Source organism: Lepidochelys kempii, chromosome 9 (genome assembly GCF_965140265.1).
Source record: "Lepidochelys kempii isolate rLepKem1 chromosome 9, rLepKem1.hap2, whole genome shotgun sequence".
NCBI lineage: Eukaryota > Metazoa > Chordata > Testudines > Cheloniidae > Lepidochelys > Lepidochelys kempii.
The window spans coordinates 72,767,070-73,859,461 of NC_133264.1; the positions used below are offsets into that span (position 1 = coordinate 72,767,070).

General features: G+C 39.9%; 4 protein-coding genes and 3 long non-coding RNA genes across 25 annotated transcripts; 4 read left to right on the forward strand and 3 right to left on the reverse strand.

The window, feature by feature from the left end:
• The first annotated feature begins 212,185 nt into the window (after nucleotides 1-212,185).
• LOC140917635 (uncharacterized) lies at nucleotides 212,186-212,721 on the forward strand. Its single transcript, XR_012160934.1, has 3 exons — nucleotides 212,186-212,372; nucleotides 212,525-212,615; nucleotides 212,708-212,721. It is a non-coding gene; the product is annotated as an uncharacterized lncRNA (long non-coding RNA).
• Nucleotides 212,722-215,206: 2,485 nt separating this feature from the next.
• Nucleotides 215,207-672,394, reverse strand: DACH2 (dachshund family transcription factor 2). 7 transcript variants are annotated; one of them, XM_073360873.1, is made up of 13 exons: nucleotides 671,600-672,393; nucleotides 422,876-422,991; nucleotides 399,209-399,280; nucleotides 346,381-346,512; nucleotides 303,044-303,199; nucleotides 299,086-299,258; nucleotides 285,572-285,707; nucleotides 283,854-283,934; nucleotides 238,917-239,062; nucleotides 238,165-238,312; nucleotides 230,995-231,138; nucleotides 227,627-227,692; nucleotides 215,207-216,021 (listed from the first exon to the last, which is right to left on the reverse strand). In XM_073360873.1, exons 1-13 carry the CDS (start codon nucleotides 672,106-672,108, stop codon nucleotides 215,984-215,986), a joined length of 1,917 nt encoding a protein of 638 aa, XP_073216974.1. In that variant the 5' UTR covers nucleotides 672,109-672,393; the 3' UTR covers nucleotides 215,207-215,983. The 7 variants fall into 7 exon arrangements, with proteins under 7 accessions (XP_073216974.1, XP_073216973.1, XP_073216975.1 ...); XM_073360872.1 differs by having other exon boundaries at nucleotides 303,020-303,199; XM_073360874.1 differs by lacking the exon at nucleotides 399,209-399,280 and having other exon boundaries at nucleotides 303,020-303,199; nucleotides 671,600-672,394.
• Nucleotides 671,481-691,046, forward strand: LOC140917634 (uncharacterized). The gene is made up of 3 exons (XR_012160932.1): nucleotides 671,481-671,968; nucleotides 681,915-682,006; nucleotides 690,823-691,046. It is a non-coding gene; the product is annotated as an uncharacterized lncRNA (long non-coding RNA).
• A 24,666-nt stretch (nucleotides 691,047-715,712) lies between these two features.
• On the forward strand, nucleotides 715,713-863,207 carry CHM (CHM Rab escort protein). 7 transcript variants are annotated; one of them, XM_073360879.1, is made up of 15 exons: nucleotides 715,713-715,787; nucleotides 743,615-743,681; nucleotides 756,744-756,816; nucleotides 763,206-763,330; nucleotides 770,751-771,135; nucleotides 777,977-778,093; nucleotides 778,716-778,836; nucleotides 781,789-782,014; nucleotides 818,151-818,228; nucleotides 829,476-829,580; nucleotides 832,077-832,140; nucleotides 834,814-834,910; nucleotides 848,940-849,038; nucleotides 853,318-853,487; nucleotides 860,399-863,207. In XM_073360879.1, exons 1-15 carry the CDS (start codon nucleotides 715,739-715,741, stop codon nucleotides 860,603-860,605), a joined length of 1,983 nt encoding a protein of 660 aa, XP_073216980.1. In that variant the 5' UTR covers nucleotides 715,713-715,738; the 3' UTR covers nucleotides 860,606-863,207. The 7 variants fall into 7 exon arrangements, with proteins under 7 accessions (XP_073216980.1, XP_073216982.1, XP_073216984.1 ...); XM_073360880.1 differs by lacking the exon at nucleotides 715,713-715,787 and adding an exon at nucleotides 715,943-716,145; XM_073360881.1 differs by lacking the exon at nucleotides 818,151-818,228.
• Nucleotides 863,208-977,743: 114,536 nt separating this feature from the next.
• Nucleotides 977,744-1,024,892, forward strand: POF1B (POF1B actin binding protein). The gene is made up of 14 exons (XM_073360894.1): nucleotides 977,744-978,469; nucleotides 994,128-994,235; nucleotides 998,075-998,275; nucleotides 1,007,800-1,007,930; nucleotides 1,009,867-1,009,894; nucleotides 1,010,959-1,011,033; nucleotides 1,013,133-1,013,225; nucleotides 1,013,973-1,014,086; nucleotides 1,015,490-1,015,642; nucleotides 1,015,813-1,015,923; nucleotides 1,017,717-1,017,845; nucleotides 1,018,447-1,018,523; nucleotides 1,019,891-1,020,005; nucleotides 1,022,050-1,024,892. The coding sequence occupies exons 1-13, from the start codon at nucleotides 977,873-977,875 to the stop codon at nucleotides 1,019,997-1,019,999; spliced, it is 1,926 nt and encodes a 641-aa protein (XP_073216995.1). The 5' UTR covers nucleotides 977,744-977,872; the 3' UTR covers nucleotides 1,020,000-1,020,005; nucleotides 1,022,050-1,024,892.
• LOC140917640 (uncharacterized) lies at nucleotides 1,009,625-1,036,696 on the reverse strand. Its single transcript, XR_012160936.1, has 3 exons — nucleotides 1,035,148-1,036,696; nucleotides 1,027,375-1,027,459; nucleotides 1,009,625-1,011,027 (listed from the first exon to the last, which is right to left on the reverse strand). It is a non-coding gene; the product is annotated as an uncharacterized lncRNA (long non-coding RNA).
• An 11,242-nt stretch (nucleotides 1,036,697-1,047,938) lies between these two features.
• On the reverse strand, nucleotides 1,047,939-1,088,447 carry ZNF711 (zinc finger protein 711). Of its 7 annotated transcripts, none has more exons than XM_073360886.1 (9): nucleotides 1,088,231-1,088,447; nucleotides 1,065,958-1,066,062; nucleotides 1,063,498-1,064,028; nucleotides 1,055,889-1,056,047; nucleotides 1,055,176-1,055,322; nucleotides 1,054,356-1,054,493; nucleotides 1,052,214-1,052,261; nucleotides 1,051,405-1,051,548; nucleotides 1,047,939-1,050,779 (listed from the first exon to the last, which is right to left on the reverse strand). In XM_073360886.1, exons 2-9 carry the CDS (start codon nucleotides 1,066,034-1,066,036, stop codon nucleotides 1,049,602-1,049,604), a joined length of 2,424 nt encoding a protein of 807 aa, XP_073216987.1. In that variant the 5' UTR covers nucleotides 1,066,037-1,066,062; nucleotides 1,088,231-1,088,447; the 3' UTR covers nucleotides 1,047,939-1,049,601. The 7 variants fall into 7 exon arrangements, with proteins under 7 accessions (XP_073216987.1, XP_073216988.1, XP_073216989.1 ...); XM_073360887.1 differs by having other exon boundaries at nucleotides 1,088,221-1,088,447; XM_073360888.1 differs by lacking the exon at nucleotides 1,051,405-1,051,548 and having other exon boundaries at nucleotides 1,088,231-1,088,446.
• Between the last annotated feature and the right edge of the window lie 3,945 nt (nucleotides 1,088,448-1,092,392).

Consider the following 1,092,392-nt stretch of genomic DNA (forward strand, 5'->3'; position numbering starts at 1 on the left):
ACTAAACAAATGCAATTTTTTCAATCTTCCCTCATAGGTCATGTTTTCTCGACCTTTAATAATTTTTATTGCTCTTCTTTGGATTTTCTCCAATTTGTCCACATCTTTCCTGAAATGCGGCACCCAGAACTGGACACAATACTCCAGCTGAGGCCTAAGCAGTGCAGAGTAGAGCAGAAGAGGTAGTTCTTGTGTCTTGCTTACAATACTCCTGCTAATACATCCAAGAATGTTGTTTGCTTTTTTTCAGCAGCATTACACTGTTGACTCATATTTAGCTTGTGATTCACTATGATCCCCAGATCCCTTTCCGCAGTACTCCTTCCTAGGCAGTCATTTCCCATTTTGTGTGTGTGCAACTGATTGTTCCTTCCTAAGTGGAGTACTGTGCATATGACTTTATTGAATTTCATCCTATTTACGTCAGACCATTTCTCCACTTTGTCCAGATCATTTTGAATTTTAATCCTATCTTCCAAAGCACTTGCAACCCCTTCTAGTTTGGTATCATCCACAAACTTTATAAGTGTACTCTCTATGCCATTATCTAAATCATTGATGAAGATATTGAACAGAACCAGATCCAGAACTGATCCCTGCGGGACCCCACTCGTTATGCCCTTCCACCATGACTGTGAACCATTGATAGCTACTCTCTGGGAATGATTTTGCAACCAGCTATCTTATAGTAGCTCCATCTAGGTTGTATTTCCCTAGTTTGTTTATGAGAAGGTCATGCCAGACAGTATCAAAAGTCTTATTGAAGTCAAGATATGCCACATCTACCGCTTCTGTCTCCCCCCCCACCACGCACCTACCCACCATCTACAAGGCTTGTTACCCTGTCAAAGAAAGCTATCAAGTTGGTTTGACACAATTTGTTCTTGACAAATCCATGCTGACTGTTACTTATCACCTTGTTATCTTCTAGGCGTTTGCAAATTGATTGCTTAATTATTTGCTCCTTTATCTTTCCAGGTACAGAAGTTAAGCTGACTGTCCTGTAATTCCCCGGGTTGTCCTTATTTCCCTTTTTATGGATGGGCACTATATTTTCCCTTTTCCAGTCTTCTGGAATGTCTCCAGTCTTCCATGACTTTTCAAAGATAATTGCTGGTGGCTCAGATGTCTCCTCAGTCAGCTCCTTTGAGTATTCTAGGATGCATTTAATCAGGCCCTGGTGATTTGAAGATATCTAACTTGTCTAAGTAACTTTTGACTTGTTCTTTCCCTATTTTAGACTCTGATCCTACCTCATTTTCACTGGCATTCACTATGTTAGATGTCCAATCATCACCAACCTTCTTGGTGTAAACCGAAACAAAGAAGTCATTAATCACCTCTGCCATTTCCACGTTTTCTGTTATTCACTTCCCACCTCATTGAATAATGGGCCTACTCTGTTGTTGGTCTTCCTCTTGCTTGTAATGAATTTGTAGAATGTTTTCTTGTTTCCTTTTATGTCCCTAACTAGTTTGATCTTATTTTGTGCCTTGGCTTTTCTAATATTGTCCCTAAATACTTGTGCTATTTGTTTATATTTATTCTTTGTAATTTGACCGAGTTTCCACTTTTTGTAGGACCCTTTTTTGAGTTTTAGATCATTGAAGATCTCCTGGTTAAGCCAGAGTGCTCTCTTGCCATACTTCCTATCTTTCCTACGCAGTGGGATAGTTTGCTCTTGTGCCCTTAATCTCTTTGAAAAACTGCCAACTGCCTTCAATTGTTTTTCCCCTTAGACTTGTCCCCCATGGGATTTTACCTACCAACTCCCTGAGTTTGCTAAAGTCTGCCACATTGAAATCCATTCTCTTTATTGTGCTGTTCTCCCTTCTACCATTCCTTAGAATCATGAACTCTACCGTTTCATGATCACTTTCACCCAAGTTGCCTTCCACTTTCATCCAGTTCCTCCCTATTTGTCAAAATCAAATCTAGAATAGCCTCCTCCCTAGTAGTTTTCTCTACCTTCTGAAAAAAAATTGTCTCCAATACATTCCAAGAGCTTATTGGATAATCTGTGCCCTGCTGTGTTATTTTCCCAACAGATGTCTGGGTAGTTGAAGTCCCCTATCATCACCAAGTCCTGTGATTTGGATGATTTTGTTAGTTTAAAAAAAGCCTCATCCACCTCTTCTTTCTGGTTTGGTGGTCTGTAGTAGACCCTCTACCATGACATCATCCTTGTTTTTTACCCTTTTATCCTTACCCAGAAACTTTCAACAAGTCTCTCTTATTTCTATCTCAACCTCAGTCCAAGTGTATACATTTTTAATATAAAAGGTAACATCTCCTCCCTTTTTTCCGCTGCCTGTCCTTCCTGAGTGAGCTGTATTCTTCTATACCAATATTCCAGTCATATGTATTATCCCACCAAGTCTCTGTGATGCCAGCTATGTCATAGTTGTTTATTTACTAGCATTTCGAGTTCTTCCTGCTTATTCCCCATACTTCTCGCATTAGTATACAGACATCTAAGATACCGATTTGATTTTCTCCCCCCTCCCCCCAGTTCTGTCTTGTCTCTCCTGTATTTCTGCTATAACAGCCCATGCTCCCCTCAGATTCCAACCCTTCTCCCAGGTCTCCTTGTTTTTGACTTACCTGTGGGCTTTGGTCACCTGCGCCCATTGAACCTAGTTTAAAGCCCTCCTCACTAGGTTAGCCAGTCTGTAGCCAAATAAGCTCTTCCCCTTCCTTGATAGGTAGATTTCATCTCTGTTTAGCTGTCCTCCTTCCTGGAACAGCATCCCATGGTCAAGGAAGCTGAAGCTCTCCTGGCGTCACTATCCTCGCAGCCAGGCATTCACCTCCAGGATGCATCTGTCTCTGCCGAGGCCCCTACCCTTGACTAGAAGGACTGAAAAGAACACCACCTGCACTCCCAACTCCCTCACCCTTACTCCCAGAGCCCTATAGTCACTTGTGATCTGCTGAGGGTCATACCTTATCATCCTGTACATATACCCTGCATTCTTTATTCCCAGATGTATTACCTTCGCATTTGGCTGTATTATGCATTTTGTTGGAGTGTGCTCATTTAACTGGATGATTCAGCTCAATCGATAACACTAACCTGTCCTCCTATTTACTATCCCATTAAGCTTTGTGTCATCTGCAAATGTTACTAGCAAAGATTTTATATAATCATCAGACTTGTTGATAAAAATATTAAATAGCATTGGGTAGGAGATGCAGAACTGAGACTAGCTGGGCAAGAAGAGTAGGACTGAGTATTAGAAGTGGGAGGGACTGGAAATTATTGAAAGGCTTCACTTCAGTAAAGTCAAAACATTTCATTTCAGCTTTATTGTTTCAACTTTTTATATTATAAAAGTCAAAAGGGTAAAACTGAAACAATATTTCAACCTAAACAAAACGTTCTGATATTCATTTTGTTTTTGAAATGAAGTATTTAAGAAATTTTGTGTTTTGGTAAATTTTTACTTTTTGTTCTGGTTTGGAATGAAAGCAAATTTTGAAATAGAAATTCCATTTTCCAACCTAATCTAAAGGATGTCAATATAGTGCTGTGTGATGCAATTTTTTTTTTCCAGGTTAGGTGCTTTGTTTTTAAACATAGGGAATCTCTCTCTGTCTCGCTCACTCACTCACACACACACACACATATATTAAAAGAACATTATTACTTTTGCTAAGTCAAGGACTCAAAAGTTAGGAAATGCCAGAAATAAGGTTGCTTGTACAACTTTAATTTGGCCATATTTTGCATATTCATTATGATATAGTCTTTAAGGAATCACATACTACTTTTTCCACAAGACCCCAGCCTCATTCAGTGCACAGGATATACCTTATCTGGGGATGAATCAGATTTTTGTGCAAAGTTGTCTAAAGCACCCCTACCTCATTTGATGAAGAATCTGGAAAGTGTGTAGTGAATGAGGCAGGGGCTTGCAGGCAGAGAAAGGATGGTCTCATGCTTCAGGCATTTGTGTGCTGCCCTGGAGAATTGGATTATATCCCTGCCTCTGCCACAACATTCTTGTGTGATGCTAAGCAAGCTACTTAAATCAAAGTTATCACAAATGGTCACTAATTGTGTCTTTCTAATTTTCTGGGTGCTCAACTTGAGACCATGGGGCCAGGTTTGCAGAAGTGCTGAACACTTGCAACTGCAGCTCAAGTGAATAGGAGCTGTGCTTGGTTATACAGAGTGCTATATAATGCACAGTATTCTGCAACATCAAGTCTAGTTTTCTCAAATTGGGCACCTAAAACTTGTGGTATTTTTTTTTACCTTAATAGCTTTGTATCTCAGCTCCCCACCTGTAAAATGGGAATAATACCTCTTTTACCTCAGCAGGGATTTTGTGAATGTAAAATGATTGTTTGTGAAGCACACAGATACTAAAGTGATGCGCACCATTGAAAAGTCCTTGAGGAAATTAATTAATCTTCAGAGCAGGGTTTCAATAATGTGCTCTATTTAAAACCCAGGCCACATATTGAACAATAAGGATAAAACAAAATATGGAATAAATACTCATTAATTAAACACTGTTCATCCAATGCACTGAACAAGGCAGGCCGCCTGTGGAAAAAATAGTATGTGAAAGCATAATTAAAGACTGTATCATAGAATCATAGAATATCAGGGTTGGAAGGGACCCCAGAAGGTCATCTAGTCCAACCCCCTGCTCAAAGCAGGACCAATTCCCAGTTAAATCATCCCAGTCAGGGCTTTGTCAAGCCTGACCTTAAAAACCTCTAAGGAAGGAGATTCTACCACCTCCCTAGGTAACGCATTCCAGTGTTTCACCACCCTCTTAGTGAAAAAGTTTTTCCTAATATCCAATCTAAACCTCCTCCACTGCAACTTGAGACCATTACTCCTCGTTCTGTCATCTGCTACCATTGAGAACAGTCTAGAGCCATCCTCTTTGGAACCCCCTTTCAGGTAGTTGAAAGCAGCTATCAAATCCCCCCTCATTCTTCTCTTCTGCAGGCTAAACAATCCCAGCTCCCTCAGCCTCTCCTCATAACTCATGTGTTCCAGTCCCCTAATCATTTTTGTTGCCCTTCGCTGGACTCTCTCCAATTTATCCACATCCTTCTTGAAGTGTGGGGCCCAAAACTGGACACAGTACTCCAGATGAGGCCTCACCAATGTCGAATAGAGGGGAACGATCATGTCCCTCAATCTGCTCGCTATGCCCCTACTTATACATCCCAAAATGCCATTGGCCTTCTTGGCAACAAGGGCACACTGCTGACTCATATCCAGCTTCTCGTCCACTGTCACCCCTAGGTCCTTTTCCGCAGAACTGCTGCCTAGCCATTTGGTCCCTAGTCTGTAGCTGTGCATTGGGTTCTTCCGTCCTAAGTGCAGGACCCTGCACTTATCCTTATTGAACCTCATCAGATTCCTTTTGGCCCAATCTTCCAATTGGTCTAGGTCCTTCTGTATCCTATCCCTCCCCTCCAGCATATCTACCACTCCTCCCAGTTTAGTATCATCCGCAAATTTGCAAATTTGTATCATAATACATATGAACAAGAGGGGCAAATTAGGTAACCTTATTGCACAGGCAACCTTAATTCTAACATTTCCTAACTTTTGAGTGCTTGACTTTACTAAGATTGCAATGTTCTTTTAATGGAGATTTTGGGGGGTGTAATTGTAACTGCTTTAAGAAAGTCTAGATATAAATTTATCCTGTTCTTCATCTGCAAATGCAACCTCAGGATCCTTTATATTGAGCTAGGTCCTTAGGTAGTTTTCCAAAAAAAATGCAGGAGGGGTGAGGGGAGCAGAGAATAAATAGACCAAAAGTAATCAAGATATATATTAGGCTTCATTATTAGCAAGGGTCTTTAGTTTTTGCCCTTTTATACATCTTGAGGTTTTCATTTTCAATTTCTTAAATGTTTTTATAAAAAATATGATGGACATCTAGCCTGAATAGTAAATGGCCTCAATAATAGTTAAATACCATGCTGAAAACAGAAATATAATTTCCCAAACCATTTTCTGCATCTCCCTTAATTTCATTTTCAAATGTCGCTGAGGTTTTCATGATTTTCCTAATGCAGTAGATTTTTCCGCATCAGGAAAGAAAAGATCACTCAACCTTGTAACATGAAACACATTTTGCTTTGGATATGGGTGCTGTGACAGAAAAAATTAAATATTCATATAAGATGCCAGATGGTCATTGTCAGAGACTTCAGCTGTCTATTCAGACCCAGAGCATGTGTAACGTTGGCACCAGTTGTGCAAATCTCCCCCATCTCCCAAACCACAATTGACATAACTCAGCTCTGATGTGTAAGGACCACGATTAGAAAGCAGGCAGCAATTCTCCATATCAAGTTCTAACATTAAACCTTTCTGAAGAGTGCCAACAAGGATAACCAATTGGTATCAGCTCTGGTGGTGGTATATGTGAAAAATACATCTGGCCACTGGGATATGGAGTGAGACCAGCAAATATACAATTTGCTTTGATTCTTCCTCATTTTAGAAATTAAAATAACACAAGACATTGTTCTGATGAGAATATTGCCCCTTCACTTTCTATTTCTGATCTTTGTCTGAGTCTCTACTCTTACTTTGAAGTTTAGATAATCAACTAAATCAGGGATTTCTTGGTAATTTTTTATGGGTTTTTATCCATACTGAATTTATCACCTTAAAATCTTTATTGAGGTTTTGATTTTTCTTATTTGAATGCAATAAACCAATTTAGCATTGCCTTATCAAGTGCAACTAATTAACATCAAAGATATTGTTATTCATTATCATTCTATGATTGGTTATGTGTACTATAAATGCTGAATTTGCTTTTTTGAATCTCATTCAATACGCTAGCTTTAAGTTCCATATAGATTGCCTTCTTCATTTGCACAGTACTATACAAGTTAATAATGCATATGCATTTAACTGGAAAATTACCTCTTCCTGAAGAACCATCAGACCTTTCATCATTTTATAGAAATTAAAAGTACAACTATTTCTGTGCTAAAGGACAAAATATTCCATCCCCACATATATCTTTGTGATGTTATGGTCCATTCATATGCTATTTGATATATAATCAATGTATACTAAATAGATTTATATTGTAGGAATATAGAAGTATAAGACTGATAAGTATTTAGGAGTGATGAGTACATTAAGTAAAGCATGGCTGAAACACATGGCCTACAGTGGGTGACCTGTCCATGACTTTTATTAAAATTACCCGTGACTGAATCGTAGCCTTACTTATAACGCTTGCATGGCTTTTTGTAGGATTTCTATATGCATGAGTAATTGTACCTTTTATTTATTGCTTTGATAAAACTTGTAATATGGACTAGACTTTGTCCTTGTGATTGTATCTGTGGTCACTATCCTTGGACTTTGTCTCCAAATTTAAGAAAAGCACCAGAGGCAATTTTCACTCTGAAACTGTATCAACTGGAGCCAAACCCATGGTGGTGTAATACATCACTAAATTCACTTGAAACAAAATTAAAGGCTACAAGGGGCAGTTAGAATATAACTCTTTAGTGCATGCTGCACTTCATTCCCCTTTCGTCTGTGTTTTCTGGGGCAGTATAAACAAGCCCTTAACTTGCCTTGGAGATGTTCTGGAGGTGACAAGTTCGTATTTTGAGAACAGAACTGTTGACACAGTTTACAAATCGTCACTCAACTGGTATTTAATATTTGACTTCAACTGCTCTATGCAGGCAAATCCCTTACCTTTTTGCAGAGCTCCATTAAAGTCAATGTGGATCTGCTTAAGTCTGCCTGCATGGAGCAGCTTGGTTTGTAAAACATAGGTGAAGTTGTTTCTTAACTTGCCAGTGGCTTTTATATCTTCCCGTTGGAGGGTAGAAATCATCAGTGTGGGTTTTCTATAGACATGTCTTCTGAAATAACAGATAAGAAATTACCTGAGGCATATATCTATCCATCTAATGGACATATCAGAAGGATAAATTCACTGAACAGTGTTGTTTCTTTGTTACTTGACATTTTTTGCTTCATTTTTGTTAGTGTCTATCAAACTAAGTAGTACGTACCTATATTTCTTGTTATTTCTCGCAGTTATATTTATGCACATTAGAGTTTGGAGGAGTTTGAAAATCCTGGCATTTGTTTAAAAAACTCTGGATTTTGGCACGGGGGCATTACATGTTTTTCTCTTAAACCATAATTTTTAATGAAAAAATATTTTTTAAAAAATTCTCATCACAACTATTGCTAACTAAATGGAAGCCTAAATACCTTCCCAGCCCCCAAAAGGTGACTAGTGTGATGTCTACTGCAATGCCCAAAGACCTGGTCCTACTCTAATCCCAGGATGGTATTGTGGTATCTGTTGCTCCTGGACACAGAATGGTGCCCCGGCAGAAATCATGTAAGCAGGCTGATTTTCTCCACTACAAATTCTTTTTCTACTTCAGGTCTACCATCTTCCTTACTAAACAACTTTACTTTTCAAACTTATTTGAATATCACATCGGCAATCCCAGCCACTTTTTTCACTATCTTTGGCTGCTCGTCAAATTCTCTCCCACCTTCACTTGTCTCTCTGCACAAGGTTCTGCAATTTCTTCCAAGAAAAAATGGACAACATGATGTGACCTTCCATTGCCCTTCTCACCCCCAACTCGCTCCTCCTTCTCTCCTGTCATAGATGCAGGAGTTTTTTCTCTCTTGTCATCCTTTCACCCCTTCACTTGCCCCAGTGACCCCAACACATGCCATCTCATCATTTCCCTGACACACAGTCTTATTCTCTCCCTTACTCTTCTCCTTAAACTCACACTCCTCTGATTGTTTCCCCTCACAATACAAACATACTTTAGGCTTTTCCATCTTAAAAACCAAACTGACAAAAACAAACAAAAACAAACCTTGACCCTCAACCCCTCTTGACTCTCCAATTACCACCATCTTTTCCTCGTCTCATACATCACTGAGTTTATTGAATTAACTGTTTAAAATTGTTGGCTAGAGTCTTTCTCCAATTCAATCCTAGACCCTCTCCAAATCAACTTCATCCTTGCACTCAAATGAAACTGCTCTTGCCAAAGTCTCTTGTTCCTAGCTAAATCTCAGAACCAGTATTCCTTCCTCGTCCTCCTTAACCAGTTGATCACCTTTGACACAGTTGAGTCATGATCTACTTCTTGAAATCTTGTCCTCACTCAGTCCTCTCCTAATTCATTCTCTCTGGGTGTCCTTGAGAGGATCTTCTTCATCCTCTCTCCAACTTTCTATGGGGGTTCCTTAGGGCTCTGTCCTTGATCCTCTTTTCTTCTCCGTCAACATTTTATCTCTCTGTTATCTCATCTGCCAACACAAATTCAACTATGTCCATCAGGATGACTCACAAGTCTACGTTTCTCCTCCAGACTTGTTTCCTTTCTGTCCAAACTAAAATCTTGGCCTGTGTATCAGATCTCCTCATGGATGTGTAGCAAACAGCTAGACTAAAACAGAGTTCTTAATCTTCCCCCTCCCCCAAAACCATCCCTGCCGGCTCCTTTCTCAATCCCTGTGAACACCACCATCCTCCTGCCTATCATTCAGGCCCATAAACTGGATGTTATGTTAGATTCTCGCCTCTCTTGAGATGCTCACATCCAAGCTATGTTTCAGTCTTGCTGAATCTTTCTGCATAACATGTCTAAGATAGCTTTTTGGATGAATAAAGAAGATTAAAACTTTCATCCAGGCTCTCATAATCTCATGTCGCACTTACCGCAAGATCATTTTCTCTGCCCTTGACAAATGCAACCTTGCCCCACTCATATTCATTACAATGCTGCTGCAAAGATCATTTGCCTTGCCTGTCACTTTGTCCATGTCACACTCTGTTCCATCTCCTCACTGGCTCCTTGTTCTCTATCACATCAAATATAAGCTACTTGTCCTCATTATCAAGGCCCTTCATGGCCTATCCCCATCCTATCTATCATTCTCTATTGAGAGATTAACTCTTCCCTCCAATCAACCCATGATGTCTTTCATGCTGTCTGGAGCAATTCACAACTCTGAGGGCAGACTGTCAAAAAGCAGGGCAGACACCCTAAACTTGGGGATATGTTCTATAATTCGATGTGAACTTCTGAAGCTCTAAACAGTTTTACCATAGATTCACAGTCAATCCTCTTGGGCACTTGTCATAAATATAAAAGGAAGGGTAAACCCCTTTGAAATCCCTCCTGGGGAAAGCTCCTCTCACCTGTAAAGGGTTAAGAAGCTAAAGGTAACCTCACTGGCACCTGACCAAAATGACCAATGAGGAGACAAGATACTTTCAAAAGCTGGGAGGAGGGAGAAAAACAAAGGGTCTGTGTCTGTCTATGTGATGCTTTTGCCAGAGACAGAACAGGAATGGAGTCTTAGAACTTAGTAAGTAATCTAGCTAGGTATGTGTTAGATTATGATTTCTTTAAATGGCTGAGAAAATAGCTGTGCTGAATGGAATGTATATTCCTGTTTTTGTGTCTTTTTGTAACTTAAGGTTTTGCCTAGAGGGATTCTCTGTTTTGAATCTAATTACCCTGTAAGGTATTCATCATCCTGATTTTACAGAGGTGATTCTTTTCCTTTTTACTTCTATTAAAAGTCTTCTTGTAAGGAAACTGAATGCTTTTTCATTGTTCTAAGATCCAAGGGTTTGGGTCTGTGGTCACCTATGCAAATTGGTGAGGATTTTTACCAAACTTTCTCCAGGAAGTGGGGTGCAAGAGTTGGGAGGATTTTGCGGGGAAAGACGTGTCCAAACTCTGTTTTTTCAGGAAGCCAGATAAAGTTTGGTGGTGGCAGTGGAAATCCAAGGGCAAAGGGTAAAATTAATTTGTACCTTGGGGAAGTTTTAGCCTAAGCTGGTAAAAGTAAGCTTTGGAGGTTTTCATGCAGGTCCCCACATCTGTACCCTAGAGTTCAGAGTGGGGAAAGAATCTTGACAGCACTCCAGTCTATTTTGCCACCAAGGCAAGCTGGACTTAGTGATTAAATGGCACTTACACCAAAAATCACAAAATATCCAGGTTGCTCCCCGTCCCAAGAGACCAGTAATTTACCCCAGCTCAATTTGTACCTCAGATCTCACACCAAAGACAACAATTGTAGCCAATCCTATAATAAACTATCTAAAGATTTATTAACTAGGAAAAAGAAATGTGGTATTTACAAATTAAAGCAGGCAATATATACTCAAATGGGTTAGTCTGTGAGTCCAAAAAGTGACGGAGTTTTAGTAATCTATCAGCAGTGAATGTCTTTTAGCGCTAACCCAGGTTGACCCTGGGAATCTATGCTTTTGTTTTCTAGCTGCAGCCTTCTGACAGTCCAAAACAGCAAAATGGTGAAGAATTTTCATGTTGGCTATCTTTATTTCCTTCTTCCAAAATTCAAGCTGATGGGACAAGCTTTCTCACACATAGCATCTTCATAGGTGTAAGAGGACATAGTCTTTTTTCATCATGATGTTTCAAGATGGCCCATTTAGTTTTGATAGTCCTTGATGGGCAGGGGAGTGGGCGCCACTCATCTTGCCTGGGTTCAGAGCAGACATTTTTACAGTTATAAAGCAAAACTTACATATTACCTTTATAGTATGGGATACAGACATTACCAGTAAATTAATTCATGCAGAAACTTAGAAGCATTTTAGAGAGTCTAAACACAAAACACCTTCTTACATGTCTAACATCCATCTTGAATAATAGATGAGCTGGTCTGTTTTCCAGTTATGAATTTCAGTGCTCAGCTGATGCCTACAACTTGGCAAGAGCTGGCACCTGGTCTACCAGACTCACAATGCCAGCCTCCATTGCTGATTTGTAAACTTTGTAGCAAGCACCTTTGTGCTTTCTCACACTTGGGAAGAACTCCCCATAAACTTCTGTAAAACTTTATTGCTCTCTTCCTCCTTAAAACTCTCCTTTGCTGTGATGCCTAAAAAAAACTTGACCATGGTTAGGCTGCTGGTGTGCCAAGACCACTCCCTAACATGTAGACCATGTCACGTTGTCTCCTTATACTTGCCAGCCTGTCTGTCTCCATCTATTGTCTCTTGTCTTACACCCTAATTGTAAGCTCTTTGGGGTAGGTACTATTTTTGTGTGGTGTTTGTACAGCACCTAGCACAGTGACTGGTCCATAACTAGGACTTCTAGATGCTGGTGATAATACAAGTAATAAGTTGTCATTATCATCATTGGTCTGCCCTATCTACATTATGAGCTGGGCTTAAAAAGCCAAACCTGCTGCAGTATTTTCACTCTGCTGCAGAATTTCTATACTTAAAATATAGGTTATGGCTGTCCTTTTCTTACATCTATATGTGGATTCTATATGAACCTGATCAATCCCAAGGAGGATCAGGCTTGTTTAAAAGGAATGCAGAATCCTTCAGTACCTACAGTGCTGCTGAAGGAAGTGGAGAGTTCTTTCAGCTCCACATCTTCCTTGCTTCAGGCTCCTCAGAGATTATTGCAGCTCTAGGACTGTGCATATTTTTGGCTGTCAATTTTCCAAGAAGAGCCCATTCCCCAGCACAATATGTATTTAGAGAGAGAAATGTCTCTCTTCCTAAGCCATAAGAGATTCTGAATGTGAATTCTATGGATGTGGGATGTAATCACACCTCAAAGACTTGATATAATTCCACCTTGAAAATAGTTCTCTCTCTCCTATCATAATATAAAATATGTACATTACATGTTTTTAACACTCACAGCTGCTAACTGCCATCATGGAAATAAGCCCAGTTTTTAATTGGACATTATGTTCCAATTATTTATACCTTTCCTTTGGATTTCCAACATCTACATACATTAAGCCGGTTGTAGTCTTCTCTGGCTCTTTACACCAAATATAACACTCATGGCCCATCTCCCCAGTTTGTCCTGTGGTATTTTCATCTGGAAATGTTTTCCATGGTTTATTTTAAGTGTCTGTGTTCTGTATACATACACATAGTTGTATGGGACTTAGCCAGATAGCTCCAAACATCTCCAGTGGGAGATATGAGGCAAAATGCTATGCAGCTTCTAAAACTTAGTATGTACTTTTCTTACATTTTATGAAGACGTTACAGTTGGATACGTTTATGGATCCTGAATGAATATTGAGATGTTATAAGGCATGTGACGGGGTAAGGCCAGATGGCTATAGTAAAGTAATGGGAGACAGATCTATTAGCCACAGGCTAAACAAATCCTTGTTACCAGAATAAGCAAATGGCAGCTGCTCCAGGTCAATTAAGACACCTGGAGCCAATTAAGATCTTTCAAGAAGGCAGGGAGGATAGCTAGGTTGATTGGGACACCTGAAGCCAATCAGGGGCTAGCTGAAACTAATTAAAAGCCTCCCAGTTAGTCAGGTGGGTACACATGTCAGGAGCTGTAGGAGGAAGTTGTGCTGTTGGAGAGACTGAGCAGTACACACCATATCAGGCACAAGGAAGGAGGCCCTGAGGTAAGGGTGAAGTGGATCTTGAGGAAGTGGGGGCTGCTGTGGGGAAGTAGCCCAGGGAGTTGTACACATCCTGTTTCTAAAAAGTCAGCTACCATAGCTGATACTATTAGGGTCCTTGGGCTGGAGCCCAGAGTAGAAGGTGGGCCTGGGCTCCCCTTTTTGCCCCCCCGACTAATCACTGAGACTGGGAGACAACAGAGACTATGCAAGAGAGGATCGCTTCTCCTCACCTCCCTCTCTGGCTTATGATGAAAATTGCTCAGTAGGCTGTGACCCTTGACCCCCTGTGACTCTTGTGACTCTCTCTTGAGAGAGAAGGGCTACATGGAGGGTCACAGGGAGCCTCTGAGGTTAGCGAAATCCACCAGGAAACACAGGACCCACAGACACAAGGACAGAGCTTTGTCACAGGCAGAAGAGAATAATTGTGGTTCTGTGTCAAATAAGTATTTTGAGAAGGAGTAAGTGAGGCGTAGTATCAGAAAATGCCCCTATGTAGATTTGATTTCATTACTGCCACATGAGAGTACCCACCTATTGGGTATTGCTGCCTCTGTAATGGAAAGACCTGCAGTGCCTGCAGAAGAGCAACAACAGGGGATTAAAGGTCTAGAAAACATGACTTATGAGGGAAGATTGAAAAAATTGGGCTTGTTTAGTCTGGAAAAGAGAAGATGGGCGGGGGGGGGGCATGATAACAGTTTTCAAGTATGTAAAAGGTTGTTACAAGGAGGAGGGAGAAGAATTGCTCCTAACCTCTGAGGATAGGACAAGAAGCAATGGTCTTAAATTGCAGCAAGGAGGGGTTAGGTTGGACATTAGGAAAAACTTAACTGACAGAGTGGTTAACCACTGGAATAAATTGCTTAGGGAGGTTGTAGAATCACCATTTTTGAAGATTTTTAAGATCAGGTTACACAAACACCTGTCAGGAATGGTCTAGATAATAATTAGTCCTGACATGAGTACAGGGGACTGGACTAGGTGACCTCTCAATGTCCCTTCCAGTCCTATGATTCTATGATTCTAAGACATCTCTGAAGATGTAAGAGTAGTGCAAAAACAGACGGTCATTACTTTTTAAAAATTCCTATAGATTTAGAATGGGAAAAATAAACAAGTGCAGTCGGACTAGTAATCTTCACAATATGAAACAGACTACAGAAAAAAATAGATTTTTTTATAGATTATTTCAAAAGGTTTGGTGTGTGCTTAGTACACATTTGAATGTCAAGTTTCATGCACAGTTGCTGCAGCTAGAGTCACCAGCTGGGTGTATATATGTTCAAGTGACTAGTTTAGATACATAACTGGCAATTTGGATGTGCAAATATCAGATTGATATGTTCTGGTAATTCTGCAAGCAAATTGGAATCTCTGACTCTTCTTGGTTGCCCAATTATAGAGTGAGTATTTGAGTGTAGGTGTGTATTAGGCTCTAACTGTTTGCCTGCTCACAAGTTATATTTGCTACTCACACCACTGCTAATTCTCGTCTCCTTGGTTTTGTGGTAAGCTGAAACTGCCTGAGAATGTAGATCTCTCTTCATGCTCCTTGACTGAGACTGTGGGTAGAGGTTATGAGTTCTGTTCTCCTTGGGGAACCTCTACATGCAATTACTTTCACAAAATAGAACTTAACAATGTTTATTAAAAACCAAATAAAAAATAATTAAGGGAAAAGAAAGTTTATTTAACACTTCTTGTAAGCTAAACTAAATAAGGCATTTTCAGCTAGTTATGGGTGAAATAAAAGTGATATAATTTGCATCCCTTGAAAACAATCCTCTCTGTCTTGACCCTCTTTGTTCAGCCTGTTAGTATTATTTGCTGTCTAGAAACCACACAGCTATGCTGTGTCCAGAATAGTTCCTGTGACTAGGTAAATGTTCAGATGTTTAGCTGATTAAATAATCAAGCAAATATTTTTCCTCTTTGCAATTTTAGGCACATACATTACAAAGAGTACCTATCCATACATTCTAGGCACTCTTGATGTATCTTAAAAATACCCACATCCAAAGTAAGACTTATGTCTGATGCACTGGAGGCATCTCCCTTACAGAAGTTCATTCCTTTACCCTGGTATTTGTTGCTCTAGTATGTAATGTCAGACCAGCAAGTCTGTATATTGTATATTATACAGTTTTTAATATCTAACCTGTGACTGACGTAAACCAATGGTGTGTCTAAACAAAACCAAACAGAGGGCATCTCTTATGATAGCATTCAATGGTCTCTGGGAATGTAGCTTCAGCTAAGTGCAGACTCCATGCAAGTCATGACTGGTGTGGTTAAATTTGTGCTCTAAATTAGCTTACTGGAACTGCCTCTAGAGAGCTTGTGATGTATGAGAGCATAGTCACACACAACTCTGAAAGAGCTGATAACTAGATACTCCCACTTGTGCAATACAGCTCTAGAAGACAATAAATTATAGCTGCCTCCTACATGGGTGTTCCTCTCCCCATTCCAGCATGCTCATAAGCTGATCTATAATGCCATGTACAGGCACACAAAAGGGAAGAGGAACAGAAATTTCCATTTTAAAATCAGACTTTTGCTGTTTTAAACAATACAGAGGTTGGATGATTATTTGTTTTCAAATGGGTGAAGTTATTTAAAAGTCCTTTACTCTTGGTCACTTTTTTCTGAGACTATTACATTTTATGGCATCTTTCTAGCTCTTCAAAAAATGTCCAACCATAAAACTAGAGTATCTGAGACATTTTAATGTTTTGCACCAATTCTGGATCATTATACTCTGAAATGTTCCCTCTTCAAGGAACACACATAGGTCAGGATGTAAAATAGATCCAGTTCCCGAAAGAGTATTGAGGGCCAGTCTGGTATTAGGAAGGCTTTGAGAGAGAGAGAGCATGAGTTCCCAGTTGAACATTTACCAGTAGTTACAGTTACACTGAACTCTTTGTGTCACTTTAGATGATAGAAATGAATGGATTGCATGCTTACTTGACAGTTTGTGGGAAGAGCTAAAAAGATAATACAGATTTGCATTCATTGAGGAATCGAATCAAACCTTGCTGCCCAAATCTCAAAATACAGTTGTATTAGGCTTTTGGCAGTAAAATACTAGGGATGGATTTTCAAAAGAACTCAGTAGTGAGCAGCTCCCATTTATACACCTAAATCAAGCAGCCAGGTTTTCAAGAGCGCTCAGCATCCCGTAGCTGTCATTGAAAACCTTTGCTTTAGATACAAGACCATCCTTCCTCTTCTAATAAGCATTCTCTTTTGGTTGAGGGTGTTTTATAGGGGACAACTTTAATTTTAAATATATCTATTTCCTATGACTGGAACAAGGCATAATTTGAAAATTACATTTCCTCTAACATAGCAATTTCAGAATGAACTGGAGGAGTAAGGCCTAAGAGGGAATGCATAGATAAGCAATTTATTAGTGTGGGGAACTGTGCTTAAGCCCTTTTCAGACCTGCCCCAACTTTGCCATACCTCACCCCTTTTGAAAGCTTGAGACTTCTTAACTTCTCAATGCAAAAGGCTAGCAGTTAAAGGTAAATGGTCAACTTGTAAATTACACTTTTGTCTGATAACTGTTTACCTTCTTTAGATGCAAGTAAATCCTAAGGCTACTACAATTGAAATGAGTTGGCAAATATAGTCTCTTCAGCTAGTTCACTTTGTGCATTTGACAGCCCTTGGTGTATAGTCATTTTTACTGTTTCCTTATACAGTCTGTCTTTTCTGTCCCACAATTATCCTTACAAATAGCAACAGGGAGCAGAAAACAAACCAACAAAAACCTTGTATAAAAGCAATTTTTAAAAATAACTCAGATCACTCTTTAACTAATGTGGCTAATTGGAAACTGGATTTTATTTTTAATCAGTCAATTTACAAATAAAAGGTGACTATCAACTACTTCTGTGTAGTCTCCATTTGCACTTCTGCACCCTAATACACACCACACAAGGACATGCAGGATAAAGACCAAAATGAAAATGTTACCATTAAAATGGCTTTTGTCTCAGTCCCATAGTCTAGTTTCGTCTTTGAATAGATGGAGCTGTGTATTCTACGTAGGAATGTGCACGTTCAGCGTGCCGGAGCTAGAGATCTTTGCCTTGCGGGTACCTGGCGGGGTGGCGCTCATGCCTTGTGACCCTAGCCCCTTTCCTGGACATATAAGGGCACCGCCACCCCGACCCCCGTCAGTTCCTTCTCACTGTTGTGGCTAAATACAGAGTTCACTGTGGTGTTTTCCACCTCATGCTTTCAGTCTCAGTCTCTGAGAAGTGCGTGTGTGTAGTACAGTATAGTAGTTAGCTAGTAGTACTTTAAGTTAAGTTAGTGTTAGTATTAGAATAGTTGGTTGCCCTTTGATACCCTCACCAGGATTCAAGCATTTTCCGTCATGTATGGTGGGGCATCCTCAACAGTGGTCCCCACACGACGTGCTTGTTGCGTCTTAGCAAAAGACATGTTAAAGAAAAGTGCTCCATCTGCAAGTCAATCACAGAGAGGATTTGGGTGGTGAGAGACTTGCAGCTGAAGCAGCACCTGCTGGAATAAACCATGAGGACTGCTTTGACACTGAAGCTGTCCTAGACTCTCCGCTGGTTCAAGAGTTCGCTGGTGCCGTGGCTTCTACGATCTCATCTCCCTTTGTGCCCTTAGCACCTTCTGGCCACATCACAGAGTTGCCAGGCTCGTCAGCACCACAGCTCGCACCATCTAGGCCTCAGACTGTGGAGTTGAGGCAGATGCTGGGCCCAGTACAAAGGGTCCCTCGACATTGGTGTGTCCTTTGGCACCATCATTGTCTTGGCGTTGAGTTCAGTACTGCCCTTTATACCAGCACCTCTCCTGGTACCAGTTGGGAGTGTCTCTCTTTCGGTACCACTAGTACCAATCCCCCATTCCTCTTTGGCACTGATGCCGTCTCTGTATTGGACTTCAATGAATGTGACAGTTTGTTTGTTTGCCCTGTCAGGGCTGGCTCCCACGTTGTCATCAGAGAACCTCCAAGACTCCTCAAGATCCAGGTTGGGGTCTTCCTCTCCCTTGTCAGATAGGTGCCAGAGATCATCCTGGGGTCACCATCAGTACCTTGATCAGAATCTGTCAGGACAGGGGCTCCTGGCCTGGTGCCTACTGTAACCAGTAGCTTATCCATAAGTCCAGTTGTTACATGGAGTTTTCAGATCCCAAAACAGTGGTAACTTAACTGGTTCAGTCCAGGCAGTGTCAGGAATAAATCAATGGGAACACAGAAATTCAGTCTGATAAATGATTAATACAAGTAAGAGTGCTCTTAGCTAAAACTGGTTTCAGAGTAGCAGCCATGTTAGTCTGTATTTGCAAAAAGAAAAGGAGTACTTGTGGCACCTTAGAGACTAACAAATTTATTTGAGCATAAGCTTTCGTGAGCTACAGCTCACTTCATCGGATGCATTCAGTGGAAAACCACTGAATGCATCACTGCATGCATCCGATGAAGTGAGCTGTAGCTCACGAAAGCTTATGCTCAAATAAATTTGTTAGTTTCTAAGGTGCAACAAGTACTCCTTTTCTTGTAGCTAAAACTATGATTTATTAGATATTAAGCACACACAGACATAAGCAATAGGTTTAGGACATCCCAGAATAGTTACCAACAGTCTGAGGTGATTTTGAGTGGTCACCAACCAGACTTCCAGGGGCCCTCTTTCTGTCCAGCTAATGGATTTTAGATGTCAGCCACTTTCCCAAAGAAAAGCTCCCTCAGACTGCTCTGAGGTATTTACTTTTACCTAATCTTCTATAGCTAACTCTAACAAACACACAACCTGTGTGACTCCTAGTGGGTCACCATAATAACCTGTATCAGTGGGGTAGCCATGTTAGTCTGAATCTGTAAAAGCGGCATAAGCTTTCGTGGGTGAATGCATCTGATGAAGTGGGTATTCACCCACGAAAGCTTATGCTCCAATACGTCTGTTAGTCTATAAGGTGCCACAGGACTCTTTGCCATAATAACCTGTATTTGGTCAGTAATTCTCCTAATTTCAACAAACTACTCATTGTCTCAAAACATTTCTAGTATTTCTAGCCATAACAACCATATGTCTGGGGCACCTAAAACAAGGTTGTTATTCTCTCACTTTCCTCCATAACTTTCTATCCCATCCTCCCATTCTGATTAACAAACTGCAATATGCAGCTATCTGACCTTTTCTCACAAAGGCCTCAGATTATTCCTAGGTATGTGATATTTGGTTTTCAGCCATCAGTGGCTGAACATACAAAATGGCTGAATGTAGTACTGTCAAGTTCTGGGGTACACGCAGTAATTTCAAATTCTGGGGCAACAAATTCTGGGGCCTCCCTGGAATCCTTGGAATACTACGCAGTCCCGGAGTTCCCACTTCTCAACCCGTGACAGAGCGAGATCACTGGTCCTAGTGGTAGCTCCCACTCCCAAAACATCTCAGATGCAATCGAGTGCTGAGCCTGCTCTTCCTGGACCCACAGGGCTATTCCGACTGGATCCCATGGTGCAAGAATAGGAGCTGTCATTGGCACAGCAAACCACTTCCCCAGATGACTCTACTGTGTTGGAACCATCTTCCTCAGTCCCCAAAGACTTTTAAAGCATATCATGAACCACCTCAGGAATATGGCCATTACCTTGGGTATCCAGCTGGAATTCCTGCAGGAGAATAAACATAAACTGCTGGATATTCTCCAATCATCAGCTCCTGAGAGAGTAGCCCTCCTGATAAATGAGACTCTTTTGGAGACTCCAAAGGCCATCTGGCTTCATTTTCCCCCAGCATAATGCATTTGGAAAAGCAGAACTTCATTCCCATGTGGGATCTGGGGGTTTCCACTCCCACCCAGCTCCTAACTCTCTAGTGGTAACTGAAGCAAATGACAAGGTATGGCAGGGAAGGTATAGGTTCTTCCTTCCTCCCGCCCGTAAGGACAAAGAATCCAAGCAGGTGGATTTAATGGGAATTAAGATTTATAACTCCTCTTCCCTACAAACCAGCAGGCATTGCTTTCTAAATATGACTGTTAGTTGGATGGCCATCTCTAAATTTGCAGACAAGTTGCCAGAACCCTCCAGGAAAAAGGTTATGACATTCATTGTGGAAGGTAGGATAGTGGTCAAGACCTCATTGCAGTCAGCTCTGGATGCAGCAGATGCGATAGCCAGAATTATGGCATTGGCTGTGACCATGAGGAAGGCCTCATGGCTGCAGAATTTGGGCATTTCACCCAATGTTCAGCAGAACACTGAGGACTTACTGTTTGATGGCTGGGTTTTGTTTGCAGAAAAAAAAGATGAAATCCTGCATTCTTTTAAAGAGTCCCGAGTTCTTTGGGAATATATGCTCCAGTAGTGAAGAGATGCCACTGTAGGGGTCAACAGCAATCCAACCTGCAGCATTTTTTCAGACAGTCTACCCTTCCTGTAAGGCAGTGGAACTATTCCCAGAACGGCCACAAATCCTAGAGGAAAAGGTCCTCTGGTCCTGGATTTAACCAGCCAGCTCATTCCCACCCCCACCCCCAGTATCCAGCAAGTGTCCATTTTGACTCATGTGTCTAGGACAGTGATCCAGTAGTAACCTTCTTTCTCCATCCCCCCTGTTTAGGGAAAGGATGATGGCTTGTGGGGTTTTTTGTTTGTTTGTTTTTTGGTGGTTGGGATTCAGTTACCATGGGCAACTGGGTTCTAAGATTTAATCCATAGTGGTTTCCCAGTTTCACTTGAACCAAGCTATTATATTTAGCAGTGTTCTGTGCTAAACTGCATTCAACCCCATAGGAACAATTTCTTCAGACATTGGATATCAGGCAACATTCAGCTTTTTATCTGGATAGGACCAAACCTTTCTGCTTCTCATCTTATTTGTATGCAGACTGAATAAAGGGTCAAGTGGTCTCTTCACAGGTGGAAAGCTTCCTGTATCATGACAGCATATGAAATAGCTCTGCCTATGCTTTTTCAAAGGGTGCGAGCTCATTCTACAAAAGTCCAGGCAACATCAATGGCATTTCTAAGTGACATTCCTGTATTTTCAGGGCTGCCACATGGTACTTTTACAAACCACTATGCCATTGCTGCTGCATCCAGATCAGATTTAAACTTTGGGATTGCAGTCCTGCAGTTCTCGTTTAATTAGACTCTGAGCCTTACTTCCTATGAGTATTGCTTGTGAGTCACCTCAGTACCATAAACAGCTGCATCTACTTGAAGAAGCAAAAATGGTTACCTACCTGTAACTGTTGTTCAAGATGCGATGGGGTGTGTATTCTACAATCTGTTCTGCATCACCTCTTCACCAGAGTCAGTACTTCTAATGTTTGGTGTGAAGGAACTGAAGAGGTTGGGGCAGCACTGCTCTTATATGGCTGGGGGAATGGCTAGGGCTACAGAGCACGAGTACCACCCCTACAGGCATTGCTAAGCAAAGTTCTCAGGTTCCAGTGTGCTGGGCGTGCACCCCCCTAAGCATCATAACTTGAAGAACAACAGTTAAAGGTAGGTAACCATTTCTTATCAGCATTTTCACTGTAAATACAGTATTATGAAATACAAATCCATTTGCATGAACCACCAAAATAGATAAAGTCCAATTACTATTACAGCCCTTTACACTGAGGCACCTGCTCTCTGAACGTCACCTTTCCATCACCATGTTCATGAGGAATGTTGATTTAGAATATGAATATGCATCTAGTGATCAAATAAATCAGTTTTCTATAAGATTTTAGGCACTAGGAAATCAGTGTATTAAATATGGTGTCCTGTTGAGTTTTTCATTGTTATTGCTATAAGTTTGGAGTAAGTCATTGCATTTTGCAATAACTGAAAAATATAATTTGACACTTTTAATATTAAACCATCATGGTATTAAAGATGAACTTGAGCTCTGCTAATTCTATTAAACTCTTGGCTGCCAATGAGTTATAAAATCTAATTAATCATTTTGTCAGCTTTGCCTTCTGAAGCGAGTCAATAAAATTTGAATAAATAGAAAGCTGTTGACCCACAAACCTTTGAATATTCTAAATAAAGATGTGCCAGTTGTAAAATACTGTAGCTGCCCCCTGTGTTGACTATAGGTAGTAAAAACACATACATTTATTGGGTATTACACAACTCAGCCTACAGACACTCAGAATAATCTGCATCTAAATTGTTTAATTGTGGAGGAGAAAGATGGATAAAGTAAGCTAGGGTCTGTAGTAATATATATATAATTTTTTAAAAACAACATATTAAAGCATCAGGCTAAAATATAAAGGTTTTGAGGATGACTAAAAATATTCTTAAAGTTTGTAGCTGACATTGCAGTGTGACCTGTCATTTCAGGTTTCATCACTAGAGCTGTATTATGTAAAAGTAATGAAATGTGACTGATGGAACCCAAGCTACTGTAACATACTGTAACTTATTGTGTCAGCATTTTTTAATAGAGCCTTTCAGGAATGCTTTTTGGTAAGATACAGTATCTGTTAGATATCTTTTAAAAAAATCAGAGTTAAAGATGGACATATATAAAAATCTGCTATATGTTTCCATCCACACATGCTAACTAAAAAAAGAACAGGCACCTTGTGGCGCCTTAGAGACTAACAAATTTATTTGAGCATAAGCTTTCGTGGGCTACAGCCCACTTTATCTGATGCATAGAATGGAACATAGAGTAAGAAGATATATATATGTATACACACACACATACAGAGAACAAGAAAAGGTGGAGTAAGAGACTAATTAAGATGAGCAATTATCAGCAGGAGAAAAAAACTTTTGTAGTGATAATCAAGATGGCCCATGTAGACAGTTGACAAGAAGGTGTGAGGATACTTAACATGGGGAAATAGATTCAAATAGCCCACAAAAGCTTATGCTCAAATAAATTTGTTAGTCTCTAAGGTGCCATAAGTACTCCTGTTCTTTTTGCGGATACAGACTAACACGGCTGCTACTCTGAAACACGCTAACTAATTATCCAGTAAGAGGTTTTGGGGGGTTTTTTGGGGGGGGGGTTTACCCACCTCCCACTTATACTGATGTAAATTGTCACAGAATGGTTGAACTAAAATTGTTCCATCATAAATACAATAAGAAACAAACTGAGGTTCTAAATAGGATATTTAAGTGCTGAGCATTGGAAGCAAAATTTGATCAGGAGTTGACACAGGGACATTGTAGATTTACCCAGTCTGTGTCTGAAAAGATGTACACTGAAAGTAAAAAATTGTTCTAACCTCAAAGTCCTTTGTAGACTATGCCCTATTAGAAGGTGTGGGGTTTACTTCTAACATGCTGACGCTAAATCCTAAATCTTAATTTCCTTAAATGAAATGGGAGAAAGAGAAGGAAAATATAGTTTATACAAACGCATCTTCAACACAAAATAGCACCTAACATCTGTGTTCTCATTTTAGTTACAACTGAAATAAGTCAATTTCCCATATCAAATGTACATACTTTACACATTAATAAATCACAACTGAAATGAACATGTATGCATTATCACAGAAAACTCTGATCATATGTTATGTCACACCCCCAATGGCTTTATTAGCTTTTATTATGTTAAGTATTCAGTCTATCAAAACTCTTATTTCTATAACATGTTCTAATCAGCTAGTAAGATTCATTTTTCTAAAACATGGAAAACAAAAACATTAATTTTTAGAGTGGTTGAATTCCATCTATTTCTTTAATACCTTACAAAGCTTTTGAACCAGAAAGCAGAATAGCATTGCGTGAAAGATGTGACATATAAAACACCATAGCCACTGACATCCTTCTTCTGAGGATGAAAGACAGTAAACTGTTTGTCTTCAGCAGATTAACAGGGAAGGTTGTTTTTGTTTGTCTGACTGGTCAAGGACAATTTACAGTTCAGTTACTCTGAAGGAAAGACTTGTTGATCTGAGCACACTCCTATTATAGCTCCAGGTAGAGGATGATAGATTTAGCCGTCATTGTGATAAACTGCAGCCAAGATGCCTGCAATACACAAAATAAATACAACACTAGTAGATCTGTTTGGTTCAGATACTTAACAACAAGCAGTGGCATGCAGGGGGAGACTTCTTTAGAGAAGTGCTGAAGATTTAAGCCCCTTGGGTCCAAACGTTTCTCCTCCTTTCTGTGAACAGTCAATATTTATTCAAATTAGTTTTTTCTGTTTAAAAATAAATGTATTCTGAATCCTGTTAGATCACAGGAAATGTTGTATTATATTCCATCGTAAACATTGCTACCCTCATTTAAACTTTTTGTTTGCTTCTCTTTCTTTCACACTTTGATGGAATTTCAGAATCAAAAAGACCTTATATATCATCTGGTTCACCCTTGGCCTATGCAAGATTGTTGCCTGTGGAATATTAATCCTGAGTGCTTTTATATTTGCTCTGTATAACTGCTGAAGATTCTCCTGATTTCCTTGGAGTGCCATAATTTAATTGATAACCAGGTAGTTGGAAATTTTTGTTTCCTGACAGCCAATAGTATTTCATTAGAGCACTCTTCTCCATTTTCAAATCACATAGAACTACTTTTAGAATACTTTTCACATATAGAACCTCTTCTCAATCTCTCTCCCTTATTTATCCTGATGGTATCTGTGAAGGGGTCTCCTGGCCCCACACTGAATCAGGACTAAGAGTAGAGCAGTATTGGGTGGGGGAGTTCGCACCTCTCAGCAGGTACAGGGCATGTTTCCAGTGGAGGAACAGTTAGTTTAAAAGGATACTGGTAACTCAGGGAAAGGGGCTGCATGCTGCACCAGGAAGCAAAGCTGATGCTGAGGACTGTGTCAGGAGAAGCTGCAGGTTGCTCCAGCAGCAGGAATTTGGATCTCCCCTCTCGTAGTGAAAAGCCCTAAAAGAAATCACTTGAACAGGATAGTAAGAGACTGAGGAGAGTCTTGTAAACCAACAACCAGTCCCTACTCTATATTCCCTAGCTAAATCTTCCCTTTTGTTTCCCTTGCTCTACTGGTCACCTTCCCTCCTTTCCCACAACTCCATGTTTCATTTACTCCTTATATGTATACAGATATACTTTAATGCTATTTAATTCTGTTAGTTTCTTTTCACCTTATCTCATGGGCCATCCATAATTTCTTCTTTAGAATCCATATAGCTTTACATGTTTATTGAAGTTAAGAGAGCACCATTTGTTTAAAACCTAGCAACAGTTGAACCCAGAAAGTTAGCTGCTATTTGTTTTAGTGGAGACTATCAATTCAGCCTTCTTTCATTAAATAAGGCACTGAAGGTTTCCTTGAATCCAGAACCCTTTTCACTGTACTTTATCATTGCTTCCAGTGCTTGGAATCACTTTTGTCCTCTTTTCATTCACATTGGCCTGAGCAGAGACAGAAATTAAAACCTTTTTCTATGAGACAGTGTGATTTTTTTTTTTTTTAAGGAGATGATGCCTGTCTCTCCCAATTCAAAAATCAAGACTATTTCCAAATCTGCCAATGGCTTCCTATGTAACTTTTGGAAAATTATTGATTGCTTTGTTACCTCAGGAAAATGGGCCTGACAGCATTTTGTTGGGCTATAGCAAAAGCATGTGTTTTCAGATTCCTGGAGTTTCCTTTCACTTTTAAAAAGTTATTGAAGGTTGATGAGGATAATATTCTCTCACCACGTGTCTTTTCTCTGTCAGCTTCATTGACAGAGAATCATGGTTAGTTTTCAAATGGCAGTATTTTAAAACGTTTCTATTTCTACCCTTAAAAACTGCTTCATGTAGAAGCCAGCTAAAACTGACCTATATTTCATATGTAATGTGATTTTCCACACAACAGCCAGTCACCAGAAGACATGTTCTTGCTCACACATTGCCCAATCTTTTCTTACTGAAATCAATGGTAAACAAACACCCATTGACATTAGTGGGAGCCCAGGATATGGACTCTGAAGTAGCCCTGCCATGCAGACTTCCCTAGGAGACCCAGCTCTAGCTGGGTCTTGGTTCCTGGCTCTGCATCAGATAGAGAGGAAGCCCTGAGAATCCCAACTCAAACTACAGAGTTTGGAAATGCTGGGGGCTCTCAGGACTTCCAGGTTCCCTAGCACAGACTGAAATTCTTGAAACAAAAGCATTGCAATTATTTCTAAACATTTTTTCAGACTTCCGTTCCATGGGAAATTTTGACATTCATTCTGTCATTCCAAACTGGAACAACTTTTTTTTCCAGAATTTCCCATGGCATGGAATTTCAAATTTTCAACGAGCTCTACTTTGGAAGCTTTAAAACAGGCAAGTTTCACCTGGCTTTGGCTTTTGTTATAAGTGTTCTTCAGAGCTTTATTCTTTACTTTGTATTAGTTGAATTTTCATTTCATAGCTAACCAGCCTAGTTCAAATAGACAGCCAGATACTCAGTGTGCCTTGTAATCAGCAGAGACCAAAAAACTAAAGTCAAAATAAGGGTAAATTAGTATAATGAATAAATTGGAGCTAATTGTGCTTACAGACATTCCACAAGAAGAAAAAGATTAAAATTCCTTGAGTTAAATGTTCCTTGTGAATTATTCACTGTGCTTTATTTAATGGAGTATTTATAATTTTTTAAAACGTAGCCTAGATATACAGTTTTCTTATACTTTAGGAAAATATCCAAAAGTGAAAATGAGTAATTAAGTAATGCATTAGTGTGGTTGGGTGCATAGGTGCTTGAACTAGGTGTGTGGAGGTGCTACCACACTCCGTAGCTTGAAGTGGTTTCCATTATATAAAGGCTCTCAGCACTCCCACGATAAAAATTGTTCCAGCACCCCTGTTTGGGTGGCAATCTAAGAGGGATCTTCCCAACATAGTTGAAGTTTCAGAGAGCTGCATTCTAAAAGGCCCTGCCATAAATATAAGGGGAAGAGTAACCAGCTTTCTGTATTCAGTGCTATAAAATCCCTCCTGGCCAGAGGCAAAATCCTTTCACCTGTAAAGGGTTAAGAAGCTACGGTAACCTTGCTGGCACCTGACCCAAAACTACTAATGAGGGAACAAGATGCTTTCAAATCTGGAAGGGGGAAAAAGTTTTTGGCTGTCTGTGTGATACCTTTGCCGGGAACAGATCAAGGATGCAAGCCTTCCAACTCCTGTAAGGTTAGTAAGTAATCTAGCTAGAAAATGCGTTAGGTTGTCTTTTGTTTAATGGCTTGTAAAATAAGCTGTACTGGAGGGAATGGATATTCCTGTTTGTGTGTTTTTTTGTAATTTAAGGTTTTGCCTCGAGGGATTCTCTATGTTTTGAATCTGATTACCCTGTATTTACCATCCTGATTTTACAGAGGTGATTCTTTTACCTTTTCTTTAAATAAAATTCTTCTTCTAAGAACCTGATTGATTTTTCATTGTTCTTAAGATCCAAGGGTTTGGGTCTGTGTTCACCTGTACCAATTGGTGAGGATATTATTATCAAGCCTTCCCCAGGAAAGGGGGTGTAGGGCTTGGGGGGATATTTTGGGGAAAGACATCTCCAAGTGGTCTCTTTCCCTGTTCTTTGTTTAAATTGCTTGGTGGTGGCAGCATACTGTTCAAGGACAAGGCAAAGTTTGTACCTTGGGGATGTTTTTAACCTAAGCTGGTAAAAGTAGGCTTGGGGGGGGTCTTTCATGCAGGTCCCCACATCTGTACCCTAAAGTTCAGAGTGGGGAAGGAACCTTGACAGGGCCCTGAAGCATTTTGGCTTCTACTCCAGAAGCAACTTAAAATAAAAATCTCAATGAATGATTTGACTTGAGAATAAGATGATCTGCCAACAATGAGGTTTCTTTAGTAATGAGTTAACTAAAAATGCAAACAGTACCATTCGCAGAATCTTATTGTAAATGTCTCAGTAGCACAGGCGACTGTATAATTTATTGCCTTTTTCTCTATGATTAGAGGAAGCAAACAAGGTAATTAGGAAATCAATTTCATGGAAGGGGCAGTAACAAACAAACAGAAAATCTCTAACCCCAACACATGAATATTCACGTTTACAAAGTTCTGCAGACCAAGCAAAGTTTCTTCTTTTGCACTGTGATTTTTTTCATTCCACAGTACAGATTCTTAGAATTATTAGATGTCTGAATTTTAAAGGGTGATGTCATGAACTATATCCATACATCATGAGCCAAATTTTACCTGTTGATATACAAGTGTCATTCACTTTGATTTCAGTATGTATTTGAGGGCAAGTATTTGGCTCTGTTGTGTTTTAATGTAGAAGATGATACATCCATTAGAATTCTAAATGTTTAGAAAAGAATGTTAGTTAATGTACTGCAGCAAAATGTCTTCAGAATAATCCATATATATTGTTTTATGAAATAGAAGGAAGGAAAGTTTTATTGAAATTTAAATATTTTAAAACACACCTGATGTAAAATTAGTTGCTAAATTTCAGTAACCCCAGATTATACTATTTAGCTGGATTTTTATATATTTTACTTCACTCACTTGAATCATTTTGAACATGCACATTGTAGTCCTATATGATTACTCATGCGCATACAGCTTCTCACATGCGTAATTATTTGCTACAAGATTGGGACTGAAAACTGCCTTTTTATTTCATGGCTTTAGTTTCATCAGTAGTGTAATTACAATTTTAGAATTGGGTATACAGTTCAACACCATGTATTCAACTCCCATTTTCCTGAAGCGCCTTCAGATCCACAATTTTGTCCAACATTAGTCACTTTCCTAGTCTCAAAACAATCAGGGTTGTACTATCAGGTGCAATATATTTGATCTTTTTCAGCATCACAAGATCCTAGACCTCTCATGCAATCAGGTAGTGGACTCCAAGCATGAAATGTGGGGAAAGTACATCTGTTTAGGACAGTAAAGACTGTAAAACTCATTTTAAAATAAATCAGAACTTATCCTTTTCACAACAGAAAAAACCTTGTTTCTTTCACAGATTGTATTTCAATACCCCCAATGACCCTATTTAAAGCCTAAGTTACCAAACACTGGTGTCTGTTTTTGCAAATAATTATAGACATAAATGTTTACCGAGAACTTTTGCACCAACAATTTAGATGACAGATTTCCAGATACTGTCCGTGGTTTAGATGTCCAAATGACCTAAACTGTTGGTGCAAATAATTATATGTACATAATTATGGCCAGGTATACTTTATGCTTGAAGTTTTGCTCCTTCAAAAATAGAGGGCTAGATAATTGTGGACTAAATATTTAGCCTTTAATAACTAAGTTTTCAGTATTCACTGGCACAGTTTTACATTTATGAATAACTAGTCTTTTAGCAGGGCTTGTTTGCTTTGTTGCTTTGGGTTCTTTTTCCCTTCCATCTTGAAATTATGCTTTATTTCCACTAGGGAGCAGCAAACAACATAGAAAAAAGAGACATTTTTACTGCTTTTCTCACTAATCCATTAGAAAGTAACCACACAAGTTGGTTGGTTTCAGAGTAGCAGCCATGTTAGTCTGTATCCGCAAAAAGAAAAGGAGTACTTGTGGCACCTTAGAGACTAACAAATTTATTTTAGTATAAGCTTTTGTGAGCACAAGTTGGGTAAAGGTTATTTTAATTAAACTGGCAGGATTTTCTTCCCCCTTCAGTTTCAAAATGTTTTAAAATAGTTATAATTTTACAAATCGTCGCAGTAGTCTGTTTTTTTTTTCTCTTTTTAGCTAAATCATCTTTATTTCTTCCTTATAGACAGTGACATGCAATAGGTTTTCCTTGTTCAAGCAAGCTGTCCAAAATATCAAGCTATGAGTTAATGAAGAGCTAGGATCTTTGTGGGGACTTTTAACATTACCACTAGCTAGCAGATGTGATGAAAATAACAGAAGAGCCATCTTGCTTATAAAAACACTTAATTTTGGTTAAATACAAACAACCAAATCCTAATTTTCTGCTTATTTCTCATAACCTTATAGGCTTCGGTGCAGAATGGAACAGGGAACATAAAAAAACATGACTGTCAACTATTTTATCTTTAATCTGTGCAGGTATTTTATAGTTTTCTCCTTTATCCTGCTAATTACTCCCACCTCACCAAAGCCAAAATAAAGATCTAGCAGATATTGGACGACAAATATTGAATACTTGCACATGAAATAGCTGTATGTGCCTGCCCCAGCTAAAAATTAAATATGTATAGATGGTATGTGAAGAGTATAAACACTAACAAGAGAGACCAAGCATTTAGGATGGTACAGGGTACTTTAACCAGGTCTATTGGGATGAAATTAAGAAAATAAACTAGTTTAAAATGCATACCTTATAATGGTGAGAGCAATTAGACTGTGGAATAATCTTCCAAGGAAAGGAATGGAAGCTCTCCTGCTTGAGTAATTTAAACTGGACTACGTAAAGCTGCAGACAATATATTGAAAGAAAAAATCCTCCACTAATGGAGAGATGGATGTGATCACCATCTCTTACTTTTGATGTCAGTTTTTTTAGCTAGAGTATGTTAAAAATAGATACATTAATGAGAGAGAGCCGAAGACCTGTCCAGTGTTGCAAGGGGCATAGAGAGACACTTTTTACCCCCAGAGCTTATCTTCACAGCAGCAGGGCAGGATTCCGCATTAGCACTTGCAGGTACTTGGAAGGGAGCCTTGCTGCTGAAGTCGCTGGCATACCACCATTCCAAGGATCTTGTTCAGGCCCCCAGATATGCAGCATAAGCTAATAAGGGGCTGATGGTGCTCGTCTTTGGAGTAGTAATATCAATTTATCACTTGTTCCTGCACTGAGCTCAGTACCAGCAGGGTCACTGCAGTCGGTGTAGCATCTCCTCTTTCCCTGCCACACAGCTTTCAAGGGCAGGATTTTGCCCAGAGAAGAGACAACATTATTTAGAAGCTTTTCAAAAATGTTCCATAACACTTGGATTATAGCCATACTGATGTGTTCTGGAGACTGCTTGGTCCAAACTGTCAGACAGTTTGAAGTAATGAATTCAAGTGGCAAACGTGATCTGAGTATTTGTGAGTATCTTTCGGGTCAGGATACCCAGCAGAACAAGGTCTTTTATGGACGTGAATGTATAATATATAGGGCCAAATTCTGCCATTGTTTAGTTCCATATATGTGTATCTCACTCTAATGGAGCTGTGCACACACAGTTTCAGGGTGGGTGGAGTTTTGATGCATAATTATTAGAAAGTTAACTGGTAGACCTCTCTTTCTGTACTTGTGGAAAGCTTTCTTACAGCACATGTTTACTGTGCTGCGCCAGCTCATGAATCTGTGGAGTACAGTTAAAGTTACTGGGAAAATTTAAAATAGAATAGGAAAAGAACAGTAGAAAAGGTCTGACAGAAACTAGGGAATGAGAGGAAGTGCACTCGAACAGCAAAGAGACAATCGTGTTCTTGTGCGATAGCCCTTTTCCCTAACAGAGCCACCTCACAATTTTAAGTAACGTAGTCATTGTGGGGGTGCTCCGAAGCCGAGAATGTTTGGGACACAGGTGTTTGGTTTAATGTCAGTTTCTGAAAAGTTTATGTGAATATTTGGAATCCCTGCAGCAGGTTGTGAATGATATTTAAAATGAAATTTCCAGCCTAATATAGAAATGATATAGACACAGCTATGCTGTCACTACTATGTTCTTCTTTTTGATACGTTTGTACTGAATGGTGCTGGATCTAGTAATAAGATATATCTCTGGAAACAAAAAATGAAACAGCATTAAATTGTATTTTAAATTGTTGTCCTTTGAGAAAAATTGGGTGCCTAAATCCATATAGAGATGCCTAACCTTAGGCACCCAAGTATGAAAATGGCCTAAATCTCTCTCCTCTCTAGCTCATCATGGATATAAAAAGAAAGCATTAACCTCTTTCCTATTGGTTCCTCGTAAAGGCTTTGTGGGCTGGAAAAATATTGTGGCAGGTATGTTTCGAACATCATCATTTCAAAGGTGAAGTACCAGGACCACGAGACAGCTCTAGTGGTATGTTTTGCCCTCTGTCCTAGTACATTAGGCAGCTGAACAGCCCATTAATGCGTGGTCTACTTTGTTCTTTACCTCTGCCTCTCCACTTTCAATGTCTGTCTGTCTGTACATGAGAAATACAAAGCACTTAAATAATTTCTTTCCAAACTCATTCTAAACTTGCCCCATTTCTTCCAACTTCCTCCCAGTTTATATGTTAAACTCACTCTCTATCACTTTTTTAAAAAATTGTATAATTGTTAAATCCAAGCAAAGGGCCCATCCCATCCATGACATTGCCTTCCCTTCGCAGTATAAAACCTTTTAGAACAGTGCTGCTATTGGATCCAATTCCTGCACCCACACAAATCCCTTCTATAGGCAAGGGGTTGCAGGCATTGCATCCAAGTACTCCCTTGGAAATTTTTAGGGGGGAGGGATAGCTCAGTGGTTTGAGCATTGGCCTGCTAAACCCAGGGTTCTGAGTTCAATCCTTGAGGGGGCCATTTAGGATCTGGGGCAAAAATTGGGGATTGGTCCTGCTTTGAGCAGGGGGTTGGACTAGATGACCTCCTGAGGTCCCTTCCAACCCTGATATTCTATGATTCCCTGCAGTACATGGAGAGCTAAGTGAGGGGTAGCAGGAAGGCATCCATGAAGTTCCTAGAGAGCATGCTGCAGAGTGCACCTATTTCTCAGTTCTAAGCACTGGACAATGTACCCATGCTCAAATTGCAGAGACCTGATTCTCCCAAGGGAACCATTCAAGGGAGCACATGCTACAGAAGTACTGCTTTCCATATTGGGGTCCATTTTTCTCACCTTCATGCTGCGTAGTAGAAGGAAGCATGTAGAAAGCGACTAGTTAACAATGTGAGCGTTATTAGTAGAGAAATAAACACAAGGGAAGATGTGTTTAAACTATTTCATCTATTTGTTCCTCTGCCAACATAATCTCTCATGCACATTGAATAAAAAATAGTCTTCATGTATTATGCATGATAATTATTAGGATAATTTCTATTCACACATCTGTTGTTCATGTTTTTCACACTAAATTCAGCATTTATAAACTATGTTCTGTATCTCAAAGCTACAGCAGAGAGTTTGATAAATGCTCAGGGTGCAACAATTTTTGGGTGCAGGTATAATTGAATAACAGGATAAAGGTATAAAAAACACAAAAATTGTTAGCATGTACCAATTGGCTGTTGACTTTGGGGTGGTGATTTTAGGGAATCTAAACTCTAGAATCACATCGGAGGATTTGTATTGCCCTATGTCATAGGATTCATGTCACTCTGTTGGCTGTTTCATAAGTTGGAAATCTAACCCCAGGTTCAAGCTGCATGCAAACTAAAAATAAATTAAATAAGATCGTGTGGCTGAGTATAAATATGCTGAACTCCTCAAGTGTGAAAATTATGACTTCAACTTCTCTGTTGACTCATAGGCTTGAAGATGTTGGAATTTTGTACAGGTTCAGTAGTACAAATTTTGGCAAATATTTTATGCTTCATTTTCATTGCAAGTCTAAGACATGATCAGCAGTAATCTTATGAATTCGGAGAACCTGTTATAGCAGAGTCTAGAGTTTTGACAAATAGGTGGGTTTTTTTCTGGCAGTGCTGCCAGTTCTGAAATGCTTTCGGCAAGATTCTGATCTCATTTACATCGGCATAATCCATAGTAACTGCAATCAGCAAAATTAAGACCAGAATCTGGCCCAGTTTTTCCAGTATTTAAACATTTTGGTTTTGTTTCAGGATTTCTTTACATGTAGGAAATGGCTGGCAGAAAGTTTTGCTGATGCATACAGCTAGCCTTGAGAGTTCAAAAGGATTTATGTTCATCATTCTTAAGTAGTAATCAGTTTTCTTACAACTGTTCTCTGGGTTTTTCAAGATTTAGTGTCAGCAGCCTTCCATTCTCTTGATTTGCTTTCCTTAGTAAAACTTCTAGTAGAAATAAATTACCTTATAACTAATACAGCTTGCATATTTTATCAGCATTCTTTCTGTCATTTGTTTTCTTTGAATTTATTTTAATCTTTCCTGTTTAGAAGCTCATGCAATACAGTGAGTTACCAGTCCATCTATCATAAGGTTTCATTGTTGCCTTTGAAAAGGGAGTTCTACCTGCGTAGGGGAAGCAGGATCAAGCCCCTTTAATGGAGGAGCTGCTTTCTAGAGCATGGTTTAATCTGGAAGTCCCACACTTTATCCAAGGGAATTGTTTTGTTAGAGAATCATTTTAAAACAAAGACAATACTTGCATGTACAAAAGTTCACTTCTTTGTTTACATCGTGATATATGTAATATATAGTATGTGATACAATTTGAAATAGTTTTGTTGTGGTTTTTAAAAAATTGCAAACTGTAATTTTATACAGCTTTCATTCAGACACCACAATGACATGCACTCAGTAGGGTATGATCATGCTGTGAATGAATACTTGTATGAACTCAATATTTTCGTACACATAATGAACATCTGGTGACAAGGCGCTTAGAGCAGCAGCAACAACAACAAAAAAGACTAGGAGGAAAAGAAAAAAGGTAGTAAACTCTTTTGCTACTGCTACTTTTATGGCTTAAAAATAATTTTCCCCCAATCAGTGCATCCAGGGAAACTTTTTTTCTAAATCAATTTTAACAAGGAAAACAATCTGAACTCATAAATATTGTATCTATTAATTGTGAAGCTTAATGGAACATTTTATGTTTCTGAACAACTCGTTTACATAATTAAAATCTCCTTTGATCTGTGAGTAAATGATTTAATCATAATGCTCATTAGGCTAAATGGGTCTTCCATTCAATTGTATCAAGATGGTATGGAAAATTCTCAGACCTTTAGAAAATATTTGTTTAGTTGTTAAGTAAACATAGAAACCTACTTGTGAACAGATATATTTTCTTTTATCTTTATGAATGTAATTGATTCAAAAATTATTCAGATTAAAGCATTTTTTTTCTTTTATCTGATTTTGTTTGTTTCAGGAACAATTCAGTGGAATAAGTGAATTTTTGGTCAATTTATGTTCATTAACCACTTCACTATAAAAATAATTCATTATAAACCAATCTGTCTTGTGCTATTTGTGAGAGCTGTCGGAAGTATTTTCACTGTAAAAGAAATATAACCTTAATACATTTTAAATCTTTAACAATAAAAACTAAGGCATTAAATGAACAAAAGTAACTTCAAAAATTAGACCCGTTGCTTAAGACCCAGATTTTTTAAAGGATTTGGTGTTTCTATGCTCAGCATGTCAATACCTAACTAATTTAGGAGACTAAATCCCATTTTCCATTGACAGTCAATGGGATTTAGGTTCCTAAGTGCCCAAATCCCTTTTGAAAATGTGATTTAGACTCTTAAATCAGTTATGCGTTGCATCACTGAGCACAGCAATGCTGAAATACGTTTGAAAATCTGAGCCAAAGTAACTTCCTTTCTGTGGGTTCGCCCCCGCCCCTGTAATGTTCATACAAGATCCATATTCTGGTTTAAATTTAATTTACTTTTTAAAAATGACAGTCCAGTATTATAATCTATGGAGAGAATATAACATCTCTGATATTTATTAGTAAGGGAAGTGGTGTGGATCCAATTATCTATATGAAAGTATGTAGCATTCTTCTAACTCTGAAGGTTTATTTTTTATGGCTAAGGTTGATAGTGTAAAGAGGTAACTATTTGAATCATGGCAATGGCATGGCATTTGTGGCACATTCTATGGTATTCTGCATTTGAGTACATATTAAGCATAAGGATGTTATGAATACAATGAGACAATTGGTTTTTTAAACTTTCCATGTCAAGCACTGTCTCTAAATGATTCTTGGTATAAATATATGTGCATTTAGTTAGAGTTGCTGACTTGAAAGTTATTAATGACATGCTTGAAACTGGTTTTGCTGTAACTTAGTTATTTTTGGAGAGATATCAATAACTATGTCCTGCACATTCAGGTAGAGAGATATTTGAAATAGCCTGTGAGTGTGGAGATCAAGGAGGTACAGAAGTCAAGGTTACAAGTTCCCAGCTGATACCACTATCAGAGCAGATTCATCATTAGACCGGCCAGCTTTGTACATTCTGACTGGGAATCCATAAAAGAGCATAGATGCACATCCAAATTAAATATAAATTTGTGCAACTATGGAGGCCTTAGTCAAATGAATATCTTCATTATGGATCTCAGTAATTAAACTCTTATGATATAATCGCCAGATATAAATCTTAGAAATAAAGGGCCAGATTTAGATCTCAAATACACTGCTGTAAATCCTAACTAACACTGTTGACTCCAAGGACTTAATGACTAAGATAGTCAAGGTTATAGGATCCATAAAGGGTCAAAGTGGTCAGGATTGTTCCTAAAACATGGTATTATAATGAGAAAACTGTAATAATTTCAGTGCAAAATATTAAAGAAAGGAACAACCTGTTACCTATTGTCCTGGGCATACAGGAAGAAAGACAAGATGTGAGGGAGGTGGTTATGGTTTAATTAGGACACAGCTATATTAACCTAACTCATGTGGGAATTATCTTGAAATCAGTCATACAATGCATGTCATGATTCCTTTCTCATTCAGTTCCATCGATTTGAGGAAGTCTGCTATCAGCCCCTCTGAACTTAGTTCCTTTGCTGTCCTGGGACCCATCACCCTCTCATCATTATATATAGTTTAAGAGGCTGGGGAAAGTGGATTGTCTTCTCTCTGAACCAAACTTTAGTAGCCCCCACCCCATTACCTGCTTCTTTAGGCATCCCTTCCTCAAAGTCCATTACCAATTCAATTTATCAGGGAACTGGATCCCATATGGAAGTATCTGCACTGGACACCTTTCCCTAGGCAGTGCCAACAATTAGAACCAAGTGTGAGAACCAAGGCTCTGTCGAGCTGGACATGGCATGTATCCCCTCACTCTGGTGCTCAAGGAGCCAATGACTCACCTGAGCCCCTCTGGCCTGTGAGTTCCCTGATCCTCTTGGAACACAAAGAAAGAGGGAAACCTATAAAGGAGCCACATCCCCTTTCTTCCCACTTGACCAGGCACAGCCCTCCCACCTTTGAGATTGCAGGGGTTCCATTGTGAGATGCCCAGAAGTGCAGGGCCAGTGCAAAATATAAAATTAGACAAGCTCTTCAGCCAGCAGTTAAACAACTGTCCTATCCCTTTTGGGACTAAGCCAAAAAAGTGTTCCCATTGGTGGCTGATACAAGAATGTAAAAAAGAGGTAGTCTTACTTTAGCCTTCCTAGGGTATGTCTACACTACGGAATAAGGTCGAATTTATAGAAGTCGTTTTTTTAGAAATCGGTTTTATATATTCGACTGTGTGTGTCCCCACAGAAAATGCTCTAAGTGCATTAAGTGCATTAACTCGGCGGAGCGCTTCCACAGTACCGAGGCTAGAGTCGACTTCCAGAGCGTTGCACTGTGGGTAGCTATCCCACAGTTCCCGCAGTCTCCGCTGCCCATTGGAATTCTGGGTTGAGATCCCAATGCCTGATGGGGCTAAAACATTGTCACGGGTGGTTCTGGGTACATATCGTCAGGCCCCCGTTCCCTCCCTCCCTCCGTGAAAGCAAGGGCAGACAATCATTTCGCGCCTTTTTTCCTGAGTTACCTGTGCAGACGCCATACCACGGCAAGCATGGAGCCCGCTCAGGTAACCATCACCCTATGTCTCCTGGGTGCTGGCAGATGCGGTACGGCATTGCTACACAGTAGCAGCAACCCATTGCCTTCTGGCAGCAGACGGTGCAATACGACTGGTAGTCATCCTCGTCGTGTCCGAGGTGCTCCTGGCCACGTCGGCTGGGAGCGCCTGGGCAGACATGGGCGCAGGGACTAAATTTGGAGTGACTTGACCAGGTCATTCTCTTTAGTCCTGCAGTCAGTCCTATTTAACCGTCTTATGGTGAGCGGGCAGGCGATACGGACTGCTAGCAGTCATACTGTACCATCTTCTGCCAGGCAGGCAAGAGATGAGGATTGCTAGTAGTCGTATTGTACCATCTTCTGCCAGGCAGGCAAGAGATGAGGATGGCTAGCAGTCATACTGTACCATCTTCTGCCGAGCAGCCATGAGATGTGGATGGCATGCAGTCCTTCTGCACCGTCTGCTGCCAGCCAAAGATGTAAAAGATAGATGGAGTGGGTCAAAACAAGAAATAGACCAGATTTGTTTTGTACTCATTTGCCTCCTCCCCTGTCTAGGGGACTCATTCCTCTAGGTCACACTGCAGTCACTCACAGAGAAGGTGCAGCGAGGTAAATCTAGCCATGTATCAATCAGAGGCCAGGCTAACCTTCTTGTTCCAATAAGGACAATAACTTAGGTGCACCATTTCTTATTGGAACCCTCCGTGAAGTCCTGCCTGAAATACTCCTTGATGTAAAGCCACCCCCTTTGTTGATTTTAGCTCCCTGAAGCCAACCCTGTAAGCCGTGTCGTCAGTCGCCCCTCCCGCCATCAGAGCAACGGCAGACAATCGTTCCGCGCCTTTTTTCTGTGCGGACGCCATACCAAGGCAAGCATGGAGGCCGCTCAGCTCACTTTGGCAATTAGGAGCACATTAAACACCACACGCATTATCCAGCAGTATATGCAGCACCAGAACCTGGCAAAGCGATACCGGGCAAGGAGGCGATGTCAGCGCGGTCATGTGAGTGATCAGGACATGGACACAGATTTCTCTGAAAGCATGGGCCCTGCCAAGGCATGCATCATGGTGCTAATGGGGCAGGTTCATGCTGTGGAACGCCGATTCTGGGCTCGGGAAACAAGCACAGACTGGTGGCACCGCATAGTGTTGCAGGTCTGGGACGATTCCCAGTGGCTGCGAAACTTTCGCGTGCGTAAGGGCACTTTCATGGAACTTTGTGACTTGCTTTCCCCTGCCCTGAAGCGCCAGAATACCCAGATGAGAGCAGCCCTCACAGCTGAGAAGCGAGTGGCAATAGCCCTATGGAAGCTTGCAATGCCAGACAGCTACTGGTCAGTCGGGAATCAATTTGGAGTGGGCAAATCTACTGTGGGGCTGCTGTGATACAAGTAGCCAATGCAATCAAAGATTTGCTGATATCAAGGGTAGTGACCCTGGGAAATGTGCAGGTCATAGTGGATGGCTTTGCTGCAAAGGGATTCCCTAACTGTGGTGGGGCTATAGACGGAACCCATATCCCTATCTTGGCACCGGAGCACCAAGCTGCCGAGTACATAAACCGCAAGGGGTACTTTTCGATAGTGCTGCAAGCTCTGGTGGATCACAAGGGACGTTTCACCAACATCAACGTGGGATGGCCGGGAAAGGTGCATGATGCTCGCATCTTCAGGAACTCTGGTCTGTTTCAAAAGCTGCAGGAAGGGACTTTATTCCCAGACCAGAAAATAACTGTTGGGGATGTTGAAATGCCTATATGTATCCTTGGGGACCCAGCCTACCCCTTAATGCCATGGCTCATGAAGCCGTACACAGGCAGCCTGGACAGTAGTCAGGAGCTGTTCAACTACAGGCTGAGCAAGTGCAGAATGGTGGTAGAATGTGCATTTGGACGTTTAAAGGCACGCTGGCGCAGTTTACTGACTCGCTTAGACCTCAGCGAAACCAATACTCCCGCTGTTATTACTGCTTGCTGTGTGCTCCACAATATCTGTGAGAGTAAGGGGGAGACGTTTATGGCAGGGTGGGAGGTTGAGGCAAATCGCCTCGCTGCTGGTTACGCACAGCCAGACACCAGGGCGGTTAGAAGAGCACAGGAGGGCGCGGTACGCATCAGAGAAGCTTTGAAAACCAGTTTCATGACTGGCCAGGCTACGGTGTGAAAGTTCTGTTTGTTTCTCCTTGATGAAACCCCCCGCCCCTTGGTTCACTCTACTTCCCTGTAAGCTAACCACCCGCCCCTCCTCCCTTCAATCACCGCTTGCAGAGGCAATAAAGTCATTGTTGCTTCACATTCATGCATTCTTTATTCATTCATCACACAAATAGGGGGATGACTACCAAGATAGCCCAGGAGGGGTGGTGGAGGAGGGAAGGAAAATGCCACACAGCACTTTAAGCACAGCACTTTAAAAGTTTACAACTTTAAAATTTATTGAATGACAGCCTTCTTTTTTTTGGGCAATCCTTTGTGGTGGAGTGGCTGGTTGGCCGGAGGCCCCCCCACCGCGTTCTTGGGCGTCTGGGTGTGGAGGCTATGGAACTTGGGGAGGAGGGCGGTTGGTTACAGAGGGGCTGCAGTGGCAGTCTGTGCTCCAGCTGCCTTTGCTGCAGCTCAACCATACACTGGAGCATACTGGTTTGGTCCTGCAGCAGCCTCAGCATTGAATCCTGCCTCCTCTCATCACGCTGCTGCCACATTTGAGCTTCAGCCCTGTCTTCAGCCCGCCACTTACTCTCTTCAGCCCGCCACCTCTCCTCCCGGTCATTTTGTGCTTTCCTGCACTCTGACATTATTTGCCTCCACACATTCATCTGTGCTCTGTCAGTGTGGGAGGACAGCATGAGCTCGGAGAACATTTCATCGCGAGTGCGTTTTTTTTTCTTTCTAACCTTCACTAGCCTCTGGGAAGGAGAAGATCCTGTGATCATTGAAACACATGCAGCTGGTGGAGGGGAAAAAAAGGGACAGCGGTATTTAAAAAGACACATTTTATAAAACAGTGGCTACACTCTTTCAGGGTAAACCTTGCTGTTAACATTACATACATAGCACATGTGCTTTCGTTACAAGGTCGCATTTTGCCTCCTCCCACCACGTGACTACCCCCTCAACCTTCCCCCCGCCCTGTGGCTAACAGCAGGGAACATTTCTGTTTAGCCACAGGCAAACAGCCCAGCAGAAATGGGCTCCTCTGAGTGTCCCCTGAAGAAAAGCACTCTATTTCAACCAGGTGACCATGAATTATATCTCACTCTCCTGAGGATAACACAGAGAGATAAAGAACGGATGTTGTTTGAATGCCAGCAAACATACACTGCAATGCTTTGTTCTACAATGATTCCCGAGTACGTGTTACTGGCCTGGAGTGGTAAAGTGTCCTACCATGAAGGACGCAATAAGGCTGCCCTCCCCAGAAACCTTTTGCAAAGGCTTTAGGTCTACATCTAGGAGAACCACAAATGCCAGGGCAAAGTAATCCTTTCACATGCTTGCTTTTAAACCATGTATAGTATTTTAAAAGGTACACTCACCAGAGGTCCCTTCTCCGCCTGCTGGGTCCAGGAGGCAGCCTTGGGTGAGTTCGGGGGGTACTGGCTCCAGGTCTAGGGTGAGAAACAGTTCCTGGCTTTCGGGAAAACCGGTTTCTCCGCTTGCTTGCTGTGAGCTATCTGCAACCTCCTCATCATCATCATCTTCTTCGTCCCCAAAACCTGCTTCCGTATTGCCTCCATCTCCATTGAAGGAGTCAAACAACACGGCTGGGGTAGTGGTGGCTGAACCCCCTAAAATGGCATGCAGCTCATCATAGAAGTGGCATGTTTGGGGCTCTGACCCAGAGCTGCTGTTCTCCTCTCTGGTTTTCTGGTAGGCTTGCCTCAGCTCCTTCAGTTTCACACGGCACTGCTTCGGGTCCCTGTTATGGCCTCTGTCCTTCATGCCCTGGGAGATTTTCACAAAGGTTTTGGCATTTCGAAAACTGGAACGGAGTTCTGATAGCACGGATTCCTCTCCCCAAACAGCGATCAGATCCCGTACCTCCCGTTCGGTCCATGCTGGAGCTCTTTTGCGATTCTGGGACTCCATCATGGTCACCTGTGCTGATGAGCTCTGTATGGTCACCTGCAGCTTGCCACGCTGGCCAAACAGGAAATGAGATTCAAAAGTTTGCGGTTCTTTTCCTGTCTACCTGGCCAGTGCATCTGAGTTGAGAGTGCTGTCCAGAGCGGTCAGAATGGAGCACTCTGGGATAGCTCCCGGAGGCCAATACCATCGAATTGTGTCCACAGTACCCCAAATTCGAGCTGGGAACGTCGATTTAAGTGCTAATCCACTTGTCAGGGGTGGAGTAAGGAAATCGATTTTAAGAGCCCTTTAAGTCGAAATAAAGGGCTTCACTGTGTGGACGGGTGCAGGTTTAAATCGATTTAACGTTGCTAAATTCGACCTAAAGTCCTAGTGTAGACCAGGGCCTAGTGTAGACCAGGGCTTACAGTGCAAGGACTTGCTCTGTTCTCCGGATCCCTGCCCAGGAGTGTCTTTCACTTCCTCTTGAGCTCATTTCTCTGCTCCCTTTTGAGGGAAACTGGAAGGATTCATGAATCTTCTGACAATACTCTCTCCCTGCATTAAGAGCAGACAGCTGTAGAAGAATAGGGTGTTTACAATCCATTCCACCTAAAAATAACAAATATATCACTGTGTTACATATAAGCCAATATATCCTTGATTAGAATTTTAAATTACTGTAGTAGACACACGATATAAGAAATGCAGCCTAAAGTGTATTAGAACACATACAGAAACTGGTGGTGTAACCAGACCAAGTACACCTTTTATCCAGTGTGCATTCTTATTTAGACATTCAAAATGTGTGTGTGGTTCCTCTATACAACTTGTTTATTGCATGTTCCTGCAATATGTCTTTGAATTGCTTTTCATTTATATACATCCTGAATTTATTTCAAAAGCTCTGATATTAGAAAGATCAATTCAGAAGTTGGGGGCGGGGTTTTGGCATGTGCGGAGAGGGGTGGTTGGAGTTTTTGTTTTTGCTTGTTTGTTTACAGTTTTATAGCAGTACATCATAGCTGCTTGGTTTCAGCAGCTAAATCAGGCTTCACAGTTCGCTGTTGTTTGGCAGTGTACTTCTTGCACTGTAGAATGAAGCCAATGTCTACTCTTAGTTGATTTCAATAGCATTATACCAATATAACTGAAAGGGGAATTGAGCCAGAGATTTTTTTCAGACACTTTCCCTTTAGTATACAGTATTTGATTTATCATTTTAACAAATAAAATTTTCAGCATCACTTTGCTATTTTGTTCCGAAGGCTGCCCTATTAATTGCCACTCATTCTTTACTCAAGCAGAATTCTTATTGATGCTATCTGGCAGTTTCCCCGTGCAATAACTGATGGCTCAGGTCCCTTATTATTAATATTATCATGATTCGTCCGGTTAAGTCTAATCCTGATCCCACTAATATCAATTTGCGTTTCGTCATGGACCTCAAAGGGAGAAGGATTTTGGTACTTACCGCTCTCTGAGTTAGTACAGCAGTGTACATACATACAAGAAAGCACAGCTCTTTCCCCAGGAGAGTATAATCTGTTGCACACACAAATAGTTTAGAAAATGTAGTTCAATAGGTGCTGAAACAGTTTCAAGTTGGTAGTGCCGGGGTTCTCAACCTTTTTTTCTTTCTGAACACTCCCCCCGCCCCCGTCCCACACACACACATGCGCGCTATAAAAATTCTGCGGTCCACCTGTGCCACAGCAACTGTTTTCCTGCATATAAAAACCAGGGCCAGCATTGGGGGGTAGCACGCAGGGCAATTGCCAGGGGCCCCATGCCACCTGGGCCCCCACAAAACTAAGTTCCTCAGTCTTCGGCTTCAGCCCCAGGTGGCGGGGTTTGGGGTGGCAGGGCTTTGTCTCTCTGCCCTGGGCCCCAGTGAGTTTAATGTCGGTCCTGCTTGGTGTACCCCCTGAAATCCGCTTGTGACACCCCCCCCCCCTCCCAGGGGGACTGAAACCCTGCATTGAAAACTGCTGATGTAGTGGAAAATTTTCAAAAGCACATACATAACTTAATATGTGGAACTTAGTCTACTATCAGTGGAATTTAGGCATTTAAACCACTTTGGCACTTTTGAAAATTCAACCCATAATACGTAAAGGTCAATGCCAACACACTTTTGAGGTTATCTAATGCATAAGATATTAGCTACTAGTGATATTAGCTACTAGTTATATTCTACAATTCTTAAGACTGTGAAGAGTTAAAACTTAAAACAGTCAAGTTAATGATTTTCATATGGAAAATAAATCCTAAAGGAGTTCTGTGTTGAGTATTAGCACCATTTTTTCAGTTTTTGCCGTCTTGTAGTGTAACTTGGATAAATATTTTTTTCAGTTCATGTCACCGAAAGGTGGTGATGTGGTAGTGACACACAAAGAGCTAAGAAAACAGCCACCAATAGAAAGAACCTCTGCTATAACTTTGAGGACACCTTGGGGTATATTTCAAGTTTCAACAATAATATCAAAACAATTAAAACTGAGATTAAAATAGGGGAATTTAGGCTAAATATAGTACATGTTGTATCCAAACATGCAGGACACCTTATTAAGGCAAGCCTTTATTTATGTGAGACTAAAGGAAATACAAAAGTTGTATGGAATTAATATCTTTACAGTCAGTCAATTTCAGGATAAAAAATTAAATCCAAACAGATTAATCATGGGAAAATGCTATGTATGTGTTGAAACTAATAGCACATTAAAAATTGATTCCACAAAGTATTTATACTTTAATACTGTTACCAAATTTAATTATGCTTGAGTAAGATTTTAACCCTACTCACATCATAATTTAGAAGGAAGCAAAATGGATTCCAGTAATACTGTGTTAACAGAGCATCGCATAAAGCTGTGCAATATAATCACCTGCTTTTTCAGATCATGCCATTCCTTTCCATTTAGCATCAGTTGCAAAGTTGCCCATGACCTTAAGTGAAAGGCATTCTTTTCAAAGTTTTTGAGTAAGGTTCCATAGAAGAAACCTGCCTATTTATAATTCCTATGTCATATTATGATGAAAGGTGTTTCACTCATGTTCATGTAAATTTTCAACGTAAGATCTGTACACTGAAATAAAATTGGTACTATACAGCAACTACAATTGGTGACATGTTTTAATAGCACTTTAAATTATTCAGGTAAAAAAATTCAAAAAATCACTCTCACTAGTATTTATATGATAGGTAAAATCTTGACTCCATTGCCACTGATTTCAATGAGACCAGGATTTTACCCAAGGTCTCAATTTGCCATACATGTGGGTGTAGGTATTATGAATAAGTCACAACAAGGTATTCTAAGATTGCCTACCTAACCCCTTCGTTTTTTCTTTCTGGCCCTTTTTGCATCTCGATGTAGATCCAGGAATACATCTTATAAAGTAAAGCCATTCCTGTGAAGTCCCGTGGTAGTCATGGAACTTGATAGATGTTGGTCAGACTAGAAGCTTCTTAAATTAGAGATCGTATCAGAGATGTGTGTACATGTTATTTCTGTACATGAGGTTTTTGGATTTAATTCCTTAACTAACCATTGTACAAATCATGGGAATGACCAGAAACATTTTTATTCTGATCCACAATCTTTCATTGACCAAGCTTATCTTTGAAAGTCTAGATCACTGTTCACATTAAAACAGGGGAGCTACTGAATCCTTGTCTTAGGATTTTTTTTTTAATTTTTTTTTTTTAAGAATCGGTTCGACAAATGTCTGTTAGGGATGATCTAGGTCCTGTCAGTGCAGGGGGCTGGACAATATGACCTCTTGAGGTCCCTTCCAGCCCTACACTTCTATGATATAACTAGTGGTAGTCCCAACAGCAATAATAATAATAAATAATCAACCAGTCTACATATACACAAAGCTAGAGAATATTGAGACACACACAAAGAGCAAGAGAAAATAAAACGGGAGGATAAAATGGTCAAAAATGAACTGACGCAAATAAAAAGACCATGTAACATTAAACAACTGAGGCATTCTGATGGACATACTCAAAGAATGAGAGTGCATACATCAGGCTCAGTATTTAAAAGGTCCTTTCCCAAACCAGAGGAACCATTGCTGTGCACGAAATTGCACAACAAAACTCTACTTCTGATTGATTTTGGGGTAGATCATGTGTTCGGTTTTCTACATAATACTAATAATTATTCTTAAAAAAACCCCTTTCATTAAAGTTGAGAGTATAGATCAATAACTTAAGGGAAGAGATCCTTACAAGAACAAATATTAAAAAGCCATCTGATTCAGAATTAGTTATATTTATAAAAAGAAAAGGAGTACTTGTGGCACCTTAGAGACTAACCAATTTATTTGAGCATGAGCTTTCGTGAGCTACAGCTCACTTCATCAGATGTTTACCGTGGAAACTGCAGCAGACTTTATATACACACAGAAATCATGAAACAATACCTCCTCCCACCCCACTGTCCTGCTGGTAATAGCTTATCTAAAGTGATCAACAGGTGGGCCATTTCCAGCACAAATCCAGGTTTTCTCACCCTCCACCCCCCACACACAAATTCACTCTCCTGCTGGTGCTAGCCCATCCAAAGTGACAACTCTTTACATAATCAAGTCGGGCTATTTCCTGCATAGATCAAGGTTTTCTCACATCCCCCCCACCCCCATACACACACAAACTCACTCTCCTGCTGGTAATAGCTCATCTAAACTGACCATTCTCCAGGTTTAAATCCAAGTTAAACCAGAACATCTGGGGGGGGGGGTAGGAAAAAACAAGAGGAAACAAGCTACCTTGCATAATGACTTAGCCACTCCCAGTCTCTATTTAAGCCTAAATTAATAGTATCCAATTTGCAAATGAATTCCAATTCAGCAGTTTCTCGCTGGAGTCTGGATTTGAAGTTTTTTTGTTTTAAGATAGCGACCTTCATGTCTGTGATTGCGTGACCAGAGAGATTGAAGTGTTCTCCGACTGGTTTATGAATGTTATAATTCTTGACATCTGATTTGTGTCCATTTATTCTTTTACGTAGAGACTGTCCGGTAAACATCTGATGAAGTGAGCTGTAGCTCACGAAAGCTCATGCTCAAATAAATTGGTTAGTCTCTAAGGTGCCACAAGTACTCCTTTTCTTTTTGCGAATACAGACTAACACGGCTGTTCCTCTGAAACCTGTCATTATATTTATAAGAAACCCAAACTTTTGAAAGTAAGGAAATTAATATTTTAGTCAGTCATACAATCTTAAAATTGACCCTTTTAACAATACCAGGACAGAATCAGAAACTCACACTCCTGGGTTTATGGGGTTAGTTTTGAGTCCCTTGATAAGCATACTAACGCTTATGGGAAGTGTGAAAGGAAAACTGGAGTTGACTTCAGTGGACCTAAAAAGACTTGCAGGGTCCTAAGACCTCCCAATTAGTACATGTGAGAACTGGAATGCCCCCTGTTCTGCTGTACCCCATGCTTCCCTGTTCTTTCTCTAACCACTCAGCCATCCACTTCTGTCAGACCATGTTTAGAGGCTAAACTCTGCAGAGAAAAGGGCTAGGAATATTTTGAATACTATTTAATTCTGCCAGGCCTGATGTGCTATTCTCACATTAGTACTTAAAATATTAACTTTTAAAAGTAGCTTGATTGACCAGTCTGTATACTGTATTTGAACCCAGCTGTGCCAGTGCAGTAAGCTAAGTACAATATTAGACAGCTTTCCGGACTCTGGCAAATAGCTCCATAATTATAATATCATAGTCAATAACTGGCTCCATACTTAACCTGCAAAATTTGAGACTGATATTCCTTTGTTTATGGAATTTGGTTGGGTTGAAGGACAAAATCAAGCTTGTAATGGAAATGTAGCTGCCACCTTAACTATGGAGTCACAGGCAGTGGATGAAAATGACTTGCAGACTCAACTTTAGAGAATTCAAGAAGTCTTGTCTCCCTGTCCCATGCTCCAACAACAAATGGCCTCTCATAACACTCCATTTATTTTATTTTTCTAAATATTTGGTTTTTGAGTTTCAGGGACTGGGAAGGGAGGCTGGTGATGAATTTATCGTCTTTCATCATAAAATCTTTTTAAAACAAAGCTATTTGAAGTAACTTGAAGTGCAGAAAATAATCTTAAAATAACTGAACTATTCTCTATTGGGACTCCTCCATTTCTTAAGTGATCAAATGTTTATTAAAAGTTTCCATTTAATATCTTCCATGCCACATTTCAACTCAGAGCTAGTATTATCATCAGTTATATCCCTCTTATAAAAGTGGATGTTATAATCTAAAATGTCTGCACTTTCATGCTAGTGTTTTGTGTAGCAAAATACAGCTTGTTCTTCTGCTCCACCCTGCACCCCCTGACCCCCAAAATCAGTCTATTAGACGTTTCAAAATCTTTTTTCTTTTAAAATACCACCAGGCATGTTAGTCCACATAAAACTGAAAGTAACATTTAAAATTAAGGCTAGTATTTATCTAAAGGGTAGGAAACTACTAAAGAGACTTGCTAGTTTTGATATAATAACGCAATATGACTTATTGTTATGCTATGTATATCACCTGGGATGACAGCTGATGCACTGAGTTTCAGATAACTTTTGAGCATAGAATTATTTTTAAACTACAAAAACAGGGATTATGACGGGTATGTTGAAAGAGTACAGGCTATCACAAGTTACTACCATTTACTGTTTCAATAGTTCATGCTCGAGCAAATGACATCTCCGATAGCATGCACTCACGCACACACAAAGAAAAGTGTTCTGTCTATGTATTCCTACCATTAGATTCAGCCAACATGGTTCACTTTTCACCAGAAGATGGGATCAAGTCACACTCAGATTTAGATCACAATGTACTAGTATGCTGTGAATGTTTTACCAGTGCAAAGATAGTGTGAAACTAACTATGAATAACCTTAGTTTTTGCATATTAAGATTCACAGAGCGAAGAATTTTGTGAAAACTTGCAAATTAGGTCAGTAGTGAAAAATCATCATTCATTAGTGAAAATATTAATTTTGCTATGAAAATATTAATAATGTCAAAGAACAAATAGTGAAACCTCGCAAATGCACTCCAAAGGAAAATTTAAAGATTCTTACATCGAGGTTTTGCAAAGTTTGCAGCAAAACTTTTTTTTTTAAATGGTTCAGCCTAATCCTGCCATTTGGAGGGAAAAAAGTGCTAGCTCTGAAGTTTAATCCCGAAGTTTTGATTTTGTGAAAGTGCTTAAAAATGTAATTATCTATTTTATTTTATTGTGGTCCAAATTTTTTTCAAACAACTTTCCTGCTAAACTGGTAAGAGTTCCTGGTCTTGCGTCTGAGACCAATGAGATATTTAGAATGTACAAGATGCTAGATAATCCAAATTTTGTCCTATCGTAGTGGTCAAAAGGTAGTGCTTATGTTGGAATTAGAAGAGGAAAAATACCCCCTCCTCCCCAGTATGGAATTCCTACTACTTTGATCCAATCAGTGCTTGCTATAGAGCGCACTTTGTGTAACACAGCTGTCAGCAGCGGTAGACAGATGAATCACCTTGACACTTCCACTTTAATACAGCACCTAAATCAAATGCATCTGTAAGTGTGGGCTATAAACTATACGTCACCTGTTCAGGGGAGATGGAGAGTGAGTGATGCAGATGACAGTGACATTTTCTTCATAAGAAAAAGTAACCTAGCTGGATAATGTTTAAATCCAGCATGACTCTAGTGACGTTTCATTGTGGACTGACTCCAAGGATTCTTGATTGCTAAGCAGTTAAACTGCTTCAGGGTAGCTACAGTGAAAACAAAGGCAATTTTCTTTATTTTTGTTGTCTTTAAACTTTGAATTAGTGCTTTGTCAAAACAGTTACTCTTTGAATGTGTTCATTCCAACACCACCTATGTTAGCCACGCCTTCTACTATAACTGTATCACACCAGAGGAAAGGGCAACGGGGAAGAGTGTATATAATTGTATTGTAACAAGGCAAGAGCATGCAAAAAATGTGTGAACTAGTAGCCAAAAAATAGACAAATCCTGGTAGAGTATTTCTAGTTGTTTAATGTCCTCCTTCATAATATATGACTTAAGTGATAGGCTAAATACATGCTCCGAAAAGAAAACCTGTCGTTATTAAGGTTCTCCAAGAAGACAATGTAAATAGGGATCTGAGCCACACCAATTAAATGAACAGACCTCTGTTCAACCAAGGTCTATGTAGAGTCCCAAACTATGGCTCTGTGCTTCAAGACTTAAGCTCTTACTCCTTTGCATAGAGTAAATGCATACTCAGGGATCCTGCCCCAAATTCCTCCTCCTTCATGCATATGAAAATACCGGTATAAGTAACAATTCCTTCCTGTATCCACTATGGGGATCAGTGCAGTTTACATGACACTCATTTTGACTGTAAAGTACTTACCTTTATTAGGTTTGGTGTGGGATAATACTTTCTAGCTATAGATGCTTCCTGTCAAATATGTGTAAATATTTAACAGATCTTTAAAGAATTAGTTTTAAAACTGTGTCGTAGTAGTAAAAGTCATATTCTATAATTTGAGTAGAGGAAAAGACTTATCAAGTGGAACTCTACCATTTGGATTATAAAATGTATCTTCTGGAACCAAAGCTGACTATTACTTTCATTTTCACTCATACTATGCTGGACAGTGTGTTTTTTACATTTGTCATACAGCTTTACCAGAATCCATTACAACTTTATTACATTCACATTCTCCTAATTTTGTAGGCTGATTCTCTGTTTCCATGATCAAGGGTCTCTAATGTAATCATAGGAAGTTAATTACAAGGGATAATGAGTTGAAGAATTGGCACAGTAAGCAAAAATATTGGACAACTTTATATAAATGTTTGCTTGCTGTAAAAGTACTAACCTCTCAGTAAGTCTCTATGTAGAGAGGGGGTACTGTTGATTTTTACAGTAGTTTATCTCAGTATAGTATAAATTAAAAGAAAGTGGGACTTTTACTTTCAACCTGCTTAGAGGTAGAGTATACACTAATTTAAAGGTTTTGCACTTGCCACTAAAGGTTGTTATTGAGACATGTCTAATGATCATTCTGTGTTAGTGTATTCCTGATAGTTGCAGCATAGGTTTATAGATTCAGTTCTGTACTTCAGAACTAACCAGTATAAAAAAGTAGCATGTAGCCAGAGTAAGAGGAACAGTAGATGAGTTTTTTCTTAAAGTCCTAATTTAGCTCCACATAATGAAAATCTCTTCATCAAAGCTATTGACCTATGGGGTAAGGTACAGCCTTTCTTAGTCCTTTGGGGTCACAAGAAGAAAAAACCCATTTCAGCATCACAGGTGCATCTTATTAGACACACAAAGCACTTGTTAACAGAAAATATGGGATAGCTCACATTTATCAAAATTATCCTTGACATTTCCTTTTGCTCTGCTTTGAAAACAGTATCTAAGCTCCCAAAGTTACATGTTACTAGCTAGAGAGAAACACTTTTTTTTTTAAGAGGACATCCATATGAATATCTAGTGAATAAGCGTTCTTAACTGCAGTTATTTTAATTGCCTGATTAGCAATATTTATGCCTATATTATAGGATTTTTTAATTCTGGAGATTTCTAACTATACAGCATCTCCAAGTATTTCCATAAGTGCAGCTAAATAGTTATAGCTTGTTCTCTTTAAAAAGAGGATGCTTATAAACACCATACAAGGTGTTGGACACCCCTGAAAACTAACACCCTCTATTCACAGAGCAGTTAATGTATATCACAGGCAGGAGAGATGCAAGCTTTGCAATTATTCCCCATCCGGCTGCCTCTGCCTGTCCCGAAGGAGATCACATTTAGGAGCAATTCGGTCTTCATACACATTCAGTTGATGGCCCCTCTGTAGTGACAACAAAGGAGCATGCTAGTGAAAGCTGTGGTAATGCTTTCTGTAATGTGTTAATAACTTTGAAAAGCTAGCCTGCATGAAGCTTGTCTTTTTTTCTTCCAGACTGTCACTTAGACAGTTAATTGTGTTAACTGAATGTTGGCATTGCAAAGTTTAACATAACTTATTGTTGAAATTATTATATGTATCAATAAACAACAACAAAATAATCTCTTTCTGGAGAGAGGGAAAACAAGGGTTAAGACGGGAACCGTGTGTGATTGTGAACTGCATTATTATTAAGACTGACAAATCTGATTTAGTTGTCATGGCTGCTTTAAATATTTTTATCAACTTTTGATGAAGGCAAATATGATTATTTCTTAGTGTTAGGGTGCCATTTTTAAATGGTAGTTACAAAGGATTTTTTTTTATGAAATGTGCCTCTTGTTTGTTTTCACACATTTCTGTAGCCGCTGAAGGTACACAGGTAAGAGGATCTTGCAAAATCCAAATTACTTAACTCCAGCAAAGTTCTTCCTAGATGTTGTAACTGGCTTCCAGCTATAAGGAAAATGAGTTGTTAATGTGACAGGTTGTGTCTGTTGATATAGAGAATTCAATCAAACAATTAAGAAAATCATCAGTTCAGACTGCTAATCTAGCAAAGTTTACCACCTGTAGGCTGAGGAAAGCATTAAACAACCTCCACATTCCCAGCAACCTAGTTCCATGTTATCAAAAGAAAACCTTTCCATATGATGCACACACACCTTATTATGTTAGTCTAGTTTACTACATTCCTTCATCAATGATGTAGCTCCTTTTCAAAACTAATCCCTTCCACATACTCTCTGCCCCCCTCTCTTTGTCAAGAGATGTTGACAATAGAGAAGCTTAAGATTTAAGTATACTTGAACATGAAGTGAATGTTCTGCCTTTAAGAACGTAATCATTTGTGTATTGTCAATTGATTCAAAACAGGTTTCAAATAATTTAAACACCTCTGTGCTTGTGATTCTCCTTTATCCTGGCCGTTTGTAGCTCATGTTTCTTTTGCTAAATGGACTCATTCTTCTCCTGCTGTTCCTCCTCCTCCTCCTCCTCCTCCTCCTCTACCTCACTTTACATCTTAATGGTGTACATCTGTTAGCGGACAGCTTGCACAGGATGAACATAAGGCGCTCTTTTCCAGGGTCAACTAAATTGCCAAGCTAGGTCCATTTAGCCTATTGAAATGTATCTTCAAAATTCCAGAAATTCTGCTAATGACAGATATTTTGGAATATTGTGCTACATAATAAACATAGTTTTGCAGGCCTTTGTGAGGTCTGTAAAATCCACTGTCTAATCACAAATATATATTTGTGTGTGTGTGTGTAATATATAATTGTACTAAAGTGTGTTCCCTATGTTTCAAATAATGCAGTCATAGTCTGATTTGGGTTGCATTCAGGATTTAGGAATATGAATGAAGCTCAGGAAGTTATATAACATATAAGTTAATGTTTTGATAGATTTCTCTCTATACAGTGGTCACCTTTAAAATGCCAACAGATATACAGTTGCCACACATGGGGGAAAAACTGAGGTATCTGTTGGCAAATGCTACCTTTTTTGATAATCACACTGTTTTTTCTGGAGATTGTTATAGAATAACTCTGCTGTCATATATGGGTATGTTAACAATAGACACTAGTTTTCTTAATTCTGCATATTATAGGCTATTTAAGAGCTGGATAAACAACTCTCGAAGCACTCGATAACAAAGAAATAGCATATAAGTCAGTAGATTACACTAACATTGTCTATCAGCAAACACTTCAATGTTAGGTTTCAGAGTAACAGCCGTGTTAGTCTGTATTCGCAAAAAGAAAAGGAGTACTTGTGGCACCTTAGAGACTAACCAATTTATTTGAGCATGAGCTTTCGTGAGCTACAGCTCACTTCAAGTGAGCTGTAGCTCACGAAAGCTCATGCTCAAATAAATTGGTTAGTCTCTAAGGTGCCACAAGTACTCCTTTTCTTTTCACTTCAATGTTGTAATTGAAGGGCCTCTCTATATATGCTTACCTCAGATAGGAATGAAACAATTGTAGTAATTTTTGTGGGTGCTAGACTTTTCTGCATGGTTTGATATGTTCAAAGGTAGCACTGATATCTTAATAGTGTATTATACATTGTAACTAAACCACCATTTACAGTGTAGATTTTTATCATTATTGTTGTAGAAAAGTCTGCCCATCTTTAAATATAAAAAAATCATAAAGTTACAGGCTACTATATTGATCAATAATAAAAATAGTTAACTCACCCTGTATCTGTATTTTTAAAAATGTACTCAGGAAGAGCAAATATTTTTTTAATATGTAAAAAATGACTCGTTGCCCTCTCCATTTGAGAAAAAAGGGTCCTTGATCTGCTGAAAATATATATATGGATCCTATAAATAATTCTGTAATAGGTCTTACTTAGTTCAATGAAAGTTTGACACCGGTGCTACTAGAGAGTTGGGGCCTCAACTATATTTGCTAAAAGTGGATATGAAGCTTACCTTGCACTATCCCAAGCAAGAACCAAACTGTGTATCTGGGAGGTATAGGTTGAAAGAGTGAGATGAACGAGCTAGAGAAAATTAGGGCTTGCCTATCCCAGAAAGGAAGTAAATCCATTGAGGGAAAGAGAGGCCTCTGGTTATGAAATATAGCTCAAAAGGGAGCTGATGGGAGAAAAAAAAAAGATTGTGTTTATTTTTGCCCAGCGATTTATATAATCACCAACAGGAATTTATAGTAGAATATTTTCATTACAGTAGCATGGCTGTTACTTGTCTTATCATCATTCATGCACACACTGTCACAGCCAGACATTTAGATCAACCCTTCATTGGCTTGTCTTCATCTAAAAAGGAGCAAACAGGGAAGACAAAGATTGATAGAGGAAGAAATAAAGACTAAAAAATCAGCTATAGATATTAAAAAAGGAAAGGGTAGAGAAACATAGAAGAGAGTTGATTTATACCAATTAGCTGCAGTTATCAGATTTGTCTCTGTGTATAGTCTAACTTCTTTTGTCCTGCTGAGAAATCTGAGTAAATATTGAGGGTGTGATTAGCTGTGTAGCTAATATATCCATGCTTTTTTGTTTTCTGAGTTACAGGCAGGGAATTTGAAAAGTAGTACCATATGGAGTGATGTTGTATTTGTCATTCTAAAAGTTAGCAATGCACTTTTCTGTAAGTACTAGTTGTGTCAAGGATTTGTCAAGTAAAGTGGTGGTATTAAGTCCATTTTATTGTACCACGCTGAGTCCATCTGTAGAAGTAAATCATACTGCTAAGTTTTTGAATCTCCAAGGAATGCTTACATTTTTACAGTCTCAGGTAGTGTATCTTTAAATTCATAGTTTAAAATATAAATTTTTGTTTGGTAAATATGTAATAAATGTCCCACATACTGTATATATCCTGACAGTTTTCAGAGTAGCAGCCATGTTAGTCTGTATTCGCAAAAAGAAAAGGAGTACTTGTGGCACTTTAGAGACTAACCAATTTATTTGAGCATAAGTAGTAGGAGGGCTTTAAACTAGGTTCACCGGGGGAAGGAGACCAAAGCCCTGAGGTAAGTGGGAAAGCGGGATACCGGGAGGAAGCACAGGCAGCAATGTCTGTGAGGGGAGGGCTCCTGCCTCATACTGGCAATGAGGGGCGATCAACAGGTTATCTCAAGTGCTTATATACAAATGCACAAAGCCTTGGAAACAAGCAGGGAGAACTGGAGGTCCTGGTGATGTCAAGGAACTATGACGTGATCGGAATAACAGAGACTTGGTGGGATAACTCGTATGACTGGAGTACTGTCATGGATGGTTATAAACTGTTCAGGAAGGACAGGCAGGGCAGAAAAGGTGGGGGAGTAGCACTGTATGTAAGGGAGCAGTATGACTGCTCAGAGCTCCGGTACGAAACTGCAGAAAAACCTGAGTGTCTCTGGATTAAGTTTAGAAGTGTGTGCAACAAGAGTGATGTAGTGGTGGGAGTCTGCTATAGACCACCGGACCAGGGGGATGAGGTGGATGAGGCTTTCTTCCGGCAGCTCACGGAAGCTACTAGATCGCATGCCCTGATTCTCATGGGTGACTTTAATTTTCCTGATATCTGCTGGGAGAGCAATACAGCGGTGCATAGACAATCCAGGAAGTTTTTGGAAAGCGTAGGGGACAATTTCCTGGCGCAAGTGCTAGAGGAGCCAACTAGGGGGGGTGCTTTTCTTGACCTGCTGCTCACAAACCGGGTAGAATTAGTGGGGGAAGCAAAAGTGGATGGGAATCTGGGAGGCAGTGACCATGAGTTGGTTGAGTTCAGGATCCTGACGCAGGGAACAAAGGTAAGCAGCAGGATACGGACCCTGGACTTCAGGAAAGCAGACTTCGACTCCCTCAGGGAACGGATGGCCAGGATCCCCTGGGGGACTAACTTGAAGGGGAAAGGAGTCCAGGAGAGCTGGCTGTATTTCAAGGAATCCCTGTTGAGGTTACAGGGACAAACCATCCCGATGAGTCGAAAGAATAGTAAATATGGCAGGCGACCAACTTGGCTTAATGGTGAAATCCTAGCGGATCTTAAACATAAAAAAGAAGCTTACAAGAAGTGGAAGGTTGGACATATGACCAGGGAAGAGTATAAAAATATTGCTCGGGCATGTAGGAATGTTATCAGGAGGGCCAAATCGCACCTGGAGCTGCAGCTAGCCAGAGATGTCAAGAGTAACAAGAAGGGTTTCTTCAGGTATGTTGGCAACAAGAAGAAAGCCAAGGAATGTGTGGGCCCCTTACTGAATGAGGGAGGCAACCTAGTGACAGAGGATGTGGAAAAAGCTAATGTACTCAATGCTTTTTTTGCCTCTGTTTTCACTAACAAGGTCAGCTCTCAGACTGCTGCGCTGGGCATCACAAAATGCGGAAGAGATGGCCAGCCCTCTGTGGAGATAGAGGCGGTTAGGGACTATTTAGAAAAGCTGGACATGCACAAGTCCATGGGGCCGGACGAGTTGCATCCGAGAGTGCTGAAGGAATTGGCGGCTGTGATTGCAGAGCCACTGGCCATTATCTTTGAAAACTCGTGGCAAACCGGGGAAGTCCCGGATGACTGGAAAAAGGCTAATGTAGTGCCAATCTTTAAAAAAGGGAAGAAGGAAGATCCTGGGAACTACAGGCCAGTCAGCCTCACCTCAGTTCCTGGAAAAATCATGGAGCAGGTCCTCAAAGAATCAATCCTGAAGCACTTGCATGAGAGGAAAGTGATCAGGAACAGCCAGCATGGATTCACCAAGGGAAGGTCATGCCTGACTAATCTAATCACCTTTTATGATGAGATTACTGGTTCTGTGGATGAAGGGAAAGCAGTGGATGTATTGTTTCTTGACTTTAGCAAAGCTTTTGACACGGTCTCCCATAGTATTCTTGTCACCAAGTTAAGGAAGTATGGGCTGGATGAATGCACTATAAGGTGGGTAGAAAGCTGGCTAGATTGTCGGGCTCAACGGGTAGTGATCAATGGCTCCATGTCTAGTTGGCAGCCGGTATCAAGTGGAGTGCCCCAAGGCTCGGTCCTGGGGCCGGTTTTATTCAATATCTTCATAAATGATCTGGAGGATGGTGTGGATTGCACTCTCAGCAAATTTGCGGATGATACTAAACTGGGAGGAGTGGTAGATACGCTGGAGGGGAGGGATAGGATACAGAAGGACCTAGACCAATTGGAAGATTGGGCCAAAAGGAATCTGATGAGGTTCAATAAGGATAAGTGCAGGGTCCTGCACTTAGGACGTAAGAACCCAATGCACAGCTACAGACTAGGGACCGAATGGCTAGGCAGCAGTTCTGCGGAAAAGGACCTAGGGGTGACAGTGGACGAGAAGCTGGATATGAGTCAGCAGTGTGCCCTTGTTGCCAAGAAGGCCAATGGCATTTTGGGATGTATAAGTAGGGGCATAGCGAGCAGATCGAGGGACGTGATCGTTCCCCTCTATTCGACATTGGTGAGGCCTCATCTGGAGTACTGTGTCCAGTTTTGGGCCCCACACTTCAAGAAGGATGTGGATAAATTGGAGAGAGTCCAGCGAAGGGCAACAAAAATGATTAGGGGACTGGAACACATGAGTTATGAGGAGAGGCTGAGGGAGCTGGGATTGTTTAGCCTGCAGAAGAGAAGAATGAGGGGGGATTTGATAGCTGCTTTCAACTACCTGAAAGGGGGTTCCAAAGAGGATGGCTCTAGACTGTTCTCAATGGTAGCAGATGACAGAACGAGGAGTAATGGTCTCAAGTTGCAGTGGGGGAGGTTTAGATTGGATATTAGGAAAAACTTTTTCACTAAGAGGGTGGTGAAACACTGGAATGCGTTACCTAGGGAGGTGGTAGAATCTCCTTCCTTAGAGGTTTTTAAGGTCAGGCTTGACAAAGCCCTGGCTGGGATGATTTAACTGGGAATTGGTCCTGCTTTGAGCAGGGGGTTGGACTAGATGACCTTCTGGGGTCCCTTCCAACCCTGATATTCTATGATTCTATGATAAGCTTTCGTGAGCTACAGCTCACTTCATCGGATGCATTCAGTGGGAAAAAAAATGAATGCATCCGATGAAGTGAGCTGTAGCTCACGAAAGCTTATGCTCAAATAAATTCGTTAGCTTCTAAGGTGCCACAAGTACTCCTTTTCTTTTTGTATATATCCTGTTATAGACCAATAAGTCCAATCACACACACACAATAGCTTCCATTAACCCATGGGGTTGAATATGTTTTGAGAAGATAATATATATGTATATGTTACAGAATTATATGTAGAGGAGACAATAGTAAAAAACAACAGCAAAAGGTCTGAACTTCTCTTGCTCTTTTTATTAACAGATAAGGAACTTAAAGACCTACTTGTGTTTATCTTACCACTTGTATTAGAGTTAATCAAATGCCCATATTTACTGACCAAGTAACTGATACAAGTTAGGGGATTCAGTTCCAATAACACTATTGATTTTCCAGTGAGAATACCCCTCCAAAGTTTAGTTTAAATTTGGAAATGTGTAAGTAGGAGTCCTCAGCTTCCTATCATGCAAAACAAAGAAAGATAAATCCCATTCTTGGGAGACTCTGTTCTTGATTTCAAAATGGTCCCTGGGAAAACCCAGATATCGGTTATACTTTCTCTTAGCAAATCATTCTTAAAGTTAAGGGTGAATGAATAAATGCAAATTGATCCTATTAATGTCTGGTGGTCGGTAAAATGGTAAGGTGGTTTGGGTAATGGGCTAAATTTCCATATTTGTTTCCACAATGAATTGTCTCTGTACTTTTGTAGACTCAAAATGAAGCCCAGCTTCTCAAAATCTGTGAAAAAAAGTCATCTATTGGATTGTCTGTTAACTTCCTGATGCTTGTAGTAATGGACTCTTGAAGATAATAAGAACCATTTTTGTTCAGACAGAACCCACTGCCCCACTGACTGTAACATAGTGAAACAATAAGATTCAGTGCCTGCCTCTATTGCTGCCTTACCAGGATTATGCTTCTAGTAACTTCCATGGCTTCTGCTAGAAGTACAGTAAAGGCTGGACACAGTGGAGCATGTGCTGCACACTGGTAATCCAAGAGGTGCTGTTGTCTGCTGTGGTATATGGTTGTGCCTTGTGATGTGCTTTTATTAAAAGGATATTGTCAAATAACCTTTTATCTATCTCTCTCTCTCTCTCTTTCTCTCTCTCTCAAATACCATTTTAGAAGCTTTAACATGCTCCCTACCAATTTTGTCCATTTTCCATTTGATGAACATTGATTTGTTGTCTTGTTTCTAATGGAGCTTGAAATTAACACAACTCTCTTTATTTACGTCCTTGTTTGTGCAACCACTATCACTGGTAATATAACAGTGCAAGAAATACATTATATACCCCCACACACACACTCACTCACTTTCCTCCATAAACAACAAATCTGGGAACAGTGCTAATTAGTTTATTGCTACTAACAGAGCCAGAAAGAGAAGACATGGGTATGCAGAAGTCTTACATAAATCAGGTTTTTCTTGTTAATGGTGTAATAGATTAAAATAGATACTTACGCAGTCCATCCTAATGATTAAATAATGTAGCACAGTGGTTCTCAAACTAGGCCGCCACTCATTCAGGGAAAGCCCCTGGCGGGCCGGGCCAGTTTGTTTACCTGCCGCGTCCACAGGTTCAGCTGATCATGGCCTCCCCTGGCCGCGGTTCGCTGCTCCAGGCCAATGGGGGCTGCGGGAAGCGGCACAGGTCAAGGGGGGCTTCCCGCAGCCCCCATTGGCCTGGAGCGGTGAACCGCGGCCAGTGGGAGCCACGATCGGCTGAACCTACGGACGCAGCAGGTAAACAAACTGGCCCGGCCTGCCAGGGGCTTTCCCTGAACAAGCGGTGGCCCTAGTTTGAGAACCACTGATGTAGCATACATTTTGAGCCCCAAAGGGTTAATATCTTTAGGTATACTTTTTTGTAAATTAAATTTAACAGAAATATTATAAAGGAGCATTAAGAACAACAGTTAACAAGCTATTAAGTTCAACTGATGGCTATTAATGGAATGGTAAAAAAGACGAACTGCAAATAAAACTGATCTAACGAGGAGACAACCTCTATAATATCAAATATCATTTAATATCTTCCATTTTTAGCTAATATCCTGCTGTAACTAATTGGTCAAATCAGTCCCAAGTAATAACGTATTGTCAGCACCCCAGAAGAATATATTTAAAAAATTAGCATTTCCACTCAACTGGGCTAAACCTAGACATGCTGTACATTTTTATAGCTTACTTGAGGTCACTTGAGACATGACCTCTTACATCAGGTCTAAATTTGCCCTGTTAAGTCTACTTTTCATCCTCTAAATCAGGGGTGGGCAATCTGCTTCCTGTGGGCTGCATGTGGCCCGTCAGGGTAATCTGCTGGCAGGCTGCCAAACAGTTTTTTTACATTTGCATGGCTACCTGCAGCTCCCAGTGGCCACAGTTTGCTGTTCCCAGCCAATGGGAGCTGAAGGAAGCAGCGTGGGCCACAGGGACATGCTGGCCGCCGCTTCCTGCAGCTCCCATTGGCTGGGAAGGGTGAACCGTGGCCACTGGGAGCTGCAGATGGCTGTGCAAATGTAAACAAACTGTCCGGCAGCCCACCAGGGGATTACGCTGAGGGGTAGCAGTCCTCTTCCTTGGTCAGGTAATACCACCAGTTGATGACTGAGTCCCTGTGGGCCCCTCAGGACCACAACCCTTTTTGGTGGGGTTGTATCTCAGTGCTAGTGAGGAAGCACTAAGGAGTGCAGTAATATGATTTGTGGGTGGCCCAGCCACAATCTGGCTTGAGCTAAATAGTCTTCTCTGTTCAAGTGTAAATTCTGTTGACACGTAGAGGATTTATTCTCCTCATAAAAGGAGAGAGATATACCTATCCCATTGTTACCTTACCTGGACCCTCATAAAGAGCACCACTAATTCATTTCCCCCTCCTTTTCTGCCCTTGGGTAATCACATGCCACACAACTTTAAGTTGGTATTCGGAACTTTGCTCATTTGTCCCTTCCAGGGCTTCACCACAGTTCCTTAGCAAGGCCTCCCAGAATCTCCTGAACCCTTGGCCACTCCCACTCCACAGGCAGCTGTCCTTCTGCCAGTATCTGTGGAGAAGGCTTACTTGCACCAGCCCTTTTCCAGACCCTGGTGGCTCCTTGGCAGAGTAACAGACCCTGTCTCTTATTTCCTACCTTGCTCATATGATCAGTCATATGACCCAAGGATTACATGTTGCAAAAAAAAAAAAGTGTTCATTTGGTTTTAATTAACGAGAATAAGCAAACTGGCTATGTGGTATGATTTTTGCAATAGGAAATCTTTAGAAAGTTCTTTAGAATTTTTTTTTAAAAAAACTCTTTTACTTTGTATATGAGAATCCTGGGGATTTCTTTGAAGGGATGGATGAGCAATTTTGATAAAAGAAGCACTAGCTCAAACCTTATCAGTACCTCTAATCACATCATACCATTCTTGGTGTCAACAAACTGTTCATTAAAATTTTCTCCACTTTTTGTTTACATTTGGAATTGCCTAATTTTAGCCATGACTAGAGCAGAAATATTAAAATATTGGGTGAAGAGAAACTCTTCTCATGGCATATCTGACCCAAGCGCACATATGAAGTACCAGAAATGTCATAACAACCTAGTCTCATAAGATCTCTAACATCTAAAATTCTGGATGCTTATTCAGATCGACTGAATCTCTGAAAATTTAGAGGTTTACCCCATTGCAATCTTTATTTCAGAAAGTACCTAGGGTCCAGTCCTGCAAACACCCATTATCATAAGTCATTTTACCCCAAGAAGTGTCATTAAATTCAGTGGGAATTTTGTTAATAGGATTACTCACTTGAATTTCCAGGACTGGGCACTAAGTGGTTCTATAAACCATTTCACTGTGGTCCGAATCCTGCAATCTTTCCTCAGGCTAAACTTCCAGCTGACTTCACTGGGAGTCAGGGCTGCAAGACATGGCAAAAATATAGAATAATAAAATGAATGCACATTCAAGAGAGAAATGCTAAAGTAGTTCAGGTTGGTGCAGTCTTCATTATGTGGTAATAGATTATAAGGGTGCAAATTATTATAAATAAAAAGGTAGCAGGCAGAGAACTCTGTGTGTGTGTGTGTGTAGGATTGGTATTCTCTGCTCATTGTAGAAGCCAGCCATTGGGATCGGTTGCTGCCACTATTATTAATCTTTATCTTGTGTTGGCACTTGGCTATCAGAACACTGCTGAAGTTTGATGGGGCCTGGAACAAATTATTTTGTTGTAATAGAATTTTTATGTCTCTGACTAGTCAAGGAAAGAAGGAAAGACTTTTGTGACACAGGGTAAATTTTCAGCAGAACTTTTATTTTTCTTTAAGCTTTATTTTGTTTCGTATCTGATAGACATCAATAGCACAGAGAAAGTACAGCTCTGTCAATATTCTTTGCTCCCTATTAGGAATATTTATTTTCATTCATGATTCACCATTATTGCAGGAATTCAATAAAGCATTCCGATACAATCTTAGTCCCATACTATATCAAGTAATTAATAAATAAGGCACAAGAGCATGTGTGCCTTGTTGGGATTGTCGTGCCTCAAGTGAGCTGTTAGATTGGAGGTCTAAAAAATTTTGATCTACTATGTATATATAATCTCACCTGAGAAATCCAAAGATTGGGCAGAGGTTGACACAACCTTCTAAAAATCTGGCCTTGTGTAAACAAGTAAAAAATGCAATCAGATATAAGGACTGTTCTATATCCATTATACCGGGTTGGCCAACCTGTGGCTCTTCAGAAGTTAATATGTGGCTCCTTGTATAGGCACCGACTCCGGGGATTGGAGCTACAGACACCAACTTTCCAATGTGCCGGGGGCTGCTCAACCCCTGGCTCTGCTCAGGCCCTGCCGCCACTCCACCCCTTCCCTAAGCCTGCCATGCCCTCCCTCCTCCCCACTCCTGCCCAGATCCTCCTGCACGCCACAAAACAGCTGATCGGGAGGTATGGGGAAGGAGGGGGAGGCGCTGATAGGCAGGGCTGCTGATGGGTGGGAGGCACTGGGAGCGGCGGCAGGGGGACTGATGGGGGCTGCTGTCATATTACTGTGGCTCTTTGGCAATGTACTTTGGTAAATTCTGGCTCCTTCTCAGGCTCAGGTTGGCCACCCCTGCATTATACATTCATCGTCATCTACTCCAACCACAGAAAAAACCCTGGGTGGGGTTTGAGGGACTGTTCACTAGCCAGAGCCCTAGCGGGAGTTAGGGTGATCACTGGTAAGCTTCTTAGGAGGCGTCCAGGTTTTTATTGTTTTTAATACATTTTCTCTGTCATGCTTTTACTGTATGAACAAATTTACTTGCTTAGGAAGAGCTGTGTAGTAACTTAACTATGGCAATCACAGTATTTACTGTTTCTAAGGAGAAAAGTAAGGCAGGCCTGCTTAGACAGTCTCACTGTGCAGCTTGGAAATGCTGTGGTCAGAAGGGAGAGAGATGCCTGTCTCTGCCCAAGGCGATGACAGCTAGAGAGTTAGAAGCCTAAGAGTTGGTGCCCTTGCTGGATCATAGAGTGGCAATTCAGGTGTGGTTTCCCTGAATTGAGACAGATACAATTTTCCTGGTCTTTAGGAACTCTTTTAGAGTAGAACTCTTATAGAGCAGCACACAAAAGACTAATCTGCAAGGTCTGTAATTGTGGTTGAGGTACATGTTTAGACAAACTACCTTCTAAGATATAAGAGAGTATTTATTAGTGGGTTGTGGTTTGGAAAGGAGGGAAGTGTTTAATGGAGTGCCACAAGGATAAGTATTGGGACCAATTTTGTTCATTTTGTAAACCAATGGTCTGGAAAAAAAGAACATGCAATCAGATGATATAATATTCTTCAGTTTCATTGTTACGAGGGAGTGGCAGTCAATGAAAAGTAGGAGGCTACACAACCAATTCAAAAAGATTTGCACAGATTAGGAATATGGACAGATAAGCAGTTTTCACAATTATATGTACTATAGAGCAGTGGCTTTCAAACTATTTTTCTGGCAACCCAGTTAAAGAAAATTGTTGATGCCCGCAACCCAACAGAACTGGGGATGAGGAGTTTGGGGTGTGGGAGGGCCTCAGGGTTGGGGCAGAGATCAGGGGTGCAGGGTGTGGGGTGGGGCCGGGAATGAGGGGTTCAGAGTGTATGAGAGGGCTCTGGGCTGGGGCAGGGGGTTGGGGTGAGGGAGGGGGTCAGGGCACAGGGCTGGAGGTGCAGGCTCTGGGCTGGGGCTGGGGATGAGGGGTTTGGGGTGCAGGAAGGGGCTCCAGGTTGGGGCAGAAGGTTGGGGTGCGGGAGGGGGTCATGGCTCTGGGACGGGGGTACAGGCTCTGTGGTGGGGCTGGGATGAGGGCTTTGGGGTGCAGGAAGGGGCTTTGGTATGGGGGGGGCTCAGGTCTGGGATGCAGGCTTACCATGGGCAGCAGCTCCCTGTCAGCGGTGTAGCAGGGGGTGTTAAGGCAGGCTTTCTGCCTGTCCCGGCACCGCGGACTGCACAGCACCAGCAGCAGGTCTGGCTCCTAGGTAGAGGTGCGTAAGCGGCTCCGTGTGGCTCTCGTCCACAAGCATTGCCCCCTCACACAGGCATTGTTCCCAGCCAGTGAGAGTGTGGAGCTGGTGCTCGGGGTGTGGGCAGCACATGGAACCCCATTTCCCCCCAACCTAAGAGACGGACCTGCTGCTGGCCGCTTCTGCGGTGCCGTGTGGTGTCAGAACAGGTAGGGACTAGCCTGCCTTAGCCGGGCAGCACGGCCGATGGGCCACTGCAACCCAATGCCTTACATTCCGTGACCTAGTACTGAGTCACGACCCGCAGTTTGAAAACCACTGCTGTAGAAGAATATCAAGTAATGCGGCTAGCGACTAACTAAAATCAAGAACTAAAAATATATGTAAAACCTACAAAAGTCTGGTGGATAACTACAAAATAAAATGGAAGTTAAGGAATATATTTCTAGCATATTCTATTTCAGTTTGTATAAAATCAGCTATCTAAAGCTTTAGGGGCACATACAGTCTGGTTTTTAAAGCATAAGTACAAAAATTAAGTGTTTGAAAAAATATCACCATTGATGTCCTCTCAAAACACATGAACTGCAACTTCTTTTCAAATTTAATTCCACAAAATGACACTGAAAAAATAGATAGGTCTTCAATCTATGTTGACAAATTCAGGCTCTGTTGAGCCAAATTCTTGTAATATTATTGGGAGTCCCCAGATGGCATTTTTCTAGGTAGTCCTCCAAGTTCTGATGGACTGACTATATAAGCAATTAGGTCTTGTTTACATGCTGGCTGTTAGTTGTAGTACAGTTCTTTTTAGAAACTATCCAGAGACCAGTAAAACTGATTCCCTGACTGAATCTGACGACAATAATTTCTTAGGTGCTCAGCTGCTTTCTACATTTATATCCATGCAAATAAACAAAAATGGTTTGCTGGAGTCTGGTGGCACAGCATGAACTGGGAAAGTATGAACCTTTCTGACTAGAAACAATTCAAGCACCACATATAGCTCATTTTCAAGAGGCCTCAAATCCCGAAGATGAGGAAGAAAAATGATGTTTCATGCTGATGTGTGAAATATGGCAAATAAGTCAACTAAATAGAAAAAAATAGAGTAGAGGTCATATTACAGCAGGTTTATGAATATGTCACCCTCAAAAGGTAACCAAATGTTTACAAGCTAGAAATTGCATTACAAAGTACAAGGCCCAAGAAATCCCACAGTAAATGTTGTTTATTATTACATTTATTTATGGCAATGCCCATTATGGCCTAGGCACTCTCCAAACACTCAAGAAGGATTGTCTCTGATGCAAGATGTTCACAATATAAGGACAAAAGAATTAAGTTTGCAGCATGGATAATAGTTGCTGATTAAGGACTGTACACGTCCTAATACACACACACACAATTATTTGTGACAGGAGAACGTTCAAGACAGTTTTATCAAAAGTACATGAAAAGCTGATAGTTGAGGGAGCTAAGCTTGAATAAAGAAAGAAGTAGATGTTGCTAGTATTCATGAAATGGCAGAAGCCCAGCTAAAATCCCTGTCTAAAGACGAGGAATAGTGGAGTCTTGCTTTCCCTACAGTCAACAAAAATATTACATGGTATCAGAACCATAAATTCCAAACTCAAGGACTTGTCACTATAAACACCTTGTCTCAACTCACTTCTTTTTAAATCAGGGGGCTAGTAGCTTGTGCACTCCTGGTCATTGCTGCTGTCATAGTATCATAGTCTTTTATCTGAGAACTACCTAATTCCAGTCACCATTTCAGAAAATAATATTGTAAAATTCTACTTGGCATATCAGAAGGAAATCAGAACAGACTGAGTGAATAAAGTATCATTTATTTAAAAGGTTAAATAAACGATATGTACTTCCTTGGAAAATAATTCCGAAGAAAGTATTACGAGATTATATAAACTATTGGCCACACACTAAGCACTAGTTTAAATTGTGAAAAAGACAGGAAATAAAGCATTTATTTCTAAAGTCCTTTACATAGCACTTAGTTTATACCTCTACTATTGTACTGGAATAACTAGAATAAATAGTTTTAAAGAATGAGAAAATTATCTAGAGGTTAAATATATTTTCAAGTGTAACTATTAAACTATACAGAGTCATTCCTATCTTAACGGATCACATTCATCCCTGGTGTATTCTTCAGTAGAGTTACACTAGGGATTAATTTGGTTCAATACACGAATATTAATACAGTCTATTTCATTGGCTGCTGATATGACATTAAGTGAATATTCAAGCATAATAAAAAAGTAGAAATAAAACAAAAATGAGAGAGAGATGTAATGACCGTAGTATCTGCTATGAGTTCTATCTAGTTCCTTTCCAGAGGTTCTGAATCTAAACTAAAGTCCATCTAGAGGATTTTATCTGAACTTCTATAACTGCTAAACTCCCTGTCTCTTGGCAACTATCTACTAAAATCACAAAGCACTGTAGTTCTTCTATTCAGCATGCATGAAGTTCTTGGAAAGGTAGTCTTCTTGGACAGTGAGTTTTCTTTCACTCCACCACTGAAACTGTGCTACAGGCCTCGTAGCAGAAAACATGTTGGACACACCACAGCTCTCATTTGTAGCAGGAGTCACAGAATCAGCCAAAGAAAGACCAGAAGTGATTGGGTCTGATAGGAAGGACCACAGCCAAGTGTTCAGTGCCTACACCAGTCTCCTGCACGAATGTTTGTCCTTTCTTGCACCCTGGGGTACAAATTGTCCCCACCCCAGCCACGTTAGTGGGATGAGTAATACACTTGTTCCAAATGATATCACACATGTATCAGAGTTATATCCTATTTTATGAATAGGAAAAAAAACTTGTGCTGTTAGAGATACCACTTTATAATAACTGTAACTAATGCTAGTTTTTAATGGAAGACACTACACATTTATTTATTTTTTTCTAACATTGCTGCTTGTTGTTTGTTCTTTCAAAATCTTATTAAGGGAATAGTTCTTGAAGTTAGTGAGAATTTTACCCGTTTAAAGACTTTATCCTCAAGCTTTATGACCTCAAAATTGTCCTTGCTACAGTAGATCCCTTCAATCCCCAAAGGTTTTTTCAGTTGTTTTAAGATGATGATAACTTATTCAGCCTATTTCCCTGCGTACTGAGTCCGGCGATATGACCAATAAAATCATCCAATACATTTTAAAATACTCAATGCTGTTTTTAATTTTTGCCGAAAAAGTGAAGCTGTGTGTGTTATAGCTACAGTGGCTTAACTTTTAAATATGGGCTAAGGTTTGTTCATTCTCTTTCTATCGATAGAGAATCCCTATGAGCAAGGGGGATCTGTTTGTGCGTACATGCACACACATCATAGTGGACTTGTCCATGTGCACTTCATAAAATATTTGAACAGAATAAATAAACTAAAATATAAAGCATGCTTTGAAAACTAATTCAATTTATTATTAATTTTTGAGATTGTAGCATTTGGTTTACAAAAAGGCTTAAGTAGATTCTAATGCCTAAAGTATGTTTATTTTTTAGTATAATGTTAGTAAAAAAAAAAAAAAAAAAAAAAAAGCAACTGCCAAAAGAGGAAAATCTCTCTACAGTACTCATTACAATTAATTAAAGAGCTATTTATTAGAGAAACCTTAAACTTATAACAGTTGTTCACTGCAATAATATCATCTTCAGCTTCAAGCTACTGGTGAGTATCAGCATGTGTAATATTTTTATTCAACCTGTGTATGAATTTATAACAACCAATATGTCATTTCAAATATAAGTCCTGAACCAGACAACTTAATATGATACGGTAGAATCATTTGAGAGGATAAAATGAAACCTATACTAGGAATAAAAACAAGCTACATGGAAAGCCCTGGCTAATAACTAGGTTTTTTCAGGCACTTGGCCTGTAATATTCTAGCACTTTTTTTAAACCTTCTTTTCCATTATTTTTATTTCTGCTTTTTTAAAAGAAAACCATAAGGTTAAGCTCAGTAACACTTTTGTTTTGTCATCTTAAATCAACTTTTTTCTGATAAATAATTGAAGATGGTCCACTTACTATATTTGAGCAACTGTTTAGTGGCACAAAGTTATTGTCTCCAATTTCACCCTATTTTTGATTTTTGATATTATGCATTATTTGTGCTACTCATAAAGATCTTTGATATAATCATTGTAATTCTTGTGCATTTTTTTTATTAAGTACTGTCTTGAAGTAGCATGTGTTTCTCTTTTGTTGACTAGTGAGATTTTGAAGTGGTGTTTGTAATGAGTCTCAAACCTGATATGAAGGCTAAACTCACGTGAAAATATTTGATAATTTGCATGAAGGCTAGAACAATGCATTTCATCATGTTGAAGACTACAGTACAGTGACTGATGGGTCTAGTCCTACTTCTGTTGAAGTCAGTTGGGGGGGAAGAACTGGGCCCTTTATCCCTAGTATAGTTAAGATTGTTACCAGATTTGTGAGTGGGCAGCACAGAGTAACTTTCTTTGTACTGAATAGATTGCCGCAAATTTGGTATATGAATGTTCTCTAAAAGGGCTATGGCCTTTCAAACTCCGGCCTGTGCTCAAGGGTTATTTCTACAGTAATTTGGAAAACTGCTGTACATTAGTTACTTCTGTTAACCAGTGTTGTTATGTTGAATGTGAAGTACTGAAGTATACTCCCTCTTCCTTCGGCATATAATATTATTACGGTTTCTTTTATATTTGCAGAAGTAATGTTATCTTTTGTTTTGGGCAGAGTTGGATTTGTAAGAATAATAAATATCTATAACAGAATATTCTTGAACAAAAACATTTAAATCTGCTTTCCTGTTCTTCTGTTGGACTCTAGGGATGTTGTCCACAGGAGCCTACAGTAATTTCCTTTCTGTTATAAATATGTAGTTGACCTATTTACATAATGTTAGGAAGAGAGAATGATAAAAACAAACATATTTTTCTTTCTGGAAGGGTTGTGTGTGAAAATCTTATTTATTTCACTCTCCTTTACATTTCCTATTCGCTTTTAAAAACTGCAGATTGAGGCAAGCTTGCTTCAGCAGGGGATGGCTGTTTAAGACTCACCCTAGAAGCCTTGATTGCTGATCCTCGATCAGTGGGACAGATGAGTCAAATGCAGTTATATGAGGCAGCTCTTCCACCTACCACTAGGGATAGAGTACATTGCCTGAGCTGAACTCTCAGAATGTGTAGGCCTGAGAAGTTAGAGAATGCAGTCCAGTCTTTCTCCACTGGCATCAATAGGGGATTTACTATTGATTTCAATAGGCACAGATTCAGGCTTTGGATAAGGAAACTGAACACTGGAGTGTATAGCACTTTAGAAATAATAACATTTTAAAAGAGACAGTTCCCAGCCCTGAAGAGGTTACAGTCTGACCCCCGGTTCTAGAAAGACTTCTGGATGATAAGCTCACTCACACCAGAAGTACTTTGGAGGTGTGAAACACAACACAGGTAAGGAATTTAAACGCACAATGGGGGGAAGAAACAAAGAATAAATGTCTTTGATTTTCACCCAGTCTTATGTCTCTATTATTATTATTTATTATGTTTATTACAGTAGTTCCTGTGGCCCAGACAAGATCAGGGCCCCATTGTGCTAGGCACTGTACAAACATAGAGTAATAGACAGTCCCTACATTGAACAGCTTACAATCTAAACAGAAAGGACAGACAAATGGTAGGGGAAAGGAATATAGCATACATAAATAGAATGATGGTTTATTGGTTTAGACCAGGGTTTCTCAATCTGTGGGTCAGGACCCAAAATTGGGTCTTCAGAATGTTTGAAAGGGTTGCATGGCAGCTCCTGTCCCACAGGGCTGACTGGGCTTGTCTCCCTGCTCCAGGCACTGCAACATCTGGGGTCCGAGCCATCTGGTCTGGTCCAGCAGTCATGATGACGGGAGCCGAGCAGTCCAAATTTGAGTGAGCAGTACTGCAATCCCATGAGCCAGGTCACACTACATTCACACAAATTTGGTTCAGTCGGGGGGATGAGGCCAAACCTGAGTGGTGCTACAATCCTAAAGATTGCAATGCCTGAGTCGGAGAGCCAAGCCCAGCCAGCCCCACAGCACTGAGGCTGCAGGAGCCACCACTGTGGGGTGAGTGCCAGGCATGACCCAACATCCCCCAAGGGACAGGATCTGGCAAAAACCACCCTAGGGCAGGGCCATAACCACAGCAGGGTGAGCAGGGCAGTTACCTCCATTCCCTGACTCACCTCAGTGCACCACCAACCTGTCTGGGTTGGAGGGCACAACTTAAAAAGGTTGGGGGAAGCATGTGAACTCGTATGCCCCCCACAAATTAAATGGATTAAAAACTAGCTGACTGATATTTCACAAAATGGAACTGTAAATGAGTAATCATCTTTGATCGGGTGTGTTTTTAAGTGGGGTCCCACCGGGATTGGTGGTTGGCACCATGCTATTTAACATTTTTATCAGTGATAAAGTTAGCAGATGACACAAAGAAAGTTAGGGGTAAATAAGGAAAAGGACAGGTTACTTGTACACATCAATCTGAAGTAACCTGACTGGTCCAGAAAAGGACAGAAGTTGCTCTGTTTGGCTTCTTTGGCCAGTTTTCAACAGTTTAAGATGAAGGAAGCTGCTCCAGGAGCTGGATGGGGCACCTCTCTGAACATAGATGGTGCCCCAGGTGTTCCCAAAGGAAGGGTAAGCTAGAGAGGGAAAAAGTATGCAGAGTTTATTACTTTTGTATAGATCTATGTATTACTCATGTGATTAAATAAAGATCAACAGTGTTGTAGAACCCTGTGTGAAGTGTCCAGATGTGTTATGTGCTATACCTACCATGTGCTCCCTGAGAGTTAAACTGTAATCCAGAAGGCTCACAACTTTGGTGGAATTCTGGAAGATGATGTGTTTAAGATACGGGGCAATATGATGAGTCAGCACTAGTTCTAGGGGCTAGGCAGCTGGGGTGCATAGTCACAGCTCTCAGAAGGGGATGCTAAATATTGTGTCTTCACTGTGAGTGTGTCTAGGGACCCTAAGACTTGGGCAGTCCAGAGACTTAAAACATCTGGGGATCCAGAGGCTGGATTCTCCTCACAGCAATCTGGCAAGCTACCAATAGAAGGAGTCTGACCCAATCTGGGACACTTGTTACAGAGGTCAGAACAGATGATCACAATGGTTTGTTCTGCCCTATAATATATGGAACTGCGCATTCTGCTCAGCATTGGATGGGGCTGGTCATAGACCCCTGATTCTGAAGGCCCTATCCAACATAGTCAACACAATCCAGATCACCCCTAAAACCCTGGTCAAGACCTGTCTTCAGCTGCTGTCTTCAGCTATGGCAGCTGATACTTTCATTATAGACCATGTAAGACTGTGAATGTGATGCCTTCAAGGGTGGATCAGGACAGTTTATTCACTGAACAGACACAGTCTAACTACACTAATTTCCATATCCACCTTCATGAAGAAATCTCTCAATTGGTGGAAATACCTTCACAACATTTGTGCAGGACTCCCTTTCACCTGCCCTCACCCAGCAATTACCCTAACAACAGATGTATCCCTGTTGGGGTGGGAGGTGAATGGCCCGGGATAGGTGGACACCTCAGAAAACCACTCTACACATCAACCTCCTTTAAGTCGGAACAGTCAGCTATGCCTGTCTCCATTTTCTACCACTAATCAGGGGCAAACATATGAAGGTCATGATAGTAAGGTGCATGTTCTTTATCAACTGGCAATGAGGGGCAAGCTGTCAAACATTGAAATTTGGTGCATATACAATCAGATCATCATGACAGTAGCTTACATCCCAGGAGTTCCGAAGGTCACTGCAGATACACTCAGCAAGTACTTCTCTCAAGACCACGAGTGGGAGATAGATTCCATCATACTTCAGCACATATTCTGGCACTGGGGCACCCCTCAAATAGACCTGTTCACCACCGTGGTAAACAAGAAATGCGCCTAATTCTGCTCCAGAGGCAAGCTGAGTAATTGATCCTTGGGGGATGCATTTCACCTTCAATGGTCATCGGGTCTAATATACACATTCCCCCTAACTCCTCTAATATCCAAAGTTCTACTCAAAATAAGAAAGGACAAAGACAGAGTTATTTTAATAGTCCCAACCTGGTCTAGACAAACATTGCTTCCTTACCTGATACAGCTGGTTGTTCATTCACTGATCACTCTCCAGGTAGCTCCTCATCTTCTCTCCCAGAAATGCTGGAAGTTCCTTCACCCCAATCTTGGGATTCTTTGCCTCAAAACGTGGCTGGTCAGTGGTTAACAGGATTAGAAACAATCTGTTCAGAGGAAGGAAAAAGAGAAACCATCTACACTTACTTACAAAAATGGACAAGATTTGCTTGCCAGTGTGACCTCAAACACATTCTACTGACAACTTCATCGCTGTAAGACATATTGGACTACATTATAGAACTAAAAAACTGAGTGCTGTTTCTGAGTTCCTTTAGAGACCACCTGGCAGCAGCCATGGCTTTCCATTCTTCAATAGAAGGTTATTCTATATTTGCCCATCCAATGGCAGTGAGGTTCCTCAGGAGGCTTGGAAAGCTGTTTCTAGCAGTTAAATGTCCTCCTCCAGTTTGGGTCCTCAATCTGGTTCTTAAATGTCTTTATAAGATCTCTGTTTGAACTGATGTCTCCCAGCTCACTCCTCCATTTGTTGTTGAAAACAGCATTTCTGGTATCCATCATGTCAGCTCAACGAATTGGGGAGATGGGAGCACTTATGGCATACCCCCCTTTCACAATATTTTCAAAGACAAGGTCACATTACAATCACACCCCAAATTTATACCAAAAATATCCTCCAGTTTGATATTAACCAACCCATTCACCTCCCTATCTTCCACCCTAAACCTCACCTGGACAAAGAGGAGGCATCATTACACACATTTTGTCAGGAGAGCCCAGGCCTTGTATCTTGACAGGACTAAACTATTCAAAAAGATTCCCATTTTTTTTGTCTTGATCACTGACAGATCAAAAGGGTCTGTAATCTCTAAACAAAAACTCTCCAAGTGGATACCTGACAGCATTATCTGTTGCTACCAATCTTGTAATCTCCAAGCACCCTTGTACATATGAACTCATTCTATCAGATCTATTTCCACTTCTACAGCCTTTCTCAAAAATGTTCCCATCATTGAAATATGTAAAACCGCAACTTGGGCCTCTGTACATACCTTCCTTGAGGACTATACAGTAACTCACAATTCAGCTTCCAATGCTGCATTTGGCTCAGATATACTTTCTTCAACATTGGACTTGACTCCAAAGCCCCCTCCTCCTTAAAGGGAACTGCTCAGTAGTCACCTAGAGTGAAGCATCCATTGGGACACTACTCAGAGAAGAAGAAATGGTTACTCACCCTGTGCAGCAACTGTGGTCCTTTGAGATGTCTCCCCCTATAGGTGCTCCACTACCCGCCCTTCTTCTCTGCTTCCAAGTTCTCTGCTATAGAGCTTCACAGTAGAGAAGGAACTGAAGATGGTTCACCTGTGCAGTGCTATATAACAGCAGCACGGAGCACAAGACTGAGTAACACACATTCATGAGCCAAACGGATACTGCTACAGGAAATCTCCAATCAAAAGTTCAGGGGGCACAAGTACACCTAGAGTGGAGCAACCATAGGGGGACACATCTCAAAGAGCCACAGTTACTGCACAGCATAAGTAACCATTTCTTTCTTGCACTGCGATTCTTTTGGAATTAGATGTGTTTCTATATAGACCCCAGAGTTGCAAACACTTATGTATACAAGTAATTTTACACATGTGAGCAGGCCCTTGAGTTACTCACATGTGCAAATGTCTTCAGGAGCAGGGCTTTAATAATATGTTTGTATGTGATATTTTACCAAGTTTAGTTTTACTGATTTTTTTATTTGTAATTTACCTAGTTTTCTTTTGTGATTGTCGGTAACTCCACAGAAATGTTTCTCTATGATTGATTGTTGATCTCTTTCTAGAGGGAAAGGATGTTCTTATCGCTAAAAAGCATAAGGGGACTCAAGGATAACTGTGTTCTATGTTGGCTCTTTCGCAGACTTGCTGTGTGCCCTTGGGCAAGATACGCAGGTCCACTAATGTGGGGTGGGTCTGTTTTTGAGTATTCAACTTTGAAACATGATGTAAGGCTATATTTTTGGATGTGCTCCACATCTGCAGCCATTGAATCTGCAGTCAGTTAAAATAGTAAACAGACCTTGGTGTTTCAAGTTGTATATGCCAAATTAGTGGATACTTTTTGAAAATGTAGGCCTTGGTGTCTTAGTGCTTCCTTTTTTCCCATTTGTAAAATGAAGATGATAATTTGTGAGTTGTGAGGCTTAATTCAGTACAATTTCTAGGCACCTTAATTTAAATATAAAATGCCATAGAAGTTCAAAATTTGATGTTTGTTTTTCCATGTGTAAAAAGTGAAGGCATCTGGCCCTCTGCATTCATGTCTCCCATTGACTAAAAGATCTACCTGCCCAGAAGAGCTGCAGCATAAAGCCCTTGCAAAACAATAATAAAAACCATGGAAAATGTAAATTGTTTATTAAAGAGAGGGAATTCTATTCTTCATAATGTCATGTGGGGCTATAAGATCTTCTGATTGTGTTGAAGAGTTAAGCAGATTCTAAAAATGGATTGCATTAAGAACTGAAAATGTGAAAACATACAATCTATTCCAAGAACCCACAGCACTGGGGTAAATTAATAGATGAATTTGTACAGTACATGGTTGAATCGGTGAGGGATATAGTGTGATGTTGTATATTTGCCTAACAACTTGTTCTGAGAGCAAAAAACAAAGTACCAGAGTATGTTTGCTTCTTATCGAATGGAAAGAATAACAGTCTCAATTCTTGAAATGTAAACCCCCACATTCATTTTATTTTTTGATATGTCATTGTAATTCAAGAGATGTTTTTAATCTCAGGATTGCTAGGGCACAATAAACCATTTTAAAAGTATTTGGCAAGGATCCCTGTGCTTAGCAACCGTTCCTTTCATTTTAAACTGTTTTTTGAACCCAGCCATTCAAAGCTTTGTTCCACTTATTAAAATAAAGTATCATACTTCAAACAACTGTTTCAGAGTATAAAATCAAGGGGCTAGAGTTAGAATACAATGCACAGAAAATATAAAAGTGAAAAATACAACTACTTTATATACATCATGTTTTTCATTAAAAGGGATTATAAAAATACAGAATATTGCTTACTTTTATGTGGCTTTATCAGGATGTCCAGTACTCCCCATTCTTTTTATAATGTCTTGAAATCCATTATGAGATTTAATTAAATGGACCTTTTATTTTAAATGAGAGATTTTGATAGATGAGAGACTGCTTTATTTTGGTGTATTTTCCACTCAGATTTGATGTAAAACACAAAAGAGAAACTTCAACACAAAATATAGTATAGATTCCACGTCTTTTGCTGTTTAAGATTCCACGTCTTTTGCTGTTTGCTAATTAAGAGAACTGCACAGTTAATATGTTTGTATATTTTGATATGAATCTTTCAAATGCACTCACGCTCTGTACATACTGTTCAACCTCATTTTTATTTTGTAGGCTAATTTATACTTCATTTCACATTTTTGTGAATGTGTTTTCATTTTGTTTTCACTCTGTCATAATTATTGTTTGTTTTTTTCTCTGGAAACACTAAGCACTAAGATAACACTGACTTCAGGAACAGAATGTAAATGCTCCGTTTGCTTGCCTAAATAACCCCATGTGATTCATTCTTCACTCTGTCCTATTTCACATGCATACCTTAGAAAGTAAAGGATGATGTGTAATGCCACACAAAAATCCTATTCAAACTATTTAGTAAAAGAGTTGCACTTTGTTTAGTTTGAATTTACTAAAAATTATCCCTAATTACTGCCTTACAGTCAAAAGCTTCTTGGGAATGGTGTCTGAATAAGGATAAGGGCCTGATCTTGTGAGGTGCTGATTGACTCGGAGAGAGTGCTGAGTGCTCTCAACTCCCAGTGAAGTGAAGAGAAAATTGACCTAAGGGATGTCAGAACTAGAGTTGTGCAGAGAAAGGTAATTATATTTCACTAAGGATATTAATATTTCAAAATTTGGTTATGTTCAGATGAACAAAACACCAACATTTTGAAATTCTTTTTGAAAGGGAAAGCCTTGGGGTCTGCAATACCAGGGCAGTCTGCCTGGCTGTCTGTCCCAGAGCTACAGAACCTGGAAGGCCTGGGTCCCCAGGCAATCTGCCTAGAACTCTGCTGAATTCAAAAAGGCTCTGTGGAATGTTTTAATTTAGGTAAATTGATAAATTCAGATGAAAAACTATTTCATCAGGTTTCAGAGTAGCAACAATGTTAGTCTGTATTCTCAAAAAGAAAAGGAGGACTTGTGGCACCTTAGAGACTAACAAATGTATTTGAGCATAAGCTTTTGTGAGCTACAGCTCACTTCATCTGATACATTCAGTGGAAAATACAGTGGGGAGATTTATATACATAGAGAACATGAAACAATGGGTCTTACCATACACACTGTAACAAGAGAGTGATCACTTAAGGTGAGCTATTACCACCAGGAGAGCTGGGGGTTGGGGGGCGGAACCTTTTGTAGTGATAATCAAGGTGGGCCATTTCCAGCAGTTGACAAGAACGTCTGAGGAACAGTGGGGGGGTTGAGGGGGGGAATAAATATGTGGAAATAGTTTTACTTTGTGTAATGATCCATCCACTCCCAGTCTCTGTTCAAGCCTAAGTTAATTGTATCCAGTTTGCAAATTAATTCCAATTCAGCAGTCTCTCGTTGGAGTCTCTTTTTGAAGTTTTTTTGTTGAAGAATTGCAACTTTTAGGTCTGTAATAGAGTGACCAAAGGGATTGAAGTGTTCTCCAACTGGTTTTTGAATGTTATAATTCTTGAGGTCTGATTTGTGTCCATTTATTCTTTTACGTAGAGACTGTCCAGTTTGACCAATATACATGGCAGAGGGGCATTGCTGGCACATGATGGCATATATCACATTGGTAGATGCGCAGGTGAACGAGCCTCTGATAGTGTGGCTGATGTGATTAGGCCCTATGATAGTGTCCCCTGAATAGATATATGGACACAGTTGGCAGTGGGCTTTGTTGCAAGGATAGGTTCCTGAGTTAGTGGTTCTGTTGTGTGGTTGCTGGTGAGTATTTGCTTCAGGTTGGGGGGCTGTCCTCCACCCCCACTGTTTCTCAGAAGTTCTTGTCAACTGCTGGAAATGGCCCACCTTGATTATCACTACAAAAGGTCTCTCCCCCACCCCCCACTCCCCTGCTCTCCTGCTGGTAATAGCTCACCTTAAGTGATCACTCTCTTGTTACAGTGTGTATGGTAACACCCATTGTTTCACGTTCTCTATGTATATAAATCTCCTCACTGTATTTTCCACTGAATGCATCCGAAGAAGTGAGCTGTAGCTCACGAAAGCTTATGCTCAAATAAATGTGTTAGTCTCTAAGGTGCCACAAGTACTCCTTTTCTTGTTTCATCAGAATTTCTCTGACCAGCTCAAGTCAGAATCTTTCAGGGGACAGTGAACTACCTCACAGAGTAGTGCCCTGAATAAAGTCTGAAGAATGTGTTGCTCCAGAATGTAAACATCTGATTTGATTCATCTTAAAGTTGCATATATGAATCAAAAATGATTTTTCAAATATGGCTTTTGTTCATTCTTCAAGAAAATCCTCTGTTGTCAGAGAGTTTGGCTGTGAACATGGTGCTGATAAACCATAATTTCCAGATAGAACATGCTTTGGAATCGGGTAGAGTGGGTTAATGTACTGTTCCGTTACCTCTAGGAAAACTCTATTGATCCTGTCCTAAATGACAAATGAAAGTTGAGTTTGTTTTAATCTTTATCCCCCATGTAATTATAATCACCCCTGAGAACCACTTCAGATTGGAACTCTCCCCTCAAGAGAACTCCATCCCAGTATTGTGATAATGTGCTCCTTGGAACAGGGTCTATCTTTTTGTGTCTTTACAGTACCTAACACAATGGGATACTGATCTGTGATAGAGATCCCTAGGCCCTACCAGAATTCAAATAACGAATAATAAGTTTTCATCAGATCAAGTGACAAATTTATAGTGGGAATATTTGTACAGCTTGATATTAGCCACTGCTGTTAGTTCTTCACTCAGCAGCACAGAATCACTCCATTTACTAGAAAAAAATAATTTAGGTTTCTCCACATACTAAGAGTAGGAGTATCATAAACATCTTAACAGTAAGACTGGGGGAAATATTTAAAACTAGCCTCTGCAGTGCTGCCAGTTTGTCATTCACAAATGGGCATTCAAACATGGAAACCAAGGAGTTAAATGTCTGTCTATCCCATTTGTGTGCACAAAAGTAGGTTTTAGCACAAAACTTACAGGTGCACATTGAGGCAAGGTGAAAATTTGTCCCATATGTTTGTAGGACAATAGCCTCTTTTTCTCCCTAAAGATATTCTTTACCCAAAACTAGTGCAGAGGGATGACCCTCAGGCATACTGGCAAGAGAGGATAGAATACAGGGACAGCTTTGCAATAATCCTGCAGATACACAGTGCTCACTGCAGACCTGCAGGATAATTCAGTGACTCACTGTTAATTTTTAAAAGAACAGGAGTACTTGTGGCACCTTAGAGACACAGACTAACATGGCTGTTACTCTGAAAACTGTTAATTTTAGTTTCTCTGGGATTTTTTTCTGCAGCACTGAAAGATTTTTCAGCTCCTCTCATTGACTTCAATGGAGCTATGACAATTGACATCAACTGAGGATATGCCCCTCCAGTCCTATGTTGGAATATTATAGACAAGGAAACACAGCTATATCATTTTGATTGTTCTGATCCCTTACATTCCATTTCATGTTAATGCCTGTACTCTTTTTATTTTCCAATGGCCTTGTTCCCAAGACTTCTAAACGACCCTATTCAAGATCCAGAGCTTTCTCTTTGCCTTTTCTTTTGGCTCCCTAAGCACACCAGAGAATGTCATGTAGATTATTAAGTGTATTTCTTATTAATTTTGACAACTTTGCCTCTGACAATTGATTAGAATCCCAGTTAGCACATGTAGATTTGTGAATAGATTCATTAAAAAGAGTTTAACATAATTTAAAGCCCACATGAAAAGTTTTCTCTGTGTTAGTACTTACTATTCCATGCATTTCTAGTGGTGCCCATCACTGTAGTTTCTGGATGCATTTAATCTCTGGTTTTGTGGGCACCTTGTGGAGAAAAATGTTATTTCCAGGATGTTAAAATGCTAAGTATATTCTGATATGTTTTTGTATCTTGCATAAATGCAGCTTTTTTTTTTAATTTTACAAACCAAATTGGTAGCCTTGACATTTATTGGGCCCCCATATTCTTCATTTATATTCTCCCTTGTCTTCGCCATCTGTTATGATGGTAAATACATTTTAAGTGGGCTATATCTTCCTCAGTTACTTTTTCTGCAAAGCTTTTTTTTTAAAGTTGCAGTTGGATACCATATCGGAAGTCACAGCTTGTCTTCAAATATTTAGTAGAGTATTCCTGTGCCAAGGGATATCAATCTGCCATTTGCATTACTTACACTATAATTAAAGATTCTCCATTCCTTTCTTTCATATGTGTATGTAGAGGTTTTTAATTACTATTATTAAGGAATGAAGATCATCCCCCAGCACTTTTCCAGTTTGCAGGGTGTTAAAGTGGTTGCCTGTTGTAGATGACCTATAATTCTCACTTTTGATGCAAATTGTTCAGTTGTGTGGCAAGTAGGTATCTTTTTTTTTAAGAGATTTTATCTTCGTGTACATTCCCCCTAAGAAATGTGTAGGTAACTTCCCTAAGCAACATGATACATTTCATCATATTTACTATCTATAGTTACTTCTTATCGTAAGTGTATGCCTCTGGAGACTGCAACATATTGTACCAGAGGAGAGCTCTGGCTCAGAAGTTAACATTACTCAGGAATGTCACTTTAATTTCATTTCTTTACAGAGGAAACTTTCTATATAGCCTGGTCTGCTAGTTTCCTTTATTACAACCTTTTCTGTGGATATTTGTGACACAGAGACTTTCTCTTAGTCCTTTGAGGGTAACAAAGTAAAATGGCAGATGGTTTTGCTTCCTTGCCTAGTAATACAATGAATGCTTCTCTGAAACTACAACTGGGTTAAAAAAAGAATTAGATAAGTTCATGGAGGATAGGTCCATCACTGGCTATTAGCCAAGATGGTCAGGGACACAACCCTATGTTCCGGGAATTTCTAAACAACTGCCTGCCAGAAGCATGGAATGGACAACAGGAGATGTATTACTCGATGATTGCCTATTCTGATCATTCCCTCTGAAGCACCTAACACTGGCCACTGTTGGAAGACAAGATACTGGGCTAGATGGACCATTGGTCTGACTCAGTATGGCCAATCTTCTGGTCTTAATTTTTTCATGAGCTATCTACTTTTGATAAGGAAAATGCATAAAGCTCAAAGTACCACTAGAGAGCGCACTGCAGATTTTTCTTTGGCATATATATGTATATTTTTTTTACATTCTCATAAATTGTTCAACTATTATGTGTTTGCCAAAGAAAAAGTAATTCTAGCCCATAAGTTTCCCAAAGCTGTCAGCAGACATGCTACAATAAATTGGTAATCATAGTTGCTCCTTCTCCCTCCTGCCCCAGCCTCTTAACCCCTAATGTTCTTTGCTTTTGTCATAAATATAAAGGGAAGGGTAAACCCCTTTGAAATCCCTCCTGGCCAGGGGAAAGCTCCTCTCACCTGTAAAGGGTTAAGAAGCTAAAGGTAACCTCGCTGGCACCTGACCAAAATGACCAATGAGGAGACAAGATACTTTCAAAAGCTGGGAGGAGGGAGAGAAACAAAGGGTCTGGGTCTGTCTGTAGTCGTCTTGGCCGGGGACAGAACAGGAATGGAGTCTTAGAACTTTTAGTAAGTAATCTAGCTAGGTATGTGTTAGATTATGATTTCTTTAAATGGCTGAGAAAAGAATTGTGCTGAATAAAATAACTATTTCTGTCTGTGTATCTTTTTTGTAACTTAAGGTTTTGCCTAGAGGGGTTCTCTATGTTTTTTAATCTAATTACCCTGTAAGATATCTACCATCCTGATTTTACAGGGGGGATTTCTTTATTTCTATTTACTTCTATTTTTTATTAAAAGTCTTCTTGTAAAACACTGAATGCTTTTTCATTGTTCTCAGATCCAAGGGTTTGGGTCTGTGGTCACCTATGCAAATTGGTGAGGCTTTTTATCCAATATTTCCCAGGAAAGGGGGGGTGCAAGTGTTGGGAGGATTGTTCATTGTTCTTAAGATCCAAGGATCTGGGTCTGTAGTCACCTAGGCAAATTGGTGAGGCTTTTTACCAAACCTTGTCCAGGAAGTGGGGTGCAAGGTTTTGGGAAGTATTTTGGGGGGAAGGACGCGTCCAAACAGCTCTTCCCCAGTAACCAGTATTAGTTTGGTGGTGGTAGCGGCCAGTCCAAGGATAACGGGGGTAATATTTTGTACCTTGGGGAAGTTTTGACCTAAGCTGGTAAAGATAAGCTTAGGAGGTTTTTCATGCAGGTCCCCACATCTGTACCCTAGAGTTCAGAGTGGGGGAGGAACCGTGACAGCTTTCGTGGCCTTTTACCCTGAAGTCCAGTTTATAACAATATCCATGTCCTAACATGTCTTGTCAGCTTCCTTTCATTGATACTTGTGTGGCATATGGTGTCAATGGTTCCATGTATATTTGATAAATTTTGAAATCTGTTGCATTCATCAGTTGCCTCATCATGTGGTAGCAATGGATTCTTTGTGAAAATGATTCCTAAAAGAAAAATATTAGATGAGCTTTAGCTTTGCAAGGCTCAGAGGTATTGGTGTTTGCATTCTGACTTATATGTAACGTCCCATGTACATAAGACCTACACTATGCAGAAAGGCATTCTGAATAGAGAAAGAGGTTCTCTATCATTAAAATAAAGAATGTGTGCAGCATTGTTTTAAGCAAAAAGAAAACTGATGAATAATTAAGATTAACCCTTTTGTTTGTAAAGGAGTCTCACTATCAATTTGGTATTTATTAGCTTTCTGCTATAGTAGTAAAGCTTTTTTATTATTTTTATTAATGCAATCACCATTTTTTCCTTTTTCTACCTGTAAATGGAGTAATTGCACTTTTTTTATGCTTTTCCAGTGAAATATTAGACTAATTTCATAGCAAATTCTGAAAGTTCATTCTCTTTCAGTATCAATCTTTGTTTTCCTTTCATTGCAGAATTATACTTACAAATAACATCATATCAGAACAGTAACATAAAAATATAGCTAATGCAATATCATATCATAGTTACAGGTTTATTGAGTAAACATTTTATTTGAAGGAATATTCTACTAGCTTAGCTACTATAATATAAAAGTGGCAAGGTCAGGGTTAGTGGCTTAGCTATTCACACCTGGAGAAATGTAAGTGTATTCACTAGTGATCAGTTTGAGACCACAAAACTCACTTCTATTGTAAAAAGAAAAGGAGTACTTGTGACACCTTAGAAACTAACCAATTTCTTTGAGCATAAGCTTTCGTGAGCTACAGCTCTGATGAAGTGAGCTGTAGCTCACGAAAGCTTATGCTCAAATAAATTGGTTAGTCTCTAAGGTGCCACAAGTACTCCTTTTCTTTTTGCGAATACAGACTAACACGGCTGTTACTCTGATTTCTATTGTAGTTTTTGTTACTACAGTAACTTGTAAAAAGTGTATAAAGGAAGTTGTTTATCTTTTTTTAAAGCAGGGTCTTGGATGCGTTATTGTTCTTACGATAAGAACTTACTGTAGGATATACTTTAACAAAACCAAATGTTGTTCCACAAAAGTCAGTATTTAGCAGCTCACGTTCGTCTGCTACTTCAGAAGAACGCTCCAATATGCCTACTCCCATATCCTAAGGGGTTATATTCTTTCCTGGATAAAACTGTGTGACCTTTTGTAGTAAGAACTCACCAGGTTTCAGTGTTCATGGACTGAAGTCTGCCCAGATTCAACTGATATTCATGACACTTGGGGCTAATCACTTGAGTCCAAGCCCACTCAATCCCCAGGTCCAAGCTCAGGTGGCTAGCCCAAGCTATACCGATGCTTCAGCATCCACACTGCTACTTTTAGCTTGCTAGCAAGCGCAGAGCTAGCACAAGTATGTCTATTTGCACTAGGGCGCTCACTTCCCAGCTGTGGTGTAGACATATCCTTGTAGGCTAAATTTCAAATTAATCTGAGCCAGTGCCAGGTTTACAGTGGCTCCATGGAGCTGGGCCCATGCTCAGAAGGGGTCCCGGCCTGCTCCACTTGTACTGCATCCCAAGACTCCACTGGCTCCCCCCACCCACCATTTGCTCCTCTCAGCGCTGAGGGCTCCTCTCCGCCCCACCCCCTGCTCATCTCAGCCCCCTGGGTGGACCCCAGTGCACCTCCGGCTCTGGGCAGTCTCTGCTTCCCACCACCAGTGGCACCCCACCTGTCTCCCCGGAGGTGAGCCATCTGGGACTGGTGCAGTGCAGAAGCCTACCCAGTCTCAGCCAGGTGTGCGGGGGGAGAACAGTGTGGAGGGTTTGGCTGGGCCCCTCCAGGCAAGTGCATCTTTAGGGACCCCGGCCAGGGCAGGTCCTGGCCTGGCTGATCACGTCACGCCCGAGGGGCCGGAGCAATTCCTGGCCCTGGGACCAGCCCAGGCTGCGCTGCCAGCTCAGCCTAGCAGACACAGTGGCCTCCTAGCAGGGCCAGTGAGTGCGGCTGGGAGGCAGGGCTTGGGGGAGTGGGTCAGTGGGGAGTATGGGGGGGTGCTGGGCTGTGAAGGGACGGGGAGGATCTGTGTGTGTTGGGGCACTTGGGAGTGGGTATTCTGTGGGGGGTGCTGGGCAGTTGTGGTGGGGCTGTGGGCGGGGTGGTGTTGTGCAGGGCACTGTGCATTTGTGGGTGGGTCTGGGGGGGCGCTGGGCATAGTGGGTCTGGGGGGCCTCTGGCCATAGGGAGTCGGGGGTGGTGTTGGGCGGGGGAGCCTGTGTGGTGTGGTATGGGCCTGCACCCGAGGGGAAGGGGCATGCTGGCAGCACAGGGCCAGGTGGGCCACTGTGCGTCTGGCAGCTGCTGGTTTGTAAATAGTGCCCTTGCACTAGGCTGGGCTGAGCAGGGCTGTCCCTGCCATGCCGTGCCATGCCCCATGGCCTCTGGCTGGCCCCTCACTCTGAGGATTGACCTCCTTGCGCTATGCTCCATTGCCTCCATGGGGGCCCACAAATATGATTGGCACTGGGCCCACAAAAGGTTAATCTGAGCCCAGGTTTGCCAAACGTGAGCCAGGACATTTTTTAGTACGCCTACGTTTTCTGGAGTGAATCTGGAGGAGGTAAGGGATGCAGCCCCAAGTAGCCTGTTTAGCAGTAGAATTTAGATTCCTTCTGCCACAAACAAGGGGAGTACTGGCAAGCAGCCCATTCAGCTGATGAGGATTTCTATAGCCTGTGGGGACTGGAATTAACTCTCTTTCCCCTCCTGTCTTTAGAGATCAGTCAACTGCTTTCCAAAGATAGACAGACGATAGATAAAATATTATTGTAGCATCTAGGAGCCCCAGTCTTGGATGAGGATGCTGTTATGCTGAGACTTTAAAAAGTGACTAGTGATTTTGGGTGCCCAACTTGAGACCGCATAAATGGGCCTGATTTTCAGGGGGTAGATGCTCACGTATGGGGTTTTGCAGATCATTGTCCACACTCTGCCCTAGAAGACAGCAGAATTTCCTGTGGTATCCATCTCAAACCTGGCAAAAATATAGAGCTAGCTTTCACTTTCAATATTAAATGTTTATTCAAACATGACTCTCAAAGTGAAATTAGGCAATTTGGACTCGTGCACTGAAACTGGAAAGAAAATGTTCCCACTACGGTGGTGAAGGCACTGGCCCAGGACTCAGCAGATTTGGATTCAGTTGTTGTCTCTGCAACAGACTTCTGGGTAACCACGGGGAAGGTCTCTTTATGCCTCAGTTTCCCATCTCTGAAATGGGACAGTCACTTCCTTTCCACCACTCTTTGTCTGTTTTGGTTATTTAGATACAAGTCCTTTTGGACAGAGGGTGTCTCGTACTATATGTGTGTTCAGTACCTATCACAATAGGGCCATAATCTGTTTGGACCTCTGAGTGCTACCATGAGAGTTAATAAAAATAACTGTCTGCAAACAAGCCCGCTGTCACAGAGCTCTAGTCCTCTTTCCTTGATGATACCCTCATTCTCTGAGTGGGAGATTTGAGGATCCCTTCCCTCTCCCTTGCATAATTACAAATATTATTTGTCATAATATTATAATCCAGTCACTTGTAAAGCCAAGTATAATATTTAACTCTGATAGGTCAAACACATAAATATAGAGTTGATTCGTTTAGCAGCTATCCATCACTTTTCTTAATCGCATGTACTGTGCTTCACACTGTGCTGTTGCCGACCTCAAGCTTTCAAAAATCCTGAGGGAGAACATGATTTTTTTCTTTAAAAAAAGGGTTCTTTTTATTTCTTTCTGGGGCTAGAAACTGACTTTAAAATTAAATCTAAAATGAGATTCTCACTTAATCCCCTGACTACAGGAGCTGGGGCTTTATGAAAAACACCAAATATTGCAAGACTAACAATAAAATTACAAGAGTTGGCAACACTAGTTAATGTTTAAGCTGGATACATTTTAAAGTTTTGATTTTTGAAGATTGAATTCTGTCTCAGTTCCATCAGGCTGAAGAGAACTTCAGTTAAAATAGTGGGATTGCACAGATGTCATTTAGGATGAATTTTAGCCTGCACAGTTTTTTATAATTGACAATGGTGTAAGAGAGAGAGAGAGCCCAGCTTCGCTTTTAGAGCTCAGGCCTGAGCTTACAGGGCTGGCAGTTAGGGAAAAAAATGTTTTATTTGCACATAATCTGGATAGCACTGAGAGGTAATAAACATGGAGCCATACAATGTCATTTTTAAGTAGTGTAATGTAATGGAAAAATATTTGAGTCACGTGGTGACGTGTCCTTGAAGAAGAGTGTTTAATGGTAAAGGTAGATGTCAGAAAGTCAAGGCTCCATAGTTCCTTTTCTTGCTCTTCCTCTGCCTCACTGTGACTTTGGGAAGCCATCTCAATTTCTGCATGCAAGTTTCTTCGTCAGTATACGTGTGTAATTAATAAATAGCTTCTTTGCACAGGGTTAATATTTTTTAAGTGCTTAAATTCCTCAAATGAAAGGCAGCAAAAAAAGTGCAAAGTAATATAATTATAAGCAAGACTAACTTGCATAGTACTACTGTCATTCAACTAAAACGTTTTCATTTTCCTAATAGATCCTTACTATGGAAAGCATAGTTGCTATAGCCTGTGATTGTATACTTTCATCACTGGATTCCCTTTCCAGAGTTGTAGTTTAGTCTTTTGAAGATTTTGTTTTAGAAATCAGGGAAGATATTTGCAAGCCTCTTTCCCGCCCTCCCCCCTTAAGTCAAAGATCTTTCCACGGTTAGTTTACTTGTTTTAACAGTGATTTCATTTGCAAAGAAGAAACATATTTAACCTGCACTCAATTAGCTGAATTGATAACACCTGTTTGAACAATTGGCAAGATAGATTTTTACAGCTGGGCATCCTAAATATTTATCATCTCAGTTTAAAGTCAAGAAAAAATAAATTATGAGGGTAAAGAAACATCAGTCATATGTTATGTGTTACCATCTTATTCGCCATCCAGTGTTCAATAAAGATTTTTATTTTTAGTATCATCAAAGAAAGTGGTTTTTAAAAATAAAGTATGAGACTCAACAAAGTCTAATAGACAACAAAAGATGTTGTCTATTAGAATAAATAGATTGGGGGATCTGTAAATATCACCTATATCTGGGCTGAGCCAGGGGAGAGTGGGGGGTGAAAATACTCCCCCCACAGCCTTGCTGTAGCCAGCTTAAAAGTAGAATAAATGGGCTGGAGAAAAGTAATAACAATAGCATTAAAACACATCTACAGCAGACCTGAGAATTGATAGACTGTACACACCCAAAAATGAATTTCACGATAGAATGCATTGTTTCTATTTTGATCTCCGCTAGTCATAAAAAAAAAAAAAAGAAAAAAGGTCATCTATATGGGCAGGTAGAGTATTCTGTGAAATGCTTTGATCAACAGGAAAGCGTACCGCAAGTGGTGAGGAAGAGTGGACCAGTGCTTAGGGTGCTCGCCCAGGGCTTGAAAGACCTCGGTGCAGTTCCCTGCTCTACAACAAACTTCCTGTGTGACCTTTGGCAAGTGATTTAGTCTCCTCTCTGCCTCAGTTCCCATCTGTAAAAAGGAACCTTACAAGGGCATTGTGAGGCACTGAGATACCATAGTAACAGGCTGTATAAATACAGTCCATGGATAGAAAATGTTGGCAAATTGAAGGGTTTTAGAAGTGTTGATATAAGCACTGCCTGATTAATGACTTGAGCAGCTGTTATGCTGGTGAACCAACCTAGAAGAACTATCTAGATCAGTGGTGCCCAAACTTGTCCTGTCATCTTCCCCTCCTCCCAGTGATGGAACCTGTCCGTGCCACCATTACTGCCTAGTTGGCTCAGCAGAGGAGGTTGGGCTGATAGCAGAGCTGGAGGCAGAACTGGGGGTGGGAGAGGAGCTGGGGCTCCACACAGAGCTGCCTGGAGGCGGAGAGGGAATGAGGGCGGAGTAGAGCGGGGGTGGAGTGGAGCTGTAGGTGGGGCTAGAACTTGCGGCTGGGAACGGAGCTGTGCTGGGGGCGGAGTGGAGTTGCATCTGGGGCCAGAGTAAGGCTGGGGGTAGAGCAGGGGGCCGAGTGAAGCTGCGGCCTTTCTCCTCTCTTTGCTCTCAGACAGACAGACAACAGACCACACCAGATAACTGAAGGGACTGGGTTATCTGCATACACATACGTGGATAGACAGCTTTGTCAAAGTTAAAAAAGGAAATATTTCACAGCGTATTGGGGGTTGTTTCACAGAGAGGGTAATATTAAATGATAATACATTTAAAAATCACATACAGTTGGCATAGTTTACCCACTCATATGTACTTCATTAAAGCCAATAGGAAGTGCAAATGCTCAGCCTTCCTGAAAATCAGGCCTTGGAGCTAACTACGGATTTAGCTTCTGATTCTACATTCTGATCCTCACTGTTGGACTGATGCAGAATTGAAGGCTTGTGTGTCTACCTTACTTATTCAAGCCCTCTACTGGTCCTCTGCCACCACAGGCTGGTTTGCAATTTGGGAAAACAAGGATTTGATCTCAAGGTATCAGGAAGTGGCAGGTCCTTGCAGCAGTAAAATATCAACTTGGGTCCATTGTTATGGGAAAGTATATTAAATCATATGGACACTCTGAAGGAAAACAAGAATCCACATGACCAGCTAATCAGTCAGTAACATCTTTAGTCCTAACCATTGTCTGGGTGTGCTCAGGCCTGACAACTCTAAGAATGCAGGTGCCAGCCAAAGTTTGTTTCTAATAGCACATATTAAAAATAAAATAAAATAAAATAAAAGTTCAGTAGCTTTGTTGCACTCTGTTTTAAAAGAATACATTGTATTCACTTAACAAAGCTTAGAAGCTAGATTCGTATGTTCATATTTAGCAAAAATATTTTATTCTACAAAGTAGATTATGATGGTGAACAGGTGTGAACGGAACATGCAAAATCAATTATTCTTTTTATAATACATAGTATTTGTATTATCAGTTTTGATTTTTGCAGTTTTCTTGGGGAAAGGCGACCTGACAGTGTCAGATCTACTGACTGAACACCCAAAGTCTGGTTACTGCGGGTGGCAGAGGCGGGAGGCGCCAGGTCATCACCCGTGCCATCCCCTGCTCAGCCAGAGCACCTCCTACCTGCATCGGGTGGCTGCAGCTTCCAGCTCCGCAGGTGAGTCCCTCCTGACCTGGGGGAGAAGGGGAAAAACAGCAACCAACGGGGGAGAAGGGAAGGGGAGTGGACGGGGGGAAGAGGTGGGGCAGGGCAGGATCTGGGCAGGAAGAGGCAAAGCAGGGGAGGTTCTAGCACTCCTGCCAGAGTGTCCAGTTTTTAATTATTACCAAGTTGGCAACCCTCCCAAAACAGATTTAAATTTAAATTGGACTAATTTCTTCTTTCATCTCCCTGTTTTCTGCCTGGGCAATAAAACAAAATGTATAGTGTTAATTGACACCCTCCCCAGTTGTGAGCCTAATTGGGGCAAAATAGGTAAAAATTCATAGTGTTACAATAACCTATAACAATGTTGATGAGAAATGGTGTGAAAGGGAGAGAAACAGACTAAATTAGTCTAAACAAAAAAGTTTACTGCTATAACTCAGTCTGTGTTAAGATTATGCCTGATAAATAAGAACAATATTAGACTGGAAATCAGTGAATCAAACTTGGTGTGTTGGAAATTAGGCCTAATTGGTGGACAAAATAAGGAGGGGTTGTGCTATTCCACTACACACTCCCCTTTTGGGTTGTCAGAAAGAGAGTTTGGGGAGAAAATTAGCAGATGCAAACATAAATGCTGGCATACTGAAACATGGGAGAACAGGAAGGTACAAGTTTCACCATAATGGGTGCCACCCCCACTGTCTTCTGGAATCCTGGGATCCACTGTGACACTGTTGTGACTTTACTGTCTTTATCCTGAGATGTCCTGACCAGTCTGGGCCAGAGAAAGGGACCCAGATGGGATAACCTGGGTGAAATCTGGGATGAGACTTCATTACCCACCCCCATGTGTCCATTTCCCTCCACACCTCACTTCTTCGCTTCCTCTTCTTTTGCTTTATGTTTAATAAGAGTCTGGCTTAACTGTCAAAGACTGTATATTTTGCAATGCTGAAAGCCAGTGCCCTAACTAGCCCAACTCTACACATTTGCCAGGTTTCGGTGTGGCTTATAAGATTGTGTGCTGTGCTTGTGCTTTTCTAGCAGTAAGGTTGCGTGCCATCTTAGCGTATGTACAATGTGCCTCGGGTGGCACGTGACCAGAATTCATGACCAAATTTAGTCCTCTGGTTGGATCATTAGCATCCCTGGCTTGGGGCGTGAACTGAGGGGTAGTGCGACATGAACATTGATCCATGCCCGCCAGGTTGCAAGTGAAAGTCAACACCAGAGACAAAAGCTGCATTTTCTATCCTTGCTGGTCTCTTCTTTTCCTTTTGTGTGTGTTTGTCTTCCCTGTCTCTTAGGAAACAGGATCAGAGTTTAACAGCAGCAATAACCCGTTTCAATTGACTTCACTTTTCCCTTATGAGGACAGTTATTACCATCTTTGATACTATTTAAGAGACTGTAAAAACTTGTAGAAACTCTCTACAGCTGTAAGGAAAGGGAACAAGGAATATGTTTAAAATGACAGCCTTTTTAATACTTTAACTGTTTTTCCCTTTTTTTAATCTTTAATAAAAAGGTTGAGTGGTTTTATAATGGTGTTCGGCATGGTGCTAAGCAGGCTGAGGTCTCTATATACCAACCCCCAAACTTTGTTTGAAACTGTTTAATGTTGGGCAGTTACAGGATCATTTTAATACCTTGGCTTTTTGGGCCCATATCGTCCATTGAAAATAATATAACAATAAAACAAACACAAGAATTTTTCTAACTTTAAATTTGGGGGTGGAGGGATGCGTGAGTGTGTGTGTGTGTAGGTGTTCTTGCTGATTTTTCCATTTCTATTTCCTTCCATTTCTTCCTTCCCTGTTTGTCCCTTTTCATCCCTCACTTTTATCTTCTCTCCATCTTGTCTTTTTTGTTGTTCTCTTCCTGTTACCCTGTTTCTGTTTCAATTCCATCTTCCACTTATCCTCCACTCTGTCTTCTTCCTTAGATCCCCCCCTTTTTTGTGTGTACCTCTGCCTCCAGTTATTAGTATAATATCTCATTTATACCAACAAAAATGTTCTAGGTACCTAAAAGGAAGACTGTGGTCCATGCTCAAAGAATTTAGATTCTAAATTTAGATATGATATAAGGAACTGCAGTGACAAATAAGCTAGGGAGGAAGTGGGGCAAAGAAGATCAAAGTTTACATCTGTATGATACTTATAACTCAGTTTAGGCATCTCCATGTCATAATGATTAATTTAAGAGTTTTGTTTATTTGTTTTGGTTGTTTGGTTTTCTGTTGTTTTTTTAAGAAGTTGGGAAATTGACTTGACTCACTATGGGCAGAAGAAATAAGTTCTCAGGAGCATTTAAATGAAGAGAAGATAATGCAGCTGTTCCTTAGAGGGCTCACGCCATCCCCAAAAGGGGCTGCAGAGATCCTGAGTGTGCTGGGGATGCCATTTGGTTCCTGACAGCATGACATCTGCAAGGCCATGATGCAAGGAAGATGTAACTTTGCTCTACAAAATGGTGTCTTCCATGTGGCGTGACCTCACATGTACAGTGTGTGCAAGGTCACACTGTGGAGGATCCTGTATGCTTTTTGGGGTCCCGGGAAGAAATAAGTCATTAAAATGGGCTCATATTGGCAGAAAGTTTGGAAACCGCTGGGATACTGACTTATCCCAAAGCTTGGTGCACTCCCCTGGGAGTGGGGGAGACTCAAGTTCAAATCAGTCCCCCACATCAGGCAGAGGGGACAGTTAAACCTGGGTCTCCCACATCCTGGGTGAGTGATCTAGCCACCTGGCTAAAAATTATAAGGCGGGCTCTACAACCTTCTCCTGTTTTGTGAGGAGTTAGGTATGTTCAGACAACTCGTCCTGGGTTGGGCCCCACACATGAGATAGGCAGGGGAATGCCTAATTTGAGGATCCTGACATGAGGCATGAGGTAGGCATCCAGGTGCTAGACTGAGGTGGCTGTCCCCGTGCTCACTTGCAGAAATGTGGGAGCCAAGGGGCTTTAACAGTAGAAATGGAGGTACCTTTAGAGTTAGGCCTCAGCTGAATGCTGGGTTTTGAGGCTCTCAGTTGCGCCTAAACACTGGACTTAGGCACCTACATACTTTTGTGAATTTAGCTCTTAGGCATATTTGAAAAAAATACCCCCAAATGTCATGTTAAAATGCTGTGGAAGCTGAAAATACACATATAGCAGGTTAAGGGGAAAAAACATTACAGGGAAGTTGTAACTGACACCAATAAGCATTACAAACCCAAGAATTCAGAGTTAAAGTCAAAAGAAATTATGGAAATGCATAGTCAAGGTTCCCAACTGTACCTGATATCATGAGGAAAAAATCTGAAAGAAATATACCCTCTCTCTTTAAAAAATAATTTAATCTACTGTGAGACCAGAAACCACAACATGCATTAATCATAATTGTATCAATATTGCATGGCCTCATGAGCAGATTTAAGGATTGGGGGAGGAGATTGGGGTTTTTTTGTTTTTTGATACCTCAATTATGCATTTCCATGCCCTAATATGTTAAAAAAAATTTTAATAGTGTAGCTATTTCTTTGGTTGAATCAATCATATTTGTTTTTACTCAATGACTACAGCTATTCTTTGGTTAGCATCCATGTGTTCAGGTTTCCTAGTTGAACTTATTCTATTAGCAGGCAACACTCTTCATTTTGGTATGTTTCTATATTATTCTGTAAATCTCTGCAGAAAGATGTTGACACAGTTAATTTTCTTTTAAGTAAAGCCAGACTAACTGGTTTTTTCTATACTGTTTTGCACTATTCCCTATGGACTGGGAAAATTAAGATTTTAAAGCCGTAATCTTTTCAACTAATAATGGGACTGAAAGCTAAGTAGTGTTCTGAAGAAATAGTTCATTTTGTCTTATCCCTCAGTTTAACATGAAGTATAACAGATATACCTTTGGCACTTGGTAATTATTTTTTTCCACTGTGTGACTCAAATTCTTTTATTGGACAGGTGATAATTATTTATTTTTAACAGGTGAAAATTTAGTATTTTTAGAAGGGGGGAAAAGGAGAAAAAATGTAGACTTTAATGCGATGGCTCTAATACAATGGGAACAATATTAAGTATTGGAGGGCACCAAATACGAATCCCTGGAGGACTCCAGCATAGTGCAAGAGAAAGGAGAAGGAAGAGCAAGTGAGAGAAACATTGAAGGAGTGAGTTAGAGAGGTAAAAGAGAACTAGGAGGCAATGAATAGTGGGAGCACACGGAAGATAAGGAGATTAGGAAGCATGGTGATCATCTGTGCTAAATGCAAGAGAGAGATCATGGGTGGATTAGTACACAACAGAGGCCGTATGATTTGGCCAGGATTTAGTCATTGGTGATCATACTAAAAGCAGGTTCCACTTGTGTAGAGGGGCTGGAACCCAAATTTAAGGAAGTTCAAGAGAAAACCAGAGGAGAGGAAGTCAAGACAGTGTTCTCAGAACACATACCAAACAAAGGTGTTTGCCAATAAAGGGGAGAAGGGCAATGGAGAGGCAGGTATAGCAGAGAAATCTATTATTATTTTTAAATAAATGGAGTAATGAGTATTCTTTTGAAGAGAGTATTTAATGTGCTAGAGAATAGGATTTAGCTGAAGATGGGGGAGAAGAGGTGGGCAAGGACAGTAGAAGGAGGAAATGTGGCTTTGGCAGAAGGATGAAAGATTAGAGGTAAATTGCTGCAGGGCCACTTCAGCTATCAAGAGCAATGAAGAGGGTTGTGCAGCGTGTGTAAGAGGAAGTGAGAGCTTTCATTGAATTGTGTTTGTTTTATACTTGCAGAAATTGCATGGGCAGAGTTTGAGTGGGAAGAATTTCAGTAGAGAGCTTTAAGTAGAGGAGGTGTAAAGGGCATATACCCTTGTTGAGGAAAATAGAGCTGTTTGATGGAGCAGATGCAGTAGAGACCAGCTTTATAGTGGAGGGATACAGCTTGATCCCAGGATATTCTTCCGTGGTGCTCACCAGCATGGGAGCAGGAGCATCTGATCTAATTTCTTCATGCCTTTCATTATTTGATATATTTTTATTATGTCCCCCCTTTTTCATCAACTTTCTGAAGTAAGCAATCCCAATCTTTGCAACCTCTCTTCATATGAGAGGTTTTGCAGGCCCCTAATCTTTCTGATTGCCCTTCTCTTAACCCCCTGTACTTCTGCATTAACATTTTGAGACCAGTACTGCAAATAAGAGGGAACCACCAATATATATAGTGCCAATATAATTTTTTCCATATTCTTCATCAATCCATGTGCAGCCTAAATCTTTGCTTTTTTTGGTTACAATTGCATATTGAGAGAAGGTCTTTTTTGGCCTACAGTGATATCCAGGTTCCTTTCTCAAGTTTATACAATTAATTTAGAATCCTCTAAGATGTATGAGCAGTACAGTATTTTTTCCTACAATATAAATTGCTTGCATTTATCAACATTGAACATCATTTGCCTTTAATTTTAACCCATTCACCTAGCTTGGTTAAGCACCTCTGAGGTTTCATGTCCGGACTTGACTAACCTAAATAACTTTTTGTTATCTACCAATTTTGTTAATTCACTGCTCACCCCACTTTTAAATATATTAAATATGAAAATCTAAATAAACAATACCTGCACAATTCGGCAACAGATTTTCAGTAGCTTTACGTAGGGGTCTTGCACCTACTGACAGAATTGGTCCGCTAAAGGGCCTAGACTTATTCTTACGTGTGATCAGCAGCAGTTGTCACAAACTTGTAGTTGTGGAACTGGAATGTCACTGTTCCTCTGCCAGTCTCAGGGCTGGAGTAGAAGCCACATATATCCGTGGAGCTGCCCTGCACCTAAGTTACAGCTGTGGGTCCATTTTGTTCCCCACAACTCTTATAGAGTTCCGCATGCACAGCCAATTTACTCAGGTGTTGTGAATAGAGGAGGCTGAATTCCACATTTTGAACATATTATTATTCTCCATCAATGATTTTCTTGCCTTGTCATTTCTTGGATAAGAAGCAATTTTTAAATGTGTTGTCAGATCCATCCCTTATGCAATAAAAAACTAAAAATCTGTGTCTGATGACATACAAGATGTCCAGATCTGCACTGGCTCATTCTCTGCAATCTGTTTACAAAAGTTAAAGAAAACAGCAGAATGGGTTGATGTTTAGAAAGGTGCTTTGTAGAATGCTAAATCATTTGTGGAAAACTGAAACACTAAAAATTGTTTTGTTTAATTAAACAAGAGTTTTCTGAGATTTTTAATTAAATTCCAAACTAAAATGTGCCCCCCCCATTTTAAAATAAATTGCTATTTCTAAATTACAGTATAAAACAAACTTATCGCAGAGATCTTTTTTCCCTTATTTAAAATATGATTAACCAGAAAGTGAGATACCTCTATGGAGTTAAAATGGTGTCTGTATCAGAATATATTCAATATAAAGCATGAGAGGTACTATGTTTCAATAAATATTTTTCCAATAGCATTTGTATTAGTCTCTCACCTAGAATGCCTTTATGCAATTTAAATTCCTTTTAAGACTTCTCTCTATCACAAATATAAATTAATGTTCTCATTTAAAAAAAACTCTGCCAAAATTTTCAAACTTGACTGCCTTGATGTTAGACTTCAAAATCATTGGTCTGATATTTTAAAGATGCTAAGTGCACTAACTTCCACTGATTAAAACCTCTGAAAAACAATTCACCTATTTTGGTGCCATTTTTAACATCTCATTAAGCTGCAGGCAATTGGAAATTATTAAATAAGTCTTTGGAAATGCTGTTAATGAAACAAGCCCAATTATAAGAATGTATGCTTTTCTGTGTATGCCTCCCTTATCCACTATAAATGTTTTGCCGTTTCAGTAGCATGGCCATAAATTTCTTGCATTATATGAGAGCTGGGCTCACCTCCACTTTTTTTTCTATGCTGTTCATAAGGACAATGAAAGGTTTCATGATTGTTTTTCTGTATTCATAAAAACAATCAGCCAAAACCTCAAATAGATGGGAGCAACATGAATTGACACTGGCTCCTTGTTACATGAAAGGTCAATGCAAGACCACTCCCTATTACTTAGTGCAACTCATGCCTTGCTTATTTAGGCTGTATAAGGCGCCAATATTTTCTTATTAACCTACTGCCTTCTAAAATAGCTGTTTTGATCTGTATGAAACAGCTGTCCTCTTTTACAGGTGAATTGATTTTTTGACTAGTCATAGATATAAATCAAATGTTTTGAGGTTCAATCTGGTTGCATAAGAACAGAGCAATCAGGATTCTTATGCAAAACATATCCAGATATCTTGATTCTGCAAAATTTGATTGGGAATCTCGCAAGAGCAGGGTTTCTGATGAAATTTCCCTGCCAGAACCAGGAAATGCAGAGGTACCCCAAAATGAAAAGTAATTGGGAAAAAGTTTTCTAGACAATGTTGAGGATAGCGTGGATATGTATTTGAATGAGTTCACCTATTCCATCTAAACGTGGGACCTGATCCAGCAACTAATAGGACTGTTGGAACTAATGGCTAAAGGATCAGGCCCTAGATAGTTTAGTGTATTACTGAAACTGTAACATGAACTGGTAGAGCTGTATCTGTTGTCCTGTTTTTAGTGCTATCAAAAATAAAGTATCATGTCAAATTCTGAAACAAACCAAACCAAATGGGCTGTGACACTGCCACTGTAACATCAAAAAATCAAGACATGACCCTGATCTGTTTAGTTAATTAATGGCCACAATTTCACGGATAACAGCCAAAGCCAACAACCAGTTTCCTGACCATATAGCACGTTCAATGTGTAGTTCTTATGATAGGCATAACATCCTGTCAGACCCCAAGATGACAGAACATAACCATATAATATAGAGATAGAAAAGACAAATTAGGGCCCAGTTAATCCTGTATATTTGCTAGCGTTTGTTTGATACTGGTGACATAAAAGATCAATCTGCCCTGATCAATAGGATTCCCCCATACAAGGAATTGGACTCTGATTATCAGAGACCTCAAATCGGTGCACCATCGTAAAGCCCAGCTCATAATGCATCCCTTGGTCCACTCAGTCCCTCAGGTTTGAGAGAAGATATGGAGCCAGCCATTCAACCGGAACCATAATGGACTCTTGCCAACCTCTGTTTTCACCAAACAAACAAAAATTTAGCATCCCAAAAGAGTGACTATTAGATAGTGAAACAAATAGCACGCTGTCATAAATATAAAGGGAAGGGTAAACACCTTTAAATCCCTCCTGGCCAGAGGAAAAACCCTTTCACCTGTAAAGGATTAAGAAGCTAAGACAACCTCGCTGGCACCTGACCAAAATGACCAATGAGGAGACAAGGTACTTTTAAAGCTGGAGGGGGGGCGGGGAACAAAGGGTTCTCTCTGTCTGTGTGATGTTTTTGCCGGGACCAGAGCAGGAATGCAGGTCAGAACTTCTGTAAAGGGTTAATAAGCAATCTAGTTAGATATGCGTTAGATTCTGTTTTGTTTAAATGGCTGATAAAATAAGTTGTGCTGAATGGGATGTAGATTCCTGTTTTTGTGTCTTTTTGTAACTTAAGGTTTTGCTTAGAGGGATTCTCTATGTTTTGAATCTGATTACCCTGTAAGGTATTTACCATCCTGATTTTACAGAGGTGATTCTTTTACTTTTTCTTTAATTAAAATTCTCTTTTAAGAACCTGATTGCTTTTTCATTCTTCTTAAGATCCAAGGGTTTGGGTCTGTGTTCACCTATGCAAATTGGTGAGGATTTTTATCAAGCCTTCCCCAGGAAAGGGGGTGTAGTGCTTGGGGGGATATTTTGGGGGGAGATGTTTCCAAGTGGGCACTTCCCCTGTTCTTTGTGTAACACTTTGGTGGTGGCAGCGTTTAACCTAAGCTGGTAAGAATAAGCTTAGGGGGTCTTTCATGCAAGGCTGCACATCTGTACCCTAGAGTTCAGAGTGGGGAAGGAACCTTGACACAAGATAACCCTGTATGAGGTCCAACCAACCAGTCTAACTCAGTGTAACTACTTGCATTGCTGTATACATGCTCTAGGGGAAGGCAAAACACACACACACAAAACAAAATAAACAAAGCCAACCAGCTGTGGTGAGGGAAAATTCCTTCCAAACCTCAAAACTAGCAATCAGAAAGAGTCCTATGTACACCAGAAAGTCACACTGCCAAATTTACTGTGCCACCATGAAAAACTTAGCCGCCTCCAATATATAATGGTACATTGTACCAACATACCCACCTCTATTGTTATATCTGAAGCCACAGCAAACAAAGAGGAGACAGAGTTACTCCAGGTTCCTGTGCATAGGCACTGCACTCCCTCACCCAAGTGTCCACAATATAAACCCCAGGAAATGAACAAAGCATCACAGCCATGAGAGCCAGTTGAGGCTTAACGGGCAATTACAACCTAGATCTTTCCCCTTGGTAACTCACCATAATGTGATCCCCTTCCAAGTTGGTAGCTCCAAACAATTTAAAGAATCAACTAAAAATAAATTAAACAGTGATTGGAGTGTAAAAAATGTGAGATTCCAATTTTTAAAAATTCCTCCCACCACTTACAAATGATGAACATTTAAAGACCATTTTGTTCTATTTCACGTTTCTACCCAAAGTGAATGTTTACAGCCAAGTTATAAACCTTTGAAAATTACCCTTAACTGCAATTGCACTTAGCAGGAATTGTTAGAACAAAATGTGTTCGAACTGCTATCCAAAGGTCTACATTTCTTATCTTGAAACATAAAGCCTAGAGTGGCACACATTTTGGCATCTAGGCTGTATGATTTTCAAGTCTTTCCAAGTTTCCACAGTCCAAAAACTTTATTTGTGACATAAGACATGTTTTTATAGGGTTTGATGAATTTCCTTTTGGGGATGGGGGCATGCAGTGGTTTCGGGTAAACTGTCAGTTCCTAGCTATCTCTTTGGTTTGTGTCCATCTCTGGACTGTAATAGAACAGTAACCCTCTTTTCATTTTTTGTCAGTAATAGTCCAAAAATCAAAATAGATGGTTAGGTTTCTTATTGGTTGGATTTTTTATATATGACCTGTAAATGATAATGTAATTTTACTATTTTCATGTTATTTTTGAAAAAGCTGCATGTCATAGTATTTTAAATGTGTTTTTACAGAATAATGATAGCAAAGGGGGGCATGTCTGCATTCCAGTGGTAGGTCACATGTAGGTTAAAAGAAGGAACAAATATACATTCTGAATCTCTATCTTGACTGCCTGCCATGGGAGCGATGAGATCTAAATATTCAGGTCAGGCATTCTGTACTGAATTAGTATCTAAAATATACCCCTCAATTCAAACTAGAGGTCTTAAAAATATCACAAAGCTGGGCAATTCATCCACATGGTATGAGAGGTCATTTACTGAAAAGGTAAAAGTATAGGGTGAGGTAAAAATAGATCACGGGCCTTGAACAGATATGACTTGTTAAATCCAAGCTCCTAGTTTGAGCCTCAAAAATCACGTTCCATTTAGTGATGTATATACATATGTAAAGCTCCTTCTAGGGCTTTACATAAGGATGTGTAACAATAATCTCTGCATCAATCATTGACTCAATACAATTTTCATTTCTAAAGTGCTTTTTACACAAACACCTTAGGGTGCTGTGCCAAAGTATATATAAAATGCTAAAACATTAAAGAACCAAGATATACTCTATGGTCTCCTATTTGTAATTGATGGCTTTTCTCCTTTACAATAAAAACATCTATGCAACTGTTTACCTATTTCTTCATGCATCCCTTTATGCATCTTTATGCATTTCCACAAATTATCTATCCACGGGTTTTCCACAAAATACACAGGATGTTCCTCTAAAAGACATGGCTTTTGTAATGTTTCAAAGAAGCTCTCTAAGGAATAATATTCAGTACAAAATACTAAATTCTACTAATCTGGCATTATATTATTAATTCTTTGACGCACTGTGAGTATATCCATGTTAGTAATTATAGGAATTTCTGAGTGATTCAACTTGTTGAAAATCGAATGACTATTTTGTTTCTGCAGCCCACAATGCTGCTGTTAGTTTGTGAATATTCATTCTTTTGTTTGTTTGTTTGTTTGTGCTTAATGAAAAGATTCAAAAGGCTGTGAACAATTACATTAGCTTATTAAGTTAGTTTTCTCCCCAGATCGGCCATATGGAATCCATTAAGGAGGTATATTTTTGTATAGCTGTTCGACTAGAGAAAAACAAAATACTTTGTACTTTACAGGATACCAGATTATGTCCAAAAGGATAATATTAGGTTAAAATTATAAAGATCCAGAGTGCAAAATTCAGATAAAGAGATACTTCAATAGGGGCATGTTTCCATTCCAGGGGGGAAACCCACCTTAAACTCCATGAGGTCACTGTATGCAGTGTGCTCTGCATGCTCCTTTCAAGGGGGAAAGGGCTTGCAAAGCATGTAAGAGGTGTGGACTGGAGACTCTGCAGAGCCCTAAACTCAGAGCAGATTCCAGGCTCCATCTGTGTATGTCTGAGCTGCTCCCAGCTCTCCACATTTCCCAGCAGTACAGTTGTTACTACTAAGGCTTCTTAGGAGTTGCTTTGCCACAATAACTAAAGGGAATTGAAATCTCTATTAAAATGCATTAACTCTGCTATGAGTATCTCAGTAAGGCAAATTCCACCCTAGGGGTATCTTCCTAATCTAGGCCTCTGCCTTACTCCCATTACAAGGGCACCAGTAGGTACATGGATAAACTAATGCCTGTCTCAGCAGCATCAACTATGTAATCTGTCAACCATTGAGAGGAAAATGTCACAAAGTGTAGCTACTACTCACCGGCTCTGATCCCTATCCAAGTATGGATCTGGGAAGCCATGTTTGTGCAGAACGGGTGCAGAGGGATTTCCACTGATTCACAGGATGGAGACACAACCAATTTATCTAGTTTCAGATTTGTTCACTTGACTAACAGGTAACAAGGTGTCACATGTGCTGGATTGGGACAAGCATATGGAGTAATATTCATATGCCTGAATATTGATCACATCATCATGGATAATTCATGGTTCTAGTCTTAATAGGTAGCAGGTTTAAAACAAACACAAGAAAGGTTTCAGAGTAACAGCCGTGTTAGTCTGTATTCGCAAAAAGAAAAGGAGTACTTGTGGCACCTTAGAGACTAACCAATTTATTTGAGCTTTCGTGATTTGTGCTGGAAATGGCCCAACTTGATTATCATACACATTGTAAGGAGAGTGATCACTTTAGATAAGCTATTACCAGCAGGAGAGTGGGGTGGGAGGAGGTATTGTTTCATGGTTTCTGTGTATATAATGTCTTCTGCAGTTTCCACAGTATGCATCCGATGAAGTGAGCTGTAGCTCACGAAAGCTTATGCTCAAATAAATTGGTTAGTCTCTAAGGTGCCACAAGTACTCCTTTTCTTTTTGCAAACACAAGAAAGTGTTTTTTCACACAATGCACTGTCAACCTCTGGAACTCCTTGCCCGAGGGTGTTGTGAAGGCCAATACTATAACGGGGTTCAAAAGGGAGCTAGATCAATTCATGGAAGATAGGTCCATCAATGGCTATTAGACAGGATGGGCAGGAATGGTGTCCCTAGCCTCTGATTGCCAGAAGCTTGGATTGCGTGACAGGGCATGGATCACTTGATGATAATCTATCTGTTCATTCGCTTTGGGGCACCTGCCATTGGCCACTGTCAGGATACTGGGCTTGATGGACCTTTGGTCTGACCCAGTATGGCCGTTCTTATGATAAGGTTGTGAATCTTGGAAGTGCCCTCAAATGTAGTAAGTTCTATAAAAAAATTATGGATAGGACAGGCTTGAGGAATCTTCACGCCCCTTCTTTGTGTCCTGTTGCAGGAGAAGTGGAATTAAGAGGCTTGTGCTGAGATTTTGAGTAGCAAACCCTATTTTCGTGCACACACTGGCTCTATGGTTCAGGACTGGATTAACCAAAAGTCACATTAAGCTCATGGCTAGAGCTCCAAACTTAAGATCATGTCACACCAGCATGTGATCCTGAAATCCACAAGGGACAAGCTCTGTTGAGGCAGATTGCTTCTCCCACAGCCACCAGGAAAGAGAAGAGAGTCTGCATGCCTTCTTGTCAGTTCTTTTCCACACCATCTGGCCATGCCTTACCACGTAAGCTCCTGGGGAGACTGTCAGCCAAGGGACGAGTCGAGATCAGCCACCCCTGCAGCTGGGAAGAGGGAGGGCTCTCAGCTCTCACTGAAGTGGGAAGGAGAGCCTCACTGTTACATGTAGAGAGGGGAGCCTGAGCTTCTGCAGCTGCCAGTACTTGAGGATGATAGGGTTTTGCTGGCTGATTGCTCCTGGGCTGGCTGAACAGTGGGGAGGAAAAGAGGAGCAAAGTAAGAGAGACACAGGAAGTCACTTTCTTAAGGAGTTTTATGACAAAATGTTAAAAACATATACAGCATTGTACCAGATTTTCATTACAGATGTTAATATGCATGGGCCCTAACCAAATTGCTTTGCAGGAAATCCTGAATTTGCACCACTCAAAAATGTGGGCTGATCTCACCAATCTGACCTTCTTCACAGATTTATTTCATACTATCGATCATTCTGATTCTTATCTGGATCAATTTGGTCTGAGAATTAAGATGTAAACCTGGGAAAAATAAGCTTCTTTATTAAATTTCCAGTACTCGTGGTTTCATCTGGGTTAGGCTGAGCAAATTTCCTATCTCAGTGTTTTACTATTTCCACTCCCAGCTAGAGCTCATGGGGCAGTTCCATTGATTGTGACTGAATTATGCCTCCTTGAACTTAAGATATTCATTCAGCCAAGCAGAGGCATGTGAAAGGTAGAAACAAAAGAATTACATGAAGGGTTGTTGTTGTTGTTGTTTTTAACTGAAAAAATATAGTTTGTTTCTGTTTGAAGGGTTCTGGTCAGTTTTTAATGTCTGAAATGTCTGACATATCTCTACTCTCCTAAATAAGTCAAACTCTTGCATTTGTCTGTTGAGAAAAAATGCACTCCTAACAATCTCATCTTACATGGCCCAGCGTGCACTTTTTCAGAAACGATAGCACTGAAAAATCTAATTTAGCGGCATCAATATTTGGTCCCATTCAGTGTAAAGTCTATTTTCATCTCCTAAACTAAAACTTTGTATTTTTAAAGTAATTTATGGAATGCAAAATTAATATTTGCAAAAATAAGTTTGAATTAGATTAAAATCAAAATCTATTTGCCTATCAAAATACATTTGTTATGGATTCTTTTTGGACTTGGATGACAGATTGATGTGTCAACAGTAAAAAGAGTTATAACCATCAATAAGTCTGTTATCTTTTATGACAGTGATTTACGACTACTATTCAGCATGTCTGTTAACATAACTTTCAGATTAGGCAACTATTGAAGGAAATATTCCATTGGGATAGATATCCAGCTGTACTAAGAGCGTCATTTGCAATATGCCTATTGGAGCTATGAAACATCTATGACCCCAACCCTCCAATGAGAACCAGGCAGAAGGACCCCCATCCTGCATAGACACCCATTGAAGTCATTTGTGCTCCACACTGTCTTGGGTAGTTCTCTTTGTAGGATAAGGGCCTAAGTTTGGACTTTGAGAACCTAAGAATTCCAGAATTTTTTGCCTGTGGGACATATTTGGAGTTCCACATTTGGTCAGTGATCAGCTCAATATCTGAGACTAGATTTAATATATTTGATGATAATCATGTGTATTCATTTCTATGTGCCTATGCCCAAAGGCCTTACCAAAAGATTAATAAATAGGGCACTACCCTGGACCATTGAACCAAATTCATATCACTGAATGCAGATTCATGGCCATAATTATTCTATAGTGGATCATCACTAAACAATCTAATTTACCCTGGTAGTTGCACTATTTCCCATTTTAAGTATAGGGAAAAGCACAATAAATTTAAATACCTTACACAGTAAACGTTTTTATTTATTTAGTGGAAAACCACTGTAAATAAGCAATTTTCTCAAATAAATCCAAATGGAAAAGCATGTGTCAGAGTGGGAGGTTAATTCTGAGATCAGAAATACAAAAAGCTCCATAGCATTTTTTGTACGAGATAAACTTTGCTAACTAGGCATAAAGATTTTTAACACATGCTTCTATTTATTCTTAAAGAACATAGTATCAACGGATGATCAGAAAGATTATTCCACAGTGGATTACTCCAGGTAGATAGTACTCTAACTGTATTTAAATTTGTTGTGCTATTTCCTATACTAAGCACCTTTCAGTGATATCAGTACTAGATATCTAAATAAATAGAGTGCACATGACTTGATTCATACTTCTCCTACAGGATGTGAAGAGAATGAGGTAGGGTTCTGTCTCACTGTAAACTATGGGAACATAGGATTTTTTTACTTTTAAAATAAGAATTTTGAAAAAAAGTCAAGAATTCAATTCTGAACTCCCATTATCTTTGTCAGAAAACATTGCCATTCCCCCAAATAATTAATATATTGCTCAATAAAAAATTTTCTGGTTGGGGGGTTTGCTCCAAAATAAGACCTTTTCCATCACTTTATATATTTGATCAGTCCCTCAAATTCCAAGGCTGAAAGTGAATATATGGAATTAATAATTTAGATAGAGATTTATAGCCATGATAATAACAGAAAAATTAGAACCTTTCTAAAATTTCACTGGACATAATAATGTGCTGAATTTCAACAGTACACATGCAAATTTAGGGCCTGGTTTGCATCCCTTACTTAACAGGATTGGGCGTGTGGTTATAATTAAGTCATTTTTATTGGTTCTCAGTATTCCAAACTTTGTAAAACATTTACACTAAAATTAAATATTTAAATATTGGCGTTATCACTGACAAAATGGTTTTTATTTTTTTATTCCTGATTATGAAGAATTTTTGATGTACGGGAAATCTGGTGATTTACCATTTTAAGTTTTTTTGAGCCGAAAGTTTGGATCAAGCACTAGATATCAATGTGGTTTAGAAATGCTTTGGCATCTTTGGACCATTTTCAGTTATGTGCTACTTTTCCTAATATTTTTCTCTAAGCTCTGCTGGCATTAATAAAGGATTTCCTCATATTTTTGACTCTCCTGGCTATACTCCATGCTGAAAACTGTATCTGCATGCAGAACATAAGTTCAGTAATTGTATAATTGAAGATGACATGGCTCTTACTTGCTATGTCATAATGCCTTTTCTCTTTCAGGACACCAAACATCATGACTTGATGTTCTCTTCAGATTTTTGTACTCATTAACTTACTATTTTAATGAAGGAGAGCTAATCAATATGTATGACTGTTGATAAGATTAAAAAGTTGGAGTAATATTTAATATATGGTTACTTAATGAGAGAGACACTCTGGTCCTTCAAACATATGAAAGCCTTATATACTATTAAAGCTAATCCAGTGTTCCCAAGTTACAAATATATAATGAAAAATACAGTATTTCTCAGAGTCACAGTCTATGACTGAACTTAACTTCCATGGAAAGGATTACTTCTTATGACATCAGTGAGAAAATGGTAAAATGCCATATTGTGTTTGGGCTAATCACTCCAGATGCCAAGAAAGTGCTGAGTAAGGAAACTACCATAACATTGCAGTCGGCAACTGATATGGCCATGTCTCATGAAATTGCACAAGCATAAATCACAACAATGAACCAATGACTGAAATCTATAAGCGAACTCAAAACTGCATAAACTTTGTCAGGTTGGGTTTTGCTGTCAACATTTTTCCATGATCCACCTGCAGACTCATTTAACAGGAATTGGACATTTGTTACTACTTTTTTATATTTCAGCCTTCAGTGACACTACAGCACTGTAGTAATATCAACAATATTCTTCTTTTTAAAATACAATTGAACTAGATATGTTCATATTTTGTTTTGAAAATTTCATTTTTGTTCTGTCTTTTGCAAAAACTAGTGTAGTGTTAAGAGTTCTTCAGGCTAAAATACTCTGTGTTGACAAAAGGCCCAATGTCAATTACCATGAGAAGTAAAACACGAGGTGAAGAAGAAAATTGTGGTTTCCTATAGACAAAGATTGTTCTACTGTAATCAGCCTTCCAATCAGTTGTAGCAAAATTGAAAGATTACAACAGTGCATATGTGATTTATGAGAAGTTTTCGTCTTCAACACACCTTAAAAGTAGCATGACAATCATGTTATGTGGTAGTTGTCATAGTAACTATCAGTTTTTTACTAAATAATGTATAATTTGAAAGTTGTTATGGTAACACCCATCTTATTACATTAGCGGAGTAAATAATTGTGGGGAACTGACATAACTTAAACACTTGTAAGTTAAAAATTCATCAAAGCAGACTTAACTCCCCTCTGGTTAATGTTTTGGCTAGTTATGTATATTTAACTCTTTTTTATTGGGTACAAAATCACACTGCACATTTTAAGAATATAATATTCTTATAACACACAGATATTACAAGGTCACTCACCAACTCCAGATCATAATTAGTTGCCTCTCACAGAATATAACTACAGACTCTATTCCATATTCAAATCCATTGTAATTTCATGCTGCTTGAGAGTACTTTGCTTTGTAGCTGTGGGATTCTAGGATATAATACCGGAATACTTAGCACACAGAACACAATAATAAATACAGCTATTTTCCCTTTTCCTATTACCTTGCATCCTGAGTTTTTTATAAAGCATTTTACTATTAGTTTCTTCTTTCTTTATCAGTAAAAGAGCGCTGTTAATACCAATGTTACAATTTACTCCAAGTTAGGGGAGTTGGGTGCTATTCCCAAATCTGCTGCAGACTTCATATGACAGGGCAAGCCATTAAACCACTCTATGTATGCTTTAGTTGCCACATCTTTAAATTGGGGATAATAGCAATCTATGTCTAAGGGGTGATAAGAAACCAAGTCCATTAATGTTTGTGAAGTGTACACAAATAGAAGGCACGATAGAAAATGCAGCATAGTATTATGAGCTATCAGCATATACTGCAGGTATAGATTAAGCAATGAACAGAAACTGTTACAAAAATACTTTAAATGATACCTATAGGTAGGAACTCAAAAACTAGAGTTCAGTGCACTACCAAGAAATGTAACTTTCCCATAGTGTGTTAGCACAGAGTTTCTAAAGATCATAAACATTTGCTTAAGTTTTGGCATAAACCCCTTAAGTTTTTTTCTCATATTAGTGTCCTGCCAAACTGTTTTTTCCCTTTTACTTTTTAGAGTATAGACTTTAAAACTCTTGCCTGTGGGGATTTCTCAAGGGAAACTGACTTTTTCATTAAAAACCAATAGAAAGGGTAAATCTTGGCATCAAATTAAAAGACAATCACTTTATTTTTACTACTAAATTAATTATCTTCAAATGTTTCATTAACAGCAGATTTCTTATCACGAAAGTCAACTTCAGAATTGGAAACTGGACAAGTTTCTCTCTTTATCAAAGGAGAAAACATTTTTATGGCCCTTCCCTCCCCCTACCCCACCTTTGTCCTTTTAGAAGACTATAGCACCTACATTGGGATTCACAGTGAGTCTTAAAATCTTTTCTTTATTGTTTTTTAACTGGAGTTAGAAAATGTAATTCCAAAACAGCAGCTGATTCACCAAGCTGATTTTAACTAAAAATTAATTCCTGTGACGCATTGGGGAACACGCTGCTTCTGTTGCTAAAGAGAGAAACATCTACATAAAACGGTCTGTTCTTCAGCCAGTTCAATTCCAGAATTCCACTTGTGTGTGCGTATCCAGTGCACTGAAGACACAAAATTTTGCTTATCTGTCCCCGTCAGGGTGGCGTGCACACACTTCGGCACTCATAGTCCCTCCCATGGCTATTTAAGGGTAGCACCACTCTTACCCCCCTCAGTTCCTTCTCACCACTTGCGGCTTGAGTTGGAGCATTCTTTGTGGTATTTACCTCACTGTTTTTTTGTTAGCTCAGAGTTTTCTCTTTTGTTTTCTTTATGTAGTTAGTAGTAGTGTCCTTAGTCTTAAGTTAGTGAGTCTGAAGGTACTGAGGTGGGTCAGGGCGGCACCAGACTTAAATAGCCACATGAAGGGCTATGAGGGTCCAAGAGCACATGAATCGCTCTATTGGGTACTGCTAAGCCAAGTTCTCTAGCTTTTGTGCTCTGGGCATGCATACACCTGAGTACATGTCTACACCCATATCTCGAAGAACAATAGTTATACTATAGGTAAGTACCCTGGGGGGGGTTGTTTTGGGGGAGGTGTTTTTTGTTGGGATGGCGGTGTTTTTTTATTGTGAATGAAGAGAGGGATGCTACAGGTTTACTGAAAACTGTGAAGCTCAACATTTTCATTTCTAAGGGGCTTGTGTTAATCATTTTCCCCCTTCCGTTTGCATGTGTTCTCCTTCTGAGTTTTGCATTTTGCTTCATGTTTGCATGGACTAGAAAATGCAATAAGATATTTACCTATAACCACTGAGTTCTGTCTGATTTCAAGCTGAAACCATTTGAAATCATCGAGTTTCACATTGTTTCACTGTGAAAACATGAATCAGTCCAGATTCACTCAACACTTCGTTCAGGTTCACTAAGGGTATGTCTATACTGAAATTAAAAACCCATAGCTGGCCCATGCCAGCTGCTTCAGGCTAAGGGGGTGTTTAATTGAGCTGTAGACATTCAGACTCCAGCTGGAGCTTGGGTTCTGGGACCCTGTGAGAGGGGAGGGTCCCAGAACCTGGGCTTCAGCCCAAGCCTGAATGTCTACACTTCATTTTCCCCCTCAACTCCCTTAAGCCCAAGCCCCAGAAGCCTGAGTTAGCTGGCACGGGCTATCTGCAGGTGTTTAGTTGGAGTGTAGGCATACCCTAAAAGGTATGATCTGTTCTGTGTTTTGCGTGTGTAATGACACACCAACCTAGGACAGTTTTGCCTGGTTTCAGTTTTCATTATGAAAGTTTCTCACAACTCTGATGTTCATACTTACAAGTGTCCTTTCTAAAAATTTAAGAAATTTCTACATAATGTATGCAATCTAGTTGTAAATGAGGTGGGTTTTTTTCTGCCAACTCTTGACTTGTAGCATGGCTTGTATGTTACTGACAGTAGTTTGGGTAAATGGATGATTTATGTAAAAGACTAAGGAAAGGCTATCACTGATCACATTAATTTTCCAATTCTACTACCTATACTGTATCTTGCCTAACATTTTTAAAAGACAATTTGACTCAGCACACCCATACAAGGAAATGGTGGCAGATTCAGAGTCCAGGAGCTTGAATAACTAGATATTGCAGAAGCATCCCCACACTATATGCCTCTTAATGAGTCTCAACTCAGATTTGGAGGATTATCTCCAATATAGTGGTTTTTTGTAAATAATAAAATTGGAGGTGAAATTCAGCCCCAAAGGGCCAGTACAAATGCTATGCACCTATTAAGTTATTCCTAAATCTTTTTATTTTTTTTATTTTTTTGAGGACTTCTCTGAAATTTAAGTGGTCTATAGCCCTTGTACTGGCCCTCTACTCAGGGCTGAATTTCACCTTTAGAGATCACCTGGCTGCATTAATTATGCACTTTTAAGGTTACGTGGTCAGTAAGCATCAGTAAGGTGGTGGTAGAGACCTCACCTCATTCACTGCACAGGGACTGAGGCAAGGGCTCCTCAGGATTTGTGGGCTATAATTATACCTAGCAATTATGTGGGAGGGATAGCTCAGTGGCTTGAGCATTGGCCTGCTAATCCCAGGGTTGTGAGTTCAATCCTTGAGGGGGCCATTTAGGGTTCTGGGCACAATTGGGGATTGGTCCTGCTTTGAGCAGGGGGTTGGACTAGATGACCTCCTGAGGTCACTTCCAACCCTGATATTCTATGAATCCATTTACCTTCTGCACATAGAGAAACAGATTAATCAAACATTCAGCCTTTACTGGGCACATGTTGTTGGCTCTTTTATAGGTGCTCGTATTAAAATGCCTACCTCAGCCCAGACTCACCTTCTGAACTGCCTTTGCTTCTTGTTCCTTCCCCTTATATTCTCCCAATTACCTCATTAGCTAAGTGATTACCACTCAGGCTCACAATGCCCCAACAGAAACTGTATAATGGCCTGCAGCCTTCTTCAGCCTGCAGCAATGTCAGTGATCAGAATGCTGCTGACAGTTCCCGGGCACAGACATCACTGGCTGATCAGGGGCAGGAGTCGACACTTCAATAGTAAAAGTGGGGATAGGTAAGAAGGGTCTTGAAAGTGAAGACAAGCAACTTGCCTTTAATATAACAGAGACAGAGGTGGTAGTGGAGGGATGCAAAGAGTTGAGGGGGGTGATCTGATCAAAGTGATAGCCTAGGAGAATGACTTTTGCAGCAGCACTCTGAATGGAAATGAGCCTGGCAAGACTGCATTTCTCAAGGCCTGAGAAAAGGATGTTGCAGTAATCAAGATGTGAGATGATGGAAGCCTGGACAAGAGTTTTAGCTGTGTGGATGGATAGGAAAGGTCATATCTTAGAAATGTTATACAGAAAGAATCTGCAAAGTTTAGACACCATCTGGATGTGAGTCTGTGGAGAGAGGTCCAAATCAAAGATGATGCCCAAGTTATGGGGCTGAGTGACAGGCAGGATGGTGGTGGTGTCCACAGTGATCAAGAAAGGAGGTGAGGGTGTGGGGGGGAGAGCTTGTGGGGGGGGATATAAGAGCTCAGATTTAGCCATGTTAAACTTGAGCTGATGGCTAGACATCCATGACAAAATATCTGAGAGAGAGGTTGATATTCTAGTTTGGACAGAAGCAAACAGGTATGAAGAGAAGTAGAGCTGGGAGTTGTCAGCATCGAGATGGTAGCTGAATTTTGTGTTAACTCATTACAGTATTAACAATCATAATCTTGACTTTGCTGCCGCCATTAAAACGATCATTTGCTAATACAGCTCAGTTACCATCTATTTCAAGGTAAGGAGAAACCTGTAGCAGTCTCAGATACTGTTGTGTGGTAACAGTTGCTAATGCTGACTTGGCAGCTGCCACATTTTATTTTCATAGTATTGATACTGTATTTATACTTCTAAATTTTGACAGTTTATGTATCTGTTTTTCTGTTATGTTCATCACCATGGTTACGTAACATCAATACCCCTCTGCTTTAGGAAATATTATCCCTCATTCACAGATGAGGAGCTGAGGTATTCAGAGGTTGAGTGACTTTCCAACAAAAGTCAGTTGCGTAGGTGGGAACAAAACCCTGATCACCAAATTACTTACTTAACCACAAGACCATTTCTTGTCTTAAAATTTTCTCAACAAATTACCTTTTAGTCTGTGGCTTTTCATGTTTGGTTTCAACCAAGCCAATTTTTTCATTGAAGAATTGAAAACTTTGAAATTGAACCATTTTTACAAACTATTTTGGTGGCGTTGAAACTGATTTTTTTAACGAACAATCATTCCAACAAGCTCTTTATATTAAGTGAGCCAGGGTTGGGGGGAGTCGTAGGAAATGTCATGGGGGGGGTCAACTACTGGGGACCAGCTCTATTTCTGCAAAATTCAATTTTGAAGAGCTTAACAATTCTGCATGTTCTTTCATCATGGAGGCTGTCTCTTCTGAAGAGCTCATGATGTGTACGTGAACACCACCCCAGGATGGGAATTTCTGTAGAATTTATAATCACCAGCCACTGCATAGTGTATGAGCTTGTAGGCCTTGGTTCCCTGGGGCTCTTTCTGTTCCTATGGAACTTAGTAAATTCTTCAGGCTTCTTCATGCCAGCAAGCCTTTTTGCTCCTGAGGCTCTTTCTGCTCCTATTCAGCTTATAAATTGCAAAGGGTCTTCACCCAAAGGGGGTCTCTAGCATAAACAATGAGAGAGTATCATTCCAGGGAGTATATAAACTCTGACACTTGGCTCCCTTGTGGAGTTTTCAAACCTTGAAAATAATATTTGTACCTATTTAAATCAATGGTGAATTTGGCACAAAATGTATTAAAGTATTGCAGTTATTGATGATCTATGCTGTTAGTAACTCAGTGTAATAGTATACTTGCTTTTTTATATATCTATTGATACTGAATACACATATTCTACAGATCAGACAAGTTGGATCAAGCCATTTCTTTTTTCAGTGGACTTTGCAGCTATTCACAGTTACAAATGGTATCCTGGGGTTGCTATAATGAAAAGTGGTCAGATCCAGAGGAAAATGGAATAATAGCAAAGGGTAAATTATTGCAGGTATGAGAAGTACATTTAATTTTCTTGTGATATGTTTTAAAAGATATTATCATTTCAGTGTGAGCATGAGTATTTCTCACAATAGTTAAAGGCTAATCACCATTGCTGCTAGATATAAATCTCAAACAAGACTATATACCAAGTAAATGTGAGTTTGGCTAACTCCTTAAATTTTGAAGAAATAGAAAAAACAGAAATCATGCTGATTTGCCTTTCTCTGTATGTTTTTTGTTCCAAAGTCTTTTAAAAATAAAGTCAATTGCTGGTAGTTGCATACTTTTTACATACAAAGGGCAATGTCTAGTGTTCATATATTATCCCTTACTGTGATAATGTTTTCAATCTTCACATATATAAGCAGTAGAAATAGTTTCTCAATTAATAAATTCCAATGCCCGATTTATTGTGCAAGGAATGGAAGAAAGTTTTGACATTCATAAATTGTTTCCTACTATAGTCTGAATAGCTAGCTGGGTAGCATCCATTTGATGTTGCAACTTGAAAGGCCAGTGGTCATGTGTTCCAGGTGTTCTGAGTTAATATTTACACATAGTATGGTGTAAAAAAATATACGGTTAGCTAATAAATAGTTGACTCCTGGCATTAGGAATAAAAAGGAAGCAATTTTATTTCAATCAAAGCTTTGTTTCTACTTTAGTGTAATATTACTACTGGAAGTTCCAATTTGAAAGACCTATAGATATCAGTGTGGATTATTATGTGTAAGCAGAATGGTGATTTTGCTTAATAAATGGCATATTTCTGAAGTAAGTAGTAGAAAAAAGTTTTTCTTTTAGGAGACTTGTTTCACATAGTAGTTTGAACAGCCAACTGAGATATAGTTAGGATTTTTTTTCCTGTATAAATAAATGGTCAAAAGGACTTCATTAGTTGTCATGACTACATGAATGAAACATTATTTACGGACTTCTTCGATGCTGTTAGTTACAACTATTGCCAAAGAGGTGGGCTGAGAGAAGTGACAAGAATATCATAATGTAAAGACAGTGTTATGAAGTGTAGGCTTTCAGGGAAGCAAACAAATGACTCAATCAGGTCTGAATTGGGTGGTTTGTTTAAATAAAGTAATAAAATGGTACATTTTTAAATATACCAGCCAAGCATCACATCTGTATATCAAGGCTAACTGTCCTTGTCAATTGCTAACTTTCACCTACAACTCATTTTGGAGCATTGCTTTTAAAACCATTATTTTTATTGATAATGTCTAATTATTAACCTAATCGATACACATTTTTAAAAGTAGCTTCTTTTGTCATCATAGCAATAGAGTAGATATGTATGAAAGAAAGGGTGAAACAAGGGGAAGACTCATTTACATAAGAGTCAGCTTCTCTGTAGATGAAATTAACAGCCTCCCTTATCATTAGGGAGATCAGTCCCAACAACTGCTTAATCCAAATAACCATTGGGGTTACTGTTTGAATTCCTTGGAGGGGGAGAGAAGGAAGGATTGTGCCCCTGAATATCCAGTGGAGCAGATGCAAACACGGATCAGTTTTGTTTGCTTCATGTTTTTGTGCAACAGCATCGACAATGTCAACAAAAGTGGACAGAGCTCTGGCAGTTGTGGGTAACTACGTGCAGCAGGTTCCAAGGACAGCTGTGTTTCATAGTATCAGAATTTTGGATTCTTTCTAAATGCAACAAATTAGAATGTTTGCTATGTACAAGTAAGTGGGAAAATAAAGAAATTGGGTCATGGAAAAACCTTTCAGAAGACCATATATACTGCCCTTGTTCCTTTATTTCCCTTCTCTGGAGCATGATGCTGCTCTTAATGAAGTATGTTGCTAAACTAATTTACTGCACTGGAAACTGGATCAGGTCCATCCTCCTACAATTTCATTTCCATTGCCCCTTTCATATTTGCTCCTTCAGTATTTAACTCAAGCTCTGTCATTTCACTGAACAAATAATGTGGATAAAAATAATATGAATCCACTGAAAGATCACTTTGAAGAGCAATCAAGTACAGTTTTATAAGTAGGCTACATAAAACTGAAATATAAGGTAGCAGAACAAAATGTTGACATCATGCAGGCCACTGAAAACTTTAAGTATTAATGTAAGAAAAAAAATCTTTAGTGGGGGAGAGCAATACGAACGACTCATTCTAGTTTTAGTTCTCAGAATTATTCCTAATGTTGTTAGGTTAACAAAAGCCTAGACACCTTTTTGTCTAAGCTTAATAAGGTAATTCACTGCAGCATGAGTGATAACAAGCATTCATCTTGTGGTTCACTGCAGAATATGTACAAGAAAAAAAAAACATTGTTTCCCCTACAGTACACTGAAGGCCGAATTCTGGCACTATTCTAAAGTCAGTTCATTCTAAGCAATGGTGCACATTCAGATATACTGACAGAATCATCCAATACAAGAGAAGTCTTGCCATGCTAGGGCAAGATGCCTGCCATCATGGGGACCCAATACGTTGCTTTTCTTGTGTCAGAGCTAGAAAGTTATAAAGTAACAATAAAAGCTCCACAATGTTCAAAAGAGAGGCGGATTAGTGAAATAGTGTAAGGTAGCTTATCCTACTGATGCTTATTCTATACTTATTCTGTGAGTAAAGTACTTTAGTCCACAAGGATTTCAGTCCAACACTTTTCTGGAGCAAATCCTGTATGCCAGATATGCAAATCACCTCTCTGCTGAACACACCACTTACCAGTTGTTTTACGACTCCTCTGTCTGGAGAAGGAGCAACCTTGTGTTCTGTTCTCCTCTGTTCTTTAATCAGCACTTCAAAATTTCCCATTGATTTAATTAAGCTTCTGTATGCTCAACAGCCTGGCAGCTTGGAAGAAGGTATACTTAACCTGGTGATGAGCCAAACTTCACGGCCTTTGAATGTACCTCTGTATTCTCTTTTGAGGTGTAAAAACTCTTACACTACCAGTAAAAATAAATGCAGTTTATAGAGGTCTATACTGTGAGCTAAATTCTATCCTGGAGTAAGCAGGAGTAAACTCTTACCTATTCCAAGACTAAATTTGGTTCCATATATATACATGGACTGTTGTGGATAGAACTGTATAAAAATATAATGAGACTATCCCATTGGTGCATATAGTTATTAACTTATTACGTCTATAAACATGTATTTAGGTTATCCACAGCAGAGATATTGCATGAGCAACAGTAGTGCAGAGTTATTTACATTGTTCTTTTAATTTGCCTCAACACTGAACTGGAGGAAGCACCTTTAGGTCTGGAAGAACTTCCATTCTATGCCAATTCTATCTTTGTTCTGGCTGCCAACACTGGGGCCAATTAGTGTCCATTGTGATGTGTACACCTGTTCTCTTTTACCTGAATTGAGACCACCAACTCATTTAATGTAGGCCACTAAATAGTATGATTGGATGGTGACAACTTTCACACAATACTTATCTAGCAATATTTGAACTGATGACCAGGAAGTACGTTTCTGTATTCAATGCCCTGAACCATCCAAGCTCCCATATACAAAGTATTATGCCAAAGGGACTACCCAGAGGACCAACAAAAAAGTGGTCTCTTGAGGGAGATGAATCAATGAAGGTTGCTACGAAATTCACTTGAAAAACTGAACATAGTCTCATAAAAGATTAAATTATATGCATGTCATACCAAAGTTATTCTACTCTTTTACAAAATACTGAAAATACAAACACTTTTGCTTTTATAGAAAAATTGAAATACAAGCTTAATACACAGACAGGTTTTTATGTATTTAAAATGTTGTTTGAAGCAGAAACATTGCTCTGTCTACCAATTACCCCAGACATAAGTAAAATACATATTTATCACGTATTAAATTTAACTGCTGTCTGGTATTTCAGTATAAAAACTTAAAGCAATTCACAACTTTGTAAACTACATCATTGCCTGTTCATATGCAGTGTATACTTTCCAGACTTTGCCATCCAAAGTGGTTCAGCTGTATCTGGAATCAATTCTGGGTGGTCACTGGTTGCTTCAGCAGTACAAGGGCAGATCCTGAGCTGTGTTAAACTGGTGTGCTCTATTCCAGTGGTTACCTAATACAAATAATTGAATACTGTAAAATCCCTGGGAAGGGCTTGGGATGGTTGGTTGGGTTAGATTGTCAGTAAATGTGAAGGGGCCAATTTAAACAGGTGATGTGTAAGGTGCTGTGAGTTAGACTTCATTAGGCCCTGTCAAACTCAGACTCCATAAACCCACAGGTCTTCTTAAATGCACTCTACTGATGTGCAAGGAAGTCTACACCCTGAATAACTATAAGAAGGTCTAAGCAAAAGAAGGGGGTCTACAGTAATTTACACCTTCTTTCATCTTCTAGAGTGTGCCATCAACATAAACTCCCTATACAACAGAAATGTGGATGTAATTAGGTGTGACCACGCTAGGTTTCTATCCTATCCTCAGAGAACAAAAGACTATAATTTGGTGCCCAAACTAACCTTCTTCCAGGGGTCTGGCTGAAGTGGTACCTCAGAAACAATAACAAAAACAGTAATCCTGATAGGAGGTAATTGCACCCAGGATGACTCAGCAGTAATCACTCAATCTTACCACTCAACAGAAGAGTTCTGCATTTTGTTATAGTAAGTCTAAAGGCATCTAAAGTTAATAAAAGGGATCTAACTTATACCATCTTACACGTCACCTGAATTTAGCCCATTTTACTATGGATTTCACTGTTTCTAAATTTAGAAATATTTAGATAAAAGTATATGGAGTACTAAAAGAAAAGTATTTTTTTTTTCACCTTGTTCTTTTTTGGACTGTAGCACTTCCCTGGCATTGACGGACCATTCATCAGATAATAAGATGAAACAAAACAAAAAACTGGTGTGATACTTGCCCGTGAATTCTACCAGTGAAAACTGGAAACTAAAAATACCTTTGAAAAGGTCAGAGAGATGGGAATTCTCTCTATTTTTAATTGATTTTGAATAATTTGTTAGTGTACACTTTTCACCTTACTGGCTAATCATAGAATATCAGGGTTGGAAGCGACCTCAGGAGGTCATCTAGTCCAACCCCCTGCTCAAAGCAGGACCAATCCCCAAATTTTGCCCGAGATCCCAAATGGCCCCCTCGAGGATTGAGCTCACAACCCTGGGTTTAGCAGGCCAATGCTCAAACCACTGAGCTATCCCTCCCTCCAATCCCACATTAAATTCATGTGCCCTGCCAAAATGGATTTCTCATAAACAAAATTAATTTTCCACAAACTTCTTCCCTATTTTTATTCCAATTCAAGGGCTCCAGAAGACATGCATAGGTTTAATGATTAGATCTATAAATTTAAGACTTCGATGTTCAGTTTAACCAATATTGCTGTGTATTGAACATTTTAAAATGTTAATATTGGGTGTGACTTGTAGGAGGATATGATTCATTTTCATGGAACAGATTTTAGGTACAGTATCTGTATTGGTGCTTATGAATTACTTTAACAGAAGTGTTTTGTTCCTTTAGTTCCTCTTGGGGATTAAATACTACATAACATATGTTAGATTTTGGCAATCTTGTGTTTACAGAAGTTTAAAAAATATTTTGAGCAGTTGTGCATGAAATTATTTAATATCCCTCATGAGAGGAAATGCTAACAATGTTAAAACCAAATACAACTGCTTTCTATGAATACTTTTTTCATATCTCGTGAGAAACTACTGAAAGGAATATGAAATTTCCGGACTTACACAGGCTGTGGAAAAAAAGACAACAATGATACCTGAAAATACACATTTTTAGAACGATGGCTAGTGGGCTAGATTCAATGGCTTCTGATGGCATAGAAGAGGATGGGTGGAAATTCCACCAAGGAGATGCTTGTGGTAGAGTTAAGTGACTTCCAGTTTCCTTTGCTGTGGAATGGGTGGGTGGGAACTCTAAGAAACCCGTGTAGCACAAAGTGTAAAATTCACCCCTGGTGCAGAGGCCTGCACACCACTTACATCTCAATCTTCAAACTAGAACAATGGGGGATATGCAAGAAAAATCCTGTAGTGGCAGGCTTATCCCTTACAGACCTTTCCCCCATCCTTCTGTTTTCATAGATATATTATGACTCTGTCTCAGATGGGAGTATGCGGTAGACTGTGTTATTTGGAAAAGGGTACACAGCCTAAAATGTTTGAAAACCACTGAACTAGAGATTCACAGGATTTGTGCCGGCTCTTTGCAGAGGAGTAAATTTTACTCCCAAACCTCTTCTATTCAGTCAGTAGGAGTTTGTCTGAGTAAGCATTGTCCTTTATCACCTTATAGTGTAGTAACAAGGCATCTCACAGTTTCTGTGCATGCCTTCATTCAATGGAATCATACAGCTGAGGCTGTTGGATTTCCTGTAGACTGGAGCTTGGATGAGGTTATTTTCCAGTTTAGGTCTCTTGGCTTTTTTCTTTGGCCTTCAAAGAGAAAACATTTTCTAGACAAACACACATCTGTGGTAAAACAATAGATGCTAATAAAGAAAGAAAGAAGATGGAATGGAACCGTCATCTACAAGGTTTCCAGGAAAACAATTAGCTGTGAGTTACTTCAAGCCAGAAGAGATGTTTTTTCTTTATACCTACAGTACATGCAGAGCAGCAAACCTTAAAAACTTTCTCCTCCAGTCACAGTAGGAATTTAAAAACAAACAGAAAATGTAAATAGTTTTAAATTTAAAAATGTTGGTATGTCATGGGAGAGAAAGTTGTAAATTTGTGGAAATACGTTTTTCTTAAACACATGGAGATTTTGCATTCTGGGGAAAATGAAGTAAGCCAAAAACAGCCCTTTGTTTACACTGTTAGGGCAATTTAATTAGATATAAGTACCATACAGATTAATACTGTGGAAGTAATAAAGATATGAGCATAATATTATGTGCCATATTTAAAAAATTAAGAGTATATTCTGCATAGTCTAACCACTGCAGAAAGCCAAATCCTGTTTATTTCACTCATGACAGTAATCGCAGTGATTTCACTTCAGGAATTGAGCAACATTGGACCAGAAAGTTGAATTAGTGGTACAAATTCTGAACACAGTGCATCTTGGTGGAAGCAACATTCTGAGAAACATATAAAATAACATTAGAAAATATGATTCTACTGACCTTATTATTTTCTGCTAGCTGGGATGTTATTCCAGAATTGAATTATGTTAAAAACCCCAGTGTTTGGGTGTTAGTAACAATATTTGCCCACATTTTCCTTTTTTTCTTCCTTTGATTTTTACTTTATTGGTACATATTCACATAGCATAGATAAAACTAGAAGAAAATACATTAAAAGGTACAGTAAGACTACAGGCAAGTCTTCAGTTATAGACAGATGATGAGTGGGTGGGTTGATGAGTGGGTAGGTTTTGTTCATGATCCATCTGTAAATCGTTTTAAATATAACACTCTACAAATATTTGTTGGAGTGGATGGATTCAGCTCTGAAGATTAGGTTTGAAACACTTGGGGCAGATCCTCAGTTGGTGTAATGGAGCTATGTCAATTTACAACAATTGAGAATCTGCTCCTTAGAACCACAGATTGAAATATCAGCAGATTTGACTTTCTGTAAGGATTGCACTGGTGTCTTTGGCCAACAAACAGTAAGAAGAAAGTATACAGAGGATTAATTCCCTGATCCAGTAAAATGCTTAAACATGTACTTAATTAAAGTAAATAGACTACTCGTATGCTTTTGAAACAAGAATTTGGCTCAATATGGAGGACATTTTAAAAGTAAAAAAATTGAATCTTTAACATGAATTGGCTGGGAAAACCTTGGAACGTAATTCCAGTGACATGCTTTTTTGTTTCATTACCCTTTATTTTGACATCACATAACATGTAGGAGAAGATATTCAAATTAAGATAATAATGAGCAGCATTAGAAAAAGAAACCAGTTTGGAGAGACAAAGATCTTTCTGCTTTATGTTTTAGGAATCATAGGTAGCAAATAAAAATCAAATAGTGATATAATAAATGTGTGTAGAGAAAATCCAAATGTAACCATTTGCAGAAGGTAATGTCTAGTGTGCGTATTTGGACTGATATACAGGGGGTTGTTGAGTTATTTGCTAAGAATAAGAGTCTCTGCAGGCGAACCTCTTTTTAAATATATTATGCTGTATTAGATAAGATTCTATTCCTGAATGCAGCACCTGTCCGTTTAACAGCAACTGCAAAGCTGTTTAAAACTAAGCTATTCAAACTGAATAATGAACAAATCTTTAGTTACATCTTCCATTCAACCTCACACACATCTTGGTAATAAATAGAAACATACATGCATGGAGTACAGCACCATAAGAGAAATATTTTGCTTTGGGTTTTGGAAGGTTTGTGTCTGCTTTCCATATTGTGGTCCATAGAACTCTTCCTTGTCATCCATAGGAAAATGGGGAGCCACATGGTCTAGTCAATCCCAGCCCCCTGTGTGCAAGTATGGCCAGGATTTCTCAAACAAAGCTGAAACTGCTCTTTAAAGTGAATTAATTTCCCCCTAACTGATGGGGTGGGGGTGAAGATTACAGGCCCCACCAGCAGACTGGGAGCCAGAATAGCTGCCACTGCTGACTGCAACCCGATGCCCTGGAACCCCTCGGACTTGACAAGGACCAGCTGTTACCACATAGTAGGAAAATGAGAACTGAGGGATCCTTAATGGGAATCTGAAAAGTCACACTGAAGGAGGACAATTTCATCAGAGAAAGAAGTGGAAAGAAATCAGGATGTAGGGATTCCTGCATGGAGGAGGAGGAGGAGGAGAAAAAGACAAAGATATGCCAGGACTGCTGCCCTCTGAGGAGATGGGGTAAAAAGGATCAAGCTGGAGTGAGAATTTGAAAGGGGCTTCCATGAGACTAGGGCTTCTGAAGTACAAAGACTACAGCAGAAATGTGTTTCAAGGGGAAGGGTTGTGATTAAAGCGTATGTAGGGAGGAGAATGAGATTCAGTGGGGGAGAACTGGTTTTGACTGGGGAGAATAAATTGATCTTGTGCACATATGGAGATTAATTCTGATTTGTCTGGGGTGAGGGAAATTGATTTGTGAAAACTTGATTGTGGGTTGAATAAATTTTAAGGGTATTGGCAGTAAGTAGTTTTGAGTTACAGAGGGAGGGGATCGATAACAGATGTCTAGGGCCTTACCAAATTCATGGTCCATTTTGATTAATTTCACAATCATAGGATTTAAAAAATCATACATTTCATTATTTTAGCGATTTAAATCTGAAATTTCACAGTGTTGTGATTGTAGGGGTCCTGACCCAAAAAAGGAGTTGTGGTGGGGTCACAAGGTTATCATGGGGGGGGTGTTGCAGTACTGCTACCCTTACTTCTATGCTGCTGCTGGCAGCAGTGCTGCATTCAGAGCTGGGCCACTGGAAAGCGGTGGCTGCTGGCCAGGAGCCCAGCTCTGAAGGCAGAGCCACTGCCAGCAGAAGTAAGGATGGCATGGTATGGTACTGCCACCCTTACTTCTGTGCTGCTGCCTGAAGAGCTGGGCCTCAGTCAGCAGCCACCACTCTCTGGCCACTCAGCTCTGAAGGCAGAAGCGCAGAAGTAAGGATGGCATGGTATGGTATCGCCACCCTTATTTCTGCACTGCTCCTGGCGGAGCGCTGTCTTCAGAGCTGGATGCCCGGCCAACAGATGCCGTTCTCCAGCCACCCAGCTCTGAAGGCAGCACAGAAGTAAGGGTGTCAATAGTGTGGCCACCTTAAAATAACCTTGTGACCTCCCTGCAGCTCTGTTTTGGGTCAGGACCCCCAGTTTGAGAAACGCTGATCTCCCCCATTAAATCTGTATAGTATAGAGTAAAAGCACACAAAAGACCAGATTTCATGGGAGGAGACCAGATTTCACAGTCTGTGGCGTGTTTTCAATGGCTGTGAATTTAGTAGGGTCCTACAGATGTCAAGGTGTAGAGAATTGATTTTGACGATGAAGGACAGATTAACTGACATTTTTTTTTAATGTGGAAGCAAATTGAACCAACAGGTGGGAGAAAAATAAAATTGTGATTGTGATGATGGTGTAGAATTGATAATGGGGGAATTGATTTGGAAATGGTAAGGACGCTTGGTTTTTGACTGACGGTTGTGGTCCCAGATTGGCGACAGTGGAGGCAAGTCCTGCATGGTGGAGACAACAAAGGAGAAGGGTCCATGAGAGGGCCTCATTACTAAGTGGTAGACTTCATTATGAAGAAGTTTGGAAACCCCTGCTCTGACACACACACCATACTCACAGAAAGCAGTATTATTTTAGAATAGATACCCTCACGTGTGCTGCTCTAGCCTCTTTTGTAGAGACCTCTGTACTAGATGCACATTCTGACTTCTTGGAATGTGTGAATGGGATATTTGAGGCACATACTTTGGACACCAAAGAAAATGGGCATCGTGTATATAACTAATGAGGTTACTACAGGTCATGCTCAACTATTATTTTTAAAAGTATGACCTGGATAATTTTGGACACTTTAAAACTTAATTTGAAGAACTGCAAATTGTTCAACAGAGCTTTTGTTGGTAGTCCTGCTGCCTGCAGCAATAAATACACATTCTCAGTAAATAATTAATGACAGACAAGTCAAGTTGAGAGGAGAAAATTTTGATAAGGGTGGATATGTCTGACTTTTCACTTTGTCAGAAATTAAAAGGATTTTACTCACACCACTAAATTTGTTGCCATTACATTTTGATTTTCAGCGTGGTAGATAGTGCTGTGATAGATCATGATTTTAAACATGAGGTCAGTGGACCAAAATATTATAAAAATGGCTAGGTCCTTTTCACTAATGCCAAAAATCTGAGTACTGTCTTATTACCAAACCTTATTGCTGGCAATGTTATCATTGCTATTTAGAGAATTAGAGGTTGCTTTCATTTTCTTGAGTCCTTTCAGCTCTTCAGTACGAGAAAAGAAAAGAGACTAAAAGTAGCCTATTGAAGACAAAAGTACAGGAGATCATAGCGTGCACGTTGGACCCTTTATGGGGTAACTTCATCTATTCTTGTAGTTTCTTTTAACACCTTTCTTGTATGGTAATGACTTTATCACTCCACCCTGGTCTCTCCCACTTTGTCAAGGCTTGCATCACTCCCTGTCCTCATGATTTTTTCTCGTGGATGTCCTGCCAATTTCCTTTAAATTAAGTATGGCAAAATCTAGAACTTCTCCTCATTCCTTCTAAACCTTCTCCCCTCATTGCCCTTTTTCCATGGCCACTGGCCATTCCAATGTACTCCTTGTTGCTCAAGCTCACAGCCTTTAGGTTATCTTTGACTCCTCTCTTTCCTCTTCTCCTCACATCCTCATTCTCCCTTTTCCTGTTATAATATTTTTAAAGCTTTCCCCTCCCATGCTAACACTCTTGTACCTCCCATGCCTTTTTTCTTATCTGGTTACTATTGTAACTGCCTTTTAGCTGGCCTCCTTGACGATCATCTTTCCTGTTGAAAATCAAATATAATCTTCTTTTCCTGCTGTTCTGTCTTTCCCTAATGACATGTCATCTATCTTCTCTTATTGCTTCCCACCTTGCAACCCACACTCTGCTTGCTCTTCTTGCCTCCATATTCCTTTGTTGCTTGCTTTCACACTTATGCCAGAAATGGTTCCAATCTGGCAAGATTATCTCGAATGGCACATCTCTTATGCGATTTCAACTATCCTGGGCCAAAGTCTCATAGGAATGGCTGCTCTAAGGAGATTTCAGTTGCATTCAAACAGCAGCAGGCAAATATCGGTCACTTCTAGCTACACATTTGACCTGATCCTTCTCTTATCCAGACCTTTCCAAAAGTTAAATGAGTGTAGATTTGGGTTTTGGCCCATCTCTAGCTGAACTATATAAACTATATTAGAGCTTGTTCACTAGTTTACAGAAAAAGAGTAGGTCTCAATACTCCTGCACCAAATCTCTAGTGCAGACAGATGAATTTGTCAATACTTTATTTTTGTAAGCTATGGGAGACTGAAAAATCTGAATGAAAAATTGCTGTCTGTGCTGTTGCAAGAAGAAAATTCATTAGTCGAGTGTACAAATCTGTGCTAATATGAACTTGGTGCCTTTCTTCTAGCTTAAATTCATATGTGATGTGTTCACAGCTTAATATAGCAGTCTTCTTCAAATAGACAGTAATGGAAGGAACACATCCTATCTGAATGTATTTCAGCCCTGTGTAATTTCCAAGATTTGAAAGAAACAATACAATGTTGAAGTCATTGATATGACTAACATTCCCTTGGGGTTGAGGAATTGTCTCTATTTCTGTCTTGAACTGTTTAGTTTTAGTTGTGTATTCATGTCTCCATACATGCACATTAGCAAACACCTTTTACGTTGGAATGTCATAGTTAAGTCCCTGCTAACACTGCCTGTCCTTCTACACAAAGTGAGAACACTGGTAATGGGGATGATCAAAGCTTTGATTCAAGGATGGCTGTCAGCAAATAGCATTCAGCACAATGTAGCATAGTAGAGAGATGGGATATTGGGTCATAAGGGAAAACACTCATTGTTTGAAAAGTGCCATGGGGACTTTTCTATCCATGTAGGGCAGGCAAGGCTTCAGATTTTTAACATACACACACAGAAAAATCAATTAGTAATCAAATGACTTACCAAGGAAGTATATAGTATTGAATTGGCCATGATGGGGTTTGAACCAATCATAAAGGTGAATCTTGGTATTTTATATCAGAGGCTGAAACCACTAAAACATTCCAATAGGAATGCAGTGATGTGGTAAAATTGTGACTGTCTCCTCTGGATTTTAAACAGCCTAGATCTTGTCACAACTGGCATGATGATTCTTTATATCATGTCAGTTTAGATATTGTATGGATTTCCCTCCGAACTCCATCGATTCAATGCTTAACATTCCTTTCTCACTTCTGTAGTCTGCTCCAAAAAGGCAAAAAAAGAGAAGAGGTCTCTCACATTCACAAAGACAGTTCCACACAGGAAAATGATGTTGCCTGATTTAGTTTTCTCTCAAGCAAGCATCTCACAATTTCATCAACATGGAGTCTTCAGAGGGCTAGAGTTAAGATGCAAAAGGCCATACTTAAAATATGCTTCACAATGGATCAATTTTCAGATTTTGCTTTTTGGTTAAAAAAAAAAGAAGTCAGAGCCAGCAGCAGCAGAACAATGGCCAGTTTAGCTGATTGCACCTAAAAGAGCTGTCCTGAAATACAACATGAGCCTTTGTTTCTAATTGACTGAAATAACATGAGGAAGAGTAATTTTAATATAGTCTGTAGAGAGGACTTAGATTTTGGTAAGAAAGGAAAAAAGAAAACTGAATATATTTTATGTGCTGTAGAGATATGCTGAACAGTTTGGTAAAAAGAATGGAATTACAGGCAAATAGATATTCGCCCATGAGTAAGTTAGTTTTAGATACATATATTTAAAATATATTGTCCACCCTTGAATCATGTTTCTTGTGTTTTAATTGTGGTAAGCACATCTAATTCCCCATATATTTGGTGCCCTTCATGACTGTACACTCACTACCCTTCAGATAAAGACTTGCAGGTTTTCATGTTCAGCTATTTCAATCTCCCTGAAGCTGTTGGTAAAAGATGAGTAAATATTATATCTACACCAGATGCACAAATGCACCTTTGATTTACTGCATTATCAGCAAGTGAACATTCATCATACACCTCATGTTTTCAGTTGTCCCATGGCTTGCTGGCAATGTGCTTAGAAGCAGTGTGTGAGACTGACTCCTAGGTATAAAGTAGTCTTTTATATCTTTGTTTCCTACTGTGAGCTTTTAAAGATTTTTTTTCTTGCGCTTTGCAGCACTTTCTTCCATTATAATCATTTCACTAATGCATATATGCCTTTTTTCCAATCAAATTGAATGTAATAGCAATTTTAAAACAGTAGACTCTCAATATAAAGACAATGAGCCCGGTACCTTTATGGTGTGATGGCCTGAGAGCTGTATTTTGGGGATTCAACTTTCCAGCAATATAGCATGCAAGAAGAATAATAGCCTGGCCTTGCTCTCATTGAGGTCATTAGGAGTTTTGACATCAAAGTGGCAAATAGGATCCAATCGCACCTTATAATCCTTTACTTTAAAAAAACAAACAAAAAAAACCTGTACTAAATAAAACGGTTGTCCAGAAGTACCCTTAAATGAAAAAACTGCTAAAAATGAAAATAAAAAGTTTGACAAATTATAGCCAAATAATTGAATGTGTACAGAATGAATCGAGATAAACAACTGAAAGGCATCTTTGATTCCTGTTATGTGAGTCTGGCTACACACTAGCTTGCATGGACTGTAGTAGCAAAACACTAGCAATAATTTCTTCCATAGAAAGGTCATTTTGAGTTCTTGCTAACAAGTTGTTGACTCCACATTTTTAGGTTTGCATTTATTTTTACATCTTTAAGAAAGATGAAGTACTGATTTATTTAACATTTCTGTTGACATTCCAAACTAAAGGAAGGTCAGTTTAGTCAAGGCTGAAAATAATGAAAAGAAAAAATAACTTGCGAAAGTTTGATATGCTGCCAACCATTGTGCCTGTTTATATTTGACAATATTCACTGGCACCTGAAAGGCTTTTTTTTTCCCCCCATAAAGATTTGTTTTCATGTTTAGAACAGACTGTAGGATACTCTGCGAGGAAATACTGATCTTAGTTTCCTGAACTAGTTGCGTATGAAAGATGATGGTATCCTTTAATTTTGGCAGCTGGAACATGTTTGTGACTTTATGTCACTTTCACTGCTAGTGGCCATAGAACATACCAGAGTGTTTCCGATGTGTAAGAGGTATCACGTGTGGTTTCCATACTAGACAATGATGTGTGTATGTTAAATCCCAGAATGACACTTCTGCTCAAAGAAAAGCCACTGCCCATGACACACATGTTCTAAAGATAAACAGAAGTCTTAAATCTCCATGGTTGTATCTGTAGAACCTTTTATGAGCAGCAAATACACTTTTCTTAACCATCCGAGCAAAGCTAGGAAGCTTTTGATTTAGGTCCCGTTGTATCTGAACCCTCATATTTCTTGTTTAGACTGAGGACTAGAAATGGGTCTAATTTAGCACTAGCTACTTGAGAGACTCTCTTCTTTTGCCCTTATGTCCTCCCACAAGTTACATTCCACTAGTACTATGAAGCTGTCAATCAAGGAGAGGAAGTTCATGTGTGCAAGAGATAGAATTTCTCACCTTTTACTATGGTACTCCTGCAAAAGATACAAATTACCACAGACTTCAGTACTTTCATAGCTAAATGCAAATCTCACTTCAACTTCTCTCCCTCAGTAACTTTTTCACAGGCACAGTCACTCACTCTGTCTCTCTCACACACAGTCATTTAAATATATCAAGCACAAAAAGATACAAATAATTAACCTATTCTGAAGACTAGGAAGGAATAAAAAGAGAAAATATTTCTTTTTTAAAAGATATTTTGAAGGTGCTCAGATATGATGTAGATTGCTCAAATACCTAGATACATAGATAGATCTAAATTTATTTAATTATATTTAAATGAATCAATATCAAATAAATATATCTATTATAGGATGATTTTGTTAGTCTGGTTTTATTTTTGAGTTCATCTGTTGTTGTTGTCATTACTTCCTTGAGCAGTATTGATGATTATGGAATTTCATAATATCTTTTGGAGATTTCTTGCTACTATTGCTTATTTCCAGAATTTTCTTTTGTTCTGATGAGTCACTTTTTTGGGGACCCTTAATTAACCTATCACAAACCTTTGATATTTGTTATTCATGCATAATGAGGAAAAATAGTGAGATAGATGTGTAGAAAAGGTGCAGTATTTGAAAAGCCAAATAAAAAGTGCAATTTTCTTCAGCCTCGATACAATTAAAACTTACACGGATTTAACTTTAGACACTTGAGTAGCCCTATGGAAATAATCACATGCTTAAAGTTAGCATGTGTGTAATCATTAGTAGGATTAGGTCTTTAAATGTTTTCTTTACCACAGAGTAATAATCTTGGAAGACAATGTTGATTGTAGACCAGGGGTCTCAAACTCCTGGCCTGTGGGCCATCTGTGGCCCAAGGCCCTCCACAATGTGGCGCGCAGGGCTCCAGCAATTTTGTGTCTGGGTCTCTCCCTTGGCCCTGCCTGCTGCCCCTGGGCGCTCCTCCCCCGCCGCATGTCCCGTGGGCAATTTAAAATGGCCAGGGCCCCGCCCACCACCGGCAGCACAGCGGAACAGAGCTGCTTCTTCCTGTTCGCTCCATGTGTCTGCTAGCCCCTCCCTGCAGCCCTGGGGTGGGTCCTTGGCACGCTGCCCCCATCCTGAGCATCCCTGTGGCCAATGGGAAGCTGCAGGGGTGGTGCCTGGGGAGAGCAGTGTGCGGAGGCCTCCCGGCCTGCCCCGCCTTGGAGCCCCAGGTAAGTGCCACACCCCCCGACCCCTTCCCCCTCCTCACACACCCCCCAACCTCCCTCCCAGAGCCTACACTCCCGCCCTCTTCCATACACCCCCTCATGCCCCCAAACTCCCTCCCAGAGCCTGCACCCCTCTCCTCTCCTCCTTCCCAGAGCCTGCAACCTCACCCCTCCTCCTGCACTCCCAACCCCTGCCCCAGCCCAGAGCCTGCACCCAGCACCCAAACTCCATCCCAAAGCCTGCACCCCAGATGCCCTCCCCCACCCAAACTCCCTCCCAGGGCCCAACCTGTCATCCCTTCTGCACCCAAACTCCCTCCCAGAGCCTGCACCCCAATCCCCTACCCCAGACATCCTCTCCCACCCAAACTCCCTCCCAGAGTTTTAGGCAGATGAGGGGGCAGAGTTTGGGGGGTTGGGTTCTGGGTGGCATGAGTGACATTATTGGCCTGCTGGGAGGATTTGAGGACTGGTATTGGCCCTAAGTTAAATTGAGTTTGAGACCCCTGGTATTTTCAGTAGCTCCACTCTGCTACCACAGTTTAAAAAAAGTTGAGAAAAATATGTCTACAGTAGTTTGGCAAAATATCAGTGATGACAGATATTTTTATACGAGAGTGGTATGCTGTTGACCTGTTGATCAAAGGAAAGGAAACCCTCTGAGATTCAGTAAGATTTGTATTATTTGGTTCAGGGATTGTGTTCTCTCAATTTTGCAGGATTATTTTTCATTACACTACAGAATGTCTAATTGATACTAAGTATCAAAGGGGTAGCCGTGTTAGTCTGTATCAACAAAAACAACTAATCCATCAACTTCGTGAAAAAACTTGCACAGATACAGACAGGCATCTTCCCCTCCAAGTGCAAACAGATGGACATCATACCAAATGGACTGAAGGTAAAAAATCCATTGCAGTTGACATACTACACTGACTATGATGAGAGATTGTGTCACATACTCTCAAAGAAACTGAGGAACCGCCTGATCAGCATCCTGTACAGCAAACAGGAGAAGATCAAGGATGAGCTCTCAAAACTGGAGACTCTCCTACAAGACCATCCTTCCACACAAACTTCCACATGGCTGGACTTTACAAAAACAAGACAAGCCATTTACAATGCACACTTCTCTACAGAGGAAAAAGGATGATCTAAACTCCTACATGCCACAGGGGGTTACAACAGTGGTACCCTTAACTCACCCAACAATATTGTTAATCTATCCAACCAAACACTTAACCCAGCAGAAGAGTCTGTCCTATCTCAGGGACTCTCTTTTTGCCCCACCACCCCCAGGCACATGATACAGTTTGGTGGTGATCTGCAAGCCTACTTTCACCATCTCCAACTCAAGGAATATTTTCAACACACCACTGAACAGAGCACTGACCTACAGGAACCCTCCTACCAACACTACAAGAAGAAGAATTCTGCGTGGACTCCTCCTGACAGTCGAAATGACAGACTGGACTTCTACATAGAGTACTTCTGCAGACATGCACAGGCTGAAATTGTGAACAAACATCACCACTTGCCCCATAACCTCAGCTGTATAGAACGCAATGCCATCCACAGCCTCAGAAACAGCTCTGACATTATAATCAAAGGGGCTGACAAAGAAGGTGCTGTAGTCATCATGAACAGATCAGATTATGAACAGGAGGCTGCCAGACAACTCTCCAACACCACATTCTACAGGCCACTATCCTCCAATCCTACTGAGGAGTACCAAAAGAAACTACAACATCTGCTCAAGAAACTCCCTGCTCCAGCACAGGAACAAATCTACACAGACACACCCTTAAAGCCTCAACCAGGGGTATTCTATCTGCTACCCAAGATCCATCAACATGGAAATCCTGGACACCCCATCATCTCAGGCATTGGCACTCTTACAGCAGGATTATCTGGCTATTTGGACTCTCTCCTCAGACCCTTCGCTACCAGCACTCCCCACTATCTTCGAGACACCACTGATGTCCTGAGGAAACGACAATGCATTGGTGATCTTCCTGAAAACCACCATGGATGTTGAAGCTCTTTACAATATTCCACATGAGGATGGACTACAAGCTGCAGGAACAGTATCCCTGATGAGGCCATGGCACACCTGGTGGCTGAGCATTGTGACTGTCCTCACCCACAACCATTTCAGATTTGGGGACAACTTATACCTTCAAGTCAGCAGCACTGCTATGGGTATCTGCATGGCCCCTCAGTATACCAACATTTTTATGGCTGACTAAGAACAACACTTCCTCCGCTCTCATCCCCTAGTGCCCCTCCTCTGCTTATGCTACACTGATGACATCTTCATCATACGGACCCACGGGAAGGAGGCCCTTGAAGAATTCCACCTGGATTTTGACAATTTCCATCCCACCATCAGCCTCAGCCTGGACCAGTCCACACAATAGATCCCCTTCCTGGACACTACAGTGCAAATAAGTGATGGTCACATAAACACCACCCTATACCAGAAACCTACTGACTGCTATACTTCCCTATATGCCTCCAGCTTTCATCCAGACCACATCACATGATCCATTGTCTACAGCCAAGCTCTAAGATACAACCGCATTTGCTCCAACCTCTCAGACAGAGACAAACACTTACTGGATCTCTATCAAGCATTCTTAAAACTACAATACCCACCTAGGGAAGTGAGGAAACAGATTGACAGAGCAAGATGGGCACCCAGAAGTCACCTACTACAGGACAGGCCCAACAAGGAAAATAAGAACACCACTGGCCATCACATACAGTCCCCAGCTAAAACCTCTCCAGCGCAGCATCAACAATCTACAACCTATCCTGGAAAACGATCCCCCACTCTCACAGGCCTTGGGAGGCAGGCCAATCCTCATTTACAGACAACCCCCCAACCTGAAGCAAATCACCAGCAACTACACACCACAGAAACACTAACCCAGGAATCAATCCCTGTAATAAACCCCATTGCCTTCTCTGTCCCCATATCTACTCTAACGACACCATCATAGGACTCAAGCACACCAGCCACACTATCAGAAGCTCTTTCACTTGCACATCTACTAATATGATATATGCCATCATGTGCCAGCAATGCCCCTCTGCCATGTACATTGGCCAGACCAGACAGTCTCTATGTAAAAGGATAAATGGACACAAATCAGACATCAGGAATGGTAACATACAAAAGCCAGTAGGAGAACACTTCAATCTCCCTGGACACTCAATAACAGATTTAAAAGTAGCCATTCTTCAACAGAAAAACTTCAAAAACCAACTTCAAAGAGAAACTACAGAACTACAATTCATTTGCAAACTTAACACTATCAATTTGGGCTTGAATAGGGATTGGGAGTGGCTGGATCACTACAAAAGCAATTTTCCCTCTCTTGATATTGATACCTCCTCATCTATTATTGAGAGTGGACCACATCCACCCTGACTAAATTGGCCTTCAACATTGGTTCTCCACTTGTAAGGTTACTCCCTTCTCTTCATGTGCCAATATATATTTATGCCTGTAATTTTCACTCCATGCATCTGAAGAGGTGGGTTTTTTACCCACAAAAGCTTATGCCCAAATAAATCTGTTTGTCTTTAAGATGCCACCAGACTCCTTGTTGTTTTAATTGATACTGTGAACTAGAAAAGGTAAATGTAGAGATTTCAAACTTTTGAATTTTTCTCATCATTTAGAAATATGGTGATAATGTTACAAAAGATAGCAAGGTGGACTGGATGGTTGAGGAGATTGATAATGGGTTACACAGCTAAATCTTGCTCACCCTACTCTAAAACTAAATACTACTTCTTGTGTGGGAGAAGATTTTCCCTGCCTCTCCACCTGCCAGTGACTCTTCTAAACCCTAATCCTTCTAAAACCATTCCATGTGAGCCCTTTCCCCAAGGAAAAGTATCTTGGTTTTTCACTTAAGAAACTGGTTGCCCTATGTCACAGGGTGCTCTTCTCACCACTAGGATGGCACCTCCTTCTGGCTGTTCTGGGGATTAGTTTTGCATGACTGACATCCCTTCCTGCAGTTGCATGCTTTTTCTGGGTCTGCAGCCTCTCTCTCACTTCAGGAGCTGCTGCATTTCCAGCTCACTCAGCATTTCCTCCTTCTGGGGTAGTCTATCTAAGACTCTTTCCACCCACAATGTCAGGCAGTCTTCCAGTTCACTGCCCCTGCCTGGGCACCACTTCACCAGGAGCAGGTAGGGGAACCCAGGCCCACCCTCTACTCAAGATTCCAGTCCAGATACTCTACAACATACAGCCAGGGTCTGTTCAGTCCCCAACCTTGCTGCTTATTCCATGGACTTCTACTCTGGGTCCCACAGGCTCTCTTCTGCACTCTGCTCTCTTCAGGGCATGCCCTTCCCTGAGGACCAGAGCCAGGGCCAAACCTCCAGGGTCCTACTCTTTCCCTGGGTTCCTTCTTTCTGTCTCAACTAAACAGACCGTGACCACAAACTTCCTCACAGCAGCCTCCCACCTCTGCCAGCTTCCTGGGTTTACACTAGCCCAGCCCTTTTCTGCTCAGGTAAGCTTCCCTCTTATCAAGGCTCTCCACACAGCCTATATCTGTCATTTGCTGCTTAATTGGCTGATTGGGCCCAACTGGCCTAATTCAGCCCTCTCTGAGCCAGTGTGGGGAATACACCACATCACACTCTGTCAATAATGTTTATTTTTAATGACTAAGTATCACAAACTATTATGTTATTGTAAACATTTGCTGCAATTGAAGCTCAGGTAGCTCAAAGTTTTAGAGGTAGCTTTCTGATTTTTGCACAGGAATTTCATTTTTCATACCACTGAACGTACAGCTTCTTGATTTATAAGTTCTACTGATATTTAAAGTTGGTCAGAAATTTTCAATCAGAAGGTTTTTCCATTGGAAAATTCCAGTTTGTCGAAAGTCAAACATTTCACAAAAATGTTGATTTCAACAAAGGTTCATCTAGAAAGAAAAAATTTAAAAAAATTATTGTGTAATAGCCAAACATTTTGATTTCTCTTTCAAATAATATAAAATGAATAAAAGTTTTGATGTAGTATGAAAACAAACTTTTCAAGCAACCTAAAATGATTATTTTTTCTGAATTTTTTTTTGTTTCATGGAAATTTTGATTTTGTTTTGTTTAGTTTAGAATGGGAAAAAATTCAAATTTGCAGATTCTCCCACAAAATGAAAAATCCAGTTCCCACTCAGCTCTACTGATATCATCACAAATCCTCAGAGTTTATTTCTGACTAAACGCATTGAGAGTTCTGCTATGAAGCCAAATAATGGCTAGTTCAATCGTCAGTTGGGGATAGTTGTCATTTATATAGTCAGAAATGTTGATTGTATTTTTATCTATCTTCCCCGATCTTTTATTTCTTTCTTGCCTTTCTATATTGTGAATTCTTTGCTTCAGGAACTGTGTGTTACTGCCAGTCCTCCATTTATTCCATGGCTGGGTAATTTGCCATGAAATCCACTCCTTGAATTATGTTCTGGAATCTGAGATTTCATTTATATATTTGAAAAAGGTTCTTGCCCTTATGATTCCAAAGAAAACCAAGAAAATATTAACCCAAGTGTAAAGTAATTCAGTGTTGTCTTCCTGAGTCTGCAGATAGCAACTGTCCACAAGCCAATTGCCAAAACCTCCAGCATTACCCTGATACAGTAATTAGGCATTGTCAGTGCAGAACTCTGCCAAATGAAAATGTGGGGACAGAATAGAACACTTAATTTAATATTAAAATAAATATTACCTATTCTGTTTAATATTTTATTCATTAGAAACTTCATTTCTTTATTTAAGTTAGGCTGCCAGAGAATACCCAGTTTATTGCATCAAACTACTGCAGAATCCAGCAAACATGTTGGAGAATTTAGGTCCAGCTAGTCACAGAGTACATGGGGCCATGCTTACTATATGTTTGGATGCTGCCTAGCACACTGTGGGTGCTACCACAATACAAATTATATATAAAAACAACAATAGTACATTATGCAAAATCTAAGTTTGAATTTTTAAGTCCTGTCCTAATTAAGCTGGAGTTCAGAGGGCTATTAGGTTTCCAGATGTTTGCAGGGTTTTGTATCTGTTCTGCAAGTACATTAGCTACTAAATTTTCATTCACTGGTATATAAAGTAGTATCTAAATCCATGTTTATATAGTCTAACTTATGCACACATCTATTTAAAAGGATCATCTATGTTTGCTGTAAATGGTGCTTGACCATGCTTAAATACACAGTCTTGAAATAGACCACTCCTGTATCGCCTCTTCAGCCATGAGCCAGTATATTCACAGCAACCAGCACTAACCCAGCAGCTAAAAACATACTTAAGACCTATAAACTCTCTCAGCAGAGCCATCACATTCCCTCACAGCCAGGAAAAACAATGAGCCTAAATAAATGTGGTCTGATTTGCAGAGGTGCTGAAGACCTGCTGCTCCCACTGAAGTCAATGAAAGCTGCAAATACTGAGCACTTCTGAATTTAGTCCCTAAATGTAGGTAGACCCCCAAATTTGAAAATGTTGGTCCATGTGAATTGACAAATACCACAGAAGTCAGTGTAAGAGCAGGGATGGGATTAATCCCATTTCTTAGTCCAGTATACCATGCTGACTGTCATGCTATGGAGCAGCCACTGCTGTAGCCAAATGTCATACTGGTTGCTCAGCAGGGGAGCTGTTTTTGCTGCTATCCCGCTGATGGCTGCTAGAGAGCTTGCAGCACCTGTAGTGCTATTAGTGGCAGCCCAAGCAGCACTAAACAGCTGTGAATTACTCTGAGATCTTCCAAGAAATCAAAGGATCGATGGTTATGGTTTTTCTTGGCTCCAAAATCTGTCTTTAAGTGGTATGTAACTTGTGAATACTCTGTGATCTTTGGGAAAAATCAGTCAGAAGCTTTCCTACCTACAGATTGGCTTGTATCATTTTATAGACTGAAACTTTCAAAGGAAAAAAAAAACAGATTTTCCAAGCAGAGGGACTTGCAGGCCTGCAGAGGTCAGCGGTTGTGTTCCTGTCATTCTTAGTGAACGGGTCCACATTCAAAAAAGCAACTCGGCCATTAGCATTAGTGTTAGCAGAGTGGGGATGGACTGAATGGAAGGATCCTGGAGATTCACACCTACTAAGGGAGTCTGCAAACAGAGGATGTGGAACATTGATAGGGTAAAAAGAAAAGGAGGACTTGTGGCACCTTAGAGACTAACCAATTTATTAGAGCATAAGCTTTCGTGAGCTACAGCTCACTTCCTCAGATGCATATCGTGGAAACTGCAGCAGGCTTTAGTTTCCACGATATGCATCTGAGGAAGTGAGCTGTAGCTCACGAAAGCTTATGCTCTAATAAATTGGTTAGTCTCTAAGGTGCCACAAGTCCTCCTTTTCTTTTTGCGAATACAGACTAACACGGCTGTTACTCTGAAACCTGTCATTGATAGGGTAGTTTGGAACTGCAGCTGAATCAGCTATGCCTGTTTGCTGGATAAAGACAGGGGTTTTCATCTCTAGGGACATGACAATTTTTCATAAGAACTACATTCACTTTAAATTTAAAAGTTTTTAATTGTTCAAAAAGAAAGAATGACAGCATCAAACAAAACTGGTATCAAATAACACTGTGAGGCAAAACATTGTTCGAATATAAAATCAACATAACTTTTTATTTTGGTGATCGTTGAATGTTATATAAGGTGTATCAGTGTTTCAAAGGTGCTGGAATAGACTTTTTCTGGAAAAGAAAGAATTTAGTTAGAAACTTAATGTAATGTGGAAAGATATGCAAAAACATGTATCTTCTTAGAAGAGCAGTATATTTGTTTGTTTTGTGGGGGGATTGGTTTTTTTAACAATTTCACACTGACTTAAATTGAGCAGTTTGAGCATTAAACAACGTTCATAACCATCTGATTCCTTAATAATAGTTTTAGAAGGTTCAAATAGTTATTTTAAATGTTGGACCTAGAAACATGCCCGCCTCTCTCTCTCTCTCTAAACATATCCCCAGCTTCCCAGCAGGTTCAAACACAGATGGCAGCCTTATTGAGACAGAAGCAAAAATGCTCCATTAATGTTTAAAGGGATTAAAAATCCTCTTGGCATCAGTGGCATATGTTACCAGTTAATTGTAGCACTGGAAGCTTCCCTGCTGTTTTAAAACATGGACTCATTTTACATGCTTTCTGCAGAGCAGTATGAAATGTCAAATTTGTTGGTATAAGTTTTGAATCCAGTCAGACAAAAATGAGTCATAAAGATAATGTTGTGCTATCTAATACAGCTTTTGAATGCAAATGTTTTACTGCTGTTCCAACTATGGTGGGAAACTGGCTTGCTGCTCTAACACTGCAGTTGTGTGCATGTTTCATGCTTATAGCAGAGGGTACTCACATTTGGTAGATGATTTTAGCTTTTCACCAGCATTATTTAAGATTATTGTCGTTTTGGCTGAAACACCTTGCTTGTTTAAATTATTTTCAAGATGCAACACTAGCATTTCTGGTTTCTTCAATCAGTTGGATGTAGAATGGCAATACTCACCATGTGATAGCTTGCTAACAATGAACATTTTGGTTGTCGTGAGGACATTTTTTAACTGCCATGGTCAGGTGATTAGCATACTGTTGAGTAACATAATTCTTACCATGTCCCTATTCACAGATTAGCAATTCTCAGTAATAAGTTATAGACTGTATGCAGCTATTCTGTTATATTGCAAGTGAAAAGAATAAGAAAAGTTTGAAAAGCTGAAAAATTGTCATTGCTTTAAGTAAAACAAAAAATCCTACAGTGGGACTTTCTCTAGTTCTCTTCAAATCAGGTAACACCTGTCACATTAGATATACATTATTTTAAACAAAGGTTTCAGCCTCCTAACTTTAGATTTCAAACCTCAGATACCATTAAAAGAAAAAGTTTTTTACCCATAGGGATGGTATGAAAATGATGTCAAAACAATGAAGGGTATATTTCAACCTTTTCTACATTTTTGATGACAATTAAAGGTATAGATGGTTCTGTAACCTTATAATCCTGGAAAATAACAATGGCTTGAATTTTCATAGTAGGCACTCAATGTTTTGAATGGAAATTTACTGTAGTAAGTCAGAGAGGAAAAACTAAGAGAAGAAAAGATAAACAAAGCCTAATTGAACATTGGCTGTAATCATTTTTATTTGTTCATTACCATATGTGCACATTTTGTTTTACAGAGAAGTAAAAGACATTGTTTCTGCCCCAAGGGGTTTACAGTCTAGGTTACATATCACAGGGAGAGAGGCAATGAGGCAAGGAGGATGAAATTGGCACCCTTGTTGATAATCTCAGCAGGAAGGCCAAGGCTAGAATAGGCACAAGGAGTGAATTAACCTAGCTTGCCTAGAAGTGGTCCCTCTAGCTCAAGGTTAAAGCACACAATGACAGAGAAGAGTGTACAACTGCTGCTCCTAAATACTTGTGCAGAGGGCTTCAATCTGCAGGGCTACCAGTGTGGCATCATTGACAAGCACTGATGTCAAAGTTTTGAAAAATCTGTGCTGGTGCAAGTGGCCAGTTGTATGCTCAAAAAGGAGCACATTGCATTTTTGGCACTTGGAAGATTTTTCAGAATAGGAGCTCTGTCATTTCCATGTACCCGGAGAACTTTGGGTGCTAAGAAATCATAGACTTTAAAGCCAGAAGGCCCCACCATGATCATCTCCTGCACATCACATGTCCTCTCCAAACCTCTCCTGCAGTATGCCCAGAACCTCTGGTTGAGTTACTGAAGTCCACAAATAATAATTTAAAGACTTCAAGTTCCTGAGACTTCACCACTTATCTAGTTCCAGCCAGCAAGTGACCCATTCCTCATGCTGCAGTACGTGAAAACTCTCCACAGTGTTTGCCAATCTGACCTGGGGGGAAAGAAACCCTGAGAATGTGGGTGAGACCTACCAGCTAGACAGCTGGGAAATAATTCTCTGTAGTAACTCAGAGCCCTCCCCATCTAGTGTCCCATTTCCAGTCATTGGAGATATTTGCTAATAGCAGTCACAGATGGGCCATATGCCACTACAGGCAACACCATCATATCATCCTCTCCATAAGCTTATCAAGCTCAGTCTTGAAACAAGAAGTTTTTGTAGGAGCATGGTCCAAGAGATGGGTCTGAATCAGCACAGCAGAATTTCATAAAAGTTTAGGGCAAGAAGTGAAATACCTCACATACTTTTGGATCTCAAACCCAATCCATTGGCAACAGGCAAGGCTAAGTATAGGTGGCCGGCGCCACAAGTGACTGTGATGGTTTAGCTGGAGAGTGATTGATGACATTAGCCAGTGGCAACAGGCAAGAGATTGGAGTATTTGATATAAGTAATCTGAGTGATGTTTTGGCGATAAAGGTAAAATCTGTGAAAATTAACTCTGCTTATGATGACTGCATGTACTGTTCTCTGCTGAATTGTTGTGAAAAGCTAAAATCTAGCATAAATTGTGGTGATTATTGCCCCCAATGGAGCATGAATTCGTGGATGCTAGTGAAGATATTGCTAAGAAGGAATGCAAAAGAATAGCACAAGCATGTAGGAACAAAATTAGAAAGGCTAAGGCACAAAATGACTTACACCTAGCAAGGGACATAAAAGGAAATAAGAGGTTATTTAAATACATTCAAAGCAAAAGAGAGACTAAGGAACGTGTAGGTCCTCTACTTTCAAGGGAAGAAGAGCTCAAAACTGATGACATCAAGAAAGCCAAGGTGTTTAATGCCTATTTTGCTTCAGTCTTCATTGAAAAGATTAATGATGACCAGTTACTCAACACTATTAAATTAACAAAAAGGGGGAAGGAATGCAAGCCAAAATAGGGAAGGAACAGTTAAAGAATATTTTGTTCTCCATGTCCTCTGAAGAGAATACAAGACGTAATGGCTTAATCTGCAGAAAGGACAATTTAAGTAAGATATTTCTAACCATAAGGGTAGTTAAGATCTAGAATAGACTTCCAAGAGAGGTTGTGAAATCTCTGTGTTCAAGTGTTTTAAAAAACATGTTGGACAAACACTTCTCAGGGATGGTCTAAGTTTACTTGGTCCTGCCACACCATATGCGGCTGAACTTGATGACTTCTTCAGGACCTTTCCAGCCCTACATTTCTATGATTCTGTTCCTGAATGAGGTAAAGTGCAGGTTAGTGTGTTGGAAGGCATTAGATGATATATAGGTGGAGACAGCTTCTTGTTGAAAGATTTGCAGGACTGAAAAACACTAGCAGTGTGTGGGACATATGAATGCAGCCAATTATTGACACATCTTTGCTACATTAAAGCAAGATGTAGGAGCAGTGTGTTTGTTTCTATCAACTACCATCTGTTAGCTTTTTCACCCGTAGATGGCAGAATAGCAAAATACTCAGATTAAACAGAAGTGATGAATCCTTGACTTCACTATATGTCAGATAAATTCATGGAGATATGTTCCATTGTTTGTCTATTTTGGAAGTGGTGGCTTACCAAATTAAATTGATGTCATGATTGTTTATATGGCAGCAAGGAATCTGTTAGTCTGTTCTTTTCCTTCCTATCTGTCAGTGTCATTTTGCTCCAGATCATAAAATTCAGCCATGCCTACTTAAGATTTTGTATTAAGATGAACTAGTACCCTGACAAATCTGAGTCACCATATTCTGGAGATGCTGTAGTTATCCCTTTGTATCACTTATTTTACCAAAAGATCATTTGTCGTCAACACACCATTCTTATGGATCCCACTTTCATCTGGTGATTCAAACATTCTTGCTTTCTCCACCTGTTGCTTTTCCCAGCCTAATTTGATTATACCAGAAACTTAAAATATACATAGTGAGGCATCTGGCTTAAGGCCTCCAACTATGAGCAACAGCAGTAGTGTGCTAACAGAAGAAATATGCAAAAATCCCTACTGTTCTTTTATGGATTTCTGACATGTTTGCCTTGTTGTTATTAAATATACATACTATTTGAGATGCTGCATGTTGCTAGAGAAGCATATATCTTTCCCAAATGCAAAAGAAAAATAGCAATTATTAAAGCCCCTATAAAGCATATATTTGTGTGCTATTTAATCTGAACTAGTAAAGATGGGCAGGAGTTAGAATACCAGAAATTACTAGGAAATTCAATCTAATTTGGAACTCCTAGACTGCTGGTAGGAAGACAGTACTTTTGGGAATGATGTAACAGTGTATAAGGTGATGACAACTCTTTTGGCTTTAAGTTCTCCCACCAACAACATCACTGCCATACACAGTTTTGAAAAGTCATATTTTTCCCACCACATTTGTTTCAATGTTCAATCTACTTTTAAAGAACACTGTTGTTGCTGTCATTTAACGTCTATGAAAACAACAAACACAGCTAAAGTAACTACCTCACACTAGGTCTGTTGATTAATCACAGTTAACTCACAAGATTAATTCAAAAAAATTAATCGTGATTAATCGCAGTTTTAATTGCACTGTTAAACAATAGAATACCAATTGAAATGTATTAAATTTTTTAGATTTTTTTATATTTTCATATGTTTTGAATTCTGTGTTGTTATTGAAATCAAAGTGTATATTATTTTTATCACTGAAAAAATGAAAAATAGTATTTTTCAATTCACCTCATACAAGTACTGAGTGCAATCTCTTTGTCGTGAAAGTGCAATTTACAAATGTAGATTTTTTTTTGTTACATAACTGCACTCAGAACCAAAACAATGTAAAACTTTAGAGCCTACAAGTCCACTCAGTCCTATTTCTTGTTCAGCCAATCACTAAGACAAACAAATTTGTTTACATTTATGGGAGATAATGCTGCCCTCTTCTTATTTACAATGTCACCAGAAAGTGAGAACTAATGCTGTCTGGGCGTCTCTGCTGTCTCTGGGTTCCCTGGTCTGTGCTGTCCCTGGCGACTCCAGACTCTGTGGGGCCTCTGTGGGTACCCTGATGTCTGCCTGGGTTGTGATGTGTCTGGGTCCCATGGCCTTGGGCTTTGGCTGATCCTTGGCTGGAGCCTGCGGTGGGTGGTCGTCCTTCCTCTCTGGTGGTCAGCCCTAACTGAGATGAATTGCTCCCTTTTATAGTAGTGCATTTCGAGCATGCCCAGTAGAGTTGAGGGAGTGCAGCTTCCTCAACCCACAATGCAGGGTTAACCCTTCCCTGTCCAGTGAAGGACAAGTGCGCCCTGTCACATATCCCAAATAACAAGTGCAGAACCCTATGTCCCAATATAGTAGTAAAGGCAAGGAAACATGACACAAACCAAATTATAAACCAAATGATAATACTTGAGAATAGGTTGGCTGCTGGTTCTTTTCTTGATGGAACATATAGTGTATGGATATTATTTACCTTAGTGAGTGGTGGTGGGTTTAGAATATGAGAGAGAAAAACGTTTTGGCTTATATACCAATACAGTGACAGTTACTGTGCTGGAGTTTCTTTCTTCCTGTATTTGTAATCTATGTTGCATTAATATGCTGACTTTCAAACACATTGGGTTCAATTTCATGTAGGCAGATGGAATTTTCTTTCCAATCAGTTCACTGTGTTAGTCTTCTAGTTATGTTATATGGTTCAGCAACTATTAAAAGTTTGCATTTGCAAGCCTGGTGGGGAAGAGTCTGAGTTTGCTTCTTTATGGCTTCTCCTGTTTCTTTCTCTGTGTCCTGGAGAGTATAGGTAGGCAATTAGTTTGTTTATGGACCTTCCAAGGACCTATGTTTTAGGATTTTTTGGTGGGGAAGCTTATTTTATTTGGGAGGAGAGACTGGGAGGGATATTGAACATGTCGTACCACCTTGTGTAACAGCAGTGGCTGCAGCTTTTGTAGCTGAGACTGAATGGATCCTAATCTTTCAGAGCTGGGCTAAATAAAATGGTGGGATGATTTACATGGTTTTGGTCCGCACATATTTGGAGGGGGAAGGACTAAATGTCCAAAGTAGAGTGTTCTCTATTTGCTTCAAGGAGAGCCTTGCATGCAAACTTCAATTTATATTTGTGTTGAGTTTCTTTTAGTAAAATGGAAGATATAGGGTTTGGGGTTTAAAGGAATTTCCAAACCAACAAATGTTTATCTAATCTACTACTGTATTCTAGAAATATGACAGTAATGACCTGGGAGCCTTCTAAAATGAGACATAAGGGTCAGTTGGAGTTTTCACATTTATAAACAGCAAGCTGTTAGGGTTGTAGCTACAGTAACTCCCCGCTTAATGTTGTAGTTATGTTCCTGAAAAATGCGACTTTAAGCGAAACGATGTTAAGCGAATCCAATTTCCCCATAAGAATTCATGTAAATGAGGGGGTTAGGTTCCAGGGAAATTTTTTTCACCAGACAAATATATATATATATATGTATACACACACACACACACACACACAGTATAAGTTTTAAACAAACAATTTAATACTGTACAGAGCAATGATAATTGTGAAGCTTGGTTGAGGTGGTGAAGTTAGAGGGTGGAAGAGAGTAGGATATTTCCCAGGAAATGCCTTACTGCTAAATGATGAACTAGCATTCGGCTGAGCCCCCAAGGGTTAACACGTTGTTAATGTAGCCTCACACTCTACAAGGCAGCATGAAGCATGGAGGGAGGGGAGACAGCATGTCAGACAGAGACAGAGACACACACCATGTGTGTGGGAGAGAGAGATGTGCATTGCCCCTTTAAGTATGCTGACACCATTCTAAGTACATTGCCTTTAAAAAGGTCAGGAAGTTGAGATAGCAGCTGCGGCCAGCAAGCTCTCTCCGTCCTGAGCCCTGTCCTGTCCCCACCCTGCTCTATATAGAGAAGGGGTAAGCGGGGGCAGGAGTAGGGGAGTAGGACACTCTGACCTTAGCCCCCCTCTTCTCCCCTCCCCTGCACAGCAAGCAGGAGGCTCCCGGGAGCAGCTCCAAGGCAGAGGGCAGGAGCAGCACATGGCAGTGGGAGGGAGGGACAGCTGAACTTCAGGCAATTGATAGCCTGCTGGGCAGCTGCTGCACAGGGAACTTAGGGGGGCTGCCGGTCCACCCTGGTTCCAGGCCCCCACCAACTAGCTGCAACGGGCTGCCCTTTCTGCAAGCAGTGGACAAAGCAGGCAGCTGCCAAACAATGTTCTAAGGGAGCACTGCACAACTTTAAATGAGCATGTTCCCTAATTGATCAGCAACGTAACAACGAAACGTTAACCGGGACGACTTTAAGTGAGGAGTTACTATATGTTCATTATGGCAAATTATAAGTAATCATTGTAGACTTAATATTAACAAGGTAGGATGTTGACTGTAAAAGCTTCCAACAAATTTTCAAGTTAGTACCTATGTAGCAACCTGTATAAATCATAGAATCATAGGACTGCAAGCAACCTCAAGAGGTCTTCTAGTCCAGTTCCCTGCTCTGAAGGCAGAACTAAGTATTAATTAAACCAGGGGTGGGCAAACTTTTTGGCCCGAGGGCCACATCTGGGAATAGAAATTGTATGGTGGGCCATGAATGCTCACAAAATTGGGGTTGGGGTGTAGGAGGCGGACTCTGGTAGGGGGTGCAGGCTCTGGGGTTGGGCCAGAAGTGAGGAGTTCAGGGTGCGAGAGGGCTCCAGGCTGGGGCAGGGGAGTGGGGTACGTGGCAGGGTGAGGCTCCGGCTGTGGGTGCAGGCTCTGGGATGGGGAGTTTGGGTGTAGGAGGGTGCTCTGGGCTGGGATTGAGGGGTTCAGAGGGCTGGGTGTTGGGTGAGGGAAGGGGTGCAGGCTCCAGCTGGGGGTGTGGGCTCTGGTGGATGGGTGGGTTGGGGTTCAGGAGGGTGCTCTGGGCTGGGATCAAGGGGTTCAGAGGGCAGGAGGGGGATCAGGGTTGGGGCAGGGGGTTGGGGTGTGGGGAGAGGCTCCGGGGTGCAGGTTCAGGGCAGCACTTACCTCAAGTGGCTCTCGGAAGCAGTGGCATGTCCCTTGGCTACAATTCCCAGCCAATGAGAGCCGCAGGGGCAGCGGTTGGGGTGGGGACAGCATGCAGAGTGGAGCACCCTGGCTGCCCCGATGCATAGGAGCCAGAGGTGGGCCATGCCACTGCTTCTGGGAGTTGTGTGGAGTGGCCCCTGACCCTGCTCCCTAGCTGGAGTGCCAGAGCTGGGCAAGCCCCAGTGGGAGCTCAAGGGCTGGATTAAAATGGCTGGCAGGCAGGATCCAGCCTGGGGGCCATAGTTTGCCAACCCCTGAACTAAACCATCCCTGACAGGGGTTTGTCTAACCTGCTATTAAAAATTTCCAGTGATGGAGATTTCACAACCTCCCTAGGCAATTTATTCCAGTGCTTAACCACCCTGACAGTTTTTCCGAATGTCCAACCTAAACTGCCCTTGCTGCAATTTAAGCCCATTACTTTTTGTCCTGTCCTCATAGGTTAAAGAGAACAAATTTTCTCCCTCCTCCTTGTAACAACCTTTCTGTTGGTGGCTTCAGCAACAAAAGCCTTTGAGAGACCTCAGCATAGGTGCTGATTACAGATGTATAGATTAACCTTTCTCTCTGCAACAAGGCTTTTGTAGAGACTCTTGGGATTTTCTACTGGTTCTTGCAGCTGGACACTCTTGCACTCCACCCTATCTCCCACTGCTGGCCTAAAGCTACTCAGCTGCAGAAAGATTGAGGTTTGCCGCTTTAGCAGTCATATTGCTTGGGCGGTCCCTCTGTGGCACTGGTTTCCAAGCAAACAAAACTCAATCCATTTCCCAGGGATTTATGCAATAGGAATGTTGTTCTGTTCCTGGTGCTTATAACAAAGTTGGAATTATACAACAGCCTGCAATAGTCAGAGAAGTCCCTACCAGAATGAGAGAGAGGCGTGATTAAATGAATTGGTTGACCAGCCTTAGAAAGTGAAAAAAGATATCCACCCAGAACCAAGAGGATTTCTCTCACCATGAAATTCTCACACCCACAGTATGGGGTTAGGGTAGAAGAGCCTTGTGAACTGAGTTCTATTGGCATCTACCATTTGATCTGCAGACATAAGAAGAATCTCTCATTCATATACAGTACTGTATGCCGTGTAGTCGTAGCTGTTATCTAATATCCCAGGATATTAGAGAGACAAAGCGGGTGAGGTAATATCTTTTATTGGACCGACTTCTGTGGGTGAGAGAGACCAGCTTTTGAGCCACACGGAGCTGTTCTTCAAGCCTGGGAAAGAGACCTGAAGAAGAGCTCTGTGTAAGCTTTAAAGCTTGTCTGTCTCTCTCACCAACAAAATTTGGTCCAATAAAAGATATTACCCACCTTGTCTCTTTAAAACAATACTGTATGTAAAATGGTTCCTGAGACTGACTAGACAGAAACCTAACTCTCTTGCCTCAGCTGTTGGCCCTATAATAAGCTCCCTTGAGAACTCCTCTCTTCCTTTTTTGGTGCATATCCTAAAGCAATTTCCAAAGGGGATTCTTTCCCTGGAGGCCCAAGCGGGGACAGGACACTGCATCACACCTCAAGTACTTGGATATCGGATAGAAATGTCTGAATGCCAATTAATCCTGTCTGTGCTTTTTATAGGGAACAGCTAGGTATTTTATCCAAGTGGTCTTGGAATTGGGAAATATCAGGCAGAGGGCTAGGTAATTCAGTATTCTAACAAGTTGCATAACAATGTGCTATTAAAGATAAAGCAACTGGAAAGGGCTGGCTTGTGCTTTGATATTTCTCTTTGAATTTTTTATACAATATTTACCAGTTCAAAGCAATATTTCCCATATTTTAAACTGACAGAAGGTTTCACTAGGGTTTTGCTTGTATTTTCATAATGTGGCTCTTTATCTAACCTCTCAGTATTTTTGTAGTGCATTTCTGTTCTTTGAAAAGTTTATTATGGTGTACTGAAGATCGGAGGTAAGACTGACAAAAACAGTAAAACCCCCAACTTCTTCAAGTGGCTCTGCATAATCCCATGGTGGTATGAATAGATGGAGGCATCTACCAGTAGAACCTTCTCCAAGCAGTATCCATTAGAGTGCACATTTGCCTCCTTGTACCTTTCCCCTCAGCACTTCCGAACACTCCAAAGGTGAGACTATCTACCGTTTCAGTCCTTCCAATGGCAGTGTCAAACGGAATGGAACACTCCTCTTCTTCGAATCTGGGTTTTTCTTCATTTATAGTGCCTTGAAAGATTATGGTTATTCTTAGTGTAGTTTTTAATGTAAGGTAGCTTTAAGTATAGATAGTTTAATTTAGATCTTAAGGTCAGTTCCCTATGTCTGTGGAACCACAGAAGAAGAAGCTGGGCTTTAAGAGATGTGCTTTGTGCCCCAGTGACTTCTGAGACTCAGATGAATACATTAACTGCCTTAAGTGCCTGGGAGAAGGACACTCTCCGGATGGATGTTCTTTTTTGCTGGACTTTCACACCCAGAGCATGCAAGGATAGGCAGAACAGACTACAGGTACTTCTGCTTAAAGAAGCTCTTGCTGCTGAGCTGTCCCCAGTTATGGCGGATCATCAGATCCGAAGTCTAAGAGGCCTGTTTCAGTTCCGGTAGCTTCCTCCAGCCAGGATAAGCTGTCTAAAGGTTCCAACTCATCAGGATCTTTTTTGGTGCTGGCTCCTGATTCTTTGGTTAAAGCTGTCTAGGATTCTAAGGCACCATTGGTAGACAAGGGCCATCTGCCTGCTAAGGAGCCTAGAGTTATTTCAGTTCCGACTGTATCGGTTCTGAAGAAGAAGCTGAGGGAGAAGCTGGCCACTGTTAGCAGTGCCAGATGATATATGTCATACTTATCAGATCTGTCTGATTCTGACATAGCCTTTGTGGTACCAACTTTGAAACCCAAATTGGTTCTATTTCAAAGTCCAGTGCTGTGGAGCTGAGTGTTTCTCCAGGTCTTTGGTGCCAGTTCCATCATCCACTCCTGTTCTAGGACCATCCTCTAAGACCAAAGAGGATGTTAACGGTGGTGGCTGATGTGCACCTTCCTGTGTCTGAGCATTCCTCAGAGTCAAATGACAGGAAATTGGCTATGAGGAAAAGACAGTCCTCTTCGGTTCTGCAATCTGCTTCTTCCTTCTTGAAAACAAGAGAAAGCAGAGGAGATTGTTAGTCTTTCTCTGGATCCATCTATAACTCTTCCTCAGACTCCTATGGAATTTTCAAGCAGATCTTTCTCATCTTTTCTCTCTCTTCACCCTACAGTTCCATTGCTGTCTCCATAGCAGATCCAAGGTTGGATCTATTTTAGAGGAGAATAGCAGAAGAATTTAGAAACCTGATTCATCCTGATGTATGCCTCCTTATCCTTTTGTTCCTCCTCCTATGGGTATGTTTCCAGATCTTAACTACTGGGAGAGCTTATCAGCTCTGGTATTTATGGCCCTATTGGGTTCCACCACAAGAATTTTTGGAGCATCCTCCTGATAGATGGAGAGGTGATGTTTCATCCTATAAAGATCTGGTAGTTCAACAGTCCTTGGATCCATTTCCACTGGATGCATAATCAGCTCATACAGTTGTACCTGATATGCTTTCTGAAGATGAGGCGATAGCTGCTGTATTTGAGCAAGAACAAATTAATATTGACTTTGATCCCAGTTTGTCACATCTTGAGCAACTGGGTATAGCTTCTGCTTCATCCCCTTCTGAGAATACTTCGCAGCAATAAGACTAATGAATTGTTGGAAAAATCACAAGAAACCAGGTCCACTACTTGTTCTCTGGGTCTTTACCCTCAATCAGAAGGAGAGCTTCTACTCCTCCTTTTCAATATCAGAGTAATATTACCCTCAGTCATCTGCTTATTTTTCCTCAAATCAGAGATGTTGTTGACAGCACCAGCAACCTCCATTTTCATTCCAGGCTCAGCATAAAAACAGGTCTTTCTAAGATGAAACAATCTGCTCCCTCTTTTTCATTGTCTTTGAACACCAGGACTCAGATTTGATGTGAGAATTGAGAGTCATGGAACATCAGCAAGGATTCATCCCTTCTTTTATATGGGGACAAGCTATCCCAATATATCAACAAATGGAGACTGATTACATCAGACTTATGGGTACTAAAGAAAGGGTTCCCTTTCCATCCTTTTTCAGGGAACTTCTCACAAGGTTTTTCTACTTACATAAGTACAGAAGCTGCTCTAGATAGGAGATGCTGAGGAGGTAGCCAAACATCTGGGGGTTCTGGTTTTATTCAAGATACTTCCTGGTACAGAAAAAAGATGGGTTTCTCCATCTGATTTTAGATTTCATAAAATTAAACAGCTACATCTGGAAGTTCTGGTTTCATATGTTAACCCCGGCTTCCATAATTCGCCCACTTACAGTTACAGATTGGTTTTCCACCCTCGATTTTAAAGGATGCCTGTTTTCATCTCTGTCCTACACAGTCATCGGAAATACCTGCATTTCATGGTGGCAGGAGGTCATTTCCAGTACAAGGTGCTTCAGCTGTCAGACACACTTTACATGTCTTCACATCTCTTGTCACAGCAACAAGGCAGGGTCCTTCATCCAGATCCTTAGTCTCTTCATATGACAGTCTGGGCTATCAGACTTTGACTAGTCTTGGTACAGAATTTATTGCTTAATTCTAGAAAACTGTCTATTAGAAAGCGTTGCTATTTAAAATGGGCTAATTTGTTGATTGGATACAGTGAAAATGTGATTTTACAGTTTCAGCTTCCATGCCCTGTATTTTGTAATATTTAGTATATTTAAAATCTGAATGGTTATAATTGTACTTTAAAAGTTCACCTGGCAGCTATTTCAGTTTACCACTTTGTGGTTGATGGTAGATCAATGTTTGTACATGATTCTTGTAAAAGGTTCATGAAGGTGTTATCTGACATGTATCTTCCTTTAAGAGATCTTAATCTGGTTTTATCTATACCTGTGAGGTCACCTTTTGAACCCCTGGCAAAGCATTCCTTATTTTTTTTATATATTATCTTATTAATATCTTTATCTTGAACAGTGATACTCAGACATCAGTGGTTCAGGATCCAAATTAGGAATCAACATTACCCAAAAGAGCCACATTGAATTCATTAAAAAAAGAACAGGAGTACTTGTGGCACCTTAAAGACTAACAAATTTATTAGAACATAAGGTTTCGTGGGCTACAGCTCACTTCATCAGATGCATAGAATTTTGAAGCTTTTCTGTTGCAAAATTGCCATCCTTAAATCTTTTACTGAGTGGCCAGAGAGGTTGAAGTGTTCTCCTACCAGTTTTTGAATGTTATGATTCCTGATGTCAGATTTGTGTCCATTTATTCTTTTGAGTAGAGACTGTCCAGTTTGGCCAATGTACATGCCAGCAGAGGGGCATTCAAAAACAGACTCCAATGAGAAACTGCTGATCTTGAATTCATATGCAAACTAGATACCATTAACTTGGGTTTGAATAGAGACTGGGAGTGGCTGGGTCATTACACATATTGAATCTATTTCCCTAAGTTAAGTATCCTCACACCTTCTTGTCAACTGTCTAAATGGGCCATCTTGATTATCACTACAAAAGTTTTTTTCTCCTGCTGATAATAGCTCATCTTAACTAATTAGCCTCTCACAGTTTGTATGGCAACTTCCAACTTCTCTGTATGTGTATATATGTTCCATTCTATGCATCCGATGAAGTGGGCTGTAGCCCACGAAAACTTATGCTCTAACAAATGTGTTAGTCTCTAAGGTGCCACAAGTCCTCCTGTTCTTTTTGCGGATACAGACTAACACGGCTGCTACTCTGAAACCAACCATTGAATTCATTGTTTCATTTACTATATATATATATATAATTCATAATTTGAACCACTGAGGCCTGAGTATCACTGTTCAAGATAAAGAAATTAATAGATAATACATAAATAAAATAAGGAATGCTTTGCCAGGGGTTCAAAAGGTAACCTCACAAGCATAGATAGAACCATATATATCCATATATATTCATTCTCACAGCAAAATGACTGACCCAGTATTATTATTATTTTATCACCTACATAGTAAAAGCATCCTGACTGGTTAATCATTTAGACTGTGTGAAATAATTATTAACCAGTGTTTTAATATGTGCTTCAAAGAGCCACAGGAGACACATTAAAGAGCCGCTTGCGGCTCACGAGCCTCAGTCTGAGTATCTCTGATCTAGAACAGCATTTTTCAATGTTTGGGTCGCAGTCCAGTACTAGGTCACTGAATGCAAGGCACTGGGTCACTCTGGTCAGCACTGTCAACTGGGATGTTAAGTCCTGTTGGCAGTGCTGCTCAGCTAAGGCAGGCTAGTGCTTACCTGTTTCGACATCGCGCTGCGCCCTGGAAGTGGCCAGCAGTGGGTCCGGCTTCTAGGCAGGGGGCCCACAAGGCTCTGCATGCTGCTCCCACCCCAAGCACCACGTAGGAGCCAGACCTGCTGTTAGCCGCTTCAGGTGCAGCGTGGTTGGCAGTGCCAGGATAGGCGGGAAGCCTGCCTCTGCACCCCAGCTGCACCGCTGACTGGGGGCCGCCAGAGGTAAGTCCGCACCCCAATCCCCTGCCCCAGCCCTGAGCCCCCTCAAACCCAGAACCCCTTCCTGCACCCCAAACCCCTCATCCCTGGCCCCACCCCAGAGCCTGCACCCCAAGCCCAGAGCCCTGAACTCTTCCCACATCCCAACCCCCTGCCCCAGCCCTGAGCTCCCCCCAAACCCAGAGCCCCTCCAGCACCCCAAACCCCTCATTCCCCAGCCCCACCCCAGAGCCAGCACCACCAGCCCAGATGTTGATCATTTAAGAAAACAAATGATATTTTCTAGGAATTAAAAATAGGCAGATTTTGGAGAAAGCATGTATAATGTAAGGGCTAGCTCTTTCTTAAATATACACATACTTTTTTACCTGTGCAGAACTTCTTAACTTGAACATATATCAAGAATTGTGGAGGCACAACTTAGGTGCTTGCGAAGGTGCACACACTTTGGAAAACATTGGCCTGTTTCAGCAATATGTTACTGTAGATCTGTTAGGCCAATTATGATATTTCTGCATTTTCTCACCCACATTTCCTGTGACATTAGCATTTTTTAAAATGTTATAATTAATGTAGCTTTCCTGTCTCTGTTAGAACAGAAATTTGAAATAACTGTGCTATAGCACTGAGTATCTTGAAAATGCAGTTCAAACCATACTTCCATTATAGAACAGGGAGGGCAGGGTAGTAATTGCAGTAGGACAGCTGCTACATGCCCTGGAGACTTCACACAGGAAAAAAGACTGGAACAAGAAACAATGAGCTCTTCCTTTCCCTTCCGACAGCCTAGCCAATGGCAGCAGGGAGAGGCAGAGAAATCTCTTTTCCTCCTCTGCCTGTCTCCCAGCCAGGCATGATCTCTCCATGTGTTCTGGACAGAAGTAGGAAAGTGGGGAAATGGACAAGGCCCCAGAGCAGCTGTGCCAGTTACTCTCTTTCTCCTGTCCTCTTAGGACTTCAAGCATTGTCATTCCTTTGCTGATCTCCTCAAACATCTCTCCTCCCTGTGACATGGGGTGGGGAAGGAGATTTAACTGTGCTCTCCTACTATTCTATTCTCAAGGACTTCAAGAACCTGTTTAACAAATGGACTGAATGAAGGCTGATATTTTATACTACTGCTGTAGGAGGTGTTATTATTATTTTTAAACTAACAGTAACTGTGGGGCTGTGCAGGGAACGAATTCTCACTTAGGTCTCTGTCCTGTAATGGAACTCCACCTGGGCACCAGGGTTCACCCACCAGAGATCATTGCAGGATCATGAACGTAATCTGTAAGCTCTTCAAGGCAGACAGCCTTCTTGTACATAGTAGGGATAGTGCATCGCACAATGAGGCCTCTGGAAGATTTATAAATATTTAATAATGAGATAAAAGTTCAAGCCAAGTGTCCTAAAATGGGAGCCTAGTATTAGACTCCGAAGGCCATATTTAACCACCTAAAGTTTGGTGACTTTCAAAGTGCTGATCACCCACTATCTTCTATTTACTTTATTGGTAGCTGCTGGGTGCTCCGCTCATTTGACAGTCAAGCCATTTATTTAGGTGCCTGAATGTTCATTTAGGAGCCTTACTTTAGGCCTTCGTTTTTAAAAACCGTGACTTCAGTACAAACACAAAATGGTGATATTCAAGATTGAAGCACCATGTTTAAATCGTAAAATGAAAGACTTAGACAGCAAATATATTGTCAATATATGAAAACAAAATCCATATTTCTCCAGATTTAAAAATATGTATCTTTTTTGTGGCAACGTTTGTTTTCCTTTTTAAATACTGATTGTCAAGCAACTGAAGGTGAACTGGAAACCCTACTATTCAATTCTGTGAGAGTTCAGGTCACAGGGCCTGATCAAAAGCCCAGCAAAAACAACAGGAGCCTTTCCTTTGGCTTCCGTGGGCTTTTTATCTGGCTTGTGGAAGTCATGTGATAGACGAAGTATCAGATATTAAACTGATACTACACTTGGAGCAAGATTCTCCGTAGCCCTTTGTTGGGAAGGGAGAGGGGGGAAAGAGCCTCCCAGTTCCATTGTGCTCCTACCCAGAAGTCAGATATATCCTGTTAGGAAGCACAGGGCCTGCTTAATGGTAGCATTGCTGCTGGCACTAGCTAGCCAAAAAGGGAGTGTGGAGATACACAGTGAGCTGCTCTGCTTTTTCCACTCCAGCCAGCTAGTCGCTAAGAGCTGTCCCTGTTGCCAGGTGGCAGAGCTGCTGCTCCCTGGCAAACTCCAGTGGAACTTCTGACTCAGAATTCTGCCTGGGTTCTGCAGCTGCTGCACAGCCCATCCACGCTCCCTCCAACACGCTTCTGGCCTTAAAAATCAGCATCTATCCCTCGATCGTGGCCGAAAGGCTGAGAAGGGCTGAAACCTTAACATCTGTCTTTGTAAAGTAAGTTCAGAGATTTTGCTAATGATAGCCACATATACCCTCTACTGGCCTTCCATGACCTTCTCAGATCACCCTCTTAACAACAGCTTAAAATATTTAATGTCTGCACCCTTCTCTGTGTAAAAAAACCCCAAAGATGTGGCTTAGAATGTTCTCTTTCCTCAAAAGGAGTCTGCGATAAATATTCATCTTAACCTGAGGCACTGCCATTAATATTCGACCTTGTGCTTTTGAGATCCACTTTGCTCACAGAGTTCCTCTTTAAAATAAAGATGAGCACACACTCTCAGCAGATGGCCTTTTTGATAGATATTTTGCAACTGGAGTTACACTTAACTTTCTAAATCTTTTGTTAATTCAACTACTTTGGTCGAAAACGCATGAGGTTTGAAAGTGTCTGAGAAATCTTACACCTCAATTTAGATGAAACCTCAATAAGTAACATCTGCTCATTTGCTCTGCTACAGACAATTGCTTCTTACAGAACTGTCTTAAGTCATTACTCAAAGTTATCAGTACTTAATGAAATAACAATTATACTGTAGTAAAGTTACAGTGGAGTATTATCTGCTGCACAAGAAATGATTTGGAAACAGTGCCTTGTACTCTGTAAAATGCTGTGGTGAATCCTGATGCAGGAATAAAAAGGCCAACCCTGGCTCCAAGCAAGAACGGGAAAAGGGAGCCAATTGTGAGTCACTGCATTGAAAATACCAGAAGCGTAAAACTTCTGCCTCATAGGCACTGGTTATATTGATGATGCAGGTTATATTTCTTGTGGAGGAAACACTTTGTGAGGTTGTGCACATACATGCTCTGAATCGAGAGATTCAAAACTTGGAAGACCGCTTGCAATACTGTGTTGTGCAAAAGATTCAAGGAGAAAAAGCTCAAGGCCCTCATTCAGTAAACATTTAAGGACATGCATGTGCTTAATTGCTTTGCTGAATAGGGATGGACTGCTAAGTTGGGACCTTGTGACTGCTGCCTTTTTATGAAGAAAAATCTCAGCTATAAGCCAGTCTTTAAGGAGAAAAATAAAAATTGCAGGTATTTATTCTGCCAGTATGCTAAGGCTGACTCTGAAAGTACGTTTGTTGTACCTGCGTTAGTGATAAAAGGTATTGTGTGCCCTTTAGTTGTCTTTAAAGTTGGAATAACAGTTATAAAGCCACTTCCATATGGAATTTGACTGCTAGTTCCCTTTACAACCTTTACTGATTCTCTAAGTTGAAGAGGGACCCTTCTTAGTATGAATATTTGGGGCCAAATTTTGCTCTGGGTTATACCTGTGCAACTGAGTGAAAAATATGGTCTGTGAGATTTAAAACATCCACTGAGAGAAAGTCAACAGACCATATAGGCCGGACCAGCTGTGACTATTCTATAGGGTATTTTTAATATGTTAAGAAAATGTTACTTAGGTTGCAAAGTCAAATACTCAAAAGTTAGGGTTGCCAGGTGTCTGGTTTTCAGCTGGAAAGCATGGTCAAAAAGGAACCCTGGCGGCCATTAAAAGTCTGGTCGGCAACACAGCGGGGGCTTGGGGCTAAGGCAGGCTCCCTATCTGCCCTGGCTCCAGACTGCCCCCGGAAACAGCCGTCAAGTCCCTGTGGCCCCTAGGAGCAATGGGAGCTGCGGGGGGTGGAGCCTGTGGGCACGAAGGCACTGCCCACCACACAGAGCCACTTTGGCCACCGATGCACCGAGAGGCCGCAGGGACCTGGCGGCTGCGTCCTCAGAGCTGCAGTAAGAACTGCCAGGACCCTGCACACCCTCCCACACTCCAACCCTGTACCCCATCCCAGAGTCCCCTCCCACACCTCAAGCCCCTCATCCCCGGCCCCACTCCAGAGCCCACAATCCCAGCCGGAGCCCTCACCCCCCACACCTCAACCCCCTGCCCCAGGCTGGAGCCCCCTTCTGCACCCCAAAACCCTCATCCTCAGCCCCAGCTGGAGCCCACACCCCCTCCCGCACGCTGAACCCCTCTGCCTCAGTCCAGAGACCCCTCCTGTACCCCCCAGCCCAGAGCCCATACCCCCTCCAGCAACCCAACCCAGCCCAGTGAAAGTGAGTGAGGGTGGGGAAAAGTGAGTGATGGAGGGAGGCGGGATGGAGCAACAAATTTTTTAATTCTTGATCTGTAGTACACTAGCTAAACTATAGTGTTTTATTTTCCACAGTATCTCAGAATGTTCATGGTGAGTCTTTAAAGTAAGATGGTTCAGTATCATTTGCTACACTCTATAGTGCATGTATAAAGGCATTTTAAAATTGCCTAAGATATTTTCCAAGACTTTAGGGGGTCCTCTTCAGAGCTAGTATATAGCAAATTAGCCTTGTTTTATTCTTTTTGTGTGTCGCTTATTAGGTATCGTGGAGTAAAAATTTTTTTGTAGTGATATTTGGCCTTTGGGAAAAATAAAAGAGGATGCTGAAGTTTCTGAATAAGAGACTATTTCTCAAGATGTGCAAAATGTGCTGTGATTTACGCTGAAGAAGAACAACTATGAATGTGAAAACGTGAATGCAACAGGCATGAGTTTTAGCACACTGAGCCTGCTTCTCCCTTCATACTCTTTTTACAGCCGTGTATTACTACTCCCATTAGCTTCACAACAGTTTCTTCTTCCATCAGTGTAGCCGAGAGGAAAATCGGGCTCTTTGCCTTATGCATATTACAGAGTGCTTTTCCAATACAGGAGCATTTCATATCCTTGGCACAAGTTAAATTTGTAAGGTTTAGTGGGGTACCTTTTTAACTTATTCAGATATGTGAACCCAAGATGGCCTTTTTCACTTTACCCACTGCACATTTAGAAAGGGGAAGCATTTGATTATTGAAGGAGAGTAGGAATGTAGAAAATGCACAGTCTGTTTCTTTAAATGATCTTTCTAGATATTTTTTCTCTGAAAGTAGCAAGAGCTTAAGTATCTCGCGCTGTCTTGTTGTTCAACATCCACTACTGCCCATCTGCCTATTGATTGGTAGGAAACTCCAAATGCTAATTTCATCTCATTAATCATGTCACATCACAAGGATTAGGACAAAAAGAAAACCTTCTATGCTTCACAGCAGCCATCTAATGCCCAGTAAGACAAATGAACGAATATGATATGGATAGAGTAGCTTCACACTAATTAAAAATCATCTGCTATAAAATTGTGTATCAGACTTGCTTAGATTATGTCATAAGCTGTCTACACATCCAATTCTTTGCCATGTGCAAAGTTCAGTAAAAATCTATTTGTAATTGTGTTATGTAGTATAGGCTTAGTAATAGTGGAGTGAGGTTGTTAAGCGTAGTTGTGACAGTTCTTATGGCAGCAGGTCTTTGGAATAGATGTGAGGCCAAATTCTGTTGACCTCTCTCATTCCCTCCTCACCGCCATCAGCATAACTATGGCATTACCTGCAAGCCTTCTCTGTCATCCCCCAGCACTACTATCAATATAGTTGGTGTCCTACTCAGAACCCTTCTTTTTCTACCTCCTCACTCACGTCGTCTGCATTGCAAGATACCTGGATTTTTCTAAATTTGTTTGGTCCCATAAGGAGCAAGAAAAAAGCAATTAAAAATGTTGAGCTGTGATTGAGCAGGTGAGATGAGGTTTCTTTACCATCAAAGCACTATGCAGATGAGAGGGACACACACAGACTTGGAAAAAGGCCAACTTATTAATGGAATTTGACCATGCAAAACTTGTTGAAATCCCTCTAGAACATCAAATGCCACATTATAATGTCTTTACTGAGGCCCCTGCCATTTCCAGGAAAGACATAATTCCCTTTTCAGAGAATGATTTTTCAGTAATACTTTCCAGAGTGAAATTTTTGGGATTAATTTTGTTTCTGTTTTATGTCTGCCTTTATTCTCCCTGTGTGAAAGATCTCACCCATGAAAAGAGGGGCTCTGCTTTTAACAGATTGAAATTTTGAAGGATGTGTGTTTTTTTCTTTTTATCTTTTAAATTAAAAATTATTGTAAATTTGTGCATTTTTGTCCAATTGAAATGATTGCTGTTTACAGCATCTTAAGCAAAACATTGGCATTCATATCACTCACAATAAAGTCTTAAAATGAAGGTTAGAAGAGAACATGTTTTAAAAGAAGCCCACAATTGCCATGATAAAGGAACAGTGGTCCAACTTAATACCCCTTGGACTCAGTTTTCCAATCTAAAATGAGGATTATATTAGTACTGACCTCACATTGGTGGTGTGAAGACTGATTAGACAATGGTTATATACAATTATTATTATTTGTATTGTGATAGCACTTACCAGCCCCAGTCATTGACCAAGACCCCATTGTAGGCACTATACCAACACAGAACAAAAACATGATCCCTACCCCCAAAGAGCTTTTTGTCATGAAGATGAAATGTGCTGTTTATTCTTAGTATTATTAGTTTCCTCATCTTAGTAAGATTAACAGGTAAAGCTGAAACTCCATATTGACTCAATGTCCTTAAATCCCTCCATTTGCTTAAGTACTGTCGCAAAACATTCTAAAGTACATAGGTTATGGTAAGTAAAATCATTCACTAGTTTGGAAATTCTAATGCCTAGATAGAGCATGATTAGTGAAGGAAAACTTTTGGGTCTTAATTGCATTCTCTTGCTTTTGTACGTTTAAGTCAAGTCCCGATATGACTGTCACTTTTATTTTTGCATAACAGTGGAATTTAACAAAGAGAGAATGCAGAGGGCAAAGATCAGATTATGTGCATCTGCTTGGTTAGAGTTGTGTTGGCAGACTGTGTCATAACCCCTGAATATCTGTTTCCCTGGTATGCAGATTATTAATGTTATAGACCATTGTTATAGACCATCTAATTTTGAGTTATTAGTCTAATATACGTAGTTGTGGATTTTAAGGAAGTGTATTACAGGGATGACTTGATTAAACTATATGCCTATAAGGTTTCATAACTGACCACATTGCTGCAAGTTATTGGGGCAGACACTTTAAACACAAATAAATGATACTGATTGTGAGGACAAGAGCTTGGCTGATTAGTAGGGAGAAAGAATGTGGTTTTGCTCCCACTGAAGTCACAGGCAAAGCTCCCAATGACTCCAGTGGAAACAGCATTGGGTCTGAAAGGAGAAAATTATTTTTGAAATATTTATTGAATAATTTTCCCTTTGAGAACTCTCTCAATCCCACTTTCTTCCTTTTTTCCTTCCTCCATTTTCCTGCATGTTGTTAATACATTCTGCTTCAGCTGACAGGAGTGATTTCCTGACCCAACATCTTTGTTGCTGATAGGCAGCTTGAAACTTTGAGAAGAGGGAGACAAAAGTAGCCAATCAAATGTAATGTTTTATATTTGGAGAACTAAAAAATGACCACTCTAGGACATGATGCTTCTTCCTCACACTAATGTTGAGTAGTGCCATTCGCTGTGAATAATCCAAAGTATGGAAATATTTACGTTGTGTGGTACTTCTTAAAATGAATAAGACTCACTGAATTGTGCCCATAATGATTATGAAAATCAACACACACATCCAGCCAGAGCACAGGGAATTGCATAACTGTGAAGAAATTGTACTGTGGAACAGTATCGCTGCACTCTGATTGGCTAAGAGTTCTGTTTTCTGTTTCAATATCGTGTATATGTAATGGATATCATCCTAGAATCATAGAAATATAGGGCTGGAAGGGACCTCGAGAGGTCATCCAGTCCATCACCTTTGAGCTGAGAAAGAATCAAGTATACCTAGACCATCCCTCATAGGTGTATGTCTAACATGTTCTTAAAAATCTCCAATGATGAGGATTCTACAACCTCTTTTGGTAACCTATTCTACTACTTAACTATCCTTATAGTTACAAAGTTTTTTCTAACATCTATTCTAAATCTTGCTTGCTGCAGATTAAGCTAATTACTTCTTGTCCTACCTCCTGTGGACATGGAAAACAATTGATCAGTCCTCAGTCTTCTTTTCTCAAGACTAAATGTACCCTCTCTTTAAGCTTTCTTCATAGATCAGGTTTCTCCTTCTCAGTCCTCACCTGTCCTCCATGAATTCTCAAAGATGATTGCTAATGGTTCCAAGATTGTTTCAGTTAGTTCCTTAATTACCTTATAGTGAATTTTGTCAGACCCTGCTGAACTGAGTGGGGGAGTCACACTGTACGTAAGGGAGCAGTATGACTGCTCAGAGCTCCGGTACGAAACTGCAGAAAAACCTGAGTGTCTCTGGATTAAGTTTAGAACTGTGAGCAACAAGAGTGATGTAGTGGTGGGAGTCTGCTATAGACCACCGGACCAGGGGGATGAGGTGGATGAGGCTTTCTTCCGGCAGCTCGCAGAAGCTACTAGATCACACGCCCTGGTTCTCATGGGAGACTTTAATTTTCCTGATATCTGCTGGGAGAGCAATACAGCAGTGCATAGACAATCCAGGAAGTTTTTGGAAAGCGTAGGGGACAATTTCCTGGTGCAAGTGCTAGAGGAGCCAACTAGGGGGGGAGCTTTTCTTGACCTGCTGCTCACAAACCGGAAATAATTAGTAGGGGAAGCAAAAGTGGATGGGAATCTGGGAGGCAGTGACCATGAGTTGGTTGAGTTCAGGATCCTGACACAGGGAAGAAAGGTAAGCAGCAGGATACGGACCCTGGACTTCAAGAAAGCAGACTTTGACTCCCTCAGGGAATGGATGGGTAGGATCCCCTGGGGGACTAACATGAAGGGGAAAGGAGTCCAGGAGAGCTGGCTGTATTTCAAGGAATCCCTGTTGAGGTTACAGGAACAAACCATCCCGATGTGTCGAAAGAATAGTAAATATGGCAGGCGACCAGCTTGGCTTAACGGTGAAATCCTAGCGGATCTTAAACATAAAAAAGACGCTTACAAGAAGTGGAAGGTTGGACATATGACCAGGGAAGAGTATAAAAATATTGCTCAGGCATGTAGGAATGAAATCAGGAGGGCCAAATCGCACCTGGAGCTGCAGCTAGCGAGAGATGTTAAGAGTAACAAGAAAGGTTTCTTCAGGTATATTGGCAACAAGAAGAAAGCCAAGGAAAGTGTGGACCCCTTAATGAATGAGGGAGGCAACCTAGTGACAGAGGATGTGGAAAAAGCTAATGTACTCAATGCTTTTTTTGCCTCTGTCTTCACTAACAAGGTCAGCTCCCAGACTGCTGCACTGGGCATCACAACATGAGGAATAGATGGCCAGCCCTCTGTGGAGAAAGAGGTGGTTAGGGACTATTTAGAAAAGCTGGACGTGCACAAGTCCCTGGGGCCAGACGAGTTGCATCCGAGAGTGCTAAAGGAACTGGCGGCTGTGATTGCAGAGCCATTGGCCATTATCTTTGAAAACTCGTGGCGAACAGGGGAAGTCCCGGATGACTGGAAAAAGGCTAATGTAGTGCCAATCTTTAAAAAAGGGAAGAAGGAGGATCCTGGGAACTACAGGCCAGTCAGTCTCACTTCAGTCCCTGGAAAAATCATGGAGCAGGTCCTCAAAGAATCAATCCTGAAGCACTTACATGAGAGGAAAGTGATCAGGAACAGTCAGCATGGATTCACCAAGGGAAGGTCATGCCTGACTAATCTAATCGCCTTCTATGATGAGATTACTGGTTCTGTGGATGAAGGGAAAGCAGTGGATGTATTGTTTCTTGACTTTAGCAAAGCTTTTGACACGGTCTCCCACAGTATTCTTGTCAGCAAGTTAAAGAAGTACGGGCTGGATGAATGGACTATAAGGTGGGTAGAAAGTTGGCTAGATTGTCGGGCTCAACGGGTAGTGATCAATGGCTCCATGTCTAGTTGGCAGCCGGTGTCAAGTGGAGTGCCCCAGGGGTCGGTCCTGGGGCCGGTTTTGTTCAATATCTTCATAAAGGATCTGGAGGATGGTGTGGATTGCACTCTCAGCAAATTTGCGGATGATACTAAACTGGGAGGAGTAGTAGATACGCTGGAGGGCAGGGATAGGATACAGAGGGACCTAGACAAATTGGAGGATTGGGCCAAAAGAAATCTGATGAGGTTCAATAAGGATAAGTGAAGGTCCTGCACTTAGGACGGAAGAACCCAATGCACAGCTACAGACTAGGGACCGAATGGCTAGGCAGCAGTTCTGCAGAAAAGGACCTAGGGGTGACAGTGGACGAGAAGCTGGATATGAGTCAACAGTGTACCCTTGTTGCCAAGAAGGCCAATGGCATTTTGGGATGTATAAGTAGGGGCATAGCAAGAAGATCGAGGGACATGATTGTCCCCCTCTATTCGACATTGGTGAGGCCTCATCTGGAGTACTGTGTCCAGTTTCGGGCCCCACACTACAAGAAGGATGTGGATAAATTGGAAAGAGTCCAGCGAAAAGCAACAAAAATGATTAGGGGTCTGGAACACATGACTTATGAGGAGAGGCTGAGGGACCTGGGATTGTTTAGTCTGCAGTAGAGAAGAATGAGGGGGGATTTGATAGCTGCTTTCAACTACCTGAGAGGTGGTTCCAGAGAGGATGGTTCTAGACTATTCTCAGTGGTAGAAGAGGACAGGACACTCAAGTTGCAGTGGGGGAGGTTTAGGTTGGATATTAGGGAAAACTTTTTCACTAGGAGGGTGGTGAAACACTGGAATGCGTTGCCTAGGGAGGTGGTGGAATCTCCTTCCTTAGAAGTTTTTAAGGTCAGGCTTGACAAAGCCCTGGCTGGGATGATTTAATTGGGGATTGGTCCTGCTTTTGAGCAGGGGGTTGGACTAGATGACCTCCTGAGGTCCCTTCCAACTCTGATATTCTATGATTCTATGAGTACATTCAACTTGTCTAAATATTCATTAACCTGTTCTTTCTCTATTGTGTATTTGTCCCAGTCTTAATTGTGTTAAGTACCTGGTCACAATTAACTTTTTAGTGAAGACTGAAGCAAAATAGGCATTCAACACCCCAGCCTTCTTGGTGTCATCCATTATTAGTGCACCTTCACTGCTAGGTAGTGGACCCACACTTTCCTTCATCTCTCTCTTGAGTGTAATGTATTTATAGACCCGCTTCTTATTGCCTCACCTAAGAATCATGATGTCATTATTTCATGATCACTTTCACCCAAGTTGCTTTCCACCATCAGATTCACAACTAATTCCTCCCTGTTAATCAGAATTAAGCATAAATGGCGGCCTCCCTGGTTATTTCCTCCACCCACTGAAACAAGAAGCTGTCCCACCCAGTACATTCCAAGAACTTATTGGACATTTTGTGTTTTGCCGTATTACTTTTCCAAAAGATGTCTGAGTAGTTAAAGTCCACCATTACTACCAAGCCTTGTGTTTTGGATATTTCCGTTATTTATTTGGATATTTCTGTTATTTATAGAAATGCCTCTCCCACCACCTCTTCCTGATTTGGTGGTTAATAGTAGTGTTCTTTTCCCATTTTATCTTCACCCAGAGGTTTTCAGTTGGTCTGAACTTCAGAACAAGTGTATACATTCTTGATGAACAGTGCAACACCTCCTCCCCTTTTCCCCCTATCTACCCTTCCTGAACAAGTTATACCCCTCAAAACCAATTTTCCAGTCATGAGATTTATCCCTCAAGTCTTTATGATGTGTGTAGTGTAATAATTTTTCCTACTAATATTTGCAGTTATTTCTGTTTTTTTCCCATACTCTTTACATTTGTGTATAGACATCTAAGATGTTGAGCACATTCCATTATCGTTTTTCCCCTTGTTGCTACTGTGACCCTATTGTAATTTTAAATCCCCCCCAATGGCCACCCCTCTGTCAAGGTCACTTTTTTAATATACTTACCTGGCTTTTGTCATCTGCCCCCTTTGAACCTACGTTAAAGGCCTTCTCACTAGGTTGGCAAATCGGTGTCCCAAGACATTCTTCCCCTTCATCAGATGGATCCCATCTCTTCCCAGCAGTCCGTCTTCACTGAACAGTCTCCCATGATTGAGGGAGCCAAAGTCCTCCCATCGGCACAATCTGCACAGCCTTGCATTCATCTCCAGGATGTGTCTGTCCTTGGCTGGACCTTTATTCTCAGCCAGATGCATGGGTGAGAACACAACTCCCTCTCTCTTGTTCCCAGAGCTCTGTTATCACTACTGATCTGCTCTGTCCTATCTGGCAGTGTTATTTGTGCCCATGTGGAAGAGCAGCATGGGATAGGAGTCAGAGGGGTAGATGAACCTTGGCAGATTTTCCTTAATGTCTTAGATGTGGGCTCTAGGCAGGCAGCACACCTGCTGGGATGTCAGGTCACATAGGCACACGGATGACTCTGTCCCTCTCAGAAGGATGTCCCCAACCCCCACCCACCCCTTTATCTCCCTGTCTTGGGTACACTGGCCATGAGCCTCCCAACTTTGGGGGCAAGTTGCTCTTCTTTCCCTACTATTGGAATCTGTTCCTGTCCTCCTGTTGCCAGTACAGCATACTGGTTCTTGACCATGATGGACAAGGGACTGGGGGTGGGGGACACTGTCTGCTTTCCCAGTAGCAAGTAACCAGTCTCCAGAGCAGCCAGTTCTCCTTTCCCCTCTGGTGCCACTGAAGTCTCTTCTATGAGGCTGTCACCCTACATCCAAGATGTCTCCATGTACATCCTGTCGATGAAGTCCTTGTGCTCCTAGATGCTACACAGAAAAGCCACCTTCTCCTGCAGCTCTGCTACCTGCTTCCTGAGACACCTCTCACACCCTGAGCAGATGAAGGGCTAGCAGTGATGTTGGCAGTGTGCTGTTTTCCCTTATGGTGGGTTCTTCTTTGCAAACTACAGCAAGTAGAAGAGAAAACTACCTCCCTGCTTTCCTCTGCTGGCAAACTGATCTGATTAACTTCCCTAGTTTTCCAGCTACCTTTGACTCACCAGCCGGGTGTCTTAACGTCCAGTTTGATACATATTTCAGTTCCATTTGTTTGTTGACATGGTACAACTTCTTTAGCTCACTTTCATAGAAGTCTGTCTTTCTAGAGCTCAAATTCTCATGAGTGAAACTCATGGCAATTGGGGGAGGTCCCGGACGACTGGAAAAAGGCTAATGTAGTGCCCATCTTTAAAAGAGGGAAGAAGGAGGATCCTGGGAACTATAGGCCAGTCAGCCTCACCTCAGTCCCTGGAAAAATCATGGAGCAGGTCCTCAAGGAATCAATTCTGAAGCACTTAGAGTAGAGGAACATGATCAGGAACAGTCAGCATGGATTCACCAAGGGCAAGTCATGCCTGACTAATCTAATTGCCTTCTATGATGAGATAACTGGCTCTGTAGATGAGGGGAAAGCAGTGGACATGTTGTTCCTTGACTTTAGCAAAGCTTTTGACACGGTCTCCCACAGTATTCTTGCCAGAAAGTTAAAGAAATATAGGCTGGAAGAATGAACTATAAGGTGGCTAGAAAGCTGGCTAGATTGTCGGGCTCAACGGGTAGTGATCAATGGCTCCATGTCTAGTTGGCAGCTGGTATCGAGTGGAGTGTCCCAAGGGTCAGTCCTTGGCCCGGTTTTGTTCAATCTCTTCATTAATGATCTGGAGGATGGCGTAGATTGCACCCTCAGCAAGTTTGCAGATGACACTAAACTGGGAGGAGAGGTAGATATGCTGGAGGGTAGGGATAGGATACAGAGGGACTTAGACAAATTAGAGGATTGGGCCAAAAGAAATCTCATGAGGTTCAACAAGGACAAGTGCAGAATCCTGCACTTAGGATGGAAGAATCCCATGCACCGCTACAGACTAGGGACTGAATGGCTCGGCAGCAGTTCTGCAGAAAAGGACCTAGGGGTGACAGTGGACGAGAAGCTGGTTATGAGTCAACAATGTGCCCTTGTTGCCAAGAAGGCCAATGGCATTTTGGGATATATAAGTAGGGGCATTGCCAGCAGATCGAAGGACGTGATCATTCCCCTCTATTCGATATTGGTGAGGCCTCATCTGGAGTACTGTGTCCAGTTTTGGGCTCCACACTACAAGAAGGATGTGGAAAAATTGGAAAGAGTCCAGCGGAGGACAACAAAAATGATTAGGGGACTGGAACACATGACTTATGAGGATAGGCTGAGGGAACTGGAATTGTTTAGTCTGCGGAAGAGAAGAATGAGGGGGAATTTGATAGCTGCTTTCAACTACCTGAAAGGGGGTTCCAAAGAGGATGGATCTAGACTGTTCTCCGTGGTAGCAGATGACAGAACGAGGAGTAATGGTCTCAAGTTGCAGTGGGGGAGGTTTAGGTTGGATATTAGGAAAAACTTTTTCACTAGGAGGGTGTTGAAACACTGGAATGCGTTACCTAGGGAGGTGGTGGAATCCCCTTCCTTAAAAGTTTTTAAGGTGAGGCTTGACAAAGCCCTGGCTGGGATGATTTAGTTGGGGATTGGTCCTGCTTTGAGCAGGGGGTTGGACTAGATGACCTCCTGAGGTCCCTTCTAACCCTGATATTCTATGATTCTATGAGTTCTCTTCCTGAGGCTACTTGCTGATAATCATGCTGTCTGTATGTTTGTAGTTATGAATCATTATGTGTCAGCACTATTTTATTTCCTCCTCCCAAGTCCAGTGGCCAGCACTGATGTTAAATCTATGCAGTGTTATGGTATTATCATACAGCTTAAAGCAATGATACTTCTCATCTACAAGTCTCAGATATATTATCCATGATGTCATCACAACTAGATCAGTGTGGGTAACCCAGTTTATGTTAAATTACACACAAAAAACTACATAAAAAGAACATTATTAAGGTTGATAACTCTGCAACAGATTGAATTTTGGGTGGGGGGGGGAAACCTACTTTATTAGATAGAAAAGGTAACTATTAGTAAGTGTAGACCCAGGTTCAGGTTTGTTTCCATCACTCTCTCTTGTTTTTAGCAGAATCTTTGTCCATTCTTCAATAAACTTTTTGTTTTATTACAAGTGCTGAGTGCAATACAGGAGCGGGGGTGGAGCGGTTAAGGTAAAATGGTAAATTGGAATATACTGCCCCCTTGGGGACAGTGTCTGGGGCTGGATATCACAGGAGAATGCTTCTAAAGGACGCAGAGACTGGGGTGTACCTATTGTTACCCTGCAATGCAAAGAGAGGGCTGGCACAGCCGGAGGAGAGTGCTTGAGTGGCTGAAAGGCTGGTGGTGTTAGGGAGATGACACCCAGCTAAGCACAGGCAAGAATCCCTCAAGCTGCAGGCAGGGGATAACAAAATGACTCAGTCCTGGGTGCCCCAAAAACCATCACACTTGCATTCTCTCTCCTTGAACTAGCACTAAAATCTAGCACTATTACTAAAAGCAGTAATGTAACTGTAGTAGAACTGGCAGCAGTGGCATGGGCTAACCGCCCAAATACACACCCAACTGGACCCCACTACCTGAGCTATCACAGCTACACCACTATTTTTAACACACCAGTTCGATGACAGCTAGCTTGGGTACATCTACCAAACTAGGAATCACACCCCAGTTCCAAGTGTAGATGTAGCCTCAGACTGTAGAAAGATACAAAAGTGCTCCCAGTGGCCCAGATTTCCAATTACTGCCAGGAGCTGGCTCCTTCCCTTGGCTCTGTCTCGGCAGCAACTGCAACATGCTTCCTACACTTATCTCTCTCCTACTCCACACACGTAGGAGAAACTTTTCAAGAAAAGCTTGTCACTGCAGGCAGGTGACATAATATATTTGACCCTAATAAAGAAGGGCAGGGAAAGGCTCAAGTGCTTCATGACTTATACTGTCACTCAGTGGAACCTGGGGTGATCAGCTACACCTGGGACACTTTTACATTTTATACCCACAGTTTCCAAAATAGTTGAATGGTTTTGAAAGGAGAAGAATGCAGCTTGCTCATTTAGATGTTTACTCCTGGGGGGAAACTTGCACCAAAAAATTAAAAATTAATATTTTAAAATTCTGCAAAATTCTGCACATTTTATTTGTCAAAATAACCCCATAGAATCACACTGGTTTCAATTATTTTGGTGATTTATTTCAAAATACCTGTCAGCAACTGTGTTTGTAACAATACAGACAACAAAAAAGATTCCGGAAATGTTTTTTAACAAACAGATTCCTTACTAGGCATATTAATACAGAACTCTGAGTAATAATTCATTTAAACTATAATACAGAAACATATTTACTGCATCCTTCAGAAGCAGTGCAAAGGCTTGGGGAAGTCAGGAATAACAGAGGAGCTGAGGGAGAGGGAAGTAATTGCTGGGAAGGAGCCTGGGAGTGAACCTGGAGGGTTCTTGGGTGAGGGAGAAGTACGGAACAGGTTTTTTGTGAGGGAGTGATTGCTAGGGAGTTGGGGAGCCTCCCCCATGCAGACCCTAGCCCACCCCTAGCTTCTCCCATTTAGTCAGGCACATCTGCCCCTGTCCCCATGTGGCCCTGCACCCCCACTCCCTTTCAGCTCCTGCCCCAGTCTCTGCCCTTCACTCACCCTTCTAGACCCCAATCTATTTGACACCCCCCAAAAGCCCCATGTGCCCCACTCTGTCCATCCCCCCTATATCCCATCCCCCCTCACCTGGTTCCACAGGCATGTCACTATGAGAAAAGTAGCTTCTGCTCTCTCCCTATTGGCTGCTGGCTACTACAGTGAGCCGGCTGCCCTCTGTTTTGGCACCGCAGCAGCCCTTGGTGGGCAAAAGGCATAACTGCAGTGCCTCTCTGGCAGAATGTATATTCTGCAGAGAAAAAAAATCTGTGGGGAGCCACAAATTCTGTGCATGTACAGTGGTGCAGAATTTCGTCAGAAGTAGATGTATTCCCTGATCCTTTAAAATGTTTGCATGTACCCATACTCACACTTCTTCCTTATGCATACACTTGTACCTGGCACGTTTCCTGAAATATACACGTAAATCTGGGTGAGAATGGTTCCACCACACAATTTTAAACAAGAAATACGTATCACACCACAGTTTGTTTTAAAGTGAAAAATTGTTTTAAATTAGTTTTCAACTGAAAAACCCTAAAATCTGAAACAAGGACATAAGTAGGATTAGAACATCCCTCAGGAAACAAAGTTTACCTAGCATGTATTACTTTCTAGTGATTTACAGTGAGCAAATGTTTATCAACCATAATTTTATGAAAATGACAATTGAACAGGACATCTGGTGAGAATTCATTTATGCCTTTTTACATTTTAAACAACCTGGCTATTTTTACTCTCTTAATCCTCTCAAAGGGAGTGCGATGTAATGAAGCATGGAGCTGGAACTAGGCCACACCTCAGTTGTAAAATGTCAAATTCTAGTATGCAGCCCTCAAAAGCATAAATTATAGCTGTATATTTTTAAATTTAGAAAAGACTGAAGGAATGATTATAAAAGCACGTAACCTGAATGATATACAGCATGTTTACAAGAAAGAGGACTTTTTTTGGTCTTTCGTTCAATGAATGAATGTAATAAAATATTTGCTTGGATGAAGTCTATAATATATACTATTTTGTTTTTGCTGAGGAATTCTTTTTAACATCGTTCAGTTTTTCAAATCCCACTTATTATTCTATTGTCAGTTATTAAGCAGGTCTACTTGAAGTCATACTATACATTGTTTTAAAGCCTTTACATACAAAATCAACCACAAAGTTTGGATCTGAATCCAAACAATCCCAGACTTAGTTCAGGCGCATCTGATTACACCTATTAACTGTAAAGTACACTCATCTCCATTTTGCCACGAGAACAGGGCTGGGACGTCCTGAAAGAGAGCAACAGTTCCAGGTGCTATTTTATAGTAACTGCTATGTAGTTAAATCTTCCCAGGACTATACGTGACACCCACACTGATGTGCCTCAATTTAGTGTTCTGGTTAAACAAGTGCTCGTTTTCATGTGCAACACATTATCAGCATTACAAGATAAATGTTGGAAATTTCAGAAAAGTGCCTGGAAAGCATTTTAACTGGATCCATCCTCTTTTTATATGCAAAATTATAGTAGGATTTTAGATGCCAAATTATAGTTGTTTTGGATATCTTTCTAAATGATCCAAATGTAAATAAACCAAGTTGCAATGAAGCAAAAGTATATTTGTGTAAGTATAATTACGGGAGAATGACGAAGTATTCATTATTCTAGGAAGTATTCATTATGATATTTGCCTCTAATCTCAGATCTTGTTTGTGTATGTACTTCTTGTCTCTTGCTGACAGTATGTAGTAATGATAAAAAATTAATTTAAATTGCATCACAACATTTGATCATCCTTACAGTTCACTGTAGTGAGTCACTGCTAGACACTAGTTCCAAAGATGTTCAGTTGGTATCAGATTATTCTAATGGTAGATTTCCAGTTCATATTTCTTTGTATTGCCAATAAAAAGAGATCACATCCATTGCTGGATTCAGTGGCAGGTATGTCATTAATCTATGTCACTGACTCACTGTTTGATTTACAGGCTCTGACTCTGGCGCTCAGAATATTTTTCTAAGATTTCAGTTTCAATAGAATAGACTCTATGGGCCACCATCTCAGCTGGTGCAAATCAGCATAGCTTCATAGACCTGCATTTATTTACACCAATTGAAAATCTGCCTGATAGGTATAAAAGGTCTCTGTGTTCTCTGTTGTGACTTGCCTTGTATATTGTTCCTCTTTCCCAATTTTCTGAGGTAGTTTCAGGTCATCTAGCTGTGAGCTGCCTGGGCTATTGTTGGGAACAGAGTAATTTGCTATTGACATTCTTTTTCTGTGGCAATATAATCTGGAATTTTTGTGAGCAATGGTTTGAAAGCAAAATATATAGCTCTTGTAATGGTGTAACTAATGTAAGAAAGGCAAACTCCAAATATGCATTATGCAAGCAAATTCCTGTGAAACAGGCAGGGGTTTTCCCCCTCAACAAGCACTCAGTTTGTGCTAAACTGTGGACTTATTCTTGGGTGTGCAGTTGAGCAATATGTTTTGTATATGCAACTATATTATATTTCAATAACCTCGTGTCTGTTAGTTTATAAAGATGGATTTTCTTTGTTTTTTTTATTTTATTTATTAGCAGATCCAATAAATTGTTATTGCAACATTTTTGCAGCACTAGCTTTACAATTTATTCCACAAATAATAGGTCTGGTGCGCACACCAATTCTGGTACATAAACTGGGCTTCAGAAGTTGGTAATGCTAGAATGGTGGCCGATTAGTAAGGTAGCAGTTTCACAACTCCCATCCTCAATATTCAATGACAGTCCTCAGTCTTTCAGGTTTCATGGTGGAGGATGATTCTTTCCCAGTGAATTCAAGGAAATTCCACAAGGTTCCCAGTAAGTATCTTTTTTCCTTCTTTCCTGTAGAACTCTGAATGTATGGGTCACCTTTTCTAGTACTAATATTTCCCATACTTTTTGAAACCAGTCAGTTTAGGGAGGTCATGTCTCATCTGCCACCATGCAATTGTGATTCTTGCTGTAACTAACTAATGGATAGTCAGATCTTCATAGCATTTATGCAGAACAGAATTTTCAGTAAAATTCAACAAAAATGAGTGTGGATTAGTTGACCACCCATCATCTCCTTAATCGAGTCTACAGCCTCTTTCCAATTGTCTTAATTTTTGGACAAGTTATCCATATATAAAGAAATCTGCCCGTTTCATTATCCTTTCTCCAGTGTTTGTGTGTATTTCAGGAAAATGCCAAAACAAAACCTATCCAACAGTCATAACTGACCAACTAATTAATTATTTGCTTATATGCTCTATTGCTTCTCAAACTACCATAAAATACTGACACTGCCTTATATAGAAAGTATATTAGCAATACCTGCTTACTCTCTGGCATAGTCTCCATAACCACATAGAAACCTGCATTGTGATAAATGTATTATTTTACACTGCAACCATGCATTATTAAATGCTGTGTTGTTGACATAAAATATAAGTTGATCAGACAGTCAAAGAATATTATTCTGACAACTGAGTACCCAAGGGGATCATTGTACACTGAATGTCAGTGTGTAATATGGTATAAATCTTCATAAGAAGAACAACTTATATTGGATGCACAGAAGGTGTTTTTGCTTATTAAATACAGGAGATAGTCACAGGGGATTTGAATCATTTTAAAATATCTTTATAATTTTTTCCTTCTAGCCTATGGGTCCTGGAAGGTTGACAGATACAGTGTAGTAAGCATTTCCTGTTGTTCTCCAAAGATATAGTAAACTAGGACAATTTCAGTGTCACACTGCTCTACCTGAAAACTAACACATTTTTATTTGAAACAAGGTTGGTGAGGTAATATCCTTTATTCGACCAACTTCTGTTGATGAGAGACACAAGTTTTTGAGCTTACTCAGAGCTCTGCTTCAGGTCTGGGAAACATACTCAAAGTGTCACAGCTATATATAAGGTGGAACAGATTTTTTGGCATAAATAGTTAACTCATATTTCAAGGGACCATTCAAGGTGAAGTGGCCCATTAACACCCCTCCAGTCATAAGGGGGAAAGGAAGATAAGAGGAAAGGTAGCAGGGGGGTTGTTAGTGGGATTTAGATTGTTGTAATAAGCCATAAATCCAGTGTCTCTATTCAGTCCTTGATTTTTAGTGTCTAGCAAAGTTTATGAATTTAAGCTCCCAGGCTTGTCTTTTGAAAGTGTTGTTCAGGTTTCCTTTGAGGATGAGGACTTATAGATTAGATAAAACGATCACTCTGTGTGAAAAGTGTTCATCCACAACTTCAACAACCGCCAGGCACTCAGATACCACAGAATATGTTCTGAGGAGAAAGTCCAGGATACACCCCAAAACTGCCTTCACCAAACAAGGACCAGAGAAGTAGATCACATAATTGAACTGGCCACTCAAATACCCAGCTCTCAGAGCTGCTTTTTCTATTTACTTTCAAAAGCATTAGCAAACAGTCTTCTAGGCAACCTGGGTATTGTTTCAAAGTTATGAAAAATAGATATCAAATATAGATTGAATGGGTTTTGACTACTTGCTTTCAGTAAAATATTAAAGTTGTTTATGTAGTGCTCACTGATTGTCCGCATAGTTACAGTATTAGACTAAAACTAAACTGAAACACTCCCCACAGTGCACAATCCCACAGAAGGTGGCTATTAACTCTAAGGAAACCAAAGTTTTGAAATCAAGACTCCCTTAGAAGAAACTAAATATATGAAGTCCTTAATTCTGAAAAGAAGGACGCTAGCATGGATCCCTACATTCACACAGATTTCCACTAAAGTCAATGGGACTCTGCACAGCTGCAGGAGTCTGCACTAGAACTGGGGAAATAATAAGTTTTTTGGTTTGCTGGCAATTCTGAAAAAAAATCTATTAAAAATGCATTGGAATTCACCTGAAAATGAAATTTTCAAAATTTCTAGGTAATCAGAAAATATTTGTTTAGATTTTAACCATTTTTTCCTATTTTTAATTTTTTTAAATAAAATTAAAGGCATTTTAAAACAAAAATTTCATGTTAACTTGAGAAATTGAAATTAAATGTTTAGAAAATGTCAAAATGAGATCATTTGATTTTTCCAGATTTTTTTTCTGCAATCTCTACACAATTCCGCAAAATCTACACAAATTCATGCAATGTTTGTGTCAATGAATCTGCACTTTTTGCTGAAAAAAAATTGGGGCAGGGGGAGAAATTTCTCTTAGCTCTCTTCGTTTTTTCAGGATAGACGCCTAGATATGTGGCACCATCTGAGCGGAGGCACTGGAGATTGGTGGAATGATAAAAAATGATAATATGCCAATATGCAAATGCCTGCTGTTTCCTAAAGTTTAAATATACAAATAAATTCAGCTTTTCATAACTCTTCCACTTAACAGCTTGCACAAAAGTGTAAGAAAATATATTTTACAGCCAAATATATTTTACAGCCAAATTATTATGTAACATCTAAAGCAACTGCTCTGATTGGGACAGACCCCTGACAGAGTCACTGTAATGGATCTCACCTAGAATGTGTGTGTGTAGTTTTATTATTTTTTTATAAAGTAAAACTACAGCACACTGTTAGCTTTTGTTTCCAAATTCAAGGTATACAATTAATCATAATAGAATTTTTATTGTGTATTTTACTAATTGGATCCTGGCTTACTATTTACAGATTCCCACTCTGAGTCTTAGGGCAGGTCTATGCTTAAAATATTACAGCAGCGCAGCTGAACCTCTGTAGGGCTTCAGTGAAGATGCTACTACACCGACAAAAGAGCTTCTCCCTTTGGCACAGTCAATCCACCTCTGCTAGAGGCATTAACTATGCCCTCCTGTTAACATACCACTGTCTGCATCAGGCGCTAGGTTGGTATAACTGCATTGCATAGGGGGTATGGATTTTTCACACCCCTGAGCGATGTAATTATACTGATGTAAGTTTATAGTGTAGACCTGGCCTGAGAAAGATCCTTGAAAGCATGAAGAGTGCAGTATGAATATAAATTGTACACACTGTACTGTGCTACTATCATTGCAAATTAATAACATGGAGGCTGATTTTCAGAGATGTTAAGCAATGCCAGCTCTCACCAACATCATCTTTCTTCAAGGCATGTTTTCCTATCTCCCCTTGTCTATTTCTATATTTGAGTAAAATCAGAGAAAAAAGTTGCACAGTCAGGCAGGAAAACTTGATTTCAGTGGCAGTTGTGGGTATTCAGTCCTATAGCACTGCAGCTTTCTCTAAGAAGCAGAAAAGGTGTCTAGCCAGCAGAGTGTATGGTGTGAAAGGACTGGTGGCTAGAAAGCACTCTGGTAGGGCTAGAGAGACCTTTAGGTATGTGTGGAGTCAAGAGCTGATTTTAATTAGTGTCACAGGTAGATGGCCCTCTGAGCAGACCAGGCACCCAACCTACCTGTGACAAGCTCTGATAAGGAGAATGAGCCAAACCAGATCCACCTGTGAGTAGTTAATTGCCTAGGTAGCTGAGTGGCAGTTAATTAGCTACAGAACACCTGGGCCTAATAAAGGTTTATGACGGCTCAGTCAGGAAGTCTCAGAAGACTTGAGATGAATGCAGCGGTGCCTATATCTCAGAAATATTATTTCAATTCTTCTGCATAGCTAGTCAGACATCTCTGCATTGGTTATATTCTTAAATATTTTGAAGATTTTCTTCACAACCATAAATACTAGAGCTGTGTGAATAACAGACTTACTGGTTTGGTGAGACAAGGTGGGGGAGGTAATATCTTTTATTGGATTAACTTCAGTTGGTGAGAGAGAGAAGCTTTTGAGCCACACAGAGCTCTTCTTCAGGTCTGGGAAAGGTACGCCCAGTGTCACTGCAAAATGCAAATTGGAACAGATTATTTAGCGTAAGCAGTTAGCACATATTGTAAGGAACCATTCAAGACAGAATGGCCAATTTGGTGGTGGAACAGAAAAATCAGGGGGAGAAATCATTTTGGGTCTACTCAAATTGAATTTTGTTTTGAATTTTTCAGCAAAACAAAAAGGTTGAGCAAGTCATTTTGCTTGACTAATAACTAAGTATTATGTTTCATGTTGATGGGTTTTTACCATTTATTTTAATAAAATTAAAGCAAAACTCAAAATAAAGTCATTTTGTATCAGAAAATCAAAACACTGCAATTTTTTTAGAACTTTTGTCTCAAACAAGTTGGTGAACTTGATAATCAAAAAGTTTTGGTTGACGTACATATGTATTTTTCAGCAAAAGGTTTGAAAGATTTCATCAACCTGTACTAGAGACTTAATTTTTATGCTGAAGGCTTAGATTCTGAGGCACAAGATAGTACCTCAAGAGAGACTAGAATATACATATCCTCCTCCCTTCTCTCAGTTTAATCCCAATGCAGCTGTAGTGGTTCCTTCATGTATTTTAGGGTCCCACATGTACTGGTCCTTGGCTAGCATACCTACAGCTAGCTAATGAGAGGACTCAGACTCCAGATATGAGAGGATGTTGGCAAGATTACCTGATTAAAAAAAAAAATCAGCAGTGTGTCACCTCTTCCCCACTGAGGTGTTCATGAACTCTGGACTTGAGCAGGAAGGGACCAACTTCTATTGGTGAGACAAGCTTTAGAACTTACACAGAAATTGGTCCAATAAAAGACATTACCTCACCCACCTTCTCCCTAATATCCTGAGACCAACATGGCTACAACAACACTGCATAAAACTTTCATCTGTCAGCTTCCATGGCATAAAGAGAAACATTAATGAGTAAAAATGCTAATTATGTTTCTTTTAACTAAAAACTAGTTTATGCACAAGACTTTGTTTAGATCTACATAAAGTTTCAAGTGTTGAAATAAAATCATGCAGTGAATGTGTGCAAAAGATATTTCAAATCACCCCTAAAATAAAAAAGGCACATTTAACTGTTTCAGATTACTAAATGGATTTAAGATCTGATCATGCAACTAGAACTACATGGGTGGACCCTGATACAGATCTAATTGCAGGATCTTATTTATCTTCTAGAAAAGTGAACTTAATTATGGAGTTGTTATCAATGCTTCTGTAATGCTCTGTGCTTCTGAAAGATTTTGTTTCTTCTTCTTGATAACTTCAACAGAGAGAAGGGTTGACAGATAAATCTATCACCACTTTAGCCTCTTCTATAAATTTTATATTGAATATGCTACACTGGGTAAACAATTCACAAGATCATTGGATGAAGGTTAAGGTTGCCAAACACCCTTGCCCTGCCCCTGCCCCGCCCCTTCTCGGATGCCCAGCCCCCCACTAACTCCACTCCCCCCTCCCTCAGTTGCTTGCTCTCCCCCACCCTCGCTCACTATCACCTGGCTGGGATAGGTGGTCGGGGTGTCGGAGGGGGTGCGGGCTCTGGGCTGAGAGGTGGGGCCGAGGGAGTTGGAGTGTGGAAGGGGGCTCCAGGCTGGGGCAGGGGGTTGGGTTGCAGTAGGGGGTGGCTGCCCCTGCACCTAGGAGCCAGACATGCCGGCCGCTTCCGGGAGCCACATGGAGCCAGGGCAAGTAGGGAGCCTGCCTTACCCCCAATGTGCTGCTGCCTGGACTTTGGCCTATTAAAATCTCCTGGATTTCCTTTAATAGTCACCAGGAGATTGAGGTCAATTCCAGGAGACTCCTGGCCAGTCCGGAAGGGTTGGCAACCCTTATGAAGGTAGAAGTTCTACCTGGTTTGAAACCATCTAATTTTATGGTCAAGACACTGCTAGAATAGCAATACAAATTATATTAATACGTACACAGAAAGCACTGCCCCAGGTTCTTGTTTTCTCTGTCTCCCATTACTGTTCCCCCATGTTTTTGTGTATGTATTTAAGGTTCACCCATTGTTACTTCCTACCATCTATAGGTTTCAATCCTACGAAAGCTTATGCACCTGCTTAACTTTAGGTGCTATGAGTAATCCCATGGAAATAAATAGGACTAGCCGCAGTGCATAGTTAAGCATGTAGATAAGTCTTTATGAGATCAGGGCCTTAATTTTTAATTATGATCAGTTGAAACTCTTAGTTTGTAGCCCTCTACAGTTGGTCAATCAGTCAACTATAGACATCAATAAGAAGAGGCTGCCACAGCAAAACTATTGGTCTTCCTACTCTTCAAGGCAAGAGTGAGAGTTGTACAAAACTCACTGCTTTTGGAGAATTATGTGGAGTCTTCCCTGCCGTTTAAAATATAATTCTCTGGAATTACTATTTTAACCACATAGGGGCAGGTGTCATAGTCATTGTTCTATAGCAGGGATCGGCAACCTTTGGCAAACGGCCTGTCAGGGAAATCTGCTGGCAGGCCAGGATGGTTTGTTTACCTGCAGCGTCCGCAGGTTTGGCCGATCGTGGCTCCCACTGGTCCCAATACACTCTTTCAGGCCACTGGGGGCTGCGGGAAGCAGCCCGGGCTGAGGGATGTGCTGACCACCGCTTTTCGCAGCCCCTATTGGCCTGGAATGGCGAACCGCAGCCAATGGGAGCTGCAATCGGCCGAAACTGTAGACGGAATTGTTATGGTCCCAGTCCTGCCACTCTAGGAATAATAGTTGATGACACTGGGAGCTGCACTCCTGATTCAGTGCAGACCTTACTGAAAACTACTTCCTAGCATGGATTTATAGAACCAGGTGGGTCTCCTCTCTGTCTCTAGCAATATGCTGAACACTCAAGGGCACTTCATTTTTAATATATTGTATAACCAGAAATTGTAAAACTTTATTTCTTATAAAGCCCATATGGAAATGACATGTACAGTAAATACTCTTCAGTTTTGTAATATTATTTACAAGCTGTCATCATGGGCATCTGAGGCTAAATAAATAAAAGAAATGAAGCTATTAACATGCTAAATCTTCATGTTCTGTGGCTTGCTGAGCTGGAGCTGAACTTCTCAAAAAGAGGATGCTTTCCCTTCACTAACTTCTTAGACTTGCATTAACAAGCCTCCAGTGATGTTACATTAACCCCCTACAGCTGGTTAATTAGCCCAATACCAGGTGGAGTTGACAGTATCAGAACCAGCACAAACACTTGGAGAGAGTTTACCTGCATCGAGAGAGAACCTGGTGTAATTATTTCCTAGTAAGCTGTTATAATAATGTAACCCCAAGTTAAATGCTAAAACAATGAAGCAAATTCTAAACATAACTGTTTCCCCATCCTACCCTCCTGCTCCACATTTGCTGTCTTATATGGCAGCCCATGTGCCTAGAGAAAGCCTATACCCGAGTGTACCTAGAGAACTTTCAGACTCTTCATTACAGGATTAAGCTCTCTAAAGTAAATTCCAAACTATTGCATGCAGGAGAGCTTGGGGAACACATTAGAAGTCAGATCTAGTTAATGTGTACTTGGTGTGTCTTGGGCTGGCTATCTAAAAGCTGAGCATACAATAAATTGCAATCTGTATATACCAGTGGTTTGTTACATTTTGTAAACTCCAGTTATTTGAATTCAGATTCTAAAGACTGTTTAGTCAGGTATCAGTTTGGGTTTAGTATTGCTTCGTGTTATTTCTTCATTGACATTTAGAGTTTTAACAATATAGTAAAATTATTACAAGTCAAGTGAAGCTGAACAAAATCAACGCCTTTCTGTTGCATCTGTTTTTCTTGTCTTGACCATGTTTTCTTCATATGCAGAAGCATGTAATTTTATTTATGTATTTTGTTGGTGGAGGATGAGTGACATTAAGGGACCAAAATTGTTCTCACATACATGGACTCAACTTCATGCTTATGCAAAATAGTCCATAAGTATTAGTTTTCAGCAAAGGCACTGGACTGAAATTTTGGAGAGAGACCTTAGTTCAGTTCCTAGCTCTGCCATAGGGTCTCCTGTGTGAGCCTGAAAAAGTCACTTAGTGTTTTGGTTCTTCTGTTCCCCATCTGTACAAATAATGATACTTAATAAAATGTCCATATCCAACAGGGTTTTTTGTGAAAATAAATTAATGCTTTTGAGGTGCTCAGATACTGTGGTGATGGGAGACCTATCAGTACATATATAAATAGTTTTTTGGGAAAACCTACATTCCCTCATACTGAAGAGAAGATAAATTTTCATAATAGGCATATTTTTAATCTGTTCCTATAAATCTACCTAAGATGTATACCAGATGTCGTACATATTAGTACAGCTTTACTGTTGTCATTATTATTTTATTTGTTACTTTTTAAAGGTCAACAGTATTCTCAGTACTGTACAGAACACAGAAGTCCTTGCCCTACAGCACTTTCCCTCTAAGTAAAACACAAATTTCACAGTCAAATCAATGTTATGTGTATACTAGGCACATGTATTGGTTGGGTATCAACACAGCTATAGGCACATTAAATGATTTATACCTTTTGATTCCTAATCAGCATAACCGAGGCCCCCTGTATAGTATACAGTCCTCGATAGGTAGTGAGATAGAAGTGTGTTTTGAGGAAGAACTTGAATGTGGAGAGGGCAAGTATAAAACAAGCTAGTTTATAATACTGTCCAAAATCTTTAGCATGATATTTTTCAGACAATATTTGCAAATTTTGAGTTGGCAAAATTTCTGAGAAATGATAGTTGTTTTGGAGGAAAAAAAGTTGTTAAAACAGCCAAAGGAATACGTGTGCCTTGCCCAGCTGTATGCCTTCTTCTGTACCTTGTATTAATGTCTGTTCCTATATACTTTGTTCTTTTAATTTTCCACTTAAGTACCAGATACGAGATTTACATGGCTCAAGCAGTAACTTAAAAATCAGATATCACCAAATGCTTACTGCTGACAAATACACTGTTGTTGCTGCTATTTAACTAATTATGCCTCTCTCTGTTACACCGTCTGTACATATATTAGCAGCACTGAAAAGATGTTTCTGCAGCATCGTTAAAGGGAAATTGCTTTTTTCAGAACCTACTACAATATGTAAGATCACAAGTAGTGGTAGTCACTGCATAGCTTAAAACCTCCACTGCTGATGTTACAATATTTGTGGATTTCAAGTTGTACAAATGCAATCAGAAATCTCCAGCACTCAACTTGAAGTGCTGGTCATATTTAAAGTTCATCAAGGTGCAGGGTTGTGTGAACATGTACTGAGATGGGGACAGAGATTAGCAAAAAGTGTGGAAGCAAAAGTGGATGGGAACCTCGGAGGCAGTGACCATGAAATGGTCGAGTTCAGGATCCTAACACAAGGAAGAAAGGAGAGCAGCCTAATAGAGACCCTGGACTTCAGCAAAGCAGACTTTGACTCCCTCAGGGAAATGATGGGAAAGATCCCCTGGGAGAATAACATGAGGGTGAAAGGAGTCCGGGAGAGCAGGCTGTATTTTAAAGAATCCTTATTGAGGTTACAGGGACAAACCATCCCGATGTGTAGAAAGAATAGTAAATATGGCAGGCGACCAGCTTGGCTTAACAGTGAAATCCTTGCTGCTCTTAAATTCAAAAAAGAAGCTTCCAAGAAGTGGAAGATTGGACAAATGACCAGGGATGAGTATAAAAATATTGCTTGGGCTTGCAGGAGTGAAATCAGGAAGGCCAAATCACACTTCGAGTTGCAGCTAGCAAGAGATGTTAAGAGTAACAAGAAGGGTTTCTTCAGGTATGTTAGCAACAAGAAGAAAGTCAAGGAAAGTGTGGGCCCCTTACTGAATGAGGGAGGCAACCTCATGACAGAGGATGTGGAAAAAGCTAATGTACTCAATGCTTTTTTTGCCTCTGTCTTCACGAACAAGGTCAGCTCCCAGACTACTGCACCGGGCAGCACAGCATGGAGAGGAGGTGACCAGCCCTCTGTGGAGAAAGAAGTGGTTCGGGACTATTTAGAAAAGCTGGACGAGCACAAGTCCATGGGGCCGGATGCATTGCATCCGAGAGTGCTAAAGGAGTTGGCGGATGTGATTGCAGAGCCATTGGCCATTATCTTTGAAAACTCATGGCGATCGGGGGAGGTCCCAGATGACTTCAAGTTGCAGTGGGGGAGGTTTAGATTGGATATTAGGAAAAACTTTTTCATTAAGAGGGTGGTGAAACACTGGAATGCGTTACCTAGGGAGGTGGTAGAATCTCCTTCCTTAGAGGTTTTTAAGGTCAGGCTTGACAAAGCCCTGGCTGGGATGATTTAACTGGGAATTGGTCCTGCTTCGAGCAGGGGGTTGGACTAGATGACCTCCTGAGGTCCCTTCCAACCCTGATATTCTATGATTCTATGATTCTATGACTGGAAAAAGGCTAATGTAGTGTCCATCTTTAGAAAAGGGAAGAAGGAGGATCCTGGGAACTACAGGCCAGTCAGCCACACCTCAGTCCCTGGAAAAATCATGGAGCAGGTCCTCAAGGAATCGATTCTGAAGCACTTAGAGGAGAGGAAAGTGATCAGGAACAGTCAGCATGGATTCACTAAGGGCAAGTCATGCCTGATTAATCTAATTGCCTTCTATGACGAGATAATTGGCTCTGTGGATGAAGGGAATGCAGTGGACGTGTTGTTCCTTGACTTTAGCAAAGCTTTTGACACAGTCTCCCACAGTATTCTTGCCAGCAAGTTAAAGAAGTATGGGCTGGATGAATGGACTATAAGGTGGATAGAAAGCTGGCTAGATTCAACGCGTAGTGATCAATGGCTCCATGTCTAGTTGGCAGCTGGTATCAAGTGGAGAGCCCCAGGGGTCGGTCCTGGGGCCGGTTTTGTTCAGTATCTTCATAAATGATCTGGAGGATGGTGTGGATTGAACCCTCAGCAAGTTTGCAGATGACACTAAACTGGGAGGAGTGGTAGATACACTGGAGGGTAGGGACAGGATACAGAGGGACCTAGACAAATTGGAGGATTGGGCCAAAAAAAATCTGATGAGGTTCAACAAGGACAAGTGCAGAGTCCTGCACTTAGGACGGAAGAATCCCATGCACCGCTACAGACTAGGGACCGAATGGCTCAGCAGCAGTTCTGCAGAAAAGGACCTAGGGGTTACAGTGGACAAGAAGTTGGATATGAGTCAACAGTGTGCCCTTGTTGCAAAGAAGGCCAATCCCATTTTGGGATGTATAAGTAGGGGCATTGCCAGCAGATCGAGGGACGTAATCGTTCCCCTCTATTCGACATTGGTGAGGCCTCATCTGGAGTACTGTGTCCAGTTTTGGGCCCCACACTACAAGAAGGATGTGGAAAAATTGGAAAGAGTCCAGCGGAGGGCAACAAAAATGATTAGGGGACTAGAACACATGACTTAGAGGAGAGGCTGAGGGAACTGGGGATGTTTAGTCTTCAGAAGAGAAGAATGAGGGGGGATTTGATAGCTGCTTTCAACTACCTGAAAGGGGGTTCCAAAGAGGATGGCTCTTAATTGTTCTCAGTGTTAGCAGATGACAGAACAAGGAGTAATGGTCTCAAGTTGCAGTGGGGGAGATTTAGGTTGGATATTAGGAAAAACTTTTTCACTAGGAGGGTGGTGAAACACTGGAATGCATTACCTAGGGAGGTGGTGGAATCTCCTTCCCTAGAAGTTTTTAAGGTCAGGCTTGACAAAGCCCTGGCTGGGATGATTTAGTCGGGGATTGGTCCTGCTTTGAGCAGGGGGTTGGACTAAATGACCTCCTGAGGTCCCTTCCAACCCTGATATTCTATGATTCTATGATTCTATGATTAGGTGAGCACTTAGTTTAGTTCAGCAAAGAAAACTCTTTTCTGAGGTAAGACTAGTGTACCTTATTCATTGGCAGTTTCAATATGAAGAATTTGTGAACTGTAGCAATATTTAACTTACTATCTCTTAGGGTGTATTTGAGGATTAATATTAGTCTTTACATGTGTTTTTCACAGGGCACTTAAATGCTGGCTAGGGAGTTGGAGACAATATGTTGCTGCAAAAATTGCAATTGAAAACATTTTGTCTTTGTGCCCTGTTTTATTGCTAGACAGGAAAGACTTTCACTCCACACAACTTTTTCCTTGCCTCTCCTTTTTCTATGGCCTACTTCTCCTTTCAGTCCCCACTCCTGTTCCTTTTGTAGAGACTTTTAGCAAATTCAGACTACTCCAGTCCTTTGTGTGACATTTCCTAGATACTCTCTTTTTTTAAACTTACATCAGATTTATATTTTGTTTTCTCTGCTAAAATGTTGACACTTGTGAATTGCAGACATGACTGAAAGGGGCACTTGCAACTGGTTTGCAGACTTCTCCACTTCAATCATAAGAAAACTTGAAAACAGCTACGCTTGGAGTTTAACTGTGTCTGGGAGCCACAAATACAATAGTCTGACAGAATTTTTATTTTTCAGCAGATTGTCAGTAGAAGTACTGTATTCTCTGAATTTTTGTGCTCCGGCTTCCTGCAAAACTATTGAAGCTGCATTCACCATCTGTTCCAAGTACAGACTTGGTTCATTGGAATGGAATACATTAGGTAAGTCACCTGTGGAAATTATACGGTACCTCTCCTGCGTACCTCACTGGCTAAGTCGGTCCAGGGTGTTCAGGAAGCACAGCCTAGCCCAGCAGGAGCTATGTTCCGTGAGTCAACATTCTTATTGAATGCAGTGATCCAGCTGGAAAACTCCTGCAGTTTTGGCTGCAGCAGTAGGAGCAACCAGCAGCGCAGGATGCTGCGTATCAGTGGCCTCAATAAGTCACAAACTGATCATAGCCTTTTGAGAAAATTTCTGATTGGAGTTTACTTTTCAAAGTGACTGCCAAAGTTTGTGTGTTGAGATCTGGATTTTGGTTCAGATAATCTCTAGCTTTCCAACACACTATTTTCTGATTTAATTAACCATTTGTCAAGTCGTCGTGTTTATTCATAAACCAAGGGTGAAATATTTTGATTTTTGATTTTTTTTTAAAGTTTGGTAACATCCCACTCCTCCAATTCTGAGATTGGTGAACATGAATGAGTGGGGGTTACTCACTAGTCATGAGTATTTTTTTAGGCATATTGTAAAATTTAGGTAACTCAAAAATGCCTTATTTTTAAAATTTTAGACTTGAGAATCAAATGCCTTTGGCAGATTGGAAGAAATTTGGTTTAAGTATAATAACTTCATTACAGTTCATTAAATTACTGTGTATGCTGACAGACTTTTTTAACTGAATGTTTCAGCCATGATCGTGGCGTGGTGATTTTTTTGTAATTTGTTCCAAAATGCCAACAGCCTGTGGCCACATAATCAAAGGCATGAGTTACACAAGTTTTAAAAATGCCTATCTTAAGATGCATCCGATGAAGTGAGCTGTAGCTCACAAAAGCTTATGCTCAAATAAATTGGTTAGTCTTTAAGGTGCCACAAGTACTCCTTTTTTTTTGTGAATACAGACTAACACGGCTGCTACTCTGAAACCTATCTTAAGAATTGTGTAATATGACAATAACTACTGTTTAAAACTAGTAAAGGTAAATTCAGGCTGAAATTTTGTAGTGTCAGACTTCAGTTTAGTGTGAATAGCATTTTACATCTGATTTACACACCCTTAATGTCAAACTTAATCAAGGAAAAATGTCCCCCATCTCATAGGGTGAGGATATTGATTGGGCCAGAAGTGTAATAAATAGCTTGGAAAGAAGGGAGAATGGCTTTTCCTAATCCCTCAGCTCTCCGCCTCTTGTTGGCCAGCCAGAGGAGAGCTGGGAGCTGATAGGCCACACACCCACCCTCCCCAACACACCATTAATTTGAACTTCTTTTAGGGACTTGTGTCCCCTTTTTATGTCTGATTTACAAACCCTTAACATCAAACTTCATAAATGAAAAATGCTCAGTGGCATAGCTGCTGTGCATGGCTATTGTGTCTTCATGAGGTGTGTTTTAAGTTGGTAAAGTTATTTGCAGTAAAATATTACTCCTACTTTGTTGAAGCAACAGAAGAAAATTCACATGGCTATGATGCAGCCTGATAGTGCATATAATGAACTTCCATCTTGAATGATCCTTTGCAAGTCTTCTTCTTTTGGAAAGAGTAAGGGTAGGAGGGTTAGGTTTTTCAAATCCCTCAGAATTACATCTTCCAACTTCATTTGTGGTCAGCCTCATAGTCTACCTCCTTCAAGCTCAGCTCTATATATTTTCTAGAAGTATAATGCCTTCCACACATTGGGCATTTCCTCACCATTACAGTCTGGTTCTCAACTTCTACAAGACTGCAACTTGCTGGGATTGTCTATGTATCTCCTACTTTGTAATTCAGTCTTTTATGCTTTTTCTAAAAAGAGTAAGAAGTAATATTGTCTAATTTGTTCTGTATATTTTGCCTCTGATTAAGCAACTCTGAGAAACATAAAAATCTGACACAAGATCTTTTTACAGACTGTGGATATTGATTTGGTAAGGCCTTTTCCATACTAAAACCATAGTGATTTGAGTTTCTATTTTTATTCTTTGATATAATGTATGAAAATATGTGGTTTATAGCTAAAAACAGCATGCAGAATTTATTCAACTCTAATTCAATTTACAGTTAATTTCTGGTAAAATACAGTAAATCAGAGATGTTACTGTATGATTTTGCTGTTTAGAAAATGGTATGCCAGCTATGCCACCATATTTTTCCCTACCATGTTCTTCATGGGTATTTAATGAAATGATAATAAAAAATTTCTTTCTGTCATTCAGGAAAGCTTAGTGGAAATATTTGTGGCTTTCATTCTGAGAAAATGTTTCTGAATATTTAATGATTCTTCTTGAAGTGCTGGTCCCTCTGTGTATTGCATTGTCGGCTTTGCATATGCTCCATATGCCTGAGACAAGAATTCTTGCAAGTAGTGTCCATTAGTCTGTACCCGCACACCTGTTTTCCTCAGTTTCTGAACCAAGGGTATAAGGGGCGGGGCAGTCTGCCTGCCTCTCCTGTTCCTTCTTATCACTGCATGGCCTGAGTCAGAATCATCCAGCATCTGGAGCTTCTCCTTTCTCTTCTTCCTGTAAATATTCAAAGTTTTGATATTATTCTTAGTTGTTAATGTTTTGATCATTCTAATTAGTTAGTGTTAAAATCCCCAACCTGGGGAACCATCCTGGTCTCCTGGCACAGGACTTAGATTATGCTCAGGATTCCAGGCTTCAAAAACTGCATTTCTTGCTCCTTTCTGGTCAGTGATGACCACTGGCACTGCCTCTACAGTCTTGGAGAGGCACGTATCTCACCCCGTACATCAGCCAGAGTCAGCAAGGTGCGCACCCCCTATTTCTATGTCTGACTCCAGAATGGAGAAGGGCAGAAGGAAGGATCCTTTCTCTCATCAAAGTAAAGGACACTCTCACAATCATAAAAACAGATCTTCTAAAAGGAGAAATCCCTCTCTACTCCATTGAAGTCCAGTGAGCCTTCACACCCAAGCCATGAGGAGTTATGTTCACCTAACTTGCATGGGCATGTTCAAAAGACTCATAGGATGAAGACTACTTCAGTTCTAGCCTTTGCATCAACTCCAGCACTGACTATGATGCCACCTAAAACAAAACACCAAGACCAGGAACTGCCATACCTTCAAAGACTGTGAGGTTTGAGTCTCATTCACCAAGCCCTGTAAAGAGTCACCATCTAAAGCTTCTCCAGTGGTATCAGTCCTCTGAAGGTACCAGCAATTTAAACCTCTCCTGATCATATCTTCATCATCCCCGACCCACAATTTCCCTTGTTATTGGGACTGCTCCTCACCAGTGAGATACAAACACCTGTGGGAATCCAGGACTCCAGAAAGTCAATCCCCATCCCATCCACTAGCCATAATTCCCGCTCAGTGGATCTGTCAGCACCACCAATAGACTCAGATCAGAACTTTTCATCTTTGGGAGAGTTGGATGTACTGGTGGTACCATCTTCTCTCAAGGAATTCAGCCCAGAAAGGGGAGTTGAGAATTTAATGGAAACAGCCTGGGCCATACAGAAAGGAATTTCCCCCTTGGGACTGGTGGTACCCAATGCCTTGGGAACCACCACAGCCTTGTTTCAACCCCTCATACTAGCCTTATTTGGGGATTTTTGAACCTGTATGCAAGTTAACTTGGAATCAATTCCTTCCAACAAAGAGTCTTAGCACTCCACTCCTTCAAGGGGTCAATCTGAACTCTCTGAGCCCGCAGAAGAAGAAAGAAAGATGAGCTGGATCCGCCAGTACTGCTGGTTCCCATGGGTATAGTTCTCCATCACCTGATGCGGTTATCACTCCAGCCTCTCCATCTCCCCTGAACAATCATGCACAGATTCAGCAGCTGCTATGGAGAGAGTCTGAAGAGCTGCAGATCTCCACAGAGGAGGCCAAGGACCCTCAACATAAGCTCCTGGATACCTGCAGCCTACGGGCTTCAGTTGGGTTGCTCAAGTGGTAAACAAAGCCATACGAAACAAGCAAGGGCTGTGTGATATACACTGGCTACCTATGCCCCTGTCCCTAAGAGGAGAGAGAAGTGATCCATTGCCCCAAATAAGGGAACAGGGTTCTTGTTAACCCACCCTGCCCTAAACTCCTTGGTGGTCCAGGTGACCATAGAAAGATCCAGGCAACCATGCCCAGGGGCCAATACACAGAGAAATGTCTTTACATCTACTAGCCTTCAGTTTAGGATCTCAGATTATCAAGCCCTTCTCACCAAATAAGATTTCCTGAACTATTCTAAATTCCTGAACTTAGAATTGCCCCAGAATGACAGGGCTCAAGTTCAAGCCCTTATTAATGCGGGCAAAGTAGTGGCCAAAACCATTTACAAGCCACAGTCAATGCAGCTGATAGGATATCTAGATCCCTGGCAACTCCCATTGTGATGTAGTGGAAATCGTGGTTACACTGTTTGGGAACCCCAACAAGGTTCAAAACGTGGTTGAGGATGTACCTTTCAATGAGGCAGAGCACAAGGGGAGCATTTCATTTTTTGGAAACAAAATGTCTCAATAGATTGCGCCTTTGACTTCAATATAATTTCACATCAGATCACTAGTGTAGACTCCTGAAGATATATGTTGGTGGGGAAACCTTACATAGTTAAGGTTTTGTGTGGAAAAAAATGAACATTTTGTTCCTTAAAATTTTCACAAAGTCAAAGGCCATTTCTGCCAATAGAAAATGACAATTTCTTGAAAACTTGCGCGGGGGGGAAGGGGGCGGTTCCTTCAAAATTGGTCCTTTCCCTTGTGAAAATCATATCAGAAAATTCATGAAAATTCAGGATCAAGAGGAGAGACAGAAATTTGCTGACTTTTGCCACAAAAATCTCTATTCACTGGTAGAAAATAGAACAATATGTGAAATAGAAAAAAAAAGCTTCACTTTTGGTGTTCAAGATGAAAATCAGTAATTTTTCACAGCAGTACTCTCAACTCCTGCCCATTATATAATAGCAGCTATCAAAGGAACATCTATGACTTGCTGCACTAAAAGACGTAATTACATGATGTTCAACATGCATTAGACTACAGATAATTTGTTTAGAGATGAATGTTCATTCTGTGAAAGGTTAAGTAGCATCTATCTTTTATATTTTCTTGTATTCTTACATAGGGGTAGCCTGCTGTTGGTGTCATAGTACTGAAGAAAGACGGAGTTGCAGTTTAAAGTACCCATGCTTTTTGCATTTTAATTAAATGGGAAAATAGCACATGGCCCCGCAGTGCACACCTACTTTAATTTAATGTTTAATATTGACAAAAGTTTTTGAGTGGCATAATCCTAAAAACCTACAGATTGCAAAGTCATGCTGCTAATGTAGTGCTTATATGTTTTCTACACGCAGTGTGCTCCTTTTCAATATGTACAATTTTGTGTATACAATTTTCATGTAAAGGAGATACCCTATTACCTTCTTAGTTAAGGTTGTGTTATTACTTTTACACTTAAAACTGTATAAATCTGTAGAACTCACATTATATTACCATATTTTTAACCATCTGAAAGGTTCAATTTGAGTATCTAGATAATTATTTCACCAGGTTTGCCAACAGTTTTTATTTTCTAAACACTATAAAATCCCTCTCTTCTTAAAATTTCATTTTTTTCTTGGATCCCCTGTAACTGAAATATATAAATATTTCAAATTTTCCAGTTATCAGTCTTCACTAAAACACTGACATAAGGACACAGACCCAACTCACTTCTGATGAATATCACCATAATGTATTTTCCTTATTGCCATAGAAGCAGTGGAGACTGTCTCCCCAAAGTGCTTCCCGACACAGAAGCAGGAGACGAGATCTGATGACAGCTGGAGCCCAGTAGGGGAGCCATGCAAGTTAGGTGTTGCAAGGCCTGTACTCCATCTCATCCTACTATCCATTTACACTGCAGGATAAGTAACTCAGCATGGTTTGTTTTATAGCACACCTGGAAATGGTGTACCTACAGCTATGAATTTCTGGGGATATCCTAATGGAAATCTGAGACAACCAGGAGTAACACAGATGAGGTAATTAGTGTAGTTATTTTGGAGAGGTGGGGAAGTCAGATATGTGGTCCTGGCTGAAACTTATGGAGAGAGACCCTAATTTTTAAATTCAAGTTTGGGTTCAGGCCTGGATTTTTAATTCCTTTCCAAAATGTGTAAGTATTTGCATTGATGATTCTGATTAGAGTCCATCATTGATTATTTTATTTTTCTGAGAGTAATCAGTGTGTTCAGCTCTGATTGGGGTACATGTTCTATGCTGATTATATGTTATCATATCATTAATTAATAAAAGTTGTAACCATTACCATTTAACATAATGGATCTTGTGGTTTAATTTTGACAGGCTGTGGCATTTCCAATGGAAAAGAGGAGCTATAAAAATTAGCGTTAGATGGCTAATACATCTTTTCTATCTGCCTGCTATTGTAGTATAAGCAAATTGGTTTTAATAGGTGCCATGTTTGTATTGAAATAACTGAGGGAAATCTTATTGTGGGTCTCATTCACTTTAAATTTAAAATCCCAGCCACACATGGACAAAATTAATTCCCATTTCATCCTTATCTTCTTGGGTGATCTTGTCCAGCATTAGCCACCTTATCTGATTGTTACTCCCAGTCATTCATGCATTTCTGTGCATTGGAGAAACAGGTTTCACACACTGAAAAGTGGGGTATTGCTCTGCAAACAAAACAATTACCCCCAACACAAAATATACAGAGTACTTTGAAGTATTTCAGTATTTTTCCTCGCACAAGATGCTTCTCTATTTAGGTTTCCTATGCCTTTATATTGTATTATTTATTTTTTCTCTTGCACATCCACAAAAAGCAAAATTAAGATCCAATACTCTTATGTTTCAGATTTTCTCATTAGTGAAATCCTCTTCTTTATGCTAAAAGGAAGGGAGTCAGAGATGGACTCATTGGGAGCATACACAATTCAGAAGAGTTGAGAGAGGTAATATATGCCACAAAAGACAAGGAGTACAGGTCTCCAGAGATCTGTGTCTGACTCTAAATCCTGTGACTTCACTACCATAATAATAATGCCCAGCTATTCTGTCGCATTCTTCATCCATAGATCTCAAAATGACTGACAAATGAAGATAAAAACCATCACCCCATTTTGAAGAAGAGGAAAATGAGGTAGGGAGGAGTACGGTAATTGCCTAAGATCACAGCAGGTCACTGACAGAGCTGGGGGTAGAACTCAGATCTCTAGTTGGCCATGTGGAGCAAGACCCTTCATGCAACTCAATGGTATCTGTCTGTCTGTTCTCTGATAAGTTTTGCAAACAGAAAAGCAGAAAAAGCACCCCTTGATCTCCACTGGGGTGAGAGGAAAATCAGGCACAGAGAGTGTCCACGTGTTCCTGCAGGCACAGCAATTTTTCTGGTGTTCCCTGCTGCTGCCTACACACATCACAGACAAAATGTGCAACTGCCTCATCTAGTGTCCTGTAAGAAATGGAAAAAATTCTTGGGACAAAAAGAATATGTTACAGTATACGAACATAGTCTTCAAAAAATGACTACAGGCATGGGTGCATTTCCTGGCTTCCATTCTTTCCAAAATTACCTGTGGAGGCACATAAATCAAAAGTATGTATGCTTATACCTTATAAAATGTTTTAATGCATACCTTTCTCATTCTTTCACATAACAGATGAACAAAGGGAATGTTTATGAATTGGGCTCTTAAATTGCTTACTTTCTTTGTTAAACCTTGATGGTTTTGCACACCATGTATTAGAGAAGTATGCAAACATTTTCTTATAGGGGAAAATTTCTAATTTCCTTTTAAAAACTGGCAACCTTATGACTCAAAAACATGATAAAACATCACAGCCTATTTCTAAATGCTTTGCATTTTAATATGGTTGAAGTTAAGGCAGTAAGCAATTTCAGAGATTTTCCCTTGAGCTGTGTAGTTCTTTTCATATGTAATTATTCTCTGAGTGCATTAGATAATGCTATGGTTCCCACAGCTGTATACACATCTATAAATCATTAATGAGGCAGTTAACTGAAACAAAACTATAAAAGATTTGCATTACCCAGCAGAACCCAGCCTTAATTGACTTCCAGTTATTTACAATTAATTTTTCCATTTGGAATAATGATTGCAAGTAACTTAGGTTTTTTTTTTTGTTTTTTTTTTTGCTCAGGAATTAGATGCTGTCTATTCATCAAAAGTTTTTACAACAAAACTCTGTCAGCAACAAGCCTGAGGTAAACTTATTTTTATAGACTATATGCACAATTTGTGCACACACTGATATATATAAACCGTGCATTAAAATTATTGTGTGAAAATAGTGAGTTGGGATAAAGTGATAGTCCAATTTCAACATTTTTTTAAAATCACATTTCTAAATATTACATTATTTTATGTTAATTTCCTTTTATATAATAGGTGTATGAAAGGAAAAGTGATGGATGAAAATGTCTGTATGGTAGATAGACAAGGTGCATGAGGCAATATTTTTTCTTGGACCAACTTCTGTTCGTGAGACAGACAAGCTTTCGAACTTACGCAGAGAGCTCTTCCTCAGGAACTGAAGAAGAGCTCTGTGTACGCTCAGAAGCTTGTCTCTCTCACCAACAGAAGCTGGACCAATAAGGGCTCACCCGCCTTTTGTGTTTAATATTCTGGGACCAATATGGCTACAACAACACTGAATGGTAAATGACAGACTAACCTATGCTAGTTAGGAATGAGTAAATGCATAGTGATGCATATGCATTATTTTAGTCCTTTTTTTCCCTTTGACTGTAATTTAGACATTAGAGCATAAATGCTCCAAAGTCTATTAAGTTAATGTGTGTTTTGTTACTCTCTTTTCAAATAGCATATACATGAATCTAATATATATTGTAAATCTTTGCAAATCATTGACTCAATCTAGGGATGCCAGTGTCTGGTAGACATGTATAACTAAAAGACCTGTTCTCCCTGTCATACATGCATGACTCTGATTGACACTAGTGGTTTTGTATGTATTTATCAAGAAGGGAAAGACCTTGAATCCATGTGTTGAAACTTCTAATGAAACTTCTAAGGTGAAAAAAGATGTAACCCACGCACAGGAGCTGACTATAAACTTCATCAGCTCAGTTGGGTTTTAGTTTTCCAAACAGCCAAGTAATTAGGCCATATTAAGAGTAACTGCTGGCCAATTTTCAGTTTTTAAATTGTAAGGGGTTTAAAAAGTCCCTCAAAATACACTGAGATCTGATGAATGTATAGCATTGACCTTGGAAGCCTGTGCTCCCCTCTGTGCCTGCCTAAATGAACCACTTTCTTATTTCTCCAATCCACCACAGAGTAAGAGTGCAAAGCAAAAAAAAAAAAAAAAAAAGTATTTTCTGTGGTCCAAGTAGAATGGAGAGGGATTTTGCAGGAGGAAAAACGGCTACATTTCTTTTTCTAAAAAATGTAAATAACATAGTTACCCTTGTCTTGTATTTAAGGCTCCCTCCCTCCATGCACCATGAATAAGTGTGACACAAAGCTAATGGAACTGGAATGGAAATTGGAAACATAGTGAATATGGGAAAGTGCTGTCACAGTAAGAACTAAGATTTATAATTTGGGTAGACTGGGAGATGTAGTTGCACAGGTAAGTATCAGAAAACTTAATGCTGAGTGATGTTAAGGCTAATGGTTGACTTCTTAGCCTTACCAATAAGCGCCAGCTAAAGGCCACTGTAGTTGTTGCTATTGAGCTTTTGCAGATCAATCAGACACTTGTAACCTTGAAAAATCTCTCAATCTACTACAGAAGTAATTTTTTTTTTAGGTTATGTCAAGTTATGTTCCATTGGATCATGTTACAATTTGTAATGTAAAATAACATGACAAGCCTAGACATGGGTCATTCAGTCTGTCAGTAATTCAGATGCTGGCAAATTGGTCCTCCCTCTTCACCAGTCCATGAACTTCACAGATACTTAACTTCTTCATGCTATGCTAGCTCACCACATTAGTTTAGCAGGGAAAGCTACTAAGTTATGTGAAGTCAGAGAGGCTTTTCCAACTGAAATTGTGGTGTCACCTGATGGGGGAAACGACTTTGTTATTTGCACTAATACATTGCATACTTTAATGCAATACAAACTTTATAATATAAATTCAGATTTATATTATGTATCCATGGTTTCATATGAATAGCATTATTTTTCAATAGGACGTAATTTTCTAAGTACACCGCTACCCCGATATAACGTGGTCCTCGGGAGCCAAAAAATCTTACCGCGTTATAGGTGAAACCACATTATACTGAACTTGCTTTGGCCTTGAGCATTTCCGGTATTAATAGTCAGCAAATCATTTTTGTTAGCACTAACACAGAGTATGCAGTACCTCCCTCCTTGTCCCACTCCTTGTCCCCTGACTACCCCATCCAGAGACCCCCCTGCCCCTAACCTCCCCTCCCAAGACCCCACCCCCTATCTAGGCCTCCCTGCTCCTTGTCCCCTGACCGCCCCCTCCAGAGACCCCCCCATCCCTAATCAGCCCCAGGATCCCACCCCCTACCCAACCCCCCTGCTCCCTGTGTCCTGACCACCCCCCGAGACCCTCTGCCCCTTATCCAACCCCTCAGCCCCAGCCCGGTACCCTTAACATGCTGCTCAGAGCAGCATGTCAGAGCCTGACACGCTGATCCATCGGAGCATGCAGCCCCCCCCCCCCCCCCCAGAGGGTTGCTTTACCACATTATAGCCGAATTCATGTTATATCGGGTCGCGTTATATCGGGGTAGAGGTGTATGTTTTTACTGTTGTGTCTCAGATCTACTGTGTTTTATGTAAATCTGTGACATTGTCTGCTTTTCATTGCCTCATGAGGCAATTTTTTAAATATTTCTATAACCCGTGATTTCACCAACTTCAAGCAAGTCCTAAGTTTATGACTCCTCTTTGTCCCAGACAGCGTGCATGCACATATGCACTTGCAACCAATACAAATCAATCCAGATGTAAGCAGAGTCTGAATGAGCTCTCCCCTGACATCTAGTGGTGAGCTGTGGAAAAAGACTTCAGGAGCTGATCTCATTTGCATGGACACACCCACCTTGCCTACCTGCTCAGCATGATGGGATTGCTTGCCCAAATGATCACCTGTGGCTGGTGTTGGATCCCCAGTCTTCGTGTTATTGAGCCAGGAGTAATAAAGGATTGTTATCCTTGTTGTGTGAACCAAGGGCAGCAAAACTGTACCTCGCATACCCCGATGGAGGGACTCACCCTCAACTCAATGGCACTCACTAGGCAAGGGTCCCTCTCTCTATAGTTTAATAAAAGAGCTAATTTAGACTCAATTGAGAGTCTTATTACACACTGCAGAGCTGAAATCACTGATACCTAGGTCTAAGTATTAGACCTACTTTAAGACAGCTTTCACCAGCAGTGAGGTTCCCCCACTAATAGCTGAAATCACTGAGAGCTGTGTTAAGGGAGGGGAGGGGAGCTGCAGATATCTTGGCAAGTGGCCAGCTGGGTGGCTGGTGGAAAGGAGCAACAAGCAGCTGCGGCAATCAGCTGTTGGGGTGACAAACGAGTGCGTGAGCAGTGGAGCGCGTAAGGTACCTCCTTACCACCACCCCCTCCACACAGGGTGGGAGGTGAACTGTGTGGACGAACCTCTGAGGCTGCACTGGCTAAGGACAGCAACCGTGAATGGGGTACAGAGAAGGGATGAGCACATTAAAGGGAGTTTTGGGTTACTGGACTTAAGAACCTGAGGGGAGAAGGACTTGGGGGGTGGGTCTTTTGCTCATGGTTTATGTTTGTGAACCCTAGTTGTGGTGTTTTCCCAAATTAATTCTGAGTGACTTCCTGCCTTTTATTAAAAGTTTTTGCTACACTCAAACTCTGCTTGTGAGTGGGAAAGTATTGCCTCTTAGAGGCACCCAGGAGGTGGTCTGTAATTGTTCTAGGTCACTGGGCTGGGGCTTGAGCTGGTTTTGTGTTGTATTGTTAAAAAGGAACCCCTGGATACTGAATCCAGCCCTTGTTGCTGCTGGCTCCACCTGGCAGAAGGGTTACACATATTACATTGCATCTGTGAATTAGAGCTGGTCAGGAGAGCAAACCTTTTAAATTTTGTGTGTGTAAAAACTTAAACTATTTTTCAGTGAAAATAGATTTTTTTAAAAATTTCCATTTAGCTGAAAAACAATTTTCTATCAAATGTTTGAACAAAAAGTTTTCAACCAGTTGTACTACATATCAGAAATCTCAGTCCTGCAATGGTCTCATCAAAACAGCAGACTTCTCACTATCCCTGGTTCCTTTGAATATGCTTTTTCTGGCATGAGAATTCACCCATCTTGTTTTTGTTTCACTGATACCAAATTAATATTTAGTGGAGCTTCATAAACTTTGGATGAAACAAAGAATTCTAATTTGGAAGGAGAAGTATACAAAGAAAGTGCTCTTTTCCAAATGAGACTAGCTCATGGCTTCAGTCTCATTGAAAACAATGGAAGGTGGCTACCACCTTTATTAAGGGCAGCCTCACTTCCACATGCAGATGACCTGTAGGAAAATATGGCCATCTTACTAATTCATGAGTCACCAGCCTTTCATCATGAAAGGTACCCCAAATCACTAGAGCAACAGGTGGCAAAACTGGTGTTGCCATGCATTTCTCAGTTTCAAATGTTCTAATGAAACGTATTCTGGTCAGGGTAGACCAAGCATGCTATGAAGGATGCTTCCAAAGAGTTCTTTATCATTTAGCAGAAACCAGGGTTATGAGTGAGGTGGCTGGGTGGGGTTTGTCTTTTTGTTTATTACTTTAGATTTCGTCAATGTGTGTATTGTGATGCATGTGTTAAACAGGAAACTACTATTCCCATCAGCTCCCTCCCCACAGACCTATGAACTTCCAAAGGGGAAATGCAAACCTAGTCCCCTTAGCCAGAGGGGCAGTGGGTGGAAAATCTGAAAGTCTGTCTGAAGAAGTGACCCTAGCTTGTGCTGATTGTCTCTCTCCATGGGTTACCTGGCTAGCTGGATGTAGAGCTGGCTGCCGGGAAGCTGAGGAATTGCATAGTGGGTAGGAAAGTCACTCAAGAGAGAAGAAGCTGAGGATCTGAGTGCAGTGCAGATTGTGAGTGGCCGTCATTGCAGAAAGCAGTCAGCAGTCTGTGCAGAACTTGTGAGAAAGAGCAGAGACTTGAGCAGGGGCCATACAGTCAGAGGACTGCTGAAGGGATTCACAGGCATCAGCCAGTCCAGGGCCTTAGAAGGGTAGGAGCCTAAGGAAGGCTATTGGTGCGCTCTGAGAGGCTGTTGGGCCCTAGAAAACATGTTACTGTCATTGTACCAGGTAATGATATATGACCAAATGTTATACCAATAAAATAAAAACCAGCAGGATCTAATTAAAGGGGAAAAGGCAAAATTCCACATTTATTGTGACTATAGAAAGAATCATAGTAAGCAGTTAGTTATAGCTATAACATTCCATTCAATTTCATATTTATTCACACACACACACACACAGGTTCTGCAAGGTTGCTATCATAGTTACCAGTCTTAGAGTTGCTCATGCCAAGCCACTGGCCAGGTGGCCTGGACATGAGGAGAGAGCAGGGCCTTGTCAGATGCTCATCGGATGCTCCTGGAAGTTGTTTAGCAGAATCAGACCCCAAAGTTCTCACTTTCTGGAGTCCATTTTTATAGGAATTTCTTCCTATACCAGTTTATGGGAATTGTTTCATCATGCTGTTGCTGAATCAATCAGCAGATAGCACATTCCTGACGGCTCCGTGCTGCCAGACGTTACCTTGTTCTTTGGTTCTCCCATCCTTGAGGCTGTTGGGTGGATTACAGTCTGCCCTCCGGGGGTCCTCTGGTTATTTCCACTTGATGCCTTTTTCAGCCGATGGACACTGGATTCTTAGGCTGGCACCTCCCTGATCATTCAGTTATTATCCACACCAAGCATCCATCCACATACATCCTCTATGTTAATCACAATTGTTAACAAAGCGAGATGAATACAATAAAAGGGTGGGGAGTCTCTGAGTGCTGTTTCTGTTGTTACAGAGTATTGCTTTGAGTCTCTCTCTGTGTGAGTAGTTGTTGTTACAAAGAATTGCTTTGAGAACAGACTCTGTCTTAGAATGTACTAACACAATTAGCAGCTTGCAAGTTTCACACATAGAGGGAGAGAAACAGTACCAAAAACCAAGAGACCTCTTAATTAGTAATACCCTGGAATTTATACTATGGGGAATCAAACTCATTTGTGATTTTTATACAGAACTTCTTTAATATGATCAAACACAGACACTGTGGAAGGCCTTCTAGCTTAATTGCTACAGCAGCTGTAGCAGTCTGCTAGCAGGTGCCATATAGCAGCAGTAGTTGGTCAATGTAGAGGAGGCCCTAGTGAGAGAGATACAGTGGATTGATCCCAGCCAGGAAACCTGCAGGTTCCCTTATTACCTATAATAATGGACTGGAAAGGGTATACCAGGTACTGGACTGTGTCCTAAGCCTCCTTTGGATTTGACAATCGGGCCAAGCTAGGAATTGCTATGTCTACCTTGGATATGTCACTGCTCCAGCTATAGGAACCTTTCCCTTTTCTGTTAGCCCTGGTAAAATATCTCTTCACTTTAGCATTGTTCCTGAGTGCTTATTGGGCCTCACCAGGATTATAGGTCCTAGCAGCTGATGCTCCTTCCAATCTTGCCTCCAAGTCATGGTGCAGCTGGCACACTGCTGACTATCTTAGGAGGGTTGGTGTTCCTCTGCACTGGTATCAGTTACTGCCTTTTTATTTTATATGTGGTGCCTAGAGCATAAGACAGGCAGAGATAAAATAAACAAATACATTTTAATCTTAACATGTTAAAGCTCCAATTTCATTTGGATACATGTGCATGGAACTGGAGCAAGGATAGGACTCTTGATGCTCTATACGATCAGAATGTTGTGAAAACACAGGGAATGTCTCCATGCCAAAAACAAAATAAACAACCAAACAAGGTTCTCAAAAGGTGAGCAGCACCAAGATACAGGAATTTTTATGGCCACCACTGGCCTAAATCTCTGGAATTGTCTCATTTGTTAACTAAAATTTCTCTTAGAATTGCTGGAGCTATTGAACAATACAGTGCTCAATGCCCAGGGAAAGCCCATCTTCTAAGCTCCCTTCTCTTCCACTCTGATAAAGACTGAGACGTATGACTGTTGTATACTTATTTATCTCATCTCTCACCATTCAAGTAAAGGTAGACTGATAGTATAGATGGCTTTGACCTGTCAATTTCAGTTGTGAAGTTCTTGGGTGTTGGTCCAGTCACCTCTCTGACTGTTCTAGCAAACCAGATTCATAACAGAATATTGTGCGTCTGTATTAGCAATAGAGACATGGGCCTCAGATTTAGTATCATTCTGTGGGAAATATAGGGATTTTGGATTTAAATACAAAGGATGGTCCAGCTGTATAGGCAGATTCTAGTGTATTTCTAATAGGGGAAAAAACTGCATATTAGGTTGGCAGAGATACTATAATCATAATCATGGAGGACTTATAGGAAAGTAAGAAACTCCTTACAAGTTTGTGTGAGAATGCGGGAGGGGAAAAGACAGCAATTAGCTTTTAAGGCCAATGAACTCTTCATTTCCCCAGAACTGAACCATTGGCTGAAATCCAAAGGAAGGAGATGATGCCTTAAAAAGGATTTAACCACCAGAATCTACAAGTTTCAATTTTATTTTGGCCCAAGCTTAAAGTCCTTACAAAAACAGTGCATACATCTTCAAGCATATTGCTGGAGCCAAATGTCTGAAAAAATACTCCAAAAATCACAAGAGACCAACTTTAGTATGGAGAAATTTTAGTGCATAAATATCAGTTATCGTCAGGGATTTAGACAACATCATGTATTGAAAGATATATTAACATCTCATATTTCCAATTGCAACTCAAAGTAGTAAAGCTCCTTTTTATTGATAATGAGCCCTGAAGAGGACTTTTATCGTTTATCAGAGAACATAATTTGTTTCCTGTACTCCTCCTACCTCCACTCTCCACATAAAGGATGGATGGGTAAGATGCCAATACCAATTGTCCAACAAAATCAGAAATAGTTTGGGGTATAGTGCAAACAGCAACTAGCAACCCAGCTGCATGTACTCAATATAAGAGTTTTTCTTATTTTCATTGCTTTCACTGACATGAGAATATAAAATGTCATGTTTCATATTGAGTCAATATTTTTTTTAAAATCCTGCATTTCAATTTTTTGTCCACAATGGCCTAAGACAGACTTCTGCAGCCAGAGCTACAGCCACCTTTTTTCAAAAGAGAGGTCCCAAAGTTAGATTCCTAAATCGACCCATCGTGGCCTGATTTTCAGAGTTGCTGAGCACTGACAATTCTCTTTTCGCCACACTGAGAGTTGTAGGAGCTCAGTAGGTCTGAAATTCAGGCCAGTTATTTAGACTTATCGCATAGTATCTAAGCACCTCACAAACATTAAGTGAGTTACATTTCAGTGGGTAAATATTATTCCTTATTGTGGATAAAAAGACTGAAAACAAATTTCACTAAGAAATAAATGGATATGACTATTACAGCAGGAGGCTGAAAATAATATTTCGTTGATGATCCTTTTAATGTTCTTAGGCCCAAATCCTGCACCAAGCCCTAGTAGGTGGGCTGGGGGAGGAAGAGGAAGAAGGGAAAAATCTTCTCCATCACAAAGCCATGGAACAGCAGAGGAGGACCCTACTCTATTATCTTCAGGAGCACTTTCCCTGGGAGTTAGGGGAAGACAGAAGTACCCTGCTGCAGACAGCCCCTATACAGCTGGGTTGAGTGTCTTGCAAGGGATGCACACAGGGCAATCCTTAGGCATACACAGCATACGTGGCTGCATAGGGCACCCAAAAATTTGGGGCACCACTGGGTCTTAGTGTCCACCCTTTTCCTATCCCTGTTCTGACGGTTCCTGCAGGCTCCCACCATAGCTGGCTGCTGCAACCTGGTGAGCCTTCCTCTGGAGGGGATCTAGTATTTAAAAATGAAAAAGCCTTCCAGCCTGCCTGGACTATTAGTACAATACTGAAACTGTTAAAGAGCCATTCAAGTGGTAATGAAGCCATTTAACAGGCATTTGCCAACCCCCAGGTATATAGACTCATAGACTTTAAGGTCGGAAGGCACCATTATGATCATCTAGTCTGACCTCCTGCACAATGCAGGCCACAGAATCTCACCCACCAACTCCTGCAATAAACCCCTGACCTATGTCTGAGCTACTGAAGTCCTCAAATCACGGTTTAAAGACTTCAAGGTGCAGAGAATCCTCCAGCAAGTGACCTCTGCCAGTCTGCCGTGGAGGAAAATTCCTTCCCGACCCCAAATAAACCCGGAGTATGTGGGTAAGACTCACCAGCCAGACATCCAGGAAATAATTCTCTGTAGTGACTCAGTTCCCACCCCATCTAACATCCCATCATAGGCCATTGGGCATATTTACCGCTAATAGTCAAAGATCAATTAATTGCCAAAATTATGCTATCCCATCATACCCATCCCCTCGATAAGCTTAATCAAGCCAGATATGTCTTTTGCCCCCACTGCTCCCCTTGGAAGGCTGTTCCAGAACTTCACTCCTCTGATGCTTAGAAACCTTTGTCTAATTTCAAGTCTAAACTTCCTGATGGCCAGTTTATATCCATTTGTTCTTGTGTTCACATTGTTACTGAGCTTAAATAATTCCTCTCCCTCCCTGGTGTTTATCCTGCTGAAATATTTATCGAGAGCAATCATATCTCACCTCAGCCTTCTTTTGGTTAGGCTAAACAAGCCAAGCTCTTTGAGTCTCCTTTCATAAGACAGGTTTTTCATTCCTCGGATCATCCCAGTAGCCCTTCTCTGTACCTGTTCCAGTTTGAATTCATCCTTCCTAAACATGGGAGACCAGAACTGCACACAGTATTCCAGATGAGATCTCACCAGTGCCTCGTATAACGGTACTAACACCTCGTTATCTCTACTGGAAATACCTTGCCTGATGCATCCCAAGACCGCATTAGCTTTTTTCATGGCCACATCACATTGGCGGCTCACAGTCATCCTCTGATCAACCAATACTCCGAGATCCTTCTCCTCCTCTGTTACTTCCAACTGATGAGTGTAGCCAGACAGACAGCCCCCCCCCTTCCCCCCTCAGACCAGCATTGCTGGAAACACAGGAGGAAGCCGGAACAGGGCACTTAACATATATTCCAGCACAGCCTTTGAAGCTGTGAAAGCACAGGTGTGCTGCTACAATGTGCCTCTGGGAACAGATACAACGATTAAGCTCACAGCAGGCAGAGGCCCTGTGACAGACATGGCTCTTAGCCCCTACTAAATAGCGTGATGCACACACACCAACATCCTAGGTGGGAAAATATTTACCCTGATAAAAGAAATGTCCAGTAGTCGACACTTATTGTTTCTCTCCCTTGCAAGTGTAAACTACTCTTGCGAAAGCTGGCGTCACCCAGACAGACCAGCCTCAATTTGGCATAAGAAAGGAGAAAGAGAATAAAGGAGTACAGAGGTATAAGTAGGGGACCTACAGCACCATGATTTTTGGAGTGCTTTTCACTATCTATCTGCTGGTCAGATAAGTGACAGCCTCCCAAGGCTTCTGCAGCTAAGAGGGTCCCTACGCCTTGTCCCTTATTCGTCTTTCCGCGGAATTGAGTGACCAATCCTGGCTTGGCACCGCTGGAATCGAGAGATGCAAGGAGGGTAAGAAGCACCCACACCTGATCTCCTATCTTTAGTGTACACATATTTTGAAATAGAGCTCTATACTTTGTTTTCTTTCTTTGGGATTGTGGCTTCAGTTTTGTAACTTGTTTGTGTGTGTAACATCTCTACATTTAAATAAGTAGGCACTAGCAATTTTGTAACCACATTATTAGAATCTAGCTTAATAAATTTTGGTAACCATTTATGCATAAGCCTGACTTGTTTTCTCTGGTTTACTGTAAAGCAGCCAACACAATTAAAGAACCTCAGCCATTTTGGCTCTAAAGCCTGGCCATTAGGTGAGAGTACTAAGAGCCTAGCGTTGAGTTGTGCCGCCTCCACGGGGCAAACTCTTGGGGCACCTGTCAGTCAATCCTGGCTGCCCGCTGCGAAGGAGCGCTGAGCTCTAGCAGTTAAAGTCACGGGTGTGGAGAGGCTCTTAGTGCTGCCATTGGGGCACCTGTCAGTCAGTATTGACTGCCCGCTGCGAAGGAGCTCTGAGCTCTAGCAGTTAAAGTCACGGGTGGTTAGGACCTTGGGGCATCCGTCAGCCTAGCCCGGGCTGCCCGCCGCGAAGGGACAGTGCGTCCTAGCAGTTAAAGTCACAGATGGTATAAACGGGCATAGCTGGCACCTCACCAAACATCCTTGGCCGTCGGCTAACAATGAGTCCCCAGTTTATAATAAAAAATCCTGTTATTAATCCCTAAATGCATGACCTTGCACTTTTCACTATTAAATTTCATCCTATTACTCCAGTTTACAAAGTCATCCAGATCTTTCTGTATGATATCCTCCCGGTCCTTCTCTATATTGGCCATACCTCCCAGCTTTGTGTCATCCACAAACTTTATTAGCACATTCCCATTTTTTGTGCCAAGGTCAGTAATAAAAAGATTAAATAAGATTGGTCCCAAAACCGATCCCTGAGGATCTCCACTAGTAACTTCCCTCCAGCCTGACAGTTCAGTATGACCTGCTTTAGTCTCCCCTTTTACCAGTTCCTTATCCACCTTTCAATTTTCATATTAATCCCCATCTTTTCCAAGTTAACTAATAATTCCCCATGTGGAACCGTATCAAATGCCTTACTGAAATCGAGGTAAATTAGATCCACTGCATTTCCTCTGTCTAAAAAAATCTGTTACCTTCTCAAAGAAGGAGATCAGGTTGGTTTGGCATGATCTACCTTTTGTAAAAAAGTTGTATTTTGTCCCAATTACCATTGACCTCAATGTTCTTAACTACTTTCTCCTTCAAATTTTTTTCCAAGACCTTGCATACTATAGATGTCAAACTAACAGGCCTGTAGTTACCCAGATCACGTTTTTTCCCTTTCTTAAAAATAGGAACTATGTTAGCAATTCTCCAGTCATACAATACAACCCCTGAGTTTACAGATTCATTAAAAATTCTTGCTAATGGACTTGCAATTTCATGTGCCAGTTCCTTTAGTATTCTTGGATGAATATTATCTGAGCCCCCCGATTTAGTCCCATTAAGCTGTTTGAGTTTGGCTTCTACCTCGGATGTAGTAATATCTGTCTCCATATCCTCATTCCTATTTGTCATCCTGCCATTATCCCTAAGCTCCTCATTAGCCTCATTAAAGACTGCGGTAAAGTATTTGTTTAGATATTAGGCCATGCCTAAATTATCCTTAACCTCTATTCCAGCCTCAGTGTTTAGAGGTCCCACTTCTTCTTTCTTTGTTTTCTTCTAATTTATATGGCTATAGAACCTTTTACTATTGGTTTTAATTCCCTTTGCAAGGTCCAACTCTACATGGCTTTTGGCCTTTCTCACTTTATCCTTACATGTTCTGGCCTCAATAAGGTAGCTTTCCTTGCTGATCCCACCCTTGTAGGCTTTCTGCTTTTTCTTAATTACCTCTGTGAGATGCTTGCTCATCCAGCTTGGTCTACAACTCCTCCCTATGAATTTTTTCCCCTTTCTTGGGATTCAGGCTTCTGATAGTTTCTGCAACTTTGACTTGAAGTAATTCCAGGCCTCCTACACCTTTAGATCCACAAGTTCTTCAGTCCAGTCTACTTCCCTAACTAATTTCCTTAATTTTTTTAAGTGAGTCCTTTTGAAATCAAAAACCATAGTCACAGATCTATTTTTGTTTATCCTTCTATTTAGTTTGAAATGAATTAGCTCATGATTGCTTGAACAAAGGTTGTCCCCTACAACCATTTCTTCTGTGAGGTCTTCACTACTCACCAAAACCACATCTAAAATGGCATTCCCTCTTGTTGGTTCAGCAACTACTTGGTGAAGGAATCCATCAGCTATCATATCCAGGAAAATCTGCGCCCTATTATTATTACTACCACTTGTCCTCCAGTCTATATCTGGGAAGTAAAAGTCTCCCATGATCACACAATTCCCATTAGTATTTACTTCATTAAAAACATTAAAGTGGTCTCTATCCATATCCAAATTAGATCCCGGCGGTCTATAGCACACCCCAACACTATCCCAGGGGAGGCTCTAGTAGTTTTCTTCCCCAATGTGCTTTTTGCCCAGACAGACTCTGTCTTATCCATTCCATCCCTTCTTATTTCTTTACAGTCTACCTCATCATTGATATACAATGCTATTCCACCACCTTTGCCTTTATTTCTGTCTTTCTGCACATACCCTTCAATACCTGTAGCCCAGTCATGACTACTATTCCACCAAGTTTCTGTTATTCCTATAATAGCTGGTTTCACTTCCTGCACCAGTAACTCTAGTTCCTCCATTTTGCTACCCAGGCTCCTCGCATTGGTGTACAAACATCTTAATTTTTGATGTTTGGCTTCATTCACATTCTTTGCCTGATTAGTCACAGACATTCTACCGCCAGTATCACCTATTAGACTGGTATCTAGACTACCCTTCCTCCTTATGTCCATTCTCCTACCCACGGCTGTATCCTTTCTTACTGTGTTTTCTTCCCTTTCAATGTTAAAATCCAGCGCGGAGATTACCTGGACATCTCCCAACCATCTCCCCCAAATTCCTCATTTAAAGTTCTCTTAATCAGTTGTGCCAGCCTCTATCCTAGAAGTCTATTGCCCTCCCTACTCAGGTGAAGTCCATCCCGAGAGAACAGCTCTCTCTCCATGAATGCCTCCCAGTGGCCATACATCCCAAAGCCCTCCTTATAGCACCACTGCCTGAGCCATATATTGATCATCATAATTTTGTCACACCTTTGTTGCCCTTCTCTAGGAACAGGCAGAATCCCACTGAAGATCACCTGCACCTCGATTTCCTTAAGTGTCTTCCCCAGCCTGGCATAGTCTCCCTTGATACGTTCCATTTGTTCCCACATGAAGAACAATCAGTGGATTCTTTCCTGCTCCTGTTAGGATCCTCTTCAGCCTCAGGTCCACATCCCGTACCTTAGCACCCGGCAGACAGCACACCCTTCTGTTCTCTGGATCAGCTCTGGTTACAGGCCTGTCTATTCTTCTCAGTAAGGAGTCTGCAATCATGTAGACCTGCCTTTTCCTGGTGATGGTGCAATTCTCCAGTCTATCCCCATTCCCTCTGGCTGCAAGTCTTCTCAATTCCTGTTCTCCCTTGCAATCCTCTGCAACCCATCCTGTATCCTCCTGGGACTCATATTTGGTGTTGTTATCGCCATTGACTCTTCCCCTCTTCCTATAGGACTAGTTGCTCTTCTCTTCTTCCTTGCCCTCCCACCTTCAGTAACCACCTGCTGTACCCCTTCTTCATTTTCCAACTGCGCAAACCTGTTCCTGAGCTCTGTTTCTCCTTCACTAGCCTGTCTTTTCCTCTGCCTGGTTCTCTTAGTAACATGCTTCCACTGTCCACGTTCCTCACCCAGCAGTCTCCCCTCAGAGTTCTTTGGTCCTGCTTCCATCTGCAAGTCTGAGCTTTTCCCTTAAGCCTCCTCATGTCTTTGCTCCATCTGCTTGAATCCCCTTCTAAACTCAATCAGAGTTTCCACCTGCATCTCCAATCCTCAGATCTTTTCTTCCATCATCTCTATCACACGGCACTTCATGCAGACGAAACTCTTTTCAGGTACCCCCTCCAGGATCATGTACATGCCGCAGCTTCTACATCCAGTCATCTTCATTGTGCCTTCCACGACTTGGGTCACTACCACTGCTGCCTCTGTATCTGTCATCGCCTTCTTACCTAAGTCCTGTTAGTCTGGGAAACACAAACCACCCACAGCAAAACAATCCCCCAACGAGCACCACAACAGTGCCAGAACACCACACACTCCCTTCACTAGCCTGTCTGTTCCTCTGCCTGGTTCTTCTAGTCTTCACCCCAAACTCCCCTTGTAAACTCCCACTCAAAGTCCTGTTTACAGCTGTTTGCTGGCTCCTGTGCAGCTGCAGCTGTCTGTCAGTTTCTGAATTTACTGACAAAAACAGTTGTGCACTACTGTAATATTTACTCAGAACATGTTAGTCTACAGGACCTTAGTTTAAAATTTTCTTTAAAAATATTTCATTAGTGTGTTGCTGAAGATTATAAAATCAGATCTCTAAAAAATCCTTGCATAGATTTTAGATGCACAATCTGAGAATTCATCTTTAGCCTTAAATCCTTGGCTCTCCAGACATGTTTTTTTTAAATAAATCCTTCAAAAGACCACCCTTATCTAAAATACACATACGAGTGCAGGTTGCCATCGGGCATAGGGGCACCAGTTTAATAATACTGCATAGGGCTCCATAAATCCCAAGGACAGCCCTCTCAGTGGCTCACGGCTGTTGTATAGCAGAAGCTCACCAGTTTCTCTCTGAGCACCCTCTGTATTTGCAAACATTGAGCAGGAGTAGCTGCTAAAATTAAGGCATTATTGACTTAGGTTCCACAGTAGTGCCCATTGGTACCAGTGTCAAAACCTATAGTAGGCCTTTAATGGTCAAGGTTTCAGGCACAGATGCCTCTGTTGTGTTGCAACACATGCCTGTGCTCGCATAAAGACACCATTGTCTATTTCCAAAATGCACAAAGTTTATGTAATATATTCATAGTGGCCTATATTGTCTTGACATTGATTCATTGTATGTGTGGAAAGGGTGTTTGAAACCAATCAGGTTTGTCAATTTTCTTGGGAGTTTAACAACCTACATTATATGTAAACTACATTTTTGAGTAGCATTTCCTTATTCTAGCAGCTTGTGTCCACCCATGCTTTTCTAAAGGAAAGTGTTTGTGCTCTGCGTGGCTATAGATTTTAAACTGACAGCGTTGACTATTGATTCTTTTATTATGAGTGTTACATTACACAAGACATATAAATTCATTACCTTGCTAATAGAAATATGCTGTGCATTAACCTACCTGCTTCAAACCAAGATCTCTTGTATGGACAATGTAAGGAAGGCAACACTTAATGGGCAACCAGTGCTGTCACAGCGACTAAAACTTCCATGAAGGACAGGAAAATATGTACAGGATGTCGCTTTAACATGTGGGTCTATACTGGTCAGTAGCATACCTACGTATCTTATAGGACGATACAGATATGCCCCTGTCTGCAGATATCCATAGGGCACCAGAGACAATGCAACTTGCTCTACTGTTGAGACACAGTTTTTCAGTATGCTTGTGTCATAAATATAAAGGGAAGGGTAAACACCTTTAAATCCCTCCTGCCCAGAAGAAAACCCCTTTCACCTGTAAAGGGTTAAGAAGCTAAGACAACCTCGCTGGCACCTGACCAAAATGACCAATGAGGAGACAAGATACTTTCAAAGTTGGAGGTGGGGGGGAAACAAAGGCTCTGTCTGAGTAATGCTTTTGCCGGGACCAGGGCAGGAATGCAGGTCAGAACTCCTGTAAAGATTTAGTAAGCAAGCAAGCTAGCTAGATATGCATTAGATTCTGTTTTGTTTAAATGGCTGATAAAATAAGTTGTGCTGAATGGAATGTATATTCCTGTTTTTGAGTCTTTTTGTAACTTAAGGTTTTGCCTAGAGGGATTCTCTATGTTTTGAATCTGATTACCCTGTAAGGTATTTACCATCCTGATTTTACAGAGGTGATTCTTTTACTTTTTCTTTAATTAAAATTCTTCTTTTAAGAACCTGATTGCTTTTTCATTCTTCTTAAGATCCAAGGGTTTGGATCTGTGTTCACCTATGCAAATTGGTGAGGATTTTTATCAAGCCTTTCCCAGGAAAGGGGGTGTAGTGCTTGGGGGGATATTTTGAGGGGGAGACGTTTCCAAGTGGGCCCTGCCCCTGTTACTTTTGTTAGACACTTTGGTGGTGGTAGCTTAAGGTCCAGGGACAAAAGGTAAAACAGTTTGTACCGTGGGGAAGTTTTAACCTAAGCTGGTATAAATAAGCTAAAGGGGTCTTTCATGCAGGTCCCCACATCTGTACCCTAGAGTTCAGAGTGGGGAAGGAACCTTGACATGGTGGCAGAGTGGTGGGATCAATTTGAGATTTTTTGGGGATCATTTTGAACCAGAAACACAGTGGGGAAGGAACCTTGACAGCTTGTTATTCAAATAGTTGCAAATAGTATTCACCTTAAAACTTAAGGTAAGTAATAAGACACATTAAGGAACATTCAAACAGTATTTTTATCATGTGTTCCAAGCATATATTTTCAAATACTAAATTTGTAATAAGAAAAGGAGGACTTGTGGCACCTTAGAGACTAACAAATTTATGTGAGCATAAGCTTTAGTGAGCTACAGCTCACTTCATCAGATGCATTCAGTCCACGGGAATGCAGTGCACCGAATGCATCCGATGAAGTGAGCTGTAGTTCACGAAAGCTTATGCTCAAATAAATTGGTTAGTCTCTAAGGTGCCACAAGTCCTCCTTTTCTTTTTGCAGTACAGACTAACATGACTGCTACTCTGAAACCTAAATTTGTAATGTGAATGATATGCATGTTATATCTTAGTGGAATGCAACATGGCTATTAAACCTTAGGGCTTTTTAAAATTAATCTCACTAGGCTTCATTCACAAACCCACCTTTCAGTCTTTCAAGGATATCCATCATTGTAGTTTGTAGGGCTTTGTGCCAAATGACAATCACAGTGAAAAGACAACTTCCAAAGTATATAAATAAGCACATTTGTCACTTGGTGGAACAATACTGTTAACAAAGGCGTGACAGAAGATAGTTATAAAATGTAAAAATTTGGAATCGTCATTTGTATGTAAAGTAAACTATTGCAAATGGCCTTTATATTTATTCACTACGTCGGTATATTACCTTTCTGCAAAAGACCACGTGGCTTATTAGGTTGGGTTGAGACATGAAAGCTCGGTATCTTAGGTTGTCAATATTTATCAGGAGTTGTTAGTTAATAAGGAATTAACAACAGATTCCTTCTCTGACGCTTATCAGTTCCTTAAATCTCATTTGCCAGAACTTTGACATTTAAAACTATTCTTGGAAGGGCAAATTAGAAATCAATGACGTGCTCACGAACCTAATATCAATGCAGTATGAAGAAATGTAGATCAGTCTTTGAGGAAAAATGCTGATTGCCTTTATGGAGGGTAAAGAAAATGCACAGATTTAAGATTTCAAAGTTTTTCCTTAATACTCCAGCATTAAACTTTACATTTGGATCTCCATATTAAACTAGCTGAAAGTTTGAGCTAAGGTTTAGGAGATAATAGAGTGGTAATGCTAATGATTAGCCTCTCTGATGCCTGAAATTATGTCTGCTACAGTGAGAAAAAGCTTCACATGCAGCTTCTGGGCATATGCTATTACTCAAAGAGTGGTCTCTCCAGAATCCACATTTTTTGGAAATACCATCCCAATGTTCACACATCTGCAGTCCCAATGCTGTATCCTTCTTCATTGGGGCATAGATACTCAAAGATGCACTGTAAAAGCTTCTAATGCTATTCTCGTGACTCATTGTGCAGAAAGGTCAGAAAGACTGAAACTTGCAAGCTGCATGTCCTGTGAGCTGAGCAGCCTACTGCATTTTAATGGAAGATGGGATGGTGGGCAAATGGCAGGAACCAAACCCTTGTTACCAACCAACATGAAAGTTTGCAGAAAACGAATACATTTCTATGTTTGCTGTGCATAGAAGGGGCCCACAAGCTTCTGAGCACCCCTCATTGAAAATTCTTTCAGTTCTGCAAATATCATTTGGGGCAAGATTTCCAAAAGCTGGCCTCTGTTTTTGTACCCATGAACTAAAGGTGCAGTAATTGAGGGTGCAAGTTTGTACTCGCATCCATTTGTACCCACAGTTGAGGTCATTTGGCCATCTAGATAACTGATTTGGAAATGGAAAAAAGGTAAGATTGGTGGCTTGGCAGAAGATATGTAAAGATGGCTCTGTGCATGACACTCAAGATTAGTATGGGAATCTTTGGTAAACTCTTTGGTCCTAGAAATTAGAAGATACTAGAATTTCCAACGTTTATTGTACTGTCGGGGAAATAAATAATTTTTAAAAGGAGTTAAAATTATTAGTTTATTAATTTTTACTTATATTTTGGCCTTATGCAAACTCTAAACAAAAGGGCATCCATTCAATGCAAAAACTACACTGAAAAGAGTTTAATTTACTCCTGCCAATTTTGGTGGTTTTCAAATCACATTTATTTAGTGTTTAAATATTTTTTCTTGTTGTTGTGTGAAAGTCCCATACAAACAACATGGGGAAACTGAGTATGTATGGAATACAGTAAAAGTACCGTTACACAAAGTGTTGTCAAGTGCAAAGCGTTTGCAAACTGGGGCGGGCGTGGGGTGGAAGAAATATTTTCCCATCCTATGACAGAGAAAATCAGAGGCAAACTTATTGCTCCACCTATTAGTAAGCTTTGACAAAAGAATTGTGAATGAGCCCCCACACCTTTGATTAAGCCCCAGTTTGCCCCTCTTCAATTCTTTTATCTCCTTGACCAGGGAGTATGGCCTCACTGCAGTTCTCCACTCTATCAACTTCCTTCACTATACGTTCTAATTCTCTTATTTCCCTCTCTTTTACACCTGTCAAGAGGCAGATGGAGGAGATAGAAAGAACCAAGACAGCAGACTTGTCTTCGGGATCCAAGAGCAGAGGGAGAGATCAGAAGAGAAGAAATATCCCATTCTACACCTTATTCTCCTGTTAAAGGCAAAGCCCTGTGAACAGAAGATGCTGCTTCTCTCACTATACCTTCTCCTGATGATGACAAGGAAATCAGAAAGGGTAGGGGTGTGGTATTGTTGGCTCCTTGGTGTCTTTGCCACCCATGATTCTTTGGTGAACCAAGCTTAGACTCTGTTTTAACCTCCCCACCTACAATTAAGTGCCAGGAAATTGAAAAGAGCTGTTTCATAGCTGAGTATCTCTTCACAAAGGTTGCAGATTGCCTGACTAGAAGCAGAAGGACTTCCACATCATTGACCTATTCCTGTACGGAAGCCGTTCACTAGATGACCACTAGAACAGGTACGAACAATTGTTTCTGCTTATTGCAAAACATCTTGACTGGATTCAAAAGTAGTTATATTTACCAACTGTCCCAACTGTTTCTGTTGCAGGACAGCAGAAGGAGACTATGACAAATACAATTACTGGTAAGTAGTTTTCCTTTTTATCCTCCATTCTTAATAATCTTGTACCAATAGTTGCTAAACATTTCCAGATTTTTTTTAATTTTCCAAAGCAGTTTTAATTAATAGCAATTCACTATAGACACTTCAAAAACTTTCTTCCTCTTTTTAAAATCATTTTTAGAACTAGCGCGCTGATCCTCATCCCAAAGATGTTAATGGGAGTATACTCTAGCCTGAAAAGAACTTTAGGCTGTCAAAAACCCCTACATTTACTAGCGAATCCAACCTGATTGTGGCATTGTAGCATGATCCTAGACCTTCGTGATTTTTCAGATTGTCAGTGTTGCACAGGACAAGGAAACTATCTCAGTCACTAATGTGGATTCGTACTGGCATAATTATGAGGATCACTTGTAATACAGTATTACCATCTAATCATAAATAACTAACCATAGAATTACAGTTCATATACTTCAGCGCTTAGGCACAGGCACAATGAACTTTAATGTAGGGTGTAGTAGTAGTCTTAACTCCATGTGCCCTTGTTTTTGATGTAGTTAAATGCATTTTGTTTAATCATATGGAAATATGTTTGTTGCAGATACTGGAATTCAAGTGGCCTGACTTTGTTTTAGAGCAAGCAAAGCAATAATATAAAAAGGAATATCTGGAATGTTTAAATTATGGCATGTCCTGTTTTTTCTGCTTGTATTTATTACTGTAATTCAGAGAGAAAGTTTGCAGAAGTTTATCCTCATATTAAAAAAATTATCCTACAAAGATAAAATTAACCAAAATTTGACTTCTGCATTCTTACATTTCTAAAACATACAGTTGAGACATTTAACATTGCCAGTTTAATTTTTTTCAGCACATTAAAAGTATCACGTTATACGATTATTCAGGCATATTAGGGTACATGAGAACTAATACAGTGGTTGCCATTGAAAAAGCCAACATTTCCCAAGAATTACGTATGTCAGTATGAGAGAGACTGCATTATTTCCTAGTTTACATGTGCTGAAATGCTGGGCACCTCTGGTACCATCACTTTTTGTACAGTTAACACAACTGAAAGCCCTTTAATCATCTTTGGATGCAGAGCACAGATATTACTTCCATAAATATAAATGAATTATCTCCAGTTTAAAACAATTTAAGGGACTTTAACTTCAATTGTATATGCTCCTGACTAGCTAATTTTGACTTGTTAAATGCATATTCATATTCAGAGGACCAAATTCAGCCCTCACTTGCAACACCCCTGACTTCACTCAACTAGAAGACACTCCATCTTGCATTTGGCCCCCACACCAGAACTATGTCATCGTGCCTGTATTGAAGGAAGAGGAAGCTGCTTTGTTTTTCTGAAATGATCTATTTCTAGTCAGACCCTGCTTTCACACTAGTCCCATTTAATTGTGTGTGTGTGCACATGCAAGAGTAGTAGTGCCACTGAGTGAAGGAAGTAAAGTGTGAGTAAAGGAAGTGGACTCTGACATTTAATGGAGCTAAGTGAGAAATGTATATTGTATGCCCTTTGTTCCTTGGTCTTTTCTGGCAATTGGGATGCACAGCATTTTGTATTTTAGTTTTAGTTTTTCACTCCATGTTCTGTGGAATAGTAGCAATTCTTCTTGTTCATGACAAAGAATCACAGAGCCCCTATTTTAATGCTTCTGAACAAGGACCAGTGCAAGGAAATGGTGCCTAGATTTTGATCAGTGGGCAAATTCACCATTAGTGTAACTCAGTAGACTTATGCCTGCTGTGCCAGTGATGAATTAGAGTCAGAGGCCCAAATCCTGAGCTGCCATAAATCAGTTTAGTTGCACTGACATCCATGGAGCTATGCTGATTTTCATCAGCTGAGGATTGGGGCCAGACTCTTCAGTGGAACTCCCTTCAAAAGCCATCAAAACTATTACATAATCAGCTGAAGGGGCTTCTGTTGAATTACTAACAGCAAGGGAATCTGCATAGCAAAGGCTGAGCGGCATCTTGCCACCACAATACTTTCAACATGGGAGCAAAGACCAGACTGGGCACAGAAACTGAGGCTTCCCACATTGGTAGTGAAGAATGCAACCAATACATTATTCATAGCCAATCCTTATCTTGATCCTTTGAAAAATCTTATACAGTTGGTATTTATCTAATAATTGCATAAAACATCTGTGAATGAGGGAGTAGAAACTAAACTGATTGGTTCCACCTAACCAATGCATTTTTCAATTACCTGTTTTAGCAAAGGAATGACTCTGGTAAGTTTTCAAAAAGGTGTGGAATCTGTGACATATAATAATTAAGAAAAATGTTTGATACCAACCCCCCTCTTTATTAATTCATTTATCAAAATATGTATCAGTGCAAAATATCAGTTTTGAATTAGCATAAAAACAGTGGGAATCCATGTCCAAAAAAACAAAAAAAGATTTCCAAAGTCAAACAAAAAGTTTTTAATACTGTATTCTTAGCAAGAACATTTTAACAAAGAATGTGTACTTTAACTTAATATGGTACAACAGAGAACCCATACTTAAAAGTTTCCATTATCTAACACTCTACTGCATATTCATTTTTTATCTTAAAAGACCAAAAGCCAAGCTGAACTGAGCATAAAAAAGCATCAATTATAATCCTCATATTACGTCAGCTATTAGGGTTTAGCTCACACTCTTGAATTGGTCGTCTAATGAAAGGACAATTTTTACATCATTGTTTTAAAAAATGTACACACATTTTTCTTTCAAAGGTAATATATTGAGTATCAGCTTCAGTAAACAAAGCTTAATTTATAAACACAGTTGAAACAGCTCTATGTTGAACAGTTTCAGTGATAAACTGGACTTGTATGATGTACAGCCAGTGAGAACATTTGCGGCTTAATAAAATCATTGTGCCATTGCTATACAATAATCACTACCTCCTTTAAAAAAAAAAAGTTAGCTCTTTTGGGGAATAATTCCTTTATGTGCTTAAAAATACTACAACTTCTTTCTATCTTCTGGGACCTAAAAATGATCAGTTGCAACAGGCTTGGTTTGGTATGGTAAGCTTGTAAAAAGTCTCAGTATATCTTAATGACAATACGGCAGTTTTCGATGCAGCAACAGTAAATTGCTTGAAATTGTCCTTCAAGTTTCATGCTACAAATCCTTCACGCAGTACTGAAGGCATCAAAGGTTGGAAGGGATGTCTTTCATGTACTATATGGTCTTCAAATAGTGATCATTATATATTTTTCAACAATAGCTTCCTTCAGTACATAATAGTAGGTTTGACGTATGTTCTGTTTTCTGAAAAAAATAAAAAGTTGGTTATATAGTGATTTATATATTCTATAAATGAAACATTTAGGATTCTTTAACCATGCAGTTTAAATGATCTGATCTTTAAGTGACAACTCTTGGGCTGAGTGTCTTTTACCTCTGGAAAACAGGTGCCCATGCACTTTCGTGACTGGGGCCTTAGAAGGAACTAGAAAGATAGCCTCTTGTGTATGTCACAGTTGGAAATAAGCTTAGTATTCAAGCAGATCCACCTATTTGGTGCATTGACTAGCCTCCTATATATGGTATGAGTTGTAGACTTTCAAATTGGTTTACAAATACTTTTAATCCCAGCAATCTCTCATTATAAACAAACACAGTAGAGACTGGACATTAAATATTTTAAATATCTACTGCCATGTATCACCTCAGCTCCTGCTGCCATCTGCTGCCCCATCTGACTTCTGCCATTCTTTCCAACCTCAGCGTTAGTCTCAAACCAGCTCCCTCCTACAATCCCATCATAGCCCCGGACTTACCCCCACCCTCAGCTTCTTCAGCATACCCTCACTTGCTAAATTCTACTTTTGACCCGTTTTAGTCAAACCCAGCCCTGATCCTAGAGTCATGATCCCTTCTCCCCCCACAGCGAAACTCCCTCTTCATGGCAGCTGTGAGTATCTGGGTTTGGGTTGTGCATCCCCTGAAAACTGGTAGCCACTATCAATGACTTGACAAAAAGCTAGATTTAATCATATCTTTTATTTTTACCCCCATAGGACAATTTTAAAACCAAATGGGGAACAGTTTTAGTTCTAAACTTAAAAGTCCACTCCATGGTCAAATTCCACACTGACAGTCTGACGGCACTGCATGGCAAGGGAGCGGCAAGGCAGATTTTGGTCCTACACATTTGAAAAAAATGGAGAATTGAGAACAATGTTTCTCTTCCCCTCCAATTCCTGACTGACTTATCCCCTCTTTGTACCTCACACTAATGGGACAGATTCTTATCTCTGCACTACAGCCCTCGGGCTGCTTTGTAAATCCGTTGAAATCAGCCACACTGTAGAACCTGGTATGCTTCTAGTGAGACCAAATATGGTTACAGCAAAGAAGAGAGAAGCCACTGTTCCCTTAGGTACAGAATCCTTAAAACTTAACTGACAGTTTTTCCTCTGTTTTTACTTCTGTTTCAGAGGATAGAACCATGTACTTAATGCAGTGTTCAGAGTACCACAGAAATTAATGTAGTTTATGTTGGGAAGAGTAAAATGTGACTATTACAGACCCAACAAAGCCTTCTGCAAAGCCGTGCTTTTGAAGAATAAAACTACGCTGAAAATCAACATGGTAACAGCAGTAAATCAATATGTGTTCCTTAGAAAAATGGTGTTTCACTCAGAACACCCCCCGCACACACACACACACTACTCATTTAATTATTGTCTTTATTTGCAAAGACAAACAGAAATCCACCCACACATATCATGCAAAATGTGCTTGTGTATAGAGCCTATCATGTGTGATCTTCACATTCAGCAGCTTTATGCCCAAAAATAAATAAATGTTAAAATACCCCCAGAAAGCCAAAGTAATATGAATCCATATTCCTATCCAATAAACAGCGAATCAACAATTCATACAGCTAAACCTACTAGTTCTGATTCTGAAGATGGTAGCAAAATGATAATCTTGAGTAGCATTCTGTACAATGTTGACTTCTATCCCATTACTGTTTTACATATGCCAATACTGAATACTCATAAGGAAAGAACCAGTATTGACCTGCTAACTGACACAGATCCTTGGAGCAATCTCAAAGTTTGCCACATTTCAATTTCAAAATGCATTTCAGCTATAATATGAGTGATTTATCATTTAGCAGTAGCTGTCAAAGTAAGCTCCTAGATAAAACAAAAACATCTGGAACCATAAACAGAGGAGAGCAGTAGCTGAATTTTAATCCAAATCTGACATGCTCACTTCATTAGGAACGGGAAACAGCTAATTAGTAATTGAATGTTTCGTGTTTTTAAGAGGGCTCCTACTCTTCAAGCAGAGATGATCTAATATATATTTTGGATGTAAACAAGAATAAAGCTCAAGAAGAGCCAGAGAAAAACATCTCCCAAGGAATGTCTGAGAGCCTGAGAACCTCAGCAGAAGTTAGAGAAATGATTTTTGGGGAATCTATGACTGATAACATTTAGTATCTTGACAGGTTTCAGAGTAACAGCCGTGTTAGTCTGTATTCGCAAAAAGAAAAGGAGTACTTGTGGCACCTTAGAGACTAACCAATTTATTTGAGCATGAGCTTTCGTGAGCTACAGCTCACTTCATCGGATGCATCCGATGAAGTGAGCTGTAGCTCACGAAAGCTCATGCTCAAATAAATTGGTTGCATCCGATGAAGTGAGCTGTAGCTCACGAAAGCTCATGCTCAAATAAATTGGTTAGTCTCTAAGGTGCCACAAGTACTCCTTTTCATTTAGTATCTTAAGATTTATATGAGAAAGTTTGGGGTATGGGTCAGTAGACATGCACATCTTGTGGCTTTTTTTAAAGCAGATTCACACGAGTTCCTCACACAGCAGGCTGTAGATTATGTCTCCTATTTTTATGTTGTACGTTTAACTAATGCATCGGTACTCATCTGGACCTATTGACATAGCAGATATTGATTGTCATTGAAAATCATAGAAATGCCTTCAGAAGGGCCCTAGTTAGTCCCAGGGGCTTAGTATATATGTGGGAGACCTGATTTAGTAACACAAAAGCTCCGTAATCTGTAAGGAAGTGGCTTCCTTCCTAGTCCCCAGAAGCAAGATTTTCAAAAGTATGTAGGTGCCTAAAGATGCAAATAGGCACTTTTGTAAATTCCACTAGGAATTGGTGCCTAATGCTCATTGACTTTCATTTGAGTTAGACACCGAACTCACTTTAGTGTAGAGCTACGCTACAGCCATCTGTATGTCAGTCAGGGTAAGAAGACGCGTGATCCCTGACCAACATACCTGTGCAATCAGAATGCCCTAGTGTAGTTGCAATTATACTAGCAAACCTGTGCTTTTTCTAGTCTAGTGTGTTTGTCTCATGGTGGAAGGCTTGCTGATATCATTACATCCACACTGGGAGTACTTTCGAGTACTTCCTATACCAGTCAGACCAGTTCTTAGGCACTCTTGAAAAATCCCACCAGACACCAATCTGCAGCTTTAGGCCCCTGAATACCTTTTGTTTATCTGGCTGTAAGGGTACATAGCATTCAGAGAGCACATTCACAAGGTTGGGTTTATATGGACAGCTGGCTGTATACTGGCTTTTCAGTTAACACACAATTCCAAAAAATAAAAATAATAATGCATTTTGGGTGAAACTGAGAAGAAAATAGTTTCAGGTCAAACAAAACATTTTATTTGACCTGAACCAAAATGTTTTCTTTTGGTTTTTGACTTTTTTTTTTTAATTTGTTTTTATGTGACAAAAGGATAGTAATTCAGTCTGAGACACTGCCTCAGGGAAAAAGTTACTTTGTTGAGGGGAAAGAGGACATGAAAGATCTCATGAAAGAGTTCCTTCTTCTCACAATAAACAAATTAAACAGAAAGCTTTTGTTGTGACAAGAGACAGGTTGAAGGGTATCTAAGGATTCATGTACTTTTACAAATATGCAAACATTTCAGAGAGATTTTTGTGGCTCTTTTTTAACGTTTCACAAGCTTTTCAACAGTGACATACAAAATGAAATGCCTTTTCGTCAGCTAGTCAGTAACTGGAACAATGATGCATTAAACCAACCCAGTTAGGAAATGTGAAAAATAGCTCCGATTTTTATATAGCCATCTGAATAGAAAAAATAATAGAATTTTGTTTTAAAATTTCTTAAACTAACTCCAATTTTGCAAATGTTTGTACATTTGAAAAATGGGTACACTTGGATGAAAAACATTTTGCTGTGAACAGTTCAGCTAGTTCGTCTCACTTGGAATGGGAGAGGCTGTGTGTAAAAGCATTCCAAATTATTAGTCAGTATGTAATTACCCAGCTGTACTAACTTACACTCCTCTGCTGTGCATGCTGGGTGAAATTCACCATATGCAAAGGGCTAGTACATGGGGCTATGCACTCTAAGTTCCACATAAACATTATTGTGTGGTTTCAGTGGCACTTAAGTGAAACATAGGCCTTGTATTGGCCCTTCACACAGTGTTGAATTTCACCTTGAGAGATTCTGTGACAAAAGGCACAAGCAAAGTGCTAAATATACACTTTGCTTAATCTGGACACATTTATCTGGAAAACCTGCTTTTTTTCAGCTCACCTTTTAGGGAAGCTGTAGCACTAACTGCTGCTCAGTGTTGAGACTAATTCCAATTCTCTGGTTTAAGGTGTTCTACCTAAAGCACTTCTGTTGAGGCCTAGTTCTCTGGACATCTAAAATGCACTATATTTCTTGATTTTATTCTTGGTAAATGTTAATAACTCTATTATAAATATTTAAAATCTGAGGGTCGGCAATGATTAAATAACTTGCATGAGGGAAATATTGTCTAGGGGTCTGGATTTTAATACTGAAACTGGCTTGCTATTTAAATTTTGGCACAAACTTCTCTAAGCTTCAGTTTTCCAATCTGTTAAATGGAAGCAATGCCATTACTTCACTTCATAGGAGTATTCTGAGGCAAAATGAAGTAGAATTCACACACTGTGCTCTTAAAGACAAACAGCGAGGACTAGAATTAGACCTCCTCATTCCCAGTCATTCTTCTAGACCTGGGGCTGTTGGATTTTTTTTGTTTTTACACATTACAGCTCTATTTACCACACAAAGTTGACAATCTCTGTTCTAGCATGTTTGCAAGTATACCACCAGTAGGTATGTGGAGTTTATATTCAAATACCAACACTTCATTCAGAATTGGCATTCCCTTAATGACTTTGGTGAAGCTTAGTGATTGTAAATATGAATCTGAATATGGAGACTTTGGTATATTATGGCCATCCTGTGTCTACAAGGTTCTGTTTGGTAATATACAGATAATGAGTAATTTAAATGTTTCTTGTTTCAAGAGCACTTATCAGACATCAGAAACAATTCTGTATTACTAGTTGTGCTATTAAACTTCACTGTATGGCATTCTCTAATTCCACACAACCCCCACCTACAAGAAGTTTAAGTTTTAAAAGCATCCTTGATGCGGTTTGTAGGAGAAAGGCAATGAGATACGGACAAAAATTCATAGTACTGAAGAATATTCAGTATCTCGTCCCCATAGCCAACTGCAACCGACATAGCATTTTATGGTATTATATAGTCAAGATTTGAATAAATCTGTGTGCAATAAATGTATTCTTTTATTAGGTTTATCCCTTAATCAAATATTCATTTATGTTGGCTTCATTCTATTAAAAAATGAAATTACACAAAGGTGAGCAACTCTGTAGATTTACAGTAGTTTAAAGCTTAATCTCATTCTCTAGGGGTAATATTGACAATATAAAAAGTGCATAAATGATATTCCCTAACACTGAAAAATGCTTATGAGCCCCCTGTGCATTTTATACTGTTTTACAACCTACAGTGAAATGCATGACTCGCTTAATAAGCAAGACCTTTAGAAAGCTTCCCCCCACCTCCTGCAATGTATAACGTAAGTAAAGATCTCACAGTTCCTATGTGAGCCATATCCTGTCTTAATTATTGTAATTTTCCTGTAGGATTATGTTTTCTTTCCTAACAGAGTGGTCATTTGAAGGTATGTGTATTTCTCTTTTTTCCACAATGTAATTGTTTAATCATTTTGAAGGCTTAATTTATATTAAACGGAACAAAATCTACAGGCAGTAGTTACCATTTCCATATATTTTCAAATTTCATACTTAATTTTAGGATGTAGCTATTCAGGCCTGTCTGTAAAGGCCTATACTCTAAGAATTTAGGTGTATTCTTATCACTTAGCTAGTTATAGAGGTATAAAAGAAAGAAAGAAAGAAAGAAAGAAAGAAAGAAAGAAAGAATCAAAATCACTGTCTGCTGGTGTAAGGTCCTTCTCTTACTGTGACAGTCTGAGGCCCTGTTCCTGGGCTAAGGCCTTTGGCTAAGCAACAGAGGCAGCCATAAGCTGGACTGGTCACCTCCTCACATTCCAAAGTAGTCACATTGAAATAAGGTGCTATTGGGCTATTAGGAATACAATCCTGTCCTGATAGTGCCTGTCACCTCCAGAGAAAGGGAAGTGCCTAGAAAATGTAAAAGGAAACTTAGTTTGATAGCATCCTGTCTGGCAAGAACTCACTTATCAATAGCTGGGATGTGAAATCCTCACTTCTGTATTGTTTTGTCATTATAGTTCCCACTTCGCTATTGTTTGTCTGTATAATTTCTGTCTGGTTCTGTGATTGTTCCTGTCCGCTGTATAATTAATTTTGCTGGGTGTAAACTAATTAAGGTGGTGGGATATAATTGGTTACATAATCATGTTACAATATGTTAGGATTGGTTAGTTAAATTTCAGGAAAATGATTGGTTAAGGTACAGCTAAGCGAACTCAAGTTTTACTATATAGTCTGCAGTCAATCAGGAAGTGGGTGTGTGGTGGGGGAAATGGGAACAGGGGTGGGGAAATTGGAATCATGTTTGGCTAAGGGCAGGAATGGGAACAGGGATACAGGGGTAAGGCTCTGTGGTGTCAGAGCTGGGAAGGGGGACACTAAGGAAGGAAACTGGAATCATGCTTGCTGGAAGTTTACCCCAATAAACATCGAATTGTTTGCACCTTTGGACTTTGGGTATTGTTGCTCTCTGTTCATGCGAGAAGGACCAGGGAAGTAAGTGGGTGAAGGAATAAGCCCCCTAACAATTTATCCCTCTTTTTTCTGCAAGCCCATTTCTTCTGGTCTGTCTCCTTTCCCCATCCCCAAATAAGTGTGCGAAGTCTGACATTTTCAGCCTACTATTCTTGACAGTGCTCCTTTAAGAAAAATGAGGGAGGCAAACAAGCACAGAATCACCTTTCTATAAAACACTTTTCTCTGCAGTTTTTTTAATGAAAAACTGTATTTGTCTTATTAACACAGGATGTGTCCCTTTTCTGTTTCCCTAACCCCACTGCTGTTGTGGTTTGCACATCCTTGTGCAGAGGGCTGGCAACCTGTACCTAAAATGTGATTTTTTTTAATGAGTTACAAAAGTCAAGGGCAAGTCGACCATACATTGAATACAAGATACACAGGTGTTGGACTACAAATGCCCATTTGAACACACAGCAAGACAGTGTTGTAGTTAGCACTGAGGCAAGATTCAAGCCTCCTGAAGCTTCATCTCTGAAAAAATTCAGTTTTTTTCCCTAGTTCTCCATAAAGTAAAAAACAAAACCAACTCTCTCGTTCACCCACACCCAAAAAATGTTCCATATGAAATGTCCAGTTAACATGCAGGTTAAGAGTAGTGGTATAGTTATTTTAAAACCACTGTATTTATATTTTACTCTAAAGAGTTCTTTAATAATGTATGAGAATTGTAAGCTCCTAGCTGGTGACTAGCAAACAAGCTGCTTTGGTTTAGAAGTCTCATGAGATGCATATAGCTTTTGCTATCCTTATATCAAGTATAGGCTTAATTTCTGATGCTTTTGTTACAATACATGGAAGAGATCATCTGACACTTTAATAATTGAACCATTACAGTATTTTTTTCAGAAAAATTATTCTTGTAACATTACAAAATTAAGTAGTACAAATGAACCACTGGAATCCTTACTCATCCATGATAGCCAAGGCTGAAAACACCAGTGGATCCACTGACTTTCTAAAAGGAGTTCTTGGCATGGGGGGAGGTGCTTGGACTAATTTAGCAGAACAGAGGGGTATCATGTGTCTGCCTGGGGAAGCTACCACTATGTAGGGGTCTCACAAAACAAAAAGTTCTGTTGAACACAAAGGAAATGACAGACACACTAATTTTTTTTAACTCTACTCACAGTTTAAGGATCTTGCAGAAAATACCAATGCAGCCAGAGTGAGAAGACTACTTTATGGGAACAGGCATGAATGAGACAAGGCAGGATATATATAGAAGAGATAAAATGAGGCTTGGGCAGGAGGGGGAAGATATTTGAGAGCCTGCTGGGTAGCAGGAAAAATATTACGGCTCTATTAAATGAAGAGGCAAGGTGCCAGTCTCAAAGTGCCGGATCCGATTCCCTCACTCCCCCCACCACCACCCCGACACACACACACACACTTTCACAGGGCTTGGCCTGTTCTTACTGAAGCTCTGGCATTGACTTCAGTGGGAGTAGGACCATGGAACTCAGTCCCACAAGGTGTTGAACTTCTCTCTTATGAGAAGCTGAGTACCTCAACCACCACTGAATGCAACAGTGTAGGATGCACCTGGAAGCAGAACTTGGTACAGTGACAAAGTGTTGGACTAAACTGATTTTTTTTTAAACTGGGCTGGTTTCTGTTTGTCACAGAGGCTGGATTTTACAATTGTCTTTGATACATTGGGATACTAAAAAAGTAACTGTTGGGTTCCAGCAGATTTATAAATAAATAATAGATGGCAAAATAAATTCTAAAGTTAAATAGTCCTTTATCTTTGCCAAATGTGTAAAGAAGCAAAAAGTTATTGATGTTTATTGACAGTCCTCTTGTTAAATATAGTCCTGGCTTTTTCAAAAACAAAAATTACAGTAGCATTGTGTCACCTTCCCTTGTATTTTATGGTGTATTTCTCAATATATTTTATTAAATTACAGAAAGGTCAGGTCGCCAATAGTGTCATCTGTTTACTGAAATGTGGGGCCTTCATACTTTGTGTGTTGTTTCACCTGGTATTAATCTGTTTATAAAAAGTAAGGTAATGTTCTTTGATGATTGTATCAATATCCCCAACAATGAAATACAGTCATACAAAAGTTAACTAAGGTATAAACATGCAAAAGGAGAAGTCTCCCTGCGATCATAAAATCATGTTATTTTCTGTTCAGCAGTTCATGTTACTGCTGTTCATGCTAATTAATTAAAGGAGCTGTTGCTGTAATGCGCAAACAGGGAATCTGAGAAACTGAGAGGGCTTTTAGGTCTCTGAGTGAAGTTAAGTCAATCTGGGTGCGGGCAATCAAATGTAATGAAATCACTTGTCAGTGCTAAGCTTGCAAAAACTGTGAAGTTTGACTAGGGAGTAAAAGGATTATAATTAGATTTCCAATAGGATAATAACTAAATGGCAGAAAGCAGTAAAGAGAAAATATTACTTTGTTAGCTAATGGGGCTGCTGTTCAGTTTTAGTTTTTATCAGCACACTTGTAGTTGTGCTAATTTAATTTGCTTTTATCAGCAAAAATGCACTACTCAAATGGTACTTGAATGTCATTTGCAAAAATCATTGATCTGAAGGTACACTTAATGACACCCAGTATGTTTGTTTTATGTGAAACGGAGATTGGTTGATAAAAAGGTTGACATGCTATCTTTCTGGCCCACAAGTAAGTTATGGAAAGAGGAATGGAACGGTATTTGTGTGCGTTCATCGCCCTTTCCTTCACCGTTCACCGACGCAGTGGGCGTCACCGCAAGAGCAACTATTACTTTTTTAATTTGTCAGCTGAAAAGATTTATCCATGTTAAGCCATACTCAGCTGATAGACTAAACATTTAGGAGGATTGTGGGTATAATTATTGAGAAAGTTACATATATGGATTGGACTACAGAGAATTCTTTCCTGGGTATCTGGCTGGTGAATCTTGCCCACATGCTCAGGGTTTAGCTGATCGCCATATTTGGGGTTGGGAAGGCATTTTCCTCCAGGGCAGATTGGAAGAGGCCCTGGAGGTTTTTCGCCTTCCTCTGTAGCATGGGGCACAGGTCACTTGCTGGAGGATTCTCTGCTCCTTGAAGTCTTTAAACCACGATTTGAGGACTTCAATAGCTCAGACATAGGTGAGAGGTTTTTTGCAGGAGTGGGTGGGCGAGATTCTGTGGCCTGCGTTGTGCAGGAGGTCAGACTAGATGATCATAATGGTTCCTTCTGACCTTAATATCTATGAATCTATGACTATCGGGACAAAATTACAGATCAATTAACATAGAGAAAAGGAACCAACTAAACTGAAAAGATTTATAATGCATATCAGAATCCTAGTACATGAACAGCTTGCATTAATAAAATCATTTTAAGAAATGAGCATAAAATATGATGTGACTTAATTACTGTGAAAGGTGGTCATGCAATATTTCTGTAATTGTCCTTTAAACCTTCTTAAGGAGATACTGGCAGTGGAACTAATTGAATTTCAAAGGAAAAGCACTGTGTGAATGATAGATTTCTGTCCAACAGAGCTACTGACAACAGAAAAAGAAAAGGAGTACTTGTGGCACCTTAGGAGACCAACCAATTTAATTGAGCATAAGCTTTCGTGAGCTACAGCTCACTTCACTGAAAGCTTATGCTCAAATAAATTGGTTAGTCTCTAAGGTGCCACAAGTACTCCTTTTCTTTTTGCGAATACAGACTAACACGGCTGCTATTCAGAAAAAGAAAAGCCTTCACTGATGCCAGAGATTTTTTGCTATGAGCTGTAGATATTTTTTGGAAATAGCTTTGTATTAGGGATGCATGAATTGTTACCCCTACAAACAAAGCAAGAAAATGAAGATGGTGATGGAGAATATATTTAAATTGTTAAAGACTAAAGGGCAGTTTTAGCTGCCAAGTTTTGTAAAACTGTAATCAAAAGAAAATGGAAAAAGATAATACAGTATCAACATAGAGTAAAAGGATATGGGACACAGAGCTACATAGCAGAATTGCAGTGAAAGCCAAAACAAAGCTTAATACTGTATTAGCTAGAGAGGGCTTCGTAATAGCCATTTTACAAGCTCATTGTGGATTTGTAAGAGTACTATCTAAGCTTTATGTATGAACAGAATTGTCTGGAAAGGCTTTAGGGCAGTCATTTGTTACTAGTGATATACTATGTTTAAGAGGAGTTCTGGTAATATTTCTACTCTTATTTTGCTGCATGAAGGAAAGAAAAACTTTTTTTGTGGTTGGACCTAACCTTCTGTTAGAGCTGAAATTGTGGTTTTGTGGTGCTGTTAATACTAGACGTGTGCACCAACATACAAAAAGATTCTTGGATATCTATAGACACTATTCTGTGTAATAATTTTGGCATTTGTGCTTAGCTATATTTGCACTTCTAATGATGATTTTAAATATATATGGTATGTATATATTTGTGTACACAACCCTCTGATTTACATGAGGGTAAACAGAGAGACTAAAACTATCTCAAAAGATGTGCAATTCTAAAAGGCATGTAAAATCACAAGGATATTACACCTTTTGGATTAAACCTACATACGTGCTAGTTTGGCAGTGAAGTATGAGATTTGCTTACACTATATTAAAAATAGTTTAATACCTGCACATCTAAATTTACTGTGTTTTTTAAATTGTTTTCTAGATTAAACAAAAAATGAACTAACAGACTGTTCTGCAATTTCTGCATTTGTCATCAGGCATGAAAAATTAAACCAAGCTGATGCTGCAATGAATCTCATTTCTCTGGAATACCACAAATTATAGATTTTTAAATAACAGCGTGAAGTATACTGCACCTTGCATTGCTGCACTGTCATGTTGAGTTCCATTGTGTTCTATTTCCATGTCTGGGATTCCAGCATCTGAAAAATGTGACACTTAAGATTAATGTCTTTGTCTTTCCTTGATGCAGCTTTAGAAAAATACTAATTGCAAACCAGGATGATCTTTAACTTACACTAGTCCTGCATAAAACATTGGCATTTCACAGAATTTCCAGTAGTAAATTGTTTACCAAATGTGAAAAAGTACTTCCAGTCTTATAGTGAATTATTTTTAACATACTGCACATATTCTCTGGTGATTCTCAGCATATGTTATTAATATGTCAATGAAATTCTCTTTTGGAGTACTGGTGCTATCTCTCGCATCAACAAAATGGAAATTAAGATGTGGAAAATACTAAACTAAATTGCCCCATCCTAGCAGCGTACTTGCAAAGCAAAATTGTAGATAGGGCAGCCAATGCCGTTGAGAGTGTCAAATGGTATGATTTGAAGCCATTGTACACTGTTACCTCCTTGCCCTAATTTTATGTCATGATAATGTCTTTAAAATATCCCCCTAAAGAATACTAGCAGTATATCATATATATGTTATAGTTATTTAAATGTTTTTTCTCAAGCTTGTATTAACCTCTACTGTGTGTGTGTGTATGTATGTGTGTATATATATATACAGACACACACTCACACACACTTCAAGCAGAAATTGTATAAGATTTCTTTCCAAGTCTTTTCTAAGACTGCTTTAGGTCCCAAAGCAAAATTATATATGTTTAATAATTTGAAATGTGAAGCACTTCCAAATCTCTGAAAGGAAACTCCCATCAAACTGATTGCACTCTTATTCCCAAGTTAGGAGTGATGTTCTAACGATGTAACACACACACATATACACACCTGAACCATAGTTTAATGCTGATAATGTCTTTGTAGGCAGTGTTTGTGGGTGCTTTGGGGCTCAAACACCCAGGAGTGTTGGGATAACAGATGCCACTATACCACTCAATGCCATCAAGGATTAACATGAGGAGTATGTGATTGGAATTCATGCCCTCCCCCATCCTGTGGAAACATCTGCTTTCCCTTTATAATACAGCACTTAGAAACTTCGGCAGAGCCCATTTAAAAGGGACCTGTAAATATACTTTAAGGAGTCATACAATTTTAGAATGTTGTGCTAAATGCCCCAATAACTATTCTGCTAGTTTAAAACTTACCTTTATTTTTAACTCCTTTAGGTCTGTGACATCCAGACTTGCCAGTACTTGTTTGGTATTATGGACCAGCATGCACTCAGCTGGTCACATCACAACCACCACTAAACCCTCATTAGGGACCAGTGCAGCGCCACACAAGAAGGTAAATTCCATACTTGTACAGTATTGCAAAGTTTTTAATATTTTTATCATATATATAGAATAATATTTACCAAACAAAAATCACAAATGACTGTAGCCAAATGGGCTTTCCTTACCCATACTGGCATTTGTATGGGTCCGATGTCACCAGCAGAGTGCATGCTGATACATCGCACAGGGAGAGAGTCACTGGTCTGAATGTCATAGATCTGAAGGAATAAATAAGAACAAAGGCTGTGTTTTAAACTTGCAATAACGTGAATGTCCTCCTTTCCTAATTATCTGGGGGCATTCAGCACATATTTCTGAAGGGTTTTATTAGCCTTTTAAAATATATGCTGTTTGTTCATAAAACAACAAAATCACCTGTAACTAACACTAGTATCTGTTACAGGGACAGACCATCAGAGTTAATGTAAAAAAAAAAAAAATTCCTCACAAATCACCCTTCAAATTTTATGGGCATAAAATTGTATCTGCAATTAAATTGTGGTGTTGGGTGCTAATGAGCTACCTGATTTACCAGTGAAATCAGATTAACATCTAAATACAAAAAGAAAAGGAGGACTTGTGGCACCTTAGAGACTAACAAATTTATTTGAACATAAGCTTTCGTGAGCTACAGCTCACTTCAAGCATTTGTGCTTCTTGCAGGTGTTAATGTATAGACATCTACCTGATTGCAAATTAAGAAGTTGTCTAAATGTCTAAAGGAGCACAATTAATTGTAGATTTAACTATATGCTGATAAAATTAGTGGAGTATTGACAACCCTGAATTGATTTTCAGAAATGCTGAGCATCTACAAATTCCAGTGAAGTCAATGGGAGCTGCAGATCCTTGGCACCTCTGAAAAAAATCAAGCAAATGGATCTTAGGTTATATAAAGATTCAGTTTATCCAACACAGTCATCAGTTGACTGGCTGTGTAAACCTTTTGCTACAGAATCTGAAACTAAGTGAAAACTAGCTAGTTTCAGTTTCAAACACAGAAACAGAAGTGCTAACTTTTGTTCAGATCTCTTTAGAGTCAATATTTTTTAATATCACTTGATAGAACTTTTTGTCCTTTGTTATTCACACATTTCTGGCAATTGTGTGGTTTTGTTTTACACTACTTGAGAAGGCTGTGAACCTAAACAGTCACAAAGATTTACACCATGTAGGGCTTGTCTACACTGGCACTTTACAGCGCTGCAACTTTATCCCTCAGGGTGTGAAAAACCACCCCCATGAGCGCTGCACGTTTCAGCGCTGTAACATGCCAGTATAGACAGTGCACCAGTGCTGGAAGCGCGTTCCGAGCTATGCCCCTCGTGGAGGTGGGTGTTTTAGAGCGCCGGGAAAGCTCTCTCCCCGTGCTCTGCTGCAACCACACAAGCCACGTTAAAGCTTTAATGTTGCCAGTGTAGACAAGCCTGTAGTAAGCTTAATAAGTCTTCAGTCTGAACAAGTTCATCGTGAGTTTGAAAAAGCTGAACTTTTAGAAGGCAATTCAATAGTCATGAAACTGAATCTGCACAGATGGGAAAGTCACAGAACCTCATGCAAACTCAAACCAACAGGTTTCAGAGTAGCAGCCGTGTTAGTCTGTATTCGCAAAAAGAAAAGGGGGACTTGTGGCACCTTAGAGACTAACCAAAAGCTTATGCTCAAATAAATTGGTTAGTCTCTAAGGTGCCACAAGTCCTTCTTCAAACCAACAAGTTTCTCACAGCCCCAGCCATCACTATAACAGGTTTCTAGGGTAATAATGTGTAGTATGTCTTGGCATTCCTGCACTATTTGTATGTCTGCCCTCCTCTCTCTTTCTAGATCTAGGCTTACTTATTTTTTCTTGTTTAATTCATGACCCAGAGTACTTGAGGACTTAAATTTGGTTTTTAATTACTTCTGGACAAGGCTCGTGTTTAAAAACTAGACTGGTTTTTGCATCCCTAGTGCTATTTTGTATTTTCCAGCTAATTAGAACTGATAAACCCTCATTCTAACTTAACTGGCAAAGTCCAACTGAGACATTACCGTTTAACATCCTGAGGCCGTCACCCGCCGTGGCCTGTTTAAGTGCCTGTTCCACTTGTTCTCTCCTCTTTGATTCAAACTCCAGGGCTTCCTGCAATTTTCTCTTTGCTTTTTTCTCTTTCTTCAAGCGCTTTTGAATTGTGGCTGGAAAGTAAATATAGTGCAAAGACTTCATTAAATAGTTCTAAGTAAAGCCCAAATAATGCTTTCATAACAAAGATACTCATCAGCTGACGCTCAAGCTCTGTGGAGCCAGGAGAGGAAAATACCAGAAATGGGTCCATTACAAAAATTATAGCTCCATATCCAAAATGTGAAAATGTTTGGATCATAAAATTTTAAACGTCCTGATCCTGCTATCCTCAATGAGAGTGAGCAGTCCCATTGATGTCACTATACCACCCAGTGTAGGCAGAATCAGGCTGAGGGATCAGCAGTGAAATTTGGACTAGTTTTGGATTTGCATTTCACGAAGTCTGAGGGAGTTTGGACTCGGAGTTTTGTTTTACACCCAGTCTAATAAAAATGTAATTTCCTAGCAATGACTTAAGTATCTAGTCTTCCATTCCAACTCTTCCTTTCATCATTGAGAATATTAGACCCACCTTCCCCAGTGACTGTTTGCTTTCTACATACAACTCCAATTACATTAGTAATCTCTGCACAGCATGTGTCAGATGCTGGGACCAGTGATATTCATATAGACATACCAGAGCATTTATTTACTACTTTGACATCCAGTGGTATTTTCCAGTATTAAAAGGAAATGGAATTTGCTATGTTTGAATTCCCAGGTACCATAAAATCTGGAATGATCAATAATATAAATACTATTATTGAGTTGGGGTGAAACCTTATTGAATCTGGTGGGCATGACAGTGTCCTTCATTCACGATAAATGTAAGAAGCAGTCAGACTCATTTTGGAATAAAAAGTCTAAAACTGCAGGTGCCACGGCCACTTGCAAGGCCAGTCAAAGCTATGTGGATGGAGGTATTGCACTGGGAACTGAATGCAAAAGCAGGGGTTGGGTATTGTTTGGTGGAGGTGTCTGTATTTGTAAGCAGAAGCAGCCCAAGATAGGCAGAGAAGGAGAAAGCAAGGAGACAATCAGAACAGTAGCAGGAGCATATTTCTGAGATAAAGCCCAGAGAAAGAGCTTTTTGGGCACAGTGTTAACTGGAAAGAGGCTTGGAACTGTCAGTAAAAAGACTGCCTCCTGCTGTTTGATTCTTACTGTGTTCAGGAAAACAGGCCTTTGTACATTATTTGTATTTAAATAACAAAACAAATCACGATTGCATCGAAGCAATATCTGATTCTGTCATCAATTTCTCCTCCTAACAGAAACAACCACCACACCCAGAATGTTGGTCAAACACTCGGGTCAAAATAGGTAAAAGTATTATAAGAATAATACCTAGCTCTTAAATACTACTTTCTCATCAGTAGACATCAAAGCACTTCACAAAGGAGTTATGTATTATTATCCCTGTTGAACAGATGGGAAAACTGGGGCACAAAGAAGTGCAGTGACTTGCCCAAGGTCACCCAGAAGATCAGTGGCAGAGCTATCCGTTGGAATGCCATTTTCTCTAAAGAGCTCAAAAAATGAAAATGCTTTTCCTGAAACTGCTTCAGGACCCTTTATAAAAGTTGGGAAGATTAAGACCTAGATTCAGCTACCCTGCTTCAAGATGAGTTTAGTCTTACTCTGCATGAAGTCCTATTGTTTCATTGGGGGGCCGGCTTGTAAAGAACAGTGCTACATGCCTTGAAGAAGGGTGAATCAGTCCCTCAAATATTAACTGAGAGCATTAAATGAGAAAGACAAGCAGGATGGAGGAAGGGATGCTATTTTATATATTAAGAATATATACTTGTTTTGAGGTCCAGCAATAGGTGAGAGACAGAACAATTGAAGGTCTCCTGGTAAAGATAGAAGGGGTAAAAAAAATAGGGGTAATGTCACAGTACGGGTCTACCGTAGACTATCCAGTCAGGAAAGTGTTGGATAAGGAATAACAGAAATATCCAAAACACAAGACCTGATAGTAATGGTGGACTTTAACTACCCAGACATCAGTTGGGAAAGAATATGGCAAAACACAAAATTTGCAATAAGTTCCTGGAAGGTATCGGGGGAAACTTTTTGTTTCAGAAAGTGCAGGAAGTACCCAGAGGGACAGCCGTTTTAGGCTTGAGTCTGAGCAGCAGGGAGAAATTGGGAGCAAATACGAAGATGGAGGGCAATTTGGGTGATCGTGACTCTGAAATGATAAATTTCATGATTCTAAGGAAAGGAAGGAGTGAGAGCGGGAGAATAAGCATGGAGCAGGTCCTCAAAGAATCAATCCTGAAGCACTTATATGAGAGGAAAGTGATCAGGAACAGTCAGCATGGATTCACCAAGGGAAGGTCATGCCTGACTAATCTAATCGCCTTCTATGATGAGATTACTGGTTCTGTGGATGAAGGGAAAGCAGTGGATGTATTGTTTCTTGACTTTAGCAAAGCTTTTGACACGGTCTCCCACAGTATTCTTGTCAGCAAGTTAAAGAAGTACGGGCTGGATGAATGGACTATAAGGTGGGTAGAAAGTTGGCTAGATTGTCGGGCTCAACGGGTAGTGATCAATGGCTCCATGTCTAGTTGGTAGCCGGTGTCAAGTGGAGTGCCCCAGGGGTCGGTCCTGGGGCCGGTTTTGTTCAATATCTTCATAAAGGATCTGGAGGATGGTGTGGATTGCACTCTCAGCAAATTTGCGGATGATACTAAACTGGGAGTAGTGGTAGATACGCTGGAGGGCAGGGATAGGATACAGAGGGACCTAGACAAATTGGAGGATTGGGCCAAAAGAAATCTGATGAGGTTCAATAAGGATAAGTGCAGGGTCCTGCACTTAGGACGGAAGAACCCAATGCACAGCTACAGACTAGGGACCGAATGGCTAGGCAGCAGTTCTGCAGAAAAGGACCTAGGGGTGACAGTGGACGAAAAGCTGGATATGAGTCAACAGTGTGCCCTTGTTGCCAAGAACGCCAATGGCATTTTGGGATGTATAAGTAGGGGCATAGCGAGCAGATCGAGGGACGTGATCGTCCCCCTCTATTCGACATTGGTGAGGCCTCATCTGGAGTACTGTGTCCAGTTTTGGGCCCCACACTACAAGAAGGATGTGGATAAATTGGAGAGAGTCCAGCGAAGGGCAACAAAAATGATTAGGGGTCTGGAACACATGACTTATGAGGAGAGGCTGAGGGAACTGGGATTGTTTAGTCTGCAGTAGAGAAGAATGAGGGGTGATTTGATAGCTGCTTTCAACTACCTGAGAGGTGGTTCCAGAGAGGATGGTTCTAGACTATTCTCAGTGGTAGAAGAGGACAGGACAAGGAGTAATGGTCTCAAGTTGCAGTGGGGGAGGTTTAGGTTGGATATTAGGAAAAACTTTTTCACTAGGAGGGTGGTGAAACACTGGAATGCGTTGCCTAGGGTGGTGGTGGAATCTCCTTCCTTAGAAGTTTTTAAGGTCAGGCTTGACAAAGCCCTGGCTGGGATGATTTAATTGGGGATTGGTCCTGCTTTTGAGCAGGGGGTTGGACTAGATGACCTCCTGAGGTCCCTTCCAACCCTGATATTCTATGATTCTAAGGCCAATGGACTTCAAAAAACAGAAAACAAATTCGGAAAACTGATAGGTTAGGTCCCATGGGAAGGAAATCTAAGGGGAAAAGGAGTTCAGGAGGACTGGCAGATTCTTAAGAGATATTAAAGGCACATCTGAAAACTGTCTCAATGCGAAGAACAGTAAATAAGAGTTCAATATGGCTCCCTCGGGTGCCCTTTAATGACCTCAAAATGACCTTGGCAAATAGGTCTGAAATCAACAAAATGAATTTCAGTAAAGAAAAGTGCTGTTGGAAGGAAAAATCAAATGCACAACTACAAAATGGTAAATAACTGGTTAGGTGGTAGTACTGCTGAAAAGGATCGGGGGTTATCACAAATTGAAGATGAGTCAATAGTGTGATGCAGTTGTGAAAAAGGCTAATATTCTAGGGTGCATTAAAAGGAGTGTCATTTATAAGACATGGGAAGGCGTCGTCCCACTCTACTCAGCACTGGTGAGGCCTCATCGGGAGTACTGTGTCCAATGCTGGGCGCCACACTTTAAGGAAGATGAGGACAAACTGGAGAGAGTACAGAGAAGAGCACCAAAAATTATAAAAAGTTTAGAAAACCTGCCCTATGAGCAAAGGTTAAAAAACCTGGACATGTTCAGTATTGAGAAGAGAACCTGTTAAGTCTATAAATACAGTATGTTAAGGGCTGTTAGAAAGAGGACGGTGATGTTCACCAGGTCCACTGAAGGTAGGACAAGAAGTAATGGGCTTAATCTGCAGCAAGGGAAATTTAGGGAAAATGTTCTAGCTATAAAGGTAGTTAAACATTGGAATAGGCTTCCAATGGAATCCCCATAATTGTAGGGTTTTTTAAGAACAGATTGGACAACCGCCTGTCAGAAATGATCAAGGTATAGTCCTGCTTCAGCACAGGCGGCTGGACTTGATGGCTTCTCGAGGCCCCTTCCCACCCTACATTTCTATGATTCATTGTCTTGACCCCTTTCCGTCTTCACCTTCTGCATACTGTAAAGAAAGGGAAATTGGAGTGTTGCATGGTTCAGCTGGGTGCTTGTCCCATTCCCTGTTGCTGCTACTGGGCAATGGGAGTGGCCAGGGGATTAGTTGTCACATGGTTGATGGAAGAGGGGAAGGAGAGATACAGTCTGCTTCCCATGCATGGCAGCCATTGCAAGGTCCATGTTTCATCTCTAACGTACCCACCCTTTAATTAGGATGCTGGATCTCTGGGGTCTATACAGGTTGTCAGTTTTGGGGTCTGGAAGTGACTTTTCCCATATGGTGAAATTGACACAAAGCTGTATGGGTTTTTCATGTATTCAGGAGGTCTGTTTAGAGGTGGGGGATGTTGAATTACAATTATCATAACTTTGATGGGTTCAGAAGGGTCTAAATGAGGGCCCTAAATCCATTGAGCTGCTTGGCCATTAGCTCTGGACACACATGGCATGGCAAAGGCGGTATACCTCCATGTCTTCTGCATATTTTGGCTCCCCTCATCTCTCCTACCTCCAGCATGAAGGTGGGTCAGGATCCTAGAACTGAAGATGCATAGTTTTCACACTCACCCCAGATTTATAGTACATAAGGGCCACCAGTGTCCATTGGTTCATGCTGGACCACTCTATCGGGTAGTTTGAGGTGGTTACCCCAGTCAGGTAATAAAGTCACGGCCTCTGCATTTAACCATATTACGGTGTCTGTGGCTCACTGTTTCCATGTTCACATCAATTGTTCGCTGCAAGTACTTTACCCTCTAAGCGCTCTCTAGTGACCTAGTTAGAGGACAGCCAAAACCAGCTTCTTTACGTGCTCAAGTAGTCTCCACTGAAATAACTGGCATACTCAAAGTCAAGCAGCTCAGACTGCATTGAAAAGACCTTTCAACTAATTTCATACTACATTTAAACTGAAGTTATAGTTCAGATCATCTCAGATGATATACTGCCAATCTCCATCTATCTGGTCTAAGGCTGCAATGGAAGGACTTCAGTGCTTTTTAAATATTTTAAAATGTAATCAAAAAACTTCCTTAAAGTGTAGAGGGAGTGGTTCTATTAGCATGTACATTGTACAGCTGTGGCAGCTGTACGAAGGTATTTAATTCTGTTTATTTTCAGATACAGCAGCATCTTGAGACTACCAAAGCCTGATTCAGTTTCAATCTTCCAATATGCACACAGGAGCAAATCCTGCCGCCTTAGCCCATTCAGCCATAGAGGTTCCTGCCTGCAGCAAAAGTGCTGCAGTTCCACTACCATGTGGGGAGGGGGACATGATGGTGGGAATTTCAGCAATCTCTGTGCACTCTTTTGTGTATCAAACTCCAGGTCCATTGGAGCTCGTTCTGCACTGATGGAGAGGGTCTGGGAGAGGAACAAAACCAAGGCTGATGCATCAGTGATGAAACTCAGTCCCATGCTGGAGGCCACCAAAGTCTATACATCACTTAAGTCTCATGTAAGGATTGTGATGGTTTAAATGAAGCTTAAGGGATGCACAGATTCTGTGCTGGCCCTTTACATAGGGGTGAATTTCACCTTATGAGATTTCTTTCCTTTGGATTGTGGGGGTACAACAAATTGCAGGTCCTCTGCAATTTAATTATCTCTGGGGAGTTTTCTCTCCATTCACTTCTGACTCCTAGAGGGTAGAATTTTGATATAATCCACGGATGGTATTTTAGCATGTTCACTATAACTTCTACTCATTTCATATTGCCCTTTAATGTAGATGCTGAACTTTGGACAAGTCTGCTCTCTTTGCAATACCACAGTGAAAAATGTTACACTTAAGACGCCATACTATAAAACTAACACAATCTGCTGTTGTGATTATGATTCATGTTACCCCCTTACAAGACCCAGTTTAAGAGCTATATCATGTTTCCCTCCATGGTATGACAGGAGAATTAGTAAGGTTATTTGCTTCTGATCTCAGGAAAAGACAGTTTTGGATAAGCATTTTCTCCTCCCAACTGATCCATGGTGTGGCACTGGAGTCATCTGCAAATGAAGCTAACTGACTAGCCTCCCTATTAGTGTAATAATTATCCCCAAAAGGATGGGCTAGCTCAGAGAGAAGATGATGAAAGAAATTCTAGTGTAAACACATTTTAGAAATGTACTTTCCTTGTGACTCTTTCGCAAAATAAGACTGCTCCTCACTGGTGAAGATAATAGCTGGAAACACAGAATAAATTAAAGCTGCCAAATCAAGAATTCAAGTTAAGAACCCACAGATGGACTGGTAATAATACATGTGAAAGCCATGGAACTGAATCAGCTCTCAACTAGGGGAGCTGCCAAAATATTTTGTGGCCAGTTATCCTCTAGGAAACAGTCCTACAGTCAGTTTTTTCCTATCTGCCTGAAAAAAAGCTTGTTTTACATAAACACTTAAATCTTTCTTTAACAGTGTTTGTCCACTACTGCATTATGCTAATCTATGATTGCTAGCTAAGCCCAAGTCACCAGCTGCTCAGAGCAGGCAAAACATATCTAAAGTCCATTCTTCATTCACTTACCTCTGCTTTGCAGCTCAGCTGTAAGTTGCCTTTCTAAGCTCTCTCTCAGTTCTCTCTCTCTACAAAGCTCCATCTTTAACTCTTTCTTTTCCTGTTGTATCTGTTTTTCCTGGACTCGTGCGTTGTCCACAGCTACTTTCAGTAGACCCTAACAGCACACACATACATCAGCCTTGTGAAAAATGACATTTAATCTCAATGGTAGCATAAAACATCATCATTTGATCCTATCTGTGTGAGATAATAGAAAAAATTATGACAGGAAACTTGTATACTTTTGCACACAACTGAGGAGATTAGGCAGCTATATCATATTCTAATTCTATGAGAAACTTTGGGGTGTGGACTCATTCAAAATAGCTTTTCCAAATTGATCCCATTGAGGTTTTTTATCACACGAAAATGAAACTTAAGTAAAAGACATATGAGGACTCAAGAAACACAAACATAGAGAAATTGCATATATGTATATGCATGTTCTGGGGGGAAAAAACCCAAAGAGAGACATATTACTGCTGTTCTGAAAAGTTTAACTCTTGCACTGCATTTTAAACAAACTATCAAGTGTAGTTAGCATTCTTCGGTTTGCTTCAAAAAAATCTCATTAAAATAGATCTGATTTTACAGATTATTCTGAATCCATAGGAATATGATTTTGTAGAATGTATGAATTACTAAATAAATGGGAACGCTGCATATTCATTCTTTATGAGTTAATTTATCATTATGTATCTCTGGTCCAGATAATTTACCTGAATGTTGGTTAATAGAGTTTCTACTGATGATAAACCGTCAGCAAAAAGAAATGGTGCAGGGAATCCAGGAGGCAAGGTCTGTCCAGCCAGTTGGACTTTATCTAAGGTTGGTTTCATTACTGGAATAGCAATTTGGACCTCTTCTGTAAAGACATATTAGAAAGCAACATCAGAAAGTTAATATGTTGGCAATGGCAACCTTCTTATACAGGCAGGTGACTGAAATGTTTAAAGGCCAGGACTTAATTCACCTTGAAATCAACTCATAACTATTATAGCAAAATTGGCATTGTTTGTCTTACGGCAACAAGGATTGTGATTATGGTAAGGCTGAAAAATAGAACAAGTTAAAGAAAAATCATGCTGAGCAGCCTGGAGGAGGTGCACAAATATTGTTATACCCCAGATGTCAGTATATTACAGAATTATAGCTCTGTTACTCAGGTCACTAGATCTGAACGGTTTATCAGAGAACAATGAAAAGTAGGGTTTTTCTGTTACAACCAAATAAATCCTCTATAGTCAGGGAATTTATCATTTCTCCCTCCCTTTAATTTTCCCCTCCCAGAGTCAACAGTATAATCAACTCAGTTATTCCCTCTTGCCTGGATGACACTGAGTCTCAGTTGTAGGTGAAATGTCAGTGCAGATTTTCCTACAGAGTATCTTGCTATTGTCATCCTTTCTGGTGTTCAGCATTAGCTAAACATGTTTTGAGTGTTTTAGGTGAGTTGTTTCATCTAGGGTAAAAAGAGAAAGGGTGTATTCTGAAGTAAGTCAGGCACTGGAAAGGGGGCAGTAACATGGTAGAGTAGGGGGAATCCCTGCTCCTGCAATTTACAATAGGTAGCCAAACTGGTGTGCCTTTTATAAATTGCAGGATCCTGGCCCAATATCGTATTCCCGGTTTGACAGGCAACACATTGCCCCTCCACGATGTAAAAAGTTAATCTCCAGAGAAGCAACATCATTTAAAAATATTTTTCACCAATCTGTCTGAGCCCAAAACTTTTTTTTTTTTTTTATGAATTAACACTGTCACTAATGAATATTGCAGAGCAATAGTTTTCAACCTGTGGTCTGCAGACCTCTCACGGTTCACAGCCTATGTCTAAGATTTCCAAAGGGATCTGCACCGCCATTCAAAAATTTTTAGGAATCCACAAATGAGTAACATTTGAAAACCCCTGTTCCAGAGCAATACGTGACATATTACCTCTTTTTAAACCCTCCTCTACACATACTAGCTTTAAGTATCAAACGTACTGCTGAAACCTATAGAACAAAAGTCTTCAGTCAGTTATTTTACATCAGGTGTTGTGTTGTATGTTCTTTGAATCTGCAATATCTAGAAATATATCTCTGTAGTGTTCCTGTGGAATCCACGAAACATCCCTTTAATTCCTTTGGCAGTTGCAGAAGTTATAAGAACATCTTCACAGCAATTGCTTTTTATAAAGCTTGAAACTAATATATTGATCATAAATTCATGATGCATGTGTTTTCTAAAGGCAACTGCACAACCAATCCTGATAGTTTAATTTGTCAAGTGCCTTGGTCATATTAATTCTAAGATTTACAATTAGATCAGACCACATTTACAGGGCTTTCCCCCCACCATTTAAAAAAAAAAATCCAGAGGGAATCAGTACGTTGGTTACAAATACTATGACAGAAATTAACCTGCAGGTCTTTACATTGGTAATATTATATAGCTTGAAAAACAAATTCCTTAGGCATCTCTTGAACAAGCTAACATGTTACGTTTCTGAAATACATTTGCTGACAACTAACCCAGCAGTGCTAGGAGTCTTCCTGTATTTGCTGAAATCTATGTTAGGGAGTATTTTGTCTTCACTGTGTGAGAGCATTAAATGGAACATCTTCACAACGATGCCTCAAGTATTAATAATAACAAAAGCCTACAACATATTCACATCTTTGTAGAAGCTGGATTTGTGTCATATAAATTATCTATTTTTAAACAACTGTGGTTACATATTCAGACCACTGCGTTCTTACTGATTCAAAGACTATATACCGTTTCTCCTGTTTAAATATTTTATATAAGAAGTAGAAATCTTAAAATTAATTGATTAGCTGTTGCATATGATATTACACAGAAATGACGTTTATGCTACAGAGTTAAGGCAGACTAAACAAAAGTGGCATCTCAAAAGGAGAACAATACATAAAGTATGCATAACAGAAAACTGTAACAGCTTTAAAATATCTAGAAATCTCTCCTACTTGGAGATGAAAGTAATACTATTAAATTGGCTGAAAGGAAAATTACTATTGACTGTGAAGACAGGTTTCATGGTCTATGGTTTGTAATGTTGCTACACAGTAGATTGAAGTTTCAAAATAGTATTACTCTTCTTTAAAGAGATAGACACAGCTAAATTAGGTGCTGCTTGCTGCAGTGAGGATCAAATGCAAAAAGAATCATATTTCATCAGACCTAGTCAACACCAGGAAAATAAATAGAAATATAAGAGGTATGCAGGCAATGATTCATTTTGATAATCTGGCCCAAGAGAGACACATAGAGACAGCACACAGATCTAAGCTTCTACCAAAAGACAAATAGGACACAGAGGGTGGGAATTGGGATGACAGTGTAGCAGAGGTCACATCGATTTTCAGCAGCAGTTTTCACACAGATGAGATAACCCTGGACTCTATTTGGCCCATTGTTCATATCCTACCTGTCCCACAAGCAATAAATTTCCTAGTCCCAGAAAAAGGGCAGTAAAGAAGAAGGATTCTACTTATGACTCCTTATGATTAAGTTTTTGTGCTAACCAAACATGCTTTGCAGACCAAGGTCACATTGCATGTTAAAGTCTGTAATAGCTGAAAACTAGTAGAAGCATATTATGTTTTAGTGTATATGGGTGGAAACTGTCAAACCATTCATCATTTTTTTCTGATTGAAATCACACGCTGCAAAGATGAATGATAAATGCATTAGAAATCTATTTCAATCTTGTAATAGGTCTTCACATCTGAATGGTGTCTACATTTTGTGCACAGCCTGAATAAGTGCACACAAAGGCAGAAATTTATTAGCGAGGCTTGGGAAATCCTAATTGACAAAGTAATTAAAAAGTGGGCAAGTGCTGGAAGCATATTTTGTGGGTTAAATAAGTACATATTTTTATAGTAAAAGGAGAAAAGGTTTTGACTGAAACATTTTGAATTTAAAGCCCACTAGAACTGTACATATTAAAAGCAGCATTCATACATATAAAACAATAGAATAAACAAGAAATACAGCTGGGTGCACTACTATCTAACCAAGGACACAAAACCTTTCCATTTATTGAGGCAAAGTGAAGCCTGCTTTTATTGAGCCTGTTTGTTAAACCTGGCACACTTTGTAATAGCATTCAGGAGTCCATTTAGAGGGCAAGTCTTTTTATTTTAATTTCTAGCTTGGGGCTGTGCTGACTAGACATAAAGGAGGGCAAGAATTATATTTGCAGAAAAGAAATATACAGTAAATACCAAGAATGAATTGAATGCTACTCCTGAAAATTACATTTTAGATGGCTAAAAAATTTTCTGTAGATTCAACAGACCACTGTAGTTCATCTTCTGACTCACCAGTCTCCTGCCCAGTCCTCATTGCAAAGTGAAACTCCAGCCTATGGACTAAAAATCAGGACTGGGAATAAATGCTATGTGACCAGTCTCCAACCTGACAGTGCAGTGCACTACCAATAGGCTAGTCAGTATTTTTATTAAAGAAGAAACCTGCTAGTTAAGCACATTCTTTTAACTCTGTGTGATATGCACCTCACACACTTGATAGACCACGAGTATGAAAACAATCTAGTTCCCTTCTATTCACATCCTAAAACATTATTTATGAGCCCACCAAGCTGGCACCCGTTGCTCCTTATTGGCTAATGTCTACACACATCTGATTAATTTTGTTACTCTATCTCCTCAAGCCAAGCAGCTACAGTGAGAGCCTCAAAGGGTTTACAGTTGAGGTGAGGCGACAAACGTGGGTCTGGGTTGGGGAGGCAGGGTAAAAAAAATTACTTGTGTAGGGCTTAGCCCTAGGTTGTCAGAACTAGCACAAATGTAATAAGTTGAGAAACTCTACCAGCAACATTGGGGCTGACGCAGCTGCATTAGCCCAGAAGACTATGTGTGACCATAAGCACCCCCTTGATGCCAAGTGGCAGAGGGCCCACCATACATTAACTCATATCAGGTCTGACACACACAACACACAGTTGTCATAATATTTATCTAAAAGCAGCCATATAAGGGATCATACATAAACTGGTGACACACTGGGGCAGACAAATCATTGTGTGATGTATGTATGGGTAGTCTAGTGAGAGGGTTTTTTTTTTTTTTTAATATGTGTGTGCTGTAAATATGGTCTTAAAAAACCCTGTGTTTGGGAGGCAGAGCATGCAGGAAGCCTGACAAAGCAATGTGGATTTCCAGTCTGACCAGCTTGATTACAGACAGAGGACAATGAATGTATATTTACATACATATAAGGTAACCAATATCATCAAGCAAACAAGCGGAGGAAACAACTTAGTAAACATGCCAGCGGACATAGTCTGCACCTCAGGATACCTTCCTGGCTCTCACGGTGGAGACAATGGAGTGTGGGTAACATAAGGGGAGGAAAAAAAGCCTTTTTTTAATTATCCACCATGTAGGGCGCAGCACCTTATGAGTCTGTGAAAGTTGGAGCCTCTTGGCCTGAAAGGAAGGAGCAGCTGGTAACTAGCTTAAGTGAGAAACTGTTGCAGCAAAGATATAACTTCCTAGACATAAGTTTTAGTCCCTAGCGTTTGTAACCATACCAGTCTCTTTTTCTCTTGCTGCGTATTACTTCAATTTCTGGTCTTTATTAATAATGCTATGTAGGCAATGTGCCCTGCTTGTGATGGACAAAGACTTCTCAAAGGTTGTCAAGAAGAAATTAAGAATAATCATGATAGTGATAACTCTTTGTATATTTTTTCTCCAAGTGATGAAGTGGTGGAAACCTACATCCTTACAAGAAAGCTGTAGACAGTTGTGGTGTTCTTTGAATGGGGGACGGGATTGAAGATATAGTTACAAATACTTATTTTCCTTCTGCACTGACTTACTGGGATACATTAAAATGTCCACTACTGAAAACATTGTTCCCTTTCAACATTTTTTTTAAATCAAATTGCTCCCTATTTTAGGGTCAGGTCCCATATGTTTCATTAAAAGAAAAATATTCTGCAGCAGTGTATTCTCTCCTGTACCTATTTAAGAAAAGATGCCTGCAGTTGTATACAGTACGAGGTGTAAAACACAGGAATCATAGAATATCAGGGTTGGAAAGGACCTCAGGAGGTCATCTAGTCCAACCCCTTGTTCAAAGCAGGACCGATCCCCGACTAAATCATCCCAGCCAGGGCTTTGTCAAGCCTGACCTTAAAAACTTCTACGGAAGGAGATTCCACCACCTCCCTAGGTAACGCATTCCAGTGTTTCACCACCCTCGTAGTGAAAAAGTTTTTCCTAATATCCAACCTAAATCTCCCCCACTGCAACTTGAGACCATTACTCCTCGTTCTGTCATCTGCTAACACTGAGAACAGTCTAGAGCCATCCTCTTTGGAACCCCCTTTCAGGTAGTTAAAAGCAGCTATAAAATCCCCCCTCATTCTTCTCTTCTGAAGACTAAACATCCCCAGTTCCCTCAGCCTCTCCTCATAAGTAATGTGTTCCAGTCCCCTAATCATTTTTGTTGCCCTCCGCTGGACTCTTTCTAATGTTTCCACATCCTTCTTGTAGTGTGGGGCCCAAAACTGGACACAGTACTCCAGATGAGGCCTCACCAATGTCGAATAGAGGGGAACAATCACGTCCCTCGATCTGCTAGCAATGCCCCTACTTATACATCCCAAAATGCCATTGGCCTTCTTTGCAACAAGGGCACACTGTTGACTCATATCCAACTTCTTGTCCACTGTAACCCCTAGGTCCTTTTCTGCAGAACTGCTGCCGAGCCATTCGGTCCCTAGTCTGTAGCGGTGCATGGGATTCTTCCGTCCTAAGTGCAGGACTCTGCACTTGTCCTTGTTGAACCTCATCAGATTTCTTTTGGCCCAATCCTCCAATTTGTCTAGGTCCCTCTGTATCCTATTCCTACCCTCCAGCGTATCTACCACTCCTCCCAGTTTAGTGTCATCTGCAAATTGCTGAGGGTGTAATCCACACCATCCTCCAGATCATTTATGAAGATATTGAAAAAACCGGCCCCAGGACCAACCCCTGGGGCACTCCACTTGATACCGGCTGCCAACTAGACATGGAGCCATTGATCACTAACCATTGAGCCCGACAATCTAGCCAGCTTTCTATCCATCTTATAGTCCATTCATCCAGCCCATACTTCTTTAACTTGCTGGCAAGAATACTGTGGGAGACCGTGTCAAAAGCTTTGCTAAAGTCAAGGAACAACACGTCCACTGCATTCCCTTCATCCACAGAGCCAGTTATCTCCTCATAGAAGGCAATTAGATTAGTCAGGCATGACTTGCCCTTGGTGAATCCATGCTGACTGTTCCTGATCACTTTCCTCTCCTCTAAGTGCTTCAGAATTGATTCCTTGAGGACCTGCTCCATGATTTTTCCAGGGACTGAGGTGAGGCTGACTGGCCTGTAGTTCCCAGGATCCTCCTTCTTCCCTTTTTTAAAGATGGACACTACATTAGCCTTTTTCCAGTCATCTGGGACCTCCCCCGATCGCCATGAGTTTTCAAAGATAATGGCCAATGGCTCTGCAATCACATCTGCCAACTCCTTTAGCACTCTCCTTTAGCAACGCATCCGGCCCCATGGACTTGTGCTCGTCCAGCTTTTCTAAATAGTCCCAAACCACTTCTTTCTCCACAGAGGGCTGGTCACCTCCTCCCCATGCTGTGCTGCCCAGTGCAGTAGTCTGGGAGCTGACCTTGGACGTGAAGACAGAGGCAAAAAAAGCATTGAGTACATTAGCTTTTTCCACATCCTCTGTCATGAGGTTGCCTTCCTCATTCAGTAAGGGGCCCACACTTTCCTTGACTTTCTTCTAGTTGCTTACATACCTGAAGAAACCCTTCTTGTTACTCTAAACATCTCTTGCTAGCTGCAACTCCAGGTGTGATTTGGCCTTCCTGATTTCACTCCTGCAAGCCCAAGCAATATTTTTATACTTATCCCTGGTCATTTGTCCAATCTTCCACTTCTTGGAAGCTTCTTTTTTGAATTTAAGAGCAGCAAGGATCTCACTGTTAAGCCAAGCTGGTCGCCTGCCATATTTACTATTCTTTCTACATATCGGGATGGTTTGTCCCTGTAATCTCAATAAGGATTCTTTAAAATACAGCCCGCTCTCCTGGACTCCTTTCCCCCTCATGTTATTCTCCCAGGGGATCTTGCCCATCATTTCCCTGAGGGAGTCAAAGTCTGCTTTTCTGAAGTCCAGGGTCTGTATTCTGCTGCTCTCCTTTCTTCCTTGGGTTAGGATCCTGAACTCGACCATTTCATGGTCACTGCCTCCCAGGTTCCCATCCACTTTTGCTTCCCCTACTAATTCTTCCTGGTTTGTGAGCAGCAGGTCAAGAAGAGCTCTGCTGTGCACCTACCTTTTAGAAGAACTGAACATCTACAACTCTAACTGAAGTCAATGGACACGGCTGACTAGTACTACTGTGTCAAAAATATCTAGTCTCCCTGTACTCAGATTTAGGCCCTGATCCTCCAAAGGGGTGCACCCACAAGAATACTTATGCCTCAAAGTCAGTGGAACTCTTGATAATTTATTTTAGTAGGATTCTCATCAAGCTGAGGGTTGATGCTTGTGGATCCTCGTGTAGGCTCAGGCCCTCAAACTCATGCAGGGCTGTTTATCAAAATGAAGATTTTGTTTGATTTTTTTTTTAATCTTGGCAGCTCCAATGTGTTCTTAGTAAGCCATGGGATCCGTTTCCACTGTGGAACAGATAGTAAAGAAGATGTGTTTATTTCAAACACGCATGGAATATATATGAAGTCTGCAAAGACAGTTATCTGTCTGCAATGACTTAACTGCTCTGCAAACCCTCATTGCTTCTCTGCCAGGAGGTGAGCAGTTCTTTTCATTAATGAGAAAAGTGATGCCGCCTCCTAACCTGGCACAAGTCAGAGAAATTTACTACTTTAAGCATGTGATTCAGGTGCCAAATTTAAAGTAACTCCTCTTTTTTTTTTCTTTATTACACTCCCTGAATGCAGAAGCTCAATGAGGGCAATTGGGGTGCAGCTGATTATTCCAGTACACCAGCTTTAAATCAAACTTGGGTCCATTTAAAAAAGGGCTCTATATCACTTTATGTCACAATAGTGTTTTTCACTAGTGCACTTTACAATAAAAACCCCCCTCACTTTAACCATAAAACTTAACCATTATGTGTGAATTTTCAGGTTGCCCTAAAAGCTTTGGAAGCTAGCATAAAACAGTAAAGCCAGCTATCCTCCACATCACCTTATTCAGTTCTCTTGTGCTTTTCATCCACTCACTCTAAAAAATCAATTTATTTTGTTTTGAAGAAGTGTTGAATAAAACCTTGTAATTGTTTTCAGCACATCCAGGGGAAAACGTAGATCACTTCTATAACACTTGAAGCAATCTGAAGGCTTAAGAAAAGCAGACTATTTGCAGTAGTAAATAAAAGAGAGAAAATAGTGTAAGCAATGCATATACTGCCCTTTCTATAGAGCTGTTTTCAGGAGTTATGAGGGTACATTTACCAGGAGGATTTTATAAAGTAGGCACTTAGGAAGTATTTCAATGGAAATACGAGTCAGAGATAGCCCTGGAATGGAAAACTTGACTAGAATAGGTTGAAATAACAATTTGCAATTTGTCTTTAGCTGTACACTCTTTAACCAGAGACACATGGATAATTATACAGATTTGACATTTACATCAATGGGCTCTCATTAGTGACACTGAACATTATACCTATTTATGTTGCACATATTTAAAATATACTTGGCACTTACAGTAAAAATGCGGGGGGGTTATTAATTTAAAGCTTAACAAGGAAAGAATCAAAGTTAGATGATATTTATTTTGCAATATTGAATAAGAAACTGAGGAATAATGCATACTGTTTGCTGGTGTCAAGCCTGGGAAATGGTCTTGCGAGGTGCTTACAAATAGTTTGAGTGTAAAACTCGACATGCAGGGTTTAATAAAAAGAAACTTCAAAAAAATCCCATCACCACCTGGGTACGGTCCTGTTCTTTAACAAAACTCCTAAGTACAAACAAATTCTACTCATACAATAGCCACTTCCTATAAAATACTTACCAAACAATATATTAAATAATATCCTACTATTTACTTTCATATTTAGGTTCTAATAGGAGTTATGCAGCTTTTGTAATTTGGATGCTGAGTTTTGAACTGATGTTACCTTAATGGACCTTTACAAAGCAGGTTGAAAACTCAAGTACTATCAAATTTTATTTGCCAAATGACAACTTTCTGAAGCTTTATTAAAATAACAGGCACCCGCTAGTAATATTAACCTTGCCACTCCCCCACACAAATATACAATTATTATTTCTAGTGACCAACTACAAAAGCAAGGATTTGAATTATGCTGTAAAAGCCAAGAACACTTTTAATACAAAGCTTTCCAATGATCTCCCCATTGTGGATCAGCGGGATGCAAAGCAAGAGGGGAAAAAAAAACTATGGTGCCTACAAAATCTTTCTGTATTAACTCTTTCCTATTCAAATTGACATGTGCTTCTCATGGTAAGGTTTAGGTTTCACTCCTGTCAGACTATTCTTCCACTGAGATTTAAACTCTCAGATGAGGTTGGGTGAGTAAAACTTGCCAAGAAAAAAAAAAACTTAAATTTTCTTGGCAGATTCAGTCTTTTTCTATTAATGTTGAGATTATTTCTTCAACTATTTTGTTGCAAATATTTATGACTCCATATGGAGCAACAGATGTTTAAGGGAAGGCATGGCAGAAAAGACTTCTTTTTCAGCAATTACTCTACCACTTGTTATCATACTGTAGGTGTTTTTAAGTGCCTCTCTTTGCTCACTGCCCTGTCCTCTCACATACTGTAAGAACGTCAGTTTACATAATTAGTATAATAACTTCAGGCCCTATCTATACACAGAGGGGAGTAGTACAACAGGCGGTAAAGATCAGGGAGGATGGGGAACTACATGCATCGTTCCCTCAACCCTATTGGAAAATCTGCTCAGAAATTAATATAGTGCAAAGCTATATTAGCTCCTTAGTGGAGGAAACCGTCCCCCCATGCCTTTAAGAGATATTCTAGGGGCTACACCCAGCGGCGGAAGCCAAACCAGGAGCCATGCTGACAGGGAACCAAAGCAGACCAAGAGGTATCCAGGGGACATAAGGTTTTAGACTTTGAATTCTTTCTTTCAGAGGAGTTGCCTGCTGTGATGTAATCAGAAGGTTCTAAGAAAACGTCAGGGGATAAAATTTAAAGCAATTCCCTTTCTCGACCCTGAACCACAAGAGGCAGTGATCTGGCTATTCATTAACATCTCATTCACTGTAATAATAATTTGGCTGTTTACCACATACAACATACAACATATTTTTGTAAAGGTTTTCCATTTTGCCACCATATTCTTTCTCTTTAGCCCTTTCTTCCATAGTATCTATGGCAACAATGTTACCAAACAGAAGCAAGGCTGCAATATTTTAGATAATGCAGCGCTAACCTTTCAAGAGTAACAAAACTTCAATAATTTAAAACTAAAAATCAAGTTGGGAAAATTTCAATATTTTTCTTATTTACAAAAGCAAATCTACTGTATAGATCCTTCCTGATCCCCATGACATCCAGGGCCTAATTTTAACCCAACATTGCATACATGTTTACACTCTTACTTGGCACCCACACAGTTTCATCTGAAGCGTTGGGGATTTGGACACAAAACTAGCTAAATAACTGCATCACAGGTTGTCTACCTAGCCAAGTGTCCATACAAATCCCAGCTTTGTATGCGCATGTGGTTGTGTGCTGAAAACAGTCCTTCATTGGTTCCTGTGAAGTCTATGCTACTAATCTCTGTTCAAAACAGACTGGAATCAAGACACTTGGTATCTTCCAGGGTTCAGAAGTAATCAGATCTGCCACAGGGAAATCTAACAGGCTGTGATATTATTCTTGTAGAAAAGAATGATAAGGAACATCATCATTCCTTGACATCAAAACATGGAGACTGGATATGTCTACACAGCCCAGGCTGACAGACTCAAGTTAGTGAAACTCACAGGTAGAGCTCTGAAGCATGGGGAGTGGGTGGACTTTGGAGCCCAAGCTCCAGCCCAAGTTGCAACTTTAAAGTACTGTCTACACCGCTATTTTTACAGCAGTGTTAGCAAGATAACCACCAGTTGGCACCTCTAGGTGCAACCAGAATATAAATAATAATTAGTAATTACAAGCCTCACAAAAAAATTCCTTTCTAGGTAACGAGTGCAAGCATTATTTTGCGATAGATTTGTTTCATATATAAACACTTTACATTAGATAGTTTATGATAACACACTTGATATCTCACATCTCTTAAAATGGTGCCCTACTACTATCATTATTAATTATTATTATTATTATTGTTAAGTTCTATTTTTAATGTAGGTGCATCAACAGCAGTTAAACTTTCAGAATCCTTCAAAATATCTGAAGCAGTCTGAAGACTGTATTTCCTACTCCTGGGTAATTATTTCTGTTGTATTAAGGTTTATTTTACAACTGTATGAAATAGGTTATAAAGAACAATTCTGCTATTATGTCCTCCGCTGCTTAGGCTTCATAAATATTATATCCCACACCATACATTAAAGCCAAGCAGTGGAGAAAATAAGAGTGGTAGTAATCTCCTCCACTGATGTAAAGTACCCTTAATAAAATAGGGGTGTATAACAGTCAGGAACAAATTACTCAGGTCTGCTTTAATAAAATAGTACCCTTAAAGCAGTATTACTCTTAGGGTACTGACATTCCCATTGGTGCTGCAACTGTATCCTTTCAAAGCAGTATAGCCTGTTAAAATAGCAAGATATCTTTTTGCAATAGAGTGTTTGTGTCCAAGCAGATAGAAGGTTTGTAGAGAATGCATCCAGGGAGCCATAAAACTGGTGGGAAACATATTTCTCTGTGGTATTTTAGTACTTTGAAAAATTCAATCACTGGGAAAAAATGTTTTGCTGTAAACATCTGAAGAGCCTTATAAAAGCAATGGCTTCCCACAGCACCTGCTTAAATAATTTTAAGAGATGGAATATGTCTTTGCTTATCTTCTAAAACTCATAGAGAGCTTCTCCTATTAATTTCCCTGGTGCTGTCAGGCCAGGACATTTTTAATCAGGAAATAATTATTAGTGGAAATAGGGGGAAATTCCCTAGCATGATTATTACATTTTTAAAATCAAGCAAGTCTCAAAAGTGATTACTAGAAAATCCTTTACAATATGATTTGGACTCTATTTTTGGCATTATTTAGAAGTGTATGTATACACAATAAGAATGATCTTTCCACAGTTTCCTTGCTGTAACTCAGGGAAGGAATTCTAAACATGGCCAAAAAGGAGAATAGCATTCTGTTCATATATTCCAGCATTTTAATATACTCTATCTTAGTCATGCATTGGTTTTACATACACTCACAGACATGAAACATGAGGCATTATTTCCTTCTGAGTTTACCTGCTATCATCTTTAATTTAATAGGTAAAGTAGAGATGCTATGTCATGAACACTACCAGTAGCATGCCTGACATAGAAAGGCCTCAGGCTGCAACCTTATTAAAAGTTTACATTTTATTAAACTTCAGAGTAAAACTTAAATTACCTACCAGCTCCTCAATCCCTACAGGCTTTTTATCTTCTGTAGACTACTAAGTCCTATGGGAATCTAGTCATCCGGACCTAGGGCTATAAGATAACAACTGTGAAAAAACGGGACAATGGGTGGGGGGTAATAGGCACCTATATACAAAAAAGTCCCCAAAAAAAGGACTGTCCCTTTAAAAACGGAACATCTGGTCACCCTATCTGGACCCTAACATTGTAAGTATCCAACCTGGCCTTTTTCCTGGGAGGAGGCTCTCGTTCACCTATGGTGGACGACTTATGCTAGCGCCTGATCACAATTATGCTTTAATCACAGTGGAGAACTGTGAAATTTCCAATTTATTTTTATAAAGAAATATGCGTGATTCAGTTTCCCTCTCACTTTGTACTGTTACTCACCAGGTAATAATGGTGGCAAAGGGTTAACTTCTTTCTTGAAATAAGAGGAGCTATTCAATAACTGATGAGAAGTCACTTAGTATGAATGGGCTATCAGTAACTAACATCACGAGGAGGAAATAACTGCAAATCTCTAGACAGGTAAACAAATTTGCAGAAGTACCACTCCCGGGGAAAGTTGCATATACAGGTTTTGACCAGGTTCAAGAGTCCAGCAGACAAAGGACTAGGAATTGTATAAAGTGGGCAGCCTGCTATAGAGGAGGAGTCATCCTCATTGGATCCAAGAATTCATGAGACTTTAACCAAGAGCAACAAATCCTGCTGGAAGGGTTTGAAGGACGTTGAAACCTACCAGGGTTTCCATGTGGGAGACTGATGACAGCTGGTAAAACAGGCATGCATATAGGGTTACTGTCTTCAAGATTTGTTTTCCCTGTAATGCTTTTGTTCTCAATAAATACTTTGGTTTGTGAAGGGTGGCTGGTCACTGGCTAACCCTGTCACAGCCCATGGAGACAGCAGGACAACAATTGCTGTGTGAAACTCAGACTTGCTAAAGTGATCACCGTGAGCTGGAGGAGGCACTTACCACCTAATTCCCAATCTGGAAAGAGAGCAATGAAAGTTCCTGCCTGGAGAAATGTGACAGCTCCAGGCCTGAAATACGGGTAGGGGGAAGAGTGCTCTCAAGGAGCCCACAAAGGGGTCAGAGGTGCTGTTATTCCAGAACGGTGAGAGCTCCTCCCTCCTCCAGTCCACAATGCTTGAGTTTGGATTAATACTCTAAACCATAGGCTCTCCTACCACAAGGCTGCCCTTTTCTTAAAGCTTTGACATTAAATCTCAGTAACAGGATGACTAGTGTGCTCAAATATGTCAGTACTACAACAGCTTCCAGTTACTAATTTTCAGTTACTAATTTGTCAGTTTCTAAGGTGCCACAAGTACTCCTTTTCTTTTTGCAGTTACTAAGAGCTTCCTATGTTTATAACAAAGTCAGGGCAGAACTCTCTCACCAAACAATCCTCATGTGCTACTCCAGAGAAAGGCAAACTCTTCCTACCTCTCAGCTAATCTGCCAAAATGGAAAATTCCTTCCTGACCCTAGTGGTCGATGGGATCAGTATATCAATAAAACCAATGTGAATGTGAGCAAGAGTCAAATGTTCAACCCTTACTGCTTTACAATCCGGTAACTGCTCAGGCTACTGGTTCCCAACTCATTCCATGCTCTTCAACAAGGTTAGTACCTACCAGAGACCATAGTGAGGGAAGGAGAGTAGAAAGAAAAACCTGAGCAGGAAGAAGATACACCTCCCCCTCTCCCCGATACACACATCTTGACCTCTATCTGTTATATCCACAGGTGAAACAGAGAGTCACGATGGGTTTAGTCATGGGAAGGGAGGAGGCTACCTACTTCCTCCTGGCATCACCCTGGTCGGAGCATTGTAAACACTGTACACAACAGTGAATGGCAAGTATACAACTTTTTATCTGAATATGTCATTGGAGTTTCAGAGTAGCAGCCGTGTAGGTCTGTATCCACAAAAAGAACAGGATACCATTAACTTGGGTTTGAACAGAGACTTGGAGTGGCTGGGTCATTACACATATTGAATCTATTTCCTTAAGTTAAGTATCCTCACACCTTCTTGTCAACTGTCTAAATGGGCCATCTTGATTATCACTACAAAAGTTTTTTTCTCCTGCTGATAATAGCTCATCTTAACTAATTAGCCTCTCACAGTTTGTATGGTAACTTCCAACTTCTCTGTTTCTGTATATATATACTTACTATATGTTCCATTCTATGCATCTGATGAAGTGAGCTGTAGCTCACTTAGCTTATGCTCTAATAAATTTCTTAGTCTCTAAGGTGCCACAAGTACTCCTGTTCTTTTTGTCATTGGAGTGATTCCCTGTACATCAAAAAGTGTATCAGATGGCACATCCCTTAACTAATAACAAATTAAAAAAAGAAAAGGAGTACTTGTGGCACCTTAGAGACTAACCAATTTATTTGAGAATAAGCTTTCGTGAGCTACAGCTCACTTCATCGGATGCAACAAATTAAAAGATATTTTACATGCTAATAGCTAAGATCAAGGATCCTAGGCTTTTCCTGTAACATTTGATAGCCTAAACAATTAAAAGAGTGCAGGGAGGTGAATTTCTAGGAGTTGATCAAAACAATGTTTATTATGTTTCAGAAAAAAGTTAGTTACCTGGTAGGCCCTGACTCCCTACTGTCTTTCTCTCTCTGTAGGCCCGAAAGGCCCATATGGGTCTCTGTGCCCAATTAGCTATGCCCTAGGCCTCAAACTGCAAGCCAACATGAGGAGAAACAGACTCTTCTTTCTGTGGGATGCTTATGTTAATGTTTGGCAGTAAAGCTCAGCCCCACATGTATATTCCATTAATAATGTGCCAACATCTGCTGCATGCAAAACACAAACACCTGAGTTCCGGTCTTGAGAGGTAAATGAAGGATGAATAGTATTAACTATTTTGTTCAAACACATTTATAATGATGAAATGCTCGCATATCTTCCGTCACTGGTTTGGTGTTACTTTTTAAACAGCTATGCAATAGGGGAGTTTAGTGGAGTCTGAATTTTGCTAATCTTTTTCAAATTTCATGAAGTATTTTCCATTAAGGTAGGCTATTATTTTTCAAGGGAAGTTAAAAAAACACACGAGAGACATTTCTTATAAATGGAAACCTTTAAACTGTTTAAAATTAGTTCTTGCCTGGATTCTAGATTACAGGGGAATATAATTTTAAAAAATAACTACTCATGCAGACATGCATCATCCAAAAGTACAGAAATTGTGGCACACTGATGCAAGTGATCCTTTAGTGGGACATTTCCCAGGTAAGGTGGGGAGTATATTATCTCAAGTAATATTGTTTGATATTTGTAAACTGTATTAATTTTTCTATTTGGTGGATAAATGCAAACATCCGTTTAATTTTCAGGTTTGTTTTTTTTAACACTACTACTACTCATGGGTTTTAATAACCAATCCTTTGTAAACTGACTGGCTCATTTCAGAAGTATTGTATTCCCCCTGCTTTGACACTGCACACCACTTGGGTGAATGGCTGACATATCCGTTCATTATAGTGCAGGAAAATGAAGCTTAATGAATCCCACCCAATAGTAGCATACTGTATCCAGGTGTATGCCATCTTACAGTTTCCCCTGTAAAATTGAAGTGTTTGCTCAGAAATTTCTCTCTTGAAAGGACCTTTTATTTTTTGTAATGTTTAACAGCCTTTTTTCTGCTCTTGTCGCCCTTCAGTGTTGCTCAGATGGCAATCTTTTATTTCTTGTGCAAACTCATTTGGATGATACAGGATGGGCTAAAGCTGTGTGTTGCTATTTAGAGTGTAAAATATGTAAAACAGTTCTTACACACTTGAGCAAACACAACGAAACGTAAATTTTTAATTGAAGATTATTAAAAAGACAGGGCTGTGTTTTCTAAACTGAAAGTAGTATTTTTGAAATCAGAATCATCAGATTTTTTAAAATTCTGAAACGTCTTGATGCTGTTCACATTGCCTCTTGATTGCCCATGGTTTTACAAAGGTTTTTGCAACCTAGTGCAACAAAAAGTAGCTGGGAAGCTTGTGCAAACATGCAAGTCACTAGTCACTCAGTCCCCAAGCAACCATTAAGTACTGGATCAGAAAGTTATCAATCTTCATTGTTACCCGTAAATGAGTTTTTAAACATTTGTTACAAAAAGTGGAAAAAAAAACAAAAAACCAGAGGCCACTCACTGTTCAGATTAATGAAATAGCATGTAACCTCTCAAACAATTGTTCTCAACAACAAAAGTTCTTAATTTCATGACCTAGCTTGTTTGGGTTAATATGCTTTAATAAAAACTATTAACTGGAAATGCAAGTTGTACTATTTCTGACACAATTTCCCACGTAAATTGATCACTCAGTTTGGAGCTAAAAGAATTAAGGAACTCTTCCTGTAATTTATCTGCACTGATAAATATTTGACCCTTTGCCCAAAGAAAACCTTTCAAAAATAAGACTGTCCAGAAAAACTAATGCGGAAAAAAATAAAACAAAGGAAGCAGCAATCAAAATAATCTTGGGTCCAAGCTAAGTATCTGCTGCATGGGTGCTTAATGCAACCGATTGGATTTTAGGTACTCGCACCTTACAAGACACAAATGATATAAATGATTAAACTGGAATCAAGTCCACTGGCCAAATTGTGCTCACCTTATTCGTATGAGAAAGTCCCATTGATTTCATTAGGTCAGTGGGCCTGAAGGGTACATGTACATGGATATAAAAGACTCATGGCACAGCCACGGGTGGCCCAGGTCAGCTGACTCGTGTTTGCGGGGCTTGGGCTATGGAGCTAAAAATTGTGGTGTAGACATTTGGGCTCTGGCTGGAGCCTGAGCTCTGGGACCCTCCAGCCTCACAGTGTCCGAGAGCTCAGACTCCCGTCTTAGCCCAAACATCTACACAACAATCTTTCAGTCCTGGAGCCCGAGTTCTGCAAATCCAAGTCATCTTACCTGAGCCAGCTGCGGGTTTTTATCCCCGTGTAGACATACTCTAAGTGATACCATTGGAATTACTCATGTGAAAAAGGTAACTTGATTTAATTCTCATTTTTCTTTCTCAAAAAAATCTAGATTGTTCCTGAAAGGTAGGCAATAGGAACTGATAATCTCTATTAAGTGGCAGTATGAAGAACCCTCATTATCTTGAAATACATGGATTATCAGTCAAAAAAGAAATAAGCATGGAGCAGATGAAAATGGCAATCTGCTATAATTACAAATAATGTTACGTGCATGACTGTATCTCAAGAACTGTTACAGGATACTTGTAAAAACAAATTAATTTATATTCAGTCAAAAATAACGTGGTCCATTACAATGATGTATTTTGGTGCAGGAAATGTCACTTGTTATGTCTCACATTGTTTCTGGTCTATCCAGTGAATCAATATTTATTTTGCTTTTTAAAAAGTGCAAATTGTGCAAATTTTTGCTTGCAAGTACCAAAAATTTATATTGTATAAAACTCAAGTTCTACTTCAAATTCTTTCCTCTAAAATGCATAGTTGATATAAATTGGATGTTTATTACTCACTTTGTATGAACAATTGCCTTTTTTCCCCAGGTACATTTGTTACAAGTTACATAAAAACAATGAGCCAAATTCTCCTCTCAATTACATCTATTCCGCTGCACTGATGTCAATGAATTTGCACCAGAATAACTAAGAGAAAAATTCAGCTCACTATTCCAAATATAGCTGAAAACACGTATTACTTTATCTTTAATTCTTTCTCAGCTATTCTTCATCAGGCAAGAAATAGCACATATTCTGCTAGGCAGTCAGGACCAGAGATAAGAACAGAAATATTGGATATGCTACATCCACTCAGTTAGTTGGAGTCAAATTCTGCATTCAGTGTACATGCGCAGTTCCCACCTAAGATTAGTGCAAAGATTTCCATTGACTTTCCTGGGCAAAAAATTGGTTTCATTTTCTTTAATGGAAGTTGTGTGCACTAACTTTCCCATGAATAATCTGTTTACAAACATATTGCATGTATTCACAAACACACAAAGAAGAGTCCAGTAGAATGTCTTAAAGTAATCCTAGCTATGGGGAAACTCTATTCAGAATTCAGAGTAGCAGCTGTGTTAGTCTGTATTCGCAAAAAGAAAAGGAGGACTTGTGGCACCTTAGAGACTAACCAATTTATTTGAGCATGAGCTTTTGTGAGCTACAGCTCACTTCATCGGATGCATACTGTGGAAACTGCAGAAGACATTATATACACAGAGACCATGAAACAATACCTCCTTTCATGGTCTCTGTGTATATAATGTCTTCTGCAGTTTCCACAGTATGCATCCGATGAAGTGAGCTGTAGCTCACGAAAGCTCATGCTCAAATAAATTGGTTAGTCTCTAAGGTGCCACAAGTACTCCTTTTCTTTTTGCGAATACAGACTAACACGGCTGTTACTCTGAAACACTGCTTATGGTGAAGTTGCATTACATTAGGATTTTACTGTATTTTGATTATGTCTTTCTCAACAGAACTAGCATGAAAAATCATTCATCTCAAAGACTGCAATGTGCATCTGCAGGTAGGAACAAGGTTGAGTGTCTCTTGTTTGCCATTCCCCAGGAAATTATAGTTTAGGGCTTGTAAGTGGGAAAATGCTCTGTTTAAGATTTAAGCCAATGTTTTCAGAAATACCATATATTGTCTTTATTGCTGAAATAACAACCCCCACCCCAAAGTATAATAGCAAGTAATGCGCTCATTGCCCTTGGCAGCATCATTAAACTGGGCAGTGAACTACTTCAAATAGCTGAGAGTGTTAAACATTAGTTCTGCCTTAAGTAGGTTGATTTTAACAGCCAAATGTGCACTGTAGTCTATCTGAGCAGTAAAAGCACCTTTCAAACTTCATTTTACAGAAATGTTAATTACCAGAATAAACCATTGAAGGAAATAAATAAATAAATAAAAGTAATTATTTCAACAGATGAAAGGAAACAGTAAATTAAGGCTTCTGGTTTAAGAGTGGTGCACCAACATATCTGTTTTAAGGAAATGTCATTAGCTGAAGGCACCATGGAGATGTTAATCTTTTCATGTTTTTCTCTCTTTTGTCTTTTAAACATGAGACTGGGGTGTAAGAAAGAGCTTTAAATCTTTAGTCAACATGTGATAAGCCTCAGAAATACTTTACTGAAAAACAGCAACATAATGGTTTCGAAATGTCTAGTTGTCTATTATGATGACACCTAGGAAGACATTACAATACTGTGACTTACTGAGACCAAAAATAAGATATGTGGGCTTCTTTTAAGTTTATCAGATGACTGGTAAATAAAATAAAAAATTATACAATTTGGAAAGGCAAGCCATATCAGAAGTGAAATACTTTAATGTGTTTTGATCTAGTAACTTCTATACAAATGCAGTATGAGAGAAGAATGAAAAGAGAGCGGGGGAAGGGGCAGTCTTGTGTAGTGATTCCCTTTGCTACCAATGTGTGTCCCTGTAAATATATATATATTTTTAATGTTAAGTGAGGAAGGCAAGAGACTAAGACATTAGAAATATGGAAATTTAAACTAATGCTATTTCAGTTCATTAGAAATTATTACCTCAAGAAAATCTTGTCAAATGAAGAATATTAAACTCTTTGAAACATGAAATACATTTTAACATATAGTGATTTTGTGTATGTTAGTGTTGTTGGCACAATTTAGGAATCTGCTTAGAAAATTTTGTCTTTGGCTTCCAAGAAACATTGATTCCCAGAGGAATTTCAGACACATATTTAAAGAATTTTTAAAATAAAATTGAGATTCTGATTTCTGTGTAGAGGACTCAAATATTGCTCATTATTAAGAAATACTTTGATATAAATGAGGTTTTGAAAATAATTTCATTTCTTTATACTTCGCTGCATATGCTTTCTCAAATTAGCCATTCATCCAGATCTTTAAATGGGTATTTTCTCTCATATGTTTGTGAGTGCAAACAGCTGTACATGCAAACTTTACTGGTGCAATTTTGGAGGCTGTTTTGAAAATTTGGCTCAAATGTCAGGGCAGATTCAGTGAATGTGGCTCACTGTGTGCGGGAAGGTGGAAATCCCAATTAATTAACAGAAATTGGCAAATGTTTTTTGTTAATCATTTTACACTTATTACAGTTGTTTAATCTTGTCTTTCAATCCCTTCTTTTTGGTTTTTTTCCTCATATTAAAGCCCTCTAAGATATTTGGGTAGATAAAGTGGTGATACTGTATTTTATATACCCACATGTATAAATAAATAGACATATATACACACACACACCCCTCTGAATAAGTCAGAGGTAAGAAAAAAACTGGATTTGAAGGTACGTCCGGAGTAAGTGAAGAATCAGAGAAGGGAAAGTCTGAGGGTAGGAGAAGATAAGTTTTGGGAGGGACCTGGACATTTCCATGCTCCCCAGATTTTGATATGGAAACTGACAAAACCCAGTTCACATTTTAACTACATCAGTAATGTTTTGGTCATTTCAGATTTTTTTTTAAACAGATGAACTTAAAAAGTATTAGTCATATTAAAAAAATGGAATCAGTAGGAACAAACAGTAAGGATAAATTATTTTCAATAAACCAAAATATCTGGACAACATCTTTTGAATATCAAGTTAATTTAGTTTAATTTTGATTAATATTGTATTTGTATGTATATTTAATACAAACTCCTTCACTCCTCTGAAGAATATTGCAATATGCATGAGAGCATACTGGAAATACAGGCTTATACAGTAACTGAAACAATGACAAAACCCCTCAATGATATTGGCACTAACGCCTTAATTCAACATGCTTGAGCCAGCATTACTGAAGTTATGTAAGTTATGTAAGTTTTGACATTCATTTCAGTGGGATCAGAATCAGACCTTGATTCTTAGGGTATGTCTACACTACGCACCTTTTAGTGACACAGCTGTGCCGCTAAAAGTTGCGCAGTGAAGCAGTTCTTCCCGACAACAAAAAAATTCCACCCCCAGCGAGTGGCGGTAGCTTTGTTGGCAGGAGAGCTCTCCCGCTGACAAAGCGCCGTTCACACTGGTGCTTTTCATCAGTAAAACTTTTGTCATTCGGGGGGGTGCTTTTTTCACACCCCTGAACGACAAAAGTTTTACCGACGAAAGTCCAGTGTAGACAAAGCCTTAGTAAAATCTGCTATGATGTTTGCAAAAGCTTGAAAGGAACGACTTTTCTGTTGAGGAACAGAACCATCATTTGGTATTGACCTGTGGTAACTACCAGGCCACTTAAGCTTTCAAATGATAAGTCCTAGTGTCACTAATACAATTTAGCCATATTGCTCCTATGAAAACATCTGTATCTAATATTTCAGTAAGTGACTTTTGTAAGCCAACAGACTAAAATCATAAGTTTTAGCTGCACCCAGCAAGGTATACTTATTTAAAAATAAATGTGAAATTCACTCTTCCACAAAAGAAGCAGTGTCATGAGAAAACTTAGGCTTTAAGTTTTGTAAACGCTGCATTTTCAATATTAGAGTGTCAGTCTTCATTCACTCTCTGACAAGGTTGTCAATCAAACAACAATCTAGTTTTGTTAGACTTTAACCAAAGATCAGAGCAATGATACTGCTGAGTTCACATTATCTTCCCAAAGATAACTGCTTGAACACTTTCATAGTGCTGCATTGATATTACTTTTGCACCATTCTTTCCAAGTAAATAACACACTACAAAGTTTGGCAGTCCTTCTGGGTTCCAGTTTCAGCCCTGATATAAACTGATACCCCCCAACACACTCCCTCCCCCCGCAACTGCTAGCTGTGAATAGTAGGACTTGCATCCCGTTAAACTTATGTCAATTAAAAAGAAAATGAAGCATGCTCTCTGCATCCTTGAAATATATTGAATGTCTTTTATTCAATAACAATAGTTAGGCAATAAAAAGAAGAGAGAGCAAAATGTGGTATATCATCGTTTTGCTTCTGACTTGAGCCCAATGGCAAATGAAAGGCATCCAGAATCAATTTCAAGAAGCTAATAAATTTAGTCTGTGGAAGCAGTGAAACTATAACTTTTGCAACCTCATCATCAAGCTGATTTGTAAGCAAAGCTGGGTCCAATGCCTGAACATTATGTCACCTACATTTTCAGTTTCAAGCAGATAATAGAACATTTCTACACAGCTCATATTCAGAGGCTAAACATGTTTATATCTTCTTTCCCCAAACATATGTCCTGGTAATATAATAAAAACCTAAATGGTCTATGTATAGGAAATAATCATGCCGCTCACTATCAGTTATTTCTTCAAGTGATAGAAAAGAAAGGTGAAGCCTGATGTCTGAAGCCAAATGACGGAGTGTTGTGCACAAACTCTCCATGGTCCTGAGAACAGACCATTTACTGGGAACTGGGATTTGTGTTTTGATTTGTTTTTTAACGGAGTGAAACACTCACCTGCCATGCACAGTCTCAAAGAATAGACAGCACTTTCTAAAGGGGAAATTAATATAGGTTCAACTGCAATTTAATGAGAGATTAATCTTTGAGGTGCTGAATATACTCATTTCCCAGATGTATAGATTCTGATCTTAGTTACACAGGACGATTTCAGACACACACATGGTCCATGCTACCACTGCTACTGTTTTTTCAGACCCAGCTACATGTAGGGATAATAAAAGATGAACCACACTTATGTAAATTATTTTGGAGAATTACCTCCTGTAGTTATATTTTTTCTTCTGTTTGCTCATTTCAGTTCTTCTTTAGAAGCAAAATAGGGCAGAAGTGCTTTTTGGTGTATCCTTTTGTAGGTCATTTATAAAATAACAAAATGTTCAAGTTAATGCATAGTGGATTCACTCTGACTTTCTGTACCATGCTTCCATGCTGGTGTCTTTATTTCCCAAGGATCCACTGCTTAGTTGAATGAGTGCATTGCCTGCCCTGTATTTAGTAGAAAACTAAAAATCTGATCACACATTGGCACATGGCCAGGGTTTAACCAGCTGTGTGTATGAACAAGAGTTTCAAATACGAGCAACAAGAGTCTTCCTTTTGATAAGGAAAAGCAAAAGCTACGCTGACAAATAGATACACCACTCAGCAACAAAGGCCACTGTAGAAACAAATCCTGCCCTAGCACTTGTGGCTACTGAGATGCCTCTAGCAGTGGAACCTATGCAGCTTAAATGTGCAAGGGTAGGGGCAGGATTCTGGGGACATAGAGGTGGTCTGCTGGTGTAAAACTCAGCTGCGTTAGGGCCTCCTGCACACTTCAGAGATCCTCCTCTTTCCCCTGCTATACTCCCCATAGCATTTCTTGGCTCCACAAACCCCACATGGAGCAGAGCAGCATACAGCCTGGTACTCATGTTGCCCAGAATTCAGACCTAAATATAGAGTACACTGGAGCATGGGTTGTCCACCACCAGCTAACATTTTTAAGGGTGATAAACTTTGCCTAAACTAGGTATTAACTGGTTTTAAACAGCACTTCATTGAAACGCGTCTGCTGAAATTTTTTTAAACAGTTTTTTCCTACTTTAGACAAGGACTATGGGACTGGTCCTATAAGGTGCTGCCCCCTTTGTGTAGCTCTCACCAGGTATGTCTACACTGCTATTAAAAACCCGCAACTGGCCTGTGCCAGCTGACTCAGGTTCATGGGGCTCATGCTCAGGGGCTGTTTATAATTGCAGTGTAGACGTTGGGGCTCACGCTGTGAGTCCGGGCTCAAGGAATCTGCAAGGTGGGAGGATCCCAGAGCTCAGGCTGTAGCCCAAGCCCAAATGTCTATGCCATAATTAAATAGCCCCTTACCCTGTGAGCCTGAATCAGCTGGCACAGGCCAGCTGTGGGTGTCTAATTGCAGTGTAGACATACCCACCAGGTGCTTAAACTTCTAAGTGAGTACACACTGAGTGTATATCATTTAGACATGAGACAGACATTTTATTGTTTTTCAAATAATTTTCATAACCCAACATTTGTACAATTGTACAAGGTGTAAATCCATTTCAATTTTTTGAATTATTAGTTGACAGATTTTCAGATTTATTTACGTAGCCCTGAAATTCATTTCGATTTATGTAGTTTTCATTTTTATTGCTTAGAAAACGTAAGGTTAAGTAGCTAAACTTTTCTGAATTTGCTTGCATTTGTGACTCAAATGCTACGTTGCAAAGGGTTATCTTAAATTCATCTCTTGATGAGAGACTGGTGATAAATTCAATTTAAGACATTTATAAAGACAACATTTTATCATAACCTTGGAAAGACTAATAATATATCACTATATTAAAGTAATAATCATAACTGGGCCTAACTCTTCACTTAGTTTTGATATTGTCTCTATTATTTATTCCTTGGAGGAGAATATTAACATAGTAGAGTTTGCAAATTTCCGCTAATGAACAAGAAAAGTTCATTGGAAGTACTGAATTTTACAAATTAGAAAGTAAGCAAATTAGATAGAAAACAAGCCACATGCATCAAAACTCATTCCGTTTGTATATTTGACAATAGTTTATTTCCCATTATTTATGACAATTTGAGATAGGAGAATTAATTCTGCTTAGTTTTTATTCAAACTTGAACATTAATTGATGAGTTCATATTCCCCACGCTGCGGAAAAAAAAAACTGTGAAGAAAGAAACAGAGATTTTAAAAATTTGATGAAAGAACACTGAAAAATGGAGCTGAGAGCAGAATAGTGTAAAATAAACACAATGAGAGTATGATAGTGAGAGACAAAATCTTATGAAAAAATAAATACTGAGTATTTATTCATCACATACACTGTGGATACCACTTGTACCAGCATTATATTTGGGCTGCTCATTCCACCCTTATACATAGCACAGGCTCTCTCTAGGCAAAAACATAGTTATTTTAATTGCATCACATTTGGGGTAAAAAAACTAGGATCCTAATCCTCAGGTCTGGTGGAACTATGGTGGATACAGGACTCAAGGATACCCTGCAGCAACTGAGAGCTGGTTTAGCCCTGAGTACCACTCAGAACATCCTCAGGGCTGCTTTAAATTATGCTGCTTTAAATTATACTATTTTATTTATATTCCCTCTTCCCCCGCCATCCCACCCCGTGCCCTTCATTGCTGTCCTTGTGACATCTTTCTAAAACCAGGAAAAAAAGGATGCTATTAAAAATGCCTTTGCTACAGTATGTGTTAGCACCATCACAGGAAATAATTGCTGCTTGGGATTTCTAGCCAGTCAATTAACCCCCAATTCGCATCTCAAGTAGCAGAGCAGGCACACAGTAGATAAAGGGTAGGGGTTCAAGCCTCAATTAGGATGATATTTTTCCCTAATAATTTAATATTTTGGTCAATTAAGTGCCGTAACTCCGAATTAATTGTTACAGGAATTGTAGGAGTAACTTCTCATTCAAAGGTTAGTTATGGTGTATTGTAGCTGGGCCTGAGTATTAGACTTATTCTCACTCAAATATTTTTGAAACTGCAGGTTGATTTTATTTAAAGGGGAAAAAAGCATTCTCTCTTGGAACAGGAAAAGAAAATGTCTTGCTACTGTACTTACTAAACCACGGGATACTTCTACACCTGCTGTAACTTCTGTGCCAAAGACAAGGTTACAGTTATGCAACAGATCTATTAGAAGTAAGTTAACTATTCCACCACGCACTCATATCACTTGTCATATTAAGAAGGATTTCAGCCTAGATCTTTAAAAGACTAGAATCATCTCCATCCTGCTTAGCTTGTTTCACATATTGCTATGCATAGCAGCTTAGAATATTAGCTTGTTTTCCATCTGCTAGTCACCTAAACACTATCAGTTTGTGAAGTACTTTCTTGGTACTCATTTTAGGAGAATAAAGTCCTGGATTGCCTCATGGGAAGCAAAGGACATATGCTTATGCTCTACAGCTACTGAGTTGCTGCAGAGATGAAATTTTCTTGGACAGCATTCTGTTGAGTAGGTTCTGGAATCATATAAAATAGCCACTTGCAAAAAAAAGTTAAATAGTGAGTTCCTCAGCCAAATCAGTGATCTTTCGTCAACTAATTATTTTTTTCTTGCTCAGAATGAAAACAGTCTGTCTTTGAAAAAATTTATCATTAAAAAGGAAAAGTATTGCAAAGTTTTTGAAACAACTATAACAGATGTCATAGTAGTTGAAAGTACAATTAGAAAGCATAATGCCGCAGAAATAAAACTTCAAACAAAAGCAGAAAGAGCTCTTTGTGCACATCAATAATTTAGAATGATTTAAGAACTGTTTTATAGAGGCAAGTAGAGCTCTTTCTGTCCATATATAATACACTTTCAATAAATTGAATGTGGTCTTTATAGGCAAACAAAAAGGGATACAGTCCTTTTAAATTATTTTTAGGATAATTGTTTCCTCAGCAAACATCATTATTTATCAGTTTTGAAAAGAAGCCAACTGCTAACAGTCGAAATGCACAAATTTTGGCACACAACATAGAAAATGGTAATCTTTCCCCTTTTCAAAATCAGTTTTGCATCTATTTTACACATTTGTCAAGTTCTTATCTCAAAGCTCATGTAGTGTTACACAGTTCTATCAGAAATCATTATACTCAATTTCTAATAATTTCCCTACAGCTAATTTGGTAACAGAGAAAAGGAAACATTCATTGCTACCAGGTGCAGTTACCTTCTTGGCTGCTTATGTAACACTGTAAATTGATTCCAGGGATTTGGGGGGAAAAGGTTTAATCTTTGTTTTTCTCTTCTTTGTATTTATTTTTGTCTCTTGGATTCATTGTATCTCTTTAATCTTTCTTCTGAGATAACCAAGCTCATGACAGTGGTATGTATGTTCTAGTTTTTACTTATTTGGGTTAAGGGTCGGTCTCTCTCTCTCTCAGAGAATCAGGTTAATGGGTTAGATACATACAATAGCCAGATTATCCCTTTTTTTGTTGGGAAGGATGCAGGAGAAAGATGAAGTGGAGGGAATCCTTGTAAAGATCCCCTCAAATTGTCCTTACTCCATCATTCCATGGGGAGGGGGGAAGGGAGGGGAAGGAACAGGAACAGCGCATAAATGCCTGCCCCAAACCTAACACAACCTCAGGGATTGATACACATGAAGGATCCATAGAAGGCCAGTTGTTTATTTTGTTTTTAAACACATTATATTATTGACTCTAGGTGCCCATTCTTTGTGGCAGAAGTGTGTATTCAGGAGGCATTTGGATGTTAAGCAGGTTAATTTGTGCAGAAAAGCGTTCCAAGTGGAAAACAGCAGTGCAGGAAGTGACGTGAAGAAGTAGTGATGGTATTTAAGAAGTAGGCTTCAGGCAGTAGAGGAGTAGGAAATGGAAAGAGAGTGACAGGCAGATATACAGAGCCTTGCAGGTGAGGATGAAAAACTGGTCCCCAACAGCTTTCACTTATGCATGTAAAAATCTGGAGTAATTCCATTTAAGTCAATGAACTTTTAAGTGAGTGGCGAGTCAGACCCCAGATCTTCAGAGTTTTGGAACTTTCCAGAGATTAAAACCGGCAACACATTGTGGGATGCCTCTGAGCCAGGGAAATATTTATGTAAGCAATCTGGATAGAATAACCAACCAAAGCCCAGCAGAAAGAGCAATATATTTGAAATAATTCCCCAGTGTGATATCTCCAAAGGTAACAGGCTTGTTGATGGCTGTGGAAAATTAGATAGGGGACAAGGTCAAGAAAGGAAGCTGACAGGGATCAAGGAGCCTGTTGAAGGTCAGAGAGAGAAAGTTATGCAAATCAAATCTCTGAAACTTTAGATGTTTGCCCAGTACTACAGTTTGTTAGCCCATACAGCCACATAGTCAGAACTCACTGGTCAAAACACTAAGAAAACAACATATACATATATTAATACACTTATTAATATAGACGGCACACATAGTTTTATAACAATATTTTTCAGATGATGGAAGGAATCTATCATCTACTTTTTGTGTATGATAATGCACATAAGTTGCATATATACACACATACAAGGCAACTGAAGCCTGATTTATATTATTGTTGACATATAGTATATTGGCAGTAAATGTTACAGAACATTATTCTTTATTCCATAAGTGTAGAAAAATTATTTGTATATTATAGGTAAGGACTTATTAACACTACAAGAAAATGTGCCCCAACTAATTCTTTGATTAGATTTCAATATATTGTATTGTTCAGAGACAGGCTAGTAATGAATATTCTTGTAAAAATAAAACTGCCTTTTACTAGCTCACTTTATTAACTTATAAACATTGAATAGCTTTATCTTCTACCAAAGGGTTTTGTACTGGTGCCCATCACTGTAAGTCTCCCCTGCTGCTCTTCCACATATTTATTATTAACTTTGTTTTAATTTTATGACAGTATTTTGTTTTCTATAAAACATGTACATTTGTGGAAAACACAAAGAAAATACACTCCTCCTAAAGAAGTAATTTTTCATTTCTCCTTTCCATTTGAATCCCTTTCTGTCTGTAATGCTTAAAGCTACATGACAATAATATCAAAAGTCAAACAGCAACTGGCATCCTTTACTCTGTACATTTCCCTCACTCTTTTGTCTGGATGGCATGAAGGAGAAAAAACTAGCAACACTGTGATCACTCTCCACCTTTAAAAATGATTAATAATAAATAAATAAATAAAAATAATTATCCTGATTTAACGCTTTTGCCAGCATCCTGTCAGCATTCAAAATTATTCTTTTAAAAATAGCTCTAGTGAACTGTCTTTGTCTCTGAAAATGCCTTCTCTCTAATCCCAGCCATACATATCTAGGGATTTCCAGCAAATTCACATGAGCTGATTCTAGATATCATAATTTAGCACAGCAATACAGGTGAGACCTAAAATAGACAGGTGCAACACCATATAAAAGGTTTTATAGTTTGGAAACAGTATTTTGAACTGCACCTGGAAGCAGAATTTTATTCATTAAACTACACACTGTATTCTTCGGGAAAGTCCATTCTTTCAATTAGAAAAAAATCTGCTTTAGAAACCTATGTAGAATTAACTTGAACAGCAAAAGGAGAAAATAAACTAGGTGGTGTTTTCAAAACCACATACAGAGAACAAGTTTGATAAAAGGAGCATGTTAAGGATTAACATACTTGAATAATAATTCACACGTTAGCTTCTGAATTCACTAGTTTTCAGTTTCTATATCTTTTTCATGCCCAAAAAGATTAGATGTTGATGTGTCTTTTCATGCTGATACTCTCTCTCCACTTGTCAGTTTTCTCAGACATATAGCCTGATCTGAGTATGTGTTTCTAAAGAGAAACTTTGGAGATAGGAAAAATGTATACAAACTGATTCTCACTGCCTTGAGAGCTATTAGCAATCTTTCACAACTGAGTAAAATTTTCAAAAGTGTGTAAGTGATTTAGGAGCCTAATTCCCATTCTCAAAAGTGAGTTAGATACATAGGCGCCTAAGTCTCATTGAAAGCAATGAGGTGCTTTTGAAAATGCTAGTCTAACAATGCTTAAATTTCCTGTCTTTCACATTCCCTTTCATTGTAACTTGTCAGATCACACCACTCTCATGTACAACCTATTGGTGTAATCTGATAAGTCATGGGTTTTTTGGGGAGTATAACTAATTCATTGTAGAGTTGGGGTAGGTATTGGAGAGGAGTGGAATATGGGGTAACCAACCAGTTTGGAAAAGTCAAATCTTCTCAACAATTTTGCATATTTTTCCCAAACATTTTTAGGGGAGAGATTACTTTGAAAGGGAGATACTCTAACACAAAACTGAAAGGACACTAAGTGAATCTGACCAGGATCACAAAATAACAAAAGTAAAAAATGTAGGGTTTCCTCTGCTCATCCCTGTATGTTTGGTTTAATGATTCCTTCCTAATACTCACTATTTTATGTACCATTCATAATATAGGTCTTGCTCATTTGCTGGCTCCCAAGCTGTTGCACCCACATGTCTACTTCATAAGTAATACTAAGCTAACTTATTACCATAGTAAGAGTCAGAAAAGAATACCAGATATAAACCACCTCATACAGTGCTGAATTTACAGAAGGCTGCAGGGGGTGGCTTTGTGAAGAGATAATTAAAAGCAGGTGCTTTTTGTTCTTGTACTTTTAAATATGCATTTTTTACACCAAAAATTGCCCCCAAAGCGTATTTGTACATTGCTTCCAGGCACCTATTCTATTCTTCCAAGTAAAGGACACAATTATTCAAAACTGTTTATATGGACTAATACTAAAATTTTACTATAAAACTGCCTATCACCAGAAAGAAAAATGGCTACAATGAACAGGTACTTAGTACAGTAAGACAGTAGTGAAGTCCCCTGCCCACTATGCCAACATGAAACCTAATTTCCTTGAAATCGTAACCTGAGCTGGCTATAGTCCGGACCTCCCGATGTTCTGCAGCCCCAGGGGTTTTTGAGGTCAACATACAGGTCATATCAGCTCTGCTAACAAGATATCATGCATCCTAATAGATGTAACCCAATGCAATGCGTGAAATATAATGAAGAGCACACTTATTTTAGATTCATGCCTTACTATCAATTTCAAGCATCGATAACTACCAATAAGAGGTATGTTCACTTTCTTAAATATCTGCAGAAGTGTTTACTACTTTCTATGCCAGGAAATTATATCCTAGTAGGGTAGGAACACAAATATTTTGGAGGTGCAAGTAAAGGATGTGTTTGTGTTCTCAAACCTCTAGTCATCAACAGGAAACAGATCTGTGGATCTTGATATTACAGCAATGGATACTTTACAAATAAGATGGGGGGAGGGAGAGAGATCATGTTTACAAGGTGCTTATTCTGCTCTTATGTAAGATGTGACATAGGCCCTAAAGGAACGGTGGGGTGGGGGCTGGGGGGAGTGTTGTCTCTTAAAAAATACTCAAAGGCTATTATTAAAGGAGAGAGAGAGAGAAAATGTGCTCACTGCAACTGGATGCAGTGAGTCTTCGGCTGGCTAGAGAAAGAAACTGAGGGTTCTTTACAGAGCTGCATTCAAAGGAATTGTGAGGGGGACTGGGATACTCAACTGAACAGTGCCGGGGTAGGGAGGCAGGGGGAAAGGGAAGTGGCAGGATCAGGGATGGGGAAACTCTAACCCAACATGTATCCAGGGAAGGGAGGTATTTGTACATCATGGTAGAAACTCTCTTCTTCTACCTCAACCAACAACACCACCCCGCTCACCATATGATCACCTGGGGACATTACAGTAGTTGCCCTGTTCCTTTGGCGTCGGAAGGAATTTTTCCCACTCCACCACACTGGCCAGGTCGGTGGGTATTTTTTGCCTTCCCCACAGCTGGTCAGGGACAAGGGTTTGGTCAGAAATGTCAGAGAAGGTTTTCCAGGTATCATCCAAATATGAGCCGCTACCGAAGAAAGGCACTCCGGCCACGACCCCTTTCTATGCTCCAGGAATGCTGTCTACTCTGGATGTGGGGTCAGGAGAGGATCATATGGGGCCAGATCCACTGGTACCACATCCGCCACATTTTCCACTAAGCAATAGGAATCCTCAGCAGCCATTTTAAGGTGACTGTCTAACCTTTTGTGCCACAGGGGTGATGCAAAGGGGACAAAGCAGGGGGTCAAGAATCAGTCTCTTATCTCTACAATTCAATTACTTTAACTATTCTCTGAACAATGAACACACTTTAAATTAATTGTAATGAAATATAGTAGAGCTTGTAAAGGATTTGCAGCCCTGGAAACTGAAGTTCTCTAATTGTCCATGTAGCCGTTACAACATGAAAAGCATCAGCACAAGTTTCTCAACATTGCTCTGCCTTATCTAAACCTTACCTAAAGGGACCACCCTCTTGGACTGGTCAGTTTGGTCAGTCATCATGTTCATTCAACTCCTCTCTCCTCTGTGACGGGAAATGGACAGACCACCAAGACTCTTTATATATTCATTACTAAGCACTCCTCAGACAGGAAAGATTTTCATTGCTCCAGCCCTTTTCTAGGTTCAGAACAGATACCTCAAAGAGTTCCAGATCCCATTACCAACACTGTGAGTCATCTAGTCACCATTTCTATATGATATATAACTGATATGAATGTGTTGTCAGAATCTGCACTTTTAAAATAAAAATATACTGCCAGTTATAGTGTGTTAATCAAGATTTTAGTGAAGTTTAATTGGGACAGTCACACCTATCCATGAGTATCATGAAAAGACTTCATAGTTAATCTACTTCAGAACATAACCGTTGCAAACATAACGTAGGGTTAAAAAAGTGCAACTGCAATAGATTTTTTTGAGATTTTCCCAGGTACTGCAGACATTTGGGGGAAATTACTTAATTATTATTATTTATTTAATTTTGTTCTTTTACCTTGGCCTCAAATCAGATGCAATGAAAACTACCAAAAATTTCTTTGCTGATAGTATACACCTTCCCTAGAAGCTGAAATTGCTAGCTTCCAAAAAAGTTTTCTAATGAAGAATTATGTTTGACCTCAGCCTTCATTGTCCTTCCTGACATCAGCAGTTTTTCCAGTAAAATGTGCTGTTAGGGGAAGCCAAACTTTCGAACAGGGATGGTCTAATCCAGACCAGGTCAACTCACATTGATGAATACATAATATCAGAAACTAAACCTTCTCAGCATGCATGCCTGAGCAGCATGTGCAGGCCCATACACACAGGCATACACATGCGCACTTTCTTAGAAGGGACAAAACTCTACAAGATTTTGAAGATACAGTAATGGAGACAATAAGAAATTCTCTGTCAAATCTAGCATCAGCCCTTGAAGCCAAATCAAAAGCACGTTTAGTAAAAATGTATATAGAACTTCAGATTGCAGCTCTGCAAATTTCAGTAACCAGGATTTGCTTTAAGCAAGCAAAAGACACTGACAAAGCTTTGGTGGAACAAGACTGTACCACTGTAAGTACAGGAATTTCTGCTAATGTGTAACATTGAACAATACATTTTTTAATCTATCTAGAAACAGTCTGGGAAGACACAGTATAACCCATGGTGATTCTTAGCATAAAACACAAATAATCTAGATGAATATCTTAATACTTTTAGATCTTTTTAAGTAATACGTGAGAGCTCTTCTTGCACAGTATCTAAAACAGGATTTCCCCTTATTAGAATGTGTCTTTGGAGAAAGAAAACCGGCATATTAATTGTCTGATTGAAGTGAAATTCAGAAACCACTGTTGGGAAAACCTGGGATCAGATCTAAGAACCACCTTATCTTTACAAAAAGATATAAATGATGGATCAGCCATCAATACATTTAATTCACTCACCCTTCTGGCTGATGTTATGGCAATAATGAATGCCTTAAGAGAGAAATATACAGAGAACTCTCTGCCAAGGGTTCAAAAGGTGGTTTCATGAGTGTAGGTAAGACCAAATTAAGATCCCAAGGGAGTACAGGATTTCTTAAAGGAGGATATACATTAGACAGTCCCTTCATAAACTTCTTAACTCTATTATGCACATACAGCAATCTACAATCAACCAAAATATGGTAAAGTGATATAGCTGCCAAATGAACTTTAAAAGGTGAGTTAGATAACCCCTCTGTTTTTAAGTGCAATAAATATTTCAAAACACAAGATATAGAAGCTGAGACAGGAGAATCAGATTTTCCCTGCATCCAAGCCCCGAGTCTGGACCATTTCAAATAACAAGCATTTTCTGATAGTGAGCTTTCTAAAATTAAGCACTATAATTTGCACTGACAAGGAATGTGACTGTTCAAGAGTAGACAGAGTCAAAGTCTGATGCCCAAGCCATCAGGATCCAGATGAAGTATCCTGTTACTGAGACAGAAGGTCTGGAGACAGAGGAAGACATGGAAGAAGCAGCTGGACAGTTGAAATAGAATTGTCAACCACTGCTGACGCAGCCACACCAGTGAACTCAGAATTATCTTTGCCCTGTTCTGACACATCTTCCTTACCAAATTCTGGATTAACAGAAAGGGAGGAAAGCATAGAGAAGGCCCCTTCCCCAGTGCAGAATGAAAGCTGGATTGACTCAAGATGGATTGACTATCCCTTCCCACTCATGAGTGGAAACGGCCGCACTTTCTGTGGAACCTCATAGCAAATAGGTTCACGTCTGGCTGACCCCAACTGGAAAAGATGCCCTGATTCAACTGATCCTTCAGGGACCTTTTGTGCATCTGACAGCTGTCCCTGCTGAGATGATCTATAACCACATTGTTTTCTCCTGCTAAATTCAGGGCCACTGGATAAATGTCATGGAGAATACATCCTTCCCATAATATGATTGCCTCTGTACAGAGCTGAACACAGTGAGCACTCCCCGCCACCCCGCCGTTGTCACATAATGCATAGCAGATGTATTGTCCATTAGTACTTGAGGGAAGGAGGAATGATCTGAGGGCCAGACTAATAGCGCTTAACTCCAACACACTGATGTGCAAGCCTCTCTCCTGAGAAGTCCAGTGACCTCAGACCGTAAGATGACTCAGATGTGTTTCCACTGACACATCAGAAGTTACCCCTCACTGATGGTGAAGGGGGACTGAACTGGACATCTCTGAGAACATATGCTCTGACTAACTACCATGTCAATGAATCCAGAATATTTCAAGGCATGCTGACTAACATCTGTAAATTGTCCACATTTGGTCTGTAGACCTGAGACATCCAATGCTGCATTGGCCTCATTCTGAGACATGCAGACAGAGTCACATAAGTAGCAGCTATCATGATACCCATGAGATCCAGAAAGAAAATTACATTCTGAGTTTGATATATTTAAATGTTTAAAACATATTGAAAAATTAAAAAAAAACAACTGTCATCTGGTAGAAAAGGCTTTCCCTGCTACTAAGTCCCACATGGAGCCTATGAATAAAATTCTCTGAATTCAAACAGAGGTTTACTTTCTCACATTCATAAGTAATCCCAGGTCTAAAAAAAAGGTGTAAAAGCAATGTGGCTTAACAGTTCCATGTGAACAATGGCCTTAAACAGTCAGTGATACAAATATGAGCCACTACCCCAGAAAGGCACTTCATAAAAACTCTTGGTGCTTGGGACAGGCCAAATGGAAGCACCTTGTAATGGAAATGGCATCGCATCATCGCATACTTTTGATGACTGTGTCGAATAGAGATATGAAAATATCCATCCTTTAAATCGGGAGTCACAAACCATTCCCCAGTTGAGAGCAAAGGGATTATGGAAGCCAAAGTGAACATGAAACAAACTTCCAAATGTTCAGGTTTCTTAAATCTAAAATTGGAGGAACTGCCCCCTCCTTTTTCTGCACTAGAAAGTATCTAAAGCTTCCCCAGGTGCCCGGATACCTCCTTGTCAGCCCCTATCAGAAGCAAACTTTTGCACTTCTGAATGTAGAATAGCTTCGTCGAAGGTTCCCTGAAAAGGCAAGGTTAGGGGGAAATTAAAGAGCTTAGTTTCTTGAACTTAATGACATAGCCCTTCTCTATAATTCCTAGGGCCCATTTGTCCAGTGTAAGAAGCCTCCATTTGCTGATAAAATGGGCTAACCAGCCTCAAAACAGAAGAAGGGAAGGGTCTGTGCTGACTGGTTCTTGACTCTTGATCCTCATATTGACTCTGAGGCTTGCTGTTCAACGAAGATGAAAGGGGGAGAGCAGTTTGCTTAGATTTAAACCTTGATTTAAAAGACTTCCTCTCTGTGTTGGCTCTGGAAAAATGTAACCTGCTGTGCTGCTGTAGACATCTCTGATTTGATGAAATATAAGTTGAGGAAGACGGCAGATAATGCTGGCTCTGATAAGGGAAGGAAAGAGAAGGAGGTCTCCTCCTTGAAGAAATCAAGCCCAAAGAGCAGGACATCCATCTTGTGTCCTTCACCTTTTTCAGCCACTCATCCATCTTTTCACTGAAAAGGCCACCCTCTTCAAAGGGGAGATCCTCCACTTTAATTCTAGTACAGTAGAACCTCAGAGTTACGAACACCAAGGTTACGAACTGACCAGTCAATCACACACCTTATTTGGAACCAGAAGTACCCAATCAAGCAGCAGAAGAGACAAAAATAAAAGCGCAAATACAGCATAATACTGTGTTAAACATAAACTACTAAAAATATAAAGGGAAAGTAGTGTTTTTCTTCTTCATAGTAAAGTTTCAAAGCTGTATTAAGTCAATGTTCAGTTGTAAACTTTTGAAAGAACAACTCTAATGTTTTGTTCAGAGTTACATTTCAGAGTTACGAACAACCTCCATTCCCGACGTGTTTGTAACTCTGAGGTTCTACTGTATCCAAAGCAAAAGCAGAGGACTGTCTCCTCAGAATAGCTACAAAAGTCAATGCTCTAGCAGAAGAATCTGAGGCATCAAATGGAGCTCTGAAAGTGTGCTTTGCCACATTTTGACCTTCCATTATAACCACATCTGCTATTCTCCTTTTGTCTTCCTGCAAATCCTGCACAAACCGTACCATGTTTTCCCACTGGTAGAACTGATAGTGGGCCGTAACTGCTTGGTAATTTGCCACCTTAATACCATGACAGGAAGAGGAGAACACCTTTCTCTCTAGGGAATCAATCCTTTTCCTTTCTCTGTCAGCAGGAGTGGAAAGTGCTTGTCCAGACCTCAATTTACTACTGGCTGCAGCCACAGCAAGTGAATTAGGTACAGGGTGTATGTGAAAATATGAAAACCCCTCCAAGGATATCTGTTATAATTTGTCTGCCCTTTTGGAAATAGGCTGGCAAGAGGCGGGGGTGGAGCAAGCAATCTTAATGGGCTGTAGACGACCACTGAGAATTGATAATGACATCCTACTCTTGGAGGTGGTTCCAAGAATGTTGGATACCGAATGGGAGGTTTCCCCCACAGGTACTGAAGGGAAGTTCAATGTGGACACCGTGCAATCCACTGGGTCATGAAACTGCAGAGCATCTGTAGAAGGGGAAGAGGCAGAAGCTCATCTGGTGACAAATCAAGATCATCATCTGTGTTAAAAAAAAAAAAAAGCCATCTTCTTCCTCAGATGGAGTATGTGGCACCCTGTCTGGTAGAAGTGGATCTGAGGTTTTCTCCCCTGCCAGATCCTTTACAGATGAAACATCAGGAGGACAACTGAAGGATTCCCACGGTGGCCTCCAATAAAGCCAATGAGCCAGGATTGCCTCTCTCCCCAGCAACTGGTATTTGGGAACATACCTGCAGGAAGAGGACCAAAAGGCAGCATGAAATAAGGGGAAACAGGTCTCTTTATTCTTCCTCTATCCTACTCTGGAAATGGATCCAGCCTCAGATCCATGATCGACTGCACCAGAACCAGCAATGGACCCGGAAGATGGAGAGAAAGCTCTTCATGGAGACCCTGTAGGAATCTTAGGAGGAGGAAAAGATACAGACAGATCCAGAGAAAAACTAATAATCTCTCATCTCCTTTTTTCAGGTGAAGGTGATGCAGCCCTCAAAGCTTGTCTTTTCCTTGAGATCATCTGTTTCTTACTCAAATCTGAGGAATGCTTGGAAGCAGAACGACGTACATCAGCCACCAAAATAAAAGTCCTCCTCTGATCCAAAGATGGACCTGGAATCTGAACAGGGGTCAAAGCTATATATAAGAACACCTGGATGGCACAGTATCTGGTGAAATGAAACCTCATGACTTTCTTTTAACGCTAATTTATTATTTCTTTCAACTATTATGAAATGACCCAAGAGTCGGTAGTGTGCCTGGTGAGAGATATCAAAAGGAACATGAATTTATTTTTAATTTGGGAGTCTTCACTATTTCTCAAGAGTAACATTCACAAGAAAAAAATTAAATATTTCTTGTTTCACAGAATGTCTTGAACATGTTGTGAAATACTGGTATGTTGACAACACAGCCAGTGAGTGAATTAAGATATACCATCATGAAAATCTTGAATAGGTGTTGACATACACTGTACACTTTCTGTATTTCACACACACTGTGTATTTCAGCTTCATGCCCTTCAGTTCTTTGCTTATTCCTGGCTTATTCTTTGCTTATTCCATGCCCTTTGCTTCCTTTGCTTATTCCATCCTCCATCTGGATGCTTTCAGTTTAATTGTTGGAAAAGTTCGGTCTCACGAGAGCACATCCTCCATATAGCATGGTGCCAGTTGCTGTTTCAGGTGGTCTGCACCTGTTTTTACTCTTCCCCTCACACTTAAAGAACCCACTCCTCCTTTGGCAATGATTAATTCAAACTGTATAAAAGTCTGTTGTCATGTAATGAAATGTGTTAAACAAAACAGCTAATTTTGCAGTTGCCTCAAGCTTCCAGCCAACTGTAAATATTTCTGTCACTTTAAGTAGAACTTCTATAGATGTCTTGGCTGACAGAAAAGATGCAAAATCCCCAGTTCCCTTTGAATAATATGGGAAGAGTATTTTTCAAAAAAAGAAGAAGAAAAAGGAAAGTAATAGGTGCCAGATTCACAGCTCTGGAGACCAAAACTCCCTGTAGAAAAAGTAGAACATATCCCACAGGGCTTTGCCTAAGTGCCTAGAGAGTGCTAGAGAGCAGTTTCCAGAACTGGGCAACTAATTCAGAGCAAATCATTTTTTCAACGAATTTAGTTTCTTTTTCAGCTCCAAGTATGACCATGAGCTTGTCAAACTATCCCCCGATTCCATTATTCACATTTATACAACTTTTTTTTGCAAGATTTTTACTTTGTTGTTCAGTTGTGAATAGTTCACAGAGAATATCTGATACTCAATATTCCAAATTTGAGCTGTGATGGTTAGTTATGACTGGCCAAAAGATACAGTATTGTTTCTATTTAACTCTGTCAGGAAAAAGCTGCTGGGGCTTTGAAACCCTCAGCGTAAGGGAGCAGTTTTTGACAAAAGGTAGGGAATAGGACTAGGGTACTAAATAAAATTTTAAAACTTTTGTAGGAAAGCACAGGGAATCTGTGCTAGAAAAAATAGGCTACTGTGTGATTTATTTGTTGGTTTTATTAGCTGGGGTGGGATTTTTAAAAGTGCTTATCACTGACCTACCTTTACTCCCAATGACTTCATTAGGAGCAGAGGTAGGCTTTGGCTTTCAATAAACCTACCCTGGGTGTAGAGTTTAAATTAATTTTTCTCTTCATATAGTCACACATAGTAACTGCAGGCTCATGCACGATCCTAGTTGTGAAGGTAATGGTCAAATATTCTTGTCTAGCTTATTTAATTGTCTCAGTGACAGGGTTCTGGGGAAGAGTTTGGGAAGCCTATTCTCTGTCCCGTCCCACACAAAAGATGCCATCTCCATTTGAGCTCAAAGTTCACTTTAAAATCTGCAAATATTTGTGGAAAATTTTTGTGGAAAATTTGCCCAGCTCAACTAGTTTCCTTTGTAAGAGCCCACCAAATAATTTCAAATGAACTACAAAACAACCTTTAAATATGGTTTTCAGCCACATGTAATATCCTGGCTAGTATGTATAAGCACAACAGTCATCCACCAAAGGGAACTTCAGAACTGTTCAATTCGAGGATTAAAAGCCCCACTATAAGCGAGAGTTCATGCTGTTTCTCCTTTAGCGAGCTAAAAGTTATGCACATGCTTAAATACCCTGAAGAATCAGGAACTATATGCCAGCAGCCGCAGTTTTATTACTCACTACTGACCCTACTAAATGTGAATTGCCAGCATGAAGGTGAAAATCTCTGTAACCTATCACTAATCCTCTGTGCCATCTGGTGTCCTGACACCTCTGTGGTATTTTTATTAACATAAAATGATAATCTGTAACCTATATTATACAGATCTGTATATACAGATTGCCATATCATAACAACAACTGCACTGCACGTATTTTAAAGCTATTTTTCTCTTAAAGACTAACTAAATCAAAATTATTTTGATTAAAGCATATATTTTGTCTGTTTCTGACATCATTCTATACAATGGGAATAGAAAATGCCTGAAAGTTGCTTATTTTAACGTGTATAACAGCATTCACTGATGATAACTAGGATAAGCTCTTATTGTTTCTTGTGCTGAGATTTTACATTAGTAACTCCAGCTGCTGAATTTTAGTTAGTTAATTTTCATTTTGTTACTCCCCTAATTGTGTCAGAATGCTCAGATTTGTACAAGTTATAAAAAGGTCTATGTCACAAAAAAACATGTTCTATACATGTCTTCAATAATAATTTCTTCATTGTCTGAAAATTTCCAAGTTACAGCAAAGCTGGCATTTTATGGCATGCACAGCTATAAATCATTTTTAAATCATGATGATATTACTCAAAACAGATGTGAAAACATATGTTTGCCACGGTTGTATAAAGTGCTTACTTGTCATACTTAATAAATGTTGATACTTTTATTTAACTACATTCCTTCCTAATCTTTTCTCTGGTAAATATATTTTGCCTTGCTAAAGGCAGTGGCAGTGTTTGAAAAATGAAGTTCACTGTTTATACAAATGATAGCTGTAGTATTTACTGAGCAGTTCAACATATATCACCCTCTTCTATTACTGCCACACCTATATGTGCTAAAACCATGATTTCATGGAGAGGTGTGACATGCTGCTCTCAAATATGTTGGTACAAATTACTGTGTAACTTCTCAAATCAGCTAATTTGCAGATGCACAAATTCTGCAGTCCATTTTTCATGTTATGTGGCAATGTGCTGTCTGTGTGCAAGAACCTAACCTTTGGGAATAAAATTCATGTTAAGGATGAGATACTTTAAGTGAGGAATAATATTGTGACATTTACATAGCACAAGAGAAAGGCCTAGGCTAGAAAGTTTAGGGGTTTTCAAAAGCCAATCATCATCATGGGGCAACCACTGGATCACTATAGCGAAAGTAAAATAGATTTTACCAGGAACTGTAAAATAAACATGGAGGCCAGTCACCATGCTAGATGTGAATTAAGTTTGGAATTATTTGGATATACAGTATTGCCAACATTCATAATTTTATCCTGAGTCTCATGATATTTAGTATTTTTCATAAAGTCCCAGCTCCTGGAGTCATGGGATTCCAGGACAGTTTTAAATTTTTTTTAAAAGACGTTTCTATACCTCATGATTTCAGAGAAAAGTTTGAAAATGTGATCCAAGTGCACCATAAAGGCTGAAAAATGAAAAGGCAAATACAAATAAAATAAAAATAACCTCTCACCCCTTTTTAAAAAAATCTCGTAATTTTTGAGCCAAACTCATGAATTTTGGGGAAGGCCTGATTCAAGATTTTTGAAAGGGTTGAGTAGATAGTAGTGATCTGGAATTTGTGTTTGCACCAATCTCTAAACAGCAATTTCATCCTAAACTTCCTTCAAGCACTTGTATAAGATATATGTGTATATATGTGGCACTTAGTGAGTGAAACAAAACAACACTACATAAAAATGTAGGCCAAGAAATGAAGATTACTATATACATTGAAACTTTACGGGAAGTTGGCTAGGACATTGGTGTTTATACCCCTGTTCATGCAAAAAGTTACAAGCGATATTAACAAAAAGAAAAGGAGTACTTGTGGCACCTTAGAGACTAACCAATTTATTTGAGCATGAGCTTTCGTGAGCTACAGCTCACTTCATCGGATGCATACCGTGGAAACTGCAGCAGACTTTATATACACACAGAGAATATGAAACAATACCTCCTCCCACCCCACTATCCTGCTGGTAATAGCTTATCTAAAGTGATCATCAGGTTGGGCCATTTCCAGCACAAATCCAGGTTTTCTCACCCTCCACCCCCCCACACAAATTCACTCTCCTGCTGGTGATAGCCCATCCAAAGTGACAACTCTTTACACAATGTGCATGATAATCAAGTTGGGCCATTTAAGTCCGGATTTGAGTTTAAGTTCTTAAAATGAATTTTATATGGGTTTTGGGTTGACTTTTTTGCAGTTCATTAAACTATACAGGATGTGCTCTGCCTTGAGTGACAGACAACTGCTATCAGTCAAATATATGATTTGCATCTTGGAGCCCCACAGGGCATATTGCATTGTTTCACTGAAAAATGTCTAAACATGTGGCAGGAAACCATGCATGCTTCAACAAAATTAAAAATCAACCACACTTCCAGGTTCAGACTAAAATACTCATCTATGTAATTACTGAAGTAAAGGCAGTTTGTTATTTTAAGAAGGAAGGTGTAGTGCAGCGGTTCTCTACAGGGGGTCCTTGGCCCCTTTCAGGTGGTCCGTGGGGCCCCGCGGCTAAAACCCAGAGCCCAAGACCCAGCACCTCCCACGAGGCTGAAGCCAGCACCCCTGGGGTTCAAGCCCTGATCCCATGGGCAGAGGTGGGGGGACATGGCAGGTGTTTCCCCCTCCACCATGAAACTACAGTGCAAAAGCAGGGCAGTCCCGGGGCAGCTCCACGCCCCTCCCCTTCCACCTCCTTCTCTCCCTGCCCCTGGCCAGGTCGGAGGTGGGGAGCCAGGCATTGCGGGACAGCTGCTGCTCTTGCTGGCGCTCTGGTGGCGTTCCCTCGTCTCCTGCTGCTGCAGGGGGTTGAAGCTTCTCCTCGGCTCCCAGCTCCCTTTTCTCACGCAGCCGGTAAGAGCCGCCTGGGCAGGGGACCCGCCTCTGTGGCTGGCAGAGCCCCCATGGAACAGGGACCACAGAGGAGCCCTCCCAGCACACAGCCCCTAGCTACCCTCCTCCCTGCACCCAGAGCTACCTCCACGCCTGCACGCAGCCCCTAGCTACTCCCTGCTTGCACCCTGAGCTACTCAGTACCCCTCCCTGCACCCTGAGCTACCCCCCCGCCCGCACACAGCCCCTAGCTACCTCTGCATCCTAGGCTGTTTTCAAACTTTTTGAGGTGAGCCCCCCACCTTTGAGTTATAATTTTTGGTTGCGCCCCCTCCCCCACAACCCAGGCAGACTGGGTGGCCTGCTGAGGTGAGTCAGGGGGTGGAGGGGCGCTCCCGCCCCGGATGCTGCTGTGTGGAGCTGGCTCAAGCCCCACTGGCCCACCCAAAATAGAAGTCAAATTACATCTATGACCAAGGTTGCTACCCCACTGCTAGCCCGGAGTCCTTCCTGCCTTGCTGGGCCCTGGAGTTTTTATAGCATGTTGTGGGGGGGGCCTCAGAAAGAAAAAGGCTGAGAACCCACGGTGTACTGGGTAACTACTGTTTAGCTGTTGGTTTGTTCCACACTGCCTACACAAACACACATGGTTACGGGAAACCACAGGGGACAACAGGGAAGGACTTAAGCATAAGGGCCCAGGGGGCAAATGAACTCAAGGTATTCCATGAACTCATTACGAGTTCTCAAATGAGCTCAATAGGGCCAATCATTGGGTTCCTTGAGGAAGAACTGCAATGACTAGAGAAACATCAGAAAATGGGTGAGGAAGAAGAAAGGGCAGTGACCACTAGAGACATAGATCAGTAAAGGTAAGAACATGCATTCCCTTCCCCAGGGTAGAAGAGATCAGGGGTCGAAAGAATCTCTTCTTCCTGCCTGCCCTGGCCCAGTGCTGCTCCCAGAAGCAGCCGACAGGTCCCTGCCTAAGACTGGAACCTGCAGAAGCCTCAACTCTTTGTTGACATTAGTAGCAGGGGGACCTAGTTAACATTTGCCAACAATGTCGCCCCCAACTTGAGCAACTGAGTTGACTGGTATCACTTTTTGCAGAAAACAAACATACTGCCTAAAAAGCATTCACAGAAATGAAATTCACATGCACAAATATTAACACTGAAGGTGCTTTCATGCTCACCCAGTAAAGGAACAGAAACAGTACCAAGTAGCTAATCAAATATTTGCAGAGAATTATTCATAATCAATTAATAAAATTTAAAAGATTTGCCAAATATTTCTCCAATAATGAATAAATACAAGGAAATACAGATCTTATTGTTTATACTCCCTAAGCAGAAATACAGGCTAAATTCGCTGGATACCTTATTCATTGCCAATTATGTGTTCAGCTCTATAAATATAACCTGTTATGCCATTGGATATATAGAATGTGGCCAATGCAGGTAAAGTGCATTATTAATTTCCTTACACACGCTGTATAAAAAACAATAAATGATTCTACCTTTCTCCTTTTGGAGTTTTTTTAGGTTGGTCCCAGTATCTTGATCAATGAGTTCTCCTTCTCTGGGGTTGGTCAGCATAGCTAAAAAAATCAGAGTGCACAGCTCTGTAACACTGCCAGTGAAAAAAATTGCCAAAATAGAGAATGAAAATATTAAATGACATTTTTTCTGCCAATATTCTGGCAATTTTGCATTCTTATACAGCGAGTTCTTAAGTGGTGGGCCATTTATTGTCATCTACTAAATTCCAAATCTTCAACATTTACAGCAAAGTATTAACATAAACAGCAGAAGCAAATTTGCTTAAGTTGATTACACAAAGACAACAGAACAGAACAAAAATTACCACTGGGATGAGTGCAATTTCCTATAAAATGCTCAAATTAACGAATTACAAAAGTGCTTCACAGAAATCATTTTGGGGAAAAAACATGTTTAATAGATGAGAGGATTTAAAGAATCAGTAATTTTCTATAATGCAGCTAGCTTAAGAAAGAAATACAGATAGATGGTTAGCAACCCAAATTGATGGATGACAACTAAAAGACAATCCTTTTTGATGCTGAGAGAGCAATTCTTTACTTACCACCTGGAAAATCAGTAAGACATGTTAAGTTTATGATTTCAGAATACTTACTTTCTTTGTTTTTATTTGATTAAAGCTTTACCTTCTCCACAATTAACTGATTTTAGAATTTGAAATCACTCCAGATCAAGAGAATTGCTAGAATGTTATGTTAATTCTTTAGACAGTGTTTAACTGGAAATAGCAAAAGTTAAAAAATATGTATATATCCTTCTAAAACCAGCACAATATGGGCAAACATCACTATTAGACAAAGACAAATATTTGGTTCAGCATAAATTTAAGTGATGCCTTAAAGGTTTTTTTTTTTTTTTTTTTGCAACAATACTGTAGTTAATAATACCTAACACTGCTGGAGCACAGAGGATCTCCAAGTGTATTATTATTAATAATCTTTTATATGACAACGGCATCCAAAGGCCACAGTCTGGATCAAGGCCCCATTGTTACTGGGTGTTGTACAAACAGATGCAGAGACATCACCTGCACTGGAGAGTTTTACAAGCATGAATTAGTTGTCGACAATATGTAAAACGAGGAAATATTATCCTATTTTGCAAATAAGGAAACTGACATGCACAGGGATTCAGTGATTTGACCAAGGTCAAACAAGCTGTCTGTGGGACAGCCTGATCCCAGAACTGTGTTTCATGCATAAGGCCATTCTTTGTCTAAATAATACACAGACCCTGATGCCTACGGTGGAAATAAAAAAACCCTTATGACAATGGAAAAAAGTGGTGAGTTTCCTTTATTATAGTCATGATATAATTTGCTGAGTTTGAGGTAAATACAACAAATGTACATTTAGAAGGACGCCATGAGATGTGTATGTTATATCATAGTAGGGGCAATATACTGTGACACTGAGTTGATGCGTGCATGATATGTAGCCATCTGTTTGGTCAGGCTTTCTGCAGTAATGAGCAAGTTTGAGAAGAACAGGCAGCTTTATATCCTGTATTCTAATGCCGCTCTAATTTTTTTAATGATAAATGACTGCTTCACAGAGTCAGTTTTAAAACTAACACTGTCAATTTTCCTTTAGTGAAGTATTTTTCACAGCACACTTCTCAAATCCACAGAGTAGTTATCTGAGTGAGGGGAGGCTGGGAATAATAAAGTACCAACCAATTCTATCTGGTGTGTTGTCAAGTTGGGATGGAGAGCTGGACACACTACTGCTCTGATGTGAAGACGCATGACTCCCAGGCCTCTGACTATCTTCCAGAGATGGAGCAGGAGAAGGGCTGTCTTGAATCCTCTCCTTAAAACAGAAAAGAAAATAATGCCTGTTGAATTGTGCAGTTTGTTTTAATTTACTTTATGTACACAGTGTTGTTGTAGCCATGTTCGTCCCAGAATATTAGAGAGACAAGGTGGGGGAGGAAATATCTTTTATTGGAGAGCTTCTCTCTCTCACCAACAGGAGTTAGTCCAATAAAAGATATTACTTCATCCACCTTGCCTCTTTAATGTACTTAAGACTTATTTAAAATAGCAAATCTCCTTTGCTAAGTAAATTAATTCGGCTCCTTTGTGAACTCACATTCAAAGACCCAGTATAGTCTTGCATACCTATAATATCTGGGCACCATGTAACCACATAGCTATGACACCCTTATCATCATGACATAGCAGCTACTGTGTGGCTTGCTAATGTTTTTTTTAAGCTATTCAATTACTTGGGGTACTTTTTATTTTGTAACATTTTCATCCATGTTAATACAAAAATGCACAGTCCTCCTCAGTACGTTACTAGTTTTATCTGTATCTATAAATGATACAGAAGAGTCAAATACCAAATTCAGATTAAATTGGCAATTTCAGATTCAAATAAATACTAATGCTAAACAATTGCAAATTCATAAAAACAATCATAGGTCTACCTGAGAACTTTCATTAGTCCCCATTAAAGCTATATCAGCCAGATTTCCAAAGCCATGCATACAAAAGTGCACAACATTTCAGTGTAAAGACAAAATTTCTCTAATACTCTAAAAATGTGCTCTAAAACTCACAGGAGGGATCAAATTGCCTTGAATATTGGTGTGCCACATCAGGAGTAGGGGTTGACTTTCTGATGCGAATTTGTTGTCACTTGGTCAAAGGGTTCCCAAAAGACACCCCCCCCCCAACCTGCTTTTAATTTTCAAAGGGCTCTAAACTCCACATGTATCTGGAGATTGTCCTGAAAATAAAGAGTTATGGTAAGACTAATTTAACACTGCTCATTCTGATTTTTCAGAGGTTTAAGTTTAATAGATCAAAGGATTTGCCAGAGGTAGGCAATGTTAACTCTGCCTTAACATTTTTTAGAAGTAAATATAAGAATATGCTTACAAAAGCTAACATATGCATGTGCACGTTTGCACACACAACTTTTTAAATGTGGTCCACAGTTCAAATATACCTGAGAAAATACTCTGGGTAAGGAAAAAGGAGTAAAACAAAAAATGGTAAATTTTTCCAAAATTTTCCCAAAATGAAATTCTCCCACTTCGGCCACCTGTAATAACAACATTATATGCATTGTTTTTTCCTAGAGCTTTCAAAATTATAGCTGTAACATGTATTTTCATCATTTATCCCCTCCCACCTATTCCCACCTCCTATAACCGATGAAAATCCACCAAAAAGCACCTATTACAGGCTGAGACTGTACTTTTTCTGGGCCTTTTTCTCTGTGGCTCCTTCCATGAGGTAGACTACCTATAACACTTCAAAGGTAGTACTGAAGGGAGAGTCCCTGCCAGTATGGCTGCAATGGAGCCATGCTACGAGGAAGGTGGATGGGATTAGGGATGGACAATCCTGAATTTGTGGACAATCCTAGCCTCTGGCAGCTCCCTGATAGCCATGAGTTCTGGGAGCTGAATTCTTTGCCTCTTCTGCGAGAAGGACAAATTCCCCACCTCTCTACAATATAATCTGGGGAAGCTCTGAGGATAACTTTTCAGCTTTCCACCCTTCCTGGTACATTCCCAAAGATTTTTCACTGAAATGGTGTGATCTGGCCCCTTCTGACCATGTGCTAAGAAGCTCAATAGTGACTGAATTTTTCTTCCCCCTGAGGCTGGGATAGAGAACATGACAAATCTATAAAATACCTTTAGAAGCAGATCTGTAGATTCTAAAAGTCTCTCAATTACTAATGATTAACTTAAGTTTCTGTTCATTATCTGCTGCTGTAACTCATTAATACCAATGGCAGTCTGGTTAGTGTGTTAAAAATATTCTGTTACCCATTAAAACCACATCTCCAAAATACACTCAACTTTATATTTAGGGATACATTGTAGCATGATGCACAGGGAATTAAAGAGCATCTCCTCTTAACCATAATGGGTGGTGTTTGTTTATTCCAGTCACACCACACTGAAAATATAGCCTTGAATGTGTTTTTAATAGGATAGTTATTATACATTAAATAACAACTGAGCTTTGGAATCGTGTAACAGATGCATATCTATTACATAGCTGTTAATTCTCAATGGATGTGTTCTCACTAATTATCTGTTATTTAATGAACATACAATAACTAATAAAACCTAAAGAGAGACTTTTAATTGCAATAGTCTTGGTATGCTAATTAAAGATGTTTATTAAGTTTTAATAGATATGAATCTATTATAGGGATGTCAAACCTCAGTAGCTTTAAGTTTTGAAAAAAATCAACTGTTTTCAGCAAGTAATATCCAACTATTCCAAACCTGACAGCAAATCAGTACAATGTCAAAGCTATTGGCCTGTTGGCTTTCCCCCTCTATGCTCTGAAATGCCCTGAAAAGGATTTGGGAATTAGTGGCTGCTGAGGAGCCTGTGGGGCCAGGAGAGAGACCTTTATGCCCTAGCTTCCCGTCTTGACATTCCCTCTATTGTGTCACATTAGAAGGCTTCCATCCACCCCCTTAGAGGTATCTTTATTAATCAATGAATTCTACACATACAGCCCTGATCTTGTTGGTTCTTTGTACATGGACCTTCTATTACATTTGATCAAGTAGCAGCTTTAGGATTGGGATCCAGGTGAACAAAATTGTGACTTTATCTTTAATTGCCTCCTTTTTTGTGTCATAGCCTACTTAACATTAGTCCCAGTCTTGTGTACCTAAAAGGGCCTCTACCATTGTTTCAACTCAGAATGTTCAGTGATTAATTTGCCACAAAAATACATAATGTACCTATAACAAGCATGTGAACAGACAAGGAAAGAGTTTGCCAACTGTTCTACAAAAAAGATCTGAACAAAACAAATTACTGTACATTAACACTCAGAAATCACATATACAGCAGTATATGCCATCCTTAAATGAAAATTATTTGAGTAATTCAGAAGTTGATGATTTGAAAAAACAGGATTCCAGCTCTCTCTGATAACTGCATTTTCTCACTGTCTGGCCATCATCCTTTCCTTAATCATTTCCAAATAATCCCAAACCAGGTCCTGACCATTTCATTATAAAAGGAAAGGGGTCAGTTCCTCCCTGTTCCATGTATAAGAGCCCCAAACCCCCCTCCTCAAGTCCTTTAAAAGGGATTAGGAAAAGGAGCGGGGGTTGGATCTCCACTGTACAAGATGTAGAAGCCCGAAACTCTTTTCACTGCTCCAGTATGGGATGGATTCCTTTACATCCTCTTGCAATCCATTTCATCCGATAACTGTATCCCTTCCCTAATGAGTACCTGCACTGGACATCTGCCAGAAATTTTACATACTAAATTGCAACATTATAATCTAACCTCCTACTCCACAGCACAGGGTCCCACAGATCCTGTGTGGAAGGTGGAAAAAACCACCCAATCTGGGACTCAGGGAAAAACTCCTTCCCAACCCCCAACAAAAAGGGCAACTAGCATAAGTCCCCCAGCAGGTTAGGAGGGAACTCGGTCCTTTTGTTCATGGGTGGGTGGGTGGGTGAGTGCTGTCAGCCCAATGCAGGTAAAAGAGGGCCTCCCTAGAGCTGCATGGCATATAAATACCGGGCCCTTGCTTCTGGCCAGCAGGAAGGATAGTGCAGTGACCTGCTCCTGACTTTCCCTAACTGCTTCCTGCCCTGCCCTGTAAGCTTTCCCCCTTCTCTCCATCCACTGTAAGGAAGCCCTTACAAGGGCAGTGCCACTTTTCTTCCAGCTAGTGGGACAAATATCCCCCACCCCGCATCCCGAAGGTTGCAGTGCCTACATTGTCTCCCAGTATAAAGCGATCTACTTAAAATAATCTGCCTTAAAACGCATACTACTTTGGATTTACAATGGTCAGGTAGAAATAAAGGTGTCAAATAATAATGTCACATTTAATTACACAGTGAATCATTTTATGAAAGAATTTGTTGATTATGTCAGCTAACATTTCACTGCCTACCAGAATTAACATATACTGGGAAGATACAGTTTTCCCTTTTAGATAACAGAAGAGCTGGAATTTTCTCTACATCATATGTACTATACATGAGGATAGAATATTATTACCTGAGCCTAGATATTGATTGAAAAATGGTCTATTTCTAAGTGTTTGTTTGGAAGTGTATGAGTTTCTCCTACCATAATGAATAGCAGTATGAATAGTTTCTTCTTTGCAAGTAAACACATCCATTTTTCAGTCCTGTAATCAGTATGCATCTATTTAGCTACTTAACAGCAATGTGCTCTGGTTCATTAGGCAGCTACTGTTGTGTCTCAGCCTAGTTAAAATTTCACAGCAAGTTAATCTATTTTATTACAAATGAGAACACAAGTGATAATGTCCTCACCATTTTCTAAACACAGGGTTAACAGTATTTGTAACAAATCAAAAAGGGAATTTAAATGGGAAAATTGCAAATCTAAAATCTTAATATTTTTTACACGATTATGACTTCATTTTATGTCATTTATGAATTTTACAACCCTGTTACTGTTCATATATTTTATTTTTTCTATTAAAAATAACTGTAGTCCCACTACAGGCTGCAGTCCAGCCTGCTTCTGCAGTTGTTATATTTATAGTATCAGAAGAATATTACTTCTAAAATAACGCCATATTTCCTAAGTTCAGCTTGTTTTCACATTTTGTACATTTTTCACAATTCATAAACCAGGTTATAATGCACTGAATTAGAGAGATAATTTACAGATTTGGAAATCTGATGAAAGAATTAAAATATGTCTGAAGATCTCAACTATTTATCTATCTGCAATACTTACTGGTACTTTATATATCTTATCTTTCTCTTCTCTTTACAGAGCTATACCATCAATTCTCAAAAAAGACTTTTGGAGTATTAAATCCTTTTGAAGGACAATATATTTCTGTCTTACTAAAGGACAGCGTCTTGCTTTGGCTCAGAAAATGTAGCTACAAAGCTTGACATAGTTACTTTTAGTTATGATTTAGGTTAATGGCACTAAAGTCATCAGCTCTTCCAATTTTCAGGGACATCCTTGCTTTCACCTCAGTATCCCTTTTGCATCCCTTGTGAGGTGCCACACAAGAAATGTAAAGCACTAACATAACATCCATAACTAACTTACATCCACAATAATTGTATTAGAAGTATATATGAACGGCTTACCAATTTTTGACATAATCACCTTAACTTTAATTCCTTATCTCTAATATTTTATAGTATTGGTTCTCATTTTATATGTCAAGAGTTTTAGAAGAGCCATGCTGCTGGATTTGCCTTTTTATTTTTATTTATTTTCAGTTCCAATGTAGCTGTAATTACTCTTCCAAATGTTAATCTATTAATGAGCTCCTAAAGGATTTAATGGCATTTCATTGCTGACAAGCAGGTTTTGGACATTTGTCTGAATACTGGATATTTTATTCATACATTTGTCTTGATATTTCATATTTAATTGATGTGCTCCTTCTGTACTCTACAGGGCTCTATAATGGCAAGCGAGCTTGGAACTTAACAGACTTTGCTAATGAAAATGGGGGCAGAGAAAAATGTGGTGAGCTGTTGTTGGTTTTAAATTCCAGATAAGTATTTGCCACTAATCTGAGAATAAACTTGGAGCTGCTGAATTTATTGGAAGAACCATAATTCGTATACCCTTGAAGAATAACTTTTTTTACTTATTTATGCACTACTCCCAATTAGGTTTCTACAGTATTATACTTGCCTTCCTCAAGGCCAGCTTCACCATCATTCAGACTCTCAAAACAGTTAAGGAGAAATTCACCCCAAACTTCCAGTCACCATGTAAATGGGCTTGTGTGTCAAACCACACAGAGGGTGAAGTTGCAGAACTCGTATGCAGGACACAGGACAGCTCAGAAGCTCATTTTGTGGCTGCTATAACAGCATCAGGACTAAAAGAGGGGCAACAAATCCTGCAACCACTTCCCCATCCTCAAATGTCTCTTCAGAAGTGGTATATGCAATGCAGAGATATGAAGGGGCAGGAGTGGAGAGTCAGCTTGGATGCCTGCTCCATAGCTATCCACCTCTTGTACAGCTCTGGCAGTTTTTCTACTTTGAAGGCCTCCCATTGCCTTTACATTCCTGGCTGAATTTCACCCAGAATTAATAGGAAATATACAAACACTACTGTTGCCAAATAATGTGTTATCATTTGATAACAGCTAATATCAGGATTCATATTTCTTTTCCAGTTGGACCTTAATTTAGCATTATGATTATTTTAGTTTCTATGAAAAATGTTTAATACTTGTTCTAAAGTTTATGGTCTTAAACTAAGGCAGTATAGCTGGAGGTAAAGCACAACGTGCATTTCCACTTTTACACAGATAATAATTCTGGCTCAGTCTAAACCAGAAATCATGCTCGATCAATGTACAGCTGGACTACACACCAATCCTTTAGAGAGATGATATCTCAGGAGAAACCTCTGGACTTGTGTTCCTTGGGTAAGGAAGGCTCAAAACTTGGAAGACCTTGATCTGGGTGAGGGGAATAGGCAAAGAGATAGGCAGACTCAGTATCTCCCCCGGTCTCCAGAGCTAGAGTTGTGAGGAGTGCAATTTATACAAGAACTGGGAATCACATTTTAAATAAGGAAAAAGAATGACTGAGATGTGGCTGGATGCCTGCCAAAGAGTCAGCTGGATCCTACTATCTTCTGCTCGGACTCTTATCTGAAATGAACTCACATACAATATACTTATTCCATGTACAGGGCAGTAATATTTTTAATTGTGTGCACCAAACATTTCAGTAGTAGTCAACTAGTATTTATTTTCCTACTGAATTTAAGAAATCACAAAAAAACCTCTTCTGTGTTTACTAATTTTTAATACCAGATGTTCACTTGCTAATTCCACCGCCTTGTGACTATTTCCTATCAATTCATTAATTGCCAGCTGCTCAGCCAAACAAACAAACAAACAAACAAAAAATCACAGCTAATCAGACGGTATTGGTAAACAGCCAAACAAGAGCTTCCCACTTTGGAATTTCTTAAATTAGTAATTAGAGGGAAAAAACTATGGCACCTTTCACCCATATATTACAAAGTTGCAATTACCTTTGTTTATCAGTATTGTCAATGTGCAAAGGTGAAAAACTGACTAATAATGCAGTGGCTGTTGTACAGGTGAATCATCATACATATCCTTGGTCCTTTGAATTCTGCCATGTCCAGTGCTATAACTGAATGAAGAAAGGACACACCCAGGCCTAATGATGTCATAGCTATATTATAGTTATATAATAACTATATTAGCTAGTAACTACAAATGCTAATGGCTGAGCCAATGCTAAAAGGATCTGAGCCACAACTAAAGGCTATGGGTTTGGCCTAACAATATTACCATGCTAACTTTGGGGAAAAAAGCAATTGTGTTTGCAACTTATAATATCTTTTCCACCTTCAGAATCAACGCAAACATTCAGGAGTTCCCCTTTATGTTGGAAACATGCAGTTCCCAATGTTAATAAACCATACATACTTGACGTCTGAGGAAAAGGCATATAAGAGATAAAATTGTAGTTTAAATGAAACAAGGCTAAATAAGAATATAGACATCTGAGTATGTCCAAACATTGCAGTACCTGCATGGCAATGGATAAAAAGATATATGACTGCACATCCTCTGCTTTCTGCAATGGACTCAGCTGTTCAAATTAGCCATGAAGAAAGTTATCTCAAATTACTTTCTCTGTTGTATGATCTTTCCCTGACATTCCAGCAATCATTTAATCGACAAGTTGGCAACAATGAATTGATTGTATAAGATGGAAAAGTATAAAAATACATGTGATCAAAAGTTATAATTTTTATAAATTTAGATTTAAAAAGTTGAACTTTATTCTGAAAGTGTTCAAAATGTTGGGCTGGCATAGAGAGGAAAAAGTAAACGTATTAATCCTTACAATATATCTATGTTTTTGTATTTTTGGCAACTGGTTTTGAGAATTCAGAGGTTGGGAGATTTTTTTTCTCTCTGTCAGATAAATACTGGTATAAGAGTTATACAGCACACAGAAAACAGCACTGGTCAGTCATGATTGCACAACCCATCTTTTTTCTAATTTAGGGAATTTCAAATTTATGTCATACATCCTTTACAACTGCTTTGGGTTAAATTTTCCATGCCAGGTGTCTGCCTTAGGGTGAATGAGCAAATGAGTTAGTTTTGGGGGTGGGAGAGAATTTCAGCTAAAATAGTTCAGCCATTACTCAGAATGAGATTAGGAAAAATATGATGTTTGCCCGTGTTAAAAAATTCTTACAACAGCTTTCCTGAGAAGTAATAGTGTCTCTGTGTGTATTGCCACAGAGGCAGAAGGATCTATAATCACTAGACCACACCCCCTTCCAGTACCTGGTGTTGAACACAGTAGTCTTGAGTCTCCACAATCCTCCTCCATCATCAAACAGGGAGGGTGGGTTAAAGGAATCGGGGTGGGGGGGGGAAGGAGTGGGAGGGGAAAGGAACAGGAGCAGGGGAAGAAAGGGACAGGAGTAGGAAGGATGGCAGCAGGAGAGGGGAGGTTGGATGGGACAGAAGGAGATAGGGAGAGGTTAGGGGCAGAGCAGAATGGTCTTTAATCACTACAGCACACTCCCCTGCAGAAACTGGAATTGAACCAATTACTCCTGAGTCTAAACATTCTTTTGCTGTCTTGTAAACAGCAGTGAAACCCACTGCTTTTTGTGTCTCCACCCCGCTTTAGTGGCAAGTTCACATATAAGACACCAGGCTTCTACTGCCACCAGTTACTATGTTGGCTCATGTTGGATCATATTAAAGTAGTTCTGTATTAAAATCACAAATGAGTTTGATTCCCCACAGTTTAAATTCCAGGGTATTACTAATTAAGAGGTCTCTTGGTTTTTGGTACTGTTTCTCTCCCTCTATGTGTGAAACTTGCAAGCTGCTAATTGTGTTAGTACATTCTAAGACAGAGTCTGTTCTCAAAGCAATTCACAGAGAGAGAGACTCAAAGCAATACTCTAACAACAGAAACAGCACCCAGAGACTCCCTGCCCTTTTGTTGTATTAACAATTGTGATTAAAATAGAGATAGAGGATGTATGTGGATGGATGCTTGGTGTGGATAATAACTGAATGATCAGGGAGGTGCCAGCCTAAGAATCCAGTGTCCATTGGCTGAAGAAGGCATCAAGTGGAAATAACCAGAGGACCCCCGGAGGGCAGACTGGAATCTACCCAACAGCCTCAAGAATGGGAGAACCAAAGAACAAGATAACATCTAGCAGCACGGAGCCGTCAGGAATGTGCTATCTGCTGATTGATTCAGCAACAGCATGATGAAGCAATTCCCATAGACTGGCATAGGAAGAAATTCCTATAAAAATAGACTCTAAAAAGTGAGAACTTTGGGGGTCTGATTCTGCAAACCAACTTCCAGGAGCATCCGATGAGCATCTGACAAGGCCTGCTCCCTCCTCATGTCCAGGCCACCTGGCCAGTGGCTTGGCATGAGCAACTCTAAGGCTGGTAACTATGATAACAACTTTGCAGAACCTATGTGTGTGTGTTTGTAGGAATGAATGTATGAATAAATATGAGATTAAATGGAATGTTATAGCTATAACTAACTGCTTACTATGATTCTTTCTGTATTCACAATAAATGTGGTATTTTACCTTTTTCCCTTTAATAAGATCCTGATGGTTTTTATTTTTTTGGTATAACACTCAAACAACAGAGGACTGTGCTGAGAATCTAAAGATCCCAGCCCTATTGGGGTCAGTATGATTCTAGATAATGGTATTTTTGTTTTGTCAATATTTAAGTTTTTAAAAACATAGGAAATTACATTAAAACCCCTACATGAAAAGAACATTATGAAGGTTGTAAAGTAAAGCAATCAAAAGCTAGGAAATACCAGAATGAAGACTTTCCAAGCAATCTTCATTCTGCCACTTTGTGTATATGCATTATGATACAGTCTTTAATTATGTGATCATAGTACCCTTCTGGCCATAAAAGCCATTAAGCAATTTCTGGATAAGCAGGCTCCTAGTTTACCTAGTGAGGTAGGAGGAAAAACAGTTCCTGTGATGATATCTATACAGATTTAGGACCAGATTCCCTCCCCCTGTTCTGGCTTCTTTGTGCTGCATAAGCAAAGGAGCCAGAATCTGGCTGCAGCGGCCCGCTGAGAATTGCCACTCGACTGGTTTAAATCCAGTGGAGTTAGATCCCCCATCCCACACCCAAACATCCACCCTAGTGTAAAGTATACGTCTGGGATCTGCGGGCCACAATTCCGCTCTGCCAAAGTTGCAGTTTGAGTATGTGCTCTGGAGACCATAGCCATCTGGAATAAGTTAGGGTCCCAGGTTGCTCTAACTTACAGCAGGGACAGCAGTGGAGTAGCCGAAGCTTGAGAAACAGGGAGCTATAACTGGCTCCCTGATAGGCTTCTTCCCAGTTCTCTTGTGCTCAGTGGATCTTGGTGCAGAAAAGAACTGGATCCTTACAGTTAATTTTTGTAGACTATCTGAGCTTGGGTTGTATAAATTGGGGGGCTGAAGGCCTATTCTGGTTTGGTGACACCACTGGAGCATCCAGACCTCATTGCTGGCTATAGGTAAAGGGCACCCTGCAGACCTGATTCCACCCATGGGAATGACTAGGATGAAGACCCTGGTCTGGGTAAAAGGTTCAAAATCAGTTATCAATAAGGGTCGGAAATCTTTAACGCAGACCTTGAGTTGTATGCTCACTGTGTTGTGACACTGAATGAGTGGCACTTGGCATCCATTTATATACTGTGAAGGCTCAGCTTCTTTGCACCCAATATTGTTGTAATGGACATGAAAAGATTTAGTCATATTTTGAGCATTCTATTTAATATGTATTCTCAGCATAAACCTTAACGACTCCTTTATGTGTACTATATGCTGTGAATGCATATTAATAGTCATATGTATTTGCATTTTATGGATCCATTGTATAATAAAAATCTTACTGAAAAACACTGATAGTTTTGGTGTAGAACTGCTCCATAAAATTCAGAAGAAAAAAAAGTTTTAGTTTATGTAGAAAGGACCTATTCAATCGTATGGTCTAGAGATCTGAAAATAATGTCAATGAATAGAATTTCTTTTAAGTTACAGACACACCAAAAAAGCATACTACCTTCATTTATTTTCTACTCTTGTAACTTAACTGAACAGATAATTCTGAAAATTTTTAGCCAAGTTTCAGTTGGAGCAAGTTTTTACAGCTGAGCTGTAAATCCCTGAAAGTAGGGATTTATAATGGAAGACACTGACAAACCCTTAACTATAGCAGCGTTAGCAGGTGCCACTGTAATCACATTAGATTATATTATAGATGGCAAAGAAGGCTTTCTGAGTCTGGCCATTGTGACTGCCTAATTTATAGTGTTCCTGTCAAGAAGAAATCAAATTTCATAGTTATGACATTTCTTTCTGGAGCACTAAATGTTAACTTTGCTGATCATGCATATTTTGGTAGGACAGCTTATTTCTAAATGGCAAATATGATATAAAATGCATGATGACTTCATTCAAATCCTTTTTAAAGCAGCCCATTCACACACTAATAGGAAATGGGCTAAATGGTATTTTAGATGTCTAATTATGGAATTAGGTAAACAGTATATTCAATTCAGTTTTAAATTTTAAGTAGCCATAACACATCATAATTAGGATATATCTAAAAACATGGTCAGTTTTATGCATTCGTATTACATGGATTTAAAGAGTATCAAGGTGGTGTGATATAACAACAGAATAATAAATAATGACAAAAACAATACTTTGCTTCTATATAGTTAATTTAATCTGAGAATCCCATTGCACTTTATAGCCATTCAGTACCAGACTGTGGTGCAGGAAGAAAGGACAGAACACAGGGAGTCTTTCATCTTCCCTTGAAACTTACACAAGGGGCAGCCACAGTCATAGTCATTGTGCAGTCAGAAAAACAAAGGGGAGGAAGGCATCACTAAACACCCCTAAACAGACTGACATAGCAAAGGATGTATGCTGTATCCTGTGAAAGGCTGCAGCAGTGGCCACTCATTGCATATCCCCTACGTCAGACAGGAGTAATTCTGGCTAGAATGCCTCCAGGACCTACTGCTGCTGCAGAGGTATTACACCACCCACCCCACTGGTGGTAAGGGAAGCTGTGTGCCAAAATAGTAGCATTTAACACCTACTTTGTGCAAGTGAAAATGACTACACAAGGGGCAAAGCAACAGAGAATAAGACCGAATAATCCTAACATTTAAAATAATATTTTAACACATGCACACAAAAACCCAGAGACAAAAAATGGGAATATAATGACCCCATAACAGAGTTACAATTTCTAAACTTTGTTTTTATTTTTTAAAATTGCTAGAGAAACACACATGCTCAAATATTAAAACTGACAAAAAGCCCCTTTTTATTTTTTTGCACAAATAAAAAGGTGATAGAAGCCATTTTTCTGAAAGTTTACAAAAAAACTTCCACATTGTAGCTACCTGCTCTTCCATATAATCCTTCAATCTTGATCCTTGACACTCCCATTTCTAATCTCTTTCCTCTGAGAATGTATGCCTATCTCTTAACATATTTTTAATCCATGATCGGACTTGCTCTTTCAAGATGGTTACCAAATCTTCCTAATAGCCTACTTGCAAGAGTCTTTATAAAAAGTCTTTTGAAAGTCTAAGTACGTTTTATCCATCATTTAAAGAAGCAGGAGTCCTATTTCATATTACAGTCATTAAAGTCCTTTTAGTGATTTTCTGAACTTTTACTCAGATACTAAGAGAAAAGGCTAAGGCTCTAAGGCTCACTGCACTAGAATTCCTGGGATTAACTGCAGCACTTTCCTGTAGTACAAAATGAAAGTATGTTTTTACGCTATATTTTAAAATAGCTTTTGTGTCATTATTAGGTGCAACACTAGCTACCCTCCCAACCTCTGGTCCATGTTAGTATCTGTTTTTAATAATATTACATACTTGCATCAGTAGCAGAGCTGCTTTTTCTTTATTTCCTTAGTGATGTTATCAATATTTATTTATACTGCAATAGCACCTAGAAACTCCTGCCAGGAACCTGGACCCAGTGTGCTAGCTGCTGTAGAAACACATAGCTGCTCACTTATGTTCCCAAGGAATCAGTATAATGCCACTGGGAGTGTGTTTTTATCCATAAATCATTGTTTTCTAAATCAAATATTGCACTCTTACCTTAATAACAGAGGCCCCTGCTCTGGAAAGAGGACTATGCATCTGGGCTGCAGCAGCCATGTTAGCTATAGTATTGAGGTGGTTCATCTGATTCATTGCCATTGCAACTGAAGCAGGAGGTAGGCTGACTGGGAGGAGAGGATGGGGCATCATCATAAATGGCAGATCTATCCCTAAAAGAGATGGTGGGCATGATGGTTAGTTAGTCTCTCATTTCATAATCCAACACTTTGGTTCAAGAGCATAGCTATCATACTACAGAAAGAGTAATTAGTCTAGGCTGTCATTATTATGAGTTTGAAATTTATATAACTAATACAACATTGCCATTTAAAATAATTAAAAAGTCAGAGAGAATGCCTCATGCTAATGGTATTTGCATTCCATAAGAGGACAGCATATGTACTGCATTAATCAAAGACAAATCTAGCTGTAAACAAACAGGCAATACTAACAAAACAGGTATGCCACAATCTGCAAGCTCTTTGACCCCTTTAATCAGCAATGTAAAAATTCATGGGACATGCAGAAATTCTTACAATTATATTAAAACAGATCAAGGGGTAAGTTAATTAATATAGTCTATTCTGTCATCAGTGTATACACTTAACTCCCGTTAACATTACTGAGTATTACACATATGCAGCAATTTGATACGAGATTTTGAGGTGTTATTGAGTACGATTATACCAGTAAGGACTGAATACAAGATGGGAGCTAAGTCTGTGAATTGAGATGTGCAGTGTTCCAGTTTAAAATAAAAAATATTTCCACATAAGGCATGGGACCTAATTCTCATTTACTCTGAAGCTATTTCACACTGCTATGGCAGTATAAAGGGGCCTGGAAAAGGAGTGAATTACATGTACGTCCACATTAAAGCTCTTTAACACTGCCAGAGTGGTGTAAAGTAGTCCTGGTGTAAATAAGAATCATATTCCAATACCATATGTTCCCTTAACATGTATATATACTGTATCACTTGTCTTACAATAGACCACATAGTTTTCAATAATGATCACAACACTTAGGTGGCACAAATAGACTAAACTACTGAGAAACCTTTTTAATTGCTCTGACTCTGAGTAACACCTATTCTTAAGACTTCTCAGGAGAGACTTCATGATCCCATTTATCTATGAGCATTACCTGATTTTCTCAACACAAACAGGACCAAATTCTGAGTCAAAATGGCTCAATAATTTCTACAAAGGGAATTTAGGCAGATTAGAAATGATCATCACTAACCTCTGGCAAAATATGAAAATAACATAATTGTATAGCCTGTCACAATTGTAAACTATGTGCCTATTTATCATAGATATTTCTCTGAGTTTATTACCATGGTTCTACCTTAATCATTACCGTATTACAGGGTAAATCATTGTTTTCCTGTATTATATTCCTACAGTAAGAGTGCCATGAGCTGATCTTCCTTACATAATTTCTTTCATACAAAACACAATTTCTTGGTCCAACAAACACCAGAACACCCACAGAAACCACCACCTGCCCACAAAGGGCAGAATCATCTGAAAACTTAACACCCTTACTACCCCTGGACAGCCATCAGCCAAACACTATTATATCCATTCATTGTGGCGTGTTATGCTTCACATTACTTTGTTTATGAGATGGTCCATGTCATTGTTAATCAACATAGTAACAAGACAGAGTCCATGGACATTTCCATTTACTTCTAACCATACTGACAATCCCCTTCAGTTCTTATATACATAAGCTTTTGTTCCCTTGTATATCTCCCGTAGCAGCCTAATAATCTTTCCTCACACTCCATAGAGTTCCGAAACTCCCAGACACCATCTGTCCACTTTGAGTTGTATGTCTATGTAAAGTCCAATTGACATGCAAACTAAATGCAAACTACAAACAGAATATAACAGCACATCGCCAGTTTTAAGACACAATCCATCAAGCATTTCTGAGGACTACACTAGCAAATCATCAGACATAATGTCTGATATTCAATAAACCTTTTAATAGCCTTTAGACAACTACTTGAAATAAAAAATACTGAAAAATATCTTGAAAGATTACCAAAACAGGGAAGAACACAATAGCCTCATATGTAAAACATGTGCAGATACTGAATTATGTACGTGCATATTCCCCAGATAAGGAACATAAAATTAAAGAATCATCTACACTACATAAGAGTCCTGCAGTCAGCTCCACTTAATCAGATGACAGACCCTAACTGTGCCTGAAAGGGGACAAGCACCCACAGTAAGAAACATTTAAATGGTCTCAGCTTCTCCACCAAATTCAGTGACACTACATAGATAGCAATCAAAGTATTTGGTCTTAAAAATACGGTATTTCTGTTGAATAAGAACTTACTGTTCACAGTTCATACACTTGTGAAAAGTAAGTCCTTGAAATCAATTTGTAAAACTCTCAGAACAAAGATACATACATGAACAATGAGGATTTTTCAAACTTTAGCATTGTTTCCATTCCTTCATCCCACTGTAATCTTTTATCCAATTATCATGTCCCACCTGTTCCTTTAACACTGATTCTATTTTAATTTTGGCCTGGACAATAAATTCTTCTATACACTACAAAAACTTTCGGGCAAAATGTTTTGCTGGAGTAACTCCATCGACCTCAGTAAAGTTTTGGAAGTAGAGAACTTGACCCTTTTAGACTCCAAGATTTGGAGAGGATTTTTACAGTACCTAATCCAGGCAACAGGAGAGATCTTAGAAAAAGAGCAAAATTCACCACCACCATTTGGGTACACATTTACCAAAATGAATGCTATTTACCTTTATATAAATGCCTTTATATAGAAAACTTTCTACTGTTTGTGATGCAGAGCTCTTAATAGAGGTAATTAAGTTTCAGGAAAACTTGTATTGATTTGAAAACAATGAAACTAGGATATGTAAAAAGTATATTGATTGTATGAAATAACACAAGCTTTATTTTTTTTGAGAAGTTGGAGTTAGCAATAAAAGGAAGCCATTCAATTCATTAGTAAAACTATTATGATAGTGTGTCTAAACAGTGAATTAATCTTGAAGTGGTATTTATAGCTTGGTCGTTTATTTCACAGTCTGATATACCTACATTAATGTTAAATCGGGTCATTAGCTGCACTGTGACATAGTATAAATGCAAAAGACTTAGTTAGGCAGGCCTAACGTCAAACCTCACTAACTGGGGTGTGTAAATGGTAAGTATGGGAGTGGTGCAGTCATACATAGCATCATGTTGGATGGAGGGAGAAGGAATTCAGGCACCTGCTGATTACTCCTTCCCCTCTGAGGGGTAGCATGTGATGGTTCTAACACTCTGACCTGTCCCAGCCATGCCTACTATCACTGGATGACTTGAAGAGGCAGGGAGAGGAAGGAGTTGTTTCTACCCACTGCTAGCTCGCTGCCATTTTGGCTTTGTTCTAGTCCCACTCATTCCCACCTTTATATGACATGCTGGATCTCGTAGGATGCTGTGGACTGTGCTTATTGCCAAAATTATATTTGGTCTCTGGAAGAGATTTTTCCCATTTGGCAAAATTGGCAAATGACTGTGTGGGTTTTTTCACCTTCCAAACAGCATCCTGGAGCTCTGTTTTAGGGATTTACATTAGATCTGTCGCAAGCTTGATTATAGCCTGGGCGCTGCCCTCAGATCCATCATCCTCAGGTTTGTAGAAACCAGGGCTATTCTGTAATGAAATGGCTCTGCCAGTTAGTTAGGGGAATGGTTCCTCATTGGTTAATAGTTTAATGGAGTTGCAGCCTCCAGCTTTACCGTGTGCGTGTGTGTGTGTGTGTGTGCGCACGCTAAATTCTTCCAGCTATCACATGCTATTTATTAGTTACCAACTTCTTGTATAGCTTTCCTTCTTTACAGACAAACAGTATAAGACTGAAGGTGTCTGTGTCTTAGAGTGTCTTCTTACTGTTTATAAGGACAGTAAACGTACTGTTGGTGAGCAGGTGATTTTGCTGGAGAGGACTGAGGGGATGTGCACTCCCAAGGCTGGATTGTCCTGATAGTGTGGCGTGACCAACACCATGCTGTGATCCTGTTGTAATAGGAGACTGAAGTTTCTCTTTATCCCAGGAGGATTCACTCCCACCTGCAAAACAGTGTACAAAGATATTGTAAATACCATATTCTTCTCTTGAAGAGGTTTTGCTAGATTTACTGCAAATTTTTTAATTATCCTAAATTACTCAATTTTTTGTTTTGGAGTATGTCATAGTTTATTGATTACTCAGCACCAAAAAGGCACATAAGTGCTGTACCTGAAATAAATGAATAATTTAATAATCATAAACCAGGCCAAATAACCTAACTAGAACACCGTGTACTCCTTCTGGAAACAAAGAAAGCTAGATGTTTAAGGATAAAACGACACAAGCAGAAAGGACTCACAACTAGTTAACAGGGACTCTTCTTTTGTAATCCACACACAGGACCTCACCATTGACAATACCCAGTGGGAGTTTTTTTCAAGGAGTTGCTAAATAATAAAATAATAAAAATTAATAATACCAGCTAGCACTATATAACAATAGATGGGGAAACGTGCAGAGAATTTAAATGATTTGCCTAGGGCCACCGAACGGGTCAATTTTAGCATCAGGATTAGAATTTAGAAGCTCCTGGATTCTAGTCCTGTGCTCAGAGCACCAGACCAGACTCCTCTTCAATGCTAAATTCTGAATATAATTGAGAGATTCAAAGACCAAACTTGTAGATAGTCAGCTTTGAGGCATTTATATGTAACATTCAGGTGTACATTTTGTTCACAGTAATTGATGTCTAAGAGAAAAAGCAAAGTATGTCAGATTAAACAATGTCATACTAAGCTGTTTGTTCTTCTGGAGAGATCTTATTTTGGTTTCATGGCAATTCCTATGTGAGACAGTTATGCACGTGAATAATCACGTGCTCCTCTTATTAAATCACAGTAAGGTAGAATGGGGTAAGAATTTTGCAATGAGTCTGGTCCACAAAATAAAGCCTTTAAACACCTATTTGTAAAAGTTGAACATTTCAGGAACACAAAGAGGCCAGAAGGTTAACCTAGGTACATTCCTTTTCCTTTCATCATGGATGTTTTAGATTAGATTAAAGAATGATAAGAAACTGTGTATCTGTAGTATTGATATTGTCTAGAATTTATTAACTAAAATTGCAATTAGAATCAGTAATACACTGTTGTGGTGCAATGCACAGAGGTGGCAGGCAAAAAAAAATGTATTTTAATTGAAGATGAAAGTAACCACATAGAAACATTCAACATTCTTTATGGTAACATTCAGCTAATAAACATGATTAATACTACCAAATGTAAAAGACTGAAAGATCAATGATTGCGCAAAATGGGAATCACTCCATCATTTTAATACCATGTCCAAGCCATGAATTACCTTACCATTACAGATTTGTAATTTGTAAAATGATGAGCAACACATTGACAAAGAAAGATACATTTATACAGCACTAAATTATACCATAGGATATAATATAATGTGGCATAATTACAGCAGTGCTCAGTACCACTGCCACTGTTAAGGTTGTACCAGCATTTCCATTATAAATTGAATATGCTGCATACTGGCTGTTTCAAATCACATTGAACTAAAACTTCAGTTATTCACATGGAACTATTCTCAAATATAGGCGTTAACATTTGATAAAATATTCCTTGAGTTAAACAAGTGAGGAAAAATGATTTTCTAAGAACACTTTTTAAGAACTGATTTGCTAAATGATTTCTACCATTTTTCAGATTTTTTTTCAATATTTTAGTTTAATGTTTAATATGTTTTTTAAAAAGCATTATTGTTCAAAGTACAGCTTGTATGTACTTAAGTGACCTAAACTTTCATGGGCACTTAAATATTTAAAAGTAGATTTTCAAAATGATGTAAAGAATTTATACACATAGATGTTTGTGAGGTGTTAATTTATCAAGTAGAAATATCTCAACAGTCCTTGGACCACAAACTTTTATTTTACAAAGCAGAAGGTCCAATCCTGCGAATGTTTACAGACAAGCTTGACGTGACACATGATTAACCCCACTATAACTATCTATGTGCATTAAGTGTTTGTTGTTCAGGACCCCAGCCATTTTCATGTCTTTTTCCTTGTGAAGTCAGAGTCATGGACTTCAATGGAGCTCTGCCCATTTTAACTGACTGAAGATCTGGCCCACTGCCTTCAAAATGTAAACTGATTGCTCAGGAAGTTTGTCACAGTGATTTTTCAAAATGGAGGGGAAAAAAACCACAGTCCTTGCCTGAAAGCACACCCGTACCAGCTGTGCTCTCTTCCCTCCTGGCCTACCAGTGTCCAGAACTCCAAATTCAATTACCAACTCCTAAAAGTTTCTCCTTCCTTCAATACCTCACCATGGGCCCAAGTTCTAATACAAATTCCACCCCTCTGACACATTCCACTCAGATATCTGCTCTTGTATTCAGGTTTCCTCCACCCACACCCACTTCTCCCTTGAGAAAAAAAGTCCGGCTCACAGGGAAGTCTAATGAATCAATCAAAGTTGAATGCTAAGTGAAATTTAATCATAGGGTCTGAAATTTACATAGATATCACCACACCCCACTGTGGTAAAGACAGACAGAAAGTTTCCATAATTAAGTTACATGGTGAGTAATTCACTGAAAGAGAAAACTATTCTGAATAATAACACCTAGCTCTGACATAGCATTTTTCATCAGTAGCTGGCAAAACACTTTGCAAACAAGGTAAGTATCATTATCCTCATTTTACAGATGGTAACACTGAGGCACTGAGAACTGAAGTGACTTGCCAAGGTTATCTGCAGGCCAGTGGCATAGCTGGAACTAGAACTCAGGTCTCCTGAGGTTTAGGTAGTGCTCTGTTGTCCAGAAAACCTTTTCCCTGACACTATATGCACTATATTGCAGAACTTGTTAATAGAATTGTCACTGAGCAGTTAAGGACATGAATCTTAAAAGATGGCTTATATCCTTGCCTGAAAATAATTCTCTCTTTCTTCATGTGCTTGATACAATATGAAAAATTTAAGTGTAAATTTAATAATAGGCAAAAGCCTGAAGACCCAGTATAAATCCATTCCAACCTCTACTTTCTATACAATTATTCTTAGGAGCTAATTGTATAAAGACAGCAATTAAGTAATTTCGACTTCAATAAGAAAGCAAATGGCTCATTTTATAAGTTAAATATGCTTAGTTCAAAGGATCCAAAACTAACTCATATTCTTCTAATTTCAAACACGTCTTCAAAATTCCACAGAAATATTTGTGCATACATACACACACATTCACACCAAATGCTAAAAGCATAATGTAATGTACAATTATTGTCTGTATAAGAATAGAATTGTGAGCCCATCACATCAACAGTATACATAGTCTCAAATTGTTGATTATTACCATAATTAGAGGTCAGTACCTACAGCAACTAAATCGTTGTAAAATTTGAAAATCAGATCCAGATACAATTTTTCATTAGATTTTTGTTAACTGTTCCCATTTTTTGTGCAGGGAGAATAGGCATCATTAATATGGCAAATGTAATTTTGTCCCTTATAATACAAAACAAACACATAATATCAAATCCTGCCTTGGGATACAATAGTTTATAGGGGCATAACTGAAAGCAAAATTAGGCCTGTGGTCTTCATCACGCGCAAGGTGCAATATATGATAAAAGGCAAATCGGTCCCTCTCATACATGGAGGAGTAGGTATATTTAAACAGGCTGGATAAATCTGTCTTTTGCTCAATCCAAAAAGTGTAGCCTTCGGAAAAACACAACATATTTTCTGTCATAATTAAGCTGTCGAAGACCCACATTCTTTACTTAATAGCGGATGTGGAGTGTAAATTAAGACAATGATCCATGCCTGGATGCATGCCAAATAATGTCCCTACGATAGATGCTGAACAGAAGAGAAGAAAAAAAAAAAGAAAGAAAGAGAGACAAGAAAACCAGCAGGCAGTATCATTTACGGAAATGAGGCAAAAGTCTCTTACAATAAAACAGTGATGTGAGCTGGCTTACAAGTTATATACAAAGGAATGTAATTTATTATTCATTTTTAGGGAGAAAAGATTTCATATTTACGTATAAAAGTTAAGAAAAATTAAACAGATTCTTAAGTGTCATAAAATTATTATTAGGTCCTTTTAAAGTATATTTATTTGTCAAAATGCAAAGAAATGAGTTTCTGAACATTACTAATGAGCAAAGAGCTTCACATTTAAAATTGTCACCCCTGTACATACAATCCTCTCCCCCTCAAACAAAAGAAAACACATGAAGGTAACTTTCTCCTATCTTGCTTCCATTCTTGTTGGTCTTGACTAGGACCAGACTCTCTCAGTCCCTTACTCAGGTGCTCAAAAGGGGAGGAAAGACTCCATCTTGCATAGCCTATGATGCCAAGGGCCTGTTACAGATGCAGTCCTCTGTTCAGGAGGGACCACAGGTAGAAATATCTCAAAACCATAAACTTTTATTTTACAAAGCAGAAGGTTCAATCCTGCAAATGTTTACAAACAAGCTTGACGTTACACATGATTAGCCCCACAGTGATTTTTCAAAAAAGAGGGAAAGAGAGAGCCAGGAGAACTGGCTGTATTTTAAAGAAGCCTTATTGAGGGTGCAGGAACAAGCCATCCTGATGTGCAGAAAGAATACCAAATATGGCAGGTGACCAGCTTGGCTTAACAGTGAAATCTTCGGTGAGCTTAAACTCAAAAGGAAGCTTACAAGAAGTGGAATCTGGATAGGTGACTAGGGAGGAGTATAAAAATATTGTTGGGCATGCCGGGGTGTAATCAGGAAGGCCAAGGCACAATTGGAGTTGCAGCTAGCAAGGAATGTGAAGGGTAACAAGAAGGGTTTCTACAGGTAAGTTAGCAACAAGAAGGTGGTCAGGGAAGGTGTGAGACTCTTACTGAATGGGGGAGGCAACATAGTGACAGAAAATGTGGAAAAAGCTGAAGTATTCAATGCTTTTTTTGCCTCAATCTTCACAGACAAGGTGAGCTCCCAGACTGCTGCACTGGGCAACACAGTACAGGGGAGGAGGTGACCAGCCCTCAGTGGTGAAACAACTAGTTAAGGACTATTGAGAAAAGCTGGACATGCACAAGTCCATGGGTCCAGATCTAATGCATCCAAAGGTGCAGAGGAAGTTGGGTGATGTGATTTCAGAGCCACTGGCCATTATCTTTGAAAATTTGTGGCGATTGGGGGAGGAAAAAGGCAAATATAGTGCCCATATTTTAAAAAGGGAAGAAAGAGAACCTAGGGAACTACAGCCTCTCTTCAGTCCCTGGCAAAATCATGGAGCAGGTCCTCAAGGACTCCATTTTGAAGCACTTGGAGGAGAGGAAGGCGATCAGGAACAGTCAACATGGATTCACCAGGGGCAAGTCATGCCTGACCAACCTGATTACCTTCTATGATAAGATAACTGGCTCTGTGGATATGGGGAAAGCAGTGGATGTGATATATCTTGAGTTTAGCAAAGCTTTTGATACGGTCTCCCACAGTATTCTTGCCAGCAAGTTAAAGAAGTATGGATTGAATGAATGGACTATAAGGTGGATAGAAAGCTGCCTAGATTGTCGGGCTCAACAGGTAGTGATCAACCGCTCGATGTCTAGTTGGCAGCCAGTATCAAGCGGAGTGCCCCATTGGTTGGTCCTGGGGCCGGTTTTGTTCAACGTCTTTATTAATGATCTGGATGATGGGATGAATTGCACCATCAGCAAGTTCATAGATGACACTAAGTTGTGAGGGAGAGGTAGATATGCTGGAGGGTAGGGATAGGGTCCAGAGTGACCTAGACAAATTGGAGTATTGGGCCAAAATAAATCTGATGAGGGTCAACAAGGACAAGTGCAGAGTCCTGCGCTTAGGAAGGAAGAATCCCATGCACTGCTACAGGCTGGGGACCGACTGGCTAAGCGGCGGTTCTGCAGAAAAGAACCTGGGGATTACAGTGGACGAGAAGCTGGATATGAGTCAGCAGTGTGCCCTTGTTGCCAAGAAGGCCAACGGCATATTGGGCTGTATTAGTAGGAGCACTGCCAGCAGATTGAGGGAAGTGATTATTCCCCTCTATTCGGCTCTGGTGAGGCCACACCTGGAGCATTGTGTCCAGTTTTGGTCCCCCAGTACAGAAAGGATGTGGACACATTGGAGAGAGTCCAGCAGAGGGCAATGAAAATGATTAGGGGGCTGGGGCACATGACTTACAAGGAGAGGCTGAGGTAACTGGGGTTATTTAGTCTGCAGAAGAGAAGAGTGAGGGGGATTTGATAACAGCTTTCAACTACCTGAAGGGGGATTCCAAAGAGGATGGAGCTAGGTTGTTCTCAGTGGTGGCAGATGATGGAACAAGAAGCAGTGGTCTCAAGTTACAGTACAGGAGGTCTAGGTTGGATGTTAGGAAACACTATTTCACTGGGAGGGTGGTGAAGCACTGGAATGGGTTACCTAGGGAGGTGGTCGAATCTCCATTCCCTAGAGGTTTTTAAGGCCCGGCTTGACAAAGCCATGGTTGGGATGATTTAGTTGGTGTTGGTCCTGCTTTGAGCAAGGGATTGAACTAGATGACCTCCTGAGGTCTCTTCCAACCGTAATATTCTATGATTCTATGACTGCTCCCTCAATGCACATGGTGACCACAAAGGGGACAGAGAGACGGTAGGGTCAGGTCCTGGCTACCTGCCTTCACATCAGCCTGCAGTGCAGAGTGTGTTGGTTGCAGTGGAGAAGGGTAAAAGAGGGTATAGCCTGCACAGTGCCCCTGTGCCCCAGGTCACTCGTGAGGTGGGGTGGGGGAGAAGAGGGCACAGTCCTGTCCCGAGCTCCCCCTGGAGTGGTGTTGGTGCACATTACCCCTAGCATTAACGCTATGTTTCAGCATACACAAAGAAAAATTAGATAAAAATCTAATTACTCCTGCTGGAAGATTGCAACATGATACTACTTTATTTCTGCGAATTCAGAACAATAACACACAAGAACGAAAACCAGAGAGAGAGAGAAAGCAGGCAGCTCCCTAAAACTGAGAGGAACAACTCACTCCACCCTGGCTAACTGCAGAATGCCTGCTGCATGCTTTTGCTGCAGAGCCCTCTAGCTGACAAGAAGGTTCCAGAAACAATCCCCTCCGCTTCCCCCCAGCCCCGGGCTCTTAAAGTGATCACTCACAATTCCAACACAGTCCTCAATACACCACAATTACTACCTCAAGCTATCAGCTAAATGCCAAAATTTGGCCCAAACACCGAGGCCCTTTTTATTGTGTGCCTACTATATAGGACATTCTAAGACTAAAAAGTAAAAATATAGCAGCTAAGATACAAATAGAAGCCTATGTGTGGGAAAGCACTGGTACATGCTACAATAAGTAAAGCCCAAGAGCTAAATGGATTTAGTGAGAAAAATCTTATTTATTAATTAAAACTAAGTATTTATCATAGGCTTAACTGAAGAGCGTTTGACATAACTCATATATCAACCCAGGAATTAGACTGGCATGTTCAAGTAAGCAAAGGTAAAACTAAAATAGCAAGTCCCAGTACATTCACTTCTAAATTAAATGCTGTGAGATGTAAGTATTCCCTTAGTACCACTTTACGGCACAGTGGCTAAAGTCTGTGTGTTGCTGTTATTGAGTTCCTAAGATTAGTTCAGATGCACAGGGAATTAAATTGCAGGTAACAGAAGAAAATATGTGAAGTCAATCTAAGCAATACACACACCTTTTCATTACATGATGTACTGTGTATTTACAGTTTTGTGATAAGCTTTCAAATGTGGGTATTCACAGTTGATGAGAGTTATGTAACTGAAGGGCCTCTGTTTAGGTTTCATCTACCTACAGTAAGAAAAGGATGTTTTCCTACCATTGCTTTCTCCCTCCAGATGAAAAAGTCTTTATTCCTCTGTAGATGCTGCTGCTCACATATTTTTTATTTTTCATAATTATAACATCACTACTGAAGTTGAATTAAAAGAAGTCAAGCTCCATCTAATGTACTTTGCTTCTGAAACCAGAATCTAAGAAGATTTTTGATGACCATATCTTTGTGAAGGTTAAACTACCTTCTTAGTTTTATGTGTTGAAAGATTTTCAAAAAGTAATCTAAGTTCAATTCAGTGGCAGTATCTTCTTATTTGGATTTGAGTTCAAGCTATCAGCCTCAAAACTGTGTGCTTGGCCTAAATGAAATTCACACTGTCAGAGGTATCTTTGAATGGAACAATCACACTATTTCAATAAAAACAACAAGGAGTCCGGTGGCACCTTAAAGACTAACAGATTTACTTGAGCATAAGCTTTAGTGGGTAAAAACCCCACTTCTTCAGATGCATGGAGTGAAAATTACAGATGCAGACATAAATACACTGACACAGTATATGTCTGCATCTGTAATTTTATGTTTGCATCTGTAAGTTTTACTCCATGCATCTGAAGAAGTGGGGTTTTTACCCACGAAAGCTTATGCTCAAATAAATCTGTTAGTCTTTAAGGTGCCACCGGACTCCTTGTTGTTTTTGTGGATACCCACTTACACAGCTATCCCCTGATACTGTTTCAATGTATGTACCTCATTTTATTTTGTTGTTATATATTTTAGAAAAATGTAACTCAAATTTTGAAAATGTCTTTCATGCTCAGTTTTAATGTAAAGCATTTTTAAACCTACATTTTTCATGTTATTAAGTATACTTTCAGCACCTCCCTGAAAGTATCTATATGTTGTTGTTTCAGCACTGTTAATCCAGAACACTTATCACCAATGGCCTGATTTGCAAAGATGCTGATTACCAAAATTCCTAAAGACTTCTTTGGGATTTGTGATTGCTTAGCACTATGAAAATGAGGTTACAAATTCTGCCCTTGGATGCTTACGTGCAGTGTCCATTGACACAAACAGGTATGTGAGAGCAGAATTTGCCCCAAATAATGTAAGTACACTTTTTTTTTTCAAAATCTGGTAAAACTCTAAATCAAGTGACCTAAACATACACCCATTAGGTTCATGAGGCGGTTTTCATATGTTAATGAAATATCAATTTAGCCTTAAAATAACATATACAGTATTTTAAAGCCTAATCATTAGATTTTAACAGATGTTTACAATATAGAAACACAGCACTCTGGTGTTAGGTTCTAAGTGCAGCACCGGTTTCCAGTACTCATGACTAGTTACTCCAACTAACAAGTGAGCTGTGGTATTCTGCACTAGTTGCCTCTAAAATGGATTTAAGGTGTAACTCCATGTAGTGCATAATGCAGTAGTCCAGGCTAAAATAAACGAAGGCAGGAATCATGGAAGTAAGGTCTGCATCTGTGAGGAAGGTTCACAACCTCTTAGCCAGACAAAAATGAAAAAAGCACAGCTGATTGCTACTATTTGATCATATAAAAGCATCTGGGACTCTAACCAGAGTACCAAGTTTCAAACTTTGGTTATAAAGAATGGGTGAACATCCTCATTCAGGAGAGCTGACATAAACTCATCCACTTACTTTCCTTAGCCCACCATAATCACCTCAGTGTTCTCACCTGTCCCAGCCCATGACCCATCTCACTTAGATACTGGGAAAGACAATCACAGTCTCTGGGCTGTGCATAAAGCTGAGTGTATAAAGCTGAGTATCATCAGCATACTGAAAACACCTCAGCCCATATCTCCTCACTAACTCTCCAGACAGCCTCATAAACATACTATATTAGTGGAATAACAGCAAAGACAAGAAGTACTTCACAGCAGGAGACTATCAGGTTAGAAGAATAATTGTTCAACAATACCCTATGAAAGCATTGATCTCTCAGTGAGAAAAGAACAATACCACCAAAGAGACCAGGGACCATAAATGTGATAACTGCACCTAACAATCTCCATGGTATTAAAAGGCAGCACAGAGCTCTAATAGTATCAGCACAGAGGTATGATTTTCATCCATCAACAGGAGATCATCTGCCAATGTGACAAATGTCATTTCTGTGCCGCATCCAGGTCAGAACACTAATTGCCAATGCTCAAAGAAGGCTGAGGCGTCAGCATATTGTGAGAGTCATCTCATCATAACCTTTTCCATAATATCTTGACAAAAATGGAAAACTACGTATCAGTTAATAGCTGGAAAGATTTGCAGGTCAATATCTGGCTAGTCAGCATCCAGATATGTTTTTTTAAGAAGAGGCCAAACACATAGTTCTTTTACAGCAGTTGCAACCCTGCCATTCAGAAAGGAGGCGCTGACAATTTCCACCAATAAACAGCCCGGTATTTATCCATGGGCATTCAGCAGTCAGGAAGGACAAGAATCCAAAGCATAGATTGTGCCAAGTATCCTGAGTCTTCCAAACCTCTGTAAGCTAAACTGATTGGCTCTCAACATATTATCCTGCTTACACACACAGTCTAGTCTGAATCAATTTAATCTGATCAACCAAATAAGCAGAAATTTCCACAGTTTAGGATCAACTCACATGAGCAACCAAATGAAGACAGTTCAGCTTAACTCGGCTATCTACCAACCAAAATGTAGGTGAGAGTCGTATTTGATAAACTTTATACTGAAATGTCTTCCCAATGAGGGTGAGACAGTCCCATTCTTGTTAAATTGCTGGCAAACTGTCAATTAGAAATTGAGTTTTTTTAAGCAAGCATATTTGTTTCAATGAGTCTACGATGAAAATCTATTTTGGACAAAGCAGTCTCCAAAATAATGAGACCCATAAGAATCTCAAAAGCTAAATTAAAGATGTACAAAGGCATTTTAGTCTTGAATGTATTGATTTGTGTAGCTGCATGTGTATTTGGCAGTATCATATTCTGGATTGTGCTCTAGAAATAAGCCATAAAACTGGGGAAAGTAAGGTATTAAAAATGGAGAAATCTAGTGATGGCTTTACTGGGCTACTTCCAAAAACTTATCAAGTGGTTCAGCAGATGTAATTACTGCTTAGCCATGCCAAGGTTCTGAAATGTGCCCATTAATTCAGCAATTCCCAATCTGTCCATCAGTCAGTCATACTTAAAAAATATGTCTGTCACAACTTAGGTGAAGTAATCTATTGATAATTATACAATAAAAACTCATTTGAAAATCTGAATATAATTTCAAAACTTTCTGAAAAGTCTAATGACAGCAAAATGAAAGGTTATTTCAAAGCAAAGGAAATGCTGAAGATAATCATGGACATGTCAGAGTTTTCAATGCTTGTGACTAACATTAGTTTTTTAAACTCAAACACGTTAAGGAGAACACCACAATCATGATTAGACAGTGACTTTCTAGAGGGGAAATGTGTCTGACCTATAGGCTGTATAGGGAACTAAGTGTGCCTGCCAAAAAGGTATTCCCCCCTCCTTCTCTTTCATGGGATAGAGAAAGGAAAATAAGTAGGAGAAAGGAAAATAAGTAGAGGGTCAAAGAACAATGATTTTGGAGAAAAAACTATACACATAACATTTTTAAAATCCCCACATTATTCCTATCACAGATTATTCCTATCACTATTTTTATATAGCATTTTTACTAGTGGGTCAAGGAGATCCTAACTGCATGTAGAGAAATGTTGTGACAAAGCTGGGCTTCAAAAAATCTGTCCACGGCACATATGATCATTATCCCAAATGCCACCTTGCAGGCAAGCTCAGCAGAGAGAATAAGGTTATAGTAAAACTCTAGTCTGAAATGTGATCATGTGAAAATAGTGCTTTGTTACACAACCGACCTGCTTCCCGTGTGTATTCAGACTCATAACTGTTGACATTTTTAGTAACCAATATAAGATTTTACAACTTTATACTCCTGTTGTTAATGAAGAGCTAACAATGCAGTTGGAGAGTGAACTAGATTCTATTCTGATTTAGCACCACCAACAGAACTGTGGTCCATCTGCTAGGCCAAATTCTGCCCTCCATAATACTTGCACAAATCCTCTGAAGACAATGGATTTTCCGAGGTGCAACTAACAGTAGAATTTGGCATGAGATTTCTTTATTAATGTTGATGATACACAAACCAGAAATAAAACAGCTTGATTTTCAGATCTGAGTCTGCAGGGTTGGCAGTTAGCATAAAACATCTTTTTCGCTTCAGATTTCCTCAGTTTAGATCTGCAAGTCACTGAGATCATAACATTTTTACAAAAGACACTTATAAAATTAGAACTACATTTTAAAATACACAGAAAAATGAACTTTCATTCCTAGAAATTTTTTAGAAATTGAATCTGCAACTCTTTGCATTCATAAAACAAGTACTTTATGAAGAAATAAAAAAAAATTTCTCATAGTTGACAAATGAACTGAAATAGCCAATGAGATAAATATACTGTGCATTTGTAATGTGTGTATATTTGGATAGTCTGGTTTTCAAAGGCTTTGAATATTTGCAGCTCCCAGAATTGCAGGTGCTCAGTATTTGTGAAAATCAAGCCATTAAAGTTTCAATGGTTTATAATTTACTATTTCTTTTAAATATCACTAACAAACAGAAGAAATTACAGATTGTAATCTAATGAGTTAAACTGTAGCAGCATACAAAAACCATGTATTTATCATCTCTTCAGAAATTCCTAACAGGGAAGAGCCCCACATGAAAAGTATAGTGGTTTGCCTTTAAATCTGGTTGGGGGCAGCTCATGCTTACGTATTTGGACAACTTTCCAAACTTTGCCAACCTGACACTAATCCACACAAAGCTGAATGCCATAGGAGATTTCATTAGAGAATGAGGGGTTGCAAAAGTGGTGTTGCATAACTATCATCATTTTACAGTCAAGCTGAATGAGTTCAGGTGCTCTCCAACTAAATTTACTATCGTAAGCCAGTCTTGGAAAGGGATCAGCAAATGCAGACCCTTATTCTTGCAAAGACCCACCAACTGTTCCAGTATGTGGGATATTTGTAGGGTATGTGCTAGTTCTAATGTTGCTGAACTGTTTTATATGTGGTATTTCCTACATGGCAATATACTTTCACCAACTCCCCCAAAATCTGGAGTCCCTGCCAAAATCATGAAAGCTTGTCAGTATGCTTAACTCACCCAATAAAGGTCAGCAGTGAAATCCACAGTGCTTCAGTTAATGTCAGTTTAAAAATAAACATGTGAATATGTAAAAACCTTGACTCTGCCAACAGCCAGCATACTTTATACTTCTTTTTTTATTCTGCTTTTAATAATATGTATATGCTTAACTTTTTTTCTATTACTGTTTCTAGCAACTGAATAGAGATTTAAAACTGATCTGTACGGAATTCTAAAACATCGAGGGAAGTTGTCTCAACCTTTGGTCATCCTATTTTACTGATTTTTTAATTTCAATTGAGGCTGGATTTTCAGGTTACTTTTCTAGCATATCAAACCTAACCATCAGGCTCTCTCATAGACTTTGAGGGGTCTAGTTCTCTCCATAGCTCTCCATGGGAGCTTTGTCACTGACTTGAATGGAGAAGGATTAAGACCTTAGAGATATCCAGCAGTTGTAAGGAAAATATTCAGATTATTGACAAATCCAATCCTTGTTGTGGTATAAAATGTATTTTAGATTTTCAGAAGGATACGCTGCCTTTAGCCACACAAAAATCTCAAGTTTAGCTACAATAAGAGAAGACATAATTAAAATATTGGTAGCGACATTTCATAGAGGCAAAGTACTGCCTAACTGAAAGACTCCAAAGAAAAGAAAGAGTTTTAGTTGCAGTGTATAACAGCATTGTGCCAGTCTAAACTTCAACTAAGCTTTTAGATTTTCTGGGTGGGTTTCACTTCTGCTCACGATGTAAGTATGCACCACCTTGATTAAAAAAAATATTGACAGCTTGCATTCTCATACCAATGCCTAGTAACAAATTCCAAATGTTTTGTCACATTTCTTGTGAGCAATGCCATCTGCCAGAGGTGGCATTTCATGGCTGTTTACCCCGACTCCCTCCAAGAATTCATCTGCCACTATCTAATGCTGCCTGAATAAAGGGGATTAAGACTCTGATGCAACAGAGACTATTGATAATTTGGTATAATTGGGAAGAAATGAAGATAAATGAGGTTGAGGATGGAGAGGCAATTAGTTGAGCTGCCTGTACAGCTGTGTTCTCGGCCTAGCTCCCCTGGCCTTTTCTTTGGTGAGGTATGTGCAAATTAAACATAATGACAAATACACACTCTCCAAAGCTCTTTAGTTTGGAAAACTTGAAGATATGATTTTCACTTTTGAGATCCTATGTAGTTTTCAAAGAAAAATGAATACTTTCTGTAGAGACTGCTAAAAGAGCAATGCACTTTCTACCACCACTCCTACTATCTACTATTGTTCATAGTTATCCTTCATTTGATAAAGACAGCACATTTGTTGCTTGTACACTGGCTTTGATTGAGGGCATGAAGGCCACTATTCACCTAAATTCTACAGATGGCCCTGACCATTCCTGAAGTTTGGGGTTATTCACAAATCAAATTAAAATTCACATTTTAAAAAACACCTCTCTTCCGCCCCCCCTCCCAAAGCCTTGATCCTAACACCCCCTAAATTTGGGATGTTTGAATTTCAGGTCCAAATTCTGCAGCTGGAGCCTCTTTATATAATGTTCCTCTTTTTAAAAGTATTGGTCAGTACACGTCAAGGGAGACCTCTAAAGTAAACACTTGACAGTTAGAAAGGGATTATAGGTGATGGTCTTTTAGCAGTGAACAAATCAGAAAGGTAGTTATCCAGGTAATTAGTTCCACTTTCTAAGTTGTCATGTTAAGGTAGGCATAAAGTAGTCATACCTACTGAACAGTAACTTAAATCTAAAATTAACAAGATTGCAATTCAGACCTCCATGTAAGAAGGCTCAGAGCCAGACGTATGACCTAAATCAACCTTCTTTAAAATACCAGCTTATATTTTTGAAAGTAACTTGTTTTGGTTTTTTTTGTCACAAAGTCAGCTGTGTTCGGTTTGCAGAAGGTTTGAGAACAAATGGTGAATTTTTGCATTAAAGAAACAACAAAAATGCTCCTTAGAAAGAAGATTAGTGGGTCAAAGGGCATTTTGGCCTCGAAAGATATTTTCACTAACTGAAGAACCCAAACATCTCTTCAGATCTATTACCCTAAGTAGTATCCAGCTGAGTCAGTTCTTGGATGGCAGACCTCTGAGTCATACTTTCTTTTCTGTATCAGTATTGTCTTAATCGATTTCCAAACATAATATTAGTGGTCACAGTGCTGCTAAAAGTACTATCTTTTGGATAGAACATAAGCCCAGGTACTGAGCTATTAAGCATTAAAGAAACTGGTAGTGGTGGCAAATTTGGACACAAAATACAATAAAGTCCTGCACTAATGTAATCTTGATTAATTTCTTTCACAATCTGCATTTTACACTATTTAAATTATTGTATGTTATGAAAACAGCTTTCTGGAATATTTGTAGTGAACTTTAAAACACTTGAATTGGCCCCTTTCCTAGTTCAGGGGGTTTCTGCAAAAATATAATGTTTCCTGCTAACTTTTTGCATGAGCAAAACTTTCCTCAATGCTCAGCACTACATTCTTTCCAACTATCTAGAAGTCAATGAACATTTCAGTGCAGCTTTTTGTGACGTATTGTTGCGGTTTGAGCTGGGATGGTTGGATTGCATCATATGGCTGAAAACACGGAATTTCAGATGAGTATTATTTTAGTTTGGGAGTTGCAAATCAGGAGGGAAAACTTGGAAAATGTAAAAATATTCTATATTTAAAACCTAGTTTTTATGTACCTGAAAATTACCTGGTATTTGGCTATTCCTTTAAATGTAAAAATCATTTATATATAAATGTGTGGGAATGGCCACATTTTCCTATTGGTCCCCATTACTTTAACTTTACATTTTATACCTGTGGTCTATTATGAAAATCCTCTTTAGTAGCCTGCTGTAGTGAAGGCAAGTTGATTTGCTGCTATTGTTTCTACTGCCTGATATTATTTTATTAAACTTTTCTAAGCTAATCTTCAAGCCTGTGACTGACAGCATGCAGTGCACAGCCTGCGCCAGTCAAATTCAGTAATGCTTTGGCTTTTCATTAGAGTCAGAAGGTGTCCTCGTAACAGAGCAGGCCAGCCGCTCTGCCTAGCTCTGCCTTTGCTTCTCACACCTGCCGCAGAGATTCACACACTTACTGACATTTGTGTTGGCAGCCTCCACCTCTTAAAATAACAAAGGGCTGAGCACTCCCAAATAAAGCCAAATGCACATATTTGTGGGTGCTCTTGAGATGCAACAACACTGCTATAGTCACTATGCATAGCTTGGAACCACCATGTACCTCCTTCCCAATTTCTCTACAGTTAGCATATCAGTTCAAGCCTTATCTCAGGTGACATATCTCCACACCTTGGCCACACCTTGGTATTTTATGCATGGTTATAACATTATAATTTATATTACAATAATACCTAGGAGCCCCAATCAAGATCAAGGATCTACTGTGCTACGCCCTACATAAATAGATAGTAAGAGACAGTCCCTGTCTGAAGAGTTTACAAAATGGGCAAAAGGCAGGAAGGGAAACAGAAGCACGGGGGAGAGGGGAAGTAATTTACCACAGCTCAGACAGCAAGTCAATGACAGATCTGGAAAGCAAAAAACTGCAGCCTCCTCCCCACATTTGTTATCCTCTTTGCACTCTCCTCCTCCATCACAGTAATAATGTGCATGTAATAAGCTCCTTGTATACTGTTGCTTTCTCACTCCTTTCCCCTCCTCACAAAGAAAAATTTGTGTAGACGGGCGCTATTCTATTTACATGTAAATTTTGCAATCACAACATATAGGACCTGATCCAAACCCAGAAAATGGAAAGACTCCCATTAACTTCAATGGGCTTTGGATCATGTCGTTAATGAGAAAGCAGCTTTTCTGTGTTTTCATATGATCCCCAATATCACTACCTTTCAAATGCCCTCGTTGATAACACAATGTAAGAAATAGGTTTGTCATTACACTAGAGAATGCTGTGTAGTTAACCATGAATTTTACTCCACCTCCTTTTAGAACAACTCATAGCTATACTTCTCACATATTACAGATATACGTAACCCCTGCCTTCTTGGCATGGCACTCTGTCTCCCTCTTGTGGTGGCTAGGCCAGCTAGAGATTGGTGAGCCTGCTACAGCCTTGGCTACAAGACAGGTGTCTTTAACTCAGGCAGTAAAGGTTCATGCATTCAACTCGAGGTCCCAGGTTTGATCCCTGCTGCCAATGCCTCTGTGTGGGTCAGCGTTACATATATAAATAAAGGATCAACAGGGATTAATTACTTTGACTACTAGGAACATTTATTTAACTTCTCTATACCTCATTTTCCCTCTTTTTGAATACAGGTAGCATCATTTACCTGTGTCACAGTGGTGCATGTGACCTTAGTAATAACTTCTGTAAAGTTATAAGTTAGGGCAAAGTATTAAGACCAAAACAGATGGGATTTCACAAGGGTTTTGGGAACCTAAAAGCAAAATAGTCATTGATAAAGAATTTTCGCAATGCATGTTTCATCCAGTTCTCTTGAACCAGTTCACAAATATTTAACTGTTGAGCTTAAGGTGAACCTGTTGGCAAAATGGCATTGCTGCTTTGTGTGTCTTCGAAGGGGTATGGCTTATAATTACATCAGAGCACAGCATGAAGAATACAGACATCTTCTTATAATGAGAGAATAAATGTCTCTGTGGAAAAAAAAGTTATTCTGAATACATGCTGACCAGATCCATGAAGGTGACTTGAGAAGAAGTAATTTGTGGCCAATTCTTCTATTTGTAAGAATGAACCAATGACAGATAGCTATTACTGATAATGGCCATGGATTTCAAGAGGCTTTTAGGGCTCATGGTATTAGACTGAGAACAAAAATATCAAAAGGTTCTTCTCTCTAGCACTGCTGGTATCAAGGTTAATGAGCTAAAACTAGTTAAATTGATATTACTAAATTAACGACTTTTTTATAGTACACTGCATGGATGTTAACAGACAGGCTAATGTGGAATATGGCTAGTCTTAATTGAATTAGAAGGTATCACATGTATACAATTAAGATAACTGAAGACTGTGGTGCTATAAAGTAATTGCATCCAGTTCCAGTTCTATCCCGTCCATCCCATGCCCATCATCACATGCTATATGTACTATATCACCGCAAAAGTGTGCTTGGAAAGTCAAATTCAATCAATGAATTCCAAACACATTCAGTTACAAACCATATAAAAGGGAGAAAAAGGACGTGGCTGCACAAAAATTGGTGCCAGTACTATGATGTCTACCTTAAAATTACTATTAACTGTGAATTTTACACTTGAAAAAGTTGCTAATTCTGAGCCTTACAAAGTGGTGTGCATCAGTGAAGAAAACAAGAAATAATTTGGCCTTCAAAACCTTTATGCTTGAAGATTTGTGGGTCAAGATATGCTCAAATTCAGGAGAAGCAGGGTAGGTTTCAGCAAATCTCAAGCTGCCATTACTCTAGGGGACATATGTAAACTGCTGTAGGGGAACAGAACACCACCTCGCCATGCCTTCTCCTTCCCCCCAGTATACTTCCTCCTTAACTGGTCAGTCATGGCTAGATTACATGCAGTACAAAGGGAATGAAACTAGATCTGAGAATCTGTCTGAGAAAGGAAAAAAACAGCTTGACATAGATTCTAGGATGAGTTTGCAGTGAAGCAGTTAGAAAAAAAAGCACCCGTTTTACTTATAAACGGAACACTTTTCATAGGGAAGTTATCAAACTAAAATGAACACAGAAGCACATGATGCCATTTTAAAAGTCATTTGTCAGAATACAACTCCAGACTACATATCATATGTTTATATAGAGGAAAAGGGAAAATACAATATCCACATTCAAAACGAATGAACAAAAGCAGAAAAAAAAAGAATTTTTGTGTTTGATGTTTTAATGAGGAAGGAACATATAAGGAAATAAATGGCATTTGCAGATGGTTAAATACTGAAGGAAAAGCATTGCATAACTGGAACAACCTTTTCTTGAGAGCATATTCCTGTCCTATGAATGTTCCTATTACAGAATAAAAAAAAAAAAAGACAAAGAAAATAAAGCAATGTCATGTTTGCATACTTCAACAACCAAACAATGGAGTTCATGAAGCTATTCCCTTTATCAATATACTGTAATATTGTAGGATTTGCACTGATAGAGAAAACATGTTATTTGAAATCTATAGTCTATACTTAGATTAAACTTGGAATTTATGGGGAAAAAAAGATCTTGAAAATTATTTGCTTTGCTCTGGCCAACCTATTTGCTTTGGCTATTTTCTAAAGCACTCATGTCCAGGAATCTGAGATCCTGTACAATTCAAAAAAAAATTAAAACTGGATTGAATGTCCTCCAAAACTGGCCACTTTAATCAAAGAACAACAATAGAAGATCTGTTGTAAAATAACGGAAAATATTCACAAAAATAAACTGACTCAAATAAAATGGCTTCACATCAAACCTTGGAGACAATCACAAAGAGACGTTAGCTAATAATACCAGGGAAGAGTTCCACAGGTATTGTCTTTGATCTAAGAAAGCCCACCCCTGTCCCCCAGTCAGTTAGAACTTCAGAACAGAAAGCAAGAACAACTCAACTAATATCGACTGTCTCATATGGGTAAAGGGGATATACAATCATTCATCTGCCAATGGATTATTAATGGTTTACACTGTATTCTGAATCTGTATCTCTCAGATTTTAGGCATTTTAGAAGTTTCCCACCCACACAGTCAGTACAATAACATGATGTGTGTCTCTTAAAAATTATTTTATTTATTTATTTATTTATTATATGTATATATTTGCATCTTCTTCAATCTCACAAATGCAGAATAGCCACAATAAAACAAGTATCTTGATTTCCCAAGTTTTAAATATCAATGCATGTCTGATCTAAAAGGCAAGTTTAACATTTATGTCTTGTCTTGGTGATAAAGTTCATGAATATATAATGAGAATGGAACAACTCTACTACTGATTAAATGTCAAAAAAGGTTTTTATTGTCAAATATACTGTAGATATAGAAGATATATAACAAAGAACACTAATTGCTGAAAGCTTTGTACAGTAAAAAAAATTCACACGATGTGTAGAGGAAATGTTTATTCTCACTGTCAACAACCAATTATAAGTTGCTTTAAGATTTCATTCAGGCTGAACCACACTATTACTGCTGACAATAATATAACCAAGCTTTGCTGAGTGAAATGTTTCAAATTCAAGTGTAGAGATACAGTCTATATAGCAAGTAAGTCTACATCTACACTACAAGCTAGAGGCGGGATTCCCAGCTCACATATATATACTCATGCTAACGTGGTGAGAACTAGAGGCAGTGTAAATAGTAGCATGGTCGGGATGGCACAGGAAGCAGCAGCAGGGCCTAGCCTAGCCAAGTACATACCACCGGGCTCAGGCAGGTTCGTACTCGGCATGCTGCCACGGCCTGCGCTACCACAGCTGGACTATTTAGTCCAGGCCTAAGCCTCATGAAGTTAGCACGAGTATGTATGTGTGAGCTGGGAATCTATTTTGCAGTACAGATGTCATCTAAAGTTACAGTATGAACGGTAGGTGTACCCAAGGCAGCATACACTGTACAATAACAGCTGCTTTCAAACATGTAATCAAATCATGCCAGGAGTATTAAACAAGGCTACTAGGAGATTACAATAATAATTTCTCATATTTTAAGGATTTTGGTCACCATTTCTTGAGAATATATTGTAGGAGAAACCATAGAAATTATTCTATACCTAATTTGTATTCTTCAGTTCAAACAACATTTTTTATTAGACATATAGGGTGCACTAAACTGCTCTGTGATGTTTGTCTTGGCAATAACCGTACATTCAACTTCCAGTTTTGCACTTTTGCTAAGCAACCATTCTTAAACTACTGCATGTCTCCATTAATTTCCAAAGCAGATGAGCTGAGAAATCAGACTGACAATATAATAGCACAAGACATTTACTTGGAACTTTACAAACCTATGCTAAAAAGCACTCCCTGCTCCGAAGAACTTATAGTCTGCTGCCACATATACAAGACAAACAAAGATAAGGCTCTCACTTCACAAATGGATTATGGCAGGGCCTGAAACAGCAGAAAGTCTTTTTGGAAGGGAGGTCTCACAGCAGCACAAGCCACACACATCTCCGAGAATGTCAGGGGGACTAGAGGCAGTCATTGCAGCCCCAGCAGTGTTTTGTGCTGGCTAGGGAAAGAGCATGGCCAAGATACCCAGAAGATGCACTGATTCAACACATATCCGGGAGCAGTTTCCATTGGTGGTGTTCCTGTAGGAACCTCAGAGACAAATTAAAAATTCCCACTCCTGACAGAACTTTTGACGGACATCAGTGCCTTCCTCTGGGAATGAATGCCTCTTCTAGCACACCTATGCCCACTGGGGCTGAGGTTTGCAAACTGTACACATAATCCCATCCCACCACTATGCCTCTGGGATGAATCAAGCTCACAAGCCCAGGTGCGTTTTGACAACAGTTCATGGGAGAGAAGATACGGCAAGTAGGGGGATGGCAAGGTGGAGAAGGACTCAAAAAGTGGTTATAAAGGTCAAACGTGGAGAAAAGAGAGGGCATTTGGGGATGGAGAAGAAGGATGCTATTCCATGCTCAGGGAGCTCTATGAATCAAGGCATAAAGTGAGGAGTAGGAGGGAGCAGCAGGTAAGAAGTGGGAAGGAGTGATTGGGAGAGTACCTATATATATGCTGGCAGAAGTCTGTAACATAAACCTAGCCTAACAGAACTACCTCTATTAGTTCTATTAGGTATTACCTCTATTAGGTATTTCTGTTAGGCCAGTTCTATGATACAGACTTCTGCCAACACAGCTGTGTTGGTCAGAGTGTGAAGAGGTGTGATCTGCACAGCTACATCGTCATGGCAGAAGCCCTTAAGTGTAGTTGCAGCTATTCTGGCACAGCTAGGTCTTTACCAGTATAGTTTGTTTCACTCATGGGGAGTGGTATTACTTTATCAGTGCAAAGCACAGCTTTACCAGTAGAGCTGTATCAACACTGGGAGTGCTTTGCTGGTTTACTATATATATTACTATACCGGTAAACCCCTGGATCTTAAGAACAATGAAAAATCAATCAGGTTTAGTATACCAGTATTCCTATACCGGTAAACACTTTTAGCATAGCCTTCACCTTAGACACCATTTACATGCCATTTCAGTAGAGTGTACTCAAATAAAGCTGCTGCCAAGTATATTGCATATTTTTAGTATTCAACAAATCCCTATAGTACATTCAGCTGGCAGCTAGTGATGGAGAAACCTCAAAAGTTTCAATTCAGATAAGCATCCAGAATTCTGGATCTTTATCAAAACTTACCTGAATAACTGTGGACATGAAGACATGATGCTTGAAGAATTCAAGCTGAAAATTTCACAAGAATGGGCTTTCTAATGAAATTGCTAGTAATTTCTGGCTCCAGACAGATCACAAATACCATACAGTAGCCTTAGTTACAGTATTCCAATGCTTCCATTTCTGATTAAATCCAGGAAGTATAAAAAAAAATTTTTTTTTAAGTTAACTCAAAAGTTTTAGAATTTCTGCAGAGACATGGCTCAAGTTTGGGTCGAAGGTCATAATCAATACCAATAAATAACTAACATTCAGATAGCATTTTTCAAACATTAACACCAACATCTGACTGGGGAGCCAAAGGCCTCTAGCAGAACAAGAGGAGAGAAACGTCTGGGATTGGTCTGGTCTGGACAGTAGAGATTCATATACTACCACCTCTACTACCACAAGGTCTCAAAGGAATGGGGATTGGCCTTTCCTCCCACTTCAAATGAGGGAGTTGAAAGAGTTGCTGTCATTGCTTCATGATGTGATTCTCTGGTGGGCCCAACTGCATCACTGATTGGCCTGCCATGTGTTCTGTCTCCTGCTGTTTGTTGCCATCTTCATTTGAATTAATCTTGGTATCACATGGGGCATGATCAGCCACACCCTAATGCACATAAACACAGCTACATTCTAAATTCAAACTCAAGAGGCAACAGAGGCCAGCGAAGACAGCTTTCTCTGAAGCCCCTCCCCGTTGTATGACTCCAGGCTCCATTTCTCTCCTCTGCTGCCCAACCTAAGCCTCAACACAAATCAATGGAACTAAGTTCTATTAGGCCCTGGACACCCTATCAGCTTGAACTCAGATCAGTGAGATTTGTTGTTCTTGATCTGTGGTTGCTCGGATGGGTGTTGAGATGTCTCCAAGACTTAAGGTGCCTCCCTGTATTCTGGCCCAAGTCTGTTCAAAGCATTGTGTAAACATTACCTAGTTAATTCTTAACATACCCCTGTGATGTAAATGAAGTTTATTATTTAAATGGTCAAAGACATCTCTTTTAGCAACCCTCTGCTATTAAGCAAACCGAAGATGCTAGAAACCAGAAGGGAGTAAAGTCAGTGAAATGGAGGCATAAGCCCATGACATACACAAATTAAATTTACAATTATATTTAAGATTAATACACAGATAATAGGTTACGTTATGGTCTCAACTTGATCAGTAAGAACTGATAACAGGTAACTTAGGTATTTCTCCTTATTTCATACACACTATGGCCCCAATTCAGCAAAAATCTCTATTTTGTAGTATACTTAAGCAGGTGGTTATCTGCTTTCCTGAGTTGGGGCCTAGGTCTGGAAAAGCTAATGTACAAATTGGCTGCCTTAAAATATGTATTACTAGCCACTTTTTGTAAACTCATTCATCAATAATATAATCAAATAATATTCATGCTACCTCTAGTATAATATATACCTTCTCAGAGCAACACACTCAAAATGTAATAAAATATTCTTGGTATTTTCACTTTATTTTATGGGCAAATTAATAGTTTCCAATATCCTCTGCCAACGTGATTTACTTGTTCATTGCTTTACTACATTTACTGGGCTAGATTTTAATATTTTTTCTAGGTTCTTATAAATATAAAATGTATATTTTTATAAAAATACAAGCAGTTGTGGAGTTAGAAATAAAGGGTGTTTAACATGACAATAATTCGCTATGGGCACATTTGCCCTTGGCTGGAGGAAACATGACAGCTCCTTTTCAATCTTAGCTAATATTGATCTGGCAAACTGCTGCTGTGAATATAAAGCCAGGTCTTTTATTGAGCCAAAAACATGGAACACCCACCTGCACCCATTTGAATTTGGTATGGAACCACCTTGCCAAAATTCCACCAATATGTCACTTAGAGCCATGGAACACATTTTTTAAAAATTATATATAAAATACAGATTAAAGGGCGTAAGCTCTCTTGTAAATAAATGGAATGAATGCAGGCTCCACCAAATTTTATGAATCAACACCTTAAAGAGAGAAACTAGAATTAAATGTTATTACTCAGCTAAGCTACCCAAATTCTATAAAACTAAATAAGGCTCAAAAGGCCTGCAGATGTCCTGAATCAGAACTTGCACTCGGAAAGCCATGGAGGTGGCTTGGGACCTTGTAGAGTGAGCCATAAGGACAGCTGGGGGCAGGATGTTTGTGGACTCATAACATGCCCGGATACACAAGGTGATCCAGGAAGACAGTCTCTGTGCACAGATGGGGAGACCTTTCATTCGTTCTGCTATCACTATGAATAGTTGAGAAGATCTGCAGAATGTAGAAAGCTAAGTCCTCAGGATTTCCAGCGAGTGGAAACACTGTTCTTCTCTATTTGTGTACAGCTTACGGTAGAATACCAGTAAACAGATAGCTTAACTGCAGTAGAACTGTGAGGCAACTTTAGGCAGCTGTACTTTGTCCTCCAATGTGAGGGCCCGGATCTCTGGGACTGTCAAGGTTCCTTCCCCACTCTGAACTCTAGGGTACGGATGTGGGGACCTGCATAAAAGACCCCCTAAGCTTATTCTTACCAGCTTAGGTTAAAAACTTCCCCAAGGTACAAACTTTGCCTTGTTCTTGAACCATATGCTGCCACCACCAAGCGTTTTAAACAAAGAACAGGAAAAGAGACCACTTGGAGACGTCTTCCCACAAAATATCCCCCCCTTTCCTGGGGAAGGCTTGATAAGAATCCTCACCAATTTGTACAAGTGAACACAGACCCAAACCCTTGGATCTTAAGAACAATGAAAAATCAATCAGGTTCTTAAAAGAAGAATTTTAATTAAAGAAAAGGTAAAAGAATCACCTCTGTAAAATCAGGATGGTAAATACCTTATAGGGTAATCAGATTCAAAATATAGAGAATCCCTCTAGGAAAAACCTTAAGTTACAAAAAGACACAAAAACAGGAATATACATTCCATCCAGCACAGCTTATTTTACCAGCCATTAAACAAAAGGAAATCTAATGCATTTCTAGCTGGATTACTTACTAACTTAACAGGAGTTGTAAGGCTGCATTCCTGATCTGTTGCCGGCAAGAGCATCACACAGATAGACAAACCCTTTGTTTCCCCCCCACTCCAGATTTGAAAGTATCTTGTCCCCTCATTGGTCATTTTGGGTCAGGTGCCAGCGAGGTTATCTTAGCTTCTTAACCCTTTACAGGTGAAAGGGTTTTGCCTCTGGCCAGGGGGGATTTTATAGCACTGTATACAGAAAGGTGGCTACCCTTCCCTTTATATTTATGACACGGACTCTTCCGGCTGAAGTGATGGCCACCAGGAAGACCACTTTCCAGGAAAGGTGTAACAATGAGCATGATGCTAAGGGTTCAAATGTGGGCCCCATTAGCTTTGATAGGACGAGGTTCAAGTCACAGGTGGGCGTGGGATCTCTTACCTGTGGGATACACCCTTTACAGACCTTTGAGCAAGCGGATGACCATTTCGTGGGAGCAGTCTTACTGATTGTCCATCTTGCGATGGAAAGCAGAAATGGCCGCCAGGTAGACCTTGACTGATGAGAGGGCTAGGACTTGTTGTTTCAGAAGCAACAGGCACTCCAGATAAGCTGTAGAGATGACTGTAAGGTGGGATCTTTTATGGGGAGCACCGGATAGACAATTGCTTCCATTTCGCAAGGTAGGTGGCTCAGGTGGAGGGCTTCCTACTGTTCGGTAGGACCTCACAGCCATGCTCCAAGCACGCTACTCCTAAAGGTTCAGTCATGGAGCTTGTAGGCCACCAAACGGAGAGTCAAGACTCGGACATAGCAGCTGGCCATGGTCCTGAGAGATCAAGTCCGGGATAATGGAAGCCAAATTGGAGCCTCTACAGGTTTACCGAGAAGAGTGGCAAACCTGTACTATTGGGCCATGCTGATGCTATGAGAATGACTCCCGCGCAGTCTTGTTTGATTTTCACCAGAACCCTGTGAATCAATGGAATAGTAGGAAAGGCGTAGAAAAGGCGACTGATCCATGGCAACAGGAACACCTCTGTGAGGAAGCCCAGGCTGTGGCCTTGTAGGGAGCAGAACTGATGACATTTCCTGTTGATGCGGGTGGCGAACAGGTCTATGAGGGGAGACCCCCCCACTGTCGGAAGATGTCCCTCACAGTGTCTGGTCGGAGAGACCACTTGTGATGAGAGAAGAAGAACCTGCTGAGGTGATCTGCTAGCTGATTCTCGGTTGCCGGGAGGAACGATGCCACTAGATTGATGGACTGAGTGATGCAGAGCTCCCTGAGGCAGATTGCTTCTTGGCACAGGAGGGAAGAACGTGCACTTCCCTGTCTGTTTCTGTAGAACATAGCTATCATATTGTCCATGAGAATAAAAACAGTCCTGCTGTCCATGTGAGGAAGAAACACCTGGCAGGCTAGACGCACTGTCCTGAGCTCCCTGATATTGATATGGAGGGAGAGTTCTTCTTGGGACCAAAGGGCCTAGGTCCTGAGAGACCCAGGTGGGCTCCCCTGCTGAGGCCTGATGCATCGGATACTAGAGACAGGGACTCTCTAGTTGAGGACTTGAGAAGGGTACCCCTGCCTGTACCATGTGGTTGTATAGCTACCAGGTCACTGAGTTGAGGATGTGGGTTGGAACTGTGCACACTGAGTCTAGGTGATGGCAAGTGTCACTTGCATTGTCACATTGTCACTGCAGTGGCCATTGATCTGACCACAGAATCAGCAGCATCCAGAGCCATCTGCAGGGAGGCACAAGCCACAGTTTTCCCTTCCTTAACAAGGGAGGAAAACTCCTGCATGAAGTCCTGTGGGAGAAGGTCTTGAATTTCATCATGGGCTCCCACATATAAAACCATAATGACCCAGCAAGGCTTGCTGGTTTGTTACGCAGAGTTGAAGGCCCCCTGTGGAATATGCCTTCCATCCGAATAGGTCCAGTTTCTTTGGTTCTTTTGTCTTAGGCATAGGAACCATCTGTCCCTGGCAGTCCCTCTCATTGGCAACTGCAACAACCAGGGATCCTGGGGGGGGAGGGAGGGTGAGACAAAAGAAATCCGTACTCCTTGGCCAGTACAAGATACTTGCGCTCTGTGCAGTTTGGTGTCAGAGGGAGAGAGGCAGGGGTTTAACACAGTGCCTTCATCAGTTCCACGATGACATCATGCAGAGGTAGGGCCACTCTAGCAGGTCCCATGGGTGATAAGATGTCCAGCAGGCCATGCACAACCTCCTTGACTACCTCTATTTGGATACCCAAGTTTGAGGCTACCTGCTTTAACATGTCCCGTGTTACGCCTTGTGGTCGTCCTGCGGAAGGAAGACTGCTGGTGTCACTAGTGCCTCATCTGAAGAGGAGGAGGAGGAGGCTAGGACAGCCTGTGGAACTTCCATAGGTTCCTCAGCATCTACCGGGGACCTATGATGCTTGGTACCATGCTCGTTACTGAAGTCTGGATATGGAGCCTCCCTGTGCAGTGCCGGGGGCGCTATCACCTCTGAAACAATGGAGTATGAGCACCTTGAAAGGAAAACCCCCATGGTTTCCAAAAGGGCCACTGTATCATTGGTGGACTCCATAGACCCTATAGCTATGCGCCTGGCAGTACCATGGAAGACGGGGCCGTGGTATGGTATAAATGGCCCAGAGAGCTGTGATGTCAGCTATATTGAGGAGGGGAATAAGACCCGATCTCCAAATCTGACGAAGACTCTGAGCTGTGATGCAGAGACCAGGACAGTGCCACAATGCTCGGTCTCAGAGATGGTCAACGAGGCAATCCTGGGGGGCAAAGTGGCTGAAAACTTGGCCTTTCCCCTAGACAACGGTTGCAGCCCTAGGTGAAATTCAGGGAATGGCTCCCCGCCGCTTGGTGGCACCTGTGGTGCCAAGTCTTGACCCTCCAGGGATCCCGGTACCGGTAGGGTAAGAAGCTCCCTGGCCTCTGTGAATGCCTCGGGAGTTAAAGGCACCATGAACTAGCTGGTGCATCATCTACTCTGTGGTTGTTCCTCTACAGGTGTCCAAGGAGCTTGTTGTGGCTGATGTTATGGTGCCGGAGGAGATGATTGGTCCAGCATGGATCTCGCTTTTTCCCTGTCTCCCTTCGATTTTGATATTGAAGACCTGGTCTTCTCTTGGTGCTTGCAGTGCATCTTCTTAGACTCTTAGATCCGTGCGAAGAGTCCCAGCTCGATGGAGGAGTACTCCAAACCGAAGCTGAAGTGCTTGGTGCTAAGTCCCAGCATGGCTCCGAAGCTGATCTTAAGGCTGCCTCCATGAGGAGGACCCTCAGTCAGGCCTCTCAGTCCTTCTTAGTCCAGGGCCTGAAGTCCCTGCAGATTTGGCAGTGGTCTTTCCTATGATCTTTCCCCAGGCATTTGAGACAGCTCGAGTTGAGGTTGGTCAGGGGCACAGGCTTACTGCAGGCAGCACAGAGCTTGAAACCGAGAGACCAAGGCATGCCCTGGCACTGCGAAGGCGGACAACCCCGCAAGTTAAGTACGGAGGCATATGAGCTTTCTAAAACCTCAAACTACTAAAAACTACTCTAACTACTAACTATAACAACTATTTAGAATAAAACTGGTATGAAAAAACCACTAGGAGAGAACTGCCTAAGTAATGAAGGATTCCAGCCAACCATCACAGGCGGTAAGAAGGAACTGAAGGAGAATGGGGTCGGCAGGCCCTTTTTACCAGTGCCACGTGCCAGAGGGCGCTACAGCCAACTCTACGGATACTGCTAGGGGAAAAATTTCTGGCAACCGTGCTCAGGGCATGCAAACACCTATGTGGGAATGGACATGTGAAAGCAATCAAAGAAGAAAAAGTGTATGACTTAATTGGCTGTAGGTCCAACCAGATATTCAAGCCTAAATTTATTTGAAGACAGACAATGCAGCATCAATGAAAATTTTCTAATTAAAGAAGTCTTTAGTGGGTTTTATGTAAATAATAATATGTAAAGGGGGGGGGGACATCCTAGGATTACATTTTATTATATGCCACTATTACTAACTGTGGGTACAGATGTAAAATATATATTATTAAGTCTTAAGCAATTAGAGCCTATTCTTTCTTTATTTGACCTACTCCCTGTGCAATCCCTTTGCTTTCAATGTCACTACACAGAAAGTAAACAGGGGCAAATGTTGTCATTTAAGGTATGACCTGTATTCTTTTCATTTGCCATGGTGACTAGATTTATATTGGGGAAAGTACTGAATTTGGCCCACTGTCTTTATTCTCCTCTTGATAAGCACAATTCCCTCTGATGCCATGGGAATTACACATGTGTCTTGGGGAGAGAGACTACACTTAATGAGTTACAATTTTGGACAACCTGCTTTCCATTGGCAGGTTTGTACCAAACACTAATACTTGTTATTATTACCAGATATAAAAATTATAAACAAGGAAAAAATGTAGCCCTGAATCTACAGTGGCCAGTATGATTTATGACATCAAAAACTAGTAAGAAGACTAATGTTCTGAAGAGGTTGCTCTTTAAGTTCAGCCTGCATTCCCTTGTACTATGCCCACTCTTAATTACTTCACTTGCAACTGTAAAACTGTTTTAACAGACAAAATTAATTATTTTGAATAATCCTTCTGAAATATTATATGCATTTTAATTGTATACACGCTGTCACTAATTAAAGTTTCCTACCTTTTTGGTGCATTAATTCAGAGATTATATCACTGGCAAGGCAACAATTACAAAAGGTTGTTTACTAAAACTAAAAATAAACTGAAAACATAAATGTACTCTAATAATATATTTAAAGTAATGCTAAAATATTTTGATTGGGGGGTTTTATTAGATATTATTTTCCTACTTTTAAAAATCAATCTCTTTGTTCCTTGAACACATTTCCTGTCAATAAAATGAAAAATGATATAGATTTAGGAGGATAGTGGTCTCAGTGTAGCATCTCTCATATTATTATTCCAGTATCATCTGTTACAAAGTAAGACCAATTCCCACATCTAATTACAAACAGGATTTCAGAGTCATTAAACAAAATACATTTCCATTAGTGCTGCTGTAAGAAGATAGGGGGGAAAAATGAAGATTAGTTCATGCTGCACCTCTGTTTTTCAAGCTTTGAAGATTTAGACCTCTGCACTCTGAGATTATAAATTTGTAAGGGATCGGAAAGGTGACAGACATGTGAAAGCTCTCAATTCTGAACAGTTTAAACATACCATTTGCATTTTGTCATTGGTCTATCTTGTGCTCCATTTAGTTCTGATAGAAAATATAGCAAGAACCCAGAGATGCCTAAAGGTAATTCACTTGGGTTTAGGGTTCTTTTTAAATAAACATTTTTTGCTTATTTAAACTAAATTTGTTCCAGCAGAATGTAGGTATGAAAACGTAAGATTACTTGTAAGTAATTTTATCTTGATGGAAAAAAATATTATCTGCTATTAAAAATGAGTATAGATTCTTAGAATCCAGGTAAGACTATATAAATCAAGTGAGTAGATTATGCAGTATGTCTAAATGGCTGAAATACAAACTAAGAGGCATATATTCTCCCTCTTCAATGCGTGCATTCAGTTACCATTAATTGTAATGCGTCAATGGAAAAATATACCCCTAGTAATGCCAGTTGAATAAAGTATGCACACAAACATGCTTACACATTATTTAGTGACAACTTTTCTTGCCAAAAGTCTGTCTCAGGTAGTCTCAACATTTTGCTGCCTATATTCTGAGACATATACCAAATTATCTATTTTAGTTAACTGTTGATATATATACATAATTTTTAGCATGTGTGAAATGAGAGCCAACAAACAAACTTTGGGCTTTTTTTCTCCTTTACAAGAAAGGTATGCTGTAGAATGGTTGCAGTATAATAGAATTTCAGTTATACCCTTGTCCACAATTGCATCTCCTTTGTTATTCTTAAAACTATAGTGTCAGTTATTTATATTGTTTGAAGTTGTTTCTCAGTCGGTCCAAATACAGAATTGTTATCTAGTCAGATACTATTACTTTTTGTATTACAAGATGTGCCAACCATATTTTAGGCCCCGATTCAGCACAATAGTTAAGCACACGCCTATTTTTAACAAAGAGAGTAATCCCACTAAAAACAAGAAATCTACTCACATGCTTGAAGATAGGCATGTGCTTAAGTACCTTGCTGAACTGGGGCCTTAATAGAGACACTAAGTTCAGAGTTGACTAAGCGATAAAAGCACTGTAGTGTTTCACAGCTTTACAGATTATATACTCGTTAAATTCTTAGGGCCAAATTCATAGCTATACTGATATAAATCAATGGGGGAATGGAGCAGAATCTGGCTACTGATATTTATTCCAAGAACAAACCTATTTGCAAAATAAATAAATATATTTGCACCTTTCAAGCTAGACTTGAGGTTGCAAGTTTTCGCATATGGGGTTGGGGTCTCTCACAGGCTGACTGAGAACACCAATGAAGCCAGTGATATAAATGCCTACTATGCAGGATCACAAATTGAATATAATACAAAAAACTTGTTCCTTTTACTGGAACCCACATTTATTAGTAGATTCTCCAGGAGGATGATTAATCTGCCAGGCACTCCCTCATTTTTCTTTCCTCCCAAATTCTCATCCCCCTGTTTTCTCAGCAAGTACTTCTAAAAACTCTATTCTTCCTTCCTCAACATTCCTCCAGTTCTCCCACTCCTGAGCTATTCCTCACTCCCCAAAAAGTTCTGCTCCCCACTTTCACAATTCCTTTGGTCACAGTTACAGGTTAAACTGCACCTCTGACCCCTCCTGGTCTCTCCTAGTATACCCCTGTTTAGGTCTCAAGCCTGCGGCCATTACCTGCCTCTTGGGGTTGAATCACATATTTCTCTTACTCTCAGACCAGGGCCTGGTTGCAGTCCACTGGGCATCAACCATGACTTACCTCAGCGGGTCTGACTTATTTCTAGACCCCACAATTCCACAATGATAGTAGTCATCAGTGATCCGACAGCCTCATTAAAGCAATGTATTATTTATTTAGAACGAAAGCATTTCAGAGGAAACATATAAAAACAATAAAACAGACAGTAGGCATATCTAGCTTTTCCCCAAAGCTTACAATTCCCTGGCTCTGGAAAGGCCCAGCTTCTTAGACTCCCTGCACAGAGTATCTCTCTCTCGTTCAGCCTGTCCCCCAAGACAGTTTCTGACCAATGACCCCCACAAATTCTTTTTCTACCCTGAGAAATGCTTTTCAAACTCTTTAGTATTCTTCTGATCTCCATACTCCTAGCTTTGCCAAAATAAGGCTTGCAACTTGTTCGAAACCAGAGTCACGATTCTTGAGACTAACAGCTTGCCCTGCTGCCTTTCAAGTATATGCTTGGGTGTTTTTAGCCTGGGAAGCCACTGTGTCACCTTCATACCCAGAATCCACTGAATTTTTAGTATTTTAGGCATAAAATAAACTTTCCACTGCCCCCAGTATATAATCAGTTCCCCTCACTGGCCAGGACACATACAGTGTTCATAAAACTATTACATACTATCATGCATAACATTATTATATATCATAGCCATAGCTGTCACACCTTCTATCTCAGTTGTCACTCCTATAAGGAATAAAACTTCTCCCTGCAATATTCACTCTACCTGCTGTCTCTCTCCCCATCCCTCCGTCCCACAGGTGAGCACACTCCCTTAAAGCTGTTGTCTGATCTCTACAGTAATCAAAGGCAGCACCACTAGAGGGCGCCAGGCTTAGCAGCTGCCCCTGATGCTCTCTCCCCTCCATCATGTGATCCTGATACACAGGGCAGAACTTCAGCTGGAGGCTTGGACAAGATGGTGTATCCAAAGTGCCTCTATAAAGTGGCAACTTATGTTTTAACTGCCTGTTCACATAATTGGTCTGCCTTTGTTAGGAGTCTGTGGATTGTTGGGTCAGTCATTTGAAAAGCAACCAACTGACAATCTGATATTTACATTTGGTCAATTTCTCTAGCCATTGCTTAGGTGTGCCTCAGTGCAAAGCTCTTTATCTTCTACCAGCAGTTTGGAGTATAAAAAAGCAAGTATCTTCACCAGCCATTGAAACCAATGCAAGTTTTGGTTTCTGATTAATAAACATAGATGTTCCAATTAGTTAGGAGAAAGTTTTAACGCATTTATTTTAAATAAGTTGAAGGAATGTGGAAGTTAGCAGAACATAATTTGAGATCTAGGGCAGTGGTTTTCAAACTTTTTTTTCTGGCGACCCAGTTGAAGAAAATTGTTGATGCCCGTGACCAATGGAGCTGGGGATGAGGAGTTTGGGGTGTGGGAGCGACTCAGGGCTGGGGCAGAGGGTTGGAGTGTGGGGATGAGGGCTGCGGGATGGGGTGCCGAGAACGAGGGGTTCAGGGTGTGGGAGGAGGCTCTGGGCTGAGGAAGGGATTTGGGGTGGGAGGGGGTCAGGGTGTGGGCTGGAGCCGGGGATGAGGGGTTTGGGGTACAGAGGAGGCTCTGGGTTTGTGGGGGCTCAGGGCTGGGGTGCAGGAGAGGGTCAGGGCTCTGGACTTGGGGTGCAGGCTCTGGGGTGGGGCCAGGGATAAGGGGTTTGGGGTGCAGGAGGGGGCTCTGGGTTTGGGGGAGTCAGGGCTGGGCTAGGGGATTGGGGCACGGGTTTGGGGCATAGTCTTACCTCCAGCGGCTCCTGGTCAGAGGTGCAGCCGGGGTGCAGAGGCAGGCTTCCAGCCTGTCCTGGCACCGCAGACCATGCTGTGCCCCAGAAGCGGCCAGCAGCAGGTCTGGCTCCTAGCTGGAGGCACGCAAGCAGCTCCGTGCAGCTCTCACCTGCAGGCACCACCACACCCTCTCCCATTGGCTGGCAACCGGCCAATGGGAGTGCGGAGCCAGTGCTCGGGCAGCATGCAGAGCTCCGCGGGCCCCCCGCCCCACGTAGGAGCTGGACCTGCTGCTGGCTGCTTCCGGGGAGCAGCGCAGTGTTGGAACAGGTAGGCACTAGCCTGCCTTAGCCGGGCAGCACCGCCAACAAGACTTTTAATGGCCCAGTCAGCGGTGCTGACCAGAGACACTGCGACACAGTGCCTTACATTCCGTGATCCAGTACTGGGTCGCAACACACAGTTTGAAAACTACTGATCTAGGGTGTCAGGAGTCAAACAAAGGTTTAATTTGGGTAAGATGGTGTGGAGAAGTAGCTTAGACTCTCTTATTTCAAGACTGTACACAAATTATTTTAGGCTTAAGGATAATTAATACAAATGAAATTCAAACCTGGTTCTCTTTACAACTGATCCTAAAAATACCAATACAATATCTGACTGGTCATAGAAAATAATCTCAAAAACATTCATGTTTTTTTTAAAGAAAATTATCCCCTTTGAGATAAAGACACTTTGTTCATATAATATGAATGTGTAAAAAATACCTGATTTAACAACAGAAAAGAACTGACTTCATGAAACCTTCATGGCATTCAAAAAGATAAAAACAAATTCTGTTCTTTGGTCTTGTCATCTTTACTGTTACAATAAAATAACAGCTTAGGCATCCCCCTTTTTAGAATAAAAGACCTACCTCTTTTGACTTTTCAAGCACTTGAAAATTTAAAAGAGAAAGCCTAAAAATGCTGACCATGTAATAGCTGGGTATTCATGGTAGGTGTAGAACATGAAAGGTTACAATATGGATCTGTGCCTACGCATTTCTTTTCAACTTGAGCAGCATCCTCCTGCTTCTGCTAACTCGGCAATCATACAGCTGACAGATTTCTGCGTTTTCTAAATAATGCATGGGATTTTCTTTTAACATGTCAGTGCAAAAATATCAATTCTGCCCCTGTGTCGTTTGTGATGCTGATTTTCCTTGACAGCATTCCATTAAACCAATGAGTTTTCTCCCTCCTGATGGTTCCTTAAATATTCCTCTGAGTGATGTATTTGTGGTTTTTTAAACAGATTGTGAAGGATGTTTGCATTTATGAGAAACCTGCATGGCAGGTACTGCAAAAAAAAGGAAACACTTTTTCCCCACAAACACACCTATTTCTGACTCCTCAAATGCCAAAAGGTATGTGGAGAGGGTGTGGGGGGAGAATTTTTAGTTTTCTGCTTACCTAATTTATTTTGTTCTCTGGAAATTAAGCAACAACAGAGTCTACATTCAGAACAACATTTGCACTTCCTAAGGAAATACCATTGAAACACTTAGTACTGTCTGATATCACTCCTGGGAAAGCAAAAAAAGCATTTATGCGTGTTAACTCCAAAAGCCAGCAAAGGGAAAACAACTAGTTTATCCTTTGCATAGTAGTTTATACAACAGGTACTGTCACTGATACTTCTTGATTATGCCACTGTGGTACATAGTATACTTAAAGGATAACAGAATAATGCCAGCTGTACTGTATTTTTGCACCCTCTCATTTATATTTTCCACTTAATCTACTGTCCCATATACTTTAGCTCTGGATCACCTGTAGAAAAGAACTTCAGTTTCACTGTGAAAACTACTATGATTCAAATCAGTTTCAGGTTCCCCTAGTCAATGATATGTTAGTTTTCCAAAATCCACCTCAGCCTAATATTAGGATTGTATGATTATCAAATATATGATTTTATAACCACTTTTGTCCATCCAGAGAAGTTTTATATTGTTTGCCTTGTTTCTGTAGGACAGCAAAATGGCTCTTTTGGCTTGGCTGTGGCAATCTGCACTCAGCTGACAGAGCTAGGTTCAGCTGTGAACTTTGAACTCTTGCTCTTTTGCTCTTATTCATTCTCTGGAGTGGGAGGAGTAGGAAAGGCCATACCACTTACACTGCACCTATTACCAAACAGTCTTTGGAGCATTACTAGCATTAGTCATGTTAACTCTTCAGAATCTTGCCAGTTCCCAAATGACTGGTAAATTGACTGATCTTCAAGGATTATATAGAACAATTGAGGAGGAGGAGGAGGAAAATAAGATTAAGAAAGATGCAATAAAAAAAACCCTCTAAATTTATGTTTCCAAGTAAACATGCAGCTCTCAAACACTTTGTTACAGTAAAAAACTCAAAGGAAACAAAAAAAACCTCAGCTGCTGTATAACTATATTTCTGATTTGACAGCTACAATTATAATCATTCAGGCATCTATTTCCCACAAATACTCCACAGCCATAACCTTTAGTGATTAATTATAAAGTTCCAGGAACAATAGTACATGGACTAATTTCCTAAAACAATAAAAGACAGGATTTCTCATTTGGAGCTAAATGAAACACGAACAGGTTGTTATGCATGCTGAAATCTAGATGCAGAGTCATGTTGCAGCCATTACAGAAGCTATTAAACGCAACCTTGAATCAAAGAAACTGTAGGTCTGTCTCCTAAAATAAAATAAAATGTTTTTCCTCCTATAAGATGCTTTTGACTTCTTTTTTCCACTTTGTGAGTAAAAAAAAAAAAAACCAACAACTTTCAGAATCCAATTTTCTTTCTCATTCTGCACCATCATTTTATTTTTTAGTAGTAATTTAAACAGAAACAATTTAGGTGAAAACAAACTTTTGAAAAAGCTTCCTATGCAAATATAATTATTATGAGGTGATTTCATAGTTTCACAATACCCATAAATGAATCAAAGTTATAAAGTGTGTACTAACTCCTGATCTAAATGACAACCTTTTTTCAACTGTTAAGCCCCCACTCTGATCATTTAATGAAGTTTAGAGTTTCCATGCATAAATGGGTGAAAGTTTGATGAGTAGTCTGTTGCTTTGTACAGTAAAATCAGTAGTTGCTGATCTGGTGCCCTCTAGGAAAGTTCTATATTCCTACACATATTTCTCTTGACTTAAGATATAAACTTATTTTCTGCACTACCTGTCCTTTAACAATAATCGTTCCGACAGTGAAAGATCAGACAGGCTTTATACAAATAAGAATATTACAGAGATTAGGAAAAATAAAAATTGTGATTTTTATTGTATTTGTTTTCTTTTAACAATGGATATTTTATTTTTCATCATGGAACAACTTTAGGGCCCAATCCTGCAAATATGCACTTGAGCAACTTTACCCAGTGAGACTAGAGATCTAAATAAAATGTTTGCACTTTTAATTTTCTCTTTCATTTGATGGGATTTTATGCAACCACAATGGTATTACTGAATTTGCAATAAATTCAAGGACAAGAAAAACAGTCCTTTCACCATATGTACCTAAGCCCCAATCTCCAGCAAAAGTCAATGGAAATCTTTCCAATTATTTCAATGAGTGCTGAATCAGTTCCAGAATGCAGAGAATCTCACATGATACAGAGAGTCTCTCATTCATACATACAGTATCCTCAGCATACTTTGGGAATACTTACATGATGGTCGCTCAGAAAACCTGACCATTAGGTAAACAAAATAATGTTAACTCTGTACTTGAAATATTCCCTAGTGTTCCTATCGTAAGAATATCAAATATTGCAAATGCACGGCTGGTAGCTCTGCCTATTATTAAGGTTGCCTGACACTTTCCATTGTAAGGTCCTGTTTTCAGTTGCTTATAGCTTTGCCAAACTAACTGCTCAGGCTGAAATTTTACATGCCAGGTGGCTACCTCAGGTTGATTTTTTTTTTTTGAAAATTTCAGTCAAAACAGTTAAGCCATTTTGAGCAAAAAAGGTGTGCGCTTTTTGCCATTGCCATGGAATCTGCCACAAATTGGCCAAGTTATAAGCGTTTGAAAAAATCAGAGTTTGCACATGCTCAATAGAGACTTACTGGAGTTTAACAGCTAAAATCTCTGAAGATTACATCCTCACTGAGCATGCTCAATCCTCTCACACCTCCTAGTGCTGACCAGATTGTGCATGCATCATCCCCACAGGACAACTTAGTATGCTCCATCCTTTCACAGCTCTTATGTGTAACAGAACTGCATATGTACCATCCCTACAGAGTCACTGAGCATGCTCCAGCCAGGGCTATAGGGGAGAAGCCAGACTTTCCCTACCATAGCTGCGTCCAGCTACAGTGTGGCTGACTGTTGGAACTGAGGGCAGGAAGCCTGACACTCCTGATAGCACCCAGGCAGTTTGGAAGAGGAAGATGCCCAATTCAAAAACAGCCAGACAACAATGTTGTGGTGGAGAGCCAGGAGAGTAGATTGGGACAAGGGAGCTTGGGGTGGCAGAGACTAGGACTGGAGGCTGGCAGGGGATGGACACTTGAACTAGCTGGAATCGGGAACTAGGGATGGAAACAGGGAGTAGGGAGGACACTAAGATAGGATGAGGAACTGGGGCAGAGTGGGACTGGCAGGGCAAGGAAGAATCAGTGGGGCAGGGGAGAAGACAGATCTGATAAGGAGCCAGGTGGTGGTGGGGAACTGGTACTGGAGGGGCAAAGATCTAGGGGAGGAATGGATATGGACACTGGATGAGAAAACTGGGGAGAGAGACTGGGACTTGGGACCTGTGGGGATGGATAACGTGATGGGGAGGGCATCTGAGGGAGACAGATCAAGGAATGAGAATGAGTAGGGAATGAAACTGGGAGTGGGTGGAAGATTGGAGGGAGGCTAGGACTTCCTGGGAAAGGAGACTGGGATCAGAAGCCTGAGGCCTGGAGACTGGGACTAGCAAGGTAAGGTGTATAGGAGTGGGACAAGGACCCAGAGGTGGCGAAGAGACAGGACAGAGGCTGAGACAGGTTAAAGAGGATGCGGTAGAAGTGGTCAAGTTTGGGAGGAATGGGCAGTCTGTACCCACTAAGAAACACTTTCCTCCACAGCCTAAAATGGAACCCAAGATACTAGAGCCTGATGGTTCCTCTGCCAGCAAATATTTTTGAAACCTAAAACCAGTTGGAAATTTTTTGTCAAAACAGAAAAAAAAATGTTTTGACAAAACAAAATTTATTTTTTTTTTGCAAAATTGCATTGATTTTAATGAAATTTCTGGCAGAAAAAAGTTTGAAATGTGAAATTTTTCGTTTCAGAAAACTTTAGGAAAAATTTCAATTCAGAATCACTAAGGGCAGGTGCTACTTATGACTGTTTGAAGCATCGTATTTGCTAGACCAAAGTGTCTCCTCTTTGTGGTGTTGTAGCTCCACAAAGTTCAATACACAAATGGATTCATCTTATTCTATGTTCCTTGAGATGTCCTGAGAATAATTCCTCAATATTCCTGACACAAACACTTTGATCTAGAAAATAAGATAGCACACACTATTCTAATTAAAAGAACAGCTGTTTTCAATACCCTAGAAAAATTATTTCAGGCTTACACTAGGAAAAAAATTCAAAGTTATTTTTTTTCCAGAAATTAAATTACAATTTTTTTCCAAATGAAATTTTTCAAAACAGATTTTTTTTTCCCATTTTGCAGGAAGTGTCAACATTTGATTTTCTGAATTTGAAATGAATTTTTTTTTAAATGTCAGAATTTCCGACAAAATGGAAATTCCAAATTTCATAGGTTATAAGGTCAGAAGGGACTATTGTGATATCTTGTCTCACCTCCTTTATAACACAGCCCATAGGACTTTCCTCCACTAACTCCTATTTGAACTAAAGCATATCTTTTAGAAAAACATCAGATCTTGCTTTTAAAATTGCCATTCACGGAGAATCCACCACAATCCTTGCTAAGTTGTTCCAACTGTTAATTACCAACACAGTTAAAATGTTTTAGCTTATTTGGAGTCTGAATTTGTCTAGCTTCAACTTACAGCCATTATACCTTTGTCAGTCTACTTACTCCATGTAAGTACTTATAGGCTATAATAAATCACGCCTTAACCTTCTCTTTATTAATCTAAATACAGTGAGCTCCATGAGTTTATCACTATATAACATATTTTCCAATCCTTCAACAGCTTTAGAGAGTGTCATCTCCCATAGTTTTTAGTCCACATACAGGATAACAATCTTTGCTGCTACAATTTACTCTGTTAGCTCAAGAGGAAGATGTCGGTGCAATGGATCTCAAGGTTCCAGCCCTCCTCAAGAATCAAGTGGGTATCAATATGATGCTACGTGACAAAATTTGTTTCATCAGTTTTTTTTTTTTTTTAACAAAACTAGGAAATTACACACACAAAACTCCACATTAAAAAGACATTATTAAGGTCTCAAAGTCAAGCACTCAAAAGTTAAGAAATGTCAGATTTAAGGTTGCCTGTACAATCTTAATTCAGCCCTCCTGGGTGCATGCAATATGATACAGTGTTTAATTCTATAATCACACACTACTTTTTCTACCCTACTCTGGCAATGAATCAAGGATGTGTAGTGAAGAAGGCTGTTATTCGTAGTACCCCGGCCTCATTTGTTGCAGCAGTTTGAAAGTGTATATTGAATAAGGGAGGAGACTGCAAGAAGAAAAAGGATGGTCTCATAATTAAGGTAGTTGAATGTCATCCTGAAGAACTCAATTCTATCCATGCCTCTGCCACAGAGTTCCTGTGTGATGCTAGCCAAGTCACTTAAACCAAACTTTTCACATGTGGTGACTAATTGTGGTCCCCATTTTTTTGGATGTCCCACTTAGTCCCTTCAGTCTGATCTACAGAAGTGCTGAGCACTCTCAGATGCAACTGAAGTCAATGAGAGATGTGCTTGGAATAGATGAAGAGCTATGTCAGGGATTGGCAACCTTCGGCCGATCGCAGCTCCCACTGGCTGCGGTTCACTGTTCCAGGCCAATGGGGGCTGCGGGAAGCGGTGAGGCCGAGGGATGCGGGTGCTGCAGGTAAACAAACTGTCCCGGCCTGTCAGTGGATTTCCCTGATGGTCTGCGTGCCAAAGGTTGCCGATCCCTGACCTATATAATGCTAACAACTCAAAAAATCAGGGCTCAGCTAAAATAGTGGATACTTTGGGCCTTAATCTCTATGTGCCTCACTTCCTTGTCTGTAAAATGGGGAAAATACCCACTCATATCTTATCTTAATAACTTCATTAATATTTTGTGAACCACTCAGACACTATAGTGATGAGCACATAAAAAAGCTCATGAAGAAATGAATAATTCTGTCTTCAGAGCAGGGTTTGAACATTGTGCAGTTAAGAAGGCCTGGGGCCACACATTAAACAAAGAGAAAACAAAATATAGAACTGCTGCTAATTACAGTGAGGACTGTCAATTCTGTGCACTGAATGAGGCAGGGAGGCTTAACTCTTGCATTTTCTAACTTCTTAGTTCTTGATTTTGCAACCTGAATAATGTTCTTTTAACATAGTTTCTAGTGTGTAATTTAAGGTAAAATTAGACAATTTTTATAAGGTGACCACTATAATTATAATAATTCTTAAAACTAGCCATGGGGTTTTTCTATGGGAAAATTTCTGCTTAGCCATTAGGGCTGAGATGAAATATTTTTATTTATCAGTTATGTTTTCAATCATACCTCTTAGCAATATATACTCATGAAACCTCACAAATGCAACTGGGTTTGAAATTTGTGGAGAATGTATATGAAGGACACAAATTTAAATGATTATTCAGCGTGCCCTAATTGATATGGGTTCAAAAATGTGAACAAGAAGTAAATATTTTGCATAATGGATTTTTCTGGGAGGAATAGAGGGAGTTAAATGCATGAGTTAAAAGCCCAATTTCTTCAATACAGATGAGCAGACCCAATTCACTTAGCAAAAGATAATGCCACTGTTGGAGAAACTCTGCTTTGTGAATAATTTGTCATGAGTTCAAAGTTATTCCTTTAGAAAATGAGCCTAAGACATCCCAGCTGCTTCTTTATTTGTCTAAAAAATTACCATTTTGATGGTACAACACCTATACACTAAATGCCATTCAAGCAACAAATGCTGTTAGAGTGCATTCTTCTTTTGATACACGTGAGACTTCAACTGATGTCAAGAAGAGTTCTGAGTACTGACAGAGGGAATAATATACAGTACCATTTACATCAGTGATGAAAATAAAAACTGCATTACATTTTAAAGTGGAAAAATAATATATGGAAAGGGGAGAGCTCTTGTTGAAAATAATAGGCCTGAAGAAACATGGCCTTCTGACTGTAGACATTCTAATCTGGCCTGTAGTATCTCCACTACTTCCCTGAGTCTGAAATGAATTCATCTATTCTTATGCTTGCAGTGTCCTGGGAATACTTCCTTTGAATGCTTCCTCTATATTCCTGACAAGGGCTCTGGAATAACCAAAGAGCATACTTTCTTCAAAGAATCCGTCTCAGGTTTTAGCTTCAGCCCAGTGCTTGTTGAGTCAGAACTTTAGGAGTTTAGTTCAGTGCTGTGTGAATATTTATACAGGGCAGACATGCTCAATAACACTATTGGGTTAACTACCTCACTAGTGAATTTCAGTATCTTCATTTAAGGATATCTTCAATTATCTATGATATAACATACACCTCCTGTGTCTCTAATTCATAGCTCTGTGCTGTAAATGGGAAGGCCAGTGTGCTGGAAGGCAGAACTGCAGAGTTTAAGGTAGTAATTTACCACTCCCTCTTTCCCTCTCTCTGATGAATTGTGACTCATCCTGAATTCCAGAAATCGGATTGCTTTGGAAACCTTCTATAATTTACAGGAAAACTCTACACTCAATATTTTTTGTCAACAGAGAAGCCTTTTGTTACTATAAAAAGTATTTAGAGAGGCATTTAGAATTTGATTTTTGCATAAACTGTAACAATCTTAAGCAACATTTCTGAAAAATTAGTGTAAATTACTGTTATGAGCAACATTGGAGAAGTGTGTGAGGTGATTCTTAATTGGTTCTGGGGGTGTGTGACTAACTACAATAGCAACAGCATGACAATACCAGAGAGCCTCTCCTTTTTGCTTTCCATGCCCAAACCATAGGAGGCAGAGCCCTCTTGGGGATTATACAGGAGAAAATATTTACCTGCATTAGAATTGAGCTCTTCATTCTCTGATTCTGTTCCATTTTGGCTTCCACTTCCATGGACGCTATTCATTGCCATAAGCTTCATCTTCTGTAACTTCATTGCCTCAGCCATGGCAGCTGCTGTTAGACCTAGCAAATGTAAATAAATAAATAACTAAATAAATATTGAGCATTCCTTTCTACAATATGAATAAAGCACATTAATACAGTTCACTTCTCTTTGCCAATTACTATAGTGTTATTTTGAACATCACCCTGAAATGGAGCCACTTGGGATATTCCACTATAGCATTTCATTCCACAGCATTTGTGGACTGGATCTAATTTTATTTTTAAAAATTATTTCCTGTTGCTTTGATCACTATCTGCTAATAGAACTGCAAGAAATTCCTGAATATATATAGGTCCTTAATTTCAAAAGCAGGTGGCCAATTAATATCACCACCCCGCCCCTGCCCCCAAAAAAGGCGTGAAAAACACAATTTTGGTATTTTTCCGGTCAGCTATATGGGTATCTGATCCAAACAAAATTTTTGCTGTCCCACTGGAAATGAGACAATGCCATTAAGAGTTCAGGTAACTATAAACTTGACCTCCAATCAGCTCAGGAAAGATGTTACAGTGCTTATCAGCTAAATAGACCCATGAAAATATACAGCATAAATCAGAAAAGGAGTACTTGTGGCACCTTAGAGACTAACCAATTTATTAGAGCATAAGCTTTCGTGAGCTACAGCTCACTTCATCAGATGCATATCGTGGAAACTGCAGCAGACTTTATATATACACAGAGAATATGAACCAATACCTCCTCCCACCCCACTGTCCTGCTGGTAATAGCTTATCTAAAGTGATCATCAGGTGGGCCATTTCCAGCACAAATCCCACCTGATGATCACTTTAGATAAGCTATTACCAGCAGGACAGTGGGGTGGGAGGAGGTATTGGTTCATATTCTCTGTGTATATATAAAGTCTGCTGCAGTTTCCACGATATGCATCTGATGAAGTGAGCTGTAGCTCACGAAAGCTTATGCTCTAATAAATTGGTTAGTCTCTAAGGTGCCACAAGTACTCCTTTTCTTTTTGCGAATACAGACTAACACGGCTGTTACTCTGAAACCTAGCATAAATCAGGTGGCTATGGGAGATTTTCAAATGACTCAGAAGCTACTTTCTCTGCCATATAATCTGAAAGAAAGGGAAATGAGGGGAGGGAGATAGGAGTAGGTCCTGGCCATTGGTGATCATCACTGGTACTGTTTGCAGAGAAGAATGAACCTCAGAAGTTTTGGCATTTTGGCTTAGCTCAGCAACCAGAATGTCAGGTGCTCCTTTAGACCATGTCAAAATTTCCCGAAATACTAATGCCTGCAAAGTTGAGCTGGAAATTTTTTATCTGAAGCAGTTTATCTCCCTAGCAGGAATATAAAGAAAGAGAAAACTCTACAAAGAACTCTACAAATATAATTTATAGTTTTGTTGTTTGTTTAGAGGTTTTTTAGAATCCTAGGCTAAATGGGCTTTTCTGGCTCCCTCTCAAAAGAATATTGTATAACTTGTCCTGTGTCATTTGTTGTGACTCTACACAGTCCCACTATGTTTCAATGGCAGTGGACTGGGATGCTTTATATCAGACATTATCCACAAGTTGTTACAGTTGTTCCACAAAATCACTGAATTACTCTAAACACAAAAAGGGGGAGCGGGTAACGATGTTGCAGTGATGTAGTTAGTTAGAAAATCAGAAACTTTACGAAGAGGTTTTATTTTCATACTTTCATAAGAGTGAAAAGCCTGCAGGGTATAAGGAAACTTTTTTAAAACACCATAACATAGGCTCAAATTAAACCTATATCCCAAATTTAAAAAAAAAAGTAAGAGGACCAAAAAAATGCCAATGTTGTTTAGTTGTAGCTAAACAATGGTGTAAAAGAGGAAGTGAGAGGCAAAAAGGCACCCTTTAAAAACTGGAAGACTAATCCTACTGAGGAAAATAGAAAGGAGCATAAACTCTGGGGGGAGGGATAGCTCAGTGGTTTGAGCATTGGCCTGCTAAACTCAGGGTTGTGAGTTCAATCCTTGAGGGGGCCATTTAGGGATCTGGGGAAAAAAATTGGGGATTGGTCCTGCTTTGAGCAGGGGGTTGGACTAGATGACCTCCTGAGGTCCCTTCCAACTCTGATATTCTATGATTCTATGATTCTGGTAAGACTAGTGTAAAAGTATAAGAAAGTAAAAGTAAAAGAAAGGCCAAAAAAGAATTTGAAGAGCAACTAGCAAAAGACTTACGAACAGCAAAAAATGTGAAGTACATCAGAAGCAGGAAGCCCGCCATACAATCTGTGGGGCCATGCATGATCAAGGTGCTAAAGGAGCACTCAAGGAAGACAAGCCCACAGTGGAGAAGCTAAATGAATTCTCTGCATTGGTCTTCACTGCAGAGGATGTGAGGGAGATTCCCGTACCTAAGTCATTCTTTTAGGTGACTGATCTCCCAAATTGACGTGTCAGTAGATCACCAGGGAACAGATGGTATTCACCCAAGAGTTCTGAAGGAACTCGAATATGAAATTGCAGAACCACTAATTGTTGTATGTAACCTATCACTTAAATCAGCTTCTGGATAGCTAACATGAAGCCAAATTTTTAAAAAAGGCTCCAGAGGCAATCATAGCTGGTATGCCTAACTTCAGTACCAGGCAAATTTGTTGAAACTATACTAAAGAACAGAATGATCAGACACATAAATGAACACCCTTTGTTGGAAAAGAGTCAACATGGCTTTTCTGAGGGGAAATCATACCTCACCAATCTACCAGAATTCTTTGAGGGATCAGCAAACACGTGAACAAGGGAGATCCAGTGGATAAAGTGTACTTGGACCTTAAGAAAGCCTTTGACAAGGTCGCTCAGCAAAAGGCTCTTAAGCAAACTAAGCAGTCATGGGATAAGAAGGAAGGTCCTCTCATGGACCTATAACTGGTTAAAAGACAGAAAACAAAGGGTAGGAATAAATGGTCCATTTTCAGAATGGAGAGAGGTGAATATCAATGTCCCTCAAGGGTCTGTACTGGGACTAGCGCTGTTCAATATCTTCATAAATGATCTGGTAAAAGGGATGAACAGTGAGGTGGCAAAGTTTGCAGATGATACGAAATTACACAAGATAGTTAAGTCCAAAGCAGACTGTGAAGAATTACAAAGGGACCTCATAAAATTGGATGAGTGGGCAAGAAAATGGAAGATGAAATTCACAGTTGATAAACATTGGAAAACATAATCCCAACTATCCATACAAAATGATTGGAGTCTAAATTAGCTGTTACCACTCAAGAAAGAGTCATTGGAGTCATTGCGGATAGTTTTCTGAAAACATCTGCTCAATGTGCAACAATAGTCAAAAAAGCTAACAATGTTTGGAACCATTAAGAGAGGGATAAATAATAAGACAGTAAATACCATAATGCTAGTATTTAAATCCATGGTACACCCACACCTTGAATACTGCATGCAGTTCTGGTCACCCCATCTCAAAAAAGATATATTAGAATTGGAAAAGGTACAGAGAAGGGCAACAAAAATGGTTTAGGGTATGGAACAGCTTCCATATGAGGAGAGACTTAAAAGATTGATATTGTTCATTTTAGAAAAGAGAGACCGCGGGGAGGTGGGAAGGGACGATATGACAGAGGTCAATAAAGATCACAAAAGGTGTGGAGAAAGTGAATAAAGAAATATTATTTACCCCTTCACATTATGCAAGAACCATGAGTCACTCAATGAAATTAATAGGCAGCAGGTTTAAAACAAACAAAAGGAAGAACTTTTTCACACAACACATAGTCAACCTACCGAATCCATTGCCAGGAGATGTTGTAAAGGCCAAAATTATAACTGGCTTTAAAAAAGAATTAGATAAGTTCATGAAGGATAAGTCCATCAATGGCTATTAGCTAAAATGGTCAGGGATGCAATCCCAGGCTCTGGATGACCCTAAGCCTCTGACTGTCAGATGCTGGGAGTGAACGATAGGGGATGGATCACTTGATAATTGCCCTGTTCTGTTCATTTCCTTTGAAGCCTCTGGCACAGGCCATTATTGGGAGACAGGATTGGACTAGATGGATCATTGGTCTGATCCAGCATCACCATCCTCGTGTTTTATTTTATGTTCTAATGCTGTATCATGAGCTGGGAAAACATGACCCAAAAAAGAATGAAATGTGTTGTTTCTGGAAATTATGCTTTATTGAGACTTTAGGCACTGACTTCACTGCACTAATATATATCACAGACTTTATTTTTATGGTCAGACCTCCATAAACCAAAAGTAAAGATGACTTTATTTTAAAAGTTGTTGTATATGAACTTGATACCTAACCAGGGGTTGTGCTTTTCGGACTAGTTCCTTATATAGGTTTCACAAGAGTTCTCACTATTGTAGTTTGGCTTAAGTAAGCAAACACCCAATAAAATTAAACTGAATTCTTTGTTCCTGATGTTCTTTTCAAATAATTTTACACTGATATGGCTCACCTGACTTCAGTGAAGTTACTCCTGATTTACGTAAGTTATGGGTTCAGAATGAAGCCAGTTATCTAAGCAAACTGATAAACCACTCTCCTCCATAGTTAGTTGCTTCTCTCCATTTACTCACTTCTCTATTCCAAAATCTACTGAACATCACCTGTACTAGATTGGCATCTGTTTCATAATCCTGTCACTTACATCTGAAACAGATACACATTAGACCACTACTCCAGCTGTCACGTGCAATCTCACTTTAAATGCAAAACAGTTAAACACACTTTTTTTGGTTCTACTTTTGCAAATGCTGAATGTTAATCACTCAAATGTGAGTCAGAGGGTCATAATACTTCCACTTTTGTTGCTACAACTCCTCAGATCAATATTACTGGTACAATCCCAAAACCACCCCCAACAGACACTGGAGAAATTCAGTGTCATTACTTTCAGGCATTTTTCAGCTCCCTAACTAGGCATTTATGCCATGAGGATAAAAGCCAAAAATAACAATATGGCAGAAATCTATGTTGTGACATCTGCCACACAAGTGTCACTCTAAGCAAGAAGGTTGGGCATCTGGGAGTTTCAGTGTTCAAACTGTATAGGATAAAAAACAATTAGCCCTAGTGCAAAAAGACTATGCCTTAAAAAGCTTGGGCAGCCTGGCTAACAGTTAAAGAGTTGAAGCAAGCCCATCCCATGCCATTTTGAAGTTAAAAAGTACCACTGAGGTCCTTAGGCTCCCATTTGGTCATCCCCGACTCTATATCATTTATTATCAGCACTGCAGTAGTGCCTAGGAGCTTCAGTCATGGACCAGGGCACCATTATGCTAAGTGCTGTACAAACAATGTATTTAGTTCTGTAGCTTTCCTGAGTTAAAAAATCGGGAGCAATACACAAGGCATAGACAGCACAAATTTCTGGTTCCAAGCAAGTGACATAGATTGAAATGATGGAAAACCCAGCGTACAACAAATAACCCATTTGCACAGGCTTCAACCAGGAACATTGCAGAGCTGATCTATGAACCGACGTTCCCATTTAATTTGGTTCCAGCTAACTATTCGTAAAATTCATAGCTGCAGCTGATTCAACTCTTGCTAGCTGTGGCACAAAACGTTCTTCTCCATCTGACTTGCCCACCATTCAGAGTGAATTTAGGAGGCATTTTCCTTGCTATTTGTTGAGGCAGATTATTAGAGGCAGAGGAACCCTATTTAGTACAGCCAGATCTGAGTGCCTCACTTTAAAATAAATACATATATGGAAAACATCCCAGATTATGCACCTGCCCCTCTGATTTACAACTCAGAAGACAAGGCTCACTAGAAAGCCATAGTCTGGCAATTTCCCTGTCTCAGAGACAGCAGCTGCCACAAAATAAAATAAGTACCGACACTCCTGGGAACTTAGAAAGTGATCTGCAATATCACTGATGCAGAGCATCCAAAATGGTTTTGTTTTCTGAGTCAGCTCTAAAAACATGAATCTTGATTACAATTGGATAACTGGAAATGTCAGGGTGTATGCTCATATGGATACACCTATGTTGACTCACTGACAAAATGGCAAATCATCATTCATTTCCATTTCATGATTTATTTGTGTCAGGACACTGTATAGTCTCCCTTCAACAGTGTACATAACCTCTATTATATCGTACATTCATACGTTCTTGAACTAAATCTTCAAATACACAATGATCTATACTGTATATCCTACTGTCAGCATGCAATGAAATGAGATTTTGAAATGGTTTTCTTAGTCTGAATTAAAATACAACATAGCATGGTTTATTTCATGGCCCTGGATGGATTACATATACAATCATATTAAAGCCAGATTTTCTATGGCCCTTGCCTGAGTGTGAGGATGGTACAAGGCATATCCTTCCGCTTGTGCATCCTGCGTAAAAGTCTGAGACTATTCCATTCCCTCCTCCAGGGAGTGCAAAGGCTGCTCCCTCTGGGTAGCCAGAGAGCATATATCAACCAAACTGGGATGGAGAGACTGGCCTACACAGGGCTTTTTGAGGGATAATGTAACATACACACCGTCCCTTTGGACACCAGGGAACTACAGGACGGTTTGTACCAGGCCTGTGACTAAATACCATAATTTAGACTTTATGAAATACCCTTAATAGAATAATAACTAGTTCTTAGATAGTGTTTTTCACCTGTACATTTCAAAGTGCTTTACAAAGGAGGTCAGTATCACTGTCCCCGCATTTTGCAGATGGGGAAACTGAAGCACAGAGTGGCAACATGACTTGCCCAATGTCACCCAATAGGCCAGTGGCAGAGCTGGAAAGAACGCAAAAGAAGACATACTGAACCAAAGTTCAGTTACACCCTTGCAATGCCACTGACATAGATGAAGTAGCTCAACTACAGATGAAGGCAGATTTGCCCACACATATATAACGCATATCCAGTCGCTGAAAACCAGATTCAGACAGTTAACAGGACAGAGGACTAAGTCAGTTCCTACAGAGAGAGTTCCAAGGTGATAGAATGTATCTAAGTAATCCTGTGCTCTAAGTAAAGCTATTTTTTCACTTTCCTAATTAGTTATACTGTGCCCATCTCTTCATATTAGTCTGAAAGCTTTTCTGTCAAAACCGTGAACAAGGAAATTAACTAAAGGGGAGCTATGAGTAATAAAATCTTAAGGTTTGCAATTAATTAAATGAAATGGTGAGTCAGTGCACTGCAGTATGGTCTTGTATTAAAACAAAAGATTTAATTAAATTAACAGTCAACACATTGCAATTAATAATGTTTAAAAGAAAAAAATTAAAGGCAGTTTTGCTCTGCCATATTATTTCAGTCTAACATTCAAGCACTGTGTATCAGCTTGTTTGTTATTTGCGTTCAAAGCTGCTATGGGTCGAGTATGATGTGCTAAAACAGGAATAATGAAACATCTGGTGGTATGAAATGTTAACATGAGATACCATATTGCAAACAGTAAAAACAGTTCTGAAACATCTTATAAAGTATGCTTTTGAAGATTGTGGGTGATGGGCTTTGCTCAGTTTTTTCCATAAGTAATAAAACAATGCTTACACAGTGCTTTACATTTTCAAAGTGCTCTACAAACATTTACTAATTCATTTTCACATTCAATAATATAAAGTGGAGGCCTCCATGTTGTTAAAACATAGAACCCCTACTTAATGATCACAGGTGATAAAAAAGCTGCTACTACTTAGCACGAGGCTTAAACAAAACCCTAAATAAGAACATTAGAACATTTTGGATCAGAGTCCAAATCCAAGTCCCTGTATTGCAGCTTTTGCCTATCTCTGTTAATTGAATAAACTAGGAACTAATATAAATAAAATTTTAAGCAATAGAGTACATGCTTCTCCTAGGCACTTCTATTCTCAAGGGTGATACAAAAATATCCTGGCTACCATTTCAGACAGGCCACAGAAAAAAATAATCTACCACAGCAAAATAACTTGTGAGAGTGTAAAGGTGGAAGTTAGGGAACAATTGGTCATGGCGGTGGGGGGCTTCTTGCTATGCAAACAATACATTTTGCACAATCTCAGCCACAACCTTCATTTACTACGACAATCAGTACCTAAGGACAGAATCCTAACTTTAGGATAAAGCAGTAGGAAAACACAACCATTAACTCAGTTCATTGTGGACTTGCAAGTCAATAGCAACAGGAATCAATTAAAGAGAATCTGGGATGATTTGGTGTCTCTCAGAATGTATCACTAAGAAGTAACAACAAGAGAAAGCAAAGTGACAGCTAACAGTATTAACTGGGGGGAGAAAACAGATGAGTTAGAGAGCAAATGGCAGAAACAAAACATGCTTGCCTGATTTTACATAAGTGAAAAATAGTAAAGGAATCTAGTGAATTAGAATATATGTCAAACTCCAGATTTTAGGAAAGGAGAAAAATAAAGATGGAATCAGCTACAGATAAAAGGACCTAATTCCACTCATGTTATACCAGCAAACCCAAGGAAGTTTCTCTTGATTTATGCTAGTAACAGGAGAGCAGAATTAGCCCCATTAATTGTTTTCCTTTTATAAATGTCAGTGGAATTATTCCACATTTACACCCATGCAAACGAGAATAGAATTTGGTCCCAAATCTTTTTGAGTAAATCTACAGATTTAATTCACTAGTGTATTGTCTCTTCATTACTAATCTCTTTGTAATAAAGTTTCTCATTATTTTCAAATACTAAATCGAATATATTATAAAATAAAATAACATTTTCAATACAAAATTGAAATACTGGTGCCAAATTCTGGACAGAAATTTGCATATAAACATCAGAAAACCTGCATGCAGCAGCAGCAGTTCTTGGCAGAAGTTGGCTGCTCCATGTTATGCCTCTGCCAGAAAGCTACAGACACGTACAGAAGACTTATGAAGCTGACTCTGAACAGTGGTGGAATGGGTTCATGTGTGTGGTCCACACGTATATTTTTTTTTCACAGGGATACAGGGAAGCTCAGCTCAGTGTCTGTAAAGTACACTGAGACCCTAGGACACATAAAACATGTCATAAAATAAAGATTTCACTTGTAGAACTCAAAGTCCTTCACAAATGTGGTTAAGACATGCCAAGGTCACAAAACAAGTCAGCAGCAGAGCTGGCAACTGAAACCATGTTTCTTCCCTCCCAGACTTATGATGTAGTCCAGTGGTTCCCAAACTTGTTCCGCCGCTTGTGCAGGGAAAGCCCCTGGTGGGCTGGGCTGGTTTGTTTACCTGCCGCGTCCTCAGGTTCGGCCGATCGTGGCTCCCAGCGGGTGAGGTTCGCTGCTCCAGGCCAATGGGAGCTGCTGGAAGTGGCGCGGGCTGAGGGACGTACTGGCCGCCGCTTCTAGCAGCTCCCATTGGTCTGGAGCAGCGAACTGCGGCCAGTGGGAGCCGTGATCGGCTAAACCTGTGGACATGGCAGGTAAACAAACCAGCCTGGCCCGCCAGGGGCCTTCCCTGCACAACCGGCAGAACAAGTTTGGGAACCACTGAATGTAGTCACTGGTCAATGCTGTCTTCTGAAAGCCTCCATAAAAGATAGATAAGTAATATTTACATTAGTATTAACATAAAAGCTAGTATACTAATAAAGTGCCTGGACCAAACAATCCTCCCTATGCAATGCTTGTCATCCAAATCATTCCTTCTGTAAGATGGGATAGAATGAGTCAGTACTTGAGGATGGTGCAAGTAGAACATAGATGAATATAAAATGGAAATTTGCTCAATAACAAAAATGAATTAAAATACATTTCTGTTGTTCCACTTGACACAAGACCCACACTTAAAAAAAAAAGTTTCTCTCTTGTCTTGCTGGGAGAAAAATCCTCTCAAACAGCCGCCAAACTGACTCACTGACTATTATAGAGGAAAAAGTGAAAATGTTTACGCAAAATTCTGATATTTCTGAACTTTTGAGTGCTTGACTTCACAACCTTAATAATGTTCTATTAACATAGTTCTTGTGTGTGTAATTTTCTATGGGTTTAAAAAAATTTTTTTCTATGGGTTTACTGGAAAAAATTCCATCGTGTGGCATATTGACAATGACATGGAGCATCAGAATACCCTTTAGATTCATCACACAAACCTCTGTCACTTGAGCTGATAACAGTAGTTGCCATCCTCTATGAGGACCAGCATTACAGGAGGATGAGACACACACTTTGCCAGTGGGTTTCGCAGATATTTCCTGACAGCCAAGGAATAGTGAGGCTCAGAAATCATGGATTCCATTGAAGGCTCTGGAGGGGAGTGTGCTTTAGTGGGCACAGATTCTTCTGCCTATTCTCCCCAAAGCATGACCCTTTCTGCCCTCTACCCTCCAACATGTCACTATCCCAGTCCTATCTCTTTCCTACCGCTGGTTCCTCATCCCAGTCCTATTATCCTCCACCTTTCAGTCCCAGTCTCCATTCCTCAGCCTTCTCATCCCAGTCCCATCTCCTTGCGCATCAAGTCCTAGTGTAGCCCCTCCAGACTCCCAGTCCCCCAGACTTCCCCCCATCCACTAGCTCCTTTCCCAGTCTCCTTTCCCAGCAAGTCCCAGTTTCTCCCAGCTTGGCTCCTCATCCAATCTCTCTCTCTCCTCCATCCTGGTTTCCAGTGCATTACCCTAACCCATGTTCCCCACTCCCACTGGCTCCCAGTCCCAAGCTCCCTCCGCATGCTCCTCTCCAATCTGAATCTGTGCGTGTGTCTCCATGTGTGTATGTGTCTCCACCCCCACACCCCTGCTCCTTGTCCCAGTCTCTTTGCCCAGTCAATTCCAGTTTTGCCCTCATACCCTGTGTCTTCATCAGATCTGTCTCAACTCCTCCTTTATTTCCATTCTCCACCAGCCCCACTGGTTCTCAGTTCCAGTCATATTGCTCACCCAGTGCCCCCTCCCTCAGTCATTTGATCTCAGTCTCCCCTTGAACTATTGGCACCCCCTGCCCTGTCTTTTTCCCCCAACCAGGACATGTCTCTTTGCCCAGCCAATCCCACTCTACCCTGGCTTCAGATGCTGTCTCCACCTGGCTCCCCGTTCCAGTCTCCGTCCTCAGCCCGTCCCATTTCCTCCCCACCCAAACTCCCAGCTTCCCCTGCCAGCCTCTAGTCCCAGTTTGGGCTCCCAACCTCAGGCTCTTGTCCCAATCTGCTTGTCCATCCCATTCTTGCAGGTCTGGCTCTTCCGCCCTCTGCACTCAAATGAGTAAGCTTTCCCCATCATTGACAGACAGGCTCTGGGCTATCTGTTCTGCTTCCTAGATCTGGCACAGCCTGCAGCAATCCAGAGCTGTAATTGCAGGTGAAATCCTGCTCAAACCGAGGCTGAAGCATGCTCAGTGTAGACAGAACCTCTGTGGAATCTGTCTGCTAAAATCAAAAAGTCTGTACTAAGAATGTCTGAACTGCAATTTATTCTAACACTTACAATTTGGACAAATTTTCATGGGGATTGTGGTAAATGAATTGGGGGGGAGCTCCCTTTTATGGACACGCAACTAGCCAGTTAGCTATAAAATCCCTGTTAGCAGCTGTTCTCTACTTGCTTTACCTGTAAAGGGTTAAAAAGTCCATAGATAAAAGGAAGGGAATATGCATCTGACCAAAAGAGCCAATGGGAAGGCTAGAACCTTTAAAAATTGGGGAAAAAACTTTCCCTCTGTCTGTCTGTGTTGTTCTCCCAGATAGCATAACTGGGCTAAATTTTAACCGTTTGTGCTGAAACATTAGCAAAAACAGTTAAAATTTGGCCCAGTTATAAGTAACTGAAAGCAGGTTCTTATAATGGAAAATGTCAGGCAACCTTAATAATAAGTAGTTCTACTAGCCCCACTGATAATGTGTTATCACTTTATTTAGAATTGAGTTATGCCACATTCCATAAATTAACCAGGACTTGTTCCCTTGTGTCTAAATGTGAAAATGCATGTATTTTGTTTTTTGAGAAATAGGGAAAAATAATTCCAAATTTGGAAATACTTTATTTTCATTTGTTTTTATTATTTCATTTATACAATTTCTGTAACATAACAGACGAAAGTAAGTTTTACCTCAGAAGGGAAAAAAAGGTATGTATATGTAATGAAATTTTAAAAATACAAGTGCGACAATTTTAAGAATGTGAAAAACAACCTACTTGCTGAAAATTATAAATACACCTAAAGATCTCTGCAAATTTAATCAGTTACCCAACATTACTGCATCTGATGTTGTTTTCAGTTCTCTTGTAGATGTACCATGCAATGCAAAAGGTGCTGCAAGTGAGATATTTCAGACCCTCCCCTGCAGGAAGAACTAAAGGTAGCGGGTCTGTCTGATGCATTGGCCAAAAACAAAAGGACTCAATTTTAACAATAATTATATCAAAACATTGATCCAAGATGTACTGTCAACTATCTGCTTATTATGTGTAGTGATGTATAAAACTTTTAAGGCCTTGATTAATGTTAAAATGAAAAATGATGCTAAAACTCTACAGACGAATACCCAACTACATCTTTTACAGATAGTTTCACATCCTAAAGGTTGACCATATCTTATTACAATCAAAAGTGCAGGTTATAGTATCAGAGGAAAACTAAGAAATCAGAATTACAAAGAATTACAAAGAAGGGTAAGAGGATTATATTGTATTTTTCCTTTGTCCCTCTTATAGCCTCTCTCACGAGAATTGATTAATTTGGTGACATTTTCTGCTCTTTCTACAATCTATGCCATGAGAATGATTTGTCAAGATTGTACTGCTTAATACTTTTAGCATGATGCACTATAGTGACTTTTACCTTATTCTATAATATATGATTGACTGACAGACTGTTCTACAAGTTACAGAAGAGGTAAGCTGAAGAGAGAGAGACTGGCCAGCCAATTAAATTATGTTTTGTTGAAAAGCTCACGCTCATTTTATATAGTTCTTTTATAAACTATTATATACATATTTATTGCAAAAATAATCTGTTAAAAGCTTTAATATAAAACACAAAAATACCAATACTAATTTCATGTAAAAAGTTTGAAACAACATGATGTAAATCCACCATTGGGATTCAGATTTCAGCAAAGAAGAAACAAGTTACACTAATGCATGCAGCTGGTGGTCTTCACAAAGCTGCAATAAGGCCCAGCTCACAAATACTTTGACCTGGGACTACTTTTTTAAAAAAATTAAAGCTTGGTAATTTAGTCTCATCTTCTTGGTAGCAATATACAAAAATAAATTACAATAATAAGGAAAAAATGCTAACTCCTGGGCTCCGAGCATAAATAGAGGTCAAGGCAGAGCACAAAGATGACATTCTCAGCCTCCGAATAGGGAAGCGCATCACTGCCACAGCCCTCTTGACATCCAGTGACAAGATGCATCAGTAGTAATGACTCATTATCCTAGACGGAGAGAAATGAATAGGGTGGAAGTCCCTTGATGTAAGCACTGGGGCCCAGACAAGAGTATTGGATTCTGAACTGGGAAAACATTCCCAAAGTGCAGTCTGTGACTTTGTCAGGTTAATCTTAAAAACAGCTTTATAGCAATATACTCTGCTATCAGAAAATTTTCTCATGGGAACTGTATGTCACTGGTTTGTGCTTTTGATGTCAGGATTCACTTGTCCTTCTTAGAATAATTTTGATTAACGAAAATTTCAAATTATGTGATTAATAAATTCCACAAGACTAGCCACTCTGAATTTATTTTTCCTTTACAGTCTAGAACCCCATTATAATATGATATAGTAAAGAGAAATGCATGTTCTTGCATGTGAGATTAGATTTAACTGTTGTGAATCCTTCCTCCACGTTTATTCCTTTGCTATTAAATCCATGTCTGTGATTTTAAATCACTTGTCTGTAAGCTACAGTGATGGACAAACCTCTAAAGTTTTGGAGGTCTTTTCAGTAAAGCACCAAAAAGTGTAAAAGTTTATCTGGTGTTGACGCAAACCTCTTCAGTATGCAAAATTAATTAGGCTGGAAATCTTGTGAGAATATTGAAACGTTTGTGTAAAATTTCAAGCTATTTCCTGCTTCTAATAGGACTGGAAATACTGTGAAGATAGTTTTTTGCAATAGATGGAATAGCTCCATTGTCTAACAATCAGGTCTCTCAAGCCACAGCTTAAAATACTGCACGTGTGCTTCTTGTGAGGTAAATACTGAGTTCCATGAAGCCCATGTGAGAGATCTCAAATAAAGCCTTAAAACCAAGGTCCATCTCTGCATGGGTATTAATGGTTAGATTTTCAAAAGTGCTGAGCACTGACATTGACTTCAATGGGAACAGAGTTTGGCTAACGCTGAATGCTTTTGAGACTACAACCTTAAAGCTCCCATTAGCATTCTCTCTTCCCCAAAGTTTCCTAGGGAAAGAAGTCTTTATGTCCACTCCTTCCCCAGCCTCCATTTCATCACCCTGTTTGCTCTGTATAGCAGTGATGAAACTGAGCAAACATTAATTTCACTCTGCTACTTAGAAAAACTATGAGCAGAACGGAGGAATTGGCTCTACCTCTCTGAAGACTCAGGAAGACAATGTCGCAGTGAAGATTACCGTTGTTACTACAAAGGCTAAGAGCAACTTTGTTGTTCAAATGAAAAGTTTAAATACTACAGCAGTTGATGGGTTAAGCACCCATACTCATTAGTGTTACTCACTTTGAGTAGTGACTTAATCCATAAACAGTAAATCAACGGGACTACTTGTAGAGATTAGGTACTCGTTAGCATAAGGTTATTGGAAACTGGGCCCAAGTGAAACTTCCCATCCACCACAGGTGAGTGAACAAGAAGGTTTGATCAGGACACACAGGCAAATGAAGAATAGACACAGAGATGGATTAGAGGCCACAACATTATTAATTTAATATTGGACAGAGCATTATATGCCTTACCTCCCACCCCCTACTATCACCTAACAGGCATTCAACTAGTTCCAGTGTGGTTACAAGGTTCCCATCATATTAGCAATAACTTGAGGTAGATCCTCCTCAAACCCCTAGGGCTCAGCTCACTTCGGAATCCATTAGCCTTCCCCACATGGGAATGTAGAAGGGACCAAGGAGGGACCTCAGCCCTTGAAGACTTCAAGTGTCCTATTCTCCTACAGGCAGAAGGTCCACCAGGGAAATCCTGGGTCTTACTTATTGCTGGATGCTGCTCTTTCAGCCATCATCCACACCGGACACGGCACAAGTTGCAATGAACTCAACAATCTTATCTTTCCCAATATTTAAGTCCTATTCCTTTCAGCCCAGCTATGCCTCCATGATGCTGTGAGGAAGATGAAGAAAAACCACCAGACTGTGGCCAATTTGGCTGAATAGGAAAAATTAGTTCCTAATCTCAAAACAAGCAATTGTTCAGAGCTGCAGCAACCTGAGAAACACAGCTCTTATACTACAACTAACGGGAGAGAATGTGGGCCGGCTGAAGGGCCAACAGGCCCTTTAAAAGCCTGGGAAAGCTTTAAATAAACTGAGAGGTGGGGCAGAGTGGAAGAGAACACGAGAGCCAATCAGCACCCCCCAGGCTCCCAAACCAGGCCCATGGGAAGCAGAGGGCCCAAGGAGGAGGAAGGGCCCAGTTTTTGCCTCACCAAGTGTCCACTCTTGCCTCGTCTCCCAGGCATTGTCTCATCCCTGCCAGTCCAACCCACAACGCCTCACACTGAGATGGGGGCATTTTCAAGGTATTACAGGTTTTTCCCCCAGTATTGCTGACCAGAATTTGTTGTCCTCCTGTACGCTGTATTATAACTTTGTTGTTGTCTGCTCATCCTCCATTAGTATAATCATTGACTGACTGTCATTATTGTGTTCAGCACTGAACAAAGGAAAATATGATCCTTTCCCCAAAGAGCTTACATTCTAAGGCCTTGTCTACACTTGCAAGTTCGAGAGCATTAAATCAGCCCCAGGCACCCTAACTCCTGAGATGTCCGCACTAGCAAGGCACTTAGAGCGCCTGAACTCCGCGGCTGGAACGCCCCTAATAATTCACCTCCGTGAGAAGCATAGAGCTTTCTGCTCTCGTGCTGAAGGGCTGGGTTGTCAGTGTGATGACGTATTGCATTATTGCGCTGTGATTGGACTCTGGAAATGTCCCATAATCCCTTGAAGTCAAGTAGCCACTCTCGTCATTGTTTTGAACTCGGCTACAGGCATGCGGATATCTCCTTCAAAGCTCCGTTTCTGACAGCCAGCATGCTTCTCTGCTCCGGAACACAAAGCAAACCATTACTGTGGAATGCGTCTGCTGCAGAGGCAGGTGTGTGTGTGTGTGTGAGAGAGAGAGAGAGAGGCGGGGGGGTGGAGGCTGATTTCAAGGTTTCCCCCTCCCTCTGCCGCTGTTTGAACTTACAAGACAGCATGCTGGTACACTCTCTGCCCCCCAGTACACACTGTCTCTCCCCCCATATACATACAACACACTCCCTGTCACACTCCACCCCCCCTCCCGCATCTGAAAAGCGGCTGGCAATCTAGTAGGATGCCCTGGAACAATGGGATTGGGAAACGTGCATCATCTGATGCTGTGCCTACCCCATTAGACATTGCAAACCCTTCCCAAAGCATGCTGCGGCCACTTGCACACTGGGATAGCTACCACAATGCTCTGCTCTCCGTGGCGTTGCTTGCAAGAACTACTAATGTGGACATGCTCCACAGTCACAAGGAGCACAGTGTGAACACACAGCAGCACTTTTCCTGCTGCTGTCTCTGAGGGCTGGTTTAACTCCCTGCGCTCAACATATGCATGTGTAGACATAGCCTAAGTCTCTACTGCAGAGAAAGCTATATGAAAGAAGACATTTTTTTTCATTTGTGATATCCGAATTATTTGAGTTGCAAAAGACTCATGACAGAAGCCCTCCACTACGATTTCATTTAATTTGGAACTCAAATAGAAGAAGAAAAAGATAGTGACTATTCTTCTACAACTTTTAAATGGAAAGCACAGAAGAAATACAGGCTAAATCCTTTGTATGTTCAATAACTGAAGAGTAGTTTTCTGTGCAAAGACTTTCAAAAGGTGCTAGGTACACTGCTGATGAAACTACACTGAAAAACTTGCAGTGCTACTCTTCTCTAGACGTACTGTAGTAACTCAAGTTCTCTCATATGGTTTCTTCTACCTTCAGCCTACAGTATTTTCAACAGCAAAACATAATTAAGGGGCTATATACTGCCAATCATATTGCCATTACAACCATTTCTTCACACCACTACCACAGTTTGACAAGATGTAGGAGAATCATATCACTGACATTTTTCTAAATCAACACAAACTTCTGCAATATAAAACAATTAAAAAATCATCTGAAATCTTGTTTTCAAAAGTATTTGCACGTTTAATTTTACTATTAAATATTCCATATGATAATATGGACTTTTTATTTGATAATATTTAGCAACATTCATTTACAACAACATTAACTGAAATATAATGTGCATTCCATAGTTACAATGGATCTGTATAATATTGACTATTACACTGAATGTGACCAAAGCAACACAGGTCATTCTTACAGATCACGCCACACTGTGCTTTTTACAAACTCCAAATGAGGTGCATCTCTGCTCTCTCTTTAAGAACAAAATACATGACATATATACTGTTCTGTTGCTTTCAGTAGTACTTCTGTGTATCTAGATGGGGATACATTTTTCAGCTTTGTGCTTCTGCCAAATATGGTAAGAGCTTATTTTATATACATGCCTGTAAGAGAGACCTTCTGGAAGCTATTTTCTTGTTTTGTTTTTTTTTGTGTGTCATTCCTTGTGTGTCTCTGTGTCTACGTGTGCGCACCTGCATGCACCTCATTTTGGCGATCTTATGCAGTATCAACTCCTAGCCACTTATTTATCAGAAATAACGGTTACTAAAATTAGCCTCATGTCAAATGTAAACAGTATCTGGCTGAAAACAAAATGCATGCCCCACACAGCTTAGCTAATATCTCTGACCAAAAAGTTCAAGAGTGAGATTTCAGAAATGACTGTATTTATTTAGTAAACGCTTTGATTGTTACTGGAAAGGTGATTGGTTAGGAAGCAATCATATATGCCCCCAAAAGTGCTATTTTTAACCAGAGGGAAGAGGGAAAGAGAATGATGAGGAAACAGACCACATCATGGCATCCAGCACGGTTTCCTGAAAACAGCAAATGACTCCACCCACTGCTATTGAATCCTAGTGATGAGGTAGCCACACCTGCTGCCCACCCACGAAGCACTGCTAGAAAGAGAAAGTGCTAGGGAGGTGAGAGAGGGACAAGGGAGCTGGAAAGAAAAGAGAAAGGAGGAGTCACCTATAGCTGAGGAAGCAGAAAGGAACACAGATGAGATTATGGAGACAGAAGCAGAAGGAGAAAAGTCAAAGTACATACATAAATGCCAACTGGCTGGGAGGACAATAGGAGAAAAAGAATTGTACCTAGAAAAACATAAGGCCACTGATTGGCCACTGGCCAATAATCATAATTCCAGAATCTGTTTTTTCCTCAGGTCAAAAAATAACTATATGTATATATATGGGACAAAGGGAATACCCAGAAGTAAAAAATGCTAACTTTTCAACTATAAAGTTCTCTTACTACATTTTTGTATGGAATGTATACATCTGCAGATTTCCCTCAAACAGTAAAATCCTGCAGATTGGGACGAGGTAATTCTGTGTGGCACCATGTTTGATGGTGGAAGAGTGCTGGAATATTTTGTGCTTCAAAGAAGCAGTAACTCTTTTATCCTATACTGCAACTTGAGGTAGAGAAGAGCATTATTTCTACCCCACCCTGATTCTAGACGCTAAAAGTGGTACTTCAGCCAGGAGGTTTCCATGTAACTCAATGGGAACCAATGCCATTGATTTTAACGGGTTCTTAGATGAATGTTTCAATGTATAATTGTATCATTTTCTTCCCATTTAACATGTTTTTAATTTTTTCCTCCAATATGTATGGTCCAGGAAGGAGATTTATGTAACTGGAAAATGGGGCACACTCAAACTCAATTAGCCAGAGGGCAGAATGATTGTTGGTGGAAAGGTATACTTTCCAAAGTAAGTAGTGATGGAGGGAGTCAGAGCCAAAGAGAAAATATTGATTGGTTCAGCCACTGAGGATTAGAATGCTGAAGTGGAAGGTGCTCCTGTGAAAATACATACAGACTAGTATCCTTTGCGGCTCTCAGCCTATTCTCCACGTTAGTACCATACTCTCTCATATGGTTTGCAACACTTTGCAGTTAGGGACAGCAGCATTTCAGAACATTTGGCGTGCGTCTAAATGAACTGAAAGACATATCACAAGTCAGCTTCATGGCAATAGCAGGCCTCAGACCATATGACATACTTTTCATTTCACTAAAAAGCAGAGCAAGAAATATTGCAATCCCCTCTCACATTCTGGAAAGACCATTTCCATTGGATTACGCTCTCTTGTAGATGGTCTTCTGAAACAGTTAAGTAAAACAACGAACATTTTAAGTAATTTGTATTGAATTACATTGGATTGGTTTAAAAATGAAGAACACTATATCTATCACAAATGAAAAAACCCAACTACATATTGCATTGAATGTAGTCCATTCTTTGTTCTAAGGACATAAAGTCCTCCAGGTGTCAGAAATACACATACATAGAATATTATATTCTGTATTTAGATTCCTGAGTTAGGAGAGAAATGTGTAAAATGTGAAAAATTCCAGAAAACTCCCTCTTGGCTATGTATTTGACAAAGACTCCTGTGCAATCTTCCTCTGTCAGACGTCTAGAATATGCTCCTTTCAGACAGGAGCTTATAAATATGTGGAACATTGGGCTAAAAACTCCTAATTTTTGGTAAAGATGCACTTTTGGTTTGGGAGGACTCTCTCAGCACAGATATGGTACATGTATTGCACTTTTGGAGGATTGCAACAGTCTAATGTACAATATGCTATTTCTCCTCAAGTGCATAGGTCAAATACATCCATACTTTGCTGCTGCACTCATATGGATCTGAGATCACACTGGAGTCCTTGTTATAAATTAAACCAAGAACAAAACTGTACAATCAGCAAATGTGATTTCAAATGTGCCAAATGAGTAAATCACTGTCTTACTTTTCAGAGTGGATTTAGAGTGTCAGTAGGTAACTCAGAGAACAATTTCTTTGTTGATGACATCATGTTACATCCCATTTTGAAGAGCACGACATTATAAGAACCATATTTCAAAGACACAAACTTCAAATCAGAATATAGGACACCAATGTATTATCATTTTAATCCAAGGAAAGTTCAAATAATATGTAGGGTATTCTTGGCCTGATGTTTAATTTTGTTGCACTAATGTAAAACAGTCTCTCACTCTTTAAAATTAATACAGCCAGACTAAATTCTATGAAGGATTATTTCTGGTAATACCCTGTGCTGAAGAGTTGTAAACATTTTAAATTAGTTTGGAGGGCCAGCATTGGTGACAAGTGATAATGATTCTTGTTATCTTTTCATAGCGGAGAGGTTTAAGGCTGCTGTAAGATGTTTTTCCACATTGATATACTGAGTATGGTGTGTGTCTGTGTGTGTGTGTATTAAAAACATTTCTTCGGCATGCATTTAATTTGATTATTATATATTAATGTATATTAACCACCTGCTGATTATTATATTCATCCAGATTTGATAGTTTGTGCAAAAGATGAATACTATTTCTTCCATGCATATTTCTCCTAATTAAATGTTTTTAGACAATCATTGGCCTAGTCCATGTATTTAAATTGCCATAACTGTCACATTATATCAAGAGTTCAGTTTAGTTGGATAGTTATTACAGGTTAATTAACAGTTGATGATTATTCAAATCTAACGGCTGTGTTAAAGATAAATCCAGTGGTTTTAGACTTTTGTATAGTTTTAATAATCAGTTGGTTTAATATACAATTGCTAACTTATGATATCCAAATTAAAAGTGAATCTGAGGCAGTTAGGACATTGCAATTTGCAAGATCCCACAGATGACCGAGAAACATCCTTGTAATCCTGTTCAGGCAATAAAGGATGTAGTACTCACAGCCCAACTTGTTTCTACTTTAAAAACAAAAAACCTCACTCAACTTCTCATACTTAAGAAAAAATTAATCTTCTTCCTGATTAATCAGTAGGCAGCTTTGACTGGTGAAGAGAAAATTGTATTACAAATGAACAGCTACCTGTTATCAAATTACAAGGCATTTTCATCAAAGAACCAAAAATGGCAGCAGATTGACCAGTTAACATGTTTCCACTGACCTGGGGGGATTTTTCCACTTAACAGCCTCTGAAGAATGCTTCCTTTTGACACAAAAATGATTGTCCCATTTAACCAGTCTTCTATCACATATATCAGGGAATCCTATTTACTCACACACTACTGGAACATTAAAACACAATAGTGTGATTGTCCCTGGAAGAAAATTTTAAAGATTGACTTTTTTTCCTTTTTCAGAAAAGGGGCTGAGATCAAAAGCTAACTTTAATAGATGTTTGACTAAGGTCATACTGCTAGGAAATGGAACACTGAAGATGAAAGAGAACAAATAGATTTGGCTTTTGATCTCAGCCAAATCCTTTTGGCATTGTTTAGCTTTTATATAATACTTCAGTTTCAGGTGATATCTTGAGAAAAATGAATTGGCTTTAGTCTTGAGGTTTCAATAGCTTAGTAATAGTTTCATATGTACCAAAGTTTAGGAAAATAGCGTCCTACTTTCTTAACTATTAGGCTAGATTTTTTTTAATAAGATGCAGTCAGGTGAACCCTCACTATAATTGCCAACCCTGTGAATGTGTAAACAAAAGTACTGAAAAGCTAGCAAGTTACATGTTGCATGTAAGAAGCCTGGTTGAATTGTGACATAATTTACAAAGCACATATCCTTTTTAAAGATGCTAGTAAATTATGTACTGTTCTGACTTCACCGAGACCAGGATTTGGCCTTTAGAGAAATATGACATAGGAAACAGAATAGTTCTCATTGCATTTAGAATGATGATACCCTTTTTATTTTAAGCTATTTGGACCATGTTTAAACTTAGAGTAATCTAGTGGTAAGCTGTCAGAGTGAAATTCACCATTGTGCAGAATGCCAGCACAAGATTTTATGCACCAGTTACATCCCATTTAAACCCTAATTTAAGATTAAAGCCCCTGTTGACTTCAGTGGTGCAGAATCAGGACCACTGATCCTCTCATTTAGAGTTTTTAACTTTGTGTGTGTGTGTGTGTGTGTGTGTGCGCGCGCACAGGTGGGAGGAGAAGGCAGCAGGGAAGGGTAGTATTCAGATAAAGGAAATTACACATCTGAGAATTTTACTAAATTATTCCATAATTACAATCTGCTACTTCTTAAAACTACTATAGACCGGGAATTTTGGAAACCCTTATATCTTTCCAGCATTGAACATAAACAAGTTCTAAAGAGAAATATCCTACCAATATTAAATTAGTTCTTTCAAATCCTTTCATAACAGTGCCCATCTCATTTAAAAATAATACTAAACTTGTCAAAATTCTCTAAGCAAAAACTGGGATTATTAAAGAAAATAAAATGGAGTAGCTGGAACTAAAGCTCTTCTATTAAATGAGTATTATTGTTTGAAACTATTTAATGATTGTAAGTAGCAGTTTAAAACAATGTAACAGCCCATACTCCACTATGCAGGACATACAGAGTCATAACTGTTAAAAATTGATTTTGTCATTTATGGTTAATTAAGCTATCATTTCATACATTTTAATAAATGCTATTGATAGTGGCAACAAATCAAGGTTGGAATGGTATATTCAAAGCAAATTATGTGATTTTTTTCTCATATCAATAAGGAGTAACTTGGAGATGACAACATATGCATGGTAATCAGTGATTTAAAAGCAATATATTTCAGATATGTAGTAGTTCTTCCATGCTAAAGATATAGGCTGAAATAAATCACTTTTAGTTTGAAATGGTATTTAATCTCAAAATACAATTGAAAATAAATAATATCTTAAAGTAATAAGTAAATGTAAAGTCATATATTTTTGAAAGACATTTAATTGGAATAATTTATAATGCACCCTGTCGTTATTTAGTCAATGGGCAACTATTTCTTAATATCTACCTTTCAAGTGATTTATTCCTTCATTTCTGTGAAAACGTAAGTCTTCAATGAATGCTCAAATTAGCAACATAAAGTACTCTACATATTTTTATTTTAAAATACAGCATAATCTGAAGAAACTGGCACACATTGTGTTTACAAAATAACGACTAGTTCCCCTTAGCAAGTAGTTTTTTCTATGGATATCCAAACTAATATGTACGGAACCACATACTTTCACAACAGTTTATAAAAGAGAGAGTTAGATAGGGTCAAGGAGTTTGAGGAGACTCAGACTTCAGAGGATGAAAGAGTGGAACCAGTGGTATAAACTGGGGTGGAAACTTTCTGCCTGAAAGTTTCTGCAATTGCTATATCAATTGCTTCCAAAGAATAGTACTGTCTTACAAGCAGCAAGTCAATCAGCAGTATCCTTCTCCTTCAAGCCTGATTCTGCAACCTTCACCCATTTGGGTAGTATTTATGCAGCGAAATAGTTCCTTTGAAGTCAATGAGAGTACTCAGGTGATGGCTACTCTACATGATTAGGGTTGCTGAATCAAACTCTTAGTATGTGTGGTAAAAATCCTATTTTGGGGCCAAATTTACCAGTTAGCTATTGGCCTGAACAAACGATGGGGTGCTTTTCACTAGCCCAAGGAAAGCCTATCCTACCTGGCTCCCAAACCCTTCTCAAACAGCATGATGAGCACCCTACACCATCATTTAGTGACTACTTCTCACTGAAAGAGAGAGAGGGAAAGCTTCTCATTCAGGGAGGAACAAAGAACAGAGGTTTCATAAGGCCTCCTACATTCAAGAGGGAGGAAATGCCCTTTAATTTTATCACCTCCTCCTTAGTAAATGCAAACTTATATCTATCATCCACTTATGTCTTCCCAGGGCTAACAACAATTCTTTTTCAGCTCCTATAAAATCTAATGCTCCTCTCTGAGCCGGAGCTGCTAAAACATACTACCCTTTGAACAAATGCAGCTATTAAGTCATTTTGCTGACTTGCTCAATATGTAATATTATGCTGACTCAAGTTGTGTTACCTTCAACACTTTTCACACCACAGGAATTTAAGATTCTAAAAAAAAATTCTTAGTGGATGTTTTATTCTGTATGGTTCGTGTTTGCAGTTGCCTTTCCCTAAAGAGGAGAATTCTCGATTGACTGTCTTCTGAAACTACTGAGCTGCTGTATATGAGAGGCAGATTCCTTGTTATCGTATCTATGTAGAATTCTGTACAGATGACAAGATACAGTTAAAAATAAATATATCAATACGTTTATATTGTAATAATTAATTTTTATGGTGATCAGGCCCTAAGATCAAATTGTACAGCAAATTATGATAATGACAATGGAAGTAGTTTCCAATTTGACTTTCAAACTTCTGACTACCTACTCTGTTCTCTGGGAAAGGGCAATTTCTACCCACCAGATAATAATTTACTGCTCTAAAAAGCTTCCATTGTTATATGGAATATATGTTATATATATTATCCCCTCCTAATTTTATACCACAAACAAGCTGTATGTCCAAGGAAGGGAGACTCAAAAGACTGTTCAGCTTTTAATTAGAATTAGCAATTTATGATGCTTTCAAAGCATGGTTTCCCACCAACTTTTTTGGGAACTCCTCCTTCTGTTGCCTTGGGTAAATCACTTATCCTCATCTGTGAAATGGTGGTGATACAATTTACTTACCTACTTCAAAAGGTGTGTACTGACAGTTAATTTGCTAATGCTCATAAAGTAACTTGAAAATAAAAAGCACTGTAAGTACTAAGCACCTGGTAGGGGGGAGACTAATATAATTAAATTATTTAAGGCTCTTTTCATCCACACAGAAGGAGCTCTTAATCTTCCTAGAGTAGAATGAAGATCTTGCATTAATTATTTATTTATTACGATGACAGGCAAAAGACAAGAAATTCCATAGAAATAAACAAAATCATGCATTTGTCATCTTTACAACAGAAGACAAACTATACAGGTGAGCACGGCCCACAAATCCTAAAAGTAATCTGGGGAAGAAAGGGATGACTTTCTACACACACCTCCACTCATAAGAGCATCATTCAAAATATGGCAGAAACTTCCTAGTCATCTGCTACCCAACCTCTAGCCATCTAGCCACAAATTGCAGTATATCATTCCTTCCTCCTTTATATTGTGCACATCTCAGAGGATTTCCTTCTTGCTAAAAAAGGAAAGGTATTCAATTCCTCTATAGACAGAATTTATTGTTTTACCTACTCTAGTTCTGCTACTTAGGCAATTTGCAAGATTTGCTGAGCCTGCATGTAGTCCTAAAATCTGTAGACAGACTAGAAAACCCCAATAAACTTAGACCTCATCCTGACGGGTGCAGAGGATGTGTAACTCCATTTTACTGATCAATACTTTAAATATGGAACTTCAAATACTGTCAGGATTTATTACTCTTAATGCACTCTTACTCTTATTACTCTTATGCACTCTTAATGCAGGTGTAACCTGCTGGATCATTCTGAGTGAGTTAGGAGACACCTGTAACAAATATACCTCTTCTCTGAATTATCACTCTTCAGCATCTCAAATCAGTATCAATTTACTCTCCACCAAAGAAGCATATTCAGACATATTAGTGCCTCCCACACTTTTATTCTACACACCTTAAAATGCCCTTACATGCTGACCTACATGGTCATATACTACACATGGAAAAAAAACTGCCTTAAAATAGGATTAGAAGGACTAGAGGCTCAGACAAAGAATATACAAAGAAAATTGATATTTAAACCACTGCAGAAAGTTATTCTGTGAAGTAACAAGTAACAAACCATTTTATTTTGCAGATAATTGATTTCCTGTGAACACATACCGTTGAAACAAAAGTCTGTACAGAAGTTTACCAAACTGGCTACCAAAATATCAAAATCAGTTCTTTATCTATATCATTCTAGATGATCTTTTAGCTTTAACCCCAAGGATTATATATTTAGAGATCATTCGAGTCAATTCAGCTTCCTTCTCTCTATATGTGGTATTTCAGAGAATAGGAATATTTGAAAATACATGAAGTTGAAAATCCTTCCAAGGTGGCTACCTAGATCAGAGGTGGGCAAACTACACCCCGCGGGCCACATCCAGCCCATGGGAACCTCCTGCCCAGCCTCTGAGAGCTCCTAGCCCAGGAGGCTAGCTCCCAGCCCCTCCCCCGCTGTTCCCCATCCCCCGCAGCCTCAGCTCATTGCACCGCTGGCGCAATGCTCTGTGCGGCGGGGCTGCGAGTGCCTGTCCGGCAGCGCAGCTGCAGAGGCACGGACTGACCCAGTGCTCTGTGCTGCGTGGTGACGTGGCTGGCTACAGCCGGGCAGCACGGCTGCCTGTCCTGGTGCTCAGCCAGTGGTGCGCCAGGCAGGGCAGCAAGGGGGCAGGGAGCAGGGTGGGTTGGATAGAGGGCAGGGAGTTGGGGGTGGTGGTCAGTGGGTGGGGGTGTGGATGGGGTCGGGGCGGTCAGAGGGGGCTTGAATGGGGGCAGGGGTCCCAGGGGGCAGTCAGGAAGGAGGGGGGTGGGTTGGATAGGGCAGTGGGGGGCAGTCAGGGGCAGGAGGTCCGGGGGTGGTAGAGGGACGGGGGGACTGGATGGGGCAGGGGTCCTGGGGGGGCTGTCAGGGGACAGGGAACGGGGGGGGGTGGATGGGGCAGGAGTCCCGAGGGGGCCATCAGGGAGCGAGAAGCAGGGGGGGTCGGATAGGGTGTGGGGGCCGGGCCACGCCTCGCTGTTTGGGGAGGCAAAGCCTCCCCTAACCAGCCCTCCATACAATTTTGGAAACCTGATGTGGCCTTCAGGCCTAAAATTTTGCCCACCCCTGATCTAGATACTAGCTTTCAACATTATTTTTAGTCTATTTATAGGGCTGAACTACCTCCATCCCTGGAATATTTAATTCTTACGAAACTGCCAATTTTTCCCAGATATTTTTCAATTCGAAATGAGATGGTTATTATTTCCACCAAGAGGATTTTAAAACTCCATGTCCTCAGGATCAATGTCCCTTTATAAGCATTTAAGAAGATGCTATCTATTCCTGCCAAGATATTAGTTTCCTGCCCAAATGCTACAAACCTGGCAAAATTAAATTGGAATCTCTCTCTTCAAAGTTTACTCTTTAGAAAGACCACAATTACATGATATGGTGAATGTACATGATCACCAAGATTCATCTGAAAAGAACCAAAAGAACCCACTGGGCCTCAGGGCCTGGGCCTCAGCTCAACCCTGTATGTCTACGCTGAAAGTTTATAGCCCCGCAGCCTGAGCCCCATGATCGCAAGTCAGCTGACCCGTGCCATGGGTCTTCTATTGTAGTGCAGACATACCCTCAGTGACTGGCCTGCCTCAAGATTGCCTATCTGCAATCTTGTTTATTGTTCATGTTTGAATTTAGATCACCATTATGGGGGCATATTCTACCATGTGCTATAAAGCACACCACAGCTACATGCTAAATACAAACACAAAAGATAGCAGAGAGCAGTCAGGACCAGCTACTGCCCTCACTCATTTCCAATAGCAGGCTCCCCTAAGATGTTCTTTTGGGCCCTGAGCATCCTGCCGGCCAGCCATGATTCACACCCTCAGTTCAACGGGATGTGTGTTTCATCTGTCCCTTCTTTCATGGACAGTCACAGTCTCCATGTCCCAGGGCCTCCTGAGAAATTTCCAGTAGCTTATAGGGCAATATGGAATGAAAACAAATTTCAAAGCCTCAAACCATAAAACAGAATTGTCATCCTCTGGAACATCCAAACCATGTGTTCAGTATTCTAAGCCTTTATATCCATGAGAGAAATTCTAAGGAACTGATTCTACAGACACTACATACACTACATTACACCAAGAAACAACTCGGGTTCTCTCTCTCTCTCTCTCTCGTTTTTTTGTTTTGTTTTTTTTTAAATTTCAGGTTATTTTTGGCCACAGTAATCTATCTACTTAGAAATAGGGCACAATGTTTTGCTAACATAAGAGGCAAACACACTGAAGGCAAAGGAGCTGCATGCAGTTACACCAGCACAGGATCTGGCCCTGGGATTTTTATGGCATTGCAAATAATTCAGAGTTGTAGTTTTTTCTTTAGGCCTGATTTTGTAAGTGTTCTACTACATCACTTCAAACTTCTAGAAGTTTCTTGTATCTCAGACAGACTTTTGGTTTCGTAATCCTTAATGTGTGGGTCTGTGCAAGAAGAGGAGTTTGTTAAAAGATGGAACTCTGATTATGAAAAAACCACCCCACAAAAAACAAAAAACAAAAGTGAGCTCTGCACATTTTCTAAATAAAGTACGTAAGAATTATGTAGAAATAAGCAAAATAATGTTTTATGAATTAGATCTTCTCTGAAAATAAAAGGACCAGTCCCATCTGCTGGAACAGACAACATGACTGATTTATGCCATGATTATGGAATTATTGATACATATGCTTATATATTATATTTTATAGGGGGCATCAAGGGATCACACCATCTGGTAGACATCAATGATAGCACCTTCTTCTAAAGGCTCGAACAGCCAGATACCAAAATGATCACACAGAGGTTTTATTGTTTTCTTTTAAAATATGGAAATTTTCCAAGGAAAAGAAACAACAATAAAAAAATAGAACGAAACCAAACCCAACTGCTCTAGGAAGCTCTCTTCTCAAAGGAAATGCTGGGAATCATCTATATTATTATGCCAGCAAGGATGATGTTGCTCAGTAGTAATAGAAAATTCTAGACATGGACATGTACTGTACTGCTGCTGTATTTAAACTGAAGATAAACACATTATTCTTCCTAAAAGAGTACTTTGTGTCAGGTAGAACATCAAACACACACATATAAACAATTAAAATTAAATATGATAATTCACTAGCTCCATGAGCAAAATATCATTTTAAATTGTCCTTATCCAAACAACATGGAGATTAGTAACAAAACTTTGAAAAAATAACTCAACTACGCATATATAATGATGGGTTCTAAACTAGCTAAACTAACTAAACTCATGAAAGAGATCTTAGAGTTATCAGGGATAGTTCTCTGAAAACGTCAACTAATTGAGCAACAGTCGTCCAAAAGGCTAACAGAATGTTAGGAACTATTAAAAAAAGAACTAGGTAAGTTCATGGAGGATAGGCGCATCAGTGGCTATTAGCCAAGTCAGGGATACCACCCCATGTGTGCGGTGACTCTAAACTTCTGACTGCTAGCACCTGGGAGGGGAAGACATGATAGGCCGTTCCAACTGCCCTGTTCTGTACACTGCACCTGAAGCTCTTGTATGAGCCTGTGTCAGAGTCAGGATACTGGACTAGATGGACCATTGGTCTGACTCAGTATGGCCATTCTTACATTCTAGAAAAGAGTTTGTGGCTGTATTTTGCTTATTTATTGGTTGAAGAGTTCTGTACAATGTGAAGTTGTACAGAACATAAAACAGTCTAGCAAAAATCATTGTTTACATACAGACATTTAATATGACTCCAAGAATGCTTTTTCCCCCCTCACAATTTCAATTTCTGATTGACAAGCCCTAAGACTGCAAGAGTTAGCTAACTGCAATCCACATTTATTCAATGAAGAGTCTCATTGCTGTTATTAGTTGCTTATTGCTTATATTGCTATTTTAAGGGCTTAAGTGAGACTAAAGGTTACATGGACCTTATGCAGATTCTCTGTCCCGGTTGAACTTCACTCTAACAGATTTTATGGATGCTGGGTCTAGAGCTTCCAGATGCCAGGACTTCTGGAAAGAGTTGATCAAGTTTCATTGTGGAAGAACTGCTTTCCTAGCCATGATCTACAGGACTTCCGTACTTTTGTTGGCCAAGTAGAGTGGGAAATTAACAGACAACAGATATTTATATGAGATTTTTGCCCCCAAATCAAAACAAAATACGAATGGTTTGTAAGGGTCTGCCATAATCTGTTTTAAAAGATAAGAATATACACTTTATTCTCATAATTTTCTCAGCACCAAACTGCCCAAGAGAACAGAAATAATTTTCTAATTAAACATTTAACCAATTAAATCTAACGTCCCTTGAACTCAGATAAAGAAGATTAGTAAATGAAGTTGGTATGAGACATGCTATCATTACCAAGTTATTTCTTAAGTGAACACTCATTGCTGTCTTGGAAATAACCACAACTAGACTCCACTCATTGATGTTTCCTACTGTCTTCACAATCTCTTTGAGGCATTTAAGTAGACATTGCCATCTTTAAGGTATGAGAACTGAATAATCACTTAAATGTTTTCCTGAGCATAAACCATTGTTTTAAACAGTATACCTGAGCACCTTCTAAAATTACATGGATCTACCACATCTTCTAATAAATACTGATATTTAGTTCTCTCTGCTCTTCCCCAGACAGCAGTTCAATATTATTGTGACATAGTGAAGAAATTCCACAATTCTTCTTTTAGTGAAGAAGTGCAGCAACGTATTATGGAAGGCGAAAGGCATGATGGGTCACTACAGAAGTCATCGCTATCCACTGTAGCTAAAGGAGCCTCCAGTTGTAATCAGCCTTTGTGCCACTGGGCCAAGCCTCAGCAGCTGAGAGAATGGGATTGTCCCAGTGCAACGACTCTCCCACTTTAATCAATCTCATGCACACGTCATTCATGCACATCTCTCTTCAAAAGTCCTGTGGCGATGAGGGAGTGGCAAAGCGACAGGTGAAGATGATTCCTGGTAGTTGTAGCCACAAGCCTGCATGCAGGAGACATGGGACATTTGTCGCCCATCCCAACCCAAGGGCAGCAGGGAAGTTCGGCAACACTCCAAGTGACAGAGCAGCCCTTTTTAGGATTGCACTGCTCTCCCTTTGTAAGGGAAGGGGCTAGAAAAAGTGCTTCAAACACTGCCTGCCCAAATTAAATCCATCCAGTTTACCACAGCTGGTGGATCATCCTCAGTGCGGTCTAAAACCAAAGATAACTAAAAAAGCACTAAAGACTGCTCCTTGAAACATCAGGATTATGATAAATAATGACCATACTTCTTGATTCTAAAGAAGAACAGTTCTCCTTTCAAAAGAGCTAGCCTGTACGACACTAACATTGCAGCGCTCTGTGAAACTAGATTGGCAGACAAGGGTATTATTCAACTAAAGCAAGTTGACAGTTTTTCCGATCTCGGCAGCAATATCAGAAATAATCGATTGTTAGCTGCCAGGGAAAAGCGTCATACTTCTGCTATAGCTCCGAAGATGCTCACCAATGACTTTGTCTGCCTGATATGCTCACGAGCATGCGTGTCACACTTTGGACTTCAGAGTAACTCCAGAATCCACAAAAATAGATAGCATGAAAACATCATCGTCGAACTGATGGTCTACACACACACACACACACACACACACACACACACTGAACAGCACTTGGGGATCTTTCAGGATGGAAGGTTCTATGTGAATGCAAGAGATTAACAACAGAATACTTATTTTCAAAATATTTTAAGGATGGTTAAAACAGCAGTATAATGAGATTTAAGGTGGAGATAGAAGCCAGGATGAAAGTTCAGATCAAAATTTCACCAAACCTTAGCAGTGTTCATATTGGAGGATGTGTTCTGCCCCACTTCTACATTGTACAATTTTCATTTAGAGCACATTGGACTGAAAAATAAACAATGAAGTGCCACTAAACATGAAGTTTACATGTACCTAATTAAATCACTGACTTTTTTTTTTAAAAGTAAAGCATTCTGTCATTGATTTAAAAGAAAGAAAAATTAGATGTGATTAGTTGAAGGCCAATGAAGGAAGCCTTGTAAACCAGGAAAAAAATGACTGAGCAATTTTTATCAACTGCAGGTAAACAGGCTTGTACTTTATAAAAGTCAAATGAAACAAAAGCACATTTTGTTCTACCTATCCTGTCTGATACGGTCACTCAGCCTGAAGGTATCATTTGTTTTATTTTATGCAGAAGATTAAGTGCTCCTTCTGTGGGCAAAAAAATGTAGTCTCTACATACAGCTACCAAAAACAAAACAAAACAAAGAAAACCCATCTCAAGGAAATGAGCTGGTTTTCCCTTCCTGAAAGAACTCATAATATGAAGAGCATAACATCACCAATAATGAGATGAAATGGCATTGTAAACCACAGTAGAAATAACAAATCTATTATGAAGAACTCCTACCAGAAATCTTGGAAACTGGACAACTTACTGTCTGTTCTTATTTTATTTAGTCAAAGCAGAAAAATGAGAGGGAGATCTGTATGCCTGGATTTCGACTGGCTTTACTCATAACTTCCAATTGCATTCACTCACAGATGACTAATTGTTGTCTTCCGTTCTTGTCTTTCCTATTTGGCCAAACTGAACAGAAGGCAAAGATGTCTGCTGTCCCTTGACACATTAGTATTCATTACAGTGAAAAGTAAATGAGAACTATTTCATCTTCAGAGCACTATCCTAAGACATTAACATCTAATAACAATATTAAAGTCATATTACAGTCTTTAATGTGTGGCAGTAATAACGCTGTCTAGTTTAATAAAAATATGCATTAAAATAAATATTTGGGCTATCCACTCTGAGGAGTTTGAAAACAATATTAGTAGCAAGTTAGACAGACTTCAAGAGAGTTAAAACTAAATTGTAACAGAGCAGGGCTGAATATTTTAATTGTTCTTATAACAACAGATTTCCTTCCTCCTCCCCTTCCCACCACTATTCCAGTACACAGAAATAAAAGGTTTTATGAATGTATCTTATGTTGGTAGCCTTTTAACAAATAGCCTGCAAGCTCTGAAACTAAATGTAACCCCTGGAATTCTGCAGACTGGAATAACCACAGCAGTCAGTTCTTTACCAAATCTATAGCGATTCCTCACCAAATTCAACAGACGTTCTACAGTGGAGAGCAACTCTAACAGATATATTTTTGTTGTGCTGCATAGGGAAATTGCACATTTTTAACATCTTTATTTAACCAGGTAGAGAAATCTCTGAGATAAAAGCCTCTTGTAAAAGAGATGCCTGGTTAAGACAGCAAGCCATTATGTGTTACCAAATCATCTGTCCAATATGGTATAATTATAGCTTAATTATATCCTTAATTTATTATACTGACATACCTTATAGATAAAATAAAATACAAAGACTATACAATGCTAATTGCTGCCAATGATAGCTTCCAACTTAATTCAGTAACTACTTGGAAATGTATCACACTAACTTCCTGTGGTTCTACACTTACAGAATTCAGGGTCAGCTTAAATTTTTCAGGAGTTCTACATAATCAGATTCTACCTCTTTCATCGACTGTGTTGCAATCATTGCATTAGCCAAGGAGATATTCAGCAACTAAGCATTTTAACAAAAATAAGAAGCAAAATACATGTGTTTATGCTGTTGGCTTCATGGAAAATGCAACCAGCATTTTAACATTGTAATATATGCTCTCCTTCTATTTGTTTTGGGTTCATAACTGAGGCCTCCCTAGCCAGTCATGTTGCTTTACTGAGGATGGATAACTTGAAATTCTTGAAAGGCTTTCAAATCATAATCTGACATTCCCTAAAACAGCATATGAAAAGCTTTGGAACTGGAATTTCCTAGCACTGCAATGCTATGTGCCACATGGCTTCTCTCTATTCCTTTTTGCACTGCTGCTTTGAATGATGTAGTGGCACATGACTGGGTGGATTATATCAAATCAGTTGCAAGTGATGTCAGGTGAGATGAGCCAATACCAAACCCAGTGTCTTCCACTTGAAATGTTTGCATTTTATCCATCTGTAAGACACATTTCTTGTTGTACTGTATACAGCATTTGATAAATTATTCAGCAGGCAGAATCTATATGAGCAAATGAATAAGTTGCACAACTCATCCTCCAAAATGTATTGAAAATCTTGGTAAAATTGGGTGCATACATTGGGGTACTTTCTTTACTCTTTCATATTAAAATTTAGTCCTGGATTGACAGTGTGAAGACTCTGTCCCTCTCTGACTTCCCAGACACATGCATTATCTCCCATACAAAGATAATGTATTCATTATCAGTCCATACAAAATGCCGATGCAAAAGGAAGTCATCTTCCTTGCTTATCAATTTGTTCATAAGGTCATCAAATATAAACTTCCTGCCCTCACCTTCAAAGCTCCATATTACTCTACACATTCCTACTTATCCTCCCCTGTCAAGCTTCCCTTCACCTTCACCAGCTCTGCCAATGTTCCCATCCTCATTCACCTCTTTGTCAGGTTTTTCCATAATTACCTTCTTCCATATACCTCTTACGCATTTTATGACCACCCTGAACTCTGCCCTCAAAATGCCCCTACCTGTGTACATTTAAGGTCCTCTTAAAGGACTTGCTTCTGCCCTATTGCCTACATTGAATCTAGCCGAGTTGTATAAAAGTCTCTATTTGTTGTTCCCCTTTCCCTAAACTCTGTCTGCTATCTATCTACCCTTCCATTGTGAGCTCCTCAGAAAAGGGCCCATCCCTCCTTGAATTCCTGGAAAGTGTCTATCATATTGAGAGTGCTACCATAAACAAACAATAATAATCCACAAAATAAGTACATCAACAGTAGTACAGGCTTTCCAACACTGATCACCATGCTTCAACCCTGTTTTGAAAGAACCACACCTAGAGATTAGTTCAGTTTCCCTACCAATTCTACCTCTCTTGTTGTGAGTGAAGTTTCTGTGGTTTTGGGTATAAAATGGTGACAGGACTTTCCAGGTGCAAAGCTGCTCAGCCTTATTCCTACAGAATTCTGCTTACACTTTTCCTTAACTATACTTACAATATGACTGCATGCCCTTAGAAGGGTATGCGTGTAAAAGAGCATGTGCACACATCTGAGAGTGAGGAAGGAGCCCTTCATACTCTTTAGTATGCTCTGTACTTCCAAATAGTTGATTTGGCTGAGATTGTACAGATTTCCCCTCCAATAGTTCAAGTCCCCATGGATTCAGAACTGATTTGTATCAACATTATAGAAGAGAAATTTTTCAAAATTTCCATTTCACAAAACGGAAATGGAAGATTTGGATTTTGTCTCAATTTGGGATACAAATAAATTTCTAAATGTCAGAATTTTCCATGTAATAGAAATTCTGTTTTTCCAGCCAGCTCTAACTTTTCACACAAACATACACACACACTTCAAGTATGCATGCACACACATGCTCACTATAGTACATTATTTTGGAAAGGATAAAGTTGTAATAAAAATGGAAAAAAATGCCACAAAAATGTTTTGAAACCATTTAAATTTATATATTATATATATGCAGACCAGCTCTAAAGCTGGTCACGAAACTGGAGGAAAAATTTGCAAAAAATGGTTGAATGTTTTCCTAATTATTTTTCAAATTTTGATGTTAAAGCATAAAATTTTAAAATTCTAAAAATTTTATCAGCTCTAGTAAAATACATTTTATTCAGCTTTGCAGAATCTCTGTAGCATGATTATCCTTCAAGTAAACCCATGAAAAGTCTTTTCTGCTGAACCAATCTGGACATATCATAGGACACTCAAAAGCTGTAGAAATCATTCTGATCAACTTGTGACTAACTGCCACAACCAGAAGTTTATTCAGGAAGGCAATTTGCTTACTTGCACAAAGTGTTTCTAGTTTGCCTGAGCCAGTTATCCTCAGCAAGGCCAGAGATGAGTCTAAGTATATGTCCTGTCTAGCACAGGGGGTTGGATTGGATGACTTTTCAAGGTCCCTTCCAGCCCTACATTTCCATGATTTCTATGGCTGTAAATTGCATTTGTTTATTTGTGTTGATTCCCTCATTCCCTTTCCTTTTTTGATAGGAAGGAGATGGAATTTAATGTACTGATAATTATTAAGATCCAGGAATAATTACTCCTAAAGATACACTAAGAAGGTGGAAAAGTACACACAAAATACACACGGATTGTAATAATCTGCACACTGAAATACAAAAGTACTACTTAGAATAACTAAAATTGGCACGATTTATTGATTGCCCCTCCCCCCATCAAATAAAGAGTTATCAGATAGTTAGAGAGTAAAATTACTAACTAAAAGGATAGCAGAGGGAGATAAAAAGTAAGAGGTTCATGTAAGGGGGAAAATATGCCTTTTCAGCAAAGACAGTAAATGAGACGGAGAGTCAATGATAAAGAGATACATGCAGACCCTTCCAGACTATAAACAGATGCAGAAGAAAATGTTCTTGTAGCAACAATTAGATGTTTAGAGGGAGCCAGTACTAGACAAGCAGAGTAGACAAGGAAGGTTTTGAGATAGGCTGACCCCCATTTTTAAAGTGTGTATTAATAATTTCAGGGTAACCCAATCTGCATGGAGGGCCAGACAGAGGAGGACGGAGTCAGAACTAAGTGAACATGAACTTAGTGTTAAATTGAAAATAAGTTTTGTAGCAACTGTAAATGGATGAGTTAAAATCATCATAATCATACAAGACGGCATCTGGAGTTCTGAATACACTCCTTTGATGTGTTCCTTTCCAAAGGCAAGTCCCACTCCTTTTCCCTACTCTTTGTGGCCACCCCTCTACCTCATCTTACCCTCTCCTGCCCCAAATTCTCCCTCTGCATCACTGATTATTGGCGCTCCTTCTTCCTACACACACCTGCAGTGTTTTGCTACCCGCTCAGAGCTGGAGCAGGACAACTGAGTTTCCAGCAGCTGAGAGCAAGAAAACAGGAGGCACCAAGAGCTAAATGTACAAAGGGAGCACGGTGTGGTGAAGCTGAGCTTTGCTACACTTAACTTTCAGGCACCCTGCTGTCAATGGAAACCATGGCCCTGAATTAGGTGCCCAGGCTCCCTATACAATGTAGGCTGCCCAGTCAGGCACCTAAGCAGGGAGTCTTAGAAGCTAGCAGGCTGAGAGGGGAACCATCTAAACTAGATAGTAGTAAATACTGAGGAGATGGGTGAGAGGGCCTGTCTCCAAAGGGAAGGTAGACACCTCCCTCCAACCCAGAGGTACGTGTTTATCTCCGCTAGAGATTCAAAGCCACAAATTCTCTCCTGGAGTTGGGTGACTAAGCCAGATCAGCCTTTTCCCAATAGTCCAGGGCACTCACTGGGAAAGCAGGAGACCTGTTTTCAAATCCCTGTTCTGCCTGATTTGAAACAGAGACTTGAATTTGGTTCTCCCATATCCCAAGTGAGTGCCCTGACTTCCAGGCAGATGGGTCTCGCAATCTCTCCACTTTGTACGGATAATACAATATTCACTAGAACGTGGACTTGAACTTGGGTCGCCTTCATACCAGAGCACACCCTAAATACTGGGCCACAGAGTCAATCTCCTAATTTAATTATTTATACAAAGTGGAACAGCTCCAACAAGAGAGACAGAGAGCAACTCACTTCAGAATACCCAATACCCTGCTGTTTAGAGCACTCACACGGCATGTGGGGGGCCAACATTCCAGTCCCGGCTCCAAATCAAGCAGAGTGGAGGTCTGAAAACAGGCGTTTAACGATTGTATACCTGTGTTTGATGGAACACTGGATTATTTTAAAAAAGACAAAAGTTACTCTTACAAGCTATGTGTTTTAGTTGTATACGTTCTTTGGTAACGTGTCTATTCTAGGGAAATGTGTATGGCCCACTATCAATTATGTGGACCAAGAATATTTGGTTATAATTATTGTGAAGTCCCCAGTGGCTGCAGTTTTTCACATTTATAAGTGTTGATTAACAGGTTTAACCATGCATCGTATGGAAATTGAGTTGTGTCCTTCTGTTTATTTAAAATCACCTTGAGACTGACTGAAAATAAAATGTTGACAATTGGTTTTTATGGACGTTTTCTTGTTTATGTTTCATATATAAAAACTTCTTGTGTCTCATTCTTTTTTTGCATTTGGTCCTATCTATGGAAATAAAATGAAATTACAATGTGTGTCTATGTTAATTCGTGGTATTTATTACCTATGGCTAGATTGTGCCACTTAGTCACAGCAGAGCCACCCCGCCACAGAGAGCACACTCAGAGGCAGTGAAAGGAAAATACAGAAGCAATTACAGGTGCACAGCAGGGAGTGTGTGCACTGCTACAGCCCTTTGTGGGGGTGCAGACTGTGTCCCTCAACTGTCTGACACCTAACAGGATGGTGCCTACTTTCCATCCTCTGCCCCAAAGATGCCACGTATCTTCAGGGAAGCATCTAGAGAGCAGTCCCCGTACTGTCTTGAGCACAAGGACTGCAGCTTTCCCTGACCCTTATGGGAACCGCTCCGCTTGCAGGAGGAGGCTGCCTTATCCCTCTGAGCACTACACAACCATGGAAGGACGAAGCAGAATTTAGCCCACGAGGATTTGTGTAAGTATGTCTCAATAGACATAGCACAATTAGAAATATGATTGTCATGTTGTATGTATTGAATGGGCCATGTCCTTAGGTCTTTATTCACTTTTTACTGAGACCTTAATGAAACAGAATCCCCACTGAATTCAACAGGAGGTTAGCATGAGTAAAGACAATGAAACTTGAGAGCCCAAAGAAGAAAAATTGAAGATAAAATGGGAAAGATTATGAGGGCAACCACTGTGTAAGAATTATACAGTTCATTTTGAATCCTTTACTGAGGGCATGGGATCCACTGGACAGGCCAGGTATTCTATGACCCAAACAAATAGAGTCCTCCAAGGAAGGAAGGCTCACTTGTGCCAAGACTATTTGCTTTTATATTGTCACTTGTCTTCCACCAGGTTATTGAAAACAACATTCCTATACGAACTATTCTGATATGGTCTCCCCAAACCATTGTCATCCTGGAATCTTCTTCACAGGACACAGCATGTAGTTAATTTGTGAGTTTCCACCATGCTTTTAATGGAGAGAAGAGAATTTGTCAGTAGCTGAATAGCACCCCCTGAACCCACAGATCCCAAACCCTCACAGAGCCTTCTGAAGTACTGAGAGAAAAAGGGAAGCATTCTATGGAACGGGGCACTCCTCTAATCCCCCACCCTACCACACAAGCCCAGACGCACAGCAAGTGTCTCCCCTAAACATTCCTGCACAGAAGAGGGCTTGGGGAGGGACTGAGTTCCTAGGTAAGGATTTGGTCCTGTGAGTTTCTATTACCATATGGTTATATTTATTTACATATTGCATACATTTGAATCTGTATCTATGTGCTTACACTCTTGTGGAAGTATGTATTATTTACAAATACATTTCATAAGTAATAAAACCTTGTGGGATTTATTTTCCAAATAGACACAGCACGTACCAAGATGTCACTTTTCAAGTATTATTACTTAAACGTTTTATTCCCCAACAGTCAAAAGTGATTAAACTGTGATTAAACAGCAAATCTAGACTATTCATAGAATCACAGAATCATAGAAGATTAGGGTTGGAAGAGACTTCAGTCCAACACCTGTTCAAAGCACAGGAGTGGATTTACCATGAAGTAAACCATGCATGGCACAGGGCCCCCAACAATAAGGGCCCCCCCAAAATGCAGGACAAAACTCATCTGACAACCAGCATGAGTCCCGGCCGGCGGTGCAGCAGGGTTCAGGCAGGCAGGCTGCCTGCATGCCGTGGCCGGTGGCCCCACACTGCTCCCGGAAGCAGCCAGCTGCTGGCACATCTCTGCGTACCCCTGGTGAGGAGGGGGAGGCAGCTCTGCACCCCGGGCAGCACATGGAGACCTGCTGCTCCCCTGCCCCCAAGGGGCGTGCACAGATGTGCCAGCAGTAGGGCTAAGGCAGCTCCCTGCCCGCTCTGCCTCCCTCACTCAGCACTATGCGGCATGTGAAGATGCCCTGGCCCACCCCACCTAGGAGCCGCTGCCGGAGGGGTGCATGTGCCGGTCGCTTTTGGAGCCGCACTGCCCGAGGTAAGCACCACCTTCTTTGCCCCCTCCCTCACCACAATCCCCTGCCCCAGCCCAGAGCCTGCACCCTGCACCCAAATGTCCTCCCAGAGCCCACATCCCTCACCTTCTCCTGCACTCCAACACCCTGCCCCAATCAAGGTACCTCACTTTATTTTCATTTACTTCCCATTTCTTATAATAAAGGAGGAGGATGAAGAAAAAAAGAATGAAAAACGGGGGGGGAGATAAGAGAGAATGTTCTTTTTCTCGGCTGGGTCCCGAGAAGGGGCCCTGAAAATGAAGCCGCGCACAGGGCCCCACTAACTCTAAATCCGCCACTGTCAAAGCAAGACCAACCCCAACTATATCATTGACCTGTCAAAACATATTTAAATCAAAGTAATTGTCTGGACTATGATAAACCCCCCAAAACTGCATTTGAAAGTGACTAGCAATTTGTTTCAATCTATGTAATTTAGGGCTTGTCTTCACTGCAATAGTTACCTAAATTTACTACAGCTGAGTTACTCCACTTGAGCCTGCCTAGCTAATGTGAGAGCAACCACACTGTGAAACAGCACTCAAGCTATGGAGAGTGATTGGATTAGCAGATGATGAGTTGTGCTAACTGTGAAGCAAACCACAGCCAAACCAGGGCTGCTCACTCAGTTGACCCTCCAAGGGAGCTGAGGTGAGTCACGAATCAGGCACATGCAGCAACAACCCACCCACACTGACTTACCTTTCCAACAGAGCCTGCAGTGACTCAGCCCTCAGGCATGCGGCAGCAACCTATCTGAGTCAAGATGGGTCAAATGACACCCCCGCCCGTCCCCCCCCCGCCCCGTCCCCCCCCGCCCATCCCCCCGCTCAGGTATTTCCCCAACCCCCAGAGCCGCACATCAGTCAGATCACTACATGGCCAGGAACCCTCCTGCTGCCTCGCAATGTTTCAGACTCTTGAGACTCCAAGCCCTGTTCCAACCTTGTCCTTGGCCCTCCTCTGACTTTCCCTCAGTCATGTTACTGACGTGCTCCAGTCTAGCCTCTGCTTCCTGACCCTCCTTGGACATTTGGACTCTGATTACCTGGCTTAAACTTTTGACCTGTGTCTAGACCCGCATGGTACTGACTTGGCTTGTCCCTGGACTATGACCACCTGGCTTTGACCCCTGGCTTGCCCCTGGACTCAGCTGTGATACTGATTCTGGCTCGTATATGGATTCTGATCTCAGTTCTGACCCCAGCCTGTCCCTGGATCTCAATTCAAGTGCCACTCTTCGCCCAGTTCCAACCCCACATCTACCTTTGACCTCTGCTCCAACCACTGTGTCTGACTACCAGAGGAGGCAGTGCCTGACGCTAACTCAGATCTGTGGACTGTAGCTGCATCCCTGCTGTATTTGAGTGTTGCAGCACTTGAGCTTCAACCCATACTCCTTTGGCAGGCCAGCTAGCTCATGCTTAAAACAAGGCAGAGGTTTGTGTGGGGGGATTAAGGACAACTCTCAAGTTACACCCGGAGCTTACACTACAGTGAAAACAAGCCCTTAAAAATAGTCACGTTATTTGTTTAACTGAAAATTTGTAAAAGAAAAAAAAATCACTCCAAGATTCAGTTGTCACTGGTCAAGTTTAAACCTAACATTACCTGAGAGCAGATTTTCACAACTCTGAAAATAGGGGAGGGGAAGGAGTGGTTGCAGTGGAGACACAAATAGGCATTATTAAAAGTGACACTGAGAGACTCTACTAGAAAAAACTGCAAGTAACATGATAATTTGATGCATATATTAAACTCAAATAAATTCCCTCCTTCCGACTTTGTATTGGTTAATTACCTTTAAGCCACCTCATTTGGCTGAAAAAGTCTGGAATAGACACCTTGAACACCAATTGCTCATTAGGTTAGTGAGGAGTTTTAAATTCTGTCCTTTCTTCTTCTTCTGGAGTAGAGGAAACATCTAAGTAGGGCAATTCATTATCACTCCTACTGACAGCACTAAATTAGATTTTCAAAGAATGATCTTTGACATTCTGTCTGAATCTGGAAAACATTAAATTAAATCTAACTTTTAAAGTGGGTTTATGACAAAGGAAGTAGCACATAAGCACTGAACGATGTGTATCATGCATGGGATGGTTTGGGGTACCAGGAAGAAGGTACTTTATAAACCCTTTGAGCCCTGTGGAAGCCCTAAATGTTATAATTACTCCGATGCCTTGTGCAGCCTTTCCTGGTCAGTGATGGGTTTGGCATGGATGCAGTTGGTGTTGATCAGCCGTGTTCTTAGCATCATCAAGGACACCAAGGCACTGGTCACTCCGAAAGCATAAAACCCAAAAGCATTTCCTCTATATGTCATTTCCACTTTAGTACTGCACCACCCCAGAAATAAGCACTGAAATAAGTTATGGAAACATTTCATCTGCAACAATGGAAAAATGCTTTCAGTACAGAGGAGATATATCAGTGCCTACTGAGACCAGGTGGCCCAACTGCCCCAATATAAGTAACTTGTAGCAGTGTAATTTAGGCCTAAATGCTCAGCTGCCTCTGCACTGAACCACCTCTTCCCAAAATGTATGAAAAAGAACTGAGAAAGACGGAATGATTTTATTAACAATCAAATATCTCTGACTGAATCATCACTCTCATCATCTCTGTAACCAGCCCTAATACCCTTACAATAGTATATGAAGACTGTATTAGGCATTTCCTATACTTTTACATTCTCCTATTCTGTCCCTTAAAACTCATCCTTTCTCAGACTAGAAAAATAAAAAGGTGTAATTATGACCTCACTTGAGCTTGTTTGGCTTTGCTGTCTGACAAAGCACGTCCCGATAGACATTTTATTTCTGAGAAATCCATTAAAGGCCCAGAAGGAACCTACTCAACTAGATTCATGGTGTAAACAAATGTTATAGTGATAGTGGGAAATAAACACTTAACCCTTGTTAACATCTAATGGGGTAGGATAATATCATACATTACTTACTTCCACAATCAGTATTTATATGACATTATAGATAAAATGCCCTTTTAAATTACTTTTATGAACTTTGATGAACCCTATTATTATAGTGGACTCACTTATCTTTAATATGACAATTCCCTGTGGGAAAAATACTAAGAACACATAATTCAAGAAGGCTGAGGAGTCTAACTCACAGGTATACAGACACCAAGAAGAAAATGGTGAAAGTACTTAGAATAAATAAGAGAGAGTTATCTACTAAGCGACTCACGTGATTGCCCAAAAGCAAACCCCAAAATATTTACTATGGTGGAACCACAAAAGGCCCAGTGTTAAAGGCAATAAAACACGCACATTTTTGTTTCTTTATTTTAACCTCAAAACAAAAGTGTAAGAGAAGATATTTCTATATGCTCCTTACACAGCTAAGCACAAGGCCTCATTCTACTAATGATAAATGCAACAACTGAACATTCACTGTATTGTTGTTAAAGTCACACACGATGTTTCAGACAAAATGCACACCTGGTTATTAGGTGCACCAATTAAATGTGCTTCTTTCCATTTGAATAGCAACCCCTGACTGTATACAGTGAATAGAAACACACAGGGTTGTCGCAGTTTGAAGATTTCATATTACATCTTTAATTGTGGACATTTAGCAGACAGCCTCTTATTATTAAGATACTGCTAACTTTCATTGACAATGTGGCCACAGGACAAGGCTAATAATTACCAGCACCAGTAGCAGCTTGTGGTTTTATATTACATTGCGGTAAATTACACTGGAATTAGAGTGGATTACTTTTATCAAATGGGGAATAAGCTGTTAATTAACTCCCCGCTGTAGCAATCTTTTTCTGAGCTTGCAACTGTTATTAACTCTAGATTAAATTGTTGAATTAATTTCCCACTTACTTACTATTTCAAGAGTTTTTAATTTACCTGGCAGCAGTTTTAATAGGAAATTGTATTAGTGAACATAAATTGTTTTGGGGAAGGGTAAACAGTTTGTGATAATGTTTATTAAGTCGTTTTGTTTGAGCAAAAATATAATTGCAGTTTTAATTAGTGCATGGTTGTCAGAGTATTAGATTTGAGATTACATTATGGGTTTCTGAGAAAACAATCACGCAGGTAATCCCAGCATTTATAACTGATAGCAAATAAAAAAACCTGTGTCAATACTGCATTGACTTGTTTTTGTGTGTGTGTGCATGTGCTATGTTTTGGAAAGAAAAAGGAAAACATAATTCAAACTACCCTTTGTACTATTATCTGAAGGTTTACGGTTCACATTTAATATAAGAAAATTGAATGGATTTGAACGAAGCAGGAAACTTTTGTCTACTGTAACGTGTGTGAGGCAAAGCTCTCGCTTTTCACATTTAAAAGATTAGGATCTTTCAGCAGGGCAATAACCCAACCTACTTGTTTTAAATATATTGCATTTTCCAGTCCATAAGCAAGTAGTTGGGTCTAATGCTGAGCCTGAGGGATTCCTTTAGGTCATAAAAGAAAAATGTAGGGAAAAACAATTCATCTACCATAACAAATTGCACAGACCATTTACTTTGTTACTTATTTGCTGTATTTATGGCTGTTCGTTTACAGTAGCCTGCTGTTTTCACATGTTTGCAAATCTTATATGTGTTTCATAAGAGATAATTAATATCCTTTAGGACAGTAATATAGACGGATTATTTTCTGTCTATAACATATTATAAGAATGAGAAATTTCAGATACTTATTGCCAAGAAAAATTCAATGTTATCCCTCCTTATAAATGCAACTAAAACACTTACTAACATTGTGTGCCTAGTTGGTATCTAAGTATGGGCAACCAATTCTACATTTGGACACCCAAATTGCATTTAGGATCCAGATTTTCAAAAGGTAGGCTCCTGAACCCATATTCAAGCACCTAAATAATTTTCTGAAGTGCTAACCTAATTTTCAGACGTGCTGAGCATCCCGTCAACAGAAGCTGCTGAGTACTTGATACTCTTTTTAAAAATCAGGCCACCTATTTAGGAGTACACTGTGAAACCTAACTTTAGGCATCCATTTGAAAGTGCTGATCTAGGTACCCAAATATCCTGTGTTTTTAAATGATTGTTACATAACATGCATATATTGCTGTAAAATTCACAAGGTACTTAGATACAGAAAGATATACTTTTCTACCGTTCAGAGTTTAGGCTCTCCAAAGAGATCTGAGCCCACAAATGTAGATTGGTGTTCTTAATGGTTGTGATTCAATTAGGCCACAACTTTATTCTCTTAAAGTAACTAGGAATAACCAGCAATAAATTATACGGTGCAGGTCATCGTTCTTTCCCTAATTGTTTCCACCTATTTAGGGGGCTGCTGTCAGCCCACCCCTTTCCAACCGGTCCCAGTCAGCCTGTTGCTGGGACTCCACCTTCTCCTCTGAGGGTTAAGGGAGACTGGGGGACTTTTTAACTCCTGTTTATCAGGGAACCATAACCCCTCTGTAGTTCTGGACATCTGCTACTTCCTAAGTTGTGACAATCTTGACCTAACCTCCTTACCTACCTCTCCCTATCCACTGTCGGAAAAGTGAAAAAAAAATAACTCACCCTGCCTTGACCAATCTGGCGGTGACAGAATTTTTTCCCCCAGCCCGAAACAAAACAAAAGCGACCAGTGCAAGCCCACAGCAGACCACAAAACACAATCCTACTCAGATCCCAAGGGTCCCATGTAGTTTAGTGATTCATGGCCAAGAGAATTCCCTCCAAAATGCAGAGGGTATACATATACCCTCCGCTCTCCTCCCCCCCCCAGTGCACATGGTGGGTCAGTGCCTCAACCTGACCCAGCCACTTCCTAACCCCAACCCCCTTTGGCTCCTCTCAGGTAAGTCTGTCCCCCCCTTTCCTTCTCTCTCATAACCCAAATGCAGTAAGGACCCTTAAAGGAGCCCTGTCCTTTTTTTCCTGCTGCCCAGACAAAAAATTACTGCATTCAGTTACAGTGAGAATATTTTAAGATTGGTCTCCTGTGGACAGGATCCGATGGGGTGTTGAGTGAGCTCAAATCCCAGTAAGTGAATGGGAGTTGAAAGTACACAGCACCTCCCAAGGTTAGGCTTCATGTATTCTACTACAACGCTACCTTTAAATGTAAGCCACTTCACCAAACAGCTATTCATTTTGTAGCTATGCCCTCAACTGTTTAGTCACAGTCAGCATCCTCAAAAAGACATCAGTAGAAACTCCAAGGAGACAACAGCACAGAAACTTCCTTCCCTTACAAACGAAGCAAAAAAACATATTATTTTACATTGTGGGTTTTCTATCATTTTTCCTTGATGTCAGTGTTCACAACAGTAAATATAGAATAAACTGCTTAGGCAGTTGTCAAAACCAACCAGCTTCATTTCAGCATTTAATCATACCAAAAAGTTGTTTATTGCCTCACATTGCTGCAAGGGGCCATCATGAACATTAACCTTAGGTAGATTTTAAAAATGTCTCAGTATAAAACCATATGTTCCCTAAAATCTACAGAAAACAGAATGTTTGATATACCCAAGCCAAATATGTGGCTATTACTTTAATACTGCAATAGGGTTAAACATTAGATTGGATGACGGAGACTTGCTACCTGTGGACTTAGAAATCTTTTTAGCATTTTGAGAATAAGAGACCAGTCCAGTTTATGGCTTACTAAGGTCTCGCCTTGAGGTCAGGAAAAAACAGTTACTCACCTTTTTGTACCTGTTGTTCTTTGAGATGTGTTGCTCAGATCTATTCCAATTAGGTGTACGCGCGCGCCGCGTGCATAGATGTCGGAAACTTTTCCCCTAGCAGCTATCCATCGGGCCGGCTGTGGAGCCCCCTGGAGTGGTGCCGATACGGTGCTCTATATATGACCCTGCTGGCCCGACCCCCTTCAGTTACTTCTTGCCAGCTACTCGAACAGAGGGGAAGGTCGGGGGGAATGGAATAGATATGAACAACATATCTCGAAAACAACAGTTACAAAAAGGTGAGTAACCTTGGACTTGGACGCCTATGACTATACTCCTCTGGCGGCCGCAAAGGTGTCAGGTGTAGAAGGCAGCGTGACCTCCTCCACCTGCAGGGAGTCTGGCGGTATGGGGATTCCCAGGGAGGCGGGGGCTCATGGAGGACGAGGCCTACTGGAAAGTCTGTGGGCATTATGTCCCTGGTCCGCACCGTGTTCTGTTGCGGGTGTGACTACAGCCTCGGGCCTTTGTGGGGGCTTCTCCATGGCCTGCTTCTTACAGGTGACCGGGGAGTGAGAACGGTGCAGGGGAGAGCGCTTTTGGGCCCCAGGATACCCCCGGGCCCTAGAGGGGCATGCAGAGTCCTTTTTCGATGCTGTAGATGGCACTGCTGGAGGAGCGCTCTGCACTGAGGCACTCAGGGCCGAGCGTTGTGGCGGATGGAGAGCTGACTCCATGAGGAGTTGTTTGAGTCTAATGTCCCTCTCCTTTCTAGTGAGAGGTTTAAATGCTTTGCAAATCCTGCACTTATCCGCCTGATGGGCCTCTCCCAGACACCAAAGACAGGAGACGTGGAGGTTGCCCATGGGCATAGGCTTGCCGCAGGAGCTGCAAGGTTTGAAGCACTGGGACAGCATGCCCCGGGTTGAAGGGGGAAACCCCTTCAAGCGGCAAAGACTATACTTAACACTAAAGATAACAGATAGCTAACAACTAACAATAGGGTAACTATATACAGAGATAAGTAAATAGCCAGGGAGTAGTGGAGCACTTGCGAATAAGAGACCACTGTTTCAACAACTGTCACTGGCCGTAAGAAGGGATCGGGCTGGCAGGGTCATATATAGAGCACCATGTCGGCGCCACTCCAGGGATCTCCACAGCCAGCCCAACAGGCAGCTGCAAGGGGGAAGGTTTCCGACATCTGTGCATGACGGCGCAGGTGTGCACCTAACTGGAATTGATATGAGCAGGCGCTTGAAGAAGAATGTTAGATTCCAGGCTCAATGACTTTTAATCCTTTTGAACTCGGTATCATTAATAGTAATTACCGTTTGCTATGAACAGGGATTTGGACTATGTCTAATGTTTGTTATTTTCTATATTTATTTATTTCATCTGTCATTTACACATATAACATGATCTTTGGTTCCAAGAAAATCATGTACTTTGGAGACACAAAGACAGCAGAAGATAATTAATACCCATTCACAACATCTTCCAGCCATTACAAAGAATGGCTAACAGACGGAAGTAACCCACAGCCCTAAGCCTGTTATTTTTCTGGGGGTAGTAATTAACTTCTATTGTATTTTCCATTATTACCTTTTAAATGCAGTTTGTACTCTCCAGTTAATATTTTGGTCACATTATGATTTACGTTAAGCGCTACATTCTGGCTACCCTGATACATATACATGTAAATTAAGGAAAGGCACAGAGAGCCCCTTTCCTCATCACCAGAGCTTGCCCTGCATTTATAAGGTGGATGGGATAGAATGGCTAGATGCACTCCACACTTCAGGGAATCTTGGTTTAGGGGAGTGGAGGAAAACACAGAGCCTCACCACCCCTACACATCAGCTGGTGGCTGGTGCTACAGGAAACACTTTATACCTTTAAAAAGAGGTACAAAAACTGCTTCTAAACAAGCTGCCCCAGCAGCATTCTGTCTCCTTCAGTACTCCACACACAGAATGCCTCTAGCAACAGTCACTGATGAGTATAACTTCTATTTCCTACTCCACTTCAGCTCCTGCTGTAAAATACATAGTAGTAGTAACAACAGCAGCAGTATAAAAGCTATAACAGAGCTCTAACAATTAAGAAAAGAGGAGGTCTGAAGAATTTAGGCCTCAATGTAGCAGAGCACTTAAGCACATGCTTAGCTTTAAGCAAGTGAATGGTTTCATTGACATCCAATGGCACAACTTATTTGCTCATAGGCAAGTATGTACTTAAGTGCTTAGCTGAATTGGGCCTTACATGTTCATTATAAAATTACATTTGTGATTATTTCCTTAAATGATTGTTGTAAGAAAATATAGTTAACTCAAAGATTACAAATAATTTGAAAGCCAACATTTTCAAATTTAGCCGCCTAAAGTTAGGCATACCTCCACCCTTAATTAAATGACCTGATTTTCTGAGGTGTTATACAAAGCAGTGAGTTCTGCACTGAAGATCTCAGAAAGTCAAATCATCTATTTTAGTGCCTAACTACAGAACCCCTAGTTTGAACATTTTGGCATCAGTCTGTATTTCAGTAATTTGATATTCTGTTTAATGAGTAGGCAGAAGTACTTTACAAACTGAGCAGCAGACCCTCCAGTCCGCATATAGTGACAACTCCAGCTGAGAACCAAGCTTTAAGGCCTGCCATAGCCGTTGACCTTAAGGATTCTGTATTGTGTTGGGAAATAAAATTTAGACATAGAAACCAGCAATAACTGCTATATTACTGAAATAAACATAGTAACTCTGAGAACTGCTACTGAACGTTTGAAGTTATTTGCTCCCCTACATCAGCACTATTTTTCCTGCACTACATTATCTCAGTGAGGTGTTGTCAATGATAAGCACCATCATTTGCTGTGGAAAAAAAGTTTGCAATGCGCTTTTTAAAAATGCAAGCAAAAACATAAACACATTCAATGGGAGTTTATTCAATTAATTTTAGTTTCCAATTTATAAAGATTTTACTATTCATGCAAAGGAAAATGAGAATTAAAATGTGCCTGAATATGCAATGTGCTGACATCAAGCTTAGTTTTACAGCCTTTTTAATACAAAAGTAATTTTAAAAATAATAGACTTAAAAGAGTAAGAAACAAAAACTAATAGTTTTACTAAATTACCTTTTTATTACATGGTTTCAATTAGCATTTCTTCCTCTCAAAGATACAAATTACTGTTTTCTCTGGAAGGAATTGGGACATGACAGAAATACAGAGAAAACTTCGACCAAATGCTGGACTTAACCCCAACTGAAAGCATACGTCCACATAATTTCCAGAATGGATTTGTTCTTGCAAATACTGCAAACATTAACAATTCTTACAAGCGTACATGAGTTATGAGACATGCTTCTCGCATATGGTAATACGTATTATTCTACTAAACTCATTAGTTATTACATTTAATATATACAAAGCTAAGAATTACAAAATAATAAAATGTTTTCCATCTGAATGTGGTTTTTGGTTTCTTTGAAGTCAGAAGAAAGATGCTGTGGTATTAGTCAAGGTATTATATTATAGCATAAGGAAATTATTATACTACAGGTGCAGAAAAGATTTATCCCACGTGTTATGAGGCTACATCTGGTGTAAAAACAGTGAATTAATCTTTAGTTCTTTGGGGGTTTAAATCTCACAGGTCAGAAAGAAAATGGCTCAATCTTAAATGATATGACTCCATGTATTGTCAGAACCTTTTACATCATCTACCAAGGATTTTGTGATACAATGTTTTCAACATTCATTTTTTAAAAATGAAGGAACACGAAGTGGGCAGATGAAAAAGTAAAGAAATATCCACAACCAGAAAAAAAAAGTGTTGCTCCTGCTAACATTACAACAGTATGGTACCATAGTACAACTACATTGAAGGTATGTGTTAGCTCAAGTTTCCCGTTGTAAAAAACTAGCTTTTGTTTTTCCAAGATTAACAAATCCATTGGAAGAAATGTGCCCTAATATGAAATTTCACATGAAAAATACTGTTTCTGCCTAAACTTTTGAAGTGTATTTGTGTTTAAAAAAACTTTGACAATTTAAAATTTTGTCTATAGAAGCACTTTTTAAATACAATTACAAAAAAATTTCAATGTAAGAAAATAAAAAATATTGCTGGTGATTTGTCCATACCAGAGCTGATACAATAGCAAACCATACATTAGATTAAATTAGTCTCTTTTTCACTTCACAAATGGTCCTTAGGTAGCTTGCATAACTTAAGTCCAAAATAAAGGCTTCTGCTGGTCCTCTTCACAAGAGTGAATTTCACCCCAAATAATTTCTGCAGAATGTTCTTGAACTCTGAATAGTTACAATTCTCAAATTCTGCTGACTAGATTTGATTAAACATATACCAGCTATTCTGTTCTCTGACTGGATGAGTAGAACTCTTAGAATCAGGTTTCTTGTGTAAATACTTGCGTTTAGGAATTCCAAATGTCCTTTCAACAAATATTCTCTATTATTCATCCTATTTATTTATACTTAACCTAATATTATGTGGCCTAAATATTATAGCACATATGTGAAATCATTCTGTGTCACGTGATCCCTTATCCAAACTGTGAACACAATGCTGTTGAGTAGAATGATGGCACTTTAGCATACATTATACAATTTCTGTTTATGTCATTTCTCATTCTACTTTTTAATCTCTGTTAAGCAGAAAACAATAATTCCAAAAAGTATACAGATTTTGTGATGTGCATAAATATTCAGTACAGGCTAGCTTATGATCACAATACTCTCACAAACTGAAGAACATAGTCTTGAAAACTTACCAGGTTTCCTAACTCATTGTTCTTGTAATAGAAACTGCACATATATAGGTTTGATAAGCTAGAAATTAATATGTATTATGAAAAAGACATAGCAAATACATGATTGCTTTCTCTGGAGAATTTCACATGTACCACACCAATGGTACTACACATATTATACTAAAAAGTATGCCGATCAAGAATATTACCACCACTGGACTGTATTAGATTGGCCTTCGTGTTAACTTTCTCTCTGATACAAATCAGGCTACCTATTATAGTACTACACATTAAGGTAATAACAGTGCTACTGTCCAACTAATTTTGGCCCAAGAAAGTTATAGATACAGGCTAGCTTGTTCAAGTTGTCATAGCTAGGATTTTTGAAGAGTAAAGGTAAACAAAATTAATGAAATCACATTATAAAGCATATAAACATTTAGAGACCAATTTCACATTAGTCTGGTGTACACACACACTTTATATATAATATGAAGGTAAATGCATATACAGAGCCATAGGCAGTGCTTAAAGTGTATTGGATTGCAACGGGTCACAGACCCAGGAAATAAAATTTCTAAAAAATAAGCTGGGTCACTGAGGCACAGAATTTTAGTACTGCGGGGAGGGGAATCCCTTTGATACTCTGGTTTCCCTGCTTGCCCACCTCCTGGGGAACAGCAGCCCATCGGGCTCCTGCAGCAAGCAAGCAGAACTCTTTCACCATTCCCACAGGAGAGGAGGGAGGGAGGAGCAGAAAGAGCCCAGCAGTTCAAGGCAGCTCTGAAACATTCCCTCCCCACCCAACACTATGAGCAACAGGATGGCAACTCTGTTTCTCCTCCCTCCATCCCAGAAATACCTGTCCTGGCAAGGGGGAGAGGAGATTCTGAAGCAACTCACCCCAGACTTGAGAGGTGGGTGAAGAAGCTGCATGAGGAGTGGGGGGAACTGCAGAAGGCATGGGGGAAGGGGTATCTGGAGGATTCAACAGATGGAGGGCAGAATTAATGGTGGGACAGGACTGATTTGGAGGTTGGGGAAGATTTAATTGCTGGGCAGAGGGACAGGCAGATGTGGGGGTGATAACAGACCCCACACACACAACACACACACACTTTTTACAGGTCACTTTAAGCACTGCCCACAGGTATAGCTATACTGACAGACATGGATAGACAGCATATGTCTTCCTATTCATCTGTCTTGCAACTTGAAAAATGCAAGCCTCAGGGTTAAAGAAGCAAAATTCTATGCAGCTGTACAAAATAATAGTTAAACGAAGCTTATATCTAGAGCCAAATACAGTCATTGACATGAGATATAAATAGTAGTAAACACCTTGGATTTGAAGAGTCTTGAGCTTTGCAAACTTTATCTGGGTTTCATCAGGAAAAAACAAAGTTCTTAAATCTGGAAAAAAAACACACTGTTAAAAGCACTTATATGTTATTGAAATAGAATTCCATCTGCTAACAATATAGCTTTTTTTATTCTACATATACAGATTGACCAGATATCATCAGTTTAAAAATCTCTGCAGAAGCTAATAAGTGGCAAAGGCATGTTTTCATTTGTTCATCTATATAAATATATGAGGTTTTGTGTCTACATGAGGTGGTTCCTACAAGTGTTCAACACTGATGACTTTCCCAAGGTGGAAATCTCAAAAAGCTTCATTACTCACAAAAGCACATGTTCTCCAAGGAGAGATCACAGAGGAGAAGTGTCATATGATTGTTTACCTCTTCAAAATGACAGCTGGGGATCAGTACAAGTAAGCAAGACTCACTGTGGCTGGCAATCACGACGTGAAGCCAATATACTACAAACTTAGCTCAGTACCAGCAGTGTTGTGTATGAGTCAGGTATGCTGTAAAATTTCAATGATGCCTTTAAATTCTAATGGTTTCAAGCTGCTGTAAACTTCTGCAGCAATCAAAAATAATCTGTCATGGGACTGAGGGGTATGAACATCATGTCATAGCCACTCTGCTGTTAGATTTATTGGAGGGTAAGGCATGTCATTTATGCACCAACTCACAGGAGAAAAAAGCAATCCCTATGAAGTTAATCTAATAATAGACTGGAAAGCAATGATTACTGTTTCATGTGCACTAGCTATTTGTAGCAGTGATTGGCCTAATTCAGCAGGCCTCACTTGTCAGAGCTCTGGGATTAACAAGTGTTTAGCTGAAAACCTATTGGGAAACATCAAGAAATGGTTTAATGAGAAACAAAAGTCTTCCACTTCTAGGTCACTGAAACCCTCTCCGCCTCTACCCCCATCTTTAAAGAGCTTGTTGAAAAAGACTTATTGTGGATATAAAACAAATGCTGTGGAATGATAGTTTTAATTAATCTACACTATTATCAACATATTTTTCACAATAAAGTAGTTTGATCCGGCAATCCTTATTCAGGCAAAACTCCCAGGAAAGTGAGCAGAGTTTTTGCCAAAGTGTGACTGCAGGATCAGGCCCACTGTAATACAACAATATATGCAGCCCCTTCTGCTTTACAAACATCAATTAACCACCTAATTCTCAGAACAGCCCTGTGAGGTAGTTAAAAATCAGTCTTATTAACCCCATTTTATGGACAGGGAAGCTGAGAATAGCAAATCTTAAACTAAGAGCCACATCACACACCAAGACAGTGGCAGACCTGAGACTGAAACTCAAAATATCTTGATTCCCAAGCCCATGCTCAGTCCACTAGACATGCAGCCTCCTGCTAAATGTCCTTAAACATTTCTCAATTCTGAAAACAACTTGTACAAAAGCTCTCCAGTCCCCAAGTTATTTATGTGCTGTAGAGTTAAAGAACCCTGGGAAAGAGAGTTTGCCTTTCAACTTGTTACATCCAATAAGAAAAATCCAAAGTAAACTGAGGGAAGGGGTGCTATTCTCCTTCACACATAGACTTGTAATTCACTTTAGAGCCACAGGAATGACTTGTATGGACAAAAGACAACAGCTCTTGTCAACAGGAAAATCAGAAGTTAATCCTCTCCTCAGCGTATAACTCATTTTTCTCAGAAAAATTAAAATGCTCAGCATGGAATGGAGCAAAGCTGCCAACAAAAAAAAAAAAAAGAGGGAGAGAGTGTGTGAGAGAGAGAGAGAGATGGGGCACTGGCAACAGCACACGGATAGGAAATTTAGGTAGACTAGATCCCCCCCTTTCCATACCCATGTAGGCACCTCCATTCCCTTGGCGAGAAAAATCGCAAGTAGCAGGAAGCAGCTGAGAACAATAATCCGCATGGACTAAAACCTACATTTAAAAAAAAAGTGAAACAGATAGTGCTACTCAAATCAGCATTAACAGCCTCTCTATGCATTATCCCCATCAGAGAGGTCACAAAGCACTGGCCAGGAGCAAATGGCAATGCTGCCACTGTTCTGTTGGATCAGACAGAAGACTGGAGAAGCATCCTCTTTGTGGACCCAGTCAGAGCTTGAAGGGTGGGCCTAATGTTTTGTGCCGCTCCCCAACAGGCTTCTAAATTAGGCTACATTCTCTCCTCTGACCAAGCCTTTTGCTTCCCTCTTGGTCCTACACAAAAGAAGAGATGCTACGTTGGACCAGTAGATCAAATCCTTTGTCGTTTTTCAGCTACCTGTTCCTCTCTCACACCTTTTTACTGGCCACAAAAGTTCCAGCTCATTTCTCAGTAAAGAACAGGGTATACAATTCAAGCCTACCAAATTGTTAAATGTGTGCAGCTGCATAATACTATCAGTACATCCTGTCATACAGAATATTGTATCTGCCAAACTTCTCAGTAGTTAGGGAATCAGGAGTCCCAGATGCATTCTCTGATATTAAAAACAATGAAAGAAAGTTTTATGTTTTTAAACTACAACTAAAATTCCCTTGTAAACTGTAAAAGTATTCTCTAGAAGTTTTGCAGACTATTAATGGAAAGAAAATTTAGAATTAATGATCAGTTATTTTCACTAGAAATCTAATCCTAAGAATTATGCTCACTCAGACATGTGACCTATCTGTTCAATTAAATCAGAGCTTTTACTGGCACAGATGAAAGCAAGATAGCCAAAGCTATCTCAAAATGTAGCCAATAAAATACTCAAGACTCCACTCAGTGGTTCTAAGTGAGTGAAACAATTATACAAATGCAGACCTGTTTCTTTAGCAGTGGCAATATCTGGCACTATAAAAAGGCAACATTGACCAGCAATATCAATGTATAGTATCAAACTGCTAGGTCCTCAGAATCTAATACAGAAATCACCTGAGTCACTGTTAAACTAAGATTAACCTAGAGAGCATGTCTTTTAGTGCAGAAAATGCTTGCTTAATTTTTAATCTGGGATTTAGCACAGAAACTCAGAGGAAAATATTTGTATTTTACTTGAATTCCCTGTTGAAAGGGTAGAGTCACTTTGGAAAACACAAGTCTGACACATTCAAATTATACTGATTTTGGTAACTGCATTTTCCACACACAGGGATAACATCTTGGACTTGTTCTGCACCCAAGAAGATTTACCCACTAGAATTTTTTAAGTTCAGAGCAAAAAAACCCAAATTTTAGTTGGATTCATTATATACATATATATATATATATATATATATGTTGCAACATGTGTAAAACTGTTATAAGTAATTAACTACATATGAGAAAAACCCTTTTTTTCTTGTGCATACCTTGAAAGTGATGCATGTAGTTCGTTAACTGGTTTCTGTTAGGAAGCATGTATAATTCCGCCAAGTTATTGCACTGTTTATAATTACAATTCATGGCATCCCAAGAAAGCATTGCAGGAATAGCACTGATATTCCACAGAAGACAAATATTGATTGAACCAGATAGAGCATTTATAATGACAGGAATTCCACAACCAAACTGGCACATCTTGACATATGTGAAAGCAAACCTTTGAGATGCCAATCAGAAGATGTGGAGCATGGAAGTCACGTTGCTAGCTGTCAACCAGCAAGAATGTACATGTGTGACACGTGAGTGATAACATCAGACATCACAGCTCACCCATTTCTGTAAATGCCATCTAATTTTCTTGGATGGGAAAGTGTAGCCTTTGCAAAAACACCCAGGAGCTCAATATCCACTTACCTGACTAATCAATTTGGCATTAAATAAGTAAATAAATAAATATAAATATAAAATCTTAAAGCTGAATGCTCTTTTACTATCTTAAACTAGCTATTTGTATTATTGTCAATGATTTCTATTACAGTAGCACATAAAATATGGTACATGCTGTACATATAAAAAGGTGAAGATGCTGCCCCAAAGAGTTTACAATTTGAAAAACAGTCACAGATGAAGAGTAAGAGAAAGAAGTACACGAGTAAGTGGTCAAGATGATAATAGGGCACATCCTGAGAGTTCCATCATATCTTGATGATGATGATGACGACAACATATAGCTGGCTAATTTTTTGTACTCAGAGCAGAAATGGATCTTGATAGGGATTTGAATGCAGAAAGGGTAAGACCATCCAAGGAAAGCATCTGATATATAGGCCATGGCATGAAAGAAAGCACAGTTGGAGGAGAAGCAGACAAACAAGATGTTAAGGTTAGCATCATTGGCTGAGCAGAGAAGACAGGAGATCAGACAATACTAGACAAGCAGAGATAAGTAAGGAGAGGCACAATAATGCCCAGCCTTGAAAACAAGGCAAGAAGCTTGAACGTGATGCAATGGAGAAAGGGGACCAATTAGAAGGATTCAAAAAAGGGGGAGACATGGTTATATTGATGGGTAGGGCCCTACCAAATTCACAGCCATGAAAAACACGTCATGGTCCATGAAATCTGGTCTTCCCCTCTTCCCCCCTGTGAAATCTGGTCTTTTGTGTGCTTTTACTCTATTCTATAAAGATTTCACAGGGGGAGACCAGTATTTCTCAAATTCAGGGTCCTGTCCCAAAAGGGAGTTGCAGGGGGGTCACATGGTTATTTTAGGGGGGGATGACAGTATTGCCGCCCTTACTTCTGCACTGCCTTCAGAGCTGGGCAGCTGGAGAGCAGCAGCTGTTGGCCAAGTGCCCAGCTCTGAAGGGAGCCCCCCGCCAGCAGCAGCATAGAAGTAAGCGTGGCAATACCATACCATGCCACGCCATCCTTACTTCTGCACTGCTGCCTTCAGAGCTGGGTGTCCGGAGTCTGGTGGCTGTTGACTAAGGGCCCAGCTCTGCAGGCAACAGCGCAAAAGTAAGTGTGGCAATAACGTATGTTTCTATCCTTACTTCTGCGCTGCTGCTGTCAGCGGCTCTGGCTTTCGAGTTGGGCTCCCAGCCAGCAGCCACTGCTCCCCAGCTAGGCAGGCAGAGCCGCTGCCAGCAGCAGTGCAGAAGTAAGAGGAGCACTGCTGCAACCCCCCCTATAATAACCTTGTGACCCCCACCCCACACAACTCCTTTTTTAGTCAGGATACCTACAATTACAACACTGTGAAATTTCAGATTTAAATGGCTGAAATCATGAAATTTACAATTTTTTAAATCCTCTGACCATGAAATTGACCAAAATGGACCATGAATTTGGTAGGGCCTTATTGATGGGCAAAGAAGCTGATCTCAGCTTAAGTTCCTATGTACAATGTTTGACTAAAATTTGTCTGGGTACACAAATGCTCATCAGGGTTGCTGGGCAAAAGACATAGCGATAACAAGCAATTTCCCCCTCACATAATAAGCTACTGAGGAGAAAAAAATCATCTGTAACTCCAAATGATGGCTCCTAGTTACAAGCAATGCTCCAGACCAGGAAGACTAACATAAATCCTGATAACATGTCTACAATGCTTAACAGATTTTTGCACAGGGATAGTCAAGCCTGGCAGCAAACAAACTTTCAGCAATCTGAAATTGGCAAACAGCTGTCATTTACAAAACACCATCTAGGTTTTTATAAAGCTTACATTATCCTGATATATTTTAAATACACATCCAAGATTTTATCATAACAGTTTTTAAGGGCCAAATTTGCACATATAAACACCAAAAACTAACCAATGGCAGAACCCTCCAAAATGACACTGGAAGATGGCACTACCTTTCTAGGACAATGGCAGTTAAATGATGCAGAACACAAAGGTCAACAATCCACTGCATTTTCCATACATCACATATAGGAACTCTGTTAAGAGCCTGCTAGAGCTAGCAGAAGCTGGTCCCATGCCACCAGCAAAAATGCATCCATTTTGTTAACTGTGTGAACCTTCCCTCTCCTTTCTAAGACTCTGCTTGCCTTTGAGACTTCTGCCTTCTTTCTCCACTGATCTGCACAAGACATATTCTGACTCTGTGTACTGATCAGCAGGAGTGGGAGTTTCTTTCAGTTTCTCCCTGACCCATCTCTTGTTTCTTTACCTTTACATGAAATGAAATAAACCAACATATCATAAACTTTTTGTATGGGACAACGTAACACTGTGCACCTAGAGCAGGGGTGGGCAAACTTTTTGGCTTTAGGGCCACATCTGGTTTCCAAAATTGTATGGAGGGCCATTTAGGGGAGGCTGTGCCTCCCCAAACAGCCAGGCGTGGCCCAGCCCCTGCCCACTATCCGACCCGCACTGCTTCTCGGCCTCTGACGGTCCCCCAGGACTCCTGAGCCATCCAACTCCAGATTCCCTGTCCCTTGATGGCCCACCGGGACCCCTGCCCCATCCGCCCCTGCCTGTCCCCGGACCACCCCCAGACTGCCCCTGACTGCCCCCCCCGCCACCCTATCCAACCCCCACTCTCATTCCTGACTGCCCCCCGGACCTCTGCCCCATTCAACGACCCCTTCTCCCTGACCGCCCCCAGAACCCCTGCCCCGACTGCCCCCCACCACCCTATCCAACCCCCCCCCCTCCTTCCTAACTGTCCCCCCCCAGGACTCCTGCCCCCATTCAACCCCCCTGTTCCCCGCCCTCTGACGGCCCCAACCCCTATCCACATCCCTGCCCCCTGACCACCACCCCAAACTCCCCTGCCCTCTATCCAACCCCCCCTGCTCCTTGCCCCCTTACTGCACTACCTGGAGCACCGGAGACTGCCGGCACTACAGCTGTGCTGCCCAGAGCACCAGGACAGGCAGCTGTGTCGCCTGGCTGGAGCCAGCCATGCCACCGCACAGCACAGAGCACTGGGTCAGGCCGCGGCTCTGCAGCTGCGCTGCCCAGCAAGAACTCGCAGCTCTGCTGCCCAGAGCAGCACAGTGAGCTGAGACTGCAGGGGAGGGGGAACAGCAGGGGAGGGGCCAGGGGCTAGCCTCCCGGGCCAGGTGCTCAGGGGCCGGGCAGGAGGGTCCTGCAGGCTGGATGTGGCCCGTGGGCCGTAACCTGCCCACCTCTGACCTAGAGGCACAAAAGAATTGTGGGGTTGGCATATGGACAGAATTATATAGTGGTGTGATACCTGGGATGCACCATTTGTATGGGTAAATTATGTAGATCTTTGGACTAATTTCTGTATGGCCCCTTAGAATTTAAGTCCATATTTAAAATTAAAAACAATATTAGAAGCTTTCTAGGGGAGTATTTGTTCTGCTAAACTCCTTAAAATTAACTGGTACTTAATGGCATGCAATTAATGGCAAATATGTTTCTAATTCTTAAAAGTGTAAGTTAAGTGTCCCCTCTGAATTATATCTGTTATTTAAAAAAAGCTCAGTCACAAGTCATTTTAGTCAATTTTAAAATCATATTTAATCTTTTCTTCTCATTCGAAAATCTGAAATATTACTTTATAATTATATAAAGTCATAAGAGAGCTGGAATTTTCCTAAATGGACCTAAATCCTCAAATATTTCAGCATCACTGCATGAGAAGGTTGCACATCTGAAACAGCTCTAGTATGCTGGCTGATTCACATTCACTAAATGGATTAGCTGAAATAAGCATAATAAATAAAAGAGAATAAAATAAAAAACAATTTCACACTAAGTGAAGGCTTGACTTATAGGAAGTGGCAGCTCTGATGGCCCAAGGCGTAGAATTAGTTTTGCCACTCGATAATTTGACTGATTCACTTGAGTGGCCAGAAGAGGACATTTTCTGCCTGATTTCAGTGTAATCAAGTCACCTGCTCTGCGATTGCTGGGGCCAAGTCAATTGCACTCTGTTGAGCACTAAGCGTGTGCAGTAAGTGGCAAGAAGAGTGTTTTCTGCATATGTGTGCAGAACTATTGAGCTGTCAATGATAGTGGGATTTAGCTGTTTCTGTATATTAGTATACTTTCATTTGAGATCATACATGTAATATGAAAACAATCTATTCAAATTTACTCCTTTAGTTACCCACCATTTGGGAATCAGTGACAGTATTCATAGACTCAGATTCGAAAGCCAGAAGGGACCATTGTGATCATCTGTTCGGCGTTCCAATATACCGCAAGCCATAGTACTTCAACAAAATAATTCCTAGAGCAGATCTTTTAGAAAAACAGCTAATCTTGATTTAAAAATTGTCACTGATGGAGAATCCACTAATACCCTTGGTAAATTGTTCCAATGGTTCATTACTCTCAAGGTTAAAAATTTACATCTTATTTCCACTCTGAATATGTCTTGCTTCAACTTCCAGCCATATGATCATGTTATACCCTTTCTCTGCTAGACTGATGAACCCATTATTAAATATTTGTTTCACATTTAGGTACTTTTAGACTGTAATCAAGTCACTCCTTAACATTCTCCTTGTTAAGCTAAACAGATAGACTCAAGGAGCTCAATTACTATAAGGCATGGCTTCTAATTCTTTAATCATTCTCAGGGCTCTTCTCTGAACCCTCTGCAATTTATTAACATCCTTCTTAAATCATGGGCCCCAGAACTGGATACAGTATTCCAGCAGTGGGTACTGTCTGTTGTAGACAGACTAGAAAAGATTATCTATCTTTTTAATTTACACATCGACCTCTCTCAGTTAATAGATACTGATTAAAAAATGAATCATTTCAAGAAATTGGAGGGGAAATTACAAAAATAACTTTTCTGCCTTATTTAGGTATTATTGCCTCAAATTCTTTATAAACAATGAAAAAAGGTATTTGTTGGATAATATTTTAAAACATCTTTTTTATTTCGTTTTCTCTCTCATATAAATGGCATATCCCCAAAAAAGAGGGAGGGAAATGAGCACACAAAAATATAGTAAGGATGTGAGCATGAAAATGATATGGCTGGCATTAGCAAGGTGCTGAACATTCTGAGCCTGTTCCAGTAAAGCACTTAATTTTAAGCACATGAATAGTCCCATTGACTACTGTTTGTAGCTCTCCTTTCAAAGCTCTGATTGTATACTCACATGACTGGAGCACTGTCATGGATGGGTATAAACTGTTCAGGAAAGACAGGCGGGGGAGAAAAGATGGAGGAGTTGCACTGTTTGTAAGAGAGCAGTATGATTGCTCAGAGCTTCAGTATGAAACTGGAGAAAAGCCTGCTGAGAGTCTTTGGTTAAGTTTAGAGGCGAGAGCGACAAAGGTGATGTCATGATGGGCATCTGCTATAGACCACCGCAGACCAGGAGGATGAGGTAGATGAGGCAATCTTCGGACAACTAACAGAAGTTTCCAGATCACAGGCCCTGGTTCTCATGGGGCACTTCAATCACCCTGACATCTGCTGGGAGAGCAATATAGCAGTGCACAGACAATCCAGGACATTTCTGGAGAGTGTTGGAGACACCCTTCCGGTACAGTTGCTGGAGGAACTAACCAGGGGCAAATTCGTGGATGACACTAAACTGGGGGGAGAGGTAGATAAGCTGTAGGGTAGGGATAGGGTCCAGAGTGACCTAGACAAATTGGAGGATTGGGCCAACCTGATGAGGTTCAACAAGGACGAGTACAGAGTCCTGCACTTAGGACAGAAGAACCCCATGCACTGCTACAGGCTGGGGACCGACTAGCTAAGCGGCAGTTCTGCAGAAAAGGACCTGGGGATTACAGTGGACGAGAAGCTGTATATGAGTCAACAGTGTGCCCTTGTTGCCAAGAAAGCTAACGGCATATTGGGCTGCATTAGTAGGAGCATTGCCAGTAGATTGAAGGAAGTGATTATTCCCCTCTATTCAGCACTGGTGAGTCCACAGCTAGAGTACTGAGTCCAGTTTTGGGGCCCCCACTACAGAAAGGATGTGGACAAATTGGAGAGAGTCCAGCAGAAGGCAACGAAAATTATTAGGGGGCTGGGACACATGACTTATGAAGAGAGGCTGAGGGAACTGGGCTTAATTTAGTCTGCAGAAGAGAAGAGTGGGGCGGGATTTGATAGCAGCCTTCAACTACCTGAAGGGGGGTTCCAAAGAGGATGAAGCTCGGCTGTTCTCAGTGGTGGCACATGACAGAACAAAGAGCAATGGTCTCAAGCTGCAGTGGGGGAAGTCTAGGTTAGATATTAGAATCATAGAATCATAGAATATCAGGCTTGGAAGGGACCGCAGGAGGTCATCTAGTCCAACCCCCTGCTCAAAGCAGTACCAATCCCCAACTAAATCATCCCAGCCAGGGCTTTGTCAAGCCTGACATGAAAAACTTCAAAGGAAGGAGATTCCACCACCTCATCTCCCTAGGTAACGCATTCCAGTGCTTCACCACCCTCCCAGTGAAAAAGATTTTCCTAATATCCAACCTAAACCACCCCTACTGCAACTTGAGACCATTACTCCTTGTTCTGTCATCTGCTACCACTGAGAACAGTCTACGTCCATCCTCTTTGGAACCCCCTTTCAGGTAGTTGAAAGCAGCTATCAAATCCCCCCTCATTCTTCTCTTCCACAGATTAAACAATCCCAGTTCCCTCAGCCTCTCCTCATAAGTCATGTGTTCCAGTCCCCTAATCATTTTTGTTGCCCTCCGCTGGACACTTTCCAATTTTTTCACATCCTTCTTGTAGTGTGGGGCCCAAAACTGGACACAGTACTCCAGATGAGGCCTCACCAATATCAAATAGAGGGGAACCATCACGTCCCTCGATCTGCTGGCAATGCCCCTACTTATACATCCCAAAATGCCACTGGCCTTCTTGGCAACAAGGGCACACTGTTGACTCATATCCAGCTTCTTGTCCACTGTAACCTCTAGGTCCTTTTCTGCCGAACTAGCTATTCGGTCCCTAGTCTGTAGCGGTGCATGGGATTCTTCCGTCCTAAGTGCAGGACTCTACACTTGTCCTTGTTGAACCTCATCAGATTTCTATTGGCCCAATCCTCTAATTTGTCTAGGGCACTCTGTATCCTATCCCTACCCTCCAGCATATCTGCCTCTCCTCCCAGTTTAGTGTCATCTGCAAAATTGCTGAGGGTGCAATCCACACCATCCTCCAGATCATTAATGAAGAGACTGAACAAACTGACCCCAGAACCGACCCTTGGGCACCCCACTTGATACCGGCTGCCAACTAGACATAGAGCCATTGATCACTACCCATTGAGCCCGACAATCTAGCCAGCTTTCTATCCACCTTATAGTCCTTACAGTCCATTCTTCTTTAACTTGCTGGCAAGAATACTGTGGGAGACCGTGTCAAAAGCTTTGCTAAAGTCAAGGAATAACACATCCACTTCTTTCCCCTCATCCAGAGAGCCAGTTATCTCATCATAGAAGGCAATTAGATTAGTCAGGCATGACTTGCCCTTGGCGAATCCATGCTGACTGTTCCTGATCACTTTCCTCTCCTCTAAGTGCTTCAGAATTGATTCCTTGAGGACCTGCTGCATGATTTTTCTAGGGACTGAGGTGAGGCTGATTGGCCTGTCGTTCCTCAGATACTCCTTCTTCCCTTTTTTAAAGATAGGCACTACATTAGCCTTTTTCCAGTCGTCCGGGACCTCCTCTGATCGCCATGAGTTTTCAAAGATAATGGCCAGTGGCTCTGCAATCACATCCGCCAACTCCTTTAGCACTCTCGGATGCAGTGCATCCGGCTCCATGGACTTGTGCTCATCCAGCTTTTCGAAATAGTCCCTAACTACTTCTTTCTCTACAGAGGGCTGGTCACCTCCACCCCATGCTGTGCTGCCCAGTGTAGTAGTCTGAGAGCTAACCTTATTTGTGAAGACAGAGGCAAAAAAAGCATTAAGAAAAACTATTTCAACAGGAGGGTGGTGAAGCACTGGAATGGGTTACCTAGGGAGATGGTGGAATCTCCATCCGTAGAGGTTTTTAAGGCCAGGCTTGACAAAGCCCTAGTAGAATGGTTTAGTTGCAGTAGGTCCTGCTTTGAGCAAGGGGTTGGACTAAATGACCTCCTGAGGTCTCTTCCAAACCTACTTCTCTACGATTCTAGGATACTGTATGTCAAATGCAGAGGATTTCTCATTAATTCTGAAAAGATTTCCTTCCTTTATAAAAATCGTAAGTATTGTTTTTATTATTTGAAAAGCATATCTAATCAACACACAAATTACAGTCAGTAATTAAGCATTTTACCATATTTTACAAGCAACTAATGCTAAAAACAAAAAGTTTAAGCTGTATAAAATTGATTTCGCATTGTTTCAACCTATTTTCTTCTTGACATTATGTTAGTGCATGATTCATCCACATTTTCAGAATCAAAGTCCACGATCTGGCAAATCTAATCTGTTAATAAAATGAAAAGGTGACCTTGCCTAATTTAATAAGTCACTGTAGAAATACTCTTTCAACATGTTAAAGAATTACAGAAAGGTTATCATAGCTTGCTTTTATGGGACTGCACTCTACCTTTTCCAGATCATTTCTCAGACTTGCATTACTGTAATTCATTTGATTATATAAAAAGCTTTATAGATTACTATATTTTAATAAAGGCTTTGTTTTGCTACTAAAAATGTCTATCATTTACATTTAAAGCATGTATTATATACCGTACCTTCCTTTTTGGAGTCAAGGTTTAAATAATCTGCCCATCGTTAAATGAGGCTTGTACTTTGGGGAATTTTTTTTCTTTGCAAAATATTTTTGGGATGAATTCAGTGCTGGCTAAAGGGTCTAGCCTGATAGCCTCTGAGACTAAAGTTCTGCAGTTATTCTTAGAACAGGTACAACATGATAGCAAAAGTTCAACTTGTCCTATACAATCCCACAAACATGCCTCACTCTTAACTGGAGAGGACCATCTCCAAGAGTGAAAGGGTAGTTTACTATCTATGCCCATTCAGGCTCTGGCATCTCATCTTAGAACACTAATTAATAAGGAGAAGTGATTCTGCAGAATGGACACATTTCTACTTGGAACTTAATATGCCTCGTCAAGTTATTTAAGATGACTCATCAGACACACCAACACATTTCAGTTATTCTAGATCAAAAATTCAGTTCAAATTTGTGCCCAGAACTGCATATTTAGTAAGCATAACAGGAAGCAAAATTATTAGAGTCTTTATGAAGTTATTGGGTTTTTGTCCTGAATGCATGAGGCTAGATGGAGAAAGTAAATAAGGAACTGTTATTTACTCCTTCTCATAACACACAAACTAGGAGTCACCAAATGAAATTAATAGGCAGATTTAAAACAAACAAAAGGAAGTATTTTTTCACTCAACGCACAGTCAACCTGTGGAACTCCTTGCCAGAGGATGCTGTGAAGTCCAAGACTATAATAGGATTCAAAAAAGAACTAGATAATTTTGTGAAGGATAGGTCCATAATTGGCTATTAGCCAGAATGGAAAGGGTTGTTGTTCCTAGCCCCTGTTTGCCAGAAGCTGGGAATGGGCGACTGGATGGATCACTTGATGATTACCTGTTCTATTAATTCCCTCTGGAACAGCTGGCATTGGCCACTGTCGGAAGGCAGAATACTGGGTTAGATGGACCTTTGGTCTGCCCCAGCATGGCCATTCTTATGTAGAAAGAGCACCCCAATGAAATGCGAGGGTTTGGAAGGAGGGCACAGAGAATGTGCTCCCCCACATACCCCTTACAAACTTCCATGCAGCGGTTGACAACTGCAGCCCATGCATTTCCTACAGCATAAGATCTGCTCAAGGATACTGCCTTTGCACATGCAGTTTCTCCAAAAGGAGCAGGGAGAAAGTAGGGCCATGCTTTTCTGCTTCGTTCAGCCAAGCTGGTCTTCTTCAACATGCTGCTCTTCTAAGGGACAGGCACAGTATGGGCACACTCCCCAGGAGCTCCAGTGCAGCTCTGTCTTACTCCGTACACAGGGCTGTGACTTAATGGCACAGTCTGGCTCACAACTGTGAATTTTGCTGGACTGACCCTCTCTCTCTGGTTACTTGCAGCAGCAATTCTTGTATCTGAACCCTTTCATCATACATGCAACTTTATTGACAATTCCAACACAAATGCCAATCCTAAAATTCTGAAGTAATAAACACGCATAAATGAGACATTAAAAGTTGTTAGATGCACACTAAAGGAAATCTGGACAAAGACCCTCCTTGGCAAATTCTTATACCAGGTCACAATTTAAATACTTATGACATGTGAAATGAAGGTCTTTGTGGAAAATGAACTTCTATGGGAGTTTTTTATTTATAGCTTCTTTTTAAGCACAAAGTATTTTTGTTTAGCTTCTTTTTAAGCACAAAGTAACTCTGCTTGCAAGTTACAACAAAATCTCTTTTTGTGCTCGTCTCTCAGGCGCTGGTATATTTTAATGTCATTATTTTTTACTTTCATTTGGTATTTCTCTTTTATTTTTTCATAAATGAAGAGCCTGCGGTTCACGCCTTTAGCTCTCACAATTTGGACCCAAACCAAATCTATTAGCGATGTGGTTTCATGATTATTTATACTGTATAGTACTAAAGTAAGCTGAGTTAACTGTACTTAACAATGGGATGGTAACTTTACTGAGCATTGTGTACCAACATGTAAACTTTTCTGCAACTAATACTCCAAATTGAAATAAGATTGTCGTGCAGCAGAGTGGCATTTAATTGGCAAGCAGACACATACTAGACATCTACCAATGCGATATGTGCCAGGAATGCCCCTCTGCCATGTACATTGGGCAAACTGGACAGTCTCTACGTAAAAGAATAAATGGACACAAATCAGATGTCAAGAATTATAACATTCATAAACCAGTCGGAGAACACGTCAATTTCTCTGGTCACTCGATTTCTGATCTCAAAGTGACTATCCTTCAACAAAAAAACTTCGAAAACAGACTCCAACGAGAGACTGCTGAATTGGAATTAATTTGCAAATTGGATACAATTAACTTAGGCTTGAATAGAGACTGGGAATGGTTGATTCATTATAAAAAGTAACCTATTTTCTTTTCTTTATTTCCCCCCACACACACTGTTCCTCAGACTTCTTGTTAAACCCTGGATTTGTGCTGGAAATGGCCCACCTTGATTATCATACACATTGTAAGGAGAGTGATCACTTTAGATAAGCTATTACCAGCAGGAGAGTGGGGTGGGGGGAGAGAAAACCTTTTGTAGTGATAAACACACATTTTTTCATGGTCTGTGTGTATAAAAACATCTTCTGTATTTTCCACAGTATGCATCCAATGAAGTGAGCTGTAGCTCACGAAAGCTTATGCTCAGATAAATTGGTTAGTCTCTAAGGTGCCACAAGTACTCCTTTTCCTTTTGTGAATACAGACTAACACGGCTGCTACTCTGAAACTAGACATACAGTTAGGCACAAGCAGTCCAACTCAGTACTAACATATGGGCTAACTTGGATAATAACGTGCGACCAGAGAGAAGGACAAGGAAATAGATGCATCACAGACAGATGTGTAAAAATATATATATACAAAATTTGCTACAACTATACACTGAATAAAAGCTATTTTCATGAAAAGCATGGTTTTCACTTAACCATTGTTTACCCAAATTTTAAAAATCTCTGTCTTGATGCATTAGTAAATGATGTGATAAGATCAGCAAATATAATTTCTAGAAAAAAATGTACGGAAAAAATGCTTTCTGGAAAACTAATTATGTAACTCACATCTCTGAACAATAAAAAAAATCACATATTTCTATTAATAACCACTTTTTGCAAAACATTATCAAATCTTTTCATAGTTAAGCGTGAGGGCAAATGACTGTTGGTATCCATACACTTGTCAAAAATACTGTCAGAAAATTAAATTCTCCTTACACAACATTTGCCAGAGCTAGTCCCATGGATATACTTCAGGTTAAAATGAGAAGGTAACACATAACATTGATATTGGGAGTTAAACTTCATCAAGACCAAATATTCTTGGATGCCAAGAAAGCATCCCCACATAAACATATATACTATTATTTTTCTAGCAGAGTAGTTTTAAGTTAATTTATTATATTTTTATGGAGCGTAGACCCACATCTTATTCACAGCCTGTCAGTGCAGCAGCAAATTATAGAAAACATAACACTAAACATTACAACATAAAGCAAATATTTATCTAATTTGGATTCTGTAATTTTTAAAGTAAGTGAATGTTTACTTTATTTGTGTCAAAAGCAAATGAGTATGGCCATTACTTTTACTGGTCGTAGTACAATGTAAAGGGTTTATGGCTATCAGTCAAGCAATTTCCACTGCAGACATTAGCACTTAGATTTTTCACTAAAAGAGTTGCTTTCTATTCATTTGAAAAGAACCTAGGCCATCAACTATCAAACTACTTAAGCATGTGCTTAACTTTAAGTGCATGAGTAGTCCCATTCAAGTCCGCAGGACTAGTTGCATACTTAACTTTACTACAGACTACAGAGCTCTACTGGCACTTAATTAATAACGTTATCCAGCTATTATATTCCTTCAAGAGGAATTAATCACAGAGGATGAAATACCACTGAGAAAACTCCTGCATTTAAATAGGGTGTGTGTTTATGGTATCATTTGCTGAGCTTTGTTTTGTTCCCTATATGAATTTTCTGGACAATTTGCAACAGTATTGTTACACCAACTGTTCACAATTTTGCCAAAATACAGACTTAGAAGACTTTCCTATGAGAAATCTCACAACTCAAATCTAATTTAGATATGGAGGCTAATAAAGAGCATATTATTTGAGCAAACAAGTTGGATTAAGACACTGCAAATAGATGGTTGACTATATTCTTTTGCTCCATAGATCAACATTTTCCTGCAACCACATTATCTCTGTGAGATATGGTAACAGTAACAGTCAACCCTGCAATGAAAAGTTTACAATTGTGTTTATTTAAATGGACTCTATTAAATTAAATTTTGGTTTCCATTTATTACCAACAATTACTAGTGAAGCCACCAAAAATTAGAATTAAAATGACTAAAGATACAATGGACCTGTGTGTCCTTTGCGAAACACCACTAAAATCAACTGAATAAATTTGTCCCAGAGTGCAGACACTAGTGGGGGGACAAACTATTTATGCTCCTTTTCTGTAATGTTATACCCCATCATTTTCAGAGTAGTGTTTTAGCACACACACTGCCCTATTCCCAAACAATGGAGAATCAGGATTAGGCATGATCTTGACAAAAGGTAGCATCTCCAGAACCTGAAGTTGCTCAATTTGACTGCAAGAGGATTATCGTACTAGAGTGCATTTTGATGAGCCTCAAAACCAGCTGAGTCAATAAGCTGATCCCTGTTAATGTCAGTGGAAAATGCCTCAATGCCAACTTAATTTCAATTAATTCAGACATTTAATCAAAGCTAGTATAACTCCTAGAACTAAGATTTAAGCTAACACCCACAATAGGGTTTGAGATTCTTAAAGGAACACTGTCAAGACATTTAAATAACAGAATATGTACTGTGCTTTAAAGCTACATTTATTGGATGGAGTATTTTTGTTCAACTTACTGTAGCCAAGAAAAATAAAACCCAACAGCCACTGTTCAGTCACAATATTATATTGTTGCTGCTGAAGCAACCATCCAGACAACAGAGGGAGCTCAAATTAACAAGCCTTCTTTCGGAGCTTTGCAGATATCATTGCTAACATTACCTCTATTCATCATAATTCTGAGTAATGAGTTATATAGAAAAGAAGCATTGCCAAGCCACACTGGTTTCCCCATAAGAAGCAAAGCATGAGCCTGGGCGAGAGAATCAATATCTGCTAAATGGAAAAAGATAAAGCCATTAACAGGAAACAAATTTATTATCAATCTGCTAAGAGAGGTTCTGAAAACCATGAAGAAAAATAAAGATTATGAATTATTAAAAAACTTGACTTGTTATTCATTTATCTACTTATTCATGTGAGGAAACTTTCTAGCCTTTCCCTAAATTTATGACTCACTCAGACCTCAGCTACTCTACAAAGTACCTACTTGTAGCATAATAAAAAGAACTGTAAGAAATTTTCATAACAAATTCCCAAAACAGATGAAACTTCCCTGCTTAAGAATTTTGTTACCATCTTGAAACAGGGGCTAAGTTTCCCAAACAGTTCACTGACATTAGCAAATCTGGCCAAGTTGAGTCCAGACGTGGACTGAATATTAAGTGCTCTCAGTTTTTCTCACCTCAAAACTTAGCAAAATTGCCCATTTTGGCTGAGCTTCATTTTGAGTTTTGAGATCTCAAAGGACATATGAACTCAGGAGCATCGAAACCAAAAACAGCTTTGCACAAACCCCTGTGAAATGAAGCTATCAAGTTTCACACCTCTCTGATAATAATTATTAGCTGAGACCATGTTTAATTAAGTTATCAAAAAACTGAATTTTAACAATATTTTTGGGGGAGGCTGAAGCTCAGACATTTTTCTACATTATTTACATGTGTTTTCCTTTCTCAGGGCAACATTCATTAGCTATGGTACTAAAAATGAGGAGTTGCTAAAGAAGTATATGAATTTTTATTATTTGAAAAGATAATTCTTTGTACAATTATTTAAGGTTTGGCTTGTAAGCATGTCATTGGTATAAAATATTTCTCATTTCGGGGACACACCAGATGGAATGCAGGCCACTGTGGGATATGCCATTTATCACAATGACAGTGCATAGGTAGCAGTGATCCTCTCACCACAGGGGGAAGCTAGAACTGCAAATGTGGAGCAGCATTAAAAGCTGGACTAGTGGAGTTTGGCAACACTTGTACTTCTCATTAACTGAATCATATTAATTTATTAGCCATATATATCAAAGTAATTCACTACAGAACTGTCACCACGAACAGTTTATAACTATTAGCATTCCCCATAGGCAGAGAAGTCATCTTGAAGCAGTGTGTATGTCTTTGATTTTTTTAAAGATAATAATAACTCAGTCAAACCAGGTAATGCCAATAATGACAAAGTTGTCCATATGCTTCCTATTAGAAAGGGAGCTTAAAAAAGAACATCCATGATTACCAAAAAGGGATAATGGGAAGCAACATAAGTGATCTGCAGAAGTGAGATGTAAACATACCAAAATGTTCAGTCTCCTATGTTGATGGGACAGTTCATTAACCCATATAATCATTTGCTTCCTTTGCTCCAAGGCCAGTTTAAATGGGACATAGAGGATTCACACTTCTTTCATTTTTTTGACAGCAGCCATCAGGCATGGTAGCCCTATATCCAGCTACTTTAGGTGGTGAAACAAGTCAACAGGTACTCTAAATTGACCAGGAGGGTGTGCTTACAAGCTGCTTCCTCTCAGAATCCAATCAGCTCAGCTTCACAATAAGAACAGAGGAGTTCTAAAGATTTGGTGGCTTGTATATTTTTCTAGTTTGAATAAACACCAGAATTTTCTAAATTTATCTGAATTTCAAACATTTCAGCCAATGCCACACGTTGCTGTTGAGCAACAGCGATGCAGCAGAGCTCTCTCTTTTGGCAACAGGCCCTACTCTGTCTTGGCTGCATCTCTCAATAAGCATGCTCTCATTCCTCCTCACCCCTCAGCTCTGCAGGCCTTCACAACAAGTCTTGCAGCTTCTCTGCTAGGCCAAAGACTGCTACTCAACTGCAGCTTAGAAGCAGCTTTGGGACCAGGTATAGGTGGAAATCGGGAGAGAAACTGTGATTAATAAAAGGCAGGTGGGCACTGATTGTGTTGGCAAACCTCACATTTAGTTCTTTAACACAGAAAACCTAAATTAAATTGCTGGAAAGACCAGAGACAAATTATTCTTGATATTTTTTCTATGCCTACAGAAACAATAAGAAGCTACTGTTTAATATAGTAACTGGAAGCAAGGCAACACCTAAACTTACAGTATTCTGATAGCAACTACTTTATTGATTAAATACTCGAAGGTGCTAGTTGGTATTCATTATCTACTAATATATTTATAAAATGAAACTATTATTAAAAGTTTAACTGTAAATGGAAAATCAACAAGAAGTTACGTTAGACTGAATAAATTGCACAGATTTGCAAACAAGGTGTTGAGTTTTCTACTCAAGCATTTACAGCCAAAAAGTCAAAGCTGGGAAGTGCAGTATGCCTAATTTAACTGCCTGTTTTTTATGTGAAAATGACCATGTGTACCTGAGTTGCTACAAGCCAAATGGGTGATGAAAATAGCAGCATGTATTACAAGAGGCGAAATGAGATGGCTGACTCAAGTCTTGAGAAAGTTGCTGACTGTCACTCTCAAGACTGATCTGTTTACTCCCCAACTCATAGAAGCAGCTTCTTGGGACCCATTCATGCACCCAGCAGAATGGCTGAAGGTGAACTGCTGTGAATTGATAGATCACTAAAAGAGGGAGGGGACTAAAGTGAACAAAAGGAAAGTATGAATCATGTCATTGCTGATGAGAAGCTCAGTTTTTGCCATACTGAGTTTGGGTGAGCAGTTACCAACTAGGGCGATATGTTGGCGAGAGACAGACAGACTGTGGGAAATTTCAAAGCTACACAAACATAATGAGTTTGAAATTTCCCATTTGAAGCATGAAGGCAGATTTACATAACCATCTTTGTGTGCTTGCTCCACCAAGATGTGACAAGATCAGAGGCTGGGTTCTTTAAGGGGAGAGAGTTCAGTGGAGATGTAGGGCTCAGGTGGCCCAGGAAAGGAGACCTAGAGAGGAAAACTGCATTGCATGTATAGAGACAGAGAAGAGCTGAAGAAGCACCAAGATGTAAGGAAAAAATCCTCCCCAACACCATTTCCCAATCAATGGAAGGAGTGGGTTCTCCCAAGGCTATGCCAAATTGCTGCATTCTCTGCCCAGTCACTCTCACAGCCTGGGTTGTTCTCCACTCCTCCTGATGCCTGTAAATGTGGCTAGCTGGAGCAGCAAACAGGAGAAAGCACTTCTACTTTCCATGTGGCAGAAAGCTGACATTGTTTTAAGGGAAGAAAAACTCTTTTAGGACACTGGCCAAGACTGTCACTACATATAGAAAGGATAGCCCAAACTAAACAACAAATAATGGTAAGTGTGAGAACATAAGTACCCAAACTGATCTGTGACCAGGAGACAATGGGTTAATACCTCTGTGATCACTCCCTGGTTCTAGTCTACTACACATCACCCTAGTCTTATAACCATCCCACCTCCTTTGAGAAGTAGTAAAATGCACTGTTTTAGTTTTTAATTTAGCTTAAAAAAAGGGGGGGGGAGCCAATTGTCAGAGTCATGAAGCCATTCAGACAGAGCCTGAGAGTTGATTAATCCAATAATTATCAATAAACAGATATAAATAAAGCTTCATGTCCCAGGTGCCTCATCCAGGTCCATACCTCAGATCCCCAGCAAGTGTGGAAATGGCTCCTGTAACATTTTTCTTTCCTTCTTCAAAGACTGCCAAATCTCTGCCTTCTTTGACAGAAAGCTTGTTTTTTTGAGAGGGGGGGCAAATAAGAAGCAGCTGCTTCAAGTAATTAAAGCTTCAGTAATATCCAGCTGCACTGTTTCAGCTTCCCTTAGCTGAAGGAGAAACTCTCATGGAACCAACCTTCCCTTGGAGCCCTGGTTTCACAGCACTTTCCTGTAGTGCAAAGAATGTGGGGAGTGCTGTGACAATACAGGTTCTCATTTGAGTCTCCAAAGGACTTGTATCAGCCCTCACAATCCCCCTTCATTCTGAGCAATATGTCAGCAGAAATAGTTTTAAAAATGTACTTTAGTATTTGGTTAAACATCTTCAGCTTTTTCCAAAAGACTGTCTAGTAATTTGAAGCTTAACCTTTTTTATTTGATTTTTCCGATTTTTAATTTTAAAGCATGTTTTGCTACTCTCTGTGGGCAGAATAGCACATAGGATCGGGGTGGACAAACTACGGTCTGTCAGACCTTTTAATCCAGCCTTTGAGCTCCGCTGGTGTGCAGGGTCGGAGGCATGCCCCACTCTGCACATGCTGTGGCTCCCGGAAGCAGCAGCGTGTCCCCCCTCTGGCTCCTACACATGGGGCAACCAGGGAGTTCTGCACGCTGCCCCCGCTCCAAGTGCTGGCTTCACAGCTCCCATTGGCTGGGAACCGCGGCCAATGGGAGCTGCGGGGGCAGGACCTGCGAATGGGGCAGCACGCAGATCCACCTGGCCAGTGCAGCGCCTCCGTATAGGAGCTGGAGAGGGGACATGCCACTGTTTCCGGGAGCTGCTTGAGGTAAGTGCTGTCCGGAGCCTGCACCATTGACCCCCTCCCACACCCAAAACCTCTTCCCCAGCTCTGATCCCCCTTCTACCCTCCAAGCCCTCAATCCCAGCCCAGAACGCTCTCCTGTACCCCAAATCCCTCATCCGCTGCCCCACCCCCAGCCAGAGCCCTCACCCCCTTTTGTATAGCTTTAGGCCCCATTTGCAAACATGGTGTCAAGCAATGGGCTATGCTGTGTACTTTTGGCAACAATTTATCAACACTGGTTGCCTCTTGTTATCATCAGTGGAGAACAAATAAAGCACAGACTATATGAAAACCCTTGGTCTGGGAACACTAGATACTGTTTCAAAAATTCTAATAAAAAATGTGTTTTTGAAAATCAGTCTTCAGAACGTTACTACAGTACAAATGAATTATTAATGACATATTATTATAATTAGATAACAGACTGGGACCAACTGAACTGGGGTGGGGGTTGAATCCAGCAAAATGCTTTCAAACTTTGAGTACGTTTGAAGCAATTATTAATATTAATATTGCTTAAGAAGGTTCATTCCTGCTTCCATGACAGTACTTTATTGACCCAGTGGGTCAAGAGAACTGAAATTCTTCATTAATTTTCCCACTTTGTGCACAATGGGACATGGGGAGATTTAAGGTCCTGATTCTGGAACTTCTTGTATATGGGTGGACTGCTGTGTCCATGCCCCACTGAGCTCAATGGGACAGTGCAGCAGTCCACCCATGTGCAAGAAGTTGCAGGATAAAGGCCTAAGTTACCATGCTCCAGGCACTCCCTTATGATTGCTAGGCCTATTGAATATTTAAGTAATTGATTACATTTTACTGTATGTCAATTAAGTTGTGGATTGTTGACCTTATTATCAAATAAACATATGCATATGACACCATCAGTTGGTGGTAATGGTAACCAGAAGCTTCACTGAAGTTTAAATTCTTTTTGCTTTTAATTCACATTGCCTTAAGTTACTGAATAGCAGCAAAACACTGTTGATGATGTAATATTTTAGGTGTATTTATAGTCAACAGTTATATTGTGACACTAAATTAAGAGAACGAATGCAGAACATCATGACCATCTGCATTTGGTTTTATTCATCCTTTTGATAACAACGTCTTCCATAGTTAGTGTGACCAGTTTTATGTCTTTCCTAACCTACACTAATCATTTTATAGCATACATATTAGCCACCCTGTTTATATCCCATGAGAACTAAAAGTCACATGCACCAGAAAGGGAGAAACTCACACGTTAAGACCCTTTAAGACAATGGCTAATGTTCTCTGAGCATTTTTTTCATAATAAAATAATGTATTTAATGGAATTACAATTAATAAAGAACTAAACTACAAATCCATTAGATTTTAGTCACTGCAGCAACAAAACATAGTATTCATGAATACTCAAAAAATCCAATAATGTAACCTCTGGTAAAGCTTGAAAAACCCTGAAGGACATGGCATTTGGATCAATATTAGTTTATTTCAACTGCTGTGCAGTATGAAGAGACCAGTCTGAACATCTGATAGATTTTATTACCTGTTGGGGAGATAAGTCCTGGTGATAACAGGCCTGGGACTCCATGGGGCAGAAGACGTGCATTTTCTTGTATCGCAACTCCCAGAGAGCGTTTGGGGGGTCTTCCTGGCCGTGAGCTGTTGAAATACAAATTGGATAAATTTAAATTTATTTTCTTTTTGAAATGTTTGCTTAATACATGTTGTACTGATTTGTATTATAAAAATATGAACCATCTCTCTCTCTCTCTCTCTCTCTGATATTTTTGCCTAGGAGAAAAGGACTACTTGTGGCAGGTTAAACATAACAAGTGTTATACTGTACTCAAATGATCCATCAGTGAAATACTCTGCATGTACACTTGCAGAAGCATGCACTCAAAGTCATATGGAGTGACTGTATATTAAAAGGTAAAGAGCTATGAGAATTTTAGAACTAAATCACTAGGCTGGGAACAAGGAAATTCTGACTTCCAGTCCTGACTCTGCTACTGATTTTATGTGAGGCCTTCAGCTGGCCATTTCATCATTGTTTCTCAGTACTCTGTAAAATGGAGACAATGTGCCTCACAGTGGTGCCGCTAAAATTAGTTGATTTATCTTAACACAATGCTTTAAGAAGATAACTACACCAGTAGTAGGGATTATTTTCCAGATTGCTGTCACCAGATTTGGGCCTTAGCATGTAAACTGTGATAGGATGACCTGAATCCTCTCTGGGGCCACTGGTACACGAACATCCCACCAAAAACCTTTGAACTAAAATAAATAAATAAAACAAAAAAACCCCACAACGCTGCAAGGATCTAGATAACCATTTAGCTTACCAGTTAAATTACTATAGCCACTTAAGAGTGGACATTACTATGAAGTGTGGTTTAAAAGGTATTGGGGGTGGGGGTGGGGATGGGGCGGGGGGGCTGACAGGAAACTAGAAGGAATGAGTACATGTTGCATTCAAGTCTTTTGGTTTCTTGCTTTTCAGTCCTGGTTTCCCTTCCTCACAGACTGATTGGTGTTTTTGACTGCTATGGAAGGACTAAACTAACAATGTTGGCCTAACCTATCAAATACTCACATTTTTCACCCTAGCTGGAACAGATTATGAATTGTTACAAGTTTTAATACATAATGTAAAGAAATAAAAGATCTGTGTATTTATCTATTCCATTCCTCCACTCCCCTAACACAGTTTTTGTGTCTGGACTATCATTCTGCAGCTGTCACCACAATAGAGCTCTACAGAGCAAAAGCCATTGGAATCATTCTTTCCCAAGCCAAGTGATAAAAATATAAGGTTCTAATGTTTGCAAAGATATTGCTGCTTTTCTTTGGCAAAAATACATTTTACTCAGCTGAATAATAGAGCTTTTGACAAAATGCTGTGAAACACTGTATAAAATAATCAAGGTGCAAAAATAAATGAGGTTAAAATAGAAAGCATATCCAAAAGAGACTTTTGCTTCACAAAGAAATTTCAGTTAAAGTCCACTCTATCAACTTTGCAGTGGCAAAGCTCTCCATCAATGTAAGACAAACTCTGTGTTTAAATGAAGACAACTTTCAGCACCACTACACAGAGGTACCATTAGCCTGTTCATTTTTCACATAATGTGCTAGTGTTACTTTGTTTTATTGTACATCAAAGTAGCACAAAATCATTTTTTCTGGTTTACTATTTCAGTCTATAAACCTCCCTGCTCCTCTTTTTAGCTTTGTTTTAGGCAGTTTTGAATTTCACTTTATTCAGTGCCTTTTCCCTTTTTTGTTTGCTGTTTTTAAGGAGTCCTATCACCATATTGGAATGGTTCTGAAATGAAATTTACTATAATGTCCACATAATCATAGAGTATGTGTATATATATATGTATATACACATACACAGAGAGAGAGAGAGTATAGCACAGGAAATTTGGACCATTTTTCTTTTATCTCTTTGCTCCAAAAAGAATAGTATTAAGCAAATTTACTGAGTAATCTATATAATTTCACACTATATTCTATCCTGCATTTCACTACTACTACAATGTCATGTGATTGGGAAACCTCCTCACTTTCCTGAATTCAGTTAAACCTTTTTCTATTTCACTAGGAGTACTTCTTCCCATTTTTAACGGATCTTAAATGTAATCGTCTCTCAAAATATGCAGTACATACAAAGTGTCAAAAGCATGCTATTAAGGTATACTAAACCATATATTTCCATGTCTAATTTACCTATTGACTGTCTGTTTAGAGAAATTCAGTATATTTCACATAAAAGTAGGATCTCAAGTAAAATTAGGCCTAGATTTTAGGCTTTGTAAAACAAAAACGAATTGTTATTGTTTGATTTATAAAAATATACATCAAAAGGTGCCTATCTAGCATTTTAAGTGCTTTTGATATAAATTACAAAAACCAAATCAATTTTAAATTAGCAGCTCTGCTCACTGACGGCCCACAACAAAGCTCAACCCTCAACAGAACGTTTATAAAACTTCCCACCTCCGTCTCAGTTAGCAAGTGTTTTACATAAATAGGATTTTAAGAAAAAATCTTTTAAAATCTAAAGAGTTTTTGAGGAAGGGAGGAGGATGGTTGGCTTTTTGTACTGATCCTACATTTTTGGCAATGTGTAATTTTATTCACATGAATAGTCACTTTGACGGGACTACTCACAAGCCTAATTGTTTGCAAGGTCAGATCCTTAAACATTTTTCAGTACTGTTTCCTATACAGGTTTCATAAGGGTAGCCGTGTTAGTCTGTATCAGCAAAAACAATGAGGAGTCCTTGTGACACCTTAGAAACTAACAAATTTATTTGGGCATAAGATTTCTTGGGCTATAACCCACTTCATCAGATGCATGAAAAATACAGTAGGCAGGTATAAATATACAGCACCTGAAAAGATGGGAGTTGCCTTACCAAGTGGGGGGGTCAGTGCTCACAAGACCAATTCAGTCAGGGTGGATGTGGCCCATTCCCAACAGTTGACAAGAAGGTGTGAGTATCAACAGAGGGGAAATTACTTTTTGTAGTGACCCAACCACTCCCAGTCTTTAATAATGCCTAATTTGATGGTGTCAAGTTTGCAAATTAATTCCAGCTCTGCAGTCTCTTGTTGAAGTCTGTTTTTGAAGTTTTTTTGTTGAAGAATGGCCACTTTTAAGTCTCTTATTGAGTGTCCAGGGACACTGAAGTGCTCTCCTACTGGTTTTTGAATGTTACAATTCTTGATGTCCATTTATTCTTCTGCATAGAGACTGTCCAGTTTGACCAATGTACATGGCAGAGGGGCATTGCTGGCACATGATGGCATATATTACATTGGTAGATGTGCAGGTGAATGAGCCCCTGATGGTGTGGCTGATGTGGTTAGGTCCTATGATGGTGTCCCTTGAATAGAGATGCGGTCAGAGTTGGCAACAGGGTTTGTCGCAGGGATTGGTTCCTGGGTTAGTGCTTCCTGTTGTGTGATATGTAGTTGCTGGTGATTATTTGCTTCAGGGGCCCCACGAAAGCTTATGCCCTAATAAATCTCTTAGTCTCTAAAGTGCCACAAGGACGCCTCGTTGTTTTTGTTTCCTATACAAATACTACAAGCAAAAATGAAACTCATGAGTCTTTTGTCATTAACTAAGCTGCACAAAGTGTCAACACTAAACAAATATAAATACTGAATTAGCACCTGAATTCATTAATAGTTCTACTGACTTTTAAAGGATTACTCACATAAGAAATGTGAGCATGATTTGACCCTTAGTTTTTTAGAATGCTTTTTTGGTTTTGATGATCTCTGTTTTTAATGACAGATAAGGAAAATTGTTTTGTTTTGTTAAAGACACCACATATTTTAACCTGTTCATCTCCTTTTAGCAAATACTATAATAATAATAAAGCACTGTAGGCCTGATTATGATCTTTCTTTCACAGTTCTAACCTTATTTATTTTAGTGACATTATTCTGAATTTACAATAGTCTAAATAACATTAAAATCAAGCCCATTGTCTCTAATTTAATATTAAAGTTTAATTTAAATACTACTGTCTAGCTGCTATTCATCACAGCTTGCTCCTCACTCATTCCACATCTGCCAAAAATTCTATATGGAATTTTAGCATTACATTCAATAAGTCTGCATGAAATTAACCGCACTACACCTGAAGTGGGGAGTGGGGGTGAGGGGCATTGGCATTGTCCAGGTTTGTGTGAGGGGAAGGAGGTCAGAAGCAGCTGCAAAAAGGGTATGTGGGGGTCAGCATGGCGACACTGACTCATCCTGTGAGAACATAAGTGTGGAAGGCGTTAAAAGGAGCAGGTGCCGGTGTTAGAATCCCTTTCTTCATGTAGCAAGCTAGGCAGCATCCACCTTTCCTCCCCTCAAGGTGGCAAATATCAGATTGGTTAGGACCTGCTGTGGGCATTGCACTAGTCATTCCTTTTTAAGGGGGCTGAAATTTTTCTGTCACCACCATGTTGGCTTAGGTGGAGTGGGGTTTTTTTGCGTTCCCCACAGCAGATTTCAGGGAGGGCTTATTATGGTGAGTAGGGAAGAATGCTAGGCTATGATGTTGCAACTCACTTTGTAAGTGTGGGCGGATGTCCAGTACAGGCACCCCATAGGGAAGGCATCCAGTGGCCAGATAAATGGCCTGGTAAAAGACTTAAAAAGGAGGTGCTGGTTAAAGGAGGGGTCAGGGGCCTATGATTGGTACAGCAGTGAACCAACCCCCCCCCCTTTATTATAGCCCACCTTAACCCTTCTACGGCGGTGGCAGGGGAGATGGTTCGGTCCCAGCCTTGGTTTGGCTGGATGACCTGGACAGAAAATGAAAGGAGGCTGGTGGAAGCCCCAGGTAGTTATTTGAATGAACATGGATTTGTCTCCACTGTACACTTTTATCTGCCAGGTGATCCCAGACATCTAATAATAAAGTTGTGGCCTGATTAAATCCGTATGAAGTGTTTCCTGCCCTTCTTTCGATATAGACAGACAATCCTTTATCTTCTCAGCTGGTATCAGACTCATAGCACTAAAGTGAAGATCCATTAAGGTAACAATGTTCTACAATGAAAAAGTCACTGGACTAATTTATTTCTTTACTATATATTAAAGAAATCAAACAAAGTAAAAATATCTCCTGTGCTGGAAACTCTGGAATCAATTCCATCTTTAAATCTATGATACCACAGTGCCTTTTCTTCGATATTTTAGACGACAAAGGCTTAGTTCAGCACTGCACAGCAAAATACACTGAATGTCAATATTAGAGCTGACAGGAAAATGTTTGACTTTTCAGTCAAAAATAAAAAATTGAAATATTAGAATTCCAAAATCCATGACTGTGCCTCACAGGAGACACAATTCTGGTGCCTCATGCTCCCATTCTCCTCTCAGAGGTAGGATCCCTGATCAGACTACATTTCTCATGAGGCATCGAATTCTCCCTCCTTGGGAGGGGACATCCCAAGAGGTAGCATATCTGAATTTTGGACATAAATTGAAAACTTCAGTTTTTGAACATTTGCTAGTTTGATATTAAAATCAAAATGTTCCATGGAGAGCAGATACTTTTAGTGAAAAATTATGTTTAATTGAAAACTTAATTTTCTATAAAAACATAGTTTAGATAGAATATTTTCAACTAGCCCTATTTGATATACTTAATTTACTATTTCTCTGTGTACTGCTGGCTAATTTCTTGGGATAACACAAGCCCCATTGGAGGCATTTCATTGTTACCAAGCCTCACACATTTATCACAAGTCTGACACTGTTTGGTGCTTTTTCTTGAAGCACCAATTCCAGGAGTCAAGTGATTATATGGGAATCTCAGCTTTGTTGTTAAAAAAGTAAGTTTCTAGCCCCCATGTCTGAGGAGAAAAGTTTGAAAAACATACCCCAACTATACACTGAAGGCTCAGAAAGGAGACGGCAAACAAAAAGAATCACAATTTTTTTTTAAAAAATCCCATGATTTAGGGGGAGACCTGACTCATGACTTTTTGATAATTTGGGATTAGAAAAACTGACATTTTTATAATGCTTTTCTTAATTCTCTCACCCCAGGCTCATTTATACCCAAATTTTTGGTTTATGAGGGGTCAATTTCACCTCCTCCTTTTTTTCCTATCTCACTTAAGTAAAGGCATACAGGTTGGAGGTGCAAAAGAAACATTCTGTACCATCTATTAGTCCGTGATGATAAAGGGAGCTGAAAACATGATGAGGAAGCTTGGGCTCACATCACAGTTTCCTACACATTCATAAGCCATACAATCAGCTGAAAAATATTTTTCTTCTAAATATATTACCAACTGGGGGTTTTTCCCTAAGGCTATATTTGCCGCCAGTCAATCTCTGAAAACAAAAGGTGATTCATTTGATTCTAAATTAGATGTTATTTCACTTAGGATGACTAATTCAGAAAGTTGTGTTGATTCTGTAGATAAATCTCAGAAGGATTTTTGTTGTAAAGTAAAAAAAAAATATAATCACACTCACAAGTCGTGAACATTAAATCAATAACAAAAGTACTCAATAAAGAACTTTTTTTTTTTAAAACTTGAGCATCTCAATGATTTTTCAGGATCAGGTTCAATAACCATATCATACTTCTTATTCATTATCATAAAAAAATGAACTGACCAATAAAGTTTGAGGAGAAATGAAATACCTTACAGATTCCAACTGTATTCATATTTCTAAAAATTTTTACAATCTCAGTAAGTTAACTTCAAATACTATTGTTGCCGGTTCCATACTTTCCATCAGAAGGTTAACTGTTTCTTCAGGAATTATCACTGATTTTGAAAGTATCATGGATTAAGTTTAAAAAACTATGGGTAACATTTTTTAAAGTACGAAATTACTTAAACTAACAAAAGGATTCAGTCAAAAAGGAATAGATTTCTTTTTGAGATCTCAGCTTCAAAGTTGCAGTTTCCAAACATCTGTTATATTTCTGCTAAACTCAGATTAGTTAAGAGGTTCTTGTTTAATTACTATAATTAAGCTAAGGATTTCTTGTCATCCAACTGCCCAAAAAGAAAGCATCAATAGAAGAAGAAAATGAGGAAGCAGTAGAATATTCAATCTTACACAAACACAACTCACTGCGACATTTTTTATTTTCTGTATGTTTGGAAATGACCTTTGATAGCGTATACTAGAATTTTTTTTGGCGGGGGAGTGGTTACAAAGTTATGTGACAAGGTGTTGGAAATCAGAAATTAGTGTAACTTTTTTTTTCTTTTCTATGCCTGGTGAGAGCTACTCATTATTACCTTTTTCTTTTTTAACGTATATTTAGGCCCTTGGTGCCCTGGGGAATATTTTTACAAGGCCACTTTTATAGTTTTGATAAAAATATTGATAAGCTACATCTTCTTTTATGTTCTTTTATGTTTGTTATAGACAACTGCATATTTTGTGATGCTTACAACTTTATCAACATTTTGTAAACTATAATTCATCAGTGGAAATTTACAACAGATCACACTTGAGTATGACAATGATGTCTGCTTGTGCTTTTTAATGTAAGAGATTTACTAGAATCAGAAATAAATTTCCATATTAATCAAGACAAATAAACATGCTGATTTAACTAGGAAACTGTTATTTGGATGACAATTTAATCAGCTCAGGTTGAAAGGTCCACCACTGCTGCATCCTGTTTCTGCTAAAATATTGATTGCGTTACTGATTTCAGTAATGCTTTATTTTACAGGGCACAAATAACCATGTAATTACTCTTTAATGAATGGTAATTGCTTGCTGGCAATTATTTGTTAAGTTTTGCAGTTTAATTACAAGTTTATGTGTGCTCTGTAAAATAAAACAATATTCTATATTTTAGTCGTTCTGAAGACTAGCTGTATAGGCTGTCAAAACCACGAAGTTAGTTATGAAGGTACAAGTCTGACAAAGCCATAATAATATTATAACTATTATTAAAAGGATCAGATGAATATTTGAATGCTTCAGCTTTACAGAAGTAACATCAGATGTAACATTTGTAAGATTAATGGAGGAATACTGTACCACAGAAGCATGATTTCCTCTGGGGTCTAGTCCACCATTTAGCATAATTTATCCTGATTTGCCTTTCATTCTCTGGGCTTTTTAAGAGAAACTGAAATAGTATCCTATTCCCCTGAGAACAAAGAATAAACCGACTAGAAATATAATTCAACAGTACTTCATATTTCTGCAACTGAAGTGGATTACCACCATTACATTATCTTAGCAGCCTATAAACTTTGTAGACTTGGCAGTTAGGTAGATAACAAGAAAGAGCATTATGTCTTGTAGTGTTGATGATATATAACCCACTCCATGATACATTTATTCTGCGTTATAATAGATGAGGTACCCAATACTTTGATCATTTAAATTTTGAATTTTAGTGTTATACTATTTATGAATTGTCAGCAATTAAGCGAAAACTGTGCTGATTTTGTTTTTTCAAATGATACCCAGTTAATAAATTAATTATTGATTCCATGAGACTATAAAGCCATTTGATATAAAAATATGCTACAGTTTTGATTTAGTAAACTCTCACATGTATCACAGATTTCTTCAATAGTAATGTATTTTATTGGGCTTCAAGGAAAATTCTGAAGCAAGTATATGACAGGCTGTGTAAATTGCTCTGAATATAGTAGCAGTAACTCTGGTGCCAGTACTTGCTAGTGAAAAACCATCACAATTGGTTTGCTGAAGTTGGAACAGTAACCACAGACTCATCTTTAATTTTCCTTATACCTCACTGGCATTATTAATCTATTCCTTCAGCCCCAGAAGGTGTCATCATTCTTGTGTTAATTTATTTGTATAAGTTGAGAAAAATGAGAAAGATAAGAATTTTTAAATATTATTTGGGGTTTTACCAATAAAAGCAACATTCTTGCTACCTTGAATAAGAAATGTTTATTTTTAGGACTATAAAGTTTTTAATTGCATCATGGACAATAATAATCTCTCTGCTCTGGCATTTATTACAACATTTCAAAGATGCCAATAGTAGTTAAACTCTACTTGACCTTTCAATGTTTAAGAAGAGAAACAAATTCTGACCTCACTGCAACCTGATTCTGTCTCCTTTCACTGTTGGCAAACTGATCACTTGTCTAACTATTGCTCTACATTGTATTACCAACCAGATCAAAGGCAACAACAGCCAATTCAGCAGCAGGGAAAAAGTCACCCATACAAAAAAGGCAATTAACATTAATCATATATGAAGTTGTTTGAGAACTAGATGTATGATAACTAGAACCCTGTCACTATGACAACTTGCATAGAACAGGTGCTCATTTTAAATTGGGACTCTCAGCACCACTGGTGGCAGCCTCATCTTGACTCTAGCAGACAAGAGCAAGCTGCCAAAAAAAAGTTACCCTCCAAAGGGTAACCCCCATTGTTTTCAATTACATTTTTGCTTGAGTACGGACTTCTGGATATAGCCTTAACTGAAGCATATAACTCATAACTATAAAAAGGATGTGAAAAAAGGATATCTAAAGCTAAAATCCACAAATTTTGATATCACAGAAATAGCACTTTAATTATTCCTTCTTTATTATACTGAGGTTCATATTAAAACAAAAGTTCCTTAACATTATACTATTGTTCAGAAAATGCAGGAAAATGAAACACAGACACAGAGGTGGATTTCAAGCTGCAGGTCAGAACTTCATTAACTGTACCATTAGAGGTTGGAGCCTTGACCATTAATATATCTCCCCCACACACACAAAAGCTACCAGGCATTTAATTAGGTCCTATGTTTGGTTAAATGGTGCAAGGTCATTCAACCTATGAACCAGACTGGTGTCTTTTAACACAACTGCATACCACACTGTACACCAGCTGTAGGTTACAACAATAACAATGATTAAACTACTACCTTCCCCCATCATTTTTTAAAACACTGCTAACAAACTAACACCCTAACAAATGGAGCTTCCATGTTGTTGTGAGGAATACAAAATAACCAACGAGACATCTCACCAATCTCAAACAGGTGGAAAAAAATTCTTCCTGATCCCAAGCAGGGCACTCTGATCAGATTCACAAAAGAATCTGGAAATGCAGTCCTGATACTATTTTACCTTTAGGCATAGTTGCCAGGTTTTGTGAAGCTTCATGTGTGGCATTTTATGTAAAATATGTAATTATCTAATTTGCATATTTGCAACTAATTTGTATATGCCCATAAAGTTATTGGCCTCTCTAGAAACTATTGCGGTGTCTTGGTGAGTTTGCAACAGGGAAGCTGGAACTGAGATTACCAAACTTATTTCATACAGGGTCATCAAACATCCATTAGATGGGAACAATTTTTAATCCCTGTTGAGTAAGGCTGGATTCATATTGGTGACCTACAGACAAAAAGCTCTGAAGACCATTAGTAATGTCCTAAGGCATCCAGCTCCCTAATAAGTGCTCATGTTATACCTTTAAGAATGAAATTTGTTTTCTGGAAAGATACATCGACTGAGCCAAGTCATCACCTTTTTGGCAGGGTCTTCTACTCACTGAACACACACGCAAATTCTCCCACCCACACACTGCTCTCAGCCTTCTTCAGCCAAAGGCTATGCTGTGCTCCACTGTTTTCTTAAAGGGACAACATCCATTAACCAAATACAAACACTACAAATATAACAGTAAGCCAAATATTAGTGCAACATCCAAATTTATCTCTAAATATGATCTGCAACATAAATAATTTCAACTATTATTCCAGGGTCTTCACACTAACTTAAACATACTTGCTCCATGTGAGTCATCAGTCATGTTTGAACCCACAACGTTCAAAATTCACAGCCCAGAATTTTATCCTTCAGCAGTAGGAGTAACTGTAGTGGGATGCATAGTGTTAACTTCTGTGAGGAACAGCCCATAGAGGGAGAAACAAGACACACTTTATTACTGGGTAACAGCTATTTACAAACTAACACTAGAACTTTGGATTCAGTTACTGACCCTTGGAGCAGAGTACGGCCTAGTGGCTAGAGACAGCATAGCCAAGGGTAACATTGCCCCTGCTGCTTGGTTCACCTGCAGGGTGAAACTGGCATCTCTGGATATAAAATTATGAGTTTCTACCAGTAGAGCTAAAGGACTATGCCTATTACTACGCAGGCAGTGGTAGACTCAAACCTCCATATGTGGTCTACCGGTTACAGAAGGCAAATATCCATACTGTCTTAGCAGAGTTTAGACAAGCACATAATTTGACTCATTTCATCTGAAAGGTAGTATGGCAAAGTAGAAGAGACTTCGATCTGGTTTTATTAATGGCTTGGATTCTATTCCCAATTCGGCAGGCAGTGACCTTATCCAATCTTTCAGTCATTTTATCTGTAAAATGGGTGAATGACAGCTGCCTCTGAGAAGACTGGGGATGGGTGGGTGTGTAGAACCTTGGCTAATAAGTGTCATGACATGCACAGAAATACTAAAAACCGTCAGTAGAAGAGTTGGGGTTATAGTTCAATGAACCTTCCCCTAGACTAGGCTACAGAGTATTTACACGAGAGAGGTGTGGCAAATGTCTCGCTTCCCACACTTCCAAAATGTATTACATTTTACCGTTGTGTAGAACTGAGTTACAGACCTGCAAGACACAACACTTGGCAGGTCTGTAGAGGACAGCAAGGTGGAGCAGCAACGGCAGCAAGATGGATGCTGTGAACATAAGATGACCTTAAATGACAAGCAGGAGAGTCGGGAGAGCGAATCAGCCCTCTTGTCCCCTCTCCCCTCCCAAATTGGCCAACAGACAACCTTAGGGCAGCAGCAAAGCCTTCCACTTTCTCCCTCACTTCTGCACAATCCCCATGTGCATGCCCTACTCCTCCTGTCAGGACCCCAGAGGGTGGCCATCCACTCCAGTTCAGTCAAACCACTCTGCCTGCTGAGATGGGGTGGGGGCATTGTCGTTCATTGTCTCTTTTTTACAACCCCATCCAACTGTATTGAGGATTTTTTTTGCTAATGTTTCTAATTTCTATATTTTATTTTCTCTTAACTATTAAACCTGAATATATCTTTTCTCATTAATACCATTGGTAACATCTTAATAAAGATTCATTTAATTTTTTCTTTGTCAAAAAGAGAAAGCTGATGGAACATACAATTTAAGGGTTGACTACTCACCTGACAGAAACTATAACTGTGAAGCTACTGTATATTTCATTTACTGGACCTACTTACAATATTACAACCCCAAATATTAGAAAACCATGAATCAGGACCTCAAAATTATGAGACTGGTTTAACATCTGTTTGTTTGTTTTGTTTTTACAACAAAAACAAACAAACAAACCAACCCATTTTCATTATTTTTATTGGCCTTTTAGTTTTTGACCCTTTAAGTTTATATTTGAGTCACGTTTTCAAGTTTTTCTCTGCAATCACAAGGGCTAGAATGTTACTTTAGTTGGGGGATTTTTTTAAAGTGTAAACTTGAGATTTTCTCATAATTACTTGATTCCAGAAGCTGTGATTAAAAAGATCGTGAGGGTTGGCAACACTGTTATAGCTGCCTATTTCAGTAAAATGTGATCAAGACCTTTTGCTAACGCCTTCAGAAAAGATTTTTGTGCAATACAGTCTAGCTGTACAATATACTGATGTCCTACATTCACAAGAGGACCAAGTATTGATGTCAATTCGATCAAGCACGGACTGTGAGCCCAGTTCTGCTCTCACAGGAATAAATGGCAAAACTCTTTTGCATCAATGGAAGCAGGATTGGGCATTTTAACACTTAGCACATACAGTAACCTTTAGATGTTAAGAAATTAAGTATCTTTGTCCTCCCCTAGAGCATCTGAATATCAGAATTTTTGTAGAAAATAAATGTTAGTCTGACTCAAAAAGCCTTAGTCAATATAGCAATTTGGAAAAGTACTGTACATGATATAAAATAATGTAAACAGATCAAATTTTCAATAAAATGAATATTTTAACAGAATGTCACTGATAAGACCCACCATTAAAAAATCCATATACTGACAATGTTGATTTAAGTATGCCTTAGATATTAAAACTGGCATGTGCATGTATATTTCATGACATAAAGATAGATAGATATAGACACACAAACTTTTTATAGAAACAAATTACACAAACTCAGGACTCATTTCTATGTACCCTGTGAAAAAGTCTTATAGTATTCAGTACAAAATAATACATTTTATAGGTTTATTTAACCATCTTATAGAATTTAAAAGACTGCTGGTTAATCTAATAGTATAGTTCAAAGAGCCAACAGAAAAGAGATCACACTCTTTCTCAAATTATATCAGTTTATGGAGTAATGTCTGCACAATCATATTGGGTTTATTCCTGTTAAATTCTATAGGTCTTTTCGACAGAGCTATAGTAGAAAGAAATGCCTAAACACTCAGTATTCAAAAGGTATTCTTCCTCTTTGATTATTACCAAAAATCACTCTAACTCTGAAAGCCAGACTCACATAGTTAGAAGGTGATAGGCTTTACACATTTGAAAATTTAAATTGATTATTTATGACAAGCATTTTAAAATATCTTCTAAACCACGATAGGAATGTACTATCTAGAGGCTGGAATTTTACATAACTATTTTCTAATTGCATCTGACTTATCACAAAACAACTTGAGCTCAACCAACATAAAGCAAGTTCATTCACTAGCCTTCTTCCTGTTAGATGACACTTGGCATATTTCCCTTGCAATGCCAAATGCTTGGTCAAAATGCAGAAAAAAAGAATGGAAGCAGAAATAAAAGACAATACTTCAGAGAAAGAGAAGAAAATCACAGGGGTAATTAAATCACCAGGGTAAGTAAGGGCTTGTCTACACAGCAAGTTGCATTGGTTTAACCTAATATGTGATTTTAAACTGATGTAGTTAAACTTGTGCAAATCCCTGTATGGACACACTTTATTTCGGTTTAAGATTGCATTTATTTTCAGGTGAGTCCTTAAGAATTGGTGTAGGCTAAACTGAAACAAACTATTCTTAAACAAACATAAAAAGTTTCCACACAGGGGTTTGCAACAGTTTATCTACTGATTTTAAATCAATTTAAAAACTGATTCAAGTTAAACTAATTCAACTTTCCCACATAGACAAAGTTACTACGCTAATACTAAACAACACATTATTTTGTGGTTACTACATTACAGCCTACAGTATTTGACAATAAAAGCTAACAAAAATGGTAATAAAACTATTATAGTGCCATATGCCTCATGAGATTGCACCATATATCTAATGAGACTTGCCGTCCTAAGAAGCTTAGGTAATTCAGAAACCTATAATAGAACTCTTGGATTGTGAATCAAATCTGAGCTCTGAACCAATTGAGGTTTGCTCATCATTAGGCAATTTGCATTTACATTACCTTGTTATTTCCTAAAATACCTGTGTAATCAGCAATTAAAAAAAACTATAGCACTGGCCTCCCAAAAATATGCACTTTTAAAATATACTATTTATTGTAGTTTAAAATTCTAAGGGACATTTACACCTGTGTGGGGGAGCTCTGCACTGACCTAAATAAACTTTAAAACAGTCAGTCAGGATATGGCACCACAGGAGCCACAAAGCAGCTGGTTAGCTGGTCCACAGTTTGGTTCTGCAGTAGTACAAAATGCAACAGGGATCTCATATAAATGAGCCCTTGCCTGATTGCCTCCCCCCGTGGAATCACAGAGCTACTGGGAACTTCAATAGCCTTCCCTCCCTCCACAAGACTGACTTGTGTGGAGGAGGACACAGGAGCATAGGAGACTCAGTCCCTAAAATGACAGGTTTCAGAGGAACAGCCGTGTTAGTCTGTATTCGCAAAAAGAAAAGGAGTTAATGTTACCTGTGTATCTATGTGGATGATTGAAGAGGGCTGTGTTGATCTTTGCTGCCTACCCCTTTGTGGAGTGGGTCTATTTTATCCAGAGAGACCACCTTCCCTGACTGACAGCTCAATTTCAGGGCTGTCAGGGAGGAGGGTATTACTCAGCCCCCTCCGTATCTCTTCCTTGAACACTCCACTGGCTTAAGAGCGAGGCAAAGTCATGAACTCTTTCTCCATGGGAAAGAGATGTGTGGTGTCCATGACCACCACATTCTGGGTTTGGCCTCGGTATCTTTACATTTGATTTCAATGGGAAAGCTTTCTTTGTCTGGACAGCAAAAATGTATTAATAAAAGTTAAGATAACTGGACCAGAGAAAACAGAAATAATCTCTGTATTAGCGTAACTGGCACACAAAAAGATATTCCAATGCACAATCAGATTTATACAAGACAGTAATGCAAAGATTTACGAGAAAGCTGAGCAGTTACAAGTCTATTTGCAGGCTAAGAACTTGAGCACTAGTTTTTCAAGCACCCCATTACACATCATGTACTGTAGTTTGAAAATTTTGGCGGGAATATTTTTAAACCAACCTATGGGATCACCATCAAACATTAGAAATGATTCTTTTCAATTATGAATGTCTCAATTTCTTTTACACTCTTACCAGCATAATTTATAAGCTATACATGATTGGGTTCAGTGCAAATTTGGAGAAACAATATTATAACAATTGATTTTCAATTGTTGCTTTTTTGCGTTAATGCAAACCACAATAAAATTCAGTCCAATGAAACATGTCAAAATATGTGATCATTTAAACCTGTTATCTGTAGAAAAAAATAAACTCTTGACAAATATTTAGAGAATTGTGGATCAAATGATGCACATGAAGTGCTAATTTTAAATCAGTGGCATGTCCTAGTTTCAAGACATTCATAATTGAAAAATAGCAGTATTTTTAATAGTAGTTTAATATGGATGTTATGGAAATTGCTCTTCCATTAGCTGTTTTTAACCTCTGAATCACCAGTCTCAGTGTTTGTACAATTTTTTTTATAGTCTCCTCTATGTTAGGAAATAGAATGAAGTTTAAATTGAACAAGTGAAAGTGTATTAAACCCTGTGCACTGCTCTGTCCATATGGCTGTGTTGGTTCCAGCCTAACTCCCTGTATTTCCTGTTTTTCTGGTGTCTTCTCTATAATAGTCTCTCCAGAACACTGTTTCTCTGATTCCAGTTTCATTAATCATGATACATCTTCCCTATTTTACAAACATTTTAATATATAAACACTAAAAGAACACATAATCAATGCACAGGCCCTCACCCTGTGTCCCTTTGGTTAGAGGCTGCTAGCACATAGTTGGGTGAGAGTTTTGTCTTTATCCCACACTCAGCTGGTTACATAGTCTTTGAGATAATTTGGTCTCTTCAACAGGCAACAACATTGGGCATGACCTATCTGTCTCTCCCTGTCTCAGAGTCTAGTAAACTCTCTCTTTCTGTGGAGCCTTCTCCCGCCCTGTGGGATAGGCCTCCAAACAGCTCTCTGTCTCTCCATTCTGTGATGATCTCTGTAGTCTTTCTGGGGTGGTTGTCTGCTGGCTCGTGTTTCCTGTTCCTTTGGATCATTTGTCCTCTCTCATTTTCACCTCATATGACCTGGGTGCAACTGTACCCATCACAACTCCTTTACTCCATTCCTTCTGATGTCTCTCTCCTGTTAGATCTTCACAGGAGTGCCTGTCTACAAGGCTGGTAGGTCCTTGGCTGATCTGTTGTACTCTAGTGACTGTTTTCTCTCATTGTTGATCATCTCTGAGCAGTGCCTCCATCCTTCTGGCTGCCAGGTCTCCCCTCACTGGTAGCAGGATTTTGGTCTACTGTCCCATCAGTGGCTGCACTGGATTGTTTTGGCACCCCCTAAGATGTGTGCCAAAAATACTAAGAGATCCAAACCAGAAAAAAACAGCCTTGTGTAACTGTCTCTTAGCTGTTTTCACAATTGACTCCACTATAACATTATTCTGTGGGTATGCTAAGGAGCAGATGTGGTAGTCAAACTCCCATTTGCATGCAAATTTCCTGAATTTTTCTGAGGCATATTGGAATCTGTTGTCAGTGAATACAGTGACTGCAATGCCATATCTTGGAAAGTAGGGTCCTCCGTTTGCCAATCACTGACTTGCGTCTGGGATCAAGCATGGCATTAACCTCCCCAAAATCTGAGTATTATTCCACTGTAATCAAGTCCTGCTTTTCCTTTAATGTAAATAAGTCCACTCCTACCTTTTCCCATGGTAGGGTAGGCAGCTTAAGTGGTAACAGAGTCTCCTTCTGCTTCAGTTATCACAGAACCAGCAGATATTACACCCTTCTATCAAGGAGCGGAGTTGTGTATTCATTCCTGGCCAGTAAACACACTCACAAGCTCGTCAAAGACAGCTGTCAATGCCCAGGTGTGAAGCCTGTATTTTTTTTCCATGAAAATCCTTACATAATGATGCAGGGACAGCCACTCTCTGTCCTCGAAATATGATTCAATCCTACACACTTAGTTAAGCTTTAATTTAAAAATATAGCTCTGCTCCTATTGGTACTTGGCTTTTGTCTTCTGGAAACTCTGCATATTGCTGTCTTGACTGCCATTAGTTTGATGTCATTTTCTGTAGCCTCTTTGACTTACATCAGCTTCGCTGTTGAAACTGGGAGACAGTGTGGCATGGTTAATGGATTCAATATCCTGATCCCCTTCCCCAATTCACTGATGCTAGGTATATGCCCTGTTCAGGGTGTCATCTAACTCCAGTAACTCCTGGACAATATCAGATCTCTACCTGGTAGTTCTCCAGGCACATCAACATGTGCTGCAACCTCTTTGGAGCACTAAGAAGGGGCTTTGCCGTTATTGTCTCTAGGGGGTTGTAGTCTGATTACATTCTTAATGGGTGGCCATATGTACACTGATGGAATTGCTCCACGCCAACTACCATAGTCAGAAGATCTTTTTCTATTTGGGCAAACCCCTGTTCAGTCTCTGTCAGGTTCTGACTGCTGGTATAACAACTAGCTGCTCCTGAAAAAGAGCTTCCTCTGAAGTCTTCCTCTGAAGCGTCTCATTGGAGTGTCATTGGCTCTCCTGGTTGGTAGTACTTCAAGACAGTGGCATCCATTATAATTAGTTTCAGCATGTCAAATGCTTGCTGCTGGGGATCTACCCAGTTCATTCAACATCCTGCCTTGTGATTGAACATATGGGTTCCACAACTGCAGCCAGGTCTGGACAGAACTTGAACAGAAAATTTATCATTCCAATGAATTGCTATATCCCTTTCACATCCACTGGAGTTGGCATGTCTCTGACTGCCTTGATCTTGCTGGGTTCTGCTTTCAGTCCGTTCGCTGTGAGTAGATTTCCAGTGTATGTCACCTCATACTTTTTTTTACATTTTTTTCTGTGTTGAGTTTTATGTTCTTGTGCTTTCATTGCTGCTGAAAAGCTTGCAATTTTCTGACATGGACTCCTTCACCTTCTCTATCATTTCTCCCTTCACCTACAATAAGGATATCATCTGCAATTATTTTCAACCTAAGCAGTACTTCCAGGACTTGGGTGAATCTTTTCTGGTACTGGGCTTATGCCCATTGGCACGCATACCATCTGTAGCAATCAAATGGTATTGCTAAGGTTGTCAGCATGTTCAACTATTTATCCAGGGCTATGTGCCAGAACCTGTTATTCACAGCACAGACTGTAAAGATTCTGACTTTGGAAAGTTATGGCAAGCTGTGGGCAGTGGCATCTTTTCAATGCCCTATTCAGTGTCTTGGAGTCTATGCAGATACATAATTTTCCTGGTGGCTTCTTTACCATCATTATGCTGAACTGGCCTCTACAGGTGCTATGATATCCCTGCTCTGACTTTTACGCTTTTGGCATAATGGATTATGCTGTGCCACTGGAATTTTCCTTTGTGGTAAGCACACAGGTTCCACCGTGGGGCTTACTTCCAGTCTCAGCTTTCCTTAGAGGCACCTGTCACCTTTGAAAACATCCCCAGGATACTTTTAAACTTGTCTCCATTGTATACTGAAGTCCTCTTTGGCTTCTTCTGACAGTGCACCCTGGTCATGTCCATGATTTGTATGACTGTCTTCTCCAAGAGTGGTCTGTGCTGCTTACCATCCATCTCCACAAACTGAAGTCGGAACTATCTGTTATTTTTCAGGTTAGATACTATGAGGTCACATTTTCCAAGGCTTCCATTATGCTCTCTTTGTATATTATTACATTGCACCTTCTCTTTGTAATTGTTGCATCTTGAGACCAATTCACCCTAAGGAATCACGCTGCACAAGGCTCCGCCATCCAGTTGAAATAGCACTAGGTTGTTTTCCTATTAATACTGTTGCATGCATGGAGGTTGGTATTATCCCTTGTTGCTTTCCTGTCATGACAGTTTGAACTTGATGTGTTCTCAGACTCAAGGAGAATCATGGTGTCATCACCACTGTCTGATGTGCCATCCCCTTCTTGACTGAATCTTTCTGAGACCTTCCTCTTCTCTTGCATACACTATTAACATGGATCAACTTGCCACATTCCTTCCAATGCTGTCCTAGTGTGGGGCACTTCTCCTTTAACCACTCAGCCAGTCTCCCACAGAAAATGCATCACACTGTGGATCCTGAACAGTGGCCACCTGCTCTATTTTGCTGTTGTCTCATTCTACGTGATTCTGGGGGTGTTGTGTGCTGCAGGGCTTTCATCCTTTTTCTTGAGGCTCCCTCTGCATGCCCCACCTTTAAGCATCTGTCTAATGTGAGATCACCTTACCAGCACAGACGTTCCTGCAGATGGTGATCCCAAATGCTGCAGACTATCCTGTCCCAAATTAGGGTGTCTGTCAAGTCCCCAAAATTGCATGTAGCAGCCAGTGTGTGTAAGGCAGTAACATAGGGGTCTATCCCCTTCCCTATGGATTAGGCTCTGGCGAAAAACCGGTATCGCTCCACAGTTATATTCTGCTTTGGGGAGCAATAGGTCCCCACGGTTCCTAGGACTGTTGTGAGGCTTGCGGCAGTGACAAGCTTCAGAGTGGTGCAGACCTCTCTAACTTTTTCACCAATGAGATGAAATACTAGTTTTCCTTTCCTGCTGGTGTTGAACTGCTGCATGTACAAGTCTGTGTACAGTTCAAACTCCCCCTTCCACGGGGTCCACTGCTGAGCTAGGTTTGTGTCCGCAAAATCCACAGCTCTAGGGACTTCACACCACACTCCATGAGCCAGCCGCTGCACTTCAGAAAACTCACAGCTCTGATGGCCACCTTGTTTCATTTGCAAAACGTAAAAGTGAATGCAGCTGAAGCTGAAGAAGTGAAATGTTAATGAACCCTGGCCATTGCTCTCGCCATGTGGCTGTGTTGCTTCCAGACTAACTCTCTGTACTCCTGTTTTACAGGTATCTCCTCAACAACAGTCTCTCCAGAACATTGGCCCTCTGACTCCAGTTTCACTGATCATGATTCAGTAACCACCTCAAGTTAATTGGCAGTCAGTTAACTCAAGGCATAAAAGCATTAACTATGTTGACTTTCACCTTCCTGAAATTTGTGATGCCACCATTTCATTGATTCTCCAGCCATCACAGAGTCTGTCAGGGTAGACAAGACAAGAATTTCTACTGTAAAAAAGAAGCGGGGGAGGGGGACCCAAAACTTTCAGCTCCTCTTAACAGAACAAAGAAAGGCACAAACACAATTTTATTTTTCTTTGCAGGTTACTTTCAAAACCATCCTCGTAAGTCACATTAGCTCACACAGTACAGTCAGAGGCATACATCAAGCCTACAGCACATAGCTAAAGTCTGTGTCTATCAACCACCTATGATTTCCCTTTATACATATGAGATGTAAAGCTAGGGTGAGCAGATGTCCTGTTTTTAAAGGGATAGTCCCGTTTTTTGGGACTTTTTCTTATATAGGTGCCTATTACCCCCCCACACCTCCTGTCCCGTTTTTTCACAGTTGCTATCTGGTAACCCTATGTAAAGCTGAATTAACTTTTACTGAACAAAGAGCTCTGTGTAAGCTCAAAACCCTTGTCTATCTCACCAATAGAAGTTGGTCCAATAAAAGATATTACCTCATCCACCTTGTCTCTCTAACTTTTACCGTCATTTATTTAGAAGTACACATTAAAAAATAAAATCTACAATTAAAATGGTATTAAAAATTTTACTTTAACTTTATTTCTCCCTCCCCCAAAAAGTCCATTATTTGTGTATGACTTTTAGCAAATCATTCACTCACTGAATAATATTTATGACAAACATAAAACAAAACACCTCTACACCAACATTCCACACAAAGATGGACTACAAGCCGTCAGGAACTGTATCCCCGATAATGTCACGGCAAACCTGGTGGCTGAACTTTGTGACTTTGTCCTCATCCATAACCATTTCACATTTGGGGACAATGTATACCTTCAAATCAGCGGCATTGCTATGGGTACCCGCATGGCCCCACAGTATGCCAACATTTTTATGGCTGACTTAGAACAACGCTTCCTCAGCTCTCGTCCCCTAATGCCCCTACTCTACTTGCGCTACATTGATGACATCTTCTTCATCTGGACCCATGGAAAAGAAGTCCTTGAGGAATTCCACCATGATTTCAACAATTTCCATCCCACCATCAACCCTAGCCTGGACCAGTCCACACAAAAGATCCACTTCCTGGACACTACGGAGCTAATAAGCGATGGTCACATAAACACCATGCTATACTGGAAACCTACTGACTGCTATGCCTACCTACATGACTCCAGCTTTCATCCAGACCACATCACACGATCCATTGTCTACAGCCAAGCTCTATGATACAACCGCATTTGCTCCAACCCCTCAGACAGAGACAAACACCTACAAGATCTCTATCAAGCATTCTTACAACTACAATACCCACCTGCTGAAGTGAAGAAACAGATTGACAAAGCCAGAAGAGTACCCAGAAGTCACCTACTACAGGACAGGCCTAACAAAGAAAATAACAGAACGCCACTTGCCATCACCTTCAGCCCCCAACTAAAACCTCTCCAATGCATCATCAAGGATCTACAACCTATCCTGAAGGACGACCCATCACTCTAACAGATCTTGGGAGACAGGCCAGTCCTTGCTTACAGACAGCCCCCCAACCTGAAGCAAACACTCACCAGCAACCACACACCACACAACAAAAACACTAACTCAGGAACCTATCCTTGAAACAAAGCCCATTGCCAACTGTGTCCACATATCTATTCAGGGGATACCATCATAGGGCCTAATCACATCAGTCACACTATCAGATGCTCGTTCACCTGCATATCTACCAATGTGATATATGCCATCATGTACCAGCAATGCCCCTCTGCCATGTACACTGCTCAAACTGGACAGTCTCTACGTAAAAGAATAAATGGACACAAATCAGACGTCAAGAATTATAACATTCCAAAACCAGTCGGAGAGCACTTCAATCTCTTTGGTCACTCGATTACAGACCTGAAAGTGGCAATTCTTCAACAATAAAACCTCAAAAACAGACTCCAGCGAGAGACTGCTGAATTGGAATTAATTTGCAAACTGGATACAATTAATTTAGGCTTGAATAAAGAGTGGATGTGTCATTACACAAAGTAAAACTATTTCCCTATGTTTATTCCTCCCTTCCCCCCGCTACTGTTCCTCACACGTTCTTGTCAACTGCTGGAAATGGCCCACCTTGATTATCACTACAAAAGGTGTTCCCCCCCCGCACCCCGCTCTCCTGCTGGTAATAGCTCACCTTACCTGATCACTCTTGTTACAGTGTGTATGGTAACACCCATTGTTTCATGTTCTCTGTGTATATAAATCTCCCCACTACGTTTTCCACTGCATGCATCTGATGAAGTGAGCTGTAGCTCACGAAAGCTTATGCTCAAATAAATTTGTTAGTCTCTAAGGTGCCACAAGTACTCCTTTTCTTAAAACAAAACAGAAACTCTTAAGGACGGTAGGCAATTGCTCTACAGGTTTTCTTCACATGCAGAAAGAAAGTATCCTGTGCTGGAGACTGAATATTTGTGTTACAGGCTGGCTGGCTCTTTAAGGCTAGGCTCAGCCTTGCCTGTGACCTAGCAGCTATCCCTCAGTCATGAGGATGGTCTAGCAACTTAGTCATAATTAGTGATCCCAGGTAGGTACCATGGAGCATGGGATGAGAGACAGGAATACTTAAACGGAGCTGTGAACTCAGTCAAGGGAAGGTGATCCAGAAGAGAAGGACAAGGTGAGTTTCCTCTCTGGGAAGGGCATGGGAAGTCAGGCTGGAAGAGACTTGCAGGGAGCAGATCAGACTCTTGTGAGGTAGGCCCTGAGAAAGGCCTGTAAGGAGCAGGGAGATTCCTGATCAAAGCTGCCAGAGTCCCTGGGGAGGGGAGGCAGTGGGGGAAACCTGCTGGGAAGAAGCAGTTTAGGAGAAACTCAGCTGAGCCCAGAAGTCGGAGGCAAGAAGCAAAGCAGTGGACCCCAGGAATGGTGGAAGAATTATTAGTTTGAATATTTATTTGGACTTATAGTTGGATGTTTGTTGTCCTGAGGACTCTATGTTAAGTGACCTTGCTGCAGGGCCGGGCCATGAAAGACTCATGCACAGACAGGCCACCCTGGGGTCAAGGAAGTGGGCACTAGGAGGTGCTAGGAGTGAAGTTCCCTGCAATACTGTGGCCTGATGCCAGGAGGCAGTAAGAGCAACCATGTACAACTTCCTACATCTAACAATACTAAATGTCATTCCTTTGGTTCAAGGTTGGAACTATTCACAACTTCTGGGAATGAATGAATCTAGCAAAGTCACCATCTCCATCAAGATTTAAGAACTAGTAGATCTCTTCCTCTCACACCCAGTTTTTATTTATAGATCGGAAGAGGAAAACAAACTTTCCTACATTTTCAACTCCTGGTTGGTTTCTTAACTTTGAATGAACAAGTAATTGAACTGAACTATTTGAATAAACTAAAATGAAGAAAATATTCTCTCTGCACCTACAGTGGAGGCAACTGTGGTCAAAAGCTGATTCAGCACTTCAGCAAATTCTAGTTACAGGTGCTTAGCCGTTGACTTCCGTCGGTTCAGTGGTCTGACTTCCTTTAAAACTTTGGCAGCAAACATACTGCTTAATATTAGACTAACTTATTTTACATTATTTTAATGTAGTAAGTTTAGGCTTTAGCAGGTTGTCATAATTTCAAAATTTAATTTTACATAAATTCATTTGGTTTATTTTTAAAAATAAACTTGTATTTAATTTACATTTTAAAAAGACCATTACGTTTTTGTTGTGTTGTTTCCTTGTGTTGATATGTCAAGATATCCTTTTCATGACTGCATGATCCATCTACTTCAGGGGTATGTCTACACTGGCACTTTGTTGGCAAAACTTTTGTCTTTCAGGAGTGTTGAACCCCACCCCCGAATGACAAAAGTTTTACCAAAAAAAAAAGCACCAGTGTGAACAAGCGCTTTGTCGGCAAGAGCGCTCTCCTGCCAACAAACAGCAGCTACACTGCGCGGCTTTTAGTGGCACAACTGTAGCGGCACAGCTGTGCCGCTAAAAGCTGCATAGTGTAGGAAGCACACGGTAAATGGTAACTTATTAACATTGGTTACCTTGTACGATATGTAACTCTGATCCAGTGTGAGAGAGAAAAAATATTAAGTGTCTGTTTGATTTGTAAGGCAATGGTCTTGATGGGCATCCTGTGCCCATTAAAGACTACCAGTTTTACCACTGAATTAAAGGGAACAAAAAATAAACCCCAAATGTCCCAATTTGTTGCTCCTTTGTGAAAATGTAAAATTTATTTTTATTGTTTGAAAAATGACAAAATTTCACTTAAAATGTGTATGAACAGATTTCCTGCAGATTTAATGAAAGACATAAGTTTTCATTTATGCCAGCCTGTTAAAATTTGCAAGCACAAATATTTACTTAGGACTGAGAGAGGAGGGAACAATGAAGAAAACTACCACATAGTCTCTTCAAAGTTTAAAAATGGAAACAGGGACCATTATTTATAAATAGAAATTGGGAATGTGGGTCATTCCTGTGTATATTTTATGTTTCTATCACGTTATTTATCTACTCCATCTGCATTCTATTCTTATTCTGTTCTTAAACCAGAAAATATTTTTTTTGTCACTTGTTCACATTGATGCATTAATTTTCATTAGACTTTCTTGTGGTTATTGATTTCCTGCTTCTTTGGAGTGGCTTTGTTTCTCGCTCAGCAGGCTATCCTTTTACAAAAAAAATTGTTAAACTAACAAAAAAATAAAAGTAATTTAATTTTAGAATTTATCTTCATTCAATTTTACCCAAGTTAAATGAAAGTGGCATTATTAGGTACAAAACTAAAAGGAAATATTCAATACCTTCCAGAATAAGGAGTGAAACTCCTAAAATTTTGCTTTTCCAATATAGCATACTGATTTTCTGTTAGGAAACGTGAAAAATAAAATTAAAAAAATTAAGGGCCAAATATTGCTGTCCCCTGACACCAAAAGTCCTATTGAAATGAAGGGGTCCAATTCATCCCACAATGTTGCCCTTTCATATCAGATTCATCACTTCAAGGGACTGCAACATTGGCACATCTGGCTCCTGGGCCTCAGTGTACGGATCACCCTGGTTGGTGTACAGTTGGCATAACCAGCTCTGCACACAGCAGGCATTTGTGGTGTTCTTAGGGGACTGGCCAGGCTTCTGCTATGCTCTGACAAACCCTCGCTACTGTAACAACCTCTTGAAGCCATGGGCAGTTGGCCTTCTGTCTGCTGTAACCTACACTGCAGACTAAAGTAGCCCCTAGGTGTATGTCTCCACTGCACCTGGGAGCATGCCTCCCAGCCCAGGTAGACTGACTCGTACTAGCTCAGCTCCAGCTACTCCACTAAAAATAGCAGTATGGCCATTATGGCACCTGAGGAAGCTCAGGGTCACCACAGAAGGTCAGACCCACATGACCTCCCTGCTGCAAGGTCATGCTGCAAAATATATAAATAATAAAGGAAGGATGATGAACAGGAAAATGGCTTAAATCCTACCCAAGTGTAGAGTTTTTATAATGTCTATGCAGACTAATACGTAACTCCCACATAGCATTTTCCAGCTCCTGGAACTCTGGACTGAGCCACTAGGGGTCCCATCCTATGGACTACAACAATAATAGACCAGAGGCCTCTGACACCATTTCTCAGCATGCTTGGAGTCAAGAATGGAGGTAGAATGGACTAGAAACTCCTGCTGTGGCCAGGAAGGAGTCTTCTGAATGGGGTAAGCAGTTTGCTGGACCATTGATGAGCCAGGGCTGCTCAGTCCCTCAGTGGCTGACAAAGAGACTGGTCTTAGTTTCAATTTAGAGCTTGGGTTTGGGAGCTGAGAGAGAAGCTGAGCAGCTCAGGGAGTCTCTGATTAACTCCCCATCCCCACAAAGGGATCCTCTGGACTGCTGTGGGATCTGTTGCATGGATTGAGCCATTCTAGCCCTGCTGAGACCAGCATCCAGAGTGGCAGAGATCTGACCTGTTGCCAGCTACTGAGAGCAGCCACGACCCCACAGGACTCCAGAATAGGAAGCCAGGAGAGGACCCTGTCTTACTGAGGGCGAAGACATTGTAAGGGGATCCCAAAGTTCACAGCACTGCAACACTCAACTCAGGACTCCTGCTCAGCTTATCATTTGTTTGGGAAGGTGCCAGGGAGGGAGTTGGAAATAGTTGAGTGTTGGGAGGTTGACTTGTTGATGTTTAGCACTTATTTGTGAATCCTAACCCTTTCTTTCCCCAGCTCCTGTTTTCCTGCTCCCGCCAAAGTCCCCCTTTTCATTCTGTTACTTGGGTATGTCATTCCTTTGCTGGGTCGCGTAGATGTACTTTATTGTTGTACTGGGTTTTATAATCCTTGCCAGCATTATTCCTTTTCCAATGGCACAATACCCCATGTACCTCAGGCACAGCGAGCAGTCAGCTTGGGTGGAGGAATCAGAAAAAGAAGCCAGGATCCAATCTATGTGAGGAGAGGGAAGAAGCCACTCTGAGTGGCAAGCACCAGCAAGGACGCTTGAGTCATACCTGGGGAGAGGGGCTACAAATAAAACTCTTGTGTAATTAAATGTAACAATAAAACAAAAAGACATTTTAGAGAAAATGGCAGTTTTGACATGGGCTAAAGGTTTTCTCTGTACCCCCTCCCTACATACACTTACTAACTGAAGTAAAATAATCTACAGAATAAAGGCAGTGTTGCACTCTGTGTGTTAAGATGGGCAACCATTGTCAGATTTTCTGCAAGCGTGAAGCGTCATCTTAAAAGGTACATATTATTAGGGATCAAAAAGATCCCGCACATCATTCTCATCCCTATCCTGTTTTTCCCTGCCACAACCCCCTCCCTCTTCTTCTTGGGAGTAATCTGCCTTGTACTACCACCACCATCTCTCTCTAAAGAAAAATAACCCCCGGTGCATTATTCACAGATAACTTCTCTCCAGATAACTTCTCTCCAGAATTACTGACCTTATATCTCATTCTGTTATTGGACAGCAGCCTGTGACTCATCCTCTGCATGCAAAAAATTACCCTATATGAAAAAGAGGATGTTCCTTAACAGAACACACAGTGTCATATTGAGAACTGTGTTCCCAAAACACACAGCAAGGATTCTACCAATAATGCAGTTAAATTAGATGGACAAAGATCGTGACTGAACCCTTCACAGCTAGGCCTGCACAAAATCCCTAGCCAGAGCTCTGGCACAGAGGTATTAAATAAGACAGTAAAAAATCCAGTTGCATCCTTCACATCTGAGACAGCATAGGCACACTCCACATAAAATTATTTTGTGTGAGTGTGACAAGTGAAAATTAATTACAACTTTCCATTCTTTATTAAGCTATACTCATGCAATCAGTGAAGAGAAACAATATCATGTGACCAAGACAACCTATTACACAACATTAATAAAGAATTAATATCTAATGTATGCTACAAAAAGAGTTCACGAACAATCCGTAGACTCAAATCTGTTTGCATGAAATATTCATCTATCAGTTATAAATAGCAAACCAATTAATTAAAATAAGTATGTTTGTGAACAATTCATGAACAAGAAGGAAAACAAAGTTTGTGGAGCAAATGGTTTGCTATGAAACCAGAATCTACTTAATATTCTAATATAACAGATTACAGGAATAGGTCACTCACCTTCTCCACCTTTTTGAATTGTCCATTGGCTTACCCCCACAACCTTCAAGCTTACGTTTAGACCATATAACCCTGGCTCTAATTCACCACTGGTGTTAATAACTGTAAATCCATTGACTTATGCTTGTGGCATATTTGGCCCTGCACTTCATTCCAGGCTCATAGTTCACTTTGCCAACATTAACTAACTGAACCTCATAATAATTCTATGAATTTGGTGAGTATTTTTATATGCATTTATAGATAGGTAAACTGGGATGCAACAAAGTACCCTTTACTATCATCTTTTATAACCACAGGTGGCAAGTTTATAAAACTGTACAGAGGAAAAACTGATGTATAAATATGTAGTCTAAATTTAAAAGGGAAACTATTTTTTAAAATTTTGAAGGATATAGGAAACCAAAAAGAAATAAAAAGGCTTTCCTTGAGTTTCCTGTTTAGATGTAAGGATAGATTTGCTTCAAATAGATTAGATGAGCCACACAGAAGTTCAGTTGAGAAGGCTCAGATGGTAATAGTTTCTATTTAATGCATGACTTACATTAATTTACAGGAAAATTAATCATTTTAAGTAGTCATCAAAGTAAGGGTGAGGAAGTAAGGCTAGAGTTTTTTCCCAAACTCTAGCCGAGGGGCTATTGTTTCCATTATCTGTCTTCCAGAAAGTGAGTAACTGTGTTTAAGATAAGCTATTCATTTAGCCTTCAGATACAACATATTATGAGCTGCTTTTCAATGAACGTTGGCCCCTTAAGAGTGCAAACTCTCTGACAGCTTCCTTTAGAGACTTGTGGTTACATGAGCATTTCACAAAACCACTCTTCATAGCTGTACACGTTATAATTTACACTTTAAATACAGCAGGTTTTCACCTTATGCCTGTTGCTAAGAATAATCTTTTTAAAATCTTTCATCCTTTTGTAAAATGATAATTATTAATGTGCAACTAAGCAGCAAAGGAAAGGAAAGCCTCTAGAATAATCTTCTCTCCTTTAATAACTGCAGCCTGATGATAAGAGGAATTAGTTAAATCAAAGAAAATGAAAAGTCAAATTTTTTGGTCGCGATAACAAATCAAATTCAAAACATGATACATTAAATTGAAGGAGTCACAGGCCTCTCTAACCATCCGAAATACAACCAGTCTTTTGTGTTGGAAGGACAAGAAAGTTGTAAACATAATTGCTGATATGCATCAGTACAAAGTCATGGAGAGTGCACATGCACAAGAGTTATTTGTTGCATTTTTTCCATGAGCGGAGTATATCCAGTGGCTGCTGTTCCCCAAGGATAAATAATATGCTCATTTTTGTCTTTTGTTACAATTAAAATTTGTATGGTGTGATCCTGAAGTTCTTCCTCTACAAATACAGGTGCTTCCCTTTTGCTAATTAAACATGAGTATTGTGTAATTGTTGACATGCTGAAACCAGTGTAATCACTCTGGACTAAGTGGCTGACAGAATTTTCAATTTTTTTTATTTGGTAGATAACTACATACTTTTAGCAAAGCTCTTAAAAAAAACAAAAAAAACAAAAAAAACACACACCTAATTGAGAAGTCCCTGCTTTTTCCAAGTGAACCAGGACTATTACACTTCAATAGTATATGTTAATTTTTCAAAATATTACTGTATTTTGAGTGTTACTTAAAAAATCATGCCTGAGTCTAATTATCTGGGAAAACTGTCAAATACATCACAATTACTTCTCTCGTTCAACACTAGGCTCTTTTGCTAAACTTAATTCCACAGTAATTGTCATCTGGGAAATATGTTTGTCAAATAATTTCCATGGACAAGTGCGTCAATAATATCCAGTTCTATCATTTGGATTTGTTTTTCTTTCCTAGAAATTAAAATTTTTGTTTTTCAAATGAACTTCAGGAAACACAGCAACAAGTGATGACAATATTCATGCAGGTCATGTTTGCGCAATGTGTTTATAAGAAAAGAAGAGAAAAATACTAACAGCCCAGAATTTATTTTTTCTTTTTTAAATGATCTGATTTGGTATTATTTGAAGAAATGCATAAATCTAAATACGCCAATATCTAAATTGCTTTGAGTGATCATTGTCTAATAGTTAATGTCTGCTTTCCCAAACCACAAATTAGATTATGTGTATTGTTCTCAGGTAGCTAACTGTCTGAACACATATTAGCAATTAACATAGTGTAAATAATCAGCATTAACACAATTAATAGAACACTGTTTTCTGTAATTTTAAATTCTGTATTAGTGAATATCTTTAATAATGAAGGCATCCAAAATCCCAATTCTGCAAAACCCCAAGTGGTTGAAGGCACTCAGAACCTTTCAGGTTCATAACTAGATTAATGTGAAATTAATAAAGTAGGCTCTTTCTATTATAACCCTGTAACTCTCAGTTACTGTTTGTGCTACAATCCTCCCTTGCAGCTCTTCAGCAAGTAGGTAATACCTACTTATAGCCACCCAGCTCCTGGTGCATAACTTAACCAATTATTCATTCCTTTTGAATTTGTCCTTATTTCTTTACTTGCAATTACGACAGGAGCAACAGGAAGGGAAACTGACACTGACAGCTGTCAAAAGTACAATTTTTTTTTCCTATTTAATTTCTCTGAGAAAAAGGAAGAACGTAGGAGGATAAAGATCCAAAGGCTGAAAATGCATGATCTAGGAAGGACAGATATATGGGTCTGGTCTTCGCTACAGAAAAATCCATATCCCTCACTGACGTAGTTATACCGACCTAAATGCCCCCCCCCCCCCCCCAGATAATGCTGTGTCAGAATCTCCTTCCTTAGAAGTTTTTAAGGTCAGGCTTGACAAAGCCCTGGCTGGGATGATTTAATTGGGGATTGGTCCTGCTTTGAGCAGGGGGTTGGACTAGATGACCTCCTGAAGGTCCCTTCCAACCCTGATATTCTATGATTAAGTAAGCATCGCTTAGAATCTGCACCCAGGAGCCTCTCCCCATGCCCCAATCCCCTGCCCCAGCCCTGATCCCCCCTCCCGCTCTCCAAACCCCTTGATCCCAGCACCCTCCTGCACCCCAAACCTCTCATCCCCAGCCCCACCCCAGAGCCAGCACCCCCAGCTGGAACCTGCATCCCTTCCTGCACCCCGGCCCCAGCCCCGATCCCCTTCCCACCCTCCGAACCCCTCAGTCCCAGCCCAGAGCACCCTTGTACCCCCCAAACTCCTCATCCCCAGCCCCACCCCAGAGCCTGCATCAACCCCAATTTTTTGAACATTCATGTGTCACCATACAATTTCTAGTCCCCAATGTGGCCCTCGGGCCAAAAAGTTTGCCCACCTCTGGGCTAGCTGCTCAGTGAGTATGTTCTAATTTTTGTCTTAACATTTTATAGTTGCAAAGTGCTATGCAGTAGTTAAGGGGCAATTTAGATTTCTTTTTTTAACCCTATTTATAAAGGTTTATAAACACTAACATACACATTCACTCTGCAGTTAAATTTGGATTTTCCATGATATTTTAAATACACAACTGAGGTGTCAAGTGTAATTCTCTATCAGCAATATTCAAGAACATTTTTATTACATTAGCTCAGAACTTGTGAATGTGGAAGAAATTATCCATTTGAGAAAGATATCTAGTACACTATTTCTTATTCTCTTACAAGTTTTAATAAAGTTTACATTTAAGTTAAGAGAATAGAATTCATTGCTATGTCTTTCATGATCCTTTAATTTAAAAAATAGCTTCTTTTGTAAAATGAAATGTTACAGGCTCCTAGACTAGTTAACGTTAAAATATGATTTTATTTTAGAGACCAATGTGTGACTTCTTAACTCTGACTGATATATTGTATGTCTCAGACACTCAGAGTGGCTTCCACTTTCTAAGCTACTCAGTTTCTTCTTATCAAACAGATTGCAGTGCAACACATCTCAAAAAACAAGTTACAGAACAGGTTAGTAACTATTTTCTTCTTTGAGTGATTGCACACGTCCATTCCACTTCAGGTGACCCACAACAGTTCAAATTGAAGGCGGGATTTGAAGCGTACCTGAACAAGGACTGAAGAACTACTCGTCCAAATTTGGCATCACCTCTGGAATGCGGAAATATAGCATAATGAATAGTAAAAGTATGTACCAATGACTAAATTGCAGTTCTACAAGTGTCTAATAGATTCTTGAGCCAAAAAAGCTGAAGAAGCTGCCTAAGAGTCTCTAGTTCTCTTAGCTGTCAGAAGCAGAGGGGAAGGCATTTCCCACAAAGATTTTGCAGGCTCTAGTATAGTGTCACGGATTGGTAGAGCCACTCTAGAAGGCCCTGCCGAACCCACATTTATTTAAATATTTAATATTTAAAAACTGTAGTGAGAATAGAACATGACAGCAAATAACCAAAATGAGATTCACTTTGGAAAAAAACAGTTAATACAGTGGGGGCTATAATGTAAAACACAGCTATTCAATGGGAAGGCAAGATCTGGAAAGCAAATATGCTAAAAGAGACTTAGGTGTGACAGTGGACAGCAAATTAGACAAATGTGATAGGATAACAAAAATGGTCAATGTTGAGCTGCACTGAGAAGCGTCATGTCAGAACAGAAAGGAATTGTCTCTATCTATCCTGCTCTTGTGTGGCTATACATGTGTGTGTATAGTTCTGGGCTCCTCATTACCAAAAAGATATTACTAGGCTGGAGGGAGTTTAGAGCAAAGCAATAAATGCAATTAAGTGATGGGAAGGACTGATTTACACAGAGAGATTAAGAGTTGACTAGGCTGGGGGGGGGGGAAGGGCGTGATAACACAACAAATATTTGAAGAATGTAAACACCAAGATAGACGAGAAATTACCTAGCATACTATATAGAAGTAATGATTAGAGAAATGGGAGTAAATTAAGAAAGTGACAATTTACAATGATCAGGAAGAACTTCCTGATAATGAAATTTATTAGCCTACTCTCCAAAGGGATGTAGTGAAGCCCCACAACTCAGCACAACCAAACCAGATCAGAAGAAACATTAGTAAATATATAGTAGGGAACGATTTCACTTAAAGAGAAATAGACTAGATGACCTTATATAGCAGGTCTTTTCCAACACTATATTCTATTTCAAAAATAGGGTAAAATTTCTAAGTCCCACTGGAAGTCAAGTTTGGCCCTCTGAGGTTCTGCAACTAAAATGATATCTGCCAGCAGATATGGAACGAGGTGCTGCAGAAGGTTCTATAATAAAAAATTTTAAAACTATTAAGCATTGGTAACAGGGTGCACATATCCATTAAAATATTTCTGAATACCTGTGGAGCAAGACCTTCAACTCTTTATCTCATAAGAGGTAGTTTTATAATGTTTTAATAGTAACTTTAAAATATATAACTAAGTTATTCAGGACATTAAAAGTACCACATCATGTTACAGGAATTTCATATACCATATTAAAATTTTTGCATTCTTATCTTCCTTCAGCTTGCTGGTTGGATGATAGAATTCATGATTCCACTTCTATCTTTGTTACATAACTGAAATTCTAGCAGCCAGAAAAGTGATCTTATTTTAAGAGGCCCTTACTAGATTACCTGTGATGTTCCTGACCTCCCAAACTGACCTTTTCTTTTAAGCAGACTTCAGAAAATTCTCTATTTGTATTTGAATCTCTCTTCTGGTAGTAAAGGAAGTTGATGACTATTTGGAACACGTGTCTTTTTGGCAGGATCATATTTCAGTACTTTAGACCTCTGAAAGAGGTTGAAATACTGGATGATACTCTTAGGGATGATACTCTCACCCACAGGCACTGCCCCCCGCAGCTCCCATTGGCCATGGTTCCCGGCCAGTGGGAGTTCAGAACTGGTGCTCGGGGCGAAGGCAGCGCACAGAGCCCCGTGCCCCCCCCTTTCCCGCGGCCCGCCTAGGAGCCAGACCTGCTGGCCACTTCTGGGGTGCAATGCGGTGTCAGGACTAGCGTGTCTTAGTCCTGCAGAACCGCTGACCGGACTTTTAATGGCCGGCCGGTAGTGCTGACCGGAGCCGTCTGGGTCCCTTTTGGACCGGCTGTTCCAATCGAAAACAGGACACCTGGTAATCCTAGATACTCTGGCCCGATCAGTTTCATTTTTCAAGGCTGCAAGTGGTTTCCACCTATTACACTGACTACCTTGTCCAAAGACGTGACAAGGCTAGCAGCAACGGATCGCCAAGTAACAGATTATAGATTAGCAATCCCTAAAGCATCAAAAAGAAACATTTGCAGATTGCTCCAATGTGGTTTCTCTCTTTCAGGACAATGCCCTGAGAAACTGCTCCAGTTTTTTGTAATTTGTTGTTGTTGTTGTTATATCAGTGTGTATTTAATAGATTTCAAAGGAGAGGGTTAATCTATTTATTTCTAAAATGAGAAAGTACTGTAGAGGTACCATGTGTATATAAAATTACATAGACACACATATAAAATTAGGAGACTGAAGCTGTTTAAATTCTCATATCTAATCATGTTCTGGATTGCTACCCCTACGACACATACATCCAAGGGCAGTACCCTCCATATGTAAATCTCCCATTTCAAGGGTCTGTGATCCATGTCAGTATGGGGCAGAGACTCATGGACTGGGAGCAGGGCCAAAAGGAACAGATGTCTTCCCTCCTTCCAGTATATGGATGTTCCCCAGAAAACAACACATCTGTATCATGTTCTCTGTGCATGACCCCCACGTCCTGAGGACCATGGGGAGTTATGAGGAGGGACTCCTCATGACTAAGGCTCCAAGAGATACAAAGCTGAGGCTAGTGAGGTCAGAAGTGACGCAGAGGAACACAACCCATAGGTTTGTGTATTGGCCCTATGGCCTACTCTGTGGGTAGGAGGTGATGTGGTTGGGGAAGATACTGCCTCCCCATTTAAACAATGTGGAGTGGAGGGAACTCTGAAAAATAACCTTTGTAGAGATTCTATCACCAAGAGCCCCCTTGCCATATAATTTTAATGCAGAAAGACATAATCAAAGTCCCCATGATTTGTATGCTTCAGAATCAGAATATGTGCAGTGTACAAGATTTGCAAAGTAACAACAGAGTTATAGGTCTATATTTTGCAACGATACCAAAAAGGATTTTTTGAGGGGAGGGGAGAAGAATGTTTTTAGATTTCTTCTCCACTGATGCACACTGTAGCTTTTTAGCTTTGATTACATAGTTTTTCCTTAAGTAAACATTAATGGCAGAATGAAGTCCCTTGTTATCTGAAACGGTTATTTACCAGCAATGCTCTAATATAGTATATTTCTTTTAAGGCCTCATGCTATCCAGTCTAAACTTAATATTTAAGCAACTGAAAAGTACATAATGTTATACATTTTAAAGTCCATTACAATCAGTTTATTTCTAAATGGCATAAGAATTTACTGTCTGGGATGGAATTCACCTTAGTTTGTGTCATTGTAGCCTAAAAGTGAAATGCATGAGAACATATTTTCAGCAGATCAGTGAGTCTACTTTTTCTCAAAAATTTGAATATTTTGAGCTTAATAGACAAATTCTCATCATGTTACTTTTACTATGACTGGGTATGGGGTAGATATTGAAGAAAAAAACTGTGAAGCCTTGTGAAGATTTCTTAGCTGTTAGCTGCTTCCCATGTGTTTTCCCACAAAAAGAATAATCAAGGCTATATTCTTTTTATTTTATATTGTTTTCTTTGGTCAAAATTTGCCAGTATTAAGTCACTTAATTATATACTTTATACGGGTCTGGGAATAGCTTATAAATTATTAAAAAATTTTTAAAAGTTATACGTTCACTTGTGGGCCAAATCCTGCTCTCCCTATTAATTCTTACTCAGGTACAACTTTCTTTTTCCAGTAAAATGCCATCACCCTCTACACCTTGTGGGAATGGGGTGTTCAGCATCACAAGTTCTTTTGACAGGGTCACACACTGAGTAAAGACTAAAGCATTATCCCCATGTACATTTCTTAAAAGAATTAAACTTTGCACCACCATAAATTATTCAAATAGATCTAATTACAATACATACTTATTTCCTTGTAAATTGACATTGAGTCTGAACCAATTAAAACATTTTAGAGCTCAGTCCCTGCAAGTTGCAGGGAGAGACAAGCACTCTTACCTATATATGTTTTATTGGAGCTTTGCTAACATACTGTACTAAAAATTAAAAGAACAAATCGGAAAGCAGCAGGGAATTGTTAAACAAGCTATACTGATTAAACATAGCAAACTGGGATCAGTTCCAATTGTACACTCAAATACTGTGAAATCAATGACTAATATGCAAATATAATTCCTGCAAATTTTACAATGTAGTTTTAAAGCAAACACAGCATCCACCACAGGAAAGTCTCAGTGAGCCAGAATGCAGAGAAGTACCTTTTGCCCCCCTGCCCACAAGGTGCTCTGAATGTGTGCAGGGCTCCTCTCATGCACCTCTTTGCAGGATCAGCGTATATGGCTGAACAGAGCCTCAAAGAACCGCCAAAGTGGTTCTAATTTCATCCTACATAATTATGTTAGTGTACAGTATCATAAAGCTAACATTATTTATCGGGGGGGGAGAAAGATGAGACAAGAAAAGAAAAAAACAGGCAAAATATTTCTGCAGAGTAACGAATGATGTTTAAAAACAAAATGGGGTAGAACAAACAAGAGTTCACAAATGGAGGAGCGATCTGCCCAACATGCATTATTAAAACTTCCTCTTTCTTTGACAAAAGAAATGTCCTGCGATATATATCTCTCTTTGCTTTACTCAGTCATTCCAAACCCATTTCAAAAGCTTTTAGTTCATTTGTCTCAATAATAAAAGAGCAGCATGTCAAAATATATGGAGAAGATTATTTACACTAAGGATAAATCATGACTGGTGAATTCAAATCCTTAAATTTCTCTGACTGAAGGATGTTTTAGTTGTGATATTTATGATTTCTCTTTTTTTGTGTGAAAGAAGCTGAAAAAATGAAATTGAAACTGCAATAAGTTTAATCACAAAAAAATTCTTACTGCTCTACCGATACTCATTCTAAACTAATGAGAAATTCAACTGTGTGTCTTTTTACAACTCTGTGGGCAATTAAATTCAACTCATACAATACTTCCACTTTTGTAGGTCAGAAACTAGAGCTTGATGCCAGATGCAGCATTGCCAACCGCAAAAGTTCAAATCTCATGAGTCAGACTCCCCAAAATCATGAGACAGGTCTCAAAATCATGAGATTTTTAAAAGACTTTTATTGTGGTTTTCAGTTTGTGTTTCTTTAGCTCCTCAGCCCACACCCAACACGTGTATGGCAGTTATAGCGTTATAATTATTGTTGACAACACTTCCAAATTTGTAGAGTACAATGATTTTGGGCCTCACTGCAGGAGCTGTTGCTGGCTGCCTGATGATGCAGAGCGTCTAGCTTCACCTAAAACCCAAAAGTCTAATTTACTCTGTCCCGCTCCAGCCCATCAATTAATTATGCAACTTCCCAGGCTCACATCAACTTTAGCCCACAGACCTGACTGTCCCCAGACCAATGATTAAAAATGCACCTTTGCAGCCCCCAACATCAACTTTGTCCCCTTTGACCCCACCTCTGCTCCTTGCCCTCAGCGCACCTCTGTTCATAAGAACGGTCATACTGGGTCAGGCCAAAGGTCCATCTAGCTGACAGTATCTGTCTTCCGACAGTGGCCAATGCCAGGTGCCCCAAAGGGAATGAACAGAACAGGTAATCATCAAATGAATAATCATTCTCTGTCACCCGTTCCCAGCTTCTGACAAACAGAGGCTAGGGACACCATCCCTGCCCATCCTGGCTAATAGCCATTGATGGACCTATCCTCCATGAATTTATCTAGTTCTTTTTTGAACCCTGTATATAGTTCCTCCTGTAGTCCAGGAGTTCCCAGGCCTGGGGGTGAAGGGAAGGAAGAGAAAGACAGAAATAAAGGATGAACTGGCTTATTTTTAACAGGAGGGGAAAAGGGAAAAGGAAACAGAGCCTCCCTGGGTTCTTTCTGCTCCCTAAGATAATGGTGTCAGCTCTTCCCTCTCCCCCAACCCCACACACCTCAAAAAACACCCTCCTCTGGTTATTAAGGAGAGAAAGAGGAAGGCTCTGCCATCCTCCTTCAGTAGGCCAAGATTGGCTGTTCTTCCCCAGAAAGCAGTTAAGCAGGAAGCCAATCTGAGGGGGATTTTGCCTGGGCCAGGGCTAGCACTGCATGAAGACTTGAGTTTCTCACCTCCTTCAAGCCGGGGCCCAAATCCCATGAGAGCATTGAGAGAGTTGCCACACTGCAGATCTGTGACAAGCATGTAAGTAGTTCCAGTGCTTGAAGTCAGGCATATGCTGAAATGGCTTACTGAACTGGCCCAAAATTAGTAGGTTTCTGACTTTTCCCTCATAATTTCCATTTCCTTGTATATGTTAATACTTACATGGCAAAATTATGGTGGGTCTTGCATAGGTATGTGATGGCAAAAAGGACACAAGTAGTCTGACCTTCCCATTGCCCACTTTTTGCTGAGGCCAATCATAATTTTAATTCCTGTGCTCTCAGACATGAAAAAAGCACTGTGCACCATCTTAGGGGCTGACACACTAAGAAAACTCCCAAGCATCAGATCACACCAGGAAACATTTTGCCTTCCTATGGCGCAAGGCCTCTGTCAAGGTTATTTTAAGCCACAGGTATATACTGATTACTGTAATTATAATATGTAACAGAGTCGCTAAAACATACATTTCTGTATTCTTAAATGTATTAATATAGTTTTTGTTCAACAAGTTTAGAAGAAAAATAGTAAATACTATCCCCTCATATCCCAAAGACAGCAGCCAAAAAACTGAATAAGTCAGGGTGCCTTTGAAGATATTTAATTAAAATCTAATCCCACATTCTTAAAGGCTCACATAAATTAAGCTGTCATTCAGGAGATTTATGCATTCACATTTGCATATAACATACAATTCATCAATTACTCATGTTTGAAAGCAATGCCTTTCTCAGGGAGCCGAGCTGCCAACAGTCCCAACAGGCGCACTGAGACGCACAAACTGTACCCGCTGGTACCTTGGAGAAAGCCACTTCCATATGTCTGTTCTTCTTTTGCATATCCACACAGCCCCAAGCATGCTCACAAAAATCTGACTTTAACATGATGGATTCTTTTCAGCTCAATCTGTCATCTAAAGATGAACATTTTAGTTTGTCTTGAAGCAAATATATTAGGGTGAAATTTGCCACTCTTTTTACTGCAGAATGTAAACTTCATAATAACAACTAGTATATTATATGATTATTCTTTCTAAGCTCTACCATGGCAAGACACTTCAAACCAAGGACATAGCCCTGAGCTTCTTCAAAAGGTAATAGATAATAGTATGCTCCTATGAAATGACAACATTTTTCCAGTAATTTTCTGTGACAAATTTAGTAAGTAGATATACTAAATTCTGGCCCACTGCATAAATGGTCCCTAAAAACGAGAACCCTTTTTTAAAATAAAGCCATATTCTGGCAAGCTGTGACCCTATGCATAGCCCCCATCTAAGTAGGAATAATTTGCTTTACTTTACTTTACATTCGCATTGTGATTGATGTTTTTGTTTAGATAGGTTGCCATTGTTGGAGTGGGTGGGAGGACATAGACACACAAACATGAAGATAATTCTCCCTGACTAGACAACACTCCAGAACTCCCTAGTCCTGACATGAAAGGACCTGTGGAATTGTCTCTCTGCAGTTGTTTTACAGGAAGCCACAGTTAGAGCAGAAAATTTCAATTGCAAATTTCCCTTCTGCACACAGATTTCCTACTTGGCACATATGCATCATGTTCCAATAGCAGTCCTTAAATACCAGATCCTGCTTTTATGTGATTAAATGAGATCTCAGCTTTCATTTTTAAAATAAAGTATGTTTCTAGCTCTCATGGTTGCAGAGAAAACCATGCAAATGTGATCCGGGTGCAACCTAAAGGCTCAGAAACCAGGAAGTAAATAAAACAAACCCCATTTTTAAAAAAATAAAACATCTCAGTATATTTTAGGCTTAATTCACTATTTTTTAGCACATGGAGTTGGCAATACTGTGGAGAATGAGGTCAATAGTTTGGTAAGTAACCTCTGGATCAAGATTCTTCCCTTCAATACAACAGCTCTTTTTATACAGCTAACTAGCCACACTGTTTTTTTAGTTAAACTCTTAAATGGCCAGTCATAATCCAGTTGTTAAAATCAAATTAAGCATTAATTCTGCATTTGTTCTGATCAGTCACTGTTTCATATTGTTGCCACTCATGCTATTTTTAAGTATATGACTTTTGGGGCAGAGTTCGTGTTCACTGTTTGGCACATACTATCCATTTTACCTCCAGGGCACCCCTAGTGTCTTCAAGTATAAGTGAGAGCAGAATTTGGCCTTTTTTCAGAAAATACAGTAGAATGAACTATAAAAAATTACTATTTATTCAAGTGATGAACTGTCCTTTCATGAAAGCAAAGCCCATTTCAGGAACCATTCCTAAATTTGACCTAATTGCTATTTTCCCACCAATGATATTGGGACGGAGGTGGTAGGGTTTGGCAAGGAAGTTGCATATATTTCACCTGGCATCTATTTTTTTTAAAATTTACTTTAAAAATTATCCAGTCACTGTTAATAAGAAGCAACGTAACCAGCCTTAAAAGTGGGGAACTTGAGCATGTAGTCCACCACAGACACTTACCACAGTTAATGTTGTATGAGAAAAAAGGATACCAAAATATGAAACACCTTTCTCCCATCCTCCTCTGTAGCATTTTAAATTCCAAACAGTTAGTGTGCTGTGAGTTAAGAATTGATCAAGCCAAGAACGGACAGAATCATGGTGAATCATAAGAAACAAGAGCCAAATCAGCAAATAAATACAATGTCCCTACTATGCACAAGTGTTGATAAAACCAATGATTTTTCTGTTCACTATCCCATCATTCTGTATTATATTTTATTATATATTTATTTATCTTTGTCTGTTGGGATTAATTTATTGTTCATCAATGTACTAAGGGGCAAACTGAATCAACTCAGAATGCAAATAAGCATTTTGCAAGTTCTTCCACACAGCTTTGACATCTGAGTTATAACCTGCAACACCTCTGCTAGCCCAAACTGGGACTCTTTAGAACAAAGGCTGGTAATTTTGCCAAATTGCAATGAGTGAAACCATCCAACTCAGTACAACCTGGTGCATCCTCCACCAGGACTTATATTCAGATCTCCAAAGTTGAAAGGCTAATGTAAAAATCCACTCTTACCTGGTCCTGTCACCTCAACCCTTCTCTTCCCGCCTCCCCCCTCCCCCCCCCCCCGAAGAGTTTTTGTTCTAATTACGTTATTCAAACAAGCCTGTCATTATTGGCGTTCTTCCACCTGACCCTTTAAAAACAGTAACTTCAAACAGCTCATTTCCATCAAAGCAAATTTGCAACTGCCAGCTGCCACTATTATAGAAAAGTACAAATAATGATAATAATTTGTTAACATCTGATGTCTGTTAAGGGGCTTATGTGAAATGAGCTGGTACACCAGTGAACAAGTATATCAGAAAAAACCACAATTGGTGCTAACAAGAAATTTTCTCAAAGTCTCCGCTTTAAGGGTACTAATGGGCACTGAGACTGAATTATCCTCTCATCCATAGACAAAGACTCTTTGGAACAGAGTTGAGGACACACAAATAGGGCAGTTCAGAAAGGCTCATACTGCCACTGCCCATATTTTAACTTTTCTTTGGGTTAAAAGTGCTTCAGTCTCTGGATCTGTCATGTTTCACAAACACTAAAATAACTTTTAAAATATAGAAACAGCCACTAATAAAAATATCATAAGCCATTTTAGGAGATATTTTTCCATTTGTTTTAAAGATAACCTTCAAAGAGAAAAAATGGGGGTGCGCCCTTTTTTGCTTCTTTATGGGTACTATACAAAGAAGGCCTGAAAGGCATTTGGTTTTCATTTTTATTTATTTTAAAATCTGCATGTTTTTTCATGTTAGAAACTCAGCTCATCTACCTTAGAAATCTATGGACAAGTGAAGATAGTGGGGCTATAAAAATTATAAGTGACAGAGGGAGCAACTGAAAGGGAAAGAGAGTTCAGTGTGACTTTCTATAACTCTATGTCTTTGGTTTTTTGTTAACTCAGATTTAACACCAACATCTGAGGAATATTTCTGGGGGAGAATGGTATTTATTCCAACATCCCTCACCCATTCAATTCAGGGATAAGAAAACTCATGATTACTGAGACTCAAGAGTCTTCCAGCAAAAGCAAAGAAAACCTTCCTGATATTTCTGTTTCTGATATTTAGAGTTGTTGAGAACCCTCAACTCTCACAGACTTTTCAGGAGGCATTTGGCACCTCACAGCATCATCTCCTTAGCTTGCAGCAGAAGTTTGCTAAAGAAAAATAATTTATCTGATGCTCTGGTTTCACAAACATGGGCCAAACTGTGCAAGGAGCTAAGCATCCTCAAACAGAATATTTTTGCATGAATTGGGGTGAGTGGCAGTAAAGATTTACTATTACCGGTAAATATGGGATTGCTTGGTAAAAGAGACACAATGTATTTAATTTTAGCACTTTGTGCACCATCATCAGCCCATGAATTTCAATACATTATGTCAGTGGTATTTTGATTGACAGACTTTTTTTCATTTTAATAGTGTTTTATAAACAGACCATATAATAACATAGCTTCACTCTGGGCGGGGCATTTATCCTTGCTTATTATGTGATGACTTGTCACAACACATGAACAGCACAGTCACTCCATACTGTATATAATGACGTCTTCCTCCAATTCCTGAAGATAGCTATAGCATTTATCTATAATATATGTGGTATATACAACATCTCTGCTTAAGATGAAAAATGAGAACTATGAAGTGGGAAAATATTTTACTAAAAATTGATGCAACTACTTGTATTATAATTAAAGCACAATATATGTCGAGATATTACACATGAAAAGATATAACAGACTTAAAAAACAAATCTGTTAGACAATCAGTATATGAAACCTAAGAAAATACTACAAAAAGGCAAAACATTTTTAGCATAAGAAAAGCAACATGCCTTTGGGCATAAACTAAAATAAAAATATTGATGGCCTTGCAAGCTTTGCTTGTCTAGCTGATGTTGTGCAATTTATTGTAAAGGTACAACCGTTCAAGGGTTTTTTTCTCATTACTTTAGTCTCACAATAGCTATTAAATCACTAGTTAATTTTAATTAAAGTTTAACATAGCTTTTAACCCTGGAATCCATTGGCCTATATCTGGTAAATAGAAATTTCCTTTATTTTATTTTTAAAAGGTATAAAAAGTTAACAAATGGCTAGATTCATAAAACACAACAAAATTTACTGTAGTGTCCTCATATATTTTGATTAGCAAAATGCCTAAAAGTTTGTCTCTCTAAAATAATGTTAATAGTGAGACACTCTAGGAGGGGGATGCAGAGGAGTTTTCCTCAGATTTTCTGATTGGGGGAAGCATTTAGGGAACCACACTTGTTGAGTTAGCTGGAAAGCCCTGCGCCTCCACATGCCCTGCCAACTATAGATTGCCAGCATTGTGCCACTCGTTACTTTTTTAAGGGCGAATCCTACACAGTCCCTTTTATTTTTCACCTCCTAAACCTTAGTGCTATATCCCTTTCCTCTGGCCCTATGGCCTTATCCAGAAATCACTTCTCCTCTTCCCCAAACCCTACTTGCCCACCTTTTCCCCCCCAGTGTAGCTTTCCTTTGCCCTGGAGCACTGCAGCCTCATACTCCCACCAACTGTACTCCAGCCCTCCCCTCTTCCCAGCAAGACTCCAACCTCTGTCCTCTTCCCTAGACAAACTCCAGTCCCTGCCCTACCAGCCTCTTTCCCCTTTAACTCCAACAGGCTCTTACTCTTAGCGGAATTTCTACTCTCCCTTCCCTCCCTTGTCCCCTTCTGGTCCCACTTCCTTCCCAGGCTGACTCCGGCTCCTGGGACACATTCTTCTCCTGATCCCTCTTCCCCGGGACTTATCTTCATCTGGATTACATCCCATTATTGAGGAAAGGAATGAAACCTTGCTTCCACAGAGCCATCTCCTCCCCTTCTAGTAGAAATCCTGTGCTGTAGAAGTGCAGAATAAGGTGCATAGGAACTGCAGAAAATGCTTCCTGATCACAAAGAAGAACAGCAGCCTGTGGGAACCACAGAAGTATGCAGGCTGTTGAAATAAAATTGCTGTGCTGTTCACTGTTCCTTATGGCACCTTAGAGACTAACTAAGGTGCCACAAGTACTCCTTTCTTTTTTGCAGATACAGACTAACACGGCTGCTACTCTGAAAACTGTTCCTTGTGTGCATCTTGGAATAGTGATCCAAAATCACAAGTGATAGCAACCCTAGAGTTGCAGGTAGAAATGCATTTGTTCTTTGCTGCCATGATTATTTGGGGATCTAAAAGCACTTGAGAGTCCAAATTGAGAGATCCCAACATTACAGACCAACCTTAACTGAGGGCAGAAGCCGTCTCTATAGCAGATACTAAGATTAAGTCCTTTATTGTGATTCTCTCTTCCTACCAGCATCACCTCTGTTCTACCTACATTCAACTTTAGGCAGCAGTTCATCATTTAGCTACTGATTTCTGCTAGTCATTGAGAAATGTGAGATATAGTAATATGTATGTTTGATCTAAGGATGATTTAGAGCTACTGTAGATAGACATGGTAAGAAAACATCCTGCTGTTGTATGCTGTAGTACTGAAACAAAGAGCAGCCATTTAAAGAGATAAAAAGGATACAGTAGTAACTTGTGTTGCATCTTAGTTCTCCTTACTAAGTTAGCTTAAAGCAGTGTGAAACTCTGCATATGAGGTTAAAGGGGTTCACACAAAACTTATATAATCATTGCCCACTGTCAGCTGCTTCAACCATCACACTTCTCCCACACGCCCTACTTTTGTGACCCACTCTTCACCCACTGCCTTCCAACAACCAACGAATCTTCCACAATACATTGTTGCCAACTGTCACAATTTTATTGTGAGTTGTGTGATATGTGGTGTTTTTATTAAAATTTCAGCTTATGGCGTCAGGCGATTATGTGAGAATCTCATCTTTCATTTTAAGGAAAAGTTTATAGCTCTCAGAAAAGCTGAGAAACATGAATTATAAAGGCTCAAAACCCAGCAGGTTAATAAAAAGACTCAAAAAAAATTTGGGGGGATGATATGGGGATGTCTGATTCATGATTTTTGAATGCTTGAGGTTGGCAATACTGTTTCCTCTCAGAAGTAAGAAGAACAGCAGCAGATTCATCACTTTGCCTCTATTAACCTATTATTACTCAGCAGATTCACCGTACCTGTTGCTGGTTTCATTTTATGTGAGTTAAAATAACCCCTTTAATTTTGTTTTGAGTTTGAACCTAACAGTTTAAAGCAAAGCTCATGTGAACGGCTTAAGGTTTCACCTTGTTTCAAACCCCAAACAATATATAAAACCAGAATGATTTGAAAATCAGCCTCCATGCACAGATCTCAGTGAACGTGAACCAAGTTTCAAGATCGTAATGAAATTTAAGTAGCAGGATGTTTCATCTAGCTTGGGGATTTTGTTACAAAAATTTAACACAACTCTGTTTAGCATAACAGAACATGTTGTCTTAAATCATTAAATATAGCTTTATTATGAGCGAGTGTCATTCCTATGGTTCATTCAGCAAAGGTGTCCCAGAGCTTTTGGGAATTTACATTTTTTTTACATGGAGTGATGTGGTGTTAAAAAACAAAAAACATTTAAGTGTTCATTAGACTGGAGGATGACACTAAAACATCTGGCTGCAAAGCAGAAAACTAAGACTGTTTAAAATTAATAGGTTTCCATATTTTAATGTATCTTTAATTTTTACTGTATAAACATTAAACTGTAGTTTTCTACCATTTAAATAATGTTAAACCAGGTCTATAATTTCCCTTTGATAGCTGTTCAAATAGACAGATGGTTGCCAGCTATATTTCAGATCAGAACACAGAACCTCTGGTTCCCATATTTATATATCTATATTTATAGAAAGCAAAGTATTAGCTTAATCTTTATAAGTTTAAGAGAGCCTGACAAGAAAGGTACATTTGTCTGTATTTCAATTTTCTCTACATTCAAACAAATTACATTTTAATTTTAATATTTCAATTAAAGAGTAAACTCAAATACAGCTATAAACTTCCACTGAGAATTTGAATTGGCCAACAGCCAGTTCAAGCCATCAGTATTCCTTTCTGCCAGAGAAAAACACCATAAAATAATCTTCAGAGCAGTTGCTGCTTTTTTAATATTGAATTTGGCCACTGTGAGCAATGGGCTTTAGGGATAAAAGAGTAAAGAGAAACAGTAGAACTATACACCAATCTTTTTCACAATTATCAACACATTTTATTTATTTACTATACCATGAACCTCAGCTAATAAAGCTTCTTACTCTTTTATCTATTGTGGCTCCCACATAATTGATCTTTATTATCTCCAGACAATTACTAACTACCTGCTCCATACATAATTCAGGGAAACTAAGTGTGATTGGAAGGTGCTACACAGGTGATATCAAATAATCTTTTACTCTTAATGAAAGGTTATAGTCTCAGGTGTTGTTAATCAGTCTGTGCTAAAGAAGATTATCTGTCATCTACCTGCATAACAAGCAGCAGAAATATGGAAGGCTCACCACAACAGAAACATTAGTATATTACAGTAGCGTATGGAAGGCTTTGGAATATGTTTTCACTTCATGCCAAGCCATTCCACAAACAGTACAACTAGCATACTAAATATTGTCATAGAAAGTAACACTGCAAACTCTCATGAGAGGTCAAAAGATGATGGAGACTCCAGGTCTAAATAATTATACTGAAATGGAATTATCTCAAAGCATCAGAGTACAGGGATGCTCTACAGTTACTCCTGTGTAACTGTCCACTCACTTCTAGTTATGATGCTCCCTGACCCATATTAGCTAAGGAGGTCTGACATAAGTAATGACCTCACTGTTATTATAACTTGAGAGTATTTCCTGGTTAGGAGGTAATAGCCATAATCTGGCCTAAATAAACTCTGCTGCCAAACACGGAGGTGTTTATAATAAATACTCAGAGATCATAGGCCACAGAGTTTATTATTCTAGTATACATACATTTCCAGGTGCAGGGAGCTCCCTTAAATTATCATTATATCAACATTTTAAAGGAAAGAGCAAGGAATTACAAAACCCCAAAAGAGCTACTAATATGCTGCAGAGATTTTTTGAAGTTAAAAATCCCTTTGGTCCTTTCCTTCCTCTCTTATCATCTCCCATTCTACAGAGCAATAAAACTCTTGATCTCAAAACAATTGCAGCATATTTCCATTTATACTGTGTTTCAAAACTGAATTGGGAGACGGTTTTTGGATTCACCCAATAAAAACAGAACAATGTCAACACAAATATATGACCGTTGTTCCGAGATTGAAAGCCCAACATCTTCTACACAGGGAAGGAGAGAAACAAGTCCAAGAATATTAAAAATCTTCATTCCAAACATTTCATTTCTTTTTCTGTGGTTTATTAGCCTCAATTTCTTTGTTTTACTGTTGCCACTCACTCTTCTCTCGTGTTTTTTGTGGGGCTTTTGAGTCATCTGAACAGTTTGAGAAGTTGAGGCAGAATCTTTTTTCCTGGTAAACAGCTTGAAAGTTCTAAATGCAGGAGCCAGTCAGAGCAGAGGGATTATAACTGCCAATTAGTTTAGAGCGATTTGCGTATTCATTAGCATGGTTATTAAGAAATAACCATACTTTGATTGCGTAAATCAGATACCCAGATCCAACTGGTGTACAGGGAATTGCTTAACTGCAGGGGAAAATCCTGTATAATTAAATAACACTAACTCTGCAGCATCTATGCACTCTGATTGGTTGAAACAATTCAAATTACCTGAAAAGTATGCAAATCTCAATACTCTTATTGTGACACAATTAGCCAGTCACAGTGAAGGCATTTGTATAACCACGGTACAGTTATTTCTATCAGACAAATTATTGGGTATGTAAATCCTTCTACTCTGATTGGCTACTTCCCTGTTATCCTGGGTGCTCCTCTTAACTCAGTAATAAGTATATTTGAGCTCATAAACATCTCTTTTTTTCCAACTCAGCTTCCATGTTTATTTACTCCAAGATACATTTGTTACCACAAATAGAAGGTACTCCCAGACTATCATTTAATTGTACAGAAATGAAATAGTCTCATTAGCAGGATTCTTACTTACAAATGTATGGTAGCTTACAATAAAAATACTATATATACCTGACTACTGGTTTGCTACTTCTCTTGAAACTCACCATCCATATGTCCAGAATGAACATATCCACCTTAACTTCTCGCTTTTCTTACACTTAAAGGAATTAATTTCTATCAGTTAGTGCACGTAACTGCAGTTGAAGTGACACCTTGCAAATGTGCGGCATTACAGTCATTAGATATGTCAGTGTCATAACTTCTTGTGCTTCCTGTTAACTCGGTAGCCACTTTATCCTGCGCTACTAGACGCTTTGGGTTTTGGACTTGGAGATACTTCAATAAAAAAAAACACTATCTAGTTGGTAAACTGCAAATGTGAAGTTCTCTCAATTTTTCATGTAACAATAAACAGTTAATACTGCAATATATAACTAGCTAATATTATGATCCTCTGTCCTCTACATTCCCAAGACACTGGCATGTGAACCTATGTATATGTTCCAATAACATTGAGCATCTGACTAAAATCGATACAAAAAGAAAAATCTGTCGTAAGAGATGTAATGGGTAAGCCACAGTGGTTTTTGGCTAATTTCACTGCCTATCCCTTCCCATAACAGCCGCAAATATGAGGACATATAAAATTTGATTTTTTTTATTTCTTCTCGTTTCATTTTGTATAACGTTTTACATTTTAAAAAATCAGTTTTCCAGTCATCAGTTTCATTTATTTCCCTCTGCTGTCTTAGTCTAATTTTAAAGCAAAAGTAACGTATTTATCTGATTTATAAGTACCTCTCACCATCATATATCAGCCCCTAAGGATAGTAATTAAGACTCACATAGTGTTGTCTAAGTGGACATGACTGTCAATTCTTCTCTTCATCCCCCAAGTTCTTGACATCTTAGTTTGTTTGGGTTTTTTTAATACTTTTGTTTGTGCGCAGTTGTTCCTTCTCTGGTTATTGTGGGAAGGCTTTGGTAAACAGGCAAGTTTTGCAATGTTATATTAAAAAGGTCAGGCTTAGGCTCAGTTTGTTCTTCTTTCCTTTGGCCTTTGACAAAAAATGTTTTATGTCCAGCTCTCATGATCTTGCTCTTCAGCACTGTTAGCTGCATTGTTCAAGAGAAGCACAGCTGTTTTGGTTGGTCATGAAAGAAGAGGTGATCTCTGATGTAGCTTGATCTTAGACCATTAAAGTGTTTGAACTGGGGCTGGAAGCAAACTGGGAATATCACTGGAAGCTGCAAAACACTGGTGTAGTATGTTTTTGTAGTTGTTGACTCCCTGAAAATGCTATTACTGTGTTCTGATAAGTTGGGAGTCTGCATTGCCTTGACCTTCAACCACAGGTACAGTAAATCCAGTCTGGAGTTGACAGTTTATGGATGACTGTGTTTAGTCTCATCCTCCTGGCAAGTTGAAGATAGAAAGGGGCATTTCCCACCACTGTTGATACCTTGGCGTCTATGATGATCAGTGACAAGTCCAGTAGGACACAGATTTCATACCACTTTCATGAATAGATGGCAGATGTTATTGATGGATGATGTGGTCAATATCCTTGGATGCATCCTCCAAGTGTTTTCTTCTTCCCACCTTGGGCTTAGCTAGGTTATCTTTCCAGCTGGACAATCATCAATTATGGACATTTTGACATATGCTGAAAGAGACATGATGGGGAGGGGACAGTACTGATTCCTTTTGAATACAATATGTGAAGTCTCTTGAGGATTAGGAGGAGCTCATCTTTGTACTCCAGGTTATATTAGAGAGAAACAACTGAAACCATCGTAGAGAGCTGTGCCAGCAACTCCAAACAGATGTTATAAGTGGTTCAGCCATACCTTGTTATCTGCTATGTCAAAGGCTGCAGAGATGTGAAATAAATAGTATGAGCATTGTGGTTCAACCTCTATCCATAGCCATAAATACTGCCAGAGCAGGTTTTATAACATGTCCCAATCTAAAGTCTGATTGTGACAGCTCCGAAATGGCAACAGATACCAGATGATTTTGGAGTTTAGTTGTTCACATTCTCAATACTGTTTTCCTAGAAATAGGATGCAAATGACAGGATAGTAATTTGAGACTGTCCAAATCAAGTCTTGATTTCTTGAAAAGAAATGGGCAATGTACTGAATACTTTAGGGAAGTTAGGTTTCAGAGTAGCAGCCGTGTTAGTCTGTATTTGCAAAAAGACAAGGAGTACTTGTGGCACCTTAGAGACTAATCAGTTTATTTGAGCATAAGCTTTCGTGAGCTACAGCTCATTTCATCTTAGTGAAGTTAGTAGTTTCCTCTCTAAAAGAGGCATTGATAACTTCCAATTGATAACTGGCTAATCTACTCTTCCTCTACTTTTATTTGCCAAGAGGGGCAAGGATCTATTTCTCAAGCAGTTGTTAGACATTCCCCAGAACTTCCTTTGCCTGTGCATTTGCCACACTCAATCTCAGTCAGGTGTGGCAAGATGGTTAATGCTTTCTGTTATGATTTGGAGTTCTCCATCCCAATGAGTTCACTTCTTATTTCGTTTGTCTTCTCTGTGAAAGAGGATGAGACTCTTCGCAACATACAGTGCTTGAATTTCACATTTGATTTATGAAGCAGAGGTTGATTCGCTGAGCCACCAGTAAGAGCATTTCTGCTGCTTGTGATTTCCTAGCTAATATGGAGGAAGAAGGGAGGTTTTTTGCTCAGTCAACACACTAATGTATTTCTGCAAGTTTTTTTGCTGTGATCAGACAGATAAATATGTTTGCAGCAAATAGTCTGTCTTTGTGCTTCATAAAATGTACCTTGTTGGTGAATAGGGTGATTGGGAGCCTATTGATGCCATAATGCTAATGAGTGCAGCTACCAGATGGTTATAATGCTCTCTCAGATCACTAGCACACCGATCCTGAAGTTTGATGACTTTCCCGTCTCAGAAATATGGAAAGCTTATAGGATTCAAAACCCTGTAGAGGCAAACCATTCTAGATAGCAGGATGGAAGAAAAGACACACCCTCCACTTGAATGATGGCAGCAGTAGCAGTAGGACTAGAAAAGAGGCATGTTTGCTATGTTCTCCACATCTCCTCCCAATACCCGGAGATTAGCTACTAGAGCATGGGTAGCCTCAACAGTTTGCATCTAAGAAGGCTCTAGATCAAATCAGAAGGGTTTGTAGAACACCAGAAGAACTAGGCTCCTTTTGTCCCTTGCCCCGCTGGTCATGGGGACAGATAACAAGGGGAAAAAACCACAGACCACAAAAATACTTTGCTTTCTCAGAAATATTTCTAGGAGTATTAAAAAAATTCCCTATACGAAAACTAGAAATCAGTCTCCCAGAGACATAACTATTGTTGCATGTTTCCCTCTAGAAGCTAATTTCTTTTTAAATTTTCTCTTTTGTGGTACTAAATCCATCCTATTAGGTTTGTTTTCATATTATTAACATTCTTCACAGAAGTGAAAAAATCCCTGTGTTCCAGGTTTTCTGCTAATGGGAACCCGTCTGAATGAAGCTACTGTATTGATATCCCCCCTTTTCTTGTTTATGCAGACTTTGGTCAGCATTCCATTAGTGTTTATCCAAATTAAAAATCTTATTCCAAGAAGTGAAATTGAAACGCTTTTTTTTCTATAGGTGAGGGGTGAAAATGTTATTCACTGTAAAAGAAGCCAATATTCTGAAATGTAAAATTGTCAGGACAAATTTAGATACAACTTCCCCATCTCCCTGACTTCATGCCATGAACTCCACAGAAAATCATATAATACTTCTTCTATGATTGCATCTCAGAAAGCAAAGAATAAGATAAACATTTTTCTGTTTGTTTTTCACTTTCACAGTGACGCCATCCTTACTTGCTTCTAGATGGTCACATTTTGCTGACATTCACAAACATTTCATGTTGATCTTACATTGGATCACATCAATCATCTGTACAGTTTCAATGACACTTTCTTAAATAAACTGTCATAAAAGATTTATAGAGAATTTGATAAAAGTAAAGAAGATGTAGTTTAGCTTTTAAAGATGCATTACCCCTTTTCTGAGGTATAATATCAGCTCTAAAACACTATTAAACTTTTCTGGCAGGATCTGAAGTAAGAAAATAAAATGTACTCTTTCACCAGCACTCACTTATTTGCATCACTCTGCACTCCCACAAAATACAATTGTAGCAGGGACCTTATACTGGTCTCAGAGGGAAAGGGGCACTACGGCCACATCTACACCTCCCACAGGATCAGCGGGTACTGATCGATCTATTGGAGATCGATTTATCATGTCTAGTGTAGACACAATAAATCAAACCCCGATCACTCTGCCGTTGACTCCGGAACTCCACCAGGGAGAGAGGCGGAAGCAGAGTCAACGGGGGAGCAGCAGCCATCGATCCCGCACCACGAGAACGCAAAGTAAGTGATTCTAAGTTGATCTAAGCTACGTCGACTTCAACTACGCTAGTCTCGTAGCTGAAGTTGCGTATCTTAGATCGATCCCCCATTTTCTGTTGTACTTGCTATTTCTAATATTATGCAGAACCCATTAATGTTTAGCTAATGTATTAAGAACAATACCTGCCTCAGGGTCCAAATAATTATGTCGTAAAATCATTTTTTTTATGCAGGGAGATTGATATTCTGAGCTCACCATTCTTTAAAATACTGAGACTGATTATGCCAAGGTGACATGACTGCATTTGATATTAGAATTAATAAGTATGACATAACATAACTCTGGTGTGTGAGAAGAGTTGCATCAGTTTCTAGCTACATAGTGAAGGTCATGTTAAAATAGAATAATGTTTAACGCATTTGGGCAAGGCCCCATGTATTCCATGGCCGTGGAAATCACCCCTTGCCACAAAACTATGCTCCAGAATCTCAGCTTCCATGTTTTAAAATTATGTTTTGAGCCCTGATGGCTGTCGAAAAAAACCTTGGAACTGTGACCTGTGTGCAAACTGACGCAGCGATGTGTGCTGGGTCTGAAGAGAGCCTGAAACAATAGCTTTAAGAGGCGTGACTTGTTCATTGTTGTCAGTGAAGACTCTGAGGAGCCTGCTGCTGTGGAATTCAGAATTACTCCAGGATGACACAGAATTCAGCATGCCAAGTGCCTGGCATTTTGTTTTCTTTCTCCCTGCCACACTGAGACTTGCCTGAATATGCCTTTTATTCTCCAGCTTTCCCCACAGGAGAGAGTTAATCGAACTATACTGCATCCTCTCTAAACTGTTCAACGGAGCCAAGCCCTGAGGACCCAGACAGATGAGCTGCTGAAGCTGACTACAAGCTTACCTCATTTTCCGGGCATACATGGGGAAAAGAGAGTCTCAGCCAGGATCCAAGGCCCAGGGAGTAGTGATGAGCTACCTGAAGAGTATAGCAAAAAACCTGATCCTTGAAAATAACCACTGATTAATTTTATATCAACTATCAATCATAGTTGTGTCTTTATGTGGGGGTGGAGGGAATGGAAATGAATAGTATTTCATGACAATAGAATAAATTAATATTGCCATACAGAATAGTGGTTACTAATGTGGAATTTTATTCCATTGCACCATAGAGAATACGGGGCCCTGCATGTCAAAAACACTTTTCTCTGACTTTAACTTATCTTTTTTAGTCTTCAGTTATCAGTTAAGACACTGGTACACATTTGATTGGCAAAATTAAAAGTTCATAATTGACAATGGACTTAATAGTTTAGAGAACTGATAACACGATAAGGAATGTCTTCTCTGTTCTAGATCAGTGGTTCTGAAACGTATTTGATCGCTCCCCCTTCTTTGTGTCTGTAGTAGTTTACACCTCCCCCCACTATATATACTGATAAAAAAATCAAAACGCAACTCACTAAATATTAAAAACAGTAAGGCATTGATTCAAAACAGAGCCATTTAAATATATAGGCAATATTACACCATACCATCCTTACTTCTGCACTGCTGCTGGTGGTGGCACTGCCTTCAGAGCTGGGTGCCTGGCCAGCAGCTGCCACTCTCCGTCTCCGTCCACCCAGCTCTGAAGGCTGCATCGCCACCAGCAGCTTCTCACTCCGCCCCAGAATACGTTCCATTCCCACTCCCAGCTGGGCCTGCCCCCCAGTTTGAGAACCTCTGTTCTAGACCACTGTTTTGAATATAGCCAGAAGGGCAATGTGAACTATTTCCAACAAAATTCAAAAACCTTGGGCTTGCAAAAAAGCTGTTGCATTCAGGGAGTTAGATCTCCATTTAGCAGCTACATCACAATCATAAGTAATTTTTTGCATGTTTCCATCTCATAAACTTTTTATTAACTTTAAGAGGAGCATGATTGGACCAAGAATGCTTTAAAAGGTCATGTTATTAATCCATTTCTGCACCCCACAAAAAAGCAAACCAAACCACAGCATTGTATTTGTGAGGGGGTTTTGTTTTGTTTTTTTACGAACAAAACAGTGCCATACTGCAGACAAAAAAACAGTCGGTAAATACACATAACTTAAGCAAGTCAAACAAAAATTCTTCCATCAAGGAAGAGAAATGCAGGGAATTGCCTTTCACTGGATATTCCACATCTGTTATCTGCTATTTTGAATGTGCTTTTTAGCAGTAGTTATCTTTTTCTACCCATTGTGACTACAGTATACATTTCATGATTTGAATATCCATCTAGAAGAACACGCAATTTATATCATGATTATATTCTTACTATCTGTAGTCTCAGGATGACCTTCTATATAGCTATCTTTAACATCTGTTTCACAGTAAAAAGATAAAACTGTATTCTTCGACTAGCATCACAGGGCTGACCTCATACAAGCCAAATGTCCTCTGTTGCTATATTTCTTCAGTCCATTATCTCCTTCATTAATCACATTCCATCACCCCTTGACGCTGGGTGAGCGGCTTTATTTTCAGATTGAGTGTTACCCTTTCACATTACTAACAGGGTCTTAATCTAGTCTGATTTAAAGACCCAGTGTTCTTATTTGGAGACTTCAAACTGAAGCAGCACCTTTGGTATTGAGGTTAACCAAACTAATTTAAGAAAAACAAATTAAGACACTCAAAAAATCTCCTAGAGAGAAATACTGTATATTTGCAAAGCATTATACAGGGTACTAGCGATGAGCTTCTCAGTCATACCAATCATAGCTAAAACCCCAGGAACTTTCAGAAATGTACTCCTATCAATTGCTAACAATCTGACATCTGTATGTGAAAGGATGTATTAATCTTCTAAATTCTAGGCCATTTGTTGAAGAGGTTTTAGTCATAGTAAAACCTTATTCAAAGTGAGTTTAAACAGTTTAAACTATTATTAAATATATACACTACACATATCCTGCAACAATAAACTCAACAGTAGCTGACACCTCAGCCATACACCTCAACCAGATTGTAGATAGTATATCTACTATATTATCAAAGTGTGTTTGGGACTCCATGAACTCACAGGAAAAATATGGTTACAGTAGTTACCAGTTTAAAGGCAACATTTATACAATTACCACACAACATTTTCTGAGATGTCACTGGTGGTAAGTCTGTATAAATGTTGACTTTTAAGGATAACCACTAAAATCATATTTCTAGACATTCTGAAAAGTGGCAGTGCAGTGAAGTTAGGGTTCTCAGCATAGGTTCAATTTTTTAAAAAGCAGAATAATTAAAATCACAATTCCTACACTTTGAAAATTTTTGTCATGTATTTGCATAGGTAGATAGAATGTAATATAAATGCATCATATTTACTGAATGATATGTGGTCTTTAGAAAAGATCACATCCATATGGGGAAATAATTTTTGTGATATTTCTTGATTTGACTTAATTATTCTAGTTAAATATTCAGGATCCATATGTGCATTCAACCTTAAAATCATGTGTCCAAAGTTTAGCCTGTTTCTGAAAGGAACTTATTTTCATTCAAAACTGCAAAAACTGAATGTGTTTCTAATGCTCAAATGATATGTCAAACACAGGAAGCAATTCTCAAAACTAAGTTGTAGGTTACACAGGAACCTTATTTTTCTATTAAAAATAAAGTAGTAATCAATAAATATATCAAATACCAAGAATACAACTCTGCTATTTGGTATTTGTGGCGAGCCAACCTTCTGCCTAGCACAAACTGGTAAGAAAAATATTAATTTTCAAGGAAAGACTAATGATGTGAGCATGAAAAGATTAGATGAGTGAGGGCCCAACATTTTTAACTTTCTTGCAGCCTCCTGTTTATCATTTTTCTCATTCAGGAACATAATATTGTATAAATGATGGATCAACAGAAATGAACACTTTCGTCCTGACATTAGGATGTATATGTATTATATTTTGTTAAGGATTCAGCTCTCTTTGAAAAATGCATCACATACCATGAAATAATGAAAACAGGGACATTTTAGTAAATTTCAACACAAATTACTGAGGGAATATTGTTTGGGTACCGCAAGAAGGACAGGAGATACTTGTTACGGATTTTAATCAGGCCACAACTTTATTATATAGATGTCTTGGACTACCCGGCAGATAAAGTGTACAGTGCAGGTAAATCCACGCTTATTCTAATCAATTCTCTGGGGATTCCACCAGGCCCCCTTTGTTTCCATCAAGGTCCCCCAGCCGACCCATAGCTTGGACCGGTGGGCTATAAGAACAGGGGTGTTGGCTCCCTGACGTACCAATCAGAGGAATCCCCAACCCCCTCCCCCGTTCTGTTCCTTTATCCAGTGCCTCCTTTTAAGTCCTTTACCAGGCCATTTATCTGGTCACTGGCTGCCTTCCTTATGGAGTACCTGCATTGGTCATCTGCTCAACCTTACAAAATAAGTTGCAACATATGGCCTACCACCTTTTTTTCTCACCAGAAAAGGTCCTCCCTCACACCCGCTGTGGGGAAGGCAAAAAAACCTCACTTCACTGAAGCCAGTTCAGGTGGTGTGAGAAAAATTCCTTTCCAGACCCCCTTTAAAAGGAGCAACTAGCGTAAAACCCACAGCAGGTCCTAACCCAGCCTGCCATTCGCCTCCACTGCGTGCAATGAAGAGACTTGCCCCACCAAGGCTGTGTACCTTTATGCCCTTTGAACCTCACATTCCTCGGAGCGGGGGGGGTGGTGAGTGAGCCATTGCTGCAAAGCTGACCCCCGAGCACCTTTTTTACAGCAGTTTCTGACCTCCTTCCTCCCCCGCCCCCACCATAAAGCAGAGCTGTCCTTCCTGGGTAAGCCCCAGAGAAACCTTAGTTGTGGTGCACTCATTCTCATCTTGATGTGTGGAACTTACACCTTCAGCTTCATACACCATGTAAGAAGGATATCTGAACTATCCTCACATGAAGTGACTTCACTGCAAAACATCATGTCCCAAATAATGAGATCATGTGACTGAAATCTAGACGTTTTATTTTAACTCCCTGATGCTACGAACTTGGTTCCTAATAACAAAAAAGTGACACATAAATTAATGGTATTTGTTTAATTATGAAAAATCTCACCAAAGTTGAGACTCATTGATAACATTTCCTCCTCATCAACTGTTGCATGTAAGTAGGACAAATTTTGAAGTACAAACTCATTTTATGAACAAAGCTCACATTTTTAAACATTGTAATTTTCCCCATAACACGAAATGTAATTTGCTGAATTGTAAAATCCTAGGACCACATTTTTTTTTCCAAATAGCTTTGCTCAAAACACAAAACAAAACAAAAAAAAATTTTTTTACAGTTGCTGTGGTGGGAGAAAGAAACTGTAATATAAAATGTAATATAAAATGTTTCTCAAAATTAAAAACGTTATTATCTCTTTGATTCTGCCATTTGATAAACACTATTCTCATTCAAAAGTGAAACCACATTCAAGGTCTGATGCTATTCCCACTGAAGTCAATGCAAAGCTCCCACTGACTTCAATGGAGGAGGAGCAGGGCGTCATTTCCTAAGGCAGAATTTTACCCTTACTGTTCTTGTAGTTCTTCCTTACAATATCATAAGTTAACCTAGGACTTGTAGGTTATCATATTTCCAAAGGGATCTCAACTTGGTCTCCAAATTTGTGCATGTCTCTTTTGAGTTTGATCACTTGGCACATGGCCTATACACAACTTAAGCCTTACTTAGAGTGCTTAAATAGGTCTTAAGTGCTGCGTATCCCTTGAATAAGTGATTATAAAAATGAAAATTGTGCTAACTTTCTGGCAGGGTGAATTTTAGTTTTATGTTCATAGTTCATAAAAATATGCAGTCTGTCTCAGTTCTATCTCAATAGGTTTAGTTCATCTAAGTGAACTAAAGAAGAAGTAATCTAAGAAGTGTAAGGTCATGCATTTAGGGATTAATAACAAGAGTTTTAGTTATAAGCTAGGGACGCATCAACTAGAAGTAACGGAGGAGGAAAAGGACCTTGGAGTATTGGTTGATCATAGGTTGACTATGAGCTGCCAATGTGATATGGCTGTGAAAAAAGCTAATGTCGTCTTGGGATGCATCAGGAGAGGTATTTCCAGTAGGGATAAGGAGGTTTTAGTACCGTTATATAAGGCACTGGTGAGACCTCACCTGGAATACTGTGTGCAGTTCTGGTCTCCCATGTTTAAGAAGGATGAATTCAAACTGGAACAGGTACAGAGAAGGGCTACTAGGATGATCCGAGGAATGGAAAACTTGTCTTATGAAAGGAGACTCAGGGAGCTTGGCTTGTTTAGCCTAACTAAAAGAAGGTTGAGGGGAGATATGATTGCTCTCTATAAATATATCAGAGGGATAAATACCAGAGAGGGAGAGGAATTATTTAAACTCAATACCAATGTGGACACAAGAACAAATGGATATAAACTGGCCACTAGGAAATTTAGATTAGAAATTAGACGAAGGTTTCTAACCATCAGAGGAGTGAAGTTTTGGAATAGCCTTCCGAGGGAAGTAGTGGGGGCAAAAGATCTATCTTGCTTTAAGATTAAACTCGATAAGTTTATGGAGGAGATGGTATGATGGGATAACATGGTTTTGGTAATTAAATATTCATGGTAAATAGGCCCAATGGCCTGTGATGGGTTTTTAGATGGGGTAAGATCCAAGTTACCTGGGAAAGAATTTTCTGTAGTATCTGGCTGATGAATCTTGCCCATATGCTCAGGGTTTAGCTGATCGCCATATTTGGGGTCGGGAAGGAATTTTCCTCCAGGGCAGATTGGAAGGCCCTGGAGGTTTTTCGCCTTCCTCTGTAGCATGGGGCACGGGTCACTTGCTGGAGGATTCTCTGCTCCTTGAGGTCTTCGGACTACAATTTGAGGACTTCAATAGCACAGATATAGGTGTGAGGTCTTTTTTAGGAGTGGTGGGTGAAATTCTGTGGCCTGCATTGTGCAGGAGGTCAGACTAGATGATCATAATGGTCCCTTCTGACCTAAATATCTATGAATCTATGAATCTAAATTCTACCACCTACATGTACAATTGCTAGTGCTCAAAATATGTCCACACAAAGGTTTGTGAACATGAATGGAGAGATCATATTCTGAATGGACATCTACTGCCCAATAAATGATAAAGAACTCTAATGAGAATATATATCTTTCAACATTCAATACATTTTTTTATCTAGGCTGATGCAGATATTTTGCTATGGCTTACTGCCAGTGATGAGCTGCCAAAATCTTAACAACCGGTTCCCTATAAAAAGTTCTGATTTAAGGGATGTGCCACAGTATGTATTTTTTGTACCTTTCTCCATAAGAAGTGGCAATGCATTGAGTCATTGGGAGTCAGACTTAACAATAAAAAAAAACAAAACATTTTTACATGTTTATTACAATAGAAACGAAGTATTGCTTTATTAAACTCATATCAACATAACAAATGAGGCAGGTGTGACCCCTGTTAATAAAATAATAAACTAGACCAGGGTAGGCAAACTTTTTGGCCCGAGGGCCATATCGGGGTTGCAACATTGTATGGGGGGCCGGGTAGGGAAGACTGTGCCTCCCAAAACAGCTTGTCCCCGCCCCCATCTGACCCCCACCCACTTCCTGCCCCCGAATGCCCCCCTCAGAACCCGCAAGCCATCAACCCCCCCCCGCTCCTTGTCCCCGACCACCCCTTCCCAAGCCCCCCCACCCTAACTGTCCCCCAGGACCGCACCTCCTACCCAACTTGCCCCACTCCCTGTCCCCTGACTCCATCCACCACCACCCCGACAGACCCCCAGAACTCCCACACCTACCCAACCCCCCCTGCACTGGTTCCCATCCCCTGACTGCCCCCCCCAGAACCTCCGCCCCCTCGAACCGCTCCCTGCCCCTTATCCAACCCATCCTCCCAGCCCTGGACCAGCCCCCTTCCCATGCTGCTCAGGGCAGCGCGTCTGGATGCCGCACGGCCCGCTGGAGCTGGCAGCACCACCCCCTTACCATGCCGCTCAACGCGGCAGGAGCTGCAGAGCTGCCCAGGAGTAGTCTAGAGCACTGGTGCCGGTAGCACGGCACGCTGAGGCTCTGCGAGAGGGGGAAGGCGGGGAAGGGGCTGGGGAAGCCTCCCCGGCTGGGAGCTCAGGGAGCTGTAACAATTTTTAACAAATGGTTCTAAAGCTGCTTCAAAATTTAACAACCAGTTCACGCAAACCAGTGCGAACTGGCTCCAGCTCACCACCGCTTACTGCTATACTTATGGCACACCCTTATGATCCAGATGATCTGAGTGGCCTCTTAGTCTGACATTTCTGATTTTCCAAATCTTTATAAATGTGTGTTACAGGCTGCTGAGGGAACTACATAACAGGATTTACTAATGGCAATAACCCTTTTTTGTCAGATGGGATTACTGTCATTCAGTACAAGGGGAAACTGAAAACCATGAGTTCCTTTTGTGGTATTTATTTAATATTCTACTCCATAATCTGTTTGAAACCATATTAGTGCAAAATGTCATGGGAAGATGTAAACATTCACTGGAATCTTTTTTGTACCTACAAACAAAGCAAATGAAAAACAAAAAACAGTTTGTTTCCTGTTGCTTAAACTGTTCCAAGATCTGATGCTCTATGTTATTTAATGTTTCAGCTGACTTTGGGGACATTGCAGACTTCTCTGATAAGGCATGTTCTAGTGTCAGCCAATGGTTTATCCTGGGCATGCTTGTCAATCAAAATAAAACTAACAGACGGCTTTCTTTGTTTCAAATGAGTTTTCCTGGACATTAAAATTCTTTTTTTATTAGAAACTCTGCCATTATGAGAGAGCAAACTGGAATCTTTTATGGTCTCTACTGAAAATGACTAGTACAGCAAAATTTTAAAAACACGAGAAAAGTGTTGTCCAATTGCTTGCATGCCAGATGCCTCCTTTAGGAGTGAAGGCAGAAATGTATAACTGATTTCACTACTGTATACTTATGCTGACTAACGTTTCCTTATGGTGTGCCAAACCTTGTAATCTATACTTGGGCAACAGTACTATAAGATTTTGGCTATAACTTCAGTATTCTTTCAGGAATAGGACTGACACTTGAGATACTGCAGTGGAATATGGCTTCCCTGCTTAGGGGGGAAGGAGGCGGTGGAGGAGAGGAGACAGAAAGAATTGAAGTGTACAGACACAGGTGGCATAAAATTACTATGGTCACTATTAAAAGGTCAACTTTTGCCAAATACATAATACAAGAAGTGATAACAGAAATGGTTTGTGTTAAATAAGTCCTAATCAGCACAAAATTTTAAGACAAGTGTGTTGCTTGTCATTTGGAGGAGAGGGAGACAGGGAAGCAATGACCAGAACTCATCCAGTATTCCTCAAATTGAGTAATTCTTAGGCATTTTAAAAAAAATATTGGAAACTCTCAAGATAAACTTTGTAAACTTGTAGTGAAGGGTGAGAGGACAGATCAACAATTTACAGGAAAAAAAATAGCAAAAAGATATTTAAGGGCCAGGAAATTGAAAGTTATAAGTAACAAACCTATTTTAAGGGCTTTCATAGGCACTGTCACTTTCATATTACTTTACAATCTTCCATATGGAGTGAATTTGTAAAACAGCTGTGAAGAAAAAAGTTTGTTCATTTTTTATAGTGAGGTCATTGGAATTACACTGGATTCAGATTGCAATTTCATTTAAACTACATTATGCTTTTTGTTACAGGTAATGACCACAAATTTGTATGAGAAAGTATATTGCATGGATTGTGTGGTGTAAAATGGTATAAATTATGTCACAGTTCAGCCCTATATTAAATAGTGCAAATTACGTATTGAAAAGGAAAAGCCCAATTACACAACAAGCGCAATATAACTACAATGCCCTCATTTAAAAATGCTATTAAACATTGACTTGTATTTGAACAGAGTTAATTTTTGCATACCTGCATGAGCTGAGATGAGCAAGTACAGATCTAATTGTTTGCTCATTTGAATGTGCCTCCCACAGCCCGTAAACTTACAAAACTCAATATTTCGTTTACTGACAAAACATCTAATCCAGTGTCTAATTTTATTTTAGATATTATGAAGCGTAATCAAACCTAAAATTATTGTACATAAAATTTCTGTCACATACATGGAAGAGAACATTTCCTAGACTAACCAAAAATATGCATGATGTGCACCATATACAAAACACCTAGTGCCAAATTAACAACACTGCTTGAAATTCATTTAGGGATTAAACCGGCCCCTAGACTTCAATCTACACCACAGTGTTCCATTAAAAATAAAAGGCTGCCTTGTTAATGTAATAATAAATTGCCCTTTTAAGTTATTAAAAATCTCTATTATCTAGAATGACTCCTCCTGAGTATGCGGCAACAAAATGAGGCAAAAGAAATAACAACTACAACAAAAAGATATGTAGTCTAGAAATGTTATATCACTTCAGCATTTTGACTAAACTACTACCTCCAAGTGAAATTCACAGGGGAAAAAAAAACAAAATATACCAACTTTTCCTGAAGTTTTACTTAGCAAAATAAGCATGGTTGAATATTAAGCCTGATAGATGTATAAGGTACTTTGTTGGGCTTGGGGTGGTGTGTGTTTTGGGGGTTTTTTTGTGTGCCTCTTAGCCCAGTTGGTAAATACATTCAAATTAAAGAGTTCTAAATGCACAGCAGGTTTGAGAGATCATGCACCCCCTTGTCCTTAGGGCTAGAGCAATAAATCCCAGCTCTGACGGCCAGTATTACAGTAGGCATAATAAACTGAAGGATCTAAACTATGACAACAGATGTAATACTCCCATTGCTTTAAAAAAAAGGGGGAGGGGGGAATCTGAGGAAAAGGATAAGACACTAATGGTGTAATTTCCAATTGTTCTGCTTCCAAACATCCAAGTATTATTGAGATGAAATCCTGGATTGCTTTATAGAACCAGCAAATGTAAGACATGGTGAAAGAGAACTCATAGTGGGGTTTTATTACTTAATACTTATATATTATTAATACTGTAATATCACATTAACTACACAGAACCATGAATCTCCATTTTTCCCTAAACAACCTACACCTACATATTCAATCACAACTAATCCAATAATGCATCTTAGTTTGCCTAGGTAAGTTAAGCTTAATGACCTCCTTATGTAAGTAGTGCTCACTACATTAAGCATATTATGTGGTTTAACAATGGAAATACTTGAAGTAAAAAACTTTTACTGATTCAGGCACATCAAAATAAGGGTATGTGGGTTTTCAATATGTGGCTACCATATAAGAATTCCCCAGCAAACAGGAAAGTGATATTTCCCTCCCTATAAATCTAACAACAAAGAAAGATGGAAATTTCAAATAACATCAGCAAAGAGGTAATAATCATTAGCAAGACCTTCCTGTGGAAAAGTAGATATAAGTACAGCTTTTTGAAGCTGTAAATAATTTTTGAGAGTATTGTCAGCCAGAAATGCTATTTCTCAGAACACCACTGATTCTTTATTATTTATATTATGGCACCCAGATGACCCAATCAGGATAGGGATACCATCATGTTTGGACAGTGCCTAACAGAGTGAAAGACAGCCCTACCCTCACAAAACTATAATTTTTCCATGATAATGAAAGGATTCCATGTGGAGGATGATGCTTTTTCATTCAGGAGCAACAGTTTAGCAGCTTAGTAGCTCCCCAGAAAATGGTCAATGATTTTACACTCCATAACCACCTTTATTTTTATCTTAAGTAATATAATATGACCACTTCTAATCACAACTGTAGGGGAAATTTTCACACTTTATGAGCAAATTAAATCATAAGTAAAAGTTTCTATTTCTAATTTATATTATCCGCTGTTAAGTGCCAACAGCAAAGTCCCAAGAGCCATAACAACGGAACTAATAGAACAAGAAGTCAAAATAGAAGAGAAACAACAGATACAAAGGTATAAGAAAGAGTCTTGCATTACCAGGAGAGTTACTGGTCTACCTACTGATATAGGTCGGCTATAATTTATTTCTTTGTGTGAATACTAAGTGATAGATTGCATGAAGTCCTGAATTGGCTGAGAAACACTAAAAAAAAACAACATCTCAATAGATTGAATATGTGGTCAAAAATAATTAAACACTATGTATAACTTAATATTTAGGCACAATGTTACCTTTTCTTATCTTAAATCTTTAACTTGTTTTTTTTTTCACCCTGTACCTTTCATAAAACATTTCTAAGGTCTCTGACACTGCAGATTGCTATCTGGCGAATGCCGAGTGTATAGTTCTTCACTCTTTACTCAAGAAACTCCCCTTGGTCTGATGTAGATGTATAATCGTTATTGAGCAACAAAAATAGCAATCTATAAAAATGATGTACAATATTACTAGAGAGAGAAGGTGGATGTGGTAATATCTTTTACTGGACCAGCTTCTGTTGGTGAAAGACAAGCTTTTGAGCTACACAGAGCTCTTCTTCACATCAGATCTGAAAAAGAGCCCTGTGTTGCTCCAAAGCTTGTCTCTTTCACCAACGTAAGTTGGTCCAATAAAAGATATTACCTCACCCACCTTTTCTCTAGCTAATATCCTGGGATCAATACTCTGGCTAAAACAACACTGCAAACAAGTTATAACATTACTATCAACTTCAGTTTTCTTTCCCACTTCATCAGTAAGAGAGCTCTAGCATACAGTCATATTTTACCTAATTGTATGTTTCAGATTTTCTTTCATTAATTTAATGCACATCTCTTTCTTCCCACTTAACTAGACAAAGCCCATTCACCTTTGAGGTTACAGGCATTGCAATGTGGTATAAAAGAGGATTTTTGCCAGCCTAAGTTTGGAATAAGTGGAAAAACCATGAGTGAGTTAACTGGATCATCACAAATGAGTGTCAATGAAGTCTTTACTCCACAAAAAATCATCAGGTATTTCATACATATGTTTCACAGAAAATCTATTTCAAAAATATTTTGGGGAGTTTTACAACTTTTATTGGTATTATTTTGTATATTCTTCCACATGTAAAGCCAATCTCCTGTTCGACAAATAATATAGTTTAATAGGCAGATGAGATAAAAAATTATGACGAATACATTTCAGATTAAAATTAACCTATTAACGTTATTGTAAACATATTTCCTTATATAATACTGTCCTGACTTTAAGGATCAATATGTTGAAGACCACCAGTGCTAATACAATGAATATTCCCCTTTCTGCCTGTTAAACCAACTGCAAGGTTTTTCGGGTGAGGGGGGCGGCATGGGGAAGAGTTGTTGAAGCTACTTAGATGTTTGGAATGTTACAACTGGCCCTACCAGTAGAGATAGATTACTGAGCAGAGGACAGATCACAGGTGAGGCAATCAATGATGCATGCTAAATGAAGTGCATCATATGGCTTTGCACTCTATCCAGTGGGTATTACACTACATAAGTTTATAAGTGTGTAAGAGAATGTCTCTGTGAGTTATGTACATTTATTATACAAATTTTGGCCGATCTTTAATTGCTGTGAAAATTATACAGAAAACTATTCTTACATGATATTTTTGCATATATAATTAGTTATATTACGGTAAAAAAAGGATTTCAAAGAATTTTGAAACTCTAAATATCTGCAGTATGCAAGTGTATAGAGGCTATTCAAAAATATTGTTAAAATTATTTTCTGAATACAGAAAGAACAAGATCATTTAAGCAATATAAATTATTAAACATAATTTCTAAGATTTATCAGTGTTTATTAATGTAATGTTTAAATGAAGCAAATAACCTCATTTTTTTATGTTCTTTCAATTATTTTACAAAAAATGTAAATTAGGAATATTGTTATTATTAACTTCTGACGCTAAGCAATACATTTTAGGTGCATGTGAATATGATTAAGGGTTAGACAGAGGGTAAATTTTCTGTAACACAATTATAGCATAAAAATAAGCTGCCAGGAAAATATGACAGCTTCTGGGGGGGTTGGATCATGTAAATGTGTTCTATTAGCAAAAAGAAAAATGCTCAAGCACAAATTCATGTACAGTACTTGTGATTTTACTAGACAAGGCATAAACTCCATGGAATATTTTAAGGAAGCCCTCACTAAATAGACTAATTTATAATTTGGTTGAAAGAAAGTGGGTGCGAGCATATGTCCATGTGCCTGTGTGTGTGTTTGTCACAAAAATGTATTAACACTCTGCTACTTCCTTTATGCACCACAGGATCATAATAATGGCAGAGAAGTTTATTTCTGATCAAGCTGAGCAAATTTGTTGAGAATTATTTATTAAATTAATTTTAGGACTTTCTGATTACAAATGGTCTGTGTGCAGCTTAGAGTATTCTTGAACGTATTGAACATTTTATATCATTTCTAAAAATAAACTATTGGTTTCTAGATTGTTAATAAGCAGACCATTGTGAATACTCGATATGCAAAATTCAAGCTAGTTTTGATTGGACACGTAGATGTTGTGGTATTGTTTCTGTTCTGTTGAATAAGCTTAACTCTTAGAAATGGGTTTCCAGTGTAAATTTGCAACAACAGTTTAACATTTCCTTAAAATTCACTGTAGCTCACAAAAGCTTTTGCTCAAATAAATTTGTTAGTCTCCAAGGTGCCACAAGTACTCCTTTTTTAAAAAAATTCACTGTTTTCATGAAGAACCTTACATGTAAACTTGTTCACTGAATTAGTCACATAAAAAACACACTAAATGATGCAAATGCAGCCATGGTTAATTCAGTATTTTATTTGAGCAAATATCTGAGAGGAAATTTTGAGGTATATGTCCAGTTCTAATTTCTGTTCAAAAGAAAAGTATCATAATCTGGGTAATAAAATTGTACTAGGATGGACAGAACAAAGAGTTAGGTGTTGTTAGTTCTTTAAATGACACATCTCACCGGCTCATTGCCTTCGCTTATCAAGTTAAATATGATCTTGATCATAAATATGATCTTGATCACCAACTTGAGCTATATATTCCTCAACTACTTCAATACTGCGTGAATACACTGGGCTGAACCCACTTCTAATGCTATCCAGTGTAGAGCAAAAGAGTTAATGATGGCCAACCTGTATTATTTGTTTTAAAACAAATGAACAGTGTAACGTTATTACTTACACTGCAGTAACTGTGGTTCTTCAAGAAGTGTTGTCCACATGCTTTCCACTCTCGGTGTCCGTGAGTGCTCAAGATTGGAATCTTTTGGCCAGCAGTCTCTGTGGGGCTCTGCCTGAGCCCTGAGTGGCCTCATGCCCCCACCACCACCAGAGGGTGTAAAAGGGAGAGCCAATCAAACTTCATTTCCTTTGCCAATACAGAAGCCAGGTGTTATGGGAATCCATAGTAGTGGGTTTGAGTGGCAGGTTGAGGAACACATATGGACAACACATCTCAAAGAACCACATATACTGTAAATAATTGTTTTTTCTTCTTTGTTCTTTTCTTCTTTTTCTTCTTCTTTGACTAATTGTGTGTGTATATATATATTTCATTCTTGGTAACTCACAAGCAGCAACCTGATGTGCTCAGATCCTACCTGTACAGAGATTGTAAAATTGTTCTGCCAAAGGAGACATCCAGCAGCAGAAAGCTTACGTGATTGATGGATATCTTCATCAGAGACTTGTGTCTGCTGAGGATCTGCTAGTGGCATCAGAGGGCTGCTGCTCTTGAACCTTCAGAAACTGTACTGGGGAGGAAGATCTACTCCTAGAGAGAGCAGAGGGGAAAGGCTTGCTGGCATGATGGAAGCTCCACAGTGCCCTGTACATCCACGGATGACAGCTATAAGTGAACTGAGGATAGGACAAGAAGCAATGGGTTTAAATTGCAGCAAGGGCAGTTTAGGTTGGACATTAAGAAAAACTTTCTGTCAGGATGGCTAAGCACTGGACTAAATTGCCCAGGGAGGTTGTGGAATCTCCATCACTGGAGATTTTTAAGAGCAGGTTGAACAAACACCTGTCAGGGATGGTCTAGATAATACTTAGTTCTGCTATGAGTGCTCTCAAGGTCCCCTCCAGTCCTACGATTCTATGAGTTGGAGTCCATGGGGAGGATATCCGGTGTGATGTCTCTCCTTATACTCCCTGTATTTACTAGAGTAATTATGAGCCCTAGATTCCCTGTTGGATGTATAAGTAACATACAATCGAGGTCTTGGGGAGTAGATAGGTCTGTGATCTGATACAGTGGAGAAGAAACAGTCCTCCTCTAATGGCAAAACAGACTTAGTAGGTGTCCCCGTATTTGACTTGGGAAAATCTTTCACTGGTATTGAAGATATACTCAGTAACAAAGAAATGTGAATGGTTGCTGCTAATAGGGAAATGTTCATAATGCTGAAGAGAACAGCACTTACCACAAGATAGCCAGTATCATGACTCTCAGTGTGGAGACTGCCGATAATTTAATAGCAATTTTGAGGCGGACAGTACCAAAGTAAACTCTGGTGACAAAGTTAGTACTGAAGTCCTTGGTACCTGAATGGAAAGCCTCAGTGTGAGTACCAAGTGCCCAGAAGATGGTGCTGTAGAGGCAGTAGTGGATATCGCCTGAAGGTGCACCTTGGTTGGTACTGGTGTACAGGTACCGGAATCTTTTCAGGTGCCAAAGGGACCTAATTTGGGTTTTATGCTACCATTGTGAGAAGAAAGTGGGTTGATATTTAGACAGCTTCTTATAGAGAGTGTGTGTAGATCCCCAAGGATTGCAGTATGGTGAGTCTTTTGGTAAACTGAATGCTTCATCTGTTCAGCTGCTAAAGAGTCCCATCCCTTCAGAGGGCAGGTCCCCTATGGTGGACTGCACTTCTTTCAGGATGCCTGAGGACCTCCTCATTGTGACAGCTATGGCCATTGATCACACAGCTGTGTTGGATGCATCCACAGTCACTTGCAACACCATTCTGGTCACCATCTGACCCTCATCTCTTCCAATTCCTCACTGTTCTCCTGAAGAATTCTGAACAGGAATGACCAACATGGGTTGTGACTAAAAATATTTATTCGGTTTACTTCTGCCTCTCCATGAAATCACTGCAATATCTGTGCATTGACACTCTCAATAATGACAATTTCAGCATGCATCACCATAAATGCTCAGAGGGGAGGGAAATAACTGGCATGTTTGTTCTCATCAGCTCCTGATGTCTGTTTACCGAGCATTACAAGTGTTCTAGATTCTAGTAAGCAGCCAGTTGCTGGAACAAGCAACAGCTTATTCCAATCCCAGTCATAGGGCAAACACACATATACTTCCAGATGGGTGATAGAAATGCAAATCTAGGTAAGTAGCTTCCTCCTCTCTTCACCAGGATGTCTCATCCCCAGGTTTACTCTCTGGATTTCATGCATAATGCAATGTCTAATGCAGATGAACTCACTATCATTTCCCAGTCCACTAAGAGTGTACATTTTGCTGAATGAGACTCAGACTAGCCAGTGTACCTACAGTTAGTCATCCTTTATTCCTCTATCAACAGCTCTTAGGTTCCACTAATCAGACTTGTCTGTGCTCATAAGCCATTCAAATAGTATCCTCCTGGTTCAGTGGGAACAGACTCATTTAAAGAGAGACTCCCCCTTTTTAATCAATGAGCTAATCCTTTAAACATTCCATGCAATGAAAGAGTGCCTTCAAATCAAATAAAAAATGCTTTCATTCCAGTTTAAACATATATTTGCAAACATTTCTTTTAATGAGGTTTTGTTAAACCTACTTCTAACAAAATTTAAGTTCTAACCTACTCTAATTTGTTTTTTAATTGTCTGTAAAGTATGTATCCCATGAACTTATTTATTATTCTAAAAGAATACAATTCATTTTTTAAAATTATCATTAAATATGAATGCAAATAGGTCACAGAAAAGGGGAGCCACACACAGGCTTTACAAATTTTAGATAAGTGAAAGCAGAGCTTCACTTTACCCTGCTCAGCTGCTGCTGGATGATACATACCAAATAGGCTGCTCTGCTTGCAAACACCAAGACTTTCACGCAGACAGTCAGCCACTGGATGCAAGTCACATGGGTCAGAGTGAACTTTAGGAATTGCTAAGTTTAAACCAGCTTTGAACTAAAGCTAAAGCAGCTGGCTGAAGATTTGTTTCAGTTGGTGCTGTGAGAAAAACGTCACTCTAAAAGTGAAACTAGTGAAATTTAAAAAAAAAATTGGGGACAGGGGGACAGCCGTGAACTTCTGAAAAGATGACCCCAATGTCACTTTTCAGCAAGAACAGTTTTAAATATTGGCCATCCATAGGGAATTGTTTGTCCTGAACCCATGAAAACTGCACAAAAGTGACTGTAAAATATGTTAACAGAATGAAAATTTTTACTTTAAAAAAGGTTTACAAGGTGTTTTACTTTGGCTGCAAATTTTTAGTGACAGAAATCTAGAAGTTTTACACAGCTCTTTTTCAAGGCCCAAAATGACATCATATAATATTGATTTAGGAATATAATTGCAGCTGACAGCATGATATAGCGGCAAAAGAGCAACAAGGGTACACCAAAAATTGTGTGGCAGCGTGTCTCCAATGCAGCTGCAAAGGAACAGAAGCAACACTAGGTCAGTCATCCTGACTGCTTAGTGTTCTAATCATTCTTCATTTGCTCAGAGTCATCTTATGCAGCTGTCAAAGTTCTGGAGAAATTCTATGTGGCTTCAGAGGAAGTTAAGAGTTTGTCTTCCTAAGGTCATGTTTCACTACAACAGTTCCACTAATCAACTGTGTAGTAGGCTCCTTTTTAAAGCACAGAGTTTGTATTTAATACTGAAACAAGGTTGATTGTTGACGTTAATTCAGCCTCCTTGTGCATATGCCGTCTTTGATTAAAGGATCACATATGAACTTTTTTCCACAGGACCCCTACCTCATTCACTGCACAGGACTGACCTACTCTAGGGATGAATCAGTACTGTGTAGTGAAGGAGGCTGCTGTCTGTAAGAACCCAGCCTCATTTGTTGAAGAAGCTAGACAATGTATAGTGAATGAGGCAGGGGACCACAGCAAGCAGGTGCTTGGGGCGGCACTGAGAATGGGGCGGCAGTCAGTGTCCCACGGCAGCAATTCGGTGGCAGCCCCACCGCTCTTCCCGCTGCTGCGGCAGCTCGGCCACTGTTGCGGCAGCGGCAATTCGGCGGCAGCTGCTTGGGGTGGCAAAATAGGTAGAGCCTCCCCTGGCAGCAAGAGAATGGATAGTCTCATGGTTAAGGCAGTTGAATGCTGCCCGGGAGAACTGGAATCTATACCTGCCTCTGCCACAGAGTTCCTATGTGATGCTGGCCACCTCACTTAAAATGAACTTTTCACAAACTTTGTACACTAACTGTTTCTCAATTTCCAAATGCCTGACTTGAGACCTCATGGTCTGATTTGAAGAAGTACTCAGTACTCTCAGCTGCAAAACAAAGTCAATGTGAGCTATGCTTTGAACATATGAAGCACTAAATAATGCTAAATATTCTGAAAAATCACATCCTAGATGCCTCAAATTGAACACCCAAACTTAATGTATAATTTTCACCTTAATCTCCCTATGCCTCAGTTCCACATCTTTAAAACAGGGATAGCCAATAACCCCTTACCTCTCAGGAGTATTGAGAAAATAAATTCATTAATGTTTGTGAAGCATTCAGCTACTACAGTGATGAGTGCCACAGAAAAGCCTCTGAGGAAATCAGTCACTGTCTTCAGAGCACAGTTTGAACAACATGAACTAAATAAGACCTGGGGCCACACATTGAACAATGAAAAGAAAAGAAAACATTGAATAGGTGCTCATTAAGTGATCATCATCTGCTCTGTGCCCTGAATGAGGCAAGGGTGCAGTGGAAAAAAGTGTATGTAATCATGTAATTAAAGACAGTAGGATAATGTGTTTACACAAGAGGGCCACCTTAAGGCAACCTTAATTCTGGCATTTCGTAACTTTTCAGTGCCTGACTTTCCAAACTTAACAGCATTCTTTAAATAGTTTTTTGTATCTGACAGTATGAAGAAAACTACAGTGATGGGTTGCCTCCTTTATAAAATTATTATTAAAGTCAGGACATATAGTGGAAGGACTTACAACAACAACAACAAACTTCTTGAGAGCTGCTAAGGTTCATGCTATTCAATATTTGGATTAGCACACAACCTAAGATCCCCATCCTGCAAACAGTTTCAGATTCAGAGAAGCATTTACAAATTTGAAAAAAACATGTTTTGGATGTATAATTTTATTAGCGTGACCTTTAAAAACCAGGACAAGTGAAATTCAGATTTTAATAAATTGACCTATTTTTTGCTTATGGTCTGTAATGTTACTTCTACTGAAATTCTGTTCCCTTGTTCACCTCTAGTGGCACCAGAAGGCTAGTTTTACACCTAGAAGAGTGTAGGATGGAGTGGGGTTTGAATTTTTTTTCCTGTATGGAGGCTTGTGAAATCTTGATTACAGATTTGTTGTAAACCACCAGAAGACAAAGTCATCAGTTCCAACTTGGAACAGCTGTTATTTTCCAATTAAAAAGTCACAAGACCAAAATATTAATTTATTAAGCAACAGCATTTAGTTTGAGCAGCCACAACTACATTTGCTAGCAATGTTATCTTTTAGAAAAAGATGCTGTCATGATTTCTTTGGCATAAATAATTTAATGTGACAAAACAGTTTATTGTCTGTTGCTGATATGCAAACAACTCCATTCCATATTGTGAAATATTGTGCTCAATATGTAACCAAGTGTAAAGGATTTTCCTTACAGGGAAAAAAAGATTCATTGACACTTTTCCAAAAATTTCACCTCATAAAGTATTAGTTGTGTTACACAGTAGAAAGATCATCATTTACTATCAAAGCAGCAAGTGAATAAAATGACAGTAACAAACTGCTGTATCTGTCCAAGTTTATAGATAAGGATGTCAAGCTCTAGGTTATCAGCCTACAGTACTGACACTGTTCATATATCATAGCCCCCCAACACTCTCACTGCCAGCGTTGTTTATTTTCAGGCAGGGGTTAAATAATGACCATGTAGTAAGAATGCCTTTGGGGAGCTGCTTTGTCTTACATAGGGTTCACCTGTTTACTTCAGAGCAAGTTTTCAGTTGCTTTTGTTTAATTCTCTGTTTGTACAGCTGGTATTTATCAACTTCAAAAAGGCTTCAGGTCAACTCTATGACAAATAAGATTTTTTTTTTTGCTTGATTTCTACACTTGCTATGTACCTTTGCATGTGAAACAATTTAAAAAAAAATAAAGAAACCTGGGAGTATTACACTATACCTAGAGATTCCAGTTTTCAGGCTGAATACAAAAATACCAACATTATTGAAAAAAATTAATACAGAAGAAGAAAACAAAGCAGCAAACAGGAAAACAGGAAAGTTCTTTCATAAGGACTTATAACAGAATTCATCTCCTTTTCACACTGCCCAAGGTAAATAACAGTCTGTATCGCTTCTTGCTCACACTGTCTGTAATTCCTTCAAGGTTGTGGATAATAAAAATTTTGTAAGCAAAGATGTTTTGGGTTTTTTGTTTGTTTGTTTTGCTTTGTTTTGGGGTGGTGGGTGTTTTGTTTTTTTGTTTTTTGTTTGGTAGTTATACAGTGTAGGATGCAAAACATTAGGCTTAATAGATTCCAAGGTCAGAAGATACCATTGTGGTCAGTTAGTCCGAACTCCTCTATAAACACAGGCCAATCTGACTGTTTAAAATGTTTCTTATTGTTTAACTTTTCCATTTAGATTAGTTTAAACCACCATTTTCTACTCAAATGTATGTAGATATCATTCAGATAAACCCATAAAACTGATTTTTCTAGAAAGTTACAAGGCACTAAAGGAGCCAAAAATTAAAAACAAAGAAAAATGCAGAAAAAATTAACAGAAAAGTAGAATCCCTAGTTATATCCAATTACAAGTTTTTAAAATGCTTATATACCAATGCTAGAAGTCTAAATAATAAGATGGGTGAACTAGAGTGCCTAGTATTAAATGAGGCTATTGATATAATAGGCATCACAGAAACCTGGTGGAATGAGGATAATCAATGGGAAACAGTAATACCAGGGTACAAAATATATCGGAAGGATAGAACAGGTCATGCTGGTGGGGGAGTGGCATTATATGTGAAAGAAAGCATAGAATCAAACGAAGTAAAAATCTTAAATGAACTAAATAGTACTAGAGAATCTCTATGGATAGTAATTCCATGCTTGAAAAATAAGAACATAGCAGTAGGGCTATATTACAGACCACCTGACCAAGATGGTGTTAGTGACTCTGAAATGCTCAGGCAGATTAGAGAGGTTATTAAAATAAAAAACTCAATAATAATAATGGGGGATTTCAACTATCCCCATATTGACTGGGTACATATCACCTCAGGAAGGGATGCTGAGATAAAGTTTCTTGACGCCTTAAATGACTGCTTCTTGGAGCAGCTAGTCCTGGAACCCACAAGAGGAGAGGCAATTCCTGATTTAGACCTAAGTGAAGCACAGGATCAGGTCCAAGAGGTGAATATAGCTGGACCTCTTGGTAATAGTGACCATAATATAATTAAAATTAACATCCATGTGGCGGGGAAAACTCCAGAGCAGCCCAACACTGTAGCATTTAATTTCAGAAAGGGGAACTACACAAAAATGAGAAGGTTAGTGAAACAGAAATTAAAAGGTACAGTACCAAAGTAAAATCCCTGCAAGCTGCGTGGAAACTTTTTAAAGACACCATAATAGAGGCTCAACTTAAATTTATGCCCCAATTTAAAAAACATACTAAGAAAATCAAAAAAGAGCCACTGTGGTTAAACAACAAAGTAAAAGAAGCAGTGAGAGGCAAAAAGGCATCCTTTAAAAAGTGGAAGATAAATCCTAATGAGGAAAATAGAAAAGAACATAAACTCTGGCAAATAAAGTATAAAAATATAATTAGAAAGACCAAAAAAGAATTTGAAGAAAAGCTAGCCAAAGCTAGACTCCAAAAGTAAAAGCAAAAAAAAATTTTAAATACATCAGAAGCAGAAAGCTTGCTAAACAATCAGTGGGGCCACTGAACAATCAAGATGCTAAAGGAGCACTCTAAGACAATAAGGCCATTGCAGAGAAACTAAATGAATTCTTTGCATTGGTCTTCACTGTTGAGGATGTGAGGGAGATTCCCAAACCTGAGCCATTCTTTTTGGGTGACAGATCGGAGGAATTGTCCCAAATTGAGGTGTCATGAGAGGAAGTTTGGGAACAAATTGATAAACTAAGCAGTAATAATACTCCAGTACCAGATGGTATTCACCCAATGCTTATGAAGGAACTCAAATGTGAAATTGCAGGACTACTAACTGTCATCTGTAACCTATAATTTAAATCAGCTTCTGTACCAAATGACTGGAGAATAGCTAATTTGACACCGATTTTTAAAAAGGGCTCCAGAGGTGACCCTGGCAACTACAGGACAGTAAGCCTCACTTCAGTACCATGCAAATTGGTTGAAACTATCATAAAGAACAAATTTGACAGACACATAGATTAACATAATTTGTTGGGAAACAGTCAACATGATTTTTGTAAAAGGAAATCATGCCTCACCAATCCACTAGAATTCTCTGAGAGGGTCAACAAGCATGTGGACAAAGGAGATCCAATGTATATAGTGTATTTAGATTTTCAGAAAGCCTTTGACAAGGTCCCTCACCAAAGGCTCTTAAGTAAAATAAGCAGTCATGGGATAAGAGGGAAGGTTCTCTCATGGATTGATAACTGGTTAAAAGATAGGAAAAAAAGGATAGGAATAAATGGTCAGTTTACAGAATGGAGAGAGGTAAATAGTGGTGTCCCCCAGGGATATGTACTGGGCCTAGTTCTATTTAACTTATTCATAAACAATCTGGAAAAAGGGATCAACAATAAGGTGGCAAAATTTGCAGATGATACAAAACTACTCAAGATATTCAGTCCAAAACAGACTGCGAAGAGCTACAAAAGGATCTCACAAAACTGGGTGACTGGGCAAGAAAATGGCAGATGAAATTTAATTTTGATAAATGCAAACTAATGCGCCTGGGAAAACATAATCCTAACTATACAAGGATGGGGTCTAAATTAGCTGTTACCACTCAAGAAAGAGATCTTGGAGTCATTGTGGATAGTTCTCTGAAATCATCCACTCAATGTGCAGCGACAGTCAAAAAAGCGAACAGAATGTTGGGAATCATCAAGAAAGGGATAGATAATAAGACAGAAAATATCATATTGCTTCTATATAAATCCATGGTATGCCCACACCTTGAATACTGCGTGCAGATGTCGTCACCCCATCTCAAAAAAGATATATTGGAATTGGAAAAGGTTCAGAAAAGGGCAACAAAAATGACTAGGGGTATAGAACGGCTTCAGTATGAGGAGAGATTAATAAGACTGGGACTTTTCAGCTTGGAAAAGAGTTGACTAAGGGGGGATATGATAGAGGTCTATAAAATTGTGAGTGATATAGAGAAAGTAAATAAGGAAGTGTTATTTACTCCTTCTCATAATACAAGAACAAGGGACCACCACAGAAATTAATAGGTAGCAGATTTAAAACAAACACAAAAAAGTATTTTTTTCATGCAATTCACTGTCAATGTCTGGAACTCCTTGTCAGAGGCTGTTGTGAAGGCCCATACTATAACGGGGTTCAAAAGGGAGCTAGATAGATTCATGAAGGATAGGTCCAACAATGGCTATTAGCCAGAATGGCAGGAATGGTGTCCCTAGCCTCCGTTTGCCAGAAGCTGAGATTGGGTGACAGGGCATGGATCACTTGATGATAACCTGTCTGTTCATTCCCTTTGGGGCACCTGCCATTGGCCACTGTCAGAAGACAGGATACTGGGCTTGATGGACCTTTGTTCTGACCCAGTATGGCCGTTCTTATGTACAATTCACATGGCTTTATTTGTTAATGTTCAGTTACTTTTGCTTATTTTTATTTCAAATACAATTTATCTAGGTGACCCAGAGACTATGTGATCTTATTCTACCAGAGATCAACATCCAGAACTGGCTTTGCCAACTGCATATTTGACTATACAAGTAAAAAATGGGTGGCTTGAATCCCCTTCCTTTCACGGGGCTGGATCCTGAAATCCTTACTCAACCAAAACGATGACAGTTGTTGGGACTATTTTTGAGTAAAGAGTTTAGGATATGGCCTGTAGTGCATCACCTTGAGGATGCTATTTCTGATGGGCTGGATTTTGTTATTCCCACATCCTAAAATGTATGCCTAATTGGGATAGAGGAACAAGGGCACACTCCCAATTTTCACTTAATAATGAGGGAAAACAATTGTCATCTACATATGATTCAGAAGCTTACTAGAAAGAAAAGGAGTACTTGTGGCACCTTAGAGACTAACCAATTTATTTGAGCATAAGCTTTCGTGAGCTACAGCTCACTTCATCGGATGCTCACAAAAGCTTATGCTCAAATAAATTGGTTAGTCTCTAAGGTGCCACAAGTACTCCTTTTCTTTTTGCGAATACAGGCTAACACAGCTGTTACTCTGAAACCAAGCTTACTAGAAACACTTCAAGTTAGGGTTTCTAGGCCCCAAATTCAGGGACTAATTGTGTCTGGAGTTGGGGGGAATGGTAAAACAAGGCTTCTTGTGGCCTGCACTCCCACAGAAGATTACACACAATCCGGCCCTTTGACATTTGAAAAGGTAATATGCTTAGCCCAATACACTGAGAACTATGTATGGACCTGAACCAGGAATACACATCCTAACTCCCCAGAACTTAAAAGTAAGCTATTGAATTTTGATTCATATCAAATTTTGGTAGCATGCACACCCATATAGAGTTGAGTCAGCTCATTTCTCCTTAGAACCTCACATTAGCCAGTTAAAATGGAAATATTTCATGTTTCATAAAATAAGGTCATTGGTAACATCTTTAAAAGAACAGGCTGGTAATTCTTTTAATAATTCTGTTTCACCACTTTCTATTTATTTTTTTTTCCCGTGGTTTTTAATTATGCTGGATTCTCATTCTGTGGGGCAAAAATTACAGCAAACCTTTGGTCTGTAGTGAAAACAATATAACTGCATACACATGGGGCTGCCCAAGTTACAAAAAATAAACCACAAAGCAGATCTTATGTCTTATTAATTTTCAGAAGAGGTATTAGCCAACTCTCAATAATAAACATTCTTAACATTTTTAGAAGATAAATTAATTTCTTATAAGAAAAGCTCAACACATAGCAAAGATACAGAAATATATTCCCTTAGAGACAGATATTAATAAACAATTCTAATTAACCTTGAAAGAAGGGTTTTTAGAATCTAAAGTGAAGTGTTAGCTTAAAAAATTATGACATTCATTTTCACCAACACAAAAATGCAAAAGGATTACTTTAGACAAACCAAAAAGGAGACCCATGCATTTTAAAGTAAAAATGCTAAATGAAATATACCATTCCCAAAGAGAACTATGCAACACACCTTTCAACATCAGAGCTTGCACTCAACCTTGAAAGGAGGAATTACATCTTTCTTTGAAAGATTCTGACTGACACCACTCTGTCTGATTTCTGTTACAAAATATGCTTGCAGGTTTTACACAGCTTTTAGATAAAACATTATAACCTTTTGATTTCTAGGATGATTTTGAAAAAACCCTGCAACATTTTTGACCCTTGCTGAATGAGATCTAATGGATTAAGTTTCTATGAGACCTCCTTGAGTCTTGCATTGGAAACTTTTCACAAGAGTCTACTAGCCCATTATATAAAAGTTACCAGGGGGTGCTGAAGGAGTTGGTTGCTATGGTGGCATCTCATAAATCATCAATTATTGTCTGTTATTATGAAGGTGACAGCCTCATAAAGAGATTTGCATTTTCGGCTAATTTTAAGATTTTTTTCCAGACATCATTTGCTTTGTAAAAGAAATGTCATGACAACCACAGAACACTTAAGCTTGTTATCGGGTAGTCAGGCATTCACTGGACCCTGTCAGTTTGGCATTTAAGCATCCCAGTCTCTTTTGCATTATTGAGTAGTTTATCTTTACAGTTCATAAATATATTTCTAAACATGGGGATAGCATAATAGACGAAAGCCAGCAGAAGAAATGGAGGTCTTCTGGTTGCTATGACAACCTAAACTGATCAATTTCCTGTCACTGTTTTAAAAGAGGCACTCTCCTGTGGCCGTAAATACTAATTACAAATGCAGACCGTTTGCTAACATGTTCAGCTTACAGATTAAAGCAGTTCATGCCTAATTTATCATTTAACATGTCCTCCCACATTTGTAGTGCAGTACAGAATGAATAATAACTTCACTTGTTTACAGCACTTTCAACTTAATTCCACTAATTAGTTTTGCAGTTGCAGGAATTTTAGATGTGCTAACAGTTCGGTAAGGTCTGTGCAGGAAATGTCCAAAGTCTAGTCTTTTAAATGCAAATTCTTACCTACTGTCCAGAAAACCACCTCTTTTTTTGCATAAGATATATTTTTCTAAGAGTAAAAAGAAAAGGAGTACTTGTGGCACCTTAGAGACTAACCAATTTATTTGAGCATGCTCAAATAAATTGGTTAGTCTCTAAGGTGCCACAAGTACTCCTTTTCTTTTTGCGAATACAGACTAACACGGCTGTTCCTCTGAAACTTTTCTAAGAGTGATGATTTCTTTTTTGATGGGGAGAGAACTGGTGAGAGAAATTTTGCATCAGATACCACAATCCACCATGTAATATATTATGCTTGAAACCAAATTACAGTACATATCTCTTACAAAAATTTACACATGTATTGCTGCACTCTATTGCTCTTTGAGACTGTATTACTAGCCAGTTTAATTTCATAAAGTTTAAGGAATGTGACATGAACTTATCTAAATCAGATTTTAAGCTAATACTTTTAGTTGGCTAATGATGGGAAAATTAGCTGTGATTGAATTTGAAAAATATTGACAATTTTTAAAAGATCATTTAGCTGTATAAAAATATAGAGATCTGAAAAGTCACTAGACAGTCTTTTCAAAACTTTCTGGAAAACACTTGTGCGAGTGTTCAACATACCATCATCCTATGAGGTCTTGGTCTTTTCATTATTCAAGAAAAAAGAAAAGGAGTACTTGTGGCACTTTAGAGACTAACCAATTTATTTGAGCATGAGCTTTCATGAGCTACAGCTCACTTCATCGGATGCATACCGTGGAAACTGCAGAAGACATTATATACAGACAGAGACCATGAAACAATACCTCCTCTCACCCCACTGTCCTGCTGGTAATAGCTTATCTAAAGTGATCATCAAGTTAGGCCATTTCCAGCACAAATCCAGGTTTTCTCACCCTCCGCGCCCCCCCCCCCCCCACAAACTCACTCTCCTGCTGGTAATAGCCCATCCAAAGTGACCACTCTCTTCGCAATGTGTATGATAATCAAGGTGGGCCATTTCCTGCACAAATCCAGGTTCTCTCACCCCCTCACCCCTCTCCAAAAACCACACACACAAACTCACTCTCCCGCTGGTAATAGCTTATCCAAAGTGACCACTCTCCCTACAATGTGCATGGTAATCAAGGTGGGCCATTTCCAGCACAAATCCAGGCTTTCTCACCACCACCACTCCGGGAAACACACACACACAAACTCACTCTCCTGCTGGTAATATCTCATCCAAACTGACACACAGCAGGACAGTGGGGTGGGAGGAGGTATTGTTTCATGGTCTCTGTGTGTATATAATGTCTTCTGCAGTTTCCACGGTATGCATCCGATGAAGTGAACTGTAGCTCACGGAAGCTCATGCTCAAATAAATTGGTTAGTCTCTAAAGTGCCACAAGTACTCCTTTTCTTTTTGCGAATACAGACTAACACGGCTGTTACTCTGAAACCTGTCATTATTCAAGTTTCATGTTTGAAGTTTAGTCCACAGTAGAACAGAACAATTACAATAAAATATTTGTGAGAAAAAAACCCAAAACATGTCATGCCCAATAAACAATCAGGCAACCCTGCATTAGTAGTTCATGAATCTGTGGAAAGGAACCTATTTAAGTACTTTGACAACTGCCAGAGCTGAGTTTTGTGCTTCATAAATCTGGAAACATTCTTTGGCATTTCTGCTGAAAGTGATGATTTCATAAGTTTATATATTCCAAAAACATGCTGTAATTTCAAATGGCAAAAAGGATGGGACCTGAAAAAGTTCACATCTGGGAATATCAACTGTGCAGCTTTATGTTTGAAGACAACTGCCCCAGGGAATTAGGAGAGAGAAGGGATTCTGGTTCCCTGGTAATATTTGCACTATCATAGCCACAAAGGAGATCACTTGACAGCCCTTGCCCCAGGCAGCTCCTCCCTGTCATCAGTTTTACAAAAGGGCTCCTTCCCAGAACTCCTGTTAATCAACAAAAATTATACATCCAAAGAAAGTTAAAACCCTTTAGTAGGTCTCAGGGGACTTCACAAGAGGGAGCGACGAAGCGCTTCCAACTGCTTCTCAACCCAGCAGCTGCAGCCTGAACACTCTAGGGGCTCAGAATTCAGTCCAACAGTCTGTGCTCACAGGTGCTCCTTGCTTTCTAGCAGCAGCTCAGTGACTTTACAGCAGGCTTTCTACATTACCACAGTGTCAAGGTTAAAGCTCCAATGCCCTTATTTCAAAGGGAAATTTGGTCAGATTGAAGCAATGAAAACGAATCCGAGCACAGCCAGCCACTGATCAGGAGCACATGCTAAACAAAACAAGGATTTGAATAAAAGTGCACATAGAGATAGCAAAAATTCAACTAATGGAACACAGCTTCTTTCTTTCCAAACCTTTTAATATGATCTCTGATACCCAGGTAACAACCTGTAACCATCAGTGAGATCATACAGTATTCAGAAGCAATGACTAACAGTATATGGGGAACACTCAAAAATTAATTATAGTAAACCTTTCTTCTCATGTATATTGCACAAGCTCTGTTGAACTGTGTCTGTGACTGGTGTTTGTTTTGTCATCTTATTTAGCCTGTAAACACTTTGGGGCAAAGAAAGTGTCTTATCTGGGTTTGTTAGGTGCCAGGGCATTTAGTAGTGCTTTATACATGTGTTTTAATTATAATAATCATAGAATCATAGAAATGTAGAACTAGAAGGGACCTCAATAAATCATCTAGTCCTGTCCCCTGCACTGAGGCATATATTATTATTTCATGGAACTTCAAAAATACAATACAAATATGAACTTCATATTATTTTTCCTGTCAGAGAAACCTCCTAACTTCCATTCTAAATTAGTTGATAGAGGGAGCAAATAAATTATCTTAGTGACTTTGAACAGTCTTCATGTTTTAGTTGAGCACATTATTTTATGTATTTTACACACAAATGTACACAAAATACACAAAATAGTTGGCAACAACAAGGAAGGAGAGATGTATTGATGAACTATACATACTGGCACTTCTCCAGATTGTTCAGATATAAGAATTGACACACGGGATAGAAACAGGGCCTGTTTCTTTCAAATCTACTGCTGACTGCTGATTTTTTATTTGTTAATATATTATATTTATTTGTTTATTGGACTTTTACATTTTCCCCCCAGAGAACGAATGCTAAAGGTACAAAAGCCATGACAGTCTCCTTATTCCCATCATTATCATCATGACCATAAGAGTTTGATGTAGAGCAAAGGTTTTTCAGAAGCTAGACAAAACTAAAGATGTAAAGCTGAGGGCTAGATCACCCTCAACACAGCTCAGAATAAGGGATGCTGCCTGGGTCAATAAAGGAAACATCAAAATTCGGGGCTACACACTCCCTTATAGAGTGCACTGTTTTGCCCTTTGCACTGGTTCTTTTTTGTGAGCCAGTGATGAGATATTACATAATGCTGTGGCTTCATCTCCTCCCTGTCCTCTTTAACATGCTTTGTGCCAATGGGGAGGTAAGGAGAGAGCAGTCTCTGCAGTGTCCTAAGAGCAGGGATTGCATTTGTGCCTGGCCTTTACGCACACCATACAAGAAGGGAAGGGAAAACTCTTTACACGCTCCTCCCACAAAGCCCACCTAATGTAAAGACCAGGCAGACTATGTTCCTAAGTATCTGTTCCGTAGTATGTTTCCAAACCTACACCTAGATTCTCCTCTCACTCCCACTGTGTAAAATCAGGGGTAACTCCACTGAAGATAACTGAATCACTCTAGTACGAAGCTGGTGTAAGACAGACAAGAATCAGGCCCCTAAAGCCCAAGCCTTCTGTACTTACTGGGGCAAAAATCCACTGCAGGATCAATGCCTGTGTACTGTCGTCTATTTGTACATAAACACTGTGTGTTACTTGTTGAATTTCCAGTTTTTGGTATTTCTATTCTCTCACATTCTTTGGAAATACAAACATTAGTCAATCCATAATCTGGAAACATAACAGTAAGGAACTAAATTCTGGTTCCTACATTTTGAGCACATAAACCACTGTAGAATCAATCACCTTTCTGTTGATTAGTTAGTCTTTAAGGTGCCACCAGACTCCTTGCTGTTTTTGTGGATACAGATTAACACAGCTACCCCCTGATACTTGCCAGCTTTCTGTTGGCTTCTTGAAGGTATTGTTTTAGATTTCAAACAGTTTTAAGGCAAACTGGATTTTTCAGCTATGCTTTTGAATTATTTACTCATCAGACATTGAACACAGAATTAATTTAGATACATAGTCCATAGGACATGGCAAAGCCTCAGTAGATCTTTGGGGTCCAGCATTAGTGGGAAGAAGAGAACAGCTATTAACTAAAATCCATCCATTGTGTCTAATTTCAGTTTTTCAAAAGACTGTAAGCAGCCCAACTCTCTAGGTCAAATATGTCTAAAGGAGCATGGAGTAGGTTGTATTGATACCATTCAGTGTTGGTAACTGCTGAATTAAGAACAAAAAGCCATTTAGAAACAATAATCCAGTTTCTATAAAATAATTCTGCTGTGCTCAGAAGAGCACATCGCAAATAGTCTTGTGCCTTTGCAATTTTCCGATTTTACATTTACTCAAGCTCTTGACTCCTGCTTGAGATCAAAATCAGCTGTACTTTCTTTTTCTTTCTTTCTGTACACTTTCTTCATAAATTAATCGCATGTTTCTCATTACACAATAATAGGTGGTTATCATCCTCTCACTCTTATCTCCCTATCATTTAGTTAACTTTACCCTCCACCCTCTCCAGAAATTCTTGGCCCATCACCTACTCTCTGGATTAATGGGTGTGTTAGTGCAGCCCCCTTAGGTTTGAATTGCCAGTCAAATTTTACAGTTTTTAAAGAAAAAGAAATGAACAGCTTGCAATATATACAAGGAACTGCATCTACTACAAAATTTCTATTGAGCAGCTCTAAAACCTGTTTGCTCTCCATCTAAAATAACAAAAAACATGCCTGAGAATTAATATTGTACCTTCACATTATTAAATGTAACATGCAGAACATTACATTATTATGCTACACATGGCTAAGGAATTTTAGTATTCACAGGATTATGGTAATTAAGTCTTCCTTCACTTTGGGTGATGTGACACTTGCTTGACTATAATGTCACTCCACTTAAAGTCTGTGTAAACAACATTATCTTAGTCACTCTGCATTACATTTCCAACTGTGAGCAAAATTACAAGGTCAAAGTGGACAAGAATGTAGGTAATCCCAAGGAAACATCATGTAAATGACTAGCTCAAAGTTCAAACTGGGTTTTCAAGAGTAGTAAAAGGCTTATGTACTACACCAGTATTCTGGTATTATTTTGTAGAACATATCACTAACAAAACACATTGCTATTCTAAGAGAAAACTATGAAACAAAGAAACCTGTTATTTTAATATTTAGTCGGTCAGAACACTACAAACCTTTTACAAAGACCCAGATGATGTGACAGGAGTAAAGAAGAGATAGTACTATATAAACTGAATATTGCACTAATTAATTTTCTTATTAGCATAGGTATTCTAGTGTTGAATAATTAATCTTTTCCTTGCCAATGTATGACTCTAACAAGTAAGATTTATGTTAGTGTCATAGGGAGCTCCCTCAGCTACCCATGTGCCGCACTGCCTGACCCGTTTGTGTGGTCTCTTACTCACAATATACATACAGTCCATTTCTTTTCCCCATGTGTATCTTTGGATTCCCAGCATCACAGAAAATGGTCGAGGCATGTGTTTGGAGGAGCCTTCTGCTCAGCTTTCTCCTCCACATTCTCATTCTCTAAACTCCTCCCTGACTTCCTGTTACTGCTAATTACATATCTTCCCTTATTGAGTAATTACCTCATTGGCCCAAACATTGCCACCAAGCATCAATAATCTCACCATAACATGTCAAATGTCAACAATTAAGCTTGAAATATTCTCTCTTACACCATTACCTATCTGACCAGGGTGCTACAATTAGAACTCCATCAGATACCTTCCCCCCGCCTTTATTTAGTTTGAAATCTTTTATTGCCTCATAGGGCGGGTCTTCCTCCCATCCTAACCCTATCCCCTTTGGGGTCTTCCTGAACTCTTTCAAACTGGCTGTCCATGGGCCACCAGTGGGGGATCCTCTGCCTTCTATCCCCAAAAGGTACACTCCAAGAATGGAGGTTTGCCACCTCCACAGGTCAACACACCATTCTTATCTCTTGGAGATTTGATCTGGCTTACTTTACCCCTGGCTTGAATCCATATCAGGATTTCTTTCTTCCCTTGACTTGCCTTAGGTTTGGGGTTATTTGGGTAAGATTCTCCCATAAGGTCTCATTATTGGGGCGCTTTTCTCCCTCATTAGTATATTTTCCATCTTCAGCTTTGCCCATAGCTTGCTCCTCAAGGGAGATGGCCAAGCCTCTCCACTTCTCCAGTCGGCATTTCAGATCCATCACTCCCAGATCTATTGCCCCTTTCTCAAGTACTTCTACTCCTCCCAAGTCCTCCAGCATTCTGGTCATCTTTGAGCTTGCTGGCATGTGTCATGAGTTATTTAATGTGCTCCTGGACTGTCACCCAGAGGGTGTCCTACTGAGAGTACTTTACACTGGTTCCACTGCCAGGGACACCTTTTCAGTCCTCCACTCTTTTTTTCTAAGGGAAATGGAAACCAGTCCTATCATTACCGCATAGGGCAACAACTTCACAACACCCAATCTCTGCCACTTGAACTTCCCTTCTACCTTCAATGGAATAACCAGCATTCGCCAGCTCCCAAGATTTAGCCCAGCTCCGGGGCCATATGGAGCCTCCTCCAGTTACATTTCAGCAGCCCACCCCTACCCACCTGAACTGGGAATGGGAGCCTGGCCTGACAGATGCTGTGGGTTTAGCCAATCACTTTTTTGGAGGGGGAGCAGGGTCAGGAAGGAATTTTTTCTCCCATGGACCAAACGGCAGAGCACCAGGGAGTTTTTCTGTCTTCCTCGCAGCACCTTCAAGCCAGGCTAAGTAGGAATGCACTTGATACCTAACTGTGGTAGTGTGGTGGTGGTGTTTATTCGTCCCAACTTGTGACCAGTTCCCCATGTGGTTAAGAGAACAAAATGAATGGTTCCCAGAGGTAAAAGACCTGGGATTTTGGTGATTAGCTTTGGGCTTATGTGATAGGGTGTGGCCTTTGTGGGCTGAGGTCAGATTTCATGGCCCTCACAGACTGAGGTCCCCACCCTGCTGCACCCTCTTTCCCTCTCGCAGGGGGGTGTATGTGCTAGGACTCAGGGAGAGTGGAGTCCTGGAGTGTAGCTGAGGATTGCCTAACCTCATGTTATGGGTTATGTTGTAAGGAACCCTGTAATCCCCACACTAGGACAATTAAATACCTGATGTAGGAGAGCAGGGATGATAGGAAGGTAGTGCACCTTCCCTGTGTTAAAGTTTAGTGAAAGTTGCAGCCTGCTGCTTAATTCCATGCATGTGTCTGTCCTCATTTTGCCACTGTGTCCACATCAATAGACACTGGGTTAATTTTATTACAGTAAATAAAAATGGATAAACACAAAAGTCTTGTTAGCAACCATCAGAAAGGAGTTGAACAAAATGCATGAACATTGTAAAAGTTCAAATATACAAACATGGGTGCATTAAGAAACCAACTAGGATTGAGGATTTAGCTTGCCATGCCAATAATGGGATTTTAATTATTGCTGGGAATCTGCAGATAAAGTACTACCTTTGGGCATGTCACTGCCACATCACATATTCTGGGATGTCATTTCTGTCATTTCCACCTTAAACAACAGAAGTGAGAAATTTAATTAATGACAAACTATACCATTCTAAATTCCCAGAGGTGGAAGTGTGTTTTGAAACTCGCTGATAGTTTGAGGTATTTGTAAGAAATTCAAAGAACAGGATTTGTGCATACTAACCTCCCACTTACTACTATTACAAATGTACACTGTCATGTTAGAGCATGATCACTTGATTTTAATTGGTTTCCTCTTCATTCTACACTATAAATTACACTAGTTTACATGAGAGGACAAGAATAAGTACATAATCTAAGCCACTATATTCCATCTTGGTTTCCTTTTCCCTCTTGCAACTAAGATTCCAGACACCTTTCAAGAACAGAGATCTCTTTCACCTATACCTTTATACTTTAAAAAAAAAATCAAGCTAACAAAAGTGGTAATATTCCTAAAACAACATGCTGCTGGTCAGTGCAACACCACGTCTAGTATGGTCAGCATTAAACCTAAAATGTTTAAGATTTATTAAAATAACTCTATCGAGGTTATACCCTAGGTCCATCACTGTGGTCTCTGAATGTTTCTTAATTATGAAGTGTACATACAAAGATACATTTTTGTCACTGTCCCTCTTTTCCTATGTGTGGGGACAGGATTTTGGTTTGTTTTCTTTCTTTATGTTATTGTGGAAACACTCTGCCAAAGAAATGGGGATTGTATTTTGCTCTGAAGGCTCTCTAGTTCGCGCTCTTCTTGATCTCTTCTGGGAGTGAGTTGCAGGTCCTTTGGATAGTCATTGAAAAAGCTGTTTCTTGAACATTCAAGTTTCACTCTTTATAGCTATAGATTACACAGGTGAGGCAGTTCCCCCCAAGTAACTTAATCCACTGCCATAGAGGGCTATGAAGATGAGAAGTGAATCCTCAACTCTGACCCCTTATGCAGAGCAGAGCACTGGAGTGATGAATGCTGTACAGCCTGTGAAGGTTGGTTTCATTCCTAAGTATAGAAAATTACAATGAACAAAAAGAGGATGCAAAGATATGGCTCATTGTGGCTAAGACCAAATCCATTAGGAGAGGGAACAATCTTCTCCTCGGCTATTAATGGACACCCCTGGCTATCTGCATACCCAGGCGCAGAGAGGAAAGAGTTTATGCAAATTCTGAGGCTCTGGATTATCCTAACAATGATAAACTCTCTCAGTGCAGGGTGATGTCATGGGGATGGTAAATTCTTGAAAGTGCCAGTGGTGGGGATTGAGGCAACATGAGCTGTTATACTTTTAGGGGTTGATTTTAACCAGCTCTTGATTATGAGAGATAGTGTTTGTGTCTGACATGACTAGATATAGAGTTGTGCATCATCTAGATACCCCTGTTTTAGTTCATGTTTTACAATCTCTCCCAATGGCTTGATATATACTTTAAACAGGATGAGGAACAAGATATATCCCAGTGGGCCTCCACAGGTGAGAGAGGTCTGGAGACTGAAGAGCAGTTGTCCTCTCACAGTAAAGTTTGAGAGGAACAAAAGAAGCTCTTAGTGCATTCTCACTAATCCCTATCTTCTCTGTGACACCAGAAGCAATGGTCAGTTACATCAAGGGGCATTGAAGCTTGCATGTGTATGTAGTACAAGAGTACTTATTGGGCTTAAAAACAAGCTTGACAATTTAATGCTATCTAGAAATAAGAAATTTGCACTACTGTGAAAAACTATCACTACTGTCTCTAGTTTAATGTAAAACAAAAGTAGTAAAAAAGAATTCTGCCTGTAGTGTACTGCTGCCCTTTCAAATATTGTTCCATTCTCTCTCTGTTTCCCTACCCTTCCATTCTGAGAAAAGGGCTGAAAAAAGATGTAAAGTCTTGGGCCCCACATGTAAGTCAAGAAGAACTAAAACAAAATTATTGAACTGGTAAACAACCATAATTTTAATCACAATCTTTGTATAAAGACATAAGATGAAAGGTGAGATAGACTAAACATAACTGGGAAAAAGGAGTAAGGCCTGCAGCACGACAGATTTTAGTAAATACTGGCACAACTTTCTATTCGGTAATTGTCAAAACCAACATTCCAGTGGTGAATCTACAATCAAGAAGAAAATCAGCAGTAAACCAAATTTCATCCCAAAACTATAGATTGTAATTGAGATTATAGAAATGAATCTACTTCTACTATAAAGCTGATCATGTCCAAAAACATTTTTGTTTACAAAATGTGTTCTATTTGAGTTTATGATGATTTTGTGAATATCGTAAACATCAGAATTATGCAAACAAAGTCCTAAATCTTCAGTTAGACAACTTTTCTTTATTTCATTGCTGGAATATGTTGAAAAGAAAGGAGATAACTATGAAATATATTTTATGTGCAAACTTCAACAGACTCTTACGGGAAAAGATATTTGGACGTTTGATAAGAGTAGCAGAATTTGCTTTGATAAGAGTTTTAGCACATTGTCATTTGGTTCTGACTAGTATACTGTTCAAGTCTTTCAGTATTAATTCAAACAACTAGAATTATAAATTCTTTTGGATGTTGTCACTTTAAATTTCTTTACTACTTAGGATTTTAAAAGTTAAAAAAAAAAGAATACTCTAGACCTAATTCACTGCTGGTAAATTTGGGTAAGACTTCATTGAGGTCAATGGAGTTGAGCCCACTTTTGCCAGCAGTGACTATAGCTTTACGTTTCTGATTTATTCTGTGTTCCCTCATACATGACTCTGTGACTATTTAAGTATGTTTTCTTTGAAAAGCAGAGATTTTTTTGTGAGATATTGGAATTTAATTGTTTCCTTTTTAGAAAAATATGCTTTTTGGATTGATGCAGATGGAAAGGGCAATCAGATCTCAAAAGGGCAGCAGTACAGTGAGATTATGTGCTGAGGTCTAGGGCAGGACAGGCAAACAAAGTGGAAATCTCAGATCACTTGAGCAGACCCCTATAAATAAAATCTCAGATAACAGACTTTTGTTTATTCTGTATAACTCTGTATCAGCAGTTCAAATCAACTTCTGTTATGTTAACTACTTAAGTTTCTTTCTTATTAACAAATACTTCTGATAACATAACAGAACCCTACTCTGTGAGCATCTGGAATGAAACAGAAAAGACTAAGTGATTAGGAATAAGATGTCCTGTATCTCTCAGAATCAATCTGTGCTCTTCCCATTAAGGAAAAAGAATTTAAAAACAAAACAAAAAATGTTGCAGTGAAAGACACTCTGCATGACTGAGAGTTGGCTATTATAGCAACTCATGCTACAGCCATCTACAGTAGACTAATATTCTCTGTGCCAGGCATGAAAAGAATGTCCTGCTTCATATAATGTTTCTTTGTTGAAGCAGAGCACATTATGTAGTTCACACTTTTGTCAATTTTAGGCTGTTTAAAATGCAAAATATTTGAAATAGCTCTTTAGAACTGAGAACTAACACTAAAACTACAATTCATCAGGAACTCTCTCTGTATCTGTTACTAAACAACTCACAAATGAAATGGATACAATTATTGATAAACAGAACTAACCGAAATAAATACATGTGCAGAAACTTGACAAAAACTGAATATATATCCAGAATTCTTCCTCGAAAATTTAGACTTTTCATCAAAAACCCAAGAACTTTTGGCTGAAAACCAAAAGTTTCTGTTATGCAAATCAAGACAAAATATTTTGTTTCAGGTTGGATAGACTTGAACAGAAATATTTCAGTTTGTTGAACCAAATCAGAATGTTTCATTTAAGGGAAATTCAACATAAAACTTTGCCATCTGTGTTGCCATAGTGCCTTTGGCAGTCCTAGTTCAGGTTCCTTATGCCCCTCTTCTCCACAGTGAACTAAGCTCCCTAGCTGGACTACATCTCCCATGATGCACTATTATTTCCCTCATAGTGACATATCACGGTGCTTCTTGGAAGATGTAGTCTTGTTGGGGAACCAAGCTCTCAGAGGGAATGGTGGCATGAGGCCCTGTGGTGGTTCAAGGACTATATGATTTAATATTGAACCAAGCCAAATCAAAACCATTTTACCTCAGGAATGTTACAATTAATTTGATCAAAAATGTCCAAACTAAACGGACTAAAGGTCCCCAACACCTTCTTCCAAAGGTAAGGTGCAATTCTTCAACCTGCTTTCCTTTAACAGAAACTCATAGCAGCATGTCCATTCAAAAAAAGAAAACTCCACCAACCAAGACTGACCAAAAACAAAACACTGCACTGCATACACAATTATCTCTTTAGGGAGAGGATGAGAATGAACCACACATGACAGACATTAGTCATAGCACTTAATGCACTGTAGGTATGTGCTCAGATACTACAGTAATGGCTAATATGGCTAGAACATACTGTGCTTTGGAATACACCAGCTGGTAGATGGTCCCTTAGGGGCCATAGCCAGATGGAGTAGACTAAAATAGCCCAGAGACTCTTCCGATCTATGCCAGGATTGATGAAGAACCAGACCAGAATCAGGGAGCCATATATCCATTGCTTTGCACAACACTGCCAACTATAACCAGTAGACACTGGGTGCACAGAATCTTGACCATACCATCGATAGATTCCTTTTTCAATTTCATGTTTATTGTGCAATATATTTTGTTTTGTAGTGTTAATAAATACCATAAACAAGCTTATCCTTAATTGCATCCCATTTAAGGCTGTAGCTTCCCAAAGTATCTCCTTGAGGTCCATTACCTCTTTTTACCACAGTGGCCAGGCAGACAGGAGAGTGTTTGATATGAAGACCCCATAATATAGCGAAAGTATAGTCTCCTTCCAACACATTGCAAGGAAAGCGTACCTCAATGGTGCAAAATCGGTTATGTGTTAGGGTTTCATGATGCATCAAATGTGTGATGAGTGACTAGATATATTATTGAGGCATCTGGAAAAGGAGTCTGACTCCTAGAAAGGATGTTCTCATGGGCATTTCCAGCCCAATCAGAATCAGGAAATACCAGAAACATCAAAAAGAAATACATTCTTTATGATATTTTAAATCCAGATTTTCAGACACAAGTGGATCAGGTAAATTGAGTATGAATTTGTTCTTTGCCTTATTGCACCTCCCAACTTTTTCATGTTCTTCCATCATTAGAATTATTCCCAATTAATTCTCTTCTCCAAATAGTGGTCTCCTTGGAATATCTTCGAGGACAGTTGGGCTCTGCTTTTTGACAGTCTCATAATAAAGTTCAGAAGCCTTTTAATCTAATTTCATAGTTTCACCATTACTTTGCACTCTTACTATCATCATCATTCAGGTGTTCTACTATTTCTTGCCATATGTACTTTTTGTTTTCTTTCTTCCACTATTTTCATTTTTGTTTAAAGTATAGTTATTTTTTAAACATCAGTTTAAAAAAATTAGGAAACAAAGGCATAGAGAGGTCAAGTCATTTGGCAATAAGCCAGTAGGCAATGTTAAGACATGTCCCAGGTCTTCTGAAGCATAATTCTGTGCTCCAACCACTAAAATGATGCTGAATCTGCAAGATAATAACCACATAAGGTACTTAATGCATCGTATGTCATTGATTAACACTACCTTCACTAGAAAGATAATGTTTTGGGGCTCATGGAGCTAATGATACTTTCTCCTCTTTTTTGCATCCACACTTACATGCAGTAACACTCATCCAAAGATCACAAGCAGGGCAGAAAAACATGTTTGCGTTCAGTAAAACAGCATAATTCACTCAGAAAGGCTAAATTAAAATCCATAATCAGTACCCAGACCGCAGCAGAAATCACATTAGGTCTTTAAATAAATTGAGTGTATTCATTTGTTGGACTAGCTTCTAATTGTTGTAGTCTTACATTTACTAAGTTGGCCTTTAAGTGGTTCATGAGTGGTCACAAAACTTTTCCTGTTTCTCTTGGAAGCAACTTACATGGCCCCAAGTACACATGATGACACTGTGGACTGAAAACAGATGTAATAAATTATAAGTAATCCAAGAACAGTCTCCTTCCCTTCATTTTCCATGGCAGGAAATATACAATAAATACTTGTTTATAAGCAACTTTAGATTCTTTGCTAAGATGTAACCTAACCATTTCAACTTCTGCCTTTGCACTATCTTGGAGGGCATTTGCAGACTTTCCTATACACTTCTAAGTTGATACGATAACTTTATCCATTACATATGCCAAATATCACCATGTAACAGCTGTTGCAAAGCTATTTAATCTCTGAGAATGCTTGGATAAAGCCTGTGACTTGCAACTATGTTCTCCAAGAGAAAAGAAAAATGCCTTGAAAAATCTTCAGTTTTAAAAGGACAAAAGGAGTATCATACATGCTTCGTAATGGCTTAGGTTTCTGAACAGCACTCCAAGAAAGTCCTTTCTTTACCATTTTCCAATCCTCTTTTCCTAAAGAGGGTATTGGGGCCAAAATGATTGACAATTGCCACTTTTGCAATTTCTTATTTTTTAGAGTGGTTAGTTTACCTGAGTCTCTGGTGCTGTACTAACCTTAATCTGAAATCAGTTAAATATTTTGTTTTTTTTCTGCTTTTTCATAAGAACACCGTAGTGCATTCTCCTGACTATTCTCAATGAAGACAATAGCGTCTCAACACAAGGTCTGAAGGAATTTTTTTATATATATAATTAGGCAGCTACAATTATGCCTGATTTTTTGGTAATAGAATCCATTAGCTACTGATATAGAAGAGCAGCTAAATATGTCTCTTTGAAGAATGCCAAACTTTAAGTCAAATGCCTTGGACAGATGATCCTTTATGCAAACAACACTAGTATGTCCAGTCTGTACAACTTCAATAGGTTCAATAATTTTCTCAGATGTGCTGTAACAACAAAGAGTTTTGGATTCAGGTTTATGGTTCATAGTGTCAAATGTCTTTTAGAAGCCAATGTTCATCACAAGCAGAAGGACTTGTTCATCATAGGTTGCCTCAATGATTGTTTCAAGACATGAATGTGATCAGTGTAGCTCCCATCAAGATCAGGCTAGATATCTTCTAATGGTAGCTTCAACCCACTCGTGAATCCTCTGAAGCAATATGACTCAGTCAATAGACCCGGTGAAGTGACCCGACATCTCTCTCAGAAAGTGGTACAAATTATTAAATACAATTATGAAGATACTAATCCATTATGCTAAATAATCATTACAGACTTCTAAGAATCTTGTAAGATTCCACTACATCATTAGAAAGTTATCGTACAGTACTCATGACTGTAGAGTTGCACTGAGGAGCTGTATCTGGGTGTAGTCTTCATTTTTAATGTGCAAGTACTCTGCCCCTGCCAGCATGACCTCTGCCCCCAGCATGTTTCCGTATAAAATGGCATCCTCCATGTGGCATGACCTTGCACATAGAGTAAGTGTGAGGTCAAAAGTGCAGAAACACCATTCCCGCAGGTTTCTGCCCCACTACATTTGGGGGGAGGGATAGCTCAGTGGTTTGAGCATTGGCCTGCTAAACCCAGGGTTGTGAGCTCAATCCTTGAGGGGGCCATTTAGGGATCTGGGGCAAAAATTGGGGATTGGTCCTGCTTTGAGCAGGGGTTGGACTAGATGACCTCCTGAGGTCCCTTCCAACCTTGATATTCTATGATTCTATTCTATGATTCTATGAACTGTACCCATTAAAATACAGTAGGTGAAATCCTGACCCCACTGAAGTCAACAGCAAAACTCCAGTTGACTTTAATGAGACCAAGATTGCACCCAGATACAATATTCATAAAATATAAATAGCTAAACTCATTCTTTTTGTATTTTCTGACTTCTTAGAAAGGCCCAGTTTTTACAACTTGATGGCAAAGTTAAGTAGGCTCAATTTTTTCTTATATCACTGCGAGTTGCACCTATGTAACTGAGCTAGGCATTGAATCCAACATCTTTGGTCCATTCCTTCCATCATTTTATTTTTCTCTTTACATATTTTAAAACATGGTTCTTGGATAACCAGTCATGCAAGGATTCTAATTAACTTAACCTACAGATATTAAATTTTATCACATAGGATCTTCTATTTGGCAAACCATCAGGTAGTGTGCCCCTTGGAAACTCAAGTTCAAACATTCTAATATAGACCTCTTTGTGTAAAAGATAACACACAGCACATATCCATAAGGACACACACTTTTATATTTATTGATATATTTATTTATTGGTATATTTATTGATCTCAGTATTTCATACTTTGTTTTACCACTCTCTGTCTTTAAACTACCATCATCATTGAATCAGTGATGGCAAAACATCATATAATTAAACAAAACTATTTCTGGATAGAATAGTTTAAAATTTCTTTTAATTATATAGTAACTTTTTAAAGAGCTTGTTTACATGTGTAATAAGTCCTAAATTGAATGTTAAATTTTGACAAATCCATAAGCTCAAATAAGTGATATATAGTTTCCAACAGATTTGATTCATTTACCACTAGCAAATTACTTTGACACCCTCATATTTGTATCTAGATACTACACTAATGAGCGCATTACTACAACAGCTAGTAAGACAGAATTCAAAGTCTCTCTAGAAAAGGATAAACCTTTTGAATAATATGGACACTTTTACAGATCAAAAGTCTGGTTGTGCTGTGATGAAGTATATACTGCATTATTTAATTTCCACATTCTCTCTCTCTCTCTCACACACACACGCACAGTTAATGAGTAGCTAAAATGGGGGTGAATTTCTGCTCCACCTTCAACATAACATATGGATACAGAGTTAGGATCCAAACTCTTCCCCTGAGGCTGAACTTAGCTGGTACCTCAACAATACCACAGCAACAAATTCAAAAGCAGAGTTTGGCAGATCCAAGATTTTCCCTTCAAAATCTCCTCTGCCCTTTCGCTCTCTAGCTCTAAGAGACAGTACCACCCCACTTTATATTCTGGTTGGGAGTTAACTGGGTCCACCTACCAGCATGTAATTCAATAATGACCTGGAATCCTAACATGTGGCTTTAGAATTTGAGTCTAGGTTGACTTAATAAAGAGCCCTTCATTCTTGTACCTGAAGCTTAGAGCTTGTTACCTTGTTATTTTATGCAACAATCTCTACCATGGACTGTAAGCAAAGGACTGAACCTGTGACAAAACACAAGCCTCGATCACTTGAGCCAGTGCAACTGTTAACTGGCACCACTGTAAGGCTCTTACCCTCTGTGTAGTACCCACTAGATGGGGCACAATACACTTAGCCAGCATGCCATGCTTAAAGGAACTTGTCAAGTTGGTTTTCTATTTAGCTAAAAAATGCCTTTAAATATTCTCCTACTAGAGGGCCAAACACACACATTCAAAATATGCAATAATATAGTTAAACTCCAGTAAAAAGAAAAGGAGTACTTGTGGCACCTTAGAGACTAACTCCAGTGATACCCTTTGGTTGGCCACTGATGGATGCATGTACCATCTACTTACTTTGCACCTGCAGGGCAGCTCCGTGTCCTCCTGCTGTAAAAGTAATTCACCAATGACATTAAAAGAGGATAGCAAATACTCTCCAGCAACACTAGATAGAATTAAGCTGTTTCTAGAGCTAGTGGAATAATATCTGCAAATAAGTTTAGAATATTTTTCCATTAAATTATGAATACATTATTTATATTTTTTTATTATTCCACCAGTTCTAATTGTTTCAATGATTCCAAAAATGAAAGAAAAATATTCTTATTTTTGACTTCATGTAGGAGATCAGAGCCATTATTATTTTACATTATATAACATGGTGGACTTAAAAGAAGAAAAACCTCAAATGTCTGAGTTAGTTTCTCTTCAACTGATATTTATGACTTCTTTTACAATAAGCTGTGCTGTGATAAAAATAGAGCTGACATTATCTAGCTATATTATATATATATTCAGGAGAACTTATATTTTTCAATTAAATCTCCTTTAACCTTTGCTCTTTAAAGGTTATAGAAATTCAGGATTTTAGTCTCTCTTCAGAGTTCCTAGCTTCTAGTCCTAAGGTCAATCAAATCCCCCTTTTCAAATGCTACATCATTTAAAAAAAATATGGGCACCAGAACTAAACACAATATTCTAAGTAAGGTCAGAAGATTTCTATATCATTAAACTGTATATTCCTTAGATTTTTCACTCTGTTATGGATCCTCTTTTTAACTCCCCTCCCTCTCTCTCTTTTTGTTTGTGGCTATTTTTCTGACTTCTGCAAAATCTAGTATTATTATTCACAAATCCAATTCACTTAGCTCTTCTAGGACCAATTTTTGCTGCAACAGCTTGTAGTAGAATCTACTCTGCCTACCTTACTCAGTTTGAGTAATATCATTCTACAAATAGGCCCCAGAAATATTATAAAACTGTGTAATAGTTTACAGTTGTACACACTGGATCAAATGCTCCCTACAGTTCACTTTCAGAACAGGGTGATGACAAAGGACACATGAATTTGCCAGACTCCTTTATCGGTTACACTCATATAGTACTTTCCATGTTGCATAAATCTAAGTCAGGTTTACAAACAATGAGACAAATTCTTTGGTTGCTTAGATCTCCATTACATCCAGTACAGTTATACCAATAGAGAATATCATCCAGTCACTCAAAAAAAAGAGAACACCAAACTGCTCAAAATCTGTGCCACAGTTTAGACCATTCATGAAGACAGTCTGTACCAGAAGATCTTAGTAACCTTCTAGTCATTAAAATCATGGCACTAATTATAATCCTCTTTACACTACTGCATGACAAATTATTAAAAAAACCTCAACAATGATATAAAATAATTTGCTAAATAATTTGCATGTGAATAATATAACAACTTGAAGCCTGAAAGCGAAATTCAGTTTTGTTTCATGTTCTTTGTAATTTAAATTCAGTTAGGACTGTTGTTTAAATCAGTTGAAAAGGAAAGCAAATTAGCAACTGGGTCAATTAAAAAGGTATAGTAAATGACTAATTTAAAATAAAATTTTAATTTTGAAATATTCTAGTCTATCATGTTAAGGAAGTTTAGGCCCCCTTGTGCTGAACACTGTACAAATGCACAGCAAGGCACAGCCTCCAACAAGAAGATTTAAAGTCTATTTTGAGACAAGACAAAATAAGTGTAACAAACAATAGGAAGGGGGATGTACAGGGGTAATGGTACTCAGATCATGCAGTTACCACAGTTAGATACACCCAAAACTTGATGATTTCAAGACTTTTAAAAGGTATTTTCCCCTTAAAATAAAACAAAATAAAATCAGCTCTCCCCAAATGCTGCTCAATCTAGTCATCATCTCATGTACTGGCTTATTTACAGTAAGGGTCACAACAGAAATGGGTGTTTAGTAGGGACATAAATCTCCCACAATTCTCGAAGGGGAATTTTCATATTAAATCTAGTAATTGCTTTGAACAGAGTGGATGTTGGTCAGATTGCCACTTTTGATCCATCCAAGAACATTAGCACAATCATGCTTCTAATTATTAGTGCTGAAGGGTGAGCACTGGCTGTGGGTTTTGGTTGGGTCAGGACAATGACACCAAGTGTGTCATTTAAGAAAATGTTTCCCCCATAGGGTCTCTTGGGTTACAGGAGTACTGCTTTGAATGTTACACTCCCATATTACTAATGTCTAAATCTCTAATCTGGTTAACATATTGTGCTGACAGGGTCAGAATACACCATCTGGACTATTTCCCTACAAATTCTTCCTTGACTAATTGTGGTTTTATTTTAATTTGCCCCATTTCCTCCTTATATAATAACAGAATGCTGTTTGTGTGGACATATTCTGGCAACCTGACAGACCATTCTATCAACTTCAAAATGCCTCACCACATGCATATTTCCTTATTTAGTATCCCCAATTTTTCTTAAGTAGTTAGTCCCAACGGACTAATCTGGTACTAGAATGTGCCGTGATACAGTTAGTTGTTTCAGCATCCCACCACTATCCATGTATGCTTTGAAATCAATGAATAATGGTTTAATCATTAGTACAGTTAACTTCATTCTCTTTAGAAAACTGCCTAGAATATGCATGCAGGTTAAACAGAAGGAATGGTGTCTTTTTGTCCAGTACATTAGCTAGAACACTATGCAGGTCATCCAAGTTTTACTAATTGTTTACTTGCATCCCTCAGCATCTCTTACTTTTAATATAATTGTCAAGGAATATTCTCTCTAGATCATACGTCATTGACTTTAATGGTGTGCTCCTTGTAATATTTATAAATGTATCTTAACACAATTTTTACAGTGCTATTTGGATGTCTATATTAGATCTGTTTTTACTATGAGGATACCTACTTGTAGATTTAATAATTCAATGTACCTTTGAATGCTTCCCTCCCCCTTTCACTATTCTTTACCATCAGGTCTAGAGAGAGAAAAAAACAGATCAATCTCTACTGCATTATGCCAAAGTAACTCCACTGAAATCATTACAGTTACACCAGGGTAAAACTGATGTAGCAGAATGGAGAATCAGCCCTGGTATGCTTTTCCTTTATTACTTAGTGCCATTTAGTATCTCCCAGTTCTTTGAAAGCTTCTTCCACACAAATCTGTCTTTAGCTGTTTGATTTCACTAACTAAAGTGTGGTCACTATTGCCTGAAGTTGTGTGAAGTTCCCACATTAAATCCATTATATTTCTCAAAACTAAGTCATAGATTGCTTCAGTGTCAATGGTCATTCATTTGTTGGACTGACTGATAATAGAAAAACAAGGGGTCCAAATAATACCAGTTGTGATGGTAGGTTTTTGTTTTGTGATGTGATGTGGGTTCCGCAACATTTTCTTCTTTCTGGGCTTTTCAATTGCTATTTTTCTCCTTACACCTTACAGAATACTTGTTTCACTGATTAGCATTATTCCTCCTTATCCTGTTTATTTTAGTTGTTGCGTCTTTCATTTTTGGTAGCACCTCTGTGACTCCCTGTGTATGTTTTCTTCCCAATCAACTATTCAAAATGCTATCCTTGCAACATTAGTACCTCTTCAATTCAAAATGCAGGACAGTAAAGGCTATCTTCGAAATATGCTTCAGCATACTTTTGCTCCATAAAATCAAATACCCTAACCTCTACACCAATTTTCAGCTATATTCATTTGTTTCTCATCTTCTAACAGCCTGGCCCTAAGGTTACTGAAAAAATTACTCAAGGCCTAGTTCTTTCTCCTTGAAACTTTGATTGCAGAAACTCCAGTCTATTAATTCCAATGTAATTAGTTCCAATAGGGATCATATGTATAAAAGTTCCTGTCCACCTCCCGTCAGGGGACAAGAAATCACACAAAACATAGGGCCATAATTTATACTACATTTTCTAAGTATTGGGTCCATCACAGGCAATGTTTGTTTTCTCTCCATGTATCCATTCTCTTTTCATAAAGACTGAAACTATACTCCCACTGTATATACTGTACTAGTACATGTCAGTCCCTCATTATCTGAGAGAAATGGGAGATATACAAAAATATATTCCACTGCTTGACTGGTCATGGCTCCTGGGTGACATACCTTCCTTTTTTCTTCTTCCAAATTCTCACGTGCCAGCCCCGTTTTCACAGTACTCATTCTTCTTCTAATGAACACATCACTGAGCATTATCAACTAAATTTATCAGAACTCTTTTTTCCTCATAAAAGTTATGTGACATTGCTAGCCTGCTTTGAAGGTCAGCATCCTTTCTCAAGCTGCTGAAATGGACATCAGATGTACATGCCAGAAAGCAACATATTTGGCATCATTCAGAAATCATAGGCTTTCCCTCCATTTTATGCTTCTATTTACTCAGACTCACAGTCCTTCAGAATCAAATACAGCTGAAAGGACAATCTATAGCAATGTCACACAAAACAGGTAAGACATCCTCCATTCACTCCATGTATATTCATTCAACCTATGCCAATAGTTATTCCATGAAGCAATCACCGAGGAACACCTACAGGAGTTAGACACCCAAATCCCATTGAAATTCAATGAGAATTGGGCACCTAACTCCATTAGCTTCCTTTAAAAATCCCAGCCAAAATGTTTAGCTACTGTATTTTTCTGGACTAAAATGTGTATGAAAATTAATAGATTAGTACAAGCAAACTCACTTGTGTGACTTTGTTATATAATCTTGCTAAAAAATCTTATGCAAAGGTTTTGACATGTTTATTATACTGCTATCTCGAAGCTAATGTAACAATGTCACAATTTAATCCAACTCATGTCCTGTTCTAATATCATTTCCTCTTTGGACAGGTTGTATAAAAGGCTTTTGACTTAGCTGTGAGCTCCTACTTCCAACATTCAGGGATACATTTTTAAGGCAATTTCCAGGGAGTTTGCTCTACTACTATAAAAAAAAAAACAATGGGAGTCACATGAATCACCTCTATAAATCTCACTGAAAATGCACTCCCTCCATCTCTCTGATCCAGTATGCACTTGCATGCTAATTTTAAATTGCTTTAAAAGAATTGCTTTGCTTTAAAAGAATTGCTCTGTTTTGACTCATTTTCCTTGAAGAACAGTCTTCTTTCATACACCTCTGTTCTTTCCCCTTCTAATTTTTAAAGCATAACAAAAATAATGCATCTAGCAAATATGAACAAAGTGTTCTTAATGCACCACGGAATAGATAATATTATGATCTGTGGTTTGTATAGATGAATATGGAGGGCTTGAAAGGAGTTATTGTATTAGGGATGAACATTGTCCAGTGCTTTTGTGAAACACTTTTCCTCTCAAATGGACATTTGACTGTATCAGGAACTTAGATGGGCATCTTTATTTTAAAATAATAAATCCCATCATTTATTAACTAAAGATGAGAGAGCTTCCAAATCTCCAAATATACAAATTTGCTCGCACAATGAAAGGATCAGCATCTGTTGGTGTCAGGATTAATACAATCAACGAGGCTGTTCTTTCCAAAGTCTCTCCTACATGCAGTTGCTCATAGTACCTCAAAGTGCATCAAATATCCCAACAACAACCACCATGGGCTTGTCTACACCATGTGGCTTTTAGCAACCAGGCTATGTCGACACAGCCTGGTTGCTAAAAGTCAGCATGTGTAAAAGCTTTTTGTCGGCACTTTTGACAACAAAGTACTTCCAGCCCCACAAGTGGCATTAGCTTTGTCGGCAGGAGAGCACTCCTGCCAACAAAGCCGTGTTCACACTGCAACTTGCATCAGCAAAACTTTTGTCTTTCACGGGGGGGTCGGGGGGGGGAAGGGAGATGGAGGGGCTTTTTAAAGTACCCATGAAAGGCAAAAGTTTTGCCAACAACTTTGCAGTGTAGACATATCCCATGTGGTTAAACCAGACAATCACTACACTCTCAAATGACCTCAGAAAAATGATAAAAGACAAAAAACACCCTATCACCTTCAGGCAAATACTTTTCACAAACTGATCACTCCATATCTGACCTATCAGTCCTGGCCCTCAAAGGAAACCTGCACAAACACCTTCATAACGAGCCTGAAAACTTCAATTCATAATTCTGACAGATACGAAAAATCGTGGTCTCAGCAGAAACACTGGTTTTATGGCTCATTACAATAATTTGAAACCTATGTCATATGATTGCAGAAGTGTTAATTGCCCACTTCATTTTAAGGGATTTCTTGCAACACGTGTTAACTCGTTATACTTAATCTGTCCCACCTTGTATTTTGCTGTGACACTCTGGTTATCTCTTCCAGACCTAAAGAAGAGCTCTGTGAAACCTGAAACTTTGTCCCTCTTACTAACAGAAGTTGGTCCAATAAAAGACATTATCTCACCTACCTTATTTCTCTCATATCCTGGGACCAACACGGCAATAACAACACTGCAAACAATATATGTGCATTGTCCTTTAAATAAGACAACACTCTCCATACTTACTAATTTGCTTTATGGTACATTTGTTTAATTCTACCCAATGTGGCAATGCTCTAAGATATTCTTGATACAGAGCAAAGATATGTCAAAATTAAATATATCCCTGCTTCCTGAGTGCTTTTTTTTTTTATTTCTGTTATGGTTTAGAATGGATAAAATATTAGATTCTAACATCCCAAAAGTGATTGACCCAAGTCCAGTGACAGTCAGGAAGAATTATAGTCAATTAACTTTAATGATGGTATTCGAGCCAATAAGGGAGGTGCTACATCCTATGTGAGGACATGCCACCTCCTCAGGAATGAGCGGAAAAAAGGCAATTTAGGCAGAAACATAGCAATAGCCAAAATACTTTACGAACTAAAAGGGATGAAGGTGCAATAGCCAATAGTCAACTGCAAAATGGCTACCAGGGCTGTCGTAGATTCTCATTCTGGAGGCACTATGTTTGGACACATGGAACGTCCCTCTCTCTCCCCCCAAGCCGTGTGGCCTTGGGAAAAGAGATTGCAAGGATGAGCAAGCCACAGACTGAAGCTTAGTCTACACTTGAAAATTATATAGGTATAGCTCCATCAGTCAAGGTATGAAAAAAAAACTATACTCCGACCGACATAGCTACGCTGACATAACTCCCCAGCACAAACATAACTGTGCTGACAGACGAGTAATTCTGTTAACGCAGTTAATGTCATTCAAGAAGGTGGTGTTCCTACATCCACAGAAAGACTCCTTCTGTCAACATTGACTGAGCCTCCACTATGCGGCTACGCATAGTCTCTAAAGCACAGACATACCCTGAATTTGGAAATGCAGATGAAGCCGCATTTTAAGCAGTGACTGCTTAACGGTGATGATGTTGTCAGAGAGTTTTCTACTGTTTTGAATACACATTTTCTCCCCTGTACCAACTGGCCGTTTCCTGCAACCACCACCCTCATAGTATCTTCATCTCAGCCTCATACCACCTGCCCTTCAGAGCTTTCTTCTTCCTCCTACTTCTTCCCTGTTCTCTCCCACCTCTTCAATATCCCCTGTCTTTTCATTTAACTAATCCCCTAACTAAACTTCAACCAAAAATATTAACAAGAAAAAATCATGGGACTAACTTGACATTTACCAGCCATCAATTTGTTCACTCATTTGTGCCCTCAGACTGTCCACTTGTGTGTTCTTTCACCCTTTATCTGTCTTGTCTATTTAGATTGTAAGTTCTTCAGAGCAGGGAGTGTCTGTTACCCAGTGTTTGTACTATGTCGACTACAAAGCAGCACTACCATAATATACATAATAAATAATCAATCAATTTAAAAGGTCAGTTAGTAAAAGAGTGCATGTTGTAAAAAGTCCACAGACTAAATCCAAAGTAAAGAGTTTAGTGGTTACCAGACAGTCTAAAAATGGAAGCTCTTATTTTTAGTAAAAGGGGCCAAATTCCCAACACTGAGAACTGAGCATTTGTAGGAAACAGATTGTCACTGTACCATATCTGCTGTTTTATGAATTTTGGACATTTGTTTCTATATTTCGTTGTGTTCTGCTATATCCAGAAGTACAACTTAAAGTTAAGTAACACTCTGAAAAGTGACTCTGTAAAAATGGCACCTCCTTACTACTTCCTGTGTGTATTCAAGTCACATCTACTGACTTCAGTAACAAAAATGAATTTATGCTACTTTTGTTCATATTGAGAAATAAATGCACCCAAGAGTGAGTGAGCTAGATATTGTCGTTCGCTAGTACCAGCAAAAGAATTGTTTAAGTTCCAGCTACAGAATCAATCCGTTACACCTGTGTAAGCCCAATGGGCACTTCAAAAGGTATAACTGAGAGTACAAATTGACCTGAATGTTAGCATTTATTATTGGTTATGGTGTATGAGAAGGAAAGAACCCAGCTTGACTCTCAGAACCCAGGTCAAATTTGCAAAGCTGATCATAAGAAAACCTCCCTTTAACTGGTAACCTGAGCAGGTTTAATATAAAATTAATTGGGGAAACTTAGTAATATAAATGAATACATATTAATTGATTTTTTTTCAAAGAATTATTGATTTACCAAAGAAATTCCCAATTGGGTGTGGAAAATAAATATAGATGCTGAAGGATACCAACAAAGCTTATTGAATTTTCATGCAACTTGCAAACACACAGTTATAATACACCTGGATTGTGAAAGTTTTGTTCAGTTCATAGAAATGTGAAGTAACACAAGGGATATTTCACACACAGCAGTGATTACACATGTCGAATGGCTGACCGGGGCAACACTAATTCTTTTGAAAGTTAAACCCCAGTCAAAAAGTATAAAAAAAAACTCTTTACATTCTCTCTCTCTCAAAATCACAATGTACAATCAAAGTAGAATTATTCAATGGAAAAAAATATATAAAAAAGACTAATGAATCATGTTCACAGCAATTTTAGCTTTATAGATTCAGATTTAAACTAAGGGCTGGCAACTGTCTACTTGGAAGATTTCCTTACTCCGATTGCCACTACCACAAAAAAAACATTTTTTATTTTTTTTTAAAAAAATCAGACAAGACGTAAAGGAGATTATGCAAAATTGTACACAGCATATTTTTAAATAAATAAGAAGATAGGTAAATTTTAAATGTTTTTTCAAAATTTAGCAAATAGCCAGATGGATATGAAAAAAGACAAGCTGTTCTTTCAATTCTGAAAGATTATTGCAGGTTTTATTCATGCTTCATCTCATTAATGTTTGTGTTCATGATGGGTTTTTCAAGGGTCCCTCAGAACACATAACCAAATGAAACTGGTATTGAACTGAGGCTCAAAATATTTCTGAAAGCAGAAAACTGTAGTCTGGTCTGCCATTACCAGAGTAAACAATACACTAAAATTTATACTATATTTATTTGGGAAACCTTGTGTTGTTCTAAAAAAAAAGAATGAACACTTTCCTTATGTAAGCAAGTAAGTAGTTAGGTTTTAGTTGTAGAATAACTTCATAACTTTAATTATTTGGAAAATATTTTTCTATGGGTCCTGAACTTCTAAGCTGAAATCTCCACTGAATACATACTTTTAATTCCTATTAACATTCATGAGTAGTACATTACACAAGTGCACTTGAAGAAGAGAATATAACCTTTAGTATTAACATTCTCTTGAACAATTGCATATTGTTTGGTTTACATTATTTATGGTTTAAGATTACAATAGTGAAGTGTCAAAGAGCATCTATTTCTATTTCTGTGTACTTTAAAGGCTAAAGAGCCTATTTTTTCTTTGATGTGTAGTGTGAGGGATTTACACGATTAAGTCACAGTAGCATCAATGGGAACTGCATGTGTAAATCCCTTACACTTTGAGAGCAGATTAGTCTTTAAAAGCATCCAACTCATTATTTCAGAAAGAATGACCATTTTTGTAACTGGGTAAAGATTGTATCAGTGGTTCAATACGAGTAATGGAAGACACATATGCAGTAGATATGTACTCTAATACTATGGAGATGAATACAGAACACACAGATTAGACAGATGTCAGACATATTTAATGACCAATATTGTTTCATGACTATAGAAGAGATAACTGTTTACATGATACAAAGAATGAACATAAATGTTTCATAAAATACTGGTATCAGCTAGAGATGGGGCTGAAACAAATCCCTGTGATGTTTGAATTAGGGTTTTGGTTTATTCCATTAAAAAATTATAGACTGAAGGGCATCTAAGTGTGGATTTCCACAGGGAAACCATTAAGTAGTAACATAATTCACGACATGATAGAATATGCAAAACTCTGCCTGTATTTTTATTTTACCATAAATAAGCTTCTAAAAAGGGACAAGCTGAAGATACAAAACAAACAAAACTTCTGCCACTCTTCACTGCATGTTACAAACTGGATTAATTTATATGTCCACATTCATTTCAACTTCAGCTCAAAGCAAGAGGTCCGTTCTCAAAGGGAGACAGCTGTCTGTAGTCACTTCCCAAAGAAACACGCCTGCCATAAATACAACTTCATATCCCAACAAAACAAAAAAAGTAAGCCACTTTGAACATAGTGGTCTTAATAAAAAAGGTTTCAGAGTAGCAGCCGTGTTAGTCTGTATTCACAAAAAGAAAAGGAGTACTTGTGGCACCTCAGTTAGTCTCTAAGGTGCCACAAGTACTCCTTTTCTTTTTAATAAAAAAGATAATCTAATGGGATAAAATACCAGATTTTATTTCCAGAATCTGAATGTGTTTCATCCCATCACTTCCCATAACTCACTAAAGTGTGTATCATGGGGACTGGTGTGTAGAGGGGCACAGTATGATGACTGTTCCTTAAAGATCTTGGGCTTGATTCTCCACTGCCTCACACCTTGCATAGGCATTTACACCTGTGTAAAGTACAAAGTGAGTGTAAAATGCTTCTAAATCAGAATAAAAGTATTTTACACCCACTGGTTAGTCACTGCGCACAACATGCAAAAATGGGGAGAACTGGGCTACATATTCCTTTTAGGATTTTCACTACTTTCCTCCCTGTCAGAGAAAGTCACTGTATCCCGGAAGTAAGGAAAGGGAAGTGTATGAGGAGGAGCTAGGATGGATGCATTTCAAGAGCGAGGTGTTCCCCTCATCCCCCAGTCAATGTTTTTGTAAAGCTTTCATAAAGATTCAAGTATCTTCCTCTCTGGGTAGAAAAAAGTTGGTGTATTTCATGTTAAGAATGAGGCATTCTCTCTTTAAAAATAGATTTTAAACATTTCAATGCATATCTTCTCACACTGTTTTCTTCCTTGAAGAGATTTTTTTTCTCCCATCTCATATACAGAGGACTTCAACACCCTTGCTGCCTTTCCACTGGCTGTGATATAATGCAACATTCCTTGGAGGAAGAGAACTAAATGGAATTCAACTTCTGAGGCATTAATACTGTTTCTCACTGAGACACAGTAGTTGCTGTCAAGGTATGAAATACTATTTGGCCTTGCCAGTGATTGCACAAAGAACTAACCATAGGGACTACCTCCTAATCAATAATCATGTAAAAGGTCTCCTCAGTAAGGATAAGATTCTCCCATGGTGAAGATGGCCAGAACAAGCACTCTGCACAACTTAAACGATGAGCAGGGCAAAGGGGGACATAGCAAGGGTGAAGAAGTTTTTCCACTGCTCCTACAAAAGTTGGTACGGAAAATAGCTATGGGGCAGGCTGGAGGCAAACAAAGGAAGGAGTTATTGCATTTATGTTATGTGGATCCAGTGGTTCCTACAATCTCATAAGGGGGACTACGGGACTCCAGCTGCTACTTCCACTCACAGGCAGTACTTACAAGAGGCTACATACGCTGCAACCCCATGACCTGACTCTGGGCTGGATTTTGCCTCCCCAAGCCACCTACAGTTCCCCTATCTAGAGTCTACTTATAACTGAGCTTTGTGCGGGCAAAGTAGATTTCACTCCGAAGTGCCGATGCTATATAAAGTGCTGGTATAAAAGCAGGTCTATTTTGTGTCTTTCTGAGTACCACATAAAGGACTGCATGTATGTATGTATGTGAGTGATATGGATAGAAAGATAAGTGTGGTATGTGTATGAAAAAATAAAACACATAGTTGAACTTAATCTTGATTAGTGTTTTATGTCAGGAAATAGGATGAGAACATTTAGGTCTTCATTTTGTAAAGTCTCAAAAAAGCGGCACTATTTTGCTTTCGTTTTATTTAAAAACATGGAGAATTTCACATGAACAGATTTCCATTCTAAGAGGAAGAACAATTTTAATCCCCTGAACCGAACCGCAGTTTTGGCCAAATATACTTTGTTAAATTGCAGCCTATTCTGCTAGGTTTGCTTCCAAGCAGGGATATCTCAAAGAATACAAAGGCGGGGGGGGAAATCTTTTATTTACACCTGTTTTACACGAATATAAAAATATACTCCAGTGAATTCAGTGGCTTCATATATAATTTACACTGGTGTGAAAAGAATTAGGCCCAGGATATTCACAAGCAGAAAATGAATAGTGTAGTCAGCATATCTGGCCAACAGTTTATACAATTTATTGCGTGCTTGTTGCAATCCTAAAATCCATGAAATCTATGATCAAAATGTTTCATATAAAAAACAAAGGATGAAGTTCAACAAACCTTTCTCATGAAAGCGTTGTACTCTAATCTGAACTTTTACTGTAAGCAGTCATTTTCAGTTCAATTATATTTCAGCAGACATTTAACCAGATAGCTTGGAAAACTTGACTTGTTCTTGTCTACTTTAGGAATTAGCAGAGACCAGAGTTCACAGCTGTCTGGAACAAGACTGTGTTTATAAAAGACAAAAATATTAAAGACGGGAATATTTTTTAAACAAACAAATATAAAAATCTCAAAGCAAACACATATCTTTCATCCTGTTAAGAAAACACATAACCATTTCCTTTTTTGTTCTGTAAAAACTAATCTTCTTTGGTTGTATTTTTTAAAAATGTAACTACCACCTCACAAATCTAAGATCAGATAGTCTCAGAACTTTTTCTCCACAAAAATTTCACAACAATTTTTTGACCATAAATTGTGTGTCAGTGAAGGTTAGGTTGAACAAATGGTTCTGTAACAAAACAAAATGCACTGATCACAGCATAGTGAGTTCTTGAAAGGATTCCAAGATTAAAAGAACATAAAAAATGAATTACCCTTTTTCACCTCTCAAGAGAGTAATCCTACAGGTCAGCTTTGAGGTACATCTGAAACAAATGGTAAACTGGTTTGTAAACAGAAGGGTTTTTCAAACACTTTTTTTTCTAAAGGAATCATGGGAAAGTTTAGATCTAATCACAATGTACAGGAGTTCAAACCCAGGTTGGATCTATTTTACACATCCTGCCTATAAAGTGCACAATTCAGAAAAATTGCAAGCTCCAATGATCCCATTCATATTACTGTCTGATTTGATTGTCTTTGCTCATGACCCATTCAAAGTACTTCTAATTCTCAAATATATTATTTTTAATCATATAACTTAGCCTCATCCACTAGCACACGTTACTGGTGTATCACTTCCTTTTCACTTAGCAAAGAAAAGCTGAGAGCTCTAATTTACCTGATGAAAAGCATATAAATTCTAACAACTCTCATTTTTACGTACTGAGTAAAAGGGGTTTCCCTCTCTACCCACTCCCTGCATCTAAAGTAGTCTCTATCTTGTAATCCCCATCCAAGAGAAAGCCAGATGGTGGCATGCAGGCATGTAAACATCAGTGCAGTAGTACCTGTCACTGGCAAGATACCCTCGGAAAGTAGATTTCCATTCCTAATTACAAGCAATTTATACATCATTTAGACTGAGTTGCATGGGTACTTCTTAAAGGGAATGCTCATAAATTTCTGTGACTGTGGAAACAAGGTTTATTGTAAAAGTTCTGAGGCAAAAGAACACCCCCCCACACACACACACACTCCAAAATTAGCCAAGCTCCACGTTTCTCAAATAACCATATAGCTACCTTCAGCATATGTGCAATGCAGAATACGAGCAAATGACATCCAATTCTATCCAAGGATTCTATGACTGTATCACATTCAACTCAAACAAAACTACCTACACTTAAAAAAAAAATGTTGATTTCTCAGCTGCATTTATGTTTATTTGAAAAAGGATGGTAAGTCTTTAATTATTAAACCTATTGCATTTAGCAGATGGTCAAAGAAAAGTACTTTTAAAAAAGTTGCCCAGAGGGTTATATAAACTAACAAGCAAAAACAGCTGGCAGCTGGTGCATGAAATCAATAATGAGAAAATGAGTTCTACTGTATCTTTGTTTTCATTGTCTGGCTAGAGATGGAGAGGACAAGGGAAGGAGGACTTCACAAACTGGCTGAATGGATTACGTGTATCTAATTAGAAAAAGACAAACATCTGAAGTTTGCCTGTAACAGGAGAAACTGTGTGACCATGTGTCTTTGTGATGCTGAGGAAGAAGGGCTAGTGGTGAGGGGGTTTACAGTTCAAATGTATGTCCTGTTTTTGCACTGTCTGATTCATTGCTTATTTTACAAGCCTGGGAAAAGTCAAATTGCACTTAATCAGAGCAAACATTTTGAGACTGAATAAGCAAAACTAATCAAACATAAACAGTTGGAAAGTGTTAATGATTGTCCTTGCTAGATATATCTCTAAAACTATTTCAGTAAATGAAGAGTGTGGTTGTTAGTAAGGGGCCTAATTTATCAGGTGAAAGCTTTTCCATACTTAATTACAGAATCTAGATATTCAGCTCAGGATACAAATGACTATTATGTTTCAATATCCAACATCAGTGTCATCAGATCCCAGTTTCTGATTATTTATAATCCAAACTGCATCCCAGTTACCTGAATTTTGGATCCAGATCAAAATTTACACCTCAGGCCTCTTTCAGCTCTCAAAATAAATGCTGAAATATTGACATTCATGTTTTAATCTGGTAACACAGTATGTGAGAATTGCAGGACAAAGCCTAACAGATGCTGATCCCTTAACTCCCTCAATGGGAGTTGTAGGTGCTTAACTTTCTGAGGAGGTAGTTAGGAGGACAAGACCATTTTATCTTAATCTCGCTCAGTTTAAATCAATAAGAATATTGCTATTAATTTACATGGAAGTATGACTGGTCTGTCCATAAAGATAACAAACATAATTAAAGTTCCTTTATTTTGTGGTCAAGCACTTTTACAAAGTCTTGCCTACAAACAACAGAAGACCACTTTTGGTCCACAAAAGAAATACCTTTTGTACAGATCAACACAAAAGGAAGACCAACTGACTAGTGGGAGGAAAAAAAGCATAGTGAAATACAGAAAGTAAACAAACAAGAAATCGAGAAAAACACTTTTTCTCTAATATTTCCTTTATAGATTTTTCAAGGATTGTAATAATATGTTTAAAAAGTTTCATACAAAGTGCAAATATTAAACTCATGGTGTCCCTTTTCAGTAAATAACCAAACTGATAAATTGGTTGGAATATTTTGTTTCCAGCCAAGGCTTACTGATGAGACAGAGAGGCAGATTAAGACAGCTAAATAAATTACTAATTGCTGCTTGAACCAATCATAGATAACTTAATATGAAACATTCTAAACTGTATTTTTAGCATACAAATAGTACCCTCTGTTCCAACTTGGATCAGCTGTTTTATTTTATAAGATTTTATCTTAAAATGAAAACAGTACACACTGCTCCAACTCATATCAGCTGTTTTATTTTGTAGGATTTTATTTTAGGAAGCAAATAATACTGTGTACTCCAACTAAGATCAGCTGTTTTTCTCGTTATTATTGACAGAGTATATTGGAAAGTTCATTGTGAACACAAAGACCCTTTCAGTGTGTATTAAAACATGGAAGTGACACTTCCTGTGGACATCAGTACTAGGACAATGCAATTAACATTAGATTATTTGGTTTATGCAGTGGAATGTTTCCCACTGCAAATAAAACATTGGCTCTCAGCCTGTTCATAAGACAGGCAAGAGTTTACACCCCAGCTAGAGACTGTGCAGGTTGGTAGTGGCCTATGTGCTAGTGTTCAAGTAAATATGATGTACCACCACATCCATTTTGACATATATTAGATTAAAAGGAAGAGGAATGTTTTCTTTGATGTTACTGGGACTTGATTTTCATAGTCATCATAGCTTGGCTTGTGTTTAAAAAAAGATTTGCAAACAAGGTTTATTTTCAGAAGCTCAATTTACCTTCTGTTATCACATAAATTCTGTATAAATAAAGTACAACCATCATTTTTCTTTTCTGCTGTTCAGCAAGTCTTACTTTCAATCACACAATATATAAAACGTAGATTGCTGGCACTAAGCATTAATTTTGTCTGTTCGTTTATTTAGGAATCCTGAAATAAGCTTCTGAAACATTGCTTACAGCAGAACTGTAAACTAAAAGGCACTGGAATAATAAAGATAAGGCTGTCCCATTTAGAAAGGGAAATTTCTACATTCTTGAGTAAACAGAGTGCTCATAAATTGTGCAATGCCTTTTAGTGCCGTCAATGTGACTTGAGTCTAGATGGCCCATTGTGTTCTCTAAGAAACTTAATTAAAATATTTATTGTAGAATTGTTTTACCAAGGATAAGAGATAAATATAATACTAAAAAAATATTTTTAAATCTCTCTCTTTTATTAAATTACTTTTAAAATCTAGAATAAGCACATTATTTGAAGTAAGCAAATTGTAATGTGGTGTCTCGATTCTATGGTCACGTTTGTATCAAAAACACATAGACAGGTGCAGCAGATAGGAAGCATGAATGCACAATTCATCTTGTCACTACACTTAGAAGTATGAAATGTATGGGTCCACTTCATTGTAATCCACATTTACACTGTGTGGCTTTCTGTCTCCCTCTAGTGGGAGAGGGCACATAATGATTTCAGTCTGATACAACCTTAGACAAACTCGATGTAGGTCTTAGTTCAGACAGTAGTGGCTCAGGATTTTAGATTCAGAGGTTCTGGATTTTGTTCCCCCATGCCAATGATCCATCCAGGGATGTTGAGTTATATTATGTGTAACTGGACAGCAAAAGGGACTTTCAGAGAGCTGTGTGTGACGTAACCACTTGACACCCATTCATTTGGACAGTGGGATATGGGGAAAGTACAGGAAAAATCATAAGGAGTGGAGAAAGAGGATGGAAAAATAGTATTGCTCTCTAGCACCACCTAGTGGTTGGGTTTGTAATTATATAATAAATGTACAAGAAGCTACAGTACCTTGCTGCAAAAGTGAGCTAAAGTGCATGAGAAGGAAGAATGATTAGCTTGCAAAGGGAAGGTAGTGACCAGAGCAGCAGAAAGCAATAGCAATGATCATGAGAGGCAACTCAAACTTGCCTAAGATAAAAGCCATAGTTTCTGGATGGGTCAGTCATAGTGTGAGATGGACAATGGAGAAGTCTGAACCTCAAAGCCTACAGTAATCCCAAATAATTAATTGTAAATGAACTTCAGTTACTATGGTCTGTGGTGACAAATAATTTACCATCTGAAAGATGGTTTTTTGGCTAGTGTAAAATAAACCAGTGCTCAGCCCAGTCCCTAGTAGACAAACACATCACAAAAGCTACTGTCATGGCTAGTACTTTTCTTGGCAGACTCATCAAAGGTCAAGCGTCACATGGATTTGAACAGAAACCTACCATGTCAACCCTCAAGGGCTCACACCATATAAAGGCTCAGACTTATTTATAAAGCAGTGGGGATAACAGCACTGCTGCAGTAACTTTAGATCTGTTTTGCAGATAAATTGAGGAACTCAGTCTCCAGATCTATCAATTCAACTTTCAAAAGCATTACATTCACTTTTAAAGACTATGACTAAATAAATAAATCTTGTCAACATCAAAACAGAATCAAAAGATGTGCCACAGTTCTGGTTAAACATATTGTCCTATTTGAAATGTTTCTGAATTTCAAAACTTCAAGTCAATTCTGCCCCAGCAATTTTATCTATAATGCTATGACAGTAAGGTCTGAATTCTTAAAACACATCTCTCTTATTAAAAGATTTATACAACGCTTATCTTCAATCTAAGAAAGGATTTAACAGTTTTCTAGCCATGGTGAATACTATCAGCATTTAACCTCGGCTACAACACTCACCATGCACTATTTAGTTTTAGTAAAATTAGCTGTTTTTAACATGTTAACTCACAGAATTTTTAGTTGTACTTAAATACACATATAACTGGAATCCAATTTACCTTTTTCTGCCACCTTATCAACTTAAAAGTGTTAGGAGGAAGATGTTCCTGATTTTGAAAAACTTTGTCTGTGTCCAATACAGGATTTGCTACTGGATAATAATGGAAACAGCAATGTATCTTCTGCTTTTGTTTCCAATCACATTTGTTAAATTTAATGTTTTAAGACATTTTAAAAATCATTGGCCTTTCTAGACTGTTTTGACAGTTAAAATACTGCTCCCATTTAAAAGAAAACAAATATATTTTGGACTTTTCAAGAAAATGTATTTAAAAAGGAAGAATATATTTTACATTAAATAAGTATCTTTATTTAAAGAAAAAGAGATACAGCTGTCTCACCAATGGAAGCACTTGATATCAGTTATGGAAAAAATGTACTGACTTTGCCATGATTGTCAAAGCTGACTGTGAAGGTGCATGGGTACACTGTGGTGGTATTTAAATTCCTTTCTCGCTAATGTTTATAATAGGACTGTTAAGCAATTAAAAAACCTAATTGCGCTGTTAAACAATAATAGAATACCATTAATTTAAATAGTTTTGGATATTTTCTACATTTTCAAATATATTGATTTCAGTTACAAGACAGAATACAAAGAGCACAGTGCTCACTTTACACTTGATTTTTATTACAAATATTTGCACTGTAAAAAAAAAAGAAAAAGTATTTTTCAATTCACCTACTACAAATACTGTAGTGCAATCTCTTTATCATGAAACCTTTGAATTTACAAATGTAGAATTATGTATCAAAAAACAACTGCATTCAAAAATAAAACAACGTAAAATTTTAGAGCCTACAAGTCCACTCAGGTCTACTTCTTGTTCAGCAGATCACTCAGACAAACAAGTTTGTTTACATTTTCAGGAGATAATGCTGCCTGCTTCTTGTTTACCATATCACCTCAAAGTGAGAACAGATGTTTGCATGGCACTGTTGTAGTCCGCATTGCAAGATATTTGTGTGCCAGATGCACTCAAGATTCATATGTCCCTTCATGCTTCAACCACCATTCCAGAGGAAATGCATCCATGCTGATAACGAGTTCTGCTCGATAACCATCCAAAGCACTGCAAACCAACGGATATTCATTTTCATCATCTGAGTCAGGTGCCACCAGCAGAAAGGTTGATTTTCTTTTTTGGTGGTTCGTGTTCTGTAGTTTCCGCATCAGAGTGTTGCTCTTTTAAGAATTCTGAAAGCATACTTTACAACATGTGCTGGGTCATTGTCCGAGACTGCTATAACATGAATTATATGGCAGAATTCAGGTAAAACAGAGTAGCAGACATACAATTCTCCCCCAAGGAATTCAGTCACAAATTTAATTATTTTTTTAACAAGCATCATCAGCATGGAAGAATGTCGTCTGGAATGGTGGCCAAAGCATGAAGGGGCAAACAAATGTTTAGCATAACTGGCACGTAAATACCTTGCAATGCCGGCTATGACAGTGCCATGCAAACGCCTGTTCTCACTTTCAGGTGACACTGTAAATAAGAAGTGACCAGCATCATCTCCCATAAATGTAAACAAAGTTGTCTGCATTAGCAATTGGCTGAACAAGAAGTAGGCCTGAATGGACTTGTAGGATCTAAAGTTTTACATTGTTTTGGTTTTGAATGCAGATATGTAACAAAAAAAAAATCTACATTTCTAAGTTGTACTTACACGATAAAGAGTTTGCACTACAGTACTTGTATAAGGTAAATTGAAAAATACTGTTTCTTTTGTTTGCCATTTTTACAGTGCAAATATCTGTAATAAAAATAATAATATAAAGTGAGCCGTGTACACTTTGTATTCTGTGTTGTAATGGAAATCAATATATTTGAAAGTGTAGAAAAACATCCACAATTATTGAATACATTTCAATTGGTATTCTCTTGTTTAACAGTGCGATTAAAACTGCAATTAAACGTGATTAATTTTTTTAATTGCAATTATTTTTTGAGTTAATTGTGTGAGTTAACTGCGATTAATCGACAGCCCTAGTTCATAGAAATTAAGATTTGGGTCAATGTCATGCTATATGATAAACAAAACAGCTCTTCTAGAATACATTGTAATTGCAAATGTATAAACAGTCTGACATGAATGCAAAGACCCCCGAAAATCTAGAGTTCAATAGCACACATGAAATGCATAATTTCCCAAAGGCAGGGTCACATGGATATGGAAATACAGCATGAATAACATTTATACTTCTGTATAGGATGAATTTCCAGACAAAAAACCCTAAAACAAAGCAAACATAACACCGATGCTGAGATGGAGTTAAAACTGGAAGTATTTTTCAGTAATTTAACCATATTAAAAATAATTGCAGAGATAATTAAATTATCCCCAAAACAAGCAGTATAACCCCAGGAAATACAGAATTAAGGTTACACTTAAAACAAATTCAAACATTAAATTGGAAGTACACAGTAAAGGCATCCAAATAACCTTAACTCTATCCTGTAGTGATGTCATGTAATAATCATACATTTTACAGATATTTTATTGTTTGTGATCATAGATTAGATTAAACTGATTTTTAAAGACACATTAAATGTTTTTCTCTTTCTCAAGAGGGCTGAGTTAAGGTGGTATGTTTGAGGGTGCCTCAGATTTGCATTTTTTAATCTTACTATGTTTGAATTTATTTTAACTGTAAACTTAAGTCTGAATTTCCTGAGTTTATAAGCCTTGATTTTCAGATAATTACAATATCACTATAATTTTATTTTATCTGAAAGTTATTAATACATACTCTCAACCCATCTTAACAGTTTCTTTTCCCAGGTTTTAAAAAATAATTACTATACAATGTCATAAATAAACATCAAACAAGAATCCACAAAAGATTGCTATTGTGCAATACTTCTAATGATCTGAAGCTACACATTATTAAGGGCAGATTCACCAGTACATCAGATCAGGCAAAGTGTACCAGCCAGTTAAACCAGGTTTACAGCCACTTTGCATTGCCAAGATGGCACAATGCAGCTGAAACATACTGGTGAGTTTGGGCCTTAATTTCCCCTTGACTTATTGGTTTAGACCAGTGTTTCCCAAACTTGGGACACCACTTGTTCAGGGAAAGGCCCTGGCGAGCCGGGCTTGTTTGTTTACCTGCCGCGTCCGCAGGTTCGGCCGATCGTGGCTCCTACTGGCCGTGGTTCGCTGTGCTTGAACAATGGGGGCTGCAGGAAGCAGCGGCCAGTATGTCCCTCAGCCCGTGCCACTTCCTGCAGCCTCCATTGGCCTGCAGCGGCGAACCGCGGCCAGTGGGAGCCACGATCGGCCAAACCTGCGGACGCGGCAGGTAAACAAACCGGCCCGGCCCACCACAGGCTTTCTCTGAACAAGCAGCGTCCCAAGTGTGGGAAACACTGGTTTAGAGGGTTATTTTAGTGAGACACTGTGGCACTATATAAAGTGGGGTACAGTGAGCCCAGATCCTAAGTCCCAGCATATTTTTCTGTGTGAAGGTTCCCTCTGCACTCCTGCCTCAGTTCCCCAAGCAGTGTTGCTTCAATGCAGCAGTGCATGGGGAGTCTTTCCAGCACTGATGCCCAAGCTAGTATTCAACAGCAACAGTCTTGAAAGGGCAGTGACAGCTGAACCAAGTACTCTACTAGTCAGAGCGCAGCATGTGCTAAGTTTCCTCCTTACCACTCAGTTATTATAACCAACAGAACTGCTGCATGCAAATAAGCTGTAGGGAAGAGTGATGATGGATTAAATAACTTATGATTTCATAAGTCCCCACATAAAGTTACCTGAGCTGTTGACCCAAGCCTGTATGAAGCCTATATAATCATAAAAGAAAATTACCTGTTCCATAACTGGTGTTCTTTGAAATGTGCTACCAATGTCCATTCCATATTAGGTGTTTGCGCTCACCACATGCACCGGTGCCGGAATTTTTTCCCTCAGCAGTATCCATAGGGGGCCAGCTCTGGTGCCCTCTGGAGTGGCGCATGCATGCCGTGGTATAAGGCGCATCACCAGTTCCCCCAACCCTCCGTTCCTTCTTGCTGGAAACTCCGACAGTGGGGAAGGAGAGTGGGTTATGGAATGGACATGAGCAACACGTCTCGAAGAACACCAGTTACGGAACAGGTAAATGTCTTTTCTTCTTAGAGTGCTTGCTCACGTCCATTCCATATTAGGTGACTCCTAAGCAGTACCAACAGAGGTGGGTAGGAGTTCATGGACGTGTAGATTTCAACACAGCTCTGCCAAACCCAGCGTCATCTCTGGCCGGCTAAGTGATGGCATACTGTGCTGTGAACGTGTGAACCGAAGTCCACATCACAGCTCTGCAAATGTCCTGGATAGGAATGTGTGCCAGAAAGGCCGCCGAGGGCACCTGGGTTCTGGTCGAATGGGCCCTCACAATCGGCAGTAGTGGGACCTGTGCCAGCTTGTAACAGGTCCAGATGCAGGAGCTGATCCAGTTGGAAATCCTCTGCGAGGACACCGGAAGGCCCTTCATCCTGTCTGCTGTCTCAGTGAAGAGGTGGGTCAACCTGCAGAAGGGCTTGGTATGCCCCAGGTAAAACGCCAGGGCACATCTGACATCCAGGGCGTGTAGCCTTTTTTACTCACTAGTGGTGTGCGGCTTGGGACAAAACACCTGGAGGAAGATGGTTGACATGGAAGGAAGACACCACTTTTTGGCAGAAAGACCAGATGGGGTTGCAGTTGTACTTTGTTCTTGTAAGAATATGTATACGGCAGCTCTGATGTCAGGACTTTAATCGCCAGCGCTTGTCTCGCTAATGTTATCGCCACAAGGAAAGAGACCTTCCATGACAGGTAGGAAAGGGACAGGAGCCCATAGGCTTAAAGGGTGGGTCTGTGAGCCTAGAGAGAACAAAGTTCCCCACTGCGGGACAGGAGTCCGAACCAGCAGGAAGAGTCTTTCAAGGCCTCACAGGAATCTGACCGACATGTCATGGTACAACACCATCTGACCCTGGACTGGTGGGTGAAATGCAGAGATAGCAGCCAGATGCACCCTGATGGAAGAGAGGGCCAATTCCTGGTTCTTAAGATGGAGTAGGTACTCCAGGATGGATTGTAAGGAGGAGTACGATGGAGAGATGCCAGGCTCAGATACCCAAGGGAGAACCTCGTCCACTTGGCCAGGTAGGTTGCTCTAGTGGACGGCTTCCTGCTTCCAGGAGAATTTGTTAGACCTCGTTAGAGCAGGCCCATTCCTCCACATTCAACCATGCAGCATCCACACTGTAAGGTGGAGGGAGGCGAGGTTGGGGTGCAGGAGGCGGTCGTGGTCTTGCGAGAGCAGATCCAGCCAGACAGGGAGGGGCAGTTGTCGCCAGATCCATCAGCGTGCCAAACCAATGCTGGTGCAGCCACGCCAGGGTAATCATGATGACTTTGGCCTTGTCCCTCTTGATCTTTGACAGGAATCTGCTGATGAGCAGGATTGGCGGAATGCGTACATCAGAGCCCAAGACCATGACAGGAGGAAGGCATCGGGGGAGAGTCCTTGCCCAGGCCCTGCAGGGAACAGAATTGATGACATTTCCTGTTCCGTCTGGTGGCAAACAGGTCAGCCTGGGAAGTTCCCCACCTCTGGAAGAGCATGTGTGCTACCTCCAGATGAAGCGACCACTCATGGTGAGAGGTAAAGGACTGGCTGAGGCAATCTGACAGCATATTCCTGATGCCAGGAAAATGACAGGCCTCCACATGGATTGCACGCTTGATACAGAAATCCCACAGATAGAGCGCCTCTTGACAGAGAGCAGACGAGTACGCTCCCCCTTGCCTGTTGATTTAGAACATTGAGACCGGATTGTCTGTCAACACTCTTACCACTTTGCCCGATAGACGTGGTAGGGAGACACTGCAGGCCAGGCAAACCACCCTGAGCTCTCTGACATTTATGTACAACATCAGTTCCTCCGGGGACCACATACCATGGGTCTGCAATGCACCTAGATGCGCGCCCCTGCCGAGGTCCGAGGCATCCGACCTCAGCTCGACCAAGGGACACGGACTGTCCAACGGGACTCCATCTAGGACTATCTTGGGGTCGGTCCACCATTGGAGAGAGGTAAGTACCTCTGGTGGGACGGTGATGACCTTGTCCAGATGATCTCTGGACTGGAAATAGACCATCGACAGCCACTGCTGGAGAGGACACATCTTGAATCTCTCAAGGCAGACAACATATGTACAGGATGCCATGTGGCTGAGCAACTGGAGGCATACCCAGGCCGTGGTCAGAGGGAATGCAGAGATCTTTGCGATGAGGTCTATCATCATCCAGAACCTGTCTTGAGGCTGGAAAGCTCTGGCGCAGGTGGAATGCTCCGATGAATTCTGTCCTTTGCACCGAAACTAATGTTAATTTCTGGTCACTCAACAACAGGCCTGGGGACTGGCACGTCACCTGTAGTACCATGATGTCTCTTTGGATTTGAGACCTGGAGTGGCCTTTGACCAGCCAGTCGTCGAAATACGTGAATATCTGAATACCCCAACACCTGAGATAAGCTGCTACCACCAACATGCATTTGGTAAATACCCTTGGTGCTGTCACTAGGCCGAAAGGGAGGACCACGAACTGGTAGTGGTCCGATCCCACTGTGAAGCACAGGAAGCTTCTGTGTCCTTGGAAGATCGCTATATGAAAGTTTGCATCCTTCAAGTCGAGGGCGGCATACCAGTCTCCCAGATCCAGGGAGAGGATGATGGAGGCCAGGCAGACCATGCAAAACATCAACTTCTTTGGTTTTCTTGAGGTCTCGCAGTTCCAGGGTGGGTCTTAGACCGCCTTTGGCTTTGGGGATTAGAAAGTACCAGGAATAGAACCCCTTGTTCCTGTACTTAGAAGGAACTTCCTCCACCACTCCCAGCTGCAACAGGCCCTTCACCTCCTGCACGAGGAGACTTTGGAGAGAAGGGTCCCTGAAGAGGACAGGGTATGGGGGGAGGGGTAGAAAGAAACTGGAGGGGAAAGTCCTGGGCCACTGTATTGAGGACCCAGTGGTCCAAGGTTATTGCGGTCCATGCAGGAAGGAAAAAAGGAAGGTGGTTGCAGAAACATATGGAGGATGGATCCAGGGTACAGTCTGGTAAATCACTCTCGGGTGCACCCTCAAAACGGGTGCTTACCACCCTGCCTGTTGCGGGTGGAGCTTGACTGTGCGGAGGGCTGAGGTTGGTGGCCTTGATGGCGCTTGTAGTCTTTGCTCTTCTTGTGAGCAGGCTCTGGCCTAGGTTGCCTCCTTTGGCTATGGGGTTGTGGTTTACGGGCCAGACCCGGGACATAGAACCCTAAGATCTTTAATATGGTGTGAGCGTCCTTCATCCCATGCAACTTTGTATCTGTCTGTCAGAAACAGCTCCTGGCCGTTGAAGGAGAAATCCTGTACGGATTGCTGGATCACAATCTACAAGCCAGACAGAGTCAACCAGGCCGCCCTCCGCATGGAGATGCCCGAGACCATAGTACGAGCCATGGAGTCCGCTGTGTCCGAGGCTGCCTGGAGGGTCACTCTGGCTGCAGCCCAGCCCTCCTCCAGGAGTGCTGAGAACTCCTTCCTGGTGTCCTCAGGAAATTGATTCTCGAACTTGGCCATGGCTTGCCACATATTGAAGTCATAGCATGCAAGGAGAGCTTGGTGGTTGGTGACTCTCAACTGGAAGCTGGAGGAAGAATAAACTTTTCTTTGAAACAGCTTTAAGCCTCTTGGAGTTCTTGTTATTGGGCATTGCTCCCAGCTGGCCTTGTCTTTCTCGTTCATTAACGGCCGCAACTACCAGGGAGCTTGGGGCGGGATGCGTGTATAAGTATTCAGGACCCTTTACTGACACAGAGTACTTTCGCTCTGCCCTTTTTGAAATAGAGGGCAGGGATGATGGGGTCTGCCACAAGGCGTTAATCATTTTAGATGCTCCCCTCATGTAGGGGTAGCACCACCCAAGCCAGTGCTGTAGAGCAGAGGGCGTCAAACAAGGAGTTTGATGGTTCCTCCAGCTCCTCAGCATGGATCCCCAAGTTGGAGGTGACACGTTTCAATAGTTACTGATGCGCCTTAGTGTCATCTTGTGGAACTGGGGTGTGTGGGGGGAAGCAGAGTCAGTAATCGCCACATCAGGAGACAAGGAAGACAAGGCCGGTACTGTGGACTCCGCTGCCTCCGGTGATGGTTCTAGTGGCCATTCCTTGGGGTCCAGACGGACCTGAGGGGTTCTTTCTCCTGGGAAAACTGCCTCCAGAGGGGGGTGAGACACTGTGGCCGACAGTTTGTCCAAGGCCCCTGCCACCGATCTGGGCACTTGCCCAGGCTGAGTAAAACCCCAGGGGTACCAGGCGGTAGGCCACTGGCCCTGGGGCCAGGGAACAGCAGGCGGTACCACTGATGGGGCCGGTGCCGATGGTTCCAGGACTTGACCCACTAGCAAGGACTCCTGTCCGGTGCCAGAGTCCAAAGCAGGGGGGGAGGTTGCTCTTGGCCAACCACAAGCGGGTAGGTGGATGACTTTGCTTGCTACGGTGGCGAGTACTGTGCCACAACTGGAATCTCTCCCATCGTGGTGAGTCCCTCCTGCAGCATAAGGATATCTTGCACTTCTGATCCCCTTTTTTTGGGTCTCCAGTATTGTCACTCTTGAACTTTCACCAAGCACTAAAAATTAAGAGGAGACAAAAAGTAAAACCCCAAAAAATCACTAGTATTGCTGACCACCTTCCAAAGACTTTACCTTTTGGAGATTAACTAATTAAGAAACCTTGATGCCTGCCAGAAGGTCTAAAATCAAGTCATAATTTATTTTGTTCTTCAATTAGAAAAATCACAGGGAATTTAGAAGCTGAAAGAAAACAGGCAAGAAAAATAATCCAAAAATAATGGTAAAAATCTCCTCTGTGTTAGCAATGTCAACTTGGAGGGCATGCACAAGTCAGTGACGATTAGACTGCAGACAGGTTGGCTTCTGTTTTTTCTTCAGGGATTTACACTACAATTTAGAATATTTAATACTCTAAAGCTCGAGGTTATGACAAAAGGGACTTGCCTGGAACATTATATAAAGTTCTTGCCCTGGTGATTAATTTTCATACCAAATATTTTCCAGTAAAGAAATTCAGTATTTGGTTTATTTGCTGTGATACTTCTGTATTAACAATGTGCACTAATGCACAGTATAGCTCTGCTACTGTCACTCTCTGAACCCACCCTTTCATCCAAGGGAATGTGACAGCAAAAACCATGCGCTTTGAAATGTGTAAACTTCATAGTGAGCTGGTACACTTTGAAAATAGATTCACAAGCTCAAGTACAACACTGGTATTTTATTGTTTAAAGTGCTGTTTATAAGCTATTTTTCTACACTGCAACATTGCAGCATAAAATCTCTGTACATCTTCAAGTTTCTCCAAATTATGGGACATTTTCTGTCTATAAAGGTCAGATGTTGTATTTAAAAATATCCATGTCATTTAAAATTTTTCAGAGTTAAGTGATTTCCAGTTCTTCAATATGAGACATTCATTATTGTTTGATTAGCAGCCCAGCAGTGTAAATATATTGACTGGTTCAAAATTTCCCTTATGGTCAATCATATTAATGGCAGCAAGTCTAACTTGCTACCTACAGTACAGAACATGTAATTCCCTCTGTTCTTCCTACCGTATTCCCTTAATACTCAAACTGACCCCTGAGTTTAACCTGAGTTGAATCCTAGTCTCATCAAGTACAAATCATTTCTATACAATTCCTAAACTTTTTCTCAACACTAATTTACAACATGTGAATTTTTGCTATAAAATAGCCTTGTTATTTACATGTTTTGTTAATTTATAGCAACTCCACCCCTCCAGCATTTTTACAAGGTTTGACTTTTCCTCACTCTCTGTCATCAAGAGTATATGACAAAGAGCATCTCCCAAACACCTCATCTCGACTAGAAATTAGACGGCTAACATGTTAACAGCTTAGTGCACTCAAAGTTTTATGCCTTTAACACCTAATAAATTGGTCTAGTTACAGCCTAGGTTCCCAGGTTTTTAACTGTCTCAGATTAATACACGTTAAAGGGGTACTGCCTTGTCTACACTAGGCTGTTAACATGTTAGCCAACACTTTCCAACTCTAGTCTAGACAAGACCAAACTAGAAATTCAAGTTACAAAATTTAGCTAATTAGGGTCATTTTTCTGAATCTTCGTCTACAACATTGTGTATAATACACTGATGATTCTTTGTATATCATTTTCACATCCTCCGATGAAACGGCTTACAGAAGTACAAACAAATGAAATCTCACAAGACTTTTTTAATGTACGCAGTGTTGCTGTAGCCTTGTTGGTCCCATGATTTTAGAGAGACAAGGTGCATGAGGTAATATGTTTTACTGGACAAACTTCTGTCTCTCTCACCAACAGAAGTTGTCCCAATAAAACATATTACCTCACCCTTGTCTCTTTAAGACCTTTTTAAGATAGGTAAGTATTACACCCAATTTACAGCTGGGTGACTGAGGCAGACAAAGTAGGCATTAGTTTGGGGTGATTCACTTAACTACTCATTTGTCCTCATTTTCAGAGGTGGTGAGCACCCACAACTCCCTGTGTCTCCAATGGGAATTGTAGGTGCTCTCTTCTGAAAATCAGGCCTATAGAGTGTGAAGGTCACAACCAAAACAGTGGGCACGTCCAAAAATGTGGGTCTAAGTGACTTGCTCACAGTCACTACCAACACACCCCATCTTCCAGGCTCCATTCTAACCACTAGATTACATTATTGTCCCTCTTATTTCCCCGTCTCCTCCATCAGTCTACCACTCTACTACATAAGAACATAAAAACAGCCATACTGGGTCAGACCAAAGGTCCACCCAGCCCAGTATCCTGTCTACTGACAGTGGCCAATGCCAGGTGCCCCAGAGGGAGTGAACCTAACAGGTAATGATCAGTGATCTCTCTCCTGCCATCCATCTCCACCCTCTGACAAACTCCAGGGACAACATTCCTTACCCATCCTGGCAAAGAGCCATTAATGGACTTAACATCCATGAATTAATCCAGTTCTCTTTTAAGCCCTGTTTATAGTCCTAGCCTTCACAACCTCCTCAGGCAAGGAGTTCCACAGGTTGACTGTGCGCTGAGTGAAGAACTTCTTCCTTTTATTTGTTTTAAACCTGCTGCCCATTAATTTCATTTGGTGGCTCCTAGTTCTTATATTATGGGAACAAGTAAATAACTTTTCCTTATTCACTTTCTCCACACCACTCATGATTTTATATACCTCTATCATAACCCCCTTTAGTCTCCTCTTTTCCAATGTGAAAAGTCCTAGCTTCTTTAATCTCTCCTCATATGGGACCCATTCCACACCCCTAATAATTTTAGTTGCCCTTTTCTGAATCTTTTCTAATGCCAGTATATCTTTTTTGAGATGAGGGGACCACACCTGTACGCAGTATTCAAGATGTGGGCGTATCATGGATTTATATAAGGGCAATAAGATATTCTCCGTCTTATTCTCTATCCCTTTTTTAATTATTCCTAACATCCCGTTTGCTTTTTTGACCACCGCTGCACACTGCATGGACGTCTTCAGAGAACTATCCACAATGACTCCAAGATCTTTCTCCTGATTTGTTGAAGTTAAATTAGCCCCCATCATATTGTATGTATAGTTGGGGTTATTTTTTCCAATGAGCATTACTTTACATTTATCCACATTAAATTTCATTTGCCATTTTGTTGCCCAATCACTTAGTTTTGTGAGATTTTTTTTGAAGTTCTTCATTGTCTGCTTTGGTCTTAACTATCTTGAGCAGTTTAGTATCATCTGCAAACTTTGCCACCTCACTGTTTACCCCTTTCTCCAGATCATTTATGGATAAATTGAATAGGATTGGTCCTAGGACTGACCCTTGGGGAACACCACTAGTTACCCCTCTCCATTCTGAAAATTTACCATTTATTTCTACCCTTTGTTCCCTGTCTTTTAACCAGTTCTCAATCCATGAAAGGATCTTCCCTCTTATCCCATGACAATTTACTTAAGAGCCTTTGGTGAGGGACCTTGTCAAAGGTTTTCTGGAAATCTAAGTACACTATGTCCACTGGATCCCCCTTGTCCACATGTTTGTTGACCCCTTCAAAGAACTCTAATAGATTAGTAAGACATGATTTCCCTTTACAGAAACCATGCTGACTGTTGCCCAACAATTTATGTTGTTCTATGTGTCTGACCATTTTATTCTTTACTATTGTTTCAACTAATTTGTCCGGTACTGACGTTAGACTTACCGGTTTGTAATTGCCAGGATCACCTCTAGAGCCCTTTTTAAATATTGGCATTACATTAACTATCTTCCAGTCATTGGGTACAGAAACTGATTTCAAGGACGGGTTACAAACCATAGTTAATAGTTCCGCAATTTCACATTTGAGTTCTTTCAGAACTCTTGGGTGAATGCCATCTGGTCCCAGTGACTTGTTGGTGTAAAGTTTCTCAATTAATTCCAAAACCTCCTCTAGTGACACTTCAATCTGTGACAGTTCCTCAGTTTGTCACCTACAAAAGATGGCTGAGGTTTGGGAATCTCCCTAACATCCTCAGCCGTGAAGACTGAAGCAAAGAATTCATTTAGTTTCTGTACAATGACTTTATTGTCTTTAAGTGCTCCTTTTGTATCTAAGTACTACAAGTGCTTAGAGCCCTGCAAATCCATGAATATCCATGGATGCAGATATTCGCAGATCATTTTTGTAGATCTGATGTGGATACAAATTTTATATCCCTGCAGGGCTCTACAGATGCTCCTGGAACACATATATGTAAATGCAAAAAGGTGCTCCTAGCATGTCTTATACTATCTCTGGCCTCTCCCAAAAGAAGAAGCACCTTTGCCATGCTTTCAGGCCAACTAAGCCAAGGAGAGGGACTCGAGGGTATTCCTGAACCTATGAATGACTAAGCTATAAATATTTTCCATACACTCAGTTCAAGCAGCAGTAGTTTATAATAAATAACTGCATTACCAAGTGAATTCTAATGGGATCTCCAAATTTAACGGGCTGTTGATAGGCTATCATCACATGAAAGGCCCATAACATGATCTAAAACAACACGATGTGCTGCCATTGTCCTTGAAACCTGCGTCTTCTTCAGTTCTTTGTAAACCGCCTGCTCACAGATACACACAGCCCCCTACCCATCTACAACTGAATTCAAAGCTCACCAATACTTGTATGCAGCAAGGTCAGAAATTTTTTTTTAAACATTCTTTGATTAATGCTGAGAGCTGCAGCATGTTTAGACAGGGTCATGACCCCAGGCATCCATTTAATCAAATTTCTCTGCTGCTTGTCCCAGTGGAGCCATCGCAACAAGAAACTCTCTCAATGAAAAAAAAAGGAAAAGGAAAAAAAAAGCACATTTCACATCTCACATTGTTTACATGCTGTTAAGTAATTATTTCACTCTTCGACCCCCACTGGCCATCAACAGACAAGTCACCTCCTTGGAGATTCTGAAAAGCTTATTCAGCTGTATATAATTCATTTTGTTTCTCTCCTTCATAGTGAAGCTAACTGCTTAACTTAAACACTTCTTTGTGAATACTAAAGTACATGGTGTACATGCTAATGATCTCGCTAATTATAAGTATATTTATCATATACAAAATGTTCTCTGCTATTCTTTACCAGTAACATTTTATTTGAACTATAATATAATCAATAATTTCTTCCTCCTTCCTCATCACACCTTACACCTTAATGAACAGACTCCCCCTCACACATGAACGTTGCCTTTCTAAGGAATTTTGTCATTACTTGAGTGACCAAACAAGTTACTCAATATTTGTTCAGTTTTCAATAACACTCTGATCTTTTATGCAGCTCTTTTCGAGGGCAAAGAGCAGAAATGAGCCAGGCAGGTAATAAAGAATTACAGTTTGCCTTTATTTAATAGCTCCATCAGTCAGAGTAATAGAGATGGATAAAATGGTAACCTATTCACCCAACCCTTCCTAATTGCTATCCTAAAAAGCATAAAGGGAAGTGAGTACAAGAACAACGTTTATATCTAATTGCAGTGCAGAAATTAAAGGTGAATTACTAAGCATAAGTATAATCTACCCATCTTCTAACTCCCATGGAAATGGACTATAGTCAGCATTAGAATAAGAAACTGAAGAGAAGCCTGAAAAGCCGGAGGAGCTTTGGACCTTAAACAACAAGGACCTTTTAACATTCTGTTTCTTTTTCTCTTTTTTTGTTCCCCTCCTGGGTAAAGTAAGTATATTCCGATTATTTTGTTTATATGAGGAAAAGAGAAAGAGTAAAGGTTTACATGAGAATTTTTTCTGTACAACAAACCGTAGAAGGTTTGGGAAATGACGGTGAAAGGCTTCTGAAAAAGTAATGTGTTCATTAGAAAATAAAGTTTTAAACTTTGTATTTGATAACTTAAAGTTCCAGTTTTCATTTTCTCAGGTTTAACTGAATGTTTCACAAATAAACTACCTGTCACGGTCCCTTTGTAGAGGCCAGAATCTCTACCAGTACCTGGAGGGTCAAGGCCAGTGGTGTTTTAGCTTCACGCAGTCTCTTCCAAGGACTACAGTTCACACACTACATCTGAATTTTGCAACACAGGCTAATCATTAGATAAAGGGGTATCTAGACTGAAGGTGAGGAGAGAAGCAGAAAGGAGAGTGAATCTGAAAGATTCAGAGAGGAGGGAGCGAAAAGTAAGTAGGAAGGATGATGTAAAGATGAGTGAGGGAAAAGGAGGGATTTATATTTCCCTAAAAAGAAGGATTGAAACAATTTATAACAAAAAATAAATGTCAGTAAATGTAATTAAAACATCTTAGTTTTGTTTATTTCAGCCATCCTAGGGAAAGTTCCACCTCCTGTCAGATTGAGTCACTTCAGTGTATCAAAAGCAATGTCAGTAACAGCATCAGTGACAATCAATGTAGTGCCAAAGGACTTCAATGGACTAGAGAATCTGACCCACAGGCCCTGATTCTCCACTTATTTCCCCTTGCATAGTCATTTTCACCTGGACAGAGTGAATGCAAAGTGGGTATACAATGTTATCAAATCAGAAAAGGAGTGTTTTACATCTGCTTTATGCTCACTCTCTACAGGTGTAAAGGGCAAAGCAGTGGAGAACCCAGCCCAAATAGGACACTCCAAACACAGGCCCTGACTACACTTGCACGTTATACTACAATAAAGCTGCCCAGAGCGCTCTAACTTACTCCTCGTCCACACTGGCAAGGCACGTAGAGCGCTCTGACTCCCTGGCTAGAGCGCTGCTGGTACTACACCTCCCCGAGAGCAATAACGTTTGCTGTGTATTGGGTGTATTGGATGCTACAGCATCAGTGTGAACGAGGAGTTATGTTACTCTGATTGCCCTCCGGAAACGTTTCATAATCCCATTAACTGAAGTGGCCTCTCTTGTCTTTGTTGTGAACTCCGGCAGGAATGAGGAAGTGGCCCTTTCAAAGCTTCATTTTGGAGTGCCGGCTGCTTATCACCTCCGAGAAAAAAACAAACAGCTAATGTTTGGTTTGAGTGAGTCAGAGGGAGGGCGGTCTGTACTTACAAGACAGTGTGCTGACACACTCTCGGCACCCCAAAAACCCACTCTCTCTCCCCCCACCTACACACAACACACTCCGCCCCACCCCCTCCCCATTTGAAAAGCACATTGCAGCCACTTGAACGCTGGGATAGCTGCCCATAATGCACCACTCCCAATGCGGCTGCAAGTGATGCAAATGTGGCCACGCCAGTGCACTTTCAGCTGTCAGTGTGGACAGACTGGAGCGTTTTCCCTACTGCGCTGTACAAAGGCCCGTTTAACCCAAAGCGCTCTACATCTGCAAGTGTAGCCAACCCCACAATGTCAAATACCCATTAAGCATACCAGACACGTTGGCTGGGTTCAAACCTTCATTGTCTCAAGCATCAAATTTGATGCTTGTTTTTGTTTGATTAAATTAATTAAAAGAGTGGACAGGGCATGATAGAAGTTACAGTAGAAATGTGTTTTAAAGAGGGATTTGAGCATGGAAAAAGAAGACTCAGATTTGTGATTTTTTTTCCATTTTACTTGCTAAGACTCTGAATTCACAGGAAGCAGAATCACTGGCAAAACTCCCATTGATTTCAGTGGTAGAGAAGTAAGGCCCAATAGCCCCATTTTGGATTCCTTAGTAGTAATCTTGGATATACAGAGGACGCACAATCAGGTTGTCAGTTTAAGCTATAAAAATAAGTATTTGGGGATAGGTTTTTTATATGTTTTAGCTTGAAAGAAACATCATAAATGCAATTTTTCTAGATCTAAGTTTCAAAATTAAAGTCAAGTTTACATTTCTTGCATAGCCATCAGAACCTGTATACCACAGAAAAATGTTAGTTACAAGGAACAAAACGATTATCACTGAGTGCCAATACTGTGGATATGACCTTCGATTTCTTCAGATCTTACAAAAGTATTCTTACAGCAATTTGGGTGAAGTTTTCTGTTTATCTGTCTTTGACATGCTCTCTTACAAAACATATTCTGAGTACTGTGGTTATCTTAACTCTTTCCTGCAATATTACTTCTAACTGCTAACTAGGTTTCTTTCGAAATGTAAGAATTGCAGCAATGGGTCTGAGTAAAACCAGCAAAATATTAGCTTCTTTCAGTTTTTAAAAAATTATCTAATTATAAGCTAGACATGAATAAGATTGTACCCCCTGTGCGGGTACCTGGTTACTGAATGACCTATTGAGCTCGGGATCTGGATGAAAGTACAAGTTATGACTCTTCCTGGATAATGTGGAAGTGATGCTAGTTGGCCTCAGGAAAAATTTAGAAACAGAAAAATTTATTTTCCTGGCCCACTGTGGGTTATTTCTAAGCTGCAAAGACTCTTGTCATCCACAGATCTCAGATTGCTTTATAAAGATGGGTGAGTATTTGAGGCATAGCAGGCTTAAGTGATTTGCCAAGGATCATGCAGGGTATGTGAACACTGCAAAGAAAAACTCGCTCCACAGAGACTTAGAGCCAGGGTCAATTGGCTTGGGCTTGCGGGGCTCGGACTGCTGGACTTAAAACAGCAGTACTGACATTCCCACTCAGACTGGAGTCAAGGCTTCAAGACCATCCCCTCACTAGGTTTCAGAGTCTGGGCTCCAGCCCGAGCCAAACATCTATACTGGTATTTTTAAACCCACAAGCCTGAGCCCTGCAAATCAACTACCCAGACTCTGAGACTTGGCACTACAGGCAGTGTTGCCATCCTAAGTGGAAATCTGGATGCGCCAGTTGCTTCTGATTTAACCATCAGGGTCCTATTATTCATTTTTTTTTCTTTTTTTGCCAGCCATTCGTGTGTTTTGGAAAGCCTCCTGTGCTGCAGAAAGAACCTTCTCAGTGGCATTCTGCAGACAAAACATCCAGGGGAAAGGGGCTCTATCTATAACCATGACATGTATTACAATGAAAGTAGAATGTAGCAGGATAATTTCAAACTCATTCAACAGACAAATGCATCTAAATATTTTTCTCTCTCTGGAAGTCTAAGATATTTGTCACTGGACGTATTAGGGTAACCTCTGACTAACAAATTCTGCCATATGCTTTGAATGTACACTTGCATTGAAAGAATAATTTTGAGACAGATTCTGTCATAAATTATGTACGTGGATTCCCCACTGACAACAGTGGGGGTTGGGTGCACATTACATAGCGCAGAATTTGTTCCTTCATCTTTATGCAGTAGTAATGCTTGAATAGTTAATTATTTTTATAGAGGTATTGCCAATTCCAGCGATATGTTCCATTTTAAGTATCCTAACCCTAAAAAATCTCTCTCAAACCTACAGAACCTTTCAAAAGGGAAAGAGCTTTTAAGTGTGACCTTTGCAGAAAGTGGAAAATGTGAGTGGTACAAATAAAATGTAGAGCTGAGATAATTAATTTGCAACAATATAAATTACAAATTTCACCTTTTTATGCTCACAAATTATCTGTTCTCATATTGAAAAATTCTCAGTTGTATTCAGTATTTGAAATTATTCACAAAGATCCTCACTGGATAATATTGGTATGAAAATCATACAAGATATGAATATTAAAATAAAAAAGTGAAATTTGCAAATCATGCTGTAAAACATCTAACTAACTTACCTAATGTATGGATCTTATGCAACTATCTCAACCAATAAATGGAGCAGGAGTTTTTAACTATATTTTCATTATAATTCACATTGTGCTGATTAACTACATATCTCATCCAACCAGGTACAAAAACAACACTATGTGACATGTGTAACTAACCGACACTTCATAAACTGCAGGATTTACACGTTATATAATTCAAAATATGCTTTTGCTAAATATTCAAGTAAAAAAATTGCCTTCCATGAGAACTTTTTCTTGTAAACACTTACTACTTGAATGTTCACTGTTGAATGTGCAGAATTCTTTTTTGCACTATTCATTCAACTATAATAAAGAGTATAAATGCAAAGAGGACAAAAGAATCTAATATAATCCATAAAACTCAAAAATATGCAATATTCTTCACATTCTGAAGTCAGGGCAGAAGGTGCTTGGTGTATTTTGCTTTAAAAAACCTCACTCCTTATGAAAGCTAATAAATTATTTTCCAACTGAGTATCAAGTCACCTTTTTTGTGAGGGGGGGGAAAAAAACCTACTAGCCTAAGTCTTCTTATCTCATCAAGAACTGACTTCTGCCAGAGAGTTGTCATGTACCATATAGTCCCTCTCTCCGAGAGAAAAGGCAAGCATTCTTTTCCTGAATAAAAACACCAAGGGGAAAATTTGTAGAATATTACATACCATTTACAAAACGCTTCCAAATAAATTAAGGACTTCTCCAATTCATTAATCCCCAGGTATTGCCATTTTGCATTTGTGCTTAGTGCTAGGAAATCTAACTCTTGGCACCAAGGGATAAACCTCTTTTCCCCCAGCCCACAGATGGTGATCTTTCTTAAGTTCACCCAAGGGATAATACACAATATAACTCAGAAATGAAGAGGGATGTGGGCAGATGCCACCAGAAAAGAAATTTCCCCAGCATACATGGCAGGAAGTAGAAAACTAAAATTCTAGCTTGCTTGAGGCAGAATTAACTCTGGTCATTTAGTATGTCCACAACTATTCTGATTTATTTACTTATAGGCAGCAGCTTACAACTTTGATAAACTAATTGTTCCAGTTGAAATTTTTTCCATGCCAGGTGTCTGCCTCAGACTCACATTTATTTTTTTTGGAAACGTTTCATTTACACAGTTCAGCTGTTTCTGAGAACGGGTTAGTGAAAAATACATTGTTTTACCCATGTTAAAATTCTTATAACCATTTCATTGAGAAGCATTAGCACCTCCTTGCTTTGGACAGGAACGTGAGGTTTAGCAGGGGAGTTGCCCTACTGGCAAACTTGCTACCTTAATTGAGGCATTTCCTAACTTTTGCATGCTTGACTGAACAACCTTTAAGATTCCTTTAACATAAATTTATTTTAATATAATTTTATGTAAGTGTATTAAATCACCTATTCAGGGATGTACGGGTTCGGTAATCATCACAAACACTTCCAAATTTAAGGCTAGATTGAGCAACCTTTATGTTTAGTGAGCACTTCCTTTGTGTTGGTATTCCAACTGAGTTCAAAAGGATCACTCACATGACTAAGGGCTCACCAATACCAGTAAGGCTTCGACAGCATAGCCCTTAGTGAAAAGGCCAGTACTATATTTCATGTTTGCCATTAAGAGCCTGATAGAGCACCTTAGTGCACGATCAAGCTCCCACTGGAGTTCAGAGAAGAGACTGGAAATTCCCCTTGTCCTTATATATTGGTTGAAACATAATATGACTTAGAAGGTAGATCAAGTTTAGGCCTCTTTCCCTAGAATGAGTGTGTAGCGTTAAAGGGAATAGATAAATAGAAGGGTAGGCAAAAAAATAAATGAACTCAAAGAATGACAATGAAAAATTAAAAAGCCCGTGACTATTCACAGAACTAAAGGAGCAGCACACACAACAAAAAACATGAAAACCAGTATTCTATCGATGAATACACAAATGTATCCATGTCTCTGTCTCAACAAATGTGGTAGGAAATATGGTCCCTCCTTCCTACTGCCACACTAATTGTTGAGTATGTCTTATAGTAATCTCTGTATAGCTGGCTAGCATGCTCTTTTTTCAAATAAAGAATTTCCACTAAGTTCATGAGGAAAAAAAATCACAATCTTCATTAAGCTGCACTCCTCCATAACCAATTTCTTGTCAGTTTAAACTCTAGTAGAGTTCAGAATGGATTTCTGCAACAGGCCTCAACTTTATTAACATTTGGAAGGGATGGTATGCGCCTACTCCACCCCTGTATCTCGCATACCAGGTATTTAAATGGGTCCAATGTGGGGTATAAGGCTCCCACCATATAACCAGTAACTTGGCCTACATTCCTTTGCCTACCCCTAGGACTCAGCTCACTGCTGAATCCTCTTGCCCTTCCCCTCCTGAGGAGGGTAAAGGGTACCAAAAGGGAACCTCGATCTGCAAAGACTTCAAGTCTCCCCCTTCTCCCCGAACAAAATTCCAGGTCTCTTATGTCTCAGATCCAACCCTTTTAACTTTATGTGCGCTAGACAAATGCCCACAAGTTGTGACAAAATACAACATTCCTATAAATTCTTAGCATTGAATTTCAAAGTCCTACTCCTTTCCACTAATTCTGCCACCATGATGGTACAAGGAAGGAAAAAGCCCACTGGGATACTGCCAGTTTCGCCCAATGGGAAAAATTCCTTCCTGATCTCAAAACAGGCAGTTGGTCACACACACAGAATCTTAAAACCACTGCTCTTGTATTATGACTACAAGAAGGGAGGGGCAAATAAAGGGGACAAAAGGCTAAAAGGGGAGGGGGAGACAACATGGGACCAATCAATTCCTAGCTCCGAGTGGCAGACCAATAGGAGGTGAAGAGCACCTCGACAAGGACGGGCCCAGTCCTACATTCTCAGGCAGGCAATCTCTCTCCCACCTTTTCTGTGTTGTCTGTCCCAATGCTAGTCACAACGTGCTCAACAGAGGGGTGGGAGGCAGTGTAGCCCCAGAAAATGTTACAGGTCTGTAGATCTTCCGTCTGTCACAAATGTAACCTTAAATAATCTCTACAATGCAAAATTTAATGGGCAGCTATGATTTTATAGGCATATTTTAATAGTAATTTTAACTGTTACCTTCCCTCCCACCCCCCAACCATTCTCTGTTTTTCTGTATTTTATTTCCTTGTAATAGATAATTTTACGTTCTGTGATCAGAAACTAATATGTTCTGGGTAAAGGTAAGTGTGCTGTAGGATTTTCATCTTCTATGGCAATGGTTTGCCACTGCTGAAAAAATGGAGTACAGCAGTGATACTAATATACTTTTAGGCCACGGTGAAGCACCTTTGAAATCAATACAACTTTTGCACTGATGTTTATTTGAGTAAAATGAGACCCTGAGTCAACACAAATTCCACTTAATTTCCATCTCTGAACATACAAAAGGCAAAATATAACATACTGACGACCTATAATATGAGTTTACTTAACTCCACGCCAGGCCAGTGCCTATGTGGGTTTTCAGTCTAAACTGGGCAGAAAATAGACAGTCTAAGAATTATATAAGAATACTTTCATTAGTTATTTTACCTGATTAAAGCTGTTAGACTTCCTTTATGGATCTTGCTAAAAGTGCTTTCTGGAGGCAAGCAATTGGAAAGTTCTAGAATTCAGACTTTTGTTGCTTAATTTATTTACTAAACCTACATAAAAGAAAAAAAAAATCTTTGAATTTTCAAGTTCCCCTTCTGTATGTACAGCAGCCCCTGCAACTGTCCAAGCCTTCAGAAATTTCAGAAGCCCTTCCATGTCAGTGCTATATTGAGATAATTTAATATAGTGTAAGATATGCTGATAAAATAAAAATTCCAACCATGTAACAAAAATGCAGTTGACAACATGTATATTATGCAATTATGACTGTCATTTTATTACTGTGATTAATTTATTAGTATAATTGCAATTTTTTTCAATGTCATAATGTGATAATAAAGCACTTGTCATTACTAAGTTAACCTCGGAACATCTCTGACCTCAGGGGAGGTAGCTGTACGCTTTCAGTCCAAAATGAGCTGTCAGTTACCACAACGACATTTTGATGACTACATTATCTTGTAATTAAATGTCTCAACAAACTTCTCCTTTTGATTGACAGGTAGTTAAGACTATCTTTGACCACAAGGCAGTTTCTTTATTTTTCAAGAATAATTTTTCAGAAAGTGAAGAATAAAAACAAGAGTTTAAAAATTAAAATGTTTTCAACTATATAATAATCTATACTTGCTACTTATAAGACAGTGAAAACTCTGCCAAGTTTCCACTGCCCAAGCTATTATATAAAAGTGACAACTTTGATTAATTCAGGGATTTTTATAAAGTTCTTTGTTAACATTTAGATACATAAAGAAGTGAATTGTTTTTACTTGCCTTCTCTTTCATCTCCATTCTGTACTGGTAGAACAATAACAGAATGCATAGAATCAATGCTTATAACTACTTTGAGATCCAGTATAGAACATCAAAACAGACCTATTATACACAAACTCATAAGGGCCCAATCCTGAAAGTTTTCCACTCACAAAGAACTCTTATTGAAATAAATGGGAATTCAATTAAAAGATCAGGCTGACATTGTTCAAGAAGTCCAATCCACCTAATGCGTAAGTGCTATTATAGCTAAAAGAAAAATGTTGTGTCCATTGGTCTTGTATTTAAGTGAAGACGCTATCTACATCAGCAGAAGGAGTTCTCCTCTCACCTGCCTGAGAGGCAGTAGCTAAGTCGACAGGAGAATTCTCCCATCGACCTGGTGCTGTCTACACCAGGGATTAGATCGGTTTAACTGCATTGCTCAGCCATGTGGATTTTTACACCCCTAAGGGATGCAGTTATACCAGCCTAATTTCCTACTGTAGACCAGGCCTAATGGGGAAGAGTGGAGGCTGAGCATCCCTGACAAGTTGTTTGTTGTGTTGCTGTAGCTATGTTGATCCCAGGATATGAGAGTGACAAGGTACACGTATGATAAAATAATACATTCAGCACACATCAAACCAAACATTAACAGAAAAACTCAAGCCCTTTGAAATGCAAACCAACATACCAAATAGTGAAAACAGAAATAGAGAATAGAACAGAAAACTGACTGAGAATAAAATAAAGAGACAGAGGGTTTTCCATACCAGATTGGACCAGAGGATAATCAAGTCTGGTATTTCTGAAACATCTGTCATCAAGCAAAGCTTTTAGCTGCATGACGCCTTCATAGTTTAACTGAATTATTATGTAAATCTTTAAAGGAGTTGGGCAATGTTTTGGGAATTTTAGAGTAATTGTCTGTTATTGTCACTTAAGCTGAAAAGCCTGTGGCTTCAGGATGAATGTTCGGGAAATCACTTCATGGACCAGATACTGGGAGGGTCATAGATAGCAAACTGGAAGCTGCATATGGTGGTGGATCCATTGCTCCCCTCTCTCAATATACTTCTATTTTACCCACAAAGACATATATGATTGCTATAGGCCCAATCCAACTGTCAATGAAAACTCAGTGTTGACATGATAAGTAGTGTTTCTCTTACAACCCCTGCTCCTGGAGCCATGTAATTATGTGAGAATTTCAGTTTTAATTTAAAGAAGAAGTTTCTAACCCTGATGGTTTCAGAGAAAAGCTTGACAGCATTATACATGAAGGGTCAAATATCAGAAGGAAAATAAAAAAACCCCAAACATATTTTTAAAAGCTCATAATTTTTAAATGAAACTCATGTTTTTTTTAAACACCTTGGGTTAGTAGTACAGGCTCCTGTTGATTTCAGTGGGAGCTGTACTAGGCCCCATGTCATCAGGTGTAATCAGAGAGGCAGGTCTAGCAAATGTTAATAAATGGCCTATTGAAGAACAAAAGAAAAACCTGCTACCGATCTATAAGAAATACTGCCCCAGAACATTTTACACTATAACTTATATGGAATAAGCCTATCTACAACTCTGGTGGGGATGCAGTTCAACTGAATTCTTCAATCCAACATGGCAACAGATCACAGATACACTCGAATTCTCACTGCTGGACTGAACACCATTTGTCAGTTGGACTACTGGACTTTAGAAGACAAAAGAAAAACAAGCTCCAGAAGCAATATGTAAAGTTAAAAGGTTGCAACATTTTAAAAATTGAAATGTATTTACTGGAAAGATATGACACTGTTACACCTACAGTACTTTACTTTCTTATATACATGTACCACCAGTGTAATTAGTTCCTACAGTTAGCTACATATATTTACATAGATAATAAGATGTGGATACCAGGCTACATAAGGTAATTAAATCATATACATTTAAATTCTTTGACAAGCAGTCATGTAGGTAGAACAATACAAAAGAACTAAAAGCAGATTTAGTGTTCCAGAAGTGAAATATCAAACCCTTTACAACGCAAAACACACTCTCGATTACTACTGCAGTTTTAATTATTTCACAGTTGATTGAATGCTAATATGTGGCAAATGAATTATTGAGTAAAGTAAAACTTTTAACCAAGCAAAACAAAGAAAAAGGATGTTGACAAGCAAAAGAGGAACTTTCCAAACTCATAACATCTCAGAATAAAATGACATGAGTGGAGATATAACGTAACTCAAGAAGAGACTGAAACAATAAGAACATTTAATCCATTAAAAGGATTATTCTTCCTGCACAGGTCAATGAAGCAATGCTATGTATTTGTTCTTATCAACAAATAGTCCAATTTTATGGTCAGAGAAATGTTGAAATATCTTATACAGTATTTTGTTCATAATGTTTAGCAATGTAGCAAGCCAAATATACAAAAGATTCCACAGCACCACACTGATAAATTTGAAAGCACTGAGAAGTTTCCTCTGGCTTCTTCCATGGTAATTTTACAAAAAAAAACCCAGAAACTAAGAACCTAAAAACTTCCCTACCTATTACTATTAAAGGAACTCAGAATGATTTGGAAGGCTGATTTAAATCAGAATCATTAGATGATTCTGACACAAGAGAAAGCATTTCAAGCACAAATATACAGCAAAAAAGGTAATAAATTCTTCCACATTTAAGTATTGAATTTGTCTTCCCTGGGAAAATGATGTATAGCCTTCTCAAATTAATAATACATTATACTGATATATATATTGATAAAAGTAGCTTTCATCACAGGATCAAAACCCTTCCTCAGTCTCACAACATCACTCACAGCTAGATGCCGTTATACCTGTTTAACAGATGGGCAAAATAAGGCACAAAGAGCTTAAGTGTCTTATCCAAGGTCATACAATAGGTTAGTGATGGCACTAGGAATAGAAAAAGTATTTGCCATCATTATAAAACAATACTACTGCCTTTGAGTTCCCAACTGTTTTCAATTGTTGCCAATTAGACTAACCAAGAAGTTCAGGGTAGTTCCTTCACCATGATTAAGTAAGCAGCTAATCTTTGTCTTTGTCAAATTTGACAACTCTTTTAGCCTACTTGTCATTTTTAGAGAGACTAGACAAATTAATTGCAATAAAAGATGGGCATGCTCAGCACCTCTAAAAAATTAGGCCATTTATTTTAACGTCCAATATTAGGATCAGGATTAGGATATTAGGATATTTCAGTCACAGGACTTTGAATTAAATCAGTCTGCATTTGAAGATCCATTTCAGTTACAGAAATATAGAAATCACACTCCAGTTGGCTGAAAATCAAGCTGTAAACTATAGAACTGTGGAATATGATATGGAACAGTTTAATAATAAAACAGTGGTACTGCCCTCCTGGGATACATTTACTCAGTGTGAGGCCACTGATTCCAGAATTGCAACAGGAAAACCTGAACCATCTGATCTCTGTACAGTAGAAATTGTGAACTGTCAAAAATGACTTAATATGTAATATTAATGAAGGTCTTTGATTAAATTAAAAATATATGCATAAATGTATTTCATATTTGAAATATTAATTAGAAATAAAATGTTTCTTTGAAAAAAATGACTTGCTTTAAATTCATTTCAGTATGAACTTTAATTAAAAGCATCTATATTTATATCAAGCTGAAATAATGTGTCCCTAAAAGAGAAATTAACTATGAAATGACAATACAAGAAATGTTTTGACACAATGTTTCTTCGGCTATAAAGAAGACTAAGTCAAATACACTGTTTAAAAGCTTTCATGGTGTGGTGTACTGCTTGGCTGGATAAAACCTAGGAGAAAATTAGGCACCTTCAATCCAGGACTCTTTATTCTGCCCCACTAGGGCTGTCAATCCTGACCTGCAAGGATCATGTTCTCTAGAATATGCTACTGGAAATGTGCAAAGTCAAGTATCTCATTTAGTTTTATGATATCCTGCTGTGCTCATTTTAAGTATTCAGTGTAATATGATTATCTCACAACCTTCAAAATGGTTTCTAGTGAAGGGAAAGGTACTAGGTTTTTTGGGGGGGTTGGTGTATTTTTTTTAAAAGGGACCTGTGTTGCTAACAAGACCACATACATTCAGTCAACTTTCTTTTAAAAACTAAGACCAAATCTTGCTACATTACTCCTGTGAGGAACATAAGAATGGCCATACTGGGTTAGACCAATTATCCATCTAGCCCAATATCCTATCTCTGACAGTGGCCAGTGCCAGATGCTTCAGAGGGAATGAACAGAACTGGGTAATTATTTCATTGGGTCACCCCTAGTTCTTGTGTTATGTGAAGGAATAAATAACACTTCTTTATTAAGTTTGTCCACACCATTTATGATTTTATAGACCTTTATCATAACCCTCCTTTGTTGTCTCTTTTCTAAGATGAAAAGTCACAGTCTTTTTAAATCTCTCCTCATATGAAAGCTGTTCCATACCCCTAATTATTTTTGTTGCCCTTTTCTGTACTTTTTCCAATTGTAATATATCTATTTTTGAGATGGGATGACCAGAACTGCAGGCAGGATTCACAGTGTAGGCATACCATGGATTTATATAGAGGCATTATTGATATTTACTGTCTTATTATTTATCCCTTTCCTAATGGTTCCAAAAATTCTGTTAGCTTTTTTGACTGTTGCTGCACATTGTGCTGATGTTTTCAGAAAACTATCCACAGTGACTCCAAGATCTTTCTTAAGTGGTATCAGCTAATTTAGATCCCATCATTTTATATGTATAGTTGGGATTATGTTTTCCAATATGCATTATGTTACATTTATCAGAATTGAATTTCATCTGCCATTTTATTGCCCAGTCACCCAGTTTTATGAGATCCCTTTGTTACTCTTCATAGTCATCTTTGGATTTAACTATCTTGAGTAATCTGGTATCATCTGCAAATTTTGCCAATTCACTGTTTTCCTCCTTTTCCAGATCATTTATGAATATGTTGCACAGCACTGGTCCCAGTACACATCTTTTGGGGGGACTCTACTATTTACCTCCCTCCACTGTGAAAACTGACCAATTATTCCTACCCTTTGTTTAATATCTTTTAAACAATTACTGATCCATTTGAGGACCTTCCCTCTTATCCCATGACTGCTTACTTTGATTAAGAGCCTTTCCTGAGGGATTTTGTCAAAGGTTTTCTGAAAGTCCAAGCACTCTATATCCACTGGATCACCCTCGTCCACATGTTTGTTCATCCCCTCAGAGAATTCTAATACGTTGGTGAGGCATGACTTCCCTTTACCAAAGCTGTGTTGACTCTTCCCCAACATATTGTGTTCTTCTATGTGTCCGATAATTCCATTCTTTACTATAGTTTCTATCAATTAGACTGGTTCTGGTACTGAAGTTAGGCATGTCAACCTCTAACTGCCAGTAGTATGGGAATAGTCCCATTCATAGGAATTCATAGGATTCATACTGAGCCTTTCATTACTTATTACTAATCAGTTGAAAGTAATAAGTGAAATAATTTGGCCCTAGAAGTGACAGCATTTAAACTTGGCTGATGAAAAGCAATGGCCACAATTTCTGACAGTAAAAAGGGTTGCTGGCTTGACCTACATTATAAGGCTGATGCATGAAAAAACCAACTGTTCACTTTTACAATTATTTCCATAAAGTTTTAGAACCAAGCCTGAATTAACACTGAACAACTGGAGGGGAAACAAAATTGTGTCAGTCAACAGGCAGAATACTCTGAGATGCCTGTGTCTACAATGCATGTTTCCTCCATTTAGAAAAGTGCAGTAATTCATCAGAGATTTAACCTATAGACATTTGAAGGTTGGAGAGCACCTCAGAGGGGCTGTTGACCTTCAGCAACTGAAAAAAACTGGAGCTCCCGCCTTAGTCAATATATATTTATCTTTCTGTTGGGACTATTACAACTGTTCAAGTAATGCTGACCTTGAAATTTCCTGCACATGATGCACTAGAATAATGATCCCTGAAGGAAGAGTATAAAAATACCTAAATAGGATATCTAAATCCAAAATGCACACAAAGATCAAAGCAAGAATTCAAAATATAAAACAACTTTAAAAGAGATCTTCTTTTTGAGACTCCTATTATGATTTGCATAATGTACCTAAATAATACATATTTCTAAATAGTTTAAAGCAAGAATATTACTTTACAAAGACAGTGTTTGTTTCATTGTAGATTAACTTTTCCTCTTTTTAAAAATGAATTTAATACTGGAATGACAGCCCTATAAATAGAAATCCTCTAACCACAGAGCAGGTGCAAGATCACAAGCTTCCCCCCTCTGCTCCACTAGTGTTCTTCAACCTAGCTTTGGACAAACCACTTTAGGAAACAAAAGGATCACTTTAATGTAAATTTATAAATCTCTATCTCCATCTCGTTGTTTTGATGTATTTTGGGGGCTCAGGGACAATTGCGCACTGGGAGTGGAGGTGCATTACCTGAAGCTGCCTGAAGTTGCTTTGCTTATCTAAGGCATTATGACACCCAAGTTTCTCCACTGGGAGTCCTATGGGTCTCTTAGTGCTAGAGAAACATCACTAATTCCTTGGGCTCTCCACTGCCTAAAGCCAAAGTATGGCTGTCCTCTGTATGAAATGCTGTGGATGAGAAGGGGAATACAGCTCCCTGCATCCTCTCCCTTTTTAGAACCATCTGGCCACGCCCAGTTCCAAGGTCCTTTCCATGAACAACAAGAGACTATATTTGATACACGGGGAAAAACTCTGGCACAAAGCAAGGTCACTTCACAAGCCCTTCACTTCTTTTGGGCTGTTTATTCAAATAAGGTTCACCAGGCCAAACAAACAGATAAACGTACATATGTTTGCAGCAATCCCTCAAGGAATGTGGAATAGCTTTCTCCAAGTAGGAGCAGCCTTCCTAGGAGACGACCTTGTTTAGATGTACTCTCTGAAAATCAAGTGCCACTGTCCCACTCCCTTGCCTTGAGCTCCTGAAGGAACTCCTTGGGGTCTTATGTTCCCACACCCCATGCAAGCGTTGGTTTCTTTCACCAGGAAAGCTAGGATGTGCAGGTACCATGACCACAGTAGACCTACTTTAAGTCCTAAAGGGTCTGTACTTGCTATCACACACACCCTTAGAGTAAGCATAACATGGCTCTAAACTTACTCTAAAAAAATAAAATAAAAAAGGTCCCCAAAAGGATACTAACTCCAAATCCTTTCTTTAGAAGTACTGCCTAAGTTTTATCTTCCTGACAAACTAAAGAAAGTCTAGAGGAGAGCAACAAAAATGATAAAAGGTTTACGAAACTTGCTGGAGGCTCATCCATCCCTCTGACCACTACCCCAAGCTGCTTATTCATGTAGACACTAAGGATGCTGCCAGGTACAACAGTGACTACTGGACTCTTGGAGCAAGAGTGAAGGAGTCAGGATGCAGGTGGTGTTCTTGTCCATCGTCCTGATTGAGGGTAAGGGCCCAGGCAGGAACTTATGCATCCTGGAGATGAATGGATGGCAGCACAGATGATGTTGACAGGAGGGCTTTGACTTCCTTGACAATAGCATGCTTTTCCAGGAAAGAGGACTGTTAGAAAGAGATGGGGTCTACCTGACCAAAAAGGGGAAGAGCATCCCTGGACACCAATTCCCCAACCAGTGAGGAGGGCTTCACACTTGATTCAAATGGGATCGGGAACAAAAGCCCATAGGTAGGTACATAAAAAGGAGACCTTAAGAGGACTAGATGGGGGGGAGGGTGATGGAAAATTACAACAGGATCATAGGAGAAACAAGACGGAAAGCAGTAGGTGAATATGCGCAACAGTTTAGATGTTTATACACAAAGAAAGGAGTAAGGGGAATGAACTGGAAGTATTAGTACATACGTTAAATTATTACTTAATTGGCATCACTGATACTTGGGGAGATAAATCTCATGACTGCTCTTTTGGTATGGAGGGGTATAGCTTGTTCAGGAAAGACAATCAAGGAAAAAACAGAAGAGGTTCTGCATTATATATCAAGAATGTATACACTTGTCCTGAGGTTCAGAAGTAGGTGAGAGACAGACCAGTTTTCTGAAAATCTCTGGATGAAGATAAAATGGAGGGAAAAAAGCAGGACTAACATCATGGTGAGGTCCACTACAAACCACCAAATCAGGAGAAGGAAGTGGATGAGGCATTTCTAGAACAAATAACAGAAATATCAAAAACACAAGATATGATACTACTTGGGGATTTTAACTATCCAGTATTCTGTTGGACAAAGGAATATGGCAAAACACAAAATGTCCATTAAGTTCTTGGAATGTATTGGGGACAACCTTTTTGTTTCAGAAGATGAAGGAAGTAACCAGGGGATGGTCATTTTAGACTCAATTCTGACTAATATTGAAGAATTGGTTACAAATCTGAAGGTTGAAGTCAATTTGGGTGAAAGTGACCATGAAATTATAGATTTAATGATTCTAAGGAAAGGAAGGAATGAGAGCAGCAAAACAAGGTTAACTGTCTTCCCCCCCCCAAAAAAGGCAGATTTTCACAAATATAGGGAAACGCAGAGAACTGGTGGGTAAGGTATCCCAGAAAGAAAATCTGAATGAAAAAGAAGTTCAAGAAAGCTGGCATTTTCAGAGATAATATTAAAGGCATAACAGTAAACTATCACAATTGACAGAAAAATAGGAAGAGGTCAATATGGGCCCATCATGAGCTCTTTAATGACCTGAAAAATCACAAAAGGAATCCTACAAAAGGTGGAAACATGGACAAATTGCTACAGATAAGTAAAGAAGTATAACAGAAGCATATAGGCACAAAGTCAGAAAGGCTAAGGCACAAAATGGTTACACCTTGCAAGGGATATAAAAACAATAAGAAGGGGTTTTATAAATACATTCAGAACAAGAGAAAGATAAAGAAAAGTGTAAATACACTACATAGCAAGGAAGGAGCGCTAATAACAAATGACATCAAGAAGGCTGAGATGGTTAATGCCTATTTTACCTCAGTCTTCTCTAAAAAGGTTAATTGTGACCAGATACTTAACACAATTAATATTAACAATAAGGGAGAAGTAACTCGAGGCATAATAGGAAAGAACAGGTTAAAGAATATGTAGATAAGTTAGTTGTATTCTAGTTGGCAAGCCCTGATGAAATTCATCCTAGGGTACTTAAAGTACTAGCTGAAGCAATCTTGGAACACTCAGCAATTATCTTCAAGAAATCATCGAGTTGGGTCCCAGAGGATTTAGGTTTAGTGTGCAGGTTTTGGCTTTAGTGTACAGTTGCTGGATAATATTGATTGCCTGTGATATACAGGAGGTAAGACTCAGCGTTTCTCAAATGCAGCCACCGTGGCTCCATCCAGCCACCAGGGACTTTTCTTGCAGCCACAGCCTCCTGTGCAGTGATGGCGGGAGCAAAGCAGCAGCCCCCTCCCTCAGGGCCACCAGCAGTGGTTGGCCCTGCCCAACTCTAGAGACACAAAAGCTGAAGGAGCAGGCAGCCAGTGAGTTCCCCGCCTTTCCAGGGGATCCATTGGATGCAGTGTACTTAGATTTTCAGAAACCCTTTGACAAGGTCCCTCACCAAAGGCTCTTACACAAAGTAAGCTGCCATGGGATAAGAGGGAAGGTGCTCTTATGGAATGGCAGCTGGTTAAAAGATAGGAAACAAAGGGTAGGTATAAATGGTCAGTTTTCAGAATGGAGAGAGGTAAATAGTGGTGTCCCCCAGAGGTCTGTTCTGGGACCCCAGTCCTATTCAACATATTCATAAATGATCTAGAAAAAGGGGTAAACAGCGAGGTGGCAAAATTTGCAGATGATACAAAACTACTCAAGATATTTCAGTCCAAAACAGACTGAAGAGCTACAAAAGGATCTCTCAAAACTGGGTGACTAGGCAACAAATTGGCAGATGAAATTTAATGTTGATAAATGCAAAGTAATGCACATTGGAAAGCATAATCCCAATTTTACATATAAAATGATGCGGTCTAAGAACAAATCATGCCAAACCTACTTAATTTCCTTCTTTGCCAGGGTTACTGTCCAAGTGGATGGGGAGAGGGGGGAGTTGTAGACATGATATATTTTGATTTTAGTAAGGCTTTTGGCACAGTCCCAATGAGATTTATATACAAACTAGGGACATATGGATACATACTGTAAGGTGTGTGCATAACTTGTTGAAAGATCATACTGAAAGAGTAGTAATCAGTGGTTTATTTTCAATCAGAGAGGACATATCAAGTAGGGTCCCACAGGGATTTGTCCTGGTTTTGTTACTACAGTATTCAATATTTTCATTAAATACCTGGATAAAGATGTGGGAAGTGTGCTTATAAAATCTGCAGATGACACCATGCTAGGAGGGGTCACAAGCACTTTGGAGGACAGGATGAGAATTCAAAATGACCCTGGCAAATTGGAGAATTGGTTTGAAATCATCAAGATGAAATTCAATAAAGGTAAGTGCCAAGTACTACACTGAGAAAGAAAAATCAAATGCACAGCTACAAAATGGAAAACAACTGGCTATGCAGTAGTACTGCTGAAAAGGACCTGGGGGTTATAGTGGATCACAAACTGAATATGAGTAAACATTGTGATGAAGCTGTGAAAAAGGCTAATATTCTGGGGCGTAACAGGAGTGTTGTATGCAAGACACAGGAGTGAATTGGCCCACTCTACTTCGCCGCAGCTGGGTACTGGGTCCAGTTCTGGGTGCCACACTTTAGGAAAGATGTGGATACATTGGAAAGAGTCCAAAGGACAAAAACATTAAAAGGTTTAGAAAACTTCACCTCTGGAAAAAACAAAAACAAAAAACAAAAAAAACCTAGATATGTTTAGTCCTAGGAAAAGAAGACTGAGGGGGTGGGTACTGGATAACAGATTTCTAATATGTTAAGGACTGTTATAAAGAAGATGGTGATCAATTGTTCTCCATGTCCACTGAAGATAGGTCAAGAAGTAATTAGCTTACTCTGCAGCAAGGAAGATTTAGGTCAGATATTAGGAAAACTTTCTAACTATACAAATAGTTAAGGACTAGACTAGGCTTCTAATGGATGTGGAATCCCTGTCACTAAAGTTTTTTAAGAACCGGTTGGACAAATACCTGTCAGGGATGGTCTAGGTACACTGGTGCTGCCTCAACATAGAGGGGCTAAACTAGATGACCTATCGAGGACCCTTCCAACCCTACATTTCTTTGATTCACACATAATGTTCCAGAACTCAAATCAAATCAAAGTTTTCATTAAAAGGGCAAAGTATTCTTTCATACTTATTCTTCTGCAAACTAATGACCTGAGATTATTAAAAGCTATAATTAGGAAAGATCTCACTGAAAACTATAACGTGGATTTATGGTTAGATTTTTGTTATATACTATGTACTTATTCCTCATACTATCCTCTTCTCTTTTATACATAAAGAGCATTACCACAATGCCAACCAGTGTCAGCAAACAGAGACATCAATGCCCAGCAAACACACCAAAAACCATTATCAAGCAATTAGTCTGTCTGCATGCTGGAATAGGGTTAGTCACATGCTCTCTCTTTGGATTTTTTCCTCCCTCTTCCCAAGTGTAGACAACTATGTGAAAAAAGTAAGCTCCTCTGTGGGCTTGTCAAGCCCTAGAAACTTGGTCCCCAATGTGACTGTGACTTGAGTCAGTCAGTAATCCCAGATAGCCAAAGCAGTTAACACTTACACACCCCACAATTGCTTATTCAACCTTTGTTTTCCTATCACAGATTTTATAACACTGACTAGAGTTTTCTGTAACCTAAAAGCTTTACAAAATGTTGGTCTTATCATATCAAACCATCTTTTCTGTACTGCTGAATCATTCTGAAGCAATACCCTGAAAAACAGCACACATTTACTTCATGGTAATGCTGTTCAAGCAGAAAAGCAGCTCTTTGTCTAAGTGTTATATCATACACACAGTAAAGCATTATGAGTTACATTCGTACTATTTGTGGAAATTAAAAAATGTTTACTGAAAGGTACTGGTGACTGCACAGATCACAAAGCTCATTGAGATTGATGGGTATAAATGCACCCTTTAATTAACATAACTCTTAAGATAACTTAATCACAAGTCCCCACTTAAGGCAAAAGGGGTATGTGAACCCACCCAGGAGCTTTGGATTGAGTGGGTTGAGGGGCTTTCCCGAGTATTTTTGGTGGGTGGCGATGAGTGAAAGCGAGCTCACAGACAACCAGAGAGAGCAAGACAGACAGCCTGAAAGAGCAGATGAAAACACAGTGTGTGATCCTGAAAGAAGCCCACAGAGCGATTGGTGCTGTGAGCAAAAGAAGCCGTCTCCTACTATTTGATTCCTTCTGTGTTCAGAGGCACATACGTCATACATTCTTTGTAAATAAAACAAAACTACATCAAAGAAATACCTATCACCAATTTCTCATCCTAACTGGAACAACCTACTAGATCCTGAATTTTTAGTGAGCCACTCAAGTCAAAAGGGATAACAACTTATGCAAATGTTTTCTTATATCCAACACAGAGTAAACAAATATTGTGGACCAGTCAACTGCTTTATCATCCTGAAAACTGGGAGATCCTGCAACATTTTGATGTTTATTTCATACGGTTTAGTGGTGGTGGCCCTCCACTTTTGCCAGTGAACCCCTGGCCAGAGAAAGTAAAGGGAGAAGAAAGTGTTCTAATGATGAAAAAAAGAAAAGAAAAGAAAAAACAGAAATGCACAATATGGAAAGATGGAGGGGCCTGCCTAGACGTAAGCAAAAGGGACTGTAACAAAGGGTTTATGAAGCTGGTCTCCACACACAATACCTTAGTCCAGGTCAAGACTTAATGCCGATTAGACCTTGGTACAAGGGTTTTAACTAGATGTTATTTTCTCTTTAAATATGCATTTTATAAAGCAGTGATTATTTCTATTACTAGGACTTACGTTATATTAATATATTTTATTTACATTTGATATTTACATTGAGCTCTTTGTTTTGTTGTTCTTATCATCACTGCTTCCATGAGTCTATAATCTATAGCTAATATATCACAATGTAGTGTGGTGCTCTCCTCTGTTTAGCGAGATAGGGACAGCTGCAAAGTCGAAATTCAGAACTGGGATTAGTACTAAATTCTCTATCCTAAACCTAGATGTTTTATTCAGGTATCTCTTTACTCCCACTCTTATGATTCCTAAGCCTGTCATCACTGTAATTTATGAATCAAATAGGCGGTTGATGATAAGAATAACAAATGTGAATGATTTGCAGTGGGAAGGTGGCTTGCTCTGGGTCAGGGTTTGGAACAGCCATTCTTCTGTGAGTTAAATTGCTGGTGAATTTAACACTAGTGAATCTGCTGTCCTGACAGTTATATATTAGGAAGTTTCCTAATGGGACAGTGTCAGCAGCAGTATAAGCTCCCTAAGTTGTCCCACCAATGTATTTCAACTTTTACCTACAGGTACCATCTCCACTGAGTATTTCAGTCTGCATGCTTATTCAGCCTTTAGCTTGAAGACAACAGTTAGTGACAATTGTGGTGGTGGTGGTGGTTTAGTGATGTTGATACTTGACTGTTAGGAGCTGTACTAGAGGCCAGAAACTCACTTCCCCACAGGCAGACAACTGATAACTTTTACATACTTTTAACCTTGGTTAAAAACTATATTCACATGGATCTCTGACTTACTAGAACAAAATCTGAAAGAAAATTTCTCCCACATCTTGATACTGGACAGTGTAAGGAAGGAATCCTGAACTATTTAGGTAGAGAGGAGAAGCATCAATGCATTATACTAATGTCCTCACACAAAAGTCTTCTACCCTAACTTAACTGTAAATAATTCAGGTGGCTTGGGAATGAAACTCTAACCTGATGCATCCTTCTTTTTCACTAACTGTCAATAAATCAGGTCATAAACCAGTCAGAGGAGGTGGCGCAGCCCAGCCTATCCAGACTTTTGCCTAGTAACTTGAGGTCAGATTACCATATTCAATGTGTTTAGAATTCCCAAAAGAGAATTTGCCATATCTAACCACCAGGGTAGACAAAGTGATGGAAAGGGAGAAATTAAGGAATGACTATGGTAATTGCAACATTTGTAGCATACTTATTCCTTTGAATTGGAGGAAGCCTTCAAAAGCTAAACAGATCTTCTCTCTTCTGTAGGGCCACATCATTTACCCAACATCATCTTTTTCTGCCCCGTGTTCTTCTGCAATCAACTTTCCTTTCCAGTGCCAATATACATACATCACCCATTGGAATTCTTAAAATATGCCCTGCAAATTGAATCCTTCTTTTCATAAGAAAAGTTATATAAATTCTATTTATTACTGTTCTGTTAAAATGCTAACTGTGATCTTTAGCTGATAGGACTGTTGCATTCTTAGGTGATTAAGAAAAAAATTGTTGCCTTAATCATCATTATGCAGCTGCTGTATTCACAATAATGCAGTTTAAATTATATTGCAATTAATAGTTAGCAGCTATCTATATTATCTATAAAATGAATGGGTAATTTCTTGTGTCTTAAATATACATACCTACCAGTGCTGATTTGGTTAAGACAATCCATTGACATTAATTTCATAATTTCACTCTGTTAATATTTCCTTTATTCCTTTTTAAATTTATTATGTATGTTCATTTAGCTCTTGTAAAATATGAGGAACTCACAGCTCTAGAAACTGTAATTGTTATTTGTATTCAGCATAGGTACAGCATAGGCATCAAACACTACCAGATTCCCTGCAATGAAACCTATCATATCTTGAGCATGATCTAAAGGGGTCATGCTTGCCTGTTTAAGTGGGCACAGAGGCTGGTCTCAGAAAAGCTGGACTGTAAGGGCAAAGTGGTTCAGGCCACATTTCTTCACTAATCCACAAAACAGTCACTTGAAGGCATGTATGCTTGGGGTGGGTGCGGACAGCTTTACAGAGGGAGGGATAAGGTTCTTGTAATGGAAAGAAAACTGGGATTTTATTCAACAATAAATTGTTTCAGACATAGGTGCCACTTGCTGCATTTTGTGGTACACCAATAGCTGAAAACTCCAGCTCCTTTAAGTCTCCTTAGCAACAAACATTATTTTTAAAAGGCTGTTAAATATCTAGAGGAGGATGAACAGCGCCAAAGACAAGAAGTCTACCCCATCACTTCAAATGCCAGTTTTACATACACAATTGTGCATCTTATCATTTGGAGCGCAATTTATTAAACATTACCTTGCTGTTTTTCTATTGCTTTTTTCTCTCTTTATGCCACTCTTTTATTCTATTGCACATCTTGTATTGTTTTTCTGTCTTCAAGTGTCTGTTAGTCCCTCTTGCTTTGTTTCCCTCTCTCATTACAGAGGTTAAAAAAAATTTCCGATAAATCATAGACTCTTTGATCCCCCAAAACTTATTTTAATATTGCCAATCCCTCCCTCCTTCACCCTCCAACTCAGTCTTGCTCTCTCAGTAATTCCTCAAACTTCCACTCTTCAAAATTCTCCACCCACCTTTAGGTCCCAAAATTCATCAGCCACTTCAATTAATCATCCGTCAGAGATCAAGCAAGGATGCACCGACAAAAGGAATTTGTAATATGTAATTTAAAAGTGGCTTTTAAATAGTTCATAAAATCCAGCATATACTTTACATTCTTTTTGCAGATTTCCCTGAGTCATTGTGCGTCACTAGTGTCACTGTGGAAACTCAACTCTTAGATCATGAAGAAGTAGTAGACTCCTTAAATGAAGGCTGGAGGCAGCTTCCTTGGTAAAGTCCTGTTTTAGCCCCTCTTATAACCTTGGTTTAGCAATTTAGTATGACATGAAAACTGCCAGATTTATCCTTAAGGAAAAAATGTTTCTGTAAATCATACAACCTTTGCCAAACTGTCCGTGGTTACTGGTCAAAAAAAAAAAAATTACTCAACTGATTTTTTTTTATCTGGTTGTCTCCTAGCTCAACAACAGCTTATTATGGAAGCCTCCTAGAACACATGAGCAGGCCACACTGGTGATACAGGTTTTAAACAACAAATATTTAATTTTTGTCGTGGACAGCTCTGGGGATTTTTTGATTGATGAACTTTTACTGCCAACTTCAATGGGAGAAGGTTTGAGCATTAACAAATTGTCAAAACAATTAAGCAAGTGTTCAACTTCAATCCAATGGGATTGCTTGCATGCCTTCTGCATTAAGGCCTACACTGACACATGAGCATGTTTCCCCTTATTGGCTGGTACAGTTCAGAAGGAAAAGAAGGGCCTTTTGGAAGGACATTCTTGTAGTTGTGTACATTGAAATAAGTAGGGGTTCTTATACAGCTGGCAACTAATGTCTGTAGAAAGAAAAAATTATAGAACCAGAGTTCTAGTCCTGACTCTAGAGGTATGGTTTATTAGGAGGTACACCTTCATTGTTCAGGATTTGACACTATGACAGATTTTGATCCCTTTAACTCCAGAAAACAAAAACCAGAATCATACTTTCAAAATCTTAGAGTATGTTTGACTTGGTCTTACCAGTTATTGATAATGGTGAATAAAATGAACTGTTTGAGATTTAAAAACTTCATCATTACTTCTTCTGGAAACTGTTGTGACGTATTTAACCATCCAACAACAAAACAAAACTTCATTTCAAAAACTTCATTCCAGTTAAGGTAGGAGTGTGACCTTTCACATCATTTACAAAATCCATGTACTTAAAAAGCAAAAGAATAACTAAATGAAAAAAAAATTAACTACCTAAATAAAGGAAACCATTTTTCCCCCCTCAAAATACAAGGACAGAGATATTTCACCAAAGCACAATACTTAACTGTGACCCGAAACAAGTATTTTCATCAGTAAACTTCAAAATATAACAAAAGACCCTTCTGAAAAAGAAACATTATAGAATCATAGAATCATAGGACTGGAAGGGACCTCAAAAGGTCATCTAATCCAGTGCCCTGCACTCATGACAGGACTAAGTATTATCTAGACCATTTCTTTAAATTCTGGGATTTTGGAAATAACGTGGACAGGTCATGACTCCACAATCTTGACTCGTTTTTTAAACTTTTTAAATCAGATAAGTACCATGGCACATAGGGCAATTTCCAGGCCAGTGTTATTTGAGCACCAACAGTGTGCTTGGTGACATACCAACATAAGTACATTTTATATTCTAATTTCATTGAAAAGGACTGCATAGTGTCAGACTACTTCACTTACTGACAAATGAAAAAATACCACCTCGTATCTTTTAACAAAAGTGATTCTAAAACACCTCAGACTACACAAGAATAAAAATTATTCTAGTCAATACTTCTGGTTTAGCACATTGCAGCCACCTACTCCCACAGTTCACAACAGGGCTCATACATGCAAGTACACTGGCAGGAATGTCTGCCATAATTAAAGTGAATCTCAGATATAACATTTTTCCATAACATAAAACTGTGGTTTTCCTGTGTGTAATTAAGAGTTTACAACATGGAAGCATCTAGTATGGATAGGCCTTCAAATGCCTCAATCTTCTGCTACTGTTCAAATACTGTTTGTTGCTATCAGCCAAACAATGCCTGTGGGGATAAGGTTACTCACAAGCTGGGAGGGGTAAAAAGATGTGATTTAAAAAAATAATCAAAGATTCAAGTGTTTGGAGTACTGAGGGCTTGCAGCTTTAAACTCAACCACTGCTGAGGAACTAGGATTATAATCATACTTGAAGTTTTGGCATGAAAAATAATGCCCTTTTCCCAGCTCAACATACATTTACTTACAGTGCTGGAGGTAAGGAGTATGAACAAATCTGGCAGAAGGTGCAGAGATATCACACCAAAAGCACTTATTTCACAAAGTTAATGTTTGCCTAAATTGTGTGATTTCTCCCATCCTAGATGGCATTTTGTGTCACTAAAATCCAACCAATAAATAAATAAACCAACCAACCCTGATATGGGAATATGCAGCATGGAGATTCCCAAGAGGAGATTTTCCCACGGTGCTTCTCCTACTCACGGAATGCTCGGGTGTTTTTTTCCCAGATAGTGAATTGTTTATGCCGGGTGGGATGGAATATTAGTTGTCAAAATTCTTGTTGGCACCTCACCTACTGGGATTACAGGTCTTAATATTCTTGTTCTGCTATGCTATTATGCACATTTATTGCTATTGACTCAGTGCTAGCTTATTTTACATACAAGTATCTTGGATTCGGTTGTGGCTCACTGAGGTTTATTTATTTAACAAGGGAAAAGAGGTTTTTAATAAAGATCACTGATCTATCTAACCAGGTATCTCACCTCCAAACAGCAGCCAATAAAATGTGCTTCAGATGACAACAACAAAATCCAGATCAGATCTGTTCAGTTACCCCAGTCCTAGGGTACATCTATACTTCCAGCTCAGGTAGACTTACCTGTACTAGCTTTGATCAATATAGTATGCTAAAATAGAAGTGTAGCCACAGCAGCACAGCCAGAGACAGGCTAGCCAACGCGAGTATAATCCTGGTACCCTAAGTACTTAACCTGTCATTATGCACGATACTTAACTTGGGTAGCTAGCCCATCCTGCTGCTCCTGCCAGCACAGCCTTGCTCCTATGCTTAACAAGGTAGTTCAATTAAAATCTAGCATGCATACATCTGCCTGAACTAGAAATTACATCTCCAGCTCCAAGTGTAGCTGTACTCCTAAAAGTTGGTTTCAGATGATTAGTTCAGCATACTAATCTAGTTTTTCTTCTAGAGATAGCACAATTTGACTGTATTGTACAGGGAGAAAAAAATGACTCACTAGTGGTTTTGTAGCTATGGGTGGAAAGGCACCTGTATGTAAGCCTGATAGATGATGGTGATCTCTCTCACCATGAATGTTGTTGTTCATGTACTACAGTGAATATACAACCAATCTGAGCGAAATTCTCTGTCTTGCTTTTGCTTGGGGAAGATAGGTATTGGGTAAATTGGGAGAGAGGAAAACAGCTGGAGCTTGTTTACAGAGTTGCCACAGGGAATGAAGGATCGGAGGAGCTGCACAATTGACCTCCTTGTCCTGGCCCAAAAGCAAGGAAGGACAGCCCAGCAGTTTGGTGCTAGGACTTGGGAGACGTAGGTTCAATTGCTTGCTGTGCCACAGACTACCTATGTGATTGTGTGTAAGTTGTTCAGCTCATCTGTCTCTCAGATCCCCATCTGTAAAATGGGGATAATACTGCCCTACCGCACATGGGTGTTCTGAGGACAAATACATTAAAGATTGTAGGACATTCAGATACTATGGTAAGGGAGGCCATATAAGTACCTCCAATAGATTCCCTTAGTCTGCTCCTACAACACATCGTGTACCATGACATGTATGGCACTCCTGCAGGGCAGAGCTTTGCACTAAATAAGAGTTGCACACTCATTGCATATTGCCGCACTACCTTTCCCTTGTACACAGAACTACGTAAGTTTCACGGCTTGGTGGGCCCTAACCCAGGATTTTGGCTTTACTTAATATGTTATTATGATGTTTTTCACTCATGGGAGCGTTGCCTAGTGGTCAGGCCTTAGGCAGGAGGGCTTAATAGGGGAGACCAGGTTCTGGCCCAGGGCCCTGTAATGGCAAACACCAGGCTCTGATGCCCAGGAGCACCATAAGGCTGTCCTGCCTGGGCCACTTCCTACCACCTCGCAGTCTATCACAAGAGGCTGTGAAAGGGGTCAGCTCACACTTGGCACCTCTTCACAGCCTGATGTGGCATAGTTCGGTATGCATCCGATGAAGTGAGCTGTAGCTCACGAAAGCTTATGCTCAAATAAATTGGTTAGTCTCTAAGGTGCCACAAGTACTCCTTTTCTTGATGTGGCATAGCATCTCTCTGCTCTTGGGGCGGCAGCTGCTTCTTCTTGTGCTTTGTCCCTCCGGTGTCCAGTGTGGCCCGTGTCATATCTTCATAGACATCCAGGTTCCAAACTCACACCCATCCCAGCTCCACAGATTCTGAAACGGGGCACTGCCCTCATGTGGCTGCTGAGAACCCAGTGAAATTCATCATAAAAGTGATTATTGGGTCACCACCAGATCCCTGGCATTTCGTACCTCACCTTGAGCCCCATTATCTTCTCTCTGCACTGCTGTCTGGTCTGCTCTATCCAGTGTTCTTCCTGTAGCTTCTTACATATACTTTCACACAGTTCAATGTTCCTCTCTGTGCTGCCAAAGTCACATGTTTTGCTCACGTTGGCCGAAAGCCACACAAAAAGTCTGGTGTGTTAAAAGAGCCAGGTGGGTGCACACTGAGAGTCTTATAAGGAGCTACTATTCTGCTGCTTCAGACATCAGAGATGGGCAACCCTGGGGAAACTGCAAGCAGACTGGCACTGTGGATGCTGAGCAGGGGGATATAAAAAGTTGTCCACTTCTGGTCAGGTGTCACAGCACAAGTAGCACAGGTAGATGGGAAGAAAATAAAAAGGAATAGTTTCCCAGAGGGCTTATGGGAAGGGATTGGAGAAACCATGATATCTTGGTTGTCTTGGGTTCCTGTGGCTGAACGTACTCACCGTATTAACCTTATAGCAGCAACACACAATCAAGGCAATGTCACAGACTGCCCTAATGATCAGAGCACAGTGGCTGCCTCACTGTGTGCCACTGACAGTAGTATGTGTGAACGCATACCATGTTAAGGCAGAAAACCGGGGTTGAGGATAAGGTTGATATGCAGTGAAGACAGTGCTCCTTCTGCAGTCAGTGTCCACAATTGTTTCCATCCAGCACTTATTACAAACACCAAATTCAATTCCCTTTCTATCCACCTCCCAGAAAAGAAAATTGAACCTGGCTATGTATCTTTTGATCTATTACATGCATTTTATTTTTCAAAGCCATAATATAATTACTGCACATTTTGTACATACCATAGTAAGTTGGGAGGCAAGAAATAAAGAAAATTATTAGTTTTATTTAGCCTGCGGATTGTCTCCTCTTCTTGTTGTTCCTGATTTTAGCATGGGTAGCACTGGACAATAATAAAACTTAATGGGCACCAATACACAAACTTCAAGGTCACTCGGACACCAGGTGCTGTAGAAAAAATGCTGATTTTTTATTGCATGTGCAGTTTTATTAGGTCTCAATAATGCAAGATGTTCATTCAAAGGAACTGAATATCTCAAAGGCTACCTTATCTTCAAATAGTATTTCTTGAAAAGTTGAAGGTCTAACTGGGACAGGGAGCATACATAGGTACTACTCAAATAAGACTTCTAACAGTGTTCGTGTTTCAACATCAGTCTCCCTATTTTTTTAAACTTACCCAATGTATTGGCAAGTAGTGCTTTATCCTTTTAAATTCATACAAGAGGCTAATCAGCCCTCCAGGAGACTAGAGGCTATATTAAGCTAAATATGTGCAGCAGAAAAAAAGGTGACCCAGAGAAGATTTAATCACTGCATGCAAATGCCAAATAGGACCATGTTAAGATTTACCATATGACCTGTTTACTATAAACAAAGAGATCATGGGCTATGAAATGAAGATAAGTTAAAGTTAGATATGGAAGTGGGATTTCTCAACCAGAAGTTTCTCACTGGATTGTAAAGGAGCCTCCCATGACAAACAGTGAGGAAAGCAGTATTACAGAATTTTAGCCATTAGTGTGGCATATCCATTTCAAGATATGTAATAAAACTGCTGTGTATATAGTTGCTGAGATACAATTTATTTCTGTTGCAGCCTAGGACGATTTTGGTTCTCTCTACCCATAACTTAATTGTTTCCGTTCTGGAACTTGTAGAGCTGAGCAAATAATTCCCTCAGTGAATTTAGCCTCTTTCTGTTCATGAATTGTCTGAGCTTCTGACAATTTTCTCTAATTCATTGATTATCTGAAATTATTTGACAAATATTCTACTATTAATCTTTGTTCTGTAGCGCATTTGGATTCTGAACATTAAATACTTGCAATTAATTGCTTGTGAACTCTGTTGGCTACTTTTGACTGAACACAAAGATCACACAGTATTATTTTTCCCGTTCTGGAGGAGCAGAGTTCTTAGTACAGGCTTGAATACTATCCTATGAATTTAAAATTTGCTTTCCACAAATATTCTCATTATTCCTATTAGCAAGGTCATTCACTAGAATGCCTTCTGAAAATGAACACAAAAGCTGAGATGAACAGAGTTGAAACATTTCATTTTTTTATTCAAGTAAATATTGGCAGAAATTGTTTTTCTATTTGGGGATTTTGGAGGAATGGGGTTCGTATTTATCCAGCGCTAAGTAGGGGTTCTGCACACTGATAATTCTGCTCTGGGCTGAGTATATCAAATATGTAATGGTGTGTGTGACTGTAGGCCACCCTGTGTTCACATGCTACGCACTGGTACAATAATTTTTGTATCATATATGTCTTATGAGGTATCATTTGAAAAGTAATAACACACTGGTCAATAAATCATTGTAAAATATATATATAACAATGCTGCATGTGAAAGTATGGATACTTACTGATATGTTTTAAAGTTTGTGACTAAAAGGTATTTAAAGAAGGCACATCAGGGCAAGCTGATAAACAGGTTTTCCCCCAAACAAAGGAGAGGCCAACACCTCAAACCAGGTGTGGCCAAATTCAGTGGGCTACTCATTTGTATCAGAGGTTGCAGCAGGAAGAGATAATTTGCAACCACAAAAAGGGGAGGAACCAGCATGGAGAGCTCATGGCACCTTCACTCAGCATAAACTAGTGAACTTTATCTGTGAGTACCCTTCAGAAGAATACATGTCAAAGATTCACTGAACTATAAGGGCGGGCAAACTTCTAAATGACTTTTCACCTTAAGGAGAAAGAAAGAAACCAAGTGGTTTGATCTCTGTGATGGGTCCCCTGAGAGTGAGAGAGGACATCTTGAACAGAAACTGTATCTTGATAAATTAAGTTTTAGACATTTAGATGCATATTTTCACTTTAATTTGCTTGTAACCATCTTTACCTTTATCTCTTTTACTTGATATCACTTAAATTTATTTTACTTTTACTCTACCCCAATTAAGGGCTGTGTTTGATGGGAAGGGTGTATTTACCCCAGTTAAATTAATAAGCTGTGATGTACTGACTCTTAATAGAGCAGAAAATTTAATATCTTCTGTGAATACGCGGTGGCAGGGGCTGTGCAGTGCCAAGAAACATCTTTGAGGAGCTCAGGGGCTGGAGTTCACTGAGTGTTACCTGCTAAAGTAAGGTCTGAGCCAAAGCTGTAAAAAATACAGTATCCTATCAATATACAGATGTATTTATCTCACATTCTGGAACAAACTGGGGAAGTCAATTACTACCCCATGCTGGTTTAGTTCAGGACTGTCATCTCCAGTGAGAGCACTTGAAGGCATTGTGTCCTACAATTTTCCAAACTATTAGGAGGCTTCAGTGTGCACTGCCCTCTGTAGAGCTCTACTTTCATTCTCTACACTTCAGAAAACTGTAGAAAAGTGTCTTAACACATATGGATAAGAGGGTAGAGTTAAGGTCATGTTTGCAATCCTAACTTTGGCATTTCCCAACTAATGAGAGCTTCACTTTGCAAGTTCACTTTAATGATATCCTACTTTAGAGTGGGGGGAGTTATTGGGTGGGGGTGGACTATATTACATCTGCTGAAATCTATATCGCTCTCGGACAATGTTTTAAACAAAACTTCCAGCCAACATTGTATAGATGGTATGTAGCCTCTCCATCTTTATTACAACAAATAAAAATGATGTACAGTATACTGTGGAGTTATTCAACTAACAATTTCGAGGAATCACCTTGACTGCAGAGTATGAAAGAGACTGAGAACTCTTTATATGATGTCAGAGGTTTACTGAGCAGCAACAACACACTCGCAGCTGGTTGTTATGAAAAGGATCAGGCTTTAGGTAAATGGATGTGCTGTAGCTTTGCACATTGCATGTAAATGAAAAAAACAACAACAAAGTTTGTGGCAATATATTCTCCAGCAGAGCTGCTTTTAGCTTCTAAAGTGGTATCTCTGCCCTCACATCATGCTAATGTACAACGTCAAACCTTTCAATTTTTGCCACAAAAAATGAGTGATCTATAGCATTCTCAGGAAACAGGGCATGAGGTCTCAGAAACTATTCCCCCAACTCTCTGCCCAGCTTATTTAGAAAATGTTCATATCCCCCCCCCCCATTCTCAATCACTCAAACTGCTATTAAATTAGATTCAAAATGTCATCTAAGGCAATTTTTCATACAATTAAAAGCTATTTACGTCTCTGCTGTTTATCTTTTTTCTTTTCCTTCTCTCTTTCCACTCTGCACTTTTCCTTCTATAACCAATAAGTCTCTTCTTTCATATTTTTTCAGTGGTCATGGTTTTTTCACCCTTTTAAAATAGTTTTTCTCCTTCTTTGCAATGTCATTTCACCTTTACCAATAGTTTTCACGTTCAGAGTTTTTCCTCTTCCTTCATTTTCTTTGCCAATCTCTCCCCTCCATTCTCCTCCCTATGTCTTTTTGGAATGGGGGCGAGAACATGGTTCCTGTTCACCCTCCAAATGCAGGTGCTGAGAATAGTAGAGAGTGAATGAGATCAACATTCAGCAAGGTGACAGCTCTGCAGTGTTATGTGATCAAGACAGAATAATCATGACATGATAATCAACAGAACATTTCAGCTTCAAATGAGAGCTTTTTTAAAAAAATTAGAATGTTTCTTTTCTCTTTAAATTTATTTATAAAAAGGAGCAGCCTAGTAAAAGTATAAAAAATTTAAAATTTGAGTAAAAAGGAACACAACATTTCTTACCATATCTTCAACTGTGGTGAGGGGGAGAGATGGAGAAATTAGAAATATAAGCAACTTGTGTTTTAAACCTGTAATATGCTCAGATACTATTGAGAGCATTGTACAAAACTTTAGAAAGTGTACTTATTGTCCCCAAAATAGGGCTCTGCATCTCAGAAGACAATCTGTATAGTAAAAAGAAAAGGAGTACTTGTGGCACCTTAGAGACTAACCAATTTATTTGAGCATGAGCTTTCGTGAGCTACAGCTCACTTCATCGGATGCATCGTTGCATCCGATGAAGTGAGCTGTAGCTCACGAAAGCTCATGCTCAAATAAATTGGTTAGTCTCTAAGGTGCCACAAGTACTCCTTTTCTTTTTGCGAATACAGACTAACACGGCTGTTACTCTGAAATCTGTATAGTAGTTTGCATCAAAAAGTGACAGTAATAAATATTCCAATTCAGTGGGGAAATTGTATAGACTTTTCCTATATATGTATATACAGACAGGAAAGTATTTTCCCCCAAATAATTTAATTCGAAAGCAGGTACATGAATCTTGCTTAATATGAAATGTAAAATTTCAGCAGAACTGTTCTTACCATTAAACAACTTAAGAAGTGGGCTTGGAAGTTTGCACTGCTTACCCCGCTGTCATCGGTACGTTCATCCATGCTGCTGTTTTACCACATTCTGAAACTCTGAGGTAATCACATGCCATACAACCAAATGTCCAACACAGAATCTCGCCTCCTCAGGTTTGGTTTGTTAATATATAAAGTATATCCCACTACTTCCACAAGAAACCCCCTCCCATTCACATCTTCCCCTCAGCCTTTAAAGACCAGCTGATTCGGGTTTGTAAATAATCATCCTTCTCTTGTACTAGTAGTCATACCACCACCTCTAAGAGGTGCCTTTCAAACAAGTACTTCCTTTGTATCTTGATTTACACTACCCTTCAACCACGACTGCCTCCTTCCCATCCACAAATAATCTTTTCACCGTTTGGCTGCAGTATGGTTGCCATCTCCAAGCCACAGAAAAAAAGGACCACTGGCAACAACCTTCACCTATAAAAAATACCCACTAGCCACCCCACACACATACCAACAAAAAAAAGGTCCTAGTGCCAATTTTAGATAAAAAATTCTAAAATATTTCAAAGAACCATTTTATACAAATTGTAACTAATGAATCAATGTGTGTATTTTATGTTATTTTATCATTTTCTTACCTTATCCTACCAAACTGCTGCAATCCAGACTATCAGGGGTGTGAATTGTAAAGCACTCTAACATGGCCCAAATGGGGGGGAAATGACACATTAAATCTTTTAGCTGGCAAGACAATATAAAAACCAGCCCAGGCCAGTTTAAAAACTTGTCAGGTAGCAACCTCACTGCAGGGGTTCACAATACATCCAGAAAGTCCCTGGCTTTGTCACCATCTTTCTGTCATAACCCCTCATATGTTCCTTCTCTGGTTCAAACAAGCCCCTCCCAACTCTCCTGCCTGTGAAACCAAGACAGCAGTTGCTGTTCCTTCAGATATCTTCCACCTGGTAGAGCTTATCCTCAAGTCTTCTTTTTCATTAAGGAAAGAACTTAGCCTGTATATCCCTGTTTCCTGTCTGAGAGGCCTTGTTCTAATTCCATGTGCCTACGGGGACTACAGAAAATTAGAATTTGTCAAAATTTGTTCTTTCTTCTCTTGGTGGGGGGTTGGCCTGCAGAAAATTGTGAGTTTTTAGCAAAAATAAAAACAAAATATTTGGGCCAAAATTAAGAAAAAATGCCACTGCAGTGCCTAATGGGAGTTATAATTTTGGTGCCACATGCCCCTATTCTCCTCTATATGCCAAAGTCCATGGCTGGACTATATCTTCAATGATGCACCATGCTCTTGCCTCAATGAGAGCGGACCGTGTATCATGGCAGATTCATAGGAGATGTAGTCCAGCAGGGATCCCAGCCCAAAGGAGAACAGGACCATGGGGCACCAGAACTACAACTCCCATGAGGCACCGTAGTGGCATGTCAGAATCAAAATCCCTGTTTTCAGGCATTTATTTTTTCAATGTAAAATTGGAATTTTCCACAGAACGGAGATGCTTTTCACAAAAAAATGTAATTAGGTAACACCCCAATTTTCAGTTCAACTCTTCTGCAGATATTTTTACCAGCTCTATTCAGAATATGTCACTTTGTTTACCAACATGAGCCACACCAATATAAATACCTTTATATGGGTATAACTGCATCCACATCCACATCCATCCATTTGTTAAATTGGTATAAAAACTCTGTGTAGATCAGCCTTGAGTCTGTTGCCTAAATATATTCATGGTGAAACACACACACAAACACACAGGGCAACTTAAATAATGAACAACAGCGTTTTCACTACAAGGAAAACAAATAAATATATCTATGTTTAATCAGCCAAGTTATCCTAATTAAGACCTGATCCTGCACCACTGAAAGTCAGTGGGAGTTTCACTTGACTTTAGTGAGAGGAGGAATCAGACCTTTACACTTTTTCAACCAATAAAGTGACAGTTTTCAATTGGCAGATGTTAAGAACAAAAATTCTATACACTGAGCCCCTTAATAGAAATAAGCCACATTAGGGGCTCCTGCAAGTCATCAATGGATGGAACTCCTAGTTATTAAAACACCTGTATATTCAGTACTGACAGAGTGTTCTAAATGTCATGACTTTCCAGGTGGCATTATTTAGACAATACATGAGTTCATGTCTTCTTTGATAATGGTAACATAAACATTTAATACAAAGCTCACAGTTATGTTACCATAATCATAATAGTTCCATAGTACACGGCATGCTTACTTTTTTTATGGCTTTGCTAAACCCTCTCTTGAAAAGTTCAGATAAATATTTTATTCATCTACCCATATACTGTTCACTTTCCACATATGTTAAGCATGACACCTAACTTGCTAAGAACTGTTCTGTGAATTAAATGAAACACAATTGTTTTAGTACGAAAGACAAAAACAATACACTCTGTGCCCTTTACAGTTCTATTTCTGGGATCCCACATAATACCAACATACATATGCTAACAATCAAAGGCCCAATGACACTCATGGAAAACTTTGATAAACTTCCTATTTATAGACAATTGTGCTTCTATTCAGTATCGTATAGTCATGATGTTTCTTTTCCCTTTATTTGCTGTAGTGTTTTGTTTTGGGGTTTGTTTGTTTGTTTCCATTATTAGGGTTGGTCAAATCTGACAAAAAAACAATGAGTTCTGACATCGTTAATGAAACCTTAGGGACAAAATTTACTGGTGTCAGGTGAACCCTTGCCCTAATCTCTCTTTTTGCTGTCTCAGGAATCAAGAAATAGAAAAATGATTTTCAAAAAGTTCACAAGAAGCTTGGCCTGTGTCACTCACTGGCAGAAACCAAGTAAGTTTTGCCTTGTTTTAGGCTGTTGTGAAATTTTCACTCAACCCTAAGAAAGAATTGATAAGCACATGCGACTTATTCCTTGCTTTAAAATATAAACTTCTGGGACCTCAGGATTGTTGACTGGGAAATTACTATTAGAGTAATAAATGAAGATTCTTTTCAGTAGCTGTCTTACACTCTTGTAACTTAGGTAGCCACATTGGTCCTTTCTTTTCTAGGGCCTCTGCATCACACAGACACACGAGCTACAAGCCAGAGCATAATCCCGATTCCATGTCCCATCTGGTTCCAATGCCAGTATACGAAAGCAGAGAATGAACTCTCTAGCTGTCCTCCCTCAATAGGAAACGTATACTTCCACTTCATGCTATTCCTTTCTGTGCTAAGCAGGAATAATCAGAGACCACGGAGCTTTAAGTGTGAGGGGGTTAGACAAGAGTCTAGCATAGGGACTACTCATCCTTTATTTGATGCCTTGTGTCCTGTGGTCCACAGCAAGTTACTGTAGGATAAACTTTGTCCCATATTTCCAGCAATAAACATGCAAAGGATGTGATGAATAAAAAACTATCCCCTAAAAAATAAGTTTGTCCGGCACTTTTCATACAGTTGTCCTTTAATTCCCTGAAACATAATTGCTCAATATAAGAAAGGTCACAGACAGAAAAGCAGAAAAAACAGGGAAGGAGGAACATTGTCATGAGTAAAGAAGTGAGAGTGGAACTGGTTACAGGTAGGGCTGTACAGGAAGCTGGAGGAGCTCCTTATCCCTTATGTTACAAGAGCCTCAAAAAACCTGTGCTACATTGATTATTACTTTGACTCAGGAATAAGCCGCATCAGATAAACTTCCAGATAACAATGATCCTCTTTTCATTCCAATTTCTTTATTAATAACAAATTAATGCAGAACCCCTGTGTCCCTGCTCTATGAATTATAAGAAATATGGACTGAATGGTTCAGAGAATTTTTTCAGCTTTCTGTCAGGCTCTTTAAGGTTTGATTTTTGTACAATTGAAAGCAAAAAAGAAAAATAATAATGCTCGTATCAAAAAAGGTTTAGGCGGGGAGAAGGGGTCACCCAGATGAGAAATCCATGAATGGTTTTTCACCATAACAGAATATTTATAAATAAACTCACTAGCATCTTGATTTTTTAAAAAAATCTGGAGGATTCAAACACCTTTGGTGATTTGCAGTGACATGACCTTAGTCCTTAACTTTACAAGCATGCATGACAGCTGATGTTGCAGATAGCAACCACTACATCAAGGAAAGCAACTTTGCCACAATTATTGGTGCTAGCCCATTGGGGGACCCAAGCAGGAATATTTTGGGGGTCCTCACCCTACACAATAATAAATCATCGTCATCATCAAAAGCTTCTAAGAGCCCTAAGCAATTGCTTAGTCTGCTTATGCCTAGCACCAACTCTGGTTAGATCTAATAGTCTGTAAATCTACTCTATACAGCTTATGTTTTTTTATAAATAGATATAACAAAAAAGCCACACACAAAAAACCCACATCCAAGCCCACACTCTCACCAAAATGTAACCTTGGCTTTTCTGTTGTGCATTCTCAAAGTGATCCAGATCCTCAAAACAAGAATATGTGGTTAGTTTATTCTTAAACATTCCAGAACTAAAACAGTTTAAATAAAATACTTTTTTAAAATGTATTCCTATAATTTTTAAAAGCTGTTTTAGTGAGATAAAGCTCATTTTAAAAGCACTGGCTATTTAGGTGTTAAACACAAGTAATAAATCCACTTTACCAAATTGCCCCATTTATAATATTTAATCTTCCTTCTGTAATCAGGAGCACTGAAGTACACATTCAGAGTTGCTTTCCTTTGACACAGTTCTTTTATTACTGTCTCTTTTCCTCACATAATGTCTCACAACAGCTGTGCCATTATGATGTTGCTTTCTCTCTTTTTTTTTTTAAACAGCTCCTCAAGCAACAAATAATTAAAATATGTATTTACCTTCCATTGCTTGGCTGATACTAAGTGCACGTTTTGGGGAGTGGAGTTGTTTGTTTCTTTTTATTTTATTTCTGAGCAGTGACTTATTGATGTTTCGGATAATAAATCATTCCAATTTGTTCATCCCTGCCAACTGTGGTTTTAATCTTCATTTACGACTTGCAAAGTCCGTTTTGTTGGAAGCATTTGATAAAATACTCAATTACTATTTTTTTTTTACACTGCAGTTCAACTGCTGTGCCGATAAAAGGTTCTAGCTCAGAAGATAAACTGCAAATAATTCCTGAAGAACAAATGTCAGAGGCAGTTTACAATGAATGGGATTTTTATTTATTTTTTTTTTTAGAGCAGATTATTCTCTCACCAAAGTGACAGGGCAGTTCAATATTTATTTTGTTGAGAATGTCATTTAAATATTGTTTGACACCTGCTCCCCACAGTCAGCTATTCAGCACATTACAATTTCAAGGGGTTTAAAAGCGAGGTTTGAACTCTGCATGTCTACTAACAAAATTCAGGAATTCAGTTTAAAAAGCAGAAATGTGACGTGAGCACTAACTAGCAAACATACCCAGAAAGAATGGGTGTATGTGTGAAGATATGTGTATTTAAGACAGAGAGACGAGATTTGATTCTTCCCCTAATCTAGGCATGTTGATTGAATTTTTTTTAAAATTCCACCATATTTATTATTTGCAGGGGTTTTTTTTTTTCAGATTACCTTTCACAATTAGATCAACTGTGAGAAAAGAAAGATTATTCTTTGCATTTTCCTCTTGTGTATACTCTAGATGGCAGTGCTCATTGACTCACAAGACAACTCACATTACATTAGTTTATAATAGAAAAAAAATTTCTTGAAAGGAAAGGGGATTTCTTTCATATGCCTTCAATTTTTAAAAGTTAAAAAGTTCCAGTTAAAAGTAGTTGCGAGAGTGAACAGTCATTTCTTCAACTAGCTATCTCAGAAAAAAAGGGTCTTCCATGAAGTATTCTCCCCAATAAGTAGCACTTTTCAGTTTTTAAATTCTAAATATATCTGCAGAATTAATCTAGGCATATGTCATGCCACTGATGTCAATGGAGAGTTTTCCTTAAAAAATTATGCCACAATGTGGCCCATAAAATGCCAAGGTGTAACGAGAATATTTTCTAAGAAGGTAATGTATATGGTTTCTATTGTTTCAAAGAATGACCCATAAAGTGTTATTTACCTGGCTGGACTGAAGGGAAAGTAGTGAGGTACAGTTGCTCCCCTTGGATCAGATACTTCAAAAAAAAAAAATCTCTTTTCATCTGCTCCAATTTATTTGTATGTTTTGCTTTACTTCCTGTTAGGACTCCTGTATTAAATCATTACTTATCTGAAGGGATACCACTGAACTTTTGAGAGTTCATTGTGGGGTCTTCGTGTCTTTCATTCACACTCTAAAATGCCTGGGAAAGTGGAAGTCCAGCAATCATTTTACACATAGTTCTCCCAGTAAAGTCAATGGGAGTTTTGAATGTTGACCAACTGCAGGATTACACTTTATGCTGTACTGGTAGGGAGTAAATGTAAAATAATCAATCAAAGACTCAAAACAGCTACACTACCACAGTAATTCTGGGGTGTCTTTCACCTGTTGAAGCTGACAGAATATGGGTCAAGGAAACAAATATTACTATTCATATTTTTAGAATTGGATGTAGAGGCATGTCAGATCAATGTATCTTACCCTTTTATTTAAAAAACCAAAACCAAAAAGTAATTCCACGTGCAGCAGATTGATTATAAACTCCACAGTCTTAAATATAGATTAATGGTCCCCAAAGCCCCACATTTAACATCTTTTCACTTGCAGAGCTCCCATTTACCTCAATAGGAGATCCACGCACAGAATAACTGCAAGGTCTGTCCCTTAATCTGCAGTTTTACTGTTTACTTAATGTGAAGAGTCACTTATTGAAAAAAATCACATATTGCAGCAAAAGAAATTCAAGAGGTCAACTCCACGTATTGGGTAAAATGAACAAAATGCTAATGAAAGACCGCTTGTTAGAGGCAAATCAAGTCAGTTTTAAGGCCATAATCCGTTAAATTAAGACAAAGGTGTATCTTTACTATGACTAATGAACTTTATTCTATCTCGGATAGTTGGCTCTGAGGAAAGAGATTTTAGGCTGAAAACATTTTTAAATGAAATTAAATGAGTACAGTCTAAATAAACATAATAAATAAAAATGTGTACTCTGAAATAAATGTAAGCTTTTTACTTACCCATACAAAAACTCAAAGTACATTCTCTGTCTCTCATTTTGATTCATCTCATTTGAGGTTACTTTCATAATCCCTTCAATAAGGGAAAGAAATAAGATCAAAATAATGGATCAAAATATCTAAATAGGACTCGTTAAAGAAGAGGGGGAATATTCATATCAAAATATTGAGTAATAAACATACACTATTAAAAACAAACCCAAAAATTCATTTTTTAGAATGACAAATTATTCTATTTTATGCATCTGCATTCTTACAAATTGAGGCCCAGATCCCACACACATTTACGCATGTTATTAACTTTAAGCACAAGGAGTAGATTTACTGGCTTCATAGATCTAATCTTGTATTTAAAGTAAAGCACATGCATAAGTGTTTGCAGGTTTGAGTCCTTAGGCCCCAATCCTGTAAGGGCACACACACAGAGACCTGTGGGCCAAAGTAAATGGCAAACAATTTACTGATTTCAAGGGAAACAGGATCTGGCACACATTATCTAGCGCTAATACGCATTATCCTAGAGAAAATAGAGAGTATCAAACTTCTGATAATGTTTATATGTGGCCCATTTAAAAATCCATTATTGCTTTTCACTATCCCCTTACAAAGTATTAAGGTTAATGAATCATTATGTTTCCAAATCTTTCTTATTTTTCCTCTTCGCTCTCTGTAGTTCAATATAGACATCATTACTTCTTTGCCAGTATAGTGATTCTGTTCGTCATGCCTGAAACAACTACAGCAGAGAGATTAAATACAATCTATATCCACATAAATCATTGAATAAATGAATCATGAAATTAATATGTAAATTGTGTGTTTAACCTCTATTTATACAGCACTGTCTGTCACCATGTTGTAAATCTAAAACTAATTGCAAATTCACAACTCTGCAAAAAGAACACCATGGTAAAAGCTTGACATATTTATTAACTAAATGTTGAACTACATTGAGTAAGTAATTAACAGTCATGCCAGAACAGGGAGAGAAAATTATATTTAAGCGCAGATGTCACCTGTATGAAATGGCTAAAACTATTTTAGATTAGATTTTGATATTAATCAAAGAATAGTGCTATTTAATTTTTGACAGACAAATCTGTTTCCATTTATTCATATCTTTAAACACTCAGTTTTTACACTTGCTTCTCATGTCCATCCCTAGTCTGAAATGTTCCCTTTAATATGTCTTTTAAAAGGAAAAGGATTCCCCAAAGGTAAGGTTAAGTGATAATAAAACCTTTACACAGTCTAGACAAAATCCCGCTCAATAGGGCAGCGAAACTAACTTAATGTTAGATGAAACTCTGTGATATAAACAGAATTAAATACAATTCCTTCATCTTAAAATAACACCTGCAATTTCACCACTATAGATTTCAAAGACTTCTTCTCCCTAATAAGTAAGAGGCATTCCTAATTTGAGCATTGTGAAAGGTACCTGGGCTACTAACACCAGCCCACATAAATCTTTTCAAAAGTTTAATTTTGTTCTACAAATGACAAATTATATGAAATCTTTATATGTGAGTGGCAGGAAGAAATACATTTTATAGCACATACACACATACATGGACTAAACTCTGGCTCACAGAAGGTGGAGTTCTGGCAAGGAAGAGCCATGGAGAGAAGCATTTTACCTGCAGGGGGCAAAGGCAGTCATACTGTCTCTGGGGAACTGAGGGACTTGTCACTGTTCCCAACTCTTGTGATTCTGTCAGTAGTTTCACTGCAGTTGGGGTTTTTCTGAAATCCTCAACTGCTAGAATCAAGAGACTTCCTAAGAAGTTCAACTTTCATAAATCAAAAAGCTTCTAACTCTCATGACTGCAGAGAAAACTTGAAAACTGAAATGAATACTCCCTAAAGGTCAGATACCAGAAGACAAATTAAAAGAACCCCAAAATTACTATTTATAAAAACTCATTATTTTTAAGATAGTCTCATGTTTTGGGGGGCCTGATTCATGATTTTCGACTACGGGGGCAGCGGGGTGGCAATACTAACTACTTGCTACATCATGTCAGTAAGTGTAGAGGGTGCGCTCCACCATAGCACTCCTGAGCCCTAGCCAATATATGAAGGCGTTGCTCTGGCCTTGCTCTCCGCCACTCATTCCAAACATTCTCAATAATTGTGGAGGGCACTGATTGACTTTTCTTCATTTTCAAAATCCCTTTAAGTTTATACGATAATATTGGACAGAGTTCTTCTCAGATACACCCGTGTAAAGCTGGAGTGACTTCACTCATTTCTCCATATTTACGCTGATGTTTCTGAAAGAAGAATTTTGTCCATTGATTTCCATTGAGGTGAATATAAAGATTTATTGAACAGAGAGGTAAATATTGACCAAGGTGAAGAAGAGATCTATATTTATTTTGGAGGGATAATAAAGTCTTTGAAAATCACAGTTTGTTACATATATTCATGGCTACAATAATTCAAAGTAGGGTAGGATTCCAGCCATAAACATAAATTATCAGAAAGATTTTTGTTTTTATTTTAAGTTAGCATTTTAAAGTCTGAGCTCCAGAAGAAAAAAAAAAACAGCTCAAAGCTTCTACCTGCAGAACATTTTTCGTTGAATTAATTGTAGACAATAAAGAAGAATGCATTGCCTATCAAACCTGGTTGGCTCACATTCCTTCAGACTGCCACATTACTCTTTCAGCAGGTAAATAATGGAAATTACCAAGCATAGTATGACCATGTACAGCCAATGATTAAGCAGCATTTTTACCCTGTATCTTAAATATATACAGTAGCACATATGCAAATAATATCTACTTCTGTAAACTAGCTATACAGTAAAGACCCATATCATACCTGAAGTCCATGCTAATGGCTGAGGGCATTGAATAGATTCATAACTGAAAAATGAACCTTAAGTAAATCTTAGCGGGACAAACCAAACCTGAATTTATAATTAATAATAAGTACTTTGTTACAGGTGTCACTTATTGTGACTCATGGTTTATAATTCCACTACAATACAAATGTTACTTTCTAGGAAGAAACAGGCAGGAGATCCTAAGAATGGTCAAGCTTGAGGACAAAGTTTAGACTGAGTCTTATGTTCTCTTGCTTTTCTGAGCTACCAATAAAGAGGTAGTACGTTTCACTTTGTAATAGCATACATAGATTTTAGTTGTCCCCTGCTCACAGACCTCCTACATATAGGACTTTTCACCTGAGAATCTCAAAATACTTGAAAAAGTACTTTAATCAGCAATTCACTGCTGGAAAATCTGAGGCACAAAAGAGATTAAATGACTTGCCTAAGGTCACGAAGCAGGTCAACAGCAGAGTGGGCAATTGGACCCAGGTGCCTTGACTCCTAGTCTGGTGTTCTGTGTACCAGACCATGATACCTGTAACTGCTCTTGCAGCAAACTATTCCTCATGCCATCCATATCAGGTCAATATGCCCCTTAAATTGTATAAGCTTTCTGTTATTTCTATGATAGGATCATACTTCACTATGAACCTGACTACATTTAGAAAGCTTGGGGATGAAGAACAAGCACAGAAAAACCTTGCAAGATGGTGGAAAATGTAGAGTGCAATGAGCAGAGCTGTTCAAATAATGAGAAAACACAGATTTGCAAATATATTTGTGAATATATACAGGCTATCTCTGCTTACTGATAGTTATGGGGTCATCTTATTCTTTACCAACTAGTCTGGAAAGTCACTCATTATTTGTGAATCTCAGAAGTTAGATGAATTTTGGCACAAAATGGTATTCTGAAAATTCACACTGGAAATTTGCTATTTACCATTCACTACTTCTTATTCAATTACTCATCTGTTATTCTCCTCTTCCAGAAGTTTCGTCCATCTAATTAGGGAGCAATAATAATACTGTGTGGTTTAAGTAGTCACACAATAATAATTTAATTAACTGTAGTTTGGGAGTACAGGACACAACAGAGCTGCAGAAAAAAGACAAGATTCATAAGACCATTGTATTGTGATTTCATTCTAGAGGCTTGCTCTTTTTTTTTTTTTTTTTTTTAAAGCAGAAGGAAGGTGAACTGGAACAAGGACAGACTTATAACTGCATCAGAGAAAGTGTCTGAAACATTAAAGATTGTAAAATAGTAGGGCAGCACTTCAGCGTGATATCTTCCTCAGAACCAAAGAAAGTGAAAAAGGAAGCCAGGCAGACGAACAATCCCATAGAGACATCTTTTAATGCCTTTTCCCCAGAAAGTATGCAGAGCAGAATATCCCCTTTAAATTACATGAGTTGGGAGTGTAAGTGTAAGCATAGATTCTGGCACTTTTCATGGTGCTTGCTTGCTTGTTCAACCACCCACCAGAAGTGCTGTATTGTATGGGTAAAATTGCCTTGCTATCCTCATACTTCTTTGTCTCTGTGGCTCAAGTCCTCCACAGTGTTCCAAACTGGTAAATGAGCAGGCAAGTTAAATAAGTCCATTTCAATGCTCCAGCACTTATCTAGTTTTCTTATCTTTCCCTCTCCCTTGCTTTTGTGAAGAGAGAAAATTCAGAACAACAACGGGCATTAGGGACTGCAGCACATTTTAGTCTGAGCTTTGCAGGGGTGTAAAAGACACTACAGAAAGCACTTAGAGTAGAAACCATCTTTTTGGGAAAGGAGGGTTGTTAGGGCCCCTAGACAGTATCAAAACACAAATATTTAAAATAATAGAGAGCAAGCAAAAAAAGTTTTACTAGAGAAAAAACATGCCAGAGGAATGAAAATAAGCATACAGGAGATGAAATACAAATGATAGCAAAAAATAAAATTATTGAAAAGGGGGCAAGAGTAACAGGGTAAGAATATGAAACAGAGCATAGAGAATTACAGAAATTCATAGGAGAAAAGCGATGAAAAGGATGGAGATAGAGGAGGGAGAGAAACCCTGCAGCTTCTAGAAGTGTATATAAAAATAGTAATAGAAAAAAAAGGATTTTTTATTAAAAAAGAGAGAGAGAAAGCAAGCTTTTAATTACATGAAACAATCATAACTCAATTGTTCAATTTATGATGTTTACCAGAAGAGGTAGCATTTTACATAAATTGTGAAAGTGATCTCACACATTTTGGTTACATATTGCAAGACTGTGATATGACATGAAAAGTCTATTGAGAAACCACTTACTAAAGGTACCCTGAATTCCCCTTATGAGTCACAGAAAGTATCAAGCATGGGCATTCAAACTTTGTGACTGCGATGGCCATTATGACAAGCTACCGACCGTTGTACCAATGTGTACATAAGAGTGTTTTAACCAAAAGGTAAACGAGTGTAATCACAATACTTGATTGTTCTTGTATCCTTCTATTCAGTGAGGAAAATTAAGGAATTGTAGTTTGAGTACATTAACAACAAAACCAGGCTGTTCATCAACTTTGTCCTCAACTTTCAGATACCGGAAGAGGGTGGTCATGAGCCATGTTTCAAGACTCCATAAGCAATGTATTTCCCCCAGTTTCAAAGTTCCACCTGTTCAAAACAAATCCAGCACATCTGAAGTGAGTATCTGCACACAGTTCCTCACATCAGATAAGGGATAATACAAATTAAGGAGGGTGCAGAATTGGGAGAAGCAAGAGAGATCCGGGAAAAGCTTACTTCTGCCTACAGCCAAATTTCTGGGGTATTGCCTGCTACCCACAGGCTAATCCCAATGTCTTTCAGAGGCATCAAAAACAGACAGACCAAAAGCATGCTTAAACAGAGGTCACTGGCCAGCAATCATGGCAGTAGCATCTTAGGAGAGCAACCCACTCTCCTGGATCTGCTTCAGAATCTGATACTATTTGACACCCATTGTGCACAGCAGGATAGGCATAAGCATTAGCTATGGCCGTGCAGCTTTATTATAACTTTACACAACAAAACAAACAAGATTTACTCCCGCCACCTTTCACTGTTGCCAGGACAAGCGGACAACAACCGCATGCTTGTCATTACCTTGGATCACCCTTTCAGTGCTCAAATCCAGAGCACATTATATTTGAATTAAAAAAAAAAAATACTAGGGAGAGCGTGGAGGAGGAGAGGACATGTCATAAAAAGGTTTGTTTCTTTATGTGAATATGGAGAAGATTGGCAGAGTGCTGTTTTTCAAATCACTAATGGGTCCGATACTGTTTCCAAAGAAGATTTATGTTAAAAAGATAACTTTCCTCACTTTTTCGTTTTCATCTCTGCTCCTTGTCTCTGTCCGACATTTCATTCTCGGAAGGAGAAAGAGCTGCTCATCTCTGTGGCAGGAAAGAACAATCTTAGATTTATAACTTGCTAGGAACCCATCACTGTGATAGAGCAATCTTTCCACCAGACATCTCTCCATTACTGAAGCTGATGCCTCCTTGCCCTGATGCCACTTCTGGACTGATCTGTCAGTCCCCACAGGGGGGCTAACAGCAGCACCTACCCACACACACATTTTTCACCTTTATCTCAGCAAGCTTTGCAGTTCTTCTTAAACTGTTAAAATATACTTTCACTAGACTTATTTTTTAACATATGTATTTGATTGTAATAACATATGTTTAGCAATACATCTTATGCTGACTTTATTTTCCTTCTGATTACCAAGTTTCTTTAGTTTTTATTAAAAGAAATAAGGATGAAGGCTTCACTACCACTGTACTAACAGACCCGACTGAGAAAATGGGATAGTTAATAAAATAAATTTGATGTATGTGACCACAGCTGGTTTGGGAGCATCTTTTTCTGTAGGACTAATTTATGTTTAGCTATTACTTGTGTTTTGGTTTGTGATTTTGATTAGCCACTAAAATGAGCTTTCTTTATTGCTTTATGCTAAACTGCTTAAAGGCAAAAAAAAAAACCTTAACAAAAACAAAACCTTGTTACTTTATTACCTTCTCAGATTCAAGAACAGTTATCACCATAGGATGCAACTCTTTAGGTTGCTAAGCGCCCTCAAACTACTACAGGCCTCCATGGGAGTAGAAAGTACTCAGTACCTTGCATGATTTGAAACCAAAAATAGCCAAAAGAAGGCAGCTTTGCCCCATTTTCATGCCAATGAACATGCTGCTCATAAGCCAGTTACTTTAAATGTGTCAGTTGTTCTCTCTGTCCACCTTCAAATCCTGCCTCAAAACTAACATAACATCTTCCATGAAATCTTTCTTCACTGATCTCACCTGCGGACCTTCCTATAACTTAATTCAGGTCCTGTGTAAGGCAGTTGTCCGACTTAAGATTCAAGAGAGAATTCTGTTTTCTAAGGTGCTCCGGACAGCACCAGGTACAATTATAGTGCTACATAAATTATGCCCACAGTAATAATTTTCATTTCCTTTTTTTCCCCTGCCAGTGGGCCTTGAACTCAAAATTCATGTATTTATAAAATCAAACTAAGAAAACACAAATTCAGGACAAGACAAAAAAAACAAAAAAAACCCATGCAGACGAGAGAAGCAGATTCCTTGGTGAGTCACATGTTTATACATAGGTCCCTTAGCATTCCTGAACAAAAAGCCTTAAAATCCATTATTTACCTCTTCTGTCAAAAATGGTTTAGACCTCTATTTTCTATGGCTCTTGAGATTTTAAATTTGAATCTCACAAGGCCTTTATGAAGGTCTTTGAGAAAGTCTTGTATTTTATCAAAAATATGACAATCAATGCATAAAAAACTGATTTCAACAATAAATGGGGGGATTTATTAATCAAGAGAAACATAGAGAGGAGTCCAAAAAAGATTCTGTAGATTCAACTTCATTCAAATAATTATTTTAAACGTCTAAAAAGACTAACTACAGTAAACGAATAGGCTACAGAAAAGATTTTCACAAGCAACTAGTGATTTTAGGCGCCCAAGAAGAGACATCAGAGGCACTCTCTGAAAAACTCTGTCCCTTATTGGTGCCAATTGGGAAACCCAAAATCACTAGTCACTTTTGCTTTCCATTAGCAAAAGTGAGAAGAACCTCCCTATTATTTGGAATTCAATTTTCGAAAATATTTTTCCAGTCATAACCGAAAAAAATTTCAATCCCATTTCTACCATCTTTGATGTATTAAAAAGAAAAAAAATCTCACTACCACCACAAAAATAATATCTCACAAATGTATATTTTGAAAGTGTTTTTTAACACAAACAAATTCTATGACCATGCATAAACATTTTACATCACGGGAACATAAAGAGCATTTGGAAAACAAATGTCATTATCCTGAGGGAAGCTCCCGCTGGGTGGTCATAACTGCATTTGTCAAACCTGCCCTTTGTTCAAACTACAGGGAAACTCTACTTTACAGCTTCACTAAAGATAAGCAAGTTAATCACCTGATTTAAAGGTAGGCTGCGCTTTATATTATCTCAGAAGTAAACTGACAGCAGTAAGGCTTTTACAGTGACAATGTTATGATCAATGCTGCAGTTTCAGGTGTTAATGCTTCATTTACCTTTAAAAGCAGATGTAATAACCCAGAAAGATCAATATTATAAGCCCTTTATTCAGTGTTAAATTACTGTGAATTCACTGCATTAATATATTGCAGAATTTCATCAGTAACATTAACGGCAGTCTCAAAATACGTTAATACAAACCAGCATATTCTAGTTTCCTTTACTATGACCTTTTAACCCTTGCAAAATGTGGTGATGAACTGCAAGAGTAATTTAGGAGGATTCTGACAACATTGCTAGAATGAAAATAAACAAACAATGAGCTATTTGGGAGAAATGGATGGGTCAAGAAATTGGTAGTAGAATATGGAGCCCTTCACCTCTAGATTGCCGGTTTAAATGCAACCCAGATGAACAGAGATCAAGAGCTGTTACCACATGATAGCTAGTTTAGCAATGCTCAGGATACACTGCAGGAAAGTTTAAGGTCAATATTCCAGTCTTCTTTGCTTTTGAACAAAGGATAGTTATGAAACGAAATGCAAAGTAAATGAAGGAGGAAAACGGAATAGGTGAAGAGTATAAAGTCTACTACTTCCATATTTTTCAAATATTTGCCTTTAGTTAGCAGGAAAAAGTACCAGATGCTGTCCTATCCTGTTGAAAGCTCTGGATTATTATTAGTTAGAATATATAAGACTAAATGTTTCACCACAAAGCACAGAACAGTAAAGCTGGCATCTATTTTCCACCCCCAGGTGTTCTGTGACAGTGCAATGAGAACTATGCAGTGGATACCACTGGTGGGGAACCAGGCAACTTGGAAGGAATAGAAATCCAAGCCAGGCAGCAGCTTTTCTGGTTTGCATCACTTTTTAGTATGTGTCACAGCCTTCCAAAGTCAAAGCTAATCCTCATAATTATACACCCACTACAGCACTGCTCTCATTGCCAAATAATCTTATCAGGATTTACATTTGCTAGTTTTGTTTAAAGAACAAGGTTAATTATTTTTAAAAGTCTCTTTATTAGTTTCCAATATAAAACTCAGTTACCTAACCATGTCAACAGAATTCAGCAAAGAAAACATTTGGTGAATATTAAAAAGTAGAAAACATCTTATAGTTTGACTAATTTGATGCTCATATTGTGCACAGGAAGGGCCACTCATTCATTATGCCCTGAAAACTATTATTATATCTGGTTTCAGAGTAGCAGCCGTGTTAGTCTGTATTCACAAAAAGAAAAGGAGTACTTGTGGCACCTTACAGACTAACCAATTTATTTGAGCATAAGCTTTCGTGAGCTACAGCTCACTTCATCGGATGCATCTGATGAAGTGAGCTGTAGCTCACGAAAGCTTATGCTCAAATAAATTGGTTAGTCTGTAAGGTGCCACAAGTGCTCCTTTTCTTATTATATCTGGATTGCTCTTTTACCTAAGTACAGATACAATCAGAGTGAAGCAGTGAGTAATTTTATTAAAGTAAACACAAGCCAAATGTAGCATTTTCATTATGTAAATGCTGTTTCAGTCCTTTAATAAATTTATTTTTTAGCAACATTATAAGTATTTTCACAGACATATATGGTATATTTTCAAAATTTAAAAGCAGGTTCTATAACCATAAAAAGCTTTTGTTAGTCATGATGGACATTGATCATTTTACATTAGAAAAGCCTGGTTAGTAACTGACATTATTTTATGCACCTAAAGTTTTCCGAAGTAGGGAATAAAATTATAATATCCAGTCTGGCAGCCAACATAGTACAGTAGTAGGCTTCTTCCTAACCACTAGTCACTGATTCATTCATTCACTCATTTTGGTGTCACTCACTCCAACATTTCCTACTGATTGCCCGATATCTGCAAAGAAACACTGTTTTGCATGTTGACTTTGCTGAATTTCCTCATTTAGGAAAGAAAAAAAAGAGACAACAGTTCTGGCCTGCTGGAACAGGTTCTCTTCTAAGATGGATGAGCAACGTCTGATAGCAAATTCAAAGCTAAACAGTGTGGTGGGAGTTATCCAATTCCCAAATCCAGTAGAAGAACATACTAATATAGCTATGACACAAATACACAATACAGGAGAGCCTACCTCCTCCAAAGAGTGTCATGAAAAGTCACACAAAGTGGTTTCAATTTTGTAAAAATGCACATACTAAAAACACATTTCTGTTTATACAGTTGTAGTTATTCTTTAATGAAGCTGAAAGGCAGAAGAGCTGGTATGATTAGCATTAGCCAGGTCACTCGAAAGCAGTATTCACCACAACTCACATGCAACTCACAAGATCATTTAAAGAACATAACTTACAATCATTTTTTTTATTTTAACCAAAAAGATAAAATCTTCATGCTCTAGGAAGTTGAAGATGAATTCTGCCAATTTGCGTATATTCTTCCTCATCCCAATTATAAAAATCACCAGTCAATTAGAAACTTTTATCAGTTCAAGGAATCCCACAAGTGGAATTATTAATAAAGTTTCTGCATTAAGGATCTGATCTAAAGTGTATTAAAATCAATGGAAAAACTCCTATTGATTTCAATGGACATTTGATCAGGCCCTTATGCAGCATCTTCTGAGGATCTCAGTGCATTTTACAAACATCAAGACTCTAGGTGGTATAAAGCATATGTATGGTTGTTACATATAGTAAGGAAAGAATATCTGAAAATAATTATGTGACGTGTTTGCAAATTTTTACTATTTACTGATGTCTAGGTAAGTCAGATAACATACACAGATTACAGCAGCATCACTGGCTGGAGTAGTTTATTGAATTTTAATTGCCATATATGAGGTTAAAAAAAAATTCTTCCTGGACTTAATCTCTTCTTTGGAATGAGCATAACAAAAGGAAAAACTTCTACACTACTGATATTTATGATGATAATGAAGAGATTTCCAGTTATTTCTGATTAAGACATTCCTGGTGTGTATAGTAACAGATTCATTTACTTCCTACTTCAGTTAACTTTAAAATTAATTATCCCTCAAGGAAAATATTTACCTCAGCATCACCTCAGATCAATAAATCTTCTTCAGAGATCCTGGAAACACACAGGGTGCCACCAATGGACACTACAGAAGATGATGATGCAGTGTCCTGCCTCCTCTGAACCTGGCCAGCTTTGCCCTCCTTATGCTGACTTTGCAGAGGCCAGTGCCAGCAGTGATTGGACACTACTTCTAACTAGTCTTTGTAATTTGAGGGGCACGAAGACCACATTTTGTTCAGCACTTACTCAGGGGCAAAAACGGCCACATTTCTTGTGCCCTTTTGCAGTCATATAAGAACTGTATAATTTGTCCCATGAAGTGCAATCCCTAATTTGTGCAATGACACTAAAATAGTAAAACCTAGATTGGAAATTACAGAGCATGCTTTTATTCCAGGAACCTAAAACTATGTATCATCACTGGCAAAACAAAAGTTGGGGGGGCAAATATTTGGGAAAAATATTTCAGCATCTAATAGGAAATGTGGGTCAGGGGAAAACCCCCAGTGGCAACGGGAAATGCTTAGGTACCAATGCAAATAAAGAAAGGAGGATTGCCCTCCATACTGCCAAAATAAAGAGGTACGCTTTCTCTCTTGGCTTTGCTAATTAACTAGCAGTGTAGCCACTACTACTCATGCACATTTATCTGAAGAATTTGGGCCAAATTCTACAGTCCTTACTCATGCAAAACTCCCACTTTGTGTTAATGGACTATGTCGGTATGGAATTTGTCCCCAAAGTATTTAGCATTTTCATAACCCTAGTCAGACAATAGTCTCTCTTAAAATAATGTAAAACAATCAAATTTTAGTTTTTATATTGGTTATTCCTTTTGACTTTTTTAATTCAAATACTGTTTGTTTGGGGAACAGGGTTAAACACAAATCTTCAGCATAAATAGAACAAAGATACCGAAAATACACACCCTCACCCTCACGCAAACCAAGGCCTACACAGATGTACATACTAGACATAATGCTTCTATCTCCTATGGTTCTAAACATACTTATCAAAGTTCACACACATTCACAGTCAAAAACAACCTGGTGATTTCATGAAAAATTCTGACCCTTCTTCACCAGCATATTTTGTGGGGTTTTTTGCAAACACTGTCTTACATGAAAAATGTATACAAGTAATGAAATTCCAGACTGAGGCTTTAATCTTCAGTCACTTCTATAACAGGGGTAGATCAGAGAGTATAATTTGCCCTTATCATACTGCTCATCTCCTGTGTTGACAAAATAAATCCTCTTGTTAGTTTTTCTGAGACAAATGTGAACCCAACCTGATACAACAATTTATTTTTTCAGCTGTGTAACAACACTTTAAAACCAGGTGCTTCTGAAGCTGCGTTATCAAATTTGGGGAAATTTTTGTATTGCTATCAACAAGCTAACATGTTTTTAAAAATAAATTTTGTTTTAGGTAAAGTTCTAGCTTTTTTCAGGCCCATTAAATTCTATACATTAACTTCTCAACATTTCCCAAAGATAGAAATATTCAACTACTTAAGGTCCCCCTTTTGGTTAAGTTCAAAATAGGGATATTGTACACTTTTAAGCAAAATATTGATATAGTTTCACAATGAAGTGAAAAGCAATAATGCATGTTAAATATTTGGGTTTTTTCTTAAAATTGGTCATTAGTATTTTCTATTCATAACATGTTTGTGGTTTGGGGGGGGGGGTGGCATGTGCTTTCTTCTTTTCATCTCTGCATATTCATCAGTTAAAAACAATTTTAGACCCCAGTCTCTTTGCATTGTGTTTTAGTACTTGCTAGCACTGGAATTTTGCACCATAGCTGTAGATTTATAGCCCTCATTTAGCCATCACGCTATTCAAAACCCCGACTTTAAATATCCGCCACATAGATATGAGTAACAAAAAGAGACAGAGTATAGCTATTGTGCCTTCAAAGAAAAGCAATAAACCATTCTGCTTGCTCTCCTTCATGTTCTTTAATTCATTTCATTTCATTTTAACTACCCAGAACAATTTCACCAGCCATTAGCCTGGAATGAAACCTTACAAAGGCTGATTGTTGTTATAAAGATGGGTCCCAGCACTCCCTCCCTCTCCTTTTCATAAGTTTTAGGACAAATAGCCTTCCTCATAGCTTCGGCTTTGTTTTCTAAAGCTTGGTTTCTTGTGAAGCAAAGGACAGACAAACTGCTTCAGATCGACACTCAAAAGATTCCAAAATAATATCCACTCAGTTGTTTTGACTCACAGTTTGTAAACTGAGATCCTGTTAGGAGGAAAGAGACAACAAAGGAAGAAACTCTTGAGTTATTTCTAAACAAGATGCTTCACAAACCCTCTCAAAATGGAAACATCAGTCCCCATGACTTCAAATCCTGGAGAGTTTGATGCCTTTTTAAATAATTACATTGGTTTTTATAGTCCCATAATTTAGGAGACTATATTTTAATGAACTTTTTTAGAATACATATATGGTTCTATAAAGAGATAAACCTTCATGGGTGTCATTCCTAATACTTTACAGTCCAATACAAAATCACCAAGAATTCTGTTTCTACTGTATGTATATTTTTAAACCAGATTCAAGAAAACACTGAGAAATCCTATTTTGTTTTCATTTTAAAAGAGTCCACTGACTTGGTACAGCATCCCTTAGAGTTTATCCTTTTAATAAAAAGCTTGTGAAACAGGGAGTTCATTCTAAAATCCATTAATGTGTTGTTACTGCCTTTCCTAAGCCCTGGTCTACACTACGACTTTAGGTCGAATTTAGCAGCGTTAAATCGATGTAAACCTGCACCCGTCCACACCATGAAGCCCTTTTTTTCGACTTAAAGGGCTCTTAAAATCGATTTCCTTACTTCACCCCTGACAAGTGGATTAGCGCTTAAATCAGCCTTGCCGGGTCGAATTTGGGGTACTGTGGACACAATTTGACGGTACTGGCCTCCGGGAGCTATCCCAGAGTGCTCCATTGTGACCGCTCTGGACAGCACTCTCAACTCAGATGCACTGGCCAGGTAGACAGGAAAAGAACTGCGAACTTTTGAATCTCATTTCCGGAGACTGTGGGAACTGTGGGATAGCTACCCACAGTGCAACACTCCGGAAGTCGATGCTTGCCTCGGTACTGTGGAAGCACTCCGCCGAGTTAATGCACTTAATGCACTTAGAGCATTTTCTGTGGGGACACACACACTCGAATATATAAAAACGATTTCTAAAAAACCGACTTCTATAAATTCGACCTAATTTCGTAGTGTAGACATACCCTAACAGAGGTTATTTACAATTCATTAGATTGATTTGAAATTTAGGCCCTGAGTTTGTAAAGACTTACACGTCCTAAAATTTATCCACACTATCTGTTAGCAAACTGTTCACAACCCTGATCTTCAAATTTTTTTTATTTATTTACCCAATAGATTGAACAAATCAGTTTCAGACTATAGGCTGTCAACAGACTGGTCAACTATTCCCTACTTGTTTCATATGTTGAGTAGCTGGTATTGTTTCTGTTCCCTGATTAAAAGGTTTCATTTGTCCAAACAGCAAAAAGTTAACACCTTATTTCTAGTACCAATCTGATTTTGTGTTAATAGTTGTGAAACTTTCAAGGTTTACAAACATCTTTGCAAATATCCACCTTTTATTCAAATAGTCACAAGCAATACGACCCCATAGATCAGAGTGAACAGAACTCTGTATTTTTATTCATTAATATATTCACATATAGGTTATGGAGTTGAGGGGTGGGGATTGTGTAGAGGTGGGGACTTGACTAGTGTCTATGTTTCATCATTTCACACTCAGAGCAACAGCTTAGAAAAAATCCAAAGCAACAATCTGAGCTGACTTTTCAAGTAGGGACAAAAACCTTGGAAGGCAATCTCATGCTCAGTGTTGAGAGTCTCCATAAACAGAGCTGCATTGTCCCAGATGAGTTGTTATTTGTGATGCTAATAATCAGGGCATTTAAAAGACTTTCACTAAGAAAACTGCATATTTTACCATTCACTCCTGAACTATGTAAATCAGTTCCACATGAAATCATAATTTCAGATATTTGATTGGTATGACAGAATAATGAATAAGGGGAAATAGCAGTATGATGAACTTTCTTCTCAGATTACATGAAATGATAGAAGTCAGTCAATAAAGAAAATATTTGAATAAACACTCCTTCTTCTACTATTTGTCTTTAAGTACATATATTCTTCAAATATTGTAAAAATATTACCCAAACAGAATTAAAGAACTTCTATTTACTTCCAATTACATTCTGCATACATTTTCATTCCAATGATAAGTACTATTTGCCATCTCATTTTTTTAAAGCTCTTGAACATTATTAAATTGAAACTAAATCAAAACATAATGCTTGGAATTCCTTAAAGATGATTACCTGGGATTTCTAAATAGTTTGGACTTACACTGAAGCAGTATTGTTGATGCTTGAGAGCACGGTGGGCCTATTTCATAAAAAAAATTAGCTACTTAGTTGTGGCATATTGAATCCACAGAAGTTTTGTGTGCAAGTCAGCAACATACATGAAACCTATGAAAGAGAAAATGTGCAAGCTACACAGCAAAGAGATAGAGTAATATTGCATGTAAACATAATCAACAAGCAAATTCATTTGCTTTTTTTCTATGTCCGCTTAACACATCTGAACACAGTGTTCGGCACAGAATATTAATTACCCGTTATATACAAACATTTAAAAAGGTATAAAGTACCGTTAGTAACCAGAATCAAAATAAGGGCAAAGAAAACCACTACATGTTGATTTTCAAAGCAATGTATAGAAGATCCATGCACAAATGCACAGGTCCATGCACAATTCTTGTTTATTTCTACCTTCTTCACAGTGCTTAAAAATATACTCTCCAAAGAGCCAGCATGGGTTTTTGATGGAAAAACAGTCAAAGGATGAAAATGATAACAAGAGCCCAATCCTGCTCTCACTGATGACAATGGGACTTTTGCCTTTAATTTCAACAGGAGCAGGAGCAGGCCCCAAGACTAAACACAGACACATTCCAAACAGAGATAAAAGCTCTGTAGATATGAACAGAACCAAATACAGTAAAATTTGGTTACCAAAAGCAACAACTGCCCTTTGATAAATAAGGGGGGGGAGGGATAGCTTAGTGGTTTGAGCATTGGCCTGCTAAACCCAGGGTTGTGAGTTCAATCCTTGAGGGGGCCATTTAGGGATGTGGGGCAAAAATTGGGGATTGGTCCTGCTTTGAGCAGGAGGTTGGACTAGATGACCTCCTGAGGTCCCTTCCAACCCTGAGATTCTATTCTATGAATCACTTTATTTTGCCAGTATAGGATCAATGATCACAAGTTACACCACAGATGTTCTAGCTTCTGCAAAGATAATAGCATTTTTCTTCCCAATTTGAAGTCAAAGAACTGGGACTACTGCAATCCAATTCTTGGATGCTCTTGCACTTTCCCCCACAAAGATAAATTCTATAATCTTCTGAGAAGGAGGAAACATGGATAACACACTTTTCTTAGATATTCACTGAAAAAGCTACAGTATCCAAAGAACATAGGATCAGGTTTGGAAGTTTTGAAAATGGACATGACTCCCCCTATTAATTGCATGAATGGAAAATATATTAGTGGGATAGGGTATAATGTTAAGCATGATGTTAAATTAAATAAAATGTGGAGGGACATGGTGCATTCCTAGGAATCAAGTAACATCACACCTGATGATGTAATCTAACAAAATCATTGTGATTTGGACTGTCACTGGAAACTTGACACAATATAATGAGTAAACAGATGATAGTGCAGCAGGAACACCAAGACCCAACAAAGCCTCTGGGCCAAATTTTGCGCTCTCTTATGCTGATGTGAATCTGGAGTAACACAGCAGACTTCCAGATTTAGTCCAGTGATACTGAGAAAAGAATTCAGCCCTCTGTTTTTGGAGAGCACCCAGGACATTTTGGATGCTACCATAATGTATATAAATAATATTAATATCCTCAGGACTAGAAATCAGGACCTCATCCCTAATGCTAGAAGGAAAACTACCATAAGACTGGAGTCAGAGGAAATGAAGTAGTCAAGGTTTGGGGTCTTGGTATGACAAAAACTGAAGTTTCCTCAAGGTCACAGCTTGAAAAATAGATTATATACCAAACAAAAACATTCCATGGCTTTTAAGTTACATGAGTGAAAAGGTAACATAACAACAGGCACTGGGTTATTGTTTTTGGAGACAATATCAGTAGACATATTTTTAAAATAAATAACCTATGCTCACCCCTTCATTTCCACTCTTTTATTTGTTTAAATAGTAATATTTTTGCTTTGTATGTATACCATGCTTTGCAACCACAGTGACTTGTGCTGTGATGTCATCAGATCTCACAATTAAGTAGGGTAAGCACTTGGATACAAGGCCTCCACAGAGCACACAGATGCTGCAGAAGGTAGCACTGAAGATTTAGTAGATTTACTGAACCAGGGTCACACATAGTGTTAGGGAACAATCTATTACTGGACATGCCACTTTTCCGAGAGGTGGGGAAAATTAAGATTCTGTCTGTATCACTTTATTAAAGATTGCATGGCATTTTTAGCATAATATGGATTGAGGTTTTAATCCCATTGCTCTGGCTAAATTCCAATTCAGGTAATTGTCATTTTGCATACCTAAATTCTTCCTTCTCTTTGAACTGGATATGGTACTCTTCACTTCCTGTCTTAAATCTTGGTGCAGGTAGCCTTGCCATGATATACCACTTTATATTGCAGTGTGTAAAGGGATTGCTGCAACTCTCTCTGGGCTGAAACACAGCAACTGTTTAAGTTTGCACAGCACTGTGAAACCCTTCAAATATTATTATTAAATTTCAGGGTCTGAATCTCTTTGGCTCTAAGTACACTTCGTGGGTTTTAAATTTCTGTAGTAAGTATGCTGCACTAATTAATACAGATGTACTACAGTACTCTAACTTATATGTAATTGGCTGAGGAAGAGATATATTAATACTTTTTTGTTCCCCTGGCCTAAGACTTCATCATTCAACCACATAAAGTTAAAAAATCTACCTGTTCCTTTCCCCCATAGACTCCGTAGGGTACTATAACCAAATTTTAGGTATCCAGGAGAAGAATGCACAGGACCGTATGTCCAAATATTCAGAGATCATCCAGTAGGACATAATTAAATTGTCACGCACTGGTTGAGCTCTCCCTACTGGACACTGTCCAGGCTGCTTGGATCCCGACACTAGACCCAGGTGCTTTTAAAGCTTTCCTGAATCTGAGCAGAGTCCAGGCATTGCCTATAGCTCTGTGTTTCTAGACACACTCTTGAGGTGCATATTCTGTTTCTAGCATCCCCTTCTGAGAACAAAGAACCTATAGTCCAACTTCAAAGTCCCTTTGACTGTGCTGGTTCCTCCCAGACTCCGCAGTTGCTTAATCACTTCCTTTTCAAGAACTTCAACATTGTGCACCCTGTGGTTTACAGTTTACCTGTCCAGGGACACATGATAGTTGAAGAAAACAGACATGAGTTTTGAAAAACAATTACTCTTTAGAGAGCACAAGAGATAAGCAGATCAAACTAAAAATAAAAAGACACATATATGAAAATTCCCTGCCTCAGTTTCCTCACTCTTGGGATTTGGTCAGAGACTTCTACGGTGTTCATAATCTCCCTCATGCAGATCAAGGTTTCTCCTCCAAATGTATAGGGTCCTTTCCTCTCCTGCATCCAGCTTCATAGACTTATAGAATTAGAAAGGACCCTAGAGCCACCCCTTCCCCCAATCCAAAGCACAAGGACTGTGAAGTAAGAATACAGTAAGAGACAGCCATAAGAATACTCAGTTCATAAAAATCAAACAGGAATTCATAAATTATACATAGACAGATCTCTCAAATCGTCACAGGAATATATACACCTGAATCTAATAGAAAGGAAAATGGAAATATTTTATAAATAAAATAATAAATGATTATATACATATATACACAGTCTCACCCCTCTTTGAAACTGCTAGATGTTGCCCTTGGTTTAGTAATGCTCCAGACCAGGGGCCATCTGACTCATAGGTATAACCAGCATTGTGTCATACAGTAACCAGAATTATAGTCATTACACAAGCTGATCTCTAACATTTTTATTTCAGACTTTTTCTTTAATTAAATTCTGTGCCTTTATCCAGCATGGCAGAAAGAGGTCTCATTGCATATGGAGCCACAAGCATTTGACATACAAAGGAAACAAACAGCTGTTTGCAAACAACCACTCTATATTTTTTTTTCAAAACAAATTTTACAGTATTTCCATGATTTGGTTGAGTCCCTTGTAATTTTCAGAAGTCCAGAATATTGCATCCTTCGTTAGGTTTGCCACAAAGCTGTAATATCTCCTCTCCCATGTAAGTATCATGGGGCTCTCTCTTTTCGTTAAAGGTACGTAGTCCAAAGCAGATACACTAATTCATACCCTAGTTTGAATTTCCTTTATTGATAATATGGCCACTGAACAGTTATTTAATAAGATACTGGTTTTCAGAAGTTTAACTTTCATTACTAATGCTATTGGTAAATCCAGACAGCAAAGAGCTTAGGTATTAAAAGCTCATCATAAAGGGCCATGTGGTCGCTTGTTTTTTGTCAAGATCCAAATTTTTTGCTCAAGGTCCAGAGAAAAAAATAATAAAAAAAAGTAACAACAATAATGATAATAAGAAGTAAATAAAAAGATTTTGGGATTCATTCAAAACCATCTGGTAGTCCAGTTTTGGCCCACAGTCCGCCTATTGACTACCCGTGACCTAGGTATTATAAGCTAATCATAAAGGGCCAGATTGTTGTCCCATTTCAATGGCCACAAAAAGGTTTAAGGGGGCATAATGCCCCATCCTCCTCCCTTCCACCAGCACTACCAGCACTATGAGTAGCACTATGGAGAATAAAGAGCAGTCTCTGCACAAGTGGGCAATATGAGGTGGAGAGTGGGCAGAGTCTTGGCTCTGCACCCAGCCCAATGGTTAGCACAGCCATATTGGAGCACCAACTGAAGAAAACTTTAAAATAAGAATTTTCTGTCCACCAACTACATAATTATGTGATAGGAAAACATTTCTCTCTCTCGTTACACACACACACACACACACACACACACACATTCTAAAATTAGTACTAAAGGGCCATTTTTCCACCTCTGTTACCATGGGAAGCAGAGATGAAAATACAGAAGACTGCTGGAGGGCAGAGAGATAATGGGGAGTGGTGAATCTGTGGCATCATTTCCCAGTTCACCCCAGCCCCACAGAAGCATTATAAACTTAGCAGTGTCCCTTTATCTAACAAAAATTAAAAAAGGCAACATTGGTTTCTATACATCAAAATATTACACAAAGAGGTTACTCACCCTGTGCAGTAACTGTGCTTCTTCAAGGTGTGTCCCCCTATGGGTGCTCCACTTCATGTGTGTGGGTGCCCCATGCACCTTTGATGTGAGATTTTCATTAGCAGTTGTCTACTCAGCCCACATCTGCATCCTAGACATCCTTGTGCCCCTCACCAAGGCTATATAATGCTGCGCAGGCAAACCACCCTCTGTTCCTTCTTCACCACAGAGTCTCACAAGAAACTCCAAAGCAGAAGGGAAGAAGGGCAGGTGATGGAGCACCCATAAAGACATGCATTTCAAAGAACCATAGTTACTCCACAGGGTGCATAACCCCTTCTTCAAATAGTGCCCCTATGGTGGCTCTATGCACTTCAGGTGACTCCCAAGCATTTCCCCCAGTAGGAGGAAGGAGTTTTGGAATCTAGTCCATAACTGAGGAAAGAACTGCATTGCCCACTGCCTCATCCAAACTAGAGATATCAATTAGGGTGTAGTGTCTGGAGAAGGTATGTACCTAGGACCATGTACCAGCGCTGCAGATCTCAGATACTAAGACATTTTTAAGTAGGACTGATGTAGACTGAGACCTCACAGAATGAGCTGACACACCAGGAAGACATAGAATGCTGGCAGCACCATAACAAGCAATAATACACCCGAAGATCGATTTTGACAATCTCTGAGTAGAAATAGCAGATCCTTTAGATCTATCCACAAATGGAACAGTCTAGAAGATTTTCTGAATGATTTAGTCCTGTCAAGATAGAAAGCTAGTGTCCTCCTGACATCTAGAATGTGAAAAGCAGCCTCCAAAGTGGAATTATGTGGTTTCCAGGGGAAAAAACAGTAGATAAATAGTAAGATTCAGATGAAACAGATGATACTTGTCCTTGTAGAATATTGTGAAAGGAAGACCTGCCATTAAGGCCCAATTTCCCCCACCCTTCGGGCTGATGCAATAGCCATTAAAAAGACTGTCTTCATAGATAAGTTCAATAATGAGCAGGTTGCCACTGATTCTAAAAGAGGCTTCATGGGATTTCTAAGAATCAAGTTGAGGCCCCAAACTGGATGGGGGACTTTCACCTAATAAACATTTTTTCCCAATCCTTTCATGATCCTTATAGTTATAGAATGAGCAACAGCAAGAACCCCTCAATCATGGAATAAAAAGATGTGAAGGCAGCTAAATGAATTTTGAAAAAACTGATAACCACATTTTCTCCAGAACCAGTAGACGCTGGCCAGATTTGGGAACAACTTTTTGGAGGGTCACACCAACGACAACATCTTTCCCATTTGTGAAAGTACTTCTGGTAGATTCTTTCCTATCGTTTAATAATATCTTCTGTAGCTCTGCACAATAAGTTGACTCTAACCCAACGAACCATTCAGGAGCTCTGCCTTGAGGCAGAGAGTTGTCAGACTGGGATGTAGCAGTTGACCAATATCCTGCAAGAGGAGCGGAGGAACGACTGGAAGATTGCGGGGTGAAGTAGGTAAGGAAACCATGACTGCCTCAATTATGTCGGGGCTATTAGGATAACTTTGGCTTTGTCCTGTCTGATCTTGTTCACCACCCTGAGAATAAGAGACATTGAGGGAAATGCACAAAATAGTTTCTCTATCCAAGGGAAGAGGAAGTCATCCCCCAGTGAATTACAGCCTAAGACTTTCCCTGAACAGAAGAGGTAGCGTTTTTTATTTGAAGCTGTGACAAAGAGGTCCACTTCTGGGAACCCCCAAGTTCAAAATATGTCAATAAAAAAATCTGAGAGTCCAACTCCCATTCATAGCCTTGGGAAAAAGGCCTGCTGAGAGCATGATCTGTGACATTTGCCTGCCAGAGAGATAGATTGCCAAAAATCCCTATGCAATGCCTTATATACCAGTTCCTTTACTTTAATGCTTCAGCACAAAGGGAAGGGGAACTTGCCCCTCTCTGCTGGTTGATGTCAGACATGCAGGCCACATTGCCTATCATGATTCTGATAGACTTGTTATTGATGAGAGGCAGAAAATGAAGGTAGGGATTTCTGATTGCCCTGAGCTCCAACAGATTGATGTGGAGGGTGGTTTCTTGGGGCAACCATCTGCCTGCACTGTATGAGCCTTGAGATATGAGCTCCCAACAGAGATGAATCTGTTGAAACAGTTACTATTGGCACTTGTTGGAGGAAAGGAACTCCTACGCCTACATTGTGATGATCCTTCAACCAGTCTAGAGAGTGTTTTGCTTCTCAGGGGACTGACACTTGTTTGTCTAAGCTGTGTTTGCTTGGTAAATAGATGGTTCTGAGACATCCCTAGAGACAGCAAAGGCATAATCTTGCATGATCTGTCACAAAAGTGCAAGACACCATGTCACCCAAAAACTGAATACAGTTTGAAGATAGTTTCTGACTGAGGTCTTGGAGCTCATCTGACTTGTCCTGACAGGGTTTAACAGTGCTAAGAATCTGTCTGTGGGAAGAAAATCCAGGGATCCTCCTATAAACTGTATATTCTATACAGGAATCAGTGTGGATTTCCTCACATTCAATTGAGGGCCCAAGCCCAAAAATAAGGCAAACATGTGGCAGACTGCACCTCCTTGTATGACCAACCCTTGAACAGCCAAGTGTCAAGGTACCGAAATGCTACAATTGCCTGTCGACACAGGTAGGCGGCCACTACCTCCAGAACCTTTGAGAATACCCTCGAGCCAATGAGAGGCCGAAGAGACACACTCAGTATTGAAACGGATCTTGCCCTATAACGAAATGCTGATATCTTCTGTGGGACAGGTGAATCACTATATGGAAGTATGCATCTTGAAGACTGATGTCCATAAGCCAACCCTCTGAATTAGGGCTGTCGATTAATCGCAGTTAACTCATGCGATAAAGTAAAAAAAATTAAAATCACAATTAATCACACTTTTAATCACACTGTTAAACAATAGAATACCAATTTAAATTTATTATATTTTTGGATGTTTTTCTGCATTTTCAAATATATTGATTTTAATTAATACACAGAATACAAAGTGTACAGAGCTCACTTTATATTATTTTTATTACAAATATTTGCACTCTAAAAATGATAAAGAAATAGTTTTTTCAATTCACCTCATAGAAGTACTGGAGTGCACTCTCTTAATCGTGAAAGTGCAACTTACAAATGTACATTTTTTTTGTTTCCTAAAAACAAAAAACAAACAATGTAAAACTTCTAAGCCTACAAGTCCACTCAGTCCTACTTCTTGTTCAGCCAATCACTAAGACAAAAAAGTTTGTTTACATTTACATGACATAACGCTGCCTGCTTCTTATTTACAATGTCACCTGAAAGTGAGAACACGCATTTGCATGGCACTTTTGTAGCCATCATTACAAAGTATTTACGTGCCAGATATGCTACACATTTGTATGCCCCTTTGTGCTTCAGCCACCACTCCAGAGGACACACTTCTATGCTGATGATGCTCATGAAAAAAATGCGTTAATTAAATCTGTGACTGAACTCCAGGCCTGCCGACAGAAATTCTGGGCCACAGGGCTGTCCGGAGGGAGGGCGGGGCCCGAGGCAGAAGTGATGAATAAGGAACTTCCAGGATCACCCGTCACTCCTAGGCGTGCGAGACCACTATGGGGGTCTGTGCTTTGTGGGGCCCCACAGGCTGACAGGATTGGCCAGCACAGTCACGCGCGCCTAGGAGCCCTGCAGCCCACCCAGGCGATTTTAAAAGGCCTGGGGCTACCACGGCATACCACGGGGCTACCATAGCCTGGGCCCCTAGGCAATTGCCCCCCTTGTCAATGGACCTGCAGAACTCCTTGGGGAAGAACTGTATGTCTCCTGCTCTGTTTTACCCACATTCTGCCATATATTTCATGTTATTTCTGCACTAAGTGCCATGCATATTTTTGGCACTATACAAATAATATTCCATATTTACACAAACATACTTAAACACATATATAAATTTCCATGATTGCATATATAAGACACCTTGAAATTTGTACATATGTATTGTTGAGGAAGATTTTTTTTCTTAAGGAATAAAAAGGGGAAATACAGATAATTTAAAGTTACAGGAAAAGTTAAGAGAAGACTTAAGATCAAATACCATGCTGCATTGCTATACTAATTTTGTTAACTAACCTGGTTAATGTTGGGTTTCAGAGTAGCAGTCATGTTAGTCTGTATTCGCAAAAAGAAAAGGAGTACTTGTGGCACCCTAGAGACTAACAAATTTATTTGAGCATAAGCTTTCGTGAGCTACAGCTCACTTCTGTTACTCTTCTCTTTGTGGTAGTTTTTCCAACAAAAGTTATTGGACACCCAAACAATAAAAGTTCTTTTGTTAATGTTAATTGAATACCACATTTTAAATGTCACATTCACTTGCTTCTTGAATAATACTAACATTTAATCCCAGAATTTGGTTTGATTTGGGGATTTATCAACATGAGAGCTTTTAACAAGATTCTGAATGATTTGCATACATTATTTAGGGAAACTTGAAAATCTCTGAGTCTCAATACATTATTTGCTTTAAGTAACTGGCAAATTTTCAGTAACTTCAAATGTGATTGAATTATAACTTTATACATATAGGTGAAATTCTGATTTTGCTTTCAGTCATGAATTCCCATTGACCTCAGCTGAGTTGAGCATGTAAGGGAAGATTTTAGCCCATAATATTGGGCTTTTAAAAGCCTTATCTAGAAAAAATATTAATGATAATAGTGCTTTTTTATAACTGTGGTTATGACAAAGGACAGTTGTCTCCAAGAACTGTTTGACTTATTATTGCAGTGAATGCCTATAAAATATGGGAACATAACAGAATCAGACCTCTTCATGGAGAATAGCTGAACTGTTCCCAATATGGCTTGCCCCAGCCACTTTCAAACAACTTTCAGAGTACACCTGTGCAGTAATATGCCTGGATACCATTACACCTGGCAAGGTAATTCATGAGAACAGAATCAGTAATTATGAGGTAGAGGAGAAAAGGAGAACTGGGTTCTCATCTCCTTTGACCACACACTGTAGAAGTCATTAAGTCAATCTAATATATGACCAAGCACTGGAAGACAGCTGTTACAAGGATGCTACTAGCCTTTTTTCAGTATAATGCTGCGATATAAAGATTGTCCTGGGTAATTATTAGGAAGCTGAAAGGGAGCTAAATAGATTGTAGATTTGTGATCTTGTGTTACAATGAATCTGTTGCAGTTTTTCATTACAAATAGGGGATATGATTTTTCTTTTCTTTTTAAAGCTATTATATCTATTATCCTTCTAACCGAATATTGAATATAGGGATGTGAGATGTAGACATTCATTATTACACTTTATTACATGGAAATAGTGGTAATAAGTATATTTAGTTTGTTTAAAGTCCACACAAACAATATAACAAGCTACAATCCTTGTGTTATAAATAAATAGTAAATTTTCCACGCTTACTAATCAATTGTTGGAAAAAACTAAAATCAGTCATTCAAATGGTTGAAACTATGTTAGCACATAGGTGACAAGTAGTATGTGAAGACCTGATGTAGGGATTTTTCTTTTAAATTGAACTTTCAACTTTATTAGATACTGAAATATCATTCATTCAATTTTAAAATCTACATTGGTTTTACAAAAAAAAATCTGTAAAAATTATGATTATTTCACTCACAGCAGAATATTATCTAATATTCCTTTTAATTACAGTTGGTTAAAGGCAATATTTAAGTCATGAATACAGTCTAAAACAGTCAAATAGATGTTTAATTGTAACGCTATTCCTGGAGCTAAATACTGCATATTTTTATAAGAAGATATGTGTTATCTGAAAAGGGCTAAATGCTCCCCCTTCTACAGAAAAACCTACAGGAGGGTGGGAATTATTCAAATACTCCAAATACCCTCTAGGAATTAATGAAAAACACTCCTCTCATGAAGGAGAGATTTCTTTCTACAGAGAGGGACAAGACTACAGCCTTCAGACTCTGTGAAGCTGGAGGATCAACAGAAAAATCATGTCTCAAAACTGGCAGTCTAGCCATGGTTGCCAACGCTGACAACTTTATCATGAGTCTCATAATATTCACTACTTTTCCTAAAGCCCCTGTTCCTGGCTTCCTATAATTGCTGAGAAATCTCAGCCTTCATTAAACAAAAAAGGTGCATTTCTTACACTCATGGTTGTGAAGAAAAGCTTGACAGCATGACCCAAGAGGGAAAACCTCAATGCTCGAAAACTAGAGGGCAAATTAAAAAAAAAAAAGTAAAATCTGTTTTTAAAAAATGTCATAGTTTATAAGCCACTCTCATGATTTCTAGGGCCAGACTCATGATTTTTTCTGAAACCCTTGGAGTTGGCAATACTGCAACCTGCAGAAGGTCTGACGCTCCCAACTGCTCCTTAACTAATTAGTGAGCTACACTGCCAGAATCACAAAGAAAGAAAACGCTGCTCATTGCTCCCTTCCCAATGACAACATACTGTCAACCTTTATGAAACAGCAAAAGCCATGGAGCTGCAATAAGTACTAACTCACATGTGGATTTCCACTGGGGAGTATGCTACAGAGATTAGCTACTCTCTCATTCCTTCCTCCCACCTCCTCCTAATTCACAGTTCTGAATATGTGGCAATTCCATAGAGGTATTTCCTTACTCTTGGGAGGTAGCGAACAGGCTATGTAGCTGCCACTTCCCCTTCTATGAGTTGTGGATCCTTTTTGCCCCTTCCACACCATTCATGGGAAATACTATCTGAGCAGCAAAGTAATGTGGAAGGGCCTGAGGTCTAAAATGGGTTTGATTGAGGGGTGGCGAGGAGATTACTTTACACATCAGAGATTACATTGCACAGAGGGCCTAAATGAAAACTACTTGTCTTATGTTAGAAGCGTTGTCTGTTAAAAAATACAAGCAAATTTGCTTGAAAATACCATGTGCTATGGAGCATGTAGAGGAAAATGAGGTGACTTCTATCCACCTGACTCAATCCATGTCTTTTCCAGGCAAATCTTAAAGTCATTAAGAACACACATTGAAATATGCATCTTCTACAAAGCCTTGAGTCCAGATGCTTTCCTATTTAGCAGCAATTAAAGAGCAACTAAGCAGTAAACATTATCTACAAACCGGACAATATCTGTGTTATCTGCATCTAGCTCTGGTAAGTGCAGACAGAAATTACTGTGATTAATCCTGATGTTCCTGAGCCAGTACTGCACCCTGCAGAGTACAATACAGAGTAAAAAGTACAAAAGACAGCCGTATATATTTCCCATTTAAGTGCAGATAACAAAAAACAGGTTTACCCTATGGGAGAAACTAAAGTACCACATTCAAAGAAAGTATGTAATTTTAAAAAAAGAGAAAATGTGAAAAGAAATAGAATACAAAAGTCAGTAACATTCTGCCTAACCAAAGTGTTATGTCCAAAGTACCTAACCTGAAGCAAATACTGTTAAAAATTAGTGAAGTTGATACATTTATCAAAGAAACAAAAACTTTCCTGATACTAGTGCTCAAAAAAGTTTTTTTTCTTTGATAAATGTGAGTAGGATGCTATTTGGCTTTTCCTTCTTGCAGATCACTAAAAAGCCAAATAGCATCCTACTCACATAAGACAAAAAGGTACATTCTAATCAAATATGAAGCTAACTGTAAATCTGGGAAGGTGAACAGCACAATATATGACATACTTGGATTCGCTGACCTTTTTCTAGTTTGCCTACACAGCCCTTATCACAGAGTATTAACAAATCTCTGCACCAAGGTTAGTCTTATTCAAGTGTAATGTATGTGACATTTTAAATGTGGAATGCAATTAATAATTACCACAAAAGAACATGTTTATATACAACAAGGATACAATCTCTAAAGTGGTACTGTATCTAAAATGACCTCATTTCTTAGTACAGATAGGATATTTTTTCCTTCAAAAAATACTGCAGCTTTTTTATTTTTGATTCATCAAAAAAGAAAAGCCCCAAGGTCACCTGTCAATAACAGAACAAACCCTCAGTAAATCACAGTGCTTCACAAATAAATTCCTCATCAGTAATTAAAACCAGGCCTCTCTGGCCCTGTGTTATCAGCTCATCAAATTCATTGCTCATCTAGAATAACAGATCCACATCTGCAGTCATTACAGCACGCCAGATAAATCAATCCTCTCAATGATGCTTTGAGCCATCTCTGCTCCCTTTTAACCAGCCCGATATTTATTTCCCCCTGACACTTCTGACATTCTATTTACTGTAGGCAAATGGAACTCATACGGCACCTTGTAATGGCTTTACCAAATCCCATTGTGGGGCATATCTTCGAAGACTGATGGTTGCAATAAACAAGGTTTTATGGTGTAAGTGTGAGCTTCCAACTTTTTCCCCCCGGAATTTGACTTCTGCAGTGAAGAAGGTTTATTACATTTGACTGCAGGTGGAAGAGCTGTCCCCATTTAGAACCCTGTTAACTAAAAGTCAGCAGAAAATTTTCAAGTTGATGTTATTTTTGTAATTTTACTTTTACATCAAAAGCAACATTGGACAGAAATATTTACAGCTACTTTTCAGCTATCTGTAACTGTGTTAACCAGTTTTTCCTCTACTCAATATAGAGCAGCTATAACAAGTTTCCAAATAGAATATAAAAGGAATATTTAGTTTCCCAAATAAGTACAGAATATCTATCATATATATTTTTCCACATAAATATATTGGTATAGTTACACTCCACCTTCAATGTTTGTTTATTTAAACATATGCTTGTATATATTTAAACACATACACATGGGATGAAAAAACTTACTTTGACCAATTTGAAAGCAGTAAAAAGCATGGATTCCAGACTGATAGCAAAACCCATAACTTTTCAGCTTTGTGGTCTGTTAGACTTGTGTGAAATACACAAGCTCTGGGTTGTTGGACTTTTTTTAAAAACACTGTTCCCTTGAGGGGAAATATACCACAAAAATACTTTTCAATATGAATCTTTATTGTTTATATACCATAGGTTTCCATTCAATCTCCCATAAAAAACAAACAATAGTTTAAGTGAAGGGTCATAAATAGTTTCTGAAGCTTGAAAATGTTTCCCAAAACACAAACTTTTTATTTAAAAGATTTTAAAAGTTTTTGCTATACCCAAAACACCATCAAATAATCCTATCATTAACACATGTATGTACATGCATACACACATATTTATAAGTTACATTCCAAATAGCATTACTTTAGTCCCAGTGACAACAGATCTGTACACAGTACCAAATAACCTAATTACTGCTAGTGATGATTTTGTATTAAATGACCCAGAGATATTTTCAATTGCTACCTATGAATAATTTGATTGACAAAATGAATGTCTGATATAGCAGAAACTAGCAACCAGTGAAAAAGGCTAAGTCCAGCTTGTGAAAGCTAGAAGTTACACTGCCTAACCAACTGTACCTCAGTTGCATCTATGTCATTTTACACAAACCATTCCTTAGAAGTGAACTGCACTCCACATCATGACAGTAATTATGCATGGCTCAAAATTGACTTGCATTAAATTACTGTCAGAGTGCTAGTGGATCTCCCCTTTAGCATATATTAAAATTTTATTTCCGTGTGTCAAATGATGCCTCACTCCAATAACATTTGAAGAAGGCTGTCAACTTCTTCTTTTTTTTTTCTTGCTACAAGAATGCAGTTAAAGCATACTGCAGGTTGTGAATGCCAAGATCCTCTTTTGAACACTGATTCAAAAATGACAAGATATAGTCTTTTCCTTAATGAAAATTCTATATTTACCACTCTACTGTTCTTGTGTACAGATCCTACTGCTCTCTAAGGCCGAAGTTTGAATATACTGGGTTCTGAAATAATAGCCCAAGGCACTGAGTTGTGAGGTCATGATACATAAATGATGGGAGGGTTGTCCACTATTCCTCACTCCCAATCACAAAAGGGAAACACAAATTCTAGGTTGGAACTCTTAAGTAGTCTACATTATCTGCAGCAGAAAGGAAATTATGTAGTAATCTTCAAATCTCCAAACAACACAATCAGGAAATTCTGAGCAAAATAAATCTGCTTACTTGCCTACCGCACAACCTACCAGTAATTCCTTGCTTTAAAGTAATGAAAATAATGTCCCATTGCTACCCTATGTCAACATTACATCATGTTTTGTTTTAGCATATATAGTTACTTTCTCTGAATTCCATTTCAGATTTTTAAAATACTTTATCACAGTAAAGAATGAAGTGGTTTAAAAAGAAGTTAATTCAGTGCTGGAAAAAGGTTCAGGACTGCTTCCACTGGAAATACTCTACTTAACAATTAACAGGTATAGCACAAGTAGGAGAAGAATAGGCTCTCCTATACAGTCCAGCCAATATCTCCTACCACATTTTGGAGGAATCAGTGAAGGGGTAATAATAATATATTTTATTTAAAGTAGGATGAAGGGTGGTCTTGTGATTAAAGCACAGGAGCGGAAATCTAGGGGACCACCAATTCTCCACTTCTTTACATACCTCTGTAAAACTGGTATTCCACCAATATCTATGGAGTTACATCAGTCAGAAGTGGTGTGGGGTGAAGAATCAGGCTCCCAAACTCTGTTTCTGTCCCTGGTGCAGACTCTGTTGTGACCTTGAGCTGCTCACATAGGCTCACATTTTCAAAGTCCTCACCGATTTTGCCTGACCAATATCGGACATCTTGCCCCTAATATCCTCCTGACTTCAGTATTAGTTATGGGTGCTCAGCATCTCTGAAAAATCAGACTCTTGGTGTTTTATGTTGAGCATTCAAAAACTGAGAGACCCAAATTTAGTGGTCACTTCCATGCTTCAGTTTCCCAGCCTGTACAATGAGGATAAAAATACTTAACTATCTCACAGAGGCATCATGAGGCTACAATAGTGATGAGTGCCATAGAAATGAACACCTAACATTTAGGCACTGTGCCACATAGCAGAATCCACAGCCCCAAATTAGATGACCAGGTTCCCTATGCAATACATGTGGGAGAGTTAGGTGCTTAAGAACAGATTCACAGAAATTAGCATGATGAGCAGGGAGCAGTCTAAATGAACCAATAAGATGCCAAAGACAGGAGTATGGCCTAAATCCTATTCCTCAAAGGGAGTTAGGTGCCTAACTCCAGGCCGGAAGGAGGGGCTCTCTCCATTTGGGACTCAGAGCTGGGAACCCTCTCCTGGAATCAGGTGCATAGATCTTTCTTGCAAAATAACAAGGAGCTTATGGTGATCGTGCCACTACTCTTATGCCCTATAAACCACTGGTTAGATCACTCACCCAGGATGAGGTAGACCCAGGTTCAGACCCCCACTCTGCCTCATTTAGCACAGAGACTTGAACCAAGGTCTCCCACCTCCAAGGTGAGGGCCCTAATCACTGGACTAAGGAGTACTGTAGGGGGAGCTCTCAATCTCTCCTGTAGAAGCTGTCCACTTTGCATAAAATATTTATTCATAGGAGCAGGGACTGGAACCTCGGTCTCCCAGGTGAGTGCCCTAACCATGGGGCTATAGAGTCATTTTCACTCTCTCTCTGGCCCAATGGATCAGGCCCTGCAGATAGACAGTCCCCTGCTGGGGCTCAAACACCAAGCTGCTCAGAGACACCAGGACTTGGGCAGCTGTGGGCATATCCACAAGCAGAAATTTAGGGAATTTCACCAGAATTTAGGCACCATGGGAATTTAGGTACCTACATGGTTAGGTGGCAACTGAGTAGGGTATTTGAGGATCTAAATTTTGGACTTAGATGCCTAATGAGGCAGTTAGGTGCATAAATCACTTTGTGGCTCTAAAGCATTATCCCACCCAAAAATAATTTTTATTCTTAATGAAGATAACCTGCTTGTAATACATCTGCCTTGTCATTGGTAACATTGTAGTAGCTTCTCTCCAGATAGGAATGTGGCTATAGGTTTGCAAAATTCTGTGCATTTTCACTGCTGCTTAAACACCTCACAGGATGAAAATCAACACTTTTATCAACACTTGAGATCACATTATGGCCAGTCCCTGAGTAGGCGTGCAGGGAGGGAAGAGATGAGCTTGCAAGGAGCCTCCCACTTTGCATCCTCCTACTCCTAATTGCAGCCATGAACACAAAGACGGCTCCCTTCTTGTGCCACTAAGGGTGCTATGCAGCCCAGAAGAAGAGGGGAAGAGATGGAGCCATGGCCCTGCCCCCTGACTTCCTTGCCAGCTAGCAAAACTGCACGGGCAGAGAGACGAACACAGGCTGCACCTTTCAGGAGTTATAGCAATGGGTGCACTCCTCCAAATGCTGGGTAACTTCAAGAAGTGCTAAAACAGAATGACCCCATTCTGCCAGGGCCGGCTCGAGCTTCTTTTGCCATCCCAAGCAAAAAAAAACCCGCCACCTGGACTGCTGAAGCAAAAAAATAAAAGGTGGCCAGAGAGCCGCCGAAGCACCGCCCCAAGATTGGCCGAAATGCCGCCCCTTCACAGGGGCCTCCCCAGGCACGTGCTTTCTCAGCTGGTGCCTGGAGCCGGCCCTGCATTCTGCATTCCAGCTGACCTGAGATGCACGTTGCACCTATCATCACTTTTGTACCTCCAAGAGTTAGGAGCCAGCAAAAGACCAAAGCAACAGCCCAGAACAGCAAGTCATCCAACTGTGTGCTCCAGTCATGTGCCCTTCCTCCTTCAACACACTCCTCCCTGCTCCGGTTCACCCTATCCCGGGGAGAATGGGAAGCCAGCACAGGACCATATACCAGCTCTATGCTACCATGAAATCCCCCTTATGACTAAGAGGTGTTTTTTTTTAAATGGGGAGATTCATTAGTTTTGCCCTTGCCCGCCTGTTTTTTTCCTTGTTACTGTTTATTTCCCTTTGCTGTTATTTGGTCCTTAAAAAATCTTCCCAAAACGAATGAATTTAGAATATGGTAGAATAGCAATTATCTGAAGGTATTGGTAGAGAATCTTAAAATAATCAGTGTTTGGATAATCTGGGGAGCTAGCTAGTCTGGAGTCAGTCCATAGTCAAGTTCTCCTACTTCTGTTCTGACTGCTGACTTGCAAGTGTCCTGAGATAGAACATCTGATCACCAACAACTTTAGAGGAGAAGTTCCCCTTTAAAAAACTTATACAATTTATCCCTAGAAACTGAAGGAGAGTGAGTGGCCAGACGATTTCCTAAGACTGGTGTGCATCCATCTTTATTATAGGAAGTGCTGCTGAACCCAACAGATTTAGGAAAACTAGCTCATTGTCGACACTTTTCTTCAGTTTCTAGTGAATCTGGTTTTAAAGGGCAATGTCTTCTTTTCTAAACCAGCGGAGTAGAGGAGCCTGATTCTCTTCTCAGATAAACTGGCCTAAATTACAAGAAACTCCAGTGAAGTCAATGGATTTACTATTGTGTAAATGTAATCAGAATATTTTCCTGGGAGTCCAAACTTTATCAAATTCACACTTATCTGAAAGTGCAAAGGAACAAGATTCTGGGGTTTCAATACAGGAGGTTCACATATCCTAGGTTCTGACGACATCTTAAGCTACATAGTCATACTTGTACCACATACTTGGTATCTTCATACAAATTACTGGACTCTTGCTAGGATAGAGAAGATGTTCCTTTTTTCTTTCTGTGGGAACACATTACTAGGATGAAATTAGCTTCAGAAATCTGAAATTCTAGAATACCTTTATCACACAAACTTAGGGCTTGGCTACACTTGCGAGTTACAGTGCAATAAAGGAGCCCCAGGCACACTAGCTCACTACCTGTCCACACTGGCAAGGCTCGTAGAGCACTCTGACTCCATGGCAACTGCACAGCAGGTACTCCACCTTGGCGAGTGGAATAACGTTTGCTGCGCCCCCGCTGGAGCGCCATGGCGCCAGTGTGGACGAGTTGTTGCATTACTGCACTCTGATCAGCCTCCGGAAACGTCCCATAATCCCCTTAAGTCAAGTCTCATTGTTTTTGAATCACTGTAGGAATGTGGATATGCCCTCTGAAAGCTCCATTTCTGAAAGCCGGCTGCTTATCTGCTCCGAGACAAAGCAACAAAGATTGCTGTGTGTGAGAGAGAGGTGGGGGAGTCTGCTGCTGTCTGAATTTACAAGACAGCATGCTGACATGCTCTCAGCCCCACAAAAACCCACTCTCTCTCCCCCCCACATACACACAACACACTCCCTGTCAACTCCACCCCACCCCACCCCATTTGAAAAGCATATTGCAGTCACTTGCATTCTGGGATAGCTGCCCATAATGCACCGCGCCCAATGCCACTGCAAGTGCCGCAAATGTGGCCACGCCAGTGCGCTTGAAGCTGTCAGTGTGGACAGACTGCAGCGCTTTCCCTACTGTACTCTACGAAGGCTGGTTTAACTCAAAGCGCAAGTGTACTTGCAAGTGTACTACTTGTACTACTGCAAGGGTAGCCAGGCCCTAAGTCACTGTACCTCCCGCATGTGTTCGTAGTTAATGCTGTAAGTTTTCTCTGACTTCTATGTGCTGCTGACTTTAATCATGAGATGATTTAACCTCAAAATTACCTTTTAAAATCAATAGTTTTTACAATATTTACTGGGACCTGGACTGTCTGTTTCCTGTTGCTTTCCAAATGCTGCAGCATCCTGAAATGTGCTTGCAAAATGAAAACGTCAGGAGTAGTACTCAAATCAAATCAGTATTCTCCGGTGCTTTCTGTCATACCAGCACTTTCAATGGGAATCTCATCCCAACACTGTAACCTGGGACAAGTGCAGCCTTCCCCATCAGCAGTCCAGGACGTAAAAACCCGTATCTCCAGGCCTCCTTGTCCTGTCTTCTAGACAGTCATCACCTCTCCATTTCTTCCTTTTTAGGGTGCGGGTAGGAAATTTAGGGAGGCACGAGTGGGTTGTGAGACTGCAGTAAACACATCTAGAAAGATACATCCCTTTAATAAACACAAACAACTATTAATTTCATTTAGAAGTAATCTTATTAGTTGAGCTGTGGCAGCCTGGTTTTATGCTTCCAGAGGAAACCAAAAGGTAACTCCAAAGAAATTGATATTGTTATCAGTTTCCTGGTCAGAAGAGGGTTACCAGCTCTTAATTTTGAGGTTATTCATAGAGCAGGAAGAGCTATCGTGCTGCATTTCACAGCAGATCTGATTTCTGAATAACTAATAGGATTCAATGTTTGGCTGTTGATACCATATAACAGAAAAAAATGCATTAAAAGAAACTTCACTCAGTGAGACGCTGCAGCTTCAATTCAATCATCAGCATCGTGTGGGTTGTGCTGATTCTGTGGCCACAAAATGGGCTGAGTGGCCTCTTTGGATCCTCTACAGAGAAAAATGCCATTTTTTATAAAAGTTATTACTACTCATTTTATTTTATGAGTGAATTCCATAAAATGTGACCATAAATACTGTACATGCAAAATCTTAACATAATTTTCTCCATGAAGATTTATTGTTTTCTCTTTGAAAGCAAGAACCTGGAACCTTTACTCATGCAAGTAGTCCCATTGATTCCAGTAGTGTTATTCATGTGATTAAGGGCTGCAAGACAGGATTTAAATTATTAATTAGATAGTGAAAGTAGTAACTATTTAGCTTAAATGTAGAATACAAATCACAATGGCAATTTACAAAGCAGATAATCCTTTTCAGAAATCAATTAGAAAACAAAGAGTTAATGTAATGGAAAGTTTATACCAGGGAAAAAAAAATTATGTAACCCAGATTTGACCCTTGACATTTGAGACTAGGGATCAAATGCTTTCTCCTAGACTAGTTCAGTCTCTCCACTTTGTTGTGTTTCACTGAAGTACGTTATTAGCACAACCTCTATCTTGAAAAAACTCAAAAGCAGCAACTAGCATCTCTCTCTGTAAATGCAGAAAGGTTTAATCTACTTTTTACATAGGAGGGCAGTTGTAGAAAGAAAGCAGGCAATTTTTTGTTTTACTTAATCAAAGAAATCACAGACTCATGTTGCAACTGCCTTGAAAATCTGATTAAAAATAAAAAGATTGGCTATCTTTTTGAAGCACATCATTATTTTCCAAAAAAAATACTGGGTAAACCTTATTAAATTTCCCACATAACGTTCATATTAAGGATAATGGATTACAAAAAAAAGTGAAATAGAATTTTAATCCTAAAATGTACACTCACCAAAGGGCACTATGCTACATATTGAAAGGCACCCAATGCCTGATTCTGCTCCCACTTGGAGCAGATTTACACCAGTGTAACTCTGTTGACTTTTGTGGAGTTTGTGGATTTGCAAAATTGTAAGGTAAGGAAAAGTCATGCTCATAATGTCTCACTTAAATGTGCTTAGATAAGAGGCTTCCAATTTGTAACATTCTCCTTTCCATTTAAACTGACTAGTAAATAAAATACAATCCATGAAAATAAAATATATGGAGAACTGTTTTTTTAAAAATGTGTTCAAGTAAATCCAAAATTGATTTACCAGGATAAAATATATACTTTACTATACTATACTATACTACACTCTCTCTCTCTCTCTCTCTCTCTCTCTCTCTCTATATATATATATGTATATACTACACTCTCTCTCTCGCTCTATATGTATATATATATATATATACACACACACACACAGAGAGGTTTGGCAGTATTCAGTTTTTTATAATTTTGACAGATTATGTTTATTTTTAAATATATATATATATTATATATATATATATAAAAATCTATTTAAATTTTTATAGTTTCACAAAATTATGGGTTTTAAGCTTTTTTTCAATTTTTATAGATTTAAATGTTCACAATTGCAGGAAATTAGGGGGTGGGTCAGACAATTATTTAATGACAGGAGATGTTGAGATCCAAAAAGTTAAAGCTTATAAACCATTGAAACAAACTGTCAATGTAAAGTATCAAAATATAAATATACTTAAATCAGTACCTCATACCTGCTTGTACTATTAGTTTACTAGTCCATTTGTAACAAGCCGAATTCAAAAGTCTACATCACTGGATTTTGACTCAAATTCTCAAGCAGCATTTTTGTTACTTTTCCTATCTGTAAGTTTCCATTATTATTATTGATGGAAATATTTTTTCGTTGGTGTGTGTGATTAATTAAAAAAAATCAATATTTACTGTGTTTTTCTGATAAAAATCTAATCCTTCCACACCCCACTCCCTCCGACTAACAGCTCACCTAGGGCCCCAATTTTGCCAACACATACTTGTTTAACATTAGTCATGTAAATAGTCCTTTTGACTTCAAATGATTTGCAGGATCAGGGTTTAAATCAGTAGTTTATACCAAGAGCAAGAAAGTCATAATAGAAATGTGCTCACTGAAAAGACCATGAAAGCTAAACTATATTTTCTGTTGCCCAGATTGCTAAGACATTCATAGTAAATAATAATAATTTGTATTCATAGATCACCTTTTATCAGAGATATCAAAGTTCATTACAACTAAATCTTCACAATACTCCTCTGAGGTATTTCAAACATTTCACAGATGCGTACACTGAGGCACAGAATGATTAAGAGTCTTGCCTGATGTCACTGAGTAAATAAGTAACAGAGCCAGTAACAGAATCTAGGACCAGCTCTCAATCTTATGCTGTAACTACCATGCCGCATTCCCCAGTAAAAAACAGTAATGTAAATACAGGATATCAAAGTTCAAACTCCGCTCAGGGATATCAAACTCATTCTTTAGATAGGACCAAATTGTAATATTTATTATTGTCCCTGAGCCAGGACTGCAAAGTTAGAGTCATATCCTCCCTCAGTTCCCAGGAGAACTCCCACTTACGAGCTGCACAAAGACCAAGACTAGAAAATAGCCTTTATATAGTATAACTAAGCTTTTATTTAATAAAGTTACTGTTGCATTCAGTAGTATCCAGTAGGAAAAGATGATGCAGGGTCCATTTAGGACCATCACTTCATCTGCCCTCTCTTTATTTGGCCTCTTCAACTGAAGTTATCTGATTGGGCCACACACAATGATGGGCAAATGAGATGTAACTCTGTGCCTATTTTATTTGAAATCTGGCCCTCAACATTTCACAATAAGGTTTCGGTATTAACACCTGTTGTTGCAGGCCAACAAGTCAACATTACTTTGGGTGTCAGTCAAAGTTGTCAACCACAGGTAGAAGAAATTTTAAAATTCTAAACAGCTTATATTCTGGTCTGGAGAATCTGAACCTATCATAGAGGTCAGATAATTATGCACTGAAGACCAAATGTAGCACATGGGCTGGAGCTTGAGACCCATTATTTTAAAAGAATTTTTAGTAAACTGAATGCTCATGAAAGCAGTCAGCAGACCAAGCTGATGAAGAATTCAAGTGTTCTATCTACAGAACAGGTACAAACCAGCTTTCTTTCTAATAATCATCCTAATTAAAATTAACTAATCATCTTAACTTTCTGCCTATAAACTTAAGATTTGTACACAAAGGATTACATGCCTGATAATGTAAGTACAAATGAACATGACAAATTTATCCAATTCCTTTCTAGGATTGTTTTTGTTCTGCCACTTGTTGCATCTACAGCAAATGGGACAATCATACATTTAAGAATAATCTGTTAGTTCTCTTCAACATTCTAAAATGGACCATGACCATTTTCAGCTGGGACAGCAGAAATGGCGTCTGAAAAGAAAAACACACACAGCAAAAAACTTTGCAGATGAAGTAATACCCAATCCAACAAAGCATTTAAGCATATAAGCAGTCCTCTGGAAATCAATGGTACTACTTAGATGCTTGAAAAGTTAACAAGCACTTTGCAAGAATGGTCCCATAAAGAGTAATTTATCTGTTGTGTGCGCACATGCACACAAAAAACTTTCCATTCCCCATGCAACTCTCTCTTCCCCAACCCTAAATGTTTAGTAATCTCATCAGCCACTACAGTAGTTCCCATGTCTTCCTATTTATATTTTTCTGTAGTTTGAATTCTCATTTGCTAAATATATTCCAACACACAATTTATATCTGTCTGCAAGTTTGAGAACTTTCTGTGACTCCCTCCAGGAATTTCACAGATAAATCACAGTTGTTAAATGGAAGCAAGCCAGGAGTAAGCCACTATTCCTTGAGGAAGGAAACATTATTATTAGCTTGATAATATTTAACATCTATTAATTATTTTACTCTTCAAATCATTTTACAAAGTATTAACTAATTAATCACCAACTATGAAATGGGAGACCTGTGGATAGAGCTTCTGGGTTTTTTTTGGGGGGGGGTTATTAATTTAATTTTTCAGGGTTTATTCTTAGCAATTTTTCGGTCTATCTAGCTATCCAAAACTCTGAGTTCTGGGAGCCTATCTTTTTGCATATACATGTAGTACTGTTTCAAACAATACTATGATAAAGTGCCCTGAGGAACCTTTAGTGTTGACAAGCAGGATCTGCTTGGACCAATTAATGTGCAATACATTAGTGCCGTTAAGAGATTACACCCCTGTAGTCCACATTACTGCTCCATGTAGACAAGCCCTCGCATACAAGTCAGGAGGCAGGGACATCACCTATATAGACAAACTGCATTGGGAAAGGGGTGAAGTCAACATGAACTGAGCAACAATTTCGGGTAGTTTTCCGGTGTCTGTTGGATAACCACTGATTTTTTTTTAATTTATTTTTTATAATCAGCTGTTTTTTCCCACTGTTTAAACCCTAAAAGCAGAAGCCCTACCTATGGACTACATACTCACCTAGTGTAAGCCTACTCCTTCTCTCCCCAAAATATTGTTACTCTTAGGGTAACAGTTATCTTTTGTAACAACCATTCTATATCTCTTTGGTTCATCAACTCAATCTATTTTCAAATCTAACCTGAGAACCATCTTTTCTCTTGCAGATGCTTCTTTTTGCTGCTCTACATACAGTTTTTATATTGCTATACCTTTACCGGTTTAGAGATCCATATAGTTAAATCAGTGCAGTCTCTCTACTGTGGATATTGTTTTAAAGGTGCTTATGCTGGTATAGCTTTTTCCCATAAATTTAGCAGAATAAGCTATATTCATATAAGCACCTTTGTACAAGCATTCGCACTACCAGGCTGTACCACTTTAACAGCATCAATTTCTAAACCAAAATGGTTATAATGATATAAAAACTGTGTGATCAGCCCTAAACTCCTCTGTCACTCTGCTTTCATACTCTAATTTTGCAAAAGTACTGTTTAACTTTGCAAAGCATTTGGAATACAGCTTAGATGACAAAATATTGTGACACTGAATTAGGTACTATGTGGTCTTCAATGACCAAAGTTCTAACCTCAGTTCTGCTGCTCTCTCCCCTTACACGGACGCTCACAGGAAGGATTATAGAGCAGCTGATTGGGAAATACAAAGACAAAAAGTTTTGGGGAAAGTTGGGCTCCACACCCAGTGGTTATAGGGCTGGGTTGTATCTCAAACTCTGTTGAACTATTCAGATTATGATATTTTATTTTATTAAGAACATAAGAATAGCCATACTGGGTCAGACCAAAGGTCCATCCAGCCCAGCATCCTGTCTACTGACAGTGGCCAAAACCAGGTGCCCCAGAGGGACTGAACCTAACAGGTAATGATCAAGTGATCTCTCTCCTGCCATCCATCTCCACCCTCTGACAAACAGAGGCTAGGGACACCATTCCAGAGGTCTGGGACCATTCCAGAGGCTAGGGACACCAGAGGCTAGAGACACCCTCTGACAAATAGAAGCTAGGGACACCATTCCTTACCCATCCTGGCTAATCGTCATTAATGGACTTAACCTCCATGAATTTATCCAGTTCTCTTTTAAACCCTGTTATAGTCCTACCCTTCACAACCTCCTCAGGCACGGAGTTCCATAGGTTCACTATGGAAAATTATAAACACTTTCAGCCTCTGAAGAAAAGACCTTGCTGACTACAGCTGTGTTTTTGCAGCTAAACTACTCCACCAGTGCTACAGAAAAGAAGTAATTTCTGATTCTAAAATAGTAACAGGTTTCAGAGTAGCAGCCATGTTAGTCTGTATTCGCAAAAAGAAAAGGAACTTGTGGCACCTTAGAGACTAACCAATTTATTTGAGCATGAGCTTTCGTGAGCTACAGCTCACTTCATCGGATGCTATCAATACAAGTGAGAAATGAGATACACCACTTCATTCGAACTGCTACATTGAGACTACAATAGAACCTCAGAGTTACAAACACCTCAAGAATGGAGGTTGTTCATAACTCTGAAACGTTCGTAACTCTGAACAAAACGTTATGGTTGCTCTTTCAAAAGTTTACAACTGAACATTGACTTAATACAGCTTTGAAACTTTACTATGCAGAAGAAAAATGCTGCTTTCCTTTTATTTTTTAGTAGTTTATGTTTAACACAGTACTATACTGATTTGCTTTTTTATTTTTATTTTTTATTTCTGCAGCTGCCTGATTGTGTACTTCCAGGTCCAAATGAGGTGTGTGGTTCGCTGGTCAATTTATAACTCTAGTGTTCGTAAAACTGAGGTTCTACTGTATTATGGAGTACCTCTAAATCAGTTTTCAGAGTGGCAGCCGTGTTAGTCTGTATTCGCAAAAAGAAAAGGAGTACTTGTGGCACCTTAGAGACTAACAAATTTATTTGAGCATGAGCTTTCGTGAGCTACAGCTCACTTCATCAGATGCATCTTTTTTCTAAATCAGTGGTCACCGATCGCAATCTCTGGCGGTGCAGCATGGCTGCCACTAAGGCAGACTCCCTACCCCGGGCCCAGCACCACCCATTGGCCAGGAGAACTGCAGGGACGGTGCTTGCAGAAGTGGGTGGTGTTTGCAGAGGGGGGCGCTGCGTGGAGCCACGTGCCCCCCGCCGCCCTGCAAGGGTGCGTTGGCCCCTTCCAGGAGCGGTGTGGGGCCAGGGTAGGCAGGGAGCTTGCCTTAGCCTCACTGCACCAGCTGCTGACCAGGAGCCGCCAGAGGTAAGTGCTTCCCGGAGAGAGGCCACACCCCAACGCCCACCCTGAGCCCCCTTCTAGAGCCAGCACCCCATACTCTCTCCAGCACCCCAACCCCCTACCCCAGGGCAGACCCCCCCTCCTGGAGCCAGCACCCTGAACCTCCTCCTGCACCCCAACACTCTGCCCCAGCTCTGATCCCCCTCCCAGAGCCAGCACCCCGTACACTGTCCTGCATCCCAATTCCTTCCTGCCAACCCCTGCCCAGCCATGACCCCCCCCCAGAGCCCACACCCGGCACCCCAACACTCTACCCTAGCCAGGAGCCCACTCCTGTACTCAAACTCCCTCCTATAGCTTGTACCCCTCACCCCCTCCTGCAACCCAAACCCCTGCCCTAGGTTCAGCCCAGAGTCCCGGCCCACACTGCAAACTCCTCAGCCCCAGCTCCTGAACCCCAACCCCAGCCCGGTGAAAGTGAGTGAAGGTGTGGGAGACCGAGCGACGGGGGGGGTGAGGGGGGATGGAGTGAGCAGGGCAGGGTTTGGAGGAAGGGGCGGGGCCTCAGGGAAGGAGCAGGGTAGATCCTGGGTTGCCCTTAGATTCAAAAAGTGATCTTGGGCATAAAAAGGTTGGAGACCACTGCTCTAAATACACAAATGTTCAATGGTGAGTAGAGACTTCTAACATGGAGAAAACTTCTATGATTTTAGGCCATTCCAAGAAGTCATAGCCCAGAATACTTCTTGAGTTGCCAGTGCAACTTTGGTAAGTGCTGAATAACTACTGCTGCTGTTCTGAGGTCATTTCTATAATTGCCATCTTCAGAATAATATATTATTGCCACTCCAGTTACCCGTGGTTACAGCTAACTCATGAATGGAAGTAAACAGTAGATGTTTTGTTTCCTGCTCACCTGCAACTCAGTTTAAAGAGAAACTGCACGCCCAAGCTCGTGTATGTACAATATGCAAGAAGAGTTTTAACTTGCATCCTTTTCATTTGGCCAAATATTCAGATATATAACTTCACAGGCATGCTATCAGTGTGAATTTATATATATTTACATACACAGAGATAGAGAGACTAACCTCAAAGCTGCAGAGACAACATCCTATTGTGATGCTTTTACTATCTGTATTTTGTAAATAAACATATATAAATTAAATATTTATGAGAAAAATAGTGTATTTTTAAATTGACCTAAACATCATATGCTCTTATTATTTGATCCCCATCTATTGACAAAGACTTGGAAGGCTTAACAACCAATTAAATAAATGACACTGGTGTGCTGACATGTTTTATGAGGATGAATGCAACTTGAGAATCCCCTCATACCCCCAAATTATCACTCTATCTGTCTGTAATTAGATTTAAAATTTCCAGCAGTATAAATCCCAGTACTGAAGGCATTCTACATGAATATATTCCTGATAGGTCTTGATGACACCACAGAAACAGGGAACAGTTTCCTCTTTTAAAAAGTATATTAGCAAAGCAATAATCTGTCTGTATATCAGCAGTTCTCAACCTTTTTCTTTCTGAGGCCCCCCCAACATGCTATAAAAATTCCACAGCCAACCTGTGCAACAACAACTGTTTTTCTCTATATCCAGTAAATTAAAAGCCAGGGCTGGCATTCAGGGGTGACAAGCAGGGCAACTGCCTGGGGCCCCGTGCCACAGGGGGCCCAACAAAGGTAAGTTGCTCAGGGTTTGGCTTCAGCCCCAGGCTTCGGCTTTCTGCCCTGGGCCCCAGTGAGCCTAGTACTGGCCCTGCTCTCTGAATTATTTTGACAGACCCCCGAAACCTGCTCACAGCTCCCAGGTAGCCCCAAACCCCTGGTTGAGACCCACGACTGTATACTACACATGATCATATATGCTTTTGATTTCAGATACATGCTGTATGCTATGCCTGAGAACCCAGCTGTACCAAATATTAATCTACACATGAAAGAAATACGTTAGATTTATTTTAAACTTGTAAATGCTCCTTTGAAATACCTTCATATGGTGAGCACACATCACCACCCTCTTCTTAATCACTTCATAGTTTATTGCTAAACTTTCTTCTTACCTCATCTTTTCTATGGCATTTCTCATCTGCTTGAACATTAATAAGAAGATATATAGCTATACCACAAACAGATGTACTTATTCTGTACAATGCTTTATGGATACAAAACTATGCAAGGTTTCCCTTACTCTCAATGGTCACCAGGTCATCTACTATGACAGGGACCCTACTTCAAAGCTCATAAAAGAAAGTACCAAATTAGACTTTTCTGATTATTTTCTACACCCTTTCTGAGCCCAACTTTACTCACATTGAAGTTAATGGCAAAGTTCCCACTGCCTTCAGCGGGAGTAGACTCAGACCTTATCTGACTGCTTGTGTTTTAGTGATTATCTTAAATGCTGTAACACTATGTCTATTTCACCTGTTTCTTAAAATGTACAAAATATAAATAGTGAGCCAAAGGAAATGTGTGTGTTCTGCAAAATGTAACAAAAAGCAGTCTATGGTGCAACCACTGTGATGCACAGGAGACGTGCCCTCTTCTTGACTTTTAATTGTCCTATTGATGTCTCCCTCAACCAGGCCACAAGTATGCTACATTCTCACTGATTTTTCCACCTTTTCCCCCAATTTTTCATATGGTTGCATCTTTGAAAATTAGCAAACCTTCTGATTGGAGTTCTAGAAAGGTCATGAACAACTGGTCAGAGAGGTGCATTGCAAATAAACAAGCTGGTATTTTTAATATTTATAAGCCAAAAAAATAGAAAATTGAGCAACTTTTAGAAAATATGGACATTCAAATTCACTATTATTTTTTAAAAAGAGAAATAGAAACTAAGAAATCACCCAGTTAAGATCACTCAAACAAGCTTAACTCTGCTCCCATTTCCTGCTCACCTTCCACCAGGCACACCCATCTTTTGGTAAGAACTTTAAGAAATTTTCAACCTGCAGCTGTGGACAACTTGGGACTTACACTGCTTTTCTCCTTTTCAACAGGCATCTCACCCATATAAATGAAGACAGAACTGCCCCTTTAAATCACTTTCTTTGTGTTTTGCTTGTGAAGTCAAGGAAATCTGGAGTACATAATTTTGGTTTTGTACGTGTATCTATGATTCCCAAGTGTGATCCAATGCTTCCCCACCTTAATTTCTCATAATTTGCTGACGGACAGCAGACTATGGCTATCCATGCTAGGGCCATCTAGAATTAAGATCTCCTGCCCACACCATTTGCCAAAGCTCTTTTCAATTACTTGGAGTTTCTACGTTAAACTGTTTTGGAGTTATGATTAGCCAAATCAAAAGTCAGGAAAACACTCAAGAGCTGAAATCACCATACTATATGAACCTCTACTTCTCCCATATGACCGGTCACAACTGTCTCAAAACTTCTCACAAAAGTGCAACCTTGCTGCAAGAGCATGCTCATGAAGTTTCAGGTGGATTATTTTGACCCTCACATCTAAAACAAAATTTACAGGTAACATAAAGCTATCCTCAACGTTAACTATAGAAAAGGAGAGGTTAGTACTCACCTTGTGCAGTAATTGGAGTTCTTTGAAATATATGTCCCTGTGGGTGCTCCACTTCAGATGCGCATGCATTCCTCCGCCTTTGAATGGAGATTTTTGGTTGAAGTGCCTGTTCAGCCCACGTATGCACCCTACAGCAATGAGATCTCCTGTGGGAGCCATTGATTGTGAGATGGGTCCATGAAGAGGGACGGGGAAGGTGGTTGGAAGGGAAGGATGGAGGCAAAATGGATAGTATAACCCGAAGTAATGGCCTCCAGTACTTATCCAATGTTATAGCCTCCCAAACGTCATGAAATAAGAAAGAGGCAGTGTCCAAATTGAGGAATGGGGGATTGTACCGTTCAGCTGAGAAAATCTGGTCATTGGGGGCATTGACCAAAGCATCAAAAGTGGTGTTTGGGTGATACTGAAGGCTGGTATGGAGCATTTGAGGTAGTTGCAGGCTTTTTCTTTGAAAACCTCGACTTCTGAGCCAGTGGTTCCAGTGGCCTATGGAAGGCGGAAAATTGAGCAGGATCTTTGTGCCGACTGAGACATGCTAAGCTTTCTTGTATTTGCAGGTGTGTATATCCCTAAAAACCTAAGTATTGCTTCAGAGTCCTTTATAATATGAAGCAAGTCATCCGTGCAATCTGCGAAAAGCTACTGGCCATTGAAAAGTAAATATTCCACAGTCAATTGTACCTCCTGCACAAACCCACACAACTGAAGCCAGGAAGCTCACCTCATTGCTACTGCAATGGAAACAGACCTGGCTGCAGTGTCCACTGCATCCAGTGACACCTGTAGCGAAGCTTTCGCAAAGAGCTCACCCTCCTTTATTATGGTGCTGAACTGTTCTCAATGTTCCTGTGGTAAATGGTCAATAAAAGCATTAAACTTCTCGTAGTTTAGGTAGTCGTATTTAGTGCCTAGCGGTTAGCTAACCTGAAGTGTCGATGACAAGTAGCTCTTATGACCAAAAAGGTCCAGACATTTCTGGTCCTTATAAAAAGTGGTGGCCTAAAAACGTATGTTGCCTGCTGCTGCCTCCTCCTTTGACTGCATCTTTGACTAAAGAATTTGGTGCTGGACTGATTAAATAAAAACTCCGAATCGCTGGCCAGGATGTAGTATTTTTTTAATCAGCCCTTTTGTATGTAAAGGGGGTCATTGCTGGAGTTTTCCAGGTAGACTTGACTCAAGGATGGTTTCATTAATTGGCAGTGACATCCATGCTGATGTAGAAATGTCAATGTGTCCAGGACCTTACGATGGGAATCCTGGATTTCTACCGGGTCTAAGTGACCTGCTTCATCAGATCGTGAACTAGCCTAAAACAATCAGCTAACAATGGTGGTGATGGCATGACTGCTTCATGAGGTGATGATCTTGCCCCTCAAAGATCTCCTCAGACTCAGAGTGAGGAGGAGGTATAGATGGTACCAGGGAATGAGGTCTTCTATGTTCCGTGTGGGACTGAGTTGAGGCCCCTCAGAATTGCTGGTAATACACTGCCTGTGGATCCCAGTAAGGCCAATGAGGGAGACCATGGGGTGAGGTATCCAACACTGGTTATCCCAAGTGTTGGAAGGCAGGGGCCTGGTGTCCTGCCTTTGTTGCATCTGCAACAGGGAATAATATCTTCTGGAATAAATTGGAAAGCTTTGAACAGTAAGTTCAGAGTCTGAGTCAGAATGCTCCTCCACATATTATATTCGAGGTGACAGCCCCTCTTTCTGGATAGTGGAAGACGGAGAAGAGATTGCTCATGGCTTTGGGAGAAGTATCAGTGATCCAGCCAACTTCATTACCTAGAGTTGTCCAGAGGTCACAAGGAGCAGAGACTCAGGCTCATTTGGTACCAAAAGGTCTTTTGGGTACCAGAATTACTATTGTTCTGGGAGTACAGCAGAACTCATTACCAGCATCAATGATGTTGCAGAAGGCAAGCGTGATTTTGCAATGTGAGGCACTGATATCGATACAAGGTGGTCAAGGATGCCATTGAAGCTGGTCTCTTGATAACAGTAGTCTTCAGTACTGTGCCCTTTACCACTGAGGTATGGGACTTACCTGAAGTCTTAGTGCATTTCACGGTACATGAAATACTCAGAGCCTCACTAACACTCCTCTCAGGACCAGACTTTCTTTGATGAGGAACTCTGTCATGCTCCTCTTATTCCTTCCTTTTACTTTAATAACACAAAGAATTATACTGACGAGGAAGAGAGGGAGATTAATGTACAGTTCTTTTTCTGTGTCTCTCTTTCCCTTCACAACAATTGTGTGTGTGGAATAGCCTGTCCCAAAATATCTGGCTGCTGGAAAACCAAACATTTGTGCACTATATTGGACTTTGTTCTACTTCTGAACAATTTGCCAAGAGAATGTCCATTGCATGTTTCTGCTCTTCTTTTACATATTTTTCCCCCTTCATGCTGTGGCAGTTGTACTGCTGAAGGTGCCGGCAGAGTCGTAAGGCTTTGTAATCTTTAAAGATCCTAACAGCAGTCTTCTATCTTAGAGTATAGAAATAACCCAACTCCCACCTGAGAGAGGTAGCAGAGATCCAGGGGCATGCACTAAAATGGCTTAAGCTCTTCCTTCAGGGATGTATCCAGTGTAATAATAGATACTAAACCTCTACCACTAGACCTCTCATTTGTAGAATCATACAAGGATCAATTCTCTCTGCAGTCCTATGCAACTTCTCGCGTAACCACTAGATTAACTACTAAGACAACCTGGACTCAAGTGCCAGCAACATGCAGACGCCATATAGCTCTAACTATCCTTTACCACATATGACAACAACACTACCACCAAGCTAGGCCAGTGCTTGGATGAGATCACCTCAGGGATAAACAGCTGGTTGAAGCGGAACCCAAGTAAAACACAGGTTATCCTGGTGGGCACAGGAAAGCAGCCATGATGAAGTCTCCTTTGGCTAAAGGTGCACACCCACAACTGGCCAACTCAGCCCATAGTTTAGGAGTGCTCCTGGATTCCTTGTTGATGCTAAACTTTCACATACCAACATCCAGGAGAAATGCTTTCTACCATATTTGCCTGGTTGGGAGACTCCATTTCCTGCTGGTGGAGAATGACCTGGATTATACACACCTTTCTCATTTGCTGTCTGAACTACAGCAATGCAATTAACTGGGACATAAAGCCATCAGCCACTAGGAAACTCCAACCAATACAGACTACTACAGCATGTCCCCTCTGTAACACAGGCTACCACAAGCACATCAAGTTTGTCCTCCACTCTCCACTGACTTCCCACAGAACACCAAATCAAGTTCAAACTCTCAGCCCCTATCTTCAAGGCACCCAATGTCCTGGGTGCAGAATACATCTGAATCTCTAGAATGAAGACTCTGGTCGACAACTCCACGCCTCAGGCACAATGGAACTTTCTACCATAAAGGACAAAAACTTGTCTGTGCAGGAAACGGAGCTTTCTTGGGGGCTGGCCCAAAGCTCCAGAATGAACTCCCACAGGAACTAAGGACCATCACAAACCTCGCCCCTTTGCAATCCAAGTGCAAGGTGCATTTCAACCTGCCTTCTCCATCTCTTGTATAAATGAAGTGTAGATGTACATGTAAAAAAATAAAATAAATAAAAATTAAAAAAATGCAACCAAACAAAAAACAATACACTGAACACAATTCGCCCCCTGAGGGGAGGATGAGAAACAGAATGAACTTCAGTGGCAATGGATATTAGTCACATCACCTAATGCACTACTGGAGAGTGCTCAGATACCACCATGGGGAGAGGGACAGTGTTAAAAGAACCTAAATAAAAGAAGACCAGAACACAACAGAGTGACAATCTTCTAGTCAGCTTTCAGGGTAACAGCCGTGTTAGTCTGTATTCACAAAAAGAAAAGGAGTACTTGTGGCACCTTAGAGACTAACCAATTTATATGAGCATAAGCTTTCGTGAGCTACAGCTCACTTCATCGGATGCATGCAGTGGAAAATACAGTAGGGGGATTTTATATACACAGAGAACATGAAACAATGGGTGTTACCATACACACTGCAAGGACAGCGATCAGGTAAGGTGAGCTATTACCAGCAGGAGAGAAAAAAGCCCTTTGTAGTGACAATCAAGGTGGGCCATTTCCAGCAGTTGACAAGAACATGTGAGGAACAGAAGGGGGAGGAAATAAATGGAGGAAATAGTTTTACTTTGTGTAATGACACATCCACTCCCAGTCTTTATTCAAGCCTAATTCTTACAACTACAATACCCACCTGCTGAAGCAAGGAAACAGACTGATAGAGTCAGAAGAGTACCCAGAAGTTACCTACCATAGGAGAGGCCCCACAAAGAAAATAACAGAACGCCACTAGCCATCACCTTCAGCCCCCAACTACAACCTCTCCAACGCATCATCAAGGATCTACAACCTATCCTGAAGGACGACCCATCACTCTCACAGATCTTGGGAGACAGGCCAGTCCTTGCCTACAGACAGCCCCCCAACCTGAAGCAAATACTCACCAGCAACCACACCTTCTTCTAGTCAGATTCTAACTCAGGTATTTGCATAATGCCTATAATTTTTCATGGGGTTTCAATTTGAAAGTATTCTTCATTTTCTGTCGTAAATTTGTGTAATGTTGCTGAGCTTGGTTAAACAGTTGCCATTTTTCACCTAACAACTGCATTTCAGTAGCAGGTGAATTAATCCCTATATATAGTTTCAAATCAGTTTATTACGTTTGTAATAAAGTTAGGCAAAATATTTGTAGTGATTTTGCTGTTGTTGCCATCAAGATGTACTTGGGTTTTAGAATTTGTAAATTATTCATTAAAACAGAACAACTGTATGAAATTTCTCCCTTAATTTTTCTCCAAAAGCCTAAATTGCCAGAGAAGAGACACTGGTTTTATGTCTCATTACAACACTCTCCACTACACTCCTTTGTCACATGATTGCAGTAAGGTGCAAATTGCCCATTTAATTTTGAAAGGTTTCTTGCAATGTGTGTTAACTTCTTACACTTAATCTGTTCCTCCTTGTACTAAGGGCTTGTCTACACAGTACTTTCTACATAGTAAAGCAGCTTTTTGTGCTCAAACTACACACGTGTACACACCTGCAAGCCACTTTGTGCGCAGAAACTCCTCAGTTGCAACCACGTCAAAAATAACCACGTCAACGATAGTCTTAAGGCTATTTGCACAGAGGCTCCAGCGCTCTATTGCCGGTGTAGACACTTGACGATAGTCGTAAGGCTATTTGCACAGAGGCTCCAGCGCTCTATTGCCGGTGTAGACACTTGATTGCTTTCTGCGCTGTAATTGGCCTCCGGAGCTGTCCCTAATGCCTCACGCAACTGCTCTGCTCATTGTTTTGAACTTGCCTGCCCTGGAGACATGCGCCCTTCCCCTTTCAAAACACCATTTGTGACAGCCCTTGTGTGCTGCACTGATCTGCTCCAGGACACAAAACAAACCACTAATGTGGAATGCTCCTGCTGTTGAACACAGGAGTGGGTGTGTGTGTGTGTGTGAGAGAGATTGCTGTGCAGAGAGCCCAGGAAGGGAGGCGAGAGCTGATATCGGGGGCTGATGTTTTCCCTCTCCCCCTGCCTCAGGCCTGGTTGCTGCCTGCCGCTGTCTGAACTTACAAGACAGCATGCTGACACACTGTTGCCCAAAAAACACTGTCTCTCTCTTCCCCTCCAAACACACACACACACACACACACTCCCTGTCACACACTCTTCCCCACCCCCACCAGTTGAAAAGCAATTGGCAATGTAGGATGCCCATGGAACAATAGGACTGGGAAACCTGCACCATGTTACCTTGTGCCTGCCCCATGAGGCATTGCAAACCCTTCCCAAAGCACCCTGCAGCCAGCTGCACAGTGGGAGTGCTACCACAATGCACTGCTGTCTTTGCCGTTGCGCTCCAGTGTCACAAGGAGCACAGTGTGGACACGCAACAGTGGTTTAATTCCAGCCTTTTAATAAAAGTAGTATAACTTGTGGCGCAGAAACTTGCCAATGTAGACATACCCTGAGCTGTGACACTATGATTATCTTTCCCAGACCTAAAGATAAGCTCTGTGAAGCTCAAAACCTTGTCTCTTTCACCAAGAGAAGTTAGTCCAATAAAAGATATTACCCCACCCAACTGTCTCTCTTAAAGAAAGCTGCAGTCATGCTCCCATCTTGAAATCTGAGTGAGCGAAATTTAAAAAAAAAAAAAAAAAGGGCAAAATTTTGAGGTAGAAATGGATTTTACAAGCTTGTGTGTGAAAAGCTTGTGGGCCCTCAGAATTTCACTGAGTTCTCAGGAGTCAAGCAGCATGAAACAAACTATCACAAAAATGTTGTGTAGAATTTTTCACCAGTTTTGCCCAGGCTTTCCTTGTAAAGCATATTAGGACTTTTATGGATGAAAGGAAAGATGAATGTAAAGTGATTATCAAATGCATTTGGCTTGTTGGGAGCCAGAGAAAGCGAAGGCCAGTAAGTATGTCACGTTTCCCACCCTCAATTTGTTTATGAAGATATTCTGCCAGTAATTTGCTTTGAAATCAAAGACCTAATGTCAGAACTCATATTCTTCATTTGAAACCATTATGCTAGTTCTAGATTTTGAAGACAGTTAAGAAAAACTAGGTTATCTACAAGGGTCAACCTTTTAAACTGCTTTCAAATTCAGTTTGCATGTTTTTCCAGTGCACAGGGCGGGCACTAGATCGGTAAACACTAGTATCATTCTGGCATCACCACTACCAAGTTCTCGACATTTCAGCGAGACCTAACTTTCTACAGTTGTGTTTCCCAACTGTTGTATAAGGTGTTCTGTGCAACCTTTTTTCCTTCCTGCAGACAGATCAATATATTCTTCTGCTATTAAAAAAACCCCACAGACACAATGTTCACAGAGGTGCTTCTGCAGGCAAGCATCCCTATTCAAGAAAGCCCTTAAATAATATACTTAACTTTAAGCACATACTTAAGTGCTTTCTTGAAACAGGTCCAGACTTTCAACACCACACATCCCTCAAACAAACATTCAGAATCAGATCTCATCACAAATGCTATTCCCTTTCCAACACACCAGAATATATTCCTTTGACTTAAAGATGGCAGCTGGTAAAGCAAGAGTACTCATTGAATTTGCAGAAAGGCACAACTTTTTACAGTTGTTCCATGGCTGCATCTGACCACTAGGCTGAACTCTCCCATGTGGCACGTAGTTTGTATATGGTAGCTAGCTACTTGCTTGGTCTCCCTTCATGCTTTCACACATCCTCAAGTATAAGAGTACCTGAAGTACTTTGGTATCATTTGACTAAGCTCTAGGAATTTCCTTAGTTTTGCAAAATTGAGTTATTTTTAGCAAGTACAAGAGATAAATAAATAATTTTCAAGTATTAAAACAAAAATATGCACCAAGTGGTCATCATCATATTTGACTATGAGCTTGAACATTTAATGCAGACTGAGTTCATTATCCTTTTAACATTGGTATAAAAATACTGGTAATTTGATTTCACTGTATATGGACAACAGTTGATGATCTCCCATTTGCCCAACATATAAAGTGATCGTTATGTCTACAAGCTAAACAGAACCTCAGTCTTAATATTTCATCATAAATAGAAGCCCAAAATTTGAAGTTACATAAAATTACCACAGAAGCTCTCCATTCTCTTTGGGATTTGCACATGAAAAATTTTAAACTAAAGAGAAAAATTATTGTTAATAAGAGTTAGGTCTCAGAGACTGAAATGATTAAAACTTGCATTAATACTCATTTTGTTTACAAAAATCTGATGGACTTATGATGCCTAGTGTTGAGTAGAAGACATTTTTTTTATAAAAGAATCTACAAATACCTATATGTTGTTTTCCAGATAATACAGTTGGTGAAGCCAGACAAAGATGCAGAGGCTTTCACATTCTCAACACTATCTTTTCCGATTCTTACAAACAAGTGATTGGATTCTTGAAGCCTGTTTACTAAATGTTAGGTTAATATACAAAATTATGAAGCATAAAACAGCATAAAGCAGAATTATCCTCATTTGAAATGACAGCACAAATCAGAAATATTACAACAGGCCCTTATTTTTGCTCCTTTTAAACAAATACTCATATTCATGTTGTACAAGTTCAGTACCTTCAGACATTTCATTGTCAGCTCCCATTTTCCGCTTCCTGCATTCCCCCCCTTCCTGATTCAAAACCATCCCTTTAACACATCATTCCTAATTAGATGATTAGTGCTTCGAAGGGCAGGAGATAAGTCATTTGCATAATTTAATCATAAAAAGAAGTTAAAGATACAGATTTTGCTGTTCGTTTGTACAATTATCTTCTCCGGCCTGGGGGGCTGAGATATTAATGTGATTAAACAGTATTTCTGCAAACAGGCAACTATGTGTCCGCTATTAAAGCAGAGCTGGAGGCAAATGAAAAATTAATTTTAGAAGACAATCAATTTTATTCTACATGACTGTAATAAATAACAGCCCATCTGCAGACAAGTCATTAGGCCTTGGGAGGGTACATATGTCACAAAGTCTAAATGACACACAAGGCTGAATTTTCCACCAAAACAGAATGAGTAATAAATGGTCCACCAGCTGTCATTTCAACCTAGACAGTCAATGCATAGGATTGCCGAGAAAATCAGGTATACATGTAAAGTACTGATCATACACCACCAGTTAAACCTGTACTGTGTGCAGAAATCCAGGAAAATGCTGGTTTAACATGCATCATGCTTTCAAGTCCAGCTTGTGAATCGTATTTTCCATCCATATTAACATGTACTACACTTATAATGGATAATTCCTTGGTTTTTGTGAGCACTAGTAGTGCTTTGAAAGGTAATGTTGTTGGGCGGTGTAGGAGATTAGGAATAAAATGGAGGAGTCACATGGGTTTAATTTTTTAATGACTAATCCTCCACAAGCTGTGTCAACTTTTTGTAGTTAATAAATACACTGAAATAAGTTTTAGTGAAACAACCATAGGAAGAATCATCTGTTTCTAAAATGTGTAGGAACTTCAACAAAGAGCCATCACATTCAGATTTTCTACACTATCCTTAGCAATAAACTTTCTTTAAAAAAAAAAATCTTTAGTTCCCCATACAGTGAGTGTTATATAGAACATGACAAATCTCATGTGTGTAGTGCATGTACATGTTTTATATAAAAACACACACACTTGCCAGTTCGTAATTTTGAAGGCTCTCTTTTTTAGAGTACATTTTCACATGTACTCTTTTGTAATACATTCTCTCACATGTAGCCCTCTCCAGAGGATTATAATGGAAACTAAATAAAATGGGAACATGGACAATACCATATCTCACTGAGATATCTAAATAGCCCATAGCCTAAAATGTTAACAATTTACAGTTTATATATATTTATAACACCACCGACATTAACCATCTAATACAGGCAGTCTGCAAAGAATGTACTGCTTTCTTTTCCCAAATACAAAAAGGCCATATTTTATTTAGAAAAATTATTTAGGTGCACAGTCATTTAAAGAGTAACTGTCAAGATTTAAAACATATATTTACAAGAATTCTTCAACTAGTTTATTAATAACACTTTAAATTATTAACAACAAAAGATTTTTAAACATCTATATTAGCTTTTACCATCTGCACTGTTAATTTGTTTTTTTCACTTCAGGTACCAGATAAAGTGAAACTATGCTGGTCGAGACGTTCATAGTCAATTTCGTATCTTGGTTCTCATGTACTACAGCAGTACAATGCTGATGTGTTCGGGTTACAACCTAATAGGGGAAAATTTACATTGAAAATAAAACTTTCCATTGAAATTGGTAAAACATTAATGAAGACATTTTGATTCACATTACATTTTGTGAAACCTTTTACTGAAAACCTATATTTTCATATCTAAAAGTACTTCACAGCATCCTTTTAAACCGGCTACGAAATATCACTACACAGACTGAAACTAATTAATCAACCTCATGCAGTAGCCCAGGGCAGTGGTTGCTATTTGAGAGGAGCAAATAATTCATAGAAAATTAGTAATAACTCATACTAAATTATTTGATAAATGTAACCTCTGTCACAAATTCTCCATATACACATTACAATATTCTCAAATGCATTTGTTACTCAAAAATATTCACCAAATAATTTCTACAAATAATTACGTTGAGGTTGTGATTCACCACAACTCCAAGATTCTTCTCAGCAGGGCTGCCAAACCAGTTATCCCCCATTCCGTATTTGGGCAATTGGTTTTCCTTCCCTAAGTATAGCACCTTACATTTTGTCTTTGTTGAATTTCATTTTGTTGTCTATTACCCAGTTCTCCAATTTATCAAGATCCCTTTGAATTTTGGCTGTATCCTCAAAGTGTTTGCAACTCTCTCCCATCTGCAAATCTGTGTCATCTGCAAATTTGATCATTTGCTCTCTAGTCCTACATCCAGGTCAATAATAAAGATAGTAAACAACACTGGACCCAGAACAGATCCCTGTGGAACCCCACGCGACACCTCCTTCCAATCTGACATCATTCCATTAATAGTTACTCGTTGTTTATGTTGTTTAACCAATTACGTATCTGCCAAGTCCGCATTTCTCCAGCTTACTTATCAGAACATCACGTGGAACTATATAAAAAGCCTTGCAAAAATCCAGATATATTACATCTACCACGTTCTCCCATTTATCAAATTAGTTACCCTGCCAAAGAAGGAAATCAAGCTGGTTTGGCATAATCTGTTCTTAGTAAATCCATGCTGGCTGCTAGCAATTACCCCTTCATCCTCCAGGTATTTTAAAATTGAATGTTTTATATATTTCTCTAGTAGCGTCCCAGGTATTGGCGTCAGACTGACTGGTCTACAGTTCCCTGGCTCCTCCTTTTTATAGATGGGCGCTAAGTTAGCCCTTCTCCAGTCTTCCAGGACCTCTCCTGTCACCCACGGGTGTTGGAACAATTTGTATAATGGGGGTGTTGAGAGACAATGAACCAAAACTGTAAATCCTGTATATGATGGAAACCACTTAAAGCGGGGGGGTGCAATAGTACGCCCAGAACTCCTAGTTTCAGCACCTATGCTGTCATCCTTGAGCAGAGCCGTCCCTTGGGTATGGCAAATAAGGGCGACCGCCTCAGGCCCCGCACTTTGGGGGGCCCCGCAGGAAGCAGGCGGGGAGGTGAGGTGGGAGGGTGAGTGGGGTGAGGAGGCTAACGGTGGGCAGGTTAGCGGTAGGCAGGCGCGAGGAGGAGCCCACTTACCAGAACCTCCCCACAGCCAGCGGGCCCCACCGAACAGCACCTCCCCGTCCCTCTCAGCACCTACCGCAGATCAGATGTTTCACAGCATCAGAAGGGGAGGGGAGAAGAGAGGAACTGAGCGGGGAAGAGGCGAGGCAAGGGAGGGAAGAGGTGAGGTGAGGTCTTGGGCGGGAAGGGTTGGAGTTGGGGCAAGGCCTGGACAGAGACAGGGGGACCACCCCCTGGAAGATTAGAAACTCTGCGTCTATGTCCAGGGCCCTGCACTCCCCTAGGGATGGCCCTGTCCATGAATTTGCAAATATTATTGCCATTGGCTCAGAGATTTCTTCAGCTAATTCCTTTAGCATCCTACGGTGAATAGCATCAGGCCCCACTGACTTGAATTCATTCAAATTATTCAGAAGATCTCTGACGTGTTCTTTACTTATCCTGATCTGTATCCCCTCCCCTTTATTGTCTATAGTAACTTTGCTAGTAGCCTGGTCATGTGTTATTTTTTGTGAGAAAACTGAAGCAAAGTAGGCATTGAGCAGCTCTGCCTTTCTATCTTCTTCTATTACCAGCTCACCTTCTCCACTGAGCAGCGGGCCCACACCATCCCTGAACTTTCTTTTTTGTCTCACATATTTGTAGAACCCCTTCTTGTTATCTCTAACTTTTCTTGAAAACTGTAACTCAGTCTTTGCCTTGGTTTTCCTGATTTTGTCCCTGCATGCTCACACTATTCCCATGTATACTTCCTTGGTGACATGCCCCTCCTTCCATTTCCTGTATGTATCCCTTTTGGTTTTTAGATGGCTAAAAAGCTCTTTGTGCAGCCACATTGGCCTCCTGTGGCTCTTCTTAACTTTCCTCTGCATACGAATACTTGATGTTGAGCCTCTAATATTAGATCTTTTAGGAACTGCCAGCATCCTTTGACTCCTTTTCTTCCTAATTGGTCTTTCCATGGGACCTTGCCTACTATTTCTCCGACTTGGTTAAAATCTGCCTTTCTGAAGTCCAGGATTCTTGTTTTGCTGTTCTCATGTCCTCCGTTCCTTAGGATCTTGAATTCTATCAGATTGCGATCACTTCCTCCCACGTTCCCAACAACCTTCATGTTCGCAACTAATTCATCCCTGTTGGTCAACACCAGATCCAAAATGGATGGACCTCCTAATTGTTTCCTCAAAGTTGTCCCCTATACAGGCTAAGAATTTGCAGGACATACCATGTTTTGCTTTAATAGTCTTCCAACAGATTTCAGGGTAGTTAAAATCCCCCATTAATAAATACTACTACTACTAATCAATCTTGTTACCTGCTTGTAAAGTGCCTCATCCACTTCCTCTTCTTGATTTGGTGGTCTATAATAGACCCGTTCCTGTTCTTTTCCCTTTTTATTCTCACCCAGAGACTCTCAGTAGGTCTGCCGCTTTTTTTTCTCTTGCATCTTGGAGCAAGTGTATACGTTCTTGACGTATAGCATGACACTTCCTACTTTTTTCCCTTACCTGTCCTTCCAGAACAAGCTATATCTCTCAATGCTGGCACTCCAATAATGGGAGTTGTCCCACCAAGTCTCTATAATGCCAATTAAGTCATAATTTTCTTCATATTCCATGACTTCCAGTTCATCCTTCTTGTTCCCTATACTTCTTGCATTCTTATACAGACACTGAAGATATTTTGCAGACTGCCCTACTGCTTTTCTTCTTAAAGGGATGCTTTAAATCCTCTTCTCATCCATTTTATCCAATAATCACATCCCTTCCATAACAAGTACCTGCACTGGACATCTGCCACAAGGAGACACCAGCAATTTAGCCTGGCTGCCCCCTTCCTATCCCGTGCATACCAGATATTTACTGATTCCTTCCTTAAAGTCAGACAAAAAGATAACCATTCCCCAGTTGGACATGTGTACCCCCATCCTCCCTAAACAACTCGGATGCCCAATAAGATATGTTCAGATGAGTAATAATTACCAATCCCCTGTGGTCACATATGAATTTAGCCAGCCCCCTATTCACGCACCCCCTAGCCTTACCAGCCTGCAGAGGCTTTGTAGCTCCTCACCATACCCTCTGCTGCAACTTTTCAAACCAAATAATCACCACCCTGGGGACAAAATCCTGGATCTGCCAGAAATCTCTCTCAACTCTGATCATCAAGTTGACCCCCTTACACACTCCTAAATTATTTCTGCTGAGGTGAAAAAATAATCATACCCAGTGCTTGCTTCTGAGCTGCCAAACAATGTACAAGGCTCATCAGCTGGTCCCAGAGCATGTGCCTCCTTCACCCTTTCCTTTGCTCCCTGCAAAGCGCCCCTCCATCCATGCCGACTCAGAGCTGCCTCACTGTTGAGGTTCAGCAGTGAACCCATGAGCCAAATGCACATTATGCCCACACATCCAGTCACTAACTCCTGTGCCCGTTCACATGATGCTGAGAGAAGGAACAAACATGAAGAATTTAGCACCTAAACCACTGAATAATCTACCTTAAAAGGGGACTCGTATCTTGTATGCATTTGGTTCCTACCTTTAATAGGTTTGATTTGCTGGGCTCCCATTCTGTGCTGTGGCTGCAACAAATGCAATCCTGAACCAATTCACACAGGAACCCCAACAATATGCTCTCTTTTATTTTGCCATGAACTGAACTTTTCTTCTCCAAAGTACTGCAGAACCTCAGAGTTACAAACACTAGAGTTACGAACTGACCAATCAACCACTCACTTCATTTGAAACCGGAAGTACGTGATCAGGCAGCAGCAGAGACAAACAAAAACAAAACCCTGCAAATGAATATAGTACTGTGTCAAATGTAAACTACCAAATAAAATAAATAAATACATACATACATACATAAAGGGAAAATTTAAAACAGATTTGACAAGGTATTAAAACTCTTTCTGTGCTTGTTTCATTGAAATTAAGATGGTTAAAAGCAGCATTTTTCTCATGCATAATAAAGTTTCAAAACTGTATAAAGTCAATGTTAGGTTGTAAACTTGAAAGAACAACCATAACGTTTTGTCCAGAGTTACGAACAACCTCCATTCCCGAAGTGTTTGTAACTTGGAGGTTCTACTGTAACTCTTTTCCCCGTGAGAAAACAGTGGCACATACAATAAGCAAGTCTATGCTGCTTCAACTAAGCAAATCCTAGCCGCCCCCACATTCTTGTATATTATAACTCTCCTTGTCATCTTTTAATTGGTTGCTGATACCCTGCAAGTCAGGTGTCAAGTCCCTCCTACCAACTGCAGATCCATTAATTCCAAAGCCCTATCAAAATCCCTCCTTGCTTAAGCCTTTATTAACACTGGTAGAGACCATCCCTTCAACCAACCCCAGCTTCCCCACATTCTTGAAGCACTATGACCCACCTTGCCCTCTCAATTAGTTTTTTGACACTCTGAGAAACAGGGAGTCAGATTTCCATATGCCAAAGCCCTATCTAAATTCTTCCTTGCCAAACTCCTCATTAACCCTGATGGAGAAGTGGAGTAAATTCCCCCACACTTCCAAATATACATGTGCTCAACATAGTTAAGACCAAAGCAGACTGAAGAACTTCAAAAAGATCTCACAAAACTAAGTGATTGGGCAACAAAATGGCAAATGAAATTTAATGTGGATAAGTATAAAGTAATGCTCATTGGAAAAAATAACCCCAACTAAAGTACAATATGATGGGGGCTAATTTAGCTACAACTAATCAGGAGAAACATCTTGGAGTCATCGTGGATAGTTCTCTGAAGACGTCCACGCAATGTGCAGCGGCAGTCAAAAAAGCAAACGGGATGTTAGGAATAATTAAAAAAGGGACAGAGAATAAGACGGAGAATATCTTATTGCCCTTATATAAATCCATGGTAAGCCCATATCTTGAATACTGTGTATAGATGTGGTCCCTTCATCTCAAAAAAGATATACTGGCACTAGAAAAGGTTCAGAAAAGTGCAACTAAAATTATTAGGGGTTTGGAACGGGTCCCATATGAGGAGAGATTAAAGAGGCTAGGACTTTTCACATTGGAAAAGAGGAGACTAAGAGGGGATATGATAGAGGTTTATAAAATCATGAGTTGTGTGGAGAAAGTGAATAAGGAAACGTTATTTACTTGTTCCCATAATATAAGAACTAGGGGCCACGAAATGAAATTAATGAATAGCAGGTTTAAAACAAATAAAAGGAAGTTCTTCTTCACTCAGCGCACAGTCAACCTGTGGAACTCCTTGCCTGAAGAGGTTGTGAACGCTAGGACTATAACAGGGTTTGAAAGAGAACTGGATAAATTCATGGATGTTAAGTCCATTAATGGCATTGGCCACTGTCAGTAGACAGGATACTGGGCTGGATGGTCCTTTGGTCTGACCCAGTATGGCCATTCTTATGTTCTTATGAATGTTCCAAATGCTAATTTCTTTGCATTAAGACAAAATTGGTCACTAAAAGAACTAAGCTGCCCTTGGTCTCGCTGTATCCGAATGGGCTCCTCACTGGTTCCCTGCACCAACTCTTAAATTCCACCCACTCATATTCTGAGTGATTTGAAGAACTGGCCATTACCAATGAGGACCCCTGCCTGAATTGCCTCCCTTCCCCTGGACTTCATTCATATAGGTAGTCACCACCACTAGAATGGGAAAGAGCTTCCATAGGATTATGCTCTCATCCCTTCCCAGATCCAATGAGTACCACTCAACTTTCAGGTCTGACTCCTGTACCCCATCCTCCCTTCAAGAAAACCCTATTGCACTGACTAAAATACTGTCCAACGCTCAAAAGCTCCACCTCTTAATTTTCCCTCAAAAAATTGGGGTCTGGCTTTGACTGAGGAGGCCACCAAGCATAAAACACCCATCCCAAGGGCACTACCTGGCGTGTGAAACTAAAGATGGCCAAGCTTGTAGTTCATGCAAAGTAATCTTGGATGCCTCCGTTCTAGCTAACTCCTAAAAAAAGTCTCCCAGTTTATTAATATGGAATAGAGATACCTGCCCATCTCTACCTTGTCTCCGGACAAGCAAACCCAGTGTGCAATGAAGTCAACTCGCTTGTATCTTCTTTTGAATCGACCCTTTCTGAAAACAAATGTGTACCCAGGTGGCCCATCACTTGCAAACCTGGTTTTAAGTAAGCTGTTACACCTGGGTTTTAATTACCCAGCATCAGGTAGGGAAGGGATTCATGAGCCCCTCACCCCTTGCTATGGGATGCCTCCCTGGGGGTTTGTCTCTACCCCTAGGCTATGTGAATATGGAGGAAACCATTTCCGCTCTTCTGAGCTAACATGATGCTCCTTCCCCAGGAGCAGTTTCCTCTCTCTACCCTACCTCAATAGGTGCTAGGAGTCAGTAACCCTTGAATGAGGTATTCCCCAAAATCCAGGGCCAACCACTGTAAAGAGTCATCTGTTGCAGGCTGCAGACTGCCAGCTGCTGCACACGTGTTGGACAGGGATTTTGGCAGGGATCCTAGCTATAGCAACACTGGGCTGTGCCCCAGATTCCCTAATTTTCATTGGAATCTTGGCCACAGCCACACTGGGCTGTGCCTTAACTTCCCAAATTTCAACTAGTGTGGCTGTGTAGCAAAGGTTTTTCCTTGGCTAAGGGAGGTGAACAGATCCCTTAGGGGACTAGGGGTTGAGGATATAGCTGAGCTCCCCATCCCATTCCATATGCAGGAGCTTGTACAGTGGGAGAAGGAAGCCTGGAGCAGCAACAGCCTGATCCAGAGGAGGAAAGGCAAGTGCTCCTTACAAGTTTAGGGGGGTTGACTGGACACTTAGTAGGGAGTGGGGCAGGGTGGCTGGCTTCCCATCACACAGTTAAGTGGCCCCTTTTGGGGGAAGGGAATACAGCGTTGCTACACTTCTAGATAATCTTAGACATTTTGCCTCTCAACTCACAGAACTTAATTTTAACATTCCTATTAGTAACATGTTTTTAATAACACTTGTCTTAAAAAACCTTCCATGTATGTTTCTTTCATCTAAAACGTATTCTAAGTATTGAAAAAGCATTTATTCTTCTATTTACATCCTCTGATCCAAAGCCCATTCAACTCCATTAAAAGACTTCCACTGTTTTCAGTGTTTTAAGGTTGAAGACCACAGTTGTGATACTCCATACAGAGCCCTGAGTTCAATGGCACGACTTGTTGACTTCAGTGAGAGTACACTGAAATCTATATTTTCAATCTATGGTACTAGAAGCAGTGGTGGAACTTTCTAAGTTCACTTCTTCTGCTACTTCATTGTAGTTAGCAGTGACTAACCTTTTCTGTAACGGTTGGTCTTCTAGATGTATCGCGTGTGTCGGTTCCACTGTAGATGTGTGCACTATCGCTACCAAGAGGTTTAGCATCTCCCAAACTACAGCATAAGCCTCCAGTGTAGACAGTACTAAGAACAAATCCTGAATCTGAGGTGCCAATGGTTGAACCAACAAAGTAGCTGCAGTCACTTCTGGGATTGGTCTCAAAAGGCCCAACCCAGACTCCAGAATAAATGACCCCCTTTGACCTGAGCACCATCTCGGGGCATGCTTCCTCTCTGAGCACACTCCAGCATGCCTCTACTGAGGCATGATCCCATTACCAGGACCAGGACCCAAGTGAGGACCTGTGAAGCCAAAGTCTTAAAAACTAAAACTTAACTCTAAATCTATCTAAAATTTTATAAACTACTCTAATCCAGTAAAACTGGTAGTATATACAAGAAGAAGGAGGGAAGGACTTGCAATTACAAGGAACACACACTCCAATATTCATGGAAGATAAGAAGGAACTGAGCAGGGTTGGTGGTGGCTCCACCCTTTCTACTTGCATGCAACAGCACGATGCAGCAGAGGCCGCTCACAATGCCCTGACAGGAACCACCAAGTGGAAAAAAAAAAATCTCCAACAACCATGCAATCAGTGTACACACATCTACAGTGGAATGGGCAGGTGCAATCACTCAAAGAACTATGCAATTAATCTTGCACTATTAAGTGTGAGTTAAAATATTCATAGTGCATTTAAAACAATTATAAAATATATAATTACTGAAATCCCTAGAGCAGCAAGCATCACATACAGGCTTGTTAAAGTGACATCAACACTAAAAGGGTTTTTTTTATATAAGATGTAAACAAATAGAATCATGTTTTCAGGCAAAGGTGCAACAAAGGATGCACTTGTGCATGAAGAATCCCACATTTGCATGAGGAAAACAGGTATTTGCACGTTAGTGAGAACTTGTACAAATGTGGGGATTTGCATGTGCAAAGGGTACACATTCATGTTGGTGGGAGTGCCCATTACACTCTTGTTTGAAAATGTAGCCCATGTCTTGAGAAGAAACATTCTAACTGAATAAGAAAATAACATATCTGCAACAGCTCAATGAAAGAAATTAAACAAACACACTCCATTATCTTACTTTCTGATATCGCCAGAATCTCACAATAGAATTATATCGCTGTATGCAGGGCTGTTTTTCTTTTTTTTAAAGTATTAAATAATAAGATCTGCTGTGACCTTGTAGATGGCACCAGGCTTGGTGGCAGGTGGCCAGTGAGCTTGGTGGCTTCTACAGTTAATCCAGCTCCTTTCCATTATCTTTCTCCAGGAGCTGATATGGATGATGCTGGTATGGCAACTGCCCACCAGTAAACTGCATGCTGCATGTGATCTTCTATGGCCCATCTTCCTCTCTTTAATGAATGCTGTGAGGAGGAGTTATGGCCTCCTAAGGATACCAGTTCAAGGATGGCAGAAATTTGTCTCCTGACCACAGGGATTCACATGACATTCCATATCAATGGCAGGGTTAAAAGGGGCTATCAGCAAGAGTGCGGTTGATATTCATGTTTCCAATTGATGACTTCAGCATTTTAGAAAAGATTTACAATGTTGATACATACAAACATGCTACAGATGGTCAGAAAAACATATAGCAGATTATGTACATGGCTATAATTATAGGTGCAATACAAAAAGCAGTTACCATTCAGTGAAACACAAAACATGGTATTCAAACCAAATACCGCACCAGCAGAGCCTGTAATCGCCAATAACTTGAGCTGTTAGGCTGACAGAAATCAGAGCCATACACCAGCACAGTTTCTAAACTCTGCCAGGGCTGTAGCCTTTTGCAGAGCTAACGTTTAAAACACATACATTAACGTGCTTCACAACCTTGGTCAAGGAATAAATTGGACAATGTATAGGAGATGGAGTGTCTACATACATTCTACAGAAAAGATGTATTTAAGGATTTATAAACTCGCCATGCTCTCCTGTAATATCTGCATCAGAGTACATCTGACAAGGGTTCTGTCTTCTGTTCCAGACTCTACCTTCCTTCTTGTGCTTTAGAACTTACAGAATTCTTAAAATCCATCCCCACAGCCCAATACTGTATTCTGAACTATGAAAACTCCATTAAGTCCTGTAATTTCCTAACTAAGGGTAATCTACAAAACACATGCCCCAAAGTTTTGACCAACTGCCAGCCAAATTTGTAAAATCCACTGGAGAGAGGCAGCCAAATTTAAATTTTTATAGGTACTACAAACAAGAAATAAATCTTTAAAATCATGCAAAATACTAAACAGACACAATGCTCAGTGAGGCTGAATGAATAAAATTTAGAGTTTCTAGGTTAAGGAGTTTTGGAAATACACAGTTCCAGAAAAAAGTCAAGATTTTTCAAAGCTCAAAACACTTAGTTTTTAAACTCATTTATTCAGAATACCATGCCTGATTAACGTGAAATGCCCCCAAAATACTTTTCCCTGGAGAGAGAGCAATTTTGAGAAATTTCAGCTGAAAAAAAAAAACTTGGTCTTATAATAGAAAGCTTGATAGAGAGAAAGGATGATCTTGTGGTGAAGGCACTGACCTGAAATTCAAGAAATCTGAGTTCTGTTCTTAGATCTTCTACAGACTTCCTGTATGATGATGGCAAATCACTTATTACCTGTGTGCCTCAGTTCCTTTCTGCAAAACAGGGATAGTAATACTTCCCTACCTAACATGATTGCTGTAAGGCAATATTAATTCAACGTTTGTGAAGCCCTCAGATACTACAAGTGCCACAGAAAACCAATACACTTTATCTACAAAAAGCCTGCTGTTTCAGTAATATGCTCATCAGCTAGAGAAAGCACAATTCTTTTTTTTTTTTTAAATGATATGTGCTTTTGATGTTAGGTTATTGTTCAAGGTTTTGTTCCGATTTCATATTCTCTTGTTTTATATCTGCCACCATTTTGATTATAGCGATCTACCTGTACGTTCCGAAATGGAGAGAAAGTAGAATCAAGGAGGATGAAAAGTTAAAAGCCTTTCTAATTTCTATTTTTCAACAGTGTTTCAACGAGCACAATGTGTGATCATAACTTTTTAAGTTGGATAGGAACTAACTACACACATGCATTCTAAGGAAAATATATCCCCAAGACAATAAAGCCACCTCCAGAGCTATGAAGTATGAAATATGTCCAAGAACTTTGCAAAACCCAATAGAGTTCATGTTTGCCTGCAGCAGGTCCTTTGTGATGGTATTTATTGTTAAAAAATCAAGTCCAGTAGTCAAAGTTTGAGCCTGCTGCAGGGCAAAAGTAGTATGACCGGCATTTATCCACTACCAAATGCATAATATGCAATAGTTTAAAATCCACTTATAGTACATGGATTCAGTATAGTATATTTACTGTTCTCAAAATATTTTAATTTTTTCTATGTTGAACACCTGTGTCATTATTACATTGAAGTAACTAACTCGTTCTAATGCAGGGATTTGGGTTGTTATAAAAAGATACAATAGACTTCTTTGTGGTCAGAACTGAATGCGTTTTCTACACTCATTCCCCCTTGGAAACAAAACCCACACTATTTCATCAACATGCATGTCCTCAGAAATTTAGCAAGTAATTTGGGGGGCAGAAGGGGTACAAAGATATTTCTTCTCAATTTTAAATATTAGAAGGTTGGCTTGGCATATATTCATGGCTTCATTATTGCCATGTAATGTGATCATCTCAACGTCCACACCACAGTGTACCACCCTGTGTTGTCTAAGTATACTGGACTAAGCCTTCTATTTGCTCGTGGTAGTAAGATCATTATTAATTACTAAACTAATCAAAATTAAGTGTTTTGTTTTAATTTCACTTTTCCTGGAAACTTGGTAAACAGACAAAAACATGACTAAGGTTCTGAGGATTGGTGTAATTAAGGAAAAGACATAGTGAGAATACATATATACAGTCATTTTTAGACAAATCCACAGGATAGGTATAATGAAAAATAAAGGTATGTGCTGAAAATTCTATTTTCATTATGTGCCCACACACAATATATGAAATATCCTTAAATTACAATCTTTTGCAGGGGTCCTGAAGTTAGTTTCTGGAGTATTCCTAGGAATCTCTCACACAGTAATGGAACTGGGGAGATGGCTTTTATTTTCTTTTTGAGTATTCTAATTCTGTATGTACATATATAGGTCCCATTACAACGGATTAACAAACCACATCCCCACTGATGCAAATTTCAATTAGACCTTAAATCCAATTTCTACCTAAATTTCTTTATAGGTTCAGATGTGTTATGTGATAGTATCTGAAAACTGATCACAGGGGGACTGCGGCTGGGAGCAAAAATGACAAGGAGCACTAACAATGTTCACAAAATTAAACAGAAAAAAGGCCAAAAGCACTGGATTTTTCTTCCTGAGGAACTCAGTTGTTCTTGATATTGAGAAATACAGCCCCTGTTTACAGTATTAAGTGAAGAAGTGGGTCATTTCTCCAAGAGGAGGCAAAAAGGGTCAACATAATCTTCTGACATGAAGAACAGAGCCATTTCTCCTACTTGACATGGGATACTCTGAAGAGTTACCAATCTGATGGGCCAGTGAGATGTGGACTACTGAGTACAGCAACAAAAGGGAATATGCATTGATGATGCAAGTGATGATGCACTTAAACTCATTCCAATCATAAATGTAACTGACTGCACATATTTTTAAAAACTAAATAAACCTGAAATAGTTTACTTCTAAAAATATACTTTTTAATTCAAAGAACCCTGAAGCCACTATTGCATTATTTCACTCTATTTTAAAACTGATATCTAAAAATATCCCTGCACCCTGTACTAGTTATTACAGCTCTTTATTTCAAAAGGATAACACAAACAACACTGTATTATAGAAGATGATCCCAAACCTCTAGGAGGTCCATTCTGATGTGCCACATATAACTTTTACTAGTACTGAGGACAATTAGACATGTATACTGAAGGGAAAAGGATCTCAAAATATTTAAGATTTTCACTGGGTTTGCTGCTGCAAAGTGTCATAGAAATGATTCAGATTAAGAAGGACAGCAAGTCATCTGAATTGCTAGATAAAGTTGTCAAAATTTACATTATGCATATGTATATGCTGTATATTATAAATATAAAACAAGACCATATTTTATGTCAGTATTTGGTGATGTGTAAACTACTCATACTGCAATCCTTTAGTTAATAGTGTTACCAGAAACCTTCAATTAAATAAATTAATAATACAGCCTTAGGCTGCATCGGTAATATATCAGATGCATAATATTATCAGATATCTTGAGTTTTATACATGAATAAACTGTAACAGATGCATTAACAAAGAATAAGATAATCAAAACATTGTCTATGATGGTATTACCATACCTTTAAGATAAGCAAAAAAGAGACTTCCTTCTAAATAACAACTAAATGCTCAGTGTCTAACATATTGCTGCAAGCTATAATGGTTATAACTGTTAATCCAATACACCTTTTATACAAACCCATAAACACATGAGTGGAAAAATAGCACAGATGTTCATCTCTAATGCAATTTCCATTCAATTTCCTAAGTGCGGTCCCTGTGTGCAAACTAGCTTAACGTTATGTTTAGCTTGCAAATTCTTTTAATAAATAATGAGTGCAATAAAACTGGTAGATCAATGGCAAGCTGAGAAATCATAAAAAAAGCCTTTTGTGTTCAGGTTGTTGTCGATTTCAAACTTTAATCCAGAGACCAATCAATATTACTTTTTTCTTTTTAACCCATCACTTAAATAGCAGATAGACTAAATGTAGCTTAAATGCTGCTACCAGATATCAGCTGCCAGAAACTTGGTAAGATCATCAGACACAACTGAAACTGAACATTTTAGACCTTAAAATACACACTACATTATAACAAGCAAACTTGCTTAAAAATCATTGTACAACAATAAAATTGGTGCTACTCATTTGTTTTGATTCTTTGTACTTGGGGGGGGGGGCAGTATTTATAACTGAATCAAGGAGGCTCTGATAAATACACTAACAAGCAAAACAGGCTTAACAGGTCAAAATAATGTACCGCCACAGGAAATGTAATCTCCCTAAGATTGCGTGTGACAGTAAATTTTTTATATATATGAACACACATACACATAAAAAAAAAAAAAGGCAACCTAGCTATGCCACCAAGGAAGAGAGAAATGCATGTGAATATAAGTTTCATTAGGATTGGTATTTTGGAACATTTCAGGGCAGGTTACAAAGTGCGCTACTTAATAGGTATCAATGTTTCTAATTCACAGGTTGTAGAATGAGAGGAAAAAATGCCTATCACCAAGTCACTTTGGATAACCATGCTTTACCAATAGGGAATCAAGATCAAAAGTGCACTGCCCCAAGGGACAGTTCTAATATCAAGCAGGATAAATCTAAATCACTAAGAATCATTATATACTAGTGTGCTTGTTGTACTTGGTAATTCATGTTTAATTGTAACATATAAAAATCTTGCCTTAATTTACACTGAAAGAAAAATGTCATAGTACAACAATATCTCTAATGTACTTTTCAAAACACTCTAAGGAATCTCAGATTGTGAATGTTAACATCATATAGATTGCCATTTGTACATTTCATTGTTTTTTCTTGTTGCCATTACTGTTTATTATTATTAGAGTACTTCAGATAAAGATGTGTTAAAAATTGTGCTTTTTGAGCTATCTCCATTTACATAATAAGTTTTATTAAGCTGAAGAATAATCATACAAAGAACTCTGCCAAAAAAAAGGAAGCAAGGGTGCCTGTCAGGATTCTATTGGTTAGACAAATATTTTCGATTTAAAGGTGTACATTTTTGTTCGTAACTTCAAATAATTTAAAAATCATATTAATGCAAGAATCTGCAGAGCAAAGAATAAAGATCCTTAGTTCTGTGGAAGAAAGATCAGGCCCAAAATTATTTATGGTACTTTCTAAGAAGAAATACATGTACAAGCCAATTCTTTCCTTGATACTTAACAGACTTATCACTTGCAGAAAGGAAATCAAATGAAAGTTTTAGCATTAGGACCCAATTCTGAAGACAAAGGCTCGTATACTAGCAATATGTATAAATAAGTTCTTACTCAGCCCTTGTTCTAGCACACTTGCACTGATCTCAATGAGACGTTCACCTGAGCAAAATCCAAATATGGTCTTTAAGACTAGGCCTCAACGTCTTTTAATGTGGGCGCTGACAAACTGTTCTGACATAATTAGAATTCCAATTTGTAAAATTTGTTCAGCCAGGATCCAACACCTGCAGATTTCCCTAGCAAAAATTATTCACACAATTGTTATAAAATATTTAAAAATAAGCAATGATCACTCATTCCAAGGCTATCCAGTAAGCAATACAATTCCCTGACAAAGATTTTTTGCTCTGGGCCTCAATTGTACTGAAGTTCACTATAAGCTTACCCTTCAAAAAGCGCACACATGTACCCAAGAGCAGCCTATACAGAGTATAATTTCATTAAGGTAGAGCTGGTGACTTCTGGAAGCTTTGTAAGTTTAATGCTACACCACACATTGATATATTGGACAAATAAAGGTACATGTAACAATGTTAAAGCATCAGGTTATTTGCATATACTGCATATTTTTATTACATACAGTTTCCTTTATCAAACTGGAACTGCTGTAGCAAGAATGCTAAAAAGGCAAACATAAAACTACATCTGTAACAGCCGATTTTTCCCGCTTACCCTCAAAAGACTTAATGAAAGGAAAATAAAAAGTTTTTTAAATATATACATTTGTACACGATTAGTCATTTATAAAAATAAAATGTTAACATAAAAGAGATAGAAATAAGGTTAAAGTGATAAAGTTGACAGAGATTAGACTGACGCATCTCACAGGGTTCACAACAAATCACAAGATATTAATTTACCTATTAAAGAGAAAACAAGGAATGCCATTAAAAAAATAACATAACACTATAACTATGTTTAATGTAGTTGGGAAGATAAATTACAGTGTAATAACAGGGACCTTTTATGCTTTACATAAGCTTTTTTAGAATTTAAAATAGTCGGTGGAAGTCAGAATACTCCAACCTATTTTATGATCTGTGATCCATGGATTCTACTCCAAGATAGTGGATACCTGACTACGTGGACCAGAAATAAACTGTGATCAACAACTTTTGTAATATTTTCAGCAATAAAAGGTGAAGCAGTAATGGAAGCACAACAGACAAGTTGCTTCCTCTTCTGCATCAAACAAATGTTAAACCAAGCTACATTTCTTTTGGATTTAATGCATTACTAAGAATTAAAAAACTAATTCCATCCTCTAATCAATTTGGACACAATTATATTCTATTTATAGTGACACTTTCAATGTGTCTCAGTCTTATTTATTTTGGTCATTCTTGTTACAATGAAATATTAATGTTGAGAAAATGGTTACACTATTAAAGAACTATGCTACATTTAGATTTTAATATTGATTTCCACCATTTTACAATAATTAATCATTCAGTATGAAATTATAAATGTTTAACGTTGTATTACAGGGTGATCGGAAGATTAATATTTTCCCTAGATTAATCCTTTGATTAAGTTTGTCTTTTTGGAACAGGGCAAAAATATAATTTAGTTATTCTAACCGAACTGAAAAAGGGGGATACTGCCACTTTAAAAGCTTCAATCTCTTTGACATTGCTGGCAGTGTATGGGAACATTAATGCATCTGTCATGATAACAAGCTAAGAATAACATCTAGACATCAAACCGAGCAGAGAATCCATCTGAAGTGATTCATTCAGATCTGTCTCATTGATTTATTAAACACAGGGCAACATCTGCAGCCTCACAGAGCCGCCTGGCAAAATTAATGCAAGATCAATTCAAATGGAAAAAAGTGCAAAAGAGATAAATCAAAACACAATTTGCATGCAGTTCCACAATCAGGCTTATTGGGTGCAAATGCTCTATTTCTTTCCCAAAGCAAATGAGTTTAAATGTTGTTTTATCTTTTTAGAATTGTGTGATTTGAAGTGACAGTGAAGAGTTCTGCAGTTGAGATGGTGAAAAGGGAAAAGGAGAAGAAATGCTTGCAAAGACCTTTTGAATATGCAACAAGAATATCATTAATACCTAATTGTTTTGCTTTTTTGTCTTTGCTCCAGAAACACAGTATTTTCAATTTGAAGAAGTTACACTAGAAAATTTAAATAAATGTAGACAGGAAAACTATTAAATGTTCATCTTTTGGAAAAAGCCAATTATGCTACAGATGGAAAGCTCTACTGCTACCAGAAAAGTAAAGAATTTTGATTGTGGTTTCTTCAGATTAGATTTGCCTATGAGAAGCATTTTTACAAAAGCCAAGGATTTTGTGACAAATAAGATAACTTCAAAAGTCCAAAGATGTTCATCTTAATTATTTTTCCGAAAAGATATCAGTAATTTCCTTTTAAAATGGAAAAAAGATCTCTTTCTGTATCCCGACAAAGTCCACTACACGAGCAAGAACCATCAATAAAATGTTTTAAATAAATCTCCTGTCCACAAAAGAAAAAAAAAACAGAAAATTGATTATTTTTAATTTAATATAACGTCACCTCCTAAACTAACAAGTTTTTGGCAAGTATGAATTAACACAAAATATTTACTTAGGCAAAGGCAAAGTAGTTTATGGAAGCGTAAGTGTACATTTAAAATCAATATACACATGGAAGCTCTGTGCAGTGGCACATGACTGGATTGCTTTAATTATAATCTTGACATCATTCTTCTAATAAAAGACAGAGCATTGTTGACTATGGGTTTGCTTTTAATAGACAAAATGACTAGACCCTCATTATGCCATGAAATAAAACGTCTGCATTTACTGCATAGATTCATTTCTAAAGTCTTTAATTGTTTGTGAACAAGCCAAAGTAATACAAAATATTAGCTTAACAAAATACTTTAAATTTGTCACAGAAAATCAGCCATGTGTTGCTCTGTAGTTCCCTTTACCTGAAAACACTTTCTCATGTGAAATATTTTACTATATGTTCACCAGACAACCCAGAGCAGTACTACCACAACAGACTACAGCATTCATCTAATAAAAATGCCCAGAAGAATCTTATGAAAATATTCCATTGGTTGGATATGAATCATACATATGTAATTGTGATTTTAAGGGTCTATTATACATTCTTGTACAAATGTTCTTACTGTAATTGTATATTAAGTTGTTATAACACAACCACATTATACATCTTTTGCTTTAAAATCTTAGAATAAACTTTATAATGCTACAATTAGAATTAATCAGTTGTTCTCTGATTTGAGTAATCTTCCAAAATATCATAAATTATTTCTTAATTAGGGCTTTGTAAAAAGACTCACTCATTCTCGAAGTTGCTACTTACAATGAACTGACTTATGAGAAGGTAAAAGTTTTATTTCATGGTTCCTAAAAATAAATTATATAATGATGGCTAATGACAACTAAGGCTAAGAACATTGTTTATGGTGATGTGTGTACAACATTATACCACACAAAAAATCCTCACTTTGGTGGTAGGGAGGAAAAATCCCCAACCAAAACTTTCACTTGTAGATGCATTTCTCTATAATTCTTAAGAACTCTCTAGACAAGTTCAATTAAAAAAATATTGTGTCAGAGACAAAGAGTGAGAAAAAAAAGAGTTAAATATGTCCATTCTTTGATTAATCTACACAGCGGTATTTTTCATTCTAATGCAAAAGCACAAAATGCAAAGTTGGAAATAAGTTGTTTGTTTGTTTGTTTTTAAAAATCACACTAACATAGAAAGAGAAAAAAATCAACTATGAGATCTAATTACATTTCCAGCAATTCTTGAGTATGACTCTGCATTTGAACATGATTTTAAATACAATCAACATAGTAATCTGCAATATAATTGTTTTTGTAACTCAGAGGATAAAAAAGGAATGTACAACATTTTGGAATTGCAGGATAAAATGCTTAAGTAATGTGGTAGAACAACACATCTTCAAATATTTTATTCTAACTTTTCACTGATATCACAGGTATAGGAATACAACTGTTTTACACAGTATGACAAAATGAATTTTAAAATGTATTATGTAATTCACAGAATGTATACGGTAGTGTCCAGGATATGTTACAACTAGTAAGAGACAAGAGAATTCCATTACGTATGACAATTTATCTATTTTTATCAGACATTGTTGGACATAAAGTATACTAGGCTGGTCAATAAATAATTTGATCGGCAAACTAAGTGTCGGGTTAAGCAAATTATCAGTATACCATACGATTAATATTGCTAAGCTGCAGTCGTTCAATTTTAAGATAATTCATTTGGAAAAAGTTTGTTTCACATGCACTCGTAATCACTATTACGCACTACATGCGTAGATCTGAATGCAAAAACATATTGATAGCAGTGAGTTTATTTCCAGATATTGGTATTTTCAAAAGAAGAAAAGAATACTGCATATAAACAGCGAGATAGTCAGCGGTGACGTTAAATGTGAAACATATCTTCAAAAATATCTTGGTAGCAGTTATCCCTAAACAGATGAAGATAAATTTCATTTCCGTAATTAGGTAAAAGGGGCTTATACACACGGCACATGTGCTTTCTCCTGTATAATCTTTTAAACTGAGAGTTGCTTTTGCCCTTGGACAGGTACGTGCTTTATTTCAGTCCTGTTGGTCTCTCTCCCCAATGCCCTAGCCATATTTTTCTGACTGCATCTCTTGGCTCTTCTGGCTGCATCTTTCAAACCCTCCTACAGCATCTATCAGCTCCTCTTTTCTCATTTGGAGCTCCTCTGCCTTGCCTCTCTTTGTATATCTTACCTCCTCTCCAGCCCCAGCCATGTGATTCTGGTGAAGAACAAATTGAAATAAACACTTATTTCAATATTTTGTGCAACTCAAGCCATTTTTTGTCAATGTACACATATCTTCAAGTCATGTGTGTATCATCCACTTAGTTGTGTGCAATTACTTATTTCCACTAATCAAGTTGGTCGTTTTGTGTGCATTGCTCAAAAACGTGTTTCTGAGATCAACTTGCCAGTCAAATTTCAGAAACATGTTATTTTAATATGAGTTTGGGCACCAAGATTTTGTGAATATTTTGCAAAAAGCCGAAGATATTTTAAGTGCTAGGTATGCTAAGGGTACCTTTTAGAATTTTGTTCCCATCTTTTTCAAATACAGTGGTCACAACCCTTGCTTATACATCAAAACTTTGATATGGCAGTAGTTGTGATGTCACAGAGGAGTATGACTTGTTGAAATAAATGCGCAGCAGGAGAAACTGAAAGTGAGCAAGAAAAACAATAGAGTTCACGTAGACACAGGCAGGAATGGAATTAATGCAGATCTGAAATGTCATCTTTATCATTGAGAACAAAACATAACAACATGAGGAGAAAAAAACATAAGAATCAAAAGCCTAAACCTGCTCTTACTTAAGCCAATAGCAGTGGAAGCAGGATTAGACCCCAAATAAGTGAAACAAGACTTTTAATTTCATCGTGTACATGCATTTACTTAAAACATGAAACCATCGTATAGCAGAGTCTAAGTGGTAAGAACTAACCACCTGTCTTCAAATATGGAAAGTTAACTTTTCCCTGCTGTAAGTCATGGCAGGCCTAAACAATGTACTTGTAAACAGCATATGCAAAGATAAAGTTTCTTGTTAAGATAGAAAGATGAGTCCGAGTTTTTTCCTCAGAAATTGCTGAATGTTGAACTACTGGATGTCATCTAGAGTTCTCTCTCTTATAAATTTACCCCTTCTTACTATATATTTCTACTAAGCCTTGAGAGTTTTTTTGTTTATGAGATCATTATCATTTCTAAAGCAAGAACTGTGAGGTCACAAACAAGGATTCTGACCCCCCATGTATGAAGAACCCAGCAGGGATCTTCCATGAATACAATCAGCTTTTGGGTTTAGTCATTTAAGCACAACAGGACAAGGGCTATAACAACAGTAAAACCTCTTTGATTAAATAATGTACCATTATTCTAGAGTTATACTAAGCAACAGTTTGTCTGTAAACTACTCATACTCCTCAGGCAACATAGCACATGTTCTTTGGCTATCATTATTTTATTTGCAAGACTTACAACTTCTGTATTACAAGTTATGTTCACAACCCAAACAAGTAGAGATCATAAGTCTCGGTGAGAGAAAAAATATACAGCTAAGAACTTAAAGCAAAAAGTACTGAGGTCCTTTCTATGTAGTCATTTGAAAGATTATCTAGACACTATATTTGTGAGAAAGTGAATAATCATTTCATATAATTTGCCAAGTTCGTGCTTAGTGCAGTTATCTGGCACACAGATTTAATAAACCTCAGCAAGAAAGTTCAACAGTTTAAGAATTTTGTGTAATCACCTACACTAAATCACTCCTCTTTCTCTAGAACAGATTTCATACAATTTATTGCCTCCTTTACACCATCTAACTCTGCTACAGTCCCTTCTGGCAGCGAGCATCATAAAGTGCATTTGCATTCTCCTACTGCTTCTGCAGTTAGAGACGGTGATTTAAGGTGACCATACGGTCCAGAAAACTTGTCTAACAGTTAGCCAAAGTGAAGGAAGCATCCTCTGAAGACTGCCCCATTCGCAAGCTGAGTATACGTGCCAACGTGGGGTTTCCGTTTCTAAAGCATTGCTTAGTTTTGGCGCATCCTGCATCTCGACCCTCTCTCAAAGATACCATCACAGGGTAAGTGGCAGTTTGCACGTTATCAACAGACCGTCCGCTATAGCCGTGCAGCGGAGCCCCACCATAGGCTGGACTTCTGGGCGCTCATCTTCCCTAACACGGAACCTGCAGGGCTGTAGGCACCTTGCAAGGCGCGCTAGGGAGCGCTCAGAGCCCTGGAGGGGACGCAGCGGGCTCTTTGCTCTGTTTACAGAGAAGAGCCTCAGGGCTGGCCTGGCACGAGCGGCTCGGGAGCACGCTCACCACCCACCCCGAGCCTGGGACTCCCGCGAAAACAAAGTTTCCCTGGAGCGGGCGTGACTGTGCCCAGGGCTCCGGCTGCCAGAGGAGCGCAAGGTGCCCGGGCTCCCACCCACCCTCCCTGGAGGCGGCTGAGCACCCACCCTTGCCAGTGGGCAGCCAGCAGGGAGAGGCGCCGAGCCGGGGCGGGAGGAGTGACAGCGAAGTTTGCCGCTCACCTGGCGTTGGTGCAGTCGTTGTACAAAGTTTCGAAGTCTTTCCTGGTGATGAGCTTGCAGCGGTTCACGCCGGGCTGGATGGCGCCCAGCCCCCGCAGGATGCGGACCTGTTCCACCGTACACACCACGGGCGATATATCCAGCCGCTTCAGCTTGGTGTAGACCGTGTGCAGCCCCCCCACCAGGTGCTTGAGGAAGAGATCGAAGACCTGCGGCAGGCAGATCAGCTCCTGCCCCTCCACCAGGAAAGAAGCCACCTTCACCCCGTGCAGATCAACCATCTTACACTCGTTGCTGCCACCCCCTCCGCCGCCTCCCGTGCCCGCACCGCCGCCGCTGGAAGCCAGGAAACTGTTGACCAGGCTGTTGGTGAGCCGGGGGGACTCGGAGGGGCTGGAGGAATAGAGGGGGTCTGCCCGGAACAAGCCCCCCGGCCCCCCCACGCTGCCGCCGCTGCTGGCGCTGCTGGAAGTGGCCGAGATGACGGGAGGCGCGGAGGAGACAGCCATGGTCACTCTCTGCGGCGGCTCAGCCCCGCGCTCCCTGCCACGCTCACTCTCCCCAACTGTTTGCAAGACGACCCAAAACAGAGTCTCCCACTCGCTCGCTGGCGCACGCAGCAGCCGCTCGCTCCGAGCCCTCCCCACCTCCACCCGGGGCGCGGGAGGGGGGGAGAAGAGTGACAGCCCCCTCCAGCCAATGCGCCTGGCCCTCGGCAAGCGTGGCCCCGGCTAGTGGCTGCTTGCGGAGGGGAGCTGGGGCTGCTGCCGCTGGAGGAGGAGGCGGCTGCTGGTGTTGCTGCTGCTGGGGAGGGGGAGTGGCGTGGAGCCCTGCCTCCGCCTCTTGCCCGCCCCCGCCGCTTCCTCTGACCAAAGTGACCGTCCGCAGCAGCCTTTTCACTTCTCGCCACCATAGGGTTGTCACCTGTCCAGGTTTGCCCAGGACCGGCCCTTCTTTGCAGTTAGCAGTAGCTGTCCGGGGAGGTCTGCCAGGGTGCTCAGCGTACACTGCCGGCTGCCCAGTTCTGTGGGCTCAGGAGCATCCTGCGGGCTCCGTTTGTTCGGGGGTTTTTTGTACTTCAGAGGCGGCAACCTTAGCACACGGGGGCATGTGTTCCCCCTCGCATTGTCCTCCCCTTTCTCCTCTCCGAGTTTGCAGTGGGCTGATGGACCCCCTGCTCCCTCTGCCTGCCCACTAAATCCCCCCCCCCGCCGCCCTTTGTGGTTCACTGCTCCCATCTAGCACAGACCCCTCCCCCTTGCAGTAAGCTGCCCCCCTTTTCTCACATGCCCCCCTTCCCTTTGTGAGTCATGTGGCCCTAGGGTGACCAGACATAGGATATTAGGAGCTTTGTCTTATATGTACAATTATACCATCACCCACCCACCCCCAGAAAAAAAAGTGGCCTGATTTTTCACACTTGCTATTTGGTCACCCTGTGTGGCCCCTCCCATCTTACATGGCCCCCTCTGTGATTCCCTCTCTCCCACAGTTTGTTGCTAGGCAGGCCATTTGTCCATTTTAAGCCGAACAGTCTTGTTTTTCTCAGGGTTTGTCCCTGTCCAGCAGTAATATAAAACCAGACATGGTTTTGACCAGTATAATTGTGGGCGCATGGAGGATGCCATTTTGCAGAGGGCGCTGCTCCGCTCCCAACAGCTTGACTTCACATGTACACCAGAGTGGGCGGGATGGGTGCTTTGCAAAATGGCGTCCTCCATGTGAGTACCCTGGCAGGGGGCAGAATAGTGGGGGTGGGCCACACTATTCCAGAAGTCCCATATTCCGTGGATGCATGAGTGGCCACCCTTTTTGTTGCCTACCTCTCTTGCCATGCCTGCCCGTCCCCTTTACTGTTTGTTGCTCCTGCCTCTACCTCGTCTGTCCTCTCTCCTTGCTGTTTGTTGCTGCCTGCCTCCCTTCACCTGGCCCCCCTTTTCTTGTGCACCTGCATATTCTTCGTGCTTGCAATTCCCCTCTTTTGTTCGATCCCCCATTCGCTGCATTCTCACCCACACTTATATATGCCCACCTAAACTCCCAGTGCAGCCAGAGTAACCTCCCACACTGCTTGTTGTAGTCCCCCCCATCCTTTAGGTTTGCCTGCACCCTCCACCTCCTCCCCCATGCAGCCTAATGCAGAGGAGTGGTTAGCTTCCATTCTCTCCCCAACCACCCTTTCATTATTTACATGTCCGGCTCTGGTGGCTGTTCCCATGACCTGTCCTCAATGGTGGCCCTCAATCTGGGCCAGGAGATTGAGGGAGGGGTTCCTGGCCAACATTGTTGCCCCACCTCAGCTTTCTGTCCCATCCACCACCACAGCAGATCACCAATACCTCTGCCAACACCACTGGTGTGGCAGCAGAAGGCACAGGAAGGGACTCTTCTGCCAAAAGCACCACCATCAATGAAGCCTCCTCAGTCAGCAAGAAGAGCAGGGCAAGAGCCTGGCACAGAAGGTTCCTTCTGCAGCAGCAGCTGCTACTGCCATCCTCCTGCTGTCCCTTCCACCAGCTCTAAAGGCTGCAGCCCAGGTGGCTGCAGACCCACCTGCTGTGGCCCATCCAACCATCACTACTGCCACTGCTTCCTCCTTTTCCATTTACAGTGGCTGGGGAACCTTCCCCACCTTGACCAGGAGGCAAAGTGTCTGCAACCTCCTGGTAGCCACCTCCTCCCACAGTGAAACCTAGGTGCAGGTGTTGGTGTGGGTGGTGAGACACAACCGAGATCCCAATCTCATTCCTGACCCTTTCTCTCCCACTTCAAATGTTGCTGCTACCTCTGGACTTGTGAGTGCTCTTGTTGGCTTGTGCTGATGACATAGAGTCATAGGACTGGAAGGGACCTCAAGAGGTCTTCTAGTCCTGTGTCGTGCACTCCTGGCAGGAATAAGTATTATCTAGATCATCCCTGACAGGTGTTTGTCTAACCTGCTCTTAAAAAATCTCCCGTGATGGAGATACCACAACTTCCCTAGGCAACTTATTCCAGTGCTTAACTATCCGGACAGTTAGAAAGTTTTCCCTACTGTCCAACCTAAACCATCCTTCCTGCTCCTCATGATCCAGGACCAGGGTACGTGGCATGAGTGGAGGCAAGAGCTCTGTCCAATGAACCTCCCAAGCAGAAACTTCAAAGAGAAAGTGCAGAGCTACAATTCTTTTGCAAACTTAACACCATCAATTTGGGCTTGAATAGGGACTGGGAGTGACTGGCTCACTACAAAAGCAATTTTCCCTCTATTGGTATCGACACCTCCTCCTCAATCATTGGGAGTGGATCACACCCACCCTGTCTGAATTGACCTTCAATATTGGTTCTCCACTTGTAAGGTAACTCCCTTCTCTTCATGTGCCAATATATATTTATGCCTGTATCTGTAATTTTTACTCCATGCATCTGAAGAAGTGAGTTTTTTACCCACGAAAGCTTACGCCCAAATAAATATGTAAGTCTTTAAGATGCCACCAGACTCCTTGTTGTTTTTCTCCCAAGCAGAGGTGCTGACTTTCTAATGTGCCAGGGGATGCTCGACCTGCCCCCGCTCTGCCCCAGGCCCTGTCCCCACTCCACTTTTTCCCCCAAACCCCAACCCCACTCTGCCTCTTCCCATCCCTGCTTCGCCCCGCCCTCACTCCATCTCTTATCCCAAGCCCACACCCCCACCTCACCTCTTCCTGCCCCACACCCCATTCCACCCCCTCCCCCAAGCTGCCCAGACCTTGCTCCCAGACCCCAGCACCTCCTGCATGCCACAGAACAGCTGATCATGGTCGGGGGAGGCACTGGGGAGAAAGGGGTAGCTGGTTGCTGGTGTATGCTAAGCAGGGCTGGAGCACCCCCGGAGTTGGCACCTATGCTCCCAAGTACCGGGACCTTTTTTTGCCTGTGGAGGGCAGGGAGCCCCGGTAGGTCAGCATGTATCTCCACCATAGTCCAACGGCCCACTGCGGATCTCAGCTGGCAGCTCCTCCATGGAATCATGAGCATGGATACGTATCCTCTCTTCCAGCAGTGGCCAATGCCAGGTGCTTCAGAAGGAATGAACAATTATCAAGTGACCCATGCCCCATCAGCCACTCCCAGCTTCTGGTTGAGCATGAGGTTGCCTCCCTGACCATCTTAACTAATATCCATTGATGGACCTGTCCTCCATGAATTTATCTAATTCTTTTTCTAAACCAATTATAGTTTTAATCTTCACAACATCTCCTAGCAATGAGTTCCACAGGTTGACTGTGCATTTTGTGAAGAAGTGCTTCTTTTTGTTTGTTTTAAACTCTCTGCCTATTAATTTCATTGGTTAATCCCTGGTTCTTCTGTTATGAGAAGGAATAAATAACAGTTCCTTATTCACTTTCTCCATACAGTCATCATTTTATTGCCCTCTATCATATGCCCCCTTAGTTGTTTCTTTTCCAAGCTGAAAAGTCCCAGTCTTTTTAATCTCTCCTCGTATGGAAGCTGTTCCACACCCTTAATTGTTTTGTTGCCCTTCTCTGCCATTTTCCAATTCTCATATATTTTTTTTGAGATGGGGCAACCAAACTGTACTCAGTATTCAAGGTATGGGCATACCGTGGATTTATATAGTGGCATTTTGATACTTACTGTCTTATTATCTATCCCTTTCCCAATGGTTCCTAAAATTCTGTTACCTTTTTTGACTACTGCTGTACATTGCGCTGATTTTTCAGAGAACTATCCACAGTGACTCCAAGCTCTCTTTCTAGAGTGGTATCAGCTATTTAGATCCCATCATTTTGTATGTAGAGTTGGGATAATGTTTTCCCATATGCATTACTTTGCATTTATCAACATTGAATTTCTGCCATTTTGTCGCCCAGTCGCCCAGTTTTAGGAGATCCCCTTGGAATTCTTCACAGTCTGCTTTGGACTTAACTATCTTGAGAAATTTTGTATCATCTGCGAACTTTGCCACCTTACTGTTTATCCCTTTTTTCCAACTCATTTATGAATATGTTGAACAGCACTGGTCTCAGAACAGATCCCTGGGGGACACCACTATTTACCTCTCTCCGCTGTGTAAACTGACCGTTTATTCCTACTCTTTATTTCCTGTCTTTTAACTAGTTACTGATCCATGAGAGGACCTTCCTTCTTATCCCATGACTGCTTACTTTGCTGAATAGCCTTTGGAGAGGGATCTTGTGAAAGTCCAAGTACATGATATTCACTGGATCACCCTTGTCCACATGTTTGTTGACCTCCTCAAAGAATTCTAATAGATTGGTGAGGCATGATTTCCCTTCACAAAAGCTGTGTTGACTTTTCTGCAAAAAATCATGTTCACCTTTGTGTCTGATAATTCTGTTCTTTACTATAGTTTCAACCAATTTGCCTGGTACCAAAGTTAGGCTTACTGGCCTGTAACTGGATCACCTCTGGTACCCTTTGTGTGGCAAGAGGGGGACTTTGGCACAATCTGCATAGAGTGAGTCAGGCTGCAGCCCCTTTTCCAGCTTCTCCAGAACTTCCTGTTGACATTCTGGCTGCACTTTTCCCTGTGCCTCCTTGTATATGCATACCCCATCTATGGCCCCACAAAGTCACGAGACCTCATCAACTTTCTCCTGATGCTGGCCAAGATGGCCATCCACAAGTTCAGGAGGAGGAAGCTTGATGATGTCGGGAAGATAGTGCTCTGTGACTGTGGGGCCTGTTTCTGACCCCTTGTCACTTCACGCATCCAGTCAGAGTTCCTCTGGGTAATGTCTACTGGCTCTTTGGACTTCTTTGAGGACCAGTAGATGTTGTCCAAAGTTCTCTGCTCAGTGTCCCCATCTGGATCCCTTGTTGTAGCCCTATGACCTTCACTTTGTTGTCCCCCAAACTGAGTTGTGGTAGTGCTCAGCAGTTCACCCATCTTGGCTGAGGGGACAGGCCTTTAGTTTGAGGGGCAGAGACTGTCACTTCCTATGTATTTATTTACAATGCCTAATGCAATGTGGCCCTGTATTCAGCTGGGGCTAGGTACTATCATAATACAAATAATATGAAAAGTCCCTCAAACAGAAAATATATCTGGGTAATTTATTGGACATAATTGCTAACAGAAGATTTAATAAATCAGATTTAAAGGTTTCTCATTGTTTTTCTCCTTTATTCCCTTTAAAGACATTTTGCTTTGAGATTAATGAGATAATCAAATTCCACTCAGGATTTTTTTTTTCTTTTTGACTTTAATGTCTTCCACAAACTAAACATATTTCTAAATAAGGCTGAGTTTTTGCAAGGCCAGAGGAAGCCTTGCGCATCAACACCCTGCAAGCTGGAGTGGCATGAAGCAATATAAAATCATAAAGACTGTAGTAAAAACAGTACCCTTGAAAGGTGACTATCCATGGAGAAAAGAACTGCACTTAGACTAAGAAAATGCTCAAGGTTTGAGAATTAATACCATGCAGCAGCCCAGCTCAACTAAGCGTATAAGAGTCAACTATATCAGTAGATATTATTTCCTTGTAATTTTACCCAAGATAAGGCAAAGATGCTAAATCCAAAAAATCATACTGCAATATCTTGTCAGTTGTAAAGTATCCTGCATTTGTCAGCTGGTTTGATTGACTGGGGTCCAAATGTGTAATATGAATGTGTACAAACTATTAACTCTCCATATACAGTAGTAATTAGCCTTTTAGAATGATTATTTTTAATCCAATATTCAATATTTTTGTCCATTTCAGCCCTGAGGGCAAAATATTCCATTTTTCTTGACATTAACAGCCAGTGAAATGTTGGTGCAGTTTTAATTACATATAAAAATTGACCACCAGGTGTTGGACTGCAAAATATCAAGTAAAGGGGCTTGCTTGTGTTTTTTATGGTATGTAGCCTGCTGGAGTAAAAGCAGGGACAAGTTCTTCATAAATGCCAGAGGAGAGAGAGCAGAGCCCTGGTCAGTTTCAAGCCCCAGTAGAGAGGGCTAATCCACAGCTCCCTGTAAATTACCTATTACCAGTAGGCATTATTGTGACCACTGGCTCATCCTATAGAGAAGATGCTGACTGACACAAATTAACAAGGAGGGGGTAACGATAAAAACATTAGCAGCCTTTTAAAGAAAACAGTAGGGAAGTTTCATTAACAATAATAATACCTAGTTCTTATATGCCACGTTTCACCCAAGTAGATCTCAAAGTGCATTACAAAAGAGGTAAGAATCATTATCCTTATTTTAGACATGGGAAACTGAGGTATGGGGCAGTGAAGTGACTTGCCCAAGGTCACAAAGAAAAATAATTTTTTTGCTAAATGACAGGAAAATTCAGTAGTGATGTATGTGGTACAATTAACTGTATTTCAATTTGCCAGTGGCCAAGTATGGGGAAAGATACTAAATGGAGTGACTCAAGAAAAGTTGTAATGTAGGAGATTAAAATGATGCAGGATTAATTCTATGAATAACATATTCTATAAACTCTATCATGACACAGCATGTCTGATGCCAGTAGTATACAGGAATAAAAGTTCATATCAGCTTAGTGAAGGACATAAGTACACATGAGATGGAGTTCACATCAAATATGAGTAATGAACATAACACTAGGTTTGTGAGTGATGAGGTACATGTGGGCCCAGAATGAAGGGATAGTTGAAAATTGCATATTCTACTCAGTTTCAGCTATCTGAGACACCACTTTTTCTCCATTCTTTCCAATTTGAGGAGCGCTTAGTGCAATGCTGATGTTCTCCTTTCTGACATTAACAAAAGTCTATGGAAGTCAGTGGAAATATTCCCACTGACTTGACTAGGCTTTGGGTCAGGCCCTTAGTAAATGAGCAATTCATATCACTAATTTTATGAACACAAGCTGGGACAGGAAGGGAAAAAAATAATTATGAAATAATTTTTCCAAAATTAGTCTAAAATTTAGTTCCTTAATTTGTATTAGAACATGTATTATGATTATATTAACAAATGTAGGCTACTGGCACGTGAGAAACAAGATACTGAAATTATCATTTTTACTGCCCAGATTTTGTAGTGCACTAATACTGGAGGTTTGAATTCAATTTATTTTTGATGTTTCAGGAATTTTTATTGAAGCATGGATTAAAATTTCTCTCCTAAACAGCAAGATTTTTTTTTAAAACAATGAAACTAAATGTCTGAGTACCAATAGAAAAATGATCCCTTCTCTTGTGTAATTAAATGCATTGTATTAATGTGTGCATAATGCAAAATCAATAAATAATGAATTACCACTGATTGTAATTGAATGTTTTCATAATTTTATTGTCAGCCATGATAAATAATCAGTACATTTATACTGCATTAAATTAATTAGTGTGTCATTTCTATTACATACATCAGCAGTGAAGTAATGCAGTGACATCTGTTTCTAATGTTTTAAAGATGTTGTATCCCTTATTAAGTAAAAGAAAGAGTTATTAGAGATGTTTCCAGTGATTGTCAGTTATACTGGGGTATTCGAGGGGATCTAATAAAGGAACTTACCCTCCTAGAATTTTAACCCAATAATGGTTGTGAATAACAAAGGTTAGAGTCAATTTGCTTCTTTGGACATTTAAAGAAAAGAGGGAAATTTTCTACTCTTTTTACAGAGAATAAGACTGAGCCCTGACACCTTCTTTTTAGCTAAATTCCATCAATATAATCAGGGAAGATTCAGTAGAACACAAAATAGTAGACACTGAAATAGGAGTCTACCATCTATATGTGTTTTTTCTGCCTCAGGCCCCAGTGATCTCTATATGGACACAAGGGCCTGCCCCACATGAAGCTCATTGGAGGATCAGGGCTTTGGCAGTCAGATGGTTATGTAAAAAGAAAACAAGGTAATTTTAATGTACTCGGAATATTTTACAAAACCCAAAACTTAGACAGAAGAAAGCTTTACATTTTAGTCTGGCTACAGTACATTTCTTACTGAGGGCACCATCCTGCAACCACTTAAGCAATATGTAGTTTAGTTTAAATGAGTGGTATGTTGATTTTAATGAGACTTCTTATGTGAGTTAAGTTATGCTACTGTAGACGTGTTTGCTGGATCAGGCCCTTAAACTTTAAAAGTAAGCGGTATTCATACAGTGCTGTGTAATTCCTCATGCTGAAGTGTATTTGTTACTGTGCATCAATGTGCACTTCCCATTGAAGTCAGTTTGTGTACAGCTTCTGAAAGAACAGCATCACAGGATCTGACATTCTTAAGATAAGCATTTCTGAACCTCTGGTTGGCGCTCTTCATCTTGGTGTAAAATTACATGATTTGTGAAACGGCCAATTGTAGGTTCTGATGTGATACACTGTAATCTAGTGTTTATGCTCTCTGATTCTTAATTTGTTAACTCAGTCAAATGTATTTTAAAATTAAATATTTTATTATTACTTCATAGAAGTATTTTCCCCTTCTTATAACAGTATTCAAGCAAAATCAAAACAATTTTACAATCTTTTATATTAGGTTTTCTTAGTTCCAGACAAATTACCTCACTTGTCAATAGGAAGTTCCAAAATTCCCTTTTTAATTAAAATAATTGAGCCAAATTCTGGAGTCCTTTCTCAAGAAAACTGACTTCTGTATGCTGTACTCCTTATTGAAGTCAATAGGAAGACTTCAATCGGAATTTTCCCTGAATAAGACCTTCAGGATTTAGACATTCACCATAAGAACTTTGTAAAAAAACAACAAAAAACAAATGAATGACCCAAAGCCATTATCTACAAAGGCCATATCTGCTCTTCATGGTAATTAAAGCTTTTATGGGACTTATAAGAGCAGAGTTTTACTCTTATGCATTTAGCCAAAATTTCCTCTCTCTCTCTGGTGATGTGAAATGTGTTGTGCCTCAGCTGGCTGTCATCTTCCACCCCAGAGGTATCTGCACTTCAGTTGTATAAGAAAATTTGTATAGAACTTTAATATATTTCACAATGAAAAGTGTTGCATAAATACAAGTGATGTTATTGTTAATTAAATGAACCATCATTGCTAAAGAATCAACTCAGAATCTGTCACATTAAACATATGATTCACCACTTTAATCTTTGGCCCAATTTTGCATTCCACTGGGGATCTGCAGTGGTAAAAATTGCAAAGTCAGGATCCTATTAAAATCATCAATAAGGATGAAATCATTACGATATAATCTTTCTCGAACGCATTTTTCTTAGTGGAGATAGGCTAGTGGTACTAGACGTATCAAAGTTAACACACATTTAAATCTCTACACTGTGTAATCATGTATATCTACTCACATTTTTAAATACAGATAAGTTAATATCCATGAGATTATAAACTGAACTCCTCTCTCTGTTTGCCAGGCAGCCAAATACAGCAAAAGTTTCCCCTGCACTGTCTGTTGCAGTATCTCTAGCCCTGACCTGAAGGCACCACCATCTAGTGGAATGAGAAGGTATTTCATTTTTCTTCTTTGTAGATTTTTGCATTTTTGAAACAGACTTTTTAAACTATCTAGAGCAACAACAAAAAAGTAATCTTTTGTTGATTTATACCAGAAGATACAAAAATATCTTCTGTAGACCCTTCATAAATTTTCATATCCTGTGTTGTGAGTGCAAAGTATTTTATGACAAGAAAATATAAGAAGAAACTGATAATGAGAAAAGAAGTTCTACATAAACAGATTCTGGTATAAATTTAATGAATGTATCAAATTTAACATTTCATTGAATCTATTTTTATAAAATATAATTGTCAAAATAATTAATATTTTAGGAGTGGTAAACTTGAGATCAGTTTTAAAACCAATATATGTCTACAATACCAATTATACCTATTTGTAGAGTTATATAGAGCCATTAAACATACAGTATTTTAACTATACTCTAACCATTAAGTCACATCAAATGCAAACTTTAAAGTTCTGAATGGAAGAATACATTTTTCCTTAGGCTTTAAAAGTGTCCATTTACCGTATTTGACTATATTGATATATTGGATTGAGTTACATGATTATATTTCTTTTTATTGACTTACCAATTATTGTCAAAGATAGCAATTATTTTTGTGTTGTTTCAAGAGTATGCATGCATATGCAGCTGTTATCCTAAGATGCCTCCTTGCATATTCAGCTCCACTGATTTTGTCTCAGCATTGCACATGCACTGTCACAATGGATTTACATCATTCATAGATACATAAAGACAGTTGTGCATTGACACTAGAAAAAATGTTAAGATTTTGTTTAAATATTTGAAAATTCCTCCCATAAATATTTAATTAAATTTAGTAGGTCTAATAAATATAACAAATAATTAAGAGTTAGATGTCCAATAATGCTGAAAATATTTTGAAATATTTAACAACCTACATGATGGTAATTTTGCCCCTGACTTCTGTGGGAGCTGGACCAGACATCAGTGTTAAGTACTACTATCCTCAACTTATGTACGGAAATGCGACTGATATAATTTGGCATCAATGGGTGTTCTGCATTTTAGATCAATGCCAGGATATGCCGGTTAGACTTATATTGTATATCTTCTAAGAGCCATATTGCTACTTTAAGACACATTCAGAACTCCATATTGAAATCAATATGGAGCGCTGCATAAAAATTAATGTCAGTAGATGGTCCTAAGAGTCTCAAAGTGGTGCCTGCTATTTTGCCTTTCTGATCTCTAAAATACATGGCTGAGAAGCTGCACATTAGAGACATAGCCCAATGTGTAGTTTAACATATTTACACAGGTTTACAGGAAGATACCTATTGCATTTGCACTCCAGAAGGGACCATATGTTTTGCCTCTTGCTTACTGAGAAGAACAGAGAAATCCAAAGACTGCCATGGAGGACTAGCCAGGAAGTGAATACCAGTGATCTGCAGGACTTTGAGCTCCCAGACTTGTATTCAGCTATGCAAAGGGCTTCTTTCTCAGTGGTCCCACCTATCCCTTCAACAACCCTAGCTGTATGGGTAGTTTGAAAGCTGTATTACATTGTCTGCTGGCTCCTGGTTGTGCACTGTAACAGCTCTGAAGATAAATGTGAGAAAATGCAGTTGGACTTACTGTGTTAAGCAACATTAACTATATGTTTATGTGCACCAGTTCTTGGCAGGGAGTGGAGAGAAAAGCATGCCACTTAAGGGTTCATTCTCACTCACACCAGTTTTACACAGGCGTAACTCCATTGGGCCTGATGCCAGCATAAATCGGGACTAAGTCAACTGAAGCCGATGGAGTTACACAAGTATAGAGTGAGATCAGATCAAACCCTTACTGTAACTTTGGTTGCTGATGCACCCACAATTTTGGTCTGGACAGTTAATCTCAGTGACTTTTTAAAAACAGAGTCAAAAACAGCTACATTGAAAAGGAACAGCATTATGCATTCCTTCTCCTCTACTCCATACCAAGATTAATGTGAAGAACACACTACACACAGGTCATTTTTCTATATCCTATAAAGACATGCAATGCCTGATTCTGATTTTATATTGGTTTTACATTAATGTAACTCTGCTGACTTCACTGAAATTACTCTTGATTTACACTCATGTAAGTGAGATCAGTATCAGGCCCAGAGTTAAAAGCACAGGTTAAATTATTTGTAATACATGACAATTACTGTTGAAATTATTTCTTTCCTTCAGTTTGTCTCTGTAAAAATGATCATTAACCACCTATGATGTGGAGGTCCTTCTCTACTGTGTGATGTGGCCATGGATATGCTATAGGATGCAAATATTTTTGCAGAAATACATGAAGGTCATGTAAACATATTTCTCAGCAATACACAAGGCTTGGCTTCAAAGTGATGTGAAAAAATAGTCTATATAAAGATCATGTTACTCAGGTTTTATTAGGAATTTCCACTAACATGCATAGGACTTTTACTAAAAAAGGGAGTTATTTCAACAAAAAGAGACTTAGGCACCCAAATGACAGAAAGCATTAACCCTTTCTTTCTAAATTAAAAGTAAATCTTGAGATTCCTCGAGTACTTTATTTGTAAGGACTCTTTTTAATTCATATAGCCAAGGATTGTCAGTGGATTCATGGGGGAGGGAAGAGGGAAATAAAAAGAATGTGAGAAATTCTGAGGCTATAATGATTGCATTTTTCAGCCTCAAATGCAAGAGTTCTGAGATGATATTTTTCTAAACCAAGTGGTGAGATGTCTAAAGATAAGGGACTAGATTCTCCAGTTTCTGTACTGTAACTAGTCAATACCACTACTCCTCATTTAAAATTGTATTAACTTAGAAAATAATTTGGCTATAATGTGCCACACTATAGCTAGTCCTTATGTGGCCATGAAATGGAGACGGAAGGAGTAAGAAGTCTCCCCACTCTCTAAGCCTATCTCAGGGTTGCTCTGAAGTACAGCCCTGAGCTTGGGGAAGAAGAGGGATTGCTACCATTTGTGGGAACAATGTGCTGAAAAGGGGGCAGGGAGGGATAATGATTTGGGGGAGCTATGACTCTATCCCCCACTGGCAACAGTATATTGCAGCCCTTAAAAGATCTCAAAGATTGCTCCCCACTACCCAACCAAGGAGCTCTGAAAGCTTTTTGCCTTTCTGTTCAGAGCTCTGTGTCCAAACTGCGGAGTGTACATAAGTGGCACACTGAAAACAGAGAAGAATGGAATGTGATACATGTTATAATAACATTCATTATAGTATTTCTTTTAAATGCAAAATAAAGGATTGTTAATATTGATTGGCAATTAGCTTTTCATGATATTATTTCAGAATTATAGAATATTGCATTCAAACAGACCTCCTGATATCTTTTTAATGAAGGATGCATATACATTTTTTCATTATATTAAGTATGCTGTGACAAGATCTGTCATCATTTTATATCTTGTAGTTTTTGAATTCAGTCCTGTTCATAGTTTCATGTAGGCCATCGGATTTAAAGAACTTTTTCAGAAAATGTAAATGTGAGCGATAATTTTAAATACACATAGACATTTAAGCTGGGAAGTCCCTTATATTTTAGATATTGTTTAATTTTCAGTCAAATAAAAAATATGAGAAAGTAAAACAATTAGGAGTTAAACTTAAAAACAATGTTAATTTTACCCTAAAGTGGTATAGCAAGAACAAGCTTCAACATTAATATTCTGGGCTAGTAGTTTAATAATTACAGTTAATTAAAAAAGAAGTCTGTATTACCAAATTTAGTCTAAATGGAAAAAATAAGGCTTGCTTCAGCCGGAGTGTAAACAAAAAAGGTAAATATTCCATCAGGCAAAGTATAAAAGCAAAAGTTAAACCTTCCTATAACTCATCAGGCTCCAGTACAAAGATGGAGAGTTCCCTGCAACTCTCCCATTTCCCTCTCCTGATCTTTCCCTCTTGCCAATTTAGATCACTTTTCCTCTGCAGAATCAGCTGTAGACTGTAGACATGTGAGCAGCATTTCCCTTCAGGAACCTTTGCTGTTTAATAACTAGGTTATCTGTGGGACTGCAAGCAACAGTTGTCCTCTGCAGCCACAATAATGGCTGAGGGAGCCCCTGATAGCCTGGAGCACATTTTTAACCCTGGGTTACCCAGTCCTTCTGGAAGGTCCCTCTACGTGTCATAGTACACATCCATTAACAGAAGATGAATTAACGTAAATTTAAAAAATCATATTTCCAGTCAAGATTGAGAAAATAAACATGCATCTGTGGAATTTAAGCCTGCCAAATTACTATTCTGTATCTCCTACTCAAGGGAAAGTATGCGCTCTTGAAATTAATCTCCTCCATACTATCATATGAGGATTGCATTCAATCCCATTGTCTTTCTTTAACCATCTTGCTATTTATTCCTGCATATGCTTGACTTTATGCTTCTGAGGAAAGTTAAACATGTTCATAAGTGTTTCCAGGACTGAGGCCTAAACTTGAAAGAATAAATAAATGACTAGAGCTGATTCTCAATTGCACTTGGCAGTCCTTCACACAAGTGCAAAGTAGATGTAAAATGCTACTATTCTGATTTATACAAGTGTAAAGGTCTACTTATATGCAAGGTTGTGGAGAATCAGACCCCTAATCTTTTGCTTTGCAATAGGGAGCTAATTTGAAAGAACTAATTCTCATTTATTTTGAAACACCCTATATGAATTAACATTAAAGACCAATTTATGAGACACCTAAGACCTGATTTTCAGAGGTGGTGAGCATCCACGGCTCCAATTAATTTCATTAAGTTCATTAAGGAGCTGCAGCGGCATGTTGGTGTGATGTTTTACTTATAGACAGTGTGTTCTTTCCATAACAACTTCAAAGATTTTAGGGAAATACAATGTTGGTTTTAAATCATTATGGAAGAGTCATCAATGAAAGTAACATTTTTGTTAACGACCTTGCAATAAAAAGTGGCATAGGCAGTGCATGAGTCTTCCATTTGGGGAAGCTAATAAGCTAGTGCCGGAAGTTCCCTAGAAGTGTGGGGAGCTCCACCAGTACGTGGACCGTGGCACCGTCCCCCCTTGGCCTCTTCCCTCTCCCGCCCCCAAGGCCCTGCCCACCTGCCACTCACTCTTCTTTGCCTCTTCTGCGCTAGTCTGCTCACACCTTCAGCCTCTGAAGGCCTGGAAGAGACTGCCTGCTTCCTTCCTGGGCAGCCTTTATTGGCTGGCTGTAATACTCACCCTGATTGGCTCTCTAACAGGCCCTCCCTGATTGGCTGCCGCCTTGCACAGCCGCTCTGGCCTGCTGTAGCCCAATACGGCATGGGGGTGGGGCACCGCCCCACCACACTGATCTGCTACTGCGAGTGGAAAATATCTCCAATGGCCAGTGATGGGACACTAGATGGGGAGGGCTCTGAGTAACTACAGAGAATTCTTTCCCAGGTGTCTGGCTGCTGGGACTTGTCCACATGCTCAGGATCTAATTGACCACCATATTTGGGGTCAGGAAGGAATTGTCCCCTGGCTCAGATTGACAGAGACCCTAGGGGTTTTTCACCTTCCTCTGCAGCATGGGGCATGGGTCACTTGCAGGTTTAAGCTAGTGTAAATGGTGGATTCTCTGTAACCTGAAGTCTTTAAATCATGATTTGAGGACTTCAGTAACTCAGCCAGAAGTTTATGGGTCTATTACAGGAGTCGATGGGGGAGGTTGTGTGGCCTGCAATGTGCAGGAGGTCAAACTAGATGATCATGATAATCCCTCCTGGTCTTAAAGTCTATGAGTCTGAGTCTATAAATACAAAGTAGAACAAAATTTGTGTTTATATTTATTGTTGGTGATATAGGATCTATGATGTATGTAACTATTCATTTCCATACTTTAATATGTTTGGATTTTGTAAGCTGTGAGAACTAAGTACATTTGCACTCAGCAACCTCAACTAGTTTTTATACAAAATTTTATCAAAATTTTTTTTGATTCAATATATTTGTTATGAAGTAATAGCCCAATATTCCTATAACACAGATACTTAATACAAGACAGTTCCCTATTGGGGCCCTTACTGCTATTGCACACTAGACCAAGGATTAAATATTGACTCCATAAATATAGTTATTCCAACATTTTCAAAGGTGGCCACTGATTTTAGGTGCCTCCATTTTTACATGCCTTAACTGCTGGGTATGTTGGGCCTGTTTCACAAGTCCTGATTTCCTGCAACTCTAATTAAAATAGGAGATTATACTTTATTCTGCCTTAACCTGAATGAAGCAAAGTCTATATTGGTCCTGCTGCTAATCTGTATCAGACTTGAGTCATTGTTAAAAGCATCTTTCTGTTTTGCCACAAAGACTGGGCTCAGGGTGGAACCCTACTATTCTGAACCTCTTTATGCAGTGCATATGGAGCTGCTGTCCCATAATATCAGTTTTATCCATACAAGATGGTTATTTTTTACTGACAAAAATGCAAAAAATGTACTCAATATGAAACATCTCTTCTTGTCTTTATTTTATTTGCAAAGGGCTTTTTTTCTTCTAAATGCCTGTATGCTGAAAAAATGACAATAGCTTCCATGAAAAGTTCAGAGGCTGAAGAAAGCAAATAAAAAAACTGAAGCACTGGAGCACAAAACAGAAAAGAATTACAGTGACATGTGAAATATGTTAAAATTCTTCTTTGAATCAGTCATTTAGACATACAAAGATAATGATGATGATTATGATGACAATAATTATAATCAGCTAAAATTTAAATTCATCCATTTTCTTCTATACAAATACAAATTATATTTCTTTTGTCTAATCTGAATGTGACCATTTTAAGCAGTTATTCTTGCAAACCCTCCTCTAATAATCTGCTTCAATACTAAGAACTACAGCTATTCTTTCAAAGTGAAAGCCCCTTCCTGGCTTTTAACTTATGTGAAAGAGAGGATATATCAACTAAGTGGTGTTACTGTTTGTACTTTCATCTTTAAAAATGTGAAACACTCTGGCCCCCACCTTCCCCTCTGTTTCCACAAGTGAAGAGGATTGCCTGTGCCTGCTAATATAGACTGAGTGGGTGCAAAAGTGGCTTCTAACAGCGTGTTCCTATCATTCTCTTTTATGGGGGCTCTGTGTGTCTCCCTAAATAAGATGGAAGGGTTTAAAGGGACCATAGGTCTCTGCCAATTTCTCCCTCTCTAAATATAGACCTAGCAGAGTCTGCAGTAATTTGCTCTGGTTGGGGCAAGGGTGGTTCTAGAGGCAACCAAATTTTGGGGAATAGTTAGCAGAACAGCTCCTGAAGGAATAGACACAGCTGGGAACCACTGAGAGGCGTATGAAACTGGGGATATGTTGCATTTAGGATGTCAAAACTTCACCTTCTTCTAGGGGAGGGCAAACTCCAAATAAATACCAAACTCCACACCCCACACCAATAGAAGAATTACAAGAAGATGTTATGTGTATAGGGGGAAGATGGCCCTGAATTAGTGCTATATATTACAATTCAGTATGCAGCTGAAGTCCTAACTTAGGCAAAATGGGAATTTTATATATGGTCTACAGATCTGACCCATTATTGTTTATTTACTTTATTCATTATCATTCTATCTGTGGAATATACAGACTAGAGAACACCATAGTATTATGGCAATGGTGCATTTGAATTGAGATTTCAAATTCTGTAATTTTTCAATTGTGCCTATCCCACAACACAGATTAAATTACAAACTTTTACAAAAAATGTAATCCATTTTAAAATAACCAATAATTCCAGTGCATAAATTGCTTATGGCATGGGCATTCCCTTTCTAACCAGATAAAACGCAACAAAAGTTTAATAAACTACAGGGTACATGTCTCAATTTTCTGCATGAGAGAGAAGCTGTCACTATAAATGAGGTGTATTGTACTGGTATGGCTTGGATTAATGAAAAATAGGTGGTAGGTCTACTCATTCTGGAGCTTCTAATAATGTCCATTTCATTTCCTCAAAAGTCACCACTCCACATACTTTGGTGTCAGTTCACAATTTCTGAAAGTTGAAATAAGGGCACACTCTAGGTCTACATATGTCAAGCTGAAGATAATTCCCTTCAACCTTCTACAAAAAGTAGAATGATTCCTTTTTTAAAAAAAGAATGAAATACCATTGCTACTCTGGCCCTAAAATCCTAAAGGCGAACTCCTCTAAACCATGCACAAAACGTTGCTATTTTATTTTCATCTTTAAGGTGCAGTGTTGTAAAGGAAACACTTAATGATGAGTAGATTTTCCTTGTAAGGCTTCAGTGTATTTATTTGTTGAAAACAAGAGGTAGAATGGACATGTCCCTGTTTTCTGCAAACAAGGCAAGATGACAACAGAGTCTTATGTCTTCCTTTTTAGCTGTGGCCCCATTGATACTACCAATTTTCCCAGAGTCACCTTCTGTCTGGTGATAAACCCATTTATATATGTCCTTTTTGCTCAAAGGCAAAACACAATAGGAGTGACTGCCAGCTCCCCTGCAGGCCATGTCTACACTAGGAAACTTTAAAAAGAAATTCTCATTGTGCTAGCTGTAAAGTCCAGACTCATTCTCTCCCCTCACCACAGACATCTGATGAGAGCACTAAAAGACAATGCATTCAGACTAAGGTAGCTTTAACTCACATATCCAGTTTGTCAAAGCTTTAAAAAAAATAAAATAATATTTTTAACTTGCTCTAGTGCTAGCTTTTCTCAGTTTTCTACTTTTGCTGCTTCTAATTTAGACATTAGACTTTATACCAGTGTTAGCTTCTTGAAAGTACTCAGAGATTGTTTAACCTGTAAATTGGGTTCTCATCATTATTCATTCTTACTTTGCAGGTTTCTGTTGCTGATGGCTTCATGTGTGAGTCCCTGGTGAGTTTAAGATAAGTGTGTCTTCACAAGGATCTGAGCTTGCAAGAACTCATTTCATCTGATGCCTTTATAGCCTTTTGTTTATGGTTTCTCTGCTGAAGTCCAGGTTAAAATACTGCATATGAGAGACATCAATTCACTCAGCTTTATGGACCACCTTAAACCCTTTTAATTATATGATGATATTTATGATGAGATTCCTAAAGGAGCTTTCTCAGTTTCAAGAACTTTAAAGATTAACAAATTTTCTTTTTCCAGTTTACTTTCCTTTTCAGCCATGAATAATGTATGATAGTTGTCTGTTGTAATAAAATACTTCAGATTCCTATATTTACTCATTTTCTTCAGATGAAAGATGCAGTCTTCTAATCTGAGTATATCTGTGTGTTTGCTATGCCATATTATCCATTTTCTGGACAAAGCACACCTTTTTGCAATATTTATATAGATACATAATTTTAAATACACATATGCAATCAAATACTGTAAAGCCTATTATATCATGTGTAAAACAATAAACATTTGAAACCTTATTTTAATTCATTTTTATCCATTAGGCAGAAAAGACCAGGATACTCTATTTGCTTGGTTTTTTTTAAAGACATGATAGCACTGAAAGTCTACTCCCATTTAAGTCACTGGCAAAAATTCTATTGACTTTAAAGGTGCAGGACTAGGCCTTAATGGCTAAAGAATCACTACTGGTGAGTTGACAAGAAGTTGGAAACAGTAGAATATAGAGAAATCCAATGAATAAAAATACCATTAACAGATACTGATAACATAATAGATCTGTCCTTGCTCTTGTTGCCCTAAGTGAGAGCAGGATCAAACCAACTGTATTGTGTAATATATTTTTCTCACTCCTTGCATATATATTTATATACAAATATTAATGTTTAAGCAGTTTTAGATATTTTCCCTTTTTTTCCAGATGGCATAAAGCAATTTTGTCTCTTTGAAAAACATATACAAAGTGAAGCAGATGCACTGAGCATGTGGAAATGAGAAAAAAATTGCCTAAGAAATAATAAACACATGTATTCTCTCAGATCTTAATTGTTCATAAGGTTTTGGAGTACGGTTTTCAACTACAGCATTAAAGATAACTACAAGTAAATATCTGAAGACCCAGCAGATGTACAGCATCAGAGAGGAAGAATGGACTTGTGGTTAAGACACAGGGGTGGTCAAGAAGAGCCGAGCCCTATTTCTGATTCTACTTCCTATTTCTGGGGCAACTCATTTATACCTGCCTGTGCCTCAGTTCCCTCACCTGTAAAATTGAGTAATATCAAATCACACAGACAATTTGGAAGATTAAATTGATTCATGGATCACTTTGAGATTCTCAAATGGAAATAATATAGAAGGGTAATTATCAATTTAATTATAAAACAACAGTATCACAATTACATTTCCTGAAATATTAACATGATCTGAAGCAATTTTTGTATGAAATTTAGCAAAATATATATTGCATGATTTGAACAAAAATATTGTATATTCTGCATGGTATTGACAGCTAATGTAAATTAGACCAAATGATCCCTTGTGTACATCCTAACAAAAGCTCATTGGTGAGATGTAAACTGGAAGGACTTCTTAATTAAATTACTGTAGCATTATTATTACATGGCTGTCCTTTCCAAGGCAACACTCTAATAGCATAGCATGACTAAATATAAACTAGGTGGCTTGTGCTATGAGGATCTTCTACAGCAGAAAATTCAGGAGAATGCAGCTGACTTGTCTCCCCCGCCTGCCAAACCTTCCCAGGAGCTGAGATCTCTGATTTCTTTTCAGTTTAGAATCATCCTTACTAACTTTTGGTGGGTCTGCAAAACATGTTTTTGTCATTCAACTTCACTCCAAAGGTTACCAGTTGTTCTCCACGCTGCTATGCAGAAGGCCAGCCTGAAGATTTTGAAGAGCACTAGGGAGATGATTCTTTGGGGTACTCCACAAATTTTACTGACTTTTTCTACATTAGGAGTCTGTGTGAGGGAAATCTTCAATTTAGTATCAATCATTTATACCATACCCTTCATAGTGGTGTATCTAAGTGCCCTCTGCACTATCTATGTTATGTTTTCACTCACACAGTAATCAAGCAGAGACTCTTTACATTTAGAGATGCAGTGTACAGAAAACAGGATCATAAATTTTGAGCTACGTAGCCATACACAGTGCTTATGTTCCTATTGCATAGGTGCACTACAAACACCCTCCCCTGCTTCCCCAGCTGACACCAAATGCAATTTTTTGGACAGCTTCAACAGAGAGTATAGGACTAACTGGATCTGGAGATAGGGTCAACATTAAGGGGTGATCCGTCAAGTTTAAGATATACTGCCCTACCAATGTGATCTTGGTTTAACTTTTGCCACACTCTACTCGTTCTATGGATGGAGGACTTCACTGTACAGAACAGGTACAGCTTGATTAGAAATATTTCCAACATTCCCACAATGCTCCACCCTTGAACTTCAACTCTTATCTCTGTGGGTGAGTTCATTATATATAAGTGGAAAAGCTACATTCATGCAAACCAGTTCTGCAGGCAGCAGCACAGAAGTAAGGGTGGCAATATCACATCATGCCATCTTTATTTCTGTGCTGCTGGTAGTGGTGGTAGCTTTGCCTTCAGAGCTGGGCTCCCGGCCAGCAGCTGCCACTCGCCAGCTGCCCAGCTCTGAAGGCAGTACCATCGCCAGCAGCAGCACAGAAGTAAGGGTAGCAATACCGCAATCCCCCCTACAATAACCTTGCAACCCCCACACAACTCCTTTTTGGATCAGGACCCCTACAATTACAACACTGTGAAATTTCAGATTTAAATAGCTGAAATCATGAAATTTATGATTGTTAAAATCCTATGAAAATGAAATTGAACAAAATGGACCGTGAATTTGGTAGGACCCTAAGTATAAGTGAGAGCAAACCAATTAGCTAAATCCAAAAAAGTAAACAGATTTTAAAATTTTTGTTTGCACTACATGCCAATGTACCCATTATATATGGTAAATCAAAACATCCTTACAGAAAACATGCCAGAAAATTACAGTAACGTACCTTCCAAGAAATAGATGTTGATAAAGTAATGTGAAAATATGGCAATTCATAATAGTTATTTTGTATTTAAAAGAAAATAAATGTAATTGCTTTTCAGCACTTAAAGTCCTTCATATTTTAGTCCTCTTATTTGTGACCTTTTAAATTCCATTGTTTCCATAAACTATTCCTAATAGGCTAGTGGGAGCAGAAAACATTAATGGGTATGAAGCAGGAACAGGACCTCACTGCACAAATTAAGCTACGTCTACACTTAAAACTTTTACTGGTATAATAACATAGGTTAGGGGTATACATTTTTTACAACATTTTAAAGCTGGTATAAGCCTTAGTTTAGACAGTTTTCTGGGAAAAGGTGCTTTTGCTGGTATAGCTTATTTCATTCAGGGAATTGGTATAAGCTACACCTGTAGCATTCATACAAGGCTCATGCACTTGGCAACATTCAGGGCACACCCAGAGTGTTGTGTAGGAGCAGTGCACACACGGCTCCCCTCAAGGGCATGAACCTTGGAATCTCGCCCAGATGACATGAACCGTGGGAAGCCTCCCGGGACTCGGCTCAAGGCCCGAGAGCAAGGAATGCGGTAGATAGAAATTGGTAAATAAGAATGTTAAAGCCAGTGTATTCCTTTTATCTGTTGGAGAATGTAATGCGCGGGGGGAGAGAAAGAATAAAGGAGAGGGTGGAAAGCTGACAGGAGCAGCGTGTTGGCAGACCAGCCTGCTTGCTTGCTTAAAGCTTTGTGCTGTCTTGTATTTGAACCGCAACACTACACCAGCAAACGCACTCTTTTGCCAATATAAGCTGTGCTTACACTAGGATTTTTATACTTGTATAGCTATACTGGTAAACATTTTATAGTTAGACTAGTCCTCAGTGTTATCTTTTTATTTTAATTTCTGGTGTGTGTGATTTTTTTTTCTTGCATCATTCATAATACATAAATGTCAAATTATCATTGTAGAAAGGTGGCTTACCTTTCCATCATCAGGGTTGGCAGCTGCCTCAGTTTCCCTACTGCTAGGCAGTCTTCCTCTCAGTGATTGATTAGTTTAGTCCACCAGCCAAACCAAAAAACTCCAGACAGGTTAAACACTAGCCCAATACAACAACAATCCAAACCAAAAAATCTTCCACCAGTTTTTTCTGGGCCACAGCCACAACCATGCCTCAAGGGTCTGTGGAAACTTTTTCCCTTGGTGCATCCCAAACTAGGTCTTCAACCCTGGGTTGGAGGGATGCAGCTCTGTTCTTATGGGGGTATCAGCACACAACCTCAAGGTGGCACTATTGAATCATAATGGAACCTAGGTTCTCCCTCTTCTACCACAGGCTCTAGCCCTCAGGACCTAAACAGTGGAACAGCTGTCTCCTCCAGCCTTACCATTCCCACTTCACTTTCCCTCCCAGGGCTAATTCCTATACTTGTGTAATTGCTGCCACCTCCTGGGGTCTCTGGTATGCAGTGGTCACCACCGTTTGTCCTGGAACAGTCCCTGGTAGTGTGTTCTCTGTACCACTAATCAGGCAAGCGCTGTGGGCACTTCAGGCTAAGGCTCTAGCTCCTGGTGGATAACAAATAGCACTCTGTCAGATGGCTACAACCACCACACTTCTCCCAGACCCCCTGCCTCTGTGACCCACTCCTTGCCAACTGCCATGGAATTTGCCCCTCCCTATTCTGGCTGACCAATCACCCTCCAGTCAGGAGTGAGAATAGCAACAGATTCACCCTTAGCAATTCATCACAATGCCCTCTGCTGTTCAGCAGAACTATTGCTATTGAGCAGATGCATGACAAGTTTGTTTGCCTGCCACCTGCCTATTAGGCCTCCTCTCCAAACTTTCTCCACAGAGCCTCCCAGATGTTCCCCATAGTCCTTTTTCCACAGCTGCTCTGGTCCCTTTACTGGAGAACCCTGAAGCTCTCTTCAAGACTCCCCCTGGCTCTTCCAAAGCTCCTTCCAGGCACTGAGCCCTTATGCAAGGAAAGGGGTGACTGAGTTCCCCTGTTGGTGTTAGGATGAAACCTCTCACTTGACCATTTTTGTTCCTGGTTAGTTGTTGTGGGGAAATAACACCCCCCCCCCAGTTTTAAGTTCAATAATGTTGCTGCCAGAGGCAGATTAAGATTTATTGGGACCCTGGGCACAAAGAAGATTTGAGCCCTCACATCCTCCCCCACGATGGGGCCCTACCCCCTACTCTCCCTGAGGCCCCTCCCCCTGGCCAGGCTAGAACCCAGAGCCAGGCCAGGGTAAGAGCTGCCCCGAGAGCCCAGTGGCTTCTGCCAGAGCTAGGGCGGGGGGGTGGGAGGGAGTTGTGGGGAAGCACCCAGCCTTGGGACTTCAGCCCTGTGGCTTCTGCCGGGGCTTGGGAAGGGGGTGCCCAGGCTCAGGGCTTCAGCCCAGGGGCGCTGGAATGGGGGGGCCAAGAGGCCATGGCTCCATCACTTTTAAAAATGGGAGGGCTTCTGCACCCCCATGGCTTCTGCCAGGGCTTCAGGCTCCCCGGCTAGGGGCTTCTGCCCCACAGCTTCTGCAGGGGCTCAGGTCATTCATTTTTCCAGGGGCCCCCAAATGGGCCACTGGTTGTGACCTCCTCTTGAACCAAATGTACTGTGCGTTGTCTTCTCTCTTGCTGTGCCTAAGTCAACAAGCATCTATAACAAAACAGCATAGCAACAGACTAATATCTTGGGTTTATCAGTGGATCATTCAGTGAAAATAGGAGATTTCAACACTTTTGCTGCCATTATTTTAGAGGGTTTCTGGCTTCTCTTTTAAAGAAACAAACATTATTTTTTGGAGGGCATGTTATACTTTGGTTGTTTTGCACTTGACAATCTCCCTCCAAGACAGTACTTCACAAACTGTGAGCCAGCGATAGGTTCATAGGGGAGCCACAAGTCTGGGGAAAATTTTTAATCAATATGCCCATTTTTATCTTTTTTTTTAATTAAAAAACTATTAAACTAGCCTTAAATGTCACCTGCATCTTATCTATGTGTCTGTGTCTTCTGCTGCTGCTGCTGCTGCCTGGGCTGGGAGCCTCTCTGGGTATGTCTACACTGTAATAAGACATGCGTGGCTATCCCGTGTCAGCTGACTTGGGCTCACGGGGCTTGGCTATAAAATTTCAGTGAGACATTCAGGCTCTGTGCCTTTGTGCTTTTTGTTCCTGCAGGGGGCCTTCAGTTGAGCGAGTTCCTGCTGGGGGAAGCATTCATCAGGAAATCTCTCTATTTAAAGGTCCCTGCTGGAGTGGAGGGAACAGAGAGTTTCCCAGTACCAGCAGCACCAGCACTTGTGGATAGAGGAAGGGGGGGGGGGGGAGGTGAGTCCTGAGGGAGAGACAAGTGTGTCTAATCTTTATAATAGAATGATTTTCACCTACATGTAGAAAACGTTTGGCTGAAGAAGATGGCCATTTTAATAAAGTTAAACAGAAAAGAAAGAAAAGTAGACAATATGATGATAGTTACTTTATATTTTGATTTTCATGTCTCGATATCACTGAGGAAAGTCCACAGCCACAATGTGTCATTTGTTTTCAAGTGTCAGTGAGTGAAAGTATGAGGCCAGGGAAACTACAGAGACATTTAGAAACTATACACCTGACCTGGAATTCATAAACAAGAGTGTGATTTTGTTTCCTTTGGAAACAAGAAGAATTAAAAGTGGCAGAAAGAAGTCATGTCTAAAGAAGCAACTGTTCCTCAAAAAGCTTTAGAACCATATATTGTGGCCATGCGAACTGAAAAATGCAAACAAGTACACACAATTTGAAAGACGCTTCTACTTCCAGCAGCAATAGACATCTGTAGAATTATGACTGGGGAACAAGCAGGCATGGCACTGAAAACCATTCTCTATGTCAAATAATACCATCTGTTGATGCGTTGATGACCTTGCAGAAAATGTACAGTACTAGTTGATAAAACAAGTTAAGAAGAATCAATATTTTGCACTGCATCTCGGTGAATCCACAGATATAGCCTACGTGGCTCCGATTCTGCATTATGTGAGATTTATCAAAGCAGCTACAATAGCTGATTTTTCTTATATTTTTTTTTGTAGTGAAATTCCAACCCAAACAACAAATGAGGAAATACTCAAGATCCTCAATAAATTCATTGTGGATGAGATCTTAACTTGGTTATGTGTATAAGACTGTATGCTGATGGAGCAGTAGCCATGACCAGAAAGCACAGTGAGGTTGCTGTGTGAGTAAAGAAAATGGCACCAGCAGCAATTTGGACATTCTGCGTGATTCATCACCAAGGTTTGGCATCTAAGAAGTTGCAACTTGAAGTACACAAGACCCTCAACATTGTTACTAAAATTGTTAATTTTATAAAATCCTGGACAGTGAACACACGTTGTTTTAGTATGCTGTGCTGAGATGTGCTCTGACAACACTCAGCTTCTGTTTCACAATGAAGTCAGGTGGTTGTCATGTGGGAAAATATTACAACATGTCTTTGAATTTTCCTCCTTGGGAAAATAGATCTTCAAGGTTACATGTTTAATGTGGACTTCTTGACTATGTTAGCTTATCTGGTGGGCATAAATGGCAAATTGAATGCACTAAATCCAACACTTCAAGATAGGAATACAAATATAATAGCTATGAAAGATAAAATTAAGGGAGTCGTAAAGAAGCTTTGTCTTTGGAGATGCTACATGGAAAGGGAGATACTGAGATGTTTCTAGTGCTATCAGACTTTTTAAAAGAACACAGTGAAAGGAATCAAAATGCTACTAAAGACCAAATAATAACTCATTTGTCTGGATTCATATTCCCATTATGATGGATATTTTCCTGGTGTTTAACATGAATCTCCAGATACCTATTGGATTCTAAACCCATTCTTGATAACAGTTAACACCACTCCAACCTTAAGTATGGCTCAACAAAATCTCACAGACTTGTCAAGTGATCACCATGCTGAAGGCCAAGTTTTCATATCTAAAATACCAGGAATTCTAAATTTCCGTTAAAGAAGAGTACAAAGAACTCAGCTATGAAAATGCTGCTTCCATTCACTTCACGTTATCTCTATGTCTGGGTTTTTAGCAATGATTTCTGTGAAAATTAAGCAAAGAAATATTTAAACTTGGAAAATGACTTACATCTGTGGCTTATCAGAAATTCAGCCAAACACTGTGCAACTATGCAGTTTGTTACAGGCTAATTTTTCTCACTAAAATCTTAGGCAGTGTCCAGACACACTGAAAAATCCATAATTTCAAATGATAGTTTTAAAAAGCCAGATCAGATCAGATTATATAATTAAACAAACAGTAGTTGAATAAGGTTGCAAAACTCCAAACTCTAGTGTCCCTCTTGAATCTAGTGTCCTGAACTCTTTAATCTACTGTCCTGAGTTAATTTAAAAAAATGCTATTTGGTTTTTGGGAGCCACTAAGTTTGAAAATATCTGCAAGAGCCACATTACTAAAGAGTTTGGGAACCAGAGGTCTAAGAAATAAGAAATGTTTTTCTTGATAGCTGTAAGAAAATCAAATTATAGCTCATTGCATATCTGCTCACTGCTAGCTAGATCACAATTCGATTTATATGGTTCCTGTCACAGAACTTCCTCACATCTTTTATGGTTCAACTGCCATAAAGCCTGATCCTAATTAAGAAAATTTAACAGATTTTTGGACAGCTTTCATGGAGAGGGTATTTCTGGCTTGGACATCAACTTGTTGATTACTGCAGAGCAGGAGGTGACTCTGCTGCACATTCTCATATATGGAATGCAGTGCTTGAATTATGGGGGAAAAAGTAGCAAAGTGCCATGTTATCCACTGGCCAGCTCCTGGGCTGGCATCCTCTGTGCTGCCAAGTTGCAGAAAGACTGTCTTCTTCCTTCTGCACTTACTCTTTGCCTTATGTCCTACCTCCTCCCCTACCCCTAACTGCCCCTCCTCCCTTACATGTTACTCCATGCCTTCTGTCCCTGCCTCTAACCCTAACTGCCCCTCCTCCCTTACCTATTACCCCATGCCTTCTGCCCCTGCCTCTACACATATCCCTAATTGTCTCCATATCCCTTACCTGTTACCCCATGCCTTCTACCCCTGCCGGCTCCCCTACCTCCAACGGCCCTCCTTATCCATTGCCTGTTAACTCCTTCCTTTTGCCCCGGCCTCCTGGACACATAATCGCTCCTTTTGCCCTATCCCTAACTCCCCCATTTCCCCTATTTGTTACCCCCCAACATGCCTTCTGCTTCATGCCTTCTGCCTGACTCATAATTCCCCCTTCAGGACCCTCCCCTGGAGTGCACACAGTCCTTCTTCCCACCCTTACACCCCATCAGACTTCTGCCCCCACCTTTAACCTGCCTCCTTGCTTTGTCGACACCACCTAGCTCCCCTGCTTGGGGGGAGGGGAAGCACCCAGCCTTGGGACTTCAGCCTTGCGGCTTCTGCCGCGGCTTGGGAAGAGGGTGCCCAGACTCAGGGCTTAAGCTCAGGGGCGCTGGAACAGGGGGAGCTTAGAGGCCCTGGCTCCATCACTTTTAAAAATGGGAGGGCTCAGGTCATCCATTTTTCCAGGGGCCTCCAAATAGGTCTCTGGTTATGACCTCCTCTTGAACCAAATGTACTGTGCGTTGTCTTCTCTCTTGCTGTGCCTAAGTCAAAAAGCATCTATAACAAAACAGCATAGCAACAGACTAATATCTTGCATTTATCAGTGGATTATTCAGTGAAGATAGGGAATGTCAACACTTTTGCTGCCTCCCCTAGCTCTGCCCCCAGAAGCGGCTTCTGGAAGTGGCTGGCATGTACAGCTCCTAGGCAGAGGAGTCAGGGGGCTCTGAGTGCTGACTGCACCCACAGGTGCTGCACCCGCAGCTCCCATTGGCCACGTTTCCTGGCCAATGGGATCTCTGGAGCTGATGCTTGGGGTAGGGGAGCACACGGAGCCCCCATGGCCACCCTTGCGCTTAAGAGCTGGACATGCCATATGTTCCCAGAGGCGCACGGAGGCAGGACAGGCAGGGAGCCTGCCTTAGCCCACTGCGCCACTGAGTGGATTTTTAGCGGCCTGGTCAGTGGTGCTGACCAGAGCTGCCAGGGTCCCTTTTCGACCGGGCATTCCGGTCGAAAACTGGATGCATGGTGGCAACTCTACAGGACACTGTGGAGCACCTCTAAGCTGTGGTCGGTCCCCTCCCCATAGAGGGTTAGACCCAGAGCCCCTGACTGTCCCACAGCCCGCTCCTCTTTCCACGGTCTCCAGACAGTCGCTTTGCTGCGTCCCCCGCAGGGCCACTGTGCCTTTGAATAAGTCAGAAGGGGGGAGCCCCTAAAAATTAATAAGGAAGCTCAGTCCCCAACCCTCCCCGTAATTCACCACTGATGGAGTGTGGCTCTCACATGCTCAGAGCGAAATCTGGCATCAGTACCTTAGCAGGGCTTCCTGTAGCTCAGGGGTGGGCAAACTTTTTGGCCCGAGGGCCACATCTGGGTATGGAAATTGTATGGTGGGCCATGAATGCTCATGAAATTGGGGGTTGGGGTGTGGGAGAGGGTGAGGGCTCTGGCTGGGGGTGCAGGCTCTGGGGTGGGGCTGGGGATGAGGGGTTGGAGGTGCAGGCGAGTGCTCCGGGCTGGGACCGATGGGTTCAGAGGGCGGGAGGGGGATCAGGGCTGGGGTGGGGGATTGGGGCATGGGAGGAGGTCGGGATGCAGGCTCCAGCCAGTGCTTACCTCAAGCAGCTCCCAGAAGAAGCGGCATGTCCCCACTCCAGCTCCTATGCAGAGGCACAGCCAGGCAGCTCTGTGCACTGCCCCATCTGCAGGCGCCGCCACTGCAGCTCCCATTGGCCACAGTTTCTGGCCAATGAGAGCTGCGGGGGCGGCACTTGAAGCAGGGGCAGCGTGCGGAGCCCCATGACTGCACCCATGTGTAGAAGCCAGAGGGGGGACATGCTGCTGCTTCCAAGAGCCGCATGGAGCAGGGCAAGCCCCCTACCCTGCTCCTTGGCTGGAGCACTGGAGCGAGGCAAGCCCTGGACCCTGCTCCACGGCGGGAGCTCGAGGGCCAGATTAAAATGTCTGGAGGGCCAGATGTGGCCCCCGGGCCGTAGTTTGCCCACCACTGCTGTAGCTTCATCTATCATGCTGTCTGGCCGCAGTCTGAGATTTGGACATTTTACCCTGTAAAGTCATTGTCAGGTTCAGGATCATGGTGCTTAAATGCACTGACATTATGTTACAGTACCATCTCTTAATTTTGTCTGTGATACTTTTGATGGTGGCCATTAAGCTCCTTAATGTTTTTTCATTCATTTGAAAGAAAAGTGGGATTTATTCACATGCTACAGCCTAAAATATCACAGAAGTGGAAGAGATACTGGAGAACTAGGGTGACCAGATGTCCCGATTTTATAGGGATAGTCCCGATATATGGGGCTTTTTTTTATATGGGCTCCTATTATCCCCCACCCACTGTCCCAATTTTTCACACTTTCTAACTGGTCACCCTATGGAGAACACACTATTAATCCATTAGGGATCTGAAGGATATTTTGAGGCGGAATTTAAAGTGTGTATCCATAAACTCAAAAGTTGACACAAACTCTCTGGTGAGTAGGTTCAGGTAGACCTTAGTCAAAGAAGTCTTCGTTTTTTTCCATAAACTGCAACTTTAGACACTATTTTCACAATTCTAGTTCTATCTGTGGCTACTATCATGCATATACTTTCTAATGAAAACAACAGTGATGCAGATTAAAAATGAGGAAGGCAAGAGAGAGCCTTTTGTTGATTTGTAAATGTGCCTGAGTGTGAACAGCTGTGATCCATTACATGTGATGCAAATGTTTCCCTGCGGTAAAAGGAGAGATGGCATTTGCTGTATTATAAAGACTATTTTAACCCTCCATTGCATAGTGTCTTTGCTAGGGTCCAATCCAATCCAATCAACTTGTACAGTGAACTGATGTCATCTAAACAGATGGACATAAGTGTAGGCAATCAAGAGACCATGGTAGTAGCAAGAGACCACGTGCGTGAAGAGAGCATGATTTTTGGATAACACTTAAAAAGCTGTCTGGACTAAAGCTTGTGAAACTATTGAAAAGTTCATTTGCTACTGGTAAATAAACCAGGTCAGAGCTGGATGAACTTTCAGAATGAGCATGTAACTTTCAAAGCTTTATGATATGAGTTATAGGCCATCTTGAGTGGGGTGTGGTGCTGCACAGACTAAAGGGATGCATTAAAATAAAGTCTATTTGCAGAAGACCCAGTGGCACATTTTTGTGTTATTAGGTCAGTAAGGTGTGAAGATCAGTTCCATTCCTTTTGCATTCATCTGCACAGGAAGGAAAGGAATATTTAGTATCAATAAAATCTTTCTATATTAAAGACAGATTTATGGTGGAAAGCCTTTATAACAATGGATCATCCAGTTTCATCAATCATTGTGAATACAGTGAAAAAAACAAGCAATTAGCATAAATTATGAAAAGTATATTAGAGTTTTAAAATTCTCACTATCTCAATATTTAAGATAAAAGTAACTCAGGTAAGGCGATATGGTTTTAATATATGACTTTTCACCTGACAATATCTCTTTGTTTTGTTTTCTTTTGTTTTTCCTTCTTTTTAATCATTTGTTTTGTGTTTTATTGTGCTATTTACAGGTTAGCATATGGATAAATATAGATATGTAAAATGCAGGAAGTTATACTGGTTTTAGTTGTGCTATTATGTACAGATACAAATTAAGGTGCAGTTGGTGCACTTTTGTTCTGCATAAAAAAAAGAAATTAGTGTAAAATTGTTATACACAGACATATAGGGCCTAGTCCAGTGTCCATCAAAATAAATGGAAATCTTTCCACTGACTTCACAGGGCTTTAGATCAGGCCAATGGTGCAATATTGTTCTATCACGAGCAACTGGGTACACAATTTTTGTACATAGCATGTTACAAATAGCTCAGTAGCTGAACATCATTGTTGTTCAAATCAGTCTTTGGTACTCTCTAATCTGAGCTGTGACTGTTCCAGATCTCATATTTTCTATTATAAACCATAACATGATGATGCATTTCCTTGCTGCTATTATTAACATTCTAAATAACTATATGTAGAATGTTAAATATAAATATATTTTGTTTTGGGATAAACAGTTTATCCCAGAACAAAATATACTCTTTTTTTAAATCAAAAAGTGAGTTAATCTCTGATCTTTTACATACAGGAGACCAAATTATCTCAATCTATGGGAAGTTTCAGAAAACGTGTATGTGAATACCCTACTTGCCCATGTATACCAAAGCTGACACTACATCTTGTTGAATTCATATTGATGGTGATCCCTGAGTTGCAAAATAAATGACTGATTATTTTTCATTGGCATTCTCTCCATGAATGTGTGGAGATAGGGGTGTGGAATTTCGGAGGACATATGCTTCTCTTTTATATGCTATGACTTGTCTATCTCCAGGCTATTTGGAACTGCACAGAGAATGGCCATCTGCCTTTTAAATTTTTCTTTCTTTTTCCGGGTCTTTGCAATTGTTATAGGTCTTGGACATGAGTTCTGTATGTCAGCCAGTCCATGCTGGTATGGGGGTAATATCAAAGCTGGGGTATTTATAAAAATTGGAAGTTATTATTATTTATTATTAAATTGGAAAAACAAACAAACAAACCAACAAACCTCACCCTCCAAGAGGCACATAATGCATTTTCAGTGGGAAGCCCTCAAGCCCCAGTTAGAATAGGCAGAAATGTATCAACCCTTCCCAGGTTCTTATGATTAGGTTCTAATATGTCTGAAAATTCCTTAAAGCTAAACAAAAAGATCCACAGCATTTTTCATTTCTTGGTTGCATATAGTGCTAGGTCCTGAGATGCTGTAAATGAAGCTGTGCTGACTTACACAAACTAAGGATCTGACTTATACATTTTAATGTTAAAAGAATTTCCAGACTCACTGTCCCACTCATATCAATTGAAAAAATATGCATTAAAAATGCATTTATATTGGTATGCATTGTCTTTTCAACATCCATTCAGGATTAGGAACCCATTGTGGTAGGCTTTGTACAGAGTCACAACATTCCTAATTCATTCGTAATTGATCTTCAGTGGCTTGCAGTCATATCATCTTGTGCTCTAATTATATCACATTTCACATCTTTTGCTGTTGGCCTCTCATTCACAAATTAAGTAAGGTGAGTTTTGGTCAAAAATTGGATGAGAGACTTTTAATCAACCCAAATACTTCAGGATATGCTGTGTGTGATTCTGGAGACCTTGCTTGCTAAGTTGCTATATGATCCTGGTTATAAACCTCAGATAACTACTGAGTACCAGGAGTCAGAACAACAGTGTCAAGGAAAGGAGGTCATAATCAACACCATTACTGAAACGCTGGCTCTTCAGTGAGACTTTTTTTTTTTTTTTGCGATAGATACATATAACTAAAGATTTTGTTACTCTGCATGTAACTACAGTTACCAGTGAATGTCCTTCCATCACCAATTTCTGCCCTAATGATTTTTTACCTTTAGTGTCTTTTAAAGGAAAATGATTTTGAACTGGACTTACATTCAGATGATTCTGTGACACACTTTTCTTCTCTTTCTGTAAACTATCACTACTATTAAATTTTAATTCTTTTTTCCACTCCTCTTTTCCACTGTGGTCTCTTAGAGGAATAAAACATTGGCACAGAATGATTAACTGGAATGTTAATTTTAGAAAATATGCAATGCCATCATAGTTCTAGAAAACTAAAGCAGAGCCTCTTATGTCCATTATGAAAAGTTTAGTTGTCTGTAATATCTAAAATTAATCTCCGCCAGATCTCTGAGACATCAATTTCCCATTTTTTAAAAATGCAGCTTTTATTTTATAACACCTTGTAGTTATCATTTAGGGTTTCTCAGTGGTTTCCTTTTAAACATTAAGCACTACACTGTGGCATAAACTACAGCTAAGCTCTGGGTGTGTTGCAAAGCCCTTTCCCCTCCCCTGTGCACACCTACAGAAGGAGTTCTGGAAGGCACTACCTCTTGGAATGCCAAGGAAACCAGTCACTATACCACCCTCAAAGACGTCACAGTGTGTTCTCCCCTCCATATCCTGCCAATTTTTCTGGCCAAGTGCAGATTGATCAAGGCTATAGTTTGCCTTTTCCCACCCCTCTGTACCCACTTTGTATAGGGTAGCATTGATTATAGCACTAATTCTGCAGAGTCCTTTACACAGTGGCTCATATGTGATTAGTAGAAGGGATGGAGGAAAGAGATTCCTTGCCTTGCATGCTCACATAGGGACTATTGAGCACAATTTAGCTCTGTTATGAGGTTTTCCCATCTCCCTAAAAAATCCCATAATTTACCTCAGACCTGAGTAGTGAAAAGTGCTATTTTTAATTGGTGAATGTGAGCCTTAATAGGAGAATGGAACATGAATCACCTATCCTCTTCTTAAAAAATAAGTTTCAGCCATTGATTTATCAGAACTAAGCCTCGTGCATTAGAGCTTACTTTTCTTAAAAAATACAGGTCAAAGCTCTACACTGACGATGAGGTTTTGCAGTTGATATGTTTAAGCCGCTCTTTTGCATTAAAAATAAGGATTTTAGCTTAATTATTGCCTATTTCGCCGTTCGCCATAAGCTAGCAAAAGGTTTCTTTGTTCTCTCAGTCAAATAAAAGAGATCTTGAAAATAGGCAAAGCACTTCTATCATTATCTCCGTCTGTGATAGGGATAAAATTTTTAAAATTCCCTAGCTGCATCTTTCTTTTTAAGAAAAAGTTAATTATGTCTCTAAGAGCATTACTGCAATGGTTTGCATCTTTTTTGATGTTCTTCTTCTTTTGGAAGGTAACTATTTTTGTTGTTGATGCATTGAATGGTTCACCTGGGATATTTTCAAGACCTTTTCAATGTGTAACAGAATTTTTTAAAGAAGTTCTTTGAGGATTTTGTCTAAAAATACTTTTGATCTTGGCTTCAATGTTTTCATAATTTGGACGATTTTTTTAAAATAATTTTTTAAAAGTATTTAGAATATAGTAAGGCATCACAGTTCATGTGTAAATAACTGAGACATAGGAGACATCATAATAATTTCCCATCTGTCGCAAAAGAGGGTGATTTTCCTCTTCAGCTGTTTTTTTTAAATAGGGAAATATTGACTTTTAGCGGATCAACTGAACTTTCTAGAATGACAATTCTTAAGTAAATAAAGTATTTTTTCATCAATGCAGGGACGAATGTAGTGGATAGAAGTGCCTCTGACTTTGACCAATGGCCAGAAAGCCTTTTTGCCAAGGCAGTGAAGTCAATGGGATTACTCACATGCATAAAACTAAACACATGGTCAAATTGTTTGCTGGATTCGGGCTCAAGAGTCTTTATGACAGTCATCAGGTGCAGGTGAACCAGAGGCAGGAAAGATGAGATAGTAGTTAGTGCTCTAACCTTAAGCCTGGGATCTTGGGAGATCCAGGTACAATTATTTTTACCACCACGTCCTTTCTGACTTTGGGCAAGTCACTTAAGTCTCAGTCCATTAAAGTAAATGGCAAGACTCCCATTGCCTTTAATGGGAGCTGGATCAGTCCTTCTGTGTCTCAGTTCCTCAACTCTAAGATGGGGAATAATAGTACCTCCAAGGAGAGCTGTAAGGATAAAACACTTTAAAGATTGGGAGGCTACATTAAGGAAAGTTTCCTAATGAAAAGGGGGCATCCAAATCCTTTTTGACTGTAGTTAACATAAAAGGATTCAAAAAGCAAAATTTGTGGATATGACTTCTTCTGTGGTTCTAGACATGTGACTTAAATGTTTTGCTTCAGTTTTTTCCATTTGTGAAATGGAGACAAAAATACGTAATTATTTCATGGAGCTGTTGCAAGGATAAGTATGTGTTTGTAAAGTTGTTTGACAAAGGTTAAGAACTAAGTATATCTATTTTACGCTACCTGTGAGAGGCAGACTTTTAAAGTCAAAAGCTAAATTCTGCAAATACATGAAAATGCTCGAATATCAGGCATAAAGAAAAAAACATATTTTGCTGAAAGTTAACAAAAATAAGGAAACTGATAAAAATGGAAGAATACGAACATCAGAAGACTAAATATGAAATCATGACATCAGATTTGCATGTCTTTCTGAACTTTTATTATTTTAATGATGTGGTTTGAATCATTTGTTAAAATGCTGTGCTGGATTATGAATTAGTTCAAACCTTGTTAATAAAAACTCAGAACAAAGAAAACAAATTAATTTATTGAATGTAAATAGGTACAGTTTTTACCTTTAATCTTGTCAATGTGTATTCTTGAATGTGTTTAGGCAATTCTAATTGACTGGGTCCTAGTTCAATATAATATAGGGAAATTCTGCAATGAGGCCACTGAATGTGCAATTTAATTATGCTGGTGTGCACTTCCATTTGTTTCTAATGCAGAGGATCTATTGGTAAAATGAATGCCCATTTTGTGGTCTGTTATGCAGAAAATGTTTAATCCAGTGTTTGATTTACTCTGTTAAATCTTCTTTATTGAATGTGGTTATTCATCCGTGCAGAATTGGGTATGCTGCTTTCTGTTACTATGACATTGCAATTAAATAGCTAAAGAGAAAAACATGGTAAGACATTTTCTAAAGGTCCATGACATTCCCATAAAATTATTCATATTTATATATTGTTTTTCTCTTTTATTAGTTTTTACAGTTGCCAGTACTAAAACTGAACAGTACAGAGAAAGATTTTTTCACTGCAGAGCTTGAGAAATCCAGCAGTTAAGGATCCTAGATGAACATTTTGTCAAATAAACTAGTACTAAGAAGAATTTCTGGTCCAGTGGATAATGACTGTCATCATGAAATAGGATTGTACTGATTGCCATCTTATGAATGAAGCTAGCAGGAGCTCAGAGAACCAAACAACAGCATTTTGTGATGGGATAAATACTTGGGCACTTTGGATACAGGAAGACATTGATAGGGAAATCACTCTCCCTCTGTGCACTTTTGGAATGGTGTTAAATCACAAAACATAGTCTCAAGTTTAAATACGTGAAATAATGTTTTCATGCATACTTCCTTTTCTTAGCAAGAAAAGGGTCTGAGAGGAGAATTTATAATCTCTTTCTGTCACATTTCAGAAAATATTACATTATAGATTATAAAATTCTCAGTGATATGATGGTATTTGCTCCTCATTTCAAAACATTTAGGACAGGGATGATCAACATTCTGAAGTATTTGGGGTTGAACAGTTGTTGTTGAGGGTGAAAAACAAAGAAAAGATAGCCTTTATTAATAGGATAGGGCTACAGGGACTGCAGGACAGGAAAACCGTAAACAAGTTTTTGCAAAACAGCTGCTAGGATAATTATAAGGGACATAAGATTTGGTCTTACTACTTTTATATCATTAGAATCCATCACTGTTTGTTTAGCCTTAAATATTATAACTATTAATTTTCTTCATCTGATAATTGTTTCTTAGCCTATTGAGAAGCAGTGATATGTGAACATATTTTATATTTGTCTTTAATGTTGTTTGAAGTTTTCCACTAGAACACTGTGTTCTTAAGCTTTCTGGCCTGTGTCCTATTAACAAGGATTCTGTTGTGTATGAATTTTACCATGTCTGGTGGAACTTTAGGGCTGAGGTGGTCTCTGGTTTCCATTAGTTGTTTTCTACTATTTTTTCCATTATTTTGCTGTGTGAGCAAGGGACTTGTAATAAGGTGTTAACAGGCCACTGGTTGGGTTATTATTACTTATTATTTAAGGTGTTAAGACTTGAATATATTCACACACACATTTGAATAACATTAAGAATTTAGCTTAAACATTCACTAAGCAATAAACGCATAGTAAAAAATGAAACTCTGTCTAAATGTTATCCTTTTGTACTTAGGGTAGGTATTCCTAGCTCTTTTTAGTCTCGCTTAAATTACTAAGGCTGGGGTTTTCAAAATTGCTCATCTTTCGTTTAGGCACCATAATAAATACTAGATTTTCAAAAGAGTCCAGCAAATTTGATACCAATCTCTTTTGAAAATCTGGCCAAAAGTGTTACAATAGGATTTGCTGGATGTTGAGCTCTTTTGAAAATCTGGTTCCAATTGTGGGTGCTGAGCATTTGAAGATCTGGCCCTTAGGCCCAGATCCACAAAGGTACGTAGGTGCTTAAGACTTGGGTTTAGGTGCCTAAGTCCCATTCTCCACTGCGATCCACAAAACTGCTGCTGAATGTTGTAAGTGCCTAACTGCCAGAGAGAGAGAGAGAGAGAGAGAGGGAGAGACTCTGTAGTCCAGGTGTTAGACACCTTCCCCCAGGAGGTGGAAGACCCTAAGTCCAGTACCCCTGTTCCAATCTCTCTTTCTTTATTTATGCACAGTAGAACAAGTTCAACAGCAGTTGTTGAGAGAATATCCCATAGCTCAGTGGTTAGAGCCCGGTCCTGAGAAAGGGGAGACCGCTGTTTAAATTCTTTCTCCTGCACTGGAAGAGAGAGGGGAATTGAACCTGGATCACCTACATCCCAGGCAAGTGCGATAACCATTAGGCTAAAAGTTATAAGATGGCCACCACCATAACCACCGATTAGTCCGCCAGCCATTTTGTGTGGCACAACTCAGGCACCTAACTCATTCCTGTCGGAAGTGGCTTAGATGCCTAAGTTGCCTGACTTCAGGCACTGGGTTCCTATTCGTGCATCACTCAGGAAAGACAGATGCCTCTTTGCAGCCTGGATAGGACTATCTCTGAGAGAGGGGCTGGGCCTGTCATCTGCATCTCCTATTGGCTAGCTTAGGTGGCTCGCCGCCTAGCATATTGGCTTTTGTGGATTGCATTCGTAGCTGCCCATCTCTCTGAGTTCATTGTATAGATTCCTTGCTTGCTTTATGGATCATTCACAGTGTTGTTCCTGTGATTTTCCAAGACACATAAAAATTAGGCACTTAGCATGGCAACTCCTAAGTCTCTTTGGGGATCCCACCTTAATCACTATAGCTGTATCTACTTAAGGTTTTTGTTTATATCTCCTGTCATTCCTGGTGCATCACCCTGAAGTAGCAACAGTGGGACCCTGATAGTACACTGGCCACATTTTCTTTTGTTTCACCACTCTTTTACCTATATCTCCCTTGAAAAGGACGGAGGAAACGAAATGATTGCTAAGAGTCTGTTAAGATTTTCAGGGAAGAGATGATGACAGAAAGAAAGGAGTGAATGCTAGCTAAAGGGGTTAAGGAAACTAAGAAGGGATTTTTAAATATAACAGTGAGCAAAGTAATACCAGTAATGGAAGTAATGTTGGCTTGTTAATAAATGTGGAAAGGAATTAAATTAATTATTAAAAATGGTTGAGAGTCTAAGCTCCCTTTTAAAATCTATCTTCAACAAGCAAAATAAATGAAATAATTGTGGACAATTAAAATTAAGATAGACTTTATAAAATACATTTTGTCATTAATAAAATAATGAAATAAATATCATGAGAAAAATCATTAAATATTGCAAATGGCAAGATATGTTGAGTAAGAGTATCATAATTTAGCCCTAAACTTTATAGTATAAGAAATGGACAGTATTAGTTTTAAAGAACACCTCTCACCAAACAAATTTGACAACCTTTTTGACAGAATTTCTAAATTAGAGGATAAGATAAAGTTGCACCATAGAAATAGCATATTTGTAATTTAACTAAGCATTCAGCAGAGTGGTCCATGAAATCTTATTCTCTGCATTAAATAAAATCAGCTGGATATGAACATTGTCACATAGATTTGAAACTGGCCAAAGGATCATAAACAAATGTGTAAAAGTTATAATATATGACAAATGCAAAGTATTAAATTGGGGAGAGGTGAGTTAGAAAGAATTGAATGATATTCTGCTAGTCAAATTGTATTAACAGAATATGTAATTCAATGAATTTTGACTTTTTTTTAAGCATTCACAGATCGTAGGCCTGGCTTGATGTAAGTAATGTGACATAAGTAACTTGCCAATTTCATAGTGGGCATGATTGGGAAAGTGAATGGAAGGTTAAGTTGTCATAACAAGCAGTCTTCCGGAATCAAGATGGCTAGCTAAGATCAGCAGGAACATCCTGGTATTAGTAAACAAACCTAAATGTAAATTAGAGGTCAGATTATGCATGAACAGCACTTGGACAGAGCACACTTTACAGGGCTAAGTTCCTACAAAGTAACCAAGCCATGCCAAAATATATAATAAAACGTATAATAAGTGTAATGTAATGTGTAAATGTATATAAAGGAAGAGGTTTTCTGTGTAACTTTGGATGTGTGGTATGCCCTGACCTGACCAACTCAGCATGGCTTTGCTATATGCCAAATAAATGTAAGTGGGGGAATAGTCCTGCTATTGTGGAGAACTTTCCTGGCTTCTGCACTACCCCTGTGAAGTGGGCTAGCGAAAGGATCTGAGTCGTCGCTCCCACTTCCTTTACCCAGTGGCCTCCCTGCCCTTGAGGACTCCCCTTCCACTCTCCTTCTGGCAGTCCTTGTAACCCCAACAAGGCTGGGCCCAGGATTCCTGGGGGGGGGCTCGACACCCAATCCTGCTGTGGTCACCTAGGACAGGGGCTCGGGTGTCCCCACTCCGGGGTACTTTCTCTGCACGGGGCGCTTCTCTGACCCACTGACCATTACGTACAAGTTAAAGCAAATGCAAGTTATTTAATCAACAATTAATTTTAAAAAGAATAAGGAAAAATGGGAAAGGTTAAAGGAAACACATCAACCCGCTCTGTGGCAGGGAACATCACAAACAGTGTCTCTGGAACGTCAGGGCAGTTCACAGTCTGTTCCTTGTAAGTCCCAGGCCTTCTTCTCAGGCCCTGGCTGTGCTGTAAGGATGCTGTGGGTTGGACACTTGCTCTGGTGGTGGCCACAAGACTCTAAGTGGTAGGACCCTTCTTCCCAGTGTCGCCCCCACCCTGTTGGGGTTACGATCCAAGCCTGGCCTGCAGAGCCTCTTGGCTGAGGCATCTCCCTGTGCTGGGCCCGCTGCCCAGGGTCCCCCTCGCTCTCCCCAGCTGCTCACCGCACGCAGCTCCAGACTGCTGCAGCCCCAGCTCCACCACTCTGTCTCAGCACTGCTGCTGCTGCTGCTCTGCCTCCAGCTCCCTGGGCTGCTTCTTTGGCCCCTCTGGCTCTGGTTGCTACAGCTCTGCTCCCAGCGCAGGTCTGCTCTGCAGGCTGCTCTGTGACTCTGCTCTCAGCACTGACCTGCTTCCTGGGCTGCTTTTCTGGCTCTGGTTGCTGCAGCTCTCCTCTCAGGGCAAGTCTGCTCTCTCTGGGCTGTGCCTCTGGCTTTGGGGCTGCAACTCTGCTCCCAGGACAGGGTCTGCTCTCTCTGGATCTGGCACAGCTCTGCTCCCCAGCTCAGTTTGGGTCCCTGCTTTCTCCTTAGCTCACCCCACTCTGTCTGACCTAGCAATTCCAGCTCACATGGAAGATGGGACCTCCCTGGCCTCCTGACTCCCTGATTAGCCAGCTCACCCTGTCATTCAGGCTGACCTGGAGCATTGGCCTCTCCCCATTGTTCCTGGGGGCTGTAAGTCTCAGGGTCTTGATTCCCCATCGATCCTTCCCCCTTTTTAGTACTGGGAGCTAGCAACTAAAACACCCCCACTGAATGTTCGTAAGGGGGGAACAGTCCCCTTACATAAAGATACCTGGATGATGAAATCTGGAGTCAAACTGAGTTTTTGGGAAGCTGAGTGGAAAGAGTTCTCAGAGGGAATCCCAACACAGACTAGTCCCATTATTTGCAAATTGATTTGGTATCACAAACAAACAAACTTCAGTCTATAGAGTTTTTGTGAATTATCCAGTGCGGTTATTTAATACTCAGACTTTGGAATTGGTCACCCAAGTATTTTAATTTGTAAAATACATTAATTGTATTTAGAATATGTGTTTGCAAGTAAATACATGGATTTAATTTTGAATTTGTGTATATTATTGATTCATACTGACCATTTTCAGAAGTTCATAAATGTATGAATACTAAAGGGCTTGAGTACACTCAAATTGATCTGAAGCCATAGGATTCACAAAATATTCATATATTTTTCCATTATTGAACTAGCTCTAGGGATCAGTGATTTGTCCAATTTATGCAGTATCTTTGTAAGTGATCTAGCAAAGGCATTAAACAGCACACCAATGACTTTTGCGACTGATACTAAATTAGGCGGAGATGCAAAAACCAGTGAGGAAAAAGAAATAATACAAATGGACCTACCTAAAGAGACAATATTGGAAGAAAATAATGAATTGAGATACATCTTGGAAAAATAATCCAAAGCACATAAAGAGGAAGAAAGCTAGAAAACAGTAATGCTGAAAGAGAGTCTCTATAGGAGTGACATTGGACAACAAATTAGGCCTCAAATTACGAACAAGATGGCAGCAAAAAAGGCTGATCCAGTTTTGGGTTGCATATGCATAAGTATAAAATCATGAAGTGAGGAAGTAAGGGTTTTTCTCTGTAATACTGCATTCAGTCCTGGGCACCTCATTACCAGAAAGATATTGCCAATTTGGAGAAAATTCACAAAAGAATAATAATTGTTGTGGAGCTAGAGGAATCATCCTACAAGGAAAGACCAAAATGCTTAAATATGGCTAAGCCATGTGAAAGAATGGAAGAATGATGATAATGAACAAAGATTTAAGATATTGAAGTAACATACAACTAAATGAAATGGTTTCAGAGTAGCAGCCGTGTTAGTCTGTATTTGCAAAAAGAAAAGGAGTACCTGTGGCACCTTAGAGACTAACCAATTTATTTGAGCATAAGCTTTCGTGAGCTACAGCCCACTTCATCGGATGCATTCAGTGGAAAATACAGTGGGGAGATTCTGTATACGAATCTCCCCACTGTATTTTCCACTGAATGCATCCGATGAAGTGAGCTGTAGCTCACGAAAGCTTATGCTCAAATAAATTGGTTAGTCTCTAAAGTGCCACAGGTACTCCTTTTCTTTTTAAATGAAATGGGATGATTTAAATGCAGGCAGAATATTCCACGGGATAGATCGTACTGTCTGTGACTGTATGACTTGGGTGGTTTCCGGAGTCACTGTAGATCAGGAGCCACCCTGAGGAATTTAGGGTGGACAGAGGAGACTAGCTATTTTCAGAGAGAGAATTTTCGAGCTTTTTTACTTCCCACGGTAGATTGTTTTTCTTTCCCCCCAGGAAGGACAGAACTGTGGAGGGAAGTGTCTGAGTGAAAGCAGCAGCGAGGGGACGGTTACACTAAGGATAGTGCGGCAAATCTTGACTCCTAATAAGAGCCACACAGACCCTGGCTTTTTGGTGACCGCCTCTGAAAGACGCAGGCGGCGACACACCCGTCTTCCGGATTATGAGGCGTGTAGGTGGGTTTCGAACGGCGCTGCGGGACCCGCCCTGGCCCCCAGCCATGCTATAGGCCTATCAGGGTACAGTAGGTGCAGGAGGAGCATGAGGCTAAGTGCCCTGGGCACACCGCAGGCAGAGCTCTGTCCCCCGGTGTCTCCGCTGCCCTGCTTTGTCCAGCAGCTGCACATCCGCGAGCCAGGAGCCCGAACGTTAAATCGCCAGCGTCCCTTTAAGGGAAGCCTCGCTCCCGCGAGAACTACACTCCCCATAATGCAAAGCGCACGAAGCCGTAGCGGCGGCCGCAGCAGCTTCCGCCAGCAGTCCGCCTTGAATTGCGGGCTTATTTCCGCCAGCGTAGGTCACGTGATCGATCCCCTTCCAAGATGGCGGACAATCTGCCCTCGGAGTTTGATGTGGTGGTGATAGGAACTGGTATGAGAGTCGCACCCTCGGGTCGGATCTGGGCTGTGGCTTTGGCCTGTAGCGCTCTGGGACGCGGGGGCAGAGCTGTGTGGGCGGGGCAGTAGAGGTGGGGGCTAGGCAGGGGGTCGGAAGGGCTGTGTGGAGCTGCAGGGGCGAGGTGGCGCCGGGGAGGCGGGAGCTGTGCGTGGAGGCTCGGGGGACTGAGGCCGGTGGTAGGAGACAGAAGTTGTGCCGGCACGGTCGGAGGAGTTGAGGCTACGGGGGAGGGAGGACTGGGTGCCAGGTCTGTACTTATGGGGTGGGAATCAGAGCAACGAGGCTGAAGTAGGGGGGTTGAGCAGGTGGCTGGAGAGGATCATGGAGCAAGGTGAGAATTAGACACTGTAGTGCTGGGACCAAGGACTGGTGCTGCTGCTAAGGAACAGAGATCAAGGGAATGAGGCTGTGGACATGTTGCTGAGGTAAGGATGGGACTGCGATTTTAACAAGAAGGTGGAGAAGGAAGTGGACTGTGGATCTGAGGCATGGGTTGGAGCCAGCGACCGGGAATCAAAAGGCATGAATTGTGCCTAGGAAGAGGGGAGCTAAAGTCTTGGTGTTAGGGCCAGGTATTCCTTTGGTATCTATAGCCTTTATAGACTCTCATACTCCTGTGACCAGACCTATATGAAGTGGTGTTCCTCCTGGTTGAGTTAAAATATTATCCTTAAGCTTTTAAAAAATTAATCTTAGGTGACAGGATCTTCTTAGGTAGTGTATGTGGTAGATATTGACAATCTCTCTAAATTTCACTCACATAAACAAGAGTTGATGTTTTAGTTGGAGGCCATTTATGGTAGTTTTAAAATATCTGATTGAAACACAGCAAATTATTTACCAGGAAAACAAACTTAAAATTTTCTCCTTTTGTATTCATTTTGAAGAGGATTTTCTGCCCAAATAACTGAACTGAGAGCAGGCAGGTGTGTTTAAATATTTGTTGTTTCATAGAACTCCATGCTAATTTTGGCCTAGCTGAAACAGCTCTTATTATAGAAAACCTTGAACTATTGTGGTGGTTCCTGTATCTTGTACAAAACTAAGATTATTCCCATCCCATATATCCTCTTTACTTGAGAGTCACCAGCTTTTGAGCCCAATCATGCAATCAAGTCTGGCTGGGTGGATCCAGGCACCTTGGTGGAGCTTCTTGGGGTCTGCTCTGACCCCAGTTCTTCAATCAGAACTCTCTATCTCTGTAATTTTTCTCTCTCTTTTGATGTAAGCAATCATGTTTGTGTTTTTTTTTATCGGGGAGGAGTGATTTAAATCGGAGCAACAACTGATTTTTTGAACAGTTATTTAAAGGAGCCAACAGGAACCATTGATTTAAATAAATTTTTAATAAAGTTTTGCATTTGTACTTAAAATTGACTCTCCTAGGTCGGTAAGCATTAAAACATGTTGATTTGCAGCTAAATATGGACTTTATACTAAACTTGGTGCCTCTTTTTGCTAAACAGGAGGATACACTATATCTATGCATATTTATTAACCAAGTACATAGCTTGACTTACATCTATTCAGATTCATATTTTTTACATTTCTTATGTTACTGGTGAATGATCTTTTCTTATTTACTAGAAGATTAATTTTTTACTTTAAATTTGTCATGTTCTTGTTTGGATTGAAATTCAAATTCAATTAACAGCATTTAAAAAAACTAACTTAAATGCTTTGGATAAGTTTAAAAAAAGTTTTATTAAACAGTTTTAATACACAAAATATGTTTTATCTAAACTATTTAACTGTAGTTAGTGAATTGAACTGATAGTGACCAGAAACTGTGCCTTTCAGGATTTTAGAACTAGAAAAACTCATCTTTTCGCATCTAGTTTTTATTCATAGATTGGAAGAGAACAAGCTCTACTGCTTTTTCAACTTACAGTGGTTTCTTAACTTTAAATGAATTAATGATTGAACTGAACTAGTTGAATAAACTGAAATGAGGAAAATATTTTCTGCACACGCAGAAGAGGCTATTGCTATCAAACTGGTTTAGTTATTTAACAAATTCTGGTTCCAAGTGCTTAGCTAGTGACTTCCACCAGTTCAGGATTTGACTTTCTTTAAAACTTTGCAGCAAACACATACTCCTTAGTATTATTTTTATTTAATTTACATTATTTTAATAGACCATAATAAATTTAGGCCTTAACATACGCTGTCAATTTCCAATTTAATTTTAAATGTTTTATTTTTTAAAAATAAGCCTCTATTTAATTTAAATTAAAAAAATCAGATTTTTTTTAAAACAATTTTTTCTATCCATTCTGTTTTTATTAAATTCTTGTGTGCCATTCAAATTAACTTGCAGTCTTCTGAACCTTTAAACTGGGGGTATGAGAGAATCAGAGATTTGTATTGATAGACATATCTAAATGGCATATTCTGGGAATACTTTCTCTTTAAAAGGTTTAGTTGAAAAAACACATTCCTGTAGTGTGTGCATTATTCAAAAGATTTCTTAGTTAATATAGGGGCTAGCAAAAAATAGTAAAAGCTGGCTATTTTTCCATTTGAGAACATAACTGCTATTATAGGTACCAAATCAAGATCCTTGGGTGAACCAAGAGACGCCTATGGGCTATTCGTGTAGATCAGTAGCAGGATTGAGGCCCTAATGAAGAAACTGTAATAGTTTCCCTGGCCATTCAATTCTTGGTTGTCAGATAGTGTGAAGAAGAATGAGAGGGAGTGGTAGTCAGGCTATATCAAAATTCCATCTTGTTAAAATTTAGTGATTAAAAAGCAGCCAAGCCTCAGTTTCACTTTACACACTTCTTTACATATAGTGAAAAAGCTTAATCTTATTAATTGCATATCTGTGACGTATAAACAATTAAAAAAACAAAACATAACAAAAAAACCCTTTCTGAAAGTCAAATCAGTGTTTGACCAAGCTAACCCATCTTGCCTCTCGGATTACCAGAGTACTGAGGGTGGTATAAGAAACTAAATAGGACAGAGTATAAACCTATGATGGAGTTTTATTGCTTTTCATGGTCACATAAAATACATAGAAAGCAATTGCCTCACTGTTTCAGATCAATTGTCTGTCTACGACAATGTCCTGTTTCCAGTGGTGGCCAGTACTTGATGCTTCTGATGAAAGGTGCAAAAATACCTTATAATTGCCAACTATGGAATAATCTTCCCATAGGGAAAGACTTCCTGACTCTAGTAAGTTATTGGCTGATTTATACTCTGAAGCCTAAGGGTTTCTCTTATTTTTCTTACTCTGTTGTGACTAACTTACAGATACCCAATGTGCATGAATACAGCCAGTTGGATGCTATTTGCTTTAGGTATCTCTCTCACCCTTAGGTTAGGCACATGCAAGTGTATGTGCACTATTGACTTTAAAAATCTCATAGTATAAATATAATATTTTAAAAAGAAATACATAGACTAAATGTCTGCCTAAATGATGTAGGTAGAAAAAAAAATGGTATAGTAATAGTAATAATAAATTAAATTTGTCATTGTCTATAGGTTCATAGTAAATAAAATTACACGCATAATCAATATTCCTGTATGTATTCATTTTCCAAATATTTTCCCATTCATCTCATGTTGCTTCAGAATTTCCAGTTTGTTAGGGAAATATGCAGAGGTGAATTTACTTTCTGAAGAAAGTGTTGCTGACAGGTTTTAACCTATCAACTCTTCTTAGTTAGGTTACAAGTAACAAGTTCTTTCCTCTGTCTGAGCAAAGGCCAGAAAAATGCAAGAAGTCTAGAATGTTGTATAGCTCTGAAAAATGCTTTCTAAAGCTTGGCATTGAAGGGGAAGTCTGTTTTTTCTGTTCTCAGACCCCAGAAGAGCAGAGTTACGACTTCAGGGAGCGGCTAGCTCCTGCCCATAAATCACAAGTTCCAGACAGCCCTTCTGCAGTTTCCTCCACATCATCATGATGATCTCCCAAGCTTCATGTCATTTTCTCATGTGACTCTGTGATGTTTCAGATAACTCAGGTTTCAGTAATTAAAATCAAGTATGGCTGCTCACCATCACGTTCTCATGTTTAACATAAAATCCCAGTACACAGATACAAGTATAAACCTTATGATTGACTTGCTGTACATGGCAAATAATTTGTTTTACAATTTGCCATGTCTAGACTGAAATATTAAGGTGTCTCGATTTCTTTCACTTGTGGTTGTACAAGGGAGATTATTTTTAATGCTGGAAATTATTAAAAGATGAAGACTGCCTGAGGACAGTGTAGCTACAGTTTTGCTATATTACTGGGTAAATAGGGATTTTTTATCTTTGTAATACCTTGATGTTGTGAAGGTTAAGCTTTGTGAATTAGGAATTGACGTGCTCTAAGACAAAGGCTATGCCCTTTGGAATGGTTAGTCCTTGCTGCATGGAAGCTTTTACCTGTAATTAGTGATATAATAGATCTGCCATTAAGGAGGAGTTACACTCTGTTCATCTTCTAAACTGAGGGTTTATGCTGGATCTTATCTATTTCAATTTATAAAAGAGCCTTAGCCATAGGCATTTATACAAAAATTAAAATAACAATCAAAATACAGAAGTTTAGATATTATGTAGGAATAGAATTTCATGGGCTTTTCAAAGCAAATCAAGGTCATCTTATTTGCCTGTATATTTCTAGTGCCCAAAGACTCGAAGTAGGGTTAGGGCCATAGCGTACTAGGCACCCTACAAACACTCAGAGACTCAGTCCCTATCCTGAATAGTTTATAGTCTAGCAAACATGGAGATAGGGGAAGATAAGGGGACTGAGATAAATTACTTAGATTAGCTCTGTAAAACTTATTTTTATTTCCAATAAAATATTTAAGTAGTTCAGAACCATAATCTATCCCTAAGTGCCCCCTCACCATACTTGTTAGTTGGCCGACTGCTTGAAGAAATGGGGGTTTGAAGAGGGGTTAGAAGGAGAAAGAGTATATGCATGAGGGTGGACTGAAGAATGTACAGGTTTCAGAGTAACAGCCGTGTTAGTCTGTATTCGCAAAAAGAAAAGGAGGACTTGTGGCACCTTAGAGACTAACCAATTTATTAGAGCATAAGCTTTCGTGAGCTACAGCTCACTTCTCACAGTGGCATTTAGTGAGAGGCAGACAAAATGGGTGCTGGAGGCAGGCATCTTTCATGCTGGGGCAAACAGTAAGAAACAAGAGGTTAGTAGGAAGGGGCAGAGTTGTGAAGGGCCTTGAAGAGATGTGCAGTTTGTTGTGGTGGAAAGCAGGGAGTCAGTGGAAGGATTCAGTGAGGTGAGCCTTATGGCAGGGCAAAAGACAAGGAAGATATTAGCAGCTGCATTTTGTATGGCTTGGAGGGGGTGTGTTTTATTTTAGTTACCTTTTCCTTGTACTTTAGAAGCAATCAGATATTGCACATTGTATTTTAATTAGCTAAACACATTCATATTGGAAGACAGACCTATTTTTAACAGGGTAATAAGACACCTGGAAAAACTGACAAGAAATGTGGTGGATTCTCCATCACTTAATCTTTAAATCAAAAGTAAAAGTCTTTCTAAAAAAGATACACTGGTTCAGTGGTTTCTACCTTTTTTCATTTGCAGACCCCTCAAAAATTTCATATGGAGGTGCGGACATCTTTGGAAATCTTAGACATAGTCTGTGGACTCCCAGGAGTCCCTGGTTGAAAACCACTGCTGTAATTCAATCACAAGTTACTGGACTTGATGCACAAATTTCAGGGTGAAATTCTATGGCCAGTATTATGTAGGAAACCAGATTAGATAAAAAAATCCCTATTAACCTTGCAGCATATGAATCTACAAATCTTTGCAATAGCAGTATGACTAAACATTATCAAACCAAAATGCTCTTGTTCAAAAGATACAAAAGAGAGAGGCTGTTGTGGGTAGTCAGTTTTAGTATATTGCCTCAGTTCTGGGTTTCTCTGCTTTTTGGTGTTGACTTAATGTTAACTTTTTAATGTGTAGCCATTGGTATTTCATTGTCAAACATGATTTTTGTAAAACATTAAAATATTTATGCTGACTTTTTAATGCATATTAGTAATTAAGACCTTTTACCCTTGCATGGTCTCTTCCTGTTTTTGATTATATAATTTGTGCATCCGGTAATTTTAGTGATTCAATTAAGTGGTGACATTAGATTTGAATTTGTTCTTATTTCAGGTTCATTTAACTGTTTTCCCTACGGTGAACTTAATTAAAATGGAACCTTAAGCTAAATTCTGGTCATCAGTTCTCCATCTAATACTTCACTTCTTTTCTTCCTCCTCCTCATAGCTTCTGAATTAATACCGTGATACTCATAAATAAAGAGAAATGTTGTTGCATTTACTGAAGGAACTGGCTTCCCTGATCACCAGTTAAATAGAGCGGGGGTTTTGTCCTGATACAATGGAAAGATAATTTCATTTTTTTAAAGGAAATTATATACCGGTAATAAATTAGCTGTGTAGTATAAGAATGTATGCTCTATTTTTGGCTGTATTGTAGGTCTAAATCAGCAACAAAACTTTCATGATCATAGTGAAAGTAAACTTAATCCCCCTTTCCTTAGAACAACAGATATAATAGAATACAAAACTGCTAACCGCATCTTGAATTTCCCAGGTTTGAAATTAAGATATGATAAGCAAGCTTGTCCTGCTATAGCAACATCTTTTTTGAGAGTTCTGTTTTTTTAGTCATAACATTTCAGAAGTCAGGCTTTTTAACATCCTATCAGAGCCTCTCATATATCATTATATTTTGAATACAGTATATAGTTTTATTTTGGTTAAAATATCTAGTAATTGAAAAACCTGATTTGTTTAACAGATATAATACATGTCATTAATTCCATAAGCCATCACTGCCAATTTGGTCAGTCTTTGCTTTTTAAAAAAATGTATTTTAAATGAACGAGTAGGAATTCCTAATCTGTCTGAGAAAAGTAATATCCAATTTCAGAGGACCTGATCTTGCAAACACTTTACTCACTTGAGTAATACATTGAAGGCCATGGGATTATCCATTGAGTAAATTTATTCACATTAATATGTGTTTTCAGGATCAGTCTTTGAATTAAGACACATTAAAATACTGGTTATACTTATTAGACTTGGGGGAGGACATTATGAGCTCTTAGATAAAATTGCAGCTTTTCAGAAAAAGGTTGTTTACTTGATTTACATGGTAGAATGGCACTGTCAAGTATTCAGGCTCATACACTTCTTTTCAAATGGTGATTAAAAAGAGAAAATCATAGACAAACCAATTTAATAACTTTGAAGTCACGGTAGAAACCATTCTGAGTTAAGACTGATGCTATCTCTAATGTAGTGCCTTTATATTGTAACAGCACAGGTTAAGGATGCCGTGTCCGCCCTAAATTGAATTGCCTTGTTCGGTTGGAATATACTGTAATATTAACATTGCTTAAACTTGTCTGATATTGTAGAAGGCCTGTGTTAGCTTCTATTTAAGCTGTAAAATAAAGGATGTTGTTCTCTAAAAGGTGGTTGTATTCACATGTTTTGTCTGCTAGTAATTCTAATTTTTTTAAAAAAGTTTATTCTTTATAAAAGCAGTCACAGTAAATTTTCTAGTTCTATGCAATTTTCTTTCCATTCTGGTCTTCACTGGTTATAAATAACACATGAAATGACTTTCAAGGTAGAAAGCAGGAATCCATTTTGAAATATTCTATAAAATAAAGAGTGATTTATGGTTTCATATGATTTTGGCTGAAAGCACTCGGGCTTTGCCAGGTCATCAAAGTCCTGTCAGGGGAATCTATTATTTATTGTTCGATATGCTGGGAGTGGTGTAAGTACTTTATTTTATGTTTATCTTATGTAAGTATAGTGTTAGAAAAAATCAATTCCAGATACTAATACAGTTTTTAAGATATATCCTGGAAAACTAACCTAAAAATTATAGATGTGAATTATGAAGCAGAACATTAGCGATTCTGATCTAAAAGAGAATTTTGAAAAATGAATAATTCCTAATGTTGCTGCAAGATATTTTTGGATGTACCTCAGGAATTTTTCTCTTTTGCTTTCTCTGGTTATATTTTGGTTACTCTCCTTTTCATAAATAAGCAGTCTCATTTTACACAAATATTTAGGCACATGATAGGGAAAAGCTGGACAGGGTTAGTTTGTTATAAGACCATATGATATTCCTGTGAGCTTCTGAAATATTATGTATGTTTCATGATGACATCTTTGTAAATAAATGTAACTAAAGATATTTGTTTACTCTCATAGGCTAGCAGAGTGGCATTGACTTGTAGGATTAATGTTTATAAATGAGGGAACAGAGCTACATTTTTTGTGAATGGGTAATCCCCTATCCTTTTAAGTATCAAGTGAGCAAAGCTGATTTTCACTGCCACACCTAAAGTTTTTGGTATCCCTTTTCTTTGCCTTCTCCGTGACTTTTTCACCTGATTGCCTTGGAGGTGTCATTCTTTCTGCCTTTCAAGTGTTTTCTCTGCTTGGAGTAAGTGCTTGTCCTTACTGATTTAATTCCTGTTTAGTTTGGACGTCAAATCGAAAAGCTGCTCAGACAATGCAACTGCTATTGAAACCTTTTCAGAGTCCTTTTAAAACTGACAGGATTCTGCTCCAGATGTCTTTAGCACAAGACACCATCACAGGTATTCTGCACTGCTCCTTCTACTTGCCTCATGTAAAGTATGAGTGTTTTGCAATTCTGTGAACCCTTCACTTCTCAGATCATCTTGCTTAGGATCCTGATGCTACCAATACTGAAGTGGGGTAAAAATAAAGGCTCTAGTAATCTGCAACCCTGCTTCCAGCCCCATGGAATGTGGTTGGTAGACTACCACACATCAGAGATTCTCAGACACCAGAGCAAAGTTCTGTGCTGAGTATTTTGAATGGATTGGTTATTCTGTTGAGAAGACCTCCCCTCTCGAGGTCAAACGTTAGATCTCCTGTCCAGCATAATGGGGAGCCTGTCAGGTTTTATTTAAACTCCTGTTTGCCTTTATTTTGAAATCGCTTTGAGCATTATGAGAAAAATCCCAGTGTAGAGTATTGGGAGACACCTATCTGGTCATCTGAGTATGTCTAATCTGAAAGATATGTCTCTGTAGTTTTTGTGTAGAAAATTTGATTCCAATAGGAAGAGGATTTAAAGTTTGAAACAGGACAGATTACCAAGAACTTGTCCGCTTTAAAGTCACTGATGCATTGCCTGTGCCTAAAAATGTGGCAGTGTTGTGTAATTAAGTCCTTTTTTGTGAATTATATAAAGATGTCTATATTAGCGGCAGGATGAACACATAACTTCATTAATAGTGGAGGATTAGACCACCTTTCTGCAAGGAAACAAGAAAAAGGAGGGAGAGAGGTCTTGGAAGACTCAGATATCAGTCAAACAGAACCAGCTGCATCTTTTTGTTCTCCTAAACTGTCTTTGTGGATTTTGTCCAGTATGACTTTTCTTTTCATATCTTGGGAAATGTTGGTTTAATATTGTTTGTATTTGTTTTTATTATGCTTTATATAGAATCCCTACAAATCCAGTGTTCCCAGGACATTTTTGTCCTTAATCAAACCCCTCCGGTCCTTGGTGTATAAATAGTACTGTTAATCTCTTGTAGTTGTAAGTACTCAGAGAACTGGCCATTCAAGACAATTTCAGCATCATTAATCTATGTGATATCAAATTGTTTATGCAAAAGTTTTTAGTATAGTTAAAACTGTATATATTGATAGTTTTCTGTGTGTGGGGCATGTGTATATGTCATAGTGGCTCATCTCCCCGACTTCTTTGAAATTATAATATGCTCTGGTGAGTTATTTGGATAAAACCTAATAATGTAAATCACAGGAGAAATAATTTTGGAACTACACAAAAGACCGAAAAGTTGTATGCAGAGACGACATGTTAAAATGTTATGAATTGCTAGTGAGTTTTTAAAAAGTGGTACTGCTAAGAGAATAAGTATTTATTCAGCAATAGAATTAAATCATACTTAAGAAGAAATCATTAAAATAAAATTAAGTTATGAGTAGTATTTTAGTGGAACTGAACCATGCTTGTTGGGTAAAGGGTAAATGGGCCCAGAGACTCTTCTAAAAGAGGAGTGGAATGGACAAATATGCTTATTATGATCACTGTAAAATAAGTTTTTATGATACTGCTTGAGGGAGAACCTTGCATAATACTTGATCATGATTTCAGTCATCAGTCTGACACTTGATTTTTGTTTTTTGTTTTTTGTTTGAAAGCTGATATATGTATATTTCTGAATACTTGGACTGTTTCTCACTTCAGTTTTAAAGTTTAATAGATCAGACATTGGGAACAAAAGAGCAAATTACTGAAGCTGTGGAGTTTTCCCTCATGTTACCCTGCCAGGTTATCTGATCTATGAACTGAAGTTGGGTGTGAGGCTGTTCTACCCTGCATGTGTATTCATCTTAGTCACTTTCAAACAAAACCTCTGTCTGTATATTTTTCCCTCTGATGTTCCTGATTGATAGTTCCATGACATTAAGAACATAAAAATGTCCCTACTGGGTCAGACCAAAGGTCCATCTAGTCCAGTATCCTGTCTTCCGACAGTGGCCAGTGCCAGGTGCCCCAGAGGGAGTGAACCTAACAGGGAATCAAGTGATCCATCCCCTGTCACTCATTTCCAGCTTCTGGCAAACAGAGGCTAGGGACACCACCTCTGCCCGTCCTGGCTAATAGCCATTGATGGACCTGTCCTCCATGAATTTATCTAGTTCTCTTTTGAACCCTGTTATGATCTTGGCCTTCATAACATCCTCTGGCAAGGAGTTCCACAGGTTGACTATACACTGTGTGGAGAAATACTTCCTTTTATTTGTTTTAAACCTGCTGCCAATTAATTTCATTTGGTGACCCCTAGTTCTTGTGTTATGAGAAGGAGTACACAACACTTATCTACTTTCTCTACACCAGTCATGATTTTATAGACCTCCATCATTATCCCCCCTCAGTCGCCTCTTTTCCAAGCTGAAAAGTCCCAGTGTTATTAATCTCTCCTCATATGGAAGCCGTTCCATGCCCCTAATAATTTTTGTTGTCCTTTTCTGAACCTTTTCCAATTCCAAACTATCTTTTTTGCAATGGGGCAACCACATCTGCATGCAGTATTCAAGGTGTGGGAGTACCATGGATTTATATAGAGGCAACATGATATTTTCTGTCCTATTATCTATCCCTTTCTTAATGATTCCCAACATTCCGTTCGCTTTTTTGACTGCCGCTGCACATTGAGTGGATGTTTTCAGAGAACTATCCACAATGGCTCCAAGATCTTTCTTGAATGGTAACAGCTAATTTAGACCCCCATCATTTTATATGTATAGTTGGGATTGTGCTTCAATGTGCATTTCTTTGCATTTATCAACATTAAATTTCATCTGCCATTTTGTTGTCCGGTCACCCAGTTTTGAGAGATCGTTTTGTAGCTTTTCTTAGTCTGCCTGGGTCTTAACTATCTTTAGTAATTTTATATCATCTGCAATTTTGCCACCTCACTGTTTACCCTTTTCCAGATCATTTATGAATAGGACTGGTCCCAGAACAGACCCCTGGGGAACACCACTATTTACCTCTCCCCATTCTGAAAACTGACCATTTATACCTACCCTTTGTTTTCTGTCTTTTAATCAGTTACCAATTCATGAGAACACCTTCCCTCTTTTCTGGTGGCAGCTTACTTTGCGTAAGAGCCTTTGGTGAGGCTGATTGATTCTGTTTAATCAGGTAAAAAGCTAAAAAGGCATGTGGTGCTGCTTCTTCCTTTGAACAATCAGAACATCTTGTTTAAATTCAAGAATAGTCTTTCCTTTCTAAATACTACATTCAATTACTCAGTTTGCGGCTGCTGTAGCACCAGAAATATCTTGCTTTAGTGTTCTGTAGCACCACCTACCACCAAAAAACCCCAAACAAACAAAAAACCCAAACCTTTTTGCTACTTTATATCCGGGATCGGAAACCTTTAGGACCGTTAGGGAAATCTGCTGGTGGGCCAGTAAGGTTTATTTACCTGCAGCATCGGCAGGTTCAGCTGATCATAGCTCCCACAGGCTGCGGTTTGCCGTTCCAGGCCAATGGGGGCTGCGGGAAGCAGTGTGGGCTGAGGGATGTGCTGGCCGCCGCTTTCCGCAGCCCCCGTTGGCCTGGATCAGCGAACAGCAGCCAGTTGGAGCCGCGATTGGCTGAACCTGCGGACGCTGCGGGTAAATAAACTGCCCCGGCCCGCCAGCGGATTTCCCTGAAGGGCTGCATGCCAAAGGTTGCCGATCCCTGCTTTATATATATTTTTGGTAAAATCCACAAGCTAGTTACACTTTGAATCTAGGCATTCATGCATTGCTTGTCACCACAATACATGAATGCCTTACAAGTTCTAACTATTGCAGGGATCTTGCTATTAGGACTATCCAGTGAACTCCCCCAGAATTAGCAGTTACTGTGTTTAAATACAAGTAAAACTTACTACAGTGGGTCAGCTGTGTGATTACAGAAGACTGCTGTATTGAAAGTGCCTGCTTGCTTCCTGCATTCCTTTGCTCAATGGTTCCCTCCAACACTTTTTTTATTAAGTGCCTCTCATGGCTTGTTTAATAGATATATTTAACTGAATTAAATGTTTTAAACCTTTTGCTACAAAAGTCCTATGTAATTTGCCACAAGAATATTAGTTGTACAGTGGAAAGATCCAATTTCCATTGAGTAATTCAGGAACGAAGACACTTCCTACAAACAGTTGCAGCTGTATGTTATATAAGCTGCTTGGATCAGGAAACTTGTCCATCGTAATTACTGGAAAGAGCCTTGCACATGTGGGGCATTGCGTAATAATAAATAGTTGCTAATCAAACAGTGAAGTGGAAAAGCTAAAAGTAAATTTTGGATTATATTAAGGTCAATTATATATTTTTGCTGTAGAATTATTTTTAGGGCTGTCAGGTGACTAAAATAATTAATCTCGACTAATTGGGCTGTTAAACAATAGAATACCATTTATTTAAATATTTTTGGATGTTTCCTCATTTTCAAATATATTGATTTCAATTACAACACAATACAAAATGTACAGTGCTCGTTTTATATTTTTTTATTATAAATATTTGTACTGTAAAAAACACAAGAAATATTTTTCAATTCCCCCAATACAAGTACTGTAGTGTAATCTCTTTATCATGAAATTTGAACCTACAAATGTAGAATTATGTGTAAAAAAACAAACTGCCCTCAAAAACAAAACAGTGTAAAACTTTAGAGCCAACAAGTCCACTGTGTCCTACTTCTTGTTCAGCCAGTTGCTCAGACAAACAAGTTTGTTTACATTTGCAGGAGATAATTCTGCTTGGTTCTTGTTTACAGTGTCACCTGAAAGTGAGAATAGGCATTCACATGGCACTGTCGTAGCCAGCATTGCAAGATATTTACATGCCAGATGTGCTAAAGATTCATATGTCCTTTATGCTTCAGCCACCATTCCAGAGGACACGTGTCCATGCTGATGATGGGTTCTGCTCGATAATGATCCAAAACAGTGCGGACCTTGCATGTTCATTTTCATCATCTGAGTCAGATGCCACCGGCGCAAGGTTGATTTTCTTTTTTGATGGTTCGGGTTCTGTAGCTTCCACATTGGAGTGTTGCTCTTTTAAGACCTCTGAAAGCATGCTCCACACCTAGTCCCTCTGAGATTTTGGAAGGCACTTCAGATTCTTAAACCTTGGGTCGAGTGCTGTATCTGTCATGAGAAATCTCCCATTGGTACCATTTTTGGGTTTTGTCAAATCTGCAGTGAAAGAGTTCTTAAAACAAACATGTGCTGGGTCATCCTCCGAGACTGCCATAACATGAAATATATAGCAGAATGGAGGTAAAACAGAGCAGGAGGCATACAATTCTCCCTCAAGGATTTCAATCACAAATTTAATTAATACTGTTTTTTTAACATGCGTCGTCAGCATGGAAGCATGTTCTCTGGAATGGTGGCTGAAGCATGAAGGGGCGTACGAATGTAAATACTTTGCAATGCTGGCTACAAAAGTGCCATGTTGAACACCTGTTCTCACTTTCTGGTGACATAAATAAGAAGCAGGCAGCATTATTTCCCGTAAATGTAAACAGACTTGTTTGTCTTAGTGGCTTGCTGAATAAGAAGTAGGACTGAGTGGATTTGTAGGCTTTGAAGTTTTACACTGTTTTGTTTTTGAGTGCAGTTATGTATTCAAAAAGAAATCTATTTGTAAGTTGCACTTTCACGATGAAGATTGCACTACAGTACTTGTATGAGGTGAACTGAGAAATAAGATTTTTTTATAATTTTTACAGTGCAAATTTGTAATAAAAATATAAAGTGAGCACTGTACACTTTGTATTCTGTGTTGTAATTAAAATTGATATATTTGAAACTGTAGAAAATATCCACAATATTTAATACATTTCAATTGGTATTCTATTGTTTAACAGTCTGATTAAAACTGATTAATTGCGATTAATTTTATTTAATCACGTGACTTAACTGCAGTTGACAGCCCTAATTTTTCCCCTCTTTGAAGCACTAGATTTTGACTGGCCAGCTTTGAAAATTGACCTGTGAGAGCTCGCTGAATTGAAATTTAGTCATACCTAACTTTTATTTCTTCATGTAAGTGGAACTACAGTTGATATTGGCACCTTAATGACCATGCCATATTTAATACATAATTTTGAGGCAATCTAGTAACATAATACCTGTATATTTGTTGTATTTTTACTTTACCATTAATGAAGTTTAGGCTGATTCTTTCAGGAAAAGTTTCCAAAACACTTACAATAAATCTGAATCCCTGCTTGCAGGTGATTGGTTAGTCTGCTTCTGCCTCCAATCTAGGCAGGCTGGGTGTGGCCATACCTTTGAAGACTCAGCAAGATGAATCAGTGTCCAGGAGCTGCAGGAGGCTTTACCAGTCCTCCTGCTCAGAGCAAAAGAAAACAAAACCGAAAAGAGATTCTTCTTCTTAGTATTTGGCTTAATGGATAACAAGCATTACTAGCAGTTGTCAGAAAAGCACACACCTGTCTGGGCTGGCCCAAACCCACTTGCCCGTTGGTCAGCCATGCCATGGCATCTGGACTAACTTGCTCAATTGCTGCAACTTGGCCATGTCCCATCATTTTCTCTCTCTGCTCCAAACAATCCGCTTTGGAAGGATGTAAGTAGGAGCAAGAAGGGCATAAGGTCCACAATTTATTTCAGACTATTTTGCGCCTATCCTCTTTGACAAGGTCTGAGTCAGCCCTTATGTAACCCTGCTTTGTGCCCTGTACAAACACAGAACAAGGACAGTCCCTGCTCCAAAAGAGTTTATAATCTAAATCAGTCTTCCTGTGGTTGGAATGAAAGTCAAAGTTGCTCTGAAGTAAGGAAGTATTACTTCTGAGGGAATTCTGCACCTAAAAATTATGTGCACAATTTTTTAAAAATTCTACAAATTTTGTCAATAAATAAATGTGGCTCCAGCATGGCAGTGGGGAGCACAGGCCACTGGCTGCATTGAGCTGGGAGATCACCCTGAAGTCCCCACTTCCCCCGAACTGCCCCTGACACACTGCAAGGACTGGGCCTGCCCTAGAAATACCCTGGGGCCCTCCCGCTTCATGCCAGGTGCATCAAGTTTGGATGGGCAGGCTCAGCCCAGCAGGATCCAGGTGTGGGGTGAGAGGTTTCTGTGTGGGGCAATCTGGGTGCGGATAGCTCAGTGAGAGATCTGGATGCACAGATGCTCGTTGGTGGGGTTCCGGGTGCTGGGGCACGGCAATGGGACTCGGGATCCAGGTGAAGGTGGTGGAGGTCTGGGTCCGGGGAGATGGGGCTTGGTGTGGGAGGGTCTGGGTGTGGGGGACTTAGTGGGGCTTGATGGGGTGAGGGTCCAGGTGCAGCTGGTTGGGGGATCAGTGGTGTGGGGGGCTTGTCAGAGGGGTCCAGGTGTAGGTGGCTATGACTTGTCAGAGTGAGAGTTCAATGGGCCTGCTTAACAGGGAAGCCCAGTTGCTGCTGAGGGGATGCTGCATTCTTGGCTCCCGCTCCCCCCTGTGATTCCCCTGTCCCCTTTTACTCTCCATTTCCACCACTCCCACATTCCCCTCCCCTTGCCCTATTCCACTCCCCTTACCAAGGGCCACCGCGGGTACTCACTGTTGTACAGAAAAAAGGAGGGCTCCCTGCACACAGAAGGGGAACACGACTGGCACTAGGACCAGGAGACGGTATTTAGCCACAAAGTCAGCAGAGCAGAGATGCAGCCTCCTGGGCAGCTCTGCTTGCAGAATGACGGGGCAGTGGCATGTAACCCTGTGTGCCCCCCAGGCCTTGCCCCCAAAGAACTGCACCATGGTTGCCCCCTGCTGCCCTCCCCACTGCCCCCCCATAAGTGGCTTCCCTTTGCTTCTCTGCTGTTTTCTGCAGGGAAACACAGGAAATCTGTGGGAGGTTGGAGGGGTGGAGGCTGTTTTCTGCGGGTGTGCAGTCCTGCAGAATCCCCCCAGGAATAAAGTGTTTATATGAATTTCTTCTATTCAGTAATGTGTAGATTAAAGTTTAAAAGAATTAGCTTGCTGAAGCAACTTTGGAAGTGCCTTGAACTGTCTGGATCTTCTTTGATATGGCTGCTCTCCGCCTGCTGTGATTGACACGTTTGGTTCTGCCTCCAAGGCGCTGCAAGCTGGGGAAAAACTTGCTGTAATGGATCTGCAAACTTTTCTCCTATAATAAAGAAAATGGTCATCTTAACTTATGTGAAAATTTCTTATTTTCACTATTTTTAATTCTAGAATTTCATTGCAGAATAGTTTACAAGGAAGCAATGCTTTTTACTTAAATTTGAAGTGGAAAGGTATAAATGGCCCTGAAAAGTAGGCAGATTTCAAATTTTAAAATCTGTAGATCTGAAATGTAGTATTAAAGATTAAATTGAAAAGCTTGTTAAAAATACATTAAATAGTATATTACCAAATCATTAACAGAGTTTGTGTAAGACTTAAGTTTTATAGGTAAATACATTTTAAAAAGCTGAAAATAATTTCCTCAGAGTTCAAGGTTGTTTCCTTTGCAACTGTTTATTCATTTAATTATTTTTTTGTGTGTGGCCAGTACCGACATTTAGGTATATGACAAACAAAAACAATATATCATTGTTTCATGCATTAGACAGTACAAATAACCATTCCACTTTTATGTGTAGCCCCAGTGCAGTACAACTAAAATCTCAGTGAGACAAATACTTCACAGTTAAACAAATGCTTGATCAAACAGATGTGTTGTGTGCTGTACTCAAAGTAAACCTCTATTTCTGTCTTAACAACAGAAGGTGCAAGTTCCACAGCTAGAGACACTCCATCAAAAATTAACTTAGTGATTCTCAAGAGGGGAGATCTAGGGACTCTTGGGAGTATGGGAAGTATCTCAGCTGATCTCCCTGTCACATGGATCCTGATCCCAAGCCCATTGAAGTCAACTGGAATCTTTTTATTAGCTTCAACAGGATTTGGATGAGGCCAATGATGCGCACAGAAATTGGAGAGAATACTTCTAAAACCTAAAGCGCTGCATGGGGAGTAATCCTAACCTCTGAGATCTTGCTAAATATACATTTAATAATCTACCAATGCTATTTTCAAATATTTCATAGTGAAGAAAAAGATACATCATGAGCTATCTTTTCTGTTGTGTCCATTTGTATATAGAAGTGTCATCTTTGACAAAATCCACCATTTCATAAGGAGAGAATTTTAAAAAGAGCTAAGCAATCAATATTTAACAGAATATGTCTTAATTCTTTTTTCATGTGGGTTTGCATCCCTTGTAACTTGATCTTTTCCACAACTGTCCACAGGCAACTACTCTTGCCCAGAAATTATCTACTTATAGCACTTTGTCTCTTGAAGCAAAACATGAAGCCGTGTGCTGACCTCATCTTCTGTCACTACTAGTATGTAGCAATAGGTGGATTGGATGCTTAACTGCAGCACCCTGGAATAGCTGATAGAGAGAAGTTTTTGAGACTATATCTAGGTCGGACAGTGTTAAATGCAGTAACAGGACAGTAGATGATTTATGAGATACACTTTGGCTATCCATAAATTGCACAGCTGGCATGGAAAAGTTACATAAATTGTTTAGTTAACTGGAAACCAAAGAGAAAAGACACTTAAATGATGTAAAATGGACAAAAGAAGTAGGAAAAATTTTTTAATCTACACGTGTGTTACTAATTAGGAATAAAATATACTTACTACTACCAATTATTTAAAACAGCATATTTGTCAGTTATGTCGTTCAAGTTTGTCAGTGTGTTTAAAACAGTTTAAACACATGATGTGACATAGTCATGTAATTTAAGGTGTTAAGTACTTGAATTGGAATCCTAAATTGTTTATGAAAGTAGCCATGATAACTGATACTTAGGAGGCTTGGATCCTGGCATCTTTAGGGTATATTACCGTAATTAGATTTTCTTACAGAACAAACACTCCTGCCATACCTCCTCAAATTATAATCTTGTCAAATCTTGAAAACTCTTCAGGCTTAGTGGGTAGTAGGATGGGAAATTTCACTCTTTTAGATTTATGCTTGGTTCATGATTCTTTAGATGGTACTTCTTCTTTTGATTAAACACTGAAGAGGTTCCCCTGGTATTGCATTAGGTGCACTGTTTCTGGAGGTGTAGCATCTTTCGGATAAGATGTAAAATCAAGGTCTTGACCACTTGTAATTATGAAAAAACCCTGTGCATTTTGCTCAAGATCAATTTAGGACAGCTGTTCTAGCCAAATTTCATGTGGGTAATTACATTCTGTCTATCAAAAACTAGCCCTGCATTTTCAATTGAATACAGTAGTCATCTGCTGTGCTAAATAGTTACCTAGTATTGCTGTTACTTTCATCCTTAGAGGCTGCTGCACTTCAGTGGTGACCCGGCATGTTTATAGTTTGTAAAATGGTTTTTGGATGTTTGGGGTGTTTGTGTAAGGTAATAAACATAAAATAAGATTATTAGATTGCAAATGTTGGTTTTGAAATCTTTGTATGTATTGCTTTAAGATTTAGAGGCTTCTGAAACTGGTGGTGGGGCCAAATGGCACAAACTAGAGGTGTTGTCTGTTGAAATAAGATATTCTGGTACATTGCATGGTATATCAGTGAAAAAGAGCTGGAAGTCTATGCGTAATATGATTCATAAATGAACATCAATTGGCTCAATGTGCACATAGAAATGGAACATTTCTTGAAAGTTTGAAACACTGCTACAGGGAAGCGCAGTGCCTATTTGAAGTGCCCTTTGCCCTATGGAATTGTCTAGCAAACAGAATGAACTTTCCCAGAATGGATGCAATTGTTCTTTTTTTTTTTTAAGATAAAAGCCATGTATAGCATGGTATTTCGTCGTAGTAAAGTAGTCAGTGACACAGCAAAGTTGCACTGAATCTTCATAACTTTTTGTATTTTGCTAGTTGAGATGACCATTTTCACGATCCCTCAAAGTGGTAGGTCTTAAAAATGAAAGTTGCAAGAAAATCTGAAATTTTACCTTAGTGCATATGATGATTTGAAATAGAATAGCCCATGGGTGATGCTGATTCCTGAATAAGGAAGACACTCATATTTTGTTGACATTGTACAAAAGTCATTAATTTGATCATCTTTAAGGCTTGGTGTAGGCATTTGTTTGCAACTGAGTATTTTAAAAGTTACAGGCAGCATACTGTTTAGTACTTAACTGTACTGGACAAAGGAAACTTTTCAAGGAAAATGAAGCGGTTTGAAAGGTAAGTATTTTTCTATTTAGGTTGGCTAAATATTTTGTCATGCTTTTTCTCTCTGCTTTTTTTTTGTAATCTGATTTTTGTAATTTTATGTGAATAAAGTGGATGATAATGCTAATTTAATTCTGGGGGGAAAGGGGGAGGAATTTTTAACTGCCCTAGAGAACCTGAGCTGGGTAGAAGAGTTGTTCCGATCAAAGTCTTAGGACCCAGGGGAAAGGAAGCAATTGAGTTTGCATTCTAAATCCAGCAGTTTTTATTCTGGCAAATAATTTGTTGACTTTAATGTGAACGAGCCCTAAATAAGAACGTGAGGCCATGGCTACACTTTGGGGAGTATAGTGGCATAGCTATGACACCACCCCATAATGTGGATGCAGCCTGCAGTGACGAAAGAGGTTTTTCCATTGGTGTAGGAGCACCACCTTCCTGAGCGAAAGTAGCTAGGTCAACGGAAGCATTCTCCTGTTGATTTAGCTGCTTCTATATTGAGGGTTAGGTTGGCATAGCCATGGTGTTTGAGTGTAGATTTTAAGTGTGGACTTTCTTGAGTTCAAGACATTAGAATATGGCATTTGATGTCTGGATCCTCCTGGTGTTATCTAGTCTTGGGTTCTAGGGTTAACCAGGACTAGGCAAAACATTTTTAAACATACTTAATATTTTAGCATTTTTTTAATTAGTACAAGTCTTCAGTTTTTCCTAGGGTTTGAGCTAAACAAATGATCACTTGATAGTCTGAGACCTAGTCTATACTACAGAGTTAAGTCGACAAACTGCCTTACGTCTACCTAACTGTGTAAGCGTCTTCGCTCTACAGGGAGTCCCCGGTATACATCTCCCCCTTATCCGTTGTTACAGATATCCATCACTCATCAATAGGGGAACATGTTCCAATTTACGTTGGTCCTGATCTGCATATCCGTTGTTTGCACGGATCGGGACTGACGTGAATTGGAACACGTTCCTCTATTGTACAGTACTGTACTTGCATCCGCTGACCATATTCAAGGCTTATTACCTATAGAGGACATTCTCTATGCTGATTAAGGAGATGGCAGGTGAAGGAAAGCCCATTGTAAAGGAGTTTTGGAAGTCCTACAACATCTTGAATGGTGTGGAAAACATTGTTGCGTAGTGGGAAGAGGTCACTTTGCAATGGATGAACAGCATTTAGCACTGTGCATGGCCAGATGCTGTCCACAGCTTCATGGGATTTGATGCTGTTCCTGCTCCCGAGCAAGAAAATGTCAAGTTGGCGAAGGATGTTGGCTTCGAGGAGGAGGAGGATGTACAGGAGTTGTTGGAGTCTCATGCTGAGCAGCTGACAGGATATCTGAAGAAAGCAAGGATGATCATGATGATGATGTAGGGCTGGAAGCCAGGAGTCTGATGACAAAGAATCTCTCCCATTTCTTTGGATTGCTGGATGAGATAACGGAAATCATACAGAGTGGGGATCCATTTTGTGAACCGTTTGCCAAAGTCTCCAGGGCTCTTGGTACAATGGCTTGCTACAGGGAGATCTATAGTTCAAAGATTCATGCAGGAGAGCAGATGTCAAAATCCTTTAAGACTTCTGAAACCGAAAACCCAGCCGAAGAAAACCCAGCCACCACCCATACCTAAGTTTAGTGTAATTGACACTGTATTTATTGTATTAAAATGTTCTATGTGTTTGGATGGTGTTAGTAGGGTTCTGTAACCGTGCCTATGTGGGTCACAACTGACAATACCAAATTCAGGACAAACTGCTGAGAGAGTGCAAACACACCCCAAACTAGTTGTTATTCCTCCATAAGCTGTACCAGCACAAAGTAAACTTCAGTCTCACCACATTGGCTAACAAGAAGTCAGGTAAGCAGTTTCTGTAGATATTCCAGTCCTTGTATCACCACCAAAAACACTGGATTTAAAGATGAGTTGTTCCTTGAAACCAATCTCATCAAACAAAAGGTTCTTCTGATCCCAGAGGACCAGCCACACACCCAGGTCAATATATAACTCAGATCTTACCCAAAAACACACTGATGCCAATCCTTCAGATCTAAAATCTAAAGCTTTATTTACAAAAAAGAAAGGTGGAAGTTAAAATTGGTTAAAGAATCAAATACATACAGTAATTGCAAAGTTCTTGGTTCAGGGTTGCAGTGATGGAATAAACTGCTGGCTTGATAAGTCTCTGGTTGCTTCCTAATAATTGGAAGGACCTCAGTCCCTTGGTTAGAATGCTCCCATTAATATAAGTCCATAGTCCAGAGGTTTGAGCAGGAAAGAAGCAAAATAGAGATGTTTCCAGGGCCTTTTATAGCTTCTGCCATGTGGAGGGAAATTCACTGTTTTCAAACAAAGCCCTCAGCACAGGTAGTGGAAAATTGCAGGAAAAAGATGGAGTTTGGAGTTACATGGGCAAGTCATATGTCCATGCATGAATTCGCCTAGTCACAGCAGAAAATCATTATCTATATCTCAAACAGTACATTCACAAGAAAGTCCCTTCAGGGTAGGTATGTGTGACGTTCCCCTGGTGTTATCTGCACCACTCCACTGCTAGGTTACTCCACTACACCTCAATTCTGAGAGCCAGCCTTACCCTGATCTGCTGTGAGAACCCGCACTCCTGAGCTGTTCATGCACAGCCTCTAGCAAGTCAGCTGCTTGGATTGTGCAACCAAATGACACTAGCCAATATCTTTGGTCCAAGACACAGCCCTAGGAACCTCCATCTTGCAGTGTCCAGTTATGCCCGCTGGATGTTGCAAGCTTATATGAGTGTGTCAATTTAACAAAGAAATTGATATGCACCAGGCTTGTTATCCCAAGGGCAGGTTCTGACATGCTTCAAACCAAAAGCACTGTTTCAGGTAGAATTTAGAATTTATTAACTACAAAGAAATTTTAAGTGATTATAAGTCAAAGCACAAGAAGTTGGATTTGGCCAAATGAAATAAAAGCAAAATACATTCTAAGATGATCTTAACGCTTTCAGTGCCCTTAAAAACTTAAAGAAAAGGAGTACTTGTGGCACCTTAGAGACTAACCAATTTATTTGAGCATGAGCTTTCGTGAGCTACAGCTCACTTCATCGGATGCATACCGTGGAAACTGCAGCAGATATTATATACACACAGAGATCATGAAACAATACCTCCTCCCACCCCACTGTCCTGCTGGTAATAGCTTATCTAAAGTAATCATCAAGTTGGGCCATTTCCAGCACAAATCCAGGTTTTCTCACCCCCCCCCCACCCCCATACACACACAAACTCACTCTCCTGCTGGCAATAGCTCATCCAAACTGACCACTCTCCAAGTTTAAATCCAAGTTTAACCAGAACGTCTGGGGGGGGTGTGGTAGGAAAAAAACAAGGGGAAATAGGCTACCTTGCATAATGACTTAGCCACTCCCAGTCTCTATTTAAGCCTAAATTAATAGTGTCCAATTTGCAAATGAATTCCAATTCAGCAGTTTCTCGCTGGAGTCTGGATTTGAAGTTTTTTTGTTTTAAGATAGCGACCTTCATGTCTGATTGCGTGACCAGAGAGATTGAAGTGTTCTCCGACTGGTTTATGAATGTTATAATTCTTGACATCTGATTTGTGTCCATTTATTGTTTTATGTAGAGACTGTCCAGTTTGGCCAATGTAAATGGCAGAGGGGCATTGCTGGCACATGATGGCATATATCACATTGGTGGATGTGCAGGCGAACGAGCCTCTGATAGTGTGGCTGATGTTATTAGGCCCTGTGATGGTGTCCCCTGAATAGATATGTGGGCACAGTTGGCAACGGGCTTTGTTGCAAGGATAAGTTCCTGGGTTAGTGGTTCTGTTTTGTGGTATGTGGTTGTTGGTGAGTATTTGCTTCAGGTTGCGGGGCTGTCTGTAGGCAAGGACTGGCCTGTCTCCCAAGATTTGTGAGAGTGTTGGGTCATCCTTTAGGATAGGTTGTAGATCCTTAATAATGTGTTGGAGGGGTTTTAGTTGGGGGCTGAAGGTGACCGCTAGTGGCGTTCTGTTATTTTCTTTGTTAGGCCTGTCCCATAGTAGGTGACTTCTGGGAACTCTTCTGGCTCTATCAATCTGTTTCTTCCCTTCCGCAGGTGGGTATTGTAGTTGTAAGAAAGCTTGACAGAGATCTTGTAGGTGTTTGTCTCTGTCTGAGGGGTTGGAGCAAATGCGGTTGTATCGCAGAGCTTGGCTGCAGACGATGGATCGTGTGGTGTGGTCAGGGTGAAAGCTGGAGGCATGTAGGTAGGAATAGCGGTCAGTAGGTTTCCGGTATAGGGTGGTGGTTATGTGACCATTGTGTATTAGCACTGTAGTGTGCAGGAAGTGGATCTCTTGTGTGGACTGGACCAGGCTGAGGTTGATGGTGGGATGGAAGTTGTTGAAATCATGGTGGAATTCCTCAAGGGCTGCTTTTCCATGGGTCCAGATGATGATGTCATCAATATAGCACAAGTAGAGTAGGGGCTTTAGGGGACGAGAGCTGAGGAAGCGTTGTTCTAAATCGGCCATAAAAATGTTGGCATACTGTGGTACCATGCGGGTACCCATAGCAGTCCTGCTGATCTGAAGGTATACATTGTCCCCAAATGTAAAATAGTTATGGGTAAGGACAAAGTCACAAAGTTCAGCCACCAGGTTAGCCGTGACATTATCGGGGATAGTGTTCTTGACGGCTTGTAGTCCATCTTTGTGTGGAATGTTGGTGTAGAGGGCTTCTACATCCATAGTGGCCAGGATGGTGTTATCAGGAAGATCACCGATGGATTGAAGTTTCCTCAGGAAGTCAGTGGTGTCTCGAAGGTAGCTGGGAGCGCTGGTAGCATAGGGCCTGAGGAGGGAGTCTACGTAGCCAGACAATCCTGCTGTCAGGGTGCCAATGCCTGAGATGATGGGGCGCCCAGGATTTCCAGGTTTATGGATCTTGGGTAATAGATAGAATATCCCAGGTCGCTTCAGTTGCTTGGTGGTGATGTCTGTAGATGGAGGTGGAGGAGAAAGGCAGAGCAAGGCAAATGTCTCTTCCCTTTTATCATGTTCTTCCCTCTTGGTTTTGCCCTCCCTCCCGCCCCCCGTCAGGGTCAGGTGAGCATTACCTCCTTGTAGTCCCTGACTGATAAGGGAAGAGGGGTGACTCTCTCAGGAGTCCAAGAGCTCCTTTGTTGCTGCCTTGTGAGGCTGGGCTGGGCTGGGCTGGGTTTGTCCCATACATGTGCTGATGAGGTGTGAACTGCCCCTCTGTTCCTGGAAAGTTTTGCCTGGGCTTGTTTTAAGCCTAGAGGACACATTTTCAGCCTCATAACTATATACAGTAAATTACAACCTTCAACATTATTATAACAATGTTCAGTGCATCATGAGCCTTCCAAAGACACCGGACATGACAAACTTTGTATTGGATACCACACAATCATATTATAAGGATGAAAGTGAGGGTGCAGGGTGTTCCCCCGAGATAAAGAGTCTTCCATTGTGAGTTAAATGTTCTTTTGATGGGCCACTCAATTTGAATAGTCCTTCCAAGATGTGCTGGCTAGCTAGCTTGTGGGTGTTAGCCCAGGAGCAAACATTTGAAATCCAGGTTTAGAGCCAATACTCATAACTTCAAATACAAAAATGATACATGCATACAAATAGCATAATCATATTCAACAAATCCTAACCTTTCCATAGACACCTTACTTGACAACCTTTGTACAATATTTGTTGCAATTATATAACAGTTGTAGCAACAATGATCTACATGGTCATATTTTAATCCTATAACGTCACAGGTTCTACATTATTTTATTCAATGTTTTATGTTTAAAATGTGTACTATATAATCTCTCATTATAAAAAGGTACACTGTAGGTGAAAAGAGCATTGTCATAAGTGAGTGTGGTGAACGTATCCTCCCCTTATTACATTATCCCTTATAGGGAAAAATTCCCCAGTTTGTCGTTTTGGTATCCATTACCTTTTTCAAGAACGCAACCCCACTATATACGGGGAGCCTCTTGTAGAGTTCTTCCTGCGGATTTAACTCACCTGCTATACTGACCTAATAACTCCACCTCCCCAAGAGGCATAGTGCTTAGATCAATGTAGTTAGGTTGACGTAGCATCCGTACAGACACTGTGATGCTTACATCATTTGTTGCTGCCTTTGACAGCTGGAGTCCCGCTGTCCCGGGGCTGACAGCTGGAGCCCTCGTGCCCCAGGATTGTCAGTGCCTTACAGTGTCCAGCTTAAGTCAGTGCAGGCACTCCTGGTGAGGATGTGCACAGACAACAGAAGGAATACAGTGTGGACACAAAGAGCCTATTTAATTACTGTGGTGGCTGCAGATCGATCTAACTTCTTAATGACAGGTTTCAGAGTAACAGCCATGTTAGTCTGTATTTGCAAAAAGAAAAGGAGTACTTGTGGCACCTTAGAGACTAACCAATTTATTTGAGCATAAGCTTTCGTGAGCTACAGCTAACTTCTTAAGTCAACTTAATTTTGTAGTGTAGACATGAGAGTTCCTCACACGAGTTCAAGGAGGACTGATGTTAATTTTCTTAGCACACTTTTAAAGTTAGTAACTACGTGTCCTTAGAACCTTTTAAGATGCTACATGATGTATTTGAAGTGAATTATCAGGTTGGCAAGATGAAGAAACCTTACTGTGTCCTTTAGTAAGAGTAGAAGTGGTATTGTGCCTGAGGAAACAGAGAAGATAGAGAACCTATAGTTCTCCTTAGTTTCTCTCTCTAGCTGAATATATAGTTTAGGCAGCTCTAACAGAAGTCAGGTCATGATTCCTAAGATTTACTGTCACCCATTCTTATTGCGTCCCCTGTAACTAGGCAATCAAAATATTTGAAAGAGTTTGATTGGGCTGGTATTGGCAGTATGGTATACCAGTGTCTTTTGTGCTACCACTTTGCTCTCCAAAGCTTTAACTTTAATTTTTAAGTCTATAGCTATTATGGCTGAGATGCACTCAGGTCTTGTCTACACTGCAACTTTCTCACTCAGGGGTGTGAAAAACACCCCCCCGAGCACTGCAAGTTACAGCGCAGTAAAGTGGCAGTGTAGACCATGCACTAGCGCTGGGAGCTATTCCCCTCATGGGGGTGTGTGTGTGTGTGGTGTAATGTTTTTTTTTTTAGCGCTGGGAGAGCTGCGCTGGTGTGGGGACTGCCGGCACTGGTGCCATGACTACACAGCCACATTAAAGCGCTGCTGCCGCAGCACTTTAACGTTGCTAGTGAAGACATGGCCTCAGTTTATTTTTGAAGCTAACTGTTGCAATTACATCTTCCTGCTTTTGAAAAACCTGGAAGAATAGCTGTAAGAGGTGTGAACTGCCCCATTCATTTCAATTAGTGCTGACTTGGGTGCTCAAAGGAATCTAGCTACGTACAGAGTACCTGCTGAATGGGGAGTAGAGTCTAGAGAACATGCATAGTCCTATTTTAAACATCTACCTAATCTGCCGTAAGTGGCGTCTCATGTAGGCAGGGTATTTAGTAGAACTCTACTGCCATTTATCAACTTTGATTTCTGGGCTGAAGTATAGTAAAAATAACTTTATTTTCAAATATATCAGTGTTTGTATCAGTGAGGTAGATGCTTCTGAGCATCCCATAAATCTTCAGGCAGTATCACATAGGAAATGCTGATATCAAAACATCTAAGAGAGAGGCTGGTGACAAGATTCCACAAAGAGACGCTAATAGCATTTACAAAGACAAAATGCTGTGTAATCTAAAAATAAATAAATAAATTCTGTGGCTATGTTCTGTAAGTTCCTTAGGATAATATTAAAAAAACCTCTTATTGACTCTAAAATTTTGTATTTGATATTTTAGCATGAATGTGTAAAGGCTTAATCTAAAAAGATGTGAGTCTTTTTGGCTAAACTGTACGGCACTGACCTAATAACTCTTATTCTATTTAGTGCATGTACTTTATAAACTGTTAACTGTTAATAAAATTATTTTATAGGTTTGCCAGAATCTATCATTGCATCTGCATGCTCAAGAAGTGGCCAGAGGGTTCTACATGTTGACTCGTAAGTTACTCCAGTGATATACTTCATTGATCATTTAAGTGTGCGGAAATAGATTACAATCTCTGACTTGGACTGGTTCTATGATTCTAAAACGTGTAGCCAAAGTTACTGTTGCAAATCCGCTTTTGGGGGGCAGGGGTGAGGGAGAGCTTTGTGAGAATCTCAACATGAACCGTTACCCAGCTACAAATCTTATGGGGCAAAAGATAGTGTCTGGATTCCAGTATGAGTTGCTGAACTGAGCACAAATGTAGGAGCCCAGATTTAGACACTCAGGGCCTGTATACGCACACACTGCTACAGTGGCACTGTCTCATCTGTGCTGCTGTAGCACTTCAGTGAAGATGCTACCTATGCTAATGGAAGGGGTTCTCCCATTGGCGTGAGTAATCCATCTCCCCGAGGGGCGGTAGCTAGGTCGAGGGGAGAATCCTCCTGTTGACCTAGCATTGTCTACAGTGGTGGTTGGTCAGTTTAACTGCATCGCTCGTGGTTGTGGACCTTTCACACCTCTGAATGACCTAGTTAAACTGACCTAATTTCCTAGTGTACACCAGGTCCTAAATTAAAGTGACTTGGTTTTCAGAGTGCCGAGCACAGATTGCTGTTGTTGACTTTAATGGGAGTTGAGTGCCCAGCCTGAAACGCCAGGTCACATTTTAGGTGACTACCATTAGATACCCAAGCTGGAAAATTTTGGTCAAACTATCCTGAAAACTCTCTACAGCAAGTTGCCTTTTCTTACCTTTCATCCACTTTTTTTATTACTCTCCACTTGGTCTCTGTCTAGGCTGATTTCCCCACTCTGGCACTCCAAGTGCAGAAGGTGGGGGCCCGCAAGGACTCTAACAATTAATACTTGCCAATCCAGGCTTGTATTAAACTCCCAAGGTTACAGCTTTTCTCTGACCTTGGATTGGTAGATGCTGCCACCACCCAAGTGCAAAACCCCTTTGAGAACCCAGGAAGGCACACTTGGGAATTCCTTCTCATGGGTTACCCTCAAGCCCTCTCCCCCACCCTCCCAGCCTGGAAAGAGCTGAGAAGAAGAACAAAGGAAATCAGCTGTTGTCACCAGCTAATTAAACAAGAGCACAAACCTCTTAGGACACACACATCCAATTCTGTTTTTAAAAAAGGTAAATTTTATTAATAAGAAAAAAATAGATCTGGGATTTAGGCTTTTGCTAGATTTAAAAAAAAAAATTACAAGGATTAAACATCAAGAATAGCTCTCTTGAGGTCCAGCTTAAAGCGAAACAAAAGCACCTGGAGTTAGCACAGAGGAATCCACAAGCCATAAAGAAATAAAAGGGATAAACCTAATTGCATCTTCCTAAACATTTGTTGATCTACTTAAATGTCTGGGGTTTTAAATGAGTGGTTTCTAGGTATGATCCTGATAATTTTTCAAGCTTCTCACAGCATAATTGCTCCCTGTCTGCCTCTCCCCGAGAACAACAGACAGACAGACAAAAGGGGAGTCTTGTTTCAATTTTAAAAAGTTCTAGCCTTCCCATTGGCTCTTTTGGCCAGGTGCCCACTCACTTCCCTTTACCTATGCATAGCAGTGAGACTTTTTAACCCTTTACAGGTAAAGCAAGTAGAGAACAGCTACTAAGAGGGATTTTATAGCTAACTGGCTGGCTGGGTTCATAAAAGGGAGCTCTTCCTCCTTCCCCCCTTCATTTATCACAGCCTCCCTAGTTTCCAGCCTTCTGTTGTTTTCTCTTCCCTGCTGTCATTTGTCCAAGAGCTTCCAAGTGTCATGAATTTACTGTGATGTGTATTTGGTAGCCCTGCCACCTACAGTTCAGCCTCGCTCATCTAGAAGGTTTAATTCCACCTGTGGACACTGAAGGCTGCTGCGGAGGCAGGCTTCTAGTGGATAGGTTCTCATACCAAGCTCATCATTGTAGTATCTGAATGCCTTCCGATAGTACATTAAGCAACATGACTATGACTAACATCTGTTGTATGTGTTCGCTCATCCTCTGCCCACCAGTATCACTTGTCCTGCTTGGGTTCATTTTCACCTAGCTGTTTATCCATGAGCTAATCTCATTCAAGCAGTAGGCCATTTTGGTGGTAGTACTGAGGTGGTAGGTGGTGAAGGATAGGTAGAGCTATGTGTTATCTGGCATCGAGTCCATGTCATCTGACCAGTTCATCTAGTTGCTGCACGTACATGTTGAAAAGAATTGGAGAGAGAATTGATCCTTGTGTGACTTCACAAGTGTGGGGTCTGATAGGAAAGATGTAGTTTCCCATCACTACTTATTGGGTATGTCCCTTTAGAAAAGACTCGGATTGTTTTAGTGCATTATCCTCGATCCATACCACCTCTTTCTGGTCAGACAGCAGTATCTCATGGTTGACAGTGTTGCATACTGCAGAGAGGTCCTGGAGGATGATATCCATTGACAGGAGATCATCCAAAAGTGCCACTAAAATGATTTCAGTTCTGTTTCTCCTTTGACTGCTTTGCTCCTGAATTCATGCAGCGAAATAGCAGCCCGCAGTGAGAGCAGGGGGGGAAGTGCGAACAGCACTACTGCAAATTCCAAAAGTTCAAATCATAAATCTATCCACCAAAAATCATAAAATTGGCTTAAAAATCACACATTTAAAATAATGAATGTTGGGTTTATTTGCCTTCTAGCTTTTGCGTCTTGAGAGTGCATATGGTTCACATTTTGCAAACTTTTCTCTGCAACCATTAGGGCTAGATGCGTGTTTTTTGTTTTGTTTTGTTTTTTAAATGAAAGCTGAGATTCTCATGCAATGTGATTCCAGCAGTTGGGGTTTAAAGATGATACTAAAAATTGTGAAAACTCATAGGAGTAGGTCTGCTGGTGGGCTCAGTATTAGCACATGCCCTGGCTCCACACTGTGCACCACAACCCCCAGTAAGACCCTTTGTATCTGCAGCCAGACCTCTGCCCCCCAAGAAGACCCACTGCTTCATAGCCATACCCTAGCTCTCTATCTTCCTGAAACCTCAGCCAGATTCCAGTTCTTTTCCCTCCATGGAGACCACATCCACGAGTTCCCCAGCTACCAGGGCTCACATCCACGAGTTCCCCAGCTACCAGGGCCCAGACAAAAACTAGCACCCACCCAGCTATTTCAGATCCTCAGACATCCCAGCTCTCCATCCAACTACCCCAGGCAACGTTGAGGTATTTGAGCCTTCCCAGTTACCTGAGAGACCTTCCAGCACTCCCCTAATTTAGCAGTCCCAGACATCTGCCAGCACCTCCACCTAATCCAGCACTCTTAGATGCTTATTTTCCTCCCTTCCTGCCCTAGCCATGTAGCTGCCAAGCTTGTAGAGCTCCCTGTCCTCATCCTCCCCCCTGCCCATAGCTAGTTGAGGAAGTGTGTATTGTCCATAAACTGAAATGTATGGTCATATGCAAATTATATGAAAATATTCAAAAATAGTTTATTAAACATGCCACATGGAGATGCACAAAACTTGCCTCAGTCAGTAGCAGCAAAAGGGGACCGTACCGTGCAGTGAGGGGAGATGGGACAGTTCATGAACAGAATAGGGTTGTTCAGCAGTGGGAGGTGATGTGCATCAACCTGGCCCTTGTTACGGTGACCAGAGACCATCCCCTAGGGTATCCCAAAAACTCTGGGAACTGGCCAGTCCCGAAATTGGTTAATCCAAAAGTGTTTTACATTATAAGATTATAGGACATCACAGTTCAATACTTCAGGCTCCAAGTTTAATGTAATTCTGAAACTGAGTTGAGTGGAGAATGTCCTGTAGATAGAAAATATCTTTTTCTTTAAGAATCTTGAAGTACTTCATCAAGAAGTATGTGGTAGAGAATCTGCAACAGCGCCAGCAAAGAGCGGGTAGAATCCTAAGAGGTGCTGAATCCTGCAAATCTCATTACTGTGCATGAGGCATCCATAAATACTTTAAACAGGAGCCATGTTAATTACAAACAGTACTTGAAGCATGGAAAAATGCAATGTTTGAAGAATAGTAAAATGCTAAATTTGTAGGGGAATATGTTATGTATTTTAAAAAAATAAACTTGACCATTAATAAGCACCTTTTAAGACCTAGAATTACTAAATTATGATCAGTTAATTTTGGACTTTAGATTTCACCTCCCACAGAAACACAATATTCTGAATTTACTATTCGGTTCTTTGTTGAATTTGGTAATTGCTTCTCACCTTATTTCTCCTACTTTAGAATACAGGGGTCTATTAAGCTATGTAATAATAGCTGGCTACTGTAGCTTCGATTTAGAGTATCCATGTCTTTTTGGTAATGGTAAAAGACCTGCAAATACAGCCTACAATCTCACATAAGTAGGCAGCAATTAGATCTGTGGAATGCATATTTTTATTACTGTTTCCTTAATTGTTCAGTTACATTCATACATGATTTTGCTTTCATTTTAATGATGAAAATGAGAATTTCCACATCTAATGATACTCTTCTGCTGTGGAGTAGATTTTCCAAATCTTGTACAAGCTAAAGGCTTGCCAGATCACAATGCATCATAAACTAGAATTCATATATTGGGGGAAAGGAGAATCTGACATATTTATACTGTCAAAAAAAATTAATAGGCAAATTTTACAATGGTCATCTGCTATTTAATCTTAAATTAAGTACTACTGTAAAAAGCCATTGTCAAGGGCATTATAGATTTTATTTGGGAGTAGTTATAGTTCTGCTAAACTTTTCAAGATTTTTTCTGACTTGAAATAATAGGAATATTCTTATTTTATTCTGGTGCAATATTCTATGATCTTCATTTCTAGATGAATTTACAAATTATTTAATCTTATTCAAATCTGCTATGTTCAAAATGTTGTATTTTGTATCTTGGGTTAATGCTTTGAGGATTATGGATTAAATTATTTCTAAAGATGGGAATTTGAGCCTACTGAAATGCTTATTTGTATCATCTACACTATTATGATGAATGTCTGTCTGCCTTTCTCTGCAAATGTTTAAAGAAGTTAGATATAAAATATGGAATAGGTGTAAGTAAAATTTTGAAGTATTTTGTGTGTGTTGCTTGCATTCGTTACCATGTGTTGATCACTGTACCACTTTTAATCTCCAACCACTGTTTGTATTGATCATACTATATTGCATAGGTGATAATGGTAGATGGTTCTGAAGTGGACTATTATAAAATCCTAAATACTCGCCTCTGTTGATTTATAAACACTGTCCAAGCATCACCATCAATGGCAGCTAATCTTATTCAAAATAGTCACGTCATTGCAGTGTTGCCATAAATTCCTGTAGACAGATTTTAAACTCAAGTTAGCTTCTGCCAAAGTGTAATTGAAGGAGCCCTATTTCTGTGTGCCAGCTATCTGTCTCAATAAATGTAAAATCTGTGGCTCTTTTCAGAGAGCTACATTTACTGTAGATATTAATGAGCTGTTGACATGTGAAATTTCAAGGATAGATGTTAAGTGATTTAGAAAAGTAATTTGCAATTCAAAATGAGGAGATCGGCATTTAGTTTAAACTTGAAGTTGCTAAAGAGAGGTATATCAAGACTAAAAGTTGATTACTTTGTGAACTGAATGTATCTCCCACAATAAATGTTCATGCATATGGGACTTTTTTTCTTAGCATGTGCTGTGTTCTATTTTTACTGTACTACTTATTTTATGTTTAATTTTTGAGCATGTTGGGGTGGATGGTGGAGATAGAAGTCTTGAGGGGGAAACTTTCTTCAAACTAGCTTTGTTTCTGTTTCTGGAATGAAGATTCAATTTAAATTTCTCCCTTGTCTTTCACAGAAAGGGTTGTCTAAAATTTCAGCTTTTTAATATTCGTTTGCACCACTTCACACACACTGGAGATAAAAAGAACAGGAGTACTTGTGACACCTTAGAGACTAACAGATTTCTTTGAGCATAAGCTTTCATAGGCTACAACCCAATTCATCGGATGCATAGAATGGAACATGTAGTAAGAAGATATATTTATACATACAGAGAACATGAAAAAGTGGAGTAAGAGGCTGGAGTAAGAGATAAGATGCTGCTGCTCTTCCTGTTGAAATTTAGAGGCAGTTCTAAAGCTGTCAGTCAAGGATAGGTAAAGGTAAAGGAACATACCAAAAATGTTCTACCTTTGTAAAGGGACTGTGATAATCATCTCAAATGCTCCTATTTTGTTTGTTCTAGTGACTCTGTGCATATTAGCAGTATTAGTTACTTTAAATTCTTTTTGGAGGGCGTCTCTTTTTTACAGAGCAAAGAGAAATATTAGACTATGCTCTGAACTCTTAAGGTGCTGTCTTCTCTACCTCTGCCTTAACAATAAATGATGTGTAGCTCAAAAGCTTGTTTCTTTCACCAAGAGAAGTTGGTCCAGTAAAAGATATTACCTCACCCACCTTGTTTCTCAAAAGTATAAGTGTCAGTCAAGCACGCGCAGAAACTCCACCTTCCTCAATATATTACATTAGTTTCCTTCTCCTTTGTTTGCCCCTCTGTCCAGACTTAGGTCTTATCTTATCTCTCTGATATGTCTTCCTGCATGTTTCTTAAACTAAACAAGTTATCTGTTTTTGACCCACGTGTTTAGCTGAAGTTTGATGCCCTGCTGGTTGTTTTGTTAAGAGGAAGTTATAATAGATACTTTGATGAAATATTGTTTCTTTAAAATATATATATATAAGTCCTGTTTCCCTGAACACAGGAGGATTCAAACAGCAGGTGACAGTTTCTTTGTTAACACTTCCAAGCCCCTTTCCAGGCAGTACTTGACCCAAAAGTTGTGTCTCAACTTTTTTACAAGGTCATGCTACAAATCCTTCTCTGGCTTACAGGTTTCTTGCTGCCCACTCTCCTGGCTTCTCTGTTTTTTCTGCTCTTTCTCTGAGTTGTACAAACCTACACAAAACAATAGCCAGCAAAACCTCTATACCTGTGCCTTGCATGTGCCTTTGTTTCAGATGGCAACATGCACCTGTTTTGGAGGTGAAGGGCCATATTATTTTAGCTCTTTTATCCTATAAAGGAGCATAAGGGCTTCTTGCAACTCTTAAATGAATGGCACCCGATACACCCCCTACTTTTAAAGAAGTTTAATCCAACCCCGTCAGTAACAGAAAATGAATTTTTCTCCCTATTTTCTGCAGTACTTTTGAAAACCATCCTTCCTTTTTAAGCACAAAACTTGAGAACTCTGATTCTTCACATCTGAGCTTATGCCAAATCTTGTTGCTTCTGTTATATTTCTAAAATCTACCCCTTCCCCTCTATCCCCAATGCTTAAAATCCTGCTTCATGCTCTAATTCTTTCACCTGTAACATTCCTCTTTTTAGACTCCTGTACTGTCACCTCTCCTTTTTTCAACTCATCCAACATTCTGCACCTAAAGTTCTTTCCTGCCAGTGTGAGGGTGAAAGGTGTGTGACGTGATCATTCACTGATTTCCTGAATCTTTCCACATAAAATTTAAACCTTTCAACCTCACACCTAATGCTCTGCCTTGGAATTCTGCTAGGCATGGTCTCCCTAGGCTCTGTTTGCTAGAAGCTGGGAATGGGTGACAAGATATGGATCACTTGATGATTACCTGTTCTGTTCATTCCCTGTAGGGCACCTGGCATTGGCCACTGTCAGAAGACCGGATACTGGGCTAGATGGACCTTTGGTCTGACCCAGTATGGTTGTTCTTATGTTCATTGTATTTCCCATCAGATTCCTCCATGCCGCAATTTACACTGTCCTCTTTTCACATGTTGTTGCACTTCTGTCTCCGCCTCCTGCTTTCATCTTGATTCACTTTTCTCCTTGCTCCAAGTGTCAAGAACTCAGTATCCCCTCTCCTTAAAATTCCTATTTTATATGACCACCCGAAGTGTGGTAGGCCCCTGTACACTTCTGCCATCTGAATCTCTACAGTTTGTCCTGCCTCTTTATCTAAATTTATCAGAACGGGTAAGTTTTTTATAATACAACTTACATTATTTGTGTTTAACTCCCATCCTTCCTCTTTACCCTTTCACTTATGTGATGTTATGAAGCTAATAAATATTTAATAGTAAACCAGAGAGGCAAAAGGACTCTTCAGTAATGCATTGGTCTTTTGATTCCTCTCCAAGAAAAGTGAGGAAATTTGTTCTCTGGGTCAAAAGATTTAATTCAAATATCTTTTTAACCTTGATAATTAAGACTAAATGGCAAGAATTTTACCAAAAGAAATGATGAGTGGTTCTGGTTAATGATGAGTGGTTCTGGGAACCAAGGAGGAGTCTGTTCTATTTAACTGTGTTTTGGAGCATGTAACTATGGCAGAATCGGAACTAATAAACACAAGAGTTTCAACAGGTAATACATGAAATAAGTCATTTTATAATCAGCTCCTTAAAATCAATGTGGCAGTAGCTTCCCTTGCAAAAGACAACTATTTTAATGGAAGGAGACTTTTTTTCCCTGAGAAGTCAAATAAAGGATAGTCACATACAGGCTCTCAGGAGAAATCATGAAGCATCAGCAGCTTCTCTTCAGACATCAGCAGCTTTGACTTATTTTACCTCAGCTATTGTGGCATGACATTCAGAAAGGCAGCCAGCCTAACAGAGATATCTTCTACCAAAGATGTTACCTGCTGCTGCTTTTGTATTGCGTGCATTCATAGGTGCTTTGAGTTTCTTGAGTTGATCCATCTCCTGGAATGATGCTGCTTGGTGTTACCTTTAGATTGAGGCCCAGGAAAGCTGATCAGCAGGAAATCATTTACATTCTCAGTGGCAGGTTTCAGAGTGGTAGCTGTGTTAGTCTGTATCAGCAAAAAGAACGAGGAGTACTTGTGGCACCTTAGAGACTAACAAATTTATTTGAGCATAAGCTTTCGTGGGCTAAAACCCACTTCATCAGATGCACGCAGTGGAAAATACAGTAGGAAGATGCGCGCGCGCACACACACAACATGAAAAAATGGGTGTTGCCATACACACTAGAACGAGAGTGATCAATTAAGGTGAGCTATTATCAGCAGGAGAAAAAAACCTTTTGTAGTGATAATCAGGATGGCCCATTTCCAACAGTTGACAAGAAAGTGTGTGTGTGTGGGGGGAAATAAGCATGGAGAAATAGTTTTACTTTGTGTAATGACCCATCCATTCCCATCTTTATGCAAGCCTAATTTAATGGTGTCCAATTTGTAAATTAATTCCAATTCATTAGTCTCTTGTTGGAGTCTGTTTTTTGAAGTTTTTTTGTCTGTAATCGAGTGACCAGTGAGATTGAAGTGTTCTCCAACTGGTTTTTTAATGTTATAATTATTGACGTCTGATGTGTGTCCATTTATTCTTTTACGTAGAGACTGTCCGGTTTGGCCAATGTACATGGCAGAGGGGCATTGCTGACACATGATGGCATATATCACATTGGTAGATGTGCAGGTGAACAAGCCTCTGATAGTGTGGCTGATGTGATTACGTACTATGATGGTGTCCCCTGAATAGATATGTGGACACAGTTGGCAACGGGCTTTGTTGCAAGGATAGGTTCCTGGGTTAATGTTTTTGTTGTGTGGTGTGCGGTTGCATGTGAGTATTTGCTTCAGGTTGGGGGGTGTCTTTGGTCTGGGATTTGTTAAAACTGTTCATAGAGACCCTAGATAAAATGGTAGTTGGCAGACCAAGAAAATATCCTATACATGGTTTAGCAGATGAGAGTTCAAACCCTTTCCAGAGCCAAAGCATTCCTTTGCCAGGCTTGATCACCTATTATTTAAAGAAGATATTCTGGGTTTTTCTACTAGTAATCATGGCTTCAAATTCAAGAGTTTGAAGACCAGACTTTTGTTCAGATTTTTCCCTTAGCCTCAGACAGAAATTTCGTTTGACTACTTGAAGGCTTTACCCAGAATTCCAGATTCCATAGCAGGAGCTGTGAGCAAATGGCATTCAGACAACAGATGAAATTGCTTCTAGAAGTAAAGTTATTCCGGTCTTCAGTTTTGATTTAGAAAATTAAATCTGTAACAACAAAATATATATTGAAACAAGCAGGTAGTATATATGTAATGTTTCAGGTCCATATCCAGAAGATAATTCAACTTATTCCAATACTGTACAGACTTCCCCATTATCAATCCATCTTTTTTTGTAGACTGCTAGGACAGCTGTAAAAGGGGAAGATTCTAGTCCTTGAGAATTTAAGAGTAGTGTACTACACAGGATTGGACCTCTGGCATTGAGCGATCAACACTAATCCCAGAAAGAAAAGGAGTACTTGTGGCACCTTAGAGACTAACCAATTTATTTGAGCATGAGCTTTCGTGAGCTACAGCTTGCATGCTGTATACATGTATACATGCATGCATACATGCATGCATCCGATGAAGTGAGCTGTAGCTCACGAAAGCTCATGCTCAAATAAATTGGTTAGTCTCTAAGGTGCCACAAGTACTCCTTTTCTTTTTGCGAATACAGACTAACACGGCTGTTACTCTGAAACTAATCCCAGAGAATTTCCTAATTTTGATTGCTCTACAAAATAATACATGAATATCTCTATCTGATATGACCATTTTTTAAATTTATTAAAATCCTGATAGTTAATGCTCTTCCTTTCAGACTGTCTACTTCTTCGTGGGTTTTTATCAAGAATTTTGCTATCTTTGTCACAGCTGAAATTACATCCCTACCTGTATCTGGACAACATTCTTTTCAGAGTATTTTGAGTGAAGAATTGACAGGTTTCTACTGTCACATAATGCAAGTCATACATAGATGTATTATAAATTCTGAAAGGAGCATATTCATGCTTTTAGAAAAGATCCCGACTTCAGGTGATAGGATCTTGGGAAAGGCATATCAGAGGACAAGACTATTGTGATTCATTTAGAAATAGTGGCATGCATACTTAAAGAAATCGTACGCTCCTGTAAACATTGTTTGGGACATAAGAGACCATTATAGAGACTTTTGATTAAAATAAAAGGCACAGTACTGGCAATAAAAAGAGGAAGCTTTATCTTAGTTTTAGATGTGTCAAAGGTGTACCCTACTGAGAAAGATTAGACCACTGCTGTCAATTTTTCACAGAATGTCCCATCATTTTATCACAGCATGTTAATACTGCTAGTAGTTCTTGCTGAAAATGTATTTAAAATAAAGGACGCATAAAGTTAGAATAGTTTCAAATTTAGGAAGGCCAGTCTTACTCAGTTTTACATAGGTGGGTTTGTTTTGCACATTTCTTGTGACCGCTGCCCTTGCTTGTTCTGACAGCCAGACTGCATTCCATATTCAGGGAAACTTACAGCTAAGGTGGCAGGTTCCCTTGGCAAAATAAATCTTGGTGGCTACATTTTTTTTATAATCCCAGAAGAGGCTGATTAAATCATTTTCAGGTATTTGTTTCTCTGGTATCTCAGGAAAGAACAAAACAAAAGTAACCAGTTTATCTCTGCACCATTGGAAATGTGTATGGGGGGGCATACTTGATTGATAACTTGATAAAGGGCTGAGATCTGAGTCAAACTGCTTTTTGACGGACTGAATCAAGTAAGCATCTTTCACGCTTATATTCTATTGATTCCAGATAATAATAAATACACTTAAGTTTTCACTTTTTTAAAGCTTTCTATGATTATGAATTCTCTCTATACCCCAGTGAGGCAAATAAAATATTTGCTCCCTTTTACAGATGTGTTGGCTTTCCTAATGAGTGCTAATGGTGACAGCACTGCAGCTCTTTCCTCTAGTTAAAATGAAAACCGTGGTGGAGGAATTGTACAGCACTGTGAGGTCTCTTAGAGAAAAGACCTAGTCCACTTGGGCCATAAAATCTTAAACTTTAGATTCTGTTAAATGAGGGCAACTTTAATTCACTGATAGCAGGATTTTCTGTTATCTTGAGGGAAAATGTCCTATTTATGTTCCTTACTATTTCCCTGAAGTAACTGAAGGAATTTTGTAGGTCAGTTTCTAGTCATGAACAATTAGACATTGTTTAGAAGACCTCTGTCTTTCATGTGTTAACTAAGCAACAGAGTAGAGCATCTCCCTCTGGTTCTAATGAAGTCTTTGTCAGTACATATAACTCTTGTGAAAAACATCCTCCTATAAACATGAGTTGAACTCAAACCCTCATCTTAAACTTTTCCATTTCTGAATTCAATCAAGGAGGAATTATGATTTTTTTCCCATCTGGTGCAAAATGCAACCTGCCTTTTTTTCTTATCTTTCTGAAAAGTTTAAATAATTATTACTCAGTGTTTTTAAGCTTCTGTTACAGAAATTTTTAAAATACTCCAACATGGCAAAAAAAAATATATTCATTTCTTTTGTGAAGTGCAATTAAAGAAACAGACTTCAGGTTTGTATAGGTAATAGTTTTCCCTTTGCTTGATTTAACAACTTTGGCAATATTCTAAGCTTAAACCCTATCTTTCTTCCCAAACATGAGTCTTTAATTTATCATGTAAATTTACCAGTCCATTGAAGAACACATTCTGGCTTTGATCACTTTTGAAAAGTCCCAACATACTTTAGATAATTGGTATTAGTGTTCAATCCTGTGAGGTAGCATCTCTTTGTTTTTTCTAGGTGTGGTAGAATCCTTTCATTTTATCAGTATGTTTATATTATGTTTGCTTTCTTGCTTCCTTCCCATAAAAGTAATATTTAAGTTTTACTTAATCTCTTATCCATATAATGGAAAAGCTCACTCGTTAGTGTGTTGTTTAGAGAAGTGTCAATAGGAAAAACTTAAAAAGGGAAGCCAGAGGACCAGCTACTTAAAAGGAAAAAAGCACAACTATTAACTGACTTTTGTGCTGAAATTAGTAAATTGACAACCTCCATTTCAAGTGGGAAAGAGCAAATATACTGGAAAGCATTCAGTGAGTAGTGACAAATCAGCAGAAATTGGTTCTTTTGGTTCAGAATATAGAATATGTAATTCTGTGTATAAAAAATAATTTTCCTGAAGTTCTGTAGAGTCCCATAAGCAGTATTATAGGTATCCAGTAGCTATATTTTTAGTTTTTTCAACCAAGGTGTTTTTTTTTTGTTTTTTTTTTTTCATTGCAGGAGAAGTTACTATGGAGGAAACTGGGCCAGTTTTAGCTTTTCAGGATTATTGTCCTGGATTAAGGAAAACCAGGTAAGGAACTATAATGACTTTTTTTCTCTCTCTTGTCAGGTTTCTAGTATTCTATTTTTTGTGAAAACATTCATACATAACAAATAACTTAGGAAGTGCCTAGTACTCTTTGGGTAGTACATATTTAATAAATATTAAAGCCAGAAAAACAGAACTACCATGCATCTCATTTTTATACATGGACAAAACTGGAACATTTTATTTAAAATAGATAACTCTTAAACAGCAGTGCAAGTAGGGCAGTCTGGTCCAGTATGCCATACCAGCATATTTATAGCTGGTATGGCGTACCTGAAAGACACAGGTGGAGCAGAATGTGGGGCTGCTGGGTGGCCCCATGCTGGCAGCTCCTCCGTGTGCCTGTACCGTCCCAGCCCCGCCTCCACCCCTGTCCTCTGGCGGGGCTGCTGTACAGACCCCAGATGGACCCAGCTGTGTGGAAGGGCTGGGGCAGTAGAGCCACGACAGAGGAGCTGCTGGCGTAGGGCCACCCAGCAGCCCCACGTTCTGCTCCTTTCATCGCTGCAGTTCCGAAGTCTCCGGCGCAGCGGGAGGACAGAGTCCTTCTCCCTCCAGCCCCCACAAGGTAAGGGGTGTGTGGATCATGGGCAGGGTGTGGCGAGAGCATGGGGGCTTCGGGCTGGGGGCGGGGCGGGGAGGAATCCTGTGGAGGATCACATGAGGAGGTCACAGTGTCCCCCCTTGCCGCCCCCCGTACCAGTAAGAAATGGATTCCACTTGCACCATTGCTCCTAAACTAAACATCTGGTAATCTCAGTATTATAACTGTTGATTATAGTACACATTATCAAAAAAGACATCTGAGGTATATCTTAAAATAAGATAGTACTGTTTTATATTTAATGTCAGTACCTTAGTTTTCAGTAATACTGAATTCTCTTTTAGGAGTATAAATGAGACTATACAGCCACATAATAGGTATACTTTATTAAATGAGCTTTTATAGACTTCACCCATCATGGATATAGTCTGAATTCATTGTATCTGTTTGTAAGAAGTGTTCTGTTCCATTTCAGTGTCATTAATGGATTAAAAAAATACTAATTTGCACTTACATGGAATATTCCAAGTGAGAACCTCAAAGCACTTTATTGATACTAATGAATTATGCCTCACATCACCGCAGTGAAGAAAAGTGTTATCAGTATTTTACAGAATATCAGAACTATTTTATATGCTTACGTAGCTTGAAACCGGACTACGTTAATGCTCACTGTAAGACTTTTAGTGTGCTCCAGCAGGGTTTGCACGGGCCAGTTAGTGTGCAACGTTACCACGGATTAAAAATCTTATACTCCTCTGATGCAGATAAAACCACCATATAGACAAGCTGTGGCAGAGCTAAGAACACAGTCCACATCTGCTTTTGGGGGTCCTGTGGGAACATAGCTCTTTATGCTCATTCTGTATCCTGTGTGTGATAAGGAGGGTGGGTGAGGGGTGTATATGTATATTAATGTATACACACAAATAAACTGTGTAATCCCAGTTGTTGGTATAATTTATTTCTGGACAGATTGCCATGGTTTTGGTGTAGTTATCAGATCCTGCCTCTGAAAGTTGTCACGTAGCCAAGACAAACACTTCAATTTTAATGCAGATAATGCATTTTTCTATAACCAAGGCTTATGTAATTCATGACCGTCCATTCAAAGCTTTTTAAAGAGGGCATTCACTTAGAACAAGGGGGCATTTGAACTATTTTAGCAAATGGATATGCACAGTTACTGCTTTATTGCTTTTAAATTCCTGTTGGGATTATCTACTGAAGTGTTGTGAAGCCAGCTAATCCATAGGAAATAACCGCTCCAGTTTAGTCACGTGTGCCTATTTATATTGATTTATACTAAAAGGAATAGGGCTGCTCAATATCAGAACTTAAAATTGGAAGTGAGATCACCACTTTCATATATGTCACACAGTTGTCTGTTTCCTGGTTTTCTTCCTGAACACTTACTCCTTTTGAACCAAGCAGTTAGCCAAAATTCAGGATCTAGCAGGTTGTTTCCATTAGGGGGAGAAACTGATGATGAGTCAGGTATTTAAGTCCAGTCGTGTCTATTTACAAAGATCGTACAAAGTCCTGTTTCCCTTAACACAGGAGGAGTTAAACTGCAGGAGTAGTTTCTTTCCTCGCAGTTCCAAGCCTCTTTCCAGCCAACTCTCTCTCTCTCTCTCTCTCTCTCTCTCTCTCTCTCTCTCTCAAAGTTCTCTTAAATTTTTCTCAGGGCCATGCTACAAGTCTTCCTCTTGACTGTTTTAGGTGCTTCCATTTTGCCTTCTCTGTCTGTTTCTATAGCTTGTCTCATTTGTACATGCATGCATACCTCAATTTTAACAATATCCAGCCACCCTGGGTTTGCATTCATTGATATCACTCCACTCTGGATTAGATTCTTGCATGTGGCCTGTGTTTTAGCTGGTGGCTTCTATTGTTTCAGCTTTCTAATCCCATAAAGGAGCTTAATTATTTTGTAGAGATATGAATCTCATGGTGACTTTTATGTCCACTAGTTTCAGTTAGGTTTCACCCAAACCCAGTCATAACAGTGCACAAACTAACTCAAACTTCAATCTACTTACAGTACATTGTGATTTTGAGTAAGTACTATAGATATCGGAGAGCATAACCATTTTAGCTAAGTTTTAGCTTTATCTAACCTACCTAGCAAATCCTAAAATCTTCCCATTCATTCAGTTCTTGCAGGAGCTCTCTAGAGGAAGTGTACATTGAACAATAAGAGATCCTAAATATTAAAACTTTCCATAATGCTCTGCTTTCAATCAGGGTGACAAGGTGGGTGAGGTAATATCTTTGGACTAAATCTGTTATTTAATATTACTGTAGTTAAAGTCCTATTTGGGAATTTTGATGCATTAATTTGGAAAACAGACAATGCCCTTTCACTTTTTTCATGTTTGATGAGGTACAAATACAATCACTTTTTACTTGACATTTTGCTCTTTAAGTGTCCCTGACTCTAGTACCCTCTAACATTAGCAGATATTAGTAGAAATTATATGTAGTAGCTTTTTTCTTTAATTCTAAATAAACTTGAAATTGTAATGTTTCAGTAATTCTTAATATGTTGGAATCAAATGCCAGTTTATTTTACACGATGTTTTAAAGTAACAAATAAAATTACACATCAAATAGATAAGGCAGTTGGTATGCATGGGTTATCAGGAAATGTAAAAATATCCTTATTTTAATATGGAAATCTGTTCAAAATTTTATCCTTATGACTTCAAGTATCTTAATACATTTGCTTTTTAACAATGTTTGCTATCCACTTTCTTTCACTTGCCCCCTACTTGGCAACTACAGACTAGATACTACTTGTAGCTGCAAGAACTTCTGCAAGACTGCCCCCTTGTGACACTGCATTTTATCCAACAGGCACTGAAAAAGTTACACAGGTTACCCAGATTTGTGACTAACTTGAGAGACTATCATTTTTTATTTGTTCTGTGCTTTCCGTATTTTTGAAAAAAAATTAAGAATTGCACTTTGTGCAGAGCTACAGCATCAAATCACTGAAAAAACTGTCCCAAATGCTTTGGGTTTTGTGTAAGAATGCAATCACTACTTACATGCATTCTCCATCAGGCTTAAGAAATTGAGAAGCATAATTGTATATTTTCCTTTCCTTTTACACTCTTTCAGTCCTTTCTGAATCTCCTCTGCAACCTACCTTATTTACGGTGAGCATGATTGTTGGTGCACTTTCTTTTATTTCTGAGCTAGCTCTCTTCCCACACCTCAATCAGACATAGTCTGTAGATACCTCTGCCCTACAATCAGACTAAGTTGGGGGAGGGCATGAGCAGCAAATCTCAGTCCTCAATGTACACATTACAGACACTGGAACACCCTTCCTTCTACAAAAGCATGTGGATCAAGATGGCCTTTCAGCATTTGCTAAAGTTCAGTGGTTTGGGGCTCATTTAGACCAAGGGTTTGGAGTTAATTCTAAAGGTCATGTCCCCATGAGAGAAGGCCCTGCCAGCATCTCTTTCTTCTAAACAGTGTGGCTCAAGAATTGTGGTTCAAGCATTGTGGATCCATAGCTGCTACTTGATTTCCTTTTATCTAAAACCTTGAATACAAGAAAAGACCCCAAATTCTGTGTCACTCTTATTGCACCCAGTTACATTTGGAGAAAAGTCTGTTGCTCAGGGTCGTCCAGGAAGTCCATGGCACAGCTAGGAAGAGATGGCTGATCTCAACTCCCATTTTATGCACAAGACCATGTTGCCCCATTCTCTGTTGTTGTACTGGCCATATCTTTTTGCACAGACAGCACAGTCTATTTCTCCATTACCTTTCACTTTAACTATGTGATTGTTCAAATTCTTTGTTTCACAAAGCTGTTTGTAAGATGAGTAAACTCTTAATTATTTGACAAAAGCAAGCTTTACAAAGTGTCTAGAGCAGGTAGGTTCTTTTTTAAATACTGTCCCACAATAATGCTTCTCTTAGAAGGAGGGTGGGGTGGTACTCCTATAAGAAAACACCCTACCTCTCCTCCAAAGTACATAAATATGCTACATCAACAGATCAGATGACCTCCCCCTCCCCCCCAAATAAAGCGACAGAAGCCACAGTGCTCTCTCCAAGAGCTCCACTTTATAAATAAATTGACATATACATACAAACTGCACAAAGTAAATGAGTTACCAAGACTTGAAAGGAAATGGTAGCACTGTTTCTTATAATGAGATCACCAAAACAGCCAGCACGACTGTGAGGATAACAGCATGCTAAACAATCAGCAGTATATCGTATCTGTTTTACTATTATGCTGGAGACAATTGTGCAGACCGGTGATTTCAACCTTTTTTCAGTTGTGGATCCCTAAAAAAAAAATTTTGAATGGAGGTGTGGACCCCTTTGGAAATCTTAGACTTAAACCCCCAGCTGTTCGCAGACCACAGGTTGAAAATCATTGGTGTAGATTGAGTGAGTACTTTGCACTAGAAAGGCCAATAAGGGGTTCTTTAGTTTTGTGAAGATGCTTTGTCATATCTTAGATCTTTCATAACCTATTAATAGCAGTTAGGGGGAGTGATGAAAGATGTCACATAGGGGCTCAGTTAACAGTAAGACAAATGTTTTTTGTACGTTTCTTAACCACTTTTTGGTAATTGTATAGAAAGATGAGTTTCTTCCTTCTCTGTGATGCTAAAAGAGAACTTGTACGTGCCCAGATTGAAGATCAAGAGGAATCTTCCTTATTCTCTGAGTAGTTTGTGTCTGTTTGCCACTGAGGCATTTGACAAATGTTCTTTGTTTCAGGTGCTCTTCCAAAAATAATCTAATGGCTCTTGTACTTAAACAAGCAGGATGTTAGCAAGAGCTAACCTCTTGGGAATTGACTGTAGCACTCATTTTCTTTCCAGAGAGAGGTTTCTTCCTAAAATCTCATCATTTGACCTAGGTAAATTTCTAGCCTGACTAGCTAATTCTCAAATCACTTCATTCCACAGTGTGGTCTCTAATACAGGAGTTCTCAGCCAGAATTGAGGAATCAGACTCTTAGGGTGTGATTGGTGTGCCAACCTGTGCTGCAGTGCTTGCTTTAATCTAGCTAACATGGCCAAAAACTGCGTCTTCACTGCTATAGGACAGGCTTCAGCGTAGGCTAGCAACATGAGTACATACTTAAGGTTCCCATCATGCCTGTACAGCCCACACTGAAACCTGTGCTGCTGTATCTTCATGGCTATTTTTACCTCTACTAGCTAGATTTAAGCTAGTGTGGATATGCCAACCCATTCTGCAATCCCGCCTTGGACTGAGTTACAGTTATGGGAACTAACTTGTCAGATGTAATACTAGTTTCTTTTTTAAATAGCCTATTTGATATTGCTTGCAAGCTAAGTGAATTTTCACTTTAACGTACCATGTCAACATCTGCCTGACATAAATAGGTCTACAAATTTGAAAAAGAAAATGCACGAATAGTCTCTGTTTTTACCTTAACTTGCTTGATAAACTTCCAGTAGAAAGTCATCAAATACTACATCAGTCAAAAGATGTATTATCGGACTTTGAAGTCTTGTATTTCACCATGAATTATAAATGCCAGCTCTCATTTTAAATACTTTTATTAGTGCACACCTGTGCTCCTATCTAAACTGAATGAATATCTAGCTATGGAAAACTATACATTTTAAGCTGTACAGTGGCATAAAAAGGAAATGTTCCTCAAAAACATCACTAGAAAGTTAGATTTGATGGAACTAAAGTTTATTTCAATTTACAATAGCATCCAAGTTGGTAACATTTTAAGTTTAAAAAATTAAAGCACTCTTCTCGTGAAGCAGAGTTCAGAAAATTTCCTATCTTATATTTTTTTTGTAAGGAAAAGACTGATGTCAGAGAGGATGGTGAAGATTGGAGAAAATTGATCCTTAAAACAGAAGAAGCTATTTCTCTTAACAAGCAGGATAACACCATTCAGCATGTAGAAGATGTCTGCTATGCCTGGTAACTATAAGTAGTATGGAAGATATATAAACACAATTCCTTGGTATAGCTTTTTATATTGCGAATTAATTACATTGTAATATCAGTAAAAGTGATTTTTTTCCTCTTTCATCTATATCCTTTTGGGTTAACGAAAAAATGTAGCGTTATAAATTGCTTTCCGAAAATCCCGTACTTAAGTCTCCTGTACTTAGTTGAAGCTGGCTGATCCTTTACTGACTTTGCTTCAGATTTGATATAATAAACATTTTGGGCAACTTAGTGAATAAAAGGCTAATATTTCATTTCTGATTGGAAACCAGCAATAAGGGGTGTTTAGAGGTGCTGTGAACTACTATATTTGTTGTAGTTTACCTGAATGCAGACCAGGAAGATGCCCTAGAGAATTATCTTTACACTCTTAACTAAAATCTCTCCCATTTTATGGTAGTTGTAAATAGAAGAACATAGGTAAAATGAGTGTGTCCAAACAGTACTTCAGTAATATAATTAACATTGATATAAAAATTGCAAGAGTGATAACCAATTTCAGTTCTTAACAATTCAGACAATAAACAAATTAAAGATTGGAGTGATATTTTAGATTGAATTGTCATGAATGAAGGGTCCCTTTTAATGTAGGGTAAATTCAGCTAAGCATTCCTGTGGTATATCTACTTTGTGAATTTGGGTGCCTAATGTAAGTATCAGAAACCAGTCGATATGTACCTCTTTAATACTGGTTCAGCATTGAAAGGTGATAAAATGTTTAACAGGATAAGCCTTAGTTTAAAACCAATACAATTATTTCAAAATCCTATATTAATACAATATTGGTTAAATACACAAATCATGCAGTTCAAAAACTAACAGTTTCAGCAAAACTGCTGATATAAAATAAAATCTAAACATAATGGTGGTAAACAGCAATGCTATGTGGTACAGAAGCACAGCAATGCAGAGTGAACATTAGCAAACCTCAGTTTCAAAACTGGGTAACTTACGTGCATTTAATCTTGAATTCAATGCAAAAGCTACAAAATATAATTTTTTTTATTAAGATATCATAGTGGATACACACCTCAACTTTAGCCTCAATTTCTGACTTCAAACTGGACTAGACAAAGCATTAAAAGAATATTCATTCGTTTTTTGTAAATAAATGTGGAAACAAGTTAGCTGAATGTAAAAAATAGCTTTATGCACCCTGTAGGTGACAGAAATCAGGATATTCAAAAGTTGAGGTTTGCACACTAGGTTATGATGCAGATAAAATTTAAAGGTTCCATTTGTCTTTTAAAACTACTGTGGCTAATCCTGGTTATATAATCACTGCCATAACTTTATCGTAATAAATGTTCAAAACCAGTACTGAAGTAGGATTAAAAGTTTTAGTCTCTCTCAGATATAACTAATTGCCAAAGGGGTTGCATGCTGAAAAATGGCTCTGACCAAAAGCAGACTCAAAAATGGGTTAACTAAAAATATTTTCAAATATTTTACAATTTGTACAAGAGAGTCTTAATCTGAATTTACAAATTAGTTCTAGTTTTCTTTTAAGCACCCAAATAAGTCTAGGTCATTTAATAACATCATGTTTGCTCCGCTTTCTGCCACCAAAAAAAACTGGTAGTTGGATAAAAGTAGCAAACAAAAAGTTTGCCTAAACAACTTAAAACTTTTTTTGAGAGAGTTGATCATGGTACTTCTGACAGCTTACATGTTCTGTCTGGATTTTGTTGTTGTTGTTTCTTAACTTTATAACGCCTATGAAGTAACCATTAAACATTTATTTTGAAAGAATAAACAGCTGGGTAGCAGTATAATATATACTGTGCAAATTTGAAATGAATGGCCTCAGAACAAAGTGCATCCATCAAAGGAGAAGAATACTGTTTCTGCAACAAGCTGTATTGAAAAAAGGCAAATGGCTGAAAAATAAATAGTGAACACCTGTGCTGAATAAATTAACCAGCTGGTTGGCAATTTTTCATTTGACCTATCTGAAGGGGTGGCTGTTACAAGGCATTAATAAGACACATTCACTTTGAGATATTCCTTTGTTACTACCATTAATTGATGAATGGTGGTAGATAATATTCAAAATTTACACAACAATTTGCCTGCAGATGTATCCTTTTTGTGAATTAGTAGAAAATTGTCTGTCCAAAGGTTTAATTTGAGTGAATTTTCTTTTTTTATAGACACAGTTGTTACATTATTCAGGGATGGTTATTCCTATAGGAAAGATGTCATGACTTTGGTTTTAAAAAGGGGCTGGACTTCTACTATAAAATGAGTAGACCTGAAAATCATACAAATTGAGATGTTCATGAAGGGGGAATTGAATAGAAATAAATTAGTACAGTGGAACTTCCTTATATAGTGAAAGTTTGATAAAATAAACTTCCATTTAGAGTGAGGTGGAATGCTTTGCAAAGTCCAAATTGAACTCGGGTTGTAATGAATTTCTGCGTAAAGTGAAATAGTTCTGTGAATTCAACTTGAGGCTTCCACAATGTCTGCATTTTGACAGAGAAGAACTTTGTATGTAAGGATACAGCCAGGGTGAAGTAAGACCTTCATTTTAATGTTTAAATAAATATGTATAGCTTATACATTAAGTTTACACAAACACAATATCCTATTATACAAATAAATACCACCACAATATTGAATTGATTTTTAATTGTACAGGTTAGCCGAAATTAATTTTCAAAATATTTTCTAAGGAAAAAAGTAGTCATACTATGTCATTTAAGATATTGTAGCTAGACATTAACACTATATAGAGAACATTAATTTATAAAAAGTTAATATAAATCAAAATAAAAATGACACAGCAAAACCGTGATCATTTCAGCTTTTTTGTGTGAACACGTATGTGTGAATTATTTTTCATTGGACTGTTCCAGTATAAGTGTATGTATAAATATTTATGTAAATTGTAGGTTTATGATGGATTCTGAATATGTAATGCTATGGTATAAAAGTTTTATTGACATAGGTTGAGAATAGCTGCATTGCTCGTGTGCACTAGAGTCATATGTGACTTTTACAAATGGACCAGAATGAGTGCCTTTCTACCAAACCATACTGGTGTTTATTATGCCCCATTTACTAGAAAAACTTTTACAAATTTTGGGGAGTTTCCAATGTGATTAGCTGTTGTTTTTACCAAAGTCACGTGATTTAATACCATAAGGCACCTTAATACCATACCAACTGTATAGATATCAGACAGAAAAGTAAATCAGAAATTTCTAAAATTACATAATCTATAAAATTGTCATGAAGCCTCAGTTATTATTTCAGAGGGAGAGGTATTCCTATCTTTCCAGAACCTAGTTCTAGAACTGACTGTTCCTATGTTTATGGAACCATAAACCTGTCTATGGGTCCAGGACTGAATATTCGCTATCATGCTCCATTGTGTAACTTTGGGGAAAATTTCCATGATGGCCTGGGGCGGGAGGAGGGTGAATGTTTGTGTAGCAATTTTAAATAAAAATGACAGCTTGAAATCTGCTCAGATTTTTAGCATGAGTTATTCAAAGGTGTATGTAATAATATACCACAAGGTTCTGCAGTGTCACTTAGCCAACTCTACTTTGGGTGGGAGAAGTGGGTGTACTATACTTGGAAAAAATCTACACGGGACCAACAAAAGCAAAGTACTAAATTGTAGTAATTTTAACTGTAATATTCAGCATATTATCCTTAAACTTCTTTTCTTTCAGGTTCCACAGCCTCTATCCCATCTGAAGCAAACTCCATTTAGAATATAAATGAATAGTAATAAAAATTTAATAATATACTCTATACTGAAATGCCAATTTACTCAACTGCCTGTGGACTGGCTTCAACAGGGTTAAAGATCAGGGTTCAACAGGGTTAAACAGATAAAGATCTCCGCACGGTGCTTGCTGGCATATCCCTTTTCAGTATGATCTGGCCAGCTACAGCAGGGATGGCACTAGGAGGGTCTGAAAATAAAGCATAAGTAAATAAGTGAACACTCACAGATGCTCCCATCTTCCTCTCCTTATGCTTGTGGCAAACTAGGTCCATGTCACTTCCACAAGGGAAAAGTTCTGGTTCCTGCTGTGTGTAAGGGGCTACCTCCCCTTCCCCTGCCAACTAGGATGACCAGGTGTCCGGTTTGCGACTGGAACATGTGGTTGAAAAAGGATCCTGGAGGCTCCGGTCAGCACTGCTGACCGGGCTGTTAACTGTCTGGTTGGCAGCACCTCTGTGCTGCATGGCTTCCGGGAAGCAGCCATCATGCCCCCCGCCCCCCCACTTCCTACATATAGTAGCAGCCAGTGGGCTCTGCATGCTGCCCCCACCCCAAGTGCTGCCCCCGCAGCTCCCATTGGCTGGGAACCGTTGCCAATGGGAGCTGCGGGGGCGGTGCCTGTAGATGGGGCAGCGTGCAGAGCCACCTGGCTGTGCCTCCATGTAGGAGCCTGAGGGGGGACATGCCAGCTCCTTCCGGGAGCTGCTTCAAGTAAGCACTGCCCAGAGCCTGACCTCCTCCCGAATCCCGGCCCTTATTCCCCTCCCCCCACCCTGTGAATCCCTCAATACCATCCCACAGCATCCTCTGCACCCCTAAATCAGTCATCCCCAGTCCCATCCCAGAGCCCACACCCCCAGTCGGAGCCCTCACCCCCTCCTGCACCCCAGCCCTCTGAGCCAGCCCGTGAGGGTGGGGAGAGTGAACCATAGAGGGAGGGATGGAGTGAGTGGGGGTGGGGCCTCAGACAAGGGGCAGGGCATGGGCCTCGCAGAAGAGGCAGGGCAAGGAATGGGGCAAGGGTGTTCGGTTTTGTGCGAGTAGAAAGTTGGTAACCCCACTGCTAATGTGCTCGCCACTGCTGCCTTTGCTGCTATGCTGGGGATGATTGTGAGTCAGTCCTTATGGTTTGGGTCACTGGGGTCTCTATGAGGTTCCTGGGCACTCCCAAACCCAGAGGTGGGGAGTCAGGAGAGATGCAACCACATGTAACCATGCCAACTCCTCTGCCTGCTGCTTCCTTGTAGTAGCCTTTTCTTCCCAATCCAGAATGGCACCCCTGGTTTGGGGAAGGGCTTATTATCCATCCCCTTACGTATGCAGGAGCCAGTAGGTTTATGCTGCACTTCTGTACAACCAATCAGACACAGAACCCTCATCAAGCCTGTAGGGTGGGGTATTGCAATCCTTAAAGGCATCTAGGGTTTTCTTCCAATGATGACTCTGACAAAGTGCCCCTGCCTCTGAGGAAAGGGTTGCATTTTGGTAACACTGTTGTTAGGAGAATTTTATATGTACTGATAGCCCCTGGAATTATAAACTGTACCCTTGCAGATCACCTTTAAAATCACAGTTCATTAGTTTTCAGCTGAGCTTAAAATGTTTATTCAGTGCCTTAATGGCTTGTGGTAGAAAGATAAAAAGATAATGCAAAATTGTTGCTGAATTGCTTTCACTTATAATGACATTGATTTGATTCATCTCAGTTGGTAGCATAAACTAAAATTTCAAGTTCAAAAGTACTAGTTGCTGAGGTAGACTTCATTGAAGTCCAAGATGAAAAAGACAGATGAGATTAAATGTGGAGTTCTGCTTTATAAGGGGAATTTTAAAGAATTTTTTCATTATGAAAATGAGGAGGACTGAGCAAAATACTTGCTACTTAGGGTGACCTCCCTTCTCTGACCAGGTAGCCTTTAGTGTAGGCATATTACAGATTAATCAGAACTGCACAAAGACATGCCTTCATTATAATATTTTACTTAAGCTTATTTCCTGATGATTAGATACAACCTACGTTTAATGGCATTCTGGGTGTATGTTTGTATTTGGTTAACAAGTGAACTATACTGCTTTAAAAAAAAAAGGTTTTGATACTTGAGGAGACTGGCCATTTTCCATGTTCATATCACCTAAGTGGCTAATTTCCAGGGTTTTGTTAAGGAGATGTTGAGGAGGAAGAATCTATGGCTGCTGGGAGGCAAGGAGCAGGTTGGGAGTCTGCTTGCAGTGAGTCCTACTTAATCATGCTTCTGCTCTGCCAGGAACCTTCTTGTTGCTGGTCACTGGTGTTCTTAGTGAGTCTCTCCTGTTCTGTTTCTAGGTCCCACCTTATCCTCAACCCATAAAGTAGTAGTGAGCAGAATGAGCTTGCAGTAGGAGCCAGGGTCATGGTGGGTTAAATCTAACATTAGCAGTAGCCAACAGCTGAAAGCAGGGAGGCTGGGAGAATGAGGCTTTATGCTTGCTTGGATGGGTGGTGGCCCTTCAGAAGATCAAAGCACGTGCTAACAGGGAGAAAACTCTTGTGGAGGTGGGGATGAGCCACATTTTGCAGGAAGTACAGGGGCCCAAGGTATGCATGAAGCAAGAGTAAAACTTTTCCTTAGGGCCCTATAGGTTTACAGAATACACACATCCTGAAAATTACATGGTTATATGGGTCTCATGTGGTTATTAAAGGGTTAATAAATTATTAATAGATGTTATAAATGTGTAACATACACAAGTAGTGTGTATTATAGATGGTTATAAGCACATCAAAAATGGTAATAGATTATTATAAATCACGATTATAAGCAATTTATTGGATTCCATAAGAATCTGACAATTGATTAACTATTTATTCATTAATCCTGTATATTAAAGTCTCATTTATAAATTTATTTACAAAGTGACTGAATTGTACGTACATAAGCCCTGAATACTGAAATCTGAACCACATGGGTCTTCAGTGAGACTCCACACTGGAATAAGGGCTGGTTTACGTAAATCAGATTGCAGGATTAAGACCAAAAGATATATTGAAAGCTCTTATGTGCCAAAACTTCAGTTCACAATTTTGTATTTCTCTTGAACAATTGATAGACTCATAGTCATAATATTCTTATTCAAATCAAGTATTCCTTATTCTGAGAGTAGTCCCTTTGTCTTAAATTACTTGCTTTTCAAATATCTTCAGTGACTTAATGATTTAGGCTTTCCAACAGGTTTTTGTATCCATATAAAAAACATTTCAAATGACCTTTTAGTATCTGTTTATTTTTAATATCACACTCCTTGTTGTTCTATTTTGGCAACTAACATCTGCTGCATTGTTTATCATGTTGAGTTTTAAGAGTTACTTGTTCTGTTAATTTGCCTGGTCTCATGTTTTTTTAATGGAAAATAAAAATACAGATATGGAGTTTGCAAGTCTACTATTTTATATATTAAAGTAACCCACATGAGTAATAGCTTTATAGTCAGAGAACCAGAGTAGTTCAGCTGATCCAAATAAGACACCTGATTTGGACCAGGCAGATGAATCTAACACCTTTCATGAAAGGGCTGCAGATATTTCCCATTCTTTGTAGTAACTCATAATGTTGCTTGAAATAAGTTCAGTTTTAAGGCTATTTTAAAGACTCTCTTTTTAATCAGTCAGGATTTAGCTGAAGACGTTAAAGAAGCTGGTGCATTGCCAAAGCTGCCAGCCTTTGAAGCTTCTGATACTCGTGAGGCTGCTCAGGAGTCTGAAAAAGAGAGCCTGCCGGTGCAAAGCCAGTCATTAGGGACCGAGAACTGTGAAATATCTCCAGAAAGTGTTACGTGCAATGATCCAGAGAGTATGACAGAAAGGAAGGATGCAGAAATGACCTCTGAGAGAGAGAACCTCTGTGATGCAACTTCTGACCAATCTGCTTTGGAAACAGGAAAAACAGAAAATGTATCAACTGCAGAAGCTGCTGCCTTGAAACCAAAGAAAATTACTTACACGCAAATTGTTAAAGAAGGCAGGAGATTTAATATTGATTTAATTTCCAAGGTAGGAACTAGTTGACTTTCTTCATAAAAAAAAAAAATTTACTTCATTAAAAAAAATTGAAAATACCTTGTGGACGTTTAAGGGTTTAACAAGGCGGTCATAACCTGACTGGGGAAAAAAAATTGTGCTCTAAAGTGGTGTGCATGTTATACTTTTTAAAATGTCTGTTCAGCATCACAACACAATGTGTGGTCTTGAAGGCCTGGGTGTTTTAAACTAAAGAAACCAAAAAATATCAGCTCAGAAGTACAGTTGTAATAGCATATTTCCCTGCAATTGAAAGCTTCATTCAGAGGTCTAAAACTCTTTTCTGACTGCAATATTTAAGATAAAATGGAACAAAACTATATTTAGCAACAGAAGTTCATCTAAATGAAAACTTCAGATTTTTTTCAAGATGCAGAGTATTTTTCATATCAACCATATATCTATTTAGGGAGTTCTTTTAAGCACACTTTCCTGAACCCAAGAAATTGCTCCTTTGAAGCAGTCATGGTTCTTCATTAACAAGTATTTATTAGAGAATTTTTAGTTTCCGTGTCATTGACACAGTGGATTGTAATAACTTGCCTATTGAAAAATATCAGAGGCAATTAGTCCTTAATATAACAATTAAGCTGATTGAAGCTGTGTGTGTGTGTGTGTTCGTTGTTCTGAATTCCTACTCTTGTGCTGTTTTTAATTAGAGCACAGAGTTACTTCTCAAAACCAGGTTCTTTGCTCTTTGGCTACTTCACAGTATATGTACAGTATACATAAAGTGTGAGGGGGGCAAGGCCAGATGGCTACAGGAAAGTAGTGAGAAACAGGTACGTTAGCCCCAGGTTAAACATATTCCTGTTACCATGGTAACCAAATGGCAGTTGCTCCAGGTTAATCAAGACACCTGGGGCCAATTAAGATCCTTCCAGAAAGCAGTGGAGACAGCTAGGTTGATTGGGACACCTGAAGCCAATCAGGGGCTGGCTGAAACTAGTTAAAAGCCTCCCACTTAGTCAGGTGGAGGGCGTTTGTCAGGAGCTGTAAGAGGAAGCCACGCCGCTGGAGACATGGAGCAGTACAAACCCTATCAGGTACAAGAAATGAGGCCCTGAGGTAAGGGTGACGTAGATATTGAGGAAGTAGGGGCTGCTGTGGGGAAGTGGCCCAGGGAATCGTACTCGTCCTGTTTCCAAAAATTCATCTACCAAGAGCTGCTACTATCAGGGTTCATAGGCTGGAGCCCAGAGTAGAGGGCGGCCCGGGCTCCTCCCGCTCCTCTCCCTGACTAATCACTGAGAATGGGAGACAACAGGGACTGTGCGAGGGAGGATAGGTTCTCCTCACCTCCCTTGCTGGCTTATAATGAAAATGGCTCAGTAGGCTGTGACCCTTGCCTCTAGAGAGAGAAGGCCTATGTGGAGGGTCACAGTGGGCCTCTGAGGCTAGCAAAATCCTCTAGGAAGCACGGGACCCACTGGTTGGAGTGGGAGTGGAGTGGAGGTTGGAGCTTTGTCCCAAAAGCTATGGAAAAATGTCTGCTTCTATGTTGACTTCAGTGAGCTTTGGATCACATCCATAGCGTGTGTAACAGATGTTTTCAAATTCAGAAACTGAACTTTATTATCGGGAGCTGGAAAATAAGCAATTTCTTCAATAACATATTAAAAGCTTAGAGTTAAAATTACAAAAAAACCATTTTTGCTAGATTCTCAGCACTTCAAATACAGATTTTCCAATTATGTGCTGTCACAATGATATTTAAGGTTCTATGATTAACAATTTACAGTAGCTAAAATAGAGAATATTGTGTTATAGAGCACATTTTATGTCACATATCCCAATGCCTAGACCAATATTGGCAATTATATTGCAGATAATGCTAATTCCACAAAATTCCAGAGCTCTTAGTTGACGGGCAGTGGGCACACCAGAGCACCCAACTGTCTCAATTGGATCTCTAGGGGGACGTACACAGGCAAGGGAGAAACACCTGAACAGATAACTCCTCAATAATGATCTAAAGCTAGGATACAGTGTAGGACAAATGAAAGTAGAATGGAAGGGGCAGAACAAAGGTAGAAGAAATGGTCTGGCAGAGGGAGACATAAGGGGTAAGAGCAACAAAAGGCTACAGTAAATCACAGCTGTTCACGTCTGGAATTGAGACTTTTTAAGACTGATCCATGCTGCCCTAGGTAGTGTTCCAGTAGACCTTTGTCTTGAAAAGGAATCATTAAAACTCACTTCAGAGGCGTGGCTCTTCAGAACTTGAAATCTGAGATGGCAGCCAGGATTTTGCATCTCCTATGGAACTTGACAAATTTCTGCACTCTGGGACAGACAACTTTTAGAATGATAGCACTATATAGGTAATTTTCTCCAGTGAGGCATTACTTTTAAATTCAGTAATCCATCTTGTGCTAGTGGTTACGTTCATGTCCTCCCAACAGTGTGCAATAAATTTCTAGGTTATACAAAGAGTAAAACAAAGCGGATTATAAGGTTTTATGGCTAAATATGGCTAGTTTCATTCACCAGTTGAATGCAATAAAAGCAGGAACTAAGCTTTTGAAAAACTTCCAGGAATTTTTTAATTAGAGGGGACATGCATTTTAGGGAATATGACGTAATGGTATTTAACTCATAGAGAAGAGACACACAAATAACAATTGTTTACTGAAGAAAAGGAAGAAAAGCCAAATTATGTTTGGAAATAGATTGTTAAATAAAGTTTTAGGGAAGCATGATACAGAGAATGCACATTCTCGATGTAGTAATAATAGGCTTTTCAGAACCTGAGTCAAATGTTTTAATAATGTTTACTTAAAAATTCCTTTAAGGTTGTATTTACCTAATCAACATTTGATCAGAGAAAACCAATTTCATATTTTTTTTTACTTCAAGAACATAAGGAACTGTAAAGTTAACTGATTTATAATACTTCCCTAAAGCAGTAAATAATATGAGAAACAGATTAATAGTACAATGTAAATCAAATTAGTCAAATCAAGGAGTTAACCATAATACAAATTAAAATTCTTTAATTTAAAAGAAAACAATTTGAGAACAATAATTGGATATTATTGCATGTGTCAAATCATTGCATGTGCATAATCAGTAATAAAATCACAAAATTAAGATAACACCAAGGATAAGCTAAGTAAATTGTTCAATCTCTATGCAGTTTATTTAGCAGCTTACTTTCTCTTGGGGATACAATAGAGGCTAAGGTTGGAATCTTACCACAAATTACTAGAGGTTGCCTGAGATGTGAGAAGATTTGCTTTCAGCCTAGGTTGTACTATAGGATTATATGTTTGTCATAAATATAAAGGGAAGGGTAAACCCCTTTGAAATCCTTCCTGGCCAGGGGAAGCTCCTCTCACCTGTAAAGGGTTAAGAAGCTAAAGGTAACCTCGCTGGCACCTGACCAAAATGACCAATGAGGAGACAAGATACTTTCAAAAGCTGGGAGGAGGGAGAGAAACAAAGGGTCTGTGTCTCTGTCTATATGCTGGTCTTTGTCGGGGATAGACCAGGAATGGAGTCTTAGAACTTTTAGTAAGTAATCTAGCTAGGTATGTGTTAGATTATGATTTCTTTAAATGGCTGAGAAAAGAATTGTGCTGAATAGAATAACTATTTCTGTCTGTGTATCTTTTTTGTAACTTAAGGTTTTGCCTAGAGGGGTTCTCTATGTTTTTGAATCTAATTACCCTGTAAGATATCTACCATCCTGATTTTACAGGGGGGATTTCTTTATTTCTATTTACTTCTATTTTTATTAAGTCTTCTTGTAAGAAAACTGAATGCTTTTTCATTGTTCTCAGATCCAAGGGTTTGGGTCTGTGGTCACCTATGCAAATTGGTGAGGCTTTTTATCCAACATTTCCCAGGAAAGGGGGGGTGCAAGTGTTGAGAGGATTGTTCATTGTTCTTAAGATCCAAGGGTCTGGGTCTGTAGTCACCTAGGCAAATTGGTGAGGCTTTTTACCAAACCTTGTCCAGGAAGTGGGATGCAAGGTTTTGGGAAGTATTTTGGGGGGAAAGACGCATCCAAACAGCTCTTCCCCAGTAACCAGTATTAGTTTGGTGGTGGTAGCGGCCAATCCAAGGATGACGGGTGGAATATTTTGTACCTTGGGGAAGTTTTGACCTAAGCTGGTAAAGATAAGCTTAGGAGGTTTTTCATGCAGGTCCCCACATCTGTACCCTAGAGTTCAGAGTGGGGGAGGAACCTTGACAATGTTCATGCTGTTCTGTATTGTAAACTGAGTCTATAGGGCCCATATTTGTGGACTCTGTTGCCAAGCCTACACTTGGGCATCTACACTGCATTGTAAACCTAGGTTTAGAGTTGCTGGACCCAGGTCTCATAACCATGCAAACATGTTCATAGAGCACTATACAGAAAGTCTGTCTCGGGTCTGCTGCTTAAACTTCGTTGACACTGCAAAATGACAGCGCTTGGACCCGAGTTGCATTGGGGCTGCAGGCCTGAGTCTTAAAGGCTTTTTGGCCTGAGTCAGATTGATTTGTGTGTGGATGATAGGGGGCTTGGGCTTAAAACAGTCTGAGGATAACTATGCTGTGTAGACATACTCTTACTGGCCACACATACATTCTCCACCCCATTCCCCCCAAAAAACAGTTGACAGGTCTTTCCTGGCAGGCATTCCTGCATAGGTATTAGTGTATCCAGTTAAGGAAACAAAAAGATAAGTTACTTGGAGGGCAGGGGGAGAAAGGGGTCTTCTCTTCAGCTCACTTGCTTTGTGGAGCTTCAGGGTCAGTTAGGAACTGCAGTTTTGGGGACCTGTCTTTTCACTCGGGTACAATCATGCTTGTGGGCATCCTCCTCTGGTCAACTGGCTGGCCTATGATATTGTCTGTCTGTTTTTTTTTTTTTTTTTTTTTTTTTTTTTTGAGGGAAAGAAGGGAAATAAGCCATCTGGTTATCATTATGGTGACCTTGGAAAGCACACTTCTTCCTTGTTTAGTTAGTCTTTAAAGGGTGAAATTCAGGCTGGTATCATCCCACAAGACCTCTGTGTATCAGATATTTCAAACCCCAATTGCATTATCTAATCCTGGTCAAGTGAGGTCATTCTGACCTTGGTCCATCTTGTGGCCCTCCTTTCTACGATACTGCTTCTTTATCACGTCCACAAATCTGTATATTTTTCCCAAGCAACCAATAACAGGGGAATAACAAAAGAAGATGACTTGACCCAGGTAAGGGGAATTGAGGTAATTCTGGTGAACAGTCAGGGCTCCTGTATGGCTTTTTTGACGATTAAGGCCTGGCCACTTTCCTGGTCATAACTTTGACTTAGAAAAGTTGTTCATTATCCATTCACATATTTCATGATTACCCTTTCTCAAGACCTATGAGATCTCATGACCACAATAAAAAAATTACAGATCTGTCCTTTCTGGGGAATTGTGTGAAAGGTTATTTTGTTCTATCAAAGCTCAAAGCTGCCTCAAAAGCTACTTGTAAATCCTGTTAACATAACTTTAATTTGCCATTTTTAAACAAGTTTAATGTCTGCATTACTATGGGTCTATATGTCCTACATATAAACGAAAATTCACCCTTATACTAACTGACTCCTGACTCAATATCACCAACAGGATTAAGACTGAAAAAATTCTCATGGCTCTTTGATAATTCCTGATATAAGGGGAAAATAATACCTACATAAAGCAAGATAACTGTGGCTGTCCATCTTCAGAAGAGGAGGAAAAGGAAAGAAACAAACTTTTTTATCATTTTACAATTTACACCTACAGAAATGTAACTTTAATTTAGGCATCAGGTTTTTACGATATTTTAACAGCTTGAAAATACAAGTAAATCAGGACAAATGTGTGGTCAGCATCAAATGAGAGCATAGCCTCTTCTACAGAAAGAAGCAATGCAGTACTAAATTGCTAATTATTTGTATTGTGTTAGTAGAGGTCCTAATAGAAAGTGGGCCCATTGTGCTAGGTGCTATACAGACATATAAAACATGGTCTTGGTGTGTGGGTTGAGAGAGAGTGTTAAATTAAAGATGACACCCAAGTTACAGGTCTGAGTGCTGTGGAGCACGTTTTTGGTCATGGTGGTAGGAGAGAAGGGAGAGCTTAAAGGGAGAAAAAACAGGTGCTCATGTTTGGCCATGTTGATTTTTGCGCTGCTCACTGGCCATTCATTAGATATTAGAAAGGTGAGCCTGAAATGCAGGGCTGGACAGAAGAAGATGGACTTGGAGCCAGAAAAAGGGTTGTTTTGTTAACCAGTATACAGATAACTCTATAAGTGGATAAGATCTCCCAGGGAGAGGCTATAAAGGGAGAAAAAGAGGTGGTCTTGGACAGAGCCTCGTATATCTTTCAAATCTCAAGTGACTAGAGCAGAAGACTGTTTCTGTAACCATTCTGAGGATGTAGAAAGGCAAACAAAATACAAAGGAATGTACAGAACTTTTATTGAAATCATACAGCAGTGTTATCTGATAGCCAGCAGTCCCTGTGTAGTACAGATGAGAGCTTCACCTCTTCCCCATACACTGAACCTAATATGCTGATTTTGCCAAACCAATAAAACCATATCACTGATGGGTAGGAACATATTTTCTTATGGGATGCCATCCTTCAGCTATTTTGTGTGTGTCATCCCTCTCACTAACCAAATGTTATCTTATTCTGGAATCTTTGTATTTCTTCATATCCTCCTATTTCACAGTACTTATTTATAAGCAATTATGGGAAAGAGCCTATAAATCTGATACGACTAAGGTAACTGTTTCATTTTGTGTAAGTACTTGGCTTTTCTTTATCCTCAATTATTTTATTTTCTTGATTTCTACAGCTACTCTATTCCCAGGGACTGTTAATTGACCTCCTAACTAAGTCTAATGTTAGCCGATATGCGGAGTTCAAAAATGTCACCAGGATTCTTGCATTTCAAGAAGGAAGAGTGGAACAGGTACTGTAGAAGAATGCACTATATAAGTTGAATTGATTCTGAAATATAAATGAGTTGAAATTGATATTCATGAGACGTTTTGCAGTTGTTTGTTAGTATTTTTCCTGGAAAATGTCTCTATTTGCTCTCTGACGTGATAAGCAGGTAATTCTACTGTCTCACTTCATAAATTAAATGTTAGGATATTGTTCTGCTGAAAGAAGCATGTGGAACTAAGTAGACTACTGCCTTAGACCTTAAGGTCATGTCAAACTACTGTTGACTCAGCAATTTTTTAAGCAATTTTTTAAATCTAAAAAAAAAAGCTAATTTTGTAGTTTTCAGACGACAGAGGTAGACTTGATCTGTCATTTGCTCCTGGTTAGGAAGGAAATGCCATTATTAGGCCAATGGCAACAGGAGTTATTTGGCAAAGCTAAGAAAAGTTGTTCATATTTAACTATCTCTGCAGTCAGCAAAGATGCTCTTGAAGCTGATGGAAAATAAAGAAAAACAAAAACAAAGTATCAGGATATTCTGGCTATTGGGAATAGATGAATATTAAAATGCTCAGCAGGTAATCAGTATAACAAATCTTTTTCCTTTCTTCCCTTTGAAAAACTACTAAAATATTATTTTCCAGGTACCTTGTTCCAGAGCGGATGTCTTCAATAGCAAACAGCTCACTATGGTGGAAAAGAGAATGCTAATGAAATTTTTGACATTTTGTTTGGACTATGAACAACATCCCGAGGAATACCAAGGTAGTGCATTTCACTGAAATGTTGCACAGCCATGTGTTCATTCAGTTACCTGTAGTTTTAATAGTGCTCCTCTGTTTTCACCCTATTTACTTTTATCGATTCAGTTTCAAAGTATGTCTTAACCGTTTCCTGACCTTTTCACTTCGATATTAAATTCTGCTTCTCAAACTCCCACTCCTTTATTTTTCTCAATTTCACCCCCCCACCCCTTGTTTCCATAGTATATTGCTGCTGGTTTGCAAAATGTTGTTATAAAGTAACTATTTTTTACTGAAGTATTTGCTAATTTGATATGATATACATGTTTTTTTCTCTTTTGGATAATGAATACATCTTATTTTTGATACCCTTAACAGATGTTGCTGTAAACCATGTACATGTACAATGAGTACTCATGTACAATGAGTCCGTCTTATACCTTTAAAAAAGGTGTTTTAATTCTATACTTGGAAGCAGTTCCTCTGGGCAGGCATAGAGTAATACCCCCTGTCCCCCCACCCCCCCACACTCTCTAGAGTTGCATGGAGGGGAGAAAGAAAACCAGATCTGAGTAGAGTTGAACCAGGAGCTGCAGGAATAGGTGGACAGTAGTCAAAGAAAAAGGAGTCGAGCCCAAGGAAATCTATGAAAATCAAGGCTATTTTGGATTGGATTTTGTGACTATTTGGAAGCTACTGAAGGTGTCAAAGGATGTAGTGATGTGCTCTCCAATCCTAGAATGAGAGAGTAGTTTGCCTGAGGCATTCTCTGCCCTCTAAAATTTAGGGTCTGAGTTAGAAAATACGTGGAAAATAAAATGGCAACACACTGAGGAGAGGAAGTTAAGACGTTACAAAGATTTCAGAGACTGAAGAATCCAGGTGCCTTAATAGATGACAGAAAATGTAAAATGGCTTTGCTTTTGAGCAAAGGATGTATTTGAGTACATTAGTTATTGTAAGTGAATTTGGAGTTGCTTTGGCTGAATGTGACCGTTGGATTGGATGGCTGAAATAATAGCAGGCAAGATGCCAAGCACGTGTCAGAAAAGAGAATTGGTCAATATAGATAATGAAATGATAAAACTAGCAGAGGGAAGTATGTGACGGACTAGTGATGAACTCTGAGAGATCCTGAAGGTAAAAACTCATTAGGCCAAAGTGCTTTATAGATTACAGGCAATTTCAGGTTTGCTGCTGGTGGAAGAAATAGAGGTACTCAGAGAAAGAATATAAGGTGGTATTTAGAAAATTTATTAGGTACCAAAAAAGAGACACCACATCAATTTTAGATGCAATTCATTGATTCATATACTAGCATGACAGTAGATTTATTTTACTTCCAGAGATAGTTACACAGACTTTGTTACCAGATTTAAAGCCACCCTTGAAATAATTAAATATATTTTTAGTTAAGTTTAACTAATTGAAATTTTTCAGAACTTTAAAGCTGCTCCTCTTGAGACCATTATATTCATTTGGGAGGGCAGATTTCTAATGGGGAGTGCATGGCAGTGAATTTTTTCAAAAGCTTTTTCTCTAAAATGTAATATTATATAGAAAGCCTAAAATGGAGAAAGGCTGAGCTACCTTTTTTATAAAGACAATACAATAAAAGAAAATGTAGTGTATTTTATGATTTGCTGCATGGCTGTACATAGGTAGTAAAATATATTTGTAATAAAACAGTGGCTGAAGTTCAGATAGAAAATATACTTTTGTAATATTTGTCATTGCAGTATAGGAAATGTCTGAATTATAGTCCTGAGTTTTGAAATGACCAGAATAAGCCTAAGAAAAGAGACTTCTTAATTATATAGAATGACATGAGTAGCTGAAATACAGCAGTTGCCATTTAAATGAAAAAGAAAAATTTATTAACCATGGTAATTAAATTTAACACAATATTTGAATTTTCTTTAAGTATGTGAAGTGTTGCAGACATGCAATATCTGCATTGAGAGAGCTTCTTAAGGATTTATGTATCTACAAGTGCATCAACAATAATATTAAAAAAAGGAAGGGAAATCCTAATCATCTGCTCTTCATTCCCTGGTACATCCCATCTCCACTCAGTTGTTGTTTTTTTATTAATAATAAGTCAGCCATTTACAATACAGACGCCCCCCAACTTACGCAATCATTCTGTTCCGGAAAGCCTTTCATTTCTCGAATTTTGTGTGAGTCAGAAATGTATACCCGTACAGTATGCAAAAATTTCCGCAACTCGAAAATCCCGTTTCTGGCTTGTGGAACTTTTTCCGTAAGTGCGAATTTACATACACCTGGGGAGAGTCTGTATATTCCAAGTGTTCAGCATTCAGGATGCTGTTCTAAGAGCTTGTATGCTTTAACTACACCCATATAATTAAAATGTTACAACATACGTGTCTCCCAAGTGATGCAACCTGTTTCAAGATGCCTCATCCCACTTGAACTTATCCTTTTCCCTTCTGGGAGTAAGCTATACTAGTATAAAGGCACCTTTATGCTGATATAACTGTCCACACTAGGGGATGTCACTATTTTGGTAGAAAATTGCATCCCTAATAGAAATAGCTAAATTGTACAAAAATTATATTTAGATCAGGCCTAACTCACTGAATAGATGAAAACATTTTTAGATGTGTCACTACTACTCTGTTCTCCTAAAACCTGCCAGACTACTGGAGTCTCTTCACAGGCAGTGGATTTCTGTCATTCTTAAAAGTAAATTTTTTGAGATTCTTTTTTTAATTCAAAGTCAAGGCTGACCGTCCATTTTTAACTTCTGTCTCTTTGGCTTACCCATTTCCAATTAGACACATTGAAAAATTAAGTTGTCATTACTAAACTGTAATATTTTCTTTTGTGTTCACCTTTAAAAGAAACATTCTTACATTTAAATATTTTTAATTGGAATTCTAATGGGGAAAAATTGCCGTGTTAAATTGCATCCTTTACTTGAATTCTATTTTTTTTTTTTCTGTAACAGATTACAAGGAACGTAAATTTTCAGAATACTTGAAAACCCAGAAATTAACATCTAACTTGCAGCACTTTATTCTGCATTCTATTTCAATGGTGTCGGAGGCTGACAGTGGCACCATAGATGGGCTGAAGGCAACAAAGCACTTTCTTCAGTGTCTTGGCCGCTATGGCAATACACCCTTTTTGTTTCCTTTGTATGGTCAAGGAGAGATCCCACAATGCTTCTGCAGGTAAGCAGGACTTTTTATATTTTTTTTAATAGTAAGTGGAAATATTTGATAACCTTATGCTAACACATTTCTGTAGACTTGTAATAACATCACTTTTGTTTGGCTTGTATTTTTGTAGATTAGAAAATTTTCAACTCGTTCTTACAGTTTTTAGAAAAGAGATTGCTTTTAGAGCAGTGTAGCATTCAACTGGCCATTTCAGTGTGACTGTTTAGAAGAAGGGGGTAAAAGTTCATCTGTTTTAATTTTAAAAAGCAGAAATTTTAAGATTCTGTTAACTTAAATAATATGGCATAAATTTAACGATGACTGACTATAAGTAGAACTTTTTGACTGGCTATCAATGATGGGCAGTCATGGCAATAATACATTGCTACATTGTAAATGTGCTACATTACCTTTTCAGAACAGTATTAAGTCACTTAAAACACTGCCTTCCTAAAAGGGATCCCATTGCACTTGTTGGTAGTGTGACGGGTTCGGTCACAGAGACCCCCTTGGGACTGTCACCTGATGTGCTGAAATTACCTCTGAGCCTGTTTTGCCTACCAGTTTTGGACTCCTGAACCCTGTCTTGTTGAACTAGACATGTTAGCCTGCTGCAACACAGACCCAGAGTCTAGTCCACGCTTCCAAAGCTGCAGTCTTAACTGCAAACAGCTCAGCAGGTTACCTGTCTACAACACCCAAATATCCAGTTCCCAATGGGATCCAAACCCCAAATAAATCTGTTTGACTCTGTAGAAAGCTTATACATAAATTGTCTGCCCTCTATAATACTGATAGAGAGAAATGCACAGCTGTTTACTCCCACAGTTATTTATCACTTACTCTGGGTTTATTAATAAACAAAAGTGATTTTATTAAGTATGAAAAGTAGGATTTAAGTGATTTCAAGGAATAACAGCCAGAACAGAGTAAGTCACAAAACAAAATAAAACCAAACACGCAAGTCTAAGCCTAATACATTAAGAAACTGATTACAGGTAATATCTCACCCTCAAAGATGTTCCAATAAGCTTCTTTCACAGATTAGAGTCCTTCCTAGTCTGGGCCCAGTCCTTTCCTCTGGTACAGTCCTTGTTCCAGCAGATATCTTAGGTCGTAAGCAGGGTTTTTTTCTTGACTGGCCGCCTTCACCCCCGCCCCCCACGCCCATAACTTTGGCACAAGACGGGAATCTTTTGTCTGTGCTTGTCCCCACCCCCGCCTCATCAATGGAAAAGTACAAGGATTAGGATGGATTCCAGTATCAAGTGACAGTTTTCTGAGTCCTGATACTACATTGTTCACAGAATGTACAAGTACTGCAGTTCTGGGTTCTTACTTCAAAAATACTCATACTTCTGTACTACACCCAGTCCCTGAAAATAATTAAGATAAGGAGAGGCATTGATTCTAAAATAAAAACTTGTTGATCATACTTCTCTGACAATACACAGCAGTCCTCTTGTTCTAGTAACATTGCTGGGGCCATGACAGTGACACTCATTTCCTCAGCTCCAAAGTCTGGCTAATAGGATGGTTAATCATCTTACTATGTCAGGGTTCCCTCCCCACTCTGAACTCTGGGGTACATATATGGGGACTCGCATGAAAGACCCCCTAAGTTTATTTCTACCAGCTTAGGTTAAAAACTTCCCCAAGGCACAAATCCTTCCTTGCCCTTGGATGGTACTGCTGCCACCACCAAGTGAGTTAGCCAAAGATTCAGGAAAATGACCACTTGGAGTTCCTGGTTCCCCAAAATATCCCCCCAAACCCCTTCACCCCCTTTCCTGGGGAGGCTTGAGAATAATATGCCAACCAAATAGGTAAACAAGGTGAGCACAGACCAGACCCTGGGGTTTTTAGGACACTAAAAACCAATCAGGTTCTTAAAAGCAGAACTTTATTATAAAGGAAGAAAGTAAAATAAGCACCTCTGTAAAATCAGGATGGAAGGTAATTTTACAGGGTAATAAGATTTAAAACACAGAGGATTCCCCTCTAGGCAAAACTTCAAAGTTACAAAAAACAGGAATAAACCTCCCTCTTAGCATAGGGAAAATTCACAAGCTAAAACAAAAAATAATCGAACGCATTTCCTTGCTATTGCTTACAATTTCTGTAATTTTAGATGTATTATTTCAGTAGAAGCTGGATTACTTGCTTGGTCTCTCTTTGTCTCGAGAGGGAATGCACAAAAAGCACAGACAAAACCTTGCCCCCCTCATCCCCTGATTTTGAAAGTATCTTTTCCCCATTGGTCCTTCTGGTCAGGTGCCAACTAGGTTAATGGAATTGATTAACCCCTTACAGGTAAGTGATTCTGTACCTCTGGCCAGGAGGGATTTGATATCACTGCATAAATAAAGGTTGTTACCCTTCCCTTTATATGTATGACACTAGAGTACGTGTTTCTAGAGGGGCCAGGGAGTCAGACTAGAGCAAAGGCTCTTAAGCAAAGTAAACTGTCATGGGATAAGAGGGAAGGTCCTCTCATGGATTGGTAACTGTTTAAAAGATGGGAAACAAAGGGTAGGAATAAATGGCCAGTTTTCAGAATGGAGAGAGGAAAATAGTTGTGTCCCCCAGGTGTGGTAAATAGTGCTGTCTGTTCTGGGCCTAGTCAGATTCAATTTATTCATAAATGATCTGGAAAAAGGGGTTAAACAGTGAGGTGGCAAGATTTGCAGACTCAAAAATTCTGAAGTCTTAGGCAGACTGCAAAGAGCTACAAACGGATCTCTCAAAACTGGGTGACTGGGCAACAAAATGGCAGATGAAATTCAATGTTGATAAATGTAAAATAATGCACATTGGAAAACATAATCCCAATTATAAATCTAAAATGATGGGGCCTAAATAGGCTGTTACCACGCAAGAAAGATCTTGGAATCATTGTGGATAGTTCTTGGAACTATCCACAATGTGCAGCAGCAGTTAAAAAAGAAAGAGAACAGAATATTGGGAATCATCAAGAAAGGGATAGATAATAAGACTGAAAATATCGTATTGCTTCTATATAAATCCATGGGACACCCATATCTTGAATACGGTGTGTAGATGTTGTCACCCCATCTCAAAAAAGATGAATTAGAATTGGAAAATGTTCAGAAAAGGGCAACAGAAATGATACGGGGTTTGGAGCGGCTTCCATATGAGGAAAGATTAATAAGACTGAGACTTTCCAGCTTAGAAAAGAGACAACTACGGTGGGATAGGATAGATCTATAAAAGCATGACTGTTGCGGAGAAAGTAAATAAGGAAGTGTTGTTATTTGCTCCTTCTCATAACACAAGAAGTAGGGGTCACACAACGCACAGTCAGTCTGTGAAACTCCTTGCCAGAGGATGTTGTGAAGGCCAAGACTAAAAAAAGAACTAGATAAGCTCCCGTAGGATAGGTCCATCAATGGCTGTTAGCCTGGATGAGCAGGGATGGTGTCCCTAGCCTCTCTTTGCCAGAAGCTGGGAATGGGTTACAGGGGATGGATCATCTGGTGATTACCTGTTCTGTTCATTTCCTCTGGGGCACCTGGCATTGACCACTCTTGGAAGACAGGATACTGGGCCAGATGGACCTTTTGGTCTGACCCAGTATGGCCGTTATGTTCTTAAATGGGCACCACTGAGCACCAGATTACTCCCTCCCCCTGATAGTTCAGATAGCCTTTGGAAGCATGACATTATAGAGGAATCTCCTCTTACATGGCTGGTAAGTCACTTTCTCACCCACCCTTTGCAGGTGCTAACTTGTGCACTTGAAGGAAAAATTATGTGTATTGTAATTATTAGTATAGGACCAACAGGATGCTTTGATCTGTGATGGTATCTGAGAGTGGGTTTTCTATAAATGTCGTTACAAGGTCTGATGTGGGGGGTTGTTTAGACTGCAGTGAGTGTGGTCATTTTTACATGTGCTTTGCCATTGTTTCCTTTGTGTGTTCAATAATCACTTTCCTCCTTTCTAATCTCAACAATGGACTCTTAATTTCTCTTCTCTGATAAGAGGATTCCAGCTTTTAGGCCACTCGCAGCTGGAAGGGTCATCCTAGCAGCATAGGGTCCAAATTTGGCTGTCTAGAGGGTGGACATGATCTCTCAGTACCACAGTGGTGGGGGTATAGGGAGGTGTATTCTCTCTGAATATACATTGCCACAACCATTGCTTTGAATTGAAGGGCCCTCTTCTCTTAGAGAAAGAACATGGTGGTAAAATGTGAAAACCCTGTGGATTTGCCTTGACAGGTGGTTAAATGCATGGACAAAAAGGCAGCAGCCATTACAGGCAAAACGGTGTACTTCTTTACAGGTGCCAGGATAAACACTGAATATGAAAAATAAGTTCCATTGTACCATTTCTGGGTTGAGTTCCTCAGGAGCATGTCTGTATACTTTAGGAGTAACAGCCCTCTGCCTAATTTCTAAATTCTGATTTTGATTTCAATACAATGATTTGTGTCAGTAAAATTTTGTTTATGGGGCTTACTGTTGTCAGCTGTTTTTTTGCAATTTGTTTCTTTCATCAGATGTCTTGAGCACGTATCCAATTCTGAATTGCGGATGAGAATTCAGTAACTTAATGAATGCAATAGGCTTTTAGGCCTTTCTTAACAAAATGGCTTATTCTTAATTTCTGATAATCTTGGATGACAAAATACACAGTTCACCAACTTCTTAACTAAGCAAATATTTATGTATTTTAGACATTATGGCCCCCAATCCTATAGCTGCATCAGTGTGGGTGGATTGTTATGCTCACTTTACTTCAGCAGAACTTCACTTGGGCTGAGAGGTCTGTGCATGGGAATCAGACCGCGGTGATGGTGACTTCTCACCATTTAGCCACTCTAATACTCTGCTTACTAATCTGTCTCACTGTGATGTCTTCTGATATTCTAAATCACTAACCACCTTCAAGCAGGTGATATTTTATTTTCAAACAAACAGTGAGATAAATGTTTTCTTCATTTCCCATCAAAAGGTGGAATTTCCTCACTACAATTTCACTGGCACACGTTTACAGAAGACCTAAGGAGTTGCTGGCTCGATGGCCAGACAGGCAGTATTCTGTTTTACACCAGTGATAGGTTTAAAGGGACCGCATAGTCTTAAACACACTTCTCTCTGGAAAATTTTTATCTATCATTGTTAGTTAATATCCCTGGGACTATAAGAATTCTTCAGACTGGACAAACTCTTTGATTGTGCCCATGGTATTCCACTATTTTGGGTACTTTTATTTCAAGTAATGGTCAACATTTATAGTTAGAGAAAGGAGATTGTCTATGAGGCTTGAGACTAATTGCTTTATGTCAAATTGTGAGCGTATCCATTTTTAAAAAGATTTAAAGTACCACTGTAATAAAAATAAAAACCTGAAATCTTAACATTTCTTGTTTAAATGAATATTGAAACAATTTAGAAAGCAGTCACAGCTTCATTTTTTATATTAAATTAATTTTGACTGTTATAGATGACCTACCATGGGTATTGTCTTGCTAAAACTGAACAATATCTGAAGTATATAGTTCAGTCTGTATAGTAAAGTTGTAACTCTACTGCCTATACATCATATCCTACAGTTTTTATCACCAGGTTATCAGAATAAGGTGTCACCTGTTCTGTGATTTCTAACCACCGTTCTATATTCTGTTTTAATGTAAGCCTCTTAAGCATTTCTTGCAGCCAGCTACACTGTGTTCTCATCAAGGCTACTGTTATAAATGGCATACATGCATATTTATGTGAATGATTCAAAGACATTTGTAAGTCACATCCTTGCATTCTAAATGGATTCTGCATAAACAGTACAACACTTTATAAGTACTGAAGACATTTGAGTGAATAAAAACAGCATTAATTCTTTATTGGTTTAAACAGGTATGTTTTAATAGAGAAAACTAAACTATTTTATGTCACTGTTACGAACCTTCCAGTATGCCAAGGTACAGATGTGAGATTTCTATCTCTATAAATTGGATTTGTGCTACAAGAAAGGTCATTGGAATTCACATTGTTCCATGCTTACAAGCAAAGGAACGTTTCCCAGCCTTTATTATAGCTTCTTTTGTTTTTAACATGTTGATATGAGACCAAAATCATTCTTCCTGTCTTCTGAGACAGTATCTGGAATTATGCTTGAACAAAAAAAAAAGATATCCCATACCTTGAAGAAAAGCCTCTCACACCTCTAGAATGGAGTTCTGTTTATATTCTTAACCAGTTGAATGTGAAGTATGTGCAATAAGAATAGGGAATTGATATGGAAAACTTCTCTATTAGCAAGACAGCACCAGCATGCTTTTGCCTACTTGTAACTCAGCTACCTTGGAAATACAATACGTAAAGTAATGCAGCACTTCAGCATCTTCTGGGAAACAGAGAGAGAGTGCCAAGATTGCAATCAACATGCAGCACAAATTATTCTTGCACTACACTATATAAGGCACTAGTGATTGAGCGTTCAGAATATTTAGTATAATTTTGATCTTTGCATTGTAGGGAAACCATTAAAGGACAACCAAAATGTTTCCTGGGTTGGGAGGTTTAACTTGCAAGAAAGCTTGACTTGGCCAATACAGTAACTTGGTTATGGGAGATTTTCATGGTCATCTTAAAATCCAGAATGTATGTTAATTAGCCGTTTGGTGTAGTAGCTCATTTATGAACCAGAGAACATGATTTAGAGGTGAGGGGCTAGTTTGCAATTGAATCAGGCAGAATTTCTTTACATACAGTTGTTGAAATATTAAACTGCGAAGGCAGCAATAGAAGGAAGGAGGCTTAAATTGATTTGATAGAGATGGACACTTTATTTTGAGAAGACAAGGATTGGAAAGCACATCTAACTATATTATAAAGAGAGGAGTGAGGTATGCATTGATTCCTAGGTTTTTAGAAGAATGTCCTGATGAGTCATTTTTACTTACTTTGGCCTTTCATGTTCCCCAGTAATTTACTGTTTTCTATTTCAGACATTTTTGAAAGACATGAGATTTGGCTCAGAGCAACAATTTGCTCAAGACTTCTATTCTAGCTTGTCTGCCTCCCTTTAACCCCAAATTTTTCAGAAATAATCGTCTATAACCCCTGCTTGAAGTAGTTTCCATCATATACAGGGTTTACAGTTTGGTTCAATGGCTCTGAGTACTCCCACAATACAAATTGTTCCAGCACCCTTGACTATAACTGATATAAAAGCGAGCAACTCTGAAATGTGTTCTTTCACGGAAAGCTTCTATTCTATACTTACAGGATGGAAGTGAGTGAGTTTACAATACTTACAAGATAATGAGGAAAATTACCTAGAGAAACACCCAATGTAGGAATAGCATTGTATTGTTTCATGCTAACTTTATTAAAATATTGTGTACTTCTATGCCTGTTACGTTCATATATTAGCACCCATTACCAAAGTATCTGAGCACCTTCCAAGAGGAAAAAATGGTGACACTTTTCCTGACCACAAAAGCCAGGTTGAGCTTTTAAATTATTATTGAAAATAGAAGAGTGAGATTGTTGGAGTGCAAAAAGTACCATTGCTAGAAAGCTTAGGCAAGAGGTATGTTTTGCATTCCGTCTGAATGCAGTGGAGTCTATTGATGATTTTTTATTACTTCTGGTGGTGACTTCTACAGTCTCTGTTTCCTGTTAAGGTTTTGTGACTCTCTGTTGGTTGACCTATTTGGAACAAAGCTGTCATGGGAGGTTGTGGAGAGAGAGACTTTTTCAGGTAGCCTGGAGGAATTCCGTGCAGGGCTTTTAAAATTGAGGAAGACCCCTATTTTCAATGGGGAACATGTACAAAAAGCAGTAATTTAGAGTGATTTGTTCCCCATGAGCTGTGTTGATAAGCAAGTGGGCTCTTGCATTTTGAAATAACGAATACTGTTTCAAGACATAAGACTTCATTTTGTAGATATAGAGAACTGATAAAAAGAAAAGGAGTACTTGTGGCACCTTAGAGACTAACCAATTTATTTGAGCATAAGCTTTCGTGAGCTACAGCTCACTTCATCGGATGCATACTGTGGAAAATACAGAAGATGCTTTTATACATACAAACCATGAAAAAATGGGTGTTTACCACTACAAAAGGTTTTCTCTCCTCCCACCCCACTCTCCTGTTGGTAATAGCTTATCTAAAGTGATCACTCTCCTTACAATGTGTATGATAATCAAGGTGGGCCATTTCCAGCACAAATCCAGGGTTTAACAAGAATGTCTGAGGAAGGGGGGGGAGGAAAAAACAAGGGGAAACAGGTTACCTTGCATAATGACTTAGCCACTCCCAGTCTCTATTCAAGCCTAAGTTAATTGTATCCAATTTGCAAATGAATTCCAATTCAACAGTCTCTTGCTGGAGTCTGGTTTTGAAGTTTTTCTGTTGTAATATCGCAACTTTCATGTCTGTAATCGCGCGTCCAGAGAGATTGAAGTGTTCGCCGACTGGTTTATGAATGTTTATAATTCTTGACATCTGATTTGTGTCCATTTATTCTTTTATGTAGAGACTGTCCAGTTTGCCCAGTGTGCATGGCAGAGGGGCATTGCTGGCACATGATGGCATATATCACATTGGTAGATGTGCAGGTGAACGAGCCTCTGATAGTGTGGCTGATGTTATTAGGCCCTGTGATGGTGTCCCCTGAATAGATACGTGGACGCAGTTGGCAACGGGCTTTGTTGCAAGGATAGGTTCCTGGGTTAGTGGTTCTGTTGTGTGGTATGTGGTTGCTGGTGAGTATTTGCTTCAGGTTGGGGGGCTGTCTGTAAGCAAGGACTGGCCTGTCTCCCAAGATTTGTGAGTGTTGGGTCATCCTTCAGGATAGGTTGTAGATCCTTAATAATGCGTTGGAGGGGTTTTAGTTGGGGGCTGAAGGTGACGGCTAGTGGCGTTCTGTTATTTTCTTTGTTAGGCCTGTCCTGTAGTAGGTGACTTCTGGGAACTCTTCTGGCTCTATCAATCTGTTTCTTCACTTCCGGAGGTGGGTATTGTAGTTGTAAGAATGCTTGATAGAGATCTTGTAGGCGTTTGTCTCTGTCTGAGGGGTTGGAGCAAATGCGGTTGTATCGCAGAGCTTGGCTGTAGACAATGGATCGTGTGGGTGGTCAGGGTGAAAGCTGGAGGCATGTAGGTAGGAATAGCGGTCAGTAGGTTTCCGGTATAGGGTGGTGGTTATGTGACCATTGCTTATTAGCACTGTAGTGTGCAGGAAGTGGATCTCTTGTGTGAACTGGACCAGGCTGAGGTTGATGGTGGGATGGAAATTGTTGAAATCATGGTGGAATTCCTCAAGGGCTTCTTTTCCATGGGTCCAGATGATGAAGATGTCATCAATATAGCGCAAGTAGAGTAGGGGCATTAGGGGACAAGAGCTGAGGAAGCGTTCTAAGTCAGCCATAAATATGTTGGCATACTGTGGGATCATGCGGGTACCCATAGCAGTGCCGCTGATTTGAAGGTATACATTGTCCCCAAATGTAAAATAGTTATGGGTAAGGACAAAGTCACAAAGTTCAGCCACCAGGTTAGCCGTGACATTATCGGGGATAGTGTTCTTGACGGCTTGTAGTCCATCTTTGTGTGGAATGTTGGTGTAGAGGGCTTCTACATCCCATAGTGGCCAGGATGGTGTTATCAGGAAGATCACCGATGGATTGTAGTTTCCTCAGGAAGTCAGTGGTGTCTCGAAGGTAGCTGGGAGTGCTGGTAGCGTAGGGCCTGAGGAGGGAGTCTACAAAGCCAGACAATCCTGCTGTCAGGGTGCCAATGCCTGAGATGATGGGGCGCCCAGGATTTCCAGGTTTATGGATCTTGGGTAGTAGATAGAATATCCCAGGTCGAGGTTCTAGGGGTGTGTCTGTGCGGATTTGATCTTGTGCTTTTTCAGGGAGTTTCTTGAGCAAATGATGTAGTTCCTTTTGGTAACCCTCAGTGGGATCAGAGGGTAATGGCTTGTAGAAAGTGGTGATGGTTAAGCCTAAATGTTAAGAATAAATGGATCATTATGGCCAGATCCTGAGACCAGTGGGATTTGGGTGCAATTTTCTGGCCCAGCCCCTGACAGTAGTGAGTGTTTTTTTGCCATTAAGGCTATTTGCATTTCAGAGTGGAGTGTAGAGCTCCCCAAGGCTGTGGATTAAGGTAGATCTGCGGATAGATTACACTGGCTGAAGTTACTGTGGAGGAGGAGAGTTCTTTGAAGTGCTATCTTATTTCTACCAACATCAACTTAATCTTATCTGGGTTCATCTTCACCCATCTGTTTTTCATTCTGGCTCTGATCTCAGTTTGTCATTAGGATTCCTAGGGACCACCTGTATTTTCTCCTGGATCTCTTAACTAAAATTAGAGTCCGATCATGAAAATAATGATAGTAGCTGTTTCTCTTGTGATGAGGGAGAAGTTCTGATTAAGATGCATTGCCAAAATCTATATGCAGCCTGAGAATCTAGTCTAGGGTATAGACTATATATGGTTATATGGTTATATGGTTATATGGTTATATGGACTATATATGGTTTTGTAGGATGGATCTAGAAACTTCTTGTAAGAAACCAAAGGTTCAGAGATTGATAAGAGAAGTTGTGCTCTTGCATTTGAGACATCCATGTGACTTGTTCAAGCCTTCCAGGATGAGTCCAATAGTGTTGGTGTCATGTCTTCTGGAAAGCCTATATTTTTCCCAAGGTCTGTAGATTAGAACAATGCTTATGATTGATTTTGTCCGAGAACTTTTGGATTCGTCCCAAGACTTGCAACGAATTTGATGTTGTCTTTTTTTTTTTTTAAATTTGTAGCTGTAAAGGAATAGAATAACTGCCTTGACTCCAGATTTGAGCAACTTGCATAGTTTTTGTGTAAATTTTGCAAGCATAAAAGTTGGCATGTTAATAAAATATGGAAAATTAAGACATGTTAACTTAACATGGTGTCAGATACGTGGGAAGATAGCATTGAGCTTTGTGAAATTAGCTATGGAGTATATCTGTGAAAACAGGACAGCTGATTTTATCAGATAATGGGATATGTTATCCATATCTATGATCTGAGTTGAGTCCTAAATTTTAAAATGTTTAATTTGCATATTTGTATAGATTTGTATCAATTTTTGAGAGAACTTCATTTTTTTTTACCTGAAAATTCATCTTGGAAGTACTGTAAATATGAATCAAGTCAATTCTTAGGCACATTTTCTTTAAGTTCTAAATCTGAACAATACTTATCTTGCTCCCCTTTTCTGAACTTTTTACTTGCATTTAATTTAAATAATGGGGCTCTCGACATAGCAATTTAAAAAAAAGACATATTTTTCTTTAGTTACAGTTCATATTGGCATAGGGATGCAAAATGGGTAAGTGTAGTTAGCATGATTGTTTGTATGATCTGTTTGTTTTTCCCTTGAGGAGAGAGTCTTCCTTGGAATAAACATTAGTGAGGTGAGATAATCCATCATTTTGAGGCCTGTTCTCTTTTGATGGATGGATAGATTGGTAAAGTAACTCAATAATCCCCGTTTTTTTCAGGTTATTCACAGATCGGTGAGCATGGTCGTTAATAAAGCTATGAAATGCTTTTTTGTGTCCTTGCCCACATTATTTCTCAGGTTTGGACAGGAGGAGAACTTTTAATTTGGAAATAACCTTTATGTTGAAACATACATCCTAAGTACAGTATATGAAGACCTTTGTGAATAATAGTATCCCTCTTAGAAGTGAACTCTCTTCACAAACTGTGCTATTTGTATGTCTGTTTAAATAAGTTACTTGAAAGCACTGATGCTATTTAAGTAATTACTAACTACTTCACTGGCTGAATACTTGGTGTTCTTCAGCATACTAGAATATACAGTATGGAATCCTGCTTTGGGTGGTTATAAGGATGTTGTCAAGGGGTTTAGGCTAAAAGTGTATAGATTTAGTAACCCAATAGAAATGTTTTCAATAAAAGCAAGCAGTTTATTGCACTGAGAGAGGATTTAAATATTTCCCTACAGTATGGGAAACACCAATAGCATTTCTACTGCATGACACGCAGAGTGAAACAGACAATAGTAATAGTTATAGTTTCACCACTCTGAATACAAATAATGAACCTGAAATGCAAAAAGTACAATTTATTTAATAATTAAGGCTGTCTTGTATTAACAGTGCTATCTTGTTTTTAAAATATTACTTTTATCTTGTCAGCACCTCTTCAAGGACCCTATTCAGTACCATTGCAAAACTCCCATTTCCATTGGAGTGATTAATAGGGCTCTAAAATAGTATTAGCAAAGACTAAGAGCTTGTCCACAAGGGGACACTCATGCAAGCTCCTTTTGAGGGCAGAACTGCTTGCAGGTTTGAGGCCTAAGGGTCAAATCCTGGAAAAGGATTCTCCATTATGAGGTCAACATCAATCTATCTGTGCATAGAAGTTAATCTTGTGATTACTACCAAATGTTGAAATATTCAATTAAACATGATAAAAATATACTAGGTTGCACACTTTGCTTCTGTAGGCTGAGTTCATTGCATCCATCAGGAGCTCCTTGCATCCCTTCTGTCCCCCTCTTGTTCAGGGACTCCCTGCAACTCCACACTACTTCCCTCATGCGAGGGCCTTCTTGTTTATTCTTCTTTCCCTCCTCCTCCCCTGAACTAGGGTCCCTGTTCTCTCCACCATGCCAGGGGCTCTGTGTGTCTCCTTTTCCTTCCCACTGGGATTAGAAGGGATTGTTGGATGACGACTGATCCCTCTCGCACGCAATTGAGGAGGGAGGGTGGCAGGAGGGAGGATAGAATCGGTGAAGCCGCCTTCTCTCTCTGGCTGCTTCTGTTAGTTGAGCATCTGCATCATGAGTGTTAGGTGGTTCCTGACAAGGACAATAGTTATTTCTATACAGTGTGTCAATATGTTAAACTCTATTGGGAGGCTAGATGGACATGAGATAAAGCTGTTATGTTAGTAGTCATTAATAGTGCTATCAACTACTGTAGTGGTTTTATCAGAGTCAGTTGTAGGGGTTCTTGGAGCTGGGTTTAGTAAAGTGCTGTCAGGGGCTCCAAGTGTCTCCCACTTTTACCTTCATGTTTTCTGATTTTTCCCGAAAATCTTACTTTTGAAGGTGTTTATTTTCATCTTTAATATGTTAATATAGCCCATAATGAAAATGGGGCATGTAGTTAGAGAGGAATACAGACCTCCATATTTCCCCTCTTTTTAATTTCTAATTTAAACACAGTTTTACCTCTTCCATGTTTGTCATAGTGAAAATAGTGTATATCATTGTTTTAGTCCTTGTAACTTAATAAAAATGCAACCTATTTTTTGTTACATTGATTCTCTTTTAAGGACAAAGTGGGGAGAATGCATCCATATTTTTGCCACTCTGTTTTAAAATGCTTTACAGAATACTTTTCTTTACTCCATATTTGTTTCTCCTGACTTCAAAGGATAAAGGAAAATGGAAGATAATATTCACCTCCTCTTGAGGCTAACCTTGTTTAAACCAGCATTGCATTCATTCCTTGTTCCAGGGTTTATTAAACCTCAAGAGTTAGAATAATGTGTCCAGACAAACGCACAAGCTACAGAGAGTGGGCCAAATGCATCCCTGTTGGAAGAAGGTATGATGCTTTGGGGTTTTGTCACTGTCTGCCCTGCAATCCTGGGTGCTTCTGTGCTGTGCTGCTTTGGCTCAGAGCCCTGATACCATCAGCCTGCTCACAGCGCAGAGGCCTCATCTTGGCTTCCACCAGCCAAGTTACTCTTTGAAGAGTGACACCAACACCCTTTCCAGTTCCGAGTCTCCAAAACAGTCTCTCACGCAGCATGCAGTTCCTCTCATAGGATACTCTCAGAAATTAAGTTCACTGCCTCCAAAGAGACAGAGTACGCACCAGCCTGTTGTTTTAGTTGAGGACTTCATCCTTCAGTTTAATACACAGCATGGTTTTATACTAAAACAGGAATAAGCTTAGTGGTGTGGTGGTCTTCACAGAGAGAATTGTTCGCTGAAAAAATTGATTTTATTATTATTATTAACAGATATTTAAGTGACAGAACAGAAGACACATTGTTACAAGTAAAACAAAACATGCTTTCTAGTGACTAAAACGTAACTTCAGCAAGTTACCATCTTTGGGTTACATCTTCTCACCTGTAGTCAGTTCTAGCTGCTCTTGGTTTTCATGAGCTCAAAGGGCACTGCTCCCTGTTTGTCCCCCAGTTGGTGGATGCCAAAATGACTTGCTCTTTCTGCTTCTGTTTTCCAAAGTCTATTGTCTCTGTTTCAAGATCCAGGAAGGCTTCCGAGGGATGCAGGCTCCATCCCCTATTGTGATCATTAAGCAGTCTTCTGCCATGCTTATTTATAACTTTGTGTGCCTTGTATGTAGAAGTGCTTTTCATTGTCCTCTGAGGTATTACCTGGCTCAGTTTATGTTGAAGACACAGGTGAAACAACATTCCTTTGTCTAGGACAGGCTGGGCTCATGCATTGCTTGCAAAACACCTTTTTAGAACATATTTCTGGCACACATCTATAATTCTTTATACACTGCCCATACATACATTACACAATAATGTTAATGACCAGCTTTTTACTGGTTTGCATATGATACCTTACAAGACACCTTTTAGATACAGATTATGACAAGTGTATTGGGGCAATGCCTGAGTTATGATATGGTGCACCCTCTGTCAGTTGGCATTGAAGGACTCCCTGGGTCGCAAGGGTAACCTTGTTGAGTTTACTAGTTACATCTGCTTACAAAAGTACTACATTTGATCCAAATAGAATTTTCTGTTAGAGAAGAATTTGTGCAACTAAAGTAAATTTGTCACCTTTCTAACTATTGACAATATTATCCTGAAGCAGAATATGGAGGAGCTTGGGAAAGGTATATCAAGATGAGCAGAAGAGGCAAAGGAAAACCAAGAATAAATGCATTTCTTGTTGCATTTGGCTTTGCATTGTTTGGGAAAGATCTACTTTGTCATGACATTTTTCAGGGTTGTACCATTTTAAAGATAGAGATGCTGATTCGAAGAGATCTAAGAGCCAATATCCATTTTGATACAGAACGTAATGTATTATATTTGGGCATTGGAAGGATATCTTTTTTCCCATTAGCAAGCTTATTTTAAGCAACTTTTGCTTTGAAACTCTGCTTAATTTTCCTCCAGTTACAAAATGTTACATGTTATAGATATTAATATCTAAAATAATCATTCTCTAATTTGTTTCTGGTCTTTTCCCAAAACTCAGCCAAATGTGCTGTGTACTTCTAATCCGAGTTAGTCACCCTGTGCTTCGCACTGTGGAGTCCTCTGGAGAATTTTTAAATGTAGGTGTGTAAAGTGGCAGTCCAGACCCCCAAATGGCTAAAGAGCTGTTTTATGCCATTCCTTATTATAGGATAAATTCAGTTCTTATTCCTAAGTTATTTTAAGACTGAGTAGTTTTCATATTGGGGGCTGATAGACAGTTCTACAGCCAAGAAATCCAGTGTGTTCTCTAAACAACTGATTTTAGCCCAGTTCCAAAATTCTTTCTCTGGGGTGTTTGAGATGTGCTCAAAAGACCTTTCATGCTGCTGCAGAGTCTGTCATATTTAGTCACCTCTGCACCAAGTTTTGATTTACTGTGCAATTTATGGATGCAAATAAATTTCTGGTTTGAAGTAAAGCCTAGATTATTAGTATCCCTTTATACTTACACAAATGACAGAATACTTGCAATTTTTGTGACTTACTCCAAGTAGGTTTTTACCATAAGTTTTCAGAATCCTTTGTAACTTAAGTGTCCCATGTTTGTCTGAAAACTCTATTGTCTTCAGTACCTGAGTGAATTCCTCATAAATTCTATTGTAAAACAGTGAGGAAAATTAAGAAATCTTTCTCTTCTGCTTTTGCAGAGACTATTTCAAACACATTCTACCTGGAGATTAACCATAAAGGCCACTTGGAAATTAAAGCCAGTATAATGTGCAGTGCCTGTCTGCTAAGCAAGACAGAGCAGCAAGGGTATATTGCACAACTTCTTCACTTTCTCCATGGGCCACATACTGAGACCAGGGTCCTCTATTTAACATGCAAAGCTTCCAAATGGTCTGGACCCCAGCTTTCAGAGAGACTTACTATATGCCTAAACAGCAGCTGTGGTAAAACAGAACACATAATTTGAACAATCTCCAGGACATACCTCACAGGTATGGGGCAGAGCTAGTGGAGTATTCAGAGCTATGGAACAAGCTTCTGTCATCGTATTTTTCTGAGCCTGAGTTTTATCACTTTCAGGGATCCTGAAACACACATCTTTCTCTGTCCTTTAGATGGTTTTAGTCCTAGGATGTCACATTTATTCTGTGCCTTCTGATAAACAGTTCAGGAGGAAGACATACAGAGTTAGGCCTATGGTAGGGGCAATCCTTAGGATAGATTTACACGAAAGCACCCTGATGGTAGTTTTCATAATTCATGTGGGTTAAGCATCAGTTTACTGAAGGGGAGACCTTATTTCCTTTTTGCAGTGAAGCTTGCTTCCCCGTGGATATCCCAGGCCTGTCCCTCCTTTTAATCTAGGAGGACCCCTCCTCCTTCCTTATCATTATTGCTCAGACATCCCTCTAGGAAACTAAAATAGCAACTCCTCTTGTATACATTTCAAAGTGATATTGTGAACTGTGATGCTAGTTTGTCAATTTTGTCTCTGACTTCCAAGAATTTGTGCTGAGATTCATACACTTGGAAAAAGAGATGACCCCACAATGAGTGTTTGTGCATACTGTAGAACTAGCAGTGTTTGTGTTACATTTGCACCTTACTTGTTACTGTTAAATGTACAGATGCAATGTTAATTTCCTACGTGCAACGTGTGTGTATTAGGCATATCAAATTATTTTAAATTTTGGGGGGGAAATATATTCTAAAATGTTTGTAATGAAGCATTCCTAATAGGTACATTTAAGTATAGAAAATTGTTACTGCAATGCCACCTTTTATATTAAATGACTATTTTAAAGGATAGTTATACATATTGATTTTTTTTATCTTTTGGGATTTATATTTTCAGCACTGTGTACTAATGGATGCAACTAATCGTTTTCCCCCTTAAGTCTTCTGAATTATCAGCCACGTTCTGCAGGAGTTACATTATACATTAATAATCTTACTAATATATTATTCAATTACCCTTGTGAACTAACAGTGTATGATGCTAAATACAGAGCTTATCATAAGTGTTTTCATTGTGTTACACAACTCTGCTGACTAAATGTTAGGTGTTGGGATAGCTCCTAAGATCCTACACTTGTGTGGAATTTATTGCAGGATTGGAGCCAAGGAATATGCCAAAATCCTATGAACTGGAAAACTTTATTTTTGATCATTAAAAGCAAAAGTTACATGGAATTTAAATAGTTCATGGCCATCCAAGTTTCGGAGTTAAACTGTTCAGTTTTGTTGCCAGAGTTTCATATTTATGCTGTTAAAATTGATGTCATTTTATTAAAATTTGGAAATGTTAAAAATTTTACATCATTCTTTACTAATCCTAGTAAATCCTAATGAAATGTTGCACTTTGGTGTAGATTGTGCCATCTGAGGATCTTAAACCACAAATATGAAATGCATTATTTTTATCCATGGGAGGTATGTTGGAATTATGCACATTTTATACTTGCGGAAACTGACGCACAGAGGTTGTCACAAAGGGGTCTGTGACAAAGCCAGACATAGCACCCAGTTGCCTTACCCCCAGGTTTGTGTTTTAACCATACCTGCTCCCAATTAAAATCAAGTGCACAGTACTATACCATATATTTTTACCTAAATAGCAGACTTGGTTTTATATAGAGGGGAGGAGTTATTTCTTAACCATTATAATCAGATTATAATAATACCCTTAGGATCCTGGGGAGGAATAGATGTAGTAATTTGCTCAGTGTTGCTTTTTGCTGGCTTACTTTGTCCCCCAGACATCCCTCCTTCTCCCCCCCGCCGCCGTGCAACTTGCACCCCTCTCCCCCTTTGCTATCTATTAAGCTTCTTCCTTGCCCTGTGTCCCTACTGTGAAAAAAAGTCCACCACAAACCAAAATGAGTGAAGAGGCTAATACTCTTCATCCAGTATCTTATTCTTCAGCACGGATTTCCTCCTGGCTCTTGGCCAGGATGTCCCTTTCACCTAGTCGCATCTGTATACCTCTGGCTTCCCACTCCTTGTTGATTCCATGGGAGAGTGAAAGGTCAAGAAGATAACTTGCAGTAGGAACATAGATGGATGAAGATAAGTGGATCCTGCATCACACTCTCCTGGAAATTAGCAGTCCTCCAGATGAGTATACCTTGACACTTGCTGGTTATGTAAGATTATACTTTAAATCTAAATATTGTCATTTTGCTACTTATGCTAATACACCAAGTTTTAGAGACAATCCTTGAAGACCTAGTTAAAATTTTACTGGCAAGACCAACATAATCCTTCAAAAATCAGAAAAACAATACAAATAGTTGACTCTGCCATTCATTTGCTTGCTATGTAGGTGATTGGTATCTTTGAATACCTTACCCTTCCCAATAATTCCCTTGACAAAAGAGAGAGTTACAGATGGTGTGATGGTCTTCCTAGAGAGAATTATTCACTGAAAGAGCAGATTTTTTTTAAAATGTCCAGGTGTCCTGTAAGCATACTAAAGTTTTCTTTTGTATACTAAAGTTTTCTGATGGAGACAATCTATTTATGGAGATATGGTCTTGTTTGAATTATGTTTGTGTTGGCTATAGCCTATTTTCCAGGGTTCTCTTAGAACATATAATACTATACTTCAGGAAATGTTGAAGTTCCAGGGACTCTGAGGAAACGAAGAATATAACATCAGATCCCGGACACAGCTTGCCCTGTGTGTAAAAAATAAATTAAAAGAGGATAATACGTTAATTCTGGGCTTTGGCATGTTTGTCTTAGATCTTTCTCCAAAGCTTTCCCTCTCATGGTCACGGAGTAGTCATCTTTAAGGAAGAGGGAAAAAATTGTGTACCCTGCTATAGGAAAAACTGTTAGGGCGAGGACTTTTCTTGTGTAATCACTACACACAAATTTTAGAAAATAAAAAAGACCATATACTATAAATGAAAGCTTTTCTGTGTGGTGAAGGATACATTGCAATCTTGTGTTGCATTTTTCTTAGTCGTTTACCTTCAGTTCATTTTGAAATTACATAAATCTGTAAATGTAAGTGTTGGTTTGATATTTCTATGTTGAAAATCAAGATGTCAGATGAAGAGCCCTTCTATTTTTTAAAAAATTAGGATCAGGGAGCATTACATCAAAGCAATATACTCCTCTTGTAGCAACAGATGCAGCAACCCTAAAGCCTATTTTCTTTCTTGTTACATTAGTGTTTAATTAAAGAAAACAGCTAGTTGGAGGCAGTTACTTTCTGTGAAATGTAATGAAGATTTATTTTGGAAGTGACCTTCACTGTATTAGCTGAAACAGTAATCAGTAGAATTAATAGAATAATCAAATTATATACAAACTCATAAATCATCATGAATATGCTGTCAAAAGTTCAGCTATTAATGGGTCCTATTGTTTTGCAGCTGTATTAAAAATTACGTCTGCTGATTCCTGCCTTGATAGGAACTGAAATGGCATTTAAAGGCTATGTATGATGGGGTCTACCAGGCCGAAAATTTTCACAACTGTTAATTTAGCTGTAATATGATTTGATGTCACCAGGGCAAAGTTGAAGTCGAGTACAGTGTTGGTGCTGTCTTTCAGCAAAACTTGAATTATTGGTGGAGGCAGTAGCCAGTTAATTAGAGTAATATCAGTTTAAACGTCTGTCGTTTAGGGTTAATGGTATCAAAGAGTTACCTTGTACTTCTAGTATAGTCAAATCATCTTGAATAGCGTATTGTATTAAGGTAATGTTGGCATGATGATTTTTACTTGAGTTTGTCATAAATTATTGGGACTTCATTTAGTTTAATTTAACTTCTGTATTTAAATAATATTGGACTGCTTCCAAATTCATATTTTTCATGCATGGCTATTTTAATAGGAATTCCAGTTCTTTGTACTTGTTTAATATGATACACACACAATTCCTTGCTATTTTCATTTTTTTTATTTGGCTTCCACCTGCATGCTTTGAAAACAGGTCATGTCCTTTTCCTCTGGGTAGCAGACTACTGTTGGAAATAAGAGCCATTCACACTTTTGTGCAGTCAAGCAGCACAATTCTGTCAAGCCATATTTAGAAAATAAGGTGCATTTATCAAAAAACACTTTACTCCTCAGGTTATGGTGGAAGTCAAAGAAAAAAATTATGTAATTTATTACAAAGAGAGCTTTATTTTAATTAAGTTAAAATGTAACTAATTTCAAAAATGAACCTTTATGAAAGAAATATTGTCAAGCTCCACCATGTAAAGCCCTAAAGTAAAACACATGCTTTACAGTGGTTAAAGGTCACTGGTTGCAATTTTACTGTTAAATAAAACTTGTGAGGGTTAATAACCCAGTGGTCTAGGTCCCTACAATCCTTCAGTCAATGTGTATCCGCTAAGTCAGCATACTTCCCAAACAGATATGGGGTACAAATTGTCTCTTCACCCAACTTACTCCCTCTGAGAATCAGATCCCTAAAAGGCCAGTGTTTTGTACTTTGGGCCCAGCACTAAGTAATGTTACTGATACCTGCCTGACTCCACTCTTTTTCCAATGTAAACCTGGATTTTGGGATGCTAGGGCTGGAATTCTTTCATTCTTCACTGTCAGACTCAGCCAACCAAGTTCAGGCAAAACAAGAATGACAAACTGCCCAGCTCAGTGATTAAACTCTATTGTCATTGAAAAGGCTCAGGTGTCCTCTTCTTTTTTTTATTTGAAACCTGTAAAGTGCACAGAGGCCCTGACAAAGTTCTTCCTATCTACATGGCAAGTGACTGCACAGCAAGCTGTGAATCTACATTTACAACATGACAGCTTGCCACGCAGTGACTTACGTTTCAGGAATTCCCAAGGAGGTACAACTCACAAGAGAGAACCTACCTTTTGAGGGGATGGATTTGTTCAGCCAGTACAGTGACAATGCTCTTCAGTCCCTTAAGAACTCAAAAGCTATCTTACGCTTCATGGGAGTCTGTATCCTTGCCCATTACTGCAAACTATACCACTACCAACCTAGGTGAAACCAGTCATAGCGCACTAGAAAGCCCAATTATCCTTCTAAGTAAAAAGCCATGCATATCAGGAGATGTCAGTGTGACAGTCTATACCTGGGGGGAGTGTACTGTAACCCCCATATTCCTCATTTTCATATAATCGTGATCTTACCCATAAAGCATGCCTTGTAAGGTATCGGGGAAAGGTTATGATCTGCTGAAAGTCATTTCTCTATCCATTTATGTGTATCATTAATGCATATAGAAAAGGAGTACTTGTGGCACCTTAGACTAACCAATTTATTTGAGCATAAGCTTTCGTGAGCTACAGCTCACTTCATCGGATGCATACTGTGGATGAAGTGAGCTGTAGCTCACGAAAGCTTATGCTCAAATAAATTGGTTAGTCTCTAAGGTGCCACAAGTACTCCTTTTCTTTTTGCGAATACAGACTAACACGGCTGTTACTCTGAAACCTGTCATTAATGCATATGAAGTTATGAGAATTGTGTTGTATGGTGGTCACTAAAACATGCTATAAGTTGGGGAATCAGCCAGATGGAACAGCAAGGAAAGTAACCAATGCCCAGGCCGGGTGTCAAACAAACCATCAACAGCCGTTGTCCAGCAAGGGAGCTACAATGCAATGACTCACCTGCATGAGGCCACACCAGGGGAATTGCTCAACCTTGCTTGGAGAGATTCTGCAATGCCCCCCAGACATGCCTAGACTTGTGCTCCCCAAGCACATGGACTGACTGAGCGCTGGTCTACACTAGGACTTTAGGTCGAATTTAGCAGCGTTAAATCGATTTAAACCTGCACCCGTTCACACAGTGAAGCCCTTTATTTCGACTTAAAGGGCTCTTAAAATCGATTTCCTTACTCCACCCCTGACAAGTGGATTAGCGCTTAAATCGACGTTCCCGGCTCGAATTTGGGGTACTGTGGACACAATTCGATGGTATTGGCCTCCGGGAGCTATCCCAGAGTGCTCCATTCTGACCGCTCTGGACAGCACTCTCAACTCAGATGCACTGGCCAGGTAGACAGGAAAAGAACCACAAACTTTTGAATCTCATTTCCTGTTTGGCCAGCGTGGCAAGCTGCAGGTGACCATGCAGAGCTCATCAGCACAGGTGACCATGATGGAGTCCCAGAATCGCAAAAGAGCTCCAGCATGGACCGAACGGGAGGTACGGGATCTGATCGCTGTTTGGGGAGAGGAATCCGTGCTATCAGAATTCTGTTCCAGTTTTCGAAATGCCAAAACCTTTGTGAAAATCTCCCAGGGCATGAAGGACAGAGGCCATAACAGGGACCCGAAGCAGTGCCGCGTGAAACTGAAGGAGCTGAGGCAAGCCTACCAGAGAGGCGAACAGCCGCTCTGGGTCAGAGCCCCAAACATGCCACTTCTATGATGAGCTGCATGCCATTTTAGGGGGTTCAGCCACCACTACCCCAGCCGTGTTGTTTGACTCCTTCAATGGAGATGGAGGCAATACGGAAGCAGGTTTTGGGGACGAAGAAGATGATGATGAGGAGGAGGTTGTAGATAGCTCACAGCAAGCAAGCGGAGAAACCGGTTTTCCCGACAGCCAGGAACTGTTTCTCACCCTAGACCTGGAGCCAGTACCCCCCGAACCCACCCAAGGCTGCCTCCTGGACCCAGCAGGTGGAGAAGGGACCTCTGGTGAGTGTACCTTTTAAAATGCTATACATGGTTTAAAAGCAAGCATGTGAAAGGATTACTTTGCCCTAGCATTTGCGGTTCTCCTAGATGTAGTCCTAAAGCCTTTGCAAAAGGTTTCTGGGAAGGGCAGCCTTATTTCGTCCTTCATGGTAGGACACTTTACCACTCCAGGCCAGTAACACGTACTCGGGAATCACTGTAGAACAAAGCATTGCAGTGTATGTTTGCTGGCATTCAACCAAAATCTGTTCTTTATCTCTCTGTTATCCTCAGGAGAGTGAGATATAATTCATGGTCACCTGGTTGAAATAGAGTGCTTTTCTTCAGGGGACACTCAGAGGAGCCCATTCCTGCTGGGCTGTTTGTCTGTGGCTAAACAGAAATGTTCCCCGCTGTTAGCCACAGGGAGCGGGGAAGGTTGAGGGGGTAGTCACGCGGTGGGAGGAGGCAAAATGCGACCTTGTAACGAAAGCACATGTGCTATGTATGTAATGTTAACAGCAAGGTTTACCCTGAAAGAGTGTAGCCACTGTTTTATAAAATGTGTCTTTTTAAATACCGCTGTCCCTTTTTTTTTCTCCACCAGCTGCATGTGTTTCAATGATCACAGGATCTTCTCCTTCCCAGAGGCTAGTGAAGCTTAGAAAGAAAAAAAAACGCACTCGCGATGAAATGTTCTCCGAGCTCATGCTGTCCTCCCACACTGACAGAGCACAGACGAATGCGTGGAGGCAAATAATGTCAGAGTGCAGGAAAGCACAAAATGACCGGGAGGAGAGGTGGCGGGCTGAAGAGAGTAAGTGGCGGGCTGAAGAGAGTAAGTGGCGGGCTGAAGACAGGGCTGAAGCTCAAATGTGGCGGCAGCGTGATGAGAGGAGGCAGGATTCAATGCTGAGGCTGCTGCAGGACCAAACCAGTATGCTCCAGTGTATGGTTGAGCTGCAGCAAAGGCAGCTGGAGCACAGACTGCCACTGCTGCCCCTCTGTAACCAACCGCCCTCCTCCCCAAGTTCCATAGCCTCCACACCCAGACGCCCAAGAACGCGGTGGGGGGGCCTCCGGCCAACCAGCCACTCCACCACAGAGGATTGCCCAAAAAAAAGAAGGCTGTCATTCAATAAATTTTAAAGTTGTAAACTTTTAAAGTGCTGTGCTTAAAGTGCTGTGTGGCATTTTCCTTCCCTCCTCCACCACCCCTCCTGGGATACCTTGGTAGTCATCTCCCTATTTGTGTGATGAATGAATAACGAATGCATGACTGTGAAGCAGCAATGACTTTATTGCCCCTGCAAGCGGTGATTAAAGGGAGGAGGGGAGGGTGGTTAGCTTACAGGGAAGTAGAGTGAACCAAGGGGCGGGGGGTTTCATCAAGGAGAAACAAACAGAACTTTCACAGCGTAGCCTGGCCAGTCATGAAACTGGTTTTCAAAGCTTCTCTGATGCGTACCGCGCCCTCCTGTGCTCTTCTAACCGCCCTGGTGTCTGGCTGCGCGTAACCAGCAGCTAGGCGATTTGCCTCAGCCTCCCACCCCGCCATAAACGTCTCCCCCTTACTCTCACAGATATTGTGGAGCACACAGCAAGCAGTAATAACAGTGGGAATATTGGTTTCACTGAGGTCTAAGCGAGTCAGTAAACTGCGCCAGCGCGCCTTTAAACGTCCAAATGCACATTCTACCACCATTCTGCACTTGCTCAGCCTGTAGTTGAACAGCTCCTGACTACTGTCCAGGCTGCCTGTGTACGGCTTCATGAGCCATGGCATTAAGGGGTAGGCTGGGTCCCCAAGGATACATATAGGCATTTCAACATCCCCAACAGTTATTTTCTGGTCTGGGAATAAAGTCCCTTCCTGCAGCTTTTGAAACAGACCAGAGTTCCTGAAGATGCGAGCATCATGCACCTTTCCCGGCCATCCCACGTTGATGTTGGTGAAACGTCCCTTGTGATCCACCAGAGCTTGCAGCACTATCGAAAAGTACCCCTTGCGGTTTATGTACTCGGCGGCTTGGTGCTCCGGTGCCAAGATAGGGATATGGGTTCCGTCTATAGCCCCACCACAGTTAGGGAATCCCATTGCAGCAATGACTATGTGCACTATGACCTGCACATTTCCCAGGGTCACTACCCTTGATATCAGCAGATCTTTGATTGCGTGAGCTACTTGCATAACAGCAGCCCCCACAGTAGATTTGCCCACTCCAAATTGATTCCCAACTGACCGGTAGCTGTCTGGCGTTGCAAGCTTCCACAGGGCTATCGCCACTCGCTTCTCAACTGTGAGGGCTGCTCTCATCCTGGTATTCATGCGCTTCAGGGCAGGGGAAAGCAAGTCACAAAGTTCCATGAAAGTGCCCTTACGCATGCGAAAGTTTCGCAGCCACTGGGGATCGTCCCAGACCCGCAACACTATGCGGTCCCACCAGTCTGTGCTTGTTTCCCGAGCCCAGAATCGGCGTTCCACAGCATGAACCTGCCCCATTAGCACCATGATGCATGCATTGTCAGGGCCCATGCTTTCAGAGAAATCTGTGTCCATGTCCTGATCACTCACGGGACCGCGCTGACATCGCCTCCTCGCCCGGTATCGCGTTGCCATGTTCTGGTGCTGCATATACTGCTGGATAATGCGTGTGGTGGTTAATGTGCTCCTAATTGCCAAAATGAGCTCAGCGGCATCCATGCTTGCCTTGGTATGGTGTCCGCACAGAAAAAAGGCGCGGAACGATTGTCTGCCGTTGCTCTGACGGAGGGAGGGGCGACTGACGACATGGCTTACAGGGTTGGCTTCAGGGAACTAAAATCAACAAAGGGTGTGCCTGTACATCAAGGAGTATTTCAGGCAGGACTGCACGGAGGGTTCCAATAAGAAATGGTGCACCTAAGTTATCGTTGTTATTGGAACAAGGAGGTTAGCCTGGCCTCTGATTGATACATGGCTAGATTTACCTCGCTGCACCTTCTCTGTGAGTGACTGCAGTGTGATCTAGACAGGGGAGGAGGCAAATGAGTACAAAACAAATCTGGTCTATTTCTTGTTCTGACCCACTCCATCTAACTTTTACATCTTTGGCTGGCAGCAGACGGTGCAGAAGGACTGCATGCCATCCACATCTCATGGCTGCTTGGCAGAAGATGGTACAGTACGACTGCTAGCCATCTTCATCTCTTGCCTGCCTGGCATAAGATGGTACAATACGACTGCTAGCAATCCTCATCTCTTGCCTGCCTGGCAGAAGATGGTACAGTACGACTGCTAGCAGTCCGTATCGCCTGCCCGCTCACCATAAGACGGTTCAATAGGACTGCAGGACTAAAGAGAATGACCTGGTCAAGTCACTCCAAATTTAGTCCCTGCGCCCATGTCTGCCCAGGCGCTCCCAGCCGACGTGGCCAGGAGCACCTCGGACACGACGAGGACGACTAGCAATCGTATTGCACCGTCTGCTGCCAGAAGGCAATGGGTTGCTGCTACTGTGCAGCAAAGCCGTACCGCGTCTGCCAGCACCCAGGAGACATAGGGTGACGGTTACCTGAGCTGGCTCCATGCTTGCTGTGGTATGGTGTCTGCACAGGTAACTCAGGAAAAAAGGCGCGAAATGATTGTCTGCCCTTGCTTTCATGGGGGGAGGGAGGGAACGGGGGCCTGACGATATGTACCCAGAACCACCCGCGACAATGTTTTAGCCCCATTAGGCATTGGGATCTCAACCCAGAATTCCAATGGGCAGCGGAGACTGCGGGAACTGTGGGATAGCTACCCACAGTGCAACGCTCCGGAAGTCGACGCTTGCCTCGGTACTGTGGAAGCGCTCCGCCGAGTTAATGCACTTAATGCACTTAGAGCATTTTCTGTGGGGACACACACACTCGAATATATAAAACCGATTTCTAAAAAACTGACTTCTATAAATTCGACCTAATTTCGTAGTGTAGACATACCCTAAGACATTGAGAAGAAAAGACTCCAACAGAGGAGATTGGCCCAGGTTTAAGGAAGAAACCTGTATATTAAGGACTGCAATATCCAGTGGAGTGAGAAAAACTGCTTAATCGAGATGTTGTCCAGTCTAATAGGGTTGAGAGTTTAGACTGCATGCTTATATTTTCTTTTCTTTTGGTAACCACTTTGACTTTTTGCCTATCACTTAATCACTTAAAATGTCTCCTTGTAGTTAATAAATTTGTTTGTTCTACTTGAAGCATGTCAGAGACTCCCCTTGGGATAACAAGCCTGGTACGTATCAATTTCTTTGTTAAATTGACAAACTCATATAAGCTTGCAGTGTCCAGAGGGCATGACTGGACACTACAAGACAGAGGTTCCTAGAGTTCTGTCTGGGACCAGAGATATTGGCTAGTGTCATTCAGTTGCACAATCCAAGGAGCAGCTTACGTGCCAGAGGCTATGTGAGAACAGCCCAGGAGTGGGGATTCTCACAGCAGAGCAGGGTAAGGCTGGCTCCCAGAGTCAAGGATCGGAGTGACCTAGCAGATCACTGGTCTGAATAACACAAGGGGAAAGTTAGTCAGTCAGTTATTGTCCTCCTCAGCGACTCACCCTGCATAAGGAGAGTGTCAGCAAATTTGACAGGACTGCCAGGAGTCCATTTAGAGCATGTAACCTTTGGGAATCCCCTTGCTCTTTTTCACCAAGTGTGGTCTATCATAACATCGGACAGGTGGGAGCTGGAAATCATCGCTCATGGCTATCCCCATCCTATTTCATCCTTTTACCCCCTACCCTCCTTTTCCCTCCTCTTCAGGGACCCTTCTCATGAGAGCCTACTGAAAATGGAAGTGGCCTTGTTGCTTTGTCTAGGAGCCACCAAGGAAGTACCACCTGAACACAGGGTAAGAGGCTTCTACTCTGTGTCCTTATTCCAAAGAAGAGAGGGTGGATTTGTCCTAGACCAGAGGATTCTGAACATATACATACGCTGTCTCAGATTCAGGGCAGTAATGCTTGCTTAGATCATACTATCTCTTTAAGCTTAAGACTGGTTCAAAGCTCTATAACTTACAGGATGCATACTTCCACAAAGATATCACTCAGCCCACAGCAAGTACTTAATATTCACAGTTGAGCCCAACAGATAGCTCAAACAACAGTACTGTGTACTACTATCCACTCCATCAAGAGTCTTCATAAAATGCCTCGCAGTGGTAGCAGTATATTCGAGGAGATGAGCTACTCATGTTTATCTGTCCCTGGACAATTGGCTAGTCAGAGGCAGGTCCTAGCAGGAGACCATGACAACCTCTCCTTATTCTCCCAACTAGGCCTTTTTGTGAACTACAAGAAAGTATCACATCTCATCACAGATGGTAGTTCAGAGGATTCGCTATTGCAATCAGCAAAAGCCTACTGGAGGACTGGTTTTAAATCCTGTAGTAGATACATGACAAGTCAAGTTCCAACAATGATGGTGCAAACTTACCTAGGACAACTAGGTCACATGTCAGTATGCATGTAGGTGACATCCTTTACCATACTTCTACGGCCTCCACAACTCTAGCTGAGGCTGGTGTACTCTTTGTCCAAACACCACATCTACAAGAAGGTCACAGTACTGTTTCATGTCCCGAGGGACCTAGGTTGCTGGATAGATCCTACGAATGGATGAAAAGGGGTTCAACTCTGTGCCCCTTCTCCAACAATGAATCTTCACAGATGCATCAGCAACAAGCTGGGGCCAAAACCATCTGCAGATGCAGGGGTTTTGGTCCCAGGTCTATTTGAAACTCCATGTAAACATCCTGGAATTCAGGGCCATAAGAGTGTCTTGTATGGCATTCCTACCTGTCCTGCAAAACTCCACAATGTAGATGTTGATGGACAACACCTCTGCAGTGCACTACATAAACAGGGAGGAGCTTGTTTATCACTCCTCTGCCAGGAAGCCATTAAGCTATGAACAGGAATACATCAACAGAGAAGAACCCAGCTGGCTTCATACCTTCCAGATGTTACCAGCTATCTAGCAGACTTCTTGAGCAGGCATGCAGTAACCAACCATGGTGCTCACTGCAGCAATCCACCATAGAGCCAATGTTCAATTCATGGAGGGATTCCCACAATAGCCCTTTTCACCACCAATGACTATGACAAATGTTTTCATTTTTGTTCCGCCTTCCTGCTATAGTGGGCTCAAGGCCTCCTGTGTGCCTTTCCACCTATTCCTCAAATACCCACAGTGATGGTCAAGGTCAGATGGAACAAGGGCACACTGATTCTCGTAGCTCCAGTTCTTGCCAACAGACTTATTGCAAATGTCCATTCACCCCCCCCATCCATCTCCCAGACGTAATATCTCAGAATCGTGTCAGATATTGCACCCACATCCACAGTCATTGCACCTGACTGCTAGGATGTTGGCTTTTTGAACAATACTGGCAGACTTCTCCTGACATACTGAGGTAATTCTTACACAGATCAGAAAGCCATCTGCAAGATCTACTCAAAATTGAAAAGGTTTGCCTTATGGGCTGCCTTAACATGATCTAGACCCAGTGGAGCTCACAGTACCCATGATCCTCAACTACATGCTGCCCTTGAGCATTCAACTCTCAGGGTCCAATTTATACCAGTATTGGCATGTCATACTGTGGTGAAATTGCATTTCTTATGCCTGACAGTATCCACTTCCTCGAAGGCTTTGTCCTCCTAAAGCTCCTTTGAGCCACTTTCAGGCTGCTCATTTCATCATCTAACCATTAAAACATTTTTTCTGATTGCTGTCATCTTGGCAAGGAGGGTCAATGAACTCCAAGCCCTCCTGGTTGAACCTCCCTGTATATTCTTCCATTGAGACCCAGGGTTGCTGGGTCCATTGCATCTCAAGTTCCAACCTATGGTAGTTCTCAGAATTCCCTCAGAACCAGTCAATCTAATCATCCTCCTGAAACTGCAAGAGGAAAAGTTACACACTCTGGACATCTACAGAGCCTCACTCTGTTGCTCTTGACAGGACCAAGCCCTTTAGGCTTTCTCCTCACCTCTTTGTGGCCATATCTGCCCTTTCAAAAGGCTGGGCCATCTCATCACAAAGAATCACTCAGTGGATCACGTGCTATATTTCCATCTTTTTCAAGTGGCAGGCAAGGCCTGTCCTTCTGACTGTCAAGGTTCACTCCACCAGGAGGCAGGCAACATCTTTAGCCTCCTTCAAAAACATTTTGATTATCTTCAATCTGCAAGCATCAACGTGGAGCAAGCAACTCATTAGCCTTTGTCCAACATTATGCCCTTGACTTACCAGCTAGATCAGATGCCAAGTTTGGGGGAGCTGTGCTTTCAAATGTTGTTTGACTAATACAGCTAGAATGCCTCATTCCCACCATACAGTGAGGATACTGCTGACAAGTTCCATATTGTGAGATTCACACAAATACTTGGACTGAACTATTACTTACTACTTACTTACTATTACTGTAACTATGGTTCTTAGATGTTGTAGTTAGTGTGGCTCCCATGACCCACCCTCCGTCCCTGCTTTTTGAAGTCCTCGGTACCTATGGGCTTTGAATTGTGAGGGAACTGAGGGAGGGTCATGCCACCCCACCCCTTACGCCTTCATATGAAAGCATGAGGAGGTGCATGTGTAGCCTATATGGATGTAACTATTCAAAATCTCAGGTCCACAATGACTATATCTCAAAGAACCACAGTTATATATCGTACAGTAATCATTCTGTTCATTGTCAGTTGCTGCCATACATCAAATACTGAAATTTACGAAGGATAGAAATTTTGATTTGCAAAGAGAATAAATACAACATTTCAAAAGCAAAGGCTCATGCTTTAGTTTGTTTTCACTTTGACATATGTGGAAGATTTTATGACAGATGAAATCTTTTAACAGCAGATTAAAATGTGTTGGTTCAACAATTAGAAATTATTCTTTATGCTGTCTGTATAGTTATCTCAAAGTCTTTTTTTCAATAACATATATTCTAATTTAGGATGGTGCTCCGAAAGAGGAAGATAAATTGAATAAGGAAATAAAGGCTATTGTAGATCTAAAGGAAAATGGAGTAGTCCATTTTTTATCGATAACCTTGTTAAAGGAAAAATACTATTCTTTTAAATCTACTCATCTAATTTATTGAAACTATACTGTAGTTATATTTGACTGAACAGCAACCTAGTTTGATGCCATCCTCCAAGAAATGTTGGAGAACACTACATGGCAGCCTGCTATCTTGAATTTCCCAATGCTATTATTGCTGTAGCTGGAATAGATACTTAAGACCAAGTGGGCATTGAAGCCTCTGTCTTGGAGCTGTAGGCATGGTCATATGTGAAAATATACAGTATAGACTCTTAATAATATACCTAGCTCTTATATAGTACTTTCCATCTGCAGACCCCAAAGCACTTTACAAAGGGAGAGAAGTATCATTGTCCCCATCTTAGAGATGGGGAAAATGAGGCATGGGGAGTTGAAGTGACTTGCCCAAGGTCATCCCATAGGCCACTGGCAGAGGTGGGTATCCTGAGTCCCAGTCCTATGCATTAGCTTCTAAGCCATGAAAGGAAATTAGACCTCCATGTATTTCTTTAGGTTGAAAGCAGTTGAATTTGTTTCAAACCCTTAAAAGACTCTTCAACTGTACGTAAAGAAAATACCTTTTTTAAAGGAGGTGAAAGCAGGTTTCAGAATAGGAAGTCATTGCCAAAATGCTAATCCCCTTCGTAGATGCTTTAGACCTGGAGGCAATATTTGGCTAATAGATATGTGTATCCTTATCTTCCATTCAAATCCTCGGGTGGATACCAGACCACACAACCACCACGTTTCCTTTATTGAACAGAGAATCACTTTAACTAATGTCTTCCACAAATCCCTTATACTAGGTATGCCTTATTAATGTTTTGCCTCTATACCACATTCCCCATATAATATGTCTGTCTTCAGTCTGTCCCATTCTCCAGAAAGGGAACTATTACTGTAGGATTGTTAGAATATACAGTGTAACAATGAATTCATTAAACTTAACATAGAACAGAAAAGTGGTGTGGACAATATGAAGTGGAAGGTATTAGGAGTTGGTGACTTTTTTTTTTTTAACAGAAGAAGCTGATGAAACTCGGCATAACCTTAACTATAGTGCTATGACTATAGTGTTTTACTGAAATACTGTTTATAAAAATTGTACCACACAATGTGAATTAAGGAATCTGAACTAACTTGACTTCTTTAAAAAATATTTCTATAACTTGAAAACTTTAGATGAAAGATTTTTTTGATCCAAGTGTGCAGGTAACTTCACCTGAAGTCGGAGACCAAGCAGCACAAAAGGGTAATGCAGTAGAAGGTCATGAGAACATATGAATAAGGGAATAATATAAACTTTCTTTACTTATGTAATATAGTTTTTCCTCTACTGCCTTACTTACATGTGTACTTAGAACCTGTGGTCATGTAATTTTGCCTGTATTGTAATTTATACTTTCAAAATGGCAGAGTTAAGGCTGGAAACACAACCTTAATCTTCTTGCCTGTCTCTTTGATTGCTGTATTTTGCAAATTTAGCTTTGTTACTTTTTTTAGCATTGTTTCCTATGTGCTTATAGAAAACCCCTCAAGTTTAAGACTGCTTTTCCAGATGTTTTCTTTTCTATTTCTTGGTCAAGAATTGTATGCTTGTGTGTGTCAGGGGCCATTATGCTAGAAATTTGGAGGCAACAGGGGGGCTTGGTGAAGCTGGACTGATGCCAAATTCAGAGGAAAAAGAGAACTCCTAACTCTTGACCTTTGGGGTTGGGTATACCAATTTCCTGCCTCCCACCTCCCATTTAATTTTGTTTCTAATACTGCCAGGACCAGCTATCAAAAGAGAGGAAGACAGATGAGTTCTACCATGTTGCTGTGATGACCTTTCATAGTCTGAAGTTGCCGATGCAATACAAACAACATAATTGGTACAAAGTCCAGATGTCTGGTCCCCTTGCCCTAACTCCAATCAATGCCATAATTCTTAACCCAATATACAGCAAACAACCCATACACATTGTGTGACAAATTGGTATCATATGCAATCAGTAACCCAAGAAGAAGAAAAAATTGTGATTGTGGACAATGAATCTGCAGAAGGCCGCTTCTGTCTGCTCCTGTTCATATATAGGCAAGCAGCTTGTCAGACACAGTCCCAGCATCCACCCAGGGGTGTAAGTCCACCCCCAGACTCAACCCATAATTTGGCTTGTCCGGGAAGGGCCAACCCTCTTTTATATATGCAGGCAGTTCTGTCTCAACTGATGTTTCTTCAGTTGTTGCCCCCAAACAAAGCAGATTACTGTAATTGAGTCTGGCTGAAGGTGACAAAGGTAAGGTTGTTGAGGCTTGTATCAGAAAGGAAACATCTCAGCTTTCCTGACAGGAGCAGGTGAGGGTGGAAAGCTCTTTGCCATTGCTTTCTGGAAATATAGAAGAAGAGGTAGAGGACCTAATAAATCCCAAATTTTAATTTTTAAGTCAAAAAGGTTGGGCAGACTGCTTTAATCAAGGGAAAGATGTTGTTTCTGTTTCTAATATCTATTCCCCTATGCTACCAATGTTTTCTTGGTCTTTTCTGGATTGAGCCTCAGATTATTATATATCATCCAAGAATTGGTTGAAGGCTGGACACTGGGAAAACCCACTGACTATGCCATTCTGACACTCCCACCCACCCACCCCTGAGTGTCATCAAAGTATCAGTTGCACTGCAATGCAAATGTCTGATCTTTCTTAGAGGTTTTTGTACCCGCTGAATAATATAACAGAAGAAAGCCCATGTGACATAAGAGTAATTGTCCAGTATTACTTTGAGTTCTCTTTGAGAGAAAAGGATTGAGCTACATAAGCACAATGTAGCTTTTCCTGCTGTGGTTTCCAGGCATGTCAAAAGAACCTTGCAGTCAGTGATATCAAAATTTGCTGATCTTTTTTTAAAAAAAAAAAAATCAGATGATTCATGACTTACTGAAGGTAAATATTGATCGGTTTGTTCACACTAGCAAACCAAATCTTTAAACCAAATTAAGAGATCAAGGAATTCTACTTCTTTCTTAACTGAAGATTAAAAACAAGAGAATAATCATCCTGCCTAATAGGTATCAGTCTCACATAAAGCTTCTTGATCATGGCCCTAACAGTCTTCTTAAGAAATGCTGGATATCCCAAGAAGGATGTGAGTCCAAATAGCCGGTTGTAATTTAGAGCTCTGAATGCTTCCAGAGTCTGAGTGAGCAAAACTGCCTGAAACACAAGAAGAGGAAGAAGCCTCAGTCCTGTCTCCTCTTCCCCACCATCTGCTCTGTATGCACATCTTTTGCCATGCAGGTCAATAATTCAGTTGCAGATGGGGCTCATTTCTCTCTCAAAGATCAAAAGGTCATTATTTTTAATTCCTCTGTGACACAGATCAAGACCCTGGAACACTTCGTCCTAAAATATGAATATTTTGCAACCTTACTGTGAAGCAAATACCAAATATATACCAAATGTTTATTCACTATGAGCAAAAGTGATAACTAAAACCTTTCTTTATTTTGGAACCTTAATTCATAGGTAACATCAAACTGTCTTCAAAGAAATCTCCATCACGCACATACTGATACTGTAAGATCACAAATTGCTCTGAAGTTTTTACAGAGCATTGCTTTAAGATAGGCTTATTCTGGGACCTTCACATTTTAAGAAACTTTTTAGAAATGTACTGGAATTGTTTGAGTTTCTCTCTAAGCTGTGACTTCTCATGGTTTTAGAGTGGACTAGTAATATTGGTTTAATATTTTTGATTTTGGTGGTTTAATTTTCTTAACTTGCTTTTATTGGTAGCATTTTTTTTAAAGGAAAACCTCTTTTTTGGAACTCTGCATTGTTTGGAACTCTGTAGTATTTAATCATTGATCCCCATGGCCACTTGAAAAGGTCCGTTTGTCTTTTGGGGAAAATTCTTGCCATGATCATTTATGCCACCTTTTGTAGTTATGTGTTAGGCAAGGTCTGGCAGGGTCTTGGAAGGAAAGTGTCAAAAAGGTCTGTGGTGGGAAGTGTTAATTCAGTTGGAGGCACTCTTTTGTCTTAGTAAACACCAAATTGTGCCATTGTGTGGCTGGATAAAATGCAAAACTAAAGTTTACATAATTTTCTGTTTTCCTCATAATGTGTCATTTGTTCCTACTAACAGTTAAACATAAGTTCTGTTCTATGTTAGTATCATTGTGCCTTCCCACAGAGATCTAATGTGTTTTACATTGAATGTAATAAAGTTAAGAGAAAAATTTACCATATTATGAGTCAGATAGCTGACATAAATGTAAGATAAATACGGCTATCATATAATGAGCAATATGCGTTAACTTTCTTTTAATTAAAAAAGATGTAATCCTCTTTATTGGCCTTTGTAATTTATATGGTTAATATATTGAATACAATTCAGATTAAGCATAATTAACCACAAGAGTGTGAGCATTTTGTTGTTGTTGTTGTTGCTCTGTAAGAAAGTACATGACAGTTGGTATATCTTTGCAGTAAAGAAGGGACTCTTTGGTCATGTATAATAGAGAAATAGGCATTTTTTCTTTTAAATAACAATAGCAGAGAGCCTGCTGAGTGCCGCAGAATTGTAAAGAGCCTTATTAAGCTCTTGGTAATGCTTAGAAGAAACATTTTTCTCCCCAGGACTTTCTCAGCTTCAAATACTTTATTGTAGCTTTCATTTCCAAGTCCTCTAGAGAGAACCTCAAGAATAGCAGGTGCTCTGATCCAAGATAGGAAGGTTCATGTTTGTCAAAAGAATATCTGGATTTGGATACTGGTTTCTGGGGGGAATCTTTTAAATTAAATTTTCTGTCTTTTTTTATAATAGTCTTTTGATACTCATTTTTAAGTGTTCAGCCGCAACAAAAGATATGGCTTATATTCTAAAACAAGGCTTTTGCAGCAGAGCTTGAAACATGGTCTGACTTTTGACCACGTTGTAAGAGGTGCTTAGCACCCTTCACTTCTAGATCAAGCCCTTTGACTGTGCTAGCATGTGTGCGCACACTGCTCTCTGATCTAATGTGTCTGTGCACTAGTAATAATTCAGTTGCATGGTTCTGAATACAGTTTTGAAAGTATGTGATCTGGCTCATGTGGTACAGAGAGATCTCCCTGATTCTGGGGTTCAAACTTCTGTTTCTCAGGATGTTAAATTCTGGTATATTGCTGAACTTAATTCACTTTCCCTTATCACGATATAGAAGTTGTTTACAATCAGTCACAATTAATCTTTTATTTTTTTCTAATATGTTTCTAGGATGTGTGCCGTATTTGGTGGAATCTATTGTCTTCGCCATTCAGTACAGTGCCTTGTAGTGGACAAAGAATCTGGACGGTAAGGGTAATACTGTACAAGTAACCCTTATACATAAAACACAGTTAAAAAATGCTGAAGTCGATTTTTAAAAAATTATTCTTCAAAGATCCCCCTTGGTATTAAGAACACATCAACCTTGATTAAAAGTAATTTGTGTATAGGTCCTCCAGAACAAGGAAAGTGGGTCTAGAATATAGAAACTAAATTAATTTCCCTGTGATATTACTACAGCTCCTGATCACCCAAGCTTGGAAGACAAATCATTTCAGCTGCCGGGGGGCTGGTGATGAGTGATGTTAGTTTTCCTTGTGGCCTTACCTACTCTAATTGATTTTCATCAGATGACAACAAAGCCCTCTGTTATTGCATTTTTAAAAATGGAGCTCACCTAAAGACTCATCAGATTAATCTTTGCTGATAATGCATGTCACTCCAAGAGAAAAGACTTTAATGAGTTTTTAGGTAGATTGTTGTCATAAACTATGCTGCCCTCTTATCCTAGTATAAATTCTTTTACAGCAGTATCAGGCCTGCAGGCAGGTTTAAAGTTGAGTGAAGAAAAATCGTCCCACATTTCCCCCCCCCCCCCCCCCCGTGACATTAGTTGCACCTCTGTGAATTTTTATAGTTACCACTATGTGTCTTTTTTTCAAGGATTTAAAAGTCAAAATATGCCACAAACTGAAACTTGATGATCTAAATCTTGTTCTGAGAGTGAACTTAATTTTAAAACAAAACAAAAAAAAAGTTAGAATATTTTTTCTAAGTTGGATATTTTTAAGTTATTGGAATGGAAACAAAAACTAGTGTAAGTTACTGCTTTAGAGTTGCTGTGCAGCATTCAACAGCTGTTGACTTCTAACCCAGAGGTGCGGTAACTTAGTGGTGGTTGAAGTGATTCCAGTAAATGGTTTGTAAAATGTTTTGATTTCTTTTCAGATGAAAGAAGCTGTACATGGAAATTCTTGTTTTTTTGTGTTTTGGGGTTTTTATTCTTTGGAATTCTTGTTTTGTTTTGTTTCCAGGTGCTTTGTGTGAGCTTTTATAACTGTGTTTTTAAACTGTTGTTCTGTTTCTGTTGACAAATATTTCAGAGTCTGTAAGGAGGATATTGAAAATCAGTTCTTGTTTATGTTAGAAAATGTTGATGGGTTTGTGCAATAATATTTTAATAAGGATAATTGTTTAGTATTGAAATTGACACAACTCACTTACCTGCATGGTTCTCACAGCGAAACTGAATCTTACCATATTGTGCTTAGATATGCACGTAACACCAATTCTTTGTGGACCACTGAAATTCTAGGAACATACAGAATTGCCAGTTTCAGTGCTAACTACTCCACAGTTGATTCAGTAGTACTATTTGCTTAACACAGCAGTTCCCAGACTTCAGTCCATGGACCACTAGTAATCCACAGAGGGCTAACTGGTCCAGTGGTGCTGATTCTCCTCCTTGCTACCAGATGCTTCTGCCTGCTTCCAGGAACTTTCAAGCCTTGTGTGCATGTAGAAGCAGCTGGAAATGAGGAGGAGAAGCTGACAGAGCTATTGCTAAACAAGAGAATGAAGAGGAAACAAAAATCAGTTTTGGGGAGCAAAGCCTCCGGGGGGCTATGACTCTGTCACCAAAAGGAGAGCAGTGTTCAGGGGAGACAAAGAACAGCTGACTGGGCAACATGTGATAACAAATGTAATATGTGGTTTCAAGTAGGAGGGGAGACATTTCCTGCTCCACTCCTCTGTTCAGATGTGGTCCATTCTATGGAAAACTTTCTTCTTTAACCCATTTATTTGAGCTCAGGTCACCTAGTAATTTTTTTCCCGGTTTTCTGATTTTTGCCCCCTCATTTCCTATCCAATTGACCTCTCATCTTTTATATATTCTCCTCATCTCTCTCTTGTCTTTTTACACAATGCAGTTTGTTCTTTCCAGTATGGCTCAAATGCTATGTATTATCAGAATTTATCCACCATTGGTGCCATCTTTGCCTCTGTTATGGCCACGACATTCCTCTAAGTTATTTGTCTTGCCAATTATTTCTGCTGTTGCACCTTTCCTGTTCTCTGTATTATTTTTTTTTTCATGGAAAGAGAATCCATGCAGCATCACACTGCTAAGCATTGCAAACTCTTCTTAGAAACGTGACTCTTAAAGTTACCACTCTTTGTCCATTGGGTGTGTCCTAAATAACGTGCATAAATAATCTATTCACTTCATCAGAGTTCCAGTGAATCTTCATACTTCCTATATGTGCTTGGATTAGCCCATTTGCATAATTAACTAGCCGACTCATGCCATTTTAGGGCATCTGCTCCTATTTTCACTGACTGTCTTACCAGACTCCTTTTTCCTGAAATAGTTCACCTTTGAACAGTTATCTAATTAGTGTGTTATCTGAACCTTTATATGAAAATATTGCATAAAGTCCAGCTTCCAAAATTCTGCTACCTGCATCTTCCGTGGTTTGGGCCATCATGAACACATTAAGCCCGTGTTCCAGTCCCTTTTCTGGCTACCAGGCTGCTTCCAATGCCAGTTTTAAGGTCTTCATCCTAATTTTCAAAGCCATCAGTTGACCAAGTCCAGGATATATTAAAAATAAAACCTAAATTTCAATCTATGAATGACTGAGACAGTGTAAAAGACGGGGACAAAGCTTTCTCGGTTGGCAGAATACAGCTATGGAACAAACTTCCAGGGACAGTTAGGTGAATCCAGAACCTGACCATCTAAAGGAAATGGTGCAAAGCCTTTCTTTGTGACAGAGCCATTGTACTATAACAAGAATGCCGCTCTCAAAGCTAGGACCTCTTTCTGAATCTCCCTCAAGAAATTTCCCTTTTCCTTGTTAAACTTTCACATTTGGCATTTTTGTTCTTTTGATTTGAGTTACACGTGTCTTCCACTTTGAGCTACCTATCACTGCTATTAGTAGTTCAGTTTAGGGCTTCAGTATCACTGAATATAAACATACAGTGTGTATTGTACCAGCATTTCTCGTCTACTATCATTCCAAGCATACCCAGATAGTTCACGGGTATTTTCATTTTCAAATAATTGCCTTTGGATCACATCTGTACTAGCATACAAACACCTTTGTATTCATCCAAATGAGTATAGTCTAACACTTGAGGCACACATCCAGAAGTGCTTCACCTTCAACATGTGAACCAAAGCAACTGTCTACATGTTAATTTGTATATCACATAAGAAACAGTCTCTTAATTTTCAGCCAGGTCTTAGTTCCTGTAGCTCCTGAATTTTTTTCTTCACTGTTTTTGGTGTCAGGGCACAGGGAATATCCTCCACTGAGTCATAGCTGCAAATAGACAGCCACTAATCAATATACTCCATATTGTCTATGTAAATTCCCATGCCAGCATTATTTCCTCTTCATTTTTGTTTGTTCCCTATCTAAATAGTACAACTACAAATCCAGTCCAAGAGTCACTTACATATTTTCCCCTCTTTTTGTCTTCTGTAGGCACACTATCCAAACCCTTCTTCCTCTAATGCTGTGGCATCCAACTAATTAGGTGCAGAGAGCCAAAGTCTATTTAATTTTGATCTGAGGGCTAGTTTTATAAATTTGGACTACGGATCTCCTACTGATGCACTAAGGAAGCTAGTACAGAGATCAAGGGTGTAATATGTCCTTTATGTAGGAACTAAACTTTTAGATGATATATTTCAGAGTAACAGCCGTGTTAGTCTGTATTCGCAAAAAGAAAAGGAGTACTTGGGGCACCTTAGAGACTAACCAATTTATTTGAGCATAAGCTTTCGTGAGCTACAGCTCACTTCATCAGATGCATATCGTTTCCACGATATGCATCTGATGAAGTGAGCTGTAGCTCACATCAGATGCATATCGTTTCCACGATATGCATCTGATGAAGTGAGCTGTAGCTCACGAAAGCTTATGCTCAAATAAATTGGTTAGTCTCTAAGGTGCCACAAGTACTCCTTTTCTTTTTTAGATGATATAATAATCTTTTCAGTAACTTCTTGTCACATTTAGTATTGCTCAGTGAGAAAACATTCTTCCTTTAGAAACACCACTGTTTTGGTCCTTTCTTTTCTTCCTTCCTTTGTGCCTCCTCTTTTCTTCACTGTGCTTTTCCTTCTGTGCAGAAGCTCTACTTCCCATTTTTCCATGGCTTCATTTTCACCTCTTTCCTGTTCTAGTCACTTAAATGATCTGCTGTGGAATAGTTAATGTCGATATTGATGTTTCATCACTGGGCTTTCTGTCAGTGTTCCAGTGTTGGTAATAGGGGGCAGAAGAGTTTACACCTTTCATCCATAGTTTCATGCTACATGCAGGCTCAGGAAGACAGTGTATTGGTTACATATGCTTTATCCACATCCCTGAGTAGTAGAAATTTATTCAGATTGTACAGAACTTAAACTATCATTTGATAAATATTATATTTCCCATAGGGCTCATAAATACACCAGAGAGGCTAGATCCAACCAGCAGGGTGCATATTTGACCTCTCTGTTATGATTCTTCTACAATTTAGGGAAGACACCGTTTTTTTTTTAAATGAATTTTTAAAGCTCATTGACATCATAGCTTTGTTTTCCAGCTATTTTCTGTTAATGTACTCTGTGGCTTATTCTAATATAGTCAGGCACTAGATTTGTGTGGCAGATTTTGTAATGGCCACAAGCTGATCAAGAGAAGTTGTATACCTCCCCTACAAATTAGTGCAAGTTCACCAGCAAAGTGGCCACTCAAAGAACAAGGAATAAAATGGACTTGTCCTTGAAGTTTAATAAAGTGATTTTATTTGCTGGTTGGCTATCATCTGACATGGCCAACAGCTCAAAGTTTGTAATAAAAGTTTGTCCTGTTTGTCACAGTGGTTTAAGGATACACACGAGGAGCTTCTCTATCACTAAAACAAGTTCTCAGGCCACTACCCACCTTCTCTGAAGCACATCTAACATCTTACCAGAGCAGGACAGATAAGGATCAATACTCCCTTCCACAGTACCCAATGAAATTCCATCTTCACTAGATTATTGTCCATATCTTATATATCAATATATATCATACCATCATATCAATAATAGAATGGCTTTCTTGAATGTAATTGTTAAATATAGCCCTTTACATGTAGTTTGTCGTGTATGAACCATTATAATAATATGCAAAGAAGAGGTTATAGAAAGCTGGAATCTTTTAGATGTAGTTGTTCCAAGACTTGAATAATGCAACTAAAAGGTTTTTCACTGTAGCTATGTATCTTTGTTTGAACAGGTGTTGTATAAATAAATCTGCTTCAATTAAACATAAACAAAGAAAGGAAGGAAAGAAGCTGAAAAGGTTACATAAACAAGCAACCTAATGTAAATCACCAATTTTAAAAAAGGTTTAATTTAGTAAAAAGTTACCATGTTGCTATATACTGTAAACTTGACAACTCTGGTGTTGTGTGTTAGCAACTGAAAGAGGATCATGCTTTTTGCCCTAAGGGAAATGCAAATTGAATTTCATTACTATTATCCTTTTATTGTCTTTTTTGCTTTTAATTCCTGTATGCTTAGTAGAGATTGCTCATTTAGCTTAATTTGATAAGATTTAAGGTATTTTAATTTATATCAAGTATGGTTACATTAAAAATAATCGCTAACACTTTACGTTGAGCCTACTTTAAATGTGTTTCTACTAAAATAATTCTGGCCCCAAAATCTGAAAAGATGTGACAAATGTAAATTTATATTTCTATAATAAAAAGATATAGCAAACACATAGTAATTTACATATTTTTCCTGAAATATTGCATAGTGGCTTTGTCAGTGCTGGTAAGTCCATTTCAAGGATGTCGTCCTTAGTCCATTAGTTTGGATAATGAGCCCTATAAAGTACATTTATAACTCATGGCACTGCAAGGAGATGGATTCTAATTTTCATCCTTTTATCTAGACACATTGAAAGAAGGTCAATGGAGGGTTCTGTATGATTCATTGTCCCAACACATATCAGATGACAGAGACCTGATAATGTCAGTGCACAAGTGTTTTCCTTATTTGGTAGCAGCACTGGAAAGAAATCTTCTCATGATCATTCTTTGAAGTGAAGTGGAAACTGATATTAAAAGAAGCACTATCTTTTTTTTCTGTTTAAAACCTTATCAGACCTATGACTTGATAACTATTCCTGAGCAAAGGAGAGAAAACAACACTTAACAGGAAAATAAAAAGCCTATATAGTTGCTTTTGCTGGCTTTGAGTGATGCAACATGGTATTTAATCAACCTTTCCCCCTCCAGAACATTTAGGGGGAATGGGGGGAACTTGTTTCATAAACAATACAAAAGGTTATAGGTAGATATGCACTGTGCCAGCTTGACTTGCTTGTTTGTTAGCCATATTTAAATGAGTGCTTTAGAGTGAAATTAGTTCAGCTCACATTTAAAAAAATTAAAGTAACAAGTGAAATTCACTTTGAGCAGAAGGATTTACATTATATGTATATGGTATTTCATGTTTAAACTTGATAAGAAAAATATTAAACATTTATTTTAAATAATATTTAATTTTAATATTTTTAAATTAAATGGACTATGATGTGCACTGAAGCTGTTGAATGTAGACAGAGTTAGAATGTTAGATGGGTGGTATGCAAATCGTACATTGTCCATTATGAAATTAATATTGTTAGATTTTACAACTCTTTTATACCCTTGTCACTATTAAGTTCTTGCTACCATTCCGACTAAGTCATGAGTCTGTTCTGTCTGTGTTTTTCTTCTTTCTCTCATTTCAAGCACCGACTTTCCATAGAAAGTTGGGGAGAAATCCTGGTCTCACGGAAGACAGTGCCAAGTCTATCATCTATTTAAATAGGGCCAGGATTTCATCTTTTGTGGGATTTTTAGGTTTGTTTACTGTATGAAAGCTGACTAATGTTATAGAAAATGTTGTTTATGCTTAATTTATAATCAGATATTTTATCGGTAGATGAGTAATACATTCTGGAGTGCGCTCCATTGAGGCAGCTGAGTTGTCACTTATTTGGGTAGCCGATTCAAAAAGGCTTCACTCTGCTGAGTGGGAGATGTTTTGCACATCAGCCAAAAAGTTCAGTGAAATAGTGTTTAATGTTTTTATACAGAAAACGATCTGACATTATAAAGAGCCTTAAAAATCCTTTTGAGAATCCAGGGTTAAACCTTAAAGATCTTTTGACATTTAAAAAAAAAAAAGCCCCAACGGAAGAAACTGTAGAATGCGTATCCTACTTGAAGTTGAGCTAATAACAGCAATCATTAAGAATGGTATCCTCTGAAATTGTGGTCTTGTCCAGTACGTTCAGCTTCTCAGCTTTGAGAAAATATAAACAAACATGGCTTCAAAGCATGTCAGCTGGTCAGTAGTGGCAAGTTTTAATTATTGCCCTTAGGAAACATGTTTAATTTGTTTCTAACAATGTTTTAATCTTTAGTTGCTAAGTGTAACTATTTTGTTTTTATTCTTCAAGTGATGGTACTTATGTGTATTCCACACTTGGATATGCATGAGCTTAAGTTCAGAATTTTTTTTACAGGCAGTGTCCGTTGACCCATACATGCACCATAGCTTTCTTTGTGCTCTGAACCAAGGGCATCAAGGGTGATGCAGGAGAACACCTCTCCAGTTCCTTCTTACTGCTGCATGGTCTGAGTTAGAATCTTTGGTACCCTCAGCTCCTTTCTATTGCATCATTTCTGTAAATATATTGTATATAGTTTGTTTTCCTGGTTTTATAGTATAGTGCAGGGGTGGTCAAACTACGGCCCAAGGGCCCCATCCGAGCCTCCAGGCATTTTAATCTGGCCTTCGAGTTCCTGCTGGGAAGCAGTGTCTGGGGCTTGCCCCACTCCGCACGGCTCCTAGAAGCAGCGGCATGATCCCCCTCTGGCTCCTATGTGTAGGGGCAGCCAGGGGGCTCCACACACTGCCCCCGCCCCAAGCGCTGCGCCGCAGCTCGCATTGGCTGGGAACCACAGCCAATGGGAGTTGCAGGGGCAGCGCTGCAGAAAGGGCAGCACACAGAGACACCTGGCCGCACCTCCGCATAGGAGCCGGAAGGGGGACATGCTGCTGTTTCTGGGAGCTGCTTGAGGTAAGCACCACCCGGACACTCTCTTGTGCCCCAACCCCCTGACCCAGCCCTGATCCCCCTCCCGCCCTCTGAACCCCTTATCTCCACCCCCCCTCCAGAGCCCGTACCCCCAGCCAGAGCGTTCCTGCACCCCAACCCCCAATTTCATGAGCATTCATGGCCCTCCATACAATTTCTATACCCAGATGTGGCCTCAGGCCAGAAAGTTTGCCCACCCCTGGTATAATGTGATCTTCAGTCATCCTGTCACAATTAGATTTTTTCAAGGGACTTCTTGGATCCTTTCCACCATTGATTAAATTCACACCTTAGTGGGATCTTAATTTCATGCCGTTGTTTCTCACCAGCCCTCCCTTTGAGCTACTGGTCATGTGTTCTGTGGCCCATCTGTCTAGGAAGGTGACCTTTCTAATCACTATAACATCATCCATAAGTGTCAGTGAGCTTGGGGTGCTCATGGCAGACCTTTCATATACCTACTTTTTTATAAGGAAAAGGCCTGATTTTGCTCCCACCCCAGATTAATCCCTAAAGTAGTGTCTGAGTTTTATGAGTCAAACCAACTTACTAGAATTTTTTCCTAAACCGCATGCCTCAGATGAAGAGAGGAGCCTGCATTCTCTGGATGTCCAAAGGGCTTTTGCCTTTTATCTACAAAGAACAAGAGGCATTAGAAAGATACCTAAACCACGTGTTTCCATAGCAGAGAGATCAAAGGGTCAAGTTTCAAAATAGATTTCTGGTTGGATTATCCTTTACTAGCTAGATCACATTCCCCCTCAAGGGGCATGAGGGCTCATTCCAGAAGAGCACAAACAGGCTGTGCTGCTTCTCTGAGAGACATACCCTTAGTAGAGGTAAGTAGAGCAGCTACCTGGAGATCCTTGCATATCTTCACAAGACATTATGCTTGGGTCCAGTTGTCTACTGCGTATACAGCTGTGGGGACTGCATTACTGCAGTCAGCTGTCGCTTCCGCTTTCTCGCACTCACCATCAGTTTGACCACTGTTTTTTAGTCTCCCCCACGTGGAATATACATAGGGACCATCACTCGAAGAAGAAATGGAGGTTACTTACTTCTAAACAGAGGTTCTTCAATACGTGGTCCCTATCTGTATGCCTCCACCCACCCTCCATCCCCTCTGCCATGGATTGTTTGGACTCGCAGTAAGAGTGGGAACTGAAGAGGCAGTGGCCTGCACCAGCCTGTATGCGCTCAGTTTGGAACATGAGGAGAGCTGTGGTGCATTTGCAGTGCATGTGTACCCATGTGTGGAACACGGATAGCGACGACACATCTCAAAAACCCTCCAGTTATGGGTACATAAGCGCCAGATCCTTTTTCTCTGCTTATATAATATCTCAATAAAATAGCTAAACTTCAGTGCATATTCCCCACCATTTTAGCTTTCTGCGCTAGTATTCTTGTTACATATTTTGGGTTTTGGACTCCATCATCAGCCTTGATAAATAAAGAAACATGACTTTGTTGCATTATACTTTACAAATAGATATGAAGGATTATTATAGCCTCAGATATTGCCAGACAATAGTACCAACAATTTTTTTATATAGATAGCAGCTTTTTTTACTTAGTAAATGAGTGAAGAATAACACCAATGACATTTCCTAGAAAATAACTAGTATGGAAGTATTTTGCAAAAAGGTAGTTAGAGCATATTTCGTAGAGGCTGAATCTGTGTTGTGCCTTCCAAGAGATCCCAGGTCTTAGTTGTAAATTATTATTTAATTTTTCATTATTTTTATATTATAGTGGCATCTACACGCCACAGTCAAGATCAAAACTTATAGTGCTAGGCTATGAACATGTTCATAGTAAGGGACAGTCTGAATTGTCATACCGCTTAATTCTTTCCATCTTTTTCTGGGTGGCAGGCACTTCGCACTTCGGGTGCTGTGCAGAGTAGATACACTGCAGGCTCCTGTAGCATAGCTATAAATAGCAGTGTAAATGACAAGGCAGTGCTTAGATGATTAAAGGCATGCCAAACCTTAGGGTGTATACCTTACGTGCCCCAGCAGTGCCTCTCACGTCTATACTGCTATTTTTAGCAGCGTAGTATCCTGCTGCTTCCCCCCACAAGAACCTTTCACTGCTGCATGTACACACCACAGTGTAGACCCAGCCTGCTTGTTACTGCAGCGTTTAGCTCCACGTATCCTGGTGCTGTTTACCTTGAGCGGCTCTGGGGTGGCAGCAGTGCGCAGCGGGGCTCAGGCAGGCTCCCTGCATGCCTGCCCGCCCACCTACCCACCCTGGCCCCACGCCGCTCCCAGAAGCGGCCGGCACCATGTCCCTGAGGCCACAGGGACGTGGTGCCGGCTGCTTCCGGGAGTGGCGCAGGGCCCGCGGTGCCACAGGAGTGGCAATCCTGCAGGCCGGATCCAAAGCCCTGACGGGCTGGATCCGGCCCACGGGTCGTAGTTTGCCCACCCCTTTCTTAGAACAACACAATCAATACAACTAAAGAGTTAAATCACAAATGCTTGGTAGAATCATAGACAGTATGGCCAGAAAAGATCACTTGGATCACTCAGTTTATCTTATAACCCCACATTTCTCAAGACTACTCCCTTACAACAGTCAAAATAACTTTCTTTCTAACTTGTCATTAAAGCTTTATTATTACAGTAACCTTGTCTTTGCTTTGATAAAGGGTACCAATGGAAAACATACCGTGGTGATACAGATTTGGACTCGCGGTAGGAGTAGGAACTGGAAGTTCCTTATAGGAAATCATTCTAAGTTTCACTTTTTCAGTTGTCACTATCTGCAGTTGTCATGAAGAGGGTTAGCAATGTGGATGTAATACATGATTTTTGTTTGTGAAATCATTATCTAATGCTCTAATACTATTTTCGGTATAATTTAGAACAAAGAATTGCATGCACTACAGAACATGTTTTCTCTTTTCTTGGAAGGTCTTGTTATAAATTATCAGATTTGTGTTAAGGAGTCATTTCTAGCTATTTGTAGGTAAAATACATAGCATTTATTACTAATTGTTGGAAACTCAGTTGAATTCCTCAAATAATGTTCAACTTCATGAGCCTAACGAATTACTTATAAAAATTATATTATGAAATTAATCTCTTCCTATTGTGTCATGCTTCTTTTACAGATGTAAAGCACTCATCGATCATTTTGGGCAAAGAATAAGTGCTAACTATTTTGTGGTGGAAGACAGTTACCTTTCAGAGAAAACATGCACAAATGTGTGCTACAGGTAATTAGTGAGCAAGAAGCATAGTAAGTGCTATTTTTTAAAACCTCCAATATATAAAATACATTGCAAATGAAACTTCACAACTTGACGCAGAGGTCAGCCTCATGGTAATATAGCCTAATCCTGTGTTGTTTTTTTTCTCTTATGTGTACATATTATAGAGGACACTATGCACCCTATATTTAGCTCCCCTCGTATTTTCATTATACATTTTTTTTTCTGAAGGGTTTTTATTGAAGAACTCTTAACATTTCTGTTCATGCAGCAGGAATTTAGTATTTGTTAGGGGGATATTAATTGGTTTAGAGAGGTGCCTGTTGTTCAGATTTGGATGAGTGTTGAACATCATCACTTTTTTCCATGTTGCTGATCAGAGTTCATTACTGGCTTCTTGTCAGACCTCCGCTAAACCCCCCCCCCCCCCCCAAAAAAAAAAAAAGTTCTCTTAGCCTTGCACGTATACTGCCTTTGTGTATTCAGTCCGTTCCAGATGGGGTACAGGCAAAATGTATCAGGTACAATATCGAATTATTGACACCAATCAGTAGGGGAATTAAGACTTGAGTTCATGATCTCCTGCTTCCCAGCCCAGTGCACCATTCTTTAGGCTGGAGTCTTTGCTAGAATATTTTGCACATATAAATTGCTATAAAAATGCTAAGTACGAGACTTGATTAAAAAAATTCTGTTGTACAGGAAATACCAATATTTTGACATTTGTTTTCATCTCAGGTTTGTTTGAGGTTTGTTTGTTTGTTTGAGTTTTGTCTCTATGTCCAGCTGAGCTGTCATGATGTTTCATGGGAATTGTAGTTCCAGGTCTCTGATGCCCCCATTCTCCTTTGTGGGTCTTGTTCCCTGGCCAAACTATATCTCACAATATGTGCTGTCGTCTCTCCTTGTGGTCAAGCTGCCATCATGCTTCACTTTTTGTTTCAATTTTCCCAATGGAAAATTCTGTCAAAAAACTGTATTTCCCTGGGCAAAATTACAATGTAGACTGAACCCTGTTTTCTGGAGGGGAGATATTTGACAGTTTTTGACCAGCCCTGCTAAGAACTCTGGAAAATCAGGCCATATGTATCTCAAATTGGGCACATAATTTTTGACATACCCCAAATTAGTGGAGATTTTTTGCAAATTCTGGCTTTAATTTCCCTATGGATCAGTTTTCCATTTGTGAAACCTCTCCCAATCTCATACAGGTGTGAAGATATGTGCGTTAGGCTCACATATTACAGTACTTAGTACTATAGGAAAGGAGATGAGAAAAATAATTGCCCTTTGTTTCATGCAGCATTTGGATGGTGTACAGTAAATAAGGAATGGGGGCATGCTTTGAGTCTGACAATAAATATTAAATACCTCATTCCCTGAGCACCATCTATCCTGTGCAGTGATGTCTATCTCTGTATTTGTGTACAGACACGTGTTTGTTCATAGCGGGAAAACTTGCTTTTCAAATTGAAAAAGTGATTGACAACATAGCTTGAGGCAGTAGTGCCCACCTGGGGTCACTCTTCCAATCCAAACACCAATAGTTTTCTCTACAAACTTAAAAACGTCAGTGTTTGTTGTTACTTCCTTTTTTAGGTTTTTTTTTGCCCTAAATACGTTGTAGATGCAGTTGCTGTTTTTCCTTTTGAGATTTTTCTTGTTTAGCTCGCATCTTCATATGATGCTGGCAGCCAGTAGGAGAACTGTAGCCTTGCTGGTAATGATTGTTGCATCGTTTCCCTCCCTCCCCCCCAAAAAAAATTCTGTCACAACATTGTTTCGTGGAACCTTTTGGTGCTCCTGGTGTAGTGTTTAAAAGTAACATTATTCTTGTACCATTTTTGCTTTAAGTACCATGGCTTTTGTTGCTGACCAGCCTGACCAAGTAGCACAAGAGCCAGGAAGCTTGACCCAGATGCTGCAGAAAGGGCAATAAATTGAAATGTCTCAAATATACAGTTTTTAGGCATTGAATATGATTCATCGAGGCCATGTGATTCTTGATGAGTTGCATGTTTCTAAAATTAAAAATGTTTTATTACTCGATCATTTCATTTTTCCCACTGAATGGATATGAAATGTGTCAGTAATATAGGTGCTTGTGCATAAAAATATAAAATTGCCTCAAAATGCTATTTATTTTGTAACCAGAATGTTATAGAATCTCTGAAATGTAGAGTTCTATATTATTATTCTGGTTACAAAACATTTTTATTCATTTAATAGAAGCTGAAGCCCTGGTCTTGCAGCCTTTTACTCACATTAGTGCTTTTATTTTGGTAATGACTATAATGCATTAATTGAGGTTGTAGAAGTGGGCCTACTTCGTAACATGAAATATGTAATTAATGATGTGTAATCATGATAGCTTATATTTAAGTAACAAAAATAATTTGCCACAGTGGTAATATTATAACTAAATTATTTTCAGAAGGCCAGAATCCAAATAGCTATGTTTTCTCTTTTGTGAAGTACCATAATTGCTTTATTTAATTGCAGGCAGATCTCCAGAGCAGTGCTCATTACAGATCAATCCGTACTAAAGACAGATTCAGACCAGCAGGTATATATCAATTCTGAATTTATAATCTCTTTAAAGAGTTGTATATGATCAAATTAAACTTCTGTGAAGAATTAATTTGTATTTTTGCTTCTATTTGAATCTAGCTTTCCAGTTAATTGGTTCTATTGATATTGTCTTAATCCCATTTTTCCTCCTTAAAGTAGCAAATTAAATGTAAAATCGGTTAAAATTGAAAACTACGAGCTAGCAATGGGACTGGCATATTTCTGTGTTTGTTGCTAGTCACACTCTGACACCTTTTGTTAGTAGTCTGAGAGAGACTAAGAATTGAATCAGAATTGAGACTAAACAGCAAGCTTATCCCTACGAGAGGTTCCTCTAGGCCAGGAGTGGTGTTTATTTGTGGAGCTGTTTGAGGAAGTTTGCATAGTCCTTGGCACTGTTAATCTGGTGCCTTTCATGATCTGTTCACTCAGGGTATATTTACACTGCAGTTAAGTACTCGCAGATAGCCTTTGCCTGCTGACTTGGACTTGCAGGGCTCAGGCTGCAGGGCTGTTTGATTGCAGTGCAGACATTTGAGCTTGGGCTGTAGTCCAAGATCTAGGACCCTCCCACCTCGCAGGGTCCTAGAGCCTGAACGTCTACACTGCACTTGAATAGCTCCTCAGCCTGAGCCCTGTGAGCCAGAGTCAGCCATAGGTTTTTAATTGCGGTGTAGACATACCCTTAATGTTTAAGGGAAAAAAAATTTTAAATAGCATAATATATTTAGTTTAAATCCGATGCTGTATACTAGTGCTTCTCTGCCCATAAAGCGCAACTTGCAGCCCATAGAGTGCAACTTGGTCACCTGGGATGCTCACTGAATCAAATCCCAAGGGTTGAAGCAAAATTGGTAGAACCATGTAGCTAGGACCCAATGGAAGGCAGAAAGGAGTGATTTTCTCCCTCCTCCATCCTGCTGCTCCTCTGTTCCCAAATCTAATCACAGTGCAGCCTTTAGCTCACCTGTACTGTGGTCAGCTCTGGGGAAGGTGAAGCACAATTCTAGAAGCTGTGGAGCCAGCTTCACAGTCTCTTGCAGCAGCCCTGCCCAGAGTTAAGTGTTACATAAGTGGAATATAGGAAAGAAGAGAAGCATCCACAACAGCCAGTTATCACTTCCAATCACAGGAACATAGGTATTAGACCCAGGTCCACAGAGTCCAGTATCTTATTTGTGACAGCAGCCAGCACCAAATCCTGCATAGGAAAGTGAAAGAGAACCTGCAGTAGACAGATGTGGGATAATCTGTCCCTCAGGGAAGTCTCATTCTAATCCATAATAATGACTGGCCATGAAGCATGAAGGTTTCTTTATATCCCTTCCAAAACTTTTAAATGTTGACTATTATAACTCTAATATTTTTATTAGAACAATAGAGGACTGTATATTTATATGGATAAGTACTTTGTGGAATTTACTGCCAATCTGTCTACTGTGTGGTTAAAACATTTCCTTTATCCTCCAATTAAGTTAAATGTCCACATGTTCTTCTGTTATGAGAAGGGGAGAATAAAAGTTTCTATCATTTTTCTCTACATCATTCATTTTGTGTGCATGTTATTTTATAGACTCCCAGTTCTTCCAACTCCTCTCAAAACGAAAACAGCTGCCTACATAGAATCGAGACTCCACTAGACAATTGACTTCCCCACTTATTTCCATCCTCATGAACCAATGGCAGTTTCCAAATTCAAAGGGTTGTGTTTATGTCAGTTGTGGCAAGAAAATACTTAGGTTAGTTGGATTCCATGTGGGAAAAGGTTAAGAACCATTTTTCTAAAAATGGCTACAGTGTAGATTTTTTTATTATTGTACATCTTCTCCTGCAGACCTTACTAGCAAAAGTAGTCTTTGGCACGATACATGTGAGTAAGGTTAAGGTTGATCTCATAGATTTCTTTCTGAAAGGAGCTTTAAGAGTACACCAGAAAATAAAACTAAATGAAAGTTGTATTAAGTGTCGCCAATTACTTTTTACCTTAACTGGGAATTGCCTTGATTTTGTGGGATGTCTGATCCTTCATGTTACTCTACTTTAACAGACTTGTTTATGAATTTTTAAAGCAGTGCATAAAAGGAAATAAATCTGTCCTGTACAGTGTGTATGGGAGTTGACAACAGCTTCTCTGGAGCTTTCTAAGCCTATTGCATAAATACATATTTATGGGGTTGATAGATTGCATACTTATTTACCCACTAGTCTGTAACAGCTCTTTCTGTAACCATATAAATACTCCAGTATGAACTTCTTAAAACTTATTTGTGGGACTCGGATCAAGCTATCTTATTTTAGAAAATACGGTTATTTTGAAAGTTGGTAGTCAATAACAGCATCAGGTTTGAATAAGAATTTGCAAGTGTATATTTAATGTTAAAATATGTAATATATATTCAAGATTGTATGTTGTGTATATATTAAAGAAATAGTTATATATGATAATATCAATATTAGGTGTTTTTTTGTTTTTTTTTACTTTTTTGGGTGCTTGAAGATTTTTGTTCCCACTTTGATACCTTGTGGCAGTAGGCATTTTTATATAGGTAGTCAATAGTCTGTTAACAGTGTGACAAGTTTCACCATTATAATGTAGAATAATGAAATAAAGATCAAATTGCTGCTTTGGATAATTTGATATTCAGAATTTTCTATTCCTTTCTGTTAGATTTCCATTTTGACAGTGCCACCAGTGGAACGAGGGCAGCCAGCAGTTCGAATCATTGAGTTGTGTTCTTCAACCATGACGTGCATGAGAAACACCTGTAAGTACAGAATAGTTGTAGTTTGACTGCTTTTTCTTTTGCTTCCATCAGTTATGAAAACAAATTGTTAAAATGTTTGAATCATTCTTCTGTTGTACAATTATCAGATTCCTGCTTGAGCAAAATAATCTAGAATATCTCACTGCTGTCAATAGGAAAGAGAAATAATTCCACTCACCCGTATCTTATTCCAGTACCTTGTACCTAGTATTTCATGGGCTTTTGTGGGCTGCTTTTAGTTATCTAAAAAGATATATTTGAAAAACTCAGGTACCAGAATTGTTTATGTAAACTCTTGCTATAATAAAAAGAAAAGGAGTACTTGTGGCACCTTAGAGACTAACCAATTTATTTGAGCATGAGCTTTCGTGAGCTACAGCTCACTTCATCAGATGTTTACCGTGGAAACTGCAGCAGACTTTATATACACACAGAAATCATGAAACAATACCTCCTCCCACCCCACTGTCCTGCTGGTAATAGCTTATCTAAAGTGATCAACAGGTGGGACATTTCCAGCACAAATCCAGGTTTTCTCACCCTCCACCCCCCCACACAAATTCACTCTCCTGCTGGTGCTAGCCCATCCAAAGTGACAACTCTTTACATAATCAAGTCGGGCTATCACTTTAGATAAGCTATTACCAGCAGGACAGTGGGGTGGGAGGAGGTATTGTTTCATGATTTCTGTGTGTATATAAAGTCTGCTGCAGTTTCCACGGTAAACATCTGATGAAGTGAGCTGTAGCTCACGAAAGCTCATGCTCAAATAAATTGGTTAGTCTCTAAGGTGCCACAAGTACTCCTTTTCTTTTTGCGAATACAGACTAACACGGCTGTTCCTCTGAAACCTGTCATTATGCAAGGCACTGCATTTAGCCGTATGGAGTGGAAATCTATCAACTGCATGAAGAAACTTGTACAGATACAGACAGACATCATCTTCCTTTCCAAATGCAAACAGATGGACATCGTACCAAAAGGACTGAAGGTCAAAAATCCATTACAATCTACATACCACACAGACTATGCTGACAGCTTGTGCCTCACGCTCTCAAAGAAACTGCGGAATCACCTGATCAAGATCCTCTACAGCAAACAGGGAAAGATTAAGAATGAGCTCTCAAAAATGGATACTCTCATAAAGAACCAACCTTCCACACAAACTTCCTCGTGGCTGGATTTTACTAAAACTAGACAAGCCATTTACAACGCACACTTTGCTTCTCTACAAAAGAAAAAAGACACTAAACTTTCTAAACTACTACATGCTACAAGGGGCCACAGCAATGGTTCCCTCACCCCACCTAGCAATATTGTTAACCTATCCAACTATACTCTCAGCCCAGCAGAAGCAGCTGTTCTATCTCGGGGCCTCTCCTTCTGCCCCTCCACCCCCACGAACATGATACAGTTCTGTGGTGACCTAGAATCCTATTTTCGACGTCTCCGTCTCAAGGAATATTTCCAAAATACCTCTGAACAACATACTAATCCACAGAGGTCTCCCTGCCAACACTACAGAAAGAGGGATTCTAGATGGACTCCTCCTGAAGGTCGAAACAGCAGACTGGACTTCTACATAGAGTGCTTCCGCCGACGTGCACGGGCTGAAATTGTGGAAAAGCAGCATCACTTGCCCCATAACCTCAGCCATGCGGAACGCAATGCCATCCACAGCCTCAGAAACAACTCTGACATCATAATCAAAAAGGCTGACAAAGGAGGTGCTGTTGTCATCATGAATAGGTCGGAATATGAACAAGAGGCTGCTCGGCAGCTCTCCAACACGAGTTTCTACAAGCCATTACCCTATGATCCCACTGAGAGTTACCAAAAGCAACTACAGCATTTGCTCAAGAAACTTCCTGAAAAAGCACAAGATCAAATCCGCACAGACACACCCCTGGAACCCCGACCTGGGATATTCTATCTACTACCCAAGATCCATAAACCTGGAAATCCTGGGCGCCCCATCATCTCAGGCATTGGCACCCTGACAGCAGGATTGTCTGGCTATGTAGACTCCCTCCTCAGGCCCTACGCTACCAGCACTCCCAGCTACCTTCGAGACACCACTGACTTCCTGAGGAAACTTCAATCCATCGGTGATCTTCCTGATAACACCATCCTGGCTACTATGGATGTAGAAGCCCTCTACACCAACATTCCACACAAAGATGGACTACAAGCCGTCAAGAACACTATCCCCGATAATGTCACGGCTAACCTGGTGACTGAACTTTGTGACTTTGTCCTTACCCATAACTATTTCACATTTGGGGACAATGTATACCTTCAGATCAGCGGCACTGCTATGGGTACCCGCATGGCCCCACAGTATGCCAACATTTTTATGGCTGATTTAGAACAACGCTTCCTCAGCTCTCGTCCCCTAAAGCCCCTACTCTACTTGCGCTATATTGATGACATCTTCATCATCTGGACCCATGGAAAAGAAGCCCTTGAGGAATTCCACCATGATTTCAACAATTTCCATCCCACCACCAACCTCAGCCTGGTCCAGTCCACACAAGAGATCCACTTCCTGGACACTACAGTGCTAATAAACAATGGCCACATAAACACCACCCTATACCGTAAACCTACTGACCGCTATTCCTACCTGCATGCCTCCAGCTTTCACCCTGACCACACCACACGATCCATCGTCTACAGCCAAGCTCTGCGATACAACCGCATTTGCTCCAACCCCTCAGACAGAGACAAACACCTACAAGATCTCTGTCAAGCTTTCTTACAACTACAATACCCACCTGCAGAAGTAAAGAAACAGATTGATAGAGCCAGAAGAGTTCCCAGAAGTTACCTACTACAGGACAGGCCTAACAAAGAAAATAACAGAACGCCACTAGCCGTCACCTTCAGCCCCCAACTAAAACCCCTCCAACGCATTATTAAGGATCTACAACCTATCCTAAAGGATGACCCAACACTCTCACAAGTCTTGGGAGACAGGCCAGTCCTTGCCTACAGACAGCCCCGCAACCTGAAGCAAATACTCACCAACAACCACATACCACACAACAGAACCACTAACCCAGGAACTTATCCTTGCAACAAAACCCGTTGCCAATTGTGCCCACATATCTATTCAGGGGACACCATCACAGGGCCTAATAACATCAGCCACACTATCAGAGGCTCGTTCACCTGCACATCCACCAATGTGATCTATGCCATCATGTGCCAGCAATGCCCCTCTGCCATGTACATTGGTCAAACTGGACAGTCTCTACGTAAAAGAATAAATGGACACAAATCAGATGTCAAGAATTATAACATTCATAAACCAGTCGGAGAACACTTCAATCTCTCTGGTCACGCAATCACAGACATGAAGGTCGCTATCTTAAAACAAAAAAACTTCAAATCCAGACTCCAGCGAGAAACTGCTGAATTGGAATTCATTTGCAAATTGGATACTATTAATTTAGGCTTAAATAGAGACTGGGAGTGGCTAAGTCATTATGCAAGGTAGCCTGTTTCCTCTTGTTTTTTCCTACCCCCCCCCCCAGATGTTCTGGTTTAACTTGGATTTAAACCTGGAGAATGGTCAGTTTAGATGAGCTATTACCAGCAGGAGAGTGAGTTTGTGTGTGTATGGGGGTGGGGGGGATGTGAGAGAACCTTGATCTATGCAGGAAATAGCCCGACTTGATTATGTAAAGAGTTGTCACTTTGGATGGGCTAGCACCAGCAGGAGAGTGAATTTGTGTGGGGGGGTGGAGGGTGAGAAAACCTGGATTTGTGCTGGAAATGTCCCACCTGTTGATCACTTTAGATAAGCTATTACCAGCAGGACAGTGGGGTGGGAGGAGGTATTGTTTCATGATTTCTGTGTGTATATAAAGTCTGCTGCAGTTTCCACGGTAAACATCTGATGAAGTGAGCTGTAGCTCACGAAAGCTCATGCTCAAATAAATTGGTTAGTCTCTAAGGTGCCACAAGTACTCCTTTTCTTTTTGCGAATACAGACTAACACGGCTGTTCCTCTGAAACCTGTCTTGCTATAATGCTCCTTATTTCCAGAAGAGTCCCTGGGGAGAGCAGAGCAGGCAGGTATAGTTCTCACATCCAGTTGCAGTTAGGACCACATATTGTTTTATCCCATTTAACTAACAAAATGTAGTGTAGTACATTATAGTGTATTTTCTGCTACAGAAAATACTCAAGACCAAATCTTGTCTTCTGACTCATATAATTACTATCACTAAGTTTGATGTCACTGATGGTGTGTGAATAAGGCAAGCAGGATTTTGCCTCGACGGTTTAATTATAAAATAGTGCTTGCCTATTTCTTTAACACAGTTAGTGAAAATATTCTACTTTTATGTACTAGGAGATTTTAAAAGTAAATTACAATATTTAAAATGTTGCATGACTACTTCATGATATAAAGATGTTCCCAAAATCCCCCTTTTCCTAACTTTTCTTTTTCTCTCTCAGAAATATCAGGTCCTGAATGGAGATGGCTGAAAAAAGGGAATCCCCTTCTAAGGAAAAATTTTGCTTTTTTTTAAAATTGTCCCATATTGGGATGAAATGCCAAAAATGTGAATTTTTTTCATGGAAGGGAATTAAAAAAAAAAATCCATTTCAGAAGCATCAAAATGGAATTTTGCGGCTTGCCGGTTGCCCACTGAGAAGGCTGTCATCAAATTACTTGTTAAATTGTGAGAGCCTTCCAGCCTGACTGCCAGAGGAGCAGAGCTCCCTGGTATTTAGCTTGCCCCCGCAGCTTCAGGAGACAGAGCCCAGGTGCTCTGCCTCTCTGTCCCCGGAGCTGTGTGAGGCAGAGAGTACTGGCAGAAAGTAAAACTGAAAAAAGCTTTTTCAGAATGGCAGCCAGGAAGGCATCACTTTGATTTTTACTGAGGGAAAATCAAACTTGTGGATAAAACCTGAAATTTTTTTAAGGAAAATTTCAGTTTTGCAAAAAGGGCATCCTTAATAGGGTAATCGTTCCGATGCAAACTGTTCAACAAGCTCTAGTCCTGACTTTTGTTTTGTAACCAGCCTTTACTAGGCCAGTGTTCTGGGGTAATGCATCTGCAATTCCTGCTCCCCAAGTGGCACAACAGCCAGCTAGCACTGCTGTAAATGTGGCCAGGTTTGGCCAAAGATGGGACATGGTCAGGGTGTGTTGATTCAGCTTTTGCCACTGATGCAGCTCGGGAGCTCCTTTTGCAACTTAGTTGTCCTCCACTAATGGGCACCCACCACCACCAAGGAATGGTGTAATGTAAATACCATTGCATACTCCAGCACTTGGTAATTTATTGAGGGTACAGCTGCTGTCACCGATTCAGTGAAAGTCACTAATTAGCTCTCTGACCTACTGTGCTCCCAATTGGAGTTGGGAGAGCCGCATTTCAATTTCAGCCTGAAGCTATGATGTAACTTTCAAGGTGCTAAATTATTGCCAAAGTCCTCTGTCAAATGAGAAAGTCAGAACCTGATATTTCTGAGTTAACAAATAAGATGAGAAAAAATGAGGAAAAATTTTGGGGGCATCTTTCCATTGTAAAGGGGGCAGTTGAACTATAAAAACAATACAAGTTTATCTTTAGTAGAATAATGGATCTGTTTGTTTGCCACTTTAGACTTACACACTGTTATTAAAACTCAATAACAAATAGTTAGGTTTAGTCTCCAGAGATGTGTGTGCATTACAATTAAAACTTGGAAGAAAATTTTTAAGAATTAAGCACCCTGGACCCTTGATTTTAAATCTGAAACTGCTTCCGGTAGCCTCTTCTGACTCATCTAAGCAATCCTCCAGCAAAATAGGAAGACCAGACATGAAATTCAGTGCTTCTTCATACATCATAAAGATGCAAGGAATGGCACAAGTGTAACTTTTTTTCCCTTTTAGATTATCTTTAAGCCTAACAACATAAATCCCATCCTATACTGCAATATGTTGTACTCTACACAGGATTACAAATATTTCATTTCATAAGCACAGCTTTTCAGCATAAGTAGCAAATATACTTAGGAGGAGGGATTTTATTCACAGAATATTTTGGAAACAATCTTTGTTGTTTTTTAAATATGTGGTCCTGTTGATCTCCATCTGTTTCCTTTATTCCTTTGTATACTGTGCAATTAATATAATTCTATTCGATTTATTTTCATATATACAATTAATCCAGCATAACAAACTTCCTTCTGTCAGTCAATAAAGCACTAATCATCTGAATCTCATCTGTCACCTCTTTTTGGAGTTTGTTCTTGAAAGGACAAATTGCTATGGCAAAAATATTGTGTCCAGCACATAGTTTTTCTCTTAGTAGCTAAAGATTGCAGCTCCAATATTAGATAATAGGATTTTTCATCATAATAACATTATAAAGGAAATGAGATTTTTATCAGAATTTTATTGCTATATTAAATATTTCTGCATTAGCCTTTAATTTTTTTATATATGTGTGTGAGTTAAATGACTAGAAGGGGCCTTCCAGTGTTTCCATTAAAATTTCCTATTTACAAGGGTTTATATCTGAACTGTTAACATTTGATGTGGTCTGAAAAAGTGAACAAATTGTTCCTATTGAATCTCTCAGTAATCCATTGGTCTTTTATAGATTCTGTTGTAAGGGTTTACCAGTTTGAGACCCTTCAAGGAGATAAGTAGAATGATACTGAATAATAACCAGCTCATGCACTGTAACCTACATCTGAACTCAGGTCTTCAGAAGGGAAAGGATGGTGAGCTTATCCGCTGAGCCACCTAGTCCCTTAAAACTGTTTACAGTATAGAATAAATAAAATTCATTTTAAAATCATGTTATGTATTTATACAACAGAATACTTTAGGTCAGTTGTGTTGCTAATGCTCATTCATTTAAATGATAGATTTTTTGCCTTGGTTTCTTCAATATATTATGAAACACAACAGGAAGTCAAACCTAGAAACCATTTAATGTTCAGAGTGGGGTATAAACCCACATGCAAGCAATATTCTAAATTGAGCTAAAATCTAGCACAAGAGCATGATGGAATCTTAAACCATTTCCTCCATCTCTCCCCTCCATATTACTTCCACTTCACACAGGATTTCTTTAGCTTTTCCTCAGAATGTACTTGTTTTGATGGATTTAAATTGCACACTTTGATACTTTACTTATTTTGTTCTTATACTCAATTAGTGATAAACTGGTAATTTTTTTTATCAGAGTGTTGAAATAACGTGGTGGCATTTGGGTAGAGCTAAATTCTAGTAGCAGAGCACATTTCATAAATCTCTTATTTTATTTTTACATCATTATCTGTAAATGGGTTTTAACCTGACTGATTTCTCCCTCAAACAATTACTTAAGATAAGTATACAAATATATCTAGTCTTTGATCATAGTGCATAAATGACAGGCACATAATCGGTATTGCCAGCTGAGTGGAACCAAACTCCTTCACTTGCCCTAAAAATTGAGACTGTAATGATGAAATCATGAACTAAACTCATCGTTCTTCCTACTAGAAGAATTACTTGAAGACAAATGTTGGCAACCACTGTAACTAATGCAGTTATACCTGAGTAAATCAAACATAATCAAAATGTATACTGATGAGACTTCATGACTCATAACCATAACCTCAAAGGTAATAAAAATGATTTTATAGAAAGTAAATGATGTGAACTTCAGTGATTTATAGCTGGGGGGTTTTTTTAGAAAAATTAATTGTATTACAACATTTGAGATAGTAAAACATTTTAGTTAAAGTTGCAAGATGACTTTCATTGTCACCACATGTTTTAATTTACTTTGTGATATAGTGTCTTTTGGGGCTGAAAGATTCCATTCTTGGTTGAGCCAAAGGATACATTATTTTTTTATATTCAAGAAAATGTTGGGTTTTTTGGTTTTTGTTACCCAAGAAAAGATGTACTTTTTTTTTTAAAACTCTCATTGACTTCGGTGGGGCTATGAGTTCACTGAAAATGTTTTTGATACACTTGTAAATGAAATAACTTAAGTTTAATGCTGTCCTGGACTGCAGCCTTAAAAAAAAAAAAAAGTGCCATGAGTGTTTTTTAAAAAACTGTTTAAAATTACAAAGCTGTATACAGATGTCTTAAAATAAGGTTTGTGTATGTGCAGTAGCATTTTTATTCAATTTTAAGTAATTGCCTTTCGCACTGTTTGATCAAAATTGTATGTAATGTATAGTGACATGAGAATGGTAAGTCGAAAACCTATTCGGTTTGAGTTGAAAATCTGTGGAGATGCTCACAGCACAGTTGTGCATCTCCACAGTGCTGCAACTAGCATTTTCCTTTCCACCTGCTCCCTATCCTACCTTGAGAAAAATTGTCCTGTCCTCTGATGAAACTGGGAGGGCAAAAGGGCCAGAAAATACTGTGTGGTTGAGAGTTCGAGGTAACTATCCACTTGGGTAGGAAGAATTGGAGATAGTGAACAGAGTGCATATCCTCTCCATCCATTGCTGCAAAAGTCTTGTACCACTAAAAGGCTTCCAGTCATAACAACACTGCTTCTTTGAGAACTGTGTGATCCATGAGTTGCCCTGTAACTGCTTACCAGTGGAGGGGTCCGGTCCAGCAGGAGCTAATGCTTGCTTCAAGATCTTTAATACTGAACAGAGATCTGTGGAGTCCAATAGGGACAATATAGTACAATGCCTGGCTCCATCCAAAAAGAAGACCCTGGGGAGCAGAGCAAGAGACCACATAGCTGCCCCATGGGAGATCAGTGAAAAAATCCAGCCCTTTTTTCATAAACAAATATCCAGCAACCAAGAAAATTAAATGCTAAACCTATATTCATACAGTAAGGTTGCAAATTTGATCACACGCAGGAAGTGTATAGTTTTGTGTTCAGTAGCAAGATTGACTCGCCCATACAGTATGTAGCATTTTCTGTTTTGATTAGTTATACAGGACCATAAATATATACTTTCCACATGGGAAAAAATCTCTAACAGTCAAATCCTTCCACTATCAATGTCAGATAGCTTTCTACAGTGTATTTCTCAGAGCTTCGTACAGTCTCTTTTTTAGATACTTGAAATCTTGCTATCCCCATAGTACAGCCTTGAAAATTGTCATGAATATTTACCAGACTGCAAGCAAAATCTGTTTGTCCCCACACACCCACTTTATCATGATGATTGATGGCAACTTATGATATTTTACTCACATGTTAAAAAATGGGCAAATTTTTGCAGTGCAATATGTGATATTTAATCACATATATGTATGTATTTAGTTCTTGTAAACTTGAATCAAAAGCCAGTTCCTCTCATCCTTAACAGTTTGGTGTTCTTCTATGAATTCCCTCCTGTGACTGAAAGCACCCATGTATTCACACCCTACATACTGTTGTAATAAACTTTTGTACAAAAGATGCCTTGTGTGGTATCATTTGAAAACTAATAACTCACTTATCAATAATATCATGGTGATATGTATGTAGCAACATTATATGTAAAGTTATGAAGTCTCCCTGTGTGATGATGATAGCCCATGTTCAAAACCACCCATCTCTGACTAGGCAAAAGTTGTTAAACAGGTCTATGCTAAACAAAGGCATTTGTGTTTACCTCAATTTACATACAAGTAGTAAACAGGTCCTTGAGACAGTAGGGAGATGAGATGTCTGGAGACAAAGCACATTTGCATTTCAGCAAACACTGGTGAGAAGAAAGAACATGGAGTGTCCTTCACCACTTGACTCCATGTTGCCGCCTTTACTGTTTAGGAACCAGCCCTTTGACTCTGGCGGGAGAACCTAACCTGAGAATTTGGTCAGCCATGTTGCTGGGATCCCGTGATCAAGATTTTACCTTGAACCTAGCCTAACTTGTGAAGTTAGCTACTATGAATTTTTACCTTTGGTTTTTCTTGTAACCATTCCTGCCTTTAACACCTTATGCTTCTAGTCACTTCAAATCTATCTGTAGGTATTTAAATAAACTTGTTTTATTTTTAATCTAAACTAATCAAGTGTTTGTGTTTAAACTTGAACTGTTTGGGTAACTCCAGCTAAAATAGCAAACTGTTGATTATTGACCCTTTACATGGGCAATGAACCTTTAATTTCTGAACTGTCAGTGAGAGGGCAGGACAGTGCAGAATATATGTTTTTGGGAAAATTCAGTACTGGGAGTGTGTTGGGGTCACCCTGCAAGTAGTTACCAAAGCTGGTGAAAGCCAGTGTGTGACTAGAGTGCTGCTGGACCAGGGCTGCAGCTATACACAGACACTCAGGATGTGATCTGCATGCTGTTAGGTTGTCTGTGAGTGGGCCTGGCTGGAGCTACAGCACCAAAACATTGTGAAGCACCCAAGGTTGCAGGGCAGGTGATGACACAGCCCCTCACTTGTCTGGATTGTACCCTGAAATGTGGCACCTCAAATTTGAGTTGCCCAGAATTACTTACAATCTAAATTCCACCAGTGCCCATAAAGAGGCCTCTCTCTGATCTGTAAGTCCTCTCCATAGCCCAAAATCACTTACGAGGTGTGCAGGATACATGTCACCCTCTGTCCTTGTTGTTTCCCTAGTAATGCTCCTTCTCTATTATAGAGCCCCACTTCTCTCAGGAGATTGCCCAGGGATTGCTTACAGCTTGCTCTTAAAGAAGCAATAGAATTTCCAGACCACCTGTAAACAGGCTATCCCACTGCCTTCAGAACTCCTCTTGAAGTCTTTAAAACCTCTTGGGAGATAGTGTCCCCTCACAGAGCCTCTAAAGATAAGGAGAAAACTCTAAAGCTGGAGTTTTGAGCAAGATAGCTCAGACTCAAACCTCAGAATTAAACTTGAATTGACTTACAAAATTTTCAAACAGGCTTGTGATCGCATTTGATGCAAAGGTTATGGCAAGTTATGAGAATATATGGTGTCCCCATAGAATTGACAAAGCTCATAAGAAAAAAAATCTACAGCAAGAGCAATGATAGTAGCAAGATAAGTACAATGATCATAGACAGAAAGCTGATGGAATGATTCAGAATGACCATAGGAGTGAGACAGGGATGCACACTGTCACCAGATTTGTTCAGCTTGGTACTGGAAGAAGTAATGTCTGTGGCACTGAGATGAAACCATAAGACTCGTTATGTGGTAGGACAGTGCACAGCTTTAGATTTGCAGATGATTTTGACATCACACCATTGACCAATGAGGATTTACAGAGAATAACTGACAATGTAGATGGGAAAGCAGAAAAATTGATTGAAGAACTGCATGTAGAAGACACAAATTATAGCAACTGGAAGAAATGAGAGGTAAAATCAAACTCTGGCAAATAATTAGAACAAGTGGAAAAATTGTGTACCTTGGAGGACTGTTATCGAAGAATAAGAATTGTGAAGATGACATAAAAAGAAGTATCAGACTTATTGCTGCTGGGTTCAGAAAAGTGCAAGATCTGGAAGGATAAGACATTTCATGAAAACAAAAGTCAACATAAATGAGACAACTTTCATGCTGGTACTGTTTTTGAAATGCTGGAGTTACGAAGACAGCCAATGAACAAAAGATTTTGACTGCAGAAATGAACTGGCTCAGTGGAATACCGAAAGTTTCAAGACTGCAGAAAATAAAAATTGAAGAGATAAGAAAAAGTCTAAGGCAAGAATTAACACTGTCATAGAAAACTAAAGAAAGATCTCTGTGATGGCTTGGAGACATATCAGGAATGGACCTAGAAAGGATACCATACAGAGCAACACATGCCACTGTGCAAGGAACTAAAAGCAGAGGAATACCAGGGATGTGTTGGATAGACACAGTAAATAATGACACAGAACAAAAAGGTTTAAAGATGAATGAAGCTGGTACAAAACAGAAAGTGGTGGAAAGACTTTATTCAGCCCCATTGTTGCCATTGAACTGACAGACTGGAATCAAAGAAGATGGAAGAGATCTAATTTCACATGCTTTTGTGCTTTTAAAAAACAAACAAACAGGGTGGTGACCTCACAGGCAAGAGAATAGGATCTTCACTGAGACAAAACTTGGATAGTCACCTCAGCTCTGAGAGTATTGTCTGCAATGTCTTTTGCATGGCTATTCTCAATTGGGGGGCCATTAGGAGTACAAAATCAAACAAAGACCTACATAAAATCTACTTTAAAATAGATTTTCCCTCGCAGCATCTTTCAGGAGTGATATTTCACCTGACTAAGATTTGCTGTTCAATCCTGGAGGAACGGCAGCTCCATCTGTGGAATTCGGACTTGCAGACTAACATCTGATGACGTCCTTCCCAAATATTCTGTTGGTAATCTCTTTGGGAAGCATAGGGACAAAGCAGTCATTGAAGTCATGGACAAGGGGAAATAGGTCTTGTTTAAAGTGTTGGCTAGCAAGTGTTTTCAAATATAACCTGACGCAATAGTTTAGACAGAACATTATGTAGATACTTAAAAAGAACCTGTTGGGGGTGTGAGCTCTTCTGAAAATCCGGTCCAAAATTATTGGGTTGTGAATATATTTTTGTTGACATCAGTTACTCTAAAAGTTGAAAACTCTGACACAGATCTTTTTACTGGAAGTTTCAGTAAGCTTCAGATGCATGTTCTGATCCATCCTCCACTTTTACAAGCTGGTGTGATGTATTTTTCGTAACTGGAGCAACACCATAGTTGACATTGTGTACAAGTATTTGCATCACTTTTTCTTGTTGCTGCTTTTTTTATGTGGCCACATCCTGATATTGGAAGCCTTTTCTGTAGGTGTAAAATCTCTTCTCTATATCTACCCCATGAATGTCAAATGATATTCTGCTCTCCCAATATACACAGAGAATTTACTGACATGAACATGACATCTGTGAATGTAAACAGGACAGATTACAGTGCACAGATATGTCACATAATCTGAGAGGGAATTTGCCTCTAAAATTAATATTGGCTTCTTTTGGAATGGACAGTGTTTCATGTGCTAGGTAATAATTTGAAAGGACTCCAAGATCATAAAACGAAAGTGGTCTTTTTTTTTTTTTAAAGAGGATAGTTTACAGAGGTGCTGCAACTTGTGGTAGAGTTCTAGCCTTCTATGCAGGCTGATTTGTCTGGTGCCTCTTGCAAGCTCTTTCCTCCTGTAGCCTGTGCTCCTCCCTTCAAACTCCCTGCAGGTTGCTACAGACAGAACTCTTAAGACAATTCTGGATATTAAACTATTATATCAGAAACATATTTAAAGTTGTTTGTCTGCAACTTCCACTCATGCTGGTAAGACTGTTACTCAAGAGGCAAGTTAAACCTATTACAGGCAGTGCTGGGCTAATGATTGTAGTCCCACCTCTTTGTTCAACATGTGACTGAGCTACACATACACCTGCATAGTGAACTACTATCTCGGTATTGCTTTGTTAAGAAAATGATCCAATAGTTTTAAGTTCAGTGTTGAATGGAAACATTGCCTTGGGCTTTAGATTAAATTGCTTGAAAACACATTCACTCTCTGAACTCCTTTTGAGGTTTTGCAGGCAGTTTGCAGGCTATTTTGTTAAGTTTAGGAAAGGGAGGAAATTGGGAGTTAAAGGCTCTCCGGTACAAATACCAATCTGTCTGAATGAAGAGCTTGAAAATTATTCATAAAGATCTAGAAAAGGAAATGTACATGTTGTGTAAGGTAGATTTTTATATGCTGTATAATTTAAGTTTTTAAAAAGCAGATATTAAATGTTTAATTGACTTGCTGTATAAGAATTGGAGAAAGCTAATTTTTTTCACTGTAAGGATCAGACGTGGATAGCAAAGTTACTGGTTCCAGTAATGTTTATAAAAATGTAGCCTACCCTCAAACAGTTTCACTTTGTTTGGGGATCTTTCTCAGAAATTTATCATTACTCTTTAAACTGAACTTCTCTGCTCCAAAAATGCAGCTCTTCTCTTAGTTGAGAGAAGTGACATCTGTTTAGAGAAGTCATTTCTTGGTGCTGGTGTTTTTTTAAAGTTTTTTAAAGTAATCAATATTTGTATGTAAGGGAGTGGTAATAATCATAATCAATCTGTTTCCTCTTCCAACAGACTTGGTCCATTTTACCTGCTCATCAACTAAAACTGCTAAAGAAGATTTAGAGCCTGTTGTACAGAAGCTGTTCTCCCTAAATGCTGAAACAGAGAGGGGTAAGAAAAATAGATGAAAAGTATTATGGAAAAATTTTACAAATATGTTTACCTTTTGAATTTTAACATTTCTTCTATAGACCATCTGAATCCACCATCAAGATGAAAACACAGTGATTTCCGCTTGGTCGGCTGTTTGGGTATCCATGTTCTAAAGTAAAGGAATGGATTCAATATATTTTTAAAAAAATGAGAGAACATAATTAGATAAAGGTCCCTTATCTCTTTCCTTGACTATGATGTAATGGTCTTGGGTAGAGCTTCAGACATGGTTTAGGTCCAGCAGTTCTGAATAAGCAGAATAAGACTGGCTATAAATGTCCAGCAATGAAGAAAGCATGGGAGGCCAGAAAGCATTTTCTGGTGTTTTCATTTCTAACAAATGTTTCCTTACATGGGAAACGTTTGTTCAAAAGCACTTAGACACTACTGCTGAAACATGAATGCAATTACCAATGCATTACTTGTATCCCATCTTTTTCTTATCCTTCCTTATTTCTTATACTGCTGCACATCATTTTAGTATTGGCACTCCCAAGATAAAATAAAATCCCAATAGGCTGACGATTTACTTTTCCAGTCTGATTCCCGAGAGCAGTCAGGGCTGTGTGCTTTTTTTGTGGTGTTCTTTTCCTTTTTCTTATCCTTCCTCTTACATTGTTTCTTGTCTTTCTCATCTTCATCTTTTTCCTCCACTTCTCCTCTTGTTTGCTGTTTGTAACTGCAGTTGTCAAACTCGAAGTTGAAGTGAATTGTACACTTCATCCTGAAGATAATGAGATTTCTAGTCACTGTTATTCCCAGTAATGAGTCCCAAAGCCTTGACCCTATTTCTGAGAAAGCCCTGGTAGATGTTTTCGTGAGCTTCGCCCTTGACATGGACAGCTTCATAGTGCCTGGGGAATTAGCTGTTGAAGAAAGTGGTTGTTGCAAAGAGAGGATTGGTCTCTGAGGTATCTTAAGCCAGTTCAATGAAGGTCCTCAAAAATCAATAGCAGAATTTTGAATTTAACCTTGTATTTTATGTGGAGGCAGTGTGGAGAGTGGAGCAGCAGGGTAAGGTACTCTTGGTGGTTGCTGTGTTCTGAAGGAATTAAAGCTTTTTTTAATGTTGGAGTACTTGTACTCAACTATAGTGAATTGCCTTCTCATAGCAAAACCTTGGAACTTCTTTTGTCAACTGGAGTATTACTTTGTGACCAAACACACAAACTAGCTAGTGAAGTGAGCTGTAGCTCACGAAAGCTTGTGCTCAAATAAATTGGTTAGTCTCTGAGGTGCCACAAGTACTTCTTTTCTTTTAGCTAGTGAAGATCATTCTAATAGCCATTGTTGATAACCTACTAACTTGCAAAATGCTGACTGTGTAGCTAAGGATTCACAGCCTATTTGCCATGTTTTGTGAATAGTTAGTTGATATTTAACTTTTCACTCTTTTCCTGTTTCTTCTCTTTTCCAACTTCAAGGCTCATTGATAAACTTTCTTTTTGATAATAAAAAGAGGGAAAGCTATTATTGCCTTCATCAGAAAGTCTGATTTGGTTTGAGGAGCACATATATCTTCAAAAAATATTTTTTCTTTCTTTTCAGTTTACAGTACAGGCAAATCTCATTTTTACAAAAGGAGAACAGCAGAAGTTGAAAAATCAGGTTTTTGTAAAATTTGAGGAAAATGCATTTACCTACCTATTGGACTTTGGAAGACAGATTTTGGACAAAAAAGGGGGGTTGTAAATACAAGTGTGTAAAATAGGGAGTTACCTGTGTGTTTTATTTCTTTCAATCAGATATTTTGTTACTAATGTGCTCATTCAGTTAAAGCCCACAAAGTTGTATGCTAGAGAGCTAAGCTTAAACATATCTGTAGCTTGCATTTTAAAAAGCAGTGTTGTATGCCTCTTAGAGTATCAAATGGTAAATAAATGATTAGCCTGCAGTTCAGTGTCTTTTTTTACATTAATCTTAATGTTTAAAGTGATCCATTTTTGAAATGATGTATTATTTAGAACCTGACTGAAATTCTTCTATAAGAACTCTGATCAGAAGGGGTCCTCAGGTGCACTGAGGCACTGAAAAGCTAGTTTTCACTGACACATAGGCCTTTTTATCATCAGGATGAGGTAGTGGTCGTATTTTAATTAAAATGTCAGAACAAATACTGTTGGAGTTATTGAAAATGAATCACTAGATAAAGGGAGCACTGGGCCATGGCAGGTCAAAGAGGGAAAGTCACCTGGAGAAGAGAACTCCATTTATTTTCCTGCCTAAATAAGGAAGAAGTAACTTTTATGAGCAGTATGAACTTTTTAATATATTAAAATGCATCTTGTTCTGTATTAAGGTTCATGCTTTCACAGGCTGATGGATTTAATTTGTTTTCAAATTATTCAGTAGGGTTAACACCTATTTTTTAAAATATATTGTTTGATAGTCATAAAAAATAGATGCTGATGGAATAATATAGGTTTATCCTTATGTTCTTGCTGTTTTGTTTACAGTACTATGTTGCTTATGTTTTTCTGAATGTCAGCATTATCTGGCAGGACAGTTGGTTCTTTGAAAAAGAATAAATCTAACATTATTTTATAAGGAGTAAAGTTTTATGCAGGATGATAATGCTGGCAGCAATTATTATAGAGGATGTAGAATACCAAAAAGGGACAGAATGAATTTGCCAAACAAAATAACATCTAAAAAATCTCAGTATCAGTATTATATATTCTGGTTTTGCATTGCTGCACTATCGAAATCAGCTACCCCCGTCTTCAAAGATGTGTTGCTGGATTTGTGCAGGTTGACAAACCATATACTGAGTAACAGGAACAAGATACAGATAGTGGAATGAGGAAGAATTAGTTTATGGTAGTTTCTCGTGCATTAAGAATAACGTGCACTCTTTGATAAGCAGACATAAATAGACATTCACCTTTGGTTTCCATTTAACGACACAACAAAAAAGACAAAAATAGAATGACTAAGCTATCTGATTTGGAGTATTTATTATTTTTGTTGTTCTCCATTATCCATGGTGGTTGTAGTTTATTTTCTGTATTTGTTCCCAATTCTTTCATAAGAACTCCCTTTTGTTTTGGGAGTTAGGCACCTTATTTCTGTAGGTCCCTTTTAAAAATCTCACCCTTTATGGTTTGTCAAACACTCTCTTTTATCCTCTGAAAGAGGCTGTATAACTGCTAAGTCATTGTTAAATGGGAAATGACAAAATAAAATGTATATTTTGAAGCAACATTTGAGATGGACACTGTTGCTTGATAGCAGCAGGTTGTTATACAGAGGACCTGTGTTCAGGAACAAATTCCATGCTCTCATTCCCCTGGTCAGTGGACACAAATGGGGTAAGGTGAAAAGGCACTTGGGAGCCAAATTCAGAGCTTCTACAAGCATGTATATTTCCTATGTAAATCACTGAATGAAACTCATCAGTGATATGTCTTTATCAGTTGGTCAAAACAATAGGTCTAAATGGAAAAGCAGCGTAATTTGCATTTATTTGGCATTTGGTTGATGTACAAAACAAGTGTAACGGTCATACATACTGAAGGGATGGAAAAGGGAAGTGAAACAGAAAAAGCAACTAAGAGGTGGTTATAAGGTCAGATGAAATAAGGGGGTGGCTAGATAGACTGTTTTACTACTTACACCTGTCTTGTGATGTACCATGTCATATCAATGTAAAATTTGGCTTTTGGTTTTTAGGCATAGGAGAATGTACAGTCCATAACTACACTTCTTTTCCCACAGAGAAGCCCTTTTCTAAACCAGTCATGGAAAAACATTTAATGTGATTTGTTCTTGAAATTAAAAAGGGAACACTGAGGGTAATACCAGTTAGTGAAAAGGGTTGGAAAATGTATTGAACGTCAAAATCCACAACCCCAGAATGAGGTGGTCAGTTTAGCACATACTGTAATAGGACCCTGCTGGGGTCTATCAGGAGCAATATAAGGCTTGTTGGATGCAAATTAACTTAATTTTTTTACTTTAACACTGAAAACTTTATTCAAAAGTTAAAAATTGTAATAATCCAGCAAGATTTAAAATGTTAATTGGCGAATTAGGAAATTTCTTTCTTGAAACCTTAGAATAAGAATGCATTAAAAGTACTATCAGTATGCTTTAGTGCCTTTTAAAATGTATATATTTATACTCTATTACAGCAATTTCATGCTAATAACTGAATTGACTGTTTTATTATTCTGAATTATACAAGTCTCTTATTATATTTGAATGCTGGTCACTGAAAATATTTCTTGACATTTAGAGTCCGAAAATGGAGGAGGACTGGAAAAGCCCAGAGTCCTGTGGGCAGTATACTTCAACATGAGAGATTCTTCAGGCATTGACAGGAATTCATATGACTGTTTACCCTCAAACGTCTATGTCTGTTCTGGGCCAGATTGTGCATTAGGAAATGACTATGCTGTCAAACAGGTAAGGGAACTCCTGTTTTTCAACTTTGTGGTTGAAGAGCTTTCAGTTTAAAGACCTCAGCTGGTGCTGAGTATAAAACAGTTCGTTATAAAACAGAGCAGAGTGCATTGGCAATATAGCTGTAATGTGCTTCATAGAACTGGTGACTGTTGAGAAATTTTTTGGAAGAGAAGAAGTTGAAAATTTGAGGCTCATAGAGAAGTCAGCTAATAAGATGCAATATGGAAGACTTGAAAGTAGGAGTGGGATAAAAAGAAAGGGATCATTAGAAGACACTGTGGTGGAACACTGGGTTATAACAGAAGATAGGGGCATAATTTAGACATGGACAGAGCTCTGATGTGAATTGACAATAGAGGGAAAGTTAAAACTTAATGGGGGTGGTGAAGGGAAGTTATAGAATCAAGGCAGCAGACATAACTGAAAAGGATGATCCTTGTACAGTATCAAGATTTTTGGCTATATTACAGGTGAAAGATGGGAAGACCAAAGAACACAGGATAGATTTAATCACATAGGAAATAACCAGAGAACAGGCAATTTTTTGGCAGTGGGGATAAAGAGAATAAGGTGAATTCTGGTGTCTTTGTAGAGAAGAAAGCAACACTAACCAAGAAAAGCCAGAAAAATTAAAAGTAGAGTTCACACTGCAGAGTAAATTTTCAAAGTACAATGGAATGTAATCATGCAACTTCTGTTTGCGTTATGAAAAGCTATAAGACAGCGATGCTCAACTGAAGACATGGCCTCCCAATGCTTTGGAGAAGACCAAAAAAAAGTTACTTGCCTATCAGAGCAGCAGAGAGGTGTGGAAATAACCTTAACTATGGGTGGAATAAACAGCAGCCCAATCATCCAGGCTGCAGGTAGGATGCCCCTCCAGTACTACTATATCACCTAGTTCATCTTTGTCTGCGCTCCCTACTACTGTGCAGCAGAGGAAGAATGGATCTTACTGTGTCCAGGCCCTGACTCACCCAAAAAAAAGACCCTCAGAGGTGTCTCTTCTTTGCTGTTCCCTTCAAGCATCCACCCTAGTAAGATCTGTTGGCAGTTCAGACCTATATACTGCACTTATCACCATGTTATGAGTGCTTTCAATGCTAGCACACATGAACTCTTTTTACACCTACATAATGTTAAGTGACTATAGTATTTTTTAAAAGTTGAGGGTTTTTTAAGTGGCTCTGGCCAGAGAACATGAGTGGAAAACTTTTATCCAGCTGCAGTTTTTTATGGCCAAGCATAAACTCCTTAAAATAGGGTTTTATAATGGAATGGGTGACACAGCCTGAACTGTAGTGTCAGAACAGTATAATTAAGGGCTAATAGTATCCTTCACTTTGTTTTACAAGGCAATAATTTGCTTCCCAAGATGATAAACTATGAGGATAAAGGATTATACAGAGAGAAATAGTGAAAAACATTAGGGTAGCACTGTTACATTGTCAATGATTTGTTTAAAAGATCATTTTAAACTGTTTTACCATTTTAAACTGAGTGCAAATTAAAAGCTGCTTAAATTACATTTAAAAGTTAATTTTGGGCATATTTACAGTACACTTTTTACCCAGTGATGAGCTGTGGTATACCATGTTCACACCATTCTGTCCACACCCTCTTATCCACCACCTTTTCTAGGACCATCATTGTTTTCCCCTCAATTTCATTTCAATATGAGTGATATTACTGTAAATGGAAGCTACTCCTGTTCTTTAAATTTAAAAATTCAGATTGTTGTTGTTTCTCTATATGGCTCTGAAATGACTGCAGCTAAAATTATGTATTCTCTTCTGGGCAAGTGACCACTGAAAAAGCTATTTGTAAACTGCATTGAGCTCAGAGGAAGAGCCGAAGAAATGACCAGGAGCTGGAGGGGTTGATTTAGGGAAATAATATATTCAGTTTACCTAAGCAATGACTAGCTTTCAGTGGAACATAGTTCGCAAATACAAAAAGGATTTAAACAGCAAGGAGAGAGAGGAACATTTTAGTATGAAACACAGGGATGTTACTAGAAATAGTAATGGGATTAAATTAAGACTGGGAAAATGTAGGCTGAACATAAGGCAGACTTCCTTAAAATGAGGCTATGGATTAATCTTCCTAGGAATGTGGTGGAAGTTCCCTCACTTAGGATACTTTTAAACTGCATAGGACAAAAACCACTAGAAAATTTACTGTAGGGAACATGCTATATTAGCATGGTGATGATCTGGATGATCTCTCTCTAACATAGGTGATTGATTCCATGTTTGCTCTTAGTGTTGCTTTCCATGAGTTCCACTTGCACTACTTTTGAGGATTACCAGTTCTTGTGAATCTTGTGGTCTGATTTTTGTATAACTAGTAGTATGGTCTATAGGACAGTACCACAGTTTCTTTGCAGATGATTTTACTGCCAAAAATCCAGTAAACAGGCTATTTAACCTCAATTTTAATTGGTTAATTTTCTAGTGTATCATATTGGGTTTTAATCTGATGTGATGTTTTAATTTCCTCTGGGATAAGGCTAAAGAGAGGAATTAGTGCTATTTGGAGCTCTCTCTAAAGACAACAGGAGCTCTGAGTTTAAATCAAGGGCAGAATTTGGCTCCCAAATGTATTTGTTCAACAGCATAACCTGTTTATAGATGAATTATAATGTAGTACGTCAGTGTATTGGTTGAATTCAAGGTTTCATATTTAGTATAATATACCTGCACTGTATTTAAAATGTGTAAGATATTATTCATCTCAAGTTAATAGTATGCACTAAAGATCCTGTCAACATTTGTGGCATTGCATGCCTTTTCCCCATTATCTGGTGGTATTTGGAAGTATTGAGATTTATGAAATGTATTGGCCATTTTGTATTTCATCCGATTGTTAGTTCAACAGGATTCTGTATACGTGTTAAATAGAAAGGGGTTATATGGCTTCTGTGCAAGCTATTAAAGGTAGATGTCCAGAATACAGAAAAACACTATAAAGTACATTGTCATTTTAATTTTTTTTTAAAACAGTGTAATGGTTGTTAAACTACAATATCTCTGTAGATTTCAGAGTAGCAGCCGTGTTAGTCTGTATTCGCAAAAAGAAAAGGAGTACTTGTGGCACCTTAGAGACTAATCAATTTATTTGAGCATAAGCTTTCGTGAGCTACAGCTTACTTCATCGGATGCATTCAGTGGAATATCTCTGTAGTTTCTCTACACAATAGTGTATGGCGCTTAACTTAGCGTTCCAGTCTGTAAATTTCTGTTACCTGTAACCACTAAATATCAAAGAAACTATTTACTATATATCAGTTACTTACCATGAATACCAAAGTGTTATAATGAAGAGGCTGTTAAATTATTGTTGGTTATTCTGCATGATTTCAACGGAATACGGTTAACTTTTAATTGGTAGACGTGAAAGCACTCTGTACTATTGTTCAATTACAATCAAAGTCATGCTGTCCTACGTAGCATACTGAGAAATGCTGTCCATGTTCAATCTCATAATTATCTGACCAAGTTTTGGAGTGGGTATTTGCTGGCTAATTTGATACTGACTATCAAAGGCAGATGCACTGCAAATGTTGGTCTGTTTTAGATGGTGCTTTTCTTTAAATGTAAGATGCCATTGCATTTTCTTCATCATAGCAATGTCACCAGAGTAACTGTTGATAAAATTTTGCTGTGGGTTAAAATAGAAATGTTGGGGATTTTTTTCTTACATTATCTTTAAAATTTTCCTTTGAGACTTGATATAAAGAGTTGGGGCCTTTTTTTCTTTCTTCCCCCAATCAAAAAATCAATTTGGCTGATTTTCAAATTGAAAAGGCATGGTTTGTATTGTAAAATAGAATTTGTGTATTAGATATGCTATATTCCTGATTGGGAACTGAAAACAGTTTTGAAAGAGGAGAAAAAATGTAAATTAGGGAAACCAGAATTTTACAAAGATAGGGAAATGAGTCTGTGTCACTTCGATAGAAGCTTACTAATGGAATCCTTCATCCTCGGAATCTCAGTTCAAATTCATTGGTGGTCAGAGATGAGTGAAGTTCATCATTAGAATACTCTTTGGTTAATGTGAACTTGTTAAGCTCAGAACAGTTCCTGAGTGGACAGGCACCCCCACCACAAAACCCACGTCTGCAATTGGTACTAATTGACCTCATTGTTGGCCAGTGCAAATGCCAGTGATTGGATGGGCACAGAAACTAAGTTTATCCTCTAATCTCTTGAAGTGATACCTCCACGTCAGGATGAGGTATATTGAAAGGAGAGACTGGGGGAATCTTCTGTTGCCGCTGTCCATGCTGTATCTGTTCTGTGAATAAATAGACCCATTCAGTCTCCATTTCCAAGCTGAAAATCCAGCTCCTTTGAGTACCCCTAATTTCACACGTGGAGGTGGGAAGTGGGAGTGGAGAGTACAAATCTCATCTCATTTCAGACTTTATTTAGACCCTGATCCTGCAAAGAGATGCACTCAGGTGGATCCCTGTGCTCTTGTAGAGTCCCATTGACTTCTGTGGGGCTGTGTACTAGTTCCAGATCCACTTGCCTTAGAGTGTAAGCTCTTAGGGACAGGAAACTTGTCTTCAGTTTGTCTGTACAGTGGGTATCATTTGGTGTTCTCTACGTAATAATCCCCAAACTGTAAGACTCCTTAGCTCTCCTTGTAAATCAGAATCATTAAATGGCCTATAAAAGGAGATTGCTTAATTTGGGAAAAGCTGTTTAAATTGAATAAGGTAAGTAATGACACCTTTACATAGCTATGGCTATCCGGGATTTTGCCTCTGGTCCCCGAGATCTTGAATCTATGCAAAATGTATGATTTGCAGGAATTATTGTTCCTTTGCAGTTCCATGCTTACCCAGAATGTAGTGTATTTACAGTTGTACTCCATGCATTATAATAGCATCTGTCCTGATTCGTCCTACAGTAAGCATTTTTTTAACATAAATCACTGTGACAGTCGCCAGCTTAACACTGGTTTCAGAGTAACAGCCGTGTTAGTCTGTATTCGCAAAAAGAAAAGGAGTACTTGTGGCACCTTAGAGACTAACCAATTTATTTGAGCATGAGCTTTCGTGAGCTACAGCTCACTTCATCGGATGCATACCGTGGAAACTGCAGCAGACTTTATATATACACAGAGAATATGAAACAATACCTCCTCCCACCCCACTGTCCTGCTGGTAATAGCTTATCTAAAGTGATCATCAGGTTGGGCCATTTCCAGCACAAATCCAGGTTTTCTCACCCTCCACCCCCCCACACAAATTCACTCTCCTGCTGGTGATAGCCCATCCAAAGTGACAACTCTTTACACAATGTGCATGATAATCAAGTTGGGCTATTTCCTGCACAAATCCAGGTTTTCTCACATCCCCCCCACCCCCATACACACACAAACTCACTCTCCTGCTGGTAATAGCTCATCCAAACTGACCACTCTCCAAGTTTAAATCCAAGTTAAACCAGAACATCTGGGGGGGGGGGGTAGGAAAAAACAAGAGGAAATAGGCTACCTTGCATAATGACTTAGCCACTCCCAGTCTCTATTTAAGCCTAAATTAATAGTATCCAATTTGCAAATGAATTCCAATTCAGCAGTTTCTCGCTGGAGTCTGGATTTGAAGTTTTTTTTTTTAAGATAGCGACCTTCATGTCTGTGATTGCGTGACCAGAGAGATTGAAGTGTTCTCCGACTGGTTTATGAATGTTATAATTCTTGACATCTGATTTGTGTCCACCTGGATTTGTGCAGGAAATAGCTCAACTTGATTATCATGCACATTGTGTAAAGAGTTGTCACTTTGGATGGGCTATCACCAGCAGGAGAGTGAATTTGTGTGGGGGGGTGGAGGGTGAGAAAACCTGGATTTGTGCTGGAAATGGCCCAACCTGATGATCACTTTAGATAAGCTATTACCAGCAGGACAGTGGGGTGGGAGGAGGTATTGTTTCATATTCTCTGTGTATATATAAAGTCTGCTGCAGTTTCCACGGTATGCATCCGATGAAGTGAGCTGTAGCTCACGAAAGCTCATGCTCAAATAAATTGGTTAGTCTCTAAGGTGCCACAAGTACTCCTTTTCTTTCAGCTTAACACTGTCACTTTTAAGTGCTTAATTACTGAACCTTAACAGTGTCTGGAATAAATTATTTAATGAAATCAATGTGTTACTTCTTATAGCTACTTTATTCTTATTCAGATATAATGTATTATGTATATAGACACCTTTTTCAGAGAAGTGGTCTGTGTGTTTGGGTACACATGCGTGCAAACACAAACTTTATAGCTATATAAGCATTTATAACTGGTTTTGTAAAATATAAAAATAAATCATGCAAAAATACATATACATTTGTCAACAAAAATAGTACATTTTACAGGAATAGTAATGAATATTGAGCTATGCCTTTAATGAGAAAAACATCAGTAGTAAATACTACATACAAGCAATACAGCTATGATTTTTTTGCGGTTTTTAATTTAAAAAGGAGGTATTTCGGGGATAGATGATCTATGTTAAATGTTAACATTTTAATGGCTCCAATGGCCCTGTGAAGTTTATACCTTCTGAGAGGGAAGAGATTACTTCCTTCCTTTGCCGCTTCTGTTGTTGAACTGGAACCACGTGTGTCTTCTCAATGGAAAAAGATTCATACATTTTTGTAAATGAAAGCTACATTTGCAGTATACTGTAGAATGCACCAACAATTGCTGAGAAACTCTAAAAACTACAGAATCTGACCAATCTGAATTGGTTTTCTTTCAGATTTTGATCTGTTTTTAGTAATTCTGTCAAATGATCATTATAGTTTTTTGCAATGATAGAATTTTAATCTTAAATATCAGTAAAATATTTCTGCAATATATTAAACCTCAACCTAAAGTTAACTTTTTGTGTTTTCCTTGAATAGGCTGAGACACTTTTTCAAGAAATGTTTCCTAAGGAGGAATTCTGTCCACCACCACCAAATCCAGAAGATATTATCTATGATGGAGATGGGACTCAGCCAGAAGACCCTGGATTCAGTAGTTCATCCAATGCAAAAACAGAGCCCTCGCCTGAGGAAAGCAGTGATGGAGATAGCTGTAAAGTTTCAGAAGAACATCATGAAGAATAGAACGTACTGAGATTGAACCCAGTATTACTATCATTTCAGTGAAAGAGTTTGACTGACCTGGTGGTGGGGGAGTACAAACAGTTGTATTTATTATATATGATCTCCTTACTTAGGCTGAATAAGTATCTTACTCTTTAAGTAGCCTCATTTGATTTCGGTGAGACCGCTTATAATTGAGTAATACTCAACCTGTCAGAGAGCTGGATCCAGAATCATAAAATAAAACATTTCGTTTTCAAATCTGATTTTAATTTCCTTGAGAAGACTTTGGTTTTTAGTAATGATTCCTCCACCTTACAAACAGAGACACACTTGAAGATTATCAATAGCAACAAAACTTGTGAGTTAGTTAAATATAATTGACAATGGGACAAATCATCCGCTGATGTAAATTGTAATTGCTAAATTGACTTCAGTTTACACCAGTTGAGGATCTGCCCCAAAATCTTTCCCTCCAAATTGCATATAAGGAGGGAACATTAGACAGTATTGACAGTTCTAGGGTGTTCAAGCAGATGGACTTGTATCAGCAAACATAAAAGTTTTTCATTTGAATGCTGCTTTTAGAATAGCTAATATCACATTTACTTTGCTTATGAAAAATATTCTATACTAGTTTTTGAAATTGGTGTCATAAGTTCATTATTCATAGTAAGCAGAAATAAACTGTATGTAATAAATATACTGGTCTCAATTGAAACCATGTATAGTAGGACTTAAAACATTATAAACATTTAATACACTCCTTTTTTGATTGGTGTCATGAATTTAACTATATTTGCCAGTGACTTTCACAGTCTAGTCAGGAAGAAAATATAATTACTGCTGGATTTGTTTACATAATTAAGAACTACCAGAAATAAGCATGTTTTGAGTCCCTGTAAATATTTTGTTTAAACAAGATTAAGGCCCCAAACTTGCACATACATAAGGATTTGCAGGACGAGGGTCTGAAAAATTTAAATAGTTAAAATAGAAAATTTTGGCCATAGTTTTGGAGGGAAAATGTTGGACTGGTTATAATTACAATTGTCTTCATCCCAGATAATGCATCTAAAAGTCGTGAGATAGCTGTAAATTATGCATTTTGTAATGATAAATCATAAAGCATATTTATACAAGAGAATTTGTAAATGTATTTATAAACTTGGTTTGTGTACAGAATTACAAAACCAGAAAAATCTTGAAAAGGTTAATGATAGTAAATAGGCTCTCACCTCTCTTCTAAATAATATTTTGAAATTATACACTCTAGCTAAAGAAAGAAATAAGTACATATGGACTTTTAATTACAAAAAACTGAAATTTGAGTGGTGGAAGTTTTACCATAAAATCTAAAAAATTACCTGAAGTCAAATATATATAGTATAAATCACCAATATTTATACATATACATGGTGAACAAATGTTGATGACGGTCAGAGTTTAAACTGCTACATAAGCTTAGATATGATTATACCATTATACAGCAAATTATAGTACTGTTTTTTTAATACCGTACATCAATACAAATAATGCCATCAAATAATTGATGTCTGGTATTGACTGAAATTATTGACACAGCTAGGATTTTCTACAGTTTTTCAGTAAATGTGCCTGCCTTGGAGATGGCTTTGTGCCATAAAGGTCGATTTATTTATTTTTTTACAACACAGCTAACACAATGTAGAACATTATTTTCTGTCATGCATCATCATACAATATCCAAATTGCATTTATTAAATGTGTGTTAATGTTTACATTCTGTCACATTTGTTTCTGCTAGATAGGCATCGTGCTGTGTAATCTTAAAGTCCTCAGAAAAAATGTAGATGAAATCCATTTTGATTGCTAAATAATAGTGATCTTTGGTATGCTTGCAATTAAGCAGCTAATTACAGATGGTAACAAATTGCCTGCCTGCCTGCCTTTTCATTCTCAGCTACCATTGCTGTGTATATACCAAAAAGCATGAATGTAGGTTAATTATAGTTAACATCTACAGATCTGTAAAGGAACTAAGACAAGAACCTGGTTTCTATTTGCCTTTCAGTAACAGGAATCATGTTTGAGTTTTCATCTTTTCTGTTTACAAGGAAATTACATTTGTTGTTTTAAAATTAAAGGTTTGCTTGCACATGCATTTCTTTCTGTATTTTCTTTCAGTTGTGCAAGAAAAGCACTTTACTGCTAGCTTCTAAACTTTTGCTGTACTGTTTGTTAATGTCAGTTTATTGTCACATTGCTATTTGTAATGTGATTAAAATTTACGTACATCCCAAGAAATTTACTTAATAATATATATTTAATAAATATATTTCATGCATTCATGTCAATGTAAAGTAAAAGGTTTGTAATGTTACACATTTGATTTTTAGATCAAACAAGGGCTGTGCAACTTACAAGTCATAAACTATGATTTTCCACTACATTGATTGGCTAAAAACTCTTTTCATGTCGTCTTCATATAGTGAATGAAATCTTAAATGTTTTTTCCTGTGGTAGTTGAGTACCCAATAGCTCACTTGGAATAGGAATAGACGAGACTGTTGATCTTTTATTATATGGAAATCATGTATTGAACTGTGGTTTGTTCTCAAATTAAATGATTTAAGCCTACAAAGTGAGGGTTAGGTTTATTTGAAGTAGTTTTTACGGCTTGTCAGACAGGACGTATTCAAAAGATAACATGACTTTTTAAGAACCAGCAATTTATCTATGGGATTATTAATAAATCAAGTTAAAGAAAGATAAGGTTAATTGAATTTTTAAACAAGTGGCTGTATTATCCTTCAAGCACCTTGGAGCTCATACAATATTCACACCTTTTTTTCTAACAAGTGCTTTGATATGTTTGAATTCCTTTTTTAATGAGTACTTTCTTTTTAACTTTGGTTAATTGGATTAACCCTTAATATTCAAACATGCAATTTGATGCCACTTTTCCTTCCTGATGTTGTATTGCTTGATCTCTGACAGCAATCAGTTACCCTTTCCTGGGAAGTATTTTCCGCCAAGAAGCTGCTGTGTCTGCTTTTTTTGGTGATGATGATGCTTAGGGCCATTTGACAGGTAATCATTAGAACTTGGATCTTTGCAGACTATGGGGTCTTTCCTCCTATCATTGCAAGGGGATTTATGTGGGTAACTCCCATTAATGCTAATGTCCTTGCATATGTAAATCTTTCTTGTATCAATGGGAAAATTGACCCCTAAAAGAAATCCCCTTTGTATTAGACTTGCTGATGCAGAAGTGTTCAAGAATTACCAGTTCCTGGATGAAGTTCTTATGTTTGAGACATGTGCCACCACTCTGCCTTCTTAGAGGAATGCCATGAGTAGGAAGTGGGGAATTAAGACGCTTGTAAGGAATTTCGAATGTTGTGTGTTTACTTTTAATTTTCCGTTATACTTTTGTAGCATACTGACAGATTTCCTCTAACAATTTTGTCTTTTTTCCATGTAGCTAACATTGATTTTGTTCTATGCATCTTAAAATTCCTGGTTTTAGTTAACAGCTTCAACTTTCATGGTGCTTTATATCCTGCCAAAATATCTTTGTACCTGAGCAATGTCATTTGTGTAAAAAGAGCTTTAGGAATAGTGTGTAAGTAATCCATTGACTAGCAAGCACAAGGAGCACTAAATATTGTTTTTGTAGAATCTACAGAAGTTTTGGCCATTTTGTTTTTCCAAATGATCAGGAGTGCAGTGATCTTAAAAAAAAAAAAAAAAAAAAAAAGAAAAAAAAATTAGAGCTAGCTATTCAAAATATTTGGTCTCTTTATATATGGACATTTTAAACCTGATTTTATATTTAAGTAGGCATAAAAGGCCAAGGCTCACAATTTATTTTTAAGAGGATATAGTATCTCAACTAGTCCAGCATTTCAGAAGTGTGTGTGGAAGCAAGTGGAGCTATGGAACTGGGCTAACAAAATGGACAATTTAAATAAGTGAATCCCTCAACTAAGAAAAAGTAATTTCCTAAATATTGCAGCTTTTTCATAGTTTTTGGGAATCCATGACACTCTTATATCCTTCACATTAGCCATGGGGAGACAGACTTGACATGCTGCAGTGTTCTACTTAATTCTGAGGAATATCAGGGCTCTTACCTGGACTTTCTGTTTTCACAGGAATAAGTGGAATTTCTGAGCTGGTCCAACAGCTAGTGAATGCCCTCCAGTCATTGGTACATTGTGCCCCCATAAAGGAAGTAGTTGTAGGAGAAGGTACTACCAAATCCTATATTTAGATTGCCTAACTCTTTCTATTATATATAAATCTTTCCTTTCAGAAATTCAGCTAATACAGAAATAGCTTACAATAGGCCTTTCATATTCAACAGGGGGAATAAATATACAAGTGCCCTTTTACTATGAAATTTTGTTCAGCTTTTGCTGAGATATAAACTGTTAACAATTACTATTTCTCTGGTTTGTGTTCATCAGGAAAATTTTGTCACCATTCCAAAATAACTTGATTACCAACATTCTAACGCTGAGCTCACAACCACTGCTCCTGCAGCAGCAGCCATGTAGGGGGAATGTCTGGGAGCCATCAGAGAACCTGTAGTGTGGGAAGCGAAAGGGAGCTGGGCTGAGTTCCCCTCCTCCAATCTAGCATCTGGCCCCCATGGCCTGCACCCTCTCTGGGTATAACACATGAGCAGAAACTGGGTCTGATCGACGTTCTGCGAACGCCTCCCTGACCCAGCAGTTGTTCTCTCCCCACACCATGGAACTAATGCTACCACAACTCCCAGGTTGCGGGAGGAGAGAGCTGACAGGTGTAGGACACCACCAGGACCCAGCAGTCAATCTCCACTCTGGGATAATAGCCCTTTGCTGCTGCCAGCTAAAGCAGTTCATCATGTAGCTCAAGTAGCATCAGCCTACGCTGTGGTGCTGGAGGATCAGGATTTGAACTCTGATGACGATGTGTGAATGGAGGGGGCTGTTAGTTGTACATAACTTTGTTTTTTACCTTTTTTCATTTAAAAATATTAAGAAATTACATTAAAATACATTAAAAGAATAATATTCAGGTTCCATCATCAGTCACTCAAAAGTTAAGAAATGCTAGTTTTATGCATGTCCATACAACCTTTAAACTGCCCCCTTGTGTGTATGTATTGTAATCGTCTTTAATTTTATGAACGCATGCTATTTTTCCACAGGATCCTAGTCTCATTCAGTGCCACAGGATAGATGCACAAGTGGGCAGAATAATTTGCACAGGGCAACTTTCAGGTGCTTGACTTTGCAACCTAAATAACATTCTAGTAACATAATTTTTTTATGTAATTTGAGAGTGACCAATGTCAAACTGACCAATGCTCATTCCAGGAATGTGCAGAAGCTCTCAAATGCACTGTCTGAGATGGAGCAACACATTAGTAAAGTAGGATTTACAATAGAAGGAAAGATGCATACATTCAAAATGTCTAATGTTAACAAGTGTTAAGAAGGCCAGTCTGATTTTTCATTGGGCTCTCTAGACCCCTAGCCTGTGCTTTCTTACCTTTATAACAACCTAAATACAACTGGTGCCAGATTTAAACAGGTTGTTCTCAGAACTAACCTGAGGATGTGAAAGATGAGTCACAGATTCTAGAAAAGGCTACAGTGATCATCGAATTTGACCTCCTGAGTATGGAATCCATATATCAACCTATACTCTTTGGGTGACTATTTTAGTACTACCTGAAAAGGAGAGACTAAAAACTGGAATGGGTAATAATGGGCATGCTTCTACCTGTCCTTTTTAGACCTCCTATTTATTCTTAATGACCATAACTTCTCCCATTTCCTTTGCAGTTTTAAGATTACTTGCTATACGTTGAACAGTGGGGCTGAGAGCTCCTGCAACAGGTGTCAGAATCACCTTACAAAATAAATATGGGAAAGTGGGCAACAGTAATTGTCCCATGCATACACATGGAGATGGCAGGAGTACAAAAACCACAAAACCTACCAAAAAAATTATAATTTTTAGAAAAGAAATTCATGATGGGGTGGGGGGGGGTCTGACTCATGATTTTTGCATCTTTCGTCTTGTTAGTACTGGTATGCATTCAAGACATGTCAGGAGCATTTTTCTGGAAAGTTTTGGTCTTGGAAGGAAGGATTTACTAGCATATATGGGGGAAATTGAAAAATGAGTTAATGCATCGTATTTTTCTAAGTGGGTGAAAGAGCTGTCCTTGCAAGTGTCTGAGAGTATCCAGGACTTCAATCATTGTTGGCATGCAGCAATTTACAGGACGCTTTGTTTGTTAATACCTAATTATCCAAACAGAAATTGTCTGTTACTAATCGGGGCTGGCTGCGGCAGTGTGCTGTTACCTGTAAAAAGTAACAGGCTCTTTCAAGAGAGACTATTACAGGGTTCTCAATCTCACTCCAACGTAAAACAGGACACAACTCCAACTTCCTAGAGATGACTGGAAGGCTGCACCTTCTCCTCTAGCATCAGGAGGTGGAACATTCCAACCCTAACGTGTGAGTGGTACAACCAGATACCATCCAGAAACAAACAGAGAGAGCAGCTATCTGCTGCTGAGGTGAGCTCCCTGTGTGAGTGCTGCTGCAAGCAGTCCTCTCTGCTCAGCTGTTTGCATGATTTTCTCCTTAGTCCTGGGCTGGCCACAGGATTTTAAATGCATTTACATGAGCAATTCTCTTGCAATCTATCTTCTGGCTGTGGGCTATGATAATATTTATTCTGGGATTTACCAGGAGAGGCTCCTGTTTCCTCTTGCCATTTGGTTCTTTTCCTTTCTTGTTGTGCCTGATTCCCATTCTCTACCCTTGACAATGACCTCAGTCTCTGAGAGTTATCCAGGCTACTACCCAGGAGAGGGTCCCATGTCGACTTACTCTGAGGCAAAAGAGTTTCCTGTCTCCAAGTTGTATTCAAACCCATTCCCTACCCAAGGTGGCTGAACAGTTTGAGCTTTCATAGACTGACTTACACAAGTGCTTTTGGACTCTAGAGGATTCATTGCAACACAAGGGTGCTGGAACAATTTGTACAGTGGGGGTGCTGAGATCCATTGAACAAAACTGTAAACCCCATATATGAAGGAAACCACTTCAAGCTGGGTGCGGCAGCATCCCAGTTCCAACACCTGTGTTGCAATCTGATTGCCATAGGCACCTGAGTCCGTTTTGCCATGGAGTTGAGTGGATTCTAGAATGAATCCAGATTCACCACTTCCAGCTGGCATGGGACAGAAGGCAGCCTGGGTTGGTTGCATTGCCCGATTCTGACCCTGCAAAGTTTTTGGTATCTCTGTACTCTGAAGCCCTATCTATATTGTGGGCTCCAAAAGACTTCAGCAACAAGAGCCTCATTTGCTCTTTGTAGTGTATTGAAACCTGTGTTAAAATTGTGCTCCATCACTGTACGTACCCTGGGGGTTTTCCTGGTCTTGCTTGCAGGTTAGGAGGCTCTATGGGGAAGTATGCAATCGGGCCTAATAAGAGTCACTTTACAGACAGTCTAGACTAAGGTGGAGTGAGAGGTGGTTCCTTTTTTTTTTTTTTTTTTTTTAGTTTTAAAGGAAGCTGCCTGCTTTTTGTCTCTTTGGCTTGTGTGTTATAGTTCTGAATTCTCAGAAATTATGTAGTGTTATGTTGCAACCTTCCAGCAAGAGTATTTGATGTTTTGTTCTAACTTCTCTGCTATAAAACATAACATTCTGAAGGCAGGCTTAGGCACACACTTTCACTGAGGCAATTAAAAGAGAGTAATTCAGAGGATGTGATTATTTTTATTTCTTATATTTAGGTCAGTAGTGCCTAGAGACCAGCCAGGGCCGTTTTATGCTAATAGGCACTGTACAAGCAGAAAGAAAAGGAGTACTTGTGGCACCTTAGAGACTAACCAATTTATTTGAGCATGAGCTTTCATGAGCTACAGCTCACTTCATCGGATGCACGAAAGCTCATGCTCAAATAAATTGGTTAGTCTCTAAGGTGCCACAAGTACTCCTTTTCTTTTTGCGAATACAGACTAACACGGCTGTTACTCTGAAACCTGTACAAGCAGAGTAACAGATAGTCCCTGCCCTGAAGGGCTTACATAGGAAATAAATAGATGACAGATAAAGGACTGGGAAAAGGGATCTAACACACAAGCAGAGTGATTTGTAAACAGTATATTACTTCATTGATTTTATTTCGTGTTTTGTTAATTTCTTGGGTGGAGTTTAGTGAGGAAGAGATTAGCTAAATGGAAAGCCAAGGGAAGGGAGAGGGAACATTGAAGACCGTGTTGGTTATGCACAGTGAGTACTATTGGTAGCGGTGAGGAGAAGCAGCACTATCGCCCACCCACCCCCCGCCACTCAGATTTGGCCCTGCTGTCCATCTGTCATGATCAGGGGGCCATGACTCAGTGGTGTTGCGACTGGGGGTCCAAGCGCTGCTCAGGTCTGGCTCTGTGGCCCCTCTGTTATGGCGTGGGGGCTTTGGAGCCAAAATTTAGCAACCTGGTGCACATCCAGTTGCAGCGCCAAACACCAGGCTGCAACACAACTCCCTCAGTTTTGGTCCCACGCTCCCCATCATGACAGAGCACTGGCGGGGCCAAAAGTAAGTGAGAAGTGGGGCAGCCAGGGCTGATCTTCCCCGCTGCTGCTGTGGGGCCAGCTCCTGTACCAGGCTCTCCCCAGGGGCCCACCTGTCTTTGTCCCGCTTCCAGCCGCCCATGTCCACTCTCAGGGAGGGGGAGTGACGCTGCACCTGGTGGGCTGGGCTGGGAGGCAGGAACTGAGCCTGGCGTGGGCTGTGGTGGGAATGGCTCCACGTGGATTGAGGGTGCAGGCAGAGAAAACAGAGAATTCTGTGGAACGCAGTCTGATGACCTCATTAGCGCTCATAGGTCCCTGCTGCAGAAACCTGCTGAGGCTGCTTCTCTGCCCACTGGAGAGTTTGGCTTGCCTGGGGGCTGTCTCCTTTCTGGAATAGTGCCCTTGTCCCAGTCACAGTGGGAATGGGTGCCTGCATGGGTCTTAGTCCCGCTGGAGAGGAGGGGTGCCACCCCTGCACAGTTGTGGGTCCAGGGGACACTGGGAGGGTGGGATAGTCTAGGCAGAGCCTCATCTTTCCTCCTTTCCCTCCCCCTCCCTTCATAATGCTGCAATACCTTCTGAGTCCACTTCTGTGTCCGCTCTCCTGGCTTGAGAGTTTCTCTGGCAGAAAGGCTGACTCGTACTATAGCACTGTACTTTCTCTACTGCAGAGAAGCTAGAGGCTTGAGACCAAGAACGAGAATCCTGTGAGGTGAAACTGTCAAAGCAGAATTCTAGGTAAATATTTTTCTTATATCTGGGATATCCTAGTGTAACCCTTCTGTCTGATGGAGTTGGCAGCAACAAGGGATAACAGAACTGTCTCAAGCCCCGATTCAGTAATCTGGGAGAATTACACACCACCTCTGGGTGCCTCTAAGAGGCAATACAACCACACTCGCAAGCACTGACTATGCGTATGGAAAAGAAAACTTTTAATAAAGGGGGAAAGGAACCTGGCATTAATTTGGGAAAACACCACAAGCCTGGTTCAAAAACATATGGCCATGAGCAAAACACCCATCCTAGAGTACTGTGGGCATTGTTCTTTTCCTCAGTCTCTTGCCTTGCGGTGTGAAAGTCTGAAAACCAAATGTCTGTTTAACATGCCGCTCCCCTCTCCCTTCCCCCCACCCCACTCACAGTTGTTGTCCTTGGTCAGCAAAGACTTGGAGGTGCACCGTGCATTCTTGTGAGTTCACCTCCTAACCTGGGGAGGGAGCACTGAGCAGTGCGTCAGGGGCTGCTGTGCTGTTCATTCTGCGTCTCTGCCGTCACTCGCTCTTGTTCCGCTGCGGTTTGCTTTGCCGCAGGCCGCTCCGCTGGTGCGCACTCTGCTGCCAGCTGCTCTACTGTCATTCACTCCACCGCTGCCCTCTACTGCAACCTCTGGGATGCTTTTAGGTCCCACCACAGCTCTCCGTGGGGGAGCCTCTCTGCTAGTGCAGGCTGGACATTCTTTTTCACCAGAGAGGCTGTCCCACAGCAGGCCTAAGGCTTAGCACTTAGACCTAGGGCACGGCTACACTTGCAGCTGTAGAGCGCCGGGAGTTAAACCAGCCCTTGGAGACCACAGCAGGGAAAACGCTGCCGTGTGTTCACGCTGTCAGCTGCAAGTGCACGGGCGTGGCCACACTAGCGGCTCTTGCGACAACACCGAGAGCCGTGCATTGTGGTAGCTATCCCAGAGTGCAAGTGGCTGCAGCGTGTTTCCCAAATGGGGAGGGGGGACGGAGTGTGACGGAGTGTGTTGTGAGTATGTGGGGGGAGAGGCACTGTTTTGGGGGGCAGAGTGTGTCAGCAGGCTCTCTTGTAAGTTCAGACAGTGGCAGCGTGAAGGGGGAAACCCCAACATCAGCCCCCACCCCCGCCTCTCTCTCTCTCTCTCACAACACGCACAAACGCCTGCCTCTGCAGCAGGAGCATCCCACAGTGATGGTTTGCTTTGTGTCCCGGAGCAGCTAAGCAGCCGGCTGTCAGAAAGGGAGCATTGAAAGGGGATATCTGCATGCCTGCAGCCGAGTTCAAAACAATAACCAGCGTGGTTAACAATAACCACTTGACTTCAAGGGATTATGGGATGTTTCCGGAGGCCAATCACAGCGGAGTAATGCAACACGTCGTCCACACTGACACCCCGGCATTTCAGCCAGGGCGCTGAAAGCTCTATACTTCTCGTGGAGGTGGATTACCAGGAGCGCTCCAGCCACAGAGTCCAGGCACTCTAAGTGCCTGGTCAGTGTGGACACCTCAGGAGTTAGGGCGCCCGGGGCTGATTTAATGTGCTCTAACTTGCAAGTATAGCCAAGGCCCTAGTTACCAGTGATTTCAACTCTAGTGATCCATAACAAAAGACTCTCAAATGAGTCTAATCAGCTTTGCCATTAAACAGTAGAGGGAAGAAGGGTCAAATGGCATCTAGGGCTCTTACTAGAGCCCACACCATGAGATAGCAACACCTGTCTTCACTTTCTCTCGTCTCCACTGGACTTTGGCACCCCTACAAGTCCCTCCTTAGCGAGCACAGTTCAATTGAGGGTGAACTCCTCAACCAGGCCATGCCAAGAAAAGATCTGCTGCCCTTTATTCATACAACAAAGATTACACCACTTTAGTTGCCCTGCACCTGATAACAAAGTGACTTGCAACTCCATTATGCTGCGCACCTAGGCAGAGTAGATGTGTTTATGCAAACAAGGTCAGTTCTTCTCCCCAAATTCGTCACTTATTCAGACCCTGCTTACATCAATATGTGTACTGATTTTAGTTTTAGTCGTTTGTCTTTCATCATTTGGGTCCTCATGAAAGTTTATTAAATAATTTAAAGAAAAAATATCGCAATCGGTAAAATGCAGCAATCTGTTAAAGGTTTAAAGACAAGGAGTTCTTCTCATCACCAAAACTGTGAAATATATTTGGAGTGGGAAAATGTTTGTGTTTTCATTTAAAAAGGTAGTAATAGGCCTTTTTACTGAAAAGTGGGAGCATCTGTGACACTGAAAATGTGGCTGACCAACATGAGAAATTGGTTAATATTTTCCAACCCTTCTTAATGGTGGTTTAATGATCAGGGGGAAAATGTGATATAGAAACTAAATGCTCAATTATTTATGAGCAGATTTCAAAACCAACTTTTTTTATTGCAAACAAATTTTAGACACCTCCAACTTGTATTATAAGAAGTAGGAAATTGTCAACCATATGGAATTCATGAATCCAGCTTCAGATCGAGCAATAACATTACATTTGGTGGAAGTAGAGCTTGTTAGCAATTCCATTATCCTTTTTATTTACAGACTGCCAGTCCCTATTTATAACAGGGTCAGGTTCTTCCAAATCTTCATGGGGAGCCTGCAAGTATATTGTAAATCTCAGTAGCATTTGAGATTTAAAAAATTGACAGTGAAGTATCAAGAAGATACACTTGTTCACTGCATGGGAGGACTAATCAAAGGAGACTTTAATAGAAAATACTCCTCATGTCATAATTCTAACAGACAAATTTTAAGCTAGTTGCATACACTGACAAAAAAGATGGAAGATATCATCCTGAATGTATATCAAACCCAACTGTATGTATTTATGTAAACATTTTTCAAGACAATGGCTGACTCTTAGTGCTTATAATGATGCTCAAATGATGACTTTATGGAGATGCCTTCTCAATCTTTGGGAGAAACTGTTTACAGACATTTCATTTCTTTTAAACTGGTTAATTTATTAGGATTTCTAGTTTTTACCTGGTCTGTTTTTCTCTTAATATGCAAATATTTATTTAAAGTTATTAAAATAAAGGATAGGCGGAAACTAATACTTCCATTAGAGTCAGCATAGACTAGTGATTAAAGCAGGGATGGGGAGAGCCAGGAGACCAGGTTTCATTTACTAGTACAAATGGTAGTAATTTTTCCCAGATGCCAGAATGTGCATGTTTTTCAGCTACAGACTTCCAGTCCGTGCAGCTCCAACTCCCTAGAGACATAAGGTTTCATTTTGTTGTTGCCTGGGAGCATCACACAGATTTACATTTATGTTCTGCTCTATCACTCTAGATTTCCTGAACATGGAGTTAGGCCAGTTAATGATACTGTGTCAGACAGGGTGACCAGACAGCAAATGTGAAAAATCGGGACAGGTGGTTGTTGGTAATAAGAGCCTATATAAGAAAAAGACCCAAAAATCAGGTCTGTCCGTATAAAATCGGGACATCTGGTCACCCTAGTGTCAGATGCAATCTGTGTGTCTAACCCTGTGTCCTGTGATCCACCACTTCAGTACAACCTATTGGTGCAGCGACAGAGCATCTGGATAGTTGTGTGCCTTGATGTCTCAAGACCATGCTCAGAGGCCGTCAACTAGTTACGCTGTGAGAATGCCAACTTGGTGCAATACCTCAGTCAAGTCCCTATCTTGCTGCATAGATGCCTCAGTTCTGGTGAGTCTCGTGCCGGACATTTGAGATCCCAAGAGGGAGAAACTTGTGAGAGATCATATGCAGAAAGCAGAGTTACAGGTAAGTAATTATTTCTGCATTGGTCCTGTCTAGACTTTTCTCTAGGCTCAATGACCCCTCAGATGAGGGTTGCTCAACCTTTGGGTTGTGACACAAATTTGGGTTATGGGAATGTGTCCAAGGGTTGCGTGGGAGGCCCTAGGGCATGTGTGTTGCAAAACCCATCCTGCAATCTGTTCCTGTGAGGCTGGCTAGGGTTTGACTCCCAGCCCCGGTCATTGCAACCTGGTGCACGAGGGTGCAGCATCCTTTGTCATGATGTCATGGGAATGCTGACTGGGCCAAATTTGAATAAGAAGCTCTGCGTCCCCATCCGCCAAATTGGAATGCCACTCTCACAAATTTGGCTTGGCCAACTCCCCCTCAGGAGAGCCAGGCCAAACCTGAGCAGTGCTGCAACTCAGGTAGTCTCAATGTTTAAAGCAGGAAACTGAACCCAGCCAGCTCCACAGGACAGGAGCTGCAGAAGCCCCCGCTACAGTGTGCAGTGTACTTATTTAGTGCCTATTACATTGATGTGGATACTGTTGGTAAGAAATATGTAGTAAGGCAAATGTTTTTTGCACTAAAGCTATTAACTGTGCCACAACAGGCCATCAAGGTTTACTAATGGGTTCTGAGCCCCAAAATGTCAAGAACCATTGCCTTAGATGCTCCATAGTGGCCACTGTAAGATTTAAATGCTGTACTGCTTCCAGCCCAAGCATTCCTTGACTTCACTCTGGAAAAGACTAGTTAATTATGACGAGATGCCTGCTGACAGATCATTGTAGCTAAACATATTTTTCGGCACTGGGAACTTTTCAGCAGGGTGAAAATCACTGCTAGTCGTGGTTGAATCATTTATTGTGAATAAACTAGACAGTGAATTTAGCCAGGTTATTTTCTGTTTATTTCTGTAGATGTGTGTACTCATAAGCATTTGCTGAATAGACTGGGCAGATAATTTTTAGCCTATAGATTAATCATAGACTGTTTGCTATGACTGTTGTTCGTTGCACCTGATTGGTTAGTTGACTCTCGTGTTGTTGTTTTCTCTGCTGTACCTGGCCTGCTTAAAAGTTTAAGTAGACATAGAATGAATAAAGAATAGTGGAAAAACATATAGTAAATAATGAATAGAGAATGTTTGTACAGAAATTGTTTTGATATGTAAATACGAGTATTCCTATGGAGAACAGCCATTCTCCAAACATTTGTGTGAACAAAAATGTCTCACTAATAAAAGGAAAAAAAATGGTGGAACTAGACAGTGGTCTGGAGTAGAAACAAATGTTTGTGATTTCTGTTTTGGCACTAAACCACCAGCTCTAGTACCTGTTATAATTAACATTAATAAAGAAGAAAATCTGGGATGGTTTTCCCTTTAATTGAACATCACATTTTACATGATCTTTCTATTCTAGGATTTAGGGATGAATAGGGGAATGACTAATAATATTTTTGGTTTGTGCTTTCCCTCTTTCCTCTTCTGAAATCATTAGTAATTATTCTTTACCCATACGTAACATCTTTCTTCCAAAAATCTTGAAATGCTTTGTGGATATGTATTCTATAAATGTGGAAACTAGACTTGAGAAAGGTTAAATGATTTGCCCAGACCTTAGTGTCTTTCAAGTCAGTGTCAGAGTCTGAACTGAAATTCAGCTCTCAGGACTCCTACTTTTGGGTTAAACAAACATATCTATTTCATTTGCCTGTGTGTTCCCTTATTATTGGTTGTTATAGTTATTGTATTATGGTACTGTGTGCATCAGAAGTTTTAATAGGCAGGTGTCAGAAAACATTTTGTTGGTCACATGCCGATGCTAAGGAAACTCAAGTTAGGCTGTAGGCTTGACTGAGACTACAAATAGACACTCCAATTCTTAAAGCAGACATTGGATAAGAGAGAGGAGTTAATATTTATTTAAGGACCTGATTACCAATTAACATTTTAGGGGTTTTCCCCCTTTATACGCTTAAATTGTGATTCTTATATACATTTTATTTTTCTTTCAGCCGGATTTATTTTAGCTTTTTCTAAAGTAAACCAGTCTGAAAGAAAAATAAAATTTATATAAGAATCACAGGCTGATTTCCCTTACAATGGATGGAAGTTTATTTACTTCATTAAAGATAACAGTAGTAATATGCTAAAAAGTAGGAATAGTCTGATATGACCACCTTTTAAGCATATCATCCAATATAACAAGAGGGATCCAGGGTGATAACTGGAAAATGTAAACTTTTAAATTTACATTTTTGTTATTACTAAATTATCCTTATTACTTTTCTGTTGATGTATGGCTAGGGATTAAAGGTTGTCACAGTACAAAACAATATTATTCTATTGTTTTACTTACTAGGTATAGTCTGAATAATTTTAATGACAAAAGGGTAGAGAAAATGCTTTTATGGTTGATAGAGGTCATGTTTGTTTCCATTAAAGGAGCCATAGCAGAAGAATTGGATTTGGCATTTGTAGGCTATGGTATACTGTCTCTCTGTAAAAAGAAAAGGAGTACTTGTGGCACTTCAGAGAGTAACAAATTTATCTGAGCATAAGCTTTCGTGAGCTACAGCTTGTAGCTCACGAAAGCTTATGCTCAAATAAATTTGTTAGTCTCTAAGGTGCCACAAGTACTCCTTTTCTTTTTGCGGATATAGACTAACACGGCTGCTACTCTGAAACCTGTCTCTCTGTAGAATTTGTAAGAATATGGAAATCTGTGACTTCTGAACTGCTGTTTCATCATGGCAATGATTGAATTTGAAAATCTACTCCACTTCCTGCATCTGGTAAACATTTAGGCATGACAGCTCTTCAGGGGAAGTAAGACAACCTTCTTAAAATCTCTAATCAGCAGAATAGCCCTTCCATAAACACAAATTGAAGCTTCCAATACTTATTCTCCCTGCCACAGTAAAATGTATGCATGGCTGCACAAGGCAACAGTATGCTGCAAATGCTACTCTTCTGTTTTTGTAAATTATTTGCAGTAGGCATGAAATGCCTTTTAGAATGGGAATGCTGTTTTTGGCCACCTTCCTCTGAGATCATGAGTTGGGAGAAACTGTGCATTTATTGGGTAGATGAGGTCAGCAGAAAAAAATATAGTAATAATATCAATAAATCATGCATAAATGAAGCCTTTTTCTGAATGAAATACCTTACCAAAAGCCCATGTAAAGCTTTCATAAATGATACTCTCTGAATTATTATAATGTTGTAGATGCTAGACTTTTTTCTGTGCAGAGTTTGAAAACCTGTTGTGTTCAATGACCTGATATTACTGTATTGCAATGGCAATTTCACCCAGAAGAGCCATGAGGGGCAAATTAAAAATGAGTGAAAGAAGAAAATTGTGCGTGTGTGTGTGTGTATGTGTATGATACAATAAATTAGTTGTACAAGCAAAATAATGCACAACTAGTTTTTGAAATTGTATGGTCTCTTCTGAAAAAAAAAACCATGATTATACTTGTTACAAAGGTTTTAAAATATTACTTCAATATTTCTTCCACTTTGACCTGAAGATCTCAAGGTTTTTACAAAGGTGAGTAAGTACCATTAACCCTTACTTGAAGATGGGTACACTGGGGCCAAGATAGCTCAAGTGCCTTGTCCAAGATCATACTGTGAGTGACTGGAAAAGTGGGAAAAAGAACCTCAGGTCTCCTGACTGGGAATCTGCAGATGGCATATTCAGCTGTGTTAGGATCTCAGGGTGAGCTCCAGAATGTTGACAATACTTAGCATAATTCAAAAATCTAGCTGACAACAGTTAGTCCAGGTAGCATTCTCCAATGTTATTTTTGAATGATACCTGAACGTAGGTATATGCAGTGGTGAGCTGGAGCCAGTTCGCGCCGGTTCGCACTGGTTCGCGAGAACCGGTTGTTAAATTTAGAAGCCCTTTTAGAACCGGTTCTTCCACGAGGGACAACCGGTTCTAAAAGGGCTTCTAAATTTAACCGGCCAAAAGTGGCGCCTTAGGCACAGACTCCACAGGTGCTCCAGCCCTGAAGCACCCAAGGGGAAAATTTGGTGGGTGCAGAGCACCCACCGGCAGCTCCCCGCCTCACCCCCAGCCCCACCTCACCTCTGCTCTGCCTCCGCCTCCTCCCCTGAATGTGCCGCCCGGCTCTGCTTCTCCACCCCCCCCCCAGCTTCCCACAAAGAAGCTGTTCTTTTTTCAGCTGTTCGCATGGGAAGCCGGGGCAGGCTGAGAAGCAGGCGTAGGCTTCACACTCAGGCCCAGGGAGGCAGAGTGGAGGTGAGCTCGGGCGGGGGGCGAGGGGGGGGGTGCGAGGAGGGCCGCCCGCGCCGCAGCAGGTAACTCCGGGGGGGGGAAGGTGTGCGCGCAGGGGAACCGCTCCCCGCCCCAGCTCACCTCCGCCACCCTCTGCCTGAGCAGGAAGCCGTGGCCTGCTTCTCAGTCCTCCCTGGCTTCCCGCCAAACAGCTGATTCGCAGGAAGTGGGGGGCGGGCGCGGAGAAGCAGAGCGGGGCGGTGGGTTCAGGGGAGGAGGTGGAGTGGAGGTGAGCTGGGGCCGGGCGCGGGGCGGAGAGCTGCCGGTGGGTGCTCTGCACCCACCAGTTTTTCCCCGTGGGTGCTCCAGCCCCGGAGCACCCAGGGAGTTGGCGCCTAAGGTGCCACTTTTGATGTGATTAGTGGGGGAGTGGCTGCTGCCCTCCTAGCTACACTCCCCTGCCCCTAAGAGCCAGAGGGACCTGCCAGATGCTTCCTGGGAGCTGCCCCAGGTAAGCACCGCCGGGACTCCGCACCTCGCCCCCCCGGCAGGTCCTTCTGGCTCTTAGGGGTGGGGTGGGCACCCACTACGGTGGTCCACGAGACCCTCCTGCCTGGTTCTGGGGGCAGTCGGGACAGGGGTGGATGGGGCAGGGATCCTGGGTGGCGGGGGTGAGGAGGGAACCCATTGTTAAGATTTTGGCAGCTCATCACTGGGTATATGTACTCTTCTAAAACAGTGATAAATGGTAGAAAGTACTTCTTCTGACATAAATAGCAGCACCAATTCAACAGCATGAAGTGTTGTTTAGGAGAGTAAGTGCTATTGATATCCTGCAAATATTTACGGTAAACAGATGAGGACAGGTGCAAACAATTTTCTGTGTGGAAAATCAAATATAACTGTATTATGTGATGGGATAGCAGATGTTCAGCAAGCTGAGTTCCATTTTCTAATATTAACGTGTTCTGTACTTAATAGTAGCTTTCACTGACCTCCTGAAACTCTACTTTGGTGCTTAATAAAAACAGAAGTAATTTAAGTGTAACAAAATGGCATCTTATTGAAACATGTCTTGCTTGTGGGTATATTTTGCTGACAGATTGCAATGTGTATTGCTTCATTGTTTAGTTACGACTTAATGCTAAAGTCATTAACATTCTGTGTGATAATCCATAAAGTCGCCTACTTATGGCAAGGTAACAAAGAAAATCATTTTTTGTAGCAAGAACTTCTGACTGTAAATTAATTAAAAATATTAAAGTTGTTCTAACCTGATATATTCATTTTTATCTGTGTTAAATGCGGCCAAATGTTTTCCTGAAAATTATTGCCATTTGCACTAAATCCTTTTTTTTATTTCTGTAAAACTTCTCCTCAAAGAAGAATAGGGAAATGGATTGCATTACACAGAAATCTCAGAAAACTGAGAACCAAAGGATAATATCCTAGCACCAGTGAAATCAGTGGGAGTTTTGCCATTGAGTTCTCTAGAATGAGGATTTAATCCAATGCATACTATTCTAGGATAGTGCTTATAAATCCAGATAATACCCATCAACCAATATTTAATCATCTAAACCAGCAGTTTTCAAACTGGGGTCTGCGGAGATACTCCAGGGGGTTTGCGAGTCATGTCCGGGGCCACCGGCCCTGCTGATCAACTCCTCCCCTTCACTCCCAAGGCCTCCTGTATGTTCAGCATTGTACAGGAGTCGCTGGGAGGAAGAGGGAGGAGCAGTGAGGGGTGGAAAGAGGTGGGAAAGAGGAAGGGCAGGGACCGGGCGGGGGAAGGGGTGGAGCGTGAGGCTGAGCAGGCATTGAGCACCCCCCTTGGAAAATTAAAAGCTGGCTGGGGGGGTCTGCGAAAAATTTTAAATCAAAATCGGGTTGCTAACATTTGAGAACCGCTGATCTAAACCATGCATTCTGAATTAATATCTGTGCCCCTTCATTCAATCCCGCACTACAAGCATGGATATCTGTTTGGAATTGACTTGCAGAGTTTGCTTCTGTTGCTGACTTTGTTCCCTGTCTTAGGCACATCTCTGTAAAGACATTCTGCCTGGACTTTCTTCTACTATTTCTACACAATTGTTTCCTGAGCATGGTTTAAAATGAGTAACCTTTGTAAACATCTTATTTGCATATATCATTTGTTTTCTTTTTAGCAAGTATTTTAAACTAATATCTTGAAGGCTGTAAAACATTGCTAACTCTGTAACTGTGGTCATGAGCAGGATGGATATGCCTATTAATAAAATAACTGAAATTTACAAGGTGTTTGAAGCTCTGTTAGGAGCCTGTTGTTAATAGTGGTTTATCTCTGACATCCTTACTTTCCTGACCTCTTCCCACAGAGTGGTCAAATTTTTGTAGCTCTCTTCATAATTCATATTTCTTATGTCCTGAATAAATTTTTGTTTTAAGACTTTACTTTCTACACATTGTAACATGACCCAGCTTGATTAAACATGTGCTTTGATTGCGTGTTCCACGAGTCTTTAATTTTTCAGATTCAGACAGAAGATGATCAAGGGGGTTGTCTAATGATACCAGGCAACCTACAAATAATAATACTTCAGTAAAAATTTCAACAAAATTATTTTTACTGGTTCTCTTATTACTTAAGTGCTTGCTGTCCCTCATTCCCCTCTCAGCTGCAGTGCAGGAATTTCAAGAGAGCTCACTGCAATATGAAATTCCAGGAGACTATGTGGGATCAGGACACATAATGGGCAGTGTAACAGGGTACTCTGCCCGCCCCTCTTCCTGGGGCCCGCTGACTGCCCCAATAAAGCTCAGAGAGGCTTCCTGTTATGCAGCACCCGTGGCTTTATTTACACACACAGTTCTCCCACCACCAGTGTTGAGCTATTTACAAGGCTTACAGGGTTAGTTCCCTCTTTGGCTAGCAGTCAGCCCACAGCCAGGAGACTGCACTTTCTCCTGGCAGCCCCCTTCATACTGGCTCCCAGCCCTTATAACTGCTGGTGTGTCAGGCCCACAGGTGGAGCCAATCCATGCCTGCTACACCAGCCCCAATCTATTTCTCTTGATTGGAGCTGACTGAGCAAGGGCTAATAAGGTGCTTTTGCAGCAGCACCCTGCTACACACCTCCCCCTTTAAGCTGATGCCAGGCCTGGTCTTCCTTGACCCCGCTTCCCTCGGCCGGGGGTTTACTCTGGGGTTTAGCCCCCTGTCTCGTGGGGTTTTGGCATGCCCCCTCCACAAAAGGCGCATTGGGTAGAGGGCGGGGCACCCCACAGGTCTACGTCACCCAGAGATCTTCACACCAGTTGCACGGTTGGGCTGACCGCCCCAGACACTCCCTTTTGTTCTCTGGTGGGGGAGACGGGTCAGAGCCCCCTACCCTGAGTCTGGCCCCAATCTCAGGATCGAGCCCTCCACTCCTTGGAGTTTGGGTGTCCCCCCTTTGGGTTTCCCCCCTCCATCTCAATCTGCGGGATCCCCTCCCCTGATGGGTCCTGCCCAGGAAGCTCCATCCCCTCCTTGGGGACTCCCGTAGGATCCCCACCTTGGGTATGTTGTCTAGAAGTCTCAATTTCTTCCCCTGGACGTTGTGGGGACTCCGCCCTCCCAGGGCCCACCTCCATACAGGCCTCATCCCCGTCTCCAGGGCGCTCTCTCTTTCCTGTTTTGGGGATCTCCTCCTCGGGCCCCCTCTCCCCTTTGGGGAGGGTTCCAGTCCACCTCCAGGACCACAGGGTAGGCCAACCCCCCTATTACCTCCACCCGCTTCCAGGCAAATCTCCCCTGCACCTCCAGGGGTATCTGGGCCACGGGACAATACTCCTTATCCCCATGGATGCATTCCACTAGCATCATTGCCCCAGGGATAAGCCAATGTGGCTTCACTAAGCACCGCTGTATAAGGGAGCAAGTGGAGGCTGTATCTACTAGACGCCTCTGGGGTCTTTTTCCAACCTGCACTGGGATAGTGGCCAGCCCATGGTTCTTTTTCCGCCCCCTAATCTTAGTCAAACCACAAAATTCAGCAGCCCCACATTCCATCACCGGGCAGTCCCAGCTCTTATGTCCTGGCTGTCCACACCGCCAGCATATGAGCTGCGCCGAGCAGCGAGGGGTCCCTTTGGGCTCCTCCTGCCGCTTGTCTACCGGCTTCACCCTGGGGTGCTCGTGGGTTTTCCTGCCCCCCTCTGTGTCCTGCAGGGCCCGATGCTCCCTCTGCTGGAAGTCGGCCTCTGCACATTCTTCCGTTCTTTACACGGCGGCTTCTAGGGTGGCCAGCTGATGTCGCCTCACCCAAACCCGCATGCTATCGGGTAGACGCTGTACAAACTGTTTAAGGACCACTTGATCCATTATCTGCAGCACGGTGTGGGCAGCGGGCCTCAACCACCTCGTTGCCCAGTCTGTTAACCTTTGGGCAAAGGCCCAGGGCTGCATGACCCCGCCCACTGGGCTGCCTGAAACTTTTGCCGATATTTCTCGGCCGAAAGTCCGAGGCGATCCAGGATCGCTGCCTTCACTGCATCGTAGTCCCTAGTTTGGGCCTCCGTCAGGGCCATGTACACTGGCTGTGCCTCCCCAGCCAGATGGGGGCCAGCCGCAGGGCCCAGGTTGCCCTGTCCCATCCTGTGCCCAAGGCCACCCACTCGAAGGTGCCCAAAAGGCATCTGGGTCGTTGGCTGGGGCCATCTTACAAAGGCTGAGGCCCGGGGCCCGAGTGCCCTCTCCCCCTGCAGGACTCACCAACTTCTGCAGCTGGCTGAGCAGGGGCTAATTAGGTGCTTTTGGAGCAGCACTCTGCTACACGCAGGCAGCTGGAGAATTGAAAATGAGCGGGAGAACGGAGTGAGATGAGGAGACAGTTTTCATGGAAGAGAGTGAGAGGAAGAAATAAGAGGGAGAGGGAGCAGCTTTCAGGAGCGAGAGGAGAGAGGAATAGCATGGGGGGTGGGAATAAAAGGAAAAGAGAAAAGACTTCAGGCAGGGGGCTATGAGGGAGGAGGGAATTTTTTGGATAGGGTGGTGGTTGTGTCAGAGCAAAGCAGTCTTGCCTGTGAGCTGCTTTGTTCAGAGTTTGCAGAATATAGCTGCTGGAATGCTTCAGACTTTATTTCAGAGAGCCTGTGCTAAGAGGCAGAGGGGGGATGTGACCTGGGCATGTACAGGGAGAGCGCCATCTGGACATTTTTTCTGCTGCTTGCTTCACAGCTCCTGGATGCCCTAAACCCAAGCCAGGAGCAGGGCTGCCACTGAACTGCAGAATCTGCCAAAGGTGAGGGTAGGGGGAGAGACCCTGTTTGGAGAAGGGAGAGGTTTGACCTTCGAGAGTGGTGAGGGATAGCGCACTTATGGTTTCATCTGCTTGGGGTCACAGAGGCAATTCCATAGACACTAGCCGGGGAACGAGGGAGGAAGGAAAAGGGAAGAGGACTGGGAGAAACTCTTAACAACATATTGACTTCTTCATTTTTTGGCTGTGACATCCATCTTTATAGTAATTTACTCTGTAAATATTTCACAGCCAAAGACACTGGTCCCACAGTCAAAGTGCTTAGTTTGCCCACAAACTGATACCTGCTGTCTTGCACCTTTGAACAGACTTATTAATAAAAATCATGAACACTGAGTTTCACAAAGTACAGTTGCTTTGTCCATGCAGATAACGTGTGCAGTGCACACTGTAGGTCTAACACTCTGCTTTACTAAGCCAATGGGTTGCACAGGTCTAACAGATATTTCTCTTCTCCTTTCTTCTTTTTGCCTTCCTTTTGATTGTGAACTCTTCAGGGGAGAAGCTGTATATAGCACTGTTTCTTAAACAGAGCTGACTTTGTACAAGTAACTGTATGCATGGCAACTATTTGTTTGTATTTAAGTAGCATCTAGAGACCCTGACAATGGAATCCCAGTGTCTTAGGTGCTCTGCAAACACATAGTAAGAGGCCATTCCTGTCCCAAAGACCTTGCAAGCTAAACAGACAATAAATAGGAAAAGTGACTTGCCCAAGATGACACATCAGGTTAGTGGCCAAGCCAGGAACAGAACTCAGATCTGGTTCCCAGTGCAGTACCTTATCCACTGGATCATGTAGCCAGATTTTACCCTTCATTGTAATACATGCTCTCCTTAATACAAACTTATTTGTATTGCCAAGAAACAAATATTTAACAGCTATATCTTAGCAGAATTTACAAAAAAATGGTTACATGTTAGATTGGGCTATGCTTGCTTATAAATGTTCAAATCCATAAATCAGACTGACAAGTGCTTGTGCACAGTTTGTTCTTTTTGTATTGGAAATACATTTACACACACTTTCTCTTTTACAGTTTCCCTTTATTTTTCATGAACCTCCTAATCAGAGCACATAAATAAAGATTAAAACACTATTGCTTCTGAATAAATGTGTTCCTACTCTGTAGAAGACTGGCTGAAATGAGTTTTTTGCCATTTATAAATCCCATGAATATTCTTTAAATTACATGAACCTTACAAATGATGGCAGCTTTTGATGTAGGATACTTTAGTTTAATTGGAAAACAGTTTTCAGTAGCTTTAGAAATTACCGAATGCTATCAAGTACAGGTAAAAGATAACCACTAGTAGTTTTAAAATGGTTATTTCTTTGTAGCTATTTAGTTTTGGAACTATGGTAGTTCCAACCACAACGATGTGCAGAAACACATTTTTCAGAAGATGAGTCTTTATTTTACTTGTAAGTATAGGAATACTTTAAAGAATACTTGAGCTTCTCACATTATTTATAGGTTTGAACTTGATATGCCGCGGTTTCCATAAGTTCTTTATCAGGCAACTATGAAAAAGCAGTAGGTAAGAGAGAACTTATCAAACATAAAACTCCCTTAGGCTCTTCCTCCATTATTACTTCATTTTGTCCTCCTGAGTCTTTTATACACGAAAAAGAAAGTTATAAGCCCAGAGTTATTGAACAGATGTTGCTCCCCCGTGCTCCCATATAAAAATTGTCTATGCCCCTTCTGGACATGGAGAATTATTGAGGTTCATTGTGAGTAGGGTTACCACCTTTGAAATGCAAAACATCCAACCGCCCCCTCCCCCAAAAGGCAAGCCCACCACAACCCCAACCACAAGGCAACTCTGCAACTGCCACTTATAGATAAGATTGATAATATCGCATGTCTCCTCACTCTTGTGTGACTTAAACCCTATCTCACATACATGCACGGTGCGCTTGTGCATTGGTGGGCAGACAGCTTCTATATTTTCAATAGTTTTGATCTGTTATTGCTTAAACTGTGGAAATGGGAACACTGCAGCGTCTTTATCTGGACACACTTTTAATGTTAACTATCCCAGTTAATTGTGGTGATAATACAAATCTTTAGATCCATGTTTAAAAAAAAAACTCCGCAGATTAAATTATTTTTCTGGCAACTGGCAAATCCATCAAAAAACTTGGCCAGGCCAGTCAAATACTGGCAAGGTGGGAGGTATGGCCTAAATGTGAGGTATGGCCTCTGCAATGCTTCTATTCCAGAGAGCCAGGAGTGAGTTTGGGACACCATTGGTGGATCTCCTTGTGGCAGCATAAAGTGTTGCTGGAAAGTAGCAGGGTTGGCACAGTAAAACTTTTTTTTAAATCATGAAGAGAAGGGACATATTTCAAAAACAGACAGATGTCACTTACCAGAAATGTTCCTGTGGGTTTGCAAATGCTTACAATTAAAAAGCTAGAAATGTGGAACTTGTTTCCAGAAATTCATGGTTGCTGTCAGGCCTAGCTCAAGGCAGCATTAAAGAGCATCGAGGCTTGAATCTGGCCGATGTCAGTTAGTGGTCACTTTTTTGGCATCAGATGAATGTTTGGAGGAAGCTGTTAAATTTGTTTGATCTTAGTGTGTTTTCTAGAGGACTTTTATCAATATCTCAAAACACCACCATTACTGCCTTCCTTATTGGCAGTATCAGTAAAGAGGCGGAGAACTAAATACACATGGAATTTTAAATTATCTTCTCAACTTGGCAGGTCAGGATTTTGAGACAAACTATCACTGAGGGGAAAACTTTGTTGATGTCCATGCTGTTTCTGTGAAAAAGAGAGAACATAATTCTTTGGAGCTGTTAGTTTGGCTCATTTTATGAGCACAATGGTATATTTAGTTTAAGGGCCTGATCCTGTACCTATTGAAGTCAGTAGACATTTTACCTTTAAAACCCCATAAAAAGTATTTTAAAGGACAAGTGAATTTTCGGCCTATACCATGTGAATTCATTCATTTTCATTGACTTACAGGATTGTTCTTTTCTCTGGCATATTAACAGAACAATTAATGTGTAAAGATAGATTAAAAACATGTAGCTCTTCTGCGAAGGGAATATAATTTTTTAAGTGTAAGCAGGAAGGATTTTACAAAGATGAGTATTTTTTCTCAGAGTAATGTTGCATACAGACTGGAGATTGCCTTTTCTGTGAATTGTATAATGAAAAATCAATCCGTTTAATGGTTGACAAACTCTGACATTCAAATAAAAATGCTGCTGTTATTTTCATAAAGACCTGTAGGCAAAACTAGATTCAGTGAGTTTAATTTATGCAGTAGTAAACGTCTGCCAAAACATTGTACAAATGACTGTATAATAGGGCAATAATAACTATGAAGAAAGAGAAGGAAAGAAAGGAAGCAGAGGCCAAACTTCTCAGTTTTTAGAATAAATAAATTCACAAAACCTTTCAATGTAAAATGTTATATTTCTACAATCTCCTTTGCAGCTATGCATTTTAATTTAGAGCAATTTCCTGAAGTCAGCAAAACATGTATCTAACAGTGTGATGTGTGGTGTCAGACTAATTGTTTAGTTTTTGTTATTTGGTCCAGTGAAGTGAAAGTCAGTGATTTCATCTCCTTATTTGGTCTTCTGCCCACTAGTCCACCAGACTTAATTCATTCCTCTTCTGCCTCAAACATAGCTATATACTTTTCACACACTAAAGAGATGAAAGGCCTGATTCGTACAGGTATTCTGTCAGATTTTCATGACTGCCCACAAGTTAAAAGAATAGTAAGGAAAGTCTCTTTGAACAAAAAAAAATGTGGTTTGAGAAGTTCTATGGCATCAAAGATTTGCACATGAGCTAATTGTTATTTGGAGGAAAAAGATATCCCAGTAAGCAAACAAGACCAAATTTTCTGCTTACTTAAATGCATGTTTGCTTTCTCATATCAGTGTTAAATTTAAAATATTTTATTGCCATGATAACCTACATGCTTTTTCCCATAATAATAATCTGTTTGCAGCTTGTCTGTTCAAACCATGCTTTCCTTCCTTTTTCATGTCCTTTATTTACATCTCATTCACTACACTAGTTTTTTTTACATACACCATTTGAGAGGGGGATGTTATACCTATGATTCAAATAACTGTGGTTCCATTTTTCAATATTTCTCACTATTGTACATGATTTTATAACAAGATGTGATATCGCATGATGACTTTTAAAAAGGCTAAGTCTCCATTAATTTTTTTTGTCTTCCTCTATCCAGTCTTACATATCAGCCTGTCTCTCCAATATTTGCTCCTGGACATCTTCCATCAGCTCAGACTTAATATGACCAAAACTGAATTCCAAGTCTTCCTTCAAAAATCCTTTCCATGCATTCCCTTCACTGTCTATCACCATCCTCCCAATTATTCAGGCTCATAAGCTGTTGGCCCACATAGATGCTGTCAAGGTTCCTTCCCCACTCTGAATTCTAGGGTACAGATTTGGGGACCTGCATGAAAGACCCCGTACGCTTATTCTTACCAGCTTAGGTTAAAAACTTCCTCAAGGTACAAACTTTGCCTTGTCCTTGAACCCTATGCTGCCACCACCAAGCGTGTTAAACAAAGAACAGGGAAAGAGCCCACTTGGAAATGTCTTCCCCCCCAAAATATCCCCCCAAGCCCTACACCCCCTTTCCTGGGGAAGGCTTGATTAAAAATCCTCACTAATTTGCATAGGTGAACACAGACCCAAACCCTTGGATCTTAAGAACAATGAAAAATCAATCAGGTTCTTAAAAGAAGAATTTTAATTAAAGAAAAGGTAAAAGAATCACCTCTGTAAAATCAGGATGGTAAATATCTTATTGTGTAATCAGATTCAAAACATAGAGAATCCCTCTAGGCAAAACCTTAAGTTACAAAAAGACACAAAAACAGGAATATACATTCCATTCAGCACAGCTATTTTACCAGCCATGAACCAACAGAAATCTAATGCATTTCTAGCTAGATTACTTACTAACTTCATACAGGAGTTCTGAGCTGCATTCCTGATCTGTTCCCAGCAAAAGCATCAGACAGATAGACCCTTTGTCTCCCCCCTCCGCTCCAGCTTTGAAAGTATCTTGTCTCCTCATTGGTCATTTTGGTCAGGTGCCAGCGAGGTTATCTTAGCTTCTTAACACTTTAAAGGTGAAAGGGTTTTGCCTCTGGCCAGGAGGGATTTTATAGTTCTGTATACAGAAATGTGGTTACCCTTCCCTTCTCATAAGCTGTAGGCCCACATAGATGCTAATAGGTTTTGGGTTGTGACCACATGTCCTTCTGTATGCTTGTTCAGCATCCAGCACACTGAGACCTCAAGTGCTACAAGAACATGAACATGAACCTTGCCCTTCACATCCAGGATGTGTTAAAATGGCCACATTTCCTTCCAAGTTTTAGATCTGACTTGTTCTTTCTGTCCAAACAGTAAAAAACAATATCAGTGCCCTCATCATTGCTCAGATTGATCACTTAACCTTTTCCTCCTCTCTGGCCTCCCCAATGCCCAGGTCACTCACTGCAGTCCAAGCAAAACAGGTCATATTCCTTGCCCATTGATCTAATATCATTACCCTCTCTCAGTCCTTCCACTGGCTCCTGCTCTTCACTGCATTAAGTTCAAACTACTTATACTTCCCTTGTAGACCCTTCGCAACTTTTCCCTTCCCTTTCTTCTCTGTTTTTTTTCCATGTTCTTGCCTCTCTGCTAATGACAGCAGCTTGCTACTCTGTCCATTTCTTCCACACTATCTCTGAGCTTTCTTCCATGCAGATTCCTATACATGGAACACCCTTCCAGAGCTACTTTGCAAGGCTGCTATGCTTTTTTTCCCCCCATTCCAGAACCAATAAATTAGCCAACTAAAACTTTATTTTTATTTCATTTTCAAACAGAAAAAAAGACTTCTCTACTCCTCCATGCTATGTTCAAACCTTCACTAAGTAACTTTGTTGTTTTATGGATATTACCCTGTCATTCCAATCCCATTCTCACCCTGCCTTCTGTCTTGTTAGTTCTTTCTTACATCATGTCTGATAATAGCTTGTGAGCTCTTCAAGGAAGGGATCATATCCTTTTCTGTTTTGGTAGTGTCCAGCAAAGTTTTGGGTAGTGTGATAAATAATAATATATGCCTTACGTTCTTCATACAGCTAATCACAGGCCAGCCAAGGGCACACCTTGTCACTTCATTTCTCTAAGGAAATGATCCTTTTTATACCTGTTTTGTGGTATTAGGGAGTGCTCTCTTCCTTTCTCATTTTACCAGATTAATAATGCTACTATTTGCTGTCTACATTTATCATTATCTAATTTGCCTCCGTGTAGTCAGCACAAGTATTCACATAAAACAAGGAAAGGAGGTTAGTTGACTTCACCAAGGTCAGAAGGAATATGTGCTAGCGCGCATTAAAACATTCTTGAATTTGTTCACCCCAGAAGACCGCGCTGTCCTTCCTTCTGAAGTTAGAAAGTTGGCTGCCTCTCTGCTGGACCCTGTACTGATCTGAATGCTGAGACATAGCTGGAAGGAGCACAGGGATGGCCAACACAGTAAACATCTAGTGCTGCTGAATATTTGAAGGCCTTTTGTAGTAATTATTTTTATATACAATGAACAATATTTTTGTGGCTGATACCAAGCTGGGAGGGGTTGCAAGTGCTTTGGAGGATAGGATTTGTAATTCAAAATGATCTGGACAAACTGGAGAAATGGTCTGAAGTAAATAGGATGAAATTCAATAAGAACAAATGCAAAGTACTCCACTTAGGAAGGAACAATCAGTTGCACACATACAACATGGGAAATTACTGCCTAGGAAGGAGTACCGCAGAAAGGGATCTGGGGGTCATAGTGGACCACAAGCTAAATATGAGTCAACAGTGTAACACTGTTGCAAAAAAACTGAACATCATTCTGGAATGTATTAGCAGGAGTGTTGTAAGCAAGACACAAGAAGTAATTTTTCTGCTCTATTCCACGCTGAGTAGGCCTTAATTGGAGTATTGTGTCCAGTTCTGGGTGCCACATTTCAGGAAAGATGTGGGCAAACTGACGAAAGTCCAGCGAAGAGGAACAAAAATGATTAAAGGTCTAGAAAACATGACTGATAAGGGAAGATTGAAACAACTGGGTTTGTTTATTCTGGAAAAGAGAAGACTGAGAGGGTACATAACAGTTTTCAAGTACATAAAAGGTTGTTACAAGGAGGAGGGAGAAAAATTATTGTTCTTAATCACTGAGGACAGGACAAGAAGCAATGGGCTTAAATTGCAGCAAGGGAGGATTTAGGTTGGACATTAGGAAAAACTTCCTAACTGTCAGGGTTGTTAAGCACCGGAATAAATGTCCTAGGGAGGTTGTGGAATCTCCATCGCTGGAGATTTTTAAGAGCAGGTTAGACAAGAACCTCTCAGAGATGGTCTATAATACTTATTCCTGTGATAAGTGAAGGGGACTGGACTAGATGACCTCCCTAGGTCCCTTCCAGTTCTGTGATTCTATAATTTTTATGATGCACTTTACAAACACTAATAGTTTATCCTCCTAACACCCTGTGAGATAGAGAAGTATCGTTATCCTATTTTTACAGATGGGGAAACTTCAGCACAGAGAGAATTAGCAGTTGCCCAAATCTCTCTCACAATATGAGAGACAGCTGGGAATAGAATCTAGTTCTTCTACCTCACAGGCTTATTAAAAAAATGATGTATAAGGATTGTGGAGGCAATAGGAAACAAAGTATAGCACTTTGGTTTTCCAAGTGTCTGTCATTGGGTAGGGAGAGCATGTGGATGAGTGCACACTTCCTCTGTCCTAGATATACATAAAGAACTAAAGAACTTAGTAAAGAATTTTGACAAAAATGGCTTAGACTTCTCTCACACCTGATAGCTGTCCATCCTCAATTTCTGAGATGACAATTTTCATGAGGACACAAGTTTCTTTTCTAATGATCACCTTGCCATGTTCTACATGTGTTCTCTAGTAACACTTTGCAGTATAAATGGAATATGCATGTAGCATCCAAAAAGGAATATTTGATATTTACTGTAATGTAGCATTGTGGATACACAAATATCCAAAGAAGAATATACAAATGAGCAGACAGAATAACTGACAGACATCTGCTCAAGTCATTTTTCTTTTGTGGATCCGGCATTTCACGCATTGGTAAACTAATTCTATTGATAAAAAAAAAAGGAGTACTTGTGGCACCTTAGAGACTAACAAATTTATTTGAGCATAAGCTTTCGTGAGCTACAGCTCACTTCAGCAGATGCATTCTATTGATGTCATCCACAACTATCTGCTGTATGTGTCAGTTATATGATATGATGGCTTTGATTCACTATTCTGTAGAGTAAAATTATTCAGCAAAGCTTCTGTACGTTGTGATTTCATTGACTCATAAGGAACTGTTCATAATTAAGAGTTACTGTAATTCTATTTAAGGATGGAATTCACTCCAGTGGTGAGGTCCCTGAGTAAGGCTACATGCACTATTTAAGATCTAATACTGGGTCTTATGCGAGTCCTTTGCATTGTCTGAATATCACAGTAAGGAAATGTGATTCCTATTAATTTGTGTGCACACAGTGGACTCTATAGTTAAGCACTCTAAACACTTTGTTCTCGGCTTCTGCAGAGTTCAACAGGGCAAAGATGGTGTGTAATCCAGAGCACTGGCTATCCTATAGGCCAACAGTAATTTCAAATTTAATTATTTTAGCATACAGTTGACTGGTTCAAAAATAGCTTGAGTTAGGATAGACTGAAATACTAGATTGAAGTCTTGAAGTTTATGCTTTGTCACAAGAAGTGTGTAATATAGTGCACCTACTTTATAATGGATGCAACTGGAATTGCTATGTTGAAAACATGCTTAGTTAATCCTCCTTTATATATACAATATTTCTTTTTGGTGTTCTTGGTCCAATTTGGGCACATAAAAATAATTAAATTATTTTGTCATGGTTTCATGACAAAATCATGAGATCCTCCAGGTAGTCTTATTATGAATCCACCATTTTTGCTGCAACAGTGCATTTGTGACTTTGATCACATTAATTCTACTTATTGTTAACAAATATACCAATATTATAAATTGTAAGATCTTGAAAGTTACTAATTCTGTCCACTAGTCTATATTTCAAAACAATTTAACCATATGCCATTCTGTAAATGTAATACATTGATGTCTAGTGAGTATCCAAGTAAAAGAAGCTACAAAAGTGGAAAGATTTACAGCTGTGGATCCTAAAATTTAATTGTGTATAATTTAAGTTGCTGTATAAAAAGGTGATGGCTTGGGAGTTAGGTGTGCTTAGTAGCCTGTGTCAATTTATATTCCCTGATAACTATCAAACCTATCCCTAAACACTGATACATTCTCTGAACCTCGCTAATCTACACGGAGGATTCAGTAAACTGAAGTGGATGAAACACAAGTTCATTGATCTTAGGATGTATTTATCCATATTATAAATTGACTTATAAATAGTATAAATTTTCCATTTTTTCATTTGCTATCCAGCAGTCCATATCACACGTATAAAGGATGTCCTGGCTGTTTAAATTTCATACAGATATCCAGGGCAATATTATCTATTTTATTATGTAAAGATGGAGAAACCTACATTCTGTGAACTAAATAGTACTAAACTTGCACTATTTAATTAGTCTTGGAGCCGGTATTTATTGTCTGCATTGTCTGATTCCATTTTTTGGCTGTTATCTACAGTCTGTGTGCTGAAACTTAATAGCTTTATGCAGTTTGTCCTTTAAAAACAGTCACAAGATTATACATTCTAGATGGAATCTTGATAGCTTTGTTTGTTCCTTTCCAGCGTTTTTAAATAAATTAAGCGATCTGTGTAAACTCACATTGAGCATACTTTTCTTTGGGGGTTAGCTACATCTGTTTGTTTTAAGGGTTATCCATCCCTAAAGAAATTCTTCTGCTTATAATGATATTTGCCACAACATCTAAAGACTTCCTTATTCAGCCCTGGTTTGAAAGTACTACTGTTAATTTTTATATTACCAGGATCTGCTCTTTTTGTTTGGTCAGGTGCCTCATGGATGCCCAATTAATGAAACCAGTTTTATGTAGCCGGTGATGTTTCATGGGTGCCAGATTTTTGGGGGTATGAATCAAGCACAGAATTATAGAATGATATTTGGTTTACCAGTTTCTGTTCTATCAATATCCATGAGGGATTCTCTGTATTAGCAATCCATTCCAGTACCACTCTAATTTGTGCTGCCCTATAGTAACAAAACTCTTGAAGTCTGGTAGCACCAGACATCCCATCTGCACTGGATGTTGCAGCCATTCTGTTCTGATAGTTGGCTTCTGATTTGACCATAAGAATATTTGACTAACTTTTTAATTTATTGAAGAATTTTTTGGGACATGTAAAGGGAATCACAGAAATAGCATACAAAGCCGTTGGCAGGATATTCATTTTAAATACAGGTTTCAGAGTAGCAGCTGTCTTAGTCTGTATCTGCAAAAAGAAAAGGAGTACTTGTGGCACCTTAGAGACTAACAAATTTATTTGAGCATAAGCTTTCGTGAGCTACAGCTCACTTCATCGGATGCTCACGAAAGCTTATGCTCAAATAAATTTGTTAGTCTCTAAGGTGCCACAAATACTCCTTTTCTTTTTATTTTAAATACAGAAATTCTACCCATCAAAGTCAATGACAATAAGGTCTACTTTTCTAGGTTACTGTAAATAATTGTATTAGTGGCTCAATATTTAAGTTAAACATCTCCCCCAATCTAGGTGATACAATGATGCCTAAATATCTAATTTTATTATCCACGCTTTCATGTGGGCATTTGTCATTTATTGGGTATCTTTTTGAGCCACGGCATAGTATCTCTAACTTGCAGTAGTTTAGTTTGTTTCCCAATTTCTGGCCAAAATCTTAAATTATTTCTTCTAATACTGGTAGAATTCTCCTTACTAAAAATGGGTATGAACCAAAATCCTGGCACAGAGCACCTTCAAATTTCTGGAAAGTTTTGCAACCACATGCAAACTTAACAGTTAACTCCCATGTCTACATTTTGAGTCAGCCTAAATCCCAGATCTGAACATTCCCAAGTTCTGCTAAACTTACATTTTTATTCATATCTGAACCTTGCAGTCCAGGCTTTCCTATCAGTAGCAACGGTACTGCATCAGGTCCACTTTCCTATCGCTAGTTTTTACTGCTCCAGGATTATGCAATGTTCTCTCTTTGATAGGTAATGCCACAGATGACAATTTGATTCAGGCTACAGCCAAGTTCATATTACTTTCTAGAGACACATGAATGTGTTTTGGATTTGACCTACATCTTAAACCACCTGATGTCCATCACTTCATCTGCCATGTTCGATGGTCCATCTATTGTGCTTTCCTGATTTGATTCTCCACCTACAACAAGTATATTGGTAAACTCCCAAAATGGGCCTCGTCTCCCATACAAAATGTCTGCTATTACTGCATGGCTGCTTTGCACTCTGTCAAAATCTCTTATTGCTTCTACCTATCTCCATAATTTCTTTTAAACACCTGCCATCAACATGCCAAATTATCTCTCTTCACCTAGAATTTTTTAGCAGTTATGTCTCCTCTCTCTACGTAAGATGTGAACATACATTGATATTACATAGCTAAGACATTGATATTTTGATACATAGATTTATCTTACAGATAAATCTGGTGTATTTCTTCAACTGGCAAATACTTATCTTGGTTATTGTATAAAGCTATCCCTTTCCTAACAACTTAGTCACCTTGTTTGGTGACAGGCTATATTAAGTCAGTAATGTTATCCAGGGATAACAATTCTGTCTTCAGTTTCCTCTATTAGGAATATTCTGTGTTCACAACAGTGTACTGTCTCTTCCTGACCACAAGGGACACTGACTCTATTCTTCGTTGGTATGTGGTATTGCTCAGTGGGCTTTTTCCCTCAGATCTACTTTTAGCTTTGCTCCTGGTACTGGTTTGTAACATCGTGATCAAAGTCCAAGTGAGACTGTAGTTTAATAATCTAATAGGTGAATGGATCATTTAACACATACACATTGAAGGGGAGAGATTTTTTTCCCCCCAAAGCCCAAAAGAGTTAGGTGCCCCAACTCCTATTGAAAGTGGAGTTGGCACCTAATTCCTATTACTGCCATTGAAAATCTCCTCCTAAAACTATAGTGTAATGCAGTGGTTCTCAAACTAGGGCCGCCACTTGTTCAGGGAAAGCCCCTGGCGGGCCGGGCCAGTTTGTTTACCTGCCGCATCCACAGGTTCGGCTGATCACCTCTCCCACTGGCTGAGGTTCGCCACTCCAGGCCAATGGGGGCTGCAGGAAGCGGCGTGGGCTGAGGCAGTGGTTTGTTCATACTGCAACAAGCTCGGGAGGGACCCCAGGCACGTAATAGTATTTGCTGAGCATTTAATGATGATGGTTGTTTTCACAACCCCTGTAGATGCAGGCATGTTTGCTAAACATGTTTTGGGACCCATTCACCCCATTCTTGCCAGAGAAGAAAGGGAAGATCGCTGGAAGCAAACAGGAGTGGGAGTGGCGCAAGCATCAACTGCTGGTTTGGCGTGGGTGGAACAGGGTCTGGGACACAGAGCACAAGCTGGGGAGGGGGACGTGCTGAGGGTGGTACAATGGGCACGGGCACCAACGCCAATTAGGCCGGATGTGTTAAGGGTTCTCCTATGGGATTACCCTAACAGGGCAGATGGGGCATATTTGTGGAAGGGGTTTACAGCAGGATTTTGGATCCCTTCATTTGATGTCAAAAAATTTAAAGTCAGTAGCTGGGATGGGACATATTGTTCAGAAAAACATTGCTCAAGAATTAAAGGAGGGCAGGATAGCTGGGCCATTTAATCAATTGCCTATAGCACATTTGACAGTTTCCTCTGGGGTTGGTCCCCTAGAAGACCCCAGGGATATACCGATTAATTCCTCACCTGTCATACCCACAAGGTGGCTCTGCTTATGATGGGATAGACCTGGCACTATGTTTTGTACGCTATTCCTCCATTGATGAAGTTGTTCGTATCATTCGGGTGTGTGGCCCTGGAGCGCTAATGGCTAAATGTGATATCAGGTCTGCTTTCTGACTCCTGCTGGTGGACCCATTGGACTTTGACCTGTTGGGTTTCCGTTTTGAGGGGCAATTTTATTTCGACAAGGCTATGCCCATGGGCTGTTCAGTATCCTGTGCAGCTTTTGAGAACTTCAGTACAATGTTGCACTGAGCAGTGGTGCGGTCAGCGGGACTAAACCAAGTGGTGCGTTATTTGGATGATTTTTTGTTCGCAGAGCAAGCCAGGTCAAATGAGTGTGTTCACTGGTTGGACGCATTTGAAGCCCTGGCTGAAAAGTTGGGGGTAGCCCTAGTGGAGGAGAAAACAGAAGGCCCTTCCACTACATTGACCTACCTGGGCATTGAGCTGGACACCAGGGAGGGAATATCTCGACTCCCTCAGGATAAACTTCAGAAGCTATCGGGGTTGCTCCAGAGAGCACTGGGGGCTAAAAAAAACCTCAGTCTATTTTGGGGTACCTGAACTTTGCTTGCAGGATTGTTGCCCTGTGGCGGGCGTTTGGTGCACTGCTGGCTGTGGTAACGGCTGGCATAGCCAGTCCACACCATTACATACAAGTCACTAGAGAGATGAAGGAAGACTTGGGGGTGTGGGAAAGTTTTCTGAGTTGATTTAATGGGGTATCATTGTGGAGGGAGGAATGATTATTAAAAGGGGGGATTAAAAATCCACTCAGATGCAGCAGGCAGCATAGGTTTTGGGGTGTTTTATCAAGGCAAATGGTGTGCACCAAACTGACCCACCACTTGGACACACAACGGGGTTGTGCGTGACATGACCACCTTGGAATTTTTCCCCATTTTAGTTGCAGTGGCAATTTGGGGATCGGAGCTGGATAATAAAAGGGTGTGCTTCTGGTGCGACAACATGGCAATGGTACAGGTTATCAGTCTCCAAACTTCCAGATCGCCCAGGGTTATGAAGGTGGTAAGGATGTTTGTTCTCCAATGCTTAACCTTCAGCATTTGTTCTTCTTCAAAGCACGTGCCGGCATGGATAATGGCATAGCAGACACCTTGTCTCGTTTCCAGTTTGACAGATTTCGTAAACTTGCACCAGGGGCTAGCAGTGAACCCGAGCAGATGCCGCTGGCTCTCTGGAACCTTGGAATGTGATGTGGTCGGCGGAATAGGGATTTTTGGCTCCAGCTTACAAGTTGTTTATTTTGTTTTCTTTTAAGGTCAATTCCAGGATCCAGAGAATGGGTCGCCTATGCGCAGAGGGAGGTTGTTGCAGTACCGGGTCAAGGACAATGCAGCTGCTGTGTGATTGACGATCACACATGGAACAATGGGTTCTTTCTCCCCAGTAGGGCTGCTAGGCAACAGACCATTTGGAGATGTTTGGGAACCCAGCAGGGTTGTGGGGGAGGCAGCCAAGCAAATTGACACCTCCTTATGGTGTATGTTCAGTGGAGGTACTCTCTAGGGAGGGCAGCCAGTGACCAGATAAATGGCCTGGTAAAGGACTTAAAAAGAGGTACTGGATAATGGAACAGAAGTGGGAGGAGGTTGGGGACGCCTATGATTGGTACGGCTGGGAGCCAACTCCCTCCCCCCCACCCCTTCTCATAGCCCTCCTTAATCCTCTTACGAGGCTGGTGGATGGTAAGGTCCAAGCCTTGGGTTGGCTGAGGGACCTGAATGGAAACAAAGGGGGGCTGGTGGAAGCCCTGAAGGATTGATTTGAATAAGCATGGATTTGCCTGCACTGTACACTTTATCTGCCAGGTAGTCCCAGACATCTATATAATAAAGTTGTGGCCTGATTAAAACCCATAACAAGTCTCCTGTCCTTCTTGCAGTGTACCGAGACAATGCGGAAGCAGGGTTCATGTGGCCTGTTAGCGCACAGCAAGCCAGTGCACTGTAGATTCACACCTTGGCTTTCTGCACTCTAACTCGCCATATAGATAAGCCCACAGTTTTGAGCATATACTTGTTTGTGCAATGTCTAACTACCAGTTTGTGTATGTAATTTTCATTTGGATATTACATGTGGAAAATTGTGGGGGTGAGTTTTGGGAAATATGGACCCAGTGGTACTGCATATTCGGAGACTTTCACATTTCACAGTTAGATATTACCAATTGTTAAAATCCCATTTTTGTTTACATTATTTGTATTTAATTTTTTATTTGTAAAATCTACCTCTTCTAGTTATATGTGGACATAAATTTATTTTAAAAATACATATAAAGAATCTCAACCCAATATCCACTGGTAAAGTACTACCAATCCATTAAATAAACCCTGCCCTTCGTTAATCCACCTGTTCAGAAAAAGTCGAGGAAAAGTATCGTTCTTTTCTCCAGAGAACTCGCAATACAATTTTATACCGTTCTTCTTCTATCTTTCCGTCCTTTATCTTTGAATTTATACTTCTGTTACAGAAACAGCAGTAAATATGTTACAGGAAAAATGAAAATTGATTACAGCTTCTCCCTCAAGTCAGTCTTAACTGGCTGAAAAGACAAACTGACATTTGAAGAAGGAATAAAAGAAGAGAATAGAAGGATTTTGAAGGTTTTTCCTACTACCCCTAAAAAGGAAATTGAGAAACAAGCATACCTTCTTGGTATGTAAAAAAGGGATCGGAATCTTGCATGATAAGGCTTTCTTGTGGGATTTCTACTTCTTGATTTTATTTAGCCTGGAAATATGAGATTCTTTGTTGTCTCCCCATGCCTAAGACCAGGAAGTATAGCAACATCATGGAGGGGAAGGGGGAGTGTTAGCTTGAACTTTTTGAGGTTCAAAAAAGTTTATGTCCATTTGAGTTATGTAGGAAAGTTTGGTTTCTTTCTCTTTAACTACACTCAATTCAAACACAAACCATCCCATATTCCACTGTAAATGAAGCTGCAGTTGAAGCTTTTCATCTTTGTACTTACAGGGATATCATTACCATGGTATTTGAGTGCCTCCTTGGTAATTAAAAAGGAAGTAACAAAATTTCTTCCATTTTCTCCTGAGTGAAGCTTGCTTTCTCAGCAGCAAAACTAAAACTGTTTGCAAATCCCCAACACTTGTGTCAAGCAGCAAAATTGAAAGTATTGTCACCTGCACTGCTGTCAGCAGAAAAAAACAAAGTAAAGGAACATAATTTCAGCACGAACATAAGTATCAGAATGATTTACTTGTCTGTTCTGCTTCACTTTCATCTCAGTTTCCAGGGCTTCATTCATCCATATTTTATTTACACACGCATATCTCATTTTTACACAATTTCTCTCTCCCTGGCCAGATGGCTATGTTGTCTGCATGGTGTTCATCAAAGGGAATGACAAAAATGTGTGGATGCTTATTGGCATCTTGGTGGGGTTTGGCTAACAACATTTTTCAGCTGAAATTTCATATGTATTCTGATAAATGAATAAGAAATATTTTTAAATGTAGGAAAATACTGTACAATCCTCAAACACAAATGCACTATTTTATTCATCAATACCAAAACAGCATCCATCAGTGCCGAGTACACATCGACAAATTTGCTTCATTGCATAAAACGGTTTAAACAACAATAGTAGCTCAATGGGATAAATGTATGGTTGAGAGAAACAGGTTTGTTTCAAAATATAATGCAGCGTTTCCTCAGTATGTTGAATTTGTTTTCAATTACGATAACCTTACTTTGAGTGTGTACAAGTTAAGTAAGAATTAATACATCAAGGTTCAAATTCTTTTCTTATTTACACGAGTGACTGAAAGTAGATTTTGATCCAATATTTCATTTGTTATTGGTGTCCAGTTCTTATTGGTTGATCCAATATTTCAGTTGTTGTCTGTGTCTGATTCTGTGGCAAGCCACTGCTTTTTGAGAGCCTGTTTCTGATGCCTTTCCATACTTCTGAAATGTATAGAGAGTTTTTCTTCTGCACTTTTTAGCAGGAAGTCATTTGTAATTTTTAATGGTACTTCCTTTTCACGTATTGGTATTTTGCATAGTGACATTTCTCTTTAATCCCACCTAATCTCTCTAATCTATGGTATTTTGAATGCATTTTTATCACTATGCTATTTACAGCTTTGTAGCGGGGTGGTCACCCTGCTCCTGCCTGGAGGGGTTAAAAGCAGCCTGGGAGAGGGCTGCTGCTGGGGAAGCAGCCTCAGCTGTGGCCATGCCCTAATCAGGGCCCAGCTGGCCCATATAAGAGGGCAGTGGGACAGGAGCAGACAGTCTCCCTCTAGCTGAGGAGGAGGATGGACCTAGCTGCCTGGGAAGCCTAAGGGTACTGGAGTAAAGCAGGGCTGGGGAAAGGCTAGAGGAGCTCTAGGCCGGCAACTCCACAGGCTGCAGGGCCCTGTTCATGGCTCCTGGAGGTACTAGGCTGCAGGGAAAGGCAGTAGGTCAGAACCTCCCTTGCCTATGATGACTGGCTTGTACAGACTGCAGTCGGCCCCAGTGAAAGGGGGCTAGATGGTGTCTGGCGGTAGCCCATAGGCTGAGGCAAGGTGGGGATAGAGGGTGGGGGTTCCCCAGGGAGAGGAGACCCAGATCTGTGGGTTATTGCCTGGAGGGGCAGCACCCCAGATAAAAGGGCATGGGGGCCAGCGGCAGTGAGGTACTAGCCTGCAGAGGGCACTCTGGGTCAAAAGAGCTAATTCCCAGAATGACCAAGTGGAGGCACCACAGGGGTGAGTAGCCACAACATGACAAGCTTGTTAAATATTATTCATTGTTCTGTACATTTTGTCTTTTTAAATAATGTATTGATTTTATCACCTAATTTTGGTATTTGACCAGTGATTAATATAGTATGCAAGTACCAGCTTCTGTTTGTTTGCTAGCTTCTATTTCTAATTTGTGATTGTGTATTTCAGGGGTCTCCAAACTTTGAGAGGAGGGCTATATTAGATTTTTGAAGGGGCTTTGCGGGCTGAAGTGACTGTGAAAGCAATTAAATATATGCAAAATATATGCAAAATCGTTTAAAAAAACACCACCACCACCACTCTACTCAGTCGGTTGGGACTGGTTCTATTAGTGCTGTAGTTAAAATTTAACCATTATGAAATTGTTAATTTCCATCTTCTTTACTCCATTTATTGGAGATGTAATTAAACATCTGTCTTGTATTTTTACTCTAAGGCGGGGTCCGTGCCTGCTCGGCTGCAGCAGCAACTCTCCCCTAAGTTGGCTCCCCTTTTGGGGGGACACTGGCTCCCAGGGGCACTCACCCTCTGCACAGCTCAGCTGAGCTACCTGCTCCCCACCTGCACAAGCTGCTGCTGGCAGCCCCTCCCGCTGCCTGCTCGGCATGCCTACTCAGCTGCAGCCTGCCTGTTTGCTTCTCCCTGTACCTGCTCAGCTGCAGCAACGACTCTCCCCTAAGTTGGCTCCCCTTTTGTGGGGACACTGGCTCCCAGGGGCACTCGCCCCTCTGCACAGCTCAGCTGTGCAGCTGCCCCATGTGAGCTGCTGCCCGCAGCCCCTCCCCCTGCCTGCTCAGCGTGCCTACTCAGCTGTTCGCTTCTTCCCTGTTGGTTGGAGGGCCAGACAAATGGAAGCCCCGGGCCAGATGTGGCCTGCGGGCCGTAGTTTGGAGACCCCTGGTGTATTTGGTAGTGGGGATCTGTTACAGATTTGAAGCTGCCCTGTGATGATTTATGAATACTTGGTTTTGGGATGTATACTATATGAGTATATTGGTTTGATTCAGTAGAGGGTTGTCTTGGAAATCAGAAAGGAAAGGAATGGCTCAAGATAGCCCCTCTCAGCAAACACTTAACAGTTATTAAGGGACAATATCAGAACTATTAGCTTTGATGATTTTAGTCTGCTTTCCAGCCAACCTGCAAAAGTGACTTTAGCCAGGACAGGAAAAGACCAGTGAACACAGAAGAATGAAAGAACTCTGGCAGAATTAAAAGGAACTCTCTCTAAAGAGAAAGGTGGTAGTCATTTTTTGGGAGGGTTGGGGGGAACATGCTAAGATACAGGACCCCACTGGGAGCGCCTGTAGAAGTTAGGCTTACCGAAGTTACCATCTCGGGGTGGTAAAACAGACACTCAGACTGTTTTAAGATCCTTTCTCTAAAAGCTTTGTTTCTACTTCAAATAAACAGTACTCATGTTTAAGAAGGCTGTTTTTATCACTTCATGCTACTGATCACGGACTCCCAGGGGGAAGATGCATAAGTGCCCAAACTCAGTTGGACCGCTGGTTAATAATGATTAATATACAGGGTATTGTAGTCCAGGCCCTGGTCTCGGAGTGGGAGAACAGTGAAATTCCACGCAGGGATAGATAAAGGCACAATGACAAACCTCTGAGGGGGATGCACTCAGAGACCACAAAGGGGACAGAGGAGCAGTCCGCCCTCTAAATATGACAGGTTCCCACTATATTCCCTTATGGCAGGAACCTCTGTATCCTCTGACTGAAGCAAAGGATTGAATTCCTAGCAAAAGATTGATTGAGCCTAAGGGGTTAGTCCAAATCTTTTATCTGTAACTATCAGGACTCTCTTTAGAGTTCAGATTCCCAGGAAAACCGCTCACTGCAGTTGTAGCTGTAAATGATCACTAGAATAGAGCTCTTTTACTTTAGATGTATCTATTGCTCATCATTTCAGTAAAAGGAATCTGAGTATGAGTACTCAATGTGCAGAAAACCAACCGGTCGCTTGTGATCTAAGATGAGCAATAAAGTCTCTCCTCTCTCATCATCAACTACTTCTGCTGGACCAAGAGACTAATGCCATGCTGCTTTAAAGATCAAAACAAAAAGACAAGGCAATCAGAGACAAGAGCCTTAAGGGATTTTTTTATAGTAATGTTTATCTCTTAAAAATGGAGATGTAATCAATAGAGTGAATATTTTAGGGTGCTTCTTCTCTATTCATAGAGAACACTGCCATCTGCAAAATAGAGGGACTTCTTACAACTGAAGACAGCAGACAAGTAAAAATTCAGAGTGTGAAGGCATAAGTGACACTGGACACATTTTCCTGGAGCAGCCTAATAGGATATGAGGACAACAGGGCATCACTTACACGAGACCAGTACAACTGTGATTTTGTTGATGGAGTGTCCTCACCAGGGCATGTCAGGATTCAAGAAGGGTCCAAGCTAACAATAACTATCTTTGAAGCTGTGAACAGTCCTGAAAATGAGTATGAGTTCTTGCAGCATAGCAATGAGGAAGTTCAATTTCTGCTGAATCATTTTTCTCTGCCCTGGAAGAGAATAGCCGTGATAGATGCAAGGCAATGAAATAACAAGAGATCCTGAAGTTCCATACAAATCAACAAGTACCAAAACTACAGTCCCTCCATCTTTAGCTATCATATATAATCTGTCATAGAAAATCAAAATATCCCCTTCACTCCAAGGAGCTTAGTTGCAAACCATGGCCTTAAATTGTCCAAGGGCATTTAATAACACTATTGCTAGTACACATCTGTGACAGAATTTGTACACACACGACCCATACGTAGGGCAAGTATTATCCCCATTTTACAGAACTGGACAAGGGGATTGTGATTTGCCCACGGTCATAGAAGGAATCCTCATCAGGGCTCAGAATCTTCTGATTCCCAGAGCATTGCTCAATCCACATACCTGCCACTGCCTTCTCTACAAAATCAGGAATTTATAACTTCGGGGGGGAAACCCTTTCTGGCTAAAACTGAGCATAGAGGTTGCTATCTATCTTAAGCACTTACATTGTTCCCATTATGACTGGATCTGTGCCTTGCAGTCTTTAGTATAGCCTCATGACTATGCTGTGAGGTAGGGCATACTGTTACTCACATTTTACAGGTGGGTTATTAAGGCATACTGTCACACAGTAAACCTATGGCAGAGCCAGGAATTGAACCTGGGTCTCCAGACTAGCAGGCTAACCACTGTATCATCCTTCCTCTTGAGGTTCTTATCTCTCTGCAAGATATTAACGGATTCTTTTATTTTTTATAAAATTTACACAACAAATCATTTCATTTGGGGTCTTTTATGTGGATAAACTAAACCTATCCAACTAAATAACAATATTGTTGTATCTTGAGGAAGTGTGATCACATTATAACCTCATACTTGTGGGTTTATTGCTTTAGAGATATAGTCTTGTAAATATGTTCTTTAATTATAAAGAATTGAGGTAAATTACTGTGTGCCTGCAAAACAGATGTATATATTTATGGGCCATCAATAAACTCAGACCACCAATCCTTTCTCTCTTAGATAGAGGTAAATATACTGACTTCTGAAAAAATATTTCTAGTCAGTGTGATTTAGTTCATATGGATAAAATGTTTTTTGGAATGAGCTTTCCTGAAAAGTAGTGTCTGCTATTATGTTCATAGATCAAGAAAGAGGATATGATCAGAGAGGCTTTTAAGTCTTTCTGGTCTGTTCTTGTCTGAACCTGGAAATGAGTGTTGTCCATAAAGATTATTTTGTGTATTTTGCTAATTCTTATTTTTTAGCTGTTTTTCCCCCCTTGCCATCCTTTCCTTTAGGAATAAAATGTTGAGGCATGATCTAAAGGAAACACTAGACAGCAACATACCCCTTTTTTTCCCTTTTCAACAAATTTTAAATAATTTTTATCAGGAGTTTAAGTTTATATATAAAAACCTTTTTTGAAGGAGCAGGGATGGAGGGTACAAGGGGAAGGACATCATGGAACTCAAACCTGTTTCCATTTAAATCAATTGTAAAATTCCCTTTTACTTCACTTGGTGCAGGACTGGAACCCTTTGTGATTAAGTCTGAGTTTTAACTATTTAGTTAAGATATAAAGTGATATCTTAATATCACTTCTCTGAATGACTACTACCTAATCAGACTTTCCAAATCCATTTAATGACAGTCTCCTCTTTACAAGTAACTGATTATGACACATGGTTATTCCAGATTAACACAAAATTATGCCACTAGGGTATCTAATTCATTTAAGTATCCACTAGCTACTGTAATAATTCACTAATGGTGTATAGCATTATAATGGATTTCTTCTGGAAATATTTATTGCAGCCACTTGATTACCAAACAAATTGATTCTGATCACTGTTTTTTCAGTGGCTGCCAGCATGATGTCACCATTATTTTATTAAACTAGGCTATGAAAAAAACAAAATTCTGAAGTTCAGTGTCAACAAGTGGCAAAGGAGTCACTCTGTCCTGATGAGTGGCATATTTATTTCATGTAGGCAAAGGCTTTCTGTGTGTACATGGAACTCTTAGGCTCTTTAATCACTCTACATATTTGCTTAATGCTAAAAGGACTTTTTAGTTAAACTCTGTATTTCGTGAGAGAGATGCAGAAGATTAAGACTTTGTTTCAGTTCACATCAATCTCCATCTTCTTTAAAGTAAAGGTGAATGATCAAAGGTATAGTTTATATCATGGTGGAATATACCAAATTCACAATAATCTATCTGTTGCCCTTTGTTATTCCCTCTGAAACTGCCACAAGAATTAGGTATAACTTTAGGATTCTTGCTATCCAGTCTTGTGAGGATCTTGTGATGTCCAAGTGTAACCCAAGCTAACCTCACCTAATCTTTCTTAGATTCTCTTGTTGATCCTCTTCCATCCATAGAGGAAGCTCCAAAAGCGAAATTTTATGTTCTGATCTCCTTTTCAAAGGAAAAAATCTTACAATTGGATTCTGCCGGGCAAGTCACAGAAAAATCCCAAGACCAGAAAGGGAACTCTAAAATGGAAGAGGGAACTTGTACAATAGAATAACCTGGGAAGGGAAACTGCTAGCAGACCATTAGAATTACCTTATCTGTCCACATTAGGAGTTCATATCTCCAGTATACTGTCTCCAACAATAGACAGTACCAGATGTTTCCAAGGACGGGGCAAGAAACCTCACATTGGGCAGTTATAGAACAACCTGTCCTTGATGCACACATAGTGGAAAAATGAGGGCAGACACTTGCATAGAACTAAGTGGCAGGCTTCAACTTTTATTAAACTTTAACATGGGATGGGCACTACCTGCCCATCACCCATTCGCTCCTATACCAGGCATTTAATTGGTTCAAGTGTGAGGGTTACAGGGCTCCTTACCATATAACGCATAACATGGGGTAGGCTCTCCTCAGCCTACTCCCCAGGACTCATCTCTCTGAGTTCTAGTACCATCCTCCCTGTGAGTGGGACAGAGGGTGCAGAAGTGTGGGGACCTTGGTCTATGAAGGCCACAAGGTCTCATCCATGGGCCCAAGGCCCATCATCACAATCCCAGGCCTTTTACTTCTGGGAACTGTTCATTTTATCCTTTTTAACTGCACTGGAAACTGGCCATCAATTGCAATGAATAAACAACTCCACCCAAGTATCTCAGCTAGGTACTAAGCGCATTCCTACTTAACAGTCTGTGGCTTTAAGGTACTGCGAAGAAGGCAGAAAATTCCCTGGTCCTCTGCCACTTGGCCCATGGGAGAAAAAATTCCTTCCTGACCCTCAAACAGACGATTGGCTAGACCAGTAGCATCTGTCAGGTCAGATTCCCATTTCCAGTCCAGGTGGGTAAGGGTGGGCTGCTGGAATGGAGCCAAAAGAGGTTCCATATGGCCTCCATGCTGGGTTAAATCCTGATAGCTGGGGAATGCCTGCCAATCAGCACCCCTTTCCCCCAGCTGGACAATGTGTGCCAGAGACTTCTGAGGGGAGGAGCTTTCTCATGTCCCTTGGTGAGTCTCCCTCCCTCTCTCTCCCTTGCTGCTGGGACTGTCCCCTTTCACTGCTGGACCCAGAGGCACCACCTTCCTAATGTCCCACTAAAGTGCCGAGGGGTGCTCAACCCCCCACCAGGCTCTGCCCCAGGCCCTGCCATCACTCCAACCTTTGCCCAAGCCCCCTCTCCCAATCCCATTCCACTCCTTCCCCCAAGCCCTGCCCCATTCTGCCCCCGAGTGTGTCCCGCCCTCACTCCTCCCCCTCCCCCAAAGCGCCTCCTGCATGCTACGGAACAGCTGATACGCAGTGGGTGGAAGGTGCTGGGAGAGAGGGGGAAGAAGCTAATCTGTGTGGCCACTGGTGGGTGGGAGGTGCTGAGGAAGAGAGGGAGAAGCTGATGGAGGGGGGCTGCTGGTGGGTGCTTAGCACCCACCATTTTTTCCCATGGGTGCTCCAGCCCTGGAGCACCCACGGAGTTAGTGCCGATGGCTGGACCCATCAAGTTCCCCCACCCATTGAGGCAGGTGGGTGGCATTTAGGAGCCTTTTTTTTACTAGCTTCCATCACTAGGTTTCTCATCACTAGAAAATAAGGTCATGTTCGAACATGACCATGAAGACTAGTGTTAACTAAGGTGCAGTGTACACTGGAATAATACATGGTGTTTTGAAACATGATAGCAAACACGTTTTAATTATCACGTGTTAAACACACATTTTCTTAGTTTAGATATACCCAGCCACTGACCTTGCAGTCAGCATAAACCAAGACAAGTTATGTTTAACATCATGTTTCATAATTATGGATAAACCCCCTTGTCCACTTGACATGATGTTAAACATGACTTGTCTTTGTCTACACAGGCTCCAAACTGACACTCAGAAATTTTAAACGTGTTGTTCTGAGGCTCCCCTTGTCCACATGGATCCTACTCTAGGTGCTCATATGCCCCATCTGCACAGAATTGGATTCTTTTTGACCAGCAGTGTCTGTTGGGGCACTGTGTGTCCTCAGTCCCCTCCCCTCAGACTATGATGGTGAGGCCTCCCCAGCTGCCACTTAGTTCCATCTCATTGCTATGAGTGGTGAGAGAAGGAACTGAGTCATTGTCCTTTGCGACCTTGTACCTATAGCTTCTATGTAACTCTAGATGCAGCAGAGAGGGTGCCTTCACGCAAGGTCGCTAGTGGATCCCCAGTCTCCTCGGGTTCAAAGAGACCTAGCATCTTGTCAACGCTGCTGATCCTCCAGTACAGATCCCCTTTGGACTGTCAGTGACTCCTGCTGCCCATAGTAGGAAAGAGCACAGTTTTAAAACTATTCTGGCACTGATCACTATCCCTGGCGCCAGCTAAAAAGTGAGGGAAAATCTACCTGAGGGCAGCCTCTGCCTTCTAAATCGAATGATGACTTTGGTAACAATTCAGTACCATTCCACCTTTACTACTATCACTTCTACGTCTATCAATACAGTCATCTTCTGTTTTCAGTTGCCCCAATACTGCATTCCACTGTGATTTGATATTGACAAGAGTCCTGGACAAATTCATTCAAATCTATACAGTTTTCTCCCTCCATTTGGCAAATGCTTGTCTTCCTTGTTCAATATATGTGTTTTGAAGGTGCTGACATCTTCCTTTTTCTGGGGGTGCTCAACCCCTGCTCAGCCCCAGGCCTCGCCCCCACTCTACCCCTTCCCACCCCACCTCTTCCTGCCCAGTTCCTCCTCTCCTGCGAGCGTGCCGCGTCCCTGCTCCTTCCCCTCCCACCAGCACCTCCTGCATGCCAGGGAACAGCTGATCCGAGGCAGGCAGGAAGAGGTGGGAGGGAGGGAGAGGAGTTGGCAGGTGGGAGGTGCTGGAGCGTGAGGGGGAGCTGGCTGCCAGTGGAGGCAGCGCCTATACTGCATGAGTCAGTTCCAGTCTCTGCCATCTCTTTTGGTGACCCCACTCATGAGAGCATTCTTCAGCGGGAGATAGAGACTCTCCTTCATATAGGTGCAATAGTGAGGTGTCCTCAGGATTCCTGAGCAGAGGTTTATATTCCCACTTCTTTATTCCAAAGAAGAAAGGTGGATGGCAATCTATCCTGGACCTCAGACAACTAAACAACGTCATTCATTATTTCTGGTTCCGAATGGTCAACCATGCTTCTATAATCCCCTCCCACATCCCATGGATTGGTTTATAGCCCTCAATTTACAGGTTGTATACTTCCTTATTTCCATTATTTAATCTCCTAGGACGAATCTGCAATTTATAGTAGGGGGAAAAATTCAATATCAATTCAGACTATTCTACTTAGGCCTTTCTACAGCTCCAAGGGTGTTCACGACATGGCTCTTGGTCATGGCGGCTCACCCACACAGGCAAGGCCTTCACATTTATCCCTAAGTCAACAATTTGCTGATATCAGAAGAGTTGTTGCAATAAGTCACTAAACAGTGAGAGGTTTCAGAGTAGCAGCCGTGTTAGTCTGTATCCGCAAAAAGAAAAGGAGTACTTGTGGCACCTTAGAGACTAACAAATTTATTTGAGCATAAGCTTTTGTGAGCTACAGCTCACTTCATCGGATGCATGTGAGAATACTTCATCTTTCCTCAGTAGATAAATCAAAATGAATCAGCCCTTATTCCTAGTGTTCATAGTGAAATGCTTCTAGAGCCAATGTCAATAAGAACATAGCTTCCTTGTGACACATTAGACACCATGAGTCATCTTCTATCGGAGCTACAGACTTGACCAAGATTATATTTTGTATCTCAGCTGAGTCATTTGTCCTTTGCACTTAGGTGACAAAACATGCCAGATTCTGCCTTCATCTTCTCCCTGGCTGGCTGAAGTTAGTCAGCCAGCCAGGCGCAGCATGAATCTGCCCATGGTTGTTCCCAGGAACAGCCTTTCTTCACTGCTCTGGGGAAAAGATCCTCAGAACATCTGTCAGGGAAACATTTGTCTCCACCTCCCTCAAACACCTGGATTACAGTTGCCTCCAGACAAGGCTGGGGAGTACATCTGGCTCATCTGCAGACACAAGGTTTATGGTCACTGACAGAATCCCAACTAAATATAAACATACTAGAACTCAGGGCCATTTGGGTAGGTTGCAGGCTGTATCCGCCTCTAATTCCGGACACCACAGTTCAAGTTGTGACAGACAACACAATGGTGATGCACTGTGTCAACAGATAGGGAAGAGCAAGAGGCTATTCTCTTCTGGGAATGATGTTTTCAGCAACACATCAATCTAATAGCCTGTACTTACCCTGGATTCAGAATGATTTAGAAGCTCAACTCATCAGAAAATGCTTTTCTCTTCACTAATAATCCCTCAAGGACTCAAACATTCAGACAGTTTTTCAGAAGTGCCCCTCCCCCAATGATAAACCTGTTTGCGACGATTCTAACCCACAAATGTCTCATGTTTTCCTTCATGGAAGGAATTCCAGGCTCCCTCTCAGATGTATTTCTGATTTGATGGAACAGGAATCTTCTCTGCACTTTTCCCTTGATCCCTCTAATGCCTAGATTCCTCGGGAAAATAAGATGGGAGAGAGTTTGAGTCATCTTAACAGCCCTGGAGAGGGCACAGTAGTTTGGTACTCAGAGATGGTGCACCTATCAATTCAACCACAGATCAAGCTGTCAATAACTCCAGATATACGGCAGGACAATGATCTAATTCTACACCCACCTCTAGTATCTGTCTATGTATCACAGCTTGGATGCAAGCCTGGAAGACAGATGTTCTGCTGAGGTATACAACATTCTCATTCTGAGCCAGGACACTGTTCTGAATATGGGTTTTTCATTATAATGTTCACACTATAGATACATGTGTTCCTACTATCCTGGATTACCTGTTATTACTCAAGCATTCAGATCTCTCAAATAGTTCTGTTAAGGTTCACCTAGCAGCAATATCTGCCTTCCATCCTCCAGTTCAAGGACACATGACTTTTCCCCATCCTACAGGAACCAGATTTTTGAAGGGGCTTAATATGTTTTTCCACCTGTTAAGAATTTTTCCCTTCCTGGGACTTAAACGTGGTCCTCCTATCTCTCCTGGTTTTTGTATCATTTGTCTATTAGGACAGCATTCTTGGTGACTGTAACCACTGCATGCTGTGTGAGAATCCAAGCACTAATGGCAGGACCACATAAAACGACCATACTGGGTCAGATCAAAGGTTCATCTAGCCCAGGATCCTGTCTCTGACAGTGGCCAATGGCAGGTGCCCCAGAGGGAATGAACGGAACAGGTCATCATCAAGGGATCCATCCCCTGTCGCCCATTCCCAGCTTCTGGCAAACCAAGGCTAGGGACACCATCCCTGCCCATTCTGGCTAATAGGCATTGATGGACCTATCCTCCATGAACTTATCTAGCTCTTTTTTTGAATCCTGTTTTAGTCTTGGCCTTCACAATATCCTCTGGCAAAGAGTTCCACAGAGTGCGTTGTGTGAAAAAATACTTCCCTTTGTTTAAAATCTGCTGTCTATTGATATCATTTGATGACCCCCTAGTTCTTGTGTTATGAGAAGGAGTAAATAACACTTCCTTATTTACTTTCTCCACACCAGTCATGATTTTATAGACCTCAATCATATTCCCCCTTAGTAGTCTCTTTTCCAAGCTGAAAAGTCCCAGTCTTATTAATCTCTCCTCCTACGGAAGTCGTATCCCTAATAATTTCTGTTGCCCTTTTCTGTACCTTTTCCAAGTCCAATATATCTTTTTTGAGATGCTGCGACCACATCTGCATGCAGTATTCAAGATGTAGGTGTACCATGGATTTATATAGAGGCAATATGATATTTTCTGTCTTATTATCTATCCCTTTCCTAGTGATTCCGAACATTCCGTTCGCTTTTTTGACTGACGCTGCACATTGAATGGATGTTTTCAGAGAACTATCCACAATGATTCCAAGATCTCTTTTTTGAGTGGTAACAGCTAATTTAGACCCCATCATTTTATATGTATAGTTGGGATTATGTTTTCCAATGCGCATTACTTCGCATTTATCAACACTGAATTTCATCTGCCATTTTGTTGCCCAGGCACCCAGTTTTGGGAGCTCCCCTTGGAATCTTCGCAGTGAGTTTTGGACTTAACTATCTCAAGTAATTTTGTATCATGGGCAAATTTTGCCACCTCACTGTTCACCCCTTTTTCTAGACAATTTATGAATATGTTGAAATAGGACTGGTCCCAGTACAGATCTGTGGGGGACTCCACTAATTACCTCTCTCCATTCTGAAAACTGATCATTTATTCCTACCCTTTGTTTCCTATCTTTTAACCAGTTACCAATCCATGAGAAGACCTTCCCTCTTATCCCATGACAGCTTACCTTGCTTAAGAGTCTTTGATGAGGGACTTTATCAAAGGCTTTCTGGAAATCTAAGTACACTATATCCACTGGATTCCCTTGTCCATATGCTTGTTGACCCCCTCAAAGAATTCTAGTATATTAGGGAGGCATGATTTCCCTTTACAAAAACCATGTTGACTCTTCTCCAACAAATTATGTTCATCTATGTGTCTGACAATATTGTTCTTTACTATAGTTTCAAACAGTTTGCCCAGTACTGAAGTCAGGCCTGTGATTGCTGGGATCACCTCTGGAGCCCTTTTTAAAAATTGGCGTTACATTAGCTATCCTCCAGTCATTTGGTACAGAAACTGTCCATGTGGAAGGACTACTCAGATGATCCAAGGAATGGAAAACCTACCTTATGAGAGGAGACTCAAAGAGCTTGGATTGTTCAGCCAAACCAAAAGAAGGCTGAGGGAAGATACGATTGCTCTCTATAAATACTTCGGAGGGATAAATACCAGGGAGGTGGAGGAGTTATTTAAGTTAAGTGCCAATGGAGACACAAGAACATATGGATGTAAATTGGCCTTCAAGTTTATGCTTGAAATAAGATGAAAATTTCTTACCATCAGAAGAGTGAAGTTCTGGAACAGTCTTTCAAGGAGAAGTGGGGGCAGGAGGACAAAAAACCTAACTGGCTTCAAGACTGAGTTTGGTAAGTTTATGGAGGGGATGGTATAGTGGGCCTGCTTACAGTGGAATATAGCCAATCTGTGACTACTAGCAGAAAATATCGAGAGCTCTAAGTAAGTAAAGAGAATTCTTTCCCGGGTGTGTGGCTGTTGTGTCTTGCCCACATGCTCAGGGTCTAACTGATTGCCATATTTGGGGTCGGAAAGGAATTTTCCACTGGGTCATATTGGTAGAAACCCTGGAGTTTTTTTTTTTTCCTTCCTCTGCAGCATGGACACGGGTCACTTGCAGGTTTAAACGAGTGTAAATGGTGAATTCTCTGTAACTTGAAGTCTTTAAATCATGATTTGAGGACTTCAGTAACTCAGCCAGAGGTTATGGGTCTATAACAGTAGTGGGTGGGTGAGCTTGTGTGGCCTGCGACGTGCAGGAGGTCAGACTAGATGATCATGATGGTCCCTTCTGGCCTTAAAGTCTATAAGTCAATGACTCTGCTGCTGTGCACTATAAGGTTTCTAGTGCACTTTGGTCTACGTCGCTTGGAAATGGGAGTAGATCTAAGTGCATTAGGGAATGTCTAGTGCATGGCAGCAGGGTCCACATGGACAGTTAGTGCTTGGCAGGCTAGCGTGAAGTAGATTTCTACCTCAGTTTGCCTCACCTTAACTCTTCATATAGACAAGACCTTAAAGCTCCATGCATACCTTTATAAAGCATTATTCACTGGTAACAGCCTCTAGATGTGATGGACAGTTTGGCAGGGCAATCTTACAGTAGTTGTTTAAATAGGACTGCTGCCATCTACTACCAAAGAGAGACAACTGCTTGCCAGTCACTTTGAGTGGGGTCCATGTAGACAAATACTCAAAGAAATAAAAATTATTTACCTTATAGTAACTGTTTGGTTTGTCAAGATGCTTTGACTACACAGATCCCACAACCTGGGCCCCTTCCCCTCTAATATGGAGTCCTTTAGCCTTCGGGATTCTATATTAGCTAAGTTTCAGAGTAGCAGCCATGTTAGTCTGTATTCGCAAAAGGAAAAGGAGGACTTGTGGCACCTTAACAAATTTATCTGAGCATAAGCTTTTGTGAGCTACAGCTCACTTCATCGGATGCATTCAGTGGAAAATACAGTGGGGAGATTTATATACATAGAGAACATGAAACAATGGGTGTTACCATACACACTGTAACGAGAGTGATCAGGTAAGGTGAGCTATTACCAGCAGGAGAGCCGGGGGGGGTGGACCTTTTGTAGTGATAATCAAGGTGAGCCATTTCCAGCAGTTGACAAGAACGTCTGAGGAACAGTGGGGAGTGTGAGGGGGGGATAAACATGGGGAAATAGTTTTACTTTGTGTAATGACCAATCCACTCCCAGTCTCTATTCAAGCCTAAGTTAATTGTATCCAGTTTGCAAATTAATTCCAGTTCAGCAGTCTCTCATTGGAGTCTGTTTTTGAAGTTTTTTTGTTGAAGAATTGCATCTTTTAGGTCTGTAATCGAGTGACCAGAGAGATTGAAGTGTTCTCCAACTGGTTTTTGAATGTTATAATTTGTGATGTCTGATTTGTGTCCATTTATTCTTTTACGTAGAGACTATCCAGTTTGACCAATGTACATGGCAGAGGGGCATTGCTGGCACATGATGGCATATATCACATTGGTAGATGTGCGGGTGAACGAGCCTCTGATAGTGTGGCTGATGTGATTAGGCCCTATGATTGTGTCCCCTGAATAGATATGTGGACACAGTTGGCAACGGGCTTTGTTTCAAGGATAGATTCCTGGGTTAGTGGATCTTGGGAGACAGGCCAGTCCTTGCTTACAGACAGCCCCCCAACCTTGTATTATAAGAAGGTAAATAGAAACACTGAATTTACCTTCTTTCGAACATTCACTGTTTTATCTACCTTTATCATGTCCTCCCTAATTAATTTCCTTTGTAAACCAAACAGCCCCATTATTTTAGGTCTCTCCCCATATGTGTCTTTTCACACCTTGATCATTTTTGTTACTCTTCTCTTGACCCCTTTGGTTTCTGCTGTATGTTGTTGAGAGATTTTTACCAGAACTTAACAGAATTTTCAAGGGAGGGTATACCATTGATGTACATAATAGAATTATAATTTTCTTTCCCATAACAAAACAGAAGTTGTTTTACCATAGAAACAAATTCTATTTAAGTTTCCTGACTCTGATCTGTAGCCACTCTGTATGGTATTAATGATAGCTTTTCACTTCTTAATTTGCCTGAACTTCTTTGACTTTCTTCATCCTGCTCATTATCTCTTTAGGCTGGGATTATCAAAGAAACTGATGCTTTTTAAAAAACCCGTTATTTACATGATTTGTGAACTGCTTTGTTTAGGATTTGACCCGCTACCAATTTTAACTGAAACCTGTTGTCCATAAGTAGAAAAGGTTCTCTTTAAGCAGAATATACTGAGAACTATGATGCAAGTGCTTCATTTTCTGTTAGGCATACAAACGTGGAAATCATACCTTATGGATGCCTCACAAATCTGTTTATATGAAGACAAATAATGTAAAATAAGGATCATTTTTCAGTCCATGATCACTTTTAAAAACTACTCCTTATAAATTATCTCTGTAATTGATATTCAGATGAGTGTTTCAGTCCCAGTGTATCTGAGGAAGTTTCCCTCATGCTTTATAGGAGAGAGGTATTAAAGTAATGCATTCTCCAGCATGAAGAATATGCAAACTTTCTGCAGCTTACTCTTCATTCACAGAAAAACCATACTGCTGTACATAATAGAAAAGGGTTCTCTCCTTCTTTGCCCTGTGCCTTTCATTAAGAAATCAAAGGACCTGCTTCATTTATGTAGAACATTGCATTGTTTTGTCTGAAAAGCAAAAAATCAAAGGAATTCCCCCAAAATTTGTTGGCTAAGTGACCTAATGAAACAAGGATTACCAATGAACAGACAAGGTCCGTTTGGTGTGCAAGAGTATGCCTAATTTATTCATGTAAGTGCCATGACTGTATATGCAAATTGGATAATTGCTAGCACAAATGACTACTGGCATTTGCGCACACATTTACTCAATTAGTATGTGCAATCACAGTAATTTCATGCACAAATTAACTGCACAATTGTGCATGCCTTTTGCATGTGTAATTGCATGCCTAATTGGTCTGAAAGTCTGGTCTACAACGTGTATCTAGATTTTTATTGCAGTATAATGCCAAAAACAGTCAGTTACACACAAGTTATTGCAAATGTTACATAAAACTTGGCATTTTAAAATAAGAAGCCAAGCTCTCTTTATAAGGTTTAAAGGAATGAACGTGTCACTAGATTCACTCTGTCATCTGCTACCTGTGGCAAGTAGTGGGTAATGTTAGCTCATATTCCATAAATTTAAAATAACATTGTAAAACTTAATTTGCCCTGAATTTTAAGTAATAGAATTAGGTTTTTAAGTGGAAAAAAGAGGAGCACAACATTACATTATTATTTTGTTCGTTATTAATATATGCTGTACGTTTCAGATAAAAAAAATAATTTTTGTTTACAGGCTTCAGCAAAAATGATCAACACTTCCATGAAAATGAAGGTTAGAATATCACCACCACAATCTCATATTGCAAGAGCAATGTATTAAATATAGCTTTAACACGGAGAAGTACAAAAGATATATATCACAAAAATACCTAAAATCAGCTATGTCATAATTTTCTTCCCAAATGTCATCACACACATGATGATTTCATTTAAAAATAATTAATATATTACCATTTTAAAAACTATGCTTACAAATGATGTTCCAAATATTTGCTAATAAATTTTCCTTTAGTCAAAGTGCTAATCACCTTAACATGGAACATAATGAGATCTTAAGAATGCAGAATTTGTGAACTAATTAAATTATATTGTCAAAATAATATGTAAAAAGTTTAATATAAACCTGAAATAGCTTTTTGAAAAGCATATCACTTGTAAAAGTTCAGTAAAATTCAATGGGCTGTGTAAAGTTGGTAATAGCAATATCTCATAATATTATAAATAGATCAATATGGCTATATCAGGTCAGGCCAAATAATTCCATACTTGGTGTGACAGAAGTTAAGTGGAGCTGCTCTGTAATAATTTATGAATATTGAATGTGACCTGGTTATTGGGATGTTTACTGCAAGAAAACGTTGGTTTAGTTAAATAGGAGGGTTGTAAGAAACAACCAGAAAGCCAGAACACTGACTCAAGACACCCCTCAGCAAACAGTTAAGTTGGTGATGGGATAATGGAAGAACCGTTGGCTTTGAGGATCTGGTTCGAGTTCTGAACTGGTTTTGAGCAGTGGGGTTGAAGCCTGGGTACTGACAGGAACAAAGAAGGTCAGGGTGGGGAAGTGATAGTTTGAGTGCTGTCTGGGGAACCAGACTGACCCAGGCACCTGCTGGGACGTCTGCAGTTGTTTGACTTGCTTAGGCCACAATCACAAGAAGATATGGCAAGATGTGCGTAGACTGTTTCTTGTTGTAAAATCCTTTTTCTCTAAAGGCTTTGTTCCTACTGTTAAAATTAAACAATAGTTTTGTTTTAAGAGGGCTGTCTGTCACTGTATGCACCCGTTCTCTCAGACTGCTGAAGGAAAGCACTACGGAGGCTGAACCCAGGCAGACCTGTTGGGTAAGCACAGTTGATATACAGAGTACTGTAGACCAGAACCTGTTCTAAGACTGGGAAAATCATCTGATTCCACCTCAAGGTTGATAAATGCATGATGCTGGACATGTGAGGAGGTCCACTCAGAGGGACCAAGAAAGGGACAGAGGTGCAGCTAGCCCTGCAACCACGACACTTGGTACTAACAGTAAAAAAAATCAGGGCACAAAAAAACCTCTCAAATCATATTCTTTGAGATCAAAAACTCTCTATGCACCTCCTCAAATAATGTTGGAAATTATTGCACTGCTGGTTTGGACAGGATCGTCTGAACTGAATAGGGTGACCAGATGACAAGAACAAAATATCGGGACACATCGGGGGGCAGCCACAGGCTCGCTCAACACCCCCCCCCCCCCGGGCCGGCTCTAGGTTTTTTGCAGCCCCAAGCAAAAAAAAAAAAAAGCCGGAGTGCCGCTGTACATCGGTCGGGACGCGGAACAAACAACTAAATATTGGGACAGTCCCGATTTTATCAGGACATCTGGTCACCCTAGTTGAACTGAACATCCATTGTAGCAAAACCTGCTGGATGCCTTTTGAAATGTCTGTTGTTTTCAGTTCTGTTTCATTTTAAAAATGTCTAGCGTTGCTCTCAAAAATTTTCAGGTAGTGAAAAGCAACTTTCTGTACTTCACCCTCCTCTCACCCAACACGGAGCAGGTTCCAAGTAAGGGAGTTACTTTAGGCCATAGCCTTGGGTAAAAAAAGACAGATGATGATAACTTATTTGTGTGTTTCTATTAATTCTTTAGGCCTCTTTTTTTTTTTTCTTTTTGGAACGTTTTCCTTCAGGCCAAATAGCCTGACATACACTAAAAAGCAACCACCAAGAATGAGCCCAGTTAAGAGAGCAGCATAAAATGAGGGAAGGGTAGAAAGTATGTTTGTTTTTCAAACAGAAATAGTTTCTCTTACCTTTTAATATGGTACCTAGGTATGATGATGGACAGGTTAGAAATTCATAAGCAGATTATATGGGGGGGCCTGGTAGCAATCTCTTTATTTAGGTTGCCTAATGCTTCCCATTATGAAAGATTCTTGTGATTTTTCTTTGAGGAGCTCTCAGACCTCTGTGGTTTGCAACAGGCCTTTCAAATATGTTGAGGTGATAGCTTTGGGGCTTAGAATCTTGCTTTTTGTTTGTTCCATGATTTTTTTTTCAGATTTGACTGAGTTATAAGGTGTTGAATATCACCGTTTCCCAATTCCTACTTGCATCTCTCAATATAATTGTGGTAATGTGTCAATCTCAGAACCATTGTAAAGTTGGATTGGCACCGCAGCATCAGCAGCATACACTGTGTTGTTATGGATCAGGAGTAGAGCCAGCCCAGCTGTTGATTGAGCAGTTACAGCATTTGGGGAAGGGAGAAGAGAGAGAACTGGCAGGCAACCCAGATGAGACCCAGACACACCACGTAGCCCCAGTGACCAATCTCGCTGCTCTGCGGAGGCATCACATGGAGCTCAAGCCTCCTCATCTCCCAGGGACAAAATTAGAGTGCCTAGAGCCGAGGCAAATGATGATAGCAGGGAAACAAGAAAGCGTGAATTTCTTGACTCCTTTTACTAACTGATGTTATATTCTGTATCATACACCAACATTCCACACAAAGATGGACTACAAGCCGTCAGGAACAGTATCCCCGATAATGTCATGGCAAACCTGGTGGCTGAACTTTGTGACTTTGTCCTCACCCAAAACTATTTCACATTTGGGGACAATGTATACCTTCGAATCAGCAGCACTGCTATGGGTACCCGCATGGCCCCACAGTATGCCAACATTTTTATGGCTGACTTAGAACAACGCTTCGTCAGCTCTCGTCCCCTAATGCCCCTACTCTACTTGCGCTACACTGATGACATCTTCATCATCTGGACCCATGGAAAAGAAGCCCTTGAGGAATTCCACCATGATTTCAACAATTACCATCCCACCATCAACCTCAGCCTGGACCAGTCCACACAAGAGATCCACTTCATGGACACTATGGTGCTAATAAGCAATGGTCACATAAACACCACCCTATACCGGAAACCTACTTATCGCTATGCTTACCTACATGCCTCCAGCTTTCATCCAGACCACACTACACGATCCATTGTCTACAGCCAAGCTCTACAATACAACCACGTTTGCTCCAACCCCTCAGACAGAGACAAACACCTACAAGATCTCTATCAAACATTCTTACAACTACAATACCCACCTGCGGAAGTGAAGAAACAGATTGACAGAGCCAGAAGAGTACCCAGAAGTCACCTACTACAGGACAGGCCCAACAAAGAAAATAACAGAATGCCACTAGCCATCACCTTCAGCCCCCAACTAAAACCTCTCCAACACATCATCGAGGATCTACAACCTATTCTGAAGGACGACCCATCACTCTCACAGATCTTGGGAGACAGGTCAGTCCTTGCTTACAGACAGCTCCCCAACCTGAAGCAAATATTAACCAGCAACCACACAACAGAACCACTAACCCAGGAACCTATCCTTGCAACAAAGCCTGTTGCCAACTGTGTCCACATATCTATTCAGGGGACACCATCACAGGGCCTAATAACATCAGCCGCACTATCAGAGGCTCATTCACCTGCATGTCTACCAATGTGATATATGTCATCATGTGCCAGCAATGCCCCTCTGCCATGTACGTTGGTCAAACTGGACAGTCTCTACGTAAAAGAATAAATGGACACAAATCAGATGTCAAGAATTCTAACATTCGAAAACCAGTTGGAGAACACTTCAATCTCTTTGGTCACTCGATTACAGACCTAAAAGTTGCAATTCTTCAACAAAAAAACTTCAAAAACAGACTCCAATGAGAGACTGCTGAATTGGAATTAATTTACAAACTGGATATAATTAACTTGGGCTTGAATAGAGACTGGGAGTGGATGGGTCATTACACAAAGTAAAACTATTTCCCCATGTTTATCCCTCCCTCCCTCTCCCCACTGTTCCTCAGACGTTCTTGTCAACTGCTGGAAATGGCCCACCTTGATTATCACTACAAAAGGTTTTTTTCCCCCTGGCTCTCCTACTGGTAATGGCTCACCTTAAGTGATCACTCTCGTTACAGTGTGTATGGTAACACCCATTGTTTCATGTTCTCTATGTATATAAATCTCCCCACTGTATTTTCCACTGAATGCATCCGATGAAGTGAGCTGTAGCTCACGAAAGCTTATGCTCTTATAAATTTGTTAGTTTCTAAGGTTCCAGAAGTACTCCTTTTCTTTCTACACATTACTATTATTGCTTATTATTAAGCAATGCCTCCTCTCACTCTCTCAAGCTGGGAATAGAACCGAGGTCTCTGAGATTAGGGAAGCAGAGTTAAATTGCATCACTCAGCCCCACTGCCTTTCAGACAGAACTTGCCCATAGCTTTGACCTTGGGTATATTGTAAAATAGGGCTACTCGCTATTTGTGTGTTATGTATCCTCTAGTGGTTGATTCACAGAAGCTCAAAGCCTTCTTCTGCTACTCCTAATGTAGTTAGTGTCCCGTAGTTTAAAGTTGTTGAAGCCTGTGCTGCAGAGCCGATAATGCATGCATTGTCTTTTTCCTTAATTGAAAAACCCAAACCTGTAGTAAATTACATTGTGTTAAACAAAAGTTATTTAGGTTGCATAGTTGAGCTTAGAAAGTTAAGAAATGCCAGCATTAAGTTGCACAGGCAACCTTAAATCTGCCCATTTGTGAATGATTACTTGATCATATTACTTTCCACAGGACTCCTGTTTCATTCAGCACACAAGATTTACTATGCACAGGGAATGAATCAGGGTTGTGTAGTGAGTGAGGCTGTTATCTTTCGGACCCCTGCCTTATTTACTCTGAGAGTTGGAAGGGGTGTAAAGAATGAGGCAGGGAACTATGGTAAGATAAAAGAGAACTCAGTCTTGGCCTTGCCTCTACAATGGACTTCCTATATGAAGCTGAGCAAGTCACTTAAACCAAAAATTTGGTGGGTGGTCACCCAGGAAGAGGAACACAGTTCTTGGTTAACTTAAGATGCATGGTGCTGAATTTTCAGAGGTGCTGAGCACTTGAAACTGCAGCTGAAGTCAGTAGGAGTAATGGATGATCAGCACTTCTGGAATGAGCGTTGATCACAGGCTTGGAAGGTAGGAGATCCTGACCCCTAATCTTAACGCTGCAATTTATTCACTCTGGTCTCAGGCACATCACTTTGTTTCTGTTTGTTTCCCCTTTTCTAAAATGGGGGACAACAACGCTATTTTATCTCCAGTGGGAGTTGAGAAGATAGATTCATTATCATTTGTGAGACATGTAGAAAATGTGGTGATGAGCTCCATAGAAAAGACCCTGAGGAAATGACTAAATCTGTTGAGTTCAGTGTATGTGTTTGCAGAAAATAAAGAATGGGACCACACACTGAATGAGGAGGATTAAAATAAAAGTATTTAATAGCTACCTCATTGGCTGAGCATCACTGTGCATTAAATGAGGCGGGGGACTGTGAAAAAATAATACGGGTTGTGCAATTAAAGATGGAATGACGATGCATGTGTACAACCTTCATTCTGATATTTCCTGTTTTTTGAGCGCTTGACGCTGCAGCTTAACTTTATTTCAATATTTTTCTATGCAATATAATATAGAACAAGGATAGCGGAGCCTAGTGCTTATACTCCTTTAATTTCCAAAAATGGAGTCACTAAACTGCCTCTGTTTTTTCTGGTACAAAGATAAGAAGCTGAAGAGGGGTCTGACTGTGAGCAAGTGACATTCATTTAGATTACTAGGGTCTATTTAGCTGGCATGTGCCAATAATGTGTGTTTTTAATAATTGTGTTCCTGTGCTCAGGGCCTCATATTCCTATTTTTAAAATAAATAAAATATTCACTGACTGAATTCCTTGGAGAATTCTGCACAGAACAATAGAGGCTGGGTTGAGTCCCTCTGAAAATTTGGCCCTCAATACATCCTTGGAACAATATCTTTTGGATGATCTGTACTACTTATCTTTGACTTAGAGATGCAAATCTCCTACAGGAGTTCTTTATATTCCTTTCCCCCACTTCAGTTAGGCAATGCCTCTGTTCATTTGTATCCTTAATAGTGTCATGGTGTGTTGCCAAAAAGCAGCTTTTAAACATTTTGTGATTCAGAGGTTTGTATTTTAATTTTAATGTTAATTCCTGTGTTAACCAGCACTGCCTTATACTGCCTTATACTGACACCTGCTGGGAAGGCCTGGATGTTAACTTTTTTGTACAGTCTTCACCTGAAGAAGAGCTTTGTGTAAGCTTCAGAGCTTCTCGCTCACCCACAGACGTTGATCCAGTAAAAGATCTTGCCCCCTCCGCCTTTGTCTCTCTAATATCCTGGGACCAACACAGCTACAACAACACTGCATACATTGTACAGTCTGGTCATTCTGTAGCACCTGTCTTAAGTAAACAGATTGTTTATGACTCATACTATTAACTTCTACTGTAAGCCCACTGCTTTACTTTACATCCCTTTCAGTGACAGAGGAGAATAAGTACACAGGAATTTTCTAGAATTTTGCCATCTTTTCTTTTAGACTCTATTACTGTTTGTAGCTTTTGGCTTCTCCTGTAAAGTCCAAAGAAATAAAATAAATAGAAAGAAAACATTAGTCTATATGTGTTATATGTATGGAAAATCATGGAGGCTTACAGATAGGAGGCAAATTCTGTGCTGGCTTAACTTTGTTGATGTTTATGAAGTTTTTAGAGTTCTTGTGAGGCATTTAGGGTTTTTTTGGATAATCTTTATAGATCAGTTTGTTTACATTTTAATTCAGTGTGTAAAAGTTGTGATAATTATTCATTAATTATGAGTGACCTATATTTGCAATTTGCCAGTTACTGGATACATGAAGAACTTTATTATATCCCACTTAATCAGAGTGACTGGTTGCTATGGTTATGGCAGTTTCTTAAAAAAAAACCTGGCAGAATTCACTAGGGAGATCAGGAACAACCTGGAATATTTCACACTGTCTACACTAACCAATGTAGACACTGTTTTAAAGCTCACATTACATATAGTTCCAGCTAAATGGTTTTGATACTGTTTAGCTGGCCAGTATGGATAGCGTTAAATGTTTTGGTTTTTTTGTTTGTTTTTGTTTTTTCAGTAACTGTATTTAAGATGAATTTGTAATGGTTCTAGCAACTCCATGAAAGGCCCAGTGTAGACTAGGCCTAAGATTTCTCTGTAATTATCACAGGTAAAAGGTATTGGATGTATTTTACAAAATGGAGCCAAATTCTGCCCTTAGGTGTACATATACAGCTCTTATTGAGGTCAGTGGGAACTGCATGCCTGTGATGATGGAATTTGGCTCTTATTGCAGCAATGATTGATTCTGGCTTTGAAGTGACCCAAAAAAAAAGCGTTTGTAGAATGCTACTCATTGAACCTAATGGTGCTGGAAAAGATTCCCTGTTGCTTCATGGACAAATAAATCCAAAGATTATTGGACATACACTCCCTGTGTAACTTGGCCAAGAAAACAGGAAAAGTGTAGCAGCAAAAGAAAATCTTTAACATATTTCTTGAATGTAAAGAAATAAATTAAAGGTGAAATTTTCAAAAGCAATCAAGGATGGGCCTAACTGTGTCCCCATTGAGATCAGTGAGAGTTTTACCATTGACTTCAGTGGGTGGAGTCTATCCAGAGGTGAAGTTTTCTATCGAGCAGAATGAGAACCACCTACATAACTACTACCGATACGTCTCTTCAGATAAGTCATTCCCACCCTTGAATGTGCAATGCAAATCCTATGACTTTGTGCTTGTTTTTTAAAATTACTTTAGGAAAATTGAGAGCAGCAAAAATCAGCCTCCTTACACTTGTGGAAGTAATGTCACCTTAATACTTATACTTCAGTTTAACCAAAATCTGTTCTTTTATGACGTACTAGTTAGTAGCATAATTGAGTGATTGCAGATATTGCAGCTGATGGAAGTGTGGCGTTCACGCTAGGCATGTTGGATACAGATCTCTCAGAGCTAAAACCTGCATGTGTAGCATTTATGGATTTGCAACATTTTTTAAAAGGGGGGAAAGAGAGAAGATAGCTGACTAGGAAACTCACTTTTGTCTCATCTCATGTGCAAAGTTTTGCTTTGGAGACTGGGATTCCAAAATAACATTACATGTAAAATATTAAAAACTCGTTTCTGCCATCCAAATGCAAGATAAACTCACACTGAAGTCAAAGGGAATTTTTCCTGAGTAGGAACTTCAATTGCATTGCGGGGGAACATAATTTTCCCCTTTGGAATGTGTAAACCATTTCATAACAGGTAAAATTCTGGAATGTCTTTTTACATATTTTATGTGATTCAAGATAAAATATAGTTTTACATGTGAAATAATTTTCATTAGGTCATTTTAACACCAGGAAAGGCAAGAAATTAAGTAGTGCGTAGGGTAGTTTTTTCTGAATTTACATGTTTGAATCTTGGTTTGAGGAACAAATGCCCCACGTTGATTATGGGATATATAGATGTCCTAGTCTTTCAGTAAGAGAGAAATTACTGCTGTAATTTTTATTTTTCAAGCTTTTTATTTTTCAAGCTTTAATTTGATTTGGAAAATCACCCAAAGCATTGTGATATTTTATCCAAACTTTATTTTAAACTATCTTCACCTCTGGGATAACATCCTGGCCTTACTGAAGTCAATGGCAAAACTTCCTTTGACTTCAATGGATTATAAAACTGGGATTTATATTATTTGAGATTTCTGGAACTACTTGCTTTTAGTGAGAGCAGAAATACACTCAAGGAAATTCATTGTTTCTGATACAAGCAGATGTATTTAAAAATGGTGTGTGAAGTATTGAGTGGCGGAAGGGAAATGACCAATATTTTTAAAAGTTTCTCATTTTATCAGAAATGGTTTGCCCGTCAGCATATTTCCAACAAGTCCACATTTTGATCATTATATAAATAAAGCAAATCAAGGTGAGCACTGAAACCCTTCCTGTGAAGGTGCTATCCCAGAAGGAGAAACTTCTGCCAAAACCTCTTCCCAAATGTCAGCAGCTACTGTTACAATCCAGTTTCTTAGGGTTTGTCTACACAACAAGTGCTACCATGGCACAGCGTAGTGCTGGATGGTGTAGACACTTGCTACATTCTTCACTGGTGCTTTCTTTAGGCACCAATTACTTTCACTTGTTTGTATTTCTTTTTGAATTGCTTATGTGCAGTAGTAGCTCCATAGTTAAAGTTGCATAGATTTTTCTCTTAAATCATATATTTGGACCTCTCAGTTATTTATGAATAATATCGTCTACCATCACAGGGCTTACAACACTTAACTCTTTGAAAACAGAATGAATTTTCTGAGACTGTACTAGCAAATTTAAGTTTTAGTTTGTGTTCAGAACTGAGCTGGGCAACATAATTCTATAACTTAGCTCCTCCGGGTGATATCAGTTTTTCAGTTTACCACCACCAGAGTGGTTTTACAGTAGTAAAAGTGTTTCAGTATGCTTGGAAAAGGGAAGGTTACTAATAATAGTATAGTTCTATTTAACCAAAGAGATCTGAAGGAAAACTAGGTTTGAAATGAACAGAGGAGTAACACACAGTAATAAACACTGCTATCAAAGGGATATCATCCTTCATTTAATGGGCAGTTTTGGTTAACAAAAGGTTGTTTGAACAGGCTATTGTATAACTTTGATAGGAGATTTTGGAATGGTTTAATTTCCTTTTAAGTGAGGAGCTGAATTTTAGCTGATAAATTTGGATTCCAACAATTTAATAATTTGGATTTGGATTCAGACAAAATTTAATAATTTCAGATTCACATAAGAATTTGTGAATTTGAAACAAAATTTTTGATTGCTTAACGGCTTAGCTTCTATTAATGTGTCCATAAAAGCTTATATTTCAGATATCCTGGAGATACCTCAAGTTCAGGCAGGTGAAATTTAAAATAAAATAAATAAAAACCGAACAAAACACACTTTTTTTAACCAGACTATTGAAGTACCTATACCTGTTCTGGGTATGAATAAAGAAAACAGAGTTTTCTATCCATCACCTGTCACCGGCATAAAATTTGCTCCAAATGTTTAGGAAAAAGAACAAAAAAAACCCTGACATCTTCAGTTTAGGAACATTACAACATGCACCTACCTGTGTTCTCTTGATAAGTGGGGTTTATTTTTTGTGTGGTACAATGTAAACACTACTTTTCCACCTGACCCAGCTGGGGATTGAACTAGTTATTTCTTAGAGCATTGTTTTCATGGTGATCTAGTACAGATGGTGACATGACCCATAGAATCCAATGGCTGGAATCTGAAGACAGTCAAATTTGGACTAGAAATAGGTGCAAATTTTTAGCAGTGAGAGTGCTTAACCATTGTAACAGTTTAGCTGGGTGTGCACTAATCCAGTAGTTCTCAGGGGGTACAAGTTGTGATGGGTTAGACCTCCCATCTGGGATGCCACCTGAGGTACTGGGGTTTCACTGAGCCCCACCTGCTCCACCAGCCTGGATTCCCTCTCCCTGTTTTGCTGAATTAGGCTCTCCAGCCTCCTGTAGCATACACACACAGGTAGGGCCACACCCAGCTGCAGACACAGACTGAAGTCAGCTCTGTGTGAGAGGATTCACCCAGCATGCACATGCACATCCCCTTTGGGGAATAAACCCAAAATAATACTGTATTGCGCTGTACAGAAAGATCTGCACAGCACAAGCTCATAAAAATTCATCTTCTCCCTCAATGTGAGGAGAGAGATGCACAACTTCTTGCCCCCCGCTAGAAATTGCACAAACTGGGTTTAATAATAAACAAAACAAATGTATTAACTATAAAGGGCAGATTTTAATGATTATAAGGGATAGCAAACAGAACAAAGCCGATTACTGAGCAAATAAAACAAAACTTGCATACTAAGCTTCAGATCTTAGAGACTGGTTTCAAGAAGTAATTTCTCATCCTAAATGTTACTTTAAGCAAGCTGCAGAGTTTCAGTAGCTTAGAGTTCCAGTTATTTCTTCTTACAGACTGGACCTGTTTCAGTCTGAACTCACCCCGCCTTTCCCCGCAGGTTAGTTCCTTTTTCCCTTTGGGTACTTTCAGCAGTCTTTCTTCTTGGGTAGGCAATGGAGGAGAGTCCAGATTTAACCCCCTCTCCAGCCTTAAAAAGGATTTACCTACGGCGGGAAATCTTTGTTTGATCCCCATTCTCATATAGAGGAAAAATACCGCAGTGTCCAAGGTGGTGTTTTGTATCAGGTGATCTTATCACCTGACCTTGCAGTGTCAAAGCAACTATGAAACTAGGTTTATTTGCAATGTCCATAAGAAGGAACTCCAGGCAGATGGGAGATCCATATCTTCAAAGACTCACTGTCTTTTTCTAATGGCCCATTAAGGCTGATTGCTTACGGTCTGGTGGACGTTTCCCCAAGTACACACACAGTTGTAATTGTTACATAGTCAATATTCCTAACTTCAGATACAGAAATGATACATGCATATAAATTGGATAATCACATTTAGCAAACCATAACCTTTCCAATGATACCTTACATGAGCCATCTTGCATAAACTATATCTTAGTTATGCCCTATTTATACCATAACCATATTTCTATGAAGAATATGGGGTGTAATATCACACATGTACCTCTAGTGGTACACAAAGGTCTTCTAGGAGTTACATCAACTCATCTAGATATTTGCCTAGTTTTATAACAGTCTACATAAAAAGCACTAGCTGACTCAGTAGAAACAAAAATTTCATACAGACAATGACTTGTTTATACTGCTCTATATATTATAGACTGAAATGTAAATACAATATTTATATTCCAGTTGATTTATTTTATAATATGGTAAAAATGAGAAAGTAAGCTATTTTTCAGTAATAGAATGCTGTGACACTTTCTATTTTTGTCTGATTTTGTAAACAAGTAGTTTTTAAGTGAGGTGAAACTTGGGGGTACACAAAACAAATCAGACTCCTGAAAGGGCTACCGTAGTCTGGAAAGGCTGAGACTAATGAAATAAAATACAAACTAGATAACTGAAGCCTTATCTGGGAATCTCCATTATTTATGCTATGTTAATAAACATATGCATTCCAAACACACTCCTCACCATTTCTCAGAGGTTCATCTTTTTTCTCCCTCCTACACTTTTCAACCCACTTTATGATCACTTTTTCCTAACTTTACTTTAACCTATGACCCTGAGATGTGAACGTTTGTAATGTGTTGTTGCTTTAAAAAGGCATACTTTCACCATTAACATATTTCAAATGAACAATGTAGAGTACTTTGTTGTGGCCCTGAACACATTTAGGTCAAAAGCTGCAAATACAAGAGAAAATTATTAAAAGGCACTTTTTGAAAACACACTAAAAAGAAACAGCAGAGGGAGCTGTTTTCTTACTTTCTTGCTATCTGTTGCTATTTTAAAAACTTGGAACCAAAATGATTGTTTATGTATTGCTGAAAAATGCACAATTTGAATAGACAGTAACTTATTGAAATAAAAAAATGTTCTCTAGGAGGGGCTTAAACTCCACTCCCCTACACACACGGAAATTGTTCTCTGAATAGTTTCTGAAATGTTATCCAGTAGACTTTTAGCTGCAGAGTTATTACAGCATGATGCCTCATACATCTCTGCTTCTTGCATGGTAGAACAGAAATGCTCTATAATATCCAGATATAAAAATAATTTGTTTTCTTAAAATTTGAAGGATAACTAAAGACAATCAGTTGTTTTATTATTTACATTTTAAGAGATATTTGAAGGCAGATGAGTTGAAAGTGTATGTTTAAAGTGTCAAATATGCTTAGCATATATTCTGAGATTCAACTTTTATTCATTTATATGAATATGGATTGCTTCCTAGTCACTTACAGTGAGTGCACACTGAAGAAAAAAATAGTTTTAACTCTACACATTTAAAAATCATGCTGAGATTATCTTAAAAATCATATTTTATTAAATGTATTTTTGGCCTGCTTTTTTAGTTTTGAGACTCCAGGAAGAATGCACTCACTCACCCTCAATTTATGTGAGATTATTTCAGGTTCAAGTTCAACCTTTATAAGGATACACAAAAATGCAGACCTTCCTCTGCTTATCTTTTGCTATTCCTTATTATATAGTCAGCTATCATATTCCTCTTCCTTATATCTACCTTGTCTCTCTCCCCTCCTTGTTTCTTTCTCTGTCCTATCCAGTCAATTGTCCCACTAACATTCTTTTTGATACCCCCCCACAGTATCTCTTCCTCTACATGCCCCTGTTTTAACCTGCCTCTATATTTCCCCTTTCTCCCACCCTTATTTCCTTGCTCCCAACATTGCTTTGCACCCCCACATTTCCCATCCCTCATTTCCTCTTGTTCTCTCCTCAACTCTGTCCCCTGTACCTTTATATTCACCTGCCTTTCTCAGTCTGTCCTCCCTCACATTCCACTGCATTTCTCAGCCTCTTCATGACTTTTGAAACTTCTGTGATCCCCCTCAGTCTCAGTCAGACTCACTCATATTCTCTCCTCTCCCTTCTTCTTTCTGTATTTCCTTCTCTCCCTCAGTTTTCTAATGGAAAGCATAGGAGGCAACCTGGCTTCTGTCCTAATGGGTACAGTAAGAGGCTGTATAGCATCTCAGGAGCAGGAGCATCACTTTCACGTCCAAGCACTGTAGATGAAGTAGTGGCCATCTTGTCTAAGGGCAACAGAATAGAAATAGATTAACGGTGAGATTTTCAAAAGTACTCAGTGCTGGCCTAGGCCTAGGTTTTTGTGTAAAATGGATACAAAATTTCATGAGATACACCATGCAACATTTCTGAAAAGTGACTTTTGACCATTTACTTCGTTTTCCAAGAACACTTGCCAGTAACCAAAATACGCTTTAAAAAAAATAAAATAAAATAAAATTCAGGCCTCTTAAAAAGTAGCTACAATTTTCATTTTTTAAATCAAGCTAATGTTTCAGCTCCAGAGAGGTTTTAAGTTCCCATCAAAGGCAAAAAAGATTGATGTAACTTTAACTATGGACCAACTATCAGTGTATCCACAATTAGAAATATCAATTCCTTTCCATAGACCTGGTCGAAACACAGAATTGCACTAGTTACAAAGTTCTGTTTTTTAAACTGATTTAGTTTAAGCCAGTGTAAAAGTCTGTTGACACTCTTAAATCATTTTTCAGCCTGACCTATATCTGTGTAGCCAGAATCTGTACATTTACAGTACAAACTATTTAAACTAGTTTTAGGCTAATGTAAAAGTGCCCACATGGGTTTGTACCATTTTAACAAAAGCATTTTTAAACCACTTAAACAGGTGCAACTTCGGTGTCTAAAAAAGGCCCGAGGTTTTTGATTAGGTAAATGAGTTCTAATCAGATAGATAGTATGTGTTAATGTCACTCCACAGAATGACTGTTAACTGATCATTTACATCTTTAATTTTCCAAATTCATTCAACAAAAATTATAGTTTCTTCTTTACAAGTAACTGATCATGGCAAACAGTTTATTCCAGATTAACACAAAAGATTAGGTCATATTGGTATCTCACTGAATTACTCAGTAACAACTGTAGTAGCTCACTAATGGTCTATAGTATTATAATGGATTTCTTATGGAAGTACTTATTCTAGTCACATATTTACCAAATGATTATCATCATTGCTTAGTTCTTTCAGTGGATGCCATGCTAGTGTTCTTTCAGGCTGCTATGATTTATTCATCAAACTATATTTTGCTATTATATTTATCCCTAGTTATAAAGTGGTGGTTTGCTGAAAGGAATCACTTCTCATATGAATGGTTTTTGAACACATACATATAGGATTTTGTGCTCCTACCTATTTTCTAGACATGCAGATATAGAAATCCCACTTTACGAATTTCAGAGTAACAGCCGTGTTAGTCTGTATTCGCAAAAAGAAAAGGAGTACTTGTGGCACCTTAGAGACTAACCAATTTATTTGAGCATAAGCTTTCGTGAGCTACAGCTCACTTCATCGGATGCATACTGTGGAAAGTGTAGAAGATCTTTTTATACACACAAAGCATGAAAAAATCTCTCCCCACCCCACTCTCCTTTATGAATGTACCTCTCATTCTCTTTAAGATCAAAAAATGTAAAATCAGCATAAAGTTTCACTCTGCAATCACATTTAAAAATAACTCCCTATGAATTATTTCTAATTGACATTCAGATGTATACATCTGTCAGAGCAAATCTGAACACATCTCTCTCATATTTTGTGAGAGCAAAATGTTAGTGATGCATTTCCCAGGATAAAAATATGCAAACTTTCTGAAACTTGCAAAGGGTTGCATGTGCAAGGTATTGTTTGTACAGAAAAGGGTTTTCTTCTTGTTGTCCCTTTGCTTTTAATATCCATGAGTGATTGAAGGCCATGCTTAGTCTCCTGTTGAACTTAAAGTACCACTTTGGGAGTGGATGCTTGTGTCATCATATTTAGAACATTGAATTATATTAACTTCACAGATTTAGAGAAACCAGAGAAATTCCCACAATCTTTGATTGCCAAGTGACCTGGTGAAACAAGGATTATTGGTTAAACACCAAGGCTAGATTTTCAGACAAATTAGGTGTGCAAAAGAGTGTTTAATTTAAGCATGCATTAACCAGATGCTCTACAAGTCAGATAATTGCATACACAAATAAGTATTTGCATTTGCACACATTGTACACAATTTTTATGTACTATCAATTTGCATCCAGAAGGAAAATGTCCTTCTGGGAAAGGGCCTTTACACAACCAGTTTTCCACATTCCCCTGCCATGTAAGTGGCAGTTGTTCCTGCAGGACATTTGTCAGTTATTCAGAAGTTGTGTGAAAGCTAATGATGGATGGAGCATCACCTGATAAATTTGAGGTTCCAGATTTCTTTTTTGGGGATTGGTAGATTGGCCTAGGATATATATTTGTAGTTGATTTGTCATTAATTATATTTTTCCTTCTATATTCCTCTTGTAAAATATTTCTTGAGTGAGGTGTTCTTAATATAATATTTTTTTAATATATATTATATAATTTGTTTTTTCCCTTTGGAGAAGACGACAAGGCCAGAGTTTTTAATCATCTCTTTACCTATCACGTTTATGTTTTATTAACATTTATGTTATATTACATTCCGTGCATTACATCTGTTTTTAGAGTACTGTTGAAGATGAGACCTGAACAACTGAGTGCTTTAGTTGGTGCCAGTTCTGCTTAAGCAGGAGAAGAGAATTGGGATTTGCTGAGTGCAGCAGGGACAGTGCACGCCCCTAAAAGGTATGAATCCCAGTATTGTAGGATGAATGTGAACAGCTGAAATTATTTAGTTGCAATGACTGTTGTTCTTGGGTGCATACATGCACTAATGTGACCTGAATCAGTACAGGTGGAGTCATTGTCAAGTCTTGGTCTAAAAAGATCCATTCAAAAGATGACTGGCAATGCTTGTGAAACCAATAACTTTAGCATATGAACCAAAGTGTTTTCCCTGTGTTGAAGGCCCCTAAATTGATGGAAATAACAGCTTTCCTCTCTAGTGTAGAAGGATCTTGAGAAGTCCACAACACAATGAGCTGAGCTGGACTGCTTTTAGTAACAGCCCCTATATTTGAATGTCTGGAGAATTCTCAGTATGGGATTTTATGCTCTGGAATTTTCTTGCTCCATAGGTCCTGTCAGAGCAGAGTTTGTTGTCTTTCAGGGCATGCTGTAAACTGGGTGTTGCCCTTGAGGGTTGATTGTGTGTGGGGAGGGGGGGTGAGGGGAGATGGAGAAACATTGAAAGTATGAGCAGGCTTTCCATTTGCCAAAGAAAGGCCAGTCAGTGGTCCTTCTCAACAAGACAACAACTCAGAGGGGTGACAGAAGTTGTCATTAGGTAGATCTGTCATAGAGTTCTGGAAGAGCACTGAGATTTTAAGGGATGGAAAGCTGAAAGAACTGGTGAGAGCCTCTATGGGACCAGGGAGAAAAGGAAAATTAAAAATTATTTATTTTATTGGCATTTGTGCCATTCAGCAGCATCATGTTTCAGTATGGAACTCAAAATTGAGCAAGGAAATATTAAAGCCAGCACTAATAAAAGTAGCTCTGTGGAGCATGTAAACTACTCAACCTTCAGTATGTACTTAAGATGTTAGTTCAGTACAGCTCATCAATGACTGAGAATAGAGGTCAAATTCAGTAGTGCTGTAACTTTAAATCGTTAACTGGATCCTAGCAGGAAACAAAGCCAGGAAGTCGGTCTCATTCTGCTCTTCCTGTTATGGGTGATGAGGATTATCACTCCCAAGACTTTCAGTATCCGGTGCACTGGTCATAAATCAGTAATGCTTTGGGTTCCCTGTGTCTTTTCTGCTACTACTGCTGGTGATTATGGTCTCTGCATATAGTTGTGAATATACTTATTTAAACTCTGCCTTTTTTTATCTTGCTGCTAGTAATTGATGTTGACTGTTATTTATTTCTGTGTTCTCGTTGCCTACCTTAATTTCCACAATACACCCCATGGTCCTCTTCCTGAATGCTGAACTGGCAAAAATGCTGGTAATGCACACATGCACCAGACATGTTTGCTAATAATGAGACCACTGATTTAGATCAAATCTGCCCTTAAAAGTTTTGCCAGTATAGTAAGGCTGGGTTAGGAATGTGGGTGGTTTTTTTAACAACACTTTCAACCCAGTAGAAGTCCTAGTGTAGATGCAGCTACGCTGGCAAAAAAAATGCTTTTGCCTGTATACCTTATTCTGAATGGGAACTGGTATAAACTATATTGGCAAAAGACGGTACCTGTTACATCTACGCTGGCAGCTATACTGGCAAACGTTTTCTAATGTATGCTAGCCCTGTGATGCATGTAAACACTGACAAGATCAGCTTTGGGAGAAGAACCGTAGACAGGGTTAGGGGTTAGATTCAATAGCATCATCCAGCAGTGTGATACGTTTCTCTTTCTCTTCCCATGCCTTGCCAACATTCTGAAAATGGTTATTACATAGTACCATTTCTATTTGTACTCAAAATATTGTAAGCATAACATTAAAAGCAAAGAGGGCTGCTTTCATTTTTAAATGTTCTGAAGTGAAAAATAACCATTATTCAGAATTAAATGACGGGCATTAAATTAACTGAAAGGATGGATCTGTTATAGGACAAACATTTCAGCTTGAAATTTCCTGAAAAAGGTACATCTTTTTCACAGCTCCGCTCAGTTCACACAGATAATTATCAGCCATTAAATAATATATTTTTTGATTATTGGTGACTACTACTGGTTTGATCTGATTGGCTCCATATCCTGTCTCCAGTCTTGTGAACCATCCAGCCCCGCTCCCCCAGTGAACATTCTGACATTCAGAGAGAGGCGACAGACTGATCCAAGAGTATTATAAGTGTTCTTGTCTTTACTGCTCTGGAAGCCTGGCTCCTGGAAGCACCAACCATGATGTGGGTAAATGGGTACACTTAGGCATGTGAAATTAGCTAGTATTTTATTTTGTTGTTTTCATATAAGAACATAACATAAGAACGGCCATACTGGGTCAGATGAAAGGTCCATCAAGCCCAGTATCTTGTCCTCTGACAGTGGCCAATGGCAGGTGCCCCAGTGGGAATGAACGGAACAGGTCATCATCAAGGGATCCATGCCCTGTCACCCAATCCCAGCTTTTGCAAACATACATCCACGTCTGCTATATAGTGTTACTATTTCAGAAGTGGGCATATTTTTCTGTCAGATTAATTAAAGAAAGTGGACATAATTGTTTGAAGATATGTTAAAGGGGAATGTTTTAGGTCGTGGTGTTAGAAAACAGTTTTTAATAAGATTTTTTTCTATTTCTTTACCGATGCCATCTAAATATGTATCAATATAATTGACTCCCAGTTTGAGTTAGTTATGTATGAGTTTGAGTTGTAGTTATGTTTTTGTATTACAATATCTTCTTGCCTTTTTTTTGTAAAGTTTCTAATTAAGTTACAAGCACTAAGTTTTAAAAATCATGTTGTTGCTAGTACTAGCATGGTATGTGCAAGGAGAGTAAGGTAACTTTCCTTATATGCTTCATTCATTACCTGTGCCAAGGGTATGGACAAGCTGACACTGATTTGATAACATATTGACATGGCCTGGTCAAGACATACTTCTGCTTAATCTTGTGATATTTTTGTTCAGAAATTATAAAACTTTGCCTGATGCTCTGAGACCCCAGTGCCGGCACAGTCTTCATGGAATGGATTTTTAAACCATGAAAGTCCAGATTATACATGGAACAAATTTCATTTCATATGGGACCTAACTACAGATAATTTGGGGTCAAAAATTAATTGCAAACTACAAGAAATCTGTTTTCATAGATATTAGACACACCCAACCTAACTAGTTTCAAATTTGTACACACTTGTATTGTCCTCATTAGCAAATCTTAGCTTGCTTTAATCAACAGTAGAATCACAAGTCGTGAAGATATCAAAGAAAATAACTTCCAGAAACACATCTTATTAAAACTAATATATAATTATGAAAAGTGTAGAATCAACGGAACAGCCTTTTATTTACTTATTCGTAAGTAGAATGATTACCCTGAATTACCTTCTGTCTTAATAAACCTTGCGATACAAGGCCAAATTAAGATGATTTATTTTCAAATGAACATATGGCACATCCTATACACTATTTCACTACTAAATGCTGCTGTACAAGCCTCCGTATGGTTCACTCATAAGGGGAAGAGTTTTATGTGTGATTCTGCCAGGCGTAAGTGATTTTGATCGTAACCTTTGAATACTTCAGGAAAATGTATTTAACTGCAGTCTATTTTGTGAATTATATATACATGCAGGGTGCGTATTTGACCTGAGACATAATTATATGACCTTAAAGCATTTTGACACAAAATACTGATCTTGGCAATAAAATATAGGCAATGAAGCCCAAAGTCTGCCTTTGGGTAAACTAAAATTTGTAACAATGAAAACCTCAGTGGGAGAGGTGGATCATCACATATAGCCATTTCACCCTAGGAAAAGAATCACATATACATTATCATTTTACTAATGGATCTATCCCTCATAAGGACCTGCACATTCAATTAAATATATTTCCTTTTAGATGGAACCTTTTACTTGTAATCCTAATTTGTGCCAAAAGAAACCAACAGTTTTGGTTATACCTAAAATATGCAGAAAAATATTTAGCAAGTACATAGTGTTTACATTTTTAATTGCTATAAAAATAATTCTCAAAACACCCCAGGAGGTTAGCAAACAATATTATGTTTGAGAGTAATTTTGAAAAATACATTTTTCCAGTGAAAAGTATATACATTACATTTTTTCTACATATTTAAGATTAAATAAGTTGTCATTGTGAGGAATATACTATAATTATGGGAAAGTTGAGAGCTATTTTCAAAGGAACACCATGTTGTCATACCCATTAAAAGTGAAATTTAAAAAGTGATTTATAAGAGGGGTTTCTCAGAGTGAGATACATTATATCCGTAACTATTGTAGCAACTGCATGGAACTTGTAGAGAGGCGTACAGATTGCAGGAGAGTTTGGAGGAGGCACCAGAAAGTTAGTTTGTTTGCACAGGGCTTGAATGCTAACTGCAGTAGCAGCACCTTTGTAAATTGTTCTCTTAATAAAGAGTCATTTAATTTTACAAGGACTTTTACAAGCCATTTAATTTTACAATTCTCCAGGACCAGTAGGAAGGGGGCCAGGAGGGCCATTTGGCCTGGGTCTCAAGCTCAAGGAGGGCCTTAAATGTAGACACTTGTTAATTTTTTGGCATTTTATTCATTTTACAACTTTTTCGCATCCCTATCTGACCAAAATGTGACACACGCTCGCAGCTAAGAGCTGCAAATTTAATCAAATAAGAGATGTGATTTGGTAAAAGACATGATTTTTTAACTGACATAGATTTTGTCATATTAAAGAGTTGTTAATGTTAATAAATATTTATTAAAATGTATCTGTTCTGATGGCACAAGATTAGACTATGTGTTGTCATTTTTTTATTTTTATTATAGCTAGGGGCCTCAAAAGCTGGAATTCGCCCCGGCCTCTCTGGACCTCTGAGAGGGCCTGGTCCTCTCCATATGCACCAACTCTTTGGGTGCTTTGGGGCTCAAGCACCTACTGACAAAAATAGTGGGTGCTTACCACCCCCAAGACCAGATTAATCTTTTGTGAGCCCTGACGCCTGGACCGTGGCCCCACTGCACATGCTCCACTCTCTCAGCCTCTTCCTGCAGAGGCCCCACCCACCACTCTGTCCTGAGGCCCTGCCCCCGCTTGGCCTCTTCCCCTTGAAGCCCTGCCCCCACCTGCTGCTCTACCCCAAACCCCTCCCATGCTCAGCCTCTTCTCCCCAAGGCCCTGCCCATGCACCACTCTGAAGCCCTGTCCCCACTCAGCCTCTTTCCCCTGAGGCCCTGCCCATCAGTTGCACAGAGGGGAGGGAGCGGAGAGGAGCACCCATGTCAAGGTTCCTCCCCCACTCTGAACTCTAGGGTACAGATGTGGGGACCTGCATGAAAAACCTCCTAAGCTTATCTTTACCAGCTTAGGTACAAAATATTCCACCCGTTGTCCTTGGATTGGCCGCTACCACACCAAACTAATACTGGTTACTGGGGAAGAGCTGTTTGGACGCGTCTTCCCCCCCAAAATACTTCCCAAAACCTTGCACCCCACTTCCTGGACAAGGTTTGGTAAAAAGCCTCACCAATTTGCCTAGGTGACTACAGACCCAGACCCTTGGATCTTAAGAACAATGAACAATCCTCTCAACACTTGCACACCCCCCCCCCCATTTCCTGGGAAATGTTGGATAAAAAGCCTCACCAATTTGCATAGGTGACCACAGACCCAAACCCTTGGATCTGAGAACAATGAAAAAGCATTCAGTTTTCTTACAAGAAGACTTTTAATAAAAATAGAAGTAAATAGAAATAAAGAAATCCCCCCTGTAAAATCAGGATGGTAGATATCTTACAGGGTAATTAGATTCAAAAACATAGAGAACCCCTCTAGGCAAAACCTTAAGTTACAAAAGAGATACACAGACAGAAATAGTTATTCTATTCAGCACAATTCTTTTCTCAGCCATTTAAAGAAATCATAATCTAACACATACTTAGCTAGATTACTTACTAAAAGTTCTAAGACTCCATTCCTGGTCTATCCCCGGCAGAAACCAGCATAAGACAGACACACAGACCCTTTGTTTCTCTCCCTCCTCCCAGCTTTTGAAAGTATCTTGTCTCCTCATTGGTCATTTTGGTCAGGTGCCAGCGAGGTTACCTTTAGCTTCTTAACCCTTTACAGGTGAGAGGAGCTTTCCCCTGGCCAGGAGGGATTTCAAAGGGTTTTACCCTTCCCTTTATATTTATGACACACCCCCCAAATCTCAGCTAGGGTGAAACACTGGCTGGGATTTCTTCCTGGAGCTCTAGGAAAAACAGAGTTAATAAGACACATGCATCTCTAAATATACTACCAAGTATATAAAGACTACCAATATTTTCCACATCTCAAGGACGATTTTAACCAGTTGATTCTGGGAAACTTTCACGGGAGAGTGCATCAGCCACTTTGTTAGAAGCTCCTGAGATGTGTTGGATGTCGAAATCAAAATCTTGGAGAGCTAAACTCCATCGAAGAAGTTTTTTGTTAGTTTCCTTGACGGTGTGAAGCCACTTCAGTGCAGCATGGTCGGTTTGCAGGTGGAAACGCTGTCCCCAAACATATGGGCGTAGCTTTTCCAGAGCGTAGACAATGGCGTAACATTCTTTTTCAGTGACTGACCAGTTGCTTTCCCTCTTAGACAGTTTTTTGCTGAGAAACACTACAGGGTGGAATTCTTGATCAGGTCCTTTCTGCATTAAAACTGCTCCCACACCACGCTCAGAAGCATCTGTGGTTACTAGGAATGGTTTGTCAAAGTCTGGGGCCCTTAGTACAGGGTCAGACATGCGTGTCGCTTTAAGCTTGTTAAAGGCCTTCTGACACTTTTCGGTCCACTGAACAGCATTTGGCTGTTTCTTTTTGGTTAGGTCTGTCAGTGGGGTGGCGATTTGGCTGTAGTGCGGTACAAATCATCTGTAATAACCGGCCAAGCCTAAGAAGGATTGAACCTGTTTCTTTGACTTTGGGACAGGCCACTTTTGGATAGCATCCACTTTGGCCTGTAGGGGGCTGATAGTTCCTTGACCCACCTGGTGTCCAAGGTAAGTCACTCTGTTTAGGCCTATTTGACACTTCTTAGCCTTAACAGTTAGTCCTGCCTCCCTTATGTGCTCAAGGACTTTTTGTAGATGTTCCAGGTGGTCTGCCCAGGAATCCGAAAATATGGCCACATTGTCAAGGTAGGCGACTGCATATTCTCCTAATCCCGCTAGGAGACCATCTACAAGTCTTTGGAAAGTGGCGGGTGCATTTCTCAGCCCGAAAGGGAGTACATTAAATTCATACAGCCCGAGATGTGTGGTGAACGCTGACCTTTCCTTGGCAGATTCATCTAGCGGTACCTGCCAGTACCCCTTGGTTAAGTCCAAGGTAGAGATGAACTGGACCCGTCCCAGTTTCTCTAATAGTTCATCTGTGCGTGGCATTGGATAGTTGTCTGGGTGGGTTACAGCATTTAGCTGACGGTAGTCCACGCAAAAATGTATTTCCCCATCTGGTTTGGGAACTAGAACCACTGGAGATGCCCATGCACTTTCAGAGAGGCGGATTACACCCATCTGTAACATATCCTGGATCTCTCGTTCTATAGCAGTTTTAGCTTGAGGAGGCACCCGGTAAGGTTGGACTCTAATTGGGTGAGCATTACCTGTGTCAATGGAGTAGTATGCCCGTTCAGTCAGTCCTGGGGTGGCTGAGAACGTTGGCGCGTAGCTAGTGCACAGCTCCTGGATCTGCTGTCGCTGCATACGCCCAAGGGTCATGGAGAGGTTCACCTCTTCCACACCACCAGCACATTTCCCTTCGTAGTAGACATCTTCAGGCCACTCAGCGTCGTCTCCTCCCTGGGCTGTAAACTGACAAACCTTTAATTCTCTGAAATAAAAGGGCTTCAGAGAATTAATATGGTACACCTTAGGCTTTCGGTTGGAGGTGGGGAATGCGATGAGATAATTAACAGCTCCCAGGCGCTCCTGGACTGTGAATGGCCCTTCCCATGATGCTTCCATTTTATGGGCCTGGAGTGCCTTTAAGACCATGACCTGGTCCCCTACTTTGAAGAAATGCTCTCTGGCATGTTTATCATACCAGGCTTTTTGCTCTTTTTGAGCATCCTGTAAGTTTTCTTTAGCAAGGGCTAAAGAGGTTCGGAGGGTGTTTTGTAGGTTGGTTACAAAGTCCAGTATGTTAGTTCCTGGAGAAGGTGTAAATCCCTCCCATTGCTGCTTCACCAACTGCAATGGCCCCTTAACCTCACGGCCATATACAAGTTCAAATGGGGAAAACCCTAAACTGGGATGTGGTACAGCTCTGTAGGCAAAGAGCAACTGCTGCAACACTAGGTCCCAATCATTGGAGTGCTCATTTACGAATTTACGTATCATGGCCCCCAAAGTTCCATTAAACTTCTCCACCATGCCATTTGTTTGATGGTGGTAAGGAGTGGCAACCAAGTGATTTACCCTATGAGCGTCCCAAAGGTTTTCCATAGTTCCTGCCAGGAAATTAGTCCCTGCATCTGTGAGGATGTCGGAGGGTCAACCTACCCTGGCAAAAATGTCTGCTAGTGCCTGGCACACACTTTTAGCCCTGGTGTTGCTTAGAGCTACTGCTTCCGGCCATCGGGTGGCAAAATCCATGAAAGTTAGTATGTACTGCTTTCCTCTGGCTGTCTTTTTCGGAAAAGAACCCAGAATATCCACAGCTACTCGCTGAAATGGAACTTCAATGATGGGGAGTGGCTGGAGAGGGGCTTTGACCTGGTCTTGGGGCTTTCCCACTCTTTGGCACACCTCACAAGACTGGACATAGGTAGAAACATCCTTGCCCATTCCCTCCCAGTGGAATGACCCCCCCAAATGGTCTTTGGTCCTGTTCACCCCAGCATGGCCACTAGGGTGATCGTGGGCTAAGCTCAAGAGCTTGGCCCGGTATTTAGTTGGAACTACCAACTGTTTCTGAGGATGCCAGTCTTCCTGGTGTCCACCAGAAAGAGTTTCCTTGTATAAAAGTCCTCTTTCTACAACAAACCTGGATCGATTAGAAGAGCTGAGAGGCGGTGGGTTGCTCCGTGCCACCGTCCAAGCTCTCTGGAGGCTTTCATCTGCTTCCTGTTCGGTCTGGAACTGTTCCCTTGATGCTGGAGACATCAGTTCCTCATGGGATTGTGGACCTAGGCTTGGTCCCTCTGGAAGCGATATAGGGGATGGAGCTGTTTCTGTTGACTGTGAACCGCTCTCCGCTGGTGCACTATGTTGGGATTCAGGCTCCGGCTGAGCCTCTTGTGTCAGGTTATCGGCTGCTGCCAGTTCAGGGTCGGTGGGGCCCTCTGGTGTTGAGGTTGCAAGTACTGGATTCAGTGCTGACAATGGGTCTGGTGTTGGTTGTTCGGCTGGTTCCGGTTCTGGGACTGGTTCCGTCTGGGTCTCTGGGACTGGATCCACTACTGCTGTTGCAGACATTGGCCTGGGGTCCGGGTCCATCACCTCTGACCGGGTCCTGATAGAAGTTTCCGGAACAGAGCTAGGCCTCACGGCTTGTTTAGCCTGGCTGCGGGTGACCGTTCCCACCCACTTGGCCTGCTTCACATGATTGGCCAAGTCTTCCCCCAACAGCATGGGGATGGGATAATCATCATAGACTGCAAAAGTCCACATTTCTGACCAGCCCTTGTACTAGACAGGCAACTTGGCTGTAGGCAAATCGAAAGAGTTGGACTTGAAGGGTTGAATCGTCACTTGGATCTCTGGGTTGATTAAATTGGGGTCCACTAAGGAAGCATGGATAGCTGACACTTGTGCTCCGGTGTCCCTCCACGCGGTGACCTTCTTCCCGCCCACACTCACAGTTTCCCTCCGCTCCAAGGGTATCTGGGAGGTATCTGGGCCTGTGGACCTCTGGTGTGATTCCGGTGCAATGAACTGTAATCTGTTGGGGTTCTTGGGGCAGTTGGCCTTTACATGCCCCAGCTCGTTACATTTAAAACATCGTCCAGCTGACGGGTCACTGGGGTGAGGAGGGTTGGCAATGGAATGACATCAGGGATGAATTTAGCCCTATATGTTTACAGAGTAGAGGAATATTTGCACCACTTTCCAGGAGAGTGTCATTCAAGCAATGAAGATGAGTGTTTAAGCACTCAGTGGTTTATAGCTTGACCATAATAATTCACTGTAGGCTGACCCCTACTCATGTTGATTAGTATTTTACTATTGATTTCAGTGGGGCTACTTTGAAGAGTGGGGTACTAAGTGTGAGTTAGGGTATGACAATCCAGACCATAATGGTCTAAGCAGAGGAAACATTTAAGATTTATTGACGTTAAGATTTAAAGATGTGATGTTGGCACATGTTAGCTAACCTGCTAACTAACAAACTGTAAAAGTCTAATGCTGACAATACTCCACTAACTTTATCAGACCTCTTGAAGACCTGGCAAAAAATATGGTCTGGAGTTAAATGTATACAAGATAAAAATTGTAGTGGTATGTAAGGATCCTGGGAAAACATGCAAGATTCCAGTGAATGGCACAGCCATTCAGCAAGTGAGAAATTATTGTTACTTAGGAAGCATCATTATGGAAGATCGGATACAGATGTCAGCACCAGAACAGCTAGGGCAAAAGAGACATTCTGGAAAATAAACATCTGATGAGAAGGGACATAAATAAGACGACTAAATTCCAACTCTTGAAAATTTTCCTTTGGTCTATATTGTCCTATATTTGGTCTGTTACAGCTGTGAAATATGGACATTCAAATACTTGATAATAAAGGAATTCTATTATTTCAAATTATGGTGTTGTAACAGAATTTTGAAAATATCCTGGATAGACTGATTAACCAACAAAAAATTATTAGAGATTATTGTAACTCTGCAAATGCTTGTCAGGGATCTTATGTAAAGAACAATTTGATTTACAGGGCACTTTTTAGGAGGTTTAGGGGGCAGTGCATGTTTACAGGCACTGGAAGGGAAAATCGATGGCAGAAGAACAAGAGGCAGAAAAAGAAGATGTTGGATGAACCATGTGGTATGCTGATGGATCAAAAGGATTATTCATCTACAAAGAGGTTATCAGAGGACCATACAGAATGGGCTACTATGGTTGCAAATGTCCAATAATGGAGGTGCCACATAAGAAGAAGATGGGCAATGCACATTGCTCTCTGCAAGTATTAAGCTAGTCTGGGGGAAGCCAGGTCTTAATTTGATTAGATGAGATTGTTAAATTATACAGAGTGTTGTCTACACCACACTTTCAGGTAACTTGTAATTAGCATGTATTTTTTAGCCTAGTCTAGACAGTCCTAAATTTATAAAAATTGCATGAGAGTTCCAGGAGTGAGCTGCAAATTAAATCTAAATTCCAATATTTTGATACTGGACTACATTCACCCCATCAGGCACAAGGGAGTGTGATTCTCACTCCCCTGCATCCACTGGGATCTCTGCACCAGAGGAGGATTCACTCCCATGGAAGGAAAGCAAGAGTACTGCTGGCACACTCCCCTAGGAATTCCATTTCCTAGTCTTAAATTCCTAGACTAGTTTTAAATTCCAAATAGGGTTCCACAGCGCTCCCTAGTGGTGACTAACCAGGTGAGGCACTTTTTCAGCACATCTCCCACCTAAGCCCCATACCGCCTCCTTTCCAAAATGAGGCCTGTATGTTTTCGGTGCTGCATCAATTTGCTGTGAGATCTTAGGTGACTTTCACCTCTCTGTGCTTCAGTTTACTCCATCTGTAAAATGGGGACAATCCTGACATACCTCTCAGCAAGGTGAAAGCACCCTTATGAGCTATTAGAAAAGAGAAGACAGGCTGAGTCAGAAAAAGCTTACTTTTCTCACACACATCTGCAAAAAATTCACTTATGTAGCAACTTAGAACTTGACAGCTATGTGGGAGCAGGAGTCAACTGCAAACCCAGAGTTGTAGGAATACATTCACAATGGATTGACAGGGAAGATCCAAGGTGATATATCTTTCTCTTCAAAATTTCATGAGATCTGTTGTTGCAGGTTTTCTGCCATCTTTAACTGAGTTCAGTGAGAACATTCTTGTGATGTGTTAGCTACATCCAAGCCAGAATTGCAAAATGTCTCTTCTGGGTTTGAAACCTCTCAGTAACTCTGAATCTCAGGCCACTTAGGGTATGTTCACACTGCAATAAAAACACCTGTGGCACCGAGTCTCAGAGCTTGGGTCAATTGATTCGGGATTCAGGGCTAAAAATATCAATGTAGACGTTTGGGCTTGGGCAGGAGCCCAGACTCTACCGCAACCCACCCTTCTGGGATCTCAGATCCCAGGCTCCAGCCCAAGGCCAAATGCCTACACTGCAATTTTATAGCCTTGAGCCCTGCTGGCCTGAGTCAGCTGGTCTGGGCCAGCTGCATTTGTGCTGTGGGTCTTTTGTTTCAGTATAGACATACCCTTAGGAACCTAAATATAAGTTTAGCTATCTGTCCTTGTACATCCAGTCTGTCTATAGAGGTTTAGCCACTAAAGACAGGGAGGTATGCCAAACAGAATGATTAACTGAGGGGGTGATTTATGTTTTTGATATTGCAACTTGTTCTGCAGTGGCTGTGGACAGGTTACACCATGCACATAATTATATGTAACATAAAAAAACTACTGCACTGGTTTCTATAGGCACAATTCCAGGAATAATATAGGTTTGTTCTAATTAACAAATACAGCATCAGTGCAAAGTGTGAGAAATAGCATCCAGCAAAAATGTTCTCTATCAATGGAGTGTCATGTGCGTGTTATGCACATAATAAAACAGGAAATAATTCTAAATGACCTGGAGATGATTAGGAAGGGGCTAGTGATAATTGGCTGATTGAGTAGCCCAAAGACAAGAGACCAGCCTCACTAGACAATATCTTTGTCATTCCACTTGTCAGGAACAGTCCATGGAGATGTTAATTAGCTTTTATAGGAGAAAAATCTTTTCTGATAAGAGTTTACCATTTTGGAAGGAAGAATGTTAAGATTAGGAGTTAATGTTTACTGGTTGTTGAACTAATTGGTGTTTTGTGACCCTGGAACTGACTGGCAAGCTTCCTGTCTGCTTAGACTGTTCTGGTAGGTTTTCTGGGCCAAATTCAGTCTAGATGAATGTGCATACAACTCACTGTGACTGCACTCACTGCTGCTTCTAGGGTTGAATTTTCTCCTCTGTGAGGTAACTATCAGGATTCAGAAGGCTGCTTATGCTGTATCTTCATGTTTGTCAATAAAGTTCAGGGGCTGTTTTCTTTTAATGATTGATATCCTAGTTATTATCTTCACCCTCTTAAGAAGTCTGGTCAGACCTTTCTTTTCAAAGGCATGAACTCCCCGTAGTGGCCTAAAGGATTGTCCACTCTTCTCAAATGCAGCTAATGTACTCTCGAAAGACCAAATCTGTAGCCCTGCCTCAATCCCCTTTACACAACTTCAGCAATGCAAAAAAGGGACGTAAAACTCCTTCAAACAGATAGCTAAGGATTCCTCCAGCATAGCAACACCTTTCAACATGTTTGCAGTGAATAGTGAGGTGCACCTGTTTTTTCCTGTGTCTGCTGCTCTGCTCCTCTCCTCTTCCCTGTCCCTCCTATAGAAGTCTGGTACCACCACCCCAGGTCAGCCTTTCAGGTTTGTGATAGCTCTTCTCCATCTCTAATTTTTATGATCCCCAGTGTTTCTGTGAAATTAAACTAGTCTCTATAATGTTACATGATATTCGGTATTCTTCTTAAAGCCCCACCTACTGGAATCAAGAGATTGTCTAAGAATATCAGCTTTCTTTTTAAAGTAAATTTCTAGCCCTTGTGGTTGTGCAGAAAAGCTCAAAAATATAAAGTGTGTGCACCTTCATGGCTCAGAAAGCAGAGGCAAATAATAAGAACCCCAAGTTTATTAATTGGTTTAGAAATCATGAGAGTTTTCTTGGGGAGGTCTGAATGCTTGAGTTTGGTAATAGTAGTAGTGTTTTGTCCTAGGGCAAATCAGGCACATGTTTTGTAAGTAAAATAAAATATGGAGATGGGAAAGGATCTCCATTTGGCCCATTAAAGCACTGGCCATGTGGCAAAACCCTAAACTATAGTACTTATTAGATTTGTTTTCCTGCATATGTGACCTCTGGTTGGCAGCAGTTCCACAGCAGCTGTGCTTGTCTAAGTCGCCTTCTACTCATCTTTTTAAAACTTCCTAGTAGGGGGTTTTAATTAAAGGAATTGTAGATATTTTAGATGCCCATTTATTAAGGGTGGATTTTAGAATGACAAAATAAATCCTATTATAATGCAGAAGAAAGCAGTATGTAAGCCACTAGTCGTTCCTTCCACTCCACTCAAGGTCTGTGGAGAAGAGAGACTTGGTCTAGTGATGAGAGAATAAGACTCAGGACTGTAAAGCCATAAATTCCATTTCTGCATCTGCAACTACAATGTTTGCTTTATGACATTGGGCTAGTTACGTAACTTTCCAGTGCTTAATTTGCCCATCTGTAAAGTGTAATAATGCCAGCTTTGCATGGTGTTGTGAGGCTTAATCAATTAAATGCTGCTTCTAAAAAAGCACTTTGAGGTCCTTGGGTAAAAGGTGCTGTATAAATGCAAAGTGATGTCATTCTTCTCATCATCACTGTTTTATTCATTATTAAAGAAAGGTAATAAGCCAGAAGCGGAAACATTTCATAGTGAGCTGTTCTATATAGGCAGGAAACCACCCTACCTCTCACCAAAATGGTTTGTTTGGTGTTCAGAATACAGAAGACTTCCCATATAATAAAGTAAATTGAATATTAGGTGTGTAACCTTGGTGTGTCCTCTTAATTATTTTGATTAATGTATTCTAATAATAATACTTGCAAATGAATATTCTGTTTAATTATAAAGCAAATTCAGGCTATGTGTAGTGATGACTGTACTCTAGAAGAATACTCTGCCATGCTCTGCTTTCAATGAAGTTTAGCTCCACCTTACAAAGCACCCTCTTCCTGACTTAAGCTCATAAATCACTCTATAAAGTATTTGCACAAAATTAATGGGGAATTAACAGAAGACCACATATCAGAACTGTGTCAATCTGAGTCAAACCAAAATTATCTAGTTACTTATTAATACCATTAATACCAAAGTAACATTTGAAGCATGATAACCTGCTATTGAACATTCTTTCATGGGAAACAAGAAGATAAATGTAATTATTTGACTTGGTTAATATTCCAGTGTCATTAGGCTATAAAATTGAAATTACAAAATTAAATTAAAATATCTTGGTTAAATTATTCAGTTGGACACAGTTTTCAACATATTGAGTTATTCTCTCATTTTGCAGATATTATACTGTTCTGTTTTCTGTATAAAGTGCTTATCTTTACTATTATTTCTTCTCTTGGTTCACTTACTTTCCCCTTATATTGTAACTTCAAGTCAGCTATAGGCAATAAAAAACATGAAGTGATAAGACCACTTCTGAATGAAGATCTTTTTTAAAAATTATGTTATTATTGTCTAAAATTTTGTCCCTATATTGAGCTACCACAAAGCCAGATAATTTCAGAAGACTGTAATGGAAAATTGATCCAAATGAGAGAAATAAGGCCCAGAACATAAAGCATAAGCTGTAATTTGTAGTGTTCAGCGAGCGTAAAGGAACATTGCGATCCACAGCTTTTATACTTTGTTGTTCATTTTGTTATACCAATAACATAAGCAGAGCTATAAAATGTTGAAATTATAATAAAGATGCCAAATTATTAATTACTGCATGACTAAAGTTTTTACTGACTCAACTACTTTTGGAGGGATGGCTTCTATGTTCTATAATAATGATATTCTTAAGATTTATCTTTAAAAGCATTCCTCTTTCAGTAAATGTATACCTCCCACCAGTTAGATCAGGCTGACAAATGTTATGTGGGCCATAGCATGGTTAGCACAGCATTAAATATAAGCATTAGTAAGTGAAAGATGTATTTTGTTATAAACTATACGGAGTTTCACAGAGCATAGGCTTGCTCTTGCTCGTATTAATTTCAATAGGTGCAGGAAAAGGCTTTGTTTTAAATATCCATAAAGGTATCTAATTATTCTTCTTGGATAAGAAATGGCAAGACTAACTGGTGCCGCAGCAACACTGTTCTCGTTCATTACTGTTAAAGCACCTGAAAGAGATGGGTGTGAGAGCAAGAGAGAAATCTTACTATAGCTGTATGGGTGTGAACATGGAACAGGAGTTCTGAAACTCTTTCCCTGTCCCTCTCACTCAGTCAGCAAAACTGCTATCTATCTATTTTCCCTCCTCTACTTATGTTTTCATAAGGAAGACTTTCTTCCAGGATATTTCCAGAAAAGCTCTTGATAGTTTTCTTTTCTTACTCTTCATTTTAAATGCAGGGCTACTTCCAAGGCCAGAGGAATAAGCTAGTCTGTTGTACTTCATGAGAATGAGCTTCATTATGGCAGTGCATAGCAATGAAACCAATAGTAAATTTTAATTATTTGTAATCTCTTTTGCATAGCATGGAGAAAGTCCTATGCCTTTGGGGAAGTAAAGGAAATATCTTGCATTTCACACCTGTATGTGCCTGGGAGACATGAAGCAACTGATTCAAACAGGACTCATGTTGGTGGCAACTTTGTTTGCTTGGTTTTCCTTTAGTGAAGGGTATGCATGAATACTGCTGGCCCTGTGGAGAGTCCAGGCAGCATCTGTTAGAAAGGGAAAATAGTAAACCCAGGCTTCTCAGAACATTGGGGGTTACACCCAGAAAATGCTATTGTGTTTTCTCATCACGGGGAAGGAGATAGGGGAATATAATGTGGAATACAAACATAGTCGCTTTCTCTATGGTCCATCAAAAAAGAAATTGGAGCCAATTTCTAAAACAGAAGTTTTGTCTGAATGCTTCCCTTTGAATGTAGCATGTTAAAGGGGAGCAAAAAGTGAGCAAGCAAAATCTGCCCAGTGCCCAATTTCCCATGTAGGAGCTAGGAAACACCACTAGCTTCCCTTACAGTTTATGGATCATTCCCTGCATTTCCTCTACAGAACAACCAAGAAATCTGGCCCACCAGACACACAGCTTTCCTGAGATTCACATCAAACTTGGGGGTATAGCTGAGCAAAATTTTTTGTTTGATTTTTTTTGTTTTGTTTTTAGCAAAAAATGCAGATGTGGTGCCACAGAAACATTTTGTAAATTAGTCCTGGGTTTGCCAACTTGTTTCAATCTTTATAAAAAAAAAAAATCCAAGGAAATTGAAACTTTTTGGTTTTGATATTTAAAAAAATGAAATGTTTAAATTTTTCAGTTTGAAATGACTTGTTTCAAAATTTCCTTTCATTTTATTTTTAAAACAATCAAAAAATTTTTAAAAGGCTCAAAATCGAACACAAGAATTTTACTTTGGATTGAACAAAACATTTCATTTACCCCAAATGAATTTGTCTTCACTTTTTGAGTCACCAAGAATTTGGAAAAATTTCAGTTTTCATTCGACACAAAATAGAGTTTAAAACATGAATCGGAATTGCCAGCAAACCAAAATATCTCTTCTTTGCACAGCTCTACTTGAGGATCCTCTAGAAGCAAAGGCCATCTGTGCAGAGGTTTGGGGCATGCAGTGCTTCTGAAGTCACCCTTGCTTCTGTTGCAACATGGCTTCAATTAAACAATCCATCCAATCCACACATCTCAGCACCTCCCTAAAGATGTATGTGGGGGAGTCTGCATCACAGATGAGGGTACCTAAATTAATAACTTCAAGACTCTCTTAGCCAAGGAATTCTCCTAGGATTTGGTTCGACGGGAGTGGGAATGGCAATGTGCCAACAGCAGCAACATACTGTCTCCCACATGTGAATCCCAAGTCCTGCAGAGCTGAGGGGTTAACGGCGCGGTCTAGCGGAAGCGGGAAACAATGTTAAGAGACACCACATCTCTTCTGCACTCCCTCTTCCCCCCACCCCTCCACCCGTCCTTGAGTAAGGGTGCTCTGAATTTTCATTCCCTCCAGCCATCAAGACAAAACCAATGATCTGAGTCCACCTATTTTTATTCTGTGTTCGGGTTTGTTTCCCATTCAGTTTCTGGGTATAGCACACAGTGGCTGACACTGCAATCATACAGAACCGAGAGGGTTTTAATAATAATACAATACTTTGAATTTCTCTAGTGCCTTCTGTCCACAAATTGCAAAGTATTTTACAAACAATGACACGAAGAAATATTATCTTTATTTTACATATGGGAAAATAGACACAGAAAGAGGTTAAGTAACTTGCCTGTGGGGTCACACAGCAACCTTGTAATAGTGCAGGGAGCAAGCCCCAGGTGTCCTAACTCCGAGTCCTGTGCCTCAAAAACTGTCCTACCTCTCTTCTTTAAAAGAAAAAAACAAACTGTTGACTTTAAGGAGCTAAAGTATATTTTCCCCTGTATTATTTAATTCCAAATGTAAATTTTAGGGCTGTCCCTCAGAGCTCTAGCTTCTCACCCATGAAGCCTGTCATAACCTTTTGCTGAACTGAGGAAGCTTTCTTCTTTTTTTCTCGTGGCTAAGTATATTTGAGTATATCACAGGTCTGAGACTCCAGAATTAGCAGTGAAATCAGAGGTCTTTGTTCTGTGTTTACTGAACAGCTTTTGTGGAATACAAATACCAGTACATTCTGTTAAGTTTGCAACATGCAAAACGGCCTACTCAGTCCAAATATTGTCCTGACTTACAGCAGATGAGTTGCTTTTCAATTTCAACGCAGTAGTGTGTTGTTATATTGTTAATTCAGCTAATTTGTGGGTGTAGAGAAATCAGTTTACTAGATATAAATCAAGAAACGTGCATCACATACCTGAGATCAGGTTTAGGCCCTTAGTCTGTATAATGATTGCAAATTAGTATTATTCCTTAATCTTTAGTGGGTGGCGTTTCTGTGAAACCAGTTTGAGCTGGTGACTCCTGTTTACATTTCTCCTGCTCGTACAGTTGGAAAAACTTCTTAGTAACACAATTGTTGATTGTGTCATGTGCTTCCTGATTCTCATATGCTTTAACCTGGATGGTGATGGACTCACTAGGATTTCAAAACTCTCTGAAAAAATGTTAATGTTATACAGTCAATGGGCCATCTAACACTAGCTTGAGGAACATCATGATCATCTTTTGTCTTCAACTGTGGGGACGAAAGGTTGCTCTGTGCCATCCTCATAGGTCATCTGGATATTCAGCTGACCTCTGATAAATGAGGCACATGAATGAAGGCTAGAATGCTGGAAATGGCACTATGAATCTGATTGATGGCAGTATAAATAGTTGGTGGATTCATACGTCATCTCTGTGGTGAAAGGGGAGAAAATTTTCTTCTTCTCTGCTGTAATGTCTACAAGACCTCCATCAGCTATTCTGTGTGTTGATAATCTAGGTTATTATCTCCACTATGATACAGTTGAGTGTCCCATTATGAAGAACATTCATTCTACTTTTGGAGAATCTTGATCACATTCAGAGAATGGGCTGTTTCTGTTGTTGCTCTTCTGTGATAGGGAGGGGTAATGTGACCTCTTTTTGAACAGAAATTTGGCAAGTATCACTCGGGAGCATCAACATGCAACCTGGGAATTGTGTCAATGGCAGGAAAAATATAACTAGGAGGAATGGGAGGAATCCTTGTCCCACTGATGCAGCAAACATGCATGTGCGCGCGCACACACATCCTGTTTGTGTTCATTTCATTATTAACTTGTTCCTTTATTCTTAAAGACACAAACTTTTCCAGTATTCTTAGTTTAAACCTTAGTTTAAATACGTTTTATCAGGTTCTCAGCTGATGTAAATCAGCATAGCTCCATTAACTTCGAAGGAGCTATGCCAATTTACACCAACTGGAGATCTAGCCCTGTGACTTTAGCTTTCTCCTAAAATGACTGTTCAACTGTTTTTCTTGGAAAATGAGCTGTTTCACCCCCCAGCTTCGCTCCTGCTTTACAGACACTCTGCTTTTTTATTCTCTGAGACATACCCTGGTCCAGCTGCTAGGATTAGTTTGCAAAATAGGTTTGCATCTCCATGCAGAGTTCTAGAATGAATCCCTTTATGGCTGAAGATCACCACTGCTTCCCTTGAGAAGAAGAAAGACCCAGCATCTCTCAAAAGAGAAACTGATAATTTCATGAGCAGGAAATTAGCTCTCTCTTTTACTGATAAACTCATCAAATATCAGCTTGTCTGGCAGTCCTTTTTTGGTGAATCACATCAGGTATTATCTGAGGTCTTCAGATTTCCTTGGACATCATCCTTTTCAATCTGGTTTAAAACCTGTATATGGTACAGAGAAGGTGCTGGTTTCTTGGTCAATGATCTCCTTATTGCAATGAACAAATACTAGCTGTCCATACTGACATCTCTCAGACCTTCTTCTGAGACATTTGTAGCCAAAAGTTGCACAGAAGCTCACATGGGTTTATCCAAAACTTAACGAAGTCAGTTGAAATACTCCTTATCATTTATTTACTGGATTAAACACTGTTCAGAACATTGGTATTAACAGTCAAACCAGGGTTTGCCTTGTTTCCATGTTGGAGTTAGGATTGGTTAACCAAATTAGATTGTTTATAAAGTCTAAGAGATTTATTATTTATTAGCTGTGTGTGAACTTCTGTGAGTGTAAGATTCAAGAGTCAAATTTCACTTTGAGTACTGCAAGTGCATTTCAAGAAGTGTTATCTTACACGCAGTAGGCTTCTGAAGCTCTTTAACTGTTTTATTCTGATACATTTGAATGAGAGCATTACCTATTTGTGTCTGTAACTGTGGGGAAAAAGAAACTGAAAGTAGACAAAGGCCCAGATTCTTTGGAACTTGCATCACTAAGCAAAATTTGGACTAATCAAATGTAGGCTGGTTTAAAAATTTGTATTCTTTTGAGTATAGATATTTTCCAGCAAATCTTACACAGATTAAAGACCTTTTGTATGAGAAGTACAGGCTGTATGATGTTCTTGTAGTGCTGTTATAGTGCTTATAGTGTGAAGAATTATGTTTATATTTGTTAAGTCAGGACAGAGGCAGTTGAAAGAATGTGGAACCTTATTGTGTTGAGATCAGCAATACCTATGGGTCATGTGGTGGGAATGCTCCTTAGTTTAGTCCTCAGCCCATCAGCTCCCCTTTTTCTTGTCAGGTTTCAGAGTAGCAGCCGTGCTAGTCTGTATCCGTAAAAAGAAAAGGAGTACTTGCGGCACCTTATTTGTTAGTCTCTAAGGTGCCACAAGTACTCCTTTCTTTTTTCTTGTGTGTAACCCTTCTGCCAGGCCAAGTTGATAGCAGCAAGGGCCGGGTTCAATACACAGGGGTTCCCTCTCATTAAAGCAAATGCAAAACTGGCTCGAGCCCCCACCCAGTGACCTGGGAAAATCTTACCACCCCCTGGGCGCCTCAAGGAGGCAATACTTCCCCTCTCGCAAGCACAGAGTCTTGGTGTAGTAGAGAATCTTTAATAACATGAGGCAAACAACATCAGCATTAAATTGGGGAAACACCACAACTAGTGTTCATTAACCAAACCATGAACACTGACCCACCCCAGAAAATTTGGGCCACATCCTTTCCCTCAGGCTCTTGAGTCCCAGAACCCAAACGTCTCTTGAGTCCAGCAATCCACTAATCGCCCAAAGTCCAAAAAAAGTCCAGCCCCGGAGTTCAAAAGTTCACCTGCAGAGTGTTACTCCCCAATCTGGCTAAAATGTGCCTGGGTGTGGGGGAAAGAGGTAAGGGGCACCTTACGTGTCCTGAAGCTGACTGCCCCACAGGGCTCTGCTCCGCTCCACCACGACCGGCTCCGCTCTGCACAGCTCACCGTCTCACGACCGGCTCCGCTCAGCTCGCCGTCTCACGAACACACCGCTGTCTCACGACCGGCTCCAGACAGCTCGCCGTCTCACGAACACACCGCTGTCTCACGACCGGCTCCGCTCAGCTCGCCGTCTCACGAACACACCGCTGTCTCACGACCGGCTCCGCTCAGCTCGCCGTCTCACAAACACACTGCTGTCTCACGACCGGCTCCGCTCAGCTCGCCGTCTCACGAACACACTGCTGTCTCACGACCGGCTCCACTGCACACTAGAACTTCCGGCTCCCCCCTACTTGACACAGTGCTCAGTGATTTCAGCTCTCAGTGATTTCAGCTCATAGTAGTGGGAGCCTTAGTGCTGGTGCACTATAAGGCTGAAGTGAATTCAGCACAATACCTGTAACAAAACTCTTAATAGACCCAAAATTAGCTCTGACATTCCACAGTGGAGAGAGACAGAGGTGCAATTGGTGCTTCAGGCCCTCACAAAAGGGGCCTACACCACCAGGCACTAATACCTGTCTCAAGTCTCTCTCAATTCACAGAGTTTTGGAACCCATGTCCCTTGCCTAGTGAGTGCTACTCAGTTGATGGTGAGTCCTCCATCATAACAAAAAGGCCAAGTACAGTTCCAAGCACAGTTCCCATAATCAGGGTACTAACAATTTATTCTTCCCGCCCCAATAACAGAGACACTGGGGATCCCACAGCAGCCAAAGTGACGATTTGGGCAGTTATGGCCTCATTCTAGGCAGGGTGGGTGTGCCTATGCAAATGAGATCAGCCCCTGAAGTTCTTTTCCACAACTTGCCACACCTCACCACCAGATGTCAGGGTGGAGCCCACCCTGTCTCTGCTTACATCCTCCCCCCAGCCGAGAATTTGGCGTCCCGACAAATCATACTCCCTTTATACCAACTCATTGATTTCCTCCAAAAGGCCTCAGAAAGCCCACTTTGGCTTCCACAATCCTGTGTGCTAAATGTATTGGCTCCTCACTAGTCACCCCAGGTGCATCATAAGTTAACCGTTTTACTGGTCTTATCACCCTGTCTCGTCTATTGAGAATCTCTGTTGCTGAGGTAAGGGGAACGTCCTCTTGATTGATGGATGGAGAGGCTTCCTTTGAGGGTCTCTTGGCTACTGGCGTAGGCCCCTGCACTCCTAGTTCTAACGCGGGAGGGTCCAAGGTGCCCAGGACATCCTCTACCTGAGTGTCTCCACTGGCCAATAACCTGTGTGTGTCATCACACGGGGGTCTCATCAGCGGCACAGGGGTGTCAGAAAGGGGCCTAAATAATTCCGCCATAGGGTTTAGGGTGGAAAAGGGAGAACTCTCATTCGGTTCAGCTGGTCGAGACTGAAATCTTGTCTCCATCCCAGGATACACCAGGGTTGTGTCTTCCTCCTCAGACTCACTCTCAGATGTGCAGAATAGGGGTAAGTTAGCTGCAGGAGGCTCACTGTCTGTGTTGGATGGCAGCTTTGGTCTAGCACTTCTGTTCTGCCCGGCTGCCCTGTCATGGCCCATCTCATAAGGGGTGCTTACCAATTCCCCCACAGGGAGCAAAAGGTTTCTATGCACCGTCTTTATTTGCCCTGGACTGTCTTCAGGTTTGATCTTGTAGACCGGCAGATCTCCCAGCTTTTCCATCACCAGGTAAGGTATTGCCTTCCATCTGTCAGCTATCTTGTGTTTGCCAGCGATACCCAAATTTCGCAGCAGGACTCTGTCCCCCGGCTGGAGCTCCTGCGAACGCACTCTAGCATCATATCGATGTTTGTTGCGGTCTGCGTTCTTCCGAGCCGCAGCGGTAGCCAAGCGATAAGCATCCTGCAGCCTCTCTCTTAGTCGGGATACGTATTGCTGATGAGTTTCATAGCTATCTCCATCCTCTGATACACCAAAGCACAAGTCTATGGGTAATCTTGGTTCTCGCCCAAACATCAAAAGATATGGGGTGACTCCCGTAGCATCGTTCTTTGTGGCATTGTAGGCATGCACCAGAAATGCGACATGCTGGCTCCAGGTTGCCTTCTGCTCTGGTCGCAAAGTTCCCAACATATCTAATAGGGTTCGGTTGAACCTCTCTGGCTGGGGATCACCTTGGGGGTGATAAGGCGTTGTCCTAGACTTTTTAATTCCTGCTATCTTCAGCACCTCCTTCAGAAGGTGACTCTCAAAATCCCGCCCCTGATCAGAGTGTATCCGAGCCGGGAATCCATAGACTGAGAAATATTTGTCCCACAATACTCGAGCGACGGTGGTGGCCCTCTGATCACGTGTGGGATATGCCTGTGCATACCGTGTAAAATGGTCAGTCACTACTAGAATGTTCCCAACATTCCTCTTGTCTACCTCTACAGACAAGAAATCAATGCATACCAACTCCAAAGGTTTGTTGCTGGTGATGTTCTTCAGATATGCAGCCCTCGTGGGCAGAGTTTTCCTTTGAACACATCGAGCACAAGTCTCACATTTCCTGCGAACATCTTCAGCCATTCGGGGCCAATAGAACCTACTACGAATAAGTTCCAGAGTCCTCTCCATCCCTAAATGCCCAAAGTCATCATGCAGGGCCCTCATGGCCAGGGCTCTGTACCTTTTTGGCAGTACTAGTTGTGCTCGTTGCTTTTGTAAAGAGTCGGTGGTCATTCGGTGTAGCACTCCCTGAATCAGTTTTAATTTGGTCCATTCTCTCAATAGTAGTTTACCCTCCGGGTTAGGTGGGACAACTGCAGCTGGGCTTCGCCCCTCCCTTTTGGCAAGTAGTGTATCACGAATGTCAATATCTTGCCGCTGGGCTTCTTGCCAGTCAGCCGCATTGAGCATGGGCAAAGGAGATTGGTCCAATGCAATATAGTTCACTGAGGCAGAAGGCATGCATTCAGGGGGCAGGCCCAAAGCTTCTGCAATACATCCCTGAAGGCTCTCACAGGCCTCTGGCTCTCGACGACTCACACTGCAAATAGCTCTCACTCCATCTGTAGGTATCACAGCAACTTCTGGAGCCTGCGGACGCCTGGACAATGCATCTGCATCTACATTGCTTCTCCCTGATCGGTACTGAATGCTAAACTCATAGCTAGCCAAGGCGGCCACCCATCTCTGCCCTGTAGCATCCAGCTTAGCACTTGTTAACACATAGGTCAGTGGATTGTTGTCTGTCCACACCTGGAACTGAGCACCATACAAGTAGTCTCGAAATTTCTCAGTGATGGCCCATTTCAAGGCCAAGAATTCCAGCTTGTGGGTGGGATAACGAGTTTCACTATCAGACAATCCTCGGCTGGCAAAGGCTACAGGTTTATGTTTGCCTTCCACTTCCTGGTACAGGACTGCTCCCAGACCCTCCAAACTGGCATCAGTATGCAGGATAAATGGTTTGCTTGGGTCAGCAAAAACTAGGACTGGAGCATGAGTTAGGCAAGTAATGATTTCTCGAAAAGCCCTTTCACATCTCTCATCCCACCGTGGCCCAAATGGTGCAAAGGGGCCATAGTTTCTCTGCACAGGAGGCTTTGGGAACCTCCCCTTATTCCTGGTCTTAGATTTGTTCTTGCTGGACTGATGTCCCCTGGTAAGATCATTCAGAGGCTTTACAATCGTAGCATAGTTTTTCACAAACCTGCGGTAGTAGCCACTAAATCCAAGAAAGGTCTTGAGTTCTCTATAGTTACTTGGACGTGGCCATGTAGTGAGTGCTTCTATTTTATCAGGATCAGTACTCACACCCTCTTGGGATACGATGTGACCCACATACTTCACTGAGGTTCTGCAGAACTGGCATTTGTCAATTGAAAGCTTCAGACCATAATCCTCCAACCTATCAAGCACTTTAAGAAGTCTTTCTTCATGCTCCTCTAAGGTTCTTCCAAACACAATCAGGTCATCCAAATAAACTAACACTTGCAGTAAATTCATGTCTCCCACAACTCTCTCCATGAGACGTTGAAAGGTGGCAGGTGCTCCAGAAATCCCTTGGGGCATGCGTTCGAACTGATAAAACCCTAATGGGCAGATGAAGGCGGTCTTCTCCTTATCTTCTTCTCCCAGAGGGATCTGGTAGTACCCACTTCGAAGATCCAACACAGAGAACCACTGGCTTCCCAGCAGACAGTCTAAGGCATCTTGCACTCGAGGCATAGTGTACTGGTCGACCACAGTACGGCTGTTTAGGGTGCGGTAGTCAATACACATCCGGATTTTCCCATTCTTTTTACGGACTACCACAATGGGCGAGGCGTATGGGCTGCGGGACTCTGTAATGATGCCATTCGCAGCCAGCTCCTGAAGATGATGTCGCACATCTTCCATCTCAGAGAGAGCAATCTTCCTAGATCTCTCCCTAAAAGGTCGAGAGTCATGTAGTCTGATATTGTGTTCTACTCCTTTTGCACATCCCACATCCCACTCATGCAGTGAGAACACCTTGGATCTTTCACAAAGTTTCTTCCTCAGGCGATCTTTCCACTCCTCGGACACTGGTGAATCTCCAAAGTCAAACTTTGCTGGGTCTATCGTCGGAACTTGCGTTTCACACTGGGGGGTTACAATTGACTCGGGTTCAAAGAGGTCTGCTATCTTTTGTCGTCGCCTCACAAAAATATCACGACTTGTCCCATTAGCAATCAGTATAGTCACCTCTTCCTGGGCTTCAGCAGGTAGGGTTATGACTCCACTAAGAACCAGCACTCCTTCAGGGAGCCCTCCCTCAGTTGGCTGCTCCACCACTGCTAATGTTCTCTTATTGCCTTTCAGGCAGGTACTCATGACAATCACCTCCTTTTCTGTCATTGCAGACACCACTAAGGGGACCGGGCCTGCGTACCTCAGTGCTCCCACCGGCAAATCAGGCATCACTCTTTTTGCGTCCTCAATTTTTCTGTAGGCTGCAGCACAATGTGTGTGTATCACCAAGGTATTCAGGTATTGGTCCCCTGCTCGCTGTCTGCAGTAATCTGCAAGTACCTTAAAGAGGCTGGAGTTGGTCCCTATCAGCACGGACACATCAGAGACACCTTTAGGGTCAGGGCATATTAAAGCTGCAGTGTCCACCTCCTGTCTTACCCCAGCGATCTCTTCTGGGAATTCCAGGTGTACAATGACATACCCCTGATACGGGTATTCATCCATGCTGAGACCACACAGGCCAAGCCCTGTCAAGGGCTGTATAGGCAGATGCATAAGCATCTGCTGGTAGAAAGACTGGAATATGATAGTCACTTGGGATCCTGTGTCAAGCACTGCTCTACATTCTGTCCCTTCAACCTTTACAGTGACCTCAGCTCGAGGTCCTATCAATCCTGGTGGGATTCGGGTGGCATGGTTCTTCGCAGGGGAGCCTCCGAACCCTGCAGGCCTAGGCGGCTCCCTTCCCAGGCCCTGGGGCCGTTTCCCGACTTTCCCCAGGTGGTCCTCAGCTTTTGGTATACTAGCGGGGGATTCTCTGCATTCTGACACCTGGCAGCAATGTGCCCATCCTGGCCACACCGGTAGCAGAAGAAGGATTGCCCTTTCCCGTGTTGCCGGGGTGGGGCAGAGGTTCTAAATGTAGTCTTCTGGACCGTGGTAACAGGGGGTTCCTTGTACGCTGAAGTCTTTGCTGAATCGATGGTATTCTCTAGTTCAGCCACTTTCTGTGTCAGGACCTGCACTCGTTGGGTAAGTTCCTCTTGAGGATTCACCATCAGCGCCTTGGGCGCTCGTATGGATGTTGTGGCAGTTGCCTGGGGTGGCTGAACCTCCCAAACCTCACCAGCTGCCTACCTCTCTTCCTCCTCTCGGACCTCTTTTATCAGTCGAGAGTAACCCGGTGGATTGTCTTGGCGCTCCCTTAATCGAAGGTGGAGAAGGATTGGGTTCTGATATTGAATTCCCCTCACAATCTGAGCCAATCTAGTCCGGTCCATTTGCTCAACCGCTACTGCTCCCCTCATGATGGCTCTCTGTAATAATTTCTCCAACCTCTGTATGTAGGCAGAAACTTTCTCTCCCTTTTGTTGCCTGGCATTGAGGAACTTGCAATAAACATCCTCTGAGCCCTCGGTTCTCCCGAAGGCATGATCAAGGGCCTCTAGGCAGTCCTTTACCTTGACCCCAGGGTTACTGAGCTTCAGGGTGCGAATCACATCTAGGGCTGGCCCCCTGAGGCACTCTACTAGTCGCCTTCTCTTTTCAGCATCAGGTACTGCCCACTCCTGCAGCATTTCAGTGGTGTGTTCCAGCCAGGGTTCAAATGCTTCCTCCCCGGGTATTGGGGTGGGACCCCCAGAAAACAGCCTCAGTTTACGATAGGGGCTTGACTCAGGGTGGGGTGGCACGACCTTCTCTAATGCTTGCCCCAAAGCCTTCACCCACTCATCAGGTGATGGAGCAGCCTCCCGGGTTGGGACTCCTGGGTCAAGGCCCAACAGACCCGGCATATCAGCCAAGGTCTTCCCCTCTCTCCCCAAAAAGGCTGACATTTTCTTTAAAAACTCCACTTCAGATGCAGGAGCCGGTGAGGGCTGGCTCCCAGTAGTTATTACCTTCCACTCACCATCTTCCACTGCTATCGTGCCTGGAACCTGTAGAGGGTCCACAGCCGACGGCAGCTCACACAGTACAGCAAAATCTCCATCCTCCCTCACAAATATGCGCCCACGCATTTTACACTTACTCAGGTACTCAGTGGATGCCCTTAAGGTAGGCTCTATTGAGCCTTCATCGAATGCCTCCGGCACCCCGGTCACCAGGACACAGTTCCTAGGGTTAATATTCATCCCCTTGCACCAATCCTCTAGCAAATGTAGGGCCATTATACAAACTGTAATTTCTTTCCCAAATATAACAGATCAAAACAACAACAACCAGATTCTGGGTTCTCCCAATTTAATGACTCACCTAAGATGTGCTTGCGAGGGGTACTGACCCAGTCTCGATCCCGGACGAGCCCCCACAAATGTAACCCTTCTGCCAGGCCAAGTTGATAGCAGCAAGGGCCGGGTTCAATACACAGGGGTTCCCTCTCATTAAAGCAAATGCAAAACTGGCTCGAGCCCCCACCCAGTGACCTGGGAAAATCTTACCACCCCCTGGGCGCCTCAAGGAGGCAATACTTCCCCTCTCGCAAGCACAGAGTCTTGGTGTAGTAGAGAATCTTTAATAACATGAGGCAAACAACATCAGCATTAAATTGGGGAAACACCACAACTAGTGTTCATTAACCAAACCATGAACACTGACCCACCCCAGAAAATTTGGGCCACATCCTTTCCCTCAGGCTCTTGAGTCCCAGAACCCAAACGTCTCTTGAGTCCAGCAATCCACTAATCGCCCAAAGTCCAAAAAAAGTCCAGCCCCGGAGTTCAAAAGTTCACCTGCAGAGTGTTACTCCCCAATCTGGCTAAAATGTGCCTGGGTGTGGGGGAAAGAGGTAAGGGGCACCTTACGTGTCCTGAAGCTGACTGCCCCACAGGGCTCTGCTCCGCTCCACCACGACCGGCTCCGCTCTGCACAGCTCACCGTCTCACGACCGGCTCCGCTCAGCTCGCCGTCTCACGAACACACCGCTGTCTCACGACCGGCTCCAGACAGCTCGCCGTCTCACGAACACACCGCTGTCTCACGACCGGCTCCGCTCAGCTCGCCGTCTCACGAACACACCGCTGTCTCACGACCGGCTCCGCTCAGCTCGCCGTCTCACAAACACACTGCTGTCTCACGACCGGCTCCGCTCAGCTCGCCGTCTCACGAACACACTGCTGTCTCACGACCGGCTCCACTGCACACTAGAACTTCCGGCTCCCCCCTACTTGACACAGTGCTCAGTGATTTCAGCTCTCAGTGATTTCAGCTCATAGTAGTGGGAGCCTTAGTGCTGGTGCACTATAAGGCTGAAGTGAATTCAGCACAATACCTGTAACAAAACTCTTAATAGACCCAAAATTAGCTCTGACATTCCACAGTGGAGAGAGACAGAGGTGCAATTGGTGCTTCAGGCCCTCACAAAAGGGGCCTACACCACCAGGCACTAATACCTGTCTCAAGTCTCTCTCAATTCACAGAGTTTTGGAACCCATGTCCCTTGCCTAGTGAGTGCTACTCAGTTGATGGTGAGTCCTCCATCATAACAAAAAGGCCAAGTACAGTTCCAAGCACAGTTCCCATAATCAGGGTACTAACAATTTATTCTTCCCGCCCCAATAACAGAGACACTGGGGATCCCACAGCAGCCAAAGTGACGATTTGGGCAGTTATGGCCTCATTCTAGGCAGGGTGGGTGTGCCTATGCAAATGAGATCAGCCCCTGAAGTTCTTTTCCACAACTTGCCACACCTCACCACCAGATGTCAGGGTGGAGCCCACCCTGTCTCTGCTTACATGTGAATTCTTTAATGTTCAATTTTATAACATTGAAGAATTATAGTCTCTTAATTACACGCTGTGAGTGGTTATCATGATACATTTGTAATACTGAATTCTTCAAACTGTTAGTAAAAACAAGATCACACATCAATTTGATAAAACACGTACTGGAACATTCTGAAAATCTAGCTTCAAAGTTGTAAATTAAGAACAGAGTTTTCCCACTGTCAGTTAGTTACTGCAGCTAACTGCACCTCTGACCCCTCCTGGTCTCTCCAAGCGCACCCCTAAGGTCTCAAGCCATCACCTGTTTTAGGATGGGATCATGATTCTCCCATTCCCCCTGGTACTAACTGTGGTTATCGCCGCAGGTCTGACTTAGGCTCAGACCCTGCAGCTCTGTTCCCTCAGGAAGCTGTGACAGTGGTATCCAACAACCAAACAGTCGTCTTAAAACAAAATACTTAGTTAGAATCAAAGCATTTAAGAGAAAACAAATCTTAAAAACAATAAACCAGTCTACATGTGTGCATGCCGTTCCCTAAGGCTTACCATTCCCTGTATCTGGGAAGGCCCAGCTCCTTCAGATTCCTCCCACAGTGGGTGTACTCTGTTGACTTCACCTACCGCTGTAGCGCTTTAGTGAAGTCACTCCAACGCCGACAGGAGAACTGCTCCCATCAGCATAGTTAATCCACCTCCCTGACATGTGGTAGCTATGTCAACGGGAGAAGCTGTCCTGCCAACATAGCGCTATCGATACAGGGGGATAGTCAGTATAACTGCTGCTTAGGGATGTGGATTTTTCACACCCCTGAGCGATGTAGTTATACTGATATAGGTCTGTAGTGTAGACCTGGCCTTTGTGTCAGCCTGTCTCCCTGGACATCCATGTATAAGCAGGGAAATATCAAGTAGGAGTAGGGATGTTATATTACCTCTGTATTTGGCACCAGTTTAACAGCTACTGGAATACTGTGTACAGTTCTGGTGTCCTCAATTCAAGAAATACATTCATAAATTGGGGAGAGTTCAGAGAACAGCCACAAGAATGATTAAAAGATGGGGAAACTTTCCTTATAGGGATGCATTCAAGGAGCTCAATCTGTTTAGTTTAACAAGAAGATGATTAAGGGGTGACAGGGTCACAGTGCATAAGTACCTATTTGGGGAACAAATAATTGATAACTGACTCTTCAGTCTAGCTCTAGCAGGCAGATGTATAGCAAGATCCAATGGCTGGAAATTGAAGCTAGATAAATTCAGACTAGAAATAAGGTGCAGACTTTTTACAGTGAAGGTAATTAACCCTTGGAACAATTTACCAAGCGATATGGTGGATTCTCCCTCAATGGGAATTTTTAAGTCAAGATGGGATGTTTTTCTAAAAAAAATATGCTGTAGTTCAAACTGGAATTAATTCAGGGAAGTCCAAAGACCTGTGTTATGCAGGATGTTAGACTAGATGATGATAATGGTCCCATCTAGTTTTATATTCTATGAATAGTCTAGGGGGAAATTCAGTTCTGATCTTTCACACATTGGCAGGGTTCACAGGAGATGGTTTGGGGGATGTGTGGTGGGGCATACAGTATTGCTCTCCTAGCTAGTGTCAGCAGCAAGAAACAACTTGTGTGCTAGATGCATAGGGCTAGCTACACATTCTTACTGGCAGACCTTTGAGGTCAGGCGTACCAGCCAGCGTGTTAGCCAGTTCCTTCTCAGTAACATGTCCTGCTGTTGTGGAGAGAAAAGGCTGTAAATCTCTTATGAAGGTCCATTTTGGGGCTCATTGTTAGAAAAATCAGAATGAAAATGCTCTATGTGATGGGCTTTAGCAAGAGGACATATTAAGTAGTGTATGCTAATAAAACTAAGAGCTTGATTCTGAAGCTGCCCCTGTGTACTGTAGTAGGAGTTCTGCATGTGGAGCTGATGCAGACTCAGGCAAGAAAGGGAGAAAATTACATCACTTTCCTTTCAGGTTGCAGTTATCATTTTAGTTTCACTTTTGTATGCAAAAAGTGCCATGCATCGCAAATAGTCCCATAACTAAACCTTGTCCTTAAAAATTCCGTTCAGTTTAATTTGTAAAGAAAATGCAATCTGTGACCAAAAAGGAACACAAACTGAAGCAAAAATTTCTAAAGTCTAAAAAATGAGCAGCAGTAAAATGGATGCAGAGAACATTATAAAACACAAATACAATACTTGTAAAAGAGAGATTAGGCAGGAACATAGTCATATGGAGAAATGGGCCTGAGAGCAGAGAAGGAGCAGGGAAACTGAAGCTAAAAGAGGAGTAGCTAAACAAATGAATGTAGAAGAGAGAATATCTATCTATCTAAAATAAATAACTGCATCTCTGTTGATATGGAAAAAATGGATTTTGGAGCTCTGCAGGTCTGGTAGAATCTGAAATAGCCATAGAAGCAGCAGCTCATACAGGCCTAAGTAACAACACTATTTATTTTTAGTATTGTGCACATAAGATATCCATTAGATCATCATTATGGTCAGGTTGCAATCCCAGAACTATAAGTATCTCTTGCCACATAAGACCCCTTTAGATGGGTATTTACAGAGTTTAATATTATTACCAGTGACTTCAGTAAATGTGTAATGTATCTGCTAACCAGTTTTTTTTTTAAACGAGGGAATAGAAATGACAGTGGCAAACGTCATGACTGATAACCTTTAACTGCTTTGTGAGTTTTGTTCATATTCTACAGCTGAATATGGGGAGGCAGGGGGAACTGGAATGAATATGTTTGGAAATAGGACTAACAAAGGGAAATAGAATATCATGTTCTATAGAAAAGTAAACCTTCATGCCTTTGTGATTATTTTTTTAAGACCATCATTTACCAGCAGATTGAATTTAGGTATTTAAAAGAAGGTATCTGAGGGAAGTTGCAAGCACTTATGGTCTTAAATAAGTATTGCTATTGTGTATGACATATTTCATTCTATGACCTACAAGGGAGTATATAGAATTCAAGAACAGATTGAGGACATTTCAATTTAGCAAATTGTCTCTTGGTCAGGTTTACAGTACTATCAGAGTGGTGACTCCTCTGATAACATGTAGGGCTTCCACATAATTTCTGAAATGTTACTGGGACAGACTAGGTTTGATAATCCAGTAAAATTTATTATAAATTCTGAAATTTAGTGCTCTTCCCAGAGTGGTAACACCAAAACAAATTTATGACATTTGGGTACATGGTATCATAGCAGAATAGATTCTTGCCTTTCTCTTGAGGATGCTTTGATTCTTTCTTCTGTGATACACGTGTTTACATCTCTAATCGATATTGTCACTACAGTAATTAATCATCCTGCCTTTGATCTTCATTTTCACAAGCTCATGCTGAAGGCAAGATACTGAGGAAAAAATGAAGCAAGATAGAATGCTAGTATTTGGGTTTTAAGCCTTCCACCTACCTCATAAAGCTGTATCTTTAACAATGGATACAAATTAATGGCCAGAGGCAATAACTAGTTTTATACCAAACCTGGTGTGGGATTAGTTTTGTCTTGACCATTATTCATTCTTGAATTCTGGTATGTTTAGAGTGGCAAAATAAAAGGTCACAGATGTAGCAACAGAAAATGCAGGAGCCTGCCATGAACAAACTAAACCTAAGAATAGTAAATAGGCAGAGCAGGGCAGGAAACGGATTTTCTGTCGCATGAGAAATTCAATGATTTAAAAAATAACTTCTGTTCTGGAATGGCATGAAAACAAATTTGAATGTTTTCTGTGAAGCAAATTTTTAGATAAAAAGTATTTCAGGTTGGTCAGAATATTTCATTCTGATTTTGACCTAATTTTATATTGTATCATAATATACATTTTAAAAAATTGAAATTAAATGTCATTTTGAAATTGAAAATCAAACATTCTGTTCCAAAAAAGTAATAAAGGAACTCTTTCCATTGACCTCAGCAGGGGCTGGTTCAGGCCATAGGTTTATACATGGATTTAGGTGCCTAATTCTAGGCACTGAGGTTTGTCTTGGCTAGAGATTTTACAAAAAGCATTCATTTATCTATCACATCCTAGTGTTTGCTGTATACCATAGTTGTTTTAAAATATCTGTTTATATTACAACCGTTTTGTCTGAGTATCATGGTCCATATTATAGTTACATTAACCTGTTTAATGTATTTATATGGACTATATTTGTTCCCCTATTTTGAGATTTTTTTTTAATAACTGTTTTAATCAGAAAGTTCCTGTACTGACTAGTTACACCTGACTCAGTGTTGTTACTACTGATGTATTTGTTTAAAGGCTTGAATTTTTTTCAAAAGGCAACTGTCAAGGGCTGAGTCTGTTTTGGGCCTGTGCTGGGGGTGCCCCCATGGGGTCAGAAGAGACTTGGCTCTCCGCTCCAGGCATTGCAACCTCCTGGGTTACAGTGCTGCTCAGGTTTGGCTCTACCTCCCTGATTGGACCAAACTTTGCGAGTGGAGTTGTGACCTGGCTCACGGGATTGCAGTGCCACTCACTCAAAATTTGGCCTATCTGGACTGCTGTCATCAAAAAGGCTGAGCCAAACCTAAGTGGTGCTTGGACCCCAGAGGTTCCCGTACCTGGAGCAGGGAGGTGAGCCCAGCCAGCCCCATGGGACAGGAACCACAGGAACTGCCACGTGACCCTTTGAAACATTCTGGTGACCCATTTTTGGGTCCCAACCCACGGATTGAGAAACCCTGCTCCAGATGACATCTTTGATCAGTATGAGGATCAGACCTCCAGGAATGCTTCAAGCAGGTCTCTGTAATCTATGGGGAAGCCACCTTGGAACACTCCACCCAACAATTTCCCCATTTTGAGTTATGCAATGAAATTACTTACTGGGTGGAGTAACAACCTTATGCGAAAGAGTCAGAATCCAGTTCCACGTTCCCAAGCCTGCTAGACGAGAACCGTTGAGACTAGCACATTCTGTCCGATAGCCAGACATCGGGGTAAGGCAAAGATCCTTGAGAGTCTACTGGCCCAATTCCTTTTGCTAGGAATGTTTTGGGAAGTAGATTTTTGCCAGTCCTGCTCAGACTGCAAGAATGTAGCCCCTAAAGGACAAAGGCCGGGGTCCCTTGATTTCTCTCCCCCTCATAACAACCCTGCTTGAAAGAGTGGGGACTGACATCATAGGACCCTTTGAGAAGAGTGCTTGGGGCCACACTTATTTTAGTACCAGTTGACTATGCCACAAAGCACTCAGTGGCTGTTTACTTATGGAACACCTTCATGCCCACCCTCACGTGGTCTCCCCTCAGAACTGATCACTGATCGGGGGCAAACTTTGTCCCAACTGCTTCAACGGGTCTGGTTCCTCTTAAAGGTTTGACCACTCTGGATCTCAGTCTGTCATCCTCAGACCAATGGCCTAGTCAAATGGTTTATTAAAACCCTTAAGTCAATGCTGTGAAAGTTTGTTAGGACAGAAGTCAGAGACTGGATCAATTGGTGCTGTACCTTTTATTTACGGTACAAGAAGTACTGCAGGCATCTACTGGCTTCTCCTTTTTTGAACTTCTCTACAGGAGACAACCCCAGGATATTTTAATCTGGTCAAGGTGTCATGGGACACCTAGCCTACCAACTCATTGAATGTCCTCCAATAAGTCCTGCAAATGAGGGAGAGGCTGGATTGTCTCGGTCACTTCGTCTGCGCCAACCTATTCCAGGCCAAATAGAGCCAGGCCTAGCTGTATAATCAGGGAGTTAGGATGAGGGTATTCCAGCTGGGTAACCAAGTTGTCCTATTGCATCCTAGCTCAGAGAAAAATGTCTAGCCAAGTGACGGGGTTCCTGTGAAGTCGTTCAGAGGGTAGGTCCAGTTGATTATGGTGTTTACTGCCCAAAGCAGTGATGAACAAGGCAGATCTACTGTGTAAAGCTGCTAAAGCCTAAACTTTATCCATCCAGAAGGAGAAGACAAAGATTTGGGACCCTACTCCTGGAACTGGTTGAGGTAGGAGATAAAGGGGTCCCACTTAGGGAGGGGCTGTCCATAGGCCAGAGAGGTCAATTAGAGACCCTCGTGTGAGCATATCAGGATGTATTTTTTCCCATTTCCAGGACAAACCTCCCTAGTGACCCACCAAATTCATATAAAACCTAGAACCAAGTCCAGTTAAAAGATCCATCCAATCCTGGAGGGGTTGAAGTCCCAGTTCACGCAGGAGAAGATGTTAAAACTCGGCATGATTGCAGGATTGAGAAGTCCCTGGTGTAGTCCAGAGATCCTCATCCCTGAACCGAAGGGGACTATTCAGTTCTGCATAGACTTCCACCAAATCAGTGCAAACTAACTTCAGTGCCTACCAGATGTCCTGAGTTAATGACCTGTTTGATCAGCTCAGCTAAGGCCAACATATCTCTGCATTAGACTTAACTAAGGGCTATTGTCAAATCTGCTCTCCTCTAATTCCTAGGCTCAGACAGCCTTCTTGTCCCGCATAGCCTTTTTCAGTTTATTAATACGCCCTCTTGTTTATGTGGAGCCCCAGCCATCTTTCAAAGACTAATGGACCAGGTTGCAGCCACATCAATCCTACGCAGTGGCCTACCTGGAAGACATGGTAGGCTATAGTTGGGATTGGCCAACCCACCTCAGGGACTTAGTAACAGTCCTTTAGGCCCTACAGGATGCCAATTTAACAACAAACCAAAAGAAATGCACATTAGTGAAGTAAGCTAACACATACTTAAGGTATCTTTTGGGAAATGATAAAGTGCAACCGTTTGCCGTCAAAGTGCAACCCTAGCCAACACATCCATTCTGAAAACAAAAAAGCAAGTTTGGGCACTTCTGGGGCTGGCGCGGTGGTATTGGTGATTTTGTACCCAAGTTTACATCTCTAGTGGCTTCCCTTACAGATCTTGTTAACAAAGCAGCTCCTCGGCAGGTCACTTGATCTCTCCAATGTGACCAGGCATTCCAAGACATTGAAAGGATTCTCTGTAATAAACCAGTACTGCGTAGCCGTGATTTTTCACAAGAATTTATTTTACAAATGGATGCCCTACACCAGGTCCTGGGGGTGGTACTGTCCCAGTAATTCCACATTCAAGAACATCCTATTCTGAATATGAGTAGGAAATTCCTAGACTGTGAAACCTGGTATTTGGTCCTCCAGAAGGAGTGTCTAGAAATACAGTGGGTGGTGAAAGCCCTGCACTATTATTTGTTTGGGACTTCCTTTCTTCTTGTCAATTACCACGCAATGCTCCAATGGCTCCAGTTAATGAAAAATTCAAATGTCTGGGTTACCTGTAATGTACCTTGCCTTCAAGCACTATTGCTTTCATACAGAGCATAGTCCCGGCAAGAACCACTTTCTGTCCAGGATGAACGAAGATGGCGAGCCACACAGTGAGTTCCCTGAGAGGCCTGCGCAGAGCAGAATCAGTATGTGAGAGGGTATGTCTACACTGCAATTAGATACCTGCAGCTGGCCCATGCCTGATGACTCAGACTTGTGTGGCTCTGGCTGTGGGGCTGCTTAACTGTAGTGTAGATGTTCCTGCTTGGGCTGTAGCCCAAGCTCTGTGACAACCTCCCCTTCCTACGGTTCTAGAGCCTGGGCTCCAGCACAAGCCAAGACAGCACTACTATTAAACAGCCCCACAGCCTGAGCCCTGTGAGCCCAAGTCAGCTGGCACAGGCCAGCCATGGGCTTCTAATTGCAGTGTAGACATATGATGAAAGAGCAGAGGGAGTGAGGGAGCTACCTATAGAAGTCTTGAAGCTTGGAGCAGGTTTGCTAAATGAGTTAACCAGAGACACTTCGTTCAAGGAGGGAACCTCAAGCAGCTGGTACCTTATAAGACAGCAGAAGCAGTTCTTGAAGAGGGCTGACTCTGGGAAGTCTGTCAGGGAGTCAGCTCTGAGTAGGGCAGCTGCATGCTGAACCCAGAATGGATCACCTCTGACGGACTGATAAAAGGAGCCTGTGAAGAATCTCTTTCACTCACCCAGGCCCTGAGGTCAGAGCCATGCCCCAGGACAGACTTTTGAAACTTTGAGTTTTAGGCTTGGTTTATGCTACAGAGTTAGGTTAACACAAGGAAGCTTACATCAACCTATGGAAGTGTCTACACTTCAATTTTGCTCCTGCCGATGTAACTGCCCTGCTACAGCAACTTAACTCCACCTCCTTGAGTGGCATAGATTCAAGGTCAATGTAGTTAGGTTGATGCACTGTCAGTGTAGACACTGCATTGCTTATGTTGATTGTTACTGACTTTCAAAAGCCTTCCCACAATGCCCCACACTAACAGTACAATTGATACAAGTGCTCCTGGTGAGGATGCTCATGGCTAACACAAGGAGCAAAGTGTAGACACAAGTGAAGTAATTACTGTGCTGGCAGTATGCTGACCTAAGTTAGGTTGACTTAATTTTGTAGTGTAGACATGGCCTGACTTTTGAGTTCATTTTGTCTAATAAACCCAGTCCCCACTAAGGGTGGTGATTGGATGAGCAAGCATGTGGCATCTGTAAAAGAGCCTGGAGGACAGAATAAAGGTCAGGGCAGTGCAGAGGCACTCCAGTCACAAGGTGGTATGAGGGCAGCCAATTCATTTATGGGGCCCTGATGGGAGGCCCTTGGTGCTACAGAAGTAGTACTACTGTTAATAATTCTGTGCAGGCAGTTACACTGTGCATGCAAATACCAATTTGCATGTGAACTTGTGGTAATTGCATCTGCAAACTGTGCAAGCAGCAGCACACCTGATTTTTTGAAACTCAAAACAAGTTGAAAGGCCTAAAGTATTTTGGGGCTGGGAAAAATAGTTAAAAACAGGAGACTCTTCTGCAGATTTCATATACAAAACCTGTCACTCGATCTGGGAGAATGCTACATTATCCGCTATCATTAGTTTATTATTTTAAAGTCTAGTTAGGATCAGGACTTCATTGTCCTAGGTGATGCACAAACACATATGGAGATAGATTCCCTGCTGCAAAGATAATTTAAAAGGTACAAAAACCTAGACTTCTTAAAGGCTTTTTCAAGGCCATAAATTCTTCCGTCAGATAGGAACTTTCATAAACAAAATGTCAGGTCCTCTTTTTTTGTGTTGTTTATGATGTCAAGTTGCTAATCTTGCATAAAGTTCTTCCCCAACTAAAGGGTGTTGGCTGAAGCAACTCCCATATGCCAAAACTGTGTTCTGTTGCAGTAGATCTTAATTTCAATCAGCTGATGAAACAGATGTGTATTAAAGTGGGAGGATTAGACACTCATCATGATGAGTACTGCATCTTCTGCCTTCTCTTTGTAGTTTAACTATAGACTAACAAGAGTTGGTCCCTTGTTTCTTGTGTCCTCAATCAGCCACTGACCCTAAATCTGAGCTTTCTCTTCCCCTCACCCCCAGATGGTAGGAAAGGGCAAAGATTTATTTTTAATTAGAGAATTTAATGAATTTACCCCTAATTCTTGTTGAATTATAGAACAAAATGAGTGAATTTTGGTCTCTGAAAATTTACTACAAAAATGTCTCCATTATTTGCCAAAATATATTAGTTTACTTTTAACAGTTAAATATGAGAATGAAAAAGTATATACCCTGGAAAAACATTCAGTACAATAAAATTAATGACTGAAACATTAAAGATAAACAGAATTGCATAAACGATCTTACATAAGCTGTTTTTTTAAAAAGCATTAGATATACAAGATAAAGGAATACAACAAAGTTGATGCAACTCCAAGTGGGAAGCACTATTTGAAAATAAATCATTTCTATAACTTTTATAACAGATATATGTATACTTACTATAGCCCGTAATCTGTTTAATATATTGGGCCAGATCCTCAGATGTTGTAAATTAGTTGATTTATATCAATGGAGGATCTGGCCCATTAATTCTACTGTTGTGATTTTAAATGACTACTATCTGTTATATAGGACCATGTTGATTTTGTAGTGTTGAATCATGTGAATGCAGTAGTATAGAGAAGCATGTAAAATAAGTATTTTAAGCCATTCTTTCCACTTATTGGGAAAATAAAAAGCAAAATTACATAAAAATAACACCTTAGATGTTTGTTTGTTTACGTCATTCTGGTAGTTTTGTCCAGCTTTTAAAGTTTGAGGTACATTCAAAAGGATCATAGTAAAAGATATTTGCGTAATGATTTCAAAAGAGTAATTAAAAAAAATGACACTAGAGCTGCTTCTTTGACATAATCCTCCCTGTGTAATGTATAAATTAAAAGAAAAGTATACAAAATATTTGTAAAGGCTTGATGTTGTTCCTCTTGAAATCAATGGCACCAGCATCTGTGTCAAAACATGTAATGATTCCGTCTTCCTTAACTCTAACAACAATATGTGAATTGCTCATCCAACAACCTGTCTGGGAGGGGAAAAGCAAATTATTGTTGTGAAGTTGAGCTCATTTCCTGTTCTCTTATTGTCTTATTGTGACAATAAGCATAATACTGTTCTGTGGCACAAAACTCCCCCAAAGTGTGCCAGGCTTTTTAGTTTAACAATTGCCCTACTATGTTCCAGATATTTGCAGGCCCTTTTTCATTAGGAGTTTTCCTAGGACAGCTTGGGCCTGTAAAATAAAACCAGGTGGTATAACAAACAGTGGTATGTATTCAAATGACATTCATGTACCATAAAATAAGGAAGACTCGGCAACATGTTTACCACTTAATTTATGTTGAAGGTTTAAGGTAGATAAAGTTCTGTTTTCTAGATGTGGAATATAAAGTTCTGTATTTATTGCTCTTATCAGGTTTGGTAAATAATGGTACTTAATTTTTCATAGAAATCTAGGATTCAGCCCTCAAATGCTGAGTATTTACTGCACATGTTATATGTGAGGTGTGTCACGTCTCACTGACATTCGGAGATGAGGGTGCTCATAGGATAGAAGGTGATCAGTACCTTTCTGATTTGAGCCCCAACTGGTGCATTTTCTTCTGAGAACATTAAAAACTACTAAAACTCTGAAATCGGTATTGTAATCTGTTAGAAACTGAATGGTTACATCAGTTACATAGTAAAGGATTCCTTCCTCCCACCTCCTGCAAACACGCACTTTTTATTGGATTAAGAATCAACATATAAATCAAACAAGAAATGATGTCCTCATCTGTGATTGCAGAATCCCCATCCCAAAAGGAGAAAGGTGAAACCAACACTAGGCATGATGTATGCACATTAGCTACTATGCTTGTGGTGTTTATTATTTGGTATTAAGTTATCATAACAGACAGTATATATTAATAAACACAAAAAGAGACAAAACCCTGCTGAAAAATAACATGAGACAGAAGAGAAAAAGAGGGGGAGATGGGAAGAAATTGTGTACTGTTTGATTCACATAACCCTCATATGTTGATTTTTTATTTAATGCTAAAGGATAGCTAACTAACCAATGTTAATTAATAAATGTGCAAAGAGCTTAACCCAGGTTCTTTATGCTCAGCTTGGATATTAGTGAAGATATGCAAAATATGCAAATCCCATTTTTCGTAGTACCGTTTCTCTTCTTTCATTATATGGAATAAAGAGTCTTAAACTTTTTATACTGCAAGTGAACCAATGTTTTATTTTTATTTTATTGAGAGTGGCAGGACTATCCCAAATGGTGATTTTATAGAGTTCAGATATATTGGAAATTAGGAATATCAATATGATGTGTGTCCTATTCAATTCTTCTATAAGTAAACATTCTAGAAGGCATCTGATTTTATACTCAAGCTTACTTTCACAATAGCTGGGTCACATTTTTGTGGATTCACAGAAAAATGTTCAGTAAAATGCCTCAACAGAAAAACAATTGGGAGTCCGTGATTGGACACTAGGAATGAACTTGGCCCTAAATCTTTTTTTAAACAACCTCCTTATGTCTGGCAACATCTGAAAGACAACAAGAAATAGTTGTTAATCACTAGATTTTATGTTGGTCTGGAATCAAAGGAACAAATACTACTTACTACATATGCAGGGATGAAAGAAAGCAAAATTCCAGGTGTACTGACTCACTGCTTTGCTTATTTATACATTAAATTGAGCTAAGAGGTGAGGCAAGGAGCTGCCAGGAGAGGCAGAACAGCAATTATAATTGCACTTTTGACAAAGAGCATTATTAATCATAACTGAAGAATTACAGTTCAGAATTATGCATCTGACATGTATTGCTGCTTTTTTAAATACATCGGGGCATATTTGTTTACTGGTTTAGCTAATGTGAAAAACAGCAGAGTGCCCGGCTGTGGAAAATGGGGACATAGGGCTGTAGCAATGCAAAGTGACCATAGCTTCACTTATGAGCGGCCACTGTTAGAGGCAATAGCACTCAAATGGTGACTGCTGTCTTAACATTTTTTATCAGTCTTATGAGTACAGATTGGATATTGTGCCACAACTCCAAATCTCTTCCATTATCTTCTCACAAATGATGAACTCTGCTGTAGATTTTGGAGTTGAAGGCCCTTCTACATCATTTTCTCCTGCTCATTTTTTAACTTTTAGAGAAACTTAGGAAAACATCCTCCTCCATTAGCCAACAAAAGAAACAATAGAAATGGTTTTCTACAATAAACATAACCTCTAGTACAAAAGGTCACTTAATATGGTAACTAAGAAGGAAGTTAGACAAAATTCCTGTTAATAAGAATGGGAGTTCTGTGGATAACTCAATCTTAGCTCTGTCAAGTGCTTCCTGTGGGATAATCACCAGCTGCTAAATCCTTGCTCCTTCTGTTTTCTCCTCTTGGCTGTATGGATTACTATCAGAACATTCATCTCTCTTTCAGGCTCCAGAAGACTAGCTTGACCAGGCTCAGAGACATTGCTTGGGGACTTTGAGTTTAGGCGCTTGTAAGCCAGGGTTCCTGAGGTAAAAGCCTCTTAAACAGTTATTTTAATTTGTCTGACCTTTCATGTGACTGAAGCCTCTGTCAGCTATTCCTAGCTACAATTAATATTAATAATAAAATCATCATCAGTATGTACTAGTAATAATACATCCTTTATCTTGTGGGACCCGAAAGCAACTAGTAAGCTTATAGGGTGACGGTGCACCAAGCTGGAGCATCAGAGGATGATACATATATATGTTTGAGATTTTATACAATATTTTACATAGTTATGCTACTATCCTTTGCACTAACTTGCAAGAAGAGGGGACAGGGCCATTTGGTTATTGAATGTGACAAGGGAGCACCAAAGAAAGTATTCTGGATTGAAAAATTCAGTGGAACATATATTCTTTCCTATGGAGTGAAGTTTTAGGCTATTGCCTCCCAAACAATCAACAGAGAACTTGCTGGTGGTCTATCCCTAAAGAGCAACCTGGTCACATGATGTTGCCTCTCCTCCTTGACACCAACTCCCAAACTGTATTAAAAATAGCTACAAATATATTAAAATGATTGCCTAATATCACTTTTCTATATAAGCAATTGCTGTAGTAGCCAGAGGGTTGTTAATGTGAATGGGTGAGAAAGTGGTCCCTATGATTACAAATGGAAAGTGGTCTACCACGTAGTAGAAAGTTTTGCAAACCCCTTAGTTTTGGCATAGAATTTGAGTGATTTAACTGGCTGTGACTAAGTAGCAGATTACACTCCCCTGTCCCTTCAACCCAACCTGGGAACACATTAAGACACCAAAGGGGAAGTTTAAGTGCACTCACATCAGGAATGAAATTAATTCATTTTGCTTTATTACAGCTGCAGGAAATGTCAAACCAAGGCTGATGACAACTGAAAATGAGTATATAAAGGGATTATTCTGCACAAATATACATAAAGTCCTATTTGAAAATATGGTGGTTGTCTCTATTGGAAACTGTGGTGTTTTGAAAGTTGTGTTAAAATTGTGATTTATTACTTTAAATGATCAAAGGTCTTCAAATGTCCTGCTCCTGCTTGCCCCTATGGGTCTTCCTAGTGAAGCATGAAGCAGCAGCCAGACCAAGGTAAGCTGTGGTCTGTTTTGAGAGCAGTCTGCTTTGTGCATGTGTTACTATTCTGAATTCCAAGAAATAAAGTTAGGTTGCATTTTCCAGCAAGAGTATTTTTATGTTTATCTAACATCTCTCTTTGTATGCTGTGCCTGTAACAGAAATTAGTTTAGGCCATGAATTATTATAAGTAATGTTAATGTATTTTAGGCTTTCCTTCACTCCACCTATTTGCATTATCTAGTACTAATTCCTTCCTTGTCACCCTGATAAACACAGGACAATCATATTGGCATCAATCGTACAGTCTGGTTTTAACAGAAGGGGAATGGGTGATAGCCCTACCCTGTTTCCAGCGCCTTTGAAGGCTGACATTACTTTCCCCCCTCTGGAGCGAACAATGCTAAGGTGGTGGGCAGCGGGGGGCTTCCCCGCCAGGCCTCTGGCGCTCTGCCCCAGGCTGGCCTCCAGGCGGTGGGGGCGCGGCGCACCTGCCTGCGCTGCTCCCCCCCCCCCCCCCCGCGCGCGCCAGGCCGAGCTGGCAGCCTGCCAGCGGAGGCAGCGGGGCGGCTCCCAGGGGCGGTGGGGGGGGGGGGGGAGTCAGGTGAGCCGCCGCCGCTCCAAGGCGTGTCCAGTCCCGGGCGCTGCCCGCGCGGCTACTAATCCCCGCCCCAGCCCGGCTCGCCCGCACTTGCTGCCCCGCGTCCCAGCTCCCGCCCAGCTCCGCGTCTCCGGGTGGGCTCCCCGCGGGCAGCATGTACGGCGACCAGCAGCAGCTGCAGACCCAGGCGCTGCCCCCGCACCTGCAGCAGCACGGGGCGCAGCACCACCGGCCCCAGCCCTGCTACCACACGCTGCCTCTGCCGCTCCGCCGGCCCCGGCCGTGCCCCGAGCCCCTGCCGTGCCACGACCCGCCGCCCCTCCAGAGCCGGCCCAAGCCGTGCCCGGAGCCGCTGCCGAGCCGGCCCAAGCCGTGCCCCGAGCCGCTGCCGAGCTGGCCCAAGCCGTGCCCCGAGCCGCTGCCCGAGCCGCTGCCCAAGCCGTGCCCGGAGCCGCTGCCGTGCTGGCCCCAACAGTGCCCCGAGCCGCTGCCGTGCTGGCCCCAACAGTGCCCCGAGCCGCTGCCCAAGCGATGCCCCGATCTGCGGCCCCTGCCCTGCCCCGAGCCGCTGCCCCACCATCAGCATCAGGACGGCAACGTTGTGTACGAGCGGGTGAGGACCTATAGCTACCCCGGGGGCAGGCGGGGGCCGGTGCTGGAGCTCCCTCCGTGCTCCCCCAGGGCGGTGTCCCCGCTGGAGAACGCGCCAGGCCGCCAGCATGTCATCTGGAGCCGCGACCCGCCTCAGCAGGTAGGTGGGTCTCCCTCCCTCCCGCCTTCGGGATTTGGCCGGGGGCTCGTTCGGCTGCCTCTTGTGCTTCTGTAGACTTGGGCCTCTGCTACTTCCTGCTGCCTGGGTGGCTGTGCGTGACCGAGCGCGCGGGGAGGGTTTCATTGACTAGTTACTGTGTGAATGGGGGGAGTGATTGACTAGTTACTGTATTGGGGGGCATTGACTAGTTACTGTGTGTGTGTGTTGGGCTGGGGTCACTGACTGGTTACATTGTGGGTGGGAGGTCACTGATCCACAGGCCCATCTACACAATTGTTGCTGAGGGACTGATGAATCATTGAAATTCAAAATTCCTGTATATGGCTATTCCTGAAGTGAGTCGTACAAGGGCTACTATGCTTCTAAACAGATTTGCAAGCTGCATGGGAGAGTATTTTCTTTTTTGGCATTCACCAGTAGGGGAGAGGTGTGTTTAGCTTTCACCATAGATCTATTGACATGCAGAGAAAAGGTAATTTACAAAAGAGTTCTGTAGGGGTGTGGCAGCTTTATGAATGTGGTGTAAACAGGACTGAATTAAAGTATGAGCACTGATGATTATCTGCAGCTGAGAACTGTAACAGGCAAAATCATTAGGTTTAGAAGTGTTTTGCAGTTTGTCCTGGGATTTCTGTTCTTGTTCTTGTATAAGAAATTATATATTATTTCTGTACTGTAAAGATAAATGGATTATGAAATGGATAGATGGACCTCATAAAAGCTAGTGACTGCTTTTGGAATGAGATCAAAACCAAACAGTACATTAAGATACCTTTTTGTGTCCCAATAGTAATTTTTATTACATTGTAAGTATTAAAGAAAAGCATTATACACAGGACATTGCTGAAATTATGCTAAGCAACCTGTTTATCTATGTGTGAAAAGCTATATGTAACTGTAATGTATTTTCACAATCCAGGTTTTTTATGATTTTCAATTTAAATTCCACTTTTTCGTATCTTAGAATAGATGAACTACATTTGTATTTGTTCAAGCTTTCTTTAGTAATTCCTACCTACTATTGTTGACTACAGGACTACAAACAAACCCCCACAATATTTCAGTTCAACACAATTCAATAAGGACAAATGCAAAGTACTCCACTTAGGAAGGAATGATCAGTTGCACACATACAAAATGGGAAATGACTGCTTAGGAATGAGTACTGCGGAAATGGATCTGGGGGTCATAGTGGACCACAAGCTAAATTTGAGTCAACAGTTTAACACTGCAGCAAAAAAAGCGAACATCATTCGGGGATGCATTAGCAGGAGTGTTGTAAAAAATAGCATGAGAAGTAATTCTTCTGCTCTACTCCGCATTGAGTAGGCCTCAACTGGAGTGTTGTGTCCAGTTCTGGGTGCCACATTTCAGGAAAGACTTGGACAAATTGGAGAAAGTCCAGAGAAGAGCAACAAAAATTATTAACAGGTTTCAGAGTAACAGCCGTGTTAGTCTGTATTTGCAAAAAGAAAAGGAGTACTTGTGGCACCTTAGAGACTAACCAATTTATTAGAGCATAAGCTTTTGTGAGCTACAGCATCCGATGAAGTGAGCTGTAGCTCCCGAAAGCTTATGCTCAAATAAATTGGTTAGTCTCAAAAATTATTAAAGGTCTAGAAAACAAGAGGGAAGATTGAAAAAATTGGATTTGTTTAGTATGGAAAAAAGAAGTAAATTGTGAGGGGACATAACAGTTTTCAAGAACATAAAAGGATGTTACAAGGAAGAGGGGGGAAATTATTGTTGTTAATGTCTGAGGATATGACAAGAAGCCTGCAGGAGGTTCAGGCAGGATATTAGGAAAAACTTCCTGACTGTCAGGTGGCTAAGCACTGGAATAAATTGCCTAGGGAGCTTGTGGAATCTCCATCACTGGAGATTTTTAAGAGTGGGTTAGACAAACACCTCTCAGGGAGGGTCTAGATAATACTTAGTCCTTCCATAAGTGCAGGGGACTGGACTAGATGACCTCTCTAAAGGAAATCTACTTGAAGTTGAAAATGCACAAATCAATTTAAATAGATCAGACTAGTTGTGGTAGCCCTCTTTCCAGAAAAGTTGATTATAAAAAAAATAGCAGAACAGATACCAGTATGATATTAAAGACCAGTAGGTCTTCAATGAGGTCAAAGAGCAGAGGAAAGATGTAGTTTTTATTGTGCAGCTGAACTGATTTAAATATTTTGTAGTGGATCCTGATATATATAAAATAAAGAAGCAGATGCCTTCTTAATTTATAGCTACAATTGGAACAGCACAGTAGCATAGAGTGACACTACACAGCAAGTATTCGTTATTCCGTCAATCTTCTTTTCTCACTACTTCAGCAAATACATCCATTTTCTGTGGAAATGTTGTGTCTTATCTTTTACAAAAGCAAAGTTAACATTTGTTGATGCTATTAGCGACAGAAGTTCATGGAGCTGTGTCAAGGTTCCTTCCCCACTCTGAACTCTAGGGTACAGATGAGGGGACCTGCATGAAAAACCCCCTAAGCTTATTTTTACCAGCTTTGGTTAAAACTTTCCCAAGGTACAAACTATTTTACCTTTTGTCCCTGGACTTTATTGCTGCCACCACCAAGCGTCTAACAAATATAACCAGGAAAGAGCCACTTGGAAACGTCTTTCCCCCAAAAATCTCCTCCCCCCCACAAGCCCTACACCCCCTTTCCTGCGGAAGGCTTGATAAAAATCCTCACCAGTTTGCACAGGTGAACACAGATCCAAACCCTTGGATCTTAAGAACAATGAAAAAGCAATCAGGTTCTTAAAAGAAGAATTTTAATAGAAGTAAAAGAATCAGCTCTGTAAAATCAGGATGGTAAACACCTTACAGGGTAATCAGATTCAAAACATAGAGAATCCCTCTAGGCAAAACCTTAAGTTACAAAACCAGGAATCTACATCCCATTTAGCACAACTTATTTTATCAGCCATTTAAACAAAACAGAATCTAACGCATATCTAACTAGATTGCTTACTAACTCTTTACAGGAGTTCTGACCTGCATTCCTGCTCTGGTCCTGCAGGACAAAAACAACACAGACAGAGAAACCCTTTGTTTCTCCCCCCTCCAGCTTTGAAAGTATCTTGTCTCCTCATTGGTCATTTTGGTCAGGTGCCAGCGAGGTTGTCTTAGCTTCTTAACCCTTTACAGGTGAAAGGGTTTTTCCTCTGGCCAGGAGGGATTTAAAGGTGTTTACCCTTCCATTTATATTTATGACACGCTGCAATAAAATTTTGTTTCATAATTTCTTTGTAGTGCTGATGAGATGTTACTAAAAGTGAAATGTCTTCCCTATTGTGAATTTGTTCTGTTTGTGTAACTTCTTATTGTGGATTGTTTAATCTATCTATTGTGATTTCACTTAGTATAATATCTGTCATTGCTGTGGGATAGGGCTTTTGTAAACTCTGGAAAACAGGGCATTTTACCAACAATGGATGTGAATGTGTATATAATGCTGATTACCCTCAGCTCTGCGTGAATGAATGAGTGTGCTCACACCTTCCTGGATAATTTTACTAATATTTGAGTTTCAAAAGAATTTTAGATGTCATCCTGTTCAGAATGTTTATGGCATTGGGATACACATCTCATTTTTAACGAATTTGTTGATTTGTGTTTGAGCTAAAAGTCTTTGGACCTGATCTTACAGACTTTACTCAGGCAAAACATTGACTTTAGCATGAGTTTTTCCTGAGCAAGTGTTGCAGGATCAGGATGGTCTGGTATGAAGTGTGGCAATTATCTGAAGTATCTGTTTATGCCTGTGCATAATCTCATAACATAGATACAGCATGCATGTGATTTTTTTTTTTATTCTACTTTATTTCATTTTATTCATGGGTAAGAATAACGCAAGTGTGATTCTAGGAGTGATGGGAAAAAAAATTTCAGTGCTTAGAAAATTAATGTTAGTTTTTTTTTCTGGGTAACTTCTGGTTGTAATCCTTCTGTTGTCATAGAACTCATAGCAGGTGAACAATTTTCCATTTGGAGCATAGGATTAATCTAAATAGGATTTTAGTTTAAAATAAAGAGGGCCCCTCTTCATAAGTTGTCCGCTCACTGACAGGTATTTCACAAATAGTTTAGATTGGGATGTGTAAGAACTGACAAATTTTAGCTGCCTCACCATGTATATGTTGTAAAGTGATTTCAATCTGAATATATATTAGGCCAGTTCCAGAGGCAGCCTAATCTTTAGCAAATGCAGTCAGTTTGCTACAGACTGCTTCCTATCCCACAGAATCATATCTTTTATAGTTATTCACAACAAAATCATAGCATATCCATGGTGTGCAGGTAAATATTTAGCCATGAATATTGGAGATGGATTGGATGGAATATTTCAGATTATGTTTATAAATAGTGTTGCAAATAAATTCTCACAGGATTTTTGCACCAAATATTTGACTATGTGGGTTAACTAAATACATGTGTAAAAGCCCAATCTCACAAACACAGATGTACAGTACAGTATTTGAGTAACTTCAGTGGGACTACGTCCATGAATGAAATTACTTGCGTGCATCAGTGTTGGCAGAATCTGGTCAAAAATGTTCAGGTTACCCTTTTGCCAATCATAGTGTCAGTCCTTAAATTTAGAAAACATGTCCCTAGGGAAATATAGAATAGTTCAATTTTTATTGATTAATTTTTTACCTAGTCAGCTATCAAATGCATAAGTTAAAGCTAAAGTAGGTGCCTATTTATCCAAAAGTGTAAATAACTTGTTTGGGTACAAAAGAATAGATCTATGATTGCCTAAATGTGAACTTGTTGGGTCAGAGCCTGCCCTCTTCAGGTCTGCTTTCTGTCACTCCTGACAGTGCAAAGCAGAGTTAAATCCAGTTTAAGCAGCTAGCTGAAGCTTCCTCTTGGCATAGGGGATTCCTCCCTTTATAGCCTCTGGTGTTAGGGGGCATAGCTAAGAAAAGGAGGTGGTGTGTATGGAGAACCCTCCTGCTCTGACAGTCCCTGGCTGCTCGAATGGCCCTTTGCACCTATGGTTGCCAGTTTTGATTGGATGTATTCCTGGAGATTTCATCACATGACATAATCTTTAATTAAAGTTTAATCTTTAATTTCTGGAGACTCCAGGCCAATCCTGTAGGGTTGGCAAATTTATTTGCACCTGATACATAGGCACGTCTGGTGCATATTTAAATAGGTTTCTAAAATACCGTATTATGCTCAATAGACCCTAGCAAAACACAAACTATGTTTTAATACAGCTAAATGTAAAGTTATACATGTAGGAAGAGAGAATTTAGGCCATACTTACAGGATAGGGGGCTCTGTCCTGGGAAGTAGTAACTCTGAAAAAGACCTGGTGATCAGGGTGAATAGCTCCCAGTGTGACACTGGCCAAAAGGGCTATCATGCAATCCTTGGCTACATAAACAGGGGAATCTCAAATAGGAGTATAGCAATTATATTATCTTTGTAGTTGGTAGTGGAATGGTTGCTGCTGGAATACTGTGTTCAGTTCTTGGTGTCAAGAATTCAAGAAGGATGTTTTTGGAGAGTGCTCAGAAAAGAGCCATGAGAATGATTAAAGGAATGGAAACATACCTTATAGGGATAGACTCCAATCTGTTCGGTTTAAGAAAGAGAGAAGGTGAAGTGGTGACTTGATCCCAGTCTGTAAGTACCTACATGAGGAACAAATATTTGATAATGGGTTCTTCAATCTAGCAGACAAAAGTATGACAGTATCCAGTGGCAGGAAGTTGAAGCTAGACAAATTCAGACTGGAAATAAGGCATACTTTTTATGACTGTGCAGGTAATTAACCTTTGGAACAATTTACTAAGGGTTGTGGTGGATTCTCCATTACTGGCAATTTTTAAATCCGCATTAGATGTTTTTAAAAAAAGTTATGCTCTATTTTTGGGAATTTCGATGACTGCATTATGCAGGAAATCAGACCATTACAGTGTACCTTTCTGGCCTCAGAATCTAATTCTGTGTCTCAAATAGGAGAAGTATAAATAGGATGCAAGCTGACAGTACAGTCCTTATAAAAATTACACAAGTGTCTGTACAGGTAATTTCAACTTCAGTATTTTAGAGATTTAAAATTGTTTACACAACATTAACTAAATTTGGCAAATTTCACTTACATATCAAAGCCTTAAAGATGCATTTGAGTTGAGCATGTTGTTTGTAATGTTCATTTAACTTTAAAACATCTCAAATCATGTTTTCAAAGGTGGATAGAAGAATGATGTTCCTGGACTCAGTAACTTGATGGATGATCAAGTTTTGCAATAGGTGGAATATTAATGGGATCAGTAGGAACTGGATTAGGCCTCATCTATGGTTTGTAATAGAAACACTAACAACACTTAAACTGTAGTGGCACGCATTCCTCTCCATAATTCTGCAGTACAATAATTGTCAAATTTGATTTATTTGTATAATGTTAAAATAACTTTTTAAAGTAATGTATCTAGGATATTAGATATTTGGTGTTCTTGGATATATCTCTTAACCGTAATCATGTTAACTTTTAAACTATTTTAATACCTATGTGTCTGTTTCAGTTAAAAAATGACCTTACAGAAAAGTACTTTACCAGATGGAAAGTGATAGACTTTGTATAGGCTTTCTGAACCATCATATAGAATTTAGAATTTTTAATAGAAAATATATCCTGCTACAGGATAGTTTATAGATTATTGGTTACCCCCTCCCCTTTTCTTAAAAAAAAAAAAGATATCATTCTCTATTAAATTATTTAGGATTGCTGGGAAATTTCTGTAGCACTCTATTGATTTCATCCCTGTTATGCTCTCTGGAGGACTTTTCCCTCTGAGTCTCCAGTGTTTTGCTTCATGGAAGCTGAGGAAAACTTTATTTTTGTGGCATCTGCAGTTTTTCATAGACTGCTACAATGTGAATGACTTTTCAAAAATTGAATTTGGTGTGACCTTGAAAAATTATTTAAGACTGAACAAAAGGGTATAAAACTCAGTAATAATATGTGTTTCAACAGGTAAACATTTGTAAAATCCCTATCTTCATAGTACAATATCCTGCTATAGGGCTGTATTTTCAGATAAGTGAATGTGCAGATTTTCACACACAATGTGCTCACTGCTATGTGCCTCATTTGTGCATGCACTTACTTTGATTATGCATTCAAATTGGGTTATTGCCTGTACAAACTATTATAATTAATTTTTGTGCACAATTATCTAGTTTCCATTACTAGTGGTGATAAGTTGTGAGCATATTAAATATATAATTGTTTAAGCTAACTTTTTTTCAAAATCAGGCCTGTGAGAGGGGTGTGTGTGTGGTGTGTTTGTTTTTTTTTTTAAATAAGATTCCTTTTTGTGTCTTTAGCTCCAGTTTATGGAATGAAAATTTTAATCCTGAACAAATTTAAGGAAAACTTTGACAAGCAAGTATTAACCCTGCTTGTCACAACTTTACAAATGGCATTTAGACAGAATTCTGTGCTGAGAATTAAGAGGCAAGAGTTCCCCTTCTGCCTCTACCACTGACTGTGCTTTGTGATCGTAGGCATGTCAGCTAAATTCTCTGTGCTTCAGTGACCCTGTCTGTAAAGTGGAGATGTATGCCCAAACTGGTAATGTGCATTGAAATCTAGAGATGAAAATGTTAAGCATTAATTAATATGTAGTACTTTACTACGCAGTGTAGTTGTAGCCGTGTCAGTCCCGGGATATTAGAGAGGTAAGGTGGTATTTTTTAGAGGTTGGTCCAATAAAAGATACTACCTCACCCACGTTGTCTCTCCATGTAGTATTGTAGACGTATTAGAAAACATGTTCCTAAAGTTAAGCCTGTGCTTAAATGTTTGGTGAATCAGGCTCTAAAGGCACAAAAAGGTCAGACATGGAGTGAGTTGTGGTTTCTGTAGCTGGAATACTGGTTGTAAACTTTTGGAAGGTGGAGAGGGAGGATGTTTAATAAACATTAATTTAATTTAGGAGGTTTCTCAAGCTCAAGTGTCAGACGCAAGTGAGAAGACGTGTAGTTGGAAGTAGATGAAAGAAACAAAAGAAGTGGTTGGCAAGAATTTTGGAAGGAGTATTAAGAGTGACAGGAAGAGTAGGTGGAATTTAATGTTTGTTCAGTCCCCTACATTGGAAGTCTATAATTCTTTGGGAGGCTGAGTTGTCCAATGGGAAATGCAGGGGACTAGAACTAAGAACTCTTGAGCCCTATTCTTGACTCTCCTATTGACTTTATGCAGATTGCTTAATTTCTGCATATCTCAGTTTATCCAGTTATCCCATAGGTATACCTACTTCACATTGATTTCTGAACCTTAATTGAGTTCTCAGATAAAGTGATATAGAAATATTATATTGTTTGCTACTGCTGATTGGCCAAGAGAATTCTCTTGTGTGATACTTTTTAAAAAATTACTTCTGGATAGATTCTATATGTACATGAAAGCCATAAAAGATACACTGTGTGTGTGTGTGTGTGAATCAAACATTTCATATAGCATTTACTCTATCAGTGAATCAGTGTTTTCCACTATGATTATTCTTATGTATACTTTGATTACATTATAGAGTAAGAAAATTTGGAAATGGATGTCTTTTATGATCTATTTGTCTGTATTGCCTCGTCACAGATGAAAGCAGCTACTTTATTAATATGTTGTTCTTAGTATTTTTTTTTTTTTTGCTGTATCTAGCCTTTGATTTACTCTTTCCTGTTTGAGATTGTGGGCCAAATGCTACTCTGTGTCAGATCAGGGTATATCTGGAATAATTCCATTGACTTCAGTGAGGTTATCTGAGAGGAGTCTTTCAAGGCAAATTGAAAACTCATGTGAAGAGTTCGTACTTGAGTGAGTGAAGGTTTGCAGGGTCAAGATCCACTGAGATACTGAGCACCCTCAACTCCCACTGATGCCAGTGAATATTAGCCAATGCTATGATCTGTCTGTTTTGGGACCAAGAGCCAAAACATTAACCCCCCTCCTCCCAATTCCCAAATTTAGTAGATTAACATGCAGGAGGAGGAGTGACAATTAGAGAACCAGATTATTTAAAAAAAAGAAAAGATAAATTGTAAGTCTTGTTCATTTATAGGCAATCTCACAGTCTGATGCTTATAACAGGTTTTTCTTTTACTTTTCATGATCTCTTCTGAGTGTTCTTTCTTGGTTCTCTGGATAGCGGGATGAATTCTATTCTCAGTTTGCATTGGTTGTAAACAAGAGTAACTCTACTGAAGGCTACAGAGTTATAATTTACCCCAATTTAACTGATGACAGAATCTAGTTTATCTCTGTTCAGAGGTAGAGTTCTTATCTGTCATGATTTTATTTCTTGGATCATATTCTATAGTGATAAATTAACTATTGTATTTGCAAACTGTTAGGTCATTTATAAATTCTGCTAACCAATCTGTTGCTGGAGTTCTTATTTCTGATTTTTTAATATTGTTTTAGAAAGCCTTCAGATACGTTTTGCTTGCCTTGTATATATTCTTCATAGTTTTTTATTTTTATCTGAACCAGTGGTGCTCTGGTGTCATTACACATTCACCACATTAGTGTGGAGATCTACTCCTATCATTTCTTAATTAAAGGCGTGAGTCTGCAACCTACATTCAGATGGAAAATTGCACTTAATCCTGTGAATTAGTCCCATATTCAAGACCCCATATTCAAGAATTTGGACAAAACAGTACAGAATTCAATACTGGTTCCTATTCCACAATTTATCTGTCTGTTTATAGAGGGATTTTTTACAGTCTGTTAAACCAGATGTGAATCTCATTACAACAAATTTCCTTGGCTGAGTAGTTCAATGAAATAATTATAATGGAGAGAAAACCGAAACAAAACAAAACCCCATGAAGTCACCTTAACACATATTAAATAAATCTTAGAGGTCAAAGCCACAATCTTTTCTGCTTGCCAGTTCATGTTTAAATTTGTCCTCCTAAATTTAATAGTATGGGGCCCAAATCTGCTTTGTTGCCTTGGTGTAAATCCAAGGCCCAATCTTGTCACTGAAATTTGTCCAACAATGGGATGTTCTCCATGCTGACCTCTATCTCTTGCAAGAAAGGAATTCAGTTGCCCCCTGGCACTGCAGAAGGTTTTCCTTGGTACATTGTAGGAAGAGGAGAGCTGAGGGGAAGATGTACATCATTTTACCCCTACTCATCAACTTGAGTTTCAAGTGGAAATGTAATATAACCTGAGGCTGTGTTACATATTTCCTTCCCCGCATCCACTGTCCTATGATGGGAATCACTCTTTGAGAGTAGAGGGTTCCGGGAGCAGCTGCTGGCTGCAGAAATCCTGGCAACACAGCCCCGCTGGAGCTGCAGTGTCAGGGAACGAAGAGTTTTTGCTGGGGAGTGGAAGCACAGGGTTTTTGTGTGACTCCAGCCTGTTCTGCAGGTGTGGGGAGAAGTGCAGGCAAATGCCACCCCTCTGACAGAACAAGTGAGGAGCAATTTCAACAAGCAGAACCTCGGCGAGACTTCTCATTTTGTCCCCTCCTTCAGGCTGTCTGAGGAGGTGATTGGGCCAGCGTAACCACGTTTAAGTCAGTGGCATTGCTATGAATTTAAATGGGTGTAACTGGGTACATGCTTTGAGGTAAAAAACAGAGTCTATGTATCCTGAAAGTGAACATCAATTTGTGGAAGTAAAACATCCCCCTGAGCTCTAAGTATATTATTCTACATAGAGTTTAGAATCTTTCCTTAAATCTTAAAAGCTGAGAAATGTATTCTACCTTAATAGTCTCCTGGTCTTTATACCTATGAGAGTACTTTAGTACTTTTTACTAGAGTAAAATAGTTTTACAAGTTACAACCACTGCTCCCAACTTTCATGTGGTAAATAAGCACCCTGACTTCCACAATAAGTAAAAAAATCAAGCTAGTCCCATTTCAAAACAAGGCCAAAACAAGCCAATCCCTAAGAACTCCAACACTCTATGTGACTAGATCCCCTGGCATGCAGCCTGGGACTGTGATGGGCCTGCTCTGCACCCCTGACTCTCTCCCCTCCTTGCCCCTGCTTGCCAGGAGCTGATTTTAAAAAAAAAAAAAAAGCAACAAGCTACAAGCCCAACAAGCTACAAGCCCAAAACTATCCAACAAGCAACTCACAAGCCAATTAAGCCAAAAAGAAGCCCAGTTTCTGTGTGTTTTTTTTTTTTTTTTTTTTTTTTTGCGGGTTTGGCATGTCTGGTTACAAGCGAGAGAGCTTAATAGCATGAGTTATGTATTCCAAAGCCCTGAGGCAGTGGATTTAGTTTAGGCAGGTTTGTAAATCTCTTTAACAGATTATTTACTTTAAATATAATCCAGTTTCTTAAAAGGATACATTTTTCAATGCCTCATACTACAGTATGTACCTCTGAATAAAAAAAAAACAAAAAGCTTTTCCCGATTGTTTATTTGTATTACCACAGTGCCTAGGAGTGGACCAGGATTCCTTGCGCAGGGTTCTGTGAAAACACACAACAAAAAAGAAGCTCTAAGTACTTATTTTGAGCCAAAGACTGAGAAACAAAACTCTATATCTATAAAGTGCAGTCTTTGGGAAGTGAAATTTGTGTGAAGAAATCAATCGCATATTAATTTGTAGGTGTTTCAGTTTATAGTCCAGAGCCTTTAAAAATTAGGATAATTTAGAAACATGGTTATGCTTTATAAGCTATACATCATCTTTTCTTCTGAATGTCGTTTACTCATATAAGGAGTCCTTTTTACTTCAATAGGATTACTTACATGATGAAAGTTTGCAGGATCAGGCCCTAATTATGCAAAGGTGAGAAAATGTGATCAAGACTATGACAAGTCTTCAACAATACTCCTAACTTTGACATTCTTTTATTACTATAATTGATGCTTAGGTAGAGTAGAGTCTTTTCTACTTTGATTTCTTTTCCCTGGTGTTATGATTCACTCTTTTAGGAGGAGGATTGAAAAACTGCTGCAGGCTGCTTATTACAGTGTAACACAGATGGGGCAGTTCCAAATTGGATATCTGACCTATTTTGGAATTGCTCTTATCCAGTGATGAATGTCCCCTTGATTTAAAATTTTGATAACAGCATCAAAGATCTTCCTGGTGTTGCTGAGTTGTTTGGGGAGGAAGGTGACTATTACCTGTGAGGAGTTCCTGCTGCTCTATAACCATTAACAAACAAAAGACGCAATCTTCAAACTGACCTCAGTGGGAATTCTGCTTACTTGAGGAATACGGTGGTGCAGCCATGTTCGTATCATGAAATTAAGAGAGACAAGGTAATATCTTTTATTGGATCAGCTTCTGCTGGTGAGAGAGACAAGCTCTTGAGCTTACACAAAGCTCTTCATCCGGTTTGGAACACTGTGTAGCTCGAAAGCTTCTTTCTCTCTCTCTCAACAATGGAAATTGGTCCAATAAAATATATTCCCTCACCCACCTTGTCTCTCTACTTGAGGAATGTAGGTTTGGGCTGTAGCTCTGTCCTGGATGTTGTTAATGTTGCTGGTGCACACATGGAATTTAAGTTGTCAATTTAGGTGGATGCTACAGTAGAAGAAGAAGTGGAAACAAATACTTGCCAAATGAAAGCAAACACAATTGGTAGGAATTTTTTTTTTTTTAAATTATAGAATTTAGAGAATGAAAATGATCGAATTAAAAGGAGAAACTTCTCCCAGGAACATCTGATTTCACAGTTGTCATTGCACTATCCTCTGAAGCACTTGGTGCTGTCAGGTATGGGATATTGGGGTAGGTGGTCTAGTGGTCTGATCTGGTCTGGCAATTCTTAAATTTCAATCATTTCACTATTTAAATAAAATACAGATTTTCTTTGCTTCTCATCTCAGAAGGGAAGCACTGAGAAGAGAAATAATGTAATTACAGTGCTTTTTATTTGTAGAGATGAGCGTACGTTATGGGTCATATCTTCAGCTGGTATAAATTGGTGCAGCTCTGAGTTCAGTGGAGTTATACTGATCTACACTAGCTAAGGCTCTGTCCCGGTAAGTCTGCATAAGCTTTGATTCTTATCCCCATTTTGCAGACAAGGCACAGAGGCTAACCCCATTGGTGTGTTATATGCAAATGAAAGAACTGAAAAAAAGAAAATGCTAGCACTGAGCATTCTAATTTTGCCGAGCAGATGTATGCCCCGCCCCCAAGTCTTCTTTATAATGTGGGGAAATGTGCACAAGGTTCAATAATGCTAAATAAACCTAATTACCTGCATGAAACCGATCACTGGTGGTTGGGGGTAAAAGCAGATGTGCACTAGTGTGGCAATAGGACCTAGATGTTTTAGCATGAGCACAATGTATGTAGCCATTTTCATTATTTAAAGACCATTCTAAAGTACTGCTTAACCTAAATATGTGGAAGAGTTGTGCTTAGGATAAAGAATGTCTGTGGCTGGCTCTCATGTGGCTGCCGCAGACATAGAAATGCTGCTTCTTTATATGAAACAGTATCTTCAGCAGCCAGTTCTTTAAAATATACTGGACACAGTATTGTTGCTAGCCCAGAAGCCTGGGAACCCCCAACATATTTTTTTTATTAGCTCGGAAAAGGAAGGAAGATCTTGTTGGTAAAGCATTGGATTAGGACTGTAGATCTGTGTTCTATCAATGGCGTTGGCATAGAATTTTGTTATGACTTTGGCCAAGTTGTATAGGTTCACATTTTCAAAAGTGCCCTTTTGTTGAGTGCCCAAATTTACTCACTGCAGTGTAAGCCCAGGGTTTGAACTCAGGCTCAGGCCTAATCCACCTTCCACGTACACACCCATTGCACTAACCCAGCTCCCAGGATCCCACGGGAGTGGAGAATCTGAGTCAAATTTGGACCCAGGGTTCAAGCCCTTTTGTACTAGTGCTTTGGGAAGCCACTAAAAGTATTGCACAATCCCACAGGCAAACTTTCTTTATTCTCTGGATAGTCAAGTTTCGTGGCTAGCCAAGTTTTCCCACACTGCACCACAAAGGGCTAGAGTTGCCACTTTTGGGAGGGTGCTAGGAAGTCTGGGATATGGGTGGCTGGACTCGGGCCTGCATAATGCAGTGTAGAAATTGGAGCTCCAGTTTGGGGCCACGTGTTCAACAATTCCTAACCTGGAGTTTACAAATAAGTGTTCGCAAAAAGAAAAGGAGTACTTGTGGCACCTTAGAGACTAACCAATTTATTTGAGCATAAGCTTTCGTGAGCTACAGCTCACATCCGATGAAGTGAGCTGTAGCTCACGAAAGCTTATGCTCAAATAAATTGGTTAGTCTCTAAGGTGCCACAAGTCCTCCTTTTCTTTTTGCGAATACAGACTAACAGGGCTGTTACTCTGAAACTTGTCAAATAAGTGTTGACGCTCAAGCTCTAGATTAACAAACCCAGGGACTGCTAACTCAGATTCTGCTAACCCTGGGCTTACATTGCAGTGTAGACATATCCTGTACAGACACTTGGGGGGTAAATCTGCTTTGCGTTAGCCTGCTACACGCTAGTTGTCCATGTGGACCGTGCTGTCATGCACTAAAAGTTCCAACATGCTGATCTACTTGTAGCGGGGTAGATCAGAGCACACTGTGGAGCATGGACTGCATCAGGCTAGTGTGAGGTAAATTTACACCCCAGCTTGCCATGAAGTGGGTGTTTATATAGATAAACCCAGTGACCAGTCAATACTTGGATCCATCTGAGTTATGCCTTTTGTTTCTGCCTTGCTCTCCCCCTCCAAGCCGCTCTGAGGATTAATGCTCGCATCTCAAGAGACCATCCAAAGGAACCAAAATCAGACTTCCTTCTGCTGAGGCAATATGTCACTATGCTATATTTCGTTTCTTTCCTCTTACTTATATATCTGTGCTCTGCTCTGGTCTACTCTGAACAGTTGTGGTCGTCTTAACACATGTGTTTTAGGTCAGTTCCTACAGAGTTGATTTAGCACTTTATAATCTGCCTGCCATTGTGTAGTTTATCAATAATAATGAGCCCAATCTTGTATACTCTCTAAGGGCTTGATCCAAGGCTCACAGAAGTCAGTGGGAGTCTTTTGTTGACTTCAGTGGAAACAAGCTGAGCCCCATTGATTCAACTTGCTTTCTTATGGAGCTCAAATTATGGATTCCAAGGCCAGAAGAGACCATTGTGATCATCTAGTCAGACCTCCTGTATAACACAGTCCAGAGAACTTCTCCCAAATAATTCTTAGAGCAGATCTTTTAGGAAAACATCCAATCTTGATTTAAAAATTGTCTGTGCTGGAGGATCCTCCAGGATCCTTGGTAAACTGTTCTAATGGTTAATTACTCTCACTGTTAAAAATGTATGCCTTATTTCCTCCAGTATAAATTTTTTTCAGCTTCAGCGTCTAGACATTTGATTGTGTTATGGCTTTCTCTAGTATATTGCAGAGCTCATTATTAAATATTTGTTCCCCATGTAAAATTAACGTGACCTTTTAGTGTCTCAACTACTACTTCAATGTACACAGTACCGTATCATGCCTAAATATGTTGCTCTTGTCCTTTCATTTGAAAAAACCCTCCACACTTTTTATTCAGAATAGTGCTAATTCTAAATAGGAGGGGTATATCCACAAGATTGTATATTAACACTTTTTTTTTTTTTAATGCTTTACAGTTACAGGAGCCATTGTCTCCATTTCTGAGAGGAGAAAGTTATTGCCCAGGGAATAATGTTATCTATGAAAAGACAATAAGAAAATATGAGCTGCTAAATCCTGAACAGGTAAATGTTTTCTTGCACAGCAGATTAATATAAAAAATCAAACACTTTTCTACTACTTTCTCAAGTTTTTGCTTCTCTTGGAAATTAAAGCAAATCTGATAGAATTGTTTTAGTATATGTAAGGGCTAAATCCTTACTTGAAATCAATGGAATTTTTTTTATGAGTAAGGTGAGCAGGATTTGGAACATCTATTGGCCAAGCTCGCAATGGCTTACACTCAACTTGATGGCATTTCTGTGTCTGTCAATATGTAACGCAATAACTTTTGAATGTCACATCAGATCAGTTGGAAAATTTTAGGGAATGTTGTGTCCAGAACCCTGTTACTTTGGGGAAAATCAAAAGGGGAGAAATAGGGTACACGTGGAACCCCTATCTTCTCTTTAGCCAATCTACAATTTCAAGCACCTTTGCGGTTGTCTATAGATCAAACAACTGGTTGATGGCACCCATTAATGCCTTCCATCATAACAATACCCCAGTATAGAGTTAAGATGTTGACCCAGTGAATGTCCTATCTTCCAGATGGTGGGGGGAATGGGTGCCTACAGGGAGCTCTTATCATGGAAGAGAGTGGGGTGAAGGGACCCTGGAATGGAGGGAGTGGGGGGCACACAGAACTCCTGGCATGGAGGGGGAAATGGAATGAGGGCTAAACAGAGCCCCTGCCAATGAGGGAATGGGGGGCGGGGGGAAAAGGCACACAGCAACTGACATGGAGGAGAGAGTGGGGTCCCTGGTATTGGAGGAGGAAAGAATGGAGTGAGCACACAGAACCCATGGCAGGAAGGACATTGAGGGGAATTGCAGGGAGTCCATGAAATAGAGGGAGCTTATGGGATGGCATGGCGGGAGCTTATGGGGGGGAAGGAGCAATGCAAGGAGCCCTTGGGGTTTGCAGTGAGCTTGGCCTTCCAGAAACTACGAAGTGTGCAGCCTGTTAGTTATACTTTCCCCAAAACCTTCCTTTTAAATTGAAGCTGAGAGTTGCTGTGCCTCTTTATTTGATAGTACTATAATTTTGAGCCTGAGGCCTGGTCCACACTGGGGAGTGGATCAATCTAAGTTACGCAACTTCAGCTATGTGAATAACGTAGCTGAAGTTGACGAACGTAGATCTACTTACCGTGGTGCCTTCACTGCGGTAAGTTGACGGTTGACGCTCTCCCGTCGACTCTGCCTGCGCCTCTCGCCCTGGTGGAGTACCGGAGTCGATGGGAGAGTGCTTGGCGGTCGATTTATCTTGTCTAGACTAGACGCAGTAAATCGACCCTCGCTGGATCAATCGCTGCCCGTCGATCCAGTGGGTAATGTAAACAAGCCCTGACTGTGGCACCTTTACTGTCATTGGTAACTACATTTGCATGGGGATTGTCTCACTGACTTCTAGAAATAATTCCAAATTGTATGAATTTGTTGTCCTATTTACCCAGGCTTTTAGAAAAACAAGACTATAAGGAAAGGTATTGTTTGGAATTTTACTCTGTTTCTGGCTAATTACATTGTGATGGAGCTGGTTGAACATTTTCAACTGAAAAAATTCACCACCAAAATTTGGGGTTTGATCAAAAACTTATTTTTCATTGAAAAATGTAATTATTGATTAGGTTTAATTTAATTTTCCTCAGAAAACTTTGCAACAAGATGACAATTAAAACATGAAATTGTGAAATTTTTGATTTTTGTTTTCTTCCTCCTCTGTCTGCCACTGAATGCAGAAGAATAAACTATGTATAAAGGGTCTCCTCTCCCTGCATAACTTTTCCAAAGTTGGAGAAGTTTTGAGTGGAAAACGGGAAGGGAATGCCTGGACTTCTTCTTTTTTTTTTTTTTAAGTCATACTTTAAGAGGAAAACTAGAAAAAAGGAGGAAAACAAAAACTGGACATTTAAAAAAAAAATTTTACAAAAATATTTCACCAACTCAAATATTCCATTTTTAAGTACTAAGAAACAACAAACCACCATAGAATCTAGGGCTGGTGATCTTTAAAATGCATTATATGTGGAAATATTTATTTAAATTATTTATTTATTTATTTAAAGCACTGAAGTATATTGACTTCAATGGAACTTAAGTGTATGCTGCAGTGCTATGTTGAGTCATGGCCTAAACTAGCTTCTAGATTACTTACAATTTCTTTGTCACTCTCATATGCTTGATAAATTTAAAAAAGTTGCATTTTTCCTGCATTATAAAAACATAAATGATGTGGCAACATGTAGTCTGCATAATGTGTGAAAAATGTTGCAGATGTCACTATGCATTGTTCACTGTGAAAATCAAAACTTGAAAATTCATGAAGCAAATTTACTGACCCATCTCCAGACTAAATTCAGTTCCAAATACTTTTCTTACTAAACTGTGCTGCAGTGAAAAAGCCAAGAAATATGTCTTTCAAACTTGATCTCATTTCCTAACGTCGGTGTTCCTGACTATAACAGGATATGTCAAAGGAACATATGTTAGAATAGTAATAGAATCTAAATCTAAGTATAAAAAACAAGTGGAAGTACCATTTCGTGAAATGGCATGTCTACGCTGAGACTGCATGGACCTAATGACATCAACCTTGACTCTATGCCGCTTGTGGGGGTGGAGTTATTAAGTCGGTGTAGCGGGGCAGTTACGTTAGCGGAAACAAAATTTAAGGCTATGTCTACGCCTACACAGCTTTTCGCGACATGGCTGTGTCGCTACAGCCGTACAGCTAAAAGTTGTGCCTAGTAGCCGCTGTTCATCGGCACTCCTGCCAACAAAAAACTTCCACTCCCAACGAGCAGCGTTGGCGGCAGGAGAGTACTCCTGCCGACAGTGCGCTGTTCACACTGGCGCTTGTTGCAGCAAAACTTTTTTGTCTTCCAGGGTTTGTTTTTTTTAAACACCTCTGAAAGACAAAAGTGTTGTCGTTCAGTTGCCTGTGTAGATGTTGCGTAAGCTGCTCTGTGACAACCTAACTCTGTAGCGTAGACCAGACTTCAGAATGTCACAGCTAAATACAAGGTGGAACAGGTTATTTAACATAAGTAGTTAACACACATTTCCAGGAACCATTCAAGGTGAAGTGGCCTGTTAACCTTGAATGGTCCCTTGAAAAATGTGTTAACTTCTTATGCTAAACCATCTGTTCCACCTTGTATGTAGCAGTGATACATACTGAGTGTGTTTCCCAGCCCTGAAGAAGAGCTCTGTGTAAACTTTCAAAAGCTTGTTTCTCTCTCACCAATAGAAGTTGGTCCAATAAAAGGTATTACCTCACCCATCTTGCAATATTTGCCAACCCCTAATGCTCAAAAATCTTGAGTCAGGCTCACTAAAAATCACGAGTATGTAAAAATAATAGATGTGGTGGGTCTTTTTATTTGTCTTCTGCTTTTTGAACCTTTAAGGTGGACAGGGGGTCACATTTTGAAGCTTTCTGCACAGACGCAAGAGCTAGAAACTTACTTTTTCTTTAAGAATGAAGGCTGAAATCATTACATATCCACTTGACTCTAGAAGCTGGGTCTTAAAGGAAAGCAGTCATTCTCATGAGACTCACGACAAAATCATGAGAGTTGGCAACACTGCCTCCTTGTTTCTCTAATACACTGGGGCCAGCACAGCTGCAACAACTGTTAATGTGTTAATGTTGTACTATGCCAAATGACAAGCATCTATTTGTGGCATTTTCAATAATATAATTAAAATATTTGCCTAACTGATCAACATAAACTACCATTTGAGTTTTCCCATGCAAGAATGCATTTTATTCATGTATACAGAGGCTTTGTATGAGGGAGAGTAATGTTCTCTGGTTCTATAATAATCTTGAATTTCCTATGTATTTTTTTTAAAGGAGAAACAATACCAGTTTTCCCACCCGTCCAGTCAATCCCAGGTTAGCCATGTATGCCAGCAATCTGAACAGCCCCAAGTCATCCACCAATGCCGAGAAACACAAAGTTGCAGTCCCTGCGAAATAAGCTCAATCTCTGTGAGTGATGGTGGAAGAGGAACGAACACAGTGCAGAGGGTAACAATCCAGTGCTGCGAACCGGTAAGAAGAATTCCTGTTTAGTATTTTACTTTTCACAGCATATTAATATTGTATACGGTGCACAGCATTTTACCGAGAAATTAAACTAACGGTCCATGGGAGCTTAGTTTAAATTATATAGTGTGGAGATTACATTCTATATATCCTTTTTGAAAATGCTCAGAATAAGTTAAATTAAGAGCCAAAATGTTTATGTATAGATATTACTGCTGCAAATCTCAACTTTCCCATTTTCTTGTATTGTCAGCACAGTATGTGAAATGTTTGGTTAAGAATGTTAGAACTGGCAACAGTCTGACCTAGAAAGGGTCCTGCTGTAACATTGTTTCAGGTACCCTGTAATTTCTAGGGGCCCAAATGGGGCATGTTTTGGTTGGAATCTGAGCAAGAGAGCAGTTTTCAAAGTCTGTCATCTTTATAATTATGTCACCTGCAGATGGAGATGAGAATTTTAAATAGATACTTTCCTCTCAATATACAGATTATGGTATTTGGAGGCTAATTTTTCAATTGTGTGTGGAGTGAATGCCTCCAAAAAATTGTGTGTTGCCATTGCACTTGCAAAACCCCATGTTGGCATATGCCAATAGGTAGTTACAGGAGGAACACAATCATCATGAAGCAGCTGAAAACTTTGACCTTGAGTACAGTAGTATGCCTAAAATAGAAAAGATTAGAAAATGTATCCTGCCTCAATAGGTGAATCCTTCTTTATATTCAGGCGTAAGGTAGGTAGATTGACTTGGTTCTGAACATCTGGTAGGAATTGATCGTAGTTTTTCTTCATCAGTGAGACTGTACGCACTTGATCATTCTCTCCTACAGAGAAACCAATAAAGAGACTCATTTTTCTTTAACAGCTACGGTCAATATATACATTATCTTCCACATGCTGTTCAGCATAGCCATGTTGGGTCAGACCGGTGGTCTATCTACCCCAGTATCTGTCTCTGACAGTGGCCAGTGCCAGATGCTTCAGAAGGAATGAACAGAACAGGGCCATTTTGTATGATCCATCCCCTGTCATCCGGTCCCAGCTGCTAGCAGTTGGAGGTTTAGGGACACCTGGAGTATGAGGTTGCATTTCTGACCACCTTGGCTAATTGCTATTGCTGGATCTATGCTCCGTGAATGTATCTATTTTTTTTTTTAACCCAGTTATACATTTGGCCTTTGTCCAACATCACCTGGCAACGATTCCACAAGTTGACTGTGCATTGTGTGAAAAACTTCCTTATGTTTGTTTTAAACATGCTGCCTGTTAATTTCATTAGGTGACCTTTAGTTTTTGTGTTATGTGAAGGGGTAAATAATGCTTCCCTATGCACTTTCTCCATACCATTCATGAGTTCATAGGCCTCTATCATATCCTCCCTTAGTCATCTCTATTCTAAGCTTGAACAGCCCTAGTCTTTTTTTAGTCTCTCTTCATATGGAAGCTGTTTCATTCCCCAGTCGTGTTTGTTGCCCTTCTCTGTAACTTTTCCATTTGTAATGTATCTTTTTTGAGATGAAGCGACCAGAAATACATGCAGTAATCAAGGTGTGCGTGACCAGTTTATAAATTGGTATTATGATATTTTCTGTTTTATTATCTGTCCCTTTCCTAGTGGTTCCTAACATTCACTTAGCTTCCCTTGGAACTGTTCTTTGTCCCCTTGGGACTGTTCTTTGTCCCCTTGCACTGCCAACTTCATACCTTTTCCCATACCATTTGGAAAAGCCTCTCAACATATGTCAGGTGCCCTCCCTTTCCTTCTTCACAAAACTCTACAATATGCATCTGTTCCATGAAGCATAAGAGGGGCAGAGTTAAATAACTTAACTCTAAATTTCTAGACTTTCAACCATTTAATTTTTGAACATGGATTCTAAGAAAGTTATTTTGTTCATTATATATATTTCACACCTTAAATCACATTACTCTCAAACACGTGTCTCTTTATTTAGTACTGTGTACTACTGCTTATCTTTCTAGTTTGTAAATCAGATTTTGCATTTATTAACTGATAATTCTTCTGTTGCAACTTAGGTGTCTCAAAGTTTGACTTGTTGGTTTAGTCACTGTTTATCCTTTTGGGGTTTTAACCAATCATGCAGTCATACCTCTAAAATCAATATTTTGCCTAAAGGAATAAACAAGAAATTAATTCATCCTCAACTTCTGAAACAGAAGTTCTCCATGAAGGAGGCATATCTATAGTGCCCTATCAGGATTACTTTCTGTCTGCACTTACCAATAAATTGTTAAATTAATGTGGAAATACTGAATTGTTTATTTAGTAGCAAAAATTACCATGTACTAAACTTACTATGTTAAACATGCTCTTCCAACATAATTAAGGAGTTAATAAATTCTACAACTTCCTCTACAATTATTTTAGCATTGTGTATCACATTTCCTTTTTTGAGAAATACTCAAAATTGACCAGAGGTTATTTTGGACTGCCTGCAAAATTTTAATCCCTTAGAAGATTCTGCTGGATGATATATGTAGCAGTTCCTGTCCCTAAAAATATAGCATCTAAAAACATTTGAAGGTACAAAATAATAAAACACTACAGAAGTGGGAGTGGTCTTTATAGCTGGAATACTTTTCTTTTCATGTTCTTTTTTAAAATTAAGGTATAGTACTCATTTTGAGAGTATTTGTTTTTCACCCTTCCAGAAAGTACTAAAGAAGTTTCTATCATTTAAAATTAAATGTGGAGGAGTGTACACTATTATATTCTATGACTTAGTTGGCAAATTTGTATAGTAATTAATTTTTAAAAATGTAATATCTCGTACCTCTTTAAAATGCCAGCGGTTTTAACAGAGATCAGATTCTGTTTACTCTTGAGTTAGTATTATATACTATATTTATAATACCCCAGAGCAAAGAGAAGGAATGAAACAACTTTTGAGATATCTGTGTTTCATATACTACCTGAGAACTATCTGGAATTATTTCCCCAAGATATAGTAAACAAAATACTCTGAAGAGATGAACCATCCATTCATAGATAAGAGTGTTGCATTTAGGTCTGATAATAGGAGTTTTTTAGTATAAATTTAAATCTTAGTTTTCTTTAAAGTTTTAGGACTAAATTATTTCTTTTTTTGGTTATATTTTAGAATATTATCTTGTATTTTTGACACAAACCAGGATCAAATCACAAACTGAGCTGCTGTTTAGACTTGAATGTTAGCTCCTTGGATATATTTCTATGTTTCTGTTTTTAAATAAGAATATCGTGTATACATTGATACAACAGGGAAAGGTGTATTATTCTATACTTCTAACTTCCATTGAAGTTAGTGGAACTACTTGGATGAGTTAAGACCATCAGGATTTGGCTCATGGCTTGTAAAAGTATGTAACATAATAGGGTGTGTACGTTTAAAAAAAAAAAGCATCTCACTGAGCAGTTATGGACTTGATTATGAAATCTTTATTCATATTAGTACTTCCGCTGAGGACATTGTCCCTACTCAGTTGAGTAAGAGCTATAGGATTGGGCCCTGAACTTCCATTCATCTTACAGGACTGGACTCTTTGTGCTTTCAAGATACTTTGCCTAATATCACTATAATTCTTAAACAAGAATAAGACCTAGTGCTATGGCTGAACAGTTTCTTAACATTTTTCCTATTGCTGCAGGTTCTAAGGTTCTGTCTGTGGTCCTATGTTCGTGCTCTCTCTCTCTTTTCCCCCATCATACCTTTTTCTTCATAAAACAAAGAGAGGCCTTTTTTTCAAATAGGTAAGTCTGAAAGATTAGACAACAGATCTTCTAAGTTTGGTAAAAATCAAAATGAACCACCACTATTTTTAAACAGACAGACAGCATTTTTTAGAGTAGGTTGGAATTATTTACTACTTGTATATATAAAGTGGATTTGGTTCTGGATTTTGCTTATAGAGCAAACTACACTTATATACACATAATAAAGCTGAAGTTGTAATTCTTCATCCTACCCACTAAGCAAATGCAGTCGCTGTCTCGCTTCACCATTACAATTTTACTTATTGTTCAAAACTTTGGCTGTAACAATTAGACAAAGAAATGCAGCTATGTCTAGACATGAATCGTGGACTAGACATTTTATGGTGCCCCTACTCATTATTCATATTCCTTGACACACTATCAGAATGATTAAAAGTATTAAAATGTACTTTTCTCCAGTAATTTAAATGTCAGTTAATGTTTGTGTAGCACCTTGGTGACATAGAGTGGGGTGGAGCTGCTAAGTGTAACTTTTATTATCTTCTAAAACTGAGGTGGCAAACCAAAAGAGAATTTTGTTTCACAGAAATTTCTGAAACATTTGTGTTCCCATGGTTACTCATTTGGCAAAAGATGGCAACATATGGTAAGAGACTATCTACCTACTCCTCACCTTGTTTACCAGTTCTGCCAGAGACAAGAAAACCGATGCCTCTATTTGGCAAAGGCAACAAGCTGCAACTCAATTAACAAATGCAAACATCCAACAGGCAAAGTACATTACATTTTATTCATTTATGCCCAAACCCTTATCCTACTAAAATTAGTGGCAAAGCACTAGTTGATTTTAACATGACCAGGGTTTGGCCCTTACAGAACTACCATACGAACCGTAAGTGAGCACAGGGTACAAAGAAAACATAGCAACATATAATAGTAATCAGAGAAAAATCAGTAAAGGCCAAAGACTAGTATAACCCAGTGTAAATACTGGCTCTCGGTCTTCACCAAACTCCACCTTTTTTAGATTGCTGTTGCACACTGAGCCGATGTTTTCAGAGCACTATCTAGAGAAACTGCATGATTTCTTTCTTGAATGGTAACAGCTAATTTAGACCCCCTCATTTTATGTATCATATGTATAATTGGGATTATGTTTTCCAATGTGCATTACTTTGCATTTATCAGCACTGACTTTCATCTGCCATTTTGTTGCCCAGTCACCAAATTTTGTGAGATCCCTTTGTAACTCTTTGCAGTCAGCTTCGGACTTAACTATATCAAGTAACTTTGCCACCTCACTGTTTACCCCCTTTTCCAGATAATTTGTGAATATGTTGAACAGCATTGGTCCCAGTACACATCCTTGGGGGGCTCCCACTATTTACCTCTCTCCACTCTGAAAACTGATCATTTATTCCTATCCTTTTTTTTCTATCTTTTAATCAGTTACTGATCCATGAGAGGACCTTCCCTCTTATCCCATGATTGCTTACCTTGCTTAAGAGCCTTTGGTGGGACATTGTCAAAGGCTTTCTGAAAATCCAAGTACACTATATATCCATTGGATCATCCTTGCCCACATTTGTTGGCCCCATCAAAGAATTCTAATAGATTGGCCAGGTATGATTTCCCTTTACAAAAGCTGTGTTGACTCTTGCCCCAACGTATCATGTTCATCTATGTGTCTGATAATTCTGTTATTTACTATAGTTTCAGCCAATTTGCCTGGTATTGAAGTTAGGCGTACCAACCTGTAGTTGCTAGGATCACCGCTGGAACCTTTTTTAAAAGTCAGCATTACATTAACTATCCTCCAGGCATCTGGTACAGGGGCTGATTTAAGGGGTAGGTTACATACCACATTTAGTAGTTCTGTGATTTCATATTTGAGTTCCTTCATAACTCTTTGGTGAATATCATCTGGTCCTAGTGACTTATTACTGGTTTATCAATTTGTTTCAAAACCACCTCTATCAACATCCCCATCTAGGACAGTTCCTCAGATTTGTTATCAAAAAGAATAACACTGGTGTGGGAATCTCCCTTGTATCCTTTGCAGTGAAGACAGATGTGAAGAATTCATTTAGCTTCTCCAGAATGGTCTTCCTTGAGTGCTCCTTTAGCACCTTGATTGTCCAGTTGCCCCACTGACTGTTTGGCAGGCTTCCTGCTTCTGTATCGTTGCTGGCAGGACTCAGGGAGTTCTAATGCAATATTATACATCTTGATTCAACATAATCAATTCATTGATGCAGCATAGGTGTTAAATTCTCAGATGTTCTTTGTGTGATTTTTGAGCTTTAGTTAACAGAAAGCTGAAATGAGAAGAAATAACTAGCCACAAAACGAAAAGGCAAGATGCATTCTAGTAGTGATCCAATAGAGATCCTACTCGGTTTTAAGAAAAGAACTAACATTCAGTAATTTTTAATCCGATTTTCACTTTTAGAACCTAAAAATGCACCACAATCTTAGTCACACAAGGTCAGTATATTTTAACTCATTTTACTGTAAAGAAAAAAGAGCAATAGTCCTTGTTTGAATGGTCTCCAGGGCTGCTTAAGTAGGCCAACACCTGTTGTGTGGCAAGACATTTTATTACCTTCTGGGCTGTAAGAGTGCTCTTTGTTCTCAGTTGCTTATAATTCCAAGGCTGAATTTAAGGAAGTAAGGATGGAGTGACTCCCTGCATTCTTAATCTCCTTCATTGATTTCATTTTAAATGTCCAGTTTAAAGTGATTTTAACATATTCTTGTAGGTATTAAAATTAGTTTTAATGGTCTATTACATAATAATAGTTTTATTCTGTGATGATAATGCATAGTCAGCATTAGTACTTCAACAAGAACAGATAAGTGGCTCAGGCAACTTCAAGGTGAGTAGGGAAAAAAAGAGTACAAATTATATAAGAGCAGGGAACATGACAAAGATGTGTGGAACAGATAAAGCAAGGGGAGGGAGATAAACTTAAAAGGAAGAAGTTTATTCTGGTGACTCATGTTTTTCACTAGAATTATACAGGAAATGAAACAGTTCTTTAGGACAGTAATGAAAGTCAACCCTTGCTTGTTAATCTGCAGCTTTAGAGAGAATTTACCTGTCCCTAGCCACTGGTGCCTTCACTCCTACTCCTCCAGATCCTCCCACTTCCGTTTCAACGTGCTGTGCTTTTGTATATAGAGTTAAATAGGAGCATGCCAATTGTAATGAGTGAAATAGAACATATGGAGAATTTTTGAAAAGTTAGAGAAGTTTTTTCATAGCACGTTAAGGTTAATATTTGTGTGTATGTAAAAAGAAACCCGCATCTCTGAGGTTGAGACACAGTTCATTTGTGCTTAGGAAGACATTATGGAATGCTGAGGTATCATTCAATTAAGACTGCTTTTGCAATGCTGCTGCACTCAAAAACGTTATTTGGTTGCTCCACAGAATAAATGAAAGATGTCTATGGAAACCAGCCTCAGTCTAGGTGACTGTAGTCATGTGTACTAAATTCTGCAGTAAAGAAAAGGAGGTTCTTCTTTGAATGGTGGTCCCTATAAGTATTCCGATTGTGGGTGCACATTCCCGCCAGGTTTTCTTAGCAGTGTCCATTGGCCTGTATGTGTGTCAGCAGAGGTTATAAGAGGCTGTGCGGGTCAACACCTCTCCAGTTCCTTCTTACTGCCGCATGGCCTGAGTCAGAACTCCTGTTCCTTTGTGCTCTTAGAGTGCTAGTCTGTTGTATATCATTCTTGTTTTGTTTACTTGTTTGTTGTTTAGAGCTTACTTTGGTGGATCCTTCCTTTTGTTCCACTTCTCCATACGTTAGCACCACTAGCTTCCTCTTTCTCCAGATTGCAAGTGTATTTTAAACCACAGTGACGGAATAAGTGATCTTATTTGAGATCCTGGTTCTATCATTCTCCATCTAAATTGCAGTTTAATTTGCTTGATGAAGGGTCCTGAACCTATAATCCTTAAAGCATATCTTCCAGAATGTCCATGTGTGTGTTAGAATGCATGATTTGAGTTAGTGTAGCTATGGATACTTGAAAGACATTTCCATACACAATACAGTGGAAGCAAAAATCATTAAGAAAATCTGGAAGTCATCAACAGTTTTTATTTTTTTATTCATTCAGTGATATTTTTTTTTTTGGTGTGGTTTCCCCTGCCCCAAATGAATGCTGAAAAGTTTTTTTTCCAATAATTTTTCTCTCCCCTACTCCCACTGGGCTGTTGAATTTGAATTGTCTGTGACTACATAGTGCGTTGAGGTCCTGAAGGGGTGATTCAGGCATCTAAGTCCAAAATTCAGATTCACAAAATTCCTATGCTGCTGCCACCTATCCCTGTAGGTGCTTAAGTTTCCATGGGTGAAGTCTGCTAGGCCCTAAATTTCTGCTGTTGGGCATCTGCTCGGTTTCCTCGGTCCTGACGCAACTGAGCAGCTCCAAGCAGGGTTCACCATAGGCATTCCCCAGACTGTCTCACTTGTGGGGCACAAACTGGTTAGGGTGACCAGACAGCAAGTGTGAAAAATCAGGATGGGGTTGGGGAGTTAATGGGTGTCTGTATAAGACAAGGCCCTGAATATTGGGACTGTCCCTATAAAATCTTGATATCTGGTCACCCTAAAACTGGTAGACATGCTCAGAGGCAGCCTTAGAACCTATTGGCCAGATCAAGCCAAACACAAAACACAACTGGAGGAGGAAGTGATGGTGCCATCCCCCCTCCTTATGACTTTTAGTCCAGGGGCTAGAATGTTCACTCAGGGCTGGGCGAAAGAGACTAGTCTCTAGCCCACTGGTGGGGGCATTCACCTGGGCCGTGGAGGACCTGGGTTTTTAATCGCAGCTCCACATCAGGCAGAGGAGGAGGTGAACCTGGATGTCCCACATCCTCAGGAGTGCGCTAACCTCTGGCCTAAAGGTTGTAAGGGGAGCATAAGTGCCACCACCATCATTTTTCTTGAAAACAGCTGACCTGGCTTAGCTGCCCAACTCCAGGAGAGGGTTAACCGCTATGAATCCTGAGTGAAGGGAAGTGTCTACTTTCATTTGAGGGGCGAGGATCAGCCCACATCCCTCTCAGCATTTCCTGTTGGCTAGCCTAGGTGGCTCCCCACTCAGCTTACTGGCTTGTGAGAATCCCATTCTGGGACACCTGTCTCCAGAGCCTTGGTGCCTGTCTTTGGGGTTGTGAATTCCACTTGGCAGCAGCGCACCTAAAAGTTATTTGCTGTAACGCTCAGCCTGAATCTCCCTTGTGAATCCCATCCTGAGTGTGTTCCAAATTCCACAATTACAGAGGCTGCCTTGTATTTTGAGGGGATTCTTTCTCCTAGAAACAGCTGCTTAAAGCCAACTTCAGCTTTATGCAGCCATTCAAGCCCATCTTCCTAGAAGCAGAGTGTCTGTTCTGCCTTTTCAGAGTGCCTGCGACAAGTGCCTTGGGGAGAATGGTGGGCAAGACGCTGTTCAGTTTATCCTACCCAGATAGCTAAGCAGTGAAAGGATCTGTTGTACGCTAGTAAAGATCCTTAAAGGGGCTGCAAGCCTAAGTTGAAATCTCACAGCTTTCTGCTTCTTTATGGATCCTGTGCTGCCAACTAGGGGGAAATTGGGCAGATTACTTCCCCCTCCCTCTGTCATGGTCCCTGGGTAAGCTGCCTCTTCTGAGACACTTTTTTCAGTCCCCCCAAGTTTATCCCTTTCAAGTTACAGGCCCAACCCTGTCTCTGGGTTCCACTCCCATGGTTGTCACCTTAAAAAAAGCAGTCTTTCTTGTTAACCTTGATTAAAAAAAATTTTCCTCTCCAGGTACAGTGTCTTCAAGAAGCTAATGACCAGCTGGACTCCAGATATTTTGGCGAGCTACTTGCTGAAGTGAACCGCAAGAGCAATGACCTGTACAGCTGTTTACTGCAGCATGTGGAAAAGATAGGAAGAAGGTATTGTAGACCCCCCTCATTGTGGTGTTCCAGGAATGTATACCATGGTTAGAGAAAGCAGTGCTGTTTGTTTGAGCTGCATTCTGCAGATAGCTAAACTTCATAGAGTGTGGTGCATAGTAACTTAACTCCTTGAATGTCTCAAGATGTCAGAAGCCATGCTATTTTATTGAATGCAACAAGTGTATTTCAAACTGTTTGACTAATGGTCAAGGCACTTTACAGAGTTAAACAACTATGTACTTCCCTTGTCAAGATAATTTAGACAGCACATAGTGCATATTGCAGTGAATATACTGCACGCTGTGACTTTTTGCTTTAAGACACAGTTAATTATTGTACTCACCTGAAGATGAAAAGAAGGAAACTACCCTGATGCCAAGGTTAAGTGACATGCTCCGGATTCGGAGACAGGCTATGTGCACCATAATGCACAGCATCTATAAGCAAATTAAGCTGCTTTCTACATGTATTATAAACCACTTATGAAAGAATAATTTGATAGCTGCCATCTGAAAGGATTCAGTACAGGAGCTCCTCACTTAACATTGTAGTTATGTTCCTGAAAAATGCGACTTTAAGCGAAACGTTGTTAAGCAAATCCAATTTCCCCATAAGACTTAATGTAAATGGGGGGGTTAGGTTCCAGGGAAATTTTTTTCACCAGACAAAAGACCACACACACACACACAGTATAAGTTTTAAACAAACAGTTTAATACTGATACACAGTGATGATGATTGTGAAGCTTGGTTGAGGTGGAGGAGTCAGAGGGTGGGATATTGCCCAGGGAAAGCCTTACTGCTAAATGATGAACTAGCAGTTGGCTGAGCCCTCAAGGGTTAACACTCACATTCTACAAGGCAGCAGGAAAGGAGGGAGGGCAGACAGAGACAGAGACATACACCCTGTGTGTGTTTGAGAGACAGAGATGCGCATTTCCCCTTTAAGTATGCAGAGTGGGGTCAGAAATACACTGCCTTGTTAATTAGATCAGCAAGCTGATTTAAGGCAGCCGCTCCCTCCATCTGTGTGTCTCCCCTGCTCTATGGAAGATGGGGTAAGTGGGGTGCAGGAGAAGGGGGGAGGGGGACACCCTGACCTTAGGCCCCCCTCTTCTCCCCTCCCCTGCACAGCAAGCAGGAGGCTCCTGGGAGCAGCTCCAAGGCAGAGGGCAGGAGCAGTATGTGGGGGGAGGGACAGCTGAACTGCAGGCAATTGATAGCCTGCTGAGCAGCTGCTGCACAGGGAACTTAGGGGAGTGCGGAGCTGATAGGGGGGAGTTGATTGGGGGGGGGGGCTGCCGGTCCACCCTGGTTCCAACCCCCACCAGCTAGCTGCAGTGGGCTGCTCTTCCTGCAAGCAGTGGACAAAGCAGGTGGCTGCCAAACAACGTTCTAAGGGAGCACTGCACAACTTTAAACAAGCATGTTCCCTAATTGATCAGCAGCGTAACAACGTTAACCGGGACAACTTTAAGTGAGGAGTTCCTGTATCTTCAAAACAAATCACAAGTTTTTCTAAAATTCCTCATTCTTCTCCTCCCCACCACTGATGTTCAACAGAGTCCAGGAAAAGATTTGCCTCCTGTTCAGGCAGTAAAGTTTCTCCAGGAATGAATTTGGTCCAGTCTGTAGAAAATAGTAAGATTTTCATAATACCGAGGAATTAACTCATCAAGATACTGGTTAAGGCATTGGCAGTGCTTAGAGCAATTGTAATGGCTCTCTGATGTTGCTTGTCACCTCGAGGAATATAAGAGGCCAGTTGGGCTGAAGCTAACCCTCCTTTGTTCTGATCCCCAAATTAAAAATGTGGTGGAGAGCCGAAGCCTGCCCATTTTTCTTCTCATGATTGGGCAGGTTTTTTTTTCATTACTCTTTCACATCAGCAAGAGGCACGCTGTTAATCTGTCATTTTTGTGTGTGTTTTACAGGACACAGGACAATGAATCTACAAGTCAAGTAAGCACTCAGAGGAGTCCAGTCCAAATGGTCACTACTTGTTGGTAATAACAATGGGGCAGATTCTCAGTTTTGAACTCAATGAAATTATGCCAGTTTACCCCAGCTGAGGATCTAGCCCAATCTGTAATATAAGGAGGACAATTTTTGATAGTTGTGCACACCTAGGAAACAGTAGGATTCCTAAATAGATCTATAGCAATATGGTTTAAATATGATGTTTTTAAACATGTACATTTAAATGATTTGTAGTACCATTATATAGTAGCTTATGAGGGGCAAACATTAAAACTTTTTTCCTGTGTGTTTGTCTGTAAAACTGACAAGATAGGTAAAAACCTGGGTAAGATGTATGTCACTTAAAAAGCTTCCTACTGTAAATACTTAAACATATAGCACTTTCACTCTCCCACAAATGCAGCAGCTGTTTTTAACAACACTGCACAGAGTTGTTTCTCCACAAGAAGTGAAGTAAGATATTGCCTCCAAATGAAACTTAAAGGGAATTTAGACTGACAAATGCAAACAGATTAGTCAGTTACAATCTCTAACTGCTGTGATCCTGTTGGAATGTTCCATTTACTAAATCATGTATAGCATGTCCTGCAGCATGTAGGTCATTCTAGTCTCCAATGACTTACTGACCAAGTCTGTCCATACTTAGCATGTAGGATTTGATTTGATCACATCACAGGCTAGTGTAGCTGCAACTCAGTGTAACTTTTATTTCTCCAGAATAGGAACATAATTGTTTATTATTTCTAAAATATACACATTTAAAATTGACAGACTTTTTGCTTATTCATCAGCAAAAAATAAATATGCTTCAAACTAATGTCTCCATCTAAATTAGCTTTATATACAATGTAAGACATACATTTTGGAAGTTTTCTGGATATACCCTGATCTGTGTGCATTCCATTTCTCAGAGTTTTCTGTCTTTCTCATGTTTTCCCAGCAGTAGAGTAATTTAATGAAGGAATCACATTGTGATATACAGGAAGAATTCTTATTCGAGATGTCAAAGCCAACAAATTGGTTTGTTTTTCTGTCTTCATTATTAGGTAGAAGATATTGAAGGTTTGATTCCCAAAGGACTGTCAGAGTTGACAAAGCAGCAAATTCGCTATCTCCTGCAGGTATGCAAACGAAAAATATTACTTGCAAATCTACAAAAAAGACTGTTAATTTAAGGCAGTTAATGATTGTCTTACACCTGGAAGCACTGATGTCTTACATATTTTTATTCTATCTAATGTAACTGTGAAGGTTATTCCTATAAACATCTAATCCTTTTTTGAATCCTCCTAAGGGCTTGGCCTTGATGTCTTGTGGCAGTCATTTCCACAAACTAATTACTTTTTTTACACTATTCACATTTCCTTTTACCCGGTTTAAATCTCTCGCCTTTCAGTTTGATTGGAAGTCTCCTCACATTATGAGGATGGATTAAATAGGAGCATCTGGATTACCTTGTCTGTACCTTTCCTTATTTGGTCACAGTTTTATATTAAGAAGTGATTAGTAGATATTTTATTGAATTGTTAATAGTTATAGTTCAGCAGATCTTATTGATAGCTTACAATCCATGTTGTGTAACCATCTATAACATCATCTGATGTAACTACCTGTAACACATATAACTCATGTCTGTAACTTCCTTATGACATCTATTAATAACTTAACACTTTATAAGTGAATCTTAATATAAAGTGTGCCTCGCTTTTTATATACCTCAATCATGTTCTTTCTTAGTAATCTTTGTCACACATCTTTGGATCCCTTTAGCCAGATGTTTTTGGATATGCGGTAATCAGAAAAGAACACAAGGTTCCAAATGAAAGCTGCTATTCTCAGTATTTTTTTTCCCATCCTTTATACATTTTAGTGGTATGCTTTTCTGGTCACTGCTGTGAAATGTGCTCAGTCAGAACTGAATCTCCTCCTTAGTTCATCTGGCATTGCTTAGGAATTGTAGTATAAACGTTATGTTCGAAGCCCCCTTCTAGTGCTAGCTGCTGCAGGGGCAGCAGGTGGAATAATGAGGGAGTACCATGAGCTCGTAGATGCTGCTTTAAAATACTATTTTGATACCCCTGTAGTCAAAATAACAGCTGATCCTGATTTTTATTTTACACAAAGGTATTTCTTTCAGTTAAAATTGTTAGTGTTAATCTTGTGTGTTACAAAACACTTCTGTTAATTTGAACTAAGAAGAGATGTTGGGAATCCTGTGAAAGAAGCTTTCAAAAGTGCTGCGTATTAATAAGAAAATTAAGTAGACAGGGAAACATGATCCATTTTGATCCAGACATAAAAAGATCAGATTACAATCTTTACTATATAAATACCAAGCCTTCACTGATAATCCCAAGAGTCATTGATCCTACCAGTAGCTAGAGCTGTTTTTGTATCCTTTAAAGGAAAACAACTTGACTCTTCACCATAACTTTAAAACAGACTTGTTGCACCATGAGATACTACAATAACATATTGTTTTAATATGAACAGGCCCAGCACTCCGCCACTTCAGTGTATTAACAATGGAAAAAGAAGACAGCCAATACAGCATTACTAAGCACTACTGACTCCTTTTAAATCTGTTTTGCTTTTCTCCACTAAAGGGAGGAGCTGGTGTTTTTATCTAATGGTTTTTGTCCTTGGGGTGAAAGCTTAGTTTGGCAGATCTCAAAGACATTGACTCACTGGTGTGTGCTTTCCCAGGAGTGATGACTAATGGTTTTGGTTTTTTTTTGTAATTGCTCTAATTCTGAATGCTGTAAACTCACAATATAGCTGAAAATCAGAAATATTATTTTTTTTTCCCTTCCCACTGTGTGCAAATATGAAACTCTTCTTTATTTCTCTTATTCTTTCTTAGTTGGAATGTTTATTTTGTCCTATATTATGAGGCAATAATCTAAATAATTTTGTGTAACTGACAGTGTTGTTTTTAGTGAATGAAAAAGTCTCATCCTTGTAGTCATGGATTCAGATTTCAAAGTACAAGTGACATGAGCAGCTCTTACAATTCTGTTTCTAAAATTAGTTAGCTGCAGAGTAAATGTAATGTCCAAGTTTGAAATTATCTAACGTCTCTAAACAGATTTCAAATAAATCCCATACTGTTAAACTAAAGACAATCAGTTTTACTATTCTTGTTGTTTGGTTATTTTTAGTTATTGTCAAAGATTATATCCCACAAAGAATCTGAAATCAATCCTTTTCTTTTTCCTAGATGAGAGTGACATCAGATAAATCACTGCGACTTGTACTTTCCACTTTTGGCAGTTTGCGTGGGGAGCTCTGCCATCTACAAGATGACTTAGGGGTAGGTCATTGCAAAATTTAGTTTCCATTGTCTGATCTCTTCAGTTGGTTGATTTGGAGGCCTGAAGGGACCATTATGATCATCTAGTCTGACCTCCTGCATAACACAGATCTGAGTTTTTACATTACATTGTTTCAAGTATTTGCAAGAATCAGCTTTAGTCCATAAAGAAAAATTTAGACTAGACTAGTATCTTGTCCCAGCAGCAAACTCCACTGCAGTTACTACTGTTGCATGATGATTTTCCCTTAATAATTAGCTGTATAGGTAATTGCCTGTTTTGATGAAGGATACTCTGATACCAGGATGATGTGCATAGCATAGGAAGACAGGACAGCAAAATAATAGAACTATATATACGGTGGAGAATTTATGTCTACCCTCACTTGATGGTGCTTAACTTGACCAGGATGAGAGAACAAACGTAACATATGTTAGTCATGTTGCTTAATGCACTACTATCATGATATAAGAATCTATATAGAAAATAATGTAACCACGGACACTTTGGGCTAAGTGTGCAGTATTGTAACAGAGCAAACAAATCACAGATAGAATTTAAAGTATATCCAACAAAACTGATTTAGAATTAAGTACACACTTTGGGGTCTTGTTTCATTTAGTTTGACTTTGTGATAAATTAGTCATTTTAATTCATTTGTTTCTTTTAAAAATAAGGGGATCCATTTTTTTATTTATACTGACAAATTTTAGTAGCTATTCATAACAAGTACTTTTGTCTCATAGAAATTGGAAACTGACAAGATGTTACTAGAGAAAGACCTGGCTTTTAAAGAATCTCAGGTAAAGGAGTATGAAGCACTGTTGGCATCCGTGAGAGAGAATAATCGCCAACAGCAGGTAAATTCATATATTTATTATGAACAAATTTACTATCCCTCAAGAATTCACACTTAAAATAAATACTGAGCTCTATGAACAACTTTCACAAATCTATTCTTGGTAGAACAGCTTCCAACAAAAAGGAGAGAGACCAGAGATCAGCATTCTCTGTAACATGTGAATGTGTTGTTCTGAACACTTTATACGAGTACTGTTACCGGAGATGTTCAGACATCTAACACAGGGGTGGCCAATCTGTGGCTCTGGAGCTGCATGCAGCTCTTCAGAGGTTAATATGTGGCTCCCTGTATAGATGCCAACTCCGGGGCTGGAGCTACAGATGCTAACTTTCCAATGTGCTGGGTGGTGCTCATTGCTCAACCCCCTGCTCTGCCCCAGGCCCTGCCCCGACTCTGCCCCTTCCCCCCGAGCCTGCCATGCCCTCACTTCTCCCCTCTCCCCCCAGAGCCTCCTGCACACGAGAAACAGCTGATTGTGGGAGGTGCCGATCGTCAGAGTTGCCGGTGGGAGTTGCTGACATATTACTGTGGCTCTTTGGCAATGTACATTGGTAAATTCTGGCTCCTTCCCAGGCTGGCTACCCCTGATCTAATACATAGGGTTCTGGCTAGAAAAATAAAGGGGCCAATTCTCATTTATACTAAGGCTCCATATGCTGCTCTGTCCATGTAATGGAGCCTTATGGATCCAATTTATTTTTTCTACATTAATTTTTAAAAATACATTTGTGTGTGTTTAAAAAAATCGTATTTATCAGTTGCAAGTGAATGAGATCTGGAAATGTGTTCTGTGTAGGATATGGTAATTGCCAAAAATATCATAATTCATAGCCACTCCAGCAGAAGCAGTAAGTTGAGTCTGCTAGTAATTTGTTTAAATTTTTTTTAGTAATGCTCCATGTACAATTGAAATTGTTGTCCACCTGTGAAAGCCTATTAAGAATTTAACCCACTATATCAAATAAACATTGGGCAGTCTTTTGGGGGTAGGCAATTTTGTCCAAAACTAGTGATCTGAAGAACTTACTTGCTTGAAAAATCCAGTGCTAAGTTTCACAGCTTCTAGAGTGAATTTGGCCTACCTCCTAGAATGCCCAACCTCTTTCCACACATGCTTACACCAACACTGGATACAGTATATACACTAAAGGCCTGGCGCAGGGAAGTGCGGACTGCCTTTAATTTCCATTGATTTAACAGAAGTTGAATATGTGCAGCATCTCCCAACATCTGGCTCTCCAGCTGATATGAATCAGCTATGAATAAAGTTTGTAGGACAATAAGTTAAAAAATGGCTCACCATAAGTAACTGTATACCCAAAACTGAGCTTTGCTCAAAGACAAACCTTGAGACTACCTCACTGACCATATCTAAGAATTTTTTGTTTGCTGCTTTCATAGCAAGGACTCAGAGACAGTGCTGCAAAATGTCGTTCACTGGAGGAACAGATCATCTCTCTCCGATATGCTGAGGGAGAGAAGGACTGTCGGTTAAAAGAAGTGGAATACTGCAAGCGTGCCTTGGAACAGGAGATCCAGAACCTGAGAATGAAGGTAATGTTTTTTTTATTTTCTTGTCACTATTTTTTCACTCCTAAATCCAGCTTCACTAGATTTAGAATTCATACGGTGGAGAGAAAGTGACATGTAAAGATAATTTTCTTGTTTTCTCATCTAATGTAAATACATAATAATTAAGAGTGCTATAATTTTGTTTTGCATAGACCTGTTCTAATCCAGTGATACAAACCAGCACAGATGAGCTCTCTAGTCGTTACGTGGAGATGATTAACAACTTGAGAGAGGATAAAGATAGAGAGATCCGCAATCTTAGGGTATGTTGGTTATCTTATAACATATACATTCATAAACATATACAGATTTCTGAGCAAAGTATGGATATAGGAAAGTGGCAGGTTCCATTTTCAAAATTACAAAATGGAAGAAGCTTATACCAACCAAATATACATACTTGAGCTATTTTGTGGTTTGAAATTAGAGATAGTGGTCTCTGTTTTGTATCCATTGAAATCCTCGCTTTATTGTTCACGTTGTGTTTGGTTGAAAACTAATAATTCACCCTTCAGAAGCAGATTTTACAGAATCTTTTCTGACTCCAAAACTGGGTTGGCAGTTTTACTACACATTAGAGACTTGTGAGTTGAGCATAAACAAAAGATTCATGTATTTTGCGAGCGTGCAAAAACTAACCAGAAAGGCAGCTTTCATAGAATAAGACAGATCCTGATTTAAATTGTACCTATAAAACCTCTGTCACACAAAGGTACTGTATTTATATTTGGCCTGCTTAGAGATCTTTCTAACTTGTGCTATAATTGGTAACCAAAAGAATTTACCAGAGCATGCTGAGTTTCATAAACTTACTGATACCAAACAACATTATTACTTTAGTAGTTCACTAGTGCTTTTATTTTAACTCGGAACCACGCCATTGCACCAAAAAGGAGCTAAAATCATTTAATTGAAGTTGACCTATTCTTGAGTCTCCCTGACCATTTTTTTTTATATTAATCTGGTTATTTTAATGTGGTTTCTTGCTGTGTGAGAATCCACACAAACATAGGGAGATGAGATCTAAAGTGCTGACAAATGTACCAAGTGGACAAACTGGAAATACAAATATCTTTTCCCTTTTTATTTCTTTCAGTTGGAGTCCTGAAAGAAATAAAGTTGGAGTTTTGTACCAATAGCAGATATAAAACTTTTAAATAAAATTTGGATTTTTAAGTGTATGCCAGTAGGATGCAGAATCAAATAAAATTATCCTTCTATTATTTGATGAAAATCCTTCATTTTCAGAGTCATGTCCAGGACTAGTCACACAGACAGGACCATAATTTCCTTAGATTTTCCATATATTCATGGTCATGATCGTTATCTAGGCTTCTAGACACTACCATAATAGAAATCTTAAATAATCATAAAGTAACAGAAAACAAACAGCAGCAAAACATGGGAGAAGTAGTGCATTAAATAAAATAAATCCACAAACTGGATAAAATTAGCTTAATTCTAGTTTAAAGGTGACCAGCAAAGGAGGAAAAGGTGGACTTTTTGCCTTTTTAGTTCATTATGTATTAAAAAGGCCTGAAAAGCTTTCTTTGTTTTTTTTAACCTATTATGGTAATTCAGTAATTCAAGTTTAGTGTTCCACAGTTTTGACAGAAGACTCCGTTGGGGGTCTTAGATTTATATTTAACTTTTAACTAAGCCATCTTTTCTCCTGTTCAGGTGTGTGTGAAAAATAGGTGTTAACTAAAAACAAACCAACAGTTTTAAACATATGAATAAAATTGGCTTCTCCTGTCAATCAAGTTTTTAATTATCCGAGTTCTACCGGTTCTCCTATCGCCTGTAGCATGTTTCAGGAAAAACAACATAGAAAGACTTGAACTTCCTCCTTTTCTTTCTTTGCTTTTCTTTTCTTCCCCCACCAAAAAAAAAAAATTAAAATTCAGATCTTTTTGAAACACAAGGCAGCAAAAAAAGGGGCACAACTCCATTGTTTGTTCATTGCAAGTCAGCTTTATTTAAGATGTGTAGACTTCAGAGCTATTATTTTCCTTAGATTCCTTACCATGTGCGTAACTGTTTTGTTTTTTTAAAGTCCCAGATAAACCAGTTCCAGCAAGATATTTCAAGAAGAGATGGAAGTAACAGTGACTTCCAGATGAGGCTGCATGAACTTACTTCAATGTTAGAAGAGAAGGAGACTTTTATTAAACAGCAGCAAGAGGTAAAACAGTGTTCATTTGTGCTGCACTTTTATGAAGTCTATTATTTACTCTTACCCTGTTGAGGACTATAAGAAAATTCAAATTTTAACGGTGTAAATCATTAGAATTTAAGGTGGAAGATAGAGCAGGTGGGGTAGAGAAGATCTGCCAAGATAACAGATCAGTAGTGCTGTTTCCTTTAATTGCTCTGCTACGTGTAAAACTATAAGTCTTTGGTTTGCAGGACACTTCTTCCATCTATTACTATAAAATTCCTTTGTAAGAATCTTTAATACTTATCAACAGCTGCCCCTTCCTTTCCTCCATGCTAAGTGGATGCCAGAGGAATTTATGAGCATGCTTCATAGAGAGGGGAGTTCTGCAACCTGTTCAACCTTTGTCTCTCCTGAAAAAGGAGTAATTTTTGCCCAACCCCTAGTAATACCCTTGACTGTTAGGTAGAGCCTGTAGGCCTTCCTCTGACCCAGTCTATTGGAATAACCAAATTTGATTCCATTGTGTCTTCTGAAAGGAGTTTAACCTTAATTATTTTCTTGTGACTTCAGAGTTAAAAATGATAATTCTGAACTCTTCACTAAATGTTATTTTTGGTTTCCTTAGGAACTCTTCAGGTTGAAGCAAGAAAGATTATCATGTAATCAATCCACAGGTGTAACAAAGTCTATCATCACAAAAAAGTAATGTAGCAATATAATTCTTTCTTAAAATTCGTTTTTTAATTTTCATTTTATACTGGTTTTCACAGCAGTAGTGGCCTGCAAACGTCAGGTTACAAGATTCTCTTATAAAATGTTTATTTAATATCTGGGCTTAAGAAAAATGTCTGGGGAGGATGTGCTTTATATAGTCCCACTGACCATTTTAATGAAGTGTTTGGAGAATGTGAAGATAAATGTGTGTTCCTTCCTCTGAATCTCACTTGATAAACTAAACCTTAGAAAGTTGTATATGTCTGAGAAATGCCAGTGTTCTAAGACTTAGTTGGAAATCTATCTTACTGCACTTTTTATTCAAAACATTTGTATTTATCAGAATAAATATGGCAATCTCTGTCTGTATGTGAATGCTGATTTAGATTTGCTTGCTTTAGGGATAAAAAATATGTACTATTTAATCCATTTTGCTCTTCAGAGTTAACAACACTAAAGCTTGGTGTACACTACAGAATTAGGTTGACATAAGGCCGCTTATGTTAGTGTTTATACTACAGCCTTGCTCCCACCAATGTATGGGCCCTATTACACCTCCACTTAGGCTGGTGTAGTTAAGACTGTTGGCTGTCTGGTCAATTTCACAGCTCCTTTGGAGCCATGAAATTCACAAGAAAGCTGCAACTGACAGGAGTCTGGGCTGGATCTCCCTGCCAGAGACAGAAAGCCCCAGGTGGCTGCCCTCCCCCTGCTCCTGGCAGAGAGATGTGTGGAGCTGAAATCCTTGTCTCTTAGCCCCACTGCCCCTCTTCAGTTGGTGGAAGCGCTCCTGGTGAGGATGCACACCACTGACAGAAGGACGGTAGTGTGTCCAGCAGCCATCGCAGTAATTACTGTGGTGGCTGTAAGTCGAGCTAACATAGGTCGACTTAAGATTGTAGTGTAGACATGTCCTGGGCTGAGAACACACATGTCCATACTGTCGCCATTTTTTTTTTTTTGGTCCTCTGCAACTGTATGCCTGTGTCTTTTGAGCATCCCTTAATGCTAATTAATGGGTGTTGAACAGAATCATGGCATATAGTTAGTAATGAGTGTTTGGCTTTAAAAGAAAAAGTAATACATGTGGAAACACACACTTCTAAAGTGGATGCCTTTGAGGAGAGAGAATTTCAGTTGGTAACCAATTAACTAAAGCCTTTCAAAAATTATGGTTTAGATATTAACTCTTTTTAAACCAATCTGGGCGCAATAACTAATCTAGAAGTGAGTATTGTGGGGGAAAGGTTGAATTTGGTCTCCAAGATGAGATACTGCTCTGGACATAGATGTTTATCTCTGCTGAGCTTTTTAAACAGTATTCCACTTACAGTTTTGCAAAACTTTTTATACAGGTACATGAACCAATATCCAATCCTTGGTCTCCTGTCTGATGACTACATGGTTTCATCACCAGTTAGACAAACAGAGACTATTGTAATTGAGAAGACTGAAGCAATGTAGAAACATGTAAGTTATCCATGTTAGTTATATATCATTTGTTGTTGATGTGCAGATTCAGTACTCTAAAGAAGCCAAAAATGGGCTAGTAAAAAGCATTAAGGCAACAAAACTTATTTTGGAGACTTCTTTTCTGTAAATAAAATAGCAAAATGAGCAATAGGTCAGTAAGAACAGCCTAGAGAATGTTTCATAATAGACAAGTACTAAAAATGGTCTATGCATGTTGAAGAATAATAAGTAGAATAGCCTCTACTTTTTTCCTCATATCTTACAACCCTACTTTAGCCTTTGAAAGGGTTACAGTTTTTATTGATATTACACGATAAGTAGTACTGGTATGTGGTAAATGAAGATTAAGCCAAATCAGCTATTAAATCCCAGCACTGAAAATGTGCCCTATTTTTTGTTATCTCTAATAGGATGTACCACACCCTCAACAAACTAGTAGGGTGGGTGAATAAGAGGCTCTCATACAAAATTCAAAGCCCAGGGATGCTGGTGGCTTCAAATCACCTTTATCTGCTCTGAAACCTGGGCTGCTCCTTTGGCTCTGTGGTATAATTGAGACAGTTACAAGCAATTTCAAGGTTGCCCCACAACATTGCCTGGAATCTCTGCTTGCTGTAAACTAAAGCCCCCACCCCTTCAACTACATGTAGTCTCCAGGGCTTCTGAGGGGATCCTCAGCAGCCAGCCATACATAGTGCCTGAGGAGTCCTCCACCAGTTGGAATCAGCATTGGTTTTAGGGCCCTTTTACAATAAGCAGAGCAGTGCATAGAGGCTTGCTTTTGAATACAAGTAGTTTGCAGACAAAGGTTTCTGGGGAGCAGTACTTTAACCCTGAAAATAAATATACATCCAGCCTCGTAAACTTAGCTGGCACTTCACACAGACAAACCAGTTCCTTTCACTGAAGAAACAAACATATGACATGTAGGAAAGATTGGTGGGTTTTAAGGAGAGAGTGGGGAGGCTGTTCCTCCTGTAGGGGACACCATAGGAGCATACTCAATTCTGAGTACACGGAGAGAGAGGTGTAGGAGTCACAAGGGGCAGCTGGAGCCTGTTTGAAAGTTAAACTTGTTTGTTTATTTCACTACAGGAGAGAGAGTGAGTACTATAAGCTGAGAGAAATTTTGAGGTTTTATCTCCTGCAGACAGCTCCCAAAATGAAAAATCCCTCCCACACCTTAATGGGAGCAGGACTTAAAGTCAGCGGCACCAGGTTTTCACCCAAGATCTTCATACAGTAGAACCTCAGAGTTATGAGCTGACCTGACCAGTCAACCACATGCCTCATTTGGAACTGGAAGTATGCAATCAAGCAGCAGCAGAGACCAATAAATATAGTACTGTTAAATGTAAACTACTTCAAAAAAAAAAAAAAAAAAGGAAAGGAGCATTTTTCTTCTGTATAGTAAAGCTGTATTAAGCCAATGTTCAATTGTAAACTTTTGATAGAATATCCATAACATTTTGTTCAGAATTACAAACCTCCCCCTTCCCAAGGTGCTCATAACTCTGAGGTTCGACTGTAGCAGGTTTCAGTTGAAAAGAAATTATTTTACTTAAGTTACAAACCTATGACAATATAGGTTTATACTAGAAGTGTTTTGTTTTTTTAACTTTACCTGTAACAACATATGAGGCAGTGTATTTCAATTACCACAAAACATTATCAGTATTTAAGCAAGTTTTTGTCACTGAAATGTGGTGGTGTGCATAGGTAAAATTTTCAGACGCACCTATGCGCTCATTACTGTAGTTTTTAAAAATAAGTAGCATGTTACCATGAGTACTAGAATATTTAAACCTGGGTGCTTAACGTTAGGCACTGAATGGGAACTAAGGCTATTCACTTTACGTATATATCTGAGTCCCATGGAATGTCTGATACCTGTTATATAAAATCAACCATGTTTCTTACATAGACTTATTTGTAAGCACTCGTACATGTACAGCAAAATGGTTACATATGTGAAATCTAATGTGATGTTTGTTTTGTGTCAGGAATAACTTCCACTCAATTAACTGCTTATTTCTTTTAGGAATGAACAGATCCAGTGACAGTCCCAGCTGCTTAAAGGAGCTCATACCAAATGACTGTATCATGGCTTTAACCTTCTGCTGTTTTTCATCATTAGTCTAATATTTAGAACCAGGCCTTTCCCTGAACCCCAGTCAAAGGTGTATGTGTTAAAGACACGCAGTGGGGAAATAATGGATTGTGAAAAGCAATGGCTGGCCTTACTCAAAGCAAGCAAATTAACTTCTATCTGATGAAGAACACGCATTTTTCATAGTCTGCCCATTACCACCACTATACTAGCATTACATGCAGTTAAATCCCAGACGCTACATTCTCTATAGATATGAAAAGCAACAGGCCATACCATTTATAAAGTTCAGTCCTTCCAGACCACATTGAGTAAAGGGGTATTTTCCATTCCTTGCTGCATTACTAAGGAGAGGACCAAAAACCCCACTTATTTAGTCTGCATGCCTGGTGAAGAATAATAATCGTGAACGGTAGAGGCAAAATTACATCAATTACAAATTACTTGGTAAAGATTGACATATATGTCTGCACATCAGCATTTCTTGAAAGGGTGGTGCTCATGATTTTGATACACTTAAGTATTTAAAATAGTGGTACCAGTTTCTACTGCTAAAGTGTTAATTTATTACTTCACAGATCTTACATTAGTTCTAATCCTGCACTTAGCATTTGATCTCAGTATGGACAGATGAGAAAAGATAAGTGTAGCCACTAGAACTAATAGAAATTTAATCAGAGAAGTTTATATTTAAAAAAAAAGCACACAAATTCTGATCTCAAAATGGCATAAGTTACCTCTCTGAAAACATTTACAGCATTTCTGTACATAAACTAACCAAAATGCTTTAACTTGGGAGCAAGACCAGCTCCTCAGTGCTGGGTCTTAAGTGATCAGTGCTAATTTAGCAGATACATTTTATGAAAAACATCTATAAACTGGCAAAATAATCTTTTAAACTTAAGACAACTAAGTTTTAAAAAATGCATTAGAGATCACATGAATAAGTTTTTGACTGACCCTTTATAAACTGAAAACCAGCTGTGACTATCTGTACTAGGTAGGCATAGTTTAAGATTCTTGAAATTTACTTGTAAATTAAAATTTCAAGAATGTGGCATATCCATTTTTTATATTGGGAAAAGTAAAATGAAAATAGTTCTTGGGCTATATTCTGTTGTTAATGGAGCAAAATTCCCACTTGATTCAGGACCACAGTATGTGTCCCAATGGTTTTGGTATAAGTGATAAAATAGAAAGTTGAAGCAATGTGGTGGGGTTTGAAAAAAAATATAGAGAAGATACTGGGAGGAGAGGAATTAAGGGTTCTACAATACTTAAATAGGTGCTGGCTTTTGTAAAGGGTTTCTTTTCTATATTTTAGTTATATTAGAGGCACTTGGAGTCCATTTTATATCCATACAGATACAATATATATGTTGGTGTGAGCACTTGTGACCTATGGGTAATAAACAGCTAGGAAATAAACATTCTTTGTCTATTAATAAAATATAGCGTGCAAAGTTTAATTTTCTGCTAACAAAACCTTACAGCCGTGTGTCCATCTGCTTTAGAAAACATCTAAGGCCTATCTTTTAATTCTTTAGATGCATTAATTTATCTAAATGGCTAGGCTACTTGATGCTACATTTTTATTTAACACTGTTACTAGACCCCAAATCCTTTATGCAGGATCTCAGGAGTGGGGGGGGCAGAGTTCACTGAAGGGCACTCAGGGGAGAGAGCCAGGCATAAAGCTATGCTCTATAGTCCTCCACACTGCTGCCAGTTTATGGCCCTTTGCACCACCCGAGAAAGCAAAGAAATTATCAATATTTTTAATTTTGAGAAAAACTGTTACTGTCCGTTCTCCACCCCAGAGTCAGTCATGGGGGGGTCAAAAATTTCTCGAACATTTGAATGGTAAGTTTTGAAGTTGCCTTCAATGCTTAGTAGGGACTAATCCATCCTTACTCAGACAAACTGCCACTGCCCATTGACATTACCTATGATATCGCAACTTCAGACTCACTGACACTTTAATTTGCCAGAACTCGAATATTTCCTTCATTCTAAAACAATTTTCCTATTTAGGGGCTTGTTTCTGCCCTTCTGAATCCAATGGGCATTTTGTCACTTAACGGGGAGTAGGATCAGACCCTGGTCTCAAACTCCTGAAAATTAAAACAGGAATAAGGTGACATCTAATGCATATGTTAGACATTCTTTAGTTAGCTTAAAGCCCCAATTTCTTATGGCTGACTGCACATTATTAAACAACACTGACATTTACACCATTTTAAAATAATTCTCATTTAGTTATTATGCAAATATGACATTCACAGGGCTCCTTCCCTGCCAGAGTAAGTGGTGATGCTAGAAGATATTCACATGAAAAGGTGGGAAATTGTTTGTCAAAAATGTAGTCTGCCTAATGGCCATGGCATAACTCTGTTGGCGCAAAACAGCCAGTACCATAGGGTTAGTAAAATGAAGGACTGAATAAAATGCCGCCTTCTTTAAAAAAACAAAACACCACCTCTGGGGAGCTTTGACTCGAGGGAAAAAATGCCATTTTTAAAATGGCTAACTATCTTTGCAGGCATCATCTTAGTCTTGTCTCTCTCTGGCTCAACTACCCTGGAAGCAATTCAACAGGCAGCGCACACATAAAGGAAGAATTCTTTTGGGGGGAAGGAATCACATAAAAAAAGGTGAAAATAAGGGTACAAACTGTCACAATGTGTTTATAGCGCTATGATAAATTTTGTACAAAGTATGCCTTGTGACTGAGTTATCATTTGACTGCTGGATCTGTAGCTAAATCTCTGTACATAGCTATAACCATAATGATGTAGCTACATCATTATGGTTATAGCTATGTACAAATATCTAACATCTCTTAGCTGTAGCTCTCTATAGGCATAGACAAAGATTACTGGCCCTTGCTTCAGCAAGCTATATCTTTAGATAGCCAGCTACAGCCAGAGATCTCTATCTATATCTAGCACTGTAGACATCCACAGTGTATCTCTAGATACAAAAGATTGCTATGTCTATATAGGTATGTATTTGCATCTATAGTTATATATACACAGATCTATGTCTATAATGAGAGAGCACTGTATGTACAGCTGTACATCTCTATTTATGTATAGCTAGCTATATCTAAAGAGAAAGGTGTATTCTACATTTTAAAGCATGTAGGATTTATTGACTTGCAGTTGTAATAATTAAGGGCCACATTTCCCCCAAAAGAACTACTCTCATGAAAGTAATTCAAATGATCCTATCACAGGTGTCTGTGTTTGCCCAGAATAGTGTAATCACATGCAATTCATCCACAAAAGCAGTAAATCCTGGCTGCTCAGAACCACCCACCTTAAGGTCCTGTGCCTCCTATTTACGATCAGTAGGCTCCTTTTGCTGACTCCAAAAGCCCTCTCAAAAGGGGATTATCATTAATCCCCTAACACTGGATGGGAGTTGGAAAGGGAGGATATGACAGTTGAGACAAGGGGATGCTGAGGATTTTGTCGAGAGGATAGCAGTGGGGCAGGAATCGTCTTAGTACAGGATCTAGTAGAAGGGCTGATCACTGATGTGGATCTCCAGCCCCTGCCACATCAGCAACAACATAGAACATATCTGGGGCATGTGAAATCTAACCACCATTAATGTTATTTGTGTGGGGACCAGAGTTGTCTTTGTTGACAAGTTGCAACCATTTACTTGCACATTTAAACACTGCTGCTACCTTGTAGCTCATAATGGGATGCTATGTATTGATTGAACTGCCTAAGAATGTGAAACACAACAAAGAAGCAGCTCCCACCAATTTTTCAGTCTTTAAAGATATTTTGGGGGGGGAAAAGCGGCAAAAACAAACTAAAAAAACATAAGTTATTTCTCTCCAAAGGTCATACTGCAATGGGTGATTTTTTTCCACCCAACCACGCTGGATGTGGATAAACAACATTTCTCTTCATCTATACCTCTAGTAAATTGTATGACACATAGAGAACGAGGTTTTTATCCTGCAAAACCAATGTTTTTCCTCAAACTCCTTTCCATGTGATGTTGTTTAGGGAGTATCATCCCTAGGGGTATATCACAGTACTCCCAATTATCTGCATTATAGAAGCTTTACACATACATTAAGCCCTGAAAAATATATATGAATACATTTTATTTTCAAGAGATTACAACACAAAGAGACAAAGTCTGATTCAAGAAACTTGTAAGCTCTGCTTAGTGTCGCAGCAAATCTTCTAACTGCTTGGAGCCAAATATCTCCAGTTCTGCCACTGACCTGCTGCATGACCTTGCTCCAGTTACAACATCTATACAATGGAGATAGAGTTCCTTTCTTTGCAAAGCACTTTAAGCTCTACAGATGAAAAGCACCATACAACAGCTAAATATTGCACATGCACACACATGCCCAAAAGCACTTTTCTTGGAATAGGATACAGGAGATATGACTGAGATGTAAGCTAATTAGAGGCAGAGTGACAACAGAGTAACAACAAGTCTTCCTTTTTTACTCTGACCCATAACAATAGAACAAGAGTACAAATACTATAAGATTATATAGTTTATTATTTGGACAAACATTTCTGATTAAGTGGTGTCAGTGGTCTATGGATAAAAAACTCTTAAAACCATGATTTACTGCCAGTTTATTTTATGCTAAAATAATTTTAAAAGCTCTAGGAATAAGTTTGTCTGCTCTGCTACCCTGCCTCCAGCATTACCCAATAGCTGAAGCTTGACACAGTGATTATGTATGTATCCAACCATGCATTGCTATACAGAAAGAAATTTGCCTTCCTGACTGCTGGTGGTCATCAGCATTCTTTCTTCCCACAGTGCCTAACAATGATAAAAGCATTTGGAAGGAAAGCTTTGGCTATCAAGTCTCTAGGGTAAAGTCTGCAGGTACAGGGCATTCCTAGTAGCAGAACTTCATCCCTGAAATTCAGTCCTACAAGATACATGCCTGAGGCCAAAAGTGACCACAGAGAAGCAAAGCGTTCCATTAATGCTGTCCTTGAAATCTCCTCATAGACTACTGCTGCTACTGGGTTCACTGTTATATATTCAAAGTAGATTTTCCTCATTTTCGAGAAGCTATTGTATGGTATTGTTTTTATCTATATAAACTGTGCCCAGATGCTACAGTAAGGGAACCTTTAAAAACTACTGAACAAAACAATTCTCAAAAGATTGTCAAATTAGCATAAATAGACCAAATACTTGTAGACACCCCAGCAAATAGTGCAAGAGAGTGAACAGAAAATATTCAAAACTTACAGTAAAAATGATTTTGGAGGCTCCATAGTACATCCAGACTTTTGCAACACTCCTCTGTTGAATACTTCATGTAGAGAGGAAGCACCTTAAAAAAAAACCATGCAAAATTACTAAAATTCTCTATTGAATATGAGCTGTTGACATGTTTATAGCAATAACTTTTAAAAGTCTTTCAGGTTTACAAAAGCCAATCCATTGAATGCTCTTCCCCACAGTGATACAAACAGCAGAAATGTAAAAATAATTCAGAGGTTAAAGAAACTCCCATCAAACTAATTGATAGTAATAAAAAATTCAAAGTTAAAGAAAGAAACTTTCCTTAATCTTTATTTATTCTTTATTTGCAGAAGTCTCTGCAAATATGCAGCCACACTTACTTATAGTACAGAATCCACAAGAGATAGAGAGAGCTATGGATAAAAATGTATCATTCTCTGAATTCCTTTGTTTTTATTAACACTCCTCATTATGTTACTATAGTTTTATATGTATTTTTATTTTAAAAATGAATAATTAATGAGACTGTCCAATAACTGAGGCATAACTGATAACTAGGGCTGTCAAGCGATTAAAAAAATTAATCACGATTAATCGCGCAGTTAAGCAATAGAATACCATTTATTTAAATATTTTTGGATGTTTTCTACGTTTTCAAGTATATAGATTTCAATTACAACAGAATACAAAGTGTACAGTGCTCACTTTATATTTATTTTTATATTTGCACTGTAAAAAACAAAAGAAATAGTATTTTTCAATTCACCTAATATAGGAATTGTAGTGAAATCTCTTTATCACGTACAGGTTTTAGAGTGGTAGCTAGGTTAGTCTGTATCAGCAAAAATAATGAGTCCTTGTGGCACCTTGGAGACTAACAAATTTATTTGGGCATAAACTTTCGTGAGTTAGAACCCACTTCATCAGATGGATGGAGTAAAAATACAGGAGCAGGTATAAATACATGAAAGGATGGGGGTTGCTTTACCAAGTGTGAGGTCAGTCTAACGAGATAAATCAATTAACATCATCCTAGCCACTATGGATGTAGAAGCCCTCTACACCAACATTCCACACAAAGACGGACTACAAACCATCAGGAATAGCATCCTCGATACCATCACAGCAAACCTGGTGGCTGAACTTTGTGACTTTGCCCTCACCCACAACTATTTCAGATTTGGGGACAATTTATACCTTCAAGTCAGCAGGACTGCTATGGGTACCTGTATGGCCCCTCAGTATGCCAACACTTTTATGGCTGACTTAGAACAGTGCTTCCTCAGCTCTCGTCCCCTTACACCACTACTCTGCTTGCACTACATTGATGACATCTTCATCATCTGGACTCATGGGAAGGAGGAATTCCACCAGGATTTCAATGATTTCCACCCTACCATCAACTTCAATCTGGACCAGTCCACACAAGAGGTCCACTTTCTAGACACTACAGTGCTAATAAGCGATGGTCACATAAACACCACACCATACCGGAAACCTACTGACTGCTATACTTATCTACATGTCTTCAGCTTTCATCCAGACCGCATCACATGATCCATTGTCTACAGCCAAGCTCTAAGTTAAAGTGCATTTGCTTCGATACCTCAGACAAACACCTACAGAATCTCTATCCAGTGTTCTTAAAACTGCAATACATCAAGAGCATCAAGAAGCATATGAATCTTTTGCACATCTGGCATGTAAATATCTTGCGACACCAGCTACAACAGTGCCATACGAAAACCTGTTCTCATGGTCAGGTGATACTGTAATTAAGAAGTGGGCAGCATTATCTCCTGTACATGTAAACAAACTGGTTTCTCTTAGCGTTTGGCTGAACAAGAAGTAGGGTTGAGTGGACCTGTAGGCGCTAAAGTTTTACATTGGTTTGGTTTTGAGTGCAGTTATGTAACAAAAAACCCTACATTTCTAACTTTCACTTTCATGATAAAGAGACTGCACTCCAGTACTTGTGTGAGGTGAATTGAAAAATACTATTTCTTTTGTTTATCATTTTTAGAGTGCAAATATTTGTAATAAAAAATAATATAAAGTGAGCACTGTAGACTTTGTATTCTGTGTTGTAATTGAATTAATTTGAAAATGTAAAAAAGCATCCAAAAATATTTAATAAATTTCAATTGGTAGTCTATTGCTTAACAGTACAATTAATCGCAATTAATTTTTTTAATAGTGATTAATTTTTTTGAGTTAATCGTGTGAGTTAACTGATTGAGAGCCCCACTGATGACTAAGCACTATCTATTTTAAATACATATAATTCACCCAAAGTTGTTATATTTTTACAGAACTATTTTTATTAAAACATGAATTTTAAAACAACTAATATGTATTTTCTCCATGTACAGGAAACAACAGTAGATAAAAGGAAGTACATATTAAAAATAAAGTTATGTTCTTTTGCCAAAAAAGGCATTTTTCACTTATTTAACTTTTTAGTTAATTCTTTAGCTGTGGAGTTTATTAAAAAAGATCACAAATGTTTAGATGCAATACTGGGATAATCATTTTCCAGATTTAACTTTATATTATGAAGCCCATTTTAAATTACAGTACACAGCCAAGAAAAATTATCATGCCACCAAGCTTCTAGTTTTTCCCTTATTTACATCATTTAAAATTTGTAAAACAAAAATTCATTTAAACAAAATTTCATAGTTTTGGTGGCAAAATACCATGTTTGTATATGCTTTTTACTGAACCAGAGTTACTAGCTATTGTCTTACTTTTGAGGAGCATCTTCTATTCAGACATAAAACTTGGTTGTGTATTGGCCATATGCCAATATTGTTAACAGTAAAAGGTGTAGGAAGTACTCAAGCCATTGTTCAAATACCATGAGCATGGGAAACGGGAATATGGACTTTTGTCTTTTCTACTGTGACTCTTTCCACCTTTGATTATAGTATTCGACATTTCATTTATCATGTAATATTAAAGTTCTCTGAATATAGTTAACCGCCTATAAAACCTATGATATAAACATAAATCACTTATTTTTTACATGCCTGTAGCTTTTAAATTTACATCAGTTAATCAATAAAGTGCAATACAAAAGTCTGACATTTTTAAAGCAACCCTATCTGCATATTTATAAGTTTCCTTTCTTGCATGAGCAAACATCATATTAACAGGCATATAAGCAGCATATATGTGGCCAATAACACATGCATCACTTTAGTGTTATGACACAGGACAGAGTACAGCTTTACAGCAGAGCTCACTTTACACAGTGTGCTACTTTGGATAGTGTCATATCAAATTTGCTTAGAAAAACATCACCATATTTGTTGTGTGATACTCACTGACAGTTTGTTAAGAATACCATCTGCAATTCTTGAATTAGCAGAAAGCATAAATACTGTATATCACCAAGAACTTTTTGACATGCCTGGATTGCACATTATCCATGTTCCCTTGCTAGTCAAACTGTTCACAACTCCTTTTTGTGTTTTTTTAAAAAAAGCTTAATCTTCCCTATTTTTGTTTCTTGAAAGATAAAGATGTTTAATGAATAGCACTTCTATTAGGAGTAACAACATGGATCCTGCATTTCAAAACAATTTATAGCAAAACGTTTATGCCCAAAATAGTGAACGCCCCACCTGGTACTTACTTGGAATTCTGGACTAAGTCGAACAGCTGACCATTTTTTTGGACAAGCAATAAGTGCGCACACTAACCCCAGCAAAAACAACTAAACTCTCCAGTAGTACACAAAGGTTACATACAAATATCCAGAATGCCCACAATCAGCAGAGTAAAAATAAGCAGCAACCAAGAGCAGTGTATTTCCTTTCCATACAGTGAACTGTGGGGTTGTTCTGTTCACCCCTATTCACAACTTGGTCTGCCAATGCCCCCATCTCATCCTACAGAAGCAATCTGTCCATGTAATTTCTGGAATACTTTGGCATCTTCATTTCCATAAATGAGTACTTGTGGCACCTTAGAGACTGACCAATTTATTTGAGCATCCGATGAAGTGAGCTGTAGCTCATGAAAGCTTATGCTCAAATAAATTGGTCAGTCTCTAAGGTGCCACAAGTACTCCTTTTCTTTTTGCGAATACAGACTAACACGGCTGTTACTCTGAAACATTTCCATAAATGAATTTAAAGAGAAACTGAGCTCTTGGATTTTTCTCTTTTCTCTCTTCCGTGTTTTCTTTCTGCTTGTTCCTTTATCTTCAGAGTTAATTTTTCTTTTGTAGCCCTACCACGCCCCACCCTGAACCCCCATCCTCCTAGCTCAACTCCAGCAGTCCCTGTCTTCCCTCCAGAATCCCCCTCTGTTCCCTTAATCTGCAGGATTCCCACCCCACCCTGGGAGCCTATTCTCTCCTGGCTCCTTCCTACTCTCTCCAAGTGGTCCTTCCATTTACTTCCCACCCTCCCCAGGTCTGTGCCTGTCTCCCTCTGTCCCTGCTCTACTGGGCTTGGGTGTCCCCTCTGTGTCCCCAACCTTCGCTGCTCCGTGAGAATGTCCGCGCATCCAAAAAGCAACTTGGAGAAGCCAGAAGCTGCTCCCATGTCCATTCACAGCCAGATGGCAGGGAGCTGGTGGAGGGTAGCGATGGGAGAGCAGCAGCACTGTGTGCTCTGCTGGCCAGAGTTGGGCAATGACAGAGTCTGCCTGTGGAGGTGAGGGAAGTGGGCTGTGAGCCTGGGAGGTCAGATGACAATATTAACTTGCTCACATTAAAATAAGAATCGTCTCCTGGTTTCTAAAAAGCTGTTAAGCTAAAGTGGACATGCTCCAAACCCTTATTTTTAGTATTAGGTTTTTTTTTTTTTTTTAAAGCAATGAAACGTTCAGTAGCTTGGTTTCTCATATGATTGAAATCTGACCACACCCTGTATATTGATCAGAATACTGTGAGGACAAAGAATCTAGGTAACACATTTATCGGTCGGATAGAGTTGCACAAGCCTGCTTCTAAACCAATTTCCTTTTACCAGGCACAGCCAGGAATAAGTCAGCCACCAACAGGTACAGGAAAAGCAATGCCCCAACTTTTAAAAAATTAACCTAGAAATAGGAGAAAGTAGGGTCACCTCAGAGTCATCTCAGGAGAAGCTTCCTCCACCCACGGGTCTAAGCACCACACCTTAATTCCTCCATCCACCACCCTTGTCTCATATGAGAGCCCACACATAAAGGAGTATCACAGTCAGCACTTACCCTACCAGCCCACCACCCCATTCTAATATTTGCATTTCATAGTCAGTAGGAATTCAATTTGCAAATAAAATGATCTGATAACATTGAGAACCACTTCCTCCTGAGGTAAGCTCTCTTGCTGAAAAATGTGTTCATTAACCAGGTTTTAAAATTTTGTTGGCTTTAACAAAAACAGTTTTAGAACTTTCTCTTCATTGCTACCTAGTCACAATGCAATATATATGGAGTGTTCATTATTTGTTAAATTCTAGTTCTGATTTCATTTTCTGTAACTAGAAATTTGTCCTGCCACTTCGGATTTCATTTAAGCTATTATGAAACATGTTTTACTTTTCTGAAGATATGCTGCATGGCATACTTTCTGCCATCAGGCCAATTTATTTGATGCTGATATCCCATTACAGTCTATATGCAGTACTGCAGATCATACAATGTTTGGCACCGTTTATGCATCTTATTATGGGGACATGTAGAAAATAAACGGTAGGACTAAATGTAAAAGTACATCTAGATGATGAAATTAAAACTTATCTTGCAAAGCACTGTCATAACCATACAGCTAAGGGTAGCATAAAATCCCTCCTTTACCTGTAAGGGGTTAAGAAGCTCAAATAACCTAGCTGGCACCTGACCAAAAAGACCAATAAGGGAAGAAGATCCTTTCAAATCTGTGGGGGGAGGTTTTTGTTTGTGTTCTCTTTGTTGTTCTCTCCAGGACAGAGAGGGACCAGGGCAGGAAAAAAACATCTCCTAAAACCCTACCTGAAATAAGCATCTAAAAGATTACAAAAATGGTAAGTAATAGCAAGAAAATGAGCTTAATTATCTTTTGCTATAGCTTGTGAATTTTCCCTATGCTAAGAGGGAGGTTTATGCCTGTTTTTTGTTACTTTGAAGTTGAGAGAGGGGAATCCTCTGTGGTTTAAATCTTTTTATTACCCTGTAAAATTACCTTCCATCCTGATTTTACAGAGGTGCTTCTTTTACTTTTTTCTTTATAATAAAGTTCTTCTTTTAAGAACCTGATTGGTTTTTAGTGTCCTAAAAACCCAAGGGTCTGGTCTGTGCTCACTTGGTTAACCTATTGGTTGGTATATTATTCTAAAACCTCCCCAGGAAAGGGGGTGAAGGGGTTTGGGGGGATATTTTAGGGAAATAGGAACTCCAAGTGGTCCTTTTCCCTGGATGTTTGTCTAAATCACTTGGTGGTGGCAGCAATACTGTCCAAGGACAAAGAAAGGATTTGTATCTTGGGGAAGTTTTAACCTAAGCTGGTAGAAATAAGCTTAGGGGGTCTTTCATGCAGGTCCCCACATCTGTACCCCAGAGTTCAGAGTGGGAAGGGAACCCTGACAAGCATATTCATAAAATAGTCTGGCTACATTCCCCCAGAATAACCCAAGTGGTTACCTGCTCCAGCCTTACTACTTCTGCAGCAAGTATTACTGACAGACCCCACCGCTAGCCCAGCTGCCACTGGGAGAATGACAGAATAACTAAGGATGATCACTGAGGGTTCTTTAATGTTGATCTGCCAAGGGGAAAATTGCTTGTATATAATATATGAAGGACTGAATGGTTTCCCACTACAAAAAATGGTGTCATGCTTTATTTTTTTAAAATTTAACACATGAAGAAAGTGCTGAAATTGAAAGACATTTAAAATAAAGAGATTTGGGGATTAGCTTGAGATGCAAAACTCAGCTCTCTAAACTGATGAACAGAATATCTGTCCTCTCAATGTTTCTGTCCATCAAAATCCCATACTTTAAATCTAATTTTTGGTAGATGACACTGACTATACAAAACCCTAAATCAATTATTGTAATTGTGTCAATGTTTTGATAAAGATCAATAATCTGTTTTTGGTATTTTTAAACTGCACTGTGTTAAATGCAATTAATGATATGCTCACTGTGGCAAAATGGCCACATACATTATGAATCACGGAGTGTGTATTTGCAAGTGAACGTTACAATCTGTGCAGAAATTTAAACAATTGAAAGTTTTATTAGCTATGTAATGTTTCTCCTAAAGTAATAAACCATTGCCTACTTTTGACAGTTTTGATACAGAGGTTTTGTTTGTTTACTTTAACATAGCATTTTAACATCTCCTACTAGGAGTTCTACTCGATCACTGTTCTACTCGAAAGTACAAATTTGAGGCACTGAGAACATAAGAGCCTGTTAGATTGCAAGCTATTTGTTTCATCACATTTTGACAGTTTTTAGATACTTCATATTTTATTTTTGCAAAAGTATTTAAATCACACAAAAAGAGATACTTTCTTATACCTCTAGCTAATCAGCAGACTGCACCCATTCCTTTCTAGTGAGGAACCCAGGAACTATACTCAACACTTTTGCAGCTCTATTTTGACTATTTCAGCTTGCTCTTGTGCTCTGTCTCTCTCTCTCATGCAAACACACTTCAATAGTTAAGGAAAAAACTATGTTGTTCACTTAATCATAAAACAATAGGACAAGATTGGTGACTCCCTTTTTAGTTGTAATAATCTTATAGTTAAGACAACTGAGCATCAGTATACTGTATATGGAATCTCACCTCAGAATCCCAGGACATAAGCTCTGTTCCTTCCTTTGAATTCTCCCTGTTAAATAAATAATAATTAGATGTAACTTTAATTTAGTTACTTTGCTTCTCAACTGATGTTTTTTATCCCATCTACAAATAGTGGGAGCCTAGATTATACAGGAGAGGATATTATAAAGCATAAATAAATATTTAGGAAGAACTGTATTCAGGGCAGAAAAGATTGTTTAGGACATAGGATATTGATCAAATAATAGCTGCAGCTGAACCTGTACATACATAGAATATCTAATAAAATAATGTTAAAGGCTTAAAATATACTTAAAATATATACTACTACACCTGGTAAAATAACTTTTAAAAGGTTTAAGACATGAACTTTAATTTCAACAATTTACACAACACTGAACATAGTGGGGCAGATCACTGTTCCATCCAGTTGGACAGCCTTGCTCCAAAGTAGCCAATACTTAAAAATACCCTAATTAGGGCCAACTAATTATCAAAAGGTGGTAAAATTCCCCCTTTAAAAGTACATCCACCTCAACCATTTCATTCAGCTGAGTCTGGTGCTCTCAACATGAGACAGGACAGAATTCCCCTACTGCGGAAAGTTTTCAGGCCCTTTGAGGAGTGATGGCTAGTGAGCAAGACATCTTGGCCTAGATCCTCAAAGTTATTTAGATACCTAACTCCCATTCCCAAAAGAAATAAAACACCTAATGCCTTTGAGGACTTGGGACCTTACCTCAACAGGCTAGTTGTGAAAAAACTTCCACCACCTCCAGCCCCTCGAACTATCCAGCTAGTCCCTTCTTGATTTCAAATTAGTCAAGAAACAACTTGCAAAAGCTGTGACTGGATCCTGTAAATCATCAATCCTCTGGCTCTCCTTTGACCAGTGATATATTGTAAACATCACATATCTTTTTTGGGTCTCACCAACAGTCTTTAACAAAAACATTTTATTATGGAATATACCTGCTATACTTTTCCTTGGACTACACAGCCTCAGAATGACAGACTGATATAAGACCTAGAGTCATTTCCTTCCCCCACCCCCGCCCCAAATCATTTCCATTTTTCAGGGGGTCATGATTCAAAATTTGCTTGTCAGATTGATTTCAAATTTTTGCCCCCAAATCTTTCCTCTTGATTAAGAGTACATATGAAGAGTCCCAACTCCCTCAGGAATAGAGTCAAAATTAGGGTTATAATGGAAAAGGGAAGTGACTTGCCCTGTTGTAACTGGAGTACTTCAAGATGTCCGGTCCCTATCTGTATTCCACTGAGTATTCCTGCGCTCCACTGACCTAAGACTGGAGAATTCTTAAAAGTAGTTGGTCTGCACCTGCATCCCTGCTCTCCTCATGCTCCATATGGAGGGTACAAGGGGTGGGATGGGGCAGACTGATCACCTCTCCAGTTCCTTCTCTACCGCAAATCTAGTCAATATGCGAAGCAGTGGGGAAGGAGGGCAGGTAGTGAAATACAGATAAGGCCTGCACATCTCGAAGAAAAAACAGTAATTCACCTTCTTGTAACTATTGTTCTTCAAGATGTGTTGTTCATGTCCATTCCAACCAGGCGTGTGCACGCGCACATGCACGATAGCTGGAAGAGTTTCCCATAGCAGCATCCGTCAGGTCAGCCTGAGCGCCCCTTGGGAGTCGCGCCTTTATGGTGCTCAATATATAGCCCTGACAACCCGCCACCCCCTCAGTTCCTTCTTGCCGGCTACTCTGACAGAGGTGTAGGAGGGTGGGTATTGGAATGGACATGAACAACACATCTTGAAGAATAGTTACAAGAAGGTGAGTAACCATTTTTTCTTCGAGTGCTTGTTCATGTCCATTCCAATCAGGTGACTCACAAGCTCAAATTCAGGAGGTGGGGTCGGAGTCGTCCACAGATTGGAGCACCACTCTTCCAAAAGTTGCATCATCTCTGGCCTGCTGGGCGACTGCATAGTGCGTGGTGAAAGAGCGAATGGAGGACCATGTCACTGCTCTCCAGATTTCCTGGGTGGGAACCTGCGCCAGGAACGCTGTTGAAGTCTTTGCTCCCAGCCACTTGCATGTGGTTTAGGATAGAATACCAGGAAGATGTCCTGGCTGACGTGAAACTGGGAGACAACTTTCAGGAGGAAAGCTGGGTGAGGTCTCAGCTGGACCTTGTCCCTATGGAACACAGTGTAAGGGGGATCTGAAGTCAGGGCCTTGTGCTCAGACATCCTCCTGGCTGAGGTTATCACTACCAGAAATGCTACCTTGTATGAGAGATGGAGCAGGGAGCATGTCGCCAAAGGTTCATAGGGAGGTCCCATGAGTCTGGAAAGGACCAGATTGAGGTCCGAAGCGGAACAGGCTGCCGGACATGCAGGTATAGCCTGTTGAGCCCTTTAAGGAAATGGCTGACCATAGGGTAGGCAAAGACTGAGCAGCCTTCTGCACCTGGATGAAAGGCAGAGATGGTGGCCAAGTGAACACTTAATGACGACATGGACAGCCCCTGCTGCTTGAGATGGAGGAGATAGTCTAATATAAGTGGCCGAGAGGCAAGTGTCGGGGATGGATGATGCTGCATCGACCAGATTGAAAATCTCTTCCACTTAGCAAGGTAGGTAGCCCTGGTAGAGGGCTTTCTACTGCCCAGGAGGACTTGCCTAACCGAGTCTGAGCAGGAGAGCTCCACTGGGTTCAGCCACGGAGCTTCCACGCCGTGAGGTGCAGCAACTCTAGGTTTGGATGTTGGAGATGGCAGTGATCCTGAGGTAGTAATCCGGGAAGAGTGGCAAGGTAACTGGAGCTTCCACGGACATTTGCAGGAGTGATGTGTATCAGTGTTGGCGGGGCCAGGCTGGAGCTATCAGAATCACCACCGTTTCTTCCCTCCGTATCTTGAGCACCTTATGAACGAGAGGGATTGGCGGAAATGCATATAGGAGACGGCCTCCGCATGGGAAGAGGAATGCGTCCGCTGGGCTGTGATTCAGGAAGGAGTAAAACTGCTGACACTTCCTGTTGCGTTATGGACTGAACAGGTCTATCTGGGGAAAACCCCACTGATGGAAGATTGAGTCCACGATGTCTGGTCGAAGGCACCACTCGTGGCCGTGGGACGACCTGCTGAGATGGTCCGCCAATTTGTTCTGTACTCCAGAGAGCTAAGATGCTTGCAGGTGTATAGAGTGTTCTACACAGAAGTCTCACAGCATGAGGGCTTCCTGGCACAGGAGAGGAGCATGCACCCCCCTGTTTGTTGCTATAAAACATCGCCATGGTGTTGTCTATCATGACTGATGCACATCTCCCTGCTAGATGTGCTCGGAAAGTCTGGCATGCCAAAGGTACCGCTCTCAGCTCTTTGACATTGATGTGGAGAGCAAGATCCACCTGAAACCAGAAGCCTTGTGTTCTGCGGTCTCCCAAATGTGCCCCCCAGCCCAACTAAGATGCGTCTGTCACTAGTGAGAGGGATGGCTGATGAAAGGGACCCCTGCACATACTACCCGCAGGTTGAGCCACCAAAGGAGGGAGTCGAGTACCAGGCGATGCAGGGTTACAATCTTGTCCAAACTGCCCCTGACTGGCCGATACGCTGATGCCAGCCATGACTGAAGAGTCTGAGTCTGGCATGCTGTACTATATAGGTACAAGCTGCCATGTGTCCAAGAAGTTTCAGGCAGTTTCGTGTTGTGGAATTGTCTGAGACCTCAAATAATGTCACCCAGGGCTCGAAATCTCGCTTCTGGAAGGAATGTCCTGGCATGTGTCGAGTCTAGTACTGCCCCTGCAAATCCTATCCTCCGAACCAGGGACAGCTTTGACTTCCCCATGTTCAGTAGCAGGCCCAGTTCGTCGAAAGAAGCTCTTATGAAGCGACCCGCGTCTCTACTTGAGTCCTGGATCGGCCCTTGATCAGCCAGTTGTCAACCTGTACCTGTCACCTGCAGAGGAACGTGGCCATGACTGCCACGCAGTTGGTGAATACTCAAGGTGCCGCTGACAGGCTGAATGTGAGGACTGTGAACTGATAGTGGGTGTTGTTCACCACAAACCTGAGGTATTTTCTGTGGGACTGAGTTATTATGTGAAAGTATGCATCCTTCAAGTTGAGGGTGGCATACCAGTCTCCTGGATCCAATGAAGGGATGATGGAGGCCAGAGAGACCATGTGAAGCTTGAGCTTCTTCACAAATTTGTTGAGCTTTCGCCGGTCTAGTACCCGCCCTTGGCTTTCGGTATTAGGAAATACCGAGAATAGAAACCCCTGCCCTTCTGTTCCTGAGGAACCTCTTCCACTGCCCCTAATGAAAGGAGTGCACTTCCTGTATAAGGAGTTGCTTGTGAGAGGGGTCCCTGAAGAGGGACGGGGAAGTGGGGGGTGGAAGGGCTACAAATCCTCGTAGCCCCTGGACAGCACAAAGTCGCGCCTTTCATTGTACTTAGCCATAGGGGGCAATGTGGCTGCGGTCTGCCACAAAGCTTTTGTGGTGTCAGAGATGGTCTTTATAAGAGGTAGGGCAATACATGCAGGTCCAGAGGGGGCAAGAATGTCTACCATTGGATCTGTGTCCTCCACTATCTCCTCCGCCTGAATGCCCAGGCCCTGGGCAACCCCCTGCAGCAATTGCTGTAGTACCCTGCTGTCCTCCAGAGCTGGGGCCATAGCCGTACCCGCCAGTGCCTCGTCTGATGAGGATGAGGAAAAGACCCCTGTAAGGGGTGGCTGCTCCCTTCCTTCCACACCCAGCTGGTCCCGCGGCACCTAGATTTCTTGGGCTGGTGCCAACCCGCATGGTGTCGCGCCCATTGGTGGGACTGCATACACTGCCGCTGGTGCCGAAAGTCTCGTCAGTGCCGAGGCCATCATCAATGCCAGAATTGCAGTTGGTGCCAGAGCCATCGCAGTTGGTGCCAGAGCCATCGCTGGTGTTGGAGACGTCAGAACCGAAACAACTGGGGCTGGTGCGGGCTGTACTGGTGCCGGAGGTGTTGGGATGGAGGTGCCGGGTGGCAATGGGGCTACTCCTGATCCTGCTGATGCCAAGCATGCTGGAGGGGATACAAACAGGGTCGAGGCCACCAAAATCACCCTGCAATGCGACCCTTAGTTCTGACCTTGGGTTTGATGAAAAGCCCAGGGAGTCCAAAAGGGCAATTGCGCAAGGGGTTGCCATTGCATGGGCCATGGTGCCGGGTAAGGGTGCTGGTCCCGCACTGATGCGGACTGTCTGCTCCTACTCCTATGAGACTGATACGAGTCCGACTCCGACGTGTCTGAAAAAGAGGACCATGGGGAGTGGTATTTCTAGGTGCTGACCATTCGTGCCAAGGGCTTGGGGACCAGTGCGGCTGCTGGGTCTGTTCTGGTGCTGGGGAGTGGCACGCTGGGGTTGGAGATCGGCGGGGCACCATGGCGGGCTTTCCCCTTGAAGGTGCACAGGGAGCAACCGGTGCCAGCCACCTGCCCCATCTAGCAGGGGAGAACCGTGCTGTGAGATAGAGCAGTTCTTGGGCTGCCACGAATGCCTCTGGAGTCGAAGGGAGGTGCAGCTCCTGGCTTGGCCTCTCCTTAACACGTCAAACACAAAGTGTGAGGATTGCTTCTCGGCATTCACTTGCTGCAGACTTTGAAGCTCGGAGACCCCGGCATGCCCTGGCGTTGAAAGAGTGTAGTAGGGGAACCCCCCCAATCCAAAGGAAACTAAGGACTACTAACTATTTAATTAACACCGCAGAGCTAATGAAAATTATGTATATAGACTGCTAAATGCACTTGCTGAGACAAGAGCAACAGGGAAGTTCCAGCTAACCGTCATTGGCGGTAAGAAGGAACTGAGGGGTGGTGGGTCGGCGGGGCTCTATATTGAGCGCCATAAAGGCGCGACTTCAGGAGGCGCCCAGGCCGAACTGATGGATGCTGCTATGAGAAAATCTTCTGGCTACCATGCACGTGCCTGACTGGAATGGACATGAACAAGCACTCAAAGAAGAACTCCAGCTGCAATAAGGTAAGTAACTTTCCTTTCTTCTTCAAGTGCTTGTCCTTGTGTGTATTCCACTGACAAGCAGTACTCAGAGAGAACGATGGAGTGAGGTTGCAGGTGGTATGGCTGCTTGTAGAACTGCTGCCCAGATGATGTGTCAGCAGAAAAGACTTGGACCAAAGAATAATGTCTCATGACTATGTGGCTAGAACATCACGTAGCTGCCCTGCAAATATCAAGCAGGAGTACCTCTTGAAGTGATGCCACTGAAGCCCCTTGTGCCTTTGTAGTGTGTGCCCAACTGATAGAGTAGGATCCAGCTAGAGATCCACTCAGAGACCCTCTGAGAAAATGTAACTTGACCTCACACTCACTCTGCTCTGGCAACAAACAGTCTAGAGCACTTTCTGATGGGTTTCATTCTTAGCAGATAAAATGCCAATCCTCATCAAGGGAATATCATCTCCTCTCCTTGTCAGAGGGATGGGGATTTGGAAAAAACCCGTAACAGGTAAGTGAACTGACTGCTTAAATTCTGAAACTATCGTAGGAGTGAAGTTTGGGTGTAATCATTGCAAGTTTTTTCGAGTTTACCCACATTTCTGACCAAGGTGATGGTAACAAGGCAGGCAACTTTCATTGACAGGTAAGACCACATAGCTAGCAGTTAGAAAGGTTGACTTAGTGAGTACTGAAAGTAAAGGTCCTAAGTGCAGGTTTGGTTCCTTTATTGGTTGACAGGGTCTGATCAGGCCTTTCAAGAATCTGTCTCTTAAAACTGGTTGAGTAAAGATCAAATAGCCATCAATGGCAGACGATGCACTGATTGCCACCAGGTGAGCCCATAGCAAGCTAAGGGAAAACCTGTCCCCTTGAGAGTAAGAAGGTAATCTAAAAGAGCAAGAATATCCAGAGTCTCTGAAGATATATGATTTTGCTAGGCCCAGATAAAGAAAAAAATTTAATTGGCTAGGTAACATCTTCTGGTGGAGTCCTTTCTGCTATTATTAAGAATGTTCTCTGTGGCTTCAGAGCAGGAAGATTCTAGGCTTGATGTCCTTTCAAATTCAAACCGTGAGGTAAGTGCCTCGGGGTTTGGGTGCTTGACCCTGCCATTCTTCTGGGTCTAGAGATTCAGGAAGGACCAAATGCTGATTGGTGGACAGGATGACATTTGTAGGAGCCTTGGAAACCAGAATTGCCTGTGTCACCCAGGGGCAATGAGAATGGCTTGTGCGCTGTCTTGTTGAATCTTCCATAGAACCCGAGGTAATAGTGGGATGAGATGGAAGGCATAGTTCAAGCGATCTGACCAATGTAGTAGGGGAGCTTCGCTTCTGGAGTACTTTCCTTGAGCTCCCCTGAAGCATTACATGTTGCATTTCCTGTTTGTCGAGGCAAACGATGCCAAGTGGTGGGCTCCCACTGAGTGAAAATGCTGTTCAATACTGAGCTGTGTAACTCATTGTGATTGATGATGAAATGCCTGCTGCCTGTCTGCCAGCGAATTCTGGATTCCTAGAAGGTACATTGACAATAGTGTGATATCGTTCTTGATACCCCAGTTCCATAAGATGACTGCTTCTATACACAGGGGGATGGACCTCATTCCTCCTGGTTTATTTATGCAGAATACAGTTGTAACATCTCACATTATGAGTAAACAGTGAAACTGAACGAATGAAGCAGAAGCTCTGCAAGCATCTTGGATTGCCCGGAGTTCTGGAAAATTGATGTGCATTCTGGTATCTCAAAGAGTCCAACTACTCTGTGCTGTGTGACTATCCATGTGGGTTCCCCAGTCTGTCAGGGAGGCACCCATAATTATCATGTGGTCAGGTGTGTGGGATAAGAAAGGAACAGCCACACACACTGGGCCTGGATCTTTCCCCCAAGTTACTGAGGTCCTCACCCCGGTAGGGATTGTCATTATGGTGTTCATACCAGGTTTGGTCTATATATACTTTTTGGAGCCAAACGTCCAGGCAACAGGGGTGGAGTCTGGTGAACAGTGTCACATAAGCACACAGCACCATGTGCCCCAAAACAGAAAGGTAAATCCCAACTAATGCACATAACCAGGTCTAGCAGGCTGGTCATTATGGTCTGAAATCTCTCTATTGAGACATAAGATCTTGCCTTGACTGAGTCAAAAGGTTTCTTTTATAAATTCTATAGTCTGCACTGGGGTCAAGATAGACTTTTCCAAATTCACAGACTCCTAGGGATGATAGAAGCTGAAGCAGCTAAAATGTTGATATGAGGGCTTCTACATGTGTCCTGCCAATGAGAAGCCAGGCATCTAAAGACAGTGAAGAAGCTTCATCTGAACCGGGCTGCTACTACTAGAAACTTTTGTGAAGACCTTAGGTGCAGTTGCTAGACCGAATGGAAGCCTCCTGTATTGATACTGGTCATGACCCACCATAAACCTGAGGCATCTTCTGTGAGCAGGGTGAATGCCCAAGTGAAAGTACGCATCTTTCATATTAGGAGCTGTGAACCATGTGTTCTTTTCCAGGAATGGTATTGATGCCAGCATAACCATATGGAAATATTTTTAATAGAACCCTTTTCTTTAATGATGAAGAGGCACCCACTCAACATTCCCCATTGCAAGAGAGATTCTACACCTCCTGGTAGAGGATCTCCTTGTGAGAAAGGTCCCTGAATAGGGATTGGGAAGGGAAAGAAACTCGATGGCATAGCTAGAATGGATGATTTCCAGCACTCACTTGTCCACTGTTATTGCACTTCAATTGTGGGAAAGAGAGTGCTAGACAGCCAACAAAGGATATTTGAGGATTGGGTGGAGATGTCATTAACAATGCTTTGCAACTCCTGAGCATCCCATCAAAAGTATCTTTGGCAGGGGGTGAATCCAGGTTCATGTGGTTAACGTGTAAGGTGCAGGGTATTATGGCTTTTGTACCTTCTGTCCTTTATGAGACAGTTCATAGGATTGCTGATGGTAAAATAGTTGAGGTATAGGCCTGGGTTTGTAGGGATGTTGTGCTATTTCCTCTTTGGAGCTGGTGTTTATTTCCCCAGGGAGCAAGGGCTGCCCTGGAGTCCTTTAGTGAATGCAAAGACTCAGAAGTCTTTTAGTTGAAAAGGTTGGTCTTTTTAAATGGCAAGTCCTCCATTGCATTCTGCACCTCCCTGAGAAACCTTAAGTGTAACCATGTCAGTGTTGCCCTTGATACAGCGTCCATTGCATCAGCAGTAAATTGTCATGCAGTTCTGGCCCCAAACTTGCTTTCATCAATAAGGGCCTGAAATAGAACCCGCCTTGCTGAAATAATTCGCCCTTAAATCTAAGAACTTTGAATAATTCAGAAAATCATACTTAGACAAAATCACTTGATCATTATATATTTTGAACTGGAGGCTACTAGATGTTAATACCTTCCCTCACCAGCAGATCCAGATGCTTGGCTTCCTTGGGGGGGTTGGCTCTTAGATATTGCTACCTAGATCTTTCTGTGGCAGCCTTAATAACCAGGGAATGTGGTGTGGTAAATAGAAACTCCACTCCCTTAACTGGGACAAAGTAACACTCCTCAGCCCTCTGGGGTAGGGGCGCATGATCCCGGTCTATGGCATATGGCTCTTACTGGTTCTGGTGTGGCATCATTCATTGGGAGTGCTATCGGGCTGAACCCTGTGAGTTGCAAGATGTTTAGGAGCTTGCGTTGTGTATCCTGGACCTTGATAAGGGAGATTAGGAGCTTCTTCACCACCCAGCATAGCAGCTTTTGAAATTGCTTGTAATAATCTGGAGGGGATGGCAAAGCTGGGGTAACTGCTTCATTGGGAAATAAGGATAGCCTTGCCAGTATTGGTGGAACCAGTGGATCTAGCTTGTAGTCTTCTATAAGGTCTGGCTGCTCTCTTGGAAGGGAGGAGTGGAATGATTCCTTATTAGATCCCACCAACCATGGGTATCATGTATGGGGCCCACTGGTCCCAGTAGGATGGATCAAAGGTGCATCATGGAAGCCCCAAGGCATGGGGTATCACCAATCCCAAGGAGCGGTGACTGGGTAGAGGTTGGTTCCAGAAAGCTCTTGATTGCCTGTGTGGACATCTCTGTTGGAGGAGGCAATGATGATTCATTTCCTCAATGACAAAAAGGCCAGATCCACTTCAAATCAGTAGTGTCAACAGTTCTGTCGGACCAAAGCTGCAGCTAATAGACAGGATGGGAGATGGACTTATCCCATAGCCCAGCAGTTCTTGGTCTTTCAACCTAGGTGGTATTGCTGCCATTGTTACTGATGGTGCAGAGTCTGGTTCCGATAAAGCCCTCTTTTTATCATGGTTCTGTGACTTAGGACATTCTAAATCTTTAGGAGCTGCGCATGGAGGCTTGTACTACCTGGACATGGTGGAATCTGTCCTCTTTGGAGTGGACTTACAGGGGGATCTGCTCTTGTGTTTCTGAGAACATTTCTTGCTCTCCTGATGAACTCTGGAGATTTGATTTCCCTTGCTCCTAAATCAGCCATGTGGTAGGAGTGCACCTCACTGACTCTGGCCAACGTACCAGGGCAGGGAGAGGGTCCCCCAGGCTGGGTCTGCCTGGCGTCTCACAGCCTTTTCTATGAGATGGTTTTTAAGCCAGAAGTCCTGCACAGGCTGGGCATGGCTAGGGAAGGAATGACAAATATTTCACCTGCTCAACATATGCACTTTCCTAAGGCAGAAAAAGCAGTGCTGGTGGCTGTCGCTGACCAAGAACGAGCGGGGAATGAAGAGACAATTTTAAAAGCCCAGTGTTCTGGGCACAATCTAATTCCCATAAAAGGAGCCAGAAGGGTTCTCTGGGGTGGGAAATCTAATTAAACATGACTTATATTATTAAAATTATTTGTATTAGCTACATTAAAGTTAAAAGTTAAATATTTACAGATTCCAATGTAGGCCATGCACCAGTAAGGAGGAACAGGAGAGGTGGCTGGTCACCTTCTGCTCTCCTCATGCGCTGCACTGAGAGTATGGGCACAGGTGTGCACCAAAGGACACTGTTTGTAAAGCCAAATGTTTTAGCTACCAACAGTGCTACTGTACAGGATTAGAGGGAGACACAAAAACTTCTAAAAATGACTTCAAATACCTTTTCTGTATATGAAAAGTCACAATGCTAAAATCCAGAATTTTACGCCCTTCCAGGGTTATTTGCAAGATGTAAGTGCTGGCTTCCACTGGGAGGGTGGAAATATTTCTTTCTATGGGGATAAGTGCTATTTCTAGCCCTAATGCCCTGTTTGGATGCCAGACTAATTTTGTGGCATTTTTAGCTACAAAAAATTGTTCCTGTATGGGACTGAATCTCTTTGTAAAGTTTTATATTGTATAAATTCAATGACACTCCAAGTTACCTGAGTAGTCCATCTTTTAGATGAGATAGCGCTGATATCTGCTGGTAGAAGAGAAGGTCAGACCAGGACAGTGGCAAGATTGCTCTGATCTTCAGTCTAGTGGGTGTCGATCTTCAATCCCGGTACAAGGGAAACCCATGCTGTGTCAATATAGTCAGTATAATTTTTAGGAACAAAAAATATAAACATTTTCAATTAACTAGATTTTAACTTAGATTAGTTTGTGAATGGTTACAAGAAGGTATTTGGTTTAAATGGGAAAGAAAAAGAAAATAGATTCCCCAGGTTCCCATCTTTTATATCTGTGAGTGCATGCCCACAGGGTACACTGAATTTGTAACAAGCCAAAGAGGAACATTTTGGTGGGAATCCCTTTAAAATATTTACAGGATACCACGACTTGAAGGCTTTTGTTTTGTTCTGAAACATCTCCACACAGGAAACTCTGATTCAATTATATATTTTTGTATATTTGATTATAGTTTACATAATTCCACTGAAAAAACATGAAGTTAGAGGGAGGAAACTCAAATAAAAAAAAAAAGGGTTTAGTGTTTTAAATTGTGAACTGTTCTTATTCTTATGAAAAATTAAAATCTACTTGTGGTTTTTCCAAAATGTGTGGAAAATTATGTTTTTGCAGAATCCAAACAAGGAAACTCAAAGGAACATCAATTACTTTCCATATTTGTTGACAGTTTTAGTAAATATGTTGAATTAAATTTATTGCAAAGTCTCACTGCTAATTAGAGCTGCACAAATAACTGATCTGTTGGTTTACTAGCTGATCCAAAAAAATTAAAAAACAAATTTTCTTCAGACCAACCAAAGAAATTCCCACCCTCCCCGCTTCAATTGTTGGTGAACCAATAAAAGTTGGGAAAAAAAAAAAAACTGTTTGGGGGCTGAACAAAATGTTTTGCTTGACCCAAAATGAAATGAAACACTTAATTTCTGAGTTTTTAAAGAAAAATAAAATTGAATACTTATAAACAAAAAGAAATTTTGAATAGCAAAAATGAAAATGGTTTGATTAATTAAATGTCAAAACAAAACATTTTTATTTTTTAAGAAATTTTTTGGAGGCCTTATGGGAGGAGTTTCAACCAAAACAATTTATCACAGTCAACACAAAGGAGTGAAATGTTTTGGCTGATCTGAACCTGCATTTTTTGGCGAAAAAGTTTTAGCCAAAAAAATTTCACCCAGCTTTAGCGCTAACACTACACAATGAAAATAATTAAACTGAACAATAAAAAAGTGGTAGCCTGTTTGAAAGACACTTGTCAGTTAATTGGCTTACCGCAGTCCAGATGATTAAACTCATACAAAGCTGAAAAGAACGATGAAATTAAAATATTAGGCACACTTTCAGTGAAGGAGAACATTCCCAGAATCAGCATAAATGAGAAACAAAGACTCCAAAGAACCTTGGAGTGCAAGAGATGCATTTTATTGTATGCTCATTACGATGAGTAACACATTTAGAAATAATAATCCCACGTAACAGTGACAATCTTATTTTACAGCGTGTACATCATTTTTTACAGCCACATAAAACACTTATTTTTCTAAGAGATTTCCCAATTTAGCTTTCTGAAGTTTAGAAATATAAAAAAAATTTATTCTCAAGGAACTGATTCTCATCTGGTGCAAAAACAAAATATGAACATTATCTGAAACACAAAGCCACAATATAGCATGAAGTAAAGTTACAATTTATCATGTGAACAGCTCTGTGCAAACATGAAGCAACTAAAAGTAAAAAAGTACACATTATATGCATAACATTTTTGAACAGGTTTTTCATTAAATAGCCCTAGACCAGCTTGTTATATTAAGCGCCATTTGATTTGCAGCATGCTAACACAAAGCATTGTTTAAAGGGATGCATATTTTAAATGTATACACTGTAAACTGAAGATCCACCTCCAAACTCGAGTGGCAGCATATTTTTCTGGTTAAATACTGCATATATACTTTCTTACAGATTGAAAATGCATGTTTATAGTATGGTAGAGATTTTTAAAGAATTGATTAAAAGGTGCAATTTTATGTCTATACTGAAAATTGTATATTAGCAGGTAGGACTATAATAGCCATACCTGTTATAAACACTGCCCTAAAGAACCTCTAAGTATTTTGTATTTTAATTCAAGAAAACTATTGTGTTCTTTGAATCTTTTTTAATACTCCTTTTAGAGAAGATCTTAAAGTAGCAAGAAAAAAAAAAAGTGTTGAGACAACACTATCAGCTGCATTCATTTTTTCCTTTTAAAAAAATGACAGATTCAAAGGTATTTGTCATGTGCCATACTGAACAACATTCAACTGCAGTTTCAGATAAAAAAGGGAAATTATATACATACATATTTTTAACCCTAGCACCGGAACACCACCTTTGAGCTCATAACATAATGCAATATTTTTAACATCATATCCTGCCATAAAAGAGGTTAGCAGCTCTGAAAATAGTTTTAAAAAATTACTCACTGAACCTAGACTAATAAAGGAAACAAAAAGGTTTCCCAATGAAATTTTTTTTTTTTTTTTAAAAAAAGGGGGGAGAAACCCCAAAATTTGACTAATTCTGGAATACACTTTCCAGGCACAATTTAAAAACATAATGACCAAGTGATTGACTTATATTCTTTTCAAAACTGCATAAGAAGTTAGAATTGGTTGCTTTGACAAAAAGTTTGTAAATAATCCCACCACAACTGAACAGTTTTCATATTGGAGACAAATGCTGTTACTGATGAAATGGATAACACAATCATCTTCGTTTTCTCTTCTATAGCTTAACAATGTATAATACTATTAAATAGAAGACATTCAGAAATCCTTCTGCAACCTTTCAGACATTCATCCATCTTTCTGCATTCTATAGTGCTCTTTAGGTTCTGATAAGCCACAATCATAGGACTATGAGATCCCTGTCAACCTTAATACTTTTAAGACTTTTAATACAAAGAATGTAAAGTTATGATTTAATATCAAGCTTTGAAACCAGGAGAAACAGTTCATGAGATTTTTTTCCCCAATTAGCATATCACAGTTTCTAAATTGCTTCCTTCTCAACATCATATATTACATTATGGCCTCTTTGTGATGCCTCATTATATGTTGATTTTTTTCTGATGGTCTACGGAATCCCTTTTTGCAGTATTCACACCTGTGTGGATAGTCTTTTGTGTGTATTGATATTACATGTCGCTTAAAGCCTGATGCATCCGTAGTGCTATATTCACAATACTGGCATTGATACACTTTTCTTCCACTGTGGGTCTTCATGTGCTTCTTAAGTTCGTTTTGCTGCCTAAATCCTCTCTTGCACCTTTTACATTTAAAAGGCAGGTCCTTGGTGTGAACTGAGAGGATATGTCCACTAAGTACAAAAGGATCTGAAGTTTTAAAGTCACAGTGCCTACACTGATGTATCTTTTTACCTTTGTGGGTTTCACTATGCTTTTTGAGCTCAGATGGACGATGGAAGCCTTTTTCACATACCTCACATTTGTGGGGAAAGTCCTTCGTGTGAACCGAAATAATGTGTCGTTTCAGGTCGCTTGAGTTGGTGCTCTTATGGTCACAATGTGGACACTGATGAGTCTTATGTCCTTGAAATAACTCTGTGTGCTGCTGAAGTTCTTTTTCATCTGTGAATGCCTGGGGACAATGCTCACATTTAAATGGTAAATCAGTCCCATGTTTGGATTTTATGTGTGTTTTTAGATTGGACTGATCAGCACATCTGAAGACACAGTGCTGACACTGGTATGGCTTTTCTCCTGTGTGGGTCCTCATATGCTTTTTAAGCTCAGATGGATGACGGAATCCTTTCCCACACTCAACACAAACATGAGGAAAGTTCTTGCTGTGAACTGCAAGCAGATGTCTATTCAGCAGTCCCTGTTCTGCAGTCTCATAGTCACAGTATTTGCACTTGTGTAGTTTAGGCTCCTTGTCCCTCAATATCAGTTTATTAGAACTCAGTGGGCTTGCCTCTCTGTATCTCCTTGTATATTCTGTAAACTCATGGGTTTTGTCAACTTTATTTATAAGTTTATGGCTTTCCAGATGGTTGTGGAAACTTACTTTTTTGTTAGTTGTAAAGTCACAATCCGTACACTGGTATTTCTTCTTAATCATATGATCTGGGTGGTTCTTCATATGCCTTTTCAGGAATCCTCTCGATTTAAATTTTTTCCCACATATGTGACAAGGGTAAACAGTTAAGGGCTGTCCGTCAGGACCTATTATAACAGCTGTTTTCAAACAAACAGAAGATGTTATGAAGAAAACTGTTAAAAGTGCTGAATTAAAAAGAACTGCTCAAGAACATTTACTTGAACTTCACACATAGAGCAAATAGTTTAGTAGCTTGAAACAACCAAATCCCAGACATCTAAAATTTTAAATACTGTTAAAAGAGTTGACTGAAGCAAGGCATAAAACCCCATTGCTACCCCAATGCACGGGCACTGGTGACACTCGTTTACTGAATGGACCACAAATTAATGGAGAGATTGCCTTGTTAATCAACCTTTCTCCCATTCCCAATTGTGTATATCTCGCCTCCCATTCATGATCACGTAATATCCCCGTGACAACTACAGGAATTGTTTATGTGGATAAGTATTAGAAAAAAATGTATTTTAGATGTCTTTTAATGCAATTTGCCAGCTGGAAATTAAGAGAGTCAGCATGATGTACCAGCCAGCAATCTGTGGACCATCAGCAAATTCTCCAGGGACAACAGTTTTAAAACAGTTGCACTACACAATTTCAGTGGTGGTAGGGGTTTTTTTTGTTGGTTTTCTTTTAACTAGTTGCAGGAAAAAGGATCTTTCCATATTAAACCAATACAATAAACAATGAAAAATATTCTACCTGTTTGCCACTGCCTGGTTTCTCCCCTCCTCCTCTTCTTGGCTTTTTGTTTAAGCGCTCTATTTGTGTTAATGCTATCACAGATTTGCAGGTACTGTGCTGCATTACCATTTTTGTTTTCTAATCGTGTATCCAAGTTATTTCCTGAATACAAAGATCAGACACCATAAAAACTATAAGCAAGTTTTTTCTTTGGGACTAGATGACTGGAATCACATGGGAGCAAGTCACTTTACATTACCTTAAAAAATAAATGTTCACTGCAGAAAGGAATGGGCAAGTTTTTTTTCAAAGGGTCAATATTTACCATAGTTATTGATAAGGCATTATAGAAGAATTTAATTCAATTTGGACTCATTCTGAACTCTGTTTCCTCCACTCCCAAACCCTTAACATTCAGCCGATTATTCCTGTTCTTTCCTTCAACCTAGCAGTCCTTTATTTCCCAGTGGGCTCATTTTCCCTTCCCTGGTTACCCAAAACTGTACTAAAAGATACTGATGTACATTTCTGAGGGCTTCTGCTGTATATAGGATTGTTCTTATTTCTACAATGTTTATGTAATTGAAATTCCTTGAAGAAATGAGTTCCAAGTGTATGGAACCCTTACACATATGCATTCTGAATAGTTTGGTAGCATTCACTGATCAGGAAAGCTGTGGATTAGGAATTTGTCAATATTCCATGAAATAAGGGAGAGTCATGAATTTCTTAATGGAAAAATCTGATATACAACTGTGTTTTTTCAAAAAATTATGAAAGCAAATGAATCTCTTGCTCTTGTATCAAATATAATTACACGTTCTCACCTGCTGCTTGACAGTCTTCATACCTTCTGGGCAGTCGTCTTTCATCTCCTATAGAACACAGTATTTTACTAATTCATAAACTGAAATTGTATTTGACAATGATTGTTTGAAACTCCTTGTGTGAGAGAATAGCTAGCAAATTTTATTTACTGCAGAGTCCTCCCCATTCTGACCGCTCTCTACAGAGATGCCAAACCAGATAATGACCATACTGTACATATACCTCTACAAATTTGCTTTCATTCTTAGGTTCTGTAAACAACACCTAGTACGAAATAACCAAGTTCCACGATTCTCTTTTGCATGAGAGCAAGTCCAAATATCTTGCTTTCCTATCAAGAACTTGGTGCATGACAAGTTTTGGACTAATTTTCTATGTCTTGATACAATGGTCATTCAGCACTTGCACGAAGAATGCTGAAGCTCTATGGGATGAAATGGGCTACATCTTAGTAGTATTCTCATTTTCTTATTCTGGACTGAAAAAGTTTTTTCTATGCTTTTGGACTCTGTGGTTCAAACACATTTTTGTCGAACAGCTAATGGGGTTAGAAGTATATCTGGCCAGGACTTTTCTGTCAGATTAATTTTCTGATGAAAATGCCCTTTTCACAACATTAAAATTTTTCCACAAAAAATCGATTTTCCATGAGGAAAATCAAAGAGATGGCTCTTCTGGCTGCTTGCCTGGAACACTCATCAATTTCATTTTCAGCCTGCAGGGAGAAAGTTAAATTAACAAGAGTCTTCCAAGCGAGTTGCTTGCAAGCAGAAAAATTTTGAATTTTTCATCCTTGCCCACAACATTTTTTTTTAAATCATTTTTAACTTTTCATCCTGATTCAGGATGGAAAAAAATTCAAAATTGCATTTTTCACAGGAAGGGATTTCCATTTTGCAGCCAACTCCAGTTAGAACTCCGTCCTTAAACAACTGACTCTCTCTTTCATGAGTCAGAGATGATCTGAGAGGATATTCCCTTAAATATGATGGATTTACAAGTTAAAACCCTACAGCATAGTAAATATATATGATATTAATAGAATATACAGAATTTGAACCATTAAAACTTCCTAGTAAAATGTTCATACTATTCAATCCCCGTCACAGAGAAAGATGAAGATCAACTTATTAAGACCTTTTAAAAAAAAAAACAACCAAGACACAATTTGTTTTCCGTCAGAGGATGAAGAGTCTGATTATGCAGTATAAGGCTATGTCTACACTACCACTTATATCAGTATAACTTATGCTGCTCAGCGGTGAGAATAACCCCCCCATCTCCACGACACTGGTTACACAGACGTAAGCGCCAGTGCGAACAGCGCTATGTCTGGAGAAGAGCTTCTCCTGCCGACATAGCTATCGCCACTTCTTGGGGGTGGATTAATTATGTTGACTGGAGAGCTCTCTTCCATTCTCATAAATTGGCTACACTAGAGATCTTACAGTGGTGCAGCTGCACTGGTACAGCTGCGCCACTCTTAAGCTCTCTAGTGCAGACATGGCCTAGGACTGAGAAAGGAAGATGTCTGCATGACAAACCCTAAGCTTATTTTCTCACACTCATTCCTCTTTTCTCAGATAAAACTTGTGTGAACCTTTCACCAGCCAGCTTCATGTATTTTAAACAAATTCCTTTAGCTTACGCAAGATTCTATAATGCTCAGTAGCTGACCTCAAGATATGCAAGGGAAATTTGCATGCTAGACATCTCTGAACTAGTACCTGGAACAACTTTAACAAAACCTTACAAACTACAATGCTTTCCCTTATATAAAACCCAACACTAAGCAAGGTATTTATTATGATTAAGAAAAAACAGATATTAAAATAATTTAAGGGCTGTCTGGCAGGCTAGTGAACAAAACACTAGAGTTTGGGACTAGCATTTTTCTTCATTCCTTAGTTGCAAGAGTCTGAGGGCATTCTGGAGAAAGTATACACAGCCGCTGAAATATCACTTAGATATTTCAATGTCTGACTCTTGTAAGTTAATGACTGGCTACAAACACAGCTCTTTACAATTCTCCTTAGACAGAGCTAAGAGGTAGGAAAGTCATGCTCTACAAGACTTGGGAGCTAAGTTAGGGGAAAAATAAGAGGAGGCATTCCCACGAAAAGAAGAATCTAGGATCCTACCATAAGCAGCAGCCCAAGCAACAGGAACAAAAGTTTTATTCACAGCAGAGTCTTCAAGTTGTGTGTCGGGAAGTGATGTTGCTTCCTCTTCACCTACAATGACCTCCATATAAACTTCATCTGCTATTTCAGCACAACCTACATTTAAGGAGGAGAAGTTGTGATTCTGGAATTAATTTTACTGTATGTTCAGCCTAAATTTTCCTTTGCTTATTTTCATATTATTATTCTGCTTAGTAGGGGTACCCACTGCACAATTCTCTTCCTTCCCCAAAATACTTGTACAGGGTTATATTGTTTTATCCACATATATTGCTAGACCTGAGACAGAAAAAATAACTATCAACCAAAAGAAGCTTGTAAGTGTGTAACTGTTGATGGTTCTTTGCCACTTTGCCAGAATAAGTACTGTTCTACTTAATAAAATGTAAAAAGTGATCTAAAAGGGTCTTGACACTCTCAATAACAAAGTTGTTTAAATGAGCTAAACAAGATTTTAGCATGGTAGTTTGTTAGGCAAACTGAAAAATTAGCAAGTTGCAAAAATCAATTACTTATTGACTTAATCAACGATCACATTAAATTCAATACAAATAATCTACTGCTTGTATAGGATAGGCACAATATGTATTTTATAATAACTATAGGCTACTCTTATTTGTGGGCAAGGCAAGATATGATTTCCACTACTTTAAATCTGGGAGCAATTATTCACAAACATGAAAAAGTTCCTTTTAGAAAGTGACCAATATTATGCATACAGTTTTCATTTCTGGTATTATTTTTTAAATGTACTTTTTTTAAAAAAAAGAATTCTTACTAATATCTTCATCTTCCTGAGAAGAGTCCTTAACAGCCATGTAAACCATCTTTTCTCGCTGCATTCTGCCTACAGCTCCCTGCTCAATGACTCCAGCTACAGAATGTCCATTGTGGAAGTCACTCTCTGTGACAATTTCTGTTCCTCCTTGAAAAAGAAAAACACAGTCAATGTAAACAAGATAATCTAGAATATCATCTCATGAGAATTAAATTAGAAAAATGTTTTATCAGTATTTTTTTCTGTTTTAGACAGCCATTTAGTAAAACCCCGATTAAGTGCTTTGAAATAAATGTTTTCTTGCCATTATAAATTTCATATTTGTTACTCATTAGTGGCACATTAGACAAAACCCTCCTTTCTCACCAGTATATTGACAAAAATCAGGGCTGAATGGTTGGATAGTACTATTCGGGGGGGGTATCATAGCCATAAACCGTGTCAGTTTTTGCATGCTAGTAGTGTGTTAAATATGAACAGAAATATTATGTGTCACCCCAAAGCTTCTATTTTATGCTGTGTTTTGAATATTGTGCTGGCAAAAACCAGACTTGAGATTCTTCCTTGAGAAAGGAAGTTAAATTGGGTTGACATAACCAGCAGACCACTACGAAGATGTTATTTCACATACTGCAAAACAGTGGATTTTATTAAAGAACACAAAACTAGCATTTTCAAACTACTGAATCAACAAACAGAACGTAAGACCGTACCTATTTCCACATCATCCTCAGCTTCAGCTTTAAATATATACACTTTTATAACTTCTGAACCAAATCCATCATCTTTAGAAACATCATCGTGTGAAACCTCAGTGCTGATTTTTAAAGGTGTGCTTCCAATATGGTCTAATTTTTCTCCAACATCATCCACTGTAAAAATAAAAAAAGGACAGTGAGGTTCACGCACAAATTTTGTTAGGACTCAAGAAGTGATCTCTAGCAAGTTTTCCTCACATATTCAATATGTAAGATCCAATGGAACTACTATTGTAACAGGTTCCAGAGTAGCAGCCGTGTTAGTCTGTATCTGCAAAAAGAAAAGGGGGACTTGTGGCACCTTAGAGACTAACAAAGCTTTTGCTCAAATAAATTTGTTAGTCTCTAAGGTGCCACAACTACTCCTTTTCTTTTTACTATTATAAAAGCAGTTATACAGACAGTTCCTTTTTCTTTTATATCTTAGTCTATTTTAGTAAAGTACAGTACTCAATTTCATTATCAAAACTTAGTAAATGAAGGACAAACATGGTTGTAAAATGAATCACACAGGAAGCACCCTCATTAAGTAATTAAAAAGTACCTGATATTTATTCTATTGTAAACTATTAAGCCTAGAAGGTATAGATGGATCAAAAAGTAAAAACACAAGACATATCTAATATAATTAAAAAACAAACCCAGAACCTGCTATTTTAATTCTTCTGAGATTTTCAAAATGCTCTACTGTCGACAATATCTATTACTAGTAACTAAAAGCTGTTATTCTTATCAAATGTGTTTTAGTCTGGCTGTGAGGTTTTGGGGTCAGTTATTATCCTGGCAAGTATATTTTTGAGATTTTGTCTCTTGCTAGTTAAAAGTTGAGATAGTAATATTTGGATTAATGTCCAACTATTTGAAGTTGAGCTACCTGCCATCCTTCATGTCTATAACTGAAGGATTAAGTCACCTACTACTCAATCTACTTACTTTTATCAATACAATCAAATTCTTACATTCGAACTACTATTAAGTGGAAGAGCAGAGTTTTGATAAAGTAAATGTTAACATATATAGGGCTGATTTCATAGCAAAGGACACTGAAAAAGCCTGATCAGAAAATGCTTGCTGTTGTGTGCCCTTTGTTAATCATGTATTGACAGAACACTACCTACTCCCTTTGCACATGGGCAGCATAAGGTTAATGCAACACTGAATATCCACTGAAGCCCTCAAATGAGGAATGAATTCCACACTTTGAAATAAGCCGTAACCCATACTGGATCATTTTCCAGATTCAAAAATATGTATATTATATTAGACATACAAAAACCGTGAGAATTTCTTTAAAAAGAGATGGGTTATTTCTTTATGACTTGGCATAATCTACTCTGAAAGTCATTTTAATGATACCTACTCAACTGCAGCAGGTTTTTTTGGTGTCACTGATGAAACTTGTGAATCTCAGAAGTCTTTGAATGAGTCAGAACAATACTGGAGCTACTGAAAACAGAACTAAATAGACATAAAGCAGCTAATTGATTAACATTAAAAAATCAACAAATACTAATGTAAAGTATTACAAAATTAAATTTCTGTAATTTAATAAAGATTAAAAAAATGTGAAAGAATAGGAGACTACATAATCTTTTGCATATTTCAAGCTTTTTAAAAAAAAGATTGGCTTGTAAATGGGGAGGGAGTTTGTAAAAGACAAACTTGGATCACTGAAAGCAATTGTAAATTTCTCCTCTTCTGGATGAGCTTAAACCTTTTTCCTTTTAATTTAAAGAATTTATGGCTGATCTTGTTTTATTGAAATCAGTGGGAGCAGGATCAAGGATCAAGCCCTTATTTCTTAAACATGTCCTGAATAACTGTATTGTATAACATCCACCACCTCCCACCTAAGAGGACTGCATGATGTCCAACATAAGAAAACAAACACCAAAAATAGCAAAACTAGAAAGGAATCTACAAATACCTTTGATTAGTAAGTTTACCAGTATCAGGCTGTTAATACAAATTTTATATATGAAGCAGCTATAGCATGCACTATTAGAGCATGCTCATGTTATCAGAATGGTGTTTCCACAGATAAGACTAAATCCAACTATCCATGTGCCTTTTAAAGGAAAGGAAGGGAGAGCTAAGACAACCAAGGTTTTGTCTATTAAAGGGTGCTATCAACTTAAATATTTTGAATCTGACTATTTTCTAATATCTTGGAACGGACTAATTTTCTGCTAAAGCATCTTTAATGACCTGATCCTTTTTATTTAAAAAATCCTTTAAAAGTTACAGGATTTTCTGTTCCATTTTTGATGTCTTTCCAATTAAGTCCTCAATCTTGCAAAGATTTATACACATGCTTTGTTCTACCAAAGTGAGTAGTTCCATTCCTAAATCTTTGCGGTATTGGAAACTGACTATACAGGAGAAGAATGAAACTGACTACACAAAGTGCTGTTAAATGTACAAAATAAAAAGTATAAAAAATTTACACTAATTTAATGGGTTACTTGTAACTATAATAGGTATAAAACTGAGGTAAAGTGATTTTAAGATGATGACTTTAATCATCATCCACTTTTCTGTTTTTTAATTTACAGATTTTACACACAATCAATTTAAATACAACAAATAAACATGTTAATACTTTAAAGATTGTTCAAAAGTGGAAGCCTTCTCCTATCAGGAACAGTGGAATAATCAATTACATTACTTTTCTTCATATAGTGTATATTGATGTATATTGTATCTTATTGCTTAATATACAACTTACTTTTAACCACATCTGTTAAAAATTCTAAATCCCTGCTCTGGCAGGCAACATTATTGCAATAACTAAAATATTAGAAGTATTTCTAAACCAACAAACATCCTCAGCCTGATTCTGAGAGAGGCTAAGCACATACAACTGAAACCGAAATCAACAAGTTTGTCCTAAACTATATATACCTAGACTCTCTGAAAATTAAGCTGCTCCTCTTTTAATAAGTGGAGCTGAAATATACTCAAAATGTTTAAACTGAATATAACAAAATTTGGAGTCAACTCCTGAAATAAATCTGCAACGTAATAGATATATTTAGGAAATCTGGATGGTTTGAGGGAATGGTAATGGAATATAGTTGTTTTCACTTCTAGAATGATGAAACATATCTAGCTCACCCTCAGTAGCAATTAAAAAGTAAACTATAAGTTCTACCACTTACTTTGCTAGTCTATATGAAATAAGTTTGGTGATCTCAGTCCACTTTTCAGAGACAGTCGTATTAGAAATAAAATCATCATAGTTAGCACTAATTAGTTTTTGTCCACAGTGTTAGCAGAGAGACTGAGAACTGAAGTAATTTCTAATTCCCAGAGATTTCCTCTTTGACGATAGGCAGTGTCCAGATGCTTGCTTGAACACCACCCATACACAATACATACTGTATGGACTTCTTAAGAGGACTCCAGTTACACAGGCTGTTAATCTAGTGCCTTTAGGAATACTAAATTCACATTTTTGTAAAGTATTTGTTTTAAAACAGGAATAAAAGTTTCTACATCACACAGTAAGTCAGTAAAATAATGGTGAACAGAACACCAGTCTCCTGGCTCTGAGTTCTCCACTATAAACATAAGATAATGCTGTTTCCTCATTTATAAAAAACAACAACCAGATTGCTTTAGAAATATATGCTGTATCCTCCCAAATAAGCACAAGAAGAGGAGCATTCAGCACACTTATAACTTAAATCTTACCTTTTTTAGTTGTTTTCAGGTGTGTGATGTCCAGATTCACTGTGGATTGCCAGCTCCCAATTCATGTGATATCTCAACATGCACTATGCTGGTGATATCACACCCACCAAAGAAGTCCCATGATTTTACAATTTTGCAAAGTTTTCTAAAGTTTAATATGTTTATTTTATATACCATATGGTACAATATAGGAAATATATATTAAAATATTTTAGCAAACTATGCAACACTGTATTGTAATATACTAAAAAGGAGGTGGTGGTGGAACATTACCTTACCCCTAAAGGCCAGCTCCAGTGTTGTTCTTTGGTGGGTATGAGGTCCCCCGCATAGTGCTTACAGGGCCAACACATAGACCAGAAGCTGGCAATCCCCTGTGGGTCTGAATATCGCAAACCTGAAAAACAAAAAACAAAAAGTATGTTTTAAGTTACAAGTGTGACAATTGTCCCATTTACCCTGGTTATCTGGTGTGTACAGTATACAGATTAAAATCTCATTTTGTTTGTTTTAAATAATCTAAAAAGGTAGTTATATTTAAAACAAACTTTCTATCTTAACTTCTAAATTTCCCTTTTTTTTTTTTTTTTTTTTGTGGTGACGCTAATGCAGGGATTGGCAACCTATGGCCTGTGGCCTGCCAGGGTAAGCCCCCTGGCGGGGCCAGGCCAGTTTGTTTATCTGCCGTGTCCGCAGGTTCGGCCGATCGCAGCTCCCATAGGCTGCAGTTCGCCACTCCAGGCCAATGGGGCTGTGGAAAGCGGCGCGGACCGAGTGATGTGCTGGCCGCTACTTCCCACAGCCCGCATTGGCCAGGACGGCGAACTGCGGCAAGTGGGAGCTGCGATGGCCGAACCTGCGGGCGCAGCAAGTAAACAAATGGGCCCGGCCTGCCAGGGGGCTTACCCTGGTCGGCTGCGGGCCAAAGGTTGCCGAACCCTGCGTTAACGTATCCCATTGGGTCATTTTAAGTCTCCAGAAACTGTGATTTGACATATCCAATATGCCATCGCTTGATTTGTAAGTATATTAAGAATTGAGTTTTCAACCTTATGATTTTTACCTGATATGCTCATAATGCTTCCATTAATGTAAGAAGTTAAATTCATCTGCACAAAACAAAACAGATCAATGGTGACAAACTTCTAGTGAAAACTTTGACTATTACAAAGTTTTCTGTGCATATAAACTTCTGAGCAAAAAGATCAGACTATACTTATTAGTTTCCAGGTAACATTTACCACTAAAATAAAGATTTTTCCTTATAAATTTATAGGATAGCCAGAGGAGATACAAACTTAAAATGGTGAAAACTACATTTAAGCAGTATTAACACTGTAACACAAAGCAGCAAGATAAGGTAATTTTGAACTAAAGCTCCAAGCTTTAATCCAGCTTTTTGTCCCAGAACATTGTATACTGTAGGGGGTTCCCAAACTGTGTTCCACAGAGCACTTGGCGGTGATCCATGAAGAGCTAGCAGGTCATATGAAGTAAGATCTTTGTTTCAAGATGTTACACTTCATTAAAAGACAGCTAAAAATAATATAAATACTTTTCTAAGATTATGGTTCCATATAAACAATTGCTGTTGTTGACAAAGGATGTTATGTGTTCATGAATCAGAAAAATGTCCATGCGATAATCTCTCTGTTCAGAAGTGGTCCACACTACAAAAAAGTTTGACAACCCTGGTAATATATCATGGGGAATCATAGCATACAATTATACTCCTTTAATATATGTTGCATATTTGACTATACAGTAAAACATCTATACTAATCCGAGGTTTCAAATTCTTGGCTCGCTAGACATATTTATCTGTCCCAGCATGACAGATTCAGATTCTGTGGAAAACAAGTTCTCATTTTCTTTAAGGAAACAAAAAGAACCACTATCTAGCTGTAAAAATGTACATATTATCTTCAGAAGCATAACCAATTCAGCGCCATCTTATAAAATCTGAAAAAACAGCTCCATAGGACTGATTCTGCAAGGTGATGAGAACTCTGGTCCCAATCAACCAAAACATTTAAGTATATGCTTAACTTTACGGTTAATTTTAAAGTTAGCATATACTTTGTTGCACCAGGACCGGAGTGCTCAGCACATTACAGGATCAAGCCCCATGAAAGGTGAGAACTGTCCTAGTGGTCTAAATGAGACGATGACTTTAAAGCCTAATAATGACACTTCAAAAACCAGATTTTCTTATAACTCAGGTTGCAATTGCGTTTACTCAGACCATGATGTGCCTAAAACACAGTCACAACAACTACCATCAAGTTAAAGTTATCTACCTTAGAAGGAATTCCAAAGATGACTTTACTTACAATTACAAGGATGCAGTTGGAAATATCGCAGTTACAGAACACAACTCATCATAAGTACTCTGTTAGAAAGGAGGAATTCTTTCAGTGAAAACAACTGAGCATTATAATGGTGTTCCTTTTCTCACAAAACATACACAGGAATACCACTGCTGTAGAAAGTCTGATTTGCTTTCATAATGGTTTCTTTGTGTTCTTGTTCAAAAACCCTCACTAGTTTAAGTGACATATTTAAAGTGCCCTTGCATGCAGCACATGACATTACATTAAGGACAGACTGATGAAAACTATAGCTCTGTCTCTCCCACAATTTTGGAAAAAAATCTAAACATGTTATACTCCTAAAAATGTTTTGGAAAACAGCATCACAGACATGTTTCAAAATGTAGAATGTATAAGATATATTTGAATACAGTGATTTGTATTTATCCTGAAAATTTTAATAAAAGCCGTTTATTGAAAGTAGATCTCTGAAGTTTTTACACACTTGGCATTCTCATCATTTATTGAGATGGGTTGCTACCAGCTATATAAAATGGTTATTGGACAATCAAAACCTATTCTGGCCTAGTCAAATTTCACTAGCTGTAATTCAGAAAAGCTGCAAGTTTGCACTGACAAATATTGTGTATACTAACTAACCTACATGGAAGTCCTGTGGGTGAGAGTGAAAACTGGTACCAGATATCTAATTGTCAATATCATTTAATTGTAGAAAAAAAGGATTATTTGCCTACTTTGCAGTTTTCCCACAGTTGTTCTCACTCAGCCAGCTGTACCCTAATTGCAGGTAGCTAATAATTTATGTGCACTCCCCACAGTGCAATATAGGGCAAGAAGCCAGTTTACATTTTCCGTCTCAGATCAGAGGTGTCAGTCAATAAATGCGCATATTTTTTAAGTTTAGTTCAGATCAGGCAGTGGAACATAAAGCTGGCTACTATGTTTTTGCTTTACAAACAAACCTATTGTCAGACAAATGTATAGCCTTTAACGTTTTTATGTTAACCAATATGGTCAGGGACACAACTCCATACTCTGGGTGTCCCCAAACCGCTGACTACCAGAAGATGGGACTGGATGACAGGGGAATTACCCAACTCTGTTCATTCCTCTGACACTATCAGAAGACAGGATACTGGTCTAGATGGACCATTGGTCTGATCCAGTATGGCCATTCTTATATTATGTCTTTTTTCTAGCTTGATGCTATTGATGAAACTTGAAAAATGCTATTTTCTGCACATATTTCCATAATTTGATAATTATGTTTTTTTTAATTTACTGTATCACTGCAAGGTTAAATTACAGTATATTAAAAAGATTTTTTTTTTAAAAAAAACACCCATTGTTCAGAAATTACACACTCACATGAAAAATCTAACTCTTGGCACCAAGTCATTAATTTGGCAAGAGACTGTTTTTTCAGAGAGTTCAGGTGCACAGGATAGCAAGATTTCAGTGTTAATAACTTCTCCCTACTGGACCACTTCTAGTTGAAATAATCTCCTATTCATATCTACCTTTATTTCACTTACAAGATATCATTAAGTAGTCTTCAGATGTGCTCTTGCCATCATCATCATCTTCAGTTTTTATTGTAACCGTAGAACCAGGAACAGTACTGGCTGCTTGAATCACAGTTTCTGTATCTGAATTAGTTACAAGAACTTCTTCTGAAACCATTGTGGGTGAGTCAGCTCCTGACACAGAGTCTTGCACCACATGTTCCAAATGTCCATCAGGACCCGTAACAAGGTCAGCCACAAAAACCTGATCAGGAACTCTAACAGTTTCTGTTATTAGATCAGAAGTCAAAACATGATCACTGGTATCTAAAGCTTCTTCAATAGCAACATCAGCTTCCAACACAGATTCAGGAACAATTACACCTTCTGTTACAACATCAGTTTCAGTGATGATATCTGGTCCTTGGACAACTTCAGCAGCTAAGCCATGATCAAGAGTTATCCCATCATCCGTGACAACATCAGAAACTAGTACAGCTTCAGGAACTGATACAACAATATGGTCACCATCTATATGAGCAGTGCCAGCCATTCCAGCCACTGTGAAACAATTGTGAATGAGAAAAAATGTTAACATTCACACTACGGTATCACATGGACTGTATGTAAGGAATATAACTAAGGTAAAGACTATGCATAGAAGAGGGCTCCCTTGCCTTCTAACAAATTTCATTACATTTTACATACCTCCAGATAAGAATGAACACAATCTTGTAAAAGTCTATGATTTTAAAATTAAACAAAACAAAAGCACAAAATCCCCCAAATCTTTCTTTAAAAGGAACATTAGGTCAAATCTGCCCCCCAATTTAGGTTTAATAAAACTGAGATTTAAAAGACAAAAGATCAGTAGCGGATTCTATTATATGTATTCCAAAAAAGCTAAAACATTTTTCTATTATGCTAGCAACTTGAATGCTGCATTATTTTGTTAGTGCAACAGAGCCCAACAGCAAATCTGACTAAACAGCATGAAGCTGGCTGGCTTTGCTGACACACAAGATAACAGTTTCCTTAAACATCAAAATGTGCTACTGGAACATCCTTAACACTTTAAACATCAAAAACTGGAGAGTTCAAACTGTCAAAAATATCACTTGTTTTACTTGCTTATCAAATTATGGCAGAGGTTTCAATTAGTCACTCTAGTAAATATTAACAATTTTCCTTTCTAGGAAACATAGCCAACAGGGATCTGGGCTACAAGAGAAGCCACGTTAGAAATATCCAATTATTTTAAAGCCTAAATAAAAACAATAATTTTAATCGTTATGAATAAAAGATTCAAGAACATATGCCCTTTTAAAATGAAGGTGGTAAATAATATTTTCCATTTTTATTGTAATTGTAATTAATTTGGTACATTCCAAGGACTTATGCCATTAATACTAGCTCTGCAGAATGGTTGTCCCCATACAAATAAATAAAATAATAATAATAATAATAAAAAAAACCTCTCTATTGATAGATGGCAGAGTTAGGGACCTGCAGGTCCAGGAGATAGTCATGTTTGCCCACTGTACCATTCCTCCCAAATACTGGAGGCTGGTACAGTCACTATTATCTTACTTTTGCCCTGTCTACATGAGAAAACAGTAGCAAATTAACTAAATTAGTTTAGAAACTGCTTTAGTTAAATCAATGCAACATCTTGGCTGGACATTCATCTCAATTTAGGAGCTTCTAAACATAATTAGCTAAATAGATACAATTTTCTTGCATACACAAGGCCTTTGATTTCCTCTCTATACACAGGCATGCATGCAGAGGGAATTCAGACAGCAGCTAGTGGGAAGATCATAAGAACATGGATCTAAAGGGACTCAAGCCATTATGCTCCAGGAGAGCCTAAGATTTAATGCGGAAGCCCAAGATCTGTCAGAAAATCTCTCAGATTGCTGGCCATTCATGGAGCCCAGAGGCCCTGTCTGTTCCAAAAGGAGGAGAAAGGCTAAATCCAGGCTAAATCCTGTCCTTTTACCATCCTAACATATCAAAAGGAAACAGCAATTAAAAAAAAATCGTCACATTGCCTTTTAAGATAAAGATCTTGTTGAACCACCTTCTCTGTTTAAGGATCTCAGACTGTAAGCTATTGAAAGCCTCTATTCCCATTTAATCAATGAGGATTGAGGGTACTCAGCACTACAGAGGAGGCGTTCAGCACTTTTTACAAACTGCCCCTTAGTCAACTTACTGAAGTTCTACTTCATCCAGAATTAATGCTGCAATTTTTAAAGCAGACTTTTTCCACATGATAAAAGTGGGAATTCAGATACGTATAGCTTGTTTCCTGAAGGACTGCCTCTGTATGGCATTGTGAAGACAAAATTAAATACATACTAAATATTATTATAAACCGTTAGTTAACCTTACATTTGAGCTACATTCAATGATGTAGAAAATATGTTTTATTTAAAAAGATCTCTCCCATTTTGTGCATTAGTGTTTAAAAATAAAATGTTTTACCAAAATCTTGCATAATCATAGTGTGAGGCATTTTGGACTCTTGTGTCTGCAATCCAAGACTTCCACCACCTGGATCCATAGTCAGCTAAGCTCTTTCACAAATAGCTGTAAAAACAAAATTGTAATTTATATTAAATGCATATCATATTAATGTTTGTTTAGCTCTACTGGACTAAAGTCTGATTCACTCCGTATAAATCCATGCGTGCAGACATGGAAATGTGTCCCTGAAAAACGGAAGGAAAAAAAATAGATGCTACCTTACACAATTCACTTTGTCATATTATTTTATGATCCTGTATTAGATCTCAATCCTGCACACACATCCATGAGTAGCCTGATAAAGTCAAAAAGCACTGAAGTGTGCAAAATTAAGCAACTGCAAGTATTTGCTGGACTGGGCTTAGTTACAAAAGCAAACAAGTAAAAACTTTGTGATGCACTGTTTATGTTACAACTTGTAAAAATTTACCTAGAATGTGCTACTGGAACATCCTTAACACTCAGAACTCCAGACAGACACAGAGCTTTACCTCAAGGGGTACTAACTGAGCCCAAACCTTTTGTATCTATTTTGGGAGTAGAATATAAAAATATGCTCTGAAATTCTCCCCACAACATGACTAATGACAGATCATTAAAATGTCTAAAGCACTACTGACAATAGCAACAAATTATGTGTCAAGTATTAGTTAACAACAGAAGACAGTTACCTACGTCTTATTAGACACACAAAAAGCTGTTATGAAGCAGTTTGAGTTGCTACACATACAACTTACCTACCCACAAAAATAAGGAAATCAAAGGTAAGCCACCTAACAAGCACACACATTCAACCCACAAGCATACACTTTAACGTTACAACTACAATACGCTACGGATCATGCACCAAAACCCTAACTCTGTCCCATTTTCATCCTCCTGTACATACTTTTTACCCGATTATTTCCTCCCTTCCCCAACACTAACCATGTAGACATCTGGTGTAGCAGAAGGCTGTGATGAGAGAGGGTAGTCTGGGAAAGGGTTGTGGCTGTAAAGGCAGTTAAAGGGGATGATGGAAGCTAACATCCCAGGTGGATACCTGGTTTAAGTTATCAAGGCATGGTCTGTGGCATATTGTAGTTTCAACATTATCTCAAATAAAATTAGTAAGGTGGAGCAGAGAGCTGTAGTGTAGAAGACTTTTTATGTCTTTGCTTTTGAGAGTTTTCCAGGTAGGTTGTGTGTGCTTTCCAAAAATGTTTATATATAACTTTCTTAGGGATTTTTTAAAATAAAAATCTGTCAGTAGCTGCACACTAACCCTTCTGTTGGAGGATAAAATCTGACAAATTGTAGCTCCTATGGGTTTGTTTTCATTGCTTTGTTAGCTGGAGGTATAACTCAAGTTTTGCCCCAACCCAACTTCTGTCCACAAAGAAAATCTCTAGGTGGAGTTAAGTGGTGCTTTAAGATGCAAGCTAGCTCATCCATCAGAGATGGGGGAGGGGGCTGGAGAGGGGTCGGATGAGGGGCTGAAGTTCAAATGGTGATGAAGCTGGAGCTAGTAATGCTGTGGGGATGAAGTTATAACAGCTCAATGGCTAATCCAACTACCCTGCTAATTCAATCATTCTGTGCTGCTAATCAAATCACTCTGCAGTGTGTTGTTTTGCAGTGTGGTCACTCTCACTCCAGCTTGCTAGCTCCAGTGGAGTAACTCTAGTGTACCAACTGGAGTTAACTATTTAGCTGTTGCAGGGAAGACAACAAGTTATACCATGAATAGCAGCTGAACAAGGCATTATTATTTTTATTTGAATTGCAACAGCGTCTAGCCCCAGTTGCAGACCGGATCCCATTGTGCCAGGCGCCACACAAACAGAACAAAAAGACAGACTGAAAGTTCATAGGGACAGGGACTAAGTATATGACAAGGGACACAAGATGGATACAAGCAGATGGGGGAGCACAAGACAACAATAACACAGTATAGGTCAGGGTCCCCCCAGATCCCTGCTTCAGGCCCTTGTACTGTCTTTTCTCCTGCCCTGCCCTCCCCCCACACCGGCAGACACCCAGGGGAGACTTGGAGCAAACAAACAAACAAGAAAAGTACTCTCCCTTCTTTCCTCCCTTATGGGGGAAGGGAACCTGTGGGAAATTTAAAAAAAGCAAGGGGGACCTGGAACTCAGGCAGTCTTCCTGGGTCAGCCCTTTTGGCTTAGTTTACACAGGGTCCACCTCCAGCCCTTACTCTAGGGCAGAGGTGGGCAAACTATGGCCCGCAGGCCACATCCAGCTAGCGGGACCCTCCTTCCTGGCCCCTGAGCTCCTGGGACGCTTGCCCCTCCCCCGCAGCCTCAGCGCACCGTGCCGCTGGCACAACGCTCTGGGTGGCTGGGCAGCACAGTTGCAGAGTTGCGGCCTGACCCGGTGCTCTGGGCGGCACGGCTGTAGCACCGCCAGCCACTGGTGCTCCAGGCAGTGCGGTAAGGGGTCGGGGGGCTTGGATAGAGGGCAGGTGAGTTTGGGGGTGTGGTCAAGGGTCAGGGTGGTCAGAGGGCAGGGAACAGGGGGGTTGGATGGGGCAGGGGGGATCAGGGATGGGGGGTCCGGGTGTGGTCACAGAGCAGGGGGTGGTGGATGGGGCAGGAGTCCCATGGGGGCCGTCAGGGGACAGGGGGGTTGGATGAGGCAGGAGTCCTGGGGGAGCCGTTGGGGGCAAGAGGTGGAGGGGGGGGTCGGATAGGGGGTGGGGGCCGGGCCACGCCTGGCTGTTTGGGGAGAGACAGCCTCCCCTAACCAGCCCTCCATACAGTTTTGGAAACCCGATGTGGCCCTCAGGCCAAAAAGTTTACCCGCCCCTGCTCTAGGGCGTGCTGCTTGGAGGCTGGTTCATGCAGCTTTGGGAGCAGTGAGCCTTGTTGCTGTCTCCTCACTGGGCCTGTTTGGAAGGGAAGGGTGGCTTCCTGTGGAAGGTTTTCCCTTTTAAGCTCCCACCCCCAGACAGAACAAGCTTTGCAGGTTTGCTTTGCTGGCATTGAACAGGCTCAGAGGAACTCCTTAGTCCCCTCTCTGTCAGTGTGTGGGTGTGCCCCTTCATAGTTGGCATGACAGGCAATGGTCTGAGCGCACCAACAGACAACCCATTAAGTTTTCTGTAGGCCTCATGTCAAAAGGAGTTTTAAGAAGAATTATAAAGGAGAATAATGAGTTAGTTTTGCAGATGTTTATACAGTGCTTCTCCCAAGCATGGGCAGCAGCATGGGAAAGCACAAAGGTGTCTGAAAATTTAAAAAGTGAGCTATGGAAGCTGACATCATGGGCTCGTCAGAGGTGGGAGTCAGTATTTTGATACTAAATGAAAGGTAAGTAGGGTGAGGATAGGTCACAAAAGACCATGAAAACAAAGACAAGTTTGATATAATAAAGAGGGAACAAGTAAAGTGATGCAAAGAGAGGGGTGACATGGTTGAAGTGACAGGCAAGAAAAATGATCTTTGAAGCAGCATTCTGAACAGATATCAGCGGGGCAAGATTGCATTTGCCAAGATCAGAGAAAAAGATGTTACAATAATTGAGAGAAGAGACTATGAGAATTTGGACAAGAGTTTTAGCTCTGTAGATAAACAGGAAAGGCTGTATCTTAGAGAAGGTACGCAGAAAGAATATGCAAAACTTAGACATAGCCTGGAGGTGAGTACCTAGAGAGGTCCTAGTTGAAGATACTCTTGTCCATAACCTAGGGGTTGAATGGTGGTGATGGAAGGGAGGATTAAGAGCTGTTTTAGCCGATTAGAGTTTGAGATGACAACTAGATGCATACTAAAAATTTGACAATTGTTAGGTCACTAGTGTGCTAATACCACTACCTATCATGACGACCAATTCTGTCTCATTATTTTCTTGTACTTTCCTGTCTGTTAAACTATTGGGGGAAAGGCCCATATTTATGCATCACCTACTACAATGGGATTCTGATGCATGACTACAGCTCCTAGGTGCTACAATAATATATCTAAATAACAGACATCTTCTCTGACAATGTCCACTTCAGATGCTTCAGAGGAAAGTGTAAGAACCCTTCTGTGGCCAGATCAGAGAATCTGCCTCCCACATTAGGTTTCCAATAATGAGAGACTGGTTTAGGCACTAATGCATAATCTTTAATATCTCTTCCAAAATTATAATTAATTGTAACAACTCTGGATATGATCTATACAAATGTCCAATCCCTTTTGAATATTGCTAAATTCCTAGCCTCAATGATTTCCTATGACAATTTGTTCCACAGTCTAACTATATGTTGTGTAAAGAAAGAAGCACTGGTTTTGAATTTGCCACCTTTTAATTGAATGTCCCCTTGTTCTTGTGTTATGACACAGGGAGAAAAACATTCTTGATCTACATTTTTTATTTTATATACTTTTATCATGTCCTCTCTCAATCTTCCTCCTTTCTAAGTAAATAATCCCAACCTCTTCAATCTCTATTTGTAATTTTTTCATGCCCTTGATCATTTTTCTTGCCTGTCTCTGACCCCCCTCAGTTCTACAGTATCTTTTTGAGCTGGGATGACCAGTACTGCAAAGTATTCCAGACGAGATTGCACCACTGATTTATAGAAAAGGCGTTATATTTTCTGTATTATTCCCTATCCCATTCCTAAGGCATCTTTGTTGCTTTATTGACCACCACTGCACATTGAGGAACTCGTCATTGAACTGTCTATAACGACACCCAGATTCCTCTTTTGAGCTGATTCAGTTAATTTAGAATCCTGTACGCTGAACAAGTAGTTTAAATTTGCACATTTACCTAGCTTGTTTTAGGTCTCTGAAATTCCTCACCATCTTCTCTGATTAACCTAAATAAGTTGGTGTTGTCTACAAATTTTCTGTCTCACTGCTCAACACTACACACTTTTAAATGTATAGCTTTATTTGATAGCCTCCAATCCTCTGAAACAATGCTGTTTTTAATGAGAGAATTCATATTTTTGTTAGTGGCTCAGCTACTTAATGCTTAAAATTCTGCCGATCATTTGGGTATGGTGATTTGCTGCTTTTTAAATTATCAATTTCCTCCAGACATCTCCTTCTCCCAACATCTCAATCTCCAATAGCACCTCACCTTTATTCTCAGCAAAGAACAAGTCTGGGGTAGGTATCTTCCCAACATTCCTGGTACTGAAGACAGATGCAGAGAAATAATTTACAAAAAGAAAAGGGAGTACTTCTTTTTGCGAATACAGACTAACACGGCTGTTACTCTGAAAGAAATAATTTAGCTTCTCAGGGAAGTCTTCATCTTCTTTAATTGCTTCTTTTAGCTCCTGGTGATCCAGCAGACCCATCAATTTTTTTGCAGGCTTTGCCTCCAATGTACTTTAAGAATCTCTTTGTCTGTTCTTAGAAATCCATTTCAGCCCTTCCATTTTCCCATTTATTGCCTGCTGTAATTTGTGTCCTTTCTATTGGTTATTCCTATATTCGCTAGGGTCAGATTTCCAAATTTTGAAGGATTGTGTTTGGTTCAAATAGACTCTCAAATTGTTTCATGTAGCTATATTGCAGGGGTGGCCAAACTTACTGACTCTCCGAGCTGCTACAACAATCTTCAGAAGTTTGAGAGCCAGGTCGTACCTGCAGCCTTGTGGGAGGCGCCTGCTGGGACTTGGGGCTTCAGCCTCATGGGAGGCACCTGCCGGGGTTTGGGACTTCTGGATCTCAAAAAAATATTACCCAATCTTAAATTTGGACTTTATTTGGAAAACATTTTTAAATTTAATTGTTTAAGTTCAAAAAGATGATGGCAACTACAATCCCCTGCTGATGCAATTGATTCAACTCTGAGATATTTCAGCCATCCACCATGTACAGTGGATTTTTAGACAGGTCAGGGCACAAAGCAATAATCATAAGCTGCCTATATTCATTTCCAATCCCCACGTCCTCTCTCTCATTCACTATCAACGCTCACTTCTAATCTACCCATGATGCCAGCCTCCACTGCCCCTTATTACATTTTCAAACAACCTCCCTGTGCTTTCTCTGTTGCTGCCATATACATGAGAGATGTTCACCATTAACATCCACAAAGCTACCTCATTATTCACCTTCAAGTCCCTTCTCAAATCTCCTTTGCTATAAAGTCTACAAAAAACTTGAGAATTGTTTTAGTGTGTTGAGACTAAAACCTATCAGTGCTGACTCCTTCTACTCTGTCTGTCGATTTGTCTTATATTTAGACTGTAAACTCCTTGGGGTGGGGATAGTCTTTTTGTTCGGTCTGTACAGCACCTAGCACAACAGGGTCCTGATCTATGACTAGGGCTCCTAGATACTATAGTAATACAAATAATAAATAATTTGGCTAGCACCCATTTGGAACATATTACAGAAACTGAGCAGATGTAGTCCAAGTTAGGAACATTTTAAGGATATCAAGACAGGCTAATCTGTGGGCATGGATAGCTGAAATCTTATGACTAAAGTTTCTCTTACTTTTTGAGGATCTCATTTGAAGCTTTGCAAAAATCAGAAGTGCTACGCTGTCATTCCTGAAATTTGTACTTGGGCCAATGACAATACTGATCCTGCTTAGCAATCTGATTCCACAGCATTTTGTGTGCACCACAACTTCAGTATTAGACTAGGTACTTTTTTGCCCACAATGCCATTAATTATACCTTTTAATAGGCAGCTAGAGTCAGACAGCTGCACCTAAGGGAAAAGGAGCTCCCCAGCCAAGACCTCCTGGATCCAGATACTAAGGGGAAATGCAATGGGGCAGTAGACTTCTAGCATACTCCTCTAGTGCCATACTGAACAACTTCCTCCAGAACTGCAGTACCATGGGCAGGACAACTGTCGTAGTGAGGGGCCCCAATACTACCTCTCTAGACACAGAAACTACCTTCACAACCCTGTGTTGCCCATATACTCCACCCTTTCTGAACTTTTGCTGATGGAAGCATTTGGCTGTAAGGGACTTTGTTGGAGAGCAGGAGGCTTCAGAAGCTCAGTGACTTCACTACTGTCCATTATAGGTGTTTGTTTTAAAAGTAATCATCTAACTCGAGGATAGGTGGTAACCCCTTCTCAAGGATCAGGAGTTATCTCCTAATTACAAAGTTCAGTAACAGCTGAGTTATAAATATACAAATAATCACAGGCAAAAGTCTTAAAAACAACTATAATCAGAAGCTATCAAGTTGTGCAGTACTAAAGAGGGGTTACTTACCAGTAACTTGGGGTATGCCTACACTGCCCACATTACAGCGTGGCCGTGGCAGCACTGTGACGTGGGCAGTGTAGTCATGCTTTATCACCGGGGAGAGCTCTCCCGGCAATAAAAAATAAACATCCCTCATTCGGGGTGGTAGCTTTTATGATAAAGTGCTGTCAATACTGGCAGTTTTCTGCGCTAAAACTTTTGTTGCTCAGGGGGGTGTTTTTTCACACTCCTGAATGACTAAAGTTTTAGCGCTGAAAGTGGCAGTGTAGACACAGCCTTGTTCTTCGTGAGTGTTGCCCTGCATATTCCCAGATATGAGGCTGGCCCCTTCTGGTGTTGAGCTGCTAAATCTTCTAGAGAACAGTGCCTGTTGAAATCACTTAGCCCTCCTTCTCCCCTTCCTTAAGTTTTAATAATATAGAAGGGGTCAGTGGCTCGAACTGCCCATCAGTTTTTCCCTAATTTCAGAATTCTTGACCAGAGACTCCAAAGAGGTTCAGAAGATGGGTGAGGAGTGTGAATATGTAGCAGCAACACACTTGAAGAACAGCTACTAGTAAGTAACTTTTCTTTTTTTTCTTCTAGTGGCCCCAAGTACAGTACTACCTGTTAGAGACTAGAGCAGTACAACTGCTAGGAAGGTTGGTGGAGGAGTTCTAGATGAACAAGGACTGCAAAAACTACAAAAGCAAGCATGAGTTCTAGATGGAAAGTTAAGAGAGACCTAGAAGCAAGTGCAATTTCACTCCCCCAAGGACAATTTTTTTGTTCAAGCAACAGCTTTACAAATTCCATGAAAGAGACAGGGATGCTACCTCTGGATTAGCTGAATACCTTTTGATAGTTCCAAATGACTGAAGACCAGATGAGTCATAACAAGGATGTAGGAAAGACTTGTGGAAACACAAGCATAATAGAGGCCTGATAAAATCGAAACAGAGATGACCTGAGATTGAAAGTGGGGAGTATGACACTGACCAAATCACATTTCCTATATGGGCTACCGTTTATATAGAGAATTAGTTATTTGGCCTGTATCTCACTAAGATATCTATGGCTAAGATGAATGCCCTATTCACAGATGATACTCTGCAAATAGCAGATGAGAGGTCCCAAGAGTTTTGTGATACAAGACTTGACCCCAAAAGAAAAGAGATACATGCACCTGAGGAAAACCCCTCAGTGCAGCCATCAAGCTATCAGTATGTGGAACAACCCATCCATAAACTAGGTTATCTTAAGGCAAATGAAGACTGCTGCCAGAGCTTGTGAGGGTAGAAGCTGAAATCAAAACCCATGCAGCCTGGTGAAATTCAAAATGCAGTTTTTAATGTTCAAGTTGTAACACAGAGCAACATTAAAGAAAAGTTTGTTTGGTTAAAAAAAGCTTCTACTTTTCATTAAGATCCATTAGACTTCTAAAGAACACTCTTATCAAGCATCTCAGCAATCTAGAAGTCGGGCTGTCAAAGTGAGAAGATTCAGGCTCAGAGGGACATTCTTACTCTAACCTGAACACACAAGACCCAGTAAACTGGAAAGTGATGCTAGCATGAGACCTAAGTAGTTTGAAGATAAAACTGCAAAGACCTGGTTACAACTACTGTCAACATCTTGGCTCCATCCCGACTGCCCTGCAGAGAGAGATATCTCACGCCAACAAAATAAGGGAACACGTAGGAATTCCCCATTCCAGTTCAAGATAGGGCAGTCTGCCAATGACACTGGGTCCTGTTTTGATTCAGGATCAACACTGGACATAAGGAGCATTCTCTAATAAACAGTCCTAGTTGGAACTTTCTTCCCTTGCTTAACACGTAAGGCCAGACTAAGACCTAAGAAAGACATTTGTACTGTTATACAAAACCTCTTTTCCATGAACCTGCTTGGACACTTTCTCTGGCAGATAAGTCTTTGGCCTTGATTAAAGTTTTTCAAGCTACACAAATGGCTCTCACCCCTAGAGCCCTGATGGGGAGATTTCATTTCTCACAGAATCCACAAACCTTGGAAAGTCTGGAAAATAAGGTGAACATTAGAATCCACATTTTGAAATATTACCATAGATAGTAAGAAAAGTGAGGTGGGAATTCTCTGATGGGCACGTTGTTACTTTGCCATTCTGCATCTTGTATGAACGGAGACATAAGTGGCTGAGGTGTAAGAACTGTCAAGAAAGAGTAGTATCTGTAATTAGTCTTATGGAGGCCACAAACAGTGTGGATAGTTATCATCCAGTTACGCTTTTAAGGAACTTGTTGTACAGGGTTCTATTATTTTTTTTACTTTAAAATGTATGTAACACGTCTAGAGTTTGCCCTGTAAAAAGAGGCAATATAAAAACCAAGTGGTTTATTCAAATAAACAGCGCTGGATCTTTGGCATCAAACTATAACAGAAATGTAGGACTGGAAAGGGCCTCGACAAGTCGGCTAGTCCAGTCCCCTGCACTGAAGCAGGACTAAGTATTATCTAGACCATTCCTGACTGCTGTTTGTCTAATCTGTTCTTAAAAACCTCCTATAACGGAGATTTCACAACCTCCCCGAGGTAATCTGTCCCAGTGCTCAACTACCATTACAGTTAGGAAGTTCTTCCTAAGGTCCAACCTAAATCACCCTTGCTGAAATTTAAGCCTGTTACTTCTTGTCCTGTCTTCAGTTTAAGGAGAACGATTTATCATCTTCCTCTTTATAACAACCTTTTACATATTTGAATATGCAGGACATCATCACGTCCCCCTTCAGTCTTATCTGCTCCAGACTAAACAAACCCACTTTTCCCAATCTTTTCTCATATATCATGTTTTCTAGACCTTTAATCATTTTTGTTGCTCTTCTCTGGACTTTCTCCAATTTGTCCATACCTTTCCCAAAGTGTGGTGGCCAGAACTGGACACAGGACTCCAGTTGAGGCCTTATCAGTGCTAAGTAGCAAGGAAGAATTATTTCTTGTGTCTTATTTACAACACTCCCGCCAATACAGAATGAGATTTGCTTTTTTTGCGACAGTATTACTTTGTTGACCCATATTTAGGTTTGTGATCCACTATAAACCCCAGATCCTTTTCTGCAGTATTCCTTCCCAGGCAGAACCAGTGCTAGGCATAAGCAGACTAAGCAATTGCTTAGGGCCCTAAGCAGCTCAAGGGGGTCCCCTATTCACTTTTTATTATGTTTTTTGGGGGAGTATTCCTGTTTAGGACACCCAATGGGTTAGCACCACCTCTGTTTCCAGGCAGTTATTTCCCATTTTTATTTGTGCAACTGATTCTTCCTTCCTAAGTGTAGTACTTTGCCTCTGTCCTTATTGAATTTCATATTCATTTCAGACCATTTATCCAGTTTGTCAAGACCATTTTGAATTCTAATCCTCTCCTCCAAAACGCAACCCTCTCCCAGCTTAGTGTCATCTGCAAACTTTATAAGCATACTCCCTATGGCATTATCCAAGTTATTTATGAAGACACTGAACAGAATTGGATCCAGAACATATCTCTGCAGGACACTTGATATGCCCTTCCAGTTTGATTGTGAACAATTAATAACTACTATCTGAGTTTTCCAGAGCACCTTTTCCAACCAGTTTTGCACCCACTTCACAGTAGATTCATTTAGACAATTTTTCTCTAGTTTGTTTATGAGAAGGTAATGTGAGATGGTAACGCTTTTGATACTATGGGTATGTCTACACTGGAAACTTCAAAGCGCTGCTGCGGGAACGCTCCCACAGCAGCACTTTGAAGTGTGAGAGAGGTCTTCCAGCGCTCCTGGTAATCCACCTCTACAAGAGGATTGGCTCCCAGTGTTTAGAGCCTGTCTACACTAGCGCTTTAAAGCACTTGGACTTGCTGTGCTCAGGGGGGTGATTTTTCACACCCCTGAGCCAGCAAGTTAGAGCGCTATAAAATGTAAGTGTAGACATACCCTACATTTGAGTTACGTTACATCTACAGCTTCCCCCCATCCACAAGGCTTGTTACCCTGCCAAAGAAGGATATTAGGTCAGTTTGACATAATTTGTTCTTGATAAACCCATGTTGACTGACACTTATCACCTTATTATCTTCTATGTGCTTACAAATTGATGGATTACTTGCTCCATTATCTCTTCAGGTACCAAAGTTAAGCTGACGGGTCTATAATTCCCTGGGTTGTCCTTCTTCCTCTTTTTACAGGCAGGTACTATATTTGCCCTTTTGCAGTCCTCTAGGATCTCCTTTATCCTCCATGAGTTCTCAAACATAATCGCTAATGGCTCAGAGATCTCTTCAGCCAGTTCCTTAAGTATTCTAGGATGTATTTCATCACACCCTATGTTGACTTATACTGATCTAAGCATCTTATTGCCACTTGGGTTAAGTACAGAACCACTTAAATTGATGGTTCATCAAGGAGATTGGACCATTGTCCTGCTTATTCTTTGCACTGAACCATTTCAAGCAAGTGGCTCATCAGAGTATATTGTGCTGGATGCTCAGCACCAGACTTTGTTGACACAGATTAAACCAGGAACTTAACATCACTTACATTGGTACTGGACTACTTCAAGCAAGTGGTTCACTAGTCAATGGTGTAGACACCTGGGTATTGGACTCAGGGCACGGCTACACTTGGAGATGTAGAGCGCTTTGAGTTAAACCAGCAGTAGGGAAAGCGCTGCAATCTGTCCACACTGACAGCTACAAGCGCACTGGTGTGGCCACAGAGAGCAGTGCATTGTGGTAGCTATCCCAGCATGCAAGTGGCTTCAACATGCTTTTCAAATGGGTGGGTGGGTGGGTGGGTGGAATGTGACAGGGAGTGTGTTGTGTGTATATGGCGGGGGGGGGGAAAGAGAGTGGGTTGGGGGGGCTGAGAACATGTCAGCATGCTGTTTTGTAAGTTCAGACAGCCGCCGGACCCCTCCCCCCTTCTCTCTCTCTCTCACGTACAGCATTCCACAGTAATGGTTGCTTTGTCTTGGGGCAGATAAGCATGCCGGCTGTCAGAAATGGAGCTTTCAAAGGCATATCCGCATTCCTGCGGCGATTCCAAAACAATGAGAAGAGTGGCCACTTGACTTAAGGGGATTATGGGACGCTTCCGGAGGCTGATCAGAGTGCAGTAATGCAACACCTTGTTCACACTGATGCCAGGGCATTTTAGCCAAGGCGCAACAAGTGTTAATCTACTCGACGACGTGGAGTACCAGGAGCGCTCTAGCCGTGGAGTCAGAGCGCTCTACGTGCCCTGCCAGTGTGGACAGGGAGTGAGCTAGGGCTCCCGGGGCTGGTTTAATGCACTCTAACTCGCAAGTGTAGCCAAGCCCTCAAATGACTCAGACTATTGTGGAAACACTAATGGTACAATGGGCACTGAACCTCTTCATCAAGTGGTTCACTAGAGACCACATTACCAGATCAAAGAAAATGGACTCAGTCAACCTGGACAGATCAGGGGACCTTAATGCAATTTAGAGTGGGCATTAAGCCACTTCTGGTTCACTAGAGCTGACTGTGATGGAACCGTGGCACCAGATTAGGTTGACTTGGAGGGATCCAGGGACTCAGTCCTATGTCAAAAATGCCAGGACCTCAGCACTAAATTGGGTTAACATGGAAAATCCAGAGACCTTGGTGTCAGATTAAGTAAACCCAGAAAGATCCATGGGCAGCAGTGCTGTGTCTACTGTGGTAGACCGTTGGCACTAAGCTCTATAAGCCAATTAAAACTGGGGAACTGCATATAGCCCAAGCTGGGCACTGAGCCACGTAGGCTAGCAGACCTCCAAAATCAAATCTGGACTTACATTTGCCAGACTTATTTGACCAGATGTGAGGAGACTCCCCTTCAGCTGGGTAACACAGCTCTGCTGCTCAAAGCAGGTCCAGATACTTATACCCAGATGGTAACATGTATTTTCTGTTCTTTTAAATACAGAAATCTGAACTAACTGGCAAACTAACCAAACCAAAAATAGTATGAAAGGGCCGAAGAAAAAGAATGTCAAGAAGTCTTGAGAACACCACATGCAATCCGAGTTTACTGCACTTTCAGTGGTTAAGAAGGAACTGAGGGCATGGCTACACTTGCAGATGTAGAGCGCTGTGAGTTAAACCCGCCTTCGTAGAGAACAGTACGGAAAGTGCTGTAGTCTGTCCACACTAACAGCTGCAAGCGCACTGGCGTGGCCACATTTGCGGCACTTGCAAGGGCATTGGGAGCAGTGCATTATGGGCATCCATCCCACAAAACACCTCCGCCTATTCTGGTGCTGTGGCTTGTGGGAAGGGGGTGGGGAGTGCGGGGCATTCTGAGTCCTTTCCCAACGCCCCGTGATGCATCGGTTCGCATCCCAGCATTCCCTTTGGTTCCATCCACATTTGGTGCCATCTTTCAACATTTTTTGTACTGTGCGCTCTGTCTTCCCTTTTGGTCCGCAGGAATGGAGCCTGGCCTGCTGAGGAGTATGCTGACTAGTCTCGCCAGCAAGTCACTATTGGCAGTCAAGTTATTCCTTATGATCCAAAGTGACAGGGAGAGCTCCGATGATAATATCAACTAGAGTAACGCATATGACGCTTGCTTGCGGCATTCACGGACATGCTCACCACCGTGGAACACCACTTTTAGGCTCTGGAAACAAGCACTGAGTGGTGGGATCACACAATCATGCAAGTCTGGGATGACGAGCAGTGGCTGCAGAACTTTCGGATGAGAAAAGCTACTTTCATGGGACTGTGTGAGGAGCTCACCCCTACCCTGCGGCGCAAGGACACGAGATTGAGAGCTGCCCTGATGGTGGAAAAGCGGGTGGCTATTGCAATTTGGAAGCTGGCAACTCCAGACAGCTACCGATCGGTCGCTAACCAGTTTGGCATGAGGAAGTCAACTGTTGGAATCGTGTTGATGCAACTTTGCAAGGCTATTAATCGCATCCTGCTCAGAAGAACCGTGACTCTGGGTAACGTGCATGACATTGTGGCAGGCTTTGCACAAATGGGTTTCCCTAACTGTGGAGGGGGGATAGATAGCTTGCATATTCCAATTCTGGCACCAGCCCACTTAGTCTCCGAGTACGTTAATCAGAAGGGGTATTTCTTGATGGTTCTCCAGGCGCTTGTGGATCACCATGGGCGTTCCACTGACATTAACACAGACTGGCCCGGAAAGGTACATAACGCACGCATCTTTCGGAATGCGGGCCTGTTGAGGAAGCTGCAAGCTGGGAATTTTTTCCCAGACCAGAAGATCACCATAGGGGAAGTCGAAATGCCCATTGTGATCCTTGGAGACCCCGCTTACCCTTTAATGCTGTGGCTCATGAAACCCTACACAGGAAGCCTTGACAGCAGCAAGGAGGGTTCAACAACAGGCTGAGCTGGTGCAGAATGACTGTGGTGTGCTTTTGGCCATTTAACGGGCCGCTGGCGCTCTCTGTATGGAAAGCTGGACCTGGCCGATGACATCATCCCCGCGGTTATAGCTGCATGCTGTACCCTCCATAATGTTTGTAAAGGGAAGGGTGAAAGATTCACTCAGGCATGGAACTCAGAGGTTCAACACCTGGAGGCTGAATTTGAACAGCCAGAGAGCAGGGCTATTAGAGGGGCCCAGCATGGGGCTGCAAGGATTAGGGATGCCTGGAGGGAGCAATTTGAGGCTGAAAGCCACCAGTAATGTCTGGTGCCCTGCACGGGAGTGAAGTGCAGTGGTTCCAATATTAGTAGGAATCTGTGTTTGCTACGCTGACTTGCAGTGCCCGTTTCTTTCCTGGGCTAAGGTATCTTTTACTTTATGCAATAATAAAGAATGTTTTCAAAGCCAAAAAATCCATTTATTGAAAAGAAAATCCATTTATTGAAAAGAGACACAACTGCTTGGGAAACAGAAAAGGCAAAGGGGTGTGGAACGGTACAATCACAGATTTGCGTATGTCCTGTCTGGAGTGCTGTGCAATGAGTGCTGCACTTCAGGATGGCTATACTGCATGGTGATGGGGGTTGAGCGCAGTGGGTAAGGGTCGTAGTTTTCAGGGCTTGGTGGTGAAGCTACAGGTGTTGGAGGCAGCTGGTGGCAGTAAGAACCCGGATGTTGGGGAAAGTGGGTTGGAAGTGACATGGGGGCACAAGGGAAAGAATTTTGGGACAACGGCTGCAGGGGGGGGGCGGGCGCAGTAGTGCTCCGCCTGCTTTGCTACAAGTGCCTGTATCGACTCCGCTTGGAGCTCCGTGATGCTTAGCAGCCGCTCCATGATGCTTAGCAGCTGCTCCGTTCTTTGGTGCCGGCGAGCTGCATTCTGCTGGCGGACCCTCCTTTCACTCTCCTGCCACTCCTGCACTTTTTGATTTTCATTACTTGAATGCTGCATTACTTCATACAACATGTCTTCCTTGCTTCTACGTTGCCTCTTTCTGATTCTTTAGAGTCTTTCAGACGGTGATAACACAGACAGCCGAGAACTCCTGGCTTGAGAAAAGCTCCTGGCTGCATGCATCTAGGGATTCCAGGGTGTCTTCCTCTGCCTCAGCACTCTTGCTCCCGCTTTGTTACTCCTCCTGCCTTGTTGCACTGGGCTCTGAAGTGTCCATGGTGGTCCCCAGAGTGGAGGTTGGGTCACCCGCAAGTATCGCATCCCGCTCTTTGGAGAAATGGCAGGTCGTGGGGGCAGCACCGGAGCGGCGGTTTGCCTTGCGGGCTTTGTGGTAGGCATTCCGCAGCTCCTTCACTTTAATCCTGCACTGCAGTGCGTCCTGGTTGTGGCCCCTTTCCATCATGTCCCTGGATATCTGCCTGAAGGGATCGTAATTCCTACAGCTGGAGCGCAGCTGGGACTGGACAACTTCCTCCGCACAAACACTGATGAGGTCCAGCAACTCGCCATTGCTCTATACTGGGGCTCGCCTGGCGCGGAGGCATGGTCACCTGGAAAGATTTGCTGACAGCACTCCACGCCTGGCTGAGCAAACAGGAAGGGATTTTTCAAAATTCCCAGACAATTTAAAGGGCGGGTCTGATGGTTGGTCACCTGAGGGCAGGGCAGTAGAGTTCAAAGTGATGACCAGAGTGCCTAGCACAGGCATTGTGGGACACTTCTGGAGGCCAATCAGAGTGCACTATAGGACCAGGGCATCCACACTGGTGCAGTGGCGCTCCAGCAGGGGCGCAGCAAACATTATTCCACTCGCTGAGGTGGAGTACCAGCAGCGCTGTAGCTGCAGAGTCAGAGTGCTCTACGTGCCTTGCCAGTGTGGATGGGTAGTGAGCTAGTGCGCCCGGGGCTCCTTTATAGCACTGTAACTCACAAGTGTAGCCAAGGTCTGAGGGGTGACTAAGGCCCATACTGGTGAAGAGTGAGGGAGGAATAAGTGGCCCCATAGAGAGTGTTTACCAGAAGATTCTGCAGCTCAACCCCAGGAGGCACCAATCCCACACGAGGCCAATTGAATATAATCATATCACTTGAACAATGTCACCCATATCCTCTCTCCCTTATCACTCCTACTGTTTGTTCAAATCAACTTGTTGCATGTGGTCTTAAATTTAGATTATAAGGTCTCAGACGCACAGACATTCTTGATTCTGTTTGTACAACTTCTAGCACACGGGATGCCAATCCTGACTGGGAACTTTAGGTGTATAATAGAAATAATATTTTGATAGGCCCACAATCAGTGCTTGAATTTTGGGGGAATTTTAGAGGGGCCCTTAATGAAAGACGGGAACTATTTTTAGAAGAAAGGCTCAAGTTCCTGTAGCAAAGAATAATGGCCTTTGAGAATTTGCTCTGATCCTACCTTGGATTTCTTGCTCATTAGAATGGATACCATCATTTTTTATTTAAATTGTGGAACAAAACATCTACAATCTCAGCAGAAGCTACCCACACACACACACACACACACACACAAAAAGAAATGCTACCCTCAAGTTACAACCTACCCATATCCCCCCAAAAGCGACAGTCAACTCCCCCAGGATTAAAGGCTTTCCCCCAAATATATTCAGAAAAGGGGTGGGTCTCTCAAGTCAAAGAAGGGTATTTTTATCATGCCCAAAGCTTGCTAAACTTTATGTAGGAAAAACAAGGTCCCTGACAGAAGAGCTTCCCATCTAAATTGACAGAGACACAGATGAAGGCTCGGGGAGAGGGATGCAGCCAAGGGAATGATCAGGGACACTCGTTCCCAGCTTGTTTAACTCCACTTTCAATGAATGTGTTTTGGGTTTTTTATTTACAAATAGTAAAGTTGTGTGCCACTATTGACAAAATAGCAAAAAGTTGTGTGCCAGTATTGACATTTGAACTGATGCCCCCTCCCACCTGTAGCTTTTGGGCTGTTTTGTCTTTTGAGGAGGGGGTATAACACTTCTCTTTTGCTTTTATTTATTTTTGTATTCATGTCACACACCTTCCCCCAGCCTAGAAAAAGGTGTGCATGTTTGCGAAGGGGTGTATTGCAGAGGATCCCTCCTAAACACTCCAATGCCTAGTAAGGACAAGGAAGGAAGGTATTTCTAGAAGTCTCCCCCCACTTCCCTGACCAGAAGTGAGGGGGAATATTCCAGGGGTCTCCCCATACATCCCCCCTTCCAAGACGAGAGATGAGGGGGGATACTCAAGGGGCTCAACATACTTCCCATCAACACCCATCACCATGAGCTCTCCTGAGGCTGGGGGAGAATTTCCATAGCTTCCCCAAATGACCACTCCAGTGAAAAGGGGCCTCCTGATAGGGAACACACACATTTACCTCCTTTTGGAATCCCCTCCACCCCACAGGCAGCAGGCCATGCCTCCCATCCCATTCCCTGTGCAGAGGGAGAAGGGGAGGGAGGGGGTGGGGAGAGAACAATAGTGCCTGGACCAGTTACCTCAGGAATCAGGAGTTGAAGCCGCTTGTTTCAGCTTCAATCCTTCCCACCCTCACCCCCTACCAATCACAGATGAGAGGAAAGAACACCCTGCAGCAATGGTGCCAATTCAGATTTGCCCCCTCTCTTACCCACACACTGCATGAGCCAGTGACACCAGAAGTTGAGCTCTTGGCAGACTCACCTGCAGTCCACCATACAGAAACAGACTCCGGTGCGCCAGGCTGCAACACCATTTGGCCTGGCCACCCCTTCATCTAGCAGGAGGGGCAGCTGGGCCAAATTTGAGTGGTACTGTGACCCCATGTGCCCAATCTCAACACCACTGACAAAAACTTGGCCAGGCCGCCCCTCCATCTGTTCAAAGGTGCAGATGGGTCAAATTTCAGTGGCATTGCAAGCACACAACTGGAGTGATGCTTCAGACCACTCTGGAATCAGCTGTACTGATTCAGTTTAAAAGTGATCTGGCCACACATTCCCTCCCATTGAACTCTGAGCAAGAGCAAAAGCCTTGGGTGTGAGGGGGAATTCAATGTCCTCAGCCTCCCCTCACTGGCGGCAGTGTAGCTTTATCCTGGATTTCAAGTGTCAGGGTGGTTCTTCAGCAACACTAGACCCAGGTGAGAAATAAGGGGGCCAAAACACAGCACCCTGATGCCTTATAAACACAACTAAGACTAAGGCAGGCCCTAAAATTAGTAAGGGGGCCTGGCCCCCCATAACTCCCCCCACCCAGATTCCTAGCACCACTGACAATACTATCAAAAATTAAAAGTCACAGAGTCTCCATGGAAAAATTAAAATATTTATGCATCAAGCATCCAATCCTGAAATCAATTCACACTACAACTTCTCCTGACTTCAGTGGTAATTCTGAATGTTATAACTGCAGGGTTAGGTCCTTCAGTTATTATCTAACTAAAAAAAACATATGGAATCTTACACCTCCCAGTTTTTGACTGAAAAAAAATTGTCAAATTAAGTTACAGCCATACAATCTATTTTTATGACAGACGCTACAGTATATACTTGCTATAACTAAATCAGATTTAATTCTAGACTATAAATGGCAAATATAATATCCTGCAATTTCCTGACCACACTTTTCCATTCCTCCCCCCCCCCGCCCCTTCTGAAAAGTTTTAGATGAAAAATCACCAATTACCTTAAATTACACCTGACTAGATTATAGGGAAGGTGCTTAAAAACAAACACACATACATAAACTTTCCAAGTACAAATACTGCCTGGAACTAGGTTAGGTAATGAAACGAAGACAAATCAGAAGACAATCCAGGCTAGACAAACTAATTTCCAATCCTGTTAATAGTTGGGAAAGATTAAGAATAGTAAGATTTAGATTCCAGTGAAACAACTGATGACACTCAGGCCTTAAGTATGTTGGTATTTTGCTCCAGTTTCAACAGTTAGTGTCCAGCCAACAATGTGGCTGCACTAGTACTAATTGTATACAAGCTGTGATTTGCACCAATGTGCACTGTGAAAGAGTTTAAGCTGGTGCAAATTACAGTTTTCCTTATCTTCCCTTGGAGGCTTTCACTGGCACAACTACAACATCAACTGTTGAAACTGGAGCAATTTCCAAAACAGACGATCTATACTTAAAATGTTAAAGTGGTGCAGCTGAACTGCTGTAGCACTTCAGCGTAGACCACTGGTTCTCAACTCGCAGGCGGCCCAATTAGCACACAGCTGCGGCCCAGCTCAGCTGTGTGCTAAAGGCCAGGTTCCAGGTCACAGGTAATAAACAAAACTTCATGGCCGGTGACTTGTCCATATCTTTTACTATATATATATATATATATATATATATATATATATATATATATATATATATACACACACACACCCCCCACCTGACTAAAACTTAGCACCTCCTGAGGCCCTGGGTGCTGCCGCTCCGGGGGTCTGGGGGCTGACAACTGCACTGGCCATAGGGACTTACTGACCCCCGCCACCCCTGCTCCGAGGCCTTGGGGCTAGCTGCTCGGGCACTCCCTGGGGCCAGCTGCCCCAGGAACACTGCTCAGTTGCTTCCCCCTGTCCAGCCGCCCAAGCAGCAGCTGGCCCTGGGAAGGCTACTCAGGTATTCCCAGGGCCAGCTGCCCAAGGAGCGGCTGGTGTGGCTGCCCCCTGGGATGGCTCCAGCTGCACCCAGTGCAGCTGACTGCGGGGTGCCTGAGCAGCTGGCCCTGGGGCTAGCTGCTCTAGGATCAGCCGCACCAGCTGCGAAAGTCATGGAGATCGTGGAACCGTGACTTTGATGATCTTCATGACTGAACTGCAGCATTAGTCGTGACCCCTCAGGGGGTTGCAAGGTTATTACGTGGGGGGTCACGAGCTGTCAGCCTCTACCCTCAACCCCTGCTTTGCCTCCAGCATTTATAACAGCATTAAATATACAAAAATGTGTTTTTAATTTTAATATAAGGGAGGATCGCACTCACAGGCTTGCTGTGTGAAAGGGGTCACCACTACAAAAGTTTGAGAACCCCTGCTCTAACACACATTCCAAACTCATTTTCTTTTTTCCTTGTGCGTATTGTAGACATCTACAACATGGCAACATATTAAGAAAATGTAAATGTAGCAAGAACTAACTTGTCTAGACAAAAAGCCAGCAAAGGAAAGTCTAAACTAGAAAATAATGCATAGCTTAATATAAACCTTACCCAGGAATGTACAGTGTAGTATAAAAATTAGTATTGGATATAATATAGTATGTAATATCAGCCTGCAAAATAGTAATGAAAATTTACCAGTTAGGTATGAAATCTATTTCCCCCACCTTCATTTACCACAACAAAATCAGAAAAAAAAATACTGTATTGTCCATTCAAATTAAAAAATTGCCCACCCTGGGCAAGAAATACTAGAAATTTAATTTTAGGTCTACATATAGTTCCTGAATATTTTAAATATATATGACATCTAAAGAAATAATAAAACTTCAGACCATGACAGAGCACCGTGTAACTGCTGAAAACCAGAAAGCTGTGTGCATATGCACAAAAGACGACAGGCATGTTCATAAAACAATCCACAATTACAGATGGGATTGAACGTGAGAGTACCAGGAGGACATAAAAGTGCACACGCGAAAATAACAGAAAGGAGTATGCCTGCTAAACACTGGCAGGGCATGTGCCTAGGCACCAGAATGACAGAGGTATGTGTGCTAACTACTGGCAAGGCCTGCGCATGAACACCTCAAAGACGAGTCACCAGTGTGTGGTCAGAGGACTGGCACGGGCGCGCGGTGGGCACTAGCAATGGCGCATGCATGTGCATCCCAGACAACAGTGGGCGCGCTGAACAGCGGCAGCGCGTGAGACGGACTGCGAGGGGACTGCAGCCACGGACCGGAGCGCGCGCGCGCGCAGAGGGCTGCCGCAATAATAGATGGACAGCGCGGAGGGGACCTGTCCACAGCTCTCGCCCCTGGACCCCGGCACGTTATTAGCCAACAGCAGACATTCAGAATGGGAACTGCAGCCCCGGCTCGCGAGCGTGCAGGCGCGGGACGCACTATGCGCGAGGCTGTGCCAGTGCGGCTACACGCAGGGCGCCAGCGCCCCCTGCCGTGCTCGGGAAGGGGGGAGGGGGCGAGCGCAAAGCCGTGAAGACAAAGGAGCTCGTGATGACTCAGGGCTGCAGCTCGGCAGGCACCGCACCGCCCCAGCCACACTCCCCCTTGCGCCGCAGGGGACGGGGCAGCGCTCCCCAGGCCCGGGCCGAGCCCCACACGCCCGGGCCGCCAGGCCCACTCCTCCCCTGCAGCGCCGAGAGGCTCCGAGCCCCGGCGGCTGCGGGACCGGAGCCGCCGCCACTCAGCCCCCAGCCCAGGGTGCGGGGAGGATGGGCGGGCAGGCAGAGCCCACCCCGGGGCGCGCGCGAAGCCTCTCCCGCCCTGGCCGCCGACATCTTGTTTTCCGCCATTTTATGGCCGCCCGAGAGGCCGCTCGGCGGCGGGATCCGGGCCCTGCTCCGGCCCAGCTGAGGAACAGCCACCGGCGGGTGGAGCCCACACGCCTAGAGCGAGGAGGCGGCGGTCAAGCCCGGCGGCGGTGGCGGCGAAACGCACAGGCCCCGGGCGCGGCCTGCGCTAAGGCCTAGCCGCCTCCATTGTTCCCAGCCCCCGCCGGCCCAGCTCTCGCACCTCCGCTCACCTGTGCGGGTCCCTGCGCCGCGCCGCGGGGTCGGGTCCGGCTGAGGGTCGGGCGGGCCGCACGACTCCGCCGCCGCCGGGGCCTTGCATTCGGGGCCGCCAGGTCCGGGGCCTGCACCAATCACAGGCGCTGGGCTAGGAAACGGGGCGCGAGCGCGCGCGGCCTTCTCCCCCTCCCCCCACCGGCTTCGCGACCAGCCCTGCCGCTGTTGCCGCACGTCACTGGGAGCCGGAGCGTGCCCCAGAGCTGCGAGCATGCGCAGCAACCGCAGCTGAAGTCGCTGCCCTTACTTTGCTCTCAAACGTGCCCCGGGAGCAAAGCGGGGAGCTGGAGGCCGCCGGGGAGAAAGGGTAGTTGGGGCGGAGGGGTCAAGCGGAGAGAAGGCAGGAGAGGATAAATGGGAGAGGCCAGGAAAGGGGCGAGAGCGGAGGACAAAGTGAAAGGGCCAATGTAGAGCAGGCTTGGGGTCGTGGGTGGATAGTGTGGCTCTGTGCTGCCCCCCACAGGGATGTGGTATTACAGCTACAGCCATACACCCACACGCACCCACAGAGGGGTATCAAAGATGCATTTTTATGGCCTGGAGGCTGCATGCACATGCTGCAGCACCTCAGCTTTTGTTAGGTAACTCAAGTTTCCAAATCTCTGCAAACAAATGGGAGTCCATGTGTGACTTCAGTGATGTCTGCTTGACAATGCAAACAACGTGAAATAGCATCTCAGAGTCTGTGTGAACTTCCCTGATCCTTATTCATTTTACCATAGTGTCATCTCTAGCCCCTAGTAATGGCACTTTCTCGTCAACGCTAAGTAGCCTTTTGCTGATCATTTTAACAAATGGAACAAAAAATGTAACAAAAGTGAAGCACACCTGTAATTGCTGCAAAGAAGGAAACAGATAAAAGAACAAAGGTAAATTTAACAAGAAAAAATGAGGAGTACTTGAGGCACCTTAGAGACTGACATTTATTTGAGCATAAGCTTTCATGGGCTAAAGCCCACTTAATCATCTATGGAAAGAGAAACAAAGGGCCAAATTAGTGATAAGCGTAAAGTAGAACCTGTTTTTCCACCGAGTGATACTGAATAAGACAATAAGGCACTGAACAAATAATATTTTAATTATAGAAAGTGCCATATTCTCCCATTAACAGCAGTGAAAGTTCTGCTTTGCATCCAGCTCATGTACACATATTTGCACTAGCTCAATGAAAGCTAGCACGGGTATAAATAGTAGTGTAGCCTCTGCAGCCCAGGCAGTAGTGGCACAGGGAAGATGCCCGTATTACACGCCCACCTGAACCCTATCGGAACATACACTGCTATTTATACTCACACTCGCTCTCATCAAACTAGTGCAAGTATGTGTATGTATGCTAGGAATCATATCCTTAGCTCATAGGGTAGACGTAGCCATAATTCATGTACACATTCTTATTTCAATACAGGAGTTTCTCGTTTCAGTTTTGTCATTCGAGAAGTGGTTTAAGCAAAATAAAAAAACAGCCACTCTCATAACTGTATAACTATACTGATAGAACTGTTTGGTGTAGATAAATCTTTAGGATTAGTCTGTAAACAGTTTTGTGCACTGATTTAACTAAATTGGTTTAGAAACCAATTCAGTTAATTGGAACAACCCCTTTTCTGCAGACACTTTTAAATTGGTTTATATGACAGATTTTATTGCAATATGGAATAATCAAAGGCTATTGTATCCATTTTATAAATGTTGTAAGTATCATTATGGGCTAGGGATTGTATTCTAGATCCATGAGGGATTTACAGGTGGTTCCAGAAGGAACTAAAATCACTGAGATGGGGGATGTGAATCCCTAAGCAGGCAGCAAGTCTGAAGGAATCTTAGCTCCTGGAGGAAATTGCATGTATTTATTTAACCTGTTTCAAGAAATCTGATACCCAAAGAACTGAAAATTGTATAAAAGTGACCAGCCTGACATAGAAAGGGAGCTCACACTCACTCAAGAACTGACATGAAACTGACCAAGAGAGAGAGAGAGATCCTGTGGAAAGGGCCTTTGTCCCTATCAGGATCTCCATGTGGAAGATAGGTGACTGCCTGGTAAGCTAAGGCCTGCATGTAAGTTGTATATTATTTTAAAGAAGTGTTTCCTCTGTAATGCTTTTGTTCTGAATAAATAATACTTGTTTAATAAAGGCTGTCTGGTCACTGGTTAGCCCTGTCATTGTCACGGACAGAACAGGACTGCAGATGCTGAACTAAGTTAAATGTAATGACTTTGTTCAGCACCTGTGTCTAGTAGACACAGACATTGTGATGACAGTGAAGTGTGGGAGGAAAATTGCAGCCTAAATCCCCAGCCTAGAAGGAGAGAATCGAGGGACTCTGTCCTGAACAAGGTGATGGCTAGAGGCAACAAAAGAGTCAGAGGTACCTTTATCTCAGAAACGGTGATAGTTTAAAAATGCCTTATGATGATTGAGTTTAATTTTATTTAAGGCAAAAGGGCTACACCTACTTAATGAAATCAGTTGCTTAAGCCCATTTAGTTAAAATCAGTACACACACTATGTATAAACCAGCCCTGTGGTACAATGTTTATTTTTCAACCCAGAAGGAATTATTAATGAACTGTTTTAATGGGGGGAGGGGAGAGGTGGCTTTTGTTTTTAATCACGGAAACATTTGTAATGGTTTTAAGGTTTGTGAAAGCTTGTCTTTATAAAAACTTATATTTTGAAACAAATGTAAGTTTTTAATATCTAATATTTTACTACAAAACTACCCTTTAATTTAATTTACAATTAAATAAAAATAGTTACAGAATAAATGGGAACATTACTTACTATGTATTTTTCCTTTTTTGAAGATGAGAATCAGGCAAGATTCTCACTTCTGGATCTTAGCTTCTTAGTGCAAATCTAGGAGAACTCTTCTAGTTCTGAAGTTGTTTTGACTCTTGAGGTGGGGTAGAGCTACTGACCATCACATACCCTGCCTTACAAATGTTCCAGTCACCTAGGCTGAAGGCAAAGATCCCAGAAGGAAAGTCAATTCAAAGTGATCAGCAAATGAGGTTTAAAAGAAAACACCTCAAAAATAGGTAAATCTCCAAATTCTGAGGATATTTGGGCAGGTGAATAAGAGTCCTGCAAGAGGATATTTTCAGAGGAGCACAATTACAAAATGATTAATTATCTCTTTCTAAAATAATTCCATCTGTGCCGTATTCTCACTTCTGGAGAATAAGTAGCTCAAGGGATGCCTCAAAAGCAAAATGAGCATAAAGCTGCAATGAGCAGCAGCAACAAGGCTACTGCCAACAGTGTGACACAACATAGAACATAAGACAACATTCAAGTTTGCGGAGTCAGACAGCAAACAGGAAAATGCCATGCAAAAATTGGCAAGAGGCACAGGAAAAAGCACTGAAAGGCATCAAAATACCAAAAATAGTTTCTGAAGCACCCCAAAAAAACAAGTCAGAGTGCCATGGGAAATGTGACAAAGTGCCCGAGGTAAACACCTCAACAACCAAGCAGTTCTGGTTGGATGGCTGGGTACTGAGATAAAAGGATAGCTTGCTTGTTTCATTGAAATCTGTGGATGAACAGGAACAATAAGAACTACTTACCTTCAGCAAGCTTTTTGACCAACCTAGTCAAGAAGTAACTGACAGTAATGTGTGGTGTGCAGGATTTATGGTTGGCAGGGATGTGGCATATAAAAGCCATTAGAGGTCCTAGATTGCACCTCACCCTGCTACTTGGGGTACAAAACACCTAATGAATTATGGCATTTCACTTGGTTTCAAAGTGAGAAGCAAAGACCAAGAGTGAGATTCTCAGTGGATGAAATCTTTCCACAACTATTATTATTCAGTACTAAAAGGGACAGTCACAGTATTTCATGAAGTTTCTTCAAACTAATGTCTCTCTCACCCATGATGATCCTTGAGTATTTAAATTTCACTGGAAGAGTACTTACACACAGGACTGATGTCCTGCAATTGTTGATCTGCCTAAGGATGTTGGACAAGAGATGAAGTCTGATGAGGAAAACTACATTCACCCTGCTAACAGTCTCACTACTGTGTCCCAGATACCTTGCATCATTGTTACTCCTAGCCCTTTTTCTTTCCCGACCTTGTGGATCATCATGTGCATTAACCCCTCAGGA

Bases quoted from the DNA above. Each gene is read 5' to 3' on its own strand.
- DACH2 (XM_073360872.1), bottom strand. From the start codon at position 672,108: ATGGCTGTCTCCTCCGCGCCTCCCGTCATCTCGGCCACTTCCAGCAGC. The intron at 285,708-299,085 runs GTAAGAGTGCAA...TTCTGTTTTAAG, and splicing joins CAGGGGCCTCTGTTATTAAG to GAGAGGATTCAAGACAGCCC. The intron at 283,935-285,571 runs GTTGGTACTTTA...TGATTTTTTTAG, and splicing joins CAACACACCAGATAGAATTG to CTATGCTGACCAACCCCAGA.
- CHM (XM_073360879.1), top strand. From the start codon at position 715,739: ATGGCGGACAATCTGCCCTCGGAGTTTGATGTGGTGGTGATAGGAACT. The intron at 715,788-743,614 runs GTATGAGAGTCG...ATTATTTTATAG, and splicing joins TGTGGTGGTGATAGGAACTG to GTTTGCCAGAATCTATCATT. The intron at 849,039-853,317 runs GTAAGAAAAATA...CTTGACATTTAG, and splicing joins AAATGCTGAAACAGAGAGGG to AGTCCGAAAATGGAGGAGGA.
- POF1B (XM_073360894.1), top strand. From the start codon at position 977,873: ATGTACGGCGACCAGCAGCAGCTGCAGACCCAGGCGCTGCCCCCGCAC. The intron at 1,007,931-1,009,866 runs GTATTGTAGACC...TGTGTTTTACAG, and splicing joins GTGGAAAAGATAGGAAGAAG to GACACAGGACAATGAATCTA. The intron at 1,013,226-1,013,972 runs GTAGGTCATTGC...TTTGTCTCATAG, and splicing joins ATCTACAAGATGACTTAGGG to AAATTGGAAACTGACAAGAT.
- ZNF711 (XM_073360886.1), bottom strand. From the start codon at position 1,066,036: ATGGATCCAGGTGGTGGAAGTCTTGGATTGCAGACACAAGAGTCCAAA. The intron at 1,064,029-1,065,957 runs GTAAAACATTTT...ATTGTTTCACAG, and splicing joins TATGATTATGCAAGATTTTG to TGGCTGGAATGGCTGGCACT. The intron at 1,050,780-1,051,404 runs GTAGAATATTTT...GTTTGAAAACAG, and splicing joins AACCAGGCAGTGGCAAACAG to CTGTTATAATAGGTCCTGAC.